This window comes from Pelophylax lessonae (assembly GCF_965119305.1).
Source record: "Pelophylax lessonae genome assembly, chromosome: 1".
NCBI lineage: Eukaryota > Metazoa > Chordata > Amphibia > Anura > Ranidae > Pelophylax > Pelophylax lessonae.
In genome coordinates, this window is record NC_138768.1 from 207,366,729 (window position 1) to 208,520,161 (window position 1,153,433).

The following is a 1,153,433-nucleotide window of genomic DNA, read 5'->3' on the forward strand; positions in this document are numbered from 1 at the left end:
ATAGAGTCGGGCAAAGAGCCTTTCTGCAAAGCGTCGTTAAATACTTGTAGCAGGACAGGAACTAATTGCGCAGAATAGCGCCCATATACCTCAGATGGCAAGCCGTCCACCCCCAGAGACTTTCCCCGCGGAGCAGCTTTCAGGGCCAAAAGTAGCTCGTCCTCAGTCAGGGGGGAACCCAGGTCCCCCGCCTCCTGAGCAGAGAGCACAGGCAAGTACAGGTAGGGATGATCGAACTTTTCAAAAGTTCTGTTCGACCAGAACACCCAAACTTCCCAAAAGTTCGGCTCGGATTTCAGAACCCCATTGAAATCAATGGGACCCAAACTTCGGTAATCAAAAAACACAATTTTGAAGCCCTAAAACCCAATAAATGCCCCTAAAAAGTGCCTAGGGTTCTGGGTCATGCCCCAGGGACTAGTAATCACACAAAAAAGTTCTTAAAGATTGTCATTTTTGATAGAGAGCCAATGATTGAAAATAATTATTGAAAAAAAAAATTAGATTTATTTGGATTTAGTGTCTGGGGGGTCTAAAAAGTGTACCTGTGAAGTTTCAGCTCTGTAGCATGTCCAGAACCAGAAAAAAAAGTTTGTTTGTATTAGAATTGCAATAGAACAGGATAGTGGCTCCGCTATTTTCACACCTTGCAGGCGTTTTTTTGGGCATTTTTTGGGGGTCTTTGGAGGCAGGCATAACATCAGAACTTCTGTGTAGGGGTATATATACACACACACACATGTATGTATATATACACATACACATATATAGGTGTGAAAGTAGCAGAAACCTATGCTTGCGCTAATGAAATAATTAACACCCATATGGCTTCTCTGCTATAACACCTATATGTGTGTATGTGTATAAATACATATAAGTGTGTGTGTATATATACCCCTATACAGAATTTCAGATGTTTTGCCTGCCTCCAAAGACCCCCAAAAAATGCCCAAAAAAAACGCCTGCTGCAAAAACACACCTGGGCGTTTTTGTAGCTGGCATTTTTTTTGGCATTTTTTGGGCGTCTTTGGAGGCAGGCATAACAACTGTACTTCTGTGTAGGGGAATATATACACACACACATGTATGTATATATACACATACACATATATAGGTGTGAAAGTAGCAGAAACCTATGCTTGCGCTAATGAAATAATTAACACCCATATGGCTTCTCTGCTATAACACCTATATATGTGTATTTGTATAAATACATATAAGTGTGTGTGTATATATACCCCTATACAGAATTTTAGATATTTTGCCTGCCTCCAAAGACGCCCAAAAAATGCCCAAAAAAATACACATACACACATATAGGTGTTATAGCAGAGAAGCCATATGGGTGTTAATTATTTCTTTAGCGCAAGCATAGGTTTCTGCTACTTTCACACCTATATATGTGTATGTGTATATATTCATACATGTGTGTGTGTAAATATACCCCTACACAGAAGTTCAGATGACATGCCTGACTCCAAACATGTCCTCAAAAAAGCCCTATAAACGCCTGCAGCAAAAAGCAGGGTGACAGGGGCGAAGCCACTATCCGGTTCTATAAGTGTTCTAAGAGAAACAATCTTTTCTCTATGGCGGTCACCCTGACATGGAAGGGTTTTGTCATCCTGCCATAGCAGTCAGAGTCAGTTAACCCTACACTACACTATGGTCCCCTTACACTTAACACTTTCCCTACAGAAACTAGATTATTAAATCTAACTATAGTGGAAAATAGTACCCTAACTAGACTAGATATCCCTTTCCTCACACTAATAATTGCTAAATGACACTTTGAAGTAACAGAACTGCTTCCACTCTCTTCCACAGCCCTGTATTAAAATGGTAGAGATTTGGCGGGGGCTATCTTATATACTGGGGGCGTATTCACTAATGATTGGCCTCTGGACCCCCTAGTCACTCCAGTCACATTCCTAGCATTCTCCTGCCCCCTCAATTGGCTTTTACTGATGGTTCTGGTCCAATCACAGGCTTTTAAAGCCCAGTCCCTGTCCCATTGCATTTTGGTCGGTTCTGGTTGCCAAATTCCGAACTTTTTCAGCCAAAAGTTCGGAATTCGGCCGAACCTCGAACAGTCAATGTTCGGGTCGAACCGATGGTCGACCCGAACCGTTCAATCATCCCTAGTCACAGGTATCCAAGAAGTCCTCCACCACCTGGGGGGCGGGGGACACCTTAGAAGAGTACAGGTCTGAGTAAAACTCCCGGAGAGCCCTAGAGATCTCCGGGGTGGTACTCCACCGGGCACCCGAAGGATCCCGTAGCTCTGAAATAAACGCGGCCGGTTGCTGGGAACGCACCAGCATGGCCAACATATGACCCGTACTCTCCCCTTCCTCAAAATGTCTCTGCTGGAAAAAGAACCGTTTAGAAAGGGATTGAGCTGCCAACCAAGAACGCTGGGTGTCATCAGAGGGGCAATTCACATACGCCGCCTCTGTCCTCGTTACCTCAGCCATCACAGTAGTCTTCCATTGTTTAGTAGAAGTCTTAATCTCAGAGATCAGGTAACTAAATTGGCCTCGCAAAAAGGCCTTCGCAGCATCCCAAACCACCCCCAGTTCAGATGTATTCAAATTGGTCGCAAAAAAGGAGGTTAACAGAGTAGTTATAGGGTCAGGGCAAGGGATGAGTGTCAACCAAAAGGGGTTCCGCTTCCATAGAGGTCTCCCCGACCTAGTCGGGAGAGACAATCTGATCTGAAGTGGAGCATGATCCGAGACCGAGACCAGTCTCGGACCATACTCAGCTCCGACCACAAGAGGCAGCAGGGCCGCATTACCGAACCCCATATCAATACGTGAAAGGCCCGTCCACGCGGCCGAGTAGCAGGAGTACACCCGGTCCCCTGGACAACCCAACCTCCAGACATCCGTCAATCCCAGCTCCCCCACCAGCCGAGCAAAGGTAGAACTCGTGCCAGCCGGTGGCGGGGGACCAGAGTGAGGGGAGAACCTGTCTAAATTTGGGTCTAAGATGGTATTAAAATCACTGATCCCCAACAGAGGGACCGCCGGAAGGCCAGCAATCCGCTCCACCAGCAAGGCAATCACTCCAGCTGAAAACGGAGGTGGGATATAAAATGAAATTATCACACAGGTCAACCCCCCAACATTACATAACAATATCACATATCTGCCCTCTGGGTCCATATAACTAGAAGAGCAATTAAAACGAACCCCCTTCCGCACCAGGATACATACTCCTCTCGAATAAGTGGAAAGGGTGGAGTGGTACTGGTAGCTATACAGAGTAGGAGCAAGACTGGGGGGAGGGTCAGGGGACAAATGAGTCTCCTGCAGGCATACCACATCGGCTTGCAATCTTTTCAGGTTCCGAAGCACAGCAGTCCTCTTCAACGGATTATTCAGTCCACGAACATTCCAGGAAACAACTGTCAAAGTGTCAGCCATAGCAGTTTAGGCAACATAGGGCATAGGGAAGGAGTTCAAGGCAAAGAGGGACAAGGCACCCCATCACTCCGTCATGGGGCCAACGGGCACTGCAGGGGGAGAAGGAACTCAAGACTTCTGTGGCAATGAGGGACAGTCCCAGGTCCCAGCACTTGCAGGAGGAGCACCATCTGTCCTCGGGGGTACTCAAGGGAAGAGCCGGATCGTAGAAGAAAACTCCAGTGGAAAAAGGGGGGATAGAAAAACCAGAACACAGGAAAAACAAAGTCTTCAAGGGGCATCCAAACACAGAAGGTCGGGGATCCACAACTTGCCCACCTCCAAACGTGTTCGGTGGGAAGCGGTTACCTCCAAAGTTCGTCCAACCAGGACCCATAAGGGGGGAAAACGGTGGGAGACACAGCTGACTCAGCAGTCTCCACAGGAGCAGCTTGCAATAAGAACACAAGAACCAAGTAACTGGTAATGAGGGTAGTCCGTTCATGTAGAGCAACCCCCGCTCGGGTATAGGAGCCTCAGGGGGCACCCGATCCTAAACTCAACCAGCAGACAAACAAAGTCAAAGAGGAATACAGGAGTTAGGGATCTCCTCGTCTTGGAGACAGGCCAGGTCGCTGGGCCCGACCCTCCACTTCCAGCCATTGTGCTGCGGCCGCAGGACTATCGAAAAACTTCACGCCATCCCGAGTCACCACTCTAAGCTTGGAAGGATATAGCATGGCATATTGTAGATTTAGCTCTCTCAGCCTCCGTTTCACCTCCCCAAACTTCGCTCTCTGCCTCTGCACCTCCACCGAGTAATCTGGGAATAGGGAGACTTTAGAATTATCCACCACCAGCTTGTCTTGCAGGCCCCGGGCTTTGGTCAGGATGACATCCCTGTCTTTATAGTTAAGCAGTTTAAAAATGAAAGTGCGGGGAGGTGCTCCCGGGGGGAGAGGACGCATGGGAACTAGATGCGCCCTTTCTACCGAAAACATGGGAGTGAAGGCGTCCTGCCCAAAAGTATCAGTCAACCAATTTTCAATAAAACGGACAGGATTTTTACCCTCAGCCCGCTCCGGTATGCCAATAGCTCGAACATTATTGCGCCTCATCCTGTTCTCCAGATCTTCCAGCCTGGCGACCTGCTGTGCAGCCAGGAGCACAGTATGTTTGACCTCCCCCTGGAGAGGGAGCGTATCATCCTCAATAGAGCTCACCCTACCCTCCACAGCCGAGGGGCGCTCCCTGAGGTTTGCATATAATGCCGGAGAAACGAAATCTCAGATTTGACCCCCTTCAATTCCACTGTGAGTGCAGCAATGGAGGTATTACAGGCTGTGACCGCTGTCATAATGTCTCTCAGGGTAGGCTCAGGAGCTTGTACAGGGGAGGGGGGTGGAAGATGGCCCGCAGTATCCCAGTCAGTGAGCTGAGCAGAAAAATCCCTGAGTGGGGCTGTGTCATCATCAGAGTGAGAGGCAGGAGAGGTGGTAAGGGTGGCCGCCGCCACAGGAGTGGATTTAGTGGTAGGCTTATTAAAAAATGTCATGGCTGCATCCCTGTAGCTCTCCTTCCGAGCGCGCCACCCTGCGGCTGGGCACCATCTTGGGTCTGGGACTCTGGAGCCGGACGGCCGGTCTTCTGCCCCTTAGACATTGGGCAGCAAGATGGGAAGACTCACCGAGGCATCCGGGCGTGCAGGAGGTGTCAGAGCTGTTATTCCGGGTAAGATCGTGGTCGGATCGGGTGTCCGTCAAGAAGATTGAGCAGGATCTCCGGCGGAGCGAGAGCTGCGCACGTCTGGCTACATTCGCTGCTTGGCCACGCCCCCCGTAGAGAGCTTCTTTGTGATCCTCACCACATGCTGCAGCCAGCACAGGCACTCCAGTATACAGGTTAGATAGAAGCTGTTGCATGATATAAACTGCGTTATTTTGTGCTCTCTCTGATTAATATTAGAGACAAATCTGGTCCTCTATTATCTGGAAACCCCACAAAGGCATATAAGAAGCAGTTAAAAGCCTATGTAAAAAGGTAAAAATAGGAGTATTATGAATAAGAGGGAGCTGTGATACCATGTACCAGTAGTGCCAAAGGTCCCGGTAATAAATTACATACTTAAAGTACATAAGGATCAACTTAAACCTCTGAAAAGGCCCATTATAAATGGGGTACACTCACTCTTTATGAGATCAGGAGAATATTTAGATGCTTATGTGCAACAAGTTACAAGCATTGATACCATCAACATGTCTAAAGAACAGTGACATCACAGCTGACCAAATTAATTTCATGTCCAACAAAACCATTGTATCTAATGCATATACTCTTGCAATTCTTGAAAGAGCTCAACTTCATAGAATGACATATCAAGGATGATAAGTAAACAACCCTTGTCTGTGAGGTTCACTATAATATCTGATCTTTCAGATACATTTTGATCAGAAAGCATTTTTTTTAACATACTTATCTACTATAACATTTCTGTCGGTGCATATGAAGTAGTATGTAATACAGCCCTCATATTTTCCACGCGCCTGTTCGCATTTTGTGAGTGGAAAATGATTGAGGGTGAGTGTGGGGCTGCCTCTGGAGCCATTCTCCCAGTGATTGCCCAGGGGAAGAGAGAGGAGAGGAAGAAGAAATCCCGCTGGATCCTCACAGAGCGGGGATCGCCCCGCTGTAACAGCTTCCATTTGAATTTCCGGGCGCTCGCCATCACACCCAGTCCCTTCTCCTGGCCCGCCTCCTTTGATAGACAAAACACCGGTCCAATGTTGGGACATGTGACGTCTATCATATGAGCTGATCCAGGAGGATGTGTGTGGTGGCGTGCACCCGGCAATTCAAATGAAAGCTGTTACAGCAGGCGATCCCCACTCTGTGATGATCCGGCCGGCTTTCCGCTTCCTCTCCTCTCTTCCCCTGCACTGATCAGGCTGCATTAAGGGGCACAGATGAGGCTGCATTGATGGGCACAGGTAAGGCTGAATAGACAGGCACAGGTGGGGCTGCATTGAAAAGCACATGTTAGGCTACATTAATGTGCACAGGTGAGGCGGCATTGATGGGCACTGATCAAGCTGCATTGATGGGCCCAGGTGAGGTTGCATTGATGGACACTGGTAAGACTGCATTCATGGGCACTGGAGAGGAAGCATCAATGGAAACAAATGAGGCTGCATTGATGGGCACTGATCAGGCTGCATCGATGGGTACAAATGAGGCTGTGTTAATGGGCAGTTATCAGGCTTCATTGATGAGCATAGGTGAGGTTGCATTGATGGACACTGGGGAGGCTGCACTTATGGGCACAGGTGAGGCTGCATTGATGGGCACAGGTGAGGCTGCATTGATGGGCAAAGGGGAGGCTGCATTGATGGGCACAGATGAGGCTGCATTGATGGGCACTGACCAGGCTGCATGGATGGGCACAGGTGAGGTTGCATTGATGGGCACTGGTGAGGCTGCATTCATGAGCACTGGTGAGGGGGCATTGAGGGGCACTGATGAGGCTGCATTGATGGGCACAGGTGAGGTTGCATTCATTGGCACTGGTGAGGCTGCATTGAAGGGCACTATTTCGGCTGCATTAAAGAGCACTGGTGAGGCTGCATTCATGGGGACTGATCAGGCTACACTTATGAAGCTGCACTGATGGGCACTGGTGAGGCTGCACTGATTGGCACTGGTGAGGTTTCACTGATAGGCACTGATGAGGCGGCACTGATAAGCTTTACTGATCATGCTGCACTGATGGGCACTGATAGGCTGCATTGATGGGCACTGATGAGGATGCACTGATGGGCACTGATAAAGTTGTTATTAATATTTATATTTTTATTTCTTATTTTATGAGATCATTTATGGGGGGCGGAATTAGGGGCAGGGCAGGGTAGGGGTTGGGTGGAGCAACTCGTGGCGAGTAACCCTTAAGGCCTGACTAGTAGCTCAGGACTTTAAATTTTGAGCCCTGACGTAATATATAAATATATATACTGTCTATATTGCCGAATTTGGAAATTCAGAGATCGATCTCTAATTTTTGGCTTTACATGATGTACCCATTTACAAGAGAGGTGGAGACAAAATGTTGGATCCATAAACAAGTGTCATTACCCTCAGGTGGTCTCAATCGAGATTACAATCTTTGTTTTGTAACACCTTTAATTAATGTTTTTTTTATTTTAAGAATCATCAGACAGTTTTCCGGTGAGTGATTCCAGCAATCTTACAGCTCTGCTTTACCAGTATAAAGACTGTATGCTTCTTTTTAGATATGGACTTTGTTACCAATGGTTTGATGATACCTCGTGTCAGTTTGTTTTGGCTGTACATATTGTATTGAATTGGTATTTAGAAACATGAATATCAAGTTGTATCTCACAGTGGGTAGCACTAAGTCGGTCTTCTCTTTAGTTTCTGGAGCTTTTTAACTACTTCTGGACCGGAAGGATTTGCCCCCCGTAATGACCAGGCCATTTTTTGCGATTTGGCATTGCGTTATTTTAACGGATAATTGCGCAGTTATACCCAAATAATATTAATAAAATAATAATGTCCTTTGTTTCCCACAAATAGAGCTTTCTTTTGGTGGTATTTGATCACCTGTGCGATTTTTATTTTTTGCGCTATAAACAAAAAAAGAGTGACAATTCTGAAAAAAAAAAAAAAACAATCGTTTTCATTTTCTGCTATATAACATTCCAAAAAAAATTAAAAAATCAAAATTTTTTAACATTTTAGGCCAATTTGTTTTCTGTTACATATTTTTGGTAAAAAAAATTGCAATAAGCGTATTTTGATTGGTCTGCGCAAAAGTTATCGCGTCTACTAACTACGGGAAAGATTTATGTCATTTTTTTTTTTTTTACTAGTAATGGCGGCGATCTGCGATTTTTTGCGGGACTACGACATTGCGGCGGACAAATCAGACCCCTAACTGACATTTTTGACACTTTTGGGGGGGGACCAGTGACATTACTACAGTAATCAGTGCTAAAAATATGCACTGTTACTGTGATAATGACACTGGCAGGGAAAGGGTTAACAGTGTGGGTGATCAAGGAGTTAAATGTGAGCCTAGGGGAGTGAGTCTAACTGTATGGGGGCGGGGCTTTTGAAACAATCATAGAGACCTGTGATCCTACATAGAAGGATCACAGGCACTCTATGATAATTCCAGATAGAAGAACGGTCAGCTGTATTTACAACAGCTGACCGTTTTTCTCTCTCAGTGGGGAGCAATCGCAGGTGGCAGGCGGCAATAAGAGTCGCCTGCCCCGTGCATCGGAGTCCCCGCTGAAGAGTGGGGGTGGGAGCGCGCCGGCGGCGGTGCGCACTCCCCCCTAGCTGCAGGCGCGCGACCGACGTAGACCTACGTTGGTTTGCGCAGGAGGGGCTGCATGCCGCAGTAAAACTGAGGCAGGCGGTCCGGAAGTGGTTAATTTGGGCTTTCATTTTGTTAAATACACATCACCTGATGATGAGTAGGGTTGTTCGAAACTGTTATGTTTGTACTTACCTGTGTACCAAATGAAAAATGTCTGAGAAGATTGCAGTGCATTTCACTGTGGTGTGAGGAAATTTATTTGAAATATATTATTATTATTATTATTATATACTGACAATAACAATCATATACAAATTATTAAATAAAGTGTTCATGTGTAAAGAAAATTCATACACATGAATAAAGTTCTCAAGTTTTCAAAAAAATCTAATAAAGTAACTGATCAAAGTGCTAAAAGTGCTTCAAAGAACCCGAAAAATGTGCAAAGCTGCTTCAAGTAAAAAAGTGCTGAGGTGCTTCAAGACGTCATGTGGAACAAAAAACACAATTTTGAAGCCCTAAAACCTAATAAATAGGGTTCTGGGTCATGCCCCAGGGACTATGAATCAGGCAAAAAAAAGTTCTTAAAAATTGTTGTTTTTGATAGAGAGGCAATTATTGAAAAAATTATTGAAAAAAAAATGTAATTTCTTTGGATTTAGTGTCTGGGGGCTCTAAAAAGTGTACCTTTAAAGTTTCAGCTCTGTAGCATGTCCAGAACCAGAAAAAAAAACGGATTATTTTTCTTAGAATTTCAGTAGCGCAGGGATGGTGTTACCCTCCTTTCATAAAGTGAAAATAAATGCACTACATAAACAAAGACTTTTGAAGGACTCTGTTCTTGCTTAGTTGGATGTTTTGGATTATTTATGCAATTTATGCACTTAATTTATTTGCACTTTATGAAAGGAGGGTAACACCATCCCTGCGCTACTGAAATTCTAAGAAAGATAATCTGTTTTTTTTGTGATGAATTTTAATTTATGTATAGTTGTCACTGAGGCTTTATCAGAGTCACGTCACCCTAAACTATGGTCACCCTGTAATGGCAGAGTGGGGTCACCCTGGCATGGCAGAGTCAGGTCACCCTAAACTACGGTCACCCTGACATGGCAGAGTGGGGTCACCCTGGCATGGCAGAGCCAGGTCACCCTAAACTCCGGTCACCCTGACATGACAGAGTGGGGTCACCCTGGCATGGCAGAGTCAGGTCACCCTAAACTCCGGTCACCCTGACATGACAGAGTGGGGTCACTCTGGCATGGCAGAGCCAGGTCACCCTAAACTCCGGTCACCCTGACATGACAGAGTGGGGTCACCCTGGCATGGCAGAGTCAGGTCACCCTAAACTCCGGTCACCCTGACATGGCAGAGTGGGGTCACCATGTGCTTCCTGTAAGGGGTTGTGGTATTTTGCACAATAGCTGACTAGCAAGCACGTATACCTGCTGTAGATATATCAGCAGTGCAACGTGCTCACTAGACGGAACCCTGACACTTAAAAATAGCCCTACAAAAACTAGATTATTGAATCTAACTATAGTGGTATATAGTACCCTAACTACACTGCATATCCCTTTCCTCACACGAAAAGAACAGCTCCATACAGCAGAAGATAATTGCAAAATGACACTGGAGCTTTACAAGCAGCAGGAGAAACACAAATGCTTCCACTCTCTTCAAAAGCCTCTGTATTACAGTGCTAGAGGTTAGGCGGGGCTATGTTATATACTGGGAGGTGTATTCACTCCTGATTGGCCTCTGGACCCCGTAGTCACTCCAATCATGTTCCTAGCAGACTCCTGCCCCCTCATTGGCTTTTACTGATGTTTCTAAGCCAATCACAGGCTTTTAAAGCCCAGTTCCTGTCCCATTGCATTTTGGGCAGTTCTGGTGACCGAATTCCGAACTTTAACCGCAAAAATTTCGGAATTCGGACGAATTTCGAACACCCAATGTTCGGGTCGAACCGATGGTCGACCCGAACCATTCGATCATCCCTATTGACCCCCAGACTGAAATAACTGTGGGTCCATCATTTCTGGGGAGTGGGGATACAGGAGGGGAGTGAGGCACCCTGCTCCGCATGATCTGTCTTGAAGCACCTCAGCACTTTTTTACTTGAAGCACCTTAGCACATTTTGGATCCTTTGAAGCACTTTTAACACTCTGATCAATAACTTTATGAGATTTTTTTTTGGAACTCTTGAGCACTTTATTGATGTCAATTATTTTTTTTGCACATGAACACTTTATGTAATACTTTTTATATAATTGTTATTGTCAGTATATCTTTATATGACTGTGAGGGCAAGCGCTGTTACTATCACTTATAAATATAATATTATTATTATTATTATTATTAATCTGCAGGATTTATATAGTGGCAACAGTTTTAGCAGGATTTTATAGTGCAGTTACAATACAATAAAATACAAGAGGGTTAGGAGGGCCCTGCTCAAAAGAGATTACAATCTATATACACTCCCAAAAGTATTGGGACACCTGCATTTAAATGCACATGAAGTTTAATTGCAATCCAGTCTTAGTCCGGTTCAATATTGAGATGGCCCACCCTTTGCAGCTTCAATTCTTCTGGGAAGGCTGTCCACAAGGTTTAAGAATGTGTCTATGGGGATTTTTGACCATTCTTCCAGAAGAAAATTCCTGAGATCAGGCACTGATGTGGGATGAGAAGGCCTAACTCGCAGTCTCCACTCTCATTCATCCCAAAGGTGTTCTTTCGGGTTGAGGTCAGGACTGTTCAGGCCTGTCAAGTACCTCCACCCCAAACTCGCTCATCCCTGTCTTTATTGACCTTGCTTTACTAAGTACTAATGACACTGGCAGGGAAGGGGTTAATCCAGGGGCGATCAAAATGTTAAATGTGAGCATCAGGGGTGTTTTTTAACTGTGGGGGGATGGGCTTGTGAAATTAATACAGAGACCTGTGTTCCTAAATGGAAGGACACACAGGAGCTCTGTGTTTACAGCTGAAAGAACAACGGTCTTCAGCGTTTACAACAGCAGACCGCTGTTCTGTCTCCATGGGGAACGATCACAGGTGCCCGGCGGCAATCACGGCCGCTGGCCCCGTGGATCAGCTTCCCCAATGGTGGGTGGGCACGCGCGCCCCCAGGACCACCCCACAATCGCCCCCAAAGCTGACTATACACAAGTGGAATGTTGTTTGAATTTTTTTATTTTAGGAATATTCTTTCAATGTTCTAATAGTTAGTTAATTTTCTAATGAGAAAACTTGAATGATCAGGATGACAAAAATTTTCTTGAATGAACTGGGAATTTTGTACAAATTTTGGTATAAATGTTTGTACAAATTTTTGTTTAAAAGTCTACTACTACATAAACAGCTGAACAGAAATATGCAAAAAAAGATACCATGTCTCCTCGAAATATAAGATAACGGAAAATTGATATCAAATACTTACCGTAATTTTCCTTTCCTGATGGACTCCATGGCAGCATACGTTCGGGTAGGCTCCGCCTCCTCTCCTACCTCATAGGACCCCACTCCCATAAATCTTTGCTCCCTTTCAGCATCAGTGTTCTGTAACTAGCCTACTCAGGAATTGGGAGGGGACTCCTGCTGCCATGGAGTCCATCAGGAAAGGAAAATTACGGTAAGTATTTGATATCAATTTTCCGTTTTCCTGACAGACTCCATGGCAGCATACGTTCGGGAAATAACTCGCTATACACTCCCGGGTGGGAAGATGCTGAACAAAGAAAACTTTAATTGGCACTGTCAACTGACAAAACTTGAACGCCAAAGTTAACTGAAGATAAAGCAGCAGGTTCAACACAGTAATGTGTAAGGAAGGTATTCACAGATGACCAAGCGGCTGCTTTGCAGATCACATCAGGCGCGACGTGTTTAGAAACTGCCCAGGATGTAGCAATGCTTCTGGTAGAATGAGCCGTAATCGCCTCTGGAGGAGCCAAGCCTTTTGCTCTATATGCCCATTGTATAGCCTGGACAATCCATGCAGCCACCGCTCTTGAAGAAGCACGTGTACCTTTCTTATTCCCATGGAGAAGAACAAACAGGAAATCCGATTGCCGGAAGGAGGATGTGGCCTCTAAGTATTGACTCAGAGTGTCTCCCACATCTAAAGGATGGACTAAGGATTCTTCACTTGTTCTGAAGGTGAGCAGAAACTATCTCAGAATTTTCGTGGAAGACAGATGTAACTTTAGGGTTTGACCCCAACATAGGGATTAGGACCACCCTGTCCTGAAAAAAGGTCAGAAAAGGCTCTTTGCAGCCCAAATTGTGTATCTCTGAGACCCTCTTGGCAGAGGTGATAGCCACCAGAAATACCGTCTTCAACGTAAGCTCCCTGATGGACATGGAAGCAACCTCTTTCGAAGCAAAGAAGTCCAGGACCAATGGAAGATCCCATTTCGGGAATCTAGGTTTTCTCTGAGGCCTGAGCCTGACTGCGCCCTTAAAAAACTGTTGGATCAGTTGATGTCTTGCCCACTGAATTCCGGTGAAAGCTGAGATGGCAGAAACTTGCACCCGGAGAGAAGAGACCGAGAGGGACAGATCTAAACCAGACTAGAAAACTCAATACTTGCTGGATGGTAGGTGCCCCTGCTGGACCCAAATCCTGGGCTTGATGACTCAGAAACCTTGCCCAGATTCTCTCATACACTCTGTTGGTGCTAGCCCTCCTCGAGCTCATAAGAGTGGGAATCACCTCTTCTGGACATCCGAGGGCCTCCAGCCTCTCCCTCTCAAGAACCAGACCTTGAGGTGTAGACGCGCAGGGCACGGATGTAGAGTAGGCCCCTGCGATAGAAGGTCTGGCCTGAGAGGCAGAGGGATCGGATCCCTGAAGCTGAGAAGGGACAGCAGAGGAAACCAAGGCCTGTTGGGCCAGAAGGGAACTATCGCTATGACCTCTACTACTTCCATCTTCAGTCTCCGAAGGAATTGGAGTACTATTGGCACCGGTGGAAAGGCATAGGCAACTTGGAAGTTCCACCTGTCCGTGAGGGCATCCACCCCAAAGGCTCGAGGATCCCTGAACCTCGTGTAATACTTCTGAAGTTTTTTGTTGTGTGGACTCGCAAAAAGATCCACCTCCGGTGAGACTCCTAGAGACGGAACCCAATTGAACACCTCCTGATGGAGGGACCATTCGTTGTTGTCCAACAGGAATCTGGACAGGAAGTCTGCTTGCGTATTCAATATCCCCGGGACAAAGACCGCAGAGAGGTTGGCCAGGTGTTGCTGGGCCCAAGACATAATTGGATCTGTCTCCTGGAGTAGAGACATGCTGCGGGTTCCACCTTGCCTCTTGACGTATGCCACTGCCGTGGTGTTGTCCATCCTGAGTAACACTGAGGCCCCTTGAGTCAGATGGTGAAAAGCCTGGAGGGCTTTGAAGGCGGCTCGTAGCTCTAGGATGTTGGACACCACTCCATGACTGGCGAAATTCCACCTGCCCTGTGCCACTTCTGACCGGCAGTGAGCTCCCCAGCCGGTACTGCTGGCGTCGGAGGTTATCGTCACCCACGAAACTGGAGCAATTGAGTGACAGTTGGTTAGATTTGCACGGCGTAGCCACCAAGGAAGACACCCCTTCATGAATGGTGTTAGTAAACCCCTTCTGAAAGGGTCTCAGCCTCCACATAGCCCACTTCACCATGGGTGAGGTAGCCACTAAAGTCCCTACCACCTTTAGACACTGACGAGCAGTGAGCTGGGAGGCAGTGAGGGCGAGAGCCACTCTGCTCTGGACCACTGGAATTTTCTCTTCTGGTAGAGATATGGTGCAATTCACCGTATTGAACAGTGCTCCGAGAAAGACCAGGGACTGCGTGGGCACCAGATGGCTCTTCTCCAGATTGAGAATCCACCCGAACTCTTGAAGAGTATGAATCACCTGCTCCAGATGTAGCAGTAGCTGGGACCTGTCCTGGGACAGAAGAAGGAGATCGTCCAGGTAATGATGTAATCTGATACCTCTGGTTCTGATGAGAGCCACGATTGCCAATAGCGTCTTGGAGAAGGTGCGAGGCGAAGTCGAGAGCCCAAAGGGAAGACATGTAAATTGCATGTGGACATGATTGACAGCAAATCGGAGAAACTGATGATATTCTTTTGCCACAGGAACGTGGAAGTACGCATCTTTTAGGTCTATTGATGCCAACCAATCTCCTGGGAGAACCGAGTGCTGTATTGTAATTAGGGACTCCATCTTGAATCTCTCTCGACGTATCGATCTGTTGAGATAAGTTAGATCTATTACCGGTCGCCAAGTGCCGTTCTTTTTCTGGACAAGAAAAAGAGGCGAATATACTCCTTGACCCCTTTCCTCTTCGGGAACTAGTACGACAGCTCGTTGATCCAGTAGGGTATCTACATAACTGAGAAGAACCTTCTTCTTTTCTGCTGCAGGAGGAAGGGAAGTTGCGACGAACCTGGGTTTGGGAACGTTGTTGAACGTCCAAGAGTGCCCTTGCGACACAACATTCAGAACCCAGGGATCCTGGATCGAGGCCGCCCAGACGTTCCGAAATTGGAGCAACCTGGCCCCTACCGGAACAGACTGGACGGGACCAACCTCAAAAGGATTTGGTGACCTCCCGGTCACCGGACGAAGAGCCCTTGGGGCCTTTCTGGAAGGAGGACTGTCTTGACTTCCAGCTTCTCCCATAGGATTTACCTGGTTTGTAGCTGCGCGCTTCCCTAGAACGATTAGCGTTTTGCCTCCTTGGAAAAGAGCGTTTCTGATTGTTTGGGCGTTTGTCCTGGGGAAGGAACCCAGATTTTCCACCCGTGGCCCGGGTTATTGCTGCATCTAGTTTATTCCCAAAGAGGGAAGACCCCTCAAAGGGAATCCTACACCAAGCCTGTTTAGAGGCAGCATCGGCAACCCAAGGCCGAAGCCAAAGGGCACGTTTTGCCGTAACAGAGGCCAGCATAACCCGGGCCAAAAGGCGAATAGTATCTAGGGAAGCCTCCCCCAAGAAGCCCGCGACCATATTCAGCTCCTGTATAGGAGAACTTTGGAGCACTTCCTCCGAAACTCCTCCAAGAGTATCTTCAAGGGCATTAACCCAAACCTCCATAGCCTTGGAAATTGTAGCCAAAGCCATTGCTGGTTTACAGGCCATGCCGGCCGATAGGTATGCTCACTTAAGATCAGCGTCAATCCTCCGATCCAAAGGATCTCTAAATGATGCTGTATCCTCCATTGGGAGAGTGACGTGTTTCGCCAGACGCATCACTGCTGCGTCCACACTAGGGGATGACTCCAAGTATTTCACCTTATCCTGTTTAAAAGGATAGAGCTTCGCTACTTTAGTGGTCATGGAATTTTTCCTTTCCACTTTGCTCCATTCTTCCGACATTATGTCTCCCAGTTCCTCTAGAAATGGGAAATTTAAACGCTCTTTGCATAACTGCTTGAAATATTTCTTCTGCTTAGGAGAAGAGACAGCAGGATCCTCCCAGTCAAGGGCCTCTCTCACCGCTTTAACTAACGGAGACACGAGGGCAAATTCAAAACCAGTACCGGAGTCATCCGAATCGGAATCGGACTCAGACGGGAGGATAGATGTATGGCTGGGTTGGGAGGACTCAAACGGATCCTGAACCGACAAATCTCTGTCAGGAGAGCGTGACGGACCTGCAGAAGTGCTTGGCTTATGTAATTCAGCAAGAGAGTCCTTTAAAACTCTGCGTACCACCTCCTCAATATGTTTGTCCGTTTTTTCCCTTTCACCCGTAGCTTGGGTATAACAGGGTTTGCACAAAGAGGAACCGTCTGGTATCAGGGTACGGCAACCCCAGCATTTTTTCCCCTGCGGGCGTTCTGAGCTGCCATGGTGCGAGGAGGAATGGTGCTCACGTCCCCTGCTGTGGGAGGAGCTGCGCTTAGACTTAGATGAGGAGCGCTGGTGTTGAGTATTTGCATGACTGTCTTCGCTGCGTGTGCGGGGCTGTTGATCAGACCTAAGAGAGCTGAGACAGACATATACAACAAGCCATAAGAAAGATGAAAGAAAAACAGACATTAAAGCTGATAAAACCAGCACATACCTAGAAAGAGCAGGCTGGCCACTAGGGGCCGGCGATGAGTCCATTGCTCCAATAAACTCAGTGGTGCACTAGTTAGAGATAGGAATCCTGATAGGAAGAGGACATAACATCAGACCCATCTACCCAGAAGCAAGACCCCCAGAGGATGGAACCTTCTTACCTTGACTACAGGACCGGAGTCTGGGGGAGGCTACCGATATGCCGACCTTCCCGCCAGCTCCGGTCTAATCCTAAGTTTAAATAGACCGCCAGGCCGTGACCCGCCGTATTGCGCAACCGCGCATGACGTCAGACCGCACCACTGCGCATGCGCGACGACTCCGATACTCGGAGCGTACTGCGCATGCCCAGAAGTGCCGAACAACCCGGAAGTAGCGGCAAAGACCATGGCGGCGGCCAAGAAGCACCATAAGTAAGTACTAAGCCATAGAACTAACGAAACCTGAGCGATAACACGAGCATAGCAAAAGAAAAAGTACTAAAAACGAAAGATAAGCATAACAATGAGGAAAAAGAAATGGTCCCATATAAGGGCTTACCACCCTCCGATAGCATAACCGAGTCCCGGAGACGCAACACCGGCTTGTGCCTTCAGGCAATAAAGGGCCACCCGCAGCAGCAGGGCTCTCTCGGCCAAACCACATAGCTCCAGCTAAGGGTCTCTTCCATTGCCCCCTCCATACCCCGCTAAGAGCCAGGGCTTATCCAGGCCCTTAAGCCAGGGCTTATCGGAGACTCCAAAACTCAGTCTGCCACCGATATACAGGACCAGATATGTAGGAACATCAGACATATGTATGAGGAGGACGAAAAAAGAACACTGATGCTGAAAGGGAGCAAAGATTTATGGGAGTGGGGTCCTATGAGGTAGGAGAGGAGGCGGAGCCTACCCGAACGTATGCTGCCATGGAGTCTGTCAGGAAAAGGGTCTTATATTAATTTTGGCTCCAAAAAAACACACTACGGCTTATTTTTAGGGGATGTCTTATTTATTTACGGTTTGTATAATGACAATCTTAAAGTGGTTGTAATCCTTAAGAAAAAATAAAAATATCCTGATCCTTTCAAGCATGATAGACAGCACAGTGCTTGTGCTGTGTCATTTACCCCTCGCTATGTTCTAAAAAACCTGGAATAAAACAATAAAAGTTTCTAAAAAAAGGTCCTGTGTCCCCTGTCTTCTCTCTCCCCTCTTCCCAGTGAGTGGCTGTGCACAAGAGAAGGGGGAGGCATGTCAGCAGAAGTCTGATCATTGGAGGAGAACAGGCTGAGTTTCCTGCACCATTAGAGAATGGCTAGAGAACTGACCCCACTGTGCTCTCATGCCTAGTGTGGTCAGTTTTTTTTAAAAAAAAATAAGAAAGCAGAGGGACTGGCAGGAACACCAGGAAGCAAAACAAAGATAACTGGACATTTTTTCATACAAGAACACGGCACAGCAGGCACATATCAGAAATATGAAATTCTGGGTTGACATATTCTTTAATGGCTTGTTTCAGAAGAGGGTAAAAAATTTGCTTGAGATTCAGTAAACATACGTGTCAAGTACATTTTGCAGCTGATTTATCAGTTAGTTTAAAATATTAAAGTACGAAATTGAGAACCTCTTCATATCTTTTTCTTCACTAAAAACACATAAGATTTAGCTGTTTAGGCTGGATCATTAGTAGGTTTTGTCTGTTTTCTAACACAAATTCACTATAAGATTAGAGCTGAACGCCAAAAAAAAAAAAAGGGGTACATAGTGCCCCTTCCTCCTGCACAGTATGTATTAAAGGAGAAGGGCAGCCAAAGCTCATTTGGTTGTACCTTTCCTGTCGATCACAGGAGTGCAGTTCATTCTGCACTGTTGTGACCCATTTTCAGCCAACAGCGGGCTGTCAGCTGACATCCTAGAGCCAGACAAGATTGGGGAAAGATTGTGAACATATGGTCGCCTTGGTCGGGATCCACCCAGAACTCTGGAACGGCACTTGGCTCAGCCTCCCACCAAGACACTGAGAGCCCAAGCCAATCGCTCCCGACACCTCCACAGCCCAGCTCTCCACTGAGTGTGGGGGGTGGGGCAGAGCAGAGAGTCAGTCACCAGCTCTCTGCTCTTGTTGAACTGAGAACTGAGCGATCAGCAGTGTTTGATCGCTCGGTTCTCAGTCTTTGAGCCAACGGGGGACTGATGCAGCATGATCATTTCTAAAAAAAAAAAAAATAATAATACTTCTCCTTAAAATGCCTGTTCAGGCCAGGTTGTAATGAATAAGCTGAATTACTAACCTTATTCTTTGTTCCAGTTGGCTTTCACCCCACTGGTCCAGAACTGGGTGTGCACTCATGTTGTCTCCAGCATCACTACATACCCTGTAAGACCAGCAGTCCCACATTGATCATGAAAACATCAAGGGCCAGCCCACATACCAGAAATGGAGGAGAGTGGCAGCTGTAGGGGGTGGAGGGAATAAAAGAGGTATTTCAGCATAGTCCCTACCACCAAGAGTTCAGCTTTAATTAGGCATTAAAAAGAGGTTTGGAATAAAAAATAAAAGAAAAACACATCTAGGTGGGTTTAGCATTGGTCCAATGTTGCAGCTGTCCCCTGCTGCCTCTAAGGCTGGCCATACACTATACAATTTTCTTGTTCAACTTTACTTTAGATTTACCAAAACTATATAATATAAGGTCAAATCTAAATGCTTTTAATCTGTATGCAATCAGACAGGCCCTTCCACTACATAGTTGAAGGTAAATCTAAAGGAAATTGAATAAGAAAATTGTATAGTGTATGGTCAGCCTTAGACTGCGAGTGATCAAAGACCATTTTTCGGTCTTCAGTGAGCAGAGAGCCAGTGAGCATTGGGCAGCATTTGGCCGAAAGAGTTTTGGCACTACTTTTTTTTTTAAATATCCTATGTATTATTTTTTTTGCGGGGGTTTATTTGATGAAGTCCAAGCTGAACAGGGTGGACTATGCAATAGGTACATATATTTTAGGTCTTTAAGCAAACAAACTTTAAAACTGCTTTAGAATATTTTTTTTTTTTTAAGTATTCTTTTCTAGCTGCATCAAAGAGCAACAATCCCCTTGGAAAAACTGTCTCCTCTCTGTTATCATTTGATTTTGTACACTTTCTGGCATTTCAGCATTCAAAAGTGTGAACCCACGCAAATGGAATCAGGTGGGAATGCACATTTAAAATCAAGCATGTTTTTGTTTTTCTTTAAGAGCACATTTTTGCACCTTTAAGGGAATTGAAGCCTGAGTATTCCATCAGACTTTTTAGGAAACATACAAAATCAGATTTCTCCATACAACATGTGTATTACTGCAAATGTCCAGGCTGTCTGCTTTTGAAAGGATAATCTTAAATTTCAGTATCAAGCCCAACCTTATGTTCTTCCTGTGGATGCTTTTAGAAGGCCTAAACTCAAAAAATATTGCTTTGCTGCCATCTAGTGGCTTCATTTGGTTAATGCATGTATTGTAGTCTCAGCTTGCTTAAAGTGAAACTGGCATGCATTTTAATCTTTTGAAAGCTACAATACTGCTTAAAAACCATATTAACATTATGTGTCAGAAACCCCACCCCCTCCCTCCTTTTTGTACCCCACATTAACTACTTTTTTGCTACTAGGTCCCAGATTTTAGGGATAATCACTGCTAACTGCTGCACCCTGGCCCAAAAAGAGTGGATGCATATGTAACCAATACGATGAAAGGTAACATACAAGGGGTTGCTTTATTAAAGACAAACAGGCTGTACATTTTGCAAGTATATTTGCATTTTGCAAGGCGATATAGACCATAACTTAGTGACAGAAGTAAAAAAAAAAAAAAACTATGACTTACCTTCATCTAATTTTGTGCAAGCAAAAAATAGTGAGTGTGTGTGTGTGTGTGTGTATGGGGGGGGGGGGGGGGGGGGTTGCATGTGATTGAGCAAATTATGAAGAGTGAAATTTCACCACATTCACTAAGCTCTTGGGTAAATTCCCTTGCACAGTGAACAGCCCTTTTTTGACTTTAGTAAATGGACCCTATATTATAGTATATCGAGCATAACTTGAATAAATTAAAGCAATTTATAAGACACTACTGTACCAGCTGCAAAAGTGAAGTGGATCATTAAGCTACTGTAAGTATTATATACCATTCAACACAGGGTAACTTTACCTGCTAAGCTAAAATCTATGCTATAGAGCATAACGGAGAAGTTTGGCAATCAAAAAAACAAACATACTATACATACTCACCTCTTTGGCTGCAGCATTGCTGTAATGCTGCAGCTGCCCCCCCTATGGCTAAGAACTGAGTGATCAAATGACAGCTGATCGCTGGCCTGCTCTGAGCAGAGAGAGGTGACTGTCTGGCATCGCTTTCTGTAATGCCCCTCCAGCACTCACTGGAGCCCCAAGGCCGAGGACTGGCTGACTCTGGCTCTTGGTAATGCGCTGAGAAGTTGAGTTATCTGCCAGTCAAGCATCTTGGCTTGATCCCAACATTATTCTTGGGATCCTTTAGAGCCTGCTTTGATTTTAAAAAAAATGTAGTTTAATCCTTTTAAAATTATTAATTTTCAGGAAAATGTAACATATATATATATATATCTATATATATATATATATATATATATAAAGCGCTGTGTAACCTGTCGGCGCTATATAAATCATATATATATATATATATATATATATATATATATATATGTTATTATAATACATTTAAAAAATGTCCTGAAGTTGGAGGCTGCACTAGAGAGGTGGCATTCAACCAAGCTTGGCGGGTCTTGTAAGCTGGCTGAAATATTTGAGAAACTTTCAAGCACATGGTCTTCCTTACTGGGCTTCTAACCTGAGGATGCTTTTGTGAGAACTGCAGGAATCTCCCCACCTAGAAGGTAAGCCTGAAGATTCTGGCTGCTAAGATTCCCTGGCCTTAAGGGACCAACTGAAAAGCACATGAATGTTTGAATAGGAAATATACATGGGAACCTTTTTGTGTTGTTTTTCCTTGGAAGATAAAAGAAGTTGCTGAGCTAGTCTGTGTAGCCTAAATGGACAATTCAAACTGTCTGGTTAGGGGGCTGTTTGATTGGAATAATGTCAATATGATGACAAGAACTCAGCCGCTTGCAGAGTTAGAGGACTGCAAGTCAGGGCTACTGCCAAGGAATGGACAAGGCCAGAGAATTTTATTTTCTGTCACTTGCCATTTATTGTAAAATTGTATTTTTCATTCTTTGATATTGTGTTTAATTGCACAGGTGCTGTATTGAGAGACCTACACCATTTGCTGTATATAATCAGTTTCCTTGGAGTGGTTGCAAATGAATTCTAAGACAAAGAGGGCCAAGCAATTGTAGATATCTTCCATTCTTTTCTCTTGATTATTAAACTAAAAGATCGAGTGCCCAAGCATTATATCCAGAGAGTTTAGAATTAAGACCAGAGACTCTAGAAAGATGCGCTTTCAGGAATTCTGTGCTCGATCCATCCTTCTTACAGTTCCCCATGTTTTAGTCCAATAAACCTGTTCCGGGGTAACCCTAGTGAAGGAGCCTAATGATACCATTAGATTAATGTTCTTAGACCTTTTTGCCAAGTGGACCTAGGGCATTTACCAATATTTCTATAGCTGTTATAATTAGGCAAGTGTTTCTATATCAATAGTTTACTATTGTTGCCCATAACTTATGGGTGTATATACAGTATGTATATAATTAACAATTGGTGACAAAAGTTTATCTTTTCTCTTATCGTTATCTCATATCCATTATACCAGTTAGGTCTGTGACCCGGTGTGCGTGTGTAGTGGTCACCCTGCTGTATGTTAGTAGGTAAACTTGTTTATTGTTCTAGAGCATGCAGCTCATGTTAGTCTAGTTAACCCTGTCTCTTCTGGTCTGGGATTCTACAGCTATGTTTAGCTGTAGGGCTCAATAACCAAAAATTGTGCAAAAAGGTAAATCAGCGCAATTAAATATAAAGTGGTGTAGTGTTAAAACCCAATCATTTTGGACACATAAAGAAAATACAGCAGCTATATAAAACCTCCTTCACTAACGGGACAAATGAACTATAAACAAATATGTATACAGCGCTATATAAAATCAAATAAAGTGACAATGTGCATCATATAAATCAATAAACTCGCTTAAAGTGCAATATATATTCCTCTTAAGTGCAATATATAATGTCCATAAAGTGCATTCAAAGTAAAGTGCATAAGAGTCCACTAAAATATAAATATAACCGTGGATTAAAATTCAATAAGGTGCTTGATAGATGTTTCATATAAAAGTGCAAGTGACACCACCACCGTTTAGCCACCAGATGGCCTCTCACCTCACTGAAGCATTAAACCAGCATTGAATCCTCAATAAGACCAGTATAGGGAATGCCACTTCCTGAATCGATCTCTCACCATCCCATGGACATGGTATGTGAATAAAGATAATGAGGCATCTAAGTGTACACTGCTATTATCCTTTAATTGATTCACATTCAAAGTAGAATTGCACTCACATGAATCGGCACAATGGGCTTGTGCGGACCATACATGCCAAAAACAGTAGCTGTCGGGAGCCGTGCTGGTGGGTCGCTGCTCATCCGTCCAGGTCTCCTCCCCCTATACGCGTGGCGTCTTACGCTTTCGTGACACGACTTCCTCAGTAGGGGACCCTCTCCTTCTTCTTTCCTTCTACTCCTCTTCTTTAATTTCTATCTTTGCTTCCTTCCCTGCCCCCTAGTGGCCTTCTTTGAGACAGGCATTTGTCTTTGGTCCTGTCTCATCTGAGGGAGGGTATCAAGTTTAGATGCCCTCACTGTACCTCTTGAGTTGACTTAGATATTCAATGTTGTTGCACTAATTTTGATTCAACATGACATGATGTTGTAATGTATGTACCTGTTGTACAGTTATACCAAAAATGTCATACTGCCATTGTTAATACTGTACATGTTTATTATAGCTGTTCAATAAAGCTTTTATTGAAAAAAAAAAAAAGAATTTAAACAATCCCATGAAAAATGGAAATGCTGGGAAGTATGGAAATGTGCTGTTAAAGCAGTTGTAAACCGCTGGGTGCCTTTTTTCTTTTCTGACCTGCAACATAAAGCCATAATGTGCTAGTATGCATTGCATACTAGCAGATTATGTGAAACTTACCTGAAAACAAAGCATTCCAGTGATGCACTGTCAAGGCTAGAGGCCACTTCCATTTTCATTCGTCTTGCATCCGGGTTCGCAGACTCCGGCTCTGTGACTGGCTGGAGCCGCGATGACATTAGCGTAGGAGACGCTGTTTAAAGAACAGGGCTCTGAAGGAACGGCCTGGGTGGCCATTCCTTCAGAGCACATGCGCCAGTGATGTCAAGGGCTGCATGTACAGTACATATCTCCTAAATGGTGCACTTTTAGGAGATATTTACACTACTTATAGGTACTGTAAGCCCTATTATAGACTTATTTACAGGTAAAAGTAAGAAATGGAAGTTTACTTCCACTTTAATCCATGCCTGTTCTCCCTACTTTGGATCATCAAACTCTGCTAATCCATCTAATAATTCTTTCTGTCTGGTAGAAAAATCATAAGGGCATTTATAATGGTGTCCAGGGGAAACTGCAAGTGTACAGCTGAACTCACACAGTTTCAAACCAGCATTTTATTGCAAGTTCAGTGCAATTTGACAAACATTTGTACAGGTTCATGCACAGATATCTATTAAAATCACTCTGAAGTCACCAAAGGAAGTGCAGGAACTACTTTTGGAAATCGGTGCGGCACCCTAATGTCAGCGTTGCACCAATTCGAACAGTGTTGTTGCCGGCAATAAGCTCTGATTTGGCATGCAATGTCAAAATAGCATGTCAAATCACCCCGATGTGAAGGGGGCTCACTCTGATTTTCTAATCTAAATTATTCAAGCTCAGTGGCTCGTAAATTAATGAAGACAGTCAATTAGTATTTTAAGGAGGAGGTCAGCAAAGAAAGCACCTGCGTAATGAGCCCTCCTAGACCTCAATAGGTCTGTCTTCTCTGACAGGAAATTATTGGGGGACCATTCCATATATTTCTGGCCTTTTTGCATTTGAGCCTGGTTGACAGGTACAGCACAGTTCCTACTCCACCCAGCAAGTGGCACCTTGCCACCTCGGGGAGGAAGTAGAGATCTAAGAGGAATGCAGCTTCTGTAGGTGTCACAAGGGAGAGCAGCAGTCTGATTGGGTACTGCAACTCCTCTGTGACCTTTTGGGGAAGTGCTAATAACCCCCCCCCCAAAAAAAAATATATATATATACTCTATATATATATATCTATACCAAAACAATATGTTTGCTAAACATACATTAAAATCATTATTAGTGGACACAAATACAACATAATGTACAAGATGTCTGCTAAATCTATCTAAACTGTATTTAGTTAATTACTAAATCTCTGTGTGTGAATAAGGTTTTGGGGTTCATTCACATGGGTGCTATGTCTTGTACAGTGTGAATCAGTGTTTTTTTTTATTTATTTTTTTACATTGTTGGAGCCTATGCTGTGTTATGCTATGGGGATGCAGCAGCTGTATGGACACAGCCAGAGGTCTAAATTTGACAGTCATGTGGGTGCAGGTGTACAGCCCTGAAAACAGACAGTGTGCATTTGGGGGCACTCACCCACCCCTGCACACCTGTCAAATTAGGACCTGCAGCTGTGTTCATAGAGTCACTGTGTCCCCATAGAGTTTAAGGTGGCTTCTCCCACACAAACAAGTTTCTCATTCTTACTTTCTTTGCTAGAGAACCCGTGTGAGTGAGCCCTTATTTTTTTTTCTTTTTGCATTTTATTAAATCATTATTTTTTATGTATTTATTTTTTCCTAATGTACCAATAACTCATTGTGTTCATTTAGAAAAGGAAGGTGCCCGTAAATATGGCATATTTACCACCGCCTTCTCTCCATCCTGAAAAGATCTACCTGTGTGCCAGCAGCAGCAGTTGGAGGAAGCAGAGGGGAAGCTGGGAGACCTGTGGTGGGAGGGCTCACAGGTGGGCCCGGACAGTAGGGAGAATCAGATGTGGGTATAGATGGGCAGGGGGAGGGGGATCAGGGGTGCAATTACATGAACCGATCACCTGCATGGCTCTCTCTGCAGCAGCTGAAGGCCAGCAGGAGGGGGAGGAGGAGAAGTTGGCTTTCATGCAGGAGGTACATTTAGTTCAGCTCCTCTGTACACAGTGAAGCAGAGATTGATTGCTTTGGGCTGTTCAGTGTTTCACAGGCAGTTGTTCTGATACTTCCCCATCTTCTTGAGACTTCTAGAGATATAGTGGGAGGGGGAGCAGGACAGACAGCCTGAATATTTATGGGATTCCAGCCAACTACTGGGGAGGTGTGCCCTAAAGGCCTGAAAGTGGAAGCAGGGCCTGGCAGCGGAGAGCAGAGTTCCGGGGTCTAGTCCTGCAGGAGGAGACCCCTGTGCAAGGGCTCTGCCACTGGGGACAGAGAGAGAGAGAGGGGGAACTAGAGGAGCCAAGGTGAAGACACTGAGGTCCCAGCTAGGCTTAGCTGTGGGGCCTGCCGAAGAGAACCTTGTCCAGAGACAGAGTAAAGCCAGAGGGGAGTTGGTGGGTTGAAGTCCAACCATTCTGGGACTGAGTAAGTAACTGACCCCCCACCTTGTTTTTTTTACAGAGGAGAAGTGGCTGTGGGGTGGTTCGGTCTATTAACCACTTAAGCCCCGGAAGATTTTACCCCCTCCCTGACCAGGGCCTATTTTGCGATTCGGCACTGCGTGACTTTAACGGACAATTGCGTGGTCGTGCGACGCTGTACCTAAACGAATTTGATGTCCTTTTTTTCCCACAAACAGAGCTTTCTTTTGGTGGTATTTGATCACCTGTGCGATTTTTTGATCATGCGCTATATACAAAAAAGTGCGTAAATTTTGCAAAAATAACAATATTTTTCACATTTTTTTATATGAAATTCCCCCCAAAAAATGTAAAAATCTAAATGTTTTAACATTTTAGGCCAATTTTTTTTTTTGCCATATGTTTGGTAAAAAAAAATCACAAAAAGCGTATTTTGATTGGTTTGCGCAAAAGTTATTGCGTTTACTAACAAAGGGAAATATTTTTGTTGTTTTTTTTTAACGCGTAATGGCGGTGATCTGCGATTTTTTTGTGGGATTGCGACATTGGGGCGGACAGATCGGACCCTTGACTGACATTTTTGACACTTTTGGGGTTACCAGTGACATTACTACAGTAATCAGTGCTATACATATGCACTTTTACTGTAAAAATGACACTGGCAGTGAAGGGGTTAACTTTTTTTGAGAGGGAGGGGTTATGTGTGTCCCTAGGAGCGTGCTTCTAACTGTGAATGGCTGTGGCTTGATGTGTAAGAACAGTGATCAAGGGTCCTACATAGTAGAACCGTATGATCACCATTCTTACACAGGGGAGAATGACAGGCAGCTTTGTTTACATTAGCCGTCTGCCTTTCTCCCGGTGTAACGGACGATCGCGAGTGCTCGGCGGATATCGGGTCTGCCGGGCACACGCGCGGGAGAGTCCGTGACCGCACGGGAGCGCGCCTCTGGCGGCGCGCGCTCACTCCCTAGAGCCTCACAGGCTAGCGACGTAGACCTACGTCGCTTTGCCTGTGAGGGGCTGACCGCCGCTGTAAATAGTCGTGCGGCGGTCGGCAAGTGGTTAAGCAAGTGTAGTGTAGCCAGGAGTTGTGCAAAACAGCCATGAATGTGAAATACTGCTAGAAGTCTGCCCAGTACAGCCAGGAGTTGTGCAAGACAGCCAAGAGTCATACAAGACAGCCAAGAGAGTACAATGCAGCCAGTTATGCAATATAGCCTGCATTTTGTAGAAAGTAGCCAGAAATCAAGCAGTCCTTAAATTGTACATTTACACAGTTCCGGGGTATCCTATGATTCCCATCCCTATGCCAGTTTCTGTTGCAATAAACAAAAACAAAAATAAACCCCTACACTTATCTTTGAGCCAGAGGAGTACTGAAAATACTATGTGCCTGGCTGTGTGTAGACTGAAGAGGGGGGGGACTAAACTACCAGTGAATTGAACAGGGGTAGTGCTACACGTGTTCGGCTTACCACCCGACCTCCCTCTGGAAATTTGCATCTCTGTTGTGACCGTAGCCTGCCTTCTGGACTCTGCCTCTGCTTATCACCTTCTGCTTTGTACCCAGCTGTTACTGACTTTGGCTTGTTACTGGTACCACGTTGTTCCTGTGCCTGGTCCCTGCTTCATGATCCTCAGCTTTCAACTCTCTACATCTGGCTGAAACACACACACAGACAGCTCGGCTTGCAACTCTGGCATCTCTGCCTTCATACTTTGTCACCACCTTCAGGATTGCTGGGCAGTAGGTTAAGGAGAAAGCCCTCTGATCTACTCAGTCTCTGTCAGGTACTGTATATGATATTTAGATATCAAAAAGAGTAACAGCACCAGACCAAACTCTCTTTTTTTAATTCAACCATTTTATTGATTTCAATACATTACATATTATACATTTATATACATCAATTACAATCACATCCCTCACAACCCCCCTCCTCATTATTGTGATCCTTAAACCATGCATCACTTCAAAAACCTAATAAAAAAAAGAACACCAAACCAACACTGTGCTTATTCTAAATCCAATAACCACACAATTGTGTACCCTTGATATCCCTTTACTTACTCAACATATTGCATCATACAGCAAACTTTTATATAGTGTACTCTGACCTTTTTCCCAATATGGGAAGGAGGATTCCCTTGCTAAATTCAACACCACATCCCAAAAGAAAAACAAAAAACAAAAAAAAAAGAAAAAAAAGAAAGGGGGGTAGGGAAAACCCCCCACAATCTCAGTGTTTATCATAGTTCCCATCCCCACCTATTGCAACCCCTTCACACCCCTTATTTATGCATCCTATTAATTCATACAACCAACATTATATATAGTGTACTCTGACCTTCCTCCCAATATGGGAGGAAGGATTAACTTGCTAAATTCAGCACCATCCACCAGAAAAAAAAAAAAAGGGGGGGGTGGGGCAATATGCCCACCCATTACAACAAATACCCCATTACCTCACAATACACACTCACAGACAGACGAGATATTGCACGAGCGCTCTCCTATTCTTCAGAGCCTACCCTCCGTTGTTTCCTCCACTGCCACACCGCTGGAGAGAGGGTCCGAGGGCTTTCCAAAAAAAAAAAAAAAAAAGAAGAAAAAATTAAGGGGAGGGGGGGAAAGGGAAGAAAAGAGTGGGGGGGAGAAAGGAAAAAGACAGGAAGAAAAATTCCTCCCTCCACCCCCCCTCCCTCCAGTCCTCCTCCCCCTCGATCCCCCCCCCACCATCCCCCATCGCCACCTAACTCACCTCCTGTAAATATTCTTCAGAACATGTGAAATTCGTCCATGTTTGCCATCTCAACCTATGTCTTTCTTCCATATTTAATCGTGCTGCTGTCAATGCCTCCATCCTATGGATTTCCCTAATCTTAGCATACCATAGTCTTAGTGTTGGTGGTTGTGTTAGTCTCCACATAGCGGGTATACATGCTTTAGCAGAGTTCAATAGATGTATCAAAATCGAATTTCTATATCGCTTAATTGAATTGCTCGTGCAATGTAATAAACATAAAGCCGGGTCTTCTCTCACCTTATTCAATGTCAACTTTTCAACTATCCGGGCCACCTCATTCCAAAAGTCCCCAATAGCGGGGCATGACCAGAATATATGGACCAATGTTCCTCCTACTTCCCCACACCTCCAGCATTTATCCGGATGTTTTTGATCCATTTTGTGAAGGGTCCATGGCACCCTATACCATCTGGTTAATATTTTGTAACCAACCTCTTGGTATCTACTGGCTAATGAGGCCTTGTGCGCTAGTTTTAGAATTTTATTTACTTGCTGTTGGTTAAATGAGACCGCTAGGTCCTGTTCCCACCTCCGCACAAAGCTCGGGGGGTCTGGCACGTGTATTCCCCCTAAGATCGAGTACAGATAAGAGAGTACACGCGAGATTCTCTCTTCTCCCTTGCAAAGGGCCTCAAATACTGATAACGGGCGTGGTAAATAGCCCTGATTCTGTAACTGCTTACAGTAGTGTCTAAGTTGGAACGCACTGAACAAATCTAGCTTTCCTTCGGCCCATGATACCATCTCCTCCACAGTGGGAGGATCTTTTTGAGTCCACATGTCACATAATCTTGCTCTACCCTCTTTGGCCAAATCTATAATTCTCGCATTAGTATTCCCAGGGGTAAAAAGTGAATTCCCCACCAAGGGCGTCAATGGAGAGATCGACGGAGCCACTGTTTTATAATTTTGTATTTTTGATGCTACATGTAACGTTGCCCCAATTGTCGGATGCCCCCAAATCATCTCCGATTTCGCAATAGGAGTCCATGGGGCCACTGGTAAGGGGGAGTTCATAATTTCCCTTTCCATCTGCACCCACTGTTTATAAGAATAATTGCAGTGCCAATCATAAATTCTCATGAGGTGGGCTGCCCTGTAGTACCGAAGCAAATCAGGTAAGCCCATCCCTCCTTTTGCCTTTGGAAGGGTCAGAGTCTGAATGCCTATACGCGGAGATTTCTTCGCCCAGATGAAGGATCGAAACAATGCCTTCGCCTGTTCAAAGAATACCATCGGTAATGCTATTGGCACAGCCTGTATAACATACAGCAAACGAGGCAGTACATTCATTTTCAAAGCACTGCAACCGCCAAACCATGACAGGGCCAATGTCTGCCATTTTCGTACATCGCCCCTAAGTGTCCTCAGAAGTGGGGAGAAATTTTCCTCGTATAAATCCACCGGATTTGGAGTGATATGTATCCCTAAATATACTATTGATTGATTATTCCACTGCAGGGGGAGTAATGTCCGTAGATCTCTCCATTTTCCCATAGGTATGGACACATTTAATGCTATCGACTTTGAAATATTCATTCTGAAAAAAGACACCTTCCCATACTCTTTGATAGCATTCAAAATTTGTGGTAGTGATTTGTCAGGTTCTGTCACAAAGAATAACAGGTCATCTGCATAGGCTGCTACCTTCTGTTGCCCTTTCAACATCTCAGGTCCTGCTATTTCGGGGTTTTGGCGAATCTTACAAAGTAGAGGCTCCAGAGCCAGAATAAAAATCAGTGGCGAAAGTGGGCATCCCTGGCGAGTACTGTTTTTAATCTGAAAGAATTTGGAATTCCATCCATTGACCCTTACCGCCGCTGTGGGGCTAGAGTATAATGACATAATATACGTCATCATTCTTCCTCCTAGGCCAATATGTGACAGGGTGGCCCTGATGAAATTCCAGGCCACCCTGTCAAAAGCCTTTTCGGCATCAATGGACAGAAGCATCATTGGTATTTTTTGTCGTCGCATATGAAAGACCAGGTCGATTACCCGGGTAGTATTATCCTTCGCCTCTCTTGTGGGGACAAATCCAACTTGATCAAGATGGATTAAATTCGGGACATAAGGCAAAATCCGATTCGCTATCACCCTTGCGAATAATTTAGTGTCGAGGTTTAGCAATGAAATTGGGCGGTAACTTCCACATATCGTGGAATCTTTCCCTTCTTTATGGATCAGGGTAATATAGGCCCTTAAAGAATCTACTGGCATGTCCCCCCCCGTCCCCAATATGATTTAAATGTGCCAGTAGCGGCATTTTTAGGACTTTGAAAAACTGTAGATAATATGTTAATGAAAAGCCATCCGGTCCTGGGGCTTTATGTGGTTTTGTTTGATCTAATGCCAGTTTTAATTCTTCCTCTGAAATCCTCTCCTCTAAAGCTCTCGCCTGTTCTGCATCCAAAGAGGGCATTTCTGACTTTTTAATGTATTCAATCGCCTCATCGATGTCAGCACCCCCCCCCTTTGTTGGTCCAGAGGAGGCAATATCATATAGATCCTGGTAAAATCTATAGAATTCTTCTGGTATTTCTGCCGTATCATATTTTCTTTGTCCACCTCTTCCTTGTATCTGCGAGATTACCGTACGCTTCTGAGGACCCCTTAGGGCCCGCGCAAGCATCGCGCCTGGCTTATCTGCATATTCATAAAAATGCCTCCTTTGTGCCACTAGGGATCTCATCACTTTCTCATATAACAGACCATTTAATTTTTCCCTTGCCTTAGTGAGGGGTACTAAGGGAATTTTCGCCACTGACTTTTTATGAACTGAACTCAGAGCCTCTATCTGGGACATCAGATCTGAGATCTCTCTTTCTTTTTCACGTTTACGTTTTGAGCCCAGCCTGATCAATACTCCCCTAATAACGCACTTATGGGCCTCCCAGATATTCGATGGAGATATTTGTGTGCTCGTGTTTTCCTAAAAATAGTTTACCAGTTCTGTCTCTATCTCCATCTTTGTATCTATAGTCTGCAATAAAGATTCATTCAGTCTCCATGTCGGTGGTCTTATTGGACCTTCATCAAAATTTATTGTAACATGTATCGGAGAGTGATCCGACACGAAGAAAGAGTCAATCTGAGAAGACATCACTCTGGAAAGATCCGCCTGCAAAATCATAATCCGATCTATCCTAGAGTACCTGTTGTGTATTGCTGAGTAATATGTGTAATCCCTCTCCTGGGGGTTCAAGAGTCTCCAAGGGTCAATTAGATTAAGGAGAGAGAGTTCCCGGCTTAATTTTTTCAAACGAGCATATGGCAAATGGGATGTACCCATTGAGGTGTCCAATAAGGGCTGTGGAGCGTAGTTAAAGTCTCCCCCCATAATTAACGAGCCCTCCTGAAACTCCAATACCATTGGTGTCAACTTCATTAAGAATGCCACCTGATTGTTGTTAGGGAAGTAAATGTTTATCATCGTAACCGTCTTTTTCCCTATCTTTCCTTTTACCATTAGGTATCTTCCCTCTGGATCTGCTCGTGAGTCTATATAAGTCCAGGCTACCTCTCTCGCTACAATCACACTGACTCCCTTGGATTTTGCAACTGGCGATGGAGCATGATATGCCCAAGGGAAGTCCCTATTATGTAATCTCGGAATTTTTTCACTTTTGAAATACGTTTCTTGAAAAAAATGCAATTTGAGTTCGGCTACGACGCATGTCCCGCAATACCCTCGTTCTCTTTTGGGGGGTAGATAACCCCCTCACATTTAAAGACGAAATTTTTGTACCTTGCATTCTCCTCCCCCCTAGGTTAACGCCCAATAATATTTATACTATCTTCCAGGGAAACCGGAGGAGGAAAGCCGGGAGGGGGGAGGAGGAAAGGAGGAGAGACTAGAGGGTAGGGAAATAAGGAGATAAAATAAAAAAAAAAAAAGGGGGAGAAGGGGGGCCCCTCGCTCTTTCTATCACCGGTGTGTGTAATGTTCCGGTACCTTTGGTACCCTAAATTACTCTTTTCACAAGTGTATGCGCCCCACCATTCTCTTTTGGAAAGGTGCGCATACACCTTTAAGACTGAAGCTGTCATCACTCAGCGCCGGACTAGATGGCTATTTAAATCGCCGGTTCTCACTCACATGTGTTTGTTCAAACACCCTTACCTGGATGCTAACTTGGCTTGAAGCTTTCGTGCTTGCAAGCATACCTCGCTGACGGAACCTCGCTGCGCTGATCCCTGCATCCCGCTTCCGGATCATCCGCTCCTCCTGAACCAACCTTCGGCTGTATTGCTATTAGTGCTAAGTACCCCGCAGGGGAACCCTCTATAAACTTATACTAAGCTTACACTATCTAGCTCTGCATAGTAAAGACTATTTATCACATCTGCATATCTAGATTGCTAGCTCTTAAGACTACTGCTACTTATTCCTGCACTGGGTTGATCACTCTTGTATGTCCACCTGCTACTCTGTCATCTGCTACCATACATGATTGCTAAACCTACCTGCATCCATCTGCTACTGTCTTACCTTCAAGTGTCTGTCACCTACCACCTCCACTCAACCTGTCTCTTAAATCTTCATCACTGTGTTACTACATACATAAAGTCACTCTAGGAACCAGCTTGTTGAGTGTGTGTATTTACTAACTGAATTAAGACCTTCCACACATGATGAGTCATTGAGGTTGGGAATGGTATCTCAGCATCTCTCTTACATGACTACTGAAGTGGAATATTTCTGCAGCTGAAAATCCACACCATACATGAAACGCAGGAGCGTTACAGATTGAACGAACCTACAAATGGATTCAGCAGAAATAACCACTCAGGTGACACAATTAAAACAGCAAGTAACTGCTGAATTAAAAGAAGACAATCAGGCTCTGTCGCAGCAGGTAATTAGACTGACACAACTTACCTCTGCTCAGTCCCCTGAACCCAAGATAAATCCCCCTTTGGTATTTACAGGCGATCGCAAAAAATTTCGCGAATTTAAAAACGCATGTGAGTTACTTTTTTTGCTAAAACCTCGTACCTACCTTACTGATCACATTAAGGTTTGTACTATTATTTCTTACCTAACAGGCGATCCTCGAGCCTGGGCAGACTCTCTTTTTGAGAAAAGCGACCAGCTTCTCAACTCCTATGCCTTGTTCCTAGCAGAACTCACTAGCCTATATGATGATCCCAATAGGCAGAGTACTGCCGATCTTCAATTAAGATCCTTGAAACAAGGAAGGAGGCCTGTAGAAGACTTTGTCGCGGAATTCAAGAGATGGACCCTTGATTCAGAATGGAATGATGCATCTCTGAAAACCCAATTTAGGCTTGGCCTATCAGAAGCCGTTAAGGACGAACTCGCCCGAGCGGATCTACCAAAAACCCTGGATGCATTAATACAACTCAGTATTACCATAGATAGAAGACTACGAGAAAGAAAGGCTGAGAAAATGGGAATGCCATTATCCGTTTCCTCTCGGATTCCGGCCGTTAACCCCGTTCCTATGGAGGTAGGAACCATACGCCCACCGCTATCAACTATGGAAAAAGCCAAAAGACGATATGAAAATCTCTGCTTGTACTGTGCATCCCCGGATCACAAGATAAATGTCTGTCCCCTAGTCAACAAAAGGAAGGGTGAGTGTTCACATGTCCTCCTAGGGGGATTGACAACTTCATTCACTAACCCTTACATTTTTGTTTGTTTGACATTACAGTGGGACCAGAACAGGATTACTACTAAGGCCATGATTGACACAGGATCTTGTGGAAATTATATTGATATATGTTTTGCTGCTTCAAATAAAATTCCTATTATTTCTAAACTTAAACCTGTCTCAGTAAGTCTTATTACCGGTGTTCCGTTATCCTCTGGTCCAATCACCGATCAGACACAAGCACTTCTAGTCACTATTAACGAGTCTCATAGGGAGACTACTACCTTCGATTTAATACCTTCACCCCACTTTCCCATTGTGTTGGGACTTCCCTGGTTACACACACACCAACCAACCATAGATTGGAAGGAACGGTCCTTGGCCTTCCTCTCTTGCTATTGCGAGGATACGTGTAACCTCCCGTCTTCCGGGAAGATTCTGTCTATGGTGACAGATGAGATTGCACCACTATGTTATCAGGATCTTTCTGAGGTTTTTCTTGAGAAAAATGCTCAAGCATTACCTCCTCATCGAGACTATGATTGTAGCATTGATCTACTCCCAAATAGCAAATTGCCGTTCGGTCATGTTTATCCTCTTTCACAGGATGAACTTTCCCATCTCAAAACCTATTTGGATGAGAATTTGGAAAAAGGTTTTATTAGACCTTCCACTTCTTCCACAGCAGCAGGACTCTTTTTTGTTCGCAATAAGGACTCAAGTCTCAGACCTATCATCGACTACAGGAAATTGAATGCTATCACAATAAAAGATCGCTATCCTCTACCGCTTATCCCTGAGCTCATTGAGCAGGTGCGTGGAGCTACCTATTTTTCAAAATTGGACCTGAAAGGAGCATACAATCTCATTCGAATCCGTGATGGAGACGAGTGGAAGACTGCATTCAGAACCAGATACGGATTGTTCGAATATCTTGTGATGCCATTCGGGCTATGCAACGCCCCTGCAGTTTTCCAACGATTTATAAACAATATTTTTAAAGACTTACTAGATGTCTGTGTTGTGGTATATCTGGACGATATACTTATATATTCACGATCCCTGTCTGAACACATAAGACATGTAAGACTTGTACTATCGAGATTGCTTGCACATAACCTTTATGTGAAACTGAAGAAATGCTTGTTTCATAAAGACGAGGTACTCTTTCTAGGCTACATCATATCCAAAACAGGAATCGAGATGGACATGAGTAAAATATCCTGCATTCAGGATTGGCCTACACCAACCACACGCAAGGCTCTACAGCGATTCCTGGGATTTTCAAATTTCTACAGGAAGTTCATTAAAAACTTTTCTGCTATTGTGAGACCCCTCACACAGCTCACTAGCATAAAAAAAACATTCAAATGGTCAGAAGAAGCCAATAAAGCTTTTCACTTGTTAAAGACAAGGTTTACTTCCGCTCCCATATTACGCCATCCAGACCCATCCCTCCAATACATTCTGGAGGTAGATGCGTCAAACATGGCAGTAGGAGCAATACTCTCCCAACGACCAACCCACACTTCACCACTTCATCCAGTCGCCTTTTTTTCTAAATCCCTAAGCAGTCCCGAGATAAATTACCCCGTGGGTGAAAAGGAACTGCTTGCTATAAAATTGGCTCTGGAGAATTGGCGACATTTACTCGAAGGCACCCAATTACCAATAATAATATACACGGACCATAAAAACCTCCAATATCTTCAGACTAGCAAAACTCTCTCGCACCGACAGGTACGATGGTCACTATTCTTTCTAAGGTTTAACTTCCTAGTGACTTACACACCTGCAGATAAGAACAAAAAGGCGGATGCACTATCACGACTAACTGAAGAAAACTACTTTGAAATCCCTTCCGTTCCTATAATACCTCACAAACGCATTATTGGAGTTGTCCGTTCCTTGAAGGAAGAGGTTTTGCATGGTATAAGTTTGGATTCACCCCCACCACAACTAAATACTGATGCAGAAGGCTTCCTCTACTACAACGACAAACTTTACATACCACCTACCCTACGCACCAAGATCTTGGAATTATCTCATGATGTGCCTATGGCAGGACATATGGGTATGACAAAGACTCTTAATTTGATTTCCCGGCAATTCTGGTGGCCTGACATGAAAACATCTATACAAAAATTCGTCTCTTCATGCAATGTCTGTGCCAGGTCCAAAATTGACACTACGAGACCATCCGGTCTACTATGCAGTCTACCAATACCCCAAACTCCATGGGAAGTTTTGTCCTTGGACTTCATCGTAGAATTGCCTCTTTCCAAAGGATTTAATACCATCTTGGTGTCAGTGGACCATCTGACAAAGATGGCACATTTCATTGCTATTCGCAGACTACCTTCGTCCAAACAAACGGCAGAACTCCTGATGAAACATGTCTTTAGATTACATGGTATCCCAAAAACTCTCCTGTCTGACCGTGGATCCCAATTTATTTCTAAGTTCTGGCAAGAACTATGTCACATACTACGGATCGAGCGGAAGCTCACTTCTCCTTACCATCCGCAGACCAACGGACAGACTGAAAGAGTCAACCAATGCATCGAGCAGTATTTACGTTGTTACACTTCTTACCAACAGGATGATTGGGTGGATCTTCTCCCTCTGGCAGAATTTGCCTACAACAACGCAACCCACAGTACAACCAAGCAGAGTCCGTTCTACTTGAACTATGGGTTTCATCCCTCTATTCTTCCACCACGCATCCTTCCTTCAAACAACCCAGTAGCCTCAGACTATCTTACCCAAATAAAGGATTCTCTGGGTTTATTAAATACTACCATTGCACACGCTCACAGTCAACAAAAGAAGTACTATGATCTTCGCAGAAGACCTTCTTCACAGTACACTATCGGGGACCTCGTTTGGCTCTCAACAAAAAATTTAAGACTGAAGATCCCTAGCAAAAAGCTTGGACCTCTGTTCTTGGGACCTTTCCCAATCAAAAAACTTATTGGAAAAGCTGCAGTACAGCTTACATTGCCAATAGACCTAAAAATCCATCCCATTTTCCATGTGTCGCTACTGAAGCCCCATGTTCCGGACCAAGGAATAAGGCCTAATATTCCACCTCCGCCTCCTGTACAAGTTGAAGGTGGAAAAGAATACGAGATAAAAGAGATTCTGGATTCTCGTATCTACAGAAGAAGACTTCAGTACTTGGTTAGATGGAAGAACTATGGGCCCCAAGACGACACCTGGCTAAACACCTCTGAAATACATGCCCCTAGATTAATCCGCAATTTTCATGCGAGATACCCAGACAAACCAGCTCCAGAGGCCTTCAGGAGCCGGCCTTAAGGGGGGGGGGGGTATTGTAATGTTCCGGTACCTTTGGTACCCTAAATTACTCTTTTCACAAGTGTATGCGCCCCACCATTCTCTTTTGGAAAGGTGCGCATACACCTTTAAGACTGAAGCTGCCATCACTCAGCGCCGGACTAGATGGCTATTTAAATCGCCGGTTCTCACTCACATGTGTTCGTTCAAACACCCTTACCTGGATGCTAACTTGGCTTGAAGCTTTCGTGCTTGCGAGCATACCTCGCTGACGGAACCTCGCTGCGCTGATCCCTGCATCCCGCTTCCGGATCATCCGCTCCTCCTGAACCAACCTTCGGCTGTATTGCTATTAGTGCTAAGTACCCCGCAGGGGAACCCTCTATAAACTTATACTAAGCTTACACTATCTAGCTCTGCATAGTAAAGACTATTTATCACATCTGCATATCTAGATTGCTAGCTCTTAAGACTACTGCTACTTATTCCTGCACTGGGTTGATCACTCTTGTATGTCCACCTGCTACTCTGTCATCTGCTACCATACATGATTGCTAAACCTACCTGCATCCATCTGCTACTGTCTTACCTTCAAGTGTCTGTCACCTACCACCTCCACTCAACCTGTCTCTTAAATCTTCATCACTGTGTTACTACATACATAAAGTCACTCTAGGAACCAGCTTGTTGAGTGTGTGTATTTACTAGCTGAATTAAGACCTTCCACACATGATGAGTCATTGAGGTTGGGAATGGTATCTCAGCATCTCTCTTACATGACTACTGAAGTGGAATATTTCTGCAGCTGAAAATCCACACCATACATGAAACGCAGGAGCGTTACAGTGTGACAGTGTGTATCAACTAATTTGGTCAAAACTTGACCGTGGGTAACAAGACGCGGACTAATTGGGCTGGCACTCTGAAGACGCTCACCGTGAGGAAGAATGTAACAACACACACAAAAAAAAAAAAAAAAAAATTCCTTCTTCTCCCCGTCCTGTTAAATCCAACGGATGAAAACAGGGGTAGGGGAGAAGGAGAGAAAAAAAAAAAGTTCCCTTCTTCTCCCCGTCCTGTTAAATCCAACGGATGAAAACAGGGGTAGGGGAGAAGGAGAGAAAAAAAAAAAAGGGAGAAAAATTTAGTGTATATTGCGACAAACCACTGTGGGTCCGCTCTCCCCTGGGCGTCTGCCCTTATCACCCAACTGAGATGGGCGGATAGGGGTCAGGTAGTGCTAACCTGGCTTTTTATGCATTTAAGAATTAATTCACATTATTATCACAAAGCCCATTCTTGATTCTGTTGAATCTGTTCCCGTTTTACACCACCCCCCTCCCCCTTACCACCTCACCATCCCTGACATAGCCACCCCCCTCGTTTTGGCCCGCTCACACACCGACCCCATACCTGACCCAAAAACACAGCAATTTAAGCATGTCAATAAACATAGCCAACTTTACATATCGACCTTCTATGCTTAGTTCACTTCCATTAGTCCCTATTTACTTGCATCTTATGCCTCTATTCCTTAGTAATCTCCCCCGACTGATTAGGTATTGAAAAAGTACCTAACCAATCTGGGGCTTCGATTGGCTGTATTTTTAAGAAAGAGAAGAGGCCTTTTAACTGCTCAGGCCAACGTAAGATGAACAAAGAAGCCCCCTTCTTTATCTTTATATGAAATAGATGTCCCCAATGGTAGGTTGCTCCCGCTTGCTGAATTCCTTTAAGTAATGGCTTAACCATAGCCCGCATTCTTAATGTGTTCTTGGATAAGTCTGGCAAAATCTTGATCTTTGATCCTTCATATTCAAAGGGGCCTCTCTCCCATGCTTTCTGCATAATTAATTCCCTCTGGGAAAAAAAATGTATCCTAGCCAGAACGTCCCGTGGCGAGTCCACCCCCATACTACGAGGGGCCCTGACTCTATGTGCTCGATCTATTTCCAAGGTCTCCGTGTGAGATCGGTCCAGTAAATCATTGAAAATTTCAGTTATCTTGCCTTTTAAATCAGGACCAGCTACGTCTTCAGACAGACCCCTGAGGTGTACATTATTACGTCGTTGCCTGTTTTCACCGTCATCTTGCAGCAATTGGAGCATAATTAACTGTTTAGAAATCAATTTATGCGAGACCTCAATATACTCCATTCTTTCCACTTGCTGGTTTTGCCCCTTCTCCATCACCTCAATTCTATTATCCATCTGGTTAATCTGCCCCTTCAATTCATTTATTTCCAAGGTTAAAGAACTTACTATGCTTGCAGCAATCTCAGTCAAGTCCTGCTTGGTGGGCATCACAGATAGAAGCTCCTTCCATTCCTCTGACTGTGTATATGGAGCTTGAGGTGATGAGGGATCTGCCTCCCGCTGTTCAGCCCCTGGTGAAGATAACTCCTCCATCTCTCTTACGGTAGATTGCTCTAGGGGTTCGTTGCTGTTTCTCATCGCTTTAGTATCTTTTTTGGCCACAGCTGCGGTATTTGTGCCCGCTCTCATCGGCGCCATCCTGGAGCGTTCCTTCACTCCTTCCCTCCGCTGTCCCCGGAGGAAGTAAGCGGATATATCTGCTCTCCGGCCCGGCCGTCCTTGGCTCTCTCGAGCGTACCGCTCTACGGTTTGCATGGGCCGTATGCCGCAACTGTACGGCCTCAGTCGCCGGCTACCTCCTCTGCCACCTGAGGCAGCCGCTACCGTCCTTCCGTCCGTCTCCGATCAATCGCTTCGGGAGCCTCGTGGGGTGAGCGTGTGAGCACGCCGGCTACGTACTACTGCTCTCGCGAGACTTCGGGGTATGTGGCTGCTTCTCACTCACTGCATCATGCGGACGCCCGAACGGAGAGCGCGGATTACCACAGAGCTCCTCCTCACGGCGTCATCTTCCGGCCACCGCCCTCCCTGCTAGTGCAATCTAACAAGGGTTCTCTGCCGAGGGAATGCCTCTTTACCTCCGACCCAACTCTCTTTCTACAGCAGCAGTTGTGTGAGAGCAGCCCAATGGTTCTCTTGATCAGCGCCGCCGGCTATAGCCAGCAGTGCTGATGAGTGTATTCTGATGGTAGGGAAATCTCCTTGCTATATAAATGCAACGGCTCGATGGGAGGGAAACCCCCTTTTACAGTGTTTGGATAGGAGAATCAAGTCATTTTCTTTTAAATGAAAGAAAATGACTCGTGTATGGCCAGCCTTACTCCCCAACACGGATGAAAACTTGCTCATTAAAGTCACATTATGCAACTTGCGTTTATGAGAGAATAAAAATAACACATATACATAGAAGGCATTTTAGCTGCATTCAAAATGTTAATTATTCCATTATCATATGATTCCTCATGCAATGAATGTATGTATGAATTCATGTTTATACTCAGCGAACTAATGATGTGCAGGATTATGGATGCAGCAGCAGGCTCATCTGCAGCTCAGAGGGGGCCCATTTATAAGGCAATAGAGACCTTCAATAAAAAGAACAAATGTTGATTACTTAGGATGCAGCCTCCTTCCTCACATAAAGAACAGAGTATATAAATACTCAGAAATGCTGAAGTGTTAAGCAAACACTTGGGAAAACCTCTTTACAAATACTGTGTCTGTGCGGAACATACTGCTTACTAGCATGTCAATTAGCTTACTGGGAGCCCTATACAAACTGGAACAAAAATGGGGGGAAATTGGGGTCAGCAAAGACTGAATCAGTTTCTGGAAATAAAATAAATATATTGCCATATCCCAGGTCACTGACAAGCCCATAGTACATAAAGCACTGCCAGGTAGCAAGTGCCAGAAGTCAGTCAAGAGCAGAATCAGAACTAAGTAAACAGATTGAGATTTAGGCCTGGTGCACACCTATGCAGGTTGCAGTTTGCATATTCCAGGTGCATTTTGGGTTTTTCAATACATGTTTTTGATCCATTGAAGACTATAGAACCAAAAACCAGAAATAAATTCCCTGGTCCTTTCCATAAAATGCACATATGTGAACGCGTGACCCATTGGAAACCATGTTAAATGGACTGCAGTGCGTTTCTGCAAAACTGAAAATGCGCTAAAAATGCATAGGTGTGAAGCAGGCCTAAACAACTGTGATACAGAGACAGAGAGAAAAAAACATTACGTTATCAACCTAAAGGGGAACTCCACTTTTGTGAGGAAAAAAAAATGTGGGAAATAAAAAAATATAGCAAACACAATTGCTACACAAGCCATATTGTAATTTAACGTGTAGCACCCTCGTAGATAGGTGCTAGGTAGGAAGAATAGTTTTGCTCTGCCTGCTTATCAGGAGAGTAGCAGGCAAAACCTAGTTGCTCTTTCTGCTTATCAGGGAGCAGATTTCTAGTTAGGCCTGTTGCATGTGTCCACTGTGTGATTCATCTGTGATTTATCTGTCCCCACTGTATCCAATAGTGAGGCAGATTGGACAGTGGAGGAAACCCAGCCAGTGACACACAGGCTTTGTTACTGTTACTGCACAAACTGCTGTCTTGGTGCATTATGGGGCAGGGTATATAAAGCCAGGGACACATGTGCTCAGGGTCTTTGGGCGGGAAGCCAAGTCCCAGAAGGAGGGTGACGGCTGTCTCCTCTACTGAAGCGGTGGAAGGTGGTGATTGAAGTTGGGTCACCCAGTTTCCAGCATCGGTGTGGATCCTTGGAGGAGGGATTGGATGTGTGGAAATCGAAAGAAAAGACTGAATGGGACTGGGGGTCAGATGGCCGGAGCAGTTCAGCCAGTCCAAATGTTCCCGATGAGGAGACCAGGGATTCCATGGTGCATGGGCAGTGCACCAGGAATCTGGGATTCTGTGAGGCCTACGCTAACCGGGTCCCAGACCTATCCCCACATCGAAACTATGCCCGGGCTTGGGATCAAAATGAGGCCTATGCCTCCCTCATCAACAAGGAGGAGACCCTATATTCCCCATCCTGGGAGAGGTAACCAGAAGACCCTCCCCAGATTCTCAAGGATGCAAAGATGGATACAGCATAATATGGCCTTAGAGTATGCGTATGACTATCCCTATGCTCCACGTGAGGTAATGCTGGAAATAGAGGCCAGAAGAGAAGTCTGGTGTGATGAGGCTGTATGGGACTTTCTCTTTGTCCCCAAACCCCACCGCAATCAGTCCAAGCTGGAGTTATGGAAGACCTTCCTGTCGTTATAGGCACATTGGAATAATGGGTGGGCTATCTATATAAACCAGGTAGACCGGTCCTCAGCAGGGATGTGCTGGAACTGGAGACAGTCCAGAGAAGGGCAACAAAAATAATTAGAGGAATGGAGGACATCAGCTATGAGGAAAGACTGCAAGCATTCAACTTATTCTCTCTGGAGAAGAGATGCTTGAGAGGGGATATGATATCAATGTACAAATACTGTACTGTAACTATGTATGGTTCTGGCCAGGCTTGGTTGGTCAATCCAAATGCAGGATAAAGAGGTGAAAGTTGTGCGAATCCCCATACGGACTATTATTGTTGAAAGCAGACTGAGAAAAATCTCATTGAGTTCGTAAGCTGTAAACTGTGCAGAAAACGTTCAAGTTCAACTGTTGCTAGGGCTCAAGTTGACTGCTTTCTCAGTGCATTATGGGGCAAGGTATATAAAGCCAGGGACACATGTGCTCAGGGTCTTTTGGCGGGAAGCCAAGTCCCAGAAGGAGGGTGACGGCTGTCTCCTCTTCTGAAGCTGTGGAAGGTGGTAACAGGCAGTCGGCCTGGTGTACCAGAAAGTGTGGCTGAACCCAGAGGTCCAGTGGAGGCTGACTGGTGGAGTTTGGAGGCAACGGTGACTCTGGAAAAACAGTGTCCGTGAGTACAGAGGAGCTTTCTCAGGGGTCTGCCAGGAAGGGGACCACTCCAGAAGCTAGAGTCAGTGGATGGATGTCAGCACACAGGCAGTGAGTAAAGGGGATGCCAAGTTTAGAACCCTGAAGAGAATATTCAAGCAGGAACATTTAAAGCATCTTCATTTCAGTGACAGAGTCAAGCAGCGGCCTTGCCACATTCTACAGTTGGCTGTCCTGAAGACTGTAAATAGTTAATAGTTGGAGTATCCCACTCTGCTAAGGGCAACCCAGGGGAATCCACAAAGTGTAATTCTTAGCAGTCCTCTAGGGCGGCAGTGCTACAAATGGTATTAAAAGTGAACTTTTCTTTTTAATCCGGACCCACTGTCATGTTCAGTAAAATTCAATGCAATATGGCTACCTGGTGACATTCCATGCACCACTGGTGTACAGAACTTCCCCAGAAACATAATTTCCTGCTTGTATGATTGGCTCACTTATTTTCCCAGAAGTCTAAGATACAAGTCAGATTCTAGGCATCTCCTGCAACAAAAATTTCAGTTTTGGTGAGGTGTTCCAAAAAGGTTAAACGATAAGTTCACTTTTGGAAACATGGTACATATTCCACCCAATTTTAGGTTGGAACATGTAGCATGGGGGCTCCACCCACATGGCTGCATAATTTACTCACACAACTCTGTGTGTCCAAACAAACTACAAGTCCTAACATCCCTAGCGGCTGTCGGCTTGTAGTTCTTAATGAACTACCACGGCGGTGTGAATCGCTGTGGTAGTTCATTGAGTCTTCCTGTCAGCGAGTATCAGCTACCACGTACGGGATGTACGGGCAAGCAATTACACTGACAGTGTGCAAGAGACCTGCATGACATCAGAGATCTGCTGATCGCTGGTGCAATGCTTTCCAGGCTCCTGCAACAAAAAAATAATAAATGCACACTTTTTTACACGTAAAAAGATGTGCATTTATTATTTCTTGTAAAAAGGTAAACTTATCCTTTAATCACTTCTAAAAGGATGCAGACCCTGCCCCTTTTCTCATTCAAACACTGCAAGTGCATCAGCTGAAAAATAATGAAAAAGCCATTACCATTCAGAATTGGTATCCAAAAGACATAAAGAACAAATCACTTTTTTATTCAGAGCAGAAACAGGAAGCAATCTGCAACAAAGTTAATCACCTAGGGGATTTTTTTTTTCTCTAAAAAGTAGAATTACTTTTTAAAGCGTAACTCCACTTTTGTTAATAAAAAGACATTCCCCTCTGGGTGATCTATGTACATTGCATACACACTTTGGTTTTTAACAAACTTTGTTGCAGATTCCCATTGTTTGTTATTCTGAAGATATAGCTGTTTGTTTGTCTTTGTCCATGTGGTGGGTGAATCTATATGGAAGTAGTTTTATAATTATCAATCAGCTGCTGCACTTGCAGGGCACTAATGAGGAAAGTGGCAAGGTCTGCATCCTTTTAGACGTGATTTCAGTGCGTATCTCACCAAAAATTACATTTTTGCTGCGGGGGATGCCAAAAATGTGACTTGTATCTTAGTGAAGACTTCAGGGGGAAAACAGTAAGCCAATCACTTGAGCAGGAAATCATCTGTGTACAGAATACCTCCAGGTAGCCATATTGCATTGCATTTTCAGAAAACTACAGAGCTGCAGATTGAAAACGAAAGGTCATTTTTAAAAACATTAAATTACAATATGATTTGAGTCACAATTGTATATGCTATACTTTTTTTTTTTTTTTAGTAATTGCTCACTTCGGTGGAGTTACCCTTTAAGTTTAGTTATGGCAATTTTTACATCCATTTCCAGCTTGGACCAATGTCTGTGTTTATATGCCATACCTGTGGGATCCCACCGCTATTACAGTAAACTCCACTAGCGTCCGGGACCAGTGCCCAGCAGCTGCCCTGCATTGTGAACACAGGAGGTCAATCATTTAGCATAGATGCCATTCAGGGAACACTTTGCATTTTCTCAATAAATGCAAAGTGTTCTACAATTGGATGAGGTGGAGAGGTTGGCGATGTCATCACAATTTTGACCTCGTCCAACCAGAGAACAATTTGCATTGTTTGAGAAAATAGAAATAATTTTCTGAGGAGAGCCTGAGCCAAGTAAGCAAACTCCTGTGCTCAGTATGCAGCAGGCAAATCACTCACGACCTGAAAGATAGCGGCAAAAACTGTCTACTGCAGTGATTTCATGCATCAATGGGGATCCCAAAGGAATGACACATACATACTTACAATAGTCCAATCAGGACATACAGTACACCCCTCGCATTTTTGTAAATATTTTATTATACCTTTTCATGTGACAACACTGAAGAAATTACACTTTGCTACAATGTAAAGTAGTGAGTGTACAGCTTGTATAACAGTGTAAATTTGCTGTCCCCTCAAAATAACTCAACACACAGCCATTAATGTCTAAACCGCTGGCAAAAAAAGTGAGTACACCCCTACTCTAAGCAAAATTTTAAAAATTGGGCCCAATGTGTCAATATTTTGTGTGGCCACCATTGTTTTCCAGCACTGCCTTAACCCTCTTGGGCATGGAGTTCACCAGAGCTTCACAGGTTGCCACTGGAGTCCCCTTTCACTCCTCCTTGATGACATCACAGAGCTGGTGGATGTTAGAGACCTTGCACTCCTCCACCTTCTGTTTGAGGATGCCCCACAGATACTCAATAGGGTTTAGGTCTGGAGACATACTTGGCAAGTCCATCACCTTTACCCTCAGTTTCTTTAGCAAGGCAGTGGTCTTGGAAGTGTGTTTGAAGTCGTTATCATGTTGGAATACTGCTCTGCAGCCCTTTCTCTGAAGGGAGGGGGATCATGCTCTGCTTGAGTATGTCACAGTACATGTTGGCATTCATGGTTCCTCAATGAACTGTAACTCCCCAGTGCAAGCAGCACTCATGCAGCCACAGACCATGACACTCCAACCACCATGCTTGACTGTAGGCAAGACACACTTGTCTTTGTACTCCTCACCTGGTTGCCACCACACATGCTTGACACCATCTGAACCAAATAAGTTTATCTTGGTTTCGTCAGACCACAGGACATGGTTCCAGTAATCCATGTTCTTAGTCTGCTTGTCTTCAGCCAACTGTTGGAGGGCTTTCTTGTGCATCATCTTTAGAAGAGGCTTCCTTCTGGGACAACAGCCATGCAGACCAATTTGATGCAGTGTGTGGTGTATGGTCTGAGCACTGACAGGCCGACCCCCCACCCCTTCAACCTCTGCAGCAATGTTGGCAGCACTCATAAGTCTATTTCCTAAAGACAACCTCTGGATACGACACTGAGCACATGCACTTAACTTCTTTGGTCGACCATTGCGAGGCCTGTTCTGTGTAGAACCTGTCCTGTTAAACTGCTGTATGGTCTTGGCCACTGTGCTACAGCTCTGTTTCAGGGTCTTGGTAATCTTCTTATAGCCTAGGCCAGGGATTCTCAAACTATGGCCCTCCAGGTGTTGCGAAACTACACATCCCATGTGGCATTGGAAAACTCTGACATTCACAGACATGACTAGGCATGATGGGATTTGTAGTTCCTGAACAACTGGAGGGCCATAGTTTGAGGACCCCTGGCCTAGGCCATCTTTATGAAGAGCAACAATTCTTTTTTTCAGATCCTCAGAGAGTTCTTTGCCATGAGGTGCCATGTTGAACTTCCAGTGGCCAATATGAGAGAGTAAGATCAATAACAAAAAAATTTAACACATCTGCTCCCCATTCACACCTGAGACCTTAAGGCTGGCCATACACTATACAATTTTCTTGTTCAACTTTCCTTTAGATTTACCAAAACCATGTAATATAGGGTCAATCCTACAAACTTTCAATTTGTATGCAATCAGGCAGGCCCTTGTACTACATAGTTTAAGGTAAATCTAAAGGAAATTGAATAAGAAAATTGTATAGTGTATGGCCAGCCTAACACTAATGAGTCACATGACACCAGGGAGGGAAATTTGCTAATTGGGCCCAATTTGGACATTTTCAGTTAGCGGTGTAGTCACTTTTGTTGCCAGCGTTTTAGACATTAATGGCTGTGTGTTGAGTTATTTTGAGGGGACAGCAAATTTACACTGTTATACAAGCTGTGCATAGATGTATATAGATGTGTTACACATACAGTATACCACTCTGTGTAATACATCTATACAAAATATATGAGTTTTACTATTTGAATTGAATTACTGAAATAAATACATTTTTTGATGATATATACATTTTATAAGATGCACCTATAGATAGCAAAATCAATCCTTTTATAAGTCTTCTGACTGAAGTATGGCTTATTCATATCTATAGTGTACTGGAACCATTGTCACTTATACCTTAGCAGCCTTATACACATGATTCCAGCCTACACGAGAATGTGAGAACATTGTAATATTACAATAACAATAAGCCTAGGTTCATACTAGTGCTGCTACATAATCATGCATTTTTCAGTGCATTTGTACATGTTTTTACAATTTTTTTAGTGCATTTTAATGCTTCATGCATTTTTGATTTTTTTTTTTTTTTGTAGGAGACTAGATCCTAATTTCTTCAATACCTGGAACTTTTACTCTCTTCCTGCCCAGGCCAATTTTCACCTTTCAATTCACACTTTGAAAGACAATTGGAAATTATTTTATAGCTATCAATCAGCGGCTGCACTTGCAGGGCTCTAATGAGGAAAGTGATTTTTTTTTTGCACATTATGATTGTTTATACCAGTAAATTTCACTGGTAGAAGCAACCATTTTCACTAATTGAAGCTGATTCATTCAGTCTGTTTTGTTGTGATTGGCTGTGATTGATCACATCTAATTACATGATACAGATGGGATGTGGTTGGCCCTGTCCATGTGATCAGTGTGACCAATCCCAGCTAGCAATACAATTGTACACAATGGATGGTATGAAAGGAAGCCATCCATTGTTTACAACTGTCATTTGACCTGCTGTGATTGGGTACAGCAGTCACATGGTTCCGGCAGCGGGCCTGTAAACTGATCAGTCACTGGCTGTGGACAATGGACACAGCCGGTGACAGATCGCACCGCAGCGGGGATCCGCTATTATGGGCGGGAAGTGGTTAAAAACAATACTCTGCCAAAAATGCACTAAAAGTGAATCTACATACATTTTACCAAAACTGGAGCACTCAGAATCTGGTGCAGCTGTGCATTGTAACCAATCAGCTTCTAACTTTATAAACAAATTGAAATCTGGTATACAACAAAATCATAAGCTATATAGCACAAATTCCAGTAGCGCAGGGATGGTGGGACACACTCTCCACCACATAAAATTCAAAATACCTATATTAAAATGGGCATATACTGTTACTAAGTCTTGAATAATCATATAGTGTAACTCAAATGATCCTCAGTAAAACAGTCCAAAGCAGTCCACAAGTTTAAGCATGTATAAGTATGCTAACCTATGCTCTTTGGGATGTGGCACACTCTATAGAGGTTCTCAGCAGGAACACACCCAATAAGTATAAAGGTGTAAATAACAGTGTGCATCCAAAGAGTAGTCACTGGACGTGATATTAGGGGGAACACCCCACTCTCTACTACCACTACCACTGTGCCGGGGAAATGCCTGAAATGGACACTCACCAATGGCTGGCCATGCCTCCCCACTCTCGTGGATCAGGCCACAACAGCATGGATTATAGATAGCAGAGACACATCACACCACCACAATCTCCGGGGAAGATGTATAGTTCCAGTACATGTGAAAAATGAAAATCAATCTCCACTGGTGTGATAACATTTCAAACTTCTTTAATTAAAAGTAAACTTCACACATTGCACTCACTTGTTAGATGATGATAATCATAGCATGGCACACATAAAATCCTCCATACATAGAGCACGTGAGTTGGGCAGCCTTCGGACACTTATTCCTGGCTCCACGCCAAAGTAAAAGTTCCTCCGGATGTTCACCCCCTGCTGTCACAGTAACAATGGACGCTGTCTGGTCACACGCTGACGCGTTTCGTCACTTCTGACTAAGCCAACTGGGTCAGAGAGTTGTCCAAGTGTGAAACTAAATGGATTTATCTGAGCCAGTCCCTTGATCCAGTTGGCCTTAACATCCAACTGGACCTGAACTGTTTCATTAGTAACTCATAGCATTTGATATATGTGGGGTGGCATATGAAAGGGGCCTGCATAGGTCTTTGCAGTCCCTTTCTATATCTCCACTTGTAGGCATGGGTTATTAATTTTTTTCCCTATATTTTTTCCATATTTTATTTAATTTTAAATATGTTTGATTTTAAACATGTTATATTATGTATAGTCCTATTATAGGTTAGAGACTGTATACATTTTACATCTGTGTGATGATGGATGTTGCTTATTTTTATTTGAGTTATAAGCCCCCCTTATCCACATTTTTAGTTTATACATTTGATATGTTTTATATATATATATATATATATATATATATATATATATATATATTCAATTGTTTATTTTTGCCTGTTTCTGCACCTACTGTGTATTTGGAAATGATGTGCAGAGTGATCCTTCCCTTGAGTAGGTATAAGCGAACTAAAGGGAGTGGGGTAGTACCGCCATATCTCAGTACATTTTTAGTCTAAGGACGTTTATATTTTATGTGTGTTTTATACACACATATATATACATTTTCATGCCCTTAATTGTTACTCATACATCAAGGTCTCGATATATGATTAATTAGCCATTAGAGACCATGGTTTGTTTAGATCACTGTGATTTTAAATTCACCGGCTCAAGAAGGGTTAATTGCACAGTTGGACAGTTTGTTCATACCATCAATGCTGGGCAGCGGAAGGATTATCTGTGTGTCCGTGCAATGAATGGCCAGTCTCCACCTATGGGGCGTTGATGCGGTCGCTATATAATGGAATGCCATGCCGTCATGGTCACACCCCCATTGACAAAGTCGGAAGTGATGAAACGCGTCGGAGCGTGACCAGACGGCATTCATTGTTAACGTGACAGCAGGGGGTGAACATCCGGAGTAACTTTTACTTCAGTGTGGAGCCAGGAATAAGTGCCCGAAGGTTGCCCACCTCACGTTCTCTATGTATGGAGGATTGTATGTGTGCCATGCTATGATTATCATCATCAAACAAGTGAGTGCAATGTGTGAAGTTTACTTTTAGATAAAGAAGTTTGAAACGTTCTCACACCAGTGGAGATTGCTTTTCATTTTTCACATGTACTGGACATATACATCTTGCCTGGAGATCGTGGTGGTGTGATGTGTCTCTGCTATCTATAATCCACGCTGTTGTGGCCTGATCCACGAGAGTGGGGAGGCATGGCCATTTGATGAGTGTCCATTTCAGGCATTTCCCCGGCACAGTAGTGGTGGAGAGTGGGGTGTTCCCCCTAGTATCACGTCCAGTGACTACTCTTTGGATGCGCACTGTTATTTACACCTTTATACTTATACATGCTTAAACACGTGGACTGCTTTGGACTGTTTTGCTGAGGATCATTTGAGTTACACTATATGATTATTCAAGAATTAGTAACAATATGTGTCCATTTTAATATAAATATTTTGAATTTTATGTGGTGGAGAGTGTGTCCCACCATCCCTGCGCCACTGGAATTTGTGCTATATAGCTTATGATTTTGTTGTATATCAGATTTCAATTTGTTTATTATCTGTTTTATAAGTAGCAGCATAGTGTCAAGACCCCTCCTTTTTCTTTCTCTTACGCGCATAGGGTTACTCACGGTTTTCTTTTGTATAAGAGCGATTGTGGGTATCTGTTTTAGCTTCTAACTTCAGCTTGTTCAATTAGGCTTTGGTAATAAATCTGGTGCAGCTGTGCATGGTGACCAATCAGCTTCTAACTCCAGCTTGTTCAATTAGGCTTTGGCAATAAAACCTGGAAGCTGATTGGTTTCTTTGCAGAGCTGCACCAGATTTTACACTCTCCAGTTTTAATGTGCTGAACCAAAGAAGAACCTGCAACTTTTCAAAAATCACATTGCACCATGTTGCATTGATGTGAACGTCCAATATAGGGAATAATGTGCTTTCCATTGTGAAGCATGGCAGTGTGACCGCAGACACAAAAGTAATCAAACTAATGTGAACACTTGTGTGACTTGTCCTGCGATTTGTGACTGCAAAGTCACATGGCAAGTCATACCCCGAGATTTCCAATGAGTACAGTTCACTACTTTGGTCCGAATTTGATGCGACTTGAGGTCCATAGACCTCAAGATTATGCAGGCATTGCTTCAAGTCGGGGCAAAGTTGCGCGATTTTCAGATCGCACAAGTGTGAAAAGAGCCTAAAAATAAATTGGTGTTAGCATTTGTCCACTATACATAAACTATTAAGCCATTAAGAAACTAATGTGATGGTAAAAATACAGTGTGACCACTAGGTGGCGGAAGAACACCTACGAAGCATGAAAATAACATACTGTATATCAACTATTGCACAACACAAGAATGTAAGGATAATGCTAAAAATTGAACAATAAATAGATACTAAGAGGTTATAAACAAATGAGATAAAGAAGGCAAATATCTAACAATTGCATGATGCATATAAAGTGTTGTACACACTAAAGGAAAATCAGGCGAACATTTTCATCCAAAGAATTTTCGTCCGATTTTTATATAGTGTGTACACAGCTTTCAACAGCCGATTCCGACTTTTCGTACAAAAATTCTCAAAGGAACAAACTCAAAAAGTTTTCTCCTACGTGAGCAGAATGAACAACTTTCGTTCAATGTGTACTGTTTTAGTACGATTTTCGTATGAGAAAAATCAGAAAAGAAAGCCTACACTTGATCAGAAACAATAAATAAAAAAAAAAAAGCCTTTGTCGTACGACAATTTTCATACGAATTTTTGTTCATCGGTTCCGATTTGCTGTGAAACAACGAGGAAAGTGGGATGATCGTTCGCTGGAATTTATTATAGTGTGTACCCCTCTTAAGAGCGAGTAGATGTAGAGCTTAACAACATATTACAAAATTCTCCTATCAGAGTAGGTGATAGCACGATAACCAGAAAGCCAACTACAACTGCTAACTCTTTCAACATTCCCATCATGAATACTTTTTGAACCTTGGCAGTGAACAAATACTGGAGGGGGCAGTAAGGGGTTGGTGAGTGGCACAAATCTTCTATAATCGCAGCTGCTGTTAAGCCCTGCCCTGTCCTGGTTCTGCCTTTACTTCCACGTTAACAATTTAAAAAAAATCAATATACCCTGTTTCCATTAAAATAAGCCCTACCCCGAAAATAAGACCTAGCATGATTTTCAGGGATTACTGCAATATAAGCCCTACCCCAAAAATAAGCCCTGGCAAAATCCTTGTAAAAACCTGTATTCCATTTTGTAAAAAGGTTATATAATGAGCAATGTGTCTCCTTTTGTAACTTTATTGTGGAAAATACCTTATTTACAGTGCCACTAGGCGATCACTTGACCCACCGGAGATCTTCTTCCCTCCGCCAGTGGCCCCTCCCTCTGTGGTGCTTGGAGTGGGGCTGACATCAGCGGGGATTTCAGCCCCTCCCTCTGCAGTGTTCGGAGAGAGAAAGTAGAGCTTCGGAGGGTCACGTGAGTGCCCAGCAGCACTGTAAATAAGGTATTTTCCACAAAAAAAGTTACAAAAGGAGACGCACTGCACGTTACATAATCTTTTTACAAAATCGATTACATAATTTTACAATGACTTTATCCAAGGTTTATTTTTGGGATTACCGAATGTCATAATGCTGACTCCTGAGCTGACAGGGGGAGAGGGAGAGAGAAGACAGGGGACACAAGAACTTTATTGTAACATTTTATTGTTTTATTCCAGGTTTTTAAGAACATAGAGAGGGCTAAATGACACAGCACAAGCACTGGGCTGTCCATCATGCTTTATATGATCAGGATATTTATTTATTTTAGGGTTACAGTCCCTTTAGCCCCCGTTCACACTAAGGCGACCTGTGAAGCGACCTGGTCGCCTCACAGGTCGCCGCAGGTCGCCTCCCATAGGGAAGCTGCGGACCCGTTCTAATAGGAGCGACACAAGTCGCTCCGACTTAGAAAAAGGGTCCGGAGCTTCTTTGGGGCGACCAGGAGGCGACTGCCATAGGCTTCAATGTTATGAAGTCCGTGGCGGCCGCTCCGAGGTCGCGGCGCGCTGCTCGCACCGCGATCTCGGAGGTCGCCCCGGGAAGTAGCGTCGCGGTAGTGTGAACCGGCGCTTAAGATCGTCATTGTACATACCGTAAATAAATAAGACATCTCCTGAAAATAAGCCCTAGTGTGTTTTTTTGTAGCAAAAATTAATAGTCTTATTTTCGGGGAAACACGGTATCATTCACTTAGAAGGGGTATGTTATTTATTATTTATTACTATTATTTTAAATCTGTCTATACTTTAGCTTGTGTCACCCCTGTTTTAATAGTTGGATTTGTTTCTATGTTTGATCCACGGTTAGACCTGAATTGTGAGTGGAGTCCCACAAGAGGGATACTCTGCAGTATTCCATCATCTGAATAGCCAGATGTAAGCAAAATGTAACACAGTTTAGTGTTTTACAAATGAGGCTTTTATCATCATGATGTTAATCTCGTGCAACTACACTATTAAAACCACAAATATAGCTGAGCCCATAACACAAACCATAAAAATGTTTTTACAGTGTTTATTATACTTGTCTCCATAACAAGCTAAGAATCATTACGTTACTTTCTAGTTAATAAAATGTGAATACCCTTTTAGAACTGCACTATCACACAGTAACCACCAGAGGACAAAAAAGCATAAGAAAAAAAATTATTGCTGAGGCTTGTTGGCTTATCGGATGTTAACTGAGGTTAATGACAATTTATTATCCTGTAAAACCTTACATATAATGGAACAAGACACTTGCCAATGGAAAATCACAAATACTTGGAAAAAAAAAAAAGAGAAATGTTGGTTTAAAAAAAGAACTTTAAGGCTGACCTAATTTTAGGTACTTTTTAATAGGTTGTTTCACTTTTAACCACTTCATTACTAGAGGTAAATTTACACCCAGTTATAAACTGCCATGTGTCTACTGTGAACTCATTTTAGGGCCTATCGCTGTGCAAAATTAAAGAGGTTGTAAACCTCAGAAGAAAAAAAATAAATAAAAAAAAATAAAAACCTGAAAGAAAAAGGCATAATGAGCTAGTATGCATCACATACTAGCTCATTATGAAATACTTACCTAAGAACGAAGCCCTCGCAGCGCCGCCTGCTCAACGGTGACACGGCCAACATGTTTAGCCGCCTTACTTCTGGGTTTGCATCCTCCAGTCACCTGATTGGCCGGAGCTGCGTTGACCTCACTCCCACACATGCGCGTAGGAGCCGCAATTTACGGCACAGGGCTCTAAAGGAAGGGCACAGGCGGCCATTTCTTCAGAGCGCATGCGCCAGTGATGTCACTGGCTGCATGCAAAGTAAATATCTCCTAAACTGTGCAAGTTTAGGAGATATTTACAGTACCTATAGGTAAACCTTATCATTGGCTTATCATAGGCTTATCATAGGCTTACCTATAGGTACAAGTTACAGAGGAAGCTTTACTTCCCCCTTAATTAATGTTTTTTTTTTTCTTTTTTGATGCTTTTAAATGACAATTCTGAATGTAGCTTATTGCCCGTGAGCATGAACCTTTAAACTATTTGTTTAAACAACATACTTATTCTCTCTGGAGAAGAGGGGCTTAAGAGGGATATGATCAAAATATGCCAACGTTTGAATGGTGACTTTAGGATTGGGAGAAAACTCTTTACTTTAACCTAAGGTCGCTAAAGAAGACACAAGACTACACAATGAAGTTGGACGAGAAGAGGTTCCATCTTAAACTGCATAAGGGGTTCTTTATTGTTAGAGTAGTAAGGATGTGGAACTCCCTTCCACAGCTGGTGGTGTCAGCAGGGAGTGTAGATGAATAAAAAAAAAAACTCTTAGATGTATTTCTTAGCAAATGCAAATGCTGGGATATTGCAACAACAACTGTAGCTACATACACATGCGTGCACACACACACGCACAATCAGGTTGAACAGGATGGACTGGTGTCTATTTAACCTTTCAAACTATGTAAAAGATAAATGGAAACATAAAAATGTTAGGTGTGTTGTTCAATAAAGGGCTAGTTCCCCTTTTACTAACTTTTGCCAAAGTAAACGTTTTGTCATTGTTAAAGAATGCGTACCTTTTTAGCTGCTTTTCCCTCTCTGCCTTATAGATGGCAGGATATATCTAGTGTTGGATGCGCAACCCCACACATATGAAGTCCACTATCTTTCATTCTCGCAGACTGCTGCACTGCAAAAGAGCAGACTGCACATATATGGGTAGGGAACAAAGCCAAGTGCTAGTTCCTGAGTTCCTGGAGGCATGGATCCAACTCTCAGAATGTCCTGCCACCTGCAGGACAAAATGGGAAGAGCAATGAAATGAGCATCTAAAAAAAGTAAGCATTCTTTTACAAAATGGAGAGCTGCATGTCATTGTTCTGAGGACATTGTAATACTTGGGAATGTTATAGGCCAGGGGTGTCCAAACTTTTTTCAAAGAGAGCCAGATTTGATGAAGTGAACATGCGTGAAGGCCGACCATTTTGCCGGACATTCTTTGGACCATTAAAATTAAATGCAATTGAACTATTTTATGCAAAGTTTATTGCAAACGGCATACTTTTCATTTCTTCACATGGATGACCAATCTAAACAGGTGTTAAATCACTCTGCCTTTCATATCTGATGAGCCATGTGAAAAAAAATATCCTGGAAGCTGAAATAAATGTCAGGAACATTGTAAAGTACATTACATATTATTGGTAATAAAGGTTGTCTGTCAACTTTTAAGTTAAAAAAATATGAACAGGAACATAACACCAAGTATACATGTTGTGTCCAAATATATTTATAACTGATTTAGACCAACTGACATTAACTGAGATTTTACAATGTATTCATCTCAATTCGGAGCATGCATGCTCCCTAATCAGTCACACAAGGGTTAATCACATATAAGCGCTATATGACCCCACCGATGATGATTCATGATGGCAGCAATAATAGTCATAAATGATGCCAATGTAGTAAATAGAACATTGAAAAGTTTTATTCAAAATCAGTTCCATATCCCAGTTCCAAAATAAGAGGTTAAAAACTCACAGCTTGGTGACCATCTAGTGTGTGTGAAGGCATAAAACCAGCCAGGAACAATGCAGCAGTGTGGACAGTTGTGCCTTGCTTGGGCTGTGAGGAGATAACGGAATGCCTGAGACCTGGACAGGAAAGGGTGGAAAAGGGGTCACACAATGCCCGTTATAGAAGGCAAGGAGGATCGCCGTCTGTGGCCGCTCCGATCACCCACGATGAGTGCCGACCAGGAAGGGGACACGGACGTGACCTCAGACTCTGGGGGAAAGGAGGATCAAAATGAGGCTTGAACCGCTATAGAGCCACTGGTGGTGAGCGGCATGTGCGGTGACCCAATGTAGGGGAGCGTGAGGAGTGCCTGCTTCTTGTATGGTTGTCCTGACAACTTTTCAATATTCTATTTACTACATTGGCATCATTCATCATTCATGACTATTATTGCTGCCATCAGTAATCATCATCGGTTGGTTTATATGGCACTTATATGTGGTTAACCCTTGTGTGACTGATACTTTTGAACATATCTTCTGGTGTGTTTTGTTCCCACACAGCTGCTACTTGACCCCCAGGTGTTATGCAAAATATCATGGAGAGGGCGCTGGTCCTGTCATAGTAGCGGCAGATTTGTGTTTTTTAGTGCTCCCTAATCAGGCTAAGTTCGAGGCCATATTGGGCAAGGGATATAAAGCTGGCGGGGGGCAGGCGGTGGGTGTTAACAATAGTGTATTCACAAGTAACAGAAAAAAATGGAATTGGATGCAGCGGATGGACCATCATTTTGAGTATAAGTCATTCCAAACAGTAGCATATATAAGAGGATTTATAAAATAATTGGAAAAGAACTAATATGGCATATGTGCAGTCCTGCGGCGTTGAAAGATCCAGAGATCCCAGGGGGGATTCACAGGGGCCACAGGAAGGTCCAGTGGAAGCTGACGGTGGAGGTGAAGGCAGAACAACTCTGGAAAAACAGTGTCCTTGAGTACAGGGGAGCTTGCCAAAGGGTCTGCCCAGGAAGGGGACCACTCCAGTGGCTAGAGTCAGCGGACGGGTGTCAGCACACAGGCAGTAAATGTAAAGGGGGTGCCAAGTTATTGACCCTGAAGAGAGTATTCAAGCAGGAACAGTAATCTTATCTTCACTTCAGTGGCAAGGTGAAGCAGCAGCCTTGCCGCATTCTACAATCAGTTGTCCTCAGAATTGTGCATAGTTACATTGTTACATTCCCTGGACTGATCCTTGACTGAGCCACGAACTGTTAATGTCGTTTATCTACTGTCAGTTGCTAATGGTAACCCAGGGAACCCAAGAAGCGTAATTCTCAGCAGTCCTCTAGGGGGCAGTGCTAGATAGGCAAAAGTCAGTCACCTTGACACCACTGCCCCGCCTCTCAAACCCATCCAATCAGAGAATGATTTGCATTTATTTAGAAAACGCAAAGTATTCTCTGAATAGTGTCTGTGCCAAGCAGCAGACCTCCTCTGTTCAGAAAGCAGCAGGGCAGCCGCTTGGCACTGGACCAAGAAGCAAATGAAGATCCCAGAATAATCTACTTAGTGATTTCCAGCTTCCAGGGGCATTAAGCAGGTATGGTATATACATTGTTACATTGGTCCATGCTGTTTCAACGTAACTACATATAAAATACCCATGCCTGGAATTCTTCTTTTAAAATTGAAGCCTCTTGTCGAGTCAGGAGGTGTTTGAAGCCTTTTAATGCCTCCCATTCAAGTCTATAGTAACGCTTTGCAAACACTCTGGCAGGCGTTTGCTGTGCGGTTGCGATGTGATTGCAGGGCGTAAAAATTAGTTTCTTTCCTGTAATGTCACTTTCCATCCATCATGTAAAACGCCAGTCTAACGCCCATACTAAAGCTCATTGACACCAGTCTAATGCCCATACTAAAGCTCATTAATGCGTGTCTAACGCTCATACTAAAGCTATAGGACAGTGATGGCGAACCTTGGCACCACAGATGTTTTGAAACTACATTTCCCTTGATGCACAACAAAACTGCAGAGTGCATGGGCTTCATGGAAAATGTAGTTCCAAAACATCTGTGGTGACAAGGTTCGCCATCACTGCTATAGGAGCATTTGTTAAGCATCAAGTGTGAACAAGCCCTAAGACAACTAATCCATCTTAGTGAATCAACCTCATTAGGTCAGTAAAGTGTTGGCAAGGGGTCCAGGGAGCAAACCAATGTCATTGTACCCCCTAACCCCTAACCATTCTACTTTTTCAGCGAGATACAAGTGATCAGTACTTGAGGTAAGGTATTTGAATTTTTTATCCCTGTAATATATACCTTTCATTCTGTATTCAGGCTGTTTGAGGCAGCAGCAGCTAATTAACTGTGTTTGAAACAGCTCCTCATCTCACTGCACTACTGATTACTATACATAAAGTTCACCAATAAAATTACTCAATATGCTAAATATGCATTTTGTCGATGTAAAGTACAGATTGTCTCACCACATAAAAAATAAATTACCGATTCCTAATGTTTCAAGTTAAAGTTATTAAAGAAGTTTGCTTTATCCAATTAAGTCTGATTTATTGCATGCCCTTTGCACCTTATGCAATTTCCTGCCAGATTGTGTTTTCATGTTATCGCTCACCTTTAAATAAGCAACTCTCAGCTCAAAATGTTGTTGATGGATTATAAAACTTCCTACATGCACCTTGCGTTTTTCACCTGCATAAGATGTGCGGTGATCAGGTAGTTTTATGGTGTCATTTGTTGGCCTGTACAAAGCCTATAGTACATTAAATCTTCACTTTCCAGTGTCTGAAGCTTCTGTTTGTGTAGAAACATGAGGCATGCATCATATCACTGCACAGGCTATTACGTGACCTCTATCTATAGTCTAAGAACTGTCACTCCCTGTGAGAGCTAAATAGTAATTAGATGTGACACAGACACAAACAGGCATGTGAGAGGGTCATCTGTGCCCATGCATGTGAGGGTACCTCTCTTGCAGGCCGTGCTCTTCAATGCCCAGGGCCAGGCAGAGACTGCGCTCATGTGAATAATCTAACATTAAGGCAGTTCCCCGACTTTCACTGTGCTTTTTTCCTCTGAAAAATTAATTTGTCCCATGTCACAACACACTGTAACTTGTATGTTTGCATTAGGAGCGTACCTCTGTTATCTCACTCCTAGTAACAGAATGGGAGCACCTAGCATGGACCTCATGTGTGCTCTCACTTCTTCCTTCCTATACCTCATGACCAGACCATAGATCTCCATAACGCAGGTTCAGATACGGTCGCTATTGGAAACTGACTGCTAGGACAGGAGCCAAAGTACCGACCCCCTCCCTACAGGAGGACTTGTCACCTTATTAGGTTCCACGCTTAATGACTAGTTGCTTGTAGCTTGTTCCTTTACTTGGTTACCCATAGCAACTACATTCTACTTCCTGTTTTTGCCGAGTTAACCCTTTTGTAGTAGTGTTATAGACCCAAGCTCTTTGAAAGATGCCACAACCAACATGCACCCCTTTGAGTAACTACAGACCAGGCTCATAATGGTTAATATAACTTTACTGAACATGATACAGTATACAGTTTAATATGAACAACATCCTGTCCCTAATCCTAAGGAAAACAATGTAGTGGTCCAGGCTTACCTTCATGAGGCGAGAGTCTATTATGACATTTCCATGGCTTGGATATCCTCTGCAATTCCTGGTTCCTTCAGCAGCTCCACAAAAAGCCTGCAACACTTACCCACCAATACATGCATTCTTGTTCCTTCTCCAGCAGCCTCAAATTGTAGCTTTTTATAGCACAGGTTGGCTTGCTAGGACAAAAAGCCTGGAAAATTAGCTAAAACACTTAATCCCTTACCCAGTCTAAACCGGCTGCTGACTAACTAAACTGTACTCACTTTTCAACCTACCTACAGGCAGAGCAATTAACAGGGAGATCACCATATGGAAAGAGATGTGTTTCATTAACCACTTCCCGACCGACCGCTGCCTTTTTACTGCGGCAGGGTTGCTTTCCTGCGCAAACCAAGGTAGATCTACTACAGTCGCGATGCACGGGTCAGGTGGCTCCAATTGCCCTCTGACATCCGCGATCACTCCCCGCTGACAGAGAAGAATGGTCACAAACATAAACACAGCTGACCATTCTTCTCCCTGCAATGATCATGGTGCCCCTGTGATCCTTCTATATCACATGCCTCTATGGTCATTTCAGAAGCCACGCCCCCCCCCACAGTTAGAATCACTCCCCTAGGCTCACATTTAATCCCTTGATCACCCACAGGGTTAACCCCTTCCCTGCCAATGGCATTATTACAGTAACAGTGCATATTTTTAGCACTAATTACTAATTACCAAAAATATGTAGCAGAAAACAAATTGCCCTAAAATTTTAAAACATTTTGATTTTTTAATTTTTTTTTGAGAATGTCATGTAGCAGAATGTGAAAAATATTGTTTTTTTTTTTTTTTTTTCACAATTGTCGCTCTTTTTTTGTATATAGCGCAAAAAATAAAAATCAAACAGGTGATCAAATACCACCAAAAGAAAGCTCTATTTATGGGGAAAAAAAGGACATCAACTTTATTTGGGTACAGCGTCACACGACTGCACAATTGTCCATTAATTGTCCATCGGCACACAGTGCCGAATTGCAAAATAGGGCCTGGTCATTAGGGGGCAAATCCTTCCGGTCTTAAAGTGGTTAAATTATCACTCCCACATTTTTATTTCAACAGAAGATTTGGCATGGCTTGGAACAAGAAGTCCCGGAGCAAGATGATGCCTGTCCCCTTAGCAATTAGGGACAAGCTAGGTGAATGAATAAATGGACATACTGTAGGGGGATCAATCAGGGCCGAACAAAACCCGACCCCCCCCCCCCCCCGCACCAGATTCGCACCAGAACTCCTGAACATGGAAAAAGTTTGGAACTGAACACTGGTAAAGTCCCCATTTTGAAGGATTACTGCATATGCAAGTTATTGGCCAATAAAAGGGTATAGGGCCCAGGTACTGCCCTTGGGGACATGTATCAATGCAAACATTTTTTTAAAAAGGAACAGGGATTTTAATAATGCTTAAAGTGAAATAATACAAATGAAAATTCCCTTGAAATTTAGCTTCCACACACCTCCTGAACAATTCCAGGCCACATGCCCTCAACATTGTGCTCTGCCCTCCCCCCCCCCACCCACCCACCCAAAGCACCTTGTCCCAATGTTGATGGGGACAAGGGCCTCTTCCTGACAACCCTGGGCTGTAGTTGTAGGGGTCTAAGGACAGGGGGCTTATTGGAAACTGGAAGCCCCCTTTAACAAAAACAATGTCCCCCCGATGTAGATCCATCAATAATCACAATGCCCGCCGTGCTGCCGGCCCCGAAAAAAAAGGAAAAAAAAAGCTTTGCCCACAACGAAGGCTACTGCCGTTTGCTTGCTCCGCCATGTGACAGTTCCAGACCCAGCATGCACTAGTCGGTGACTTCACATAGGGACGGTGCCACCAGGTGACGTCACCAGGTGGCTCTGCCCCTTATTTACTTAAGAACTGTCAGACAGCAGAGCAGGCAGTCGATGGGGAGCCTTCATCATTTTAAATGGACTGTAGTGCGTTTCTGCAAACTGAAAAACGCACTAAAAAACGCATAGCTGTGAACCTAGGGTAAAGGTATTTCATTAATTACAAGCATTCAGAAATCTGCCCCATGTGTTTGATTCCTTTTGGTCAGATTTATAGCTTCATGCTGTGGTAATGTGTGGTAAAACACGTGTGTAATCGTGTTTTTGCAGCAAAATTTGCTATACTGCATATAGTACTTTTAGGTATTCTGCTATATATACTGTACTCAATGTCTGTTTGGAAAGGCTTTAACTATGTGCTTTATCTGCTTAGCTGGATGCAGCAATTGTTTGCTACGTTTTTATTTTCTAAATCTGGCAAATCGCTGTGCAGCCAATTGCTTTGCCTCAGCTAAAAAACAGCATTTACTTCTGAGACACGTCTAGCAGCAGTTGGTGAATGTCAGCCTAAAAGGAGGGCAGTGGTTGTGAGCACAGTGTAGATAATATGTTACCAACGTGGCATCTCCCCCAAATACAAAAGGCCGGAGTGGGAGAGAAGGTTGTTCCACCTGCAGTGATGAGCAGTTCTGCACCAGAAACCCACAGGCGCTGTGGCCAAAAAGTTTATTTATTTCAGTAATTCAATTTAAAAAGTGAAACTCATATATTTTATATAGATGCCTTACACACAGAGTGATATTTTTCAAGTATTTATTTATTTTTATTTTGATGATTATGACTTACAGCTAGCAAAAACCCAAAATTCAGTATCTCAGAAAATTAGAATATTAATAAAGGATTTTTAAAACAGAAATGTTGGCTTACTGAAAAGTATGTCCATGTCCAGTATAGTATGCACTTAATACTTGGTTGGGGCTCCTTTGGCAGGAATTAATGCATCAATGCGGCGTGGCATGGAGGCGATCAGCCTGTGGCACTTCTGAGGTGGTATGGAAGCCCAGGTTTCTTTGATAGTGGCTTTCAGCTCATCTGCATTGTTGGGTCTGGTGTCTCTAATCTTCCTCTTGAAAATACCCCACAAATTCTCTATGGGGTTAGGTCAGACGAGTTTGCTGGCCAATCAAGCACAGTGATACTTTGATCATTAACCACTTGAAGACCACCCGCTGCCGATATACTGTGGCAGGCTGGCTCGGCTGCGCGGATTGCCGTACCTGTACAGCGGTCGCGTGTGGAGGTGTCCCCCAGCTGTCCCCGTGATGTTCAGATTTGGTTCAGAACTGATCAGTCATCAGGTCCAGGCCAATTATTTTTGGCCTGGACCTGTTGATCGGTTCTGGCCAATTACAGAACATCCTGTGCCTGTGTAATGTAAACACAGGCACAGGATATGATGCAATCTCCTCTCCTGGAGTCCTTTTCGGGTCCAGCGTGAGAAGAGTTAACATCAACTGTGAGTACAGAAGCAGCACACTGACACCAGTACACATAGACACACATTTAACCCCCTGATCACCTCTAATTAACCCTTTCACTCCCTGTCACAGTGTCACTATATACAATATACAGATAAACTTTACTGATCACTGTATTAGTTTCACTTGTGACTTCAGATAGTGTGAGAGACAGTTAGTGGTAGTCCCAAATAGGGTTAGGGTCCCTGCCATATATCCCCTAATAAAGATTTAACCCCCTGATCACCCCCGTTAACCCTTTCACTCCATGTCACAGTGTACAATATATACAGTATACAGATAATTTACTGATCACTGTATTAGTGTCACTTGTGACTTCCATTAGTGTGAGAGACAGTTAGTGGTAGTTAGAGGCAGTCCCAGATAGGTTTAGGGTACCCGCCATATATCCCCTAATAAAGATTTAACACCCTGATCACCCTCAGTTTACCCCTTCATTGCCTTGTGTCACTATTATAGTGTACAGACCTTTTTGCTGATCAATGTATTAGTGTCACAGGTGACATCAGTTAGCGTTAACGTTAGCGTCAATTCAGGACAGCGTCAGATTGCCCGCCACATATTTATTAATACATTTTAACCCTTTGATTGCCAGTGACACACACACTAAACACCTCCATTACTAGTATAGTGTCTCAAGAGATCAATATCTTTGATCAGAACTATACTAGTGTCCCCAATAGTTTAGTGTTCCCAAAATGCAGCATTAGCAGGATCAGCCCCAACACCTGCCAGCACCTGCATTTAGCATTCAGGCCTGATCTCTGCTAACACTAGCAGTTACATTTTTTGGTAAAGGTTCAAACAGTCCTTGACAACCAGGTGCTTTTTTACCTGTCAGTCACACTAGGTACCTATAAATTTATTGGCCAAAACGTCCAAACAGAAGTACACTAGTGAAGTGGCCTACACCATGCTGAGCATGACAGGTGAGAGCGATGGGGAAGCCTCACTGTCAGAATCAGGCTCAGTATTCAAACCTGTAGATAGCAGCAGCACTTTGACAGATAGCTCTGACGATGGAATAGTGGTCCCTTCTAAGGTTAGGCATACCTGACCCTATTCTTCTGTTGCTGAGGTGCAACAAAAGCAGGGTTCTCGCATGCAGCAGAGTTACCGGTACTAGTGCCCCTCAACCTTGTGGTGAACTGGTGCAACCTGGTGAACTGGCAAGCACATCCTGGTCATAGTCAAACCAGCACTGCTGTAGCACTTGGTGCAGTTCAAGCTGGTGCAGTGGCTTGTACAAGTAGTGTCCTGCAGCCAGCAATAATTCAAAGACAGGCCCGTAGAGCCCATAGTGTCCTTTCTGATGCGCTTACAAATCCTGATTGGGAGCCCAATGCTTCTGCAATGCCTGTACTTCCCCCATTCACTGGCCAACCCTGAATTCAGATAGAAACAGCCAATTTTACTTTCCTTGCTTTTTATGAGCTGTTTTTCACAGAAGATCTTCAAAGATCAAATCCAAATTTGACCCTTGCCAGAGAAATTGCATGGAAACCCTATCACGGTTTCCGAATTTAAAACTTTTATAGGCCTATCCCTCATCATGGGCATTACTAAAAAGAGTAAGTTGCGGTCATAATGGTCCAATTACCCAATTCACCATATGCCCGTGTTCTCTGTTGCCATGGCCAGGACTAGATACGAGCAAATCTTGCGGTTCATGCAATTTAGTTACAACGAAATCTGTCGTCCTCAGGGTGACCCTGTATATGACCCGCTCCACAAAATTCAGCCCCTCGTAAACCACTTCAACCAGAAGTTTGCAGCCTTGTATATGCCCCAACAAGCTGTCTGCGTTGATGAATCACTGAATACATTTTCTGGCTGCCTTGCTTTCAAACAGTTTTTCCCCAGGAAATGTGCCAGACATGGGGGCAAGATATATACGCTCTGTGACAGGGCAACAGACTATACATGTAGTTTCTGGGTTTACAAGGAAAAATATAGCAATGTGGAGCCCCCCAACTGCCCAGACTACATGGGGAGCAGTGGCAAGATTGTTTGGGACTTCGTGTCACCCACATTCGGAAAGGGGTACTATTTATACGTGGACAACTTCTATACAAGTTTGCCACTTTTTAGATACCTTTTTGATTTGGATGGAATTGGCGCATGTGGCAACGTGTGACCTAATTACCCGGGCTTTCCCCAACGGCTTGTAGATTCCTGACTTAGATGGGGGTAAAGAGCCTGCTTGAAGTCTGATAAGTTGCTTGCAGTGAAGTGGAGGGACACACAGAATGTTTTCGTTTTGTCTTCCATTCACGCAGATACGACAGTCCAAATTGCAACAGTGGCTGGTGTTGTTGAGAAACCCCTCTGTGTCTACGAATACAGCCATAACATGGGAGGGATGGACTTCAACGACCAGATGATGGCACCATACTTAGTTACTGTAAGGCCAGACACTGATACAAAAAAGTGTCTGTATACTTATTTCAATTGGCTCTGCTGAACGCTTATGTGCTATACAAAGCGTCAGGAAGAAGTGGATGCTTCCTAAAATTCCAGGAAGAGATCATCACAGCCCTTCTGTATCCTGGAGGTGCTGTAGTGCAAGTTCACTATCCAGATGCAGTGAGCCGGCTGCATGAGAGGCATTTTCCGGATATCCTCCCTAGTACCTTATCCAAAGAGCACCCCAAAGAACATTTTGTGTCTGTAGAAAACACAGATTTAGGCGTGATACCCGCTATTTTTGTCCCTCCTGTCCTTGCCAACCTGGTCTCTGCATCGGGGACTGTTTCTGTCGCTACCACACACTACTAGAGTATTAGTATGGGGTACAGCACAGCATGTCTAGGGCACACTTTTTCACACAGTGTCTCAAAAGATGTTGCCTATCGCATTTTAAGAGACCCTAGCCTGGAACAGTATTTTTACAGTTACAAAAAAAGTGTAAAAAAAATTATTTAAAAAAATTAAATAAAGTTTTATTGAGGTAATTTTCTGTTCTTACTCAACTTTTCTACTCTTTCTACCTTTACTGTACTTATAATATACTGTTATACTGTAATATTTTTTTGTGACTGTGTTTTATTGTTAACCATTGTTTGCTTTGCAGGTACGCCCATCAGCTGCAGCCCTGATTTGTTTATTCTAACAGCAACAGTGTTTGCTCTCACCATATACGTAATCGATGATTGTAGCGCTGTAGGAGGGGATTTCATCACCGCAGGTAAAAAAAGAGCATATGTGGCAAAGCATAGGGGATGGGGACACAGAAGGCAGATCTCCCCTATGCTTCACCATATATTTTTTAACACTTTTCTTGGCCAGGATTTCTTCTTCCACATCGATCGATGCGAATTGAGGAATCTGCTGTGTTCTTTTTTTTACCTTCACCCCGCTGCCTTCCATGGTTTTCTCAGGCTCTCCTGTCCCACCGTATAACCCAAGACTGCAGCCGGTGGTTCCGTCAGCTGACCATAGAGCTGATTAGAGACCAGAATGGCTCCAATTATCTCTATGGCCTAAGATACCAGAAGATACGAGCATTTCATGACTTTGGTTTCGCCAGATAAAAACAGCGCCATTGGGAAATTGGGAAAGCATCTTATCACACCAATCTTGGTGTGTTCAGATGCTTTAAGGGCAGAGGAGAGATCTAGAGTCCAATAGACCCCAATTTTTTTTAAAAAGAGTACCTGTCAGTGACTGTCACTACCTTTTGCTATCATAGGGGATATTTAAACTCCCAGTGATAACAATAAAAATGTCAAAATAAAACAAAAAAGCAAAATAAATAAAAAATAAAAAATTCAAGCACCCCTGTCCCTCCGCATTTGCGCACAAAGGCGAACGCAAACATCAGTCTGGTATCATATGTAAACAGCAATTGCGCCATGCATGTGAGGTATTGCTGAAAACGTCAGAGCGAGGGCAGTAATTCTTGCAGTAGACCTCCGCTGTAAATATGAAGTGATAACCCGTAAAGGCTTTTAAAAATGTATGTAGTTTGTTGCCCGGGCATGTGCAATTTTAAAGCATGTCATGTTTGGTATCTATGTACTCGGCACAGTGGCGTAGCGTGGGGGGTGCTGGGGGGGCCAGCCGCACCAGGCGCAAAATCTGGGGGGGCGCATCCCACGGCGTGCCAGTGTCACTGTCCCCCGGCTGGCCCGACGTGCTCATGCAGCACCTTTGCCAACATGTCAACGTGCATGCGCCATTTTTAAATCTAAGGTGCCTCACGAACAGGTAAGTGAACTCCTTCACAATAGGACAGAGGGTGATGTAGGGGGTCAGTGTGGAGGGGTCAGTGTAGGTGTCAGTGTGGGGGGGGTCAGTGTAGGTGTCAGTGTGGGGGGGGCGGGGTCAGTGTAGGGGGGTCAGTGTAGGTGTTAGTGTGGGGGGGGTCAGTGTAGGAGGGGTCAGTGTAGGGGGGTCAGTGTAGGTGTCACTGTGGGGGGGTCAGTGTGGGGGGGTCAGTGTAGGATCGGTCAGTGTAGGAGGGGTCAGTGTAAGGGGGTCAGTGTAGGAGGGCTCAGTGTAGGTGTCAATGAAGGGGGGTCAGTGTAGGGGGGGTCAGTGTAGGTGTCAGTTTAGGAGGGGTCAGCGTAGGGGGGTCAGTGTAGGGGGGTCAGTGTAGGAGGGGCCAGTGTAGGTGTCAGTGAAGGGTTCAGTGTAGGCGTCACTGAAGGGGTCAGTGTAGGTGTCAGTAAAGGGGGGTCAGTGTAGGTGTCAGTGTAGGGGGGTCAGTGTAGATGTCAGTGTAGGGGGGGTCAGTGTAGGAGGGGTCAGTGTAGGGGGGTCAGTGTAGGAGGGGTCAGTGTAGGAGGGGTCAGTGAAGGGATCAGTGTAGGTGTCAATGAAGGGGGGTCAGTGAAGAGGGGTCAGTGAAGGGGGGTCAGTGTAGGGGGTCAGAGTAGGTGTCACTGTTGGGGGGGTCAGTGTAGGTGTCAGTGAAGGGGTCAGTGTAGGTGTCAATGTGGGGGGGGGGTCAGTGTAGGGGGTCAGTGTAGGTGTCAATGTAGGGGGTCAGTGTAAGGGTTCAGTGAAGGGGGGTAAGTGTAGGTGTCAGTGTAGGGAGGTCAATGTGGGGGGTCAATGTAGGTGTCAATGTGGGGGGGGTTAGTGTAGGTGTCAGTGAAGGGGTCAATGTACGGGGGTCAGTGTAGGGGGTCAATGTAGGGGGGTCAATGTAGGGGGGTCATTGTAGGAGTCAATGTGTAGGGGGGGTTAGTGAAGGGGTCAGTGTAGGTGTCAGTGTAGGGGGGTCAGTGTAGAGGGGAGTCAGTGTAGGGGGGTCAGTGTAGAGGTCAGTGAAGGTGTCGGTGTAGGGGTCGGTGTAGGTGTCAGTGAAGGGGGGTCAGGGAAGGAGGGGCAGGGAAGGCAGGTCACTGTAGGGGGGCCAGTGTATGTGTCACTGTAGGTGTCAGTGAAGGGGTCAGTGTAGGTGTCAATTAAGGGGTCAGTGTAGGGGGGGTCAGTTTAGGGGGGGTCGGTGAAGGTGTCAGGTAGGTCAGTGTAGGAATCAGGAATGTCAATGTAGGGGTCAGTGTAGTAATAAGGTAGGTCAGTGGAGTGGTCAGGTAGGTCTGTGTAGTGGTCAGGTAGGTTTGTGTAATTAGCCAATCAAGCCAGAGCACTTGCACCTTCCAATTGTGAAGAATCACTTTCACTAAGGACATTATTCTTAGTCACCGTTTAATATTGGACTGTCTTTCATTGCTGAAATCTTAATACAATAACGCATATTGCTGATTGCAAAATTATTTATTGTTTGATATTTTTATCTGGATTTTTTTATGTCACAGTCACTTATGCACAAAGGACTATAATGTGAGCACAAAATCACTTTTCACTTCTCATTGCTCTTTTATTGTGGATTTTATATATTTATATGTCATATATTAAGTCATTTATGCACTTTATAACACAAGTCAATCAAATATTGGGAATCTTCACATACATAATTTAATTCAATTTATTTTAAAGATTGGCATCTAAAGATGCTATCAAACTTGTTATCCAGTTAGCAAGCGCTGTATTTGGCCTTTTCTAAAGACCATTCTTTTAACACAGGTTTGTGTAATTGTCAGTATAGTAATTAGGTAGGTCAGTGTAGTGATCAGGTCAATGTAGTGGTCAGGTAGGTCTGTGTAGTGGTGAGGTAGGTCAGTGTAGGTGTCAGTATAGTAATCAGGTAGGTTAGTGTAGGAATCAGGTAGGTCTCTGTAGTGGTCAGATAGGTCTCTGTAGGTGTCAGTATAGTGATCAGGTAGGTTAGAGCAGTTAGATCTGTATAGTGGTCAGTGTAATTATCAGGTAGGTTTGTATAGTGGTCAGGTAGGTCAGTGTAGGTGTCAGTATAGAAATTAGGTAGGTCAGTGTAGTGATCAGGTTGGTTAGTGCAGGAATAAGGTAGGTCAGTATAGGAATAAGATAGGTCAGTGTAGGTGTCTGTGTAGTGGTCAGGTAGGTTTGTGTAGTGGTCAGGTAGGTCTGTGTAGGTGTCAGTATAGTAATCAGGTAGGTCAGTGTAGGAATAAGGTAGGTCTGTGTAGTGGTCAGCTAGGTGAGTGTAGGAATAAGGTAGGTCTGTGTAGTGGTCAGCTAGGTCAGTGTAGGAATAAGGTAGGTCTGTGTAGTGGTCAGCTAGGTCAGTGTAGGAATAAGGAAGGTCTGTGTAGTGGTCATATAGGTCAGTGTAGGAATAAGGTAGGTCTGTGTAGTAGTCAGCTAGGTCAGTGTAGGTGTCAGTGTAGTGGTCTGTGTAGTGGTCTAGTAGATTTGTGTAGGGGGCGCAAATTACTAACCTTGCCCCGGGCAAGCTGACAACCCATGCTACGCCACTGACTCGGCATAAGATCATTTTACATTTTACCAAACAAATGGGCAATATATAGTGTATTTGTGTATTCAATTTTAAAAAAAGTGTTTTTTTTTTCCCAAGTCTCTGCGCAAATATCGTGTGACAAAAAAAATCGCAACACCCACCATTTTGTTCTGTAGGGCCTCTGCTTTAAAAAAAATATATATATAATGTTTAGGGGTTCAAAGTAATTTTATAGTAAAAAAAAAAAAAAAATCATTTTTTCATGTAAACAAAAAAGTGTCAGAAAAGGCTTGGTCTTCAAGTGGTTAGAAGAGTAGGTGATGTGTAGCATACGCTTCTAATATTGGACATAAAATGCCAGGACAGTTCAAACACCCCCAAACTACCCCTTTTTAGAAAGTAGACACCCCAAGCTATTTGCTAAGAGTCATGTTGAGTCCATGGAATATTTTATAATTCGTCATACGTTTTCGGGAAAATACAATTTTTTTTTTACAGAAAGTTGCCACTAAATGATATATTGCTCATGCATGCCATGGGTATATGTGGAATGACACCCCAAAATACATTCTGCTGCTTCTCCTGAGTACAGGGATACCACGTGTAAAACTTTTTGGGAGCCTAACTGTGTACGGGAACCCCCGAAAACCAACCACCGCCTTCAGGTTTTCTAAGGGCATAAATGCTTATTTTACTTCCTCACTACTTATCACAGTTTCCGAGGCCCTGAAATGTCATGATAGCACCATGGAATATTTTATATTTTGTCTCATGTATCAAGAAAATGCCAAAAATGTTTTTTTTTTTTACACAAAGGTATTAATTAAATTATATATTGCTCAAACATGACATGGCTATATGTTAAATGACAAAATACATTCTGCTGCTTCTCCTTAATATGGGTATACTGCATATGTGATACTTTTTTGGCAGTCTAGCCGTGTACAGGACCCCGAAAAACAATCACTGCCTTCAGGCTTTCTAAGGGCCTAAATTATTGATTTCATTCCTCGTTACCTATCACAGTTTCAGAGGCCTTGAAATGCCAAGATAGCACAACCCCCCCCCCCTCCCCCAAATGACCCCTTTTCGGAAAGTAGACACCCCAAGGTATTTGCTAAGAGGCATGGTGAGTATTTTTCAGCTCTCATTTGTTTTGAACAATGAAGAAAGGAAAATTTTTTTTTCTTCTTTCAATTTTAAAAACTTTGTAACAAAAAGCGAGATCTGCGAAATATTCAAAATGCCTCTCAGCAAAAAGCTTAGGGTGTCTACTTTCCAAAAAGGGGTAATTTGCGATAGGGAGTGAGGAGTGACATCAACAATTTATGCCCTTAGAAAGCCTGAAGCCGGTGATTGGTTTTTCGGGGTCCTGTACACAGCTAGACTGCCAAAAAGTCTCACACATGGGGTATCCCCATACTCAGGAGAAGGAGCAGAATGTATTTTGGGGTAAAATTCCACGTATACCGAAAGAAATTAAAAGCTGCGTAAATTCCAGTATATACACCATAGTTTGTAGACGCTATAACTTTTGTGCAAGCCAATAAATATATAGAGATGTACCGAACGGTTCGCCGGCGAACGGTTCCCGGCGAACTTCGAACGTTCGCGTTCGCCGCTGCGGGCGAACATATGCGATGTTCGGTCCGCCTCCTATACATCATCATTGAGGCAAACTTTGACCCTGAACATCACAGTCAGCAGACACATTCCAGGCCAATCAGCATACCTCCCTCCCACCTCCTATAAATAAGCAAGGGCAGCATGCATCTTAGATCATTTCTGTGTTACTGAGAGCAGGGAAAGTGCTGGTGCTGCTGCTGCTGTTATAGCTGGGGACAGTTCCCGGTCTTGTTAGCCAGTGTTCTTGGTACACTCCTGCTGTAAGGACAGCACCCCAAAAAGCCCTTCCTAGGGCTGGTATTTGAGTTTTTTTTTGGATATATATATATATATATATATATATATATCTATTGTCCCCAAAGGCCCTTTTGAGGGCTGGTATTTGTGTATTTTTTTTTGTTCTGTGATATATATATATATATATATATATGTATATATATATTGTCCCCAAAAGCCCCTTTGAGGGCTGGTATTTGAGTATTTTTTTAATATATATATATATATGTAGCATGTCCAGAACCAGAAAAAAAGATCATATAGGTGTAAAAGGGGTTCCCACCATCCCTGCTCTACTGAAAAATTATCTTTTTTTTCTGGTTCTGGACATGCTACAGAGCTGAAACTTCACAGGTACACTTTTTAGACCCCCTAGACACTAAATCACACAAAAAAGTTCTTAAAAATTGTCATTTTTGATAGAGAGCCAATTATTGGAAAACTTAAAAAAAAAAAAAAAAAAAAAAAAAACTTAAAAAAAAAAATTCTTTGGATTTATTGTATAATTGGCTCTCTATCAAAAAATTACAATTTTTAAGAACTTTTTTTTGTGTGATCCCTCTCCGGCATGCCACAGTCCAGGTGTTTGTCCCCTTGAAACAACTTTTCCATTACTATTGTGGCCAGAAAGAGTCCCTGTGGGTTTTAAAATTCGCCTGCCTATTAAAGTCTATGGCGATTCGCAATGTTCGCCGGTTTGCGAACATTCGCCGATGTTCGCGTTCGCCGTTCGCGAACACCGAATTTTATGTTCGCGACATCACTATAAATATACGCTCATTGAGATTTTTTTTATCAAAGACATATAGCTAAATACATTTTGGCCTAAATGTATGACAAAAATTTAGTTTATTGGATATTTTTAATAAGAAAAAGAAGAAAATGTCTTTTTTTTTAAATGTCAGTCTTTTTCCGTTTATATCGGAAAAAAAAAAAAAACCGCTGAGGTGATCAAATACCACCAAAAGAAAGCTCTATTTGTGAGAAAAAAGTACATAAACTTCATGTAGGTACAGCATTGCATGACCCTGTAATTGTCAGTTAAAGTCATGCAGTGCCAAATTGGCTGTACTGCAGGCTGCCCTTTCCAGATATATGTATGGATGTGGATGGCACCCGGCAGACTTGCAGTTGACAGGGAGCAGCAAAAGGGCATTGGGATAACTTCTGGTGTAGTAGCGACTGAGAGCTCCGGGCGGCTACCTGCTGCTTCAATGTCTGCAGATGGATGTGCGGACAGCCACGGAGAGTGTATTAATCCTAATGCCCTAGCCAGTACTTCCAGGCATTTATTATGACTACAAACCAGAAGCTCATATCCTTGAGGTATGAGATTCCCCAGAGACCAGCCATTAACATTAGGGTGAGGGTCAGGTAGGTATACTATCCTAAAAAAAAAAAAAAAAGTCGGGCAGTATGGATGGTAAAACTCCACAACCTTTAATACCAGCACCACTCCCCAAAGAAAAAGAAGCAACTTGTTCCTCTTTGGCTCTGAAGAAAACCTCTATACATTCAAGGTGCTGCCAGGAGGGGCATACCAAAGGCAATCAAAATAAGGACCATCCTGGGAAGTATGGTGATTGTGGTTAGCTGACAGGCCCGCCAAGATGCCATGCCAAGTTGCATATCAGATGGCAGTAAACAAAAAGGCAGATGTTTTGGTGCTGTTCAAACTGACTAGGTGGATCTCTAGTCACTAACGCTTAGGTACTAAGCTAATTAGACAGCTAAGTTTGTTTAAAGGGTACCTCTACCTCAAAAGCAGCAGGCCAAGGAGCTTTCATCAGATTGGCCAGATGTGTCTTGCCATGCTAGCAGGGGATGCAAGATCCCTTCTGTAAAGCCCAGATTTACTTTAGAGGTAGTTGGCTAAGGAATCTTCTTCAGACTAGCCAGAAATGCCAGTCTGCCAGCGGATGATGCAATATCCTTTGCAGAGGCATGGGAACAGCAATATGGCTTAACTCACTGACTGCATATGCCTCTTTCTAAAGTGAATCGACTGCTATTCAAGATGGAATCAGTGATGTCTAGATTTGGGACTAATCCCTTAGGCTAGTCACCTAGGCCCAGAACAAAGAGTTGGTGACAAGGCCTGAGAAGAGCTATAGAAGAGATTGAAAGATGCATAATCGTCTTTGGTTGCCTAAATCCAAGTCTGCTTCTCGCTAGGAGCAGCAAAATTCCTTTCATTCAAATTTTCCCAATAGGTGTTATTGCAGGAATTATCGCTAATTTGGGCAGAGGAGGCTCAGGATTGGTGGGGCCTGTGCAGTAAGGAAGTCCATTGGAATTTTCTTTCCACTCCTCCAACTCCTATAATTCCCACTATGGTTCTTTAAAGCTTTAAGCAAATGTTACCAAATCTTGTTCCAACAGTGAGCCATAGATCCAGTGTTCTTAGTCGAAAAAGAGATTTAGGCAGAAAATGGAACGAAGAATCAAAATCCAAAGTTTCATATGGAGTTATCGAGAACAATCACTGAAACCTTTAGATAAAGCAGCTGTAGTTTTCTCTAGTGTGTACATACACTTTTCGGTACATCCATGCTTCTGAGAGTTTTACTTCAGGTCCATTCATCATCCTTTGGCCTTTCCACATACTCAAGACATTTTTCCAGAACATTGCTTTCAGTAGCGGCCATCTTGTGGAAGCAAGGGCAGTATGTTCCATAGCTGGATAACAGCCTGCAGGTGGCTCAACATCCTTCAGATCCTGGCAAATTCTGATTCAGGCTCAGTTCAAATTTTGACGGATCATCAACTGGGGAAAGCCAATTCATCTCATTATAATAATGACATTTTGGACACTCAGGAGAATATTGTAGAGTTGCCCTCACAGAAGGTGATAATATTAGATTCTCACTTGGGGCAAGTCCTAGCTCTATCCCATCTGTTCATATCTCATGGTCTCAAATGATTGAGAAGTAGCCTGCAGTAATCCATGCAGTTGGTTGGACTCACTGGAAGATTGAGAACATTATAATCTGACCTTCTAAGGTAATGGAAGATTTGCTTCCTATTCCAGAGAAGATGACCCCGCATATGAGACAAGTCCCATTGGTGGTGGCTAAAGATAGGTAATCCTTTCAGCTATCATCATCTTCCTGGCATATCAATCATGTCAATCTATTTACTTTCTTGGCATTCACCTCAGTGACCTCCTAGCTCAAGGTCAATGACATATGCCAATGGAGGATGAAGCGGCTAACATCAGGGGTGCAGTAATTTCCATGAGTTAAAGTCATTTGGGCAACACAGCCAAGGAGGCCTCAGTAATGCTCCAAACAGATGGTAATGGTAATCTGCTATCTTCATGTCAAGAAGGAATAAAATGTTATTAAACTTTTGTCAAAGGTATCTCCCATTCAGGTTTGCCAACAGTAGAACCTGTCTCATATCATTGTTCTTTGTGTTCTGGCTTCCCAGAACTCCCTGTCAGACACTGTAAGATACAAAGTCTTGGATGTCAAGAGTGTGTCCCTAGACCAACAAGCAGTTCAATGAATCTCAACCTGACAGTAACCTCTATGGTCATGAATGGAAGTTATTCCTGCAAGAAGGAGCTTCCCAGAAGTTGAAGCAGTGGATCTACTAACATCCAGTTGGGTCAGCAGGTTAGCCTATATAGCCACCAGACCCAGTGGCCTCCAAGCTCCTCATTAGGATCCATAGTCATCCAGCTGTGATGAGGGCAATGAAGTCCTGGTGGCCTTGCAGGCCGCTGTGTTCTCAAGTACAGTCTTTGGCCCAAGAACCTCCAATTACACGGTGGGGCCAAGTATATCAATATTCAGCCAAGTTAGATCTAGCAGCTGGGAGACCAAGTATGGAAGGCTCATATAGGGGTCTCACCTTTCAGTATTTGAAACACTGTGGAAGCCAGAGCACCTGCTAAAAATCTTCAGGTATACTAGAACATAGGAAACCTAACAGAATTTAGGGATGGAATCCTCTGCTCCCAACTGTAAAGATTAAGATGTCTGCAAGTAAGCCGAGATAAGGGATTAAGTGGTAGTCAAGTCTTGGTCTGGTCCTCACTTCCTGAGATCCAAGGGCCGCCCCACATCTTGGTAAACCAATTCTGACAGGCCTGTAAAGATTGTTCTTTCCCATTAGACCTCCTACATTCTTCTGAACAAGACTTCCTTAATATTTTCAGTGACACTAAAGCAATATTTCCTAAGGCTAGTACGTCTGGGAGCAGGATTTCAGATATCCAAGCGTCAAGCGGTAAACTACCTTATTGCTACCATTATCCAACAAAACAGCTCTAGTTTCTTCTTCTCCTCCAGCATCATACAAAGGTCTGCATCCTTGCATCTGGAACAGGACATCACCCTTCCAGCATGTCCAAACTGAAATGTCTAAGTCACCACAAGCTTGGGTAATGGACTCGATGTGGAGTGACCCTTCTCTAGAAGGTCAAACAGTGGCCTCTTCAGGCCTGGAGGTATCAGAAGAAGACTTTCACTGACCATTAGGACGATGGCCTCATCTCGGGTCAAAGTAGCCTAGGGGGCTTTTAGGGCAAAGATGAATGCCAGTGCAGAGGGTGCACTTAGGGTGCTGTTAATTTTGCACTATTGTTGCCTAAACACGCATTGCGGTAATGCATGCTAAAATCTGCATTTTCCCACACCTTACCACATTGCTCAAATGTGAATAGGCTCTCAATACGTTTTTCTATAAATACACAACCTCACTAAATCAATTTTTACATCTGTCTGGACATCAGCTTTATGCTGTGCGATAGATGATACACACAGAATTGCTATTGTTTGCAGACAAACTGAACTAGAAAAACCTTCATTTGATAGAAGGGTCCCAATTAAGTACAGTGACAGTAAATGTCTCTAAAATGACACAGTTTAAACAATTTGCATCTAGATGATAATTTTGTTGACTTCAGCTGACAGCCATTTGATGGGATATTCATGTATCTTTGTAAATTATTTTGACAGTTATTACATGCTTTCACATAACTGATCAAAGAAACACACTACCAGTCTCAATTAGTAAGGCTGTGCAAAGTGAAGTGACCTACAGCAGGCAGATCTAACTTCTGATAGTTCATATCTTTCTAGATATCCAGTTACAAGAAGTCTCACATGCATCTCCCCTTCCAAGGCTGGACTTTGATAGGTTGTGCTTTCTCTGGGTGACACATCTACTTATTCCACACCAATGGCAGAATACCAATCTTTCAATATATACAGTATGTACATGGTGGAAGCCATGTTTGCTCTTTAACCACTTCAATACAGGGCACTTTTACCCCCTTCCTGCCCAGGCCAATTTGCAGCTTTCGGCACTGTCACAATTTGAATGACAGTTGCACAGTCACGCTATAATGTACCCAAAATACATTTTCACAAAAATAGAGCTTTCTTTTGGTGTTATTTATTCACCACTGGGTTTTTTATTGTTTGCTAAATAAACAAACAAAAAAAAAGACTGAGAATTTTGAAAAAAAAAAAAAAACAATTTTCTTTGTTTCTTTTATAAAATGTTGCAAATAAATAATCTTTCTTCAAAACTTCATGCAGTTATAGAGTCTACCAACTTTGGTATATATCTGAAAATTGATCAATATTCAATATAGGGGTTCTTTGGCCTGCATCTACCACCATCTTTGCAGACCATCCCTACTGATCATCATCTACCATCCAGGCTCCAAGCACCTGTGCTTCCGTGAGCCTTGCACTCCATTCCTGTTCTCACATTGAGGATCAGAGTCACAAGGGAAGCCCTCTCATCACTTCAGCCTCCACCAAGGGACATGACACATTGCTAATCTGGAACCCATGCACTTTTTTGAGTATGGGGGAGCATGTGACTGTCTTCAGATGCAGCACTCTAATCTAGTCACCAATTACTAGGCCTAGATACTGTTACTTGAGGTGAAGATAGAAGCCTATCAATGCTCCAGCACTGTCCAACATGGAACTTATGCAGGTTATTCATGTAGTAATTATCAGTAATTCCTGCATTTCAGGAAGGTTTGACTTGCACAAAAGGCATGACTTCAGTGCTACAACCCAACTTAAGCCCCGTACACACGCACAGATTGTTGGCCAAATTTGTCGGCCAACGTCCGATCGGCCGATTATCGGCTTGTTAGTATGATGTTTCCGACAACCAACTGCGAATTTTCGGCCGAAAAAAATCTGGTGTGCATGCTATAAAATGTTTGTAGGCCAACAAAGAACGGCCGATTGTTCCTCAGTCATTACAGATTTCAGCAGACAAAAATCAGATGAGCAAGACTGGGCATGCTCAGAGAAGAAAAAACACACAGAAAGTCAACCATCACATGACATCACTTCTGAAGTTGGTTTTTGTTGGACAACAAAAGTCCAGTGCAAGTCTAGAGCACATTTCAACCAACAAACAACACTGGACAAAAGACGGCCGATCGGTTGGCCAACAATCTGTGTGTGTGTACGGGGCTTTAGTATCAATGTCTACTCCTGAAATGATCCCCACCCACTGCCATGCCTATGCTAGCAACTAAACATGATTAGAATATAGCCCGATCATTTGACCACTGACTTTTGAAGAAGTATTTGTCGGTCGAAAAACGTTGCCAACATTAATGATTCAAAAAGAAACATTACAGACCAATCGATTACATACGTAGTCTTCATGTTCCACTATATATTTTTGCTGAGAGGCCTTTTTTAGCTTTTTTCATTTGTGTTTTACGAAACTTCTTGAACTTGTACAATGCTTCAGGGTCGACAAACATTTCCGGGAAAATATTTCCGGGCATGCGTGATGAGGTTATACAGATTTAAACTGAACGACCTCAACACCAACCATAGAATAATGTTCATTCGCAAACGAGACGACAGAAATTTTTGTGTTTTTCAAAAGGTATTTTTCGTTCACATTATCGATATCGCTCATTGATGGCTGGGTATTAATGCGTAGAATATCGGCCAATCGCTCGCTGAACGGAAAATTTTCGGACAATTTTCTTATCGTGTACTCCGGCCATTACAGTCAAACTCCATCTGCGCATGTCTGTGCCATGTGGCAAGTCTAAAATAATATGATTCTGAATTGCATTTTTTAAATTCCCTCATTGGTGGGAAAGAGTCCTGTGATGTAGCTCAAAACAGTCTTGCTATTCTGCCCTATCATCAGAGTTGTATAAAGTACTTGAAACCCATACTTGAGTAAAAGTACAAGTGCTCAAACAAAAAGTGATTTGCGTAGAAGTGGAAGTGCTCGATCAAAAAGTGACTTGAGTAGAAGTACTAAAGTATTCAACATTTTTTGTACTTAAGTATTGCAAGTAGTTTTTTTTTAAATTTTGCTACTCAAGTACTGAAAGTAAAAGTACCAGTACAGGCATATCCCACTTTTAAATACACAATGGGACCAGAGCATGTATGTAAAACGAAAATGTACTTAAAGTGAAGCAATACCTTTTTTCATTTCTCAATGCATGTAAATACACTAGCTCTATAGGAAATCTTGGTCAGCTTGACATGGCACTGCTCCCAAACCATAAGTGACAAGGACACCAAGCTTGGGGGAGCATGTTAAGGGGACCTGGGACTATGGCCACAAATATGATATGTTGTAGTCCTGGGTCCCCTCTCGGTGCTCCCTAAGTTTAGTATCCCTGTCACTTATGGTTTGGGAGCAGTGCCATGTCAAGCTGACCAAGATTTCCCATAGACGTCAATGTTAAAAACCGGTAATAGTGCCATGCCAAGCTGACCAGGCTGTGTCTGTACTCGCGAGTGTACATAAAGTGAGTGTACTTAAAATGGGGTATGCCTGTAGTTTTTAAAAAAAATTTGCTACTCAATTACTGAAAGTAAAAGTACAAGTACTGTGTTATGTAGTTATTAAAGAAAGAAGTCAAAAGTTATTAAAGTTATTAAAGAAAGAAGTCAAAAGAAGTCAAAAGTACACATGACATTATACACATTTTTTTGAGCTTCATGAAACCTGTCATCTACTTCTCTGGCAGTGGTAATTTTTATAATTGTAACGAGTAACTATGCAGCACAAAAAAAAAAATATCGGAGTAGAAGTATTGAAATCATCGAAAAAATGTAGTGAAGTAAAAGTGGAAGTAGGAGAAAAAAATTATACTCTAGGAAAGTACAGATACCGCCTTTTGGTACTTAAGTACAGTAGTGAAGTAGTTCTACTTCGTTACTATACATCTCTGCCTACCATGTTGTTCTGCCCTACTAAGAAACCTCTTGTGTTGCCATTCTCTGCTTGCATTTATAGTAGAAATAACTCTTCTGGAAATATCCAAAGGATAGGAGCATTTATGTGTGTATATTATTTAATACAGCTCAAAATGAGATAAGAATGAATAGCCTGATGTTAAATCCAGGAGCTTATAAGGGTGTAGAAAACAAGTATCTAAAAGGAGCACTCATCGTACATTCCAAGTGCTCCTCAGTGTCTGGAGATTCAGTTCTGTATTGACCTGCATGGTTTGATACAAACAGGCACTTAAAAAAAGCTGTTACTTCAAAATGAACATGGAGCATCATACCCTTATTCTCTCAATGCAATCTGGCACTTGTTTGTATATAGCTCCTAGTGCAGACAGCTGAATGTGATTACTACACAAACTTACCTCAATAAACTTCATTACAATCCTGTAATCACATTGGGAACTGAAACTAATACCACAAAATAACTCTCTGGCCTCTGTGAATTATTGCTATATACAGAGGCTGATTTACTAAATGAGTTGAGATTGTTCACTCAAAAAAAAAAGAGTGAAGCTTCTCTTTAAATATCCAATCAAGTGCAGATGAAATAGATAAACAGAAATTTGCTTTCACGGGATTGCATGGTTCAAATTAATTTTATGCGCAAACATTCTCAATTCTAAAGCCTCGTACACACGTACCGATTGTCGGCCGCAAATATTCGGCCGCTGACCGATCGGCCGATTGTAGGCTTCTTCCGACAGCCGACAGCGCATTTTCGGCCGAAATGAATCTGTCCTGCAGGCATTAAAATTTTTGTAGGCCGACAACAGAACGGCCGATTGTTCGCCAGTCAGTACAGATTTCGGCCGACAATCAGCAGATTTGCAAGACTGGGGATGCTCAGAGAAGAAAAAAGACAAGGAAAGTTAACCATCACATGACATCACTTCTGCAGTCGGCTGTTGTTGGCCGACAAAATTTGTGTGCAGTCTTTTGCACTTTTCAGCGGACAGGACAGCCCTGGACAAAAGACGGCCGATCGTTCGGCCGACGATCGGTACATGTGTACGGGGCTTAAATCTTTCTAATCATATCACTACCTTGGAAATATGTTTTATTGGTCTAAAATAATTTATTATGCACTATTCTACATTTTGGGTTTCAAAACTTAAACCCAAAATGTTAAAGCTGAACTAAGTAATATCTTTTGCATACTTACAATGGGCCAGCTTGGCCCAATGTAAGTATGGATATGTGATACCTGATCAGACTCTGTAAATCACTGCAGGAGACCAAGCTAATACATTGATGGCTGTGATCTTCTGGGTGCTGAGCAGCTGCCCTTCTGCATAGTAACCATAGGGGGCTGTCTAATCACACAGCATGGCCTACATCAACAGAATGCTTTGCATTTTATTCAATGAATGCAAAATGTTCTCTGATTGGAGGAGTGGGAGAGGATGGGTAGTGGTGTCACGATACTCCCCTTGTCCAATCAAAAAATGCTTGGGGGAAAATGCAAGGCATTCTCTGAATATTGGTCATGTTATACAAGTGACCCCCTGTGGTTACTCTACAGAAGGGTGCACCCAGAAAATTGAAGCCATCACTGTATGCTCAGCACAGCACCCGGAAGATCACGGTTATCCTTTCGCTACTACAGTGATTTACAGCTTCCACAAAGACCAATCAGGTTCACATATACACTATATTGCCAAAATATTGGGATGCCTGCCTTTACACGCACATGAACTTTAATAGCATCCCAGTCTTAGTCCATAGGGTTTAATATTGAGTTGGCCCACCCTTTGCAGCTATAACAGCTTCAACTATTCTGGAAAGGCTGTCCACAAGGTTTAGGAGTGTGTCTATGGGAATGTTTAACCATTCTTCCTGAAGCGCATCTGTGAGGTCAGGCATTGATGTTGGACGAGAAGGCCTGGCTCACAGTCTCCGCTCTAAAGCCCCGTACACACGTACCGATCGTCGGCCGACAGAACGTCCTACAAATGTTCGCGGCTGGTGTGTTTGTTGTTTGTCTGTTGAAAAGTGCTCAAAACTTGCCCAGGACATTTGTCTTCCGACAGAAAATGACATCACTACGTTCCACGCACGTTCGCCGCTACAAAAGAGGAAGTGAGTGTTTGGCCGTGACCCTTCTGGGCATCTCGCGCTGATTTCGGTAGCATTTGTTTGGTTGACGACATTTCGCTATTTTCCGAGACATCGTTCGAGAATTTATTATGGCGACCGTGAATTCGTCCATTGCTGTCGTTAGTGTTGGAGTTTTGGCTCTGAGACGACGTACGAGCAATAGGAAGAAGAAGCGGACCTCCTGGACGAAAAATTGGTTGCTTAACCGTGATCAATTTTCTCATATGTCCTTGCTGAGGGAGCTCCAGGAAAATAATCCTGATGACTTCAGGAATTATTTGAGGATGACGGATCCCATCTTTTACCGTCTTCTTGCCCTGGTGTCCCCCTATATTCTGAAGCAGGATACTTGTATGCGGCTTGCAATTACTCCTGAGCAAAGGTTAATTGCGACGTTGAGGTATCTTGCAACAGGGAGAAGCCTGCAGGATCTGAAGTTCACCACAGGCATCTCCCCCCAAGCTCTTGGTATCATCATCCCTGAGACCTGCTCTGCCATCATCAAGGTCTTGCAGAAGGACTATATCAAGGTATGTTTGATTTTTTACATTACATGTATTACTAGTTTCACCCGAATTATGATGTTTTTGGATGTACAGCAATTGACACAGGCCATTATTTGTAAACTACCCTCTGTCCGCATGCACATAGTAGTAAAGATGTAGATTATCTTTAACCATTTGTAAAATTACCCACTAACCACCCCACCATTCTCTCCTATGTGTCCCTAAACGCATTGCCTGTTAACAGTATGTCGAATTTTTCAAATTTTATTGCTTTCCCTCAAACAATTATTCCTTGGCCAATGTTTTAGTACCTAGTTAATGATTTATCTAAAATACATCAGTCCATCTATTCCCACCTATGATTCTGTATGTTTATGTAATGATGTTAAAACCTTCACTGACCACAAGCCCTTATTGATGTATAAATGCCCAGTTTTACTTACCCATCCCCCACCCACATGCTAAATCTCAAAGTCAGCATATACCAAAGCTCAAGTTCAGAGGTCTTCAAACTATGGCCCTCCTGTTGTTCACGAACTTCAATTTCCATCATGCCTAGTCATGTCTGTGAATGTCAGAGAATTACAAGGCCTCATGGGATGTGTAGTTCTGCAACAGCTGGAGGGCCGTAGTTTGTAAATCTCAGCTCTAGCTGGTGAGTATAATGGGCCATACACACTAGAAGATTGTCAGAACAATTTATCCTTCCGATTTACCAAAACCAAATAATATGAGGTCCAACAAACACTTTCAAATCCTATGCAATCTGGTAGGCCCTTGCACTACATAGAAAAGGTAAATCTGCACGAAAAAGAATCTTATAGTGTGTATGGCCCTTTACAATATAAGAACAATAGGAGGTTGAAAATAAATGTATGTAGATGTTACATCCCCATATCCAAACCTTTGCCTTCCTGTTGTTTATTTTTTTAGCAAGTTGCATAAGCATTTAACAGACAACTGTGTGTGTAATTAATAATGTGATGTGCTCAAGCACTAATTTTTTTTTTTTTATTTTTTCCCCACAGTTTCCTTCAAACGCAGAGCAATGGCTGGAGATTTCTGATCAATTTCTGGAGAAGTGGAATTTTCCCAATTGTGGGGGTGCTATTGATGGGAAGCACGTCCGCATTGTCCCCCCTCCGAATTCCGGCACATTTTTTTTATAATTATAAAGGTTTTTTTTAGTATAGTCATGCTAGCCATAGTTAATGCAAACTATGAGTTTATTTTTTTGGATATTGGCAAAAATGGCCGCAATTCGGATGGGGGAGTTATTGATCAGACGGAGTTCGCTCGTCGTCTAAAGAATGGCACTCTGAACCTGCCATCCAGGGAGCAAACTGTTGAGGGTATGAGCTTTGTGTTTATCGCAGATGAGGCTTTTGCGCTTGGGGAGCATCTCATGAAGCCCTACCCTCAGAGGAACCTCACCCCAGACCAAAGGATTTACAACTACCGGTTGTCCAGAGCTCGCAGAGTTGTGGAGAATGCCTTCGGGATAATGGCCAACCGGTTCCGGATATTCCTGACGTCCATAAACCTGGCACTGTACAAAGTGGATAATGTGGTCTTGTGTTGCTGCATTTTGCACAACTTCCTACGCAGGAATGCACAAAATTATGTATTGCAGCAACTGGATACTGACCCTGCTATGCCAGGTACAAGTGGAGAGGCCCAACCTTCTAACCAAGTGGAGTCCATGACGTCAATGGAAGTTGGACGGTCAGCATTGGCATCACACAGGGCCCGTCAGATCCGCCAGGAATATCTGGACTATTTCGTGGGGAGAGGAGCTGTGTCCTGGCAGCAATCACTGTCACACACCCATTAATCTTGTTAAAGATTGGACACACAAGATAAATGTCAGAGATATATTATTTTTCAACACATTAAAAAAAAAATTGCAATGATTCAGTATTGTGGATTCTAATCATTTGGGCACATACGCCAAACACAATTATTTGGGTTAATCATGTGTTATATATGTGTGACTTTGGAAGGGTTAATACATTCATCAGTGTGTTTCTTTACTGTAGTCTCTCACCAGCTGATCCAAAGTGATGATGGCCATGTGTTATTTTTGAGCCAGTGGTGTAAATACAAGGGCCTTCTGCACCCCACAAAATTTACACAAACCCTGTCACATTGAGAACTAGGTCACACCCATGGTTCATCTAATGTCACCTTACATTGGTGGTTCTTGTCCAGAAGTTGCCCATAGTATATATTTAATATAATACATTAGGGTATTAACAACGTACCTACACCTGTTATGTTGTGTTCATTTATGACATCCTTCTCACTGCCCACCAATGTTAGGATATGTCAGTGTTATGTGAAACTTGATCATTGTTCATCTCAAAGTGTTATATATATAAGTAATGGAAAGTGAACTAGAGCAACGAACAAGCAATACACTATAGATTACACTGATCTCCCTACACTGCCAATATCAATGCCATATTGAATCCTAGGACTGCTAGTACCTTGAGTGTTGAGTCACACTTATGCAATGTGGGAAGTCTGCGACTTTGCATCCTTCCTGCATCGCATAAGGGTGACCCACCACTTACTTTTTCCACAGGATTGTATTACACAAGTCTGAAGAACTGTGCCATCCAATCCTGATACATCAGAAATAAAGGGTCATGTGCGACTTGTGTGCGTGTTCAGTGTGAATGTAGCCATACAAAGTGTATGTCTCAATTCACACTACACTCGCACAAAAGTCGCACATGATGCATTTATTCAGCTGCATCAGGATAGGATTGCACAGTCGTTCACACTTGTATGATCCAATCCTGTATGAAATGTCAGATCGCACTGTGATATGCGTATAAATGGTTGGGATCTTTAACATTTCATTGACACCTCCAGCAACTCGCATATGGCAGTGTCCAAAATGCTTTCATTAACATGTAAATGTGGGAATAGGACAGCCATCATACATGTAATGCTTCTTTACACAGCTTTAGATCTCGACCCCCCAACGAAAGTCAAATAAAGAATGGAACACACATTGTTGAATGTACAAAATTTTTTTTTCCAAACATTCACAGGGTTAGGGTTAGGGTTAGGGTTAGGGTGTTTTCAAGTTTTTTTCCCAAACGTGGGTACACTCTTAACAACTGAGTGCCATCAAGATATCATAAAATATTAAAAAACTTTTGTAAGAAAAGGAACCAATAAAAACATAAAAAATGTCTTTAAAACTTTTTAAAATTTGGCAATCATGTCGACAAAATCTCGCATTTTTGATTGCAATGCCGTTGCTGTTTCCTTGATTTGCTCGAGGTCTGAGCAACATTGGAGTGCCTCACGGGTTAGTTTTGCTAAAGTGCAAGTAGGTAAATCATGATCTGTAAAAAAATATACAACTGAGTCAATGTGAATCACCTACATGAGGTCATAATAGAGAAACATTTGGTGTCCAGGTTATTTTTAATTACTCTCGAGTTAATACCTACCCTGTTCTTATGCTCTTTTGCCCTAGGCTCTTCTTCTTCCTCCTGTCCTCCTCTGATCCTGTTGCTGATGATTCTGCCGGTCTCCTGAGCTTACTATATATTCATTAGGGGTGTGAACGCATGATGACGTCATTGTGAGGGCATGGTCGTAATGTATATATATTAAGCTGCAGAGACCAGAGACGGGCAGAATGCACGGCAACAGCATCAGATGAGGACAGGAGGAAGAAGCAGAACCTAAGGCAAAAGAGCAGACAACATAAGAGCAGAAGATTGCACAGCAGAGGAGTGGAGAGGAGAAGATCCAAAGAGCAGAGTGGAGAAGACCGGATGAAGATATTTAAGAACATTTCAGAAACGTCTCCTGTCGTTATTCACATACACTTCCATTTATGTGGTTAATGTGTAGAGGTACTATGTACCCCATACCCATTCACACAGTGATTGGTGTCCGGGATCTGGGGGCCACCCTTTGTTGAAGGTTGCTTCCAAAGTCCTAGGAACCCCCTGGCCGCATGACCCCCCAAAACCACCAGACAGGGTTGTGGGGATGAGGCTCTTGTCCTCCTCTACATGGGAGTAAGGTGCTTTTGGGTGTGCGGTGCAGAGGCCCCCTGGCCCAAAGCAACAAAACCCCCCCATGTTGAGGGCATGTGTCCTGCTGTGGTCCAGGGGGTGTTTGTTCCGCTTGCTCGTTCTCTTTCCTGGCCTGACAAGCTGCATGCTTGTATAAGGGTCTGGTAGGGGTTTTGGGGGTAACCCACGCTGTCTTTTTGTTGTGGGCATACCCTCAAACTCAATACCACACACAAAAGGCCTGGTTGTGAACTTGGGCGGACACCCACGGTGGGTTCTTCAATTTTTTGGTGTAGTTCCCCCTCAAAAATCTTCACAACGCAAGTGGCCCCGCAAGTCAGAGCATCCTGATCCGACTTATGGTGCGACTTCCATTCAAATAAAGAGGCTCCCATAGGGAACTAGTGTTGTCAATTGGAGGCTAAAAATAACACTGATAAAAATCATTCTGAAAAAACCTACGTGGGCACACAATTGGCTCTTGGACACTTGGTCCGGGATCCTCAAGATTTTGGGAAGTGGCTTCCACGCTGCTTGGCAAGTTGCCAGGAGATCTGGGTTCTGAACTGGCTGGGGATGCCACATCCTGGCATGATGCAACATCTGCAATGTAAATTTGTAAGGGAATACAAGAATATAAGGTTAAACAATCATTGCAAATACACATATTTCTATGATCCCACTACACAAAAATCTGTGACTACCAACCTTCTTGTTGTTCTGGTGTCTGGTCACTTGTTGGCTCCACCAGAATAACCTCAGGCATAATGTCTTCATCTACATAATACAAAACATTGGCCATATCATAAAAGTCACAAGAGGTACATTTGTTAGGACATGGTGCCCTGCTTGATAGCTCTTTCAGTAACAAATATGAAGACATGTACATGGTTATCTACGAAAAATATGGTACATTAATGTTTGACAGTGCATAGGAACCAATTACCTTTAGTCGAATCTGTGCCACCATCTGGGCCCATGTCCTCATCTTCTTCCGCAACTGCCGATGGAGCTGCCAAACTTCTCCTCCTCCTTTCCCAGTGTTTGGCACGGAGTTTACGTTTTTCTCCTATTTAAAGGTTTGAATAATAATCTGTGATTAATAGGAATGTTTGCTGAGAAGATTCGTGCAGGAAAGAACGTTCGTTGCAACACAATACATATATTTTTAACTATGGCTTCCTGACTTTTAATGTCATATACTAAAACATCAACAATAGATCGATCTAATCACGACATGACAACTAAAATGAGTAATCTAACTTTTTACATAGACATTATAATCTAGACATGTTAATACAACATACACCAAATTAGAAAAAACATATTGCATGATTAAAAAAAAAAATAAATAAATAAAACTTACTTTTTTTCAAAATCCTATGGATTTGGGAAAGCTGATCCTGCTCACGGTGTTTCAGGTCAGACCACCGTTTCCGAATCTGATCTTTCGATCGCTCCACACCGAATTTTTTTACCAAACAGGCCACCACCTTATCCATGATGCCATCTTTCCTGGCATTGGGCCGATCGTAATTTGCCAACTTGCCATCATAGTCCATTTTTTCTAAAATGGAGACCATCTCCACCATTTCTGGCTTTGACATGGGTGTAGCCCTTGATTTTCTGGTGGCCCAATCACTTCGGCCCCCACTAATTGAGCTCCCAGATTGTTGAGACATGGTTCGTAATTAAAAAACGATTGTTCCTCTGCTTCAGGTGTGAGTGTCGCATGTAGGCCTGATCTTCGGCACGTACACACCCCTGCACAAGCCCGCCACTGGAGGAGGAGTTGACGCCTGTGCTGTATTTAAAGGACGCAAGTTCGTTCGGCCGACGATTCGCTAGCGGACATATCGAGGGTTGGAGCACGATCGAGCGGTGAATCACGACTTTTCCCCACAAACAAAGGTACGACTCTTTTAATAGAAAGTGTGTGTTTTGGGCCCTATACAGCTTTTATTAGGAATATCTTTATTATGTGCCAAAATACATGCTATTTTAATATGTTTTGTGTTGTGTTGTGTCTTGCAGGCATATACTGTCCTGCAATATGGTGGACAATTACACCACCCACAACTTTCTCATCAGTTTCATTGATGAGTACAGGCAACTGCCGTGTTTGTGGCAAGTGAAGTCGGCAGAATATAAAAATAAGAAACTAAAAAAACAGGCCATGGAACATTTGGTGGCCTTCTACAAGCCCGTCTGTCCTGGGGCAAATTTTAATTATATACGCAAAAAAATAAACAGCATTCGCACTGCCTACAGGCGGGAGGTAAAGAAAATAGAAGAATCCACCCAGTCTGGAGCAGGTGCACGGAATGTACATGTACCACGGCTGTGGTACTTTGATAACCTGCGGTTTCTGGCAGACACCTTGGAATCCAGGCCGTCAATTTCTACGCTGCCTTCGACTTCGGCAGAGGGCTCAGTGTCTGTAGATCCAAGCCAGGATGAGGATTTCCTGGAGGAGAGTTTTACTCAGGTATGGCATTTCACAATATATTGTCTGCTAAAATGTAATCATGTAACAAAATTATAAGCTAAACCATAATTGACCCTTTATGTAAACGGGCATAGCAAGGGGTTGGCATGACAGGCAACCGCCAGGGGCGCAGGCCAAGGGGGGTGGGTCACAAAAACATTGGCATTGTTTTAGTGTTTATTTTAACAATCCACTCAGCCTGCACACCCCAGAACCCCCAGTTTGCAGGCGGATTCATGCAGGTGTAAAACATTGAGAGCTGCTTCATGCAGGTGTAAAACATTGAGAGCAGCTGAGCCAAAAGACCAGGAGACTGAGACTGCCTCTCACTGCATCCCCAGCACACCTCTGGTCTTACAAACACTGCTGCATCCCCAGCACACCTCTGGTCTTACAAACACTGCTGCATCCCCAGCACAGCTCTGGTCCTAACAAACACTGCTGTAGCCTCAGCATTCCTCTGGCTCAACCTTTTTTAATACAAAACTAACAGCTCCTGCAAATGATCCATCCATCCTTGCTTCCATGTCTCTGGTCTCTCACTCTGGGTCAGCAAGGCAGGTGGCTTCCTTATTCCTGTTTCCCTGCACTGCTTCACCCTCAATGCCCTACATCAAGCCCTCTGCAAGTTCAGGCCCCTCTCTCTCTGCAACCCCCTCCTCTCTCTCTCACACCCCCTCTTTCTCTCCCTCTCTCTAGCTCTCAACCCTCTCGTTCTTTTTCACACCTGAGACAATGATTGCCCACTAGAGAGCTCTACACTGGGCAAACAAGGGGCAAATTAGAAACTTTTAATGCCCTTTAATTTTTTTTTTGGGGGGTGGGTTACAGTTTTACATTGATCTTGGGGGGGGGGGGGGGGGTTGTTGCCAAATACAGCTTCTCAACAAGGGCACTGGAGACCCTAGATACGCCACTGTATGTAAAGTCTGCTATTTGTTCACAATAATATAACAAACATGACTTTTTATATACACTATAACATTCTAATCAATTGTTCATTTCATCAACAGGGAAGTGTCACTGAGGAGGAGCCAGGTTGCAGCCAGGAGCCTGGGGAGCCTGCGGAGCCTGAGGAGCCTGTGGAACTATTTCCACCACCACCTCCTCCTGCCAAACGGAGGCAAAAGAGGAAGCACGTGGATGATATCACAGACGAATTTATCCAGGAGGCCACCATAGCCCTACGTCGGAAACCGGAGGCCAATGAGTCCTTCGGCAACATGACGGCAAAAATTTTGGATAAGGTGGACCTCAGGCAGTGTCAGTATGCCAGAAAAATTATCCTCGATGTGCTGCAAAAGGCTGAAAATGGGATCCTTAATGAGCACAGCCATGCATGCCAGGAGCACCCGTGCCCTCCACCTCCACCTCCACCTCCACAACACCCACCACCTCGCCAAATGCCACATGGCCAGTGGCAATATGGCCAGCAGGATCCAAACCTGCCCTCATGGCAACCTGATTTCAGTTACCAGCAACTTTAATTTTTGTAACCCCCTATTATTTATTTTACCCCTGTTTGCCAGTTTCTAGTTTAATTTTGTCCAAATGGACCTTTTTTATGTATAGTTATACGGAAAGTATTGATGTTTTCTTTGTTTTTTTTTGCTGAGATACAAAAAATAAAGACAATGAAAATAAAAAATGGCCTATCTGAATTTGTTAACATGTTTAATATTGTGCATAACCTGAAAAATATGTTTTAGACATTAATTCATACAAGAATAAAGGGTCATATCAATAGTTAGATCTTTGCTGTTTACAAAATAATAATGGTGAAGAGTTTAAATTATTTAATTATAAAATTTGATAGAACAGATAGAATAGACAAACATTATCTTCATCATAACAGAACACATGCCTTTTGATTAGAAAAGTATGGCATTATGAGCAGCATCTTCCTTCTTCTCACATTTATCAAGATGAGCATGTGCTCCGCATTTCACCTATTTCTTGGACTGCCGCGAGCCGAAAGTTCTTTCTGAATAAAATCATGAGTTTACTAGAGAAAATTCTTCCGGGAACTCATTTGGTTTGATCATGCGTGTTGGGATTTGTAGCTGTGTGTCGGCCGAATTCTGTACTGACAGGCGAACAATCGTCCGTTCTGGTGTCCGCAGACAAAAATTTTCATGTTTGCAAGAAAGACTTTTGTCCGCGGATTGTGCGCAGACAGCTGTCGGAGGCACCATACTAACACGCGTACAATCGGCAGATCTTTCGTCCGCCGACGTTTGTATGACGACGATCGGTACGTGTGTACGGGCCTTAATTCATCCCAAAGGTGTTCTGTTGGGTTAAGGTCAGAACTCTGTGCAGGCCAGACAAGTTCCTCCACCCAAAACTCACTCATCCATGTCTCTATGGACCTTGCTTTGTGCAGTGGTGCGCAGTCATGTTGGAGATGGAAGGGGCCAACCGCAAAATTTTCCCACAATGTTAGGAGCATGAAATGTCTTGGTACGCTGACACCTTAAGAGTTCTCTTCACTGGAACTAAGGGGCCAAGCCTAGCCCCTGAAAAACAACCCCACACCATAATCCCATCTCCACCAAATGATTTGGACCAGTGCACACAGCAAATTCAAAAAAGGCATGGATAGCGATTTTGAGGTTGAGGAACTTAACTGGCCTGCACAGAGTTCTGACCTCAACCCGATAGAACACCTTTGGGATGAATTAGAACAGAGACTGTGAGCCAGGTCTTTATCCAACATCAGTGCCTGACCTAACAAATGCACTTCTGGAAGAATGGTCAAACATTCCTATAGACACATTCCTAAACCTTGTGGGCAGCCTTCCCAGAAGAGTTAAAGCTGTTATAGCTGCAAAGGGAGGGACAACTCAATATTGAACCCTACAGACTAAAGCCCCGTACACACGCGTCGATAATTGGCCGTGAATTTTTGGCCAACGTCCGATCGGCCGATTTTCGGCTTGTTAGTATGATGCTTCCTAATAAACAAGCAAAAAATTGGGGGAGCAAACCCTGAACATGTATATCTAAAGCCGGTGCAGCTATGGACCAAGCAACATGTATATTAAAAAAGAATAGCGCAACCATGCAAAAGAAATGACTATTAAATATGGAGACCATCCATAAATAAAAATGGGGATTTAGTCCCACCATATGGCCATATCGTGCTCAAGCCCACCACTGCGTCAAAGTACCCCATTATCAGTGGGTCCTACACTATCCATAAAAAAGGGGTGAATCCAGCCTCTCCAACCCTTGGAGACAACACTCCTTGCTGGGATGGATGTGCTAATGCACTACAAAGGACTCCTCCTATATCTACTTGATGGTGGACTCTGATAGAGTACAGGTGTGTGTGGGGGGATGCTCAACCTCAGAAGTCTGGTCAGACCGAATACATAATAAGCAAGCAAAAAATTGGGGGAGCAAACCCTGAACATGTATATCTAAAGCCAGTGCAGCTATGGACCAAGCAACATGTATATTAAAAAAGAATAGCGCAACCATGCAAAAGAAATGACTATTAAATATGGAGACAATCCATAAATAAAAATGGGGATTTAGTCCCACCAATTTTTGGCCAACGTCCGATCGGCCGATTTTCGGCTTGTTAGAATGATGCTTCCGACAACCGACTCCGACTTCTGGTGTGCAGGCTATAAAATTTTTGTTGGCTGTCAACACAACGGCCGATTTTTCGTCAGTCAGTACAGATTTCGGCAGACAAAAATCTGAAGATCAAGACTGGGCATGCTCAGAGAAGAAAAAACACACGGAAAGTAAACCAGCACATGACATCACTTCTGAAGTAGATTTTTGTTGGCCAAGAAAATTTGTGCGCAGTCTAGGCACATTCCAACCAACAAAACACAACTCTGGACAAAAGACGGACGATCGGTCGGCCGATAATCGTTGCGTGTGTACGAGGCATAAGCCTGGGATGCCATGAAAGGTCATGTGTGTGTAAATGCAGGCGTCCCAATACTTTTGATAGTGTACATTACATTACATTGGCTCAAGCTGGCTAAATGGAAATATGTAAAATATATTATCACAGCGTTAAACATTCAGGGTCCAAATACTGAAACTTCACTTTTTAAAAACAAAAACAAAAAATAAGTAAACAGCCCTAACAATCCACAGCTCCAAGCCTATTAGAAATATAATCTATTTGTGGTTTTTACTAGTTTAGCTATGTCTATGTTTTACCATCGGTACCGGAAATTTGCCTTTTTTTACTTTGAAGAGTAATTCCACTGTTGCAAAAAACATTCATACAACATATAGAATTGTTATACAAACCATTTAGTAACTGCAGTTTTTTTTTTTTAATATAAACCTGGAGAAGAAATTAAAAGAAGAGAACTCTCCCAAAGAAGTAATTTCCTGTTCTTGTGATTGGTTCACTGCGTCTAACAGTGTATCTCTTATTGGATCACTAAGACTGATCATATGGCAATATCAAGCAGACCCTCCAATTAGCACACAGGAAATAAAATCCTTGCAGTGTATATAGCTGACATTGAGAAAATTGTTTTTGTTTTTTCATTTAAAAAAAGTAGAGATTGCTTCACAAGCAGATGATACAAAATCAATCATTAAAAAAAAAAAAATCAGTATTTTGTTTAAATTTCTGCTTCTATGTACAGTATTAAGTCTACAGCCCATAAATATGTGATATCATATTGTTCTATATTTACTATATCTCATAAATATAGAATCTATATATATTTTATATATACAGTATCTCACAAAAGTGAGTACACCCCTCACATTTTTGTAAATATTTTATTATATCTTTTCATGTGACATCACTGAAGAAATGACACTTTGCTACAATGTAAAGTAGTGAGTGTACAGCTTGTATAACAGTGTAAATTTTCTGTCCCCTCAAAATAACTCAACAAACTGGGCCAAAATAACCATTTCCCTCCCCGGTGTCATGTGACGCATTAGTGTTACAAGGTCTCAGGTGTGAATAGGGAGCAGGTGTGTTAAATTTGGTGTTATCTCTCTCACTCTCTCATACTGGTCAGTGGAAATTCAACATGGCACCTCATGGCAAAGAACTCTCTGATGATCTGAAAAAGAGACCATGACATGCCCACCATCATGCTTGACTGTAGGCAAGACACATTTGTCTTTGTACTCCTCACCCGGTTGGGTTGCCGCCACACACGCTTGACACCATCTGAACCAAATAAGTTTATCTTGGTCTCATCAGACCACAGGACATGGTTCCAGTAATCCATGTCCTTAGTCTGCTTGTCTTCAGCAAACTGTTTGCGGGCTTTCTTGTGCATTATCTTTAGAAGAGGCTTCCTTCTGAGACGACAGCCATGCAGACCAATTTGATGCAGAGTGTGGCATATGGTCTGAGCACTGACAGGCTGACCCCCCACCCCTTCAACCTCTGCAGCAATGCTGTCAGTACTCATACGTCTATTTCCCCAAAGACAACCTCTGTTTATATTGCTGAGCATGTGCACTCAACTACCTTGGTCGACCATGACGAGGCCTGTTCTGATTGGAATCTGTCCTGTTAAACCGCTTTATGGGCTCGGCCACCATACTGCAGCTCAGTTTCAGGGTCTTGGCAATCTTCTTATAGCCTAGGACATCTTTATGTAGAGCAACAATTCTTTTTTTCAGATCCTCAGAGAGTTCTTTCCCATAAGGTGCCATGTTTAACTTCCAGTAACCAGTATGAGAGAGTGAGAGCGATAACACCAAATTTAACACACCTGCTCCCCATTCACACCTGAGACCTTGTAACACTAATGAGTCACATGGCACCAGGGAGGGAAAATGGCTAATTGGGCCTAATTTGGACATTTTAACTTATTCACTATAAGGGTGTACTCACTTTTGTTACCAGCAGTTTAGACATTAATGGCTGTGTGCTGAGTTATTTTGAGGGGGACAGCAAATTTACACTGTTATAAAAGCTGTACACTCACTACTTTACATTGTAGCAAAGTGTAATTTATTCAGCTTTGTCACATGAAAATATATAATAAAATATTTACAAAAATATGAGAGGGGTGTACTCACTTTGGTGAAATATTATATATGCGGCTTAATATATAATTTCAAATATATTCACCCTTGTGTGATTTGTACTACCAGAAATCATATTCTGAGTAGTGCATACGGATTGTGGTCAAGTATCTAGCTATTTAATTTTGTCACCGATGGTATCATGATTTAGTTCTTGATCCCCCGGATGTTGCTATTTTTCTTCGTCGTCCAGGGGTGTGTGGAGCGCATCTTCTACTTCTGGTTACCAATTATCCCTGATTGTTCCGCTCTCCTCCGCAGCTTTATATAGCACGAGTGCACCTCGAGGCCACACCCCTGGACAACGTCTTTTGATGACGAAACGTGCGTCCGGTGGCGCTCTTGGTGACGCGTGCTGTGGCGTGGAGGAGACGTGGCGGCCATCTTTTGGGTTGTCGATGCGAGGGACGCCGAGGAACACCGTGGGGAGGTTCTTATACACTGATCGGAGATGCAAGATTATCCTTTACACTCTGTAAGTGTGATTTTTATATGTGGGAATACATTTTAAAGCAGTCTGCACTATGTGAGTGTCCCTGCCTTCTTTTCATTCCATATCATACCATCCATTGAGTTTTCCAGTCCGGGATCAGAGAGTGGGAGCTTCCTGTTCCAAAACCTGTTTTCTGGGCTTATGTGATCTCTGTCATGGGGGTCAACTTCAGTTGGTAAGCAGTGGTGATATTGGAGTGCTTTCTGGTGGTGGTTCTTCGAACCTGAGGTTGTTTCATCTGTCTTCAGTGTGGAGATACATTCCTAAGGACTGCTTTTCACTCATTTATTTGGGACAATTTTATAGGGTTTAGCGCCACAGCTATTGTTTTATATATATATATATATATATATATATATATATATATATATATATATATATATATATACACAGTTTTTTTTAACACTTTACTGTGAGTCTCTATCTATAACACCTCAGGTACAAGCCGTATACATGGATTCTGATTCTGACAAAGGTTTCAAACATAAGACCTGAAAAGCAATGCTTGCATTTTAAATTGGATTGTTATATGAGGCATTCACCTGGGTTTATTGCTGTTTTTCCAAGTTTCTCTTTGATCCCTCTATGTGGATTATGTATAAGTAAACAGGAATTAAAATTTAATGTGTAGAAAATGCATCCCAAATGTACAGTAACCCAAAAATCCTTTATTCAGATAATAAAGTGTAAGCAAATCCTGGGCCTATTAACATTATTGCATTGATGTAACGCCATACATTCTGAATAGCACTCCAACACACTTTAGCGATGGATGTGCACACCCAGAAATAATAGATGTGCTAGATACATATAGTACATTCTAGTGCATTGGCAACCTATTCATTTTTAATGGGATGCCATAGCGCAACATGTGCTAATGTGTAAAAGACAAACTATAATACATGTCTGTTAACACATCAGTATGTCAAGGTCTGAATGGGCTTGTCAGGGGATGATCTGGAACAGCAGATAATAATAACGCCTGACAGAGGATCGTTTTATTTTAAAATTCCTATTTTCTTTTTCGTTCACTGACGGACACAGCTCCATATCTTCTTAGACCCTGGGCTTATGCTGATCTCTCTTCAGGAGTAGGACTAGGTGGAAACAAATTTGGCTACGCCCCTGCCTGAGGCAGTGCCAGGGGGTATACCCTCACTTCCTGCTATAAGACTTAAGTTTTTCTGCCTAGTCAGAAGTAAGGACCTGGCTCCCAGCTGGGATCTGCGGTCATGACATGTTTTCCTTTGTAAAATAAAACATGTGCTAATGTGTAAAAGAAGTCCTATAGCAGAAAGTGATGGTATACCCCCTGGGACTGCCTCAGGGGCATAGCCAAAATTGTTTCCACCTAGTCCTACTCCCGAAGAGAGAGAAGCATAAGCCCAAGGGTCTAAGAAAATATGGGGCTGTGTCCATCAGTGAACCTCAGAGAAAAGGATTTTACGGTAAGACAAAAATCTAGTTATTTTTATTATGGTTTCTGGTTTCTGGCATTTTCAGCATTGCTTTTAAATGAGAATTTGATATTGTAGTACAATATTTTCATCAATAGTGAACTGTTTTTTTGATGTAGAAGAGAGAGCAAAGGCGATTCATCTACATATCATTAATAAATTATAACCAAGGCTCTACTTTTTGACATTCTATCAGTAGCACTTAGCTTCTTTTAAACCTTAGGCAACTTAGTTATTTACTGAAGCTCTTAATTTATATATCTTTCTCTGACACATATACTTGAAGCTTAAGAGTATGTAATTATAACTGGAATAACACCACTTGGGGAATTTTCTTCACTTCAATGAAAAAAAAAAAGTCTTTGGGACATAGTGCAAACAAATCTAACCAGAAAATTTTAATTCAGCCACTGTAGCGAACATTTCACAGAGAAACAACATTCACTGTCTAGTACTTAAATATGAATTCTAGTAGCTACCAAAAAAAATGTCTAGTGAACCATCTTATTTAACTTTATTTTGCACAGACTTTTTCTATGTTTCACAGTATATATTGCGATATGAAGTAGCCCGGGGACATCAGCCACCTGAGTTAGTAAAAGTAAGCAGTCCTTTTATTGGTATCTCCAAAACAAATGAACTCAAATAGCTTTCTTCAGCCAAAAGTAAAGCAAAACAGTGCACAGTTCTGGTACAAAAAAGGAAGCACACCACAGGCTCACTGCCAATCTCTTGGTCCCATGCTAAGTTAGGGTTCCTCTGCATACCAGGGTGCCAGACAGGCCACAGGGGTTCAGCAACCAGTGTCCCAGTTGCTAGAGTGATCACCTTGCTCACAATCTTTGAACCAATCCACTCTGCCTCATTGAAATAGGTGCTGATCCCTTACTGCTGTCTTGTTAGGACCTTGAACCTCTGAAGTTCCAAGTCCCTAATAAGAACTAATGCCTCCTTTCCACTGAGTGGTACGGTACGGTACGGTTCGGTTCAGTATGGTACGGTTCGGAACGATACACCTTGCGTTTCCACTGCCAATAGTACCCTTTCATTATAGGCGTGGTGTAGCAGGAAAGCTGTGATAGACGATTCTCTGTCAACCAATCAAAGTTCTGTTGGTACGGTACTAATGTGCTTGGTACCCCAACGAAAGGGTCCCAAAAAAGTGGTACGGTACGGTTCGGAATTAGGGTACCATTCACAATGGAAACGGCATAAATAGCGTACCGTACCGAACCAAACCGTACCAGAAAGCTCAGTGGAAACGGGGCATAAATAAATCTGAGAGTACTGACAATCAGTCCTCTCTTTCTAATAAGATTTCCCCGAAACCGCTAATCTTGCATGGATGAGAACCCCTGAGTACTCAACCATGTCTCCAAACCCCCCCCCTTAAAGGAACCACAACTCAAATATTGGGAAAATATACCTGCCATTCAGGACATATTCCTTGTGTACTGTACAATAACCTGTATATTTACTGTATATATCCACCACTTCAGTTATTAGCCAGGCCCTTTATAAAGGCCAGTTTAATGCCTGCCAAAATAAACATAATTTTGTTGCCTTATCCAGACAGATGGCTTTGTCTATGACAGAGACTCCTTTTCACACAGTTACCAAATTAAGTTTAACTGCTTTGTTAAAAAAAGGCCTGATGATATAAAATTGAATAGCTGAAGCTTACATTACACTCCACTGAATGAGCCCGAGGAAAGACTTACCCTGCCTATTTTGTTCTTATGGGACTCAATATAGAGATTCTACTGGAATGATACAGTTATAAAGAGAGTAGCTACTCCAGAGTTGTCTCTTTAAAAACTAGAATACTCTTGCAGATGTCAGTGGAGACATCTCTGCTGACACCCGCTGCTATTCAATCCGATCCTGTCCGTGAAATCCGGATGAATGGAAACTATTTTCCATCTCTCTGGAGGATCGAATCAGAAAGGATCGGATGAGAATGGACAGGCGGTCCGTTCTCATTCAATCTCCCATAGAGGAGAGCAAGGATCTGACAGCTCCATCTCTGCACACAGAGTCATCACAGTTGTCATCTGCCTGCTCAGCGGGGATCGGTGGATAGATCCCCACTGAGCAAAACGGACTCCATCCCTGTGAAAGGAGCCATAGAGAAGAGAATGTTTAAAACTGTATAGCTGTGTCCTGTTCAAGAGATTTCCCTTCACTTCCTGTCCAGTAGATATGACAGGAAGTAACAGCAAAAGTCCCCAAAGGGAAGTTAAAGGGGTTGTAAAGTCAGAAGGTTTTTTATCGTAATGCATTCTTTGCATTAGGATCAAAAGCCGTCTGTGTGCAGCAGCCCCGCTCAGCCCCCCTAATACTCAACTGAGGTCCTTCTTTGTCCAGCGATGTCCTCGCTTGTCTCAGCCGTCCGAGATTCTCCCTTCTGATTGGCTGAGACACAGCAGCGGCGCCATTGGCTGCCGCTGCTGTCAATCAAAGTCAGCTAGCCAATCAGGAGAGAGGGGGGGTGGGGCCGGGTCAGGCCCTGTGTCTGAATAAACACAGAGGGCTGTGTCTTGGCCCGGGTGCCTCCATAACAAGCTGCTTGCTGTGAGGGCACTTAACAGGAAGGAGGAGCCAGGATCACAGTAGAGGGACCCGAGAAGAGGAGGGTCCAGGCTGCCCCCTGCCCCGTGCAAATCCACTGCAGAGAACAGGTAAGTATAACATGTTTGTTATTTCTGTTGGAAAAAGACTTAACAATCACTTAATTCTCCTTTTAAGCAGCAGTTGTCACCAAAATGGATGTCTCCATTGGAGGATGTTCAGTCTACTGTTCTGGTGGTAATCTTACATTCTTCCTTCCAGTGATATTGGTCACAAGACAAACAAAGGTTTAATCACCCTAACAGTGACACAGACAGCAACAAAACAGTTGAAATTCTTCCATACTCCAATCTGAACTAAAAAAAAAAAAAAAAAAAGTTATACATATATCTAATTACAAGACAAATGTATTTATTAATTTCACATAAAAGAATTACTGTTGCATAAATTATAAGCCAACGGTAAATTCCGTCATATAGTGCATGATAATCTAGAATATATTATGTAATGATTATAAGATATGAATATGGTTTTTGTTTATTTTCTATTCTCAGTTTTCATATATAGCTATTTTGATCATTACATTTCAGCTTGAGACCCATGCAGCCAATTGTCCCCTGTGTCTGCCCCCCAGGCGTTATTGACCTATTGGATTTGTGTGGTATGTGGACGATGATTTGCTTATCTAATATATAACATCATAAAATAAAAGTGTATGCAATAATAATTCTTTAATGTGAAATTAATAAATACATTTGTTTTGTAATTAGATATATTTGGCATTGTTGTGGCTGGTCTTGAGGAAGCATGAAGCGAAATGCGTTGACCACTACGCCCAATCAATACCTCTCATGCGAAGATTATATGTAGAGGTTTTGAATATGCTACCTATTTTATATGTAATCAACACACAATCTAAGGTGTTGATGGTTTTAGTCACTATTATGTCTATCATTTCTTTTATGTGTTTATATGTTTAATAAACACCTTTTTAAACGCTATATGATATCCATGCAAGTGCCTTTAAAATCCACTACTAGGAGGACTGGGTGCCTGCTTCCAATTTTTTCTTATATTACACATAATAATGTATAATACAAATTATATGAAACATTTTAAAATAAATTGTATATTACATTAGGACTTGTTCACACTATTGTGTTACAGTAATGTATGCATGCCAGGTGTTCCCACAACGGTAGAGCACCAAGCAGGGTGCAAGTTGCTGCAGTTCCTTTAATTTCGAATAGCATCCCAACACATCTACACAACACATGTGCGTTGGTACTAATCCAAAATAATAGGCTGCAATAACAGTGAACAACAATGCATCATAAAGCGCTTTGCTGCACATGCATTACTGTAAAGCAAAACGGTGTGAATTTAGTTTAATTTAAAGCCTCGTACACACGATTAGGGCTGGCAAAAAACATTGTGCTGCCTGGGCCCAAGAATTAAATTCTTCCCCCCCTCCCAAAAAAAAACAATGCTCACCACATCCCTTATTTTTTATCATGATAATTTAAACTAAAATTAAATTTATCAGGAAGTCCAATTTGCATGCAACAACACCTTGTCTATATGCAAAATTATATGACATACCACCATGTTACCGCTCCACCGTCTTGGACCCCCCACCTCTCAGGGCCTGTGTGCACTGAACACATTGCACCCATGGATGATATGCCACTGGGATTGGGCTGTATAGCAGCAGGCTAAGGCAGTATACGGGCAGGCTAGGACAGTATAGGGCAGACTAGGGTAGTATGTAGACAGGCTCGGGTAGTAAAGGGGCAGGCTAGGGTAGCATAGGGGCAGGCTAGGGTAGCACATAGACAGGCTAGGGTAGTATATGGACAGGCTAGGGTAGTATATAAAAAGAGTTGTATATGGGTAGGCTAAGGTGGTATATAGACATTCTAGGGTAGCATAGGGGCAGGCTACGGTAGTATATAGACAAGCTAGGGTAGTATATGGACAGGCTAGGGTAGTATATTGAGTAGTATATGGACAGGCTAGGGTAGTATAGGGACAGGCTAGGGTAGTATATTGACAAACTAGGGTAGTAAATGGACAGGCTAGGGCAGTATAGGGGCAGTCTAAGGCAGTATATAGACAGGCTAGGGCAGTATAGGGGCAGGTTAGAGTAGTATATGGGTGGGCTAGGGTAGTACAGGGCAGGCTAGGGTAGTATAGGGGAAGGCTAGGGTAGTATAATGGCTATATAGTGATTTTTGAGCATGACAGGTTATGTAACATTTGGCCATCCAGCAAATCAGCAGCCACTACTAGAAAAATTGATGGACACCCTTTGTGTCCTGTTACACAGAACTAACATATTACCTCTCTGTTGCTCTCTCCCAGTGCTCCCACAGTCTTCAGTGCCTACCCTCATGCATGCACCAGAGCAGAAGAAGGTGGGCTGGGCGTTAAACCAGCTGCACCCACTCTAACCAATAGAAATGCAAGCCTCACAAGCTGTACTTGAACATCGGTTGCTGGCTGAGCCGGTGGGGAAGGGATCATTCATTGCTCTCTGTCTCCTTATGTGTGCTTGGATGTTTAACAGCCACTGTTAGACTGTGTGTGAGCACCCTCGTGCCCAGCAACTACGAGTATGCGTGTTGAGGGCAGCAGGGTGGCCTTTTACAGGGCAGTGGAGCGGCCACCCCTGGATGACACACAAACTGCTGGGAAAAAAAAACCTTAGGCGTCATTTTACCGCTCCTCTCAAAAGTGCTGCCTGGGGCCACTGGACCCAGCGGGGCCCATGGAAGGGCCGGCCCTGCACACCATCAGATTATCGGACAAATTTTCGTCCATTTTTTTGTTGCATGTTAGTCTCATATCGAAAGCAATTGGGTTACTTTCATACGAAAATTCTCGTACAACAGAATTCAACTTCAGAAGTGATGCAATGTATTGTTTTGTATATATTCTTTCGTTTTCCAAGCATGCGTAGTCTTGCTCTTACGATTTTTTTCGGATGAAAATTCTACTAATTAAACATAAATTGGATGTTGTATTTACTTAGGATAAACTCATAATCGGCTGTGGAAAGCACCCTACTAACAATCCGAAAATCAGCAGATCGTTCATCGACAAAATTTTACTTCCGATTTTCTTATCGTGTGTACGGGCCTTTAGAAATGTTTGATATTTTCCTCCCTAATTTAACTTTACTTACTATTTAGCTTGTGTCTACCTCTTTACAACTGAATGACCTCATGGACTATTTTTCGGCTTCCTAATGTACAGCGTGTGAGCGCGGGGTGGGCCAACTACTGTCAGATTTCAAGTTACCTCTGGCCACTAAAGTGGGATACATACTATAAGAAAATCAGGCAAAAGATCATCCGATTTTCCTCGTTGTTTCACAGCAAATAAGAACCGATGAAAGAATATTCGTCCGAAAATTCTCATATGAATAAGGCTTTTTTTTTTTGTTTATTGTTTATCATGCGCAGTATTTCGTTGGAAAACGGTACACATTAGTTCGTTCTGTTCCTGTATGAGAAAAATGTTGGAGCTTTCCGTTCAGGAGGTCGGAATCGGCTGTAGAAAGTTGTGTACATACCATGCGAAAATTGTACGAAAGTTCTTTGGACGAAAATTATTGCCTGTTTTTCTTTTAGTATGTATGAGCCATTACTCCCAAGCCAAGCATCAGATTCAGAAATAATAAGTAAGACTACATATCGCCACACATGTAAAGATTTTTTTCCTTCGGCCCAGACCAGGGTGCTGTACAGAAGAAGTCCATGGATTCCCCCATCCATGGTAAACAGCTTGGATGGAAAAATCCCTTACTGCCAGTTATTGTATTCTGATAGCCGCCACCTGCAGCTGTCAAAACACCCAAACAGTGACTGCAGCTGATTGGCTGCAATCACTGTTTTTAGACAACTTTTTTCCACCAGGCTCCTTAAACTTCTTAACTAATGTTTGTCGAGCTCTGTGGTGTCAGTAGAGCCACCCACTGCTCGATATTCTAACCATGTATGGCCCCTTAAATGAGAGAGCAAGTGAAAATATTTCATAATTAAAACAGTAGACTGATAATAATTCACACCAAATATTCAGATACTTGTTAAAACCCTACTGCAGGGGTCTTCAAACTATGGCCCTGAAGTTGTTCAGGAACTACAATTCCCATCATGCCTAGTCATGTCTGTGAATGTCAGAGTTTTACAATGCTTCATGGGATGTGTAGTTCTGCAAAAGCTGGAGGGCCGTAGTTTGAGGATCCCTGCCCTACTGTAATAGAGTGTCTTTCAGGGAAGTAAGTATTAATTTATGAGTGGTAAATGGGTTAAAACATCTTCGGCAACTGACAAAAAACTGTTGGTAGCATTTTGTCTAGAAGAAACTCAACTCCTACCAGTAGCTGTCAAATTATACACAACATACCTTTCTTTTCTTCTTGCACATGGAACTGACACTGAGATGAAAACCTTGAAAACTGTCAGCAACAGAGATAGCAGTAGTAAACTGTAAGTTGGCTACAGGATAACAATACATACACCATGGAGGCCCAAATCACAGGATGCCCTAAGGACCAGCACATCTTTACAGTGCCAATAGCCGGCAGACCCTTCCTGTCCTGCTTCCTGGACTTTTCAATTGGTCCAACCTAGAGTTCAGCTGGGGCATCCTCTGAACTCATTTCTCTCCGCACAACAAAATTATACTTTTTTTCCCCATTACTATCGGCTGTGGATGGGTTATTACCCACCACGCAGCACAGGTAAACAAACTATGAGAGATGCTGGTGGTGATGCATGCTTTTATTTAGCCACTGACATTGGCTCCTCATTATCACAAATTCCCTTCCAGGTCAACATAAAGGTGTGGGAAATTGAATTGTATGAGCCTATTACTGACACTGCTAGGAAATGTTTCATTTTAAAGCATTTCTGCAGGGACCAGTTTAATAAAAAAAAAAAAAAGGCAGGATTTAATATGAAACATTTCCTGGCAGTGTAAACAGCAAGTTTTCTTTTAAAGTAGAGCCAACGGCAAAACTTCATTTTGGGTAGAGTAACAATGGAGGGTTATAACTGATCAGTTTTTTTTTCTCTTCTTTTTTTTTTTTTTGCCATTTGTGCTCAATTTGGGGAGATTTCCCCTAATTTTCTGTCTCATAGCCAAAACAGGAAATGGAAGTAAATCCCTCCAAAATTATGCAATCCCTGGTTGTCACCAGGGTCATGAAAATGAGTGCCCCCTTTTGTAAGTTTTCAGCTCTATTCCAGTTTTGATTAAAACTCTAAATTTGTGAATGTCTTTCAATTTCATTCTTGTGATAATGGTAAAGAGGACAATTAGAGAGGGCGAATCTCCATAACAGGGGCACATACTATAATATCATTCAGAAAGGTATTCTAACCCTTCTCCACTCTATCCAAAACTAAAAAAAAGTTTACTTATACTTTAAGATCAGCAGACAAATTATAGGAGTGGGAAGATCAGCAAATATGATCTTACCCTACAAAAGAGGTCCAGTGAACAAATGGTCAGGCTTTTGGTTATATGTCAAACACTTGAGGGAGTCAGGAGATGGATTTTCTACCTTTAAAAGTATTTCAGATAATTTATTTATCCACCTCAGCAAGAATGTTATCAAAGGTTGAATTTCACGTTTGAGAATAGTTCCACTTTTTTTAGTTCCTTATTTGTATTTTTATCTCTGTTGACAAACCATTGACAGATAAATACACCCAAAACTATGATGCTCAGATTTGTTGTTAGGAGTAAAAATAGTGGGAGCCATGCCTCTCTGAACCCAGTTTATGAAATGCATTGGATTATGTATGGCCTTGATCAGGTGTCTAGGATCAAACATTTTCGCTACCCATAAAAAACCCATACAACATCAATGCTAGACAAGAGTGATGGGTAAGAGCCAAAGAACTTTCTCCTTTTCCTTTCTATGCCAGCTGATCCGCAAAGGTCTCAGTGGGCCAATCCTTGTCCATCTGCGAACAAATTAAAAAATTATCAGCTTTATAGATAAATAGTACATGGCTCCATTTTGAGGCACTAAAATAAGATATGCACTATGTAACATGGGGGGACCATTAGCTCAGTGGCAAATGCTTTTTTCAGTAATTCACTGTAGTCAGTACTGTGGTTTAAGGGCATGGCAGCCCATTTTTATTAAAACGGCATAAGTAAAGTCCATACCATAGGTTTCCCACGCAGGGGTTCTTCTCCAGTCAATATATCACAAACTGAAAATGCTAGCCCACCTGGCTCTTTCACTTTTATTCAGTTTTTCAATAGCAGTACCTCTGCTCTTTTCGCTGGTTCCCAGCCTATGAACACCATGAAGCTGGCAGCTTCACTCTGGCCTTAGTCCTTAGGCCGTCACCTGACTCTTGCAGACACACCTACACTGGCTTCCACCTGCAGCCCCTGACTCCTAGAGAGTATTGGAGTCCTCCTGACTCCCCATGAACAGACCTCCTGTCTGTTAGATGAAGCAGTCTCCAACTGGGAGCTCTGAGGTCTTCCTAGTCCCTCATTATAAGGGCTGTGTGCACCTGAGCACACACCCTGCTGGTGTCAGGGATACAGCCGTACTGGCATTTCTGCCAGTACAAGTCATGGACGCTCCTGGCTCAATCGACACAGCCCTCTGCTGGCCCGTCAGGGAAATGGCCGTAGGAGAACTGGCAACATTGCCAGTAATAGCAATGGTCGTTCCAGCCTCAATTCACACTGCCCTCTGCTGGCCTATAAAAGGTGGCCATAGGAGCAGACTCATTGCTGGATTATCTCTCAGCTTCCTGTGTTCTTGTGCTTCCCGTTTCCTGTTTGGACTACCTGTTGTGACCCGGCTTGTTTCTGAACCATCTGATCTCCTCCTGGTGTTTGACCCTCGGCTTGCCTCTTGGACTTTGCTCTTGCTACTACCTGCCTGTTTTCCCAGTGTATGACCCCGGCTTGCCTAAGGACTCTGTTTCTGCCTGCTCACCTGTGTATGACCCCGGCTCGTCCCTGTTCTGCTACTTACCTTGCTCTTGGACTGATCACCGGTGTTTGACCCTCGGCCTGGCTTTTACTACTCCTCTAGTTGCCTGCCTTACCCAGAGTTCCTGAAATCATCTGGTGTTCACCACAGGCGACCTGTGCTACTTGGGACGCTTCACCTCCTTTACCACTTCCATGGGTGACTCGCACTGAGCTGCAAGGGAAGCCCTCTCTGCACTTCGGCCTCCATCCAGATTGTGACAGCTGGTCATCCACAAAACACGAACACAGAGTTGGAGATTCCGTCCCTCCCAAGACACTATGAAATCTCCAAGCTATAGAGCCCCATCCAGGTATACCAAAACCTGGAGAAAGCCGCAAAAGCAGTTTTCTCCACTGTACATCTACGCTCTGAAGTCCTGCACGGGGCCAATGTGCACACTCTGTTTCCTTTAACTGACCACTTTCACCGTGACAGAGTCTCCACCTGTCACAACTATTTATCTATAAAGCTGAAAATCTTCACCTTTCTGGGTGTGACAACAGATTTTTACAGAATATGTATTTTTGGCCTTCTGAATTACATTATTTTTGGATTCACAAGTATATTATCTGCCAAAAATATGTGGATACAACTGTAAATTATTGAGCTCAAGTATTTTTAGTGAAAGATACTGTAACATGGATCAGTAATATTAAGTTTCAAAGCTAATCATCAACATTTCTAAAATATATGTTATATATTAAAAAAAAAAAAAAACTAGGCGTGGTTGGCCAATACATTTCTGTGCCAACCAGGGAGTACGAGATTCAAAAAACCCTGTGCCTAGCATGTAGGCAGACACACTGGTACCAGCCACTTGGCTCAGGCATGATACATAAGCTCTCTATATAGTATAACACACCTGTTCTAGAGAAAGGAGTCAAAATGCTCTGAGTTTGCTCCAATAATAGACACAGAGGACCCATGCCAGCATGATCTAACTAGAAGCAAACTAAGGTATGGTCATGTTTGCAGATTTATTAAAATAGTAATGCTTGAGACAGCATCTTAAATTTGTGCCACCACTGGAATGCCCTAACAGTTTAAAGTCACCTATTGAATGCTTGGTCTCTGAGCTTTATATCTACTGTAAGCTGCTATTGTATTGCTGGTACATGTAGTTTTGATACTGTTGTGTACTATTACTAGAGTGCTGATGTATGGTCTTTTATAGTGATGAGCTGAACACCCCTTGTTCGGTTCGCACCAGAACATCTCGAACAGGGGAAAAGTTCTAGCGAACATGCGAACTCCATTAAAGTCTATGGGACACGAACATAAAAAAATCAAAAGTCCTAATTTTAAAGGCTAAGTTATTGGCCCAAAAAAGTGTATGGGGACCCGGGTACTGCCCTCTGGGACATGAATCAATTAATACATTTTTAAAACGATCATTTTTACAGGAGCAGTGATTTTAGTACTGCTTAAAGCGAAACAATAAAAATGAAAAATTCCTTTAAATATCGTGCCTGGGGGGCCCCCTTAATGTGCCTGTAAAGTGGCGCATGTGTGCGATATATGTAGCCTGCTGCAGCAATACTGATATTTCTAAAGGAAGAAATGTAATTTAAGCTTGCTCGTGGCTGTAATGTATTGTTAGCTCCCGGCAATAATGTCGATTATCCAGGATCAGGCATTTCACAAGCTGAATGTTCACAGGATTGACTGCAGTGGGCTGGGAACCACCATGGCCGGGGTCGTCACTGACAAACGTATGGCCATCTCTGAAACATTTACACCAGGCATGTCCAACCTGCAGCCCATGCGGCCCACCTGCCGGGGAACTCCAGACAGTCTCCCGCTAACATATATTCAAAACGGGCGCTCTCACGCCCGCTGTCTGTTTACATTTTCTTTGGAGGAAGTCGGCCGCCGCAGCCGCCGATTGGCTGAGTTGCTGCTGCACTGCATTCCGGGAGTTGTAGTCTGTGCGGTGCTAAAATTCCTGGTGGCGGTTGGTGGAGAGAATAGAGCAGCAGGAAGCAGGAAACTACAACCCCCGGAGACGGAGTCTTGAGGCAGGCAGAGGCGGGGGGCGTGGTGACGGGTCATGCATGTCGTGACCAGCTGGATGGCTGCAGCAGTGAAACTTGAAGAAACTCTGAGAACAGCATATTTTTATGCAACTCCCGGTGTCTTTGGACTGGAGTCAGGCAGAGGCAGGGCATGCAAGCCTGCAAGGGGACACATGTGACTGGCTCGGACTTGGCGCTGGCTGCTACTTAAAGATGTCATCACCCCCCAGGAGGCTGTGAAAGGAGCTGCAATCGGCATCACTGAGGTGAGAGACCCTGACCCCCACATCCCATCTCCCCGTCCCCATACACCCCATTTACCCTGCCCCAGTGCCCTGCCTACCCAGTAACCTTATAATAGAAAATAGCCTTCAATTCTGTCTGGTGCTGGCCATGCCCTGTGGGTCATGCTGGCCATTGCCTGTGGGTCCTGGTGGCCATTGCCTGCTGGGAGCTGGCCATGGCCTGTGGGTCCTGCTGGCAGTTGGCCATGGCCTGTGGGTCCTACTGGCCATGGCCTGTGGGTCCTGCTGGCAGTCGGCTTTAGCCTGTGGGTCCTGCTGGCAGTCGGCCATGATGGGGGGGGGGGGGGGGGGGTCCTGCTGGCCATGGCCTATGGGTCCTGCTGGGAGCGGGCCATGGCCTGTGGGTCCTGCTGGCAGTCGGTCATGGCCTGTGGGTCCTGCTGGCCATGGCCTGTGGGCCCTCCTGGGAACAGGCCATGGTCTGTGGGCCCGGCTGGCAGTCGGACATGGCCTGTGGGTCCTATTGGCCATTACCTGTGGGTCCTGCTGGGAGCAGGCCATGGTCTGTGGGCCCGGCTGGCAGTTGGCCATGGCCTGTGGGTCCTGCTGGCCATGGCCTGTGGGTCCTGCTGGCCATGGCCTGTGGGTCCTGCTGGGAGCTGGCCATGGCCTGTGGGTCCTGCTGGCAGTCGGCCATGGCCTGTGGGTCCTATTGGCCATTACCTGTGGGTCCTGCTGACCATTGCCTGTGGGTCCTGCTGGGAGCAGGCCATGGCCTGTGGGTCCTGCTGGCCATGGCCTGTGGGTCCTGCTGGCAATGGCCTGTGGGTTCTTCTGGCCATTGCCTGTGGGTCCTGCTGGGAGCGGGCCATGGCCTGTGGGTCCTGTTGGCAGTTGGCCATGGCCTGTGGATCCTACTGGCCATTGCCTGTGGGTCCAGCATTACCCACCGGCAGTAACCACCAGAAGTACCCGCCAGCAGTTACCGCCAGCATTACCCACCAACACTACCTGCCAGCAGTACCCACCAGCACTACCCGCCAGCAGTATCCGCCAGCAGTAATCACCAGCAGTAACTGCCAGAATTACCCACCAGCAGTAACTGCCAGCAGCACCCACCAGCACTACCTGCCAGCATTACCCACCAGCGGTACCCACCAGCAGTATCCGCCAGCAGTATCCGCCAGCAGTATCCGCCAGCAGTAACTGCCAGCAGTAACCGTCAGGAGTATCCGCCAGTAGTAACCGTGCCAGCAGTCTGGAAAATAAGTAGAAAAGGTATGTGCATTAGCGTGTGTAAATTGTTGCAATGTGTTTTTTAATAACTAGTTGTGTTTTGTCATAATATGTCATGTCCTTGTTCATACATGTATGAATAAGAACATGACATTTTCTGGCTACCTAAGTCATATGTGCTAGGGGTGCAACTATCCCCCCGCACATAACTGTAAATATCCCAGCATGTGCAGTGTTTCTGACTCCTACCACAATCACCACTTCAAATCACTGAAGTGGTCATGGTGGTTAGAGTGTTCCTTTAATATCTCTCAGAAGAAGTAAACCTCTGTATACTGATTCTATTTCATTTCATCATCCTCTAGTTGTGTTAAATTAGTGCGTGCTGGGGTCGCGGTGGCGCGGGAAGGGCGCGGCGGCGTTTTATTACTTGTATACCTTAACTATATTGTATATTTTATATGCGGCCCGAGAAAATTTTTGTACACTCAATGTGGCCCAGAGAAGCCAAAAGGTTGGACACCCATGATTTACACCATTCAAATGTCTTACTGCGTCTGAGCGTCTCATCACCATACTGTGCTTAAAGTCTTCTGTAGATATCTGCGGGCTTTACACCTGCGTTTACAAGAAACCTCATCATCACGCGCTGTTCCATGCACGCACTAACACTGTTGTCTGCCATCATGATTAATTGACATGTGCGCCACCTATCAGTAATAGGACACACTTGCCACTTTATACTGAAAGGTGTAGTACCACCACCACCCTAACATCCCTTTTTATACCTGTAAAATTAAAAGTCCCAGTTTGACTCAAATGCCCCTCGTATATGCTATTAACCACTTCAGCTCCAGAAGGTTTTACCCCCTTAATGACCAGACCATTTTTTGTGATTCTGCACTGCGTTACTTTAACTAACAATTGTGCGGTCATGCAACGCTGTACCCAAATACAATTGATGTCCTTTTTTTCCCACAAATAGAGCTTTCTTTTGGTGGTATTTGATCACCTCTGCAGTTTTTAGATTTTGCGCTATAAACAAAAAAAGAGCGACAATTTGGAAAAAAAATTCCCAACAAAAAAAATATTTAAAAAATCGAATTTCTTTATCAGTTTAGGCCAATTTGTATTCTGCTACATATTTTTCGTAAAAAAAAAAAAAATCCCAAAAAGCATATTTTAATTGGTTTGCGCAAAAGTTATCACGGGACTGCGGCAGACAAAATCTGGCACCAAGAGACACTTTTTGGGGACCAGTGACATCAATACAGTAATCAGTGCTAAATAATATGCACTGTTACTGTATAAATGACACTGGCAGGGAAGGGGTTAATACTGGGGGTGATCAAGGAGGTGATCAGGGGGTTAAATGTATGCCTAAATGTGCTTGCTAACTGTAGGGGGGGGGGGGGGCTCTGTGACAGGCACACAGAGAGATCAGTGCTTCAGGTTAGCTGAGACACACAATCTCACTGTGCCGGTGCGTCAGGAAAGCCGCCTGCTTTGTTTACATAGGCAGTCGACTGTCCTGTCATTTTCTGTGAAGATTGCGGGAGGCCAGCGGCCATCAAGCCTTCTCCTCCTGCGATCTAGCTCCCGATGTGTCTAATCACAGCGGGAGCACGGCCCCCGAGCTCCGCGTGTACCGCGTGCCAAGCCGCCCTGCCACAGTAAATCTGATTGGGGCAGTCGGCAAGTTGTCAAATCACCTCTGGTGTTAGCTTACCAGGTTAGGCCCCAAACTTCTATTGTGTCAGTTAATGGAACTCTGTCTCCTCTATATGTCCTTCCTGTCCTCATATGTAAATACCCTCAATACACTCTCCGCACATCAGATCCCATGTGTTTAGCCTCAGTGAATTCTCTTTCCACTTCTAAGTGCTGTTAATGCTAAAGCATACAAAGCCATTTTAGACAATTATGCACTTCCAGTCTTGTTGAAACAGTTGGGAACAGTCTTTTTCTCTTCCAGCATGACTGTGCCCCTGTGCACAAAGCCAGCTCAATAAACACATGGTCTTCTCACCCAACATTAGTAACCTAACCTTGTAAATAGTCTGTTGGCTTAGCTACTTCTGGACCGGAAGGATTTACCTGCCTTAAAGCGGAGTTCCGGCCTCAAATACCTTTTTTAACTAAAAATACCCCTATAATACTAATCCATCGCCCTTTATAGAACCGCTATTCTCATACTTACAAGGTGTACAGTATTGGATTTTAGTCAAAATCTTACTTTTAAAAACGCTGTCTGGGCGCAGCCATCTTAGACGTGGGTATCTGAAGCCGCGGTGTAATCTGCTGTGTCCTTCTTCCTGATTCCAGGGAGTGTTCTGGGAGTTCTTCCTGATTCCAGCCTCCTGGCAGTGATGACAAACAGCTCCCAGGATGCAATGCAAAGGTGGAAGTGATGTCGGTGGCCGTGGCCACAGAGGAGGGGAGAAGGAGGAAGTATGATCAAAAATGCCCTGAAAATAAGGTAAGGGACTCCTGAAAAAAAATGTTAAATGCCCAATTGTTAATCAGCATATTGAGCACTCCAGAAATCACTAAAGTTGCAAAATAGGCCGGAACTCCGCTTTAATGACCATTGACTAGGCTATTTTTTGTGATTCGGCACTGTGTTAATTTAACAGATAATTACGCGGTCGTGCGGCGCTGTACCCAAGTAAAATTGATGTTCTTTGTTTCCCACAAATAGAGCTTTCTTTTGGTGGTATTTGATCACCTGTGCGATTTTTATTTTTTTTGCTATAAACAAAAAAAGAGCAACGATTCTGGAAAAAAAAAACAATATTTTTCATATTCTGCTATATAACATTCCCCCCAAAAAATTAAAAAACCAAAATGTTCTAACATTTTAGGCCAATTTGTTTTCTGCTATATATTTTTGGTAAAAAAAAATCGCAATAAGCGTATTTCGATTGGTTTGCGCAAAAGTTATTGTGTCTACTAACTACTTGAAAGATTTATGTAATTTTTATGTTTTTTTTTTCTTACTAGTAATGGAGGCAATCTGCGACTTTTAGCAGGACTGCGACATTGCGGAGGACAGATCGGCAACCTAACTGACATGTTTTACACTTTTGGGGGGACCAGTGACATTACTACAATAATCAGTGCTGAAAATATGCACTGTTGCGGCCTTGGAGGCAGGCTCCTTGCCGCCTTCCATGTCGGAGGCTGTTGTTGTTGTCCTGCCTAAGCCCGGTAAGGACCCCAAACTGTGTGCATCTTACCGGCCAATTTCACTGCTGAATGTGGATGCGAAAATTCTGACGAAAATTCTGGCCAATCATCTGAATTCTGTGATCCTTAGCCTGATTCATGGGGATCAGTCTGGTTTTATGCCTGCAAGGGCACGGACATCAACATTCGCCGCTTACACACTAACATGGCATGTGCTGCGACGGGCGACTCGCGGGGTGTGGTGGCTTCGCTTGATTCAGAAAAGGCCTTTGATTCCATGGAATGGGAGTACCTCTGGCGGGTGTTGCTTAAATTGGCTTTGGCCCTAGGTTTATTGGCTGGATTCGCCTCTTATATGATGCCCCTACGGCTCGAATCCGTACCAATGGCCTCTTGTCCTCCCATTCCGGTTGGGTAGGGGGACGCGGCAGGGCTGCCCGTTGTCTCCAGGCCTGTTTGCCCTTGCCATTGAGCCCCTGGCCATACGACTTTGCACGGCTCGGGAGGCTTGGCTTTGCCGTGTTTCAGGAAATACTACTGGGCTGCGGTCCTGGTTACGGTGCGCTGGTGGTTTGCCCAGCCTCGCTCTAACCCGGCGGTTACCCTGGAAGCGGCTATCATGGGCTCCTATGCGGCCCTGTCAAACTTTAGGCCCGTACACACGTACCGATCGTCGGCATACAAACGTCGGCGGACGAAAGATCTGCCGATTGTACGCTTGTTAGTATGGTACTTCCGACAGCTGTCTGCGCACATTCTGCGGACAAGAGTCTTTCTTGCAAGCATTTAAATTTTTGTATGCCGACACCAGAACGGACGATTGTTCGCCAGTCAGTACAGAATTCTGCCGACACACAGCTACAAATCCCAACACGCATGATCAAACCAAATGAGTTCCCGGAAGAATTTTCTCTAGTAAACTCAACATTTTATCCAGAAAGAACTTTCGGCTCGCGGAAGTCCAAGAAATAGGTGAAATGCGGAGCACATGCTCATCTTGATAAATGTGAGAAGAAGGAAGATGCTGCTCATAATGCCATACTTTTCGAATAAAAAGGCATGTGTTCTGTTATGATGAAGATAATGTTTGTCTATTCTATCAAATTTTATAATTAAATAATTTGAACTCTTCACCATTATTATTTTTTTAACAGCAAAGATCTAACTATTGATATGACCCTTTATTCTTGTATGAATTAATGTCTAAAACATATTTTTCAGGTTATGCACAATATTAAACATGTTAACAAATTCAGATAGGCCATTTTTTATTTTCAATTTTCTTTATTTTTTGTATCTCTGAAAAAAGAAATGAAAACATCAATACTCTCCGTATAATAAACAAAACATAAAAAAGGTCCATTTGGACAAAATTAAAATAGAAACTGCCAAACAGGGGTAAAATAAATAATAGGGGGTTACACAAATTAAAGTTGGTGGTAACTGTAATCAGGTTGCCATGAGGGCAGGTTTGGATCCTGCTGGCCATATTGCCACTGGCCATGTGGCATTTGGCGAGGTGGTGGCTGTTGTGGAGGTGGAGGGCACGGGTGCTCCTGGCATGCATGGCTGTGCTCATTAAGGATGCCGTTTTCAGCCTTTTGCAGCACATCGAGTATGATTTTTCGGGCATACTGACACTGGTTGAGTTCCACCTTATCCAAAATTTTGCCCGTCATGTTGCCAAATTATTCATTGGCCTCCGGTTTACGACGTAGGGCTATGGTGGCCTCCTGTATAAACTCATCGGTGATGTCATCAATGTGTTTCTCTTTTGCCTCCGTTTGGCAGGAGGTGGTGGTGGAAATAGTTCCACAGGCTCCTTAGGCTCCCCAGGCTCCCCAGGCTCCTGGCTGCAACCTGGCTCCTCCTCAGTCATACTTCCCTGTTGATGAAATGAACAATTGGTTAGAATGTTATAGTGTATATAAAAATGCATGTTTGTTATATTATTGTGATCAAATAGCAGACTTTACATACAGTGGCGTATCTAGGGTCTCCAGTGCCCTTGTTGAGGAGCTGTATTTGGCAACAACCCCCCCCCCCCCCAAGATCAATGTAAAAATGTAACCCACCCCAAAAAAAAAATAAAAGGGCATTAAATGTTTCTCATTTGTCCCTTGTTTGCCCAGTGTAGAGCTCTCTAGTGGGCAATCATTGTCTCAGGTGTGAAAAACAAGAAAGAGAGGGGTGAGAGATAGAGAGAGGGAGAGAAAGAGGGGGTGTGAGAGAGAGAGGAGGGGGTTTGAAGAGAGAGAGGGGCCTGAACTTGCAGAGGGCTTTGATGTAGGGCATTGAGGGTGAAGCGGTGCAGGTAAACAGGAATAAGGGAGCCACCTGCCTTGCTGACCCAGAGTGAGAGACCAGAGACATGGAAGCAAGGATGGATGGATCATTTGCAGGAGCTGTTAGTTTTGTTTTAAAAAAGGTTGAGCCAGAGGAATGCTGAGGCTCCAGCAGTGTTTGTAAGACCGGAGGTGTGCTGGGGATGCAGCACTGTTTGTAAGACCGGAGGTGTGCTGGGGATGCAGCACTGTTTGTAAGACCGGAGGTGTGCTGGGGATGCAGTGAGAGGCAGTCTCAGTCTCCTGGTCTTTTGGCTCAGCTGCTCTCAATGTTTTACACCTGCATGAAGCAGCTCTCAATGTTTTACACCTGCATGAATCCGCCTGCAAACTGGGGGTTCTGGGGTGTGCAGGCTGAGTGGATTGTTCAAAAAAACAATAAACCAATGCCAATGTTTTTGTGACCCACCCCCCTTGGCCTGCGCCCCTGGCGGTTGCCTGTCATGCCAACCCCTTGCTATGCCCATTTACATAAAGGGTCAATTATGGTTTAGCTTCTAATTTTGTTACATGATTAAATTTTAGCAGACAATATATAGTGAAATGCCATACCTGAGTCAAACTCTCCTCTAGGAAATCCTCATCCTGGCTTGGATCAACCGACACTGAGCCCTCTGCCGAAGTAGAAGGCAGTGTTGATATGGATGGCCTGGATTCCAAGGTGTCGGACAGGAATCGCAAGTTATCATAGTACCACAGCCGTGGTACATGTATCTTCTGTGCACCTGCTCCAGACTGGGTGGACTGTTCAATTTTTTTGACCTCCCGCCTGTAGGCAGTGCGAATGCTGTTGATTTTTCGCCTTACATACTCCAAATTTGCCCCAGGACAGACGGGCTTGTAGAACGCCACCAAATGGTCCATGGCCTGTTTTTTGAGTTTTTTATTTTTATAATCCGCCGACTTCACTTGCCACAAACACGGCAGTTGCCTGAACTCATCAATAAAACCTATTAGAAAGTTGTGGCTGGTGTAATTGTCCACCATATTGCAGGACAGTATATGCCTGCAAGACACAACACAACACAAAACATATTAAAATAGCATGTATTTTGGCACATAATAAAGATATTCCTAATAAAAGCTGTATAGGGCCCAAAACACACACTTTCTATTAAAATAGTCGTACCTTTGTTTGTGGGGAAAAGTCGTGATTCGCCGCTCGATCGTGCTCCAACCCTCGATATGTCCGCTAGCGAATCGTCGGCCGAACGATCTGGCGTCCTTTAAATACAGCGCAGGCGTCAACTCCTCCTTCAGTGGCAGGCTTGTGCAGGGGTGTGTACGTGCTGAAGATCAGGCCTACATGTGACACTCACACCTGAAGCAGTGGAACAATCTTTTAATCAAGAAGAATGTCTGAAAGATCTCAGAGTTCATCAAGTGGGGGCCGAAGTGATTGGGCCACCAGAAAATCAAGGGCTACACCCATGACAAAGCCAGAAATGGTGGAGATGGTCTCCATTTTAGAAAAAATGGACTATGATGGCAAGTTGGCTAATTACGAGCGGCCCAATGCCAGGAAAGATGGCATCATGGATAAGGTGGTGGCCTGTTTGTTGAAAAAATTCGGCGTTGAGCGATCGAAAGATCAGATTCGGAAACGGTGGTCCGACCTGAAACACCGTGAGCAGGATCAGCTTTCCCAAATCCATCGGATTCTGAAAAAAAGTAAGTTTTTTATTTTTATTTATTTTTTTTAAACATGCAATATGTTTTTTATAATTTGGTGTATGTTGTATTAACATGTCTAGATTATAATGTCTATGTAAAAAGTTAGATTACTCATTTTAGTTGTCATGTCGTGATTAGATCGATCTATTGTTGATGTTTTAGTATATGACATTAAAAGTCAGGAAGCCATAGTTAAAAATATATGTATTGTGTTGCAACGAACGTTCTTTCCTGCACGAATCTTCTCTGCAAACATTCCTATTAATCACAGATTATTATTCAAACCTTTAAATAGGAGAAAAATGCAAACTCCGTGCCAAACTATGGGAAAGGAGGAGGAGAGGTTTGGCAGCTCCATCGGCAGTTGCCGAAGAAGATGAGGACATGGGCCCAGAAGGTGGCACAGATTCCACTAAAGGTAATTGGTTCCTATGCACTGTCAAACATTAATGTACCATATTTTTCGTAGATAACTATGTACATGTCTTCATATTTGTTACTAAAAGAGCTATCAAGCAGGGCACCATGTCCTAACAAATGTACCTCTTGTGACTTTTATGATATGGCAACTTTTTTGTATTATGTAGATCAAGACATTATTCCTGAGGTGATTCTGGTGGAGCCAACAAGTGACGAAACACCAGAGCAACATGAAGGTTTGTAGGCACAGATTTTTGTGTAGTGGGATCATAGAAATATGTGTATTTGCAATGATTGTTTAACCTTATATTCTTGTATTCCCTTACAAATTTACATTGCAGATGTTGCGTCATGCCAGGATGTGGCATCCCCAGCCATGTCAGAACCCAGATCTCCTCGCAACTTGGCAATTAGCGTGGAAGCCACTTCCAAAACTGTGGAGGATCCAGGACCAAGTGTCCAAGAGCCAATTGTGTGCCCACGTAGGTTTTTTCATAATGATTTATATCAATATTATTTTTAGCCTCCAATTGTCCAACACTAGTTCCCTATGGGAGCCTCTTTATTTGAATGGAAGTGGCACCGTAAGTCGGATCAGGATGCTCTGACTTGCGGGGCCACCTGCGCTGTGAAGATTTTTGAGGGGGAACTACACAGACAAATTGAATAACCCACCGTGGGTGTCCACCCCAAGTTCACAACCAGGCCTTTTGTGTGTGGTATTGAGTTTGAGGGTAGGCCCACAACAAAAAGACAGCGTGGGTTACCCCCAAAACCCCTACCAGACCCTTATCCAAGCATGCAGCTTGTCAGGCCAGGAAAGAGAACGAGCAAGCGGAACAAACACCCCCTGGACCACAGCAGGACCCATGCCCTCAACATGGGGGGGTTTTATTGCTTTGGGCCAGGGGGCCTCTGCACCGCACACCCAAAAGCACCTTACTCCCATGTAGAGGAGGACAAGAGCCTCATCCCCACAACCCTGTCTGGTGGTTTTGGGGGGTCATGCGTCCAGGGGGTTCCTAGGAGTTTGGAAGCAACCTTTAACAAAGGGTGGTCCCCAGATCCCAGACCCCAATCACTATGTGAATGGGTATGGGGTACATAGTACCCCTACACATTAACCACATAAATGGAAGTGTATGTGAATAACGACAGGAGACGTTTCTGAAATGTTCTTAAATATCTTCATCCGGTCTTCTCCACTCTGCTCTTTGGATCTTCTCCTCTCCACTCTTCTGCTGTCCAATCTTCTGCTCTTATGTTGTCTGCTCTTTTGCCCTAGGCTCTTCTTCTTCCTCCTGTCCTGTCCTCCTCCGATGCTGTTGCCGTGCATTCTGCCCGTCTCTGGTCTCTGCATCTTAATATATATACATTACAACCATGCCCTCACAATGACGTCATCATGCGTTCACACCCCTAATGAATATATAGTAAGCTCAGGAGACCGGCAGAATCATCAGCAACAGCATTGGAGGAGGACAGGAGGAAGATGAAGAGCCTAGGGCAAAAGAGCATAAGAACAGGGTAGGTATTAACTCGAGAGTAATTAAAAATAACCTGGACACCAAATGTTTCTATATTATGACCTCATGTAGGTGATTCACATTGACTCCGTTGTATTTTATTTTCCAGATCATGTATTACATACTTGCACATTGGCCAAATTGACCCGTGAGGCTCTTCAATGCTGCTCAGACCTCGAGCAAATAAAAGAGACTGCAACGGCATTGCAAGGAAAAATGCGTGATTTTGTGGACATGCTTGCCAAATTTAAAAAAAAATTTTTTTTAAAGTTTTTACTGTTTGTATTGGGATGTTCCAATCTTTATAGAATATTTTATGCCAGTTTTATGACACTCAGATGTTAAAGAGTGTACCCAAGTTTGGGAAAAGCACTTTCCAACACCCTAACCCTGTGAATGTTTGATACTAAAACGTTTTTACATTCAACAATGTGTGTTCAATTCTTTATTAGACTTTCGTTGGGGGGTCGAGGTCTAAAGCTGTGTAAAGAAGCACTAAATGTATGATGGCTGTCCTATTCCCATATTTACATGTTAATGTAAGCATTTTTGACACTGCCATATGCGAGTTGCTGGAGGTGTCAATGAAATGTTAAAGATACCCCCAGTTTTAACGCATATCACAGTGCGATCTGACATTTCACACAGGATCGGATCACACAAGTTTGAACGACTGTGCGATCCTATCCTGATGCGGCTGAATAAATGCATCATGTGCGACTTTTGTGCGAGTGCAGTGCGAATTGAGCCATACAAACTGTATAGATGATTTTCGCATGAACATCTGATCGCATGTAATAAAGGAGCAGTGCGCTACGATATTACATGCCATCAGATGTGCAGTGTGAATTGAGACATATACACTTTGTATGGCTACATTCGCAATGAACACGCATACAAGTCGCACATGACCCTTTATTTCTGATGTATCTGGATTGGATCGCACAGTGCTTAACACTTGTGGAATACAATCCTGTGCAAAAAGTAAGTGGCGGGTCACCCTTATGCAATGCTGGAAGGCTGAAAAGTCGCAGACTTCCCACATCGCATAAGTGTGACTCAACACTCAAGGTACTAGCAGTCCTAGGATTCAAGATGGCATTGATATTGCCAGTAGCAATCAGTGTAGGGAGATCAGTGTAATCTATAGTGTATTGCTTGTTCGTTGCTCTAGTTCACTTTCCATTACCTATATATATATAACACTTTGAGATGAACAATGATCAAGTTTCACATAACACTGAAATATCCTAACATTGGTGGGCAGTGAGAAGGATGTCCTAAATGAACACAACATAACAGGTGTAGGTACGTTGTTAATACCCTAATGTATTATATGAAATATATAGTATGGGCACCTTCTGGACAATGACCACCAATGTAAGGTGACATTAGATGAACCTTGGGTGTGACCTAGTTCTCTATGTGAGAGGGTTTGTGGAAATTTTATGGGGTGCAGAAGGCCCTTGTATTTACACCACTGGATAAAAAATAACACATGGCCATCATCACTTTGGATCAGCTGGTGAGAGACTACAGCAAAGAAACCCACTGATGAATGTATTAACCCTTCCAAAGTCACACATATATAACACATGATTTACAACAAAAATTATGTTGGCCATATGTGCCCAAATGATTAGAATCCACAATACAGAATCATAGCAATTTTTGTTTAATGTGTTCAAAAATAATAGATCGCTGACATTTATCTTGTGTGTCAAATCTTTACCAACATTAATGTGTGTGTGACATTGATTGCTTCCAGGACACAGCTCCTCTCCCCACGAAATAGTCCAGATATTCCTGGCGGATCTGACGGGCCCTGTGTGATGCCAATCCTGACCGTCCAACTTCCATTGACGTCATGGACTCCACTTGGTCAGGAGGTTGGGCCTCTCCACTTGTACCTGGCATAGCAGGGTCCGTATCCAGTTGCTGCAAAACATAATTGTGTACATTCCTGCGTAGGAAGTTGTGCAAAATGCAGCAAGACAAGACCACATTATCCACTTTGTACAGTGCCAGGTTTATGGACGTCAGGAATATCCGGAACCGGTTGGACATTATCCCGAAGGCATTCTCCACAATTCTGCGAGCTCTGGACAACCGGTAGTTGTAAATCCTTTGGTCGGGGGTGAGGTTCCTCTGAGGGTAGGGCTTCATGAGATGCTCCCCAAGTGCAAAAGCCTCATCTGCGATAAACACAAAGCTCATACCCTCAACAGTTTGCTCCCTGGATGGCAGGTTCAGAGTGCCGTTCTTTAGACGACGAGCGAACTCCGTCTGATCAATAACTCCCCCATCCGAATTGCGGCCATTTTTGCCAATATCCAAATAAATAAACTCATAGTTTGCATTAACTATGGCTAGCATGACTATACTAAAAAAACCTTTATAATTATAATAAAATGTGCCGGAATTCGGAGGGGGGACAATGCGGACGTGCTTCCCATCAATAGCACCCCCACAATTGGGAAAATTCCACTTCTCCAGAAATTGATCAGAAATCTCCAGCCATTGCTCTGCGTTTGAAGGAAACTGTGGGGGGAAAAAAGAAAAATTAGTGCTTGAGCACATCACATTATTAATTACACACACAGTTGTCTGTTAAATGCTTATGCAACTTGTTAAAAATATAAACAACAGGAAGGCAAACGTTTGGATTTGGGGATGTAACATCTACATACATTTATTTTCAACCTCCTATTGTTCTTATATTGTAAAGGGCCATACACACTATAAGATTCTCTGAAGACTTTTTTGTGCAGATTTACCTTTTCTATGTAGTGCAAGGGCCTACCAGATTGCATAGGATTTGAAAGTGTTTGTTGGACCTCATATTATTTGGTTTTGGTAAATCGGAAGGATAAATTGTTCTGACAATCTTATAGTGTGTATGGCCCATTATACTCACCAGCTAGAGCTGAGATTTACAAACTATGGCCCTCCAGCTGTTGCAGAACTACACATCCCATGAGGCCTTGTAATTCTATGACATTCACAGACATGACTAGGCATGATGGAAATTGTAGTTCCTGAATAACTGGAGGGCCGTAGTTTGAAGACCTCTGAGCTTGAGCTTTGGTATATGCTGACTTTGAGATTTAGCATGTGGGTGGGGGATAGGTAAGTAAAACTGGGCATTTATACATCAATAAGGGCTTGTGGTCAGTGAAGGTTTTAACATCATTACATAAACATACAGAATCATAGGTGGGAATGGATGGACTGATGTATTTTAGATAAATCATAAACTAGATACTAAAACATTGGCCAAGGAATAATTGTTTGAGGGAAAGCAATAAAATTTAAAAAATTTGACATACTGTTAACAGGCAATGCGTTTAGGGACACATAGGAGAGAATGGTGGGGTGGTTAGTGGGTAATTTTACAAATGGTTAAGATAATCTACATCTTTACTACTATGTGCATGCGGACAGAGGGTAGTTTACAAATAATGGCCTGTGTCAATTGCTGTACATCCAAAAACATCATAATTCGGTGAAACTACTAATACATGTAATGTAAAAAAAAAAAACATACCTTGATATAGTCCTTCTGCAAGACCTTGATGATGGCAGAGCAGGTCTCAGGGATGATGACTCCCAGTGCTTGGGGGAGATGCCTGTGGTGAACTTCAGATCCTGCAGGCTTCTCCCTGTTGCAAGATACCTCAACGTCGCAATTAACCTTTGCTCAGGAGTAATTGCAAGCCGCATACAAGTATCCTGCTTCAGAATATAGGGGGACACCAGGGCAAGAAGACGGTGAAAGATGGGATCCGTCATCCTCAAATAATTCCTGAAGTCATCAGGATTATTTTCCTGGAGCTCCCTCAGCAAGGACATATGAGAAAATTGATCACAGTTAAGCAACCAATTTTTCGTCCAGGAGGTCCGCTTCTTCTTCCTATTGCTCATACGTCGTCTCAGAGCCAAAACTCCAACACTAACGACAGCAACGGACGAATTCACGGTCGCCATAATAAATTCTCGAACGATGTCTCGGAAAATAGCGAAATGACGTCAACCAAACAAATGCTACCGAAATCAGCGCGAGATGCCCAGAAGGGTCACGGCCAAACACTCACTTCCTCTTTTGTAGAGGCGAACGTGCGTGGAACGTAGTGACGTCATTTTCTGTCGGCAGACAAATGTCCTGGGCAAGTTTTGAGCACTTTTCAACAGACAAACAACAAACACGCCAGCCGCGAACATTTGTAGGACGTTCTGTCGGCCGACGATCGGTACGTGTGTACGGGCCTTTAGTCTATAGGGGACGGAGGGCCGCAGCTCAGGCGACTCCCTCCATGTGTACGGTGGTGAAGGTGTGGGAGCAGATGCTGGGGGCCACGGGGGAGAGGGGGACGGTCTCCCCCATACTCCATTGTGGGGGAACCCTAAACTGTCCCACCTCTGGTCTATCCCGGATCCTAGTGTCTGGGCTGGTTACTGGGTGGTTACAATACAGCACATTATGCCGGCGGGCTCTTTACTACCCTTCCCTGAGCTGCGGGAGAAGTTTAGACTCCCGTCTCAGATGTTGTTTAGATATCTACAGCTGCGGCACGCGGTGCGGGCGCAGTTTCCGGCACCGATGGAAATTGCCCCTCATAGAGTGGAGACGTTCTTGACCACCCGCAATGCGGACAAGATTTTGTCTTCTGTTTATCACCGCCTTACGTGTGGTCAACCGGATGGGGATTCGTCCCTGTTCGGGCGCTGGCGTCAAGATGTTCCTACACTGCTGGAGGATGACTGGGGTCCAGCGGTTCAGCAATACCTGCCCACCATGATCTCGGCCAGAGACAGGTTCATCCAACTTAAATTTCTGCATAGAGCGTATTATACTCCCCAGCGCTTGGCTAGGATCTACCCTTCGCGCTCTGAAATGTGTCCTAAGTGTCAGCAGGTGGTTGGAACCTTCTTTCATGTGGTATGGGACTGTCCGGGGATCCGGGAGTACTGGGAGGCTGTGGTGACTGAAATGAGTGCTGTGACGGCAGTACAGATGCCCCTTGACCCTAGGATACTTCTTTTGGGTTGGGTGGTTTGGTGACGCAGGCCAAATATTTAAAATTGTTAATATTATATCTGTCTTTTTATGCTAGGAAGGCTCTGTTACAGAACTGGGGGGGGGTCGGCTCCTCCGACGGTCGCCCAATGGCAGGCGTTGGTGGACTCTGCCCTCCCGTTATATAAATTAACGTATATGGGACGTCAATGCCCACAGAAGTTTGGGAAGATATGTGATCCGTGCAGTGGCGTCGGCAGGGGGGGGCTGACAGGGGCTATAGCCCCGAGTGTCCCTTTGAAAAGCCCCGGGTCTCCTCTTCATGTAAAAAAGCTGTTAGCCCCGAGCATCCTCCTCCACCCCCTCACCTGGCTGGCTGACTGGCTGTACTCGTTCCGTTCAGTCGTTCTGACTTCCTTCCTTGCCTGCAAGCCGCGGAGTCACGGACACACTGGTTGATAGCCTGCCGCTTAGCGTCTAGCAACCAGTGATGTCACGTGACGTCAGCAGCGTCAGGTGACAGCAGCAGCCAGAGCGCGCGGCGGCCCCAAGAATTCCGCCTCCGCGCCAAGAACTCTGACTTCTTCCATCCTTCTGCGGGACTTGCTGGACTCGTTCGACCTCCTCTCCGCTCCCAGGCCTGAAGGACAGGCTGACCGGTGGGAAGCAGAGATTACAAGTGGGCGGGAGGTGCAGGCAGCCAGGGAGCGCTCCACCTCACAGAGCAGTGCACCTCCATTACCAAGAAAACGGGTCCTGCCTGCTGCTGGTCATCCTGCTGAAAGGTACTGTTCTGACCATCACACACACCTTACACTGCTTCCAGACAGGGACTGGTACATGGGGGGACAAGTGGGACTGCAGACAGGGCTAGGGGGGTCTCTCTGTTACCCCTCTCTCTCTCTCTGTCACCCCCCCCCTCTCTCTCTCTATCCCCCCCCCTATCTCTCTCTGTCACCCCTCTCCCTTTCTGTCACCCCCTGCTTTCTTTCAGTCACCCCTTCGCTTTCAGACACCCCCCCTCTCTCTGTCACCCCCTGCTTTCTTTCTGTCACCTCCCTCTCTCTGTCACCCCTCTCTTTCTGTCACCTCCTCTTTCTGTCACCCCCTCTCTCTATCACCCCCCCCCCCTCTCTCTATCACCGTCCTTCTCTCTGTCACCCCCTCTCTCTCTCTCTGTCACCCCCTCTCTTTCTGTCACCCCCCCTCTCTCTCTCTCTCCCTTTTACCCCCCTCTGTCACCCCCTCTCTCTCTGTCACCCCCTCTCTCTGTCTCATCCCCTCCTCTCTCTTTCTGTCACCCCTGCTTTCTTTCAGTCATCTCTCTCTTTCTGTCACCCCTCTCTCTCTCTCTCTCTGTCACCCCCCCTCTCTTGTTCTGTTACCCCCTCTCTGTCTCTCTGTTACCCCCTCTGTCACCCCTCGCTTTCTTTCAGTCATTCCTCTCTTTCTGTCACCCCCCTCTCTTTCTGTCACCCCCTCTCTCTGTCACCTTTCTCTCTCTCTCTCTGTCACCCCGTCTCTTTCTGTCACCCCCTCTATCTTTCTGTCACCCCCTCTATCTTTCTGTCACCCCCTCTATCTTTCTGTCACCCCCTCTCTTTCTGTCACCCCCTCTATCTTTCTGTCACCCCCTCTATCTTTCTGTCACCCCCCCTCTCTCTTTCTGTCACCCCCTCTCTCTGTCACCCCCTCTCTCTTTCTGTCACCCCCTCTCTCTTTCTGTCACCCCTCTCTCTTTCTGTCACCCCCTCTCTCTGTCACCCCCCTCTCTCTCTCTGTCGCCCCCTCTCTCTCTCTCTGTCGCCCCCTCTCTCTCTCTGTCATACCCCTGTTCTCTCTCTCTGTCGCCCCCTCTCTCTCTCTGTCATACCCCTGTTCTCTCTCTCTGTCACTCCCTCTCTCTCTCTGTCACACCCCTGTTCTCTCTCTCTGTCAGGGGGTGTATGAGGAATGCATGGAGAGTGCTTATATTAGATCATTTTCAGCTGTTTTTAAAAGTTTAGATTTTTTTTTCGGGGGGGGGGGGGGTGCAAGTAGCTGGTCTTGCCTAGGGTGCAGAATTGTCTAGCACCGGCCCTGCTTGCAGGTACAATTTTGAATCCACTGGTATACTTGTGGGTAAAGCACTTTTGTGGGGTAAGCACCTCTTGGTAAGCACTTTTATGGGCGTAGAAAAACTCACAGAAAGAGAGGGGGGGTGACAGAAAGAGAGGAATGACTGAAAGAAAGCGGGGGGTGACAGAAAGAGAGGGGTGACAGAGGGGGTAACAGAGAGAGAGGGGGGGTGACAGAAAGAGAGAGATGACTGAAAGAAAGCAGGGGGTGACAGAAAGAGAGAGGAGGGGGTGACAGATAGAGAGAGGGGGGGTGACAGATAGAGAGAGGGGGGTGACAGAAAGAGAGAGATGACTGAAAGAAAGCAGGGGGTGACAGAAAGAGAGATGAGGGGGTGACAGAGAGAGAGAGGGGGTGACAGAGGGGGCTAACAGGGAGAGAGAGGGGGGTGACAGAGAGAGGGGGTGACAGAAAGAGAGAGGGGGGTGACAGAAAGAGAGAGGGGGTGACAGAGAGGGGGGGTGACCTTCTCCTCTCCTCCTCTCCATGTCTGACCCTCTCATCCTCTCCTCTCCTCTCCATGTCTGACCCTCTCCTCTCATCTCTCCATGTCTGACCCTCTCCTCTCCATGTCTGACCCTCTCCTCTCCATGTCTGACCCTCTCCTCTCCTCTCCATGTCTGACCCTCTCCTCTCCTCTCCTCTCCATGTCTGACCCTCTCCTCTCCTCTCCATGTCTGACCCTCTCCTATCCTCTCCTCTCCATGTCTGACCCTCTCCTCTCCATGTCTGACCCTCTCCTCTCCATGTATGACCCTCTCCTCTTCTCCTCTCCATGTCTGACCCTCTCCTCTTCTCCTCTCCATGTTTGACCCTCTCCTCTCTTCTCCTCTCCTCTCCATGTCTGATTCTCTTCTCTTCTCTTCTCTTCTCTTCTCTTCTCTTCTCTTCTCTTCTCTCCTCTCCTCTCCTCTCCTCTCCTCTCCTCTCCTCTCCTCTCCTCTCCTCTCCTCTCCTCTCCTCTCCTCTCCTCTCCTCTCCTCTCCTCTCCTCTCCTCTCCTCTCCTCTCCTCTCCTCTCCTCTCCTCTCCTCTCCTCTCCTCTCCTCTCCTCTCCTCTCCTCTCCATGTCTGACCCTCTGTACTCCTCTCCATACCACCCCTTGACTGACCCTTGACTGAGGGGGGCATTGGGTGGAGCTTGGGCGGTACTTTTAAATGTGGGAGGAGCTTGGGTGGGACTTCCTTTAAAATGTGGGAGGGGTTATCAAATTTACCTTCGGGCTGAAGCCCCTGGTCTTTTTCCCACCTAGCAACGCCCCTGGATCCGTGGCTTGGGGATAGGTCCCTACAGCTCTAAATCCCTGGGACATGTCTTGGTGGCAGGGAGGATGCTCTACCCCTTTAGGTTCCTGGGTGATGTCTGGTTTCTTCTTCCCCATAGGGGATTGGGGGGGGGTGACTCGGCAATGTTGCCCTCCGGCCTTGGTCCTCTGCCCACCATCCACTCCTCCCTGGGAGGCCCCGGGCTTCATTGGCTCTGGGCTGAGGTTCCTGCTGGGTTTATTTGTGTCTGTTGCTCCTCGTATCTATATCATATGTTATTACGTGCTGTTAGTAATCTATATTTGCATTTGTGCACATGTTCTAGGCTCTTGCTGTCTAGTATCCTTTGAAGTTGCTTAATGTACCTTGATGGTTGTATTTGATCTTTTGCTGGTTTTTTTATCAATAAAACTTTTCTGTTAAAAAAAAAAAAATATGCACTGTTACTGTAATAATGACACTGGCAGAGAGGGGGTTAATACTGGTAGTGATCAAGGGGTTAAATGTGAGCCTAGGAGAGTGATTCTAACTGTGGGGGGGGGGGGCTTGTCTTGTGAAAGGAAGTGGTCCTATATAGCAGGATCACAGGGGCTCTGTCATCAATCCAGGGAGAAGAACAGTCAGCTGTGTTTACAACAGCTGACCATTCTCTCTCAGCGGGAAACGATCGCGGGTGTCAGGCAGCAATCGGAGGCGCCTGACACATGCATCGGAGTCCCTGCTGCAGAGTGCTAACGTGCATACAATATGTGGACAATATGGGCCTAATTCAGTATAAGTTTGGAGTAGAGCTGCTCACTTCTCCAGAAATAACTCCAGCCTAAACTCATTGCATCCTAATTAGGTAAGTGGCTGGAGTTAAACCATCAACTAGATGCTTTAATGAATTCGGAGTTGGAGTTAACTTAGACTGAATTTGGGTTTGGAGTTAACTTAGGCTGAATTTGAGTTTGGAGTTAACCAAATTCCCTTTGTGTTTTTCATAAAAGGAAATTTGTCTATTCTGAATCACTATTACACAGCAATGTCATCTATTATGGTTTATTTTAATTTTAAGGTATAGTTATGTATCTTATGTGTTTTAACCTTTAGATTTTCTAATAGCAGACTACACAGCTGTCTAATTAGCAGTCTTCATTCTTTATTCATCTGAAACTTTCAGGCATGTCTGATTGTATTCAGCACTTTGGTGTAGTGGGCTAAGCTCACAGCCAACGATTGCTAGGTCATGAGTTCAAGGCCAGACCATGATAACACCCTGTGTGCCATAATTTTTTTTGGCCACATAGTAATACATTGGCTACATCACCTAAAATTGCATGTCAATGGCCATGTATATTCAAGAAACAAACATGCATATCTGCAGGGTGCAATTATGCATTTGCCAAGTTTCAGTATTTATTTATAGCTGTCTAAAATTTAAGAAGGTGATGGCACACTTGGGATTTGAACTCATGCTCTCAGTGTTTATAGCCAGGAACACTAGCCACTAAACCATTGAGCTGAGCATGATTACCCCCTGGAATATTTATTCCCATGTTTCAATAGTTAACCACTTCCTTACAGGGCAGTTACACCACTTCCTGCCCAGGCCAATTTTCAGCTTTTTATACTGTTGCATTTTGAATGACAATTGCGCGGTCAAACAACCCTGTACCTAACACAAATGTATGACAGTATTTTCATAAAAAAATAGTGCTTTCTTTTGGTGGTATTTGATCACTGCAAGGTTTTTTTTCTATTGGCAAAAAGAAGACCTAAATGTTTGACCCCTAAAATAATGTGTTTTTGTTTATGTAATAAAATTTGGTAAATCAATATGTTTTTTGTTGCACTGACGAGCATTGATGAGGCTGCGCTGGCAAGCACTGATGAGACACTAATATGCAGAACTGATAGACAGACAGGTGGCACTGATATGCAGCATTGATGGGCAATGATTGGCACTGGTGGGCAGCACTGAAAGATGGTAATGATGGGCAGCACTGATGAGGAGGGCACTAACAGGTTCCCTGAGCACTGATTGGCATCAATGGTGGCATGGGTGGGCATCCCTGGTGGCTCTAGTGGCATCCCCCAAGGGTCTGCACTGGTAATCAATGCTCTGATTACAAGCACAGACCCCCCCCCCCCCCACACACACACACTTACTTTGCATATGAATGCCATTTCTTCACAGCTGAAAGTGGCCCTCACCATGATTAGCCAGTTGATTGTGACCACTTGCTGGAATGTGTGCAAGCCAATTTGGTGTCATTTCTGGTCCAGGGCGAACGCCAATGTGCCATTTGCAATTTATTGTAAAGAGATTTTGCTTTATTTTAAAAATGGCGCACACAGACAACTAAAATGTATTGGAAATGTTTTACCTAGGCCAGTGATGGTAACCCTTAACCCCCCCCCCCCCCCAAAGATGTTTTTGCCCTACATTTCCCAAAATGCTCATGTACTCTGCAGTGTAGATGAGCATCATGGGAAATGTTACAAAACACCTGTGTTGCCAAGGTTCATCATCACTGACCTAAGCCAACTAAAAAGGTGAGTGAGCGCTGTAGCAATCTTTTATTTAGTAATCATTTTTAGTGATTTTTTTATTAAATGTTTTGGTTACATTCATCCACAGCGGCTGAATGGAAATTTTGTATTATTCCTTAATTTATATATTTTTAGCTAAATATATACATAAACACTTACATTTTTTCTTACAATTTAGACCCCCCACACACCCCCCACACACCCCCCACACACCCCCCCCACACACACACACACACACACCCCACCCCCCCACACACCCACACACCCCCCCCCCACACACACACCCACACACACACCCCCCCCCCCACACACACACACACACACACACCACACCCCCCCCCCACACACACACACACCCCCACACACACACACACACACACCACACCCCCCCCACACACACACACACACACCCCCCCACACACACACACACACACCCCCCCACACACACACACACACACACCCCCACACACACACACCCCCCCACACACACACCCCCCCACACACACACACCCCCACACACACACACACACACACACACACACACACACACCCCCCCCCCACACACACACACACCCCCCCCCACACACACACACCCCCCCCCCCCCCCCACACACACCCCCCCCACACACACACACCCCCCCCACACACACACACCCCCCACACACACACACACCCCCCCCCCCCCCACACCCCCCCCCCCCCCCACACACACCCCCCCCCCCACACCCCCCCCCCACACACACACACACCCCCCCCCACACACACACACACCCCCCCCCACACACACACACCCCCACACACACACACACACACACCCCCCCCACACACACACACACCCCCCCACACACACACACACCCCCCCACACACACACCCCCCCACACACACACCCCCCCACACACACACCCCCCCACACACACACACACACCCCCCCCCACACACACACACACACACACCCCCCCACACACACACACCCCCCCCACACACACACACCCCCCCACACACACACACACACACCCCCCCCCCACACACACACACACCCCCCCACACACACACACACACACACACACACCCCCCCCACACACACACACACACACACACACACACACACACCACACACACACACTTCGCTGGAGTAAAGGAAGAAACCCTACCCATGTTCATACTGTACTGCCATTGCACACACACAAAAAATACAAGAAATGGATTACATTCAATAGACACAAAAGATATCTGAATTACATCTAGACAAATATGAAGAAAAGAAAACAAAAAACCAGGAGCTGTGTACAAATGAATAAGTTTTATTGAACATGTATAAAACATCAGTAATCACTCAAGCAAGCATGTGAAATGCCCCCCCCCCCTCTCCCCCAAAACCCATAAATCAAGTAATTTTTATTCAAATTACAGTGCAAAGATACAACATATGATGGATAGATAGAGCTTACAATATCCAAAAGTCAAGCAAAATAAGTTGTAGACACCTTAGTATTAAGCATAAAACATACCCAACATACTTTTATGTTAATTGTTTGCATGAGCCTGCCTTTTCATTTAAATACCATCAAATCAGTAGAACATACAGCTACACAGAGGCATGAAAATAAAAAAAAAAACATGTATAGAGTACATAAAGACACACTTTGCAAAAACTATACCAAACAGTTAGAGCATGAAAAGTATTCATCCAACAGAATACACTTACTGCAATATGGATCTTTAGGCATGCCAGCAAACCCCCCCACCCCCAAAAGCAAATTCGGACATAAAGACCTGTGGCCCTTCCACAGGCCAAATGATATGATCTCATACATCCCTTTATATAACCTTGGTTAAACTACACCCACCCAGTATAGGAAACGCCCAGCAAAGTAATTAATTGGGTCTGTTGGTTCCTAAACCAAAATCACCAGTTCACTAATGAATGAGTGTTTGGCTGGCCATCCATGATCCAAGTTTCTTACAAGTCAACACACATAAGAAATGCTTTCAATAATCTCAGCATGAGCACAAAGTGGCTTTTTCATTTAGACTTATGCCCCATACACACGTGCAGATTATCTGCAGACTTTTGTCTGCAGACTTACCTTTTCTATGTAGTGCAAGGGCCTGCCAGATTGCATACAAATTGAAAGTGTTTAGGTTTGACCTCATATTATATGGTTTTGGTAAGTCTGCAGACAAAAGTCTGCAGATAATCTGCACGTGTGTATGGGGCATAATGCCTCGTACACACGTACCGATCGTCGGCCGTCTTTTGTCCAGGGCTGTCCTGTCTGTTGAAAACTGCAAAAGACTGCACACGAATTTTGCCGGCCAACAACAGACGACTGCAGAAGTGATGTCATGTGATGGTTAACTTTCCTTGTCTTTTTTCTTTTCTGAGCATGTCCAGTCTTGCTCATCTGCTGTTTGTCAGCCGAATTCTGTACTGACTGGCGAACAATCGGCCGTTCTGGTGTTGGCCAACAAAAATTTTAATGCCTGCACGACAGATTCTGTTCGGCCGAAAATGCGCTGTCGGCTGTCGGAAGCATCATACTAACAAGCTTACAATTGGCCGATCGGTCGCTTCCGACAGCCGACAGCGCATTTTCGGCTGTCGCCCTGGACAAAAGACAGCCGATCGTTCGGCCGACGATCAGTACGTGTGTACGGGGCTTAAGATTTTCTGAAGACTTTTTCCTTTAGATTTACCAAAACCAGATAATATGAGGTCAAACCTAAACACTTTCAATTTGTATGCAATCTGGCAGGCCCTTGCACTACATAGAAAAGGTAAATCTGAAGGAAAAAGTCTTCGGAAAATCTTATAGTGTGTATGGCCATACATGTTCAATTTTTGTTGTACAATTTTCTGATAGATTAACCACACACCACATAATGTGATGTCAAAGCTAAACAACACTTTCACTTGTATCCAATTAGGCAGGCCTTTGTACTACATACTTGAAGGTAAATTTCAAGAAAATTGGACAGAAAATTGTATGGCCATACACACTATAAGATTTTCTGAAGACTTTTTCCTTCAGATTTACCTTTTCTATGTAGTGCAAGGGCCTGCCAGATTGCATACAAATTGAAAGTGTTTAGGTTTGACCTCATATTATCTGGTTTTGGTAAATCTAAAGGAAAAAATCTTCAGAAAATCTTAGTGTGTATGGCACATTAGTCTAAATGAAAAAGCCACTTTGTGCTCATTCTGAGATTATTGAAAGCATTTCCTATGTGTGTTGACTTGATGTAGTAATTTTTATATATATATATATATATATATATATATATATATATATATATATATATATATATATCTTTTTTTTTTTTTTTTGGGTTGTTGAATTCTGAGTTCTGGGGTTCTCAGATTTGCAAGCTCAAACACTGCTATTTTTCAGAGTGTAATGTGGCTCTATATAGGAAGCAACACTAATATGGCTCCCCACTCAACAAATATATTAATTTCACACATATACAATGTTTTATTTTTGGGGTGTTGCTTGTCATATATAACAACAGACAGTTGTAGGTAGTTCAGGGATTTGAACACCCAAATACATTGTTGCAAGGCAGCTGTGCAAACCACTTGGATATTTTGGTCAGTTTATTTAATCAAGCTCAAGCTCAATACATATTTGCAACATTTTTGCAAAACACAATTTACACAAACATAATCACTTTGTTACATTTATTTCATAATATATGTCACTGATAGTTTCTTAGCCTATCAATTTATATTTAAAATACTAATTTTTCACAGAAATAAATGTTTTAAACACCTATATATAATTTCCAGCATGCAGGATTATTTTTAAAAATTTGTTGATTTTATACAGTTTCACTAAACTAGGTTAATTATTTGGGAATTGTGGTCTCTGAGGTTTTTTTTGTTGTTTCTTGTTATCTTTATACCAAGCATACATGCACTGGCACCTTAAGAGCCCATTCACATTGAGGCGACACGACTTCGGGGGGCGACCTGTGAAGTCGCGTGCACCACTGTGCACCGCGACTTGCAGAGACTTCACATACTGGAAGTCTATGCAAGTCGCTCCGAGGTCACCCCAAAGTGGTACAGGACCCTTTTTCTAAGTCGGAGTGACTTGTGTCGCTCCTATTAGAACGGGTCCTGTACTACTCAATGGACCGCGACATACCGCGACTTGTCAGGCTGACAAGTCGCCTGACAAGTCGCGCTAATGTGAATGGGCTCTAAAAATTAATATAGTTTGATTCAATTAGTCCATCAAAAAATTTTAATAAATAAAAATTATTCGAGAATTGGGTCTAAATAGAATATATATATATAATTTTTTTTTTTTTAAAGTACAAATCACACATGCTTTGAAAAAAATGTCATTAGCTTTAGGTAGTTAAGTGGTTAGCACCGCTGCCTTGCAACAGTGTATTTGGGTGTTCGAATCCCTGAACTACCTACAACTGTATGTTGTTATATATGACAAGCAACCTAATACGGCTACTCCCCAAAAATGAAACATTGTATATGTGTGAAATTAATATATTTTTGGGGTTGGTTAGATATAGGAAGTAACAATAATATATAGTTTTTTGCATATATATATATATATATATATATATATACACATATGCAAAAAAACATATATTATTGTTACATTCTATATCTAACCAACCCAAAAATATATTAATTTCACACATATACAATGTTTAATTTTCGGGGAGGAGCCGTGTTAGTGTTCCTTTTCATATATATATATATATATATATATATATATATATATATATACACATAGGCAAATCAATAAAATAAAACATATATATATATATATATATATATATATATATATATATATATATATATATATATATATACATATAATTATTTTTGGGTATCTATCTATCTATCTATCTATCTATCTATCTATCTATCTATCTATCTATCTATATATATATATATTTATGTATAGATATATATTTTTTTGTGATTCATATATATATATATATATATATATATATATATATATATAGACATACATAGATATGTGCAAAAAAATAAATAAATAAATAAAAAAAAAAAAAAAATTATTAGCGCCGGAATAGCGCCGTTTTACCGCGAATTTGCGGCGGTATTTGCCGCAAATTCAATAAAACTCCCACTAACGTTTTCAAAAACGTTATTTTCAGCCTTGTTTTTGGTTTGGAGCATGCTCACATGGGCTATCTGCCAGAAATTGACTCTGGAGCTATATTTGCATTTTACACTTTTATTAATATCTTTTTTTCTACTTAACATTTTCACACAGTTTAAAAGCAGTTTAGCTCAAGATCATATAACACATCTTTCCCACACATTTTTTATTTTTTTCCTGCCATATTTTGTGATTTTGAAAAAATTAGTCCACCTTTTAGCTGGACTGTTTTTAAGTCCAGTCCTGACATTAGTTGATCTTAATGAATCTCACAGTTGGCGTTATTTTCCGCCCGCCGTTCTTTGAATACCAATTTCAGACTTAAAAATTCGCCGGTTCGCAAAATCCCGCCGAAACGCCAATTCTCCGTACTATGAATCAGGCCCTATATATCCAAAAAGTGCCAATGTGCAAAATCATGAAATTTATATAATGTGCAAAACTTGCAATATCCACCGATGAAAAAATATTATAAATAATATAATAATAAAAATATAAACAATAATTATCAGAAAAAAAGTCCAAGTAACAGTTCAATCCTGAGTTGTGTGAACTTCTGAAGGATATATTCCTTCTTCCACTGCGTGCGTCACACTGGGTTATGCATCCACCATGATCTCACCAGAGACTATGGCTGGTAAAGTTATGAACCAGCTAATGTGCAAAATATAATGGCACATTATATTAATTGCATGATTTTCCAAGTTGGCACTTTTTGGATATACAGTACAGTATATTGTTCAGATATTATGCACAGAGGAAGTTCGTTTTCCTGTCATTATCTTTTGCTTTATGAACATTAGGTAACTATCCATGTAACCATTCAGTCAGATCCAAATTTACCTCTGCGTTTGAGGTTTGCCTCTGTTCTGCCAGCAGAGAATAAACAGAAGCCTAACTTAAGTATGAAATCATTGAAAAGTAAAATAAAACAAGTTAGATATACCATTTGATCTCTCGAAAGACCCAAACTTTGCCTACTCTTGCTATGATTGCAAATACTGACTCATATTATGATTCTCTGTCCATGAGCTGCTTTGCTGAACGGATTATAAAGAGATTTTCAAGCATGGAAAATCTCTGAGACTGACTGAGACTGAGGCTACCAATTTTCCTGAACAATTTTCCAAATGTTCATATTGGCTCTTAAACCTAATCACAGCAAGAGAGGCTCTGAAAACAGTTGCATCATTTGTAAAAATCTAAAATTTGTGGCCAACATAAGGTCAGGGTTTAGAAAGACACTTTTGTACTCTATTGATGCTACCTTAAAAGGTTCATCTGTTTGGTACATAGGTCTATAGGGAAATTATTTACCCTGCCACCCCTTGTTATTTTAAACGTAGAATCTACTTTTTGTGGCAGAACACTCATTAGTGTGACAGGAGTGTATGGGGATTCCCCAGAGACCCCCATGTTAACTGATATATTTTCAGCATTGCAAAAGGGAAGAACACAGCTTTTAACTAAAAAGTGAAACTATCTGTGCCATAAAGAAAGCAAAACATGCTTTAAAGGATCAATAAGCCCAAAATGTGCAGGTCAATTTTTAAGAGATGCCAGTGGTTTGAGTTCTTTGACTTCCTTACCTATAGAGGTACTGCTGAAGATAACAGCAGGCTGATAACGAGGGCTTTCATGTATGTGATTCTCTGATGTGTTGTTAAATCTGGGAGAATGGAAATGGGATGAGCCTTCCTCTCATCCTCTGCATGTGTGCCTCTACTGGAAGCCAGCCTAGGCTAAGGGAACATAGCAGCACCCAGTGTTGTGTAATTCAAGTAAGTGTGGGCAACTCTGTTTGTTCTGCTATGATTAATCGTATGGCAAGCTACACAGGCAGTTCCTGGTTGATTTTCAACTTTGTAAGCTGTGCAGCCAAAAACTGCTTGCAATCAATCACTAAAAACTGTGTATTTTAAAGAATTATTGCCAGAAGTTGAATCCTTTTTAATCCCCCTGGAGACCCAGTACACATTGCACTTGGCCCCCCTCAAATCTGGTTTTGAATTAAAATCACATTTTTACCTCTGTTAGTACTGACTTTAGCTCCATCCCAGGCTAAAGCCCAAATTATGGGTGTTCCGATGAATAAGCTACATCCAGCACTAAAACTACCTATCTCTCCTAATTTTGCAGATTCCCTGTGTAATTTTCAAGCCTTGTGTATCCTCCTATCCCTTCTGCTTATTTCTTTGTATTGAAAGGAAAGACTAAATGTGTTTGCTGCTATCTGTAGTATTTAGTGAGAGAGAATCTCACCGATTCACATGCTACAAACTCCCACACAGTTCACGATCTCCGCTAATCTCTTCAGGTGACCAGGTGCTTATTCATTCTGCAGAACAGTGCAATAAAGTACAAGCCAACATTTCCCCCTCAACTGTTGCAACTCCCAGAACCAAATGACAGTTATACAGAAAAGGGAAAAAGTGAATGACAATATACTAGAGAGGAGCATCCTCTTCTACAAAAACACAAGCCCACAACAAAAGATGCCAGCTACTATTGTTGTACTACTAAAACAAGAAATGTGTGATTTGCCACTAGGTGAAAAAAAGGTAAGAAAGCCTAACAAAAAAAAAGAAAACAAATACAGCCACCTCAATTGAAGGGATAAGTTCACTTTTTAAAAAAAAAAATAATAAATGTACAAAGGAGCCTGTACAGCACTGTACCAGCGATCAGCAGATTGTTGATGCTATGCAGGTCTCCTGCAGACCTTTCAGTGTATCTGTGTGCTCATCTCTCGTACGAGGACGCGGATATATTCTGACAGGAAGAATCAATGTACTACCACAGTGCTCAACAGCGCCTAAGGATGTCAGAACTTGTAGTTCATTCATATATACATTCATTCAACTCTCTTCTCTAGCACTTCCACTCAATAGATGACAATGTTGCTTTTGCATGCACTGCTTGAAATGGTGGTGTTGTAACTCTTCTATGTGCGCTCCCACTGAGAAATGCGCTTTATCGCCAAGTCACTGCCCCATCATAGCCATAATCAGTTCCACTAGAGACTAGCCATAATCAGCTCCACTAGAGACTGACGTACCATGGTTAAGGCCTGGTGGCCGAAACGCGTAGGAGTTTTATTTGACTGTTGTTCATATGCTAAAATAAACTATATTTTAGCTGACGTCCATGCCACCAGCCTTTCTCCTTTTTTGTATGGATTACATGGAGGTTTACAGAGACCTCACAGGCTGGGTGCTGTGTGTTTGAGGCTCACCAGACATTGCATAGGAGGTAGTAGCTCAGATGCACATATTTCAGAGACTGACATTGGACAGGCTCTGCACCACCTCCTTGAGTTACATTGGACCCCTCTTTTTCATCTGAGAAAGTTGGAATGTATGATATTGCCATTTTTTTGTTTTTTTGCAAATGCCACCTAACCTTTATAAAGTGAATTCTCATCTTCAGTGTCATGTACAATACAGGAGCTCCTGGTGCTTGCAAGTGCCCTTCACAGCGAGTTAGACAGAAAACACTGCCAGTGACACCGTTTAACACAATATGAAGGTAAAAGACACACCATGTCCCTATTTACATGAACAATTAAGAATTGGTATGCAAAACTCCATAGGCTAAACCCACTAATGTTCTTTTTTTCCAAGGCAACTTTTACTTTATGTTGGCTTTTGAAAATAACAGATACAACATTATAGAGTTTGTATAGAAGGTGGGATGTAGTTGAGTAGTCCTCTTCAGCCAAAACTTAACCTTGGACACCTCACTGTGCATGGGTGAGACCACTCAGTCCTATATCTCCTCAACAGCCCCCTTTAAATGGACCACAACTCAAATATCGGGGAAATGTACCTGCCATCCAGGACACATTCCCGGTGTCCTGTACATAGTGGAAGGAATTATGCCCTCTCATTATTTATTGTGCATTGTTGTTGCTCTGTCCCTTTAAAACTTCAACCAAGATGCCGACCCCTTGAGAACGTCCATTTAGAGGAAACACAGGAGCCTGCAGTGGAGCCAGAATCATTGGCATTGTATACTGTTTGACATGCTCTTATATGTGGAAAGATTGTAAGTAGATATGCAGTCATTTTACTAATGAAGCAAGCGGTTTTACACTATGGGAGGCTATTATTTGTTTCCTTTGGATTGTGCCTTTGGTGTCAGTGGGAGGAATAGTGTTCCATCAATGGTTTGCAGTGGGAGGAATATAACCCAATTGTTGGTGTCTGTGGGATGAATATTATCCTATTATTCGTGTCAGAGGGATGAATAGTGTTTCATCATTGGTGTCAGTGGGAGGAATAGTTCACCACTGTGAATGTCAGTGGGAGAAATGGTGCCTTATTGTTGGTGTCATTGGGAAGAATAGTGCCCCATCTTTGGTGTCAGTGGAAAGAATTATGCCCCATTGCTGGTCTCAGTTGAAGGAAAACGCACTCTCATTGGGGTCAGTGGGGGTGGGTGGAATAGTTCCCTATGTTGGCATCAATGGGAGGAATGGTGCCTTATTGTTGGTGTCAGTGGGAAGAATCTATCCTGATCTTTGCTGTCAGTGGGTGCAATAGTGCCAAATCTTGGGTGTCAGTGAAAGGAAAGTCCCACCAACGTTGGTGTCAGTATGAAGAATAGTGCCCCATCTTTGGTGTCAGTGGGAGGTACAGTACCCTATCATTGGTGTCAGTGTGAGGAATAGTGCCCCCATCATTGGTGTCAGTGGAAAGGATAGTGCCCCATCAATGGTGCCAGTGTGAGGAATAGTGCCCCATCTTTGGTGTCAGTGAAAGGAATAGTGCCCCATCTTTGACGCCAGTTTGAGGAATAGTGCCCCTTTGTTGGCATCAGAGGGAGAAGTAGTGCCCCATCATTGGCAGGTGTCAGCGGGAGGAATAGTGCCCCATCATTGGTGTCAGTGGAAGGAATAGTGCCCCATCATTGGTATCACTGTGAGGAATAGTCCCCCATCTTTGGTGTCAGTGGAAGAAATAGTGCCCCATATTTGACGTCAGTGGGAGGAATAGTGCCCATTTGTTGGTGTCAGAGGGAGGAGTAGTGCCCCATCATTGGTGGGTGTCAGTGGGAAGAATAGTGCCCCATCACTTGTGTCAGTGGAAAGAATAGTGCCCCATCGCTGGTGTCAGTGGAAGGATTAGTGCCCCATTGCTGGTGTACGTGGGAGGAATAATGCCCAATCATTTATATCAGTGAAAGGAATTATGCCCCATTGTTGGTGTCAGTGAAAGGAAAAATACCCTATCACTAGTGTTAGTGGGACGAATAGTTCACCACTGTTGGTGCCAGTGGGAGAAATAGTGCTTTAGGGAAAATGGGAGCATAGGCATGCGCAGGGGGTGTTGGGTGTGCCTGGGTACACCCTAATCACGTAGTAAGACCAAATCTCCTGCGCTCGAGTGATGTCTGATGGAGTGAAAAGAGGTGCACTACAAACTCAGATGTTGAAAGAGCTATCGTTCTTGCTGCCCCCTTCAGGATCAAGGGTATCCAGAACCAACTGGTAGAAAAAACAAAAAAGAAAAAAGAGGGGCGCACCGACCTAGTGCATTACCATAAAACCATTTATTTAAAATATTAAAAAATGTACAAAGTACTCACAAGACTGGTGTGATACAACACACATCAACATAGCATATGCAATCTCCAAGGTAGCCAAGGTCCCAAATGTAGCGAATGGACATGCAGATGGTCACATGGGGCTGCTGTGGCTAGGCTGACACGTTTCAGGGGCGAACCCCCTTCCTCAGAGTGCAGCACTCTTTCTGGCTCTGAGGAAGGGGGTTCGCCCCTGAAACGCGTCAGCCTAGCCACAGCAGCCCCATGCGATCATCTGCATCTCCATTCGCTACATTTGGGACCTTGGCTACCTTGGAGATTGCATATGCTATGTTGATGTGTGTTGTATCACACTAGTCTTGTGAGTACTTTGTACATTTTTTAATATTTTAAATAAATGGTTTTATGGTAATGCACTAGGTCGGTGCGCCCCTCTTTTTTTTCTTTTTTGTCTTTTCTACGCCCTAATCACCCCATACACTAGCGCTATCTATTGTATCAGCCAGTGTACAGAAGTGTACGGGGCACACTGACCCAGAGGGAAGGGGGGCCCACTGTATTCTGTCACGCACTACACCCCCCAGTAATCCATATCTGCAGCACTGGATCCACTGCATCATTTTCCTTGGGGGGGCCCGGGAGGGGGGAGGGTACACTGTGCAGTGATCGGCAGTGCCCAGTACAGTGTCTACTAAAGGATCGAGGAGGTGGAATCTGCTCCGCCTCCCATCTCCCGCTGAGTCTGCCCTGCCCCCCATTCCACCGCTTGACTTGCACACGCTGCTATGAAAGGACTTTTAATGAAGGTGGCAGATTTAATTGTGCAGGATACAGCAGCTGTAGACCCTGGCTGCCTGAGCCTAGGGGAGACCAGCCCATGGCAATGATTGTGGGTACCAGGCATATTGAACACCCTCTCTCTCTCACCTTCCCTCCCTCTCACCCCTTTCTCTCTCACCCCCTTTCTATCTCCTCACCTCCCTCTCTCTCTCACCATCCTCTCTCACTCTCTTCCTCCCCTCTCTACCTCACCCCCTTCTCTTTATTGCCCTTCACTCTCTCACCCCCCTCTCACCCCCTCCCTCTCTCACTTACTCACCCCCCCCCCTCACCCTCCCCTGTCTCCCTTACCTTCCTCTCTCTCTCACCATTCTCTCCCACTCTCTTCCCCCCTCTCTACCTCACCCCTTCTCTCTCTTTCTCTCCCTTCTCTCTCTCACCCCCCTCTCTCCCTCACCTCCCTCTCTCTCCTACTATCCTCTCTCTCTCTTTCACCCCCCTTGCTCATCCCCCTGTCTCTCTCTTCCCCCTCTCTCTCACCTATTCCCTCTCACTCAATTCTCTCTCTCACCCCCTCCCTCTCTCTCTCATCGCTTCCTCTCTCTCCCTTACCTTCCTCTCTCTCGTCCCCTCTCTCTCTTCCCCCCTCTCACCCCTTCCTCTCTCTTTCGTCCCCTCCCTCTCTCACCCCCTCTCTCTCACCATCCTCTCTCACTCTCTTCCTCCCCCCTACTTCACCCCCTTCTCTTTCTTTCTCACCCTTCTCTCTCTCACCCCTCCCTCTCTCACTCACTCACTCACCTCCCTCCCTCCCTCCCCTCACTCTCACCCCATGTCTCCCTCAACTTCCTCTCTCACTCACTCACCTCCCTCCCTCCCTCCCCCCTCCCCTCACTCTCACCCCATGTCTCCCTCAACTTCCTCTCTCTCTCCCTCTCTCTCTCTCTCTCTCTCTCTCTCACCATCCTCTCTCACTCTCTTCCCCTCTCCTCTTCCTCACCTCCTTCTCTCTCTCTCTCTTCCCCCCGCTCTCTCACCCTCTCCCTCTCACCCTCTTCTGTCTCTCACCCGCCTTCTCTCCCCCCCCTCTCACTACCTCCCTCCCTCTCTTTCAGCCCCCCTCTTTCTCTCACCCCCTCCCTCTCTCATCCCCCACCCCTCTCTCCCTATTCCCCCTCTCTCTTTCACCCCCTCTTTCTCACTATCCTATGTCTCATCCCCCTCTCTCACCCCCTTCTCTCTCTACCCCCTCTCTCTCACCCCACCCCCCTCTTCCTCTGACCGGCTCTGCCATATGATGTAAAATGTATTAAAACTATAAAAAATGTTTTTATACCTTTCAAAATGTTTGTTTACATTTATTTAAAAGAGAGAGTGTGTGTCTGTCTATATATAGATATATACTGTATATACACACATATCCACACTCAAGTGTTTGAGTTTTGGGGTGCACACCCTAATGTAATAGGCTGCTCCCCCCTTCTCTCTCTCTCACCCCCTCGCTCTCTCCCCCTCTCTCTCCCTCACCTTCCTCTCTCTCTCTCTCTATTCCCCCTCTCTCTACCTCACTCCCTTCTCTTTTACCCCCTCCCTTTCTCACCCCCTCTCTCTCTCATTCCTCCTCTCTCTTACCCCCACTCCCCTCTCCCTTTGACCGACTCTGCTATATCATGTAAAAGGTATAAACACTATAAAAAATGTTTTTATACATTTCAAAATGTTTGCTTACAATTCTTTAAAAGAGAGTGTGTGTCTGTATGTGTGTGTATATATATATATATATATATATATATATATATATATATATATATATATATACAGTATATATATATATATATATATACTGTATACACACACACATACCCACATGCCTAAGTGTTTACGTTTTTGGGGTGCACGCCCTAATGCAATAGGCTGCTCACCCCTCTCTCTCTCTTTAACCCCCTCACTCTCTCCCTCACCATCCTCTCTCTCTCTCTCCCCATCCCCTCTCTCTCTCTTCCCCTTCTCTCTACCTCACTCCCTTCTCTTTCACCCCTTCTCTCTCTCTCTCTCTCTCACCCATCCCTCTCTACCCTCCCTCTCTCTCTTCCCCCCTCTCACTACCTCCCTCCCTTCTCTCTCACCAGCCCTTCTCTCTCTCTTCCCCCCTCTCACTACCCCCCTCCCTTCTCTCTCACCATCCCATCTCTCTCTCTCTCTCTCTCTCTCTTCCCCCTTCTCACTACCCCCCTCCCTTCTATCTCACCATCCCTTCTCTCTCTCTCGTCCCCCTTCTCACTAACACCCTCCGTTCTCTCTCACCATTCCCTCTATCTCTCTTCCCCCTTCTCACTACCCCCCTCACTTCTCTCTCACCATCCCCTCTCTCTCTCTCTCTTCCCCCTTCTCACTACCCCCCCTTCCTTCTCTCTCACCATCCCCTCCCTCTCTCTCTTCCTCCCTCTCACTACCTCCCTCCCTTTTGTCTTACCACCCCCCCCTCTCTCTCTCTCTCTCTCTCTCTCTCTCTTCCCCCTTCTCTCTACCTCACTCTCTTATCTCTCACCATCCCCTCTCTCTCTCTCTTCCCCCTTCTCACTACCCCCTCCCTTCTCTCTCACCGTCCCCTCTCTCTCTCTCTTCCCCCTTCTCACTACCTCCCTCCCTCCCTTCTCTCTCACCATCCCCTCCCTCTCTCTCTCCCTCTCTCTTCCTCCATCTCACTACATCCCTCCCTTCTCTCTCACCATCCCCCCTCTCTCTCTTCCCCCTTCTCTCTACCTCACTACCTTCTCTCTCAGCGTCCCCTCTCTCTCTTCCCCCTTCTCACTACCCCCTTCCCTTCTCTCTCACCATCCCCTCTCTCTCTTTTCCCCCTTTTCACTACCCCCTCTCTTCTCTTTCACCCCCCCTCTCCCTCTCTCTCTAGCCCCCTCCATCTCTCTCATCCCCCCTCTCACTACCTCCCTTCTTTCTCACCATCCCCTCTCTTTACCTCACTCTCTTCTTTTTCACCCCCTCTCACCCTCTCTTTCTCTGTCTCGCCCCCCTGCTCTCTCTCTCACCATCCTCTCTCCTCTCTCTCTCTGACCGGCTCTGCCATACGATGTAAAATGTATTGAAATGTAAGAAATGCTTTTATACATTTCTTTAGAAAAAGATTGTGTATATATACAATATTTTACAAAAGTGAGTACAGCTCTTACATTTTTGTAAATATTTTATTATATCTTTTCATGTGACAACACTGAAGAAATGTCACTTTGCTACAATGTAAAGTAGTGAGTGTACAGCTTGTATAACAGTGTAAATTTGCTGTCCCCTCAAAATAACTCAACACACAGCCATTAATGTCTAAACCGCTGGCAACAAAAGTGAGTACACTCCTAAGTTAAAATGTCCAAACTGGGCCAAATTAGCCATTTTCCCTCCCTGGTGTCATGTGAATCATTAATGTTACAAGGTCTCAGGTGTGAATGGGGGTCAGGTGTGTAAATATTAGTGCTATCACTTTCTCATACTGGTCACTGGAAGTTCAACATGGCACTTCATGGCAAAGAACTCTCTGAGGATCTAAAAAAAAAGAATTGTTCCTGTACAGAAAGATGGCCCAGGCTATAAGTAGATTTCCATGACTCTGAAACTGAGCTGCAGCACTATGGCCAAGACCATACAGCAGTTTAACAGGACAGGTTCCACTCTGAACAGGCCTCGCCATGGTCGACCAAAGAAGTTGAGTGCATGTGCTCAGGGTCATAGCCAGAGGTTGTCTTTGGGAAAAAGACATATGAGTGCTGCCAGCATTGCTGCAGAGGTTAAAGGAGTGGGGGGGTCAGCCTGTCAGTGCTCAGACCATATGCCGCACACTGCATCAAATTGGTCTGCATGGCTGTCGTCCCAGAAGGAAGCCTCTTCTAAAGATGATGCACAAGAAAGCCTGCAAACAGTTTGCTGAAGACATGCAAACTAAGGACATGGATTACTGGAGCCATGTCCTGTGGTCTAATAAGACCAAGATAAGCTTATTTGGCTCAGATGGTGTCAAGCATGTGTGGTGGCAACCAGGTGAGGAGTACAAAGACAAGTGTGTCTTGCCTACAGTCAAGCATGGTGGTTGGAGTGTCATGGTCGGGGGCTGCATAAGTTCTGCAGACACTGGGAAGCTACAGTTCATTGAGGGAACCATGAATGCCAACATGTACTGTGACCTACTGAAGCAGAGCATGATTCCCTCCCATCGGAGACTGGGCCGCAGGGCAGTATTTCAACATGATAACGACCCCAAACACATCTCCAAGACGACCACTGCCTTGCTAAAGAAGCTGAGGGTAATGGTGATGGACTGGCCAAGCATGTCTTCAGACCTAAACCCTATTGAAAATCTGTGAGGCATCCTCAAATGGAAGGTGGAGGAACGCAAGGTCTCTAACATCCACCAGCTCCGTGATGTTGTCATGGAGTAATGGAAAAGGCCTCTTGGCAACCTGTGAAGCTCTGGCGAACTCCTTGCCTAAGGGGGTTAAAGCAGTGCTGGAAATTATCGATAGGAAGGAATGTGTCATGATACATTGCTGTATCGATATTTTGAGCAGAGCCCTATTTAAAGCCGTGTTCCATGTGCCCCTTTTATACTTTGAGCACCTGCCCCTCCAAAGGTCTCTGCATGGCCCTGCTACAGTCACCGTCTGCCGTGATCTTGGAGCCTAGGAAGATAAAATCTGTCACTGTTTCCATTTCTTCTTCTTCTATTTGCCAAGGAGTATTTGCCACTCTACTAACCACATTATTATAGCTGTCTAAATTGATGGACTTTCTCCCAACCTATGTATGTCAGCTGGGTGGCCACCCATTACAACCATAATTACTATATATATATATTTATGGAGCATTATGGTTAGGTATTTCCAGAGTCATATTTCCACACGAGTTAGCCATATATATGAGCAGGATGGATAGTTTATGTCTTGTGATCTATGTAGTTTATATGTATATTTTTATTAGTTTATAATAAAGAATTACTTTTATACAGATGGAAGTAGTCATACATGAATATCCACATTATCTATATATCCATATCCATATTCATTTTTCTTCTCTCTCTTTTCCACATTGAGATATTGATATATGAGAATTTATTAGCAGTATGAATCTTATATACAAAGTAGTCTTTAGCTACACATTATTTGATTACAGGGGTGGGGTTGAATATCTTGTTTGTTTTTTGAGTATTTTTGGTACTTTTGTGAGTAGATGGATAGTGGTGTATCAGCTCTTCTCTTCCCATACAGGTTGGTGAAGCTCCTGGCTTGAGCACATGGACAGCTCCCCTCCCATCACAGTGCATTGCCCTGAATGATGACTGGTGACAGGTCAGGGGTGGCAGAGTCACCTGTGATGGGGCAGTGTGGGGTGTGTGATGGGGGAAGTGTGGGGTGTGTGATGGGGGCAGTGTGGGGTGTGTGATGGGGGCAGTGTGGGGTGTGTGATGGGGCAGTGTGGGGTGTGTGATGGGGGCAGTGTGGGGTGTGTGATGGGGGCAGTGTGGGGTGTGTGATGGGGCAGTGTGTGATGTGTGATGGGGCAGTGTGGGGTGTGTGATGGGGGCAGTGTGGGGTGTGTGATGGGGGCAGTGTGGGGTGTGTGATGGGGCAGTGTGTGATGTGTGATGGGGCAGTGTGGGGTGTGTGATGGGGCAGTGTGGGGTGTGTGTGATGGGGCAGTGTGGGGTGTGTGATGGGGCAGTGTGGGGTGAGTGATGGGGCAGTGTGGGGTGTGTGATGGGGGCAGTGTGGGGTGTGTGATGGGGGCAGTGTGGGGTGTGTGATGGGGCAGTGTGGGGTGTGTGATGGGGTAGTTGTGGGGTGTGTGATGGGGCAGTGTGGGGTGTGTGATGGGGCAGTGTGGGGTGTGTGATGGGGCAGTGTGGGGTGAGTGATGGGGCAGTGTGGGGTGTGTGATGGGGCAGTGTGGGGTGTGTGATGGGGCAGTGTGGGGTGTGTGATGGGGCAGTGTGGGGTGTGTGATCGGGGTAGTTGTGGGGTGTGTGATGGGGCAGTGTGGGGTGTGTGATGGGGCAGTGTGGGGTGTGTGATGGGGCAGTGTGGGGTGTGTGATGGGGCAGTGTGGGGTGAGTGATGGGGCAGTGTGGGGTGTGTGATGGGGGCAGTGTGGGGTGTGTGATGGGGGCAGTGTGGGGTGTGTGATGGGGCAGTGTGGGGTGTGTGATGGGGCAGTGTGGGGTGTGTGTGATGGGGCAGTGTGGGGTGAGTGATGGGGCAGTGTGGGGTGTGTGATGGGGGCAGTGTGGGGTGAGTGATTGGGCAGTGTGGGGTGTGTGATGGGGCAGTGTGGGGTGTGTGATGGGGGCAGTGTGGGGTGTGTGATGGGGGCAGTGTGGGGTGTGTGATGGGGCAGTGTGGGGTGTGTGATGGGGTAGTTGTGGGGTGTGTGATGGGGCAGTGTGGGGTGTGTGATGGGGCAGTGTGGGGTGTGTGATGGGGCAGTGTGGGGTGAGTGATGGGGCAGTGTGGGGTGTGTGATGGGGCAGTGTGGGGTGTGTGATGGGGCAGTGTGGGGTGTGTGATGGGGCAGTGTGGGGTGTGTGATGGGGCAGTGTGGGGTGAGTGATGGGGCAGTGTGGGGTGAGTGATGGGGTAGTTGTGGGGTGTGTGATGGGGCAGTGTGGGGTGTATGATGGGGCAGTGTGGGGTGTGTGATCGGGGTAGTTGTGGGGTGTGTGATGGGGCAGTGTGGGGTGTGTGATGGGGTAGTTGTTGGGTGTGTGATGGGGCAGTGTGGGGTGTGTGATGGGGCAGTGTGGGGTGTGTGATGGGGCAGTGTGGGGTGTGTGATGGGGGCAGTGTGGGGTGAGTGATGGGGTAGTTGTGGGGTGTATGATGGGGCAGTGTGGGGTGAGTGATGGGGCAGTGTGGGGTGAGTGATGGGGCAGTGTGGGGTGTGTGATGGGGCAGTGTGGGGTGTGTGATGGGGCAGTGTGGGGTGTGTGATGGGGCAGTGTGGGGTGTATGATGGGGCAGTGTGGGGTGTGTGATGGCCAGTGTTGGGTGTGTGATGGGGCAGTGTGGGGTGTATGATGGGGCAGTGTGGGGTGTGTGATCGGGGTAGTTGTGGGGTGTGTGATGGGGCAGTGTGGGGTGTGTGATGGGGCAGTGTGGGGTGTGTGATGGGGCAGTGTGGGGTGTGTGATGGGGCAGTGTGGGGTGAGTGATGGGGCAGTGTGGGGTGTGTGATGGGGGCAGTGTGGGGTGTGTGATGGGGCAGTGTGGGGTGTGTGTGATGGGGCAGTGTGGGGTGTGTGATGGGGCAGTGTGGGGTGAGTGATGGGGCAGTGTGGGGTGTGTGATGGGGGCAGTGTGGGGTGTGTGATGGGGGCAGTGTGGGGTGTGTGATGGGGCAGTGTGGGGTGTGTGATGGGGTAGTTGTGGGGTGTGTGATGGGGCAGTGTGGGGTGTGTGATGGGGCAGTGTGGGGTGTGTGATGGGGCAGTGTGGGGTGAGTGATGGGGCAGTGTGGGGTGTGTGATGGGGCAGTGTGGGGTGTGTGATGGGGCAGTGTGGGGTGAGTGATGGGGGCAGTGTGGGGTGTGTGATGGGGCAGTGTGGGGTGTGTGATGGGGCAGTGTGGGGTGTGTGATGGGGCAGTGTGGGGTGAGTGATGGGGCAGTGTGGGGTGAGTGATGGGGTAGTTGTGGGGTGTGTGATGGGGCAGTGTGGGGTGTGTGATCGGGGTAGTTGTGGGGTGTGTGATCGGGGTAGTTGTGGGGTGTGTGATCGGGGTAGTTGTGGGGTGTGTGATGGGGCAGTTGTGGGGTGTGTGATGGGGCAGTTGTTGGGTGTGTGATGGGGGCAGTGTGGGGTGTGTGATGGGGGCAGTGTGGGGTGAGTGATGGGGTAGTTGTGGGGTGTATGATGGGGCAGTGTGGGGTGAGTGATGGGGCAGTGTGGGGTGAGTGATGGGGCAGTGTGGGGTGTGTGATGGGGCAGTGTGGGGTGAGTGATGGGGCAGTGTGGGGTGTGTGATGGGGCAGTGTTGGGTGTGTGATGGGGCAGTGTGGGGTGTGTGATGGGGCAGTGTTGGGTGTGTGATGGGGCAGTGTGGGGTGTATGATGGGGCAGTGTGGGGTGAGTGATGGGGCAGTGTGGGGTGTGTGATGGGGCAGTGTGGGGTGTGTGATGGGGCAGTGTTGGGTGTGTGATGGGGCAGTGTGGGGTGTGTGATGGGGCAGTGTTGGGTGTGTGATGGGGCAGTGTTGGGTGTGTGATGGGGCAGTGTGGGGTGTGTGATGGGGCAGTGTTGGGTGTGTGATGGGGCAGTGTGGGGTGTGTGATGGGGCAGTGTTGGGTGTGTGATGGGGCAGTGTTGGGTGTGTGATGGGGCAGTGTGGGGTGTGTGATGGGGCAGTGTTGGGTGTGTGATGGGGCAGTGTGGGGTGTGTGATGGGGCAGTGTTGGGTGTGTGATGGGGCAGTGTTGGGTGTGTGATGGGGCAGTGTGGGGTGTGTGATGGGGCAGTGTGGGGTGTGTGATGGGGCAGTGTTGGGTGTGTGATGGGGCAGTGTGGGGTGTGTGATGGGGCAGTGTGGGGTGTGTGATGGGGCAGTGTGGGGTGTATGATGGGGCAGTGTGGGGTGTGTGATGGGGCAGTGTTGGGTGTGTGATGGGGCAGTGTGGGGTGTGTGATGGGGCAGTGTGGGGTGTGTGATGGGGCAGTGTGGGGTGTGTGATGGGGCAGTGTGGGGTGTGTGATGGGGCAGTGTGGGGTGTGTGATGGGGCAGTGTTGGGTGTGTGATGGGGCAGTGTGGGGTGTGTGATGGGGCAGTGTGGGGTGTGTGATGGGGCAGTGTGGGGTGTATGATGGGGCAGTGTGGGGTGTGTGATGGGGCAGTGTGGGGTGTGTGATCGGGGTAGTTGTGGGGTGTGGAGGGGTTTGCGATGCTGGAAGGTGGAGCAGGAGGAGGAGGAGGAGGAGAAGCAGCTGCAGCACAGCGGAGGATAGGAGGAGGAGGAGGAGGTACGATCGGCAGTGACAAGCTGGCAGCCCAGACATCGCCGCACGGGGCTGCTCCAGGCGATCTGCTGTGAGCCCGGCAAGTTTTGGAGAGCTGTGCCGGGCAGGCTGAGAAGAGGAGATCCGGGAAGGATGGCGGTGAGGTCCCGTAGACCGTGGATGAGTGTGGGAGTGGGACTGATCCTAGGATTCACAGCAGCCTCCTGGCTCATCGCCCCCAAAGTAGCGGAGATGAGCGAGAAGAAGAGAAGGTCCAACGTCTGCTCGTACTACAGCCCGGCCAGGGATGAGGAACCCCGGCATGGCAAAGGCTGGCTGCCCGGTACCAATCCCCCCGCTGCCGCCGCCGCCGCCGGGCTACAAGAAGAGCGCAAGAACAAGGAGAGTCCGGGCGGCAACAGCAGCAGCCACAACGGCAGCGGGGACTGGGGACCCCCCGAGGACTCCCCCAGAAATTTCCTCTATGTCGGGGTCATGACAGCCAAGAAGTACCTGGACACCCGAGCAGTGGCTGCCTACCGGACCTGGGCACCCTACATCCCCGGGAAAGTGGAGTTCTTCTCCAGCCAGGGCTCCGAGGACATCCCTCTACCAGAAGCCGTGCCCGTTATCTCTCTGCCCGGGGTGGACGACTCGTACCCCCCTCAGAAGAAGTCCTTCATGATGATCAAACACATGCACGACCACTACTTGGACAAGTATGAGTGGTTCATGAGGGCGGATGATGATGTCTACATCAAAGGCAAGTACCCCACCATCCTCCTACTCTGCCACCTGTGTGCCATGGCAGGAGTGCCCACCACCATACTCCTCCTACTCTGCCACCTGTATACCATGGCAGGAGTGCCCTCCACCATACTCCTCCTACTCTGCCACCTGTGTGCCATGGCAGGAGTGCCCACCACCATACTTCTCCTACTCTGCCACCTGTGTGCCATGGCAGGAGCGCCCACTACCATACTCCTCCTACTCTGCCACCTGTACTATGGCAGGAGTGCCCTCTACCATACTCCTCCTACTCTGCCACCTGTGTGCCATGGCAGGAGCGCCCACTACCATACTCCTCCTACTCTGCCACCTGTACCATGGCAGGAGCGCCCTCTACCATACTCCTCCTACTCTGCCACCTGTGTGCCATGGCAGGAGCGCCCACTACCATACTCCTCCTACTCTGCCACCTGTACCATGGCAGGAGCGCCCTCTACCATACTCCTCCTACTCTGCCACCTGTGTGCCATGGCAGGAGCGCCCACTACCATACTCCTCCTACTCTGCCACCTGTACTATGGCAGGAGTGCCCTCCACCATACTCCTCCTACTCTGCCACCTGTGTGCCATGGCAGGAGCGCCCACCACCATACTCCTCCTACTCTGCCACCTGTGTGCCATGGCAAGAGTGCCCACCACCATACTTCTCCTACTCTGCCACCTGTGTGCCATGGCAGGAGTGCCCCCCCACCATACTCCTCCTACTCTGCCACCTGTGTGCCATGGCAGGAGTGCCCACCACCATACTTCTCCTACTCTGCCACCTGTGTGCCATGGCAGGAGTGCCCACCACCATACTCCTCCTACTCTGCCACCTGTGTGCCATGGCAGGAGTGCCCACCACCATACTCCTCCTACTCTGCCACCTGTGTGCCATGGCAGGAGTGCCCACCACCATACTCCTCCTACTCTGCCACCTTTGTGCCATGGCAGGAGTGCCCTCCACCATACTTCTCCTACTCTGCCACCTGTACCATGGCAGGAGCGCCCACTACCATACTCCTCCTACTCTGCCACCTGTGTGCCATGGCAGGAGTGCCCACCACCATACTCCTCCTACTCTGCCACCTGTGTGCCATGGCAGGAGCGCCCACCAACATACCCCTCCTACTCTGCCACTTGTACCATGGCAGGAGCGCCCACCACCATACTCCTCCTACTCTGCCACCTGTGTGCCATGGCAGGAGTGCCCACCACCATACTCCTCCTACTCTGCCACCTGTACCATGGCAGGAGCGCCCACCACCATACTCCTCCTACTCTGCCATGGCAGGAGTGCCCACCACCATCCTCTACTTCTGGTACCCTGGGAGGATGGAGCAAGGCAGCCAATAGGAGGGCAGGAATAGTTACAGAGTTGGATGCTTCCAGCAGTCTGATAGATGTTAGGAAATGTACATACCTACAGCACCTCTAAATCTAAGACAATGTACATACCTACAGCACCTCTAAATCTAAGACAATGTGCATACCTACAACACCTCTAAATCTAAGACAATGTACATACCTACAACACCTCTAAATCTAAGACAATGTACATACCTACAACACCTCTAAATCTAAGACAATGTACATACCTACAACACCTCTAAATCTAAGACAATGTACATACCTACAACACCTCTAGATCTAAGACAATGTACATACCTACAACACCTCTAAATCTAAGACAATGTACATACCTACAACACCTCTAAATCTAAGACAATGTACATACCTACAACACCTCTAAATCTAAGACAATGTACATACCTACAACACCTCTAGATCTAAGACAATGTACATACCTACAACACCTCTAGATCTAAGACAATGTACATAACTACAGCACCTCTAAATCTAAGACAATGTACATACCTACAACACCTCTAGATCTAAGTCATTGTACATACTGTATCTACAACACCTCTAAATCTAAGACAATGTACATACCTACAACACCTCTAAACCAAGTCAATGTACATACCTACAACCCTTCTAGATAAAAGTCAATGTACATACCTGCAACATATCTAGACCAAAGTCAATGTACATACCTACAACCCTTCTAGTCCAAGTCAGTGTAGAAACATAGAAAAGTGAGGACAGAAAAAAAACAAGTAGTTGCCCATTTTTTAAACATTTTTTTTTTGTTGTTTCCGTTTTTTTCTCGTTCACTTTTGTTTTGTTAACCAGACCAAGTTAATGTACATACCTACAACCCTTCTTGACCAAGTGAATGTACATACTTACAACACCTCTAGATATAAGTAAATGTACATACCTGCAACCCTTCTGGACCAAGTTAATGTACATACCTACAAAACATCTAGATCTAAGTCAGTGTACATGCCTACAACCCTTCTAGACCAAGTAAAAGCACATACCTACAACCCCTCTAGATCAAGTCAATCTGCATACCTAAAACCCTTCTAGACCAAGTCAATGAACATACCTACAACCCCTCTAGACCAAGGAAATGCACATACCTACCACCCTTCTAGACCAAGTCAATGTATACCTACAACCCTTCTAGACCAAGTCAATGTATACCTACCAGCCTTCTAGACCAAGTCAATGTATACCTACAACCCCTCTAGACCAAGTCAATGTATACCTACAACCCTTCTAGACCAAGTCAATGTATACCTACAACCCTTCTAGACCAAGTCAATGTATACCTACCAGCCTTCTAGACCAAGTCAATGTATACCTACAACCCTTCTAGACCAAGTCAATGTATACCTACCAGCCTTCTAGACCAAGTCAATGTATACCTACAACCCCTCTAGACCAAGTCAATATACATACCTACAACCCTTCTAGCCCAAGGAAATGCACATACCTACAACCCTTCTAGACCAAGTCAATGTATACCTACAACCCCTCTAGACCAAGTCAATGAACATACCTACAACCCTTCTAGCCCAAGTCAATGTACATACCCACAACCCTTCTAGCCCAAGTCAATGTACATACCCACAACCCTTCTAGACCTAGGAAATGTACATACCTACAACCCCTCTAGACTAGACAGCTAAATGTACATACTGACAACCCTGCTAGACCATGTAAACACACATACCTACAACCATTCGATACCAGCTAAATGTACATACTTACAACCCTTCTAGACCAAGTAAATGTATACCTACAACCCCTGTAGACCAACTAAATTTACATACCGACAGCCCTTCTAGACCAAGTATATGTACATACCCATAAGCCTTCTATACCAAGTAAATGTACATACCTACAACCCTTCTAGATCATGGAAATGTAAATACGTACAACCCTTTTAGACCATGTAAATGTACATACCTACAACTCCTCAGCTCATACGTACAAGCCCATGCGGCCAAGTAAATGTACATTCCTACTCACTATTGGAACCACAACCCTCCTATACTAAGTGAATGTACATACCTACACACTTTTGGAACAACAATTCTCCTATACAAAAATAAAGCCCTTCTCCTATACTAAGCACATGTACATACATAATACACACTATGGGAACTGCAGTCTTCCTTCTATACTAGCTATCAAATAGTAAAAGCAATTTCCCCTTAAGCCCTTCCTTACCAGGTATATGATAACATTTGCTTAGCGGTTTGTATCACACTAGTTCTCCTATTTCTCCTGGTATTACTTTGTGGAATATGAATACATTCTTGATCCCCATGGAAAAAACTATGAAATGTCTGTATGTCCAAAGGAAATTCCAGACATTAACCTGCAAATATGCAGCCTAACTATTAATGTCGTGGGCCAAGTTCTATTTTTTTAAATATAGAGAGTAGAATTTCCTGCTGCAAGCACTTAGCATGTTGGTGTTTCTGAAGTCACATGGCTACAGCTGCAGGAACAACATACTTGGCTCACAGCATCACTCCGTATGACCATCAGGCATTGTGATCTGCGCTGGTGGGTAGTGTTTTTTTCTAATGTGTGGCACAGTTCTAAGTGTGCCTGTGGCATCATTATAAGCTTTTGTTGTTTTCACAAAACAGATGCATGTTATATGTATTTTTTTTGTGAATTGATGTGTTTTGGGGCATGTGAACATTTCTGTGTGTGTATAATTTATGCGCGGGGCTCAGTTTACATATTTTAATATAAAAAAAAATTATATATAATATAAATATATAAAAATATAAATACAATATATAGTTAAATACACACATTGAAAATAAATATAGAATACAAATATAAATAAATAAAAATATATGTTGAAAATCTAAACATATAAGAAGCAAATGAATGCAGCTCTGTAGTCATTATTATATCACCACATTTATTTTTAAATGCAAACAGTGTAAGTATTTGAATATGACCTGATATCAGCCTCTTGCAGTCCCTCTACAGCAGGGCTGGGGTGTGAAAGGAAGGAGCAGCACAAGAGCCAATCAGTTCATGTACAGAAAGCAAAGTGACATAGAGATGAGAGCTCACCAATGTGCTATTTCTCCTTTCACTGTTAGCACTGGAGCAAGTCTGGGACAACCTGTTCTCAGAGATAGTGGGATAAATGATGCTGGCCATCAGACTGAGGACATCTAGTGGCAGACAAAAAGTACTGCGGGGGGAATCTCTGGATTGAAGATGATTGATGCATCATTATGGTTTTGTATTTTTTTATCTTTAAATGGACAATATTTTTTTTATCTTTTTTTTTTTTTTTGTCAGGAGATCTTTTTTAGCACAAGGATAAGGATCTGCTTTTTTTTTTTTTTTTTTTTTTTTAGCCATATGGCTGCCATTTTTAAATCTAGTTGCAATAAATTAAAACTGGATATTAATGTACTGAAAATCAGCAGATTTCTGATCTGTGTGGTCTAATGACTTCTATTGGAACGGTCTTGCTGGAAAATCAGCATTTGATCAGTAAATGCGGCCAATAGCTGCAAATGCTGATCAGTGTATTCTGGCAGGGGTTGATGTCCCTGTCCCCTGTCAGAAAACAAAGACACAATAGGAGAGATCCCTGCATCAACATCTGTCAGCTGGTTGAATAAGAAAAAAAAAGAAAAGTGTGTGTACCCAGCTTAACCGTTTCTGATCGTATAACTTACATATATGGCGGCAAGGCGGCTCGGCTGTGTCAGATCACATACCTAGCACATGATCTGACACCGTGTAGGGGCCTCACGTCCGCGCTTCCCGCGATCCGGCCGTGCTGTGATTAAACAAAGCGTCATGAATTTACACAGGACAGTGGGGAAGTAATATATTTTCTTTCCCGGCAAAGCAGGGAATAAAATCCACTACTTTCCTAGTAAAAGCACCAAAAAAAGTACACAAAAACACTAGCTAGGCAAACATTTAATCATTTGATTGCCCCAGAGTGTCATTAGTACAGTGACAGTGGATATTTTTAGCACTGATCACTGTATTAGTGTCACTGGTTCCCGCAAAGTGTCAGTTAGTGTCCGAATGTCCGCCGCAATATTGCAGTCCCACTATAAGTGACTGATCACCGTCATTACTAGTAAAAAAAATAAAAATAAATAAATAAAAATTCCAGTATACATCCCATAGTTTGTAGACGCTATAACCTTTGCGCAAAACCAATCTATATACGTTTAATAGTATTTTTTTTCTTTGCCGAAAACATGTAGCGGAATACATATTAGCCTACATTTATCAAGAAATTTGTTTTGTTACATTTTTTATTGGATATGTTATCCAACATATATATATTATATATATATATATATATATATATATATATATATGTTTATATATATATATATATATATATATATATATATATATATATATATATATATATATATTTTTTTTTTTTATATTATCTGGTTTTTTTTTTATTTATTGCGCAAAAAATGAAAAACTTACTGATCATCAAATACCACCAAAAGAAAGCTCTGTTTGTGGGAACACTGTCCCTTAAAATAACTCAGTGCCGTATTGCGAAAAATGGTTATGAAGGGGGTAAACCTCCTGGAGGTTAAGTGGTCAAGGATCCTTATCTTGATGTGAAATGGGCAAGTTTTCTGCTAGTGATGCTGCTGCTGACGATCTTTTGATATTGCCAGCAGCAGGATCGCTAAGGCCTCATGCACACTGCAGTTGTGAAATGCCCATTTTACAGGCGTTTTGACTTGACTTTTTTTTTTCTGCCCTAAATGCCTCTGTTTGTTGGCCTATGTGTCCATGTACACATAGGATTTTAGAGGAGTTTACCTTTGGATAGAAAAAATGCTTGATGTGCCTAAACCCCTGAAAACGCATGTAAGCGCACCTAGATGTTAGGGGCGTTTAGCACTTGATCATTCGTTCATTCCAGTGGCCAGCATAAATTGATATTCTGGCCAATTAAATGAATAAACGCCGTAACGCTTGGCGCCCTAGAACGTGTCTAAATAATCCTAAACGCGTTTGAAGAATGCAGTTTAAGGCACGCTTTTAGCCCCCATTCATACCTCAGTGTTTTGTAGCTCGAAGCTCCAAAACACCGAAGGAGAAAAATCAAATATTCTTTTTGGAGTTGGTTCACATCTCCACTACAAATCCCCTGAAGCCAAACGCCCGAAGCTCAAAAAGTCCTGGAACATTTTTGAGTAAAAAAGTGCCAAAAACGCTCAAATCTGCCCGATTCGAGCTACAAAAAAAGTTCTGGAACTTTTTTCGTAGTTGGAAATGGGCAGATTTGAGCGTTTTTGGTACGTTTTTATTCATGAAAGAAATGAATGAAAACGCACATTTGCTCATTATTGTGCGCATTTGCGTCTTTTTGCATGATTTTCTGCTCAAATGAAAAAAATGTAAAAAATAAAATAGTAATAATATATGAATAAAATAAATGTAAAATAAATACACAGATAACTAAAAATCATCATCAAGAAATAATAAATAAAAAAAAAGAAAAATATGTAATAATACATAAATAAATACATAATTACCCCTAACTCTAAATAAATAAACAATCATTAATATTAATAATAATAATAATAATAATAAGAATAAATAAACACCCAAACCTGAGCAAAAAAAATACTATTAATAATAATAATAATAATAAGAATAATAATGATAATTATGTATTTATTTTGTGTTACGGTTAGGGTGTTTAGTTATTTATTAGTATTATTTTTTATTATAAATATTATTTTATTTTTTTAAGTGTTTGGGTTAAGGTTAGTGGTTAATCATTTATTTATTATTACTTAGTATTCATTTATTAAATTTATTTATTATTTATTTATGATTATTTTTATTTATTTTTGTATTTTTTACATGTATTTATTAATTTATTATTAATATTATTATTATTAGTATTAGTAGTAGTAGTATTAAGTGCCGGTTAGGGGTTAATCAATTATTTATTATTACTTAGTATTCATTTATTACATTTACTTATTATTTATTTATGATTATTTTTGTATTTTTTACATGTATTTATTAATTTATTATTAATATTATTATTAGTAGTAGTAGTATTAAGTGCCGGTTCAAGTACGACTTGTCAGGCGACTTGTCAGCCTGACAAGTCGTGGACCGTCGCGGTCCATTGTGTAGTACAGGAACGGTTCTAATAGGAGCGACACAAGTCGCTCCGACTTAGAAAAAGGGTCCTGTACTACTTCGGGGCGACCTGGAGCGACTTGCATAGACATTCATTTTATGAAGTCTATGCAAGTCGTGCCGAAGTCGCGCTGCGCGCGACTTCACAGGTCGCCCCCGAAGTCGTGCCGCTGCAGTGTGAACCGGCACTCACACCCTAACCCTAAAAAAATAAATAAACAAATAACCCTAACCCCTAATCCTAACCCTAACGTAACCTTAACTATAACCCCTTACCCTAACAGGAAAAAAAAACAATAATAAATAAATAATAATAATAATGAAAAAAAATAAATAAATAAAAGCTCATGGAAAAACTAAAAAAGCTTAAAAACCTATCAACAAATGATGCAACAGATGATATTTTTCTCTATTGGCTAATTTAAAAAAAGCCAAAGCTCAAAAACACTGTATTAAAACGCGTCAAAATTGCATATAAAAACGTGCAAAAAAGTGTCGGAAAATGCTCAAAGACACTATGCTCAGGTGTGAATGCAGCCTAAGTTCTGCTTTTCTTCTTCCTCCTGTAGCTGAGGAATGGAGATGTCGCTAACCATCGAGATTGAACAGCATTCTGGCCAGCAGCAGAGCGACATTTCGCTGCATCTGGCTACATAGGGAGCGATTCCATAGGGACAGAAAGCCCCTAGCCTTTCCGTCTGTTGTGGTAGAATGGTGCCATCTGACATCAGCCTTTGAGAAACATCTTACAGAATCCACAACGTATGCATCTGTGCAGTGTTAATGTGTGCAGTGGTTTGGCAGTAGCTTTTCGTACCTCCCGTTAGACGCGTCTTCACACTGACCGAGGCTGAGTCATAAGAAAAGAAAAGTCCTGATTCATTGTTTCCCCAGACCTCCTCGCACCTCTGTGCTAAGCTCAGCAGACTGACTTGTCATCATCTCAGAAAAGTTGCATGTTGCTATGTCTGCGCTGTTTTTTTTTATTTTTTATTTTTTTTTATTGTTCTGTCTAATCAAACTGAAGTGCCACTTTAGTGCTTACTGTTATCGCTAATCTCATTGCCAACACTGAATACCTAGTGAAGTGGCTAGAGAGGAGCCTGTGCCAGGGTCGCAGACTAGATCTTATTAGCAGCCTTCTGGGTCTAAACTGACAGCTCAAGTAAACAGCTTTGTGTACATAGAGAATGGAATGTCACATTGTGTTTGCTTTGAATTACAGTACAGTATGCTGTTAGAAAAGAAGTACCTGTAGACACATCACCATCATGGGATAAGACTGGGGGGGGGGGGGGGGGTGATTGTCATGATCTATGAATAGCAACAAACCTCCCTGGCCATCTATTCTGGGGAGTTAGTGACTGGCAAGGCTGAATTTTTAAAGCCAACCATTAATATTTTATCATAATAAAATCAGGACATTGGGTGTGTTAATATCTTATGTACGCTCGGGGTCACAGCATGTATGTTAGCACAAAAGGACCACATGTCTGCATATCTAATTAGCAGCTAAAATCTATGGCTAGATGTACTTCTCTTCTTTGCATGCCAAGTTCATGCAGCCTGGTCTGAAGAGCTATCTATTAGTACAGGCGGTCCCCATGTTACAAATAAGATAGGGTCTAGGCGACTGAGGCGACACGACTTCGGGGGGCGACCTGTGAAGTCGCGTGCACCGCTGTGCACTGCGACTTCGGCGCGACTTGCAGAGACTTCACATAATGGAAGTCTATGCAAGTCGCTCCGAGGTCGCCCCAAAGTAGTACAGGACCCTTTGTCTAAGTTGGAGCGACTTGTGTCACTCCTATTAGAACGGGTCCTGTACTACTCAATGGACCGCGACAAGTCGCCTGACAAGTCGCGCTAATGTGAATAGGCTCCAAGTCAAATTTGTTTGTAAGTCGGAACAGGTACATTTTTTAAGAGTAACTCCAGCCAAAATAATAATTTTTAAGTTTTTTGGATAGTAGAGGGAAGGGTTACCACCCCTCTATCATTTGTTTTGCTGTCTGTACCCCTGTTCAGAAAATTTCACCTTACTCTCTGTTCCTATGACAATTGCATTTTGACAACTTTGGGTGGTTGTGGAAACAAGGATTGGTGATAAAGCTTCAGTGGAGACACCTTTTTCCCATGAGAACTCTTACAGGAGTGAATTTCCCTTCCTAGGGGGAGATTCCTCCGCACATTCTGTTGTCTCCCTCCATTTGTTAGTAGGAGTTGTTTGTAAGTTCACACTAATACGACTTGTCAGGCGACTTGGTCAGCCTGGCAAGTCGTGCACCGTCGCTCCCATAGTGTAGTACAGGACCGGTTCTAATAGGAGCGACACAAGTTGCTCCGACTTAGAAAAAGGGTCCTGTACTACTTTGGGGCGACCTGGAGGCGACTTGCATAGACATTCATTTTATGAAGTCCGTGCAAGTCGCGCTGCACGCGACTTCACAGGTCGCCCCCTAAGTCGGAGCGACCTAGTGTGAACCGGCACTAAGTCACATGCTTGTAACTCGGGGACCGCCTGTATCCAATTTAATGGTGGCCATAAACATATCGATTCATTATAGATTTAGATCTGAAAAAATTGCAAACAAGCGATACATCATCAACTATACTAATGCAACATATTGCTGCACACAACTGAAAATATCAATTGAAAATATGGCCTGCCAGTCATGTCTAAATCAGCCTTTCTCAACCTTTTCAACACAGGGGAATCCTTGATATACATTTCTGGTCCTGGGGGAACCCCTGCTAAAGAATCCTTGAAATACATTTCTGGTCTCGGGGAACCCCTGCTAAAAATGAAAAATCTAAAACTCCTGATACATTGGTGTGACAGTCAGTGGGAAGAATGCTCCTTACACTTGTCATCATTGGAAGAATTACCCGCTTACAGATAGCTAAAAGGAACAATGGTGTCATTGGAGACTTGTCTGAGAGGCAGAAATTGCTCATTTCTCAAGGAACCCCTAGAAACCTCAGGAGGAACTCTAGGGTTCCACGGAAGCCTGGTTGAGAAATCCTGGTCTAAATGGTCTATTTAAAGTGATCATTTATTCAATCCATATTACGATCTTAGACTCATGAGCAGATATTTGTTTTATCCTTCAGAAGTGATCGTTTATATTCCACCATGGCCAATTGATCTGACAGTCACAATTGATCATGTGGGGGAGTGTGTGGCTACCATAAAACAACCAACTGTTAAGGCCCGTACACACGATCAGAAGCTTGTACGAAAAATACTGCTTTGGAAGTGATTGTAGGATAATCTGAATGTTAGTACACAGCTTTTGAGAGCGGATCATGACAATTCATGTAAAATTATCCGATGGGACAAGCACAAAAAATGAACTTGTACAAAACTAGATCAGACAATTTTGTTTAATCAGGACAGTTGTCGTTTGAAAATACATTACCAATACACTACAACACATTATATCACTTCCCGATTTTTATTCTGTCATATGAGAATCTTTGTAACTTTAGTAAACTCTTCCCTTTTGATATGAAACTGGCATGCAAAAAAAAAAAGAAAAGAAAACGGACAATCATTCATCTGATAATCTTGCGTGTACCAGGCATTAGATATTACCTGGGCTGTATTGTGCAATGTTTATTCTCTTCTACCATGCCTTGAAAAAATATTAATTTTGTCCTGTTACAATCAAAAAAGTAAATTTATTTTATTGGGATTTTATGTGATAAACCAACACAAAGTGGCACATAATTGTGAAGTGGAAGGAAAATGATAAATGGTTTTCAAATTTGTTTACAAATAAATATGTGAAAAGTGTGGTGTGTATTTGTATTCACCCCCCTGAGTCAATACTTTGTAGAACCACCTTTCACTGCAATTACAGCTGCAAGTCTTTTTGGGTATGTTTCTACCAGCTTTGCACATCTAGAGACTGACATTTTTCCCATTCTTCTTTGTAAAATACCTCTGTCTCTGTCAGATTGGATGGAGAGTGTCTGTGAACAGCAATTTTCAAGTCTTGCCACAGATTCTCAATTGGATTTAGGTCAGGACTTTGACTAGGCCATTCCAATACATGAATATGCTTTGATCTAAACCATTCAATTGTAGCTCTGGCTGTATGTTTAGGGTCATTGTCCTGCTGGAAGGTGAGCCTTCACCCCAGTCTCAAGTCTTTTGAAGACTCTAACAGGTTTTCTTCTAAGATTGCTCTGTATTTGGCTCCATTCATCTTCCCATCAACTCTGGCTAGCTTCCCTCTACCTTCTTATGTTTTTTTTTTCAACAATGGCTTTCTTCTTTACTCTTCCATAAAGGCCAGATTTGTGTAGTGCAGAACTAATAGTTGTCCTGTGGACAGATTCTCCCACCTGAGCTGTGGATCTCTGCAGCTCCAGAGTTACCATGGGCCTCTTGGCTGCTTCTCTAATTAATTCCTTGCCCGGCCTTGTCAGTTTGGGTGGACGGCCATGTCTTGGTGGGATTACAGTTGTGCCATACTCATTCCATTTTCAGGTGATAGATTGAACAGTGCTCTGTGAGATGTTCAAAGCTTAAGAAATGTTTTTATAACCTAACCCTGCTTTAAACTTCTCCACAACTTTATTCCTGACCTGTCTGGTGTGTTCCTTGGCCTTCATGATGCTTTTTGTTCACTAAGGTTCTCTAACAAACCTCTGAGGGCTTCACAGAACAGCTGTATTTATACTGAGATTAAATTACACACAGATGGACTCTATTTACTAATAAGATGACTTCTGAAGGCAATTGGTTTTACTAAATTTTAGTTAGGGGTATCAGAGTAAAGGGGGCTGAATACAAATGCACACCACACTGTTCAGACATTTATTTGTAAAAAAGCTTAAAAACCATTTATCATTTTCCTTCCACTTCACAATTATGTGCCACTTTGTGTTGGTCTATCGCATAAAATCCCAATAAAATACATTTACGTTTTTTAGTTGTAACTAGGGATAGATCGATATGGTTGTTTCAGGGCCAATACCGATACCGATATTTTGGTCACAACATATCGGTATCGGTCCGATATTGTGTACATTTAAAGTTTTGAAAAATAAAGACAATTTTTGACACAAATCTGGTACTGAACATGTTAATTTTTATTTAATGCTTAATGGCTGGCTTGCTGGCACCCTGTGGTGGATGGCTGGCTGGCTGGCTGGCACCCTGTGGTGGATGGCTGGCTGGCACCCTGTGGTGGATGGCTGGCTGGCTGGCACCCTGTGGTGGATGGCTGGCTGGCTGGCTGGCACCCTGTGGTGGATGGCTGGCTGGCTGTCTGGCACCCTGTGGTGGGTGGCTGGCTGGCTGGCACCCTGTGGTGGTTGGGTGGGTGGCTGGCACAGGGGCTGTGGGTGGCTGGCTGATACAGGGCCTGTGGGTGGCTGGCTGGCTGGTACAGTGCCTGTGGCTGGCTGGCTGGCACCCTGTGGTGGTTGGGTGGGTGGCTGGCACAGGGGCTGTGGGTGGCTGGCTGATACAGGGCCTGTGGGTGGCTGGCTGGCTGGTACAGTGCCTGTGGCTGACTGGTATAGTGCCTGTGGGTGGCTGGCTGGATGGTACAGGGCCTGTGCGTGGCTGGCTGGCTCGCTGGTACAGTGCCTGTGGCTAGCTGGTACAGGGCCTGTGGATGTGGGTGGCTGGTTGGCACCGGGCTGCTGTGGGTGGGTGTATGGCTGTGATACACTCCCGCGAGACTAGTTCCGACTCCAGACGAGCCTGTCTAAGGCGAGGGAGGCGGCCTAGGAAGGCAGAATGACATCACAAAAATATCGGCAATATCGGCCATTTCCGGGGCCGATACCGATATATCGGGGAAAGTGCATATCAGCCCTCGATATATTGGCCTTGCCGATAATCGGTCTATCCTTAGTTGTAACCTTACAAAATGTGGAAAATTTCGGTAGGGTATGAATACTTTTTCATGCCACGGTATAAAGGCACGTCCCCAGAAATCCAGATTTTCTGTTCTGATTTTTGAATGAATATTTAGCAGCTATCATTCCTTCTATATATCAGTGATCGGTAGATTTGATTGATATAGATTTTCTAACTGATAATGATCTGTGTATGGGCACATTCACTGGTGGAAGATTTAGGTGAAAACAAGTTGTGTTAGAGACGGTGCAGTTCTCCGGATTTTGTGGAACCACAAATACCTGGTTTTCAGTTGTATGTAGTAGTGATTTGTTGTATGTAGAGGTTTTCCTTTATACATATATACTTTTTTGATGAACTATTAGTGATCAGCATTACATTACAGCCTTTGGAGACTTAATGCTATACTCCAGAGAGATATAGTACATAACCATTGAGGCTAGGTTCACAAGATGTCAAGGAGACGGTAAAACCAGGTGGTTGAACCACTCCAAGACCGCCCACCTCCAAGTGAACATTGTGGTGGCTTGGTGAGTACCCGTTGCCACAGCTGCAGTGTTAGGAATTGATGTGCAGTGGTTTGAACTTAAAATGCTTTTTGGCAGGTGGCACCATCTCTCAAAATTGCTGTCCATAGGATAGTAACACAACCGCGAGGCTCATGATTGTGGTGCAATAGTTCAATGCAAAATTCATCTTCAGCTGAAGCAAGAAAAAAAAAAAAAAAAATCAAAAAATAGGTATTTAGGAGGTGGCAGTATTGATGCCTGAATGCCTACAAACTGCCTTTGAAAAGAGACCCACTGCCCATCGCCGTTCAGAGGGGTATTAAGAACCATCACCAATGTGAATGCACCCTTAATTATTATTATACAAGATTAATATCACACCAAAAGTTTGCACAGTGCTTTACAAAATAGAGAGATAATACAGTTAGAATACAAGTTCTACATTTTTTGAAAATAATTAGAATGTAGGTATTTTAAATACAGCTAATGTAAGTACTTTGTCCTAATATCAGCCTTTGTTAATCCCCTGCACAGCAGCACTCAGAATGGGGCTCTGCTGTGTACACATGTATTGACAATGGGCATACTGACAGGAGAAGAGAGCAGAGTAATGATCTCGCAGTATGTCACTTCTTTGCTGTCCAATCAGCAACTGTCCAACACTGGGCTGCTGTCATTGACCAGACAAAGATCTATCTGTGCTGTCAGGCATAGGTGACCACATTGCAAAACTGGCTGCACGCAATTACACATCTTTTTGCTAGTAAAAGAGCTCTGATATACTGTATGTGTATTTTGTGTATTTATCTGCTTACCTGGCCATAAATAGATACCGTATTTTACCTCTCCATATCTGTTAACACAATACAGCGGTTTCATGTCCTACTGTCCACTGTCCGGTAACTGCAGGCTTTTAATGGCCGTAGTCTTGTAATTCCACAACCAACAAAACCAGTTGAATTCCAGGGAGATATAAAATGACACAAATTACTGCAACTATGTATTCAGTTATCCATCATTAAATGTATCCTTTCCAATGAAACTAGTGTAAGTTTAAGTGTAAGTAAGTACCAGCATAAGTAGCTGGCATGCAATGCTGATAGGGGGAGAGAGCAGAGGGAGCAGATGGATGACCTCTTCAGTCTGCTGCTGCTCTTTCACTGTCCAGTCAGGCTGTGGGTGGAGAGGGGAAATCACCAGGGCCGTGCAGTGACCTTTCGAGGGGCAGGTGCTCAAAGTATAAAAGGGACACATGGAACAGGGCTTTAAATAGGGCTGTGCTCAAAATATCAATACAGCAATGTATCGTGACACATTCCTTCCTGATACGCGTATCGATATGGATGATTCTGTACTGATAGGGCAGAAAAATGCTGTGATGCAGCTTTGAAAAAAAACAGAACAGAAAACTGTGAGAACCGAGCGATCAGTGGTATTAGATTGCTCAGTTCTCAGTGTAGAGGTGGCGGGGGACAGATGCAGCATCCACCTAGGTAAGTATAAATGGGCAATAACCCCATACTTCCCATACTTCACTTTTAAAGTGATTGTAAGGCAGAAGGTTTTATTACTTAATGCATTCCCCTTTAGAGTGCAGTCCCCTTTACATCACAGTGCCCTTTTACATTAATGTAACAGGAACTGCTCTGTAAAGAGGGCACTGTAATGTAAAGGGGGGCTGTGATGTAAAGAGGGCACTGTAATGTAAAGGGGGGCAGTGATGTAAAGAGGGCACTGTAATGTAAAGGGGGGGGGGGCGGCTGTGATGTAAAGAAGGCACTGTAATGTAAAGGGGGCTGTGATTTAAAGAGGGCACTGTAATGTAAAGGGGGGCTGTGATGTAAAGAGGGCACTGTAATGTAAAGGGGGGCTGTGATGTAAAGAAGGCACTGTAATGTAAAGGGTGGCTGTGATGTAAAGAGGGCACTGTAATGTAAAGGGGGGCTGTGATGTAAAGAGGGCACTGTAATGTAAAGGGGGGCTGTGATGTAAAGAAGGCACTGTAATGTAAAGGGTGGCTGTGATGTAAAGAGGGCACTGTGATTTAAAGAGGGCACTGTAATGTAAAGGGGGGCTGTGATGTAAAGAGGGCACTGTAATGTAAAGGGGGGCCATGATGTAAAGAGGGCACTGTAATGTAAAGGGGGGCTGTGATGTAAAGAAGGCACTGTATTGTAAAGGGTGGCTGTGATGTAAAGAGGGCACTGTAATGTAAAGCGGGCTGTGATGTAAAGAGGGCACTGTAATGTAAAGGGGGGCTGTGATGTAAAGAGGGCACTGTAATGTAAAGCGGGGTTGTGATGTAAAATAGGCACTGTAATGTAAAGGGTGGCTGTGATGTAAAGAGGGCACTGTAATGTAAAGGGGGGCTGTGATGTAAAGAGGGCACTGTAATGTAAAGGGGGGCTGTGATGTAAAGAGGGCACTGTAATGTAAAGGGGGGGGGGCTGTGATGTAAAGAAGGCACTGTAATGTAAAGGGGGCTGTGATGTAAAGAGGGCACTGTAATGTAAAGGGGGGCTGTGATGTAAAGAGGGCACTGTAATGTAAAGGGGGGGGGGGGGCTGTGATGTAAAGAAGGCACTGTAATGTAAAGGGGGGTCTGTGATGTAAAGAGGGCACTGTAATGTAAAGGGGGGCTGTGATGTAAAGAGGGCACTGTAAAGTAAAGGGGGGCTGTGATGTAAAGAGGGCACTGTAATGTAAAGGGGGGCTGTAATATAAAGGGGGGGGCTGTGATGTAAAGGGTACTGCTCTGTTGGGGGCACTGTAATGGAAAGGGGGGGGGGCTGTGATTTAAAGGGGTACTGTAATGTAAAGGGTACTGCTCTGTTGGGGGCACTGTAATGTAAAGGGGACTGCTTTGTAAAGAGGGCACTGTAATGATTACACTGCAGTCGCTTTAAATTACAGCGCCCTCTTCCCTATCCTCTCTAACATGAATTTCCCATTCTAATGTCTGCCTCCCCTGCACAGGACTCCTTTCTTTGGCAGGGCAGAGGCTGTGTCTAGACCGTGTCTTCTCCAGGCTCCCCTGCCTAACAGATGACATCATCTAATCAGCAGTACAGAGGGCGGGAGGAGCTCTACAATCTGATCTGCAGCTCCTCCCACCCCTGCCCTGCTGATTGGATGACATTGTCGGCCAGGTGGGCAGAGGAGGCGGGAGAGGACACACAGGTATGGCTGCACAGCAGGAGGTGTGCAACAAATGTGGTCAGTGATAGCCCTGTGCGGACCTCAGTCGCCGCTCATCTCCTGCTGTGCGGCCTGGTCAGTAACAGGCGACGGACTGCTACTGGTCTGAAGCCCGGGGGTTGGGGTCCCCTGATATATAGAGTTAAAACGCAATACTCATATGAAAAATCCTGTACTTCGCACTCTCATCTTATTTACTTACGGTGGTCACCTCAAGATGAGCTTTATGGACATCACTACACCCAACTGATGACTAAATGGCAGTGGTTGAGCTCCCAGATTCAAGGGAACCATATGGGTCACTCTCAGTGTACGGGTACTGTGTTTTTGTGTTAGTTTAATCCATTCTCTTTTATTTTCGTTGAAATTTATTGTATTCATTGCAACTTACAACTTTGTTACATGGTGCCTCACTGTTAGTTTACATAAAGTGTATCAATATGACTACCTATCTATTTTCTAACATGACATTGTAGCATACCTAATCCTTGACCATGTATGTTCATTGTCTCTTTCTGGTACCGTTTAAGCTTTAATAAAAATTAATCGAAAAGAAAAAGAGTCTTGTGTGATTTCAGGTCCGGTTCAGTTGTAGAATCGCACTGGATCGGGCTTTGAAATTGTGCCGCAAGCCGGCCCGCAATTATGAGAACTGAGTCTGAAAGTATGGGTTTTAGTATCGGAGCAATTGCACAAGTACTCAGGCAAATGCTTAGTATTGATTCCGGTATCAGTGCAACGTTAGTATTAATAGTGCATAGGTAACTGTAACACTGGTCGCTGAACTCTTATGGACTGCCATGGAAAACCGGAACCTGAGCTGCACCAATGTCCTTAAAGTGATTATAAGGTCTTGTTTTTTTACCTATAAAAATAATAAACATGTCATACTTACCTGCTCTCTTGCAGTTGGATTTGCACAGATCAGCCCCGAGCCTCCTCTTCTCGGGTCCCTCTTCTGTGATCCTGGCCCCTCCCTCCTGTTCAGTGCCCCCACAGAATGCAGCTTGCTATGGGGGCACCCGAGCTTAGTCACAGCTCCCTGTCCTTTCAGACATGGAGCCCCACCCCTTTCTCCCCTGATTGGCTAGCTGACTTTGATTGACAGCAGCGGGTGCCAATAGCGCAGCTGCTGTGTCTCAGCCAATCAGGAAGTAGAATATTGTTCAGCTGACACACTTGTGGACATCGCTGGACAGAGATGGGGCTCAGGTAAGTATTAGGGGGGCTGAGGGGGGCTGAGGGGGGCTGCTGCACACAGAAGGTTTTTTATCTTAATGCATAGAATGTATTAACCACTTGCCGACCGCCGCAAGTACATATACTGCGGCTGTCAGCCCCTCACAGGCAAAGTGACGTATGGGTACGTCACTAGCCTGTGAGGCTCTGGGGAGTGAGCGTGTGCCGCCGGAGGCACGCTTCCGCTCCCGCTTGGTCACGGACCCCCCCCCCGCGCGTGTGCCCGGCGGACCCGATGTCCGCCGGGCACTCGCGATCGTCCGTGACAGCGGGAGAAAGGCAGGCGGCTGATGTAAACAAGCCGCCTGTCATTCTCCCCTGTGTAAGAACAGTGATCATACGGTTCTACTATGTAGGACCGTTGATCACTGTTCCTACACTTCAAGCCACAGCCAATCACAGTAAGAATCACACCCCTAGGAACACACACCACCCCTCCCTCTCGAATAAAGTTAACCCCTTCACTACCAGTGTCATTTTACAGTAACAGTGCATATGTATAGCACTGATTACTGTAGTAATGTCACTGGTAACCCCAAAAGTCTAAAAAATGTCAGTCAAGGGTCCGATCTGTCCGCCGCAATGTCGCGGTCCCGCAAAAAAAATTGCAGATTCCCGCCATTACGCGTTAAAAAAAATTATAAAAATCTTTCCCTTAGTTAGTAAATGCAATAATCTTTGCGCAAACCAATCAAAATACGCTTTTTGCGATTTTTTTTACCAAAAATATGTAGCATAAAACAAATTGGCCTAAAACGTTAAAAAATTTTGATTTTTACATTTTTTTGGGGGAATTTCATATAAAAAAATGTGAAAAATATTGTTATTTTTGCAAAATTGACGCTCCTTTTTTTTTTATAGCGCATGATCAAAAAATCGCACAGGTGATCAAATACCACCAAAAGAAAGCTCTGTTTGTGGGGAAAAAAGGACGTCAAATTCGTTTAGGTACAGCGTCGCACGACCATGCAATTTTCCGTTAAATTCACGTAGTGCCAAATCGCAGAATACCCCCTGGTCAGGAAGGGGGTAAAATCTTCCGGGGCTTAAGTGGTTAAGATAAAAAAAAAACCTTCTGCCTTTACAACTCCTTTAATATCAATAAAATCTTATTTATACACACAAGGCTATAGCAAACTTGTGACCATGAAAGCTTCTTTAATAAACATGACGGTGATGCTTCCATTTTTTCAGCGAGGAGAAAAGCGTTGTTGAATTAAAGTGAGAGCTCAGCTGCCCCAAGGCCATGGACTCGGTAGCCGTGTTTATCTTGGTTTCCGCTGTAGCTACATCGCTGATGCCGCACACCAGAACCTGCCAGTGATTTAACCAGATGGATGATACCAACTCCACTTTGTATTCACTACGAAATCCTTCTACACCAAGCTGCATATTGCTTTAATGCAGAATATTGATCTCACAAGGCGAGAAGCACTGTTAGAGGAAACCTTTACTGACAGAGATATGGAGGCTACCATGGCTGACCCCCTTCTTATAATAAAAGCTATCTGGTTGACCTTGGCTTTAGTATCTCCTGTATAACTTACCTAGGGCAAGCATGCAACCGGTGAAAAACTACAACTCCTGATCTGCATACATGTTCCAGGGCGCTGACTCAGAATGTAGCTTAGCCATTGAATCACCATGACAGGCAGGTAACTAGAAATTTCAGAAGACATTAACAACTTGCCGACTGCCAGCAGTACACAAACTGCGTCAGGTCGGCTCTGTCCCACGAAAACAACGTAACTGTACATCATTTTGTGGGACCGCTAGTGATGGCATGTGCACGCGCCGATTGGCTACAGGGGCGGCCAATTAGCGGGTCCGGCAGGCGCGATTGCCGCCGGGCACCCGTGGTCGCTCCCTGTGGAGATAGAACAATAGTCTGGGTTTGTAAACACAGCAGACCGCTGTTCTGTCAGTGATGTCCTCTTAATTAGGAACACAGGTCTCTGTATTCATGCAGCAAGCCCATCCCCCACACAGTTAGAAAGCACCCCCTAGGGGCACATTTAACGCTTTGATCGCCCCAGCTGTTAACCCCTTCCCTGCCAGTGGCATTATTACAGTAACAGTGCATATTTTTAGCACGAATTACTGTAGTAATGTCACTGGCCCCCCAAAAGTGTCAAAAATGTCAGTTAGGAGTCCAATCTGTCCGCCGCAATGTCACAGTCCTGCTAAAAGTTGCTGATCGCCACCATTACTAGTAAAAATAAATAATGAGATAAATCTTAGTTTGTAGACTAAAACGCCTACATGTGAACTTAGCCTTAAGCTTTGTCAGTGACTTGTATCCTTTGTATGACACTAGTAACAGTGTGTTTGTTTTTTACTACTGTACTGTTTTTTCAACAAGCTAAAAACCCTGTTGACCATTACTACTTATTCTGTGTCCGCAACTATGTCTACTTTTATATTTATTAAACAAAAAAAAAAAAAAAAATAGAGCAATACTGAATAGCAAAAAATGGCCTGGTCATGAAGGGGGTAGTTTTGCGCAAACCAATCAATATACGCTTATTGGGATTTTTTTTTGTTACCAAAAATATGTAGCAGAATACAAATTGGCCTAAAATGATAAAAAAAAAAATAGATTTTTACATTTTCTTTTTCATTGGGAATATTATTTAGCAGAAAGTAAAATATATATGTATAATTTTTGTTTTTTTCAGAATTGTTGCTCTTTTTATGTTTATAGGTGAACAAATACCACCAAAAGAAAGCTCTATTTGTGGGGGGAAAAAGGGACATCAATTTTATTTTGGTACATTGTCGCACGACCACGCAATTGTCAGTTAAAGTAACGCAGTGCCGTATCGCAAAAAATGGCCTGGTCATTAAGAGGGAAAACCCTCTGGTCCAGAAGTGGTTAACGAGAAATGGATGTCAACAGTTGCAGCCTCTATATTACTAACCTATGGAAGTCAAAGCAGCAGCTTCACTTTAACCACCTCAGCTTCAGAAGGTTTTACCCCCTTCATGACCAGGCCATTTTTTGCTATTCAGTACTGCTCTATTTTTTTGTTTTTTTTTGTTTAACCCCCTCCCATCCGCGCTACAGCCTATATACGGCTGCAGCGCGGACTCGAATTTTCGGGAGGCCGTTTTCAAATGGCCTCCAGTGACGCCCCCCCGCGCGCTCCTGCGAGCGCGCATCGGGGAGAATCTGTGTCGGCCGTGTCCCTTGGACACGGCCGATCACAGATCGTGGTGAATGGCCAATCACAGCGGCCATTCACCACGTGATCAAGCCGTCCAATGAGAGATGATCTCATATGTAAACATATGAGATCATCTCTCATCGCCGGCGCTCCTTCCTCACACAGACACTGCAGTGTGAGGAAGGAGGGGGAGCCGACAGCCGCTGGGGACACAGAGACATGTAATCAGGGCACTGATCACCAGTGCCCTGATTACTAAAGGTAAAAAAACCACACACATTGCCCCCCCATCAGTGCCCACAGTGCCCGCCATCAGTGCCCCCATCAATGCCCACAATCAGTGCCCATAGTGCTGCCAGTCAGTGCCCATCAGTGCCTGCTCATCTAGGCACTGATGAGCACTGACTGGCAGCACTATGGGCACTGAGTGTGGGCACTGATGGTGCTGCCCATCAGTGCTCATCAGTGCCACCCGTCAGTGTCCATCAGTGCCACCTGTCAGTGTCCATCAGTGCCACCCGTTAGTGTCCATCAGTGCCACCCGTCAGTGCCACCTCTCAGTGCCCAGCAGTGCCACCTCTCAGTACCCAGCAGTGCCACCTCTCAGTGCCGCCTATCAGTGCCGCCTATCAGTGCCGCCTATCAGTGCCGCCTATCAATGCCGCCTATCAGTGCTCATCAGTGCGGCATATTAGTACCTCCTCATCAGTGCCCATAAGTGCAGCCTATCAGTGCCCATAAGTGCAGCCTATCAGTGCCCATCAGTGCCGCCTCATCAGCGCACATCAGTGAGGGAGAAAAATTTATTTCCAAAATTTACTCGCAGAAAATAAGAAAAACTTTTTTTTTTTTTTTTCAAAATTTTCTGTCTTTTTTCTTTTTTTTTGTAAAAAATAAAAAACCCAGAGATGATTAAATACTACCGAAAGAAAGCTCTGTTTGTGTGAAAAAAATGATAAAAATTTCATATGGGTACAGTGTAGCATGACCGCGCAATTGTCATTCAAAGTGTGAGAGCGCTGAAAGCTGAAAATTGGCCTGGATGGGAAGGGTGTTTAAGTGCACAGAAGGCAAGTGGTTAATAAATATAAAAGTAGACATAGTTGCGGACACAGAATAAGTAGTAATGGTCAACAGGGTTTTTAGCTTGTTGAAAAAACAGTACAGTAGTAAAAAACAAACACACTGTTACTAGTGTCATACAAAGGATACAAGTCACTGACAAATCTTAAGGCTAAGTTCACATGTAGGCGTTTTGGGGCGTTTTTGGGGAGTTTTTCTGCTCTAGGATCAGCTCAAAAAATGCCCAACAAGACAAATCCTATTCATTTCAATAGCCCCTGTTCATATCTGAGCGTTTTGAAGTTTTAAGCAAAACGCCCAACGCTCAAAAAAGTACATGAGCTTCTTTTTGGGCAGATTACAGGCGTTTTTATTTTTTTCCATTGGTCACTTATCAACCTAAAAACGCACATAAAAACGCCTAAAAAACGCCTGTAAATAGCAACGCCAAGATGTGAATGAAGCCTAAATCAAGCACTGCACTATTTTATCTGGTAATTGCACGGTCATGCAAAACTGTGCACAAACAAGATTTATATTGTTTTTTCACATAAATAGATCTTTCTTTTAGGGGTATTTCATCACCATTGGGTTTTTTTTTACTTTTTATTATATATATACAAAAGACAACTGAAAATTTTGAAACAAAAATATTTTTTACTTTCTGCTACAAGACATCCAATACAAAAAATAACATTTCTTCATAAATTGTGGCCAAAATGTATTTTTTTTACATGTCTTTGGTAAAAAAAAAAAAAAAAAAAAACCCAATAAGTGGCGGTTCACACTGGGCGAGGCGAGAACCCTGGGAATCCACTGCAGGTTCCCGCATCGCACCCGACTCGCAGGCAGTTCACACTACCATATGCAAACTGCTGGGGGTGTCAATACAAAGTTAATGAAAAACTGACAGGCGGACCGGATCGGAAAGCCCGTGTGAAAGGACCCTCACTCTTTAAAGCAGACACCAAAGACACTTTCTACTGGGTTCAAGGTTCTGATTTTAGCAGGTATGGTAATAGAAAGTCCCAATCTTTTTCATCCTCATCATCACTTTTTTAGCAAACCTTCCAGGGTTCTCTTGGACCGTTCTAGCAGACCTCTATATACTGTACATTTAGCTGCCTATACCTCGGGATCTGCTGATTGCTTTGTGGTTTTTCCTGCAGGTAATATCTTCCTATGCATTTTTCATGGTATCCCCAGTCTGAAATGCTCAGGTTTATCATGTGAACTTTAACGGCACAGAGCTGGGAATTGCCTCAATTCCCAGAAAACATTAGCAGATTTCTAACGCTTCTATAGTTAGGCATCCTGAGAATGTGAAAGTAGTTGAATCATTACTATCCCTAACCCAAGCCTCATTAAAGTTTATAGCAGGCAGCATTTGGCATCATAGCAATTGTAAATGAAATGTCATATGCTTAAAGCTGAACTCCCGCCTGCTCTCTAGTTTTGCAGAGTTGTACAGACAATTGTCCTGTACTGAAATTACTTACTCTAATTTAACTGAACACTTTGAGCCTTTAACAACGAGCATTAGAAGAGTCTTTGTTGGAGGACATCATCCAGCAGAATCAGTCAGGGGTGTCAAACTGGCAGCCCTCCAGATGTTGCAGAACTACAAGTCTCATCATGCCTCTGCCTATGGGAGTCATACTTGTAACTGCAAAGCCTCATGGGATTTTTAGTTCTGTAACAGCTGGAGGGCCGCCAGTTTGACACCTGTAGCCATAGGCGTGCGCAGGGGGTGGGCCAGGTGTGCCTGGGCACACCCTAATCACTACATGCAGTGTCGATTCCCCCTACTGCCCGGGCTTCCCCAGTCTTGCCCCCTACCCGCCCCGCAGTGCAGGTGGCTTACCTCTTCTCCTCTCCCCCAGCTGCTGCGGGGGATATTTCAGAATGGAGAGTGGGGTAAGGGGCTAGTAAATATGTAATTTACCAGCGCCTTCCTTTTGCAGCTAAGGCTGCAGAGAAAGACATGTGTTTGAGTTTTGGGGTGCACACCCTAATGCAATAGGCTGCACACACCTATGCCTGTAGCTCTTTTTTCCCTAGCCTGATGGGGGCTCAACCTTACATGTGGGCATTACCTAGGGCGGTCCACCTGCCAAGAGGCACTCACTCCTCCCGACTGAGATACACCCAAAAAAGACATTTTAATAACTGCATAGCTCCTCCCATGAGCCAGCCCACTGCTTGCATCAGCAAGGACTCTTTTTTTTCATTAAATTTTTATTGAAATTTTTCAAAAGATACAACAGTTACTCGTCAGAGCATAACAATAAGAACAACATAACAAAGAAGCTATAAACTATTGGGCAACAGCATGCAATGTCAAGCGGCAGCTGCCAAAGCCAGCAGAATATTAGCATGCATAAAGAAAGGGATGTATTCCAGAGATAAGACTATAATCCTTCCACTTTATAAAACTCTGGTCCGACCACATCTGGAGTATTCTGTCCAGTTCTGGTCGCCAGTCCTCAGAAGGGATGTGTTGGAGCTGGAGAGAGTCCAGAGAAGGGCAACTAAACTAATTAGGGGATTGGAGGCCCTTAACTATGAAGAGCGGCTGCAATCGCTCAATTTATTCTCCCTGGAGAAGAGACGCCTGAGGGGGGACATGATAGCAATTTATAAATATCTCAATGGGGATCTCAGCTTAGAAAAAAGCTGTTCATTCGAAGGGATTGCATGAGGACTCGAGGACATACAATGCGATTAGAGGAGAAGCGTTTTAACCTCAGGCAACGTGGGGGGTTCTTTACTGTTAGGGCTACAAGATTGTGGAATTCTCTACCACAAGAGGTGGTTTCTGCGGGTAGTATGGTGGCTTTCAAAAGACTCTTAGACTTACATCTCAAGGATCAGGACATTAAGGGCTATGTGAGATGATTACAGCCACACACACCCACACAGGTTGAACTGGATGGACTATTGTCTTTATTCAACCTCACCTACTATGTAACTATGTAACTATGAAGTGGTGGAATAAGAAGATATCGGGATATAAAATAATATGTAAGTACAGAGAATTCAGCAATACGAAACAAAGGCATTGGAATTGGGGGAGGGGAAGGAGGGTATAAGGAGGAGGGGGAGGGGGGGGGGAGGGACAGAATACGAACAAACAAACAAACAAGAATGGTCAGCTATTGATTGGATTTGTTCAGGTATACAATATGCAAAACATTACATTATACATCATTTCACATCAGCAAGGACTCTTGAGAGGAGTACTGCGGCACGGTGCCATGATGTTTTCAGGAAGTTATATACAGCACCCTGCTGGCCCCTCCCACCAGCATGATCTGCCTGCCTATGCACAGACAAGCACAGAGACCCAGTCATGACATCACTGGGTATAAAATAAATAATTTATTAAAAACAGAATAGTTTTATTGAGGCTACGTTCACATCTTGGCGTTGCTATTTACAGGCGTTTTTTTAGGAGTTTTTTCAGGCGTTTTACAGGCGTTTTTGTGCAGTCATTTTTAGGTTGACTAGTAACCAATGGAAAAAAATAAAAACGCCTGTAATCTGCCCAAAAAGAAGCTCATGTACTTTTTTGAGCGTTGGGTGTTTTGCTTAAAACGTCAAAACGCTCAGATGTGAACAGGGGCCATTGAAATTATAGGATTTGTCTTGTTGGGCGTTTTTCGAGCTGATCCTAGAGCAGAAAAATGCCCCAAAACGCCTACATGTGAACTTAGCCTAAAAATGTAATTAGCATGTTGTTGTTGAGGGGTAAACAGGGAAGACAAAATATAAACGCATCAAACTTCAGCTTTAAAGATAGGCATAGATACCGGACCTGCCGAATGTGTGTTTTGTCTCATAGGCATTGTATGTACACCAACAATGTCTATATCAGTAAGTGTGTAGGATCCGTACATAATTCAAATAGAATCACAGATTATACAGTGTTGAGTGTCAGTTTGGTAAACGTACCCTACAGTATCATTCAACGCCGGAGGTATCATTTGCAGGAGGCCTCCAGTACACAATGAGTGGAACGGATGGATTAATTCACTGATGATCGCTATCTCAAGACAGCGTGATCACAACGAGATTTTATTTAACAGACGCTTCATCTTTCACGAGGCAGAGCCAGATACATAGTTAAGTAAGGAGGGTGGCTTGCTCCAGTTTCCACATTTAGTTAATACAGTGTATCTTAAGATCCAAACAGACATCAACTGCTTCCATGGAAATTGTGAAAAGTATGCTTTCAATTAACTTTATACAACAGTTCTTCTAATGAGTGACAGAGCTGCTTTGAAAGGCATTTTCTTCTATTGTTATTGCTTTTCCAATGTGATTATTATAGTTGACTAAATAAAATACATCATTAGCAGTTTTTAATTAAACCTTTTATTCATCATTTTTAAATATACACAGTAGTCTGTTTTGAAATATAAACCTTGAGATGCCTCCTGGGAAAAAAAAACCTACCTGCTTATTAGTTTGGTTTTTCACCTGAACATTGCTGTACTGTATTAGCTCAGGCTGTTTTGTCTGCCATGCCTGGTTATCCTGGATCCCATCTTCCTATAGGTGCCGCTTTCCTAGCTTGCTTCCCATTTACAATTTTTTTTAGACATTCACTTTACTTAATCCATGTGTTCAAGGGTATGAGTGGTATTTATTTTTATAAGGTATCATAAATGTATTACATATATATTATTATATACAGGGGTTGGACAACATTATAAAAGCAAGCATGGTGAAAGAACAAAATTGTTACCTAATATGGTGTTGGACCACCATGGCGTCCAAGATGACCTGAATTCTCATGGGAACTGATAACTAATGGCACTTTTCCACTGCAAGTACCGGCTAGTACCGGCTCGGCCCTGCTTGGCCCGGTTTGCTTTTCCACTGCTGGTACCGCATGGTATAGTGTCGGAACGGTTCGGTACGGTACGGTATAGGTTTGCTTTTCCACTAAAGTAGTACTAAAGTTAAGTGGGTGGGATAACAACAGGGTGGGTGTGATTCTCTGACCAATCAGTGGCTAGTAGTGACTGCATGCAAAGGATTGTGGGATATGGTACCAGTTTGGTACCTGTTGGAACCCCAATTGAGTAGGTACTGTTTTTTCAGAGCCGTACCGTACCGTTCGGTTCCATGCAGTGGAAAAGCAAACCTATACCGTACCGTACCGAACCGTTCCGACCCTATACCATGCGGTACCGCAGTGGAAAAGCACAAAAGCGTGCCGAACCGGTACGGTTCCATGCAGTGGAAAAGCGCCTTATAAGTCTTGGATGGTGATAATGGAATCTGATACCACTCTTCTTTTGGTATCAGATTCCAGGTCACAATCCCGCGCAATGTCCTGTTTTGGTCAGTTGACTTATGCTTATCAAACAACGTTTTCCCATAAAACTGTATGTGCCGTCATAACCTTTGATACTTTATCTCGCGACACTACAAATAAGTTGGCAACTTCAGTCACAGAGGCACCAGCTAAGCAGGCACCAGCAATTTCCCCCTTTTGAAACTCAGTAAGTTCTGACATGACTCCATAGTACTAGCAGCACACACAGTAAATGACAAAAATGAGGCTTCTCACTAGTTGTACCATCACACAACCAAAGCAAAAAAATGTTACATCATTTCCGCTTTCAACATGAAAAATGTTATCACTTTCACACCTGCAAATCATGTAGTTTCCATATTTCTTTCAACCCCTGTATATTACACACACACACACACTATATTGTCAAAAGTATTGGGATGCCTGCCTTTACACGCACATGAACATTAATGGCATCCCAATCTTAGTCTGTAGGGTTCAATATTGAGTTGTCCCTCCCTTTGCAGCTTTAACAGCTTCAACTCTCCTGGGAAGGTTGTCCATAAGGTTTAGGAGTGTGTCTATGGGAATGTTTGACCATTCTTGCAGAAGCGCATTTGTGAGTCAGGCACTGTTGTTGTACAAAAAGGCCTGGCTCGCAGTCTCCGCTCTAATTCATCCCAAAGGTGTTCTATCAGGTTGAGGTCAGGACTCTATGCAGGCCAGTCAAGTTTCTCCACTTTTTATAGTGATTGGAGATTATAGTATGGAGTTGATTTTCAGGGGTTGTGCTTGGCCCCTTAGTTCCAGTGAAGGGAACTCAGGTGTCAGCATACCAAGATATTTTGGACAATATCATGCTCACAACTTTGTGGGAACAGTTTGGGGATGGCCCCTTCCTGTTCAAACTTGACTGCGCACCAATGCACAAAACAAAATCCACACCCATCCTCCTAAAATCCATACCAGACTCTTATCCAGGAATGCAGCCCAGTAGGTCAGGAAAGGGGGGGGGCGTGTGTCCCCCCTCCTGGACCATACTAGGCCACATGCCCTCAACATTGGGGGGGGTTGCTCTGTGCCTTCTTATAGAGTTCTAATAGAGTTCTTATAGAGCTATGGGAGCGTGGCCATCCGGTGAAATCACCCAGTGACCACACCCCGTGTGACATCACAGGCCAGTGATGTCACAAGGGGCAGATCTCCAGGTGACATCTCTGGGTGGCTACACCCCCCATAGCTTCAGTATCTGAGAACTGGCAGACAATGGAGCTGACGCAACGGCCGGACCCAGCATCGGAGGAGGACCATTTTTTTATTTTTAGCGGGTCAGGGGCAGCAAAACACATTACCAGAGGGAGAAGACATCAGAGTAGGTGAAAGACATCAGAGAAGGGAGAAGACATCAGCAGAGGAAGAAGACTAGAGGAAGATGACATCGGTGGAGGGACCGGAGAAAGAAGACTCGTTGGAGCAAGGATGGGGGACATTCTTCACTTTTAAGAAAAAAATCTGTCTCATGTTTTTTTGTAACACTGCACTTCTTTTTTCTTTGGTAAATGAGTAGGGGGTACAATGTACCCCCTACTTATTCACTTGGGGGGCAGGATCTGGGGGCTCCGTTGGGGACTTCCAGATTCCGATAAGCCCCCTGCCCGCAGACCCCCACAACCACCCCCCAGGGTTGTCTGGAAGAGGCCCTTGTCAACATGGGGACAAGGGGCTTTGGGGTGGGGGGCGCAGAGCCTCCCCTGCCCCAAAGCATCGACCCCCCCCCCTATTTTGAGGGCATGTGGCCTGGTATTGTCTGGGGGGGTGCTCACTCCTCCCCCCTTTCCTGACCTGCCAGGCTGCATGCTTGGATAAGGGACTGTTACGGATTTTGGGGGGGGACCCCACAACGTTTTTATTTATTTTATTTTCTTTAGCGTAGGGTTTCCCTTCAAAATCCATACTAGACCTTTTCTTAGGGGGGAACCCCTCATCATTTTTGTTTAAATCTTGGCATGGGGTTCCCCTTCAAGATCTTCAGAGCACCAGTCGTATGCCACAAGTCAGATCAGTTAAGATGGCATTGGATGCCATTTACATTCAAATCAATAGGCTAAAATTGTGCCCAAGTCAGACCAAAGTAGTGCAGGAACCTTTTTTAAAGTCAGACCAACACAAGTCGGACCAGTTAAGACGGCTCTCATAGGGAATAATTGATTTTGACATTTTATGTGACTTGTGCTCTTAAAGAGGTTGTAAACTCATTTAAAAAATTTTTTTTTTTTTTACAACCTGCAAGAGAAAGACATAATGAGCTAGTATGCTTCGCATACTAGCTCATTATGAAATACTTACCTTAGAACGAGCCCCCGCCGTGCCGCTCTCTTACCTGTATGACGGGCGACATGACATGTCGCCCGTCTTCCGGGATCGCGGCATCCGGTCATCTGATTGGCCGGAGCCGCGGTGACGTCACTCCCGCGCACGCGCACGGGAGCCGACGGTCACGGCACGGGGCTCTGAAGGAACGGCACGATCAGCCGTTCCTTCAGAGCGCATGCGCCAGTGACGTCACTGGCTGCATTAAAGGTAAATATCTCCTAAACGGTGTAAGTTTAGGAGATATTTACAGTACCTATAGGTAAGCCTTATCATAGGCTTACCTATAGGTACAACTTCCTGAGGAGGGTTTACTTCCTCTTTAAAGGCGGAGCACATGTTGAATCACTGGGAACTGCCCGTAATACCTGAGGACAGACTGATGTAAGCCCAAAACTGCTGCTCTGGCCATACTACTAAATTGACTAAATTCCTCAATAAAGAAATTAGAGTTTTGCAACCTTTTGTCTGTAGGACCGTTCTGGGCTCTGGGCTGGTTCTAGTTGCACACACCTGCTTAACACATTATGAAGTACTGTCCACTACCTTATCTATATTTATACATGTAGTATATATATTTTGTAAGGGGGCAGGATCAACTGGTATTAGCAGGGGTAAACCAGGCACTAGACAGGAACAACAGGGAACAGGCCAGATAGGTTTTATTAAAGGAGAGTTTCATCTCATCTATTCAGAAATGTTTTTTATTATTTCCACAGACTACAAGGTGTTCTGTGATTGGATAACATATCTGGTGCGTGAGTACATAGCGCTGGTATTGCACACTTTAAAAGTGAGGTACATTGGTTGTTTTTAGGGTTTTTCTTATTAGGTGTTTTATACTTTTTTGCGTTTCCCTTCTATTATTGTTGGTTCAAGTTGAAGGAGTCCTGCCATGGAAGAAATTGAAAGCCTGCATTACCTTTACTTGAACATGTAGAAGAGTGAGTGCAATTGATTTACAGTAGAGGGTGGTGATCTCACACTAGAACTGAGAAGCACATGTTGAAGATTGATCTGTAAAGAGATACGTTTTCTTCTGGAACACATCTGTTTCGTGTGGAATTCACTTTTATTAGCATTGTTAAACTGATATTTATTTGAATATTTGGTTGTACTCTGATATTTATTTGAGTATTTGGTTGTACTCTGATATTTATTTGAGTATTTGGTTGTACTGGGGGTGGTGGTGCTAATTATTTTAGAGCCCTACACTATAGTTTGGATATTTAAAAATGGAATGCGGTTGGGCAGTGCTACATTATCATGTACAGTGCAGGACCAATGGTGATCTCTAATCCTGCATTGTAGATGATAAAATGTGCAAAACAGGGCAGCTACAAGACTGGTCAGCAGGGGCGTAACTACAGGGGTTGCAGGGGTTGCAATCGCAACCGGGCCCCATGCTCCAGGGGGCCCATGTGGCTTCCCTGTACACCTGAATAGGAGGGGCGGTGGGGGCAGCTTGTAGAGAAATCACTGTCCTCCTTTTTCCTTCTCTAGCTGCAGGAGGAAAATGGAGGAGATTGGTTCCTCTGTACGCTGCCCTTTGTACACTTCTCCTATCCAGTATACTTGTGTTCTGCTGTCTCTGGTGTCTCTGGGCCCCTGTGTGCTCCCCTGGCCCCCCCCCTTCTGTGCTGCCCCCCCCTTCAGAATTCTTCCTTCCCTCACCGTAATAAAGGGCCCCGCACAACTAGAGTAAAGGGCGCCAGGGGTCCAGGGGGCCCTTCATGGTTTCTTGCACCGGGGCCCTGAAGGTTCTAGTTACGCCTCTGCTGGTCAGACTACTAGACCAGTGGGAAAAAGACCACTGGACCCTGGATTAAGGTAGTTATTATTGTGACTTCTCTAACCCCCCCCCCCCCCCCAAAAAAAAAAAAAAAAAACAATGAGCAATTAGATACAGTACTTTAACCAGCTGGAAAGCAATCATTTTTTAGAAGCCTGGAGTTAGACATTTTAAAAAGATTGAGGACATCCTTTGGAAGTACATTAATCTTCAGTCCAGGACCCATTTCCAGCCAAATACATATCAATTGCATTTTATGAAAAAAAATGAAACTAAAAAAAAAAATGAAACTAAATTAAGCCATTATCTTTTTAGAATCTAGCAACAACCATTAGTTTTAACTGCCATTTTGATTGCTGGCATTTGTGTTAGGGTCAGATTGAATGTGTTTAATTTTTTATTTATTTATTTTTTCTTTAACTAGAGCTTAACTCAGGCACTAAAATCTGAAAACATTTGTAACATGTTAATGTGATTTTAACGTTCCTTTACATTTTGACAATCCCCAGATTTCATTCCAATTATGCTTGGGGATTCCACCACCCTTGTGCAGGCACTTCTTGTTACAGGTTGACAACTGTCCCCCAATTGTGATACTAAAGCCCCGTACACACGTACCGATTGTCGGCCGTAAATATTCGGCCGCCGAACGATCGGCCGATTGTCGGCTTGTTAGTATGATGCTTCCGACAACCGACAGCGACTTTTCGGCCGAACAGAATCGGGTGTGCAGGCTATAAAATTTTGTTGGCCGTCACCAGAATGGTCGATTGTTCACCAGTCAGTACAGAATTCGACCGACAAACAGCAGAATAGCAAGACTGGGCATGCTCAGAAAAGAAAAAACACACGGAAAGTTAACCATCACATGACATCACTTCTGCAGTCGGCTGTTGTTGGCCGACAAAATTCGTGTGCAGTCTTTAGCACTTTTCAACCGCCAGGACAGCACCGGACAAAAGATGGCCGATCGCTCGGCCGACATTCGGTACGTGTGTACGGGGCTTTAGTTATTACCGTAGTATGTATATATAATGCACAGGGTTTCAAAGCTTTAGGGTTGTGGGGGGGGGGGGGGTTGTGCCCCTCTTTTTTGGGGGGGGGGGGAGGGGAGAGAAAGGGGAGAAAGGAGGAGAGGAGAAAAGGAGGGAATGGAAAACAAGGGGAAGATGTATTTCTATTTTTTTAGGGGACTTAAGATAAGGGATATTCCAAAATAAGTTGGATGGTAATATACTGTATATGCTGGGAACACCATATCACTATGGTTTTGTGTATGTTGATGTTTTTGTGATTTTATATCTCTATTTCTTTTTGTATGAAAATTAATAAGAAGATATAAAAAAAAAAAATGTTATTACCTTGTCACATGTGTCCCTGGTGGATACTATAAGCGGCTGTGCACATATTGTACAGGCATGGTCCTTTTAAGGTTCTGCTATAGTGCTCGAGGCAGCCAAGTTTCAACATATGGCCTGTCTAAAAGGCAAGTCTTCAGATGCCTTTTTCCCGGGTACCTCTATATGGATTTTTTGTAAGCGACAGAGTCTCTTTAATGTAAGGTTAAAAGAGGACTACACATTACTTGTAGGGTTAACAAACTGATAAAAAATTTAAAACGACATGATAGAATGTGCTGTTTAATCTTGCTAAGAGAAAAATAATGCACCTGGGAAAAAGATTCAGTACAGATTCATGCAATGATGAAAGGACCGGACAAAAGCACTTGGAGGAGGGAGCCTTTTCAGATAAAGCAATTAAGTAATTTAGTCAGTGCAGAATTTTCTTGGCTGCAGAGTCAATTGGCCTTTCCTGTAGAAGGAAACTTATTTTTTGTTTGCAAGTTAAAATCTGCGGTTACATGTCACCTTGTATACTGTGAGAAACAAAGTTGAAGATGGGAATGTGATCCAGAATTACTGTGCACAGCTACAGTGCCAGGGACTTGCTACATGAATTGTGGAACGTTTATGCAGACATAATATAAGCAAACAAAACATATTTTTAAAATATTGTATTCCTAAGAGCCAGTTCACATTAGCGCGACTTGTCAGGCGACTTGTCAGCCTGACAAGTTGCGCTCCCTCGCGGTCCATTGACCGCTACAGGACCCATTCTAATAGGAGCGACACAAGTCGCTCCGACTTAGAAAAAGGGTCCTGAACTATTTCGGGGCGACCTCGGAGCGACTTGCATAGTCTTCCATTTTGTGAAGTCCCTGCACGTCGCTCCGAAGTCGTGGTGCAATGTAATGCACAAGTCGCCCCCGAAGTAGTAAGGAGTCATGTTGCGCTAATGTGAACCCGGCTCTCAATCTGCAACTTACTAACAGTACTTACCTATTTGTGGCTCCTTAAGCCCCGTACACACGTACCGATCGTCGGCCGAACGATCGTCCGTCTTTTGTCCAGGGCTGTCGTGTCTGTTGAAAACTGCAAAAGACTGCACACGAATTTTGTCGGCCAACAACAGCCGACTGCAGAAGTGATGTCATGTGATGGTTAACTTTCCTTGTCTTTTTTCTTCTCTGAGCATGCCCAGTCTTTCTATTCTGCTGATTGTTGGCCGAATTCTGTACTGACTGGCGAACAATCGGCCGTTCTGGTGTTGGCCAACAAAAATTTTAATGCTTGCACGACAGATTCTGTTCGGCCGAAAGTGCGCTGTCGGCTGTCGGAAGCATTATACTAACAAGCCTACAATCGGCCGATCGGTCGTCGGCCGAATATTTACGGCCGACAATCGGTACGTGTGTACGGGGCTTTACTTTGGCATGTTTGCATCTGTGTTTTTGTTTCATAGAATAAAAATAGTTGTAAGCCTTAGACATGAAAAATGAACAAAGCATATCCCTCTATAGCAGTCTTTCTCAACCATTTCAACACAGAGGAACCCTTGATATTAATTTCTGATCTCGGGGGAATCCCTGCTAAAAATTACAAATCTACAACATATTGGTGTGACAGTCAGTGGGAAGAATGCTCCTTACTCTTGTCATCATTGGGAAGAATTACCCCCCTTACAGATAGCTAAAAGGAAAAATGTGGTCATTGGGAACTTATCTGAGAGGCAGAAATTGCCCATTGCTCAAAGAACCCCTAGCAACCTCAGGATGAACCCTAAGGTTCTATGGAACTCTGGTTGAGAAACCCTGGTCTATAGTGTGTACTGGGCTGATTCCAACACATGAGTGTGCTTCCTCTTGATTTCTCTGTTATCTGCATGAGTCACTGATAGAAGCTGACACAACAGCCTGGCAAGAGACAGCCCCCCACCCCCCACCATTCCAGCACATAGCAGTTGGCTCATTGGGGTTTATTTACTAAAGCTAGAGAGTGTAAAATCAGTCACAAATCTGCTGAGAAACCAATCAGCTTCTAACCTCAGCTTGTTCAATTAAGCTTTGGCAATAAAGCCTGGATGCAGTCACCTGGGGCACACCCTAATCCCCCTGTGCACTAGCGCCATCCAGTGTATCATCAAGTGTACAAAAGTGTGTGGGGCACAGGGGCCCAGAGGGAAGGGGGCCCACTGTGCCCTGTCACACACTGCACACCCTGAGTAATCAATATCTGCAGCACTGGACCCTGGGAGGGTGCACTGTGCAGGGATCAACATTGCCATGTACAGTGTGTGCAAACAGGACGGAGGAGCCTTAATCTGCTCTGCCTCCCATTTTATTCCTGCTGAGTCTTCCCTGCCCCACACTCCCCCCCCCTTGACCTGCACACACTGCTACGAAAGGGCTTTTAAAGAAGTTGGCAGATTTAAAGCGGAGTTCCGGGCACAAAATCGACCTAATCGATTTTGTGTCCATCCGCTTGCTCTTCTTCACCTGAAAAGGAATTGGATAGTTAGGGTTATTTTTTTTTTACTTACCTTGTAATTGTAGATAGAAATACTCACCTATTTTCCACTTCCTCCCTCTGTGGCCGCGGCCCGCGCCGTCACTACCGGTTTGCAATGATTCCTGGGAGCTGAATGTCATCGCTCCCAGGAATCAATGTGACGGCACCGGCCCCGCTCGTCACTTCCGGGGCGACGCCGCATTCCCTGCTAAACAGCTTATGGGCATGCCCAGAAGCTGTGGAGGAATGCGGCGCCGCACCGGACGTGATGAGAGGGGCCGGTGAAGGAGCATTCTGGGAGAAGACGACGCGGAAGAGGACGCAGAAGAGGATCGCGCTGGCTTCAGCTGCCCACAACAGAGATGGCAACGCTGGAGAAGAAATTTTAAAAGTGAGTATTTCTTCTTGCAGATAAGTGCGAACCGGGACAGATCAGAGGCTAGCCATTGTGGAATGTACTAGCCCTGACTGTCCCGGGGGTATGTTCATTGAAAAAACGATTCTGTGCCCGGAACTCCGCTATATATGTACAGGACACAGCAGATGTAGATCCTGGCTGTCTGACCCTAGGGGAGATCCCCCTATGGCAATGATTCTGAGTACCAGGCATATTGAACACCCCCCTCTCTCTATCTCACCCCCTCCCTCACCTCCCTCTCTCTCTTACCCCCCTCTCTCTCTCATTACCCCCTCTCCAGATAGCAAGCAATTGAGCTGCAAGCTTGAAAATGACTTGCAAAGTTATTGATAGACTAGCCAGGCTTCACAAGTTTGTTGCACAATTGCAGCAAGTCCGCATTGCATGACTCCAGATCAACTTTCTTTGCAAACATTCTGAAAGTCTTCTGCAAGTTCTGGTTCAGTTATGTTGTGGAATAATCATCCCACCACAGAGGTAACTGTGGCTGAATTTTCATGCTGTAGACTTGCAGAGCTCTTGCTGTAGACTCACCACTGCAACTTTGCTCTTGCTAGAGACTTGCCACACAAATTTGCTACAAATTGGAAGAGTATTAACTAGAACTCATGCTTCAAGTGCTCTGCAAATTTTTCAACTTGCCAGTAAAAATGTGTAGCAAGTTAACAGGATTACAATTTAACCACTTTACCACCAGAGGATTTTGCTGTCTTACGTCCAGGCCACTTTTTGCGATTCGGCACTGTGCGAATTTAACTGACAATTGCGCGGTCGTGTGACGCCATACCCAAACGAAATTTACGTCCTTTTTTTCCCACAAACAAAGCTTTTTTTGGTGGTATTTGATCACCTGTGCGATTTTTACTTTTTGCGCTATAAACAAAAAAGAGCGTAAATTTTGAAAAAATAACAATATTTTTCAAATTTTTTTATATGAAATTCCCCCCCCAAAAAAATGTAAAAATCAAAATTTTTTTACATTTTTGGCCAATTTGTTTTCTGCTACCTATGTTTGGTAAAAAAATCACAATAAGCGTATTTTGATTGGTTTGCGCAAAAGATTTCTGTCATTTTTGGTGTTTTTTTTTAAACGAGTAATGGCGGCAATCTGCGAATATTTTTTTGCGGGACTGCGACATTGCGGTGGACAGATCGGACCCTTGACAGACATTTTTGACACTTTTGGGGGTACCAGTGACATTACTACAGTAATCAGTGCTATAAATATGCACTGTTACTGTAAAAATTACACTGGTAGGGAAGGGATTCATTTTTATTGGAGAGGGAGGGGTTAATATATGCCTGGTGCTTACTAACGTGTGTAAGGGGAGGTGACTGAGTGACACAGGAACAGATCGCAGGTTCAGCTATGCTGAACCCTGCAATCTGTCACTGTCTGTCACTTAGGAGATCCGCCCGCTTTGTTTACACAAGCGGGCGGATCTCCAAACTCGATTCCCCGCCGCTCCTCCCCTGGCCCGACTGCCGCTGTGACTGAATACAGTGCGTGTGTGCCGCCCACAAGGGGAGGAGTCCAGCGACGTAGGTCTACGTCACTGGACGGGAACTAACCACTTTGCCGCAGTAGAACTCCAGTGAGCAGTCGGCAAGTGGTTAGTACACAAATTTGTGGCAAGTTATCCTTGCTATCTGGGTCTCTCTCTCCCTCCCTCTTTCCCCCTCACCTCCCCCCTCTCTCCCCTCCCCCCTCTCTCCCCCTCCCTCTCTCTCTCCTGCCCCCCTCTCTCACCCTCCTCTCCCCTCTCACTCTTTCTCCACTCTCCCTCTCACCCCCCTCTCTCTCTTTCAACCCCCTCTAACTACCCCCTTCTCTATTTCTCACCCCCTTCTCTCCCCTTTCCCTCTTTCTCCACTCTCCCTCTCACCCCCTCTCTCTCTTTTACCCCCCACCCCCTAACTACCCCCCCTTCTCTCTCTCTCACCCCCTTCTCTGCAGAAAAAAAATAAGATAACTTTCTCTTCATTAGTTTCACTCTGTGTGATGTCACTCAACCTTTGAAAATAAGAATAATCAGTAGTGTAAGAACAGAGGTCACAAAGATCACAGTTCCCGGAGATCCTTTGGAGTAGCCTTTCTCAACCTTTTTACCCTCGAGGAACCCCGCTAATAATAAATACATCTACAGCTCACAGGACATTAGCATCATCAGTTATATGTTGTAAATTGAAAAAAAGGAAAGAATAAAGAATCTGGCATTCCTAGATTTGACACTCAAGATGGATTTTAGGGGGTCCTTTGCATTGATGGCCAGTACAAGGAAAAACGTTAGCATACATTGGTGGTCACTGGGAAGAAACATTGGTGGTCACTGGGAGTAATGCAACCCCTGTGGACAGCTCTTTTTTTTAGTTGATACTTATGAGAGAAAAGAGGATCCACTGGTCTTAAGCCACTGGCTCTGCCCAGTGATGTTTGGCCTGTAACTTTGCAGGAACCATTAGGTGGGAAGTCGGCCCAAAATATATGCCACTCCTGGCAGCTTTCTCTGACACCAGGCAATCTATGTTCATGGCTTGCTCCCTCCTCTAGCTTACAGGAAGTGATTGACAACATCACTGATACGAAGATGATGTGCATGTTTCCCCCAGTGAGGCTGTGTGTGTGTAAGGGGGGTGGGGGGGGGGGTGTATGATCCCTCCAGTCAGGTGTCAGATAAGCTCTTTGTTGTGGAGAGACCCCCCTCCTCTCCATTGACCCCTGGAAGCTTAGAAATGTATCTGCTCCGTATACTTCAAAGGACACTTTTTGGGGGGTTGCAGCTAAAGAGGTACAGCTTTTGTGGCAGGATTTGCTTTATCATTGTTTATCATCTGGGGTGCTTCAGTGGGATTTTTATTACTTCTTTAATACCTAGGTTAAAATATCTAATTTGCGCACTAATTATTTATTATAAATAAGTCTGTGAACTTTGCTATAGCAAAGCTGTATGAATGAAATGAGTTTCCTCAACTGTTTCGGTCCCATCTGCTTGTGCCTCTGGTGCCTAATGTGAATCTGTACTACTTTTTAATTATCTCTCCCTCACCACTGAATGTCTCTGTGCTTCCATTGAAGGTCAGTGCTGAAGGTACACCTTCTGTTTGTAGACACCCAGCCTCCCGCAAGACCCGCTGACTCTTTTTAACATGCCCCCTGGGCTTGAGGGGGCGTTAATCACAGCTGCACTGTCTAGGGTGGTGCATGCAACTTCCACAGAGCTAGTTTAATTTGGATGAGAAAGAGTTACAGCAGAGCCTGCCCCCTCTGCACACTGAATGCTAGGACTTTTTAACCACTTTACCACCGGAGGATTTTGCTGTCTTACGTCCAGGCCACTTTTTGTGATTCGGCGCTGTGCGACTTTAACTGACAATTGCGCGGTCGTGCGACGCCATACCCAAACAAAATTTACGTCCTTTTTTTCCCACAAACAGAGCTTTCTTTTGGTGGTATTTGATCACCTGTGCAATTTTTACTTTTTGCGCCATTAACAAAAAATAACAATATTTTTAACATTTTTTTATATGAAATTCCCCCCCCAAAAAATGTAAAAATCTAATTCTTTTTACATTTTTGGCCAATTTGTTTTCTGCTACCTATGTTTGGTAAAAAAAATCACAATAAGCGTATTTTGATTGGTTTGCGCAAAATTTATTGCGTTTACTAACTAAGGGAAAGATTTCTGTCATTTTTGGTGTTTTTTTTTTTAACGAGTAATGGCGGCGATCTGCGATTTTTTTTTTTGCGGGACTGCGACATTGCGGCGGACAGATCGGACCCTTGACTGACATTTTTGACACTTTTGGGGGTACCAGTGACATTATTGCAGTAATCAGTGTTACTGTAAAAATGACACTGGCAGGGAAAGGGTTAATTTTATTGGAGAGGGAGGGGTTAATGTATGCCTGGTGCTTACTGACGTGTAGGGGGAAAGGGGACTGAGTGAGTCAGGGACAGATCGGATGTTCAGCTATGCTGAACACTGCGATCTGTCACTCCCTGTCACTTAGGAGATCTGTCCGCTCTGTTTAAACAGGTGGGCTGATCTCCAAACTAGATTCCCCGACGATCGGGGAAGAGCAGCGGCGATCGCCGCCGCTCCTCCCCTGGCCTGACTCCCGCTGTGACTGAAAACAGCGGGAGCGCGCCTCCGGCGGCGCGCAAGCACCGCCTACAGGGGGAGGAGTCAAGCGACGTAGGTCTACGTCGCTGGACGGGATCGTGCCACATTGCCGCAGTAGCAGCAATGTGAGCGGTCCTAAAGTGGTTAAGGAACTGAAAATATAATGTAAATCGGCGGTCGGAAACCTGTCAATCATGATCTATCGGGCAGCTGACGAGTAAATTGTGAACACGTCCCTGCTTTGCTGATCTTTTCTCTCTGCCTCCACTTATCTCATCTTCACTGTAGAATGGAGAGCAGGAGGCAGCACAGTACTAGACATAGGGCAATTAGCTATTAACCTTTCAAGTTAACCAGCAAGTGATTGGTTGCTACTATAGCAGGCGCTTCTAGCAACCAATCACAAGCTTTTTATTCTCAGGGCTGTCTTTAAGGCAGGGCACAAGGGGCAGTCGCCCCGGGCCCAGTCATTGTTGTGGGGCCCAAAGTATCTGCCCCTTGAGCCCACACTGCCCGCAAATAGTTGATAATTAGACTTGGGAGGGCCCAAGATCATGTTTGTCCAGGATCAAATCGATATTAAAGATGGCCCTGGTTATTTTTGCTGCCACCCTTTGTCTAATACAATGCTGCCTCCTGCTCTCCGTTCTGCTGTACACATGCTGTGAGGTAGGAGAATGCTACTTATACTGGTGTGCTTGTGAAGGGGGTAATAAACACTGCTGGGGTGGACAGAGGACGCTATTGTCGGGGACACCACTGTGGGAGTGGGGGGGGGGGCAGAAGATACTACTGTGGGAGTGGTGTGAAGGGGGGCAGAGGATACCACTGTGAGGGAGTGATGTAAAGGAGGCAGAGAACACCACTTTAGGGGGGGCAGAGGATACTACTGTGGGGGTGATGTGAAGGTGGCAGAGGATACTACTGTGGGGGGGGGGTAGAGGACACCACTGTGGGGAGGTGTAAAGGAGGGCAGAGGATACTACCATGAGGGAATGATGTGGAGGGGAGCAGAGGACAACACTGTGGTGGGGGGGGGGGGGGCAGAGGACGCTAATGTGGGGGGGATGCGAAGATGGGCAGAGGACACCACTGTGGGAGTGGGGGGACAGAGTATACTACTGTTGGGTGTGTAAAGAGGGGCAGGGGATACTACTGTGGGGGGGTGATGAGAAGGAGGCAGAGGACACCACTGTGGGGGGGGGGGGCAGGGGATACTATTGTGGGAGTGGTGTGAAGGGGGGCAGGGGATGCTACTGTGGGGGATTGATGTGAAGAAGGCAGAGGACACCACTGTGGGGGGGGGGGGGGATACTACTGTGGGAGTGGTGTGAAGGGGGGCAGGGGATGCTACTGTGGGGGATTGATGTGAAGGAGGCAGAGGACACCACTGTGGGGGGGGGGCAGGGGATACTACTGTGGGAGTGGTGTGAAGGGGGGCAGGGGATGCTACTGTGGGGGATTGATGTGAAGGAGGCAGTGGACACCACTGTGGGGGGGGGGGGCAGGGGATACTACTGTGGGAGTGGTGTGAAGGAGGCAGAGAACACCACCTGGGGGGGGGGAGGGGACAGAGGATACTACTGTGGGGGTGGTGTGAAGGGGGGCAGAGGATACTACTGTTGGGGAGTGATGTGAAGGAGGCAGAGGACACCACTGTGGGGGGTGGGGGACAGAGGACACCACTGTGGGGGTGGGGTGGGGGGACAGAGGACACCACTGTGGGGGGTGGGGGGGACAGAGGATACTACTGGGAGGGAGTGATGTGAAGGAGGCAGAGAACACCACCTTGGGGGGGGGGGGGACAGAGGATACTACTGTTGGGGAGTGATGTGAGGGAGGCAGAGGACACCACTGTTTTCTTCATGCCGTTATTTTTTTTAAAGGATGCTGCCCCCTCCTAGGTCCTCGTTACAATGTTGAAACTCTTGTGCTGTGGGGGGTTAAATTCCTCAACTCTAACTTTACAGAAAAGAAAAGTCCTTATTCTATTCTCACTAAATGCCACATATTCTATGAATGGACGAGGGGATCCTGCCATTTATCCGCCTCTCCCCCATTTACAGAACATGCTTCATGCTGTGATAACAAAACAGAGACTTTTGTGAATGGAGGAGAGGATGGAAAGGGGTGGGTGGTTGTCGGGACCTCTTCAATGTACTGCAATGTTAGACCTAAGAAGGTTTACACTCACATAACCAGAAGTTCAACGCTGTGAAGAGCACCTGACGTCGCTGCAGAGAACATTTCTACACTAAGTAGCATTTAGCAGAAAATGGGATGCACTTCATCAGAGGCAAGTAATGTTACTGAATCTACATCCAATAAAAAAATTAACTTAGCTTCAGCTTTAAAACGGCATTAAACCCAGAACCAAAAATCGAATATGTTGCAGCTTACCAATCATTAGATGTTGCAGTACTGCAACATTGCGGCGGACAGATCGGACCCTTGACTGACATTTTTGACACTTTTGGGGTTACCAGTGACATTTCTACAGTAATCAGTGCTATACATATTCACTGTTACTGTAAAATTACACTTGCAGTGAAGGGGTTAACTTTTTTTTAGAGGGAGAGGTGGTGTGTGTCCCTAGGGGCGTGATTCTAACTGTGATTGGCTGTGGCTTGAGGTGTAGGAACAGTGATCAACGGTCCTACATAGTAGAACCGTGTGATCTTCATTCTAACACAGGGAAGAATGACAGGCGGCTTGTTTACATTAGCCGCCTGCCTTTCTCCCTCTGCACCGACGATCGCAGATTGACCGGCGGACATCGGGTCCGCCGGTCACATGCGCGGGGGGGTCCGTGACCGCGTGGGAGCGTGCCTCCGGGGGAGCTCGCTCCCTAGACCCTCACAGGCTAGCGACATAGTACTACGTCGCTCTGCCTGTGAGGGGCTGACCGCCGACGTAAATAGTCGTGCGGCGGTCGGCAAGCGGCTAAACACTTTTAATTTGTATGCAATCAGTCAGGCCCTAGCACTACATAGTTGAAGGTAAATCTAAAGGAAATCTAACCACAATAGTTGTATAGTGTGTATTGCAGCATTGCCAGTCTGGTGGGAGGGAAGTGTTAGATGTACTAGCAGATTTAGATACACTTAAGAAATTGAAGCCAAACTCCGGCTAACAGTTTATAAGCAGTTAGAACAATAGTTTATTCCATTTGGGATAAAGGTTTTACATTAATTAAATAAAAGATGATCCTTGTAACCACCCCTGTCAGTGGTAAATGGCTTTTCTGAACCCTCAAACTGCTACATCTGCAGGACAGCTTGCTCTGTTGAAAAACAACTGACCTACTGGCTGGATCACCAGGTAAAACTAAATGAAAGAAAGCCTAAAAACAGAATATTAATGCAGGCATCACATCCAAGAATTCGTAAACTGTAATATAATAAATGTTTGCTATTATTGCAGTGTTGTGCTTGCTCCATACTCTTCTTGCAGGTCAATGCAGTGCAAGATGAAAGGACCAAGGATGGTCTTTTTATATTTGGTCTAAAGTAGAAAACTGCAGATAATTGATAAATCTAGTATTAGGTACAGTCTGTCTTTTTGCATAGTTACATTTGTGGAAGCTGAAAATCACTGTAATAGGGTTAACTGCCAGCTTCTTTCCCCCGTGCCGAGCGGCTGTCCTGTTGCAGTGCGAACGCAGTGAGGTGCTCACTCGGCATAGGCACCGTTCACAGAATAGAACAAAATTGAGAAGAGAAAGCGGGACTTTTAAATGGCCTCAAAATGAGGAAGGGGATGTCTATGAATAAAGCACAATTGTTTGATAAAAAAACACTTTTATTAATTCAAAACATTAAAATGTACAATTACATTAAAATATATATGATTTTGCTCCATATAAAATTCAATACAAAGAATACCACGTAAGTGACCGTGGTTGGATGTGAAGTAGAGTCTAACGGTCCTCGGTTATCCAACGCGTTTCGCACTTGGGGCTTCCTCAGGGCCAAAGAGACCGAAGACAGAATCAAAATTCTATAAGAGTATATACAACAGTAAGTATGTTATAATAATTTGACACATAATGTGTCTCTCTGAACAAATATCAGATCATATACAGTATAGGTATATAACACCATTCACAGAATGTCTTGCACTTTTCTCAATGAATGCACAACATTCTCTGAATGGATGTGATGGAGATTCATTGAAAATGCTAAGTTTTTTAGAAATGGCACCTGTGCCAAGCGAGCGACCCTCTGTATAAGCAGTGTAGCAAGGCACCTGCTTGGTGTAGGACCCGTAAGCTAGTGGTGATCACTGTTGTAGTGGTGCCTACTACAGCAGGACCTTTTTAATAGCATCATTGGTCCCTTGGCAAAGTAATTCCCTGGGGCCCGGATCCCTCCTGTTCATCCAATGTGAACGGAGCAGTACACATCCCTCCCACATAAGCAGCAGCAGTAGTAAGATGCTCTGCCTTGGGGGTTCTTCCTTAACCCCTGGAAACTGTGGGAGGAAAGTAACAAGGGGAGGTGTCATTCTGATTGTAGATTTTGCCCAGTTATGGGCTGCTGTTGTCCCCAACTCTTAAATTCTGAGACGCTGCCCGGGACAGCTTAGTAAAAAGCATGACTGTCCTGGCAGATCCGGGACAGAGGACAGGTATGATGTAATGCAAGATTATCATGGGCCCCCCCATGCACTTGGGGCCCCTGGACAACCCTGTACTACAGTGTACTAGTACAGCTTACTACAGAGATTTGCAGTTTCCATAGGGTCCAAGCTGGATGAATATAACTATGCAAAAAAAGCCATATTTAAAGTGGAGTTCCACCCTAAATTTATACTTACCTCCATCTTCCTGCTCCGGGTCACCCGAAAAACAAATGGATAATCGCAATTTTTTTTTTTTTTTACTTACCTTGTAGAGAAAATATACTTACCTTACTTCCTTCTTCCTCCCCTCGGCGGCCACGGCGATTCGTCACTTCCTGGCTTTTGCAATGATTCCTGGGAGCTGAACGTCATCGCTCCCAGGAATCAATGCGCCTCCACCGGCCCCGACGTCAGTTCCGGTGCGCGCGCGTCATTCCCTTCTAAACAGCTTCTGGGCATGCCCAGAAGCTGTGGAGGGATGACGCGCACGCACCGGAAGTGACGGCGGGGCCGGTGCAGTGCATCGTGGGACCGAAGAAGAAGGAAGAGGACACAGAAGAGGATCGTGCTGGCTTCAAGCTGCCCACATCTGAGATGGCAGCACTGGAGAATACTTTTTCAAGGTAAGTATTTCTCCTAAAAGGTAAGTGCAACCTGGGACAGATCAGAGGCTAGCCATTGTGGAATGTACTAGCCCTGACTGTCCCGGGGGTATTTTTATTAAAAAAAGTATCCCCTGGATGGAACTCCGCTTTAAACTTCAGATTTAAAATGACGGGAAAAAGCCGCACGGCATGCTGTTGGGAAGTCTAAAAATATAGATTGCTGCAGCCTGGAGTTCTACTTTAACTTTCATACATCTACAAGCTATCTACTGAAAAGAAACCTTTAATGCTGATCTAGCCTTTACTATGCATACAGTACATCCACTCCAATATATTATTGTCTGTTTTCTCACATACAGTCGTATAGGGTAAGTATAGATACATTATTTCATAAATGGCACAATTGAAGGTTAAGTTGAATCGTTTTTTTTTTCTTTTTTTTGTAGGATTCAGTCTTGTTGCGGAGATATATTTTGGTGATAAATTGCTAAGTGGTTGTAAGAAAGTGAATTGACCTGTCTATTACTGAGCAGGGCATGGCACGTATTCGTCCAACTTTGCCAAACTCCAGTGATAACATGATTGAAATTGATCATCTGTTCCACTTACTAACAAAAGAATCATTGTATGAAGCCAAGAAAAAAGAAAAACGAAATGTGGCTAATGAAGGGGAAAAGAGCATTAGAGTATTACTATGGAACAACGATTGTAAAGACCGAGATTAATAGACCACTACGTTTAGCACATATTAGTGATCGACTATAAATTGCAGTTGTAATATAATACATGCACATGTAAAAGGCGTAGTATTTTGCTAGCTGGTAAATGACATTAAGTATTAGGCTACAGTACGCAACTCATTTTTTTTATTTAATTTATTTCAAATTTATAATGAAAAACGGTTCAGACATATCAGTCAATTATAAATTACCACGCTCCTGGACCATTACCACCTCGAACGCGTTGCTACTTTTTCATAACCTCACCATCGCTGCACACAGAACAGCAGATAGGAGGCTGATATGTTGGCTGATAGAGATACAATGATACAATAGAAATAGCACTTTAATGGCTCCTTCCTATAATTAATACTGACCTCAGACCTGTGTGTCTTCCATGTCTATCCTGTCATTGCTTATCATTAATATTCATAACATTCACCATCCTCCTTTGTTTCTTATTTTAGGTTGGCTCCATTGACTTGCAAAGAGAAACAAAAATGACCCCCCCCTATAATTCGGGACTTTAAGGGCAAAGAGAACGCTGAAAACATCAGTACCATAAAAATGTTAAATTTGATAAATCACATTAAAAACATGGGAAACATATCACGTCGACACAGAAATAAAAATAAATTGCCCTTCTCGGATGATTACCGCCCCCTACTGACCAGTTCGATTTTATACATGGTAACAGATTACCTCTGTTGTCTAGCCTAAGTCAGGGGGAATGCACCCAATTTTCGCTACGTCAACTGGCGTACTGTTATCTCCCCTCTGCCCCCGGCCCGCCCCCCCTTTTTTTTTCCTTCACCTTCTTTCTCCCTCATTCTCCATCCTTTCCTTGCTCCTCCTATTTTCCTCTCTTCCTCGCCTTTGCGTCCCCCCCCCTGTTGTGGAACGTCCCTCGCGTCTGTTTCTTTGTGCTGTTTGTTCTTACCCTCCTTCCTATCTCACACTTTCCCTATGTCCCTTCATCCAATGGGGTGTCACGTGCTAACACTCACGTTGACAGCATAAAGAGAGGAGAAAAGAACTAATAACCGGCTGGTGTTAAAGGGACATCTGCACTGATAATCAGGGCACTGATTATCAGTGTCCTGATTATCAGTGCAGTCCCAACAATGCCCATCAGTGCTGACCAGTGCTGCCAATCAATGCTCATCAGTGCTGCCAATAAGTGCCATTCAGTGCCTCCCCATCAGTGTCATCTATCAGTGCCACCTATTAGTGCTGCCTATTAGTGCCACCTATCAGTGCCGCCTATCAGTGCAGCCTCATCAGTGCCACCTTATCAGTGCCCATTACTGCAGCCAATCGGTGGCCATCAGTGAAGCCTCATCAGTGCACATCCGTTAAGGAGAAAATGACCTGTTTGCAAAATTTTATAACAAACTATGAAAATTTTTTTTTTTTTCAAAATGTTTGGACATTTTTTGTTTGTTTAGCAAAAAATAAAAAAAAAAAACAGTGGTGAATAAACACCACCAAAAGAAATCTCTATTTGTGTGAACAAAATGATAAAAACTTCATATGGGTACAGTGACCGCACAATTGTCATTCAAATGTGACAGCGCTGAAAGATGAAAATTGGCCTGGGCAGGAAGGGGGTGAAATTACCCAGTAGGCAAGGGGTTAAGAATATGTAAATATTTCTCAGGTTCTCCTAGAAATAAAATGAGTGTTGCCAAAAGAACAAATCATTATGTTTATGGTTGATTGTGGCACAATGGCTCTTAAAGAAATAGGTGATCTACCAACTGCCCATGCAGCCTAGTTTAGTTGGTTGCATGGTGTGTACGTACGCTGGTAATTGGTCCTCCAAGCCAGCTTTTGGGCTGATGTGCAAGGGATGCATAAATTGCATTGCTTGCAGGGATCAAGAAAAATATGAGTTAATCTTAAATGATAACAAGGCTAAATGGATAACAATTATAATATTTATTATATTATAATAAATATAATTGCTATTGTATACAATTATAATATAACATACAGTATATAACAAAAACTGTATAATATTGTGATAATAATTGAACGATAACAAGGATAAAGCTAGTAGAAATGTCTATAATAGTTCATAATGCATGTATAATGGCTGGTGGGTGATATAAAGGTCTATGTCTAATCAGTCCATTACATTAGAGCTTGATATCTTATGTCTTCGTTAAAAATGACAGCAGATAGGTGGCTTTATAAGAGCTCACTCCTTTCCTTTGTATGAAGCAGTTTTTTGTAGCTGGTTCCTGGAAATACATTTCATTTGATATGCTTGAGATTTGCCAAAGCATTTGCTTTTGTTCCATGAAACACACTGTTATAGAAAATTATTGGGATAGTAGAAAAAATAAGTCGGTTAAAATCTGCCTCAGAGTCCAAACAGATGATAATAATTGTTGATATTTTTATTATTCTCAGTTTTCCTTATAATAGATTTGGACTGTATATATTTGTGAACAGAGTACAACAGGATTCCTAGACCAGTGTCAAGCTTTTCTTTCTACTTGCTACATGTAGAAGTCCATTATAATGGTAATATAAGAAGTGTGGTGCTGTAGCTGACAAAAAACGATCAGAAATCAACATTAAAGATCTTTGCTGGGCAAAGCTTCCCCACGGCTCCCCTATGCATGCAACCATTTTTTTTCCAAAATTACCCTATGAGGCTATTTTTTAGTCACCTAAGCTCATAGTCCATGTCTCTTGCCGATACCTCTTCCAGAAAATGTGACTACCGGTGAGCCAGCAATGCAGTCTTTGCCTGCAACAAGCAGTTGCTTCTTTGTGGTGTCTTCAGGACGTGCAATGTTCTCCAGCCTGAGAAGACCCCACCACTGGAGAGCCAAAAGGAAGTGTCCATGCCAACTTGGAAGCAAAGTAAACACCTGAGGAACGGCGTTCTTCTTCTACATCTAAGTTCATAGAAGATGCAAGACCCATCACCTGACTACTCATTTAAAGAAGTAAAACAGGCTTTTTACTGACACACCATCCCAGAGCAGGAGGTGGCTGGGATCCTGTTGGGGGGGGGGGCACATGGGGGGCTCAGCATAATGTTGGGGGGGCCATGGCCCCCTCTGGCCCCCCCTAGTGACACCACTGCTGGAGACTTCCCCGCTATCAGAATACACATACCAGTGCTGTAGCCTATTGACTGCAGCGCTGATCAATTGACGTTTATCTGACAGGGTGGCTGAACAGAAGTCAATCGTTAGATCAACTTCAGTTCAATCGCAGTGGCCACACATGGATAAAAATTCTGCTGGCCCCTGCTAAATCAGCCAAATTTCGAAGTATGTATTGCCAGCTTAAGACGAAAAGCATGTTACTGGCTTTCCGTTACCTGGTAAAATAAAGGAAAATAAAAGTCTAAAAAAGAAAACAAATTAAGCCTTACATCTAAGGACTAGTAAACTTAAATGTATTATATTTTGTTTTTGCTCTGGTCCTCAGGTATGGCATATTTTAGACTGCTTTGTAAACAGCATCTGTAATGCCATGCAGCATGTGGATTGGAGGACATTCTAGATGTTAAAACGCCACACTGAGTTACACAGGAATTGAACAGGAACAGTTAAATCAATAACCTACTCTCAAAATACAAACCAAATCATTCTCTTAGATCCTCCCAAGGCCTCCTGCTCTCTATCTCCCTTGTCACCTCCTCCAATGCTCGCTTCCAGGACATCTCCCAAGCCTCTTGCATCCAATGTGGCTCCTTAGTCCAGTCTGTCGTACTATCTCCTACTCTGTCCACTTTTAGGTGATCCCTGAAAACCCTTTTCTTCAGAGAAGCCTATTCTGACCCTACCTAACAACTGTACTTTTATTTTCATCAGCTCATCCCCCACAGTTTTTACCTTTTGTAATACGTGACTCTCCCTCCTAGATTGTAAGCTCTAATGACCAGGGCCCTCTGATTCCTCCTGTATTTAATTGTATTGTAACTGTACTGTCTGCTCAAGTTGTAAAGTGCTGCACAAATTTTTGTCACAAAAGTGAGTACACCCCTCACATTTTTGTAAATATTTTATTATATCTTTTCATGTGACAACACTGGAGAAATTATACTTTGATACAATGTAAATGTACAGCTTGTATAACCGTGTAAATTTGCTGTCCCCTCAAAATAATTCAATACACAACCATTAATGTCTAAACTGCTGGCAACAAAAGTGAGTACACCCCTAAGTTAAAATGTCCAAATTGTGCCCAAAGTGTCAATATTTTATGTGATCACCATTATTTTCCAGCACTGCCTTAACCCTCTTGTGCATGGAGTTCACCAGAGCTTCACAGGTTACCACTGGAGTCCCCTTCCACTCCTCCATGACCACATCACAAAGCTGGTGGATGTGGTGGACAAGAAAGTACAATAAAATGAAAGGTACAAACCATTTTACATCTCGTAAAAAACAAAGGACTTTAGGGTTATTTTCACATCAGCAGGCAGAGCTGCAAACACCAGGGGAATTTATTTTTATGGGGGAAACATCTGCCTTAACATTGTTGAAGAGCTCCAGGCTCCTCTTCCATGAGCCTTTGGTTGGCCCTTGCTGTGCACTGTAATTCCGCCTGCTGGCTGCTATGAGACTATTGTGTCCCATTAGTAGCACAGCAGCCAGCAGAAGTAACCAGAGTGCCAGTTGGAGGACACACTATTTCTCACGCCTAGAACTGTCAGAAAATAGTCCAGAGCTCTTCAAGAGAGTGAAGATTTAACACACTGCCCACCACAAAGGTAAGTATAAGCCTTCTGGCATTGCCTGACCATGTTTTATTTTATTTCTTGGTGACAGGGTCACTTTAAGAATGGGTTATGGGGGACTAGCATAAACTACTAAATTACTTGGATTGATCAGTTCATATATGAACTGGTGTTTCTATCTTCTTTTTTTTTTTTGGTATTCCAGTTAATTTCTTTGCACCTCGTATGAGGATAACATTTTGGAATCTTCACAGCACATTGGGGAAAAGGAAAAGGAGGACATGGTTTTCTGGCCACAGTGAGAGCATGGAATTGTGCTTACTTCAGCAGACATTACTTGTGGGATAGTGAGCTCACTCTATTCCAGCAGTCCTTGGCACCTTGCAGAGCCTCTAGTATGAAAATGATAGGCCAAATACAGAAACCAAATAACAAGTTTTAGTTATGAATTTGTGTAGTTATATTGCCTTTGTTGTTTGTCTTATCTTGCAATGATGGGCTCACGTGTTGCAACTGCAGTTTGTAATGTCATGGCTGATTGATTCCCCAATGTCCATGTAATAATTCACCTAGCTTGTCCCTATTCCTTAAAGGGACAGTCAACTCGTTGTTCCGGGTTACGCAGCATGCAATCATTGCCTCTCCATATCCATTGTGTTGTATCACAAAATTGGATGTCCTAATGTACTAAAACACAACTCTTACTTTTATTGCTCTTCCTGCTTGTACCTGTTTCAGATCTAATTACTGTTTATCCTCTCACCTGCTGAAACTAGACTGTGAGACTCAGGGATTGTGATTGGGATTGTGGAATATGTAGTGTCTTCAAAGGAAGTGTCATGTCTCAGACTATAGACAAAGGTCATGCATTACCCTGTGCAGGGTCATGCCTTATGTTTAAACACAAACAGAAACTTCTGACAAAGGAATGTTAAGAATTGCTGTACTATATACTGTCTGTGCAGGCCAGCAAAGGACACTACATGATTAATGCATTTGTTATGCAGATAAAAAACACAAGGTGCAGGTAGAAAGGTTTTCTAATGTTTATAAGTGGATCCCTGTAAGTCTAGAGTTTCTGCTCCTACCATGGAGTCACTCCTCCTGTCTTCTACCTGGTGGAAGAGCCTGACACAATGAGGAAGGCTTCTTTTAAAACTCTGACTCGGGCCCCTGATAAAGCAGACAGGTAGCGCAGGAGTACAGAGTGGCATAATTGCCTTTTGGTCCTGTTAGTACCAGTGAGCAGGAGACAGGAGCAGGCTGGCACTGGAGATAGCAGACAGGCACAGGCTGGTAGAAGACAGGTGGTGAGCGGCACCAGTGGAAAATAGGTAAAGGCTTGCAGCAGGCAGTCCAACAGCGATGAGTACAGAAGTAGAGTCAGACGAGCCGTGTCATACACAGGTAGACGGATCAGGTGCAGAAGCGAAGGCAGGAGCAAGGTCAGGATGCAGGCTGAGTCGGTAACTGATTATTGGAGCAACAGCAAGGGAAACAGACAGAAGCGTGGACAAAGGCAAGCCAGGTCAATGCAGGAGGAGTTCAGGAGTAGTCAAGAAAAGCTGGATCGGTAACAGTAGCCAGATGCACAGTAACAGGTAGCAGGTATGCACGGGAATGCTGTAGGCAAGACAGCACTAAAGCATAGCACAGGCTCAGTTTAAATAGCACGCTTGATGCCAATGTGAGCAACAAATGCGCGTGCGTGAGCAACAGATGTTGCGTTCATGGGCATTAATTTGCACAATTTCTATGTGCATGTAAAGGAACATGAATTAGCCTGTGTCTATGCACATCCTGTCTGCTGTATTTCCTTCCTGACACCAACCTAATTTTTTGGGGATGGCTCCTCTCTGTTCCAACATGACTGTGCACCACTACACAAAGAAAGCTCCATAAAGACATGGATGAGCGAGTTTGAGGTGGAGGAACATAACTGGCCTGCAAAGAGTCCAGCAGACCATTGTTCTGTCATCGATCAACACAGGGCTCCTGTGTTCCTCCCTTTTAGAAACACAGGTCCCTGTGTTGATTTCATAGGCCCACCCCCTCACAGTTAGAAAACACCCCCTAGGTTCACATTTAACCCTTTGATCACCCCTGACATTAACCCCTTCCCTGCCAGTGTCATTACCACAGTAACAGTGCATATTTTTAGCACTGTCTGTCTGCCGCAATTTCGCAAAAATGACATAAATCTTTCCCTAGTTTGTAGACACGATAACTTTTGCACAAACCAATCAAAATACGCTTATTGGGATTTTTTTTGACCAAAAAATATGTGGCAGAATACAAATTGGCCTAAAATGCTGAAAAAATTATTTTTAATTTTTTTTTTTATTGGGAATGTTATATAGCAGAAAGTAAAAAAATGTTTGTTTTTTTTTTTTTTTCAAAATTGTTGCTCTTTTTTTGTTTATAGCACAAAAAAATAAAAATTGCACAGGTGATCAAATATCATCAAAAGAAAGCTCTATTTGTGGGAAAAATAGGACATCAATTTTATTAGGGTACAGCATCCCACGACTGCGCAATTGTCCGTTAAAGTAATGCAGTGCCGAAAATATGGCCTGGTCAATAAGGAGGAAAATCTTCTGCTCCAGAAATGGTCAATCCACAAGTCAGGTAATCAATAGTCAGCAATAACTTGACCTTTTTACATATATGACCTAAAGCTTGTGTGATACAACAGTGCCATCTAGAGATTGAATTCAGGAAATGTTTGCCCATACAAAATTAAGGCAAATAAGGATATGCCCATGTGGGATTGTCTACTTAAGCTTTCCGAATAAAAGGGCAACAACATAAGCTGACAGGAGGACTTCACAATGACATAACACCAAGGAAGATCTGTGCCAGAAGAATCGTCACTGGTTAACACTATTGCCTATATCCTGCAATCGCTCGTACACTAGAGTAGGGCTTGGAGTCCTGGTTGCCTACGGAGATCATGAAACCGCTATAACTTGAGCAAAGTAACTTTTTGGCGTCTTATCTACCTATTGTATACAAACTATAGTTCATGATTACTTGCTAGAAAGTAGGTAGCATTTTGTTTGTTGTATGTATGTCCTCCAGTCTTGTATGGTTTTCTTATAATTGTAATAGTTTGTATGTACAGCATTTTTGTTTAGTAAAAGCGCATTAATATGCTACATAGATCTCTAAGCTTGTAGGCAGGTGCAGTCTATTTTCTCTGCTGAAGGTTGCGCTTAATCGCAGCATCAGTGCAGAGGGAGAGGATGTTAAGAGGAACGTGGTTCCTCTATGGTTCCTGGGTTACTGGGGGTAGGGATCTGGTTTTACACTGACAGCCCATGTGATTCTGGTAGCCATGTTTGGTCAGGCAGAGTATAATTAAAGTGATATTAAAGTCTCATTATTTTTTAATAACAAACATGTTATACTTACCTGATCTGTGCAATGGTTTTGCACAGAGCAGCCTGGACCCTTATCTTCTCGGGTCCCATGACAGCGCTTCTGGCTCCTCCCCCCTGCTGGGTGCCCCCACAGCAAGAACCTTGCTCTGGGGGTACCCAAGCAGGCGCGCTCTCGACCCATGGCTCTGTGTGTCCATTCACACACGGAGTCATGCCTTGGCCCCCCTCTGTCTATTGATTGACTCACTGGCTGTAATTGACAGAAGCGGGAGTCAATGGCTCTAGTGGCTGCCAAAAGCTAATCAGGAGTGTGAGTCCCTGGAGAGGCAAGGCTCTTTTGTTCATTACTCGTGTGTAAGTATTGAGGAGGTTGGGGGGCTACTGCACACAGAAGGTTTTTTACCTTCATGCATAGAATGCATGAAAGTAAAAACCTTTGTGCCTGTACAACCACCTTAAGACCCTGGCTCCTGAGTTTGCCACACATTTAGTGTGTGGGTAGTGTAGTGACAGGTCACCCATTAGACAGGGACTATAATAAAGGCAGGGGAAGGTTCTAGATGAGTAGGGAAAGCCTAGGGATCCTTCACTCTTTCTGGAAGCCTCCCCGCTTGGGGCGCGGACCAGCCAGGCCGCATTCCACACCTCAAGACAGAGGCTGTCAGTTTGGCTCAGATCTGCTACACTATGCTGTTCATCTGTGAGTATTCCTGGTTGGGCTGCCTTCCTGCCCGCCTTGTTGTGAACTGTTATACTTTGACTACAATATAAGTTCTTTCTATTGCATCTGGACTGTGTGTGAGTTACTGCTGCCACAGTAACCTTAATAGATGTAAAAAAACACCCCTCTTCCATTTGTTCTGGTGACTACTGTCACAGAGACAATGAGGGGTAGGAAAACTAAAATATTAGAGTTGTCACCAGACCAGAAGCTGAGAGTATATCATTCAATAGCGATAAATGTTCTGGTAACAAATCTAATACCCCTCAATTGCTGTCTCCGCATTAGGAAGTGGAGGGAATTTTTCCAAATAGAATGCTTTGGAAAATTCCTCAAAAGTGTTTCAGCTCTTTCCTTCTCCAGCCAATACTAAAAATAAAAGTTTTAGATATACATACACTTTAACACTTTCAGGCGGATGTTGGTAGATGACATACACACACCGACATCCATTTAAAACTAAAATGCGAGTTGTGAGCGGACCGATCCTCGAAATAGAACTGCTGCATAAGTACAAAAACCTATGCATTAGGGTTGGGAACATTGGTTGAATTACAGTACACAAATGCATTTTGAAGAAAACAACATTTTCTGAAAATTAAACCATGTGTATCCTATCTGATAACAGAAAATCAATTTATACAAAAGTAAATCAATGCGTTCTTTCATGAAACTGGAACGCTGCAGCATTGGCAGTATGCGCACAATAAATTGAACAAATAACTATTTCCATCCATGTTACTCTGGCAGTGCTGTATAGACATGGCATGTTTTCAGAAAAGAATCTGGTATATGATGAATGCAGTTAATAGAGAGCTATATGTTAGATTTGTCAAGGTTAGCCTCAGCTTCTGATTTTCAGTAATTGAGTACATGGGGTCAGCTGTATTAGCTCATTACATGTGCAATGATTTACTACTGTTATCCCAGTGCAAGTGTGTGGACAACTCAGACCCATAGTGAAGCAATGACGTTTTCATATTACACTCATACAAAATTATGAAAAATGAATGAAAGCTTGCTATATCCACTATGCCCGATTGCCAGTGTTTTGCCTAAACAAGACGGCACGCTTTGAACCTTGGCTGTGACAGATCACCCTTTTTGAAATTCATGTGTGCAGCCTGGGTAAGGTGTTGGGTCTGTGGTCAGAGAAAGAAATAAGACATGTTGGGTTTCCCCAGTATGTGGCCCCAGACTTCTGAATTGTTCAATGATTGTGATCTACTATCATTATCTCAGTGCAGATTTATGGAAAACGTAAGATGGCCACACACAGTTAGATCTTCAAATTACCATTTGTGTCTATTCTGGACTCAATTAATTTTAGTTCAACTTTTTGTTTGATTACCATACCAATGTATAACATTTTAATTTGAGTAAAGTAAGACCTGTGGGTCCCATAATGTCAGAGTTGTATAAAGTACTCGAAACCCATACTTGAGTAAAAGTACATGTGCTCGATCAAAAAGTGACTTGAGTAGAAGTGGAAGTGCTCGATCAAAAAGTGACTTGAGTAGAAGTACTAAAGTATTCAACATTTTTTGTACTTAAGTATTGCAAGTAGTTTTTTTTTAAATTTTGCTACTCAAGTACTGAAAGTAAAAGTACCAGTAGTTTTGAAAAAAAAAATTGCTACTCAAGTACTGAAAGTAAAAGTACAAGTACTGTGTTATGTAGTTATTAAAGAAAGAAGTCAAAAGTTTGAACATCATATTGTTTATTATTATTTCAAATGCAGCTTTTATTTATACATACAAGCTTTTATTTTCGTATGCGCTGATAATACACATGTTTTGAGCTTCATGAAACCTGCCATCTACTGTTCTGGCAGTGGTAATTTTTATAATTGTAACGAGTAACTATGCAGCACAAAAAAAAATATTGGAGTAGAAGTATTGAAATCATTGAAAAAATGTAGTGAAGTAAAAGTGGAAGTAGGAGAAAAAAATTCTACTCTAGGAAAGTACAGATACCGCCTTTCGGTACTTAAGTACAGTAGTGAAGTAGTTCTACTTAGTTACAATACATCTCTGCATAATGTGTACATGCTGTTCAAGCACAGAACAAGAACACAAATACACAAGAGCTTCCCTCACTGCGCATGGTGCGGCATGACAGTGCCAGCAGTCCCGATGTGCATACATATGAGAAAACTATTCTAACTGATTGGATATAATTTGGCAGATAAATAATCTGAGTTTGAAACTGCTGCACTCAGATTCCTGGGTGAAGTCTGTCTAAAGTTATGCCAATAAGGCAACTTAAAAGACACAATTGTGGGATGTTAGGAGACCTATTGGGGTAGCAAATCAGTTATCTTGAAATACTAAAGATCAGTAATAAATGTGTTAAATATAGTTACCCTTTTAACCACTGAATACATACTGCGGCAGGCTGGCTCGGCTGCGCGAAACGCCGTACATGTACGGCGGTTCGCGGGAGTGCTTCTGGGGGCCCCTACTAGGCAGCGGGGATGCCATGATTGCCGCCGGGCACCGGCGATCGCTCCCCGTTGAGAGAGAACAGCGGTCAGCTGTTGTAAACACAGCAGACCCTTGTTCTCTCTGAAATGATCTTGTGATCCTCCTATATAGAATCACAGGTCTCTGTGGTCATTTCAAAAGTCCCTCCTCCACACAGTTAGAAAACACTCCCCTAGGCTCACAATTAACCCTTTGATCACCCCTGGGTTAACCCCTTCCCTGCCAGTGTCATTATTACAGTAACAGTGCATATTCTTAGCACTGATTACTGTAGTAGTGTCACTACCCCCCCCCCCCCCCCAAAAGTGTAAAAAAATGTCAGTTATGGGGCTGGATTTTTCTGCTGCAATGTCGCAGTCCCGCAAAAAAAAAAAACACAGTTTGCCGCCATTACTAGTAAAAAATATAAAAATAAATAAAAATTACATAAATCTTTACCCTAGTTTGTAGAAGCGATAACTTTTGTGCAAACCAATCAAAAATCAGCCTAAAAGGATGAAAAAAAATAGATTTTTACATTTTTTTGGGGAATGTTATATAGCATAAAGTGAAAAATATGTTTTTTTTGTTTTTGTTTTTTCACAATTGTCGCTCTTTTTTGTTTATAGCGCAAAAAAAAGAAAAAATTGCACAGGTGATCAAATACCGCCAAAAGAAAGCTCTATTTGTGGGAAAAAGGACATCAATTTTATTTAGGTACAGCGTCGTAACAGTGCAATTTTCCGTTAAAATAACGCAGTGCCAAATTGCAAAAAATGGCCCGGTCATTGAAGGGACAATTCCTTCCAGTCCGGAAGTGGTTAAAATTGGCTATTTGCTTTAAGATGGTCTCCATCAGACTCTCCTAAGATGGCTGCTGATGGCTCTAAAAATGGCATCTAGCTATGCTGGAGCTGTGTGTCAGATGATGGCTGTGTGAAATCTGATCAGATGGTCTTATCTTTCAGGTGTTTTGTATCCCCGGTGTGTTCAGATGATATTTTTTTTTTTCAAGTGTACCTGACTTGTGTTTTTATATTGTGAAAACAATATAATTATAAAACACACCAGAGGGTGGCCCAGAAGGTGTAACCTTATTCCTATTGGTGGATCTGTTTAGTTATCAAACACGTGTTTACTTATGCACCCTCTCCTTTGGCCACCAGGGGGCATCCTCAGATAATAAATTACTTTCCTGAGTTTATTTTGAAACTCCCTGGAGATTAAGGCTGGCCATACACTATACAATTTTCTTATTCAATTTCCTTTAGATTTACCTTAAACTATGTAGTGCAAGGGCATGCCTGATTGAATACAAATTGAAAGTGTTTAGGTTTGACCCTATATTACATGGTTTTGGTAAATCTAAAGGAAAGTTCAAAAAGAAAATTGTATAGTGTATGGCCAGCCTAACCCTGATATAATAAATTCAAACACTGCTACAATTATATCAGTTACTTTGAAATCTGTGGAATGCCTTGGAGAGTCTGGGGCAGCAGCAATTAATTAGAAAATTTTAAGATATAATTTTATATATAACAATTAAAATATTAGTTATACACATAGAGGAAAGAAAAATAAACTATAAAAACATAAACATAATAATTTGCATACTTAAACTACCTATTTGAGTATGGCTACTGTATTATATACATAGATTTTTAACAATAATGATATAGAATCCAACCCACGTAATATATAATGGGATTATCTCTTCCCTTTCAGTCCTCCTTCAAATAATTTGACATTTCATTCTGGACAAATGCATTTAATTGGTCAAATGTCTTCATATGTCATACCTAGAAACATTTATACACCCTTTAAGAGTCCTTTCCAACATTGTACTCAACAATATCACGATTTTCTTTGATACAGTATTAAAGGTAAATTGACACTTATTTCTTCTGCTCTGGATAAAACTGTCTTGTAACCAGCATTAGAATGTTGTTCTTTAAACTTTCTTTGTGGGCTCTTCTCAGCCTAAGAACAATGACCAGTTAGGAGAGTAAATTAACATTTATTTCAGGTACTTATATAGCACTGTCAATTTACGTGGCACTTTACATACTGTATATATTTTACATTCACATCAGTCCCTGCCCTCAAGGAGGTTACACTCTAAGGTCCCTAAATCCCATACACATAGTAAGGCCAACTTTTACAGGATCCAATTAACCCACCCGCATGCCTTTGCAGTGTAGGAGGAAACCCAAGCAGGCACAGGGAGAACATGCAAACTCCAGACTGGTAGTGTTGTGGTTGAGATTAGAGCCAGCGACCCTTTTACTGCTAGGTGAAAGTGCTAACCACTACACCACTGTGCCACTATTTGCAAACATGGAAGAGTTGTTTGAATGGAGTGTATGTTGTCCTTCTGGTTAAATGTTGGGGCTTTGCAAAGATGAGACAATTTCATCATGCCCAGATGTTCTATTCCCCTATGTCTGGACTTGAACCTGGGACCACATCTGTGTCTGGCAATGACTCTTCCAGCTGAGCTACCTGAGATGCTGGACAGCACCTTGTCTGATCCATGAAACCAGCCCTCAAATTTTCCACTCGACCTGCTCGCATTTTGTGAGTGGAAAATTATGTAGGGCGAGCTCCGGTCAGGGGAAGAGAGGAGAGGAAAGCCGGCCAGCCGAAGGATTGGATAATGTCAGAGCGGCGGATCATCCCACTGTAACAGCTTTAATTGTAATTGCTGGGCGCTCACTGACGCACACAGTCCCGCCTCCTAGCCGGGCTTCTTTGATAGACAGAACACCTGGCCAACCAGGATGTGTGATGTCTATCAAAGAAGCCAGGCTAGGAGGCGGGACTGTGTGTGTCAGCGAGCGCCCGGCGGTAATTACAATTAAAGCTGTTACAGTGGGATAATCCGCTGACATTATCCGGCCAGCAGTGGTATACCGATGGAGGGGATCAAGCCGGTACTCGCGCCGATCATCTCATGTTGCGCTGCTCCCTCGGTCTGTGCTGAGCTGCTCGCAGGGGCTGGAAGCAGGTGAGTGTCCAAGGATTTAGCAGCCTCCCCGTGTGTGTGACTTGATAGGAGGAGCGGTGGGGCAGCTGCATATAGAGGAATTGATCTTTCCATATTACTGCTGCAGCTGTTGGATGCCTGATTCTCAGGAGGAATATGGAAAGATCAATTCCTCTATATGCAGCCGCCCCACCGCTCCTCCTATCCAACTCCTTTTTTTCTTTTGCTGGCCCCCCAGTGCTGTACAGCCCCCCCCTCTCCAGCCCCTTAGTGCTCTTCAGCCCTCCCAGTGCTCTTTAGCCTGCCCTCCAGCCCACCTAATGCTCTTAAGCCACCCTCCATCCCCCCAGTGCTCTTAAGCCCCCCTTCAGCCCCCCAGTGCTCTTCAGCCCTCCCTCCAGCCCCCCAGTGCTCTTCAGCCCCCACTCCAGCCCCCCCAGTGCTCTTAAGCCCCCCTCCAGCCCCCCAGTGCTCTTCAGCCCCCCTCCAGCCCCCCAGTGCTCTTCAGCCCCCCTCCAGCCCCCCAGTGCTCTTCAGCCCCCCAGTGCTCTTCAGCCCCCCCTCCAGACCCTTAGTGCTCTTCAGCCCCCCAGTGCTCTTCAGCCCCCCTCTCCTCCAGCCCCCCAGTGCTCTTCAGCCCCCTCTCCAGCCCCCCAGTGCTCTTCAGCCCCCAGTGCTCTTCAGCCCCCCCTCCAGCCCCTTAGTGTTTTTCAGCCCCCTCCAGCCCCTTAGTGCTCTCCAGCCCCCCCCTCTCTAGCCCCCCAGTGCTCTTCAGCCCCCCCTCCAGCCCCCCAGTGCTCTTCAACACCCCCTCCAGCCCCTTAGTGCTCTTCACCCCCCCTCCAGCCCCTTAGTGCTCTTCAGTCCCCCCCCCTCCAGTCCCCCCAGTGCTCTTCAGCCCCCCTCCAGCCCTTTAGTGCTCTTCAGCCCCCCCCCCCCTGCTCTTCAGCTCCCCGCCCTCCAGACCCTCAATGGGCACTGATGAGGCTGCACTGATGGGCACTGAAAACGTTGTTATTAATATTTATTTTTGTAACTTCTGCATTAATGCAAAAACATTTAACAGTGTAATTGTATGAGATAATTTATGAGGGCATGTTTAGGGGCGGAATTAGGGGCGGGGCAGGGTAGGAGTTGGGTGGGGCAACTGGTGGCGAGTAACCCTTAAGGCCTGGTTAGTAGCTCAGGACTTTAAATTTTGAGCCCTGCATGAAACAACCCCATCTTGTTCCTTGACTTCTGCTAAGCCTGTTAAGCCTTAAACTCGTTGCTTATCCCATGAACTTCCTGATTTAAGCTATGTCATTCAGCCATTATTTCACTCTTGTCTTCCCTGCTGCCATCCATATTTTGCTACCACTTGTTATTGACCCTTGACTTATTCCTTGACTACGCTTCTGCTTGAGCCCTATCGGGAACTACTTGGTACTGACCTTTGGCTTGTTTACTGACTTTGCTTCTGTTTGATCCTTACCTGCTTAATCCGCTACTGGACCACAGCTTGTTAAACTCCTGATGGGGCTATCCTGAGGACCGCAGCCTGGTGCTAACACGCAGCAAAATCTATCTCCACTATCAGGAGCTGTGGTGAACACCGAGTAGTACTTAGACTCTGTGAGCCCGCGTCAACTGCCAGGATGACCTGCCTGTGTTCCTATCCTGCTGGTTTCTGTGTGAGCTTCCCACTGCTATAGCAACTGGTCTTCGAGCCTGATGTCTTGATTATGACACCTTATAGTCCAGATAAACATAGGATGGTTCTTCACAAGGACCTGGAAATCCTTGTACACATTGGTCAGTTTCTCTTTGGTTCCAGGTGTCGCGGGAATACCAGAAAGCCTTTGTCCAGAACTGCAAGGAAACATTGGCTTTAATTACCTTATCCCTTACTTGTTTGTAGACTAAACTGTTCCAATTGAGAAAAACAGAATGTCTCTGATGGGAAAGTCAAACTTAAATGAAGATATTGGCCTCTGCTTATTTATAACCTGTTTTAGAACAGTCCAAAATTAAAAATAATAATATGTACTGTATATCATTTTTTTCTTTATAAAAAGTTCTGACACTCCAATATAAGATACTGTAGAATTTTGTAATCTATGTCTAAAATTCATATTTCAGGGTGTAAATAGTTTGTTCTAAGATTGTTACTTTCCAAAATAAAATGAAAGTTTTCTAAAAAGAAAGTTGAAGAATTTTGCTGTAACTGAAGATGTACACACTGTGAAAAAAAAATCAATCCTGTAATTGATTCTCTTAGGGCGATCATTCAGCAAGATACCGATTACACCATCTGATACAGATAGTTACTAGAAGGCCTTCAAACATATATGAAAGCAAATCTGTAAAAATGTAATGTTAACAACATGGCATATTTCAAATAAATATATCAAAAGAAACACTATTGAGCGTGTCTTGTAGGTTGCTGATGAAGTGCAAAGTGTACTAATCCATAGCAACATTTCCTAAATAATGTAACCTGGTCTCCGTACAGTAAACTATAGTCTGATATATTGCTATGGGCTGCTGCACTTTAGACATCAGTTCTGCTCTTTGCTCATATTGAATAAGCTCATATTGAATAAGCTGAAAGATACACACTTTCTATCAAAGATGCTTTAACATCCATCCAGTTATATCTGTGCCTATTTGATGTGTTTTTCTATTTTAATGAAAAAAATCTGTGATAGGTTTTTTTTTTTTTTTTGGTTAAAGAATTATTTTTTGAAAGTCTTGAGGTGGCAATCACAGCCATGTCTAATTCGAAATCTCAAAGAGTTTAAAGCATTGTTAGGATCCCTGCTGTTATACAAATGCTTGGCCTTGAATTTATACCTTCAGGAACTTAAAGTGATTGTAAAGTATCATTTTTTTTTCAATACAAATAACAAACTTACCTCCTCAATGCAGTTGGTTTTGCACAGAGCAGTCCGGATCCTCCTCTTCTCAGGTCCCTCTTTGGCTTTCCTTGCCCCTACCTCCCTTTGTGTGCCCCACAGAAATCAGCTTGCTATGGGGGCACCCGAGCTTAGTCACTACTCCGTGTATCCATTCAGACATGGAGCTGCAGTTCGGCCTTGCCCTCTCTCTCCTTATTGGCTAACTGACTTTGATTGACAGCAGCGGGAGCCAAAGGCGCTGCTGCTGTGTCTTAGTCAATGAGGAGGGGAGGGCCGAACGGCTGAGACAGTCGTGGACGTTGCTGAATTGAGAAGGGGCTCAGGTAAGCATTGGGGGGGGGGGGGATGCTGAGGGGGCTGCTGAACACAGAAGGTAAAAAAAAACCTTCTGCCTTTACAACTCCTTTAATATGTACTGCCTGGAGGATCGAATGGGAAGGTGAGACATGGTTGAAACATTTAAATCAACCTTTCTCAACCTTTTCAATACAGAGAAACTTTAAAAATAACTTTCCGGTCTCAGAGAACTCCTGCTAAAAATTACTATATCTTCAACTCATGATACATTAGTGTGAAGGTGAGTGGGAAAAATGCTCCATACACTTGCAGTCATTGGGATGAATTACCCCCTTAAATATAGCTAAAACGGTATATGGTGTAAAATCGCTGCGCTATATTCATTTAAAAAGTAAAAACAATGATATGGCAAACGGTGTAATCCTTAATAAGATAAGCAGCTGACACAAAAAGATAATAAACTATATCTTCAAAGTAATGATGAAAAGTGGTGTCGTGCTAATCAATATATAAATCAAGCTGGCAATAAGGAGTCAGGGGACGCTGAGCGATCGGGGGAGCAAACGGAGGAAGTGTTTGAAGGAACGTTTGGAAGTCCCATCTGGTCGCTCTGGGAGGAGATGAACCGTTGTGATTGGTTTCCCTGTGTTTCCTGTTAATCCACATTCAGAGCGTGTTTGACCCTGTGGGGTCTCTAAAGTTGGTAAGAGTACCTTGATATCTTGATTGGTGGCGGACTCTCCTGCTTGTACCCCCTCTTTTCCATCTGGGATTTATGTGGATTGGACTTTTCACACTTGGGACTTGCTTGCTCCTTATTGCCAGCTTGATTTATATATTGATTAGCGCGATACCACTTTTCATCATAGCTAAAACGGACAGTGGTGTCACTAGGAACTTTTCTGAGAGGCAGAAATCTCTCAAGGAACCCCTAGCAAGCTCTGGAGGAACTCTAGGGTTCCATGGAACCCTGGTTAAGAACCCTGCTGTAAATACATTAAAGAGGTGAATAAGGTTCAGGAGGGCAGTATTTTCAATATGCAGCCAAGATCAAGAACATAGGGACATGACCTCAAACTAGCAGGTGGAAACTTCCAAACGAAAGAAGTATAGCCAAAGCTTTACTTTGTGATTTTGCCGCAATTTTGGACTTGAAGCAATGCCTTTGTAATCTTGAAGTCTGTGGACCTCAAAATGCATCAAAGTCGAACCAAAGTACTGCAGGTTTGCACGCTTGTGCATTTGCACAAGTGTGAAAGGGGCCTAATTGCTACATCTGCAGGACAGTTTGTTCGTTCAAAAAACAACCGACTTATTGGCTCAATCACCAGATGAAAATAGAGGAAAGAAAGCCTTAAAAAGAAAACTCATGCAGCCACCACATTTAGGAATTAGTAAACTGCAATCTCATAATTTATCAAAGGATTTGTGATGGTGATATGTATGTTTGCAAATCTTGGACTTGTTTGTGACATGTTTGTGAACATCCACACATGAAAGTCTTTACTTTTATTCAACATGTTATGAATCTGGAAAAAATATAAAGAATAGCTAGAATTTTCTGAAATCCTATAACTTGATCTTACTGTCTGAATTACTAATATTGTAAAAAATAGTGGCGAGCCTCTATCACCACGCAGCTAACCCACTGGGTCTTAAAACGTTTTTTGCAGATATTGAAAAAAAAGATTTTTAAAAACCGTGGCTAAACTCTACTCTTTACTTACTTACTTACTTTACTCTTACTATACTTTACTCTAAAACTCTTTTATTTTGCTTTTTAAAGTTTTAATGCAGAAAGGCTAAGGAGGTGAGGTTTAGGAATTCCAGATACAGTAGCAGATCACTTACAGACTCTCCAGATTCCAGTGTCCAGCTTTAAAGGGTCAGAAAATTTAAAGTGATATTAAAATCGTGTTTTTTTTCTTTAAAGGTAATAAACATGTTATACTTACCTGCTCTGTGCAGTGGTTCTGTGCAGTGGTTTTGCACAGAGCAGCCCAGGTCCCTCACCGGTTTTCATGGCCCCGCCCTCTTGCCCAGTGTCCCCACAGCAAACAGCTTGCTATGGGGGCACTCAAGCCAAGCTACAGCTCTGTGTGTCGATTCATACACAGAGCTGCGGTCCAACCCCGTCCCCTCTCTCTCCTCCCTGGCTAACTGACTTTGATTAACTGCAGCGGGCACCAGTGGCGCTGCTGCTGTGTCCCAGCCAATCTGGAGAGTCCTGGACAGCCGAGGCACTCCTAATTATCTGTGGATCAAGATTGGCTCAGGTAAGTGTTAGGGGAGCTGAGGAGGGCTGAGGGGAGCTGTTGCACACAGAAGGATTTTTTATCTTAATGCATTCTATGCATCAAGATAAAAAACCTTCTGCCTTTACAGCCACTTTCAACCAACTAGACAACACTGTAAGCATGTTCCCAAATTCCAGTGCATCCTTCAAATTAGTCACCAGGTTCTTCTGAGAGACCAGCCTTCTTCCTGGCTCTCTGCAGCAAAGGGCCTTCCCTGGGTGCCCTCCTTTGCACAGCTTCCTCCAGACCAGGCAGGACAGATTTAGGACCACTTCTGCAGATGTTAAGCCCAAAACAGGCTATTTGGTCTAATTTCAGATCTCCATCCAGCAGCACCTTTTTAGACCTCAGTCTGAGGCAAGAGAGAGAGCCCATTGCCCCTCCCTGAATATGTATATCCTCCCCCATCATGCACCAGTGGCATACACATCCTACTGGATAGGCTGAAGAAAATATTAATATTCACAACTTAGTTTTGTTTGTGAAATCTTATTATATGACCACTGATGCCAGTGACATCCACTGGCGACTGTGAGAAATCACAAGCCAACTTAAACAAGAACTTTACCTACCTATAACAAAATGGAACTAAACCCATCAATTTAATGGTTTCAATAACAGTTACATTCCTGGAATGCTGCGAATGCTGACTTTTACATTTGCTTGTGTCCTCAATCATACTGTCAAACCATTAAATGGCTGTTGTCATAGCTAATCACATGTGCAGCACGATGACAGTTACAGAACAAAACGTGATCTAGCAGGAATTAATTTTCATACTAAAGTTCCACTTTAAACCTAGGGAAAAACTGGGTGAAAAACTATACAATCAGTCTGAGCTAACTACAGCCCATCAAAAAACGAAATTGACATACAGGCAGTCCCCAAGTTACATATATCTGACTTTGATTTACATACGAGGGAGACAACAGGAAGTGAGAGAAAATCTACTCCTAGGAAGAGAACTTCACTCCTGTAAGCTCCCTTTCACATGGGCTTTCCAATCAGGTCCTCCTTTCAGTTATTCAGGCGGACCTGATCGGATGCTCCATGCACCTCTATGGAGCAGTGGATGTCAGCAGTGACATGTCCGCTGACACCCGTTGCGATCCGATCCAATCCTGTCCGTGAAATTCAGACTGATGGAACCCTGTTTTCCATCTGTCTGGAGGATCGGATCGGATAGGATCGGATAAAAAATGTACAGGCGGTCCATTTTCATCCGATCTCCCATAGAGGAGAGCAGGGATCTGACAGATCTGTCTCTACAAAGTAAACAGAGACAGGCCTGCTCAGTGGGGATCGGCAGATCGATCCCCACTGAGCAAAACGGAGTTGGCGGGCGGAAAGCCTGTGTAAAAGGACCCTAAGAGGTATCATGGGAAAAAGGGGTCTTCACTGAAGCTTTATCACCAATCCTTGTTTCCACAACAACCCAAATTTTTCAAAATCCAATTGTCACAGGGACAGAAAGTGAAGTGAAATCTTCTGACCAGGGGCACACACAGCAAAACAAATGTTACAGGGGTGTTAACCCTTCCATATGCTATCCAAAAAGCTATTTTTTTGGTTGGAGTTACAGTTAAAAAAATGTACCCATTCCAACGTACATACAAATTCAACTTAAGAACAAACCTACATTACATTTCTTATCTTGTTTGTAATCTGGGGACTGCCTAGAGTAGCCCCTGTTTAGGACAAGGGGGCTATATATTAATGACCTGAAGAGTTTGGGGATCCCGCATTATATCATATTATATCCAAAGAGTGTAGTGTTCATAATGCATCTCAGTTTCAGAAAAAAATGATATTTATGTATTTCCCAGCTGCAGGTATTTTGTACTAACATATAACAGCCCCAGGCCCTGTTCTCCGTGCTTGTTTTGGGGGAAGGCTATGTTTTTAGATTGTGGTACAAAAAACCCACCCAACCACGTGGAGAATATCCAAACTCCATGCAAATATTGTCCCAGGTAAGATTCCATTCCTGGACCCAGACCTTCAATGCTAGAATACTAGCCACCGTACTGTCCTATACAAACAGTGTAAGCCCCCATTTACATCTGTGTGATTTGACATGCGATTTTGCCAAATTGCAGCCTATTTCCAGCAACGGCACTGTCACAATCAGTGGATGGCCGACGGCACAGCTCCGATTTCCAAAAGTAGTTCTTGCACTACATTTGGCGACTTTGGCATGAACCCGCACAGATGTCTTTCAAATCACCCCCGAACTCGCACTGAAATGCGGGTTTAAAATCATGCGAGTTAAGCCCCGTACACACGTACCGATTGTTGGCCGTAAATTTTCAGCCAACGTCCGATCGGCCGATTGTCGGCTTGTTAGTATGATGCTTCCAACAACCGACTGCGACTTTTCGGCCGAACAAAATCTGGTGTGCTTGCTATAAAATTTTTGTTGGCCGTCAACAGAACGGCCGATTGTTCGTCAGTCAGTACAGATTTCGGCCGACAAAAATCAGATGAGCAATACTGGGCATGCTCAGAGAAGAAAAAACACACGGAAAGTAAACCATCACGTGACATCACTTCTGAAGTTGGTTGTTGTTAGCCGAACAAATTTGTGTGCAGTCTAGAGCACATTTAAACCAACACAACAACACTGGACAAAAGTCGGCCGATCGGTCGGCCAACAATCGGTGCGTGTGTACGGGGCTTAAATCTAAACTCGCACCAATACAAACCCAAATTCAATGTGAACGAGGGCTAATAGACACTTGGTGGACTTATTTTAGTGTATAGAAAACAAAGCTAGTAACGGCTTTCATGCAGCCACACAAATAAGGACAGTTTTTAACATGAAAAATGCATCAATAATGACATTTTATTGCTTTTAATGCTGTGGCAGGTTTATTGATGTTCCTTCATAGTCTTGATATTTGTTATCCAGCTGTCATTTTCTTTAATTACACTGTGTGTGTTTTTTTTAAATCCATAGTGTTTGTTCACATGGTGGTCTTGTTCCTTGCAGCAGTGGAGGAATAAAAATATCCAGAAAAAGCAGTACATTCCCTCCAGTTCTCCCATGCATAAATCATTTCCATGATCACTTAATTGCCTAAATAGGCCAGTTAATTCTGTGTATTGCTGAAGAAGGAGCTCAAGTCAGATGAGAACATTTCATACCCAGTTTAAACATGCAAAAGATCAAAGCTTGCTTTTATCTTGGAGTTTAATCATGACGCTCTTTCATCCAGTAACATTCATTTTATAGTCAATCCGCTCTTTCTATTATTTGCCAACATGTATAGAAAACACACATGATAATATCAGCTGACTTCTTAAAAAGTTCTAAAACGAGCCTTATACTGGAGTTCATATGAAACAGAAAGTTGCAATGAATTATGTTAAGGCTCCCTTCACATATATGCGAATTGGATGCGTTTTGAGCCGCATCAGATTCGCATGACATGTGAACCAAACCAACTTTCTGTGGAGCCGGTTCACATATTTGCAGTGCAGCAGCAGTATGAATTCAGTGCAATTTTAAAAAGAGTCCTGTGTATTTCCTGAGCACTGCGGTGCCATTCAAATGCAATATCCAGCCTCATTATCTTCTATGGGAATGCTTCTTAATCTCATCAGGTTGGAACATGAACTGAGAAAAGAAAAAAACAGCCTTACAAAAAAAAAACTGTGCGCCCCCCCCCCCCAATCCATACCAAACCCTTAGGACTGCCATGGATTTTTAGGGGAACGACATAATTAAAAAATAATAAATAATAAAATTACGCCCCCCCCAAAAAAATCCATACCGGATCCTTATCCGAGCATGCAGCCTGGCAGGCCAGAAATGGGGGGGAGACAAGCAAGCCCCCCCCCCCCATTTGCACTGTTTATTTTCAGTGTTTTTCAAGTAAGCCAGCCATAGACAGTTCAAAATGCATCCAGTTAAAAAAAAAGTGAAGTTTTTTTTTTAACCCCCCCCAAGTCCATACCAAACCCTTATCCGGACATGCAGCCTGGCAGGTCAGGAAATGGGGGGGGGCAAGCGAGCGTCCCCCACTCCTGAACCATACCAAGCCACATGCCCTCAACAGGGGGTGCTTTGGGTTAGGGGGGCTCCCCCCAGAGCACTTTTTCCCCATGAAGGGCCTCTTCCAACCACTGGCCAGGGTTGTGGGGATCTGCAGGTGGAGAGCTTATTGGAATAACAAGGAGACCCCCAGATCCCAGCCCCACCCTCCTGTGTAAATGAGTATGGAGTTCATTGTATCCTCCCTCATTCACCAAATAAGTGTCAAAAATAAATAAAAACACAGAGACAGTTTTTGACAATTCCTTTATTAAAAAAAAAACAAGACAATGTCCTCTAGTGTAGATCCAGCATCGCCCCCCCCCCCAAAAAAAAAAAAAAGAGCTCTATACTCGCTGCTCGCTCCCGCTGACTGACAAGCCTGCCACCTGGCAGTTCCTAAATAACCAAGGGGAAGTGCCATACTGTGACATCACTGGTTGGCCCCACCCCTTAGTTTTTCAAGAAATGTCGGATGGCGAAACCCTTTTTGTTTTTCTTTTGGGTCACGGCAGTGTGGCGTTCATCGTGATTGGCGCTACATCTACGCCGAAAAATTTTTTTTTTTTTATAAAGGAAATGTCAAAAACTGTCTCTTTGTTTTTATTCTTTTACTTTTTTTGGTGAATGAGTAGGGGTACAACTCATTCACATGGGGGGGGGGGGGGCAGGATTTGCCCCCCTGTTAATGCATAGAAATCAATGGGCTTTCAGGTTTTATTGTCAAAGTTTAATCTGAGGTTAGAACCTGAGTGGCTACCATGCACAGTGCACCAGATTCTGAGTGCACCAGCTTTAGTAAATCTCCCCCAGTGTAAAGCTTACAGTATGCAGTGAAATCAGAGTAAGCAATTATAGTTCACGAGAGGAGTCTGTACAACTGTGCAAATCAGAAGGAAAAGTTGGGTATACACTAGTAGATCTTCAAAAAAAAAAAAAATGTACACAGAAATTCATATGAAGATTTGTATGATCAGTTTTTAATTATCCATGTAAAACCTTTATCCCAAAAGAAAAAAAAATGTTCCTGAAACTGCTTGTGTAGCAGCAGTATGAGCTGGAGTGTGATTTCAATTTGTTAGTATATCTAAATCTGCTTGCCCATCTAACTGCCCCCGACTGACAATGATGTTGTCCAAAGGTGTCCCCTGTGCTCCTTCATCCAGAGTTGAGGCACTCTAATACAGGAGGTGTGTTACTGGCTGGATCACCAGGTAAAAATAAAGGGAAAAAAGCAAAAAAAATAAAAATGAATGCAGCCACCACATTTAAGGATTGGTAAGCTGCAATATATTACCTTTTTTGATTTTGGGTTTAATACTGCTTTAAGGCTGAAGTTCAGCTTTAATGTTCAAATGTAAATGCATTATGTGTTGTAAGAAAAGATACTAGACATGGTAAAAAAATGAAAAAGAAATTATTACCCAGGAATGGAGAATTCAATGTGAGTTGCTTGATTTTCGCAGTCAGCCTAAAGCTGAATTTGGGATTAATGTATGCAACACTGGCTGTATTGGAATTTAAGATGAGTGGTTTTGTCACCGAAGCCCCAGATGTAAAAATGCAGCCAGCATATATTTGATATGAATGATGTTTTATATTTGGATGGGATGTGCCCCTAATGCAGTCATTTTTCTACAATGTTAGCAATGTGACTTACACTATTAAAGCTGAACTCCAGGTAGATATAAACGGCACAAATAATGCTGCTCATAACTCAATAATAATTTCATTTAAATGTATTTCTCAAAAGCCACAAAGATATAAATCCACTTTGTATGCACCAAATGCCTTTACAAATCCAGATATTGTCCTATAAAAGCAGTAGTGACATCATCACTGGGCTTTACATGTGGGAGGGGCCCAGCTGGTACACCCACTCTAGGCTGCCTGAAGAAAACTACAGGAGGGGGTGGAGACAAGACCAGTCACCCTGCACAAGGAGAGAAAACGGCAGTGACCGGTCTTTATTATAGGAAGGTCCTGTACAGAGTATGGGGCGGGGCCATTCACCCCAGGTGCAGTGGGACTGTGTTGGGTGGCTATTTCAGCATAGTCCCACCACACCCCCAACGCAAGACGAGGCAACACGATTTGTCTCCAGTGTGGTCGGGTCACATTACTGCATTGTGGTCATGTGCGAGCAGTTAATGTTTAAAAAAAACGACCGCACCTCACACCAGCCACTGTGCTGACAAGCAGCGGCTGGTGTGGATAGACCTTGAGTGTCCATTCACACTTGTGTGACTTAAAATCATGCGATTTCCATTGTGACTTTACCAGGCGACTTTGGATGAGTTACAACTTTGCCTTTGACCAATGTGATTGTTTTGTTTATGCTCTACAAAGTCGGTAGACATGTGCAGAATGGAAAAATTTCACATTTTTAGAATTATTCAAATTTGAATTGATCAAAAATGGGCCATTCTGAATTGTGGTTGTTAAAGAGGAACTGTAGTCTGCTCACATGCTTACATCATTTGTGATGTAAAACATATTTGACATTCTGAAGCTTCCCTCCAACCACATTGCATATCATTTTATATATACTGTGATTCTGTACTTGCCAAATATGCTGCAGAAATCTCCCTCCACTAAGTCTGACTGCAGCCATTTTAACTGTGGGCAGCTGAAGCTGCAGCCTTGTCACTTCCTGGATTTATATAGACACGCACACGCACACGCACACGCACCTGCACCTGCATATATACAGACAGACACACTCACACCACTGCTTGCCTGCACATTTTTCCTCTCTTGAGGAATACTCATGGATCTGTGCAATCTCCTGTTATCTCCTCCCTCATCCAGCCCCCTATAGCTCTGCAGCTCTCATTGGCTCTCCTATGTCTTACCACTCCTACCTTGCTGGCAAACTACCACTGACAACTGCATGTAGACAAAAGAATGCCGGCAATAAAAATTAAATGAAAAAAAAAAAAAACAGTGTGGAGCCCCCCCCCCCACATACCATAACTTGTTAAAAGGGACTTCCAGATTCCAACAAGCCCCGAACCTGCAGACCCCGAAGAGGCCCTTTCCCCATCCCCCTTTCTTGACCTGCCAGGTTGCATGCTCAGATAAGGGTCAATTTTATTTTTGAACCGTATGTTTGTAAGGTTCACTGTTTTATCATGTTATGATATATTTTGTGTGTACAAAATAATTAATACTTAGGAATTAACACATGTAATAAAATAATCCGTGCAAGAAGGAAAAAAATTGAAAAAAACACATAGAGGATATTTAAATCCCAATAAAGTCCATAGTGGTAAACCATAGAGATTGTTTTTGAAAGATCAGCCACAAAGTCCCAGAAGTTATAAAATCCACACGGCACTTATTGAGGATTGAGGATAAAGAGGACACTGATGTGCAAATCACCAGAAGAAACAATTAGTTGGCTGCTTACCAGAAGGAGTTGGTCACTCGAACTAATGAGTAGACCTAAATGAGCTTGTGTGCAATACCGAAAATTACCACAGGATGTCTCCTTACAGGCTCAAGTGCGATATCTCTTGGGAGGGCGGGCGGGCGGGAGAAGTTGTCCACTTGCTGTTCTCATTCAATTCAAATTTTTTTGATATCACAAACACTGATGATTTAAAGTTGTTTCTTTGACCTTAATAATAGGTTTTGGATGGTATATTTTAGTCCCCGTTCACACTGGGGCGACCTGGTCGCCTCACAGGTCGCCGTAGGTCGCCTTCCATAGGGAAGCTGCGGACCCGTTCTAATAGGAGCGACACAAGTCGCTCCGACTTAGAAAAAGGGTCCAGAGCTTCTTTGGGGCGACCCGGAGGCGACCGCCATAGACTTCAATGTTATGAAGTCCGTGGCGGCCTCTCCGAGGTCGCCTGGGGAAGTCGGATCGCCCCTATGTGAACGGGGCCTTAGTGATTTCATATTCACTATGTTCTAGCGCAGCACATTTTTGCTTTTTACTATATTTAGGTTTTCTATGATTCCTTTGTGCAGCAGCTTATAATATAATTTTTTTCACATTAATTAATTAGTATTCTTGATTAGCGCAGAAATTCCACCACCACACTTATGATATATTTACATTGATACAACACATGTGGTTTATTTTCATTAAAAGACAGCGCACTTTTTATTTTTCATGATTATTTTTGGATCCCAGTACTCCAGGAATTTTTTGGTGCAGCAGTCCCTATATCCTAAGAGTCTGAGTGCAACTCCTATTAACATATATACAGATAATGGTCTGCTATAGATTTTGGGTGGGACCCAAAATTCATACCAAAATTTCGAACACAAATTGAATGTACAGTATATCATGCAGGTGCGACTTTCATGGGACTTTTGCGGGTTCACATTGAAGCCTATAGCCCAGCCGCATGAAAGTCGAACAGTACTCATTGGGAAACATGGGGTGCAACTTGTCATGCGACTTTGGGGTCCAAAGTCATATGACAAGTCAAACAAGTGTGAACGGAGCCTTAAAGTTTCACTCTGGATTACTGCACAGATCTGGAAGAAATACACAAAGCTTGCCAAGATTCAAGTAAGAATACACATGACTCTTATATTTAGACAGTATTTTGCTTTTCCTGGAGCTTAGCTTAAAATAGTTTTGTTAAATGCATTGAAGAAGAGTCAATTCTTAAATCTGAATCAACCTCTTGCAGTCTGCTGTAAAATCTATACAGCAGAGCTAAGAGAGGGGTAGGAAGATGCAACCCAAGGGGCCATTCAGGTGTGCTGCAGTTCAAGGATTGTGCTGATAGGTAGAGAGCACATTGAGCAGAACTACGCTACATCTGAGCACCACAAACCAAAAATGCTATTTAATACATTTTAATATTCAAATCAAACTCATCTACCATCTATGTCTTCATGATGTATTTTGCTGAGAAATCACTTTGAAAAACACCCCCTAGCATTTCTGGCAGAGGACATATTGAGTAAGGGCAGATGATGTATTTACATCTTGGAATTCATCTGCCCTTAGTTCATGAATTGCAGGCAGGAGGGTGTGCTAAGCTGAGAAAACCCCTCCTTTCCTCCTGAAGACTCATAGGCCTTAAAATCAGTAAGTAACTGAGGAAATGTAAAAAAATAAGTTTAAAACAAGTAAATATAATATACATTTTTATCTATTTATTAATGCCAGCTGCATACGGATTTCAAATAGTCAATGTTGATTGAGAAAGTGAAGTTCCACTTTAAGGTGGAGTGATACGCTCATCAGTGTGCTACTTCTCTTTTCACTGTCCAGTCACTGGGCTATGGGTGGGGAGGAGACTTTAAAAAAAAAAGTGAAGAGAAGGATTAGGTCCCCTCCTGAGCTGAATGGGGCTGTTCTTTATTGCGGAGCTATATAAAACTCAAGACTGGATAGATACAGGTTCTTTAGCAGGTAAAGCAGCTCTCCTACACTGTATGTGTCCCAATTGTGTATTTTTTGCTTTAAATATAAAAGCATATGTAACCCCTAACAATAAACTTTTGTGTCTGCCCTGGAAAGTATTTTAAGGCGCTTCTGGTTGTAGCATTTGCACAGACACCATAACAATAAAATCAACGACAACACCGTTCCATCCTAAGGAAGCAGACCATGTATGTGAAACGCGTTGAGATAGGATGCAGCCCCACTATTGACCTTGATTATGATAAACATGTATTGTGATATTGTACCTTTGATAAAAGGATCCAAAAAGTACTTGGTGTTAAGCATTGCATTCAGAATGGTATTTTGGATGTAAATGACAAATGCTTTGTATAAATCCGTAACTTTTTATCGTCCTTATTCTAGATTTTATATGTTGATATTATTATCAAAAAATACGATTTTTTTTTTAGATCCCTGTGTGGTATAGGTTATTTTTTTTTTTTATTATTTCTCTTATTTGATACCTTTTGAAAGCCTGTGACATGTCAAGACCAGCGCTTCCGAGAACACTGCTCATACCTGTAAACAGTTTTGTCTGAGGTTCCATTGTGGAAAGTCTCTCAATAAGCTGGAAAATAGTTTGCGTAATGCACTCTCTGACGTATGAGTCACTTTTACAGAAAGTGTTCTCTGCAGTGCTATACAGACTGCACCGCTATTGTCCATTTTCTGAACTGCTTGAGAGACATACTAATTTTAAGTCTAGTGTTGTAGTTGAGTTTGAAGAGCTGCTTTGGAAGCCTGTATTTTCCGTACGTTATTCTCAGCCTATGCAGCAAACTTTGACTTCACCATTCTTTCTTTAGCAATATGCACTTTCATGTTCAAAGCAAAATGGGTATTTATTTTTCTCCGGTGTTCCATTTTCTCTGCACTGCTAGCAGTGATGGTTCCCCTTTGCATTTCAATGACTTGTTTGCCCAAAAGCTTTAGAGGGGGTTAAGCCAAAGATATACATTTATATATTTTTCATTATCCATGGGCAAGAGCTGAATGGCGCAACTTCCCAATCAAAAGTGTGAACTAGCCTTGGGCTGCTAAACCTGTAAAATATAATTCAAAGAGAAATATGCATTAAGCAATCAGACATGATGTGCTGAACATCACAGAAGTTATGTTGAAATTTTTCTTGTAGAGCATTGTTCAAATCATTGAGGATGATAGGATTCTCATCTTTTAAGATTGCTTGTTGTATCTTAGGTAGGCAGTATGTGCAGATCTTTCTATAAATCTGGTAGTGTACTGAAATCATAGTTTCTTTTCTCTCACTGTTTATTTTCAGTGTTTTACAAGTAAGCCGGCCATAGATGGATCAAAATTCATCCAGTTCAGCAGAAACCAGACTAATTTTAATCCATTTATTAGTATTGTGGGGTGAACAGTTTGGCCCGAGCATGAGTTTGGATGGAACATTTGCCTGACGGCAATTCGCTGTACACCCAAATTTGCAGGGTGTTTGCCGGATGTTCAGCCTACCGAGTGATGTATAGTGCATTCTGCACCCTGATTGTGCAAAGCTTAGCTCAATCAGGGTGCAGTGTAAGCTGGTTGTTACGAAGCAGGGCAGGGAAGCCGGCTGCAGCGTCCTTAACAACCGATGCGTCATCAGTTGTCAATGGGTTTCCCCACTGACAGCTGAATAAAAAAAAGTGACGGGAAAAAAAAAACGGCTTGGGGTCCCCCCCACAGTCCATACCAAACCCTTATCTGAACATGCAGCCTGGCAGGCAAGCAAGTGCCCCAGCCTCCTGAACCATACCAGGCCACATGCCCTCAACATGGGGGGTGGGTGCTTTGGGGCAAGGGCCTCACCCCCACAGCCATCGGGTCTGCGGTCAGGGGTCTTTTCACAATCTGGAACCTTTAACAAGGGGGCCCCCAGATCCCCCCCCCCCTTATATGAATGAGTATCAGATACATAGTACCCCTACCCATTACCAAAAAAGTGTACAAAAAAAACAAAACAGTAGACAAGTTTTTAAAAAAATCCTTTTTTAAAAATGAAAAAATAGTGTCCCATTGTCAATCACACCGCCGACCCGAAAAATCAAAAAAAGCTCCACCTTCTGGGACGGCTGGCTGCTGAATGCCTCCTCTCCCCTTTGACAGTTCTTATATAGGTAAGGATGGGGCCACCTGGCAACATTACCTGGTGGCCCCCGCCCCCCTTTGTAACGTCACTGACCATTGACGTTAGCGTTGATTTATTTTTCCAAAGCAATTGAAGCAATTGTGAATCTCACGCATGGGGATTCAGTAATGAATGAGAATACCCATGAGAGCAGAGCACCTTACTAGGAATGACTGCAATGTAAACAGAGGCAAGCTATTCTGCTGATCATGACATGGCCATGGCGTATGCATTAGAGTGAAAAAGCGCATGAAAGTGTGAGGTAAATAGCACACAAAAGTGAGGTAAATAACACACAATTTTAACATTATATACAGATGGAGGGTGCTGTACAGGATTTGAGCCCTGTTTATGTTATCTAAATAATAGAAGCTTGCTAATGGGTAAAAGTGGGAAGAATTTGTTTAAAGGAGATGTAAAATCAGAAGGTTTTTTTTATCTTAATGCATTGTATAGCAGCCTCCCCAGCACCCCCTAATACTTACCTGAGCCCCATCTCCCCAGCAAATCAGGAGAGAGGGGGCAGGACCTAACCCCATCTCCATGTCAGAATGGACACACGGAGCTGCAGCTCGGCTCAGGTGCCCCATACCAAGCTGCTTACTGTGGGGGCACTGGATAGGAGGGAGGAGTCAGGAGCAGCAAAGAAGAACCTGAGAAGAGGAGGATCCAGGCTGCTCTGTGCAAAGCCAACTGCATAGAGGAAGTAAGTATAACATGTTCAGTATGAAAAAAAAATTCCAGTTGTCCATAATCATGGTCAGGTCATGTGCTGGCAATTCCTTGTTTCATATTTGGTATGAGGCCAACCTTATTTGCAGTGAAGGGCATGAGTGTCTTGGACGTCTCTTCAAGATACATTCAGTCAGTGGATAGCTGAATGCTTTCACTTATTCCTGGACTGTACTGTTTTTTAAAAGATTTGCGCATCACTGATTTTTTTTCACTTGATGTTTGTGGACTTTTGTTTGTGTGGATGTGCACTCATTGTATGTGCATATATAAATAATAGAAACTTGCTGATGGGTAAAAGCGGAAAAATGTGTTTAATTCCACTTTACAAAATTAAAAAAACTTCCCTAAATCTTCCTATTCTATCTGCCCCTAGCTAATCACTCAATTTTATTTTATAACACCTATCTAAAATTTCCAGTTGTCCATAATCAATGGTCAGGTCATGGGCTGGCTATTCATTGTTTCATATTTGGTGTTAGGCCAACCTATTTTGCAATGAAGGGATTAAATGTCTTGGTTGTCTTTTGGAGATACATTCACAGAGTTGGTCGATAGTTGAATATTTTCACTTGTTCCTAGACTTAACTGTTTTTTAAAAGATTTGAGCATCACTGATTTTTTTTCACTTGATGTTTGTGGACTTTTGTTTGTGTGGATGTGCACCCTTTGTATGTGCATATATAAATAATAGAAACTTGCTAATGGGTAAAATCGGCAAAAATGCGTTTAATTCTGCTTTACAAAAATAAAAAAACGTACCTTCTCATTCCACCTGCCCCTAGCTAATCGCTCATTCCTATTTTTTTATAACACCTATCTAAAATTTCCAGTTGCCAAAAAACTTATGGTCAGGTCATGGGCTGGGTCAAAGGTATTCCTTGTTTTGGTTTTTAACATGTGATGGTCCAGTTCTGCCCATTGATGGAGAAATGTAAAGCGCAAGGTCTTTGAGGAGCCCTCCCAGGGCCCTACAGTGATGCCATAATGTCACAACGTGAAGGGTTGTAAAAAGACTAGTTGGTTGGCCCCTAATTCAGCATTCTAATCACAGGAATTGTGGATTGTGGTACAGCTGATATAAGTACATGAAAGGGCATCCTACAAGATTTTTTTTTTTCTTTATGAGTACAGGCAATTTAAATTGACCTCAGCTGTCACTTTTCAAAGGAAAATTAGATAGTGAATTTAGCAGATTTTTTTTTTTTTTTTTTTAATTTAAGGCCCTTGTCACACTAGAAATCATAATGCTAGCAAATCTAATTCAGAACTGATCCTCTCAACGTTACTTAATGGTAGTTTTTACGGTAAACACAAGAGCTTGAAGGGCATAGTTGCCAAAATGTAAAAAAGAAATTCCAGGGACACTGTTTTTTTTGCTGTGTCCTGCAAATCAATGTAGACGGAGCATGTACATTAATTAGGGGTGGGGCATTCATTTGTTTGTGGTTTTACAAGAGGCATATCATTAACCTAATGCCATACTTATTTAAACATTAAACATTTTTACTGTCCCTAACCGCTCCCCCTTAAGAGGCAATAATGATCCCTGCTGGTGGGTTCTGTGGACATTACTGCTGCTGAAAGTGACTGATTCAAGTGAATGAACTTACAGTTGTGGTGCGGTATTTCCATTTATACCAGAGATACTATTGCCTCTAGGTTCTGCAGCCAGTTCTGGAGATGGCGAATGGGGGGGAGGGGCAGCAGCGCTATCCCACGGTACATAGTCTACAATGTAACTCAGGCAGGCTTGATGGAAAACCTTGAAAAGTTTATTTATAAAAATTATATATAGTGATGATGATTAAAACATAATAAAATGTATTCCAAACCAGATCTGTGGCGTTGCTGGGGGTCACAGGATGACCGAGCCGCTGGGTGAGCCGGAACTGTGTAGATGATCACAGCAGGGAACCAGGCATAAGGGAGAAGGATCTTATGTGCCAAAAGCAGACCGGACCAGCCGGTAAGGTGGCTGCTCGCACTGAAGCAGTGTAGACGTGCCGCGGAGCCGCCAACCAGAGGTATCCACAGCGGAGGCCGCTACTCGTAAGCGGCGTCAGCAAGCGTCGGGATCTGGCCTGGAAAGCATCAGAGTTGCCGTGACGACATGTTTCGCACTGCTGTGCTTTGTCAAAGTCACGGGAGGAACAGCAACCTGAACATTTAAGGTGGAGGAGGGGGCGGGCACCCAGTGTCTCGATATCATCATTAACCCCTCAACATCCACTCTTATAAAAGATTTTTTAAAAAGGAACATAGATAAAAGCAATTGCTACTGCATAAACAGTTGGTAATGCTAGTGGACATATGCATTCAGTACTGGTACAAACATAAAACTGCAGATATGAGAAAGAATAATAAAAAAAAAAAAAAAAAAAACGCATAAAAAAATAATAAATAAATAAATGCAAAATAGAAACAAAAATGACCGGATGCAAGGACAACAACAACAATGATGAAATATATGTATAACAAAGAAAAAAAAAAAAATATGCATAATAAAAACGCATTAAAAAAAAAAAAAAAAAAAAAGAAAAAAAAAAAAAAACCCACAGACAGATTACACAATTGTGTGTACCTCCAACTCCTCATTCAAGCCCCCAGGGGCCAAAGACCCAAATTTAAATATCCAAAAAGTCTCCCTCTTACATAGGAGGGAGAATCTCTCATTGTCAGTCAAGGTGCCTTTAGGGATGGATTCTATAGCCATTACCTCAAGCGCCTTAAGATCTTTTTTGTGGGCTTGTAGGAAGTGGCGAGGGACGCTATGTTTATCGCACCCTTTGTGGATTAACCTCCGGTGTTCACCTATTCGGGTTCGCATTGTTCTTATAGTCCGTCCTACATATAATAAATTACATGGGCACTTCAAAACGTACACCACATAGTCAGTGGAGCAAGTGATGAACTGCTTGATCTGGTATTCCCTGCCTGACCCATCGCAGATCATGGTCCGTCCATGTTGGATGAACTGGCATGTTAGACAGCCCCTCTTCCTGCATTGGAACACCCCTGTTCGATTGTCAAAGAATGTTCTAATGTCCGATAGGGGGCCAGTCGTTGTGCTCTTGAGTTTGCTTGGTGCCAGAATGTTTTTTTACCGTTCTGGCCCTGCGGAAGGTGATCTGAGGTGTAGGTGGTAAAAGGGGAGCCAATCTCTGATCTAATTTGAGAATGTTAAAATGTTTCTTTATAATTTTACCAATTAAAGAGAATTGGTCATTGAAGGTTGTGATAAACCTAACGCCATTGGTGTTCTTATTGGACGCTACAGATCCCTTGGGACGGCTGGAAACAATCTGTTCGTCAAACGCCTTCTTAACCAACCCAGATGGATACCCTTTCTCTAGGAATTTTTGAGACATATGGACTCCCTGAGAGAGGTACTCACTATCTTTAGAACAGTTTCTCCTCAACCTATTAAACTGGCCTCTCGGAATGTTATTCTTCCATGATGGGTGGTGACAGCTGGAAAAATGGAGGTAAGAATTACCTCCCACCGACTTCACATTGTTCCTTGATCTGGTCCTATCGCATGAGGATGGCAACATCATCAGTAAGAATCATGTGAAGAATATATTTCATCATTGTTGTTGTTGTCCTTGCATCCGGTCATTTTTGTTTCTATTTTGCATTTATTTATTTATTATTTTTTTATGCGTTTTTATTATGCGTTTTTTTTTTTTTTTTTTTTTTATTATTCTTTCTCATATCTGCAGTTTTATGTTTGTACCAGTACTGAATGCATATGTCCACTAGCATTACCAACTGTTTATGCAGTAGCAATTGCTTTTATCTATGTTCCTTTTTAAAAAATCTTTTATAAGAGTGGATGTTGAGGGGTTAATGATGATATCGAGACACTGGGTGCCCGCCCCCTCCTCCACCTTAAATGTTCAGGTTGCTGTTCCTCCCGTGACTTTGACAAAGCACAGCAGTGCGAAACATGTCGTCACGGCAACTCTGATGCTTTCCAGGCCAGGTCCCGACGCTTGCTGACGCCGCTTACGAGTAGCGGCCTCCGCTGTGGATACCTCTGGTTGGCGGCTCCGCGGCACGTCTACACTGCTTCAGTGCGAGCAGCCACGCTATCGGGTGGGAGGAAGCCACGCCACCTTACCGGCTGGTCCGGTCTGCTTTTGGCACATAAGATCCTTCTCCCTTATGCCTGGTTCCCTGCTGTGATCATCTACACAGTTCCGGCTCACCCAGCGGCTCGGTCATCCTGTGACCCCCATCAACGCCACAGATCTGGTTTGGAATACATTTTATTATGTTTTAATCATCATCACTATATATAATTTTTATAAATAAACTTTTCAAGGTTTTCCATCAAGCCTGCCTGAGTTACATTGTAGACTATGTACCGTGGGATAGCGCTGCTGCCCCTCCCCCCCATTCGCTGATTTATGCTGAATCAGCATTAATTAGCAGCAGCACCACACGGTAATTTGACTTTATTCATTCCTGAGAGTGAGAGATATCACAGTTAGCGCTGGAAGTCCCTTTGTTGTTAGTTCTGGAGATGGGGATTTACAGTTACATTGCACTGAGCACTGTAGAGAAACGGTAGCCAACTTGCAAATCATGGAGGGACAAAAAAAGTGCAGCCTAAAACACTTCCAGAGGGCAGCACAATAGCAGCCCAGTGCAAAATTAATGAGCTACACCTCAACAACCAAAAATGTTGGCTCTGCTGCATTGTTTGCAGTGTATCCCAATGCACACTGTAGTACAATAACCCCCAGCACTCTTGTCAGTGGATGCAATAATAGCCCCCAGCATTGGTGTTAGTAGATACGATAACTCCCAGCATTGGTGTCAGTGACAGTAATAATAACCTTCAACATTGGTGTCAGTTGATGCAATAATAACCTCCAGCATTGATGTCAGTGGCAATAATAATAACCCTCAACACTGGTGTCAGTGGATGCATTAGTTACCCTCAGCATTGGGTCAGTGGCAGCAATAATAACCCCCAGCATTGGTGTCAATGGATGCAGTAATAATCCCCAGTATTGGAGACAGTGAAAGCAGGAATAACCCCCAGAATTCGAGTCAGTTGACAGAAGAATAACCCTCAACTTTGGTGTCAGTGGCAGCAATAATAACCCCCAGCATTGGTGTCAATGGATGCAGTAATAATCCCCAGTATTGGAGTCAGTGAAAGCAGGAATAACCCCCAGAATTCGAGTCAGTTGACAGAAGAATAACCCTCAACTTTGGTGTCAGTGGATGCAATAATGACTCCCACCACTGGAGTCAGTGGACGTAAGAATACTCTCCAACACTGGTATCAGTGGACACATTAACAACCCCCAGCATTGGTATCAGTAAATGCAATATTAACCCCTAACATTTGTGCCAGTGGACGCATTAATAAAACCCAATGCTGGTGTCAGTGAATGCAATGATAACCCCCAGTACTGGTGTAAGTGGACGCAATCAAAACCTCCAGCACCGGTATCAATGGAATCAAAGTTAGCCCCCAGCACTGGGGTCAGTGGGCACAGTAATTGGAGTAAATGAATGCATTAATAACCTCAACATTGGATGTCAGTGGATGTAATAATCACCCCCAGCATTGGTGCCAGTGGATGCAACAATAACCTCCAGCACTGATGTCAGTAAATGCAAGAATACAGCCCAACATTGTTTTCAGCGTATGCAATAAAAGGCCCCAGCACTGTTGCCAGTACTATTACCGCATTCCCCCTACATTGGTGGTCAGTGGTATTGCAATTTACCCTCCCCATGACCACCAATGCAGAAGGAGAAAGAGGGGGGGGGTTCAGTAGTAGTGAAAGGTAACCTCCCACCTGCACTGGTGTCATAGCAGTGAAAATTAAGCCCCTCAATCCCCCTCTTCTGCAGTGGAGGCAATTTTATTGAAAGAAAACCCTTTCCTCAATCCCAGCGCCCTCTCCTACCCCACTGGTGATCACTTATATTCCATTCATATGTATACTTATATGCCATCCATAAGTAGTTGCCAAAGTCAACACATTCCTCAGTACCAGCTCTCACCTCTACCCCATTAGTGATGACTGACTTACCTGATCCCATTCCACTCTCTCTAGGCCAGCAGGGCTATGCCTCCTGCGCCTCCACCCACAGTACAATCTTCCTTTCAGTGGCAGGTTTTGACATAAATACTTATACACACACACACACACACACACACACACACACACACACACACACACACACACACACACACACACACACACACACACACACACACACACACACACATTGGTTGAACTGGATGGACTGGTGTCTTATTCAATCAGGTTTGAAAACAAAGTGACAAACAATCTATTGATCAAAAAAGTGAGTCCATAAATGCAAAGTAAATGTCCAAAATTGTGTTCAAACCGACATGCATTTGAAAAACTCCAAAAGTGCAAAATCCAAAATAGATGTGAGCAGTGAAGCCTCCACCGTGATCGGATATGCCCCTTACAGATAGAGATAACAAAAGGGCGTGTGTGTTATCAGATCCAAAATAATGCCAGGAAAGACAGGAACACCCACCAAACTATCTCTCCAAAAAAAGAGTAGGTCAACCTCTTACCAGATGGTAAATATTGCAGGCAAGGAAAGGTGTATGATGTCTGCATTAACTGCTTGTCATGTTCCCTGGGATGGATCTCTTAAGCTCTGGTCCTTTGGATGTAGTCCCCCCGGTGGCCAAAAAAGAAAACCACTGATAGTGTAGTATTTCCAACAATCGTTTAATAAAGAAATCAATATGCACTTACAGTATGCCGACTTGTATTGGCATCAATGACATGAAATGAGTGATGCTGGTGAGCCATGGCCGCCTGCAGTGCGGTCATGAGAGAGAGATATTACCCTCCTCGGGAGCACAGTGAGCACACAGCACCAAAGCACATGAGAGAGAGAGATATTACCCTCCTCGGCAGCACAGTGAGCACACAGCACCAGAGCACATGGTGGGTGGAGCCATTCTGCAATAGGCACGGAGGAGGACGAGGATCCTCCTCTGCTGTGCATGCTGGGTCTTCTCCTCGGAAGTCACTGGACGGAGGAACGGAGCAGTCAGCGGAGATACCCGTCTGACAGGGAAGTGAATGGCTCACTTCTTACTTCTATTTGCAGCCATACATTTTCGGCATCTTTAACCCCTTTTCAGCCGAAATGGTATGGGCCCATTTTCGGCCGAAAATTTCGGTTGCCGAAATTTCGGTGCACCACTAATTCTTACTTACTACTTACCCTGTGTTAATGTTGTGTAGCGGTCTAGCCATGTGACCATTTACATAAGTTGAGTGAGCGCATGCACACTTTAACCCATTTCTGTCTGTTAGACTCTTCGGGTACTATGGGCTCGGTATCCTCCCCAGGGCACCAATGCAGGAGCACCCTTGGGAGTCCTATGGCCTGGCCCAGTGTTTCTCAACTCCGGTCATCAGGGCACACTAACAGGCCACGTTTGCAAGAAAACTGCAATACATCACAGGTGATATAATTTGCTGCTCAGTGATTGCAGTATTCTAGTCTGCATCTCCCCAAGGTAATACTTAAAATCTGGCCTGTTAGTGTGCCCTGAGGACCGAAGTTGAGAAACACTGGTCTGGCCTAACCAACACCATCAGCAATCCAATCCATTCTTTCCTTATGCTTCATTCACAGCTGAGCAATGTATTCTGTGGTGCGCTTCGTAGCTCGTCTTTGACATGTTTGCTATGTGACTTGAATGGGCTGCCTATTGCATGACAAACGGGCTAAAGAAGCTCAAGAACCTTTTTTGGCTCTGGGCCAAGTGTTTTGGCGTCATGCATTTTTGAACATTTTTCAGGTTTTGTTGCTAAGAAAACTGCAACAAAATGCACAACTGCTATCCAAGTTTGGGGTGCCTCTAAAGTGGTAATAAAGCTTACCTATAGGTTAAAGGATAAGTCCACTCTAAAACTAAAATCCCTGCACCTCCACATTCTAACACTAACCTAGCCCTGTAAAGAAGAAATCAGTATACTTACCTTTTTTAAAGCCTATCTGACCTGATCTTCAGCGGCGAAAGCTCTGCAGAGGACATGGCCGACAACAGCTGTGATATGAATGGGAAGTGACGTCACCAATAGAGTTACTATGGGGCTTCCGTTGTCGGCTGTGTCCTCTGCACCCGCCTCCATAGCGAAGCCGCGGCTGACAGCTCAGCATGGGATTGGGTCAGATTAGATTAGCTTTAAAAAAGGTAAGTATACTGATTTATTCTTTACAGAGCTAGATAGGTTAGTGTTAGATTGTGGAGATCTATAGATGCAGGGATTTTAGTGTTAGGGTGGACTTTAAATGAACATCTCCTAAACTTGCACCGTTTGGGAGATTTTTCAGTGAGCAGCAGCTGGTGACATCACTGGTGCATGTGCTCTGAAGAAATGGCATACCTTTGCCGTTCCTTCAGAGCTCTGTGCCTTGCCTGGGGCTCCTGCAGCCCAGCCAGTCAAACCCCAGAAGGAACCCCGGGTGGACATGGAAGCGCTGTCAGCAGTGACTGTGTGCCACTGGAGGGCTTTGTTTTAAGGAAAGCATTTCATAATGTACTAGTATGTGATGCATACTAGCACATTATATTATCATGCAGGGGGAAACATGTTTTTTTTTTTGAAGCTTTACTATCACTTTAACCGGTTGCCGACCGCCGCACGACTACATACTGTGGTGGTCAGCAACCGGTACGTCACTTGCCTGTCACTTCCTTGTGAGCCAATAGCGGGCGAGCGCGCGCCCGCGGAGGCACGCGCCCGCCTCGGCTCATTCACAGGGAAGTTAGTGCGTGTGACCGGTGGACCTGATGTCCGCCGGTCACTCGCCGATCGTCGGTACAGAGGGAGAAAGTCAGGCGGCTGATGTAAACAAGCCGCCTGTCATTCTCCCCTGTGTAGAAACACTGATCAGACGGTTCTACTATGTAGGACCGTTGATCAGTGTTCCTACACTAGTAGCCACAGCCAATCACAGTAGAAAGCACGCCCCTAGGGACACACTTAACCCCTCCCTCCCCAATAAAGTTAACCCCTTCACTGCCAGTGTCATTTTGCAGTAACAGTGCATATGTATAGCACTGATTACTGCAGTAATGTCACTGGTAACCCCAAAAGTGTCAAAAATGTCAGTCAAGGGTCCGATCTGTCCGCCGCAATGTCGCAGTACCGCAAAAGAAATCGCTGATCGCCGCCATTACGCGTTAAAAAAAAAAAACACCAAAAATGACAGAAATCTTTCCCTTGGTTAGTAAACGCAATAATTTTTGCGCAAACCAATAAAAATACGCTTTTTGCATTTTTTTTTACCAAACATAGGTAGCAGAAAACAAATTGGCCAAAAATGTTAAAAAATTTTGATTTTTACATTTTTTTGGGGGGGAATTTCATATAAAAAAATGTGAAAAATATTGTTATTTTTGCAAAATTTACGCTCTTTTTTTGTTTATAGCGCAAAAAGTAAAAATCGCACAGGTGATCAAATACCACCAAAAGAAAGCTCTGTTTGTGGGGAAAAAAAGGACATCAAATTAGTTTAGGTACAGCGTCACACGACCGCGCAATTGTCCTTTAAATTCACACAGTAAAAAATCGCAAAAAACCCCCTGGTCTTTAAGCAGCCAAATCCTCCTGGGCTTAACCTTCCTAGCGGTATTCCCGAGTGTGACTCGGGGTAAGATTTTAGTGCCAAAAGCGGTAACCCCGAGTCACACTCGGGGTAGCGCTAAGAAGATCGCTGGATGCTGGAGGAGGTTTTACTTACCTTTTCTCCTGGATCCAGCGATGTCTGCGGGCGGTGTGCGGCGGCGGAGCTTCCTCCCGATCGTCTGCGAGCCCCGGCTTCCGTCTCCGGCGACGTGACGTCCGCCGGGGGGTGGAACCGGCGGCAAATTCAAATGTAAAATGCACCAAACACACTGATACCGTTCAAAATAAAATAAAATCACATTACATTGCCCCCCAGTGCCCTTTCCTGCAGTTTTACTGTACTTTTTATGTAAATATATGTGTATATATATATATATATATATATATATATATATATATGTATATATACACATATACATTATATATGTATATATATATATATATATATATATATATACACACACACACACACACACACACATACATATATATATATATATATATATATATATATATATATATATATACACATATATACATATATATGTGTGTATATATATATATATATATATATATATATATATATATATACACACGTATATATATACACGTAATTCTTGTGAATGAGCAGCCCAAACCAACTGTATACATTATATATATATATATATATATATATATATATATATATATATATATATATATAATATATGTATACATACATACACATATATATATATATATATATATATATATATATATATATATATATATATATATATATATATATATATATATATATATATATATATATATAATAAATGTATACAGTTGGTTTGGACTGCTCATTCACAAGAATTACATGCAAAATAATGGTACCGCTTTCAGCACCTAAAATCCAAAAGAATCATACCGCCAGGGAGGTTAAGTGGTTAAGAAATAACACAAATTTTTCATGCGACTCTGAAACTATAGGCAGAAGCGTGCATATCTGCCCACATTTCCATGTCACTCAGGTGTGAATGCAGCCTTAGACATTACAGAAATAGACCCCAATAGCAGCATCACCCATCACCTGTTCGTTTACAAAGGACGTCACCATCTGGAGGTCAGCAGAAGACTGAGAGCATCCTGTGAGTACAGGACACCACGGTCCTGTACCCGGAAGGGAAGTTGCCACAGCCCTTGCACACATATAATTGCTCTGAGACTAATGTCTTGATGCAACCAGCTAAACGTTAGACTGATGAGATCTGGGGTTTCACTGTAGCAGGTTTTATTGGCTTTTTTCTATTTTGGTCTGCTGATATTTTTCTCTGATAATTTTATTCATTAATGTACTGTATTCATTGAAAAGCAGTGAAATCTGTTGATAAACCAGAAAAACTGAAAGAGTCAGTGTTGTCATCTTTAAAAAAGCTCCTTATTCAGCTTCCCTCTGTTGTAAATAAATAATCACACCAGCTCAATGGTAGTAAGAACAAAAGGCAAAATTCAACAAAAGGAATAATTTTTCCTGTTTATTCTCTTTAGAAAAGGATTGTGTCAGGAAAATAAGTATAAAGTATGGTAAAACATTGAAATACCAGGTAAAATGAATAGCTTTAGCTGCAAACCAGTCCATCCCGCCAACAGAGCTTAGTTCCACACACAGTCTCTCGTCTACTCAGTTCACACAACTGATCTCCGAGGTCAGATGCATCTCTATCCTGCCCACTCAATTGTCACCAAGGAGGAGACTGTGAGGATGTTCCCACCTAGGAAATGGTGGGACAGCTTTTTAAGAACCGCGATTCCGGGAAAGTTGGCAAGTATGCAAGGGAAGTAATATTTCCCTGTCCACAAAGAGGATGTCGCAAAGCCAACTTCACACAATCAAAGGGTCTGAGGGGGTGTGCTGTAGGGTATGAAGAGTATATCCTTCTGTGGATGCACGCTCTTACGGCCAACTACTCTGGGCACATCTATATTTCCAAGGTTTCACAATCCAAAAGCCGGCATATTATTTGTAAGAATGTGTTATGATTTGTTACACACCAACTATTATATACAGTATCTCACAAAAGTGAGTACTCGCCTCACATTTTTGTAAATATTTTATCATATCTTTGCAGACAACACTGAAAAAATAATACTTTGCTACAATGTAAAGTAGTGAGTGTACAGTTTGTATAACAGTGTACATTTGCTGTCCCCTCAAAATAACTCAACGCACAGCCATTAATGTTTAAACTGCTGGCAACAAAAGTGAGTACACCTCTACGTTAAAATGTCCAAATTGGGCCCAAAGTGTCAATATTTTGTGTGGCCACCATTATTTTCCAGCACTAACTTAACCCTCTTGAGCATGGAGTTCACCAGAGCTGCACAGGTTGCCACTGGAGTTCTCTTCCACTCCTCCATGACGACATCATGGAGCTGGTGGGTGTTAGAGAACTTGCACTCTTTCGCTTTCCATTTGAGGATGCCCCACATATGCTTAATAGGGTTTAGGTTCTTGAGACATGCTTGGCCAGTCCATCACCATTACCCTCAGCTTCTTTAGCAAGGCAGTGGTCGTCTTGAAGGTGTGTTTGGGGTCATTATCATGTTGGAATACTGCTCTGCGGCCCATTCTCCAAAGGAAGGTGGTTAATGCTCTGCTTCAGCATGTCACAGTGCATGTTGGCATTCATGGTTCCCTCAATGAACTGTAGCTCCCCAGTGTTGGCAGCACTCATGTAGCCCCAGACCATGACACTCCAACCACCATGCTTGACTTTAGGCAAGACACACTTGTCTTTGTACTCCTCACCTGGTTGCCTCCACACACGCTTGACACCATCTGAACCGAATAAGTTTATCTTGGTCCCATCAGACCTCAGGACATGGTTCCATTAATCCATGTCCTTATTTTGCTTGTCTTCAGCAAACTGTTTGCGGGCTGTCTTGTGCATCATCTTTTAAAGAGGCTTCCTTCTGAATGACAGCCAAGAAGACCAATTTGATGCAGTGTGCGGGGTATAGTCTGAGCACTGACAGGTTGACCCCCCCACCCCTTCAACCTCTGCAGCAATGCTGGCAGCACTCATACCTCTATTTCCCAAAGACATTCTCTGGATATGACGCTGAGCATGTGCACTTAACTACTTTGGTCAACCATGGCAAGGCCTGTTCTGAGTGGAACCTGTCCTGTTAAACTGCTGTATGGTCTTGGCCTACGTGCTGCAGCTCAGTTTCAGGGTCTTGTCAATCTTTTTATAGCCTAGGCCATCTTTATGTGGAGCAATTATTTTTTTCAAATCCTCAGAGAGTTCTTTGCCATGAGGTTCCATGTTCAACTTCCAGTGACCAATATGAGAGAGAGCGATAACACCAAATTTAACACACCTGCTCCCTATTCACACCTGACACCTTGTAACACTAACGAGTCGCATGACACCGGGGAGGGAAAATGGCTAACTGGGCCCGATTTGGACATTTTCACTTAGGGGTGTACTCACTTTTGTTGTTAGCAGTTTAGACATTAATGGCTGTGTGTTGAGTTATTTTGAGTGGACAGAAGATTTACCCTGTAATACAAGCTGTACACTCACTACTTTACATTGTAGCAAAGTGTCATTTCTTCAGTGTTGTCACATGAAAAGATATAATAAAATATTTACAAAAATGTCAGGGGTGTACTCACTTTTGTGAGATACTGTACATCTTATACATTATTCTCTTAGGAGGTCTAATGTTAGCCTTCTAGACCTTGTAGATAAGGTGTGTTTGGTGTCTCACTGATAAGCATCTTCTCTACTTTAGTGTAATCACAATTTGTGAAGATAACTCCATTACTGTAGATATTATGGAGATTGTATGAAATGTTACTCTGTAGGTTATGGGCCATACACACTATAAGATTTTCTGAAGACTTTTTCCTTCAGACTTACCAAAACCATATAATATGAGGTCAAACCTAAACACTTTCAATTTGTATGCAATCTGGCAGGCCCTTGCACTACATAGAAAGGGTAAATCTGAAGGAAATCTAACCACAAAAGTTGTATAGTGTGTATCCAGCTTTAGTATAGAAAAACACCCCTATGATCACAGATGTGTATTGCTCACTAGATGTTGTTCAGTGCGACTTACTCATTCTCTTCTCAGAATATGAGGTTCATCAGACATCACTATTGTCACACTTCTGCCTTGGCAGATCTGTGTAAATATAAAAACTGGATGGACATTAATATAGCTCCCTCATAGGTAAATAATCTGTGCATTTAGCTGTTTGCCTATACTTCAGCTTTAAGTGCAAAAAGTAAGAATTTTGAGCATGCACAGCAGACACAAGTGAAAATACTACTTGGCTGCCTGTTACGCTGTTGCCTTGGTTTCAATACTTTGGGAGCTATTAACCCGAAACAAGTATAGAACGTAAGCATTCAGAATTTTCTCTGCTTTAATTAGCCACATGCTTTTTATTAGCTTATCAGAAGCATTGAAGCCAAACACAACCAGGCAACTAGCATTTTAGAAGCAGTCTAACACTGACAGCTGCCATATTTCATCCATGACAGGTGTGATTTATCTAATGTCCGATAAGCATTTCCTGATTTCGGTGTCCAGAAACATTTCCAATTTTCTCAGTTCTGTTTTCTCCACTCGTGTTCTTCTACCATCTTTTCCCTTATCTTTGTGGAACTTATTATTTTTTTTTCTAAGTCAATCAGCACAATGACAAGCAAGGTTGAAGACTCTCATGTATGGATTTGTCCATTTACCTTACAAGGGAAGTCAGTAGCAGCTATTGAACTGACTGGCTATAGAAAGTGAGGGATATTTTATTCTCTGCTCTGAAAAACTAACCAGTCCTCTTGTGTGTTTGTAGAATCAAGCAGATGCGTATAAAGCTTTTTAACCACTTCCCATCCAAGGATGTACCCATACGTCCTTGGGTTTCAGTGGTTATACCGGGATGGTGGGTGCAATTACAGGCATCATCCCGGGAATCATTGTTTGCAGCTGGCGATTCTCTGCAAGGCAGAAGTGATCTGAGTGGCTAATTAGCCACTCAATCACTTCTGTAGGTGGCGGAAGGGCTTCCCACCCCCCTCCCACCTCCGCCTCTCCCGGGCTCTCCTGTCCCATCGTGGAGTCTGGGAGCGATGCGGCTGGTGGCAATGGCTGTCCTATTCAGAGAGAGAGGAACTGATGTTGTTCCCCTCTCTCTGTAACCCTGGAAACTGGGAGCGATGAGTATTCATCACTTCTGGTTCCATCCCTTTGTTTACCTGGCCACCAGCAGCCAGATAAGCATCCGGTCAGACCGATCTCGCTCTGATTGCCTGCATGGGGGGCCAGAGGAGAGATTTCTTGAGGCACTAGTGCCTTGGCCATCCGGGACTCTTCCGCTTGATTTGCTGAGACTATTTTTTTTTATTCTATTCTTTCCTTTTTCTATTCTATTATATTCTTTTCTTTTCCTTTATTTTGCATTTTATTTTATTCTGTTTTTATTTTCTATTCTATTTGGTTCCATTCTACTCTATTCTTTTATTTTTTTTTCTATTCATTTTTTATTATATATTTTTTTTTACTCTATTATATTCTATTATTTTATTTTCTATTCTATTCTTTTTGTTCTATCATATATTTTTTTAGCTTCTATTACTTTATTTTCTATTCTTTTTTTATTCCCTTCAGAAATTCGAATTAGAAAACTATTCGAATTTCATTTGAAAACGATTCAAATTTGAATTTCGTCCAAAATTTTGTTTTATTTCGGATTTGTTTCAGTTCGTTACTATTGTAGTAAAAAAACTTTGTCTGCATTTCAATATAGAACAAAACTAACCACACATGTCTAGTCACATTAGATGGCAAATCTTGTTACAGCTTCTGGATCCTTGAAGTTTTGTGGAGTATTGGGATGGATAGAGCTACCATGTTTTGATGGTAACCAGCAGCCTGATTGTGCAGGTATTCACAGCCCTTTTAGCATGAGTTTGATGATAGCTCAGGGCTTCCCCTGGGAGGCAGAAGGCTCTCTCGCGGAGAGCGCTGTGCTGCCAGGGAGCAGCCGGTGTATTGGCATATGAGGGACGTGTGTCTGTCTCCACTGACAAAGCCGACACCTGGAGATACAGTTGCTGCAGAAGCAGCGTTTGAACCAGGTCATGTTCTGGATTGAGAAATGATGTTCCATTACCCAGAGAGCTTGTATAACCCCAGGTGGGATGCTCTATAGCCAGGAGGCTGTAAATCAGGAGGCTGTTTGCATTTTGAAGCCAAACAAACCCCTGTATTGGAATCCTGCTGTAAGGAATCCATTCATTTTAATAAAAGTGGGCAAACAAAAGAAAGCCCTAAACCTACTTCAGTGGCTGGACCAAAGTTCATGTAAAGTGATACACTGTACAGCCGGGGCCAGAAGTTTTGAGAATGGCACAAATATAAATTGTTCACAAAGTCTGCTGCTTCAGTGTTTTTAGATCTTTTTGTTAGACGTTATTATGGTATACTGAAGCATAATTAATTACAGGCATTTCATATGTGTCAAAGGCTTTTATTGACAATTACATTAAGTTTATGCAAAAAGTCATTATTTGCAGTGTTGACCTTTCTTTTTCAAGACTTCTGCAATTCACCCTGTCATGCTGTCAATGATGTTCTGGGCCACATCCTGACTCATGGCAGCCCGATCTTGCACAATCAATGCTTGGAGTTTGTCAGAATTTGTGTTTTTTTTTTTTTTTCAGCCGCCTCTTGAGGACTGACCACAAGTTATTAATGGGATTAAGGACTGGAGAGTTTCCTGGCCATGGACCCAAAATTTCAATGTTTTCTTCCCCAAACTACTTAGTTATCACTTTTGCCTTATGACAAGGTGCTCCATCATGCTGGAGAAGGCATTGTTCCTTATTAAACTGTTCTTAGGTGGTTGGGAGAAGTTGCTCTCAGAGGATGTTTTTGTATTATTCTTTATTCATGGCTGTGTTCTTAGGCAAAATTCCGAGTGAGCCAACTCCCTTGGCTGAGAAGCAACCCCACACATGAATTGTCTCAGGATGCTTTACTGTTGACGTGACACAGGACTGATGGTAGCACTCATCTTTTCTTCTCCGGACAAGGTTTTTTCCGGATGCCCCAAACAATCGGAAAGGGGAATATTTAGAGAAAATAACGTTAACGCAGTCCAATCTGTGTACCTTTTGAAGAATATCCCTGATGTTTTTCCTGGAGAGAAGTGGCTTCTTTGCTGCCCTTCTTGACACCAGGCCATCCTCCAAAAGTCTTCACCTCTCTGTGCGTGCAGATGCAATCACACCAGCCTGCTGCCACTTTGAGCAAGCTCTGCACTCATGGTGCCCCGATCCCGCAGCTGAATCAACTGTAGGAAATGGTCTTGGCGCTTGATGGACTTTCTTGGGCGCCCTGAAACCTTCTTCACAAATACAGTAGAAATGTTTTTTTTTATGGGATGAAGTTCATTTTCATGGCAAAGAGGAACTTCGCAATTAATTGCAATTCATCTGATCACTCTTCATAGCAATCTGGAGTATATGCAAATTGCCATCATAAAAACTGAGGCAGCAGACTTTGTGAAAATTAATATTTGTGTCATTCTCAAAACTTTTGGCCATGGCTGTATAATATAGACATATACTGTATATACATATGTTGTTGGATGACTTTGGTGAGATGTCTTTCTTCTTCCATCCATCAAAAGAGGAAGATTTTGTCTCTTGCAGGAAACGTATGGTGTGTTTTATAAGATACTGTCTGGATAGATTTATGACTTTGCACAGAAAGATTTTAATTATGCTGATGAAATAATCCAAGACACATAAAGTATCGGTAAACTTTTTATTACAGTAATAATTCTTGATTAAAGAGACACCATCCCTTTTTATAGGATCGTTCCTATGAAAAATGTGTTCCCAGTAGTTGTGACCTACTTGTTCTACAGACTCCATCCCATTGGCAGTTGTCTAACATTTCTCAATTTCAAAAGGTTGTGGCCCATTGCTCCATTTAGCAAAACATTATGAACCGTGATAGCAACCACTTCTGTGATAGAGATTACATGTAACTCACTGGATGCTTTTGTATGTTGCCTGATGTTCTTTAAATAACTATTTAAAGGAGAAGAACGGGATATAAACAACCATACTCACCTATATGGCTGCAGCATCACTCAGATGCTGTCCCCCACCAGCTCCAACCCTGAGAACTGAGCGATCACATGGCCGCCGATTGCTCAGTTCTCAGATCCACTCTCTGAGCCGACACCACTCTCTACTCGGGATAGGAGCGGCTGGCGCAGGCTTTTAGTGGCGTGCTGAGACGCCGAGCCAGCTGCCTTTCAGGCATCTGGGTAGGTCATGACATTATTGTTGGGATACATCCAGAGACTGATTCTGGAGAACAGGAGAGCAAAAGTAAGTGCACTCTTGTGACCCACAAGAGAAGAATGACCAAACAAGCTTTGGCCATACTTCTCATTTAACCACTTGCCGACTGCCGCACGACTATATACGTCGGCAGTCAGCCCCTCACAGGCAAAGTGACGTAGGGGTACGTCACTAGCCTGTGAGGCTCTAGGGAGCGAGCGCGCGCCGCCGGAGGCGCGTTCCCGCTCGCTCACGGACCCCCCCCCGGTGCGAGTGACCAGCGAACCCGATGTCCGCCGGTCACTCGCGATCATCGGTTACACCGGGAGAAAGGCAGGTGGCTAATGTAAACAAAGCCGTCTGTCATTCTCCCCTGTGTAACAGCAGAGATCATACGGTCCTGCCATGTAGGACCGTAGATCTCTGCTGTTACACACACAGTCACATCCAATCACAGTTATAAGCACGCGCCTAGGGAAACACTTAACCCCTCACTCTCCAATAAAGTTAACCCCTTCCCTCCCAGTGTCATTTTTACAGTAACAAATGCATATTTATAGCACTGATTACTGTAGTAATGTCACTGGCACCCCCAAAAGTGTCAAAAATGTCGTTAGGTGTCCGCTCCAATGTCGCAGTCCCGCTAAAAATCGCTGATCGCCGCCATTACTTGTAAAAAAATGAATCAATAAATAAAAATGACATACGCGATAACTTTTGTGCAAACCAATCAATATACACTTATCAGGATTTTTTTTAACAAAAATATGTAGCAGAATGCAAATTGGCCTAAAATAATGAAAACATTTTAATTTTTAAAAAAATTTTTTATTGGAAATGTTATATAGCATAAAGTAAAAAATATTGTTTTTGTTTTTTCAGAATTGGCGCATTTTTTTGTTTATAGTGCAAAAAATAAAAATCGCACAAGTGATCAAATACCACCAAAAGAAAGCTATATTTGTGGGGAAAAAATACATCCATTTTAACGCAGTGTCGAATCGCAAAAAAAATGTTCTGGTCATTAAGGAGGAAAACCTTCCAGTCCAGAAGTGGTTAATGGATACTTAACTGCATTTTGGATTGGTTGCTGTGGTCATTGTGTTAGATAGATCTGAATGTTATTCTCTAAAAAGGAGACAAAGTAAGGTGTTTTATTTAACATCCTTTAACTAGGAAAATGTGTCTCGCATTAAAGAAAACAGTCATTTCCCTCAATAGGAATAATTCAACAAATTAAATTCTAGCCAGCCAGATAAATATTAACTCAGACAAATGCAGACATATCTTTCAGAATAAATATCTCTTTGTTTTTATATTGCTCTTTTTTGGTGTTACAATAAATGATTTTTCCTGTATATTTTGATTTTTTTACTTTTCGTAGTCAAGTTCTCATTTTTTTGCAAGTTTAAATATATATATTTTTTATTATTTAAAGCTGATTTATTTCTTATTGGAACATAAATAAGGTAATGGTCATGTCACTTTGACATTCCTGTAAACCAAATCTTTATTATACTGTATTCCCTGAATTAGTTCTTACTGTTACACAAAGCTAGACTTAAATAGGCTAAGATTTGATGTAATTATAGATCATTATGGTTACAAGTGTATTTATGACCTACAGACGCCAATAGCTACATATGTAAGTTCTTTACAGGGTTATCTACTCTGTCACAGAATGGCCAGTAAATAAATTGTGTGGGCTAAGCAAAGTAAATAAGCATGATGATGACATTTTGTTAGTTCATTTATGACCCTTTTGAAACATAAGGTTGTTTAGTAATAAGTTGAAGAAAATGCAGTGATGTGCAGTGAATTAAGTTTCAGTCATCATAGCAAAGCTGTTACAATGAGAAATGATTCATAACCACTTGCTGACCACCCTATAGAAGTTTTATTGCTACAGCGTGGCCGCGCTGCCCAGGATCACGTATATATTACGTGGTCTTGCACTTCCAGGTATCTGGTGCGAGTGCGTGCCGCCGGTGGGGCGCTCCCACTGTGATTCTACACAGCAGGAGCTGATCGGTGGGCCCCGCAGACCGATGTCCGCCGGCACCCGCTGATCGTTCGGTACACAAACAGAGCGGCAATCTGCCTATGTAAACAAGGCAGATCCCAATTCTGTCAGTAGGGAAGGCATTGATCTTGTGTTCCTGCAAAGCAGCAACATGGATCAATGCCTTCCCCTAGTAAAAGCACCTCCCACACAATTAGAAAACACAGGCTAGGCACACAATAAACCCTTTGATCGCCCCTGATGTTAACCCCTTCCCAGCCAGTGTCATTAGTACAGTGACAGTGCATATTTTTAGCATTGTATTAGTGTCACTGGTTTTCAAAAAGTGTCAGTTAGCGTCCCGACAGTCCACCGCAATATCGCAGTCCCGCTATAAGTCACTGATCGCCGCCATTACTAGTAAAAAACAAAAATTAAATAAATACAAATATCCTATACTGTAGTTTGTAGACGTTACAACTTATGCTCAAAGCAATTAATATATGCTTATCGGGTGGGGGGTGGGGGGGGGGGTTACCAAAAATATGTAGCAGAATACATATTGATGAATACATTTGATTTTTCTTTCTTTTTTTTTTAATTGGATATTTTTTTTAGCAGAAAGTAAAAAATATTGCCATTTTTTGCGCTATAAACAAAAAAAAGACTAACAATCACAGAGGTGATCAAAGACCACCAAAAGAAAGCTCTATTTGTGGGGGGAAAAGGACATACATTTTTTTTGTACAGCGTCGCACGGCCACGCAATTGACAGTTAAAGTAACTGTGCCATAGCGCAAAAAATCACCTTGTGGTTAAGGGGGATAAATCTTCCAGAGATTAAGTGGTTAATTAGTTGCAAAGGTGCCATTGCACTTTTCTCCTGGTCCTATTAGGTAAGGATCTTTTTTTTTTTTTCCCTGCATGCCATAAGGAAGTCGGGCCCATAAAACAGCTGCCTGTATTGTATCAATATGAAGATAAGCAGGATACATTCAATCCACTTTGACATAATTTATCATGGCATATAAGGTCACCACCTCACTCGCTTCCATCAAGAATAATGATAAAGCAGATCCACTTTGCTTCTAACAAATCTTGGCGCAGCATTTTCCAAGCTATTGCCAATAATCACATGTGTGTCCTACACATCCCACTGTAGTCTTTATGCAGCCAGGGCTTTGTCCTTGACTTCTTAGAGAGTATATTCTTATAACATTGTACCTCATACATAGATGGCAACATTCTGAAAAAGATTGTAGGGACACTTTTTTCTCTGTAGGTGGAGTATTATTTTAATTAGAGGCCTGACATTCATTTTGTAAGCGTGGCTTAGCAGAATTAAAAAAATGTGGCACATACAGAGCACCTCAGTGAAAAATGGGTGTGGGTTAGATTATGCTAAATAGCAGGTGTGGCTTAAAGAGGTGTGGTTAGGGGGGATATGGAGAAGAAGTGGGGGGGGGGGTAGCAGAGTTGGGGTGGATATGGAGAAGGGGGGAGGGAGCAGAGTTGGGTTGGATATGGAGAAGGGGGGTGAGCAAAGTTGGGGTGGATGAGCAGAGTGTGGGTAGATATGGAGAAGAGGGGGGGGGGGTGAGCAGAGTTGGGGTGGATATGAAGAAGAGGGTGGGTGAGCAGAGTTGGGGTGAATATGGAGAAGAGGGAGGTGAGCAGAGTTGGGGTGGATATGGAGAAGAGGGGGGGGTGAGCAGATTTGGGGGGGATATGGAGAAGAGTGGAATGGTGAGCAGAGTTGGGGTGGATATGGAGAATGGGGGGGGGGGGTGAGCATAGTTGGGTTGGATATAGAGAAGTGGGGGGTGAGCAGAGTTGGGGTTGACATGGAGAAGGGGGGTGCAGAGTTTGGGTGGATATGGAGAAGGGGCGGTGAGCAGAGTTGGGGTGGATGTGGAAAAGGGGGGGTGAGCAGAGTTGGTGTGGATATGGAGAAGAGGAGGGATGAGCAGATTCGGGGTGGATATAGAGAGGAGGGGGGTGAACAGAGTTGGGGTGGATATGAAGAAGCGGGGGTGAGCATTGTTGGGGTGGATATGGAGAAGAAGGGGGGTTGAGCTGAGCTGAGGGGGATGGCGAAGAGTTAGTTTAATAGGGTCGGCGAAAGGGGAGGGTTATAAGCAGAGCTGGGCTGTTCCGGGTTGCTGGGAGGGAAGACACAGGGACAGGACAGTGGGGGGGGGGGGGAAAGTTGCTGCACAGGACAGTCAGCTTTCTATAGGACTCAGCACTGTAGCTTTTCTGGCAGCAAGCATGGGTACTTCTCTCTCTGTTCACCACCCCCCTTTTCTTCATTAAGCCAGAGATAAGCCGAGCAGAAAGAGGGCGGTCCTGCAGAAAGCTCCCTTGATCTGCTTCTCTTCATAAGGCTGGCTGGGCAAGATCGCAGAGGCCGGCCACACCCCGTCACGTGTCCCAGCTAATCAGATGCTGCAAGCCTCAATGGCTCCGCCTTCTGGGTGTTGTATTGAGAGTGTCTGATCTAAGCTGCTGGGGGAGGAGGTAGGGAGAGGGATAGACTGGCAATCAATGCTTCTGATTCTCTGTCTCTTGGCACCGCGCCCAGCAGAACCTGAGCCCTGAATGTTTGGCATTCTGCCCGGGACGTGCGCAGACCGGGACATGGGTCTTATTTCCGTGACTGTCCAGGGCAATCCGTGATAGTTGGCAAGTTTGCACCTACAATGGTGATCTAAACTACCAGGGGTTCCAAGGTTTGGGAATCACTGTTTTTGTATTAGGTTGTATGTTTCACCTGCTGAGCTCTGTTTTAGCATCTGGCTATTAGTTACTGTTCTTCTGTAAAGCTGTACAGCTGCAATGTATTACATGTTGTATTGCCATTACCTTGTGGTTGACTTGGGGATATTTCAGCTCTAAAGTGCTCATGTTTCTTGCCAATGCAGTGCCTCTGATAAATTTGTTCCTACTGTGCTACACTAACAAATTATAGCAGCCTTGATTTTACTGTCTCTTGAGATAGACAGCCTCGGTTTTTTTTTGTACTGGTAGCACGTCTCCACACAATTCATGTTTTAGACCTAACGCAGGTCGCTTTTTGCTTCAATCACATGGCCGTACAGCATGCGTTATGGCATTCTTGGGACCCACTGGGAGAATGCATATGGGTGTGCACTGGGGGGTTGCCCAAGGCACCCGCATGTGCACTGACATATACTCTGAAAGCAGATTGTTTTCATCATCAAATAAACATAGAAGCATTTCTAGCATCAAACAGCAGCATTTCCACATGATTATTTCCACATGATTAAAAGAAAGCATAAATAAATCCTAATCTGTCAGGCACTTACTACACAGTTCAAGTCCCTCTGTAACAGTGAAAGAAGCTTTGTGTCCAGCTCCACGAAATAATACTTACAAAGCTGCCATTACATAGTCTCTCTCTGAAGGCCAGTATACTCTGATTTTAACAAAGTTTAAAGGCCCGTACATACAATGAGAAAAGTAGAATTTCGTTCGCCGAACGATCTGACGATTTTCGGATCATTAGTATAGTGCTTTCCACAGCCGATTACGAATTTGCAGGCTATAAAATTTTTAACGTACATAAACGCAATGTCCGATTTTCCTTTAATTAGTACAGTTTTCATCCAAAAAGAAATTGTAAGAGCAAGGCCACACATGCTCGGGGAAAAAAAAGAATAGATAAAAAACAATTCAACACATCACTTCTGAAGTTGAATTCTGTCATACGAGAATTTTCGTATGAAAGTAACCTCTTCACTTTCCATATGAGACTAACATGCAACAAAAAAACGGACGAAAATTTGTCCCATAATATGATCATGCATACGAGGCTTAAGAGAGAACGTGTGAACAGTAAGGCAGACCAAAGTCTGTGCAATTTTCTTTCCTGCAACCACGGGTGTGGAATCTTTCTTGCTGCTGCTGGTGATTTTTGGTTAGTGGTAGAATTGTCCATCTGACACCAGGCTCAAGCCTGCCATATATGGTGCAATTTTATTTTCTGCAATGATGGGTAGCAGGAAAGAAAATAGCTCCAATCCCTCCAATGGAGCTATTTTGTTCTTCTGGCTGGGGTGGTGGTGGTGGTGGTGGTGGGGGGGGGGGGGGAGCCATCCCTGCTGGGAGATCACAGTGATTATTGCTAGCAGCTATAGTCACTGGTAATAATTGCATGGCAAAAATCTGGCATACAGTTGGGAAAAAAATGATTTGATCCCCTGCAGTTGCCTACTTACAAAGAAACGGTGGGTCTATAATATTTTAACATATGTGTATTTTAAATAATAGAGACAGAATATCAAACAAAAATCCAGAAAAAACACATAAAACAAATGCTATAAATTAAGTTGCAGTTCAATGATTAAAATAAGTATTTGACTCCAAAGCAAAACATGATTTAGTACTTGTTTGAGAAACCCTTGTTGGCAAGAACAGAGGTAAGATGTTTCTTGCAGTTGGTGACCAGGTTTGCACACTTCTCAGGAGTGATTTTGGTTAAGCCTTCTTTACAGATCTTCTCTAAATTCTTAAAGATCCCTGGCTGTCTCTTGGCAACTCGAAGTTATAGCTCCCTCTATAAATTGTCTATAGGATTAAGGTCTGGAGACTAGGCCACTCCATGACCCTAATGTGCTTCTTCTTGAGCCACTCCTTTGTTGCCTTGGCAGTATGTTTTGGGTCATTGTCATTCTGGAAGACCCATCCACGACCCATGTTCAGTGTTCTGGTGCTTGGCTGTAGGGATGCGGTTCTTAGGGTCATAGTCAGCATTTTTCTTCCTCCAAACACAGCGAGTTGAGCTCATGCCAAAGAGCTCAAATTTGGTCTCATCTGACCACAGCACTTCTCTGAATCATTTAGATGTTCATTGGCATGACTGTACATGTGCCTTCTTGAGGAGGGTGGCTAGCAGTGTTTGGAATAACAAAAATGCTGACTATGACCCTAAGAACACCATATCTAAAGTCAAGCACGGAGGTGAAAACATTATGATTTGGTGCTGTTACTCTATTAAAGGTACAGGCAGACTTTGCCGCATTGAAGGGTCAATGGACAGGGTCATGCATAGCAAGATCTTGGATTAGAACCCTCTTTCCCCAGCCAGAACACTGAAGTTGGGTCACGGATCCTTTAGCATGACAATGACCCAAAACATACCGCAAGGCAACAAAGGAGTGGCTCAAGAAGAAGAATATTAAGGTCATGGAGTGGCCTAGTCAGTCTCCAGACCCTAATCCTATAGAAAATTTATGGAGGGAAAGTTGCCAAGTGACATCCAAAAAAACATGAAATTCCTTCCGAGATGTTTGCAAACCTGGTAACCAACTACAAGAAATGTCATACCTCTTGCCAACAAGGGTTTCCCCACCAAGTACTAAGTCATGTTTTGCTTGGCGATCAAATATTTATTTCACTGAATTGCAACTCAAATTATAACATTTGTGTTTAATATTCTGTCCCTATCATTTAAAGAACACCTATGATAAAAATTATAGACCCTTCATTTCTTTGTGTGTGGGCAAACGTACAAAATCTGCAGGGGATAATATAATTATTTTCCCAACTGTACTGGTTGTACCCAAGTCGATTGATGGTTCCCCTTGGGTACATTCAGCCTGCCTATAGATGGTTCGAATCTCAACCAGTCCTTGCTATAAAGGCCGAGATTCAAACCATCTATAGCTTTAGCTCCCACTAAAAAGGAAAGACAAACTTTTATCATATTTAGGACTAATTAGGGGAAGGAAACCTAGTACTGGAAATACACCATTTTACCACTAAACCTGGATTCCTAGTACTTTTCTTACAATTGATGTTTATTGAAAATCATTTATTATTTCCCATGGTTTTTTATCAAGGCATACCAGATATCTATAGCGTTTCCATAATTTATCTCCCTTAGAATTTCTGATCATTGCCAATTTAAATAATTGTGCACTCCTTTTGACACACCTTCTTCAAGATTTACAGATGAAAGACTAGTTGAATGTTTTAAGAATGTCAAAGCCTTTGTTAGTGAAATCTTTATTAATTTATGTGGTGAGTAAGTGCTTGCCCTAAGGCTGCATTCACATGTCAGCTTATAATCGCGGGCAGAACCGCCGCGGTTCCGCCCGCGATTCGGAGATTTATTGCAAATCGCGGGACGCCTAGCGTTGCCCGTTGATTTGCAATAGCCCCCCAAACGCCGAGCGATGTTGCCGCGATTTACGCCCGCCGAATCGCGGCAACATCGCGCAAACAAAATCGCGGGACGCAATACGCTCCAAAGAAGCTCTTGTACTTTTTTGGAGTGTATTGCGTCCCGCGATTTTGTTTGCGCGATGTTGCCGTGTAAATCGCGGCAACATCGCTCGGCGTTTGGGGGGCTATTGCAAATCAACGGGCAACGCTAGGCGTCCCGCGATTTGCAATAAATCTCCGAATCACGGGCGGAACCGCGGCGGTTCTGCCCGCGATTATAAGCTGACATGTGAATGCAGCCTCAAGTGTGTGTCTTTGTGTGTGTCAGTGACTTAATATAGGTGTCATAACTGGTAACATTTGTAACCATATTTTCATTTTTGCTAAAACAGGTGAAAAACTTGAGGAATTTCTGCGCTCTCTAAACAGCAGCAAGCCCCTTTATTTGGGCCAGACAGGACTGGGGAATATTGAAGAACTTGGAAAACTTGGACTCGAACCTGGAGAAAACTTCTGTATGGGAGGTCCAGGGATGATCTTTAGCCGAGAGGTGTTGCGAAGAATGGTCCCACACATTGGTGAATGTCTTCGTGAGATGTATACTACACACGAAGATGTGGAAGTGGGAAGATGTGTGCGGCGCTTTGGTGGAACACAGTGTGTCTGGTCTTATGAGGTAAGAATGTGTTTATTATTTTATATTTTATTTCCTTGTTACTTTGCTTTATAAAAATAATCCCTCCAATACTTGACATCAGAGTTGTATAAAGTACTCGAAACCCATACTTGAGTAAAAGTACAAGTGCTCGATCAAAAAGTGACTTGAGTAGAAGTGGAAGTGCTCGATCAAAAAGTGACTTGAGTAGAAGTGGAATTGCTCGATCAAAAAGTGACTTGAGTAGAAGTACTAAAGTATTCAACATTTTCTGTACTTAAGTATTGCAAGTAGTTTTTTTTTTAAATGTTGCTACTCAAGTACTGAAAGTAAAAGTACAAGTACTGTGTTATGTAGTTATTAAAGAAAGAAGTCAAAAGTTTGAACATCATATTGTTTTTTATTATTTCAAATGCAGCTTTTATTTATGCATACAGTAGCATTTATTATATTCGTATGCGCTGATAATACACGTTTTGAGCTTCATGAAACCTGTCATCTACTGTTCTGGCAGTGGTTATTTTTATAATAGTAACGAGTAACTATGTAGCACAAAAAAAAATGTCGGAGTAGAAGTATTGAAATCATCGAAAAAATGTAGTGAAGTAAAAGTGGAAGTAGGAGAGAAAAATTCTACTCTAGGAAAGTACAGATACCGCCTTTCGGTACTTAAGTACAGTAGTGAAGTAGTTCTACTTAGTTACTATACATCTCTGCTTGACATCTACTTGGGTCCTTTCCACCTATAAATTAATTCTGTTATATAATATATACTCACAATGAGATGTCATTTTTCCCTTTTTTGAACCACATTGTGATATTTAATATGAGGATCTCCTTTGTTAAAGATTGGATACCCCTTATACCACTTCCTTTATCATCAGGATTGTATTTCCCAAATACAGTACTAGGTTAAAGTGTTACTAAACCCACAACAGTAAAATCAGTGTGTGTATGCAGTAAAGCATGCTTGTTATATTTACAGTGGGACCTAAGGAATTAATCATCTGCATTATGTAAAAAGAATGTTTGATCCTGTCTTCTCTGATCCTATCCTCACTCCACTGTCCCCAATCTATCTCCTGATGTAACAGAGACTAGGGGACAGGCCACGAAAGCTCAATTTGGTGTGTTTTGCTAAAGAGTTTTTTTTATCTTTTTTGGGAGGATGCATGTGATCAGCACAGGGCCAGTCAGCACTGTCCAGACAGAGGGTCAAGGGTCCTGCAGCCTCATAGGACAGTCAGTGCAGAGTTAAAACACCTCCTACCAGTCACTAAGTCTGTCTGCTATACTGTTGATGAGAAAAGGTATTTAGATGTTGAAATTTACTAAAACTGTTGCATTTCCATGTTCTGTGTACTGTGGCAGAGCAGATATAGTGGATGACGGCTTCTGGGTTTAGTAACACTTTAATCCTAATTATGTAGCTTTATGGAGTTTCAAATAATGACATACGGTATACACATGGTATATCTTTAAAGAGGAACTATGGCTTCAAATTACAACGTGCTGCAGTACATAATTATAAGTGCATTTGCACTGAGTTTTCTCTTAGCCCCACTGCAATTTTTCAGCTTTCATTACAGTGACAACGTCAGCTTGCACTACTGTTGGATGAAAATATGTTGCACGCGGCATGGCTATCAACATGGTCACTGCTGATTTACAAGCCATAGCTTGTCAATCAACACCTGACCACATCTAAACCCGCCCATTTGCAGCACTGCTAAAACCCTCCCACTGTGAGCTGCAGTCTCTGGGAGGGGGAGCATGTGAGACACAAATGAAGGAGGATTTGGCTTAGTCAGGAAAGGTAAACTGGATTCAGTACGTAGACTGCCGTAAAACCCATATAAGAGTCTTTAACTGTACTTTAATTCTGTATGTGTTGGCTGGTGGCAGTTGTTTTAAACAGTGCAGCACTCAGCGGAGTATTAACTAGTTTAATTTTGATTTGCATTATACTAAAGAACGTAGTCCCACTCCAGACCAGCATCTTCTCTTTGGCATCTTAAAGCGGTAGTAAACTGCAGCCTTTTTTTTTTTTTAACCTGCAAGGTAAAGGCATAATGTGCGAGTATGCATCACATACTAGCACATTATGAAATGCTTACCTTAGAATGAAGACCTCCAGTGGCACTCTGTCACCGCTGACAGGGCTTTCATCTTCATCCGATCTTCCTTCCGGGTTCTCGTCCTTCAGCCGTCTGATTGCCTGAGCTGCAATGACGTCACTCCCCCTTCAGAACGCATGCGCCGGTGACATCACTGGCTGCATGCATCGTGAATATCTCCTAAACAGTGCAAGTTTAGGAGATATTCACTGTATCTACAGATAAGCCTTATTATACTGTAGGGTTACCTGTAGGTACAGACCTGATCGACTAGCCGGCATGTCGGGTGGCTGGCCGAAGACCCAAAACAAAGCGGGATTTGGCTCTGATTGGGTCTCCGATGTAAAAACCCGGAAGCGATGTCATGACACCACTTCCGGGTACTGGAGCCTTAAAGGTGCCAGATTTAAACAGCATTCAAAACAGTCAAACTTGGCATTTTGAATGCTTTTAATTGCAAAGGAGGGACCCCAGATCCCTCCACAAAGAGCACCTGTCACTGCCTATTACTGTCACAAGGGATGTTTACATTCTTTGTGACAGCAATTAAAATGATGATCAAAAAAATGTTTTAAATGAATAGTGTAAAAAAATAAACAAATAAATAAAGTAAAATAACTAAGAAAAAAAAATGTAAAGCCTCCCGTCCCTCCGTGCTCGCGCGCAAAAGCGATTGCATACGCAAGTCGCACCTGGATATGTAAACAATGTTCAAACCACACATGTGAGGTGTGATTGTTAGAGCAAGAGCAATAATTGTAGCATAAGACCTCCTCTGTAACTCTAAAAAGGTAACGGTTAAAATTTTTTAAAGCGATGCCTATGGAGATTTATAAGTACCGGAGTTTGTCGCCATTCCACGAGTGTGCGCAATTTTAAAGCGTGACATGTTAGGTATCAATTTACTCGGCCTAACATCACCTTTCATAAAAGCGTATTTCTTCCATTTGAAAGACTGCTGCGCAAATACTGTGTGACATAAAATAAGGCAACGGTCGCCATTTTATTCGCTAGGGTCTCTGCTAAAAAAATATTTATAATGTTTGGGGGTTCTAAGTAATTTTCTAGCAAAAAATACACATTTTGACTTGTAGGCAACATATGTCAGAAAAAAGCTTAGGCTCCAAGGAGTTAAAGTACAAATTTCATATTGTTTACATGAAATGTCAATAGATGGCAACAGAGCATTATCAGCTTTTGGTAATAACACTAAGGCTGCATTCACACTTGAGCGTAGCGTTTTCGCGCATTTTTTACTGCGATTTTTACCACGATTTTGCCACGATTTTCAGGTGTTTTTGGAGGCAGGCATTGACATCTATCAAAAACGCTGGTAATTAGCCCAAAAAGAAGCTCATGTACTTTTTTCAGCTACAAGCGTTTTGCTTCAGGCGTTAAAACGCTCAGATGTGAACAGGGGCCATTTAAATGGGCGTTTTGGAGCGTTTTTTTTTTTTTAGCGTTTTTGGAGCTGAAAAACGCTCAAAAACCCCCATTTGTGAATGGAGCCTTACACTACACTACTGGTACCAGGGAGTTTCTTCGACAGGTATCCCTTTTACTCCCATTTACAAAGCAATTTGAATCACCAGAACTGGAATTTGAAGGGAATCTCATTTCAGTAAAGGTTGTTTCGGTGAAGTGTTCACTGAAATACGAATTTCAACTACTTTTTATCCATATTTTAAGCCTTGCATACATTTTCTGCATGATTCTAAGGGTTAATTACAGCTCTTAATATCACATTCATTATACTTTAAAATGTAATTAAACACTTCAATGTTTAGGAGCAACACCTTGTTAAAAAGCTGGGCTTAACATCTGAGCGTGTGTGTTTCCACTTTGATGTGCAATTATGTAGTTACAATACACTCATCAATACTTTGCTCCGCATCATCTTCAAGTATACAAAAAGAAAATCCATAAAAGGCAAACAGAAGACACGTTAAGAGATGCTTTCTTAAAAAAAAAAAAAATAGCTTTAAGTTTCTACTTGCATAGAATTTAAAGTGTATCTAAACTCAATAACAAAAATGTAATACATCACAGTTTACCAGTTCTTAGAGGAGGTGTCTGCATTAGTTTTCTTTTTTCCTAAGCATTTTTTCCTTTGTTTTCATCTGGCAATCCTGCACATAAGGCACCTCCTGTCCTTGGAGGCTATGCTCACTTACTGGAATGTATATATGGAAGGTGCCATGGTTGCCACCCAGGCTGGACGGCAAACATGTCTGCCTCTGTTCACCTCCTTTACATGGGATGGGGAGATTAGTAGAATCAAAAAATGTCACCAGCACAGCAAGGATCTCCAGAATGGGTCCAAAGTTTAACCCCTTGGAGCCTAAGCCTTTTTTTGACATTTGTTGCTTTCAAGTTAAAATCAGTATTTATTTCTAGAAAATGACTTGGAACCCCCAAACATGATTTATATATTTTTAGCAGAGACCCTAGAGAATAAAAGCATAAATATGGATAATATCCCCCAGATTGGGACTATGACGGGTAACGACACAGGTGGGTATAACCAAAGAAAAAGGTTTATTTGTAATAAACACAATAAAAAATATATATATACATTAATTGGCAAAAGGGCCAAAAGTATTACACAATTGCACAATTTTGAAAGACAACGTTAAAAATTGAGCGACTCTTTATATTGGTAGATCCAATGATTATTTAGACATGGAGGAACCTGTAATGTGGTTTTGAAGACCCTACGCGTTTCAATTATACTCTTCTTCAGGGGTATTTTTAGACCTTGGTTCCAATTGACTGTTTTATAACTATTTTACATTGTTCTACAAAAACAGAAACAAAATTGTTAATTTTATATCATAGTACAACTTCTAGTTATATATCATTTGTTTTTAGTTGTATATTATTCATCATATCTCATCATATACATACCATGTCTTTTTTTTAGCATTCGATCTGTAAAGAGTCGTCTTTAAAAAACTTGATCGTTCTAGCATTCTCCAGAATCACATGCTGGGAGATGTATACAGGGGTTTGTACTGAGAATTCAAACCATTCCTACTCAATCCAAAAAAGGGAAGAGAGAGATGGGTGAGTCAGTACTGGATAGGGAGCCGAGATAGGGACAGAGACGTGGGACGGAAGCACTGAGTCACTACAAGGGGTCCATACCCAAAAAAAGAACACCAGCTTATTCAGTCCGCCATTCTAGAAAAATTAAATTAGAAAATATAAATGTTGTATTCTTATTTGTTGGTAACATGTTTTCTTAGTAAGGCTCCGTTCACATCTAGGCGTTTTGGGGCGTTTTTGGGGCGTTTTTCTGCTCTAGGATCAGCTCTCAAAACGCCCAACAAGACAAATCCTATTCATTTCAATGGACCCTGTTCACATCTGAGCGTTTTGACGCTGTATACAAAACGCCCAACGCTCAAAAAAGTACATGAGCTTCTTTTTGGGCAGATTACAGGCGTTTTCCATTGATCTCTATTCAATCTAAAAACGCCTGCACAAAAATCGCGGTTAAAATCGCGGTAAAAAACGCCGCAAAAATCGCGGTAAAATCGCGGTAAAAAACGCGCGAAAAACGCTACGCTCAGGTGTGAATGTAGCCTTAGAGAATAACAGTATGAAGAGATGTATCTCTTGACATATTTGAGGTTTACATCAGGTTTGTAGGATTTTAGGTTTACATATTCCTAGATATTGAGTAATCATTTAAGCATTGTAATAGAAATGTGGGTTTTAAAAAAATAAAGCCAGATAGATATCATCTTGCAGGATATAAATTGTTCCCTTTGCAAAATACATTCGTGCTCTCAAAGGGATACCTACCTTATAAAAGTGTGTTGTCAAGAAAGGAAGGAGGCTTTGGAGGGTAGGACAGGTCAAACAATCACACTTGCAAGATATTTTCAATGGCCATATAGTTTCCAAAGAGACAGAGGAGACATCTATTTAAAATGTAAAGTTATATGTCAGTAGGTAAGTATGTATTTATTCATACAACACGTTTGGTGCATGATCATAGCCTGTACTTCTAGAAAAAGAAGTCAGACCAGAGAATGCATCTATCTATAAGTATCTTCAATAGTTTTTATGTTTCAAAAATTACCTCCTGGGAAATGTCAGGCCGATTGCAGAGTGTGTGTCCCTCTCCTCCTGTGAGTGAAGAATGCCTAAATGGTTGTGGGAGAGATGGCTTTTTATCTCTGAGTTTATGAGACTGGATTGACTGATCTACGACAGGTGTATGTAGTGGGAGGGCCCCCTGAGGGGGCGGTACGGAGGGCGGTCCCACGGGATGCCAGCCAATCGGGGCCAGCCGTCATGACACGTCAGAATGAAATCCGACCGTCGCCACGGCAACCCCGCCGTCAACAAACCTGGGATCGCGATCCGCATCGCTCCCCCACCGACGCACGAGAGGGGGAAACAGGGCGGTCAGTTTTGACCATCCTGACCCGCAAAGCCATCCATCTCTAAGGCATGGATTGCCAGAGATCGGATGGCTTACGTGCGCCGGGCAGTGACTATGCGGACCGCCCACTTTGGAAACGTCCCATCTCAGCTTCCTCCAAGGGCGGATGTGATGTCACACATTGTGTGGCTTACCCGATCTCCCCGCATACAAGTCCCAGAATGCCTCCGGGGAAGCCTACGATCTGTATGACAAGTCATAAATTAAGGAAAGCAAAAGGAGAGAAAGGAAGATGTAAATAACAACATATATTGGACATAATATATTATATAAACCATACAGTGTATCTAACTATCGTTTTAGATTTGTTGGTATTTACATTACTGTTGATCATGTATGACAAAAGGGATGTATTTCCACATCATACAGTTATATTGACAAGATTTCTTTGTTATTGTTATATATTTACATACATTGATGGAGATAATATACATTCATATATATTGATGGTAATAATATATCATTGAATACAAGAGATTATTCTATAATGCAGTATTGCACTTCTGATTTTATTTTGCCTATCGTATCTTGGGTCGTGATGTCACGAATGATATCTTTATTGTCACTTTCTTGAAACAGAGAATAAAATGGCGATTGTATTTGCACAACGGTCATCTGAAAGATGATGTTACACCAAGTAAATGGATATCTAACATGTCATGCTTTAAAATTGCACGCACTCGTAGAATGGCGGTACTTAAAAATCTTCAAAGGCGACACTTTAAATTTTGTTTTACAGTTTCCTGTTTAGAGTTACAAAGAAGGTTTTGTACAAAAATTATTGCTCACACTCTAACGATCACAGTGATACCTCACATGTGTGGTTTGAACACCGTTTTCGTATGCGGGAGTGACTTGCAAATGCGTTTGCTTCTGCGCGCGAGCACGGAGTAACGGGGCGCTTTTTAATTTTTTAATTTTATTTATTTTTACACTATTCTTTAAAAAAAAATTTTTTTAATCCCTTGTAAACATCCCTTGTGACAGTTCAGGCAGTGACAGGTGCTCTATATGGAGGGATCTGGGGTCTAAAAGACCCCAAATCCCTCCACTGCACTTAAAAGTAGGGATGATCGAACTGTGGAAAAGTTCGGTTCGACCAGAACACCCGAACTTCCCGAAAGTTCGGTTCGGATTCAAGAACCCCATTGAAATCAATGGGACCCGAACTTCTTGAATCAAAAAACACCATTTTAAAGCCCTAAAACCCAATAAATGCCCCTAAAAAGTGCCTAGGGTTCTGGATCATGCCCCAGGGACTATGAATCACACAAAAAAAAAAAGTTTTTTAAAATTGTCGTTTTTGATAGAGAGCCAATTATTGAAAAAAGTATTGAAAAAAAAAAAATGAGATTTCTTTGGATTTAGTGTCTGGGGGGTCTAAAAAGTGTACCTGTGAAGTTTCAGCTCTGTAGCATGTCCAGAACCAGAAAAAAAAAGATAATTTTTCTTATAATTTTTAGTAGCGCAGGGATGGGGTTTCCGCTCCTTTCATGCCTGGGCGTTTTTGTTGCAGGTGTTTATTGGGCATTCCTTGGGTGTCTTTGGAGGCAGGCATGACATCTGAACTTCTGTATAGGGGTATATACACTCACACACACACATATATACATACACATACACACATAGAGGTGCAGGGATGGGGTTCCGCTCCTTTCACACCTATATGTGTGTATGTGTATATGTGTATACAGTGCCTTGCAAAAGTATTCAGCCCCCTTGAACTTTGCGACCTTTTGCCACATTTCAGGCTTCAAACATAAAGATATAAAACTGTAATTTTTTGTGAAGAATCAACAACAAGTGGGACACAATCATGAAGTGGAACGAAATTTATTGGATATTTCAAACTTTGTTAACAAATAAAAAACTGAAAAATTGGACGTGCAAAATTATTCAGCCCCTTTACTTTCAGTGCAGCAAACTCTCTCCAGAAGTTCAGTGAGGATCTCTGAATGATCCAATGTTGACCTAAATGACTAATGATAAATAGAATCCACCTGTGTGTAATCAAGTCTCCGTATAAATGCACCTGCACTGTGATAGTCTCAGAGGTCCGTTTAAAGGGCAGAGAGCATCATGAAGAACAAGGAACACACCAGGCAGTTCTGAGATACTGTTGTGGAGAAGTTTAAAGCCGGATTTGGATACAAAAAGATTTCCCAAGCTTTAAACATCCCAAGGATCACTGTGCAAGCGATAATATTGAAATGGAAGGAGTATCAGACCACTGCAAATCTACGAAGACCTGGCCGTCCCTTTAAACTTTCAGCTCATACAAGGAGAAGACTGATCAGAGATGCAGCCAAGAGGCCCATGATCACTCTGGATGAACTGCAGAGATCTACAGCTGAGGTGGGAGACTCTGTCCATAGGACAACAATCAGTCGTATACTGCACAAATCTGGCCTTTATGGAAGAGTGGCAAGAAGAAAGCCATTTCTTAAAGATATCCATAAAAAGTGTTGTTTAAAGTTTGCCACAAGCCACCTGGGAGACACACCAAACATGTGGAAGAAGGTGCTCTGGTCAGATAAAACCAAAATCGAACTTTTTGGCAACAATGCAAAACGTTATGTTTGGCGTAAAAGCAACACAGCTCATCACCCTGAACACACCATCCCCACTGTCAAACATGGTGGTGGCAGCATCATGGTTTGGGCTTGCTTTTCTTCAGCAGGGACAGGGAAGATGGTTAAAATTGATGGGAAGATGGATGGAGCCAAATACAGGACCATTCTGGAAGAAAACCTGATGGAGTCTGCAAAAGACCTGAGACTGGGACGGAGATTTGTCTTCCAACAAGACAATGATCCAAAACATAAAGCAAAATCTACAATGGAATGGTTCACAAATTAACATATCCAGGTGTTAGAATGGCCACGTCAAAGTCCAGACCTGAATCCAATCGAGAATCTGTGGAAAGAACTGAAAACTGCTGTTCACGAACGCTCTCCATCGAACCTCACTGAGCTCAAGCTGTTTTGCAAGGAGGAATGGGCAAAAATTTCAGTCTCTCGATGTGCAAAACTGATAGAGACATACCCCAAGCGACTTACAGCTGTAATCGCAGCAAAAGGTGGCGCTACAAAGTATTAACTTAAGGGGGCTGAATAATTTTGCACGCCCAATTTTTCAGTTTTTTATTTGTTAAAAAAGTTTGAAATATCCAATAAATTTCGTTCCACTTCATGATTGTGTCCCACTTGTTGTTGATTCTTCACAAAAAATTACAGTTTTATATCTCTATGTTTGAAGCCTGAAATGTGGCAAAAGGTTGCAAAGTTCAAGGGGGCCGAATACTTTCACTGTATATACCCCTATACAGAAGTTCAGATGTCATGCCTGCCTCCAAAGACGCCCAAAACATGCCCAATAAACGCCTGCAACAAAAACGCCCAGGTGTGAAAGGAGCGGAGCCCCATCCCTGCACTACCGAAATTCTAAGAAAAATGATCTTTTTTTTCTGGCGGTCACCCTGACATGGAAGAGTTCGGTCACCCTGGCAGTCAGTTCACCCTAAACTAAGGTCACCCTGACACTTAACACTTTCCCTACAGAAACTAGATTATTGAATCTAACTATAGTGGTATATAGTACCCTAACTACACTGCATATCCCTTTCCTCACAATAATAATTGCAAAATGACACTGGAGCAGCAGGAGTAAAAGAAATGCTTCCACTCTATTGCACAGCCTCTCTATTAGAGTGCTAGAGATTTGGTGGCCAATGTTCGGGTGGAACCGATGGTCAACCCAAACCGTTCGATCTTCCCTACTTAAAAGTATTCAAAACGTCAAGCTTCGATGTTTTGAATGCTGTCATGTTTTTTTTTTTAAAATCTGGCGCCTTTAAGGCTCCAGTACCTGGAAGTGATGTCCCACTTCTGGGTTTTTACATCGGAGACCCGACCAGAGCCAAATTCAGCTTTGTTCGGGTCTCCGACCAGCCGGTGGACGTGTCGGCTGGTCGCTCGAGTCTCCCGGGGGGACGGGAGGCCCGGGAGAGCCGTGGAAGGCAGAGGGAGGGGGGGGTCCCCTCCCGCTCCTTGTAATGACAGCCAAACGGATGCTCAGCCTACATGGGTTGTCATTACAAGAAAGCTGACTGTCGGCTCTAAACAACTGTACCGGGGTGATGCTTCTAAACCCAAGGCCGCATATTTACATTCCGTCGGTGCTAAGGGGTTAATCAGCGATCACATTTTTACAGCAGATTGCAATGTGCCGGAGCCTCGCAGCACCCCTTCATCAGGCACGTGGAGATTAGAAGTTCACAGAAGAAAGACAACATTGTTTTTACTTTCAGTTCAGCCTACAGGAAGTGACATGAACATGGTATTTCTGGCAAGATCAAGAAGTATTTTCTGTATTTGATAAAAATGTTCTAAGCCCAAAAATAATGACAATTAATGCAGCCACCATATCTAAGAACTGGTTGGTTGCAGTATATTACAGTTTTTGTTCTTGGTTTGAATTGTCCTTTAACCACTTGCCGACTGCCTAACGCCGATCTACGTCGGCAGTCAGCCCCTCACAGGCAAAGTGACGTAGGGCTACGTCACTAGCTTGTGAGGGTCTAGGGAGCGAGCGCGCGCCCCCGGAGGCGCGCTCCCGCTCCCGCGTGGTCACGGTCCCCCCCGCGCGTGTGACCGGCGGACCCGATGTCCGCCGGTCACTCGGCGATCGGCGGGGGAGAGGGAGAATGTCAATGCTTTGGGATGTGTGTGTTTAAACTGCTTTTACCCATTTTTTCTATTGGTCATAATGCACACACAATGTTGTAGTTAGACTAGCACAGCAAAGTTGCCACTAAATTTAGCAAGAGATGAAAGACTGGCCTGGGTTAAAGGCTTTTGCTAGGAAGGGCGAGGAAGCTTGACTGGAAAACAGTTGTATGTTGGAGGGATTTCATAAAATGCTCACTATAGACCTGATCCTCAACCACATGTAAGGTCAGGATTTTGTACCGAAAGATAGAGCTCTAAAAATAGCAATTTATACAAAGGAAATGCATTTGAAAATTACTAACTTTCCTCCTTAAAGCGAATTTGGGGCCAGGCTATGATCATTTGAGTATTTACAGTTTTAGTAAATAACCCCCACTGCTTTTAAACATATATAGAGTGCAAAATATAATGCAGTTCTGCATAAAAACCAATCAGCTTCCAGGTTCTATTTTCAAAGCTTAATTGAACAAACTGAAGTTAGAAGCTGATTGGCTACTATGCAGAGCTGCACCAGATTCTGAGGGCACCAGTTTTAGTAAACCTCCCCCTGTATGTGAACTTTCAAACAAACGCTCACTAACCTCTATAGATGTGGGCCACATAGAGAAATACATCAATATTTCACAAATAGATCACTAATGTCAGACTCTAGCCATTTTATGGGCAGCTCAGCTCCCCCTGCCCCCTCTTCCAGCAGTGACGCAGCAGACTTCTAGCCTTTTTATCTCCAATGTACAGTATATACAGAACAGGTACAATGGGAAGGTAGTTGTTCGCTTAACAAATAATGTAAAGTTGTGGCTACCCTATTATCCTACCATGTGCAAGCAAACATCCTTTTTTTAATGTTTTAAAATATATTAAAGTGGGAGTAAACTCCCTTTGTTGATTCCTACCTATAGGTAAGCCTACAGTATAAAAATAAAAGTTAGCATTACCCAATATGCATATTTTCAAAGCAGCTTTGACCCCCCCTGCTGCCCGCCGGTGCCTCTCCAGGTTCCCTACCAGGGAACCCAGAACTGAAGGCGGCAGTTCCACTGATCTACCAAAGAGCTTTTTAAAAATCGGAAGGTCACAGATCAGCTCTATGGTATAGGAAACCAGAAGTGTCCTGTACTTTGTCATTTCCGGTTTCACGGGATATAAACAGTGCCATTTTTAAAATAGGAAAGCATTTGATCACACCGATCTTGATGTGATTAGATACTTTTAATGGCGGAGGAGACATCTGGGGTCTAATAGACTCCAGATCTCTCCATAAAGTTTACCTGTCACTGCCTATTGCTGTCACAAGGGATGTTTATGTTCCTTGTGACAGCATTAAAAGTGATAAAAAATTTACGAGAAACCATGTAAAAAAAAAAGGAAAATTTTAAAGCATCCCCCCGTGCTCACGTGCAAAAGCAAACACACACACACACGTTGGTCCCCCACGCATACGCAATGGCGATCACACCACATGTGAGGTATTGCCACAAACATCAGAGTAAGAGCAATAGTTCTAGCACCAGACCTCCTTTGTAACTCTCCACTGGTAACCTGTTAAGGCTTTTAAAATGTCGCCTATGGAGATATTTAAAAACATTTTTTCCCGTAGTTTACACCATTCCACAAGTGTGCGCAATTTTAAAGCATTTAAATGTTAGGTATCTATTTACTCAGCGTAACATTATCTTTTATATTTTGCCAAAAATTGGATCTCATATTGTGTTTGTTTGCATTAGAATTCATTAGGGTGTATTTTTTCCCAAAATTTTGCGTTCGAAAAAGCACTGCACAAATACACCATGACATAGAAAAATTGCAAAACCCACCATTTTATTCTTACGGGCCTCTGCTTAAAAAAAAAAAAAAAAAAAATATATATATATATATATATATATATTTTTTTTTTTAATATATATATATATATATATATATATATATATACCGTATATACTCGAGTATAAGCCGAGGTTTTCAGCATGTTTTTTCATGATGAAAATGCCCCCCTCGGCTTATACTCGAGTCACTGTCTTTTTAAAAATGGCCCCGCCCAGCGCCGAACGTGTACGGGCTTTCCCGAGCATCGGCGGCGCATTCGCGGTGACGTATTGGCACCGGGTGGCGTGATTTTTAAATCGAAGGCGCCTCACTGAAACGTAAGTGAGACTCCTCCGCAGCCCCTGCATTTCCTCATGCAGTGCTGCGGGCATGGTACAGGACATTCTCCTGTACCATGCCCGCAGCACTGCATCTCCTGTGCCATGCCTGTACCTACTGTGCCATGCCTGTACCTACAGTGCCATGCCTGTACCTACTGTGCCATGCCTGTACATACTGTGCCATGCCTGTACATACTTTGCCATGCCTATACCATCACCTGTGCTATGCCTATACCATCTCCTGTACCATGACCTGTGCCATGCCTGTACCATGACCTGTGCTATGCCTGTACCATGACCTGTGCCATGCCTATACCATGACCTGTGCCATGCCTGTACCATGACCTGTGCCATGCCTGTACCATCACCTGTGCCATGACCTGTGCCATGCCCTTACCATGACCTGTGCCATGCCTATACCATGACCTGCGCCATCTCCTGTACCATGCCCGCAGCCCCTGTTTTGTGTCTCGTGGTGGTCCAGTTGGGTCTGGTAGCTGCTGCATTTCCCACCCTAGGCTTATACTCAAGTCAATAAGTTTTCCCACCTTTTTATGGTAAAATTAGGGGCCTCGGCTTATATTCGGGTTGACTTATACTCGAGTATATACGGTATATATATATATATATATATATATATATATGTATAATGTTTGGATGTTCTAAGTCATTTTCTAGCAAACAAAGCTGATTTGTACATGTAAGTAGAAAAGAAATGCACAATATAAATTGTATACAATTCTCCTTTCTAAAAAATGCTATGTTGTTCTAAGAAATTGTCTTAAGGCTCCCACTGGTGTTATACTGTTTCAGCTTTGCCATACCGTAGAGCTCCGTAGCTGACAGAAAAGAGACTATGTACAGCTTTGACTTTGTAAGAAGATTGTTTACCGGCAGTCAGTTGCAGGTCATTGTACTTTGCATTAAATGCGGCAATATGCTGTGCTATTACAGTAACGCATCATGCAAAGTCAAGAATGTCAGGGAAGCATTAAAGAAATAGAATTCTGTCACTCCATCACAACACATTCATGGTTTATTTATTGATAGCCATACAGAAACAATTAGAGTTAAGGAATTCAGAGGTTGCCAGCAATGTAAACTAGGTTTTTAAAACTTACAATAAGTGTATAAACTATAAAGCATAAATTCAGGGTTATTAGGCACCCCTAGCAATGCCAATTATCCATCTGGAGTGCCCATCTCTATGCTACAGCACTGTCCCAGACTTCATTCGCAGTCAAGTGCTATTCTGTTTATTTTCTGTGAGCTCAGCCTGATGTTTACCCCCTCCCACCCTCCCCCACACACCCCAACCTGGGCACATTATCATGCAGGCTGGGTTGACAGTACTTCAAGACCGAATGAAAATTTGTTATGAGAGCTACTCAGTCCTAAAATAATGTAAACCCCTGCAATTGCCAGAAGGAGAAGTTGGGGATGACATCAATGGACCGGCAAAAAGACAAAAAAGGGTATGTAGAGGTTTGAAAATAAATATCAGGGGGCTTTAAGGGGGTGGAGGGAGATGGGTGACAGGAGGGGAAAGGAAATCCTGGAGTTATGTTTTAAAAGAAAAATTGATTGTGACTTTCTGTTGCAGTTATAGCTGTAGATAGAAATCTTCATATTAATGATGCCCATTACATTACATATGTCAGGGGGCTTTGCAGTATTCTTGGAGGTCTCTGAACAGACCACATTGCACCAATAGCAGATTTTAAGGAGTAAGCTGAGCATAGCTAGTCCTGTTTTCTTCCATTAGAGGACATTAAATCCTCCCCATAGGAGATCAGTCTCACATTTTAACCAGTGCTTTCAGTTCCTTCCATTGTGTTTTGGACTCCATAGCAGCCATCAAGTGCAGTGCATACAAACGTATATGGGTTACATATAAAGAATCCCATCTGTTCAATGACTAATAAGCTAGTTCTGAAGAAAATGTGTCCCTAAACCAACTACAGTTAGTAAAAAGGTAATAATATAAACCAGTTGACTTGTCTTATTATCTATACCCAACCAGTTATTGAAATATCCATTGTGTGTCCTGGGAAATATTCAAACCATCTTTGTTTGGTAAATGCAGTGAAAACATGTATAAAACATCCTTCACATCTGCCCAAGCCCAGGTTATGTAGAAACCCACCACCTTTGACAAATGTGTTCCATTTTAAGAATGTACCTTGGAAAGTTTTTGCATGGAAATGAGAGCACAACACACATCAGACCAAGGCTGGCCATGGATAAGAGATGGTACAGGCCAGACAGCTCTAGTCAATCTCTATCCAAGAATAGAGTTCAGTTGGACATCATGGAAAAACATGCTTATTTGTTATTTTTTACCCTGTAAGCGCCGGTTCACACTGGCGCGACGCTACTTTCAGGGGCGACCTCCGAGATCGCGGTGCGAGCAGCGTGCCGCGACCTCGGAGCGGCCGCCACAGACTTCATAACATTGAAGTCTATGGCGGTCGCCTCCTGGTCGCCCCAAAGAAGCTCCGGACCCTTTTTCTAGGTCGGAGCGACTTGTGTCGCTCCTATTAGAATGGGTCCGTAGCTTCCCTATGGGAGGCGACCTGCGGCGACCTGTGAGGCGACCAGGTCGCCTCACAGGTCGCCCTAGTGTGAACCGGGGCTAAAAGGCTGATATCAGAGCTGTTTGCTTAAACCTTTAATCTTTCCACTCTATATTAATTTATGCTCGATCAGATGGAATATACTTTATAGGTTTATGATGCGCTGTTCTAGAGTCTTGCAAAGATGTTAGATTGGATCTGTATTTTCTCCCCCTTTAGGTGCACCATGGAAAAAAGAGGCACAATGTCTAAAGAAAAATAAATGTCATAGATTTCCTATGCCAGCCCGCATGTAACCAGATTATTATCTAGTTGATCACCTGCAGATTTATTTCCAGTCTTAAAGGTGATTTCCATCTATGTATTTCTTTTGGCTGCTATAGGATTAACTATTATTTGTTAGAGTTTCTATGGCTTCTATTTAATTCCACTAATCTAAGCAACTATCATTTTTCAAATAATTTACATGCCAAATATGTTGATACAGTGGTACAATAAAATAAAAAAACTTTTATTTGCAAACTGAGCCACAGCTACCAATAAATAAGACACAATGCCATAATAAAGTCATTGTATATAGGCCTACAAGGCTACATTAGTAAACTTTAATTTCCTGGCATGAGAATAAGAAAAGATTACACAGAACGTGAAACTGTAATTGAAATACAAATGAAGTGCAGTAAATCCCTGCTCCATCGCGGTTCAGTTTTTGCGGTCCCGGTATATTGCGTTTTTTTCTGTAATGTTATTTTACTATATAAATCATTAAAAATGAAATATTTTTGTGTTTTCCATAGCTCTTGCTATGTCTCTCAGTATCTTTTATGTGTTTAAATGAGTTTCTATTGTTTTAAATGTGTGTTTAAAGACCGTAAAATGCTTTTACACGTACAGTGACAGTAAAAAAAACATGCCTACAATGCATTTTAATAGGGTTTTTCTATTTCGCGGATTTCCACTTTTCGCGGCTGGGTCCGGAACGTAACCCCCGCAATGGAGGGGGGTTTACTGTAAGTCGTTTACTGGATGCAAAAAATAGTATTATCCATCTATCTATCTATCTATCTATCTATCTATCTATCTATCTATCTATCTATCTATCTATCTATCTATCTATCTATCTATCTATCTATCTATCTCTATATCTATATCTATATAAATATATATATATTTTTTTTTTATCAAAGGCCCTTAAGAATAAAATGGTGGGTTTTGCAATTTTTTTAATGTCACAGAGTATTTGTGCAGTGCTTTTTCGAAACGCAAAATTTTGGGAAAAAATACACCCTAATGAATTTTAATGCAAACAAACCAAAAACAGACGGATAGTGGTTCTATTTTCTATCCATCCCGTGGATCGGATCAGATGGCAACGGATGGAAAGAGACAGACAGTCTGTTTCCATCCAATTGCGCTATAGAGTAGAGTGGGGTTCTAGTCGTATTTATGTGTAAATTTAGTGTCCGTTTTACTAAATAAAGCTTGGTTGTTAGTTTTAAGAGCCCATTCAGACAGGGGGGCGACACGACTTGCTGGGGCGACCTGTGAAGTCAATGCAAGTCGCCTCCAGGTCGCCCCAAAGTAGTACAGGACCCTTTTTCTAAGTTGGAGCGACTTGTGTCGCTCCTATTAGAACGAGTCCTGTGCTAATCGATGGCAGGCGACCGACTGCGCGCTAGTGTGAATGGACCCTAAAAAAAAAAAAACTGGCTTCTAACTTTTAGCTGGCTCCTAGATTTCAGGCAAATTTGTCAAGCCCTGACCTAACATTTCATGCTTTAAACAATCTTCTTACAAAGTCAAAGCTGTACATAGTCTCTTTTCTGTCAGCTACGGAGCTCTACGGTATGGCAAAGCTGAAACAGTATAACACCAGTGGGAGCCTTAAGACAATTTCTTAGAACAACATAGCATTTTTTAGAAAGGAGAATTGTATACAATTTATATTGTGCATTTATTTTCTACTTACATGTACAAATCAGCTTTGTTTGCTAGAAAATGACTTAGAACATCCAAACACATTATATATTTCCCTCTATCTATCTATCTATCTATCTATCTATCTATCTATCTATCTATCGCGGTATTTTTCTGTATTCCTCTTCTCTTTTTTTTTTTAATAATGTCATGTTTTGTAACAAATGTATTGGAGTTTTTATTTGACTGCTGTTCCAATCTGTTTATTTCTATTCCAAACTTTAATTTCCTGCTTCATAGTATACAAACAATCCTATAATTTGAATGTTCTGATGCAGCTGGTTAACTGATTTTACAGTGTTGTTACTGTTTTCTTTACTCTTAGTCCCTATAAATACAGTGAATTATATCCAAGTGACTATGTCAATTCTAGCATTACCAAAAATAAATGACATCCTTTAATGTCAATGTACTGTAGGGTGTAAATTATTATACTTGTTATGCCAAAGTGGCATCACGATGTGTATACATGTAATCTGCTCAGATTAACTGCATTATTGGCAGGACACTGTAAATTAATGAGCTGATTAATGTTATACCTATTCACCACTGGCATACTTTGTAGAAATAAATTTACAAAAAAAAAAAAAAAACATTGTTGTTCCTTTATAAAACCGATATCTGTCTTCATACATCATATTGGCATGTATGATATTCTTTGATGACTAGACTGTGTTGATTAATGACAGCATCTCTGAGCTCTGAGTGTATCTGAGGACAAATGCACCTCTGTAATAAAAGTTAATAAACCATCAGAGATTGAGATAAACTGCTTATTGAGCTGCTTAGAGGATTTACATATAATGTCAGAGTAGCGATTAGCATGTGATTCCTAGTGTGCCATTTTACGATTGCATTTTTGTGGGTTTGCTCAACAAAAGTTACAGAAAAGGGAATTCATCTCTGTAGAGAGTTTATTTTCTCTCCATACTGGTGTTAAAGCCATGGTAGATAAGGGCACCAAATAAAAAATGGAGTAGCTGCTTATATAACTATCATTGTTGATGATCAGTCATTTCACAGAGCTTCCCGTTTGGCATTAAAGCTGGATAGGTTTGGGTAAGAAAGAAATAGGAGGAGGGCGCAGAAGAGCTAGAAGTTAAAGAAGAAGTAAACAATTCCTTTTTTTTTCTCGTTTTTTTCTTCCCTGCAAAGTAAATGCATAATGTGCTAGTATGCATCGCATACTAGCACATTATGTGACACTTACCTGCAAATGAAGCTCACGTTGTCCCCACTGGTGGCCACATTCATCTTCGCCCGTCTTCCTTCCGGATCTGCGGACTCCAGTTATTTTACTGGCCGGAGCCGCATGACATCACTCCCGCGCATGCACGCAGGAGCGGCCGGTCATGGCACAGGGCTCTGAACAAATGGCACGGGCAGCCGTTTCTTTAGAGCGCATACGGTGATGATGTCATTGGCTGCATGCAATGTAAATATCTCCTAAACAGTGCAAGTTTAGGAGATATTAATAGTACCTATAGGTAAGCTTTATTAAAGGCTTACCTATAGGTACAAGTTATAAAGGTGGGTTTACATCCACTTTAAAGTGTTTGTAAAGAGAATTCTCTTTTAAATAACCAACTTGTCATACTTACCTGCTCTTTGTACTGGTTTTGAACAGAGCAGCCCAAATCCTCCTCTTCTGGGGCTCCCCATCAGTGGTCCTTGCTCCTGCCCCCTTCTGAGTGCCCCCATAGCAAGCCGCTTGCTATGGGGACAATTGTGCGGGCTCGATACTAAGCCGGGTTTTGTGTGTCACACACATTGCCCGGTTCGGGATTGACACTCAAAGCAGCTCCCTGCTCTCTCCTTACAGGCTGTGATTGACAACAGCAGGAGGCTATGGTTCCCACTGCTGCCTCCATGTCCACTGAGCAGAGAGAGAGAGGAGAGAGCTGCTGCTCTCGGACACAGTGCTGGATCAAGATCAGGCTCAGATAAGTAAAGAGAATGCATTAAATTGGGAGTAAGAATTTTACCTATAGGTAAGCCTATAGTTCTCTTCTACAAGCAGTGGTATCATCAGGGAGCGTTGATAGTTTAAAAACCTTTTAGATGGTCACCTTTAACAATCACAACATACAGAGATATACAATGTACTATTGACATATACACAAGCACACTCACACACCACAGGTTGAACTGGATGTGTCTTTTTCCCGACTATGTAACTATGTAATAAGGCTTACTTATAGGTACTGTAAAGATCTCCGTGCACCGTTTAGGAGATATTTACTGTAAAAACAGCCGGTGACGTCAACGGCGCATGTGCTCTGAAGGAACGCCATACCCATGCTGTTCCTTCAGAGTCTGTGCCAAAAAACTTTCTGCCTTTACAACCACTTTAAGCTTGATGGCCTAGCCTCAGAAAAAGGTACTATAGTATTCTGTGCTTATACTAGGTATACCTGCTTAGTTGTTTTTTGTTCAGCTAGTAGGCTAAACAAAGAAATTAAATTCCCCCATCCACACAAGCAAGGTAGATGGAGGAATATTCCCTGCTGTGCTAATTTATTCTGACAGCGGGGACTTCTCCGCTGGTAGAATACACTGATCAGTGCTATAACTGATTGGTTGCAGTGGCAGAAAGTGAAAGAAAGTTTTCCAACAGTCTCATTTGACAGAGCACAATCTACTGATTGGCTTCTGTCCAACAAGGAGGGCTACACAGAGATCCAAATTTGCCAAGTCCAAATTTCGATCTGTGTGGACAAAGCCTCAGAAATAAGAAGAAGCCCTGCCATATAAAGGGACAATCAAGTGGATCAATATTGTGTATGTACTGGCATCATTGCTGCACTCATGATAGCATTGGACACCGTGGGGGGGATTTACTAAAACTGGTGCACACAGAATCTGGTGCATGCATGGTAACCAATCAGCTTCCAGGTTTTATTGTCACAGCTTAATTGAACAAGCTGAAGTTAGAAGCTGATTGGTTACTATGCACAGCTGCACCAGATTCTGTGTGCTCCAAATTTAGTAAATCTTCCCCGTGTACATCATTTTTATAGTAATTTTACCATTCTAATAAATTAGGTTGAGCTATGAGGGATGATTTACTAAAGGCAAATACTTTGCAAGAGAAGTTGAAATTTGCATGGACATTTTCCGCAGAATTTAGAGAATGTGGTGCAATTTTTTTTCTTGCACATATTTGGATGACGGAAATCAGCAGAGCTTCCCTCATTTACTAATCACAGTGAAATTTATTTTGCAAAATGAACAGCTCATCTGCCTTTAGTAAATCAAACCAATAGATGGGACTTCCAGTTCACATTTGCCTATGAGTGTATTTAGCCCAGTAATCCAGTAACATACTGCTAGTGCTCTAGACTTTTAAACCAGGGTGCCCAGCCACTCTGGAGTGCCTTCAGATGTTATCAGGGCCTTGGCAAAATGCCTAGAAATCGCCCAAAAATTGTATTCAAGCTGGTGGGCGGATCAAGCCTGCCTATTAGTTACATCAAGCCACAACTTTTCATAGTGCACCATAACAACCTTCCAGCCACCAGTGTCCTAACAACCAATGACATAATCAGTTGAAAAGCAGGACGTTTGGGCCCCTGCACAGCATCCTTGTTTGTCCCTTTTCTGCCCCTCTCCATCAGCTCTGGGATCACATTAGCTGAGTGAGGGAGAGGAGAAACATTGGAATACTAATTGATACCAGTGTGCAATGGTGTGTTTGCTTTGGAAGAATAATCTCCTCTAACATTTGGCATCCTACGTGTGTGTGGTTGTTGCTGCATTATGTTAAACTATTTGTTTAGTTTTAAAACTTTAGGATGGGGTGCCTCGAAAATTTGTGGAATTTTAAAGGGTGCCTTGATTGAAAAAAGGTTTAGAAACACTGCTCTAGAATCTAGGAATATACTGTAATGCATTCTATCCAAAGCAGTGACATTTGCTGGGTATTGTGGAATGAACGTGGAAACCAAATTAACATAAAATTATACTTTAAATAAAAATATTCATACTTTGCAGGTATATAATTTAGCTGTATATTAAACATCATCTTATACAGACAGGTCCAGTAGGGAGTGAGTTAGTGCTACAGTTTTCGTGTAATTAATGTGTCCATAGGCTTTCTATACATTTCTACCCATTCTGTACTTTGCAGCATTGTGCGTATGTTTTTACCCTCCTTGTATCGTATCGCTCAGCTTTACATGACAAGAACACATTTCAGCGCCTGCAGGGATGTAATTACTTGCAGAACAAGGTTGTAATAGTTTCTTTGTATGCTTATTTGTCATAAAGCAAACAAAATACACTCCTAATGCCTTGTGTTTGAAATGATAAGCAAGATACATGCACTGTTTTATGGATCTTGTTCCCATACAGAACAGCCAGATAATGAAATGTTACAATATATAAAAGCAGATAAATGAACGTACATCACAAAATTTAATTGAATGTAAAAGCTATTGACACATGTTTAACTTTAAAATACTGCAGCGCCATGCTTAATAGTTTCCCTCGCCATTTTGCATTTGTTTCAACAAATATTATTCTACTATACATTCGTAAGATAAGCCTAGTATTGAGAAATGGTCTTCTATTTTTCTGCATGTTATGACTGTAATTTTTTATATACAGTATGGTTCCCAAGATACATATACACCGGGAGGCTACATGGAACGCCACTGTCTAACATATTATTCTCACTAATCACCGCTCGTGTTCACTTATATTAGGCGCTCAGTAGGAAAATACCTAAGGTACTGTACCAATGTCATTAGCAGAAAATGGTTGTGAATGGATTGATCTGAGCCACGGCCTATTAAATAAGTAAATTAGTTTTTTGTAGTTTATTCATTTGAACATCTTCTTTGATCTGAGAGTGTATTGGCTGTTATGAAGAAAGACTAGTTAAAGTAAAGGTGTTGCACATAACAACCAGTGCAAGTGTGCTTTCATTTTTTTATCATTCTGTTGTAGAGCAGAATTTTTTTTTATTATATATTTATTTATTTTCAAGTTCAATGTGGAACAAACAAAAAGATTTAATTTAATGTAGACTTCCATAGACTTTTCTTTCTCTCTCCCACCACTTTGTTTCGGAATATAAGGAAGATCTGGTGTTAGCTATGCGTTACCAGAGTTGTAGCTTTCACAGGGCTTTGACTCCCTGTGCTATGTCACTGGTTGGTTTAGCACTATCACATGGTATAAGTCATATTCTCATCCATATCTGAAAGTACCAAGTATTTCCTTCAGCTCCCGGTGCTGGATACAATGGCAAAGAAGCAAACAATGGATTGTATATGCTGCTATGGAGGGGGGAGATAACGTAAACCTGTTTTGTCTTGAGGGTACGTTCACATTGGAGGCGGGTTTGAAATTGTGCAAGTTCAGCTGAACTTGCACGATTTCAAACCTGCATTTCATTGTGAGTTTGGGGGTGATTTTAAAGACATCTGTGCAGGTGCACAGATGTCTAATGAAAACACTCCCGAAGTTACTAAAAGTAGTGCAGGAACTAATTTGGAAATCGGTGTGGCGCAGCAAAGTCAGCGTCACACCGATTTGGATGGTGCCGTTTTTGGCAATAGGCTGCAATTTGGCATGTGATTTGACATGTCAATTCACATGTCAAATCGCCCTGATGTGAATGGGGACTAAAAGAAGTTTTTTTTTAATTTTTTTTTTTTTTATTTCAAATATAATTTTTTATTGAAGCCCGGAAGGGCCGAACCAAGTCAATACATCAATAATGTCCAAACATCAAAAAGTTCAGTCATATATATATACAACATATTTCCTGAAATACGTAAGTCTCAGATATATAGCGGTGAAGAGTATGTCCCATTACGTTATTTGTTTGTCACAACATTTAAAAAGTGCATCTTTCAAATAAGGTTCAAGACTGCCCATTCCCTTTTTCCTTTTTCCAAGAACAGGAGTGGAGGGAAAGTAATTAGGTCAAGAGAAAAAGAGAGGAGAGAAGAAGGAAAAAAAAATGATATAGAAGGGGGGGAGGGATGAGGGGAGAGTGGATTGGGATGGCAATGGTTCAGGGTAACAAAGGTAGTCATACAACATGACTCAACCGAGAATTTATGATCCAAATTTGGCCTTTCCCTCTTCAGAGAGTATAAACAGGTTCCAAAGCCCCCAAGTCTTGGGGAAATTGATGTAAGTATCAAGTCTTTCATCTTATTTATATTGCCTACCTTGTGAAGCCAACTCGCAATGGTCTGTGATAGTTGTTTTTTCCAATGAAGAGGGATACAGGACTTGGCTGTGTTTAATAGGTGTAGTACAATAGATTTTTTATAAATTTTTGCGGGAATGGTTAAAACATGCAGTAAGAAGAAGGCTGGATCATCAGAAATCTTGTATTGTGTGAATTTTTGAGTAATTTTTCGGACTTCCACCCAAAAGTGTGTCAGTTTAGGGAAGGACCAAAAAATGTGGAACAGCATTCCACCACCCTCCTGGCATCTCCAACAACGGTCAGTTGTATTAGGATAGTCTTTATGTAACGTATAAGGAGTGAAATACCACCTTGTTAAAATTTTAAAGTTAGTTTCTTGAATTTTTTGTACAAATCTACAATTTGAGAGAGAATCTGATAATGTGTTGTTGTTGGTCCGAGGTAAATGTACAATTCAACTCAGTTTCCCCTTTTCTCATACATGGTAAATGTGGCTGTTCGGGGGGAGTGTTCAGTAGATTAAGGCTCCATTCACACCTGGGCGTTTTCAGCTCCAAAAACGCTCAAAAGAAACGCTTCCAAAACGCCCAACAAGTAAAACCCCATTAATTTAAATGGCCCCTGTTCACATCTGAGCGTTTTGCAAAACGCCTGTAGCTGAAAAAAGTACATGAGCTTCTTTTTGGGCTGATTACCAGCGTTTTTGATAGATGTCAATGAAAAACGCCTGAAAAAATCGCGGTAAAAATCGCGGTAAAATCGCGGTAAAATCGCGGTTAAAAAACGTTACGCTCAAGTGTGAATGCAGCCTAAAAGTTTAGCTAAGCTTTAGCTTTAGTTGTGGTAGAATTCCATCATCTGAGCAATTCTCCTCAAAATTTGTCAATTGACGGCCAAAACACTGAGGATTTGGAATGGAATTCAGAAAATGGTGCACTTGGAGAGCGTTTCAAAAGAGGCGCTTAAAGAGGCCTTTGTCGCTTATCAACGATGTTATAGAAGGCTATTTTTCAGCTACTATAAATGGGGCGCTTGGTCGTAACCCGATTGGTGTAGGGTCCTGAACACATGAGATCTAAGGCCAGGGACGAATTGTGGGTTCCCTAAAACAGGGAATGAGGGAGAATCTTGGGTAGAGAGTGAAGCTTGCATATAGACCTGTGAACATATACGCAGTGTGGTGCCTAGTAGCGCATGTGATTTCAATACTGGTGGCAAGTTCTCATAGCACCACAAAGCACCTTTTTAACGAGACTTCCATTTGAGCCTGTTCTACTTGTGCCCAGAGTTTAATGAAAGGAGTTTTAACCATTTGTATACCAATGTACATTTATAAATGGCATGGTAGACAAGTGGATAAATCAAGCTCACAGCTGCGAGTTTGGTACTGGCTTTAAGAGCCATCAAGGGTTTTCCAGTAAAAGTGATCATATAGCTCAAGAGCAGCCCAGTCACTGTTATGGGGCTCTAAAAAGGCGGGAAATGGCTTCCCCTGTAAAAGCAGGAGGAACTTGGGGAGTATCAGTTCCATGATCTCTCCTGTGACTGATGATCTGTGTTTGCATAGCTGCATTGAAGGACAGGGGAGACATTGGGGGTCTAATAGACCTAGCCATGCTATCAGATAGGGGGCTTGTTAGTCCCCTTGTGATAGTAATAAAGTTGAAAATGCGCAAGCTTGTGTATGTAAACATAAATTGTGCCGTACATGTGAGGTATTGCCTTGAACGTTGGAGTAAAAGCAAGAATTCTAGGGTTTTAGTTCTCAGTTAACTGATGTAAACTGATAACCTGTAAAGGCTTTTAAATTATTGACTATGGAGAATATTGAGTATAATGGGTGTGTGCAATTTTAGTTCATGTTTGGTATCTATTTACTCAACACAACCCCTTCTTTTGTATTTTACCAAAAAACGGGGTATACTATTGTGTTTGTTTGCACTAAAATTAATTTTTGTGTATTTTTCCTAAAAAAAATATGCATTTGACAAAGAACTGTGCAAATATCGTGCAACATAAAAAAAAAAAAAAATTAACATTTTATTATTTAGGACAGGGGTGTCAAACTCAAATTCATTACATGCCGTATTTTTATTATGGCTGCCCTCAAAGCCCCGGTTGTTTCTGTAAGACTATATAAATTTATACAGGGATTTTTATTCTCAAAGAATAACTGCAGGAATTCACCATGCCCCCCCACGTACCACATTGAACAGTGAGTGTGGCTAAGTTGCGCTAAAAGTGGGAGGATCTTAAAGAGGCAATGATTACCAGGAGTGCATTTTGTGCAGAGTTCAGGGATGTGATAGATACCAAGTGCAGGTTTCTGGGGTGTGCTATGTACAAAATGCAGTTTCAGGAGTGCCCTAAGCACAGAGTGCAGAGTTCAGGGGTGTGCTATGTACAGAGTGCAGGGTTCAGAAGTGTGCTACATACAGAGTGCAGCGTTCAGGAGTGTGCTACATACAGAGTGCAGGGTTTGCTATTCAGTGCTCAGAACTCAACTCTCTTTCACAGGCTGTCCACATCTCATTTCCACCCCTCCTTGTCCCTGACCTCTACGCCACTCTCCCCCCATTCCCAACCTCTGCACACATCTCCCTCCACAGCCCTCATCTCCCCCCGAAAAAGCTTCCTCCTTTCTCACCCCCCAGCCCGGCTCTAGTACCTTCTGCTGCTCCGCCTCTCTCTCTCACTTTCAGGGAGATCATTGGTCGGCATATGTGCACCAAGGCACAGATGGGGATCACAGTGCAGCTTACCACGTCAGCGTACCATGTCATGCCCCATCCCACATTGCATCTGCATCTCCCTTGTTCCTCCCCATGAGTGTAGGACAGGCAGGGATCTGTGAGAGCCGCTGAGAGGAAAGCTGTCCTTGCAAACACAGGAGGCTTCTGTGTTTAAATGTGGAAGTGGTGAGCAGAGGACCAAAACTAGAGCTTCCAGACCGAAGGTCTGCCATGTTTCAGCTGAAATAAAGTCCTTGGTGCGAGGGCCACGTAAAATGGCCCGGAGGGCCAGATTTGGCCCGCAGGCCTTGAGTTTGACACATGTGATCTAGGGTCACTGCTTTCAGGGAATAAATACTTTTTGGAGGGTTTACAGTAATTTCTAGCAAAAAATGCAGATTTTACCTTGTGTGCAAATTGCCCTAGTAGAAAAGTAGTTAAGGGTTCCTCCAGCAGTTATAGCGAAAGTAAGCTGAACAAGCTTGCCTAGACTACCCTTTGCCTAGACATAGACACCAGCATTTTCTAAAGGATTCGGATGGCAAGTTGGTAGGTGATTCCAACAACATATTCTGGATTTGCTTCAGGAAATCTTCCTTTTTTGTGGTACATATGTGGCACAACTCTTTGGTAAGCCAGTCAGGAAGCATCCATATATGTTGGAACAACAAACTCCTGCACATGAGTGGATGGACCATGTAATAGTTATAATGTAAAAAATGCACGGTTATGCAGTGGATTTGCTGCCCTCTAGGACTAGGTGGCCTTGCTGCCCTCTAGGACTGGGTTTGTGCTGATCATACTGTAGAAAAAGAGAAAAGAGAAGGCGCACTGGCCTAGTGCATTATCCAATGTGTTTATTATAGAAATAATGATAAAAATATATAGGTGTCTACTCACAGCAGAATAATAAAAACTCAGCAGACCACCTGAGTGGCTGTACACCTGTTAATGACCAAGACCACTGACCGAGGGAGAGGGCCCTGTCCAGGACCCAACCATCTAACGCGTTTCGAAGGATTAACCTTTTTCTTCAGAGCCACAGTAACAATTATGCACTCTTCCTTCACCAGCTCACACTGCAACCAACCCAGCTAGGTGTCCTGATTAGTTTTATTATTCTGCTGTGAGTAGACACCAATATGTGTTTATCATTATTTCTATAATAAACACAGGATATTGCACTAGGCCAGTGCGCTCTCTCTTTTCTCCTTATCCATATATGTTGGCTATTAAAACCCCCACACCTAGTTATTTTGGATTTGAAGGAGCTGTAGTTCTACTCAAATATTCTCTCAGAATACCACATTTCTCATCCTTTTATGGGGTGTAGGCACAGAGGTACTGAAAATATTTCATTGGAGCTCTCTCCCTCAGTCTCCTCACGTATCACTAAGTTACTATTAGATATATCGGTCTGGATATCTCACCACTTCCTCAAACTCAATCCATCCAAAACCGAGCTTATAATTTTTCCTCCACCACGTGCCCCTTCCCCTGATTTCTCTGTCAATATCGATGGCATTACTATCAGCCCATCCCCACATGCCAAGGTCTTAGGTGTTGTCCTGGACTCTGAACTCTCCTTCAAACCCCACATCCGATCGCTGTCCAAATCTTGCCGCCTCTGCCTCCGCAACATCTCCAAAATATGCCCCTTTCTAACCAAAGACACAACAAAGCTCTTAGTTCACTACCTGGTCATCTCGTGCCTCGACTACTGCAATTCCCTTCTCGTTGGCATACCTCTAAACAGGCTATCCCCCCTTCAATCCAGCATGAATGCTGCCGCCAGACTCATCCACCTTACCAATTGCTCAGTGTCCGTTGCTCCTCTCTGTCAAGCCCTCCACTGGCTTCCGCTCACCCAACGAATTAAATTCAAAATATTTACAACATCTTACAAAGCAATCCACAGCTTAGCCCCTAGCTACATCACTAGCCTGGTCTCAAAATACCAACCTAATCGTTCTCTTCGTTCCTCTCAGAACCTCCTCCTCTCTAGCCCCCTCGTCACCTCCTCCCATGCTCGCCTCCAGGACTTTTCCAGAGCCTCTCCAATCCTATGGAACTCCTTACCCTTATCTGTGCGATTATCTCCCACTCTATTAGCTTTTAGGCAATCTCTGAAAACCCTCCTTTTCAAAGAAGCCTATCCTACCAGCCCCTAATAAATGTACCTCCATTTTCTCCATCAACCGATCCCCCACGGTTATTGCCTTTTGTTTCACTTTACCCTCCCTTCTAGATTGTAAGCTCTAACGAGCAGGGCCCTCTAGTTCCTCCTGTTCTGAACTGTATTGTAACTGTATTGTCTTCCCTCAAATTAGAAAGTGCTGCGCAAACTGTTGGCGCTATATAAAGCTTGTATGATAATAATAATAAGAGTAATTGAGATAAGTGGCCTTTGAACATACCTCATTATGCTCTAGTATTATATGTAATCGCTATTCAGGATATGACAAGGTAGAGGAATACTCACCTGACTGCATTGGTCCCTCCCTTACTGGTGACGTGAGCGAGGCGATGTCCTCCCACTAGCAATTGCCATGCAGCTGCATTTATGTCATCAAAGCAGCAATGCCTCACTCATCCAGCTAGCGACCTGTAGAAAAAAAAATGGCAAGTATTTTCTCAGCACTTTTTAGCAATTTTGTTTATTTTTACCTCTACCCAAACCTTGTAAAAATCTGCTTTAGAAAACAACAGTTGGAAGATAATTAATAGCTGAGGGCAGTAGCTTAGCTCCACTGTCCTTTCCTGAATCTTTTTTTTTTAAAGTCCAAAGTTTTATTAAAGATCTTAGTAATCTTTGCAATGCTCTTGTACCCATAGGCTCCTGTATTAATGAGAATCACTGTGTCAGGAAACAACTTTGTTGTTCTCCCTGTTACTGATGTGTTGTATTCTTCTACGTAATTATTGGAAATATGGGCTCAAGGTGAACTATGTGTTGGGAAATAAATTTGCTACGGGCGAAAATTCCAGCTCGCTGACAGAGATTGTAAGTCTAGGATCATAATTAGAAAATGGCAGAAGACTGGTAGAAGGTTGTGTTTCTCCAGCCATGTAAGAAGTGCCATTATTTAAAGCCTCACGTCTGGAGCCTAAAGATAAGATCATTACACCTGCCGTCTGAGCTGACTCTTTACTGATGTGTTTAGTGCAGTATGTCACAGTGTAAAGTGGATCTGCCATGACCTAGACTACCCTGAGAATACATTTAAAGCTTCCTAGGAATTACTGCTTTTCATTTACTTGCTACAGAATTGAAACATTAGCTAATTAAAATCTATGTATTTTTTAACTTATTAGATCATTATTTTTCTCTTGCTGACTGTATTTATTAAAGTTATTTCTCAGTGTTCCAAAGACAACAAGGGTTCATTTAAAGGAAAACATCACTTTTGCTGAAACTTGGAATAGCATGCATGCTTGCTAAGAGAGCCACTTCAAATGAAAAAGCTGAACTCCTTTCAATCAGCTAAATGCACAGATGAAATACTGTTTCTATTTGAAAGCTCTTTTTTTCCCCAAAAGATTTGTATAGGTGCTCATACATTCCTTAGATTTACACATTTCTACCACACAGCACAGCCTTCTCTGGCAGTCAAGGGACCTGATCTTTATCTGCTGCAGGTCCCTAAAGACATCAATGAGCAAGTTGGGGTGGAGGAACTGAATTGGCCTGCACAGAGTCCTGTCTTCAACCAAACAGAGCACCTTTGGGATGAATTAGAATGGAGACTGCGAGCCAGGGCATTTCATCCACAAAAGTGCCTGTACTCACAAATCCGCTTCTGGAAGAATGCTCAAACATTCCCATATAAACATTCCCATAGACACACTCCTAAACCTTGTGGACAGCCTTCCCAGAAGAGTTGAAACTGTTATAGCTGCAAAGGGTGGGCCAACTCAATATTGAACCCTACGGACTAAGACTGGGATGCCACTAAAATCATGTGCGTGTAAAGGCAGGGACAATATAGTATAATTATATATAATTATTTAATATTAATATTATATATAATTATATATATATATATAATATATACACATATATATATATATATATATATATAATATATATATATATATATATATATATATATATATATATATATATATATATATATATATATATAAGCAAAAATGTATACCAGTGTTGTGCTATAATTCTGTGGTGCAATATATAACCTAAGTAGCAGATAACAATAACAGGTAATTCTAATGAGTGAAAATCATAAATAAACAATATGCAATGATAAATTGTCCTTAAAACAGAAACAAAAAAATCTTAGCTCAACTTCGCAAAATCCCCACTGTATTTGCACAGTTTAGCACAGACTGTTTTTTCTTCTGATTTAGCTCTGGTTCACACAGGTGCGGCTTTAAAATCGCACTACTTCAGCCCGATTTCAAACCCGCGCAACAGTGCCATTTGCACTGCCCATTTCATTGGGGCTTGCCATTTCATTTAACAGAAGTCTATGAAAGTCGCAATTAAATCATTAAAAAGTAGTGCAGGAACCTTTTCATAATCACTGAGACATGAGTCGCAGCAATATCAACAGTTCCACTGCTAGCAATGGGGTGCGACTTGTCATGCGAAGGACAATTTACCATTGCTTACTGTATTATTATTCACAATATTTTGTATTTGAATCATTATTACATATTGAGTTTATGATTAGTTTATTTAAGATTATTATCTGTTATTTAGGTTGTATATTGCATTACAGAGTTTTAGTACAGCGGTGTATGTCTGTATAATAAACCTCTAGCAGATATACTGCTTTTAATGCCTAGGGTATTAGAAAGGAGTACTTACCTTTTTACTTGATCATGTGACTATTTGTCCTACCTTGTATGTGATGACATTGGTGAGACGGGAGAAGAAGAAAAGGAGCAGCTTTGTGGGACCAATGGACAATATCAGAACTGTCAAGGAGGACACCTGTGGGACCATGGCTTAAAGAGGTAGTAAAGTCATTAAAAAAAAAGAGAAAAAAAAAAAAACCTGTAAAGAGAAAGGCATAATGAGCTAGTATGCATGGCATACTAGCTCATTATGAAGTACTTACCTTAAAACGAAGCCCCCGCCGTGCCACACCTCAGCAACAGGACAGCCGACATATCTGGCCGTCCTGCTTCCTGGTTCGCGTCCTCCGGCCATCTGATTTGCCGGAGGCGCGATTACATCTCTCCTGCCGCCCCGCACGTTCTCTTCTTTACATCCCCACTAGGCTAAACAAGCAGCATATCTTGAATTTATAAGGGCGTGGAAAGTACATGTCGGTTTTTTTAAGCTGTAGCTTTACCTGTTTCCTGATCCTTAGTGGGGATGGGAGCTATGAGTGCCAACCAGGCCTCATAGCTACCAGCTACACACAGTGTCACCTAATGGATGTCAAAATGAGAATGTAGGTCAATGTTCCCTCACCAAATGTCATCAGACAAAGAAAGGTTATTCTATAGACTCAGGGTGGAAAGCACCTAAACCCAGTGACCAGTGGCCAGAGACTGTTCTTTGCAGATGCCTAACTTGTTATTGTGAAAGCCATTTTTTAAGACAGATCGCATTCCATTTGCATGAAAGTGTCCTTATTCATCGCAAGTGAGACATTCTACATCCTTTTTCTACATTATTGTTTATACATAATACATCTTTGTACATTTAAAATTTGCACTGACGCACACACTTCAAACCTGAAAATTGTATTATTGTAACTATTCCAATATGAATGCACAGATTCTGAAAGTATCTTCTGGTCACAAAAGTGAAAAAAAAAAAAAAGTTGAATTTTCACTGGATCAACCCTCTGTTGTATTCTTTCCTATACATTTTATTAGCTATTTGTATTTTGCACATTTCAAAATACATGTGACCCCCTTTCAACTAATATTGTCAAGAAGCAGGCACCTGTGGAAGGTTACAAATGTCGGGAGATATATTTTTGCTCTGTGACATACTGTTGCTCTGTAATAAAATATGTTGTCAGATAACATACGGTTGCTACACTGAAATCAGAACGCCTGATCTACGTACTCCAGGTTAGTGACTTATAAAATATTGAAGCTAATGGATCAGTATGACTGCAACAAGCACTTCCAGAAGAAGATGTCAGCAATGGCAGCCCCGGTCATTTTTCAGCACTGGTTTCCTTTAAACGGGCTTAGTATGATCTTAATAGCTTTACAGCAGAAACAGATTTTTTATTCAGGAAGGTGTTAAAGTAAATATAAGGGGAGGCCAAACCAACAGGAGAAATTATTTAGTGTAAAGAATGTTTATATTCAAATAAAATGTGCCAAATATTTACTAAGATTGCTGCCCATTTTAGATGCCCAAAAACACTGATGTACTGTTTAAAAAAAAAAAACTGGAAGCAGGCGCTACCTTGGTTACAGATAAATCATGTGCAAACCATGAAATCAATAAAAGTACATAAAAATGTGTGAAACTATTTTCAAATATAAAGTCCACATATCTTCACATATTTTTTATGCACCTTTATGTATTTTATATGTTTGTATATGGTTTGCACTTGAATTACCTGTGCTCATTCAAACTTATATCATGTACCTTAGAACTAGGGATAGATAGATATGTTTTTTCAGGGCCGATACCAATATCGATATTTTGGGCACAAAGTATCAGTATCGGCCATATGGGCCGATATTTTGTACATTTAGAGTTTGAAAAATAAAGACAATTTTTTTTTTTTTATTTCAATGATTTTTATTAAGTTTTGCATAAGACAAACAAATCGTTCAATATGACAGAATATGGAACAGCTGGAACAGGGAAACAAATCAGTTTCATGGCAAAATAAAGACAATTTTTGACACAAACCTGGTACTGAACATGTTAATGTTTGTATTAACATTTTTTAAATTAAAGGCTCATTTTCGCACCTTACCTGCATGAAAACTGATAGGAAAACCACACAGCTTTCACTTGCAGGTACATCAGTTTCACATCATGTGAACGAACGAGTCCTAGAAGAGTAGACAACTGTAGATAACTGTGAAAAATAATAACTAAAGGCTTCCCAAAACAAAATTTCCATAAACTGCTGCAGTAGTGCACTCACTGTCTGCAATGATTAAATCTAGTAGCTGCAGTGCAAAAGACAGTGGACTGGACACTAGTACTACTCACTTTCAATACTCCCAGTTAAGTAGAACAATATTAAATTGCAGAAAGCATAACATTTCAGAATGTTCACCTGTTAAACGGCTTCTGTTTTTTTTTCTTATATTGCTGCAACTTCACTAAAAACACGCTCACTTGGTACTGAGGAAGGAGGAGCAGAAAGGTATCTTCTAGCATAAGAAGCAAGTCTTTTGTAGCGTGCCTCATTTTCTTTCCACCACTGAAGAGGATTACCACTTCTTCTGTCAATTACTGGTTCCTTCAAATAGAGATGAATCATCTGCATGAGGCCATGATGAAGTTTCTCTTCTGTCCGTTGTCTTTTTGGTCATTTTTCTCTTTTTGCAGCATCCTGCTCTTCTAGATGGCTGGCTGGCACCCTGTGGTAGGTGGCTGGCTGGCTCGCACCCTGTAGAGGGTGTCTGGCACCTTGTGGTGATGAGTGACTGGCTGGCTGGCACCCTGTGGTGGTGGGTGGCTGGCTGGCTGGCACCCTGTGGTGGTGGGTGGCTGGCTTGCTAGCAACCTGTGGTGGGTGGCTGGCTTGCTGGCACCCTGTGGTGGTGGCTGGCTTGCTGGCACCCTGTGGTGGATGGCTGGCTGGCAATGATGTCACGGTAATATCAGCAAGTCCCGGGGCCGATACCGATATATCAGGAAAAGTGAATATCGGCCATCCCATAATCGGCTTTGCTGATACTCGGTCGATCCCTTCTTAGAACTACCCATATACTCCTAGCTTGTGGGATCTTTCCATGTAGAATATTCTGATCTTAGTACCATTTGTTATCACAGAACATTTTTAGTATACTTAATATCACATTTATTTTTCAGATTTTCATAGTTTGTGGTTCAATGTAATTATTATTAAAAAAGAATAGTGCACACATGCAAAAGAAATGGCTATCAAATATGGAGACAATCCATAAATAAAAATGGGGATTTGGTCCCACCATATGGCCATATCGTGCTCAAGCCCACCACTACGTCAAAGTACCCCATTGTCAGTGGGTCCTACAATATCCATAAAAAAAGGATGAATCCAGCCTCTCTAACCCTTGGAGACAACACTCCTTGCTGGGAAAGATGTGCTAATGCACTACAAGGGACTCCTCCTATATCTACTTGATAGTGGACACTGATAGAGTACAGGTGTGTGTGGGGGGTGGGGTGCTCAACCCCAGAAGTCTGGTCAGACCGAATACATAATAAACAAGCAAAATCCATATTTGATAGTCATTTCTTTTGCATGTGTGCTTGTTTACAATGTAATTATTCCTTAAAAAAAACATATATTTTTTTTTCAGCCAGTACTTGCACAAAAAAAAAAAAAAAAAAGCCAGAGACAAAGGGGCTAAAAGTAGATTTTGTTTTGATTCAGCATCACTGCTAAGTTATAAGGGTGCAAATAACTACTTCATTCTAGATTCCATGTGACTCCAGCAGTTCCTTGGATGCAGAATAGTTTGAATATGTAGAAAGCCCAAATCCACAAATGAAAGTGAGGGACTTTTCAGTGTTCTTATTAAAACAAGACTGACTTTAGAATAAAGATATTTTATAAAAATATTATCAAACTTTCCTGCATCTATCTATCCATCTATCTATCTATCTATCTATCTATCTATCTATCTATCTATCTATCTATCTATCTATCTATCTATCTATCTATCTATCTATCTATCTATCTATCTCTATCTCTATCTCTGAGGTTTCTATTCAGAAAACATTTTAAAAGCTTTCTAGCATTATACAAATCAGAAATACTCAATAGTATAATGTTCAGTACTTTCTGCCAATCAAGTATTAACATCTAATGCCCTGACTCCTTACAGAGCTTCCCCTAATATGTATGCAGTACATGGCATTTTCCTTGCTTTTAAACAATCAGAGGGGCCTTGGATCTTAACCAGAGCATTTATTTTTATTATTGCGATCCGATTCCAGTGCGGCCCAAGAAAAGGGTCCTGCGCCATTTTTGTCCAAATGCGATGCAAATTCAGCCATACAGTTTGTATGGCTGAGTTTGCATCGCACAGCCATCGCATGTGATTTGCACAGCAATGCAGTGTAAAACACATGCAGTGTCTAACATCGCAATAGTGCGAACCCAGCCTTAGTAAATAGATAGGAAAAAAATTTTGGTGACCCAAAAGAAACTGCGCAAAATGGGTGATATTCGATAATAAATTAATCAATCAAATTGTCATAAATTAATTAATTAAATATATATAAGAGGAATTGCTTCCATAGTGCAAGCTGCAATAAAAACGTATAAAACGCATAAATGTGAAAAGAGTGGAATAAATTGCGCTCAACACTTAAAACACAACCAAAAAGTGCTTGTGTGCATAAATATGTGAATAAATGGTTATAAATAAATATATACAGAATCCTAAATGTGAAAAAAGTCCTTGGTAAATAAATATCAACAGTCTTTAAAGTGCCCAGTGCAATACAGATCTCTCAGCAATGACTGAATATCACTCCAACTTCAAGTGAGGGACCTCCACCTTAAGAGACTTTTCTCCACCCAGTGCTCGGGGTAAATACTTCTTACCAAAGCTGGTGGACCCCTTAATTACAGGGGGTCTAAAGCAGCATAAATGGTCCACAAATGCCTCCAAGCTATCCTTCAGGTCCCTTGATATATGGCTCAGCTCGCATAAGGAACTCCAAGTATTTCAGGATATTGTGGGGAGAAAGATAAGGAAGCTCCAATAGTGTAGTATGTTCAGTTTGTTCTTCCGTGTAAAAACATAGGTGTGCAGTGTCCAGCAATGATAGGTGGTAGGTGGTCTATCAAAACAACACACAGCCATTAATGTCTAAACCGCTGGAAACAAAAGCGAGTACACCCCTAAGTTAAAATGTCCAAATTGCCCCAAAGTGTCAATATTTTGTGTGGTCACTATTATTTTCCAGCACTGCCTTAACCCTCTTGGGCATGGAGTTAACCAGAGCTTTGCCACTGGAGCCCTCTTCCACTCCTCCATGATGACATCACAAGGCTGGTGGATGTTAGAGATCTTAAACTCCTCCACCTTCTGAAGAAATTACACATTGCTACAATGTAAAGCTGTGAGTGTACAGCTCAACTCAACACACAACCATTTATGTCTAAGCCGTTGGCAACAAAAGTGAGTACACCCCTAAGTGAAAATGTCCAAATTGGGCCCAAACTGTCAATATTTTGTGTGGCCACCAATATTTTCCACCACTGCCTAAACCCTCTTGGGCATGGAGTTCACCAGAGCTTCACAGGTTGCTACTGGAGTCCCCTTCCACTCCTCCATAATGACGACATGGAGCTGATGGATGTTAGAGCTCCTCCGCCTTCCGTTTGAGGATGCCCCACAGATGCTCAATAGGGTTTAGGTCTGGAGACATGCTTGGCAAGTCCATCGCCTTTACCCTCAGCTTCTTTAGCAAGGCTGTGGTTGTCTTGGAGGTGTGTTTGGGGTCGTTATCATGTTGGAATATTGCCCTGCGGCCCAGTCTCAGTACATGTTGGCATTCATGGTTCCCTCAATGATCTGTAGCTCCCCAGTGCCGGCAGAACTCATGCAGCCCCAGACCATGACACTCCCACCACTATGCTTGACAATAGGCAAGACACCCTTGTCTTTGTACTCCTCATCTGGTTGCCACCACACACGCTTGACACCATCTGAACCAAATACGTTTATCTTGATCTCATCAGACCACGGGACATGGTTCCAGTAATCCATGTCCTTAGTCTGCTTGTATTCAGCAAACTGTTTGCGGGCTTTCTTGTGCATCATCATTAGAAGACTCTTCTTTCTGGGACGATAGTCATGCAGACCAATTTGATGCAGTGTGCGGCGTATAGTCTGACAGGCTGACCTCCCACCCCTTCAACTGCTGCAGCATCACTGGCAGCACTTATAAGTCTATTTCTCAAAGACAACCTCTGGATATGAGCAAGTGCACTCAACTTCTTTGGTCGTCCATGGCGAGGCCTGTTCTGAGTGGAACCTGTCCTGTTAAACCGCTGTATTGTCTTGGCCACCATGCTGCAGCTAAGTTTCAGGGTCTTGGCAATCTTCTTATAGCCTAGGCCATCTTTATGTAGCGCAGCAATTCTTTTTTTCAGATCCTCAGAGAGTTTTTTGCCATAAGGTGCCATGTTGAACTTTCAGTGACCAGTATGAGAGAGTGAGAGCTCCGGCTCCCCATTCACACCTGAGACCTTGTAACACTAATGAGTTACATGATAGGGGAGGGAACATGGCTAATTGGGCCCAATTTGAACATTTTGACTTAGGGGTGTACTTACTTTTGTTGCCAGCGGTTAAGACATTAATGGCTGTGTGTTGAGTTGTTTTGAGGGGATAGCAAATTTACACTGTTATACAAGCTGTACACTCACTACTTTACATTGTAGCAAAGTGTCATTTCTTCAGTGTTGTCACATGAAAAGATGAGGGGTGTACTCACTTTTGTGAGATAATGTACAACTCTGCAGCAGCTCCCAAAAACGAAAATATCAGTTTTGGTGGGTGAATCCTTTACAATGCCTTCCTGCAGTACACACTTGTAAGTGGCTGAATTGCTGCTTTTGTTTACTGAAACACAGTTATCTGGCAGAGTCATCATCATTAAGAAATATTTGCTGAAATAAGGAACACAAAACAGATGAGTGCAGGGGAAAACCGAGCTGCAGATCTGAGCTAAATAAGCATAATTTCAAAAGATTTTGCTATTTGGTACTGCAGGACTGGCTATTGTACTTACAAGGCATGCACATAAACGACATTTGGCTACTATATAAAATAATTGCATGATATGGCAATCTTGCTTTACTTAATCAGCAATGATTTTATGGCAGAGAATTAGGACACCCCAAATGAAAATTCCTAGGGATAGCATCTGTTAAATTTGCTCAAAAGAAGACAAGGGACACTAAACTGCATTGCTGAGTAAGATGCCTTCTGAAAAATGGTGCTTATTGTTGTCTAGAGAGCGTTTATAAAACAGGAAGTAAATTTTTAGTGTCAGGCTGACAGTAGGAAGAGTTTGGCCTTTGCCTGTCCCATCTGTGGGTTTAATTATAGCAAACTGAGACCTCAGCATGGAAATATTGGTGATCTTGTTTAAAATTAATTATCAGTTTGGAAATAAACTTTGTTCACAAGTGAAATATTGTCTGTTTTTGCTTGGTCACTGCTGTTTTCCTAAACAACTTGGAAATGGAATCCTTGAAAGGCAGACATTGCAGCAAAAGAAATCTATACTGAACGATTGATGTGAACACTTGCTTATCAGTTAAATAAATCATGCTTTAGTTCTCATTACACAGGGTACATTTATATTAAAGAAGGCATAGTCGCAACAGCTGGAGTAAGGAAAGTGCAGTGTTTGGCTAAGAATGGTCACTGCAAAGCAACACTAAGAAATAAAAAAGTAGTTGACTTATCTTGTGTGATGATAAGATGAAAGCTGTGGTCAGCTAGAAATTAAAAGAGATCTATGTTTCTTTTTTTAAATTCATACTTACCTAGGTGGATGCAGCATCGACCAGATGTTGCATCTGTCCCCCATCGCCTCTAAAGTGAAAAGCAAAATTATTGCGCTAACCATAACCCCATCGCCTCTACACTGAGTACTGAGTGATCGAACACTGTCAATTGCTCCGTTTTTACAGTTCCCCTGAGCAGAGAGCTACTGACTGTCATTCACAGCTCTCTGCTCTGCCCCTTTCTTGCTCACTGGAACACTGAGCTGTGGAGGGTCGGGAGCTGCCGGCTCAGGCTCTAAGCGGCTCTAAGCAGCAACCGTGTATGAAAAGGCACTGGTGGATGCACTGATTGTAGCTGTGCGTGAGGCCTTAAAGATGGAGGATGCGACTGAAGCTGCGGCAGAGGTGCAGGTTCCCTTTGCCATTCACAAGCCATCCAGAGTGGAAAAGGTGTTCCCTTTTCCCTCCTATTTTGACAGAATTGTCACTAAATAGTGGGGACGACTAATGCATCCCCTTGGGGTCCCTAAGCGATTTTGCTAGGCAATACCCCTATGAGGAGTCCCTTCCTAAGAAGTGGACTGTTCCATAGGTGGTGGACCCTCTGGTTTCCAGGTTAAACAAGGCAACCATAAATCCGCTTGAAGAGTTCCCTGCCTTTAAGGACCCTGCTGACAGGAAGGCGAAGGCTGTGGCCCACAATATGTACACCCTGGCTGGTTCTGCACTGAGGTCGATATTCACCATTGCCTAGATGTCGCAGACTCTGACTGAATAGATTAGGCTTTTGCTCCGTGACCTGGAGGGGGAGTAGCTCCCCCCTTGCTTTGCTGAGCTGGTGGACCAGGGGAGGCAGTTTATCTGTGATGTCTCTTTGGATGTGGCTCCCCTAGTGTCTCGGCTCTCGGTTTAAGCAGTGGTCCTTCGGCGTGTCTTTTGGCTCAAATACTGGTCTGCGGACCAGACTTCTAAAAAGACCTTGACTTATCTTCCCTTTCCAGGAGATCGCCTGTTTGGTGCTACCCTGGATGACATCATTAAAGGTCTCACAAGGGGGAAGAGTACTTTTCTTCTGCAGGCTACTAAGGGCAAGGACCCTCCTCGTAGACGTGGGCCCTACTTTTTGGCTCATAAAAAGTTTTTTTTCGTCCCTCAGGGTCGACTGACAAAGGATCAAATCCCTTCATGGCCTCCTCTGGAGGAACCAAGTGAACTTGGTCTGGCAAGTCAAGAACAGGCTTCTCCAGACCCACAGATAAGGCCCCTTCAGCATGAAGGTTTGCCCTCACCTGTATCTGGGGTGGGGGGACATCTTCTCTGGTTCCCGGACCCGTGGACTCCCCTGATACAATCTACAAGATCAGGTTTCATTCTTACCCTCTGGTAAGGTTCTTCCTTCCAACATGCTACTGTCCCTGGTCCACTTACAGGCTCTTTTTGGGGCAGTGCAAGACCTCTTACTAAAGGGTAATGGTCCCGGTTCCGACTTCGGAAAGTTTTCAGGGGTTTAACTCAAATCTGTTTACATTCCCAGGAAGGAAGGCAAGGTGCGTCCAATTCTGGACTTCAAGGCGCTGAACTTCTTTGTGCGGGTGCAAAAGTTTAGAATGGAGTCTGTTCGAATGGTGGTGGCTTCCCTGCATCAGGAGGATTTTTCTAGCCTCCATCGACATCAAGGACGCTTACCTTCACATTCCAATGTGTGTTGGTCTCCCGCGCTTCCTCCGCTTTGCCGTGGGAGAGGAGCATTATCAGTTTGTGGCGTTACCCTTTGGTCTCGCTTTTGCTCCTCAGGTCTTCACTAAAGTGTTGGCCCAAGTGCTAGCATTGATACGCCAATGGGGGATTGCGGTACTGAGCTACTTGGAAGACCTCCTTCTGCGAGTGGAGTCTCCTACTACTCGGGTGGAAACCTGGAAATCACCATATGAGCTTGAGGGTGTTTGGCTGTATTCAGAATTTCCAGAAGTCTGCTCTGGTTCTGTCCACAAAGCTGAACTATCTGGGTCTGACTCTGGACAAACTCCAGAAACTGCAGGCTGTACTTCATCTCCTGCTGTCTAGCAGTAGGTAATCCCTCCAGACTTGCATACAGGGGGTTGTTGGGCCTGATGGTGTCTACCTTCGAGGCAGTTCCGTTTGCATAGTTCCATACGAGATTCTGGCCAAATGGGACAAATATCCACAGTCTGTGGACAATTAGATCCCTGATATAGTGGCTTCATTTTTTGGCACTTCGGCTGGGAAAATCCTTCCTCCCCTTGTATTGGACAGTGGTCACCATGGATGCCAGCCTGTCCGGCTGGGGAAGTGTCCTCAGCAAAATTATTTGTGCTCAGGGGGACTTGACACTGGAAAAGTCCAGACTACCAATCAATTTTTTGGTACTCCGAGCGATTAGACTGTGCCTGGAATATTGGATGAATAGTCATCAGGGATGTCCAGTGCACATTCAGTCGGACAATGCAATGGCCCTGGCTTATGTCAATCACCAGGGAGGCACAAGAAGTGTCCTGGCAGCTCTGGATGAAGCCGGCATTCTAGGAGGGGCGTTCTAGCCCTTTCCGCTGTACACATACCCGGCGTGGAAAACTGGCAAGCGGATTACCTGAGTCAGCAGGCGCTGTCCAACAAGGGGAGTAGTCCCTTCATCCGGAGGTGTTTCATCAGTTGTGTCTCCGGTGGGGCATCCCCGAGGTGAATCTGTTGGCGTCCCGGCTCAACAGAAAGGTGCAGAATTTTGTGAAGACATTGTGTTGCTTTGCCTGTGTCCCAGGCCAAAACATCTGAAGGAAATTGCTTTGCATGCCTTGGATGTGGTCAGAGTCTTTTAGGAAATCAGACTCACTATTTGTGCTCACGGATGGGCCTCCGGAAGGGTTGGCTTCTTTTTTATGTTTTAATATCTAATAAATGGGGATCTAATGAGCTTCTAATTTTCATTGACTAGAGTTCAGCTTTAATGTCATTTCAAAATTTCAGTGTTTAAAAATCTGCAGCTTTCATTAAAATAATACATGGTTATCATGAAATGAAGGTCCTTGTTCTTTATAGTATGATTTACCTCTGTCCCTTTTGTTCCCTTGCATTGTCCCCTACTCATGCTTTCCCAATAGAAACTAAAGTGTCCCACACACATTGCACAGACATGTTCCATTGTTGTCTCCATTGAGAAACCTGTCCTTAGAAATGACATGCAGTAGAATGATGCAAGCCAGTTGCAGAAGAGCAGCATCACTAAAATATAGCAAAGGATAAAAAAAGGCAAAAACAATAATTACAAAAAAAAAAAGGCAATTGTATGATGTGCCATACCTTAGCAAACTCAAAGTATTCTGATTAGGGTATATATGTACTTTAATTAAAAAAAAAAAAAAGCTATTCGTGGGGGGGGGGGGGTGGTCTTCTCTGTTGCAAAATCAATGATCCTAATGGTTCCTTTTTTTTTTTTTTACACTTTTTATTATTTTTGCAAGGGTTAGACAAGAATAGGTGGGGGTCTCCACAGCAGTATGAACAGCAGGCAATATCAGGTAACTGACATTGATCTCTTATAGGTCCTTTACTTCGTGGAGTCCTTGGTGTGGATGCCAATTAATTAGGTGCAAGAACATTAGCTTATTCAATCGGGATAAACAATAACATTTCCCTCGAGGTGCGAAAACATCAAGTTTGTTTAAAATTGAATTTGTTTTGGAAACATTTACATAATGCGCATTTGTAAAACTTAAATAAAATTAGTGTTGTTAATCGAGAATTGTCAGTTTCGAAATTTTAACTCAATGTCAATAAAACTTACTATCTGTATTTTTTTATTTAATCCTTAAAAACAGTTTAAAAATATACCATTGAAATTCCTATTTCCCTTTTTACTAATTTTGGTTTTGCAAGGAAGTAAAAAACAAAAAACGAATTAGTCATGCAACGGATTCAATTTGGTGGCCCCCTTCTCTGTAAATTTCAATTAACTAAGTTTCATTTACCGTATTAGTAAAACTATAATCACCTAACTAGTGAAAATTCAATTATTGAAAAAACAAATTATTGCATTTTACATCATTTACCAGGTAACCATTAGTTAAGACGTAGCTATTGTTAACATTTTAAAATGTAAAACCATTTATTCATTTACACATTGTATTTCAATTTTTTCTAACCTACTCCATATAATCTCAATGCTCTTAAAGTTTTTAAACTCACTTTGTGAAGTCCCCCACACATTTACTTCCTTGAGTTCTGTGACATGTATTCAATATGCCCTATGACTCGGCACTGCTGTGTCACACATTTCACAAAGCCTGCCTACTGAATTACAGAGGTGCTGGGAGGAGGAGTTTCTGGAGGCGTGGTCAGTACAGGAACCATAACTTGCAGGCAGCAAGGTACCATGGGATATGTAGTCCTTAGAAATGGAAAATAAGCAGCAGAGGAGAAGTTACAAAGCATGCAGGGAATCCAGGAAGTTTTGGAAAGAAATGGACAGAAGACAAGCAGAACTCACAATATGAACAAAGGCAGGAGGCTACATGGGAAAAAAGGATTGGATGGAGTTTGGGTTTGGGGCTGGGCCTGAGCTCCATTAAGAGGACCTTCCCTAGGGAATTCTGGGTCTTTTAAGAAGAAACATGGTGAAGAGCTGACCACCCCCGCCCTGTTTTTTCAGTCAGTCTGTCACAGCTTTGGTGGCGGTTTTTGACCTTGCCAACAGTTAATGTTCCGGTAATGGGTTATGCCCTTTTTTGTAAATTGGGGGTAGGCTGTCTGTCATGCACTGATGGTAAGGACAGACCCTCCCATCTTCCCCTTTTTGAAATTTAAGTTGTTAATGACAAGAGTGCTCACAGTACAACTGTGACTGGCACTGGTTTTTGTATTGGAAACTAAATAAAGCTGTGGCCTTGGCCTTTCCAACTTAATCGTGTTAAGTGTGTTTTTTTTATATGGGGAGGGGGCAAGGAGGGGTTTTGTTACTATGTTAACTTTGTTTCTGAGCCTATGCGCCTCAGCAGTCAAGGAGATTTTTGTATTGAATTTGTGTGTATTATTACAGTACTGATGTTATAAAATGAAAGTGATTGCAGTGACCATAGAACTTCTTATAAACAAAAAGAAAAGAATAGTTCTGTCAAGCAAGTAGTTTTTGATGCACAACACACTCCCAGTATTAGTACGGGGCTCTAATGAGCCTGATCAAATTGTGTACAATCAGCCTGTCGGTTTTTTCTCAAATGTTCAGTGCTGCCAGCTGTAACTGTCAACAATGGTCATTGTATTCTGATGGTGGGGATGGAGGGGAAGGCTCCCCACTGTCAGAATCCATTAACACAGCGGGAGTGATTCTCCCATCCATTTAGAATGTGTGGATGGGGAATCTGCTCTTCGGTTGAATGACAAAAAAATGAATCCTGTATGGACAGCCTTAGTGATTTATAAACATTGTTAGCACACTAAAACCTAGCTTGCCATTGCAAATAATCTCTGCCCTGGACCCAAGTGTTCACTATGCTGCAGGATCAAGGCAGCATGCCCTTCACCTTCTCACCTCCCACTCCTTATGCCTCGTATACATGCATCGATATTTGGCCGTGAATTTTCGGCCAACGTCCGATCAGCCGATTTTCGGCTTGTTAGTATGATGCTTTCGACAACCGACTCCGACTTTTCGGCCAAATAAAATCTGGTGTGCAGGCTATAAAATTTTTGTTGGCCGTCAACACAACGGCTGATTTTCCGTCAGTCAGTACAGATTTCGGCAGACAAAAATCTGATGAGCAAGACTGGGCATGCTCAGAGAAGAAAAAACACACGGAAAGTAAACCAGCACATGACATCACTTCTGAAGTTGATTTTTGTTGGCCGAGAAAATTCATGTGAAGTCTAGGCACATTCCAACCAACAAAACACAACTCTGGACAAAAGATGGACGATAATCGTTGCGTGTGTACGAGGCATAAGTCTGCACAGACCAGTAGAGTGGATCGTGATGTGACATCATCAAAAACCCACACACAACAGATGTTGCCCTCCCTCCCCCTCTAGGCAGAGGCATCTAATGGGAAAAGGATGCCAGGCAGAATACCTCACAGTCCCCAGGCCAGGAACGCCAAAGGAGTACAAAATTGGCGTATACTATTTTAAACCTGGGACAGCCTTTTTAAATTGCAGAAATCAGTTGTCTGATCATCCTACTTTAGACTTCTCTTTTACATAACTCCCATACATATGAGTGATAATTATGTCTTTGAGTTACGTAAGCCATGTTTCTCAGTTGATTTTTGTTTTTACCATATGTATTGAAATATTAAAAGGCGAGGGGCAATATAAAATATTAAAGATGCCTAAATTATTACATTTTTCATTATATTGCAGTAAACTGCAAAGTTTTATTTGACTCAATGCATCATAATTTGAATGTAGCACTTTTAATTAAGATCATCATGTTGAAGGGAATATTGCTGATCACTGCATTAGCTCTGCACACCTGGTATCTATAAGAGCCTAATAAAACTGAAGAGCTCTGCCATATTTTATTCACACTCTTTTCTTCTTCTGTCTTGTAACTCAGGGGTTCTGGCAGTTGGTCGGCTTGCCACTGTGATTAACTTTGACAGACCTAACAACAGTAATAATTGTGAATCTGTCCTGGTGGGACCTCAAAAATTCCTGAAAATCTGTAAATTGGTGTGTAATTTAAGCAGGCATACAATTGCTATATTAAAATAGCAGAATTTAATGCATTTTAATGGAGATGAAAGTGTTTGTTAACAATAAATGGTGTTAACGGATACGTGCACTAAGCCAGCTCACTTTCTCACCTTTCCCAGATCCATAATTAACCTTGCTATTGTGTCCAATGCCACCAATGTTTGTTTACATTTTGGCAGGAGTTCTTTTGTGAGCTGTCCACGCCTGCGCAGTAGGTTCATATGGGGTTCTATGGGCCCACATTTCATGTGTCTTCTGCCTTAGGAGACAGTCATTTGGAACCCTGTGTGTGCAGCGTGCTATCATGATCAATCCATGATACATCTGTACATGCCAGCACTATTAGAAGTCAATATTAGAATCAGATTATTTAAGATGGTGGAAAAATGTGTTTGTTGGGACTTTTGTGCTTCTTGAATTACTTGTTTATCTCGTTTGTATATAAAATGGGACCGTGACTGTTTTTATAAGTATGGGAAATGTTTCTCACTGTATTGTGTATTGTGTAAGAGGAACTGAACTTATTCACTCTTGAGAAGAGATTGAGGAGAGATGTGATCAACATGTATAAATACATAAGTGGTCCATATAGTGAACTTGGTGTTGAGCTATTCACTTTAAAGGTCATCACAGAGGACAAGGGGGCACTCTTTACGTCTGGAGGAAAAGAGATTTAATATCTAAATACAGAAAGGTTTCTTCACAGTAAGAGCTGTGAAAAGGTGGAATAGACTCCCTCAAGAGCTGGTTCTGTCCAACTCAGTAGATTGCTTTAAAAAAGGCCTGGATTATTTCCAAAATGTACATAATATAATTGGATACTAACATTTATAGGTAAAGTTGATCCAGGGAATATCCGATTGCCTCTCGGGGGATCAGGAAGGATTTTTTTCCCCTGTTGGAGCAAATTGGATCATGCTTTGCTGGAGTTTTTGCCTTCAACTGTGAGTAAAGGATTGTGTATATAGGATTGTATGACTTTTTATGTTCCCTTTAAATGGTTGAACTGGATGGTATTTTTTCAACCAGACTAACTATGTATACCATAGTATTGCTGTTACAGATATATTATCTTAACACATTTGTTTCCCTTTGCACTATAGATTTCATACTTTGGTAGATATAGTATGTCAGGACACATCAAAATTATACACATTCCAAGAAATTAACTAAGCTTCTATCAAAATGGTACTAGAAATTGTCAGGAGTGGCATGTACAATGTTAACTAAGCAGTAAAACCTGTGTAAGGTCTACCTGTGCCACCCGTGCCAGTTTATTTGAGTGAAATATAAACTAGTGTAAGTCTGCCCCTAATTACCCAAGGGAATATGACAGGGTTCCATATAGACCTGTAGAATCGGATGTGAGTCAGTGGACCACTCACTTTCCTCTCTCTGCTTGTGTAGTGATTACACCACACAAACAAAGTCTGCACAGGGTTAAAAACCCTCATTCTCCCTACCGCTCTGAGCTGAACAGGGAAAGGAGATGGACATAAAGATAAGAGCCTGCAGGTACAGCTCTAGCTGCTTAAGGCTCCTTTCACACACTCTGTCCGTTGGACGGAGTCCGTTTTTCTCAGCGGGGGACATGTCTCCGCTGACATCCGATGCCCCATAGGAATGCATGGGGGGACCGTTCAGATCCGCCAAAAAAACGGACAGGCGGATCTGAACAGTCCGCCTGTGTGAAAGGGGCCTTAGGCCTTTTTCATATGGGTGGATTATTTTCCAATCAGCAGGGGATCTGTGAGCTGATCCCCTGCTGCTCGGACCCGAGAGGGCAGATTATACATCCATGTCCGCACAGTTTTTGAGCTGATGCTGACAGAACCCGCTCTGCTCTGTGGGCAACTTGGAGTAAACAGACGACGCTGTCCGTTTACACCTGGCTACCTGAGATCCCCTCTGCTTAAATGGAAGAGGACGGAGTCCTCTCCTGGTTTTTTTCAGCTGGCCTGATTGAACAAGGAGGCAGGCAAGCGTAAGCAGACACAAGTCTGTTTACAACTGCCTGTCCATAGAAATGCATGGACCTTCCAATCAGGTCTGGCTAAAAAACTGACAGGCGAACCTAATCAGAATGCCTGGCTGAAAGAGGCCTGGTTCTCCAAACCCACAGGTTTTTGGGCAATGATGCCCTTTTTCGCAAGATCCGGGATCCTTGTCATTCTCAGGATCTCGCCCGAAGGCCTATGAGGTCACGATCACATTAGTATTGGGGTATAAGGGGAGTATATGTTTTTTGTTTCTCCTTTGGACTTATTTTTAATGTGTAATACCGTTGTTACACTGGAATAGAGGGCAAGTAAATGAGTGGACCTATTTTTACGCAGTGGTTTTATTAAAGGGGTTGAGAATCTCCACTACCTGATCATGTGTATATACAATAAAAAAGCAAACAGGAATTTGTTTTTCACATGATTGGATAATTGTAAATTCCTAACTCCTTTAGTAAATCACAAATAAGGTGTATCCTAAAATAATAATTCCACCTAAAATAGGCATAGAAATTAAAGCATACACTAGCAGCGTTGATATGTCTCAATAAACACATAAAATGCATATATCCACAAAATACTATGTGAATAGAAATGAAAAGGATGGAAGAACAATCAAGTCCTTAGTGCTGATATTAATTAACCACTTTACCACCGGAGGATTTTCCTGCTTTACGTCCAGGCTACTTTTAGCGATTCGGCACTGTGCGACTTTACCTGACAATTGCGCGGTCATGCAACGCCGTACCCAAACAAAATTTATGTCCTTTTTTCCCCATAAACAGAGCTTTATTTTGGTGGTATTTGATCACCTGTGCGATTTTCATTTTTTGCGATATTAATAAAAAATGCGACAATTTTGAAAAAATAACAATATTTTTCTACTTTGACAGTTAAAAAATATCCAATATATTCAATTTTGTCATATATTTTGGCCAAAATGTATTTAGCTACATGTCTTTGACAAAAAAATTCTCAATGAGAGTATTTTTAACCGCTTTAAGACCGGAAGATTTTACCCCATTCCTGACCAGGCCATATTTTGCGATTCGGCACTGCATTACTTTAACGGACAATTGCGCGGTCGGGCTGTACCCAAATTAAATTTATGTCCTTTTTTTCCCACAAATAGAGCTTTCTTTTGGTGGTATTTGATCACTTGTGCGAATTTTACTTTTTGCACTATAAACAAAAAAAGAGCGACAATTTTGAAAAAATAACAATATTTTTCAAATTTTTTTATATGAAATTCCCCCAAAAAAATGTAAAAATCAAAATTTTTTAACATTTTAGGCCAATTTGTTTTCTGCTACATATTTTTGGTAAAAAAAGCATATTTTGATTGGTTTCCGCAAAAGTTATCGCAGCTACTAACTACGGGAAATTTATGTCATTTTTTTAAAACTAGTAATGGCGGCGATCTGGCGGCAATCTGAGATTTTTTTTGCGGGACTGCGACATTGCGGCGGACAGATCGGACCCTTGCCTGACATTTTTGACACTTTTGGGGGTACCAGTGACATTACTACAGTAATCAGTGCTATAAATATGGATTTGGTACTGTAAAAATGACACTGGCAGGGAAGGGGTTAACTTTTATTGGTGATCAAGGGGTTAATGTATGCCTGGTGCTTACTAAAATGTGTGGGGGGAGGGGACTGTGTGATACAGGCACAGATCGCAGGTTCAGCTATGCTGAATCCTGCAATCTGTCCCTGCCTGTGACTTAGGAGATGTGTAAACAAAGTGGGCGGATCTCGACACTTGATCCCCGACGATCGGGGAAGAGCGGCGGTGATCACCGCCGCTCCTCCCCTGGCCCAACTCCCGCTGTGACTGAATACAGCGGGAGCGAGCCTCCGGCAGCGCGCGCGCCGCCCACAAGGGAAGGAGTCCAGCGACGTAGGTCACTGGACGATAACAAACCACTTTGCTGCAGTAGGGTCAACGTGACCGGTCGGCAAGTGGTTAACATAACAACCCCTAGGGACAATATAATATAAAGTCCTCATGCCAAAAGTCCAAAAAAACAGGAATTCCAGTATTCCAAGGGTGATGAAAACTATCCACAATCATGCATGTGGCTTATAAAGATGCCTCCACCTCACCGCTGTGCACGCCCTATGGTAGTGGACGCTTACCAGAGGCAATATGAACACAAGCCTTATCTATATTAATAAAATGGAAGTGTCCCTGCGTCCGTCCCTGTGTCCGTGGAAATGCGCTACTGCGCAAGTGCCGCACGAACAGCCGAACGCAGAGAGACTTCGGGCGGGCGGCCGGTGCTGGGTGGGCGTGTTAGACAGGAGCGGATCCCCGCCCACTTCACTTCCTCCTCAGAAGAGCGCAGCTCCGGAGGAAGAGGCCTGTCGGATAATGCCTCGAAGGCATTATCCGACATGACAGAGGCATCATCCGACAGCAGAAGGTACATCATAGCGAGCAGTCTCTCCGATCTGTCCCGGCTCCTCCGATCACCTCCCCGCCATAAGTTCCAGCAAGTCACCGGAGTCCACCAAACCTCCCACACACCTGCAGTAAATCCACACTGACAGCCCCGGGATCTCACCGATCACACACCGCACTCCCAGCGCTGCGGGAGTGCGGTGTCAGTTTACTGTCACTGTCAGCTGATGTCACTCAGCCGATCTAGGCTCTGACACGATCCAGACTTTACTGTTAAGATACACCCATATGTCTGGACAGGCAGCTGGCTTAGCTTCTTAATGAGCTACTGGTAGACTGAGCCAACTATTCCTGCACCCTTCACAGCCCAGCTCTCTAGTGAGAGGTGGAGGGACAGAACAGAGAGCTGGTGACTGACAATCACCTCTCTCTGCTATGAGCGGAGTGGAAAACTGAGCGATCACAGGTGTTTGATTACTCAGTTCTGATTGATGCTGCATCCACCTATATGAGTGTGTGTGTATATATATATATATATATATATATATATATATATATATATATATATATATATATATATTCTTTTTCTGGGGGGGAAACTCCATACTTCTCTTTTAGGATGCTCATTTTTCTAGTAAATTGGTGTCAATTACTTTTGACATACTTATCCTGTAGATGGACTTTTTCCCTACTAGCATTAGCCTTTATAATTTGTGTATGTATGATTATCCTCTGAGACATTTATAGTTTAGCTAAAACTCAGGCTCAGGATAAAATGTTAATATTGCACAAAGAGCAATCCTTTAGAGAAAGACCATTCTCCCCAAAACAGCTATCCGCTGTAAAGGTTATGCTGACACAGATATTTATCTTTTAAGTGGAAACTGTTTTGGGAAAAAAGATTAAAATCGTGGATGTTGATGCTTTTTTGTAAAATGTCATACAGACAAAATCTCTAGGCATTTTTCCTACTGTAATTTCCACTAAATTGTTGAATCATGAAAGGCATGCTAAGGGCAGCATGGCACTAATGTACATCTTTCAAATTAGGGAAGAAATACCTTATTTGAAATACAAATATTTCACATAGTATATTCCTTAACCTGGACTGAATGGGTGCCTAAGCAAAAACATAAATTACTTTCAAGAACCACAGATCAAGAATCTGAGCCATGTTTATATAGACCTTTTATTTAATTGTGAAATATCTGACCTTCCTCACTTATTCACCACTCGCTAGATCATTACAATGAAGAAGATGTTCATGAACACATGCCAACAGGTATTTGGCCTTCACATAAAAATAACTAACAACATATCTCGTAAAGTTTATTGACCTAATCAAACACTATTTAGTTATTTCTTTTCAATTGACCATTGTTTTATTTATGAAGCACACTACTGTCATACTTACTGCTATTATTGCATGCTTTGATGTGAATACTTTGGAAAGATGTTCAATAGGTATTTATTTGAGGACATTTTCAAAGGTATACAAAAAAGGTGAGGCAGGGTGGACCAAACAGCAGTTTTTACCTATGACATTTTCCTGTGCCATTGTTTTTGTTAAATCTGGATAGCGAGTTCCACGCTTCTGGACAAGGGATAAGGCTGCAGCCAACCTCAAAATATAGTCTGAGAGACTATATCGGTGAAATGTAAGGTGTAGTGGGGTGGGTGGCGCTGCCTGAAGGTAAATTGATAAGTGGGTATGAAATTAAGAGGGGGGGGGGGTCTCACACCCAAACAGTATAATAAATATGATTAAAAAACAGACATACATAATCAATAATAACACAATAACAGTGCAATAAAATGTCAGTGTTGGTGATATAAAGAGAATAAATATAAAGTGCTAAAGTGAACAATAAGTGTCTGGTTAAAATAGGAAAAACCCAGACATAGAATAAAATAAAATTTCAAATATGGAAAATGTAATAATATAAATAGAAAGTGCCTCAGTGGATGCGTACAAATACAAAGTGCTACAGTGTGATATATTGAAGTGGTCGATAAGTGATATCGTATAAAAATAAATTAATAATATAAGTGGTAAGGTGAAACTGGTATAAATAAATAACAACATTATGGTGATAAAAAAAGATGGCAATAAATAAATAATCAAGAGTCCATAAAGTGCTGAATAGTGGATTAAAAAATGCTTCAATGATTCTGATGGGTGGTAATCGGGGTGATCCGGGTGCTGGGTGCCAGGTGAAGAAACAGTGCACCCCTCCAATATATCCCGCATTCACCAGAGTTAGGAACCCCTATAGGGGTAACCAGCCTTTAGATATCACTGTATTTCCTCTGTCAGGCAATTCCTGTGTGCTGGACTCATGGAAAAAATCCCTGGATTGTCTCCCTCACATATACAATGTGTTTCAGCAAGATTGATACAGCCTCATAATCCCATCCATCATAGGTATGTAAGTTTCCAAGGTCATATGTAAGAAGAAGGCCTCATATAGTGATGTAATGTACCATTTAAAACAAATGCTTTATTAAATAAAATAATGTACTCACATAAGAAAAGTGGTAAACGAGCATGTAAATGGATTAGGGACCGCAAAACCCTCGTTAGCGGTTACTTCCGGGATGCTATGCGTGTCAGCAGCCTGATCTGCGTTTCAGAGGGGTGGAAATGCCGTAACCACACACTATGTGTTTCGTCACCATTGACGTCATCAGGAGCATTGTTTTTGTTGTTTACTTGGATTAGGGCTAATACATGGAGCAAATTTCTTTTCCTGCAACCCAAGAAATTCACTCGATTCCCCCATCAACACAGACAGTGTTGATGCAGGAACCCCTCCTGCTGGTCCATTTTTCTTCTCCCAGCGGGGGGAGACGGGAGAGGACAGTGATTATCGCTAGCCACTATCGCAGCCGCTAGCAATAATCTCAGGTAAAACCTGACATGCTGGTTATACCCAAGTTGATTGATCGATACACGGTTCGAGGCTTGGCTAGTTCCTGCTGAACCAGCCGAGATTTGAACCGTGTATAACTTGCCTTAGCTGTAAGATGTAATAGCACAAACATAACATTGAGACCAGGGACACAAATCTTGAAAGGTGTACTTTGGCAAACCCTCTCCTGGATCATACTGTTGATTAATAAGGCCACATATACTGAGTCACAATTATTGATGTGCAGGAACCAAGAGTGGGATGCTATATCCGAACTGTGGTCTTTATTTGCTATTGGGAAAGTAGGGGGCTCTTATATAATTAAGGCCTACACAATACCCTGCAGCTTTCTGAGATCCAAGCAAGGGATGACATTTAGTACAATGTGTGAAGTCAAAGGACGAATCCCCTGTTATGCCCCCATGAATAATTTTAACACAAAAAAGACTTGGTTAAATCCACAAATGTTTTATTTTACCACTTCATTCCTCTTTATATTGACTTTTTAAGTAAAAATGCATATATACAGACATATATACAGACATCCCAACCTGCAAAAACTCATTTCAGGGAGGAGGCAAACTCGTTTCAGGGAGGTGGCACTCCCCCCCCCCCCCCTCAATTTAACACAACTAGAGGATGAGCAAATAAAATGCAATCAGTATACAGAGGTTTATTTCTTCTGAGAGATATTAAAGGAACACTCCAACCACCATGACTACTTCAGTGCTTTGCCATGGTGGTAGGAGTCAGAAACACTGCACATGCTGAGATAGTTACAATTATGTGCACCCCTAGCACATGTGACTTACTGCTGGCAGGTACTGCTGGCTGGTACTGCTGGTGGGTACTGCTGACTGGTACTGCTGGTGGATACTTCTGGCTGGTACTGCTAGCTGGTATGGCTGGTGGGTACTGCTGGCTGGAACGGCTGGTGGGTACTGATGGCTGGTACTGTTGCCTGGTACTGCTGGTGGTTACTGCTGGTGGGTACTGCTGGCTGTTACTGCTGGTGGTTACTGCTGGCTGGTACTGCTGGTGGTTACTGCTGGCTGGTACTGCTGGTGGGTACTGCTGGCTGGTACTGCCGGTGGTTACTGCTGCTGGTACTGCCGGTGGTTACTGCTGGCTGGTACTGCTGGTGGTTACTGCTGGCTGGTACTGCTGGTGGTTACTGCTGACTGGTACTGCCGGTGGTTACTGCTGGCTGGTCCTGTTGGTGGGTACTGCTGGCTGGTACTGCTGGCGGCTTCTGGTACACTGAGCACAGCACACCCAGCGAGGTGGATACAGCATAACTGATACAGTGGACACAGCACACCCAGCACATGGAACACAGACTGCCTTGCACAGTGGGCACAACACACAAATGCACACTACAAATTCAGCACAGTGACCATAATACAGGGCAGAACACACCGTACACACATTGAATCCATCACACATAAATCCAAACCCTACTCAAGACAGCACAGAGAGAACAAAATACAACACAACATACTCAGGACATTGGGTAAAGTATCCAAAAGCACACACCATACCCTGCAAAGTGGATATACCACACATAGTAGCACACACCATCCTCAACACACTGGATGAAGTAAATAGCGGCACAGCTATGCCTCCCCACCCAGGCACAGCGAGTTCCCTTTACGGGGTGCCTGGGGGATAGGCCTCGCCGATTCTTCTCCTTCCCCAGATCCCCCATTTAGCAACCACCTTTGTCACCACCTACCATGATTAACCTGAAGTTATGTTTGTTTCTTGCTCTCTGTTACCTACATTTTTTGGTTGTATATCTACTGTTGTCCTCTGTATATCAAACGTTGTATCGTATTTGATCTCCCTAATAAAAAGTTTGAAACAGAAGTAAATGGCGGCACACATCACAGCACCATGAGCATAGAACAACAAAGAAAATAGTATACTTGCTCAGTCCACGCAACAAACAGCACACACACCACATCTGCCATAATGAACACAGTCTGTCAGTATATACCATGTCCAGCACAGTGCACACAGCATAGTATAAGGTTTACCTCTCACAGATGACACAGCCAGAGTTCTGACATTATTTCAGTATTCATTTATTAATCTGTGCTAGTATTCTGTATTCTGTGTCTTCTGTGTCTGTAATATCATAATTGACACACATACAGTATCTCACAAAAGGTGACTTTTTTGTCAATATTTTATTATATCTTTTCATGTGATAACACTGAAGAAATGACACTTTGCTACAATGTAATGTAGTGAGTGTACAGCTTGTATAACAGTGTAAATTTGCTGTCCTCTCAAAATGACTCAACACACAGCCATTAATGTCCAAAACGCTGGCAACAAAAGTGAGTACACCCCTAAGTGGAAATGTCCAGATTGGGCCCAAAGTGTCAATATATGTGTGGCTTCCATTATTTTCCAGCACTGCCTTAATTCTCTTGCGCATCAGAGTTCACCAGAGCTTCACAGGTTGCCACTAGAGTCCTCTTCCATTCCTCCATGACAACATCACGGAGCTGGTGGATGTTAGAGACCTTGCGCTCCTCCACCTTCCATTTGAGGATGCCCCAGAGATGCTCAATAGGGTTTAGGTCTGGAGACATGCTTGGCAAGCTTCTTTAGCAAGGCAGTGGTCCTCTTGGAGGTGTGTTTGGGGTCCTTATCATGTTGGAATACTGCCCTGCTCCCAGTCTCCGAAGGGAGGGATCATACTCTGCTTCAGTGTGTCACAGTACATGTTGGCAGCACTCATGCACTCAGCCCCAGACCATGAGACTTACACAACCATGCTTGACTGTAGACAAGACACACTTGCATTTGTAATCCTCACCTAATTGCCGCCACACAAACTTGACACCATCTGAACCAAATAAGTTTATCTTGGTCTCCTCAGACCACAGGACATGGTTCCAGTAATCCATGTCCTTAGTCTGCTTGTCTTCAGCAAACTGTTTGCAGGCTTTCTTGTGCATCATCTTTAGAAGAGGCTTCCTTTTGGGATGACAGCCATGCAGACCAATTTGATTCAGTGTGCGGCGTATAGTCTCAGCACTGACAGGCTGATCCCCCCATCCCTTCAACCTCTGCAGCAATGCTGGCAGCACTCAAATGTCTATTTCACAAAGACAACCTCTGGATATGATGCTGAGCAGGTGCACTCAACTCCTTTGGTTGACCATGGTGAGGCCTGTTCTGAGTGGAACCTGTCCTGTTAAACCACTGTATGGTCGTGGCCACCGTGCTGAAGCTCAGTTTCAGGGTCTTGGTAATCTTCTTATAGCCTAGGCCATCTTTATGTAGAGCAACAATTCTTTTTCTCAGATCCTCAGAGAGTTCTTTGCCATGAGGTGCCATGTTGAACTTTCAGTGACTAGTATGAGAGAGTGAGAGTGACAACACCAAATTTAACACACCTGCTCCCCATTCACACCTGAGACCTTGTAACACTAATGAGTCACATGACATCTGGGCCCAATTTGGACATTTCCACTTTGGAGTGTACTCACTTTTGTTGCCAGCGGTTTAGACTATAATAATGGCTGTGTGTTGAGTTATGTTGAGGAGACAGCAAGTTTACACTGTTATACAAGCTGTACACTCACTACTTTACATTGTAGCAAAGTGTAATTTCTTTAGTGTTGTCACATGAAAAGATGCAGTATAATAAAATATTTACAAAAATGTGAGGGGTGTACTCACTTTTGTGAGATACTGTATATACAGTACAGTTACTCTTGAATATAAAGGTTGAGACGTTATATTCAAGCACAATGCAGTGAACAATGAACAAGATACCAAGGCACACACTATACCCTGCAGAGTGGACACCACCGAGTGGTACTGCAAGAAGAATGCAGAGCTGATGCTTCCTGTATCTCTCCTTTAAAGGCGGAATGCATTTGATATCACTCTGCCTGTGACAGTAACCGAAACTATACAAGAAGCATCGGCTTTTTTCTTCACACAACTAACAACTGACAGCAGCTGGGATATTTCGCAGCACTTGCGGGTGTCAGGGAGCCGCAGCCCAAATGCGGGAGACTCCCACACCTTACGGGAGACTTGGGATGTCTATATATATACAGCTGCAAGAAAAAGTATGTGTACACTTTAGAATGATATGGATTTCTGCACAAATTGGTCATAAAATGTGATCTGAAGTCACAACAATAGACAATCACAGTCTGCTTAAACTAATAACACACATATAATGAAATGTTGCCATGTTTTTATTGAACACACCATGTAAACATTCACAGTGCAGGTGGAGAAAATATGTGAACCCTTAGACTAATGACATCTCCAATAGCTAATTGGAGTGAGATGTCAGCCAACTGGAGTCCAATCAATGAGATGAGATTGGAGGTCTTGGTTACAGCTGCCCTGCCCTATAAAAAACACACACCAGTTCTGGGTTTGCTTTTCACAAGAAGCATTGCCTGATGTGAATGATGCCTCACACACAAGAGCTCTCAGAAGACCTACGATTAAGAATTGTTGACTTGCATAAAGCTGGAAAAGGTTATAAAAGTATCTCCAAAAGCCTTGCTGTTCATCAGTCCACAGTAAGACAAATTGTCTATAAATGGAGAAAGTTCAGCCCTGCTGCTACTCTCCCTAGGAGTGGCCGTCCTATAAAGATGACTGCAAGAGCACAGCGCAGACTGCTCAATTAGGTGAAGAAGAATCCTAGAGTGTCAGCTAAAGACTTACAAAAGTCATTGGCAAATGCTAACATCCCTGTTAGTGAATCTACAATATGTAAAACACCAAACAAGAATGTATTTCATGGGAGGATACCACAGGGGACGCCACTGCTGTCCAAACAAAACATTGCTGCACGATTACAATTTGCACAAGAGCACCTGGATGTTCCACAGCAGTACTGGCAAAATATTCTGTGGACAGATAAAACCAAAGTTGAGTTTTTTGGAAGAAACACACAACACTATGTGTGGCGAAAAAGAGGCACAGCACACCAACATCAAAACCTCATTCCAACTGTGAAGTATGGTGCTGGGGGCATCATGATTTGGGGCTGCTTTGCTGCGTCAGGGCCTGAACGGATTGCTATCATCAAAGGAAAAACGAATTCCCAAGTTTATCAAGACATTTTGCAGGAGAACTTAAGGCCATATGTCTACCAGCTGAAGCTCAACAGAAGATGGGTGTTGCAACAGGACAATGACCCAAAGCATAAAAGTAAATCAACAACAGAATGGCTTAAACAGAAGAAAATACGCCTTCTGAAGTGGTCCAGTCAGAGTCCTGACCTCAACCCGATTGAGATGCTGTGGCATGACCTCAAGAAAGCGATTCACACCAGACATCCCAAGAATATTGCTGAACTGAAACAGTTCTGTAAAGGGGAATGGTCAGGAATTACTCCTGACCGTTGTGCACGTCTGATCTGCAACTACAGGAAACGTTTGGTTGAAGTTATTGCTGCCAAAGGAGGTTCAACCAGTTATTAAATCCAAGGGTTCACATACTTTTTCCACCTGCACTGTGAATGTTTACATGGTGTGTTCAATAAAAACATGGCAACATTTCATTCTTTGTGTTTTTAGTTTAAGCAGACTGTGATTGTCTAATGTTGTGACTTAGATGATGATCAGATCACATTTTATGACCAATTTGTGCAGAAATCCATATCATTCCAAAGGGTTCACATACCTTTTCTTGCCGCTGTATGTATATTTGTGTGTGTGTGTGTGTGTGTGTATGTATGTATGTATATATATCAGTGTTGCCAACCGCCCGTAGATTTACGGACAGCCCGTTAAAACAGGGCACTTTTCTCCTGCCCGTAAATGCCCGTAGCAGGAGAAAAGTGCCCGTAAATCTACGGCGGCGGCGGCGGCACTGTCAGAACTGCGCATGTGCGGCGCGCACTTCCGGAGATCCCCGAGTTATCGACGTTGGACGAGTGCCACGGCCCGCCTCCGTCCCCGCCTCCGCACCTGACCCCGAGTTATAGACGTTGGAGGAGAGTGCTACGGCCCGCCTCTGCCTCCGCCTCCGCCCCCGCCCCTCCTCATTTAAGTTTTCCCACCTGTGTTCCCTTCCCCTGGGCCTGTGTGATGAAGCCGGGTCCGGGACTGGAGGAGTACAACTGGACCGAACCTCGCCTGATCGTCATCCGCTCACCGACACCGAGGAGGGCGATCGGCGTGAGCTATGGAGGGGATCACCGTCACCTACCTATCCGTGCGGGCTGAGCCGTGCTGCTGGGCACTATGCCGACCACTGACCGTCCAGTCCATCCATCCGCCGCAGGTAAGGTAAGTCAGACTCAGAGCCAGCTCCTCTCATCTGGATGGAAGGGTGAGGGGGGGGGGGGGGGCACACACAGGTCCTGGGCTCCTGGCATCACGAGGAGTTGGAAATGTTTCATGTAAGTCAGTGTAACTTGTTGTACTGCCTTGCCTTGCATTGCAATGATATGAGGGGAGCTACTTACCTACCCGTGTAATATCAGGGGAGCTACCTACCTACCAGGTAGGTAAGTAGCTCCCCTGATATCACACAGGTAGGTAGATGGATGGGTAGGTCCTCCGCAGTGTCTGCCCACCCCCTGTACCGTGTCTGCCCACCCCCTGTACCATGTCTGCAGTGTCTGCCCACCCCCTGTACCATGTCTGCAGTGTCTGCCCACCCCTTGTACCATGTCCGCAGTGTCTGCCCACCCCCTGTACCATGTCCGCAGTGTCTGCCCACCCCCTGTACCATGTCCGCAGTGTCTGCCCACCCCCTGTACCATGTCCGCAGTGTCTGCCCACCCCCTGTACCATGTCCGCAGTGTCTGCCCACCCCCTGTACCATGTCCGCAGTGTCTGCCCACCTTCTGTACCATGTCCGCAGTGTCTGCCCACCTTCTGTACCATGTCCGCAGTGTCTGCCCACCCCCTGTACCATGTCCGCAGTGTCTGCCCACCCCCTGTACCATGTCCGCAGTGTCTGCCCACCTTCTGTACCATGTCCGCAGTGTCTGCCCACCCCCTGTACCATGTCCGCAGTGTCTGCCCACCTTCTGTACCATGTCCGCAGTGTCTGCCCACCCCCTGTACCATGTCCGCAGTGTCTGCCCACCCCCTGTACCATGTCCGCAGTGCCTGCCCACCCCCTGTACCATGTCCGCAGTGCCTGCCCACCCCCTGTACCATGTCCGCAGTGCCTGCCCACCCCCTGTACCATGTCCGCAGTGTCTGCCCACCCCCTGTACCATGTCCGCAGTGCCTGCCCACCCCCTGTACCATGTCCGCAGTGCCTGCCCACCCCCTGTACCATGTCCGCAGTGTCTGCCCACCCCCTGTACCATGTCCGCAGTGTCTGCCCACCCCCTGTACCATGTCCGCAGTGTCTGCCCACCCCCTGTACCATGTCCGCAGTGTCTGCCCACCTTCTGTACCATGTCCGCAGTGTCTGACCACCTTCTGTACCGTGTCTGCCCACCTCCTGTACCATGTCTGCAGTGTCTGCCCACCTCCTGTACCATGTCTGCCCACCTCCTGTACCATGTCTGCAGTGTCTGCCCACCTCCTGTACCATGTCTGCCCACCTCCTGTACCATGTCTGCAGTGTCTGCCCACCTCCTGTACCGTCTCTGACCACCTCCTGTACCATGTCTGCAGTGTCTGCCCACCTCCTGTACCGTCTCTGACCACCTCCTGTACCATGTCTGACCAGAGTCTGCAGACTCTGATGTAAGGGGGAACTCTGTGCTGGCTGGGTTATGGTAACCCAACCTTCATGTAAATTTGAGAAATATGTTTTTTGACTTTTGTTTAACTTTAACACATTGCTAATAGCACTAGCTATATGTTTATAGTTAAAATATTGATATTTGCACGGTTTAGCACTGAAAATTGTTATTTTAGGTACTTTTTTCAGTGTCCGTAAAAAATCGGTGCCGTCCGTAAATTTTGGACGTTCTGCCAGTAAATTTCCCTCCGGGGGGTTGGCAACACTGATATATATATATATATATATATATATATATGTGTGTATATATGTGTATGTGTGTGTGTGTATGTATGTATGTGTCAAACAAAAGGTTTAGAGTAATGTAACACATAAATAAGAGGAGAAAAAGGGACAGTTGGATTTGTTTCCAAAAGAGGGACCATTTCTAAAAATGAAGGACAGTTGTAAGCTATTCTTTTGCTACTGCTTCAGAATAATGCATGATATGCACTTGAAGACGAAAAACTGCTATGAAAGTAATAATGTGGAACCTATTATCTAAAACCAATTATTTTCCCACAGTTTTCTTCATTTTAATTTCCCTATTAGAAAAGATTCAAATACAATCATATGCATAACTTGGCAAACAATAATAGCTCTCTTTTCACAGATAAATGCTTGTTTAACACCTTGACATTTCTATACACTCTGTTGTGTTAGGTGAGCTTGTCTGGGTTTTTGCTATATATATATATATATATTTTTTTTTTTTTTTTTTACTTTTATTTTTTCACCTGGATTGATGGTGTATTTATATTATTTATTCTCACCGTTCTGGGTACTTTCTGGCTATTTTATGTAGAGCAACAATTCTTTTTTTTTTTAGATCCTGAACTTTAGATGAATTTCCAGTGACCAGTATGAGAGAGTGAGAGCGATAACACTACATTTAACACACCTGCTCCCTATTCACACCTGAGACCTTGTAACACTAATGAGTCACATGACACCGGAGAGGGAAAATCGCTAACTGGGCCCAATTTAGACATTTTCACTTAGGGGTGTACTCACATTTGTTGCCATCGGTTTAGACATCAATGGCTGTGTGTTGAGTTATTTTGAGGGGACAGCAAATTTACATTGTTATTAAAGCTGTACACTCACTACTTTACCAAATACAGCCTTACAAGTGCCCATCAAATGCAGCCTTACCAGTGCCCATCAAATGCAACCTTACCAGTGCCTATTATTGCAGCCTTACTAGTGCCCAATTAAATGCAGTCTTGCCAGTGCCCATCAAATGCAGCCTGATCAGTGCCCATCAAATGCAGCCTGATCAGTGCCCATCAAATGCAGCCTTACCAGTGACCATGAAATGCAGCCTTACCAGTACCCAGCAATGCAGCCTGACCAGTGCCCAAAAATGCAGTCATACCAGGGCCAGCAACACAGGCTTACCAGTGCCCAGAAATGCGGCCTTACCAGTGCCCAGAAATGCAACTTTACCAGTGCCCAGCAATGCAACCTTACCAGTGCCCAGCAATGTGGCCTTACCAGTACACAGCAATGCAGCATACCAGTGCTTATCAATGTGGCCTTACCAGTGACCATCAATACGGCCTTACCAGTGGCCAAAAATGTAGCCATACCAGTGCCCAGCAATGCAGCCTTACCAGTGCCCAGCAATGCAGCCTCATTAGTGCCTGGATTCATAGCACACAGCAGCGATCTCCCGCTGTGCCGCGGATCTTGGATTTTAATGTCCCGGCGTGCCTGTCCTCCCCTCCTCTCCCTCGGTCCTCCTCCTCCAGCGGCCGCTGTAACAAAGTCCCTCCTCCTAGACCAGCTCCTATAATACATGTCACACTGATTCAATTTGCCTGGCATTGGATCAGTGTTCTGCCTATCACTGGAGTCAGGCTAGGAGGACTTTGTTACAGCAGCCACTGAAGGAGCAGGAGAACCGAGGGAGGGGAGGACAAGGGCCAGTCCTGCAGGATTCGACTTCTAACGGGAACGGTGTTCCTGCTGTGGAAAAAGTACAGGAACGCCGTTCCCATGCGTTCCTGCAGGACTCGAGCCCTGGGTATATAAGACTTTTGCAGTCTCTCAGCACTATATGTCCACCCTCAGGCCAGCTATATGTCAGCCACTCTATAAACACAGATGTTCAGCTTAGTTAAGCATCCTTGTTTGTATTTTTTTGAGGTAGGTGAAAGGAGCATACATACAGTACACTATTAACGCTGCTTTTCTTTGGGATGAATAACTGCAATTTGAACAAATGTTCTACCCTCTCCAAGGGTGGTCATCTGATGGGTGCCTTCTTCACCCATACAAATTTGATTATTATCTCATACCTGTGGGCAGCTTTGGTCAAGGCCTACATTAGGACCTGGAAATATGTCAGATGGGAAGACAGAAGATAAGTACACTTGTGTGTATACAGCAGATTAGGCTGGCCACATACAAGTGGAACTTTGTTCGAAGATTTTCCCTTTAAAAACCATCGTTCTATTTTCTAATTGTTAGTGAGGTCAAATTGACATTTGTTTTTTGACTTAATAGAACATTTTTAGTGACTAGAAAATTCAAAGGAGCAGAATAGAAATGTCTTTCTCTAATGAATAAATACCTAACAGTGAATGTGCTATCTGTTCAGGAAAATACATTTATTGCAAAATCCTTTCAAGTGAAATTCGCCATATCATCGAATGTACCGATGAGATTTTTTGTACAAATCTTTAGTTAGAAAATCTACTTATGTATTTCTAGCTTAAAAGTAAAAATGCTAATAGAAAGGAAGTGTTTGCAGAATCCAAGAAAGGCACTGCTCCAAAACTCTGCTTCTCTTAGTGAACAGTGTTCCAGGTGCTGCCAAAAGAACCTGTCTCTGCTCTGTGCACTGTCACTGAATCAAACATAGAGGTACACTCTTCATAAATCAGGTTTATTCAGCCAGAACAAACATATTGAGGGTCCTCACCTAGGGACCATCTCACACTAACGCGTTTCACCTCAATGGGCCTAATTGTAGAGAAGCTAATAGTAAGGAAGTGTTGGTTGCCAAGAACTCTTTGAATAGGAACACTTTGAAATTGAAAGAAACCTGTCACAAATAAAACAAATTCATTGAAGTAATAAAAATATACTACAGCTGCCGTGTCTTTCAGATTTTGATGGATTAAGTGCTTGCTTTTTCTGGGCATTGAGTCATTTAAGACTGATTGTCCATAAGAAGTGCACAGCTGGCTTTATCTTCTTGCAGTCTGCCTGGTCATATAAGCTGCAAAGCAGTGGTGGCACACAAAGCCACAACACTCTTTTCCCACTACTATTAATTACTTATTAAATGTAATTAAAACTTAGAAAGCATGTTTCTGCCAAGGCCCTTTGATTTTCAAGGAGGGCACCTGCTCCTTTTTTTCCATCGTCTTCATTTTGTAAAAGTTGTCTCACCAGTCTGCACTGAAAACATATAATGCACTAAATAGTACCAGCTTCTGACTGGCAGAAAAGATGCAACAGCAGATTAGGAGCTGGCAACATTCACTACACATAATTTTGTAAAGTATTGCTTTGCATTGCAGAATGGGAGGAAGTTTTGTCGGCTCCATTGCTTAACGAGCTTTCAGAGTGACGAGGTGGCTTTTCAAAGCAGAGAAGATGGCAAAAAGGAGAGAAGGAGCAATAGTGCCATGGGCACTGGCACAGCAATGTTTCTATTCTAAATTATGGCACCAATAAGGCAACATGGAGTTACTGACAATGGCTTTATAGTAGCATGCAAATATGTAATAAAGGCATGGGATGCCAGAGAGGAGCATATCTCCAACACCACATTACATGCATGAATAATGCATTAGAAAGTTTATATTAGTTACATTAAGAGATGTGTTTTATTTCATTCATGTTTTTGAGTGTTTAATTGAAATAAATGTTGATATTATGATAAATGATTGATATATGTTGGGGCCGTTAGCAGTAAATGTAGCCTGTGTTTGACAGATTTCTGTTTCTATGAATTGCAGACAACAGCTAAACATCGCACATAATGCAGTTCCATCAAGCCCTGAACCTTCTTTTCACCCCTACTCCCATGATTAGGAACATTTCATCAGCCACATGGAATTGGTGTTATGTAGATTGGGAGATACTTTTATATCCTGATCAGAGGTGTAACTAGAACCTACAGGGCCCCAGTGCAAAAACCATGAAGAGCCCCCCTGACCCCTGGCCAGGGTCCTTTCCTCCAAAGTCAGGGCCCTTCTCTTGTATCCCGGGGCTCATTACCCTGGTTTACATGTATTAGACCAGCGGTTGCCAACCAGTGGTCTGTGGACCATGAGAAAATTTTGGGGGGTCCCCGAGGGTTCTGCTGCACATCAACATTGTGGCGGATGTATACTTCCCTAATGCTGTTTCCAGTGTTGTTCTCAATGCGCGCTGACAGTCAATACTGTCATACTGTCAACGCGCATTGTTACCCGATGACTCCTCTGTAGTTCTGGCTCCTGTTAACTCAAAGGGAGGCGCTGGAAGTAGTGCAGAGCAGGAGGGGAAGAAGGAAGGGACTTCCAATGGAAAAGCTGATCACAGACTGTGGGAGGAAGCACGTAGCTCCAGCACATGGCTGGATAAGGAGGTGAGATCCAAGGCAGCAGTTTGATGCAGAGTACCGGGGGGGCGAGAGCCGGAGCATTGTGTCTATAAGGCAGCAGTGTGACCCAGGGGAAGGGGAGCAGAGAGCCGAAGCATTGTGTGTATAAGGCAGCAGTGTGACCCAGGGGGAGAGGGGCAGAGAGCCGGAGCATTGTGTGTATAAGGCAGCAGTGTGACCCAGGGGAAGGGGGGCAGAGAGCCGGAGCATTGTGTGTATAAGGCAGCAGTGTGACCCAGGGGGAGGGGGGCAGAGAGCCGGAGCATTGTGTGTATAAGGCAGCAGTGTGACCCAGAGGGAGGGGGGCAGAGAGCCAGAGCATTGTGTGTATAAGGCAGCAGTGTGACCCAGGGGAAGGGGGGCAGAGAGCCGGAGCATTGTGTGTATAAGGCAGCAGTGTGACCCAGAGGGAGGGGGGCAGAGAGCCGGGGCATTGTGTGTATAAGGCAGCAGTGTGACCCAGGGGGAGAGGGGCAGAGAGCTGGAGCATTGTGTGTATAAGGCATGTAAAATTAATGTTAGTAGTCAGCAGAATTCAAAGTTGTGAGTTTAATGGTCTGTGAGGTCCGAAAGGTTGGCTACCACTGTACTAGGCAGCAGCTACAATAATTTCTACATTTATTTATCTTTTTTTTGCATATGCACTAATCTCCCACCTTTAGGCAAATGAGCAGATCTGGGAATTCAAATGAACTGTCATTTAAGAAATACTACAGAAATATCAGGAGCTAATGTGTGAATATTTTCACACAAGATTAAGGCTCCATGTACACGGGACGCTGGAAATGGCAGTTTAGGAGCAGTTGGGCATTTTTTTCAGGAGCCCCTGAACGCAGCTCCATGTTATCTTATCTGTCCATGTACACATGGTCGTTTACAGTCATTTGCAGGCAGTTGCGTTCAGGTACTTTTTTTAGAACGCAATTATTTGCGTTCGAACGTGTGTTTCCCGACGTTTCAAACGCAGAAAATCGGCCGAACGTGACTAAATGTGACTGAACGTGATGAACCTACGTTCAGCCAACGTCTCCTGTCCTTATTTCCATACACTGGCTTTTATGTGGTGAATGAGTAGGGGTACAGTGTACCCCATACCCATTCACATAGGGAGGGGGTCCGGGATCTGGGGGGCCCCCTTGTTAAAGGGGGCTTCCAGATTCCAATGAGCCCCCTGCCCGCAGACCCCCACAACCACCGGCCAGGGTTGTGGCGATGAGGCCCTTGTCCTCATCAACATGGGGGCAAGGTGCTTTGAGGTGGGGGGTGCAGAGCTCCCCCTGCCCCAAAGCACCAACACCCCCCCATGTTGAGGGCATGTGGCCTGGTGTGGTCCAGGGGGGTTGGGGCCGCTCGCTCTTCCCCTCCCCTTTCCTGGCCTTCCGGGCTGCATGCTCGGATAAGGGTCTGGTATGGATTTTGGGGGGGACCCCATGCCGTTTTTTCGGCGTGGGGCTACCCTCAAATTCCATACCGGACCCGAAGGGAACCCCACGCCCTTTTTTTCCTATTTTTGGCGTGGAGTTCCCCCTCAGGATTCTCACAGTGCAGGTCATGCCGCAAGTCGGATCCGACTTGCGGTGCGACTTCCATTCAAATCAATAGGCTCCCATAGGGAACCATTGATTTTGAATGGAGGCAGAAAAACGCTGCTAAAAGCAACGTGGCCAAATGTGCAATAACGCAAATGGAAAAAGCTACTGAAAGCACGTTCAACAGCTGCTTTTTCCCGGCGTCAGAAATAGCTTTGCAGGACGTTTTTTCTAACGTCCCTTGTACATGGACCCTAACACAGCTTTCATCCAAGATTCACACCTATCTGTGTATGTTTTTGTTGTGTAGTGTCCGACAAAAATGTAATATATTGCAGCTTATCAGTTCCTTAAATGACCGTGGCTGCATTCGTTTTCTCAGGCTTTTTCCTTTATCTGCACATGGTTTTTCTGCCAGAAACACACTTCTTGTCCTAAGGAGGCAACACTCACTGCATTTACTCAATGAAGGAGCAGCATTGTTACCCAAGGATGCACTCCTGATTTGGAATCCTAACCACTCTTCCACTCCTCATCTCCATTACATAGGGAGATATTCTTTTGTGGTTCACAGAAGGTAACTCTGAAAACTGATAAGATTGCTTGATATATCAGTTCAGTGAACAGGAAGTTACAGGAATTATGGTAAAACTGTTATCTTTCTGTACATGCCAAAAATGTCCTTAGCTTGAAAAAGAAAAAGAATGCACCTATCACATCTAAGAACTGGGAATCTGCAATATGTTACATTTTTGTTTTTAGGTTCAGATAATATTTAAATGTGAGATCTTATTCATCACTAAGAGCCGGTTCACATTAGCGCGACTTTTCAGGCGACTTGTCAGCCTGACAAGTCGCGCTCTCTCGCGGTCCATTGACCGCTACAGGACCCGTTCTAATAGGAGCAACACAAGTCGCTCCGACTTAGAAAAAGGGTCCTGTACTATTTTGGGGCGACCTCGGAGCGACTTGCATAGACTTCCATCATGTGAAGTCCCTGCAAGTCGCTCCGAAGTCGTGGTGCAATGTAATGCACAAGTCGCCCCCGAAGTAGTAAGGAGTCGTGCCGCCTCAGTGTGAACCGGCTCTAATAATCAAGAAATAAACAAGGGGGGGTCTACTTAAACTGGAGCACACAGTATACGTATGTGATCACTTACTTTGTAGCCCTTCCTTCTATTGTAACTCCTCTGTGACAAGGAGAAACAATAGAGTTGTCTGCTAGCGAGGAGGAAACAATACATTCTACCTATTACTCGTCTGTACAAAAAAAAAAAATATGTTGAAGAAAAAAAACACTAAACCCTGGTACACAATATTAGTTTTTGGTTTGAACGAAAAAAAAGAAAACCTTTCAGTACGTGAAAACTGTGCAAAGTTAGTAAAGAAATCTCCCCCTCAGAGGGGGGAACGCTCCCCCAGAACACTCCAATCAGTGCTTTCTGCCATTGGCTGAGAGTGCTAAACAGGAGTCGGTCGGCTGCAGGTTTCTCCAACATGCACGTCCGATAGAAGTCAGCCGAACAGCCGGCTTCTGTCAGACAGACTGACATGCACACAGGCCGAATTTCGGCCTTTTTTTTTTTTTTTTGAACCAGCAAATTTTTTCCGATATGCTGCATGTGTGTACCAGCATTAAAGAATAAAGTAGCTCAATGCTTTGCCTGGCTTAATGAGTGTAGGTGTCAGTGTTAGGGATGATCGAACGGTTCGGGTCGACCATCGGTTCGACCCAAACATTGACTGTTCGAAATTCAGCTGAATTCCGAACTTTTTGCGGAAAAAGTTCGGAATTCGGCAACCAGAACCGGCCAAAATGCAATGGGACAGGAACTGGGCTTTAAAAGCCTGTGATTGGACCAGAACCATCAGTAAAAGCCAATTGAGGGGGCAGGAGGATGCTAGGAATGTGATTGGAGTGACTAGGAGGTCCAGAGGCCAATCAGTAGTGAATACGCCCCCCAGTATATAACATAGCCCCGCCAAATCTCTAGCACTTTAATACTGGGGCTGTGGAAGAGAGTAGAAGCAGTTCTGTTACTCCTGCTTCAAAGTGTCATTTAGCAATTATTAGTGTGAGGAAAGGGATATCTAGTGTAGTTAGGGTACTATTTTCCACTATAGTTAGATTCAATAATCTAGTTTCTGTAGGGAAAGTGTTAAGTGTCAAGGTGACTGTAGTGTAGTGTAGGGTTAACTGACTCTGACTGCTATGGCAGGGTGACCACCATAGAAAAAAGATCATTTTTCTTAGAGTTGCAGTAGAGCAGGGTAGTGGCTCCGCTCCTGTCACACCTGGCCGTTTTTGTTGCAGGCATTTATTGGGCTTTTCTGTGGACGTCTGTGGAGGCAGGCATGACATCTGAACTTCTGTGTAGGGGTATATATATATATATATATACACACACATATATGTATATATACACATACACACATATAGGTGTGAAAGTAGCGGAACCTTATGCCTGCGCTAATGAAATTATTTGCAGGCATAGGGCTCCGCTCCTATCACACCTATATGTGTGTATGTGTATATATACATATGTGTGTGTGTATATATACCCCTATATAGAAGTTCAGATGTTATGCCTGCCTCCAAAGACGCCCAAAAAATGCCCAAAAAAATGCCTGCAACAACACACCTGGGCGTTTTTGTTGCAGGCATTTTTTTGGGCTTCTTTGGAGGCAGGCATAACATCTGAACTTCTGTATAGGGGTAAATCAACCCCTTAGTGTCAGTATAAGTGCCAGTTAGTGTCTGCGTCAGTTAAAGGCAGTTAGTTAATAGGACAAAAAAAAAAAAGTACTATTGTTTTTTGGCCCTATCAATAGGTACAAAGAACAAATCACACACACATATGTGGTATCCCCATGATCGTCAGGAATTGGAACATTTATTTTGCTGTTTTTTTGGTGGTGGAACATGGTAATGGCATAAAACAGCTACATTTAAAACAAAAATTATTATTTTTTTACTATGTTGGACCAGTTTTCCTTTGAGAATAAAAAAAAAAAATCAGGATATATCTATTAACATTGCCCACCAATTGAAAGCCCAGTCTGTCCTGAAAAATATAAACATGGTATAATCCACCTGGATACATATACGTAGATGCGATGAATGTACAGCTATACTAACACATGTCAAAGTTGCAGAATTGGGCTTGGGTGATCAGGTTTGTTTTGACCATGGTCATGAAGATTTTACGTTCTGAATTTTGTTCAGAATTATAATGTTGACAATCCCATGCATGTTTATATATTGCTACATCTACACCTACAGAATAACCCTCCTATAATCTCAAACAACAGACCACTATAAAGCATCTAGAAGAAAACATACCGCACAAGACTTCCTCATTTTCCAATGAGCCTAATATTGCTTGCAGATGATTTGAATTATTTATATTTAATTAAACATATGTCATTAAAATTAATAACACAACGCGCAGCTTATAGTTTTGTGCAGACATTATTACACTGAGAACTAGCTCCTTCCTTGAATGCTGTCATAGTATAGGACAAAGGGAATAAAACATTCTTTTTTGCTGTTGCTGAGGTATATAGATGTAATGGGAGCTCTGCAATTGTCACATATTGCAGTTGTAAGAGCCCCACAATGACAATCATTTCATTGTGACAAAAATGATTGCTGCAGTGTGATAGGGGCTGTAATTCCGACTTCTTCTTTGGCTGCAGCTTTCCAATATGCTATTCTAAAAATACCTCCCACTGAAGACTGGGATCACATCTGGTTGTCGATGCATACTGTTACTTGTGCAAACCCCAAAAGCAGAACTGAAGCTGTTCAGTTTAATTTGTAATTTAATACTACAGGGAACCCAAAAGCTGTTGGTGAAGTCGAGCCAAGTGCTTTCGTCATGCTAATTATTATTCCAAAAGGATGCTGAATTTACTAACTCGGAGGATGCTGCATTTAGAAATATAGGCCTTCTTCATTTATTATGGAGCTGTGTGCATTAATTAGCAGTTATGCACCTTACTTTGTCAACTACTCTTGAACTTTTTTTTTGGTTCAGTCACTATGGCTTACTCTACATCAGTGGTGGCCAATTTATTGGATATAGTGGGCCTCATGTGCAATGAATGAACATTGTAAAATATGGCAGATACAATATGTAACATTAACACAAGATGGTCAGAGACTATAGATATGCTATAGGAGTTGTTGTTGGAGACTGAAGATATGCTTCAGGAAACAGTCATAGACTGGAAACACATTACATGAGGCTGCGAGAGATGACTGTTATTACAGTGCCTTTACAAGCCAATGCTTCCACATTTGTGCTCCCTGCAGACCACTTAAAAATTACTTATGTCACAGCAAGATCCAGTATATAAGATTAGAGAGGAAAAGAAAAAAAAAAAAACATAAAAAAAGAAAGACGATGGACAGCACAGAAAAAAGTAAGATAGTGGGGTTTATTTACTAAAGGCAAAGAGGCTGTTCACAAGGGAATTTAAAGATTCTCTTTGCAAAGTACTGTATGCCCAATCACGTGCAAGAAAATAATAAGAAAAAGCATTTTTGATTGCACATAATTGGGTGATTGCCATTTACTAAGCTAAGGGAAAATCTTTTGTAAGGGGAATAGTCTAATTGCCTTTAGCAAATCAATTTAGGAGTCTAAAAAATAAATCAAACCATGTAATGTATAGAACCCAGTCTAAACAATAGTTTTCCTCTAGACTACTATGAGGGCTGCCAAAGGGCTTCATGTACCCCCCCCCCCCCCCCAAGTCACAGGTTGGGTATCATTAAACTGTGCACTTTGTGTTTAACACTGAGGTTCAAGCATGTTCAAAACATTTTTTTTAATGCCCCCACTAATCCATATTGCTGTAATTATTTGATCAACGTAATGCTTTAAACATGTTTCTTTTCTTCCCAAAGATAAAGACACATAACTTATGCAGCACTATTTACTGTTGTTTATGATTGTAAGCTGGCATCAGGACAGAGAATCATAGAGGCCTTACATCACTGCTATGTTGCATAGCATGCTTGCCTAGGACTACGGTTCTTTATGCGCCATGGGGCAGAATCTGGTTATTGGGTGTAATGGCAGTATCCAGCGCCAGCCTTTTACATCCCTCACATTTCTCACTCATTGTGGACAAGTACTATGCACAGGAGAATAGGTAGAGCGGTGTTACTTGGTGGGTGGTATGGGAGAGTACACTACTTCAATTTATGGCTTCTGATAATGCAGCAAATTGTACTGCAATCTGTAATGCTTGGTGCCTAAATGACCAATTACTGGACTTGACCAATGTCACACGTGGGAGGTAATGGTGACCACCTAGCCATATGCAAATACCGACACTATATGCATAGTAACTATGAGGGCTGCAACTTTGGGCAGCAGACAGGAACACCAAATACAATGTGGCACCTGGGGGTGCAGCAGCAGTACCATTTTATATTGTGTGGCCTTTTGGCTAAAAATATAAACATTTTATATTTAAAAAAAAATATTTGAGCCAAAGCTTTTGCTGGCCTCTAGATCAGTGCTATTTCAAATGACATAGGAGAAAAAAACCTTCAGGTAGCAGCTGAGCCGATTTGGGTTTCTCAAGGGAACTTGCAGTATGATGTCGATTGCACTTTTATTTTTCCAGGAACTATATAAATCCTTTGTGATCATAATAAGACTTTAATCTAAACCCAAAAACAGAATGATTACCATAGATAATCTGCTGCTTATTGTTCCTCTTTCACTCCATACAATAGCTAGCAGAGATGTATTTATATTTTCAGCCAAAAGGCCACACAAAATAAAATGATCATGCAGCTGCACCTAAGCCTGGTACACGCTATAAGTCAGTCAGAGCTAATGTACTAACTATGCTAAGTTAGTATAGCGATCTCCCCCGCTGAGCTATTGTTTTTTGACATGGGGCCATTGGCGGAGAGCGCTGATCAGGAGTCCGTCGTTTGCTGGTTTTCCAGCATGCTTATCCAACAGAAGCAGGCCAAAATTGCCGGCTTCTGTCGAACATTGTGCCATACACACCCAAATGTCTCCCGTTATTAGGTGCCACATTGTAATTGGTTAGTTGCTTAGTTGCTATGCAGATAGAGTCAGTATTTGCATATGGCTAGGTGGTCCCCATTACTTCCCACATGTGACATTGGTTCAGCCCAGTAATTGGTCATTTAGGCATCAAGCATTACATTATGGTAAGATGTTGGGGGCATGGTTGTTTATTTCATACCTTTTAAACAAAAGCACTTATCATTTTGTAATTAATGGAACGCTGTATTCTTTCAATTTTTTTTCTTTAATGTTTGATAATAATTCTTTCATATTGCAGTAGAGAAAAAGCACGTTAGGGCGTTTCCATTCATTGCAAGGAATTAATATATCATGGTCCTACATAGTCAATACCTGTACCTTGTGAAGTACACTTATCATCATTAGGCATTCTACAGGAAATACATTTGCATTACAAATGAATGTTGTTATGCAGGCATCTTAAAATTGAAGTCCTAGTCTAGTGCAAGACACTTTTATTATGTATGTACTGTACAGTATATGTGAAGCATGAACAATGTTTTTCTTTTTTTTTACCTTGCCTTTCATTTATTTCTCCAAAATACCTCAATGTACTATATTATTTGGTGTAATTTGCAAAACTGAATTTTCTAATATGAATATTTTATATGAATATTAAAATAGACCATTTTAAACAGGTGTTAATACAGCACTAATGCTGCTTAGGTACCTTGTTAAAAAGTATTAGTCTTACCTAAAGTAGCATACAGATTGTGGCACTATCTCTCAGGTAGCAAGTATTGAAATTAATTGAGAACCGAGAGGTCTGCAATGTTACTTTATAGCCAATAACAGGTCCACATATGAGAATGTTGAGCGAATGGTTCTTTCTCATTAGGGGATACACAAATTTGGCTTTGTTCCTCTCAAGAGGCATCATGAGGCTAGGCTAAAGTCTACACACAGTCAGAATATCATACCAAAAATACTGCTTTTGAAGCGATCGTACGATAATCTGATCATTAGTACACAGCTTTCACCCAAAATTATCTGAAGGGATAAACACAAAAAGTTTTCTAGTACGATTCCAGATCATACAGTTTTTACGAATCTTACGTATTGTACTTTTGTATTGTCCAAAAATACATTACAAATACATTACATTGCTTCCAAATTTTTATTCTGCCATACTAGAATGTTCATTCTTTAGTAACCTATTTGTTTTGTATATAAAGACCAGCACGCAAAATAAAAAAACAGATGATCCGTTGTCCGATAATCTCATCATGTGCACTAAACTAAGTGCCATGTCTTGCCAGCACTCATAGTTGCCAACATTTAAAAAAAGTTTCCAGGGACAATTTGCAGCACAGCTTTCAATTACCACACCCACTTCCCTGAGCTCCGCCCACTATGCATAATTAATCTCGCCTACTTATCAGATTATAGAGTCTACTCAATATAGAGAGAATTACAGGAAATTAAAAAGGGAATTTAAAACTTAAGGTCAAAGTAGCAGAGTTGGAATAAGCCTCCCATTCAGCTGCACTACTTCTGCGTAACATTTATGGGCAGCCTGATTAACAGGCGCTTCCATGGACAACATAAATTACCTGGGACAGGCTCCTATTTGCAGGGACTGTCCCAGGAAAAAAGGGACAGTTGGCAAGTATGCAGCACTAAGAGAGCAATGAGAACACTCACCTTCTCCTCTGGTGTAGTTTGCTTGATAGCAGAACCAGTAAGAAGTTATTTTTTTTCCTGCTCCCCCTCTGGCAAGCGCAATTCTGCAGTGTTTTACCCAGCGATTAGCCTTGCATCAATAGGGAATACGAAGGGTAATATGAATCTTACTGTTTACTTTAAAATACCTGGTAGACTTATACGTTCGGGGGAATGCCTGGTAGTACAACAGTGTAGTTATATTGGTTTAAGAAGATGTCATAATGAATTTGAATGCGGCATTTGCATTTAATTCTGTGTGGGTAGGCTGGCAGTACCCTTATAGCCCCTTTGGCAGGCAGCAAACAATAATGTGTGGAGGCCCACAAATCCTTCTCAGTGAATGTAGTAGGTTTTGGAACATAGAACTCATACACTTAAAGATCTGATCATGAAGGTTTCCACCAAGGCCTTTGTTGTTAAAAACCTGTCTATTAACAAATTTATTAAAGTAATCTGCCTGTTTTTTTTTTTGCTGTGACTTGTACTCCTATATGCCACAAAGTGCCTTCTCTGTACCCCAATCACACTGAGGCGAAAGTGACATATTACATTTATGATGATATATAAAAGTGAAAAGTGGCCATTCTTCAGCTGGACACATGTACATGATTTCGAAGAGGCTGCAGAGCACAGGAACTCCAGGAACCTCAAATATATGCAGCCCAGGAGTAGGATGGTTTTAGAAGGCTGGAGGTTCAGCATCTTTTTCACAGGGGCTAAGGGGGGTTAGCATTGATTTGGAAAATTAAAATTCACTTTTTATTCATGTTGTTGTGAAGTAATGGCCACCCCCCTTTCCCCCCACACTGCAAGCATTAAACACTTGACCAGAGGTAGAATAAAAATGTGCAATACCTACCTTTTTTCTACACCCTGGAAGGTTTACCCATATGATCGGTCCCCTGCATCCTCCTTTCTAAGGCGTTCTGGTCTGAGGTCACACGCCAACCTTCCACATACAATGCTGAACTAATATTCACTACAAGGTTTTTTCATCCAAGAGTTTTGATTTAAAATGTTGTAAAGGTTACTTTCTATGGTTGCAATGGTTTTGCACAGAGTAGCTCCAATCCTCCACTTCTGGGTTCCCCCAACAGTGCTTCTGGCTCCTTCTTCCTGCCGCTTACTATGGGGGTACTCATGCCGGATTTCTCCTGAACTGTGCCGAGTGCTGAATCAAGATAAGTAAGGTAAGTATTTAATCGGGGGGGATAGAGGGAATCCTATCCAGAGAAGGTTATGTACTTTCATGCAGAGAATGCAATGAAGTAAAAAAATCTTCTAACTTTACAACCACTTTAAATCTTGCTGTGAAATAGAAGTACTTCTAAAAAGTCATAAATTAATCCTGATGGATGATGTTTAATGGCTAAAGAACAACTTAACTGTCATACTATTGGCTGGAAAGTCTTAGTATTGCATAGTGAAACCTAGTAGCTTCAACAGACATTGTATTGGTGGTAATAATCTGTTATTACTAAAAATGCTTTATACATTTCTTTAGTACTGTAGGTTTTCTTTACTTATAAAAAAATAAATAACTTCACTCAAGCTTATAATGGAATTTTGAAATTAAATGTTTAGAGATGAAAACATGATTTCATAAATGTGTTCTTCAACGACAATCTGACACATTTTGAGAACAGTCACCTATCAAACAGATAGGGGATGTTGCCTTTCATGCCAGGGAGTGAAAATTAAGTCATGCTTTAAAAATTGTTTTTGAATACTTGTGTAGAATTTCTTTACTTATAATAAAACAAATATTTTAGCTCATATTCTTAGTGGAAATGTTTTTCAATGGAAGCATGATTTTAAAAATATGTTGTTCAACTGTAATCTGCCACATTGTGAGAACCTTCACTTATCAAACAGATCGGGGATGTTGCCTTTCATGCCAGGGAGGGTAGTGTACAGTGTACACAGTGTTCCTTTATTTGTAATAGTTACATGGATTTTCTGATAGTAGATGTAACAACATTTGAAGAGGAGTTTAGAACTTAAATATAAAAGCACAGCAGAGCCTCCTTGAATCAGAAGGTATTTTCATTGCGTCCAGCACAAATCCACAATATATTTTTCACTTAAGGTCTCATGCATACTGAACATTTTTAACGCTACTGCTAGGAGCATCTGGCATTTTTTTTTCTTCTGCCTCTAAACGTCCCTGCATGTTAGCCTATGTGTCCATGCACACATAGGTGATTTGAGGAGTTAACAGGCAGGGGCATTTAGAGGGGAAAAAAAACCCCGCTGCCAGTGTGTCCAGGGGCAGCAGCATCTTGTCATAAAAAATGCTTGGTACATGTAAATGTTTAGCATTTAGGGCTTGAGCGTTAATTCATTTCAAAGGCTAGAAAAAGTTGCTATTGAAACGTGTCTAGGAGAGTTGGGCAAACGCCCTGTGTGTATGAGGCCAAAAGTTTTTTTTTTTTAAGTTTTTTTTTTTAAGTTTTTTTTTTTAAGTTTTTGTCCCTATTGGAGAGATTCATTCTCTTAGTTTGTCCTTAAGATTTTTTTTTTTTTTTCCAACATCAGATTTTTGTCACTGTGACTTATGACTGAATCTGAAAAGATGTAGTCACTGAATGATAATTTTTCACCCAGCTCAGTCAATTTTTAAATTGACTCTTGTCGAGTGGGATGGTGCCAACAGGTCTACGACTTGAGTTTTGACCAATTCAGCAGCAATCTTCAAAAATGTGAGCCATGTATGGATAGCTTAAAAGAGAAGTATGGGGTTCTTAAAAAAAAGATACTCACCAAGGCGAATGCAGCATCAGTCTGATGCTGCATCTGTCCTCTGCTACTTTTGAGAATGAGAACTGGGTGATCAAAGATCACTGATCGCTCAGTTCTTAGTCTTCAGTAAGCAGACTGACTGTCACCAACTCTCTGCTCTGCCCCTCTAGCGCTCTCTGGATCCCTGGGCTGTGGAGGGGGTTGAAGCGGCTGGCTCAGTCTCCCATAAGTTTGTGGAGAGGCTGAGCCAGCTGCTGGTCCGGGCATCTTGGTGGTTCCCAACTGTAAAGTCAGGATATTTACAGACCCTGGACCAGCTGAGTGACGTCAGCTGGCTTTAGCCTTCTGTCAGCTGAAAATGGGTCACATGCAGAAGGAACTGCCCTCCTGTGATCCATAGGACAAGTAGGGCCAAAAAAACGTTGACATACTTCTCCTTTAAAGGAGTTCTACGATCACAGAATACACTTTCCTTTTATAACATTGGCATTGTCATAGCAATAAAAACAATAGTTTTATTTGACAATCCAATATAAACGTGGGAGTTCTGTTTGTCTGCTGGTCACCTCTTTTCACAATTTCCTGGTTTCCTTGCATATTTTACAGCTTTTCCCCCGCTGATTCTCCTTCTCTTAGCACCCCTGTAGTTTAGAAGGCAGGCTCTGTGAAATGTGTGATACAGCAGTGCCTACTCACAGGGCATAGTGAATATGGGCCTCAGAATTTAAGTAAATGTGTGGGGATCTTCAAAGAGTAGGTTTATAAACTTCAAGATCATTCAGATTATTAGGAGTGGCCTGGTGCAAATAATTAAAATACAATGTGGAAATTAATATATTATTTAAAATTTTTAACACAACAAAGCGAACAAGGAATGAGTGGAAAGGAAAAAATGTACAGGACAGTGAAGTTCCTCTTTAATCATTCCGTATTTTATCCAGGATTAATTATGTTTTGACTTTAGATATACTTTAAAATGTATATGATATGTTTAATTCTGTATATACCTATAGGTACTAATATAAAACTGCCATAGTATTACCTTCTTTTAGAACAAACTTTTATCAGTGCTTCCCCTGGGGCCTTGTCACTGCAAATGATCCTAGATGCCATTGATGATATTTAATATCTTCATAATCTACATTACAGCACACATTTTCCTTACGATGGCTGCATACATTTGAGGTCCCTGGACTTGGTAATGGCTTTTTTTATTGCAACTAAACTATTGATGTTATTAAAGTACTGAATTGCCTTACATTTAAATGACTATTTTCTAGACTCAATATAAATAAATATGAATGTTTAGTAATTATAACAGCTTTGAACAAGTATCTCTGGGTTTATCTCGTTGTATCATCCCCACATTTCTCTTAATCTTAACGTAGTTCCAACAACAACTATAATGTAACAGCATATGCTATTGGTAATATCCGTGTAATTATAGTTTACAGTTTTTTTTTTCTTCCCTAATAGAAATTAATGTTTAATTTGTCTTGTTTATCTGTGTTCCGAACTAGGAACTGAAAGAGACGGCAGCTGTGAAATTGTTGCATTCTTTTTAATCATCACAATTCCGAAGCTTACAAATGGTGTCATAGAGTTGACAGGGTCATGGAGGATGGCCTCAATTAGCAGAGGACTGAAGATAACGTTGTTATCGGTTCACTGTTATAAAGTGGCGCACTGTAACTCTTTCAAACTATCCCTTTTAACCTTCCTTGTTTTATGACAGTCCATCTACCATGACAGTCTGCGAGCGCTAATAAAATAAGACTCTGGCGAGATGTACTGTAAGTGCTGCGAGGGACAATTTCAGTTGATTTTGTTATTGTTTCAGCGGATACAACTTGGCAATAGCAAGTCTCCTAGAGGTGACTTTGTAAGGCTGTCACTTCTGAGTTCAGACCGGGTCACCTGGGAGAGACGTGTGTGATGTGCTGTTACTTACTGATTTCACTTCGTAGCACAGTGAGGCTATTCTGTGACTTCGATATATTTTCCAGCTATTCTTGGCACTTCTAATATAAACTGGCACCATGCCAGTCTGGATGATGTGAGTCTGGGTTAAGCCAGGGGTAACTATAAAAACAAAAAGGGAGGATTTGTAAGCTAACGTAATGTGAGCACAATTCAAAGTTGGGTCAAGTTTTCGTGATTAAGGAAGATTTGCTTTGGAGTCTGAGCCATACCGAAAACAGTTTGCAGTGTGAATACTATTTCCAGAACCCGGTGTTCTCAGCTATGACATACAGATAAATGAGCTTTCCCCAAATGTAGAACTCTGTTCAATTTCAGGACTCACATCTATGAAAATCTTTTCAAGGGTTGGTGCCTGAACACAACAAGGCTTTACTTAGATGCCTCTGCTGTACATTTTTTCATTGCGAATTGTGAGGCTAAGAATGTGTTATCAGGTTTAGGACATTGCAGGAAACAAAAGAACGATGTTATTGACAGGTGTAAATAAAATCTTGGAGGCTGAAGTTCGTCTTTTGTTGTAGTCAGGTGAAAGGTCTTAAAAACTTTCAATAACTTTCCACAAAAAAAAAACCTTTAAAAAAAAAAAAAACTCAAAAAACCTCAAAGTAGAAGTTATATCCTCTAGAAGGATATAGATACTCTAGAGAGAGTCCAGAGAAGAGCTACTAAACTAGTACATGGATTGCAGGAAAAAACTTACCAGGAAAGGTTAAAGGACCTTAACATGTATAGCTTGGAAGAAAGAAGAGACAGAGGGGATATGATAGAAACTTTTAAATACATAAAGGGAATCAACTCGGTAAAGGAGGAGAGCATATTTAAAAGAAGAAAAACTACCACAAGAGGACACAGTTTTAAATTAGAGGGGCAAAGGTTTAAAAGTAATATGAGGAAGTATTACTTTACTGAGAGAGTAGTGGATGCATGGAATAACCTTCCTGCAGAAGTGGTAGCTGCAAATACAGTGAAGGAGTTTAAGCATGCATGGGATAGGCATAAGGCTATCCTTCATATAAGATAGGGCCAGGGACTATTCATAGGATTCAGATATATTGGGCAGACTAGATGGGCCAAATGGTTCTTATCTGCCGACACATTCTATGTTTCTATGTTTCTAAAAGCCCAACTATAGTTTTCATACATTAACTCAATGTCTTCAAGCTCCTTGGATGACTATCTTCTACAGCTGAAACCTCTAATAGTAAAGATATGTATTATTTCACCTATTTTTCTCTGTCTTTCACCTCCCCCAAAAGTGAATAATTTAAAGGGGAAAGATATATTGTAAGGCTGGGTTTACACATGTGCGGTGCAAATTGAAGCTCCATTTTCACAGCTAATTGACAAAGTAGTTATTTAGCATTTTAGGTCAATTTTTGATCAGGTCAGGTTTACATCAGTATAATTTGATCATGTTCACAACTGAATAACATATGCGATTCAGAAGCTTTCCCATAGAAGTCAGTGAGCCTGAATTCGCACCAGAGCCAGGCTGCACTTCTCAGAAAACTGACAAGAATCTTTTTTTAATTCGCAGTGAATCCGCACCGGACATACACCATATTGTCAAAAGTATTGGGACACCTGCCTTTACACACACATGAACTTTAATGACATCCCAGTCTTAGTCAGTAAGGGTTAAATGTTGAGTTGACCCACCCTTTGCAGCTTTAACAGCTTCAACTCTTCTGAGAAGGCTTTCCACAAGGTTTAGGAGTGTGTCTATGGGAATGTTTGTCCATTCTTCCAGAACTGCATTTGTGAGGTCAGGCACTGACGTTGGACAAGAAGGCCTGGTTCATAATCTTCACTCTAATCCATCCCAAAGGTGTTCTACCACGTTGAGGTCAGAACTACGTGCAGACCAGTCAAGTTCCTCCACCCCAAACTCACTCCTTGCTATGCGCACTGGTCCAAATTATTTGGTGGAGGGGGGATTATGGTGTGGGGTTATTTTTCAGGGGTTGATCTTGGCCCATTAGTTCCAGTGAAAGAAACACTTAAGGCGTCAGCATACCAAGACATTTTGGACAATTTCATGCTCCCAACTTTGTGGGAGCAGTTTGGGGATGGGCCTTTCCTGTTCCAACATAACTGCACACCAGTGCACAAAGCAAGGTCCATAAAGACATGGATGAGCGAGTTTGGGGTGGAGGAACTGGTCTGCACATAGTTCTGACCTCAACCCAGTAGAATACCTTTGGGATGAATTAGAGTGGAGATTATGAGCCAGGCCTTCTTGTCCAACATCAGTGCCTGACCTCACAAATGTGCTTCTGGAAGAATGGTCAAACGTTCCCATAGACACTCCTAAACCTTGTGGACAGCCTTCAAAGGGTGGGCCAACTCAATATTAAACACTACGGGCTAAAAATAGGATGCCATTAAAGTTCAGATGCGTGTAAATGCAGGTGTCCCAATACATTTGACAATATAGTGTATGTCCAGTGCAGCCAGAGTGTGGATTTAGTGTGAACAGGCACAAAAGAAAGCAATGTTCTTTCACATGTCATACAAATTGGGTGCAGTTCAAAACGCATCCAATTCGCATATGTGTGAACCTAGCCTAAGTCTGAAAAAAAATGGCATGCCGACTTTTATATCCATTCTGTAATTCTGGGATTGTCCTTACCACATACAGTGCTTTAATTATCTCATTGTGATGTATAAATGTAAATGTTAATCGTCCTGGTGTGACATTCAGTCCACATTTAATCCTTTCCCTTAGGATATTTTCTCATTCGGAATATATAGCGTTGGAGGGTTGGAAATCTGGGAAAGGTTAAATGGAGCAGATTACTCTCAGCGCAGTAACTTAAGGTTATTTTATAGTAAGCAGTGAATACATAGCTGTATATTTTTATTTTTTGGTTGTATTAAATATAACATAAACTGTGGAAACTGAATATGTACTGTATGAATGAGAAATGACAGCAATTGTTACTCCATTAAAACTTAAGAGGTCAGTGGTATATGCTATTTGTTAGTATAATAGCCAAAATGTTATGTTTCCCATCTCTTGGTTTGCAGTCTTTAGCTATTAAATGCCTCATTGCTTGTCAATTGCTTGTATATAAAATGTTGGACTTTTGTAGTAATGTAATGTAAGTGTTCTCGGTATATCAGATTACAGATAAGCAGGAATGTATCAGAACAGACCAATTCAGGATGGAATATTTTGTGTCACTATTACTCACATAGCAGCCATGGTGGCCACAGAGATCCAATGCTCAGCAATATGTTCCTGAATTTTCATTCCTGTCCTTTTAGTTTTCTCTGCCAGTGGACATAGACAATTCTGAATGTGTCCCGTTCAGATGAAGCTGCCTATTGCAGGGTTGATGCATGTACAGTACAGACTTCTGGTAATCATGACTTTCTGGACTAAGGGATGTCTATAGCTTCTCTATTTCTCTTTTTAGACATATCATTCTTCAAATATCAAAAGCTGGTCCTTCAGGTTGGCAGTTGTACTAGGCCTCACAAGTCTATTGCATTTAAAGAAAATCATCCAAAACCATCTCGAAGTAAAAGCTGAATAGAATAATTACATGGTGAGAAATGGTAGGATGAAAAACCTGATATGGTAATCGGAGACGAACAGAGAGTGAAAATATTGAAAATAAGTTTGGAAGCATATATGGAGGAATAGAGAGAGAGCAGTAAGAATAGAAGTGTATAAGATGCTAAAGCTGGATGTTCTGCACTAGTGGATTTTTGAGCGAATTTCTCAGTACTGTTGACATCTTGCTAAAAGTTGTTCCAAATTCTGGTTGCTTTTAACAACTGATTATGGATTGAATGTGTTTTCCTGAATGAAGATCACATATACTGTTAAAAAAACCACTCATTTGTGAAAATGTTTCCATCCTACGTTGAAATTTCTGGTGACTGCAGTCGAAAATGAACATCGATTACACCCCATTAATGATTAGAAAAACTAAAGAACGTTCTTCAAATAAAAATCTACTAGGGTGTACCCAGCTGAAGAGAACCAAGAGGGGATAGGGCAGTGGAAATATTGAAGAAGTACTGGGAGCATTTAAACAAAAGGGTGAAAAGAAATGAAAGAATCTCATCTTTGGGGTGACAGGATGGTCCTTGGGTGGCTGTCAGGAGCCAGAGGCTATTACTTTAACCACTTAAGCCCCGGAAGATTTTACCCCCTTCCTGACTAGGGCCTATTTTGCGATTCGGGACTGCGTGACTTTAACGGACAATTGCGCTGTCGTGCGACACTGTACCTGTGACACGAAAACGACGTCCTTTTTTTCCCACAAACAGAGCTTCCTTTTGGTGGTATTTGATCACCTGTGCGATTTTTTGATCATGCGCTATAAACAAAAAAAGAGCGTCAATTTTGCAAAAATAACAATATTTTTCAAATTTTTTTTATATGAAATTCCCCCCCCAAAAAAATGTAAAAATCTAAATTTTTAACATTTTAGGCCAATTTGTTTTATGCTACATATGTTTGGTAAAAAAAATTGCAAAAAGCGTATTTTGATTGGTTTGCGCAAAAGTTATTGCGTTTACTAACTACGGAAAAGATTTTTGTAATTTTTGTTGTTTTTTTTTTTTAATGAGTAATGGCAGCGATCTGCGATTTTTTTTTGAGGGACTGCGACAATGCAGCGGACAGATCGGACCCTTGACTGAAATTTTTGACACTTTTGGGGTTACCAGTGACATTACTACAGTAATCAGTGCTATACATATGCACTGTTACTGTAAAAATGACACTGGCAGTGAAGGGGTTAACTTTATTTGAGAGGGAGGGGTTAAGTGTGTCCCTAGGGGCGTGTTTCTTACTGTGATTGGATGTGGTTTGATGTGTAAGAACAGAGATCAACGGTCCTACATAGCAGAACCGTCTGATCTCCATTCTTACACAGGGAAGAATGACAGCGGCTTTGTTTACATTAGCCGCCTGCCTTTCTTCCGGTGTAAAGGACGATCGACATCGGGTCCGCCGGGCACACGCGCGGGGGGGTCCATGACCGAGCGGGAGCGTGCCTCCGGCGGGGCACGCTCGCCCCCTAGAGCCTCACAGGCTAGCGACGTAGACCTACGTCGCTTTGCCTGTGAGGGGCTGACCGCCATAGTAAATAGTCGTGCGGCGGTCGGCAAGTGGTTAAGAACTGTGTGGCCCCTGCCCATGCACGCACACACACTCTGACTATATATATCAGTATACAATCAATAGCGTAGACCAGGGTTTCTCAACCAGGGTTCTATGGAACCCTAGGGTTCCTCCTGAGGTTGCTAGGGGTTCCTTGAGCAATAGGCAATTTCTGCCTCTCAGATAAGTTTCCAATGATATCTTTTAGCTATCTATTAGGGTGTATTCTTCCCAATGATGACAAGAGTAAGGAGCATTCTTCCCACTGACTGTCACACTAATGTGTCATGAGTTGTAGATTTTACATTTTTAGCAGGTGTTCCCCAAGACCAGAAATGTATTTCAAGGGTTCTTCTTTGTTGAAAAGGTTGAGAAAGGCTGGCGTAGATCATACTAGCTCACTTTCACAGAATGAACAGTTGCATTTGATTTGATTTTCTAGCTGCTCAGTTTTGTTTCTGTGCTTCTTCATCTGCATGAAATGAAGCCAGTACAGTGATCATCTGTGCATGACCCTGTGTGAAATCCAAAAGGAATGCTATTAGTAAATTGGTCTTGACAAATTCAAGCAAAATTTCAAGATAATTATTTGACTTTGCTTGCTGGCATCCGTTTTGTTCGCTTGACTAATAGCTTCTTTTGTCCATCATGTTCATTTCCAAGAAAATGCAGAAGCAAGCTGCTTGCTGCCTTGTTAGTCTGCATTTCCAAACGGTTACTGGCTGTTTGCACAGTTTGAGTGACTGTAAAACAATCCCGAATAAAAATCTCTTATGATTATTGATTATTGAGAAATATTCTAACACACGTTGCCTGCAAGGTGGATGCTAATCCACATGGACCAATGCAGTCAGTGTTTATTAGGCAAGGTTGGCGTAAAACCGTTTCTTGTAATAATAGTAATAGCTGTGTACTGTAAATTGTCTATATTTTCCTTTGGCAACTGTTTGTGCTTGAACTTGCTCCAGTAATAAACAGTCACAGCTGCACACAGCCATAGAGAAAAGGATCTTACAGAGTACATAGACTCAAATGTGATCACAGGCAAGTACATTTAATTGCAGCCTGTAGACGATTTACTTTCTAATGTTTAATTAAATGCACCATCTCTATTTGTGAGTGAGAACATATGGAAAAGGGCTGCTGTGTCCTTCAATAGTTTATTTTACAGTTCTTAACCCCCTAATTGCAATTTGCACAGATTTTTTCAGAGATAAGGTTTGAGTTCAATAGAAACTTTTTATTTACTTTAGAAAGATTTTCTATTTAAAGGAAGCCTGTGCTGGGAGAAATTAATTGGCTGCCATTGATGGCTTCATCCCTAATGACAATTCCGATTACCCAGCTATAGTGCTGATCCCTAGGCTTTATTACTTTAAGAGTTACTGAGCCAACATTACCATGCAGAATAAAGCCGGCCATAGATGGTTTGAATCTCGACTCCTTCAGCAGGGACTGGCCGAGATTCGAACCATGTATGGGCAGGCTGATTGATCAACTTGGGTAAAACCAGACAATCGGATTTTTCACTGTAGCTGTAGCCACTAGCAATAATTATTCTGTGTTCTCCTGGCAGGGACGGCTCCCTCCGCCCCCCCCCTCCCCCCCATCCTCACCGGGAGAACACAATAGCTAAGCGTGAATGCAGGAAAGAAAAATCACACCATCTATAGCCTGGCTTAAGGCTGGTGTCAAATCGGTGATTCTGCCATACTACCTGCATGCTTGTTCCAGATCAGTGGAGCAGCAAGACAGCCAAGGAACTAGCATTCTAAGATGAAAGATTTTAAAGCAAACCTGTGGACATTTTGAAGAAACCCTTTAAAAATGTTTTAGTGTGATAACCATACACAGTTAATGCCTGGAACGATAGTATTCTGTTTATGAATTTATTTTTTATTTCTCGTGGCTTTTCTTTAAGTTTTCTCCATAATAGGCAAAACTTTTCTGCAAAAGTGGGATTGGAAAAATTACTACACTGCAAGAGGTGTCTAGAACAATGTTTCATAGCATGCTGAGTTTGACCACGGTGTAATATTATTAGCTTTTAGAAAGTGTGACCACTAGGAATGTTTCTAGGGTGAGCTTTTTTTTTTTTTTTTTTTTTATACCTTTTATTAAGGCACTGAAAGGGCCAAAACATAACATGAGAATTATTACAATTGAGCGAGGCAGGAAATGAAAAACACAAGAACCAAAATTTGTGGTACAATCAAACGGCACATTACATGTGTAACTACGAAACACTCTAAAATTACTTAGGTCAACCATGAATATGGCCGCGTGTACACAGCACCTCTTTGATAATGAAAAAAAGGTGTGAAGCTACTTTTCCTACATTCCATACCTTTCCTTTTCCAATTGACAGGGTAGGGCGGAAGGGAGTGGGAAAGAAAGGGGAAGAGGAGAAAAAAGAAAAAAAAAAAGGAGAGAAGGGGGGGGGCAATAGGTGGGGGGAAGCTGGCGATAGGATCAGACAACCAGATAAATCTCCATGACTCTGTCTATGTTCATGAATTTAACAGCGCCATTCCTTCATCAGAGAGAATGAACAGATTCCAGAGTTCCCAAGTTTTATGGTACTGTTCTCCTTTGTTATGCGCAGTAAGTATCAAATCCTCCATTTTGTTTATAGCTTTTACCCTTTGTAGCCAGTTTGCAATGGTAGGTGGTAGTTAATTCTTCCAGAAAACATGCTTTTGGCGGCATTTAATAAATGACGAACAATAGATTTTTTGTATTTGTATACGTGAAGGAGATAAAAGGCTGGATCGTCCGGGATAGTATGTTCAGTGAATTTCTGAACAATAGATCTTATATCAGACCAATAATTTAGTAATTTAGGACAGGACCAGAAAATATGGAGCATCGTTCCGCGGTCCTCCTGGCACCTCCAACAGCGGTCAGAAACTTTTGGATAGAATTTGTGTAATTTGTGTGGAGAGAGATACCATCTAGTTAAAGCGGAGTTCCGGGCACAGAATCGTTTTTTTTTTTTTTTCAATCTCCCCCTAACAATCACCCTTACACATCGATACATCCGCTAATCCTGGTTAGAATGGTGAAATAATGAGTTTGCAAGAATAAAATCTTACTTTATATAATTTCTGATGTGCGGCGCCATCTTTGTTGTGGATTGCCGAGTCCGTTGTGGGGAAATGTCTTCCCTTCTTCCTGATTCCAGTGGGCGTAGGCCTGTGAGTCAAGAAATGAGAACAGTGGTCGGCCGCCCATGTGACTGCAAAGTGCATCATGGGAGGGCCGAGGAAGAGCTCCCAGGACGCATTGCGGCAGGAAGTGACGAGGAGAGCCGAGGCACAGGAGGGAGGAAGTCCTTTGAAAGGTGAGTATACAAACCTCTGTAAACAGGTAAGTGAAAAAAAAAAAACTATGGGAATATCCAATTCTGACTCAGCGGAGAGTAAGGAATACAATGCAGTAATTATTAGAAATTGAATTTTGTGCCCGGAACTCCGCTTTAAGAGTTTAAAGTTAGTTTTCTTGAATTTTTGTGCAGATGGATGATCTAAAGCCTAGTACACATGCAATGAATTTCCGCCGACCGGTCGTCCATCTTTTGTCCAGAGTGGTATTTTGTTGGTTGGAATGTGCCTAGACTGCACACGAATTTTCCCGCTCAACAAAATTCTACTTCAGAAGTGATGTCATGTGTTGGTTTGCTTTCTTTGTGTTCTTTCTTCTCTGAGCATGCCCAGTCTTGCTCATAAGATTTTTGCCTGTCGAAATCTGTACTAACTGCTCAAAAATCGGACGTGTTTTGACGGAGGACAAAAATTTTATAGCCTGCACACCAGATTTTTTTCGGCTGAAAAGTCGGAGTCGGTTGTCGAAAGCATCATACTAACAAGCCGAAAATCGGCAGATCGGTCGTCGGACGAAAATTCCCGGCCGAATTTCGACTCGTGTGTACGGGCCTTTAGGGAGAGCCTAATAGCTGCATTAAAGGTACAGTGTGGGTCTGATTCCCATTTTTTAATACATGGTAAGGAAGGTTGTTAGGTGGTGTAGTTATTAGGCTGTAAGTTTTGGAAAGGTTCTGCGGGAGAATACCCACATTGGAACAATATTCCTCAAATGTAGTTAGTCGTCAATCAAAACCCTTGGGGTTTGGATTGGAGTGTAGAAAATTATGTAGTTGTAAGGCCTGCCAAAAGGGAAGTTTATAAGAACCGTCTAAACTTGTCAGCTGCTCTATAGAGGGCCTTTTACCAGAGATTAAGAACTGGGAGACATGGTTACCTTCTGAGTTAACTAATGCCAGTAGTGCAGGGGAACAAAGTCCTGGGGGGAATTGAGGGTTCCCAATAATAGGGAACAATAGGGACTTCTGGGATGTGAGTGTTTTACACTAGGGTGAGTTTCTTTTTAATTGATTCTCTTTGTGAAAGAACAGTTCCTCCTACTTTGTATACAATAAAGAGTATAAATTGAAAAGAAAAAGAGACCTATATATAGTTACATTCTTGCAGGATTATTCAATCTAAAATTAAAGTGTTACTAAACCCATGAGCCAGCATTCATTATATCTGGTCTTCCACAGTACACAGAACATGGAAATGCAATTATTTTAGTAAATATAAATGGCTAAATACCTTTTCTCATCAGCAATATACAGCAGTTGTGTGACTTATATCAGTGTCCGGTTAACACTCGTAGGAGGAGTTTTCATTCTTCTCTGACTGTCTTAAAAGGCTGCATGACCCCTGACCCTCTGTCTGAACATAGCTGATTGGACCTGTGCTGATTATTAGCACCCCCCCCCCCAAAAAAAAAAAAAACAAGCGACACACACAAAACTGAGCATGTGCAGAGTGCCTCTTAGAGCTCTGTTCTATCAGCAGATGGATTGGGGACAGTAAAAGAAAGGAGAAGACAGGATCAAACAGCCTCTTTTCACAGTGCAGAGGATTAACCCCTTAGGTTCCATAGTGAGTATAGCAAGCCTGTTTACTGCATATACAGACTGATTTTACTGTTGTGGGTTTAGTAACACTTTAACAGGTACTCAACTGTCCCTTTAAACATCACTGCCTTAGGTTATGTTCCATGAGTAGGCCAAAGTAATTTGAGTTTCAGAGGTAGTAGTTAAAAGCACACATGATACATTTGATACATGTAAAATGCAAGACAATATTCGGGGACTCCCCATTTTGGGTACCCAATTACACATAAAACACAATTTGTATCACATAGCAGTCTCCACTATCAGCCTCATAAGTTCAGTTTGCCAAAAGGCAATCTAGAGCTAAGCTACTTGACCAGTTGTAGGTTGAAATTAGAAAGGCCAATAACTACAGATAGACCGGTATTACTACATCAATCACTTTAATGCCCATTACTACTTATTAAAGGTAAAATAATTCAAATAAAATCACTTAAAGAGCTCACTGGCAATTGTTCTGGTTAGTCAGCTCAAACACAACCATGACTACCCAATGGGTACCCAGGAATGCCACTTAGAGCTTAGAAAAACAGAAGTAGCACCAGACCAATTTCATTAAAAGGTTCAAAACAACTTTAATGATACATAAATCAGTCAATCATATTTAGAATGTAAAACACGCCCCCCCCCCCCCTTCATCATGGTGCAAGCAGAGGTATCAGATGGAGCATAGTGATGCTATAAAACATCTGCAACAAACCAAATGTTGGCTGCAGCTGTTTTACCAACATAATTCTTAGATACTTTTGTGCTTTGTGCTGAGGTTAAGATCTCTATGAGCTAAGCATGCTAAATTTCCCTGAAGTGTGCATTTTCTAAAAAAAAATCCTGCATGATTGTTATTGTTGTAATCTTTTGCTATGACTCATACTGAAGAGACAAAGGATAGCTCAGATATCTCAGAACAGTAGATTAATATAGGGTATCAGCCATTAACAGTTATATATCGTAGGTACTGGCAAATGGAAATTGTATACAATATATGTAGGAACAATTTAATAATTGAAAAATAATTGAATAATTAAATGCATACTCTAATCTAATCATACTTTTTACAATTTATTTTAGCAGCATTTGAACATAATTTTCTGCTTTGCCAAGGGGAGTTAAAAAATTCCGAGCACCTTGAAGGATAATCCTTGAGTCTTTTAAGATCAGTAGGTACTGATCAGCCTCCTAATCTTTTGAGGACTTCATTGCAATTCCCAAATAGAGTTCTTATATTTCTTCTAGGTGGTGTCAAGTGCTGGATTTCCACTCTTCTTGAGGCACTTTTCTCATATATGGGTAATGGGCTTCGTAAGCAAAGTACAAAACACATTTATAAACCAAATCACTTAAAATATGTTTTTTTTTTAAGTGATATGGCCATGGTAAGTCTATGCTGCTTTTAAAAAAAAATAGGCTCCATAGATTTGCAACGTTTTTCCTGTATGTTTAAATGAAAAATGGCAAAAGGGCTTTTAAAAGTTTAAAACAGGAATACCAGTTTTTGTAAAAAAACAAATGCACTGCATTCTTTTATCCCTATTATAGGAAGGCAAAATCCACCATCTATAATCCATTGGTAAAAACTGGGGAATATGCTGCGCATATATAAATATGAAGGAATAATCATGTATAATACAATATAAAATGTAATAAAAGATCAATAAAAAAATGAATGAGCTGCCAACACTTGATCCATGAATTAGAAACAAACAGATCGTCACCTATACTGTTTTATTATAATCCATTGGTGCTAAACTATCTGCGAGTGGATTTCATTCATGAACCTTTTCCTGATTCCATACTGCACTGAGAAGATTCAATGGAAAAACTGATTAGTAAAGGCTAACAGCTATAGCGCAGTAACAATTGTTATATGTCAATATATTTTGTAGCTGTTGCTAAGCATATATACAAAGTTCTTTTACCTTGTCTCTTTGCATTCAAATTTAAAATAAAGAGAAAACCCTGTATTCAAAATTATAAATAGACATTTCATAAGATGGACAAGGTCCTGTACAGCCACATTACTCTGTAGGTCATAGAACAGGATTCATCCTCTAAAAGTCCATTTTTGTTTTCTTTACCATGACTTTTAAATTGTGTTTTAAGAAACTTTTTCTCCAGTATTGATATGGCTGAAAAATATGCTTAGAATCTTGGCTTTCCTTTGAAGATCTATATAAACTTAAAGCAAAGGCAACATTTTCCCCTAATGCTCATTTCTTCTCCCTGTGATTAGATTATTCATTTTGCCCGACACAACCCTAGTTCCAGAGGGCCATCAAATCTGAAAGACAAGTGGAACGTCCTGCTTTGCCACACTCATAAGAGAATGTATTAATCATAATATGTTTATATCATTCTAGTTGCAGAGTGAAGTGTAAGACCATTTTTGGGTTGTGGTGTTTGGGGAAATCACCGGGCTCTCTGCTTGCTTGTTTCAGCTTTGTGATCATTTCAGCTAGGAAAGCTAATATACAGCGGGGGATCTATAGACTGTAAATTCTTATCTGTGCAGAGAAAAGAATTATACCACTATAAGATCAGGCTGAAAAATTGTTGTCAGCGTTGGGAAGTTTTCATTAAATGCCAATATGATATGTGAGGTATAGAGCAACTTTATATGTTAAGAAGGGTTTGAAGTGCTTACTGAAAAAAGAAAAACACGTTTGAGCCACTGAGCCATGCCCTCTACAGACTCTGTAAAATCATTTTTTAAGTCAAATTTTCTAAGTGTTAAACAACTTACAGACTTAACTACTTGACCTCTGAAAGGTTTTACCCCCTTCATGACAAAAGCATTTTTTGCTATTCAGCACTGCGTTATTTTAACTGGCAAATGCGCAATCATACAACACTGTATGCAAATGAAATTTTGTATCATTTTTCCTCATAAATAGAGTTTTCTTTTGATGGTATTTTATCACAGCCGTTTTTTTTTTTGCAATTTAAACTAAAAAAGACAAAACTGAAAAAAAAAACAAAGTTTTCTATTTTCTGTTATGAAACATATCCAATTAAAAAAAAAATGTCTTTAAAAAATGAAGGCCAAAATGTATTCTGCTACATGTCTTTGGTAAAAAGAAAAACCCAATAGGTGTAAATTATTTGGTTATTTATGGTATATAGACTGAAATGTACGCAGCTATAGTGTAATGGCGGTGATCATCAACCTATACTGTGACTGTGATAGGGTGGCAGGCAATCTGGCACTAACAGACACTATCTGGGAGGGTCACTGACTGACAAACATAACTAATGACACTAATACAGTGATAAAACTGTACAAATGACACTGGATGGGAAGGAGTTAACATCTAGGGGCAATCAAGGGATGAACTGTGTGCCTAACGATGTGTAACGTGTGCAATGCGTGCTCCTTTTACTTATCTATCTGGCTGATTTCCTATTAGCAGACTACAGAGTTCTCTAATTAGCAACATTCATTCTTTATTCATCTTAACGTTTCAAGCATGTCTAATTGTACTCAGCACATTGGTGTAGTGGTCTACGCTCATGGACAAAGACTGCTAGGTCATGAGTTCTACTCCCAACCATGCTAACACCCGGTCTGTGATTATTGTTTTGCCACATAGTAAGACCTTGGTTACATCACATGCAATTGCATGCAAATTAGCATGTATATTTGGGAAACAGACATGCATATGTGCCATTGGCAATTAGGCGTTCGCCAAGTTTCAGCATTCACAGCTGATTAAAATGTAAGTAGGTGATGGCATACTTGGGATTTGAACCCATGGTTGCAGTGTTTATTGTAAGAAAAAAAAGAATCAAAAACGCATGTCTAAAAATGCGGAAAGCTCAGCAAAAAGCACTACTGAAACGCTCAAAAGCAACATGCATAAGTGTAAATTGAGCCTTGCAGACACAGCTGTGCTGCACTTTTTAGCTGGACACATAGCACCACTAGTTCAGTACTTCATGGGTCCTGTGTCACCTGCCTGCTCACTGGACTAAGAATGTGCATCATAAAACTGATGCTTCATTCACAGGCAGGTGGTACAAGAATCTGAAAGCGGAAGCGTGGAATATTGTTTTTACCTACCTACATTTGAAGTGTTTTTAGCTGCTTCTCTGGAGTTCTGTTGAAACCCAGAAAGGTAACTTCATGTAAAAGAACTCCTAATAATGATCATAAGTATACAGTATATGTAGAGAGAAGCTGAAAATACCTTACAGCTCCCGGGAGTTTTAACAATGCTTGTATTGATTCTCCCACTGTAATAGCAATGTTAAGCAACTACCAGCAAGTTCAGAGAAGTTGATGTACTAAAGGCAAATTAGCTGTTCACTTTGCAAGAGAAGTTTCCACAGAGATTAGTGAATGTATGGAATGTAGGGAAGTTTGACTTTGCAGAGAATACCCAATCACATGCAAAAAAAATAAAATAGCATTTTTGCTTCCAAGTGATTGGATGATGGAATACAGCAGAGCTTATTGACTAATTCTCTTGTAAAGTTAACAGTACGTTGGCCTTTAGTAAATCAGCCCCCTAGTATCTTTCTGTCTGTCTCTATATAGACCTCCAGAAACTGTTTAGCAGGGTGGTTCTCCTACTTTTCTTCATTTAAACTTCCTTTGAGCACACCTCACACAGATATGTGGCCCCGCTAGACTGGGCTTTTTTCCGTGGGGTTGCACTCCCAGAACAGAGACCAGTGTCTCACTGAGAGCCCTGGGCCCTGTACTAACATTTAGGACCTGAAACTCCCGATTCTGGGTCACCTGGTCAATGTAAAGCCCACCCCCATGTTTTTCCTCTCTGTGAATGAAGGAGAGAGATACAATATATCTCTCTTTCCTTGCTGAGGAAAAATGTGTAAAATAATAAAATAGAAAAATACCTAGTTCAAGGCTTGATCTAGGTCAGTGCCAGTTTTACTGTTTGGCTCAAGGTCAGGGTCAGTATTTCTTTGGATGGGATTTTTTTTTATTATTAGTATTAGTGTCAGTTTTAGTGTGTTTTAGGTAGGATAAAAAATGCGCACTATTGTTTCTGGGCTGTACTACGGGTACAAACAACAACTAACACACATATGTGGTATCGCTGCGATCATCAGGAGCAGGATAATTTACTTTGGGGTTGTTCTTTGGTGGAAGGTTATGGTAGTTTCAAAAAATATACAGCTAAATTAAAAAAAAAAATACTATTTTGGGCCAGATTTCTTTTGATAATAAAAAGAATTATCAGGTAATATCCATTACCATTTACCACCAAATGAAAGCCCAATTAATCCTGAAAAAAATCTACCTGGATGCACAAAGTGATGATGATATGTATGGTTTTACTAACACATGTCAAACTTGCAAAATTGTGCTTAGGCATTAAGAATTGTTTTACCCCTTGCACAAAGGGGTTAAGCTGTTAATAGATAGATCAAAGCTTGGCTGGTTCAGCAGGGGCTGAGATTCAAATCATCTATGGTCAGACCGGTTGTACTGAATTAGATCCATCAACCCACTTCAGCACAACCAGTCTGTCAGATGGATGGGATTACTGCCGGCAACTATAGCCAACAGCAATGATCATTGTGTTCTGCTGGCAGGGAAGGTTCCCCGCCAGAAAAACACAATAGCACTGCAGGAGAGATTCCCCTATGAACATTGAATGTGGTTGCAGAAAAGAAAATTGCATCACCTATGGCCTACCTTAGAGGAGGTAGAAATTGAATGGTTGGGATTAGAAACACCCAGTAGGATTCTAGGACAATATCCCCCCGGACAATATCCCCCCGGACAATATCCCCCAGACAATATCCCCCCGGACAATATCCCCCCTGGACAACATCCCCCCCGAATAAAATATCCCCCCTGGACAACATCCCCCCGAACAATATCCCCCCTCTAACCCTAACCTCAACCCTCTAACCATAGCCCTATGTCCAGGGGGATGTTTTCCGGGGGGATATTGTCCCGGGGGATATTGCCCGGGGGATGTTGTCCGAGGGGATGTTGTCCCGGGGATATTGCCGGGATGATATTGTCCTGATACCGGGTGTCACATGAAACTACAGTTCAGAGGTAATAATACTGGGATTATTACCCAAAAAATGGAATGGTTGGGATTAGAGTAGTACACCAGTTCGGTTCGCACTAGAACTCCCGAACATAGCAAAAGTTCAAACTCACACTCCGAACCCGATTTGAACTCTATAAGAACTGAACTTTAAAAAAGATTGTTTTTAAAGAAGCAGTATTTTAAGGATGCTTGCAGCTAAACAATAAAAATGAAAAGTTCCTTTAAATATAGTGCCTAAGGGGTCACCTTAGTCTGCCTGTAAAATGGCGCTTCTGCACGGTGTAAAGAACTTGCTACAGGAGAACTGACTTTTTTAAAGAAGAAAAAAATGACATTTAAATTACCAACAATACAATACCATTGCCGGCAATAGAATAATGTGAAAAAAACTGCGTGGGAGTCCCTCCCACAAAAAAAGTGTCAAAAACAGAAGTAAAAACACAATGCGCATCCTCTCAATAAAGCTTTGAGACAGTGGCCATCTCTCTTTGACAACAGGCTGCGCAGTGCATATGTGATCCTCCTGGCTGGAATGACATTCGTACTCATTCCAGCCAGGATCCACACTGAATATCTCCTTTACCTGACATATAAAGCTTAAAGTGCAGGTCCTTGAACCTACAATCAATTATTTGCAAATGAAAAGTTTTAAGAAATTGCAAGTCTGAGCCCCGATCTCTTTTGTGTCACTACATTTGGACCCCATGTGAAGGCCTGGTGTCACCGCCTCCCTCATTTTGCTTGCACTCACTGCTCACATTTGGAACATCTATACCCCTTCATTTGGGGCACATGGTGAGGTGCAGGCAGTGTGGGATTGTAGGATAATCTGTGGCATACTCCTTTTGGTTGGTCGGACAGTCAATGTTTTTATCTAGGCGACTATGCTCAACAAATGTGACGGATTTCATGATTGTTTGTAGTGGAACTATGGTCTAAGACCCCTGAGGAAGAGACTTTATACGTTATATCGAAACGCGTAGGGTCTTTTGGACCAAACCCAAGGTTCCTCCATGCCAAGTCTGTCACACCAATTTCTTGCTCAGTCGCCATTATTTTAAGGTCACTTTCTGTATTTGAACATGTTTGTTTATTGTATATATATATCTATATTCTGTAATAAAATTTATACTTTTTGATAAAATTTTGAGTTATTACCCACTATAGTCCCACTCAGGGGGTCCTTTCCTCTTTTGTGTTCACGAACTCCAGTTATGGGACTGTTGGAAGTATCAATAGACTACAAGTGTGGTGACATCACAGAACTTGTGTGCCATTGAGATCTGCAGGTCCTTTTGCCGTGGTGAAAGATGGGACTTGTAGTATTTTCATTTACAGATCCTGTCAATGAATTATGCCACTGTGTGGACAGAGCTATGCACATCTTTAAGTTCACCTTCTAGAAAAAAATTATAGTAGTCCGTTAAGAGCTACAAGTCCATGTGCCACGGAGACAGACAGGACTTGTAGTTTATTCATTAACAGATTCCTGTCATGGTGATTTTAAATGTGACAACGGCTGTAGGGAAAGGAACTTCCTCCTGCTGTCACAGGGGAAAGAGGGGAGAAGGTGGCAGGAGCTGGAACATGTTACACCCTAAATACAAATGTAACATGCTCCATAAGGTGAACTTCACCTTTTTGGTTACATTGTTGGGGGAGGTAAGGAACAGTTTTAGGATTAAAAGCGGTTCTTCAGCCTTCTATTCACAAAAACAGGAGGGGGCATGCCTAGTGGCACATCAACAAGGGGCAGCTGCCTTAACCCAGATGAGGCAGCAGCCTCCCATTGATGTCACAGAAGAAAATGGCAGCACGGAACCTGTGTGGTTCCAGCAGAGAAGTGGAACTCATTAGAACTTTGCTGGATCCACTGGGGGGGGGGGGACTGAATTGAGGACAACCCAGCATTTGGTAAGCAGGGATTAAAAAAAATACATGGGGAGGAGGGTGAGTTTTCCTTTTAAATTGTATTGTAGGACCAAACAAACATTCTGTGTCAAAAACTATCAGTGCTGAGTTCTCTGAATGAAAACGTAATATACTTATTAGTTGTTTCTTTTACCACACTTTGTGTGATTTTGTTGTAAAAGTATTCCCATATTTAAAATAATTTAGATAAAAGTGATGCAGAGAGCTTTCGTGTAATTAAGTAAGTAAGGGTGAAAAGTAAAAGTAAATGTGTAAGAAGGGACTCAATTAAAATGGTTACACTTCCTTGAAGTACATTCCCTGGCTGACCTTCCGCCATTAAAAAAAAGGTTTATTACAGGTTTAGGATGGTGTAAACTCTCAGCAACTCTTTTTGTGTGAGAAATTGTTCTTCACAGAATTTTCTACGTTTTTTTTTCCATTGTTCTTGAAAACTGGCAAAAAGAGCAGAGTGTTCCTAGGCAGCTTCATAAATGTGCAACTGCTGAATTCAGTATTTCCCTACATTTTCATTTTAGACTTTTCCTTTTCTTTTTAAGGCTTCTACCTTCTTGTTCCTTTACTAACAAAATGCAGAGAGATCACAGACCTAGAGAACCCTCGTTGTTAAAGAGAAACTCTCCTACAGATTCACGTTACTCCAGGGCTCACAAACTAATGTTGCAATAAAAGCTCCTACAGATGGTCTTTCAGACTTGTCCAGTCATTTGTATCAACCACTGATTTTTTACAGAAAATTACATTCAGTCTGCAGGCCATTAGACTTGAAGAATCATGGGGTGTTAGAAGAACTGAAGTTGAGTTTATTTTATGCTCTAAGAGTTCCATCCATGGGATTTGTTATAACTGTAAATATGTTTTTTTAATAGTAATGTAGAAAAATCAAAGTAATTTCAGAATTGAAGTTGAGTTTATTTTATGCTCTAAGGGTTCCATCCATGGGATTCGTTATAACTGTAAATATGTTTTTTTAATAGTAATGTAGAAAAATCACAGTGTTTTCAGAATTATCCTCATAGTGCTCCTTGTTTCCAAGGTGAGCAGAGTTGTGTAAAGTACTCGAAACCCATACTTGAGTATAAGTACAAGTGCTCGATCAAAAAGTGACTTGAGTAGAAGTACTAAAGTATTCAACATTTTTTGTACTTAAGTATTGCAAGTCGTTTTTTTAAAAATGTTGCTACTCAAGTACTGAAAGTAAAAGTACCAGTAGTTTAAAAAAAAATGCTACTCAAGTACTGAAAGTAAAAGTACAAGTACTGTGTTATGTAGTTATTAAAGAAAGAAGTCAAAAGTTTGAACATCATATTGTTTTTTATTATTTCAAATGCAGCTTTTATTTATACATACAGTAGCTTTTATTTTCGTATGCGCTGATAATACACATGTTTTGAGCTTAATGAAACCTGCCATCTACTGTTCTGGCAGTGTTAATTTTTATAATTGTAACGAGTAACTAAGCAGCACAAAAAAAAATATATATATCGGAGTAGAAGTATTGAAATCATTGAAAAAATGTAGTGAAGTAAAAGTGGAAGTAGGAGAAAAAAAATTATGCTCTAGGAAAGTACAGATACCGCCTTTTGGTACTTAAGTACAGTAGTGAAGTAGTTCTACTTAGTTACTATACATCTCTGAAGGTGAGACCATATTTTATTATTTTATTATTATTATATTATTTATTTATTTGTTTATTAAAATAGCTACAGTAATGCTGGCCATGTACTATACGAACAATTGCTCAAACACTTTTCGAAAAAAACGAACACTCGGCCGTGAGAGCAAACAATAGTGCCATCTTGTAATGACCGATAAATCGTTCAATAGACATAAATGATTATGTTTTTTGTTGGTTTTTTTCACATATACCTAGTGCAAACAGTTTGGACAAGATATACAATAACCTTTCAATTTATTGTTTATTCGGCAGAATATTTCCAAACTTGTCCTTCGTTTTTTCAGCTCAAAAACGTCACAACCGATTACCAATTTGTGCCCATGAACTGGCCGAAAAACAAACGAACTGTCCAAATGACCGAATTTCGGCTGATTTTTCCTAAAGTGTATGGCCAGAATAAAAGTCTCTGTAGATAAGGGTTTTGTTCATGTTCGGTTTTGCATTTCCATACATGTCTATGGGAATGCAGCACTCGTTTCAAGCAATTCAAATGCAGGTTAGAAGGCGGTCAAATGCAGGTCTAATGCACCTGTCATTGAATTTTGACTGATCCCAGAAGTGTCTCAGAGAATCTGATTCCATTAACAAAACCCCTAAAGCCTATAGACACAGGCCCTATTTCAACTGAAAAGGTGATTTTACTTACCAGTAATATCACTAATACCGGCTGAAATCTTCGCTATAGCTGTGTGGCAAATACATCTCTTCTGATGGAGTTCTGTGTACTTTACAGGACTGCATATACTATGAATCTTTGGGATTTGGGTCAGTAAGGCACAGCAGTCAGACTATTAATAAGTATATGGAATACAATGCTCATCAAAGTCTATGAGTGGGAATGGGAGGGGAAACATGTCAGAGAGCACCTGAATAAGTACCCTCTATAGACTGACATAAAGACATCAGTGCTGAAAAACTAGAACTACCAATCCAGCCCATTCCCTGACTCCATTGTCATCTAGGTGACAAAGACGTAACTCTGCTCCTGCAGCCTTTATGACCACTCATCCTCTCAGTTTCCATACTGAACACAAAGCAGAAGAATGGATCTGGGGACACCAGCACCAGGAGGAAATAAGACCTGATGTGGCAGATAAAGTAAGAAGGGATGTTTGTGGACCTTGTAGAAATGATTGAATCAGTGGTATATTTCAAGAGATGCGGCTAATTAATATGAAAATAGGTTTGACCTATTCTATCTAGGTGAATAGAATATATTTGCCAGGCAAAGATTTAAATGCACCATGTTATGCTAGACCAATTAAAAGCTTTAAGTGATTGTAAATGATCACCTTGTTAAACAACCTATTCAGTTTAAAATAGAAATGAAAGGCACAACATTTTTGTATAGATATAAAAATACATTATAAATACCTTTTTTGCCTTTTTTTTATAAGTGATCACATTCCCTCTGTTCTCAGCTGCATACAAGCTGGGGGAGGAGAAGCAGCAGCACACTAAGCTTGCAGTGAATGGCTGTGCAGGAGGGGCATGTCAGGACAAGTCTGGTCATTGGAGGAGAGCATATTGAGTTTCCAGCACAGTTAGAGAACTGACCACGATGTGCTCCCCTGCTTAGCATGGTCAGTTGCTAATAGGAAAGCAAGGGGACTAGCAGGAACATGAAGGATTTCACACAAAGGAAGCAATACAAAGAAAACAGGATACTTTCTCATACAGGGACATGGTACAGCAGGCACATATCAGAACTGTGATGTTTTGGGGTAACAAACGGTTTAATTTAGTTCTTTTGTCTTGCAGGTGTTCATCTGTAGTAATAAATGCCATGTCATGTCTTTTGTTTTTTTGTTTTTTGGCTTTTTTTGCACTTTCTTTTTCCCTGCATGGATTCCATACTGTATTAAATTCACCCCACAAAAAAGTAATTTTTGAGGAAGTTTATATCAGCATTTTCAAAATCTCCTGCTTAACCTACTTCCTGCCCGCCATATAGGCAACTGACGGCGGGAAGGTGGTTGAATTATCCTGACCCGACTTCATATGACGTCGAGCAGGATAATGCGCTCTGCGCGCCTCCGGGGGGGGGGGGGGGGGGGGCACGCAGAGCAGCGATTGGTGCTACGGTGTGTCCCTGACGTAGGCTCTTTACCATGTGACCAGCTGTGTCCAATCACAGCTGGTCACATACTAAATAGGAAGAGCCTTTGATCGGCTTTCCTCAGTTCGTGCCTGAAAGGTAAGAGTAAAGGAGAGCCGATCTGCGGCTCACCTGACAGGGGGGGATCTGTGCTGGTAATCAGAGCATTGATTACCAGTGCAGACCCTTGGGGGGGTGCCACTAGAGCCACCAAGGATGCCCACCCATGGCCACCAGGGATGGCCACCAGGGATGGCAATCAGGGCCTAGGGAGCCTGCCAGTGGTGCCCTCCCCATCAGTGCTGCCCACCATTGCCACCTATCTGTGATGCCCACCAGTGCCCATCATTGCCATCTATCAGTGCCGCCCACCAGTGCCCATTATAGCCCACCAGTGCCACCTATCAGTGCCCATCAGTGCCGCCCACCAGTGCCCACAAGGGTCGCCCATCAGTGGCAGCTATCAGTGTCAATCAGTGCCACCTATCAGTGCCGCTTATCAATGCCCACCAATGCTGCAGATCAGTGCTACCTATCAGTGCCACATATCAGTGCCCATCAGTGCTGCATATCAGTGCCGCCTATCAGTGCTGCATATTAGTGCCACCTATCAGTGCCTATCAGTGCTGCATATTAGTGCCACACCATCAGTGCCTCCTCATAAGTGCCTGTCAGTGCAGCCTCATCAGTGCAGGAAAAACATATCTAATTACAAAATTTTATAACATAAACAAAAAAAACGTTGCCCAATCCAGTCTCCACCAATCCTATTGTGTACCCCGGATACGCTGGATCTCACCATCTGGCCTGACTGAGTTAACATCAGGATTGTGCCTGTTCGCCCTGGAATGCTATTCCTCTTTCCCAGCAGATGTTGCAATTTTTGACAAAATGGTAAGATGTGTTTATGCTTATGAATATGCACATGAGTATACACGGGGGAAATTTTATGTGCGGTGCCCAGCATTTGTGTATGTTTGTGTATATCACTTCCCATTTTCCCTATGTGTGTCTCTTTATCGTGTGTCCCTATTCAGAATCAATGATGGATTACAAGGATTTGGTCCCTGAAGAAGCCGCTACATGAGGAGTTATACCTTCGGCGAAACATGTAGGACCCGTGATCCATATCACTGCTCTCTTTTTGCCAATGTCTCATTTGCAATAATTTTTTTGCTACCATTTTTAATGTATCTGATGTTTATATTTCAATAAACTTGTTATATTTTACATATGGAGTATTCCATACGCCTGTATGTCCACAGAGCACATGACAGCCCTAGAAAATCCCAATCTTTGTAAGGTTGCAGTCCGATGTTCTTTCAGATTTTGGTCTGACCCTGACTGCCCCTAACCATTCTTTCCAATTTTCTAGTTTACAGGGATGTGGCTGGTATATGTTCAGTAAAGTGAGCCAACAACCTTCACTTTTTTATCTGAACAAAAAAACCTTTTTTTTTTTTAAACTTTTCGGTCTTATTTGTGTAGCAAAAAAGAAAAAACCTTGCGGTGATCAAATACCACCAAAAGAAAGCTCTATTTGTGGGAAAAAATAAATTTGGTTTAGGTACAGTGTTGCATGACCGCGCAATTGTCATTCAAAATGCAACAGCGCTAAAAGCTGAAAATTGGCCCTGGGCAGGAAGGGGGTGTAACTGCCCTGTATTGAAGTGGTTAAAGGCATACGACACTGTCATCACTTCTTATTACCCTCTTTTAGAGTAGGGTGATTGCCCTTATCTTCCTGTCACTGTAACGACAAAGAAAGTAAAACACATCTCCCTAGAGATGACACAGATGTCAATAAAATCTTAACAGAGGGTCTAGCCCTTTCTGAATAAATAAAAGCTGTTTGTGCTCTCGCTTAGATAGATCCTGTTAATTGTCTGTCTAGATGACCTCAAAGTAAGTGGAGGGCTCCAACGGGGAATCCAACTAAAATAAAAACCTGACAAAGGTTCTAACACATCCTTACTCTATCCAGGAGTAGAAAACAATTTTGGCTGGTGTGGTATTTGAAGTTCAGCCACAAAACTGCAATGGTTCACATAGACCAGGGGTCTCCAAACTATGGCCCCAAACTAACAGTTGTTCAGAGTTTTACAATGGCTTATGGGATGTGTCATTTCACAACAGCTGGAGGGCCGTAGTTTGGAGATCCCGGACATAGAGAGTCATTATATGTATTTTATGTCATAATTGTATTATCAACAGCACGCGGTGCTACAGATCTAAAGTGACATCACATGTTCCCAGGAGCTTGAAGTAAACCAGGGATTTCCGGAAGACCTGGAGATTCCCTTCCGAACAAATTGGTTTGTAACTATAGTTTCCCTTCGAATGACAATTTAATACTTTTTAGGCAGGCATCCAGAATCAGAATTTTTCTCAAACTGCATTTTGTACATCCAAAAAGAAATTGATTTTTTATAGCAAAGCTGAGCATATGGATCTTTGCAAAATTCAGAGCTGATGCAGAGAGAACAATGCTGAGCATCTGTTTTACATTAAAACTGAAGTGATAGAAAAGACAGGATCATTAAAACTTCATTTATTTCAAGATAAGAAGCGAGGGTTTTGTAATTAAGGATGCAGTACGATATCAGATTTGTGGCATAGATCTGTAGTTAACGGTAATGTCATTTTAAACAAGGAACAAAATAATTCATTATTAGCAGTAGAGATGGGTGAACAATGAAAATCTGTTCTGCTGACAGGTTCGCTCCTTAGATGTTGTTCAAATTGTTCTTCACATTCAAATCTGTCAAATTTGTCCATCTGATTTTTTTTTTCTTTTTTCAACTTTTATTTAAGAAAAAAAATAATGAAATTTCTTCTCCCCCGAAATACTAGCCTGCCATATGTAAGAATGGCATCTGATACAGTACAGCACATGTGTCAAACACAAAGGCCTGCGGGCCGAATCTGGTCCTCCAGGCCATTGCATGTGGCCCTCACACCTCTCATGCAGCTGCAGCAACCCCCTTGTCTTTTCCCCACCTTGTCTCAGCAGTCAACAGCAGAATGGAGGACATAACTCCTCCGCCAGATCCTTGACTTGTCCTAGCAGACACAGAAAGGTTCATCTCTGCCCCTACCCCCTTACCAGCCTCAGCAGAAAGCAGCAGGGAGGAGAATAGAACTCTTTCTACAGATTCTGTCACTCTCTGTTCAGCTGCAGCACCCCCTCTTCTTGGCCTCCCCTGGACTCAACATTCAACAGCATTCTAGTCCTTCTCCAGACCCTGCACTTTCTGCTTCCCATCTCTGCTTCTTTACAACAGCAGCACATGGTAAGGGGGTACACTGTGATGTAAGGGAGGGTGGAGGACTCTTCTGATGGTGGGGGTGCTCTTGACATGTGATGTTAGGGGGAGTGGGGTGCTCTGGACATCTAATTTTACGGATACAACTGACCCTTTGAGGGCAACAATAATGCTGATGCGACCCAGGATGAAATTGACTTGGACACCCCTGCAGTACAGCGATTTGCACCTTGATACAGACAGCTAGTATACCACAGCCTCAATTCACAAAGCTTTATCACAAGGAAAAGGATTATTATTTTAGTTATGAGAGTGTAATTTTCAAGTCCCATTGGACTTGGCTAAAAATAACTGTTAGTTTTTAATAAAAAAAAACATACTTATACTGGTGTATTAGCTTTATCAGTTGAGTCTCATGTGTTAAAATTAGAGAAGCTCAGCAAGGTGGGTCCATACTCCTTGAATCCAGTCCAAAAAAATAAATAAAAAAAAAACAGCATCCCTAATATACTTTTCTTTGTGTGCCATTCCTTGGCTTTTTGTAATGGTGTGGCCGTGCACAAGAACAAGCAGATAAATACAGGCCCACCTTCACTGTTTGAAATAGAATAGACCTGTCTTGATAATAAAGGGCACTCAGGTCTTACTCACCTCCAGTTACCCAGGAAGAGGTGCTAAAATGTGAGACAGGGACTAAGTCAGTGAGGATAGGTAAGTTGTTAAATCTTGCCCCTGTAAACAGTCAAGGGACTGATTATGTGTACACTGCAATGCTGTTCATATAAATCTGTCCCAAATCGAAGCAACTCAATTAGAACATAATCTGAAAAAGTGCCTCAACAAAGATTACTCCCACTAAAAACAGCACATCAGAATGATCAAAAAGTAGCTAAATTAAATAGCTAAATTTGGCTTTTTTTCTGTTAAAGTGCAAGCATATGTGTGCAATGTATGCAGATAGCAGGCTTAGGTTTTATTTAACTATATTCATGTAATACTTTCCTACTGCTAGTGCAATCTGGAACTTCTACTAGCTCTATTGCTGGACTGATATACTTTTTGGAAGGGGAGAGTTATATTTTAACCATACTGAAATTGAAAAAAAAAGTTTTAACAAAATGCCTAATTAGTTGGTAGATTGTTTAGCAAATTGGCTGAAATTGTATAAATCTTAAATCTACCCCTAACCGATCTGAATTAGATCAAATTAGTTAAAATCACACTTAAAGACTTAAAGTGTAAGTTCAGGCAAAACTTCGCTAACACTAAACCTGCTCTGTGCCACATTCTAACCCTAATCTATCTAACTCTTTAAAGCAAAAATCACTGTACTTATCTATTCTGCAGCCGATTCGGTCCGATCTTCAGCAGTGGAAGGTCTGTGCAAGGGAGGACCGATAACGGCTGTAAACTGACAGGGAAGTGACATCACCCATAGAGTTACAATGAGGCTTCTGTTGTCGGCTGCCTCTTCTGCACTCGCCTTCACACTAAAGCCGCGGCTGCCAGCTGATGTGATTTTTGCTTTACAGGGTTAGATAGATTAGGTTTAGAATGTGGTAGAGGGCAGGCTTAGTGTTAGGTTTTGCCTAAACTTCCTCTTTAACAGTATTTTGGTAGGTTCATTTGTCTATACAGTATACAGAAACTAAGGTAAGCGTAAGATGGTTGTGCCCATTTGCTACATAAGTCCATTGTGTCCATTGGGGCATGTTGGGTTTCTACATGTATGTTCAAATTCAGTATTTAGCACAGTGATAATAACATCTTAAAGTGGTTGTAAACCCTTACATCTACCCAGTGAAGTGACTGGCCTCAAGTGAAACACAGATGAAACAAATCCTCCTACATATGTTGTATCTGTTTATCTGCTGTTTTCTCTTCTCTACATCTGTTTAAAGTTTTATAAAGCTGAGTCTATAAAGCTTGCCTGAGCTGTCAAAAAAAGAAAGAGTAGACCTGAAGTTTCACTCTGCAGAGCTCAGTGAGGAGAGCGCTGAGAGCTGATTGGAGGGAAGAGACACCCGCGACCCCCCTTCCTTACACAGCACAGAGGAACAGAGCTGAGGCTTTCAATCAGCTGGAGCTCCCTCTTTGGCACATTTTTTCTCATGGTGTCATGAAAACTTACACATTACAGGAAAACTACACACTATAAAAGGATATGCTTTGTTTATATTTGATGTCTAAAGTTTACAACCGCTTTAAGGCAGCCTATTCAAAACACACCACACCACACCACAACCCATATTTTACTGGATAGCACCATTTTTTTTTTTTTTTTCGATGCAGCATGCCACATTGCAGCACATCGCCTAGGTGGATTGGGGCACAGAGCATCTCACTCATCTCTGTGTGTTAGAGTTTATTAAGGTAGCACACAGTTATACCGTAAGCATTTTACTGCACATTACTACAACACATCAGTGTGTGTGATCATCTTTGTTTAAAATTCATGTCACATGTAAACTTAGCTTTCACTTGCCTGAGCAAAGTTTACTTTGTTAACCTCTTCCCCCCACCATATAGTAAAATGACAATGGGCGGGATACACTCTCATTCTGGGACAACATCATATGACGGCGCCCCAGAGACGCGCGGTTATTGCAGCTGCGCTGTGTTCTTAGGACATGGCGTGACCCCGATCTCGATAAAGAGCCGATAATACAACTTTTTACCCATGTGATCAGCTGTGTCAAATCACAGCCGGTCACATGTAAACAAGGAAGTGCCATTTATTGGCTCTCCCCTCGGCTTACAGCTGCACAGATCGGGAAATGTCTCACTGCCTGTGATTAGCGAAGTGCAGTGTAGGCTTCCTGGTGGGATTGGGCACGTGGGAACTCGAACATGCCTGAGCCCATCTCTACTGACAGAGTGTACGGCGAGGAGAGCCGATCAGCAGCATCTCCTTGCAGGGGAGACCTGTAAAGTACAGTCCTAGCAGTGCCCATCAGTGTCACCAATCAGTGACACCAGTCAGTGCCCATTAGTGATGCCAGTCAGTGTTGCCTTTCAGTGCCCATCAATGCCTTCTCATCGGTGCTGCCCATCAGTGCCGCCCATTAGGGCCCATCAGCCCCGCCTATCCATGCTGCCTATCAATGCCCACCTGTGCTGCTTATCAATGCCAATTCATGCCACCTATCAGTGTCCATCGGTGCCACCTATCAGTGCCCATCAGTGTGGCATATTAGTGCCCCCTCATCAGTGCCATCTAATCAGTGCCCTTCTGTGCCGCCTCATCATTTCCCATCAATGCAGCGTATCAGCGCCTGTCAGTGCGGCCTCATCAGCACACATCAGTGAATGAGCAAAATTGCTTATTTACAAAATTTACTGACAGAATCTAAGAAAAACTTTCAATATTTTAGGTCTTTTTTCATTTGTTTGGCAAAAATAAAAAACCCAGCAGTGATTAAATACCACCAAAGAATGCTCTATTTGTGTGGAAAAAAAAATGATAAAAATTTAATTAGGGTACAGTGTTGCATGACTGTGCAATTGTCATTCAAAGTGTGACAGCGCTGAAAGCTGAAAATTGGCCTGGGAAGGAAGGGGTTAAAAGTGCCCTGTAGACAAGTGGTTAATCATTTGGCTAATTACATAACACTGTGACAGCATTGTTGCAAAAGGTACTAAAAAAAATAATAAATAAATTAGTTAAATAATTTGCCATGTGTGGGAATTGCAGCATGGAGAATCCCATGCTCCATTTTTTTTTTTTTTAAGAATCCCATTAATTCCTTCACTAAACTAATGTAAATGCACAGCATATTTTTCTAAGCTGTGTATTGTGATCTTTGAGAATAAATAACTTTAAATTAAAAGCATCTAAAGAGGTCAGGAGTGGCTTTTTTTCAAAGCTCTTTCACTGCTTGATAAAAATATACGCATAGGTGCACTTAAATTGTTACTTAACCCAGGACCCTGCATTTATTATATCTAGGGAATACAATGGCGGTCCTTGCAACTTTTTATGTCGCATGGTATTTGCGCAGAAATTTTTTAGAAGTAGCTGATAGGTAAGAACCATGCTTCAGGAGCCAGGAACATCTGTTCTCGTGTTTTATCACAGTACAAAAACCCTTATTTTCCTTACTAGGTTGCAAAGTCCAGCACACATACTATTTCTACAATTTTTTTTTTTTTACCCGTTCACCTACCCTTACAACAAATCTGTCTTTTTTAAAACCTAGCATGACATTCTAAGTGAGATACTTAACATCAATAGTGTGAGCTAATACAGGTTTCAAATATTAAGAAGCCTGTATGTTCTTTCTTCAAAGTAGTACTTGACTTTTACGGAATATTTCTTGAGAGTGGTGTATATGACCTCGAAGAGATGTTCTGTTGAACTTTTCTGACACCAGTAAAATTTGTAGTTCTGCTACAACATGATAAGGTAAGCTTGACTTTTTTTGGAAGCACAGCTGTAATTGTGTATAACAGAACCCCAATGTCATTTACTGTTACCTCCTGCAAAAAAGACACATTTGTATTTTATGTGACATTTAGTCATCATGACTATAAAAAATCAATGATGTAATTTGCATTGGCATTACTGTTAATGGCAGCATAAATGTAAAAGTTCCTAGCAATTGCTGCTAAACTTTAAGCCTGGAGACATCATGTAACTTAGACGTAGAGAACAAAATAGTGTGCAGGTGGAACTGCATCTTTCTGCATCTATAATGTTTAAAGTGCAAAGGCATGACTTTTCTAATTTTAAAAGTTAGGGCCAAACTCTTAGCAGGTTATTTATTTATTGCTATTTCTCTCCCACTCGGGAGCTTTTCCTTCACTTCTTGGCCAGGGGACACAACAGGAAAGGAGAAGAAATGTCTCCAAACTAAAAGAAATTGCCATTTTGGAGATTTTCCAGAAAAACAGGTGCCTCCATTGGAAGAATGGACCTCACCTCTTGATCTGGTGATACGGTCCAGATTTTGGATTTCCCCTCACTTTCTGTCTGTTTGAGAATGGTCATCAGGGCATCTAGATAGGGGATCTTTCCAGTGGGGAAACTGCAATAAAATCTTGACAAAAGGTCTAACTTACCTTACTCTATTAAAAACTGAAAAATTTGCCTTTACATACACATTTATCAGAGGTGGGGGACTCGAGTCACATGACTTGACTTAAGTCAGGCTTAAGTCACCAGTTTGAGGACTTAAGACTTGCTTGACTAAAGTTAATAAAAGACTCGACTTGACTTGGTATTCATGACTTGAGACTCGACTTGACTTGGTATTCATGACTTGAGACTTGACTTTGACTTGGTATTCATGACTTGACTTTGACTTGAGACATATGACTCGAAATGACTTTACTTTTTAAAGTTATTAAATATTTGCATTTTCTCAAGATGTGTTAAAGCAAAATTAATGTGCCTGTTATGTTTATGACACCACATTCACTTAAAACACCTCAGTGTGTTCTGATTTTTAGGATACTGGCTGTTTAACAATGGAAATACTTAACATGTTTTTAGCGACTGTGGTGTTGAAACATGACCAGATGAAGGATTTGGAGCTGTTTGGGCATTCAAAGTGTTTCTTTAATATGGCAAGTTTTGTTAATGTTGAAAATAAAACAAAACCTTTCCTGAACACTGACTTTTAACGGATTTAAAGGTGAAAATTGGGGTAGATCAGTATTTTGACTTGATTTGTGACTTGACCAAAATAAATTACTTGACTTGACTTGCTTGACTTCTAGCAGGGACTCGACTTGACTTACTTGCTTTTCGCCACAGTAACTTGGGACTTGCTTGAGACTTGAAGGTTAAGACTTGAGACTTGCTTGTGACTTGCACATGTGTGACTTACTCCCATGTCTGACATTTACCCTCCTAGGCAGGGCTTGGCCTGGGGCAGAGACTCAAGAGGCACCTACCTTGGACACCATGTTGAGAAGGTCACAGCTAGGATAGGGGTCTCTCCTACCCTACATTACCTGGTTGTCTCCTACACATGTCTGTGATGTCAAACTGATAATTCAGTTCCGCACTTTAGAGGGAGAGAGATTGGGACTCTGCCTGTGTAACAAGTGACACTCATTGTGACAGTTGCCAAGTTTCTATTTTTTTTTTTAACCAAAGAAATTCAGCAAACCTTTTATTCTTTTCCACAATATTTTATGTGGTGAAACATCATTTAATAAAAGGCAGCTCTTCATTCTATGTAATATCCAGTGACTGAACTCACTAAATCCCTATCAATATTGGCTGTAGAGGCTGATATTATGAGATAGCAGGTAGTTTTAGGAGCAATGATTACTTCTTAGATTAGTTTTAGTGCACAGATGAGGGATTAAGATATATTTTTACCAATGCTGATAAAGTACCGTAATCTTGTTTTCCACATGTAAATAAATAAGCAAAAGGTTTGCGAAAATCCAGAAATGATTACAAGAATGAATGTTGTACCTATTGCATCTTCTGCCAGTTTTACAGCTTGTCCTAGTAGCATATCATATTTATAAACTATATTTTATTCATCATTGTAATTAGGTCATGTCTAGACCTTACGTTTCTGAAAATGTTTTAGATTGTTCTTTATGATAATCATGTTTATCAACCTCAAGTTTAAATATATAGTTTTTCTCTATGTTCTCTCACTTCACTTGACCCTATGTTAAAAAATGTTTAATACAAAAAAAAATACAATTTTTTCACCGAGCATATTAGTTTGAGAATGACCTCTATAAGAAACCCAAACATAGCTTTCTCTTTTTCTTATATTTAGGTACAGCCAAACTTTAACAGTTAAAGCCCATGTCCAAAAACCAAAACCATTTTATCAACCCTATCGCCTAGTAATTGCTAAGTTTAATTAAAAAAAAAAAAAATCAAAAGTCAGCCGCACTCATCTCCGCTGTCAGTGCGACATCTGCCTGCTCTGTATCCAGAGCCCTTTATGCTCCTGATAAATAAAGCAGAGTGCCCGGCTGTCATTAAGACCAGATAATTACAGCCGTGCCATATTCTCTCTGTGTAATCTTCAGGACGGAGCTAACAATTTGACAGCTCTGCATTAATTTGTTTGCATTAAATATATGTGTAATTGGAAAAAAACAAAATTTTAGCCCCTTATTATTGTTATGTAGTGGATTCAGCCAAATAAGCAGATAAACAGTAATGTGCAACTTGAAGTGAATGCAAGATATATTGAAAATGCTATGTAAAATGTATAACATGTAGCAAAACTATTGTAGTATATGGCTGCCGGGGGGGGGGGGGGGTGTTGGAGGGAAGTAGTTCCCACAATGGACACTAGTACATGGTATTTCTATGATGCATGGCTTTCTATGATGCAGTATGCTGCATCTTTGGTGCACTTTCAGAAACCATGCCATAAACGTGCAAGCTAATAGAAAGTCTGTGGTAAACTGTGGGTTAACTGCAGAAAAACTGCGAGTGCACCCATGCTGCGGCCAAACCACAGCTCAGCAGAGGGAAATTAGCCTTAGAAGAAATTTCTAGTAATAAACAGCACAGTACAGTTCAGTCTAGTGCAAACACAGTTGCTTGCAGTTTACTGTGGGGGAACACCTCTCTCACAAGGAAGCTGGCTTTAAAGTAGAGTTCCGGGCACAAAAACATTTTTTCAATGAAAATACCCCCGGGACAGTCAGGGCTAGTACATTCCACAATGGCTAGCCTCTGATCTGTCCCGGTTCGCACTTACCTGCAAGAAGAAATACTCACTTTTAAAATTTCTTCTCCAGCGTTGCCATCTCTGATGTGGGCAGCTGAAGCCAGCACATCCTCTTCTGCGTCCTCTTCCGTATCTTCTTCTCCCAGAATGCACATGCACCTGCCCCTCTCGTCACTTCCGGTGCGGCGCCGCATTCCTCCACAGCTTCTGGGCATGCCCAGAAACTGTTTAGCGGGGAATGCGGCGTCGCACCGGAAGTGACGAGCGGGGCCGGTGCCATCGCATTGATTCCTGGGAGCGATGACGTTCAGCTCCCAGGAAACATTGCAAACCGGAAGTGACGGCGCGGGCCGCGGCCGCCGAGGGAGGAAGTGGAAGAAAGGTGAGTATATCTTTCTACAATAACAAGGTAAGTAAAAAAAAAAAAAAATCCTAACTATCCATTTCTGTTTCAGGTGAGGAAAAGCAAGCAGATGGCCACAAAATCGATTATGTCGATTTTGTGGCCGGAACTCCGCTTTAAGTGGTAGACCAGGTGGTTGACCACAGTTAAATCTGGACTGGCTCCACAGATGGAAGACAGAAGGAGGCTCTGGTCTGAATATCCAGGTAAGGGTAAATGTCCCAGAGATGGGTATCCTTGGAGGGCGCTGAAGATTTAGTGTTATCCCACTGCAATGACATTAATCTAGGACAGTGATGGGGAACCTTGGCACCCCAGATGTTTTGGAACTACATTTCCCATAATGCTCAACTACACTGCAGAGTGCATAAGCATCATGGGAAATGTAGTTCCAAAACATCTGGGGTGCCAAGGTTCGCCATCACTGTTTTAAGAGCTAGCAGAGTGTTCACCACCAGTGATTGGGGCATAAAATGAAGTTGCATGCTCTTGTGTTCTTGTCTGATGGCCCACACACTAGCAAAAATGAAGGATAATCCTCTGCCTGGTGACAGCTAATGTGCCCAGTTACTGCTGTTCTATTAGGGAAGGTCTTAGTACCTTAGGGTGGAAAACAGTGGAATTTATATCCCTTGGCCAAGTCCAGGAGTCCTGTGGAATCTGGAAGCCCACTGGATCATGAGAACAGGAAGTAGAGAGACATATACCCACTGCTGGACAAGGTGGGTTAAGAGGGTTTCTATTACAATAATCTTAGTGAACCCTAATTCGTTTTTAGTAACTCCTTCATTCCTTTCCTTCCTCATTTTTTCTCTTGTTTTGCTTTTTTTTTTCTTCATTTGTTTTAAAAGTGATTTAAATTTGCATGATTCGAAGGGAATATTTGCAGAATAAAATTGATAGCTAACTTTAATTATTTTTTGCTTTAACCCTAAAATTTGGAGTTCAAATTTGAATTAACATATTATTTTATTCCCTTTCCTTAGCTTTTTTTTATTAACAGGCTTACATTTGTTTTATTTTTTTTATTTGTGTGTGCCAAATTAAGCTTGGGTGGGCACACACGTTTATATCCTTACCCTGGGTGTGAGAGCACCTCATGAACTTATGGCTCAGATTACATGCCGGGTACAGATTCTTCTTTTTTTCTGGAGTGCAGAGACAGAGAATCTATCTTCAGGTGCTTACGTTACTGCAAGGTTGATTTGCAGATATATATATATATATATATCTATATATTTATATATAGATATATATATATATATATATATATATATATCTATATATATATATATATATATATATATATATATATATATATATATATAGATATATATATATATATATATATATATATATATATATATATATATATATATATATATATATAGATAGATATATACAGTATAAACCTTTTGCACAAATCAAATTGTGTGAATTTACATTATGATTGAGTTGCACTTGGGTGGACAAAAATAGTGGCCTGCTCACATGCGTTGCAAAAATTCTGTCTGACATAAGTGTTTACCATACAAATTTCATGCAAATCATTAAATACATTTAGAGAAAATTGTTGGTAGTGACACAGGGAGACATGAAAGTGTGACTGATTCTGAAACTAACAAATTTGCTTTGTGTTCAGATATGCCTCTAACAACTGTAGACACTGTCATCTTATGTGCAGACATGCCTTTTCATGCGCCGCTTCTGTGAAATATATCATGTCTTGCTCTGTTATACCTTCCACACCTGCATAGTCTACAGTTTAATTGCCAGGATGCTTTATACATAGTTTATAATTTAATGGTCAGATTTTGCCTCTAACCACTTGCCTACTGGGCACTTATACCCCCTTCCAGCCCAGGCCAATTTTCATCTTTCAGTGCTCTCACATTTTGAATGACAATTACTCATGTAATGTGTTGTACTCATGGTAATGTGTGTTCTCTTGTGTTGCATTAGTCATGCAACACTGTACCCATATGACATTGTTGGCATTTTTTTCACACAGAGCTTTCTTTTGGTGGTATTTAATCACCACTGGGATTTTTATTTTTTGCGCTATAAATGAATAAAGACCGAAAATATTGAAATAAAATGCATTTTTCTTCATTTCTGTTATACAATTTTGCAAATAAGTAATTTTTCTCCATGAATGTTGACTAAAATTTATACTGCTATATTTCTTTGGCAAAAATAACCAAAATCAGTGTATATTATTTGGTCTGTGTGAAAGTTATAGAGTCTACAAGCTATGGTAGTGATCACTGAAAATTTATCACACCTGATGTACTAACAGCGTACCTCAATCCTTGAGGCCCTAACATGCCAGGACAAGACAAATACCCCCTAATTTACCTCTTACCCCTAAATGGAATACTTACTTTCGAAACAAGCCCCCACACGGTCGCCCCGGACAATGCTGAGGGAGCTGACATGTTCCCTCTGTGTCTCTTCTGGGTTCGGTGGCTCCGGCACTGTGAGTGGCTGGAGCCATGATGACATCATTCCCATGCATGCGCGCGGGAGTTCACTTTCCAGCAAGGAGCCAGAAAGGAGCTCTGAAGGTCCAGGAAGATACACCAAATATTCAGAGCGCATGCGCTGCTGGTGTCAGTGGCTGCTCGCAGGGTGAATATCTCCTAAATCGTGTAGGTTTAGGATATATTAATTTTACCTACAGGTAAGCCTTATTATAGGCTTACCTGTAGGTAAAAATTAAAAAGCGGAGTATACTATCGCTTTAACAAGTTATATCTCACACGTGGCATAAGCATACTTGCAACTACACCCCAAAACACATTCTGCTACTCCTCCTGAGTATGACGATACCACATGTGTGAGATTTTTACACAGCCTGGCCACATAGAGGGGCCCAACATGCAGGGAGCACCTTTACTAGGGCCATAAATTACACATCTAATTTCCTGACAACCTATCACACTTTTGAAGGCCCTGGAGCACAAGGACAATGAAAATACCCACAAAATGACTCCATTGTGAGAAGCAAACACCTCAACAAATATTCTATGAGGCATTATGAGTCTTTTAACATGTTATTTTTTTCCGCAAGTTTTTGGAAAATATGGAAGGAAAATTAAAACATATTTTCGTTTACTCAAAGTTGTCCATTTATAAGATATTTCTAAAACATTGCATGTAAATACCAAATACTGTAGTGCCTCTGATGAGCACTGTAGTGGCACTAATGAGCACTGTAGTGGCACTGATGAGCACTAATAGGGTACTGTAGTGGTACTGATGAGCACTGTAGTGGCACTGATGAGCACTAATAAGCACTAATAGGGCACTGTACTGGCACCGAGGAACACTGTACTGGCACTGATGAGCACTGAGGAACACTGTACTGGTACTGATGAGCACTAATAGGGCACTTTAGTGGCACTGATTAGCACTGTACTGGCACTGTAGGGCACACAGAATCAAGCAAATAGAGCTAAAATGCACACTGCTGCAATGGATCTCTCTCCCACTCTGTATCATATGAAGAAAGGAGAGAGCTGAACCAGGCATGACCTCGGTTTGTTTACAAAGTGATCGCTCATCAGAGGACAGAACAATTACGTGGTAAAGGGCCACTGTGATTGGCCCTTTACCTCGATCCGTGATCGCAGACACTTCCCTATGCATGGCCCAGGAGCGAGCGAGAAGCGCAAGCACGGGAAGCCATCATATGACTGCCTCCCAGAACTAGCCAGCCGAACTCTAGCCATCAGTCGGCTAGAGTGGTCGGCAAGTGGTTAAGTTTTGGATTTACTGCTGCACCTTCAGATAAGCTTTCTATATCTTGTTAATCATTTTACACATGATCTGATAAGCCTTTCATATTTCAATCCTTTAAGGCCTTTGTGGCACCAGATCCTTTGTCTACTACTACTAAAGTATAGTTTATGAAAGCACACCCTGTCCAACCATCATCAGACACTATTTATGTGTTACCTTTCCAAGGCCATAAAGACTTAATTTTCCCTGGGCCTTGTGCTTGCGCAGTTCAAAGAAAATTGCTTCCTTTTTCTATAGAAATACAAGAACTGTTTTGCTGAACGTGCGTGGTTTTCAGCAATAACAGACAAAGCCCATTTGTTACTGGCTGTAAAGTTGAAAAAGTACATGTATATTCAACGTGTCAGGGAACATGAGGAAAGTGCACAATATCAGGCAGTGGGAACGGCATATCTGTCTTCAGAAAACAGCGTAGACACTGACATTTTAATTAATGATAACCTATGAAATAAACATAAGAGGAAAGTACTTCAGAACAAGAGATTGTTAAGAGACTAACTGATATAATTATATGAATTGCCAAACTGCGTCTTGCTTAAAGAGAGATGGATGAAGCTGCTGATAATGTAGTTAACCCTGATGTAAATCATAGTCATTTTTTTTTATGGTTTCTAGGCAAATATGATGTCAATATACATATGCATATAGAAGACATTGGTGTACTAAGTAGTAAAAGGAAAGAAAGGCACATTACTCCAATAGTAGAGGGAGGGGTGGTCTTCTTAAGCAAAGCTTCAGTCAATCACTGGATGTCCACCATGAGCAAGATTGAGTAACAACAAATAAGCCAGGATGTTGTAGAAGTTAATTAATAGGGATGGGCCGAACATCCCCTGTTTGGTTCGCAGCAGAACTCCCGAACAGGGGAAACCCGAATGACGAGCCCCATTGAAGTCTATAGGGGCTGAACAGGAAAAATCAAAACTGCCCATTTTGAAGGCTTATATGCAAGTAATTAGCAAAAAAAGGGGTAAGGGGTCTGGGTACTGCCCTGGGATACATGTATCAATAACATTTTTTTTTTTTTTAAAACAATCGTTTTTTCGGGAGCAGTGATCATAATCATACTTAAAGTGCAACAATAGAAATTAAAAATTCCTTTAAATATCATGCCTGGGGGGTCCCCTTAGTGTGCCTGTAAAGTGTCACATCTGCGGCATGCATAAAACCTGCTACAGCAAAAATGAAATTTCTAAAGAAAAAAAAAAACTAGTCAAATCCCATTTAAAATGACTCACAGTTACAGTGAAACGGCTATTAAAAAAATAAAGAAAAATAACAGTGTGGGCCCATCCCCAGTCCATACCAGGCCCTAATCCGGGCATGTAGCTTGGCAGGTCAGGAAAAGGGAGGGGACGAGCGGGGGACAAAGCTTTGCCCAATCAGTGTACAGAATGCACTGTGCAGCGTTCAGTGCATTGCAGGGTGTTGTCGGGGAGAACACTCAGCAAATTTGGGTGTTCCATGAACGGCCGTACAATGTACAATGCAGCATAAGCCTAGGTTCACACTAGTGCTGCTATATAATCATGTGTCTTTCAGTGCATTTTTTTGTGTATTTCTATGCGTTTTTCATGCATGCTTAATGCATTTTTGTTTTTGTCAATAACTAACAATATCTGCTGTGATATCATTGTTTCTAGAATGAAGAGACTGCATTTCAAGTAAAAAAAAAAAAAACACACCAAAAATGTATGAACATGCATTTTTGTTGTGCGCTCCCATTGAAGTCTATACGACATCCTTGATACATCATTCGCTTTTTCTCCTTAACTTTTACTAGAAAGACATTGGTATAGTCTACATAAAAAATGTCAACTCTTGAGAACTGGATAATACAATTATTTCAGCTCTGTACTATTGGTTAGCATGTTCATCATAATTAGTGACACTTGCTTTACCAATTACTGATCAACCTCATCATACTTTGCAAAGCTTGACCAACTACTGTGTATGAAATTTTCAAATTATCTCTTTCTTTGCTGTTATATACATCTTGGATGATGTTCACTGAGCACAATAACGTAGTTATCAGACTGAATCATTTGCATGATTGTGCTATGAATACTATGCAAAGTATAATTCTTTTGTGTTAAGTTGTGGCATCAAAACTAATAGCAATGATATTGGAAGTAGTTTTGTTGCGTTAAAAAAGGTGATGGGTTTGCCAGATGGGCCCTAAGATCTAACTTTCTCTGGTGGGCCCCATATTCTGCCCCTGCTAATTAAAGGAGATGTACAGCCAAAGCTCGTTTGACTGTACATCTCCTGTAGATCATAGGAGTGACGTTCGTTCTGCACTCCTGTGACCCATTTTCAGCAAAGAGCAGGCTCAAGTCCGCTCTCTGGTGACATCACAGATGTCAGTCCAGGCATTGTGTCATCACGACCACAGAGTCGGAATCCCCCAGGTGCCTGAACTGACACCCGACTTAGCCTCTCAGTGAGCTGCTGAGAGTCTGAGCCGGCCGCTCCAGCCCCTCCAGTGCTCCAATGAGCAAGGAGGGAGCAGAGCAGTGAGCTGCTGTGAGTCTGAGCCAGCCTCTCCAGCCCCTCTACAGCCCAGCACTCCAATGAGTGAGGAGGGAGCAGAGCAGTGAGCTGCTGAGAGTCTGAGCCGGCCGCTCCAGCCCCTCTACAGCCCAGCACTCCAATGAGCGAGGAGGGAGCAGAGCAGTGAGCTGCTGAGAGTCTGAGCCGGCCGCTCAAGCACCTCTGCAGCCCAGCGCTCCAATGAGTGAGGAGGGAGCAGTGAGCTGCTGAGAGTCTGACCCGGTCGCTCCTGCCCCTCCACAGCCCAGAGCTCCAATGAGTGAGGAGGGAGCACAGCAGTGAGCTGCTGAGAGTCTGAGCCGGCTGCTCCTGCCCCTCCACAGCCCAGCTGTCCAATGAGCAAGGAGGGAGCAGAGCAGGGAGCTGCTGACTGACAGCGGTGTTCGATTGCTCGGTTATCAGTGCAGAGATGCCGGGGAATGAATGCAGCATCGGACCACTTAGGTAAGTATAAATGGGGAAAAACCCCATATTTCTGTTTTAACCCAGTATCACTTTAATATGGTCACAATGTTCATGCTAGCAAAAAAATGCTTCCTTTTGACTTCCCATTGATTTTTTCCTGACACAGAATGCTCAGTTTCACATATTTCTCTTTAGTACAAGAGGAGAGAGAAAAGGTAATTGACTGAGTCATATAAGGGTACAGAAAATAGTTTGAAATTGTTTTTGTCGGAACCTGCTGAGAGCTGAAGAACATCTAAAGCATTTTTACAGGGAACAAAACATTTGGCCGTTTATTTAACCCTGTTCTTTTTCAGGGCTGAAAAGAGCTTACATTAAATCTGATGCACTGTCTAGGACAGTTAAGAATGCAGGAAGGGGTTAATCATTGCTTTTACAGTCATTTTATTTCTCAGTACGGTGCTCAATTATGTACAGTGTCAGTGGGTTTTTACAGCTTCACTTTTTTCCTTTTCCTGCTTGTGAATTGATGTGAAAATGTCAGTTGGCAATTATGTTAAGCGCATCCTAATAATGCATTTTGATCATCCCCGTGCCCTGGTTTTGTTTAGTGCTCACTGACCATTGCCATTGGGCATCATCTGGTGTTCAAAGCAGCAGTTCTTTTTGTGAACAATTTGGATAAAGCATAGTTAAACGGCATCTTCGGCTAAAGGACAAATAGAGAGGGTGAATCTCCTCAGTGGGGACACAGACAGCAATACAAACTTGACAGGGGTTCTAAATGATTTCCTCTATACAAAACTAGATATAAAAGTTTTGACTAAAATACACTGTAAGGAAATAATAGTATGTGTAACCCTGACAAACCCTGCTAAGCTTTAAGCTAAGCAGTATTGTTGCTCAAACCTTGCTGTTCATTTATTAAATTATTCTGAAAATGTTTTTTATGGACTGGTATAACCCTGGTATTTTTTAAATAAACGGCAGGCAGTTCGCTTTAACATAGGGGAGGGGGGGGGTGTCTCAGTGGCTGATTCTGCGTGGGATCACCCTTATGGGCGGCGGGGCTTGTGCCCCCCCCTCCCAATGCTTCCTGGTTGTTTTCCCTGCTTACCGGAGCCATCGGTAGTGAGGAAATAGGTTCCCCTCAGGCAGAAAGTCGAGTGAGAGCAAGATGTCTATCTATCTATGGCCTTGGACAAACGGAGAGACGCAATACGTCACTTCCTAGCAACGGGTTTAAAGAGCCCATTTACTTTTCTTTTTTAATGTACATGTGATATCTGGGGGTCTTTTTGACCCCAGATATCACATTAAAGAGGTCCTGTCATGCTCATTTCTATCACAAGGGATGTTTACAGTGATCAAATATTTATTTTTTAAAAAACTGTGTAAAAATTAAAAAACAAAGGGTATAATAAATAGGCAAAAAAAAAAAAAATTAAAGCACCCAATTCCTGTTAGCTCACGTGCAGAAGCGAACGTATACGCAAGTCGCGCCCACATATGTAAATTTCATTCAAACCACACATGTGAGGTATTGCCACAATCGTAAGAGTGAGAGCAATAATTTCAGCTCTAGACCTCCTCTGTAACTCTAAACTGGTAACCTATATAAATATTTAAATTGTCGCCTATGGGGATTTTTAAGTACACATGTTTGTCGCCATTCCACGAGCGTGCGCAGTTTTGAAGCATGACATGTTGTGTATGTAGCAGGATTCCCAGTGCTGGATGTGGGCCCGCCAGGGTTACCGCTAACAACAACAGCACATTTAAGCATGTTCTCCAAGTGTGAGTACTGAGACAAGAAACAGTCCAGTATCTTTGGGTTTATAGGTTTATTGAGAACTTGGATGGGAGAAGGGATGAGTGGGACACTCCTCTAGCTCAACTATGCACAATTTGAATGGGACAACTGAAAAATGCCTATTGACGCTGACTTGACGCTGGCTGGATGGCGGTCAACGCCGGTTGGCGTTGGTTAATGCTGACTTGCTGTCGGTTAAATCTGAGCTGACTTCTGACACTCCTTGTGGCACAAAGTCCTCTGTACTGCTCCCTTTAGCCCTCCTGATTGAGGTAGCTACTTGTTGATCTGCTGCACTGCTGTAACACTTCAGGGTCCGCAACGGCGCCCCCCTTTCTTACACTTATCCTAAAGTCTCAGACACTGGAACCCCCATTCTAAGCCTTCTCTACTGGTTAGCTGGCTCTGGATCCCTCAGACCTCCTGGAGTGGTCCCCTATCCTATGCAGACCCCTGGGAAGTTTCCAGTACTCACGACACTGCTTTCCCGAAAACTCCTGCCCACACGGTCCATAGCACACTGGATCCCTTTCGACATGCTCAGCTCAACCTTCTGTCCTTCAGGCCGACCGCCAAGGATACCTTCACTAGCGCTGACATGAGGAGAGACAGCCGTCACCCTCCTCCTGGGACTCTGCTTCCCACCAAAGACACCCCATCACGTGCTCCCCTCAGACTTATACCCCCTCCCAGGATGCACAGTGGCAGATTCTGCCCTCTGGGATAGATACAAGCCCTGGTGTGCTATTGGCCAGGTTGCCTCCACTGTCCAATAAGAGCCCTCATTGGACACAGTGGGGGAGACTCCCCAAGCTCAACAGACACACCTGGAACACATGACAGCCTAGCTGAACAATTAGACCCCTCTGATAAGCAGACAGGGCCTCATTTATAATTTGCCCAGCACCTACCTAAAAGGGTGCTACATTTATCTATTTACTCAGCATAACATTATCTTTCACATTATAAAAAAAAAAAGAAAATGGGCTAACTTTACTGGTTTCCTATTTTTTAATTCAAAAAAGTTTATTTTTTCCAAAAAAAAATGTGTTTGTAAGACTGCTGCGCAAATACGGTGTGATAAAAAAAATATTGCAATGATCTCCATTTTATTCTCTGGGTCTGTGCTAAAAAAAAAATATATAATTTTTGGGGGTTCTAATTAATTTCCTAGCAACAAAAACTGATATTAACTTGTAAACAACAAGTGCCCGGTTCAGAAGTGGTTAACAGAATGGGTATGCGTCTGAATGACCACACAGAGTGACTGTAATTTGCAGTTTTTTCTAAACAGGTAAAAAAACCATGGCGATACCTCACATTTGTGGTTTGAACACTGTTTACATATGTGGACGCGATTTGCGTATGCGTTCGCTTCTGCGCGCGAGCTCGGAGGGACAGGGAGCTTTATTTATTTTTTTCTTATTTATTTTACCTTTTATTTTTTATTTTTACACTGTTCCTTTAAAACATTTTTTTTATATCATTTTTATTTCTATTACAAGTATTGTAAACATCCCTTGTAATAGAAATAAGCAGGACAGGTCCTCTTTAATGTGAGATCTGGGGCCAAAAATACCTCAGATCTCACATCTACACCTAAAAGCAAAAATAAATAAATAAATAAATAAATCATTTTTAAGGCCATTGGGCGAAAGTGAAGTATGACGTTGCTCCGGTCCTCCAAGGCCATAAAGTCGAGTGGGGGCCATCTTGCCCTCATTTGACTTCCTGCCTGGGATTGGAATGGACCGAATCGTTTTCCCCGCTACCGATGGGTCCGGTAAGTGAGTTAAAATGAAAGAGTTGTACAGAATCTGGGATTTTCTATGATGACACTGTGATTCCCTTTGATTTGTATTGCCTTGACAGGTAGGTTCCCCCCACTTACAAGTTGTGGGTTTGCAGCAGAGCCTTGATGTCTTATCCATCAATGACATACCGTAGTTAGAAAAAAAGCAGCAAAAATGTGCTATTTACTTGTTTTGCCTTAATGCATATCTAAACATAATACGGTTTTATATATTGCAGCTTACCAGTCCTTAGATGTGGTGGCTGAGTTTTTTTTCAGGATTTTCTTCTTTTATTTACCTGGTGATCCTGCCAGTAACCAGAGTTGTATAAAGTACTCGAAACCCATACTTGAGTAAAAGTACAAGTGCTCGATCAAAAAGTGACTTGAGTAGAAGTGGAAGTGCTCGATCAAAAAGTGACTTGAGTAGAAGTACTAAAGTAATCAACATTTTTTGTACTTAAGTATTGCAAGTATTTTTTTTTTTTTAAATTTTGCTACTCAAGTACTGAAAGTAAAAGTACCAGTAGTTTTGAAAAAAAACTGCTACTCAAGTACTGAAAGTAAAAGTACAAGTACTGTGTTATGTAGTTATTAAAGAAAGAAGTCAAAAGTTGGAACATCATATTGTTTTATTATTTCAAATGCAGCTTTTATTTATACATACAGTAGCATTTATTATTTTCCTATGCGCTGATAATACACATGTTTTGAGCTTCATGAAACCTGCCATCTACTGTTCTGGCAGTGGTAATTTTTATAATTGTAACGAGTAACTATGCAGCACAAAAAAAAATATTGGAGTAGAAGTATTGAAATCATTGAAAAAATGTAGTGAAGTAAAAGTGGAAGTAGGAGAAAAAAATTTGACTCTAGGAAAGTACAGATACCGCCTTTCGGTACTTAAGTACAGTAGTGAAGTAGTTCTACTTAGTTACTATACATCTCTGCCAGTAACACACTTCATCACTCTATGGTATCTAAGGAGGACCAGTGCTCAGAAGTTCTCTGTTAGGGTTCACATATGGTTCCTGAGAATGCAGGTATGACTCATTGCATGACTCGGGATAGCAGAAAAAAGCGTTAAGTTAGCTTCATACATTTAATGCACCTCCCACAGAACATTCGAAGACATATGTTCCAAGCCCATAAAGCACAGATAGACTATAGACTATGGCTATAGATACTAGAGTTATATAAACTGTACAACCAAGTTATATAAACTGTGGATCCAATTTGTTCCTTAAAATGGTTGTAAAGGCAGAAGGTTTTTGTTCTTTGCTTTAAGGTAAAAAACCTTTTGGGTGCAGCTCCAACCCCAGCCCCCCCCCTTGTACCTACCTCAGCCCCATGCCGATGTAGCGATGTGCATGAGAGCAATGGCTCTCCTGGGTCTCTGTCTTCTCATTGGTTCACATAGCAGCAGGAGCCATTGGTTCCTGCTGCTGTCAATCACAGCCAATGAACCGATGAGGATAGACCAGGGGTGGGACCAAGCCATGCTCCGTGTGTGAATGGACAATATCCATTCACAGGAACGTGGCTTGGGAGCGAGCTTGCTTGAGTGCCCCCATAGCAAGTGGATTGCTATTGGGGGCATTCAGCAGGGGGGAGGAGCCAGGAAAACTGACAGGGGGCCCAAAAAAAAGAGGTTCCGGCTGCTCTGTGAAAAACCATTGCATAGAGCAGGTAAGTTGAACCTTTAGAACTACCTTAAAAATGTGTTCAAACTGGACTTCAAGACGAATGCAAAGTTAAAATATGTATAAGTGTCCTGTCTTCTCATAAGGTAACCAAACTCTAAAAGAATTCTATTATAACATTTTAATTTAATAACCATTTTTTAAATTTTCCAATCATTAGTGGGGTCAAATGTCGTGCCCATTCACAAGAAAGGTAGTAGGGAGGAATCGAGCAACTATAGACCAGTGAGTCTGACATCAATAGTAGGCAAATTAATGGAAACCCTATTAAAGGATAGGATTGTGGAACATCTTAAATCCCATGGATTGCAAGATGAAAAACAACATGGGTTTACTTCAGGGAGATCATGTCAAACAAATCTTATAGATTTTTTTGACTGGGTGACTAAAATAATAGACGGTGGAGGTGCAGTAGACATTGCATATCTAGATTTTAGTAAGGCTTTTGACACTGTCCCACATAGAAGACTTATCAATAAACTGCAGTCATTGAGCATGGACTCCCATATTGTTGAGTGGATTAGGCAGTGGCTGAGTGACAGACAACAGAGGGTTGTAGTCAATGGAGAACATACAGAACAAGGTCATGTTACCAGTGGGGTACCTCAGGGATCTGTACTGGGACCAATTTTGTTTAATATCTTCATAAGTGATATTGCAAAAGGCCTCGATGGTAAGGTTTGTCTTTTTGCTGATGACACAAAGATATGTAACAGGGTTGATGTTCCTGGAGGGAAACGCCAAATGGAAAAGGATTTAGAAAAACTAGAAGAATGGTCAGAACTCTGGCAACTGAAATTTAATGTGGATAAGTGCAAGATAATGCACCTGGGACGTAAAAACCCAAGGGCAGAATATAGAATATTTGACACAGTCCTGACCTCAGTATCTGAGGAAAGGGATTTAGGAGTAATTATTTCAGAAGACTTAAAGGTGGGAAGACAATGTAATAGAGCAGCACGAAATGCCAGCAGAATGCTTGGATGTATAGGGAGAGGTATAAGCAGTAGAAAGAGAGAAGTGCTTATGCCGCTGTACAGAACACTGGTGAGACCTCACTTGGAGTATTGTGCGCAGTACTGGAGGCCACATCTCCAGAAGGATATAGATACTCTAGAGAGAGTTCAGAGAAGAGCTACTAAACTAGTACATGGATTGCAGGAAAAAACTTACCAGGAAAGGTTAAAGGACCTTAACATGTATAGCTTGGAAGAAAGAAGAGACAGAGGGGATATGATAGAAACTTTTAAATACATAAAGGGAATCAACTCGGTAAAGGAGGAGAGCATATTTAAAATAAGAAAAACTACCACAAGAGGACACAGTTTTAAATTAGAGGAGCAAAGGTTTAAAAGTAATATGAGGAAGTATTACTTTACTGAGAGAGTAGTGGATGCATGGAATAACCTTCCTGCAGAAGTGGTAGCTGCAAATACAGTGAAGGAGTTTAAGCATGCATGGGATAGGCATAAGGCTATCCTTCATATAAGATAGGGCCAGGGACTATTCATAGGATTCAGATATATTGGGCAGACTAGATGGGCCAAATGGTTCTTGTCTGCCGACACATTCTATGTTTCTATGTTTCTATGTCAAATCAACATTTGTTTTTGACTGCAGTGATTGGAAAGGTGCAGGATGGAAAGTATTTCTCAAAAAAACTAATTTTTTGCAGTGAATGTGGTTATCGTTCTAGAAAGCCCATTCACTCCAAAATTGAATGTTAAAAGCAAATGTTTGGCAAAAGCAAACATTTTTTGAAGTAATTTCAAATGACATCCATCGTCCCTTTAAAATGTACTGATGAGAATTTTTAAAATCTATGTATGCCCAGCTATAGCCTGAATTTTGCTATGCAGATGCAATAAAGAAAACTAATAGATAGCAATACAGATTTAGTTTCCTATACCAGTTCAATAGAGAAATACATTAAAATATTTGTAAAAATATATATATATTTGGATTAAAAAGTAGTGTTGTATTTCTGCCTGGAGATCAGCTTTAAAGTTATTATTATTTCTCCAGGTAACCGGGTAAAAGTTATTTTGCTTAGTATTGCTGGTAGCTGCAATCTCCCTCTTTTGGCAAAACGTTCTTATCCAAAAAACATTTAGCGTCCTGTATGTGTACTGTATGTGTACTTAAACAAATGCATAGACGTTTCTTTAAATGCTTCTACTTGTTTGAATTATATCAATGTAGGTCTGTTTTTATTCTGAAGCCACCCAACTACATTTTGATAATGGTGGCATTCTTGGATTCGGAGCTCTTAGGTAGTAATCCTTTGGAATCTGTCTACTCTGATCACTAAGCTTTTCCTGGAACTAACGACTCTAGTGTTGGCCACATATGATGTCAACACCAGTCTGTAAATTATACCTGTGTGATGTAAAAGAGGCTGTTCTTCCACAGCTAAGCTGTATGAATAGAGCAGAGCTGCAAAACTGCCTTTAGTTTAACAGGTCTAAGATGTGCATGTTTTTAGGTTCTCAGAAAAACTGCTTCTCTTCTATTCTGCTTAATCCGATATAAAATAAATAAATACAAATATCTATATATACACAGTATCTCACAAAAGTGAGTACACCCCTAACATTTTTGTAAATATTTTATACATTGTAAATATTTTCATGTGACAACACTGAAGAAATTACACTTTGTTACAATGTAAAGTAGTGAGTGTACAGCTTGTATAACAGTGTAAATTTGCTGTCCCCTCAAAATAACTCAACACAGCCATCATTGTCTAAACCGCTGGCAACAAAAGTGAGTACACCCCAAGGGAAAATGTCCAAATTGAGCCCAAAGTGTCAATATTTTGTGTGGCCACCTTTATTTTTCAGCCAGCACTGCCTTAACCCTCCTGGGCATGGAGTTCACCAGAGCTTCACAGGTTGCCACTGGAGTCCTCTTCCACTCCTCCATGATGACAATATGGAGCTGGTGGATGTTAGAGACCTTGCGCTCCTCCACCTTCCGTTTGAGGATGCCCCCAGATCCTCAATACGGTTTAGGTCTGGAGACATGCTTGGCCAGTCCATCACCTTTACCCTCAGATTCTTTAGCAAGGCAGTGGTCGTCTTGGAGGTGTGTTTGGGGTCGTTTTCATGTTGGAATAATGCCCTGCTCCCAGTCTCCGAAGGGAGGGGATCATGCTCTGCCTCAGTATGTCACAGTACATGTTGGCATTCATGGTTCCCTCAATGAACTGTAGCTTCCCAGTTCTGGCAGCACTCAAGCAGCCGCAGACCATGAAACTTCCACCACCATGTTTGACTGTAGGCAAGATACACTTGTCTTTGTACTCCTCACCTCGTTGCCGCCACACACGCTTGACACCATCTGAACCAAAAAGGTTTTTCTTGGTCTCATCAGACCACAGGACATGGTTTCAGTAATCCATTTCCATAGTCTGCTTGTATTCAGCAAACTGTTTGTGGGCTTTCTTGTGCATTATCTTTAGAAGAGGCTTCCCTCTGGGATGACAGCCACGCAGACCAATTTGATGCAGTGTGCGGCGTATGGTCTGACCACTGACAGGCTGACCCCCCACCCCTTCAACCTCTGCAGTAATGCTGGCAGCACTCATACATCTATTTCCCAAAGACAACCTCTGGATATGAAGCTGAGTATGCGCACTCAACTTCTTCATGGTCGACCATGGTGAGGCCTGTTCTGAGTGGAACCTGTCCTGTTAAACCACTGTATGGTCTTGGCCACCGTACTGTAGCTCAGTTTCAGGATCTTGACAATCTTCTTATAGCCTAGGCCATCTTTATTGTATGTAACAATTCTTTTTTTCAGATCTTCAGGGAGTGTTCTTTGCCGTGACGTGCCATGTTGAACTTCCAGTGACAAGTATAAGAGAGTGAGAAAGATAACACCAAATTTAACACACCTGCTCCCCATTCACACCTGAGACCTTGTAACACTAACGAGTCACATGACACCAGGGAGGGAAAATTACTAAATGGTCCCAATGTGGACATTTTCACTTAGGGGTGTACTCACTTTTGTTGCCAGCACTTTAGACATTAATAGCTGTGTGTTGAGATATTTTGAGGGGATAGCAAACTTACACTGTTATACAAGCTATACACTCACTACTTTACACTGTAACAAAGTGTAATTTCTTCAGTGTTGTCACATGAAAAGGTATAATAAAATATTTACAAAAGTGTGAGGGGTGTACTCACTTTTGTAAGATACTATCTATCTATATATATATAAGATAGAGCAAGAGTTTAACTTTTGTGTTATTGGCTCGTTACTTAACATCAAATCAAAGGCACCTCCTGCAACATGGGTTTCGAGTTTCTTTCAGTTGACATACTTTCTAAAATTCTATATTGCTTAAGGGATGCAGATGGTGTTTCTTTTCTTATTACGGCACTGAGATTATCAAGGCTAATAATAAAGTAAAAGAAACATAAGATTCTGCACTATTGTTTCTAAATGACAATGTAAGGCAAAGGAGAGAGAAACTAGGGCCCCCATAAACACCTCACATGTTGGCCAATTTCAGCTGAAACCTTGCAAAATTCACCTGCCTCGACAAAAGCTGATAACAAATACACCAAGCTGGGTGGAAAATGATTGACCAAACAGTGACTGTATGCTGTCAGATGCAGTCACTGTTAGGGTACCACAGCTGCCTAAATATGATAGCTGGCAGTGGGTATTCCTCTACTGCTAACTTCTAGCGTAGGTGAGGGGATTGAAAGATTGTTGAGCTGTGTATGGCAGCCTTTAAGATTTGCATCTAGTTTAATTAGTCATTAGCCTTGTTAAATTGCAAAACCATGCAATCATGTGTCTGTTGTACCCATGAAGAAATGGTAATGCTGCTAGCGGTGAGTAATCAGTTGCAGCCTGTATAACTACAATTGGTACAATTGGTCTACCTCCCCCTATTAGATTTTTCATTTATTATCATGGACAATGAAACAGAAGTGGGAAAACCCAAAAATCCATAGTAGGCAGAAAGAGGCAGTCTCTACCCACCAAACTCCAGCTACAGTGTATATCAAAAATGTATTTTTAGATGGGCTTACCATTTTAAAAAAATTGAAAGGAAGACCCACTAATTAGGTCTTTATCTATGAACCACTAATGACTAAAATTGGTCCTGGTCTCAGCTTGATCATGATGGCTAAGCAGTTTGCTTCTCTTGCCTTGCCGCTTCAAGACCTGGGTTTGAATCTGTGTGGAATTGTGAAAAATGTTTTCCGTGTGTTTGACTTGGATTTCCTCCTACAGCCCATAGAAATTACTGCCCGGTTAATTGGCTTCCTACAAAAATTGGCTGTAGCAAGTGTGTTAGTGCAGTAATGACTTAGATCATGAACTCTTTCAGGAAAAATGGTCTGATATGAATGGTTCTATGTAACGTGTTGAGTTTCACCCACTGCTTTGAAAAAAAAAGTTGTCTTTCTTTTAATCATGCATTCGTTCAGTCATTTTGCCTAGTGAAATAACATTTTAAAACAAGAACTGGTTGTGAATTATATTTATTGCAGATTTCACTCACTGCTTAGCAAAAGAACCTTTTATGAGATGATTCTAATCTGGATTGAAAAGTCCTGGTTGAGCAGATTTATTAAACTTCAAAGTACCTCACAGTGCAACTGACGGTTTTATTGTCCTCATTTATATTTCTGCTGAATAATTAAGCACTACGATAGTGAAATAGGCAACGATATACAGAACCTAAGCTGATCTGATCTTAAAGGCTGAAGCTGTCAAAGAGAAAAAAGGAATTTTTATTTACATGGTCTTATTTTTTCTGAAGCATTGGTGTTATGTAGTCTCTGTAATTTGAATAATTTAAGAAGAAAATTGTATATTGGAAAGTATTTTTGCTGGATATGAAGAACTCGTAAACTGCAATTTCTACTTTATATCATAGACTGGATACCAAAAATGAAGCTTTTTCTTGTGAAGCAGAACAAAGGTTGGGAAGATGAAAAAGGCAAATATCTAGAATTGCCTAATATTTTAATGCGCAAAATATGAATGGATGCTAATAGTTGTAAGAAACATTTGTCATTGTAGATTGTTGCTCCAGGGAGTATCCAATTACCATATGGAATCAAACAGGATATTTTTTTCCTGTTAAAACAAATTGTTACACAGTTTATAAGGGTTTATTGCCTGCCTCTGTATCAGCTTATGGTTTATATGTACTATACATTTTGCTAAATATTTGCTTTTAACATTCAGTTTCAGAGCTGGTTTAAAAAAAAAAAAAAAAAATGTGATGGTTTTGAATTACTATACACTGTTAGACTGATGTTTTATAAATGCTTTTTACAGTAAACAAAATACAATTTTTGACTGCGCCCAACAGTCCTTCTTTTGTATATATAAATTTCAACTTGAGCTAATGAACATTGTAAACAATCAGTATTTCATAAGAGGAGGTAAGGAAAAACTGGAAAACATGACTTGATGCAAAAAACTAAATATTTCATTTTTACAAGGCTAAATAGTAAAATAATGCGTAAAAAATGTATCTTTTATTCCTGCCCATAATAAGTAATATATACAAAACTGCTATACATTGCCCTTAAATCTGAAGTTAAAGAAGAGCTCCAGTCTTAAAAAAAAAAAAAAAAAAAAAATGGTCAGTAGCTACACATACTGTTTTTTTTGTATATGTTTTAATATAAAGTCACTTACCTATCCAGGGATTCTCGCAATGTCGGCACCTCAAGCCGATTCCTCAATCAGCTTTGGGTGCAGGTGTCGGCTTTGAAAGTAATGGAAACCGGCAGTGAAGCCTTTAGGTTTCATCGCCAGTTTTCATACTGTCCAAGCACGAGTCACGCTGTGCTTTATGAATGGTCCTGCTGTCTTCTGGGAAGTGAAGGCAGCGAGGGAAGGGGGGGTGGGCTAAAATGTCGTAGATCGCTAATCGATGATCTTAACCGGAAGTGGGAGTGGGTACCTGTCAAACCCAGGTACTACTCCCCCCCAAAAAGTGCAAAATGTGCCACTTTAGAAGGGAGGGTTGAAAAAAAAAAAAAAAAAAACAAAACTTTCCAATTTGTTTACATGTTGCCATAGTAACAACAACATGTGGAAGTTAGGGAGAAATTTGCAAATAGAAAAATTGATTTTCAGGCACAAAAACTTGAAACAATCAAATGTGTACATCTTTTTTCAAACATATATATATATATATATATATATATATATATATATATATATATGAACAGCATTTTAAAATCATATCCATATGTTACTTTACAAAAATATACCAATTTCACCCAGGTTTTGCTAAAGGCCCCGACATAAAATATAAAAAGCAACACTTAAAGGCCTACTCCTGTAATTTTGTTATTGACGCCCCAGCTTTAATCTTGACCCTGACATCTTTCATTTCATTTATATGAAACTGGTTGATGGCTTAAGGCAGGTAAGCAAATGGGGGTTGGACAAGTCCATTAAATATAATGTAAATACTGGTGCATTTTTGACCCACCTAGTTATTCCTTCACCAACAGATTTATAGGGTGTCTAACCCTGTAAGAGCAAGGGACTTTACCAGAATAATCCCAGCAGGGACGAATATCCTTTATACACTTTGTACGTTGCGGGCACTGCTAATGGTTTAAGGTTGATTTTACTTGATATTATTCCTTTGAGCCTATGTAGTGTCTCACCTATAGGGCACCTCTATTTCTGCTTCATCATCCGTATCTGATGCCCTACTTACCTGTTGTAAATAGTTATTTATTCATTTTTGTAAGTAAAGTAAAATGTATTGCATTTGAATATAAGATGTTTACATGTTTTCCAAATCCATGAGTAGTATGTTGATATTGTGTTTTTCATCCATTCAGACATCCGTTTAAGCTTCTGAGGAAGTGCTTTTTTAGCGCGAAACTTGTTGAGCAAGAGCTGAGTACTTTAGGTTGTAGCAGTCCCTAATTGAATATCACTGTACAGATTACCTATTGGTGCTGTACACTATTATATTTTATGTTGGGGCCTTTAGAAAAACCTGTAGGTGAAATTGGTATATTTTTGTAAAGTAACATTGGATATGCAATTTGATATGGTTCCATTTTAAATGCTGTTCTTTTAAATATATGTTTGACTAAAGATGTACGGGTACACATTTTATTGATTCAAGTATTTGTGCCGAAAAGTCAATTTTCTCTTTGCAAATTTCTCCTTGGATGTGGCACAGTGTATCTTACACATTTCTTTGGTGATTCATTTCAGTTTCAAATATGTGGAAGTTAGCTTAGTTTGGCTCTATGGCAACATGTAAACAAAGTGGATGCTCTGCTTGCTGTGGGTGGGTAGACAGGCCCCACAATTACACATGATACACATGCAGGCAAGAGGGCATGCAGATCCTGCAAAAGGCCTCTAGCTTTAAATAATCTCGCAAGAAAATAAAAATAAGGGCCACAAAGACTCCTTGGATGTAAAGCAATATTATTCCAGGAGTCTGTGTGGCTGGAGGAATGATGTAATTTTGGCCTAGGCGGGAACGAGGTAGTAAATTGAAAAATACTGAATAGAGGTACTAGACTGCAAATAATTATACAAGTTCCTATCTAATATTAGTGATAGTAAAGTTTCGCTTTAAGGATGAATTCAGGTGAAGTTTATCTTCCCCAAACTTTACAGATTTAGTCATTACATTAAAAGAACAATTCTAATGGTGTAAATATATAAAATATTCTGGAAAGCTACTATTTCATAAAATGTATGCATTATGTGAATTCTATGCACATTCAGAAAGTAGTTTGTGATAAACATTAAAGTTTATTAAGAAAAACCTGGACCTTGGCCACACAAAGGAAAGCAACAGTTTTACTTTACCCTGCTGTATATACACGTCACTCCTTCGCTCCCCCATCTCTCTAGAACAGGCGGAGAAGAATGTAACTTACTCCCCTCTGGTATGTGGCCCAGGACTATCACTTTGAAGCAGGGTGAGAGTCTCAAACCATGTGTCTAGAGCAACTTTCTTCCTTGCTCCATGCAGCTAAACAGAGAGACGGAAAATGGAAGGAAGTTCAGTGTGTGCCGATGAAATGGGGAGCATTAAAGGTAATCTGTTGCTTTTCCCTGCAAGGGCAAAGCACAGGTTCATTTCATAGCAATCTGAATTTGTTAGTAGTATCTTTATTTTATTTTGTAGCATACTTACCACGCACATCACATTGATTTGCAAAAATTTTAAATGACCTTTAATAAAATTGAAATGGTTTTATCGGAGTCAGTTCAGGTAGTAATATGCTTTCCATATAACATGTCATCCATGTCGGCTGCAATTCTGCAAGACTTAATGCACAAATACAATTGTTCCCACAAGGCATAACTATATTTCAGGTAATTCTGACCCTGCACGTAAAAACTGTAATTGCAGAACTACGTACTGAGGGAACCAATAGAACTCTGTACTGAACATCACAAACAAACAGGGTTTATAGCTTTCTTGAAATCATTTTAAGGTGTTTTTCTTATTGGGTCTCATTTATCAAAAGTGTCTTATATTGCCCAAAGCAACTAGTCACCCCCATGTTCATTCTTTCACTATGTGGATTTGAAAAAAAAAAGGAGACTTTGGCAGATTGCTGAAGGCAACAAATGCTGCTAATGTTTCAAGAAAGAAGAGGAACATATACATAAAACTTTGCTAACAGTACATTTATGAATTGGTGTTCTGTTAAATGAAATGTATTGGGCAATGGTTTTCTATATTCCTAATGTGAAACCTTGGTAAATAATCTCCGACATTTAACGGTCTTTGCTTTTTACTGCCTGATAAAGTACCAGAATAACACTGAGAAATTCTGCCTTTTTTCTTAAACGGATTCTTTTTCTCGGATGATAGCTGTCAATCTCTGACACAATACATTCCCTATCTCTTAGTTCTTTTATCGCACCGCTACTGTTTGTAACTATTTTGCTGCAAGCTTTTTAACTTATGATTTCAGTTATAACTTCTCAATTTAAAAGATATATTGGCTATACCTTGCTGCTGGCACATTGCTTTTTGTTGTTGACAGCTGCAGGGACTTGCTATAAAAGAAGTTAAATACAAAGGTTCTCTTTTTCAAGTTACTCTGCTTTCTTCTTCAAGTGTAGATTGTATTTTTTTTTTTTTTTGCCTTTGTTTATAGCTTTCATTAAAAAGTAGCAGCAGAATGAATTAAAAATCTATTAAGGGTATGCTTCTAGAGGCCTTTTTACACCTTTAATCTGATTTACAAAATCTAATTTTTGCTAACAAGTTTTTAATGATGAAGACTCTTGTTGTAAGTGTCCAAATTGTAGGAAATGCAAGCTGTATCATTAAACTTAGCAATAAAACACTAAACATTAACCTATTTTTAGTTATTTCAAAACCGAAATACAAACCAAGAGGTAACCAGGAAAAAAAGAAAAGTATAAAATATAGTTTAACCCCTTCCCGTTGAGTGTACTTATATATGTGGCTTCCTAGGAGTGGGTCTTTATTCATGGGGCCGCATATATGCTCTGTTGTGTATGCTGAGAGTTTGCTGCACTGCATGCTCCCAGTACAGACTGAGCTTTTTCCTAGAGCTTCAGGTCCCCTACCCATGATTGTGAATCAAAAGGTCTAGTTCCCGATCGCCTAATTGGCAATCACAGTGATCGGTTACTGTACAGCTTGCCCCAGTGTTGTTTTCTCCTCTTGAATGGAAAAATGTTTATTGTATATTTTTCTCCTTGCTAGAGAAGAAATGTGTAAACAAAGAAGGGTGTGTAGAAAAAAAATTATAAAAAACAAAACATGTCTAGATCAGGGTGTGGTCTGGGTCAGTGCCTTGGATAGAGCTAGGGTCAAAGATCATGGATAAAAACAATCTGTGCAGCTTTGACTAAAGTTGAATGATGCCCTTGCTATAGGTATTGGCCCTTTACGTACCTCCTAAAGTCTGAAACAAATACTCCCAGAACATTGCTAAATGAGACCATAGTCATTACTTCTCACCTCCTCCATCAAAGGAGTGAGCTCTCCAATGCTGAACTCGGATGCTACTGCACCAGGGGAGAGAAAGAGAATGTGAGGGGGTTTGAATCAGAGAAAAAGTTCACTCCTGTGATGGTGGAGGTGAGCAGTAACTACTAGGTCTCACTTAGCAATGTCCTGTGAGTAGTCCAATCAGGCTTTGGATGGTATGTAAATGGCCTACACCTACAGCAAGGAATTATTGAACTTTAGTCAGATCTACACAGTTTGATTTTCTCTACAAAAACCCCTTACCTGCAAAGGTGAACCAACTCTTTAAATATTTTGCCTCCTGCAATTTTTAATATCTTGCATAATTTTGTGTAGTAAACAATGTGTCGGTGGGCATGATTTAAACATAGTGATTTTGCTTTGATCATTAACTCTGTGTCCATGGTAGTATGCAAATGTTTGTTTCCCATCAATAGACATATGTCCAAGTTTTGTACCTCATTAATATATTAACAAAGTCAGAGTTTTACCTATCTGAACCAGTGGGATTTCTTTTTTTTTTTTTTTTTTTAAGTGATGTGCCCAGCCTACTATCAATTCCCAATTTGTGCAACCTGTTAATTTTTTATTTTATCTGCTTTTACTATAGAGCTGTGCCAACATCTGATTGATAGCTTACCTGTCTTGTACAATTCTTAACAATGAGTTTATGGTATGAAGGGCTTTGGAACACAAATTCTTCTGGGACCTTTCTCTTACAATATTAATAATGATGCATTCCTTCATGGAGCAGACAAGCTGCAATGAGCATTGCTCTGAAACAGCCATCCATTCTTCTTTTTCAGCCCAGTAATTATCAGGAAGCAGTAGAAATCGACTCCAGTTCCCCACCTCGTTAGCAGCTACTTAGAGGGATAAAAATTCACATTTTCTATATGTTTGTATCATTATCTGATTTGACACATAGCCAGGAATTTCTGTCAATTATATCTTTCCAAAACTGTAACCCCTCGGTAGTGCGGTAGTGGTTGTCTGCGCAGAAAGGTTACTTGGTACTGTATTTCGAGAATACAGCATAATCATGCTCATGGGAAAAAGGTGGCATATGATTTCAAAAAATATCAATGGCTATAAAGTAAATACGGTATTTTAGGTAACTAAATTGAAGCAAAGTGAAGATCAAGATACATCTTTTGGATTCTACCAATTATAAAAGGCTGCATAAATGAAAACACAAAATAATAACACTTTTTTAATTCTTAAAATAAACCTTTACTGAGTGAGAAGGAGGCTGCCATTCCTGACTTACTTTGAACACTGGCTTTCTGGCTTCAGTACTTGACTTGGAAAAAGCCAGCAGATCAGAAAAAATAAAAGTAAAAGTCACGAGTGCAGTATTGCTGATAATACAGCTGACTTTACAAATTTACCCTGGAATTAAACACTTCCCTATAAACCAAGACATGACAATCTTAATTTAGATATAAAGGGCCATAGTAGCCTTTTTATTAAATAATTGTAAATCACAAACTAGAGCTTTTAACATTACATTCCATGTAACCAAAAATCAACAACAATAATGTATATAACTGACCCAGTAGGTCTTAGGTTTTTGAAGGCATGTGTGATCTACCAAATTGAAAATTGATTGTATCTACAGCCAACTTCCATATCAAGGCCCACAGCTGCAATTACACCACTTCGGGGACAATTACTTGCCAGGTTACCACCTGATACAGCCAGTAACCACTAGCACATTACTGAGGTCACTTGGTAGGGAAGGTACATCCATACCTGAGATGGGCCAGACCTGAAAATTCTCCAAAGACTTTTTAACCATCCCCATTTTCAAAAACCCTGAGACCACTTCCCGCTGCTATGCCACAAACAGACCCCCCACATAGCAAGCACATTGGAAACAGTTTCCACAATTCCACAATTTTCCAACCCAAAAACGCCTGGACACAGGAGGAGAAAATGAAAAAAGGAGGAAAGGGAGAAAATACAAACAACCAGACAGAAAAAACTGTGGAGCTGTGGAGGGAGGGTGGACAATGTTTTTCCAATGCTGACCAGGCTCTTACTGACTCTAACTGTTTTCTTTTAAAACAAGTTATAATTTAACCCTGCATTAACTACAGCCTATACTGCAAACTCAGCCACATAGGCCTTCCTCTTATGCTGCGCATATAGTTCCTGGCCTATTACTGAACTCCTGCTGTGCATTCTTGTAGGCCAATACCTTGGAATGTATGGTAACAGGCAGATAGCATTTTTTAGAATAAAAGTCCAGTATTTGCAGCATTCTGGTTCTTTCAGTACAAGTTTTCTTTAGATCTAGAAAAGCTAAAATGAAATCTTTCTTCATGCTAAACATTCATTGTTATCTATTAATAATTCTGCATTCAAAATAACTGTAGATTCACCCCTTCGCGCCTAAAGGTAACACAAATCTTAATGCCTAAGTCCAAATTTGCGGCTTTGGCATGTGTTAGTAAACATGTACTTATCAACACAACTACTTTGTGCATCCAGGTAGCTTGTATTTTGTTTTTTCAGAATAAATTGGCCTTTCATTTGGTGGTAAATTGTAATGGATATTTCTTTTTTACTTTTTTTTAATGTAACTGTATATTTCTTGCTAATACCAAACCCTACCACCAAAGAACACTGACCCTGACACTATCTGATACTGATACTAATTAAAAAAAAAAAAAACCCTGTCCAAAAAATACTGACCCTGACCTTGACACAAATACTAACCCTGGGGCTGACCTAGATTAAACCTTGATCTAGGTTTTTTTTTTTTTAATTATTTTTTCTACACACACTTTTTTTTTCTGTCTGTGCAAGGACAGAGAAAGATACAATGTTCCTGTCCTGTCCATTCACAGAGACAAAAAACATGGGGGAAAACTTCACAGTGACTGATCACTGTGATAGCCAATCTGGTGACCCGGAATCGGACATTCTAGGTCCCAATCATTAGAACGGGACCCGGGGCTCTTGGTGAGAACCCGGTCTCTGTGCTGGGAGCGCGCCATTTGGCAAGCGCAAAGAGAGATATGCAAATATGCAGTCCCACGGAAAAAAGCCCAGTCCGGAGGGGCTGCATATTTGTGTACGGTGAAGGGGTTAAAGTGGAAATTTTTGATATTAAACTTACTTTTGTTGTGTAGCCTAGTGGTAAGTGTTGATAGACATATTTATTTAAAGTATGCTCACTATTATTAGGCTTGTAGTAGCCTTTTGTGGAATCTCAGTCAGGACACCATCTGCACATTAAGCCCCGTTCACATGCAGGCGACGCTACTTCGCACCGCGACCTCGGAGGTCGCGGTGGGAGCAGCGCGGCGCGACCTCTGAGCGGCCGCCACGGACTTCATAACATTGAAGTCTATGCGGTCGCCTCCTGGTCGCCCCAAAGAAGCTCCGGACCCTTTTTCTAGGTCGGAGCGACTTGTGTCGCTCCTATTAGAACGGGTCCGCAGCTGCCCTATGGGAGGCGACCTGCGGCGACCTGTGAGGCGACCAGGTCGCCTCACAGGTCGCCCTAGTGTGAACCGAGCCTAAAAAGATATCTTGATCACTAAAACATGGTTCAGATATTTTATGTTCCTTAAAGCCCCAGAAGCTTTTGCACACACTATATAGTCAAATGTCTGTGGATACCTGCCCATCACACCTATATAAGCTTGTTATAAGCTTGTTCAACATCCCATTCGAAAACTTTGGGTATTAATATGTGTTGACCCCTCTTTTGCAACTATAATTCACTCTTCTCGGAAGACTTTTAACATTATTTCGGCATTTGTTTGCGAGAATTTGAGGCTATTCAGCCAAAAAAGTATTTGTGAGGTTGGGTACTGATTGATGTTGGACTGTGTTCCAAATCATGACAAAGTTGTACTGTATGGTTTTTCAGGGCTTGGTGCAGGTCACTTGAAGCGCTCCACATCAAATTAATCAACCTATTTACGAGCCTTGCTTTTTGCACAGAGGTACAGTTATACTGGAACATAATTGGGCCTTCCCTACACTGTTTCCACAGGGTTGGAAGCATGCAGTTTTCCTAAATAGCTTTGTATATTGAAGCATTAACTGTACCTTGCACTGGGAAAAACTGAACTTGATTATTTGGAGGGGTGTCCACACAGTGTATAATCAAAATCAATGTTATTTAAAGTATAACTAAAGGCAAAACATTTTTCTTAGTTTTGGATAGAGTAGAGAGGGATTGAAACAATTTGCTTTATTGCTGCATGTGCCCATGTTAAGGAGACTCATCCTCTCTATTTGTCCTGTTTACCATTATCATTAAAAGTGAAAGTAAAAGAAAATGCCAAATTTTGGGTTGTTCCCAGGAAAGAAATAGAGTGGTAAGCTTACTATGGGGACACGGGTTCCTGGGATCTGGGGGTCCCAATGGAATTCCCTTAATTTGGTGAGATTTTCTCTCACTTCCTGCTTGGCCTTTGGAACTGTAAATTAATTGAAATCTCTGCAATGGAACACAGATGGCAATAAGAAAAAAAAAAAAAAAAAAAAAATCTTTTAGGGGTTATAAGGTATAACCCTCCCTTTCTCTATCAAAAATTTACTTTAAGTAAACCTAAATGCAACTTAGACCTGTCAAATAAAAGCACAACATTCAGTACTCTATTTCCAGGTCATGTGGCCTGAAATTGGAATGTTTGGTCATGTGACATGTCCCAGACAAGTGGTGAAGGTTTGGATACATTTTCTAAGGCCTCTGTCTTTGTTCTGGGGTGGACCTACATTTTGTGTTTGTTTGCTTAACCACTTGTCGACTGCCCACAGTAATATTACTGTGGCATTGTGGCTCCCCTGGGTCCAGTCAAGTAGTACTATGTGACTGGAGGGGAAGGGGCTTTGGCGGCGCGCACGCTCCCGCTGTGTTTAGACACAGCGGGAGGCGGGCTGCAGGAGGAGAGGCGGCGATTGCTGCCTTCCTTCCCCGATCGTCCGGTAAACGGAGAGAAGACCCTCCTGCTTATGTAAACAAAGCAGGCGGATCTTCTGTGAGACAGTCAGGGACATATCTGCAGTTTCAGCTAAGCTTAAACTGCGATCTGTCTGTGTCTGTCACAGAACCCCCTCCCCCCCCCACACACACAGTTAGTAAGCATACAGGCATACATTAACCCCTGTGATCACCCCCAGGGTTAACTCCTTCACTGCCAATGACAGTATTACAGTAACAGTGCATATTTTTAGCACTGATTACTGTAGTAATGTCACTGGTACCCCCAAAAGTGTCAAAAATGTCAGTTAGGGGTCCGATCTGTCCCAGTCCTGCTAGAAATCACAGATCGCCGCCATTACTAATCAAAATACGCTTATTGCGATTTTTTTTAACCAAAATTATGTAGCAGAAAACAAATTGGCCAGGAATGTGAAAAAATTTTGATTTTTAAAATTTTTTTTTGGGAATGTCCTATAGCAGAATGTGAAAAATATTGTTTTTTTTTTTCACAATTGTCGCTATTTTTTTGTTTATAGCACAAAACATAAAAATCGCACAGGTGATCAAATACCACAAAAAGAAAGCTCTATTTGTGGGGAAAAGAAGGACATTAATTTAGTTTGGGTACAGCGTCGCACGACCGCGCAATTGTCCATTAAATAACGCAGTGCCGAATCGCAAAATAGGGTCTGGTCATTAAGGGGGCAAATCCTTCCGGGGGTAAAGTGGTTAAAAAGGAATTGCCGTAAGACCTGGTAAAATCATGTGTTTCATCTGGACTCTTTGTTTGGTAAGGAAACCTCTTCATGTAGCACCTGGAATTGTTTGCATTAGGGCATTACAAAACAACTATAAGATGAGGCTTTTCTGTATAGGGATAATATTTTATGATAGTACTTTGGTTTACCAAGTATTTCAAAGAACAATATGGCAGATGTCCTACAATTGTGTACTTGTATGGCCACACTCATTACTACATGGTACTGATTAAATACAGTAATACCACCATAAATTCAGAGCCCATTTAAAATCTCCTTTATTAAAATGAACTTTTAAATAATGGTTTAGTTGCCCATTCATTGTAGAGTGCACAAGATTTCTCATTTTTGTATACTTTTTTGTTGATACCCCCCACCATCGCCGATTTTTATCCCAATGTCGCTACATCCTGCATCTCAGTTTTCTTCATTATTTCCAATGGGATACAAATATTTGTTAAATAAATATATGAGCACAGTGAACACAAAACTATTTTAGAACAAAGTCAGATGGATTCTAACTTATATTTTGTCTGTCTAGAACTGTTCTCTAATTAACAACATATTCAGCAGCACTTTACAAATACATTTTACTGCAAATTGAAAATAACTGTCAATTTTGTTTATTAGAATGTGTTAACATCCTCCAATAAAGAACTATAGAAACCTTGGCAACTTATTAAGGATTCCAGAATGCTCTTTGGATTTATTTCTCATTATCTTGGGAGGAGTAATTAGTTTGCTGTTGAGTGTAGCCTTACATGATAAGGAACAGTGATTAGTGCATCTCCTACCTTTTCCATCCATTCTCATTACCCAGAGTGTGTATATATGTATATGCGATTCTTTTTTTGTTTTTTCTACAGACTACTTCACAGAGAATGGTTTCTAATTTTGCTTGTTCCATCTGCTGGATCCATATTCAGGACCACTTGGAATGTTTAAATGTTCACTTTTTGTTTTAGGTATGCAGAGAAAATTCATACTTAAAAAGGGTTTGGATGCTGGGAGAGAACAGCATGCAGGTTCTATTTCCTACCTGGGCAGTGAAAATGAGCCTGCCTGCTGTGTTTCATTGCTCTTAATTGTGTATTCCCCATGGGATACAACATTCATGTAGTGTGGGGGAAATTACCTGTGTTTACTCTTGTTGTTCTTTGTATCTAAAGTTGCAAAATGTATTGTGGATCCAACATTAACATTGCTCTGAGAAACTCATGGAAGAATAGAAATACTTGTAGATGTAAACGTAAAGGGTAACTTCACTTTCATAGTAAAAAAAAAAAAAAAAATATATATATATATATATATATATACAGTATCTCACAAAAGTGAGTACACCCCTCACATTTTTGTAAATATTTCATTATATATTTTCATGTGGCAACACTGAAGAAATTACACTTTGCTACAATGTAAAGTAGTGAGTGTACAACTTGTATGACAGTGTACATTTGCTGTCCCCCTCAAAATAACTCAACACACAGCCATTAATGTCTAAACCGCTGGCAACAAAAATGAGTACACCCCCTAAGTTGAAATGTCAAAAATTGGTTCCAATTAGCCATTTTCCCTCCCCAGTGTCATGTGACTCGTTAGTGTTACAAGGTCTCAGGTGTGAATGGGGAGCAGGTGTGTTAAATTTGGTGTTATCGCTCTCACACTCCTATACTGGTCACTTGAAGTTTAACATGGCACCTCATGGCAAAGAACTCTCTGAGGATCTGAAAAAATAATTTTTGCCCTACATAAAGATGGCCTAGGCTATAAGAAGATTGCCAAGACCATGAAATTGAGCTGCCGCACAGTGGCCAAGACTTGAAACGGTTTAACAGTACAGGCTTCACTCAGAACAGGCCTCGCCATGGTCGACCAAAGAAGTTGAGTGCAAGTGCTCAGCGTCATATCCAGAGGTTGTCTTTGGGAAATAGACGTATGAGTGCTGCCAGCATTGCTGCAGAGGTTGAAGGGGGAGGGGGGTTAGCCTGTCAGTGCTCAGACCATACGCTGCACACTGCATCAAATTTGTCTGCATGGCTGTCGTCCCAGAAGGAAGCCTCTTCTAAAGACAATGTACGAGAAAGCCCACAAACAGTTTGCTGAAGACAAGCAGACTAAGGACATGGAATCCTGGAACCATGTCCTGTGGTTTGATGAGATCAAGATAAACTTATTTGGTTCAGATGGTGTCAAGCGTGTGTGGTGGCAACCAGGTAAAAAGTACAAAGATAAGTGTGTCTTGCCTGCAGTCAAGCATGGTGGTGAGACTATCATGGTCTGGGGCTGCATGAGTGCTGCTGGCACTGAGGAGCTACAGTTCATTGAGGGAATCATGAATACCAACATGTACTTTGACATACTAAGGAAGAGCATGATCCCCTCTTTTTTGTAAACTGGGCCGCAGGGCAGTTTTCCAACACGATAACGACCCCAAACACACCTACAAGACGACCACTGCCTTGCTGAAGAAGCTGTGGGTAAAGGTGATGGACTGGTCAAGCATTAGGCATCTGTGGGGCATCCTCAAATAGAAGTTAGAGGAGCGCAGGGTCTCTAACATCCACCAGCTCTGTGGTGTCGTCATGGAGGAGTAGAAGAGGATTCCAGTGGCAACCTGTGAAGCTCTGGTGAACTCCATGCCCAAGAGGGTTAAGGCAGTGCTTGCAAATAATGGTGGCCACGCAAAATATTGACAGTTTTGGCCCAATTGGGACATTTTTACCTAGGGGTGCACTCACTTTTGTTGCCAGCGGTTTCGACATTAATAGCTGTGTTGAGTTATTTTGAGGGAACAGCAAATTTACACTGTTATACAAGCAGTACACTCACTACCTTACAGTGTAGCAAAGTGTAATTTATTCAGTGTTGTCATATGAAATGATATAATAAAATATTTACAAATATGTGAGGGGTGTACTCACTTTTGTGAGATACTGTGTGTATATATATATATATATATATATATATAAATCATATACAATTGCTACACAAGCCATATTATAATTTAATGTTTTTAAAAATTACGTTTTGTTTTCAAACTGCAGCACTGTAATTGTTTTTAAAATTAAATGCACTATAGGTATCCATAAATGTCATTACCTGCTTGGTGAATATCCTCTGCAACAAAAATGTTTTTTTTGTGAGATATTCCCAAAGGATTAATTACTACTAAAAGAATGCAGACACTGCAACTTTTGTCATCAGATCTGTAAAAGTGCATCAGCTGCTTTCAATGAATTGGTCAATTCCATTCAGAATTACATGCACGAGACATGATCTGTAAAAGAGATATTTATTCAGAGCAGAAACAGGAAAATAGGAATCTGCAACAAAATGTGGTAAAATCCTTGCAATGTACTTTCCCCAGAGGGTATTTTTTCAACACACACACACACACACTTTTTTAAGTGTCCCTACACTGATGCAGCATCAGTATACCCCAGCTCTTTTACTTTTGCTGTCACTTGCTCTTACAGAAACAATCTCTTCATTGAACTTTAGGTCAGCTAACGCACACCGCAGAGGTTGCCTGATATAGCTTGCGCTGCATCTCCCTGAGAACATGGTGCATGTGCACCCATGGCAGCATTTTAGTGATTAAGTCCCTTTATTTTTCAATAATATACATGTTATACTTACCTGCTCTGTGCAATAGTATTGCACAGAGCGGCCCCAAATCTTCTGTTCTGGGGTCCCCCACTGGAGCTTCAGGCTCTTACTGGTGTGCCTCCATAGGAAGCTGATTCCTGTGGGGGTTCCCCTGAGTGATTGCTCCCAAGCTTGGCTCTATTGACACTGGGTTGATCAACGCTGGATTGATACAGGAGTCAAGTACAGCAAGTCTTAAAACATTTGTATCCAAATGCAGGGAATATGGCACATATATGCGGCCTCTCAGTGGGTGGGCTTTAATGTCAAGTGGCCCATATATGCGTCTATTTGGAAACAATTTACTGTGCCGAGAGTGTGCTCACTACGTGCTCCCAGCACAGCAACTAACACATAATTCCATTCAGTTCTGGTCACCAATCCTCAGAAAGGATGTGCTGCAACTAGAGAGAGTTCAGAGAAGGGCAACAAAATGAATAAGGGGGCTGGAGGACTTACGAGGAACGACTACAAGTGCTAAATTTATTCTCCCTGGAGAAGAGACACTTGAGAGGAGATATAATAGTGATATACAAAAATACAATATACAAATTCCTCAATGGTGATGCAGTGTGTGTAGGAACCTAGTCAGTTTCAGGGACTGTATGAGGACACGTGACCACACAATGAGATTGGAGGAGAAGCGATTTAACCTTAAGCTGCGTAGGGGATTTTTCACTGTAAGGGCTATAAGGATGTGGAACTCTCTTCCACAATCAGTGGTGTCTGCATAAAGTATTGATAGTTTTAAAAGACTCTTGGACATGCATCTTAGCAAACACAATATAAAGAGATATGGGAAATGATTATCTACACAAACACACACAGTCACACAGGTTTAACTGGATGGACTATTGTCTTTATTCAACCTTACCAACTATGTATCTGCAGCCACTGTATTTTTCTGAAAATGCAATGCAATATGGCTACCTGGAGGTGTTCTATACACAGAATGTGTACTGACCACACCCCAGAAACATATTTTCCTGCTTGTGTGATTGGCTCACTGATCTTCCCCAGAAGTCTGCACTAAGACACAAGTCAGATTTTAGGCATCCACTGCAGCAAAAATGTCATTTTTGGTGAGATACTCCCAATAGGAACACATCTAAAGGGATGCAGGCCCAGCAGCTTTCCTCATTAGTGCCCTGCAGGTGCTGCAGCTGATTGATAATTAGACTCACTTTCCCACATGGGCACAGACAAACACACAGGGATTTCTTCAGAATAACAAAAGGTAGGAACCTGCAACAGAGGTTGGTATAATCATTGCAATGTACATGGGTCACACCAAGGGGGGAATGTTTTTTCTGAACAAAAGCAGTTACTATTTATGAGATCTTGTGAAGAGAATCGATCAGTTAGACCTAGGCCTAGTGCAGCTGTGGCAGTGCAGTTCATGAAAATACCTGTTCGACTCATCCCAACATTTATACAGTCAATGATCATTCTAAAAAGTTTCTGTATTTCATGTCTGTAGGAGCCCCAAACTATTCTTCTTTGGTGCAATAGCCTATATTTAAGTAGATACGCACTTTGTATTTTTAATGAGAAGATCTCAGTTGACTTTGTCTTTAGAATATCTTTTACAATGAACCTTCCTAGCGGTATTCCCGAGTGTGGCTCGGGGTTAATATTCAGTGCCAAAAGCGGTAACCTCGAGCCACACTAAGGATTACCCCAGAATGATACTCACTTTCCCCTGCGATCCCCCGCCGTCCTCCCCAGCCTTCCTCCAGCTGTCCTCTCACTGTTTGTTTGGCCGATGCCGGCACCTTATTCCAGTTCCCTGCAAGCGCCGGGTTGCAGGGGGGGTGGAACCGGCGGGAGATTAAAAAAAAAAAGGACATGATACAGTGTAATCTGTTAGGATTACAACTTTGTATCATGCCATTTCACCCAGAGGCTTTTCCAGTGCACTGCCTGTACTGTATGCAGTACTTTGTGCCTTGAAAATTGATAACGTCCATGGCGTCCAAAAAGCATTCTGTTAGCTCAAAAACGCTTTTGGATGAACTGGAAAACAGCGACGGTGAATCGGAAATATTTGAAGAACTGAGCGATAGCGATTTGTGGGAAAACATATTTCCATGCAAAACAATGTACCGCTTTTAGCATAAAAATTCTGACATAATCATACCGCCGGGGAGGTTAAAAAGGCTCTTTATACTAAAGTGAACCTGTACTCCATTTAATACATTTGAAAGTTAATGCCACGTCTCACTGCGGACACTATAATGTAATTGTGATTTCTCTTGATTAACCAAAAAAGCATCTTCTGTGCTCTTGTTGATTTCTTTCCCCTCCAATAAACATGTGGTTACTGACTATTAGGACATACTTATTAGACAGAGAAAGGGCAACTGGCATGGCTTAGCTGTTTTTGCACTAGTTTTTCCAAATGTATCTAATGCAGTGTCTGAAATTAGGACAGACAGTGCTGCCTGTACCAAGGAATAAAAATCCTTCTTTTATTATTCAAACCATAACTGATAAAAATGACACTTGAAATTGCTTAGTTGGTACAGACAGCAAAGACTCTACACTAAGCAATGAGGTGCACTGAGTTTAATTTACAGCAGCTGGGGAAAAAACATGAAAATGACTGCATTGATCAGAGCGACCGGTCATTTTCCATCTGTCGTAATTTCTGAGTAAGCTGGGATAAAAATGCTGCCACTTTTTGTTCTTCCTTTGTTTATTATGGATCTGTCCCACTGAGTGGATCAAACCTTAGAGTTCTGTGTTTTTTCATTTGAAATAGGCTGAACAATTTAAAGCTATAATATTCATTTTCACCTCTTAAACTCTGTTCAGTTATTTTAGATGTTCACAAGTTCAGTCAATTTAAAAATCGCAGAGAAAAGCAGAAAGAATTGTAGAGAATAAGGAAATGGCAACATTAGGCATGAGGTGCAATGAGTCCTAGGGCTTGCCCTTTCACACCGAATCAGAGTTGTATAAAGTACTCGAAACCCGTACTTGAGTAAAAGTACAAGTGCTCGATCAAAAAGTGACTTGAGTAGAAGTGAAAGTGCTCAATCAAAAAGTGACTTGAGTAGAAGTACTAAAGTATTCAACATTTTTTGTACTTAAGTATTGCAAGTAGTTTTTTAAAAAAAATTTGCTACTCAAGTACTGAAAGTAAAAGTACCAGTAGTTTTGAAAAAAAATTGCTACTCGAGTACTGAAAGTAAAAGTACAAGTACTGTGTTATGTAGTTATTCAAGAAAGAAGTCAAAAGTTTGAACATCATATTGTTTTTTATTATTTCAAATGCAGCTTTTATTTATACATACAGTAGCATTTATTTTCGTATGCGCTGATAATACACATGTTTTGAGCTTCATGAAACCTGCCATCTACTGTTCTGGCAGTGGTAATTTTTATAATTGTAACTAGTAACTATGCAGCACAAAAAAAAATATTGGAGTAGAAGTATTGAAATCATTGAAAAAATGTAGTGAAGTAAAAGTGGAAGTAGGAGAAAAAAACTACTTTAGGAAAGTACAGATACCGCCTTTCAGTACCTAAGTACAGTAGTGAAGTAGTTCTACTTAGTTACTATACATCTCTGCCGATGATGAGGCAAGCCATAGACGGAGCAAATTTCTTTCCTGCAACCACAGGCAGTGTTTAGAAGGAAATCCCTCCCGCAAGGCTATTGTGTCCAGCGCACCTTGCTGTTCCTTTACCTGTTGTGTTCTCCTGGTGGGGGAAGCCGGAGGAATTTGAGTACATTAAGCCTGTCCATACAAGATTCAAATCTCAGCTGGTTCCTGCTAAACCGGCCAAGATTCAAACTGTCCATGCCCAGCTTTTGACAAACGAATTACCACCTCCCTACCACCATATTGTCAAAACAACTAAAAGGTAGACATCTTTTTCATAATGACATTATTGAAATAGAATTATATAGGAAGATTTCTGTGGCACATACAGAAAAAGATAGATAGATAGATAGATAGATAGATAGATAGATAGATAGATAGATAGATAGATAGATAGATAGATAGATAGATAGATAGATAGATAGATAGATAGATAGATAGATAGATATACTGTAGAAATATATGTAACGTTGGGGGACAGGCTCTACTAGTAGTGGTAAAACATCTTCTGTGTTCTGTCAGCAGTCAGCTTTTTCACCCAGCAGCAGGCTCTTTACAGCAGAGAGAGTGAGAAAGAGTCAGCTCACATAGTTAATAACCAGCACACAACCGAGAATAATAATGAGGTCTGGCTAACAGGTAGGATGTGGACCTAGTGATAGAGTTTTTCTTGTTCAAAAAGTTTTATTATTTTAAAAGTTAACAAAGGATACAAAACAGTAATGCAGAGTATGGTAGAAAACATGTGTTGAAGCAACAGGCATCATAGGAGCAGAACATTCAATACATTACAGTATGAACAAAATATGGAGGTTAGAAGTATGAGGGTATTACAAACAACGAAATGTAACTGGGGTGATAAGTTGTTAACAAGGGTTCGGGGTATAACGTGCAGGAGAGCGGGGGAGGGGGCATTATCGGCATCCCCCACTCACGACATAAGAAACAAGAGTGGCAGCTATTTGGCACCCCAACGGGGGACAATACCAAAGAGCATGTGATGTCTGGGAGACCGTGAGTCGTGGGGAATAAGATGACTCATCAGGGTCGGTTGGAAGGGGAGAGGAAAAAAAAAAGGGGGGAAGGTGAGTAAAGAGGTGGACCAGATGAGAAAGTGGGGGAAACAAGAGCAGGGTAAGATAGGGAAGGGGTCCCCTTCCCTATCTTACTTCCCTATCTTGTCCCCCTGGGTGAGGAGCCTACAGAAGAGCTTCTGCAATGGAAAAACTGTGGTTTGGAGGAGAAGTCAAGGGCACAGCAGGGAAATGTCTAGGCAAGGAGGTAAAACATGGGTTATCCAGGGGGTTCAGAGCCTCTCAAACTTGGGGACTGTGTTTTGAAGAACAGCCTTTAGCTTGGTATGAATCATAGCTTGAGTGGTCCTGTGTTTAGGTGCGAGTATGCACAGTGAGGGAGTTTTCCAGGCCTTGGCTATAGTTTGTTGGCTGAGGTAGTGATTTGGAGAAAGAGTTTATGTTGGCGATGTGTCAGGGAGTCGGGTTTACGGACCAGAAGGCTTGTGCCATAGGGCAGCCCCACCACATATGCAGGTGTGTACCTGTATCACTGCATCCTCGGAAGCATTGAGGTGGATAGTGTGGGAGAAACTTGTGTATTCTGGCGGGGACTAGGTACCATCGAGTGAGCACTTTGTAGTTTGCTTCCAGAGCTGTGATGTTAGGTGTGGAAAAAGTTGTCACTTGCCAGCCAGATATGTGCCCAGTCTGTGTTGTCAAGGGAGAGGGAAAGGTCGCTTTTCCACTTAGTGGCATATATAGGGAGAGCAGATGAAGCAAAAGTAATAAGATGGGAATAGAGATTGGAGATTACACTACGTTTATGGGGGTCAGACTTACAAGTTTGAGTGATAGAGTTTTTATCCTGCCCAAGGCTCTACAAAGCCTCCAGGCTCCAGCATCCAGACCAGAACATTTTATGATCTGAGAAAGCAAAATGTTTGTTTTCTCCATAACAGATACAAATCTTGGAGCACCTTACCTTGTTGTTTGATTTCTTTGCTTGATATTGTGCTCAAGAGCTAACCACTCAATGTAAAAAAATGCTGATGTGTTTCAACAATTACCAATACAGTCTAGTTTCATAACTTCCTTGTAGAATATCTTACATTATTTTACTTTAACTCATGGTTTACTTTACAATGCTAAAAGCCACCTACTTGCATATAGTTAGCCGGGGTAATGAAACAGCATGTATTGCTCTTGCTTTCTTAAAGTGATTGTAAATGATCACCATGTGGAACAAACCACTCAGTTAAAAATAGAAATGAACGGCAACACATTTGTGTATAAATATAAAAAACATTATAAATACCTTTTCCCCTTTTTATAAGGGATCACATTCCCTCTGTTCTCAGCTGCATATGAGCTGGGGGGGGGGGGGTACAGCATTACACTGAACTTCCCAGTCGGTACCCCAAGCAGATTTTTCCATTAGCTTCGGGTGCATGTGCTGGCATTGCAAGTAAGGGAAACTGACAGTGAAGCCTTCAGGCTTCCTACTGCGCATGCATGAGCCGCGCTGTGCTTTCTAGTCCCATTATCTTCTGGGACACACAGGTCCCAGAAGGCAGCAGGGGAAAGGAGGGCTGGACATGACGGAGATCGCCGTGCAGTGATTTTACCAGGAAGTGGGAGCGGGTACCTGTCCAAAATAGGTACCCGCTCCACCCCCCCCCCCCAAAAAAAAAGTGCCAAATGTGGCAGTGGAGGGGGACTGGTGCGAACTAGCAGATCTTTCCCTTTTGGGTGGAGTTCTGCTTTAAGCATGATAATTATAATTATGAAAACTAGCAATGCTATACTCAGTTCTCTCAATCAACTATAGACCACTGCCTGAGTTACAATAATAGAAGGGACATGTACCTACATGCATACAGTTTAGTTTTAGCTCTTATGCATTGAACAGCATCTAGGAAATCAGCGTGCCAGTCAAATTATAAGCCTTTCGGAATGCAGAACAAGAGGTTCATTTTCTGAATTTCATTAGGATGTGCATAAAAAGCCCAGAGCCTTGCGTGACCTCATAAAGTAGTAGCTAGTTTAAGGGGCGGCTCTATGCAATGAAATACCGTTTGCCACTTTTCAGTAGTTACAGCTTAAGTCCTACCTAAGGCAATAAACTAGTTTTAATGAATTGTGTAGCAATAACTTAAGCTTAATTTGTATTTTTTCGCCGATCAGCTACAAAAAAGCACCAGTCTTACAGGCAGTCTATGTTTTAGTAAAATTACATGGGAAATAAATATAGATTATTTATGACAATACAAAAAAAGAAGATATTTGTCTATTGTGACTCCATTGCCATCGTCACACATACAAGTATATGCATATTTCCTGGAGACATTTTGCATGTGGATATGTGATTTTTTTTATGGCCTTCAGTTAGGCACAATGGAAACTATTTACTGTATGTAGCACTCTACAGGTAGGTGCTAGGTAAAATATAGTAGGCCTTGTCTGCTTAACAGCAGGGCCATGATTTGTTTTGGTCAGGTTGTCATGGCTCCCCAGGTGTGTCTGCTGAGAGGGGAGTCTCCCCACTGGCTCTGTGAGAGGTTTCTCATAGGGCAGTGGAGGAAACCCAATCAGGGACACATTCAGGCTTGTGACTACCGCAGAAGGCAGATTCTGCCGCAGAGGATTCTGGGAGTCTCCCCACTGGCTCTGTGAGAGGTTTCTCATAGGGCAGTGGAGGAAACCCAATCAGGGACACATTCAGGCTTGTGACTACCCCAGAAGGCAGATTCTGCCGCAGGGGATTCTGGGAGTGGGAATACGCTTGAAGGGAGTGCATGACTCAGCATCTTTGGTGGGAGCAGAGTTCCAGGAGGGAGAGTACTGCTGTCTCTCCTCCTGTCAGAGGAAGTGGATGTCTCTTGGTGCTGCCTGAGACTCCAGAGGGTGCTGAGTCAAGCTGAGGGGGGTCTGGTGTGCCCAGAACCAGCAGAGAGAGAGAGGGGTCCAGTCCCAGGAAAGCCTACAAAGGTCATGAGTAATGAGGATTGCCCCTGGGGGTCTACCTAGTGTCAGAGGTCGACCGCTTCGGAGAAGGTTCTGGGGTCCAAGAGTCAGCTAGCTGTAAAGGGGGTGCCTGGTCGGAGGACCCTGAAGTATTACAGGGGGTACCTGCAGTTTGGGCCCTGAAGAGTCAGTGTACAGTGTGGAGTGTACCAGTTGAGAGTTGCAGCAGTACAGGAATTTACAAAGAGCTACCTCAAGCCAGCGCAGGGCTTGAGGGAGCTATTCAGTGACTTTTTGAGCAAAGCAGTGTCAGGAGTCAAGTGTTCTACAGTCCTGGATCTTCTGGATTAAGGTCGAGGTTCCAGCACAGTTTTCAATGTTACTGTATATCCAAGCGACAGGAAGCGTTGGCTAGCGTCGGCTGGCGTCAAGACAGTGCTGACAGGCATTTTTGCTAGAAGAGTCCTGAAAATTGTACCTAGTTGAGCCAGAGGAGTATCCCACTTATTCCCTTCTCCTATCCCCAAAATATAATAAAACACATAAACCAAAGATGCCGGAATTGTCATTTTCTCAGTTCTCACACCTGGTGTTACAGCTCAAATGTGCTGGGAGTGTTACTGGTAACAATGGCAGACCCACCTCAGGCCCCATGCCTGGAAAACCTGCTACATGTAAATACATATTCTAAGCTATTATTGCAGTGTTGTTACCTTCAGTCACATTTTATGTAACTTGCCGCCCCCTCTGTATTTATGGTATTACATTAAATATAAGGATTTGCAGTTTATTAAACTTTGACTTGAGCCTCATTCACTGTACCTATAAGAAGTACAAGCCATCTTGCTTCTTCTGGAAGCTTCTGATGCTTATGTTCCAGCCTAAAGCCTGACAGCTGCACTTCCATCAAGATCTCTGGTTTAGCTAGTCACATGCCTACAGAGCTTTGCAGCTTCACAGTGATCCTATGGAGGTCTATATGGGTTTATGACACGCCTTGATCCACGTTTACCTAGTGAGTGCATTTTTATTGTCTTTTATTCTTTTTCATAAATTGCTTCACCTAGATGGTGGCGCCCTCTTGTGTTTTTTTTTTATATGTGCATTAGGATCTCAAGACCTAATCTGAGAAAAGATGCATCCGCTTTACCTGGTGTTCCCTACCAGGTAAAATGCTGTTTCCTGTAAATCTGACTTCCTGCTAAATTTAATTTTAGATGTAATTATCATGACATAAAATAATGGATGTGGGGGCCTTTTGGTGGGCGTGATTTTTTCTTGGGATGGGGGGGGGGGGGGCAGCATTTAAATCTTGGACTCAGGCAGCCCAATGTATTGGGCCAGCCCTGCCTTTAATCAAGTACATTCCAAAAATGGGACCAGTGACTGATTCCAGAAGGTCAGTAGACATTGCCCTTTGTACTGGAAATTCATACACAGCCTCGAACACAAAGTTAAAGGTTGAGTACCAATCAGAACCTATATTGAATTTAGATAATTCAATGGTGATTGATTACTATCTGTAAGGCACAGTCCTGCTCTCCTCTATATGGAGAACTGGTTAAAATAGACTGCCTGTCCATTTTTATCTGATCATATCCAATCCGCCAGACGGTTGGAAAATAGGACCACCATTCGTCTGTATTTTGTGAACTGGATTGGATTGGATAGGGGCGGATGTCTGCTGACATGTCACCACTGACATCTGCCGCTCCATAGGGGTGAATGGAGAGTCCGATCAGGTCCTCCTGAAAAACTGACAGACGGACCGGATCGGACAGCCCATGTGAAAAGGCCCCCACTGTATTTTTCATATCACTAATGTGCCAACCCATGCATATCGCAAATGTCACTAAATTCCACTGCAAACAATCAGGTGTTCAAAGTGAGCCATTCAAACTGGAGCTCTTCTTTTACACAGTGCATGTAGTATTGGCATATTATTTGTAATGCCTAAATCCTTCATTTTTTTTTTATGTTTTATTATTACTTTTATTTTTCTTACAATTGATGTATGCTTGCTTAAGTGTCAGTAATGTTGATATTTTATTTAGTGGTAAGTGTGTTATAAATACAAATCCAGCTCTGTTGTGTTATGCCAGACAGTGCCAGATTTAAGCACATTTTGTCTTTGAATTATCCTTTCCGTTCTTGTGCTGTATAATTAATAGCCACTCCACAAAATCATAATACAGCAAATGAGATGCAGGGAAACCTTTAAGGTCTCTGCTACAGTCACTATGAAGGACAGTTGATACATGGTAACGATCTTGCTTTTTTCCTTGCTCAGCACACTGTGTAGCATAGCAATTCTTTCCAGCAGTAACTCTATTGGAAGATTAATATAGTACACTGGGCCGCTGGAACAGTGAAATGTGTTAAGCCACACTTACCTTCAGTGCCCCTCAGGACCATCTTTCAGTACCGGTTCATTGCTTCCCTGGTTAGACAGTCCGTCACTTGTTTTTTTGATGGATTCTTTTTTTTTTTTTTCCGAGGTCAAAGTAGAGGTAAATGCAGAATTTAATAACTTCCATACTGGGCCAACACTGGCACTCCACTCCTACATGTAAAAACCATCATTTTTTCATTTTTTTGCTAGAAAATTACTCAGTACCCCCAAACATTATATATATATATATATATATTTATTTTTAGCAGAGACCCTAGCGAAAAAAATGACGGTCATTGCAACTTTTTATGTCAAACGGTATTTGTGCAGAATTTTTTCAAGCGCGTTTTTTTGGGGGAAAAAAAACTGTTTTATGAATAAAAAAAACCCCAAAACACTAAAGTTAGCCCAATTTTTTTGTGTAATGTAAAGGATTATGTTACCCTGAGTAAATAGATACCTAACATGTCATGCTTTAAAATTGTACACACTTGTGGAATGGTGCCAAACTTCAGTATTTAAAAATCTCCATAGGCAACATTTTTACAGGTTACCAATTTAGAGTTACAGAGGCTCTAATGTTTGCAGCAATACCTCACATGTATGGATTGAACGCCGTTTACATATATGTACGTATTTGTTCGCTTCTGCGTGTGAGCACACGGGGATGGGGGCACTTTCATTTATTTATTTTTTTACACTTTCCCTTTAATTTATTATTATTATTTTTTTTATTCCTATTACAAGGAATGTAAACACCCCTTGTAATAGGGATAGTGCATGACAGGTCCTCTTTATGGAAAGATCTGGGGTCAATAAGACCTCAGATCTCTCCTACAGGCTGAAAAGCCTGAAATAAAAAAAAAAAAAAAAGATCTCAGCCATCCAGATTAGATCACGGCAGTATTGACAACTACCTCCGAGAGTTATAGAGACCCCAGATGGTCCCCTTAAACCTATCACTTTAAGTACTTGGCTCAGTCAATGATCAATCCAGGGAATGTTTTTTTGTGGTTTTATTTGGAACTGGGATAGGAGAAGGGATGAGTGGGATACTCCAACTAGTAACTATTCACAATATCGAGGACAACTGACTTGACAATGCGGCAAGGCCGCTGCTTCACTCTACCACTGGAATTAAGATAGAATAAATGTTCCTGCTTGTAATTATCTTCAGGGTTCTAACTTGGCACCCCTTTCTCTCTCACTGTGTGCTGACACCCGTCCACTGACTCTAAATGTTGGAGTGGTCCCCTTCCTGGGCAGACCCCCGGGTAAGTTCCTCTGTACTCACACTGTTTTTCCAGAGTCACCGTTTACTTCAACCCCACCAGTCAGCTTCTCCTGGACCTCTGGATTCAGCCACACACTTTGGTTCACCAGGCCGACTGCCTGTGACCACCATGCACTTCTGCAGAAGAGTAGATAGCCGTCACCCTCCTTCTGGGTCCTAGCTTGCCGCCCAAAGACCCCCTGCCTCATGTGCTCCTGGCTTTTATACCCTATCCCATAATGCATCACTCTCGATGCCAAACCCATGTGATAGTATCAAAGCCTGTGTGTCATTGGCTGGGTTTCCTCCACTGTCCAACTTGTCTCCCCATTGGACACAGTTGGGACACTCCCTCAGCCCAAATGCATCACACTCCGAGCACATGGAACAGGCCTAACTACAACCAATGCTCCCCTGATAGGCAGAGGGCATCTATGTTTTGTCTGCTGCTCTCCTGATAAGCAGGCAGAGCCAAAACCACTCTCCTACCTAGCAACTATCTAGGAGGATGCTACAGAAATAAAAAGGATTTTGCTTGTTGGGTGTTTTGGAACTTCAGAAATGAGTGTTTTACGAGCTGAAAAGGTGTGAACAAGGCCTTAAAATGAAGTTGCTTCAAAGTAAACTCCTTTTCTGTTTATTAAAAATATATAAATATTCACATTATCAGCAAGACATGAGCTTTCTATGTTTTGGTTTATTGCAGCTATTTTACTGGTATAAGTAAATATACCAGTATACATAAGTAGTATTAAACCCAAAAGCTAACATTTTTTAAATTGCAGCTTACCATTTCTTAGATGTGATGGCTGCAATCAATGTATTTTTTAGGGTTTAGTTCTTTTATTTTTATCTGGTGATACAGCCAGTAAGTCTGTTGTTTTTAAAAAGAACAAGCTCTCCAGCAGAATTTATCCGTTACAGAGATGGGACAAACCATTCAACACTGACAGGGGTGCTTAGAATGATCAGCTTTTATTTATTTATGTTATCCCAAGAGGAAAAAAAATATTTGCTGTAATTATAAAGTATTAGTTGGAGGTTGGCTTCAATTTGTTAGTGTTTCTAAATCTGCTAGTGCATCTAATGCTTCCCTCCATCCAGGCTGACATTGCTGCTGTCCAAATGTGCCCCCTTTGCTCCTTCATCCAGGACGGGGGGTGCTCTAATACAGGAGGTGTGTTTATAGCCAGATCACCAGGTGAAAACAGAGGAAAAAAGCCTAAAAAATAATACAAATGCAGCCACCACATCCAATGATTGGTAAGCTGCAATATATTATATTTGCGGTTTGAGGTTTAATACCGCTTTAAGATTTCTCTGGCATCTCCTTCCCTGGGTCCATTTAAGCATTTGCATACATTGTTAAGCCTTGATGAAGAGGAGAGTATCGTGCCTCTAAAATTAGTTGGCTGTCTTGCAAATTACTTTAGATATACAGCCTTCTCTAGGCTTAAGTACATTTTAACTTTTTTACTCATAATTATATGTTTCTATGCCTAAACAGTCTATTAAGCAAAAAAAAAAAAAAAAAAAACAATAATGAACTGGTTGTAAAGTAAATGTAAAGTCTTTTTTTTTTTTTTTTTTTAAATAACAAGCATGTTAACCACTTCAGCCCTGGAAGATTTTACCCCCTTTCTGACCAGGCCCTATTTTGCGATTCCGCACTGCGTTACTTTAACGGACAATTGCACGGTCGTGCGACGCTGTACCTAAATTAAATTTACGTCCTTGGTTCCCACAAATAGAGCTTTCTTTTGGTAGTATTTGATCACCTGTGTGATTTTTATTTTTTGCGATATAAACAAAAAAAAGCGACGATTTAAAAAAAAAAAAAAAACAATAATTTTCACATTCTGCAATATGACATTCCCCAAAAAAAAATTAAAAACCAAAATTTTTTAATACTTTAGGTCAGTTTGTTTTCTGCTACGTATTTTTGGTAAAAAAAAACTACTATCTACTAACTACAGGAAAGATTTATGTCATTTTTATTGTTTTTTACTAGTAATGGCGGCGATCTGAGATTTTTGGCGGGACTGCGACATTGCGGCGGACAGATCGGGCCCCCATACTGACATTTTTGACACTTTTGGGGGTACCAGTGACATTACTACAGTAATCAGTGCTATAAATATGCACTGTTACTGTAATAATGCCATTGGCAGGGAAGGGGTTAACACTGTGGGTGATCGAGGGGTTAAACGTGACCCCAGGGGAGTGATTCTAACTGTGGGGGGCGTGGCTTCTGAGATGACCATAGAGACATGTGATCCTATATAGAAGGATCACATGGGCTCTGTGATCATTCCATAGAGAAGAACGGTCAGCTGTGTTTACAACAGCCGAACGTCCTTCTCTCTCAGTAGGGATTGATCGCGGGTGTCAGGAGGCAATCGGAGCATCCTGACACACGCATCGGCTCCTCCGCTAACGAGTGGGGGTGGAAACTCGCCAGGAGCGGCGCACGCTCGCCCCCGAGGCTCCCGAGAGTAAGCGCCGTACATGTACATCGATTCGCTTAGGAGCAGCTGCCTGCCACAGTACATCTGAGGCGGGCGGTCGTAAAGGAGATAAACTTGCCTGCTCTATGCAGTGGTATTACAGGGAATACATTAAGATAAAAAATGACATTGGATTCAACCTCTGTATCTTTTCAATTTTTAAGCTATGTGTGAATAGTGACAAGTCAGCAGTGGTCATACTGTCGGCACAGATTAGGTCTATGGAGAAATGTAGTTGGCTATATCAGTATTCGAAACAAAACAATTGTAAAAATGATACTATTCAGTTCTAGAATAGACACCAGAAAATGTAATGTTTAAAGCAGAGTTTCAGCCTGTAAAAAAAAAAAAAAAAATTATAATAATAAGTCTACAAATACTGTAACTGCTGACGTTTAATATAAGGACACCTACCTGTCCAGGTATCCTGCGATGTCGGCACCCCAAACCGATTAGTAAATCAGCTTTGGGTGCAGGCGTCTGCATTTTCACTAAAGGAAAAAGGAAGTGAAGCCTTGCGACTTCACAGCCTGTTTTGTTGCGCATGCGCGAGTCACACTGCATTTTCTGAATGATCCCGCGGCCTTCTGGGACCTGTGTTTCTCCCAGAAGGCAGCAGGGGGAAAGGAGGAAGGGCAGGATATTTTGCACAATGATCTTACCCGGAAGTGGGCGATGGTACCTGATTTTGACAGGTATCCCTCCCCCCCCCCAAAAAAGTGCCAAATGTGGCAGTGGAAGGGGGGGGGGGGTGCAAACAAGCTGAGCTTTCCCTTTTGGATGGAGTTCATACTGGATCAATTTCAGACATCTCATGTTATTCGCACCGCAAATCACATGCAATGTCTGTGCGGTGCAAATTGAGCCATACAGATTGCATTTGGACCAAACTTGTGCAGGACCCTTTTTTTGGTCTGCACCAGAATCGGATCGCATGGGTATTCACACCCATGTGATCTGATTCCTGTCCAAATTGACAGTTCGCACTGCGATTCTGTGAACCGATCTGGGGGTGTCATTAACTTTGTATTGACACTCCCAGCAGTTCGCATATGGCAGTGTGAACTGCCTGCGAGTCAGGTGCACCAATGTGACCCGAGCCCTAATGTTAGTAAATTTTGGTAGACATAGGGGTTGATTTACTTAAACTGGATAGTTCAAAATCTGGTTCAGCTGTGCATGATGGTCAATTAGCCTTTAGCATCAGCTTGTTCAATTAAGCTCTGACAAAATAACCTGGAAGCTGATTAGTTTCTATGCAGAGCTCCACCAGATTCTGCACTCTCCAGTTTTAGTAACTCAACCCCATATTCTCTTGGGCTGGAGAGACAGGCAGCTGCAACATGCTTTTAGATCCATTCAGCTTGAATTTGAGATGCTACAGAAATCTGTATGAGTTACTTCTAGTTTCCCTCTGACCTCTTTAAAATGTTTTTTCATTTTCATGACTTTTAAGACAGACAAATGTATAGTAGACCTCCCACTGTACCAGGACATGCTAATTATCCAAGATAGCAAGATTACGACCCAATATCACTAAAATGAAAACAGCTGTGGCACCAAAATCTTTTTTAATTAGGGAATCTGAAAGCAGTGCTAATATGCAAATAGCCAAAAAGGGCACGTCTGTGAAGCTGTATATGCAGGACTTTTTTTCAGCGGGAATGCTGGGGAAGGCAGTTTCAGCACCTCTAACACTGAATGTATGTAATGGCAAGGGGTGCTGGAGTGTTCTGAAGGGTCCATGGCTGCCAGGGGATCTATTGCTCCTGAAGTTCCATTTTTTTCTTGGCAGTCTATTGTCACTGGTGAGGTCTATTATTTTTGCTGTGGGAAGGGGCTAATGTTGCTGTGGGAAGGGGCTAATGTTGCTGGAGGGGGGTCAATTTTTGCTGGAAGGGATCTACTTTTGAGGGAGGGGTCTATTGTTGCTGGGGGCATCTATTTTTGTGTGGCAGACTATTGTTGCTGGGGAGGTCTATTGTTGATGGTGGGGGAATCTATTGTTGCTGGTTGGGCTTGGGTTGCTGGGGGGGTCAGTTGTTACTGGAAGAGATCCACTGTTAAGGGAGGGCTCTGTTTTTGCTGGCTTCTGGAGAGTCTATTGATGCTGGACTGGCTGCTGTGAAATCTGTTGTTGCTGCTGGGGTCTTTTGTTGTTGGGGTCCATTGTTGCTGGGGAATTCTATTGTTGCTGGGCAGGGCCTACTGTTGCTGGCTACTTTACTGCTTTTCTTGTTGTTAACAAATTCCATATAACCTACTTATCACCACAAAATGATACTTGGTTCTGTATTCTCTAAAAGGAGCAGTACTGAGAGGTAGATAGGGGCTGGAACCAAGGGATAGTGCTTGGAGGTGGATAGGGGTTGAAGCCAAGAAGTGACTCAGAACAGGAGAGTTCCTGCACCAGTTCTCTGGGAAAAAAAGTCCTGTGTATATGTAATATGTAAGACAACTTTTGACGTAGCAAGTGGTAGATATTAAAACTAAAGTAAATCGATTTCATAAATAATAGGTCATTTTGGATATGAGATTGAATTGAGAATAGAGGGTTGGTTGCCCTCAATCTCTTTATGTCTAGCTCGTTTATAAACATGTACCTTTGTATGATATGTTGATAAACTTACTTTGTTCTTCTTGTTCATTGAAACAATGTTCATCTATCAATGTTTATACATTTTCCTACGTTATGTTTTGATATACTTTTCAATAAACTTTTATTATTTTATTGTGTAAATAAAAGAAATAAAAAGAATGCTGACGTTACAGTGTTTATTCTCTATGATAAGAGAAACATGCAAAATCCAGTACCCTATGTCAACCTGCCAAAAATCACCTTCCAGTTCTGATTGGTGGCTTGGGGGTACTGCTCAAATCTTTGGTCCTTGTCCTCGTATAAGCTTGTAACAGGGGTTTTACAGTAATAAGGGTTATTACAGCAACCTTATCATTTAGTTCCATCCAAAAGCTACCAAATGTTTCTACCTTACAGGCAAGGACTGACATTTTGACATAATAATATATGGCCCTACCTACATAAATAGAAGTGACTATAGAAATGTATATAGACAAATAGTGCCATTACTATATAGTCACACTTTTCAGCTTTGTAAATTGTCCTTTAAATGCCAGCCTTTAGCTGATGAAAAACTCCTACGGGACCAGATTCCGAGTACGCTCTGTCTTTCTTCCTGTAAAAGGAAACACACATCTCGTGATTTTGACAAGTTCTAAACAAGCAGTGAAGTCTGATAAAATATGTGTTTTATAGAAGAAGACAGTCTGATACATATATGGATGAGTCTTCAGATCAACAAAGGCAAACAAATGATTGCATACAAGTTAGTGCCCCCAAAATGGCAATACAGATGGAGGAACATTCTAGCCTTCCAGCTTGAGCTGGTGGAAAATAAATTATTTTCTACTAGCCAGCTTTCTAAACTTTCCATGTATGTCGTCAACATGGAAAACCTGCAGCTGAGGAATAAAATGGCACCGTTCAGCTATTTTATGTACAGTAACTTGCCACGGTGATCTAAAAGTAAATGGACCCCATGGATGGATCCTATGCAGTGATGTAAAATGAAACTGTTAGTGGATCTACCCTTTAACCTCTTGCCAACTGCCCACTGTAGTATTACTGTGGCAGGGGAGCTCGGCTGCGCGAAATCATGTAGTACTACACAAATTTGTGCACGAGGTTTCAGCGGCGCGCTCCCGCTGTGTTTAGACACAGCGGGAGGTGGGCCGCAGGAGGAGCGGCGGCGATCGCCGCCTTCCTCCCGCGATCATCAGATAAACCGACAAAAGACCCGCCTGCTTATGTAAACAAAGCAGGCGAGTCTTCTGTCAGACAGGCAGGGATAGATCAGGAGTTTCAGCTAAGCTGAAAGCTCGATCTCTCTGTGCTTGTCACAGAACCCTTCCCATACACAATTAGTCATCACATTTAGGTACACATTAACCCCTTTGATCACCCCCAGTGTTAACCCCTTCTCTGCCAGTGTCATTTTTACAGTAACAGTGCATATTATTTAGCACTGATTACTGTATTAATGTCACTGGTCCCCAAAAAGTGTCAAAAATGTCAGTTAGGGGCCCCATCTGTCCGCCGCAATGTCGCAGTCCTGCTAAAAAACGCTGATCACCGCCATTACTAATAAAAACAAAAAAAAAATAAAAATCCCAAAAATCTATCCCATAGATTGTAAATGCTATCACTTTTGTGCAAACCAATTAAAATACGCTTTTTGAGATTTTTTTTACCAAAAATATGTAGCAGAATACAAATTGGCCTAAGCTGATGAACAAATTATATTTTTTAAATTTGTTATTGGGAATGTTTCATAGCAGTAAAAAATATGGCATTTTTTTTTTCAAAATTGTCGCTCTTTTTTGTTTATAGCGCAAAATCTAAAAACCGCAGATGTGATCAAATGCCACCAAAAGAAAGCTCTATTTGTGGGGAAAAAGGACATCAATTGTATTTAAGTACAGCGTTGCACGACCGCACAAGTAACGCAGTGCCAAATAGCAAAAAATGGCCTGGTCATTAAGGGGGTAAAACCTGAAGTGGTTAATAGATGTGTCCTTCAGTAGACCTTCCCTTGTTGAATTTGCTCAATGGAAAGTGAATTACTTTTAAAAAAGCTTGTGCTCTAATAAAATGTCCAGCCCTGTTAATATATTTTTATGTCTTGATTGCTACATTGTTTAGTATCTTTAGGCTCGGTTCACACATATACTGTATGAATTGGATGTGTTTTTAATTGCATCCAATTCGCATAACATGTAAATTCAACCGACTTTCAATAGAGCCTGTCCACATATGTTCAGGGTGGTGGTGGTGTGGTTTTAGGTCCCAGGCCTATTTCGGGTGGAAATAGGCCCCAGGCCTATTTCGGACACTTTTTGTTTACAAGTTAAAATCAGTATTCTTTCCTAGAAAACTACTTAGAACCCCCAAACATTATATATATATATATATATATATATATATATATATATATATATATATATATATATGTTTTTAGCAAAGCCTCTGGAGAATAAAATGGTGGTCATTGCAATATTTTTTGTCACGCGGTATTTGTGCAGCGGTCTTTAAAGCGCCATTTTTTTCGAAAAATTACAAAAAATAACATTTCACTGCATTTAAAAAAAGTAATCAGTAAAGTTAGCCCATTTTTTTTTGTATATTCTGAAAGATGATGTCACGCCGAGTAAATAGATACCCAACATGTTACTGTTTAAAATTGCGCACACCCGTGGAATGGCGACAAACTACGGTCAATAGAGATCTCAATAGGCGACGCTTTAAAAATTTTTAACGGTTACCAGTTTAGAGTTAGAGTGTAGCTCTTTTTTTAAATTATTGCTCACTCTCTGGCGATCATGGCGATACCTCACGTGTGCTTACATTTGTTTTTTAAATCTGCCGCATTTTGCAGCAGAGTAACCCGGACGTGACGTCATGGACGCCGCCTCCGGGTTACGTCATCGGAGACCCGATCTAAGCCACTTCCGGCTTTGATCGGGACTCCATCCAGCCGGCGGATGTGCCGGCTGGGTGCTCGGGTCTCCCGGTGGGATGGGATACCCAGGCAAAGCCGCGGAAGGTGGCGGGAGGGGGGGACATCCCCTCCCACTCACCGGGGTAACGACCGAGCGGCTCCCGAGCCGCATCGGTTGTTACCGCTGGAAAGCCGACCGCCGGCTCTAAACAATGGTACCGGTATAGCACCGCAAAATTTGCCGACGTAGCCCTACGTCACTTTGCGGTAAGTGGTTAAAAACGGTCCTGTGTGATTTTGGGTCCGGTTCAGGTGCGGTTTCAGGTAAAAATCCACACCTGAACCGGAGAACAGAACCCCACCAGACTGCCGCACTAAAACCACTGCAATATATGTATGAACCGAACCTTACTCATTGTTTTTTGCCATATGTTTACAATTTGTGATGTTGTTTTTACATGGCTGGTTCAAAAATATCTGCATTTCATTATACAATAAATAAAATCAATAAAATAAAAAACAGAAATGCTTAAACTTGAACACCTTATAAAGCATTGGGCAGTTTGCTTTGCAGATCAATTCAAGGCAACAGCTTAACTTATCAATCAGCAGCCCGTGTTATCCAGTACACACCACAGCTGGGCTAAACTGAGAAACTATTTTCATTTTATGTCATTTTGGAGCTCAAATTCACTGCAGCTATTTCAGGTATGGGGGTCACTGGGTTCCAACTGTTTGAAACTGTGCTGTTTTGTAGCTTCTATCATTCAAAGCCAAGTATAAATTCAGCTGGTGAAATCTTCTTAATTCTGATATTTTTATAACATGAGCTTTTCCTTGTAGAGTAAGTCCCCTTTCACACAGGTGGACCGTTCATTAAATCAACTCAGTCACATTTTTTCAAAGAAAAAACGGCTAAAGTTTACATTGGCTTACATCAGTTGCTCATCCGTTTCTCATCATTTTCTCATCAGTTTTGTCATCAGTTTTTTTAAATATCCACTACCAATTCAAAAACAGACCATTTGTTTGTTTATTTATTTTATTTATTTCAGGTTCTTATATAGCGCTGTCAATTTACGCAGCGCTTTATATATACATTGTACATTCACATCAGTCCCTGCCCTCAAGGAGCGTACAATCTAAGGTCCCTAACTCACATACATACACAGTAGGGCCATTTTTTTTTTATACAGGATCCAATTAACCTACCAGCATGTCTTTGGAGTGTGGGAGGAAACCGGAGTACCCAGAGGAAACCCACTCAGGCACAGGGAGAACATGCAAACTCCAGGCAGGTAGTGTCATGGTTGGGATTCGAACCAGCGACCCTCTTGCAGCTAGGTGAAAGTGCTAACCACTATACCATCTGTTTCTCGTCTGTCCAGGTTTTTTTTAAAAGAACAAAAATAGGGCTTTGATCAGTTTAAAAAACGGATGTTGACGGATGCGGATGTAAACTAATGTAAATGGATGATCATCCCTTTACATCCGTTTTTCCATAGAGATACATAGATGTCTGTTTTTCATCAGCCAACGGTTGGATAAAAAACAGACAAACCGTCCATATGTGTGAAAGGGGCCTTAAAAGGAAAGGGCTTGGATGACCTTCTTTAGAATAGCTTTCCTGCATTACACTACTAGAATGTTCTCTAGGTTTAGTTATGGTGAACTGTGCATTGGAGCAATGCCTGGAAAAATAAATGCAGTTATATGCAGGTATGCTATGCTCTGTGAAATTTCAATGTCTTCCTTTTTATAGCAGTTGGCCTAAAATGTCTTGTTCTAAATGACAAGTCCAGAATCCACCACCCTTCCCTGGGTTATTCAGTTTTGCCTGGAGTAAACCTTTAACAGGAAACAAATCCTTCCAAAACCTTGAGGGCAATCAGATAACATCTAGGATCAGTATTCTGCTCTGTATTTCTTGGAAGAGGCTTTATGTGTGTTGCTATTGCTATGTTGATGATTTTTTTTTATAGCTCCGATATGTGAATAGTAAATTTTAGTTACACGTGTTGTGTTTGGATGATAAGCCCCCTCTCCCCTATTGATATGCAAATAAACAATTTGGACCGGTTTATGAGCTCAGCACAGGAAGTGAGGCTACAGGATATGAAAGAGGAATCACAGCGCTATAAACAAACAAAAATAGTATCTACAAAAGCAATACATCTCAAATCATAATAAAGTGTCCATCCTTGAATCCATGTGAACAAGCAAAGTTTTAAATCACAAAATTATCCATAATTCCATTAAATAAAGGAATCCAAAGTTGCAGAGTGCGTGATAAAACTTCAGATGTCACCCATGGTGTCTTGTCTTCACAAAATGCAAACGCACCAGAAGGTATGGCTGTCTATATTATAGGATAGCAATCTCGTGTAGGATATGGAAATCTCTAATGAGTGCAAACAAACCGGTGCACTCCTGCACATGAAATCATCTAAGAGTCCAGCGGAATAAATCATCAGGCATGAGAAAGAAATACATTTTCTTAGTGTAGTATTTAATTGAGCCAAAAACATAAAAACGACACTAAGACAGAAACGTACATAAAAAATGGAAACACCAGTACATATGCAGAAAACACTGGTAGTAAGGATAATGGGAGGTCCATAAAGTTCATTAAAAATTCCAATACACTTAATGCGAGTGCCACCAAACTAAACCTAGAATGGTGGCCGGAAAACCATGTGGTGAGATACAAAGGGAGAGTTTTTTGAGACCTCAGAGGAAACAGATGTTTTGTGCTGGACTTGAACAGGGAGCCAAGAGAAGATCCCATCACCCCTTAACATAGTTCTACTTCCTGGTGATCTGGGCAATAAGTCTGATGTTTTTAAACTTCCTGTGTATGCACAGTTCAGAGATACAGGGGTGCCCTGCATCCCGCAGTGTTATCTCAAGCCTTGTTATCAGCTTTGCCCTGTTCACCTCTGTAAACTAGAACCCCCCTCACTCATGCAATGCATTTTAGGAGAGTGGTCTTTCTTATCCTAGGTGGAAAGTACTGCCTCACCATAAATACATTCCACTGAGTGAGCTATTTCACTCCAGAGCAGAAAGGGATTGACTTGCAAAAAGCAAATAGGCTGTTTTATTTGCAAGGGAAGATACACACTGCACACATTTTTTTCCCCATAGCTCAGTGAATGAGGAGATAGTTCACTTTGCAAAGAATACCCAATCACATGCTAAGAAAAAAAAAATGATTTGTTTGTTTGAACACGATTGGATGATGTAGGTCAGCAGAGCTTCAACTCATTCACTAAGCTCTGGAGAGATTCCCTTCCAAAGTGAGGAGTCTATTTACCTTTAGCAAATCAGTACCCAAGTGCATTATTGGCATTTTTGCCTGGTGAAAATAAAGGAAAAAAAGAAAAAAAAAACATAGCCACCTCATGTAAGGACTGGTAAGCTGCAATATGTAATTTTTTATTTTATTTTGAAGTTTAGATATACGTTTAATAGTCTCTGTCAATCATATGAGAAAAACACAAATTGGTGAACACAGAATCTGGTGCAGCTGTGCATCCGCATCTAAGCCAGGGATATGCAAACTGTGGCCCTCCAGCTGTTGTAAAACTGAATGCCTCTGCCTCTGGATGTCATGTTTGTGACTGTCAGAGTCTTGCTATGCCTCATGGGACTTGTAGTTTTGCAACATCTGGAGGGCCACCGTTTGCATATGCCTGATATAGGCTTTCTTGTCAAAGCTTAATTGTATAAGATGAAGTTAGAAGCTGATTGGTTACTATGCACAGCTGCACCAGATTCTGTGTGCACAAGCTTTAGTAAATCTTCCTATAGCGTCTATTGTTAAAACAACCATGCACCCTCAAATGCCAAGTTACTGCTGTTGTAGAGAATATTCTCACTGTAGTGGCAGTTGCCATACTAAAGGAAAGCCCTCACTCTCACCCACCTTTTAACCCTAACAAAACGGTCACACTTGCCCTCTCTATAACCTCATCATAATCCCTAAAACGTACCCTCTTCGAAACCCTAACTGTGATGCTAACTCTCCCTGTAATCCTAACATATGTATATATAATATATACAGTATTATGCTCACTGTTGGCATACTTTAGGAAAACCCTAACAATATGCCTCCCTGTAACCACAACCATCACACTAGTCTTCTTGTAACCCTAACACTTAAAGTGTTACTAAACCCACAGCATTAAAATCAGTCTGTATATGCAGTAAAGCATGCTTGTTATACTCACTGTGGAACATAAGGGGTAAATTATCTGTATTGTGTAAAAAGGCTTTTTGATCCTGCCTTATCTGATTATCTCCTTCTTCCTCTGACTCCAATATATTTCCTGATATTTACAGAGCCATGGGGACAGACTGTGCATGCTCATTTTGGTGTGTATTGCTAGAGATTTATTTTTTTCCTGGGAGAGTGTATGTGATCAGCACATGGCCAATCAGCACTGTCCAGACAGAGTGTCAAGGATCCTGCATTCTCAAAGGACAGTGATGGCAGGATGAAAACTCCACCTACAAGCTTTAACCAGACACTCATAGAAGTCACAAGACTGCTCTAACTGCTGATGAAAAAAGATATTTAGAAGTTTATATTTACTAAAATAAATACATTTCCATGTTCTGTGTACTGTGGGAGACCAGATATAGTGAATGCGGGCTCCTGGGATTAGTAACAACTCAAGCTGTTCATACATTGATCAAAATTCAGCCAGTTCAGCAGGGATCTGCCCAACAGAAATTAATCATGTGATCGACTTCTTTCAATGGGATTTATTGAAAATGTTTACTTGAGAAGTGCATTCTTACAGCAGTGGGCACTGCTATCACAATACAATGTCCCGCTGATGGGGATTCCTCCATCCACTCTAACAGTGTATTACTTTCTCATATAAATGCCCCCCTTATTAGCATACTTAAAGCGTAACTCCACTTGTGTTGAGAAAAAAAACCTTCCCCTCTGGGTGATCTATGTACATTGCAAGGTCTTTAACAAACTTTGTTGCAGATTCCTATCTTTTGTTATTCTAAAGAAATCATTTTTTTTGTTTCTCTGTAGCTCTGTGCTGAGTGGGTCAAATGGGAGTGGTTTCATAATTATCTATCAGCTGTGGTAGCTGCATGGCTCTAATGAGGAAAGCTACTGGGCCTGCATCCCTTTAGACGTGTTTCCATTGGGAGTATCTCACCAAAAATGAAATTTTTGTTGCAGGGGATGCCAGAAATCTGACTTGTATCTTAGGCATACTTCTGGGAAAATTGGTGAGCCAATCACACAAGCAGGAAATTATGTTTCTGGGGTGTGGTCAGTATACATTCTGTGTACAGAACAACTCCCGGTAGCCATATTGCATTGCATTTTCAGAAAATTACAACAGCTGCAAATTTAAAAGGAAATGTAATTTTTAATAACATTCAATACTAATATGATGTGTGTTGCAATTGTATACACTATATTGTTTTTTCTTTATTTGCTATTTTTCCCCCCACAAAAGTAGAGTTACCCTTTAACTCTCCTGAACAAGGACCTTCTGCACTGACAACTGACCGGATTACATCTTTATTAATCTACCTGTAAAATTTTCCTGATTCCTAATTATCTTATTTTTTTGTATAAAAATATTTTATTATATGCATTTTAATTATTCTTAAATCTGTGAAATGTGTGTTGGACAGAAAGTTTGTAAAATAAAAGTTAGACATTTTGGAGCAGTTGTATAATACGATCTATGTGACTGTCAAGGACTTTCTCAAGGTCAAGATTGACGTTTACAGATGTTCACATTAGCTTTGTTGTACAGAATGTCACAGACATCAAGTGCTTAGAACGTACAGTGCTTCTTCAGTTTGCCTAGCACAGTGGCTGATCAGATAGAAGAACTGAAATATTTTATAGCCAACAGTACAGTTTAGGAAAAAAAAAAAAGATTTTTCAAGCAAGAGAACATTGAAATATCTTTCTAAATAATTGTTAGTAGTAGAAACGATGGAACAAATCTGTATTGATTTTACTATTTAACACATTGACGTATCTGTCACCTATTTACTAATAAATAATATCAAAGTATTTCTCACAGATTCTTGCCAACCACATGTATCGTAGGCAGAATTGTAGGAGTCTAAGGAACTTTCCTCCTCCGTTTCTTGCTTTGCACGGGCCACATCCAGATTATCATCTCATTGCTTTAACTATTGACAAACATGAATAACAAATGGTTTTTGATGTATGCAGGGAAGTGGAGAGCACTAATGAAACCTGTAATTTAATATAAGATTGGTATATTGTATATGGGATATGTCATTATTTAACCGGTTGCCGACCGCCGCACGACTATATACTGCGGCGGTCAGCCCCGGCCAGGCAGAGTGACGTATCGGTACGTCACTCGCCTGTCACTGACTTGCGAGCCTATCGCGGGCGGGCGCGCGCCCGCCGCGGCTCGTTCACAGACAAGTCAGTGCGTGTGACCGGCGGACTCGATGTCCGCCAGTCACACTGCGATCGCTCCTGTGAAGGGAGAAAGACAGAGCAGCTTGTGTAAACAAGCTGCCTGTCAGTTCTCCCTGTGTAAAAGTGAAGATCTGTCCGTTCTACTATGTAGAACGGTTGATCTTTGCTTTTACACCAATAGGAATGTCCCTACACAGTTAGAATCACGCCCCTAGGACACACTTAACCCCTCCCTGTCCAATATAGTTAACCCCTTCCCTGCCAGTGTCATTCTTGCAGTAACAGTGCATATGTATAGCACTGATTACTGCAGTAATGTCACTGGTACCCCCAAAAGTGTCAAAAATGTCAGTCAAGGGTCCGATCTGTCCGCCGCAATGTCGCAGTACCGAAAAAAAAAATCGCAGATCGCCGCCATTACGCGTTAAAAAAAAAAACACCAAAAATGACAAAAATCTTTCCCTTTGTTAGTAAACGCGATAACTTTTGCGCAAACCAATCAAAATACGCTTTTTGCAATTTTTTTTACCAAACATAGGTAGCATAAAAGAAATTGGCCGAAAAATGTTAAAAAATTTTGATTTTTACTTTTTTTTTTGGGGAATTTCATATAAAAAAATGTGAAAAATATTGTTATTTTTGCTAAATTTACGCTCTTTTTTTGTTTATAGCGCGTGATCAAAAAATCGCACAGGTGATCAAATACCACCAAAAGAAAGCTCTGTTTGTGGGAAAAAAAGGACGTCAAATTCGTTTAGGTACAGCGTCGCACGACCGCGCAATTGTCCGTTAAAGTCACGCAGTAAAAAATCGCAAAAAAACCCCTGGTCCTTTAGCAGCCAAATCCTCCGGGGCTTAAGTGGTTAAAAGGTTACATTGACAGCCATGGTGTATATGGTCACATTTGTTGGGTTTATGCATGTGCATGTGTTGCTTTGCTTGTAGGCTTGAAGTTTCACAATGCTCAAAGAGTGTCTTAGGTGTGTAACAGTGAGGTGTGTGTGTACTTAATTAGTTGCCACCCTGTGTGTGTTGTTTTTCTCATTTTCTTGAGCTCTGGGCTTTACTCTCTGCTTAGGCCTGGTGGTCCTTATATATCCCCAATATGAATTCCCATTTGGACTTTGACCCTTCAGGGTCCTGTGCCCAAGAACTTGTACCAGTTGACATTGGATTTTGGAATAAGGAGCCTTAAGGTAAACGGGTTGGTTAAGGTGGCAACAGACAGGGCATCTATAATAGTTGAGTTATATTCCAGCAACATTATAAAAGAAAAGTAATCTGGGACTTGTTCTTATATTTAAGCAATGTAGTTTCAATGCTGGTGTTGCTCAGCTGGTCACTGAGGGTCTGGTATTCCATTGTTGCCTAAATCTTGGCTTTCAGAAGGTCAGTATTTGCTTGCTGGCACCAGGGGGTCTAGGGCCAATGACCTGGGGCACTCTGGAGATGTGAATTGAAACATGGATTGTATGGTGCCTGTAGTTTCATGGCTATATATATACAAATCTTTTTTAAACATGTGTCCTTTGACCACTTCCCACCCAGCCTATTGTAATAATACAACTGAGAGGGTGCCCTGTTATCCTAAGTGGTCATCATATGGCCCTGGTGGAACAGAGATTGTTGTACCAGACCACTCTGCATGGTATTGGTACCATGTGATCCCTGTAACCAGTCATAATGTTCACATGTCAGTTGTAAGAAATGACTGTCATTGATAGCCTTTGTGTACCATTTGTGATCTCTGTGATTGGGCACATGGTACAGGGGTAATCACAGTGGACCTGTACCAAGTAATAGCTGTGGCTATCACAATAGTACACAATGGCACATGTATCACAAATGGATGTCATTCACAGTGTAAACATGGTTGTTTAAACAGTGATCATAACTGTATTAAGCAATCATAGTGTAAAAAAAAAAATCCTAATCACCTCCCAAAAGCAGTACATTGTCACTATGATGACGCTGTACTGTTCTGGTCACAGTATATATAAAAATAATTGAAGAAGAAAAAATATTGTTAAAGTTTTTTAGGAAAATAATAAAAAATGATTAGTATTTAACATTACATTTTATTTAATTTCCTCTAATTCCAAAAAAATGGTGCCAATTTGTACTTTGTACTGCATTTTAGGTCTGCAAGAAATGAGATCTGTAAATATATATATACCATGATTTTTAGACTCTATAACTTTCACACAGACTAAATAATGTTTACTGATGTAGGGTTTTTTTTTTTTACCTAAGAAATGTAACAGAATACATTTTGGCATAAATGTATGAAGAAAGATTATTTATTTTCAAAATGTTATAACAGAAACTAAGAACAATGTATGTTTTTTTTTTCCTCAAAATTTTTATTATTATTATCATTATTATTATTATTAGGAAGGGTGTGAAAGTGTCCAGTATTGAAGTTATTAAAGTGGACAAATCAGGTCATAAAATATGTAAATAACAATACTGGTAAAGCACTCAAAGTACATGTGTTTATCTTAAAATGAATTGTAATTAGCCCTGGAGGACCTTGGATCCCATGGTCAGGTGGAACACTGGATTTTAATTCTGTCCAGGTTGGTGTTAGGCCCTACCTTCTCCTGGCACCAATTCCACCACTTGTTAGCCCAATGTAAGAGTCTCCAATTATGGAATGAGACTTAGAGCCGGTTCACACTGAGGCGACACAACTCCTTACTACTTCGGGGGCGACTTGTGCATTACCATGCACCACGACTTCGGACGACTTGCAGGGACTTCACATAATGGAAGTCTATGCAAGGTCGCCCCGAAATAGTACAGGACCCTTTTTCTAAGTTGGAGCGACTTGTGCCGCTCCTATTAGAACGGGTCCTGTAGCGGTCAATGGACCGCGAGGGAGCGCGACTTGTCAGGCTGACAAGTCGCGCTAGTGTGAACCGGCTCTTAATGACAATTTATTATTATTATACAGTATTTATATAGCACCAACAGTTTGCACAGTGCTTAGAAAGTGAGATATATTGTGCAGCCTTGGCCTAGGGACCAATGCAGGAAGATAACCCACGTATCCTTCTGAATTTTAAATGTGATATTGGGTTACCCACTTAAAGAGACCTAATAGGTTTACAATAATGTAATTTTTTCAAAAAAATTACAACAGATAATAAAAGGAGATTAGAAGTGGTGTGTTTTATATGACCATACCACCAGCATCATCTTTATCGCCTAAAGAAAGGAGCTCACTTTGCTTTATACCCTACATGGTCTTGCAGTTGAATAAGAACATAGTTGATTTCAGCTTTATTGACTGCTACATTGAACAAATGCTAACTTAGCTTTTGGACAGACTGTAGTTTTCAATTATTTGAAGTTCTTCTTTACACCAAGTGTCTTATTAGATGTCAATCATTGGAGGATGTGCTGCCAATTAAACATAAGTAGTCCATGGCTTCGGTGATTTATCCAGAAGACCTAATAAAGGCAATTATTCACTGAATTTCTTTCCTTGTTATATATTCATTAATGGTTTCTTTTTCGTTATTTGAAATGTCTTTGTTCCAGTACACCCTACCCTTATTCTTTTTCAGACTCCAGAATTCCATGTAATTTAGCCAGATGCTGAGCCTGGTTCATTATAAAACTAGAGCATCAAGTGTTTTAGAGGAAAAGATTTTAAAAGTGGAAGTGGTTACTGAAATATTTATACTTTACAAATAAATTGGAGAGAGAGATGGATAGCGGCTTCTTGTTTTGTCTATTTGGAAATGCATAAATCTGTCTGCGCCAACCCAGCCTTCTATGCAGCTGTTAATTGTTAAATCTGTTGACAGATTAGTCAAATTTATGCTCTAGAGAGCAGTTAGTCTGATATTTGTCAGTTATAATTGACAGAAAACATGTTAATTCAGCAGACCTTCAGAAGCGATATATCCTTATTTAAGACGAACACACCACCATTCATTGACAAGTTTTATTTATCAGATAGGTACAAAGCTATTGCAACGTCATGCTGAATGTTAACATGTTCATTTTTATAGGGATAGCAAAGCAACATTAAATTCAACAGACCTTTAATTATGTTTTGGTTTATACTAACTGCCAGGTCAAAAATCACTTGCGAATGTTCATCATAAGGCTAAAAGGTTTGACTCTTTTCTAGTGTAGCGTAGAGTGGGAAGGATTGGAGTCTCTATCAGGTTTTTATTGCTTTCTGTATCCACAGAAGAGAGAATTTCCCTATATTTCTTCTAATGATCATGTCAATAAAACGTTCTCTTCCAAGGGCTACACCTGTTCTGGTGACAGTTGTCTATGAGGAATTTCTCCTCAGTTTGGAAAGATTTCAGGGTAAAACCTCTTGTGTCTCCAGGAACTGAAGACAAATTTCACGAAACACTCTGTGAAGAGGCACATTTCAATTGAGTTCTTGGGAGGTACAGGCAATTAGTTGATAAAATTGACATATTTACATAGTTAGTTGATTACATAGTAAGGTGGAAAAAAAGACACTAGTTCATCTAGTTCAATCAATAAAATAGACGATCATACTCACACCCACACAAATAGAAAAGTTCCAAATACAATATCCTATATGTTGCAAATATGTTGTAAATAGATGGATGTAAATATTTATTTTTCAAGATATTGAGTATTGGTTTCAAATGGATAAGTATGTTTGAAATGCATGCCTGAGCTACCTAGGAGGGGTCTGCTATTTACACTGATAAACACTGATAAACAAACGGTAGTACAGCCCCGTAATTATGTTCCTTTTCCCCCAGACATTACAGGGCCAGAAAATAATTGATAATCTTCCATGACAGGTCATTCCTTTATCTAGCCCTCTACTTTAAAGACTGTCTCTTTAGATATGTAATGAAGTTGGTTGCCTGTCCAAGGGTGGACAATTTGGCCCAGGAGACGACCTAGCATGATTAATCCCCACCCAGAGAGGAGGGCTATCGAGAGGCTGAGTTATGCTAAATATAGGGTACACCAATCAGAATGGCTCTGAGCAAGGCGAGATGGGTCTATATTAATATAGGTGAGGAGAGAGATCACTCTCTGGCAAGCAGACTAGGATGAAGATACTGGGGATGGTAAATATAGACGATACCTCTCACACTTAGAATGTATACACTCTTTAGTGTTTGAATACACACTGCAGGCACCATGCCTGAAGTGAAAAGGTAACTTAACTCCATGCTCAATACGTACATGGTATTGTAAATAGGGCTATTGTGGGTAATTTATAAATAACATTGAAAGCCAAGAGATCTGTACTAACAATGTGTTGTAAATACTGTTTAGTGTGTAATTTGTATATATATATTTTATGTAACCCATTCAATAAATGTGTATTGCTGATTGAACTACCTCTTTTGTGTAACGATCTCCCTTGAAGCTAGATGTGTATAGGTGCATGCTACTAAAATAATGTGGGTGTATGCACAGGTACACAGAACGAAAGGCAACACTATACCCACAGTTGATCCAGAGGAAGGCAAAAAAAAAAAACAAATAAGCATGCTCCAATTCACTCCAGTGGGGGGAGGGTTGAAATCCTTTCTTATCCCCTAGGAGACAATCGGATATTCCCTTGACCAACTACCCTGGCATTATTACCTCTAAAAATTAGTATCCAATTATATTTAGTGCATTTAGTAATGCATCCACATATTTTTTTTAAATAATCTACTCAGCTGGCCAGAACTAGTTTTTGAGGGAGTCTGTTCCACATTTTCACAGCTTTTACTGTAAAGAAGCCTTTCAGTATGTGGGGCTTTTCCTTGAGAGGTAAAGAGTGCCCCCTTGTTCTTTGTGATGACCTTAAAGTGAATAACTTGAAATCAAGTTTCCTGAATGGACCACTTATGTATTAATACATGTTGATCATATCCTCCTTAATCATCTCTTCTCAAAAGAGAATAAAATCAGTTCAGCTAATCTTTCCTCATAGCTGAGCTCCTCCATGCCTCGTATCAGTTTGGTTGCACTTTTCTGCACTTTCTCCAGTTCCCCGATATATTTTAAGTGAACTGGTGCCTAAAACTGAACTGTATATTCCTGATGAGGTCTTACTAATGATTTGTATAGGGGTAAAATGATATATCTTTCTCTGGATTCTATACCTCTTTTAATACAAGAAAGGATTTTGCTAGCTTTAGAAACTGCAGCTTGGCATTGCATACTATTATTAAGTCTATGACCTGCCAGAACACCCAGATTCTTCTCCACCATTGACTCCCCTATTATGTAAGATGCATGCATGTTTTTGACCCCCAAGTACATAACTTTACATTTATCAAAAGTAAACCTCATTTGCCACAGAGTTACCTAGTTAAACAGTGCATTGAGGTCAGTTTATAAGTTGGAGACATCATGTAAGGACCTAATTTCACTACATAGCTTGGTGTCCTTTGCAAACACTGAAACTTTTTTTTTTTTAATCCCAGACTCTATCATTTATAAATATGTTAAAAAGTCAGAATCCCTACACTGAACCATGGGGGTACACCACTAATAACCTTAGACCATTCAGAGTATCATTAGTCACTACTCTCTGAATCCTGTCTTTTAGTCAGTTTTCTATATATATTTACAAACTTACTTTTCTAAGCCTGTAGACTTTACCTTACACATTAAACTTTGTCCACAGCCTCTCCTTTGCCTAAGTTTTTGCTTACCTGCTCATAAAAAGAAATCAGATTTGTTTGACAACTTTGGTTTTTCATGAATCCATGCTGACTGTTGCATAAAATATTATTTTTAAGCAAAAATTCTTCTATGTGTTCTTTTATGAAACTCTTGAGTGTCTTCCCAACTATAGAAATTAAGCTAACCAGTCTGTAGTTACTTTGTAAAGATTTTGATCCCTTTTAAATATAACCACCACAATGGCGTTGTGCCAATCCAGTAGTACCATTACGGAGCCTCTAGAAATGCTAAACACTGCTTTAGATATAACAAAGTTCAGCTCTTTGAGGACCCTTGGATGAAAGCCATCTGGTCCGGGTGCTTTATTCACCTATATTTTGTTTAACTGTTTCTGGACTATGTCAACGTTGAGCCATTGTGGATCATTTGGGGGTTATATCAATACTATCCCCATTAAGGACTTGAACTTCCCCATTTTCGCTTGTATACACAGAGCTTATGAAAGTATTTAATGAATTTGTCTTCTCTACATCCTCAGTAGCTAACTCAAAATGATCTAGTAAATAGTGATGATTGATTGAGGAAAGTCAGCAACGGGCAAGTTTTTATTACTCCAAATAAAATAACTATCAGATGTTCAAATAATCACACAATTTTCAAAGGAGGGTAACTGTGATACACGCATTGTTTGGTTCCTTACAGATTGGACAGTTCTCCAGTACAGCAATAATGAGAAAAACTGAAGATTTGCATGATCTTGAAAATAATTTGCTCATCTATAGCTAAAAATGTAATCTACTTCCATGCCCCAGTGCTGAAATTATGCGTATGAAATTTTTAGATTCCAAAGGCTGAAGTGATACTTTTTTGTGTACTGTTTTGCATGTTTGCCTTAGCTCTAAGACCACAAATTAATGTAAAATCCATCAGAAAAGGAACAAAGCCCAATACTCAGTGAAGTCAGCCATCTTGTTTCTTCTTAAACATTAGTCTGTTGGTTATTAGTATTAATGAATACTAAGTACTATTTTATTAATGACATGATTAAACTCTCATGACTCCTTAGACGTTAGATCTAAACTAAAAGGTTGTTGGAAATTGTAAGGCATAATTTGACTTGGATTCATTTGACTTGTAGAATTGGATTTAATGGCTTAATACTAAAAATAATATGAGCAACCGAAGCTTACAAATGCAAAAAAAAGTCAGCGAAAGCAACAGGAGTTACAAATATGATGTCTTAACTTTTTTCTGTGAATTCCAAAAATAACGGAAACCATGCAGTTTGGTTTTTGATTTTGTATGCAAGCATATTTCTGAGAGACAGGGTTTTCTAATCAACACTGAAATTATAAATACGATTTTCACATCTGGATTTCACAAGTGTGTGCACCTGTTCTTCCCTATCCACTTTTTAGACAATTCTATTCCCTTTCATTTACAAAACTGAGCTTGCATCTTGGAAGTGTTTAGATATTAAAAATCAACTAGTTCAGAGGTAATTCATTAAGCTGTTAAGCAGCTGTTCTAGCTGATACATCCCATTGACTTCAATCATCCCCTTAGACCAGAAAAGGCCTGAATGGCCAATTAGTAGTTTAATGAAAAAAGAACCATTACTGCTTGCATTATTGGCTTATTTATGAGCATGAAATACACGGCTGCTAAACATCTTTTACAGATTACCAATGGCAACAACTCCTTGTGGGCTTGAGGCCAATATCCATGAGCAGAGTTCAATTAGCTTTTATATGCAATACTTCTCAAGGGTTTGAATTAAGATCATGTGCTACATTTCCAGGTCACTACTTACCTAATGGGCTCACTCTTTTTGTCTTTATCTTGATGTACCATTGTTATTAAGTTTGTTAAAACAGGCCTAAAATATATTTTATTGTATTCCCAATTTTATAACATTTAATACAAGTAACCTATTTAGGAAGTTGTGCTCTAAAAAAAATGTAAATATGTAAAAAAGACTTGTAATACTGTTTGTGTACTGTTGTGATCCAGGTACCTCTGACAGGCAGCACTGTCACGTATGTAATATTCCTGCTGACTTAATTTCTGTTAAACAATACAGCTTAGTCAAGGATCCATTCCAACCAGGTGGTTGGACAATGATGAGACAGGAGTGCCTTGATACAGTCATTCCTCTGCTAGACTGTGTTAGACTGGCAGCACTCCTCTGCAAAGCAATAGCCTTGATAGTTCTCTAATATATATATATATATATATATATATATATATATATATATATCTATATATATATATATAGATATATATATATAGATATAGATATATATACAGCAGGTAAAAAAAGGAATTGAACACGTACAGCCCATTCAGACTGGCGCGACATGACTTTGTGGAGCGACCTGTGAAGTCGCGGTGCACAGCTAGCACCACGACTTCGGCGCGACTTGCACGGACTTCATATAATTGAAGTCAATGTAAGTCGCCTCCAGGTCGCCCCAAAGTAGTACAGGACCCTTTTTCTAAGTCGGAGCGACTTGTGTCCCTCCTATTAGAACGGGTCCTGTACTACTCAATGGCGAGCGAACGACCGCGACTTGTCAGGCGACCAAGTCGCCTGACAAGTCGCGCTAGTCTGAATGGACTCGTAACCATTTTTATTGACATTACATTTTCACCACATGACGGTAACAACCCATGCAATCCATACATACAAAGAAAACAAAACAAAACGACTAAGTTCAGAAATTAAGTTATGTGTAAAAATATAGAATGCCACAGGGAAAAAGTATTGAACATGCTGACATTTATTTAACCACTTTAATACAGGGCACTTCCCTCCCTTCCCGCCCAGGCCAATTTTCCCCTTTTAGCGCTGTTGCATTTTGAATGACAATTGCGCGGTCATGCAACACTGTACCTACACCAAATTTATGTCATTTTCCCCCCACAAATAGAGCTTTCTTTCGGTGGTATTTGATCATCTGTGCGATTTTTACTTTTTGCTAAACAAATAAAAAAAGACCGAAAAGTTTAAAAAAAAAAAAAAAATTTTGTTTATGTTATACAATTTTGTAAATAAATAATTTTTTTCCTGCACTGATGAGCACTGATGAGACTGCACTGACAGGCACTGATGAGGAGGCACTGATGGGGTGGCACTGATGGGGTGGCACTGATGGGGTGGCACTGATAGGCGGCACTGATAGGCGGCACTGATATGCGGCACTGATAGGCACTGATATGTGGCACTGATAGGTAGCACTGATATGCAGCATTGGTGGGCACTGATAGGCGGCACTGCTGGGCACTGATAGGCGGCATTGATGGGCACTGATAGGTGGCACTGACGGGCACTGATAGGTGGCACTGACGCGCACTAATGGGCACTGATAGGCGGCACTGATGGGCACTGATGGGCGGCACTGATCGGCACTGACGGACGGCACTGATGGGCACTAATGGGCACTGATAGGCGGCACCGGTGGGCAATAATGGGCACTGGTGGGCGACACTTAAGGATGGCAATGATGGGCACTTGTGGGCAGCACTGATAGGGAGGGCACTGGTGGGCAGCACTGATGGGGTGGGCAATGGGGGGCTCCCTGAGCCCTGATTGCCATCCCTGGTGGCCATAGTGGGCATCCCTGGGGTCATAGTGGGCATCCCTGGGGTCATAGTGGGCATCCCTGGTGGATCTAGTGGCATCCCCCCCCCCGAGGGTCTGCACTGGTAATCAATGATCTGATTACCAGTGCCGACCCCCCCCCCTGTCAGGGGAGCCGCCGATCGGCGCTCCTTTACTCGTGCCTGTCAGGCACGAACTAAGGAAAGCCGATCAACGGCTGTTCCTATTTACTATGTGACCAGCCGTGATTGGACACGGCTGATCACATGGTAAAGAGCCTCCGTCAGAGGCTCTTTACCGAGATCGGAGATGCAGGGTGTCAGACTGACACCTCGCATCACCGATCGCCGCTCTGCGCGCCCCCGGGGGGCGCCCAGAGCGGAGTTATCCTGCCGCCGTCATATGACGTCCGGTCAGGATAACTCAACCACATTCCCGCCGTCATTTGCCTATAGGGCGGGCGGGAAGTGGTTAATACTTCATACAAAATCCTTTGTTGGTAATGACAGCTTCAAGATGCCTCCTGTATGGAGAAACTTTTTTCCTGCAATGCTCAGGTGGGATTTTGGCCCATTCTTCCACACTAACAGTCTTCAAATCTTGAAGGTTCCGTGGGCCTCTTTTATAAATTCTGACATTTATTTCCTTCCATAGATTTTCTATTGGATTCAAGTCAGGTGTTTGGCTGGGTCATTCTAGCAGCTTTATTTTCATTCTTTAAAACCAATTGAGAGTTTTCTTAGCTTTGTGTTTGGGATCATTGTCTTGCTGAAATGTTCACTCTCTTTTCATCATCCTGGTTGATGGCAGCAGATTTTTATCAAGAATGTCTTGATACGTTTTTCCATTTACCATGATGTTCCCATCTCCAAACTTCAATGTTTGTATGGTGTTTTCGGGGTGATATGCAGTGCCATTTGACCTCCAAACATGGTGTGTGTTATGGCAATTCAAATAGTTAAATTTTAGTCTCATTGTACCAGACTATATTCTCCCAGTATTTCATAGGCTTGTCTAAATGTTGTGCAGCAAACTTTAAATGAGTTTCACTATGCTTTTTCTTCAGCAATGCCATGTCCATATAGGCCATGGCGGTTGAGTGCAATACTTATTGTATTCTTGTTGGGTTGTTATCGGCATGTGGTTAAAATTTCATGTCAATAACACGTTTAGAAATATATTTACCTAGAAAAATGGTGACGTGTTCAATACTTATTTGACCTGCTGTATATATTTTGTATATATGTCCTGCGCCTACTCCAATATACACTGTGTTGCATGATATATAGTATACACATACACTAATGAAAAATACTGTATTCTCTGTGTCATAAAGTACTGTATATAGTACTGCAGTATACACTGTATTGTATGTTTTATAGCTCAACCTATGAAATCTGGAGCAGTCAAAATCTGGAGCAACTGTGCATGGCAACCACCTTCCATCTTTCATTTTTAAAGCATAACTGAAGAAGATGAAGATAGAGTTCGATTGGTTGCCATGCCTAGCTTCTCCAGATTCTGGGGGGAATCCAATAAATCTTCTGAGCTACTATTCTGGCATTATTCCTTCTCATTAATGTATTATTGAAACATTTGTGACACTTTTGGTTTTGAGAGTGACTCCAAAATTAAGGAGTTCTGAAATTTGCCACTTTTACAGTGTACCGCAAATGTGCCAAATTCAAGGTAAAATACAGACAGTTCGTATCTTACGAAAATGGAAATATTTAAGACTAACTCTTATATGACATACAGAGAGAAACTGGCACAGACAGGTTTTGCAAAAGTTTCTCACGGCATTCTAAAAGTGGCAAAGCATGTACCAAATCCAAGTACAAGTTTTTACAGGTACATGAATTTGGCGCACTTTGCAAAATCTGTCTTCTCCAGTCTTTATGAATTCCAGGGTCTGTCTATTCCAATGTTGACATTCCCCCCATTACATGTTACCACTCTCTTTTGATATTACACACACATTTAAAAATAAATGCACAAGAAACTCCAATTTAGACATATACTCACAGCATAACTTATTCTGTACATGATGTACAGGCTCTCATTTTCTGGTACTATAATTGAATGTTATAGTAGCTTCTATTGAATATGTACTGAAATGATAACCTCTTATGTGCAATCAGTGCAGCTTATTGTATTGGTGACATAATGTTAATTGGAATTGAATATAAGCTGGTATTATTTGGTAATGGCATATACAGTATAGCAATGGTATGTACAGTTCTAGTGGTAAATATAAAACAACTTTGATATATAGAACAGAATTACTCACTTTATTGAATAAAACCAAGTATAGCTGTATTGCTTCAAGCTGGAATGCAAAGATGTAAATACAGTATACAGCTGAGACACCTATGTAAACATTTTACATGGTAAAGGATTTGTAATCCTCTGCAGTCAGTCTTGTTATCCAGGCACCCCTGCCAGACAGCATGACCTGAGAAGAAATGTCACACCAAATTAATGCATTTGTGGGGTTCCAAGGGTCTCTCTTAAGCAGGGCTCAATGTGCTTGCTTTTATGCAGGAGTATTGGAATCAAAGTAGATAAGATACTTCTGATGTAGCATTGATTCCTTTTGTAAACTGGGCTCTTGCAGTGGGTTTTTGCTGCCAAAAGCAGATGCAAGAGTCTGCTTTATAAAAGAAAACATTGGTGATGTGTTTCCTCCCACCAGCTATATTTCAACAGGACATGGAAGTGATGTGGTGGCTGACAGGATAAATCACAGTGTGAAGTGGGGAACCCACTATCAGGCCCAACCAGAAGTGTTGGATACTAGATAAATCTACAGCTGGAACCCACTATCTGAGCCACCCAGAAGTTTTGAATACTAGATAAATCTGCAGCTAGAACTCACTATCTGACCCACCCAGAAGTGTTGGATACTAAATAAATCTGCAACTAGAACCCACTATCTGACCCACCCAGAAGTGTTGGATACTAGATAAATCTGCAGCTAGAACCCACTATCTGACCCACCCATAAGTGTTGGATACTAGATAAATATGCAGCTAGAACCCACTATCTGACCCACCCATAAGTGTTGGATACTAAATAAATCTGCAGCTAGAACCCACTATCTGACCCACCCAGAAGTGTTGGATACTAGATGCATTTGCAGCTAGAACCCACTATCTGACCCACCCAGAAGTTTTGGATACCAGCAGCATCTGTAGCTCTACTTAAGACCATCTGAAAAGGTGTAAAACATTGCTTAGATGAGCATTTTGTACATTAAATTATTCTGGTTGTCTAGCTCAGAAGATCAGTTAATTTGTATATTAGCAGCTCTTAAATCTTTACAGACTAAAAAAAAAACTTTAATTAGGTTATATTTAGAGATCTAAACAGCTCTGCCAATTGGAATTCTGCCATTTTGGAATAGGACCAACCTTAAATAAAAAAATGTTATTGGTGACCCTTTGGAGGAAGAAAATGCAGACTTTAGTTGTAACTAGCTAGTTATTTTGTACCTAGAATTTTCCTTATGTATGGGTTTAGTCTTAAGCTCCTGAAATCTGTGTTTCATATGAATGCAAATTTTTTTAAGGAACCAGAGCTCAGATCTGTGTCTTGTTCAATTGTTGTCTACATGTTATTTTTTCATTAAAATAGGTAAAACCATTCAACCAGGCTAATTTCCAAATGCATTTATTCAACATTTGAACAAAGAGAAGCATAATAGAAAGCAATGAAAATGTCACAAAGGTTGTAAGCTCCCCCTATTCCTATGTGTGAATCATGCCAACTCTAACCTGTCCTGCTCTATTGCCCCATGTTTGAAGAGTAAATGATGTTTTATTGGATTACAACTGCAATGTGCAACCAGTTTTCTTCTCATTTGCTTGTAAGCACCACACCTATAGATAAAAATAGAAATATGGGAGTAAGACTCCACTGCAAACACTGATACCCTATGAAAAGTGTAGCATATTACCTGTCAAAAGTAGATAGATGCCACTGCCTGCAATCCACAGAATATGTAGGGATGCTGTTGCTCCAAGAAATAAATCTATGGTGCAACTTTTATCAAATTACCACTATTTTGACAGAGTCTTTTTTTTTTATCAAACTGCAAGTGTCGTAAATAATCACATTTCCAAATGATTTACAGCACCTTGTGTAAAGTTAAGGTCATTGTTTTCATTATGGACCATGTGGCTGCTGCCAAGCCTACCTTTAGATTCCTAATGACAAAATCAGAGAATGTACTGAATATTTTCTGCTGTGTTCTAATTTTTACATATCTTATATCAGTAAAAGTAAGGATAGTATAGGTCCATCTCAAATGGTGAAACCTGGTGCTTATGTTTGGAACAAATTAGTGCGTGTAGAATGCCCCAAAGCCACAATATGTAATTATCTTTGTTGGTTCCAATTAAAGTAAATGTAAAATCCTTACTGGATGACATTTAGCTAGCTAAAGCACTCTGCATCACAAACAATTTTTTTTTTTTGGTTTCAATGTGTTTATTAAAGTTTTTCATATTACAACAACGCTTACATGTAAGCAATAGGAATCTGACAAAGAAAGGCATTTGAACCATAACATCAACAAAACCAATTACCTTTAAGGAGGAAACAGTGAAGGGGCATACAAAAGTGGAGCGGGGTACAATCATAGCTAAAGTCCACAAACGGTACGAAAATAGACCTTCCTTGGACCCTGCTCCACTAATCGCGGAACTCTGTCATAGGTGGGATCCATCTAGGCAATAGAATCCCCAGGAGGGCACAAGAGGGACCGATGAGGATCACCTGCCCAAAAGCATAAAGATAGACAGTACAGAGAAAAGACAGCAAAGAGAAAGGAAAAGAAAAAAAAAAGAAGAGAGAGGGGAGAAAAGGAAAGCACCTGAGGACTATGAGCGGCTAGCTCACGGCACCAAGCATGCAAGTGGACTGACACAAGTCGTCAGGAACCCCACACCATCCATTGAAAACTAAGACCGTCCATGGAAAGCTACCACCGTTCAGCTCGTGGGTCCCCCTCCAGATATCTCAGCTACGGGTTCCAGACTTTTTCTTTTTTTTTTTTTAATAAAATACTTGTTTTTACCTTTTTTCATCCTCTGCTGCTGATCTCCTGCAGGCACTGTCTGTTTTCTAAGGGCTTTCTTGAAGGTGACAATAATTGCATATGTTTGTTTAATGTATATCAGCACGGCCACTTGCTGTCTTTATTGGAAGAGCCTGTAAAAGGGGGACAGCCTTGGACAGCAATTTTGAGACAGATTGCTGTCACCTCCGAATAGGTAGTGCCTGAAAAAGGACCTTTATGGCGGGATAATAATGTATTTTTTCAGTCAATTTTGATTACACATTTAAAAATATTGAAAATGAGTTTTAAAACTACTATTACATCATAAAGGGGTAGTCCACTTTTTAGACCATGTTTTATCTTACACCCACATTTAGGGTGTAATGTGAAGCATGTACACATTATCAATCCTTCTAGACCCAAACAGCCTGTCCTCTTCTGAATCATGGATCTTTTTACTGTAGGTGGTTGAATCATGGATCTTTTTTACTGTAGATGGTTGTTATTGTTTGAATTCAGTATGGCAGTGTGTGGCTGTGCCTGCACATCCACATCAATCAGTCACAGAGATTAATCAATGAAAACTACTTCTACAAATCTCATGTGCAACTGTGACAGCCAGTACATTGCATTTTCAATGCTCTACAGGCCTTAATGCATAGATGTAGTAAATGCACTTTTTTTATTTAGTATTATATCAATGTGGGTGCATTAGCTAATTTTTATTATGCTTTTAAAGCTTATATTAACTTTCAATTAATGAGTATAATTTTACTTTGGGTTCATCTTTAGTTTTTATTCTTTTAAAAACCTATTTGGTTGATGTTGTAATATAGTACTACTAATAATAGACTAGAAAAATATTTCTGCCCAATGTGTCATCTTGTACTTCATTTATTTGTATAAGTCAGTCAAGGTACAAGATTAAAATAAATGTCCATCAAAGATCAATGTTCTATTTGCAGTCTGATGATACAGCATGATGTTTAGACTGAAGTACGGTTGCGCCAATGTTTACATGAGTATGGTTCTTGAAATTGTAGTCAATGTTCTTGAGCTGCCAAAGCCCATCAAATCCATTGCAGCTTTATTCAGGCTTCTCTGAGTTACGGTACATGACTTAAAGCTGCTACTTTTCAGGATCAGTGCGGCACTCATTCTAATGTAGCTAAGAGGATGACATCGTGCCAGCTAAGGCGAATGGATAATTGTAATAAGGAAGCGATCAGGTTACCCTTGTATAATCTCTACAACACATTCAGTTCATTAATATTCTGCTCACTGTGAATAAAGAAATACATTACCACATAGAGAAATATGGTAGAGCACAGTAATGAAAAATAATGATCCTTGAGATAAAAATTTTTTGTACCCAACAGTAATACCAAATTATTATAATTTCATATTTAATTTCAACTGAATCTGACTCTTGTGAGTTATAAATGAAATCAATATCAGGTAGAGGCCTTTATTTTAATGATATTACATTTTTTGTCTACATTTCAGATTAGAAACAGATGGCAGGTGGAGTTATGCACCAGTATGGACAGCACAGCTGCAATTAAGAATTATTTAGCAGCTACAATATATGTAATGTGCTTAGAAAATGCAAAATCATGCACCTGCCATTATGGAATGCAGTTTGTGGTTGATGTGAATGACATTTTCTGGTGCTGGAATAGTTAAAAATGAATCAGAAGAAATTGAAAAGATGCCCTTGTCACTATTTGGCAAGATCAAATCATTTGCAAAGAACAGCAGTAGGAGTGGTATTAGCTAATTAAACAAATGCTTTGCTTTGAAAATTCAGCTTCCATCTGCTGCTGCTTGGGAAAGCATCTTTACACTTTGTCTCAGAAAGGATGTGATAGGTAAATCACACATTTGGTTAAAATACAGATTGCACAGGTTTGACAATTAACAGTCCTCTGATTATCCTGTCAGGGGTCAACATTACGTGCGAGCTAAGTTCCAGAACATCTAACTCAATTAGCCTGTGTAATCAGCTCTAATGTTAGCGTTATGTAAATTATTTCCACTTGTAGAAAGAGTTTGCAAATCATTTTAATAAGTGTAATTAATAAAGCATATTCAAACCTCAGAGAATGATCAAATTTCTGCAGCCTTCATATGTAAACTGTTATAATAGAACATCACCTAGTCCTGGCCATACAGATTTGGATAAATATTAAAGCCTGTAATTGTGCAATCTCTCAATTATTGCCAACTAAAATGACTTTTTTTTTCCAGTGAAAACAATATTCTATTTTATTGATTTACTTTTTTGGCTAATACATGACAGGAAATGTTTTTTTTCCTGCAAATTTCTAGCTTTGCTTAATTTTCCCAAAAAAGTATTTGCTTCTCTAGAAAATTGTAAATAAAAAAATTAAACTGGTGTACAAATATTTTTGAAACCCAATTTACAACATTTTGTTTTGTTACAATGATTATTCTTAACACGTTTTTCTACTGACCTATTGGAATAATTGTTTGTGTTATAGGGTGGAAAACTGTGACTGTATTTTTGTAGAGTGGGGATGGTGCTTTTTTTTAGTTTTTTATTGCTGGCAGTATCTCTATTGTATAATTTTCCCCTTATGTCCCATAAAGGTCACAGGTAGTTAAAGTAACTAGAAGTGATGCAAAACCTCTCCAATGGGGACGGAGAGCAATAAAAGCTCTTTTTTTTTAGTAGATTTGGAATGTTGACCACCTCTATGAGGTTTTTATTATTGTCAGTACATTGCATTCTTGGCTGTATCTGTTCCTTTCATTTCTTAAAAAAAAAAAAAAAAAAGAGGGGGTAAAGAAAAAAAGAATGCCCTCAAGGAAAGTAGGTAATAAGTGAACCCAGGGAGTATGCTGCATTAAAAAAGTGTCAAGAAGTTCCTTCTGCTTTTTCTTCCCCCCGCAACTTCTCAGTTTAGGTTGAGAATGACATTGTCACCCTGGCTGATTGACAAAAGACACCGCATTTTGCTCTTTCTCCTCCCTCCCAGTTGAGCTATGCCCTTCCCAGAACATAGTTTTACAAGTACTTGCAGGTCAGGCACTTTTTTGTCACTCATTTCTCCGAGGATGAGTCCAGCACAGGTTCCCCGTTTGACTATATGTGCGAGTCTTCCTCCAGGGAGAAGAGTACAATTTCTATTATGGTACAACTACCCTAATGAGAAGAATCTCCCTGCCAAGTCCTCAGTGATGCTGGGCTGGGAGGAGGAGATGGGCCAGGAAATTTCCCCTGATGATTGGCTGGATATGCTTTCTAATATGCACAAAGGCACAAAGTCAGTGGTGGTTAAGGAAACGGTAGTTAAGCTTCTCACCAGATGGTACTATACACCGTCAAAGCAACACAGATTTTTTTCCCACAGTCCCAGAGACTTTTTTCAGAGGTTGCCCAGATAGGGGTGCACATCTACATATTTTCTGGAGCTGTGGGGTGATTTAAACAATCTGGCAGAGGGTGTCCTCCAAGGTCTCTCTAATCACAGGGATGCAACTGACCCTGACCTTCCAAATGTGCCTTTTTTTTTTTGCTGATCTACCAGAGGCCCCCTCTTAAACACACATTGGCCCATACATTGTTTAGCACAGTTCATTGGGTGATTGCATTGCACTGGCATGCCCTTAAGGTCCCTTGGGATCAGATTTTGAAAAGTATGACTGCTATACAGCTCATGAAAAGGGTGCACCATACAATAATAGATATATTATGTCGGTATATAACCAGATGATCAGCTTACGGTTTTGTAGGTGCAAAGACTCATGGAACACAAGTGGCTTGCAATTCTACACGTAAAGATTTGGTGTCCTTATGTATGTTTTTTTTTTTGTTTTCCTGCTCTTTTTCATTTTACTTCCCCTACTTTTTTCTTGGTTAATGATATATAACTTTTGTTATTTACTTCTGGATTCGTTTCTACTGGAAACCATCACCATTTTGTTACACAGATACAGGTTGACTTTGTCAAAAGGGTCGATCGCCATATATTTGTATGTTCTTTATCATCCTACCGATAAATGTACAAGTTTGATATGTACAATTTTTGTATGTGATTTTCCTGTTCTTTTTATCTTGCAATAAAAGAAATTGTTGGTAAAAAAAAAATAAAAGTATAAATTTTAGTGGACTTGTAATTTAATAGCAACGCGTATTGAAATATCAAAACCCTCCACCTGACAACACAATAACAAGGTTGTTATTTAAAATCACACCAGCCACACGGAGCCCAGTCTTGCATAAAATACCACATTAAGTAACCAATCACCTAATATTGAGTATCCCTCATGTCATAAGCTTGAAGCTTCAAGATAGAATCAATATCAGATTATGTGACATGTGAGTACCAATTTTGAGGGTGGTATTAACCTCTATCGGTGGTTGAACAGTAGGAGTTCCGTGAACCGTTGGAAATGTCTCATGATAGAATTTAACTTTTTGCTCTGATATGAACTTCCATCTAGTGGTATACTAAGGACATTCTGGTGGCTTATCCATGACAAATCACACCCTGTTTATGCAGTATCCCTAATAATTCAAAGGGAATAATTTCAGCATCATTTAGTGAGAAACATCCATATCAAGTTTAGGATTCATTTTTTGCAGAGATCTCTTATTCACTGTTCAACCTCCTTACCCCTTGTTTTAGCCGCATAAATGCAGCACCGCTGTGCGGCAACTTTGTACAATGCAAACAGTTGCAGGGTGGTTGGAGCGCAGCTCTATTCACCTGAATGTGTCACAGCACGATAGGTGGAAGAATTCCTACCAAAGCCGCAGCATGCGTACAATTCTGGGCACTGTCTCTGCTACTAAAGGGACAGTAGTTGGGGGTGTTATAAACGTGACTCAACCTTTGTACTGCCCCACAACCCCATGTGTGAAAGAGCCCTTAGACTGCAGTGCCTCCAAACTGATACTTTTAAAGGGCGCCGTGACTAAAAAAAGGTTGACAAACACTGGGTTAAGCAAACATGTATATGAAAGTTTCTGCACAGAAGGATAACTGCAAATGTAATATAAGGGACAATCAGAATGTTTTTCTTAGGAATTATTATACTTTAAAGCTGAACTCCAGGTGGAACATGAATATACCCTTTCAGTGGGGTTCCCCCATACTGCAAAGATTAAGCCCTCATTCACACCAATGCGATTTGTCAGGAGATTTGACTCAAAATTGTATGACAAGTTGCACAGTATTTTCATCAATGGAACCATTCAAATGGTTGTGACTCAAGTTGCAGGTTCCTGAGCTACTTTTCTGTAATTTTACTGCAACTTGCTTTGACTTCTGTTAATTGAAGTCGCATGCCAAAATTAAGTTGGAGATCCAAATTGCATTGATCTGCAGGTTTGAAATCATGCTGACATAGCAGGATTTGAAAGCCGCACCGGTTATGAACCAGCGTGAAATGCGAATTATTTCCAGGAGGTAGAGGAACAAGCCCTATTACATACCCTATTCCCCATTCCAGCAGGCTCTGTTGCTGTCCTCGCCACGAAGCTGTGCTCTGTGGGTGGTCCCTCAGCATCTTCATGTACAGATTTATAGCCCAGAATTGCATGTGGAGGAGGCCGGTGTGCGACAACACTCATGAGCAACTTGAGAGGAAACAGCACTGTACCTGCTACGTAGACAAAGGGAGCTTACCAGAGTGTGGAATATTGCAAGTATTTCTCCCCTGGACAATTAACATTGGCAATGCGGGGGGACCCAACTGCAAGGGTATATTTTCATTCCAGCCTGGAGTTCAGCATTAAATTTCTCACCCAAAATAGAATAGGTACTGTAAGTTTAATTAACTAAAATATATATATTTTTTTCTGTTACTTGTCAGTTACTTTCCTATTCACTATTACATGACATTTCTGTCTTTACTACATGCTGTTCTGACATTTTATGCTGCAGCTAGAACTATGTCATATTCATTATTTTTGTGGCATTTGTGTCGTACGGTAGCCTAGCGAACGACAATCCTTTAATCAGTACAGTATGCGTTCGCTAAAAGATGCTAGACAAAGATCACCATGATCAGAAACAGGAAAAAAAACCCAGAAAAAGACTGTCTGCCATCGTTTTTGTTTTGCACTATGCGATACGTAGCTACACAACCAGGAAGCTTTTCCAAAATCGTAAGAACAAAAAGGTACACATTGTTGAATTTGATATCAGTATCATGCAACAAAATGCAAACGATAAGTTGTCCAATTATTTGTACGAGGCAATAGGCTCAGCTGACATTGCCGCGACCGAAAGGTCGCATGACTTACGTGCAACTTTGCCAGGCGACTTCAGTGCGACTTCAGTGTGACTTCAGTGCGGCTTGAAGCGATTTGAAGCAATTTTGAACCAATTTCAGGGAATGCCTGAGTAATCTTTCTGTAATGTCGGATCCAAATCACATCATTATTAGATGAGGATCCGACTTAAAGGCGACTTCCATTAAAATCTATGGGCACAAGTCAGATAGAGGTAGTACAGGAACCTTTTTTAAAGTCAGAGCAACTTCAGTAGTGCTAATTAAGACAGCTCTCACATGTCACTTGACTTGGGGTTTTACAAGTCGGATCCCAAGTCACGGCAGTGTCAACCGAGCCTTAGGTATTCAGGTAGACCATATCCCTATTGGTATTCATCATCCCAATAACTAAATATCAAATTATTTATTATTTATTGGAAAATAAATTAGTAAAATATAAGGGGCAATAAAAATAATACAGAAATAGCCAACAAAACAAATGATCGAATTCCCACCAGGGATACCGTTAACTTGGAGTTTCTATACTTCCTGCATGGGTTTTCTCTGGGTAATTCTGACCACATTCCAGCATAGTGATCTATTTATTGGATTCTGCCCAATCTGTCATTATGTTTATGTTTATGTCTGTGTGAAGGTGATAGAGACATTAGACGGTAAAACTCTTTTGGGACTTGTGTGATTGGTTCAATGTTCTATGCAGAATATGGTAAAGAATACAATTGGATAAACAAAATGTAATTGCCTGCTATGTGTAGCATAGATGTCATTTCCTTCAGTTTTGTTCCATTCATAGGATCACACAGCAATTCCCAATGTTTTCTTGTATTGCTAAGCTTTGTACAGTGTCATGGAATGATACGGATACCCCTATTCCATATAAAAGTAGTATCCTCTCAATGTACAACACAGTCTGGTAATGGACATTGCATTTTTATTCTACCCAAACACAAGTTAGGATATACAGTATGTGAACTTGCTAAGTCTACCAATGTTTGTTGCGCATTAAGATATCTATGGAGTGACTTGTATTGAGAACTGTACTTCTGTGTAATCTTGTACACATCTATACATAAAGAATTTACAAAAAAAAAAGTAGTATTTAATTTCCCATACCTGTATTCCACAGAATATATGGCTTTGACATTGGTGTTCTTAAAGCCAGGACACCTGAGATATATGGAATAAACAAATGACATTTGTTACTATGACTAATCACTAAACCTGTAAGAAATATTATTTCCTGTTTTCTCAGGGCATCTTCTTCCATCATTTACACCATTTACTACAACACATGAACCAACCAAAATGGATAGGTCAGTAGAAGAGAGAGAAGGAAGCAGTGTCCCTATCATGTCACAATGAATGTGAATGTGTTTTTAAAAAAAAAAAATGGCATTCTTTGACTCTCATCATACTAATTCTAGGGTGATGAAACTGTACCTATTTAGTGAATCATAGCAAGAAAGTGTATCTACACCCAAAAACAAAAATGTAATGTATCACAGTTTACCAATCCTTAAAGTGTTACTAAGCCCACAGCAGTAAAATCAGTCTGTATATGCAGTAATGCATGCTTGTTATACTCACTGTGGGACCTAAGGGGTTGGTTCTCCGTATTGTGTAAAAAGTCTGTTTGATCCTGTCCTCTCTGATCCTCCCCTTCTTTTACTGTCACCAATCCTTCTGCTAGCTCAGTTTGGTGTGTATTGCTGGAGTTTTTTTTTTTTTTTCTTTTGGTGGTGGTGGTGCATGTGATTAGCACTGTCCAGTCAGAAAGTCAGGAGTTGTGCAGCCTCATAGGACAGTCAGAGGGGAATGAAAACTCCTCACACAAGCTTTAACCAGTGCTCATCCAGACACAGATAGAAGTCAAAAGACTGCTGATGAGAAAAGGTATTTAGCAGTTTATATTTACTAAAATAATTGCATTTCCATGTTCTGTGAAATGTGGGAGACCACACCATGGTGAGTGCAGGGTCCTGGGTTTAGTAATGTGGTGGCTGTATTTATTTTCTTTTTAATGTTTTTTTTTCCCTTTTCACCTGGTGATCTCACTAGTAAGGCCTCTTTCACAACTGGTTGCATGCGCCACCAGATTCCAGTAGCAAGAATCAGCAAATTCTTACAGCTGGAATGAACAGGACAGGTGATTAGCAGTGGTCACTAAGCCAATTTTAACTGATGGCCGGCTGACAGTGGTCACTGCTGTTCGCATGTAGCCGCACACAGAGTAGTTAGCTACATTTAAGGACAGAGGGACACATGTCCGAGCCTGGATGCAGCTGACTGGCCATATAAATGTTGCCTTACATGTTTCCTTTCTTAGGGTGGCTCCACTCTGCAAAGCTGCCATATAATGCATCTTTCCTTTTGGGTTTATATATGCTTTAAAGCTGAACTACAAACACAAAAACATTAATTTAAATATATTTCTCAATAGCCACAACGGTTATAAATTCACTTTGTGCGCATCAAATGACTTTACAAACCCAGATAAGACCTTGTTAGCTGCATAACGACCGCCCACCGCAGATATACTGTGGCAGGCAGCCGCTGCTGGGCGGAGTGACGTAGGGGTACGTCACTCGCTCAGCCCCCTGTGGGGGGGGCGAGCGTGCGCCACCAACGGCACGCTCCCGCTCCCGCTTGTTCCCTGGGTAGCTAGCGCGAGTGACCGGTGGCTCCGATAGCCATCGGTCACGATCTCCCGCTTCAGAGGGAGAAAGACAGATGGCTGATGTAAACACAGCCGTCTGTCATTCTCCCTTAGATCATCACAGAGGCTATGTGATCCTGCTATATAGGATTGCATGTCTCTGTGATGATCTAACAAGCCACGCCCCCTGACAGTTAGAATCACGCCCCTAGGGTCACACTTAACCCCTTGATCACCAATAAAGTTAACCTCTTCCCTGCCAGGGTCATTTTGACAGTAACAGTGCATATTTATAGCACTGATTACTGTAGTAATGTCACTGATACTCCCAAAAGTGTCAAAAATGTCAGTCAGGAGTCCGATCTGTCCGCTGCAATGTCGCAGTCCTGCAAAAAAATCGCAGATTGCCGCCATTACTAGTAAAAAAAAAAAAAACAATAAACAATATTAAACGAAATAACTTTTGCGAAAACCAAACCAATCAAAATACGCTTATTACAATTTTTTTTACCAAAAATGTGCAGCAGAAAACAAATTGGCCTAAAATGTTAAAAAATTTAAAATATTGTTATTTTTTTCAAAATTGTCGCACTTTTTTTGTTTATAGCGCAAAAATAAAAATCGCAGAGGTGATCAAATACCACCAAAAGTAAGCTCTATTTGTGGGAAAAAAAGGACGTCAATTTCATTTGGGTACAGCGTCGCATTGTCCGTTAAAGTCACGCAGTGCCGAATCGCAAAATAGGGCCTGTTCTTTGAGCAGCCAAATCTTCCGGGGCTAAAGTGGTTAAAGAAGCAGTGACATCATCACTGTGCTGTACAAAGCCTGTACAAAGAGCAGAGCTGTGGGAGGGACCCAGAAAGCTCCACCCACTACAGGCTGCCTACAGAAAACAAGACAAGACCAATCACCCTGCACAAGGATGGAGAGTGGTCTTTATAACAGGAAGGTCCTGCACAGATGTAATATTTCATGTTGAATTACTGCACAGATGGAAGAAATACACAAAGCATATTAGGATTCAAGCAAGAATGCATATACCTCCTGTGTTTAGACAGGATTTGCTTATTCCTGTGCTCTTTGTAATGTAATATGTATTTTTATTAATCGTCTAAGTGAGAGGAATGGCAGTTTTAGTCTGAGGTCTCTTACATATGTACTTTAGGACATATACATACATACATAACGTAGAAATAATGCAATATTAGTGCTTACAGTATGCATATCTGCTAAGGAAGAGGAGTCACTAGCACTCCATTGAAGATTGAAGATTAACATGTATGCATTTGTGAAACACCACATAGGTCAAAACCAGCCTTTGTGTCAGAGATGCACAGGGTCTCTTCCTCAAGGCAGCACAGTTGGTCAATGTGTTATCTTGAGAAAAAAATGATACTAGGCCCTGTATTCGTTGGCTTTATTGCACCTATTTATTACTATTACTAAGTGCTGATGACCTATTTTCCTTACTATGGTTTTGACATCTGTTGTTGTCACTACTAGCACCATCCAACTACATCGTTCACAACACTGTAAGGAAGTGCAGCCCAGAAATGTATTATTACTGTATCCCCCTGCTAGAATCATCATTAGAGTTTTTGGTATGTGAATATATACTATATTACCAAAAGTATTGGGATCCCTGCCTTTGCATGCACATGAACTTTAATGGCATCTTAGTCTTAATCCGTAGGGTTCAATATTGAGTTGGCCCACCCTTTGCAGCTATAACAGTTTAAACTCTTCTGGGAAGGCTGTCCACAAGGTTTAGGAGTGAGTCTATGGGAATGTTTGACCATTCTTCCAGAAGCGCATTTGTGAGGTCAGGCACTGATGTTGGAGAGAAGGCCTGGTTCTATCTGGTTGAGGTCAGCATTAATGTGAAGGGCAGTCAAGTTCCTCCACCCCACCCCTACCAATACTTTTGGTAATATAATGTATTTGCATCAGTCTAAGTAAGTCATGGGTGTCCAACCTGCTTACCTCCAGCTGTTGCGGAACTACAAGTCCCATTATGCCTCTGTCTTTGGGAGCCAAGTTTCATCATGACTCTGCCTTTAGGAATAATGCTGGCAGCTGGTAGCCTTGCAATGCCTAATGGAACTTTACTTGCAATGCTTCATGGGTCCTGTATTTCTGCAAAAGCTGAAGGGCCACAGGTTGGACACCCATGATATAAGTAAACAACATTTACTGTATATTTTTGAAGTAATTTGGCCCTAAAAACTTATAAAACAGTAGCTACTAAATTTGTGATTTAAAACTAGGCACATAACTGGCTTTTTTAATTACCAGCATATTCCAAAGCAATTAACATTCTGGGAAAATCACAAAATAAATATACAAGGATTAACATAATGACACAGGAAGAACAAGTGCTTAATTTGAGCAAAGGACCAGTCATGTCTAATTATGAAGCACAATTTTTTATATTAATCCCTTATGAACTAGTCACCCAGATAGATGCAATGAAAAACAGAAATGAAATGCAGATGGCAATAGATCTTATTGACATGGAAAGCTTAAACTGCAACAATAATAACTGAGCATACCAAGCAGTAACAAAGAGTAAGAAACAGTGGTAACAACATGGGGTTGTCAATTACAAGATATTCCAGAATAACTAACTGATATTACAAAAGAGTAACTGGGTAGGGTATGTATTACTTCTGATGTCACAAAGTTGTACAGTAGGATTGATAATCCTAGAGGTGTCTGCAGCATAGAACATGATTTGGCTTTGCTGGGAAATTGGTCAAAGCAGTTGAAACTGCAGTTCAATGTGTTGGCCAGCACTACAGAGGAAAAATATATAGAATTACTTATTTTACATGATTTCAAAATGAGCAAACAGTGTGGCCAGGCATTGGGAAACTGAATAGAACTCTGGGCAGCAGAAGGAAGAAGGCCCCAATTCCCCTATATAGATCTTTAGTTAGCCCTGATTTAGAAAAGTTTTTATAAAGGGCATTAGAACCCTAAACATACCCAGGTGCAAGAAAAAGGGGGGACTAGGGCAACTGCCAAAACAACAATAGGCATGGGATGATAAACAACATAAAAAGAGTGAGTCTTTTAGCCTCGATTCACACTAGCGCGACTTGTCAGGCGACTTGTCAGCCTGACAAGTCGCGCTCCCTCGCGGTCCATTGACTACTACAGGACCCGTTCTAATAGGAGCGACACAAGCCCACAGATGCTCAATAGGATTTAGGTCTAGAGACATACTTGACTAGTCCATCACCTTTACCCTCAGTTTCTTTAGCAAGGCAGTGGTCATGTTGGAGGTGTGTTTGGGGTTGTTAGCATGTTGGAACACTGCCCTGCAGCCCAATCCCCGGAGGGAGGGGATCATGCTTTGCTTCAGTACGTCACAGTACATGTAGGCTTTCAATGTTCCCTCAATGAACTGTAGCTCCCCGGTGCCAGCAGCACTCATGCAGCCCCAGACCATGACACTCCCACCACCATGCTTGACTGTAGGCAAGACACACTTGTCTTTGTACTTCTCACCTGGTTGCCGCCACACACGCTTGACACCATCTGATCCAAATAAGCTTATCTTGGTCTCATCAGACCACAGGACATGGTTCCACTAATCCATGTTCTTAGACTATCTGTCTTCAGCAAACTGTTTGCAGACTTTCTTGTGCATCATCTTTATAAGAGGCTTCCTTCTGGGACGACAGCCATGCAGACCAATTTGATGCAGTGTGCGGCGTATGGTCTGCGCACTGACAGGATGACCCCCCACCCCTTCAACCTCTGCAGAACTGCTGGCAGCACTCATACGTCTATTTCCCAAAGACAAACTCTGGATATGGCGCTGAGCACGTGCACTCAACTTTTTTTGGTCGACCATGGTGAGGCCTGTTCTGAGTGGAACCTGTCCTGTCAAACCACTGTATGGTCTTGGCCACTGTGCTACAGCTCATTTTGTAGGGTCTTGGCAATCTTGTTATAGCCTAGGCCATCTTTATGTAGAGCAACAATTCTTTTTTTCAGCTCCTCAGAGAGTTCTTTGCCATGGGGTGCCATGTTGAACTTCCAGTGACCAGTATAAGAGAGTGAGAGTGATAACACCAAATTTAACACACCTACTCCCCATTCACACCTGAGACCTGGTAACACTAACGAGTCACATGACACTGAGGAGGGAAAATGGCTAATTGGGCCCAATTTGGACATTTTCCCTTAGGGGTGTACTCACTTTTAGACATCAATGGCTGTGTGTTGAGTTATTTTGAGGGGACAGCAAATTTACACTGTTATACAAGCTGTACACTCACTACTTTACATTGTAGCAAAGTGTCATTTCTTCAGTGTTGTCACATGAAAAGATATAATTAAATATTTACAAAAATGTGAGGGGTGTACTTACTTTTCTGAGATACTATGTGTATATATATATATATATATATATATATATATATATATATATATATATAATATCTCAGAAAAGTAAGTACACCTTGAGATCCATGTACAGAGCATGGCCTATATTTTCAGTACTTCAGTGTTTCATTTTAAATATTGTTCTGCTGCTTGGTTCACCTACTTCAGTTACTGGAACGACCCACATAACAGCTAATTTCTGTTTTTTGCATACATAAAAAAAATCAATATTAAGAGGTTTCACATAAATCATATGAGACATGCCTTGAATTTTGAATCATATTAGTCAAGCAGAAGTCAAAGACAGGGTTCAGGAAGCGCTCTCCTACAGCCCTCATTTTGACCGTTACATGACCTGTGAAAATATTTCTGCAGCCCAATACAGAAAAGTCAGAAAAAGATAAATGGAGTGAACTGTCTGATTTTGCAATTTTGCAGTATTCATTTGATACAATTAGTAGCTCACAGATTTCACCCAGTTGCCTTATATTGCTCTTTAAGAAATTTGTCTGGCCTTCCTAAATAAATTTCAAGAGCATGTTAAAACTTAGAGGATAGCTAACATTTTTTATGGGTATTAAATTCCAACTTAAAGCGGTATTAAATCCAAAAGCAATTTATTATCTTGGAGTTTACCAATTCTTAGTTGTGGTGGCTGCAACAGTTTTTTTTTAGTCTTACTTTCTTCTATTTTCCCCTGGTGATCCAGGCAGTAAGTCGTTTTTTTTTTTTCAAAAGAACAAGCTCTCTTGCAGATGTATCAGTTAGAGGGACGGGACAGACTGTTTACCACTGACAGGGGTAATTACAATGATCAGCTATTTATGTAAAACCTTGATCTTAAAAGAAAAAAAAAAACTGTTTGCTGTAACTGCCTATAAAGTATTGGCTTGAGTTTGGCTTCAATTTGTTTAGTGTACCGTATTTTCCGGCGTATAAGACGACCCCCCTAATTTTCAAGTTAAAACATAGGTTTTGGTCTATACTCACCGTATAAGACTACCCCCCTTCCGAAGCAAGGCAACACCATTGAAAAACATCAGATTTCTCATAGATCTCCAAGGTACCTTAGTACTGTAATACATATAATCTCTCCTAATATCTCCAAGGTACCCCAAGTATAAGTATTACCAGTAGATGTAATCTCAAGACGCTGGCTGTGTGGGAATCCTGTACCGGTATACCGTATGTACTGTAGCTTCGGCTACATACAGTGTACCGCGCTGAGCCAATCACAGTGAGCGATGTATTCTATTATTGAATGCAAAGCCTGCTCGGATTGGCAGAGTCAGAGAAGCGGGCTGATGTTACTCCGCCAATCCGAGCAGGCTTTGCATTCAATAATAGAATACATCGCTCTCCCTGATTGGCTCAGTGCGGTATACTGTATGTAGCCGAACCTACGGTACATACAGTATACCGTTACAGGATTCCCACACAGCCAGCGTCTTGAGAGATTACATCTACCGGTAATACTTATACTTAGGTTACCTTGGAGATAATATACTCGGCGTATAAGACGACCCCCCATTTTTGGGGGGATTATTTTGAGGTTCAAAAGTAGTCTTATACGCCAGAAAATACAGTATTTGAATTTGCTAGTACATTTACCACTCCCCCATCCCCCTATCCTGAGATTGACAATGTTGCTGTCCAATGGTGCCCCCTGTGCTCATTCATCCAGAGCAGGGACACTCTAATACAGGAGAAATGTTATTGGCCAGATCACCAGGCGAAAACAGAGGGAATAAAGCCTTAAAAAGAGAACTAAAACAGCCACCACATTCAATGATTGGTAAGCTGTAATGTATTATTTTTGTGTTTATTATGGCTTCAAAGATGCAGCATTGTAGAAAGCCTGGTGACAAGAGTGGGAGGTAGTTTACCACTTAAGGACCGCTTGCCGCAGTTTTACTGCGGCAGGCAGTCCCTTCTGTGCAAACCTACGTAACTGTACCTCGGTCGCGCGCCTGCTGCTAGGGGGTGAGCGTGCGCCGCCGGCAGCATGCTCCTGCCCCCACTCGGCAGCAGGAACTCCGATTGCACGGGGCTGGAGGCTCCGATTGCCGCCTGACACCTGCGATCGCTCCCCACTGAGAGAGAACAACGGGCAGCTGTTGTAAACACAGCTGACCGTTCTTCTCTCTGGAATGATCACAGAGCACCTGTGATCCTTCTATATAGGAACACAGGTTTCTGTGATCATTTCAAAAGCCCAACCCCCATACAGTTATAAACACGCCCCTAGGCTTACATTTAATCCCTGATCAGCCACTGTATTAACCCCTTCCCTGCCAGTGTCATTATTACAGTATGAGTGCATATTTTTTGCACTGATTACTGTAGTAATGTCACTGGTCCCCCCAAAAGTGTCAAAAATGTCAGTTAGGGGTCCGATCTGTCCGCCACAATGTCGCAGATCACCGCCATTACTAATAAAAAAAAAAAAACAATAAAAATGACATATGTCTTTCCTCTAGTTTGTAGACGCAATAACTTTTGCGCAAACCAATCAAAATACGCTTATTGCAATTTTTTTTTTACCAAAAATATGTAGCAGAAAACAAATTGGCCTAAAATTATGAAAAAATGTGATTTAATTTTTTTTTTTTTTTTTTTGGGAATGTTATATAGCAGAATGTGAATTTTTTTTTTTCTTTTTCAGAATTGTCGCTTTTTTTTGTTTATAGCGCAAAAAAAAAAAAAAAATTGCAGAGGTGATCAAATACCACCAAAAGAAAGCTCTATTTGTGGGAAATAAAGGACATCAATTTTATTTGGGTACAGTGTTGCACGTCCGCGCAATTGTCCGTTAAAGTAGCGCAGTGCTGAATCGCAAAAAATGGGGCCTGGTCATTAAGGGGGCAAATCCTTCTGGTCCAGAGCTAGTTAAAAACGAGGTTGGGAGTTGTATAGTAGATCTTAGCAGAAAAATGGGATTTAGAATATGGTATCCCAAACTGGGCAGTCAGACATATAAGATGGTCGCCAACCTTATTTTTTTTTTTTTTTACTATTTCCCCAATTTAACCACTTTACCGCTGCTCACTAGAGCTCTACTGCGGCAAAGTTGTCTGTTATCGTCTGGCGACGTAGACCTACGTCTCCAGACACTCCCCCTTCTCGGCTCGCTCCCGCTGTATTCAGTCACAGCGGGAGTCGGGCCAGGGGAGAAGCAGCGGCGATCGCCGCTTGCTTTTCCCCGATCGTCGGGGAATCGAGTCTGGAGATCCGCCCGCTTGTGTAAACAAAGCAGGCGGATCTCCTAAGTGACAGGCAGGGTCAGATTGCAGGGTTCAGCATAGCTTAACCTGCGATCTGTCCTTGTGTCACATAGTCACCTTCCCCCACACATGTCAGTAAGCACCAGACATACATTAACCCCTCCCTCTCCAATAAAATGAACCCCTTCCCTGCCAGTGTCATTTTTACAGTAACAGTGCATATTTATAGCACTGATTACTGTAGTAATGTCACTGGTAACCCCAAAAGTGTCAAAAATGTCAGTCAAGGGTCCGATCTGTCCGCCGCAATGTCGCAGTCCCGCAAACCAATCAAAATACGCTTATTGCGATTTTTTTTTAACCAAAAATATGTAGCAGAAAACAAATTGGCCTAAAATGATAAAAAAAATTAGATTTTTACATTTTTTGGGGGGGGGAATTTCATATAAAAACATGTGAAAAATATTGTTATTTTTTCAAAATTGTCGCTTTTTTTTTGTTTATAGCACAAAAAGTAAAAATCGCACAGGTGATCAAATACCACCAAAAGAAAGCTCTGTTTGTGGGAAAAAAGGACGTAAATTTCGTTTGGGTACGGCGTCGCATGACCGCGCAATTGTCAGTTAAATTCACACAGTGCCGAATCGCAAAAAGTGGCCCAGACGTAAGACAGCAAAATCCTCCGGTGGTAAAGTGGTTAAGAGCGGCAAGATGGGTTTTGTCTTTGGATATGTACTTTCACATCTGTCCAATAAAAGGATTAACAGGTGTACATATTTGAAAAAGCAATCTGTTTAGTAGTCATATCAAAACCATGGATGTACCTCAACTACCATCACCCCCACCTCCCAATTGGCTTTTTTTTGCTGCGTTAGGCCCCTTTCACACAAGCGGACCGTTCAGATCCGCCTGTCCGTTTTTCAGGCAGATCTGAATGGATGCCCCATGCATCCCTATGGAGCATCGGATGTCAGCGGAGACATGTCCGCTGACATCCGATCCGATCTGTCAAATCCGGACAGATGGAAACCCTATTTTCCATCCGTCAGGCAGATCGGATGAGAACGGACAGGCGGTCGGTTCCCATCTGATTCTGGGGATCTGACAGCACTGTCTCTGCCCACAGTGCGGAGACACAGCTGCCATCCGCCTGCTCAGCGGGGGATCGGCAGGTCAATCCCCCGCTTTGAAAAACGGAGTCCGCTGACGGACTACCGTGTGTGAAAGGGCCTTATGCACAAAAACACTCGCATTCCCAAAGAATCCTTCTTATTCTCTGATGTTGTCAGTGCTTAATCACATTTGTATATGTGATGTGAGTACCAAATACGTTTGTGGGCAACATCTATGTATTTCTGACCTAGGCGAGAATCTAGGAAGTGTTTTAGAAACAAATAAAAAATACCTGATTGTTAGAGAGCAGAGGGCTAGGAGTGGAATGACAAAAGGGGGTGGGTAGAGAGGGTTCCACTTTAAATCCACTTTTCAATTCATAATTGCTTTTAGATAAAATGTAGTCCTTACTGATTGTTTTATATCCATTTAATCATTTTGATTTTCCTTGTCTTTTAGGTTTTTGAAACTTCTACAAGATTAATATCTTCAGTAGACTAGAACTATCGCAAAAAAAAAAAATAGGCTATTTGCCCAAGAACTACTCTTTAAATAATGTAGTTCACCCTTTATAAAGATATTAAAAGCAAACAATCTAATGCGAATTGCTTGCCTACATATAATATTGCAAACAAGGCGACAAGTCAATATACTGTGCTCTGCGTTCAGAGGTTCATCTTTAAATATTATATAAATGCTAGCTGCAAAAAAAAAAAGATTATGCATCTTTGCTGTCGGAGGATAACATTCCTAAATTTTGTTTATGTTTTTATATCTTCGGTATGTAACCCAGTCTGTCCTCATGTGTAGCTAGGCTAGATATATTGCAGCCATTATATTTTATGTACACTGCTAAGCTGTGGTAGTATTGTAGAGATCCCGTAGAACAGTAAATAACAATCTGCACCATTTTACTGTACAAACGTGATCTCCCTTTATCAGACTCCTGTCAGCCTTTGATTCAGGTACATTACTTTGTGACATTAATCTGTCACTACTTTGCCCACGTTGCCCATAATGCTTTGCCCGTGTTAACTGATTTTATATACATTTTATTATCGGCATTAACATGCCTGAAATGTAACAAATGAAGCATTGCTAAAAGCATGGAAAAGTGAAGCAAAGCTAATCGGGAACAATACAATGTTCAGGAAATTCTACATACATTTACTAGCATCATATTAAAGTGCTTCAATTGGGTTGCACTGGCAAACTTTTGTAAGGGGCTGAGATACAGATAGATGACTGTTACAGGGTTGCATGGTGATCAATGATTCTGTGTTCTACAAGTGACAGTGAAAGCTTGGCATGGAGTAATACCGTTGGCCTCTTTGACACGGGTGTCAAGGTGGCAAAAAAACAGGCAGCTAACCCTAAGTTTTACTACCCCCGGCCACCCAACTTAAGTCTAAAAAACAGCCGGAGGAGGCTGTTCACATGCCATTGCACATTTATTGCGGCATGTTGACAGGCCGGACCACCTTTCAAACTTGCCCATTAAATTCAATAGGTCGTGTTTGCCCATTGAATTAAAAAAAAAAAAAAAAAGTTGTTCAGGAGGCAGCAGGATCGCATGACAGCTTTTTAGCCACACTCTGATAGGGGCTTTTCAGAGCATGGGCTAGTGTGCAACCCAGGCCTGCGCAGTATTGCGCACAAAGTTAAGTCCTAGTAGTAATTTATTCTGTGTGCCCCAAGAACTGGTAATTTAACTTTGTCATCAAGCTAGCTTTGTTGGGTTTGTATTTTTTTTTTTTACTGACAATTAAAAACGCATATGAATAATGTTAGTGGTGTCTGATACAACTAGAAGCTTGTGTATGTATGTACTGTATGTGCTGTGAGGGATTAGCTCGGTGGCGGGTGTGGATGACCCCTTGGGGGGGGGATCGTTACACAGAGAGATAGCCGAGGAGTAGTTGAAAACAACAGTCTATGGTTTATTCTTGCAATTTTCTTCACACAAGTGCAAGCATCAAAAACAGCATAATTCAAAATAAACATAAAATAAAAATAAACCCTGGCCACTGTGGGCGGCTACCTTCACACACAGGAACCTACCTAGGGAGTCTGTCCCAACCTACTGCTGGGCAGACACTGCTGATCATACAGCAGACAATCAATAGTCCATTTATTTTCTCTTCACACAGAAAATGTCCATTTGTTTCTCTTCACACAGAAACAATCCATGACCTCACCTTGAGATATCTTCAGTCTTACTGCTCTCCTCAGCGCACATCGCTTCAGGAGGCATTCCTCTGACTGCTCTCCTATACTCACACAGCTTCAGGAGGCAGCGATCAGTAATAATCCTCTGGATAACTTATAGAGGCCTTAATTGCCTCATCCTAAATAGCTGAATCTTTTTCAACATCCTTACACCTTTCTGCCTACCTCTGCAGCCGACACCCTATAGTAATTGGTGAATTTTCTAAACCAGGTGGAAATGTATCTCCTGTCTGTGACAACATCCACAGATTTACCTGACTTCCTGTCACAGTGCTTATCATAATGATACCTTCTTCGGTCACCTCTAGATGTTTGTGGCTAAATTTTTTAAGAAAACTTCCTTTCCTTCCGTTCCTTTCTTTTGCTTGGTGGTCTGGACAATTGAAAATTAGATCTTCATATAAGGCAGGCGATGTGCAGGTCCAATAGCACATTCTAGCATTATTTTTTACTATAATAACTGGGGTAGAGCTTATTCAAATGGGCATCATCATTTAGGTGTGTCTAAGTTAGCGTGATGTCTATATACTGTATGTCTGTAACCAATTCGGCTCATTGGGCATACTATGTACGTCCAAAGAGTGAACCTTTAATCACAAGCTGATGGCTGCAGTAGCCTGTGTGTGTTTTGTTCAGCCGGTGACCGGCTTAACAGTGAAAGTGATGCGGCAGCTTCATAGCTGCTGATCACTTTCCCCCCTCCTGCCGAGTGCCGACAGCCCGTCTCCTTCTGTGGTTCCGGGGCTGTCCTGTGCTCACCGGTGACCAGGAACACATCGGCCGGCTGGGAGAGAGAGAGATTGCAGTGAGACCAAAGCAAATCCATGCCTCAATCTCACATGCAAACAGTGAAGCCGGAAGTGATGTCACTTCTGGTTTCAGGTGCATCTTTTCCTGGCCAGCACAGCCAGGGGACACATCCAACCAAGCCGATCTGTGCTTGGTTAGTTGGTGTGAAGGACAGGGGAGACATTGAGGTCTATTAGACCCCTAATGTCTCCATAAAGAGTACCTGCCCAATGCTATCACTGTGATAGCAATCAAGTAAAAATAAATATAAAAACAAAAAACGATTTATAAAAAATCTAGTTATAATAAAAAATATATTAAAAATTGCTGAAAACCCCCATAACCCAGCACAGTTGCACAAACACAAACGTGAGCCCAGAGTGTGCACGCGCATGTAAACCACAGTCACACCATACGTGTGACATATTTCCTTGAAAGTCAAAGTGAGAAAAATAATTCTAGACCAAGAGCTACTGGTTAACTCTGAACTGATGAGCTGTAAAAGCTTTTAAAATGTCATCTATAGGGATTTTTGGGCACAATCCTTTTTGATGATATAGTGGGCTCACACACTTTGAAGACATGGAATGTTTGGTATTTATTTACTTGATGCAACCTCATCTTTTAGATTTCAACAAAAAATGGGTATCATATTGTATGGTTTTTGCACTAAAATTAATTTTATTATATTTTTTTCTGAAAATTTGTGTTTGATAAACAGTTGCGCAGATTTCATGTGAAACAAAAATTTATAAATATTGCCTTTTTTTTCTACAGAGCCTCTGCTTTCAGAAAATATATAATGTTCTTGGGGTTTCATTAATTTTATTGCCAAAAAAGTAAGATTTTTACATGTATGAGAGAAATAAAAAAAAATGGCTCTGGAGCCGAACTGGATATATTTTGCCCTTAAAACCGATTGACAATATAATTGGCATTTATTGGAAACCTTTAACCCCTTTAATTATGTGTATCATTGTTTCCTTTCCGCATCTCCCTCTTTCTCTCTTTTGCTCAATGATCACAAGAATCACAGCAGGAGAACTGCAAGTAGCACCGTGAATTATAATAGTCAGACAGATGTCTTTTTTTTTAGCACACATTAGATAATGAAATCTATCATCTGATTTATTTTACATCTTTTTTGCCATAGGGATCTGCATGTATGCTAGGTGTGGCGTACACAAAAAGTTAAAATATTCATACCTATAGGGGCAATGTTGCATTTTTAATGAAATCTCCATTAATGTTTGTCTTCCTATGCATAGTGGAACTCTCTAAGCTCTAGAAGTTTCACATGACCATAAAATTCATCTGGCACTGATTTACCAGCCTTGAAAAAATGTTTCTGACTGGCTAAAACTGCAATAATAATTTGTAATGGTTTAGTGAATGAGGCTGCTTGTATGAAATGATTAATAGTATTGGCAAGGTGCCTCCATTGGTCAACAAAGTGTCAATCAGCATTGGCATAAGTGTTTGCCAAAGAAAAACTTTACCTTTCTATATTCCCACTGTACCTGGTTGATCTTAAAGTCTATCTAAACACAAAACCAAGAATTTAGATTATTGCAGTTTACTAGTCCCTGTGACTCTATTAGTTTACTATTTCAGATTAAGAACATTTTCAGCAACTACACAAAAAAACTGTTGATCTTGCCAAAAATTCAGGGTCCTTGTCGTTTCCTTTGAGCTGACAGCAAAAACAATTTTTTAGATGGCAGACATTTTTGAAGTCCAGCCTATGTGACAACCATGATCCTCCATAGTTACAGTATAAAAGTGAGTGTAGACATGAAGTGACAGAAGGGGTGTTTCACAAGATTACTAGGTGAAAATAGAAGGAAAAAAGCCTGAAAAAAGAAACACTAATATAGACATCACATATTGTATCCGGGGTTTTTTTTTTCAGAGAATAGGTGCAGGAACTCCCCCTTTCAGAGTTACCCCTTGTCTCCGCCCCTACCTACTACTGAGCACTGCTCCTTTTAGAGAGTAGAAAACCCATGTAATATTTGTGGTACTAAGTCATTTGTATGGGATTTGTTAATAATAACCAAAAAAAGCAGATAAATAGATCCTCTGCAGCCAGCAACAATAGACCCCCCACAGCAACAGTAGACCACCCACAACAAAACAACCCCCCCCCAGCAACAATAGACTCCCAGCAGCAACAACAGAACTCACTGCAGACAGCATCAATAGACTGCTTCCTCAACAGTAGACCCCTCCCAGCAACAACTGGCCCCCCAGCAACATAAGACCAACCCCAGCAACACTAAATCCCCACTAGCAACAATAGACCTCCCAGCAACAATAGACCTCCCCCTCCTTGTAAAAACTGATTTCCAAAGACAATAGGTCCCCCAGCAGCAACAATAGACCTCACCAGCAACATCTAACTACCTGCAAATAAATGTCCCCTCCAGCAACAATAGACACTGTAGCAGAACCCAGAACCCCTTGCCATTACATACATTTAGTGCTGGGGGGTGCCGGAACTGCATTCCCCTGCTTTCACACTGAAAAAAAGCCCTGATTGTATCACCTTACCAGTTAAGGTTCTATGAACGCCTTTATTAATTTTTTTAATTCAATTCATTTTTATTTTTTTAATTATTTTTTTCTTTCCCACATGCAAAAATTCCATACTTCTGAATCTCACCCCCCCCCCCCACCCTATTTCACAATTATAATTAATATAGTACCGGCACAGACTTTATATATATTCTCAAATTCGGGTATCAGTCCTAGGGTTTCAATCCATGTTTTCCATATCTTCTCAAATCTAATTTCATTACCCCTTCTTCTGTAAGTTATTTTTTTACTTACTATTGTGTTATTGACCATTTTCAGCCACTCCATTACCGAGGGTGGTCTAGGCTTTATCCACATCAAAGTAATCCCCTTCCTAGCCTGGTATAAAAATCTCAGAACTGCGATTCGTTTGGACGCTGGTCCCAAATTTTGCCCCATATATCCCAATATACAAAGTGTTGGGACTATTAGTAGATCTAATTTAAATACTACGTTTATTTTGCTCAGTACCCCTTCCCAATATCTGTATAACTTGGGGCACCTCCAGAGCATAAGGATCAAATCTCCAACTGCAGCCCTACACCTAGGGCAAGATGCATCTGGATGTCTCCCAAATTGAGATAATCTTTTTGGTATATAGTATGCTCTATGAATCATATAAAATTGTGTGAGTTTCTGGGCTGCTGATAAGGACAATAGATCTATTGAGGTTATCATTACATTCCATTGGACATTTGTTAATTCTCCCATATCCTCTTCCCATTTTGCCCAGCTTCAAGGTTATTCCTTTTAAGGAAGTGGTATCTACCAGCATTTTCAACAAGGGGGCTCTACTCTATTCTAACCTCCTTTCTTTAAATTGTGTTGTCAATGCGCGTCTTAACTGTAAACTACTCTAATACTGGTAAAAATTCTTATTTGAAAGGCCAATTCCTCTCTTAGCTTCTGAAATGTCTTCAGTTCTTCCGTTACAAATAATTGCGATTTTCTAACTACCCCCGTCTGTTTCCATTTATTAAAATTCTCCAGTCCCTCAAGCTCCGGTAGGTTTTTATTGTTCCAAATAGGCGCATATTCTGTATATCCTGAGTATTGAAATATTAGCTGTACTGTATTCCAAGTCTTCAACAACACGTTTACTGAAGGGCACTGACTCTCTTTTGCCATTGAGTTTGCTTCTAATGCTTCAATCAAAGATGTATGTGGGGTACAGGACAGTAATGCTCGTGAACTATAACTAGTAGTATCATTACCGACCTCCCACCCCCCCATCCGTTGAAGCTGAGCCACCAAAAAGTAGCTTCAAGGGTGCAGTATCACCATACCCCACCCCTATCTCTTGGCATCTGCAACACTCTCAACCAAATTCTATCACAGAGAATACACAAAAACCTGTAAAGTTAATGTGTTGATGATGTATGGGGATAGCAACACTGTTCGCCCAATCCCTGATGCAAGACAGCATAGAACATGTAATGGAAATTGAATATAGGAGATGGCGCTCAGTGTGCATATAGTAATAAACCCCAGTATGGACTTAGATGGATAGTCTCATGAACACTTTATTATGATGATCCAAGGGTAAAGCATAATGTGAATGAAACAAGATCAGTCCTACCGCCCCTTGTAACCTCTGGACATTCACACCGATGGTAATGGAATCCTGTAGGAGACCGGTGGCTAATGTTAAGAGCCGGTTGTCAGATGGGGTCGCAGGCAGGAGAGCTCGGTTGGTCTGATGTGCGGCAGCTTCCTCAGACCAGAGCTTCTGTGTCACACTCCCTCGGCACCCGACAAGAGCCTCGGGAGTCGCGCTTTGATGACGTCACTGCACGGGACCGAAGATCCACAGCCAGCCGGCTAGAGGAATACTAGGATGTCAGCACGGACGGGGGACTGGTTGAGTTTGCTTCTGAAGAGCCTCCCGATCGCCACAACGACATGTTTCGCTACAATAGTAGCTTTATCAAGTTGTGGCAAGAGGCGATCGGGGGCTCTATGAAGCCGAAAAATGGGCGGGGTAAGGCACACTGGCCAATAGACTGACCCCAAACAGCTGAATCAGAAAAAGCATTAAGAGATCAATGAATAAATAAAAAAATGGAAAAAAGGGGGGAATAAAGGTGTAAAAAAATTGGGAAAAAGATGAAAAAATTGAAAAAATAAATAATAATTAAAAAACAATGAGCATGTAATAAATAAAAAATATATATATAAAAAAAAAAAAAACATATATAACGGTATATTGAAGGTCCAGAATGCTACAGGGGGCTAACAAGAATTAGTATATCACAACTGAATGTATACGGTTATAATACCTTTGTTGATATACATGGAACGATCTAAAAATTGATAAGATAATAAATATGTGCAAATCAATAAAAATATATATCTATATGATATATATCTATAAAAAATATATATAAAAAAAAAAATTATATATATATATATATATATTAAAATTAACCCGTAAGCACCTGAATCTCCATAGGTCGGCAGGCTTAAGATTAAAACATCATTATACCAGAATAAATATTACTTTAAAACATTTAAATTCTAAAATGCATCAGATAAGACAATTTACTTCTAATTCCTCGTTGAGGCCTTGAGGCGCTAGACAATTAAATCCTTCTAAAGGTCCCTTATCATCTCAATATTCCTCCCATCTAGGGCAACAATTGGATCCCAAAATTACATCAGCGGTGTTGGAAACCCCTGAATCTAGGGGTATAACTAATGAAGCTGGTAGTAATTTATCTTCCCAAGATCCTCCATCAGCAACTATAACCATCATTCCCGCTTCCCCCAAGAATAATAACATTAGCATTTCCATACCCATTCAAAACCGGTATAGCCCATTAGCCAGGGATCTAGACGGTTTTATTAAGGAAGGTGGGCGACCCAAATTTTTAAGTAATATCATTATGGATGCCTTACCTAGCTCTGAGAGCAATAATGAGGGATCGGATTTTCAAGTATGGGCTCCAAGGGGAGCCCCAAAAGAAAAAAGAAAAATAGAAGAGGTAGAAGAGGAGGATCTCGGATTAGGGAACAACAAGAAAGAAAGAATAGAGTCAATATAGATCACGGTACCATCAAGATATACAACTTATCGTCCCATGTACTGACTGAAATAGAGACGTCTCTTCTTAAGAAAGGTTTAGGTTTCTCACCATCGATAGGTCCCAACGAATTTCATTTGTTTAAGGACCTAAACAGATTTATTCGCCAGTTAACATTAAAAAGACATTTTGCCACTAACCAAACAAACGAGCCACCTTCCAATCAAGCTGGGGTTGATGAACCCCAGCTGATTGGAACTGGCTATCCTATTACATCAGATGAGGAAGCCCTACAAATATTGGAAGATCTGTGGATAGATGACTCTGGTTTAGAAATATCAGAACTTTTATTGACTGACCCTGAGGTACGTCACAGTAGCTTTAGGCCAAGCTCATCCTTTAACCCAGTCCATTCAAAGGGTCCCTACATTGAAACTTACTACCAGGCGGTTTACAGGGATTTCATTAAACTCTGTAAATCCCCGAGGGACTCTTTCCGGAGTAATCTGAGTAAAGAAGAAAAGGTTGCGCTAAAGGTATTAACAAACAATGATGAGATCATAGTGAAACAGGCAGATAAGGGAGGTAGTCTGGTTGTCCAGAACAAAACAGACTACCTCAGTGAGGCCAATCGCTTACTATCTGACACAGAGACCTATACTAAATTAACTTGTGACCCACTTCCCAAATATCAACTAGAGCTTAGATCCATGGTCGAGAAAGCGTGGCACCAAGGAGTCATTAATGATAAAGAGAAACAATTTTTGCTCCCAAGAGAAGTCAGTACTCCGTATTTTTACCACCTACCAAAGGTACATAAATCCTTGACACAGCCACCAGGGAGACCTATTGTGGCGAGTACTAATAGCTTTACGAGTGGTATTGCAAAATACCTAGACTTCTTTCTTCAACCTTTAGTGTGTGAACTACCCTCTTACATTAGAGATTCCTCACAAGTTCTGGAAGCCCTCAAGTCCTACACTTGGGAGGCTAACTATATGTGGGCCTCTCTCGACGTCACATCACTCTATACGTCAATACCACACAAAGTGGGACTTCAGGCCATCACACACTTCCTAAGTCAGTCTGGCTCATTCAACTCCCTACAGTCCATATTTATTGTGGACTGCATCGAGTTCTGCCTGCGTCATAATTATTTTTCATTCCTGAACCAATTTTACCTACAGATAAAGGGTACCGCTATGGGAGCCAATTTTGCTCCGGTATATGCCAATCTAACCATGGGCCTATGGGAAGAGTACTACATCTGGAAAAATAACCCTTATGCTCAATATGTCGTCTTTTATGGACGATATATTGATGATGTCATTCTCATCTGGAGTGGTGGCATGGAGACCTTTAGGGCCTTTGTAGAACATTGTAATGCCAATTCACTGGGGTTATCCTTCACATCGGTCATCGACCCTAGTGATTTGGTGTTCCTAGATCTTGTACTTTCCCATGAAGGCCCAAACATCATTAGTAGGAACCACTCAAAGCCTACCAGTGGGAATTCATATTTACACTATGCGAGTTGCCATCACCCTGCATGGAAACGAAATATCCCAGGTGGTCAGTTTCATAGACTTCGCCGTAACTGTTCGAAAAGGGCAGATTATTGTGACCAGGGAACCAAAATGAAAGAGTGCTTCCTGGACAAGGGGTTCCCCTTACCTCTTGTCGAGGAGGCTTTCAAAGCTCATTTGGAGCCTGAATTAACTCACAAAAGGAACCAAGTTAGCAATACGAATAGCATAAGGTTCATTACTGGTTACAACGACCAATACAGGGCGATCTCACATATTATCAAGAGACACTTTAATATTCTTCAACTTGATAGTAGATTAGGTCCTATCTTACCCACCGCACCACAAGTCACTTTTAAAAAAGCGCGCACAATTAAGAATATTATAGCCCCCAGCAAATTAAAGGTCCAGGCCCGTGCCTCCAACGATATTAGGTTTTATTTCGACAACCGCATAGGCACTTATCAATGTAAAAAACGTGGTTGCTTAACATGCCAGATGGTAGTACAAGCATGTACTGTTATTCAAAATAGGGACGATATTTTCCACATAAAACAATTTATCACATGTTCGACTGAATTCGTCATATATGTGCTTAGATGTCCATGCAAATTGATCTATGTGGGACGCACCATGCGGACATTACGAAAAAGAATAGGGGAACACCGCCGGTTCATCCATAAGGGATGTGATAAGCATAGCGTCCCACGTCACTTTTCAAAATATCACAATAAAGACTTCAAGAAACTTGAAGTTATGGCGATAGAAAGCATCCCGAAAGGAACACTGACGGAGAATGAACGTTTCTCTCTGCTATGCAAGAGAGAAACATACTGGATTTATAAATTTAATTGTCTAGCGCCTCAAGGCCTCAACGAGGAATTAGAAGTAAATTGTCTTATCTGATGCATTTTAGAATTTAAATGTTTTAAAGTAATATTTATTCTGGTATAATGATGTTTTAATCTTAAGCCTGCCGACCTATGGAGATTCAGGTGCTTACGGGTTAATTTTAATATATATATATATATATATATAATTTTTTTTTTATATATATTTTTTATAGATATATATCATATAGATATATATTTTTATTGATTTGCACATATTTATTATCTTATCAATTTTTAGATCGTTCCATGTATATCAACAAAGGTATTATAACCGTATACATTCAGTTGTGATATACTAATTCTTGTTAGCCCCCTGTAGCATTCTGGCCCTTCAATATACCGTTATATATGTTTTTTTTTTTTTTTTTATATATATATTTTTTATTTATTACATGCTCATTGTTTTTTAATTATTATTTATTTTTTCAATTTTTTCATCTTTTTCCCAATTTTTTTACACCTTTATTCCCCCCTTTTTTCCATTTTTTTATTTATTCATTGATCTCTTAATGCTTTTTCTGATTCAGCTGTTTGGGGTCAGTCTATTGGCCAGTGTGCCTAACCCCGCCCATTTTTCGGCTTCATAGAGCCCCCGATCGCCTCTTGCCACAACTTGATAAAGCTACTATTGTAGCGAAACATGTCGTGTGGCGATCGGGAGGCTCTTCAGAAGCAAACTCAACCAGTCCCCCGTCCGTGCTGACATCCTAGTATTCCTCTAGCCGGCTGGCTGTGGATCTTCGGTCCCGTGCAGTGACGTCATCAAAGCGCGACTCCCGAGGCTCTTGTCGGGTGCCGAGGGAGTGTGACACAGAAGCTCCGGTCTGAGGAAGCGGCCGCACATCAGACCAACCGAGCTCTCCTGCCTGCGACTCCATCTGACAACCGGCTCTTAACATTAGCCACCGGTCTCCTACAGGATTCCATTACCATCGGTGTGAATGTCCAGAGGTTACAAGGGGCGGTAGGACTGATCTTGTTTCATTCACATTATGCTTTACCCTTGGATCATCATAATAAAGTGTTCATGAGACTATCCATCTAAGTCCATACTGGGGTTTATTACTATATGCACACTGAGCGCCATCTCCTATATTCAATTTCAACCAAATTCTAGGTTGTCCCTTCCTCCATATCATGTACCTAAAGAGACCCTCTAGTTTCCCAAACCACACACCGGGAATCCATATTGGTGAATTATGTAGTATATATAAAAATGTAGGTAACCACACCATTTTACATTGGCCCACCACTGACAGGGGAAGTCTATTCTATGTCTTACATTTTCCTTTCAATACTTTTATCAAAGGCCCTAATTTTTTTTGGAAATACAGCTTGGGGCTTACTGTAATGTTATGTTTATACCTAGGTATTTAAAACTTTCCACTACCTGCAGATATCTAGGACTCCCAGGCAGCTCTTGTTTCAGTCTGGAAGAAGAATCAATTTCCCCCAGTTGATAGAAAGATTTGAGACCACACCAAATCTTTTTATCCATCACTGCAATTAGCGAGTGATTTGCATATCCCAGGAATAGAAGTTTATTGTCCTCATAGAGCAAAATATTTTCCTCATCCACCCCTCTTCTAAAGCCTTTTACAACTCCCGCCATTCTTATAGGTATGGCCAAAGATTCAACCGTCAGGGGTGATAATGGGCACACCTGCCTCGTGCCCCGGGACAGTGAGAAGCATTCCGAAATTCTTTCATTAATCTTTAATTTTGCCCTTGGGTTAGTGTATAACAATTTCATTCATTTTGTAAAAACAGGACCTATGTTTAAGGCTGCCAGCACCGACCACAAATAGTGCCACTCTATGCTGTCAAATGCTTTTATTAACACCTTTATTTCACCCTTATTATTTCGATTTTGATGTAATTTTATTTCACTTTGAAAATACCTATTTCAATGTATTTATTCAAATGTGCTGTTTCACCTAATAAAAAAGTTTGTAGAAAAAAAAAAAATGTTATATTAAACTACTAATTTAAATACACTGCATCTGAGCGTTACAAACCAAAAACACAATTTAATTAATTTTAATATTCAAAGCAAATTCACCTATCCATTTCTACATGATTTATTTTGCTGACAGATCACTACTTTGAAAAACACCCCCCTAACTTTTCAGGTTTTGGCCAACTTCAGCGCAAGCAGATTATTCATGTACCATTTATTTTCTGGAATCCATCTGCCCTTAGCTCAGGCATGCCGGCAGGAGGGTGTGCTTGGCTGAGAAAACCCCTCTTTTCTTTGTCTTCCCCCGAATAGTCCTGGGATGTATGACTCATATGTTTAGGCCTGGAAACCAGGAAGTAAATGAAGAAATGTAAACATAAATTCAATAAATAGAATATACGGTACTTTCGAAATCTGTTTACTAACGCTAGCAGCATAAGGGTTAAAATATTCAGTGCTAATTGAGAGAGTGAAGTTTCACTTTAAGATCAATAACTCATATATATGTAACTCTAAACTGGTAACCTGTAAAAAATGTTAAAGCGTTGCCTATGGAGATTTTTAAATTAGTTTGGCACCATTCCACAAGTGTGCACAATTTTAAAGCGTGACATGTTAGGTATCTATTTACCATCTTTCACATTACACAAAATAAATTGGGCCAACTTTAGTGTTTTGGGTTTTTTTTATTCATAAAACTGTCCCCCCCCCCCCCCCCAAAAACGCACTTGAAAAAAATCTGCGCAAATACAGTGTGACATAAAAAGTTGCAATGACTGCCATTTTTTTCGCTAGGGTCTCTGCCAAAAAAATTTAAATAAATATAAATATATATATATATATATATATATATATATATATACACACACATTAGAAATAGCAATAAAATACTAATGTTGAAACTTTGAAACAAGGCCATATATATATATATATATATATATATATACAGTAGAATTAGGCACTAGGGAAGTAAAGGCAGTGATGTTCCTTTTCTTATGCCTTGTCTAACAATCCCTGGACACATTTGATTTCATCCAGCAACAAAATAATGGCTGAGGAGAGGTTTTACAGGACTTTTTGAAGCTTAAAGGAATTGCAAAGGCAGAAGGTTTTTTTCTCCTAATGGTTTCTCTGCATTAGGATAAAAAGCCTTCTGTGTGCAGCAGCCTCCCCAGCACGCCTAATACTTACCTGAGCCCACGAGTCCTCTGGCTGTCTGTCAGTTAGGCAATCAGGAGAGAGAAGGGACAGGGCCAAATGGTAGCTCTGTGTCTGAATGGATACACGGAGCTGCAGCTCGACTCGGGTGCCCCGATAGCAAGCTGCTTGCTTTCGGGGCACTCGATAGGTAGCAGGGGCCAGGAGCAGTAAAGAGGGACCCGAAAAGAGGAGAATCTGGGCTGTCCTGTGCAAAACCACTACACAGAGCAGGTAAGTATATCATGTTTGGTATTTAAAAAAAAAAAAAAACAATACTTTACAATCACCTTAAAGCATGTGTGAAACCTTACCATGTAAAGCAATGCATTCAGTTTAAAAATAGAAATGCAAGACAAAAACATTTGCGTATATACAGTATATATATATATATATATATATATATATATATATATATATATATATATATAGTCGGAGCACTCCAACCAAGATAGACGTGAAATCACATAAAGACGCCATAAGACTCACAACATAACATAGACCTGAGGGGTGCCCTGGTCAGCTGATCAGTACACCAAAAAGGGGGCAAATTTACCAGAATAGGGAAAGCTGTTTTATTGGTTTACATGATATTTATTGGGCAAGCTTGGTGAAGGCTTGCGACATCTCAACCTGGGGATTTGGAATGTACTGGGTAAAGCAGGCGGATTTCTATCTGCCTAATCTTCTGATGTCATGACCCGGCACCCTTTGCCGGGAGGTGGCCGAGGCCACTTCGATCCGGAAGGAGTGCCTAGATAACTGGTTAGGGTCGAGGCCTAGATTAGCCAGGAGGATGCAAACATGTCTGATGAACTGGCTAGCTGTTAGTGGGCTGGAAGGAAAAGGCAACAATGGGCTGGATCTAGACTGGCTCGGCAGGTGTGATAACAACTGGTCCAAAACCGCTACTGGACAACATTCGTTGCCGCAGGTTTAATGGTTAAGGGCTTAAAAGCATCTGAAATGTCTACCTTAGACAGCCCGTGCCTATGCTAATGATGGACTGTATAGCTAAGTTAACGGACGCATACTTGAGAGAGAACTTTTTGGAAGGGATCAGTGAGTTGAAACTGGGGATGTGGGAGGAATGAGGCGCAAGGTTAGCAAGGAGGTGCCTGGCCAAATAACCAATAGCTTGGATGACTGCTCAATGTCATGCACAGACCTGTGAGCCAGAGCCCCAGGGAGTACTGGAGTGGGAAGCTGCAGTCTGGTTGTGGCCTAGGTAGGAATGTTGAATTCTGTAATAGGTGACCTTTGGTTGGCCTACTAACGCCTGCACTGTCAGCAAGCGACTGTTCAGCAACCGTGTCTGCGTAGTTTGAAGGTGATGTCCTTCACAAAATAGGTAAGAAAGAAAATGTGACAGTAACTAAGCGCCAGACTGGCAGCCCTATTCGTGTATGTGAGGTATCGAGATGAATAAAGGATGCTGCAAGTTGATGTGGGAGAGTATCCTGTGTACTGCCCACCTGACTCGTGCCCTGATAGAATAGAGGTCCTGGTTGTGGCCGAGACTAATCTGGCGACCGGGAACCTGAAAAAGGTAACATGGAGGTCCAAGTTTAACCTGGCAAAAAGGAGAGCCCTAAGCCCGCCCCCTCCCAATAAAACTTGACAACCCCCCCGGGTGATAAGCATGCGAAGCCCTGCATGTGTGTATGTATGTCATATTACCTGCGAGAAAAACATCCAACCTTATGCCGGGTGGAACAACCTGACCTCACTGACCTTTGGAGAAAGACAGACATTTAAACGTGTGGCCGGTTTGAGTGCCACTGGAGATGAGCTCGAAGGGAGGTGAAAACAAGCAGTAGAGAAAGTGGAGGATGTATGGAGATAACCAAGACCATGCTGACCGAGTGACGTAAATAAATGAATTGACCCCGAAAAGAGGCGTGGTGAAGCATGTCGGCATTTGCGACCTAAGAAGTCACATGAGTTGTAAGTGTGAACAGGCAAATCAGTGGATATGAGTGGCGACTGAGAGCTTGTGGCAGGAACCTCAAGGGGGAGGCCATGCTGCAGAAGTTTGTATTATATTATATATATATATATATATATATATACACACAGTATCTCACAAAAGTGAGTACACCCCTCACATTTTTGTAAATATTTTGTTATATCTTTTCATGTGACAACACTGAAAAAATGACACTTTGCTACAATGTAAAGTAGTGACTGCACAGTTTGTATAACAGTGTAAATTTGCTGTCCCCTCAAAATAACTCACAGCCATTAATGTCTAAACTGCTGTTTACTTCGATTACAAGTGTGTTGCGGCTTCTCAGTTCGTGGTCTTCGTCGGCGGTTCTCACTCGCTGTTGAAGCTAGGATTCAAATCTTTTTCTTTTCATACGCAATGTTAAGATTCGTTATGTTTCCTATCCCGCATCCCTTCCATACTTAGTTGCCTCTGAGTTGTTGTCGGTCGTGACCCAACATCATTTGGCACAGACATAGCAGATTCATAGATTCCCTCTGCCTTGATGCCTTGCATCTTTCATGGTCATCATCTACCTTATGGAATGGGATGCTGGCTGAGGGATGCCATTGTTATATTAATCCCGCTATAAATAATAAATTAAAACCCACGCTTATGGTGTGAAGTGAATAATGATATATAAAAAATATGTCAATGAGATGAAATTTAAATAAATAAATATTCAATGTATGCAGCTGCTGTGTCCCTAAGTAAAAAGCTTAGATAAAAGTAGATGGTCAAATTTAAAACAGCGCTAGCATATCGAAAATAGCAAACAATAAAAATAATTATAAATAGACAAATTAAGAACATCAGGGATAAAATATAATAAGTCCTTTTACAAGTAATTAAAATCCAAAAAGGTGCTCGAGTGCAGATATTTTATTCAAAGGTGCTCAAAGGTGACAGGTGGACCCTCTTGGTTCCCTACTCACCGCAACAATAGATATAAGTCGCTTGAAATATCAATAGAGATGTTGCACCCAGCCTCCTTCTAAGGATATCACAAGACCGCTGTTGTCTCCTGTGGGACTGGTCCAAGTCTCCTCCGTGGACCCCAAGTAAAAAGACAAAAGGACCGCATATAGTGTAGTATGCTTGTGGAAATTTATTGCCCCAATAGGATAAAAAACATACTCACAAAGCAGAAGTAAAAGTAACGCAGTGTATGAGAAACAGATGGTGGTGGACGCCACTGGTAGCGTGCATTCCACTGCCGATCCAGGAAGTAAACCGGAAGTGACGATGCGTCCGAGCCGTACCGGAAGTACCTGTGCAGTTAGTGGCTATGTTCACAAACGTGGCTTGCCTCAAAGTTGCAGTGTTGCAGTCTGGTTACGGGAGGAGATCAAATGTTTTCTTACTCATGCCGGTGGCAGATTGAGGACATCGACCCAGCCTAAGCAAAGTCACCAGACCAGAATTAAATGACTAACTTTTAATGATCTTACACATTTTTTGGAACATTTATACTTTCTGTATAATGTGACATGTCAGGATTGTATTAATGTAGACTTGTAATGTTACTGAAAGGTCCACTTTAATGGACTGTGGGTCCAATAGTAGCTCTGCATTTAAATAGGTAGCTCACTACTTGCATTAGTGTATGCTGGCTGTAGTTTTTACTGTAAAAATAACATAACATGGTTGGTGGTATTCTTGAACGTATGCATGACATATTCACTTGTGGGTTAATGTGGCATGATCTTTGTGCACAGCACTGTTATTAAAGTATTTTATTTAGTGGTATTAGTGCATCCGACAAAGTTCCCTTTAGCCATAAATTATTGAAATATACGTGCAAAATCTTTTGCTGAGTGTGTACACTACTCTGGGAACCTAAACATAGCAATCCTTCAGGATGACTTAGATGTAAAGAACAGAAACTGGCAGAAGATCATTCAAGCTTGTTACGACTTCTTCATATTTGCAAGTGGTTCGCGAGGATCTGTCATATGAAATTGGTAGCTCATGCCAAGACTGTCTGAAAATATCCCTCCTAATACCAGACTCTGCAGTTTGGTAATCAGCAAATGCTTGGTTCAGAATGTAACTATTTTTTCTTAATTCCCTTAAAGTAGGTCAGTTAAAGAGTCATGACGATAGATACTGTACATAGCAGAACTATTCAGGAACTTTGAGACCTACGCTATATTTATTCAAGTTTTAAAGGAAACCTGTGCTGAGAAATGTACAGAGCTTGTCATTGTTGGTCTCTCCTCTAAATACTAATTGCTTTGCATCAATGTTGATCCAATGCTCTCACTTTCTGAGCTAACACAAGACAAGTATAGATCAGGATGTCTAGCTTCACTTTGACTTTACGTGTTTTATGCTCCTTCTTGATCAGCTAGTCAGAAGGAACAGATATTAGAGGATTAGGATGTCAGCCAGGCAACTTGTATATAAGAGCAGCTTTACCTTCCCAATAATTTGTATTTCTGTCCATCCATCACTTAGAGTTACACAGCCCCCTCAAGCAGCATGGCCAGGTGGATGACATCACTTATGGTCAGGGCTTGATCACAATAGCAGGTGCATGTTATGGTTAGTTAAACTTAATTTACCTAATTTAACTCTGCACAACAGCGCTTTGTCATATGCTGATGCGAGTTGTAATATGTTTTTGTGCATTGATCAAAAATGAATGCATATTTGGGACTTTTTAGGTGCCAAAAAGAAGAGAATTTGGTTAAAATAATACGTTTTATTAAATAAATACAATAAACCACTTGCATGTAAAAATATGATTACCTAATATAGTATTTTTTACATGAATTTTTGCTTTTTTTGTTTGGCACCTAAGCCCTGGTTTACTCTAGTGCAGCTTTGGAATCTTGCTACTTCAGCATGATTTTAAAGCTGCCCAATCAGTGCGTCTTGGATCTCTGATTTCATTGCGACTTGCCACTACATTTAACAGAGGTCAATGCAAGTCACAATGAAATTGCAAAAAAGTAGTGCAGGAACCTTTTTCAAAGTCGCAACGATTTGGACGGTTCCATTGCCGGCAATGGGGTGCGACTTTCTATGTGATTTTGAACTGCCAAATGACATGACAAATTACACAGGCGTGAACCAGAGCTAAGTCCCATATACTGGTCATATTTATTTTTGATCTCATTTAATAATGGATGTGGTGCCTTTAATCACCCTTAGATACAATATACAATTTTTTTTATTACATTTTTTTGTGCAATGCACTACATAATACCAATGGAAAACCTAAAAAAAAATAAAAATAAAAACAATGGGAAACCTAGACAACATTATAAAAGGCAGAGACATCCCCCCTACCGACAAAGTGCCGTATAGTCAAAGCTATGGTATTTCCAGTAGTAACCTATGGCTATGAAAGTTGGACCATGACGCAGTCTGAATGCCAAAGAATTAATGCTTTTGAACTATGGTGTTGAAGAAGACTCTTGAAAGTCCCTTGGGCGGAAAGAAGATCAAACCAGTCAATGCTGAAGGAAATTAACCCTGAATATTCACTGGAAGGACAAATCCTGAAGCTGAAACTCAAATCATTTGGCCACCTAATGCCTCACTGGAAAAGACCCTGATGCTGGTAAACATGGAAAGATAAAGGAGAAGAGGAATGACAGAAAAGAAGATGGATAGATAGCATCATTGAAGTAATAAATATGAAGTTAAGCATGCTCCGGGAGGCAGTGGAGGACAAAAAGGCTGGTGCATTATGGTTCATGAGGTCACGAGGACTCGGACACGACTAAACGACTGAACAACAACAACTACATAATATTGCAGAATGCAACATTTTTTCTCGACACCAACAAACTAGTTTGCTGTTAAAGAGGCACATACGCCTTGTATTAAGCTCTGATTGAATAGCTCAGATCAAAGCATCTCATTGCAATCAAAGGGAATGAGCTCTTAATGAATACTTTTTACCCCCAGCCTGCTGGCTAATCAGTGAAAGAACAGCAGTACACCCATCAGGATACTCCTATGTTCACTCTGTTCTCCCCTCCAATCACCTACATATTTGCATGCAGCCATCCTGCCCCTTCTTCTCCCAATCTTAGTACTGCTGTACCCCGGGGGATTGCAAGAGGCTGATACCAGGTCAATTTCAGGTACTTCCACTATTTGCATTTAAAGATACAGTTAAATTATGTAGTAATAAATACAGAGCTGCATTGACTTGTACTGTTTACATCTGCTGGAGTTCAGCTTTAGCCAGAATCCCATTGGTGCTGTTGGTAACACATGTGCACTAATGCATGGTACGTACTGCGTTAGTGTATGTTGCTTTAGGCCTGCCAATAAACCATATCCTAGAGAAAATGGTACATGACCCTTTTTCAAGAATGCAGCCCATGGCAATGCACTACCGAGCACAGGGACAAGCAGCACAATGATGCATGTAACATGAAATACCCCAGCACAATTGTGTAAATTGCTTCTTAATCTAAGCTTCTTTAGCTTTTGACAAACTATTTACTGTACATATCTATATTTACACTGAAAATAATAATTGCTTTAACCTTGAGTAAAGAAAAATATACTAGAATCTAATATACTGGCGTTGATTTACTTTTGCAGCTGTACATTGTAGCCAATCAGCTTCTAACTAAGGCTCCTTTCACACACTCCGTCCGTTGGACGGAGTCCGTTTTTCTCAGCGGGGGATCGAGCCGCCGATCCCCCGCTGAGCAGCAGGAGGACAGCTGTGTCTCCGCGCTGTGTGCGGAGACACAGCTGACAGTTCCCCATGCATCTCTATGGGGGAAATCGAATGTCAACGGACCGTCAGTCCGTTCTCACCCGATCCCATCCGATCCGATCCCCTGGACGGATGGAAAATAGGGTTTCCATCCGTCCAGATTTGACGGATCGGATCGGGTCGGATGTCAGCGGACATGTCTCTGCTGACATCCGATGCCCCATAGGAATGCATGGGGGGACCGTTCAGATCCGCCAAAAAAACAGACAGGCGGATCTGAACGGTCCGCCTGTGTGAAAGGGGCCTAAAGCTTTTTCAATTGAGCTTTGACAAAAAAACCTGGAAGCTGATCAGGTCCTGTCATCAGGGTGCATGAATGGATGCTATGTGAAATGCATGCATCCTACAGACAGACATGTTGGAGTCCTGTACACAGAGACTTCCCTGACACATTCCCTGGAATTCATAAAGACTGATAAGGACAGATTTTGTGAAAGTGTCTTTCATGCACTCTAGAAATGGCACAGCGATACCATTGTTTTTTTTCTCAGTATATGCTCGAGTTCTAATACCTGAGCACAGAGGTTGGTGTGTCTGTCTGTTCGTTCTCATTGTTATTTGAATTAAAATATTCTTGCAATGATTTATGATGTAATTGGTAAATCAATAAAGTATCGCGGTCATTTCATTTAATTATGTCACTATAGGCAGTCCCCGAGTTACAAACAAGATAGGGACTGTAGATTTGTTCTTAAGTCGGAACAGGTACATTTTTTAAGTGTAGCTCCAGCCAAAAGAATACGTTTTTTGGATAGTAGAGGGAAGGGTTAACACCCCTGTATGATTTGTTTTGCTGTCTGTACCCCTGTTCAGAAGATTTCACCTAACTTTCTGTCCCTATGACAACTGGATTTTGAAAATTTTGGGTTGTTGTGGAAACAAGAATTGGTGATAAAGCTTCAGTGGAGACACCTTTTTCCCATGAGAACTCTTACAGGAGTGAATTTCCCTTCCTAGGGGGAGATTTCCTCTCACTTCCTGTTGTCTCTCTCTGTGTGTAAGTAGGAGTCGTTTGTAAGTCGGATGTTTGTAACCCGGGGACCGCCTATAGTATGTCCCTGCAGCTCTGTCTTGTGTTCCCACATATCCAGAAGTACTGATTTCACAGCAGATTGGATTACCCTGGTAGAGTGCAGGAAATTAAAGTGATTGTAAACCTTTGTTAAAAAAAAAAATATATAAAAATAACAAACATGGTATACTTACCACTTCTGTGCAGTTAGTTTTGCTCAGCGCAGCCCGGATCCTCCTCTTCTCGAGTTCCTCTTCTGTGATCCTGGCCCCTCCCTCCTGTCCAGTGCCCCCACCCGAGCCGAGTCACATCTCCCTGTGTTAATTCATACACAGAGCCATGACCCGGCCCCTTCTCTATCCTGATTGGCTGAATGATTTTGATTGACAGCCTTTTGCACCACGCCGCTGTCTCAGCCAATGAGGAGGGGAGTTCCGGGCAGCTTAGACACTCCTGCAACATTGCTGGATAAAGGCGGGCTCAGGTAAGTATTAGGGGGGCTTGCAATGCCTTTGATCAAGTGAACCTACTACTTTGCCTGTCCCAGGCAAATGCAGGTGAACTTTAACCACTTAAGCCCCGGAAGATTTTACCCCCTTCCTGACCAGGCCCTATTTTGCGATTCGGCACTGCGTGACTTTAACGGACAATTGCGCGGTCGAGCGACGCTGTACCTAAACGAATTTGATGTCCTTTTTTTCCCACAAACAGAGCTTTCTTTTGGTGGTATTTGATCACCTGTGCGATTTTTTGATCATGCGCTATAAACAAAAAAAGAGTGTCAATTTTGCAAAAATAACAATATTTTTCACATTTTTTTATATGAAATTCCCCCCCACAAAATGTAAAAATTTAAATTTTTTAACATTTTAGACCAATTTGTTTTATGCTACATATTTTTGGTAAAAAAAATTGCAAAAAGCGTATTTTGATTGGTTTGCGCAAAAGTTATTGCATTTACTAACTAAGGGAAAGATTATTGTCATTTTTGTTGTTTTTTTTTTAACGCGTAATGGCAGCGATCTGCAATTTTTTTTTTGCGGGACTGCGACATTGCGGCGGACAGATCAGACCCTTGACTGACATTTTTGACACTTTTGGGGTTACCAGTGACATTACAACAGTAATCAGTGCTATACATATGCACTGTTGCTGTAAAAGGACACTGGTAGTGAAGGGGTTAACTTTTTTTGAGAGGGAGGGGTAGTGTGTGTCCCTAGGGGCGTGATTCTTACTGTGATTGGCTGTGGCTTGAGGTGTAGGAACAGTGATCAATGGTCCTACATAGTAGAACCGTATGATCACTGTTCTTACACAGGGGAGAATGACAGGCGGCTTGTTTACATCAGCCGTCTGCCTTTCTCCCGCTGTCACGGATGATCGCGAGTGCCCGGTGGACATCGGGTCCACCGGGCACACGCGCGCGGGGGGGTCCGTGACTGAGCGGGAGCGCGCCCGCTCCCCAGAGCCTCACAGTACCCATACGTCACTTTGCCTGTGAGGGGCTGACCGCCGCAGTATATGTACTTGCGGCGGTCGGCAAGTGGTTAACATCCTTTATATGATGCGATTACATTTGTGGTTTTGAGTGTTCCTGTTGATTACTTGTTTTAGTTTAGTGTATGTTTTATGTTTAGAAGATTGTAGCATGTAGAATATACAATCTCCTTTCCTAGATTTTATGTATTTATATTGTTAATTTACCAAAACATTGTAATTTGTGTCAAGAGGACAAGAAGTACATTTTCCTCTGCCGTGTTTATAAAAGTGTTTATAAAAAATAGATTTTCAGTAACTTTTTAGACAAAAAATATTCTAGTCTAAAATATAATTTTCAAGGCAGCCCCATGCCCACCTAATATTACTATTGAATAAAACTAGAACGATCTACCATCCCTTTTTATGATATTATACGTAATATGTTTGCTGGCCTTCACTTTACATGAAAGCTTGATATATGAATTTATCTTTAGTATTGACATGTCAGGAAATAGATGCCATAAATCACAAAATATTTTCCAGCAGTTAGGGTTTCTTCATGCTGGAGGATTTACAACACAACCGTGTCTCACTGTTCTACATATTTCACATCGCTACCATCTGGGATGTGACAGATTATGATAGGAAACGACCAAAAATAACTGCCATGATTTGACACACAATAATATACAGTTTAATTTACATTGCCAGTAATAGCTTAATGAACTTATTTACTGATAGACAATCAACCCATCTGCGGGAACATCAAAAGAAAACAGTATGTGGGAGTACCAGGGGAGAACACAGCATGTTTTGAAAATGCAATGCAAACGCTTCCAGATGGAAAAGAAACACAAGATTATGTAAATGATAAAGGTTTCTAGATATGACTGTTTAAAGGGGACACCTGTAATTTTCTGTTACTACTTATGATCTTCTATATCTAGGGTGTCCTGTTTCTTTTTAACCAATTCCCGACCATCCGCTGCAGTTTTACTGCGGCAGGGTGGCTCTCCTGCGCAAACCGATGTAGACCTACGTTGGTCGCGCGCGGGAAGCTAGGGGGCGAGCGCACACCGCCGCCGGTGGCACGCTCCAGCCCCCACTCAGCAGTGGGGAAGCCGATTCACGGGTCAGGCGGCTCCGATTGCCGTCTGACACCCACGATCGCTCCCCGCTGAGAGAGAAGGACGGTTGGCTGTTATAAACACAGCCGACCGCTCTTCTCCCTGAAATGATCACAGAGCTCATGTGATCCTTCTATATAGGATCACGTCTCTATGGTTATTTCACAAGCCAAGCCCCTAGGCTCACATTTAACCCATTGATCAGCAAACGGGTTAACCCCTTCCCTGCCAGTGTCATTATTATAGTAACATTGCATATTTTTAGCACTGATTACTGTAGTAATGTCACTGGTACCCCCCAAACATGTAAAAAATGTCAGTTAGGGGTCCGATCTGTCCGCCACAATGTCGCAGTCCCACAAAAAAACGCAGATCGCCGCCATTACTAGTAAAAAAAAAATGAAAAATCTTTCCCATAGTTAGCAGATGCAATAACTTTTGCGCAAACCAATCAAAATACGTGATGTTTTTTACCAAAAATGTGTAGCAGAAAACACATTGGCCTAAAATGTTAAAACATTTTGATTTTTTTAATTTTTTTTGAGAATGTTATATAGCAGAATGTGAAAAATATTGTTTTTTTTTTTCCAAAATTGTCGCTTTTTTTTTGTTTATAGCGCAAAAAATAAAAATCGCACAGGTGATCAAATACCACCAAAAGAAAGCTCTATTTGTGGGAAAAAAAGAACATCAATTTTATTTGGGTACAGCGTCGCACGACAGCGCAATTGTCCGTTAAATTAACGCAGTGCCGAATCGCAAAATAGGGCCTGGTCATTAAGGGGGCAAATCCTTCCGGTCTTAAAGTGGTAACACCATCATATGCTTCACTCCTCTAATTTAGGCTGGAATTAGACAACATTTCCCAACTCTTATTTACAGTATATACTCACTAACCATGCTTTACCCCTCAAAAAAATGGCAACATGTGGATTAGCAGATATTGTGAGCCCTTAACCACTTCCAGCCCTTAGGACACCCTCGGGTGGAAGTTGGTATAACAGGGCCAGGGCTGCTGATGGGGGGGGGGCACCAGTCCTCCTGTAGGGGGCCCGGGCAAAAGGGGGGGTCCCAACAGCATGGGGAATCATGTGGTTGGGCAGAGGGGCAATTACAGAAGGAAGCCTTGTGCGGCTTTCTGCAGCAGCTGAAAGCCAGTTTCTCCCCCTGCTGCCAGCTTTTAGCTGCTGCAGGGAGAGACACAGTCACAGGGCATCATTCCTGTAATTGCTCCTCCGACACAGATTCCCCTCCCTGTTCTGCCCACTTCTGACCCCCCCCCCCTTTCCCGTGTACTTCTCCAACCCCCCCCCCCCCCCCCCCCCCCTCAACTGCAGTGCTGCTAGCTTTCCAGCCCTGTCAACATTTAAAAAAAATTGTAAAATAAAAAAAGATGTAAACATTTTTAACATTTAAAAAAAAGTTATACATTTTTTTAAAAAAATGTAAAAAACATTTAAAAAAGGGCTAATTCACACAGGTTCTCTGTTACGTTTGTGTCCGCTAATAATTTTAGTGTATTTTTAGTGAAAATATTGTTTTGATAAGTTCGGGGGGGCTGCCAGGTAGGCTGTATGGGGCTGTATGATTTTTAACAGCAGCCCTGATCATGGCAGCAGCTGGTATCATTCTTTAGTGCTGGTGATGCTCTTTCCTGTAAAGGTAACCTGATCGGCTCTATACATGCCCCATCACTTTTACTGGGTGTGAAAAGTGGGCACCCTCCCCACCTTCTGTCCCAGGCTCGCCTGTTCCACAAGGGATTTCGGATGCGACAAGGATTTCATCACTTCTGGCTTTGGTTGTTCTTTATTAGCTGTTACTGGCTAGGCAAGCATCTGATCAAACCGTTCACTGTCCATGCTATCACAAGGGATGTTGTTCATCAAAAAAAAAAAAAAGAGAGGGTGTAAAAAAATAAATTTATATAAAAAAATAAATAAAATAGTGAAAAAAATAATAAAGTGCCCCGTCCGTCCGTGTTCATGCACAAATGCAAATGCACACATAAGTCTCACACATATGTAAACGGTGATCGCGCAACACATGCGAGGCATCTCCGCGAACATCAGCGTGAGAGCACTATTTCTAGTACCAAACCTTGTGTTTAACTCTGAACTTGTAACCTGTAATGGCTTTTAAAGCATTGCCTGTGAATAATTTATTGTTACTAAAGTTTGTCACCATTCAATGGATGTGCCCAATTTTAAATCATGACATGTTAGATATGTATTTACCCAGCATAAAATCATCTTTTATATTTTACCAAAAAAATTGGGTATTATATTATGTTTAATAATCAGAGATAGGTGATTACCTATAGCGCTTGCTAAAGTATATCAACCACAATAGTGAAATAAAGATGACAATATAAAAACACAATATAAAAATATAAAAAAAAACTTGCTGTGGATATTAAAATGTAGTGCTAATTAAATAAAAAAATATATATAAAATATAAAATTAATACTGTGCTCCGTAATGTGATAAATAACAATATCTGAAAAAATTAATCAATAGTAGCTAAAGTTCATGTGCACAAAAACAGTTGATGAATTATAATAAACAGTCCATAGTAAAGTGTCATCCACCAAAATGTGACTTCTAAGTGAAAAAAACAGTCCAAATGAATTAAAGTGCAGGTGCTTCTTTGTTTCTTTCCAGGTATCCCTTCACCGTGGAAAATAGATAAATTTCAAACTCACTAGAAAATGTGGGTCCTACATGCCATACGGCATTAAGACCAATCGTGCTTAAAAGACCCTCTCCAGGTCCGGATGCGTTCCCTCCTGGCGAATAGAGCTATCCCTCTGCAGTACCACTCTTACTGCTAGTAGTCTCCAAAGCGGGTATATCTCCTTCAGACACAATTGCTCCTTCTTGGAATGGTAATCCTCCTGTTGGGTCACCTCCAATCACGGGTGTATAATAAAAGGAATAAAAAAAAACAGTGCAGTACTGTTTGGAAATGGTTTAATATTGCACACAACCCCGGTCACTCCAACAAATACAATCCCAGTGAGGTGATAAAAAACAGGTAAAAAACATCAGAAAGGCTCAATAAAAACAAATGGTATCAAACGGTGAGGCAAACGTGAATATTCTCCATAAAAACAAGCAAAAACCACCGTCATACACGTGAGCTGCAAGTGGAGAGCGGTAGTTCCGGCTTGCGTTCCACTAAGCCCGTATGACGTCACGACGTGCGTTCCACCTAACGCGTTTCGTCATTGGCTACACGTCTTTAGAGGTCAGAGAGGGTCCGGACCTGGAGAGGGTCTTTTAAGCACGATTGGTCTTAATGCCGTATGGCATGTAGGACCCACATTTTCTGGTGAGTTAGAAATTTATCTATTTTCCACGGTGAAGGGATGCCTGGAAAGAAACAAAGAAGCACCTGCACTTTAATTCATTTGGACTGTTTTTTTCACTTAGAAGTCACATTTTGGTGGATGACACTTTACTATGGACTGTTTATTATAATTCATCAACTGTTTTTGTGCACATGAACTTTAGTTACTATTGATTAATTTTTTCAGATATTGTTATTTATCACATTACGGAGCACAGTATTAATTTTATATTTTCTATGTTTTTTTTTTTGTTTTTTTTTTTATTTAATTAGCACTACATTTTAATATCCACAGCAAGTTTTTTATATTTTTATATTGTGTTTTTATATTGTCATCTTTATTTCACTATTGTGGTCGATATACTTTAGCAAGCGCTATAGGTAATCACCTATCTCTGATTACTATATCTCATCGTCAGCACTAGCACTTTACTATAGCAGCTAAAATTTATTTATTCACTTTACCTATTTATTATATTTTTACTATATTATCACTAGGTCCTCAAACACCTTTATAGGTCCCCTCATTTGGAGCGTGTAATATACCTTGTATATTTTTTCTAATATTGTATTATGTTTGTTTGAACTAAAATGTATTAAAGTATATTTTTTCCTGAAAATTTGCATTTGATAAATCTCTGGGTAAATATCATGTAACATATAAAAAAATGCAACCTCCATTTTATTCTCCAGGGCCATTTCATTCAGAAATATATAATGTTTGGGGTTTCTTAGTAATTTTCCAGCAAAAAAAATGCAGATGTTTACATGTATATGAGAGATGTCATAATTGGCCCGGTAGGCAAGTAGCTAAGGGAGAAGTATGAGGTAATGAAAAAACATGTGCAATAGTACTTTAACCACTTAAGGACCAGGCTAAAATCAGTATTTTTTGCTAGAAAATGATTTTAATCCCCCAAACATTATATATATTTTTTTAGCAAAGACTCTGGAGAATAAAATGGCGGTTGTTACGAAATTGTTTGTCACGTGGTATTTGCGCAGCGGTCTTTCAAACGCAATTTTTTGGGGAAAAATAAATTTCACTGCATTTAAAAAAAACTAAACAGTAAAGGTAGCCCAATTTATTTCTATAATGTGAAAGATAGATAGATGATAGATACCCAACATGTCATGCTTCAAAATTGCGCACGCTCATGGAATGGCGACAAACATTGGTACTTAAAAATCTCCATAGGCAACGATTTAAGAATTTCTACAGGTTACCAGTTTAGAGGTACAGAGAAGGTCTAGGGTTTAAATTATTGCTCTCTCTTTAACAATCGTGGCGATACCTTACATGTGTGGTTTGAACATAGTTTACATATGTGGGCTTGACTTGCGTAATGCGTTTGCTTCTGCGCGAGAGCTAACGGGGACGGGGTGCGTTATTTTTTTATTTTTGTTCCTATTTATTTTATATTTAATTTTTATTTTTACGCAGTCCTTTTTTTTTAAAAAAAAGGACAGGGCGCTTTACATTTTTTTTCCTTATTTATTTTACCTTTTATTTTTTATTTTTACATTGTCCCTTTAAAACATTTTTTTTGATCACTTTTATTCCTATTACAAGGAATGTAAATATTCCTTGCAATATAAATAAACAGAACAGATCCTCTTTTATGTGAGATCTGGGGCCAAAAAGACCTCAGATCTCACATCTACACTAAAAAGCAAAAATAAAAGTCATTTTTTGTAACCATGAAAAAAAATGACCCCTTTAAGGTTGTTGGGAGGAAGCGACTTATGACGTCGCTCTGGTCCTCCAAGGATATAGAGTCAAGTGGGGGCCAGCTTGCCCCTACTCGACTTCCTGCCTGGAAGGGGAAAGGACCGGATCATTTTCCCTCCTACCGAAGGCTCCGGTAAGCGGGGAAAACGATTGGGAAGTGGCGGGAGGGGGAGTGGGGGGCACCTCTCCCGCCACCCATAAAAGTGATCCTGCGGTAAATCCGCCGCTGGGACCATTTTTAGGAGAAAGTGTACCGCCTGCCCAGTAAAAAAAAATACCGGGTTATGGCAGCTATCTGCTGCCGTAACCCCGGTATTTAACATCAAAGTAGCGATGTATAACTGTGGCGGTCCGTAAGTGGTTAAGAATGAATAAATGATTTGTTTGTTCCACCGTCCTTGAGCTTATTGAATATCTGCTGTCCAACAACCAGTGCTGATAAGCCAATGGACTGTGCATTGTTTGAGTCATCAGAGGGGGTGGTAACCCCAATGTCCCAGGTCAGAGTGTGCATACTGGTCATGTGGCTCTGTTTCAACTGTAAGGTATCAACCAGCAATGCATGGCTAATCTCTGGTACTGATTGATGATTTATTGAGCAGAATAGAGAAAGACTGAGCAGCATGAAAGGGGAGGAAGTAGTGAAACTGCTACACCTCTGCTGGCTCTCATGAACATGTAGGCTGCCCGGAGGGGAAACAAGGGAGACCTAAGCACCAGATGGACCTTAGCACTGCCCACACTAAAGTTCTTTATTTTTAAACTTACTGGTGGGTTTTTGACAATAGGAGTAAGTTGTTTAACCTTCCTAGCGGTATTCTCGAGTGTGACTCGGGGTTAGATTTTAGAGCCAAAAGCGGTAACCCCGAGTCACACTCGGGGTAGCGCTAGGAAGATCGCTGGATCCTGGTAGAGGTTTTACTTACCTTTTCTCCGGGATCCAGCGAAGAATGCGGGCGGTATGCGGCGGCGGAGCTCTCTCCCGATCGTCTGTGAGCCCCGGCTTCCGTCTCCGGCGACGTGACGTCCGCCGGGGGGGTGGAACCGGCGGCAAATTCAAATGTAAAACACATCAAACACACTGATACCATTCAAAATAAAAAAAAAAAATTCACATTACATTGCCCCCCAGTGCCCTTCAGTTTTACTGTACTCTTTATGTAAAAATATATCTATATCTATATATATATATATATATATATATATATATATATATATATATATACATATATATATATATATATATATATATACAGTATATTCTTATACTATTATATTATTCTTGTGAATGAGCAACCCAAACCAACTGTATACATTATATATATATATATATATATATATACATATATATATATATATATATGTATACAGTTCGTTTGGGCTGCTCACAAGAATTACATGCAAAATAATGGTACCGCTTTCAGCACCTAAAATCCAAAAGAATCATACCGCCAGGGAGGTTAATGTACTCTTCCCTATAAGCTGGCACATTCTGTAAAAAATGATTGTGCCGTTTTTCTTTCTGTTTAGATCAAACACATCTCCAAGCACCATATATTGTTATTAGCCCTGTTTCACAAAACTTCAGACCTGCTGCTGGCTGACAATTAGTGCACTCCAACATCTGAATTAACCACTTTACGACCGCTTTATGTAGATTTGCTGCGGCACTCTGCCGTCTACAGGTAAGGCGACGTAGACCTACGTCACTCGCCTCCCCTCGTTCCTAGGGTAGCCAGCGCGTGTGACCGGTGGCTTCTGATGGCTGCCGGGCGCCGGCCACTCGCAATCTCCCGCAGGAGAGGGAGAAAGACATACAGCTGATGTAAACACAGCCGTCTGTCATTCTCCCTGAAGTAAGCACAGAGGCTACGCGATCCTGCTATATAGGATCGCATGTCTCTGTGGTTACTTCACTAGCCACGCCCCCTGACAGTTAGAATCACGCCCCTAGGGTCACACTTAACTCCTTGATCACCAATAAAGTTAACCCTTTCCCTGCCGGAGGCTCGCTTCCGCTGTATTCAGACACAGCGGGAGTCAGGCCAGTGGAGGAGAGGCGGTGATCATCGCCGCTCTTCCCTGATCGTCGGGGATCGAGTGAGGAAATCCCCCCACTTGTGTAAACAAAGCGGGCAGATCTCCTATGTGACAGACAGGGACAGATTACAGGATTCAGCATACCTGAACCTGCGATCTGTGTCTGTGTCACACAATCCCCTCCCCCCACACACGTCAGTAAGCACGAGGCATACATTTAACCCCTTGATCACCAATGAAGTTAACTCCTTCCCTGCCAGTGTCATTTTTACAGTAACAGTGCATATTTATAGCACTGATTACTGTAGTAATGTTACTGGTACCCCAAAAGTGTCAAAAATGTCAGTCAGGCGTCCAATCTGTCCACCGCAATGTCGCAGTCCCGCAAACAAAATCGCAGAACACCGCCATTACTAGTTTAAAAAAAACAATAAAAATTACATCTTTCCCGTAGTTAGTAAACGCAATAACTTTTGAGCAAACCAATCAAAATATGCTTATTGTGATTCTTTTTACCAAAAAATATGTAGCAGAAAACAAATTGGCCTAAAATGTTAAACAATTTTGATTTTTATTTTTTTTTTGAGAATTTCATATAAAAAATGTGAAAAATATTGTTATTTTTTCAAAATTGTTGCTCCTTTTTTGTTTATAGCGCAAAAAATAAACATCGCACAGGTGATCAAATACCACCAAAAGAAAGCTCTGTTTGTGGGAAAAAAGGACGTCAATATTATTTGGGTACAGCATCGCACGACCACGCAATTGTCCGTTAAAGTCACGCAGTGCCGAATCGCAAAATAGGGGCTTGTCTTTGAGCAGCCAAATTCTCCGTGGCTAAAGTGGTTAAAACAGAAATTATAGCATTACAAATCATTATAAAAAACTGTTTAATAGAAGGTGTTTTCAATCAACAATTGTAGAGGAATGCTCTATAATTTCTAATAAGAAAGCCCAGCACTTGATTTACACTTATTAACTGGGCCTGCCAAGTGAATATCTTTTTTTTTTTTTTTTTTTTATATGTTTTTATTACATTTTTCCAACAAAACATAAAGTCATAAAAAAAAATCAGAAAAAGAAATAACAAGTAAAATTAGGTTTATACCTCTATACATCTGTGTCAGTACCAGCTTTACTGCACCTTAATAGTTCCTAGACCAAAGGGAAAGAAAAAAAATTAAGAGGGTCTCTCATTGTGATATTATTATCAAAACATTAAGTGAAAAATTTTCCAAAAAAATTATCATGAAGGAAAAACGTGTGAGGAAAAAAAAATTAAGGAGGTCTCTCGTTGTGATAGTATTATCAAAACATTGTGAACCAAGTGAATATCTAAATAGCACCATCTACCAAAAGAGTCAGGAGGGAGTTTTCTCCTCTGAATCATTTGGCTGACACGTTTCAATGTCTGTGTGTGCAACAAGATATCCTGGTATTAAAGTCTATGTTCACAGCCTAGCAGTAAACCAACTATGTAAAATCCTGAAATACTAAAATCACACTCAGAAGGGTAAAGAGGAAAAATGTATATTCACTATTTCAGTTTTCCCCAGCAAAAAGTAAAAATACAGTTTCCAAAACTGCAGTAACTGTAGGATTACTGTTTATTTTGACATTCTGTATTGTTCCTTCCCTTCTATAAGTTTTCACCTTCTGACCTGTATACATAGAATCTATAAGGACCATCCGCTTTTAGTTTCCAATATCTGTCAGAATAAAAGCATTTTTGTCAAAAGTCAATACCCGCTGACACTTTGTTACTGGCTGATTGAACCTCCACCATGAGCAAGGGTAAGATGTAAATAAGTTCAATGGTGAGCACAAATAATTATCTTTGACTCACTACTAAGACCGCTATAGAAACCATTTTGTCTTTCAGCTTTTATAAAGAGGTCATTGTAGCCGTATTAGTGCACTTGTGACAGAGACAATTGAGTACTGTCCATGATACTTTTTTTATTTGCACTAACATCCAATTTTTCAGGACAAGCTTTCGGGGTATGTCCCCTTCTTCAAGATCCAAACAGTACTGAACTGCTTTTATAAACCCGGCCCTTTGTATGGAGTCTTAACCTTATTTTTACTCTGCAGTGTTGTGGCCTATCCATGGCCATAAGTCAACAAGATTTATTTCAGTATGCCTTTCAAAGATTCTAGATGTAGATGTACTATGAATATAGCAGGTATTTATCAGGCATGCAACTGTGTAGCTAGTCAATCAGTTTTTGATAATGCATTCTAATCAGAAACCCTGCTACAAAAACTTATCATGGGTTAATACAAAAATTCATGGTTGAGTCAGAATTACACTAATATAACAAGTCTATGTTGAATAATAAAAATCAAGCTGCCGGTGTAGGTTGTAAGAGAAGAATTTAAATGCTTTACATTTCCTGGTCCACCATATTTCGGGGTTATAAATTCTATCACAGTGGGTACTTTATCAGTCCAGATGTTTCGGTAATCTGAACAGCATATAATTCTGTCAAGGACAATTCTGTATCATGTATTTACGACCAGAGGATTCAAAAATAAAACCTTGGAGAACAACACAATATTCTCCTACACATGCAATGGACATGAAGACATTATTTTTATTTTTTTACATACAGCAGTCACCATGTACAGGCAAACAACCATGAGAGTATTACGGGTGTGTGGGTTTTGCCTATAAAAGATAATGCACTGTGGACCAGTTTCTAAGGCAGTAGTTCAAGAGGAAGGGGCATTTAAGTGTTGCTGTGGCGAGTGGCAATACTTTTGCAGGTGAATTCAATTGGTAATTCTGCGTATGTAGAAGACTCAACAAGTTTGAGGAAATCTCACAAAGTGAGGGGAATTCCCCACTTAGGCAGTTTTTTGGAACTGGTTTCATCTTTAAAGTTTTTCCCTATCCTCTTAGTCTTGGAACAACTCTAAAATTCTTGGATTTCTCACCACATTCTTTAAACATATACATTTTGTGTGTTTGAAGTGTTGCCGTGGGGGGGGGGGCAATATTTTTTGAAGCTAAAGTCAATCGGTAGTTCTGCATATATAGAAAACAGCTATAATAGTTATTAAAAGTGTAAATGTAGACTTTTTGTTTGTAGTTTTGGGTCGAGAAGTGAAGGTTTAAAAAAAACTTGCTGGTTACATTTATGCTCTCTGTCTTTGTTTTTGTCCCACAACAGACTTAATAGAAGTTGGAGAAAATCTCATAAAGTGAGATAAATTCCCCTTTTACGCTGGCCATACATTATATATTTTCTTATTCAATTTCCTTTAGTTTTACCTTCAACTATGTAGTGCAGGGTCCTGGCTGATTGCATACAATTGTAAAGTGTTTCGGTTTGACCTCATATTATGTGGTTTTGATCAATTTAAAGGAAAATTGTACAAGAAAATGGCATAATGTATGGCCAGCATTAGGCAGTTTTTCCTAGAACACGTGTTCTCATTAAAGATTTTCCCTCACTTCTTGTTCTGGGGATAACTCTATCAAATGTCACCCATACAAAAAAGGGTGAATCTCCCAGTGGGGACACTTATACTAATAAAATAAATCATCCCCCACTCTATCCAAAACTAAAAAAAAAACAGTCTTCACTAGAGATGCACTTTAACCACTTCAATATCGGGCACTTTTTCCCCTTCCCACCCAGGCCAATTTTCAGCTTTTAGCGCTGTAGCAATTTGAATGACAATTGCGCAGTCATGCAACACTGTATGTAAACCAAATTTATGTCATTTTTTCCCACAAATAGAGCTTTATTTTGGTGGTATTTGATCACCGCAAAGTTTTTTTTCTCTTTTGCTACACAAATAAAAAGAGACCGAAAAGTTTAAAAAAAAAAAAAATAAAAAAAGTTTTTTTGTTTAGGTTATAAAAAATTTCAATACGTTTTTTCCTGCACTAATGAGCACTGATGAGGCCGCACTGACAAGCACTGATGAGGAGGCACTGATGGGGTAGCACTGATGGGATGGCACTGATGGGGTGGCACTAATGTGCAGCACTGATGGGCACTGATAGGCAGCACTGATATGCAGCACTGATGGGCACTGATATGTGGCACTGATAGGCAGCACTGATATGTAGCATTGGTGGGCACTAATAGGCGGCACTGATAGGCGGCACTGGTGGGCAATAATGGGCACTGGTGGGCAGCACTGATGGGGAGGGCACTGGCGGGCAGCACTGATGGGGAGGGCCCTGGGGTCATGGGTGGGCATCCCTGGTGGTTCTAGTGGCACCCCCCGCAAGGGTCTGCACTGGTAATCAATGCTCTGATTACCAGCACAGACCCCCCCCTGTCAGGAGAGCCACAGATTGGCTCTCCTCTACTCGTGCCTGTCAGGCACAAACTGAGGAAAGCTGATCAACGGCACTTCATATTTACTATGTGACCAGCTGTGATTAGACACAGCTGGTCACACGGTAAAGAGCCTATGTTAGTAGGCTCTTTACCGAGATTGGAGATGCGGTGTGTCAGAGTCCCGGGGGCGTGCGGAGCGTATTATCCTGTCACCGTCATATGACGTCCGGTCAGGATAATGTAACCACCTTCCCGCGGTCATTTGCCTATAGGGCGGGCGGGAAGTGGTTAATGTATAGGAGAAGAACAACTTCTCGGTACTACTGTGTGGAGGAAAACAGCTTAAAGCGGAGTTCCACCCTGGATTTTTTTTTTTTTTTTAATACCCCCGGGACAGTCAGGGCTAGTGCATTCCACAATGGCTAGCCTCTGATCTGTCCCGGGTTGCACTTACCTGTTAGGACAAATACTTACCTTGCAAACGTCTTGTCCAGCGCTGCCATCTCAGATGTGGGCAGCTTGAAGCCAGCGCGTCCTCTTCGGCGTCTTCTTCCGCCTTCTTTGGTCCCACGATGCTCTGCGCCGGCCCCGACGTCACTTCCGGGTCGCGCGCGTCATCCCTCCACAGCTTCTGGGCATGCCCAGAAGCTGTTTAGAAGGGGATGACGCGCGGGACCCGGAACTGACGTCGGGGCCGGTGCAGGCGCAATGATTCCTGGGAGCTATGACGTCCAGCTCCCAGGAATCATTGCAGAGCCAGGAAGTGACGACGGGCCGCGGCCGAGGAAGGAGGAAGAAGGAAGTAAGGTAAGTATATTTTCTTCGCTACGAGGTAAGTAAAAAAAAAAAAAATATGCGATTATCCATTTCTTTTTCAGGTGACCCGGAGCGAGAAGATGGAGGTAAGTATAAAAATAGGGTGGAACTCCACTTTAAGCCCAGTTTTATTCCCACTCCAGTTTGTATAACTAATCTCACATTAAGAGCAGCACAGGGGTTTCTGTGGAAGACATATAAGAGGTGTAATAGGCATGTACACAACATTATGACCATTCAATATAATGATTTTTCAATAAAAATGTTACATTTTTCAAAAAACAATTACATTAAACAGGCAGACTGATCACTAAAGAATCATTTTTTTTTCTAGTGGAAAACTCAGTTTATATTAACCAAATCTTTGTTGTGTCAAACCATCACTTTGAAAGGAACATTCATTTGAAACAATAAAGTCTATGGTTCAAAGATAATGTATTATTGTGAATGAACTACCAAAGATCTGCACTGCATAGGACTGAGAAGCAGAAATAAAAGCTAAATATGTATTGAGGAAATATGAGTTCAAATAATAAATACACATTAGTCACATTATATAGCTGATCTTTTTTAGTCTTACCATACAGGTTATAAACTGAATGTGCAATCTCACTTAGATCTACCAGCAATTATATAGTACAGGAACCTGCCTGGTCTAGACTATTCATTCCAGACATTCTATTTAAGCAATAACCATTATAACAGCTACAGTGATTGTACTTGTATTGTTTCCTCTTCTCATTCAAGGGCTCAACTGACTCTAGAGAAGCATTAGACAGTAAAGTATAACTAAAAGCAAATACATTTTATTTCTTTTTTTTTCAGTTTTGGATAGAGTAGTGAGGTATTAGCAGGGCCGAGTCAAGGGGTGGGCAGGAGCAGCAGCTGCCCTGGGCACTGCGGTATCGTGTGAGGTGGGTGGAGGCACCAGAAGGAGGTAGGTCGGAGTGGATTTGTGTTGAGAGGGGGAATTTTTGGGGCAGCAGGAGAGATCTGAATTGTTTTAGGAGGGGAAATTTGGGGAGGTGTGCTAGGAGTAGTGATTTCAGGGAATTTCTGTTTCAGGGGAAAATATTGGTGCTAGAAGGGGGAATTTTGATGGGTTTCTGCTGAAAAAGGTAATATGGTAGAATGGTAGGGGGGAGAAAATTTGTGCTAGGAGGGGATTTTTTTTTTTTGGGGGGGGGGGGGGATTCGTGCTAGCAGGGATGATTGGGGGTATTTGTGCTAGGAGGGGAAATTTGGGAAAGATTTGTGCTAACGTGGGGAATTGGAGTGGGGGGAGAGAATTTGTGCTCAGAGGGGAAATTTTAGGGGTAGAGGATTTGTAGTAGGAGTGGGAAATTTTTTCCAGGGATGGATTTATGATGGGGGCATATGGGGAATGAGGGGATTTTTTCTGATACATAATGCTAATACATCTTGGGGGGGGGGGGCAATTTGGCATGTTCGCTCTGGGCTCTAGGTGACATTGCCCCGGCACTGGGTATACGACTCACTCTCGGGATTTTTTTGCAGTATAAGTCCCTGCTAAGAAGACTCACACTCTCTGTTTGTCCTTGTGTTAACATACCTTTCTCGATCCTGAGCTGTCAGGCATCCACTCTCACTTTTTGGCTCTTCTTGTGACACCTCACCCAATGATGTCATAGGAGCACATCTCTTAAAGGGGCTGTGCCTATTTAAAGGGCCAGTGTCTACAAGTCCAGCTCCCAGGCAATGCATTTTGTTGTTTATAAGATTTTTTTCTGTGCATTTGTCTTTAGCTTGTTTCTTCTTTGGTTTGGCTTCCTGTGCATCGGCCTCAACTACCTGTTTGGATTTGATTGTCAACCACCTGCCTCGATCTTTGGCCTGGATTCTCGTTATCCTTCATCTCTGCCTTGTTGCAGTCTGCTAAAGAAGGTCCAAAGTCCTTCTGCCTGGTCTGGTCTGATTTGCTTATTTCTCCTGTTCACCTCTGTTCCATGTACCAGGCTTCTTCATTGTTCTCCATAGTCTTAAGTCCTTCTCCACAGAATTATACACGCAAGTGCAGCGCAATCATAATAGAACAATGTCCACACAATCAATGGAATACTGGGTATACAATAAGCATCAGTCTATGAAAACCTCAATCAATGTGAATTAAACCATTAAGCCAAGCATGCCAAATGAATCTAAAAAATAGACACCAGTCCACAAAACAAATTGACAGAGCAGACTACACTCATTGCAAGTTTGCAGTCAGGTAAGAGAAGGATTCCCCAGAGTGCAATCAGGGTGCTAGTAATCCATGCATATGATGATCAAAGTGCTCCTATGATCCCATCACCAAAGCATATATATGCTCTCACCTCCAGACGCAGACCCTGCAGGGTCAGATGGCACAAATGATCACTCTAGCTCAAGTCTTCTATACCTCAAGATGGCTGCTTCTTGACCTCCTCCACAGTACACATATGCAGAAAAAGGAAGCAGACATCTAGTGCTCTCTGTTTTTAAAGTTTTAATAAAATGACTAAAAGTAATACACTTACATTTAAGCAGCGTTTACAGGCAAAGTTCACACGGCTGATCAGGTGTACTTCAGCATATTTGGTACACCAAGATGGCCGCATGTCACGTGGTTTCCCCCGCAGAATGCTTGCTGTCTACACCACTGCCACTGGAATGCCCCTGTGCTCCTCTGCTTCTGCAAGTGCAGGTTAGTCTTCACATGCTAGAGCAGGAGGTCTGAACCTGCAAATTCCATGAGAGGGTCCTAAACCTTGTGCCTTGGGGGATCCCATGTCACCTGCTCACATGTGGTTTAACAACATTCACCTTCATGACAGGCAGGGGAGGGCTGGCAGTCTAAGGCATGGGGGGCAAGTCCAGTCAAGTGGCCCATTGAACCATCGAATCAGCTCACCATCCATGCCAACCTGGTTTTATAATGGATATTAATGTTATGAAGCAAGACAAACATGATGCAATGTGATAACAAAATGTAATGTTAATAGCAACAAAGGATTAACAAAATAGTAGGGCAGAGTTAGTAGTGTTAGTATTGTGCCAGCTGGGTGCAGGAGCGTACTCTGCACACTCATACCGCTCCGCTGCAGTGGTAGCTGCATACAGTGTCTGGCCCCTACATTAATCCAGCCCTGAGTGCAGCCTTTTTACCCAGCATCAGAGCAGCCCGGGGGGCAATTGCCACCCTGCCCCCCTTCCCAGTCCTCCCCTGATGACAGGTGTCCATTGTCACTGAAAGTGAGGAAATATCTAAAATCTTGAGCTGTCACCAGAACAAAAATAGAGTGTAAATCCTTCAGTGGGAACACTTGTTTCAGTGACAGTTGTGACTGAAACTGGAATATGTACTTCACTTTGGAGAGACTGTGTCACTTTCTGTTAAGTCTACAGAACAGGAAGTTAAGGGAAATCTTTTAAATGGGACAAAGATGGCAAAAAGATTGACAGTTTTCTATTAATTCCCTGCTGCATCCAAAATGGAAAAAGTTTTTGGCTTTAGCTATACCTAAAGCAGATTTCCAGTCTGCCCATTATGCTGCTGGGCATTACTGTCTGACACAAGGGGTTTTCAACTTGTTTCTTACATAAAGTCAAAAAAGCCTATATATTGGAAGTGATACTCCTTTGGTTTGTTTGCTCGGAGTCACAAGTTCTCTGACTGCCAAGAAACTTTGATGAGTTCCAGTTTTGCTTCCTAAGAACAGACACTTTTAAACACTGCCAAATGGACTGCATGCTTTAAAAATTATTACTACTTTTGGAGGAGAGAATCATTCATCCTTTTCTTTTAAATGGAAATGGAAAATCATGATGTGTCTAAATTATTGTCTATTTTCCGAAAAAAGGAGAGCTAATATTTTAAATAATGTTCTATTCATCCTCCCACCACATAGATAGTAAAGCATGGAAAAGCATGGTAAATGACCAAGTAAGCTTTGACGAGATTATGGAAAATGTGAATGATTGAAATGAGTTTTTAATGTAAGCAATGCACTTTGATTTCCCAGCTTTGGTTAATAGCTCCTAAAATTAGAAGAGAAGGTATTGTCAAATATTTGTCCAGCTTTCTCTCTAAATAAAAAGTAATGATTTGTACGCTTGGGAGGAAAGTTAAAATATCTCCACTACTCTTCCAATAGCAACAACAAAATAAAAAAGAGAGCGTGTTATATTTATTCGTATAAATATATATACACTGTCGTTTCTACACTAAGGGTAACCTTGACAGAACAGATTTCTTAGGTGTCTCTTTGTTATGCTCATTCCCTCCCGTGCTATCTTCTATTCCATATTGGGGATTTTTAATATGAGATTTCGATCATGATGGAAAAAAGAATCACAATAATATCCTAAAATGATTGTTAACCTCTTGCCGACCGCCGCACGACTATTTACGTCGGCAGTCAGCCCCTCACAGGCAAAGCGATGTAGTACTACGTTACTAGCCTGTGAGGCTCTAGGGGGCGAGCGCGCGCCGCTGGAGGCGCGCTCCCGCCCCCGCTCGTTCACGGACCCCCCCGCGTGTGTGAGCGGCGGACCCGATGTCCGCCGCTCACTCGCGATCGTCCGGTACAGCGGGAGAAAGGCAGGCGGCTAATGTAAACAAAGCCGCCTGTCATTCTCCCCTGTGTAAGTGCAGAGATCATATGGTCCTGCTATGCAGGATCAAATTTCTCTGCAGTTACACACACAGCCACATCCAATCACAGTAAGAAGCACGCCCCTAGGGACACACTTAACCCCTCCTTCTCAAATAAAGTTAACCCCTTCCCTGCCAGTGCCATTTTTACAGTAACAGTGCATATGTATGGCACTGATTACTGTAGTAATGTCACTGGTACCCACAAAAGTGTCAAAAATGTCAGTCAAGGGTCCGACCTGTCCGCCGCAATGTCGCAGTCCCGCAAAAAAAAAATCGCAGATCGCCGCCATTACTCGTTTAAAAAAAAAAACAACAAAAATGCCAAAAATCTTTCCCTTAGTTAGTAAACGCAATAACTTTTGCGCAAACAAATCAAAATACGCTTTTTGCAATTTTTTTTACCAAACATATGTAGCAGAAAACAAATTGACCTAAAATGTTAAAAAATTTTGATTTTTACATTTTTTGGGGGGAATTTCATATAAAAAATGTGAAAAAATATTGTTATTTTGGCAAAATTGTTGCTCTTTTTTTGTTTATAGCGCATGATCAAAAAATCGCACAGGTGATCAAATACCACCAAAAGAAAGCTATGTTTGTGGGGGAAAAATGACGTCAATTTCATTTGGGTACAGCGTTGCAAGACCGCGCAATTGTCCGTTAAAATCACACAGTGCCGAATCGCAAAATAGGCCCTGGTCAGGAAGGGGGTAAAATCTTCCGGGGCTTAAGTGGTTAAAGTATATCTAATCCCAAGAACAAAAATGTAATTTAGTGCAGCTTGTCTGTCTTCAGATGTGGTGGCTGCATTAGTTTTCTTTTTAAGCCTTTTTTCCTCCAGGTGATTCTGGCAGTAACGCACTCGGCGGCTCTGCTTATTTGGAATACAAACATCTCCCCCATTCTTACAATTTTGCTCTTTGGTTTGAATAAACTCTAATGATAGAATTTGTTACTATGCACATAAAATAAAGTACAGTGGAGGGAATTTTCCTAAAACTAGAGCAGACAGAATCTGGAACAGCTGTGTATATTAATCAATCAACTTCAATCTTCATCTTGCTCTGTGAATGGTCACCGCACCCTCTTGGGACCTGTGACCCAGGAGCTTGTAGCAGTCCAACTTCCACCTGGTTCGTCTAGGCAATCCCAGCAGTGAAAGTAGGTACCTGTCAAAACGAAGTACCCTCTCCCCCCCCAAAAAAAGAAGTTGGTGGGTGGAGGAGGTGGTGGGGGCAAGTTCTGCTTTTATAATTGTTTTGAAACAATCTAATTTTAGTTTTCACTTTTCAAGCCCCTTTCACATGATCGGATCGATTGGGTCAGCCTGTCTGTTTTTCAGGCCAACCCAATCAGGCCACCGATTGCCCTCTATGCGGAGGCGGATGTCAGTGGACATGTGTCTGCTGACACCAACCTGGCATCCGATAGGACAAGATCTGCTGAAAACAGACGTATGGCGATACGTTCGCCATCCGTCCAGCGGATCGAATTGGATGGGATCCAATGAAAATATATAGGCTGTCTGTTTATATCCCAACTCCCCATAGAGGTGAGCTGGACTCTGAAATATTCATCTCTGCACAGAAGGCAGAAATGAACCTATCATCCGCCTGTTCAGCGGGGATCAGCGGAGCGATCCATACTGAGCAAGTGGAGTCTGTCATAATGGGTCTGCCCCATGTGAAAGGGGCCTAAAGTGTTATTAAACCAAGGATCCTTCATTCACTGTATCTGGCCTCCCACAGTACACAGTACATGGGAATGCAAAAGTTTTAGTAAATATAAACTGCTAAATACCTTTTCTCATCAGCAGTGACTTCTATCAGTGTCTGGTTAAAGCTTGTAGGAGGAGTTTTCATTCTGTAAGACTGCAGGACCCCTGACCCTCTGTCTGGACAGCCCTGATTGGCCCTGTGCTGATCACATGAACCCTCTCAAGAAAAAAATAAAACTCTTTAGCAATACACACCAAACTGAGCATGTGCAGAGTGACTCTAAAGGCTCTGTTCTATCAGGATAGGAGTTGGAGACACTGGAATAAGGTGAGGATCAGAGGAGACAGAATCCAACAGCCTTTTTACACAATGCAGAGGATTAACCCCCTAGGTTCCACAGTGAGTATATCAAGCATGCTTTACTGCATATACAGGCTGATTTTACTTTTGTGGGTTTATTAACACTTTAAGAACCTATTTTTGAGATTGTGTGCCTGCAGTGGTATAGGAACAAATTTGATTGGCAAATCATATTGTCAATGAAAAGATTGCAGAGTGGGTGGCTATAAACTGGAGCGCACAGATGACAGCTGGAATCTGATTAAATACAGCGGGTCACAGCTGTACGTCTAAATAGATGTTATAAGCCCGACATATACTGTTAAATTAAAGTGTCGAGATATGGCTCCCCTTTTAAACACTGTTTGCCTCATTATAAATAGTGTTAGAGATCAAATCATAGTAGGACGTGGTATAAAAAAAGCACAGGAGTGAACTGGAGCGTCTGACAGAAGGACCTCTATCTCACATACATTCTGCACATCTGCTTCACATTCAGAATCTTAAAGCAAATATTTGGCTATCGCCATGATAAAACTAGCATCAAGAAAAAGACTGCTTATGTTAAGCTGCTGTTCTGCGGCTACCATTCTAGTCTTCACGTATTATCGCCAAGTGGATTGTAACTGCTGCTCTAGGGGATTACAGCTGCAGACTAAGAGAAAATCTACATTTATCCATCGGACATCTCGTACAAATAATTATTCCTCTGGAGTCAGATTAATGTGGTACTTTAGATCTCTGTATCTCCCACATAAGGCAGTTGTGACTCCTTTTAAATATTGAACATATAAACAATGCGCACCTTTTAAATATCACACTCCCTTTAGCAGGGTGCAACAAGTGTGTTAATTATTAGAAACATTTACAGATACATTATGCTACGGAGAACGTTTTTCCTTTTGCCTTTAGAAACCCATCTCATGGGAAATGGTAAGACTGCTTTACAAGATAATCGTGTTAATTCTATTTCCTCATTGTTTAAAGAAATGACTAGGGCCATTTCAAAGAAAACTTTTTCTCTCTGAGAAAGTTTTCCAGATGGTCAGACTTCCCAGAATAATAGATGACCTCACTGAGGTAATTGCCTCATACATTACAGTGCATGGATTTGTAATGTGTAATGCAAGGCATATTAACAGGGTACCGCTATCGGTGTATATAACAGTAAGTATAACCATATAGCAGTAGTACTTTGGCTAATAAACTATCCAACTCCTCCATCCCCCAACTCTTATTATTTCATTGTGAATTATTACAACAGACAATTGGTGCTGCTTGCCCAAGGCCATGTTCACTTTCGGATTTGTGAAAAGTTACATAAAAACATATCTATCAATAAAGAATAATAACAATCATAATGTTGTTGCTATCCTCTATGACTAAACAAGTAAGCAGCAAGCAAAGTCAGGAATCCTATTGTACATGCTTTGTTCAGGTCAGTGATTCACACTGGGGTAATTACCAAAGAGTGGTGCAAGACAATGCTTGCATGAGTCTTCTAAACATAAAAATGGAGCAGATGCTGCTCCTTATTAACAAAAGGGTCAGAAACCCCTTTCTTAACCATTTGCCTACTGGGCACCTAAACCCCCCTCCTGCCCAGGCCAATTTTCAGCTTTCAGCGCTGTTGCACTTTGAATGACAATTGCACTGTCATGCAACACTGTACCCAAATGAAATTTTTTATAATTTTTTTCAAACACACAGAGCTTTCTTTTGGTGGTATTTAATCACCACTGGGTTTTTTTTTTTTTTTTTGCTGAACAAACAAAACAAAACAGAAAATTCTGAAAAATAAAAACAGTTTTTAGAATTTGTTATAAAATTTTGCAAACAGGTAATTTTTCTCCTTCGTTGACGTGCGCTTAAGGGCACTGATAGGCAACGGTAGGCTGTACTGATGGGCACTGATAGGCTGCACTGTTGGGCACTGATAGGCTGCACTGATGGGCACTGATAGGTTGCACTATTGGACACTGATAGGCGACACTGATGGGCACTGATAAGGCCGCGCTGATGGGCACTGATAAGGTGGCACTGATGGGTGGCACCAATGGGCACTGATGGGCAGCACTAAAGGGCATTGGTAGGAGGTGCTGAGGGACACTAATAGGCAGCACTCATGGGCCCTGATTGGCACTAATATGTGGCACTGATGGGTGGCACTGAGGGGCAATGATAGGCACTGGTAGGTGACACTTATGATGGGAAACTGATTGGCACTGATAGGTGGCACTGGTGAGCACTGATAGGTGGCACTGGCAGATGGCACTAGTGGGCACTGGCAGATGGCACTAGTGGGCACTGGTAGGTGGCGCTGGTGGGCACTGGTGTGTAGCACTGGTAGGTGGCACTGGCTGCACAAAATCCTCTCCTCTTCGGGACCAATGTCAGTGTCACAGTGTGAGGAGAAAAAAACAGCTGATCACCAGCAATTACTCTTCATGATCAGCGGTCATTGGCTGACAGCTGATCAAGTGGTAATGGGGCGGGTTCGCCCCGATCTCCGATCAGTGATCAGGCAAGTCTCATGGACTCGTTGATCACAGATTGAGCCGGGCACGCTCCGTAGGGAGTGCACAGGCCGCTCGTTGCCCGAGAGGACGTCAATGTATGCCCTCCCGGCAATTTAGGTCCATGCTGTAGCCGTCATTCGGCTATAGCGCGGGCGTCATCTAGTTAATTCGAAGTAATTGGCTCTTTGTTCTGCCATGTCTTCGACAGGCAGCACAGAGAACATGAGAGCTGAAGCTGCATGCTCTGATCTATTTGCCATCAGCTCAGAGGAAGGAGGATGATTCTTAACCGTGCAGGCTCTGCTCGTGTAGTGTAATCACTGCATGTGCAGAGAGAGAGATGTGAGCAGTCTGCTGATAGCTCACATCTTATATGACAAGTCACAACTGGCAAGAATCTGTGGCAAGTGTATTTATGGAAAACCACTGCATTCCCTCTGTTAATTAAGAGCAGACCTGTGCTAGTTTCTCTTTCACTCTGAAATAGAAATTGGCATGGGTGGTGCAGATAGACCTGAAACAGGTCTATCTGCTTAGAGACAGTTGAATTAAAGATAATTTTTTCTTAGAATAAAAAAGATGTTATACACACTTGCTGTGTGTAATGATATTGCATAGAGTGGTCCCTTACCTCCTCTTAGGTAGTCCCCTTTCAGCGCTGTCTTCTCTTTCTTCTTCTGAGTAGCCCCTCAGCAAACTGGGTGCTAAGAAGGCACCGCTGTCCGCATGCTGCCGAGTCAGGCTGTGTGGGCCATAGTTGATCAGCAGGTTTCAAGCCAAAATCATTGACTGAAATCTGCTGACAAATTTGTGCTGTGTCCAATCACGGCACAGGTCAGCGAGGGAAGCTTGAACGCGTGTTGTCAAGCCAGAAAGCACACTGTGACATACAGGTACGTCGCGGTGCCTGGCTGTGCCGCCCACTCACAGTAAATCTACTGTGAGCAGGTTGGCAGGTGATTAAAGGGATATTGAAAACAGTTATATATAGAGTTTTAGTTCACATTATGATGACAGATATGAAGGAGTGTAAGATTAATAGAAGGCACTTTTTCAAGTTAAGGATATTTGAATAGAATGTGCTTTTTGTAACTAGAGTTTAGTGTCACTTTAATTATTTTAAAAATCAGAGAGCATACAAGGAGGAAACCTTGGAGAAGGTTTTCATATATACAGTGGTTCAATGAGCAGACTAAAGGTAGGAAAGTGTCAAAGATAGGTACAAACCAATGAATTTACAGTTGTACCAGGCCTGGCTATATAGTGTGGCAAGAGAATATTACAAGAGTATTTTTCAGAAGTGTCCTTAGCTCATTGGCTGATGTTACACTTTAAATTAAAAAAAATATAAAGAGATCAATTTTGAAGAACATTTACATGTATAACAATACTAATTAAACCAGCTTAAAAAAAAAAAACTTTGCTAGCTTACTCATCTGGAAATACATAAGGCTTATGCCAGCTGGGACCGTATGTTTATTTAAAGGTGGAGATTGTAACCTGCTCATAGGACTGGTAAGCTATACATCTGGCTTAAGCCCGAACAGAGGAAGCTTTGTTCAGCTTGTAAATATTGGCCAGCAGGGTCTGCATGCTTTGCTGCTCTGTTACACACTGTGTGGTGTTCTATATAAATCCATTGGGACCTTAAAGCTAGACTTTCTGGAGCTGGTGTTAAAAAGAAGTTAAATAGCTGGAATTGTATGTTATTAATACTGCATTTTTATGGTACAATAACTTAAAATATAAATATAAATACAATAAAAGTAATAGATAACATCTTAAAGTGAATTAATTAATATGTTGAAGGTCCGCAGTGTTGTGGAGCATAATGAAACAGTGTAGAAACCATATTTATTTTTAAATTGATATCTTTGTTTCCAATTAATAAAGGTCTTTCCACTAGACTATTTAAAAGTCACCCTGTGAATAACATACTTCCTGTCCCTGGGTGACAACACAGTTGCTCCTGTATTGTAGCTACTGATGGAGCCATGGTTGTCACACAGGCTTGTGGTTCATCCCCATGCGGGGGAATCGGTCTGCTGAGTTTTTAAGTCTGCGGTCTCAATGCTTCTCCTTTGAAGGACCTTTCATACTTTGGACATACCTGGGCCATATTTATTTGGCTTGCTGTCCCCAATTGGTTGCCGCCACTGGTATCTGTCTCAATTACACATGTATCCTGTTTATTTTCGTTTGTCGTGATACCAGTTGACAGAATCATCTCAGCAGACCCCCCCCCGTTATGATTTATGATATATATACCCTTTTATTGCCTAGTATTTCGGCCACTGTAAACCACTACTCGCCTTTATAGGGAGTCTGTATACCAGTAGCTCCAGAAGAAGCTTGATTCCTCAAGCGAAACATGTAGGGCATCTGGCTACATGAACTATCCCTTACTTCTAGGGTTGTACCAACCATACTTGAGGACGTCTAGTGTCATTTTTTGGCATCGTCCCCGAGTCCTGTTAGGATGTAATGTATATTATCTATATACCACCACGTCTCATGTGTTATGCAATCATTTTTCATACTTGATGTATAATTGTGTTTCACTGTAAGGTATATTTCGGTGTTTTTTTATGTATATATTGCTATGTATAACTGAGTATCCCCCTGTGTTGGGGGTTTCCCCTTGTTTTTATATGTCAATCAATAAAAAAGTTTTTTACTTCACCCCTATTTGTGCCTATAAAGTCCATTAAATTCTTTTCAAATATCCAATATGGTCTTCAAGCATGTCTGCTTTTGTTTCTCTCCATTCCATGGGGAGTAGGCAGGTTTATAGTTTACAGAATAAAGATAACATTGTTAATGCCTTCAGGTAAGCTGACAAGAAGTGACAATGACGCAATCAACAGGTATTTTCTGTACTTGCTGAAAAGGTTCTTAGCCTGAAAAATAAAAATGAACCCGTCAACATATCTAATGGCAGTTCATCGCACAGTTCTCTCTCTCAGCATTAAATCCCACCTGCCGAGAGGCTGCATATATTTGCCTTGTTGATGGGAATCAGTTAATGGGGTTACCAACAGAAATGACAGCCTGACAGAAATGTATTCTCCTCAATCTATACAAATTTTAAAAAATATCCGGAATCAGGCTTTAATCAATACTTCAGCAAAAGTATTATAAACTAGCAAAGTTCCAGGGCAGGTAGGACTCCAGCAGCCAGTGAAAAAGAACAAATTTTTGCAGTGGCAACTGGTGCGGAAGTGTGCATTGGTGCAGAGTTGACAAATGGTTAAGTTCATGTCGGTGTAGTACTGTTGATTGCCTGTGTGGACATTGGCAATATGGCGGTGGACAGAGAAGTTGAGAGGAAAGCTCAGCGTGCATGTCCATTCAGCATATTTGTGGCTTTAAACCACTAAAGGCGAGTCACAAGTCCCTCTGCCTTACTGTATATCCTACAAATTGAGAGGGAGGTTGGAGATAGCTCCTAACTTCCTGGTTTCTAGCGTTGTCTTAAAGAGAAAATGAACTCTGGAATCCGTGCCCAAAAAAAACGAAGACAGAGGATGATGGACTGGTCACTAGTATTTCCCTTGGTAACTATGCAGCTGATCTTTCTCCAATATTGGCTTACTGTGCCTAGATATGCACTGTCTCACTATATTGAGGCAGCCATCATGGTATATGCAGAGTTTTGCTTCCTCATGTCAGATCCTCCAGCAATGAGAATAGGAGCGCCAAGCAACACAGTACTCATCATCAGATCCCTCCTGAGACTAGCAATCAGAGACAGCAATGTCGTAATCTCTCATTATAGATACTTTGCTATGAGACTGTAGGCACCGGAGTGCCTAGGCACCCTAACATATCAGGAATATTTTACTTTTTTTTTATATGTTTTATTTTATTTTTATGCTTAGGCATTAAATCTTTACTTTTTTAAGTTTTGCTTCAATTGAATGTAGAATTTGGAGACCTTTGTGCTTTTGTAACTTCAAAAAAAGGAAAGTAATTATTACTTTGATTTTAAAGTTAATAAACCACTAGACCTATTGTTTCTAGCTACTACACTGGCCTGCTTGACAGAAAATCTTTACACCATCGTATGCTTGTACATTACGAAGCTGAATATGAGTATTTTACTTTTACTGTATCTAAGGAAATGTTCTTCACAGTGAAATGTGCATCATACTATTTGTTCTAGCCATGAGAAGGTAAAATCTCTTTACTGCTAGGCAGATAAGATGAGCAGTCTAGAACAGAGATCCCTGCGTATTTTTCAACCAATAATATTTTTTCTGAGATATTTGATGGATTGAACATAAAATGAGAAATTAAATATAGCATTTAGGAGTATGGTGCTAGTCTTGTATGATAATCAAAAAAAAAAAGGAATTCAAGCTCCAAACTGTCCTATAGTTGCCAATTTTTTTCACCAAGTTATCGACAACTAAATATATAGGTATAGACATTCTATGAATAGAGAATTTAGCAAATGTATTGCGAATCTTGATTCATTGATTTCAATATGTTGTAAACATGTTCTGTTTTACTTTAAAGCAAAACTTAGATCCATGCTAAAAATTGTAATTTTCAGTTACAGCAAATGCAATACATTTATCATTTAGTAATACACACTTAGTTCACGGATGATATGCCAATTCATTTTCACCCTAAAAATTGTTGTTTTTATTGTACAAGGGTTTTTATTGAATTTTTGGAAAACAGCGTGATAAAACAACATACAATGCATGTACAAAAACAAAGGATTGCAGTACACCAGAGGGAGCAGAGCCCCTAGGGATTGGAAACAGAAAAGCTTAATTACAAGTTTGACAGGGATTCCCTTGAGGCCTTTTCACACAGGCTTTTCGATCAGGTCCGCCTGTCAGTTTTTCAGGCAGACCTGATCAAATGCTCCATGCACCTCTATGTTGAGATGTCCGCTGACACCCGCTGCTATCCTATCCTGTCTGTGAAATCCAGACAGATGGAACCCCTATTTTCCATCCGTCTGGAGGATCAGATAGGATCGGATGAAAATGGACAGGCAGTCCGTCTATATCTGATCTCCCATAGAGGAGAGTGGGGATCTGACAGGTCTGTCTCTGCAAAGTAAGTGGAGACAGGCAAATTGATCCCAGCCTGAGCAAAACAGAGTCCGCTGGGTGGGAAGCCCATGTGAAAGGACTCTTAGGGAGGTGCACAATGCATGGGTTAGTATAATAGCGTAAGGTTTGTATACCCATGAGAAATCCTTCGACAGCCAGCTAATAGACATAACCCCGAAACGGGGAAGAGGGAGTTCACTTAGTTGGTGGGTTTTGTAAGTAGGTTGATAAGAAGCATAATGGAAAATAAAGGAGAAAAAAGCAAGGAAAGAAAAGATAGAAAGGTGGACAACCCGGGAGAGGGATGTCCCACAAGGTCCAATCGGTGACATAATTTCACTGGTTGTGGCCCGTGATCACAAAGAAAGACGAGATTGGTCAATGTTCAAATTGTTCAAGTGCTCAATGTAAACCATCCTTGGGCCCCAGACCCTGAGATACTTTATATGGGTGTCGGTAAGTATGGAGGTACATTTTTTATGTATCATGGTCCCCAATGAACTGTTGTTTGACCTGAGCAAAATTTATTGATGGCCATCTCCAAGCTTTAGCCAGGGTCTGTCAGGCTGCTAGGAATATATACCCTGTGTGCTTCCTTTGGTTTTTTTCCAGATGTGAGATGGGTTTGTGAAGAAGGGCCTCACAGGGGTCTCGGGCAAGGTTATTGTCTAAGACCGAACAAAGCATGTAGACCCATATAACAAAAGCTTGTGGCCACAGGACAGGTCCACCAAATATGTAACAAGGTACCCTGGTCGATACAACCCCGAAAACAGCATGGAGAGGCGTTAAGAATGAATTTGGACTGCTATTTTAAAGCAGTATTAACCCCAAAAGCAAGCATTTATTGTTTTGCAGCTTACCAATTCTTACATGTGATGGCTGCATTCATTTTGTTTTTTTAGGCTTTTTTCTATTTCCATCTGGTGATTAAGCCAGTAAATCTGTTGTTTTTCAAAAGCTTAAGCTCCCTAGCAGAATGTTTCAGTTTACATGGATGAGGCAAACCATTTAACATTGTCTGGGGTGCTAAAAATGATTAGCTTTTTTTATTCATGTAAAACCTTTATCCCAAAAGAAAAAAAAAAACAGTTTGCTGCAACTAATCATAATGTGAGCTGGAGTTTGGCTTTAATTTGTTAGTGTATTTAAATCTGCTTATACATTAACGCTACCTTCCCCCCATACTGACAATGCTGCTGTCTGAAATGCCTCTTGTGCTTATGCATCCAGAGTGATGTCTCACTGATGCAGAAGGTGTGTTACTGGTCAGATCACTAGATGACAAGAGGGAGGAGAAAAAAAAAAAAAAAAAAATCAAATGCAGCCACCACATCTAATGATTGTTAAGCTGCTATACATTACAATTTTGGTTTTAATACCACTTTAAGGTAAGGTCAAAATGGATGTATGCATGGTTGTCTTTTTCTCAATGGTTTGACCACTGACCTGGACCAGTTAGGACACTTTCACACTAAACCTGCTGTGTTTAGGCCAGTGCACGGGTGCAGCACAGTGTATCTTCAGTTTTGGTGCAAGTTAGCTGTGTTTTGTCAAATCCTTATATTATGTCCCATCGTTTTGATGCATTTTATGAAAGAACACCAAAGGTTCTGCAGAGTCTTTTCAGAAAATTCACCAAAATCACAGGACATAGGCCCGGTCCGTCTTTCAGCTTTTTAGGTGGACCTGATCGGACCATCTATTGCCCTCTATAGAGACATCAGATTAGATCCTGTCCACAAAAAACAGACGGTTTGGGGGATCCATTCCTTATCCGTCCTGTGGATCAGGTGACAGTTGGATGCAAATAGACAGATGGTCCGTTTACATCTGACCGCTCATACAGGAAAGCGGGCTGTGTCTACTCTGCATAAGCGGAGTGGAGATTAACATGTCAGCCTGCTCAGCGGGGATAAAAAGAGAGATCCCCTGCTGAGTGGGCGGATCCACAGGCAGGGAAAGCAATTGTGAAAGGGGCCATATTAGAAGTCTATGGCATAGCACAGCTGATCCTCACCAAAATCGTATGTACACTGTGATGCAGCCAAAGTACAGTGGCTCAATGTAAAGCCACCCTTATGGTTGTACTAGTAAAGTATAAGTAAAGTCAAGACTCTTAATCTGCAAGCTTGTTCTAGGTACGTAGCTCAAAAAGTCTCAAGTCAAATGCCAGACCTGGCAACCAAGAAACTAGTTTTGTGTAAAAAAAAAACGAAGAAATTCCATAGTTACCATTTGTTTCCTCCTCCACCATCAAATGGCTGATGTGATAATTGATCACATGAGCAGCAGCAACTGCTGGATCGATGAGAGGCTAAGAAGGCAACTTCCTTGGCTGTAAAGAATAGGAGGGTTCAGTTCTGCTTTAAGGTATAGAGAGAATTTTTAAACATAGGTGTTGGGTCAAGAGAATATCTTGGACACAACTAGATATTGAGATTGTCCTCATAGCCATTACAAAGGAAGGCTCTGAAAGTAATTTGTATATATAACAATGATTCTAATAGCCACATTTTAATACAGTAAGGATTAACTGCAGAGGATACATGGAATTGCTACAACCATAATCCCCTGCACATAACTGTGAAGCCCTAAACAAGAAAAGTACTATGTAGTAAGAAGTGTATAATAATTTTGTAGCCTTGGTGCCCTCTAGGACTCGGTTGTCCTCACAATGTGATTTTCAATGTAGAAGAGAAGATGGCCGCACTCCATATTGCAGAAGATGAAAAACTTTATTCCATAAAATTCATAGAGAGTATCAAAACATGCATGATACGATACTGGATTTTTTGGACAAACATTTTTAATCCTCTGCAATCTGGAGTGTGGTCATCTTCCCTTCTACATTGAATATCAACACTCAGACCATGGACTGAACCAGCAGCGGACATCAGAGGGAGGATTGCTTCACCTGGATCGGTGTTGCCTCTCCTATTCATTGCCTTCAGGACACTTTAGAAAATAGATAAAAACAGAGGGCGCACTGGCCTAGTGCATTATCTAGCAACAATTTTATTAAGGGTAACATTTAATAAATAGCTACTCACAAACATAGGTTTTAAGAGCGCTCATTCAGCCACTTCAGGAAGCTACAATCTCCCACTCTAGCCAATACCTCAAGCTTAGAGGAAACCTTATCCAGGGTCCCATAGGGCTCTAAAGAAGAAGCACATACCTTCAAAACACATCAGCCAGCAGGGAGCCGGGTGAGGTCCCCCTAAACTCATAGTATTAGCAAGCCTGGGAGATTGTAGCCACAAGAAGTGGCTGGATGAGCGCTTTTAATATCTATGTTTGTGAGAAGTTATTTATTATATTTTATCCTTAATAGAATTGTTGTTGAATAATGCCCTAGGCCAGTGCACCCTCTGTTTTCATCTATTTTCTGCATGGAATTGCTGCTAGGTCTATGAGTTCTATTACTCAGCCATGACTGTCACTTCCCTATTTTAACCAATATTTTTCATTATGTTATTACAACGTATATTCATATGGAAAAATATATTTTTTTTTTACGTGCTTTTCCATCCCTGTTTAAATTTTGATATTTGCTGTTTTAGTGCCTTGCAGGCTTATTAATAAGATGCAAACTATATCCCTTTTTTATTACATATTGGAACACAATAATCTAAGGAGTTTGTCTAATGAGGGGCTGTGCAGTAAGATTTTATACAAGGGATATATTTTACTGTACAGCCAGATTCATTAGAGGTTTTTTTTTAATAGGCAGAGAGACTCCAGTGCTGTATTGTACCCCCTACACCAGTGTCAGAGGTAAGTATACCCTTCGACATACAACTTTGGCATAAGGAACGGGTATGACTGTCTGCTGTTTTTTTTTTACAAAACAAATATTTTCGAATACAATATTATTACACACATACCTTTGGGGAACCCTGGCAAAAAATGTGTGTGCTTTAGGGGAACTTTGGATAAGCATATGGAAAGAGATCTACACCTACAGTGGAACCAACCCAAATTTGATCACATTTATATCAGAGATATCTGACCCTATCCAAAATATTAGGTCCAGTTTACAACTAAGTGTGGGTGTTATGGAGTGTGGATATGCATTATTGTACTTGCATTTTAAGGGTGCACCTATTTATTTCATGAGCCATTGACACAGTCCCATGCATAAAAATGCCCATGGCTTTGAAGCTAAACTCTATCCTTTCTTTCAGTCTTGCACAATTGTACAGGCTTCTCTCCTGTACTTAAATAGCTTACTCTGAATTCACTGTACACTCTAAGCTTCTCACAGTGTGCATTTGAAGGTGCAACAAGTCAGATAATTACCACCTGATTTTCTGGTTCAAGGACATCCTATATCATCTAGCCCTCCTCCTCAGCCTAACTGTTAGTTCTTTAAACCATGAAGGCTCAGTATCACATGTGGGTGTTACCCCAGCTTCCTGTTTTCTGGAATCTATGTACAGTACCCTGCTGGTCCTGGCTTCCGTCCATGACCTGCCTGGCTTACATAGAGAAGCATAAAGACCCAGTGATGATAAAATAGGGTACGTGATAAAAACTTAAAAGTTTTATTTAAAATTTTTAGAATGGCATTAGCATGTTGAAGAGGTTGTAAAAGAGGAACCAGGAAGGGCCAACTATAGGCAGATTTAATTTTAGCTTTAACTCAAATTTATACGTGTGTGTGTGTGTGTGTAGGCCTTGCCCTCCAAAAGAGCTGCTTGATGAGTTGGGTCCCCTGTTCCTGTGCCCTTGACTCTGTGAACAATGCCACATACTCTGACACACCTGGCAGGGCGGGAAATGTTTATTGAAGGCAGCTGTATATATACCCCCCCTCCTCAAAAAAGCTCAAGGTGCTAAGACACCAGGAATGAAACAGTAAACAAAAAAGTAATAGCAAAACGTATATTGCAACAGGGAGAAACAGAGAAAAATCTACTGTAATGGTTAAACAGTAAGAGAGTTATACTGCAATGGTTAAGCAATAGGAATAATATAACTCTACATACCCTATACCCTACAGTAGTGTTAGCGCTGCACTTTTAATACTTTTATTTTGCTAAGTGTGGGAAACACATATAAGTGTTAGCTGCAACTTTAAATTTTTAATTCAATGCTTTTGAGAGTTCACGTAGAGGGATTGCAGCACAGGTAGGGAGCAGGAGCAGGAGTAGCATTCTACACAGGAAACTGTCAGTGAGGACAAGATGTTACCCCACCCCTGCCAGTTCTGCAGACCTGGAGATATATATATATATATATATATATATATATATATATATATATATATATATATTCTCTCCATCCCAAATCACATACCAGCAAGTGATGGAGCTTTCTAAGAAATACAGCAAGGGCTAAGATAAGGTCTTGTTCTCAAAAGAAAGCTTTTATTTTTCTGCAAACGAGGGGGGGGAAAGGAGAGAAAGGAATTAAAGGGGTTAATTGGTCATCAAGGAGATAAAGGTGATAAGGGTAATAAAGGATCCCATGGACTAAGTGGTTTTAGAGGGCCAATTGGACAACCAGGACCAGTGGGTGCCCCTGGAACTCAGGGACCTGAAGGACCAAGAGGAGATCCAGGGCAAAAGGGTGAAAAAGGGAAGAGAGGAAAGTCTTTGCCCTGTCCCAGAGCAGAGTCAGGATCAGCTGGAACAAAAGGAGAAATAGGACTAGATGGGTAGATGGGCTTGAGGGCCTCAAAGGTGAAAAGGGGGATCCTGGACTCTCACCGGTCTGATGGTGGATGTTTCCAATATATGAATTTGGCCCAAGCCCCAGTTCTGGAGGTGTAATCAAGCTTCTATCCCTGGAGTGCCTCGGTATTTGGAGACCCTGGGTGACAACCCCCCCCCAATTTGGCGTGTACTTAATTAACTTCTGGTAAGCAGTTTGTACCACTGGTGGCGGTCATTGCACTCTTGGTGGAGTTTGGTGTTTTTCCGAATTTACATTCACTACTCTTTTTGGATCCTTCACGGCTCGTGTGATACAATATATGCTCACTTCTTTTTACGTTTGTAAGTGTTTTTCCTTATTAAAGCACTTACAATAATCTGTATTACTTATTGGGTGTTGTCACACTTGAAGCTGCAGCTTCTTTTTCTTTTCACCTAGCGTGGTTACTCTTTTTATTATATCTATCTATCTATATATATATATATATATATATATATATATATATATGAAGAGAGAAAGAGAGAGATACCTTAGTTGTTTTGCGAAGTCACTGAAAAAAAAAAAAAGACTCATGTACATTTTTTTAATGCATGGACATGTGTTGAGGTTCCATAGGAAATGAATGAACACATGCAAAAATGGATGTACCCCCTGCACAACACATACTATAACAAGCACATAGGTGTGAATGCACCCTAAATGTTCACAGCTGCTATCTACATACCAGCATATTTTTTACAAGCCCAGACCAGGTTAAAAAATGAAAATAAAACTTAATGGACTGTATCCCTTTTTAACTTTTTCCAATCTTCCTGCTTTTACACTGTATGCACAAAGACAGCAATGTTAAAGTGTGACATTTATTATGGATTTTTTTTTATACTGTAAATATTCTTAAGTAGAGATTACCACATACTCCATGCAAAAAACACCCGTGCACCTATTTTCAGACAGTTCAGATAGCCTAATGTTCCTATGTCAAGCTCTGTGTTCCATTGTAGAAAAGCACACGCAATTCATTGACCTTCACATCTTCAATGACAAGGTTAATAGCTGGCTGAGAAATTCTTATACAAGGGGATGCAAGATTGATTTCACCTGATGTATATAGACATTGTTTTACTGCTAGAGTAGATTTACTAACAGCATTATATTTAGAGATTCATTCATCAAAGTGAAAGCAACCAGAGAAGAGCACACTTATTTTCTGTACCCGTGTGTATTTATATTGCATTAATTCTGTCCCACTAATGAATCTTCTATAGAATTATATACCATCTCAAAGATCTATTATTTACACCAACTACAGATAACCTAATTCACTAGAATAAACATCTTTTTTTTCTAAATTTATATTGTTTTATGTACATTATGTTGCATAAAATATTTGCAGGGCTGTATCTGCATCCTTTAGGAGAACATAGGATGCAGTCTATGGCCATAAATGTATGAATAGTGCATTAATACAAACCACAATTTGGAGCAAACCCTACAGCTTCTAGTGGACAGCAGTAAAGATATAGGCTCCCTCAGCTGGCCATACACTAACAGATTTTCGAATGAACATTAGTACTAACATTCATAAGAAACATTTGTACAAAAATCCTTTGTACATTTGATGACTCGATTCAAGTCATTCAAAAGTACTTCAAAATTTTGTTTGCTTTTTGCATTCGATTCTGGTTTGATGGACTTTCACGAATGACACATTCACTAATCGAAATGTGTTTATTTGAGAAAAATATTCCATGATGCTCCTTTGAATTTTCTCATCACTGCATTTGAAAACAAACATCAATTTGACCCCACTATCCATTAGTAAATCAAACAAAAATGTCTTAAAACAAAATTTTTCAGTTTATAGACGGCTTACAAACTGAGGTTGTAAACCTCAGACATGAAATATGAACAAAACGGAGGCACATGCGTGGATGACTCCAAGATGGCCGCGTAGCCTTGGAGCTCTGCACTGCTTTGGTCCTCTACGCCCCTTCACAGCCTTCAGAGCATTCATTTCTGATCTGCTCCACCAGCGATCGACCTGGGAATACCAAGGGAATATTCTGATGTCTGGAGGCTCTGCCAGGAGAAATCTGTCCGGTCAGCTGGATCCCATCACGTGACAAGCTGGGATATCCAAGACGGTGGCCGCTACCACAAGAGACACAGACAGTGATACAGAGGATTTTATTGTAGACCAAGACACCTTTAGCCCTGCAATGACTCCTATAATACATGTCACAGTGAGTAATCAGCCCCATGCTGCCCCTTCCCCAGACCCCAGCATCTACTGAATTACTTATTGGAAGGACATGTGAAGACCTTATCCTGACACCCATGAGTGATTGCCTGGCCCCCCCAGATGCATGTGAGAAGGGGGCCCAAAATCCACATATCACCCCTACTGATTTCCCTTCCATGAAAGCCACTATTTCCACAATGCTGTCCAGGGGTCTGGCCCAAACAGCTGCACAGATCACTTTCTCCATCCATGCTGAACTGCAGCTTTTGGGATCACAGGTGGAAATCATGGAAAAGAAGGCTGATCAATCTGTAGCCAGAATTAACCAAAACACTTCCAGAACACAGGACATCCAGGATCAGTTGGAAACTGCATTGTTCAAAATAAATGACCTTGAAAACCATTCAAGACAATACAACTTCACAGTCAGAGTACTCCCTGAATCAGTGAAAGAAGTTAACCATGCAATTCGCTCTTTCATCAAGGACTTAATCCCAGACATCCCAGAACACTGTTTGGAATTGGACAGAGTGCGCAGAGCCTTGCAACCAATGCGATCCAATGGTCTACCCAGAGACATTAAAGTTAAACCGCACTTTTTTTCTGTTAAGGAAGAGGTGATGAAATTGTCCAGGAATTCAGATATGCTCAATATTCAGGGACATTGGGTCCAGGTCTTTGCGGACCTCTCCCCCTTTACTGTACAAAGACTTCATTCTCTGAACGCCTGCTCCTACACCTGGGGCTGATTACCCAAGAGATCCCCCCTCCTTCCCCTGCCAGGGGTCCCTCATCTGCCAAGAGGCCTAGTCTTCCTAGTCCACTAACTCCGGTTTGGCAGAAACAACAACCAAAGAGGTCAAGGGACTCTCAACCTCCCTGAGGAAGTCATCTGGATAAGGACAACTGGATCCTGTTTAGCACTTTCTGGAACTGATCTTTCAGATGGCCCTCCTCTCCCCACAATTAGTGCTAGCATTTAACTTAAGCTTACCTCTTTTTGTACTGGGGGACTCCTCCAGGGGTGGGGGAAGAGGGGACTGGTAGTCCTATACCCCAATATTTGATGAGCTTGAAGTCTAATTTGTCTTACGATTTGCAAGGTTTTTCTTACACCTTCCTTTAGTTCTACTTGGGCATATTTGTTGTTAAGATACAACTGGGATGTCATCCAGGGTGGCTCCTTGGGTTCTCCCCTTTGGTGGAGCAAACTCTGGGACCCACTATATTCACTGGATACATTGCTCTATGGAATATTATGATTGACCCTGTGCAGTTGCCTCCTTGATAATCCCGATGGGTAATACATAAATCTTCACTGTCTGATTGCTTGACAGGGGTTAGGGGGCAGCCGGGCGACAACTGTTCAGGCCCTACTCCTTCCATGTTTTAAGGAACATTGCTCTGTTTATTTGAAGTTTGTCATTATATCATTAGGAGGGTGGACCATTAGTGGATACAATGCGCCTCCATCTGTCGATGATTTATGTTTTACTTTCAGTGGCACATTGATGTTCCCCACTTTCTGGGGATATCACCATTCTCAGGTTTTTTGGTGGGAAGTGGCTGGACCCTTCCTCACCTGGGTGGGTTACTGGGTTTTTGGTTTCATTGTCTGTCTAATTGTTGTCTTGTATTCTTTTGCTTCCCCTTCTCTACCTCCTTTTCTTTTTCTTTTTCTTTTTCTTTCTCTAACCTCTCCCTTACCTATGGTCTGCCTGGAACTCCTCTCTCATCAATTCGCAGGATTGAGACTTTGGAAAGGCTGTGTATGCACTGCACGACAGGGCCACCTGTCTTCATTAGGTGAGATTTTTTTCTATTTTCAGCTGTCCAAACCTCTGATCCATGGCTAATTCTAAACCTTCCAATAGAATCATGCAGATTTTAATCTACAATGTACAGGGTCGTAATTCCCCGGTAAAACAGCAGAAATTGTTCCAGTTATATCATACCCTAAAGAAAGATGTTATTCTCCTACAGTAAACAAATTTCCTACAACCCCTCCTTCCTTCACCAGATCTTCCCCCAATTTTACCTAGCTAATGCCACAAACAAAACACGTGGAGTAGCAATTTGCTTTTCCAAACGTTTAAATTTCTCCCCTTCCAAAATGCTAAGGGACCCGGAAGGTTGTTATCTGTTGGTAGTGGGTACAATCGATGGAAAAATGTATACATTTTTATTCTATTACACCCCAAATAAAGGCCAAGCAGGATTTTTGGAATCCGTGACAAAAACATTGAAGCCCTATTTACAGGGCACCATAATTTTTTGAGGAGACTCCAATATAGCATTTGATCTCTCTTTGGATAAATCAAGTAAGGGGACCCCGAAATCAAAACACCCCCCCCCCCAGACAAAGCCTAAAAATTGCGAAGGTTCTTTACGCCCTTGGCATGATAGGTATCTGGAGGGAATTAAACCCACATGTCAGAGACTACATGCACTTCTCGTCCCCACATCACACATACGCTAGGATTGATCATATTTTCATCAGATCTTACTCTATTCCCCTAGTCATAACATCCAAAATTCGAGATACACTCCTATCAGACCACTTCATGCTGATACTTTCCCTTCAACGCTCTTTAGGGGGTGGAGGCCCATCCAAATGGCATCTTAATGAGGCCCTCCTGAATGACCCAATACAATGTACAATCCTAGAAAAAGCTGTTAATGAATATATTACAGACAATGACAATAACAGTGTTTCGCCAACAACATTTTGGACAGACCACAAAGCAGTGCTGAGAGGGAAACTCATTAAAAAATTTTTCCCAACGGAATCATGAACGCAGAGCTGAAATCCAGAAACTGAATGAGCAATTCCTTGAAATGAGTAAATGTCACAAAAGTAACCCCACCCCTACTACCCTGTCTCAGCTAGATTCTGCCAAGGTGAAATTAAATATAGCCCTGACTACAGCAGCAGAAAAGCACATTAGATGGACTGGAGCTAACTTCTACTCCCAGAAGGACAAGATAAGTTCTAAATTGGGAAACTATGCCCTATGTACCTTATGCTTCCCCAAAATTTGTGCTTCATCAGGGTACCTGACACAAAACCCTATCCGTATCATATATATCTTTCAAACTTTCTATTCCAATTTGTATGACTCGCAATCCTCTTCTGCCCCACATAAAGTGAAGACTTTTCTTAGGGATCTTCCCTTACCCAAAATCACACAGTCCCATAGGGAACACCTCGATAAACCTTTCACACTAGAGGAGATATTGGAGGCCATTAAATTATTTTCGCAATAGCTATTGAAACTTTGGCAATCGCCGTTAGATTGCACCCTGATATAAAGTCTATTGTGGTCCCCAGGAACATAAATGCACGTTGTATGTGGACGACCTACTTCTCTTTATCACATCCCCCTGAACTCCACCCCTAATATATTTCAACTGCTCCGAGACTTTGGTTCAATCTTGGGCTTAAAAGGAAATGTCTCCAAGTCCGTAGCACTGAACATATTGGTTCCTCTGCAGCTAGTAGATCAGATGAGGCACCATTTCCCCTTCTCCTGGTCCTATGACTCTATTCCCTATTTGGAAATTAATCTACCCCACAACATTGACAAACTGTTCTATGTCAATTACCCCCCCTATGTTCCGGAAACTAGAGGAGGATTTAAAACAATGAGCAAAATGTGATCTATCCTGGTTGGGAAGGATCAACTCTATCAAAATGACTCTTCTACCACCTCTTGTACCTCTTTAGGTCCCTCCCCATTCCAATAAAGAATGCTCTACTTCTCAAATTTCAATTGAAAATCATCCGCTTTATCTGGGGGAGGAAGGGTTACTGTTGCCCGAAAGAAGTCCTCTACCAACTGAAAAATCAAGGGGGATGGGGTCTACCCAATTTATGGTGGTACTATCAGGCTGTGCAATTAGCTCAAATCTCTACAGTATACACTAGAGGTCCCAAACCTGATTGGATTGCTATGGAAAGACAGGCAGTTCCCCTGCACACTATAGACTTTCTGCTCTGGAGTTCTCCTTAATTGAGACCCACAGTCCTCACCCCCACCCTCTCTCACTCCCTGGCATTGTGTGATGCTCTATATAAACATGCTTCCTTAATCTCTAGTACCAAACCACTCTCCCACCTGTTTAATAACCCTTCCTTTCCCCCGGGTTTGAATAAACAAGCCTTTCATTGGTGGCTCAATAACGGTCTCTTCAGAATAGGACACTTTTTCAATTCAATGGGTCCCATTTCTCCCAGATACTTTGTGAGTAAAATGGAAATGCCTCCCATTGCAGACCCCCCCCCAAACTTACAACCTACGAACAATGGTGTTCCAAAATTATGGATCAGAGGGGAGACATCTCTATTATATATTCTGCCCTGGCTGACAAGGCAGAAAAACCACCCTATACTAAGTTCTGGGAATCAGATTTGGATATACAGTGAGGCCTGGGCGAGTGGTTACATTCACTCCAATGCTCTTACAAAGATATCATGAACGTATCTCTTATAGAAGCGAATGTTAAAATACTCACTAGTTGGTATTATGTCCCCCTCAGATAAACCAGGATCTACCCAGATGCTTCTCCCCTGTGCTTCAGAGGGTGTAATCTAGTTGGATTCATGTTTTACACATGGTGGTCTTGCCCCCCCATTAGAGGTTATTGGAACAAATGTCTCCAGCTAATACGAAAAGTAACTGGGGTTGTTGTTCCTCAGGATCCATTTATAGCCCTCTTGAACCACAGGGTAGACAAAACCCCTAAACATACTCAGACCTTGATCTTCTTTATGTTTTTGGGAGCTAAAATTACGATAGCCAGAGCCTTGAAGAAGCCCTTGGTCTCAATATCAGAAACAAAACGGAAGGTCTCCAGGATCATGTCCCAGGAACAACCTGTTGCTAAACTTCAAGATAGAGTGCAAAAGTTTGAAGTAGTCTTGGAACCTTGGGTGCTTTATGTTGGAGTAACCTTGTATCCGGGCATGGTATTCCCCCAAAAGAACTCTCCCAGCAGACCTACTTCCCCTCCCCTTGCTCATTGACTTTTCTTTCTCTAAAAGCCAATTCTCCCCCCTTTCTTCTCCCTCCTCACTTTTCATCTATTCTTTATCCCTAATTGTGAAATCCTTTTTCCGCTTCTCATGTTACTATATGAGGGCCCAGAAGGTTGAACACTTGTTTCCAAAGGGGAACTCTTTTTTCTTCCTCTCACTATCTTATATTTTGATTCCCAAGCACAAGGTTTTTTTTTTTTGGACACAAGAGTGGATCTTTGATTCCTCTTATCCCTCTCTATACAATTCAAGTGGCCATGGCTCTGACATTAGCTATACCGGAGGCTTTGGATGGGGCTGGAGGGGGCCTCCCAGGATGCCAGATACCCGTGATTGGGCTCCCTTCTCTAGCCCGGGATCGTCTGGGCTTTCTAAGACTAGAACCTTAGAGGGTGTATGAGCTTTGCCTACTTGTTGTGGTCATTCGTTTCATTTGATTTATACTCTCTCTGTCTCCATATTATTACACAAACCACTGTAAAAGGTTTTGATTTCCTAAACTGTACTTGTTCATTTACACCTTTGGGCCTTGCAGGCTAATTTATTATCTGTATGTACCTTTTATTGAGATATTGAATAAACATATTGAAAATCAATATGAACAAAACATATCCTTCTATAGTGTGTACTTGTCTCAATCCAAAGGAATAAAAGGGAGATTAACTAAAACTTGTGGACTCAGAATCTGGTGCAGCTGCGTATGATAGCCAATCATCTTCTAACTTCAGCTTGTTCAATTAAGCTTTGACAATAAAATCTGGAAGCTGTTTGACTTCTATGCAGAGCTGCACCAGAGTTTGCACCATGCAGTTTTAGTAAATAACCCTAAGTGTAATTCCTTTCTGCTGGCTTGCTCCTCTGCTATCAGCATGAGTCACTTCGGGTTTTCCTGACATCAAGAGAAAAAAGGTGATGAGGAGGGAGCTTCAGCAGCACACATCCTGTGTTTGACAGCCTCAGTTCTGTTCCTGTGCTGTGTGAAGAGGGTTTGTGTCCCCTCTCTCCAATCAGCTCTCCTCATTAAGCTCTACAGAGTGTAACTTCAGCTCCCCAAATGATTGTGCTTGGATCAGAAGGAAATATTCAGCACTTCAAGGTATAGAGGAGCATGTGACTCATTCCATGTGACAGCGCTGGAACAAAAAGCACTAGTTAATTGGGAGTCCTGAGTATACCACAACTCCAATGACTCAGGCCATACATTATCCAATTATCTTTCCTTCAAACACGGGTTAAGGAAAGAAAATGACTTGATTCCCCCATCAACACATAAGTGCTATTGTATTCTGACAGCAAGAGGTTTACCCACCATTAAAGTACATGATCGCCTGAAAAAATCCAACAAGCTGGTTGTAGTGAAGTCAATTGATGGATCAACTTTAGTACACCAGCCTGCCCATACATTGATGGAAATGTGTCAGTTTCCTGCTGAATTGGTCAAATCTGAACTATCTATGGCCGGCCTAAGTTTTTTCCTTGTGTTGAAGTTTGTACCAAAGTGCATCTGTTTCATTGTCTCTTTTTGGGCTGGAAAATAGACATACACACCCTACCAGTCTATTGGTCTAATGAAGTATGCAATTGCTGTCCACCATACTGACAGTGCTAGGGATAAACATGAGCATTATTTCTTCTTCTTAATGCAGTTAAGTGAATTTAGCTCAAAGGTGTTTTTTTTTTTCTAAAACACGGTCAATAAATTTTGACATCTTCATTGATTTTTACAAATGAACATAATCAAATATTTAATGATGGTTTATTTCCTGTGTATTTCAAATGAAATATTATTTTGTAACTCACCTAATTATTACAACAACCTGTATTTAAATATTTACACATCACATCCTGGCAAAGTTTGATAACGTGATTTATTCCCTTTAACGGTCCCCAAAGCTTTGGTTAAGGACAGCACTCATTCCGATGGTAAATACAGAAACCATTTCTGTCTATTCCATTAAGTGTATCTGGATATATTCCACTATTTGAGTACTTTGAAGTCCCTGGAAGCAAACCAAGGAAACAAATTTCTGTAAGGAATTAAAAATCTAATTAAGATTCTGCAACAAATACAGCAGCAGAAGAAGAAAGTATTTGCAACTCTGTGATAAAAGAAAAATAACATCTACAGTGTTAGAACAGTGAATGTTTTTTTTGTTTTCAGGGTCTTAGCTATTGATCTGATCTTGGAGGCACTATGAAATGACTATATTTATGATCTTTACTATAATTATGTCTTATTTCAGTGTTTTTGCTTGAGATGGCATCATATCATGGATGAATTCATACAATTTTTGTATTTGTTTGTGAGTACAGTACCATAAATGAAAAATAAATGAAACAGAGTGTTGAATTAAGAATAAATCCACATGAGACCACACTAGCTTTTCCAAGGCCTATGTAGCATTAAAGAGGAACTAAAAACTTTAAGTCAGGGGTCCCAAACTGGTGGCCCTCCAGCTGTTGCAGAACTACAATTCCCATGAGGCATTGCAAGGCTAACGGTTACAAGCATGACTCCCATAGGCAAAGGCATGATTGGACTTTTAGTGCCCCTAGAGGTTCCATCAGTTTGAGACCCCTGCTTTAAGTGGTGCCCAAAAAAGGCATGCAAGGGCAAATGGTAAGTCACCAGTATGTGGTCTTCCTGTAATATGACATTTCCCATCACTGTCTTATCATGCTTTGCTCTGTCTTAAAGGGTCATATTGGTAGAGGCAAAGCTTCACTTTATGGTGCCCCCACATTTGCCTATGAGCATTACATAGAGCAGTGTACTTTTGTTCAGTACTTGCCAGGGTTGCTAACTGTCCATTAAATTATGGACAGTTTGTGAATATCCATGAGCAGGAGCAGGTGTCCGTTAAAATAGTCCCTCCCCCATATGTGTAGGCAGAGCATTTGTAGCCACAAGGCTTAGCATTGGTTGTCAGTGGACTGGCATCAGTAATACTCAGCCACCATCAGTCTCCAGCACCCCAGCTACTGCAAGAAGGGAGGTAATACTATTAAGTAGACACTTTGCCTCCTGTTACTTGTGCTGCCAATGCCACACAAAGTCCATGCTATAACCCCACCCTACTTCCTTGACACCAAATTTAAATCTTGCGGCTGGCCCAGGAGGAAAAAAATAAGACTCCTAACTCTGATGAATGACTGTGGGAACTATGGAATTGGAGCTCTGTAGCGCTCTCTCTGCCTCTTGTCATTATGGTAATTTACAGGAAGACAGTCTGAGCCTACTTTGTGTTGCTTGGTATGTTATTCACAGTTGTCCTGGCCTTTTCAATTGTCCAGTCCTTTTATCCTTTTCAATTGTCCAGTCTCAGCTCAAAAAAAAAAACATTGGAATCAACTATGCAGACTATGCACACTAGTAAAGCCAGTTATGAAGGCTCACCATTAAATCAACTAGGTTATAAAAAGTTGGCATTTTTTACTAATGCACTACATATTGATTGAATTAGGTTAGCTTTTGTATTATCAGCAAACAAATTGTTTCTCCCTCAATGTTATGGCTGGTAGGATTATTTAGGGTCAGTGTCAGTCACAATAAATATATAAAGATGAGGCAGGGTTCTACAGTAATAGGACATCAACAGATGCCCTCCCAGAACTGGACAGCCACGTGTAGCCGTATTTTGGCAATAGCACAGTTGGCAAGTGGTTAATCTGCACAAATGTGGATTGGGCTAGGATTGTGCCAGTTCTTCTGGTACCAATTTCCAAAAACTGTCACTTAGCACTATTTTAATTTCCCTAGGATATTCAGAGTTCTCCCATATTCCTCTTCCATCATCCCCATAGCTGCCTGTTCTCTCTTACAGTCATGTAGGACAGCTTTTGTCGTTACACAATGACAGGTATTGGGAAAGACTTGGGGCTTTTATGAATTGGCAGTGCTTTTTTATGCATTTCATATGTGATTGAGATATGCTTTAAACCTCTCTTTACTTTTGACAGAGCTGCATGTATGAACCTTCAGATGTTAATTTAGTCAGTGTTTAACTGTATTTCTTGCATGCTGCATGTCCTATTCATATTAATGCTACTTTCATAGCAGAGAAAGTTCACAAAAATTAGGCCAAAGTGTATTTCAGGCGGGTTCAAAGCCAGGGCTTCCTCACTCTTGTGTTTGGACTATTCTTGATTTTAAACCCAGCAAATTCTTGGTGTTTAGCTTTGTTTTCTCCATTGCTCAGCACTTGTGTTTGCCTTTCTTCACCGCTAAATATACCAAAGAACAGAGGCAACGTGAATATTCACTTTGCAAAGTGAATATTCACTTAGCTTAGTAAAAAAAGGTGAAACTGTGCACACTATGTAAGGTTAATTAATAAAAGCATTATTTTTTTTTGCAAATGATTGGAATTTCATGATTAAATTGAGAAGTGCATAATTTTTTTTACTAAGCTAAGTGTACATTCTTTTATCTTTTGGTAAATGAATCCCTGTTTTTTATTTTCTAGATTATTTTACAAAGGTAGGTTTTTTGACTTCGTTCCATTGCAAGCTCCACCCCCCAACTATTTTTTTTAAATTTAATTTAACCAACAAGTACTAACTGTGCTTTCATTGTTTCCCAAAAGCCTCATGCCAGCTGCCTATTCCATCCATTAATTTGGACTTCATCCTTTAATAGCAAAGCCATTGTTGATAGTACTATGAACCTCAATGCCTCTGACAAATACTCACCCAATCCTTAACACAGTCATCAATACTAAACACATTATCACAGTAATTTTTTGAGGAGGAAGAGCACATTTAAAAAGATGTTATCATCCTACAGCAAGAATTGTGGCAGTGACTGTCCATACTAAAAACCAACATTCCAGGACTACCCAACACAATAAAAATTTAGGGTAGTAAGAGTTAGTATCGGTGACAGCCAGTGTATTAGCCAAAGCAGCAAGGAAGGGCAGATGATTCCCAACTTGTTGCAAAGTACTTGCACCTTATGTATTCCTAGCAGGTATTGACATTGTCCACTGGATATTGCGTCTGCCTTTGTAGCTGAATGATTTTTCCGTATTTTCAGTCACTGTTTTGTTACTGTTTTAATAAAAGCATGTAATAAAAAAAAGAGATATTAGTAAGTGTCCTAAAGACTTTAAAAACAACATTTACACACGTGTTAAATACTTGTATTAATCTTAAAAAATGCACAGTTTGTCGATCGAGGACACTATAAAAAAAAACCTTTTGTTTGATTGTCCTCTTTTGATCCTTCAGTATTTGTAGGAATAAGGCCTAGACTATTTTTATGTTCATAGGATGTCAGTTTTCAAAGCTGGAAGTTCAGGATGTGACATGCGAACAAAGCATAGAAGATGGTGCTTGTCACATGGCTTCTGAGACTCAGTTCTGTCAAATGCCAGAGATAAACTCACAGCTGTAACTTTGATGTCCTCACTATGTTCTTTCTAAAATTACTTTACTCTCTCAAAAAAAAATATGTTTTACCTTCAACTATAAATATGCTGCCAAAGTTGCAATGGTAAAAATTGTGCTTGAACATTTTTTGTTGTGTTTCGGCTCATTAGGAAGTTCTTTCAAATGAATGGGCTGTCTTAACACAATGCACATTAACGTGTGACATGACACATGTGTGTTAATGAAAAGCAAAAATGTAAGTGGGCCTTTAAACACTGTTATTGTTTTAGATATCAGGTTTTAGGAGGGACTGCAATTTAGTAAAAACTGCTGAAAGAAAAAAAATAGGTATAGAAAAGAAGACATTAGCAAGAGGCTTTCTTACCACCTTACACACTAGATAAAATAATGAACAGTGGAAAGATGTAAACAGTTCTAATAAAAAATATATATATTTTTTTCATTCTTGCTTTACTGTTGCAATTATTCCTTTAATACAGGAGCCGTACAGTGTGCAGAGCATGCATAGTAACTCTCCTAGGACCCATAGCTCAGACATGAGCATAGAGGAATGGTCTGAATGTAGATAGTTTGCATTTGGAGCTTATATCCATGCACATGTGGGTACTTTTTACTTTTCGCAACTGCTGGTAAATAACCGCGCACAGCAGTATCTTTTAATTGATTTCAATAGGCGGTTGTATGCATTAGCTGCGGGTCCCGGGTGAGTATCATAAAAAAGAGTTCTTTAAAAAACCATTATCAGACTATAAATATCACCATCAAAGTTGATTGAGACCTTGAGACATATCTAGAACTAAAAAATGAACTGCATATTTTGGAGACTAAGAATTTCTTTGAATAATAACCACTTAAAGAATACCTATCAAAGAGTATTTCTTACCTATACATAGGGCAAGCATGAATTTTAAAGGCTCTACTATGGATTATTTGAATGTGAATACTGACAACCTTACCTTTTAAGCTGACAGGCTGCATTTTTCTGAATATTGGACCATCCTATTCAATTACAATCCCTGCTTTGTGCAGGTTGTATTTTAGAATGTTTTGCCATAACATACTAGAGTAGAATCTACTGTAAGCTGTTATGGTGGTTTTTATATTTCTGTACTAATAAACAGGGCCAGGCTCTGAACAAGGTGCTATACAGTACAAAATAGAAATACTGGCATGTTTTAAAGGCATTGGCAGCCTGATATACAAGAATTTATAAGGAATTTACTGAAGGAAGGAGTATAGTCTTTTATAAAGTGCACATTTATTTAGAATAGTGTATATGGGGAGGAAGATTATATTGAATTGTGGGGGAGGACTTCAACTTTCCTTTTCACATCCAATTATTCACCGTTTTTAGAATTTGTTTGGGACTTTCTCTTCCTTCCCTTTATTTGTTTGCACACAATAATTTTTCAAGTTGTGAGAATAATTTTGCACGTTGTCACATACCTATTAAATCACATAATATGCATATGGAACTGTAACACCTTTTTCATGGTTGTGATCCTATTTTGCATGTTGTGTATTGATATTACATTTATATTACACAATACTTATATGTTTCACTAACATACATCACTAGCAGTGCAGCTATATTATTGTTATATGGGGAAGCTATAATAACCTACGTTATCCAAAGATATGCAAAAATGTTGCTTTTTAGTATCTTTTTTTCAATGTGAACACAGCTACACCTTATTTAGTAACCACTTGCAGACTGCCCACCATACATATACTGATGCAGGGCGGCCACTCTGTGCCAGATCACGTACCTAGTAGGTTTTCTGACACTTCCGGGTCTGGGGGGGGGGGGGGGGGGGCGTGCGTGCAAGCCGCCGGTGGCCCACTCCCACTGTGATCACACACAGCGGGAGCCCAACGCGGGTACTGCAGACTCGATGTCCACCAGCACCCGCTGATTAGGAAGTATACAGACAGAACGGCAATCTGCCTAACTGAACAAGGCAGATTGCCGTTCTGTCAGAAGGGAACAGGTTGATCCCTCGTTCCTGTAAAACATCAACCTCATAATTTATCATAATTTATCTGAACTTGTGCTGATATTAGGGGATTGTGGGGGTCTGGAACCAGGTGCCTTTTCTGGGAGCATCCCTTTTACTGGCCAGGTACAACCCTGCAAAAGTTGCAAAGTGTGCAGGCCTGGTATGGATTTGTGCATTCTGAGGAGTAGTTACACAGTTAGTGCACAGCGCTGAGGTGCTTTCCAAAGCATGATCTACAACCTCATGAGCCAGCAGGGGGGACACATAAGAAAGTGTCCTACATCTTTGCAGTAGATAGGTACATTCACTGCACAGCTCAGAATTGGACCCCCTACAGAAAACAGGACTCCAATAATCACCGGTGTAGACTGAATAAATGTAAGTTTTATTCCTGGACAGAAAAGGGAACGGTCCATTCTAAACGTTGCACATGGATCCCAAAATCTGTTGCTAAGTCACTGAGTTAAATGTAAATGTAAGCCTGGGTTCACATATATGCAAAATTGATGTGTTTTAGACTACATCCCATTCGCATGACATGTGAATGTGACCGGTGCTCAATCGAGACAATTCACACATGTCCAGGGTGGCTGCGGTGCGGTTTTCAAAAGGATCCTGTGACTTTTTGTGTCCGGTTCAGGTGCGATTTCAGGGAAAAATTCAGCCCTGAATCAAACCTGAACTGATGAACACAGACACACTGGACTCCGGACTGCAACCCCCAGCCGGACTTGTGTGAACCCAGCCTAAGACCAATTATTCTGGTTTCCTGGCTCTGCGTCATGCCATCATACTACGGCTCAACTCCGCCCCTCTGACCCCCATAGGACATCCCTGAAATAGCATAAAAGGCAGGCAGTACCTGGTGGAAGTGTTTTTTTTTTTTTCGTCCTCGCTCCGGACACCTTGAAAAAAAAAAAAAATATGTTATCCTTCCTTGTGGCCTTCCCAGGTTCAGCCTCTCTCCTGGGTAAGAAGACCCCCTCTTATGGGCTGTAAATCTCCCTCGATGGTGGGTTCCCCTTGGTGCTGGGGGTAAGTTACATTGCAGTATAAATTGCTGCATTTCATACTGATACCATTAATTGACAGTCAAAACTGCCACAGATGCCGTATTACAGTGGAGGTTGTTTCCTCGCTGTTACAGTATGAATGATGATATGAAGCTGGCTGGCAATTTTTTTTGCTGTATTTTTCTCCCCTTAAACATGCTTGCTGGCTCTTGTAGTTCGCTGGAGATGGTGGTTTTGCATGCTCCAGTGTGGGGGGAGGGGCCAGCCCAGGCTTCCTCTGATCACTATGGAGCTTTTGGTTAATCAGTGGAGACAGTCTGTAGGTGCAGCTAGCTTCCTTTTCCTCTGTGGCCAATACACTGTGTGTAACTGGGTCTCTGCTGCCCTCACTGTGAGTACATGCACATCCTTGTCTACTTTGCCTGTGTTGAAGCTTGGGCTATTTTTGTCTAAAGCTGCCACCAGCCTCAAAGCACTGAAGATGTTTTTGGGAAGAAATGCGTTTTTGTTTTTCTTTATCTTTTTTTGGAAAAAAAAAAGAGCGCAATGTATGTGGCCAGGACGGAATAAATTTTCGTCAGTTGGTCTCTCCGAATGGACCTGATCGAGTGTGGAGCCACAGTGTAGTGGGGATGAATGTGAACTAAGCACCCCGCAACCTTGATTTTAATTCCACAGGAGATCACAGACTGAAATATTGACACGGCTGTGAATGCTGTCACTTGGCGAATGCTTCATCATCTTATCACTAATTTGGAGGATACTGTATGTCAGCAATACCTTAAGGAGGTAGTCCAAGGATCTTCGTCTCATTATGTTTAGCACAATGAGGTGCTGGGAGGATATGTTGCCAGGAAGGAGAATGTGTCTATGCCTTAATGAGGTAGTCAGAGGTTCTCCTGTCCACTATTTGTAGCCACAAAGTTACTGTGAACACTGGATGCAGTTACCATTCCCAAGTGTTGGCATATAGCTTGCGCTGCTTTACAATACTGTTGCTACCTGCTGCAGAGACAAAAACAAGGTTACTTCTGTTTGTAGGCGACAGACAGCCTGTGGCTATCCTATTAGTCCTTATTGCTTAGAGCAGATAAGGTTCTCCATGTGGAGGAGAAAGGGCTCTGGTTGGGAAGCTTGTGTAAAGTTTTCTCAGTTTCAGGTAAAAGGCTTGTTTGCCTGGCTCTTCGGGATGGCCCAGGACTACAGCATCAGAGTTGCCTTAGTGGGGATAGCCTATGGCCACACCACCCTGTATGTGCTTGATCTCAGAAGCTAAGCAGGTTTAGACCTGGTTGGTGGATGAATGGGGGACCACCTGGGAACACAGAGTTCTGTACAGCAGCACATATGCCTCTTAACCAGAAGAGGGCAGTAATACTAATAATGGTGCACTTAGCTTCTCTAGGGTTCTGAGTCAAGCTGCCCCAGTGCTGTGGGGGACAGTTCACCACTCTAAGTCCATGGGGGCCCTTGCATGTTCTGCTTTCTGAAGCTTTGCAAAGTCTAACAGCCATAGGCATGCTTCCTCAAAGCAGAGGCAACAGGGGGGTTGTGGTTTCAGAAGCCTTGGCGCCCCGGATGTTTTGGGGCTGCATTTCCCATGATGCTCATACACTCTGAAGTGTAGTTGGGCATTGTGGGAGGTGTGGTTCTGGGGTGCCGAGGTTCGCTATCACTGCTCTAGAGCTATGGTCAGATACAGGTTTTAACAAGAAAGCAGTGTACAATGTTTGCATTACCTCCCATACCCTGGAAGACCTTTTTAAATGTTTGAGGATCAATGATCGCTAATGTTCTCATCCCTGCAACAGTTTCCTGCTTCCTTACCATAGGTCCCATGCTCCACCAATCTGTCAACAGTTTTAAGGAGTGATTTTTGGCTCAGGGCATTCTTTTGATGCGGATGCAGAGGTGGAGCATGAATATTCATTCCCTCTCTTGGGTCACAAATGTCAGATGGCCTATGAATTAATCTTAGTACTAAGCACGTGCAGGTATTTGTGAAGGTTCCTGTCTTTATGACAGAATCCTGGAAAACCATTATTCTGGTGGTAAGGAAGGGAGGCTGGTGCCCTTTTCTGGACTTAGCAAACGCTAGTCTACATATTCCTATAGTCTGGGTTCGCCAGCACTCAGGTTTTTTCTAGCAGACGATGACTTGACCTAGGTCATGGTATGTTTTTGGTTGGCATTCTCCCCAGAACCCTCTTGAGGGTACTATCAATCTTTATGGCATTTATTTCCTCAAGGGACATTTTGCGGATAGCGAAGTAGGGGTGCTGCTGCTAAGTAACGTTTTAGCCTACAGGACCCTTTAGATCTTGGAGTATCATGTTCATTTTTAGTAGATTCAAATCCAGTCTACTTAAGTCCTGGATCGCTGTTCATTGCAAGCAAAGGTCATGTCCATCCTTCTGGGTCCGGGTATGTTTTTGGTCACGGCCCCCGCCCCAGAACCCTTCTGGAGGTACTATCTATCCTTAGGGCATTCGTTTCCTCAGTGATATCCTGCTTAGAGCGACGTAGGAGCACTGCTGCTAGTTAACGCCTTAGCCTGCAGGACTCTCGAGAGCTTTCATTTTGTCAAGTTTTAGTAGAATTGAATTCAGTTTACTTACTCCTAGATCGCTGTTCAGTGCTAGTTAAGGTCATGCCCATCTTTCTGGGGCCTGGGATCCTGAGCATTATGTGGACTATATCCTGGTGTTGGCTCACTCCAGGGATTTTCTCATAGACCACCGGGATCAAGTCTTGCAGACCCAATCAGAATTTGGGTGGATGGTGAATGTGCAGAAGAGCCAACTTGTTCCGTCCAATGCCTAACCTACTTGGGCAGGGGGTTTCAGTACAGTCCAATACAAGATTTTCCTCTGAAGAGAGAAGATTGATCAAGTCTGTGCGGGGACCAAGGGGATTAGGTCCTCAAAGGAAATCACGGTTCGTCAAGGCATGAGTTCTTTTTTTAGGTCTCCTAACGGCCTGTATCCCGGCAGTGCCTTGGGCACTGTGGCACAGGAGAAGGTTTTAGTTCTGCCTTCTAAGCCAGTGGCGCCGCAGTTCTCTCAGCCAGAGGTTCTAGGTTCCTTGCTTAGTTTCCAACAACCTTCTGTGGTGGACCAAGAGGAGCAACCTCTCCCTGGGCTGGCCCGTCAGCCCTGGAGACTGGATCACGATTACTGCGGATGCCAGTCTCCAGAGTTGGGGGGCGCATTGCCTACAACTGAAAGTGCAGGAAGTGTGGGACCAGAGTTTGCCATGTTACTCGAATCTCCTAGAACTAACAGCGGCCAGGGAGGCGCTGAAGACGTTTTTGCCCGTAATCCAAGGCAGGAGAGTCAGACTTCTCATGGACAATACAACGGCAGTATCGTACATTGTGAAACAAGGGGGGACAGGAAGTCTGCAACTTCTCCAGGTAACTGCGGAGATCTTCTCCTTGGCCGAAGCCCATTTGTTGGACTGTTCAGCATCGTGTCTCCCGGACCCTCAGAATACCCTAGCAGACCAGTTGAGCAGGAACATTGCCAACTATACAGGATGGATGCAAAATCCAAAATATTTGTCAAGCAATGGGGGTTCCAGAGATAGACTTAATGGGGACACATTTCAACTGTCAAGTTTTTTCCCACTTCTTCTGCCCGCAAGCTCTGGCCCAGGATGCTCTCTATCAGAAGTGGGGCTTCAAGCAGGTCTACCTATTTCCACCAATTACTCTGATCCTCAAATCATTGGTGAAGATCATGGAGGAGGGAGTACCCGCTATTGTGATAGCTCTATTCGGGCCAAGGAGGCCATGGTTTCCCCTTCTTTGTCATCTGGCGGTGTGTCCTCCAATAAGGCTCCCTCAGGTCAGGGACCTTCTCATCTGCAACGGCCACACTCACCCCAACTCGGCCTGTCTGGCCTTGACTGCATGGAATTTGAGAGGAGCAAGCTCCAGAATCTAAATCTCTCTGACTCAGTAATGTCCACCATTCTGTCATCCAGGAAAGAATCTACTAAAGGCCACTTATTATAGAGTGTGGCAGAGGTTCGAGGATTTCTCAGTCCAACAGGGATTTTCTTTCCGTTTCCCCTCAGTGGCGAATATATTGGATTTTCTGCAGTACGGCCTCGACTCGGGACTAAGCTTCAACATGCTTAAAGTACAAATTTCAGCACTTTTGGCCCTTACCAATACCTCATGGTCAAAGGAGTCTCTAGTAGTTGGATTCCTCCGTGCAGCAATCAAGATATACCCGCCTATTCGTCCTTTTCTTTCCAAAGTGGGATTTACTGTTAGTATTAATGGGGTTTCTAAAAAGCCCCCTTTTTTCCCCAGATTCGGACAGTCCTTTATGGTAAAGACAGTTTTCTTGACAGTTTTGGTCTCAGCCAGACGAGTCTCAGACACTGCGGCCTTCTCCTACAAAGAGCCGTTCTGCACTTTCCTTCAGGACAGCGTGGTGTTACAACCTTCTCCAAAGTCCTTTCCTAAAGTCTCGTCTGAATTTCATTTTAATTGGGAATCGGTTCTCCTGGCCTTTTCACCTTCTCAATCAGACTTGGAGGAGCCTAGATGGTATGATCTGGATATGAAGTCTCTCCCACAGACATAGCTGCCCAGAACGGTCTCGTTCCGGAAAACAGATGCTCTTTTTTTCTATTCCCAAAGGGTCCCAGGATGGGTATGCCGGGCCCTCCAAGAGTCCTCTCGACAGGGATAGTTAAAGCAATCCAAACAGCTTACTCCCTGGAAGGCCTCCCCCCTCCTCAGGAGATCCGAACACATTCCATAAGAGCGGTGTCATCCTCCTGGGTAGCTTGGTCCAAAGTATCGGCAGACGTGGTCTGTAAGGCAGCAGGTTGGAGATCTCCTAATACCTGCATAAAATACTATAAGCTGGATGTGATGTCATCCCAGTATGCTCAGATGGGAGCTTCAGTAGTGTCTTCTGCTTTATCAAGATATTAAAATTAGTTTCTTGCAGCAGTACCTGGTGTTTGTAATTTTTTCTTCCCACCCTGTGTTTTGGCTAGTTAAGTCCCGTAGTATGATGGCATGACGCAGAGCCAGGAAAATGGAAAATTGTTACTAATACTTACCGTAATTTTCCTTTCCTGGCTCTGCGTCATGCCAGCACAAAACCCTCCCTGGTCCGTCACAAGCTCATACAGAACACCTCCACCAGGTACTGCCTGCCTTTTATGCTATTTCAGGGATGTCCTATGGGGGTCAGAGGGGCGGAGTTGACCCGTAGTATGATGGCATGACGCAGAGCCAGGAAAGGAAAATTACGGTAAGTATTGGTAACAATTTTCCATTATATGTTCATGTTTTACCTGCCTGTTCACGTAGCCTGAATTTTACCCATGCCAGTGACTACAGCTCCGATACAGCAGCCAGAGAGGGAGAAGACAGGTTACCAAAAAAATATCTGCTAGTTTTTGGGGATGAGTTCTACTATTAGCAACAGTTTTTAAATTTTTAAAAGATGAGATTACTATTGGTACCATGTGCTCTATAGAAAACTGGAGAGGACAAAAAGATAACTCATTTCATTTAAAAATGCTTCATATGAGCAATAAATGTGTCACTGTTTTAGAGCACAGCTTGAGCGCTTCCACTTACATTCTGTGGAAAATATTAATGTGCCAAGGAAACATAAGATTATGCCAAGTATTTACAAGGATGTGTTGTATACAACTTATTCTGGAAAAGCTTAAAATAAAGATATGTTGTGTTGTAGAGAAAAACTAGTAATGGTAATTGGAGCTAAGTAGTACTATAAAAACAATATCCTTTGTCTAAAATTCCTTTTAAAAAATAGCAGTGAACTTTCTGGTATGCCTGTGGGCCTAGACACTTTGTGGCCTACAGCCTGATATCTACAGTGGGAATGGCTTCTAGTCTCAGGAGATTCACAGAGAGATTTGGTGATATCACTGCTGTGTTGCTCTCTGTTCTCCTTGCTGGACACTCTAATATGAGGAAGCAAGAGAACAAGGTATGGTAAGTCAGTAAAGGGGAAAGATCAGCTGCATGGAGACCACAGACAATGTTAGTGACTGGACTTTTGTCCTCTACTTGTCCTTTATTTAGATAATCTTCCAGAGTTCTCTTCATCCTTAAGTTTAGATAGTTCAGCTCCATGAGGCATTGATGCCCTTGCTACGATAAAATAACATTTATAGCACATATACATACACATACAGTGTACATTCATGGGTTATTCTCTGCTGGGAGTCACAGCAGCTGTATGCAGATATATGCACCTCCAGTGGTTACTTGTGTAAAGGGACATATGCGATTCCCTGAATGCAGACATATGTATCTGTACCTAGATATAACTTTGATGTTCCTATATCTGGTACAGCCACTGCAAATTCCAGTCTATCATTGATTTTGCTGGCAAAAGACTGTATCCTGTACCTGTGACACCCAAACAGAGAATTTAACCGTAGAGTTCTACTGGAGGCATCGAGCATCTGCTCCAATCAGCGGCCAGTGTTGGGGATTGGTGATGTCTTTGGTTGCAGGTCCAGAAGCGTGGTGTGTTGGCGTTGTTGGAGGAGCAGGATCCCTGGTGGTGGGTGTCTCGGAGGGGAGCTGGTGTCAGCCCGTGATCGCCGATGGTTAGACAACGGAGTGCGGAGAGCTGCATGCGGCCGGTGTGAGGCTAGATGACCATTCTTATTGCCCATGGACAGATGATCAACTGTTTGCCTGATCTGATTACCCGTAACCTGTGCTGGAAGACAGATGACCATTTCTATTTGTTTATGGATGGATGTTATGCTTGTGCTGACCACTTACAACGTAGTTGTCCACTCAATCTGATATGGATAATAGCTTATCACTTACAATGGGGAAGCTTTCTTTCCAGTTTTCCAGTCACACCCTTTTACTATGCGCTTGTGGGTCTCCTGGGAATGGTGGCGTAATTTACCTCCTCCCTTTTTTATTGGACTTGACCACTTATATGGACTTTTTATCATTTGTATACTATCATTTCAATAATCAGTGATTTCATCTATTGTGATTAGCACTGCACTATTTGTTTATTATATTTTATCTTGGAAGCCTGTATCGTTATTCTAATTGCTAGCAGCTTTCCTCTTAGCGCAGTGTTTATTTGGTTTTGACAGAGAATTTAACCCGAATGTATGCAGTGTGGCCTTTTTCAGCATTGTGCATTAAGCATTTCATATATGAAAGATATAGTAAAACAATCCAACATGCGTTATGACTTTGTTAGAACTTTATTTGTACAACTAAACTTTTACAAGTTAGTGTATTCCCAGCGAGAGGTCTTTTTTTTTTTTTTTTAATTGAGAAAGGGTTAGAACTTATCTTGGGTTTTACTGCTCCAACATTCTATTAGAGAGCTTTTTCCCCACTTTCTGTTTTACTGACAACAGTTTTACCAGGCTGGAATTGAGTGTACATTCTCAATGGCAACACAACCATAAATAAATTTTTTATTTGTAAAATAGGAGAAGACTAGAACCCATACCCTTACCTTCTTCCTAGTGAAACTGTTGTCTACAGAACAGGAAGTGAGGGGAAATCTCTCTAATGGAGTCATGGATAGCAATAAAACCTGTTCATGGGTCAGAAAAATATTGTATTTCTCCATTCAGAATATGAACTTCATATTTTTCAAATTTATTTGCCAAAAAAGAATTGCCATGTAAATGTAAAAACAAAATAATGCTATACATTTCATATGCTTTAAGTCAGAAAAATATTGTATTTCTCTATTCAGAATATGTTCTTCATATTTGTCTAATTTATTTGCCAAAAAATATTTGCCATGTAAATGTAAAAACCTGATTTATTTGCCAAAAAAATACTTGCCATGTAAATGTAAAAACCTGTTCATGGTTCTAACCTATCCCCACTCTATTCAAAATAAAAAAAAGGTTTTGGCTGGAAATACGCTTTATTCAGCATACTGGAATACTTTTGCTAGCAACTAAAGTAATTGATGGTAGATAATATTTGCCCATATTACAATATGGGGCTCATTGGTGAATAAAATGAACAAGATCGGTATAAATTGGTACAGTTCCTTTAAACTGTGGATCACAGGGGATAGTGATTTATTTATTTTTTATAAAAAAGGGTTTTAATGCATGTAATGGGGCTTCTCTGTTCAATTATGACTTTATGGCAGTGCTTTGTCTTCCACTTTAAATTGTTCATATTTGCAGAAGTTAGGGAAAAATAATATATTGTACCCTACCCTACCTTGTTCATTTTTTGTGTTTAATATTACGATATTCATAAATCATAAATCAAATATGTTGATAAGTCATGAACAGCTGTACCAAAATAAAAGTAGTATTTTATTATTGATATGAATAGCTTACCATTACCATTGGTTATCTCATGTACAAAAAATGTACAGGGGCTGCATTTGTGGAGAAAATCTTTATTTTAACAAAGCTACTTCCAGTAAATCGTTATCTATGTGTAAAAATAATTCAGCTAGACCTCTGTAATTCTCATGGTTGCAGTAGTGGAATACGACCAGGCCAAATGTAGAAGTTAATGGTACTATTCTTCCTTTAAATTACTCTCTGGGTTCCTGACACAAATTACTATACTTAAATACTGCTTCCTGGCCATCTTGATAATTTACTCAGGGCAGTTCTTTCTTTTTATAGATTCGCCATTCTTTTTGATAACAGCTCAAAATACTTGCTTTGACTAGATATAGCAGCAGATCTATCGTCATAGCGAAAGCATTGAAGACATACGTGACAGCTGCGCTCACTGGACAAAACCTTTCAAATCTAATAATGTATTCTCCTTTCAAATCTGTTTTTTTTATATCATGTTTCTCTATCCATAGTGGAAATCTGTGTCAGTTCTTGTCTTTTACCTTCCATATTGACGTGAAAGATACGTTAAACTATTCCTGAGAAGGGGCTTGAAAGGAATTTATTATTTGAAATGCATTTCTTTTGGAATAATATAGAAGGGATTTCTGCATCTGAGATATAAACTGGTTTTACTGATTTATTTGTTGCAGGAAAATAAACTAAAATTCTCAAACAAACTCCTGATAAATACTCTAAGATGGGAATAGCTGTGTAACTTTTTGTGGCACATTTTCTTTTCTTTTTTGTTTTTGTTTTACCTTATATTCATAAAAGCATCTTTATTATTTTTTTTTTCTATTTTCTTTTATTTTATACTATAAATATGGCATATGTTATTTAAAGGGTAAAATGTTTGCCTACTAAAAATGGACCTTTCAGTAAAATGTCTACTTTTTAGATCAGGGCCCCTCCAGCTAAAAAAAATTGCTATATATTAGAAAGCAAAAATTAAAAGGGAAAAATGTCATAATATATACATACTGTACCCTCGCTTTCCTCTCACAAAGCCTAGTCAAGGATGATGTCACAGTTTTTCCAACATCATTTTGGGAACAATGAGAATCATCTTGGAAAAAGGAGGCTCCTGTGCTTGGATAAAGTGTCTTCCTGCGAGATTTGGGGTTCTCATTGTTTCTTAGGGATCTCTCTTTTTTTCTTTTTAGTTACACTTTGCCATTTAAATTTATAGCAACTATTAAAGGTGGAGGGGGGTCTGATTTAATAAGCAGACCTTGCATTTTACAGCAAGGTCAGTTTTAATAAAGCACTCTAGCGGCAGCTAATTTAATTACTTGTAACACAGCCTCTTTCTCTGTCTAACCTAAGCAGGTTCTTTCCAGCTTGGCAATTGCCTTATGTTTCTTTTTTTTTTTAACCACTTTACCACCTGAGGATTTTGCTGTCTTACGTCCAGGCCACTTTTTGCGATTCGGCACTGTGCGACTTTAACGGACAATTGCGCGGTCGTGCGACGCTGTACCCAAATTAAATTTATGTCCTTTTTTTCCCACAAACAGAGCTTTCTTTTGGTGGTATTTGATCACCTATGCGATTTTTACTTTTTGCGCTATAAACAAAAAAAGAGCGTTTATTTTGAAAAAATAACAATATTTTTCACATTTTTTTATATGAAATTCCCCCCCAAAAAAATTTAAAAATCACATTTTTTTTAAATTTTTGGCCAATTTGTTTTCTGCTACCTATGTTTGGTAAAAAAAAAATCATGATAAGCGTATTTTGATTGGTTTGCGCAAAAGTTATTGCGTTTACTAACTACGGGAAAGATTTCTGTCATTTTTGGTGTTTTTTCTTTAACGTGTAATGGCGGCGATCTGCGATTTTTTTTGCGGGACTGCGACATTGCGGCGGACAGATCGGACCCTTGACTGACATTTTTGACACTTTTGGGGGTACCAGTGACATTACTGCAGTAATCAATGCTATATATATGCACTGTTACTGTAAAAATGACACTGGCAGTGAAGGGGTTAATTTTATTGGAGAGGGAGGGGTTAATGTATGCCTGGTGCTTACTGACGTGTGGGGGGGGAGGTGAATTTTTGAGACAGGGACAGATCGGATGTCCAGCTATGCTGAACACTCCGATCTGTCACTCCCTGTCACTATGGAGATCCGCCCGCTGTGTTTACACACAGCGGGCGGATCTCCAGACTCGATCCCCGACGATCGGGTAAGAGCAGCGGCAATCGCCGCTGCTCCTCCCCTGGCCCGACTCCCGCTGTGAATGAAAACAGCGGGAGCGCGCCTCCGGCGGCGCGTGAGCGCCGCCTACAGGGGGAGGAGTCCAGCGACGTAGGACTACGTCGCTGGACGGGATCGTGGCAAAGTGCCGCAGTAGCCTCCATGTGAGCGGAGGTAACGTGGTTAATATGACACTTTTTTTTTTTAACAGCTGCTTTTTTTGTTATTTACATTATGCCAGTTAGCTGGTGAATCCTTGATGAATGTGGAAGAAATGGTTAAAGTATATGCTCTTAAAAAAGCCATAAGATGAAGTGTTTTAAGCAAACCTCTTATATTTCTTGTAAGATTCTGGACATTTTCATTTTAGAGTTAGGAGTCCAAAGAGGTTTGTGGATGATTCCATCCTTTTAGAATGTTTCTATAGAACAGATCAAAGCACAGTCAGTGGATGAGTGGTCTGTCAGGCTATTTACATAATTAGGTTGAAAAAAGACACAGGTCCATCTAGTTCAACCAGTAGTTCTTATGTTTGTCCATTTATCTTCGGACTAGGACAGTGTATGTGTCACGCACAAGAGTCACATAAAGGAAGAGATAAATTGTAATTTTCACATGTACAACTTGCATCCAGGAGTAATCATCAGTTCCTTAGCCACAGGTAATTGCTCCATGTGTGATTACATCTGAACACCGGCAGACAGCTGTGGCGGCTGTTAATCTGTCACTGCTTTGTATAGGGTCAGTGACCACAACTACTCTTATCTACCTGTCCGTTCAGCTACAGAAATCTGCTGGATTCTTGCTGCAGCTGGAACATTTTTGTCTTGTGAATGAGGCCTTATCCTTTTCAGTTATCATAGGGTTCCAGACCATCATTTTTTGACAATTGTTATCTATCTTTCTGCATTTTGGGGTTTATTTATTAAGGGAAAAGAGGCTTTTAACTTACTAAAGGGAAATTATTTTTCCTTTGTTCATTGTGTCAAGTGAATTTTTAATAAGGTAAACCGGTGCTGACTTTGAATATCCAATCATGTGCAAAGGAACAAAAAAAAAGATGTTTAAATCAATAAAGTATACACAACTTTACTTTTTTACTGAGCTCAATAACATGAATATTCAATCATCTCCTTACATGCCATTGGGTATTCAAAGTAAACAATGATATACCTTATTTACTAAAATGCACTTGATAAAGTCAACAGTCTCTACTACATTAATAAATAAAACCCATTGTCTGTTAATTTGTTAGATATATAGGATAGTAAATTAAATCAGTATTATTGCTACTTTGTACAATGATCATGCAAACAGTGGCAGTTGTAGTCAACAAAGGGCCCATGTTCAGGAATAATTTTTAGGCCCCCATTCAACAACTGCCCAAGTAGAAATGCTACACTTTCTTTTGCTTTTTACGTCATCTTAAGTCAGACAGTGAACATTCCATTAATTTCTAGTCCAAATTGTGTTAGGATAAAAAGGAAGCGGCATTCTACATTTTTCAGCGAGCAGTGTTCAGATCTACTGTATGTGATGGAGGAAAGGCATCCTTGCACTGGTCCAACACACATGTAGTATAAATAGGCCCCTGCGTCCCAGTGGGCCCTTGTACAGCCATTTAATCTGCACAAAAGGTAAGTCAGCCCCTGCATGCACAACAGTATTATGCACACGCTTTACAAATAGTGAACAATTATCCAACCCTTGCATCACTGGTTAGCTGGAGGAACAATAACTGTCCAGCAATTGTTTGTCTGGTAGTGCCTATTCACACTACTGCGACTTGTTAGGCGACTGGTCAGCCTGACAAGTCGCGGTCCATGCAGTGCTATGGGAACGGTTCTAATAGGAGCGACTCAAGTCACTCTGACTTAGAAAGTAGTTCCTGTACTACTTCGGGGCGACATCGGAGCAACTTGCATTGACATTCATTATATGAAGTCCGTGCAAGTCGCCCCGAAGTCGCGGTGCACGCGACTTCACAGGTCGCCCCCGAAGTCGTGCCGCGGTAGTGTGAACCGGCACTTACCCCCTCTTGCAGTCCTCTACTTTAAATAACTAATAATTTCTTGACACTCTTGTAGCAATTTGTTTGTTTTCAGGTTTTTTTTTATCATCTTGCTTTTGGCAATACAGAACAGCTCATCTCATTCTGCACATTGCCAGTTAAATGCTTTGGTTCATACACCTTTTATTCCGTATTTTAGCAACATATGAAAACCTGAAACAATGTCTGTTTTTGAAGAAAATAAACATGGAAATGAATTGGTATTGCCCTCGGACAATATACGTTCCATACATCTTTGTCCCTTTTTAATATTAGGCAAAATTACTTTTAATTTCCGCAGAATAAAATGTGTTGAATGATGGCCCTAACGGACCTTCCATTTAATTATGGGTTTTGGTTTGTAGATTTTTTTTTCTACAGGAGTGATAGATTTAGGCAATTCTTTATGCAGAGCCTTCTGGTACATTAGAAGATGATTGCCGTTCCAGCTGGCAAATCTTGATACTGAGAAAAATAACTTCTCTAGGCCTGGAGCCAGGCAAGACAGTGGATGTCTGAATATTCCTCTTATCTTAATAGTGGGTATGACTCAACAACACTACTAACCCCTGTCAGCTGGTTACAAGCCACAATATTGCAATACATTTCTGCTTATCAGTACTTCAAAAATAGAAATAGGAAATCTAACATAGATACCTGCTGAACAGAGATAACAAACCTTACATCTGGAATATGCACAATGGTAATATACAATGTAATTCCAGTGTATGCAAATTCCATTCATTGATAAATAAAATTATGATTTTTGTACCCTTGTTCCAGTTGACCTTTTGGGTTTATGGGGAAGGGTTGGGATTACTGTCAAGTTTATGGCTCTAAAGATTTGGTGATTTTGATTCACAACTCCACATACTTGGGATTTGTTTTATTTGCTGTGCTGGCCATTCAATCCTAATGTTTACACAGCACTATCATCCTGTATAGGTAAGAGAAAGACTCAGTTCTTCAGCTACACTTATCTTTGGTCAAAATGTAAAATCATTATTTCTCTTTTATTCATTGATGGACACAGCTCCTGTCCTCCTTGACCATTGGGTTATACTGCCCCCTACAGGAGTAGGACATTAGGCAGAAAAAACTTCTGGCTACACCCATGGGTAGTCCTAGGGGGTCCCCTCTCCCTGCTATAGTCACTCATTTTTTTTTTATGCCTAGTCAGGAGTAAGGACCTAGTTCCTTGCTGGGATCATTGGTCCTGGCAACATTTTTTTAGATGGAAATTTTTTTCCTCCTGGATTTTTCCTGTGAGATCTACTATCAAATGCCGGACTGGGCAACGGGCTGGATAATCTAGATCCAGTGTTCACCTCAGTCTGGCCAGCGAGAGCTTGCAGGCCTCAGCTCCGCGTTAGATCAGGGGGTGGCCCTTCAAGTTAAACGTTTCACGAAGTCGCATACAACCTGGCCTCGGCCTGAGTTGAAGCGTTCCTCCTGGCCGACAGCCCCCTATTTCGATTGGGAGGAGGATCTGTCTGGAGCGGTTCCCACCTGGTTCCTGGTATGTGAGTAGCTGTCCCCCCTCTGCCCCTGGAGGATTTTGGGGTGGACATGGGCCCCTGGTTGGGATGGTCGGAGCCCCAGGATCCCCTCTTTCCTGCAGGCAACCCCCCTGTTTTTGCCGAGTCCCTCAGCCTGCCCCCCTCCACATACACTGGGGCTGTTTGGGTGGTCTGGTCACTAGCCTAAGATGGGGGCAGGACGCTAACTGGTGATGGAGGCCGGGGGGGTTGCGCTGCCGGCGACCGGCCGATCGACTGTGCGGGGGGGATTTTTGTTCCTGGTGAGGGTTCCTGCCAGGACCCCCCATTCTGCCTGGATCTGTCCTTGAGGCCTAGTCTCCCAATTCTGGGTCTCAGATTCTCCTGGTGGTTGCCGGTGCCTGTGTCGGTGAGTAGTGAATCTTGTGGGGTCCTCTCCCTCTCTGCTGAGGATCGCTCTGTGCCCTGTGCTTGGTGACTGAGTGGTGCTGCTAGTGCATTGGGGGTAGTCCCTTAGCAGTGTGTTACACTTTTTTGTGGGGTCCCCCTAGTGACTCATGGAGTCTTTGAAGCATATTTCCCTACCTGATCCCCTCTCTGAGGTTGCGGGGCCGTAAGAATGATTACGATATATTGGGGAAAGTGCAGATCAGATATCGATATATCGGCTTCGCCGATAATTGATCGATCTCTAGTTTTTTGTATTTTAAAGTTGCACTTCTGTTTGTCAAAAAGCAATATTTTTTTTTTTTTGTTTATGAAACTTGGTTTTATTTTTAAAGACATTATATATCACAATGGCTAAATTTGTGTCTGTAGAGCATGTTCAAACCTTAATACCATAAATAACAACATGTTATCAGATTTTTACTCCAGGAGTATATAACTAATTTGAAAACTCTTGAGAAATGTTTAAATAATGCATTACAATTTACCTAAACCCATTTGATTTCGAATCGACTAAAATGTTTGAGATTTGAGTCGACTAACATGTACTGGAGATTTAGTTGACTAAAATATGACTAAAACAATTCAGATGACTAAAATAGGACTAAAACTAAAATAGCATTTTAGTCCAAAGACTATGACTAAAACTAAATCAAAATTTGCTGCCAAAATGAACACTGCTGCCTAGAGTTAGCTGTGAGTTAGCTTTAGCTGTGAATATATTAGAAATGAATAGACTTTATATATATATTTAACATAGAAGAGTAAAACAGAGAGATATTTTTCTGAATCCGTCTAAAAGCCAGTTCTGAGAAGAAGTGTTTAAGCAGTCTCTTTCCAATCTGAATGAAAGAGGTTCGAATTGCAACAGTCGCATCTTATTTTCGGAAGAAGCACAAGCTTAGATAATATGGTTGAACTCTGCTATTTTAAATTGCACAAATGTATCGAACAAGTCAGTTCTGTGTTTTATCCCTGATATAATTCCTTCTACATGAAGAGCTCACAGTCTGTGTATACAGTGCAGGCTTTCAGCAAACTCAAAGCACCTTATTGTGATTTCTCTTCTGCACATCTGACGTCTCTGAGGTAGGAGCAATCCAGTGACCCAGAAAGTATTTGATGGCAGTTATTGGGCACTGAAAGGAAGCTGTCTGGCTCCACATGTAAAACTATGTCCCACTAGAGAGGAGGAAAAGGCAGGCGGTGACAGTGTGGTGAGCTGCAAAACTGGCCATGTTTGCATTATTATTTCTAGACGTTTAGCGCAAAATCATTTTAAACGCCTAAAGCTTAAATTGCACTAGTCAACAGACACTCTTTTTTAAGTTTCATAGATGATGCTTACAAAACTATAGGATTTCGGGGTCAGTGAATGCCGGTGTATCACTCTGCAAAAAAAGCAAGGTGACATTATGAAATGAAATCCAACACTATGAGGGTGCTGCAGTGTGAAGAACACTTAACCCCCTAGTGACCATGTAAACAGGTGTTTTCTTCTGCATCATTTGAATTTTATATGGATTTTATTTGATATTACACAACAAAGTGTGATCAAAGTGATCAGAGCTGATAAAACTGCTTGAAATATCAGTGCAGTAAAGGTTTTAAGAGCTTTTTTAAAAATGTATTAAAGGTACTTATAAAGCACCATCAATTTACGTAGGACTTCACATGTACTATATTAACAAAAGTATTGGGACACCTGCTTTTACACGCACATGTATTTTAATGGCCTCCCAGTCCTAGTTCATAGGGTTAAATATTGGGTTGGCCCATCCATTGCAGCTATAACTGCTTCAACTCTTCTTTGAAGGCTGTTTACAAGGTTTAGGAGTGTGTCTATGGGAATGTTTGACCATACTTCCAGAAGTGCATTTTTGAGGTCAGGCACTGATGTTGGACAAGAAGGCCTGGCTCTCATTCTCTGCTCTGATTCATCACAAAGGTGTTCTATCAGGTTGAGATTAGGGATGATCAAACTTTTGAAAAGTTCGGTTCGACAAGAACACCCAAATTTCCCGAAAGTTTGGTTCGGATTCCCGGACCCCATTGAAATCAATGGGACCCGAACTTCGGGAATCAAAAAACACCATTTTGAAGCCCTAAAACCTAATAAATGCCCCTAAAATGTGTCTAGGGTTCTGGGTCATGCCCCAGGGACTATGAATCAGGCAAAAAAAGGTTTTTAAAAATTGTAATTTTTGATTGAGAGACTTATTGAAAAAATTATTTAAAAAAAAAAAGATATTTCTTTGGATTTAGTGTTTGGGGGGTCTAAAAAGTGTACCTGTGAAGTTTCAGCTCTGTAACATGTCCAAAACCAGAATTATAGCATGCCAAACCTTCAAAAATGACTTTTTTGCTTAAACGCGCCTTTCTTTTGCTCCTGATCAACTGCACAGCCAATGTGTATGATGGGGACATAATGCAGTGCACTGGGAACAAGATTAGCAGTGGACTTAACGCTTACAACAAGAACAGCCGTTAACTTGTCACTGAGTCTTTATCAACTGTGCGATGTGAAAATCACCTGCAAGACGCACACTGCTATGCGACCCAAAGTTGTTGCTAAATACAGCAGATGTGTGTATCGCTGAAATGTATTTTGCACAATAGCTGACTAGCAAGCACGTATACCTGCTGTAGATATATCAGCAGTGCAACGTGCTCACTAGACGGAGCCCTGACACTTAAAACTATCCCTACAAAAACTAGATTATTGAATCTAACTATAGTGGTATATAGTACCCTAACTACACTGCATATCCCTTTCCTCACACTAAAAGAACAGCTCCATGCAGCAGAAGATAATTTCTAACTGACACTGTCCCTTTATTTATTTTTTTTTTTTCTAACTCAAACAGCACAATCGCTGTATTTCTAACTACACTGACAATCTTTCTGTAAGCTGACTGCTCTTCTGCTGATCTGGAGCTTTACAAGCAATCGGCTATGCAGCAAACGTTTTTTAACACAGCAGGAGAAACACAAATGCTTCCACTCTCTTCCAAAGCCTCTGTATTACAGTGCTAGAGGTTAGGCGGGGCTATGTTATACACCGTAGTCACTCCAATCACGTTCCTAGCAGACTCCTGCCCCCTCATTGGCTTTTACTGACGTTTCTGGGCCAATCACGGGCTTTTAAAGCCCACTTCCTGTCCCATTGCATTTTGGGCGGTTCTGGTGACCCGAATTCTGAACTTTTACCGCAAAAAGTTTCGGAATTTGGGCCGAATTTCGAACACCCAATGTTCGGGTCAAACCGATGGTTGACCCGAACCGTTCGATCATCCCTAGTTGAGATCAGGACTCTGTGCAGGCCACTCAAGTTCCTCCACTCCCAAACTCGCTCACCCATGTCTTTATGGACCTTGATTTTTGCACTGGTGCGCAGTCATGTTGGAACAGGAAGGGGCCATCCCCAAACTGTTCCCACAAAGTTTGGAGCATGAAATTGTCCAAAATGTCTTGGTAAGCTGACGCCTTAATTGCCTTCACAGGAACTAAGGGGCCAAGCTCAACCCCTGAAAAACAACCCCACATCATAATCCCCCCCCCCTCCTCTAAATGATTTGGACCAGGGAACAAAGCAAGGTCCATTATGGTTCTGGTTCTGGTAGGGTTAACAGGTTTATTTTAATTGCACTTTTGGAACTGATGTAAAAGGCAAGGAGGAATACCATGCAATGATGTATGCTTTGATCTTAGATCATAAATGCTCATAATCTTAGATCATAAACACAATTTTACTACTGACTAGTTGACATAATCTTTCATGGAGATTGAGGAGGTGATGCCCTTACCTCTGCCCTTTAACCGTTCTCTTTCCAACCTCACCTCTTCCTTAATGCCCCGTCTCTTACATACACCCCACTGACCCACCCTATGCCACTTCTGTTCTCTTTATCTTGACATCTTACACCATTAGTTAGCTCCGTGCGAGTCACCCTTAGAGTAGACAGACAACCCATCTGGGACCCAACCCATATACATGACTTATAAGTAAATTATATCCACCATGGTTTAACCTATCATGAACAGGAGGTTTCATCTCTGTACACTCTTTCATGAGTCATATAATGATTAAGTCCTTTCTTCAGACATCATGATCAGTTTGTTTTGAACATTAGGATTGATGGAGGTTTAAGATGTACTAATTTGCCTGACTTGTAATTGTTACACGTACAATGTGCTCTTCGTTTTGTATCAAGGTACGTTATGAATGTCATTACTATGTACTGTACCTTTATTTTCAATAAAGCGTTCTTGAAAAAAAAAAAAAAAAAACCCTTTTAATGGAATAATTAACAGACCAAAATGATAAGTTTATTGGTAGGGTTTACACACACTTTAAAGTGGATCTTCACCCTGAAAATTAGTTTTCCTTCTCTCCAACCCTCCCCCACTCCTCCACAGTGCCACTGATAGAGGGGGACCACCAGTCCTCCTGTAGGGGGCCCGACACACAGGGTGGCCCCAACAGCATGGAGAACCGGGCGGTCGGGCGGAGGGGCAATTACAGAAGGAAGCCCTGTGCAGCTCTCTGCAGCAGCTGAAAGCCAGTTTCTCCCTCTCCTGTTGGCTTTCATCTGCTGCAGGGAGAGACACGGACACAGGGCATCATTCCTGTAATTACTTCTCCAACATAGATCCCCCTCCCTGTTCTGCCTGCTTCTGACACCCCACCCTTCCGTGTGCCCCCCTTTCACTATGATGCCCCCTTCCCGCAGCTCTGCTGGCTTCCCTGTCCTGTAAAAAAATAACAAATTCTAAAAAAAATTATTATTAAACATTGTAATAAATAATTGAAAAAATGTTTTAAAATAAAATAATTGTAATAAATTTTAACATTTAAAAAAAAAGTTATACATTTTATTTTTAATGTAAAAAAACAATTAAAAAAGGGCTAATTCACACAAGTTCTCTGTCTGGTAATAATGATTTTAGTGTAGTTTTAGTGAAAATATTGTCTTGATAAATTGGTTAGGGGGGCCCTGCCAGGTAGGCTGTATGGGGCCAACAGCATTTCCAAAAGCAACCCGGCCTTTACACAAATCTCTCTCTCTCTTTTTTTTTTGCTTGCTTACTTTTTTTTATTTTGCCCCCATCGTCCTTTCCAGCCTAAGCAAATTAAATACATTGCTCTCAGTATGTGATGTGTATATCCCAGGTGGCACTGGGAGCACAGCACATCATTCAATTAATTGAAGAAAGAGGGGGGGGGTTACCACCTCCCTGATAACAGGACAACTCTCTGGTGCCAAGGTGGCTGCATTTACAGGGAGGCACTCTAGTTGGACCTTAGTGCATACACAGCCTTTTTTAAATGAGTAGTGCAGTAATATGGCAAGGTTCTTTACATGTCAGCCCTCTGCTATCACTGTAGTCAGTATGCAGGCAATGTGACAGTGATCTTGACAAAATAGTGTTCTAGTAACAATGCAACCAATTTTTAGTAGTGTTTGTGAGTTGATTTTTCTATAGTATGATCAGGAAAATAGCGATGTGTATTTGGTTTGGTAAAACTGAAATCCAGATGTAATCCTAATTGCATAGTTACATTTGTCCTGCTTGGACCAATGTGAAGTTGGGTACACACTGTGAGTTTTTTTTTATCAACCAGCGGGCTAAACTACATAAAACACAGATTCCTGCATTCACACAAGTGATGTGGCTTCAGGGAACTTGAATTTTGTCATAACCATGGTTATGACTAAGCTGATCTAACTCCGTGAAACGCGTTAACCTTGGTCCTGCCTCTGTACAATATTTGTCTGTCATCTTGATCAATAAATTGTTTATCGTTTCAAGTTGGAGTGCAGTCTCTCATTGTTTATGTGAACAGGTCCAACAATCAGCTTCTATGGAACAGAAGAAGTTTGATCAGTTTCTGCTGAACCAGATACATTTTCATCCACACTGTACCAAGCTTAGGTATGCTTAGGTATGCATATTTTATGCCTGATGGATCGCTGTAGAAACTTACAATCAATGTAGTAATCTACACTACTACGTTGATTTCCACTATCTTCTGGGTTGTGAACTGAGGAGCTTCCCTTCTGCACAGGGTCCCCAGGGTAGGGGCATTTACTTGGCACCATGCCCATTTATAGAACGTCTATTTTTTCAATGAACATTCAATTATTAGGCTAGACCAATTAAACTATGCAAATCAGGTCATACCTGGAGTTCTGCCTTAAGTAATGTGAAGGGCATAGGGCAGGTAAGATTGTGTGTCTATAGGCTTCAAAATATAAAGCCAGCCTTTAACATGGTTGTAAGCTGTGTGGTTCTTTTGTGCAAATAAACATCTAATATGAAAAAAATGCTTTTTGGATATACAAAAACCTCAATAAACTATCCGATTACAAATATTTTTTGATAGTATACACTTGTACACTCTGGTTTAGTTTCTTTGTTTTAAATAAGAAGATATAGTTTTAGGAATGAAACGCTGTTCTCCTGCAGGCAGGAAATGACTAGATCAGTTAGTTATGGTCTATGTACGATTCCCAAGTTCTAGTGGATTGTAGTTCCACAGATGTTTATCAAGATAATTGTATTTGTTAGCCCCAGCTTCCATCCTTCAGGCATTGTTATTTGTAAGCTGTAAAAACCATGACAGTATGTTCCCACGACTCATATGACAGGTCACCTCATTTAACCAGTCACCTGTTAGGAAGTGTAATTCTGACATCTACAGCAATTTAACACAGTACTTAACCAGGGGACAAAATGCATTTGGAAGGAGTTCAGTGTAAATGCTCTTGGGTGATTCCAGATTTTACAAATAATTTAGCTGTATTAAAAATGTAATAAATGTTGCATATGGTGATCTTCATTATGATTACATTTTGGTGATAAAAGGAATGGCTTGGTGACAAATGGGAGTTCCCTATGGCATCATAAGCAATTTAAATGCATTCTGATTTTTGTTGAAGATTATCACAACAAATGTAACAAGCATGTATACAGCAATACATCATAGTCTCACACCCTTGTTTAATATTATGGGAACCACTGGGCCATTGGGACCTTGCCTCACTGTAGTTGTGTGTCTATATGTCTGTGTTGGGGTTATTAGATTGAGAGTTCTGCCAGATGCCAAATGTTTTGCTCACTAATAGAGTCTACTCACAATCTACAGCAGTTTCCTGCTTGTTGAGTGCTGTGTGGGATAACCTTTTAGATATAATCATGTGATCACTTCCAGTGTTGTTAATATGAGAAAACTGCTAGGAACAGTGTTAAGCCAGTTTACAGAATACCAACATGCAAAAAAAAAACACATTTGAATGTGTTGCCAACTTTAGGTAATTGTAACTATCCACAAAATTGGAAAGCTAATTTTTGCTGGAAACTGTTTACAAATGTAGCACTGCCCCCTAGAGGACTGCTGGATATAACACTTTCTGGATTCCCCTGGGGTACCCGTAGCAACTGCTTTCAGAAACTTATCACTTTAAGTCCTTGGCTCAGTCAATAATCAAGCCAGGGGATGTTGTTTTGTAGTTTTATTGAGAACTTGGATAGGAGAAGGGATGAGTGGGATACTCCAACTAATAACTGTTCAAAGCATTGAGGACAGCTGACTTTAGGATGCGGCGAGGCCGCTGCTTCACTCTGCCACTGAAGTGAAGATATTTTAAGTGTTCCTGCTTGCAATTCTCTTCAGAGTTCTTAACTCTGCACCCCTTTCTCTCTCACTGTGTGTGCTGACACCCGTCCACTGACTCTATCCTCTGGAGTAGTCCCCTTCCTGGCAGACCCCTGGGCAAGTTCCTCTGTACTCACGGACACTGTTTTCCAGAGTCACCGTTGCCTCCAACTACACCAGTCAACTTTTCCTGGACCTCTGGATTCAGCCACACACTCAGAAGGGGAGACAGCTGTCACCCTCCTTCTGGGACCTGGATTCCCGCCCAAACCCCCCTCTGTGCCAAAAACCACGGGATGATATCAAAGCCTGAGTGTCATTGGCTGGGTTTCCTCCACTGTCCAATGTACCTCTCCATTGGATACAGTGGGGACACACCCTCAGCCCATATGAATCACACATGGAACACATGGAACAGGCTTAACAAGTAAATCCAGCTCCCTGATAAGCAGAGAGCTCAAATGCTTTACCTCCTGCTTTCCTGTTAAGCAGAGAAAGCCAAAAACTATACCTGCTATCTATACCTCTCTAGGAAGACGCTACACAAAAACACTGTTTAGTAAATATAGGTAACATATGTATATTTTACAAAAGGGGAAGTACCCTTTAAGATAAAAAAAAAGTGCACATGGCTTGGTGTTTACATAGCTGGGGACCTGCCTCTTTATAACCCTCATGAAGTGGTGGTATCAAATTGTGTGCCAAGTGTTCTGGACTAGTAATGAGGTGGTGGGGTTAAGGCTCAGTTCACACTGCCGTGACTTGGGATCCGACTTGTGAGACCCCAAGTCGTGTGACATGTAAAATCCCATTTTAGTAAATGAGAGCTATTTTAATAAGCACTACTGAAGTCGCTACAACTTTAGAAAAGGTTCCTGTACTACTTTAAGGCAATTTCTATCCGATTTGTGCCCATAGACTTTAATGGAAATTGCTTCCAAGTTGGATCCTTCCATTACAGGAAGATTACCCAGGCATTTCCTGAAGTTGCTTCAAAGTGGCTTCAAGTCACATCAGGTTGCACTGAAGTCTCATGGCAAAGTCGCTCAACTTTCAGGTCGTGGCAGTGTGAACCGAGCCTAATACTATTTCCATTTTCCCTAAAACATTTTAAAAAGAGACAAGGAAAAAATTATTTCATCCCTTCTGAACACCCCTGTATGTACTGTATAAGAATATAACATAACATAACATGTTTCCCTGTTTGATTTGCAGACACTTCCAGATAAGAGATCTTAAGTCTTTACACCATGTTCGACTGCACAGTAATGTGTATAGTGCTGGCAGTATACTCTCAAGCCTGATTTTTCTACAGGCTGGCTAGATTTAATTTTTATTAACCTATAAGACCTTAGCTGCAGGCCAGACCTAGTTAGTATTCAAGTTAACACACTCAGAGTAATGCAGACTTCTAATCTTTATGAGTACAATTCTAGTACAGTGGCGTCAGATTGAATTCCACTTACGCTGGAATCATAACAGAATAACATCTACTATAATCAAATATATCCTTATAGAAATAGAAAATTTCTCTGATCTGAAATACAGAAAGTAGTGTAGTAGAATTATAATTTCATGACAGAAAATGTAAAATTACATTTTCATGCTTCCCTCTAGTACCATATGTAGATAAGAACAATTTAATCTTTAAAGCATATGCTTTGAACATATAATACTTATGAATTCTTTTGTAATGTGGAGCATATTGTTGACCCTACTATAAATCTGACCAACTGGTGTCATGACACATATTTCTGTTCTTCAGACTATATTTAAAGAGTAATTTCTTGTCTTTGTGTGAACAGACAAATAGCTATTCATGACTAGACAATAAGAAAATAAGTACTTACCACATAATTATATCCAGTTTATATCAGTTAATGTTACTGCTTTCCAAATGGATTAATGCTCCTGTATTAGAGTAAGTTTTTCATATTATTGAGAATTGTGCCTAGTTTTTGGGTGATATGTCCACTGATTTTGGTGGACAGATGTTAGGTTAAAGCAGCCTTTCTCAGCCTTTTTATCTTCAAGGACCCTTGAAAATATTTTAACATCTCAAGGAACCCCAGAAAAAATTAATGGATCAACCCTCCTTTTCCCAAATTATCTGAAAAGATGCATAATATTATCTCAATGAAAAATACTTCTGCCCATCACATCATAGTTACATAAATTACATAGTTCATAAAGAAACCAATCCATCCAGTTCAATCTGTGTGGGTGTGCATGTGTTTATGTCAATACCATATACCTGCATATTGCATTCCCTAAGATATCTATTTTTTTTTAAATTATTGATACTCTCCAATTCCAACCGTGGAAAGGAGTTCCAAATCTTTACCACTCTGACCATAGAGAACCCCTTATGCAGTTTATGGTTAAACTGCTTCTTGTTCAATTTCATTGAGTGGCCATGTGTCCTCTTAAGCAACCTGAGACTGAATATTTTTCTTCCTCTGCTAGAATCACCATTGAGATATTTGTATATCGCTATTAAATGCCCTCTTCAGCGTCTCTTCTCCAGGGATAATAGGTTTATTGCTTGAAGTCGTTACGCATAACTGAGGTCCTCCAGTCCTCTTATTAGCCATGTTGCCGTTCTCTGGACTCTCTCCAGTTCCAGCACCTCCTTCCTGGTGACCAGAACTGGACAGCAAATTCAAGATGAGGTCGAACCAGAGTTTTGTAAAGGGATAACATTATAGTCTTATCTCCTGTGTGAATAAAATGTTTAATGTATGCCAATAGTCTGCTAGCTTTGCTTTCTGCAGCTTGGTATTGTTTTTGCTGAGCCTGTGATCTACTGGGACCCCCAGAACTTTTTCTGTTTTGGGTTTTCCCAAAGGTACCCCCCCCCGTGAGTAACTTTATTCCATATTTTTAGCCCCCAAGTGCATTACTTTACATTTTTTTAAATTAAACATTATTTGCCATGTTGTTGCCCATCCGAACATTTTATTGAGGACTTCTTGCAGAGTTTCTATAACCTGCTGTGAAGTTATTGCCCTGCTAAGTTTTGTATCATGAACAAAAACTGAGAATTAACTATTTATACCAATCTCTAAATCATTTATGAATAAATTAAACAGATTTGGGGTACCCCGCTCTCAACTCCAGACCATTCTGAGCACACACTATTTATCATCATTCTTTGGATGTGCACTTGTAACCAGTTTTCTATCCAGGTACATACAGACCTCAGTTAGTAAATTAAGATCTTATGGGGAACTGTCAAATGGCTCAGCAAAATCCAGATACAACACATCCACAGGCCTTCCTCTATCTAGATGACAACTCACTTCCTCATTAAATGTTAAGTGACAGGTCTGGCAAGAATAAACTTTCATAAATCAATGCTGATTACTACTAATGGTGCTGTTATCATAAGCGCATTCTTATAGTCCCTTATCATCCCCTCCAACAGTTTACATACTCTATGATGTTAGGCTGACTGGCCTGTAGTTTCCAGGTATATATTTTGGTCCTTTTAAAATAATGGTACCATGCTGGCTTTTCGCTAATCAGCTAGTATCATTCTAGTCACTAAGCTGTCCTTAAAAATTAGGAATAACAGTCTGGCTTTATACTGTCTACATTTTTTGAGGACCCTAGGGTGTAAGCCATTTGGTCCTAGTAACTTTTTTACATTAAGTTTTTCAAGTGTTTTGTGGACTGTTTTGTAATAACTGAGGAGAAGAATGCATTTAGCACAGCTTTCTTCTCCTTGTCATTTGTAACCAACATTCCCTGATCATCCTTTATGGGACAAGTATGCTCTGATCTCGCTTTCTTACTATTAGAATATTTTTTAAAAACTGGATTTTTTTTACTGTCCTCTGCTTAATCCCCATTTCTTATATTTTAACCACTTCAGTACCGGCACTTTTACCTCCTTTCTGCCCAGGCCAATTTTCAGCTTTCAGCACTGTAGCACTTTGAATGGCAATCTAAATGCCCCAAATCAGTATGTATTTTGTAGTCTATAGGAAAGTAATAGAGTCTACAAGCTATGGTATATATATAACTGAAAATCAATCAATCAATCCTGATGTTCTTGAGACCCAAAAATGGCAGGACAGTACAAATATTTTGGAAAGTAAACAGCCTGAGGTATTTAGTAAGAGGCATGGCACAGTTTTTGAACTTGTAATTCCTTGTCACCATTTTTTTGGAAAATGGAGAAAAAAAATAGCTTTTTTCACATTTTTTATTTTTTACATACTGTCACCAGTGCAGTACAGCGTCGTTATATACCCAGTGTGGTAGTGACCAGGGACACTGACTGGTGATAGTATGTAAAAAAATGTAATAACATATTAATATTTTTTTTTTGTATTTTTTTTTTTTACTTTATTTTTTTTTTTACATACTGGGACCAGAGCAATGCAAAGTAATACAAGGCTCGTTCTCAGGATAACATCACATGCCATCCTCCCAGAAGAAAAGGATTCCTGGCCAAACATAATTTGCCCGGGTGAGAAGCATTTCAAGGCCATTTTTTTTATATGCTTGTTACGAACCTCGGCACCGGACACAAAAGGGTTAAAAGGGCAATCAATGTACACAATAGTCAGACACCGAACAATGGTTCCCTAACGAGCCCTCAATACACATTACTCTGAGTGTCAATACATCCCTTAGTAGACAACAGGTGAGGTCATTAGCACACCAGACAATAGGTGAATGGAGAGCCACCTCAGACAGTCCGTCTCCTCATTGAACTTCCTGGAATGACCATATTAGGAGTGCACTTCCTGTGCCTTACAGTGTACAGGAATAAGGTTTAGCTTCCAGGATAGAGGCAAGACTCCATTAGCCACATGGTTAAAGAAACACAAAAAGATACAAAAATGCATAACTCCCAGTCTACTGAACCGAACCCCCACATTCAACCCATCCCCAGATAACCTGGATCTGAGCGCTCAACATATCCAAACAGCGCTCAGATGCCACAAACACAGTCAAATCGCCTTGGGGTTTACGTTTAGCATGGGCTGATGAGAGGGTCCATAGTCACATTGCAGGAGGCAAGCAACCAGGCTTCTCCAATGCCCAGTGGCGAGATTGGTCTCGTCACAATGCCTTTTTACGTTAGCCACCCAAGTTTTATTTTACCTCTTTTATGTTTGTTTCCCATTGGAATACACTAGTAATGCCATTATTTATTGTGTTCTTTAGGCAAATCTATGTTTCCACTGTGAAGGGTTCAGAATAAATGGCCCATTAATTGTATAAAGTAGGTAAACCCAATAAAATAAACCTAAACAGAGAGAGATGTGAAGTTTGTCATAGCTGGCTTTCCTCTGCTATTGTTAGATATCTGATTGTCTCTGTCATCAGTACTTTCTAAGTCAAAGACCTAGACAAGTATGCAGCAAGTAAAATCAGAACTCCACATTTTTTCTAGAATTTGATTCTTAGGGTCCTTTCACACAAACGATCCGATCAGATCCGCCTGTCAGTTTTTCAGGCGGACCGGATTGGATGCTCCATGCATCCCTATGGGGCAGTGGATGTCAGTGGAGACATCTCTGCTGACACCCGCTGCTATCCGCTTCGGATCCTGTCCGTGAAATCCGGACGGATGCAAACCCTATTTTCCATCCGTCCAGCGGATTGGATCAGATGAGAGCGGACAGGCGATTCGTTCTCATCAGATCTCCCCATAGAGGACAGCGGGGATCTGACAGCTCCATCTCCGCACACAGAGTGGAGGCGGAGCTGTTATCCGCCTGCTCAGCGGGGATCGGCAAATCGATCCCCCGCTGAGCAGAATGGACTCCATCGGCAGATGCGGGCCGTGTGAATGGACCCTTATAGTATAGGGCACAGTTTAGAAAAGGTGTCTCTTTTGAAATTTTGTGTTCTTGCACTACCCTCGTGCCTTCTTTTCCTATGATTTACGCTAAATGTAACTACTCTGGGATCACTGTTTCCACATCTAGAGTCAACCTTGTGCTATTTGTAATTAGTAGATCTAGCAGGGCATTTTTTCTAGTTGTGGTATACACCAAGTGACACATGAAGTTGTCCAGCAAGACATTTAAGAAATGATGAGCCCTAAATGAGTGTGAAGTTCTGACTGCCCAGTCAATATCTGGATAAATGAAGTCCCCCAAGCTGTAAATTCTGTGAAAGGTAATAAATACACATGCAAATTGTTTAACATGCACATAAAAAATATATCTGATTCTAAGTCTTCTTTTAGTCCTCTGCAAGTTTTTTTGTAAAAAGAAGAATGGAAAAAATTAGCAATTTCCTCAATACCATAAAAAAAATGCTGACCATTGGATGACCCACAGCTTTTTGTTTGAGATTCCATCTTTACACTGTCAATCTAGGTAACCACACTTATCTCTAATATCATTTATTTCACAGGAGGCAATATATAATGACAGCGACACAGATAATAATAATAAAAAAAAAAAAAAACAGTTCAATCATTTTTTTAATCTATCTTAAGGAGGTGTGCATGCTTTGTCAAACAAACTAGCTCAGGTTTATCTGCAGACAAATGAAAATAATGGTAAAACAGCTCAATTATCTTTTGTACCCTTAGCATGCTGCTCTCCTATTCTCTGCGGATACTGTTCATTTTACATGGCTTCTCATGGCCTCTCTTGCATAGTCTCATGGGGCATCTCTTGTTCTTTAACCTAATAAATCGCAGTGAGAGTTTGCAGTAAGTGAGTCAGAATGCACAACGACTATTCTCCTAGGTGACATATTACAGCACTTAGACCGCTAAGTGCACTAGCTTTGTTTTAATGAAAGCACGTCAAAAGGCATTTTTTTCACATTATGCTGAAATAGAATGATTTATAAAAGGTGCTGCAGAAAGTAGGCAGGGAACTGTCGTGTTTTCTTTCTTTCAGATGCATCGGTTTACTCACTGATCTGTATGTTAAATGGCATAGTCTTGTGCAGGTGCTATGGGAGACACCAGTGGGAAGCTCTATTACAAAGACAGTTAAGGCAAATTTAATGCCGGGCCTCCCAGTATACATGAGTAGATCCTTGTGGGAATATGATCAAAGTTTTACAAGCCTTTATGTTGCTGGTGTTTTTCATGATTCACTTGCTTGCTTTAAGTCAACTGTAAATCTAATGTTTCCTTACTGAACAGCTGCTGTCACGTGAATTACACCCACTAGTTTCTCACACTTCCGAACAGACTGTTAAGCTGATCTATAGAAAAGTTTTGTGATCACACGCATAACGCGTCATAGCCCTGTATGTTATAGACCATAAAAATAACAATTACCATAATTGATTTTTAAAAGGTAGATGTGTAGTACCCTGGATAAATTTTGTGTTTTTTAACAGGGAACTGTATAAAAAATAAAATAATTAAATCGCATCTGCCTCTCGCAGCTTTTGACATTAATTTCAAAAGGGGATGTTTCTAAAGGGCATGTTGCCTAAGTGAATGTAAAATATGTTAAAGCTCCACCTGTCCTGTGGCCAACCATTTTACATGGTTATTGCTAGGAAAACTAAAAGCAGAATAAAAAAGGGGGGCACAACCCTTTGGGCACACCTGTATAGGATAGCAGTCGCCCCTGCTTTATTAACCACATTAAGACCGCACGCTGCACATTTACTGAGGCAGGCAGCCTCTTCTGCGCAAACCGACGTAGCCCTATGTCGGTTGTGCGCGTGGTGCTGGGGGGGTAGCCCCAACTAGGCAGCGGGGATGCCGATGCATGGGGGCGGCTGGGCACCTGCGATCGCTCACTGCTGAGAGAGAAGGACGGTCAGCTGTTGTAAACACAGCTGACCGTTCTTCTCTCCGAAATGATCACAGAGCGCCTGTGATCCTTCTATATAGGATCACAGGTCTCTGTGGTCATTTCACAAGCCCATCCCCCATACAGTTAGAAAATACTCCCCTAGGCTCACACTTAACCCTTTGATCACCCCTAGAATAACACCTTCCCTGCCAATGTCATTATTACAGTAATAGTGCATATATTTAGCACTGATTACTGTAGTAATGTCACAGGTCCCCCCAAAAGTGTCAAAAATATTGGTTAGTGGTCCGATCTGTCCACCGCAATGTTACAGTCCCGCTTAAAAAACGCTGATCGCTGCCATTACTAGTAAAAAAATAAATAAATAAATAAAAATGACATAAATCTTTCCCCTAGTTTGTAGACGCAATACCTTTTGCGCAAACCAATCATAATACGCTTATTGCGATTGAATACAAATGCAGAATACAAATTGGCCTAAAAGGATGAAACATTTTGATTTTTAATATTTTTTTTTGGGGAATGTTATATAGCAGTATGTGAAAAATATATATATTTTTTTCAGTATTGTTGCTTCTTTTGTTTATAGCGCAAAAATAAAAATTGCACAGGTGATCAAATACCACCAAAAGAAAGCTATATTGGTGAGAAAAAAAGGACATCAATTTTATTTCGGTACAGTGTTGCACAACCGTGTAATTTTCCATTAAAGTAACGCAGTGCCGAATCGCAAAAATGGCCTGGTCATTATGGGGGTCCTTGCAGTCCAGAAGTGGTTAAAATGTAATTTAGATCAGAGATCAGTTACCATCCTTATTGTAATTCAGGTTATAAAATAATTCAAGTGTCTAAGTATATGCAGTATCTAGTGCACAGCTTCCCCCTATATGCAGTTATTTAGTAGCTGTCAGCATAAAGAGATGAGTTAGCATAGCGTGACTGTGATGGATTGATATGAAGTGAACAGGTTGCAGATTTTGGCATCAATCACAAAATGTCTTAACACAGCTGGCACATATCATTTTATTCTCCCTGTAATGAAGGTACAATTTGAATATATAGTTGTTTTCTTATCTCAGAAACTTTTTGGTGTTATTTAGATAAGCGCGTCTCTAATTTTATACATTTTCAAAATAAAATTTAAATCTGAATAAGGAATTATCTTACCTTTTTTAAAGTAAACGTGTGATTTGCTATGCTGCTTGCCACTGGCAACAATTATTTTTTTATCTGTAAGGGGAATTCTTCCCAATGAAAACAAATGTAAGGAGCATTCTTCCCACTGACCACCAGACTAATGTACTGTGAGATATAGGTATAATAGTTATTAACAAGGGTTAACTGATCCCATAATGTTTTTTCAATGGTTCCTTCATGTTAAAAAGGTTGAGAAAGGCTTTCCTAGGACAATCACCAAGCACCTGAGCTACAATGTCACATGGAGTGAATCCCCATACTTTCAGATGTTTTCTAGAACTGAGTGCTGCATGAAAATTTTCACAAACCCCTAAAAAGGACAAGCTTCCAGGCAGGTCCAAGGTCAAGATCAACCTATAGACAATGGTTGTGCTGAAAAAGATATAAATTGAGGACCCTCGGCTCTTTAAGTCAAGAGATTATTATTTTTCAAAGTCGAAAATCAATTTTTAAGCCCAACTCCAGCAAAAAAATCAGTTAAGATAGAGTAATTATTGCTCATCAAGAGCATTGATTCCCCACATTATAGACAAATAGGTTTATACCTTTCATGTAAAAGAAAATGCAGTACTCTAAAGTATTGATCTTTAAATCATGTCAGGTATGTGAAATAATAATCTAACAAAGCAAAAGTGGAAAAAGTTCATAAATAAATGATTGTAGTAAACAATTAATGAAATCCTCCACTGTTGTGTCTTTCCTTCGCCATACGTGAAGAGTGCAAACTCACCAAACTAAGATGCTGCCTAACATATAGAACAGTAACCATACTTGTTACTTTATGGTCTCCTCACAGGAAGTACGTGCAGTATCCAATTATGATCTGCCAGGTAACAACTCTCTCCAAACCACATCCCATGGACATCAGAGAAAACTTCAAGCATAGTATTTTTTGGTGAGGCCAACCAATAAAATCTTTTAAAAGCAATACAATCCACATACATAAAATGCTCGGACATAAGATGCTGGTATCCGCAAACTTACATCTAACGCCACCAAACTGTGTCAGAATGGCTGCTGGACCTCAGGCATGTAAATGTTGCTCTACAGCCGTTCCGCGCCACGTGTGTCATTATGAGCATAGGTTTGTACCTTTCCTCACTCTATCCAGTTTATAAAAAAAATATTGCCTAGATATGAGCTTTATAACCAGGAAATATTATATTCCTCAAAAAGCAATATTTTTTAAGCCCATTATCAATACGCAATAGGCTGTGAACTAATATTGTATTTTGAAGCAAATCGGACGCATGCGGTTTATTCCTAAAGTATTTAAAAAGATGAAAACTTTAAATGAATGGCATTCCATTTTTAAAGTCCCAAGTATCATAACCTTTTTAAATAAGACACTGTTTTCCTTTGTTCTATCTCTGTGCCAGTGTTTCTAAACTTTTTTTCAGTCAAGGCACCCTTTACAATTATGGACAGTCTCAAGGCACATTATTATAAAATGTAAAAAACTATTCTAATAATTTTACATATTGTGGCAGCATCGACACACGTAGAACACTAAATGTAAGGTAATTTATTCTTCCAAAGCTAATACACTTTTGGACACTGGTACTAATTAGTATTCCAGTGTTTCCCCTCTCTCTCCTTTTCTCTCCATCACTCAGCCAATGTGACCCCAGTGCTAATGGAGAGGGGCAGGGGAGGGTCAAATAAGGATGCCGTGCATGTGATCAACACCCTTCTTATCAACACTGATGATATCACTGGTTGTTAGGATGTCGGTGGCTGGAAGGTTAAAATGGTGCACTACAATAAAAACCTGTAGCTTTGTGTAACTAAAAAGCAGGCTTGATCCACCTTCTGGCTTGTATACATGTTTGGGCAATTTTTTAGGCAGTTTGCCAAGGCACTCCTAAAGAAACCTCAAGGCACCTCAGGGTGCCTGGGCACCCTGATTGAAAAAGGCTGGTCTAGCCTCATTTAGCCACTTTTTTTCTAAACGTGCTTATTCTGACTCGGATTGTTGTGATAGTGATCTAACCCTTGTGAGACCTCTGTGCCTGGCCTGTATAAGCAGATACGGTCACTGCGGACAATCCTCCTCAGATAGCTGAACTCACCAATACTGGTTTCATCCAAAAGCTAGTTTATTCTGAACATCACACAACAGGAATACAGCAGAATGAATTGATTTCAGTATTATACGGTCAAAAGATGATGCTTTCCTTAGCTTAGCATGTGGAATACAAGAGTCCCTGTTACATGAGGCAAATGCAAGCAGCCATGACACAGGAAATACAGCAAGAGCAGGGGGTGGAGTTTACATACAAGGAAATGATGTATCGTGCTCACAGGAGGAACAAGAGCATTACCAAAAAAGGCCAGAAGGTGGCAGCAAATAGCTACCCATAGAAAAATACATGGTAAATAAATCACAGAATATACTATGTAAATTGCATCTACAATAATGAGAATATTAACTGTGTAACAGCACAGTGCTCACTCTAGCGTTGGCTGCACATCATAGATCAGTACCAGTTTCCTAAAGTTGGCAACAGTGCTTGCAATTTTGAAATTACATTTACATATTACAACATATATATAAAAAAAAATATGTATGGGTTTTGATCTACTTTAACAAAATAAGCCTAGGCCCTGGTCTAAGGAGGCATTTTAGAGATTTCTGATGACAGAGAATGCATAAACGGGGCCAATTGCCTTATCGATTGCTGGCAACAAAAGAACACTTTCCCCTTTGGGAATATTTTGTTGTCCACATGAGACTCCTTTGGTTAATTTAATGGCCAATTCAAGTCTATAGTGTATTGTATGTCAGATTGTATACTACTTGAAATATTATGGAATAAGCTCTTCTAGACGATGACTTCATCTATTTTATTTATTCTGTCTATCTCGAGTCATGTGCGTGGTTGCTGTGATAGATTGTACTCCACAGTCAGTGCTGCATGAGACATCTGTCATGTTCCAGGCAGCCTCCAGCAAACTGACCCTCATGTTTGTGTATGTGTTTTCATTTGAATTTCAAAAGACGTTCCTCTGCAGATTGCTTCCTATTTAGTGTAGTGATTACTGAAGCACTGAACACACTTCTGTTACAATGCACTGCTAGTCATGTTTAGCATTATGTAAAATTTGAGAAGCTGATTTATTTTAATACTTATACTTGATGACATAAAAGCAGTGCACGTTTGCGTTTAAACTGATTTTTTTAAATATAAAAAGGTTTTTTTTTTTTTTTTATTAGTATTACTATTAATATTAGTCTCTGTTACCTTCCATGGCACAGTGCAAAGTAGTTGCTACAAATTAGAGTTATAACAAATCTAAACCCAAAAATGAAAATGTAATATATTGCAGATTACCAACCCTTAAAAAGGAACTTCATTCCGAATGTTACATTTAAAAAAAAAACTTGTAGCAGCTAGTCATATTGTCAATTAGAATTAGGGGCTTAATATTTAAATATATATTATATTTACAAGAGAAGCTGTTATGTATGCTATATTGTCATGGCAGCCATTTGTAGTAAGGGCAGGTGAAGCCAGTGGGCAGTAACTTCCTGGAACAACTAGACACACACACTATTCTCTGTTTGCTCCTACCCCGCCCCAGCGACCATTACACAAAGTATATTATTCCCCCTTTTTCCACAGCAGCCACCGTAGCTACAAGCAGTATTTTGCTCATCAAATCCCCCACAACTGCTGGTACACACAGTGTTTTGCTCATGACATTCCCTCCAGCAGCCGCTGCTGCTAAACACAGAATACTGCTGATAACGCCCCCCCCTCCCCCCTTTGCCCTTAAGCAGCATTCACTGCCGGTACACACAAAAAACTTCTACTCCCCACAGCAGGTAGCAGGGCCTCGGGCCTTACACTCTGGAAGCTGGCTTTTTCTTCCTCCCATCTCCTTCCCATGCAGACACACCCATTTTTGGAAGACTGATTGCTCTGTCTCAGTGCCTGAAGACTTCTGGGATATATGATGATGATATCCCTTTCCTGTGTAAACCACTAAGTCTATCAAGCCACCATGTAATGGAAATAAGCAAATCAGATAAGTTTAACCACTTTCAGACCGGAGGATTATGCTGCTCAAAGACTAGGGCCCTATTTTGCGATTCCGCACTGTGTGAATTTAATGGACAATTGCGTGGTCATGCAATGATGTACCCAAACAAAATTGACGTCCTTTTTTCTCTACAAACAGAGCTTTCTTTTGGTGGTATTTGATCACCTGTGCAATTTTTATTTTTTGCGCTATAAACAAAATAAAAATAGCGACAATTTTGAAAAAATAACAATATTTTTCACATTTTTTTATATGAAATTCCCCCCAAAAAATGTAAAAAAAAGTCTAAATTTTTTTAAAATTTTAGGCCAATTTGTTTTCTGCTACATATTTTTGGTAAAAAAAATCACAATAAGTGTATTTTGATTGGTTTGCGCAAACGTTATTACTAACTACGGGAAAGATTTATGCCATTTTTATTGTTTTTTTTTACTAGTAATGGCTGTGATCTGCAATTTTTTATTTTTTTTGCGGGACTGCGACATTGCAGCAGACAAATCAGACCCCTAACTGACATTTTGGACACTTTTGGGGGTACCAGTGACATTACTACAGTAATCAGTGCTAAAAATATGCACTGTTACTGTAAAAATGACACTGGCAGGGAAGGGGTTAACATTACTGGTGATCAGTGGGTTAAGTGTGTCCCTAGGGGCGTGATTCTAACTGTCATGGGGCCTGGCTTGTGAAGTAATCACAGTTGTGGGAGATCGCGAGTGGCCGGCGGCCATCGGAGCTGCCAGGCACACACACTGGCTCCCCAGCTGATGAGCGGGGGTGGGAGCGCGCCTCCAGGAGTGGGCGATCTCCCCCTAGCTCCACCTAGGCGAGCGCCGTACATGTACAACACTTTGCCTGGGAGCTCCAGACTGCTACCCTACAACTGCGGCGGCTGGTGCAGAAGTGGTTAAGGTCTGGCCTGGGTGACAACTATGGCTAATAGAGAAATGAGTTTAGCCAGTAAAGTGATATGAAGTGTGTTATTTGCAGGATCATTAGGTAAAAATAAAGGTGGTAAGCCTAAAAAAAAAAAAAAGAAAACGAATGAAGCCACTACAATTAAGGATTTGGTAAGCTGCAGTATATTAATTTATTTTGTAGGGGTGGGGGGGTTACATTTGAATATTACACTTTTCTCTGAAAGTGATTTAGCGTAAATAGCTGTTTTTTTTTTTTTTCTTAACTGTATTGTTCTTTTGCCATTTACTGTTTAGTTTTACTTGATGCTTTTTAAGGCTATATAAGACACTTTATGATAAGACCACAGATACTAAAATCTAGTTTACTCTGCTCCATCCCTCTGAGCCCCTATGGCTCTACTAATGTAGTTAATGACCTAAAAAAAGTGGTGCCTTTGGTTTGTGTCTGGACACAATTCATATTGGGTTTACTAATAAAGTGACTGCCTCCAAAGACTTGTACAGCTTTACGCTTACTAAGTGCCCCTGTGTTTGTAAGGAATGGTCCCAGGTTTTGTAATTTAAAGTGGAATTTCACCCAAAAAGGGAAGTTCTGCTTTATCATCTCCTCTCTGCCTCCTCTACCACATTTGGCATATTCCATTTTTAGGTACCCGCTCTTACTTTCACTCAGAACACCTCGGCCGTCCTCTCTTTCCCTGCAGCCTTCTGGGACACATCGCAGGTCCCAGAAGGCTGCAGGGCCATTTATAAAGCGCTGCTCATCATGTGCAGTGGGAGGCTGGTACTGGGGATCCGAAGACCACAGAAGAAAGGACCTGAGTGAGGACAGCGCTAGATTCTTGGACAGGTAAGTATTCTTTTATTAACCACTTAAGCCCCGGAAGATTTTACCCCCTTCCTGACCAGGGCCTATTTTGCGATTCGGCACTGCGTGATTATAACGGACAATTGCGCGGTCGTGCGACACTGTACCCAAATTAAATTGACGTTCTTTTTTCCCTTTTCCCACAAACAGAGCTTTCTTTTGGTGGTATTTGATCACCTGTGCGATTTTTTGATCATGCACTATAAACAAAAAAAGGACGACAATTTTGCAAAAATAGCAATATTTTTCACATTTTTTTATATTAAATTCCCCCCCCAAAAAAATATAAAAATCAAAATGTTTTAACATTTTAGGCCAATTTGTTTTCTGCTACATATGTTTGGTAAAACAAATCGCAAAAAGCGTATTTTGATTGGTTTGCGCAAAAGTTATTGCATTTACTAGGGAAAGATTTTTGTCATTTTTATTATTTTTTTTTTAACGAGTAATGGCGGCGATCTGCGATTCTTTTTTTGCGGGACTGCGACATTGCGGCGGACAGATCGGACCCTTGACTGACATTTTTGACACTTTTCGGGGTACCAGTGACATTACAACAGTAATCAGTGCTATACATATGCACTGTTACTATAAAAATTACACTGGCAGGGAAGGGGTTAACTTTATTTGAGAAGGAGGGGTTAAGTGTGTCCCTAGGGGCGTGTTTCTAACTGTGATTGGATGTGGCTTGTGATGTAACAGCAGAGATCTATGGTCCTACATAGCAGGACCGTATGATCTGTGCTGTTACACAGGGGAGAATGACAGGCGGCTTTGTTTACATTAGCCGCCTGCCTTTCTCCCGGTGTAACCGACGATCGCGAGTGACCAGCGGACATCAGGTCCGCCGCACACACGCGCGGGGGGGTCCGTGAGCGAGCGGGAGTGCGCCTCCAGCGGCGCGCGCTCGCCCTACTAGAGTCTCACAGGCTAGCGACGTAGTACTACGTCACTTTGCCTGTGAGGGGCTGACTGTAGACGTAAATCGTCGTTAGGAAATCGGAAAGTGGTTAAAAGTCAGCAGCTTCAGTATTTGCAACTGCTAACTTTTTTTCTTATCTTTCTAGGGTAAAGATCCTCTTTAATGTACCCCGTGCTAAGCTAATGAAAATGAGTAGACTGACATTTTTGGTGTACTCATAAGGGGTGTACTCATTTTTGTTGCCAGCGGTTTAGACATTATTGGCTGAGTGTTTGGTTCTTTTGAGGGGACAGCAAATATACACTGTTATACAAGCTGTACACTCACTACTTTACATTGTAGCAAAGAGTCAATTCTCCAGTGTTGTCACATGAAAAGATATAATAAAATATTAACAAAAATGTGAGGGGTGTACTCACTTTTGTGAGATATTGTATGTATATTTAACACAAAAGTAATGAAAACTACACACCTAATGAATATAAAATAACCACAAAGACGAAAAGGATGGACTGACTGAATTAGATATTACCAAATGGAAACTGACTTTACAGGCTCAGTATAGGAGACCACAATAATTCATAAAAAATATATTTATTGTAAATATTTTAAATACCGTTTAAAAACATAGATAACAGAAAGCCTCAAATGTATCCACTATATGAAGTCATCAAATATGCTCTACAGAGGTACCTGATGTCTATCCATAAATATGAAGTCTAAGGAAATATACAAAGGGTAGAAACTGTAAGTTTCTTATAAGAAGGTTTGCCAGGTCAACGTTTTGCACGTTCACAGCTTTTTCAGGACCCAATATGACAGGGTAGAGCAGAAATTGCTGTGGTGAATCATGGAACATCTATCAGCAAAGCCTGGGGGCAAACATAGGGTCTTCAGGGCCCACCGCCCGAAGGGGGATCACCACCGTGGCAGCTGGCAATAGTAGGGTTCAAAAGATTTTATGCATAAAATATTGGCCAACCACAGGATAGCTGATATATTATGGATATTAACATTTTCACACAGTATAAATAGTATTCAGGATAGATACTCAGTAAGATAAGGAAGCGTCCATGTACTGGTCATTCAAAGACCTGGAAGCAAGCCAAACATCTGTGAGTTGGTATTGCATGTGTACCACACTGCCCCACAGCCCGCATGGCTATCGTAGTCTAAAAGTATATTTGTGAAAATAAAATACAACAAGTTTAAAATAGATAAACTTATGTGCATTATTCACAATATATGATTATATTTTATTATCAGCTGTTCCTTTTCCTGCAAATGATATGAGCAAAACCTAAATTCTGTAACTCCTTTCTTTGGCTGGAGTCCATTGTTTTATTGCCATCAAGGGAACAGATGTTAGCGGCACTGAACAAATGTCCCCTATTTGTAAATCTGTCTCTTGACTTTAATGTGAGTTTAAATTTTAATTATTTCCAATAACAATCCAATGAAATAAATCTTCAAAATTCAGCACAAAACATGAGAGCTACAAATCAGAATGTTTTGAATAAATGTACTATTTCCATATGTATAGGAGCATAAGTGTTTGCAGTTACTTTACTCAGTTTTATGTGACAAGTGTCAACAGTAACATTCAATACTTTTTTGTTTAAAATGTGTCAAAATATAATCTGACTTTTGATTTATACTGTTAAAGCCTTTTTGGTGGCACTGAAATATGCATGATTTGCTACATAAATTAATACATATGCTTAGATAACCCTGCTATATATTTGAAGGAAAACAAATGGATTATAAAGTAGATATATAGCATTATAAAGATAAGCCTTATAGCCAAATTAAAAAAAAAAAAAAAGAAAAACATTCTGGCCGCCCTTTACTTTATTGCTAAAGAGACATGTAATGTTTTTTCTGCAATAAACTAAATTTACCTGCCTGTCTGCAGTCCTCTACAGAATGTTCTCTGAGCTGCAATTGCCCAGCTTCGTTTATAATTTCAACATGATGCCAGTGGGCTGGCATGAATGACTCCTGTGCCAACCAATCAAGACTATCTAAGATTTACACATGGAAGAGATTGAGAGCAATATGTCAGTGCAGGACCTCACTTGCATCAAACTTTTGGAGCAGAGGTACATTTTTAGGCCTCTTGCATACTGGATGTTTTTTTTTTTTTTTTCCCTGCGTTTAAATGCATGTTAGCCTATGTGTCCATGCACACATAGGCGTTTAGAGGAGTTTAGAGGCAGAAAAAAAACCCCAAAGGCAATGCATCCAGAAGTACCATGCCTAATGTGCCTAAGTGCTAGGCGTGTTTAGCGCTTATGTGATAATTCATTAATTAAGGCTCAAGCGGGTGTCGCGTCTAAACGTGTTACATGAGTTTACAAGCATTAAGCGTTTTTTTTCTGCTAAATTATAATTCACCTGAGGAAGCGGACCATAACCGCGAAACATGTTGAGGAACAGACATCCCAAATGGATTCATCACATTCTGTCTCAAGTGCAATAAGTACTGACCGGATACTGGTCAAACTCAGCCTTGAATGATATGAACTATATGTCTCTTTGAAAATGAATGTCTTTGAAACTATCCCGCATCCAATTCGCATATGTGTAAACCCAACCCAAGTGTATTGCTTGTTAGTATACGTTTTCCTATATATATATAGGTTTCAGCTATGTGTTTAGTTGCTTGGTTGAAGCTTCCCTTTAATGTATCAGTTTCAGTGACATGTATATTTGGATAAGAGGATGAGAACTCAGACAAGCACAAGTGTGTATATGTAATGGGTTAGTAGGAACTTTTTTGTGGTGCTTAAAATACCACAATACCAAAAAAGTAAACTTCTTAAGATAGTTTAAAATTGTGAACATAATGTAAAAGACAGAAAATAAAGTAATGAAATGAAGATATGGGTGACATTACATGATCCATCCTCATAAAAATAAATGCTGGAAGCATAAAAAATTTGGAGAGCAAAGGTGATAATTTTCTTAGGTGATAATTCATTAATTAAGGCTCTAGCGGGTGTCGCGTCTAAACGTGTTACATGAGTTTACAAGCATTAAGCGTTTGTTTCTGCTAATTTATAATTCTCCTGAGGAAGCGGACCATAACCGCGAAACATGTTGAGGAACAGACATCCCAAATGGATTCATCACATTCTGTCTCAAGTGCAATAAGTACTGACCGGATACTGGTCAAACCCAGCCTTGAATGATATGAACTATATGTCTCTTTGAAAATGAATGTCTTTGAAACTATCCCACATCCAATTCGCATATGTGTGAACCCAGCCCAAGTGTGTTGCTTGTTAGTATACGTTTTCCTGTATATATATATATATATATATATATAGGTTTCAGCTATGTGTTTAGTTGCTTAGTTGGAGCTTCCCTTTAATGTATCAGTTTCAGTGACATGTATATTTGGATAAGAGGATAGGAACCCAGACGAGCACAAGTGTGTAAATGTAATGGGTTAGTAGGAACTTTTTTGTGGTGCTTAAAATACTGCAATGCCAAAAAAGTAAACTTCTTAAGATAGTTTAAAATTGTGAACATCATAATGTAAAAGACAGAAAGTAAAGTAATGAAATGAAGATATGCGTGACATTACATGATCCATCCTCATGAAAATTAATACTGAAAGCATAAAGAATTTGGAGAGCACATAACAGCAAACACAAATACGAGGTCACTGATCTGGTTGAGCCAGTGTGACATGTGAGTTGTTACAGCTGGATTTGTGCATATCTAGGGCTCGCTATTCTGTCAGCTACTTGTCTAGAGCAGACACACTGTAAGTGCTGCTGACGTGAGCTCAGTGTTCAGTGGATGACATGTGCAGCTGTCTGGGAATCAATCCTTCAAGGGAGTCCCTTAAGCTTTGCCTCTAAATCCATGACCAATGCCATTGTGTGGGGTAATTCTGTATAATCCTAATGTTTTATGCAGTTTTGTAATCCATTCTTTTCTCAGATTATGTGAACATACTTTTATTTAAAAAAAAAAAAAAAAAAAGATAAACAAAAGAGAGGGAAAAAAACATGTTTTGCAGTTAAAAGAGAGTTCCAGTTTATGTAGTGTTGTTTTCCAACAATATAAAAGACAGAAAAATGCTTCATTGCAAATTACATGCTGATAAATAAATGAAGCTGTAACGAAATACACTATATGGCCAAACATTTGTGGATACCTGTAATAGTAATAAAGGTGAAGTGCCTTAATATAGCAACAACAAATTAAATAATCAAGCAGATAATAAATGATAACATCCACTATAAATCATGTGCATAAAAAATGTAAATCACACACAAAAATGCATAAATGGACTAAAAAATCCTTTAAATCTAGAAATGTCTGTGTTTTGTTTACACCATCAAAAAAAGGGGACACCACATGCAACTGAGACCACACTCAACGGCTCATCAGCCAATGCAGAAAGTTATGCTTTGGGAATTACCAATCCCCAGCTTCCACTCTATGAACATCCTTCTCCATCCATCCACCTGAGGTCCTCTGACTGTAGCCACAGCAGCCAACCTATGGTCAGCTTCTATTCTATGGACATCCATCTCCATCCATCCACCTGAGGTCCTCTGACTGTAGCCGCAGCAGCCAACCACTGAGGAAGATTTAAAAAAGCCCACAATGCCACTAGATAGAAAAGGAGCACTTGTGAAAGGAGTTGAATATCAAAACAGGCCAGATATAGTGTAGTCATTTATGACTGAGGCTTAAGAATCACATAGAAACAATAAAAAATATCCAGATGTCAAGTAGTAAAAACATATACAGCAGTGCATTTACTCAAATGGCCACCAGTTTCGAAACCGGAAGTGGCGGCGTGACGTCAGCCTATAGATCCTCCCCGATGCGTTTTGTGCAAATGCACATCTTCAAGGGGTAAGTAAGTCGATGTAAAAAATAAACCCCTTTAAATAGCCTGTATACTCAAATAACAGTCTGTAGAGGGCCAAGGAAAGATTTTGTTGTAGTCCCGTGGCTGTCGCCAATTTTTCCTGAGTCTGTAATATTAAATAGAAAGCCAGAAACAGAAGGTAACTGCAGGAGCAGGCGCCACTAGCATGGATTAGCAAAAGGGAAAACCCTATTTACAAAAAACTGTATTTATAGAAAAAAGCCTCATGTTAAACAAATATAAATACATACCATATAGGGAGCACATACTCTCTAGAGGGCCAACTGGAAATGGCTAGCGCCAGTTTGTTTTGTTGTTTTTTCCTATTTTTCCTGATCACTGCATCTGTATCAACTTGTTGGGCATCTCATTCCAAAACCATGAGCATTTTTATGGAGTTGTGCAACAATCTTAACTTTTGGCTATAGCATCCTGGATTGTGGAGAGTTCTTGTGGGAAATTGTGTCCCTTAACCTAGACACTATTTCTGCATGTGTTAAAAGACAAGTCTAAATTGCATTTCATCTCATAGGGGATCAGTAGAGTTGTTCATTTTTACCTCGCTCATATCCTTAAAGAACTGGATTTGTGCACAGATATACACTCATATTGCAAAGACCTTCCCCAATTTGAGTGAATAATGCACAGAGTGCAGATGTTAGGTGTATGTAATATGCATAGTGCAGAGGTCAAAAGTAAAGAGTGTACAGGTCATGAGTATGTAATGTACATAGTGCAGGAGTTGGTAATGCTTAGTGTACAAGGTCAAGTGTATGGAATGTACATATTGCAGGGGTCAGCAGTATATAATTTACACAGTGCAGGGATTAGTTTTATCTAATGTACATAGTGTGGAGGGTCAAGTGTATGTACTGTACAAAGCGCAGGTGCATGTAATGTACATAGTGCAAGGATCAGGCATATGTAATGTATAGAGTGAACGGGTCAAAAAGTAGGTAATGCACAGAGTTCAAGGGTCAGGTGTACGTAATTTATTTATTGCAGGGGCCAGGTGTATGTAATGTACATTGCACAGTTGTCAGGTGCATGTATTTCACATATTGCATGCATCAAATGTATGTGATGAATATAGTGGGGGTTCAAGTGAATGTGCTGTGAGTGATCAGCATATGCATGATGTGTACCAGGTGTGGAGATCCTTTTTATCTCTCTTTGGTGGTGTACCAGTCTTGCCCCCCTGTTGACTGTCCGTGTCCAACTTTTAGGAAGCTCCTTTCTCTCTTCTCTGGATTAGGTATATGCTGAGATCCCTTCTGGGTCTTGCCACACTCTCCTGAATATAGAATAGTGGACCCCCCATCATACAGTGGTAGCTGCACTGGAGCCGAGGAGTTGGTGTCTGTTAAATTGGCTCTGCTACACCCCCTCACTGGCACTTTTAGTTCTATGGAGAAGCTTTGCAATCCATTGGCTAGTCAATTCCATGAGGTAGGTAGGAAGGTGCGGGCTGACTGCGAAATTAGGGGTCAGTGCTTGCTTCTTCCTGTATGGGCTGATGTGCATGCTCTAAGGGGGTTGCCCCGTTTATTCCACCCCCTTTCTCATATCTATGCCCCAGCTGCTGATGGGTCTTGCTGACAGTTTCCTGCATGCCGACCCCTACCAAAGGTACTACTGTACATATAGTACTCCTATACATAGGGTGATCGTTTCTTTATCCTACTTCAGTGCACACTGGGTCCTTCATACTTTTTGTTAGAAATTCTGTACATAGCCCTACAGAACACACAGACAGTGCACAGTCCACATGGGCTTTGCGGCTTAACTGCAGACAGGAAAAAAATAACTTTATTTAAGGTAAAAGACATGGTGTGTACCATAGATGCAGCCACAAACTTATTAGCACTGCCTTCTACTGTTTGAAGAATATATCTCTGCTAAATACTGATGTACAGTAGTTGTTGCAGAAAATACAATTCAAGATGGGGTTTAAAGTAGAATATTTTATTTTAGAACTAATTGGCTTAAAATCACCCTGTGTTAAAATAAATCCCAATGGTGATTGATATCCATCTGACAAAAACCTTAGCTGTTTAGTGGTTTGGCTGATTGTTGCTGTTGAAATTCACACTAGCACAAGTACTTTTTTACAGGTTTGACAGATTTATACATAGACAGTCGGTAAATATTAGTGATAACAAATCAGCCAAGCTGAAAACAAAAGTCAGCTATAGTGAAATGAGGTAATTACTGTAAGCATTTTCCACATTCTAACTATGAATCCATCTAGTTCGAAGTACAAATTAGCTGTTCACACATACTCCAGACTAATAACACTCTAAAGATATTATGGGGGCAATTCATTAAAACCAGAGAAAGGAAAATTAGCTCAAAGTTGTTGTGACCAATCAGCATTCGCGTTTAATTTTTTTACTAAATGAAGGGTGAAACCTGATAAATAAGTACTCGCAACAGTTCCAATTTTGTGCTCATTTTCATCTCTTCAGCTTTCATCTATCAGCCTCTATGTGGCAGCAATTCCGGAACTGCAATGCACACATATAGGCAAGTAGAGAGGTGTTATGTTTCTGACTTCATGTTTAGAAGCATTATTGTTCCTTTTTGTGTTTGTTAAATATTTATCCAGGATTTTTCTTTCTTGTTTTGTCTGTTCTATACCCATACAGAAGATGGTTTATTAAAAAAAAAAAAAAAAAAAACAGTTGCACAAGAATTTATGCTTAAAGATAAAGCTGTCCAGATGACCTGTTAAAATATAATATAATGGAAATTGACATTACAAAACAAAACTCCGGACTAATTAAAAAAAAATGAAAATAAGGAACTCACTACAGATGGAAAAGCCTGTACAATAGAGGTACATGCCCCATTCCTGGCCACCCCTCTGGCATATGGAATGACTGGGTAACATGTCTCTAATACTTATGTATCCTATTGAAAACACTGTGGGGTCCCATTGTAGAAATTATGTGACATTATACCTAGAAATCTCATCATGTAATCTCAGCCAAAGTGCAGATTCAGGCTGAACAGCTTACTGAACACGTCTACTTCAACATCAGTCCCCCGAAGCCCACTGTCTTAGATCACATGGCCAAATATTTCAGCATATGGGCACAAGAATGAGCGTACAGCAAACCTTTGTGCTGGATAGGTATTAGAAGTTATTTTTTTTTGTTTACAACTCAATATATAATATGGCAAGTGGTAAGGCTTGGGTGAGGTAGGGAGGGGGAATTTCTTCATACTCCTTGAACTATTATTACTGTCAGCCTCCATCCAGTTTGTACTGCTGTCACTATCCACTTCAAGACTTGAAATGAATAGGCTAGCACAACCTAAATGTTTAATGCAACATTTGACACTATGGTGGGTAAAGGTGGCTCAGTTTACCCTTCCAGATAGATCCAACTGTTGAGTGATACTTGCCATGACCTTAGACTCTGTTGTTATTTACATCTTAGGCTGGCCATACATTAGACAATTTTCTTGTTCAATTCACTTTAGATTTACCTTCAACTCTGTAGTGCAAGGGCCTGCCTGATTGCACACAAATTGAAAGTGTTTAGGTTTAAACTTATTAAATATGTGGTTTTGGTAAATCGAAAGGAAAATTTACCCGAAAATGTTATATTGTATGACCAGCCTAACAGCAACCTGTCACTTTTAATTTTCTACTAAAAAAACAACATTTCCCCTGTTGGCAGCGGATGCCACAACATACCCTTAGCCTCTAAAACTACCATGTCAATGACCCGAAAAAAGGTTGTACTTCAGGGTGCTATTTAAAGCTTGAGCAACCACTTACTACTTGTGTAGGTAAGGTGAATGTGTCTAGCCAAATGGCAATACCATAGTCAGAACAACAGTATGTGTATATGATCTTTGGTAAGCTGCAGTAGTGGATGAGGGTGGTGGGAAGAACTGGTGAGGTAAATGTTGGTGAGAATTATTTAGGTTGGAATGTTAAAGCCCATCTTTTGCACAGCCGTTTTGCTAAAGGTGGAAGAATTACAATCAGCTGCAATAATTCCCACCCAATTTAGGGAAATAGGAGACAGAGCTGGGTGCTACCTGGAGTGAGCAAGAAAGATATTGCATTTGGCAGATGGGACAGCAATAGATGTAAATACAATAGAGTTGAATTTTAAATGCTTATCTAGGTGGTATATAACTACCATCAAGGCAAATAAATGTCAATCAGGTAAATGACCGCTCTGCTGGAGAGGACGTGGCTTGATGGGAACAATGGCACACATATGGTGGGAATGCCCAAAAATCCAAGGATTTTGGGAAGAGATTAGACAACAGATTCAGGGAATTACTGGAGTGGAGATACCTAAAACCCTCGAGGCTCTTCTATTTCATAAGACCAATCTGACTATTAAACAATACACTTAATAAATGCCACTAAATCTCTGATACCTAAATTCTGGTTAGCTATGGAAAGGCCAGCAATAAGAGACTGGGTATTAAAGGTAGAAAAGACCTATTATAATGAAGAATTATATCATTATGATAAAGATGAAATGGGAACATTTTGAAATATATGGAAATGTTGGCTAGAATTTAAGACCATAAATAAATATAGCGAAATAAAGGGAACTTAAAAGGAAACTGAAGAATAATGGAGGAAAGGAGTGGGGTCTAGATGGGGGGAGAAAAGGGGGAATGGGGTGGAGGAAGTGGAAGGAAAAACATACTGTATTTTTTATATGATTTCTTAGATTAAATTTTTTGTATTTCGAAAACTAATAAAATGTATATTAAAAAAAAAAGCAACTTGCAACAATGAACTTACAAAAGCTTTGACTCACACCTGTCAAGCCCAAATCTGAGAACATGGTTTTGTGAAGTTCTGGCGTTTAAACAAATGTTACCCATCATCAATTGTAATAAATGGTAAGATTCCATCACAGTGCTCTAGAATCAATCATTTTCTTTATGTCGCATAATACAGCATCCCCGTACTTCTGGCCCACTCTGGATATGAGCGCTGTGAATCTCAGAGAATGTATTGCTGGTGTAACTTTTCTGCTCCCCTTCCCTTCCTTCTGTCCCCTTAGCCATTTACAGAATGCCATAAAGTATTGATTTTAGAGTACTCTGAAGCAATCTTACCATGTATTATACCTGGGGACAGGTAACATTTGTTTACACATCAGAACTTAGCAAAATCTCTGTGCTCAGAGTTGGGCTTCAAGTTACAGATATGATTTGAAGGTTGTTTTTGGTGTGAGTTCACTATAACAAGTTGCTAATTGTCATTTTTCTATCTTTAGCAAAACCTCTGCCCAAATTTGTGTTTTAAGTGACGAGTCTTGTTTAAAAGTTTGTTTTTAGTGTGAGAACATTATTATAATCTGTTAATTGTTATCTTTCACCTGACATATTTTATGTGACTAGTTACTTTTTTTTTAACAATGCTTTTATATTTAAGTAAATTCGCTAAGAGTTTAAGAATTAGCATAATTTAGAATTGAATAAAGAACTGAAATAAGTTGTGTTCACACTGTTTACTTCTCTAACGCATTAATAGTTTATGTGGAGATGTTGGTTAATTAAAAATTGCAAATGCTGTTTGTCATTTGTACATATTAAAACTTGAATGTGTGTGCAGTGCATTTATATAGTTTACCTTTTAAAAAATTAAAGCTTGTAGTTAACTCACTTCTTTTTAGAAGAGTAAAGTGTTTTTATGTATGTATTTTATTTAATTATTATCAACATTTTTTACCTTAATGCATTCTCTCGATTAAGGTAAAAAATATCCAAGTAGTAGTATTGCCCCCTCACTCTCCTAAACACTTATCTGAGTCCTCACTCGATCCAGCACTGTGCCCATCTGTATTGGCTCTCTCCTCTCCCTGCATTTACAGGACAGAGAGGCAGCAGCAGGAGCTGCTGTCAATCAAATCCTGTGAGCAGAGAGCAGGGGGTGGGGTAGATCCATGCTGGGTGTGTCTATGGATGTACGCAGCCTGACTCAGGAGTGAGCCTGCGCGTCTGCTCTCATAGCAAATGGCTTTCTATAGTGGCAGGCAGAGAAGAGGAGGTGCCAAAAAAAAAAAAAGCATGAATTTACACATGTGGCTAAATGACTAAGAGGACAGACTGATTCCCCCTCCCCTATCTCTTCACTACACTGGTGTGTACATAGTACAGAGAAAGTAAACGACTTCTGATGTACAATGTCTGCAATCCCTTTATTGCAAGTTTTATTTTCTATTTTAAATAAACTCAGCAATGACATGTGGGGCAGAAAACATGAATTCCATTTTTGCATTTTTTTTTCTCAAAGTCAAGTACAAGCTTAACTATGCAATGCAAGCAGGCCCAAAACAAAGGCCACAAATTAACTAAGTAACAATAGTTACAATAACAACAAGAGTACAGAGCTGGGCAATATTGTATATTCATCCCATGCATACACATACACATGTTCATCCATATTATAAATAGTAAAATAGTAATGTAATAGTTATTCCACATATCAACAAGTATTTAAATGCACAGCATAAAATATATATCTGAGAGATTATGGTTAAGGCTCAAGAATTTGCCCTTTAAAAAAAAAAAAGTCTCCATCTCAATATGCAAGCCTCTTCTTTAGTGGAGTCCACTTGTGCATTTACGATTGGCAAGTAGAGATTCACCATGAATAAAGAGCCTCAGACATTAGGGGTATATTTCTAAAACAATGAATATGATATCCACCAAACATTTATTGTAGTTGCATCCTTATGCATGTGTTTTAAATGATAGTGAAGATTCACCACTAGTGAATGTATTAATGTACCCCCCTCTGCCCTCCCAGGTGTGTGTCTGCAGCAGGGGCTGACTGGCAGCTTTCGGCCAAGGGGGCAAGTGCAAACCAGAGGCCCATGGTGCAGAGACTGGGCCCCCTCCCACTCTACCTCTTCCTGGCCTCCTCCTGACCCCCATTCCATGCTGAAGCTCCACTCCAGGTACTCTCTACTCTCCAGCCGAGTCCGGGTTTCTGACCTGGCCAGTGGAGGCTGATTGGGGGAGCTGGGAAAGCTCCGTTGAGGCTACCAGGGGGAGGAGAGTCTCCAGTGGGGCATGGAACCGTCCTCTGCTCAGAAACAGTTGACACCATCCATGCTGAGGGGGAGTCTGCGCTCTGTCCTTGTCTTCATCCCACACTCAGTAGGTCAGCGGCGAGGACTTTTTACTTCCCTTTACCAGGAATCCTTTAGGCATATCTGTCGCAGAAGCGGTGCAGCCTTTTTATGGGGCATCAGAGCGACCCAGGGGGAGATTTCCCCCCTGCCCCTGGCCCAATCCTCCCCTGGCCTGCAGAATTTGTTGCAACTGTCAGTGCACTTCCAGTCATTGTGATGCCTTGCATCAAACAAGACTGTTGGTAATACAGTAGTCCAACTGTCATAGACTCTTTTTGGTACTTTGGAGTACAAAGGCGCATAACAGAAATAGGAATTAGGGTATGATTTCAGAGTTTTTGTGTTTAAAGCATGCATGCACACACATGCAACCTTTGGTCACAACAGGCCTCTGTAAATAATGCCATACATTTCTGGTTCTAAATGCATGTTGTATTAATAATTATCCATACTGCTTTTTTTTCCCTGAGAGCATGGCTTATGGGATTTGTTTGGTGTATGAGCCATACAAACCTTTGGTGAGCAGCTGTTCAAGTTCAATGCACACTGTAAAAGGAAACAACAAGATACACATATATAAATTAATGTACACTTTACCAGATTAGTGATTTGATCATGTCTGCTTTGTGCTGAACGGTCAACACATTCATAAACCTAAAGAGAATTGTGCCAATCTTCATAGCGATTTCTCCCTCATCTTGTGTATTTCCTTTTAGTAAATCAGGACTATGGCGTTAGTTGTTTGTCTTGATCTGTTTATTTGTGTCAGTAAAAGCAGAAATAAAAAGTATGCACAGCATACAAAAGTTATCTGGCTACCAAAATGCTCACTTATGAGATTCAACGTTCATGAAGTTCCCCGCTGCTTTTTCCCTCTTGTTGACATGTTCACTTAATCTTCCTTAAGGTTGGGCATCTTTGCTCATTTTGATTGGCCAGCCCGGGGCGGCGGGGGGGGGGGGCAGGGGTGGATAACTGCCGCACAGGAGTAAATTCATCCCAGGACCCTGGAGATACCAGGGTTGTACTCTGATCCGGACATGCACAAAAGAATTGCTGACATGCAGGTAACATGACTGCTGAGAAGCATAGGCTCATTTATGACCAACTAATATACCAACACCTTGCCCACCCAAAAAGACATGGAAACTGATTAAGTTGGTAATAGGGCAAGGCCCCAGCTTTATTGAACTCTGCAAAAGTAACAACTTTCCATATGTGCAATGCCAGTCACGGTTCTACTGTAAGTAACACATAAACATAAACTCGCATAGTCTAAGAGGCCTGTCCTTACCATCAGTACCAGACAGGCATTAGATGGACCCAAGAATTTACCAAACAACAATGCCAGTCACAGTTCTACCGTGAGCATCCATAAACATAAACTTACATAGTCTAAGAGGCCTGTACTTACCCTCAGTGCCAGGCCGGCATTAGACTGACCCAAGAATTTAACTTGATGACATAGCCTATAAAGCAACATCAATTGCTGGCAAGGTCAAAACCACCAATAAAGCTGTGACAAAACTACACAACGGGCGGGGGGGTGGGCAATTCTTGTAACAGCTGAATCTCCTCAGAGCAGTTGGATGTTCCCCAGTCTACCCTTTTCCTAGAGTTCAGGCTCCACCCAGTCACCTCAGGTCTTTGTAGCCAATCCTAAGGGAACTACTTAACTTCTCTGTTAGGTTCACACCCACAGTGATGCCATGCTTCCAGCAGTCAAGGCTCCCTTTCTCTAAAGGAGGTTCAAGGGGCCTTCATTTGGGCCGTAAAAACTTTTCTGCCAGCAAAGTTAGGTAAACTTGTATTTCGCTCCACTATAGGTTCTCATACTGCATACTTTCCTCCAACAATGAGTAAAGTGCTGTCATCCTGTCACTGCCATACACACTATACAATTGTCCTTAGATGTTTTTCCTTTAGATTTACCAAAACTATATAATATGAGGTAAAATCTAAACACTTTCAATTTGTATGCAATCAGGCAGGCCCTTGCACTACATAGTTGAAGGTAAATCTAAAGGAAATCTAACAACAAAAGTTGTATAGTGTGTATACAGATTGCAACCCATGTAAATATTTGTTTTGAGAAGCTTTACAGCCTATACATACACTGATTAAGATAAAAGGGTTTCTTGATCTTACAGAGCCAAGAATCATGACTTCAGAAGCATTCACAGCACTAAATGAACAACTTTAATTTCTGGAAATTTACAAATGAATTTTCAGATAAGCAATCTCGTTGGGAGTGTATAACAGATATCCCTTGCAAAACCAATGAAACTCATCATCAAGCACTCTAGCAAACAATCTATATTACTCCTCTTGTTGCTGGAATAAATTAAAGTGCACAAAGCCCCGTAACTATCCAACATGTACTCTGTACATACAAAGCATATTGATCAGAAGAGAAGAGTGAAGACAAATAAACTGCTTGAGGTAAAAGCTTGCAAAACAAACAGCTCTTTGTATACCTTTATTAGACATACTTTTTTCCAGATTTGATGTTGGTGGCGTTGACATCTCAGTATTCCGAATTTTATTACAGGGTTCACCAGTTATGGTTGAGAAAATAAATAACTTTGCACATTGTGGTTTGTTTATGCACAGTAAACACAGACCTCTTGTTTTTGTTGTGTGGTCTTTCATGTTTCTTGGCTCCTTCACAAAATCCGGTCAGTCAGAATCACAGGGTACCTGCTTCCAATGTCATTGCAATTTCCATGAAGATTTTTGGCCCCAGCAGGCTGTATGTAACTTTAAAATAGTGTGATAATTACATATTTTTAACATCATGTTTATATTGTGTTTTCTTTAACCCTCTTCATGACGGAGGGTAGGCAGAGTACAGTTTTGCAACGTTGACATGGGTTAAAAAAAACTGTACATATTATTATTATTATTATTATTATTATAATATAGTATTTTTATAGAGCCAACAGTTTACACAGCACTTTACACGTACAGATACAATACATCACAACTAAGTAGTGTATCAAAGTGAATTATACCTTTGGCTTTTATTTGGTAGCAAATGGTAATGGATATTTTTTTTTTTTATCAAAGGAAAATTGGCACAAAATAGTAAAAAATAAATAAATTTTTTAAAAAAAGTTGCTGTATATTTCTTGGTATCACCATATCCTTCTGCAAAAGAACAAGCCAAAATAAATGTTTCTGTTCCTTAACCACTTGCCGACAGCCCGCCACAGATATACTGCTGCAGGCTGGCTTGGCTGCGCGAATCGCCGTACCCATACATCGCTCCTCGGGAGCGAGCATTGGGGGCCTCTGTACAGGTCCCTGTATTGATCCAAAAAGCCCCTCCTCCTCACAGTTAGGAAACACCCTCTAGGTTCACATTTAAACCTTTAATCGCCCCTGGGTTAAATCCTTCCCTGCCAGTGTCATAATTATAATAACAGAGCATATTTTTAGCACTGATTACTGTAGTAATGTCACTGGTCCCCCCAAAAGTGTCAAAAATGTCAGTTAGGGGTCCGATCTGTCCGCCACAAGGTTGCAGTCCCACTAAAAATCGCTGATCATCGCCATTACTGGTAAAAAATAAATAAATCAATAAAAATAACATAAATCTTTCCCCTAGTTTGTAGACGCGATAACTTTTGCGCAAACCAACATATGCTTATTGGGATTTTTTTTCTACCAAATATATGTAGCAGAATACAAATTGGCCTGAAATGATGAAAAAATTAGATTTGTAAATTTTTTGTTTTGAGAATGTTAGCAGAAAGTGAAAAATATATATTTTTTTTTTTTCAGAAAGAATCGTTGGTCTTTTTTTGTTTATAGCACAAACATAAAAATCGCACAGGTGATCAAATACCACCAAAAGAAAGCTCTATTTGTTGGAAAAAATTTACATCAATTTTATTTGGGTACAGATTTGCACGACCACACAATTTGCCGTTAAAGTAATGCAGGGCTGTATTTGAAAATATGGCCTGGTCATTAAGGGGTACAACCTTCTGGTCCAAAAGTGATTAAGATCACAGGAATACCAAATATGTGTATGTTATTTGTTATTTATTCCCATAGCACTCTAAGTTATACAGCGCTGATCTGTTTGCCTCTTCCTTTACAAAACAAATAAATGAATAAATACCCAAAAGTATTGTGCATATATATATAATAAAAATACTAAATTAAGTGTCCATCCAACATAAAAATCCCTTTTAATTTTATAGTAATTTCTACAGTGTCATAAAGTGCTGTTGTGCTGTACAAAAATCTTCAAAAGTGCAGTTGTGATTGACCACAGCCACAACAGAAAACTCACCAGCTAAATATGACCACCCACTACAGGTAAGTCATATATGTTAGACAAAAACAAAGGTAGAGAAGCGCCTCTAAGTGCAGTAAGAGGCGTTTCCCTGCTTTTTTTTGTCTGTATATATATATATATATATATATATATATATATATATATATATATATATATATCCAGAGTCTGCTAAACTCCACCAAGAAGCCTGCCCTAGTGCCTTGGACATTTTTGGACTTATGCCTCGTACACACGCTACGATTATTGGCCGACCGATCGGCCGTCTTTTGTCCAGTGTTGTTGTGTTGGTTGAAATGTGCTCTAGACTGCACACGAATTTTATCGGCCAACAAAAACCAACTTCAGAAGTGATGTCATGTTCTGGTTTACTTTTCGTGTGTTTTTTCTTCTCTGAGCATGCCCAGTCTTGCTCATCACATTTTTGTCTGCCGATATCTGTACTGACTGAAGAACAATCGGCCGTTCTGTTGACGGCCAACAAAAATTTTATAGCATGCACACCAGATTTTGTTCGGCCGAAAAGTCGCAGTCGGTTGCAGGAAGTATCATACTAACAAGCCAACAATCGGCCGATCGAATGTTGGCCGAAAATTCACGGCCAACAATTGTTGTGTGTGTACGAGGCTTTACTATGAACTCATACCTACATTTCTAGTACATTAGGTATTCTGACCAAGTCTCTGCACCTATAACCTCCTTTTCTTGTTTGCAAGTCATACATTTTATACAGAGGATTCACCTTTTGCAGCAGCCGGGGGGCATCCACCTCTCCTCTATAGTCTCGAGGCTGAGCAAGTGAGAAAGTGTAGTCAGAACACAGTTCCAAGGTCAGGGCTGGTAGAAAGCAAGCGTAGTCTAGTTAACAATTTTCAGTCTATTGTCTCACTAGACCTGAGTAATAAATAACTCTACCAGTGCAACATAAGAGGAAAGGGAAGGGGCAAAAAATAAAAAATTTAAAAATATATAAATTGTTGATATATTGAAAAGCCTTAAATATCAGTGCTTGTTCATATCAATCTGGAAATCGCATGATTAGCATGAGATATTGGTTTTTCTTCTTTTTTTTTTCTTTTTTATTAGATGATGAATTGTTTTGTATGTTTTTGTCTTGTTGTAAATTGTAAAAATGTATTTTTTTGCTCAGTAAATGTATATGACTAAAAAAATAAAAAATAAAAATCTCAGTCAATTTCAGGCAGCAATCCAAAGAGTAATCTGGGTACAAGGCAAAGGTTGGCAACATAGCATTAGCTTCCTGACCCCCCTGTTTGTTTCCCTGCATGGCCCAGTGCTATTAGCATATTAGCAGCTGTGCACGGTAGCCTAAAAGCAGCTGTGCATATTAGCAGTTGTGCATGGTAGCCAATCAGCTAACGTCAGCTTGTTCCATTAAGCTTGACAAAAAAAAAACTGTAAGCTTATTACTGTGCAGAGCTGCAGCCTCAGTGAGGGTGCATATACAGTATGTGTACAGTTGGGGGAAAGGGGTTCATTTGGGTAACTTTTTGGAAAAATTATACATTCCATAAATTGTATTTTTATTGAATTTATTATGCCATTTATTAATTCATTATTTGTTTCATCAGCCCCTTACACTTGCATGATTTTATATAGTTTCATATAAATATATAAACATATTTTTAGACTTAGATTTTTAAATATACTCACCCTTTTAGCTCATTCAGTAGGTTTCTATTATTTTATGCTGTCTAGCTGATGAAAATTCTCAAATGCACACATAAATGTGTTTTTCTCAGTGTTCTACCCAACATCCTGAGGAAGTGACCACGTTAGTGTCATTAAATGCATCAGAGGTGTTTGTAATTTTTATAGTGTAGAATAATATCACATTTATGAAGAAATCTGTAACAAACTGCTAATTATCACTTTGCTAACTTTTGGAGCTTCGCTGCTTACTTTTTTTTTTTTTTGTAGTATTTGGTAGAAAAAAGGAACCTTCAAAACCCCTGATTTATTTTTTACTTTCTGTGTAACTGAACTTCCTGTCCTGGTCACAAGGAATGAAGGGAAATTTAAGGGACACACACACAGCAATAAAAATGTAGTAGAGGGTCTCTAATTAAAAAGGTATTTGCACTTTTGCAGCCAAATTGGAATAATATCTACTTTGTATATATTACATGTTCAAATAAAAATTATCATAACTTAAAAAAAATATTTAAAAATCGCAGCTTACTTTTTTATTAGATGCTCTTTTCTGGGACTTCCAGCAAGAAAAGATTTTTGCTTAGTTCTCCCTGTTATGAGCTGGGAAGCTGTGTTTGCCATAATCAACATAATCATAATCAATACTGTTCAGGTAGATATCTCATTGGTTGTACTAGATTTGAACACTCTCTGTCCTAAAGCAGAGCTCCAGCCCCCCCACCAAAAAATTAAAAGTCAGCAGCTACAAACACTGTAGCTGCTGACTTTTACGATTAGGGCACTTACCTGTCCAGGGACCACGCAGTGTTTTCACCAAAGCCGATTTTTGAATCGACTCTCAGATGCTTGCACCGTCATCTTAGGTAAGGAAAATCGGCAGTGAAGCCTCGCCGCTTCACATCTGATTTCCTACTGCGCATGCGCGAATCGGGCTGCATTTCCTGAATGGGCCAGCTGCAAGGGCCGAACCTCCAGCTGAGTTCTCCGCAGCGAAAATCAGCAGGAAGTGGGAGTGGCTACCTGTCAAAACCAGGTACCCGCTCCCCTCACAAGGTGCCAAATGTGGCACTGGTGGGGGGGATGAGGCAGACAAGAGAAGCTTCCCCTTTTGAGTGGAGCTCTGCTTTAACCTGCTAAAGGTATAGGAGCTTTGCTTTTTCATTGTATAGTAATAAGAACTGGACAGTCCCAGCTCAGCTAATGAGTCAGGTAATGCTGAGCTATTTCTGAAAATCTTGCAGTCAGCCATGACACCTTCTCCCAAGAAACATCCAAAAGGTCAAAATATTTTTTTATCATTACGTATGTTGTGTGAATAGAAACACATAACAAACATATATTTTTCTTAAATTTGGATGCAAAAGTGCAATTATCCTTTAAACAAACGTGTTTTATTGCTACTGACATTTACTTTCACTTACAACATTCCAGTTCCAGTTACAACATTGTCACCTGAAGAGAAATTAAGAGACAGTCTTCTAAATGGGGCCCAGACAGCAATAAACAGGTAGAAAAAAATGTTTAGGTGGAGGTTCCTAGAAAAGAAGTCTCTACACACCTTTCCCCTTGCCCTTGACACCAGAACTCCGGGGGAAGTTTGAAGAAAAACTGACACTTTGAAGGAAAACTGACACTTCCCTACACATCACTATTGTGTCTTTTCTTGGGCAGATGGCAGAGGTCAGAGGGATGAACCACTAAACAGTGTAGGGGTTCCTGGAAGTGTCAGTTTCCCTTCAGACTTCAGCCATGGATCTCTTGAAAACGGAGTAGAGTTCTGGTGGCATGGGCAGCAAGTAAGTACTAACTTGATTATCCTCTGGTAACTTCCACGTACGTGTTTTTCTACAAGGCACTTCTTGTAGGTATGGATGTTTTCAATTGAAATACCTAATAGAATGTGTAGATATGTGATAGTTCATATCCTGGCCACAGTTCTACTTTAAAATCTCCTATTTAGGATCTCCTGTGGAATTGACTTTGCAAAAATTATCACTTTTTTTTGTCAAAGGTTAGGAATTAAAAAAAAAATATGCTTGTACTTTCTAAAATGCATTTCATTTGGAGCTCTAAGCTACTTTCTGGGGCCATCACTATGATTACACAACTGAAAATTAGCAGTAAAGCTCTCACATTCTTAAGCAGGCAATTGATCCCTATAATTTTAATGCAATCAAAATCCTTTGTAGCTCTGACCTAAAACATGGAGGTGAGAGATAAATATAAAATCAGCCTTACGTCATTCTCCTCTACCCAGAACTATTGCGTGGGCTTCCCTTAGGAAATGTGGCGTATGTTATTCATACTGCTGGTCTCTGGACTTTTCTACTGTTGGTCTTTTCACTTGTTTGGACAGAACAGCTTGGAATCCTCAGTGTCCGCAGAGTACAGCAATTGCTACAAATAAATAACAAAATAAAACATCACTATACAGTAAAAGCTATGCAATTTCTTCAGCTATAACAATTCTGCCATTACTTTGCTAAAAAATATTCAATACTTTAGGTAAGTGTTTTATAAAGAAGCCTTTATTTGAGATTTGTTTCTTTCTTAAGCAAACATGTTTTATGCTCAAAAATGTCAAACATCTTGTTTTTTTTTTTAAAGAGCTGCAAGCAGAGTGAAACACTAGTTATTTTTGTTTTTCCAGGCATTACAGAGTCAGGTGTTTAGATCCTTGTTTGCAGCGGCTATTCTATTCCTGGGGGATTTGCGGAATATTGCTGTGTGTGAAACATTCAAAATTCAAATATTGAATGCACTGTAACAGAAGGACTTAAAGGATTGAATAGATTTTACATAGATAATTTAACCCTTTCAGCTCTGTGGGCAGGGATAACCAGAACAGGATACAGTAAACATAATTCTCCAAAGGATTTGTATGAATGTTGACATCGGAATTTACAGCATTTTATATTAATGATATAAAGTATCCTTTACAACAGTGGATAGCTTAAAGCGTAACTCCACTTTTGTTGAGAAAAAAACATTCCCCTCTGGGTGATCTCTGTACATTACAAGGATTTTAACAAACTTTGTTGCAGATTTCTACATTTTGTTATTCTTAAGAAATCATTGTTTGTTCCTTTGTGCCTCTGTGCTGAGTGGGTCAAATGGGAGTGGTTTCATAATTATCTATCAGCTGTGGCAGCTGCAGGGCTCTAATGAAGAATGCTGCTGGGCCTGCATTCCCTTTACAAAAAGGGGTAATGATATCTGCGCTTAGAAGAAAGAAATATGAACTATATATGATACATGAATAATGAATAAAAAGGCAGCCAGCTAAATAAGTGGATTACAAACTTAAAACATATATAAAGGGTAAAAGCAGTGCCAAAATTGTAAAAATATAAACGTCCAATATACAGTCCAAAAATTGTCCCATATAAAGGTAATGAAGAGGGAAGAGCCAGAGTAGAGTCTCGGGTATTAGTGATTGAAACCAGGAGGAATAGTTCACCCAATCGTGATAGTCTCACAGATTGCTTACCAGAGACAGTTGACCCGCTAGGTGGTCAAATCAGGCATATGAATCTCACAGGCAGATCAGCCAAGGAAAGCCAAAGGACAAATCACTGGAACTATCCAAAACAAAAAACGAAAAACACTCCAACCATCTCCAGAGTACCTCCTCTGCTGCCACTTCCAGTAATGTCTCCTCTCTACGAGAGGTGAGGCGACAAATGTGGAGTTACCCTTTAAGTAAAGGGATGTTATTCAATCTTGACAGACTGTCATCAAATCAGGAGAGAGACAGGGAGGCTACTATTGTGGAGCTCTCCTTTTAAAAATTCTTGTTGATTGGCTGTCAGACTGACCTGTTGCTTAAGCCCCGTACACACGTAGTGATCGTCGGCCGAACGATCGGCCATCTTTTGTCCGGTGCTGTCCTGTCGGCTGAAAACTGCAAAAGACTGCACATGAATTTTGTCGGCCAACAACAGCCGACTGCAGAAGTGATGTCATGTGATGGTTAACTTTCCGTGTGTTTTTTCTTTTCTGAGCATGCCCAGTCTTGCTAATCGGCTGTTTGTCGGCCGAATTCTGTACTGACTGGCGAACAATCGGCCGTTCTGGTGACGGCCAACAAAAATTTTAATGCCTGCACACCCGATTCTGTTCGGCCGAAAAGTCGCTGTCGGTTGTCGGAAGCATCATACTAACAAGCCTACAATCGGCTGATCGTTCGGCGGCCGAATATTTACGGCCGACAATCGCTCCGTGTGTACGGGGCTTAATAATACAATGAGTCACTAACCCAGAACAAATATGCAGATAGTGATTTCTGACTTTAATGCTCTGCATGCTTTTCCCAGCCAGTGACTTAGAATGTAATAAAATCATGTAGGTCAGTATGGCTGCCAGCATTGTTGTAGCCCTTCTTTCATGACCGGTTGGATTCAAGTAGACATATATTAATAGTGTTGCTGGAATTGACGATTAAGAAGTAGTTGAATGGCTGAAATATTTTTTAATTTGTGCCATGTTTCCCAAAAAGTTGATTGAATTCAGAGGCATAACTACAAACCACAGGACCCTACAGAAAGTCTTGCTTGGGCCTCCAGGTTGTTTGCCCAATGCAAACTTTTTTGTGATACCCAGCGTCTTCCATTTGTGGCCTGCAGTCCATTTTGGCAAATTAGTGGTTAGATCAATGTATACAAACTAGTCTTCCCTTTTTAAAGCTCAAGGGGTGTTTTTTTTTTCAACAACCCCCTTTACAGACTCCATTGGGACTCAGCCTTCCCCCTGCCTTCAGACCCCAAGGTTGTTGTATTGTCTAATGTGGTATAGTTTCATCCATAATGAGATGTCTGTATCATAAAATGTTAGCAGTATTTGACTTCATATCTCACCTATAGCTACAAAAAGATGCATTTGAGTAATTTTAAGTTATATTTACTTACCAACATAAAATCTGTGTACAGTGAGGAGGTTATTGTAGGTTTTGATTAGATGGTTCTCATTTCCTAAAGTCAGCAAAGTAAATGTATAATGTATATGGATTCAGCATAATCACTGAATATTATAGTTGTACTACTCTAAAAATAGCTGGAATAAATCCTCTTTTATGAAATTGAAGATGTGTGTCATTTTGACCTTGAATAAGGCACTCAACTTTAAATTTGAAATTCGATTATACAATAAGTATTATTGAACTTTCATATTAATTGACTTGGCTTGGATATAGAACATAGTATTAAAGCACCAGCAAAACATAATGATGTGCTTATTACATTGACATTTAACAAATAGAAATTATTGCTTAAAAAAGAAAAATGGATTTCAATCCATGCCAAACAATGTGAAAGCTCATCTCCAGCCTAAACCTTTTTTTAGATACAGTGGAAAAGGGTTAGAACATCTGTCAAGTTGTTTTGCTGTCTGTGTCCTCATTTGGAAGCATTATCCTCACTGTCTGTTTGATGAGTAACAGACATAAAAGGAAGCAGGAAGGAAATCTCTCTACTTCCTGGCTATTTTTCGGCACTCAGACTGAACAGGAAGTAAGTGGAAATCTTTCTACTTCTTGTCTATTGTATGGCTGTCAGACAGGATAGAAAGTAGGGAGAAATCTCTCTATTTTTTTGTTTATTTTTTGGCACTCAGACTGAACAGGAAAATAGGTCTTTCCACTCCAAGTCTATTTCATAGGTGTTAGGCAGGAGAGGAAGTGAGGGGAAATATATCCACTTTCTGTTTATTTGACAGAGGCAGAGTAGGAAATGAGGAAAAATCTCCCCAGGGATGGGCAGCTATAAAAATACATGTTCTAGTAGCGGGAGAAAGGCTTGTTATCTTACATCAGGATTTAAATTGCATCTTTATATTGACTGGAAGATCTTCTAACACAGTGGTTCTCCACTTCGGTCCTCGGGACCCACTAACAGGCCAGGTTTGCAAGATAACAAAATTACATCACAGGTGATCTCATTTGCTGTGCAGTGATTGCAGTATTCTAGTCTGCATCTCCCCAAGGTAATACTTAAAATCTGGCCTGTTAGTGGGTCCCGAGGACTGGAGTTGAAAACCACTGTTCTAACAGAACTTGTCCAGGTGAGGCATGTCAGAGAGAAAAGGAAGAGAAGAGAAATCTCCTCAATTATGACATATACAACATCTGCGTGTGTCATCTGACATTTAAAACTCTGCTCCATTCAAAACTTAAACGGTAACTCCACTTTTGTGGGGTAAAAAAAGCAAATAAAGAAAAAATATAGCATATACGATTGCGACACAAGTCATATTGTATTTGTTATTGAAAATGACCTTTCCTTTTCAATCTGCAGCCGCTGTCATTTTCTAAAAAATCGATGAAATATGGCTACCTGGAGTTGTTCTCTACACAGAATGTGTACTGACCACACCCCAGAAACATAATTTCCTGCTTGTGTGATTGGTTCGCTAATTTTCCAGAAGTCTGCCTAAGATACAAGTCAGATTTCAGGCGTCCCCTGCAACAAAAGTGTCATTTTTGGTGGGTTTACCAAAAGGCCTGAGGCCCAGCAGGTTTCCTTATTAGTGCTCTGCAGCTGCACAGCTGATTGATAATTATGAAACCACTCCCATTAGACTTACTCAGCACAGTGGTACAGAGGAACAAACATGGATTTCTTCAGAATAACAAAAGGTAGGAATCTGCAACAAAGTTTGTTATAATCCTTTCAATGTGCTGAGATCACCCAGAGGGGAATGTTTTTTCTCAACAAAAGTGGAGTTACACATTAAAAAACTTTTTTCTTGTGGTAGGTTGTAAAAGTGAAATTATACTTCAGCATTTTTTTTAGCCTAATACATTAAGCACAAAAAAAAATATAACATTCATCAATACCCTATTTGTTAACATTTTTACACAAGCACTTGCAGTTACAATTTGAAATGTGGCTAGCTTCTGCTCTTCCAGTGCTGCTTCCCTGAACTTTCTGTTTTAACAGAAAATAGTTAGCGTTGGAAAAAGCAGCCTCATAGTTACATAGTTAAATAGTTAGTCTGGTCAAAAAAAAGACAGAAATCCAGTGGCGTCACTAGGGTTGGTGTAACCTGGTGTGGTAAAACATGGTGTTACCCCCCCCCCCCCGGATTGCCCTTCTCAGCGCTTTATCCAGTTCCCCAATATCCTTTTTGTGAACTGGTGCCCAAAACTGAACTGCATATTCCAGATGAGGTCTTACTAATGATTTGTACAGGGGCAAGATGATATCTCTCTCTCTCTGAAGTCCATGCCTCTCTTAATACAAGAAAGGATTTTGCTCACTTTGGATACTGCAGCTTGGCATTGCGTGCCATTATTAGGGCTTATGATCTACCAGAATACCCAGATAATTCTCCGCCATGGATTCCCACAGTTGTATCCCCCCTAGTATGTATCATGCATGCATATTCTTAGCCCCCAAGTGCATAACTTTACGGCTATCAACATTAAACCTCATTTGCCACATAGTTGCCCAATGAAACAGTGCATCGAGGTTGGTTTGTAAGTTGGAGACATCCTGTAAAGAAGTTATTCCACTGCATAGCTTTGTGTCATCTGCAAAGACTGAGATGGTACGTTTAATCCCAGACCCTATGTAATTTTTAAAGATATTAAAAATTAAGGGTCCCAACACCTAACCTTTGGGTACACCACTAACATCCCTAGACTATTCAGGGTATGACTCATTAACCCCTACTCTCTGAATTATATCTTTTAGCCAGTTTTCGATCCATTTACAAACTGATTTTACCAGGCATAGACTTTACCTTACACATTAGCCGTGTGTGGGGAACTGTGCCAAACGCTTTTGCAAAATCCAAGTATACTATGTCCACAACCACCCCCTCTGTCCAATGTTTTACTTACCTCCTCATAAAAAGAAAGAAATCAGATTAGTCTGACAACTTCTGTCTTTCATGAATCCACACTGTCTGTTGCTTTAAATATTTTATTCCAGCAAGAACTAATTTATGCGGTCTTTTATTAAATTCTCCAGTATCTTCAACCAACTATAGACGTTAAACTACACAGGTCTATAGTTACTTGGTAAAGACTTTGACCCATTTTTAAATATAGGCACCACATTGGCCCTATGCCAATCCAGTGGTACTATTCCAGTCATTAAAGAGTCCCTAAAAATTAGAAACAATGGCTTTGAAATGACAGAGCTCAATTCTTTAAGGGTCCTTGGGTGTAAGCCATCTGGTCCAGGTGCTTTATTCACCTTTATGCTGTCTAAATGCCTCATGTTAGTCTGTTAGCTTGAAGAAGGGAGGGGGAGGAGGAGGGAAGAACAGGGGAGTGTCTTGCCATCCTTGGCTGTGGTGCTGTGTGTTTCTATTGATGCACAGTTTAATATCACTTAAATGTACCTTAATCAATATACAGTATTACAGTATGTGTATTTCTCATAGAAGACTGTCACAGTAATTTTATCACACATATGCAGTTTGAATTGTAGTAGATAAAATGTGGTACCCATTACCAACCAATCCAATCATCAAATCATGTGGAAGCTAACATCCTATGTTATTCTTATCTATTTTGCGTGTGCTTGGGTATTTAAAGTGAAACGCAATTTATTAGGAAAAAAAAACTTTTTTGAAATTTAATGCACAAATACACTATATATTGCCCACTAGTTTGATAAGATATAAAAGATGATCATATGCCAAATACATAGATACAAAACATGACATGCTTTAAAATTGCGCACGCCCGTGAAGCGGCGGCAAACTTCGTACATTTTTAAAAGCCTTTAAAAAGCCTTTACAGGTTACCACTTTGAGATTTACAGCCCTCGATATGACGTTCACATGCATGGTGCAATTGCTGTTTACATATGACACAAGACCGATGTTTGCGTTCAAGGGTGCTTTAATTTTTTATTATTATTAATATTATTAATTTTGCTTTTTTAAGTTTATTTTGACAACTTCCCTTTCATTTTATTTTATTTTTTAATCATTTTTATTGTTATTACAGGGAATGTAAATATCCCCTATGACAGCAATAAGTAGTGACAGGTACTATTTTTTTTAAATTGGGGTCTATGAGGCTCTAGATCTCTCCTCTGCACTTAAAGCATCTGACCACACCGGCTGCAGTCTCGGGTTACTCGGTTGGACAGGAGAGTCCGAGGAAACCGTGGAAGGCGGTGGGATGGGGGGGGTGGTCCCCTCCCACTGCTTGTAAAAGCAGTCTAGCAGCTAACTAGCCACTAGGATTGCTTTTAAATGAAAGCCAACTGGTAAGAACCACTCAAAGTCCAACGACATACCAGCACGTTGCTGGTCCTTGTTAGGCATACATGCAATGTTCTTTTTATGAGCTGAACAAAAAGGAACATAACAGATTACTCCATTCACATCAATCGATGTGGATGAACAAATCTCTGCAAAAAAAAGTGTTAAAAAATATATGGTAAAGCATGGGGAGATCCCCTATGCTTCACTATGTATGCTCTTTTTTTTAACTGAGGTGGTGAAATCACCTGCTACAGTGCTGCAATCATTGATTTACATATATGTGAGAGCAAACGCTGTTGCTGTTAGGATAAACAAATCAGTGCTGCAGCTTATGGGCGTACCTGCAAAGCAAACAATGGTTAACAGTGAAACACAGTAACATTAAAACATTACAAATGTAAAACAAATACCCACAACCGCTCTAGATAGAGAAATTATGAAAAACCCAAGCGCTTTAGGAGATGACACAACTAATGATATGCTGCTACTTAACCTAAACAAAACTAAAACAAAAGAGAAATCCTCTGCCGAGGAAAAGCAAAAAATCCAGTAGCGCAATAATGGTGACACCCTCCTGCCACACTTTAAACACACAGTGCTTAATAAATGAAAAATAGGATCACAGGATATCCCTAATAATCCTTAATGAAAATAACCTATTAAGACATTAAAACATTAAAATCCATGCAATATGCACATAATGTCCATAAAATGTCCATATATTAGGTGCAACAAATGATCCAAGGGAAGTTCTTAATACTGTGTGTGAACTTTATGGGTCACCAATCTCCACCACCACCGTGCAGGGACAGCTGAAATGCACACTCACCAAATAATATGGCTTAATCACTCTCGCAATTAAGCTAGAAGGCATTTGTCTCAGGAACACACTGGTCAGCTCCCAAATATAGTAGTTGATCAAAAAAAACGGGATCATGGAGTCCTCATCAGAGTCCAGAGAAGGTGCACTGACTGAGGAGAGGACTGACTCAATGTTATAAATTCCAGTCCATTCTTCCCGGGTCATAGAAGATTTCTGCTCAGCAGCCATTTCCTGAAGATTCGGGTGTCACACCTATATACGCGTTTTCTACAGACACATCTTCTTTGGGGTGCTCTTTGGGTAGAGGTACCAGGGACCGGATTGTGAATTTGGGCCACAGCACCTTCTGGATACAAAAGGGCTGTGATGATCTCTTCCTGGAATTTTAGGAAGGATCCTAAATTCCTAGATTTTTAATATTTTTAATTGACAACCCCTTTCAGTGGTTGGAAAGGGTTGGTTTGTTCTCTCGAGGGAGTGACATCCACCGTAGGCTCCTATCTCAGGAGGTATGGTGGATATTTAACCTCCATACATGGATGCCTTTAGGAATGAATCATCATTATATTGTGGATCTTTTTCTTAATGAATTAATATATGACCTGTATACTGTATGTGTCAGAGACTTGCTAACCAGTGCAGGCTCATTGGCAACCTTCCCGTCAGGAACACACATTCGCCAATGCGCATGTGCAAACGCTCTTAGCGTACGCAATTGGTGTACGCAGTTGGAGTACGTGGGTTTGCCCATTGTGTGCATGCGCATTCGCGAATTCGCCAGTGCGCATGCGCACGCTAATTATCTTGGCACCAATCAGCCTATTTAAACTCAGCAGTCACTCCAGGTAATTTCTGTGTTATCTTCAGCTCTTCCTTTGATTCTGTGTTCCTGTGTACCCGTTGTTCCTGATTATTTGACCCGGCTTCCTCTTGACCTTGCTACTCGTTGTCCACCCTGACCCTTGGCTCGTCTGACTACTCTCTTGGTTATCCTTGTCTGCTTCTGGACCGGAACCTACGCTCTGCCTGGCTGCATGATCCTGGGGACCGCGACCTCGTGCTAGCTTGCAGCATAGTCCATCCCCACCATCAGGGGCCCTAGTGAAAACCAGCTAGCACTTAGACTCCGCACCTCAGGGGAACCTGTGTCCTTGCCAGAGTACTTACCTTAGTGTACATCCGGCATCCAGCTCTGCTATCTCGGGCTCTCATCGGGTGAGAGTTCTCTCTACTTGTCAGGCTCCACCTGCCGTACTGACAATATGTTTCATGTTTTTTAATGTATCCTAATACATTATATATTTTGTTATGGCTGTTATCTGTTTTAATTAACACACATTGAAGACCACTTCCTCCTACAATCTTTGTAACAGCTGTTGAATATTTTGGTCAGCACAGCACTCAAGTCAATTACTAATTAATTGGTGTGGGGGTGGAGTCTCCTATCGTGTGTGCATGTATATATAAATGTTTCTTCATATATTGTGTGTTCTGTGATTCAAGGCTCATCACCAAAATGCATTAGCCACTTTGTTTTTTACTTACTGAATAAAGAATTGGAAGATTTAAGCAGAGTTGCTGGCTGTCTTTTGCTTGGTATTGTATCCTATGGTGTTTGGAGAGATCACCACAGCCTGTGCACCTGATGGATGCTTCCATTTACCTGATGTCTCCACTGTTCTGAGTAATGTGGTTTTTATCTGATGTGCCTTTGTGTACTGGTGTCAGTGTAGTGCTGGTGTACTCACTGTCTGATGCTTTCTCCTCTCATGCTGGAACCGAAAAGGGCTCCACGAGAGGAAAATGCATCATGCCCTGTGCCCGTGTTTACATTACACAGGCGCAGGATGTTCTGAGATTTGGCAGAACTGATCAGCAGGTCCAGGCCATAAATCATTGGCCTGAACCTGATGAGTGATCAGTTCCGGAGCAAATCCAATCACCGCTGGGCCAGTGAGCGTGTGCCCCCTACCCCTGCGCACGACCAACGTAGAGGTATATTGATTTGCGCAGTCAAGCCACCTGGCCGCAGTAAAACTGCAGCAGGTGGTTCGACAACAGGTTAATTTACAATACTAATAAACATTTAAAACAAAATGTCAGATATGCTGTCTCTGGTTGAGACATGGGAGAGAGAAGTATGAAGGGAGAAGATGGGGGATGAGCCATGTGGAAAAGGGTGCCTAAAGTTCTACCTGCTGGCTGAAAAAAAGGACTACAATCTTACTCTTGATATCTTTTTTACAACTTGTATTTTTTAATCATGAACATCATAAATAAAAGAGAGAACTATGTACAATTATGGACTGCTATACTTGAAATAGATCTTGATAAAATAGAAATGTGATCACATCAAGGAGGCAAAAACAAAGTAACATGTAATTTTAATTTACTTTGGGAAAACTGGAAGGTATTACCCCAGTATTATAGGAAAGTGTTATTCAATTCACATGAAGTCTGCTAAATTGGCTCTGATTATTATCCTGACATCCATCTTGTACAGCAAACAGTTTAAATCCTTATAGAGAAAGGTATACTTAACTTGTGCAAGACTCTGGACTAGAATGCAAATGAGTGTGTTCCCTGGTTCATAGCACCGTTCTGCTCTCAGAGAAAGTGATTACACAGCAAGTTAAGCTTTAATCTCCTTGTGTCCAACTGTGGCTCCTGCACCCCAGCAGCTAGTAGTCTATTTTTCCTTGCCTAGATTTTGACTTTGGGCCAGGGAAGGTAAATCATTTATTAGACTAACTTTTGATAGTTGAATGGCTTAGGTTATATGTTTAAAAAATTCAACTTTTTTCATTCTCTGTTCTTTTTTATGCATGTGGTGCCAGTAAATGTTAAGGGAGCTGTAGTGGTCACAAATAAGGGAGCGCTGATTTCTAAAAGGAATGTAGTTGTGTTGACTTCTAACAGGCTCTCCACAGTCTCCATGTCTCTCCTGCAGCATGTCTTCAATTTGCTACCACTCATGTAGCATGTCTACAGTCTCTGACCATGTCCTGTATCATGCCAACAGTCTTTAACTATCTCTTGTATATTGGTCACAGTCTTTTCCCGTCTCTTGTATCATGCCCACAGTTTATGACCCATCTCTTGTAACATGCCAACAGCCCCTGTCCATCTCTTGTAGCATGTCACTCAGTTTCTTACCATCCCAAGTACCATGGCCACAGTCTCTGATTATCTTCTATTAATGTCTCTGAGTTTTCTGTACCTTAAGATACTATTATGGTTAGCACTTTGATGATGTCAGAAAAAATACCAAGTGGTCCATCAAGTTGGCCCAATGTTTTTAATACTGTGTTGTGTATTAATACTGTATATATATATATATATATATATATATATATATATATATATAGGTCTTTTGGTCTTGGTCTTTTTTCTTCTGTCACTCTTCTATTTTTCTATCCTCTGACATCATCAAAGTGCCAACAATAATAGTATCTTAAGGTTGAGAAAACTGTCAGAGACATTAATAGAAGATAATCAGAGACTGTGGCCATGGTACACGGGATGGTAAGAAACTGAGTGACATGATACAAAAGATGGTCAGGGGCTGTGGGCATGTTACAAGAGATGACCATAGACTGTGGGCATGATTCAAGAGATGGGTAAAGACTGTGACCAATATACAAGAGATAGTTAAAGACTGTGACCAATATACAGGAGATAGTTAAAGACTGCGACCAATATACAAGAGATAGTTAAAGACTATAAAGTCTCATATATATACATATATATATTTGTTTTTGCTCTTTATCTTTTTTTTTTCTTAACTGACTACCTATGCTGGAAGTCTGTTCCAGGCATCAACTGTCCTTTCAGTAAAATAAGATCAGTTTTGAACTTTCACCCTGCTAGCTTGAAGTCATATCCCCTTGTTCTTGTTCTTGGTTTCATATTGGAAATCCTGCCCTCCTGAATCTTATTCACCCCGTTGATGTATATAAAGGTTTCAGTTGTGTCTCCCCTTTCCCTTCTTTTCTCCAGACTGTGCATATTAGGTTCCTAAAGTCTTTCCTGATATGATTTATTCTTCAGACTGTACTTGAAGCACCCAGTATCAAATATGCTGACCACTACTGCTCTGATTTCACACATATCCTAGCTAAAAGCTTGCTGAACCTGGCTGCAGTATAATGTGTGAAGCTAGTATTACAATGACATTGAATGGACTTTCTTCTCCAGCACAGTTGCTGCGCCTTCTGGTTAGTAATAGCAGGTTGCTAATGAATTTTGCATATTTCTTTGGCACGTTTTTTATTTTAGATACATTAAATAGTGTTAACATTTTTGAATGTACAGTAAAAGGCAGAAAGGTGACAAAATCCTTCCGAAATTATATAAATTTATGAAAAACAAATCATGACTAAGAACTGATTATGAACACATATTTCCTCCGATATTTTTTTGCAGCATGGATAGACAAGAGTGTTCATCTCTTTTTACACAAAGTAACAGTTAAAGTGGCATATAAACAGTGAGTAAACCATGATGATAATAAAACATCTTAATCAGTAAACATATTTTGCTTCATTTCATAAAGCAAATGATTCTGAGGGCTCTACAGATATAAGTGGATGACATTTTCTGAGCCAGGGCATACTCACAGACAGGGGTTTAATAATATTTGACACTCCAGTATTTCATAGTGGTTTAATTAGCTCTCCTTTGTCAAGATCAGTATATAAAGAGGGGACTGACTACTCTTAAACTGCAAGTTTAATCTCATTCAGAAGACTGATCTCTAAATGTCATGGCAACAACTTTTAAATTATTGCACATTAGCAAATCAGGTCATTCTGCATCAGATGTGGGTACATTTATAGAGTGCTTATCAGTCCCTTTTAGAATATTGAAAATGTAGCAGCAGAAGTTTACATTACTTTTGTTCCCAGCTCTGGGAGCATGGCAAAAGTAGTCGTTGCACAAGGTTTCCGGAGGCTAGGAACTAGTATGTGTAGCTAGTATGTGTAGTGCAGATGACCAGATTTGTAAAAAGTAATCATGTATTTCTTACAATAAAGCATCCTCAGCATGTAACACTCCCCTACCTGAACAGTGAAGTAAAATGTACTGAATATGGCTGAGTTTCTAAAAATATGCTCTCTTGTCTTGGGTCCATACCTCAGAAAGTGTTGATGCAGTTATAAACCTCAGACATGAAATGTGAACAAAACATATCACTCTATAGTGTGTACTTGCTGTATGCATAATTCACTTTTCCTGACACCAAGAGAAAAAGGTGTCAGGGGAGGGTGCTCCAGCTGATTGACAGCTAGAGCTCTGTTCCTGTGTGCTGTGTGAAGTTCCTTTCATCCAATCAACTGTTAAACATCGCCTCACTGAGCTCTGAAGACTGTGGCTTCAGCTCTCTACCCCCTTTATTTCTGACAGTCCAGACAAGCTTTAGAAATTCTGGAATTTGAGCTTAGAGCTTCCTGTGATTTTAAAATGCTTTTTTGTCCACTTGTCCTTGTGTTCTTGCACATGCATAAACATGCCTCTTACTTGGTGTATTTAAGGTGCCATAGCAATAAATAGCACCACAGGCATGACACATGCAATTCCAGAACATGCACAAAATCTCAGATTCTCACTTGCTGCACTAGTGGAATTGTGGGCTTATACATTCTTAACAAGCAGTAAATACGCTTTAAAACAAGATCTCACTGATATCTGTAGCTTCTGACAATGTGGAGTAATTCATCCTCAAGTCCTCAGTCTGAAATTTCACAGTAGAAAGCACTTTGATTTCTGTTTTCAACTCACTCTGCTTTTTCTTACCTATCAGCATCTTGCCAGTCTTCTAGTTCCCAATGTTTTAAATAAATTGAATACTGCGCTATCAATCTCATTTCCTAAAACAGTGAATGTCTCAATTGTGGTGCTAGCAGCTTTTAGGACAGTGATGGCGAACCTTGGCACTACATTTTCCATAATGCTTATGCACTCTGCAGTATAGTTGAGCATCATGGGAAATGTAGTTCTAAAACATCTGAGGTGCCAAGGTTCGCCATCACTGTTCTAAAAGCTGCTAGCACCACAATTGAGACATTGTGTAGTAAATCATACAGTTTCTCACAAAAGTGAGTACACCCCTCATATTTTTGTAAATATTTTATTATATCTTTTCACGTGGCAACACTGAAGAAAAAATGTAAAGTAGTGAGTGTACAGCTTGTATAACGGTGTACATTTGCTGTCCCCTCAAAATAACTCAACACACAGCCATTAATGTCTAAACCGCTGGCAACAAAAGTGAGTACACCCTGAAGTGAAAATGTCCAAATTGGTATCAATTAGCAATTTTCCCTCACCGGTGTCATGTGACTTGTGAGTGTGTGAATGGGGAGCAGGTGTGTTAAATTTGGTGTTATCACTCTTACTCTCTCATACCGGTCTATGGAAGTTCAACATGGCTCCTCATGGCAAAGAACTCTCTGAGGATCTGAAAAAAAAGATTTGTTGCTCTATATAAAGATGGCTTAGGCTATCAGAAGATTGCCAAGACCCTGAACCTGAGCTGCAGCACAGTAGCCAAGACCATACAGAGGTTTAACCAGACTGGTTCCACTCAGAACAGGCCTCGCCATGGTCGACCAAAGAAGTTGAGTGCACATGCTCAGCGTCATGTCCAAAGGTTGTCTTTGGGAAATAGACGTATGAGTGCTGCCAGCATTGCTGCAGAGGTTGAAGGGGTGGGGGGTTAGCCTGCCAGTTATTTTGAGGGGACAGGGGACCCCTACTGAGGAAGTCGTGTCGCGAAAGCGTAAGACGCCACGCGTATAGGGGGAGGAGACCTGGACGGACGAGCAGCGACCCACCAGCACGGCTCCCGACAGCTACTGTTTTTGGCGTGTACGGTCCGCACAAGCCCATTGTGCCAATTCATGTGAGTGCAATTCTACTTTGAATGTGAATCAATTAAAGGATAATAGCAGTGTACACTTAGATGCCTCATTATCTTTATTCACATATCATGTCCATGGGATGGTGAGAGATCGATTCAGGAAGTGGTCATATTGAGGATTCAATGCTGGTTTAATGCTTCAGTGAGATCGATTCGGGAAGTGACATTTCTTATACTGGTCATATTGAGGATTCAATGCTGGTTTAATGCTTCAGTGAGGTGAGAGGCCATCTGGTGGCTAAAGGGTGGTGGTGTCACTTGCACTTTTATATGAAACATCTATCAAGCACTTTATTGAATTTTAATCCACGGTTATATTTATATTTTAGTGGACTCTTATGCACTTTACTTTGAATGCACCTTATGGACATTATTTATTGCACTTAAGAGGAATATATATTGCACTTTAAGCAAGTTTATTGATTTATATGATGCACATTGTCACTTTATTTGATTTTATATAGCGCTGTATACATATTTGTTTATAGTTCATTTCTCCCATTAGTGAAGGAGGTTTTATATAGCTGCTGTATTTTCTTTATGTGTCCCACATTATTGGGTCTTAACACTACACCACTTTATATTTAATTGCGCTGATTTACTTTTTTGAGCAAATTTACACTGTTATACAAGCTGTACACTCACTACTTTACATTGTAGCAAAGTGTCATTTCTTTAGTGTTGTCACATAAAAAGATATAACAAAATATTTATAAAAATGTGAGCGGTGTACTTACTTTTGTGAGATACTGATACTGTTTAACTCTATTAAGACTAAACAATACAATTAGATATATACCTAATCCACACAAAAAGACATTAACAAATATGCGAATCAGATTCCATAAAAAGTGCACAGTGCAAAAAAGTGCAGAAAGTCCATTCAGTGAATTGCAATGGTGTTCATCAGAATCACTGTGGATGGTAGCCACAAAGGTTAATATGCAGGTCACCAAGAAGTACTTATCCACCACCAAAGGAGGGTAAACGCGCTTACCAGAATCAGATACCAGAGTCATACAAGCTAATATAAGCATAAATCAGGAGAAGGATGATCCATAAGACAGCTGCAGGGATCTCACCACATATGGAAGTTATACATCACCAAAGCCCTCCTCAACCAGGGCAGGTAAAAAAATAAAATTCCACAAAAATAAGTCAATAAAAAATGAAGGGCTCGTTCACATGTGCTTTGCTCTCTGAAGAGCTGTCAGCATTTGAATTGCTCATCAGAGAACATTTGATTGGGGGTGGGAACAACCTACTTGAACCTACTTTCTAGTAGGTTGTACAAGGCCCTATAATTTCTAACAGCAGCCCTGATTTCACATGTAGAGTGTTTCTTATACTCACTGTGCCTCCTGAAGTTCATCCTCTTCACCATAAGCTGATGAAGAGAAAGGAAGCATATAAAAGTGATGGACAAATAAAGAAAGTCCTGAATGTGAAGTTTTCTATGATGTCTTCACTGCACATCTGGATGCATAGAATGTCCAGATGTAGAAATGTAGTTGAAGAGGCAGGCTCTGCCAAGTGGGTGACACAGGAGTGCATACTAAGGGTGTAGCAAATATGTACCACTGCACTAAAGGAATTCAATACTGTGGGATTCTTCAGAAAGTATGTTAACATCCAGGAGCCAATGTGCTAGCAGAATTCGGTCCTCTGCAAAAAACATTTAGGGCTCTTTCACACGGGCGGTCCGATCAGATCCGCCTGTCAGTTTTTTAGGCGGATCTGATCGGATCCTCCATGCAGCTCTATGGGGCAGCGGGTGTCAGCGGAGGTCACCTCCGCTGACACCCGCTACCATCCGCATCCGATCCTGTGCTGAAATCTGGACGGATGGAAACCCTATTTTTCCATCCGTTCAGTAATCGGAGCGGAGCGGATCTGATGAGAGCGGACAAGCGGTCCGCTCTCCTCCGATCCCCCATAGAGGGCAGCGGGTGCTGAGACACCTCCCTCTCCGCTCTGCAAGCGGAGACGGAGCTGTCATCCGCCCGGCTCAGCGGGGATCGCGGATCGATCCCCGCGGACCGTGTGAAAGAAGCCTTAGGGGGGAATTTACCAAAGCTGGTACTCACAAAATCTGGTTCAGCTGTGCAATGTAACCAATTAGCTTCTAACTTAAACTTGTTCAATAAAGCTTTGACAATAAAACCTGTAAGCTGATTGGTTACTATGCACAGCTGCACCAAATTCTGTGTGCACCAGCTTTAGTAAATATCCCCCTTGGTATCTGAATAACTTGATTTGATATGTCTACTAAAAAAAGAAAATGAAATCAAATAATATGTTTGGTCTACTATGTAATTGGTGCACAAAATAATTAGATCATTTTTACATTTGTCCAGGTTCAGTCTTTACTTTCTCAATTTATTTCTCTTCAGAAGCACTTTTAACATTTTAGATGGAGGTATTGATTTATTTGTACACTCTTACCAAAATCCATATATACAAATAAATGATTTAGGTGAATGGCAATTGCAGTCCCTCGATTATAAATAAATCTATGCAATGTACATAACAGGGATGAGATCATGCTTGCTTCTGAAGTGCTCGCTTTTATGCACATTGACCTTTCCAAAGGATGCAAAGTAGAGAAGAGAAGAGAACAGAGAAAGCAAGTCTTTTATTTTGATATTGGATGTTTTATGTGATATTGGACTCCATCTGTATTTCATTTTATTATTTTATTGTAGAGTGATAAAACATTTCTTGAATCCTGAATAGTAGTGAACTACTCACTCAAACTGGTACATGATATTCACAACTGCATGAGTTTTCATTAAAACAAATGCAAAGCTATATGCAAAGATTTCTATTCCAAAGGAAATGCAAGATGTTTTAAAATTAAGAGCTGTGCCAATGAATAAACTCAACTAATTAACAATGTTTTCCTTATTTCATTGGAAGGGAGAGCATCTAATATACAGTGCATTGCTTGCATGAATGATTGTTCCAATAATTTTTTTTTTTTCAGTTTAGTGGGGAAAGGTTAAAACCTCTATCAAATTCAACTGCTGCTCTTGTCCTGCTTTCAGCAATTTCCCCCCACTTGTTTAAATTTTGAGTTATGTAGTGCCTAATGAAGTCTGTTTTTAAAGACCGACTGAACTTTAACCCCTTCATGCCGACCGTACGCAAATATGCGGCCCCACCGGATTGGGCTTTTTGTCTGTGCGGCCACATATTTGTGTATCCCCCCTTGTGCTGGGAGTGTGCCGCATGGCATGCTATAAGAACAGGGACCGGGGTCTCACTGAGAGCCCTGGGCCTCATTCTAATGATCAGGACCCAAAACATCTAATTCTGGGTCACCTGATCGCTGTGGTAGCCTTGGTTTTGCTATGTTCTATTGTTTCTGGGCTGTACTACGGGTACAAACAACAACTAACATAAACATATGTAGTATTGTTGCGATCATCAGGAGTAAGAGAATTTCGTTTTGGTTGTTCTTTGGTGGTAGGTTATGGTAGCAAGAAATATACAGTTACATTATATTTTTAATTACTATTTTGGGACAGTTTTCCTTAGATAATAAAAAAAAAAAAACAGGAGATATCTATTACCGTTTTTTTACCAAATGAAAGCCCAATTTGTCCTGAAAAACACAAGATATAATCCACCTGGATGCACTAAGTTGTTGTGATGATTTGTACGGTTTTGCTAACACATGTCAAAGTTGCTAAATTGTGCTTAGGCATTAGGATTTGTTTTACACTTAGGCGTGAAGGGATTAAACAAACTAAATGCATTCCAGCTGTAGGATCTGCTGCCCTCTACTGTCTGTATTTGTAAACAGCTGGTATTTGCTATTTACCACAGAGTTAGTTGGTTATAGTTGGAGGACCATGATATGCATTACTCAAAAAAATGAAAGGAACGCTTTGAAAACACATCAGATCTCAATGGGGAAAAATATCATTCTGGATATCTATACTGATATGGACTATGTAATGTGTTAGGGAACTAAGGATGCCACATCGTTTGATGGAAATTAAAATGATCAACTTACAGAGGGCTGAATTCAAAGACACTCTGAAAATCAAAGTGAAAAAATGATGCAGCAGGCTAGTCCATTTTGATAAAGTTTCAGTACAGCAACTCAGTAGGTTGTATGGTCCCCATGTGCTTGTATGCATGCCTGACAACGTTGGCATGCTCCCAATGGGACCACGGATGATGTCCTGGGGTATTTCCTCCCAGATCTGGACCAGGGCATCATCAAGCTCCTAAACAGACTGAGGTTCAACCTGGCAGCATCAGATGGACCAAAACATAATATCCCAGAAGTGTTTTATTGGATTTAGGCCAGGTGAACATGGGGGCCATTCAATGGTATCAATTCCTTTATCCTCCAGGAACTGGCTGCATACTCTCACCACATAAGGTGGGGCATTCTCCTGCAGCAGAAGGAAGCTAGGGTCTGACAATGGGTCCAAGGATTTCCTCCCGATACCTAATGGCAGTCAGGGTGCCATTGTCTAGCATGTAGAGGTCTTTGCATCCCTCTATGGATATACCTCCCCAGACCATAACAGACCCACCACCAAACAGGTCATGCTGAATGATGTTACAGGCAGCCATAATGTTCTCCACTGCCACGCTTTTACATCTGTCACATGTGCTCGGGGTGAACCTGCTCTCATCTGTGAAAAGCACAGGGCGCCAGTGGTGGACCTGCAAATTCTGTTATTCAATGGAAAATGCCAATCGAGCTTCACGGTGCCAAGCAGCAAGCACAGGGCCCACTATAGAACGTCAGGCCATCAGGCCACCCTCATGAAGTCTGCTTCTAATTGTTTTGTCAGAGACATTCACACCAGTGGCCTGCTGGAGCTCATTTTGTAGGGCTCTGGCCTGTTCCTCTTTGCACACAGGAGCAGATACCTGTCCTGCTGATTGGTTAAGGAGCTTCTACAGCCCTGTCCAGCTCTCCTAGAGTAACTGCCTATCTCCTGGAATCTCTTTCATGCTCTTGAGACTGAGCTGGCACTTATTGATGTGCCATCATCATGTCTCTTTAATGAAACATAAGGATTCTTTCAGATACCTGGTGTCTCGTCTGCCTTCCACTTAAGCTAATGGAGTGCAAACTGTGCCCCATTGGCTTCTTACCTGGCCCTAAGGAACAGACTAAGTGACATCAGAAACCAGAAATGTGACATTTTACACATCACTTCTGGTTTAATTCTAGCTACAGAAGATCAGTGAACAGATGGGGGGGGGGGTTTATGTGCACCTGTAAATGCCTGCCATGCAGGTCTGAAGATGGGATAGCAGATCCTGGGAAGCATGGTATGGAGGTAGCGCTGGAGTGTACAGTCACTGCATTGTGGTATGTACACACACTCCCGGCATTTGCAGCTGTGTTACCATGTTACCACTGCCATAAGCATTATGATAGTGGCAGTACAGTAAAAGGGTTAAATAACATGCCTCGGGGTACCGTTAACCTGCCTGTAGAGTGATGCATCTGTATGATGTATACAACAACTGCAGTAAAACTGATATTTATGAAGAATTCAGGGCAAAATGACAGCTGCCATCCCCTTTTCCTGGGCATGCCTATACCAGACCCTCATCCCAGATGAAGGTAAACAAAGGGTCTCCTAGTTGATGTAATTGACCAAATATAGGAGATAGATGACTTCATCTGCCTACTACTGCTCCTTCACTGTCCAGTTACAGGCTGGGGGCAGGAAGATGTCAAAACTATACTGCTTAACCACAATAGAAAAAATGGCAGTGCTGTTTGTAAAGCTCAGGACTGGATGGATAAAAACACAAATCCTTTGACAGGTTAAAATAAGTCTCCTCTATGTATTTAGGTGGTGCCCTTTAGATGTTTTCTTGAAATTTAGCTTTAAATTATTATATCCTGTGACCATGTGCCGTTCATAGTCTATGGTGAACCCTTGTATATTTTTAACTAGCTACAGTGCACCAGCAAGACCCTTTTCATTCAATGGCAGTGTATATGTTGAGTGTTATCCTAGAAACTCCACTAAGGTTTATTGAATTACTCTCATTTAATGGTAAAAAAACACAGAGAGTGTGAATGTCTCTGTTTATACCAGATCAATAAGCTTTAATAAAGGTCATTGGTGTGGTTGCATCAAGCATAGCAGGCAACCTGTAAAGATGTACCAGGTCAAACCATGAAAGCAGCTCTTAAATCCCACTCAGAAGATTTCTCTGTAAAACATGTATGCAGTTAGGAAAGGATCCAACAGGGATACATGCTGGAAACAAGCACTTATGTGTACTGTGTTATAAATGGTAATGTCTTCCATAGACATGAGTAGCTCTTTGCACCAGCATCCCAGATGTGTAACTGGCCTGATTTGGCTCAGTGAGCTGTCTTAACTAGATACATATGAATAAAGCAGGTGCTCTGGCAAATCACATGAACTAGAAACAACATTATTCAAATGTTTTATTTCTTCCAGATGTTATGGAAGAAGAATATAGGGAATTAATATTTATGGGACCAAGCAGTAAGCACTACCTGCTTAGTAGCTAATAAAATAATGTAATAATGGTGTATCCCTTGGACTGCTTAAAGCATCTGGCAGTTTGCTATAGTTGTTATAATTATATGCCCCGTACATGTTATACATGGACACATAAGTATGTATTGCTTTTTTGGAATACAAGACAACCAGCAGGTGCCCAGGTGGCCACATACTAAGGTTCAAGGGAATGTAATATAACTTTATGTGTCCATACTATGTATCTCTTTTTAAAAAAGACTGATGCATCCAGTAAAAAGCCAGATGTGGTTTTTTATCTCTACTTTTCATTGTTTGTTTTTAAGTTTTATAGACCATTTATAATTCACCAAGAAATTCCAAAAAGCTTTGCAGATCTTTCACATTAGTTTCTGCCTCTGATGCAAAATAACGTCAAATATCCTACCACAATTATTCATATAAAAATATGCCAGAGACAGTCTTGGAAGGGAAGGGGGGGGGGGGCAGTTTAACAACCACTGTGTTTTTGATTTGTGGAAAGAAAGAGGAAACTCATGGTTCAGACTCCAAGATCAGTTTGGAGAGAGAAGTAAATCCATGGTCTTAGCTATTAATGGTTGCTAAAATGGTGGTCACAAGTTGTCCTTTTAGCCACAATGCTGCCAGTTACGTATTGAGAATATTCTACTGCACCAGTTGTCATGCTATGGGGATCTATGTCATATCCTCACTGATTGCTGTAAATGTATATAATATCTATAGATGAATGATGCTAAGCATTTCATTTTTCTAAACAGTAAACTGGTAAATTATTAAATAAACACGTGAGCTGGTGATTTCCTATCAGTTTAACTGCTACTTAAGGAGGTATCATCCCTATTTGGAAATACAAAATTGAAAATATTTTTGATTTGGTAAATTATTAAGCCTATATCCTTTTTCATTTCCATTTCCATGGTATAGTTAATTATGTGACATGTGGATGCATGGTGCCAAATAAAAACACAAGACAGGTTAAATAGTGAAATATAGAGATAACCCTGCATTCTCCATTAGTGCTTAATGTGTTGTAATGGGAGGATCACCCACCCTACACTTCCGTTACTTAGTGTATATAAGGCATTCTTTATTAAAGAGGCAGTAAAGGAGTATAATGGGTTTCATTTCTAATATATTCATTGGAGAGTAAAGTATTGTTAACCACTTGCCGACCAGGCACCATAGTTTTACAGCGGCAGGTCGGCTCTGTCCTGCGAAACTACGTACAAGTACGTTGCTTTGTGGGACCACTAGTAGGGGCGCGTGCACGCACCGATTGGCCACAGGGGGTGCCAATCAGCAGGTCAGGCGGCCGCAATTGCTTCCAGGCACCCGCGATCGCTCCCTGTGGAGACAGAATGGCGGTTTGCCGTTGTAAACATGGCAAACCACTGTTCTGTCAGTTATGAACACAGGGATCCTGTGTTCCTCCTATTTAGGAACACAGGTCTCTGTGTTCATGCAGCAAGCCCATCCCCCCACAGTTAGAAAGTACCCCTCGGGACACATTTAACCCTTTGATCGCCCCTGGTGTTAACCCCTTCCCTGCCATTGTCATTAGTACAGTAACAGTGCATAATTTTGCACTGATTACTGTAGTAATGTCACTGGTGCCCCCCAAAAGTGTAAAAAATGTCAGGTATCCGATCTGTCCGCTGCAATGTTGCAGTCATGCTAAAAATCGCTGATCCCCACCATTACTAGTAAAAATTTAAAAAAATGACATAAATCTTTCCTCTAGTTTGTAGACACGATAACTTTTGCGCAAACCAATATACGCTTATTGGGATTTTTTTACCAAAAATATGTAGCAGAAATCAAATTGGCCTAAAATGAGGAAAAAATTTGATTTTTTTTTTATTTCTTTTTTTATTGGGAATGTTAATTATCAGAAAATGAAAAAAAAATATTTTTTTTTTCAGAATTGTCGCCTTTTTTTTTGTTTATAGCGAAAAAAATAAAAATTGCAGATGGGATCAAATACCACCAAAAAAAGCTCTATTTGTGGGAAATAAAGGACATTAATTTTATTTGGGTACAGAGTCGCACGGCCGTGCAATTGTCAGTTAAATTAACACAGTGCCATATCACAAAAAATGGCCTGGTAAAACCTTCTGGTTAAATAGATACCCAGTGTGATCCCATCTTTTCCCCATGAGCTAGAATTATTAATATTTTGTATTGGCCAATTGTTCATGGAGGGATGATGTCACGGTACAGAAACAGACTGTGTAGAAACCAACTTTAACTTCAAATGTCAGGTTTACATTCTTAGTTTTCAATGCTGCAATGTAGAGATTATTAGGGAGCTGTGAGACAGGCAACAATTGGGACCTTACAAAAGCCACCATACACAGGTAAAAGTGAATAGGATAGAAAAAGAAAAGGCATGGTTTATTTAGGGACTTGCCCAGGCACACCCTAATCACCCTCGTGCCCACCATGGCCGGCAGCCTGCCGCTGAGTCTGCTCTGCCCCTGGCTCACTGGCTGGCCTTGGCTTGGCGGCTCGGCCGCTCAGCTCCAGACCGAATCCGATCCAGCCGGCGCCGCCCACTGTGGAGTGGTAGGGGAGACAGGCGTGCTGTTCGGAGTGATCACTTGGTGAGGGACTGTCTGGGGGAGGGACTTGCAGCGGCCGCCCATCGCAACGCAATTCAGCAAAGAAGGAAGGGGAGAGGCCAGAGACCCTGAAGTGTGGTGACGCCGGTCTGTGGTGCTGCAGGAAAACCTTGCCTCAATGCCTGGGGACAGGTGAAAAAAAAAAGGTAAGAGTTAGAGTAGTAGTATTGACTGTACTGTACTAGTGACTGAGAAGTAAAGGGGATCTATTTTATGGGGAACCTGCCCTTGCCTGCTGTAAGGGGGGATCTATATGGGGGACCTCACCTGACCCTGGCCTGCTGTAAGGGGGGATCTATATGGGGGACCAGGTCCCCCATATAGATCCCCCTTACAGCAGGCCAGGGTGAGGTGAGGTCCCCCATATAGATCCCCCCTTACAGCAGGCCAGGGTGAGGTGATGTCCCGTCCCCCATATAGATCCCCCCTTACAGCAGGCCAGGGTCAGGTGAGGTCCCCGGACCTCACCTGACCCTGGCCTGCTGTAAGGGGGAATCTATATGGGGGACCTCACTTGCCCTGGCCTGCTGTAAGGGGGAATCTATATGGGGGACCTCACCTCTCCCTGGCCTGCTGTAAGGGGGGGATCTATATGGGGGACCTCACCTCATCCTGGCCTGCTGTAAAGGAGGATCTATGGGGGACCTGCCCTGGCCTGCTCTAAAGATATAGATCCCCCCTTTAGAGCAGGCCAGGGTCCCCATAGATCCCCCCTTTAGAGCAGGCCAGGGTCCCCATAGATCCCCCCTTTAGAGCAGTCCAGGGTCCTCATAGATCCCCCCTTTAGAGCAGGCCAGGATCCCCATAGATCCCCCCCCCCTTTGGAGCAGGCCAGGGTCCCCATAGATCCCCCCCTTTAGAGCAGGCCAGGGTCCCCATAGATCCCCCTTTAGAGCAGGCCAGGGTCCCCATAGATACCCCCTTTAGAGCAGGCCAGGGTCCCCATAGATTATATTGTAGTTTACATTTATTTATAAAAGTGTGTGTGTGTGTGTGTGTGTATGTATTGTAAGGGATTAGCTCGGTGGTAGGCGTGGATGACCCCTTTGGGGGTGCGTTTTCACAGAGAGATAGCCGACAAGTGCTTGCAAACAAACAGTGTGGTTTATTAAATGGTGTTTTCTTCACCAGGCTGTATACAGCAAAACATCCAAAATAAAATAAAACACAAAATAAATCCTTGCCTCTGTGGGCGGCTACCTTCTCACAGCTGGAACCTACCTAAGAAGTCTTTCCAACCTACTGTTGGGCCGACACTGCTGATCCTACAGCAGACACTCAAATGTCCATTTGTTTGCTTTTCACACAGCACAAACATTGTCCATTTCACATGTCCCTTTACTCTTCACACTCTTCACATGGAACACTTCTCTTCACACTCTTCACATGGAACACTTTGTCTTCTCACCTTTGAGACGTCTTCACTCGTGGTTACCCTCCTTAGCTTCACATCGCTGTAGGGGGTCTTCTCCCATGCTCACCAGCTTGTCGGGAGGCACACATCCGACTGTCCCCCTCTCCCAGCCCACACGGCGACAGGCGGCAGCAGTCCTTCTCCCATGCCCACACGGCGTCGGGAGGTACACGTATGTCTGTCCTCCTCTCCCAGCCTACACGGCGACAGGAGGCAGCAAACAATAGGACTTTCTCTGAACAAATTATAGAGCCTTAACTCCCTCATTCTGAACAGGTGAAGGCCTTTCAACTTCCTGCTGGCTAGCTCTGTAGCCAACACCCTAAATTAATTAATGGACTTCTCAATCAGGTGGAAATGTATCTCCTTCCTGTGACTACATTCCCAGATTTAGCTGACTTCCTGTCACATACCCCCCCCTCTTGTTTCAACCCTAGGGTTGGGACACATATTTCCAGGCACGCATGTGTCAGGCACTGCTGACTCACTGATAAGCCTCCTATTATCCTCAAGCTTCCGGATGAAACTGTTTTGTCATCTTCATTGACGGATTTCTCATAAATGCCACACAGTTTGTCTTTCATCTCATATACACATTCTTCAACTGCATTTTTGGCATCATTTTGCTCCTTCTCGTTTCTGTCATCTTCATTGACAGCTTTCTCATAAATGTCAGACAGCTTGTCCCTCATAACCGTCTGTCCAATCCACCATGGAGGACCGTGATCCATAGGCAACTCAATTGGGCTAGTCTTAATGTCTTCAACATTCTTAAGACGCCTCTCTCTGCAATCCATAAATGTTTTCCACAAAACTTTGAGAACCTTTGCTTCACTAAGCTTTGTTCCAAGTAGGGACTCTTGACATCCCTCTGTGACTTGAGTTGCCTCTCCATACAGCTGTACACAATCATTGACTTTTTGTTGTAAAAGGGAATGATCTTCCTTCTTGAGCTTTGCTTGCTCTAAGATGCTGTGCAGAGGATTTTCCAATTGAGACAACAGGCTGTCACATATTTCTTCAAAGTGACCCCTGTTCCTTTTCCCAGAGATATCAATATCATTCAAACATTTCATATTCATAGGCAGATCTGAAGCATTTGCACTCATCAACTTCTTAAACTTTTCGCCCTCCTGAGCGAGTCGCAGTAAAGGCCTACTATTTGATTTGATATTGAGTTTATATTTCTTGCCAAACTCTTCACAGAAGAAGCCAACCAGAACATCATCAACTTTCCTTCCACCAACATAGGGGTCAAAGGCAACAACACAGTTGAACCCAGCGATCTGGGTGGTATCCATTATAGACCTCCTCTCTGCATCAGTGAAGAAGCATGGAACTGCAACACATTCTTTTACAGGTTTCTTCAATGCACTTTCTGCTGAACTATTTGACCGCTCAAGGTCACCTAGTTCTTTTTCTCTATCTGAATTCCACATGGAATGCATCTCAAGATCACGATCAAACTTCTGCCACCCGTCTTTCACCAGTTCCATTTTGGAAACACTCCCTGAAAGGCACTTATTCATTTGCTTCAGGTTTTCACCAACAGCCTTAGTTTTCTCCACTAGGTTTTCAGCCTGAACTGAGAAATCACCACATTTCTTACTCAGCTCCTTTGTTTGCTGAAGCTCTAATGATACATTTTCCAATGCTTGAAGTTTTTGAAGGAACGGTTTATTCCAAAGGGGTGATTCAAGCCACATGTCGTCACATTTCTGAGGCTCACTCAGGACAGACCCCAAAACACTGATCCTTTTAAAAACTGCATCAGGCACACTATCCCCTCTTTGGGACAGATCCTCTGTTGCCTGGAATTCCTCTTCCAGTTCCTGCAACGGAATCTTCATCTCTTCTAGTTGCTGTTCTAAGGCTCGCTTAGACTTTTCTAGCTCCTGAACGCTTTTCACAACATCATCCTTGGAGCTGACCAATTCTTCCATTTCTGTACGCAGCTGTTTAACACTTTCTAGTTCAGCCTTACACTCTAGAGCTTCCTCCAAAGAGCGAGCCAAGAACAGGGCTTTGCTCTCGTTATCACGCGCCTCCGTTTCTGCACGTGCGCGTTCTTCTGCATATTTTGCAGACACATTCTTCTCTTCACCAAGCATCTGATCAAACTTCTTTTTCACATCTTCAACACACTGTAATGAACCAACGCTTTCTTCCATGCGTTTTTTCATAACCGCTATCTGAGCTTGCAATGTTGCGACTTGCTCTGATAGGTTTTTCTTTGCTTCCGCCTCCTCTTTTAATTGTTCCAGGAAGCCATTTTTCTCATCTTCCATTTGTTTGAGCTTTGTGCTAAAACTCAGCCTTTGACACCTCTCTTCCTGTAAGAGTTCCTGCGTGTCTTGCAGCTGCGATTCCAAGATAGAAAAATCTTCCGCAATTTCTCTAGATTTGCTGTCTGCTTGAGAAAGCTGATTTGTAACATTGTCCAACTCAACCTGCAGTCGGTTTGCCTTCTCTGACAGCTTAGCACACAATCGGTCACCTTCTGACACCTTGACTTGCGATTCCAGAAGCTGTGCCTCTACTTTTTCCCTCTTATGTTCACAATCTCCTTTTCCCTGCATAAGAGCCTTCACCTCATTGGCTAGCATCTGGGAATAAGAATGTAATTCTGCCACACAGGCTTCTTTCTCCTTTAACTGCTGCTGGAAACGTTGGGCTTCACCTTTCCAACTTTCACAGTCTGCACGTAATTCATCTACCACATTGCTCAAAGTGGTGAGCTCATACACAGTACTCAGTAATTTAGCCTCTCTTTCACTTTTCTCTTTGTCGCTGAGAGACAATGTCGCTTTCAGAGCAACATTCTGTTCCTGCGACTCCTGCAGGTCTATTTTTGTAGCTCCCAAAGACTGAAGACTTTTTTCCAGCTGATTACGCAACTCCAACATATCAGCCATACTTTGCTTCTGCAAAGTCTGAATTTCACTTTCCTTTTCCATGAGGATGGTATCTTTCTCCATTATAGTCTCTCTGCGTTTTTGCAACTCGACCAAAAGAAGAGCAGTGGATTCTTCCCACTGTAACACATGAGACTTGAGTAGTTCATTCATTTCCTGCAAGTTTCTATGCTCCATTTTAAGCAATTCCAAGGCTTGTTCCTTTTCTTCCATTTTCCGTTGCAAGGCATCCAACTCAGCCCTGCACACATACTCGGTTTCCTCCAAACCGATGGCCTCCATTGGCTGCTGGCGTCTCTGTTTCCAGCCTGCCATGCTCTCTTGATGAGCCTTTTGTTGAGCTGCAAAGCTCTGCTGAAAATCCGCATTTGCCTGCTGTTGAGCTGCATTTGCTTGCTGTTGAGCTGCATTTGATATAATCAGATGTTTCAACATCTCCTCCATTTTGAGTTTACTTTTCATCTGAGCACACGTTTCATCAGTGTTGCTAGGGACAACAACCTTCCTCTTTAGTAGACTCTCTTTAGGCATGGATGGGGCTGGTTCAGACGGCAACATCCCCTCCATCCATAGAATCCGGTCTCTCATTTCATCTATCTTTGCATTTTTCAGGCGTTTGGATCGCCCCATCTTCAATAACTCCACAAACAAATTTTTCACAGTCCAGCAAACAATTTTCAGACCACTGTCTCTTCAACACATGTAGTTTTTCTCTCTCTTGCAGGATCTCTTTTCCTGCGCACACAGTTTGTGCAGTCACTTGCACCAGACACAACAAAGTTCATCAAAAAATTTTGAGACCGCTGTCTCTTTAAAACACTTTTTTTTTTTTTTTTCTGTCAGGATCTTCTCTCCTGCACACATAGATTGTGCAATCTCATGCACCAGACAAAGTTCATCAAACATTTGCACTTCCTTGCAGGGATCTCTGCTTATGCCCACTGCATACCTCCACCATATGTAAGGGATTAGCTCGGTGGTAGGCGTGGATGACCCCTTTGGGGGTGCGTTTTCACAGAGAGATAGCCGACAAGTGCTTGCAAACAAACAGTGTGGTTTATTAAATGGTGTTTTCTTCACCAGGCTGTATACAGCAAAACATCCAAAATAAAATAAAACACAAAATAAATCCTTGCCTCTGTGGGCGGCTACCTTCTCACAGCTGGAACCTACCTAAGAAGTCTTTCCAACCTACTGTTGGGCCGACACTGCTGATCCTACAGCAGACACTCAAATGTCCATTTGTTTGCTTTTCACACAGCACAAACATTGTCCATTTCACATGTCCCTTTACTCTTCACACTCTTCACATGGAACACTTCTCTTCACACTCTTCACATGGAACACTTTGTCTTCTCACCTTTGAGACGTCTTCACTCGTGGTTACCCTCCTTAGCTTCACATCGCTGTAGGGGGTCTTCTCCCATGCTCACCAGCTTGTCGGGAGGCACACATCCGACTGTCCCCCTCTCCCAGCCCACACGGCGACAGGTGGCAGCAGTCCTTCTCCCATGCCCACACGGCGTCGGGAGGTACACGTATGTCTGTCCTCCTCTCCCAGCCTACACGGCGACAGGAGGCAGCAAACAATAGGACTTTCTCTGAACAAATTATAGAGCCTTAACTCCCTCATTCTGAACAGGTGAAGGCCTTTCAACTTCCTGCTGGCTAGCTCTGTAGCCAACACCCTAAATTAATTAATGGACTTCTCAATCAGGTGGAAATGTATCTCCTTCCTGTGACTACATTCCCAGATTTAGCTGACTTCCTGTCACAGTATGTATATGTGTATGTATGTGTATATATATATATAAAATGTGTGTATGTATGTATGTGATATATATATATATATATATATATATATATATATATACACACACGCACATGTTTTTGAGCTTTGGTTTGAGGTGCACACCCTAATGCCACAGGCTGCGCACGCCAGTGCAGACAATTCAATTTCCAAAGAAATATGCTGGAAATGTGATCTTTTGGGTTGCTTTGGATATAGCCAAAACGATGTTTAATTTCAGATGCATTGATTAGGATTTCATAATGTTCCAAAAATGGAAATCCAGTAATAGACTGTAGCTGAAGGACATCTCACAGTATTCTATTGCCGTAGTGAGGAGTGATTCATTATCTGTGCATTCATAATGTTCTATTCCTTAAGCTGTTCTTAGCCTTTCTTAGATACAGTATTAACATCCCATAGGAAATTTCCAGAACATTTTATATTTTCTTTTATTCATTATGCTGAGCATTAATTGTTAAATATGTTTTTAATATACCAGGGAAAATACTTGGTGTCTTTAAAGTGGAAGTAAAGCATGGCCGGGAGTTGCCAGCATTTGCTATATTGTGCAAGTGAGCACATAATGCACATTAGGACACAATTATCTGTGCTCTCTTCCAGTGATATGATGTCAAGCTCCCCACATCCACCTTATCTCCACCAGTGCTCATCTTCTTGCCTTGCCTATTGATCAGGCACTGTTGATGTGACTCCCAAACATGCACGTTGATGTTACATTATCTAAGCACCCATGATGCCGGGACTATACATTGTACTGAACATATGTCAATTTTTTTGTTTTTTTTAGGGTCGCTAAAATCTCACAAAAGCTTTAACATAATAATGCAATTTCCAAAGTTTGACTTTTCTTTTATTTACCACTTCCCCTCCTGCACCTGTACACACCCTATAGATCAGAGCAATTTTTACCAATTCTGCTATGAACCCGTTCATTCGGCAGGCAATAACTTTGTCATTACTTAAGATAATACGATAATGTTTTTTTAAGGTACAAGGCTTTCTTTTGATGATATTGTTTTGCAAAAATTGTTTTGCAATCCTTAGGGTCCGTTCACATGTAGGCGTTTTAAGGCGTTTTTGGGGAGTTTTTCTGCTCTAGGATCAGCTCTCAAAACGCCCAACAAGACAAATCCTATTCATTTTAATGGCCCCTGTTCACATCTGAGCGTTTGACGCTGTGAGCAAAACGCCCAACGCTCAAAAAAGTACATGAGCTTCTTTTTGGGCAGATTTCAGGCGTTTTCCATTGGTCTCTATTCAATCTAAAAACGCCTGCACAAAAAACACCTGTAGAAACGCCTGTAAATTGTGGTAAAAATCGCTGTAAAATCGTGGTAAAAAACTCGCGAAAACGCTACTCTCAGGTGTGAATGTAGCCTTAGACATTAGAATGTAACAAAAGCAAGTAGTTACCTGACATCTGCAGGTCAAAGTTCATTCCACTGCTCTGCAGATGAATGAAACAGAATGGATACAAATGTGACAATACTACATTGTATCTTTCTAGTTTTAGCCTGAACAGTATTGTTGAGTTAGAATGCTTTTTTGACCGCAGCAGCTACATATATCCTGTGTATTATGATGATTTTTTTTTTTTTTTTTTTTGGGTGTGTGTAGCAATGCCAATGTTTTGAACTAGTTAATCTGTAGTTTTCATTTGAACACCACCTGGTGATCCCACCATAAAAGCCTTTGTTCCGGTACTTCCTAGTATTAGGTAATGCATATCTTTCTACTGCGTTCCTGCTGAAAATAGGCTTTAATAACCATTGTAGATCAAACAGCTCAGTGTCTCCTTTTCTACTGGGAAATAGAGCACAGGATCCCTGTGTTTTATTGGTGAGTTCTGATCACCAGTATGATCAAGATCCAATGGGGATCCTATAGCTTTTCATTTGCTGAGGGTGCAGAGGCGTATGGGGATAATCCTAGCCATTGTGATGCAATAGTCTGTTGTGTGTGGTCTGTGGTTGTTGAAAGGAAGTTTGAAGCCTAGTTCAATAGGTAAACTAGTTCTACCAGTGAAGCAAATCAGCATTCTGAAGAAAACATCAGGTCTGTCTTGATTGATTTCAAACCCAGATTCACAAGAGTCAGTTTCATCACTCTTTATTAGAATGACATGCTCTACAGGTGTATGGGTTGTCATTTTCATCCTGGCACTGATATTCTGCACTTGGCTTCCTTGTTATTTTTAATGTCCACGGTTGCTGGTATCCTAACGGCTCTGAATCCAAGCATGTGAATATGCCAGGCCTTTATTACAGTACAACCCACCGCCCACAATGTTTGCACAGCAACCCATCCATTGGAGCATGAAATGGGGTTTGCCACAGTAACATGTGAAAAGAGGCTCATATGAAGCCTGGATGTATATCTGACTGCATGGGAATATGTAGAGTGTAGATTAAAGAAAAACGAAGAAGACTGTTCAATATCAGCATACAGATATTTATGCCAGAATGCCATTAGTGGTTCAGTGATTGATTTTACTTGGAACTGCTCATTAACAGTAAATGGTCTGCTATGCTCTAGAATGGCAATAGAATATTTAGGTAGAAAACAATTCAATGCCATTTGAATAATAGTACTAGAAAGTTATAATGCCTCTAAAGGTTTTATCTTGCTTGTTATCATCCGTTACTACATCTTGACAGGCCTCTTAATGATACTGAAGACCATATCAATACAGTGAGTGGTGAAGGGTTTTAATGATTTTTTTTGTTTTTATGGCTGATGTTATGAAATGTAAAATATTCCAGACAAACAAAACAAAAACAAAATAATTTTTTTACCAATCCTTCTGCAGTAAATTGAAATCTGAATAATTCAGATTATTTGTATTTTAGGACCTAATACACTTGGGCACTTTTTAATCCAAGCTTATAAATGATAGACTGAACAACATTTATTCGGCAAGCTTTACAAATACTTCAGCAAACATATCAAAAGTGTAAAAAAAAAGAGGCAAAAGCAGCTTTTTCAAGCCTTCTAAGCCCCCTCTGAGAGTACTGAATCCATATTGTAATACAACCGTTGGCTGTTAGCAGGCATTTAACAGGCTTTTGAAGACATTTAGCTTGGATTACAAATTGTCTATGTGTAATAGCTGTGAAAATTCATCTCTAAAAAAGAATACTTTCAGTAGCTGTGAATTTACTTACATTTATTTGCTTTAAATTTCATTGGGTTCTCCAAATACACATTTTCCAGCATAAACACTTTATTCTACCATGTCTATATTTGTTGCACATTCTAACAAATTTCTATAATATTAAACGTCTTGATAAAATTACAATTTTTACTAAAATGCATTTGATGATCTTACTTCCACCTACAATATTAAAAAATGCTATAAACCTCACAAATCTGATCAAATTTGTGTTTTTTTATTGTTGCATATTTAGGATTTCTATACCATTCTAAAAAAAAAAAAAAATGTGACTTATAAGCAATGGATCTAAAAATCACAGCTACCTACTTTGAGTCTTTTTAAAGGCTAGTCATGGAATCTTATATCTGCTACTTAAAAGTGTTGGCTAAATGTCATATAAGAAAGACTCCTGAATGTTACAGGATTCACAAAATAGATGTGTTATCCGCGCTAGAAGAGATAATCACAATACAAAAAGTAGCCGGCATCAATTTGTGGATTGAAAATTAAAAACATGAAAGTAGTAATATGCAGTGCTTCTTTTATATTAGTAGAAAAAACATGAAAAGTCCATAAGGCCATAAAAGAAGGATCCCATAGTAAAGTACGTTAAAACAATACTGATTGTTTTATTTAAAAAGAGCCTACTTACAAACATCCACTTTCAATATGCACTAAAAATGAAACAATCAAATGGCTACGGTCTGTAGCATGCTTATGGCATGCGTCAGGTCCTGCCTTATGTGTTTCATCAGACATGGCGCTGATTATGTCAGAATATGATGAAACGCATAAGGCGGGACCTGACACGTGACGTAAGCACACTAAACTCCACGGCCATTTTAATTGCTCCATTTTTTGATGCACATTGAAAGTGAATATTTGTAAGTAGGCACTTTTTAAATAAAATGATCAGCATTGTTTTAATGTACTTAACTATGGGGTCCTTCTTTTATTTACATCTTGGCAGGCTGAATATGATCATGAACAGATTATGATATCTATCGGGAGGTTGATTGTTTGAGCCATATATGATCTGAAGTCTGTAAGCACAATCTGTATCTCCTGATGAGAAGGGTTTACTTGATGTATGATGTCGAGCCCGGGTTTGATCTGGGATTCTTGTGTTTATCTATCTCTCATTTATAGCCTTATGGACTTTTCTTGTTTATTCCAATAATATACCTGACAAAATTATAAACGCAACACTTGAGGGGACTGTGGGAGGAAGTTTCTCTGTTACATCAGGAAGGGGTTGTAAAGCAAACATACATTTATAAGCAAAAACCCTTTAAAGTGGTCTTGTCAGTGTAACAGGACCTCAACCCACACTGTACATGTGGTCTTCCGTCAGTTTACGGCTTCCTTGCAGTCATGAACATAGATATCAAATCCTAGCCGCCAACAACTTAGCTTGTACTGGTATCTCTCTTTATGGAACAGTCACAAAGAATTTTTATACAGCATGAACCCCCTCCTGATGAGATTACCACACATGGGTCGGGGGTTGCCTGACTACATTATCATGTGCAGATGAAATTGTATACAGAAATAGAATTAACATATCTAAAGAACAACCAACACGAACAGTATACTATTTCCACTCAGCAACTAACAGAGGACAATGATTCAATCAACCTGAGCCAATTACCTAGCAGACTTTCCGTCCTCGAGCTCCTGCAATACAATACACATTATCTCAATGCACAAATAATAGGGAATGACTGTCTCTGACATTGAAGGACATGGAACAAAAGCCGATGTGATTAGCTATTTCAATGAACATGTTCAGAATCAAACAGGAATAGTCCTCACATTTTTCTTGAGATACATGGCTGACAAATATTACTGTCCCACTTGAAGCAATCCAAACCATTAAGTATGTGTCTTTCACTCCCAGTGACGGTGAGTACCGCCACAGTTAGTAAAGTCAATATGGGCAAAAAAAACTGCAGCAATAGAGAGTGATTACTCACATATACTGGTCCCCATGGCACTATGTTTATTAGAAAACCTTTGCTGATGTCTTCTGGTGGTGTGGATCTCCTGTGTCTGTTGCAATCAGTAGTTCTTCTTGCAGACTTCCACACCACTACAGGGAGCATGGGACACTCCAGTAACTGTTAGACTTCAGTTAAAGGTGCATCTTGAATGCATTAGCATTCAGCGGTGGGGAAGCAGGAATGGTGATTATTCACTTTCTTTACTTGAAGTTATTCTTTTCCTCAAATTGATTTTACTTAAAATGTCCTAATAAAGCTAATTTCCAAAAGGCCTCGAATGGTGATGTCCTTCATTTTGTTTTTGTCCCCATGTGTCATAAAGACAAAAAGGTAAAGGAAGTCTCCCAAAAGGGGACAAGATATTTATCAGAGGAGATTCTCACATTCTTCCGCTCTACTAAAAAAGGGTGTTTTCTATTACTGTTTTTGTCTCCAGTGAAAGAAGAGCAGGAAGGTTTAACTCATTCCTGTTCTAAACTAAAAATAAGCTTTTGACTTGAATAGTGCTTTAAGAGTAATGTAGTTATATTACTAACTATGTATAACTATGTATACAACTTTATACCCAAAGTTTTAATTGGTTCTCACTCACAATACCGTTTAGGGCATGATTGCAAATCACACATTTTCAGACCACGAGCTTATACATTTTATAGCTTATAAATTTTTCATCTGAACATTCAGGAGTAAAAAATGTTTACTTTTAGTTTCTAATGATTACTCTATTTTTTTCTTGATTACAAAAAGTTGTCCAGATGAAAAAAAAAATTGAATTGTTAAATTACAGGCATACCCCATGTTGAAGTACACAATGGGACCAGAGCATGTATGTAAAATGAAAATGTACTTAAAGTGAAGCAATACCTTTTTCAATTTTCATGTAAATACACTAGCTCTATGGGAAATCTTGGTCAGGTTGACAAGGCACTGCTCTGGGTTTTTTATTATTTACCATTGGCGTCTATGGGAAATCTTGGTCAGCTTGACATGACCGAGGGACACTGAACTTGGGGAGCACGTTAAGGGGACCCAGAAATATGACATAGTAGATAATGTAGGCAAGTTGGTCGACCCCAAAATTAGATATGTTGTAGTCCTTGGTCCTTTCTCAGTTTGGTGTCCCTGTCACTTATGGTTCAGGAGCAGTGCCATGTCAAGCGGACCAAGATTTCCCATAGATGCGAATGTTAAAAACCGTGAGCAGTGTCATTTCAAGCTGACCAAGATTTCCCATAGATGCCAATGTGTCTGTACTTGCGAGTGTATGTAAAGTGAGGGTACGTAAAGTGGGGTATGCCTGTACTTTTTTTTTACTGTTTCTTGTTACCCATGGGGTTGAGTTAGTAAAACTGGTGGGTGCAAAATCTGGTGCAGCTCCGCAGAGAAACCAACCAGCTTCCAGTTTTTTGTTTTGTCAAAGCTTAGCTGAACAAGCTGAAGTTAGAAGCTGATTGGTTTCCATGCAGAGCTGCACCAGATTTTGCACTCTCCACTCTACAATTTAAGGATAACACCAGAAACAACTAGTCAACAGAATGGGGAGTTAAGTCTGCAGCAGGGGGGTGTGATAGCAGTTCCTGGTAAAATATCTGTTCATTAAAATGAGGGAGAGAGAGCAGGAAACATTTTTATTATTTGCATTGACTTTATTTTAATGCTTGTCTCTCAGTTTTGGAAGGTCACTAGCCGGTGCTAAGAGTCAGAGGCTGCATAGGAGAAAATGCAGGCACAGGTAAAGGTGTACCTTTTACTCAGAACTGAAACTTGGTATTCGCTAAGTTCAAGGGTAACCTTTTGTGGAGAAAATATAGTAAATTAAAAAAATAATAATATAGCATATACAATTACTACACAAGCCACGTTGTAATAAAATGTTATTGAAAATTACTTTTTCTTTTAATCTGCAGCACTCTAATTTTATGAAAAATATAATACAATTTGGCAACCTGGAGGCATTTTGTACACAGTGGATGTAAAGAATGCCTCCAAAAATATATTTTCCTGCTTGTTTTATTTGGCTCGCTGATTTTCTTAGAAGTCTACACTAAGATAAAGTCAGAGTTTAGGCACTCCCAACAATAGACGTGTACATTTTGGATAAATACTTCCTAAGGGATCATCTAAAGGGTTACAGACACTGCAGCTTTTTCATTATAACACAGAGAGTGCAATGGCTAATTATTAATGAACCAGTCCCTCCCATTCAGAATGAGTATGCGATCAGCATAAATAAAAAAAATAGCTATTTCTCTACAGCAACAAATGGTTTGTTAAAAAATCCTGCAATGTACATTGTTTACCCAGGGGTTTGGTTTTTTTCTTAACAAAAATGAGTTACCCTTCAACTTTTTAAACCCTTTTTAACCTTTTCAACTCCATCGAGTATAAATTGACCATCATACATGTGAGGTGGTTCAATGATTGTGATTGACAGTGGACCATTCCCTCTTTGCTCCCCTTTGTTTTCTGCCCACGTGACCATCGTGAACACGCACTCCAATAAAACTGCACTCCATACATAGCTTCCATACTCTTTTTTTTTTTACTTTATTTTGATTTAGATAATTTTTTCAAAAAAGTTTGATAATGAGTCCCTAAAAGGCAATAGTTTTAATGACAAAATACACTAGTGCACAAGAACATGCGTATATGGGTTTACATACACCAAGCAGTTATTAGGCATGAAGCTGTTGGAGATAGAAATACTAATGTAAGGGGGGCACAGAGGTGAGAAGGAAAATAGGATCTTGGGACTTAACCTGGTCATTTGTAGCAGTGTGACTACTTCCTTCCATCATGTAAAAAGTGAATCCACTTAGGTATAGCAGTGGTTTCATATGTAATTGAGTGCATGAACCTAGTGCAACAGCTGAATCCAGGGCACTGGTTATGTCAGTATTCAAAGCAGCAACAGCCTTGTACATAAATAGAAACATCTTAAAGGATAAGTCCACCTTAACACTAAAATCCTTGCATCTACAGACCTCCACAATCTAACACTAATCTATCTAGCCCTGTAAAGAAGAAATCAGTATATTTACCTTTTTTGAAGCTGATTCGACCCAATCCCACACCAAGCATTCAGCCCTGGCTTCGCTGTGGAGGTGGGTGCAGAGGACACAGTCAACAATGGAAGCCCCATAGTAAGTCTATGGGTGACGTCACTTCCCATTTATTTCACAGCCGTTGTCGGCTGTGTCCTCTGCAGAGCTTCCACTGCTGGAGATCGAGTCGGATCGGCTTCAAAAAAAGGTATGTATATAGATTTCTTCTTTACAGGGCTATATAGGTTAGTGTTAGATTGTGGAGGTCTATAGAGGCAGGGATTTTAGTTTTAGGGTGGACTTATACTTTAATACTTTTTAATTGGATTCCAAAGGCACATCATAGGTTGCAGAATCCTAAAAAGTAACAAGTACATAATTGCACCATTAAGCATAAGGACTAGGTGGATGTTTAGCCACTTTAAAAAAGTATTATAGGTCCAAAAAAAAAAGGTAGGTAAGCCTCACAGCTTGGCCTAAAGATTCACTTTGTCAGATTAGTCTTCCTCCTGTTACTGTGAAAATGAATGAGCAATGAAACAATATCAGATACTTGGCAAAGATAACTCAGTCTGGTAAAATATAACAAGTTTGGGAAAACAAAGAACTCCACTGATGCTGCTAGCAGTACCATCCCTAAAATGTGCATTTTGGGTAAATGATGACAATAATAGTTAATTCTATTCTATCCAATTTTTAAGTATAATGATGACAGTTTGCTTATAAAATGGAAAGCTGCATCAGAAACAATAACAGCAATGTGGTTTATTTATGTATTTACTGGATACTGAACATGGATACAATTGTTTATTTAGTTAACATTGTGAAGTTCCCTGATTGACCAATGGTAAAAAATATATTATTTTTCTTACCATGTACAGAATGTGGAAATATATCTACACTTTATTACCAAAGTAGTGGGACACCTGCCTTTACATGCACATAATCTTTAATGGCATCCTAGTCTTAGTCCGAAGGGTTCAATATTGAGTTGTCCCTCCCTTTGCAGCTATAACAGCTTCAACTTTTCTGGGAAGGCTGTCTACAAGGTTTAGGAGTGTGCCTATGGGAATGTTTGACCATTCTTCCAGAAGGGCATTTGTGAGGTCAAGCACTGATGTGAACGAGAAGGTCTTGCTCGCAGTCTCCACTCAAATTCATCCCAAAGGTGTTCTATCGAGGTCAATACTCTGTGCAGGCCAGTAAAGTTCCTCCACCCCAAACTCATCCATGTCTTAAGGGACCTTGCTTTGTGCAATGGTCTAAATCATTTGGTGGAGGGCGGATTATGGTGTAGGGAACTCTTAAGGTGTCAGCATACCAAGACAATTTGGACAATTCCATGCTCTCAACTTTGTGGGACCAGTTTAGGGATGGCCCTTTCCTGTTCCAAAATTACTGCACACCAGTGCGCAAACAAGGTCCATAATGACATGGGTGAGCGAGTTTGGGGGAGTCCTGACCTCAACCTGATAGAACACCTTTGTGATGAATTAGAGTGGAGACTGCGAGCCAGGCCTTCTCGTTCAGTGCCTGACCTCTCAAATGCACTTCTGGAAGAATGGCCAAACATTCCCATAGACACACTCCTAAACCTTGTGGACAGCCTTCCCAGAAGAGTTGAAGCTGTTATAGCTGCAAAGGGTGGGCCAAATCAAAATTAAACCCTACTGACTAAGACTGGGATTCCATTAAAGTTCATGTGCTTATAAAGGCAGGCATCCCAATACTTTTGGTAATATAGTGTATGTGGAAACAGTGTTTATGAAATTGAGTGGGAATAGAGTGGTCATTTACATTTTCCTTTATTTATCATTATATCGTGCAGTTTTGTAGAAAGGGTAAAAATTATTGACCTTAGACAATGAAAAAAGGGACCTGTTTGAATAACTTACATAAAAGGCCCCGTTGCACTGGTGATGGCCTTAAGTATCACTGATAGTACATATCCAAGACTTGGCCTTCAAAAAATGGGAACCAATGACTTCTAATTTAAATATATGTTAGAGTTAGGCAAACGGTTTGGGACAAGCAAAAGCTCCGCATTGAACATCGCCTGTTTGCCCGTTCAGTTAAAACCTGAATTTGCAGAGTGTTCAGTGGGTGTTCGCCCAATCAGGGTGCAGTGAATAGCTGGTTGTTAAGGAGCGGGGCCAGGAAGCCACCTGCCGCATCCTTAACAAACGATGAGTCATCAGCTGTAAATGGGCTTCCCTGCTGATAGCTGAATAAAAAAAACATTGCCGGCAAAAAAAATGTGAAAAAAAAATTGCATGGGGGTCCCCCTCAATCCAAACCAGGCCCTTCGGTTCTGGTATGGATTTTAAGGGGAACCCATGCCAAAATTAAGAAAAAAAGGCCTGGGGTCACCCCTAAAATCCATACCAGATCCTTATCCAGCATGCAGCCCGGCAGGCCAGGTAGAGAGGGGGACGAGTGAGCGCCCCTCCCCTCCTGAACCATACCAGGCAACATGCCCTCAACATGGGGGGGTGCTTTGCCCCCCCGACCCAAAGTACCTTGTCTTTACCTTATTGGAATCTGCAAGTCCCCTTTACCAAGGGGCCCCAGATCTCACCCCCCCCCCCCCACGTGAATCAATAATGGGTACCCCTACCCATTAACCAAAAAAGTGTCAAAAAGTAATAAAAATAAGAGACAGATTTTGACAATTCCTTTATTAAAAAAACAATGTCCCCTGATGTAGATTCATTGTCAATCACGATGCCACCACCGCCCAACGAAAAGAAAAAAAAAACGCTCCGTCAGCAACCGAGGCAAACTGCCAAATGCCTGGTTTGCCATTTGACAGTTCTTATATAGGTAAGGGCTGGAGCCACCTGGTGATGTCACCTGGTGGCACCGCCCCCCCCCTTGTGATGTCACCGACAGCTGCATGCGGCGGTGCCACCAGGTGATGTTGCCAGATGGCTCCGCTCTTACCTATTTAAGAACTTACAAATGGCAAGCCAGGCATTCAGCTTCTTGCCTTATTTGATGGCAGAGCTTTTTTTTGTTTTTTTTTTACGGGTCCTGCAGTGGCTGTGGCGTCCTAATTGATGGTGGATCTAATCAGAGGGAATTGTTTTTTTTTTTATTTTTTTGTTTATTAATAAAGGAATTGTCAAAAACTCTCTGTGTTTTTATTACTTTTTCACACTTTTTTGGTGAATGGGTAGGAGTACTATGTAAGGGTACCCCATACTCATTCACATGGGGGGGGGCAGGATCTGGGGCCCTCTTGTTAAAGAGGGCTTCAGATTCTGATAAGCCCCCTGACTGCAGAACGCCCAAGCCAGCACCCAGGGTTGTCGGGAAGAGGCCCTTGTTCCCATCAACATGGGGACAGGTTGCTTTTGGGTGGGGAGAAGAGCCCCCCCACCCCAAAGCCCCCCCCCATGTTGAGGGAATGTGGACTGGTATGGTTCAGGAGGGGAGGAGGGGCACTCACTCGTCCCTGACCTGCCAGGCTGCATGCTCAGATAGGGCTCTGGTATACATTTTGGAGGGGACCCCATGCCGTTTTTTGTTTCTAATACTTCTTCTATTGCCAGCAATTTAAATGTAATTTCATTAATTTTTTTTTCTTTAGAAATGTCAGTTTTGCTGCAGTAGAGACGCCACTTTACAGGCAGACTAAGAGGACCCCCCCCCCCCAGGCACTATATATAAAGGAATTTTTCATGTTTATTGTTTCATTTTAAGCATCATTAAAATCACTTCTCCTGAAAATCTTTTTTTTGGGCATTGATACCCGTCTCCCAGGGCAGTACCTAAACCCACATACCCTTTATATGACCAATAACTTGCATATAAGCCTTCAAAATGGGGACTTTTAATTTTTTAAGTTTGGGTCCCATAGACTATGATAGGGTTCACCGTTCATGTTAGAACTTTTTCTCTGTTCGGGAGTTCTGGTGCGAACCGAACAGGGGGTGTTCGGGCTATCTCTAATGTATGGTATATAACAACAAATGCAGTGCTTGAAATGCAAACATATGGTTATTTTCACATTTTAGTGCTGATATTTTTTTGTGTTTTAATTAACAGGGTGCTTCTGCAATGTTTTAGTTTATGAGTAACGTCTTATACCTGAGCCCTGCCTAATTACTCTCCAAGACTAGTCAGCCAGGTGTGATGCAAATCAGTGAGATCTGGGTCAAAATCATGAATAGCATTAAGCACTTTGGTCATATTTAAGAGTATGATTCCTAATGTGCTATGAAATCCTTACTGTGTCACTAATCACTGATCAAATAATATCTTCAACTGTATATTCTTTGCACTGGTTACAGTAGATTAGAAATTGGAGTGTAATTAAAGACCTATCTGTGACTTAACTTTAGGCCCCTGGTTGCTTTCTAAGTGCGTTAAAAGCTCCTATCCCTTAGTTAAGTAATTCATTTGAAGTGAATTCCACAGAGTAAAATAAAAGCAGGACCTACTTCTTCAAGCTCTCTGCTCCTTGGGGGTTTTGTGTCTTCTTAATAATGCAAAACCCTGAAGAGTGAATTGGCTTCCATACCCTTTCATTTGTCTGAGGTCCTCCGCGTAGGAAGTTTGTTAGATGTCTGTGATAGAATGTTTGTAAAATGCACAAAGGTTTGTTAAACATGCACCAAGTACATCTTTGTACAAGTATTCAGCTTGTTCTATAAAACTCTGCCAGTAATACAGCTAGAAAAAAAAACGTCTTCGTTCTTTGAGGCTAATCTTTGAGCTTGATCTGCAGTAATATAGGAAATAATGCTTTTGAAAATTCAGGCCTTATTACGTAATTAGACCCTAACATATTTTTTACTTTTATGTCAATAATCAGTTAAATATAAGCCTATGATTTCCTTACTTTCTGTACAGAGGGGTTTGGCAGTGAATAAAGGATACATAAGGACTCACTGCAAGAAAACGGTCTAAGGACAATCCTCGGTGCTCCCATCATTTCTACATAAAGCGGTATTAAACAAAAAAATATTTTTTTGAAGTTTACCAATCCCAGAATGTGCTGGCTATATTTATTATTATTTCCCATTTATTTTCATCAGTGATCTGGCCAGTAACACACTTTCTGGAGTGACTACACTCTGGATGAAAGAGTAATAGAGACACTCTAGGAGAGCAGCATTGTCAACCTGAGGAGAAGATATTGTTAGATGTATTAGCAGTTTTGAATGGACCTGATTAATACATTAAAGCCGAGCATGTTTTAAGCAATTACAGCAAAGTGTTTTCCTTTTTTGTTTTGTTTTGTACATACATGAATAAAATCTGCCCATTGTAGGTACACCTGTAAGTGTTCAATATTTTGTTTCAACTTTCTAACTGCCAATTTTGCTGGACAGCTTGGTCTGTTAAAGGAAGTTAAAAAAAAAAAAAACAATAGATTTTCTGGCTGGATAAGCAGTAGAAATTAAAGGAAAAAAGTATAAAAATAAAACATGCAGCCACTACATCTAAGAACTGGTAAGATGCAACTTTACATTTTTGTTTTTAGGTTTAATACTGCTTTAGGTTAACATATGGCAAGGTCATATACATCCAGATATTTACATTCTTATCATGCAGTAAATTTGCTTTAAAACAAGAAACAGCAATAACTATGTTTTGAGACAAAGGGCAGAGGGAACTAAGCTGCTGAGAAAGTTACCTAAATAAATGAAATGCTTCTGCTGTGACTTGTTATTTAAATTGCTCCACAGTCCGGCACAGTCAAAGTTGAATGTGAATAGCCTGGGCACCTAAAGTGGAAGTAAACCCTCCCATCGTTTTCAGCCAAGGAAGCTGCCATCTTGGCCTCTGTTTAATGGTCAACTGCCACGATGCTGCACATGTGATCAGTTATGACACCAGCCATTAGATTTAACAGTTTTGTTGAGAACACAGCCAATTTGACAGTTAGCATTTCCGACATGCCGGGAATGTAACTGTTTTTTTTTTAACTTTTAAAACGATGATCTAAAAAAGATGTCTGAAGCTAAAAACCCCAACCACCCGCCCAGCGCTTATGGATAAAATATATCAGTATTTAGGGATAAAAATATAAAATATAAAATGATAATATAATAAATATCCAAAATATTACTTAAAATATCTTGAATGAACATAAAAAATCATGTGTATCCTTGTGATACACCAGCAGCCACTGTAAATAAATTTTAAAACGATGGGTTTACTTCCGATTTAAGGTTGATACCTTAGCTCAGTCGCAATCCATCTTCAAGGGTTCTTAGGAGCCTGCCCAGTGTGAAGGGGTCCAGATGCCCCCATATAAGCCACTTGCTCAGGTGTCTGCAGGAGCTACTTGCTCTGGTCTCAGTGCATCCTGCAAAAGTTCAAAAGGAGGTAGTGGGTTAGCCCTTGCAAGGCTCAGCACTGCTCATATTTCACTCCTTTCCGGCCATGCATTAGAAAAACAATATAAACACAAGGAGACTAGTCTTAACTGTAATTGTGCACTGTATTGCTATTTAGGCTAGTTGGCTATTATTATCAATATAGATCTTATGATTTTTTTTTTTTTTTTTTTACAATTACAAGTTTAATTTCCAAAACAATATGCTTATAATTTGTTTTGAATAATTGCTAGTTCACAGGGTACAGTCAGCCTCTTATGTTGAAATTTGATGTGATGGTTGATGTAAATGCTGTGCTGATGGTATACATGCTGGGCAGATGAGAGATACCAGTAACAAGATAATGTTTTTATATTTATAGCTCCGTTTTTTTCAGTAACCATACACTTATCCTGTCTTTCATCCTAAACAAGCTCTGAGGCTGACATTGCTGCATAAGTACATTAGTGATAGAGAGTGAAACCTCAGACTTGATTTTCCAGGACCATAAGCTCATTTTCCAAGCTGTCAATCTCAGATGAAGCAGGCAGGATGCCTTACTCTGAGTTACCTGAACTGAGTGGTGTATGATATATTTTGTAAATTATTTAAAAGTGTGATTCTAGTGTATGCATTTTCAATTAAATGTTCATTATAATGTTTATAATTTTTTATTACCTGCTGTATGCTTTACTTGTAAAATAAATTATTTTATTTATAATATGAATAAATGATCCTTCAGATGGATATTATTAACTGCACCCTGTGGTTGACCATGTGGGTTACTGACTTATTGCGCTCTCTACTGTTAAACTGGCAAACCACTTAATAAAAAACTACTAAGAAATCTGTACATTCATAATGTGATTTTGATGGATGAAGGTATGATTTTTTTTTTCTGGAAGGATGTTTTTTAAAGCAGAGGCCCTAGAGAATGAATTGAGGGATTTTGCAATTTTTTATATCACGTGCAGTGGTTTTCCAAATGCAAATTTAAAAAAAAAAAATACACTTTTTTTGAATTTTAATGCAAAAAACACAATACATAACCCATTTTTATTGTAACTGTAAAAGATAATGTTACGTCAAGTAAATAGATATCAAACATGTCACATGAGCACGAGCACGCCCGTGTAACCACGACAAACAACATAAATATTACTATCTATAGGAGACGCTTTAGAAACCTTTACAAGTAACCACTCTAGATTTACATAGGAGGTCTGGTGCTAGAATTACTGCCCATGATTGCGGCGATATCTCATATGTGTGGTAAATAGCTGTCTAAATGCGTGCAGAACAAATGCATGCGTTTGCCTTTGCATGCCAGCACAGGAAAGGTAGGGGCACTTTAATTTATTTTATTTTTTGGTACGCTGTTTTTTTTTTTTTTTTTTTTTACTTTTATTGCTGTCAGAAGGAATGTAAACATCCCTTGTGACAGCAACACGCACGTGGCAGGTACTCTTTATGGAGAGATCTGGGGACTGCAAGACCCCAGATCCCTCCTCTGCTCTTAAAAGCATTTGAACACTCTAAGATCAGTGAGTTCGAATGCTTTTTGAAAATGGTGCTGTCGACACATGGGTAAACCAGAAGTGATGTTAGGTCATCGCTTCTGGGTTACCATAGCCGAGCCCCGAACAAAGCTTATCCGGGCTTTGTTCGGCTCTCCAGTCAGCTGGCGGAAGCACTGGCTGGTCGATCGGTACGGCTTACTGATTTGCAGCTATAAACATTTTTATATAAAAGTGAAGGTGCGCTAATTATAACATTAATCAAAAATTATATGAATCATTCCATCAGTAATAAATAAAATGAAATTGGTGAAAGTACTAGTGCAACAATGTTCAGAACATATGCATTGTGATCAGTGATCAGATTCACTAACACCCTTGTATAATCAAACAAATTCACGTGAAAAAAACAATGTGCAAGGTGCCAAATGAAAATAAATGAATAAAGTGACAGTCCAAAAATTCTAGTCCATATAAGCGTGCAATCAATGTGAAACAAGATCAAAGGATTCAAGCTTAAAAGGGAAGGTGGATGTGATCCAAGAACTTATCCCTCAAGTTGCTGCATGCGATCCCTCCTGTGCTCAAATAATTGGAAAGCTGCTTACCAGATCCCACATCACGCTCGGCTTATAGGAAGTAGTAATGCCGTGATGACCCGACCAGGTGCTGATAATCACCACACTGACTGCAAGGCTTCCTGCCTCTAAAGGGATAGATATTCCTCACATCCAGGGCTGGAAAAAAACACCGGCTCCAAGCATGTACACCCCCTTGGACACTAGCATAGAGCTCCCACAGATGAAAGGGGCTTGGCAGCAGGTCACACTATCGGGCATAGGGATAAAAGAAAACAGCCAATAGTGCATAAACCTTTTACAACTTTTATTGAAAAATTTAAGGGAACACTTACATAAGATGAAATACGGACAGCTTTTCTTAAAAAACGGGTAGAAGAAGAGATGGCTTGACCGCCTGCAGCGTGGGCCGAGCCGTGTGACGGTATAGCTCTCCACCCTAGCACTATTGGCTGCTTTTCAACAGCTACAGGCAGCCCGCATGTGTGTGGGTCCACCACGATTGTGTGTGCGCGGACCTGGAACAACTGTGCATGAGCGAGCAGCAGCAGTACACAGACTCGCCAGAGGAAACTGGGGCATCAAAATTTAATTTAAAAAAAAAAAAAGATTTTTCTTCATTTATTTTTTTCTACATACTGTCACCAGTCAGTGTCCCTGATCACTACCACACCCATTATATGATAACACTGTACTGTACTGATGTCAGTATGTAAAAAAAAAATTGTGAACATTTTTTTTTTTTATTTCTTAATTTTTTCAAACATTGTGACAAAAAATGGCAACTTCAAAAAATTTGCCATGTCTAATACAAAATACCTTGGACTGTCTGCTTTCCAAAAAGAGGTCATTTGAGGGATATCTGTACTGCTATGGTGTTTTCAGGTCTCAAAAATGAGATAGGCCGTCAGTACATCAGGATTATTTGATTTTCAGATATACTGTATACCATAGTCTGTGAACACTATAACTTCCCTAAAGACAAAATAATATACACGGATTTGATGGGTTTTTTTCTACCCAAAAATATAGCAGAATACATTTTGGCCTACATTTATGAAGAAAGATTATTTGCAAAAAAAAGCATAGGTGATTACATACCACCAAAAGAAAGCTCTATTTGTTTAAAAAAAAAAACATTTTGGATTTATTCACAAAATTAATATTTTACAATAATATCTATCTCGCAGAACTTCAGAATTAACCAATTTTTTCTCCCTGGACAGTTCGGAGATCGTCTACTACAGGGGTGTCAACTCAATTTCTACATCAGCATTACGGTTGCCCTCAAAGGGTCGGTTATATCTGTAGGATTAGATGTCAAGAGCACCCCATACCCCCTTAAACCTTTATATGAGATGTCAAGAACCCCCCCCCCCCCGACTATCAGAAGTCAAAAGTCACCCACCCTTCCTTACATCACAATGCACCCCCTTACCTTGTGCTGCTGCCAGGAAGAAGATGCGGGTGGATCTGGGAAGAAGTGCAGGGTCTGGGTTGGAGGGTTGGAGTCAGCTTCCAGAGTCTGCTGATTGCTGATACCAGGGAAGGCAAAGGCAAGGTGGTGTTGCGGCTGCACAGAGAGGAGGAATTCTGCCCTCCTCTCTGCTGAGGACTGCTGAGAAGGGGGCTGTGTGATCAAAGATGAGCCTTTCTGCAGCTGCACAGAGAAGTCCAGGAGCTGGCAAAGGAGTTCCGTTCTCTCTGCTGCTGACTACAGAGAGAAGGGGGGGGTGCTGCAGCTGCAGGAGAGGTGCGAGGGCCACATTAATTAGCCTGGGGGGCCACATTTGGCCCGCTGGCCTTGTGTTTGACACCTGTGGTCTACTATGTACAGCTTTGTTGACCCACAATAACTTTTTAAATATCTTTGGGGAATCACTGTTAATTGTTAATGCTTTATTATCTGTCATGGAAGAGAAATTGATAAAATAGAACATTTAACATAGAAAAAGTGGTAGCTACATAAAAAAGCACAAACAATACAAGATGTTATGAAGGCTTACTCGCTCTTGTAAAAAAACATGGAGTTAAAAGACTCATGAGTAAAAACAGAAAACAAATAAAATACAACTTTTGTTAAATATATGCAGACATATTCACAAGTGCCAATAGATAAACCTCTCTAGCTATGTTTAGCAGATTGGCATATATTTTGTTATTACTTAAAGATATATAATAACCACAGTATGAACAAAGGACAAGATGATATAAGATAGCTGTTTAAGGAACTAAGTATAAAGTTTAAGTATCTAAGCTGTGGGTTATCTTATTTCCTTCATGAAAAGGATAACATTTTGTTCGGGTTTGGGCATCCGTTCTTAAAAAGGATATCGGGGAACTGGAGAAAGTGCAGAGAAGGGCAACCAAACTCATAGGAGGCATGGAGGAGCTCAGCTATGAGAAAAGATTAGAGGAGCTGAATTTATTCTCTCTTGAGAAGAGGAGATTAAGGGGGGATATGATTAACATGTATAAATACATAAGGGGTCCAAACTTGGTGTTGAGTTGTTCACTTTAAGGTCAACACAGAGGACAAGGGGGCACTCTTTAAATCTAGAGGAAAACAGATTTTGTCTCCAAATACGGAAAGGTTTCTTTACCGTAAGAGCTGTGAAAATGTGGAATCGACTCCCTCCAGAGGTTGTTCTGGCCAGCTCAATAGATTGCTTTAAAAAAGGCCTGGATTCTTTCCTGCGTGTACTTAATACAAGTGTGTACTAATATTTATAGGTAAAGTTGATCCAGGGAATATCTGATTGCCTCTCGGGGGATCAGGAAGGAATTTTTTTCCCCTGCTGTAGCAAATTGGATCATGCTTTGCTGGGGTTTTTTTTGCCTTCCTCTGGATCAACTGCAGGTATAGGATTGTGTATATGGGATTGTATGGTTGGGTTTTCGTTACTGTTGTTTTTTTTTTTTTTTTCTTTTTTATTGGTTGAGCCAGATTGAGTTGTGTCTTTTTTCAACCTGACTAACTATGTAACTATGTAACATACATATGAGAATAAGCCTATATCTGAATGAGATGTATGTTGTCCATTTAAGCTTTTTTAAGTTGCAGAGGGAAACTGACATTTTCAAGTACAATTAAAACGGCGCATACACTGCATTTTTATGTCTCAAAAAAAAAGGGAAGAAAAGCATTGAGGCTCCCATTACCTATCATTTGTATGGCTTACTGTAGTACAACTATCACAATTACCTTTCTAAAGAGCTGATTTTAGAATTGAAGCAGTAGGGCTGCTACAAGGATACACTTTTTTTGTATGGAACCAAAATGTGCACCTTATGTGATTTTCAAATCTCTTCAAACCACAGGCTTTCATCTCCTTTTTAACAACTTAGTAAATTGGGATAATATATATAAAGACCTAAGAGTATTCATGAATCAGGACTCTAGGACTTGGTAGATGACATATTATGTGGCTTGGCACTTAGAAATGACTGTCATCAGCTAGGTTGGTCTTTGAAGCCAAAATGATGAATCATGTTGGCAAGAGACAGATAGCACAGAGGAAACGGATAACAGTTGCTTCATGCCAAGGAGACATTGACGAAAACCTGCAAATGTGCATATAATCCTTTGTAGCACAGTAAATAGAGATATAACACTTTAATGTGTGATCAGAAACTTACAGAGATCCTTAGATAAAAAGATGTGTGTCATGCAAATAGCTCCGTCTTCCAAATCCCAGCCAAACTAAGTGCTGCAGTAGGGTTAGCATATAATTGGATAAATACATTTAATGTGTTCTTGTGCACCGAATATACTAGTAATAAACAACAGCAGCATTTTCCAAGTTTAAGAAGTTGCAGATACATAGAACCATGTATTATTTATGTTCACTTTTTAATGATGATTAAAGCTGAACTCCGGGCAGATATACAAGATATAAATTATTGAAGCTCTTTATTCATTATTACATCATTAACTGTTTTTAGATGCAAGCAGTGTTTATACCTTAATTAGACTTGGTATCGGCCTCCTGTAATACACTGTACATTAAAGAGGAAGTAAAGTCCCATAGATTCTTTTTACCTATAGGTAATCCTATAATAAGGCTTACCTATAGGTACTGTAAATATCTCCTAAACATGCACCGTTTAGGAGATATTTACTTTGCATGCAGCCAGTGACATCACAGTCACATGCGTTCTGAAGGAACGACCACCCGGGTCATTCCTTCAGCGTCCTGTGCCGTAAAAAGTGACATTATCACGGCTCCAGTCACTCACTCAGCTGGAGTCCACAAACCCGGGGTGAATATGGTAGCCTTGCAGCGGTGACAGCTCCCCGCTTGAGAGGCTTTGTTCTATGGTAAGTTTCACATAATGTGCTAGTATTCAATGCATACTAGCACATTATAACTTTGCCTTGCAGGCGAGAAAACAAAATAAAAAATCTCCAGCAGTTTACTACCACTTTCAAGCTTAGACTGGGGGAGGTTGACGCAACAAAAGGAACTAAGAAATTTTACTGCAGTGCCCATGTGCTAACAATGAACACACTGATAGGAGGAGAGAGCAGAATGAAAGGGAGGTGTATTCATTAGTTTGCTGCTCCTCCTTTCACTGCCCAGCAATAGGCTAGGGGAGGCACACAATCTCAAAGTATTATTTAACTGCAGCAGAGAAAAATTAGGCTGCCTGCCCTGCCAGACAGGACTGTGTCATGGGGCAGAGTTGTGTAAATCTTAGAAATTGATCCAAAGAAGTACAAATATTCTGGCAGTTAAAACTATTTTACACATTTTCAGATAGTCCACTTTTTTGGTGTCCCCAGGTTATCAGATATCTTCATTCTACAGAGATTAATTTCTAACTTATTTATTCCACATTATAGTACGTAGGCTATAAGGATAGTTTTAGTAGACCTCGATAATGCTAGATTACTACAGCACAGGATGAAAAACACTGCTTAGCTGTATAATGAAAGTTAGAAAATTATTTCAGGTATAATTATTGAATATACAGTGTGAGACAAAAGTAGGTTTACAATACTGACTAGATCAGAATTTTAAAATATGTATACATTACTGATCATGGCCATTTATTTTAATCATATTTATTTGTTGTTTTTTTTTTTTTTAGTTCTTCAGAATTTATTTTACTTTTCAGGTATTAAGAACGATTTTTGGCCAAAATCATATATGCAGTACTAATGGGGTCATGTTTAGTCTCTTAGGTGCAACCTTAGAACCTGTCGCTGACACTGTGACACTTATTATTCTCGTCGGCTACATGTACACGGGACGTTTTAAAAAGTCCCTTGAATGCTGGAATTTAAAGGACATTTAAAATGTCTGTTGTGTTTAGCAGGCATTTGCGTTTAGAACCGTTTCTAGAGGTCAAAAAATCATTCCCCTTTAAAATGGAAAAACGCGAGCGCTAAACGCGGGTCATCGCGTTCGGTCACGTTTGGTCGCGTTTTGCGTTTAAAACGCCGGTAAACATACGTTCTGAACATCCTGAACGCAAATAATTGCTTTCCAAAAAACGACACTGAACTCAACTGCCTGTAAATGACTGTAAACGACCCTGTGTACATGGACAGATAAGATAACATAGAGGTGGGTTCAGGGGCTTCTGAAAAATACGCCCAACTGCTCAAAAACGTCCGTTTACAAGTTGCAGTGTACATGAGCCCTTAGGTGCTAAAAAAGTCCTTCATCAATGTTGTAACATTCCTGGATCCTGTCCAACACTGTGACACACAGTAAGACACAAATTCCAGTTAGCATCAGTGTTCATAAATGTTTGTGACATGAACTTCCAATTCCTGCACTGTGTTGGGTTTCCTCTCAAAGACCTTATCTTTTACTATGCCCCTAAAGTCCATAGTTGTGAGGTAGGGTGAGTGTCCAGTCATAGCACCGACATTGCCCGATCCAACACTGAAGGAAGGTGTTGTCAAAGTAACTCTATACCAACAAAGCAAATTGGGAGGGACCCAATCGTAATATATAATGAACAATAATTTATAATGTAGAAGTATTGTATACCTACCTTTGGCACACCCTGTATAATTCAGGTATCCCAGAGATTTTTTTAAGACAATTAGTAAACTGTATATTTTATGCTAATTAAATTAGAGAAGTTAGCTGTAAATGAAGGGTAAACAGCCATGGAACCTATACCATATAGGTACACCTGGGCCAAGTATTAATGATTAGCTGTATTTTGTGGTCTGTTTCATAAATGCTGCATGCCCTTCAGTGCAATTTATTGCTACTGAGAGGCTTTTAACCGGCCTTACAAAGAAGGTCAATTTGATGAGGGACAACAAATATATGTGCTCCTCCACAGCTTTCAGATCAAAGCTTGGAAATAGGAAATAGCTGTGTGACTATACTAGAGACATATTTTACCTCCTAATTTGCAAACGTATTGTGACTAGGTGTTACAAGCCTTTGATAATGCTCACATAAAGTGTCAATTTCCTTGTACATCTTATGATCTTGAGCAGAATAGACTCAGGCAGTAGGCTGACTATATAAAAGCCATACAGTGTGATTGTACAATCTCCTTTAGCTATATCATCAAATATGTAGTGTCTAGATGGGTCCTCATATTACATTGCTTACAGTGCAAGTTTGGTAAAGCTAAATGAGAATATACAGAGATTGTTCAATCAGTTTGTATAGTGTATCACCAGCTTTTAAAATATATATTTAAAGCAGAGCTTGAGGCTCCTTCTGAAAAAACACTGTAACTGCTGACATTTAATATTAGGGCATTTACCTGTCCACGAATCCAGCGGTTTCTTCACCCGAGACGATTCACCTGAGTGTCTTCACCTGGCACTCGGGCGCTGCTGCCGCCATCTTACCTAAGGGAAACCAGCATCAAGCCTTGCAGCTTCACATCTGGTTCCCTACTGTGCCAAGCAGTAGGGAATGACCCGGCGGTGGGGGAAGGAGGAGGACTGCCAAACTTCTGTATGAGTTCGCTGTGCAAAGTCTGCTTGATGTGGGAGTGGGTACCTGTCAAAACCAAGTACCCAGTCCCCCCTACCCCCAAAAGGTGCCAAATGTGGCAGCGGAGGGGGGGGAGGAGGCAAGTAGGCAGAGCTTCCCCTTTTGGGTGGAGCTCCACTTTAAGAATATGTAGATTTGTGTTCCAAAGCAGTGAGAAGTGACTGTTTTTGTTCAACAACAATCCAATGAGTAAAGTCCAATTTAGTCAGTGTTATATTTAACAGTTATGAACTGCTTGTGGCAGTGAAAGAGGATTGATGACAGCAAGCCTGAAGTTGTGTTCGCGCAAAGCTTCCATTTCCCTTAAACCTGACGGTTATAAACTGTCAGTAAAGTACTAACTCTATTTCTTGTCAAGCTCAAGTTTGATAATGACCGTATATTTTTTCAGTGAGAAGGGAATAGTTTCTCTGTGTGCCATAACAATGCAGGGCTTGCTTAAAGCCGCAAATGTACGTAATTAATTATCTGTCTTTTCTGCAGCTATGATATACGCTCCAGGCTCCCAATTGAACTACTTTTTGTTTATAATAACTTCTTCTTCATGTTGGTTTCATTTTTTCTGTACAGCAGAGCTAAATGCAAATTAAAAAGACAGGCAAGTATGTAATTAACTTTGCAGGAATTGGGAAAGAGAGAGGAGAAATCGAGAAATCCTTAGTTGATTTGCAAATTAAGAGCTCAAAGAAAAAATTGAAAGGATCAGTTTTTTTTTTTCAGCAGCTAATATAATCACTTCAACATCAGTTAAAGTCTGTGCTCTTTTGAAAATATCTTATACTATAAAGTTGAACATTACTAAATCAGTACAAAGGGGGAAAAGTGAAAAAAAAAAGGTTCAAAAGAGAGAAGTGCTTATTACTCTCTCTTAATTTGTTTAAAAAAAAAAAACTATAAAAGATTACCTAGCATTGAAATCCTAAAGCCTAAGTTTAGTCAAACAGTTTTTTTTTTAATCAGCACAAGGGACAGTACTTACTATCAATGCAAAGCGTCCCTTGTGCTCATGGCTGCTGCTTTAGGTAAAATAAGTTATGTAGTGAATAGAGGCAGGGTTAAAAACACTGCTTGACATTTCTTGTTCACATTTTTTATTAAAGAAAGAATATCAAGTCACAATAGGATGTGTCAGAGAGAAGTTGTCCCCTAGGCGAGGGGGAGGCAACGGCAGTATAATGACATAATGCAGAGGTAAGGACGCAGCCCTTTGTAACAAAACATCAAGAACAGCAAACCAATAAAAGTCATCGTAAGGTTACTCGGTATAAGTTTGTTTGAGGACATTCAGGGAATTATTGATAAATGAAATCCAGAAGCTGGTATAATTCCTATAAACAGAGGCTAGTTACCGAGGGTTCCAGTCGGAGTTGCCCCGAGATTAACAAACAAACAGACGTCTAAGAGTCCTCCAAACGGATAAAGTGCAGCTTAAACATTGGGAGCGTTTGGAAGCCTGAACTTAGCGGGAATACAATTGGAGGGAAGTGTCCGGCCTCTGCATAATGGGCTGATCGACTGGTTCAAGCTGGGAATATAGGATTGACATATAGGAGAGAAGAGCTGAAAGGTGGAGGAAAAAGAAAGAAAGGAAGGAGAAAGGAAAAAGAGAAGAGAAGAGTTGAGAAAGAGGGGGAAAGTAGCTCAGAAGGAAGAGGTGGAGGGCAAGGTGAGAGATCATACTGCTTGACATTTCAAGACAGCAGATGCAGAATCCAAGCTTAATGGATTTTTGAAAGGATCAACAGACAATTTTGTTGCTTTTGTCAAACAGATATAGCAAGCTGTTTCCAATGGAATATTTAAAGAAGAATTCCAGGTATGGCATTTTTACATCCAGCTTGGACCAATGTAGTTATACATATACCATACCTGTGAGTTCCTTTAGAAGCTGGAAATCACTGGAGTCCCACTAGCTTCTGGGTCCCATGCCAAGTGGGCCACATGAGGTTGGTCCATGGGCGCCATTTAGAAAATGCTTTACATTTTTCATGAGCAAGGTAGAGAGATGAGTCACGCTCTCCCCCCTATCCAATCATAGAATGCCTTGCATTTTGATTATAAAGCTGTGTTACAGGAGGGATTCAAAAATCTACTAATATTGAGTTTTTTGTCAATAAAAATTGGTTTTAATTTAAAAAAAATTAAGAAATAACTAGGTAGCTTTTAGTTTTTCCCTCCCCACTGATAACTCACCTTTCCTTTTTTGCCCCACCTCTCCTTTCAGCCACTGAGACCAGAGTGAAATACCAAGCATTTTTGGGTGTGGGTGAGCATGTGACTAGCAGGCCCCTCTTCCCTATAACAACACTATGTGCCTTATGATTGGCACAGAGCTGCCACAGGGGACAGACAAAAGTGCCCATAACCTCACCCCCATACGTAAATGGCCTAACAAAGGAATAGGTCACTTTAAAATATTAGAGGTGTTGCCTAACACTATTAGGTTTAGTCAAGAGTTAAGATTTTATTCTCAAATGTAGCATTCCTTTTCAAACAATCAGAATTCATTATGCACTAGTTTGTCTTCAGTAAAGGGTTCAGTTATTGGTTCAAGCAATAACAAGAAGTTAAGGAACAAACACAACACCTACTTTTCTTTTTTTTTTTTTTCCAAAACACCTACTTTTCATAATGTTCTCCTTTGTAGCACATTGACTCGCCTGGCAGCCATAATTGCCTCCACAGCAGCATGTGGTGATTGACTAAAACCAAGGCCAGAGTTGGTTGAAATGCATTACTAGGGGACACCCTTCTTATACTTATTATGTGCCCATTTATTTAAGTGGATACATTTTTATAAGTGGATGGTATGCTGGCTTTGTAGATATTTCAGTCTTTGTAAATGCATTTCCTACTAAGGTTTTCCCGAATAGCCTTGAGATATACTATTTATTTGCAGAAAATTTCATTGTTACATTTTGAATATATTTATATTTTTAATTTGGAAAGAGCTGCACTGTAAGCAAAGGCATAATTTCAACACTGAGCTTTATAAGTCCCCGCAGGGTTATAATGAAAGTAACAGGAGAGAGATAAAAACTTTAGTGGACACTAATAAGGCAAGACATTTTGCACTGTTGTGCTCTGTGAATTAAAGTAAGAAACTATTTGGTCAAGTCATGATTTCTGGTTAATTTCCATTGTCCACTGTCTCTCTCTCTCTCTCTCTCTCTCTCTCTCTCTCTCTCTATATATATATATATATATATATATATATATATATATATATATATATGTACATCTATATATATATATATATATTGTATATATATAGATGCCAAAAAAATTACTAGTCAGTGATATTTCAACAATCATATATGACAATATTGAGCGGAAAAAAAAAAGTGAAAAAAATTGGAAAAAATGTCCCGTGTAAATATTCCAACAGATATTGCAAGTAAATTCATGCAAAAGGTCCAGAATTCAAATCTGACATTTTGTGAGCAGAAAATATGTAAAGAAAGTCCAATGCCTTCCTAGGTGAACGAAAAGAGTCCCTTGGAAAAGAGTGTTCAAAGGTCAGCCGATACCTCTCCATGCAATCAACACTCACCAGAGGGAATGACCGCTGTTACAGCGACATCTACTCCAAAAGATAACAGCCAAGTGTCCACAGCAGGTGTGTGAGCTTTACCCAATGTTCACCTCCAGGACTCTTCAGGCAGTGGCGTGACATCAGCACTAGTAACTCCTCCCCAAAGGAAGAGTCCTAGAGGCAGACATTGGGTGAAACTCACAGACCTGCTGTGGACGCTTGGCTGTTATCTTTTGGCGTAGATGTAACAGCAGTGTTGATTGCATGGGGAGGTGGTGACTGACCTTTAAACACTCTTTTCCAAAGGACTGTTTATGTTCACCTAGGAAGGTATTGGACTTTCATTGCACATGTTCTGCTCACAAGATGTCAGATTTGAATTCTGGACATTTTTCATGATTTCACTTGCAATATCTGTTGGAATATTTACACGGGATATTTTTTACCTTTCTTTTTTTCTTTTGTTTTTTTCATTCAATATTGTCACTTGTGATTGTTCAAATATAATTGGTTATTCACTTAGTGTGTTGGCACTGCATTTTTTTAAATAAATGTACTATTGGAGTTAGCTATACTGCTGCCTTTTATCTTAATGATCACACCACAGTGCAGAATACCTGTTATTATTAAATGATTTTGTATACAGGAATGGTAAATACGCTTCATAAATTCTATGCAGGTCTAATCAACATCTGTAGAAAGCTTTTGGTTGCAGTTATTTTGCTACTAGAGACAAATCCACAAGTGAATGCTAGAGTTTGCATTCCTTTTGGAATAACAGCATAACTCTTGTAATGCAAAATTATGTGTTAATAAGTAATTAAGTACTTAAGTAAGTAATACGTGTTGTTTGTAATTATACTATTAATATTATTATTATATCTTAGATGATGCTATTTTATAGCTAGGAGCGTAGTCTGTTGCTCAGTGTTACCATACTAAAGGAGGCTTTATAAAAGCAGAAACTCAGGTGAGAAAATTGTATGTTCTCTAAATACAGCTAGTAGCTGAACACACAGATAGAATAAATATATGGGAGCTATTTTACCTGCCAAAGGATATGTATTTCCTTATATCTAGTTCTAAACTTGCTGTCTAGTCCTTTTCATAGCCTGTGACTGGACAGTGAAACAAGTAGCAGCGCACTGATAAGGTCATCACTTGGTCACTCTCCAACAATGTCCTTTCAGCGTGACCTTTGCTAGCACATGAATACTGTGACAGAGTTGGCTCCTTATGCTGTTCCTCCCTCTACCAGACTGAGCTCTGCTATAAAGAGGAATACAAGGCTGATACCAAATCAAATTTAGGTAATTACACTGCTGGCATTTAATGTATTAAAGAGTTCAGAGCTGCTTTTAACATCTACCTGAGGTTTCATCTTTCAGGGCTAGAATAGGTTGATCAGGCATGGATAATGTATTAAAAGAGAAACCTTAGCATAAGAGCCACCTATAATGTATGACGTTTACTTAAATTGATGGTCATATATTCTGAGTGGTTAGGTTAAAACAGCCTAAGTGACCTATGGTTATTGCATGTATGGGTAGCCTAATAGTCACCTGCTCTCACACTCTTCTGTAAAAGCTCTTTATAATGGCTGTTAAACAGCCCTTTAGAAACAATAGGTGCCTAGTGAAGTAGATTATTATTCTTTAAAATTCTCTACAGTGTATTCATATATCTGTTGTGAAAGCTTCTTGTCGTTTGCACTTTTGACATCGTTTTGCATGAACAAAATAGTTATTAAAAATTGTCTCTATTCAGAATTTAAAATGAATCTCTCCAGATAGTTTACATTTAATATTGTCTTTTATATCTCCAGAGGATTCCAGTTGTGAGATATCTCAGGCCAACCTGATGGATTGTCCTTTAGAATAGACACAAATAATGGGCAATTTGTTTGTGTGAGCCTGAATCCTTTTGTATGACATTTCAAGGTGGACAGAGACTCAACTCACTTCAGGAAAATCATTGCTTCAAGCTAAAACCACTAAATACAGACGTGAAGTAAATATATGAGAACTGTTTAATCTCTAAAAAGTTGCATGTCTGTCCATCCATCTAGTCCAAAGAGGTACATAGCAAAGCACAACCCTATCTAGCAGGGCAGGAGATACGATTTTCTCTGTTGCTTTAAAGACACACTTACAGGTCTTGTCCCTCCCCCTGACTGGACAGTGAAAGGAGAAGCAGCAGGGTGATGAGCTCATCCCTTTATCACGCTGTTGTCTTCTCCTAACAGCATGTTCCTTGTTAGCACATGAGCACTGCACCACAACTCTTTAGCACTTCTCTTTTTCCCAGCACTGCTGTACAGAGGATTGGAGATGTCAGGTTTAATTAAGTTAAGGTTGCATTTAAAAAATACATTTACTGTACTAAATGAGAAGTTTGGGGTTATCAAAAAAACACAAACATACATACTTACCTCCATGCTGCAGCATCCCTCTGCCAGCTCTAAGCCCAAGATCTAAGCAATCACATGATTGCTGATCAGTCAGTTCTTGAGTTCTGAGCAGAGACCTGTCAGTACATTACACATGGGCAGACATCCTTTCTGGATTCAGCTGGATCTGTTTATTCCATTAAACAATGCATTATATGCTCTAGTGAATACATTATATACTGTATGTTCTTGCCTGCTCTTGTAATCTTATATATATTGGGTAAACAAAATAAACCTTACGTAAAATAATTGGGGACCACCGTAGGTATTAGGTAAAGGTATTTGCAGTTCAAACCATTCCAGCCAGTTTACCTGAAAACAAGAGATTCCTATAGGTAGACAAGATACCTATCTCTCTCCTATCCGTACAGTATAAACTCAACACCATAGTACCCAATGGTCTCAATGAAGACTTAGAGATACACATGATTTTCTGATAGTTATAGGTATGTTGATAATAAAGCAGAGTTCCACTCAAAAGTGGAACTTCTGCTTATCTGTCTCCCCCCACCCCCCCGGTGCCACATTTGGTACCTTTTGAGGGGAGCGGGTACCTGTTTTTGACAGGTACCCTGTCCCCACTTTTGGAACCTGCACAGATGTCTGTGAAATTGTCCCCGAAGTCGGACTGAAAATACCGGTTTAAAATTGTGCGAGTTCAGCTGAACTACCCCGATTTTAAACCGGCCTCAGTGTGAACTTAGGCTTATTGTCAGAGCCTAATTGAACCAATTAAACTACCATGTACAGCTGTGCCAGATTTTGCACTCTTCTGTTTTAGTAATACACTGATTAGTTTTTTTTTCATCAAAAAAATGTAGCAGAATCCATTTTGGCCGAAACGTATGACAAAAGATTTTTTATTTGCAAAGTTTTATAACAGAGACTATAAAAAACGGATTTTCTTTATTCATTTTTTATCTTTAAATAGTAAAATGTAAAAAACCTAGTAATGCTTAACTACCATCAAAAGAAAGTTCTATCTGTCAAAAAAATTATGTGGAAACAGTGTAAGAGTAATTGTCATTCGAAGAGTGACGGTGCTGGAATCAAAAAATGTCCCTTATATATCTGCAAAGAGTTCTGCTTTAATCCAATATCAGGCCAGTATTTCCTTATAGAGTGACATACATCTTTAATAGCCTCCCCCCCCCCCCCTGAATAAATTGTTTACAGGATGTTGAGTTTAATTCATTACTCATTAAATTAAGAAGGCATTTGTGTTATGCACTTTAATTATAGCTACTGTATTACAAACAGTTAATAAATGAAACTGTTTTGCATAACATTGTGACATTTCCTGGACATCTGCCCAGTGCAAATTATTTACTGCCAGTTGCCAAAACTGTCCTCTTGCAATTAATTTTCAGAAGTACTTTACATTTACAAGCAAACTGCATATTTTTAAAGAGGTTCAAAAATATTTTTACTTGACAGAATATAGTTTTACTTCCCATTATTACCTGAATATAATAAAGGCTTTGGTGTGATTTATGTATTGTTCTCACTGAACTGAGTGCATTGTCCTAATGTTTTAGTATTATTCTCTAATGGACAGTGCTGGTAAATTATTTATTTATTTATTTTTCACAATTTAATGCAAAGCTATCCATGCTTGCTGTATGTGTTCATTAGTGTTACTAAAAATTTTCAAGTAGAAGCTTGTATTTATAGGCAGAAAAATAAGCTAGTCAAACGTAAAATGGAATGGAGAACATTTATTAATATGCTACACAATGTTATCGTTGTTTTTTGTATGTACATACATTTGTTGTATTTTAATACAATTTGAAAAAAGGTTGTATGAAAAAGCAGTGCATTTGAATCATTGCAGCAGGAGAAAATCTGTGACATTTTGCTTCCACGAAAAATGTATTTTCAGAAAAACATGATCAATCACAGCTACAGTTCAAAACCAGTGAGATTTATTTAAAACATCAGCATACAGGCACAGAGAATATGAGAAGCCTTGATGTGTTTTGCACAATGTGCTTACTCATGAGGCAATACAAATGCACCTACAGGATAATTAAATTGCAGAACACTGCTCATGTCTCTCTACGTCTTATAGGTTCCATCATCTTATTGAAGGTGCACATACACCAGACAATACTGCTTTGTTAAAAACATTTGACATAAGGCCTGAGGACAGAGAGAAGGTGTGGCAGCTTATCCCCCAGGCACAGCAGTTCATTTACTTGCAGTGTCATTTAACCAGCAGATTGGGAACTCTGTATCATCGATCTGCACTGGCTAAAGTTAGAGACGTCAGGGTAATTTCCAAAAATAATATGTTTCACTCACCAGGTACTATCACATAGGGCACTCGTCAGTACCCTTGTCATTGAAATGAACGTCAGTTATTATTATTATATAGGATTTATATAGCGTCAACAGTTTACACAGCACTTTACAACTTGAGGGTAGACAGTACAAATACAATACACTTTAATACAGTAGAAATCAGAGGGCCCTGCTTGATAGAGCTTACAATCTAAGTATTAAAAAATGTTATATTAAAAAAAAATAACATAAAATACCTCTTTGACATGAATGCATTTACAATGCACATACAATCCACTTAGCGATTCTAGGACAATATCCCCCCGGACAATATCCCCCCAGACAATATCCCCCGGACAATATCCCCCCTGGACAACATCCCCCCCGGACAATACCCCCCCGGGACAACATCCCCCCGGACAATATCCTCCCTGGACAATATCCCCCTAGAAAATATCCCCCCTCTAACCCTAACCCTCTAACCCTAACCCTATGTCCCGGGGGATATTGCCCGGGGGATGTTGTCCCGGGGGGATATTATGCAGGGGGATGTTGTCCTGGGGGGACATTATCCGGGGGGGGATGTTGTCCCGGGGGGATATTGTCTGGGGGGATATTGCCCTGATACCCCACTTAGCAAATATAATTCTATATACAGTAAACCCCCCTCCATCACTGGGGTTAGGTTCCAATAAGTGAAAATCCACGAAATAGAAATACCCTATTTAAATACAGGCATATTTTTAAAACTTTCACTGTACTTTTAAAAGCATTTTAAGGTTTTAAACACACTTTTAAAACAATAGAAACACATAAAAGATACTGAGAGACAGAGCAAGAGCAATGGAAAACACAAAACTATTGAATTAACAATGATTTAATTAATAAAACTGAACTGCGATATAACGGGGTTTACTGTAAGCTATATTTCTGCTTTGTATAAAACACAATTGATATTTTGGGATATCCAGGGAGGTAATTATGACTCAGGTGCTAAATTCGTTTAATACAGTAAATACTTTATTTGCATTTGGTATACACAGTGGTCTGGCTGGCATGATACACCTGTGATCTATCAATTCTTTACAGGTTCCTTTATTACTTTTTTAGATCACTGGTATTCTAGATGTTTAGGCTTTAGAAAATAAGCATCTGTATTTGCACTTTTATAAACAAATTGTAAAACTGAAATTGGTATGTAGTAATAAAGAATAAAGCGATATAGTGTTGTACTGAAGTTTTGTAGGAAAAAAAAACAGCCCAGCAAAAGAAAAAAAAAATATATGAGTTTGACTAAAACAGGGTGGAACATGTGACTTATTCTTTAAGGAGTTTCAATGTGGTGTTAACAATTTAAGTATCAACTAAATCTGGCCAGATTAGAGTAACTTCAGTTACTCTAGAGTACCATAAAAAAGGTTTTCCTTTGACCAGATATGCTCCCTTAGGCTCATAGTTGTTTATTCTTTTGCTTTATTTGAAACAGGAGAAAAGGGTTTTATTTTTGTCAATACATGGCATTACAGACAAAAGAAAATATGGAAGAAAATTCACTTAACATAAGAGTTTGCAAACAGGTGGCTCGACTGCCAGATGTTATAGCCTAACTTGGTTTATACTAAACAGATTCTCAGCTTGAAAAAACAGCAGACTGTTCCACTTGAACATCGAATATTGCATTTTTTCAAAAGTAAACTTTACAAAACAAGTTATTTAAATGATACTAGTTTTGCTTCCAAAGTAACTCTGTGCTTAATGTATTTATTGAGAAATATCATCAGGCACCTTTGTAAATTTTCAGTAGTATTTTGGGGAGCCTAAAACCCTAGAGCACTTTCTTTTGCAAATATTTACTTCCCATATTTCTATATTTTGACATTGGTTTCACGTATCACAATAGTTAGCCAATCAGGAGGCACAGGAGAGGAGGAGCTAAGTACGACCTTTATTAGAAAGTCCCGGTTTGCATATTAGAGTATCCATATTTTGGAGTTCACCTAGGAGCTTCAGATGGTGACATATGGTACTTCCTAAACCCAGTGATGAATACAGAGCAACTTTAAAGCAAAAATCTCAACAATTAGCCTGCTATGAACTGCCCCAGCATTATCAGTTTTGCCAGTCTGTGTGTGTGAAGTAACACTTAACTGACTATAATATCTATATTGTTTTGTCCATACTCTCTTTACCACCCAAATTGATTCTAGGGTGTACTCCCAGGCAGCACCAACACTATTAGGACCCATATATGCGAACACTGAATGCTTGGTACTTTCACCCACCATGTAGCATGCCTGGGTATCAAGATCATGTCAGTTTTTGTGCTGTGTTATGCAACATTTATTCGTTTAAATGTTGAAGCCCTTAAGTGCACTTCATGAAATTGATAAAAAATGTTTTCAGTAAATTTTAAGGCTGAATTCACACTGGAATTAAAAGCAGTTAAAAACGCCCCTCAAACTCTTATGCAAATAATACAATGGACAGCATACAATGCTGTTCACATTATCAAAACATGTAGTGTTAGTGTCGAGTAGGTTAAATATTGAAGCCTCATGTTGAGTCAGGAGGTGTTTGAAGCCTTTCAATGCCTCCCATTAGGTCTGGGCTAATGCTTTGCAAATGCTTTGGCAGGCGTTTGCGGTGCGGTTGAGGGGCGTTAAAATTAGTTAATTTCCTCCATTTACCATTTAAAAATAGTCATTTGTGGAGCAGTTTTAACGTACCCTAATGCTCATAAAACACTTCAAAACTGCACATAGGGCATTTGGGGAGCTTTTTTTAACACTTTAATAATGCTTGTAAAACGTCAGTCTAACACCCATACTATAGCTTGCTGACACCAGTATAACACCCATACTAAAGCTTATTAACGCAAGTCTAACACCTAAACTAATGCTCTAGCATTTGTTACGTGTTAGAAATTTAGTGTGAACAAACCCTAATACAGGCATGACGGTGCAGATCCACACAGCTTCTGTCCTCTGAAAAGTCTAAATTGTGTGTTCTTATTACCATTGTTGCGTGCAAAGTTTGTGAGACTCATTGGGATTGAGACTGTTCATTGAGAAACATTCACTTTACAAAGTGCGCAAGAGTTGTTACAAAAACAAGATTTTGCACATGATTGGATGCTTAAAGTGAACTGTGAAGTAAGATTAGCTGAAGTGAATTCATTCACTTTTGAGAAGAGGTCAGGGATGTGATCGTATTATATAAATACATAATTGTTCCATATTGTAAACTTTGTTGAAGGTCATTTCAAAACAAAAGGGGACACTCTGGAAATGGAAGAAAAGATGTTTAACCTGTTTAGCTGTAAAAAATTGGAATAGTTTTCCACAGGAGCTTGCTTTTTGCCAAGTCATTAAATGACTTCATAAAAGCATACAAAGCAAGAAATAACACTGAAGAGTGTTCCACCTAGGGAGTATGAAATTGTTCTTGGGAGTCATATGCTCTCAACATGGGGCAGTACCTTGCCAGGGTGTCCCCCTGGCAAAGTACCCCTTCTTGTTGAGGGCATGTGGCCTGGTATGGTTAGATAGGGTTGCATCTTTAAATTAGGGTCTGGTGTGGATTTCCAGGTGAGGGACAGGGCCCACGTTTTTTTCATGTATTTTCATAGTGTTCTCCCTTAAAATCTATACCAGGCCTGAAGAGAAGAATTATCTGGCTGACAGCTTTATAGGCTGGGCAGGGATGATTTATGTTCTATATGACGCTGGTGGATTCTGGCTTCCTAACAACAGGATTGAGCTATCACATAAAGCAACAGTAGTAATACCGCTGCTAAACATTTAGAATCTGCTGCTACCAGGGGTTCCACTCCAACAAACACCAATTTAGTTCGGCCATTTGCCAAACCTCAAAATAAGCAAAATTTGAGCCAAACCTGGGTTCAAACCAAATTGGCAGCTCATCCTTACTGATCATGTGTGCAGCATCATGGCAACTAAAGATCTAAACAGAGGGCTAAAATGGCACCATGCTAAGCTGTAAAGGATAGGAGCTTAAAGTTTGCATTGCTGTTTAAAATAAATACTAGGTGCTTTTACACATGAAAATGCAGAATTTGTTTTTTTAGCAGGCGTATATATTTTTTTTTTTGTTTTTTGCAGAATTTGTTTTTTTAGCAGGCGTATATTAGTCAAGCCAAAACACTGCATACTGCAAGGTTTTGATTAGATAAATCATTTGTATGCTTGGTTACTAAGGTTTATGTTTTCTCTTTTAGTTCATTTGGAGCATTTTGTGGTTTTTGACCAGTGCCTGAAAATCACCCAAGCAATAGGAAGAGTTTTATTTTAGTGGCAATAAATACTGTTTGTTACTAAAGAAACGGGAAAAAAACAACCATTTTTTTTTTGATGAGCTTTCTATCTTTAGGATCTTTATAATATATATTACATTTTCTATATTGAGGTAAAATAACCCATTCTAAGATGAAAAACTGCCCATCTGTTTAAATGTAGGGAAGGTAGTTGGGCACAAAAGTGTGTTATGGGTCAATTTGATTAGGTAGTACAAATACAGTGCACTTGCAAGATGTTGTAACCCATAGTAACAACTGAGACTTACTTCTACTTATCTCAGTCTCTACTGATCAGTTGCCTTGGGTTACCACAGCCCTTCATGAAAAAATAAACTATCATTTTGCTAGGAGTATCATTTCATGAAACACAGTGTACACCAAAGGCATAGCTAAAGGTTATGCCTGTTCCTCACCCACTTTCCATAAGGAGCATCTGAATCATGGAAGCCATGCCCAAAAGAGGCAAGAAAAGAGCAAAGGACTGGTCACCTCTATTGCCTATAGGCCCCATAAAGGAGTTTTTTTTTTACCTCCTATTTTTTTAGTTTTTAGCTTTGGACAGCTTTGAGTTAGATCCCCCAAGAAGTCCTATAGTAGTCTATATAGTTAGTGAGGAGGCTTTCCCACACTACTGTCCCTTTACAACAAGGGCATTACGGTTACCTCAACTTCTTAATTATTTTTTAGCACATTCTTAATATGTTTCCTTAATAAAATCAGCTAGTAGCTGGTGAGCTGATTAGAAAGTATTGTATATTTTCATTTGATGGCTATATCTATCTATTTTATGCTTAGCCCATGTAACATTTCAATGTAATTATAGCTTTTATGCTTTACAGAGGTAGATCTGTGTTATGACATAAATCTTAGCTTCCAGGGAACTAAATGAATTTGGATGAAGTGCTGCTTTTGGACTATAAGAGCTGAATTTCCACTGGAGGTAGCCAAGCCAGATGTAATTGTTGCTCGACCAGTAAGAGACATCTGAATTATGCTTAAAGCAAAGGCTCACTTGCATAATTTGTAACATTATGTAACTAATTAGGCACAGAAGGTATTAGCATCTACTGATTACTATGGCATGCCATTGCTGAAGGGTTATGCAGATTGCCCCAATTATTGCTATTATTATGAGAACAATTTAGATCTAATCTCCCCAGGATTTATGAATCACGCAGCTCTGTTTCTTAGAAATCTGTATTATGCAATACCAAATAGCAGAAAAAATGGTAAAAAAACAAAGACATATGTTATTTATTATTTTTAGAGAGCTGAGAATTAGTCCATCTTTAGTTTGACAACACTGTGAAAATGAAGCCTATATGTTATGTCTGCATTTCAGATTTGTTTGCCATTGGGCACATGTATTAAAAATATCTACTTTTCCATATACAAAAGTAATTTATGGGAGCTAAGTTAACTTTGTTATATTGTTTATTATTGCTATGACAAAAAAAAAAAAATTGTAGCTAGTATCAACCCTTTATTTACACTGAAAGCATAATTCCAGCACAATGTCCAGGCAAAGATCATAGTAGTATTTTCAAGCATTTATGTCCCATATGTCCCACGTACTCCTCATAAAAATAAGGTAATGGTGCTTACTCCTCTGATAGGTGGCAATAGGATAAATCACTATTGAAGTTTTGCTTTTTAAATCATCTCTTCCACAACCTGTGATTGGTTCATAAAGGAAAAGCAGAACACTTTTGGGGTGTTTCTTGTGTAAACCTGTTCAGGATCAGTGCAAACAACACAAAGCAATAGAACCATGATTGGCTGCGAGTGCTGGCCTTGTGAAACGAGCAAGAGGAGTTCAGATAGAAATGTTTGCTTGCTTGCTTAACCACTTGCCGGCCACCAGCAATACATATACTGCGGCAGGTCGGCTCTGCCTGCGAAAAGAAGTACCTGTATGTCGCTTTGCGGGACTGCTAGTGGGGGCACACGCACGCCCATTTGCCACAAGGGAAGCCAATTTGCAGGTCTAGCGGCCGTGATTGCTTCTGGGCACCCGCGATCGCTCCTTGTGGAGACAGAATGCTGTTCTGTCAGTTATGGACACAGGGATCCTGTGTTCCTCTTATTTAGGAACACAGGTATCTGTGTTCATGCAGAAAGCCCCCCCCCCCCACAGTTAGAAAGCACCCCCTAGGGGCACATTTGATTACCCCTGGTGTTAACCCCTTCCCTGCCAGTGTCATTAGTTCAGTAACAGTGCATATTTTTAGCACTGATTACTGTAGTAATGTCACTGGTCCCCCCAAAGGTGTCAAAAATGTCAGTTAGGTGTCTGATCAATGTCGCAGTCCCGCTAAAAATCGCTGATCGCCGCTATTACTAGTAAAAATGTATAAATAAATAAAAATGTCATAAATCTTTCCCCTAGGTTGTGGACACGATAACTTTTGCGCAAACCAATCAATAGACACTTATTGGGATTTTTTTTACCAAAAATATGTAGCAGAATGCAAATTGGCCTAAAATGATGAAACAATTTTTAATTTTTTATTTTATTTTTTGGGCAATGTTATATTGCAGATAGTAAAAAATATAGTTTTTTTTTAAAGAATTGTTGCTCTTTTTTTGTTTATAGCGCAAAAAATAAAAATCGCAGAGGTGATCAAATACCACCAAAAGAAAGCTCTATTTCTGGGAAAAAGGACATAAATTTTATTAGGGTACAGCGTCGCACGACCGCACAATTGTCAGTTAAAGTAACGCAGTGCCGTATCGCAAAAAATGGCCTGGTCATTAGGGGGTAAATCCTTCCGGTCCAGAAGTAGGTAATAATAAACTACATAAATACATAACCAGATTAAATGATGATTTTAAATTATTTTCCTGAAGTTCTGGTTAAAGTAGGTTGACACAGATTAGTCTTTAATACATTATAATAAAGTACCCCAGTTTTAAGAAATACAGATTGTTGAAGAGAAATACTTGGACAGAAATAAAATTATTACGTTTTTTTGATTACTTATAATGCCAGATTGCAATTCCATTAAAATTGTAACTATGTTTTCAGGAATACTCTGGATGTGAACGATGAAGTCATTATGGTCTGTAGGTTTGCAAACCAAGGAAATGCCTAAAATAGGTTTCTAACTGTTAGTAAAATAAGAGAAGCAAGTCAGTCTGTTGGAGACTGTTGGAGGTGCCAGGATTAATTTCTTCTTTATTTTAATTGTATTGTGCAATGCCATATGCCAATATGTATCAAATTCAGAGATTTTGGCTAGAACATTAGCCATATGCAATGTGCCTGTGGTAAGTACTCAGAGTTTAGCAGTTTATTGTACAATGTAATTACTAGTTTTTATGTTTCAAATTGTTTGCTGTGGAATACACAGTGACTGCTCTGCGACTATGGTTTTCCACACACAATTTAGAATGACAATAGCTCACTTATTAATGGTTGCAAAACACAGTACATGGCACTGTAATGTCTAGAGCTCTAAAATCAAGAAATAGTAGTTAATAAAGAGCTAATTATTATGTCACGTTCTTCAAAAATATTATGTTTTGTGCTGAAATCACACTGTAAGAAGGGCCATGAAATTATCCCAACCACCACTGCCATGAACCAGTAATGGTGACCCGAATGCACTGAAGTCAGTTGTGGGAGTAATGGCTATAGAGTAGAATGGAGTTGAAATTTCAACACAGCTCTAAACCTTGGGTCTTAGTGCTGGACCCTTGAATAAAATTCAGCTACAGTGTGTGCCTGGATTTTACTCAGCATAAACTTCAGGGTTCAGTGGACTTGTCCTCTGGGATTTTCACAATTTAATAAACCCACCCTTACAACTTGGATTGCTTCCTATGTTAACATAATAAATAAAATAAAGCTGCAAGCAAAATAGTGAGTAGGGATTACCCCCTATGATGCATGTGTATATGATGCACTAAAATAAAACCTATTATATTCAAACTACAAGCACAGTGTATATAATCGTTGCAAACTTAAACATCAAGTAAAATCACATGGGTGCAATGGGGTTAATTTACTAAAACTGGAGAGTGTAAAATCTGATGCAGCTCTGCATAGAAACCAATCAACTTCCAGATTTTCTTTTTTTTTTGTCAAAGCTTAAGGGCCCTTTCACACAGGCGGATCGTTTAGATCCGCCTGTCAGTTTTTGTGGCGGATCTGAACGGTCACCCCATGCATCTCTATGGGGAATCGGATGTCAGCGGAGACATGTCCGCTGACATCCGATCCGATCCGTCAAATCTGGACGGATGGAAACCCTATTTTCCATCCGTCCAGCGGTTCGGATGGGATCGGATGAGAACGGACAGACGGTCCGTTCCGATCCGATTCACTCATTGATGTAGCATGGGGACCTGACAGCTGTGTCTCCGTACACAGCACGGAGACACAGCTGTCATCCTCCTGCTCAGCGGGGGATCGGCAGATAGGTCTTCCGCTAAGAAAAACTGAGTCCGCCTGACGGACTCCGTGTGTGAAAGGGCCTTAATTGAACAAGCTGAAGTTAAAAGCTAACATGCTACCATGCACAACTGCACCAGACTTTGCACTCTCCAGTTTTAGTAAATCAAAAATACACTGTTGTGAACAGACTAAGCCCCCGTTCACATGAGGTCGCTCCGACTTCGGGGGCGACCTTTGAAGTCGGCGTGACTTGCACGGACTTCACATAATGGAAGTCTATGCAAGTCGCTTCCAGGTCGCCCCGAAGTAGTACAGGACCCTTTTTCTAAGTCGGAGCGACTTTTGTCACTCCTATTAGAATGGCTCCTGTACTACACAGTGGGAGCGGGAGGACCGCGACTTGTCAGGCTGACAAGTCATCTGACAAGTCGCAGCAGTGTGAATGGACTCTTAAGATTTCAGCAACTGACTGTTTCACTTAACCCATACATTTATTTACACTTTTATATTTTTCACCAATAATATTTATTATTATTGATACGATTTTTGTCACATTGTATCCATGTGATTGCACTTGATATTTGAGTTTTCAACAATTTCATACACTGTGCTTGTGCTTGGAACATCATAGTTTTTTTTTAGCACAGCATTCACACATTCAAAATAAAGATATTCCATGCCCTTGCAGACCTCTGATAAATAACAGCATGACCCTTATACTTTTGGTAATAATATCAATTGATTTCTGTTTGATGTGAATCCTGAGATCATGGCTTTCACGCTTTTCTGCAAGAGAATTTTAACTTCAAGTCATCTGGAATAGAGATTGGTAAATAGTGGAATAACCTCCCTTAAATCAAATCTGTGATTTACCTTTGCACTTTTGTGCAGAACTCCCAAGCACCAATTACTCCTTTTTACTCCATAGAAATGCAGGCCGCACCTTATTCCCTCACCCAAATACCAAAATAACCATTGAATAAAGAGACACACACAAGTTCGTTGGCAAATTATTGGCCGCGGCACATTTATTGGTGTGGATTTATTAAATAAATTAACGTATTTTAATATTCACTAATATTATATGTAATATTATATATTATATTATATTATATTTAATTTTAAACTGCCAAACTTTAAAACATAATAGCTCAGTCATAAAGGACTGGAGCTCCAATATATGAAATATAACACAAGCTCCCCCTTACATAGAAGGGTGACAATACCACATTACCACTTAAAGTGCCTGCGACAGAGATGGGGGTGGGGAGCTCGCCGAGCTGACACTAGACCAACTCGCACAATTTTCTCTTTGAAGGGCCTTTATATAATAGCCCCCCCCCCCGGATTCTAGAATATTCCAATGTACCATGTGACATTCCAGAATTTTCTCCTATGTCACATGGTACATTTTCCCTAATAAGCTTTATTTAATTTGCCCTGGAAGTAACAGTAACTTTATTTAAATTCTTAAAACGACAGTACTGCTACTTCTGAGGTAAAATGTTTCCTTTTTTTTTTTTTTTTTTGAGGGCGAGGTGGCCGAATGCCCATGTAATCGGGCCCAAAAACATGAGCCCTCCTTATTTATTCTTTTCAACTGCTGAGACTGAGAGCAAAACCCTGGTAAATTTTAGTTCACACAAAGCTCTGGACTCCCCCGAGACTGCACTGATTGGCCCAGTGTTGGTCCCCTGCTTTTGGAAATACTTGGTATATTCTTTGGCTCCTGGTGCTGAATAGACCCACAAGGAAGTGAATGCAAGCAAAGTAGGTACTGCTAGGGATGAGGGAGCTAAAGCAAATCTGTTACTTTGACCATGAGGGGTGTCATGTGGCTTTGCTGCAAAGTATTGAAAACATATCAAGTGTCCTAGAGCAAAAACGTGTAAAGTAATCTTTGACTGATGTTGCATTTACAAAGAGCTTGGTTCACAAGGACAGTGCATGTGGCCAGCTGTGATTGGACACAGCCGGTCACATGGTAAAAAGCCATTTTTTATTGGCTCTTTACACTGATTGGGGATGGTCTGTATCCCGCGGTACACGCCTCATCCCCGATCGCCACGCTGCGCACCCCCGGGGGCACGGTAGGGCGTCAGAAAAAGGCGGACGGGAAACATCCCAGCCGGCGTCATTTTCATTTTACAATGCACCGATAGGGAAGTGGTCAATAAAACTTAAAGTGCAACAATAAAAATGAAAAATTCCTTTTAAATAAAGTGCCTGGGGGGGGTCCCCTTAATGTACCTGCAAAGTGATGTATCTGTAGCATGTAAAGATCTTGCTACAGCAAAAATTATATTTCTAAAGAAAAAAAAAAAAACTAGTCAAATCACATTTAAAATGACTCATGGTTACAATTGTCAGCTCCTGGCAACAGTGTTAGGGTCCAAGGTGCTTTGGTGTGAGGGGCAGTGAACCCCCCATGTTGAGAGATTGTGGCCTAGTATGGTTCGGGGGGGGGGGGGCGCTCGCTCGTCCCATCCCCTTCCCTGACCTGCCGGGCTGCGTGCCCGGAAAAGGGTCTGGTATGGATTTTGGTGGGGTTAGTGTGTTTTTTTCTTAATTTTTTTTTTTTAATAGCCAGGAGCTGGCAATTGTAACCCCGAGTCTTTTTAACTATGATTTGACTCGTTTTTTTTTTTTTGGAAATTTCATTCTCTTTACAGGCATATTCAGGGGACCCCCCAGTCACTATATTTAAAGGAATTTAGTTTTTTGTTCAGCTGTCAGCTGATAACCCATCGGTTGTGAAGGACACCACGGCCAGCTTCCCAGCCCCGCTCCTTTACAACCAACTTATACTGCGCACTGATTGGGCAATCAGAGTGCAGCTTTGCAGGGTGTTCGTCAGGGATGAACACCTGGCGAACACACAACAAATGTGGGTGTTAGGCAAACAGCCGAACAGGCAAATATTCGGCCCAAACTCATGCTAGGGCTGAACGGTTCACCCATCCCTACTCAATATTGAACCCTATGGACTATGAGTGGGAAGCCTTTAAAATTCATGTGCTTGTAAACACAGGCTTCCCAATACTTTTGGTAATATACTGTATGTCCAGAAGAAGCTAACAAAGCACTAATGCTAAATACATTAATACATTAAAATTATAATACATTAAAACAAATTGGAACCTAAATAAAAGGGACAGGACAGTTATTAGTGTTATTGTTGACAGGCATTGCAGTCAAATTCTATGTTTTCAATCTGAACACATGTAAGTGTGGAGAAAAATGCAGCATTTAACAAGAAAATTACTTTTAAACACACCTTAACAGGACATGCTGTATTTAAAGAAACAAAGAGCAATGCAAAGTAGGTCAAATGCAGCCTCTGACCTGTCATATACAGTATACTGTTAAATTAAAGTCAATGGGATTTTGCTGATCTGTGTTTGATGTCTGTTCTAAACACATGGCAAATGCAAGAAAATAACGCCTGTGGACTTGAACCCTTAGGTGTATTGTAAGAGTTAACATGAAAGGCTACCACTTTCTGACACACAGAATTGGTTTTAATATCAGGGTAAACATGTTACTATTCTTAATTCTGCAAAATACTTTTGTGCTCTTGAACTACTACAATTTTTGGCAAACGTCAGCTTTGGCGGAAGCCTCTAGCCCAGCTCTGGAGTCTCAGCTATATTAAATAAAAGTTGTCCTTACATGTTCCCTAAACAAAAAAATAAAAAAAAAACAGCTCTTGCAACAAGAATCCATGGCGACTGACTAACATCACCCTATAATACCGACCTTCGCGAGTGACAGTAGTTGTTTTAAACTAATTCTGGCTTTTCCAAGTTATTAAAAAGTTATAAAATCCTTCTGCCCAAACTTCTGACCGTAGCTTACATTCAATGCCATGACATAGGTACAACACAGAGATAGAGTTAATGATTAATCAGGGTTACATTTAAAAGGAAGCAGCTTTACACATACTACTCCAAATTAGTGTCAGTCACTCATATTCTATTCGCTTTCTAATTAGCCCAAGGTTCTTGTGTCAATCACATTCCAAGCAGTATGGCAATCTTCCCTTGATGTCTTTCATGTAAACTACAGTATATTGTGATAGTAATAAAAGTATAATTTATTTTCCAGCCATCATTTTAATTACAGTTACATCAAACGCCATAGTGACCAATGACAAAATCTTTACCGAATACAGTGATTTTACTGATGACTCAGTTTTCTCAGTTATACTGTAATTTAGTCTGGCACTTGGCATGGTGATTCATGGAAATAAATCCTTCCCTTCACAGCATCTTTCATCACTTATTAAAAGCTATAATTTGAAATGAACCAGATCCAGCTTAAAATATTATGAAATCTAATGACCTCTCCATATCAGTGCTTTGATCAAACAGGCAGGCAGCAAAGCAAGAAAACTTCAAATGACATTCGCACAGTTTGTCTCTACTCTATGTTATGGAGCATTCTTTACAGATTTCTAATATTTGCAGAAGACATTGCTCTTTTGCAACTATGCATCTATGTGACCACAACTGAGAAACTAATTTTGGAGAAAAAATTTCAGATCACATTTAATCTGAGTTGAATGGTGTAGTGGCTAGAGGGACAATATTCAGGTGTAACTAGAGTAGCATAACTGTGAACCAAGCTCTTTGTAAATGCAACATCAGTCAAAATTAACTTTATACTTTCTTGCTCTAGGACACTTGATATGTTTTCAATACTTTGCAGCAAAGCCACGTGTCCAATCACAGCCGGTCACAGAATGTCAACAAACCACGGTAACTAGCTGTTACAGGGCTCTCCTCCTCACACAGGACAGGAGATTGCGGTAACAGCTAGTTACCGATTACAGTGCACACTGAAACACACTGATCTCTAGCCCATCAAAATACCTGTCACTAGCTCATAAAAGTACCTGTCACTAGCCCATTAAAGTACCTGTCACAACCCCTCAGAGTACCCGAGTACCTGTCACCAGCCCATCAGGTACTCTGATGACTGGTACTCGGGTACTTTGATGGGCTGGTGACAGGTACTCGGGTACTTCAGACCTTCTTGCCTACATTAGTGCCTATCCTCACAAATGCGCTTCTGGAAGAATGGTCAAACATTCCCATAGACACAATCCTAAACCTTGTGGACAGCCTTCCCAGAAGAGTTGAAGCTCTTATAGCTGCAACAGTAGCTGGTCCAACTCAAAATTGATCCCTACGGACTAAGATTGGGAAGCCAATAAAGTTCATGTGCGTGTAAAGGCAGGCGCCTCAATACTTTTGGTAATATAGTGTATTATTTTCTCCTTACTATTTATTAAAAATGTTACCATTATGTGATTTTGAAATCCTTTGAAAGTAAAGTGCAGTTCTATTTGAGACTGTTTATCCTGAATAGTCCAGCTCCTCGTTGTTTTGCCAGAATAGGAAGAACTTGCCTAATTTATTAGAAGGAGCATTTCTCAGTGGGATTTAGCTTGTCATCCAGCTTTATAGCCATTATGAAATATTTTCCTGTGCAGTTTTGTGGTTTTTGAATAGTGGTTTCCTTTTTTAATGTACTTAACTATGCAAATATTTTAGTATAAGACATTCAATATTTCTAAAGGATTGTTTCTTGAACATTGCCTAAAAAGTATTTATCCCTTTTAGATTCCTCTGTCTCATTTGGCCAGTTAAATTGGCATATAAATGGAAAGTTACTGTGTTCCACACCATAAAGCCTAAAACACATGTGTCAATGACAATCCTAACTGGAATAAGTTAATAATATATATATATATATATATATATATATATATATATATATATATATGCACTGTGTGCACAATTATTAGGCAAGTGAGTATTTTGACCAAATCATCATTTGTATGCATATTGTCAAAATCTGAGCTGTATAAACTTGAATGCTTATTGGATTTAGATTAACACCTTATATCAAGGTATGCATAACTATGAGGCAGCCTCTGTTCCTCATGCAAAATGGTTCAAAAGAGAGATTTAACTGTTTGAAAAGTCAAAAATTTTAAAAAGTCTTTCAGAAGGATCCATCAATCATTTTTTTTAATCATTTGTTTGCAAATAGTCAACAGGGTGGCAAGAAATGCGTTGAGAAAGAAAAAACACAAATTAACTGACATAGATTTGAGAAGAATCAAACGTGAAGCTACCAGCAACTCATTATCCTCCAGTGCTGTCAAGCTATCTGGAGTGTGTACAAGGTGTTCAGTGCTCAGAGTCATGGCCAAGGTAAGGTAGGCTGAAACCTGACTACGAATCTGGACAAGACACATAAGTTGAAACATCAAGACTGGGCCAAGAATTATTTGAAGACAGATTTTTTCAAAGGTTTTATGGACTGATGAGATGAGAGTGACTCTTGACGGATTAGATAGATGGGCCTGTGGCTGAATGAGTAACGGACACAAAGCTCTACTTTGACTCAGACACCAGCAAGGTGGAGGTGGGGTACTGGTATGGGTTAGTTAGACCATTTTGGGTTGAAGATGGACTCAAAATCAACTCCTAAACCTACTGCCAGTTTTTGGAAGGTATTTTCTTCAAGCAGTGGCACAGGAAAATGTTTGCATCTTTCAAAAAGACCATATTTATGTAGGAAAATACTCCATTGCATGCATCAAAGTACTCCACATCGTGGCAAGTCAGTAAAGGCCTTAAAGTGGTTCTAAAGGCAGAAGGTTTTGTTTTTTTTTTTTTATATATCTTAATGCATTCTATGCATTACGATAAAAAACCTTCTATGTGCAGCAGCCACCCCCCTACTAATACTTACGTGAGCTCCATCTCGATCTGGCGATGTTGCAGGAGAGCCTTGGCTGCCCGGGACTTTCCCTCCCCATTGTCTGAGACTGCAGCAGGCCCCATTAGCTCCAGCTGCTGTCAATCACAGTCAAGGAGGAGAGAGAGAGGGGTCGGGCAGAGCCATGGCTCAGTGTCTGCATGGACTTAGAGTAGCGGCTCAGCTCGGATGCCCCATATCAAGCTGCTTGCTGTGGGGGCACTCGGCAGGAGGGAGGGGCCAGGAGCACCGGCGAGGGACCTAAAAAGAAGAGGATTGGGGGTTCTCTGTGCAAAACCACTGCACAGTGCAGATAAGTATGACATGTTTGTTATTTTTAAACAAAAAAAAAGAACCAAAACTTTACTATCACTTTAAAGATGAAAGAATAGAGACTTGGCTCCCTTCTTCACCTGACCAAAACCCTATTGAGAACTTGTGGGTCCTTCTTCAATGGGAGATTTATGGTAAAAGAAAACAGTGCACCTCTCTGAACAGCAAGGCTGTGGTTGCAGCTGCACAAAAACTTGATCGTCAACAGATCAGGAAACTGACAGATTCCATGAATGGAAGGCTTATGACTGTTATTTAAAAGAAGGGTGGCTTTATTGGTCACTTCATTTTTATTTTATTTATTTTTTTATGTCAGAAATGATGGGACATTTTTAGTTTTTTTTGTTTATTTGCATATTAATTCTGCACACTAATAGTTGCCCAATAATTGTACACACATAAATATTCGCCAAAGATAGCCAGAACCTCACTTTTACTTTCTTAAATATTCAGGTTTGAGGTTTATTAACATTTTGGATTGACCAATAACACTGTAGTTGCTCAATAATGAAATTAATCATCAAAATACAACTTCACTAATAATTGTGCACACTGTGTATATATTATATCCATTTCAATACCAGTAACATTTACCCTCTTCCTGCTCAGGCCCATTTTCAGCTTTCAGCTTTGAATGACAAATACATTGTCATGCAACACTGTACCCATATTAAATATTCATTATTTTTTTCACACAAACAGAGCTTGTATTTAGGTGGTATTTTATCAGCACTGTGTTTTTCTAATTGTTTGCTAAATAAACAAAAAAAAATTTTTTTTTGTTTCTGTTACACAATTTTGCAAATAAATAATCTTTCTTCAAAAATGTAGGTCAAAATGTATTCTTCTAAATTTCCTTGTTGAATTAAATTCAAATCAGTTTTTAAACACCTCAGCCCCGGAAGGTTTTACCCCCTTAACGACCAGGTCATTTTTTTGCGATACGGCACTGCGTATGCTTTAACTGACAATTGCGCAGTCGTGCGAAGCTATACCCAAATAAGACTGATGTCTTTTTTTTCCCCATATAGAGATTTTTTTTTTTTTTTTGTGGTATTTGATCACCTTTGTGGTTTTTATTTTTTGCACTATAAACAAAAAAAGAACCACGATTTTGAAAAGAAAAAAAACTATATTTTTTACTTTCTGCTAAAAAAACATCCCAATAAAAACATTTAAAAAATCAAATTTTTTCATCAATTTTGGCCAATATGTATTCTGCTACAGGTTTTTGGTAAAAAAAAATCCTAATAAGTGTATATTGATTTGTTTGCACAAAAGGTTTAGCGTCTACAAACTATGGGAAAGATTTATGGACTTTTATTTTTTTATTGTTTCTACTAGTAATGGCGGCGATCAGCGATTTTTAGTAGGACTGCGACATTGCGGCAGACAAATCTGACACTAAGGGGTAGATTTACTAAAACTGGTGCACTCATAAACTGGTCCAACATTGTATGGTAGCCAATCAGCTTCAAACCTCAGCTTTTTCAATTAAGCTTTGGCAATAACACCTGGAATCTGATTGGTCTCTATGCAGAAGTGAGCCTGATTGTCCACTCTCCAGCTTTAGTAAATAAACCCTTAAGTGACACTTTTTGGGGACCAGTGACACCAATACAGTGATCATTGCTAAAAAAAAATGTTACTGTAAAAATGACACTGGCAGGGAAAGGGTTAACACTAGGGGCGATCAAGGGGTTAAATGTGCTCCTAGGGAGTGCTTTCTAACTGTACTGGGACTGGATGCACTAGAGGAAAAGAGAGATCAGTGTTTTAGCTTACCTGAAACTCAAGATCTCTCTTTTCCTCCCTGACAGAACAGTGGTCTGCCTTGTTTACATAGGCAGACCCCCATTCTGTCATTCCGCCGAGCGATCGGCGGGTCCCAGCAGCCATCGCTGTGGTCCAACGGCACACACGCCCCGGAAATCCCATAAACAAAATCACGTACATGTATGTGATTTTGTGCAGCTGGGCTGCCCTGCTGCATTATATATGCATCAGGCGGTCCGGAAGTGGTTAATATGTAGTCTGTAGGAAACTATGGTAAATATATATGAAAATTGATCAGTCCTGATGTACTGACACCCTATGTCATTTCTTGAGGCCCCAAAATGCCAAGACAGTACAAATACCCCCAAATCACCCCTTTTTGGAAAGTAGACAGTCCAAGGTATTTAGGAAGAGGCATGGTGAGTTTTTTTGAAGTTAGAACTTCTTGTCACAATTTTTTGACGAATAAATGAATAAAAAAAAATTATCATCATTTTTTTTATTCTGTCACCAGTGCAGTACAGCGTTATCATATAACTGGTGTGGTGATCAGAAACACTGACTGATGACGTAAAGTAAAAAAAAAAAAAAACAATTTAATCATTTTTTTTAAATATTTTAAATTTTCTTCTTTTTTGTTATATTTTTTCAAACACACGGTGACTAGAGCAATACAGTGTCACCATAGTAACACTGTACTTCTCTGGGGAAGTGATCGGGATTTTTGTTTTTTACACATTATGATTGCTAATACCGGTAAATACCGGTAAATTTTCATTCAGCAGCCATTTTTACTGAATGAAACTGATTCATTCAGTGTCTTTTATTGTGATTAGCTGTGATTGGCCAAAGGTAATCACATGGTAAAGTTGGGCTGTGATTGGCCCTGTCCGTACCATATGAACACTGTGACCAATCACAGCTAGCAACACAATTGTTTACAATGGATGGCATGAAAGGAAGCCATCCATTGTTTAAAATTGTCATGTAATCTGCTGTGATTGGTCACAGCTATCACATGATACTGGCAACGGGCAGAATAGTGACAGATTGCGCTGCTGCACGGCCCTGTGGCCACATGAGAGGTGTTTTTTGGAGGACGTCATATGACATCCATTTAGTTGGACGAAAGGCCCGCCCGGCCATCAATCTGCTATAGACTGGGCAGAAAGGTGATATATATACAGTGCATCTGGGAAGTTTTCACAGCGCTTCACTTTTCCCACCTTTTGTTATAGTACAGCCTTATTTTAGAATCGATTAAATTCATTATTTTCCTCAAAATTCTACAAACAATATAAATAAATAATTAATATTAGTATAAATAAATTGTGACTATGTGAAAGAGGTTTGTTTGAAATCTTTGCAAAATTATTAAAAATAAAAAACAAAAAAAATCACGTTCATAACTATTGATAGCCTTTGCCATGATACTCAAAATTGAGCTCAGGTGCATCATATTTCCACTGATCATCCTTGAGTTGTTTCTACAACTTGATTGAAGTCCATCTGTGGTAAATTCAGTTGATTTAACAAGATTTGGAAAGACACACACCTGTCTATATAAAGTCCCACAGTTAACAGTGCATGTCAGAACACAAACCAAGCCATAGAGTAAAAAGAATTGTCTGTAGACCTCAAAGAAAGCATTGTATCGAGGCACAGATCTGGGGAAGGGTACAGAACATTTTCTGCAGTATTAAAGGTTGCCTTTGAGCACAGTGGCCTCCATTGTCCATAAATAGAAGAAGTTTTGAACCACCAGGACTCTTCCTAGAGCCGTCTGTCCGGCCAAACTGAACGAACAGGGGAGAAGGGCCTTAGTCTAAGTAGGGAGGTAACCAAGAACCCGTTGGTCACTCTGATAGAGCTCCAGCTTTTCTCTGTGGTGAGAGTAGAACCTTCCAGAAGAACAACCATCTCTGCAGCACTCCACCAATCAGGCCTGTATGGTAGAGGGGCCAGACAGAACCCACTCCTCGGTAAAAGGCACATGACAGCCTGCCTGGAGTTTGCAAAAATACAGCTGAAGGACTCTGATAAAACAAAGATTGAACTCTTTGGCCTGAATGGCAAGTGTTATGTCTTGTCTTCTGATCCTGTCTGTGAAATCCAGACAGATGGTATCCCTATTTTCCATCCATCTGGAGGATTGGATCGGATAGGATCGGATGAAAAGGGACAGGCGGTCTGTTTTCATCTGATCTCCCATAGAGGAGAGTGGGGATCTGACAGGTCTGTCTCTGCACACAGAGCGGAGACAGAGCTGTCATCCGCCTGCTCAGCGAGGATCTGCGGATCGATCCCTGCTATGGACAACAGTGACATGTTCGCTGACACCCGCTGCTATCCGACCCAATCCTGTCAGTGGAATCCAGACAGATGGAAACCCTATTTTCCATCCGTCTGGAGGATCAGATCGGATAGGATGAAAACGGACAGGTGGTCCACTTTCATCTGATCTCCCATAGAGGAGAGCGGGGATCTGACAAGTCTGTCTCTGCACAGTGAGCAGAGAGAGACAGACCTGGCATCCGTCTGCTCAGGGGGGATCGGTGGATCGATCCCCGCTGAGCAAAACAGAGTCCGCCGGGCGGAAAGCCTGTGTGAAAGGACCCTTATATGCAAGGGAACTGAATTGATTGCAGTGCTGTATTTCAGCTGTGAATGGATGATCTTAAAACCCAAGGCTCCAAGCCCAATATCTTTTCCTCCTCACTAATAAAATGTCATGCAGGTCTGATATGTATTTTTTAATACATATCTTTCCCAAAGTCTTTAAGCCGGTAAGGCTACAGGCTCTCTTCCTCTTCACCTCTTTTTTAAGCTAGGCTGTCCTAAGTGATATAAATAGCAGCACCGATGTGATAACATGATGCGTGATTAATATGAATTAATAAATAATGTGAATGATGTCCTGCACTCACAGTTAGCTCCTCAGTTTTGTGAGTTGAATGATGCTTGAATCAGGATATCTTTTGGCAGGTAAGAGGTAATGCAGGAAACTGGCTGTGAATTGGAGCATTATTTTTTTCATTAAAACATTTTAATTGAGTCTAGAAATGTGTTTTTACTAATAACTCTGAGAAGTCTATACATGCAGGGCTGTATTTCCTATTGATATTACTTACTTTAACCACTTGCCGACCGCCGCAAGTGATTTACTGCGGCGGTCAGCCCCTGCCAGGCAGAGTGACGTTAATTAACGTCACTAGCCTGGGAGGGTCTGGGGAGCGAGCGCGCGCCTGCGGAGGCGCGCTCCCGCGCGGTCACCGACCCCCCCGCGCGTGTGACCAGCGGACCCGATGTCCGCCGGTCACTCGGCGATCGTCGGGGGAGAGGGAGAAAGGCAGGCAGCTTGTGTAAACAAGCCACCTGTCATTCTCCTCGCTGTAAAGACACTGATCACACGGATCTACTATGTAGATCCGTTGATCAGTGTCCTTACAGCTCAAGCCACAGCCAATCACAGTAGAAAGCACGCCCCTAGGGACACACACAGCCCCTCCCTCCCAAATAAAGTTAACCCCTTCACTACCAGTGTATTTTTACAGTAACAGTGCATATGTATAGCACTGATTACTGTAGAAATGTCACTGGTAACCCCAAAAGTGTCAAAAATGTCAGTCAAGGGTCCGATCTGTCCGCCACAATGTCGCAGTACCGCAAAAAAAAATCGCAGATCGCCGCCATTACGCGTTAAAAAAAAAAACAACAAAAATGACAAAAATCTTTCCCTTTGTTAGTAAACGCGATAACTTTTGCGCAAACCAATAAAAATACGCTTTTTGTGATTTTTTTTACCAAACATAGGTAGGATAAAACAAATTGGCCGAAAATGTTAAAAAATTTTGATTTTTACATTTTTTTGGGGGGGAATTTCATATAAAAAAAGGGAAAAATATTGCTATTTTTGCAAAATTGTCGCTCTTTTTTTGTTTATAGCGCGTGATCAAAAAATCGCACAGGTGATCAAATACCACCAAAAGAAAGCTCTGTTTGTGGGGAAAAAAGGACGCCAAATTCGTTTAGGTACAGCGTCGCACGACCGCGCAATTGTCTGTTAAATTCACGCAGTGCCGAATCGTAAAATACCCCCTGGTCTTTTAGCAGGAAAATCCTCCGGGGGTTAAGTGGTTAAACATGGCGTTTAAATTTCAGTTATATTAGTTTCTTATTTTACTCATGTTCTTGTTTCTTGTGTCATGGGTACTGTTTGGCCCATTTAGAGCTTGGTAAGTCTTTAAATGAACACCCACAGAGCAGGTAAAGGGTAAGCCCTACCTGTTTTCATATTCAAAATAAATAAGAACTCTGCTGTTCTTTATATTACAATAGAACATCCCATTATCCTAGCTCATAGGCCACTCACCCACAGATTGGGTAATACCTAAAATCCACCAGTCACTTGTCATCCTGATCCGATCTGACTTTAATCCCAGAAGAGTGACTCTCTCATATTTAATCACAATCACAATGATAACAACTGTTTTTGAACTTTCAAACCAAATATATGAACTCAATATTTTTTTTTTTTAAGCTTCAAAGAAAGAAAGGGAATCGATAAGCCCCTAAACTGTAAATATGGGAAAATGCAATATCATTTCTTTATTTACAAGCTGCAAAAATAACCCCAGCTGCTAGAAAGAAAATGAAAAAAAAAGTGTGAAATCAACAGAATTTGAATTTGTTCTTTGAACATCTGTTCAGCATTGGATTTAGATTTCATTAATTTCTCATAGACATTCAACAAAGATTCTAAAATGTAGCCTTGTGTAAGCAAATCTATTTTGGTGTGCAGTATGTGCCATTATGTAAAGTAGATGGCAGTGTCATCTTTTTAACTGGTTCATCTTCTATATGATTTTCAAAGCTAAAACTTTGGAATTATCTCAACAGTCCATGTAAACAGTCTATCAAATGCAGTCACACCCTAAAACTGTCTTTTTTAACCCTTTCACTGCCAGAGCTGTTTTTGCATTCTTTTTTGCACACGTTAAAAAAATATATTTTAGGCTTGAAGATTGCATAATCTCCCAAAACATTATATATTTTCTGAAAGCAGACGCCCGAATAGTAAAATAGTGGTAGCTTCAATTTTTTTACTTTACACAGGTCTAGGAAACGCAAAATATAAGTAAAATGTACACTAAAGTTATGGCACACAAATGCAATAAACAACCCAATATTTTGTAAAATATAAAAGGTGAGGTTGCACAGAGTAAATAGATACCCAAACATGTCAAACCCTAAATTTGCATGCGCTCCTGAACTGGCGACAATCTTCAGTACCATTTCCATAGGCGACACTTTAAAAGTCCCCTACAAGTTATCATTTTAGCGCTTCAGAGGTAAGCTACTGCTGCTAGAAATATTGCTTTCACTCCAGTGTGCACCGCAATATGTAATGTGTGTATCACAATCTATGTTTTTGTGCGTAGACACCCCCGATGCATGTGTGTGTATGTGGAGGTTGGGAGCCTCATACATTTTTTTGGGGGATTGTATGTGCTTGGGGGTAGCTTTAATTTTTTGTTATAATTTAAAAACATTTTTTTTCTTAAACTTTTTTTTTCATCACATGTGATGATTTTTTGGTGATAGGTACTCTTTAATTGGACATCTGGGTTCTCCATTGTGCTTCAATGAATCTAATGCAGTTCAGATCACACTTCAGTAGATTCTTTCCCTGTCATGCAGGCCGGGAAAACTGACATGGGGACCCGGAAATTACTTCTTACATGTCGCTTCTGGGTCAGCAAGAAGAAGGAACTACTTCTACTCAGCTCCCTCTTCTCTACCCGGTACTGGGCCCACAGTTGGGCAAGGTAGAGCACCCATTACTAGGGAAGGGGGTGTGGAAGCAATCTGGTGGAAGTGGAGATGCCGGACTCTTTCTATCTGAGCTACTGCTACTGCTACAGCTACTGGGAGCGTGTGTAAAAATCCCTGCTGTCAGATCAGTATAAGTAGCTGCCCATGTGGTTGATAGTATCTTTAAAAAAATATTTTTTCTTTTTTGGTGTATTGCTTAAATGTAATTATTTAGTTTGATTTAACCTTTCACTATTCTGCACCAAGCCAGCCCTGCATTGTGTCATATTCTGGGTGTACAGTAGTTGGAAAGAAGCAGAAAACTCCCACGTGTTGCAGTTTTCTAATTCATATCCATGAGATAATTGTATTATGAACTTTTAACAGCTTTCTGTTAGAGTCTGTAGATTAACATTCCCCTGCACAATGCTCTATGCTGAAGAAACATCAGTCTATATTTCCACTCTAAAAACTAGCAGCCAACATTATGCGTGACTTCTAGCTGTCAGACCCAGCTGTCACGGTTTGCTCTGGTCTTCACTGCTGACTGAGAACCCAGAAAGCAATCAGAGAGGTTTCTCTGTCAGCTACTCAAACTGCAATCCTCCATAGTTGATACTGAAAGTCGTTATGTCTTACTGGTATGTTTCATTAATGAATGATTATGTATGATTGTGGGGGTCTATGCTCCAAATTTGAGACATGGCCCCTTCTATCCTACTCTCTTTAAAGAGTGACGTCACCGCGGCTCCGGCCAATCAGATGGCTGGATGCCGCGATCCCGGAAGACCGGCAACTGAACATGTCGCCCGTCATACAGGTAAGCGGGCGGCACGGCGGGGGCTCATCTAAGGTAAGTATTTCATAATGAGCTAGTATGCGATGGATACTAGCTCATTATGTGTTTCTCTTTCAGGTTGAAAAAATTATTTTTTTAATGGGTTTACAACCTCTTTAAGTGTATTGGCAAACACAAACAAGGTAATCTCATTGTATGTGGAGATATGAACCTAATAGTAGACCCTAAATTGGATTTCACCTCTAGCAGGAGAGCCAGACCATTCTCTCTGACCAATCTCATGCTTAACCACTAACCGACCACCCGCCGCAGTTGTACATCCGTACTTTGACGCTAAATACCAGGGTTATGGCAGCAGATAGCTGCCATATCCCCGGTATTTTTATAAAAATGTGGGCGATCGGCTTTCAGGTAAGGGTGGTCCCAGCAGCGGATTCGCCGCAGGATCACCCTTATGGTGCGGCGGAAGAGGTACCCCCCCTCCCGCCTCGTCCCCGTCATTTTCTCTGCTTACCGGACCCGCTGGCAGCGGGGAAAACGATCTCTCCACACAGACAGGAAGTCGAGTGAGGGCAAGATGGCCCTCACTCGACTCTATTGTCTCTATTGTCTTGGAGGACCAAAAAAAAAAAAAAATACGTTTGGCAAACAGGATCGCATCACACTTGGTTATAGCTATCGATCGGAGATGATGAGAGTATGGCCGTTCCCCTGCACATCCTTGCATTGAAGCCAGTGGTGGAGCAATATGGCCTCCGGAGAGGGTGTAACAAGATGACGGTGACGGCCCGTCCCCTCCGTTGCTTGGATACGGGCGGCTATAATAAGTCCGGGAGTGCGCTTAGTTGACGCCGCTCCAGTTGACGTCCCTCTGACGAAACGCGTAGGGCGGAGTCTAGAACGTGCAACGTCACTTCCGGTTGTCGGCCGTGGAACGCGGAAGCATCCCGGCGCGGACTGTTTTTTTCTACTCTGATCCAGATCATCTTAACAGTGAGTGTACTGCGCTTTTTGCCGCTATTGTATGGATTATCTATTCACTTTGGGGCCTTCTCTCGTTATGAGCATTTAGGGCACCAGACCACCTGCTCGGAAGTGCTCCCCCAATACGGAGAAGAGACCCCCCATACAGCTGCACAGGTCGTATTGCAGACGCCACCTAGTGGACACTTTGGACTCTGCACAGCAGCTTTTGCTTATTTTTAGCACATGTGTGGCACATATATCAGGGAAAGTACACACCTGATATAACACTTGTGGTTGTGGTCATTTTGAACTCTGCACAGTAGCACCTGTTTACTTTCAATACTTGTGTGGCACAGATATCAGGAAAAGTGTATACCTGATATAACACTTGTGGTTGTGGGAACACCCCCCCCCCCCAATTTTTTTCCTTTTTTCACCATTTCGATATGTATATTGCACATGTATCACTATATTTGTCTTTTATTTGAAATTCAATAAATACACGGATTGTTTATTTCATTTAATTTAAGAAATCTACTCACAAAAAATAATTTTTGGTGACACCCTTATATCTTTTCACCCACACTTTGGGGAGGTCACGTTTTATATTTTAAGGTAGCGCCGATACCAATCGCCACATAATATATTTCATTTTTACCCTTGCACTTAAGGGTTGATTGGTGGCAGCTCACACCTTTAATTTACTTATCTATTTGTCCCCTCATATATCCTTAGTCCATAGCGTTGGTCACCCTCCCTTTACTATACTACTTTGTCTCATGCTTACACCGGTAATTGTGTTAGGCAGTCTGCTCCTACTACAGCGTACCGACCCCCTCGTTATCATTTTAACTTACCAGGCTTGGTTTTTTACAAGGTCTGATGACCTGAAAATTCTTCTCAGATGTCCTTTCTCACCACATGCCCCAGAAGAAGCTTATTAAACTAAGCGAAACATGTAGGGCAGCTGGGATTCAATCTAATATTTATCTACTCTGTACAAGACGACCGTTAAAGACGGGTACCATTCCTCTCTTTGGCCGCCTTACGAATATAGGGTATTTTGTAACATTTGTGATTATTATATGTGACTGTTGTTACATACATTAATATTTGATAGGCTATGCGATTTGTATACTGTTTTTAGGCTTTATCGCCTCATTGCACTATATGTACATTATATGTTGGCCTTTTTACCTTTTTCTTTTGTGTATTTTGTCTTATATGCTCTTGTGAATCCTTTAATAAAGTATACAATTTTAATACTGGTGCCTATAAAGTCCAATCCCTCCTTTTCCATTCTCTCTACTACTAATTTAGGATGTGGCACCCTTAACTCTACTTTTCCCCCCCCTTTTGTGCGCCTGGACATCCTGCGACCCAGGAGCGCACATACCAAACATTCTCAAATTAGTAACTTTGTATGGCAGGGTACGAGAGCTAGATACTTCCATACATCTCTAACAAAGCATACATCAATAGGAGGTATGGGTATTATAGATCTGCAAGACTACCGCATAGTTGTTCACGCAGACCACTTAAAACATTAGTCCACCCAATCTGTTGAACCACTATGGATAGACCATGAACAGGCTCTGAATAGGACCTTCAATTCATGCTCCATACTATATGCTGACATGTGGAAACCACTGAAACTGAACCCACTACCACCTTCGACAATCAAATCCTCATCCAGGACCTAAACTTTAAGGACTGGGATAAAAAGGGGCTATGTTGGTTAAATGGCCTTATGCCAAACGGGGCTCGCACTACACCAGAGAATATTATTAACAAGTTCAAACTCCTTTGCTCTTCACATTTCACTCCTCTAAGCCGTATCTATAGCTTTATATCCCCCCCCCCCTTGTGTTTAAAATTCAACACACAGTCTGGCAATTTTACACTAACCCCCTCAAATCAACAAAAGACACATCTCTATTTTATAACCTACTACAGGTTAAAAGGACCTTTCATAAAGTGAATCTGAAATCTTTCTTATCTGATGCTTGGTGGACCCAAGCTATACAATTTATCCACACTATTACACACTGTGTAAACCACTGGGAATTGCCACTGAAGTTCTTACATCGCTGGTACCTCACCCCTTATAGATTGCCAAAAATGTATGAAACAAGCTCATTGCTATGCTGGCAAGGATGCGGTGACTCAGGAATCCTTATGCATGTTTTTTGTTGTGTAACAACATTAGCAGCTTCTGGCGGAAAACGTTCCAACTGATCTCAAAGGTGACAGGTACTATTACCCTGATGAACTTGGCATTAGCCCTACTCAATCTAAGCATTGAGCAATTCCCCACCCAACTCTGAAGAACGGATGGCAATATTCTACTGTCAGCCTTATTCATTCTCACTGGGTATTGGAAACAAGACCTAGCTCCTAATCCATCAGAGGTTGTAACAATACTATCTGTATGAAAAGTCCTTGACTCCATATCTAAATTCCTTCCATGCCTCTGAATTCATCTGGGGATCGTGGGCCTCCTGGCACCCACCCTAGGTTCCTGGAATCCCATATATCCATTCAATGCCTTTCATCGCCTCTTTGCAATCATAATTCTACTATTGTTGCTTATTTAAATAAGTGCCTGTACTTGTACTTATGTAGATGACTTTATTTCAGTATGTTTGACCTTTTAACTGTGATGTTGGCTGAGCTACACGTTCTCCATTGTTTCAAGTTTTTTTAAGCTGCTGCGTCAACGAAGTGTGAACAAATATGTTTCTTGAAAAATCAATAAAAATTATTGAATAAAAAAAAATAATACTTTAGTGTTAATTTAGCGTCATGTTATTTCAACTTCTGCCTCAACTTGCTTTACATATGTTTTATACTGTATATTCTATATAAGCATCTCCTATTAATTTTACAGCAAGGCACAGCATCTGATTATTGATGAGGCATAAAATATTAATTTAGCCATCTGTTTGGCATGTGACCTCTAAGCCAAAGCATGGTGGGACTAAAGTGCTGTTTTCCATTATCTGTTCAGTGCCAAACTGATCACATGTTTTGTTTATCAAGTTCATGGTAAAAAAAGTATTATGTTTGGAAGCAGAGCAAGCATTAGACAAACATTATATGATGAGGACTTAAATGGCATTCTGTTATTTAGTTAAAACTTTAATCCATGCCTTTAGGGCTGGGACGAGTTTTATTCCCTTGTTATTTAATATTAAAGGAACACTAGGCTATTGGGAAACCCTAGTTTATTTAATAAGGCAGTGCTAGAAGGAACATGTTAAGTGTCAAATGCAGTAACAAATAGCAATCAATTAAACATGTATTTTATACTAGTGTGGTTTCTGTATATTAAAATATTGATTGCTAATGCTATAAGCACTGCACTCAAAATGTGTTATTGGGAAGTTTTACTATTTATATGCAGATGAGGAGCAATACAATACAAATAGTTTCTTAGGTTTTGCCATTTTTTGTCACCACAGTAAATCTTCATGAGTTAGGCATGGCATTATTTTATGTTGATATAAGAGATACTGCAAGTGAGAAGGGTAGAAAAGTGTAGAAGAATCCTGCACTGTGCTTAATCCATCGCAATTATAATCAATACAATTTCTGCTTTCACAGTTGCAATCCCCATCTAGCAAGGACACCAACTGTTTGGCTAGTTTCCATGGCAATAAATAATATTATGTTCCCATTTATTTGCTGTGCAAAATAAAATCACATTTTAATATTCACTTTTCTTTTTTTACCCACATTGATTTCCCAAATGTTTTATATTGTATATCATTGATAACATTTTAGTGGTTATAGCTTGCGTTACCCAAGTTATGTTACTGTGCATAATACAAGGTTTTTATAAGTTAAAGACTTTAACATGAAAATATTCAGTTGTAGAGAAATAAGCAGTTCTTCCAAGTTAACAGGTTCTGTTAGGAAGATTTACAGTGGCTGTAAACCCTTACATAGAGAAGTGACTGGCCTCAGGTGATACACAGAACAAATCCTCCTACCAAAGTTGTACTTGTTTTTTTGCAGCCCTCTCTTCTTTACAGGCTTCCAAAACACACAGGTAAAGGCTATTTCTTAGCTCTGGCTGACAGGGGCAGGGATCTGACTTCATACATTGCACAGCACCTGTGGATAAAAATTAAATAAGTAGAGACTATTCAATTAATTAATATGGATAATATGGTGATAGAGTATCACCGCATTAATATGCGTGATAACGTTTTCCTTTTAATATGGTGATAGCATTTTTCTTTTATATGTTAATATGGTGATAGCGTTTTCCTTTTTATACCCAATTTAATGCAAAGGTAAAAACAACAGGATTTTTTTTGCACATGAGTAGATTAAAGTGAACAAGGGTTCAGCCAAATAACTACTTAAATAAACATTCAGTTTACTAAGTAAATTGATTCTGCTTGTCTAGGAAATTAACTCCAGAGTCTCTGCCCCTTTAGCTGGAACATTAGTTAATGGCAGTAAAGCATAGAGTAGTAGTTTTCAACACAGGACGCTGCTGAGAACAAGCAAAACTGAAAGCTTCTCCAAGAGTCCCTGACATGAAAGTGTCTCCCTAAAACTAAAGCATAATCCAAAACGTAGCTTTCATTTATCCGAATCCTAATACTTACCTTACTTCTTAACCGCCTTTCTTAACCCTCAGTCTTAACGTTTCAGTTTAATCCAGCTAAATATATTCCAGGTGCATCAAAAAAAGGTGTGCAAATTCTTTGGGCTCCTTTGCACTATATGCGATGACTGAGGTTTTTTTCACCTGATCAATGTTAGACTCTGCAAGGGCACATTAAAATTAGTGATCGACCGATATAGTTTTTTTAATGCCGATACCGATATTTTGGTCATCGGATATTGGTATCGGCCGATATCTGCCGATATTTTTGGACATGTAAAAAAATTGTATTTTTATTTTTCTAAAGGTACTCCTTGTGGAGGGATCTGGTGGTCTAAAAGACCCCAAACCCCTTCTCGACACCGAAAAGCATTCAAAACGTCAAGTTTGGCTGTTTTGAATGCTGTCAGTTTTTTTAATTCGGCACCGAGTACTCGGAAGTGAAGTCATGATATCACTTCCGGTTTTTTACATGAAGACCTGGGTCTTCTCTTCGGCGGTGGAGGTGGAGTTAGGATACCGGGTCTCCTGGTGGGACGGGAAGCCGGTGAGCCGCGGAAGGCGGTGGGAGGGGGGGGGCGTCCCCCCCGCTCCTTGTAATGACAGCCGAGCGGCTTCTCAGCCGCATCGGTTGTCATTACAAGTCAGCCGACCGTCGGCTATGTACACCGGTACCGGGGTGATGCCTCTAGCTGCAGGCATCACCACAGTACAAGCATTTTCCCTAAGTATTGGCAATATCAGTAACCACAGGGGCCGATTACGATATATCGGGGAAAGTACATATCGGCCCCTGATATATCGGTGTTGCCGATAATCGGTCGATCCCTAATTAAAATCAATATTTCTTTCTATGTGTCCTATTCACACTTCAGTGCTGTCTTGAAGTGGGTTGCAATGGGTTGTATAAAATAGTAGACATGCTGCATTTTTCCACAATGCATCAGAGTTCACCTGAAGTCACCATCTGTCTCCACACCGCAGAAATTCTTCAATGCATTAAAATGAGTAAAATGTCATCCTGACATTTCAATAAAGTAAAAAGAGAAAGTAAACTTGCGTTGTATACCTCACTCTCACTGCTGACTCACAACAGAGACAAGCCTGTGTGGTAAAAAGACAGCTGTAGTGTGCCGTGTGGCAAGTATGAATGGGTCCTTACAGTTTTCCATTAAACATCATTCACAGCCTGAGTAGCAAACTTTTGCCTCGTTTCCACTGAGCGGAACGGTTTGGGTCGGTACAGTTTGGGAGGGTTAGAATGGTCCGGTCTATTCAGGTGAGCGTTTCCACTGCAAGTCGGGCCACCAGGGACCATGCAGGGTTTACACCAAATGAGGTGTTTGTTTTGCTCTTTCATTTGACGTGAGCATTGAAGTTTTCCTGTCCGCCAATCAGTGGAATCTATCGTGTGACGCCAGTAGCTCCGCCCTAACTGTACCGTACCATTTCCTATAGCCCTACATCTGAAGCAGGACCAGGAATGGTGCGGTTTGGTTCAGTTGTATGGGCCACTTTCATAATGGAAACACCCAAAATAGCGTAACGTACCGAACCGACCCGAACCGATCCGCTCAGTGGAAACGAGGCATGTCCCATCAATATGATGTAGAGTGGGACCATTGCTTTCAGGGGTGTGGCAGCAGTAATCTGTCTGATACCCCCCCCCCCCCCCACCCAGCTGAGTCAGAGCAAGAACTCTCCAATCATTGGGGAGTTTGAGAGGAATATCGGACTTCTGCTTCCACACCGAGATCAAGGGTCCCACTTTGCAGATGCAGGCAAGAGACATTCTTTTCTACTATGGCCGTGGCTGCCTTAGATAGAAAACAAACTTCAAGACATGGAACACCTTTTGCTTTTATGAACCTGTAAGGCCTTTAGCTGATTATAACTACAGGCTCAATTGAGCTTTATTTAACCATTGACACCTATAACATATAATCTGACCCTAACACTTAACACTGCCTCTAACACTTTTTTCCAAGTGTTAAAAAAGCTCCTTAATCATTTACCTCCTTGGTAACATTAAAGGTAATATTTACCCCTCCAAACCCTTGACTTAACCAGAACAGATTAAACACAATGACTGAACCACAATAGTCCTTCACTGAAAGATAATAGCTATCTCCCAATTCTGAAAGAGAAAAGAGTCTGCCCTTTTTTTTTTTTTTTTTTTTGTATTTTTTTTTTTTGTTAACTTTGTTGTCTGACTATAGATCTATTTTGTCTGACTATACATCTATGTATCCCAAGCATGTTTGAAGCCATTTACAGTTGACTGTCTCACTACCTCTTCTGGTATTTTATTCCAAGCATCAACTACCTCTTCAGTAAAATAATACTTTCTAAGATTACTTTTGAACTTCCATCCAGTTAGTTTGAGGTCATGTCCCCCTGTTCTTTATTTTGTTTTTATAATAAAAAAAACTGCCTTTCTGATTCCTTATTCACCCCCTTGATGTATTTAAAGATTTCAGTGATGTCTCCCCTTTCCCTTTCTTCCTCCAGACTGTACATATTAACCACTTTACCACTAGCCACTGTGCTGCTACTGCGGCACAGTGGCTCGTTATCGTCCAGCGACGTAGACCTACGTCGCTGGACTCCTCCCCCTGTAGGCGCGCTCCCGCTGTTGGGCCAGGGGAGGAGCGGCGGCGATCGCTCTGCTCTGCCCCGATTGTCGGGGAATCCAGTTTGGAGATCCGCCCGCCTGTGTAAACAAAGCGGGCGTATCTCCTAAGTGACAGGGAGTGACAGATCGGAGTGTTCAGCATAGCTGAACATCCGATCTGTCCCTGGCTCACTCAGTCACCTCCCCCCCCCCACAAGTTAGTAAGCACCAGGCATACATTAACCCCTCCCTCTCCAATAAAATTAACCCCTTCCCTGCCAGTGTCATTTTTACAGTAACAGTGCATATTTATAGCACTGATTACTGCAGTAATGTCACTGGTACCCCCAAAAGTGTCAAAAATGTCAGTCAAGGGTCCGATCTGTCCGCCGCAATGTCGCAGTCCCGCAAAGAAAAACGCAGATCGCCGCCATTACTCGTTAAAAAAAAAACACCAAAAATGACAGAAATCTTTCCCTTAGTTAGTAAACGCAATAACTTTTGCGCAAACCAATCAAAATACGCTTATTGCGATTTTTTTTACCAAACATGGGTAGCAGAAAACAAATTGGCCAAAAATTTTAAAAAAAATTGTTTTTTACATCTTTTTTGGGGGGAATTTCATATAAAAAAATGTTAAAAATATTGTTATTTTTTCAAAATAAACGCTCTTTTTTTGTTTATAGCGCAAAAAGTAAAAATCCCACAGGTGATCAAATACCACCAAAAGAAAGCTCTGTTTGCGGGAAAAAAAGGACGTAAATTTCGTTTGGGTACAGCTTCGCACAACCGCGCAATTGTCAGGTAAAGTCACACAGCGCCGAATCGCAAAAAGTGGCCCAGACGTAAGACAGCAAAATGCTCTAGTGGTAAAGTGGTTAAGTTCCTGAAGTCGCTCTCGATATGTTTTATCCCCCAAACCTTTCATAATTGTTACCCGATTCTGGATTCTGTCTTGTAAAACACTACTTTAATTGATTTTTTCAGCAGTAAAAGACTAACTTTGTAAATTGATTGTGTTATGTGTATTTTCATTATGTCTGTAGAAGTGTATGAATTGTGATTAAAGATATTCAGAATAATTTCTGATAAGTAATTATTCACTAACCTAGAGCTGCATCTGAAATACTTACATAGACTAAGTTTTTCACGCGTCTTCAGTTCCTTGATAAAAAGCAAGCAAAATGTAAGCATTTCCTAGTGGATAGAATGGACAATTCAAAAGTGTGAAACAGTGTTCATGTAGCTGAATATTTTGATATTTTAAATTGTAATATGAAATGTGTCTCAGAGGTGAAGCTTTAAACTTTCCTTCATACATTACTTTAATAATGGTTCAGAAAATTGTGAAAACCAGAAGTCCTGTAGACCTACCCTGTGAATATATTAAAGTCATGTCCCTGTCATGCTTATGTTATTTTAATTTTCTGTTAGCTCAAGGGATGCTTAAAATGTATGATAAAACTTTAATGCTTATATTTTAAGTTGGAAATAAGCTTGACATATTCTTTTCTAAATCAAATCAACATATCAACCTAAAATAACATTGCGTATGAGAATGTGTTCCTGAAATCTGTTTGTTCTGCTGACTTTGGTGCCATGGCCAAATCCATTGCTTGTTCCATCAATTCTAGTTAGGGACATACTCTACTGTAAACATTTTCTAGGATCCAAGATACTAATTTAAAGCTGTTTAGATTTCTAAATATACCGTGCTGATTCCTTCTCTGTTTCCATAGCTAGGAGTGTTTCTTATTTGCAGATTAGCTGATCTTTTAAACAAGTCACCCAGAATAATTTGCTTTCTGTGCCTAATCCATTCTATTTTTTTTTTTTGCCATCTCATCTAACAGCCTGTTGCAAACTCTTAAGACTCTCTTTCTAATGTTACATCTCTCTAGCAAACCTTAGAAAGCAACTGTGAAACTCTGTCTAAAAATCCACCAATAATTTTGTTAAATTATATGTGAACCCTAACAATGAACTTCTCCTCTTTGGTCTCTTTTGGTCTGTTAAATATATATATTTGCTATATCTGTACAATAAGTGCAAAAATACCTATTAATTCTGTGAGAAATACAGTGAACATGTAACTTTCTGTGCACTCTGCTGATTCTTCCTAGTTAGCACAGTTTCCAGCTCTTTTTGTGGACTACAGGACACCTACACTATGTAATGAAGATAACTAGGGTGGGTTCTGTAGTCCTAACATAATTCCTGTTCTAGGGTGGCAACACTGCTCCACTATCGATACAGTACAGTGAGTGAGTGTTGTTAACCTAGAACAGGAAGTCTGCTACTGGCAGCGTCACCATGTAAAAATAATGGGGAAACACCCGCAAAATGAAAAATTAATGCAGCAAGGAGTAGTAACATACAATATATAACATTTATGTTCACTTTAAAGTTTCCTTGTTCCATTAAATATATTGGCTTTCCTTGACACTGCAGAAAGTTTATAAACTATAAAACAGCTAAAAAAAAAAAGTAATCATGTAACATTTACTTTATTTAGCTGTCGAGTGCAAAGTTTGTATTTAGGATATGAAAGGCTTCCCAGCCATGTGCTTGTGTACAGTATTTTGTAACAGTGGTGTTTTTCAGGATTACCATATTAATCTTTTGTAAACAATGCACGGCCTCTAGCGTGGATCTATGCCTGGTTAAGGAAAAAACTGTATTAGACTTTTATAGCTAGGGGATAAAAGCAAATATATGAAAGAGTTTTAAAGAAACAGATAACTCTGTCTTCCTAAAAAGAATGTTTAACTACTCAGCTACCAAATTACATAAACACTTCTAAAATTACCTTAGCCTTTACTTTGACACAAGACCAGTTCCCTTTTTTCATGGTTACTTAAACTTGGACTTTCATTTGCTCTTATTCTGGTTCCACCTTTCCGCTTTCATCAACCTGCTAATGATATTTATTTAGACGTTTATTACGTTCCTTATTTTAGACCAAAATGTTCCATTAATAATTAATGGCTGTCTGCAGGTTCTTGATATTTCCTTGACAATAAAAAAAAAAAAAGGAAAAGTAAAACAACTGAGTTTGTAGCCTGCAATTACCACCTGCCACTGTCCAAATGAATATGAATGAAACAATTTTGGGGTCTAAATCTGGTTTAGAAAAGGAAAAAATGTTTCACAAGCTGGTGAAGTTCAACAGATGAATTTCCTAAAGATTTCAGTGTATATAGGAAACAAAGGAGTAGAATAATGAGGCCACAAGCTCTGTTGCCATAGGGGGTTGATCCATCCACATCAACTATTTACCTTTAGGTTGTATTCTATAAAAATATGTTGGGGCTGTTGCACAAAGCTTGCCTGAAAGATAATTGTGAAAACATACATGCGAATGCTCAATGTTTAAATTTAAGGCGAAGGAGAAATCCCTTGAGTCTAGGAACATTCAGTGAATAACATCGTACTTCAGCCCCTTATGGCCACTTTAGGACTGATTACTATTTATGACCCTAGGCATTTTAATTCCTAGTATTTGCGTCTTGTGATTAAAAGTTTACTTAAATGTGTTATTGTGACATCATGGGTTGCATTAGGAAGCTATTTAAGTTAGCAACCTTTATTATGTGATAACACAAACTTGTAGAGGATTTAATGGATGTTCTGGCTCAGAGCTCACAGTAAATGGATATATGCCTGCCACAAAATAAACAGTGCAAATGGGAATAGAACAGTCAGCTGGCTGCATGCAGAACATGCACCAAGGAGTGCGCTATAATATTATTCAAGTATGGACAACTCTATAATATTTTTCAGGAGCTTTAAAAAATTAGATGACATGTGCATAACCCAAATTAGATCAATAACTGGGGTACACCTAAATTATCTTAGATGGCAAAAGGCTTAGAAATTGAAAACAGTTATTTTGGTATATATATATATATATATATATATATATATATATATATATATTTAAAGCTGAGCTACTTTATTCTGAAAAACTCACCGTGCAGTGGGGCTCCGCCACAGAGCAAGGGCTAGTTGTTTTTTCTAGGGGGTAAGGAATAAGGTGAAATACCTATCTTAGTCCTCCCTCTGCTCTCAACTGGTGCTCTGTTCTACTCCTAAGTGCTCCCATGATGTGGGCAGACCCTCAAAATCCTGGCTTAGGAGAGCTGCATCCAGTTGACCAGCGAAGATGAGTGGCTTCAGGGGACCAGTTCCACAACTGCAGGTGGGAGAAATAAGGTAAGTATTTCACCCTTTTTATCCCCTTAGACTAAACATTTAAAAACTCTTGTATTGTGGGGGAGTAAAAGTTTTAAAAGCATAAGAGTTTTTATTTGCAAAACATTCAGTTAGGGGGTCCTGGTAACAAAAGCAAATTTATACTTGGCAAGGGGATTTGCTAAGTGTCAGACGAGTTGATAAAAATGAAAGTAGGTATAAAAACAGGCACAATTATTTCTTTAATAAACTTTTTTATGTAAAGTTTGTAAAAATTGAAAAAGTACTGAATAATATATACTTTCATCTGCAATGGCCTGCCTAAATAGATCCCTCTGTATCTCTTTTTACAGTTGACTGTCAGGGTACATAGGCCTGCAAACATGTTTCAGTCTCTATTTAAACCAATAACAGGCAGTTTGCATACTTTAGCTTTAGTTACTATAAATTCGCCATAAGGGAAATTTTAATATAAAATGTTACCTAGTAGTGCTATGGGATCATTGCATATGAACTAAAGAGCATAGAGCCCATGGCAACCGATCACATTTTCTGGACAGTTTTTTTTTTCTTTTTGCTAGCTTGATCAGTGAAGGATTCAAAATCACATTGCATGTTTTTAGGCAGCATTAAATAGTCAACCCCTTCTTGTGTCTAATCTTTTCTTGCATTAACAGTCTTACATGGTATAAATGCACTTTGGATTATGGCAGTGAGGTTAGTTAGAATAGATGCTGTCAGTTTTACAGAAAGCACTGCACAGCACAGAGGTCCCTGAAATGCAAAAGAGATTCATTTAAAAAAGCAATGTGTCTTAATAATCCCTTTATGTGTTTGGTTTAGGTAGTAACTTAAATCCTTATCTAAATCTGGTGATAGAGTTACATTAAATAAGGTAATTTGTCTTCTTTCTAAATGTAAAGTTCTGCATGTGGGATTCTAATTATACTTGATACCTTTTTCCTGTTTAAGATTGTAGGCATATAGGTTTTTTTATGTATTTGCTGCTCCCTTTTGTTTGTTTTGAACAGTATATGACATGCAAATTTATTTCCATACATCAACCTAACAGATTATATTTGTGTTTTTCCAGATGCAGCAACTATTCCATGAAAATTATGAACACAACAGAAAAGGATATATTCAAGATTTGCACAACAGCAAAATTCATACAGCTATAACATTGCACCCTAATAAAAGACCAGCGTACCAGTACCGACTGCATAATTATATACTGAGCCGAAAGATTTCTGAACTGCGCTTTCACACCATCCAGCTACACAGGGAAAGTGTTGTGATGAGCAAGCTCAGTAACACAGAGATAAGCAAACTAGACCAGCAGCTTGGTATGATGCCATCTTTCAATAGATTTCAGCCACGCGAAAGGAGCGAAGTAATTGAATGGGAGTTTCTCACAGGAAAACATATTTATTCAATGTCTGCAAATGCTCCACCATGCCAGAGTCTAAATAACCTTCTCAAGGTGTCTTTGGATGACACAGTGATGCAAGTGATGGAAATGATCAATGAGAACTCCAAATCAAGAGGAAGGTTAATCGATTTCAAAGAAATCCAGTATGGGTACCGGAGAATCCATCCTATGTATGGAGTAGAATATATATTAGATTTGTTGCTGTTATATAAAAGGCATAAAGGAAGAAAGCTAACTGTTCCGGTTAGAAGGCACGCTTACCTACAACAATCATTTAGCAAGCCATTTTTCAAAGAGGAAGAAGAGTTGGATGTGCAGAGTTTTCTCCAGGGCATCAATAGTGATACTCAATCCTTTTCATTTTTTTCCAATTCTTTGAAAATGTTTTCTGCCCTTCACGTGACTAAGGAAATGAAAGAAAACATCAACAAAAAAATACACTTCCTTGTCCCGCTCACTGGAAGATACGATATCTTTACAAGGTTTATGGAAAACTATGAAAAAGTCTGTCTGATTCCAAAGCAGAATGTGAAGCTGCTGATTATTTTATTTAACTCAGAAAAAGACTCAGACTCCATTAAGCACATGCAACTCATGGCTGAATACCAAACCAAATACCCACAAGCAGAAATGTCCATCATGAAAATGTCAGGATCCTTTTCCAGGGGGTTGAGCCTTGAAAAGGGCTCTGCTCAGTTTGACAATGACACACTGCTACTGTTTTGTGATGTCGATTTAATCTTTACATCAGATTTTCTACAGAGATGTCGGGACAACACTGTGCAAGGACAGCAAGTATATTACCCAATTGTATTCAGTCAATATGATCCAAAAGTAGTTTATGGAGGAAATCCTCCAACAGAAAACAACTTTGTTTTTACAAAGAAAACTGGCTTTTGGAGGGACTATGGTTTTGGAATTACTTGCATTTATAAAAGTGATCTACTAAAAATTGGCGGGTTTGATACCTCTATTCAAGGTTGGGGATTAGAAGATGTGGATCTCTTTACTAAAGTTCTCTCTTCAGGGCTGAAGGCCTTTCGCAGTCAAGAAACAGGGGTAGTTCATGTGTTTCATCCTGTCCAATGTGACCCTAATTTAAACCCTAAACAATATAAAATGTGCTTGGGTTCTAAAGCAAGTACATTTGCATCTGCTGCTCAGTTAGCAGAAATATGGTTAGAGAAACATTTAGGTTTTGGCTATAACCGAACTCATTCCTGACATGCCAACTCTAATGCTGGGGGGAGTTTACCTCAAAATAGGACAAGATGGTTTCAAAACTCCTCTGTGTCTTCCAAAGGATATCCGCTGTTATCACAGGCAAATAAACTCTACTGATGACCAGTCTTTTAAATCCCTACTGAAGATGAGTTCACTGTTTCCCATGTGTGTGTTTTGGATAATAGGTATGAGTAATATGGTCTTAAGGAGCACATTGATCAAGACCATAAAGGTTTCTTTTTTTTTATTACAGAAGATAATTCTTAATGGGGAGTAAAATGCAATATGACTTATTGTATTTGGTAATGTGCCCCAAATATTTGCTGGCAAAGGTACCACAAAAGTGCATTATGCTTCCCTTTGGGAAGAGACATGAGTTTTATAATTTATAAAAAAAAAAAAAAAGACTTCAATATATAAACACTACTTTTGTTCATCTTTAGAATTTTTAAAATTAAAAGATAATTATGATTGTATCTTTATTTTTTAAAATTACATTGACAAGGGACTTCATGAACTTATGGTACTGGCTACCAAAGTCCAAAATGTCTTACTATGCGCCTAGTTCTGAATGTGTTGCTCCTATTGTAAACTATCCGCCAGAGGAAATGGTTGTATCAACATTGAAGAACTGAAAATTATAGAATTTGTTTTTTTCTAGCTGGCAAGAGGATGATTTAAATGAACACTTTTATTTATAAGAACAGACTGTGTATTTTTTTCTAAAATATGCAAAATGTGTTTTTTGACAGTAACTCAGACCACCAATGTATTCTGATTGATTTGCCCTTGTGATGTCAGAGTTATTATGGTAAATTAATGGGTGCTTAAAGGTGCAGTGCTACTTACATTGTCTTAAAAATATCTATATCATCCACAGGTAACAGTGAAATATACTATCAAGTATTAATTACTTTTGTGAAGGATAATAGTGGTTAACATATCTATCTCCCCATGTGCCAATTACTGTAGCAGCCTATAGACCCTAGAACTAAACAAGGATTTTTTTTTATAGAGAATCATTGGAGCTGCCAAAAGCTTGAAAGTGTAATTTACTAGTAGTGACTGAATGTATGAAAATCCTTCCATTCTTTGGTGTTTTACAACACTTCCCCCAGATGAGAATACAAATTCCTTTAGGAACACAGTGATGAACTGTTGCATTAAGCCCACTGCTGGCACCATTTTTCTACTGTACCTTTATAGAACATAACATCTGTTATAGCAGACAATCAATATACCACATAATATCAGATATTAAAATTTGTTACTGAGCATTACTTCCTGCAGTAACTAGGTCTTAGGGCAAGAATCTCTCCCAAATATGACCAATGAGCACCACCACCAGATACATGCAGTATTAAGGTTGGTGCTTCCATTGTAAAAAAAAAAAAAAAATGTTTTACTTGTGTAAAAGTAAAATATATAACATATATGTGTCATATATATCACAAGTCACTTGTGGAGCAGGTCCATTGGCAGGCATTTATCTGGGCAGCTCTGGATTTATCAATGTTTCCATCACCTTCTTTTAATGTATGTTCTTAATTGAGGAACAGTAACATTCAACTGCATTCAACTGCATATGTGCTCCTACTCAAATGTGTGAAATCACCAACAGTGGGCCATATATGAAAATAAGGAAACGAAGAGCAGAATAGTCCCTCTAGAAATGGACTGTGTTCTATATGTGGAAGAGTGGGTGTTTGGAGAACTTAGGAAGATGCCAAGTCACTGGAGCCATATAAAGTCTCATGTACTAGCAAGCTTGTTTGCTTGTGGGTAGCGCTTCCAAAAGAATAACATCATTATCTCACTTAAAGAACAAAAAACTAATTAGACAGCAATTGATTATTAAAGAGGCACAGTTAACCATTCTTCAACTGCCAAAATAAAAAGATTGCTACTTTAAAGGGAATCTATAGTGTTAATAATTTTTTTTTTATGTACAAATGGGAATGTGATTAGGTTAATGTAAATAATCTTATCAAGGTAAGTTATTGATTTAAAAACTTGTTTGTAATTATATACAGTACAATGGAGCTTACTTTTCTGATTTCCCTCATAAGTGATATCAGTATGTTCACACTGACTACAAACTATGTGGCTTATCCTTTAACTGGTCGGCATTTACTAAAAAGAAATGCTGACTCCATTGTGTGATATTATAGATACAGAGAAATCTTCCTGGAAAACTTCCAACAATGAAGAGAAAACTGAATAATTTTGGGACTTTAGTTGTGCCACATAATAGGGGTATGATACACCAAGTCAATAAAAATACAAAATGTAAGCTTATTAAGTAAATGCATAGTCATTGTTTTGTAGAAGCATAGTGGATCAATGTGTATTGCATAGCTCGCTTCTCCAGGATCCACACTCACACCTAAATAGTCGATTGGCTCGCAACAAATATAAAAGAAGGAGAAACATGCCAAAAGGCGGCCATCAACAGAATCTACATATCACGCACATAAATACCTGTCCAGACAGATCAGTATTAAATGTAAACAGCATAGTCTTTTGACGCCATTTTCTGCACTGATCATGGTGAATATTGAGACAGTAGAGTCATTTTTAAGGAAGTGCAGCCTATTGTGGTGCTGATTTTTAGATTCTACTGCATGACATGGACTATGCTGTTTACATTTATTACTGATCTGCCTGGAAAGGTATTTACATGCATGATATGTGGAGGATTCTGCAATGGCCCCCTTTTGGCATGTTTCTCCTTTTGATATACTGTACTGTATATGTTGTGAGCCAGTCGACTACTTATGTGTGAGTGTGGATCCTGAAGAAGAAAGCATTGCGAAACACATTGATCCACCATGCTTCTACAAAATGATGATTGTACATTTACTTAAAGCGTAACTCCACTTTTGTTGAGAAAAAAAACATTCCCCTCTGGGTGATCTCTGTACATTGCATTGATTTTAACAAACTTTGTTGCAGATTCCTACCTTTTGTTATTCTGAGGAAATAATTGTTTGTTCTTATGTGCCCCTATGCTGAGTGGGTCAAATGGGAGTGGTTTCATAATTATCTATCAGCTATGGCAGCTTCAGGTCTCTTATGAGGAAAGTGGCTTTGTCTGCATCCCTTTGGACATGTTCCTATTGGCAGTATCTCACCAAAAATTACATTTTTGTTGCAGGGGATGCCAGAAATCTGACTTACTGTATATTTTAGGCAGACTTCTGGGAAAATTGGTGAGCCAATCACACAGGCAGGAAATTATTTTTTCTGGGGGTGTGGTCAGTACACATTTTGTGTACAGAACAGCTCCAGGTAGCCATATTGCATTGCATTTTCAGAAAATTACAATGGCTGCAGATTGAAAAGGAAAGGTAATTTTTAATAACACTCAACTATAATATGATTTGTATCGCAATTGTATACGTTATATTGTTTTTTCTTTATTTGGTGATTTTTTTTTCCCCCACGAAAGTGGAGTTACCCTTTAAGAAGCTTGAATATGTCTATGATGTAGTTGGTTGCACACATTTTACAACATTTTTTTAATGTTTGTAATAAAGATTTTGTATCCTTTTTGACTTGGTTTGTAATACCTCTGTTTTGTGGCACAATTAAAGTCCCATAATAATCAAGGTTTTTCTTCATCATTGGAAGTTTTCCTGGAAGATAGAGGAACTCTACTTTCTTTGTAATGTTAATGGAGATGTGGGTGCCTTAATAGGTATTTTATTTTCGCTCCATTCTATACTGATATTATAGATGCCTACTAAAAGGAGAGCCTACAAATATATATGGAATATCATCACAAAATAGGCAACAAGCATTTAAGTATGAATGTTACATTAAAAATAACATACAGATAAAAGTAACACCTGAACATGTATATTCACTGCAAATATACTATAGTTTCCCTTTAAGGTTCTGTAAATGTATATGATCTGCTTGTGAGAACAGGAAGCGATCACAATTCTTTTAAAGAAGTAAGGGGGAAATAAAATTAACATGAAATACTAAAAGAAGATTATTTCCCTTTTTTTACTGTATCTGAAATGAAGCCAACATTGACACTGTAGGAAATTAGGAGAAACAATGCAGGCAACAATAGCTGTAAAGGTAGACAAGTAAAAAAATGCATATTTTTATTACCATCGAACAAAACAGTACATAAAATATGAAAACAGCTGAAAAAAAATTGGTTTTATGTCTGCTAATACATATTTTTAGCAAATTATATATCTGAAAAAAGATCACAATATACAGTAGAACTGGGCTCTGCATTTGGTATCCTGCTGTAAATAAATGTATTGTAAACATTGTATAAATCTTACCCAACATAATAATTTGCATTGCTAATCTCTGAAAATAGATAATAAATAAGGATAACATATATCTAAAATAGCCCAACAACATGACCCTAGTTACATTTCAGAAAAAAAAGGCAAGTACATATACAGAAATTTAAACATATTTATAATGTGCGGCCTCTCCTCATCTTCAACATATCAGAACTGAACAGATATAAGGCAAGTTAAAGCAACTCTGTTACATCTGAAAAAATAAAGCCCAGCCTGAAAAAAACAAAAACAAACATTATTACTTATTTGTCCCACTACCTACATTGTAATCTATGGTGCTTGCTAGTTACATAGTTGTTTGCTTAAACAGAGTAAAGTAAAGTAAAAAGGCACTTTTTGGCTGCAGGATAGGTAGGTTTTAACTGTGTATTTAAAGGCTAGGTTTTTTATCATTTTTGGAAGGGAGAGGTTAATTTTTATAGCCAGACCAACCATAAATAAGGGAAATCATTCTCTTGGAGTAACAGGCCATAGAAAAAAAACAAACACAGGAGGCTTTTTATCCCCAGCGCACTCTGTAAAAAAAAAAAAGTTTTGGCTTGAGTTGCTCTTTAAGGTGGTTGCAAACTCTCACATATACCCAGTGAAGTTAGCAGCCTCAGGTCATACACAGAGATTTAACTACATACATTGTACCTATTTATCTGCATTTTTCTCTTCTCTATATTTATTTAAAGTCCAGAATGTATCTAGCTTGTCAGAACTGTAAGAAAACACCAGGCGAAGAGCTGAAATTACACACTTCAGAGCTCAGTGAGGAGAGCTCCAAGAGCTGAATGGAAGGAAGGAATATCCCCCCCCCCCCCACACACACACACACACACACACACACACACATACAGCACACTGGAACAGAGCTGAGCCTGTCAATCACAGGCTATGTGTTGGAGCTCCCTCCCCATCACCTTTTTACCTTTTGGTGTCAGGAAAAATTGTCAGAAGTGACTCATGCAGATCGTAGAGAAAAAGGGCACAGAAATTACACTTAGTGCTCTGGATTTAGATAAGTCCACACTATAGAGGGATATGCTTTGTTCATATTTCATGCCTGAGGTTTACAACCACTTTAAACGATGCACGGGAATTTTCCATGATGATCCTACAAAAGGCTCAACAACTTCCACTTTTTTTGAAAGTGCTTGCCGTGTGCTAAATCTGCAGCTTTTTTAACATGTTGTATTACAGAATGTAGGCAGGGGTTTATCTGCCAAAACTAGAGAAAAGGATAATGCAGCAAAACTGAATCAGATCACCGTAGCAACCAGACTTTTTCCTTATTTGAAATGTAAAGCGTGTTCAATAACTAAGACCACAACTCCTTTTTTCCCTCATTTTCTTTGCTCCAACTTTTGTAAATCAGCCACTACAGATTGTGGCAGTACCTGCAACCAGTTATTAGCTGCTTTTCTGTTTCAGGGAAAGTCGGACAATGTGTTAAATGGTTATATTCATTGATCTCAACAGCAACTGATTAAAAATTTATTTTACAAAGATACATTTTTAAAAGGGTGGCTGAGTAAATAAACATCATTAAAACAACCGGGTATATTACATTTGTCGAGAAATCTTGCCAGCGATTCTCTATAAAACAAATAGTGTTCTTTGAAAAGGTACTAGACTGTACGTTTTATATAGATTTTTAATATGTGCAGACATGTTATTGATTGCATTGTCCATCAAGACTCCTTACGCTTGTCTCTGTAGAGCCATTCTTGATTTTTGATATGTAATATTTAAGGTATTATTGGTTACTTGCTGGTCTGGTAACTTATGCAAAATATTCAATTTTTCCTGTTAATTTTATAAAATATTGCATTTCTTTAAGATCATTGCACTTTTTGTGTCTGTAGCATATTTATTTAGCACAATAAAACTTCTATATAGTCCCATGATCAAAATACACAATGGGTATTTTCTGCTAAAGAATAAGAGGTCCATTCAACTGAGGGAAAAACATAAAGACATACTCACTCTAAATCATATTAGAAAAAGATTGAAAACCTAAAACATACTTGTACAGTTTGAAGTAAGAAAAGAAAAATGAAACATAGGGGCTAATAACTCTCTCAAATAAGAACTCTAGTTTTCCCGGGTCCACTTAGACCAGCTTAGTGATAGCTTGTGTAATACACATGGTCACAAGTAATAAATACATGAATTACAGTTAATATGATACTACATAAATAAGAGAGGTGGTTGAAACCAGCCAATTGTAAAAGAGAAGTGTGCAGGAAGCATATGCACTGTGCTCAGGAGGATTACCTGGATGATGAGATCACAGGGTAGAAAGTCAAATGTTACTTAGAAGATACGTTTTAGTGAAAAAAAATACAACTCTGGCTCAGTCATTCCCCCCTGTGCTGATTATCCAAAACAATGGGCCCACGGCATTATCATTATTGACTTTTAAAAACTTTCACAATACATGGGGTTTCGAACAAATGTAGCATGGTCCCGGTGTTCTTTGTATGTGTTGCAATAAATATCTGATGCTTAAAGTCTCATTAAACCTACATTATAAAAAAACTCTTAATAAATTCTGTATTACATGCTGTTCATACTCACCCATTCACTGTGGGATTTGTTTTATGTATTCTGCAAAAAAAACCTGGTTAATCCTGCTTTTCTCTATTTCCCCCATTTGATAACGTCCCTAGTGTAGTTGGGGATTTTGCAGATCAGTGTTTGCAGCTCTGCACATGCTCAGTTTTCAGTGTGTTTCTATGCTGGGAATTTCCTCCATATGATATTTTAGCAGCCCATGTAATTATAGAGTCTCGTATGTGCGTGTATACACAGTGGTAAATGACAGCCCACTCCCTCCCTCCTCCCCCATGCCTACTAACCAGCTAAACACAATGAGGGTGGGATACTACATCTTGATTGATGGAGGCTTCTCCTCCTTGTCATTCTAAGACACAGGCTTTGACCGGCAGAAATCTGCCCACACTGTGCCATGGTCAACAACTAATAAAGATTTGATTTCAAATGTATATTTAATTTAATATTTATATAATAGTTTATTGATAATAATATTTATTTTTACTCTGTATTCCAAAGGCTGTTTTTTTTTTTTAACATGTGACCAGCAGCAGAGGATTAGAAGCTTCTCCTGCTTATGTTTCCCTGCAGACAGGCTGGGAAAGATCTGGGTCATGTGACAGCTGTATAACGTTAAGGAAAAAGGTGTTTCGATTTTTTTTTTTAACTAAAATACCTACAGTGCCATCATCCACATACAGAAATAGAAGGGATCATGTAAATTAACAGTGTTTGTTTAGTATCACTTTAATTTAATTTCACTATCAATTTTATAATGAATCCTATGATTAAAAAAGAAACCTTCTAACACAAAAATATGAGGTTAAAATGTGAAATCTCTCTTTAATACAAGTTTGTGTTAGGACCTCACTATAGAGTGTAATGATAAGTATGTATGAGAATGTAAGCAGCTTGATGTAAAAAAAGGTTATAATTGTGCATATAGTTTACATTTACATACATGTATAGGAGCAAACGTACACTATATTGTCAAAAGTATTGGGACACCTGCCTTTACACACACGTGAACTTTAATGGCATCCCAGTCCTATTCTGTAGGGTTCAATATTGAGCTGGCCCACCCTTTGCAGCTATAACAACTTCAACTGTTCTGAGAAGGCTGTCGACAAGATTTAGGAGTGCGTCTATGAAAATGTTTGATCATTCTTCCAGAAGCACATTTGTGAGGTCAGGGCACTGCTTTTGGACAAGAAGACCTGGCTTGCAGTCTCCACTCTAATTCATCCCAAAGGTGTTCTATTAGTTTGAGGTCAGGACTCTGCAGGCCAGTCAACATCCTCCACCCCAAACTCGCTCATCCATGTCTTTATGGACTCTATGGACAGCCTTCCCAGAAGAGTTGAAGCTGTTATAGCTGCAAAGGGTGGGCCAACTCATTATTGAACCCTACAGACTAAGAATGGGGAGCCATTAAAGCTTATGTGCGTGTAAAAGCAGGCATCCTAATACTTTTGACAATATAGTGTATTTGCTTGCTGCATTCTGTAAGTAATATATAATGGTGTCTTTCTGATACTTGATTGTGTTTTACTGATACACTGTGAAAAACCAAATCCATGTGTGTGCATAAAATGATTGAAATGTATCAATGTGGCCTATCTGTCCCGGCATCTGACCAGCAAGAATGCTGACTGAAACACAAATATTTAGTGATGGGAAAGCCAAAAAATCTATACAAAATGTTTTTCAATAGCTAGCAAATTTACTTTTAGGCTCCGTTCACATGTAGGCGTTTGGGGCGTTTTTGGGGAGTTTTTCTGCTCTAGGATCAGCTCTCAAAACGCCCAACAAGACAAATCCTATTCATTTCAATGGCCCCTGTTCACATCTGAGCGTTTTGACGCTGTAAGCAAAACTCCCAACGCTCAAAAAAGTACATGAGCTTCTTTTTGGGCAGATACAGGCATTTTCCATTGGTTTCTATTCAATCTAAAAACACCTGCACAAAAAAACGCCTGTAAAAACGCCTGAAAATTGCGGTAAAATTGCGGTAAAATCGCGAAAACGCTACGCTCAGGTGTGAATGTAGCCTTAGGTACATTTTACAATAACAACTTTGACAAAAAAGCTGATTGTTTTCTATATAGAGCTGCACCAGATTTTGCACTCCCCAGTTTTAGTAAATCAGCCCTTATCTGTCTGTGCACCATTGGTTGCTTGGACAGTGGTGGCTGAGCAATAAAGCATAAATGACTTTTATGGTGCAGGTGGTGCCAGCATTCAAGCAACCAGCTACACTACAAAGTGTACAGTATGGACAACACCCCTCCCAAAGTGAACAGGGTTACTCCCTGGATTTTAGAGTTAGTTAACATGGCTATATTCAGCATGCATGCATAAACCCAAAAATACACCAAAATACACTATAGGTGCCCTTAAAGTTTTGTAAACTTATAAAGTTTGGTTGTTAGAGCAGACAGTGACTCTTTAAAACACTGGAGGGACTTATAATAAATATTAAATATGGTAATAAAGAAAAACTTCCTGTTTCCTATTGTATTAAATACATCCACTCTTTAGTTAAACTGTATCATGCAGTCTGCATTCTTCCACCTGTTTTGCCAAATTTATATCATTATTTTAAGCTAAATGACAATAAAACATATATACATTACCAACATAAATGCTTTAATGCTTGACTTGGGATATTTTAAAAAGAAAGGAACAATGCCTCTAACAATGGCCCAAGACTCCCAGCTCCCAACTATAAGGCAGTTTGTTTTGGCAAAAGCAGGGCATACAAACAAGATAGACCACACTCTGTGTCTCCAGCATTTTTTCTTTAAACATCCCAAATAAAATATTGAAAACATATACAAAGACCGTTACCAGCACTTTTTAGGTACACTTTGATATTTGTATTTTTGTATTATAAAACAAGAAAAAAAATAATAATAATAATATTTCCTTTTATGCATATACAGTATATTATTGAAGGGATATTTTAATAAAAAATGCAATTGAACCCTATGTGTATTTAAAAGTCCCATTAATGGTCTTTGTGTTAGCAAGTGAGAGCATAGGTCGCTGTTGAGAAATGTAGCCTGAACTATTTGTGACCTTTAAGCTATGCAAGTAGTTTGCACTGCCATAAGATTCTTTCTTAGGTTTTTATTGCCAATCTTTTTACATATTTTTTTCCTTAAAGTGGTTGTAAATCCTTACATATACCCAGTGAAGTGGCTGACCTCAGGTGATACACAGAGATGAAACAAATCCTTTTACATAAGTTGTACCTGTCTATCTGCAGTATTTTCTTCTCTACATTCATTCAAAGTGTTGAATTTATAAAGCGTGTCTGGGAGTTCAGAGAAAAAGAGGTGGAGAAGAGCTCTGAAAGACGATTAGAGGGAAGAGACAAACCCCCTCCACACAGTACACAGGAACAGAGCTGAGGCTGTCAATTTGCTGGAGGTCCCTCCCATCACCATTTTTCTCTTGGTGTTAGGAAAACTTAAAAAGTCCAATTGAACCAGCAATAAGGTGCATAGAATAATGATAAGAAAAATCCAATCATGAAAGATGGTGGCAAATGATGTGACCAAGTTGTGCAGCAAATCCCTCCACCATTAACGGTATAAATAAGATTGCGCTCACCAAATGGAAAGGACCCCAAATACCTTATGGCAAAGAGGTCAAACAGGCTTGAAAGAAATATTGTAGTGTCTCCACAGGATTCACCGTCCGCGATGAGCAACGTGCCAATCACTGATGATGAGGATAAGACGGAGACTCCACGAATGAATAGGACTCCAAATGCCATATAGCATAGGAATCAAACCAAGCTTGAAAGAAGTGATGGAGTGTCCCCACAAGATTCACCGACCACGTTGGACAGCGTGTAGATCCCCAATGGATGAGAGCAATCATGAAATCCACTTCCACAATGGGGGGGTGTATCAAAAAAGAAAAATGGGGGACATATAGTGTAATATTGCTAAAACAATTTATTTCTAAAAACGGCTAATACACTTACAAACATCCATGACAGAAAAGCGTGTAGAGTATATAAAACAGCTGTGCTGACTGAGTCCTCTTAACATGTTTCGGCATACGTGCCTTTTTCAAAAGATATGTGTCAGCAGATAGAAACACTTCTATATATAACATATCACCTGGTTACAAATGAGCTAGGCAGGAAGTGAGCCGTGGACCGCCCAGAACCGGAAATGAGACCGGCTTGTGTTCCAAGCCTCAATTTGAAAAACCGCCAAATAAATACAGAGCATCACTTCCTGAAACCACACAGGAAGTGATGTCGATCATGGGGACAGAGCATCACTTCCTGAAACCACACAGGAAGTGATGTCGATGATCATGGGGACAGAGCATCACTTCCTGAAACCACACAGGAAGTGATGTCGATGATCATGGGGACATCTCTCCGCCCCTTTGTTTACTTCTCGCATCCAGTATGCAGAAAACACAGCCGTAATGGACTAAGTGTGTTTCCAGAGAAGCTATATGTTCTAATTAAAGAACACGGCTAAATGTGATTAAATAAAACGGTCCAGGGCTCATTTCTTACAAATTATTAATAGTGGATAATAGTGTATCATATGAAAAAACTATACAAAACACGCCAAAAACGCATAATGTATTTCTTAAAATCCAAATTAAAACACAAAGACCTAAATTAGAATAACCTCAATATATGGTGTGCAGGTAGCTTACAAATCTAGGTAAAATCATAAAATGCAAAAACCATATATGCTCTAAGAAGGTTATTGTATATTATACACATGGCCTGCGAATCAGTACACAAAATGCAGAAAACCAAAAAACACCAAAAAATAAAAATTTATGAATAAAAGCGAGAAAGGAGGAAGGGAACTGAACAAGTGGGATATAGAAAATGAGGGACAATGAATGCTATGCTGTATTAATGAACGCGTTAATGTCCCACTCTATATTCAACCCAAAAGGATGGTAAGATTTCAAGGTGTAAATCCAGTACGTCTCTCTCCTAGAGACACCCCGAATTTTAGAGCCACCCCTCCAGGGAGCTACGTACTGGTCTATAACCTGAAAGAGAGTACCAGTGGGATCTTTATGGTGGAATGTAAGGTAATGTTTGGATACATTGTGCTTGTCTTTACCTGTAATAATACTGGTGATGTGCTCATTAACACGTACGTTAAAAGATCGGATGGTACACCCAACATATTGCTTTTTGCAAGGGCATGTAATCAGATATACTACATAAGTAGTTACACACGTGGCAAAGAATTTAATTTGATATAAACTACCCGTGACTGTTGATTGGAAGGACAAAAATGTTCTTCTCTTGTCACAATTGAATTCACACACCCTGCACCTTCTACAGGGGTAAAACCCAAAGAGATCTGCAAAGAATTTCTTAGGTTTTATTGGTTCATCAGGTATGTTAGGGGCTAACTGTCCTCTCAAGGCAGGAGCGCCTCTGAAAGTGACTAGTGGCCGAGCAGGTAAGACAGAATTCAAAATAGGATCATTCCTAAGTACATCCCAATTTTTGAAAAAGATTTTCTTTATTGAACTATGTTGAATCGAAAAAATAGTGAAAAAGGACCATTTGGCAAAGTTGGATTGATTGATCACGGGTCTGTGGTTGTCTGGACCCCGATAGTAGCTGCGCTCTATCAATCTGAGCAACCTCCATTATAGTGGAATCAAGGGTGTCAGAGTTGTATCCCTTCACCATAAACCTGCTTTTTAATAACTGGGCTTGTTGGAGAAATTAATGATCTTGAGTAAAATTTCTTTTGAGTCTAATGAATTGACTCTTGGGTATACCGCCCAGCCAGGCCTTATGGTGACAGCTGTTGACCGGTAGATATGAATTACGGTCGGTATCCTTAAAGAAAGTACTGGTGATAAATGAATTATCAACCAGTGAAATATTTAAATCTAAAAAATGAATATTGCTGGAACTATATTCAAATGATAGATGGATACCTCTTGTGTTGCTATTCAGAAATGACATAAACAACTCTAGAGAAGGTGCATCACCCTTCCATAAGAGGAGGATGTCGTCTATATAACGCATCCACAGCACCAACTCAGGTGCGTCACACGGATAGATGACATCCTCTTCCCATTTGGCCATAAAAAGGTTGGCCACGCTGGGGGCGAACTTCGCCCCCATGGCCACACCCCTTTGTTGTAAATAAAACTGGTGGTTGAACCAGAAGTAATTACGGCCTGTAGCGAACATCAAAAGATCCAAAATAAAATCTCGGTTTGAAGGGGAGATGGAATCGTCTGTTTTCAAAAAATTATCAACAGCCTCTAGACCAAGGTTGTGTGGGATACAGGTATATAGAGAGAGGTGACGTCTGCCATCACCATAAGATGCTCACCCTCCAACCTTAAATCTTTTAGTTTGTTAATAACGTCCCCGGTATCTTTAACAAAAGAAGGGGTTTGGGTAACTAGCGGCTGTAAATAAAAATCAATATATTTGCCAATCCGTGATGTGATGGAATTGATACCGCTCACGATTGGACGGCCTGGGAGATGAACAGAATTTTTGTGTACTTTAGGTAAATAGTACATTACAGGGATACGGGGAGCGGTAGGGATCAAAAAAGACTTTTCTTTCTTATTGAGTAAATTCTTCTCGTAACCCTTCTCTACCAATTTTACTAACTCACTCTTAAAGTTAGTAAAATTGGTAGAGAAGGGTTACGAGAAGAAAGAACACAAGAGGTATCCATCTATCATTTGAATATAGTTCCAGCAATATTCATTTTTTAGATTTAAATATTTCACTGGTTGATAATTAATTTATCACCAGTACTTTCTTTAAGGATACCGACCGTAATTCATTCATATCTACCGCTCAACAGCTGTCACCATAAGGCCTGGCTGGGCGGTATACCCAAGAGTCAATTCATTAGACTCAAAAGAAATTGTACTCAAGATCATGAATTTCTCCAACAAGCCCAGTTATTAAAAAGCAGTTTTATGGTGAAGGGATACAACTCTGACACCCTTGATTCCACTATAATGGAGGTTGCTCAGATTGATAGAGCGCAGCTACTATCGGGGTCCAGACAACCAAACCACAGACCCGTGATCAATCAATCCAACTTTGCCAAATGGTCCTTTTTCAAAAATTTTTCGATTCAACATAGTTCAATAAAGAAAATCTTTTCCAAACATTGGGATGTACTTAGGAATGATCCTATTTTGAATTCTGTCTTACCTGCTCGGCCACTAGTCACTTTCAGAGGCGCTCCTGCCTTGAGAGGACAGTTAGCCCCTAACATACCTGATGAACCAATAAAACCTAAGAAATTCTTTGCAGATCTCATTGGGTTTTACCCCTGTAGAAGGTGCAGGGTGTGTGAATTCAACTGTGACAAGAGAAGAACATTTTTGTCCTTCCAATCAACAGTCACGGGTAGTTTATATCAAATTAAATTCTTTGCCACGTGCGTAACTACTTATGTAGTATATCTGATTACGTGCCCTTGCAAAAAGCAATATGTTGGGCGTACCATCAGATCTTTTAACGTACGTGTTAATGAGCACATCACCAGTATTATTACAGGTAAAGACAAGCACAATGTATCCAAACATTACCTTACATTCCACCATAAAGATCCCACTGGTACTCTCTTTCAGGTTATAGACCAGTACGTAGCTCCCTGGAGGGGTGGCTCTAAAATTCGGGGTGTCTCTAGGAGAGAGACGTACTGGATTTACACCTTGAAATCTTACCATCCTTTTGGGTTGAATATAGAGTGGGACATTAACGCGTTCATTAATACAGCATAGCGTTCACTGTCCCTCATTTTCTATATCCCACTTGTTCAGTTCCCTTCCTCCTTTCTCGCTTTTATTCATCAATTTTTATGTTTTGGTGTTCTTTGGTTTTCTGCATTTTGTGTACTGATTCGCAGGCCATGTGTATAATATGCAATAACCTTCTTTGAGCATATATGGTTTTTGCATTTTATGATTTTACCTAGATTTGTAAGCTACCTGCACACCATATATTGAGGTTATTCTAATTTAGGTCTTTGTGTTTTAATTTGGATTTCAAGAAATACATTATGCGTTTTTGGCGTGTTTTGTATAGTTTTTTCATATGATACACTATTATCCACTATTAATAATTTGTAAGAAATGAGCCCTGGACCATTTTATTTAATCACATTTAGCCGTGTTCTTTAATTAGAACATATAGCTTCTCTGGAAACACACTTAGTCCATTACGGCGGTGTTTTCTGCATACTGGATGCGAGAAGTAAACAAAGGGGCGGAGAGATGTCCCCATGATCATCGACATCACTTCCTGTGTGGTTTCAGGAAGTGATGCTCTGTCCCCATGATCGACATCACTTCCTGTGTGGTTTCAGGAAGTGATGCTCTGTATTTATTTGGCGGTTTTTCAAATTGAGGCTTGGAACACAAGCCGGTCTCATTTCCGGTTCTGGGCGGTCCACGGCTCACTTCCTGCCTAGCTCATTTGTAACCAGGTGATATGTTATATATAGAAGTGTTTCTATCTGCTGACACATATCTTTTGAAAAAGGCACGTATGCCGAAACATGTTAAGAGGACTCAGTCAGCACAGCTGTTTTATATACTCTACACACTTTTCTGTCATGGATGTTTGTAAGTGTATTAGCCGTTTTTAGAAATAAATTGTTTTAGCAATATTACGCTATATGTCCCCCATTTTTCTTTTTTGATACACCCCCCATTGTGGAAGTGGATTTCATGATTGCTCTCATCCATTGGGGATCTACACGCTGTCCAACGTGGTCGGTGAATCTTGTGGGGACACTCCATCACTTCTTTCAAGCTTGGTTTGATTCCTATGCTATATGGCATTTGGAGTCCTATTCATTCGTGGAGTCTCCGTCTGATCCTCGTCATCAGTGATTGGCACGTTGCTCATCGCGGACGGTGAATCCTGTGGAGACACTACAATATTTCCTTCAAGCCTGTTTGACCTCTTTGCCATAAGGTATTTGGGGTCCTTTCCATTTGGTGAGCGCAATCTTATTTATACCGTTATTGGTGGAGGGATTTGCTGCACAACTTGGTCACATCATTTGCCACCATCTTTCATGATTGGATTTTTCTTATCATTATTCTATGCACCTTATTGCTGGTTCAATTGGACTTTTTATGTTGTCGGACATTTACTCAGTTTTTAGCGCTACACATTTTTCTTTTTTTGTATTTTTCATCACTTTATTGTCTAGTGATTGGTGTTAGCTGCTCATTCTCACATTTTAAGATAGCGCAATATAATTTTTGGATTACACTGTTGTTAGGAAAACTTGTCAGAAGTGATTCAGAAGACAAAAATCACACTTAGTGCTCCTAATTGAGATGAGTACCCACTATAGAGGGATATGCTTTGTTCATTTTTCATGTCAAGATATTGGAGGGGATAATAAGGGACTATATAAAATACTTTAGAAATTAAAACATTATCATTAGTAGTAATCAGCATGGATTCATGAAGAATTGTTCTTGGCAGACCAATCTAATAACCTTCTATGAAGAAGTAAGCTGCCATCTAGATAAAGGAAAGCCTGTGGTGTATCTTCATTTGATACAGTTCCCCACAAATGCTTACTGTACAAACTAAGGTGTGGACCATGGGGTGAGTACCTGGATTGAAAATTGTCTCCCGGAGCGAGTTCAGAGGGTGGTGATAAATAGGGGGTACTCGGATTGGTCGGGGGTGGAAAGCGTTGTCCCCCAAGGATCTTTCCTGGGACCAATCCTGTTTAATGTATTCATAAACAACCTAGAAGAGGGGATATCCAGCACAATCTCAGCATTTGCAAATGATACTAAGCTAAGCAGGCCAATATCTTCTATACAGGACGTGGTAACCTTACAAGCAGACCTGAACAAAATAATGGGGTGGGAGACTACATGGCAAACAAGGTTTAATGTTGAAAAATGTAAGGTAATGCACTTGGGTGCCAGAAATACGAACGCAAGTTAGTAATTAGGGGGAGAACCTCTGAGTGAATTTATGATGGAAAAGGACCTTGGGGTCCTAATAGACAACACGCTTAGAAATGTCATGCAATGCCAAGCTGCTGCAAGCAAAGCCAACAGAATACTAGCATGTATAAAAAATGGGATTCACTCGAGAGATAAAGTGATTATTCTCCCACTCTACAAGACTATGGTCCGGCCACATCTTGAGTATGCTGTCCAGTTCTGGGCACTGGTCTTCAGGAAGGATGTGCTGGAACTAGAGAGAGTCCAGAGAAAGCCAACAAAGATAATTAGGGAAATGGAGGACATCAGCTATGAGGAAAGACTACAAGCACTGAACTTATTCTCTCTGGAGAAGAGACGATTGAGAATGGATATAATATCAATGTACAAATACTGTATTGGTGACCCTAGCATAGGGAACAAACTTTTCAGAGAAAGGGAATTCAATAAGACATGGGGCCACTCACTAAAACTAGAAGAAAAGTGGTTTAACCATAAACTGCGTAAAGGGTTCCTTACTGTAAGAGCTGTAAGGATGTCAAATTCTCTTCCACAAGCAGTGGTATCAGCAGGGAGCATCTAAAGTTTTAAAAATTAGATGGACACCTTAAAGACCTCAACATACAGGGGTATACAATGTACGGTTAACAGCAAACACACACACACATCATAGGTTGGACTGGTGTCTTTTTTCAACCTCACTAACTATGTATGTTTATAACTATGTATGAGGTTTAACCACTTTACCACCGGAGGATTTTGCTGTCTTACGTCCAGGCCACTTTTTGCGATTCGGCACTGTGCGACTTTAACTGACAATTGCGCGGTCGTGGGATGCCGTACCCAAACAAAATTTACGTCCTTTTTTCCCACAAACAGAGCTTTCTTTTGATGGTATTTGATCACCTGTGCGATTTTTACTTTTTGCGCTATAAACAAAAAAAGAGAGTACATTTTGAAAAAATAACAATATTTTTCAAATTTTTTTATATGAAATCCCCCCCCCCCCCAAAAAATGTAAAAATCAAAATTTTTTTAAATTTTTGCCCAATTTGTTTTCTGCTACCTATGTTTGGTAAAAAAAAATAACAATAAGCGTATTTTGATTGGTTTGCGCAAAAGTTATTGCGTTTACTAAGGGAAAGATTTCTGTCATTTTTGGGGGTTTTTTTTTAACGAGTAATGGTGGCGATCTGCGATTTTTTTGCAGGACTGAGACATTGTGGAGGACAGATCGGACCCTTGACTGCCATTTTTGACACTTTTGGGGGTACCAGTGACATTTCTACAGTAATCAGTGCTATAAATATGCACTGTTACTGTAAAAATGACACTGGCAGGGAAGGGGTTAATTTTATTGGAGAGGGAGGGGTTAATGTATGCCTGGTGCTTACTAACGTGTGTGGGGGAGTTGACTGAGTGACACAGTGACAGATCGCATGTTCAGCTATGCTGAACCCTGCAATCTGTCACTGTCTGTCACTTAGGAGATCCGCCCACTTTGTTTACACAAGCGAGCGGATCTCCAAACTCGATTCCCCGATGATCGGGGAAGAGCGGCAGTGATCACCGCCATTCCTCCCCTGACCCGACTCCTGCTGTGACTGAAAACAGCGGGAGCGAGCCTCCGGTGGTGCACGAGCGCCGCCCACAAGGGGAGGAGTCCAGCGACGTAGGTCTACGTCGCTGGACGGAATCGAGCCACTTTGCCGCAGTACAGTCCCAGTGACTGGTCGGCAAGTGGTTAAAACCACTTTAATGTAGAACTAAACCCTCACCGTAAAGCACATGTGTCAGTGTGTCTTAATAGAGTAATGCTTATCATGTGATAGTCTGGTAGGGTATAAGTACTATTTCACTGAATCTAATGGATATTAACCTGTAGCCTTGCTGTCTTTTAGGACAAGGGTTGTCCTATGGCCACTGAAAAAAACAAACAAAGAGGGTGCTCAGGTTTAATGCATTATCCCACAAAATTTTATTTTACATATATTAAAAATAACTACTCACAAACTTCATGTTTCGAAGGGATTTCCTTTTTGCTCAGAACCTCCTTATCTTCTGGAGACTGTTAATGTCTGGAAACACTAACCCATAGAGGAGTGGCTCTATGAGTGCTTTTAACTCATATGTTTGTGAGTAGTTCTTTTTATTAAAATTATATAACAATGTTGTGGTATAATGCACTAGGCCTGTGCACCCTTTTTTTTTTTTTTTTTTCAGACTCTATTTTATGTACCTGTTATCTCTGCCTGCCCAAAAAAAAAAAAAAACAATGCTCAAGTTCTAAAGCCAAATTTCCAGCCTAAGGGCTCTTTCACACGGGCGGTCCGATCAGATCCGCCTGTCAGTTTTTTAGGCGGATCTGATCGGATCCTCCATGCAGCTCTATGGGGCAGCGGGTGTCAGCGGAGGTCACCTCCGCTGACACCCGCTGCCATCTGCATCCGATCCTGTGCTGAAATCTGGACGGATGGAAACCCTATTTTTCCATCCGTTCAGTAATCGGAGCGGAGCGGATCTGATGAGAGCGGACAAGCGGTCCGCTCTCCTCCGATCCCCCATAGAGGGCAGCGGGTGCTGAGACACCTCCCTCTCCGCTCTGCAAGCGGAGACGGAGCTGTCATCCGCCCGGCTCAGCAGGGATCGCGGATCGATCCCCGCTGAGCAACACGGATCCGCCTGCGGAGGCGGACCGTGTGAAAGAAGCCTAAGACTTGAGCAGTGCCTGTAAGATAAGATACAGGATTTATTACTATACAGGATTTATATAGTATCAGAAGTCTGTGCAGTATAGTTACAGAATGTACTGTTACAATACAATTCAATAGAAGAGGTTTCAAATGGCCCTGTTTGTGAGAGCTTACCATCTAAAAGTGAAGGTCAAATGATACAAAAGTTAATAACTGTGAAGGATGAGCTGATGGAGAAAGAAAAAGTACAGCTTATTGGGTGGAGATGGATAGGCATCCTTAAAGAGATGAGTTTTCAGGAATCACCTAAAGGCAGACACATTAGGAAACAGCCATACAGATTGTAGTACGGATGACAAGGGGGGGGGGGGGGAGAGCAGGAGGATCAAAGAGGACAGTTTGGGGGATATTTTGAGATGAGGTTTTGTTATGTAGCTCAGGACAGGGTTGTGCATGGCTTTGTATGTTGTTAGTATTTTGATTTTAAATATTCAGGCGAACAGAAGCCAGTAAATGGATTGGCAGAGAGGGATGGCAGAAACTGAAGTGTTGTGGTAAGGTGGATGAGTCTAAACAAAAACATACCGCCAATTTTTTTTTAAAAAAAAACAATATTTTTTCCTTTCTGCTATAAAACCTATCCAATCAAAAAATTGAAAAAAAAAATGTCTTTATAAATTTAAGCCAATATGTATTCTGCTACATATTGTTGTTAAAAAAATCCCAATAAGCTTATATAGATTGATTTGTACAAACCCAACTTAAAGCAGGACTACAATATTGAGGTGGACATTCTGACAATAACTGACATTTTCGACATTGATTAGTGCTAAACAATATGCACTGTCACTGTACTAATGACACTGGCTGGGAAGGGGTTAACATCAGGGGGGATCAAAGGGTTAACTGTGTGCCTAACCAGTGTTTTACTATACTGTGGGAGGTGCTTTTACTAGGGGAAGAGATTAAATGTATTCTCTGCTTTTCAGAGACACAAATTTTATCTCTTTCTCCTGTCAGAATGGCGATTTGCCTTGTTTACATAGGCAGACCGCCGTTCTGCCTCTCTGCTTGATGATCAGTGGGTGCTGGCGGACATCAAATGCGCGGTACCTACCGCTTGGCTCCCGCTATGTGTGATCAGGAATAGGGATGGATGTTCAACTTGAACATCGGGTGTTGGTTGAACACACGAACAGCCGAGGAGCTCGGCGGCAAGTTCGCCCGCCGATGAGCACCCCATAATGCACTGCACAATTACAGTACATTAAGTGCTTGTGATTGGCCAAAGCATGCATCTGACCTGTATGCTTTGGCCAATCACAGCACAATGTTCTGTCAGAGCCATGATTGGGCAAAGTTAGGGTGCCTTTAGCCAATCATGGCTCAGGGGCTAAGTCCACGCCCCACACTATATAAGGCTGCTGCTGACATGGCAGCCTTGTATAGTATGTGATAATGGAGATTAGGCAGGTAGTTAGTAGATAGTGTGTTGAGTTAGTGTAGTGCAGTCTGTGTAGTGCACAAGTTATACCCCACTTTTAAAATGTAAAGATATGTTGTAGTCCTGCGTCCCCTCTCGATCATGAGCAGAGCCATGCCAAGCTGACCAAGATTTTCCATAGACGCCAATGTTAATTACTTGACGTCCGCACTATAGCCGAATGACGGCTACAGCACAGACCTGAATTGCCGGGAGGGTGTACAATGATGTCCTCTCGTCAATGCGCGGCCTGTGCGCTCCCTGCAGAGCACGCCCGACTCGCTCTGTGATCGGCGAGTCCATGAGACTCGCCTGATCGGAGATCGGGGGCGATCCTGTCAGTGTGAGGAGAAAAAAACAATGATTGCTAGCTGCTGTCAGAGGGACATCGGTCCAAGAGGAGAGGTATTATTTGTGCCCCCAGTGCCATCTACTAGTGCCCACCAGTGCCCCATCATGTGTCCCCTACCAGTGCCTATCATTGCCCATCAGTTCCACCTATTAGTGCCAATCAGTGCCTATGAGTGCCACCTATTAGTACCCTTCAGTGCCACCTACCAGTGCCCTTCAGTGCCACCCATCATTGCCCATTAGTGCCACCCATCAGTGTCAGCTATCAGTTCTGCCTTATCAGTGCCACCTTATTAGTGCACATCAGTGCAGCCTTATCAGTGCCCATCAGTGTCACCTATCAGTGCCCATCAGTGCAGCCTCTCAGTGCCCAACAGTGCAGCCTATCAGTGCCCATCAGTGCAGCCTACCAGTGCCTATCAGGGCCTATCAGTGCAGCCTCATCAGCACACATCATTGAAGGAGAAAAATTACCTGTTTGCAAAATTTTATAACAAACTATAAAAACAGGATTTTTTTTTTCAAAATGTTCGGCTTTTTTTGTTTGTTCAGCAAAAAATAAAAACCCCAGTAGTGATTAAATACCACCAAAAGAAAGCTCTATTTTTTGAAAAAATATATAAAAATGTCATTTGGGTACAGTGTTGCATGACCGCAAAATTTTGTCATTCAAAGTGTGACAGCGCTGAAAGCTGAAAATTGGCCTGGGCAGGAGGGAAGGGGGGTTTAAGTGCCCTGTAGGCAATGTGTTAAAGACAGGGAGCAGTGCAATGCCAAGCTGACCAATATTTCCCCTAGATGCCAATGAGCACTAAAAGCTATAAAATTGGTCTAGGCAGGAAGGGGGTGAAAGTGCCCTGTATTTAGGCGGTTAAGGGGAACACTATGGCAGAATTTTTTAAAAAAACCGCATGCCCCCCCCCCCAAATCTATACCAGGCCCTTTGAGCAAGTTTAAATTACATTTTTTCCTTTAGAAATGTCAGTATTGCTGCAGCTGGCTACATGCATCGTACAAATGTGCCACTTTGAAGGCACATTAAGAGGACCCCCAGGCACGACATTTAAAGGAATTTTTCATTTTTATTGTTTCACTTTAAGAATTATTAAAATCACTGCTCCCCCCCAGTTAACCCCTACACCCCCTGTCACAACACACACTGTATACAGTATATAGCATTTTCCTATATACCCGTATAAGTGTGACTTGTGACCAGGTTTAGCGCTTGCGGCCTTTCCTTTTATACTTAGGATACCCGCCACCCCCCAATAAAGATTTAACCTCCTGATCCCCCCCTGATCACCCCCAGTTAACCCCTACCCCCTGTCACATTGCACACTAATGCACACGTAATATAGTGTTTTACTGTATTTTGCATTAGTGTGATTGTGACTTGAGTTAGCGCTAGCGAGTTAGTTTCTGTCCCAAGGAGGTTTAGGGTCCCCGCCACCCCCCCAATAAAGATTTAATCCCATGATCTCCCCCTGATCACCCCTACACCCCCTGTCACAACACACACTGTATACAGTATATGTCATTTTCTATATACCCGTAAAAGTGTGACTTGTGACCAGGTTTAGCACCTGCGGCCGTTCCTTTTAGGTTTAGGGTCCCTGCCACCCCCCCATAAAGATTTAACCCCCTGATCCCCCCTGATCACCCCCAGTTAACCCCTTCCCCCCTGTCACATTGCACACTATACACATGTAATATAGTGGTTTACTGTATTTTTGTATTAGTGTGATTGTGACTTGAGTTAGTGCTTGCAAATTATTTTCTGTCCCAAGTATGTTTAGTGCAGATCCCTGGCGCATAGTTATAAATAACCCCTTGATTACCACATACTGTACACACACACACACACACACACACACACACACACACACACACACACATACACTTCCATTACTAGTATAGTATTTGAACATATCAATATCTGATCAGAACTATACTTGCTGCATCCCCATAGTTTAAGGTTCCCAAAACGCAGTGTTTGCACGATCAGCACTGATTCCTGCCAGCACCTGCGTTTAACCCCTCCGCCCAGCCTACCCAGGCAAGTGTAGTAATCAATAGATTACTGTCACTTAAAAAAAACACAACACACAAAACCGCTGTGTTAGCAGAGTCAGGCCTGATCCCTGCTAGCATTAGCAGTTTTTTTTTGGTAGCGGTTGAAATAGTCCTTGACAACCAGGTGCTTTTTTTTCCTGTGAGTCACACTACTGTACTGGTAAATTTAGTTACTAAAATGACCAAACGTTGGTACAGTAGTGGAGAGGCTTACAGTATACTGACCATGTCAGATAAGAGTGATGGGAAAGCCTCACTGGCAGAATCAGGGTCAGTATACGAACCTGAAGTGAGCAGCGGCTCCCTGACAGATAGCTCCGACGACGGATGGGTCCCTGTTAGAATCAGGCGTACCCGACCCCATTCTGGAGTTGCTGAGATGCAGGAATCGCAGCGTGCTCGTATGGAGCAGAGTGTCGGTACTAGTGCCGCTCATCCTTCTGGTGGCCTGGCAAGTGCCAGCGGCCTAGTACACCCTGGACCTAGTACAACCAGCACTGCAGTAACACTTGGTGACGTGGCGAGTCCCATAAGTGCAGTTGAAGCTGATGCGGTGGCTAGCACGAGTAGTGGCCCGCAGCCACTGCGTATTCGAAGACAGACCCGTAGAGCCCATAGTGCCCTCCCTGATGCGCTGGCATATCCCAATTGGCAACCCACTGATACTACAGTGCCAGTACTTCCCTCATTCACTACCCAACCTGGAATCCACGTGGAAACAGCCAATTTTATGCCCCTGCATTTCTATGAGCTGTTCTTTACGGAAGATATTTTCAGATCTTTTGTGGATCAATCAAATTTATATGCACGCCAATTCATTGCCGCCAACCCAAATACGCCACTTGCCAGACCATCCGGCTGGAAACCTTTAATGTTTCCTGATTTTAAACTTCTCCTGAACATGGGCATAACCAAAAAGAGTGAATTGTGGCTATATTGGTCCACTAGCCCAATTCACCATATGCGCGTGTACTCTGCCTCCATGTTCAGGGCGAGATACGAGCAAATTCTGTGATTTATACATTTCAACGACAATGAAATCTGTCGTTCTCGGGGAGACCCTGAATATGATCGGCTTCACAAAATTCGGTCCCTCATAGACCACTTCAATCAGCGGTTTGCAGCCTTGTTTACCCCGGAACAAGTTGTCTGCGTTGACGAGTCCCTAATTAAGTTTACTGGCCGCCTTGCCATGAAACAGTACCTCCCCAGCAAGCGTGCCAGATACAGGGTCAAGCTGTACAAGCTCTTTGACAGGGCCACAGGCTATACAGTTAGTTTCCGGGTCTATGAGGGAAAAGATAGCTCTGTGGAGCCCCCAACTGCCCAGACGACATAGGGAGCAGCGGCAAGATAGTTTGGGACTTGGTGTCACCCTTATCCGGAAAGGGGAACCATTTGTATGTGTACAATTTTTACACAAGCGTGCCACTATTTAGTCACCTGCTCAAATTACAAATTGGAGCATGTGGCACTGTACGACCTAATCACCGGGGCTTCCCCCAACAGTTTGTAAATTCCCTTCTTAGTCGGTGGGAGAGAGCCTGCTTGAAAACGGACAAATTGCTTGCAGTGTAGTGAAGAGGGATACACGGAATGTTTTCGTTCTGTCCTCCCTTCACCCAGACACGACAGTCCAAACTACTACGGCAACTGGCGTTATGGAGAAACCCCTCTGTGTCCACGACTACAGCCTTAATATGGGAGGGGTGGACCTTAACGACCAGCTTTTGGCGGCCGTTTTTAGTTGCCCGTAAAGCCAGACTCTGGTACAAAAAAGTGTTTGTTTATTTATACCAATTGGCTATGCTGAACGCCTTTGTCCTATACAGGGTGTCAGGACGAACTAGATCCTTCCTAGAATTCCAGGAAGCGATCATCAATGCCTACGTGTATCCAGGAGGTGTTCCTGTCCAACTTCCCCTTCCAGATGCAGTGAGCCGGCTGCAGAGAGGCATTTTTCAGATGTCCTCCCGAGCACCCCTACCCAAAGACGCCCCCAAAGAAGATGATGTGTCTGTAGCAGGTGCGGATTTAGGCGTGACACCCGCTATTATTGTCCCAGATGTCCTGACCAACCTGGTCTCTGCATCGGGGAATGTTTCGAGCGGTACCACACACTAGTAGAGTATTAGTGTAGGGTACAGCACGACATAGTGTAGGGCACACAAACACAGGGTCTCGAAAGATGTTTGATGGCTATCGCCATTTTGAGAGACCCAAGCTTGAAAATTGAAGTTCACAGAAAAAAAAACAGTGTTAAAAAAAAATAAAAAAGCCAAAAACAGTTGTCGTGTCATTTATTTTTATGTTCTTCTACTCTTCCTACTGTACTTAAAGTGTCCATTCACATTGATCCGACTTGTCAGGCGACTTGTCAGCCTGACAAGTCGCGGTCCTCCCGCTCCCACTGTGTAGGAAAGGAATCGTTCTAATAGGAGCGAAACAAGTCGCTCTGACTTAGAAAAAGGGCCCTGAACTACTTCGGGGCGACCTGGAAGCGACTTTCATTGACTTCCATTATGTGAAGTCCATGCAAGTCGCCCCCTAAGTCGGAGCGACCTAATGTGAACGGGGGCTTACTGTACTTTGTTTGTTTTTCATTCTTTTGTTAACCTGTTTCTCTTGCAGGTACCCGTTAGCTGCCACACTGATTTTATATATTCTGACACAAACAGCGTTTGCGCTCAGCATATATGGATACCTCTGATGGCAGCAGCTGTGGTAGGTTGATTTCACCACTGCAGTTAAAATACCTTTAGGTATACGTGGAATATTGTCACGTATACCCACCATTAAATCAGTGGGTTTGGTTGTTGGGCGGTTAATGGTGTGTAATACTACACAATATTCCTGTGGTGATTTCTGTTAGGTTCTCTTTTTTCGTTCAGCCCACAGGCTGCATGAAAAAAAAAAAAACCTACACTATATGCCAAACAAGGACCAGCAATGGGTCACCTTGGTTTTTTTTTTTTTTTTTTTTTTTTTTTTTTTTACAGCCAGCGGTCAGCTTATGTGTAAAAGCAATCCTAGCGGATAATTGGCTGCTAGACTGCTTTTACATGCAGTGGGAGGGGACCCCCCCTCCTGCCGCCTTCTGTGGTTTTTCTCGGGCTCTCCTGTCCCACCAGTTAACCCGAGAGTGCAGCCGGTGGTTCAATTATCTAACCATAGAGCTGATTGGAGATGAGAATGGCTCCAATCATCTCTATGGCCTAAGATACCGAAAGCTATGAGCATTTCAAGACTTCTGTTTCGCCAGAAATAAACAGCGCCATTAGGAAATTGGGAAAGCATCTTATCACACCAATTTTGGTGTGGTCAGATGCGTTAAGGTCAGAGGAGAGATCTAGAGTCTAAAAGGCCCCAATTTTTTTTAAAAAAGAGTACCTGTCCCTACAGATTGCTATCATAGGGGATATTTAAATTCACTGTGATAACAATAAAAATGATTAAAAAAAAAAATAATTAAAGGAAAGGTGTCAAAATAACATAAAAAAGCAAAATAAAACGAAATAAAAAAATAAAAAAAATCAAGCAAAGGCGCACGCAAGCGTTTTTCTAGTGTCATATGTAAACCGCAAATTGCAGCATGCATGTGAGGTATTGCTATGAACGCAAGGTCGAGGGCAGTAATTCTTGCTGTAAGTCTAAAGTGGTAACCTGTAAAGACTTTTAAAAATGTATGTAGTTTGTTGCCTCTGCACAGGCGTGCGCAATTTGTAAAGCATGTCATGTTTGGTGTCTATGTACTCGGCATAAGATCATCTTTTAAATTTTACCAAACAATTTGGAATTATATAGTGTTCAAAATGAGAAGTTACAGCAGGGTAGCAAGACATGTTTTTCTCAATCTCTCGCCATCACCGCTGAGAGAGCTTAAAAAGAGCTGGGATTTGGTCTATCCATGTTGGTTGCTGATCCTTATGGATTCCATTGAGGTCTTTACATCTGGCTGGGACAACCACCCAATATTCCAACAGCTTGTATGACCCATATGCTATATGGTATTTGGGTCCTATATATCTGGTGAGCGCATCCAATTAACCTTTATCGGTGTTGGGATTTGCTGCACATTGTGATCACGTTTTCTTTAAACATATTGGACTAGGTGGGACTTTAGATGAGACCCAAGCTGGTGTGGCCCGGCGTCTCCATCCCTATAACAAAACACAAAATGAGGTTGAAGGATTGTAAGAGGTGCATGAAAGTCAGCCAGCCCCCAGTTTGATGTACTCACCTTCCAGTCTGTCACCAACCAAATAAGACCTGTCTCTTGGTACAAAGAACAGGGGTTTAGTTGACACACATTTGCAAACGCATGTGAAAGCTGCAGAGCCACGTCACGGCACCCTGTTTAAATCTGCAGTCCTACACTCTTAATTTAGTGTCCTCACACTGGAGGCACATGGCCGCTAATGGGTGGATGGGGAACAGGTGAGAGGGAGACAGCCCAACCTCCCCCAACCCATCCCCATGCACGACTGGCTATTGTCTCAAAAAGTTCAAACAATTAGGTTATAATATAACCGTGGTGCAAACTGGAGAAGACCAGCTGAAAAGCATTACACCTCCATCCCCTTGGTGGATGCAGTATATGGATAGGAAGGGATTTTATATATAGGGCATGGCCTGTAAAGCACACTGCCTTTGAAATCCCTTATTTCCTTTGGGACTTTATATGAGACAAGCAGGTCATGCTATTGGTCTCCATCCCTGTATACGGAAAACACTGGGGTCAATTCAAAACTGCATCCACCAAAAACGCACGAAAATCGCACGGTGGGACTTTAGATGAGGCACCAAGCTGTAAGCAAGGCGTCTCCATCCCTAGTTGCTTTAAACATATTGGACTAGGTGGGACTTTAGATGAGACCCAAGCTGGTGTGGCCCGGCGTCTCCATCCCTATAACAAAACACAAAATGAGGTTGAAGGATTGTAAGAGGTGCATGAAAGTCAGCCAGCCCCCAGTTTGATGTACTCACCTTCCAGTCTGTCACCAACCAAATAAGACCTGTCTCTTGGTACAAAGAACAGGGGTTTAGTTGACACACATTTGCAAACGCATGTGAAAGCTGCAGAGCCACGTCACGGCACCCTGTTTAAATCTGCAGTCCTACACTCTTAATTTAGTGTCCTCACACTGGAGGCACATGGCCGCTAATGGGTGGATGGGGAACAGGTGAGAGGGAGACAGCCCAACCTCCCCCAACCCATCCCCATGCACGACTGGCTATTGTCTCAAAAAGTTCAAACAATTAGGTTATAATATTACCGTGGTGCAAACTGGAGAAGACCAGCTGAAAAGCATTACACCTCCATCCCCTTGGTGGATGCAGTATATGGATAGGAAGGGATTTTATATATGGGGCATGGCCTGTAAAGCACACTGCCTTTGAAATCCCTTATTTCCTTTGGGACTTTATATGAGACAAGCAGGTCATGCTATTGGTCTCCATCCCTGTATACGGAAAACACTGGGGTCAATTCAAAACTGCATCCACCAAAAACGCACGAAAATCGCACGGTGGGACTTTAGATGAGGCACCAAGCTGTAAGCAAGGCGTCTCCATCCCTAGTTGCTTTAAACATATTGGACTAGGTGGGACTTTAGATGAGACCCAAGCTGGTGTGGCCCGGCGTCTCCATCCCTATAACAAAACACAAAATGAGGTTGAAGGATTGTAAGAGGTGCATGAAAGTCAGCCAGCCCCCAGTTTGATGTACTCACCTTCCAGTCTGTCACCAACCAAATAAGACCTGTCTCTTGGTACAAAGAACAGGGGTTTAGTTGACACACATTTGCAAACGCATGTGAAAGCTGCAGAGCCACGTCACGGCACCCTGTTTAAATCTGCAGTCCTACACTCTTAATTTAGTGTCCTCACACTGGAGGCACATGGCCGCTAATGGGTGGATGGGGAACAGGTGAGAGGGAGACAGCCCAACCTCCCCCAACCCATCCCCATGCACGACTGGCTATTGTCTCAAAAAGTTCAAACAATTAGGTTATAATATAACCGTGGTGCAAACTGGAGAAGACCAGCTGAAAAGCATTACACCTCCATCCCCTTGGTGGATGCAGTATATGGATAGGAAGGGATTTTATATATAGGGCATGGCCTGTAAAGCACACTGCCTTTGAAATCCCTTATTTCCTTTGGGACTTTATATGAGACAAGCAGGTCAGGCTATTGGTCTCCATCCCTGTATACGGAAAACACTGGGGTCAATTCAAAACTGCATCCACCAAAAACGCACGAAAATCGCACGGTGGGACTTTAGATGAGGCACCAAGCTGTAAGCAAGGCGTCTCCATCCCTAGTTGCTTTAAACATATTGGACTAGGTGGGACTTTAGATGAGACCCAAGCTGGTGTGGCCCGGCGTCTCCATCCCTATAACAAAACACAAAATGAGGTTGAAGGATTGTAAGAGGTGCATGAAAGTCAGCCAGCTCCCAGTTTGATGTACTCACCTTCCAGTCTGTCACCAACCAAATAAGACCTGTCTCTTGGTACAAAGAACAGGGGTTTAGTTGACACACATTTGCAAACGCATGTGAAAGCTGCAGAGCCACGTCACGGCACCCTGTTTAAATCTGCAGTCCTACACTCTTAATTTAGTGTCCTCACACTGGAGGCACATGGCCGCTAATGGGTGGATGGGGAACAGGTGAGAGGGAGACAGCCCAACCTCCCCCAACCCATCCCCATGCACGACTGGCTATTGTCTCAAAAAGTTCAAACAATTAGGTTATAATATAACCGTGGTGCAAACTGGAGAAGACCAGCTGAAAAGCATTACACCTCCATCCCCTTGGTGGATGCAGTATATGGATAGGAAGGGATTTTATATATAGGGCATGGCCTGTAAAGCACACTGCCTTTGAAATCCCTTATTTCCTTTGGGACTTTATATGAGACAAGCAGGTCATGCTATTGGTCTCCATCCCTGTATACGGAAAACACTGGGTCAATTCAAAACTGCATCCACCAAAAACGCACGAAAATCGCACGGTGGGACTTTAGATGAGGCACCAAGCTGTAAGCAAGGCGTCTCCATCCCTAGTTGCTTTAAACATATTGGACTAGGTGGGACTTTAGATGAGACCCAAGCTGGTGTGGCCCGGCGTCTCCATCCCTATAACAAAACACAAAATGAGGTTGAAGGATTGTAAGAGGTGCATGAAAATCAGCCAGCCCCCAGTTTGATGTACTCACCTTCCAGTCTGTCACCAACCAAATAAGACCTGTCTCTTGGTACAAAGAACAGGGGTTTAGTTGACACACATTTGCAAACGCATGTGAAAGCTGCAGAGCCACGTCACGGCACCCTGTTTAAATCTGCAGTCCTACACTCTTAATTTAGTGTCCTCACACTGGAGGCACATGGCCGCTAATGGGTGGATGGGGAACAGGTGAGAGGGAGACAGCCCAACCTCCCCCAACCCATCCCCATGCACGACTGGCTATTGTCTCAAAAAGTTCAAACAATTAGGTTATAATATAACCGTGGTGCAAACTGGAGAAGACCAGCTGAAAAGCATTACACCTCCATCCCCTTGGTGGATGCAGTATATGGATAGGAAGGGATTTTATATATAGGGCATGGCCTGTAAAGCACACTGCCTTTGAAATCCCTTATTTCCTTTGGGACTTTATATGAGACAAGCAGGTCATGCTATTGGTCTCCATCCCTGTATACGGAAAACACTGGGGTCAATTCAAAACTGCATCCACCAAAAACGCACGAAAATCGCACGGTGGGACTTTAGATGAGGCACCAAGCTGTAAGCAAGGCGTCTCCATCCCTAGTTGCTTTAAACATATTGGACTAGGTGGGACTTTAGATGAGACCCAAGCTGGTGTGGCCCGGCGTCTCCATCCCTATAACAAAACACAAAATGAGGTTGAAGGATTGTAAGAGGTGCATGAAAGTCAGCCAGCCCCCAGTTTGATGTACTCACCTTCCAGTCTGTCACCAACCAAATAAGACCTGTCTCTTGGTACAAAGAACAGGGGTTTAGTTGACACACATTTGCAAACGCATGTGAAAGCTGCAGAGCCACGTCACGGCACCCTGTTTAAATCTGCAGTCCTACACTCTTAATTTAGTGTCCTCACACTGGAGGCACATGGCCGCTAATGGGTGGATGGGGAACAGGTGAGAGGGAGACAGCCCAACCTCCCCCAACCCATCCCCATGCACGACTGGCTATTGTCTATAATAATATAACCGTGGTGCAAACTGGAGAAGACCAGCTGAAAAGCATTACACCTCCATCCCCTTGGTGGATGCAGTATATGGATAGGAAGGGATTTTATATATAGGGCATGGCCTGTAAAGCACACTGCCTTTGAAATCCCTTATTTCCTTTGGGACTTTATATGAGACAAGCAGGTCATGCTATTGGTCTCCATCCCTGTATACGGAAAACACTGGGGTCAATTCAAAACTGCATCCACCAAAAACGCACGAAAATCGCACGGTGGGACTTTAGATGAGGCACCAAGCTGTAAGCAAGGCGTCTCCATCCCTAGTTGCTTTAAACATATTGGACTAGGTGGGACTTTAGATGAGACCCAAGCTGGTGTGGCCCGGCGTCTCCATCCCTATAACAAAACACAAAATGAGGTTGAAGGATTGTAAGAGGTGCATGAAAGTCAGCCAGCCCCCAGTTTGGTGGGCTGTCTCCCTCTCACCTGTTCCCCATCCACCCATTAGCGGCCATGTGCCTCCAGTGTGAGGACACTAAATTAAGAGTGTAGGACTGCAGATTTAAACAGGGTGCCGTGACGTGGCTCTGCAGCTTTCACATGCGTTTGCAAATGTGTGTCAACTAAACCCCTGTTCTTTGTACCAAGAGACAGGTCTTATTTGGTTGGTGACAGACTGGAAGGTGAGTACATCAAACTGGGGGCTGGCTGACTTTCATGCACCTCTTACAATCCTTCAACCTCATTTTGTGTTTTGTTATAGGGATGGAGACGCCGGGCCACACCAGCTTGGGTCTCATCTAAAGTCCCACCTAGTCCAATATGTTTAAAGCAACTAGGGATGGAGACGCCTTGCTTACAGCTTGGTGCCTCATCTAAAGTCCCACCGTGCGATTTTCGTGCGTTTTTGGTGGATGCAGTTTTGAATTGACCCCAGTGTTTTCCGTATACAGGGATGGAGACCAATAGCATGACCTGCTTGTCTCATATAAAGTCCCAAAGGAAATAAAGGATTTCAAAGGCAGTGTGCTTTACAGGCCATGCCCTATATATAAAATCCCTTCCTATCCATATACTGCATCCACCAAGGGGATGGAGGTGTAATGCTTTTCAGCTGGTCTTCTCCAGTTTGCACCACGGTTATATTATAACCTAATTGTTTGAACTTTTTGAGACAATAGCCAGTCGTGCATGGGGATGGGTTGGGGGAGGTTGGGCTGTCTCCCTCTCACCTGTTCCCCATCCACCCATTAGCGGCCATGTGCCTCCAGTGTGAGGACACTAAATTAAGAGTGTAGGACTGCAGATTTAAACAGGGTGCCGTGACGTGGCTCTGCAGCTTTCACATGCGTTTGCAAATGTGTGTCAACTAAACCCCTGTTCTTTGTACCAAGAGACAGGTCTTATTTGGTTGGTGACAGACTGGAAGGTGAGTACATCAAACTGGGGGCTGGCTGACTTTCATGCACCTCTTACAATCCTTCAACCTCATTTTGTGTTTTGTTATAGGGATGGAGACGCCGAGCCACACCAGCTTGGGTCTCATCTAAAGTCCCACCTAGTCCAATATGTTTAAAGCAACTAGGGATGGAGACGCCTTGCTTACAGCTTGGTGCCTCATCTAAAGTCCCACTGTGCGATTTTCGTGCGTTTTTGGTGGATGCAGTTTTGAATTGACCCCAGTGTTTTCCGTATACAGGGATGGAGACCAATAGCATGACCTGCTTGTCTCATATAAAGTCCCAAAGGAAATAAGGGATTTCAAAGGCAGTGTGCTTTACAGGCCATGCCCTATATATAAAATCCCTTCCTATCCATATACTGCATCCACCAAGGGGATGGAGGTGTAATGCTTTTCAGCTGGTCTTCTCCAGTTTGCACCACGGTTATATTATAACCTAATTGTTTGAACTTTTTGAGACAATAGCCAGTCGTGCATGGGGATGGGTTGGGGGAGGTTGGGCTGTCTCCCTCTCACCTGTTCCCCATCCACCCATTAGCGGCCATGTGCCTCCAGTGTGAGGACACTAAATTAAGAGTGTAGGACTGCAGATTTAAACAGGGTGCCGTGACGTGGCTCTGCAGCTTTCACATGCGTTTGCAAATGTGTGTCAACTAAACCCCTGTTCTTTGTACCAAGAGACAGGTCTTATTTGGTTGGTGACAGACTGGAAGGTGAGTACATCAAACTGGGGGCTGGCTGACTTTCATGCACCTCTTACAATCCTTCAACCTCATTTTGTGTTTTGTGATCACGTTTTCATATGTTGGATCCTTTTCCTCACACTACTCACTTGGGACTTTCATTTCCTGATGGACTTTTTATTGATTTCCATTTGGTTTATATGACTGGACATTTTATTTATATGTGTTATTTGTTTAATCACATTTCATTGGTATTAGCGCTGCACATTTTCTTGTTTTTTATACCCATGTCATGTGTGAGAAATGTTTCTTTTAGTGACAACTTTGTGTTAAAAAAGAAATTTAAAAAAAAACTAAGTTTCCCAAAACTTGTGGCAAAATATAAAATATTCCATGGACTCACCATGCTTCTCAGCAAACAGCTTGGGGTGTCTACTTTCCAAAATGGGGTCATTTGGGGGGGGGGGGGGGGGTTTGTGGTATCTTGACATGTCAGGGCCTCCTAAACCGAAAATGCAATGAAAAATGTACGCCATTTAAAAATTCTGATGGTGGGGATTGGTTTTCGGGGTCCCGTACACAGTTAGGCTCCCAAAAAGTCTCACATATGAGGTATCCCTGTACTCAGGAGAAGCAGCAGAATATATTTTGGGGTGTAATTACACATATACCCATGGCATGTGTGAGCAATATATCATTTCAATGACAACTTTGTGTAAAAAACAAAAGATATTTTTTTTTTTTTAGTCATTTTTAAAACACCTGTGAAAAAATAAAATGAAATATTCAATGAGCTCAACATGCCTCTCATGACATTCCTTAGGATGTCTACTTTCCAAAAAGTGGTAATTTGGGGGGGGGGGGGGTTGTACTGCCCTGCCATTTTAGCACTTCATGAAGTGAGATAGGCAGTCAGGAATTAAAGCTGCGTAAATTCCAGTATTTACACCTTAATTTGTAGACACTATAACTTTTGCGCAAACCAATAAAAATACGCTCATTGAAATTTTTTTGTCAAAGACATGTAGCTAAATACATTTTGGCCAAAATATATGACATAAATTGAATATATTGGATATTTTTTTTAAAGACAAAGTTGAAAATGTCATTTTTTCTCAAACTTTTTGCGATTTTTAATTAATATTGCAAAAAATAAAAAGCGCAGAGGTGATCAAATACCACCAAAAGAAAGCTCTGTTTGTGGAAAAAAAAGGACGTAAATTTTGTTTGGGTAAAGCATTGTATGACCGTGCAATTGTCAGTTAAAGTCACACAGTGCCAAGTTGAAAAATGGGCCCTGGTCTTTGAGCAGCCAAATCCTCCGGGGCTTAAGTGGTTAATAGAGTTTGCATGTTTGCTGGAACTATTTCCCTGTTTGAGATGTTCTGGTGCGAGCCAAACAGGGGGGTGTTTGGCCCATCACTAATCAGGAACAGAGAAAACGATTTAGGTGACATCAGCATAGATATATTAGCCATAGAAGGCTGACCCAGGGAGAAGGTGAAGACAGAGAATTTAAGAAGTCAAAGGACAGAACCTTGGGGGACCCCTATGGAAAGAGAAAGAGGAAGAGGAGAGAAGGGGATAGAGTAATAAGTGACACTGAATGTATGATGAGTTGGGCAAGAAGAGGAGAACCAGCAAAGAACAGAGGTCAAGGAAATTACTTTTTTTTTTTTAGGAGGAATGGGTGGTCATTTGTATCATAAATTATACAAGCAATTAGTAAGTCGTTAGTGAGTTTTAGAAGGGCAGTTTCTTTGGAATGTTGTGGGATAAAGCCATACTGAAAAGTTTAAAGAAGGTTGTTATTAGCGAAATGGTAGCTCAGAAAGTTGTAGACTAGGAGATTGTGGGTAAATGGGAGCAAAGAAATGGATCTTAAGTTGTTCAGACTGGTGGAGTCCAAGTATGGGGTGACCAGTGCATGTATTGGAGGGTTGAAAAAAATGCCAGTCTAGAGAAAGAAGTTGAGAATGTGAGTTTCAGAGTGTAGAATAGAGCAAGAGGGTGACTGTAGTAGTGTGAATGTGTAGTATCCATGGGGCAAATGGTTAGGTAACTGCTAACAAATAGTTTAGTAACATTATGGTAACATAGTTAAAAGAGGGAAGTATTTATTGTGGTGGTAGACATGTGGCGGGGGAGACATGTGGACAGATGGAACTTATCTGGACAGTGGAGATCTATCAGGAATCCTATTTTAAAAATAATTTGGCAATCCTGGGCAATGAGTGAGTTAGTGGGTGACCCTAGAGTGGACTAGATGAGGGGGTGTTAGTGAAAGTGATAAAATAGGTCGGTTTGGCAGTAAAGAGGAAGTGATTGCATTTTTCAAAGGCAGCGTTATACAGGCTGAAGTCTTGCTGGAATTAAATTTTACACCACAGTTGCTCAGGAGTATGACTACGTCTTTTGAAACTTCTGATGTAATCTGTTTGCCAAAGTTAGGCCTAATTCTGTATGTAGCGAGGGAAGCAAATGTGTAAAAGGAGGATGAGAGGGAGCTGTTGTAAAAAAGTGGCCAGGTTGGGGCTGGACAGGGATGAGATTTTGATAAAGTGGTAATCTGTTGCAGAATAGAGAAGAGAAGGGTTTAAGTTGCAAAATTTTCTATGGATAATTGTTTGTTGCTAAGGGATAGGAGGTTCACGACACAGAGTGCATGAAGGTTGTGATGAGAGAGAGGAGAAGGAGTTTTGAAGAGATTGCAAGGAGCACAGAGTTGGAAGAATGCATCATGGGGGTTGAGCGGACGCAGGTGTCCATTGTGTTAGGTCAGAAGAGGAGGTTACGTTGAGGAGTTGAGAGGTAGCTGGAGTGTAAACATTAACAGAGATGTTGATGTCGGCAAGAATGACCTTGGGTATTTCAGTGAAGTGAAAGTAGAGTAGCCAGGAAGTTATCAAGGAGGCTTGATACTGGTCCATAAGAAAAAGAAAAAGGAGACACATGCAGTAAGGCAAGAAAATAAAAGTGCTCGTGGGGATAAAAGGATTACAACTCAGATTTACCTTTCATCCACTGGGTCTGGGTAAATCCAGTGGAGGCCACCATGGGAGAGGACAGCTGGAGAGGCAGAATACGATTCATGAAGTCAGGTTTTAATAATAGCAATGGGATAAAGGACATATGAGATAAACAGTGAGCTTGTTACAGAGTAAGTGGACATTCCAAAGGGCACATGAGAAGGGAGGGGGAGAGCAGGTAATGGAAGAAGAAGAAGGGTAACAGAAATTAGCTTGTGTTGATTGTGGCTACTGCCAGAGGAAGGGAATTGCCAGGTTGTGGGCCTAGAAGTTTTTGTATTTCAATATTTTTATTGAAGTAATAAGACAATGTCAAATAAGGCGCAATCTTTTGAACAATAGTGCAAACAGGTGTTAAACCAAAGACAAATACAGGAATGTTTTTCCCTCAAAATATTCATAGACACAAGACCTCCTAATATTAAGCAGGGAGATCTCAACATTAAACAAGCTTGGTATGAATATTGTAGAGATAAAAAAAAAAAAAAAAAACAGTATAGTAAGATAGAAATGTTTATCAATAGGGTCAATGAATATATGCCCAATCCACTAGGGACCCGGTATCCCATCAAGCCATATCAATTTGTGATACTGGTAAGGGCTATGTCAGGAGGAAAAGAGATAGGGGGTGGGGAACAGGGGAGAGAGAGAGAGTGAGAAAAAAAAGGGGGGGGGTTGGGAAATAAAGAGGGAAAAAAATAAAAATAAAAGACCAGTAAGAGGAAACCCCAGTGTACATTCCTTTGGGTATCATCAGAATATATCTATATATTCTATCAGAACATCTTGCAATTATTGAAGAATCAGACAATCAGACAAACTAAAAAAAAAAGTTATAGAAAAGGAAAGGAGGGGGAAAAATGGAGTAAATCAAGGAAAGGCAAATAAAAGGAAGGGTAGAAAGAAAGAGAGGAAAAAGAGGGCCATGGGCGTTTTAGGGTGAGGGTTAGGAGATATATAAATTAGGTCACTATTGTGAGGAGGGGAGAGAGACAAAGCATGTAAGGGTTGAAGAGAACTGGCACTGGGAAAGAAAAAGCTGAAGGAGCTGATCAGAGAATCTCATTTGTAGTGTAATTTGTAATTTGTTGTTACGCAAAGTTTGTTGCTGATTTTCTTTTTGTGCCTTAGCTGACGTGCTGTTCTAAAGTGCCCCTGGTAAAATGATAATTAAACAAGATAGTGTCTCCCAAAGCCACCCCCAGCCCGTAATTGCTCTATAAAGAGGATTTACATTGATAATGAGATGGAGTGGGGGAAATAATAAATCAAAAGAAAATAAAAGACACATAGCTAGCAAAGCAAACCTTCATGCTAAAGACAGACTACAAGAGAGACTAGAGTTGTAAAAATTATTATCAGTCTAACAGATGTTTAAAAGCAGCAATGGTTACCATAAAGCAACATTGTGAGTGAGAAATCAGTTTCAGTTAAAGTGGTATTAAGGGAATAGTTTAGTACTTACCTGGTCTGTATAATGGTTTACACACAGCAGCCCTGATCCTCTTCTTCTCAGGTCCCCTGCTGATGCTCCTGGCCCCTCCACCTTGACCAGTGCCACCAAAAGCAAGCTGCTTGCTTTTTAGGAGGCACTGGATGTGCTCGCTCCAAAGCCCCACCTTATGCGTCCATAAGACATTGAGCCGTGCCTCTGCCCCACCCCCCTGCTCTCTCATCTTTGGCTCACTGGCTGTGATTGACAGCAGTGGGAGCCAATGGTTCCCGCTGCTGTGTCTCAGCCAATGAAAAAAGAGAGAGATCCAGAATAGTTGAGGCTCCCGTGTACATTGCTGGATCGAGAGGGGGCTCAGATGAGTATTAGGGGCTGTAGGGGAGCAGCATACAGAAGGTTTTTTTTATCATCATGCAAATAATCCTTGAAGGTAAAACAACCTTCAGCTTTTAGAAGCGGTTTAAAGGTAGATGTTTAGGAGCAGAAATACCTAGTGTAAAGAAAAATAGATAGCCAGTCAGTTTCAATTTAAGATGTGTGTTAAGAGCAGCAATAATTTTCTGTGAGGAGACAGAGGAGAGATGATCAGATTATGCTGTACTAAAGTGCTCATGGTACTTGTTCAAGATGGTACTTAAACAAGATGATATCTACCAGTGCCGACCCAGCAGCAACCTGTGCCACCCTAGTTTGTTACATGTCATGTCATGGTCACATGCCCTGCCAGATGGAGTGGGGGAAGTATTTGTCAATCATTCAATTAGGAGTTAAAGCGTTTGTTAACCTAAAAAAATGAATCCTGTTCCTTTAAAGCATGTTATACAGCACAGTGCTTGTGCTGTGTCATTTGGCCCACCGTATCACCTAAAAAAACTGGCTGACCCTGCTAGTTTCTACCCTTCCATGCTGAGCTCTGACAACGTGGTCAGTTTACGTGCCTCCGTCATCCCCAGGTCTCTGTCCTTCTCTGTGCTCATCTCCCCCCTCCCTCCCTGCCTGTCTACTCCCGTGTCCGTGCCCGCCCCCTCCCCTCCTGCTGCTATTATAACTTGTCTTGTCCTATATAATCCTTTCTGTTCCCGGATGACAAGTGCTCCTGTCTGTGTTTTATAAAAAAAAATGCCGCCTTTAACCTACTTCAGACCGGCTCCTGGCGATCACGTGACCGGCCGTCTCTCTCTCTCTATCTCTCTCCTCTCCTCCTCTCACCCAACCTGACGTCAGCAAGGGAATCTCAACCCCATCCTCTGCATCTGTCAGATGGGGAGAGAAGAGAGCCGGCCGGCAATGCGATCCCCGGGAATCGCTCTGAAATACGATAAAGGCAGCATTTGTTATTTTTTATAAAACACATAGACAGGAGCACTTGTCATCAGGGAGCAGAAATTATTATGTGAAGTGGGCAAAGTGAGTTAACAACCACTTTAATAAAAAAAACATGTGGATAGCAAAGCAAACATTCACACCTAAGACAGACTACAGGAGAAATATAAAAGAAAATGTAACCCGCGCCCCATAAGACTAAAGCAGCAAAACTCCAAACACTGGTAGGTTATAGGATATAAAAGAGAGAAGGGGGAGTTGCGCTATAGCCAATAAAACATTCCACACATAAATCAATAGCTTGAGTATGCTGATGAATATAACTGGGATGAAATGACTGCAAAATATACACATATATTGAAACAGTCCACATGAATCAAATAGGCTGTAGATGTAAAATTTAGTCATAAGCCAGTATAGTCTGTAGCGAAAGTGGTTGAAAGTCCAGACAAATACACTGCAAAGGTTATCCACCCAGCCAGTAAAGCCTGTAGCGAAAGTGGTAGAAAGTCCAGACAAATACACTGCAAAGGTTATCCACCCAGGTGATTATGATGACATCAAACAGCGTGAGTTCCCGACCACCATGTACTGCCTCTTACCAGAAAGTGGTGGGATAAGCACATTGAGTAGTTTAGGACTACTGCAGCCTATCTCCCGAACCCAACTGCTCCAGGGACTTCCAAACCACTTGAAGTGACAGGCACAGGCTCCCCTCCGGATCTTGATAGCATGTGTCTCACACAGAGTATCTCACATTGAGTGGGGGACTCCAGTTTTTCATCCATTCACAGTGTTGCCATAGTTCAGCCTTCATGGGCACCTATGAAGCATTTGTTGCTGCAGGGCCACAGAAGAGATTCCACGTTGCTTTGAGCCTGGTTACTGCAGGAACAAGCATATGCTTCCATGTGTCGGTCAAAAGACACGCTTGTGCACAGGTGAGGTTATTTATGGGTAATCAGCTGATAATGATACTGAGCATACTCAAGCTATTGATTTATGTGTGGATTGTTTTATTGGCTATAGCGCAACTCCGCCTTATCTCTTTTATAGACTACAGGAGAAGCCAGAGTTGTAAAGAATACGATCAGTCTAACAGATGTTTAAGAGCAGAAATGGTTACCATAAAGCAAATTGATAGCAAGAAATCATTTTCAGGTAAAGCTAGATGTTAAAGTGGCTTTTCGGTCATTTTTAACCACTTAAGCCCCGGAAGATTTTACCCCCTTCCTGACCAGGGTTTTTTTTGCGATTTTTTTTTACTGCGTGATTTTAACGGACAATTGCGCGGTCGTGCGACGCTGTACCTAAACGAATTTCACGTCCTTTTTTCCCCACAAACAGAGCTTTCTTTTAGTGGTATTTGATCACCTGTGCGATTTTTTGATCATGCGCTATAAACAAAAAAAGAGCGTAAATTTTGCAAAAATAACAATATTTTTCACTTTTTTTTATATGAAATTCCCCCCCAAAAAAAGTAAAGATCAAAATTTTTTAACATTTTCGGCCAATTTGTTTTATGCTACCTATGTTTGGTAAAAAAAATCGCAAAAAGCGTATTTTGATTGGTTAGCGCAAAAGTTATCGCGTTTACTAACAAAGGGAAAGATTTTTGGTGGTTTTTTTTAACGAGTAATGGCGGCGATCTGCGATTTTTTTTTTTTGCAGGACTGTGACATTGCGGCGGACAGATCGGACCCTTGACTGACATTTTTGACACTTTTGGGGGTACCAGTGACATTACTGCAGTAATCAGTGCTATACATATGCACTGTTACTGTAAAAATGACACTGGCAGGGAAGGGGTTAACTGTATTGGAGAGGGAGGGGTTAAGTGTGTCCTAGGGGCGTGTTTCTAACTGTGATGGGACATGTCTCCTATTGTAAAAACAGAGATCAACGGTTCTACATAGTAGAACCGTCTGATCTCCATTTTTACACAGGGGAGAATGACAGGCGGCTTGTTTTCATAAGCCGCCCGCCTTTCTCCCGCTCTACCGACGATCGTAGTGTGACCGGAGGACATCGGGTCCGCCGGTCACACGCGCGGACTCCTCTGTGAACGAGCCGGTGCGCTCGCTCGCAAGCTCAAAAGCGGGTCACAGGCTAGCGACGTAGATCTACGTCACTCTGCCTGGCTGGGGATGACTGCCGCAGTAAATCTACTGTGCGCAGTCGTCAAACGGTTAATCTTTCCTTCTATTAAATCCTCTGCCCTTGTTGTTTTAACTTTGGATAGTAAATACCTTTATACAGCCCAGTTCCTCTTTAAGAGCAGCAATGATTACCATGAAGCAAATTTGATAGCAAGAAGTCAGTCCCAAATAATGGTATATGTTAGGAGTAGCAATATTTTATCTTGGGGGGACAGAGAAGAGATGATAAGGTTATACTGTGCTATAGTGCATCTAGTTCTTGTTCCAGATGGTATTTCAAGCAAGATGGTATTTGCCAGTGTCAAGCTGGGTTCACACTATTGCAATGTTAGACATTGCATGTGATTTGCACCGCACTTCTGTGCAGCTCACATGCGATGTATGTGCGATGTGAATTCAGCCATATAGATTGTATGGCTGAATTTGTATTGCGTTTGCACCAAAATGGTGCAGGACCTTTTTTTGGTCACCCGTGCGATTTAATTACTGCACCATTTGGCAGTTTGCAAACCAATCTGAGGGTGTCATTAACTTTGTATTGACACCCACAGTGGTTCGCATAGGGCAATGTGAACTGTCTGTGAGAGACATGCGATGCAGGAACCTGCACTGGAATCGCGTTGGTTCCCGCATCGCAATAGTGTGAAGCCAGCTTACGTCCCAGTTTATGCTACCCTAACCTTTCATGTGTCATGGTCACATGTACTTCCAGCCTCAAGTGCGCATCCAATTTTTCATTGTGTTGTCATTATTTTATTAGCTTAAGTGGCTTTCTGGTAGCTTCTAAAAATTACAGTAGTGAAGGAAGAGCATAAACATCAGTCGCTGCATGAGCAATAAAATAGTGGCTACAGTTGCCCTACAGGGAGACCACAGAGGGTGAGTGTAGCCACCCTTATACAGTGCCTGCGACAGCAGGATTTTAGACATAAATTATCCTCAGGACAGAAAGCACATACGGAATGTCGGATAAACATTTGTGGAAAACAGTAGGTAATGCAATGTGTATTGATTTTTGTTGTTTGGGTTTAGTAACACTTTAAACTTGCTCACATTGGTAATTAGAAGTAGAGTGGTGGTAAGTGTTGTGTTCAAATTACACTCATCTGTATGCTCTCAATGGCCCAAACCATGAAGATATGAAAAGCTAGAATAAAGAGATGTCTCCATAAACTGCTATAAGGCTTACATGTTGAAAAGCAGATAGAGAAACAGATCAAGAGACATGAAAGGTGTTTAGACCTGGACTTTCAAAGAGGTGGATCAGAGGAATATGGGCATGAAAAGTGTGATCTATTAATGATTTTTGGCACTATCACAGGATAGTCTGTGCTGCAGTGCACATTTTTCTGTTTCCCTTTAATATTTGATCCCTTTAAAACCTTTATAGTTAATCTTTAAAGCCACTTTGTATTTTATTGAATTTTGACATTCTCTGCTTTAGGGAAAGTAAAGTATATTGGTAGTCAGAGACTGAAATGTCGCACACTTCCATTACATCTTCAGATAATATTGGTTATGATAAAATAATTTTTAAAGCCATATTTCTGAACCAGGTACATTTATATGTAAACACTTTAAAGATTATGTCTGCATGCTGCTTGTTATAATGGCATTTCTGGAACTGAAATGTAATTGACAGATGAGGGTTAATGTAAAATTTAAGCTTGGAAACCTGATGTGGATAAGTACACAGTTCCTAAAGCTAATACATAAAAATATGCAGATTAGACAAAGTATAATTGGCCATATGATTTTAGGTAAAATATACAGCAAAGATATCTGAAACATCCAAAGCCAAAACTGGCTTTGTTTGAAGAATAGTTAGAACGCCTGTCAGGTTTTTATTGTTGTTTGTATTCTCACTGCGGAGACTCACCATCTAAACTCATCTGGGGACCACTGTCAGACTTAAAGTGAAGGAAAATCAAAAAGTTTGAGTTGTCATTTGAAAAGTAACATAGGAGACATTTTCCAATGGTTTTGGTCACAGCGGTCTAAGAGGGGATTCCCCTCTCTTTGAAGAAATTTCCTTTCACTTCCTGGTGTGTCACCTCAGTTGTCCTATATTCACTAGAAGCTGATCAGCTGACAGCTTAAAGGAGAAGTATAGCCAAAGCTCGTTTGTCTATACTTCTCCTATGGATCACAGGAGTGAAATTTATTTTGCACTGCTGTGACCCGTTTTCAGCAGAGAGTGGACTGAAGTCCGCTCTCTGCTGACATCACAGAAGTTGGTCCAGGCCACAGCCGAGCCGGCCATCCTTCCCTCCCCTCCACAGCTCAGCGCTCCAATGAGCGAAGAGAGAGCAGAGCAGGGAGCTGCTGACTGACAGTCAGAAGCTCTTTGCTCAGTGAGCTGTGAGAACCGAGCAATCGGCAGTGTGCGATCGCTTGGTTCTCAGTGCAGAGGCGCCAGGGGACAGATGCAGCATCCCCCTAGGTAAGTATATTTTGAAAAATAGCCAACATCCCATACATCTCTTTTAAACATTTACTACTGCTGAGGGGGGGCAACAGGGAAGACACAGACTGTGCTGGGGATAGACACATTAGGTAGAGAGAAATAAAAAGCAGGAGAAGTTACAGGATAAGCTCTGCTGCCAGGGAGATACAAAATATTTAAATGTACATGAATAGTGCCTTATCCTATCTCCCTGATATTCTCTCTTTTTTTCCTTAAGCAGTAGCCTGTGAGCTTCAACTTTGTAAAGCTTTTGTCAGCCTTCATCTCTAGCTGAGCCAAAACATATAATCAAGGCTGAAAATGCATTAAATTGATATAAAGAAAGTGACATATCGTTTTTGAGACCAAGGACAAGTGGAAGTGCCGTGTGGTTCCTAGTGTGGGAGCGATTTCCAGGATTAATGTCACTTATACACATCTCCTGTTTTTTTCTGTGTGGGCGTGGGTGGTTGCGGCTGCAGGAACAGGTGCGGTCCCAAAGAGGCAATCGCCCGCACAGATGTGAACCTAGCTTTAATGTGGAATGTATGTACTTTTGCTAAAGAACTTTATTTGTTTTGAAATGGTTATGAGTAAAGTTCTGCTTTTAAGTGTTATCTTTCCAGTAGCACTTTTAAAACTATCATAAACATTTAGCACACTGTTCTCAGCTATGCGTCTAATCACTTTAACTATGTATAACACTTACTATATGTGCCATTTAAATTTAAAAGTTAATTTCATTGTAGGGTTTCACAAAAACACCAAAAAGCACTGTTGTAATAGAAGAAATATTATTTGATTCTGGTATCTTCCAAATATATAGCTTTGAAAATAATTATGAATGTTTTTTTATAGAGCCACACATTAGCTGCTGTTGTTTTCATGGATCTATGAAAGTTAATTTACTTTGGATTGATAGATTGCCCCTCAACAGATAGCATAGAAATAGTGGCTGTTTTTTTTTTTTTTTTTTATAACAGATAGGACAAGTGTAATAGCTAACTAACAACATTGTGAAAATTTATAAAGCTTTTTTTTACTTTAGCAAAATTGTGAACTCCTACAAATATGAACAACAGGATGGAGCAGCCTATGTATCCCTTATTCAAACGATACATTCATGCAGGCAGATTTGCAATTGTACATTTTAAGTAGATGTAAATCCAAACTGAATTGCATGTAGTTTTCTAAGCACTGTGTATCATAAGCTATTGTTTTTTTTTTTTTACATAAAATAATTGTTTTCATCTTTTTTTGCATTTCTGTGCTGCTAATCTTTTGCTGCCTCATTATATCAACTTCCTGTCTACATGTATGCACTCCAGTGATGACTGCATGGCATTTCCCAGGTCAGGTTTTCTGATTGCGAGATAGGGTGGGCCATACCGGTGTAATATATGTTGAAGCCACAGAGTGTTGTATAACAGGAACTGCTTGAATAAAGATGTACATGCCAGGCATTATTTTAAAGTAAAATAATATTAATGTTTATGTTAGATTTTAGAGCTTGGGTTTTACAAATACTTTAACCACTTCCCACCCAGCCAATGCATATACACGACCAGACGGGAAAAGCATCAATCTTGGAGGACATACCGTTACCTCCTCCAAAATCTATGCCTTTTCAGTCATATTGTCCCTTATCACCACCACACCAGTTACAGTGTCCCTAATCACCACCACACCAGTCATATTCTCCATGATCACTGCCACACCAGTTACAATGTCTCTGATCATTGCCACATCAGTCATATTGTCCCTGATCACTACCACACCAGTTGCAGTGTCATCACACAACTTTAAGCCAGCGCGGTGTTCCTGATTGCCGCCACACAAGTCCCAGTGGCACTTGACCAGTGTAACTCAGCAGCAGTGTTCTATTTTGCTACCACACTAGTCCCCAGTATCACCAGATCAGTGCAGCCAGAAACAATGTTTCTGATCACTGCCACACTAGTGCAGTGTTGCCTCTGTGCTGCTGTATGTACTGACCCTGGCTTGTTTATTGGCCACATTTCTGGCTGTTACCTGGACTAATCCCTTGTTTATTTGCTAACCATTCCTCTACCTGGGATCTGAACTGACCCATCTGCACATCCGACTGACTATGTTCCTGTGAGACACTAGTCCCATCCATCCTCTATGGACAATTGCACTCCTGGAACCACAAGGGCTCTTTTTTTCTTCCTTTTTTTTAGCCTTCTGTAGTACCTGGTCAGTGAATATGACATTCCTGGGGGTAGCCATGTACCAGTAGGCTAGGCTTGCTTAGCTTAGAGGCACTGGGACTGCTATAGGTGACACTACACTAAGCTACTGTATATTCCCTGATCGCTATAGAAGTGACCATTACTGTACATTGATTTTGATACAATTGGTTGATTTGTGTGATAAACAAGAAACAATGTCCACTATATAATCAGTGAAAAGGGCGTAATACTAACTAGGCCTATGCTGTGTGTGAGAAATATCTTGTAAATTAACACATTTATTTAAAAAAAAAAAAATTTTCTTTCTGCATTTTCCAAAAACTTGCGGCAAAAAATTAAGTCTTCAAAAGTTTAACTATGCCTCTTAAAAAATACATTGGGGTATTTGCTTTTTACAATGTTGTATTTTTGTAGGTGTTTCCACTGTCCTGGTGCTCCAGGGCCTCACAAAATGTGACAGGTAGTCATGGAATTGAAAGCATAATTTATTTCCCTAGAATGCCTGAAGATTCTCCTTGGATTTTGGACACCTCTATGTGGCTAGGATGTGAAAAAGTCTCACAGGTGTAGTATCGCTATACTCAGAAGAAGTAGTAGAATATGTTTTGGTGTGCAATTCTAAGTATGTGCATGCTGTGTGTGAGAAATATCTTATTACATTGACACTTAAAATACATTTTCATTTTCTCTCCTGAATTTTCCAAAAACTTTTGGCAAAAGATGGCATTTTCAAAAAACTCACTATGCCTTTCAGAAAATACTTTGAAGTGTTTGCTTTCCAAAATGGGGTCACCTTTTTGGTGTTTCTACTTCTCCTGGTGCTCTAGGGCCTCAAAATATGTGATAGTTATCCAGGAAATTAGATGCATAATTTATGCTCCTTGAAAGCCCAAAGGTGCTGTTTAATTGTTTAATCTCACGTGAACATAGCCGGATGTGCACAGTACAGACCTTCCACCTGAGACTACCCCATTAAAACTGGATTTCCAAGATGTCATTGGTGTGCAACCTGTTTTCTTTAACCCATAACATCCAGCCAGGTTTGAGTTTTCTATGTTCCTATTGGTAAAAGATCAATTCTGCTTGCTTGGGGGTTATGTAAATCACATCAGGTAATGAAACAGATACCCCCCATTCCTTTTTTTTAAGCCTTAAAAAATGAAATGCAAGGCCTTCTTTGTCTCATCTTCTGGATGGTCCTCAACAATGAGTAATCCCAGAGAGCTTGCATTTCAGGAAGAGGGTTGAATGTTGCTTGAACTCATTCAATCTTGAAGAATAGTGTCGCTGGATCACAAAGGACAGTGCCACGGAGGAGGTGAGTATTGCAGTCAGAGCTGCATTTTTAATTTGTAAATGTTATTGGTTATTATTTCGTACCTAGTTGGAGGCCAAACAGGGAGAGGTCCCTTGAGACTAAGCTCCAGGCTTGCCTGAAGGTGCAAATAGAAGGTGCTAGGCTCAAAGAAGCATAGGTCACCTGCTGGAACTGCTTTTGAGGATGTTCTGACTGGAGCATTGTCGGGCAAGACATCCAGGTAGTCAGGTAAGGCAATGAAGCAGTGATTGGAGGCGGTTGATGCCCATAGAAAGTAACAGGTCTTAGGCAGAGTGGAAGCCATAGACAGGAGAGCAGAATACACAAGTCCATTAAGCAAGCCCGGGTCAAACCAGTCCAGAAGACAGGTCCAAGATCAAACCGAGTCAGTAATGGGGAATCCACAGATACAAGGTTCACAGGAACAAGCTCACCAGAGAGCCGAAGATAAACTAGCAATCTCTGGAGGCAGCTAAATCCCTTACAAAGGCAGTTTGGCGCAAATCCAGGATGCACGTTCATGCACATCTTCATGCATTCACTATGCCCCTACACATATTCCTGCAGCAATGTGGAATACTGGCAGGAATGCCAGGTCATTGTGAGCCTTTATTGTTGACAGCATCCTGACAGTTATTTATTAAAAAAATGAAGTAGACTTGAACTTTAATGTGCATAACTTGGATTTTAGGCTCTGTTCACATCTAGGCATTCTGGATCGCAGGCAGAATCGCTGCAATTCAGCCTGCCATCCAAAATTGCCTCAATTTGCAGGATGTGCTTGTGATCCCCGTGACTTCCAATGGCGTGATTTTGTCGCCATTGTCGCCCGATGAATCATGGTAAACTCATACCAACAGAATCAAGGGATGCCTGTCGCTCAAAAGAAGTTCTGGAACAGGCATCCCACCATTCTGTTTGTGTGATTTAACTGCGATTCATTGGGCAAAACCGTGCCGCAATTGGTTGCCATTGGAAGTGACAGGGATCGCAAGTGCATCCCACGATTTGTGCCGATTCATGATCGCAGGCAGAATTTTCTGCCCGCGATCTGTAATGCCTAGATGTGAATGGAGCCTAAGTGTGTTCTACTAGGACGATATTTAATTTAATATATAATTTTGTTTGTGTTTATTATGAACTAGTGATGGTCTTTGCTCTGATTAAAATGTTCATCAAGAATAGAGACATAATAAATCAACCCATGAGTACATTTATTTTAAGTGGTTATTGGAAAACGAGTATAAAATACAATAACACTTGGCTAGAAAGGAAAAAAGCAAATTTGAGACATGGTCCCACATCAGGTCAGTGAAGTGGACAAGAAACATATTGAATAATTAAACAGTTAAGATGACTTGACTTGGTAAGGTCAGTAAAGACTGTGTATGTGTAGAGTTCAATTAATAGAGTGATTTTATGATCCTAAAAAGAACGTAAGCAGTCCGCGGTATTGCATCTTAGGAGAAAAAAAGTTTTGTAATGTTGATGCTATATATATATATATATATATATATATATATATATATATATATATATATATATATATATATATATATATATAAATATAGTATCTCACAAAAGTGAGTACACCCCTCACATTTTTGTAAATATTTTATTATATCTTTTCATGTGACAACAATGAATAAATGACACTTTGCTAAAGTAGTGATTGTACAGCTTGTATAACAGTGTAAATTTGCTGTCCCCTCACAACAACTTAACACACAGCCATTAATGTCTAAACCGCTGGCAACAAAAATGAGTACACCCCTAAGTGAAAATGTCCAAATTGGGCCCAAAGTGTCAATATTTTGTGTGGCCACTATTATTTTCCAGCACTGCCTTGCCCTCTTGGGCATGGAGTTCACCAGAGCGTCATAGGTTGCCACTGGAGTCCTCTTCCACTTCTCCATGATGACATTGTGGAGCTGGTGGATGTTAGAGACCTTGCGTTCATCCACCTTCCATTTTAAGATGCCCCATGGATGCTCAATGGTGTTTAGGTCTAGAGAAATACTTGGCCAGTCCATTACCTTTACCACAGCTTCTTTATCAAGACAGTGTTCGTCTTGGGGGTGTTTAGGATCATCGGAATACTGCCCCGTGGCTCAGTCTCCAAAGGCAGGGGATCATGCTCTGCTTCAGTATGTCACAGTACATGTTGGCATTCATGGTTCCCTAAATAAATTGTAGCTCCCCAGTGCTGGCAGCACTCATGCAGCCCCAGACCTTGACACTTCCATCATAATGCTTGACTGTAGGCAAGTCACACTTGCCTTTGTACACCTCACCCGGTTGCTGCCACACACGCTTGACACCATATGAACCAAATAAGTTTATCTTGGTCTCAGTATGTCCTTAGCCTTCTTGTCTTCAGCAAACTGCTGGCGGGCTTTCTTGTGCATCATCTTTAGAAGAGGCTTCCTTCTGGGATGACAGCCATGCAGACCAATTTCATGCAGTGTGCGGCATATGGTTTGAGCACTGACAGGCTGACCCCCCACCCCTTCAACCTCTGCAGCAATGCTGGCAGCACTCATACGTCTATTTCCCAAAGACAACCTCTGGATATGATGCTGAGTACATGCACTCAACATATTTGGTCAACCAGGGCAAGGCCTGTTCTGAGTGGAACCTATCCTGTTAAACCACTGTATGTTCTTTGCCACCATGCGCAAGCTCAGTTTCAGGGTCTTGGCTATCTACTTAAAGCCTAGGCCAGCTTTACGTAGAGCAACAGTTCTCTTTTTCAGATCCTCAGAGAGTTCTTTGTCATGAGGTGCTATGTTGAACTTCCAGTGACCAGTATGAGAGAGTAAGAGCGGTAACACAAAATTTAACACACCTGCTCCCCATTCACACCTGAGACCTTATAACACTAACGAGTCACATGACACCGGTGAGGGAAAATGGCTAATTGGGCCCAATTTGGACATTTTAACATAGGGGTGTACTCACTTTTGTTGCCAGCAGTTTAGACATTAATGGATGTGTGTTATACAAGCTGTACACTCACTACTTTACATTATAGAAAAGTGTAATTTCTTCAGTGTTGTCTCAGAAAAACATGTAATAAAATATTTACAGAAATGTGAAGGATGTACTCAAATTTGTGATATACTGTATGTACAGTATATATGATATAGTCCAAGGGTAACAAACTAATTACTTCAATTTTAAAGAGACAAATAAAAATTCAAATGCAATATCGTACTACATAAGCAACAAATAGACCGTTAAAGTCAAGTGTCACAAATGTCATATTATTGAAAAGAAAGAGAACAGTAAATTGTTGACTATCGGTCTATTTTAAAAACAAAGGTATTAATAAATCAGTAAAGCAAAAGTACATTTCAATGGGTCTGGAAAACAACCCTGTGAACACCACATAAAAACTGATAAAATCAGTTTCATGAAAAAGGAGTAAGAGAATAGAAGAAGTAAAGAATAGGGAAAAAAATACCGTAGGAGTAAAGGATAAATTTGACAGAGATAGTGCAGCTTCAACCGAATGAAGGGTGATGAAAGGGTAAATTAAGTATTATTACAATGGCAATAGTGAAGTGTCATCAAAGTCTGTTTAATACAAGGTAACCAATGTTTTTCAATTTGCAGATCCAATTGTGTAATTCCATATGGTTTTAGATTCAAAAGAGCTAAAGAGAAAATCCCATAAAATCACATACGTTTTGAAATGAGGGAGATACCTACTTTCCATTCTTATATAAATAATCGCTAATTTGCTATCAGTAAGCCCTGCAGTGATGGAACAATTGTCTTATTGTTAAAACCTGGTGCTTGTCTACACCTGCTTAGAAGGAGCACCAGCAAATAACTATATGAATAAAACAATTGACAAGGTTCATTGTGCTTAGGATCAATGAACCAAAAATAACCTTACCAAATAGAATCTAATAGTCCAACATCATTGCTATAAGAGCGATAAATGCTGTCTACAATGCCTGAGCAATACATTCCGATATGAATACCAGAGGCAGGGGAATCATTAAAAATGTATAGAAATCTCTACACTGGCCTGACATTGTAAACTTAACCATGTTGCAACTACACTTTAAGAATGTGGAACCCCTTACAAATCGGAGTTTCATCATAAGATGTGCTGTGTTTAATGGTATATTCAGATGGAGAAGACACTGGAATTTCAGAAGAAACCATGATTTTCCAGATGGTTAATATTTCCTCAGCAATCTCTACATCCTTCAAGATAAATTCTTCATATGTAAAGTGCTTTAGGCTGCATTTCTAGGACAGGACAAATCACTAAACAAGCAAAATCAGTCCTTCTATGAAGTAGAGTAACATGGTAGACTGTGCTTTCATCTTTGTGCTAAGCCATGAATTTGAAAGTTACCATTTTTATATTTTTCAATCTTCTAGTGCTAAAAAAAGGTTAATCTTGAATACTCAAAAGCACTTTTATGGCTAAAATGTTAATTCATACTATAAAAATGAAATTTCAGTATGTAATACCTGAACACACTCATCCCTTAGCTAAATGCTTAGCTTTTTGTGGAATCACTAAATGTCTGCCAGGGTTTACAAAGATTTTCCAACAACTAAGGTGTTTAAATTGCATATTTATTATCCTACCTGTCAGTATTGGGGTAATTGTGCATTACCAAGAGGTACAGAACATTTCTGGAGCCATCCAAAAACGATGCCTGTTTGAAGAGCTGTAGCCAACGTGTAAAGTCATAGCTTATCTTAAACTGGCATCTTTCCTAATCTTTATATTATCTTTCCAGCTTAAATCTTTGAAGCATTCCATCCAGAATTGTGTATACAATGAAAGACATTCATAGGTGCTGCTGTGCTCTATTTTTAAATGTAGTCCTTCCCAGTGCCTTTTGCTACTAAACATTTGCAAGTGTAACCCAACATACTAATTTGCATATTTCTGCAACCAATCTGCGGCTAGCTGCCTGTTTTTGCAAAATTGTCACAACTGTTATAAACTAGAGTGCAGCAGAATTACCACAGTAATTATTTTATGATTACCCACTTAAGCTCTCATGACTGTATACCCATTCTGAACAAGAGCAAATTTTACATTACCCTCATTAGCCTGTTTATACGGTCATAGCGATATCATTGCCTAAGATAACAAGTAAAATGTTTTTTTTTTTTTTTTTGGGGGGGGGGGGGGGTGTTTTAGGGGGGTGGAGCATACTAGTTGCTCCATAGTTTTCTTTTGGCAATGTTGTCATGCAAAATAATTTTATAATAATGTTATGTAATCTAAGACATAAAAAATTAAAATATTTTTTTTTCTGTTTTGAACAGTGTTAGTTTAAAAAACATTTTTTTTTTATTTAAATAACATGTATACCTTTCATTCATTAATTTGTCCCATTAAATTTACACTAAAATAAGGGCATGGTGGCGATGTGAGCCAGGACAGATGTGCAGGCTTAGAGCTCCAAGGCAATCCAAATTAATCTTTCTGAACAGCGGGCTTTCTGTCCATACAAACAATGGCTTCTGTTCCCCTGGAATGACAGGATCTCACAGAGTTGTATGTCATGTCTTGCAGGGGCTGGGTGAAGCAGGTGAAGAATCCGAAGCAGCAGAGACAAGTGAGGGGGATGGGTCTCTGGCTCGACTGGCACCATCCTGCCTTCCTCTTCCCCCCATGGCTAATCAGGGTCCCTGCTCATGAAGAGCTTGTCACCCCCTTTACAGCTCCAGCCTTACCTTCTACTATGGAAAAAAAATTCAGAGGCAATTACCGAGCCCTTTCTGGATGTCATTGAAGGGTGCAAGGTGGTGCTTATGCTGCAAATTGAACACCTTGTCTCGGAAAGTGCACTGATTCGACATGACCTGGAAAAGATTCAAGGGAGGCTCACAGAGGCAAAAGATTGCATTGGATCGGTGGAAGATCTCCGGGGCTCACATTCTGCTCAATTGGCTGATCTCTAGTCACAGGTCTCCTCTCTTGGAAGCAAGGTAGAGAATGCTGAGAATCGACAGTAATAATGTCAGAGTGGTGGGCCTGCCGGATGGTGCAGAGGGCTCTCATCATGTATTTACCAAATCATTCTTCAAGCAACTCTTTAATATGACTGACTTGCCTCCAACCTATGTTTTTGAAGGGGCTCATTGGGTACCTACGGGTAATCACCCCTCCATGGCTCCACCTCGTTCTTTCCTGATGGGACTTCTGAATTTCCAAGATTGCGATATGATTCTTGCAGAAGCCAAGAAACATCCAGAATTACCCTATGAAAACACCAAGGTAATGCTCTTTTCTGATTTTTCAGCGGAAATCCAAAAACGTAGATAATCCTTTACAGATAAGGATGGGCCGAACACCCCCCTGTTTGGTTCGCAGCAGAACTCCCGAACAGGGGAAATATTCTAACCTGAACGGTGAACTCCATTGAAGTCTATAGGAGCCGAACAGGAAAATCAAAAGTGCCCATTTTGAAGGCTTATATGCGAGTAATTGGCCAAAAAAGGGGTAAGGGGGTCTGGGTACTGCCCTGGGGACATGTACCAATAAGAAGGAGCAGTGATTTTAGTTATGCCTAAAGTGCAACAATAAAAATTCCTTTAAACCTAGTGCCTGGGGGGGGGGGGGGTCCCCTTAATGTGCCTGTAAACTGGGGCTTCAGTAGCATGCATAAAACATGCTACAGCAAAAATGAAATTTCTAAAGAAAAAAAAAAAAACACATCAAATCCCATTTAAAATGACTCACTGTTACAATTGCCAGCACCCAGCTATTGAAAAAATAAAGAAAAAAATGATGTGGGGTCCCCCTAGTCCATACAGAAGGGTCTGGTATGGATTTTGGAGGGGAACCCCTTGCCAAAATAAAAAAAAACGGCGTGGGGTCCCCCCAAAATCTATACTAGACCCCTATCCGGTCATGCAGCCTGACAAGTCAGGAAGGGGGGGGGGCAAGGGACATAGTACCAACAGCCCAGGGTTATTGGGAAGAGGCCCTTGTCCCCATCACGGGACGAGGTGCTTTGGGGTGGGGAGCACTCGCTTGTCCCCCCCCCCTTTCCTGACCTGCCAGGCTGCATGCCCAGATAAAGCTCTGGTATGGATTTCGGGGTGGACCCTACATTATTTTTTTGTTGACGTGGGGTTCCCCTACAAATTCGTACCAGTCCCGAAGGGCCTGGTATGGACTGGGGGGGACCCCACACCGTTTTCTTTCTTTCTTTTTTCTTTTATTGTTTAGCTGTCAGCAGGGAAACCCATTGATAGCTGATGACTAGGGATGATCGAACGGTTCGGGTCGACCATCGGTTCGACCCGAACATTGGCTGTTCGAAATTCGGCCGAATTCCGAACTTTTTGCTGAAAAAGTTCGGAATTCGGCAACCAGAACCGACCAAAATGCAATGGGACAGGAAATGGGCTTTAAAAGCCCGTGATTGGACCAGAACCATCAGTAAAAGCCAATTGAGGGGGCAGGAGAATGCTAGGAATGTGATTGGAGTGACTAGGGGGTCCAGAGGCCAATCATTAGTGAATACGCCCCCCCAGTATATAAGATAGCCCCGCCAAATTCCTAGCATTGTAATACAGGGACATGGAAGAGAGTGGAAGCAGTTTTGTTACTTCTGCTTCAAAGTGTCATTAAGCAATTTTTAGTGTGAGGAAAGGGATATCTAGTGTGGTTAGAGTGCTATTTTCCACTTTATTTAGCTTTAATAATCTAGTTTCTGTAGGGAAAGTATTAAGTGCCAGGGTGACCATAGTGTAGTGTAGGGTTAACTGACTCTGACTGCTATGGCAGGGTGACCAAACCCTTCCATGTCAGGGTGACCGCTATAGAGAAAAGATTGTTTCTCTTAGGTCACTTATAGAACAGCGATATGGCTTCTCACCTGTCAGCCTGCTTTTTGCTGCAGGCGTTCATAGGGCTTTTTTGATGACATGTTTGGAGTCAGGCATGACATCTGAACTTCTGTGTATGGGTATATATACACACACACATGTCTGTATATATACACATACACATATATAGGTGTGAAAATAGCAGAACACTATGCTTGCGCTAATGAAATAATTAACAGGCATATGTCTCCGCTCCTATCACACCTATATGTGTGTATATGTATAAATACATATAAGTGTGTGTGTGTATATATTACCTCTATATAGAAGTTCAGATGTTTTGCCTGCCTCCAAAGACCCACAAAAAATGCCCAAAAAAACGCCTGTGCCAAATAAAAAACGCCTGGGTGTGTTATCGCAGGTGTTTTTTTTTGGGCATTTTTTTGTGGGTCTTTGGAGGCAGGTAAAACATCTGAACTTCTGTGTATGGGTATATATACACACACACATGTCTGTATATATATACACATACACATATATAGGTGTGAAAATAGCAGAACACTATGCTTGCGCTAATGAAATAATTAACAGGCATATGTCTCCTCTCCTATAACACCTATATGTGTGTATGTGTACAAATACTTATAAGTGTGTGTGTATATATACCCCTATACAGAAGTTCAGATGTTTTGCCTGCCTCCAAAGACCCCAAAAAAATGCCCAAAAAAACACCTGCAATAACACACCTGGGCGTTTTTTTTGGACGCAGGCGTTTTTTTGGGCATTTTTTGGGGGTCTTTGGAGGCAGGCAAAACATCTGAACTTCTGTATAGGGGTATATATACACACACACTTATATGTATTTATACACATACACACATATAGGTGTGAAAGTAGCAGAACACTATGCTTGCGCTAATGAAATAATTAACACCCATATGGCTTCTCTGCTATCACACCTATATGTGTGTATGTGTATAAATACATATAAGTGTGTGTGTATATATACCCCTCTGCAGAAGTTCAGATGTTTTGCCTGCCTCCAAAGACCCACAAAAATGCCCAAAAAAACGCCTGCGCCAAAAAAAAAAAACGCCCAGGTGTGTTATTGCAGGCGTTTTTTGGGGCATTTTTTGTGGGTCTTTGGAGGCAGGCAAAACATCTGAACTTCTGTATAGGGGTATATACACACACACTTATAGGTATTTATACACATACACACATATAGGTGTGAAAGGAGAGAAGCTATATGGGTGGTAATTATTTCATTAGCGCAAGTATAGTGTTCTGCTACTTTCACACCTATATATGTGTATGTGTATATATACAGACATGTGTGTGTGTATATATACCCATACACAGAAGTTCTGATGTTATGCCTGCCTCCAATAACCCCCAAAAAATGCCCAAAAAAACGCTTGCTACAAAACCGGCAAGGTGTGAAAATAGCGGAGCCATATCCTGGTTCTATGTTAATTCTAATACAAACTATCTTTTTTTTCTGGTTCTGGACATGCTACAGAGCTGAAACTTCACAGGTACACTTTTTAGACTCCCCAGACACTAAATCCAAAGAAATCTCTTTTTTTTTTTCAATAATTTTTTCAATAATTGGCTCCTATGGTGTAGTATATCAAGCAGGTTTATTTAAAAAAATAGTAGGCACTTACAGGATAATGTAGTTGCATCCAGCAGTGATAACAATGGGGACACACAGCAGCAATCTCGGCCGCGTCTGGAAGTGATGTCACCTGGCTCCTCCCTGTACTACACTAAGAACTTTATCTCTATTTATATTTGTTGTGTTCATTACCTTCACATTGGACTTTAACAATAATATTTTTCACAGTGGATTAGTTTAAGCGATGTTTACGTGTTTGTTTAATTTTTTTAGGTCACTATTTTCACCTAAAAATGTTAAAATACACTGTGTTTATATATATAATTCTGTCACTAATATGGTTATCTCTTTATGATTTGTGATTTAATTTAGAAATATATAGATTTAGCGCTGTTCCATACATATATTTACTATTTGATTGTGTATGTGGCGACACTACAGATGGTGGCAGCTTTATCTGTGTTATTATAACATACACATTTTTTGATTTTATCATTTATTACGTTTGAGTCACATATTTCTCTGACATTTTTTATTTTTTGCACTCACGCATTCACACACAGAGTAGCGCACAAATCACCTTTTTACTCATGGTTTGTTAAGGACGCCGCTGCCGGCCTCCCGGCCCCTCTCCTTAACAAACAGCTTACACTGTGCCCTGATTAGGCAAAGCTTTGCCCAATTAGGGCGCAGAATGCACTGTGTAGTGCTCAGAGCATTGCAGGGTGTTCATCGGGGCGAACACCCAGGGAACCCCCTGCAAATTCCGGTAATCTGCGAATGACCAAACAGGCAAATGTTCAGCCTGAGCTCATGCTTGGGCTGAATTTGCCCATCACTTTTTACAGATGTTTGGCATTGGCTGAGGGAGAAGGGCATCAGCTACAGTGTGCTTTACCCGAGTAGACTTCAGGTGATCATTGGGCATCGTGGGGTGGTGAAGTTCTTTAATACCCCTCTGGAGGCCAGTGACTGGCTGGATACTCTATAAGTACTGTAAGTATGGCTCTTAAGTTTGCTTTCTGCAGCCACTTTCGGGGTGTTTGTTTCAGTTTTCGTTTTTTTTTGCTGCTTGCCTGTACACATTGACTAAACTGATATATTCTACTTACCTGGAATAGAGCCATAACTCTGTTCCCATGTTTACACTTTACTTTACTATTATAAGTGCCTTGCATTCCAATCTGGCAATAATTCTTGATGCCCTGTGTGAGTAGGTCCCAGCTGTACACAAAGAAGCCGAAATCATGCATTTTCTTGATTATGGATGGCTGCTCATTAGTTGATATAAAAAAGGCAGGAGCCTGGTCTGTGTAAAGACAGTTGTGGGACTACAGGACCTCTTCTGGTGTAGTTGGGCCTTCACAATAGAGCTTCAGTTCAGGATATAAACTGTGTGTACTGTTGGCTCATGGGCTAGTTGGTTGCTACACAGCAGCAGGGAGTTTACTTGTTATAGGGATGGTTTTAGGAGTCATTGTGCAATACCTCATATTAATCCCGATGCACTGTATGATGCTGGAAATATTTTTTAAGTGTGATACCTCAAGTAATGTACCTTAACCTGTGAAAGTCTGTTTCTTACATCAGCAATGTACCAATAATGTTACCAATTTACAACTGGTTTCATGGAATATCAGAGCCTTAAATGACAACTATAAGAGAGTCCTGGTATTCCAGTACCTAAAGCCCATTAGGCCACGTGGTGTTTTTACAGGAGACACACCTGAATGGTACCAGGACCCTGGCATTACATTGCCCCTGGATACAGAGGGTGCTCCACACAATCTATTCCACTTATACCCGGGAGTTTTCTATCCTGATTAGTAAATTTGTCCCATGTACTATTCACCAGGTGATGTCAGATTCTGAAAGCCGATACCTGATTGTGGTTGCAGATTTATTCACCTGTAAGTTAGTATTTGTGAATGTTTATACTCCTCCGCCTTTTAAGGTACAAGTGTTATATGATCTTATAGGGAAATTGGCCCCCTTCATACACCTCCCTCTTATCCTTGCTGAGGATTTTATATGCCACATTTCTAATCCTTTAAGAACCCCCTCCCTAGAGCTTGAGCCCCTATGTTGTGTCTCTTACGGAGTTGTGGCGTTGGAAACACCCTGATGTGACTAGTTATTCTTATCTTTCTAAAACTGACAAATCTTCTTCGAGGATTGATTTGGCTTTTGCTAATGCCCTGATATTACAGGTGGTCAGGTCAGCGGCTTATCTCCCTGAAGGTCTTTCTGACCATATCCCTTTATCTGTAGTTTTGGGATTCCCCTCACAGATGCGGGGAGGTGCATGGAGATTCTGGGTTGTTGACAATGCCCTCCCAGGTGGCTCCTGTTTTTAGCCATGTACTGGGAGGATTATCTCTCCTCTGTGACTCCTCCAGTGGTATGGGATGCCTATAAGAAGGATCAGTACATTTCAGCCATCAAGACAAATCAACAGGTTTATAATGCTACTCTGCAGTGGCTGCAGGAGGAGGAGCAGAGCTTTGAGCTTGCTTGTGTTTAAGCTCTGTCCCCTGATACTTATGCTAAGCTCTTGGAGATTAGAAGGCAACTTGCTCTTTATTTAACTGACTTAACATAAACATTCTGGGTCAGGAAAGTGGAATTCCTTTTTGTGGCAATTGTCTCATCCTAGAATAGGGCTGCAGACTCTTCAGGAGCCGCTAGGCCAGGGTGGACTTAATATACCAGATTTGCATAAATATTTCTTAGTGGGCCAAATGGTTTTTACACTTTGTTAGCTAGTAAAAGATGATGGAGATGCAGCCATGGTCCTGGAGGTGGCCCTAATGGGTTCCTATGATGGCTTACATCACCTGCTTTACAGGGGCACCCTGGGATATGCTCCCCTGACTAGGGAATGAGAGCCACTATCCGGGCGTGAGATAAGGTTCAGCGAATCATGCATCCTGAAGGGGTGGGGTACTCACTTTCTACTCAACTTTGGTATAATCCCCACCTGGCTCATTTTAGTGCAATCCCTGATCCTATAGTGTGGGCTGCTAGGGAGATTAAGCAAATTAAGTATATTCTGAGGATGGGCAGCTTGCTCACTTTTGATTCATTGAAATCCAAATTCCCACTCCCTGAATGGTATTTTTTCCATTACTTACAGTTGCTCTATACCTTTATTTCCCAATTTGGTAATACTTTCTTACAACCTCAATCTTCTGATCTGGAGTGGTTACTGGGGTCAGAGCTACTTAAAAAAGACAATGTTTGAGGATTACAAGGAGCTGTTTACAGTTAGACCTAATCCTTTAGAAGAGTGCAGAGGGCGGTGGATGTCCGTGATACCCAATATTCAGGGTGATGACTGGGATGATATGTGGGATTGGCCCTTTTGTTACCTGGTGTCGGCTAGGGACCGCTTCATTCAATTTAAAATCTCACACAGAATTTATTACACCCCTGCCAGGCTGGCCAAATTGACCATTTAGATTTGGTGGACTGCTGGTTTTGTAAGTATTGATGAGCATACTTTCTGGCACTGCCTAGTAATACAGGACTTCTGACAAGGGGTGGTACAAGTCCTTGAAAACCTTACCACTCTTCAGATACCAATGACCATCTCCTTGTGTCTACTTGGATTGGTAAAGGAGCTGGCCCTTCCCTGGGCTCAGGGAACCCTACATACTTTAACCCTGTTTTATGCTTGCAAAGCAATTGTCTTGCATTGGAGAGGCAGAGGCCCCCTCTCTTACCTTTTGGAAAGCTCTAATTATTAAGGCATTGCCTCTCCATAAAGCTACTTACTTGAATAGAGGCTGCCCTGAGAAATTTGAAAAGGTATGACATAGTTGGGTCTCTGATACCTCTGCTCTTACATGAGGCTGTCCCTGTTTGACACTTGGTTAAGGCAGAAACTCTCCTGGTTGTGGCCTAGATGATTGCTTCTATTGGTTATCTCATACAAGGTTCTCTATCGCTCCCCTTTTTGAGGATGCAATATTTGCCTGGTTGATATTACTGTAAGGTTAATATCGCATTGTAATTGTTCTACTAATTTCCGGATGATTAACTTTTTTGAATATATTCTTGAGGAGGGGCTGCACTGGGGGGGGGGGGAGGGGGAAATAGAGGAAGGGCTTTTCTTTTTTTTTTTTACTCCAATCAAATTTTTATTGAGGTTTTTCAAAAAGAATCAGTGCAATAAGGAATGGCAAGGGAAATAAAAACAGTAATAACATCTATTACAATTCCTGTTTTAAAATGGAATGTCTCATGGAGGAATACATCAATAATTACAATACTAAAATCAAGATCATATTCAAACTTGAATATTGAATGTTGTGCCATAATAAAATGTACAACAGGGGTATTGTCCCTCCCGTCAGACACCCCATCTGGGAACAAACTGTGTCTTATTGTGGGAGGCAACCCCAGCCACATGACAGAGCAAAAATTAACCAATAAATTTGTATGTCTGCTCCAAAGAAAATGAATGGAAAAAAAAAAAAAAACAAGTCCAGTAACAGGAAAAACATTTTCCAACAACTATCACCGGAGTGAGTTGTCTTATGTAGTTGGTAAGATGATGTCATGCGGAAAGAGTTAAGTCATTCGTCCTATATTTCCATGTTGTTATTATATAGAGGTATGTTTATCTATAACACTACTGAGGTGAAGTCTCGTGGTATAGATGTTACGAGCATTAGGGCTTACATGTGGGCATGGGTTTGTCGCTGGATAGATATTAAGCAAAACTATGTCGTTAAGTGACCAGTGATAGTGTAGTTAGTTTTATGATCTGCCTGGTATATTGGCCGTTAAGACTAGATTTGAGAAAGTTAGAAACGTATGAAATAAAGGTTGGGTAGAGGGGGGGGGAGGGAGGTTAGGGCAATGAAGGGGAAGGGAGAGAGAAGGGAGAACGAAAGAAAAAAAAATGGGGGGGAGGAAAGCGGGTTTTACTATGAAGAGTATTAATGATGTGATAAGTATAATAATAAGGCTATTTGAATCAGCATAAGGGCTTATTGGAGTAAGGGGATGTCTTTCTACAAATACTAGTTGTCACTGGTAGTAAAGGTAGGTGTTAATACTTTAAGGAAAGAGAGATCCATCTAACACTAGGTAAGAAATAGATGCATGGAATCCATCTCTCTCTGGTATTCACTAGTGGTACGACAATGTTTCCAGCATTCCCAAGTAGACTAATATTTTAGTCCATTGAGAAGGGAGGGCTTTTCTTTGTATGGTTCTGTCTGTTTGGCTGTGCCAGTGACTAGCTATTACATTTGTTGTGTCGTACTATGTTTTGTACTGTTTCTTTGTGCAAATTCAATAAAAAGAATAAAAAAAATAACTACACTAAAATTATATTTATAGTACAAAGCATTAGCAAAGTTATTTAAAAAAAAAACGTTTATTTTTATTTATTTTTTTTGCATATTTTGTTTTTAGGTGACTTTGAAAATAATAAGAAAAACTAATAGAAATGAGAAACAATATTAATGGTAAAAACATAAAAATATTAAAAAGTCAGCAAAAAAAAAAAGGTAAGGAGGGAAGAAGGAAATAACTCAGGTTGATTAGAGCTACTTATGGTTAATAAGGGGTTAAATAGTAATTGTATTTATTTATTTTATTTTATTTTACTTGTAAAACTCCATGTCATATGCAGATCAAAGATCACACCTACATATGAAGGAAATATTAAATAAAATTTAACAAAACATTTGTTATGTTGTATTTATTCAATGACACTTGCAGACTATCTTTAAGTGTCATTTTTCACAGAAGCAGCTACATTGTGACAGTCACCTCTGCTGTGTAATACAATTACTGGCTGTCTATTTGACATCCAGTAATAGCAATGGGGGGAGCAGTGGCAGAGGGGGGGGGGAGCAGTGGCAGAGGGAGGGGAGCAGGACATAAGAGATGCTTGCTGGAAACTTTGTTGTCTCCTATATTCAAAATCCTTGCTTTGAGTTAAAAACACTTGGTTGACATTTAGTGAAACAGTGAGGTAGACCACTTTTTTAAACTTAGGCATTATTTCAAAATTATTTCTTAAATCTACTTTTGAAAACTATTTTTAAGCATATATTGGATGGAATATCTATGGGAAATCAGCCACACTTTCATATATTGCAACAGTGACAAATCCACCATATTTTCACAAAAATCTGGCAAAGAACAGGTTCAAGCTATAAAAAAAATAAAACAAAAAAAAAACCCCATTTATTACATGAAATGATAAATGTGTACAATATATTCTAGATCGTACTACCTTATCAAACTTTAGCATATTAACAGACGAAAGGGCTGCCACTTTTGATGAATGCCCCCCTGTGTTTTTTTACAAAATGAAAAAGCTTGCTGTCTGATATTTATGTACTGGAGGAATCTAACACTGTATACATATTATATCCTATTGTATTGTTTTTCCTTTCATGGCACCTCATATATCATGAGGTGCCATGTTTACTACATGCTATAAAACTCACATTTTTGGCCATACCCTTAACCTACAAGTGCCAACACAATGACCTCAATGCTACTGCAGCCGTGCTAAAATCAGTCAAATGACCTTAATCTGAGCTCAATGTAATCCTCCGCGGTAAGAGAGCAATGAGATCTCTTACATCCCTAATAATTCTTTCATATATACTTTCATTATAGATTTATATGCTTATTAAACTCTAAATATAGTAATGGTATTATAATATTAATAAATGTATATTATAATTTAGCCAACTTTAGCAGTTATTTTGTTTATATAGTGAAACTATAATATATTTTCCAGTGTTTCTCTGTAAGTTATTAAGCTGAATTTTAGTAAGTATAGTGTATTTTTAGTTTATTTTTGTTGACAAATTTTGGTTTGGATTTGCAGAATTTAACTTTAATCCTAACTTAATATTTAGTAGGAAAGAGTTAAAATTGCTGCCAGTTTTTACTTTTGTCTCTGACCCCATTTGGGAGAATGCTGCCCTCCTCCATATGCATGTGATGCATGTACAAGAAATGGGGGGTTCAAGAATCACTGTGACAGGGTGCTACAGATAATCGTGAGTTGCAACATATTGTCAGAAGTTCTAACTATTACCCACTTCATGAAGATAAGTTTCTTTAGTGTCCCCACTGGGGAGATCATTTACTGTCCTGACACCTGGTAAAGGAGTTTCTTTCTTATAGGGAAAAAAAATAAAAACCTAACCTTCAAAAAATTTTCCTGCGCCAGCAGTTCACCCTTCTTTCCCTAAGAGACAGAGTCTTTATTTGATCATGAAAGCCAGCAGAAAGGCCTTTTATTGCAAAAGAGACATACAATGCTAAACTCAGAAGAAGATAGGGCGAAGCTTTGCGGATATCACGTTACTGAAAGGAAGTGCGTATAGGTGGACTTTTAATTTCAATTTTAATTAAACCTTCAATTTATTATTTTCGATCAATTATTTTTTACTCGCCTCCACCTGTATTACATTAAACATTTTTCAATGTGTACTTACCCTCTCCATGCAATGGGACTAGTATCAACTTCCTCCTCTATCTAGTGCCATCAGTCTCCTTTGGGTAAAATAGCACTTCTGTCATTTTGTCCATTCCCTGTGAGCCTTGTCTGTCCTTGACACACCCCATCAGGGATGCATTGTCCCACAGGTTGGGCTCACAGTTCCCCAGCTCATTACCAGAGAAATGCCTGCAGAGAAAGAAGAGGACATTTGACAGATGTCTAGAACAGTGTTCCACAACCTTTTTTCAGGCATGGCACCCTTTTAAAATTATGGACAATCTTGAGGCACCCCATCCTAAAATGTAAAGAAACTATTCAAATAGTTTTACATAATGCAGTAACATCTACACATAGGACACCCAACCTTAGAGGTGATTTATTCTTCCAAAGCAAATACACTGGTACTAACAGGTATTCCAAGGTTTATCTTCTCCCTCAATTTCTTTCCATCAGTCAGCTAATGTCACCCTAGTGTTGACAGAGAGATGTAGAGGAGGGACAAACAAGGATGCTGTGGAGGCGACAGACATCCTCCTGATCAACTAATGATGTCATTGGTTGTTAGGATGCCAGTGTCTAGAAATTTGTAATGGTGCATAATGAAAACCCGTGGCTTTGTGTAACTAAAAGACAGGCTTGTTCCACCTGCTGACTTATATAACATTTTTAAACAATTTTTTGGCATTTTGCCAAGGCACCCCTGAAAAAAACCTCATGTTTTTTTTTCTTTCTTTTTATAAAAAAAGAAGAGAGGTTGGGGGGAAAGGCAGTATACGGGTGAAGGGGAAGGGTCAAAATTGCTGATTTGAGGGAATTGAGTATGGGATCGACATTTTTATATGTTGCACTAGCAAAAATCCATAAAAGATAGATCCAAAGAACATGCAAAACACATTTGCTGTAGGTTGATGTAGAGGACGCAAAGATGCCATTTCACTACTCTAGAACTAGTGAGTTAGAGCTGCATCTCCCAGAAGTGCATGGCTTTTTGATTTATTTTTAATCTCTCTAGGGAATTTCCAAACTGTAGGGGAGGCAGTATGTGTTAAGGTTACAATGTCAGTTGTTTGACATCAAGATTTACGTAATTAGCTAAATAAAATCCAAGAATGAATAATGCCCCAACATCTCTTTTAGCAAAACTGTAATTTTTAATTTGCCATTCTTTTCTGTATAGTTTTTCTTTTATTCCTCTTTTTAGGGTGGAACATGTAACATTAACAGAATCTGTAGACACTCGCTTTGCTCCCCTCCCTTTGAAATCAGCATAGCTGTTCGGAGCTCCATCCACATGGCAGCTTCATTCATTTACAGTGTCCTGCGAATGAATGCCTACAAGTACCATCAACCATTGTGGCTGGTGGCTAGTAGTTTCCAGTGAGCTGCAAAGGTGCTGGTGAGCACTCCTATAGTCCATTGACCTTCCTACTATCAGATAACTCCTGTCCATTCAAGGTACGAGCAGAAAGCTGTGCTGAGAGTCTGCAGGAGCTACACAGCACAGTTGTGATCTGCTGATTACCTGCAAAAAAAATGTGCAATTATTATTTTTGTTAAGGTGAACTTATTCCTTAAATGATTTGTCTCAACCTTCTAACTCTCACGTTTTCTGAACAGTTTGACCTGTTAAAGAACGTTAAAAAAAAAATAACAGACTTATTTGCTGGATCACCAGTTGAAATAAAGAATAAAGAAATGCAGCCATCACATTTAAGAATGGGTAAGCTGCAATAAATTAACATGTAGCGCTACCCCCCCCCCCCCAGGAGCTGCTAGTATTTTGCCTGGGTCTTCCCCATGTTTTGCTCCGCAGCCAGTCAGTCACAAGGTATTTTCCACAGAGACAGGTACACACACTCTTCCGTTCAATATCTCCAGTGGGCCAGTTTAGGGATTTTTTTTTGTTGTTGTTTATTTGGAGAACTTGGATACGGAAGGGATACAGTAGGATACTCCAAATTTAACTACAGCTGCAAGAAAAAGTATGTGAACCCTTTGGAAAGATATGGATTTCTGCACAAATTGGTCATAAAATGTGATATGATCATCATCTAAGTCACAACAATAGACAATCACAGTCTGCTTAAACTAATAACACACAAAGAATGAAATCTTGCCATGTTTTATTGAACACACCATGTATGTAAACATTCACAGTGCAGGTGGAAAAAGTATGTGAACCCTTGGATTTAATAACTGGTTGAACCTCTTTTGGCAGCAATAACTTCAACCAAACATTTCCTGTAGTTGCAGATCAGACGTGCACAATGGTCAGGAGTAATTCTTGACCATTCCTCTTTACAGAACTGTTTCAGTTCAGCAATATTCTCGGGATGTCTGGTGTGAATCGCTTTCTTTAAGGTCATGCCACAGCATCTCATTCGGGTTGAGGTCAGGACTCTAACTGGGCCACTTCAGAAGGCGTATTTTCTTCTGTTTAAGCCATTCTGTTGTTGATTTACTTCTATGCTTTGGGTCATTGTCCTGTTGCAACACCCATTTTCTGTTGAGCATCAGCTGGTAGACAGACGGCCTTATGTTCTCCTGCAAAATGTCTTGATAGACTTGGGAATTCATTTTTCCTTTGATGATAGCAATCCGTCCAGGCCCTGACGCAGCAAAGCAGCCCCAAACCATGATGCCCCCACCACTTCACAGTTGGGATGAGGTTTTGATGTTGGTGTGCTGTGCCTCTTTTTCGCCACACATAGTGTTGTGTGTTTCTTCCAAACAACTCAACTTTGATATAATTTGTCCACAGAATATTTTGCCAGTACTGCTGTGGAACATCCAGGTGCTCTTGTGTAAACAACTGCAGCAATGTTTTGTTTGGGCAGTAGCGGCTTCCTCTGTGGTATCCTCCCATGAAATCCATTCTTGTTTAGTGTTTTACGTATTGTAGATTCGCTAACATGGATGTTAGCATTTGCCAGTGACTTTTGTAAGTCTTTAGCTGACACTCTAGGATTCTTCTTCACCTCATTGAGCAGTCTGCGCTGTGCTCTTGCAGTCATCTTTACAGGACGGCCACTCCTAGGGAGAGTAGCAGCAGCGCTGAACTTTCTCCATTTATAGACAATTTGTCTTACCGTGGACTGATGAACAGCAAGGCTTTCCAGCTTTATGCAAATCAACAATTCTTAATCGTAGGTCTTTTGAGAGCTCTTTTGTGCGAGGCATCATTTACATCAGGCAATGCTTCTTGTGAAAAGCAAACCCAGAACTGGTGTGTGTTTTTTATAAGGCAGGGCAGCTGTAACCAACACCTCCAATCTCATCTCATTGATTGGACTCCAGTTGGCTGACATCTCACTCCAATTAGCTCTTGTAGATGTCATTAGTCTAGGGGTTCACGTACTTTTTCCACCTGCACTGTGAATGTTTACATGGTGTGTTCAATAAAAACATGGCAACATTTCATTCTTTGTGTGTTATTAGTTTAAGGAGACTGTGATTGTCTATTGTTGTGACTTAGATGATGATCAGATCACATTTTATGACCAATTTGTGCAGAAATCCATATCATTCCAAAGGGTTCACATACTTTTTCTTGCAACTGTATTCTCATGTGAGGACAGCTTTCTCAGTAGAATTGTGTAGCACACTGTACAAAACAAAGCAAAGTCCCTTTTTAGCAAAAGGAATCTAGTGGACCCTGCTTCTTCAAGACACCAGTTGGTGTCCCCTTTAGCCTACACCCAGTAGATGACCTCTAGCACCCAAGGGGGGATTTAGCAACAGCAGTCTCTAGGATCCCTTTAGGGGGTTTGTACTCACAAGGCCCTGGTCCTAAATCATCTTCCTTCATGATACCACACAGGATCCATGAACATCCAACCTCAGCCAGCTATCAGGAGAACCCTGGGTTTCAGCATTTACTGTTCAGGCCCTCAGGTCACCCACCTGAGGCCACATGGCCGCCTGTGCTGGGGAGAAATGACAGTCCCCCTTCCCACTGTACCTCTCCTCTCTAGCAGAAGACCCAAAGCCCATGTGCTCATTGAATATAGATACAGGCATCCAGCATACCTATGGGCACCTCCAATTGTAATTGCCCAGGGCTGTATGAATATTCATGCTCCCACCTGCATTGTTTCTGCCTACTGTCCAGCACTTTCCATAATTGCTAGGATACAGGGAAACTTCATGACAGCATGAGCAGCACCAGAGCACATCGAGCAGCCTACACTAAACATTCATAGCTCTCTGTTAGGCAGACAGCACATAAATGTACCTGCAGTTACTATGTTAGGCATGAAAACCAAAAAGCTATAATATACTCATCCTAGCACCTACCTAGGAGGGTGCTACAAAAATCTTTTGCATTTGGGTTCAGATATACGCTTTAAGAGAAATGCCTTTTTATCCCCCCCCCCCCCCCCCACATTAGTCATGTTTTTTAATGCTTAATTACTTACAGTATATTTGCAATTCTATTTCAATATTGCTTATGGCAATTTATGTTAGAATGTATAGGTATGTCATTAAATATACTTAAAGCTCTTATGCTGTGAATTGTATTGTTTTATTTTTCTTTTTAGTACATTTCTACATTGCCTATGATGAAAAATTCAGATATATTTAAAAAAAATGAATGTAACCATCTAAATTACCTCTACTACTAAGTTTAGTTTATGTTGTACAGTATGTTACAGATTTAAACAATGGAAATGAATGAAGTCTTTCTGTCATATAAGATAAATGGAAACTTAACTAAATGGTAGTAGAATGATTTATTCTTCTTTAGAAACTGCAACACAAATAGAATTATTTACAGCATGCATAGTTCTGCTCTGAATCATTCATTACGAAGTTAGAGGAAATGTTCACTGAATAGGCTTTTTTTAGGAGCAGAATAACAGTAAGTGCAATTATGATAGATTATTTTAGCAGTCATTCTCTAGTCCTCATTTTCCAACAGAATTGACAGCATTAGGGATAATTTGATGATTGTTTTATAATGACACAGTTAAGCGAGGACAGCTATACACGGTATCATATGAAAAATATGACACAATTAAAAATAGCTTAAAAATATAATTCAATGTAAAATGTATAAAGAATGGATATACAGTATGTATCAGCTAAGTATAATTATTATTTCCATAGCTGCCAGTTTGGCAGTTGTCCATCTTGTGCATTATTAGTACAACATCCAATCCTTGAAAATGTTTATTCCTGGAAACATTTCTGATTTTCAGTTCTAACCAACTATATTGCAGTTCTAAAACCCCCCTTTCCTCCAAATTGAATTCTGTTGTTTGACATTAATGTGTTTTAATTATTTTTATTGACAAGGAAAATGTTAATGCAAAAATGATCGGTGTTTAAATGTAATAAATATTTTGCAATTGCATATCTGTTGTTTAGTAAGCCACAGAGTTAGTGTACTTTAACCACTTAAGCCCCGGAAGATTTTACCCCTTTCCTGACCAGGGGGTTTTTTGCAATTTTTTACTGCGTGACTTTAACGGACAATTGCGCGGTCATGCGACGCTGTACCTAAACGAATTTCACGTCCTTTTTTTCCCACAAACAGAGCTTTCTTTTGGTGGTATTTGATCACCTGTGCGATTTTTTGATCATGCGTTATAAACAAAAAAAAGAGCGTAAATTTTGCAAAAATAACAATATTTTCACTTTTTTTTATATGAAATTCCCCCCCAAAAAAATGTAAAAATCAAAATTTTTAACATTTTCGGCCAATTTGTTTTATGCTACATATGTTTGGTAAAAAAATCGCAAAAAGCGTATTTTAAATGGTTTGCGCAAAAGTTATCGCGTTTACTAACAAAGGGAAATATTTTTTGTCATTTTTGGTGGGTTTTTTTAACGAGTAATGGCAGCGATCTGCAATTTTTTTTGCGGTACTGCGACATTGCGGCGGACAGATCGGACCCTTGACTGACATTTTTGACACTTTTGGGGGTACCAGTGACATTACTGCAGTAATCAGTGCTATACATATGCACTGTTACTGCAAAAATGACACTGGCAGGGAAGGGGTTAACTGTATTGGAGAGGGAGGGGTTAAGTGTGTCCTAGGGGCGTGTTTCTAACTGTAGTGGGACAGGTCTACTATTGTAAAAACAGAGATTAACGGTTCTACATAGTAGAACCGTCTGATCTCCATTTTTACACAGGGGAGAATGACAGGCAGCTTGTTTACATAAGCCGCCCGCCTTTCTCCCGCTGTACCGACGATCGTAGTGTGACCGGCGGACATCGGGTCCGCCGGTCACACGCCCGCACTCCTCTGTGAACGAGCCTCAGCAGGCGCGCGCCTCAGCGGGCGCTCGCCCGTTATTGGCTCAAAACCCAGTGACAGGCGAGCGACGTAGACCTACGTCACTCTGCCTGGCTGGGGCTGACTGCCGCAGTAAATATACTGTGCGCAGTCGGCAAGTAGTTAAGACAAGTTTTGTTACTACAGCAAACTGGAAATAACACTGACAACAATAAAAAAACATGTTTTTCCAGGGTCAAATTTAAATGTGAGAGTTAGGAATAGAATTATGGACTTTATAGGCACATAAGTATAAAAATAACAAATTTATTGGTCTACATTAAAAATATGTGTATACAATATAACAATAAATAAAAGGTTGCAAAACATGTAGAGCAATATTCAGAAGGTCGACCTAGGACAAGTGAAACCCCAGCCTTGGGAGTATATGCGAATCCTGATGTACAGTCTACATATACAAGTTGTATCTCCGTGAGATTGTCCTCTAGGGGGTTACACAATTAGTCAGTTACTGACCATTGATTTTAAAGGAAATTTTTATTTATTGTTATATTGTATACAAATATTTTAATGTAGACCAATACATTTGTTATTTTTATACTTATGTGCCTATAAAGTCCAGGATTCTTCTCCTAGCACTCAAAATGTATATTTTTTAGGACGTGGCATGGGATACATTCTAGGTGCCCATTGACCACCAAATGGACACCAAATTCCTTTATTCCAAATAGTACTATGCCATCACATGACCACATAACTGTGTGGCAAAGTTTTTCAGTGCACCTCATAATAACTAAGTTGTAATCTTAGTGTACTAAAATCTGAATTCTAGTGCTTGTGGTATAAAATATTAAAGAAATATGTAGCTTAAGAGGCATGTGCAATTCTACTTAACACTTGAGATGCTGAGCTAAAAGCCATGCAGCCCTTGCTTTCCACATATCTTAGTTGACATATACAGTACTGTGCAAATGTTTTAGGCAGGTGTGAAGAAATGCTGTAAAGTAGGAAGGCTTTCAAAAAAATATATTTTATATGGTTTATTTGTATCAGTTTACAAAAGGCAAAGTGAACAAACTAAAGAAATATCTATATTAAATCAATATTTGGTTTGACTAATCTATGGCTTCAAAACCAGTATCAATTCTTCTAGGTACAGTATCAATTCTTCTAGGTACACTCATACCTAGAAAGCCTAAGCAACTCAACTATGCATGAACACAGAGAAATGGTTGGAGAAAATGGCAGCAAGTGCTCTGGACTGATGAGTCAAAATGTCAAATATTTGGCTGTAGCAAGAGGCAGTTTGTTTGCTGACAGGACAGAGAGCAGTATAATAGTGAGTAACTGCAGGCAAAGCATGGTGGAGGTTCCTTGCAAGTTTGGGCTGCATTTCTGCAAATGAAGTTGGCGATTTGGGCAGGACCAATGATGTTCTTAATGCTAAGAAATACAGGCAGATACTTATCCATCATCACACCAAATATTGATTTGATTTGGATTTCTCTTCTGTTCATTTACTTTCCATTTTGTGTAATAAAATAAACTATTAACACTTCTATTAAGGAAAGCATTCTTGATTACAGCATTTTTTTCACACCTGCCTAAAGCTTTTGCACAGTACTGTAGATAATGTAGATATTTGAGCACATGTAGCACATCGCACCAGCATATTTCATACAAAAAGGTTCACTTATTTGCAAGATCATTCTTTCTCCAATTTAAGAGGGGATTTCATAAAAGGTTCTCTCTCATTTCCTAATCTCTCATGTGCACTTTGTTTCTACAAACACTGAAGATCTTAATTACAGGACTGCCTCTCTAGAGTCCTCAAAAATACAGTGATATCATAAGCAGCATAGATTTAGCACTAATAACAAAACTCTGCCAATGATTAATGTGATGTGGCCCTGGCTCTAGTAATGTAAAAAAATGAAAACAAGAGAAGGGCGCAATTCCATTAAAACATTTATTGAAAGTTAAAAAAAATCATACATAATACTCACAAAAGGATATAGTAAATACACACGTCAAAGCTCAATACAGACAGGTAGCCTCCAAGACTGTTAGACTACTCCAATACTGCAGGGAGACCAGGTGGAATCCGTAATTGCTAGGCTGACACTTTTCCAGGGAGAATCCTCTTCCTCAGAGCCAAAAAAAAACAAATGACTCATCACACATGTAGCACCCTCATAGGTAGTGAGTATAGTTTTGGCTCTGTCTGCCTATCAGAGCCAAATTACCTAGCAGGTAAATTCTATATTGCTTTCTGCCTAACAGGGAGCAGAATCTGTGAGTTAGGTCTGCTCAATGTGCTCAGTGTGTGATTCATCTGGTCTGGGGAGTGCCCCCCCCCCCTGGTCCAATGGGGAGGCACATTGGACAGTGGAGGAAACCTGACCAATGGATACACAGGCTTTGGTACAGCCCCAGTGATTGGACAGACTGCTGTCTCGGTGCATTGTGGGGTGTGGTAAAAAAGCCAGGAGCCCATGTTCTCTGGGTCTTTGACTGGAAAACAGAGTTCTGGAAGGAGGGTGATGGCTGCCTCCTCTTCTGCAGCAGTTGGTGTATGGTCACAGGCAGTCGGCCTGGGGAGCCAGAGGTCCAGGGAGCTGACTAGAGGGGTTGAGACACTGGATAACCTGGAAAAACAGTATTGTGAGTACATGGGATCGTGTCTAAGGGCCTGATCAGGAAGGGGGCCACTCCGGAGTAGAGTAGACAGAGGAAGGGTGTCAGCTGGTGGAGATAAGTACTAAGCAGGTGTCTATTCAGGAACTTTACCTCAGATTCATCTAGTGGTAAGGTGAAACTGTGGCCTAGCCACATCCTCAGATTGAAGTCCTCAACATTGTGAATAGATCAAGTTCTGGAGTATCCCACTCTATACCTTCTCCCATCCCCATATAAATTAAAACAATGAAAACAACCCCTAGACTGTTCATTGACTGAGCTGGAAAGTGAAGTGTTAAGAATCTGCATGCAACCCACAGGGACCTGAAAAGGTGAGAAATCCAGGAGCCCTAAAGGGGGCAGTGCTAAACGCATATATACCTACAACCTGGACCCCCTTATTAGTAGGTCCCACCCCCTAACACATCATTGGTGGTGTATATTGTTCAGGAGTCCAATACAGATCAATTATTACCCTCTGTAACAGTAAACACCATACAATAAGCATGCAACATAACAGTTTGTAGTACAATGTACATGTAACATATTGGCTTATAGGGCATACATAGACATCAGTTGGGGCAATAAGCTCTCAACAGTGTACCCACCATCACTTCTTAGAAGTATGTATATGTAAGCTCCCTCACTGCTAAGAGGTAACGGTGGGTACACTGTTCAGAGCTTATTGCCCCAACTGATGTCTATGTATGCACTATAAACCAGGTTTAGATACATGTGTCCTTGAAGGAACCAAACACAATCTTTGCTTATACACTGAACAACACATGAATGAGTAATGAGTGTAAGTTAGTGTTGTAACATAAAGTGTTAGGCTATTTTCCCTACTGATCAAAAAAACGAAGAGATTTCCAGTCACAACTTACCAACCAGCCAGCGACCAACCGAATTGACCTGTCTAACAGTATGCGTTAAAAACAGGGGTTTGGTTGCACACATTTGCAAATACATGCGTAAGCTGCAGGCCCCGACAAGGCACCCTGTGATCTGCAGTCCCTAACTCTACAATTTAAAGAGTCTCTACAATGAGAGCACATGCATTTAATGGGATAGATGGAGGACAGGTGCTCCTTACCACTAAGACCAGTTATAAGTGGAAGCCGTGACCACTTTTTGCATTATTTTCCCTACTGGTCGAATATTCTTTAACTCTTTTGGTCAAATGCTCTGAAAGCTATTTTCTCTAAGACCCCTTTCACTCTGAGGAGTTTTTCAAGCACTTTGGGGTTAACAAAAAGTGCCAGAAAAGCTCACAAAAACGGCTTTCTATTAAAATTAATGAATGCTTTCACACTGGGCCAGTGCGCTGGCAGTGCGGTGAAAAATATCCAGCATGCAGCATCTAAAAAAAGCCCTTAAAATACACCCCTCTCCGTTAAATGAATAGGAAGTGCCTAAAAAGGGCCCAAAAAATGCTTTAAAAGCATCTCAGAATGTTTTTTGGAGATGTTTTTGAGTCACTTGTACTTTATCCACTTCGGGACCGCCCGCCGCAGAATTAATTGGTACTTTGACGGTAAATACCAGGGTTATGGCAGCTGATAGCTGCTATTACCCTGGGATTTTCTTACAGGGGGGCGGTCCTCTTTCACACAAAAGTGGTCCCAGCGGCGGATTCGCTGCGGGATCACTTTTATGGGTGGTGGGATAGGTGCCCCTCCCCTCCCGCCGCTTCCCGGTCGTTTTCCCCACTTACTGGAGCCGTCGGTAGTGGGGAAAACTATCCGGTCCATCCATGTCCCAGGCAGGAAATCGAGTGAGGGCCAGATGGCCCCCACTCGACTCTATAGCCTTGTAGGACCAGAGCGACATCATATCATACGTCGCTTCCTCCCAAAGGCCTTAAAGGGCCCATTTTTTTTTTCACACATTTTTTTTGCTTTAAACAGTAGATGTGACATCTGAGGTCTTTTTGACCCCAGATCTCACATTAAAGAGGACCTGCCTTGCTTATTTATATAACAAGAGATGTTTACATTCTTTGTAATAGGAATAAAAGTGATCAAAACTTTTTTTTTTTTTTTTTTTTTTAAGGGGCAGTGTAAAAATAAAAAATAAAAGGTAAAATAAGCAGAAGAGAACCCACATATGAAAACGCAGTTTAAACCACACATGTGAGGTATCACCGTGATTGTTCGTAACTGTATCTTTCACATTATAAAAAAATTGGGGCTAACTTTACTGCTTTCTTATTTTTTTATTAAAAAAGTGTATTTTTTCCCAAAAAATTGCATTTGTGACATAAAATATTGCAACAATCTCCATTTTATTCTCTAGGGTCTCTAGCAAAAAATACTGATTTTAACTTGTAAACAACAAGGGTCAGAAATAGGCCTGGTCCTTAAGTGGTTAAAAAGCGCACCGCAAATGCCTAAAAAGTGCCGCAAAAGTGCTCATCGTTTTATGGGCAGTTTAGAAGCGCCTCAGTGTGAAAAAGCTCTTAAGTTTGAATGTTGGGTAATGTTACATATGCAATGCAAAAGACAACAACTAGAAATTGACATTTCATATACATTACAATCATTACCAGTATTGTTTGTGACTTTTGCATGAATGCTGAGACATGTAAACAGCAATTTTATTTTAAATAAAAATATCTCTTAGAGTATGTAATGTTTTATTAAAGCTAAAAGGATGGCACATTACATGTCTATGAACAAACTACTCCATCTAACAAACATAACAGCAGCAAGGGAGTGAGCTGAGCAGACAAAAGACAAACAATCTTTAGTGGGTGGTAAGTAGGGGGTCATTGGTTTATTAGGTAATAATATTTCAGAAGATTGCCTTAAATTAACCAATATTGTAAAAGTCACATTGTCAGTATATTATATATTTAGTGATGAAGGGAGACTAGAGATGCAGGGAAGTCTTTCAACACTGACCCTCTTTTTGACTTTGAATTGCTATGCGACTATTAGTTGCAGAGGAGCTGTTGCTGAAAGAGGTAAGTCTGTCACTACCAAAAAGGGATAGTTAATTATATCCCCTACCCAGGCCAAAGGTTTCCAGCCTACCCCCTGGATAGAGACCAGATTTCCCATAAATTATACAAAAAAAAGAGACTGGCAATGAGTCCAAAGGAACCTTTCACTAGTCTACAAAACAGATTTATCCGCGTATCCCAGAAGATTGCTTTAGCAACCAAGAAACCTTAGTCAAGTTGCATATGGCAGTAAAAAGGAGTCAAATCTACATGAATGAATTGGGAATGCATACGTTTTAAAAATATTCTGATTTATGGAGTGAAAGATACGCTTAATGGAAGCAACAAGTAGAACACATCACCAGTAAACCTACTAATGCTATTTACTAAAAACATTTTAACCAAAAGTTATTAAACATGGACTCAGATTGGTGTATCTAGACGGTATCTCCTTTTCTTTACTCTGGTTTAAACGATCAGTCCCATGCATTTTGCTTTACCAAATATATTCTCTTTGGATATACTGCAATAGGAAAGACAAACTGATATAGAATGATATAGTAGTATTTTAAGAATATGTCAAATCCATTTCTTTTGTATACTTATTGGAACACTATACATTCAAAGTCCTAAAGAATATAGAGAAAAATGTGCTGTGGTTAGACAGAACTATACCAACCATGTCTAAAATATAATTGGCTTTCTTCATACAATGTCATCAGAATGTATTGTTGTGGAAAATCTGAAATAGCTTCATGACAGCCATTGCATGGAACATCATGTACTGCCACAGTCTGCTTATTAGCTTCAGAGACTACACAATATTATTTAACTGTTCATAAGCCTAGTTCTGCAATATTGATGACTTTTAGTAATATTGCAGGAATACATATTTCAGATAAGTTATTTTTATCAAATTTCAACATACATAAATCCTTAACAGAAAAGAAAGCTTGAGGTATAGTAAACGTTGTTGAAGTACAGCTTATTACATTCAACATGACCATGACTGTTTCATTTTTCAGTTGAGTAACAAGATTATTTGACAGCATTGACTTATCATAAAATCAATGATTGATGAGTGGGAACATGAGGGGATGATGAGTAATGGAATATGAAAGAGTAAATTAAAAGTAAGATGATGTGTAAGACAAGTGGTGACATAGTTAGATATATTTTACCATTCTGCAGTTTCAGTGAGATTCAAGGGCAAGAATTCTTGCTTGTTTCTAGATTCTATGGTAATAAAAAAGACGTTATATTTTATGAAATAGAAAAATACATTTTGATTGGCTAGGTGTGGACTATAGACTATATAGCATAGGTTTCCCTTTGGCAAGCAATTCTGTCTTGGGGAAAAGGTGCCCAGCGCTCCTGCACCATCAACCTACAGGTACACAGAATGGCCCAGCAATCAGGGGTTAAATTTGAATGCTGGGCTATTCTGATGAGAAAAACTATAACATTTCCTGATAGTATCAAAGCCTGCTTACTTCTTCTTGCAACCCACCAAATCATATTGGCCCATGAATATGATGGGATGCAGCACTGGCCAATAGCATTGTGCATGAGGCAGAAGGTAAGATCTGACACCACCAGGAGGCGCTAGAACATTGTCAAAATGTCCTGAAATAACAGTGGGGACTTGGAGGCTGCTGCATATATGTATAGACACCTCTAGGTTATCTAGGTTCTTGCATTTTATACCCAACAGCCTTTTATTTCCCCCATAACATAGTTTCTTTAACCACTTGCCGACTGCCTAACGACGATTTACGTCGGCAGTCAGCCCCTCACAGGCAAAGTGCCGTAGGTCTACGTCGCTAGCCTGTGAGGCTCTAGGGAGCGAGCGCGCGCCGCTGGAGGCGCGCTCCCGCTCGCTCACAGATCTTCCCGCGCGAGTGACCGGCGGCCCCAATGTCCGTCGGTCACTCACAATCGTCGGTTACACTGGGAGAAAGGCAGGCGGCTAATGTAAACACAGCCGCCTGTCATTCTCCCCTGTGTAACAGCACTGATCATACAGATCTGCTATGTAGGACCGTTGATCTCAGCTGTTACACACACAGCCACATCCAATCACAGTTAGAATCACGCCCCTAGGGACACACTTAACCCCTCCCTTTCAAATAAAGTTAACCCCCTCCCTGCCAGTGTCATTTTTACAGTAGCAGTGCATATGTATAGCACTGATCACTGTAGTAATGTCACTGGTAACCCCAAAAGTGTCAAAAATGTCAGTCAAGGGTCCGATCTGTCCGCCGCAATGTCGCAGTCCCGCAAAAAAAAATCGCAGATCGCCGGCATTATTCGTTAAAAAAAAAACAATAAAAATGACAAAAATCTTTCCCTTAGTTTACCAAACATATATAGCAGAAAACAAATTGGCCTAAAATGTTAAAAAATTGTGATTTTTTAATTTTTTTGGGGGGGAATTTCATATAAAAAATGTGAAAAATATTGTTATTTTTGCAAAATTGTTGCCCTTTTTTTGTTTATAGCGCATGATCAAAAAATCGCATAGGTGATCAAATACCACCAAAAGAAAGCTCTATTTGTGGGAAAAAAAGGACGTCAATTTCATTTGGGTACAGCGTTGCACGACTGCGCAATTGTCCGTTAAAGTCACACAGTGCCGAATCGCAAAATAGGCCCTGGTCAGGAAGGGGGTAAAATATTCCGGGGCTTAAGTGGTTAAGCATGGATGCAACTGAAATCTTTTTTTTTGTAAATGTATTGGATTAAAACATCACAGGTCATGGGTTTTCTCCTCCTACTAGCAGCCATATTGAGGAATAGGAAGTGTAATACAAAGCAGATTCCAAAATGCTTTCCAGAACTAGATGATCGGGATTTTTACACAGATCATTTCATAGACCCTTTGTAGGGCTATTGTGAGCTGTATGGCCCCTCATATCAGCTTTACAGAATAAAGGAATGCTGAATATACTGTAGATAAAACTATTAGGCAAATATTTCTATACTGGAGCGAATGACCTGTATGCTATTCTGTTGGAATAAACATGGCATTATATGTATGAGCATTTATCATCTGAATCTCCACTCTAAGCAACAGTGTATAAAACATTGCATATAAACACATGTCATGCAAAATGTGCTTATCTGTGCATTCGCGCTGTAATAACCCTAGCACTGCTTGAAGTATGGCTTTTTTACTTTTTAGTACTTTTTACAATCCACCATATTTATATCAGTATGCACTTTATGTGATTTTGGGAAATTGCTAAGAACTGGTTTAACAGGCTTCCATGTGCAAATGATGCTTTCTTTTGATGTCAATTTAAGATGCTTGTGGGTTCATTCAGAATTCATTAAAAGGTGCACTTTACCAGCAGCTGATCTCCTTCTGACCTGCCTTTGTTCTTCTTCAAGCTGCTTTTGCATTCCCATTGGAGTGTACACTTAGAAAAACACACTTCTTAATAAATCCACCATATGTACTCTGTAGCCTTTGTGCATATACTATATTGTTTGTATAAAATGAGTTGTTTGCACAAAATGCATTGCTTTAGTATATCATGCTCACTGAATCATCTTCTGAGCTTTCAGTCAGACAAACTGAGCCTCAAGCAGACTGCAAAGTCATGTATTCTCTTTAGCTAACCTAACAAAATCGAATACATTGTATTTTGCCTTTAAGAGCTTTTAAAAACAAACTGCAAGCTAGAAATGCTAAATGATTCTACACAGTTACTTATTATGGACATCATTTTTGCATCTAGTCTTTTGATTTATAGCTCATTATTATATAAGTTTCTGCACTATAGTACAATTATTACACACATTTTCCAAAATATATCCCCAAGAAATGTGGAGCATGGCCAAAAAAACTGAGAAAATTCAAATGATATACTTGTGGTCTAAATCAAAATGAACTAATGAGCCATACAGAGGATTTCAAAGAGATCTGCTTTGCAGAAGATACATGTTATTATGAAGGTGCCAAATTAATTTGACATTAGAAAATGGTTTCAGAATCTCAATTTCTTTGTTATTTTATTTCAAGAACACTCAGCTTGATTTGTTTCTCTTTTTTTTAATACTGTGGTGTTACATATTACTTTGAGTCAAACCCATTTGTTCTCATTTTCATAGCTTTGTGCCTTAGAGAAAGTGTTCATTCGCATATCCATGAATTAATTTAAAATATTGCTTCACTATATTTATTAGCATTATATAAAGATATTTCATAGAATAATAATTGCATTAGGTTTATTCATAGATGTATGGATGTACTGTGTTCACTGATTAACATAGTGAATTGGCATTGTAATATTAACCCCCACCCCCAGAGTTGATATTTAAAGCTGGGAGCATGCATGCCAAAAAGTAATGGGTGGCTTTACCAAAGGGGTTACTTTTAAAGAATTTGTGAACCTTTGATATCTCTCTACTTTCTCCAGCAGGGTTAACAGTAAATAGACAACCTATGTTATAACCAGCCAAAAACATAAGTGAATAAATGCTTTTTAAACCTGCAGTCCAATGCAGGTCACCTGCATGCTGCCTCCAGCAGTTATTTGGGCATTGCAGCTATATTTATTTCTTATGCCGATTCATCGAGTTAATTGTTAATGGTTATGCTGCCACCATATGGTCGTTGTTTTAGCCTAATTCAATTTTCTTTGTATCCTCCTTCCCGTATTATGTAAATTCCTTCCTGTATGTGAGTTTCTGCATTGCTCCTGCATGATGCATGTTTAGGCTTGTAAATAAACAAATCCTTTTAAGCTTCAAACACTGGAAAAGCCAGCATCCCCCACTACATGATACAGTTTCCAAAAACCCTTCTGCATGCAATACAGGGGTGGAGGGCAGTGCAAGTTGCCAAGTTGAAATGGGTCACATGTGCCACCTAGCTTCTTTACACTGTGAAACTCTCTGGATGAGCTGCTAGTCAAATGTATTGGTCCACCTTGTGATGTCAGCATAGTTAGCCACACAAAGTAATGGCTTTAGTGTTCTTAGAAATTTGGAGCATATGTAATATGGCGGCAATGCTGCAGATTCTAGATGAGCCTGCAAGTCAATTCCACCTTCAACCAAGAAAAACACCAAATGGCAGGTATTTTTAACAAACAGCAAGTTATTTAACCAAAAAACAAAGGCATACATACAGTGGGTACGGAAAGTATTCAGACCCCCTGCTCAGTATTTAGTAGAAGCCCCCTTTTGATCTAATACAGCCAGGAGTCTTTTTGGGAAAGATGCAACAAGTCTTTCACACCTGGATTTGGGGATCCTCTGCCATTCCTCCTTGCAGATCCTCTCCAGTTCTGTCAGGTTGGATGGTAAACGTTGGTGGACAGCCATTTTTAGGTCTCTCCAGAGATGCTCAAGTGGGTTTAAGTCAGGGCTCTGGCTGGGCCATTCAAGAACAGTCACAGAGTTGTTGTGAAGCCACTCCTTCGTTATTTTAGCTGTGTGCTTAGGGTCATTGTCTTGTTGGAAGGTAAACCTTCGGCCCAGTCTGAGGTCCAGAGCACTCTGGAGAAGGTTTTTGTCCAGGATATCCCTGTACTTGGCCGCATTCATCTTTCCCTCGATTGCAACCAGTCGTCCTGTCCCTGCAGCTGAAAAACACCCCCACAGCATGATGCTGCCACCACCATGCTTCACTGTTGGGACTGTATTGGACAGGTGAGACTATGAGGATAGATATGGCTCGGGTATTAAAGGCTACTCTAAGAGAGAAGCCTTCATACCATCCATATATGTTAATATGTAAAAAACGGCTTTCCCCTTTGTGAGGGAGAGGGGGGATGATCTTTTGGGTGAGAGGAGGGGGATTGGAGGGGATGGGGGGGAGATGGGGGAGGGGTCACGAGCCCCCCCCCCCCCGGTTCTCTCTTAATTTCTCATTTCATAAGGACTTTAGGAGATGGATGAGAAAGAGGAGCTCATAAATTTAGTTCATCCTGAATGGGATTTTTTTTTTTTTTGGATGTGGAGAGAGAGGGGAAGGAAGGAAAGGTTGGCACTCCAAATCCTCAGTAGGGAATTGCGTCCTTTATAGCATCATCCCCCCCCCCCCTTTTTTTTTTTTTTTTTCTTGTTTGTCTGGAATTTGCATATATGTTAATTAATAAATATGGTACCTCACAGGGTGATGAGGGGTGATGAAGGGGGGGGATGGTATTTAGGTGAAAATAGTGAACCTCTTATTTTTAAGGAATTTATGATACAGTAGATCCATCTTAAATAAATTAAGAGAAATAGATCGGAGAGGTATATTACACACGATTAAACATGATTAGAATTTTTTGGAGAGGGGGACCCCAGACCTCAAGGTAGCTAGACGGGGAGGAGGATGGGGGGAATGATAAGGGGAGTGTAGCCCCGTCACAACCCCCTTCCCCCCTTTTCTTTTTTTTAGGGTCCCTCCCCTTCCTCTGGATGTCACCTGAGCTAGGAGGTTAATAGCATAGAACGTATGCAAGAGCCAACGCCTCGAATAGAGGCGTAGGTGAATGCACGTAATAGGGACACCCCTGGGGGTCTTGAGGGGGATACCTTCATCACTCTCGGAGGTTGATAGTAAATAATGTCACATAGTAATGGTAGCAATGGAACAATGTCGTGAGGGTTTTTGGGTATTTAGGTTTTTAGTTTTCTCCTTCCCCCCCCCCTTTTTTCCTTTTTTTTTTTTTTGGAAATATGACACCTAAAAAATGCAGGTATATATATATTAAAATGTTTTTTCAATAAAAGACCCCTAATTGGGGGAAGTGAGTTGGGTTAGGGGAGGGAGTCTGGAGAGTCCTCACCGGCGACTTCCAACCTTTACCCTATTAGGGCACGCGTCTAGGTTTTTTTTGGGTCGAGGACCACTAGACGCCATATTTGCCCAATCTTTTGCTTTTTTTTTTTTTTTTTAGATCTTAGGGTTCTTTTTTGGGTTTTTTCCTTTTTTTTTTTCCTTTCTTTTTTCTTCTCTCTCTCTCCCCTGGTTATTTACCGCCTATCCACAACATGAATACTATTAAAATATGCTCACTAAACGTCAAGGGATTGAACATACCGGAGAAAAGGCGGATGCTAATCTCTGAATTAAAAAATGCACATATAGATATAGCCTATATACAGGAAACACATTTTAAGGAAGTAAGAACACCATTACTTAAAAATAAATTTTTCCCCTTGGTGTACCATTCTACCTGCGTGAATGGTAAAACCAAAGGAGTGACAATAATGATCTCAGGAAAGGTGCCATGGACGTGTTCACAGGTCTGTGCCGACCCAGAAGGTAGATTCCTTTTTTTGAAAGGAAATATTGGGAGTATCAGAGTAACGTTAGCCTCAGTATACGCACCAAATATTCAGCAGGATGTATTCCTAGTAAGATGTTTGAATCAGCTTCAGGAATTTCAGGAGGGTCAGCTTATTCTGGGAGGGGATCTTAATATGGCTCTAATTCCATCTGAAGATACATCAGTAGGAACTACTTCCTTACCCCCCAGAATCCGAAAGCGAGTGGCGACACAATTACATAAAAAACAGCTGATCGACGTATGGCGTTTACTACATCCTGGAGAAAAGGATTATACCTTCTACTCCCCTCCACATACATCATACTCGCGGATTGATTATTTTTTAGTCCCACATGCACAACTACAATCTGTACAGTCTGTAACAATCGGTTCTATTACGTGGTCCGACCACGCACCATTGACACTAATATATACATTATCAGATACACCCCTAATCAGATCACAGACATGGTCATTGAACTTGAGCCTCCTACAAGATAAGATGGTGATTAGCGAAGTGGAGAAGGAACTCACACATTATTTCCAAACTAATTCAGATGAAGAATTAAGTCCGGGGGTGATATGGGAAGCTCACAAGGCAGTAATTAGGGGGGTATTTATCAAACATGGAGCTAGATTGAAGAGACAACGTATACAACAGATGACCGAACTTCTACAGACTTTACATGATTTAGAGTCACGACATAAACACGCACCTACAGCAGAATTGACGAGAGAGCTTACTACAATACGCAAACAGATAGTGGATATATTACAATATAAAGCCAAAGCAGTACTACAGAGAACCCGTAGGGTGATGTATGAATCAGGGGACAAGTGTGGGAAAGTGTTAGCTAAAACCTTACATGACACACAAACGAGAACCTACATTCCTAAGATCATATCACAAGCAGGGCAGAAAGCTGAACGACCTGAAGACATAGCACGGGACTTTCGAAAATATTATCTGTCACTCTATAATTTGTCTCCGCAGCCCATTGACCCGGAAGTAGTGATTAATTACATTTCTAAATCAGGTATGTTAAGATTAACAGAGGAGGTGAGAGAAGAATTATCTACCACTATCTCCCTGATGGAATTACAAACAGCAATTAAAAACACAAAAACAGGAAAGGCACCAGGGCCGGACGGGCTGCCAATACAGTACTATAAGACCTTTTTCCAAATTCTCGGCCAACAAATGATAGATATGTTTAATAAATCACACACAGATACCCCATTTCATAGAGATACGTTAAGAGCACACATAACTGTTCTGCCAAAGGAAGGGAAGGACCCTACAAAATGCCCTAGCTACAGGCCTATTTCATTATTAAATGTAGATCTGAAATAATTCTCAAAAATCCTCGCCAATAGACTACAACCTCACTTACCTACTTTGATACATCTAGATCAGGTGGGCTTTGTACCCACCCGAGAGGCACGGGATAACACTGTAAAGGCTTTAAATCTTCTGCATGTAGCGTATAACTCTAAACAAGCATGTATATTTGTCGGGACGGACGCGGAAAAAGCATTCGACCGGGTCAACTGGAACTTTATGTCCGCGGTATTGAGATATGTAGGAGTGGGAGAAAGGATGAGAGAATGGATACTACAGTTATATTCAGCCCCTTCGGCCCGAATTAAAGTAAACGGGGTTCTATCTGAGAGCTTTGGTATTTCAAATGGCACACGACAGGGGTGTCCGTTATCACCCCTATTATTTGCTCTTACTTTGGAGCCCTTTCTGTGCACTGTTAGAAATAACCCCGATATCAGTGGCATAAAACTGGCAGGCACCCAACAGAAAGTATCCGCATATGCAGACGACATGTTATTTAATCTTACCAACCCTCTGATTTCTTTACCAAACTTACTACAGGAATTTAGTCTATATGGTATAGTGTCTAATTTAAAGATCAACCTGAGTAAGTCTGAAGCAATGGGAGTAGGAACTTCACAATCTCTGAAGGCACAACTGTATACAAATTTTAATTTAAAATGGACAGACTCGGCCTTGAAATATCTGGGGACCTTATTACCACCTGTGCCTTCTCAGATATTTAAGATGAATTTTCCACCACTTTTGAATAAAATAAGAGACCAATTACAGAGATGGCGTACAGGACTTAGTTCCTGGTTTGGTCGCAGTAATATAATTAAAATGAACATCTTACCGAAATTCCTATATCTCCTTCAGGCTTTACCTATTTCGATTCCATCTAACTATTTCCGACAGGTACAGGTAGTATTTTCAAAATTTATTTGGGCCCAACGGAGACCGCGACTTAAGAAACAGTTACTTTATCTTCCTAAAAACTATGGTGGTTTAGCGGTTCCAGATATATTAAGATATTACCACGCAGTTCACCTAGGCAGACTTATAGACTGGAACCGTCATAATGAGATTAAACTATGGCCTAGTATAGAACAGGCGCAATGTGATATACCGCTGAATAGAGCACCATGGTGCTTTGGCTCATTACCACGAGATATGACACGCCACCCGACTGTAGGTACAAGGATCCGGATATGTTCAAAAATTTTTCAAACCCCGGTTTTCTCGACAAGGCATTCACCATTAACGCCTGTTTTAGGGAATCCACAGTTTGCCCCGGGATATCAGGAGAAAACTTTCTGTAGATTAAGAGACAGGGGGATCTATCAGGCATCCCACTTTTTGAGATCAGGCTCTTGGGTGTCGGTGGCTATATTGACCTCCCCTGAAGAGGGGTATGGATTAGACCATTGGAAAGCATTCCAACTTCATCATTTTTTACAATCACAGCGTACCCCACGGGAATTTGATAGGCCACTAACCACATATGAGAAGATGTGTACACAAACAGGAACGATATCTCATGTAATATCAAAGGTTTACTCCCTAATAGTCACGCCAACATCAGACTATAGACCATCTTACATAGATAACTGGGAGAAAGAATTAAATTATAAGTTCTCATTAAGACAATTACAACATATTTTACAATTTACATTTAAATCCTCCATCTGTACACGGGTACAGGAGACAAACTATAAATTGATATCTAGATGGTATTACACACCAACACGCTTACATATATTTTCACCGAACAATTCAGATAGATGCTGGCGCTGTCAAGAAGAAAAGGGGACTTTACTACATATTTTCTGGGAATGTTCTAAACTCGATAACTTTTGGAAACAGGTGCGAGAGATTTCCCAGAAATTTACAGAACACATAATACCGGACGAACCTGTTTTCTTTCTTTTTCACGCTCCGGATATGTCGGATAGGCAATATAAACATTCTATCATTCGCCATCTATTGGATGCGGCAAAGGCGTGCATACCCCTGTGCTGGCGAGAAACTAACTCGCCGACTATTAACATGTGGATAAACAAAGTAGAAGAAATGAATAAATATGAAGATTTGATTCTATCAACACGAGGCCAACACGAATTATACACTAAAACATGGACATTATGGAATCAGTTTATAGTTTCAGATGAAGGGAGAGCCCATTTCACTTCCCCTTAGTTAGTAGAAAATAAATGGGGGTAAGGGAAGATATCAGACTCATAGGGAGAAACATTTAGACAACACCGTGATAGCACGGAGAATACAATAGGAGCATCAATGGAAACTCTCCCAAATGGAGGAGGGGATTTTTTTTTTTTTTTTCTCTCTTTTACACAAGGGGTGTGGATGGGTCACGAGTGGATTTAATTGGCACAAGTGGATGGGAGGGTTTGTCCTCCTCCCCATAACTAATTTTTTTTTTTTTTTTTCCGTTTTGCATTTTATATCACAGTTAACCACGTCACATTTTCAGTGGAATTATATTTACTGTTGTGGCACAAGATTTATATTAAACACATAGTAGCACCATTTTAAAAGGTATTGGCTAACGAGACTATTTAACTGTAGGTAGCCTTGGAACACTAATGATAATTTTAAATAAACACAGTATCACATGTATCTCTGGTCAGTGCTCCGACGCTTCGGGTTTGGTCCCCGCTTTTTGGGTTGGCTGCGCTTACTCTATCGTTGCCCATCGGCCCGCGTCCGCACAAATGGTGTCGCCTCTACGGCCTTTCCTCTGGGTAGGGGGACGAGACAGGGCTGCCCGCTCTCTCCGGGGTTATTTGCCCTGGCATTGGAGCCGCTGGCGGCCCTGGTTCGTTCCTCGGGGGCTGTCCGCGGTTGGCGGGTTGGTTCCCTGGAGGAGAAAGTGTCTCTATACGCCGATGACACTCTGCTGTACCTGGCGGATGCGTCCTCGTCCCTGCAAGCCGCCCTGGCCATTTTGGAATCGTTCGGTAGGTTCTTGGGGATACGCATAAATTGGTCCAAATCGGTGTTATTTCCCCTCGACTCGGACGCTCGGGCACTGGCGACCCCCTCTCCCTTGATGTGGGTGGATGAATTTAAGTACCTGGGGATCCGGATTACCAGAAACAGCGGCGACTACCTCCCTCGCAACGTTATCCCTTTTCTGGATCGACTTCGCGAACGCTGCGCGGGTTGGGGGTCTCTGCCTTTGAATCTGCTGGGCCGTATTAATATTGTTAAGATGATTTTTTTGCCAAAATTCCTGTACGTATTTCGCCAATCTCCGGTGTGGATCCCGGCCTCTTTTTTCCGTGACTTGGTGTAACGCTCCTGCGTTTTATGTATGATGTGGATTTTCAGCTGCAGAAATATTCCACTTCAGTAGTCATGTAGAGAAACGCTGAGACACCAATCCCAACTCCCAATGACTCATCATGTGTGGATGATCTCAATTCAGCAAGTAAATACACACACTCAATAAGATGTTTCCTAGAGTGACTTATGTATATAGTAACACAGTGATGATAGGCTGAAGAGACAGGTTGGGTAGAGATGGTAGATGACAGACACTTGAAAGGAAATGTTCTTGAAAGTAAGATAGTAGCAGATGGGATGCAGATAGGTTTAGCAATCATGTATGGTAGCAGATGACAGAGTAGCAGGTGGACATACAAGAGAGATCAACCCAGTGCAAGAACAGGTGGTAGTAGGCTCAAGAGCTAGCAATCTTAGATAATGCAGATGTAGTAATAGTCCTTAGTATGCAGAGCTAGATAGTGTAAGCTTTAGTATGAAGGTTATAGAGGTTTCCCCTGTGGGGTACTTATCACTAATAGCAATGTAGCAGAGGAGAGGTTCGGCAAGAGCGGATGATCCGGTAGCGGGATACAGGGATCAGTGCAGCGTGGTTCCGACAGCGAGGTATGCTTGCAAGCATGAGAGCTTCAAGACAGGTTAGCATCAAGGCACAAAGCAGTTTGAACGAACACATGTGAGTGAGAGCCGGCAATCTAAATAGCCATCCAGTCCGGCGCTCAGTGATGACAGCATCAGTCTTAAAGGTGTATGCGCACCTTACCAAAAGAGAATGGTGGGGCACATACACTTATGAAAGAGTAATTAGGGTACCCAAAGGTACCAGAACATTACACTTGGACGCTTGTGTCGGCTCTTTTTTGTGGGCTGGATCGCACCCCAGGCTGGCGAGGTCTACATTACAGTTGCCGGTGTCGTCGGGTGGCTTGGCTCTCCCACACTTTAAGCTATATTTCTGGGCGGCTGTCCTGGTCACCGTCCATTGGTGGTTTGAGGGCTCTCGGTCGAACGCGGCGACGTGCCTTGAGGCTGCTTGCCTGGGCTCCTTGGCGGGTCTCGGAAATCTGCCTTACCGGGGTGAGAGAGCATACCAGTCCCTACCTTTGCCGACTAGTACTACCCTTCGGGTGTGGACGGTGGCTCGTGCGCGGTTTCTCCAACCTAACACTTGGTCCCCCTATCAGCCTTTGTGGGGCAATCCGTCTCTCCCTCACCTGCGGATGCTTCCAGATCCGCAGGTTTGGGCTGATCGCGGAATCCGCAGGCTGAGAGACATTATGCCGGTTGGTGAGCCGCGCACGCTTCCAGACTTGCGCGGCTCATTCGACCTCCCCCGTTGGATAGGGTTCCGCTACCTTCAGCTGCGCCATGCGGTTCGTGCCCAGTTCCCGACCTCTCCGGTCCTCCAGACTGACCGTCTGGAGGATGTCCTGGCCCAGGCCGAGCTCCCTAAACCGTTATCCACTCTTTATGCTACCTTACTTGTTGAGGCCTCTCCGGCCCTCGAGCGCCTGTGGCAGCGTTGGTCTGCGGATATACCTGGTTTGGATAGAGAGGACTGGGACGACTGCCTGGGCCGGGGACCGAGCTCGGTTATAGCTGCCAGGGATAAACTCATCTATGTCAAATTCCTGCATAGAGTTTACTTCACTCCTTCGCGACTGCACAGAATGTACCCTGCGCGTTCGGCTGACTGTCCTAAGTGTCTTCTGGCTGAGGGCTCCTACATGCACATGTTCTGGGACTGTCCGCGTGTGACGGAGTTCTGGGGCGAGGTGTTTGATGTTCTGAACGCCTGTCTCAACCTCAATGTTACATGTACCCCGGAGCTGGCGCTTCTGGGCATCCCGGATCAGGTCAGACGTTCTAAATATTCGAGATTGCTGATAGCTTTGGTTTTGTATTATGCCAGAAAGGAGATAATTATGCAGTGGGGTTCCCCCTCCCCTCCCACGCTGCCGGCGTGGAAGGCCCTGGTTAACGGGGCCCTCCCCATGTATAGACTTACCTATATTGCTAGAAATTGTCCCCGCAAATATGAAAAAATTTGGCAGCCATGGGTAGACAATGTGCCTTAATCTCCTCTTCATTGGTCGTGTTTTGCATACTGTCTGTTAGTTCTCTCAAAGAGGAGCTGCATTTCTTCACGAATTGTGTTTGTTCCATTTTTTTTTTTTGTTGTGCTCCCCATGTGTCTTTTTATGCCTTATGTTACTGTACCAATGTCTTGTGATTGCTTCTACCAAGCCTGTTTACATGGTGGCCACTGGCTACACATTTGCTGTATGCTGTTTTGCCTTGTGTTTTTTTTTCAATAAAGAGCAACCTTGTTTGTAAAAAAAAAAAACACAGTATCACATGACACAGGATTACACAGATACAAGGAATATAAGGAAACACAATAGGGAACACCAAGGGAAGGGGAAGACACTTAGAAATAGGATTTGGGGGAGGTTGATTTGAGCGAGGGGATTACTAAACTTAGGAGAATTCTCCGTGGACCGAGGAACCCCCCTTACATTACTCCCAAGAACATCTCCTCCCTTCAAGGGAGCAGTTCATAGAGTACCTTTGAAGGAAATATAAAAGGGAAAGTGAAATGAATAGAAGAGAAGAAAAAGAGGAAGCTTATAAACAGAGACCTTTGGGAATATAAAATGAGAGGAGGACATATATGTATAACCCCATTTAGAGATTCTGACTTACGAATTTAGGGGAGTATTATGTAGAGACAGGAATTGATGATATAAAGGATAAAGAGTTAAAGTATTCATGTGATAACAGTTGAGGGGGGAGGGGAGAGGGAGAGACTTTTGATTTGTATTTTTTTATTTATTTTTTTTATTATTTTTTTATTTATTTTTTTCTTCTTTTTTTCTTCTTTTTCCTTCCCCAGTTTTTTTTTTTTTCTCTCATCTTTTTTTCTCTTGTTTTATTAAATAACGTTAGAAAATATTAGGGACAATGGAGAGTACCGATGACTTTAGTTAATTGTATCAACTAAGTCCTATAACCTCGATTGAATTTAATTTAACAGATGATGCTGGAAATAATCTTGTGTTGAATGCTTTATAATGTAGATTGGACTTGAAATGATGTACTGGAATATTTTCATTGTCTCTCTTGAATAAATAAATAAAATTAAAAAAAAAAAAAAAAGAAATTTGGAGCATATGTAATATGGCGGCAATGCTGCAGATTCTAGATGAGCCTGCAAGTCAATTCCACCTTCAACCAAGAAAAGCACCAAATGGCAGGTATTTTTAACAAACAGCAAGTTATTTAACCAAAAAACAAAGGCATACATACAGTGGGTACGGAAAGTATTCAGACCCCCTTAAATTTTTCACTCTTTGTTATATTGCAGCCATTTGCTAAAATCATTTAAGTTCATTCTTCTTCCTCATGAATGTACACATAGCACCCCATACTGACAGAAAAACGCAGAATTGTTGACATTGTTGCAGATTTAAACATATTGGACTAGGTGGGACTTTAGATGAGACCCAAGCTGGTGTTGCCCGGCGTCTCCATCCCTATAACAAAGAAAAAAAGAGGTTGAAGGATTGTAAGAGGTGCATGAAAGTCAGCAAGCCCCCAGTCTGATTGTTGCAGATTTATTAAAAAAGAAAAACTGAAATATCACATGGTCCTAAGTATTCAGACCCTTTGCTCAGTATTTAGTAGAAGCCCCCTTTTGATCTAATACAGCCAGGAGTCTTTTTGGGAAAGATGCAACAAGTCTTTCACACCAGGATTTGGGGATCCTCTGCCATTCCTCCTTGCAGATCCTCTCCAGTTCTGTCAGGTTGGATGGTAAACGTTGGTGGACAGCCATTTTTAGGTCTCTCCAGAGATGCTCAATTGGATTTAAGTCAGGGCTCTGGCTGGGCCATTCAAGAACAGTCACGGAGTTGTTGTGAAGCCACTCCTTCGTTATTTTAGCTGTGTGCTTAGGGTCATTGTCTTGTTGGAAGGTAAACCTTCGGCCCAGTCTGAGGTCCAGAGCACTCTGGAGAAGGTTTTTGTCCAGGATATCCCTGTACTTGGCCGCGTTCATCTTTCCCTCGATTGCAACCAGTCGTCCTGTCCCTGCAGCTGAAAAACACCCCCACAGCATGATGCTGCCACCACCATGCTTCACTGTTGGGACTGTATTGGACAGGTGATGAGCAGTGCCTGGTTTTCTCCACACATACCGCTTAGAATTAAGGCCAAAAAGTTATATTTTGGTCTCATCAGACCAGAGAATGTTATTTCTCACCATCTTGAAGTCCTTCAGGTGTTTTTTAGCAAACTCCATGTGGGCTTTCATGTGTCTTACACTGAAGAGAGGCTTCCATCGGGCCACTCTGCCATAAAGCCCCGACTGGTGGAGGGCTGCAGTGATTGTTCACTTTCTACAACTTTCTCCCATCTCCTGACTGCATCTCTGGAGCTCAGCCACAGTGATCTTTGGGTTCTTCTTTACCTCTCTCACCAAGGCTCTTCTCCCCCGATAGCTCAGTTTGGCCGGATGGCCAGCTCTAGGAAGGGTTCTGGTTGTCCCAAACGTCTTCCATTTGAGGATTATGGAGGCCACTGTGCTCTTAGGAACCTTAAGTGCAGCAGAAATCTTTTTGTAACCTTGGCCAGATCTGTGCCTTGCCACAATTCTGTCTCTGAGCTCTTCAGGCAGTTCCTTTGACCTCATGATTCTCATTTGCTCTGACATGCATTGTGATCTGGAAGGTCTTATATAGACAGGAGTGTGGCTTTCCTAATCAAGTCCAATCAGTATAATCAAACACAGCTGGACTCAAATGAAGGTGTAGAACCATCTCAAGGATGATCAGAAGAAATGGAAAGCACCTGAGTTAAATATATGAGTGTCACAGCAAAGGGTCTGAATACTTAGGACCATGTGATATTTCAGTTTTTCTTTTTTAATAAATCTGCAACAATGTCAACAATTCTGTGTTTTTCTGTCAGTATGGGGTGCTATGTGTACATTCATGAGGAAGAAGAATGAACTTAAATGATTTTAGCAAATGGCTGCAATATAACAAAGAGTGAAAAATTTAAGGGGGTCTGAATACTTTCCGTACCCACTGTAATCTTAAAAAATAACTGGCAGGATTTAATGTGTATGCAACCATTTTGAGGATAAATATATAAAAAGAACACTATAGGTGACTGCTGCAATTTTAAACCAATAGAATATATATATAAATTAGTTAATACTAGGTGTATCCTTTATTTTGGGTGTATAAAAATATTGAACATCCACCGTCTTTAAACCTCTTATACATGAAGGAAAACGTCTATAACACATTCAAAATATATAATAAACGCATTATAAAAATCCTTAATTTTAAACAGAGCACAGTTTAAAAACAATTAAAATGCTCCCAAGGCCCTGTATCATGTATATGCCCATACATTTGTAAGTTATTATTAAAAAATGAGCAAAAATATTGTAGGTCCACACCTTTACAGACAGTGCATTATTCTTGATTTTTAAACCCATTTATGAAAAATGTCTGCACTACAATTTGAAATCCAGACACATATGCACATACAAAACTCTTGGATGTGTATGTTCATAACAACTTATAATGTATGAACATACACAGTTAATATTCTTTATTGGACCAATCACCAGTTGCAATGCCCCCAAAAAGCTACATTAATCAAAAAAGAAAGCATCCATAGGGCTTGAAATCCCATAGGGCTATACATCCTGCAGTAGGGTTGTATATTTCTCCTGCAAATTATATGAATTCACAGATACTGATGGAAATGTTCCTGATATATGCAAACTATTGACTCAAAGAAATCACAAATTATAACTCAATTGAACCCTTGTTCGCTTCCATGTATGAAATGAATTCAACAGAAGTGCACACTTCTCTTCAATTTATACATTTGTAGACATTTATTTAAAATGTTTTATCACCTTTAACAAAATCTCTCATTCAGACACCCTAGCATCCATGGAACCGTATAGGTTCATGCATAATTTAGCAAGCTATGTCTTCTTGTCTGTAGCCTCTAAAGTGCACAATAATGACCCATGCCAACATGTGAGTAACATGCTTAATTCACTTAATTTGAGATATGCACCTAAACATAGTTCCTTGGGCACAAAATACATGGACATATGTCTTTAATGATGTGTGCTGCAGAATTGACCTAACCTGATTGTACATTGCAACCTGCTTTGGTGGTCATGGGATGTAATATGTGAGAAAAGGGGTAAAAAAACTGCGCAAATGGTGCGAAAAAATTAATTAATATAAATAAATTTATATATAAATTTGAATATAAAGTGATAAAGTGGGATTTCTCCCACGCTGTCAGCTGCTACACAAACGTGGAATCGTGATAAACAGTGAACAAATGGGGATGTAGCGCTCGACAGAAATATATAAAATAAATACAAACATGTGAACCATATAAACCATATAGGATGATTCGTGCAATAAAGTCTCTGGTGTTCAAAGCAATTAATTGCTTTGGACACCAGATACTTTATTGCACGAATCATCCTATATGGTTTATATGGTTCACATGTTTGTATTTATTTTATATATTTCTGTCGAGCGCTACATCCCCATTTGTTCACTATGGGATGTAATAAATACAAGTTAACATGTGTTACAAAAAACAGTGTAGGAGGGCAGTAATATTTAATCCATGTATCCGATCCCTTGAGGATGAAATAGAAACTAATGCTGCTATTTCCCCCCTAAGACAAAACTTTACAGTATGATTAATATTAAGCAGGATGGTAATAAATTGGAGAAAGAATTAAAGTAGAACTAAAAGCAATTTTTATTTTTTTTTTCATTTTGGATCATAGAGATCATTAAAACCCCTGACAGATTTTTTTTTTCCCATCTGTGTCCCATTGCAGAGATTTGCCTTCACTTTCTGTCCCATAGCCAAACAGGAAGTGAGAGGAAATCCCTGAAAATAAAGGGAATTTCTTGGCTGCCCCCAGGTCACCAGCACTACTATCCCCACTGGAAGATTTCCCCTCTATTACTTTTCTGGGGACAACCCAAAATTCAGGATTTTGTTTTACTTTCACTTTCAAAGACAACAGGAAAAATAGAAAGGACGAATCTCCCCAATGGGGGCACAGACAGCAATAAAAACTGACAAGCATTCTATTTCCTCTCCACTGTATCCATAACAAAAAAAAAAAATGGAAAATTGTATCATACTTACCATAATTTTCCTTTCCTGGTGCCTATCCATGGCAGCATACTAGTGATAGAGCTCCGCCTCTACTCCTCCCTCAGGATCAGTGAGTAGCATAAAAGAAAGGCCCAGCGCCCCGTCCCATCAATCTCTGTCATATAGAATACCAGGAGTGGGAGCATATGCTGCCATAGATAGGCACCAGTAAAGGAAAATTACGGTAAGTATGATACAATTTTCAGTTTTCCTGGTGCCTCCATGGCAGCATACTAGTGATAAATAAATAGCAAAGACAAATGGGTGGGTAATGCTGAATGTGTGAATCTTTAATTGGACAAAGACATGGCCGACTGAATAGTTCTTCTGCCGAACTCCACAGTTGTGAGAAACCCTGGGTTGATATGGTAAGAAGAACGTATGACGTGATGACCATGAGGCGGCCCTGCAAACCGTCTCTAAGGAAACGTTGGCCCTTGCCACCCAGGAAGCTGAGACCGCCCTGGTTGAATGAGCTCTCACCTGGGAAGGTGGAGATAGCCCTTTGACCTTATAGGTTTTCTGGATGAACTTGATGATCCATGATGATAGAGTTCTCTTGGTAGCCTCCTTGCCCCTGTTTTTCCTGAAGGGGATGACAAACAGACTGTCAGAATTTCTAAATGAGCTTGTGGCCTCTAGATAGGCCTGAAGAACCCTAGAGATGTCTAGGTCGTGATGAGTTGAGTCTGAGTTTTGGAAGACCGGAAGAGCCCAAGGCTCTAGAAGATGAGTAGAAGAGGAGACTTTAGGGATAAAACCCTGCATAGGGCGAAGTTCCACTCTGTCCGGGAAGAAGGTAACGTGATCTTCACTTATTCCTAGGGAATGCAGTTCGGAGACTCGTCTGCCAGAGGTGATGGCTAAGAGGAAGGTGGTTTGTAATGACAAATTCCAGAGAGATGCATGTATTACAGGAGAAAAGGGGGGTTGAATAGAACCTCCAAGACTAGGGTAAGATCCTACTGTGGGAAAGGGCGCCTGACGGGAGGACGGATCTTCAATACTCCTCTTAAAAAGGTAACCACCAGAGGATCTTCTGCCCATCTCATGTTGGTTGCAGCTGAGATCCCTGCCACCTGCACCTTAAGGGAGCTTAGACCCAACCCTAAATCCAATCCTGTCTGCAGGAAGGCTAAAAGTTGAGAGGTAGAGGGAAAGATGGGGTTGAAGTCCTGCCCTGCGGCAAATGCTAGGAACTTATTCCAGATCTTAGAATAGACCGCGTTGGTGGAGGGCTTTCTGGCCTTCAACAGTGTCGAGATGACTCCAGGGGTACATCCTAAGGACTGAAACCTTCACCTCACAGTTTCAAAACCCGAAGATCCAACCTCTGAGGGTTTAGATGACATAGTCCCTGCTGGGATAGTAGGTCGGGAAAAGGAGGAATCCTGATAGGGGGTTTCACGCTGAGATGGGTGGCTAGAGGGAACCACGGTCTCTTTGCCCAAAATGGGAGTATCGCTAGAATTTGCACTGATTCTCTGAGGAGTCTCCGGAGAAACTTCAGAATCAGCAGGCGAGGAGGAAAGGCATATGCTATGGAGAAATTCCATGGGCATGTCAGGGCATCGACTGCTTCCGTCTGAGTGTAGGGAAGGCAAAAGTAGAATCTGGGGAGTTTTGAGTTTTCCGGAGTGGCAAACATATCCACTTGAGGAAGATACCAGAGGTTGGAGATTTGGAGAAAGATGTGGGGATGTAGAGTCCACTCGTTGTTGTCTATGAACCTTCTGGATAGTGAGTCTGCTACTGTGTTTAGACTGCCCGGAAGGTAAAATGCCCTGAGATCTCGCAGGTTCCTTTCTGCCCATAGCATTATGGGTTTGACCTCCCGTAGGAGGGTCCTGCTGCGAGTACCCCCCTGTCTTAGTAGGTATGCCACTGCCGCCTTGTTGTCCAATCTTAGGAGAACTCTGTGGCCCTGGAGGAGGGGTGTCAAGGAAATCAGAGCCAGGAATGCTGCTCTTAGCACTAGAACGTTGGATACCACTCCTCTGGTTGAGTGAGACCATTTTTTCTGTAGCTTGACATCTCCGCAATGGGCTCCCCATCCCTGTCCGCTTGCATCAGATGTAAGGATGGTCCAGTTGAAAAAGCCTAGGTGATGGGGGTTGGCAAGATTCTCTCTCTTTGTCCACCAATATAGGCTTCTGCGCATTAAGTTGGTCACTTGGATCTTCTGGGAAAGATGCTGTTTTCTCCATTGTGCTAGAAAACCTGTTTGGAAGAACCTCAAGTGCCAGTGGGACCACGGGACCATGGGTATGCAGGAGAACATCGTGCCCACTAAACTGAGACACTGAGAGGCCGTCAGATAAGTACTCCGAATGACACTGAACATCCTCTGAATGATCATATCCATCTTCTGGAGGAGTAATGACACTGTCCCCACATGGGTATTGAACATGGCCCCCAGGTAAATCATCTGTTGTGTCGTGGATAGGTTGTTCTTTTGGAAATTTATGAGCCAACCAAACTCCTGTAGGGTTTGAAGAAGAATCTCCCTGTGGGATCTGAGCTGATCTGGGTTGCTTGCTAATAGGAGAATGTCGTCTAGATAATGATAAACTCTTAACCCCCTCTCCCTGAGGGGGGCGAGAACAGTTATCAGAATCTTGGTGAATACTCAAGGAGATGTGCAGAGCCCAAATGGAAGAGCCTTGAACTGAAGATGTGTCTTGCCTACTGCGAATCTCAGAAATCTCTGATAAGCTGGAAAGTTTGTGATATGTAGATATGCGTCTTGAAGATCGAGAGATAGCAACCAATCTCCTGGTTCTATGATCTGGACGATAGTATGCAATTACTCCATCTTGAAGCTCTCGAGCTCTATATATCGGTTGAGCCTTTTGAGATCTATCTTCGGCCTCCAACCTCCCGTCTTCTTTCGAACTAGAGAGAGTGGGGAATAGAAGCCTGTGTAACGCTCCGCCAACAGAACTGGCATGGTTGCACCCTGAAGCTGAAGGCCTGTCAGGAATTGAGATAATGCCAATGCTTTTGATGGAGGGGCTGGTATCCTTGTCTCCTTAAAAGAGGCGTAAGGAGGAGGATGATAGAATTCCCACCGGTGACCCAGATGGATTGTTGACAGAATCCAAGGGTCCTGGCAACAAGTAGCCCAAACTGGGAGAAAGGCCTGCAGTCTGGCTCCGACCGGGGAAGACTGGAATCTTCTGACGTCAAAAGGGCTTCCCTGCCTCTTGGGGTGAGAGCCTTGGTTTTGCGAGTGTTCAGAAAGGAGGCCTGGGTGCCTCTCCAGGGTCTTCTGTTATCCCTGTTCTGTCTGGACTGCCTATAATCCCTGGAACTTGAGGGTCAGAATCAGGATGAATAGACTCTGACTTTTCTGTCTTGAGGAAGAAGACCAGACTTGCCTCCAGTCACCCTGGAAATTGCCTTGTCCAGTTTCTCCCAGAAGAGGGCTTTACCATCAAACGGGATCTTATACCAATTCTGCTCGGACGCAAGACCAGCTGTCCAAGGCTTTAGCTAGAGAGCCCTCTTGGCCATTACTGTATGGAGCATTGACCGCGCAGAACAGCGGATGGTATCAATGGCGGTCTCCCCAATGAAGTCTGCTGATATCTTCAGTTCTTTCAGTGCCTTAATACATAGTTACATAGTTACATAGTTAGTGAGGTTGAAAAAAGACATCAGTCCATCCAGTTCAACCTATGATGTGTGTGTGTGTTTGCTTTTAACCGTACATCGTATACCCCTGTATGTTGTTGTCTCTAAGGTGCCCATCTACTAGTTTTTTGAAACTATCAATGCTTCCTGCTGATACGACTGCTTGTGGAAGAGAATTCCACATCCTTACCGCTCTTACAGTGAAGAACCCCTTACGCACTTTAAGGTTAAACCGCCTTTCCTCTAGTTTTAGTGAGTGGCCACGTGTCTTATTGTATCTCCTTTCTCTGAATAGTTTTTTCCTTATGCTAGGGTCGCCAGTACAGTATTTGTACATTGATATCATATCCCCCCTCAATCGTCTCTTCTCCAGAGAGAATAGGTTCAGTGCTTGTAGCCTATCCTCATAGCTGATGTCCTCCATTCCCCTAATCATTTTTGTTGCCCTTCTCTGGACTTTCTCCAGTTCCAGCACATCCTTCCTGAGGACCGGTGCCCAGAACTGGACAGCATACTCCAGATGTGGCCGGACCAGAGTCTTGTAGAGCGGGAGAATAATCTCTTTATTTCTGGAATGTACCCCCAAGTCCTTTTCCATCTTAGACTCACCCAGAGGTTCCCCCCCTAGTGAGTAGCTTGCTTTCTGGTTTCTTGCCCCCAGGTGCATTACTTTACATTTTTCAACATTAAACCTCATCTGCCATGTAGTTGCCCACCCCGTTATTTTGTTCAGGTCCGCTTGCAAGGTTTCCACATCCTGCATAGAAGATATTGGCATGCCTAGTTTAGTATCATCTGCAAATACTGAGATTGTACTAGATATCCCCTCCTCTAGATCATTTATGAATAAATTAAACAGGATTGGTCCCAGGACAGAACCCTGGGGGACCCCACTTTCCACACCCGCCCAATCCGAGTACTCCCCATTAATCACCACCCTCTGGACTCTCCCCTGGAGCCAGTTCTCTATCCAGGTACTCACCTTATGGTCCATACCTACCTTCCTTAGTTTGTACAGTGAGCGTTTGTGGGGAACGGTGTCAAAGGCCTTTGCAAAGTCCAGATACACCACATCCACAGGCTTTCCCTTATCTAGGTGGCAGCTCACTTCATCGTAGAAGGTTAATAGATTGGTTTGGCAAGAACGATTTTTGTCTTCTTTGGGGACATTCTGGCGTAGGGCTGTCTCGACATTTTCAGTCCATGCCCTGATGGCATTGGAGACAGGCGTGAGGGCAATAGCTGGTTTAAAGGCTGCACCTGAAGCCAAGTGGCTCCTCTTTAGATCTAGGTTGATTCTTTGATCTAAAGGGTCTTTAAAAGAAGCTGAATCCTCCATGGGCAGTGTGACAATTTTGGTGAGCCGTATGAACGCGGCATCTACCACCGGCATGGAACTCAATGACTGGGACTTGGGCTCGGCTAGAGGGTAGAGCTTATTAAGGTGGCCTAAGGAGAACTTCTTATCCATCTTTTTCCATTCCTCTTCAGTGATTTCTTATCTCGTCCATTAGAGGAAAAAATACTTGCTTCCTTTTTAGGAAGGGAAAGTATGTCTTTGATTTTGGAATGGGTTATTTGGGATCCTCCCAGGCAATCGACGCCTTGACTGCCTGAATAAAGGGTGGGACTAAGGCATAACTAAAGCCTGAATTGTCCGACTCCTCTGAGGATTCCTCCGAGAAGGGTTCCAAAGATGCTTCCCCATGTAATGGAGCCGAAGGGCGGGAAATATTTAGGCCTGAGGGGCCTGGAGCGCTAGCATCCCTGTCCGGAACCTGAGCTGTAGAAGGGGCTGTCTGTGCAGGGACCCGAGTTGTCAATTCCGAGAGGGAATCCTTCAGGGTCTGCTTGAGCAGGTCTACCACTTGTTGGTTCTCCAGCTCGCGGTAGGACGCATAGTCTCTAAAGCAGTCCTGGCAGACCAATTTTCCTGGTAAAGGCACTGTGCCACAAGCCCAGCACTTCTTCCTCAAAGGAACGGGATGGTGGAGAAGGAGAGCGATGGTGTCTTGATCTCGATCTCTCTGAGGATCTATAGTGGGAGGATCTTGATCTGCAGTCTGGACTGTCATGGTCGTGATGCCTTGAGGACTTTGAGGATCTCTTGGAGTGAGCAGGGCTGGAATAAAGGACATTGTTAGTCCATAAAGGCACTCTTTTTCTTCTTTTTTTCAATATTTACGAGAGGTAGTCCCATACCTATTGTGAGGATCTCGGTTGCGGGACAAGTGGCTCGTTGCAGGGCGTTGCAGGAGGACCGGCTGTGAGAAAGGGAAAAAAGAAAGAGCGAAGGGAAGAAAGAAAGGAAAGGAAAAGAACAAAAAAAAAAAAATATTTCCACAACCTGCCATTTAGGTTAAATGGGAAGGAAAGGGAAGGAGAAAAAAAGTGGCAAAGTGCCTCTTTCCAAGGGCTTTAAGGAAGTCAGAGGGAGCAGGGAAGAGATGCTGTCCTCAGGTAGGCAGAAGGAGGAATGGCTCTTTATTAGCAAAGGGAGAAAGAAAAACCCCTCCCTCTAATTCCTGTGGGAACTCAGGGCAAACTGCTACCTTATTTTTAAATCCAAGATGGCCACCCGGGCCTCAACTGAGGACATCTCTACTCTCAGTCCCTGCGAGGAGGCTTTCAGAGATGCCACTGCACAGCGCACAGGAGAGGGGCGGCTGAGAGCTGCAGGTGATGCAGGGGGGGAATAGCAGACCTGGATGTCACCCGCAAAAAAAGGATCGGATGCCGTCCAGTTGAAAGAAACAGACACAGAGGAGGTAAGAAGGAGGCAAAGGGGACAGAGAGGAAAGAGGGGGGGGGGGGAAGGAGAGAGAAGTAACAACACAAAAAAATATATATATATTGGGAAAACATAAAGGGGAACCCAAACTGCAAAAAAAAAAAGAGAGGAAAACAAAAAGGGAGATGGTCCTCATGCAAAATCCTGCAAATCCAAACATCTGTGTTTAAAGAGACAGAAGGCATTATGCGTTCCTATGAGGAAACACTGCACATGATACCCCAAAGATCCACAGAAGGGTTTCCCGGCCTTATTAGTGCTTTGAGCGACCCAAGAGTAGGGACTGCACACAGGAGAGGCTGAACCCGGCGGAAGCTGCCAAAAGGCAGAGGTATGGACATACTGCTTATTCTTCACCAGCCAGGAAGGTATGAGGAAAAAAAGAACGATGGGTCAGGGGTTTGGGCCTTTCTTTTATGCTACTCACTGGTCCTGAGGGAGGAGTAGAGGTGGAGCTATATCACTAGTATGCTGCCATGGAGGCACCAGGAAAAAGTTTTGCCTTTAGTTATACTTTAACAAAATACAATCTTTGCTAATTAAATGGCTAAATGGATTATGCTGTTTTGTAGTTTATTAAAGTGGGAGATCTCACCTAAAATTAAAGGACAGATATCTAGGCATTTGATATCAACACAAACAATGAGGTTGATTTATTAAAGGAAAATATACTGTGCACTAAATGTGCACTGCAAGTAATTGCAAAAAGCGTATTTTGATTCGTTTGCACAAAAGTTATCGCGTCTACAAACTAGGGGAAATATTTATGTTATTTTTATTTATTTTTTTACTAGTAATGGTGTCAATATGTGATTTTTAGCGGGACTGCGACATTGCAGCTGACAAATCGGACCCCTAACTGACATTTTTTGTTTATTTATTTTTTTATTGAAAAAAAAAGACATTTTTAACATACAAAAACCAGCAACTGCGGTATTGGTACATAAAGATGTGTATCACAATGGATATATAGATATAACAAACAAAATTGTAAAACATAAGTCAAACATAAGTCAAAGGAGCCTCATAGTGGTGAGAACAATATAGTATCATCAGAACATAGAAATAACATTAACTGTGGGATACCATGTCGACCAGTCTTTCCAGGCATTAATGAATGCTGAGGAGGATCCAGATCTAATAGTTAGTTTTTCTTTCATGAGAATATATGGATTGGACTATATATATTGTTTCTGAGATATTAGCGGCTAGGTTTCCCCTCCAGTGTTTAGTGATCGTGAGTCTTGCTGCTAGTAGTATACTCGTTATCACTTTTCTGTATGGCATTGGAACTGTGTTGATTCCCAGATTTAGAATGGCTAAGCCTGGTGATGGTTTCAGTAGAACGCCAGTGACACTGGAGATGAGCCTAAAAGTTGAACCCCAGAAGCTTCTAGTATTCTTACACGACCAAAGCATATGAATAAGATTACCCACTTGGCTACAACCTCTCCAGCATGCTGGAGTGTTATTCGGGAAGAAGTGAGCCACTCGATATAGAGTTAAGCACCTTCTGGAGATTAATTTCCTGAGTAAGCTCTCAAAAAAATAATGCAATGCAATACGGCAAAGAGTATCGCAAAGCGTTTGGTCCATTGTTTATGGTCATAAAACACTTGGAGATCTGCTTCCCAGGTGGTAATATTGGGGGGCTTTTGGAATTTTTTTTTGTAGTAGGTTATAAAAAAGGGAGAATCCCTTAGAGTTCTTTGATGGATCAGTGAGGAACTGCCATATTTTGAGGGGTAAGCGGAGTTGGGGAGGAGGGTTAGGTTTGATCAGGTGTGTAATGTTGCTTAGTTTGAAGAGGACATGGAAGGGAATGTCCCTTCTCTTTTTAAGTATATCTTGCTGGGGTATATCATGGACAAATTTTAAATTATATTTGGCCCATGTAGTCTGAGCCAAATGCAGTAGAAAAATATTGGTAGTTTCAAGGGGAATTGGTATATCTATGAGGGGTTCGTCTTGGAGTTTATGTTTACACAATAATCTCCAAGCATGTAGGGTGGCTACAATTGTAGCCGGAAGGGACTTTGTTGGTTGGGTAATCCAGGTGTCTGCTAGTAACAAAAGGTTGAGGTCAGAAAATGGAGATGTGTTTTTTCAAGTTCAACCCATACTTTATAAGGTGAGGGAGTAAGCCAGTATTTTAGTTGTTCAAGTCGTGCTGCGGTTAAGTAGTCAATAATGTCCACCATACCTATCCCCCCCACTAGTTTATGTTTAATCAATTGAGTGTGTGAGCATCTTGCCCCCCCGCCAAAAAAGTTCTTGACGAGGGAGGAGAAGGACGCAACACATGCCCTAACTGACATTTTTTACACTTTTGGGGGGACCAGTGACATTACTACAGTAATCAGTGCTAAATACATGCACTGTTACTGTAAAAATGACACTGGCAGGGAAGGGGTTAACCTAGGGGTGATCAAAGTGTTAATTGTGAGCCTAGAGGAGTGTTTTCTAACTGTGGGGGGAGGGACTTGTGAAATGATCATAGAGACCCGTGATCCTATATCGAAGGTCATTTCAGAGAAAAGAGTGGTCAGCTGTGTTTACAACAGCTGACCGTGCTTCTCTCTCAGCGGAGAGCGATTGCGGGTGCCCGGCGGCAATTGCGGCTGCCGGTCCCATGGATCGCCATCCCCGCTGCCTAGTGGGAGCAGGAGCACACTGCTGGTGCTCCTGTACCAGTACGTCGATTCGCGCAGCCGAGCAAACCTGGTTTAAGTGGTTAAAGGATAGGGATAGACCGATTATCGGCAAGGCCAATATATATATCGGGGGCCGATATGTACTTTTCCCGATATATCGGTATCGGCTCCAAAACTGGTCGATATTCCCGATATTTTTGTGACGTCATTCTGCCTTCTTAGGCCACCTCCCTTGCCTTGGATAGCCTCGTCTGGAGTCAGGACTAGTCTAGTGGGAAGTGTATTACTGCCATACACCCACCCACAGCAGCCCAGTGCCAGCCAGCCACCCACATCCACAGGCCCTGTACCAGCCAGTCACAGGCACTGTACCAGTGAGCCAGCCACCCACAGGCCCTGTACCATCAAGCCAGTCACCCACAGGCCCTGTACCTGCCAGCTACAGGCACTGTACCAGCCAGCCAGCCCCCCACATGCCCTGAACCAGTCAGCCACCCACAGCCCCTGTGTCAGCCACCCACCCACCACAGGGTGCCAGCCAGCCACAGACACTGTACCAGCCAGCCGCCCACAGGCCCTGTACCAGCCAGCCACCCACAGCCCCTGTGCCAGCCACCCACCACAGGGTGCCAGCCAGCCACCCACCCACCACAGGGTCCCAGCCAGCCAGCCAGCCAGCCAGCCACCACAGGGTGCCAGGAAGCCAGCCACCCACCACAGGGTGCCAGCAAGCCAGCCATTAAGCATTAAACAAAAATTAACATTTTCTTTATTTTTCAAAACTTTAAATGTACAAAATATCGACCTATATCGGCTGATACCGATACGTTGTGACCAAAATATCGGTATCGGCCCTGAAAAAAACATATCGGTGTATCCCTTTTAAGGGCACTACAATTGCAGTTACTCTAGATCTGAGACGAGGCTCTGAAATTAGGGGAAGCTCTGCTGATTTCTATCATCCAATCATGTGCAAGCAAAAATTTAGTTTTTTATTTTCCTTGCATGTTCCCCTCAGATCTAGAGCAACTGCATTTGCAGTGCACTTGTGGATGCACTTGCGGGTGCACTTGCAGTGCACAGACTATTTGCCTTTAGTAAATCAACCGCAATGGGGTTGATTTACCAAAGGCAACTCCACTCTGCATTACAAATGTACTACAAGTGCACTTGGAAGTGCAGTCACTGTAGATCCGAGGGGGACATGCAAGGAAAATAAGAACAGCATTTTTTCATGCACATAATTGGATGATAGAAATCAGCAGAGCTTCCCCTAATTTCAGATCTTCCCCTTGGATCTACAGCAACTGCACTTCCAAGTGCACTTGCAGTGCAATTGTAGTGAAGAGTGGATTTGCCTTTAGTAAATAAAATCCCTTGTGTTTTATATCCAAGGTCAGTATAAAGATATCACAAATGAATTTAATATGTCAAACACTATAAAAAAGAAAATAAATGATCTATGATTTTAGCAGAAAGGGGTTATTTACAGTAAAACTAATTAGGTAGAAACCTTTACCACAAGAAGTTTAAATGGCATTATCAATAGTGGAGTTAAAAGAAAGACCTTGATGATTCCCTTACAACTAAAATTATCCACAGATATAATTACAAAAATGATTATGGGAATAGTTTAGTCCAGGGAATTGTCCTGTCTTTCCCTGCGGGATTAGGAAGCATCTTTTTCACATATTCACAGCATAACAAAGAAGCGTTATAGCATAAAATACTATAAACCTGATAAACACATCCATCCAGCAAAATATTTGGGTGTTAAAGCCCAGTAGCTTATTCATGCTCCATGCAACTCTTCAACTCCAACAAAATGGGCCGCCCACTAATGATGTCTTTAGAATCTGACTGGATTTATTGAATGAACAGACAGCATGCACTGCAACCTTCCACCTGAAGGTGCCCCTCTAATGAGTTTCACCCATAACAGGGGTTAATTGTAGAGATCTCCATGATTAAGCTTTGTTATGGGCAATACCCATTAGAGGGGCAGCTTCAGCAAAGATACAAAACATACATTTAAGGTGTAGAAAGTTAGTAGTGAGTGATATTGCCAAGTAAAATATTTGGCATTATGGGAACATTTTTGATGCAGTATGCTTGCTTAGTATGCCATGGCTGTGCATAGTGAAAATAGTGCAGTATAGTAGGAGACCGCTGGAATTTACTATTTATAAAGTGCAACCCATTTATTAGGACCAGTAAAGGAGGATTTATGGAAAGAAGGAGACTTCAGAGAGTCTGAAAATGTTGAACGCCCGAGGATATTTAACCACTTGCCTACTGTGCACTTAAACACCCTTCCCATCCAGGCCAATTTTCAGCTTTCAGCGCTGTCACATTTTGACTGACAATTGCGCGGTCATGCTACACTGTACCCATATGAAATTTTTATCATTTTTTTCACACAAATAGAGCTTTCTTTTGGTGGTATTTAATCATCTCTGGGTTTTTTATTTTTTACAAAAAAAAAGAATAAAGACAGAAAAATTTGAAAAAAAAAAAGTTTTTCTTATTTTCTGCGAGTAAATTTTGAAAATAAATTTTTCTCCTTCACTGATGTGCGCTGATGAGGCAGCACTGATGGGCACTGATAGGCTGCACTGATGGGCACTGATGAGGTGGCACTTATGGGCACTGATGAGGTGGCACTTATGGGCACTGATGAGGAGGTACTAATATGCTGCACTGATGAGCACTGATAGGCGGCATTGATAGGCGGCACTGATAGGCGGCACTGATAGGCGGCACTGATGAGCACTGATAGGCGGCACTGATGAGCACTGATAGGTGGCACTGCTGGGCACTGAGAGGTGGCACTGCTGGGCACTGAGAGGCGGCACTGACGGGCGGCACTGATGGGCACTGAGAGGCGGCACTGATGGGCACTGGCGGATGGCACTGATGAACACTGACGGGTGGCACTGATGAGCACTGATGGGCGGCACTGATGAGCACTGATGGGCAGCACCATCAGTGCCCACACTCAGTGCCCATAGTGCTGCCAGTCAATGCTCATCAGTGCCTGACTGGCAGCACTATGGGCACTGATTGTGGGCATTGATGGGGGACACTGATGGCGGGCACTGTGGGCACTGTTGGGGGCAATTTGTATGTTTTTTTACCTTTTAGTAATCAGGGCACTGGTGATCAGTGCCCTGATTACATGTCTCTGTGTCCCCGGCGGCTGACGGCTCCCCCTCCTTCCTCACACTGCAGGCTCCGTGTGAGGAAGGAGCGCCGGCGATGAGAGATGATCTCATATGTTTACATATGAGATCATCTCTCATTGGATGGTCCGATCACGTGGTGAATGGCCGCTGTGATTGGCCATTCACCACGATCTGTGATCGGCTGTGTCCAAGGGACACGGCCGACACAGATTCTCCCCGATGCGCGCGCGCGGGGAGCCTGCTTCTGGGAGGCCGTTTAAAAACGGCCTCTCGAAAATTCGAGTCCGCGCTGCAGCCGTATATAGGCTGTAGCGCGGATGGGAGGAAGTTAAAGTAGAACTAAACCTTCCTATCCTTTACAGCCAGGGAAGCTACCATCATAATCTCTGTTGATCTGCAGTAGCCATGGTGCTTCACATCTAACCTGTTATGACACCAGCCATTTCATAGTTTGATAGTTTGGTTGAAAACACAAGCAACCTTTACAGGTATCAATCACAGCATGCCTTCAATGTAACAGTTTTGGGAATCTTTTAAATCAATAGGTTTATTACCCTTTAACTCATGGTGGGTGCAAGCTTTTAGAGAGGCAATGGAGGTATAAAAGCATTAGAGGCTATGAAGTAGGGGGTAGGTTTTTATTTCCTATATGTGTTGCTAAAAGCTTTTGGAGGACTTAAGCATACATTACTTGTGAAAAATTGTGGATCTCATTCAGCAACCCCCAAGTGAGAGGTACCACAACCTTTTTATAAATTTTAACCAAAAAAGTAGAGTCAACCAATTGGACATTTAAGTTATCACACAAATGCCTATTTTCAAAACATTAAATTACAAAACTTTATTCAGTAATGAAAATATTAAAAGAGAAGCATAAAAATGATGCTATACAAAGAAAACATGCTAGATGAACATAATGATAAAAATAATAAGAAAACTCCAAACTTGGCCCATAATCATCTATGCTATGAAAAAAGTACTCAATATATAAAAACTGTTAGCATATGATTACTGATATTTAAAGCGGAGTTTCAGGCTTTTTTGTGTTTAGTAAACACACTCACCTGTCACAGGATCCAGCGATGCAGCCGCCTGAACCCTCGGTTCTCTCCTTCGCCTCTCCCTGGCGCAGGCGTTACAAGTGTGGGACCACAAGCTGTGACAGCCAGCCATACACACTGCGCAATCACAAGTTGCGCTGCTCCTCCTCAATGGCCGGGCAATCTTCTGGGACCTGTGATACGTCCTAGAAGATTGCAGGGAGGAGAACTTCTGCTCGAGTTGCATAGGCAGCCCGAGTGGAAGTGGGGGAGGGGGGGGTGGGGGGTACCTGTCAAAAATAGGTACCTGCTATCCCCAAAGAAAAATGACATGCCAAATGTGGCATAGAAGGGGGTGAGGAGTGGTGCTTAAAGCGGAATTTACACTTTTGGGTGGAACTTCGCTTAAAGGGGGTTTATTGGGCCCTAGAAACCTTGACTGCACCTGCCATCAGATGTGTAAACTGGGGGACCCCTAGATCTAAGGAAGTAAGCACATAGAGCCACTTAGTAATCAGTAGAAGAGCCCTTCTTAGATACTGTAAATGAAACAGCCAAATTGATATCCTTTTATATACAGATAAACAAAATTCTATAAAAAGAGGACCAATGCTGCAAATTTAATTGACATCACATATATCAATATATTGCATATTTTATTACCCATCAAACAGCACTAATCATGAATACAGTGTAATGATATACAAAACTACATGTGTCAGGAAGATGTTAAATCCCGCCCATGTTTTAGTTATAATCAAGATTGAGATAAAGGATTATCAAGCTCACACTCATACAGATGACCAAGTCAGCAAACTCATCTAGTACATATAGGGATGACATATGCTTGTATAACATGCTGCAGCACACATTTTTTATTGGAAGCTATACTTCTACTTTAAGTATCTAACAAAGTTATATTAATATAAAAATTCAGTAAAATATTACCTAAAGTGTTTATTCAGCCAAGAGAAATCTATTTAATGAAGCCCCAGATAGCAGTAAAAAACTGACAGGACCACTTTATCCAAAATTTATAAAAAAATAATTGGCTGGACATGCATTTAGGGGTCTATTTGTCAATATTTTCACCCACGATTTACAATTTTTTTAACCTGAACACTGGAAAAAAGTTGTGGGAAAGTTGTGTCTTGGGCGACAACATTGATAAATAGACTCCTTAAACTTAAATCAGGGGCTTTGGTCATGCCTGTGTTTTTGTGAACATATATGTGGTGTGGGGTGCGCTAAACAACAAATAAATAATGAATATATAAATATATAACATATATCTATGTGTGAACCAAATCAACAAAAGTAAATATATATAGCATATATCAATCTGTGAAGCCAATTAATAATGCAAATCAATTGGTGCATAAACATAAAAGTTCATAAGTGTCCATAAATATTGTGCATTGTGCAGGTGAGTAGAATTGTATTCTATCCAAATAATACGTGTATCCACCACCGAGTGAAATTCATCCTTACCAAACGGAAATAAATAAGGTGCAACTATATTTTCTTGTGCTGAAAAAATATCCAATCTCCTTGTGAACAAACACCACGTGTAAATCACCAAGAATTAGCCTCTTACCAGATGGTAATAGGTATGCACTTGTTCAGTGAAACCACCGCCTTGCTTCCTCTTTAAAATCCTGAAGTGGGATGTAGAACCGCTCTACCTTTCTTTCTCCACTAGATGGCAACGAGTACCAGCAAGAAACACAGCCTCATCCCTCTTTACAAGCTCACAAAACCACCGTGTATTAAAGGAAAAAAGGGGACTAATAGTGTATTACCCTTGAGATTTATTCAAAAAACAGTTGATAATGCACTTACAATTGGATGTCTTGTATTCAGCATAAACATAGGCATACGAATTCCTGCAAAGGCTTGCGGCCGGCTGCAGCACGGACCGCAAGTTGTGTGTGACGTGTGCGCCTCCTAATCTGACCGGTTTCTTCCCATAGGACTTCTACTGAGACAGGAGTACTAGCGCATGGTCACTTCCGCTTTATTTATACAGGTGGAAGCAGATTGTCTAACTTCCGGTGTCTGCAGAGCAGGTAGTATAAAAACATTGATCCATAGCACATCCTGGTGACACAGGAAGTAAACACTTCACCTCCTGTCTGCACAGGAAGCAAACACTTTACTTCCTGTCTGCAGAGCAAGTGTCTGCAGAGCAGGTATGCTTTGGAACTTCTGGCTGATAGCAATTTAAGGCAAATTACTTAAATATGGGTAACTTTCCTTGTGTTAAAAGGAATGTATAAAAACATACTTTATTATTTGTTAAAAACAAATGTATAAAAACATCGATCTATGGCACATCCTGGTGACACCGGAAGTAAACACTTTCCTTCCTGTCCTACAACACACTGCTTTAGGAGCGTAGTGGGAAAGGGGTGACACCGGAAATATGTGTATAATAAAATGTATTGAACTATATTAAACCATATGCTCCAATACAAATTTAAAATAAATGTTAAAAGATAACTAAAATATAAAACCTGCCAAAATATATGTGGGGATCAACAGTTATTGATGTGTGCGTTTATGTCCCACTCTATGTTGAGTCCCCGGGGTCTGGAGCAGCCGAGCTCATATATCCAGAAGGTTTCCCTCCTGGATATAGACCTCCTCAGATTGCTCCCCCTCCAGTGTGGTGTATATTTCTCAATAACAATGATTTTTAACCTCTTGGGATTTTTTCTGTGACATCGGGCGAAGTGTTGGGATACACTATGCCCAGGAAAAGCTTTGTGTATGTTGGTCAGATGTTCTCCAATACGTATGGCGGCAGTACGTATGGTTCTTCCAACATACTGGTAATTGCACTCACACTGTAAAAGGTATACAACTCCTTTCGTATGGCAGGAAATTTCTAATGGGGTACTCTTTACCTGTCACAGTTGAATGAAATTTATTAGTCCTGATAGTTTGAGCTTCTTTACACACTCTGCAACTCCTGCAGGGAAAGAAGCCCTTCATATCAGGAAAAAATTTTGGGATGGTAGGAGGATCAATGGGATTGGGGGCTACCAGATCTCGTAAGTTCTGTGCCTTCCTGTAAATGATAGGTGGAACTTCTGGTAGCATGGGTCCACATATACATTTATCTATATTCAAAAGCACTGAATACCGAGAGCAGCTTCAACACACTATCAGCGCACCCATCCCCCCTTACAACATTTTTGTGAACATATGCCATGCATATTTTGAGGTTGATACATAAATAGGTTTCATGTGTTAAAAAAAGAAAATGCATCTGACATTTCTGAAGTGAGAATATTTAATTGCATCAGATTTAATGGAAAAAAATGCTTTCAGGTCAAAAATTAAATGTGCAAACCTTTATTGAATCAGGTGGAATATGTAGTAAGCATTACATCTTGTAGAATCGCTGTTGATGAATTACTGATATATAAACTCGTAGGTTAAATTTGTACTGCTAGAGCTCACTCATTAATCCTTATTGCTTTGCTCATTGATGAATCAATGGAGAAAGTCACTAAACCAGTATGGGAACATAAATAGGAAAGTGATAAATCAAGGTTCATTATTACAATGAAAATAAATAAGCTAGGTTTATTGATTAGCTCAATACTCAAGAGGGAACAATAGGAAGCAGATGCTTCCATGAAAGTAAACTTAGGGCTTAGCATTAATACTTTTTTTAAAACAAGAACAACACTGTATTATTTGATATACTATGACATTGAAAATAATATACATTCAGTTAAATTGCATACTACTATTAAAGTGTTACTAAAACCACAGCAGTATAATCAGTATGTATATGCAGTAAAGCAGGCTTGTCATATTTACTGTGGAACCTAAGGGGTTAATCCTTTGCATTGTGTATAATGGCTGTTTGGTTCTGTCTCTTTGATCCTCCTCTTTTTCCACTGTCTCCAAAAAGTAACCCAATATTTACAGAGCTAGGGAACAGGCTGCACATACTCAGTTTGGTGTATTGCTAGAGAGTTTCTTTTTCTTGGAAGAGTGCATGTGATCAGCATAGGGCCAATCAGCACTGTCCAGACATGTCCAGACAGAGGATCAGGGGAGAATGAAAACCCCTCCTACAAGCTTTACTAGGAACTGATATAAGTCACAAGGGTGCTATATACTGCTGATGAGAAAGGTTATTTATCCGTTTACATTTACTAAAATAATTTTAAAGCTTCATGATCTATATACTGTGGGAGGTCATATATAGTGAATGCAGGTTCTGGGTTTAGTAACACATCATAGATGGATATCACCATATAGCGCATTAATATGGAGCTGCCCCCTCCCCTTTGCAGCTATAACAGCCTGCACTCATCTGGGACACACTCCAATACTGTGGGTTGTGTCTTTTGGAATATGTACTCAATTGGCCAAAAGAGCATTTCTGAAGTCAGTTTGTGATATCAGACAAGAAGACCTGGGTTGCATTTGGTGTATCATAAAGTGATAATTAGGGTTGGGGTCAGAACACTGTGCAGACCACTTGACATTTTCCACGCCAAACTCATCATGGACCTTGCTTTGTGCTGATGACACAGTCACACTGGAAGTGTCCTCTCCAAACTGTTGCCCCAAGGTTAGAAGCACACATCTTTGTATGATGTAGAATTAACAGTACACTTCACTGAAAACACATGTACTCAATCATTTAGAGGGATGTCCAGTTTGGCAATATAGTGTATAATTAGAATATATAGCCCAGTTAGTTATTTGTTTCTGTACTGTATAAATGTTTAACACTCTTCTACATTCAGAAGTGTTGTAAGTCATTTTTGATCCTGAAGTTGGATGCAGAAATAAGAATTGCATGTGTCTCCACCAGCAATTAGGCATCTTCTGCATTTCATTTCTCTAGTCTAGGACAAAACGTCAAAAGAGAAACAAAGAGGTTACTAGACACATCACAGAGAGTTATTTCAGACACTCTTATTATCATTTTATTTTAATATTACTTACTGTCTTTAAAGCATGTATTATAAGGAATAATAAATTATTTTACTGCATAAAATAATGAGTATTGGAGAAAATAATGTTACACTTCTATAATCTATTATCTGCTACAATTGGGGGAGGAAAGAATATTCCAGTTATAATTTCTATGATTTTTTTTTATATAGTTTTAACACAATCCACAATAAGATAATATTTCTTTATGTTTTCTTTTTTTTTTTTACCTTGCTCATTGACATTATCAATAGATGTTGGCTTTTCTGCAATGTAGAAATATATTTTGGTGGTTTGATGTATACAACCCCAATATTTAGGTTACAGTGTATCTTGGAAAACCTCAATAAGTGATTTTCACTCAGCATGCAAGAAGCAATTGAGTCTTTAACCACTTTCATACAGAGCAGTTACACCCCCTTCCTGACCAGGCCAATTTTCAGCTTTCAGCGCTCTCACAGTTTGAATGATAATTACTCAGTCATGCAACACTGTACCCAATCAAATTTGGGTATCATTTTTTTTTTTCATTTACAGAAATAGAGCTTTCTTTTGGTAGTATTTAATCACCACTGGGTTTTATATTTTTTGCGATATAAGTGAAAAAAGAGCGAAAATTTTGAAAAAAATACATTTTGTTTCTATTATAAAATTTTGCAAATAAGTATTTTTTTTTCATAAATTTTGGCCAAAATTTATACTACTACATATCTTTGGTAAAAATAACCCAAATTAGTGGTTATTATTTAGTCTGTGTGAAAGTTATAGAGTCTACAAGCTATGGTGCCAATCATTGAAAATTGATCACACCTAATCACACCTGATGTACTGACGGCCTATCTCATTTCTTGAGGCCCTGAAATATCAGGACAGTACAAATACCCCCCAAATTACCCCTTTTTGGAAAGTAGACAGTCCAGGGTATTTAATAAGAGGCATGGTGAGTTTTTTGAAGTTGTAATTTTTTCCCACAATTCTTGGGAAAATTTAGAAATATTGTTTTTTGTTACACTAAATTGTCATAATAACAAGTTATTTCTCACACACAGTATAAGCATACTTGCAATTACACCCCAAAATACATTCTACTACTCCTCATGAGTATGGCAATACCACATATGTGGGACTTTGCCACATCATAGCCACATACAGAGGCCCAACATTCAAGGAGCACCGTCAGGTGTTCTAGGAGCAGAAATTACACATATAATTTCCTAACGACCTATCCCACTTTTGAAGGCCCTGGAGCACCAGGACAATGGAATTACCCACAAAATGAACCCATTTTTGAAAGCAAACACCTAAACGTATATTCTATGAGGCATAGTTAGTCTTTTGAACATGTAATTTTTTCCACAAGTTTTTGGAAAATGTGGAAAGAAAATGAAAACGCAGTTTTTTTTACACTAAGTTGCCAATTTATAAGATATTTTTAACACATAGCATGTAACACATAGCATGTACATAGCAAAAATGACACCCCAAAATACATTCTGCTACTCCTCCTGAGTATGGCGATACCACATATGTGAGACTTTGTCACAGCATAGCCACATACAGAGACCCAACATGCAAGGAGCATTGTCAGGTGTTCTAGGAGCATAAGTTACACATATAATTTCATTACAACCAATCACACTTTTGAAGGCCCTGGAGCACTAGGACAATGCAAACCCCCACAAAATTACTCGGGTACTCAGATGAGCTGCAGATAGGTACTCAGGTACTCTGATGGGCTGCAGACAGGTACTCAGGTACACTGATCGGCTTCGGGTACTCTGATGGGCTTCAGAGAGGTACTTGGGTATTCAGATGGGCTAGAGACTGGTACTCGGGTACTCTGGGCTGGAGACAGGTACTCGGGTACTCTGGTCTGGAGACAAGTACTCGGGTACTCTGGGCTGGAGACAAGTACTCGGGTACTCTGATGGGCTACAGAAAGGTACTCAGGTACTCTGATGGGCTGGAGACAGGTACTCGGGTACTCCTATGACAGGTACTTGGGTACCCTGATGGGCTGGTGACAGGTACTCAGGTACTCCAATGACAGGTACTCGAGTACTCTGATGACAGGTACTCAGGTACACCGATGACAGGTACTTGGGTACTCTGATGACAAGTACTCGAGTACTCAGATGACAGGTACTCAGGTACTCTAATGATAGGTACTGAGAGTACCCGAGTACCTGTCATCACAGTACCCGAGTACCTGTCATCAGAGTACCTGAGTACTTGTCATCAGAGTACCTGAGTACCTGTCATCAGAGTACCCGAGTACCTGTCATCAGAGTACCCGAGTACCTGTCATCAGAGTACGCGAGTACCTGTCACCAGAGTACCCGAGTACCTGTCATTAGAGTACCTGATTACCTGTCATTGGAGTACCTGAGTACCTGTCACCAGCCCATCAGAGTACCTGTCACCAGCCCATCAGAGTTCCAGAGTACCTGTCTTTGGAGTACCTGATGGGCTGGTGACAGGTACTTGGGTACTCTGATGGGCTGGTGACAGGTACTTTGATGGGCTAGTGACAGGTACTCTTTATTGGGGGGGGGGGGGGCGATCAGTGTGATTTACTGTGAACTATGATCAGTATCTAGCTGTTATCAGGATCGGTGTGTGAGGAGGAGAACACGGTGACAGTTAGTTACCGTGGTCTTTGTTGACATTCTGTGACCGGCTGTGATTGGACACAGCCGGTCACGTGGTATAGAGCCAATTTCATTGGCTCTTTACCCTGATCAGGGATGGACTGTGTCAGAGTGACACTCTCCATCCCTGATCACCACTCTGCGTGCCTCTGGGGGCTCGCAGGAGCGGAGTGCACGAGCAAAGTGCATGTGGCCGGCTGTGATTGGACACAGCCGGTCACATGGTAAAGAGCCATTTTTTTAATGGCTGTTTACACAGATCGGGGGTGGGCTGTGTCCCGACGGACACGCCGCATCCCCGATCGCTGCTCTGTGCGCCCCCGGGGGGGGCAGGAGAGCAGCGGATCCGGGCGGACGTCATATGACGCCCGCCCGGATCGACAAAGTGTTCCTGCCGACATCATTTGACCATGCGACGGTATGGAACTGGTTAAATCTTAAATCAAATTTGAATACTTTTTTAATCCCTTAGCGTGTTAATAAATCAATAGTAATCATGAATTTGAACAGTTGAGGGATATTAAAAATATTTGCCATGTTTGATTATTCTTTTATTACTACAGTTATTTGCCCAATAATACATGTGTTGGGCATTACATTCCTTCACATCATAAGACTTTATTTAATTTTTTTCTATATGTTAGAGCAATGGAGAGCATGCTAAAATTCTTCAAGTGGGTTTTTACAGATTCAGTAAAAACTAAATAGCTATATATTTGTCATGAAAAAATATATCTAAACATGCAATGGAGTTGATTTACTAAAAGTGGAGAGTGGAAAATCTGGCATAGCTGTGCGTTGTAGCCAATCAGCTTCTAACTTCAGCTTGTTCAATTAAGCTTTAACAAAAAACCTGGAAGCTGATTGGTTTCTATGCAGAGCTGCACCAGATTTTGAGCTCTCCAGTTTTAGTAAGTCAACCCCAATGTGTTCTATATCATGTAAATAAAAACTTAATAGAAAACAAAGTCCATAAAGTCCATAAATAAGTGCATGAAAGCCAGTTGTTAGTGGAAAGGAAGGAAATCCAACACCAAAGAACTTCCTATCTCTAATTCTTGCAGAAACCACATGCTCTAGTGGAGATATCTCCTTACCGGAATGTTTGACCCCCAATTTAGAGAGGTCAAACAGGCATGGACCAGACTGGAAGCTCAGGTTATACGATATCTCCAACGGTAACTGGCACCAGGTCAGACGCACTCGGTCCAAGGATAGTGATATATCCAAATATTTCCACACCTCCTAAGTTCCTACGCAAGGATAGTTGAGGATGTACCTCCAAAAACAAATGGAACTCGGATGGTGTAGTACGTTCGGTTTATTAAAATCAACAATACATAGTAAAAACTTACATGTTAGTGGATGACTCAAACATTCATATCAAGATGGCCGAGGCTGTGGGCATATCTGCGTGCGGGCCGACGTTCTGACACGTTTCGTCATCACAATGGACGATATCAAAGGCCTTTACATGCACTTATTTATGGACTTTATGGACTTTGTTTTCTATTAAGTTTTTATTTACATGTTTCCATATATTGGTTTGGTGCTGTACACATTTTGTTATTGTAGTATTTGGTCTGATTTACTTATGTACTGGCTGCCTCCTAGTGACTAAGCGTTGCTATTTCTCTTATCTTTTCTGTGTTCTATATCATATTATCCCCAATTTGTACATGTGACAACATTAGTTTTTTTTTTTTTTTGTATTTCAATCAGTTCTCACTTGGTAAGTACCAGCCTAACTGATGGCATTTCCTGTATTCTCTTTAAAAATGTCTATATTTCTTTGAATGTTGGAATATTTCTGAAAAATGCCCTACAGGCCACTAAATGGAGTTAATGATTATAGGAAATCAATATGCTAAGCAAGATATGCTCAGAATTCGTCATGGATAAGTGAATGCTTCTTACTTTCTTCCAACACATTTTGTTTTTTACATTACAACATAAGAAGACTCATACTTTCTTCCGTTCATCTTATACTACACAGGGTGCTGATTTATTGCCTGCCTGTTGTTAATGATGCCATGCAGCCTGAGATATGGGGTAATGTTAGGGGTAGACATATTTTTTGCTGCTAAGCAGGAACCCAAATAAATAAGAGTCCATAAACAAGGGGCATCTAGAGGGATAGGCACTTAGGATAAAGGTGCACCCCTTATTGCCAGTTACATGAGTTTTTATTACATTATCCATTTTATTACAGTTTCTTATATAATGCAGTCAGTTTATGAAGCACTTTACACATATAGCAAAATTAGCTCATTAGAATAGTGAGTTGTATCATGAAGTACCACATCCCTAATTGAGTACACGGAAGTATCGAATGTTGGGGCATAGGTTGGGATTTTAAAGGTACCATTTTAACATAACCAATATGACACAGGAGATTGTGTGATCTATTGTTTTCTTAAAAATATAGCTTTATTATGTACAAATAATCCCAACAGTGGGATACATGATCATATATCAAACAGACATGATGACAGACAGAAAATAAAATATAATATAAAATTGTGCCATGATGGCGAACATCACAGTATCAACATGTAGTCACAGCCTTATTTGAGTGGGTGGACTCCCCAAGAGGTTGCTGCCGGCCTGGGCCACCCTAGCCGATATGCAAACCTGTAGTCACAGCTTCCACTACCCGACATGTTTCGCGCCCTATGCATCTTGGCATATATACATCAATACAGGTTGCATACTCTGTTGTGCAGGGCTACACAATTAACAGTATATCCATACAAATTATTGCAACTGTACCCATATTATTGTTTTTATAATTACAGAGATGTAAACCCTGACATGCGGCCTGATACAATGGCATGCGATCACTTCCCGGTGGAACCCGAGACCATCCTTGGATTGAGTGCATTGGATTGCCTATGAAGTCCCAGAGGCGGGTGTGCGATGTGCAGAGGCTCGTGTTGACTAACCAGCCACACGCCCCTTTGTTTACACGGACGGATCTTCCACCACCAACGCCGCTTCCATTCCACAGCGGATGCTGTGCTTCGGCGTTATTGGGTTGCTACGCAACCACTGATAGGTGGAGCCGCCTGTGGTATTCACAGCTGCGCACTGCGTCCATCGACGCACATGCGCAGTTGTACATCGGACCCCGTGACGTCAGTACGGCGCGCGTCGCCCTCTACTGACGACGGGGTTGACGACACACATTTAAGCAGCGGCAGTGCACTGTTATGGCGCAGACGATGGAGGCTGGACACGTAGACTAGGAGAGGTAATGGCGTTCACCACGCTGTACTTGTATTGCTTTGGGACCCAGCACATGGTGTCACAGACTACGGACCCCTGTTTTATCCATTTTTTATCCATCTTGTATATGTCTGAGTCTTTGGGTGACCATGTGGGTTCGAGCCTTCTGCTACTGAGGAACATTGGCCGGGTTTGTGTCAAGCACCTCTTTTATATCTTATATCAACTATACATATACCTCCACAGATATCCAGGGGATCACTTGGAGACCCGAACTCAACGGGACAATTCCCTTATGGATATCCTATCGCTCCCTATGTTCACAATTCCTCCATATCCATCGTCTGACCAGTGTGCTACCTGCTAGCCTTTATCTTGGTAGGTATTGAGACATTTATATACTGCTATTACTTTCAACAACCACCATAAAGTTCTTTTTTAACCCATGACAATAACATATGGCTAATGATAGCTATTTAATGGGTGGATAAATGTCTATCTTAAGCATTTTATCTGGTTTATGTATGGAATACGTACTAGTATCCACTGGCACTTATTGCATTGATTCACTAGTATGGAATATACTCTCTACCATTTTAGGCAAAGCTGCCTTCTACATGTGATCGTCCATGCCCGCCTGGGGGACGTTAGTTGGCACCCAGCACGTGTACCTTGGATGTTTATGTTACATCAGTCTCATAACCTGGGAATATCGCATGCGCTCCGGCCTGCATGTCAGTGTAAATAAACTTTCCTGTTATGTATGTAAGTAATCGTGGTAACTATGATCGAATATATGACGTGCAAGTGTCAGAAGGTGGAGGGGCCACGGCCCAACACTCCATTCTTGACACATGCCGATATTCGCAACAACTCAATCATATGATATTAAAGTACGTACTATATAACTATGATGCTAATGTTATTTTTTCCTGTTACCTCTCTAGTTGGTCACTGTTAATTCCTTATACCCCTGAGGAAGCGGTTCACACCGCGAAACATGTCGGGTAGTGGAAGTCGGATACACTAGAGGTTTGCATATCGGCTAGGGTGGCCCAGGCCGGCAGCAACCTCTTGGGGGGTCAACCCACTCAAATAAGGCTGTGACTACATGTTGATACTGTGATGTTCGCCATCATGGCACAATTTTATATTATATTTTATTTTTTGTCTGTCATCATGTCTGTTTGATATATGATCATGTATCCCACTGTTGGGATTATTTGTACATAATAAAGCTATATTTTTAAGAAAACAATAGATCACACAATCTCCTGTGTCATATTGGTTATGTTAAAACGTTACCTTTAAAATCCCAACCTATGCCCCAACATTCGATACTTCCGTGCACTTTACACATATATCATACATTCACATCAGTCTCTGCCCTCAAGTAGCTTACAGTCTAAGGTCCCTAACCCACATTCATACATACGCATTCTGGAGACAATTTTGACAGGAGCAAATTAACCGACCAGCATGTCATTGAAGTGTGGAAGGAAAACTGGAATACCCCGAGGAAACCCACACAGACACAGGGAGAACATGCAAATTCCAAGCAGATAGCGATACTTAAATGTTTAAGGCATGTGGCATTGAATTTGTTTATTTGTTCTGATGACATTACAAGATGTATTGCCAGGGATGCTGATCATGGCAGTGAATAAGCCCATTAAGGGGAACTTCTTGTTAAAATATTAACATCTTTTTTTGTGTTTTATATGCTTTAAAATGTTCCCTCAAAGCAGATTCCATTACTGGATGCCATCGTCTTCTTGCACAGTGCAGTGAAGATGAAACCAGGGTGAGTGGTTAAAGGTGGAGATGAGGGCTTAGCTGATGAATTTTGACAAAAGTTAAAACATCAGCATCAGTAACAGGGCTGTTTAGTCTGCATGATTTGGAGAAGAAAGTATACATATGAAATAGCTAATAGTGCAGGGTATGAAGATACCACTATGTTTGCTTGCTGGGAGAATGGAAAGGTTCACTTTAAACACAAAACAATGCTTTTCTGCTGCTTCTTTAGGCTCTATTCACACTTGTCATGCAACTTTGGACATCAAATTCACATAAATTGTTCCCAATGTTTTCCAATGATAACATTCGTATATGTCATAGGCGTGCGCAGCCTATGGCATTAGGGTGTGCCCCTCAAAACAAAGCTCAAACACATGTGCGTGTGTATATGTGTATATATATTTATATATAAATATATACACACACTTTTATAAATATATGTAAACAAACATTTTAAGCGGTATTAAAACCTTTTTAATTAAATAAGCAATTATCAATGTATACCATAGGTCCCCTTTCGAGCAGGGTCCCTATAGATCCCCCTTTACAGCAGTGTCCCCAAAGATCCCCCTTTAGAGCAGGGTCCCCCATAGATCCCGCTATAGAGCAGGCCAGGGTCCCCATCAATCCCCCTTTAGAGCAGGGTCCCCCCATAGAACCTCCTTTAGAGAAGGGTCCCCATAGATCACTTTTTAGAGCAGGGTCCCCATAGATCCCCCTTTAGAGAATGGTCCCCATAGATCCCCTTTAGAGCAGGCCAGGGTCCCCATAGATCCCCTTTAGAGCAGGCCAGGGTCCCCATAGATCCCCTTTAGAGCAGGCCAGGGTCCCCATAGATCCCCCTTTAGAGCAGGGTCCCCATAGATCCCCCTTTAGAGAATGGTCCCCACATAATCTATGGGGACATTTTTCTAAAGGGGGATCTATGGGGACCCTGGCCTGCTCTAAAGGGGATCTATAGGGATCCTGCTCTAAAGGGGGGATATATGGCATAGATCCCCTTTAGAGCAGGGTCCCCATAGATCCCCCTTCAGAGCAGGCCAGGGCAGGTCCCCCATAGATCCTCCTATACAGCAGGCCAGGGTGAGGTGAGGTCCCCCATATAGATCCCCCCTTACAGCAGGCCAGGGTGAGGTCCCCCATATAGATCCCCCCTTAAAGCAGGCCAAGGTGAGGTGAGGTCCCATCCCCATTTAGATCTCCCCCTTGCTGCAGGCCAGGCAAGGGCAGGTTCCCCAAAAAATAGATCCCCTTTACATAGTCTTCTCACTCAGTCAGACAGTCAATAGTACAGCCAGTACTACATTACTACTCTTACCTACCTTTTTTTCACCTGTCCCGACTCCCCAGGCTAGGTTTTCCTCCTGCAGCACAAGCACCACAGACCATCACCAGGCTCTCTGGCCTCTCACCTGCCTTCTTTGCTGATATTGCTGTCTGACTCCTGTCGTCCTCCTCCTCGCCGCTCCGGCTTCTTCTGCTGCTGGCCTGGTGGTTCTCTCCCGCGCTGCGCTGGGCGGCAGCTGCACAGGCTAGTCCCTCCCCCAGACAGTCCCTCTCCGCACCGCACGCCTGTCTCCCCCCCCCCCACTCCACAGTGGGCGGCGCCGGCTGGATCGGATTTGGCAGCCGAGCGTTCGAGCTGCCAAGCCGAAGCCAGCCAGCAGTGAGAGTGAGCCAGGGGCAGAGAGCAGACTCAGAGGGCGGCGGCGGCCATGGCGGAAGCACGAGGGTGCGCACGCCTATGGTATATGTGTGACTTAAAGTTGCAGCAACTTCAAAGTAGTTCATGCACTACTTTGGTCTGACTTTCATGCAACTTGAGGTCCACAGACTACAATGTTAACCCTCAAAAGTTGCATGAAAGTCGTACCTGAATGTTTTACAATGCAACTGTTGTAGAACAGTTGTCCATTATCACTGGTCAAAGCCAAAGTCGTATCCAGGTTGCACCCATCCAACGTTGCGTCAATGTTGCATCAAAGTTGCAAAAAGTTGAAGCAACTTTGAAGTTGTAAAAGTGTGAATGGTGCCTTACTGTCCAATCACAGATTGGTGCTAGGTAGGGGCCCAGTTGTATTACTTAATTGTAGCAAAAGTCAGATTATAAACGTTGCTTTCTTGCCTGTATATATCAGGAATGTAGCACAAACCTGTAGGAAGGTAGAAAAAAGCCCCTATATATGTATTTTAATTGTATATTTAGTTGTATCTCTGGAGTTCAGCTTTACTATTAGAAATGGTCCTTCTATTTTACTTTAAAGGGAATTTTTCTTAAAGCACAGCACTCACTTATATGACTATAGCAGACAGCATTAGAATATACATTATTGGAATTTAAATATTATTATTCCTGATTTCTGATATATTCCATAATGCTCAAGTTTGTGGCAGAATGCAAAAGCAATGCAAGGTGCAAAAAATGTATGGGGAAGCAATCTGGGCATTTTTCTTTCTACTTTCTGTTTATTAAGTACATTTATGAATATTGCAAAAGCTGGAAAGACAAAAAGCTAAAGAAACTGATAATAAGTAGTGTGTTTGCTCGGTTTTCAATGAATGTGGATGGTAGCAGATAGCTTAGTGTAACAGGAGATTATCTAGTGAGACTACAAACGACTGCTTCCAAAGAATCTGCCTGAATCTGAAGTAGGGCAAAATTTAAAACAATATGTCGAAAGTGGCCTAGGTTATTATCACACTTACTTCTTATGTACTCTTTATTTCATTACATTCATGTTACACATTTTTTTATAGGTGACGTATAGAACTGTGTAGTTACAGCAATTCTGGGATTTGCTAAAAGGTTTCAAATATGAATAACAGTAAACTGATATATCACTGATCATTTCAATTTTAGGCACAGTGCACAGAGTTTTGGGATCAATCATTTAGTAGATTATTGATTTGGAGGTAAAGTTTTAATAGCATATTATTTTTAACATGATGGTATTACAACTATGATATGAATTTGCTTAAAATGTGTGGTTATTTCTAGGGATTAGTTTCAAGTTAAAGTGACAAAGTAATCCCACAGTATAAGTATTGAGGAGCGGAAGCTCGCATTAATATATGCAGCAGCTATACCGAAACAACCCAATAATTCAAGCAATATTAAAGAAAAATTGAAGATGATTTAGGCAGCACTCAATGAAACCCTAGTTGGGGTTTAAAGAATATGTTATGCCAACATTTCATACTCGTTATATGTTTCCTTTTGTACCATATGCTTGTATTAAAAATCCTGTTCTCTTTGTATCGCTTTATTTTTGGGAAAAATCTTGTGTTACTACCAGTGGCTCTGCTTAACTATTTAAAACTGAAAATGCTATGCAATTATAGTACATCCATCTCAGCATGGTTTGTTTTCTGGATGTGCTGGGAGAACAGCCTGCTTATCTCCCAATGGCCAATACTTGTGCTGACATGTCCCCATGCAAAGCCATTTACTGGGAAGATCATTGTACTGCCTGTTCTCTACCTCCATCTCTAAACCCTGTATGTAGCTCAGAAGAGATTAAAAATGAGTGACTCAAGTGCAAATCAGAGAGCAACAAGTGCTTTAAAAGGTCTGTGGGGCAGTCAGCTAGGAGACAGCCTAAATCATTTAAAAGCAGCACAAAATACTGTAAACAATTGCAGCGCTGACACATGCAAATCCTTAGTGCAAATATAAAATAAATAAATGACATGTATAACAAAAAAAAAGACACTCACTCTATATTGCCAGCTGCATGTTCCTTCTGAGCTGTTGCAATGTTGCTAATGCAGTGAATGCATGGGTGTGTGCTCAATGACAGGTGCAGTAGCTGCAGAACAAAAAAGAGGAGCATTACTCAGCTTAAAACAAACAGGCTGGGTCCAGACCACTGACAAACAGCTTGTATCTAGTGGTGAAACTCTTCAACAATGCCCCTGTACTGGATACTTAACGTCCGGCTAAAATAATAATATGGGTTTAGATACCAGCAATCTTTCTGAAGGAAGGCTGGACAGGGGACACTGTTCTCTTGATATACTCTCCTCCTCCACTCCATCCAATGATTAACTCTTCACTGTATACTGTATATGTTAGAATAAAATAAAACTATATATATATATATATATATATATATATATATATATATATATATATATACACAGAGGTGATCAAAATTTTGGGCACCCCAGGTAAAAATTTGTATTACTGTGCTTAAAGAAGCCAAGGAAAGATGGAAAAATCTCCAAAAGGCATCAAATTACAGATTAGACATTCTTATAATATGTCAACAAAAGATAGATTTTATTTCCATCATTTACACTTTCAAAATTACAGAAAACAAAAAAAAATGGTGTCTGCAAAAGTTTAGGCACCCTGCAGAGTTGATATCTTGTACTGCCCCATTTGGCAAGTATCACAACTTGTAAACGCTTTTTGTAGCCAGCCAAGAGTCTTTAAATTCTTGTTTGAGGTATCTTTTCCCATTCTTCCTTACAAAAGTCTTCCAGTTCTTTGAGATTTCTGGGCTGTCTGTCACGCACTGCTCTTTTAAGGTCTATCCATAGATTTTCAATTATGTTGAGGTCAGGAAATTGTGAAGGCCATGGCAAAACCTTCAGTTTACGCCTCTTGATGTAATCCCCTGTGGATTTCGAGGTGTGTTTAGGATCATTATCCATTTGTAGAAGCCATCCTCTCTTTAACTTCAGCTTTTTCACAGATGGCATCCAGTTACCATCCAAAATTTGCTGAAATTTTATTGAATCCATTTTTCCTTCTACTCGTGAGATGTTCCCTGAGCCACTGGCTGCAATAAAACCCCAAAGCATGATAGATCCACCCCCATGCTTAACAGTTGGACAGAGGTTCTTTTCATTCAATTCTGTGCCCCTTCTTCTCCAAACGTAACTTTGCTCATTCCAGCCAAACAGTTTGATTTTAACCTCATTGGTCCATAGAACTTGTTTCCAAAATGCATCAGGCTTGTCTATATGTTCATTTGCAAAGTTCAAACGCTGATTTTTGTGGTGAGGACATAGAAGAGGTTTTCTTCTGATGACTCTTCCATGAAGACCATATTTGTACAAGTATCTCTTTATAGTGGAATAGTGTACCACAACTCCAATGTCTGCCAGATCTTTCTGGAGGGATCGTGTAGTCAAATGTGGGTTTTGAATTGTTTTTCTCACAATCCTGCCAGCTGTTCTGTCTGATATTTTTCTTGGTCTTCCAGATCTTGCTTTAACTTCCACTGTTGCTGATGACTGCCATTTCTTAATTACATTCCGAACAGAGGATATTGACATCTGAAAATGCTTTGCTATCTTCTTATAGCCTTCTCCAGCTTTGTGAGCGTCAACTATTTTCAGTTTCAGTTTTCTAGACAACTGCTTAGAAGATCCAATGGTGCTGATTGTTGGGGCAAGGTCAGATGAGTCTGGGCATTTAAAACCTTTGAGATTGACATCACCTGGTCTTCCCAGATGATGATTGAGAACAATCCATGACACTGGCAGGTCTCAGCCTTGCAAAGGGGGCAGTGCATGCTATAAATTCTGAAGGGTGCCCAAACTTTTGCAGACACCATTTTTTTGTTTTCTGTAATTTTGAAAGTGTCGATGATGGAAATAAAATCTAACTTTTGTTGACATATTATAAGAATGTCTAATCTGTAACTTGATGCCTTTTGGAGATTTTTCCATCTTTTCTTGGCTTCTTTATGCACATTAATACCCATTTTTACCTGGGGTGCTCAAACTTTCGATCACCACTGTATATATATATATATATATATATATAATGCAGTAAAAATGCAGTAAATTAAGAATGCTTTTAGAAATAGAAGCCTTAATAGTTTTTTTTATCAATTAAAAATATGGAAATAAATTAACAGAAATCCAAATCAAATCAATATTTGGTGTGACCATCCTTTGCCTTTAAAACAGGGACTATTCTTCTGGGTACACTTGTACACTGTTTTGAAGGAACTTGGGAGGTAGGTTGTTCCAAACATCTTGGATAACTAACCACAGATCTTCTGTGGATGTAGGCTGCCTCAAATCCTTCTGTCTCTTCATGTAATCCCAGAAAGACTCAATAATGTTGAGATAAGGGCTCTGTGGGGTCAAACATCACTTTTCTTCTTTATGCTGAATATAGTTCTTAATGACAATGGCTACATGTTTGGGGTTGTTGTTCTACTGCAGAATGAATTTGGGGCCAATCACATGCCTCCCTGATGGTATGCCATGATGGAAAGGTATCTGCCTCTTTTTCTGAGGATTTAGAACACCATTGATCCTGACCAAATCTCCAACTCCATTTGCAGATATGCAGCCCCATACCTGCAAGGAACCTCCACCATACTTCACTGTTGCCTGCAGACCCTTATTATTGTACTTCTCTCCAGCCCTTTGGCGAACAAACTGCCCCCTGCTACAGCCAAATATTGTAAATTTGGCTCATCATTCCAGAGCACCTGCTGCCATTTTACTGTTTTTGTGCATAGTTGAGTTGCTTAGCCTTGTTTCCAGTTCCATGAGGCATGGCTTTTGGCCTTAACTCTTCCATGACAACTTCTGGCCAGACTTCTCTGGACAGTAGAAAAGTGTAATTGGATCCCAATGGTTTCCGCCAGTTCTGTGCTGATGGTACTGCTGCACATCTTTTGGTGTTTAAAGGAAGTAAACATGATGTTTCTTTCATTTGCTGCATTAAAGCGGAGCTCCACCCAAAAGGGGAAGCTCCACTTGTTTGCTTCCTCCACACCTCCCACCTCCGAGTAAGAAAGATCACTGCAATCATTGTTCAGCGATCTACAAAATTTCTGGCCCCTCTTCTTTCCCCCCTGCTGCCCTCTGGGAGACACACAGGTACCAGAAGATGGCAGGACCATTCAGAAAGCACAGCATGACTCACACATGTGCAGTAGGAAACAGGCTGTGAAGCTGCGAGCTTCACTTCCTGTTTCCCTTAGTGAAGATGCCGGAGCCTTCACCCGGAGCTAACAGGATTTGCTAATAATTGTATTTTTTACTCTCACATTATGGACTCCACATTAAGTTATTATCAGACCTTTAAATTTGTTTTTGAAGAACAAGTTCCCATGCATCCCATCCATCTAGGCTAATCACCTCACCTTAATCTAAAGTAACGCCATATTAAAAATTTTCCCAATAGCCTGTATTTTATTTCCAACCAAGGGTGGTCTAAACCAATTAAAATACACAAATACCATTAACAAAATTGTTAATACCATATCAAAAATGATGTGAAATTGATAATCTCAATATCACACCCTAATTCCAATTACACAGATATTTCTCCTTACAGGAGGATGTTTCACCTTTTTCCCTTTTTTACATGCACTCTTTCCACTATTAAAGGATATTTAATTTGTGTTATTCTATACTATGTGCACTTTTAAATGTAACCTTCATTTTACCATGTTTGGAAAACAGATTCTAAATAAGTGTGATCATATTGTTTATCATATTATTTAACCCGGCACAATTTGTTTTTATTACTATCACTCGTGATCATATCAACCTTGCCATTTATCACTAATGTCTCATCCAGCATATTCTTTTTCATAAGAAGGAGAAAGGGGAGGGATCACGTCTCCACAGAGCTAACAGGACACACAAAAGATGTAGAACTAAAAGCAACAGCACAATTATTCACGCACATACACCATTATCTTTCTAAAATCGCTTACATTTTTTCCATTTTTTACAGAACACATACATATCGTTCAATCACTTTCTTTTAACTCTCCTCAAAAGTCCCCTTCTTAAGTTAGTTTTACCTCCCTAAAATCAACTTTGCTTTATTTTGTTCTCTTATATCCTTTGTATCCCATGCACTGTAATCCTTTTATTAACTCACTCTAGCTTTTATAATCAGATGGGCAGCCATAATGCTCATCACATTTTCCCTCTCTGACCACATATAAAGTATTCTGTTTTGGCCAGAGTCAAAAATGATTTGATTCTTATACAGTTTGACTCTCATGTCTCATGGCTTTTTTCTCATGTTTTAGAATTTACTAGTTGTATTGCCTGACCCTAATTTCATCCAAAAACATAACATCAACATTTCCCTTTATGTCTAGTGTTAATTGTCTGTCACCCTTCATCCATCCTGCTCACATAAATAGCTGTTTCTCTACCAGTTTAACCACTTGCCGACTGCCTAACGACGGTTTATGTCGGCAGTCAGCCACTCACAGGCAAAGTGACTTAGGTCTACATCGCTAGCCTGTGAGGCTCTGGGGAGCGAGCGCGATGTCCGCCGGGCACTCACGATCGTCCATTAGAGCGGGAGAAAGGCAGGCGGCTAATGTAAACACAGCTGCCTGTCATTCTCCCCTGTGTAAGAATGGAGATCACACGGTTCTACTATGTAGGACCGTTGATCTCTGTTCTTACACTAGTAGCCACATCCAATCACAGTAAGAATCACACCCCTAGGGACACACTTAACCCCTCCCTCTCAAATAAAGTTAACTCTTTCCCTGCCAGTGTAATTTGTACAGTAACAGTGCATATGTATAGCCTCGATTACTGTAGTAATGTCACTGGTACCCCCAAAAGTGTCGAAAATGTCAGTCAAGGGTCCGATCTGTCCGCCACAATGTCGTAGTCCGGCAAAAAAAATTGCAGATCACCGCCATTACTCCAAAAAAAACAACAAAAATGACAAAAATCTTTCCCTTAGTTAGTAAACGCAATAACTTTTGCTCAAACCAATCAAAATACGCTTTTTGCGATTTTTTTTTACCAAACATAGGTAGCATAAAACAAATTGGCCAAAAATGTTAAAAAATTTTGATTTTTACTTTTTTTGGGGGGGGAATTTCATATAAAAAAATGTGAAAAATATTGTTATTTTTGCAAAATTGACGCTCTTTTTTTGTTTATAGCGCATGATCAAAAAATTGCACAGGTGATCAAATACCACCAAAAGAAAGCTCTGTTTGTGGGAAAAAAGGACGTCAAATTTGTTTAGGTATAGTGTTGCACGACCGCGCAATTGTCCGTTAAAGTCACGCAGTGCCGAATCGCAAAATAGGCCCTGGTCAGGAGGGGGGGTAAAATCTTCCGGGGCTTAAGTGGTTAATCCGCATGATTCTTAGTCCTTGTGGACTTGGTAACCCTGTTACCCATTGTGGATCCCTGTCCACTTTAATCATTTACCTAGGGGCTCAGTAGAGGCGGAACCACAGCATGGGTTCATATATTTTCTAGCGCTCCTCTTGCATTGGGCATTTTTGAGGGTCTTTTACCCTTCATTCTCTTACTTAATTTAATGCCAAAAATGACTGGCTAGTCTTTTTTACTCCGATGGACAGTAGACAATGACAACATAACATATGACCACCAATCAATACAGTTTGATTAGGGGAGTAAAATAGGTATCCTTTGTCCCGAACGTGCTTACCACAAGAAAGTCTGGTAACTCAAATGTGAGCAAAGGGCTTAGCTCAGCCGGCTGATTATCAAAAATCCCCAGATCAACTCAAGCTTTTTGCTTCTGATTCTCAGGGACACCTGTAAATTCCCTACTATAGGCAATGGAAATGGTCACTTTCAGATCTATATTAACAACAATTTTGTAATGGAGGTCAGTAGCATTACAGAGTATGTGGCTAGTTACTGTGCTTACCAAGACAGGTATAAATCATTGGTGTGCTTTGATTGTTTTGGATCACTTAGCTGTTTTTGTGTCACATGGCTATTATGTAGCTAGCCAAAAATGCTGAAGAAAGTAATTTGCCCCGGTGGAGGACTTTGAACCACTGTGACACAGACCATTAATTGACAATTTAATTTGTTTCTAATAACCACTCTCATGAGTGTTCATTTTTTTCTTTATTTTTACCCCATACCAAACAACAAGGACATATGAATAAAAGGTTGATGTGTTATAGGACACAAACAAACAACTGTAGGTATGAGAAAGCCTGCAAGCAGTTCATTATTCAGAAGTTATTAAGGTATGATCAGTCTTTTACAGACCAGATTGATATAGTGTGTGGTTCTGCAGGACTTTTTAGCTATGGATTAATTCCCTTATCAATATTGTGTTGAGGTAAGTTTAAAAATTAAAGGAAGGAAGGAAATAGCACCAATGGTAATGTAGATTGGTAATTGGTTATTATAGGGAACATGGGGGAAGGTTATACTGGGATATTCCATTTTTGTGAAACTCAAGCAAACATTCTCAAAGTAAAATAGTATAGATAAGTGGCGCTCTGCAAATTGCCAACATCCCTTGAATAACTTACAACAAGTTCAATATTTTCCCTTAAGGACTTTACAGGTAATGCACAAAACTTATAATAAAAAGCAATATATGCTTTATGCTATTCATTACAAAAAAAGAATAAGACAATAAAATGACAGTATAGCTGGTCTAGATGTATATATACATCACAACACACTGTATTTTTTGTAAGACCCTATTGTTTATGGTAAATCAATTTGATCTGCCCTGTTGTACATCTTGATCAGCTTGGATGTAGAGCTAGGACAAAGCCTGATGCATTTCAGAGGGTATATCGTGTATCTACATTATTTTCAAGTTAATAAATATACTGTACATACATAGGTAGGACTGAAACACCAAATTGTTGCATGCTCACATAATGGGGTTGATTTACTAAAAGCAAATAGACTGTGCACTTTGCAAAGTGCAGTTGCACTCTGCAAGAGCAGTTGCTCCAGAGCTTATTATATGTGCAGAAGCTCCGCTAACTTCCATCATCCAACCATGTGCAAGCAAAATTGTTGTTTTTTTTTTTATTGTCCTTGCATGTGATTGGGTATTCTTTGCAAAGAGAACCTTCATCTCATTTACTAAGCTCTGGAGCAATTGCACTTGCAGAGGGCAATTTCACTTTGCAAGGTGCACAGTTTATTTGCCTTTAGTAAATCAACCCCTATGTGTTGTACCAAAAAGTAAACCAAACCAGCTAACCAAACCAGCTGTTTAATAAAAACATTGCATAGTCAGAGCTGCCAAAGCTTTGTTAATTCACACAAATTCAAAATGAACAACGGATCGCAAAAGAGAATGGGACAAACCCAAAAATTATTCAAATATATTTTACTAGTAAAAAGGTCAGGTCTGAGCATTAAGGCCTCTTTACAAGATAATTTAGAGTTGGTGACTGAGGACAAAGAGAAAACAAATTTATTTAATCACTTCTTTAGCTCTGTATATACAAAGAATAAATGGGAGAACTCAAGTCCATAATGGGGATTGTATTGACATAGCCTCAAAAGGACCACCACGCTCAGAATTGATAAGGTTCAGAACTATTTATGGAAAGTAAAGTGAAATAAACCACCTGCACCATATGGCTTACATTACATTACACTCACATGCTCTCAAAAACCTAAGCTTTGTTATTTCAAAGCCATTGCTTCCACTTTTTAGAGACTCTTTAATGAATAGTGTGGTACTACTGGATTGAGGCAAGGTCAATCCGGTGCCTATATTTAAAAAGGATCAACATTTTTACCAAGTAACTACAGACCGGTTAGTTTACCTTCTGTAGCCAGAAAGGTAGTTGAGAGTTTATTAAAAGAACACACAGAAGAGTTTTTGGCTAGAAAACACTATTTTAAGCAATAGATAGCATGGATTCATGAAAGACCAAACACATGGGTATTGATACAATCAAGTGCAGCCAGCACTTACTCCAATGGCTGCCTCTCTCCAAACACAGAGCCGGCGGCTTGATGTCAGCGTATAGGGCTCCACCTGACCAGTTTTGTGCACATGCATGCCTTCAGGGGCTCCGCCCTGATACCCATGTGATTTTAGAATGTTTTTAAGGCCCATTTCACAAGTATGCAACTTCTGGGACTGCAAAGTCGCATGAAAAGTCATACCTCTTGATTTACAATAAGTACCATTCATATCTGTGCGACTTCAAGTCGCAGTGATTTCAAAGTAGTCCCTCCACTAGGATGGATGTCAGGCAGCATTATCTTTAATAGGAGAGGACATCACAGATCTTCAGAAAGGGTGGATTACACATACAGGCTAATTGTTATTAGTCTTCTGGTGAGTGCAATATGGTGGAGGATTTGAACTATTAGATGCATTGAGCTTGCACTTCTTTTTTCCTGATTTTTCACAGAAGCACTTTGGAGCTAAAAGTGTCCTTTCTTTTCGGTTATTAGCGATTTTTTCATTGGACTCACATTTTATTTTTTCTATTGAGCACAATTATTAGAGAACTTATTTGCTACATTTGAGATAATTTATGTGTCGAACACATGTAGTTTTATATTATGTTTGATATCACATAGGGTTCATACCTTTAGACTACTGTGGGGGAATGGTTCGGGCTGAGCAAAAGTTTTCCCTGAACATCGTCTAGTTGCCCGTTCGGCGAACACCCAAATTTGCAGGGCGTTCAGCGGTGTTCGCACTGCCGAACACCCTGCAATGCACTGCGCGCTGTACACTGCATTCTAAGCCATAATTGGTCAGAGCTTTGCCCAAATAGGGCATGGTAAATAGCTGTTGTTAAGGAGCAAGACCAGGAGGGCGACCGAGGCATCCTTAACAACCGCTGAATCATCAGCTGTCGATAGGACAGCTGAATAAATAAAAAAACACTGCCGGGAATAAAAGTGAAAAAAAAAACGCCCCCCCCCCCCCAAAATACCAGACCCATATCTGAGCACACAGCCTGACAGGCCAGGAAAGAGGAAGGATGAGTGAGTGCCCCCCTCCTCCTGGACCATACCAGAGTGCAAGCCCTCAACATGGGGGGGTGGGTGCTTTGAGGCAGGGGGGCTCTGTTGATTTGGACAAGAGCCTCTTCCCCACAACCATGGGCTGTGGTTTTGGGGGATCTGCAGGCAGGGGGTTTATCATAATATGGAAGTCCCCTTTAACAAGGGGGCACCCCAGATCCCACTCCAGCCCACTGGAATGAGTATGGGGTACATTGTATCCCTACTCATTCACCAAAAAAAGTGTAAAAAAAATAAAAACTGTAGACAGTTTTTTGACAATGACTTTAGTTAAAAACAATCAAAAACAAATCATGTAGCTCTGCCGCCCGCCGCAAAAGCCAGACCCGGAAAAAAAAAAAGCTCCACCGTCAATGAAGGCTGACCGCCTACTGCACTACCATTTGCCAGTTCTTATATAGTTAAGGGGTAGAGCCACCTGGCAAAGTTACCTGATGGCCCCGTCCCCTTGTGACATCACTGACCCAGTATTACCTAAATAAGAACCGTCAAATGGCAGAGCCTGCAGCAAGCAGTTCCAGATTCTGATAAGCCCCCTGCCCGCAGACCCCCACAACCACAGCCCAGGGTTGTGGGGAAGAGACCCTTGTCCCCATCAACATGGGTAGAGTCCCCCTGCCCCAAATCGCCCACCCCCTCATGTTGAGGGCTTGTGACCTGGTATGATTCAAGAGGGGAGGGAGGCGCTTGCTTGCTGCGTGCTCTGATAAGTTACATAGTTACATAGTTACATAGTAGGTGAGGTTGAATAAAGACAATAGTCCATCCAGTTCAACCTGTGTAGGTGTGTGTGGCTGTAATCATCTCGCATACCCCTGAATGTTCTGATCCTTGAGATGTACGTCTAGTAGTCTTTTGAAAGTCACCATACTACCTGCAGAAACCACCTCTTGTGGTAGAGAATTCCACAATCTTGTAGCCCTAACAGTAAAGAACCCCCCACGTTGCCTGAGGTTAAAACGCTTCTCCTCTAATCGCATTGTATGCCCCCGAGTCCTCATGAAATCCCTGCGACTGAACAGCTTTTTTTCTAAGCCTAGATCCCCATTGAGATATTTAAAAATTGCTATCATGTCCCCCCTCAGGCGTCTCTTCTCCAGGGAGGATAAATCAAGCGATTGCAGACGCTCCTCATAATCAAGGTCCTCCAATCCCCTAATTAGTTTAGTTGCCCTTCTCTGGACTCTCTCCAGCTCCAACACATCCCTCCTGAGGACTGGCGACCAGAACTGGACAGAATACTCCAGATGCGGTCGGACCAGAGTTTTATAAAGTGGAAGGATTATAGTCTTATCTATAGAATATTCTCGGATGTACGCCATCCGGGCCTGGTGATTTGTTTGTGTTAAGTTTATCCAGCCTTTCCCTGATTTCACCCTCTGTTAGCCATAGTGGCAAGTCCTGTGTATTACTACTAACCATACAGTCATGGTCAGTGTACCCCTCCGTTTCCTGTGTAAAGACTGACGAGAAAAAAGCATTCAGCACGGTTGCTTTTTCAGTGTCCTCTGTAACCATCCTCCCATCATCGTTAATTATGTGTGCAATATGCTCTGCCCTAGTTTTTTTGCTGTTGATATACTTAAAGAATTTCTTTGGGTTTTTTTTACTATCCTCCGCTATTTGTCTCTCAAAGTCTATTTTAGCCATCTTGATTTCGTGTTTACACTTCCTATTTGCCTCCTTGTATTGGTCGAAAGCCAATACTGTGCCTTCTGATTTATATTTCCTGAAGGCCAATTTTTTTCCCCTAATAAGTTTTTTAACGCTAGGGTTTAGCCAGCCAGGTTTGGCTTTGTCTCTTCTAAATTTATTTCCCATAGGAATGCACTGCAAGATGCCTTTGCTTAATATATTCCTAAAGCATTCCCATTTTTCCTCTGTGGTCAGGGATCCCAGGGTTCGGTCCCAGTTTACCCTGCAGCAAAAATGAAGGGTCTGGTATAGATTTTTGTTTTTTTGCTTTTTTATACATTGCAGCATGGGTTATCTCTTAAAATCCATACCAGACCCACAGGGCCTGGTATGGACTAGGGGGAGGGGGATCTTACCCTGTTTTTTTTTTTTCATTATTTTTTTTAAAAAAGCCAGGTGCTGGCAATTGCAACTGTGTGTCAACCTTAATGTGATTTGGCTTGTTTTTTTTTATTTAGAAATTTCATTTTTGCTGCAGCATGTTCTATACATGCTACAGATGCACCACTTTATAAGCAGACTAAGGGGGCCCCCAAGGCACTATATTTAAATACATTTTTCATTTTTATTGTTTCCTTTAGGTATCATTAAAATCACTGCTCCTTTAAAAACCATTGCTTTTTTTTTTTTTACATTGATAAATGTCCCCCAGGGCAGTTCCCGGACTCCCATAACCTTTATGTGGCCAAGTTCTTACATATAGGCCTGCAAAATGGGATGTTTTGATTTCTCATGTACGGCTCACATAGACTTTAATAGGGTTTGCCATTCAGTTCAGAACTTTTTTCTCTGTTCGGGAGTTCTGCTGCAAATCGAACAGGTGGGTGTTTGGCCCATCTCTACTTTAGACATTAACCATTATATTAGCACTTTAACGCTGCACTGTTGGTTGTTTTTTAGAAGTAAACATATACTAGTTGGGCAGCATAGTAGTAGAGGTGTAAATTCTGAAGTGCTAACCTCCCTCTATTTAGAGGAAGTTGTAGGGTTTCCAGCAATAATCTGGGATTTTTGGTATTCCATAGAAAGGTAGAGAGAACAGAGACAATTTAAAAAAAAAAAACTTTTTAGGGACATAAATGGGCAAGCTAGCTGAAACGTATAAACATTTAAGCAGAAAAAAACATTTTAAATAACTTCACTGTTCTCATTAAAGAAAGAGGTGACTTGCCCATTGACCAACTTTGACAAGAAAAGAGGAGCTACATGGCATTCAAATATTGGCTAACTAACTAGCTAGCTCACTGAGTTAGTGATAGTTGTACACCAATACCCAGGTATCTAAACTTGTGAATGACTGGTAGACAAAAGGTAGGATTCTGATCTATTAAGAAGACAGTGGATTTTGTGCAGTTAATCTTAAAGCCTGAATAATTACTGAAATGCTGGACTAAGCGGGATTAATGCTGGCCATTGACTCTTATATGGGCCTGTGGTTGTGTGTAAAGAATATGTTTCCAGGTTATACAGCCTTTCCCAAAATGTCATAACATTTAAAACAAATATGGGCCGTTTTATATAGTGCATATGCCTTGTGAGTATCTAATGATATCAGAACTCTAGGGGTATCCGAAGTATTTGGCATTTGCAGATTGGTAAATAGTCTATAGAGATTAATGTTTGTAGCTCGACCCGGGATAAAGCCCTTTTGGTCAGATTTAACCCCCAAAGTCACCACAGAGCTAAGGTGACAATCAAAAGTTTTAGACAGGATCTTAAGATCTGTGTTAATTAAGGATATGCGTTGAAAGGATTCACATGGTGTAGGATTCTTGTTAGGTTTGAAGATTAACACTAGAGCCTCTCTCATGGTGGGTGGGAGTATCTGATCCTCAAGAATGGCCTTGTAAAGCAACATTAGGTGGGTTACTAAATATTCTTTGTAAGCAAGGTACCACTCTATGGGGAGGCCATCTAAACCCGGTGTTTTATGCTGCGCAAACGCCCTTAAAACCTTCTCAATCTATGGGTATCAACATTACCTCTTTGATACAAAAACGGATAAAAGCGAAATTTTCATTCGCATGGTCTTCATCTATACCTTTCTTGGGGATTACTCTAACTCCACATACCTCCCAGCTTTATGATCATAATTATAGACCGTTTTTGGATAACCTATCACTACAAGTTAGGGACCTAAAAATACAAGACCTGACTATAGCAGGAAGAGTGGCTACGTTAAAAATGATTTTCTTGCCTAAATTACTTTACCTGTTCCGCACACTACCAATTACTCTTCCATCTCAGTATTGCACCTCGGATCAAAAACAACTCAACCAAATTATATGGCAAGGGAAACCACCTCGATGTTCATCCCTTATTATGAGGAGACATAGGAGGCACGGAGGGATAGGGGTCCCTTCGGTTCTCGCATATTATAGAGCATCTGTACTTGACCAACTGAAGTATTGGTGGTCCCCCGAGCAGCAAAAAAGATGGCTGAGAATAGAGATGAACGACTGTAAGCAGGAGAATCTTAGAGCCACAATGATGGCTATAATACTAGGAGCTGAGGTCCCAGTTGTACAATCTATAGTGGTTAAAACAGCCCTAACAGTCTGGACAGAAATTGTAGGAAAGCTATTAGAACATGGGATGATGTGTGAATTCCCCACTCCATTGGCAGTTCTTCCGTGCTTTATCCCTAACCTTGATATAAATCTATGGTTAAGAAGTGGTGTTGATAGTTTGAAAGATTTGTATAGCGACACAGGTATTTATTCATTTGAGAGTTTGATACATCGATATAAAATACCATCATCGGCATTAATGAGCTATTATCAAATACGTTCGTTTTTACAGAAGAACAAGCTTGCTCTATATCTTAACCTCCCTAGCGGTATGATTCTGTCAGGAATTCTGTTCCAAAAGCGGTACAATTCTTTCCATGGAAATTTGGCGTTATGTATTAAAGGCCTACAATTCTTAGTAACTACTGACTTAAAACTTACCAAAACAAGACTCTAGTACACATCCCAGATGTAATGAATTTGAAACACAAACACATGAATTATAATCCAATCAATAATAGAATTTTATTCAAGAAGGCAAGGAAAAATAATGAAATTTGTCAAAGAAATTCAATACACATCCTGAGTGTGAAAACGTTTAAAGCAGGGCACTAGACAAAGTCCGACATTGCAATCTGGGCAAAAGTACCGTGTTTCCTTTCGGACTTTTCTTCCATTGCCATCCTTTTTAGAACAACAGACGACGCACATCCTGGTAGGCGCCAACTTTTTTGGGGTGGGCGGTACAAAGTCCACAAAATGACGGCCTGTCAGGCGCTCTGGATTGCCAACATCAACAGCACGTCGTCCGGGTCTGTTTGCAGATACTGATGATGGTGTCGGGTGGTTGATGAAAATCTGCTCAGCCACCTTCCAGATAAAGTCCGAATGAACGAGGGGTATGGCAGTGTTGGCTTTGTAAAGAATATAGGCGTTCCAGAGGCACTGTTCTAGGAGAGGCCTAAAAATCTTTTTATAATACTTTTTTTGTTGCTTCCGCATAGCCGGGTAAAAGGTCATTGCCTGATCGGCTCGATCGACACCTCCCATCGTGTGATTGTAGTCGATCACGACTTGCGGCCTCAGCATATCTGCTCCCTGTTTTGTGCGGACCATGGCAGTGGTGGTGTTGTGCACGGTGCTCATGAGACACACGTCCTTTTTGTCTCGCCACCGCATTGCCATCATTTTACCCTTTTGAAAGGCAACCATCTCTCCTTTTTTTAGCTTTTTCTTGCTAAACATGGATGGCATGTCCCACCGGTTTGGCCCCTAACAGTGCCATACACATCTGTTTTGTTTCGGATCAAAACTTCAAATAGTTCCGGAGAGGTATAAAAGTTATCTGTTGTAACGCAATATCCCTGGTTCAAAAGGGGGTCCAGCAGTGAAAGGACAGAGGATGTGGCCATCCCATAGCCGCTGTACTTGGAATCGAACTTCGTACCTTTCCCCAGTATAAATTACAGCATTCCATATGTATCCTGTGGACGACTCACAGAGCATGTAAGATTTGATCCCGAACCGCGCTCTTTTCGATGCAATATATTGGATCCAGCTCAGGCGTCCCTTGTAGGCCATGAGACTTTGGTCCACACAAACATCCCTGTCTGGCACATAGATCTGCTGGAAGTTTTTGACGATCGTTTGGTACACCTCCCAGATTTTCTTGAGTTTGGGCGCAGGATGCGTGGCCTCATCAAACTCCTCGTTGTTCGCAAAATGCTAATTTTTCATTATCAGAGAAAAACGGTACTCAGACATCACTGTGCCAAAAAATGGAGTGGCCAGCATCCTATTTGTGGTCCAATACCATTTTTGGAGTGGTTTTCCCACCACCCCCTGAAGGATGATGAGTCCTAGAAACTTCCAGATGTCCTCGCTACTGACTGGTTCCCATTTTCTGGAACTGGAAAATTTGGCGCGCAGCGTAGCGGACTGCTGCTCCTGGTAACGATTGGTTTCAGCGACTATCTTTAGAATTACCTCCTCCGTTAGGAATAACTTGAGGTACGCCAGGGGGTTGTCTCACTCCACGTCAACCTTCATCCCCGGGGACTCAGTGAAAGGGAATCTCGGGGGCGCTGCCTGGTTTCTCGTCGCTGTCCAAAGGGCACCAAGTGCGCACATCACCTAGTTCAGGTGCGGGATCATCGGCGTCACTTTCGGGATCAGTGTTGGTGCCAGAGTCAGATGACAAATCTCCGCACGACTCACTGTCGCTCTGTTCTGCGAGCAGCTCCGTGTCGCTGCCGCTGTCGCAGTCGCTCAGCTCATCCAAAAGCGCATATGCGGGACAGCGTTTTTTTGATTTTGAAGAGATATTGCTAGAGATGAAGTAAGAGGCACCACATCCCATAAATTGAGTAACTACAATAGAGGGGGCAAGTGGGACTTTAACGGTGCTAAATGATGGAGAAAAATCTGAATTCTCAAAAATTGTACATTTTATTACACAAAGAAAGTGAGGACAAGACAATACATCAATATAAAATGATAAAATCAAGAAAATGCACTCAAAATATCAACTCTACATGTTTCGCCATCTTCATAATAGCTTCTTCAGGAGTTTTCATAGACATTTCTCGAGAGTGAACATTTCTTAAGATGACCTGAGCTCTTTCTTATGCCGAAGGTGGAGGTAATAGAGGTGACGCCACCAAAGCAAGCACAGAGGGGGAGGGGAGCCGAGACCTTCAGACTCCTAGAGTTGACCCATAGAGAGGGTGACAGCCAGGCTGATTATGAGTAAATGTGCAGTTGATTCCCTAGGTACCTCAATGTAAAAAAGACAGGAAGGGAAAATGAAGTCCCCTTAATATCCCCCAAATGGGAGGTATCCCCAAAATTGACAAGATTCAGCACCTAAATTGTCATGCAGTATTCAAAAGTTCACCGCCATTTCAATTCAGCAAATCTTCCAGTAGTACACAAAAAATGAAGGAGACGCAAATGGTCTCAAAGATCATGTATCGTTCCCCGGTGGTCTAGTGTAGTGGACAATGGCAAGGGGGCACTGAGAGGGCACTGTGTCTTTTACCACTTTTAGCAAAGTGATACAGTGTAATCCTCTCAGATTACACTGTATCACCTCCCTTTTATATGTTTGTGTTTTGTGTTACATTGATTTTTACTCCCAGTTCCGCTCCCATGCAGCATTGCTGCTGCAGGGAACGGAACCAGGAAGTCCTCCTACCGACATACGAGCGGCGGAGATCTCACTGGCGGTCACAGCAATGAGAGCTCATCGCTGGATCGCCAGGATAAGGTAAGAGAAGCTCCGCTGCGCTGTCTGCACTGTCTGCGCGCTCTGCCCATTGACCCCGAGCGTGACTCGGGGATACCGCTAATAGCAGAAAATTCCTACCCCGAGTCACGCTCGGGGATACCGCTAAGGCGGTTAAATTACCAACCACTTTGTATAAGCTGTACCAAGAACCAATGACCACCTCTAATGGTATTTCAATTATTTACGATATATTGAACAAACACAATTTTTATTCTAAATCCACTACTGTTTTGAAATGGGAGAGAATATTGGGGAAAGTTTATTCTGAAATAAGCTGGCTGAAAGCCTTTGATATTACATACATTTCATCCAAATGTATCAACCACTGGGAATTATACCAAAAAATCTTGAATTTTTGGTATTTAACTCCCATGAAATTGTCCAGATTCTACTCCTCAACGTCAGCATTATGTTGGAGAAAATGCGGTGAGCAAGGATCGTTATTTCATATAATTTGGGACTGCAGATCTATTAGAGCATTTTGGTACAGAATATTCTCCCTGGTATCAGAAATGGTGGGAAAAAATATAGTCCCAAATTTTGAAATGGCGATCCTTCACTTAAATATATACGAGATCCCCCTAGAGTTCCGAGTAGTAGTTATTCATCTCTTATTAGCTGCAAAGCTTTTAATCACTAGAAGATGGAACTCTCAGGAGGTACCAACTCCATCCGATGCGGTTGAATTATTAAATCAACAATGTCAGATGGAAAAAATTGTTGCTACTTTAAGTGCAACAAAGAAAATGTTTGAAGTTAGTTGGAAATCATGGTTAAATAATGTAAGATGTACAGTAACATTGGAATAGGGTCAAAGCAGCTGGGATAATATAAATATCGCTAGGCAGGTTTAGATTTGGTTTACTTGCCTCTATAAAAATTAATGTTAAAGGAAGAGAGATTTGAAACAACGGTATTCTGAACATGGTAACCCCCTTAGTGGGGGTAAAAGCTATACTGGAAGGAAGGGGGTGTGTTTTTTTTTTTTTTTTCTTTTTTTTTTTTCTCTCCCCTCTGATAGTATAACATTATAGCTGACAAATTTACTGCAATAATGTTGTTCTTGTTTTTACTATTGGATTTTGTATTACTTCCCTTTTTTTTCTATGGTTTGTATATTATTTTGTTATGTGAAAAATTAAAATAAAGAGATATTGAAAACAGATATTATAGCTGCGATATAGAAAGACTAGCTGACAAACAGCTTGTATGAGATCTGGAACTGTTTATTGAACAAACTCACACAGAATATATACCCCACCAAGTCAGGTGCCTGATTACATTATCATATGCAGATGAAATTGTATACAGAAATATAATTATAAAAACCTTCTCAATCTCCTCAGAAGTAATTGGCGTATCTAAATACAGTTTGTCCTCCATAGCTAAAGTAGGGAGCTTTTCTTACACCAGGTCTCGGTGAGGGATCTTTCAGCTCGTTGATCGAGTCAGGGCGCTATCAAGCATCACAATTTGCAAAATTAGGGGCCTGGCCCTTATTACAAGCCCAGGTGGACCGTAGTGACTGTTTTCATCTAGATTTCTAAAGAGCTTTGCAAATACATCATATTCTACAAACCTTTCCTGCCCTCAGCAATTTCTGCCACAACCTGACTAGACTTAAAGAGTACTGCTCTGAGAGCGGTACATTTTCTCATGCCTTTCAGCAATGTACACCCTTTTGGTCACACCACCTAACGACTTTCTGCTACCCTACTTGTCAAAATGGGATTCAGACCCGGGTCCATTCTTGAAGATACAACATTCCAATATAACCCAATTTGCATTGAAATCCTCAATCTGCATGAAAATGCAGTAAATCAATTTCAAGATCCTTACTCAGTGGTACCACACCCCATCTCTTCTTCATACGTATTTCCCAAACACCTCCGCTCTGTGCTGGTGATGTCAGGAGGAACGTATGACAATACTACATATCTTCTGGTTATGTACTAAGCTGGGGAGTTTCTAGAAAGAGGTTCACAAGATTATGCATTAAATTTACTGACTACAGGGTCACCGAGGTTCCAGCTTTTTTCTTATTGCACACTATCCCCCAAAGGTCTACAAGAAATCAAATTTTTTACACCTTCTGAATGCGGCCAAATCTTGCATTCCCCTCACCTGGAAACAGACACAGCCTCCAACAATTGGGCGGTGGTTGAGGAAGGTCGACGAGTTAAACTAGATGGAGGACCTTGTTTTGACCACCCCTCAGAAATAAGAGGTCTAGACACACACCTGGACTCTATGGAACATGTATCGTTTTAATGGAATATGGAATATTTAATGTTTATTTATTCTGAGGAAGGAACGGCTCTCATTGAGGTGTCTTCTACTGGTTGATGGTGTCCTTACATCTCGCAGCAGACTGACCGAATCATAGACTATCCTTTTGCCCTATACCCCCCTCTCCCCAAATTATTAATATATACAGTATATAAATATATATATATATATATATAAATATATATATATATATATATATATATATATATTATATGCATTTTTTTCTCCCCCCCCCCCCTATTTGTTTTCTATTCCCTGTCTTCTCACTTTTCCATAAAAATTGGGCAGTTTTCTACTACATATAGAGTTCACCTGAAAGTTACCCCATTTCAGGATTACCTCCCGGATTTACATTATAACATGCCAGATTGTTCTCTCTAGGAAACGTTCCCCATGCTCCTTTTTTGGTTCCGGTTTACATTATGGCTGATATTTGTCAGGTCCACTGCATTTTGATGGTCGGCATTGGTCCCCTTTTTTGACTTTTCTGACTCTAATCTGTTGCATTTGTAACTTACTGTTATTGGATCCTTTGTATACATTCTATTTTGCATATGTACAGTATGTCTATTTGGAAGCTGCCTTTCTTTCTTCCCCCAAAAAATTGAAAAAGTAGGGTGCTTTAAGCCACTTAGATACCCCAAGAGCTCATCAACATCATAAGCCACATGGGAGGCATAGAGGCCTGTGTAGAACCACAGGAAAGCATCCAAAATTTGCTTGGTGGCAGTATGAAGCACTCTATAGTTCTGGGAATAGTAAAGGTTTCATGAACTGGCTTAGCCAAAAAGGCCAGTAGGCACCCATTCTTATCTCCTGACTCAAATATATGTTGTGCCTGATACAGCAACTTTTTCTGAGTTTTATCTGTCAGAGCAATATTATAGGCTCTCTGGGCGCTTTCAACTGGTGATAGTCAGACGGATCTGAGACATATTGATTTTTCATATCTACAACGTTTTGGGACAGCAAAGTTGTATTAGAATCATTGGCCTCCTCCAGACATATAGAAGTCCCTCATTACCGCCTTAAAGGCATCCTATTGTAGGCCCAATGAGTCAACCTGCACATTACCCTGCCAGTAGGCTCTCATGTCATCTCGGCATGTATCAAGGACCATAGGGTCCGACAATCAAAAAGGGCTCATTCGCCAAGCATGCCTGCTAGAAGCATGGCCTATGCGAAATTGTAGCTCCAAAGGAGCATGGTCCAACAGGGCCCTCTGGAGATATTGAACATCAATAGTTTCACTCAAAAATGAAGTAGTGGTGAAAAAACAGATCCAGTTTGGATAGTGTTTTATGAGAGTCAGACTGACAAGAGTATGCTTGTAGATCAGGGTGTCTCCAGCGCCAAATGTAAACGAAGCCATAGCTATCAGTCCAATCCTTCAGGACAGTAGAAAGCGAACTAGAGCCTCCTTTTCTATTGAATAAAGGATCCAATACCATATTAAAGTCACCAGCAAGGAGAATTGCTCCCTTGGTAAGCAATTTTGGGTACACAATAACAGCCTCTGGGATTCAAAAAGGGAGGGGGTAAATATTTACCAAAGTATAATAATAAAAATGATCATGATATTTAAGCACTAGAATTATACAAGACTCACCTCAACAGCCCCCTCTTCCATTTATACAAGCTATATATATTATTACTTCCATAAAGTAAAGTGCTCTGTGAATGGAGAAGGTTGACCTTTCCTTCACCTGCCCATCCTTCATTTATGGATTTTTTTTTTCTTTCAATGGAGAAGGTGGACCTTTCGTTCATAGGCCCATTTGTACAGCTTTTATTAATGGAGGAGATGGCCGAAAAGGAGGGTATAGTTGGCGCTAAGTTGATAAGATCCTGTCACTGGTCCCTTGGCTCTATTAACCCCCACAGCACTGTAAGATTACCCCTGTGGGTTGGGGGAGGGGGCAGAGGAAGGAATATTTCAACTAAAGCAGCAGCCAAAGGCATAAGGGATACTCTGTAAGTACTGTCCCTTGTGCTGATTAAAATAAATATTTGCTTAGGCTTTAAAAAACACTTAAACATATTTAATGCTATTTCCAAAACATTGCATTGGTTTACAGTGTTGGTCAAATATGATTTAATTCTCATTGTTAATTAAGGGAACTTGTGTATTTTAGGAATATAGGCTGTAAATGATCATGTAGTTCCAACACATGCATGGTTCCAATTTTATGAACAACACTGTTAATGCCTGTAATTTCACTAGTTCACACTCAAAAGTCTTGGATTGCAATCTTTTTAGGGCCAATATAATAAACACTTTCTGTTCTCTCTAATTGTGACAGCTACCACCAGTGAAATACACGAGGTGATGCTATTTTCATTAGGACAGGACTTCACAGGCAGCAAAAAAAAAAAAAAAAAAAGAAAATAAATGTCAGAAGTTCTCTATTAAAATCATTTTGCCTCTATCCCTGGTGGAGAGGAAAAAACCTTAACCCAGACAGCAATAACTGTCTATCAGAAGTTCTAACCATTTTTCCTATCCAAAACAAAATAAATATTTAGTAAATTTGGTTTTAAACGATAAGTTTGCCTTTTGGAGCATGTTGAACGTTACACCTATATTTGGGGTACAGTGGAACATTCTCTAGCCCCTGTCCTGCTCACCTCCACAATTCCCCAATTTCCCCTAGAGCAGGTGGGGGATCCTCTCCCCACACCCGCTGTCACATTTTGAAAACAGTGCACAGTGTTTTTTATTTTCAATGAATAATAGAACTGCAAGTCCCATCTGGCACCACGGCAGACAGCTTGAAGTTCTCAATGAACTGCCAGCGTGCTAATGAGCATAGTTCATTCACAAGCCCTGCAGCTTTCAAACTGACAGCTCATGTAGAGGCATGGGCTGAAAGCTGTAAACCTTGTTTGCAGGAGCCTAACATTGGACCCATGATCCACGGATGAATGCTTTGCAGATTCCTGTTGTAAAAAATAATAAATGCACATTTTTTTATGCAAAAATTATGTGCATTTATTATTTTTTCCCAAATGGTGAACTTTTGCTTTTAAGTATTCCTTCAAAATTGTGTGCTCACATTCATTATGAAATGAGGCAAACAGCTGTATTTCTACTATTCTCATTTGTGATAGAATTACTAAATAACAATGGGTTTCAAGTACACTCCTTCTGTGCCAATTTATATTCTCACAATATATGCAGCATTTCTCATGGGTTACTCATATAATTTACTTTTATGTTTTCCACTTGAAACCAAATATTTTTATTTACTCATTATCAGCGGATGTCTTTTCACATTACTGTGTAGATGGCACATATGTGCCTCTGCAGGCCAGATGTCCTCACTTTATGTACGTCATTGTGCATTTGCAACTAATGAGAATTTCAGATAAGGTCATAGGACAACTAGGACTTGTCAGTAGCTGTATGCAGTTGTCTAATAAGTATCCTTGCTGAAGTACTTTAAAAATGACTTCCTTCCTTATCCCACTTTGCTCTCATAACCTGCTGAGAATCCATTCTAGTTTGTGAGCATATGTCGAAAGATGCATTCCTTCCCACTCCACATCAAATATTTACTGGATCCACTTAAAACGTAATCTTGTCTGTATATTTTCACAAGCGGAACATCAAATAGTCCTATTTATGAACAGAATATAATATAATACCTTTCTATTCCCAAGATCATATTTGTCAAACATGTTGAAGTTAGACTTTATCAACAAACTGTGCTCCCTCTTCATGACCCAGCACTTGCCCAAATCAATATGAAATAAATTTGATATGACATAGAAACCATCTGTTGCCATCTGCTTTATTCAGTTCTGGTAAGCTCCGGTTCTTGACCCTGTAGGAATAAAAATGAATATTCTTTGGTAAAAGATCATTCTGCTATATCATTTAAGATTACATGAAGAAAACTTTTGTTTAAAAAAAAAAAAAAACATGTTTTAAATTACTTATCTCAGAGAGCTTCATGAATAAATGTTTCCATCTCTCTGACAATTATATCTGTAGCAGTATGATTTTTTTTTTTTTAAATATCATGTAGTTGCCCTCGTGCATAAATAAATTAGGGCCAATTAAATATTTTATAATAAGTACTGCAACTGCTAAAATAAAAAATCTAAAAGTTAAAAACAAAATAAAAGTATAAAAAATAAAATTCATCAAAAATCATATTGTTAAAAATATAAAACTAAACAGCATATATACGGTATATCGACTTCTAATTTGATTGCACAGTGACATCTTTTAGAGAAAATGCATACATAATTGTGTACCAACTGGGAAGTTTATAACAATATTGTAAGATGTTAATGGTTTTATATGTGGGAGAGAGTAATGAGTATATGTGTGGCTGTGTGCTATTCATCCCGCCACCTCCATACATGTACAGCTATGTTCAGATAAAATAAAAACAGTTTATAAACATGTTACAAATCTGACTGATGACATGCATTGCAAAACTGTTTTGCAAATGGTCAAATGTGTCATGAATCTAAAATCATCCATCACAATGCAAAGATGCTTCTCTATCTTCAAGTGCTGGAAATGCATGCAATATCCAGTTCTAATTCACATGACTTGTTAAAAATGATCTTTGCAAATCCAGTTTAAAAAATTCACAGGTAAACATGAAAATATATACATTTAAATGCATTTCTATGGGAAAAGCTTTCAGAGCAACTAATTTCTATCAAATAAAAATGTTATGGGTACATTGAGAAGGTATTGCATGTACAACGTGCTTTGACATATTTATATTCATAATATAGACGTCATAATTGCCATGTGTTAAGGTTCAGTGTATGTGTGGACTTAAAACTAATACATATGGCACTGTCTGTAAAGGATTTTTAGCACAGATTTTAAAATTGAGAAGTTATAATTTTCTTGATGAGTACAAGAATGTTTTTAATCTACAAAAATAGTTACCTAAATAATAATAATAATCCAGGTAGATAAACCAACTGGGCAAGCAGTACAAGCTACTCACAAAGTACCAAAAAACGGAAACAAGAACTTTAAAGTGAGCTTGACAGGATGGAAAACTGGCTGTGATTATCACAAGTGATGAGCCCAAAGAATGGCTAAATTCAATGCTTGCAGTTTAAATACCATACACAGACACGCTGTGGATTTGTCTGGAAGAGCGCAATAAAAAAATGTTAAAGTATAAGGGTTCATGTAGTGGTTTATTTTAAAGGTTATTCCAAAAGCAGTATTTCTCCTGCGCTCAAGTGGTATGCGAGAAGGTGAGTGATCTGAATGGTCTTTTTGCACAAAACTAGCGGTCTTGCTGTCCCTTCAGGACCAAGGGTAGAGAAGGGCGCACCAACCTTGCGCATTACCATTAAAAAGGTTTATTAAAATCCATGCGTGTATATATCTTATGTTTGTGAGTATAATGTATGCAAACCTTTTTGGATTTTAATAAACCTTTTTTGTGGTAATGTGCAAGGTTTGTGTGCCCTTCTCTTGTTGTTATTTTAAAGGTTGCCAGTTTCTAGCAGTACTTGGCTGTTAATACACACTTTGTGGTATTATAAGCTATGCAGTGCTTGATTTATCCTAGTCAACTATATATTGACAAAAGTTTATTCTAAATATTTTATTCAGTGAATCATCATTTACTGAAAGCTCAGTGAATTGTTTTTTATAAAAATAGAGACATTACAAGATTGGTTGACTGATACCTACAATTACATTTTAAAAATAGATGAGTGTGTCATGTGATACACAAGTGGGGCATTTACAGAACTTAGACTCACTGGCTCCTTCTACATCTTCATATTAATGGAAGAGTAATACATGAATATGGTAATGTGTAGAAGGCTGTGTAAACAAAGGAAGTTTGAGAGTTTATGCATATGGCTAATGGTATTTACATTTTACTGTCCCTCCAGCTGAGCTACGATGCATTTTATTGTCATTCACTGTGTGTACCTAAATTTGAGCAGCGGTTTCCACTTGTTATCTTTTATGGAAATTATGACCATTATGTAATGTTTTTAACTCATCAGATGAACGCCATTATTTGCTATACTTCCCACTATGAAGAATTGGATGAAATAATTAATTTGTCAATCAATCAATCTCGCAGACATTCAATGCCAGAACTACTTTTACAGAAAAAGATGTAAGCCAAAATATGAATTTACTCAAGACAAATAGCTGTTTGCCACAACGGTTTTATACAAACGTTGGGGGTTGAAAAGCAGATGTGTTGATTTTAGCAACCTATCAGGTCTAAATTTTAGTTTTCTATCCTCAGAACTATAAGAAGTGAGATATAATTTGTTTCTTTATGACATACTTCATCATTCAAGTTTGAATAAACCAGGGCTCCTTAGTTGTGGCTATCCTGGTTTATTGTGTTCTCCTTATTTTTCTATTTAATGGATGATAATTTATGGGATTTGTTTTAGTTGATTTTATTGCTACCTCATCCTATAGTATACAGGGGCATTGTAATAAAATATTTATTGCAATGCATGAACAAGAGTGCTCCCTTTCCTAAGACACACATTCCCCTTTTCGCGTCTTCAGATTTATGTGGATGTGCAGCAGCTGTGGAATTGAAAGGCAATAAGGAAATAAATATCTACAGACAAGTTAATATACTGTTCACATAATAAGTATAGCTTCCTAATCAATAGCCATCAAAATATACCATGCCAGATATACTGTATAAACCCTATTGTGTTATAAGGTTTAATAAAACAGTGTTAATGAAAAGGGAAAATTCTAGGGTGAAACACATTGATATACGCCACTGTAATGTTTTCCTGGAAATAGTATTCTGAATTACCTTCACTGGAAAATAGTTCCCACTTACCAGTTTCACAAAAAAAAAAACTTTATTGATGGCTGCAAAATCAAAGAAATTCCCCATTTAAGTAGGAAATGTATTCTTCTTACAATGTTTTCAAATAGTGATACAATTTAAACATTTAATATGTACTCTACAGATTGAATAAGTCAGTAGGCATATTTCATCCTACTTAATGGGGATTTCGGCTCTCCTCTCCATATTTTTTAACAACCCCTGCTTACCTGGTGTTGTATTTAGCCTATTTCAGATACTACACCCCCCCCCCCCCCCCCGCGGATCCAGTGCTGTCCAGCTGAGATCCTTTTTTTCTACTGGCAGCACTTGGTCCCCCGCCGCCATGTTTTATTGTGACATCATGGAGGGGCTGCTGGCTGTTCCCGGTCCTCTCGATGACACCATGATAGACTAGCTCCCTCCATTATTACTAAATGGAATGCTTTACCTCCTGGTATATGTGACATGCATATGCCAGGAGACAAAGGAAGGACAGTGCACATCATTTGTCTAGGCAAAGGACATGCAATGGGCAGGTGGGGGGATTTCCTTAAAAAAAGGACAAATTAAAAAAAAGCCCATTATCCATGCACAGGTCTGGAGAGGAAGAATCATGCTTCAGAGGGTGAAGATACACTTTAAGGATAGCAGACAGGAAATACTGAAGAGGAAACAAAGAGTTTAGCAGCAGGAACATTAAAATGTGAAAACATAAGAAAGTGGGTATTGTAATTGTAGATATTGGTTGCACGGAGATTGAAGAATGTGTAACACAGGACCACTTAAAAGAGGAATTAAACATTTTTTAAAAGAGCGAATGGAATTAGGGATGGTTAATATTGGACCTCATACAGTATATGAGAACAGAGCCATTTTTTGTGGTCTGTGGTTGATTTGGCATACCTATGTATGATGTCAGTGTATAACATTGGAATTGTTACATTTATGTTTAACTGTGTTATTTTACCACAGAATTGTGGATAAAAATTACACATGCATGAGAATACAGATGTTTGCAGAAAGTAGAAATCTAGTTTTAGGTAGAAATGTACAACAGCAATTAAAAAAAACTAACCCTGAATCCTAAAGCCAATAATAAACGTTACACATAGGATGACAAATGAACTGATATTGCCCTAAACACAATTTTCCTGTAATAATTTCAGAACAAGTGTACCTCAGAACTGCATTGTGACTTTGTTTCTCATACTCTTTATAATTATTAAGTATAAGCTTTGCAGTTTCTGCATAACCAAACTCGTTATGATAATGCATGATTTTTGTAACAAATACATGTCTACGGGGATTTTGCTGTTTGGGACCTTTTGTAAATAACCCACCCAATGGGTAACCTAAACCAAAACCATACTCTTTCTAAAGTTTTTATTTCATTTATTGTATGTGCAATATTCAACCTGCAACCCATTGCCTGCCGGTAAATACTTACCACAGAATCGTGGCAATGGTCTAGTTGTGGATCTGTCCACAACCCGGGGTGCTTGGCCACAGGTTTGTTTTTTTTCCCTTCTGACTGCTAGCTGCCTTAACCTCCTGCAGTTTTTGGATCTTGGTTTTCTACTTTGTACACTTAACTCCAACCTGTCTCAGTCTGATTGTGTCTATCTCTATAGTACCACACCTTGTTCAGCCCCCATTAAGCTGTCACCCTTTGGTGACAGAGATCGTCCACCATACTATGTGACAGGATGTGCTTACATGTTATTGGTAAATTAACTGTAGATGAATATACGTACATATGGGGGAGCAATATACTGTTCTTCCTGTTTAGTAGCCCCAAACAGTGATGCTTGTTTTACTGCTTTTCTTATCTCAATAAAGCATGCATGAATCATACATACTAGGCAGGAGCACTACCATGAGAGTCAGTGATGAAGAACTATCTAGGTGTTCTACTATTAGCTACTACAAACCCAGATAATATTTTACAAGATTAAAAGCATGCAATGCAAATCTGCAGATTCTAGAGTGAGAAAGATACTTTTGTGTATAAAAAGAGGTGTAGGGGTTGATTTACTAAAGACAAATAGGCTGCTAACTTTGCAAGGGAATTTCCCTTAGCTTAGTGAATGTGGTAAAAAAAAATCACTTTGCAAAGAATACCCAGTAATGCGCAAAAAAAAATTAAAAAAAGAGTATTTTCATTAAGCTAAGGAAAAATGTCCTTAAAAAGTGAATCACAAATTTGCTTTTAGTAAAATAACCCCATAGACTCAAGAGACAAACACATCATTTTGCCCTGCTTACAAAGCATTAGTGAGACCTCATCTTGAATATATTTGGTTCATATAGTAACTTTGTGCAAAGTTGTTACCTTTAAGGCCATTGCAAAAGACAAGGGCGTGCACTTTGGTTCTGGAGGAAAGTGGTTTAACCTTCACATACAGACAGACTTACAGTAAGAGCTGTGAACCTGTGAAATACACTGTGGTTAGCTCTAGCCAGCTCATTAAATTGTTTCAAAAAATGTTGGACGCCTTTCTAAAGGCACAAACATATTTGGCTTTTAATAGTTAAAAGAAATAACTTTGTAGAATGTTTATTTAGATAGTTTGGATTGAAGACATTTTTCCCTGTTAGCACAATTAGGAATATGCTTTATAAACCCTGTTTGTAAATTGCTCCATCCCTGAGTGACAGGCAATAGAAATAGTAGCCTAAGATGTATACAAATCATTTTCCTGATGTGTGGCTCACAAGTTCCTTGGATGCAAACTTTGTGGGGTTTTGTTTATCTTCCTCTAGATCAACTGTGGGTTTATTGTCCCGAGGAACATTTTATTTATTTATGTATTTTAATTTTGTCTTTTTGGTTAGTTGTGATGGTAATGTTCCATTTTCAACCCAACTTTGTAAATATATCATACTTCAGAAACATAATTTTTTGCTGTTTAACCCTTTTGCTGCCAGGCCCTGTATTCCTCTTTTAAACTTTACTGGCCAGGCCATTTTTGCAATTTTTCCTCTGCTTTTTTATTTTTCCCCTTACATCTTTGTGAGTTTCTTAAAGACCCCCCAAACCATATATTTTCTGAAAGCACATGACCAGTAAAATACAAATAATGTGCTACTGATTTTTAGGGCACAATAATATTTGGGCAAATTTTAATCAAAACAAAATGTTTGCTAAAAATACACTAACATCATTATTAGCAGATAAAAACACAGCACATTTTACAAAATTCCTGCTAAATATAAAAGCTAACCTGTACTCAGTTAATAAATAACCACTATTTGTAAATTTTAGATTGCCCCTTTTTGTGCAATGGTGAAAATTAAACATACACAAAAATGGAAATATCCAAATTTCTCAAAAATCTAGAGGATTTCATTGTTCCCTTACAGCTTTCAGAGTTTGTTTGAGACCCCCCAAACCATATGTTTTCTGAAAGCACCTGACCTGTAGAATAAAAATAAGGTGTTACTGATTTTAACAACCTGCGATATTTGAACAAATGTTTATCAAAACTTTATATTCGCTAATTCTTTAAATCATTTTTAGCAGATATCAACACAGCAAACTTCACAAAATTACTGCTAAATTACTACTAAATATAAAAGCTTAACCTGTATTGAGTTAATAAATAACAAATATTTGTAATTTTTAAATTACGCCTTTTTGTAAAATGGTGAAAATTGAATGTACGCAAAAATGTAAAAAACCACATTTCTCTAAAAATCTGAATGTTTTTATTGTTCCCTTACAGCTTTCAGAGTTTGTTAAAGACACTCCAAACCATATATTTTCTGAAAGCATAGGACCAGTAGAATCAAAGGAAGGTGCTAGTGATTTTAAGGCCCCCGCGACATTTGCACAAATGTTTACCAAATCAATATTTTCTCTAAAAATACACTAAAATCATATATAGCAGATACAAACACAGCAAATTTTGCAAAATTCCTGCTAAATTACTACTAAATATAAAAGCTTAACCTGTATTGAGTTAATAAATAACAAATATGTGTAATTTTTAAATTACGCCTTTTTGTAAAATGGTGAAAATTGAATGTACGCAAAAATGTGAACACCCATGCAATCTGATTCTGGTACAAAAAAAAAAGGATCCTGCATGAGTTTGGTCCGAATGCGATGCAAATTCAGCCATACAGTTTGTATGGCTGAATTTGCATCGCACAGACATTGCATGTGATCTGCACAGCAGTGCGGTGTGAATCACATACGATGTCTGGCATTGCACCAGTGAGAACTGGTCCTCAAACCAGACATTTTCTGAAAACACATGACCTGTAGAACAAAAAAATTGCTACTGATTTTTTTGGCCCTGCAATAATTGCGCAAATGTTCATCATTTCGCTATTTTCACTAAAGATACACTAAAATCATTAATAATGCACATAAATGCAACATAACTTGCAAAACGCCTGCTGAATTACCATTAAAGCATTGTTCACATGTAGCATACTAAAGTCTACATCCATGGAGGGCCATGTTTACCCACAAAGGGATGCACAGGTGTTCCGTGTGTCCCTGTATAGACAGTCCCATTTATGTCTATTGGGATGCAATGACTGCACAGGCATAGCTGTTGTTCCCAATCTGACATCCGTGTGGGTGTTGGTGCACGACCCCAAACGCAGACAGTGTGAGCTTAGGGACATGAACACGGACCTACATGGAAGTCAAATTGGGAGCGATGGCTCTGATCGTGCAGTTGCTACATCCAATCCCCGATGTGAACGAGGCCTTCAGCCCATTTCACACAAGCAGGCTGATTGGATCTGCCTGTCCGTTTTTCAAGCAGGCCCATTGTTTTCTATGGAGAGGCTTATGTAAATGGACATGTGTCTGTTTACACCCACCTGCATCCGATTCGATCCGGTCCACTAAAAACAGACAGGTGGGGATCCCATTCACCATCCATCTAGCAGATCGGATGGAAATGGACAGGTGGCCCGTTTCCATCTGACCACCCCATAGAGAACAGCGGGCTGTGTCTGTGTCCACTTTACTTCAGTGGCCGTGGACCTGTCAGATCTGTTTGACAGAGCCCGCTCCACTGAAGCTATGTAACTTATGTGTTGAACATGGTTTCTCTTTTTTATCTTTTAACACACAGTGATTTTGCAGCATATGTCAACATTATTATGTGTTAATTAAGCATTAACCCTTTCATTGCTAGGTAACCTCAAATTAATAATGGTACATTAAATAAAATATGATCTCTCGGTGGCTTATCCTATATCAAATGCTGATTGGCAGGGTGTAGAATATGCACTGTTAATATCAAAATATAGCACATCACACAATATATATATATATATAACATACTTTCAGTTATGATGATAAAATTTGCCCATTCCAAAAATAAAAAATTGAATAATATGCAATATTGTCTCTACTAAAAGTTACTATTTTTCCAATAAAAAGGCTCACGTATACTCTGGATGTTATGACCAATATTTTCACTACTATATAACAGTTCCAGAATCCCATTTGTTTTAAACCGTATGTTTTGCCACCAAGCCCACCCATCGTCTTAGAAAATATTGTGGCTGCCACTGATAACTCCACTTCCAATAGGTGTATGGAAGGAACAAGACTTCATACATGACTGAATTTTGATAGATCGGTTATAGGTGATAAGATGTGGTGATTTACATTTTTAATAGCATAAATGTTAGCACAACAGAGCTTTGCCAGTGACTGGTCCCTATGACCTTATGTGTGGCATGTATACCTAACCTTCCCCATATGGGATTTTATAGCGTTCCTTACTGTGTTTCTGTACACATCACCTGAGCATCTATAAATGCACCCTGATACAAAAATGTAAGAGAACAAATTTTACCAAAGACATTGAAGCAAATCTCAGTGTTTACTTTTTCCATTTCCAGTATCATTAGCATCTTGGACTGGGAAGGCTGATGACAATAATGAAACATAAATGTGTTCATAGTGATGGAAGAGAATCTTGCACATTGTGGTACTCTACAGCCTTTCTTGGCCACTTTCTCAGAGAAAGAATCTTTCAACAAGGCTTTTTCTTTGTCCTCCTATTCTCTCCGTTCCCTCCTACAAATACATTACGAGGATTTTTTTTTTGACTAGACAGAAAAACAGCATCAGCAATGTCATCAGGGGTAGGCCGCTCAAATGTTGTTGATGATGAAAAGTTAAACAATTCTTTAGTGGATTTGTAATTCAGGCACAGCACAACTATAATAAAGAGCATTAAATGAGTATTAAACTTCATCAACAGGGGAGGCTTAAGATTTGATATAGATTTTTTTTTTTTCAGGGTGTACCAGCAACCACTGCAAGCATCACTGACTTACACTGAATTACTTCAGCCTTCATGAATAGAAGAATATCATCAGAATTCAGAACCTGGCAGGGAGATTCATAATATAAAATCATTTGTTATAGAGTATCAGAGCAAATTTCCCTACCTATGGACGTACGACGTGACAATGTTATAGACATACTGTATATTGGCCATGAGACACAACAAGTTACAGACAGGCCTTTAGAACCTCAGACAATTACCAGATGATTAAAGATTATTAAAGAGTTAACTTTATTTCAGTATTCTAGATTGTTAACTTTGAAGAGGTAGGGAGGCTGAAGATAAAGACTCCAATAATATATTTTTTTTTTTACAAGATATAGCAAAGAACAATGGAATTTCAACACAAACCTAACGGGAGAGCTGCCAATGATAGATTATGCAGTGTAAGAGTACCACAGCACAGAAGAATCAGCCAGGAATGGGCAGAGATCATATTAAATAATAAATGTAGACTTGCTTGCAAAATGTAGACTGCTGTAAACATCTATTCAAACTAAATGTGTTGTGCTATCCAGAAGAATGTAAAGTCAAGTGAAAAATCTGTATACATAGTCCATTTGTGCTAAATTAATTATAATTATAAAATTATTTTAATAAGATACAGTTAATATAGAATCCACAAAAGTCCATCAAAGATATAAATGTGCTCTTGTGCAGTTCAGTAATTACTGAACTAAAGTTCAGTAATACACTTTTGTGTTTAGCAGAATTCAATGCTCCAGCATATGTAAAAAAACCCTCTTCGCACCCGGAACTGCACACCCCACTCACAAGTCGCTTGCCGACTAATTTTACTCAAGGATGAGAGTCTGGCTGCACCTTATCCCAATAACCTAATGGGATGAATGGATAACATGAACCGGGATTCCAGAGTGGGTTGTCTCATACAAAGAAGATTATCAGTGGGCTCAGTCAAAGGGAAAGACAAGGAGGAACTCATAATTCAAAGTTCAAAGCTTTTTAATGAAGGTTAAAACTACTTACAAACAGGCAGGAATAGAAAACGCATATAGTGCAGTCAATCACATGCAGGCACCCGGATAGGTGCATTAAGGTCACATTGTAGCTCCCGACGTGTTTCATTTAAATAAACATTATCAAGGGATGTAGGAGCATGAGGACTGAGCCCACTGATGACCTTCTTGGTATGTGAGAACCCACCCTGGCATCTCGGTTCATTTTATCCATCCATCCTCTGAGGTTATTGGGATAAGGTGCAGCCAAACTTCCATCCTGGAGTCTAATTAGCTGGTAAGCAGCTTGTGAGTGGGGTGTGAACTTCTGGGTGTGAAGAGGTTTTTCACTCATAAAGGAGCATTGAATTCTGCTAAAAACATAAGTACAGTGCTTAGCATAAATGAGTACACTCCTTTTGAAAAGTAAGATTGTAATCAATATCTCAATGAACACAAGAACAATTTCCAAAATTTTGACAAAACTGAGTCTTATAGAACATTTGTTTAGCTCATTACATGAAAGAAAAAGATTCTGTATCCCTTTTACTCCAGTATTCTGACTGATAAGTAAACCTTTAATTATCTTCTTGTAGCCTTTATCTTTCTTGTGTAAAGAAATTATTTTCTTTCTCAAGCCTTGTGATATTTCTCTTCCATGGGGGGGCCATTGCTGACAGCATGAAATGGGAGTTTTGTTAAGTAACGCCCTTTTATAATCAACTGTCTGCTGGACGCCTGTTTAATGAATAATTACACTCACCTTTAGTTGAATTCTTGTTAATTTTTTTATTTAAAATTTAGCTTTTTTGGGATGTATTCATTTTTGCAACATGGTCTTGAATTAATTTGTTAGGAAAAATAATTTTTTCGTGTGTGCAAATTAACAAATCTTGGTTGCAAACTTGCAATCAATTGCCCACATTTGTGGGAGAATTTTGTAGTATAGTGTCCCATAGAAAATGTTCATTCTGAAAGGAAAGTACAGGTTTTCTAACAGGTACAGGTACTCATTTATGCTGAGCACTGTATATTAATGAACTTTTCTGCACAAGAGCACTTTTATATATTTAAAGAACTTTTTTGGATTCTATTATTTCTACTATTTTGCACATATGGACTATTTATACTGATTTGTCACTTTACTGGATGTTCTGTTGTGGATTTATGTACTCTTTATGGATAGCACAACATTTTTAGTTTGAATAGTTTTGGTTATTATTTTTGTTGACATATTGTGAGTGCAGCTATCACTGAGTTATTTCTGTACTATTATTATTTCATTTTCACAGTGACACTATTTTGCTCTACTTAATTTTGGTTTTGCAATAAACATCTAACCTTGGACTGGACAGAGAGGGTGAATGTGTGAAATAGGCTATACTTACCAGTTAGAAAATAGATTTCTGGCACAGGAGCCAATGATGGAGAAACATTCCTTGACTGATTTAAATCTAACTGGAAAAAAAAAAACAGAAAAATAGTGGACCTTATTAAAAAGAAATATAATATCTTAATAAAAAATAAAAAACCATTACAAGCGAAGTTAAAAGGACAAAATATAACATTCTTATACTGTTTTTTAAGAGTAATTCTCTGAAATTGGTTAAATAATTTTTGATGGAAGTCGATGGATGTGCTTCTGTAATTTTATCAGGAAATGAGTGTTAGTGTTCCACAGGTAGGTGGAGTACCAGTGTGCCAACTATCCTATATGTCCTAAATGGTCTATAAAAACACATTTATCTATAACATCTGCACAAAATAATACATTCTTATAAACAATATTCATTTATAAAGCACCAAAGTATCAACCTGAGGTCTTCTGTGTCAGTGTCATTCAGTACTAGAGAAGTCTTTGGTAAGGAATTTCCAAGAGGCAGACAATTCTCTGTATATCGTGCAGCAAACAACTGTGTATTTCAAAGCAATCTAAAGCTGGATACACACTATCCAACTTTTGTGGTTAGATTTCCTTCAGATTTACCTTTTCTATGTAGTGCAAGGGCCTGCCAGATTGCATACAAATTGAAAGTGTTTAGGTTTGACCTCATATTATATGGTTTTGGTAAGTCTAAAGGAAAAAGTCTTCAGAAATTCCTATAGTGTGTATTGGCCATTAGTCTTCTTTTCACATATAAATCATTGCATCACTCCTAGCTATGCCGAAAAAAAAAAAAAATCCTCAGTGTTGTTTATTTATTAAAGGGACAGATATGATCTTTTAGAAATGTAAATGGTCACTGAGCTTAAAAAAAAAAAAAAAGGATGCAGCTGTGTTCACGTTAGTTAAAAAATTGTGCTAGCAAGAATCCTGTTTTGTTATCATTTACATCTCACATAAAGCCCCGTACACACGTACCGATCGTCGGCATACAAACGTCGGCGGACGAAAGATCTGCCGATTGTACGCGTGTTAGTATGGTGCCTCCGACAGATGTCTGCGCACAATCCGCGGACAAAAGTCTTTCTTGCAAACATGAAAATTTTTGTCTGCGGACACCAGAACGGACGATTGTTCGCCTGTCAGTACACAATTCGGCCGACACACAGCTACAAATCCCAACACGCATGATCAAACCAAATGAGTTCCCGGAAGAATTTTCTCTAGTAAACTCAACATTTTATTCAGAAAGAACTTTCGGCTCGCGGAAGTCCAAGAAATAGGTGAAATGCGGAGCACATGCTCATCTTGATAAATGTGAGAAGAAGGAAGATGCTGCTCATAATGCCATACTTTTCTAATAAAAAGGCATGTGTTCTGTTATGATGAAGATAATGTTTGTCTATTCTATCTGTTCTATCAAATTTTATAATTAAATAATTTGAACTCTTCACCATTATTTTTGTATTTTCACACCAAAGATCTAACTATTGATATGACCCTTTATTCTTGTATGAATTAATGTCTAAAACATATTTTTCAGGTTATGCACAATATTAAACATGTTAACAAATTCAGATAGGCCATTTTTTATTTTCATTTTCTTTATTTTTTGTATCTCAGCAAAAAAAACCAAAGAAAACATCAATACTTTCCGTATAACTAAACATAAAAAAGGTCCATTTGGACAAAATTAAAATAGAAACTGGCAAACAGGGGTAAAATAAATAATAGGGGGTTACAAAAATTAAAGTTGCTGGTAACTGAAATCAGGTTGCCATGAGGGCAGGTTTGGATCCTGCTGGCCATATTGCCACTGGCCATGTGGCATTTGGCGAGGTGGTGGGTGTTGTGGAGGTGGAGGTGGAGGTGGAGGGCACGGGTGCTCCTGGCATGCATGGCTGTGCTCATTAAGGATCCCGTTTTCAGCCTTTTTCAGCACATCGAGGATAATTTTTCTGGCATACTGACACTGCCTGAGGTCCACCTTATCCAAAATTTTTGCCGTCATGTTGCCGAAGGACTCATTGGCCTCCGGTTTCCGACGTAGGGCTATGGTGGCCTCCTGGATAAATTCGTCTGTGATATCATCCACGTGCTTCCTCTTTTGCCTCCGTTTGGCAGGAGGAGGTGGTGGTGGAAATAGTTCCACAGGCTCCTCAGGCTCCGCAGGCTCCCCAGGCTCCTGGCTGCAACCTGGCTCCTCCTCAGTGACACTTCCCTGTTGATGAAATGAACAATTGATTAGAATGTTAAAGTGTATATAAAAATGCATGTTTGTTATATTATTGTGAACAAATAGCAGACTTTACATACAGTGGCGTATCTAGGGTCTCCAGTGCCCTTGTTGAGGAGCTGTATTTGGCAACAACCCCCCCCCCCCCAAGATCAATGTAAAACTGTAACCTACCCCCCCCAAAAAAAAATTAAAGGGCATTAAAAGTTTCTAATTTGCCCCTTGTTTGCCCAGTGTAGAGCTCTCTAGTGGGCAATCATTGTCTCAGGTGTGAAAAAGAAAGAGAGGGTTGAGAGCTAGAGAGAGGGAGAGAAAGAGGGGGTGTGAGAGAGAGAGGAGGGGGTTGCAGAGAGAGAGGGGCCTGAACTTGCAGAGGGCTTGATGTAGGGCATTGAGGGTGAAGCAGTGCAGGGAAACAGGAATAAGGAAGCCACCTGCCTTGCTGACCCAGAGTGAGAGACCAGAGACATGGAAGCAAGGATGGATGGATCATTTGCAGGAGCTGTTAGTTTTGTATTAAAAAAGGTTGAGCCAGAGGAATGCTGAGGCTACAGCAGTGTTTGTAAGACCAGAGGTGTGCTGGGGATGCAGCAGTGTTTGTAAGACCAGAGGTGTGCTGGGGATGCAGTGAGAGGCAGTCTCAGTCTCCTGGTCTTTTGGCTCAGCTGCTCTCAATGTTTTACACCTGCATGAAGCAGCTCTCAATGTTTTACACCTGGATGAATCCGCCTGCAAACTGGGGGTTCTGGGGTGTGCAGGCTGAGTGGATTGTTAAAATAAACAATAAAACAATGCCAATGTTTTTGTGACCCACCCCCCTTGGCCTGCGCCCCTGGCGGTTGCCTGTCATGCCAACCCCTTGCTATGCCCGTTTACATAAAGGGTCAATTATGGTTTAGCTTATAATTTTGTTACATGATTACATTTTAGCAGACAATATATTGTGAAATGCCATACCTGAGTAAAACTCTCCTCCAGGAAATCCTCATCCTGGCTTGGATCAACCGACACTGAGCCCTCTCCCGATGTAGAAGGCAGTGTTGAAATTGACGGCCTGGATTCCATGGTGTCTGCCAGGAATCGCATGTTATCATAGTACCACAGCCGTGGTACATATACATTCCGTGCACCTGCTCCAGACTGGGTGGACTCCTCTATTTTTTTTAACTCCCGCCTGTAGGCAGTGCGAATGCTGTTTATTTTTTTGCGTATATAATTAAAATTTGCCCCAGGACAGACGGGCTTGTAGAAGGCCACCAAATGTTCCATGGCCTGTTTTTTGAGTTTTTTATTTTTATAATCTGCGGACTTCACTTGCCACAAACACGGCAGTTGCCTGAACTCATCAATAAAACTTATTAGAAAGTTGTGGCTGGTGTAATTGTCCACCATATTGCAGGACAGTATATGCCTGCAAGACACAAAACAACACAAAACATATTAAAAGAGCATGTATTTTGGCACATAATAAAGATATTCCTAATAAAAGCTGTATAGGGCCCAAAACACACACTTTCTATTAAAAGAGTCGTACCTTTGTTTGTGGGGAAAAGTCGTGATTCGCCGCTCGATCGTGCTCCAACTCTCGATATGTCCGCTAGCGAATCGTCGGCCGAACGATCTGGCGTCCTTTAAATACAGCGCAGGCGTCAACTCCTCCTCCAGTGGCGGGCTTGTGCAGGGGTGTGTACGTGCCGAAGATCAGGCCTACATGCGACACTCACACCTGAAGCAGTGGAAAAATCTTGTAATTAAGAATAATGTCTCAACAATCTGGGAGCTCAATTAGTGTGGGCCGAAGTGATTGGGCCACCCGAAAATCAAGGGCTACACCCATGTCAAAGCCAGAAATGGTGGAGATGGTCTCCATTTTAGAAAAAATGGACTATGATGGCAAGTTGGCAAATTACGATCGGCCCAATGCCAGGAAAGATGGCATCATGGATAAGGTGGTGGCCTGTTTGGTAAAAAAATTCGGTGTGGAGCGATCGAAAGATCAGATTCGTAAACGGTGGTCTGACCTGAAACACCGTGAGCAGGATCAGCTTTCCCAAATCCATCGGATTTTGAAAAAAAGTAAGTTTTTTTTTTTTTTTTTTTTTTTTAATCATGCAATATGTTTTTTATAATTTGGTGTATGTTGTATTAACATGTCTAGATTATAATGTCTATGTAAAAAGTTAGATTACTCATTTTAGTTGTCATGTCGTGATTTGATCGATCTATTGTTGATGTTTTAGTATATGACATTAAAAGTCAGGAAGCCATAGTTAAAAATATATGTATTGTGTTGCAACGAACGTTCTTTCCTGCACGAATCTTCTCAGCAAACATTCCTATTAATCACAGATTATTATTCAAACCTTTAAATAGGAGAAAAACGTAAACTCCGTGCCAAACAATGGGAAAGGAGGAGGAGAGGTTTGGCAGCTCCATCGGCAGTTGTGGAAGAAGAGGAGGACATGGGCCCAGATGGTGGCACAGATTCGACTAAAGGTAATTGGTTCCTATGCACAGTCAAACATTAATGTACCATATTTTTCGTAGATAACCATGTACATGTCTTCATATTTGTTACTAAAAGAGCTATCAAGCAGGGCACCATGTCCTAACAAATGTACCTCTTGTGACTTTTATGATATGGCCAATGTTTTGTATTATGTAGATGAAGACATTATGCCTGAGGTGATTCTGGTGGAGCCAACAAGTGACCAGACACCAGAGCAACAAGAAGGTTGGTAGTCACAGATTTTTGTGTAGTGGGATCATAGAAATATGTGTATTTGCAATGATTGTTTAACCTTATATTCTTGTATTCCCTTACAAATTTACATTGCAGATGTTGCATCATGCCAGGATGTGGCATCCCCAGCCATGTCAGAACCCCGATCTCCTGGCAACTTGGCAAGCAGCGTGGAAGCCACTTCCGAAACTGTGGAGGAACCAGGACCAAGTGTCCAAGAGCCAATTGTGTGCCCACGTAGGTTTTTTCAGAATGATTTTTATCAGTGTTATTTTTAGCCTCCAATTTACAACACTAGTTCCCTATGGGAGCCTCTTTATTTGAATGGAAGTCGCACCGTAAGTCGGATCAGGATGCTCTGACTTGCTGGGCCACTTGCGTTGTGAAGATTTTTGAGGGGGAACTACACCAAAAAATTGAAGAACCCACCGTGGGTGTCCCCCCAAGTTCACAACCAGGCCTTTTGTGTGTGGTATTGAGTTTGAGGGTATGCCCACAACAAAAAGACAGCGTGGGTTACCCCCAAAACCCCTACCAGACCCTTATACAAGCATGCAGCTTGTCAGGCCAGGAAAGAGAACGAGCAAGCGGAACAAACACCCCCTGGACCACAGCAGGACACATGCCCTCAACATGGGGGGGTTTTTTTGCTTTGGGCCAGGGGGCCTCTGCACCGCACACCCAAAAGCACCTTACTCCCATGTAGAGGAGGACAAGAGCCTCATCCCCACAACCCTGTCTGGTGGTTTTGGGGGGTCATGCGGCCAGGGGGTTCCTAGGACTTTGGAAGCAACCTTCAACAAAGGGTGGCCCCCAGATCCCGGACACCAATCACTGTGTGAATGGGTATGGGGTACATAGTACCCCTACACATTAACCACATAAATGGAAGTGTATGTGAATAACGACAGGAGACGTTTATGAAATGTTCTTAAATATCTTCATCCGGTCTTCTCCACTCTGCTCTTTGGATCTTCTCCTCTCCACTCTTCTGCTGTGCAATCTTCTGCTCTTATGTTGTCTGCTCTTTTGCCTTAGGTTCTGCTTCTTCCTCCTGTCCTCATCTGATGCTGTTGCCGTGCATTCTGCCCGTCTCTGGTCTCTGCAGCTTAATATATATACATTACGACCATGCCCTCACAATGACGTCATCATGCGTTCACACCCCTAATGAATATATAGTAAGCTCAGGAGACCGGCAGAATCATCAGCAACAGGATCAGAGGAGGACAGGAGGAAGAAGAAGAGCCTAGGGCAAAAGAGCATAAGAACAGGGTAGGTATTAACTCGAGAGTAATTAAAAATAACCTGGACACCAAATGTTTCTCTATTATGACCTCATGTAGGTGATTCACATTGACTCAGTTGTATATTTTTTTACAGATCATGATTTACCTACTTGCACTTTAGCAAAACTAACCCGTGAGGCACTCCAATGTTGCTCAGACCTCGAGCAAATCAAGGAAACAGCAACGGCATTGCAATCAAAAATGCGAGATTTTGTCGACATGATTGCCAAATTTTAAAAAGTTTTTTTTTATGTTTTTATTGGTTCCTTTTCTTACAAAAGTTTTGTAATATTTTATGATATTTTGATGGCACTCAGTTGTTAAGAGTGTACCCACGTTTGGGAAAAAAAATTGAAAACACACTAACCCTAAACCTAACCCTGTGAATGTTTTAAAAAAAAAATTTTGTACATTCAACAATGTGTGTTCCATTCTTTATTTGACTTTCCTTGGGGGGTCGAGATCTAAAGCTGTGTAAAGAAGCATTACATGTATGATGGCTGTCCTATTCCCATATTTACATGTTAATGACAGCATTTTGGACACTGCCATATGCGAGTTGCTGGAGGTGGCAATGAAATGTTAAAGATCCCAACCGTTTATACGCATATCACAGTGCGATCTGACATTTCATACAGGATTGGATCATATAAGTGTGAACGACTGTGCAATCCTATCCTGATGCAGCTGAATAAATGCATCATGTGCGACTTTTGTGCGAGTGTTGTGCGAATTGAGACATACACTTTGTATGGCTACATTCACACTGAACACGCACACAAGTCGCACATGACCCTTTATTTCTGATGTATCAGGATTGGATGGCACAGTTCTTCAGACTTGTGTAATACAATCCTGTGGAAAAAGTAAGTGTCGGGTCACCCTTATGCGATGCAGGAAGGATGCAAAGTCGCAGACTTCCCGCATTGCATAAGTTTGACTCAACACTCAAGGTACTAGCAGTCCTAGTATTCAATATGGCATTGATATTGGCAGTAGAAATCAGTGTAGGGAGATCAGTGTAATCTATAGTGTATTGCTTTTTCGTTGCTCTAGTTCACTTTCCATTACTTATATATATATAACACTTTGAGATGAACAATGATCAAGTTTCACATAACACTGACATATCCTAACATTGGTGGGCAGTGAGAAGGATGTAATAAATGAACACAACATAACAGGTGTAGGTACGTTGTTAATACCCTAATGTATTATATTAAATATATAGTATGGGCAACTTCTGGACAAGAACCACCAATGTAAGGTGACATTAGATGAACCTTGGGTGTGACCTAGTTCTCAATGTGACAGGGTTTGTGTACATTTTGTGGGGTGCAGAAGGCCCTTGTATTTACACCACTGGCTCAAAAATAACACATGGCCATCATCACTTTGGATCAGCTGGTGAGAGACTACAGTCAAGAAACACACTGATGAATGTATTAACCCTTCCAAAGTCACACATATATAACACATGATTAACCCTAATAATTGTGTTTGGCATATGTGCCCAAATGATTAGAATCCACAATACAGAATCATTGCAATTTTTTTTTTATGTGTGGAAAAATAAGATATCTCTGACATTTATCTTGTGTGTCCAATCTTTAACAAGATTAATGGGTGTGTGACAGTGATTGCTGCCAGGACACAGCTCCTCTCCCCACGAAATAGTCCAGATATTCCTGGCGGATCTGACGGGCCCTGTGTGATGCCAATGCTGACCGTCCAACTTCCATTGACGTCATGGACTCCACTTGGTTAGAAGGTTGGGCCTCTCCACTTGTACCTGGCATAGCAGGGTCAGTATCCAGTTGCTGCAATACATAATTTTGTGCATTCCTGCGTAGGAAGTTGTGCAAAATGCAGCAACACAAGACCACATTATCCACTTTGTACAGTGCCAGGTTTATGGACGTCAGGAATATCCGGAACCGGTTGGCCATTATCCCGAAGGCATTCTCCACAACTCTGCGAGCTCTGGACAACCGGTAGTTGTAAATCCTTTGGTCGGGGGTGAGGTTCCTCTGAGGGTAGGGCTTCATGAGATGCTCCCCAAGCGCAAAAGCCTCATCTGCGATAAACACAAAGCTCATACCCTCAACAGTTTGCTCCCTGGATGGCAGGTTCAGAGTGCCGTTCTTTAGACGACGAGCGAACTCCGTCTGATCAATAACTCCCCCATCCGAATTGCGGCCATTTTTGCCAATATCCAAATAAATAAACTCATAGTTTGCATTAACTATGGCTAGCATGACTATACTAAAAAAACCTTTATAATTATAATAAAATGTGCCGGAATTCGGAGGGGGGACAATGCGGACGTGCTTCCCATCAATAGCACCCCCACAATTGGGAAAATTCCACTTCTCCAGAAATTGATCAGAAATCTCCAGCCATTGCTCTGCGTTTGAAGGAAACTGTGGGGAAAAAAAAAAAAAAAAATTAGTGCTTGAGCACATCACATTATGAATTACACACACAGTTGTCTGTTAAATGCTTATGCAACTTGCTAAAAAAATAAACAACAGGAAGGCAAAGGTTTGGATATGGGGATGTAATATCTACATACATTTATTTTCAACCTCCTATTGTTCTTATATTGTAAAGGGCCATACACACTAGAAGATTCTCTGAAGACTTTTTCGTGCAGATTTACCTTTTCTATGTAGTGCAAGGGCCTACCAGATTGCATAGGATTTGAAAGTGTTTGTTGGACCTCATATTATTTGGTTTTGGTAAATCGGAAGGATAAATTGTTCTGACAATCTTCTAGTGTGTATGGCCCATTATACTCACCAGCTAGAGCTGAGATTTACAAACTACGGCCATCCAGCTGTTGCAGAACTACACATCCCATGAGGCCTTGTAATTCTCTGACATTCACAGACATGACTAGGCATGATGGAAATTGAAGTTCGTGAACAACTGGTGGGCCATAGTTTGAAGACCTCTGAACTTGAGCTTTGGTATATGCTGACTTGGAGATTTAGCATGTGGGTGGGGGATGGGTAAGTAAAACTGGGCATTTATACATCAATAAGGGCTTGTGGTCAGTGAAGGTTTTAACATCATTACATAAACATACAGAATCATAGGTGGGAATGGATGGACTGATGTATTTTAGATAAATCATTAACTAGGTACTAAAACATTGGCCAAGGAATAATTGTTTGAGGGAAAGCAATAAAATTAGATAAATTCGACATACTGTTAACAGGCAATGCGTTTAGGGACACATAGGAGAGAATGGTGGGGTGGTTAGTGGGTAATTTTACAAATGGTTAAAGATAATCTACATCTTTACTACTATGTGCATGCGGACAGAGGGTAGTTTACAAATAATGGCCTGTGTCAATTGCTGTACATCCAAAAACATCATAATTCGGGTGAAACTAGTAATACATGTAATGTAATGTAAAAAATCAAACATACCTTGATATAGTCCTTCTGCAAGACCTTGATGATGGCAGAGCAGGTCTCAGGGATGATGATACCAAGAGCTTGGGGGGAGATGCCTGTGGTGAACTTCAGATCCTGCAGGCTTCTCCCTGTTGCAAGATACCTCAACGTCGCAATTAACCTTTGCTCAGGAGTAATTGCAAGCCGCATACAAGTATCCTGCTTCAGAATATAGGGGGACACCAGGGCAAGAAGACGGTAAAAGATGGGATCCGTCATCCTCAAATAATTCCTGAAGTCATCAGGATTATTTTCCTGGAGCTCCCTCAGCAAGGACATATGAGAAAATTGATCACGGTTAAGCAACCAATTTTTCGTCCAGGAGGTCCGCTTCTTCTTCCTATTGCTCGTACGTCGTCTCAGAGCCAAAACTCCAACACTAACGACAGCAACGGACGAATTCACGGTCGCCATAATAAATTCTCGAACGATGTCTCGGAAAATAGCGAAATGTCGTCAACCAAACAAATGCTACCGAAATCAGCGCGAGATGCCCAGAAGGGTCACGGCCAAACACTCACTTCCTCTTTTGTAGCGGCGAACGTGCGTGGAACGTAGTGACGTCATTTTCTGTCGGCAGACAAATGTCCTGGGCAAGTTTTGAGCACTTTTCAACAGACAAACAACAAACACACCAGCCGCGAACATTTGTAGGACGTTCTGTCGGCCGACGATCGGTACGTGTGTACGGGGCTTAACTTTCAGGTGAACACAGATTTCCCGTATTTACAATTCTTCATACTTTAACCACTTGCCGACTGCTGCACGACTATTTACGTCGGCAGTCAGCCCCTCACAGGCAAAGCGACGTAGGGCTACGTCGCTAGCCTGTAAGGGTTTTGGGAGCGCGCACACGCGCCGCCGGATGCGAGCTCCTGCTTCCGCTCGGTCACGGACCCCCCGCGCGTGTGCCCGGCGGACCCGATGTTCGCCGGGCACTCGCAATCGTCCGTGACAGCAGGAGAAAGGCAGGCGGCTAGTGTAAACTAAGCCGCCTGTCAGTCTCCCCTGTGTAAGAATGGTGATCAAACGGTTCTACTATGTAGGACCGTTGATCACTGTTCTTACACATCAAGCCACAGACAATCACAGTTAGAAACATGCCCCTAGGGACACACACCACCCCTCCCTCTCAAAAAAAGTTAACCCCTTCACTGCCAGTGTCATTTTTACAGTAACAGTGCATATGTACAGCACTGATTACTGTAGTAATGTCACTGGTAACCCCAAAAGTGTCAAAAATGTTAGTCAAGGGTCCGATCTGTCCGCCCAATGTCGCAGTCCCGCAAAAAAAATCGCAGATCGCCACAATTACGCGTTAAAAAACAAAACAAAAATGACAAAAATCTTTCCCTTTGTTAGTAAACGCAATGACTTTTGCGCAAACCAATCAAAATACGCTTTTTGCAATGTATTTTACCAAACATATGGTAAAAAAAAAATAGGCCTAAAATGTTAAAAAATTTTGATTTTTACATTTTTTTGGGGGAATTTCATATAAAAAAAATGTGAAAAATATTGTTATTTTTGCAAAATTTACGCATTTTTTTGTTTATAGCTCATGATTAAAAAATCGCACAGGTGATCAAATACCACCAAAAGAAAGCTCTGTTTATGGGAAAAAAAGGACGCCAAATTAGTTTAGGTACAACATCGCATGACCGCGCAATTGTCCGTTAAAGTCACGCAGTGCCGAATCGCAAAATAGGCCCTGGTCAGGAAGGGGGTAAAATCTTCCGGGGCTTAAGTGGTTTAAGTGAACACTTTTCAGAGTGAACCCTAATTTGGCTAAATGAACAGTCTCTACTCCATCTACTTCAGTAAATTGATCCCAATTAGTGATTGCACAGTGATTCACCTCCTATAAGACCAGTATAGTCCAAGGTTTTGAGACTCTTGAAATCTTTATATGCACTAAATATTTATTTAGAAATATACACACATACATACTGTATATAGATAGATAAATCTTCAGATTACAAGCCATTATAGTTGCCCTTTAGAGTTTACTTTTAACCAACTGTGCTGGTTGCTGGGTCACTTAAAATTTTGTATCCTCATTTGAACTCTGCAAGCATTGTATTAAATATTGTGCTACTTTCATTGGCAATGTCAACTTGGCAAAAAATCACTAGGGAGTTTCCTGATTTTGCTTCAAATTACTCAGAACTTGGACTGGCAATATAAGATCTTGCCACCTTCAATTCATCTGCCTGGACAATTTGGAAAATATATTTCCTATTAGCCCGGAGAAGGTGCTTTGACAAAATCTGACTATTAAAAGAAATGAACTGTAATTGTAACTGTAAATTGATAAAATAATTGTTCCCCTTTTAGAAAAATAAGCAAAATGATAATAATAAGAACTTTGTGGGGAAAGGCACATTAATCAGTATCACAGGAGGACGTTTTTTGAATTCAGTTGAAGTTCACTGCCTCACAGTTCATTGTTAGATTAAACATACTCAAAACCTATAGCACAACATTTTATGATTAAGCTATTGTTTTCAGCTGCCCAAGACGATTGTCTTGTGTTGAGTTTTTTCCTTATAACAGCAATACTACTTTATTTGTTACAGTGTCCTGTTGCATGATATGCCAACTGCTTCTTCAGTCGTAAATAACACTGGCACAGAGGACCTCTGGTTCACTGGCTGCCATTCAAGTGTTCTAAAATCAATACTGCTTATTATTAATATATATGTTTTTGTACATGTTATGAACAAGTTAAGATAACCTATGTTTTTATTGCCCATCTAGGAAATTTATTCCACTGCTATATCTGCCTACTACTAGACCACTAACATCCACTCTCCATTATGCCCTGCTCAAGATTTGTCTCCCATAGTCCCATTTTGATGTTAATATTTTACTGGATTATGTCAACAGGAATTCATTAAATCTTAAATTTACAGGTTCCTCTGACCCTTTTTCTATTAATTATCTTGACATCATGTTACAAGGTGACTCTGAAACTTCTAAAGTCCTAACAACAACTTATATGAAGTCCTGTGCAGGTAATGCCACCCTTGTAGCCAGTATTTGCCACCCTACACATACAATAAATGCTATCCCATGTAGGGAAGTTTATATGTGCAAAGAGAAACTGCTCTACTGACTTTTCTTTTTCCAGGGAGTGTGAGGTTATCAGAGATAGTTTTTTGGAATAATATAAACTTTGCATGCTATTGTGGGTTGCTTTTTATATGCCTGGTTTTTCATATGCCTATATCTTCTGTCATGTGTTCTATTGCACGTGTCATGTCAGGTTTTCCCTTTTGCATTTATTAATTCACCTTTGCTGGTTAATCACGGATCCTTTTATATACTATTTAAGTGCTACTTATTCCGTTTTTTTATCATCCATTAAAAAGGACTAATGTCCGAAACGCGTAGAATCTTTTTACATCATTGCACATGTCTTTTCAATAAAGGAATACTATTTTTTGGATGTCATCCTTAGTGCTAAGCATTCCTTTCCTTATTCTGGTACATTGAAGGTGTCGGCAGCCTCAAGGTCTGAATGGACCTGTTATGTGGGAAGATTAGAGGAGCGCCAGACTAAGTGCAGCATTAAAATCAACAGTTTATTTCAGGGTAAGACAAGTGGCAACTCAAAATTGGATGAATAATACAGGCACATATCATTATAGATGGCGCCGGACGTGGCGTCACTACAGAGGCCATGCTGACGTGCAATCGGGCGGTAACGTGTTCTTCTGCTTCTTCCTCAGACCTCGACATCTTGCGTTCCATTACTGCGGCGATTGCCTGCTTCCTGCACTCATCTATCTGTACAGCCACTGCCTGATGCTACCACACTACAGGGACGATCCAGAGAGACCCAGAGACTGACTGCCATCATGATATATGCCTGTATTATTCATCCATTTGTGAGTTGCCACTTGTCTTACCCTAAACTAAACTGTTGATTTTAATGCTGCACTTAGTCTGGTGCCCCTCTTTTGGTTGGAAGTTCTCCGACTTATTCAAGTGATAACGGAAGTTACTATTCCATTAGATCCATGGGTTGTCCTGCTGCATGGAACTACCACGCCGCTATCTAAGTACAAAAGATCAATGATTCCTCATATGCTAAATGCGGCTAAAGCCCTGATTCCCACCTTCTGGGGCACACTGACCATTCCCACAATACGACAATGGCTACGGAAGGTGGATATGACATACCAATTAGAGGAACTTACTTTCATAGCCCGTGACAAACTGGACCATTTTCATTTTGCCTGGTATCCTTGGTCCTCCTTTAAAACCACTTCGTCCTTTGTGGCCCTGCTCACTGAGGACACCTCCACTGGTTTATCGCCTTCTAATGCAATCCTAACTGTTTAAGGTTTTTTCTTATGTGGTATATATGTCACCCGTGGCCTTATCCCCCCCCCTCACCTCTTCTTGTCCCCCTTTCTTTCTGGCTGCTCTTTTCTTTTCTTTCCCTTTCTTTTATGCTCTTTGGGTGCTGCCGCCAGGTGCTGCTGGTTATTCTATAACTTTATGGACCCTGGTAATGAACGTAATGGACTTGGATCTATTATACTATGCTGTTTTGCATGAGACTATACGTTTGTAGTACATCCTTCTAGCGCCACTATATTCTTATTGTCATGTGTGGGAAGGTTGTAGTGCCTACACACCTGCTTTCCCACTCTCCATTATGCCTTGTTAAAGATGACTTTGTCTCCCATAGTCTACATATTTTTTTTTGTTTAATTTCTGTTTATTGAAAAATTTTAAAGAAAACAAAGAAAAACAGAACATAGACCGTACAATCCGACATGAAATACAATAAGAAACAATGGAACAGTATCATTGAGTGCATGAAAATCTCAGTGTGTGCCGAGCACGCCCAGTCATAAAAAACTGGTGTCTATTGTCTAAATAAGCACGGCACCAATAAGTCCGAAAAAGCATAATGATAACATAACATCTTGCATAATAAAACCAATGTCGGAGAGAGCCCAGAGGAAAACGAGGGGATAGCAAAGAGCATAAAAGAAAGGGAAAGAAAAGAGCAGCCAGAAAGAAAGGGGGACAAGAAGAGGTGAGGGGGGGGGGGGTAAAGCCACGGGTGACATATATACCACATAAGAAAAAACCTTAAACAGTTAGGATTGCATTAGAAGGCGATAAACCAGTGGAGGTGTCCTCAGTGAGCAGGGCCACATAGGACGAAGTGGTTTTAAAGGAGGACCAAGGATACCAGGCAGAATGAAAATGGTCCAGTTTGTCATGGGCTATGAAAGTAAGTTCCTCTAATTGGTATGTCATATCCACCTTCCGTAGCCATTGTCGTATTGTGGGAATGGTCGGTGTGCCCCAGAAGGTGGGAATCAGGGCTTTAGCCGCATTGAGCATATGAGGAATCATTGATCTTTTGTACTTAGATAGCGGCGTGGTAGTTCCATGCAGCAGGACAACCCATGGATCTAATGGAATAGTAACTTCCGTTATCACTTGAATAAGTCGGAGAACTTCCAACCAGAACGGTTGTATTACTGAACAGTGCCACCAGATGTGTGCATGTGATGCGGTATCTCTGCATCCCCTCCAGCATAACGGGGAGATGGCCAGAGAAATGTTTTGCAATTTCCGCGGACTATAGTACCATCGGAACAATAGCTTGTAGTTGGATTCCGCCACCTTGGTGAAGAGAGATGAAATGTGAGCCAATGCAAGAACTTTGTCCTTCCGAGCATCAGAGATTTGAGATCCAATATCCAGTTCCCACTTGTGTAGAAAGTCCGGGTAGGGTTGGCCCTGCAAGGAGATAAGGGCCTTGTAGAACTGTGAGGTGGAGTGAAGAGGGGGGTCCCGAGGGTAGAATATTGCCTTAACAGGGTTCAACTCCTTGGAGTCACGCAATGGAAGTGGAAGAGTAGCTATGAAAGTGGTCAACTGCCTGTGTCTCCAATGGTCCATGACCGTTGCAGAACGGGAGCCCAATATGTGGCTCAGGGGTTTCACAGTGTTGGAGTGGACTACGTGGTATAACAAGAGAGGAGTCTTAGGAGACCAACTTTTAAATCCAGCGTCCAAGGAACCAGGCATGAAGTCCTTGTGGTTCAGCAGAGGCATGAGGGGAGAGTTGTAGTTCCAGGAAAACTTTTTATGAAGGGAATCCCAAACAGACAAGGTAGAAAAGGTCAGGGGAGAAGTGGTTGGAGAGAGGGCCCTGGCGGACCTTGGGATCCATGCCACAGCAGACAGGTCCCCTCCACATAGGTCATATTCCTGCTGTACCCATAATTTAGATCTAGAAGAGTACTTCCAGTCAGCCACACGGGTTAGCGAGACCGCCCGGAAATAGTCCCTGCCGCATGCCATTATGAAGGGGGAAGGGAGTACTTAGGAGGCCGTTAACTCTTACCTGTGCCGTCGTTTGGGCATACAAAGCTGCAATTCATTGTAGAGCCTTAGGGCCAAGGCAAAAAAAACATAGGGTAGTCAACAAATAGTCCCAGTCCACCCTGTCAAACGCTTTTTCAGAGTTGGTAGAAAGGAACAGGGTGGGCTGGGACCTAGTGCGAACAAAGTAGATCAGGGAGAGAGCTCGAAGAGAGTTATCCCTCGCCTCCCTTCCGGGGATAAAACCAGTTTGATCCGCAGAAATCCAGGAGGGGATCAGGGGCAGGAGCCTGTTGACTAAAACCTTAGAGTACAGTTTAAGATCCACGTTCAGAAGGGATATAGGGCGATAACTGCCGCATTCGGTAGGGTCCTTGTCAGGTTTAGGTAGGACAGAAATGTGTGCAGCCAATGATTCTGGACGAAAACCGGTGGATTTAGAAATGGAGTTGGCATATGAGGTTAGGTGAGGGAGTAATACATCTGCAAACTTTTTATAATAAGCAACTGTATAACCATCAGGGACAGGAGCCTTACCGACTTGGGTGGTTTTCAGTGCCAATTGGAATTCTTCAACGGAAAAGTAGTTTTCCAATTTCCGCAGGGAGCGTTTGGAAAGGGTCGGTAAATTAGCCCCGTTTAAGGTAAGCCCAAATAAGTTTGCGTTTTTCGGTCAAATAAAGATGACAAAGATCGCCCTCTATATGATATAGTTTGCTATAAAAATCTCTAAAGGCCTTGGCAATATCAGGAGAGGAATGGACCATGAGACCAGAAGGAAGCTTCACCTTCTGGACAAAAGCTGCTGATTTCTGGGCTCTAAGAGATCTGGCAAGCATCCTACCGGGCTTATCACCCCACTCATAGCGTTTATGAGCTAAAAAGTGAAATTTGCGCTTAGTAGCTTTGTCAAGTAAGAAGCGTAGGGATTCCCTAGCCTCTGTTAAGGCCTGCAAGTGGGAAACATGTAGGGATAATTTATGTGACTTTTCCAGATCCGCCACCAGGGCAAGCTGTTCAGCGATCAATTGGCCTTGCTCCCGCTTCCTCCTCGCCCGCAGCTCCATTAGTTTACCCCTCATAGTAGCCTTATAGGCTTCCCACACCAGGGAGGGAGATGCACTCTCAGTGGCATTTTCAAGAAAATATTGGCTAAGAGCAGAGAATAAAAGAGCTGCATCTGCGGGGTTCGTGAGAAGTGAGTCATTCAGCTTCCAATTAGCGGAGCGGGGTGGGAGAGAAGGAAGGAGCAGGGTGGTCATGACAGGAGCATGGTTCGAGATGGAGGCACAGCCAATGGAGGCGGATCGTAAAAGAGGCAAATGAAAGTGTCTCAAAAAAATTTTATCAATCCTGGAATAACAACTATGGTTTTTGGAAAAGTGGGAAAAGTCAGCATCTCTAGGATGTAAAATGCGCCAGACATCAACTAATTGAAGGGTATGTAACAATTTTTTAATTTGCGCAATCTGTTTAAACGGAACATTTGAACATTTGAAGATTTGAACATTTGAGGTGTCAAGAACAGGGTCCAGAACCATGTTGATGTCACCAGCAACAATCAGGAGACCTTCAGCAAACTTTGTCAGCTCAGAAAGTGTTGTGTGTAGAAAAGTGGACTGAGCCTGATTCGGTGCGTAAATGTTAGCTAGAGTGCAGCGGGTGTTTCCTATTGAACCCTTTAAAAAAAAGATAACGACCATTATGATCAGCAAGCATATTATCAAGTTGGAAAGGAGTGTCCTTGCGAAACCCAATAGCGACACCTTTTGCCTTGTTGGAGGTGGAGAGACTATAGTACCAGATCGGGTATTGTGGAGAGAATAATTTGAGGTGTGTGGAATGGGTGAGATAAGTTTCCTGAAGAAATGCAATAGAACAAGATTCACGTTGCAGCTCCCGAAACACCTGATGGCGCTTATACGCCGTGTTCAAGCCTCTAACATTATAGGACAAAACTTTTATGGTCGCCATTAGGTATCCACAAACACTCCTCCCTCAAATATTAGGAACCCGGGCCTAAAGGGAGGAGGAGAAGGAGGGGGGGGGGGAAAGGAGAGAGAGGGAGAGAAGAAGAAAAGAAAAAAACAGCAAGAAAAGAAGAGGAGACACAGAATTAACATAGAAGCAATGTCCAATAAGACACCATGTGTCAGCACGCAGCGAACTGCAGTGGTCCCTGGGGGGGATGGACGATCCCAGAAACAGGGTGCCGCGCAGGGTAATAACTCCAGCGCGACAGAGCCCCAGCATCGGGAACCTCCACCCCCAAAAGGATAGAGGGGAGCACATCGACCGGATGTAACATCATCCTGTAAAGCCGCTCAGAGGGGAGCCGGCGGCGGCACCCCGACAAACCAAAATACAAAAGATAGTGTGTAAAACATAACATCAAATAACTATGAAATAACCTTCCCCTGGCAGAGGAGACAGTAATGAACCCAACATGAGTATGAAAAACTACAAACAGGCATGAAAATACAACAAATTAATGCAGCTGTAAGGAGAGAACGTGAATAGGCATGGGAGCAAGCACCATACCAGCAGGCAATGAGGCAGGAATACCTTACAGAGGGGTCATCCCTGATTTACAGGCAGAAGATGACGCAGAAGTGCGCATTTTCTTGGAATGTGTTTTACTCCAGGAGGCTCCTGGTTTGAAAGTGAAAATAGGAATGCAATCATGTCACCCCGGGAGATCCAAGGGTGGGAGGCCAATATCTTGGAGGAAGGCTGCGATATCTTCCGGGAAGCGAAGGGTAGAGGAATGTCCATTCTTGGTGGCGATTATACAAGCTGGGAAACCCCAGCGGTAAGTGAAGCCATTGGCCCTAAGTTGCTCCAAGAGAGGTTTTAGTGCACAGCGTCATTCCAAGGTCTCTTTGGAGAGGTCAGGGAAGATATTAAGGGATGCCCCATGAAAGTCAACAACTTGAGTGCCTCGTAGCTTAGTCATGATAGCATTTTTGTCTTCGAAATAGTGTAGACGACAGATAACGTTCCGAGGCAGGTCAGAGGACAGGTTACGAGGTCTAAGTGCTCTATGCGTGCGATCAAAGCGTAAAGGATCAGTGGGAGTCCTCCCCAGGATAGAATTAAATATGCCCCTTACCGATGCTTCAAGGTCATCATCCCTGGTAGCTTCGGGGAGTCCGCGAATACGTAAATTATTCCGCCGGTTGCGGTTTTCTAGATCCTCCATTTTATATAATGCCGCATGGTGGGCAACTGCCAGTTGCGTGACCTTGTCCCGTAACTCTCTTATGGAGTCCTCTTGCGAGTCCTGCCTCCGCTCCGTATCTTCCACTCTGCCAAGTATGTGGGACATATCAGCGCGGACAGCGGTGATCTCCTTCTTAAGCGACCTCTCTAAATTGCGAAACATGCCCCCGATTTCTTGTTTCAAACCATGTAAAAGAGAGGACATGTCAGAAGCTGCCGGAGAGTGCATTTCTTCAAGTGGGTCAGAAAAATAGGAGGATGTGGGAGAGTGCTCCCGCGGTGATGCGGTGCGGATGGATGACACTGCGTCCGACACCGAGGCCTCAGCCCTGCTCCCTCGTGTGTGAGTGCTTGAGCCGCCTGTAGATAAAAAGCGCTTGATAGTACCAGAACTGGGCAGTTTGGATGAGGATCCCTTCCCGGATCTTTTGCCTGTCATGGAGCGTAAGTTGGGTGTTTTAGAAGGCATTGCAAGGGGATTAGTTCATCAAGGGGCCGCCAAAGCTCACTCTAATCACTGCCGCTCATTGCCAGTCAAAAGTCTCATCCCCAAATGAGCTTGTATATAGAAAGGACTGTTCAGATGATAAGGTGGGCAAGCTGGGAGCAGCTTCTGCAGTAAGCAGGGGAGAGTGTGGGGAACAAAGTCCGGATGCAGCTGCTGGGTTGTATATACAGTGGGTACGGAAATTATTCAGACCCCCTTAAATTTTTCACTCTTTGTTATATTGCAGCCATTTGCTAAAATCATTTAAGTTCATTCTTCTTCCTCATGAATGTACACATAGCACCCCATACTGACAGAAAAACACAGAATTGTTGACATTGTTGCAGATTTATTAAAAAAGAAAAACTGAAATATCACATGGTCCTAAGTATTCAGACCCTTTGCTCAGTATTTAGTAGAAGCCCCCTTTTGATCTAATACAGCCAGGAGTCTTTTTGGGAAAGATGCAACAAGTCTTTCACACCTGGATTTGGGGATCCTCTGCCATTCCTTGCAGATCCTCTCCAGTTCTGTCAGGTTGGATGGTAAATGTTGGTGGACAGCCATTTTTAGGTCTCTCCAGAGATGCTCAATTGGGTTTAAGTCAGGGCTCTGGCTGGGCCATTCAAGAACAGTCACGGAGTTGTTGTGAAGCCACTCCTTCGTTATTTTAGCTGTGTGCTTAGGGTCATTGTCTTGTTGGAAGGTAAACCTTCGGCCCAGTCTGAGGTCCAGAGCACTCTGGAGAAGGTTTTTGTCCAGGATATCCCTGTACTTGGCCGCATTCATCTTTCCCTCGATTGCAACCAGTCGTCCTGTCCCTGCAGCTGAAAAACACCCCCACAGCATGATGCTGCCACCACCATGCTTCACTGTTGAGACTGTATTGGACAGGTGATGAGCAGTGCCTGGTTTTCTCCACACATACCGCTTAGAATTAAGGCCAAAAAGTTATATTTTGGTCTCATCAGACCAGAGAATGTTATTTCTCACCATCTTGGAGTCCTTCAGGTGTTTTTTAGCAAACTCCATGTGGGCTTTCATGTGTCTTACACTGAGGAGAGGCTTCCGTCGGGCCACTCTGCCATAAAGCCCCGACTGGTGGAGGGCTGCAGTGATGGTTGACTTTCTACAACTTTCTCCCATCTCCTGACTGCATCTCTGGAGCTCAGCCACAGTGATCTTTGGGTTCTTCTTTACCTCTCTCACCAAGGCTCTTCTCCCCCGATAGCTCAGTTTGGCCGGACGGCCAGCTCTAGGAAGGGTTCTGGTCGTCCCAAACGTCTTCCATTTCAGGATTATGGAGGCCACTGTGCTCTTAGGAACCTTAAGTGCAGCAGAAATCTTTTTGTAACCTTGGCCAGATCTGTGCTTTGCCACAATTCTGTCTCTGAGCTCTTCAGGCAGTTCCTTTGACCTCATGATTCTCATTTGCTCTGACATGCATTGTGATCTGGAAGGTCTTATATAGACAGGTGTGTGGCTTTCCTAATCAAGTCCAATCAGTATAATCAAACACAGCTGGACTCAAATGAAGGTGTAGAACCATCTCAAGGATGATCAGAAGAAATGGAAAGCACCTGAGTTAAATATATGAGTGTCACAGCAAAGGGTCTGAATACTTAGGACCATGTGATATTTCAGTTTTTCTTTTTTAATAAATCTGCAACAATGTCACCAATTCTGTGTTTTTCTGTCAGTATGGGGTGCTATGTGTACATTCATGAGGAAGAAGAATGAACCTAAATTATTTTAGCAAATGGCTGCAATATAACAAAGAGTGAAAAATTTAAGGGGGTCTGAATACTTTCCGAACCCACTGTATAGGTGGTGTAAAAAGATGAAAGCCTACCCGGCGCCTGGCGTGTGGGGCACAGCCTTAGAAGAGGCAGCGGCTTTCAGGATGTCTAGGCCGCAACCTCGGGCCCCCCTCTGCAGCCGAAATTAGTGCACTGTAGGATGGATGGCGGACCCTGGGAAATCGGTCAGGTGGAGGATGCCTGCGGATGGGAAGCAGAGAGACCGTGGGAGCCCAAGGAGCTGCCGCTGTACAGGACGACGGACCGAGGCGTCTGCCAGGAAAGGCCGTGGCTTCAGCGATGGTATAGGCCCCGAGTCTGGAACTCCGGGTCACGGACACCTAGACTGGAAATACTTGGTCCGGCCTGTGCAGGGGTCTCAGAGGATCGACTGCGACACTGCAGACACTGTACCAGGGGATTTGAGCGGTGGATGGCAGTAGATTCCCCATAGTCTACATATAACACCTGCAAGGCCAGAAACCATTTTGAGGCCCTTGCACTGCTCCCTTTGTTCCAAGCTGTCTACTGTAGAGGAGAAAAGTCTTCAATCAATCAGAACTGTCTGTCCAAAAGGTAATACCTTAATTGTAATACTGCCAACTTTATGGCCAGGCACTCTCTTTTCACTATTCAATATATATTCTCTGCAGAAATTCGCTTTTGGCTGAGGTATGGAATAGGCTTATATCAGAGACATATGTTTCCACAAAAACCCTTGAATGAAGTTGTGGATGGTTAACATTGGTCCCTTACACAATCCCTTCAGCTCTGAAAAGCTCTTCTCTTCATTCCATTTCACCCTGGTAGATTTGCTTGCCTTGGTGAGATCACTCTCTTGTACAGTATATCCTACAAGCTATGCTGTATTTTTTTCTACATGGGTTGGAACCAACTCTAAGTTGCTTCAGTCTTGTTCATAAGAGGTTCTATGGCCTCCTGCCCAAATGCTATAGCCCAGATACTGGGCCTCCTCCAGGCCTATTGCTCATTGCTTTTAACTGGTAACTTAAATGTTATGAATTGAATCTAGAACTGCCTGGACCTTCTGTTAGTAAGAATCCCAATCAACATATAGGAGATAAACATACCACTATGCACATATAGACTATATTACCAAAATGATTGGGACACCTTCCTTTCCATGCACATTAATGGCATCCTAATCTTAGTCCATAGAGTTCAATATTGAGTTGGCCCACTCTTAGCAGCTATAACAGCTTCAACTCCTCTGGGAAGGCTGTCCACAAGGTTTAGGAGTGTGTCTATGGGAATGTTTGACCATTCTTTCAGAAGCGCATTTGGGAGGTCGGGCACTGATGTTGGAGAGAAGGCCTGGCTCGCAGTCTGTGCTCTAATCCTTTCTCCACTACAAACCCGCTCATCCATGTCTTTATGGACTTTTCTTTGTACAAAGGTCCAAATCATTTGGTGGAGGGGGTATTAAGGTTTTGGGTTGTTTTTCAGGGGTTGGGCTTAGACCATTAGTTCCAGTGAAGGGAACTCCTACCGTGTCAGCATACCAAGTCATTTTGGACAATTTCATGCTCCCAACTTTGTGGGAACAGTTTGGGATGGTCCCTTCCAGTTCCAACATGACTGCACACCAGTGCACAAAGCAAGGTCCATAAAGACATTGGTGAGCAAGTTTGGGATGAAGGGACTTGACTGGCCTGCACAGTCCTGACCTCAGCCCAATAGAACACCTTTGGGATGAATAAGAGTCAAAAATGTTTTTATTATTAACAATTTCAAGAAAACATATGCAGTTACAAAAACCTTTGGGATGAATTAGACGAGAGACTGCGAGCAAGGCCTTCTCTCTAACATCAGTATCTGACCTCACAAATGCGCTTCTGGAAGAATGGTCAAACATAGATATACTCCTAAACCTTGTGGACACCCTTCCCAGAAGAGTTGAAGCTGTTATAGGTGCAAAGGGTGGGCCAACTGTTTATTGAACCCTACGGGCTAAGACCGGGATGCCATTAAAGTTCATGTGCATGTAAAGGCAGGTGTCCCAATACTTTTGCAAATCAGTTCTTTCAGATTGGATATATTGTATTAATATCTAAATCACTGCTGATCCTGAGTAAGCAATTTCATTGCAAAATGAGTCAATATTAAGTGCTACTTGATGATCACATCAGTCTAGAAAAGTCTGGAAGTGCAGTTGTTTTTTAATAATGCTGTGACTTTTAAATGTGTCATAAATTATGTTTTTATTTGTATTTCTTCTTTCTGGTACTTTTAAAGTCCCATTCTGTATCCTTACTTTACATTTGGGTCAAGCATTGGTTCCAGAAATATGGGGACTACCATTGCGGGGATAATTTTAAAAATTATAATTGTCTGATAGTTATTCTATCCTACTGACTATGTTACTTTTTATATTACTGACCTGGAATAAGTATACAACCAAAACATTTAGAGAAGTCCCTATCTATATACTTGTCAGTATCAGGAGTTATAAGCAATGACAACCTCTATGATTTGTCATGCCAAACTAACTTACAGTATAGGTCAGATTCACACCTTTCCATGCATACAATTATCAACAAATAACATGCATTAAGACTTCAAAAAACTGAATAACACACATAAGTGCATCATGCAGACGTAAATTAGGGCCATTTAATGAGTAACCTGTGTATATGTGTTGACACTGAGTTAAAATGCAAAGGTGTACACAGACCCTCAAGTGCAACGGTTAGAAGGGCTACTTTAAAGGAGTTGTAAAGTCTTAAGGTTTTCCACCTTAATGTATTCTATGCAGTAAGATGAAAAACCTCAGACCCCCTGTTATTCTTACCTGAACCTGAACGTTCCAGCGACGAGCACGAGCCCAGCAGCTCTAGCTGCTGTCTCGGGTCTTCATTGGATAGATTGATAGCAGCAGGAGCCATTGGCTCCCACTGCTGTCAGTCAAATCCAGTGACATGGGAGCAGAGATGTATAGTAACTAAGTAGAACTACTTCACTACTGTACTTAAGTACCGAAAGGCGGTATCTGTACTTTCCTGGAGTAGAATTTTTTTCTCCTACTTCCACTTTTACTTCACTACATTTTTTCGATGATTTCAATACTTCTACTCCGATATTTTTTTTTTTGTGCTGTATAGTTACTCGTTACTATTATAAAAATTACCACTGCCAGAACAGTAGATGGCAGGTTTCAGGATGCTCAAAACATGTGTATTATCAGCGCATACGAAAATAAATGCTACTGTATGCATAAATAAAAGCTGCATTTGAAATAATAAAAAACAATATGATGTTCAAACTTTTGACTTCTTTCTTTAATAAATACATAACACAGTACTTGTACTTTTACTTTCAGTACTTGAGTAGCAATTTTTTTTTCAAAACTACTGGTACTTTTACTTTCAGTACTTGAGTAGCAAAATTTTTAGAAAAACTACTTGCAATACTTAAGTACAAAAAATGTTGAATACTTTAGTGCTTCTACTCAAGTCACTTTTTGATAGAACACTTCCACTTCTACTCAAGTCACTTTTTGATCGAGCACTTGTACTTTTACTCAAGTATGGGTTTCGAGTACTTTATACAACTCTGCATGGGAGCCGGGGCCAAGTCCTGCTGTCTGTGTCAATGGACGCAGCAACAGGACTTGGGTGCACGCTCGCACGGGTTCCTCCATGGAAAGTGGCTCTTCTTGGGGGCACCCGATGAAGAGGAGGAGTCAGAAGCGATGCCAGGGGCACCCCAGAAGAGGAGGATCAGGGCTTCTCTGTGCAAAACCCTTGCACAGAGCAGGTAAGTATAACATGTTTGTTATTTAAAAAAAAAAAAAGAATCTTTACAATCACTTTAACTCAAAGACCTCATGCCTACTGGGCTTAACCACTTTCAGACCGGAGGATTTGGCTGCTCAATGACCAGGCCCTATTTTGCGATTCGGCACTGCGTGACTTTAACGGACAATTGTGCAGTCATGCGACACTGTACCCAAACTAAATTGAAATACTTTTTTACCCACAAATAGAGCTTTCTTTTGGTGGTATTTGATCACCTGTGTGATTTTTATTTTTTGCGCTATAAACAAAAAAAGAGCGACAATTTTGAAAAAATAACAATATTTTTCACATTCTTTTATAAGAAATTCTCAATAAATAGTAAAAATCAAAATTTTGTAACATTCTAGGTCAATTTGTTTTCTGCTACATATTTTTGGTAAAACAAAAATCGCAATAAGCGTATTTTGATTGGTTTGCGCAAAAGTTATTGCGTTATCTGTTTTTATTTATTGTTTTTATTTTTTTACTAGTAATGGCAGCGATCTGCAATTTTTTGCGGTACTGCTCGGACCCCTAACTGACATTTTTGACACTTTTGGGGGTACCAGTGACATTACTACAGTAATCAGTGCTAAAAATATGCACTGTTACTGTAAAAATTACACTGGCAGGGAAGGGGTTAACAGTATGGGTGATCAAGAGTTTAAATATGTCCCTAGGGGTGTGATTCTTACTGTCATTTGGCGTGGTTTGTGAAGTCATCACAGAGACATGCGATCCTATATAGCAGGAGAATGACAGACAGCTGTGTTTACATCAGCCGTCTGTCCTTCTCTCTCAGCTGCGGTAGATCGCGAGTGGCCGGCGGCCATCGAAGCCACTGGTCACACGCATTGGCTCCCTGGCTGACGAGCGGGGACGGGAGCGCGCTGCCGGCGGCACGCACTCGCCTCCTAGAGTCTCCTGAGCGGGCGACATAGTACTACGTCACTTTGCCCAGGAGCAGCTGCCTACCGCAGTAAATCTGCGGTGGGCGGTCTCTAAGTGTGAAAGCACTTCTATGTAAGCCTATGGGGTTGATTTACTAAAACTAGAGAGTGCAAAATCTGGTGCTGCTCTTTTTTTTTGTTTGTTTTTTTTGGGTAAATCTTTAACAAAAAGGCTGAAGTTAGAAGCTGATTGGCTATCATGCACAGCTACACTAGATTTTACACTCTCCAGTTTTGGTAAATCAACTCCTACTTGTCCATGCATGCATAGGCATTTACAGACATTATAGAAGAGGAGTGTTTACAGGCTGACAAAAAAAAAACAAAAAAAACACTATAAGCATGTTCAGCAGAGGAACTGGAGAGCATAAAAAAAACTAGCTGCGCCTAAATTTGTGTAACCATGCCTAAACACTAGATACGTCTAGTGTTTGAGTGTGAATGCATTAGAATAGCCAGAATAAATCAAAATTTTGGGGAATGGAATCCTTTAACAAATGTGCCTAAAAGTACTTAAACACGCCTAAACATGCATACAATACACGGGTTTACCGCATTTTTTAAGCAGCTTTTCTCTTGTCAGGAGTTCTGGTGTTCAGATGGGCTACACAAATATGTTGTGTGCATGAGGTCTAAGGGCTAAAGTGGCAAATCCTCTGTGCTTATTAGTCATGGTGGCCCAAGGCCCTTTCTAGTATTGCATTGATACATTGGTGGTCCAGTGTTTAACCACTTACCGACTGCTCACCACAGATGTACGTCGCTATTTTGATGCTAAATACTGTGGTTATGGCAGCAAGTTGCTCTGTGATCCTCCCTGGCCTGCAGTTTGTGATAAATCTCTCGGTGACTCTCTCCTTTTCCCTCTTCCCTACTATCTTCTTTCTACTGATTCTTCTCTCCCCCTTCTCTGTCTTCTTCTTTTACCTCGACCACCTTTTGCGAGTTGAAGCCCCACTATTCCTCCGTGTGGAGCCTGCACCCCACTAGTATATATTTTTGTGTGAGTACAGGGCCCCCTTGTCCTGCAGGGGCTCTGTCACAGTTTGACGGGCAACCTGGTCCCCAAATGTGTCGCAACCCACATGGGTGCTTGGGGTCAGGGTCTCGCTCTCCAGCTTAGCTCCGTTTCACCTCCTGCATTCGGTTCCTTGGCTCCCGGGAGGAAATAGGGGTGTATTACCCTTCATGAGGTAATCTTTGTAATGTGACATATTGCTGAGCCGCCCAGCTGGCTCCTGCTCTTCAATGATATGTTCCTTTTTTTTTTACTTGATTCTCGCAGTTGTTTCACCTAGCTTGTGTTACTATAACATTCGATTATCATTTCTTATGTTGTCAATAATGACTGTTTGTATTTACGCCACTTTCTCCAATAAAAATGTTTGAAAGAAAAAACGGCTGGCGATCGGCTTTCAGGTAAGGATGGTCCCAGCAGCGGATTCGCTGCGGGATCACCCTTATGGTGCAGTGGAAGAGGTGCCCCCTCTCCCGCCACGTCCCGGTCCTTTTCCCTGCTTACCAGACCTGTAATCAAGGGGTCTGCTCCATCTGGTAAGCCTCTAGTGCACACCAGGTGATCCTGTTTTTTCTGGTGGAGGTGTTGGAGACTAATAACAAGTGCTGATTTATTTCCTTGCTGATTTATTTCCTTACAACAATCTATATTGGACTGTGACAGTATTCACCGTCACTAGAATTTAAAGACAGATAAGTAATGGATTTCATTACTTCATATTTGCCAGCAATATCTCCATATAGAAATACTAAGATTTATTCCCTTTTGCCATTAAATCTGTAATTCCTAAATGCTGTGTATATTACATAGCTTTCAATGTCAGACAGGTATTCCTTCTGTTGTGTATTGGGAGGGGATGTGGATTGCCCTTTTGCATTGTTAAGTGTTAATGACCTCCCATTGTTCTGTCTGTTTGCCTTAAGATAAACTTATAGGTATGTGGATTAAATGCTAAGGGGGAGGGGGATTGTCCCACATTGTATATTTTGTACACTGTATGGGAGTGTAAAACTCTGTTCCTATTGGATGGTGAATATTATGTTCAGTCTTCAACAAGGTCCATCGGGGTGGTAACTTTGTAGGTGAAAACTGTATATAAGTCGTGTTCAAGTAAAGTTGTGCTGAGTTCATTCAACCTCAATCTAGAGTTCTGTCTCTTATTGGGGGAAACTGCTGCAGGGATTGCTATGGTCTTCCATACTCCCTTAGAGAATCACTAAGCTCTTGTAAGAGCTTGTGTAAGAGCTTGTTCTGCTGCACTCTCTGGGGAAAGGAGGTTCACCCACAGGAACCTGGAGCCTTGTCGTAGGTCCAGGGTGGGTAGGAGATGCCAAGACCCTAACCAAGCTGCGGCGGTTCGTGGAGTCTGAAGTGCTTACGGTGTCTGGTGGAGTGCTTGGAGCCCTCGGAAAGCACTAGGAGCATCTTTCAACGGAGGTACCCGGTCTGGGGTGCCCTGTTCCGTTACATGGACTTTATCCGATGGACTGTCACCTATTTAAACACTAATATATATTGTGGACTTTCACACTAATTTATTATTTGCAATCAATGTGAATTGTTTGTATAGTCACATTTATTTATTTGAGATTGCATTTTTGCACATATATTTCATTTGTATTTGAAGAATATATTCACATACGCACTTTATATTTATAACTATATTTATCTGATTCATTTGAGTGTATTTTGGTTGAGTGCAACTTTATATTTAGAAATATTTATTTCATATTACTGTACGTTTTTACATGGTCTGTTGCGACCCCAAATAGGAACAAGTTCCTACACTACAATATTTAATTCACTATTATTTATTTATATTTCATTGCGCGGTTTTGTTGGTGCTTAACACCATATTTTCCCTCATACCCCCTGAGTACAGCCACACTTCCCTTAAAGGGACCATAACCCAAATATCAGGGCTATATAGCACCCCTACAGGACCCAACCTTGGCGTCTTGTACACATCCCCCCTGCCTCCACGCAGATGTGTTGAAGGCACCATTTGACACCATGCAATGGACTCGGGAGAGGGCATCGGCATTTTAATGTTGTCTCCCGGGTCTGTGTTCTACTACAAAATTGAACTCATGGAGAGAAAGGAACCATCTTGTCACCCTGGCATTGGTGTGCTTGTTCTGCCTCATCCAGGTTAGCGGAGCATGGTCTGACACTAGGCGAAACTTTCTGCCCAGGAGAAAATAACGTAGAGAGTCCAAGGCCCACCTAATGGCAAGACACTCCCGCTCCGCTACAGCATAGTTTTTCTCTGCTGACGTCAGCTTTCTACTCAGGAAAACTACGGGGTGCTCTTCCCCATTGATCTCTTGAGATAGGACTGCCCCCAACCCTTCACTTGAAGCATCTGTCTGCACTATGAAATCCCTAGCAAAGTCCGGAGCTACAAGCACCGGATGTTGGCACAATGCAGTCTTAAGCTTCTGAAAGGCTTCTTCGGCATCGGAATTCCACTTTATCATGACTGACTTTCTGCCTTTGGTCAAGTCAGTCAACGATGCAGCCACGGTGGCAAAGTTGGGGACAAAACTCCGGTAGTAGCCAACTATACCCAAAAATGCTCTGACTTGTTTTTTGGTTAGGGGACGGGGCCAGTCCTGTATGGCTTCTACCTTACTCCTTTGAGGCTTCACCAGCCCTCTACCCACAATGTACCCTAGGTACTTGGCTTCCTCCATCCCTATTGCACACTTCTCTGGGTTGATGGTGAACCCTGCTCTTCTCAAGGAGTCTACCACTGCCTGAACCCGGGGAAGATGAGACTCCCAATTCATACTGAAGATGACTATGTCATCTAGATAGACGGAAGCATATCATAGATGTGGGGGCAAAGTTTTATCCATGGCCGGTTGGAATGTGGTGGGGGCTGAGTGAAGACCAAATGGCATCCTCTTGTACTGGAAGTGGCCTTCTGGGGTGGAAAAGGCTGTTTTCTCCCTGGCCTCCTTGGTTAGGGGGATCTGCCAGTACCCTTTTGTAAGGTCCAGCATGGTGATATACCTGGCTATACCCAACCGCTCAATTAGCTCGTCCACCCGGGGCATGGGATAAGAATCGAAATTGGAGACTTAATTAAGTATCCTAAAGTCATTACAGAAGCAAAGAGTGCAGTTGGGTTTAGGTACCAACACGATTGGGCTCGACCACTCGCTCTGCGACTCTTCCATGACCCCAAGTTAAAGTATCCTTTTCACCTCTTCTGATACTGCCACCGTGTGAGCTTCTGGAATACGATAAGGCTTTAACCAGGTTTTTTACCTTGGGCTCGGTTACAATGTCATGCTCGATGACGTTGGTAAGACCAGGCAACCCTGAAAAAATGTCCCTATTTCTTTGCAGAAACTCTTTTGCTTGTTGGGATCGGGGCCTCGACAAGGTAGCAGCAACCTGCACCAGGTCAATCCCCGTAGGGTCCCCTGACTGGACACCTACCTCGGCAGACACCTGTTCTCTGTCTCTCCAGGGTTTTAACACATTTATATTGTATATCTGGTATGGTTTTCTTTTCCCGGGCTGGTGTACCTTGTAATTCACCTCCCCCACTTTTTCTACTACCTCATGTGGACCCTGCCATTTGGCCAAGAACCGTGGGTATGAGAACAGCCACCCGGTCCCCTATTTGAAACAGCCTTCTGCAGGTGCTCCCTCACTAACGACATCACCTCTCCAGCATTTGGGAGATATGTTCTACTTCGCCCATACACTAGCTCAAATGGTGAGAAGCCCGTGGACGCTTGTGGAACCTCCTGGATGGCAAACAACAGGGCAGGGAGTAACATATCCCAATCCCTCCCGTCTTTGTGGACCACTCTTTTTAACATGGACTTTAGAGTTTTATTAAACCTTTCAACTAGGCCATTGGTCTGTAGGTGATAGACAGATGTCCGCAACTGCTTAATCTGAAATAGCTTGCACAAGTCTGCCATCCCCTTTGACATGAAAGGGTGCCCTGGTCCGTCAATATCTCTTTAGGGAACCCCATTCGTGAAAACATTTGGAACAATTCCCGAGCAATGGCCTTAGAGGAAGTTTTCCTTAAAGAGACTGCTTCTGGATACCTAGTTGCATAATCTAGGATGACCAATATATATTGGTGCCCCCTTGCTTACTTCACCAGGGGTCCTATGAGAGCCATAGCAATCCACTCAAATGGCACCTCAATAATCGATAAGGGTACCAGGGGATTTCTGTAGTGGGACACTGGGGCAGTTAACTGGCAAGTGGGACAAGATGCACAATATCTTTTAACCTCCGCCTTCACCCCTGGCCAGAAGAACCTGTTGGTTATCCTGGCTTCTGTTTTTTCCGCCCCTAGGTGTCCTCCCAGTGCGTCGTTGTGGGCTAGGTCAAGGAGCATCCGCCTATATGGCTGGGGAATCAGCAACTGCTCTACAGTTTCCCCTTGGCTTTCAGCCACTCGATAAACCAAGTCCCCCTTCAACGCAAAATGAGGAAACCTCTGGTCTGCACCTGGCAGTTGTGGCACCCCATCAATAATGGAAACCTGCTCTCGAGCATTGACCAAGGAAGGGTTCCGTAATTGGGCGGTGCCAAAGGCACCCCTGGATACATCCAGGTCTGGGTGCACCGGCATTGAGGATGTATCCCCTTCAACCTCCTCAACCGGGAACTGCAACAGGGAGAGTTCCTCGTCATCCTCCCCAACATAACCTGTAATGGGGAGACTTCCCGCTCCTTTTTGACCCCCAGTGCGTTATCCCCATTCTCGGTGAAGTCACTTTCAAGGACAGGCATGTCCACGTTAGGGCGGTGTGTTGTGGGGATTTCAGGCCCAGAACCCTTCACACTCTGTCCTTTCGAGGCCCCATGTCCCCAGTCCTCTTAGCTGTCCAGGCAGCTCACATTGCACCTGATTCCACAGTTCAAAAAACAGCGGACAGTCCCGCCTCACTATGATGTCATGTATCAGGCTTCTTACCACCCCAACTTCTTGTGGAGGTACGGCCATAGGCAACAGTCACCGGCACCAGAGGGTACTCCCTGGTGTCCCTATGGATACACACTACCCGTAGCGTTTTAATTACTGGGCCGAGCCTCCTGATCACCCTGGGATGTACCAGTGTCACCATGCTACCGGAGTCCAGTAGAGCCTTGGCCGGAAGGTGGTTCACCCACACTTCACACTCAAACTGTCCTGCAGCCAGATCAAGATGAGTGGCACATGCCCTTTGCACATAGAAGGAACCTCTCTGACTAGTCCCCCAATCCATTAACTCCTCCTGAAGTGGACAGAGGGCCCAGGTATGCCCCCAGGACCGACATCGCCAACACTGTATGCCCCTCATCCTTGGGACAGGGACCAACTTTCGTGGTTCTGCAGAAGGTGATGCAGGTTTGTGGGTTCCAACATCTGGTAGGGCTTCTCTCCTAGGTGCTGTGGCTGGCCTGGTTGCCCTTGGTGTGGGTTCCCGATGCTTGACAGGTCCGAGCAGGTCCTCAACCACGGTGTAGCTTTCAACCAACTCTACCAGCTGGTCAGCGGTTTCAGGGTCGCCATGGCTTACCCAGCGCTGTAGGTCCTCTGGCAGGGACCGCAGATACAAGTCCATCACCACCCGTTCTACCATTTGTGGGCCTGTTAACTTTTCTGGTTGCAGCCATTTTTTGACCAGCTGTACCAGTTCGTGCATTTGGGACCGGGGTGATTGGCTAAGTTTGTACCTCCAGCGGTGCACCCGCTGAGCCCGGACAGCTGTGGTCACTACCAGACGGGCCAGGATTTCTGCCTTCAGACGCTCATAGTCTTTGATATGCTCTGATGGGAGGTCAAAGTAGGCCTTTTGCGGGTCATCAGTGAGGAAAGGGGAGATACTGCCAGCCAATTGGTCACGGGGCCACCCCTCTCTCTCTGCTATCCTCTCAAAGGTGGTGAGAAAAGCCTCCACATCACCGCTGGGTGTCATTTTTTTGCAAAAAATGGCTGGCTTTCACGGACACCTGGTTGCCAGTGGCGACAACCGTTTGCTCTCGTCCCTGAGCCAGACGCTGTACTGCCTCCTGAAAGGCAGCCACTTGTGCTTGCGTGGACTCCTGCTGGGCAGTAAACTAGGCAGCTAGCAATCGTATGATTTCCTGTTGTACAGCTAAAGCCTGTGCCAGAGTCTGCTGCTGCTGGGCCATCGCCTCCTAATGGCGATGGTTTGCCTCTGCTGAGGCTTGCTTCTGGGTCACGGTGGCTTGTGCCAAAGCTTTGATGACTTCCTCCATGCTTTTTCCTGCTGTTTGCAGGGTCTGAGCTGATTTCACCCAAGACATGCCATAAGTACACTGTCTCTTTAAATATCAGTTTTAAGTTTTAAACAGCTTTTGCGGCTGCAAGTGCACTCTGCCCGCATCCAAAACACCAGTTGTAATGTTTGGGGGGACTGTAGCTCCACAGGACTGAGTGCAAAACTGTTAAACTTAAACAAAAAGGCTTTTATTCAGCACATAAACAAAATAAGGCTTCCAGCAGCACACCAGCGCAAAAATACAAAATAAAGTCCGCTTTTCTTCAGCACAAAGGAAAAGTAAAGCACATATGGTTTGTAGACGAATCTTTGCCCCAAGGTTTAACAGTCCTTATTAAGTCCTGTTTTCCAGCAAAAACTCACAACTTCCCCAGACAGGTGCATACACCAACTCCTCCTCCCCACCACACCTATCACTACTTCCTGTCTTTTAAGAGCTGCTTCCTAGAGCTTCTTAACCCTGTGTGTGCTGGAATCCTCGTAGTCAGAGGTGGAGACCCCTTCCCAACCGAATATCACTTCAGGGTCTCCAAAATCCCGGGTCCCAAATACCTCTCTATTAACCCAGAGAGAACTGCGAGACAGTCCTCTCCTGTTTCAGGCTATTCCCGGGGAATTCCTCACCTGTCCTGGGTGACCCCCTGAGTACTGCCACACTTCCCTTAAAGGGACCATAACCCAAATATCGGGGCTATATAGCACCCATCCAGGACCCAACCTTGGCGTCCTGTACAGGGATCTAAGTAGTTTTCTAGCAAAAAAAATGATTTTAGCTTTTAGCTTGTAAACACCAAGTGTCAAAAATAGGCCTGGTCTTAAAGTGGTTAAGGAAGTGTAATAACTCACCCATCCACAGTCACCAGATCTCATATCTTGGACTCAACCTGCACATACAGTATGTAGCGGGTACATGCCTGCCAGCTCCTGTGGGGGATTTCTCCCCCCTCCTTCTCCTTATTGACACTGACTCTCTTTGTTCTGCTCCCTTCCCTGCATCCTCATTGGCAGGAACAAGAAAAACAATCAGGAACAATCAGCAAAGCATTCTGGGGCATGTAGTCCCCACCAAAAATGGCTCCATAGCCTTGTATGAGAACAAAACTAGACACCCCAGGATTCTCTGGCAAGAGGAGGAGAAAAGGCATCCATCTTCTCTGCTAAGCAATTGAGTTCACCACGAGGCAGGAGAAGAGACTGGATGCAAGAGAGAGGTGTTGTCTTCTCAGTCAGCCCACTGCTGTGTTCCAGACATCCAGCCTGAGAGAGGGGGATCCCAGATGCATATCCAGGTGCACCAGGCACATGCAGGGGGGGGCGGAGGGTGCTTGAGCACCTGGCCCTTTGCCCCTTGATGCTCAAAGTGCCCTTTTGTCAATGCAAACATCCAAAGTGTCCTGCGAGGTGCGGGAGTCTCCCACATTTGGGCTGCGGCTCCCTGACACCTGCAAGAGCTGCGTGATGTCTTGGCTGCATGACTGTCAGCTGTCAGCGTATCCCCAAGTAAGAACAGAGCTGATCCTTCCTGTATGATTCCAGCTTCGTCCTGTCACAGGCGGAGTGATATCAAATGCATTCCGCCTGTGAGAGTGGAGATACAAGAAGCATCGGCTCTGCATGCTTCCTCCAGCGCTGCTCCTCATACTCTGAGGTTGATGTGTCTCAGAGGAGCCAGCATTTCCTGCCAGCAGTACCAGCCAGCAGTAACTACCAGCAGTACCCGCCATCAGTACCTGCCAGCAGTACCAGCCAGCAGTACTCACCAGCAATGCCCACCAGCAGTACCCACCAGCAGTACCCACCAGCAGTACCAGCCAGCAGTACCCGCCAGCAGTACCCACCAGCAGTACCCACCCACAGTACCTGCCATCAGTACCCGCCATCAGTACCCGCCAGCAGTACCAGCCAGTAGTACCCACCAGCAGTACCAGCCAGCAGCACCCGCAAGCAGTACCAGTCAGCAGTACTCGCCAGCAGTACCCACCAGAAGTACCAGCCAGTAGTACCTGCCAGCAGTACCCACCAGCAGTACCAGCCAGCAGTACCCACCAGCAGTACCTTCTTTATTATTCTGTATAACAGAGAATAAATAGTCTTCAGGTTGGCACAACTTAAGACACAAAATATTTTTTAACTTTTAAACTTAAAATAGTCTTTTCTGTTCTGTTACTTTTTAAAAGCTGCATCACAGCATTTTTCTGCCCTATCAATACAGACTCATCCGTATCGATACACGTATCAGGAAGGAATGTGTCACGATACATTGCTGTATTGATATTTTGAGCACAACCCTGTTTAAAGCCCTGTTCCATGTGCCCCTTTTATACTTTGAGCACCTGCCCCTCCAAAGGTCTCTGCATGGCCCTGAGGCGCACCTGCTTCCGCTGTGTGAAATGCTCCAGGGGGAGGTGACCAGTCGGGTTACCAGAAGAGCCTGCCTGTTCTAGGACATTCGGTTTGGGCCTTAACTGCAGGATTGGTGAGAGGCACATGCCCATTTGCAGGAACCCAGGACATTGTATACAGACAGAGTTACTCCACTTTACCCTCACTTGCCAGAACCTAGGTCTTTTTGAAGCCCTGTTAAGCAGTCACAGTGTCTGCCTTGCTATCCGGATACTGTCAGTATACCACAGTTACACTTTGCCAAGCAGGAGTTCCAGGTTCACCAACTAAAGTGGCTTGTAAGGCCTCATCCTTCTTCCAAGGGACTGAAGTTACTGGTGCCATACAGGCATGCACACACATACTTAGGGCTCTGTACATGTAGTGTATGTGCAGTGTAGTCTGACTTGGGAGTTAAGCCACTAGACACTGAATTAGGTACAATGTTTTTAGTTGGACCTGTGGTGTCAGGGAATGGAAGAGAGAAGTCTGACACAGGAGAAAGTCATTCTTCTGCTCTCCCCCTGCCTGGACTCATAGTGCCAATTTAACCCCTTCTGGACCTGGAGGTTTTCCCCCCTAATGACCAGGCCATTTTTTGCGATTCAACACTGCGTTACTTTAACTGACAATTGCGCGGTCGTGCGATGCTCTACCCAAATAAAATGAATGTCCTTTTTCCCCACAAATAGAGGTTTCTTTTGATGATATTTCATCTCCTCTGCGGTTTTTTATTTTTTGCGCTATAAACAAAAAAAGAGCGACAATTCTGAAAATATATATATATTTTTCACTTTCTGCTATAAAACATTCCAAAAAAAAAAAAAAAAAACTTAAAAATCAAATTTTGTTATCATTTTAGGCCAATATGTATTCTGGTACATATTTTTGGTAAAGAAAATCCCAATTAGAGTATATTGATTGGTTTGCCCAAGAGCTATCGCGTCTACAAACTAGGGGAGAAATTTATATCATTTTTATTTATTTATTTATTTCTTACTAGTAATGGCAGCGATTTTTTAGCGGGACTGCGACATTGCGGCAGACATATTGGACACCTAACTGACATTTTTGACACTTTTCTCGGACCAGTAACATTGGTACAGTAATTAGTGCTAAAAACATGCACTGTTACTGTACTAATGAAAGGGGTTAACACCAGGGGCGATCAACAGGTTAAATGTGTCCCTAGGGGGTGCTTTCTAACTTTGTGGGGGATGGACTTAATGAATGAACACAGGGACTTGTGTTCCTAAATAGGAGGAATACAGGACCCCTTTGTTCATTACTGACAAAACAGCGAACTGCCGTGTTTACAACGACAGACCGCCGTTCTTTCTCCATGGGGAGCAGTCGCAGGTGCCCGGCGGCAATCGCAGCTGCTGGACCCGCAGATCAGCTTTCCCCGCGCTGGCATACTGCTGGCGGTCGGCAAGTGGTTAAGAAGAGGAAAACCAAGATTGTGTAAAGTTGTTGTTGTGATTGTGATTTGTTGTTGTTTAAATGCTTGCCTCTGCTTCTGGGGTTATTTACAGTTGTGGAATCCCTTAGAAGCATTCTGATATAATATATTGAACAGTATTGCTTTTGATTTTGTTCTTCGGCTAAATCATTCAGGAATATACTGTTATTATTTTCCACCCTTTTTCACAGAAACCCTATAGTAAAGATATTTCTGTGTTTCCAGGGCCGGGGCTTCCACTAGGCAAACTAGGCAGCCGCCTAGGGCGCATTGCCACCTAGGGGCGCAGCCAGGAGTCGGCACTCTCTCTCCATCATGAATGTTTATTGTGAGCTGAGGGGAGAGGTGGTGGTAGGGGAGGAAGAAGAGACAGAGAAAGATGCCAAGTGTCTTGGGCAGTGGCGGAACTATCAGGCCCTGGCTTTCCACCACTGTTGGAGGGGCCCCAAGAGGCAGGAATGGAGCCCACCAGAGTGCTGCCTGCATGATGATCCTCTTCAGCTGGAGCTGAACAGCCTTAACCCCAGGCAGGAAGTGACTCTCTGCACTGAGCTGATGGGCAGCCGTTCATTTCCCTGGGTTGGTATTAAGCAAGGAGCGGAGGAGAGCTGAACCTGAGCCGGAGCTCAGCACTGTAGGGCTGAACCTTTACTGGGGCAGAAGCGACGAGGCACTGGAATGGTCTGAGGAGGTTGGTGATGAAGGACATGCAGAGCTCTCTGACTGCTGCTTTTCCCTCCACCAGGAGCCGGTTGGAGCTGTGGTGAGCACTGTGGTCCAGGAGAGGAGCGTCCTGGGAGAAGGAATCAGCAGGATCACTGTGAAGAAGGGCAGAGTGGGGGCCACTCTCTTCATACCGCCCAGTTAGTGTCCCCAGAACAGGGGATCGGGGTCCCTGGGTGTTACATGGAGCATCCCTGGTATGAAAGGGAATCGGAGTCACCAGGTATGACATGGAGGATAGGGGTCACCGGGTGTAACAGGAGTTCGGGGTCACCAGGTGTGCCATGAGGAATTGGGGTCCCTGGGTGTGCCATAGGGGATTGGGGTTCTCAAGTGTGACACGGAGGAACATCAGGGTCCCCAGGTGTGACATGGAGTAACATCAGGGTCCCCAACTGTGACATGGAAAAACGTCAGGGTCTGACATAGAGGAACATTGGGGTCACTGAGTATGACAGCATGACATGGAGGAACACGGGGGTCCCTGGGTGTGACATGGAGGAACATCAGGGTCAGTAGGTATGACAACATGACATGGAGGAATATTGGGGTCCAAGGGTTTGACATGGAAAAACATCAAAGTCCCTGGGTGTGACACGGAGGAACATCAGGGTCCCCAGGTGTGACATGGAGGATCATCAGGGTCCCCAACTGTGACATGGAAAAACATCAAAGTCCCTGGGTGTGACATAGAGGGACATCAGGGTCCCCGGGTTTGACATGGAGGAATATGGGGGTCACTGGGTATGACAGCATAACATGGAGGAACCATCAGATCAGGGTCACTGGGTATGACATAGAGGAGTTTTTAACCCCTTTCCTTTTTTTTGGGGGGGGGGGGGGGGGTTGCAAGTAGCTGGTCTTGCCTAGGGCGTAAAATAGTCTAGCACCGGCCCTGTGTGTTTCATCATAATGTGTGTGTTTCCATTGGTGTTTGCACTTACTCTATCACCAGGTGTGCCAGAGGGGCTGAGATTGATCTTGGGGTTTAGAGGCAGAGTGTGGAACCCATCTTACTTAAGCGGCTCCTGCTGGGGTAGCCCTACACATACAAGCATTCCAGCAGCAATTTTCAGAATAAGGAGTGACTTTGTTTATTAACTCTTACAGGAGCCACTTAAGCTCTTGCACATACTTATCAAGTGCTACATGAATGTCTGTATACTCTGGAGCTAAGATATGAGGTCTGCTACAGTGGGGTATTTTTGTTATAAAAAAAAAATACAAACATGAGAAATGTCCATGCTTTTCCTAACCTCTTCTCTAGCAAATAACCAAATAACAGTGGCGCGCAGAGCGGCGATCGGGGATGGAGAGTGTCACTCTGACACAGTCCATCCCTGATCTGGGTAAAGAGCCAATGAAATTGGCTCTTTACAACGTGATCGGCTGTTTCCAATCGCAGCCGGTCACAGAATGTCAACAAACCCGGTAACTAGTTGTTACCGGACTCTCCTCCTCACACACCCATCCTGTGTGAGGAGGAGAATGCGGTAACAGCTAGTTACTGATTACAGTGCACACCAAACACAATGATTTCCCCCCTAATAAAGAGGACCTGTCAGTAGCCCATCAAAGTACCTGTCACCAGCCCATCAGGTACTCTGATGACAGGTACTCTGATGACAGGTACTCGGGTACTTTGATGACGGGTGCTCTGATGACAGGTACTCTGGTACTTCGATGACAGGTACTCTGATGACAGGTACTCAGGTACTCTGATGATAGGTACTTGGGTACTCTGATGACAGGTACTCAGGTAGTCCTATGACAGGTACTCGGGTACTCCAATGACAGGTACTTTGATGACAGGTATTCAGTTACTCTGAGTACCTGTCATCAGAGTACCCAAGTACCTGTCACCAGCCGATCAGGGTACCTGAGTATCTGTTATCGGAGTACCTGAGTACCTGTCATCGGAGTACCCGACTACCTGTCATCAGAGTACCCAAGTACCTGTCACCGGAGTACCCGAGTACCTGTCATCAGAGTACCTGTCATTGGAGTACCCAAGTACCTGTCACCTGAGTAACCGAGTACCTGTCATTGGAGTACCCGAGTACCTGTCATCAGAGTAACTGAGTACATGTATTCAGAGTACCTGTCATCGGAGTAACCGAGTACCTGACATCGGAGTACCCGAGTACCTGTCTCCAGCCCAGAGTACCCGAGATAGGAAATTACATGTGTAATTTATGCTCCTAGAACACCTGACGGTGCTCCTTGCATGTTGTGCCTCTGTGTGTGGCCAGGCTGTGTAAAAGTCTCACACACGTGGTATCACTATACTCAGGAGGAGTAGTAGAATGTATTTTAGGGTGTCATTTTTGCTATGTTAATGCTATGTGTTAGAAATATCCTATAAATTAACAACTTTGTGTAAAAAAAAAATAGGTTTTTCCTTTTCTTTCCACATTTTCCAAAAACCTGTGAAAAAAAATGACATGTTCAAAAGACGGATATATGTTGGGGTGTTTAGTTTCCAAAATGGGGTCATTTTGTGGGTATTTCCATTATCCTGGTGCTCCAGAGCCTTCAAAAGTATGATAGGACGTTAGAAAATGAAATGTGTAATTTATGCTTGTAGAACACCTGACAGTGCTCCTTGCATATTGGGTCTCTGTATGTGGCCAGGCTGTGTAAAAGCCTCACACATGTGGCATCACCATACTCAGGAGGAGTAGCAGAATGTATTTTAGGGTGTAAATGCAAGTATGCATATACTGTGTGTTAGAAATAACTTATTATTATGATCATTTGGTGAAAAAAATATCTTCATTTATTATGAAAATTTTGTGTAAAAAAAAAGAAAAAATTCTTAATTTTCCCAAGAATTGTGGAAAAAAATTACAACTTCAAAAAACTCACCATGCCTCTTGCTAAATACCTTGGACTGTCTACTTTTCAAAAAGGGGTCATTTGGGGGGGTATTTGTACTGTCCTGATATTTCAGGGTCTCAAGAATGAGATAGGCTGTCGGTACATCTGGTGTGATCAATTTTCAATGATTGGCACCATTGCCAATAACCATTGCCAATAACTTTCACACAGACTAACTAATCGCCACTCATTTGGTTATTTTTACCAAAGATACTGTATGTAGCAGTATAAATTCTGGCCCAAATTTAAAAAAAAAATTACTTATTTGCAAAATGTAATAATAGAAACTAAAACAAAATGTTTTTTTTTCCAACATTTTCACAGTTTTTTCACTTATAATGCAAAAAATAAAAAATCCAGTGGTGATTTGATTGGGTAGAGCATTGCATGAGTAATTACCATTCAAAATGTGAGAGCGCTGAAAAGCTGATAATTGGTCTGGGCAGGAAGGGAGTGAAAGTGCCTTGTATTGAAGTGGTTAACCTTCTTAGCGGTATTCCCGAGCGTGGCTCGGGGTTAAATTTCAGAGCCAAAAGCGGTAACCCGTGCCACACTCGGGGTACCGCCAGAAGCATCGCTGGAACCTGTAAGCAGGGTTACTTACCTTGTCACCGGGATCCAGCGATGTGTCCCGGCGTTGTTTAGCGGCGGTTCTTCCTCCCGATCGCCTCCGTGCCCCGGCTTCCATCTCCTGCGACGTGACGTTCGCAGGGGGGATGGAACCGGCAGCAAATTCAAATGTAAAACACACCAAACACACTGATACAATTCAAAATAAAATAAATTCACATTAGTTTGCCCCCCTGCAGTTTTACCGTACTTTTTATGTGTATATATATATATATATATATATATATATATATATATAATGTATACAGTTGGTTTGGGCTGCTCATTCACAAGAATTACATGCAAAATAATGGTACCGCTTTCAGCACCTTAAATACAAAAGAGTCATACCGCCAGGGAGGTTAAAGACAGGGAGCAGTTTTTCTATAGATGCCAATGTTAACCGCTTGCAGACCGCCAACAGTAATATTACTGTAGCAGGTCAGTTCCCCTGGGTCACTGGCTGTATTTAGACACAGCGGGAGTCCAGCCACGGGAGGAGCAGCTCCGATTGCCGCCTTCCTTCCCTGATCTTCGGGTAAATGGTGAGAAGACCCGCCTGCTTATGTAAACAAAGCAGGCAGATCTTCTCAGTGAAAGACTGGAAGAGATCAGCAGATTCTGCATAGCTGAATCTGTGATCTCTGTGTCTGTCACAGAACCCCCCCCCCCCCCACACACACACACACACACGTGAGTAAGCATGAGGAATACATGTAACCCCTTGATCACCCACAGTGTTAACCCCATTCCCTGCCAAAGTCATTATTACAGTAACAGTGCATATTTTTAGCACTGATTACTGTAGTAATGTCCCTGGTCCCCCCAAAAGTGTCAAAAATGTCAGGGGTTCGATCTGTCTGCCGCAATGTCACAGTCCCGCAAAAAATCACAGATCGCCGCCATTACCAGTAAAAAAACTATAAAAATGACATAAATATTTCCCGTAGTTATGTTTTATAGAACTGGCCTTTCTTGACCCAGCGACAACAGCACATAAATCCAGTATTTGGGCTCCCTTTCAGACTCTCAGTTACTAACCCGTACTAGAAAGGGCCTATCTATCCATTTATTACTTTGCAGGTAAAGCCTCCCTTTTTTGCTCTCTTGTCTCCCCCCTTCCCTTTTTTCCATTTACTTATTGGAGAGTCACTCTACAGACTCCTAATTACAAGCATACGTTTTTTGCATTTTTCATTTTAACAGTCCATTACCCTGCGTGTTGGTTCCAATATGGCCGCCATACTTGAGCCCTCCTGCTTTTAACCTTGTCTATCTTGACTATACAAACGGGTCTATTGTATACATCAAATGAGGTATATATACTAGCCGAATATACAGTTTCCCTTTACTTTCTTCCATTTTCCTTGATGGTGAAGGTTTTTTCAGCTTATATCTTTACCCTGCTTCATATGCCCCTCCACATCCGCGGGTGAGATGTTTTTCTTGGGGAGTGCTTCTATCCAACTGGTCCACGAGTGGGTCTTTCCTTGGTGGTGGTCTCGGATGCATCTCAATATTTTATGGTGGCATGCAACTTATATTTGTCGTTATACATATATGCATTTGAGCCAATAACTAATGTTTACTGTTGTTGTATCATACAGGCATTATATATTGATATATTGATATATTCTCACTCCCCTGAAGAAACGGAGCATTGTTGCCCGTGAAACATGTCGGGACTGGTCTGATGTTCATCATTGGACGCATTCATCCTCACCATTTATTTACAGCCTTATGTCTCATGTATTTGCTCTTTTTGTATTTGTATATGTCAAAAAATATATATATGTATCTATGTTACACTGTTGGTCTTTGATTTTAAAGATGTTATGTCAATAAACATTTCTAGTTTTTAATTATGTCTTTATCATTTTGAATTATCTGGTACCTTAAAAGTCCCACCAGCCCTCCCATTTCTCTTCCTAACTTTTTTTGTCTTATAGTTCTCTGTCCCATCTTTCCCCATTTCTTGTCCCTTCCAGTTCCCCTCCCCAGTTCCTCTTCTTTTACTTCCTCTACCTTGCTTCTCCCATCCCTCTCCCTTCCCCTGCTTCCTTCCTCCCATCTTTCCCTTCCTTTTCTTTACTTTTTCTTTTTTTCTTTGTACCCCAGCACTTACCTGCACACCTCAGGTTTAGCTGTCGGTTTCACCCTTTGGGATATCTTTCCCAGTATAGATTATATACAGATTAGGGATGCGGTACCTCTATTTACCATCTTATGCTACAAACACACTCTTTATTTTCCGTAGTTAGTAAAAGTGATAACTTTTGTGCAAACCAATCAAAATATGCTTATTGGAAAAAAAATTTTAACAGAAAACAAATTGGACTAATTTCTTTTTTTATAACAGAATGTGAAAGATAATGTTTTTTTTTTTTTCAAAATTGTCACTATTTTTGTTTATAGTGCAAAAAATCAAAATCGCACTGGTGATCAAATACCGCCAAAAGAAAGCTCTATTTGTGGGAAAAAAGGGACATAAATTTCGTTTGGATACAGCATTGCACCATCGCACAATTGTACGTTAAAGTAACACAGTGCCAAATCGCAAAATAGGGTCTGGTCAGAAAGGGGGCAAATCCTTCCAGTCTTAAAGTGGTTAAAGACAGGGATCAGTGCCATGTCAAGCTGACCATCATTTCCTAAAATTAAATCACTAAAGAATATGTTAACCAGGTGTCTAGTAAATAAAGACACCACATCCCTTAATTGGAAATTTATATACAGAGAAGAGAAAATGGGATTTTAGAGGTGCAAAAAGTTTCCAACATTGTATCAAAATTTTATTTATAAAAAAATGTATTATTTATTGGAAAAATCACAAAATTCATTTTTAAAAAAATACATAGATTAAAACCATTGCACAATATTCATACAATTGATTGATGTATGTATGCGATGACTCCAGCTCTACATGTTTCGCCAACCATTGGCTTCCTCAGGAGACTAAATTGAGTCCAGCATACAAACTAACGATGAAATTTAGAGAGACCTTGCATGATGTCACAAGTCCAGCAGCCAATGGCACGATGTGTATCAGAGCATGCACAGGAGCCTCTCCGGGCGCCCACCCTCTTTTCTCAAGTGCAGTGACATATTCAAGAGGAGCTTAGCAAACTAATATATAACCCGCACATAACTGGGTGGATACACTAGTAATTTGCCCTAACGGTCTTAGTTAATTTTTACATTTTTTATTAATTTATAGATGGTTTTATTTGGTGTCCATCTATTAGTATTTTACTATTTATTTATATTATGTATACAGGTTTTTCTATGTATATTAAATATATATATTTTTCATATATATATTTTATGTATATATCTTATATATAATTTTCTACATATATACATGCATCCGTGCGGCCCCTGTGCAGGGTTGGCTTTATGCACCTAGCGTGAATATGTATTAATTTTCCTTTATTTCAGTTTTTGTTTTTCTATTCCATTCCACCGCACTGTATGAAGATAAAGAGCTAAGTGTCGGTGCTGAAGATGAACATCCAAACCAAATGTTATATGAATAAAGCCGGCACACGAAAATGCTTCTTCCAAGTAGAATTCTTTATTCCAACATGGATAGCGGTGACAACATGACAAATTCTGACGCATTTCTTCTTTACGCCTTCCTCATAGCATGTACATGTACAATAAAATCAAACTTATATAATGTGAAAACTGCTCCTAAAACTAGGGGCGGTGCATACTTAATTGCAATTAACATCAATACATAACGCCAGGGGAGAGGTGGTGTGTTCAAGTCGGTCAAGAATCAAGGAAGGTGCCCCATAGGAAAGCAAACATTAAGTGCCAGTCCACACTTATGCGATGACAGACACCGCATGTGACTCAGAGCGCACTGCTCCTAAAATCACACGCAATGTCTGTGCGACACAAACTCAGCCACACCGATTGCATGGGCGAATCTGAATCTGAATCGCACCGAACACGCACATACCCTATTTAGGTTTGCAACAGAATCAGATCTCGGATCGCATGGTGGTTCACACCAGTGCGATCCGACTCATGTGTGAACTGTCAGCTCGCACCATGACACACGAGCTGCCCCAGGGGCATTGTAGATAAAGCACTGACACCCCCAGCGATTTGCATACGACAGTGCGAATTGCCATGAAAATTCAATGTGACTCAGGAACCCGCAGTAGATTTGCAGGGCTCCCGCATCGCACAAGTGTGAACCGGCACCAACCCTTAATAAACTTCACAATTATTTCAAGAAAAGGCAGACATCCCAAGTCTCCCCCGACTTGCGGGAGTCTCCCGCCTTTGGCCGGCGACCCACAGACACCCGCAAGTGCCGTGCGATCTCCCGGCTGCCGCAGGAGACTTAGGATGTGTGCCAAAGGGGAGACCGACGGCGATGGAGCCGAACGCTGCAGCCGGACGATGACGTCATCGCTGTGAGCCGACCGACATTCTGATGGTATGGGATGGCTTGGTCCAAGCATCACACAGTGCCTTCAGTAGCCGAGTGTGGTCTGTCCCATACCATCGGATTGTCGGTCGGCTCACAGCAGTGATGTCATCCTCCAGCTGAAGGCTCGGCTCCATCTCCGTCGGTCTCCCCTCCGCCTCTTTGCCTGGACAGAGCCCTTCGTGTTTCTACAAGATGATCGCTGGAAGTCCCCCACGGTATGTTACACAGTCCACTGGGGTTAGCATTACAAGGAACAAGTTGTCCTTTTTCCCGCAGCACTCCCAGCCTTTTTGAGACAGCTAAAGGATTGGCTCCTATTCGGCTCTATCCACTGACCAGAACATTTGGCTTGTCTTAAAGGGTCAGTGAAGCAGAAAGCCCATGACGGTATTATTATTTTAACTGTTTCACTTGTTCATCTTAATAAACTGTTCATTTTTTGACTTTATTTGCAATGGCATTAGTATTTTTAAAAACTCTTTGCCTCCGAAGAGGCTACCCACCTATGCTAGATCTTCGACTTTTACAGTTCCTTTATAGGCAAGGGGCGGGGCCACCCGGCTACGTCACATGGTGACACCGCCCCTTCTGACGTCACATGACGTCACGTGATGTCAAAAGTGGGAGGTGCCATCGGGTGACGTAGCTGGGTGGCCCCACCCCTTGCCTATAAAGAACTGTCAAAGCTGAAGAATGGGCATACGGCGGGTAGACTCTTGGGAGGCAAAGCATGTTTTGCAATTTTTCTATTTTTCGGGTCAGTGGATGTCCTGACTGACGATGGATTTACATTGAAGGACACTATTTTTTCTTTTTAATAAAGGACATACCTCCAACAGTCCCAGATTGGGCGGGACTTTCCTTTCTTCACCTTTGTCCTGCGATCCTGCTGTATAGGAGGTTTTTCCCGCATTATTGTTTTTCAGCCTGGGTTTGTCCTGTGCTCACAGCTCAGCACTTTCACTTTAAAAAGCAGAAGCCCAGCTTCTGTATTTGAAAGTGAAAGTAATAGCTCTTCAGCGACTTCTACAACAGCCTCCCTTCTCTGAACACAGACCTGGGACAAGAGTGCAGAATGTTCAAGGGCAGGGGGTGGAGTGCTTGGTGAAGCTAAAGCGTGATCCCCATTCCCCATGTTTTGGAGCTGAAAATAAGTGTGCACTTAGTGCCCTGAAAAGGAAGATTTTGATGCGGTGAATAAAAGAGCCAGAAAGGTAATGTGGAAGATGGTGGAGTTTTGGAGAAGAGAGGGTTTGTGTTGGGGGGGAAGGGGGTAGAGAGATTATTGCTGAGGAGGGGTGTAGTATTAAGATGTGGATGAATGGACTGTGTACCTAGCGTTCTCTTGAAAACTACACTCTGTGTATAACACTCCAGAACCCTGTACATTATGCCTAGCACTCTCCTGCACTTTGCACTCTCCTAAACCCTGCACTATGTGCGTAATGTGCTCAATAATCCTGTACTCTGTACGTACCACTCGCCTAAACCTGGCACTCTGTGCATAATGCACTCCAGAACCCTGCATTCTGTATGTAGCACACCCCAAAACCCTGTACTCTGTACGCAGCACTCTCATAAACCCCACACTATGTGCATTCTGTGTGTAATGCACTCAAAAACCCTGCACCTTGTACATAACATACTATAAACCATGCGTTCTGTACCTAGCGCTTTCCTGAATCCTACACTCTGTACATAATGCACTCCAGAACCTTGCACCTTGTGCATACAGATTCCAAAACCCTACACTCTGTACGTAATGCACTCCAAAATCCTGTACCCTATCCATAATGCATTTCAGAACCCTGCAGAACCCTCTGTATTTAGTGCTGTTCTGAACCCTGCACTCTGTATGTAGCACTCTTCTAAACGCTGCACTCTGTGCGTAACTCACTCCAGAACCCTGCACCCTGTGCAAAATGCACTCCAGAATCCTGCACTCTGTACCTCTGCTGAACCCTACAGTGTGTACATAACCCACTCCAGAACCCTGCACCCTGTGCATAACGCATTCCAGAACCCTGCACTCTGTGTTTAACGCACTCCAAAACCCTGCACCCTGTCTATAACACAGTCCAAAATCTTGCACTCTGTACCTAGAGCTCTCCTGAACCCTACAATCTGTACGTAACATATTCCAGAACCTTGAACCTTGTGCATAACGTATTCCGAAACCCTGCAATCTATATGTAATGCACTCCAAAACCCTGCACCCTGTCCATAACGCATTCCAGAACCCTGCACTCTGTATCTAGTGCTCTTTTGAACCCTGCACTCTGCACCTAGCACTCTTCTAAACCCTGCACCGGGTATGTAACTCACTCCAGACCCTGCACCCTGTACTTAGTGCTCTCCTGAACCCTAGAATCTATACATAACACACTTGAGAATCTTGCACCCTGTGCACAACACATTCCAGAACCCTGCACTCTGTGCGCAACGCACCCCAAAACCCTGCATCCTGTCTATAACGCACTTTATATGGAGTTTGTATGCATCCATGCAACTCTTGCTTATGAAATAATAATCAAAGCATCTTTTATAGGTACAAGAAAGCCTAAGATTTGTTTAACAATGCCCCTTAGGCCCCTCCCACTGCCAATAGTTTGGCCACAACCACTTTTGCCATTTCCTTCCTCAGGTGTCCCTCATTCTGAAGTTCAAAAGTTGGGAGCTGTGTATTTAGCATTATTATTCTTTTTTGTAATTACAAATGTGGGATGTGGCCGCTAATGAGATGCTTTTTCAGTGCCCACCTGTGTCCTAAATCAGCTCTGACTGCACAACGAGTATGTAGTGCCCCTTTGTGCCTTGTATTTACACAGCACGTGCTTCTCTCTTGGCTACCACCTAAGTGATTAGCCTGAACAAGCAAGTATTAGTTACACATGTTTGGATTTTGAATAAAAAAGTAAAGAAGACCTTAACAACATTACATAACACATCTAAAAACTCTTTACAGTAAGTATACATTTATAGATAAACCACATAACATCAGGCACAAACAGTCATAATTGTCCTGAATCTTGTGGATTTATGTTGTTCTGTTATTACCAAAATGCTAAACCTGTGGAGTGGTTATCATATAAAATGAGTACTGTAGTTCTTAGTTTTAACCATTCATTAACTAGTTTTAATAGGAATTAAATATGATTGCCTACTGCTATTTTATTTATATTTCTGCAGCTTGTTGATGTTTAAAAATGGTATGCCATAATTATTTTTATTGATGCAGCTTTCATATGTTTCAACATTAAATTCTGATTTTTTTTTTAGTGTATGACCAAAGTTACGAAAATGATGTAGACATAGAACTATTAATGGCTCCCAATACAAATTGTGTATATATTAACCACCTCAATACTGGGCACTTAAACCCCCTTCCTTCCTAGACCAATTTTCAGCTTTTAGCGCTGTTGCATTTTGAATGACAATTGCGCGGTCATGCAACACCGTACCTAAACCAAATTTGTGTCATTTTTTCCCCACAAATAGAGCTTTCTTTTGGTGGTATTTGATCACCGCCAGGTTTTTTCTTTTTTGGTGCACAAATAAAAAAAGACCGAAAAGTTTGAAAAAAAAAAAAAAGTTTTTTGTTTAGGTTATAAAATTTTGTAAATAGATATGTTTTTTCCTGCACTGATGAGCACTGATGACGCCGCACTGACAGGCACTGATGAGGAGACACTGATGGGGTGGCACTGATGGGGTGGCACTGATATGCAGCACTGATAGGTAGCACTGATATGCAGCACTGATGGGCACTGATATGTGGCACTGATAGATAGCACTAATATGCAGCATTGGTGGGCACTGATAGGCAGCGCTGATGGGCACTGATAGGCTGCACTGATGGGCACTGATCGGTGGCACTGATGGGCACCGATGGGCACTGATCGGCGGCACTGATGGGCACTGATAGGTGGCACTGATGGGCGGCACTGATCGGCACTGATGGGGGGCACTGATGGGCACTGATAGGCAGCACTGGTGGGCAATAATGGGCACTGGTGGGCGGCACTGATAGATGGCAATAACGGGCACTGGTGGGCAGCACTGATAGATGGCATTGGTGGGCAGCACTAATAGGGGGGCACCACTGGCAGGCTCTCTGAGCCCTGTTTGCCATCCCTGGTGGCCATGGTGGGCATCCCTGGTGGTCATGGGTGGGCATACCTGGTGGCTCTAGTGGCACCCCCTCCCCCCAGGGCTGCACTGGTAATCAATCATCTGATTACCAGCACAGACCCCCCCTGTGATCAGTGAGTAATTAGAAATACTCACTGATCACCCCGGCTGCAGTATCGATCCTCTGCTCTTCTCCTCACTGACAGGATCTGTCAGGAGGAGAAGAGATCGAAGCCGTTACAACGGCTGTATTGACATTACATGACGGCTGTGATTGGACACAGCCGTCATGTGATCAGGAGGGCCAATCACAAGGCCCTCCTGCCGAGGCTTGTTGCTCTGTGTCCTAGGGACACAGGCACATCGAGATCGCGCCGCTGCACGTGCCCGCGGCGGCACGATCTCTCTCCTTCTGAAGGACGTTCCGGAACGTCCGATCAGAAGGAGGAGACTCCCACCCGGCCGTATATTTACAATGGCCCGGGTGGGAGGTGGTTAAACACTAGAAATGCTATTTGTGAAAAGCATTGAGATTTAAATAAATCTGATGTCTATCTTATTTATGCAACATGCATATGGCTTTTCAGACTTAATAGTCTTACTCAGTTCAACATGTGTATACTATTAATTCTATATAGTAGAGGAACAATGAACTATTCAGGGTATTCAGTAGAGTTTTTATTCTTTAGGGCTCTTTCACACAGGCGGACCGTTCAGATCCGCCTGTCCGTTTTTTTGGCGGATCTGAACGGTCCCCCCATGCATCCCTATGGGGCATCGGATGTCAGCAGAGACATGTCCGCTCACATCCGATCCGATCCGTCAAATCTGGATGGATGGAAACCCTATTTTACATCCGTCCAGCGGATCGGATGGGGTCGGATGAGAATGGACTGACGGTCCGTTCCCATCCAATTCCCCCATAGAGATGCATGTGGAACTGACAGCTGTGTCTCTGCACACAGCGCGGAGAACAGCTGTCATCCTCCTGCTCAGTGGGGGATCGGCGGATCGATCCCCCGCTGAGAAAAACGGACTCCATCCGACGGACGGAGTGTGTGAAAGGGGCCTAAGTGCGGTAACTCACAGCACCCTATCACAATCTACTAAAAATCAGATCAGAAAAAATTGAATGCGTTGCTGTGCATTAATGCACTTCTAAATTATCATGGACACAGCATACACTATTTATAACATAAGAATTGTAATAGCATTACATACAATGGCTATTTTTGCCAATCCAGTATAAGCTTAGTTGAAAAAGCTCCTTCCATGTTGTGAGTTCTGCCTATCTGCTGGCCATCTATTTCCACGACTCCCTGGATTCTCTGCACGCTTTGCACGCTCTGCTGTTTACCTTCAATTTCTAAGGACTACATATCCCATGGTACTTTGCTGCCTGCAAGCAGTGATTCCTGTACCAAATCCACCCTCCTGAAAACTTTCCTCTCAGTACCGCTATAATTCAGAAGGCAGGCTCTGTGAAATCTGTGACACAGCAGTGCCTATCCACAGGGCATATTGAATATGTGTCAAAGAATTCAAGGTAGTAAATGCATGGGGATCCTCTCTGAGAGTGTTTTGTTGTTTTTTTTCAGTTGGGCTCCAGTTGTTTGGTTGAGCTCCTGTTGCCTGGTTGGCTAACGTTTAGCCTTGGGATTTTTTTTGTTGTTTCCAACCCTCATGTATAACACTGCTTTGGGACATCCCAATGGTTATGACTATCAGGAGCTGTGTCCATCAATGAATGAAAGAGAAAATTGGATATTTGACTCACTGTAAAATCAATTTCTCTGATTAATGGACACAGTACTCACCCCTCTATGGAGTTAAAATTATCCTGACACTGCTTGTAACAAAACTGAGTGGTTATAGCAGGGAGAGGGAGTATACCCCCTGGGACTGCCGATGGGTGCAGCCAGAATCATTTTCTGCCTAGTATCCTACTCCTGTAGGGGGCAGTATAACCCAATGGTTATGACTATCAGGAGCTGTGTCCATCAATGAACATCAGAGAAAATGATTTTACGGTAAGTCAAAAATCCCATTTTTATTGTTGCAGTAAATGGAACAAGCAGCAGAATAAAATGTATGTTTTCCCCCAGTAATGGTGCTCAAAATATTACTGATCAAACTTGAAAAAATACATTTTTTTTCAGCATTTTACTTTTTTTCCCCCCTTAAAATGCAAATAAAATTAAAAAATTCTAAGATTACTTTAAGGTTTACAAGAAAGCCCCATTTGTCCCTGAAAAAACAATATATGTATCAATTCTTTATCATAAGTAATTACATAGTTATAGACTCATGAACATGCACATAGCAGAAATGTGAAAATATGGTCTGGTTCATAGGGGGTAAACAGGTGTGAGAGTCGAAGTGGATAGTGAAAAATCCTTCATTGGGGTCAATTCAGTAAGCTTTATGCATGCAGTAAGGGTATAATGTTACTCATTTGCATAAATTATTGCATGCAATAAACAGTCTAAAACATAAATAAAAAAAATGGTTTTGCGCTAAACAATGGAAAAAAAAATATTCCAAAAATATTTAACACCACCCTTTTGGAGATGGTAACCAGTGCGGTACCAGAAAGAGGGGCCTATTGAAACCCTTAGAAAGGGGTATTCCACTCACCGAGAGCCTAATTCAACCTGCAGAAGACCCACAGAAAGGGGCCTAATTAAACCCACAGAACACCCACAGGAAGGGGTGCAATGCTACCCTTAGAGGGGGGTCTTATTCTACCCACAGAGGACCCACAGAAAGTTGACTCTATTCCACCAGCAGTGGACACGTAAAAATGTGGCATTATACATCGCAAGTACACAAGTATTTTTATTTTATTTTTTTAAATTAAAAAGGCATAAGGTGCAGTGCAAATCAAGTGCAAAAGTCGGCTGAAATTTAACATCAAAAAAACATATATAAAAAAAAAAAAAAAATTACTTTTTATTTTAAAGTAAACATTGTTTACAAAAAAACAACAATGGAGTATGACAATTACTCCAGCTAAAAGTGACCTCTTGAAGTAGCCACTGTAATACTTTCGGTTATATATACCATTACAACAAGTTAAACTTGAATTATTGTTGTTCGGTCGTTTAGTCGTGTCCGACTCTTCGTGACCTCATGAACCATAGCGCGCCAGGCTTTTCTGTCCTCCACTGCCTCCCGGAGCTTGCTTAATTTCATGTTCATTGTTTTAATGATGCTATCTATCTATCTTGCTTTCTGTCATCCTCTTCTCCTTTTTCCTTCCATGTTTCCCCAGCATCGGGGTCTTTTCCAATGAGTCCTCTCTTCACATTATGTGGCCAAAGTATTTGAGTTTCAGCTTCAGGATCTGTCCTTCCAGTGAATATTCAGGGTTGATTTCCTTCAGGATTGACTGGTTTGATCTTCTTGCCATCCAAGGGACTTTCAAGGGTCTTCTCCAACACCAAAGTTCAAAAGCATCAATTCTTTGGCATGCAGCCTTCCTTATGATCCAACTTTCACAGCCATCTGTAACTCCTGGGAATACTATAGCTTTGACTATACCACACTTTGTCGGTAGGCTGATGTCTCTGCTTTTTATAATGTTATAAAGTTATTAACCTTTAATGTTAAAAAACTTGAAAAGAAACATAAAAAATAAATAAGAATGTTTAAAAAAAAAGTTTTCTTTTGTTTCCACAATATAAACATAGGCAGCAGTACAGAATTGGGCCAAAAACATAGAACAATCTATTAAAGAACAATTTCAACAGCTCTAGTAGGCCAAAAACACATTTTTATGAATGTATGGCATGATGGATTTAGTAAAGGAGCACAACACAGCTTAACAGCTATTTTCAGGCAACAGAATTCCACATGGAAAGGACACAGCTTGGATTACCAAGCATCAGGAGACAGACATTTAAAAAGGTAGTTCATATTCCAAAGCCTCCAAATACAGATTACTGTAAAAAAATGTTAGATTCAAAAATTGCTTTTTGCTAAATAAAAATAACAAACATGTTAAAACATAAAATGTTATAAGGAAATAATCTTAAACAACCCTTAACCACCGACACGTGCGATAAATTACCACATGAGAATATGTCGTAGTTACTGAACAATCGAAAAAATCGAAAAAATATAGCATTCGTTACTTAACATAAATTCTTGGTGAATTGAACTCTCACAACTGATTTACTGCATTCATTATTTTACCGCATTTTATTTGCTGTTATTTAACTCTTAGTAAATTGACCCCATTGTCTTTTTAATGACAGTAAAACAAAGAAATAGGTCACACAACACATGTATATGCTACATGTTAGAGCTTTGTCCCACCAGGCAGCTTGGAGGGAAATTCAGTACCTTGAGTCATAATTATAAGCCAGCACCGAAGGTTTCTTCTCAACGATAAAAAATTCACAAACTTTATTTCTTCATAAATAATAAAAATAACAGAATACATAGCAGCACAAGTAACTTCATTAGAAAAGCTTAGCTGAGATGTTTCAGTTCCCCAAAATACCTATTTTCAAGCCAGAAGCATCTCGGAAATGCATATAAACTCCACACTTATTTATGGAAAACAACAAATAGTAATCAATCCATAAAAACCAACATAATATATTATGATCAATTAGAAAGCAGCCTGTATAGTAAACCCAATGAGATCATTACACGCAGGTGCAGTCAGTTTGGAACAGTTTAAGCTGAATGAATGGCTCCATATTTAAAGTGGTTCTTAAACCTTAAAGAAGAAGTAAACCCTTCTCTGACACTTTTACCTATAGGTAAGCCTATAATAAGGCTTACCTATAGGTACTGTAAATATCTCCTAAACATGTACCGTTTAGGAGATATTTACCTTACATGCAGCCAGTGACGTCACTGGCGCATGCGCTCTGAAGGAACGGCCGCTCGTGGCGTTCCTTCAGAGCCCCGTGCCGTGACGGTCGGCTCTGGCCAATCAGATGGCCGGATGCCGCGATCCCGGAAGATGGGCGACTGGACATGGTGCCCGTCATAGAGGTAAGCGAGCGGCACGGCGGGGGCTCGTTCTAAGGTAAGTATTTGATAATGAGCTAGTATGCGATGCATACTAGCTCATTTGTATGTGTGTAGGTGGTCCCTGCGCTATCAAAGGTAATTTAGGTCCCTTCCTACTGCTGCACCACTAGACTGGTACCAGAAACCAGTTAGTAGAAATTTAAATATGGGGGTGTGTGGCGCGCTTCAGAAGTGGAGACAATTTAAATAAAGTAATTATGTTGATTAAAATATATAGGTGGTAAAAATGTGCTATTATTTCACAATTCCTTATCCTCGTGATTTGTAAATAAAATTGAACTTCAATCAAACCGACATTTAAATAATTCAATAAAATCTGTAAAGTGTTAAGCCAGGTATTTCAAACTATAAAGTGCTGGGTGCTTTCAATCTTCAAAAAAATATCATATCAATAAATGTCTATAAAACTCATTAAATTAATAAAGTGCAGTCTTCAGTGAATATCCGTTTTTTCTTTCCACCACAAACAATTATAATAATAAATACAACTGTGTATCTTCAACTTATATCACAAAGTGCTTCTGTGCAAAATAAGGTGCAGTGACTTGTTCCTCCACCAGATGTCACCTCTAGGTGTTCTAAACTCTCACCTTAATGGAGTATATAAATCGCCTGAATGTGTATATTTAGCCCCCGGTTGGGTGATTATTAGCCTGGGTTTACTGTCTGCAGAGTCCTACTCGTGGTCCCGGGATCCTTCTCAGGGTTCGTATCAGAGTGCTTTGGTCCTCAGGGGTCCTAGTCTCCTAGCGCGACCTCAGGGCTCATTAAACATAGAGGGCCATCATGGTGCAGTATTTTAAAACCACTTTATTCATAAAAAAATCATTACACTTACAATTTTCCAGCTTGTTATGGGCGTAGTACAAGTCTGAGTAGCATTGAGAGTACTTGGCTCCGGTCCGTAACGTCACTTCCGGTTATTTTTGGCGGCTCCTCCTACGCGTTACGTCACATCACGTAATCACGTAAGTGTAATGATTTTTTTATGAATAAAGTGGTTTTCAAATACTGCACCATGATGGCCCTCTATGTTTAATGAGCCCTGAGGTCGCGCTAGGAGACTAGGACCCCTGAGGACCAAAGCACCCTGATACGAACCCTGAGAAGGATCCCGGGACCACGAGTAGGACTCTGCAGACAGTAAACCCAGGCTAATAATCACCCAACCGGGGGCTAAATATACACATTCAGGCGATTTATATACTCCATTAAGGTGAGAGTTTAGAACACCTAGAGGTGACACCTGGTGGAGGAACAAGTCACTGCACCTTATTTTGCACAGAAGCACTTTGTGATATAAGTTGGAGATACATAGTTGGATTTATTATTATAATTGTTTGTGGTGGAAAGAAAAAACGGATATTCACTGAAGACTGCACTTTATTAATTTAATGAGTTTTATAGACATTTATTGATATGATATTTTTTTGAAGATTGAAAGCACCCAGCACTTTATAGTTTGAAATACCTGGCTTAACACTTTACAGATTTTATTGAATTATTTAAATGTCGGTTTGATTGAAGTTCAATTTTATTTACAAATCACGAGGATAAGCACAAGGGGTAATGGTCTAGTTCCCGCCCAAGCACGCCTCCATCCCAAATTAATTAAAATTTGTATTATCATTATCCCTTTTGAATTGTTAACTTTAGCCTTACAGCCTTTCACATATACTCAAACTTATTGTTCTTTTGTAGATACATCCAAATACATAGATCTCTGAAGAAGGGAGATGTAGCTCCCGAAACGCGTCAGATCAATTTGTATTGTATTCCACTATCATGGAACTATCAACATGTTATCCAGGCTACTGTCCAACCAAGTGGTCACACCAGGATATCTATCAACGTTTAATATTGTACATGCTATTACACTATGCCATTATGGCCATCGAGCCGTGCTATGTGATATTTTTTACATGTCATTATTATTTGCTTAACTTGTTTATACAGTGTAATAATAAATTTATACATTGTTTTACATATTTAATTTGGTATTTATTCAATCTCCAGCCAATAGCACCAACCTCATTTAAAGTCCCGCGGGCCATTTTTCTGTATTGTTATGTTAATTTGGGATGGAGGCGTGCTTGGGCGGGAACTAGACCATTACCCCTTGTGCTTATGATTTAGGGTGGAAGACACCCACAAGTGCCCACTCAATGGTCTGGCTCCTTTCCCTGGCTGGACATTCTACCCTGGTGTTTTATCCCCTTGGTTTTTTTCAATTGAAACATCTTTCTATATACTCCTTAACATCCTTAGGCAATTTTATTGATTTTATATTCATATTTCTTTATGTGTGAATGTTTCACACTGATGCTACATCCCTTTCGGTCATTGGGCTCTTGTGCTTGCAGGCGACGGCTGTCTTGACTCCGGGAGCTGCGATGTGTAAAGAGGGTGGCTCCGCCCCCTTGCTGTCCCCGCTCCTCCCCCACTCGGGACGAGCGGGTCCACCCTCACATCGGCGCCATGTTGCACCTCTGACGGGGCGTGTCAGTGTTCTCACTGACGCCGCTACGTCATCTGCGTGCCCTACAACTGTGGGAGGGGGAGGTCCGCCCTCAGCGTTCCTTCCTCCACGAGGTCACGGATGATCCTGTCCGGACCCGCCATTGCCCGCTCACATGACGCTAGGATCCCAGGCGCATCAGCCAGTTTTGGGGACACATGGTAGGTTTAACACCACATCCTCAGTCTCTCCTTTCTTCACCATCTCACCTTCCCCCTGGCATCCTTCTCCTTTGGGTCAGCACCTTGTCACACCACCCCTTTTTCCTCTCTCCCCTTTCCCCCTCCTTCTTCCCCTTCTCCCCCTTCCAGGCCACCTGCCATACCCATCTCTCATCCACCCCTGCACACTCACTCCTGCCCCAGGCACTTTTTCAATTTCTTTTTCTTTCTCTTTTTCTTGTCCTTCACACCCACTTTTTTCCATTATTCAGCTTGTATCCCTCTCACTTTCCACACTAGCTCCTGCTCATCACACCGCTATTTCTATCTCACCCTATCCACATCATTTTGCTACATCATTATCATTTTTCTTTCCTTTCACATACACAACAGATTTGGTAGGTCCAATCTCCCATCACTCTCTCACTACCCACCTACCGCGGACCCCCCTTCTCTGGCTGCTCTCCATGGGACCCTTCAGCTCCCGGGTCAGGCTTTCGGTCCGCCACCATTACACGGGAATCCAATCTCCATGTAGTTCAACCTGTGAGTAATCCACACTCCTTTGTATTATCATTATCCCTTTTGAATTGTTAACTTTAGCCTTACAGCCTTTCACATATACTCAAACTTATTGTTCTTTTGTAGATACATCCAAATACATAGATCTCTGAAGAAGGGAGATGTAGCTCCCGAAACGCGTCAGATCAATTTGTATTGTATTCCACTATCATGGAACTATCAACATGTTATCCAGGCTACTGTCCAACCAAGTGGTCACACCAGGATATCTATCAACGTTTAATATTGTACATGCTATTACACTATGCCATTATGGCCATCGAGCCGTGCTATGTGATATTTTTTACATGTCATTATTATTTGCTTAACTTGTTTATACAGTGTAATAATAAATTTATACATTGTTTTACATATTTAATTTGGTATTTATTCAATCTCCAGCCAATAGCACCAACCTCATTTAAAGTCCCGCGGGCCATTTTTCTGTATTGTTATGTTAATTTGGGATGGAGGCGTGCTTGGGCGGGAACTAGACCATTACCCCTTGTGCTTATGATTTAGGGTGGAAGACACCCACAAGTGCCCACTCAATGGTCTGGCTCCTTTCCCTGGCTGGACATTCTACCCTGGTGTTTTATCCCCTTGGTTTTTTTCAATTGAAACATCTTTCTATATACTCCTTAACATCCTTAGGCAATTTTATTGATTTTATATTCATATTTCTTTATGTGTGAATGTTTCACACTGATGCTACATCCCTTTCGGTCATTGGGCTCTTGTGCTTGCAGGCGACGGCTGTCTTGACTCCGGGAGCTGCGATGTGTAAAGAGGGTGGCTCCGCCCCCTTGCTGTCCCCGCTCCTCCCCCACCCGGGACGAGCGGGTCCACCCTCACATCGGCGCCATTTTGCACCTCTGACGGGGCGTGTCAGTGTTCTCACTGACGCCGCTACGTCATCTGCGTGCCCTACAACTGCGGGAGGGGGAGGTCCGCCCTCAGCGTTCCTTCCTCCACGAGGTCACGGATGATCCTGTCCGGACCCGCCATTGCCCGCTCACATGACGCTAGGATCCCAGGCGCATCAGCCAGTTTTGGGGACACATGGTAGGTTTAACACCACATCCTCAGTCTCTCCTTTCTTCACCATCTCACCTTCCCCCTGGCATCCTTCTCCTTTGGGTCAGCACCTTGTCACACCACCCCTTTTTCCTCTCTCCCCTTTCCCCCTCCTTCTTCCCCTTCTCCCCCTTCCAGGCCACCTGCCATACCCATCTCTCATCCACCCCTGCACACTCACTCCTGCCCCAGGCACTTTTTCAATTTCTTTTTCTTTCTCTTTTTCTTGTCCTTCACACCCACTTTTTTCCATTATTCAGCTTGTATCCCTCTCACTTTCCACACTAGCTCCTGCTCATCACACCGCTATTTCTATCTCACCCTATCCACATCATTTTGCTACATCATTATCATTTTTCTTTCCTTTCACATACACAACAGATTTGGTAGGTCCAATCTCCCATCACTCTCTCACTACCCACCTACCGCGGACCCCCCTTCTCTGGCTGCTCTCCATGGGACCCTTCAGCTCCCGGGTCAGGCTTTCGGTCCGCCACCATTACACGGGAATCCAATCTCCATGTAGTTCAACCTGTGAGTAATCCACACTCCTTTGTATTATCATTATCCCTTTTGAATTGTTAACTTTAGCCTTACAGCCTTTCACATATACTCAAACTTATTGTTCTTTTGTAGATACATCCAAATACATAGATCTCTGAAGAAGGGAGATGTAGCTCCCGAAACGCGTCAGATCAATTTGTATTGTATTCCACTATCATGGAACTATCAACATGTTATCCAGGCTACTGTCCAACCAAGTGGTCACACCAGGATATCTATCAACGTTTAATATTGTACATGCTATTACACTATGCCATTATGGCCATCGAGCCGTGCTATGTGATATTTTTTACATGTCATTATTATTTGCTTAACTTGTTTATACAGTGTAATAATAAATTTATACATTGTTTTACATATTTAATTTGGTATTTATTCAATCTCCAGCCAATAGCACCAACCTCATTTAAAGTCCCGCGGGCCATTTTTCTGTATTGTTATGTTAATTTGGGATGGAGGCGTGCTTGGGCGGGAACTAGACCATTACCCCTTGTGCTTATGATTTAGGGTGGAAGACACCCACAAGTGCCCACTCAATGGTCTGGCTCCTTTCCCTGGCTGGACATTCTACCCTGGTGTTTTATCCCCTTGGTTTTTTTCAATTGAAACATCTTTCTATATACTCCTTAACATCCTTAGGCAATTTTATTGATTTTATATTCATATTTCTTTATGTGTGAATGTTTCACACTGATGCTACATCCCTTTCGGTCATTGGGCTCTTGTGCTTGCAGGCGACGGCTGTCTTGACTCCGGGAGCTGCGATGTGTAAAGAGGGTGGCTCCGCCCCCTTGCTGTCCCCGCTCCTCCCCCACCCGGGACGAGCGGGTCCACCCTCACATCGGCGCCATGTTGCACCTCTGACGGGGCGTGTCAGTGTTCTCACTGACGCCGCTACGTCATCTGCGTGCCCTACAACTGCGGGAGGGGGAGGTCCGCCCTCAGCGTTCCTTCCTCCACGAGGTCACGGATGATCCTGTCCGGACCCGCCATTGCCCGCTCACATGACGCTAGGATCCCAGGCGCATCAGCCAGTTTTGGGGACACATGGTAGGTTTAACACCACATCCTCAGTCTCTCCTTTCTTCACCATCTCACCTTCCCCCTGGCATCCTTCTCCTTTGGGTCAGCACCTTGTCACACCACCCCTTTTTCCTCTCTCCCCTTTCCCCCTCCTTCTTCCCCTTCTCCCCCTTCCAGGCCACCTGCCATACCCATCTCTCATCCACCCCTGCACACTCACTCCTGCCCCAGGCACTTTTTCAATTTCTTTTTCTTTCTCTTTTTCTTGTCCTTCACACCCACTTTTTTCCATTATTCAGCTTGTATCCCTCTCACTTTCCACACTAGCTCCTGCTCATCACACCGCTATTTCTATCTCACCCTATCCACATCATTTTGCTACATCATTATCATTTTTCTTTCCTTTCACATACACAACAGATTTGGTAGGTCCAATCTCCCATCACTCTCTCACTACCCACCTACCGCGGACCCCCCTTCTCTGGCTGCTCTCCATGGGACCCTTCAGCTCCCGGGTCAGGCTTTCGGTCCGCCACCATTACACGGGAATCCAATCTCCATGTAGTTCAACCTGTGAGTAATCCACACTCCTTTGTATTATCATTATCCCTTTTGAATTGTTAACTTTAGCCTTACAGCCTTTCACATATACTCAAACTTATTGTTCTTTTGTAGATACATCCAAATACATAGATCTCTGAAGAAGGGAGATGTAGCTCCCGAAACGCGTCAGATCAATTTGTATTGTATTCCACTATCATGGAACTATCAACATGTTATCCAGGCTACTGTCCAACCAAGTGGTCACACCAGGATATCTATCAACGTTTAATATTGTACATGCTATTACACTATGCCATTATGGCCATCGAGCCGTGCTATGTGATATTTTTTACATGTCATTATTATTTGCTTAACTTGTTTATACAGTGTAATAATAAATTTATACATTGTTTTACATATTTAATTTGGTATTTATTCAATCTCCAGCCAATAGCACCAACCTCATTTAAAGTCCCGCGGGCCATTTTTCTGTATTGTTAAATCACGAGGATAAGGAATTGTGAAATAATAGCACATTTTTACCACCTATATATTTTAATCAACATAATTACTTTATTTAAATTTTCTTCACTTCTGAAGCGCGCCATACACCCCCATATTTAAATGCATACTAGCTCATTATGTCTTTCTCTTTCAGGATGGAAAGAAAAAAAAAAAATTTGGTTTACAACCTCTTTAAGCATAGAATGCATTAAGGTAAAAAAAACTGAGCTGTGAGATCCGCCCAGCCCCCCTTATACTTATCTGAGCCCAATCCCAATTCATTGATGTGCACGAGTGGCTCTTGCTGCTTTCTCCCTCCTCACTGGGCAGATTGAGAGCAGCGGGAGCCATTGGCTTCTGCAGCTGTCAATCAACTGATGTGACAAGGGAGCAAGGGGTGGGGTCAGGCCGCTAGGTCTGTGTCAATGGACGCAGCCCCTGTTGTAACCTCTCACTTGTGACCTACTAAATGTCTTACAGTCTGATCACTGGGGAGAGGAATCCTGCCTGCAGCAAGCTTAACATCATCATAGTCTAAGCAAATGTACTTAACTGAAGCTGAAGGACTGCTTTTTGGCCATGAAATGTGGATAATTTTTGAATAACAGCATGCTATACAATTGTGTCATATCAGTAATTACAAATTGTTTTAACTATAGATCAGATTAACATTTTTTTTTTTTTTTTTTAAGGAAAAATAATCTATGAAATTTCTTATCTCAAGTACAGGTGATATGTATGCCATTGATATGATGATTTCTGACTTGTTGAAAGTGCTGTCTACAGTTAATCAATATTTATGCGGCAGCAGAAATATATAACTGTAATATTGGTGATGTTTCCCTAGGAGGCAGGCAGGTGGTTTACAGGAATATTTTAATGACATGCTGTTTGGCTTGCAAGAAGAATCGGTAGAGGATAGTATTTTATATGCTGTATAACTTTACAACACTGGGAACAGCCTTGGCCTACTTTAAATATGTTTGATTTGAATGCTAAGAGAAATTTTATGTGAACTAAAAGTGTTCCTAGCAAGTGATACATTAAATATGGAACATATGACTTTGAAACTACATTCTGATACTGGGCTCAATTCACTAAGCATATAGAATGTGGTATTTGGGTCAATATACTATCCCTTTATACAGAAAAACAAAAAAGGGGCTTTCAGATTCTGATAAGTCACCCCCCCCCCCCACACCCGCATAACATCTGAGCCAGGGTTGTGGAAAAGAGGCTCTTGTCCTCCCCCCAAGGGAGTTCCCCCCAAAGCACCCCCCTATGTTGAGGGCATGTGACCTAGTATGGTACAGGAGGGGAGGGGGCGCTCACTCTTCCCCCCTCCTTTGCTTGGCTTGCTGGGCTGCATGCTCAGATAAGGGTCTAGTATGGATTTTGGGGACACCTGACGCGAAAGTTTTCACTATTAAATGCCTCATCACTTCAAGAAATAGCACATGCAGCATTTGGGTAAAATTTTTGTGAATTTCAATTGCTGTTCTGCATCAATTTCATACAGAATAAGAATAAACGTTGAGAATAAAACTTAGCATCTAGGACAAAGGAATTGGTACTGTGCAGTGTTAATTTATGCAGAAGAGGGCCTAATTTTTACAAGGTAGCTTTTTTGTATACAGAATAGTAACAGATGCTAAGAATTAGTGATCGAGCGATATCATTTTTTTAACGCCGATACCTATATTTTGGTCATCGGATATCGGTATCGGCCGATATTGGCCGATATTTTCGGACATTAAAATATTTTTTTATTTTTTTTATTTTAATGTCTTCAGGTACTGTGGTGGAGGGATCTGGGGGTCTAAAAGACCCCAAACCCCTCCTCTGCACTTAAAAGCATTCAAAACACCAAGTTTGGCTGTTTTGAATGCTGTAGGTTTTTTGAATTTGGTGCCGCCAGTACCCGGAAGAGATGTCATGTCACTCTAAATAAAGTGCAGTTAATATCATGTCAGTACACAAAATCAATCACACTCAGCAGCGCTATACTCGAAGTCATCCGCTCTGAGTATCAAAAACGTCAAATATAAAACGAAATGCACAGGACCATCATATGAATGTAAGTGTCCAATACATAGAGCAGTCTCTATAGCTCCCCAGTGAGGTCTTCTACTGACAGAGTGACATGGAGTCCATAATCCCAGATCAAATAAATTGTGGTACTTCAATCAGGATAAAGTGAAATGGGTCCACCACCACACCCCCAGTGCTCCCCTCTAGATTAAACACTCACCAGACCAACAGAGATCAGAAGCCTCTATGTTATTGCCTTTCAGTTGTCTCTCCACATCTCTGGTTATTAGATACAGATCACTGCACGCTGTGGCTTCCTGTTTCCTGTGCTCAGATTCTCCAGTACCATGTGACACAATTTGACCAATGGAAAAAGACAAGAGTAGGGCTCGGATAGTGTGGAGAGACAACTGAAAGGCAATAACATAGAGGTTTCTGATCTCTGTTGGTCTGGTGAATGTTTAATCTAGAGGGGAGCACTGGAGGTGTGGTGGTGGACCCATTTCACTTTATCCTGATTGAAGTACCACAATTTATTCGATCTGGTATTATGGACTCCATGTCACTCTGTCAGTAGAAGGCCTCACTGGGGAGTTATAGAGACTGCAAGGGCAAGGGAATTGGCAGTGTCTCTGTAACAGGTCTTAGCCGGTCGTGAATGGGCTCCTCAGCCATGAGTGTACACAAGCTGACCACCTGGTGTACCTTACCCATTAACCTTGGGCACCAGACCATCTGGACTTCCGTCTCCGCGCCCCCTTGGGACACCTCTCCATCTCCAGCTTCACAGCCTGGATCACAGTGAAGCAGCTTGCACCGCCACAGCGCCACACTGCTACACTCTCCTGGCTACCCACGTGGTTCCTATAGTGAGTCATCTGCATATGCTACTGTGAGTTAATTATATTGGTCCTTTATTGCATATCGCAGACTGGGGGTCCATGTTCAGATTGATTCAGATTTATGTATTGTTTTTGCTAACTGTTTTAATAAACTTTTTTATACATCCAACAAGGGTGTTGCAGCATCTGTGACTTTATACGGTGCCATTATCATCATCTCTTTGGGATCATTCAGCGCTTATAAGTGGTTACTCTTGGGTTTGACAATACAGCGTAATTAACTTTTATGGTGCAGGTGGTGCCAGCATTCAAGCAACGGGCTCTGTAATGCTCCCTTGTGCATACTGCAGTACAGAGTGTACGGTATTGACAGTACTGCCCCCTCACCAAGTGTTGCCTGAGCCAAATGCCTAAGTTTGCATTATTGGGGGCACCCTGAGTGGGAAAAATGAATAGGAGAATTTGGATAGGGTGGTTACCCTGGAGATTGCCAACATCCCTTGATAATAGTAATAGCAGAAGGATCCCCTGGGGGTGGGACTTTGAATGGCAACGACCAGAGCTTGAGTAGATTTAATCAAATTTTATTCATACAGTAGTTTATATTCATAAAAGACATGTGAAAATCACTGTATACAGTAGTTGAACAAACACTTAGTGGTTAAAATCAAGTGGCCAAGAGATACATCACAGATAAGAGTGGCTGGGATTTCTTGGAAAGAAGGGACCAGACGCGTTTCGGTTGGTAACCTTTCTTAGTGGTTCAGCAGGAAAGAATCTCAGACTAAAGATGTAAAACATATTGCAGTCATTAGAAAGAATACAGTAGAGTGATATTGCATATAAAGACATTTATCTCCGTATTTTATACAAAATGTCTGCTATACCCATATAGGGCTACCAAACTTCATAATGTAGATTCATATCTAAGTTAAAACATACCTTGGGGACACATCTTAAGTGTGATGTGAGAAAAGGGCCACAATGCATAAAAACGAAGCCAAGAAAGAACCTATGGCTCGTGCTATCAGAAAGAGTCGCCAGATATCAGCTTCTCCAGGTCTGTCTCTTGCCTTGAAAGGAGTTTTTACCGAATTTAGGTGTCTGATGGTAGACCATAGGTGGAAAGATGCAGCGAGGGAGATGCACCCATCCCACCAAAGGCTCCCACGAGGATCATCAAAAAAGCAGCCTGCACTGTAGGGCGTCTGTAAGTAAGATATTGGCAGATATTAGTGCGACCCACAATGAGTATCAAGGCCTATACTGGGTGTCAGTAACATTTGTAGTCTGTATACATACAGTAAGAGCAGGTATCCAACGTTGAATCCCTAAAGAGGGAGTGTGGTAGTCTAATCAATAAAAGCGTATCTCCATATAAAGGGGAGTTCCTGTATGTAACAAAAGAAAGAATTTTGATGAGGCCCAAAGGGGTCCTTTATGTAAGGTAGGGAAATGTGGGTATAACCACCACCACGAGATATGTTAAGGTGAGAGTAGCAGAGATGGAAAACTCCATATCGTTGAGGAGAGAAAGAAATGCAAACCTGAGTTGTAAAGATATATGAATAATAGGAGATGGAATATGGAAAACACTCTTAGGAGTTTGTATTTATGGGTGCTCTGTAATGCCTTGGGTTCAGTCCAGTTCAAAATATAGATACCAGTTGTTTTATCCATACCTGCTCTTACTGTATGCTATGCCCTATATGGGCATAGCAGACATTTTGTATAAAATACGGAGATAAATGTCTTTATATGCAATATCACTCTACTGTATTCTTTCTAATGACTGCAATATGTTTTACATCTTTAGTCTGAGATTCTTTCCTGCTGGACCACTGAGAAAGGTTACCAACCGAAACGCGTCTGGTCCCTTCTTTCCAAGAAATCCCAGCCACTCGTATCTGTGATGTATCTCTTGGCCACTTGATTTTAACCACTAAGTGTTTGTTCAACTACTGTATACAGTGATTTTCACATGTCTTTTATGAATATAAACTACTGTATGAATAAAATTTGATTAAATCTACTCAAGCTCTGGTCGTTGCCATTCAAAGTCCCACCCCCAGGGGATCCTTTTGCTATTACTGAGTGGGAAAAATAACAAAAGAACATGGTGACTCCCTGACTCTTAGAGTTGCAGGCACTTTGTATAAAATAAAGTGTTGGGCAGTTGAAGAAATAGAACTTTAGAACCCCGGGTTTCCTTTTATCCACCCCTGTTCTGTAAAAAGTCACATGATATCACCATTCAAAAGGATAACTGCTTGCACTTGGTTTGTCACATTTCTTTCTAAGGTAGACCACACATAAGTATAGAATGTAACAGATTTGTGAATCTCTTATGAAATCCATGTATGGGGGAAGGGAATGGGGAATGCCGCTCAGGTGTGTGTCCAAACAGGTGCTGGCTGGATCCGCCGTCCAGGAAGATACAAGTAGAAATGTGAAGCCGCACTCAGATGATTGAAATCAAATTTGATTTCAATCATCTGAGTGCGGCTTCACATTTCTACTTGAATCTCTTATGAAAGCCAGGGCACATTTATTTCTAAAGTGTATAGAACTGTTAAGAATGACTTGGGAGGCAAGTGGGAGCATCTAATTATGTGCAGTCCTTTTATGTGCAGTCAGTAGTCAGTAGAAAAGGGGCAACTCCTTGGTAAGCTTGCTCTCAATTTGCTTAAAGAGAATGTCATGTAAAAAAAGAAAACTGCTAGCAAGTATAAGGTGTAGACAACTAGTCCTGCCATGAAAATACCTGCTGCAGCTTTTATTGCTCTATGCCCCCCTCCCCATGTCAGGTAATTTTGAAATGTTCAGAAACCTCTTGGTTGTGCCAGAGCATGAATGCTACTTTCAACTTTCACACATTACTATTTGTCCATCACTATGATGGACTACCCTGCTAGCCATTGGAAATGTGATTGAGATGTGAGGGGTCAAGCAAACACCATTGCTCCAGCAAATGGCAGAGCTTTGCCAATTTTGAATGAAGTTCAGGCATAACAGAAGACAATAAAAGCTGCTGTAGGTATGTTTATGTGCACCTGGGTAACTACACTATATGCTGACTAGCAGTTACCACTTTAATGCTTGATTATTTTCCCCTGCTGGTACATATATTAAATAGACATGTGCAATTAATTTCGGTCCGCACACAAGTTCGGACAAATTTTTTGGTTATTTGGAGATTCGGATGTATCTGAATCTCCGAATGAAATAGTAGCAAATTTCATTGAAATTTATTTAATTTAGTTTCGTATATCCATTTTCTACCAAATTCCAAATTTTCGTAACGATTCGAATTCAGATTGGTCAAAAAATGATTGACCAATTCAAATTCTGTGTGAAGAATACAGTAACTGGTTGTTAGGGAGCAGACCAGGACAGCTGAAATGTAAACAAAAGAATGCTGGCAATGGACAGTATTGAGTCCCTATGGGTCTGGTAATGATTTAAAGAGGAAGTTCGGGACGAGCAGTGGGGCAGCCATCATAATTGACAATCGATCTACACCTGGGGACATTTTTAATTTTTAATAAAGGACCTATCAAAAACTTGTGCCTAATTCACATAGGGAAGGGGGGGGCTGGGATCTGGGCCCCCCTTGTTCAAAAGGGCTTCCTAATTCTGATAAGCCCCCCATTCACAGACCCCCACAGCCACTGGCCAGGGTTGTGGGGAAGAGGTCCTTGTCCCTATCAACATGGAGACAAGGTGCTTTGGGGTGGGGGGGGGTGGGTGACAATGCTAAGATAAGGGTCTGGTGTGGATTTTGGGGAGGAAGCCCGCTGACAGCTGATGAGTTATGTGTTGTTAATGATGCGGCACCTGGCTCCTTAACAACCAGCCATTCTTTACACAGAATTTGAATTGGTCGATCATTTTTAAACTGATCCGAATTTGAATTGTTCTAAAAATGTGGAATTCATTAGAAAATTCATTAGAAAATTGTTAAACAAAACAAAATTAAATGAATTCTGAAATTAATCAAGGAAATAATTTAGTAACATTACAAATCAATCCGAAATAAATTGAAACATTTTTTTCCGTTCTGCATATGTCTTATATTAAATAGGAGTAGGAGTAGGAATGCCTGATATCAAGGTGTCCTGATGCAACCATGCAGCTTGGAAACCTATGGAACATAAAAAGATTCTGTTTGCTGACTTGTAGGAAGAGGGCTGGAAATGTTTTTCAGTATTGGGCACTAGCTGGCTGCCCTTCCATTATATACCACCCATAAAGGTTTTAAACTGATCAAACATCTGACATATTTTCATATGATTGAAAACACTAAAAATAGGCCAACAGGCATAACGTCCGTATTGACTATGTGTGGTTCCTGCGTAGACCTCATAATAAAGTGTTCCCATATTATTCTTTGAGTTAGCTACGAAAATCTCTGAAGAGAACTCAGCAGTTTGAGATTTTGTTTCTGACAGGACTGTGGTAAAATTCACAATGCATCTCTGAAGGATAAGGACAAATTGCATATGAAGTGATTATGAAAACCACATGCTGCTAAAAAAAAACCAAAAAAAAACAGACATACAGACTGTATGCACAAGAGATGCAAATACACTATAGCTTGATTATGAATTTGCCACATGTGCACGCATTAAAATTACTCTTTTCCAAGTATACAGTGAAAAGTGATGAATATAAGCACATTGGCAATCTAGCTGTTTGATTTATTTTACCTGCTTCTATCAACATTCTAAATGAATGAGAACTCTGTCATGCTACTGTGTCTGATGACTATAGCATTAGAATGAGTCTGCAGCCAAGGTAAATTAATAGTGTTGTAGAATTGAGAGTATGTTCATAAGGTCCTTGCAATACTTGCCTTTCATCATCGTTTCTAGTATAGAACTGCCATTGCTAAAACCACACATGTTTAACCCTGTGCTCACTAAGCAGCAATAAAAATAAATACAAGATTAAAACACATTGCACCCAAATGCCACGTTGCCAACCAATAAACCAGCAATCTTGTGCATTTCAAAAAATATGATTTGTGACAGGCAATTCTTACAAAATCCTAACCTATCATATCCTTATTCCAAAAGATGAATATAAGAAGTAAAATAGAGTTTTCATTTTCCCCTTAGTTTCAGCCTCATGTGGAAATATTAATACAGAATGTACAGTGGTAAAGGAGGGGAAGGTGATAAATAGTGTTGTTGTATTTCAAATAAAATTCTTAACCTGCCCTGGCATCCCTCCAAAAGGTTCTGAACTCCCAGAGAGCAGGAGCATTAGTGATCATTTGATAGGCTGTCACAGTGGTCACATGACCAGGATCCAGTCATGCTGAGCTTACTACTAATCATTAGTGGGAATCGAGAGCTGTCTTTGACTCTGTACTGGAAGCGCACTGCAACATTTAAAGGGTTCCGTCTCAGTGTATGACTTCCCATTTCCTCTCAGCCTGGAAGTGTACCCCCTCCCCTTTCCCAAGGAAACACATAGAAAATGTGAACAGAGTCCCTAGAGATTGGCTCTACAGTCTACACTGGGGAAGAGATGATGTTTCTAAAGGGAGAAGGTGAGCAGAGAGCCCAGGGACTCTAGGCTCTACATGTCCCCGAAAAGGGTGAGTAGTGTCAGAGTTAAGCAAAGAGGGAGCAGCAGTGGATTGCACATGCAGTGGCAGAGTTGCTTGGTGGCCAGAGCTGTGCTAACTGACAGAAGGGCACAGAGCCTGGGGTGTTGGGGGTCAGAGTCAGATGTGCAGCAGTAGGGGTGCTGGCTGGCAGAAAGATCCAATGTCTGGGTGCAGGGAAATAGGGAGGTTTAGACACTAGGATGCAGGGGGTGCATGTTGGCTGTGCTGGATGACAGGGAGATGTAATGTCAAAGTGCATAGTTCTAAGGATACTAAGCTCCTCATTTATTTATTATAGGTACTTATATAGCACCATCAATTTATGCAGCGCTTTACACATGACAGGAGCCAAATTAACCTACCAGCATGTCTTTAGGTGTGGGAGGAAACCCTCACAGGCACAGGGAGAACATGCAAACTCCAGGTAGGTAGTACCATGGTTTGAATTCAAACTAACGTAGGGATGATCAAACTTTTTGAAAAGTTCAGTTCGACCAGAACACCCGAATTTCCCGAAAGTTCAGTTCGGATTCCCGAACCCCATTGAAATCAATGGGACCCGAACTTCGGGAATCAAAAAACACAATTTTGAAGCCCTAAAACCTAATAAATGCCCCTAAAAAGTGCCTAGGGTTCTGGGTCATGCCCCAGGGACTATGAATCAGGCAAAAAAAGTTCTTACAAATTGTCGTTTTTGATAGAGAGCCAATTATTGAAAAAAGTATTGAAAAAAAAAAAAAGAGATTTCTTTAGATTTAGTGTCGGGGTCTAAAAAGTGTACCTGTGAAGTTTCAGCTCTGTAGCATGTCCAGAACCAAAATTATAGCATGCCAAACCTTCAAAAATGACTTTTTTGCTTAACCGCGCCTTTCTTTTGCTCCTAATAAAGCAGATGTGTGTGACGCCTTTTGCAGTGGACTTAATGCTTACAATAAGAACAGGCGTTAACTTGTCACTGAGGCTTTAAGTCCACTGCAAAAGGCTTTGCTACTCTGCATCACACACATCTGCTTTATTTAGCGACAACTTTGGGTCGCATAGCAGTGTGCGTCTTGCAGGTGATTTTCACATTGCACAGTTGATAAAGCCTCAGTGACAACTATACATAAATTAAAATTCATCACAAAAAAAAATGATTATTTTTCTTAGAATTTCAGTAGCGCAGGGATGGTGTTACCCTCCTTTCATAAAGTGCAAATAAATAAAGTGCATAAATTGCATAAATAATCCAAAACATCCAACTAAGCAAGAACAGAGTCCTTCAAAAGTCTTTGTTTATGTAGTGACAGCTCCATACAGCAGAAGATCATTTCTAACTGACACTGTCCCTTTAAATTTTTTTTTTCTAATTCAAACAGCACAATCACTGTATTTCTAACTACACTGACAATCTTTCTGTAAGCTGACTGCTCTTCTGCTGATATGGAGCTTTACCGGCTATGCAGCAACGTTGTTTAACACAGCAGGAGAAACACAAATGCTTCCACTCTCTTCCAAAGCCTCTGTATTACAGTGCTAGAGGTTAGGAGGGGGCTATGTTATATACTGGGGGGCGTATTCACTCCTGATTGGCCTCTGGTCCCCGTAGTCACTCCAATCACGTTCCTAGCAGACTCATGCCCCCTCATTGGCTTTTACTGACGTTTCTGGGCCAATCACGGGCTTTTAAAGCCCACTTCCTGTCCCATTGCATTTTGGGCAGTTCGGGTGACCGAATTCCGAACTTTTACCGCAAAAATTTCGGAATTCGCCCGAATTTCGAACACCCAATGTTCGGGTCGAACCGATGGTCGACCCGAACCGTTCGATCATCCCTAGTCCCTAGTACTGCTAAGTGGAAATGCTAACCACTTAGCCACTGTGCTACTAATATGCCCAAATGCAAAAGCTGTCTACTTGTAAGCCAGCAGAGAGGTGTATGTCTGAGGATGGTGCATGGCTTCTCTGATCGATATAGTGTACGCTCCTAACTATTTTGCCTGCTGATCTAAGGTAAGTTAAGGGCGTTTAGTTTGCATGGGGAGGGGCTGGGCTACAATTATCTGAAAGTATAGTTAGCCTTTAGGTCCCCTTCAGCAGCTCTCTTCTCAGGCAGCTCTAAGAACCGAGCGGCCGGCGGTGTTAGATCGCTCGGTTCTCGGTGTTAGAGGGGACAGATGCAGTATAGGTAAGTATGATTCTTATCCACTTGCTGCCAAATCACCTGTATGTCATTGTCCACAAGTGGTTGTACCGGAGTGATGCCTGCAGCTGCAGACATCACCCCAGTACCGTTTTTTAGAGCTAAAAGTCGGCTTTCTTGTAATAACAAGCAATGTGGGAGACCCGAGCAACCAGCCAGCACATCCGCCGGCTGGCCAGAAACCCGAACAATGGCAGAATTGGCTTTATACTGGTCTCAGATGTAGTATTCATAACATCACTTCTGGTTTACTCAGAAGTCAACAGCGCCAGTTTTCAAAAATCGAAAGTATTCAAAAACGCTGATCTTGGCATTTTGAATACTTTTTTAACCACTTAAGCCCCGGAGGATTTGGCTGCTAAAGGACCAGGGGTTTTTTTGCGATTTTTTACTGCGTGACTTTAACGGACAATTGCGCGGTCGTGCGACGCTGTACCTAAAGGAATTTGACGTCCTTTTTTTCCCATAAACAGAGCTTTCTTTTGGTGGTATTTGATCACCTGTGCGATTTTTTGATCACGCGCTATAAACAAAAAAAGAGCGTAAATTTTGCAAAAATAACAATATTTTTCACATTTTTTTATATGAAATTCCCCAAAAAAAAAAGTAAAAATCAAAATTTTTTAACATTTTTCGGCCAATTTGTTTTATGCTACCTATGTTTGGTAAAAAAAATCGCAAAAAGCGTATTTTGATTGGTTTGCGCAAAAGTTATCGCGTTTACTAACAAAGAGAAAGATTTTTGTCATTTTTGGTGTTTTTTTTTTTAACGCGTAATGGCGGCGATCTGCGATTTTTTTTCGGTACTGCGACATTGCGGCGGACAGATCAGACCCTTGACTGACATTTTTGACACTTTTGGGGTTACCAGTGACATTACTGCAGTAATCAGTGCTATACATATGCACTGTTACTGCAAAAATGACACTGGCAGGGAAGGGGTTAACTTTATTGGACAGGGAGGGGTTAAGTGTGTCCTAGGGGCGTGCTTTCTACTGTGTAGGGACATTCCTATTGGTGTAAAAGCAAAGATCAACCGTTCTACATAGTAGAACGGACAGATCTTTACTTTTACACAGGGAGAACTGACAGGCAGCTTGTTTACACAAGCTGCTCTGTCTTTCTCCCTTCACAGGAGCGATCGCAGTGTGACTGGCGGACATCGAGTCCGCCGGTCACACGCACTGACTTGCCTGTGAACGAGCCGCGGCGGGCGCGCGCCTCGGCGGGCGCGCGCCCGCCCGCGATAGGCTCGCAAGTCAGTGACAGGCGAGTGACGTACCGATACGTCACTCTGCCTGGCCGGGGCTGACCGCCGCAGTATATAGTCGTGCGGCGGTCGGCAACCGGTTAAAAAGTGCAGAGAAGGGGTTTGGGGTCTTATAGACTCCAGATCCCTCCATAAAAAGTGCCTATCATGTACCTATTACTGTTACAAGGGATGTTTACATCGCTGCACAAATACAGTGTGACATAAAATATTGCAATGACTGCCATTTAATTTTTAATTTCTATATATTCTAATATATATATATATAGATACTGTGTATATAATGTTTGGGAGTTCTAAGTAATTTTCTAGCAAAAAATACTAATTTTATCTTGTAATCAATAAATGGCAGAAAAAGGCCTGGTCTTCAAGGGGTTAAAAAAAAACAAAAAACATACTTCTATCTTAAAATTTTGATCTTCACTGCTGGACATGTGAAATGTGGACTATGAGGACTTAGGGGGAGGCTTCCCAAAATGGCAGGCAGTATGTACTTTCCATGAGTTTAAGAAAACTTCTAGCGTAAAAATCTAAGCTGCTTTTACATATTTAGATTCTTATCAAATACATTTTAAAGTAGTTCAGGGTTAGATGGGGCGTGCAATGTTATTGCTGAAAGAATCATTATGCAATATCCTAAAAAACATAGATATAATTGTCTTATGATTGATAATAACTTAAAGGATAAAGAAACATAACTTTAAAACAGGATTTTCTAAACACTTCCTTACCTTTTTCGATGCCCGTAATGCTGATCTAACCCAACCTTCGCAATCCCCACTGTATACTCTGTTCCGGCACCAAGTCCACGTAATTCTGTCGCATTGTTTACCTGTGGCCAGTGCATCTTCTACTTCCCATTGTCTGTGCTTGTATAGTAGGTCCTCATAGGCCGGGGTCAGGAGACTAAATTGTCCCTCAGTTACATAGATGTTTATAGGGTTCTACTGATTATCATAGAAAACAGGACCCAAACCCAGCCTTTAGGTATAGTGCTACTGATCGCTAACCTCCAGCAGTCACCACACATACCAAGGAAGATCGCTGAGCATAATAGGTCTCCCATTACTAATAACTGTTACTCTTTTCAAATAACCACCACCAGGTGCAACTCCAGTGGAATAGAAATCACCAAATGTATGTATGCATTATATATGGAGACAAATATCCTGTACAATATTTCTTCACTGCCTAGAGAACTTATGAGGCAAAGAAGGGGGAAATCATAGTACAAAAGTATCCTTTCTTAATTAAAACCATAAAAGGAAGGTGAACACTTACAAAACATAAGTGCTTTCCCAGCCCTAGGGGCTAAATTGCTCAAACAACTATAGTTGGAGTGCACCAATTGCTTTTGTTGTGTGCCTCCCACTCCCCTGAATTTAATGATGTCACCTTACTAAGGCTTTATCCAACACATTATGTCACCTGGGCATCATTAAGAGTTTTCAAAAGCTATATGCTTTCAAGGCTTCTCTCTGATTGAAACTCCCTACAAAACCATCTAAACACAACAAACAGGAAGGGCAAGGGAGGGGGAAAATCCACTTCTCTAACTTTTCCAGTGTAACCTGAAGCCTGAACTATTGTGCCCTGTAAACTACTGGGTTTTTTTCAGTGCAACCGATATAGCCTGAGAACTGCGAAAAGGAGTCTAGAACTATCAATGTTCAATTACTATTCCTGAAAAACATTTTATTTACATTTTATTTTACTCTATTTATTTTTTTTATTTTTTTATTAAGTCCTGCTCATGGTAAAAATATGTGCAAAACCACTATATATTCCATTTGAAAGAAAGCATTATTTTCAACAAAAACCATGTCACCATGTCAGGTTGCCACGCCTGCACACCTGCTGACCAGCTGTTCCAGGACAATATGAAGGCAGCTTCAATGTTGCTAGAGGGCTCAGAGCTGATTTGTTTTCTTTGGCATGACACAGCCCCGGTCTCAAAAAATCTTTCATTTCTCAGTCTAGTATTATATTTTTTTGAGAAAGGCCAAATTGCTCTAAGCCCTCTGGTAGCCTAAAAGCTACTTTAACCCTTTTGCTGCCAGAGTCTTTGTTCATGTTTTTTCATTGTTTTGCACCCAATTTGTAAGCCTGAAACCCCCAAAACATATTTTTTATAAAAGCAGAGTCCCTGTAGGAAACAGGTGGCAGTTGCAATATTTTATGTCACACAATAATTATGCTGTTTATTAAATCTATATTTTCAGTAAATAATACACTCAAATTCATTTTACTACACACAAAAACAATTAAATACCCAATTTTTTATTAAACTATGAAAGATTTTGTTGCGCTGAGTAAATAAGTATCAAATTTGTCAAACCTCAAAATTGTGTGCACCTGTGAAACTGCAAAAAAGTACAGTACCCATGATGGCTATCATACAGGTAGCAGGTTCTCTTTAAGGAGGCATCAGGGGTCTATCAGACCCCTAATTTCACATCTGCACTGAAACTGGTCAAGCACAGACTGTACATGATCAGCTTCTTACCCTTCTTACCTGAGGTTTACCAGCTCTGAACCCAGACAAGCTATGTGCTGAGCTATACTTGACATGGGAGTTTGGAGAAAGACCTCTGGACCCAAATCATGGAGGGAAGGGAGTCAAGCTGAGGATGGGGGCATGTTGCCCATATTGAAGAAGTGATCGGGAGGCATTGTAGCTGCCTGAATCACTTCCACTACATGGTTGACAGCCAGTAGTGAAAATGCTTGCGATGATGTGAACATAAAAATGACATTACCAGCAATAAAAAGGCTACAGGAACCCTGTCAGGTCCTAAACAAATTCAAATACCAGGGCAGCCAGGGTCTCATACCTTGCCCTGTTCCAGAACTGCAGCATCCATTGAATCTTCAGCATTCAACATTTCCGGGGGTGTCAGATGCTTGTATCCAGTGGCAGAGCCAGAGGGCTAGCTGGGGTGGCAATTGCCACCCCAGACGAAATCCTTGCCACCCCTGTTGCCACCCCGCTCACCAGTGGCAGGGGGGGTTTGGCCGGGAACTCGGGGCAGTTGCAAGGAGAGTGATTGCAGCTGTCAAATTTAGGTATTGATGTCGGGTGTGGGCAGGGCCGTATGCAGCCCTACTCATAGGCATGCGCACGGGGTGTGCCGGGTGTGCCTAGGCACACCCTAATCACCCCCATGCAGTGCTTCTGCCATGGCCGCTGCCGCTGTGTCTGCTGCTCTCTGCCCCTGGCTGCTCAGCTCCTGAACCCAATCCTGTCGGTGCGGAGACTGAGAGGGACTGTCTGGGGGAGGACCCTAGCCTGCTGTAAGGGGGCATCTATATAGGGGACCTCACCTCACCCTGGCCTGCTGTAAAGGAGGATCTATGGGGACCTGCCCTAGCCTGCCCTAAAGGGGGATATATGGGGATCCTGCTCTAAAGGGGATCTATGCCATAGATCCCCCTTTAGAACAGGGTCCCCATAGATCCCCTTTAGAGCAGGGTCCCCATAGATCCCCTTTAGAGCAGAGCCCTGTGATCGGTGTGCGGTCTTAAAAGAATAATGTTTACTTTGATAATTGTTTGTGTAATTAAAAATGTTTTAATACCGCTTAGGATGTTTGTTTACATTTATTTATAAAAGTGTGTGTGTATATATATATCTATATATAGATATATATATACACACGCATGTATATTGAATAGTCTGATGAAAGCTGTAGCATTGCAAAGGAGAGAGAGAGAGGAAAGATGGGCCACCAGAAGGGTAAGTATAATACTTCCTCTTTTGCAAAGACTTGCTATTAAGATTTTTTGGCAACCACAGGGCCACTTTAAGTTACACAGTGAAAGAGTTTCCAATTTGTTGAAAGTAGTAAATCTTATGAAAAGTGGAGTTGTATTAAAGAAAATGTAAACCATACATTTTGGTTATGGTTTATTTAAAAAAATATAAACGTTTTCACACATTTCATCCTTTATTCATGAACTTCAGGAAAGACTGCATAGTATTTCCAAGGCTGGGGTTCCTGATGGTGATAACAGCGGCTCATACCTGTACAAGAAGTGTTGAAATGGCCACTTGTAGTCTCTATATAAATCTCATGTGAAAGGATGACAATGCATTAGCACAATTGGGAGATGGGGATAGAACGTTGTCATTCTATAACTGGAAGTGCCTGAACTAGGATCTTAACCTCTTGCCGATCGCCCACTGTAGTATTACTGTGGCAGGGCTGCTCGGCTGTGGAAAAACCATGTAGTACTATGTGATTTCATGCACGAGGTCTTGGTGGCATGCGCACGCCACAGGAGCCGCGCTCCCGCTGAGTTTAGACACAGTGGAGGCGGGCCGCAGGAGGTGCTGTGGCGATTGCCACCGGCCTCCCCCGATCATTAGAAACACTGACAGAAGACCCGCCTGCTTATGTAAACAAAGCAGGCGGGTCTTCTGTCAGACAGACAGGGATAGATCAGAAGTTTCAGCTAAGCTGAAACCGCGATCTCTCTGTGCCTATCACAGAACCCCCCCCCAGTGAGCAAGCATTGTTAGGCATTGCATTAACCCCTTTGATCACCCCCAGTGTTAACCCCTTCCCTGCCAGTGTCATTTATACAGTAACATTGCATAATATTTAGCACTGATTACTGTATTAATGTCACTGGTCCCCAAAAAGTGTCAAAATTGTCAGTTAGGAGTCCGATCTGTCTGTCCGCAATGTCGCAGCCCCACTAAAAAATACTGATCGCAGCCATTGCTAATAAAAACAAAAAAATAAATAAAAAGTCCAATAATCTATCTATCTATAACTTTTGCGCAAACCAATTAAAATACGCTTTTTGGAATTTTTTTTCACCAAAAATATGTAGCAGAATACAAATTGGCCTAAACTGATAAAAAAATAAAATTTTTACAATTTTTTTATTGGGAATGTTTTATAGCAGAAAGTAAACAAAGATGGCGGTTTTTTCAAAATTGTTGCTCTTTTTTTGCTTATAGTGCAAAATCTAAAAACCGCAGAGGTGAGCAAATACCACCAAAAGAAAGCTCTATTTGTGGGGAAAAAAAGACATCATTTGTATTTGGGTACAGCAATTTTTCGTTAAAGTAACAGAGTGCCGAATCACAAAAAATGGCCTGTTCATTAAGGGGGGTAAAACCTTCCAGAGCTGAAGGGGTTAATAGGTTCACCAGGTATTATTTTGAGTTGTGTTCATTTTGAATTTACCTAATATGTTAAAGTTTTAACATGTTAGGTAAAGCTTTTGCGATTTTAGTGATAGGGTTTACACACAGCACTTACAGTTACAGTTTATACTTTATTTTTTATACTTTTCTGAATTATGCTTTATAATTATCAGCTGCAAATGAAGTGAGCTTAAAAGGCTGTCTTGTTAAAAGATAAAAGTCCATTAAAAGGAAACGGAATTGTATTATCAGTTTTTGCGTTATTATTGTAACAGTTACCTTACAGTAATTTTTGATGAGACTTTAATATTTTCACTTACATTATCACAAAATGATCTGTGTCTGATGTGATAAGCTTATTTACTCTGTTTTTATTCAGACCTGACTTTAACTGTAATGGAGAAAGAGAAGCAGTATAGCTTGCCATAGGCAGCGTGAATCTGTTAAAATTTGAGCCATGAGTGGAACTGCAAGCACCACCTGGTTTACCAAAAATGAATTTAAAAATTCACTGAACCAGATGAAAAATTAGAGGATGCAGTAACTGCCACTGCAACCAGGCAGTCGCAGGTGAATACAATTCAATACAATAGTTGGCCGTGGACTTTCCTCCATTCACACTGTTTTCTCATTTAGCTAACATTGTAAGAATAGCTTAAGTAATAATCTCTGGGACTAATTTACTAAATAAATGAAAAAGAGATTAAATCATCAGGGTATGCTAAAACTAAAACTGCATCTGTCTACCTGATTGTACATTGATGTTTAGTGCAACTAGTGCCGCCCCAGTTTACCATGTTGCTTGAACATCCAAAAAATGTTATCATTTGTGCTTTCTGCTCCTATAAGAGCTCATTCAGACTGCTGCTTAGTCCAATCCCCCACGCAGAATTGCCTTTTCTGCATCTGCATTCACCTCAGGGCTGTGCAAAGGTAGCCCATAGAAGTGGATGCAGACACAGTGGCTGCATGGACACAGCTGCATGTCAAAAGTTGGCATGCAGACAGGAGCAGGTTCAAGGAACCAAATGTAGACATTGTGTGTTTGGATCCATGCACCTGATCCTGCCCACATATCAAATTTTGATATGCCCCTGTGTCCATGCAGCCACTGCATCTGCATCTACTTCTATGGGCTACCTGCTTGCAGTTCAAAGGTAGATAGAGATGAAGCAAAAAGCAGCACTGTGCAGAGGATGGGACTCAGCGCTCATCTGAATAAGCCCTAATGCCTAGTCAGGAGACATCGGCTGGTTCAATAAAAAATGTCTGACATTCGGCCCATGTGCATGTCTGCCGGTCCTACAGAAGCAAGATGAGCATGCTGGAAAAACAGCAGCTGACTGGCTCCCAATCAGCACTCCCAGGTAATGGCTGAAAGGGCTGACTGGAGCTGACTGGGGGGGGGGGCATTCCCCTGTCAGAACACAATAGCTAAGCTGGGGAGATCACTATACTAACATCAGACTGTTAAATCAGTGGCTCCGACTGGAGCTGACAGTTTTTTTTCGATCAACCCGCTGAGTTAATTGAAAAGAAAAAAACTATTAGTGTGGCTTAAGGGACATACCAACATATTTCAAAAAAATAAACAAAAAAACCCACACAAATAAACACGTTTTTAATTTGACAAGCAATTAAACACACATGTGCAAAGCCAAAGAGCATATACAATACCGTCATGAAAAAGTCAATGTATGCATGCATATTTCCCACCGGATTCTGTTTTCATGCACACTGGTTAATTTTTGAGCTTCTGTGCTTGAAAACAGATCTACCAAATGGTACTGGACTGTACATTTTATATCAGACCAATTGTGTTTATAAATTTGCACTGTAGCTTTTGCGCATGCACTCAAGCATACTACGGAAGCATAGTAAGTTTATGAGCATATGATATTTTTGTATGTAGAGTATTATTGTGTGATCACACATTCTTTTGCAAAACATGCCCCCTGTGCCTTCATTAGAGATTCCCTAAATTGGGGTCAAAATTTAGATTTTTCAGCAAAATCTCACTATTTTGACAAAGTTCATTGGAGTAAATGAAAAGGGGCAAATTGGGATGTTTTCTGGTGGTTTTAGTGGTGCAATGGGTGTTAAAATTGCTCATATGGTTACAAAATCTCCTTTAAACTTTTGTAGACCGTTTCTTGTGTCCAAAAAATTACCCCTCATTAGCCTCATCAATTTACATTTTTTTTTCAGACAGAGAAATGAAAATAAATCAAAATAACAGTACATAAATGATAGTGATGTATACAAAAGGAAAATCAAAAATAAAACAAATTAAATGAAATATTTTAAAAAGAGCCATATTATATTAAAAATGATACACAGCAGCAAGATTTTACAAACACAAGCACACACAATATATATATATAATAGGCTGTTGTCAATTACATGGGATAAAAAACATAACTAGACCTTTACCTTTTGATCCCTTCAGACCATTAGTCGTTGTGGTGTGTTGCAGCATTCTAATCAATGTGTGGTATTTCCAATGTTAACATGCATTGTATTAGGGCAGACTACCAGTGCATGGTGGTGGTTAAATTGGACCTTGCCTTTGTGCACTGGTGCGCAGTTATGTTGGAACAGGAAGGGCCAACCCCAAACTGTTCCCACAAAGTTGGGAGCATGAAATTGCTCAAAATGTCCTGGTATGCTGATGACTTAAAAGTTCTCTTCTCTGGAACTAAGGGGCCAAGCCCAACCCCTGAAAAACAATTTCATGCCCTAATATCCCCTCCAGCAAATGATTTGGACCAGTGCCAAAAGAAAGCTCCATAAAGACACGGATGAGAGAGATTTTTGGGTGGAGGAACTTGACTGGCCTGCACAGAGTCCTGACCTCAACCCAATAAAACACCTCTGGGATGAATTAAAGTGCAGACTTCAAGCCAGGCCTTCTCATTCAAAATCAGTGCCTGACCTCACAAATGTGCTTCTGGAAGAACGGTCAAACATTCCCATAGGCACACTCCTAAACCTTGTGGACAGCCTTCCCAAAGGAGTTGAAGCTGTTATAGCTGCAAAGAGTCGGCCAACTGAATATTGAACCCTATGGGCTAAGACTGGGATGCCATTAAAGTTCATGTGTGTGTAAAGGTAGGCATCCCAATACTTTTGGTAATATAATTTAGTTCTGGTTGCGAAGCCCTATTGGACTACACTTTTCATACTCAATATGGTCAACCCAGTAATTATATGAGTAATACACAGTGCTTTGCTCGGGTCTGGCTTATTATTATCCAATTACCTCAAGTATTATCCTGCACACAGGCTGCAGGCAACTAGCAAAGCCTGGACACAGGACTGAAGGTTCTGTCCCATCCAAGATGCTTCAGGCCCCAATCTGGAACTACCAAATTCATAGAAAACTTAAGATACAGTTTTTTCCTGCTCACAAACCACCTGCTGGAACTTGTTAAACTGGAAATATGTACACAGTATATACTGTATATACAGTGGGGAAAATGATTATTTGATCCCCTACAGATTTTGTAAGTTTACCTACTTACATATAAATTAAGGGTCTATCATTTTTATCATATGTGTATTTTAAATAATGGAGACAGAATATCAACCAAAAATCTAGAAAAAACACATATATCAAATGTTATAAATTGAGTTGCAGTTCAGTGAGTAAAATAAGTATTCGATTACCAAGCAAAACATGACTTAGTACTTAAGGTTTCTTGGCTGTCTCTTGGCAACTCGAAGTTTCAGCACCCTCCATAAATTTTCTATAGGATTACGTTCTGGAGACTGGCTAGGACACTCTATGACCTTAATGTGCTTCTTCTTGTGCCACTCCTTTGTTGCCTTGGCGGCATGTTTTTGGGTCATTGTCATGCTGAAAGACCCATCCATGACCCATCTTCAGTGTTCTGGCTGAGGGAAGAAGGTTCTCTTCCAAGATTTTACAGTTAATGTCCCCGTTTATTGGCCACTCAATACAATGGATTGTATTTTTAGCAGAGAAACAGCCCCAAAGCATAATGTTTTGACCTCCGTGCTTGACGGTAGGGATGGTGTTCTAAGGGTCATAGTCAGCATTTTTCTTCCTCAAAACACAGCAAGTCCCCTTCCTCAAGAAGGCACATGTACAGTCATGCCAATGAACATCTAAATGATTCAGAGACGGATTGGGAGAAAGTATTGTGGTCAGATGAGACCAAAATTGAGCTCTTTAGCATTAACTCGACTCGCCGTGTTTTTAAAACTTTTATTTGTTAATTAAACAGAGGGTCATCACTAAAAATAAATTTTATGGCATTGGAGATGTGTTATAATATTGTATACCTATCTGTCTTACTGTATATCACTACACCCACAGTACATCAATTAAAAATGAAAGTTTGCAGTATGAGGGTATATATAAGTTTTACTACACCTCAATAAAAGTGTAAATTGATATTGCCTCATAATAAATTGATGCACTGTGGGTTTAATGATATAAGGCAAAAGAGATATTTTTCTTACAATATTATATTAAACATCTCATATTGCAAAAAAATATTTAAAAAAATATGGATGAACCTTTTTGAATGAACAAAATAAAAGTTAAGTTTTATTAAATTATTTTTTCACTGTTTGAACTATTTACTACCATCATCCTTTTTTTCTAGTTCATATATTTCCGGTGTGTAACAAAATCCTGAACACCGGGCCCGTGATACTCTTAATCCGTCCATGCCTATGCCTACTTTATAAGTATAGATATTTTAACCAACAATGGGAATACTGAAGAATTTGGTTGACATCTGAAATTCTGTATAGGGGTATATATACACACACACTTATATGTATTTATACACATACACACATATAGGTGTTATAGCAGAGAAGCCATATGGGTGTTAATTATTTCATTAGCGCAAGCTAGCAAGTAGCAGGTTTCTGCTACTTTCACACCTATATATGTGTATGTGTATATATACATACATGTGTATGTGTATATATACCCCTACACAGAAGTACAGATGTTATGCCTGCCTCCAAAGACGCCCAAAAAATGCCAAAAAAAACGCCAGCTACAAAAACGCCCAGGTGTGTTTTTGCAGCAGGCGTTTTTTTTGGGCATTTTTTGGGGGTCTTTGGAGGCAGGCAAAACATCTGAAATTCTGTATAGGGGTATATATACACACACGCTTATATGTATTTATACACATACACACATATAGGTGTTATAGCAGAGAAGCCATATGGGTGTTAATTATTTCATTAGCGCAAGCATAGGTTTCTGCTACTTTCACACCTATATATGTGTATGTGTATATATACATACATGTGTGTGTGTGTATATACCCCTACACAGAAGTTCTGATGTTATGCCTGCCTCCAATAACCCCCAAAAATGCCCAAAAATCCTGTTCTATATTAATTCTAATACAAACAAACTTTTTTTTCTGGTTCTGGACATGCTACAGAGCTGAAACTTCACAGGTACACGTTTTAGACCCCCCCCCCCCCAGACACTAAATCCAAAGAAATCTCTTTTTTTTTTTTCAATAATTTTTTCAATAATTGGCTCTCTATCAAAAATGACAATTTTTAAGAACTTTATTTTGTGTGATTAATAGTCCATGGGGCATGACCCAGAACCCTAGGCACTTTTTAGGGGCATTTATTGGGTTTTAGGGCTTCAAAATGGTGTTTTTTGATTACCCATTGATTTCAATGGGGTTCTGAAATCCGGGCCGAACTTTCGGGAAGTTCGGGTGTTCTGGTCGAACCGAACTTTTGAAAAGTTCGATCATCCCTACTAGCAACCAGGTAAGTCATGAAATTGGGACTATAACGGACCCGATACCATCAGTAATGGAGGTAAGCAGAAATTTTTAAAAAATATATCCTTTATTACAATTATCATAAAAAACATCTTGTGACAAGACTAAGCAGCATAACATTGTTAGCGGCATAACATAGCATAGGTGAGTGATTATGATATGAGTTGCACATTCGATGCATTTCGCAAATTCATTGCTTCATCAGGAAATGTTTGGCAACACCATTCACCTAAAGACAGGCTATAATTACAGAAGCCAAAAATAAAAACAAAATACAAAACAGAAGAAAGAAATTACATACAGTGATATGTCCATCAGACATTAGAAATAATGTATCAATATATCAAAATGCATATAGCATATAAAGGCATGCTTACCATACTTCAGTTGTATAATCACATTATTAGCTAGCTTGACAAGAGGTGCCACCCAAGCCGACATCCGTCACTCAACAACCAATCCACCCAAAGGGGACCATGACTGGTCCTCTGATGGGGGTGGTCAAAACGTGCAGACTGGACCACTTTTAAAGGAGAACCCACCAATGCAGGCAACAGGTGGAGAGGGTTTTTATCTAAAAACAATAGCAGAATTTGACCATAAATATAGGGGTACATGTAGAGCCTAAAATAAAGAGGGGGATCTATTGCCCACATTCCTCTCACCCATGATCAATGAAAGCATCCTCCCCCTCCCCATATGCCAATTCAAATATTATAGGGTCAACTGTATGCACACAGCCACCCCAACGCCCGCCAGAGCTACATGTGCCTCAAACTCTAGTGTGAGGAAAAGGGGGTGGAAACTATGGCAAGGGTTCCAAGCAGAGGTTGGCCCAATACCTCTTTATATAAGAGAAACTAAAAAGAAATAGGATCAAGGTAATTTCTAATGATGTATAAAGTAATAGGTGCAGCGCTAGAGAACAAGCGTATAAAAGTTCCAAAAAAATATGTGTGTAGTCCTATTCAGTTTAAATCAGCAAATGTCTGTGATATTGCTGGGTTAAACATATCACCACCAACAGATGTCACCAAACACACTGACCCTTACCGTCAGGCTGATAAGACTGCACCAGATAAATAATCTCCAAGCTGGTTCATCCAAACTTAACCACAGATCTCCATACCTTCTCAGGAACATGAATGGCAGATGAGTCACAGATCCTCATATGGCCCCAAAAATAGTGAAAAGGCTCATAGTGCAGTAAGTTAAATTAAAGTAGTGCTTTATTAAATAATAAAATGCACTCACATTCTATCAGGATGGCCGCTGCGTCCGCCAGCACAATGACGTCACACATTTTAAACCACGATTCAGAACATAGGCAAGCCAAAGCATTTTCAATTTAAGTTCCACCCAATTGACCACTGATGAACAATATGTTCTGAATCGTGGTTTAAAATTTGCCCCACAACGCCCCCTAAATAAATTTGAAACCTTTACGGACCTTTAAAAGTTCATAAGGAAAATTAACATCAAACGTTATGTCTCTACGAACCCCTTTCGTACAAATGCTATGGCCTCTACTGAGTTTAGATACACTTCATTGGCAAATGCCTCTACATTCAATCCTCCAGGGCGGATAGCCCCTCTGGTTGTGGTCTTTCGAGACTTAGTAGCCAGAGATATAGAGAAATTGAATGTGCAGAGGAAGAGAGAGGACCTTAGGTTTAAGAAAGGTTTAACCTCTCTTAAAGAAAGGACAGACATCATAGTACGCCCTGCTGATAAGGGAGGGGGTGTCGTTGTAATGAATAAGGAGGCGTATGAAGCTGAGATGCAACGCCTACTTTCAGACACCGACACCTACACACTCCTGGCCAGTAATCCTTCTATAAACTTAAGAAAACACTTGTGAATTTGGTTGAGGAAGGTTTTAAGTATAATATCATTACTAAAAAAGAAAAAGCCTTTTTGGTACCGTCTTCACCAAGGGTGCCAGTGATCTACTTCCTCCCTAAAATACATAAAAGTTTGACCAATCCCCCTGGGAGGTCCATAATTAGTGGGATTAATTCCATTACTTCCAGAGCAGGGAAATACATTGATTTTTTTCTTCAGCCCCTGGTGGTAAATACTCCCTCTTATCTGAAAGATTCCACGCAGGTGATCAACATCTTGCGAGAGGTACAGTGGAGAGAAGGCTTTTTGCTCTTAACAGCTGATGTTACCTCGCTCTACACTGTTATCTCGCATGAACACGGATGTGCAGCAGTGGAACATTTTTTGTCAGGGGGGGCCTCCTTACACCCTAGACAGCAACAATTTATATTGTCTCTGCTTGAGTACTGTATGTCACACAATTTCTTTTGGTTTGACGGAAAGTACTACACGCAGAATAAGGGTGTAGCCATGGGGGCTAAGTTTGCCCCGAGTATGGCGAACTTATTTATGGCCAAGTGGGAGGAGGACGTCATCTATGGAAACCCCAGACCGGAATTATGGCTCTGGAAGCGGTACATAGATGACGTCCTCCTCCTTTGGGAAGGCAGTGTTGAATCCTTACAGGGGTTCTTCCTTGAACTCAATAGTAATGATAAAGGTATTTGCCTGCAATATGAGGTTAGTGATAAGGAGATACACTATCTGGATCTGAGGATCAAGATTGAGGAGGGTTCTATCCTTACTTCAACTTTTTTCAAGGCAACGGATAGAAATGGTCTCATTGACACTTCTAGCTGCCATCACCCATCATGGCTTAGGTCAGTGCCTAAGAGTCAATTTCTCAGATTGCGGAGAAATTGTACTAATTATGAGGACTTCCTGAGTGAGTCTGAGATTCTAATGTGACGAGACCAATCTCGCCACTGGGCATTGGAGAAGCCTGGTTGCTCGCCTCCTGCAATGTGACTATGGACCCTCTCATCAGCCCATGCTAAACGTAAACCCCATGGCGATTTGACTGTGTTTGTGGCATCTGAGCGCTGTTTGGATATGTTGAGCGCCCAGATCCAGGCTATCTGGGGATGGGTTGAATGTGGGGGTTCTGTTCAGTAGACTGGGAGTTATGCATTTTTTTGTCTTTTTGTGTTTCTTTAACCATGTGGCTAATGGAGTCTTGCCTCTATCCTGGAAGCTAAACCTAATTATATTTTCCATTGTCTCCAGGATAGAGGTCTCTGTGAAAACTAGTTTTAGGCAGAGGAGACGGACTGTCTGAGGTGGCCCTCCATTCACCTATTGTCGGGTGTGCTAATGAACTTGCCTGCTGTCTGCTAAGAGATGTATTGACACTCAGAGTAATGTGTATTGAGGGCTCGTTAGGGAACCATTGTTCTGTGTCTGGCTATTGTGTACATTGATTGCCCCCTGGGGGCTTCTGTCTCCTTGCACATGGCAGTCCTTCTGGTCAAGCTATCTGACCAATCACTGCTGACTCATTTTCAAGCCCTCATTTGCATGGCTGGAGAGGACCTTATGGGGAGCTGCAGGTACTGTGCAATTGACCAATGGGAAAGCGGTTGTTGGGGGAAGGATGTTCCAAATTCTGTATAAAAGTGTGCTGTGTTCTTCCAATAAATGTTGTTCCTGTTTTAACCTCAACGCGGAGCTTTGTCTCGTTATTGGGGGGATTTATTGTATGCTGTTCCAGTTTGACTGCTAGGAGTGTAAACCCTTCATATGGTTTTTCTTATTCAGCTGTATGCAGCATTCATAAGGTTCCAGCTACACTGTTTGCATCATTCCTTGGTTTCCAGTTCGGGAGTATGGTGTCCTGCAATTAGCTGTGCCTGTAGCTCTGGACGGGGAAGATCTCCTAAACGGTTTTAACCCTTTTGTGTCCGGGTGCCGTTAAATCTCGGTTTCACGAACAGGGTTATGACCCACAGGAAGTACAACAAGCCATGATGGATGCTGGCAGTAGGGACCGCGAGGAATTGCTAGCCCCTAGGAGTAGAGTGATTAATCGAGATTTTAATTTCTCCTTTCTCACTACATTCTCTAACCAGCATTTTGCAGTTAAGAGGATCCTGCGGAAGCACTGGAGTGTGCTACGTAGTGACGCGGTTTTAGGACCACAGCTCCCAGATAACCCAGTGGTCATTTATAGGGGGGTACCACCTCTAAGATTACAGGTTGCCCCGAACGTTGTCAACCCGCCACAGAAGCCTTCTGCTTTTTTTCAGAATTTAGTGGGTTACTTTCCCTGTCGGAAGTGCCCCATATGTACTCTGAATGCATTCCATCCAAGGAAAGTTACCTCCTTTGTGTCATCTACTACACAGGAGAGTTTCGCTATCAAGCAATTTATTACTTGCACAACTAAATATGTTGTGTATATTATTTGTTGTCCTTGCAGTCTGCAATACATAGGTCGGACCAAGCGGATGTTGGTCACAAGACTCAATGAGCATGTGGCCAACATCCGCAAAGATTTCCCTGGCCATAGCCTTTCAAAGCACTACGCCTTGTGCCACAACAAGGACCCTATGGGTACGGTGTTCACTGGGATTGAGCATTTTGTGGCAAACTGGCGTGGGAGTAATATGGTCAGGGAGATTTACAAGCTTGAGGCTAGATGGATTTATAGGGCAAAGACATACGCTCCACATGGTATGAATGTGGAGTGGGACGTCAATGCCTTTATATCCAATAGTTAATTTTCTCTTAATTTTTATTTTGGTTCTCTGATTCCTCATTTTTTTTTTTTTAATCATAATTTTAACATTTGGAATTTGTTCAATTTGTACATATGTCTTGTGTATATTTGTTGTGTTGTTGATTTATGTATGTATTTTTACTTTTATTCCGCAAGATGGCGCTGTAATGTGCTGTTCTGTGGAATTGTTTCTTTCCTTAGGGAGATGGCGCTGTTATATTTACATATTTTGCATATTCTAATTTAGCTTTATATTCCTTTGTCACATTAATGATTAAATGCTGACTGGCTTTGAGAGTACTCCCTTGGATATCACCAAGGATTTTTTATGCTCCCTGTGATTATGGGGACTTGGTATATGGTATATGGTGTAGCTGGGTCCGTATACATATAATATAATAAAAGACAATTTTTTATGCCAAATATGCAGATTTCCCCCATATTGTTCCTATTTATTTAGGCATCTTTGGGTTTATTGTATTTTAATTTTGGCTTTAACAATTTTGATGCCCATAATAGACTAATTCTGGTTCTGTTCCAGAGCATAATGAACATCCGGCGGATGTTCTCCATTAGTTGAGTGCCGCTCGTTCCATCCTGGGTACATAAATGTGCGCAATGCCGTCTGCAAACCACTCCCCTGACGACATCATTGTTGACGAAACGCTGCGTCGGGCAGGCTACGGAACGTGTGACGTCATTGTGCTGGAGGACGCAGCAGCCATCTTCTTGGAAGGAAATAACCCACACTGTTTATACGCTGAAGCCATCCTGATAGAATGTGAGTTTATTTTATTATTTAATAAAGCACTACTTTAATTTAACTTACTGCACTATGAGCCTTTTCACTATTTTTGGGGCCATATGAGGATCTGTGACTCATCTGTCATTCATGTTCCTGCGAACTTATGGAGATCTGTGGTTAAGTTTGGATGAACCAGCATGGAGATTATTTATCTGGTGCAGTCTTATCAGCCTGACGGTAAGGGTTAGTGTGTTTGGTGACATCTGTTGGTGGTGATATGTTTAACCCAGCAATACCATCTTGGAATCACAGACATTTGCTGATTTAAACTGAATAGGACTACACACAGATTTTTTTGGAACTTTTATACGCTTGTTCTCTAGCGCTGCACCTATTACTTTATATATTGTGTATGTTTATATCCTGACATATGTGCAGCTGCTGTTGTCTTCGTTTTTTTAAATATATCTTTTTTATTCACTTTTATTGAATTGATTGTTCCAAGCGCAGCTCTTTCTTGTTTTATAATTTCTAATGATGATTAATAAAAACCCTCTCCCCCTGTTGCCTTTGATTATACAACTGAAGTATGGTAAGCATGCCTTTATATGCTATATGCATTTTGATATATTGATACAAAATTTCTAATGTCTGATGGACATATCACTGTATGTAATTTCTTTCTTCTGTTTTGTATTTTGTTTTTATTTTTGGCTTCTGTAATTATAGCCTGTCTTTAGGTGAATGGTGTTGCCAAACATTTCCTGATGAAGCAATGAATTTGCAAAATGCATCGAATGTGCAACTCATATCATAATCACTCACCTATGCTATGTTATGCCGCTAACAATATTATGCTGCTAAGTCTTGTCACAAGATGTTTTTTATGATAATTGTAATAAAGGATATATTTTTTAAAAATTTCTGCTTACCTCCATTACTGATGGTATCGGGTCCGTTATAGTCCCAATTTCATTACTTACCTGGTTGCTAGGCCCAGCAAGTCAACCAAATTCTTCTATCTTCTTATTAGTAGGGATGAGGATCCGATACTGCAAACAGGGCTGATCTATTCTTTACAAACAATACATTTTACATGCTTAACTAATACAATTCCAATATTTTTTACACTTACTATGTCAACGGTTGTTATAGCATATCAAAAATCCCAACACTGTACCAAATACATAATTTCCAGAAATGTGATTTACATATATAGTAGTTATTTCTTTAGGGATTTGTCTCTCTGTATCATTCCTCAGTTAAATAATCAGAAAGCAATCTAAACACGCTGTAACAAATTCTTCTTTTCATTTTATTTGCTATGTTTTCATTCAGTTGGTTTGTGCCACCAAATACTGTAATATTGTTAAATCCAGTTTGCAAAAATGAAGTCAAAATGTAATGACTTGCTTTCAATAATGCTATTTGTAAAGATATCCTGCATTTATTACTTCACTTTGAGGCTACATCATTTTAAATTGTAAAAAAAATAAATAAGCTTACACATTTAGCAAAAATTAATACTACAAACGCCAATAAAACTAGCTATTAAAGTGTATCTAGAATGCAAAATAAAAATGTAATATATTGCAGCTTACCAGTCCCTAATATGCTGGTTGCATTAGAATTATTTATTTTTTCAGCCTATTTTTATCCATTATTTTTACCTTCTAGTGACAGACTTTCCTGTCAGAGGCTCCCTACACTTTATTATATACAGAAGAATAGTGCTCCTTTCATTGGACAGAATACCCTCCCATCTTCATTAAAGTAGGAAGGGGTTCTTAGTTTACAGAAAGAGAAGGATGTAACTGAATTAGATTGCAGCATAGGCAGTTGGCACAGTCATAGACACAGTTTACAAGATTTTTGGCATGATTAACCACTTCTGGACCTGAAGGTTTTACCTCCTTAATGACCAGGCCATGCCATTTTTTGCAATTTGGCACTGCGTAATTTTAACTGGTAATTGTGCAGTCAGGCAATACTGTACCCAAACAAAATTTATGTTTTTTTTTTCCCCCACAAAAAAAGCTTTCTTTTGGTCGTATTTGATCCAATAAACTAAATTCCTGTCATACATTTAGGCCAAAATGTATTTAGCTATATGACTTTGATAAAAAAAAATCTCAATAAGCATATATTTATTGGTTTGCGCAAAAGTAATACAAACTAACGTGTATATACTGGAATTTACGCAGCTTTTACTTTCTGACTGCCTATCCCATTTTTTGAAGTGCTAAAATTGCAGGGCAGTACAACCCCCCCCCCCCCAAATTACCCCTTTTTGGAAAGTTGAAACCCCAAGGAATTTCCACTGGGGCATGTTGAGCTCATTAAATATTTAATTTTTTTGCCACAGGTGTTTGAAAAATGACTATATATATATATTTTTTTTTTTTTTACAAAATGTTGTCATTTAAATTATATATTGCTCACACATGCCATGGGTATATGTGGAATTACATGCCAAAATACATTCTGCTGCTTCTCCTGAGTATGGGGATACTACATGTGTGAGACTTTTTGGCAGTCTAGCCGTGTACAGGACCCTGAAAACCAATCACTGCCTTTAGGCTTTCCAAGGGCGTAAATTGTTGATTTCACTCCTCGCTACCAATCACAGTTTCTGAAACCATGAAATGCCAAGATAGCACAAAACACCCCTAAATGACGCCTTTTCAGAAAGTAGACACCCTAATCTATTTGCTGAAAGGCATGTTAAGTATTTTGCAGATCTCACTTTTTGTTACAAAGTTTTAAAAATTGAAAAAATAAAAAAAAAGTTTTTTCATTTTCTTTCTTCATTTTCCAAAACTAGTGACAGCTGCAAAATACTCACCATGTCTCTTAGCACATACACTGGGTCTCTACTTTACAAAAAGGGGTAATTTGGGGGGTTTTGTGCTATCTTGGCATTTCATGACCTCCGAAACTGTGATAGGGAGTGAGGAGTGAAATCAACAATTTACACCCTTAGAAAGCCTGTACGCGGCTAGACTGCTAAAAAGTCTCACACATGTGGTATCCCCGTACTGAGGAGAAGCAGAACTAATGTATTTTGAGGTGTCATTTCACATTTAACCATAGCATGTTTGAGCAATATATCATTTAATTGAAAACTCTGTGTAAAAAAAAAAAATCATTTTTGTAATTTTCCTGAAATTTATGGCAAAATATAAAATATTCCATAAATTCAACATGTCTCTAAGCAAATAGCTTTGAGTGTCTACTTTCCAAAATGAGGTAATTTAGGGGGGGAGGGGGGGGGGGGGTATTGTGCTATCTTGACATTTCAGGGCCTCTGAAACTGTGATAGGTAGTGAGGAAGAAAAATGAGCAATTTACACCTTTAGAGCCCATTCACACTAGGGCGGTGACTTATGAGGTGAGTCGCCCCAGGTCAACCCAGGTCACTTGACATAACAAAAGCAATGTTAATCAATTAGTGCCGTCTTAATTGGCACTACTGAAGTCGCTCCGACTTCAGAAAAGGGTCCTGTACTACTTTGAGGCGACCTGTGATCCGACTTGTCCCACATACTTCAGTGGGAGTCGCCTCCTTATCTTAATTGAAGTGACTTGTGATCCGACTTGTGATCCGACTTTCCATAAAAATGGTGTTGAACAAGAAAAAAAGAGCATTTTTCTTTCTCTGTGAAGTTTCAGCTCTGCAGCATGTCCAGAACCCCAAAAAAGTTATCATTTTTCTTATAATTTTTATTAGAACATTAATACGGCTTCTCTCCACCTGGCTTTTTTTCTTGCAGGCATTTATCGGGCATTTTTTGAGGCAGGCATGACTTTCTTTGGATTTAGTGTCTAGGGGGGGGGTCTAAAAAGTGTACCTGTGAAGTTTCAGCTCTGTAGCATGTCCAGAACCCCAAAAAAAATTATCATTTTTCTTATAATTTTTATTAGAACATTAATACGGCTTCTCTCCACCTGGCTTTTTTTCTTGCAGGCATTTATCTGGCATTTTTGGAGGCAGGCATGACTTTTTTTGGATTTAGTGTCTGGGGGGTCTAAAAAGTGTCCCTGTGAAGTTTCAGCTCTGTAGCATGTCCAGAACCCACACTGAATCCACTGAACCCACACTGCTGTATTAATAATTAGAAAGAAAAATGCTTTTTTTTCTGGTTCTGGACATGCTATAGAGATGAAACTTCACAGTGACACTTTTTTGACACCCCAGACACTAAATCCAAAAAAGTCATGCCTGCCTCCAGAGACGCCAAAAAAATGCCCGATAAATGCCAGCAATAAAAAATGCAAGGTGTAGAGAAGCTGCCACACTGCTGTATTAATAATTATAAGAAAAATTATATTTTTTGGGGGGTTCTGGAAATGCTACAGAGCTGAAACTTCACAGGTACACTTTTTAGACCCCCCCAGACACTAATCCAAAAAAAGTCATGCCTGCCTCCAAAAATGCCCAATAAATGCCTGCAAGAAAAACGCCCAGGTGGAGAGAAGCCATATTCATGTGCTCATAAAAATTATTAGAAAAATGTTCTTTTTTTTTCTGGTTCTGGACATGCTACAGAGATGAAACTTCACAGGTACACTTTTTAGACCCCCCAGACACTAAAGACATGCCTGCCTCCAAAGACGCCCAAAAAATGCCCGATAAATGCCAGCAAAAAAAAAAGGAAAGGGAAATTAGGTCACAACACATCATATTCTGATTGGCCAAATACAAAGTCCTACAAAGTCGTCTTGCGTCAAGTCGCTCTGAAGTCGCACGGAAGTCGTGCTAAAAGTCACGCTAGAAGTCACCCCTTATGATCGGCTTTAGTGGTCGCGGCAGTGTGAACCGGCTCTTAGAAAACCTGAAGGCAGCGATTGGTTTTGGGGTGTCATACACAGCTAAGCTCCTAAAAAGTCTCACACATGTGGTATCCCTGTACTCAGGAGAAGCAGCAGAATGTATTTTGGGGTGTCATTTCACATATGCCCATGGCATGTGTGAGCAATATATCATTTAGTGACAACTTTGTGTAATAATAAATAAATAAATAAATTGTCATTTTACCGAAACTTGTGGCAAAATATAAAATATTCCATGGACTCCACATGCCTCTCAGCAAATAGCTTGGGGTGTCTACTTTCCAAAAAGAGGTAATTTGGGGGGGGGATGTTTGAACTGTCCTGGCATTTTATGCCTAATATTAGAAGCTTATGCCACACTTGAAGACCAAGTCTTTTCTGACACATTTTGTTTACATGAAAAAATATGTATTTTTTTTTTACTAGAAAATTACCTTGAACCCCCAAACATTATATATTTTTGTTTTTAAACAGAGGCCCTACAGAACCAAATGGTGGGCTTTGCAATTTTTTTTTTTGTCACACGGTATTTGCGCAAAGATTTTCCAAACGCAATTTTTTGGGCAAAAAACACTTTTTTTTACATTAATGCACAAACACACTATATATTGCCCAATTATTTGGTAAAGTTTCACAGATGATATTATGTTGAATACATAGATACCAAACATGACATGCTTTAAAATTGTGCATGCCCGCGCAGGGGAAACAAACTACGTACATTTTTAAAAGCCTTTACAGGTTACCACTTTAGATTTACAGAGGAGGTCCACTTCAAGAATGACTGCCCTCGATCTGATGTTCACGGTGATACCTCACATGCGTGTTGCAATTGCTGTTTACATATGACACCAGACCGATGCTTGCGTTCGCCTTTGGGGGGGACAGGGGTGCTTAAATTTTTTTCTTTTTAGTATTTTCAATTCTGCTTTTTTATCTTATTTTGACACCTTCCCTTTTTTTTTCTTTATCATTTTTATTGTTATTACAGGGAATTTAAAAATCCCCTATGATAGCAATAAGTAGTGACAGGTACTCTTTTTTGAAAAAATTGGGGTCTATTAGACTCTAGATATCTCCTCTGCATTTAAAGCATCTGACCACACCAAGATTGGTGTGACAAGATGCTTTCCCAATTTCCCAATGGAGCTGTTTATATCTGGTGAAACGTAAGTCATGAACTGCTCTTAGCTTCCGGTATCTTAGGCCATAGAGATGATTGGAGCCATTCTGGTCTCCAAACAACTCTATGGTCAGCTGACGGAACCACCGGCTGCAGTCTCGGGTTACCCAGTGGGACAGGAGAGCCAGATAAATCTGTGGAACGTGGTGGGAGGGGGGAGTACTAGCTGGCTCTAAAGAACGATACCAAGAAAATACCTATATCTGCAGGCATCATCCTGGTATGATCACTCTGATCACTCAAATTCCAGCGACATACCGGTACACTGTTTGTCCTTGTTGGTCATATATTGTAAGGTTCTTTGTTTTTTATGCAGCCTGTGGGCTGAACGAAAAAAGAGAACCTAACAGATTGTGAAATGATCATAGAGACTTGTGATCCTATATAGAAGGTGCGTAGTAGGGTTAGGTCGTTTCGCCCAGCCGAGCCAGCCTTTCGCAGTAACTCTGCAGTGGGCGGTAAGTGTTTAAGTGGGGGTGATCAGGGGGTTAAATCTTTATTAGGGGATATATGGCGGGTACCCCATGCTGTCTCTCACACTAACTTGCATCACAAGTGACACTAATACAGTGATCAGTAAATTATCTGTATACTGTATATAGTGACACTGTGACAGGGAGTGAAAGGGTTAACTGGGGGGGTGATTAGAGGGTGACAAATGTGCCTATTTGTACTGGTGTCAGTGTAGTGTTTGTGTACTATTGGGAAAAAAGGGGAAGTGTTTGGCGCTGCCAATATGTATGTGAGGTGTAATATGTACACGTATGTGTGATGGGAGATCCTATATCAAGGGGATAAATTACAATAAATAAATGTACAACAATACGAATGTGCAAAAAGCAAGGTACAATGAATATACAAATAAATAAATAAATATGCACTGTGCTATATATCAGGGTTAATTTAAATTAAGAAGAGGTAAGATTCAATTTGTGATGTAAAACCCATTCAATCAATGGCAACAATAAATAAGAATAATAATCTGTGTGATATTGTAAATAAGAAATACTCCAAAATTTAAAAATATATTCAGAATATAGATAGACCAGTGCCCATAAAGTGAAATTTTGAAGATAACACTGAGAAAGTGCGACGTATGTGGTGAACACCACTATGAAAAGAGGAAGGAATCTTGTGGCACAAAGTGGCTTGGCTAATAGTCGTGCAAAATAATGTGAAATGAGCCGAATAATGATTTAAGCTGCAATAAATTATTAATGTGCAAAATGAAATAGATAGAGTGATAAAAATGGCTCAGTAAATTAGTTAAAAGGATTCCTTAATAAATAAATAAAGTGCCAGGTGCTGATAGTAGTAGTCCCCAGTGATCTATGTCACATTGGACTCTAAAAACCTGGTAAAGTGCAGAGGTTAGAAAGTTTTGGTGCACTGATGAAGAATTCCCCTTGATACGTGAAAAAATATAAACTCAAAAAATAAATATATATCCTATGTAAGATGCATCAAAAGCAGTGACGTGCAACTCTAAAAAATTCACAAGAATATATGATCAAAAAAGTGCACAAAAATATGCGTAAAAATGTCTCCAAAAACATATATAATTCTAAAAGTCCACAGTTATAATAGGGTGTTAATATCCCAGGTGCCGCAGGGTGGATAATTAAGAGGTGAAGAATCTGGTGCTCCCCTGTCCCGTGGGTTCGGTGCTTCCCTTTCTAGTAAATGCTGTGCTTACCAGAAGGAACTCCCCACACAGGGGTAGAGCGCAGGTCGATATTTAGGGATCGCTCCCTTAGAGAAGGGGTCCGGTCTCTGGTCCTCTTTAGTGGCTCCAATTCCCTGGGTCACACTTCATTAGCATAATGGTACGGTTATCCCAGCATTATTGCTCCACAAGAACCATCCCAGGACATGTATAAAGAAATGCCTCTGATAGTGAAGTATCGCTAAGACTCTTTATTTCATCCAAATAAAAGCAGGTACTCACATAAAAAGCAGCAGTAACAATCACCCGTCTGGCTTAGGAGCCGCAAGGTCCTCTCTAGCGGTGTGGTGGTATGAACGCCGTGCGTTCCACCGGCCAGATCTGCGTCCCAAGCTGACGGACCAACAAAAGTGGAAGTGATGCGGTACGCACTCTACGCGTTTCGTCACACTGACGTCATCGGGAGTAGCGATGTACTCACTGTCCAATGTTCTCTTCCCTCACGCTGGAACCAAAAAGGGCTCCAGGAGAGAAAACTGCAATTGGTCGGAACCGATCACCAGGTCCAGGCCAAAAAATCATTGGCCTGGACCTGATGACTGATCAGTTCTGAGCCGAACCAGCACAGCACGGGGACGGCAGGCGCGAGCGCCACTAGCCCCACGCGTGACCAATGTACAGTTACGTTGGTTCGCGCAGTCAAGCCACCTTGCCGCAGTGAAACTGTGGCGGGTGGTCGGCAACTGGTTAACAGATCTATTTTGCACTTCTCAAACAGCTATAACAAAATGCTTTAGAATGTATATTTACCAAACCCGAAAAGGACCATATATGAATTATTCTTGGGGTTTAATTACACGTTAATGTTAAAAATAAATAAACCGATGGAAAAACTGTTTGATCTGCTTTGTCTTTTGGATATTGATTCTCTATAGGAGTGGCTTTTTCATTATTGATCAGATGATGCACTTGCAGAGCTCAAAAAATTAAATTTTTATTATAGAGTCTGATTTGTATTTTAGTGCATACTTCTGGGAAAATCCGTAAGCCTATCACACAAGCAGAAAATTACATTTCTGGGAGTGTACCACATACCAACTGAGTACAGAACAATTCCAGGTTGCCATATTGCAATAAATTTTACATAAAATAACAGCGCTGCAGATTGAAAAGGAAAGGTAATTGTTTTTAAACACATTCAATTACAATATGGCTTGTGATGCAGTTGTATATGCTATATTATTTTTTTAACCACTTCCCGCCCGCCATATAACAGAATGACGGCCGCAAAGTGGTTAAACTATCCTGACTGACCATCATATGACGTCCAGCAGGAAGAGCAGCTTGGTGGCGCGCATCGCAGTGATCGGGGATGACGCGTGTCCCTCGGGCACAGCTCTTTCCCAATCAGGGTAAACAGCCAATGAAATTGGCTTTTTACCACAAGATTGGCTGTGTCCACTCACAGCTGGTCACAAATCAAAACATAGACAGCCATTATAGTACAGATCTGGCTTCTTCTCCTCAAACACTGATCTTGTGAGGAGGAGAGCTAGGATCAGTGAGTGAGACATTTTTGCCTGTATTATTACACTGTGCACCACACAGCCCCCCCCCCCCCCCCAATAAAGAGAACCTGTCACCATCTGGATCTGTCACAGCACATCTGGATCTGTCACAGCACATCTGGATATGTCACAACACATCTGGATCTGTCAAAATCTGTCACACATGCCCGCCATCAGTGACCACATCTGGATCTGTCACACAGGCCCGCCATCAGTGACCTGTCACATAGTACCGCCATCAGTAATAATGTACACTAATTTGGGCTAATTTTACCAAAGATATGTAGCAGTATAAAGTTTGACCAAAATGTATGAAGAAAAATTACTTATTGGCAACATTTTATAATATAAACTGAAAAAAAGTGTTTTTTTTTTTTTTTCAAAATGATTGCTCTTTTTTTGCCTATATCGCAAAAAAATAAAAAACCCAGCGATGATTAAATACCACCAAAATAAATCTCTTTTTGTGTGAAAAAATGATAAAAATGTTGTTTGGGTACAGTGTATCATGACTAATTATTTGTCAATCAAAGTGTGAGAGCACTAAAAGCTGAAAATTGGTCTGGGCAGGAAGGGGGTTTAAGAACCTTGTACTAAAGTGGTTAATTGATATATTTTTTCTCATGAAAGTGAAGTTACCCTTTAATAAAAAAAATTGACAAACTGATAAACCTTTTAAAGATCCATTGTGCTTTCTTATTATAAGGTAGAAGAAACAAAGGGACAAGTAATGTTTACATGCATACTAAAATAGTTGCACAGAACCTACTTGGTTTCTGGGCAAAAAAAAAAAAAATCTTAAGTAGTCTTCATCAATTTTTCCTAAATTTCTTTAGCCATGCCAAAGCATGTGTTGTTTTTTATTGTAAGATTTCATTTGACTAATATAAAGGTTCAGGGCCATTTGTGGAGAATTTCCAGTTAATGAAATGGCTTCATACAGTTCCATGAGGGTTCACAACTGTGAAGAAGATTTTAGTTTGAAAGCATACACATCGGAGCATAAACATTGAAGTCTGTCCTACTCGAGTAAAGCAGCTTGTGCAATTTAGGTCAGGTGGGTAATTATAAGTATGTAGTTATTTGTGTGGACATTTCGATGGTAGATTTAATCTCAGGTAAGATTTTTCTGCTGGAAAGGAAATTCTTTCCATCAAATCCTGGTTGGAAAACTGTCTTACAGTACACAGTGTATATATATATATATATATATATATATATATATATATATATATATATATAGTTATACAGTATAAATTTTTACAGTTTTATGGGTTTAAGTGTTCATTCAGGCAGGCTTTTCAGTCACATAAAAGTAGCAAGCATATGAAAAAACCTCTCTTCAAAGTAGCTTAAAGGGCAACTCCACTTTCCTGCGGACAAAAAAATCAGCAAATAAAAAGAAAACAATATAGGGTATACAATTGTGACACAAATCATATTGTAATTGAATGTTATTAAAAATGACCTTTCCTTTTCAATCTGCAGCTGTTGCAATATGGCTATCTGGAGCTGTTCTGTGCACAGAATATGTACTGACCACACCCTAGAAACATAATTTCCTGCTTGTGTGATTGGCTCACCAATTTTCCCAGAAGTCTGCATCAGATACAAATCAGATTTCTGGCATCACCTGCAAAAAAAAATGTCATTTTTGGTGAGATACTCCCAATAGGAACATGTCTAAAGGGATGCAGACCCAGCAACTTTCCTCATTAGAGCCCTGCAGCTGCCACAGCTGATAGATAATTATGAAATCACTCCCATTTGACCCATTCAGCACAGAGGCACAAAGGAACAAACAATGATTTCTTCAGAATAACAAAAGGTAGGAATATGCAACAAAGTTTGTTAAAATCCCTGCAAAGTACATACAGTAGATCACCCAGAGGGTAATGTTTTTTTCTCAACAAAATTGGAGTTACGCTTTAAGTTTAAATTTATGCCACGGGTGAATCTTTACCTATATTCCACATATAGAGATGGGCAAACGGTTCTGCCCAAGCATAAGTTCATGCCGAACATTTGCTGTTCGCCTGTTCGATGAACTCCCGAATTATCGGGACGTTTGACTGTTTGTTCGGCCTGCCAAATTACCACAATGCTCTGAGCCGCAGCACAGTGCATTGGAAGCCTGGAAGCCATGATTGGCTGAAGCAATGAAAGCTTTGCCCAATCAGGGCACAGAGCACTATCAGAGCCATGATTGGAGAAAGAAATGATGACTCTATCCAATCATGGCTCATTGCTCTTAGTTCTTAGTTCAGTGGAGAGAGATAGAACATGGCTCTGTTCAGTGCTACTAGAGAGTTGGTGCACTATAGTGTGCTATTCTGATTCTATTGTCAGTGTAGAATATCAGTTTAGTGTGAATCTAGTGATAGTTCAGTCAGGGTGAGTGTATTGACCATGCATTTTTATTTTAGTGTCTCTTTATTTTGTCAGGGAAGGTTTACTGCATTAAAGTTTAGTGACTCAGTGCACGTTTAATTAAGTATATTTCTGTGCGTTACTGCACGTCTAATGCAGTATATTTCTGTGCATTAGTGCATGTTTAACGCAGTATATTTCTGTGCGTTAGTGCAGTTTAATGCAGTATACTTCAGTGTATTAGTGCACGTTTAACGCAGCATATTTCAGTGCATTACGTGCCATTTAACGCAGTATTCTTCAGTGTGTTAGTGCACGTTTCACACAGAATATTTCAGTGTGTTACGTGTTGTTTAATGTAGTATATTTCAATGCATTACTGCAAGTTTATTGCAGTATATTTCAGTGTGTTATGTGCCATTTAATGCAGTATATTCAGTGGGTTAGTGCACATTTAACGCAGTATATTTCAGTGCATTATTTTATTTTTTATTATTTTATTTCAGGTACTTATATAGCGCTGTCAATTTACGCAGCGCTTTACATATACATTACACATTCACATCAGTCCCTACCCTCAAGGAGCGTACAATTTAAGGTCCCTAACTCACATTCATACACACATAGTAGGGCCAATTTTATACATGATCCAATTAACCTACCAGCATGTCTTTGGAATTTGGGAGGAAACCGGAGTACCCGGAGGAAACCCACGCAGGCACAGGGAGAACATGCAAACTCCAGGCAGGTAGTGTTGTGGTTGGGATTCAAACCAGCAAACCTCTTGCTGCTAGGTGAAAGTGCTAACCACTACACCACTGTGCCGCCCATTGTGTGTCATTTAACGCAGTATTCTTCAGTGCATTAGTGCACGTTTCACACAGTATATTTCAGTGTGTTACGTGTTGTTTAATGTAGTATATTTCAGTGCGTTACTGCATGTGACAGTATCACTGTATCTTACCACCTTGTAATTCCTTAATCCCCAATAGTTAAAGAATCCCCAATTCGCCAAATAAGAAATCACTGGTATCGCTGAATAATTCCACACATGAGCCAAAGCTGAATGCTGGAACAAGACTTTACTGGAAGCAACAACAACTCAAAAGAAAAACAATTTCTTTTATGCCCTGCTCCCATGCAAGGGAGATACCCATAACAGATATACATTACCCAATAACACAAAGGTTACAACCCACATAAAATCCTCCCCTCTGCCTGTGATATAATTATGGTACACAATGGTTAACATAATTATCACAGGCAGAAAAAATGCAGTTTACCCACATGCTGTAACTTTAAAAATATACATCCAATCTTTAAACAAATACATATTCAAAATCAATCCATTCAGGGGAACAACATATTAAAAAATGGCACGAGTCAGACCAGGGGTTCAAAAGTTAGTAAAAGTATCTTTGGCCTGGCTGTACTCATGGCTTTTCTGCCCAAAACCGGTTCTACACAGTCTTTTGTCCTGGAGACAATTGAGAAGTGATCCACTTATCTCCCAGGGACAGAGGCAAGACTCCATTAGCCACGTGGTAGCAAAAAGACAGCAAAATACATGAAACTATATAACTATGCAGATATTGCCTAAAACAGGTACATTCCACATATCCCCAGATAGCTTAGATCTGAGCGCACATTATTACTGAATTGCGCTCAGATCACATACATACAGATTCAACAGCAGGGGAAAAACAAATGTTTCAACATGGGACCATAATTACATGATAAAAAGGCTGGCATGTAGTCCTCTCCAAGTACTCGTGGCAACCTCAAAAGAGGGGAGTTTGGCACAGACATATAAACGAATACTCAATATAGTCTTTTAAGCAGGGAGAGGAAACATGCGAACAGACATAGAAGGGCATCCTTCACACTGCACGTTTAACGTAGTATATTTCAGTGTGTTACGTGCCATTTAACGCAGTATAGTTCAGTGCTTTAGTGCACATTTAATGCAGTATATTTCAGTGTGTTACGTGCAGTTTAATGTAGCATATTTCAGTGCATTAGTGCACGTTTAACACAGTATATTTCTGTGCATTACTGCATGTTTAACGCAGTACATTTCAGTACATTAATGCACGTTTAATGCAGTATATTTCTGTGCATTAATTCATGTTTAATACAGTAGATTTATGTGCGTTAGTGCAGTTTAACACAGTATACTTCAGTGTATTCGTGCACGTTTAACGCAGTGTACTTCAGTGCGTTACGTGCCATTTAACGCAGTATTTTTCAGTGCGTTAGTGCACGTTTCACACAGTATAGTTCAGTGTGTTACATGCCGTTTAATGTAGTATATTTCAGTGCATTACTGTACATTTAACGCAGTATATTTCAGTGTGTTATGTGCCATTTAACAGTATATTTCACATGCGTTAGTGCACGTTTAACGCAGTATATTTCTGTGCATTAGTACATGTTTAACGCAGTATATTTCTGTGCATTAGTGCAGTTTAACGCAGTATACTTCAGTGCGTTAGGACACATTAAACACAGTATATTTCAGTGCGTTTTGGGCCATTTAACGCAGTATACTTCAGTGCGTTAGTGCACATTTAATGCAGTATATTTCAGTGTGTTACGTGCCATTTAATGTAGCTTATTTCAGTGCGTTAGTGCACGTTTAACACAGTATATTTCTGTGTTACTGCATGTTTAATGCAGTATATTTCAGTGTGTTACTGCATGTTTAATGTGGTATATTTCTGTGCATTAGTGCACACTTAACGCAGTATATTTCAGTGCATTATGTGCCATTTAACACAGTATATTTCAGTCGCTACTGCACATTTAAGGCAGTATATTTTAGTGCGTTGCGGGCCATTTAACGCAGTATACTTCAGTGCGTTAGTGCACGTTTAACGCTGTATATTTCAGTGTGTTACGTGCCGTTTAATATAGTATAATTCAGTGCGTTAGTGCATGTTTAACACAGTATATTTCAGTGCGTTACTGCACGTTTAACACAGTATATTTCTGTGTGTTAGAGCATGTTTAACACAGTATATTTTAGTGAATTATGTGCCGTTTAATGCAGTACATTTCAGTGCCTTAGTGCACATTGAATGCAGTATATTTCAGCGCTTTACTGCACGTTTAATGCAGTATATTTCTATGTGTAAGTGCCATTTAATACAGTATATTTCAGTGTGTCAGAGCACGTTCAACGCAGTATATTTCAGTGCGTTACTGCATGTTTAAAGCAGTATATTTCCATGCATTAGTGCACGTTTAACCCAGAATATTTCAGTGTGTTACGTGTCATTTACCCCAGTGTATTTCAGTGTGTTAGTGCACGTTTAAAGCAGTATGTTTCAGTGTGTTAATGCCTGTTTAACGCAGTGTATTTCTGTGCCTTACTGCATGTTTAAAGCAGCATATTTCAGTGCGTTACTGCACGTTTAACGTGGTATATTTCTCTGCATTAGTGCGCGATTAACGCAGTATATTTCAGTGCATTACGTGCTGTTTAACGCAGTATATTTCTGTGCATTAGTGCACATTTAAGGCAATATATTTCTGTGCATTACTGCACATGTAACGCAGTATATTTAAGTGCATAACTGCACATTTAACGCAGTATATTTCTATGTGTTAGTGCATGTTTAACGCAGTATATTTTTGTGCATTAGTGCAGGTTTAACACAGTTATTTCTGTGCGTTAGTGCAGTTTAAAGCAGTATACGTTATTGCATGTTTAACACAGTATATTTCAGTGTGTTACTGCACGTTTAACGCAGTATATTTCAGAGCTGTATGTGCCATTTAACACAGTATACTTCAGTGCCTTAGTGCACGTTTAACACAGTATATTTCAGTGCATTACTGCACGTTTAACACAGTATATTTCTGTGCATTAGTTTGCATTTAACGCAGTATATTTTAGTGCATTACGTGCCGTTTAATGCAGTATATTGCATCGCGTTAGTGCACATTTAATGCAGTATATTTCAGTGCGTTACTGCACATTTAACGCAGTATATTTCTGTGTGTTAGTGCACATTAAACGCAGTATATTTCAGTGCGTTACGTGCCGTTTAATACAGTATATTTCGATGCATTAGAGCACGTTTAACGCAGTATATTTCAGTGCGTTACTGCATGTTTAAGGCAGTATATTTCCGTGCGTTAGTGCACGTTTAACGCAGAATATTTCAGTGTGTTACGTGCCGTTTACCGCAGTATATTTCAGTGTGTTAGTGCATGTTTAAAGCAGTATATTTCAGTGTGTTACTGCCTGTTTAATGCAGTGTATTTCTGTGCATTAGTGCACGTTTAACGCAGTATATTTACATGCATTACTGCACATTTAAAGAGGAAGTAAACCCTCCTCTGCAACTTTTAACTATAGGTAAGCCTATGATAAGGCTCACCTATAGGTACTGTAAATATCTCCTAAACATGTACCGTTTAGGAGATATTTACCTTACATGCAGCCAGTGACATCACTGGCGCATGCGCTCTGAAGGAACGGCCGCTGGTGCCGTTCCTTTAGAGCCCCGTGCCGTGACCGTCGGCGCTCGCACGTGTGCATGGGAGTGACGTCATTGTGGGTCCGGCCAATCAGATGGCCGGATGCTGCGATCCCGGAAGGCGGGCGGCACGGCGGGGGCTCGTTATAAGGTAAGTATTTCATAATGAGCTAGTATGCGATGCATACTAGCTCATTATGTGTTTCTCTTTCAGGTTAAAAAAAAAGTTTGGGTTTACAACCTCTTTAACGCAGTGTATTTCTGTGCGTTAGTGATAGTTTAAAGCAGTATATTTCAGTGTGTTACTGCATGTTTAATGCAGTATATTTCTGTGTGTTAGTGCACGTTTAACGCAGTATATTTCAGTGCGTTACATGAAGTTTAATGCAGTATATTTCCCTGTGTTACTGCACATTTAACACAGTATATTTCTGTGCATTAGTGCACCTTTAAGGCCGTATATTTCTGTATGCTAGTGCAGGTTTAACGCAGTATATTTCTGTGTGTTAGTGCAGTTTTACTGCAGTATATTGTGTGTCGGTGGAGTGTTTCTGTGTAGTGAGTATTCAGGGTTAAAGTACACCAAACATCACTTTCCATTGATTAAAGTGCATCCATGTGCACATTTCTACATCTTTATTACATTTTGTTACTAAGCACTCCACCATCATGTCTGGGAGGCCAAACAATTCACCAACTGAGAGTAAGTGAGTCAGTGCTCACTGACATTAAATGAGATCTATATGTGAAATAAATGGAAATAAAAATAAAAGAAAATCCCTCCTATCTCGGTAGAAGTCAGCTCGGAGGAAACGCGTCAGTGAGGAGGCGCGCCGTCACTAACCACATCCGCACTGCAGGCGGCCATGGATTAACAGGGTTCCAGCAAAGTCTATTGTCTCGTCTTAAATGTAAGTGCAATCTTGACCATAAGCAATAAAGTATAAACGATAATGCACTATTAGTCCCCCCTTCTTTATTTTTGGGGAATACCTGTGAACACCGGGACAAAGTTTTTACTTCCAAGGGACAACAGGAAGCCAAACGTTTGGGGGAACGTTCATTATATATACAGCTGATGGTGAAAAAAAATCCAGAGGTCATTTATACATCTATGTCCTAATCCTATCTGGTAAGAGGCCATTTACTCTTGACCGTTCACGAGGTGGGCAGAGCTGGTTTATCTACATCACTGCACCTATGTTTGTTTGGAGATTTTATTGCAACTTATTTTCACCCGTCTGGTAAGGGGAATACCTGCATCTTTTAAAGCAAGCACTTTTCTTTTGAGTTCACCTGTTGTGTATTGGGATCTTTCATTCAAGGACTGATGTGATCATTTGGACTTTTATGAACTTTTATGGACTTTTATTGTTCTAGATCCCATCTTAATTTAAGTATATTGGTGTCACACCTATTCACACCTACTACTGGTTTAAAGGTTTTACACTTTAATAATAATTTTTTAGCGCACTATATATTTATTCATTTGTACACTCAATTTATCGGATTTAGTTGCAGCTTATTTATTCATTTTAATTTATCAGCGATCCCTTCACTTTAAAACAAAAGAAAAAATATGCAGACTGAGAAGAACAGAGAAAAATTATAATGAAATAATATGGTGTTTTTAGTTCATGTAGTCTATAAATAGTTGAGAACCACAGGATAACAGGGCCAATGGGAAAAAAGGCAGGTGGTGACTGGACAGAACACTTACAAGACGGCAGCTCCTTGTTGAGATATGGAATTCCCTCAAAAACAAAAATAAAAAGAGAAAACAGGGCGCCAGGTCAGTGTGAGTAGAAACAACGCCACTTTATTCCACTTTCATCTAATTAACTTACAAACTGCAAGTAGAGGTGCTGTGGTATTGTGTGGGGTAATCCAAGACAGTAGACAGGGTGGGCTAGAGGGCTGCTGAAGATGTCTGGACCCAATGAAGATGACAACTGGGGCTAATCACATTAGCAAACTCCAAGGCTTCCCCTGCTGAGTGACCAAGGACAAAACGGGCCGATAGAGAGATCACTGCTCACACAAGTCCAGACCCGCCTCATGAAAGAGCAGTAGAATGGCGGCATCACAGGCTAGGCTCTCAGGCTGCAACAAAACAGGGCACACAATCTGGGGAGGAGGTGGACCACAACTAGTTTCCCAAAGCCCCACCTCCTTCTTCAGGCTCCTGGGAGGCCAACAAGGAGAGGCAGACGTTCTCATGGCACTGTGAGGGGGCCAGCAGCATATGTGCCCACAGGCAAAGGTGGACGTGGTCAATCCTCAGGCAGGGAATAATTTCCTCTGTTTAGTGTAGTTGCCCATGCTATCCAGCCACAGCATGCAGAAGAGGTGGTGGAGGTGGTTGACTGGCTTACTAAACCATCCTCATCCCCCTCATCCTCTGTCACCCAAACACAGACTAGTGCACAATCCACTGCAGCTGCCAGAGTGGCTAAATCTGCCTCCACAGCTATTCCTACCATAGTCCCAGCATCAGGCATTGAGGAGTCAGCTGGGTTTGAACACAGCATCAGCCACTTGCTCCTTGACGATGCACAGCCATTACTTGATTTGGATGTTGGTTCTGAGGTTGAGGAAGGTAAGAAAATGAGCCTACAGAGAGGGGAGAACACTGGTACACAAATTGGCAGTCATGTTCCCCCAGCCACAGTGCATTGCTAAGTTGTCTCTAGTGGTAATGAGGATGGAGGAGTTGATAATGATAAGGTCCCTGACGTGCCTTCGGTGCTGGATAGAGCAGAGAAGGAAAGTGAGGGTGAGGCACAACTCCAGCGAGGCAGCAATTATGGAAGAGTAGAGAGCAGCCACCCTGTTCCATCACATTGTGGAGCTGTTATCTTCCGGCACCCTTCTAACAGCTCAGCTGTCCAGGCCTTTTTTTAACACATGTGCAGCCGATCGCACTGTTGCAATTCGAAAACTTTGTCTCAAGCACATCAAGCATGGCAAAACACCAGCTGTTTGGGTACCACATGCTTGACAAGGCATTTAACCTCCCAGTACTCAGCCCATTGGCAAGAGCACCAACTCTGTGGACCATCTGATATTTATCAAAATTTATCAGTCCTGGATTACCAGCAGCTATGAAGCCTCTGATGTAGATGTCACTGATTAAGTGTTTTTGGGATATGGAATCACTGCAAGACTTCTAGGCTGCCTAATGGTGTGGGTAAGATTTTTTTGGTGTAGGTTTCATGGGCAAAATAAACACCCAAAGCCCAATTTTTATGCACCTTTTTGAAATAAGCATATCATTTAAATTTTCGACAGCAAGGCCAATTCTTGCTTTCATCAAGAGTCCCTCTAAGGGGTTAAGGTGTGAAGGCGCCACAGACACCCAAAGACCAATTTTTCCACACCTGTTTAACAGGTGCATATCATTTCAATTTTTTACAGAAAGGCCAATTCTTGCTTTCATCAAGAGTACCACTATAGAGTTATGGCGTGAAGGCACCTTTGACACCCAAAGACAAATTTTGCCGCACCTGTTACTTCTATCCAAAGTCTGCGGAAGAGACACCAGAAAAATCTCAAATCTAGTTCTTAGTACACTACATTGTGGCCATATCATACAGAATTGCTCTCCAAGCCGTTGCCTACAAAATAAAGAAAGCTTGCAGAGAAAATGTCATTTTTTAGGCTTTATAAATGCAATTATTTCTGCAGCAGCTTTTATACACATTACAGATGTGCCACTTTACAGGTAGATTAACCACTTAAGCCCCGGAAGATTTTACCCCCTTCCTGACCAGTGCCTGTTTTGCGATTCGGCACTGCATGACTTTAACGGACAATTGCGCAGTCGTGCGACACTGTACCTAAACTAATTTGATGTCCTTTTTTCCCCACAAACAGAGCTTTCTTTTGGTGGTATTTGATCACCTGTGCGATTTTTTTATCATGCGCTATAAACAAAAAAAGAGCATCAATTTTGCAAAAATAACAATATTTTTCACATTTTTTTATATGAATATATGAAATTCCCAAAAAAAATGTAAAAATCAAAATGTTTTAACATTTTTGGCCAATTTGTTTTATGCTACATATGTTTGGTAAAAAAAAAATCGCAAAAAGCGTATTTTGATTGGTTTGCGCAGAAGTTATCGCGTTTACTAACAAAGGGAAAGATTTTTGTCATTTTTGTTGTTTTTTTTTAAACGAGTAATGGCGGCGATCTGCAATTTTTTTTGCGATACTGCCACATTGCGGCGGACAGATCGGACCCTTGACTGACATTTTTGACACTTTTGAGGTTTCCAGTGACATTACTTCAGTAATCAGTGCTATACATATGCACTGTTACTGTAAAAATGACACTGGCAGTGAAGGAGTTAACTGTATTGGAGAGGGAGGGGTTAAGTGTGTCCTAGGGGCGTGATTCTAACTGTGATTGGACATGGCTGCTAGTGTAAGAACAGAGATCAAAGGTCCTACATAGTAGAACCATCTGATCTCCATTCTTACACAGGGAAGAATGACAGGCTGCTTTGTTCACATCAGCCGCCTGCCTTTCTTCCAGTGTAACGGACGATCGCGAGTGCCCGGCGTACATCGGGTCCGCCGGGCACACGCGTGGGGGTGTTCGTGACCACGTGGGAGCGGATTATCTTCCTATGGTGGTCCCTAGATAGAGACTGCATAAAAGACAGTATAAACAGAAATACATCACAATGCAAGCCACTAGATCATGAAGACATAAAAAAAGCAGGAGAGGCCCACATTGAAATGATTAATTAATACGATAGGGTGACTACTTAACAGTAAAAGCATCGCCAAGAGTGCCGAAAGTGTGAAATGGCAGTATATATCTATAAATGCGAAATATAAAATACCCTTACCATTACTAGAATGGGGGAACCTAAATTATTTGTGAACCTCTAGTTCTTCCTTTAAGCCTCCTGTGGTAAGGCTGTCAAGCTGGCATATCCAAAAGGTCTCCTGTGTGCAAAGTTTCTTGAAGCGCTCATCTTCAGACAAAGAGGAGGACTAAGTTGCACAAACTGGTAAGAGCTTAGGATCTTTATGATGCATGTTGAAATTCCTAGCAACACTATGTTTGGGGAATCCTTGTTCGATGCTTCTCCTGTGTTCCGCACACATACTCAGAGTGGCCTGACAGTTCTGCCTACATAGTAAAGGTCACAAGGACAAGTGAGAGAATAGACCACATAGAAAGAGGAGGATGTGACAAATTTGTTGATGGTATAGATGCCACCCTTAGGTGTTTGGAAGAACTTCAAACCATTAATTATGTGCTGACAAGATGGACATCTAAGTTTTTGTACACTGGTACATTCCAGACATGAATAGGAAAGATTCCATTCTTTGGGTGACAGATGCTTTTGATGGAGACATTAGGGGTCTGTTAGATTACTAATGTCTCACCCCCTCCCCCTACACCTTCCATGACAACTGATGAAGCACAGACTGTGCACCTGCCTTTTCAGCTGGTACTTTGACAGCTCTAAATCTGGAAATGCTCAGAGCTGAGTGCTTCTTGTTCACACACAACAGAGGGAATTGGGGAAACAGATGTTCCCTGTTTCTTGTGGTTCTGGGTGAAGCAGTAGAACCAGGAACCACAGAGCAGGGGTGCCCAGTAGGGGTTAAGTGTGTATACCATAAAAGTAACCAGGCAGCTCTAAAGCTTATATCTTATGGCTTCTACTGCTTATTTTAAACCTCTTCACTACTAGACGCATCAAAATGTCTTTAACCTCTTCACTACTAGACATGTCCAAATAGCTGAGGAGGTTAATGTACTGTGAAAATTGAGCCTGACCCACTCTAGACATGGAAGAATCCTTCCTTTTTAAAATAATTATATGTGTTCAGTTTATCTGACCATTTTTCAATGCCACAATTGCACACTGCAAAAACTGCTTAAATGCAAGTTAAAATTAATGTATGCATGTTCCCTTTTACAATTTTCAATATTTCATAACATTCAATTTTTTTTAGCTCTATCTGCACCAAATCCCTTCTATCTCCTGCACCGTTATCATCCCCTTGTTAATTGTTTTAAAATGCAGCTGTCAACAAATGAGAAGGCAGAACACAGGGCTGGCCTGAGAGAAGGAACATTGTTTTGTACAGTGATGGTTTCTGCTCCTTATACAGATGTAAGTGCATAATGACTGATTAAGAAACAGGTTTGGAAAACCTATGACTAGAGTTGAGCGGACACCTGGATGTCCATGTTCGGCGGGTTCGGCCGAACTTGAAAAAAAAGTCCGGGTCCGTGACCCGGACTTTTTCCGAACTTTGCCCGGCCACCGAACCCCATTGAAGTTAATGGGGACCCGAACTTTCAGGCACTAAAATGGCTCTAAAAAACCAATGGAAAGGGCTAGAGTGCTGCAAATGGCAGCAAAATGTAGCTAAGAGCATGGCAAGTGCTCTGCAAACAAATGTGGATAAGGAAATAACTTAAAACAACAAAAAAAACAGAAAAATAAAACAATTTTCTTCATCTGTGAAGAACGAGGTCCATATGGAGTAGGAGGGAGGTTGAGGTGGCGGTGGATGTGGCGGTGTAGGTGGAAGCGGCGGTGGAGGGGGACGAGGTAGCCAACACTGCTTTTTTTTAGTCATTTTAAATTAGGGTACACCCCAAAAGAGTGAAAAAGATCAAAAATATAACAATGGCTGGGTAAGGTCGGTATCCATCTCTATTCTGCACAAGGTACGGAAAAGTCCTGTGGGATCCATGCCTGGTTCATTTTAATGAATGTGAGCTTGTCCACATTGTCTCTGGACAGGCGGCTGCGCTTGTCTGTGATAACGCCCCCAGCCGTGCTAAATACACTTTCAGATAATACACTGGCTGCAGGGCACACCAGCACCTCCAAAGCATAAAGGGCAAGCTCAGGCCATGTGCCCAATTTGGAGACCCAGAAGTTGAAGGGGGCAGACCCGTCATTCACTACATGTAGGCGTGTGCACACATACTGCTCCACCATGTTGGGGAAATGCTGCCTCCTGCTAAGACGTTCCATATGAGCTGCTGGTGCTGCTGTTTGTTGTGGCGTGCTGACAAAGCTTTTCCACATTTCGGCCATGCTAACCCTGCCTTCTGAGGTGCTGGCAGTGCCCTGGTTGCGTTGGCGACCTCTTCCTCCTCCTCCTCCTCCTCTGCCTTGGCCTTGTGCTTCCACTGTGGACCCGCTGTCAGGTGGGAATGCCAGCAGCATCGCGTCTACCAGCATGCGCTTGTACTCACGCATCTACCGATCACGCTCCAGTGGGTGAATTAAGGAAGGTACGTTGTCCTTGTAACGGGGATCCAGCAGCGTGGCCACCCAGTAATCAGCACAAGTTAGAATGTGGGCAACTCGGCGGTCGTTGTGGAGACACTGCAGCATGTAATCGCTCATGTGTGCCAGGCTTCCCAGAGGCAACGAAAGGCTGTCCTCTGTGGGAGGTGTATCGTCTGTGTCCTCTGTATCCCCCCAGCCACGCACCAGTGATGGCCATGAGCTGGCCTGGGTGCCACCCTGCTGTGAACATGGTTCCATCTCCTCCTTCATCTCCTCCTCCTCCTCATCCTCCACAACTGTGCCCCTGCTGGACAATTGTGTACCTGACGTTTGTGGGTGCAGGAACCCACCCTCGGAGCCACTTGTGAATGACTGCCCAGAAAGCCTTGGAAATGATCCCTCTTCCTCCTCCTCCTCCTCCTGTGCCACATCCTCTTCCATCATCGCCCGAATCGTTTTTTCAAGGAGGCATAGAAGTGGGATATTTAAGCTGACAACGGCGTCATCGGCACTGGCCATGTTGGTGGAGTACTCAAAACAGCGCAACAAGGCACACAGGTCTCGCATGGAGGCCCAGTTATTGGTGGTGAAGTGGTGCTGTTCCGCAGAGCAACTCACGTGTGCGTGCTGCAGCTGAAACTCCACTATGGCCTGCTGCTGCTCGCACAGTCTTTCCAGCATGTGCAAGGTGGAGTTCCACCTTGTGGGCACGTCACATATAAGGCGGTGAGCTGGAAGGCCGAAGTTACGCTGCAGCGCTGACAGGCGAGCAGCAGCAGGGTGAGAACGCCGAAAGTGCGCACAGACGGCCCGCACTTTCTGCAGCAGCTCTGACATATCGGGGTAATTTTTAAGGAACCTCTGCACCACCAAATTCAGCACATGCGCCAGGCAAGGGATGTGTGTCAAACCGGCTAGGCCCAGAGCTGCTATGAGATTTCGTCCCTTATCGCACACCACCAGGCCGGGCTTGAGGCTCGCTGGCAGCAACAACTCATTTGTCTGCTGTTCCATGCTCCTCCACAACTCCTGCGCGGTGTGTGGTTTTTCCCCCAAATAGGCAAGTTTTAAAACTGCCTGCTGTCGTTTACCCCTGGCTGTGCTGAAGTTGGTGGTGAAGGTGTTATGCTGACCGGATGAGGAGGCGGTAGAGGATGAGGAAGCGGAGTAGGAGGAGTTAGGAACAGAAGGCAAACTGAAGCGCCCTGCAATCCTTGGTGGTGGAAGGACATGCGCCAAATTGCTATCCGCCTCAGGCCCAGCCGCCACTGCATTTACCCAGTGTGCCGTTAGGGAGATATAACGCCCCTGACCATGCTTACTGGTCCACGTATTGGTAGTTAGGTGGACCTTGCCACAGATGGCGTTGCGCAGTGCACACCTGATTTTTTCCCCCACTTGGTTGTGCAGGGAAGGGATGGCTTGCCTGGAAAAGTAGTGGCGGCTGGGCACGACGTACTGTGGGACAGCCACCGACATAAGGCTTTTAAAACTGTGCGTCTCCACCAGAAGGAATGACAGCATTTCAAAGGCCAAGAATTTTGAAATGCTGGCATTCAGGGCCAGGGATCGCGGGTGGGTAGGGGGGTACTTCCTCTTCCTCTGAAGTGTTTGGGAGATGGAAAGCTGAACGCTTCCACGGGACATTGTGGAGATGGATGGTGACCCAGGTGGTGGTGTTGCTGACAGATCCTCTGTTTGCGGGGTGGCAGGTGCCAGTATCACTACAGAGGTGGATGAAGAGGCCGGGACTGCAGCAGAAGAGGAAGCAGGAGGAGCCAGAGACCTTTCTTGGTTTTAAAGGTGTCTACTCCACTGCAGCTCGTGCTTTGCACTTAGATGCCTGATCATGCAGGTTGTGCTCAGGTTGAGAAGGTTTATGCCTCGCTTCAGGCTCTGATTGCACAGGGTGCAAACCACTCGTGTCCTGTCATCAGCACATTGTCTGAAGAACTTCCACGCTAGAGAACTCCTTTGAGCTGGCTTTGGTGCGATCGGTCCCTTGCTGCGTTGGGCAGTAGCAGGCGTAGTGTCTAGGGCACGGCCGCTCCGCTTCTGCACCCTCCTCCTTCTTCTGATGTGCTGGTGGCTCTGTGCGACCACCGCCTCTTCCTCCAAACTACTCAGGTCACCTGCATGACCTTCATTCCATGTGGGGTCGAGGACCTCATCGTCCTCCACATCATCTTCCACCCAGTCTTCACCCCTGCCCTCCTTGTCGGTCTCCACAATTCTGAGTGCCGCAGCAGTTGGCACCTGCGTTTCGTCATCATCGGAGACGTGCTGCGATGGTCCTTCCATGTACTCATCTTGAGAAATAAGTGGTTTGGAATCGCTGCACTCAATCTCTTCCACTTCTGGGGCAGGGCTAGGTGGATGGCCCTGGGAAACCCTGCTGACAGAGTCCACAAAAAGAAAAAGAGACTGCTGCATGACTTGGGGCTCAGACTGCTTGCCTGATTTGCAGGGGGGTGAGGTGAAAGACGGTTGGACATCGGCTGCAGGTGCCAACTCTGACCTTTCTGCAGTAGACTGGGTGGGAGGCAATGTGAAGGAACTGGAGGCACTGTCAGCAACCCAATCTACTATCGCCTGTACTTGTTCTTTCCTCAATAGTGTTGAGCGAACACGGACTGTATTATTCGTGTTCGTACCGAATAATTGGATTTTTGTTACCCGAACACGAACACGGACACTTTACTGTATATTCGGGTAAAAATCCGTGTTCGGTCGTTTTATTTCCGGGTTTTGCATGCTTTGGCGCTCTTTTCATGGCGGGCTTTCAACAGCCAATCAACAATCGTTTAACTGGTGTGCTTAAAGCCATCCCAGCCATGCCTGCAAATGTCTCAGTAGCTGTGATTGGCCGTCTGAAGCATGTGATCAAGTCTTTATAAGTTCGAGGCAGCCGCAGCGGCGTCATTATGCTGCTTAGATCAGGGACAGAGCACACATCAACGTGCTGGCTGCTGATTAGGGAAAGATAGGCAGGAAAAAACCATTTGTGTCCGGATAGAATTGAGGGACAGGTCGGAGTGTTTAGGCAGGGCGAGTTGTAGGCATTTTAGGGATAGAGTCTGCTGAATTATAGGGTCAGTGTCTTCTGCAAACTACAATCGATATTGCTGTGTGGGGGGTGGGGTCTGCACTCAATCCTGATCTACGATCTCTTCTCAATCCTGTTAGGGAGAGGCTGCTGCTGAATTTTAGGGTCAGAGTGTTCTACAAACTACAATCGATATTGCTGTGTGGGGTGGGGTCTGCACTTAGTTCTCCTGATCTACGATCTCTTCTCAATCCTGTTAGGGACAGAGTCTGCTGAATTTTAGGGAAACTGTGTTCTACAAACTACAATCGATATTGCTGTGTGGTGTGGGATAGGAGATAGGCAGGTGTCAGTGATCCACATCCATTTTTCTGTGTGTGGGCTGCAGTGAACACAATCTTTTTGGGGTGCAGTGAACACAATCCTTTTGGAGTGCAGTGAACAAAATCTTTGTGGGGTGCAGTGAACAAAACCTTTGTGGGGGTACAGTGAACACAATCTTTGTGGGGTGCAGTGAAGACAATCCTTGTGGGGTGCAGTGAACAAAATCTTTGGGGGGTACAGTGAACACAATCTTTGTGGGGTGTAGTGAACAAAACCTTTGTGGGGTGCAGTGAAGACAATCCTTGTGGGGTGCAGTGAAGACAATCCTTGTGGGGTGCAGTGAACAAAATCTTTGGGGGGTACAGTGAACACAATCTTTGTGGGGTGCAGTGAACAAAACCTTTGTGGGGTACAGTAAACACAATCTTTGTGGGGTGCAGTGAACAAAACCTTTGTGGGGTACAGTGAACACAATCTTTGTGGGGTACAGTGAAGACAATCCTTTTGGAGTGCAGTGAACACAATCTTTGTGGGGTACAGTGAACACAATCTTTGTGGGGTGCAGTGAACAAAACCTTTGTGGGGTACAGTGAACACAATCTTTGTGGGGTGCAGTGAACACAATCTTTGTGGGGTGCAGTGAACAAAACCTTTGTGGGGTGCAGTGAACACAACCTTTGTGGGGTACAGTGAACACAATCTTTGTGGGGTGCAGTGAACAAAACCTTTGTGGGGTACAGTGAACACAATCTTTGTGGGGTACAGTGAACAAAACCTTTGTGGGGTACAGTGAACACAATCTTTGTGGGGTGCAGTGAACAAAACCTTTGTGGGGTACAGTGAACACAATCTTTGTGGGGTGCAGTGAAGACAATCCTTTTGGAGTGCAGTGAACAAAATCTTTGTGGGGTACAGTGAACACAATCTTTGTGGGGTGCAGTGAACAAAATCTTTGTGGGGTACAGTGAACACAATCTTTGTGGGGTGCAGTGAAGACAATCCTTGTGGGGTGCAGTGAAGACAATCCTTGTGGGGTGCAGTGAACAAAACCTTTGTGGGGTACAGTGAACACAATCTTTGTGGGGTACAGTGAACACAATCTTTGTGGGGTGCAGTGAACAAAACCTTTGTGGGGTACAGTGAACACAATCTTTGTGGGGTGCAGTGAACAAAACCTTTATGGGGTACAGTGAAGACAATCTTTGTGGGGTGCAGTGAAGACAATCCTTTTGGAGTGCAGTGAACAAAATGTTTGTGGGGTACAGTGAACACAATCTTTGTGGGGTGCAGTGAACAAAATCTTTGTGGGGTACAGTGAACACAATCTTTGTGGGGTGCAGTGAAGACAATCCTTTTGGAGTGCAGTGAACAAAATCTTTGGGGGGTACAGTGAACACAATCTTTGTGGGGTGCAGTGAACAAAACCTTTGTGGGGTACAGTGAACACAATCTTTGTGGGGTGCAGTGAACAAAACCTTTGTGGGGTACAGTGAACAAAACCTTTGTGGGGTGCAGTGAACAAAACCTTTGTGGGGTGCAGTGAACACAACCTTTGTGGGGTACAGTGAACACAATCTTTGTGGGGTGCAGTGAACAAAACCTTTGTGGGGTACAGTGAACACAATCTTTGTGGGGTGCAGTGAACACAATCTTTGTGGGGTGCAGTGAACAAAACCTTTGTGGGGTGCAGTGAACACAACCTTTGTGGGGTACAGTGAACACAATCTTTGTGGGGTGCAGTGAACAAAACCTTTGTGGGGTACAGTGAACACAATCTTTGTGGGGTACAGTGAACACAATCTTTGTGGGGTGCAGTGAACAAAACCTTTGTGGGGTACAGTGAACACAATCTTTGTGGGGTGCAGTGAACACAATCTTTGTGGGGTGCAGTGAACAAAACCTTTGTGGGGTACAGTGAACACAATCTTTGTGGGGTGCAGTGAACAAAACCTTTGTGGGGTACAGTGAACACAATCTTTGTGAGGTGCAGTGAAGACAATCCTTGTGGGGTGCAGTGAAGACAATCCTTGTGGGGTGCAGTGAACAAAATCTTTGGGGGGTACAGTGAACACAATTTTTGTGGGGTGCAGTGAACAAAACCTTTGTGGGGTACAGTGAACCCAATCTTTGTGGGGTGCAGTGAACAAAACCTTTGTGGGGTACAGTGAACACAATCTTTGTGGGGTGCAGTGAAGACAATCCTTTTGGAGTGCAGTGAACAAAATCTTTGTGGGGTACAGTGAACACAATCTTTGTGGGGTGCAGTGAAGACAATCCTTTTGGAGTGCAGTGAACAAAATCTTTGTGGGGTACAGTGAACACAATCTTTGTGGGGTGCAGTGAACAAAATCTTTGTGGGGTACAGTGAACACAATCTTTGTGGGGTGCAGTGAAGACAATCCTTGTGGGGTGCAGTGAAGACAATCCTTGTGGGGTGCAGTGAACAAAATCTTTGGGGGGTACAGTGAACACAATCTTTGTGGGGTGCAGTGAACAAAACCTTTGTGGGGTACAGTGAACACAATCTTTGTGGGGTGCAGTGAACAAAACCTTTGTGGGGTACAGTGAACAAAACCTTTGTGGGGTGCAGTGAACAAAACCTTTGTGGGGTGCAGTGAACACAACCTTTGTGGGGTACAGTGAACACAATCTTTGTGGGGTGCAGTGAACAAAACCTTTGTGGGGTACAGTGAACACAATCTTTGTGGGGTGCAGTGAACACAATCTTTGTGGGGTGCAGTGAACAAAACCTTTGTGGGGTGCAGTGAACACAACCTTTGTGGGGTACAGTGAACACAATCTTTGTGGGGTGCAGTGAACAAAACCTTTGTGGGGTACAGTGAACACAATCTTTGTGGGGTACAGTGAACACAATCTTTGTGGGGTGCAGTGAACAAAACCTTTGTGGGGTACAGTGAACACAAGTTTTGTGGGGTGCAGTGAACACAATCTTTGTGGGGTGCAGTGAACAAAACCTTTGTGGGGTGCAGTGAACACAACCTTTGTGGGGTACAGTGAACACAATCTTTGTGAGGTGCAGTGAAGACAATTCTTGTGGGGTGCAGTGAAGACAATCCTTGTGGGGTGCAGTGAAGACAATCCTTGTGGGGTGCAGTGAACAAAATCTTTGGGGGGTACAGTGAACACAATTTTTGTGGGGTGCAGTGAACAAAACCTTTGTGGGGTACAGTGAACACAATCTTTGTGGGGTGCAGTGAACAAAACCTTTGTGGGGTACAGTGAACACAATCTTTGTGGGGTGCAGTGAAGACAATCCTTTTGGAGTGCAGTGAACAAAATCTTTGTGGGGTACAGTGAACACAATCTTTGTGGGGTGCAGTGAAGACAATCCTTGTGGGGTGCAGTGAAGACAATCCTTGTGGGGTGCAGTGAAGACAATCCTTGTGGGGTGCAGTGAACAAAATCTTTGGGGGGTACAGTGAACACAATCTTTGTGGGGTGCAGTGAACAAAACCTTTGTGGGGTACAGTGAACACAATCTTTGTGGGGTGCAGTGAACAAAACCTTTGTGGGGTACAGTGAACACAATCTTTGTGAGGTGCAGTGAAGACAATCCTTGTGGGGTGCAGTGAAGACAATCCTTGTGGGGTGCAGTGAACAAAATCTTTGGGGGGTACAGTGAACACAATTTTTGTGGGGTGCAGTGAACAAAACCTTTGTGGGGTACAGTGAACACAATCTTTGTGGGGTGCAGTGAACAAAACCTTTGTGGGGTACAGTGAACACAATCTTTGTGGGGTGCAGTGAAGACAATCCTTTTGGAGTGCAGTGAACACAATCTTTGTGGGGTGCAGTGAAGACAATCCTTGTGGGGAGCAGTGAAGACAATCCTTGTGGGGTGCAGTGAAGACAATCCTTGTGGGGTGCAGTGAACAAAATCTTTGGGGGGTACAGTGAACACAATTTTTGTGGGGTGCAGTGAACAAAACCTTTGTGGGGTACAGTGAACACAATCTTTGTGGGGTGCAGTGAACAAAACCTTTGTGGGGTACAGTGAACACAATCTTTGTGGGGTGCAGTGAAGACAATCCTTTTGGAGTGCAGTGAACACAATCTTTGTGGGGTGCAGTGAACAAAACCTTTGTGGGGTACAGTGAACACAATCTTTGTGGGGTACAGTGAACACAATCTTTGTGGGGTACAGTGAACACAATCTCATACTTCTGAAGCTTTGAGGGTGCTGCCTGTTCTATACTCCTCCTCCTCCTCCTCATCCATCCTTTTAGGTGTACAAACAATAGTAATTGGGGCCTAGTGTGCTTCTGTACGTGTGAAAAACATACACTTTTTTTTTATCATATTTCCTATTCCGCTATTCTATAAAAACCTTTGGGGCTCAATTAAATTGCGGAATAGTCTGTGTCGGTACGTGTGAGATCCACCTTTCCAAGTTTTTGGGGTTCATCTCATACTTCTGAAGCTTTGAGGGTGCTGCCTGTTCTATACTCCTCCTCCTCCTCATCCATCCTTTTAGGTGTACAAACAATAGTAATTGGGGCCTAGTGTGCTTCTGTACGTGTGAAAAACATACACTTTTTTTTAATCATATTTCCTATTCCGCTATTCAATAAAAACCTTTGGGGCTCAATTAAATTGCGGAATAGTCTGTGTCTGTACGTGTGAGATCCACCTTTCCAAGTTTTTGGGGTTCATCTCATACTTCTGAAGCTTTGAGGGTGCTGCCTGTTCTATACTCCTCCTCCTCCTCCTCCTCATCCATCCTTTTAGGTGTACAAACAATAGTAATTGGGGCCTAGTGTGCTTCTGTACGTTTGAAAAACATACACTTTTTTTTGATCATATTTCCTATTCCGCTATTCAATAAAAACCTTTGGGGCTCAATTAAATTGCGGAATAGTCTGTGTCGGTACGTGTGAGATCCACCTTTCCAAGTTTTTGGGGTTTATCTCATACTTCTGAAGCTTTGAGGGTGCTGCCTGTTCTATACTCCTCCTCCTCCTCCTCCTCCTCCTCATCCATCCTTTTAGGTGTACAAACAATAGTAATTGGGGCCTAGTGTGCTTCTGTACGTGTGAAAAACATACACTTTTTTTTGATCATATTTCCTATTCCGCTATTCAATAAAAACCTTTGGGGCTCAATTAAATTGCGGAATAGTCTGTGTCGGTACGTGTGAGATCCACCTTTCCAAGTTTTTGGGGTTCATCTCATACTTCTGAAGATTTGAGGGTGCTGCCTGTTCCATACTCCTCTTCCTCATCCTCCCTTTAGGGTAGGAAAAAATTTAATCGGGCCTAGTCTGTGTTTGTACGTGTGAGATACACAGTTTTTTATCCTATTCCGCTATTCAATACACACCCTTTTGGTGTGAAAAACATTAAATTGCGGCATAGTTTGCATATTTGACTGTGAGATACACCCGTGCGATACTGTTGTTCTTTTGTTCCGCTATTCAATAAAGACCTTTCTAGGGCAAGATCTTAAATTTCAGAAATATGAGGAGAGCGTCAAATCGGGGCCGTGGCCTGGGTCGTGGTGGTGCTGCTGCTAGAGCTCCTGTTGCAAGGAGAGGACGTGGTCGATCTGTGCCAGCTACACGCACAAGTGAAACACCTTCCTCAAGTGTGAGTAGGCGACAGAACCTGCATCAGTATTTGGTAGGGCATCATACGCCCCTAGAAGTGATGAGGCCAGAACAAGTGGAGGCGATAGTAGATTGGTTTGCTGCTGACAGTGCCTCCAGTTCCTTCACATTGTCTCCCACCCAGTCTACTGCAGAAAGGTCACAGTTGGCACCTGCAGCCGATGTCCAACCGTCTTTCACCTCACCCCCTTGCAAATCAGGCAAGCAGTCTGAGCCCCAAGCCATACAGCAGTCTCTTCTTCTTTTTGATGACTCTGTCAGCAGGGTTTCCCAGGGCAATCCACCTAGCCCTGCCCCAGAAGTGGAAGAGATTGAGTGCAGCGATGCCCAACCACTTATTTCTCAAGATGAGTACATGCAAGGATCATCGCAGCACGTCTCCGATGATGACGAAACGCAGGTGCCAACTGCTGCGGCGTTCAGCATTGTGGAGACCGACAAGGAGGGCAGGGGTGAAGACTGGGTGGAAGATGATGTGGAGGACGATGAGGTCCTCGACCCCACATGGAATGAACGTCATGCAGGTGACCTGAGTAGTTTGGAGGAAGAGGCGGTGGTCGCACAGAGCCACCAGCACAGCAGAAGAGGGAGCAGGGTGCAGAAGCGGAGCGGCCGTGCCCTAGACACTACGCCCGCTACTGCCCAACGCAGCAGGGGAACGAGCGCACCAAAGTCAGCTCAAAGGAGTTCTCTAGCGTGGAAGTTCTTTAGAAAATGTGCTGATGACAGGACACGAGTGGTTTGCACCCTGTGCAATCAGAGCTTGAAGCGAGGCATAAACCTTCTCAACCTGAGCACAACCTGCATGATCAGGCATCTAAGTGCAAAGCACGAGCTGCAGTGGAGTACACACCTTCAAAACCAAGAAACGTCTCTGGCTCATCCTGCTTCCTCTTCTGCTGCAGTCTCGGCCGCTCCAGCCACATCTGTAGTGATACCGGCACCTGCCACCCCGCAAACAGACGATCTGTCAGCAACACCACCACCTGGGTCACCAACAACCATCTCCACAATGTCCCGTGGAAGCGTTCAGATTTCCATCTCCCAAACACTTGAGAGGAAGAGGAAGTACCCCCCTACCCACCCGCGATCCCTGGCCCTGAATGCCAGCATTTCAAAATTATTGGCCTTTGAAATGCTGTCATTCCGTCTGGTGGAGACACACAGTTTTAAAAACCTTATGTCGGTGGCTGTCCCACAGTACGTCGTGCCCAGCCGCCACTACTGCGCAACGCCATCTGTGGCAAGGTCCACCTAACTACCGATACGTGGACCAGTAAGCACGGTCAGGGGCGTTATATCTCCCTAACGGCACACTGGGTAAATGCAGTGGCAGATGGGCCTGAGGCGGATAGCAATTTGGCGCATGTCCTTCCACCACCGAGGATTGCAGGGCGCTTCAGTTTGCCTCCTGTTCCTAACTCCTCCTACTCCGCTTCCTCATCCTCTACCGCCTCCTCATCCGGACAGCGTAACACCTTCACCACCAACTTCTGCACGGCCAGGGGTAAACGACAGCAGGCAGTTTTACAACTTGCCTGTTTGGGGGACAAACCACACACCGCGCAGGAGTTGTGGAGGAGCATGGAACAGCAAACAAATGAGTGGTTGCTGCCAGCGAGCCTCAAGCCCGGCCTGGTGGTGTGCGATAACGGGAGAAATCTCATAGCAGCTCTGGGCCTAGCCGGTTTGACGCACATCCCTTGCCTGGCGCATGTGCTGAATTTGGTGGTGCAGAGGTTCCTTAAAAACTACCCCGATATGTCAGAGCTGCTGCAGAAAGTGCGGGCCGTTTGTGCGCACTTTCGGCGTTCTCACCCTGCTGCTGCTCGCCTGGCAGCGCTGCAGCATAAATTCGGCCTTCCCGCTCACCGCCTCATATGTGACGTGCCCACAAGGTGGAACTCCACCTTGCACATGCTGGAAAGACTGTGCGAGCAGCAGAGATGTATAGTAACGAAGTAGAACTACTTAAGTACTGTACTTAAGTACCGAAATGCGGTATCTGTACTTTCCTAGAGTAGAATTTTTTTCTCCTACTTCTACTTTTACTTCACTACATTTTTTCGATGATTTCAATACTTCTACTCAAGTATTTTTTTTTTGTGCTGCATAGTTACTAGTTACTTTTAAAAAAATTACCGCTGCCAGAACAGTAGATGGCAGGTTGCATAAAGCTCAAAAAAATGTGTATAATGTCATTTGTAAATCAGCGCATACGAAAATAAAGGCTGTGTATAATAAAAGCTGCTATACCAAATCTTTCCAATAAAGAGAAAATATGAAACAAACAAATGGTGCTACAGCGCTTAAAGTGCATCAAGAAACTGATAAAAAACACAGGCTAATCATTTGAATAAATCATTTGAAATAATAAAAAACAATATGATGTTCAAACTTTTGACTTCTTTCTTTAATAACTACATAACACAGTACTTCTACTTCTACTTTCAGTACTTGAGTAGAATTTTTTTTCAAAACTACTGGTACTTTTTACTTTTAGTACTTAAGTAGCAAATTTTTTGAAAAAACTACTTGCAATACTTAAGTAAAAAAAATGTTGAATACTTTAGTACTTCTACTTAAGTAACTTTTTCTGCGAGCACTTCCACTTCTACTCAAGTCACTTTTTGATCGAGCACTTGTACTTTTACTCAAGTAAAAATTTTGAGTACTTTATACAAGTCTGGCGAGCAGCAGCAGGCCATAGTGGAGTTTCAGCTGCAGCACGCACGCGTGAGTCGCTCTGCGGAACAGCACCACTTCACCACCAATAACTGGGCCTCCATGCGAGACCTGTGTGCCTTGTTGTGCTGTTTTGAGTACTCCACCAACATGGCCAGTGGCAATGACGCCGTTCTCAGCTTAACTATCCCACTTCTATGCCTCCTTGAAAAAACAATTTGGGCGATGATGGAAGAGGATGTGGCACAGGATGAGGAGGAGGAGGAGGAGGATGAAGAGGTAACATTTCAAAGGCTTTCAGGGCAGTCATTCGCAAGGGGCTCCGAGGGTGGGTTCCTGCACACACAAACGCCAGGGACACAATTGTCCAGCAGGGGCACAGTTCTGGAGGATGAGGAGGATGAGGAGGAGGAGGAGCTGGAGGAGGAGATGGAACCATGTTCACAGCAGGGTGGCACCCAGGCCAGCTCATGGCCATCACTGGTGCATGGCTGGGGGGATACAGAGGACACGGACGATACACCTCCCACAGAGGACAGCCTTTCGTTGCCTCTGGGCAGCCTGGCACACATGAGCGATTACATGCTGCAGTGTCTCCACAACGACCGCCGAGTTGCCCACATTCTAACTTGTGCTGATTACTGGGTGGCCACGCTGCTGGATCCCCGTTACAAGGACAACGTACCGTCCTTAATTCACTCACTGGAGCGCGATCGCAAGATGCGGGAGTACAAGCGCACTCTGGTAGACGCGATGCTGCTGGCATTCCCATCTGACAGCGGGGCCACAGTGGAAGCACAAGGCAGAGGAGGAGGAGGAGGAGGTCGCCAACGCAACCAGGGCACCGCCAGCACCTCAGAAGGCAGGGTTAGCATGGCCGAAATGTGGAAAAGCTTTGTCAGCACGCCACAACAAACAGCAGCACCAGCAGCTCAGATGGAACGTCTTAGCAGGAGGCAGCATTTTACCAACATGGTGGAGCAGTATGTGTGCACACGCCTACATGTAGTGAATGAGGGGTCTGCCCCCTTCAACTTCCGGGTCTCCAAATTGGGCACATGGCCTGAGCTTGCCCTTTACGCCTTGGAGGTGCTGGCGTGCCCTGCAGCCAGTGTATTATCTGAACGGGTATTTAGCACGGCTGGGGGTGTTATAACAAACAAGCGCAGCCGCCTGTCCAGAGACAATGTGGACAAGCTCACGTTCATTAAAATGAACCAGGCATGGATCCCACTGGACTTTTCCGTACCTTGTGCAGAATAGCAATGGATACCGACCTTACCCAGCCATTGTTCCATTTTTGCTCTTTCTCACTCTTTTGGGGTGTACCCTCATTTAAAATTTGTGAAAAGAAGCAGTGTTGGCTACCTCGTCCTCCTCCTCAGGGCCAGATTAACGTAGGGGCTATTGGAGCTGCAGCTCCATGCAGGCCCCTACCTTTTATATAGGCCCCGGGTTGGCCATATTCACTGTGACCGCTCTTCTGTCACTTGTAAATACAGAAGTCTGGCTTCTATGCTCGCTTCCCCAGGCAGCACCCTCAGAACCTCCCCACACAGCGCGAAGGCCGGACAAGGAGGGACAGTTGCCGATGCATGGATGTGTTTATGGGCTTCAGAGACAGCATCCCATGTTGAATTAGGCATGCATGGCTGCACCCTTCCTCCTCTGGGTGCATGCCAAGGCACGGCCCTTAAGGCCCTTCAAAATCCTCAGCACCAAGACCATGATGCTCTTAATCCGGCCCTGGTCCTCCTCCACCGCCGCTTCCACCTACACCGCCCATAGGTGTGCGCAGCCTATTGCATTAGGGTGTGCACCCCAAAGTTGAAATACACATGCATGTGTTTGCCTACATGTACATGGCCCCGATACATTACTCTCCCTGCTGGCAAAGAGAAATAGAGCAGAGCAGGTGCGAGGGAGATCTTTCCCATCTCCTCACTGGCAAACAGAGCGATAATGCTATGTGCCCTAGGTGATTAGGGTGTGCCCAGGTACACCAGGCACACCCTGTGCGCACGCCTATGACACCGCCACATCCACCACCACCTCAACCTCCCTCCTACTCCTTATGGGCCTCGTCCTTCAGAGATGAAGAACATTGTTTTATTTTTCTGTTTTTTTTTTGTTGTTTTAAGTTATTTCCCTATCCACATTTGTTTGCAGAGCACTTGCCATGCTCTTAACTACGTTTTGCTGCCATTTGCAGCACTCTAGCCCTTTCCATTGGTGTTTTAGAGCCATTTTAGTGCCTTAAAGTTCGGGTCCCCATTGACTTCAATGGGGTTCGGTGTCCGGGAAAAGTTCGGTAAAAGTCCGGGACACGGACCCGGACTTTTTTTTAAAGTTCGGCCGAACCCGTCGAACACGGACATCTAGGTGTCCGCTCAACCCTATTCCTCAACACTTGTAGAGGCGCATGATGCCCTACCAACTACTGCTGCAGGTTCTGTCGCCTACTCACACTTGAGGAAGGTGTTTCACTTGTGCATGTAGCTGGCACAGATTGACCACATCCTGTCCTTGCAACAGGAGCTCCACCAGCAGCACCACGACCCAGGCCACGGCCCCTATTTGACGTTCTCCTCATATTTCTGTAATTTATGACCTTGCCCTAGAAAGGTGTTTATTGAATAGCGGAAAAAAACAACAACAGTATCGCACGGGTGTATCTCACAGTCAAATATGCAAACTATGCCGCAATTTAATTTTTTTTACCCCAAAAGGGTGTTTATTAAATAGCGGAATAGAAAAACAGTATACAAATACAATGGGTGTATCTCACAGTCAAATATGGAAAGTATGCCACAATTTAATTCTTTTCACCCCAAAAGGGTGTATATTGAATAGCGGAATAGAAAAAAAATTATAAAACGGTGTATCTCACACGTACAAACACAGACTAGGCACCGATTACAATTTTTTGTACCCTAAAGGCAGGATGAGGATGAGGAAGAGGAGTAGGAGGAGTTCAGGACAGGAGGCAAACTGAAGCGCCCTGCAATCCTCGGTGGTGGAAGATGCGCCAAACTAATTTAAAAGGTGTATCTCACACGTACCGATACAGACTATGCCGCAATTTAATTTTTTTCACCCCAAAAGGGTGTATATTGAATAGCGGAATAGAAAAAAGTATATAAAAAGGTGTATCTCACACGTACCGATACAGACTATGCCGCAATTAATTTATTGAATAGCGGAATAGAAAAAAGTATATAAAATTGGTGATTTTTCAATAGCACATGTGAACACAGCAGTGTCTTATGTTTTATGTCATGGTCAGCAGCAGGCTATGAAGGGAAAAAAAAATTCCCCTTTAACTTTGTAATTTTTAAATAGCAGATTTGAACAGCAATCTGTAGTAAAATATAGCTGAATGCTGCACACAACAGACTGATAAAAATATTTTTTTTTCTCCCTCCTCCTCCTCCTCAGTGGGCTCAAGTGAGGGCAAAAAGTTTGTTCACTGCACCACCCCCCCACACAGCAAAATCGATGTAGATCGCTAATGGACAATTGTTCTGTCCTGTGTCTCCTAATCTCTCCCTGCCTACTCTCTGCAGCCTGTCCCTAAAATGCTCAAATATCTTTCCCTGCCTACACTCCGACCTGTCCCTGCATTATTTTCAGGCACAATGTTGTTTTTCCCTGTCTGTCCCTAATCAGCAGCAGCCAGCACCGTTATGTGTGCTCTCTCCCTACACTACAGCAGACTGACGCACAGCGCGCTGTGTCTCGAGCTTATAAAGACCTGGGTCACATGCTTCAGCTGGCCAATCACAGCCATGTCATTAGTAGGCATGGCTGTGATGGCTTCTATAGCACACCAATTAAACGCTTGTTGATTGGCTGTTGAAAGCCCGCCATTAAAAGTGCACCATTACATACAAAACAGGAAATAAAATTACCGAACACGGATTTTCAACCCGAACATACAGTAAAATTTTCAGGTCCGTGTCCGGGTAACAAAAATCCAATTATCCGGTACAGACCCGAATAATACAGTCCGTGTTCGCTCATCACTACCTATGACCTCTCAGCTGAGCAGCCAAATAAGTTCAAGTCAACAGGAAACAGAAAATCCCATTCCTGACTGTTCCTCCATGGCAACTGGAATGGTTTCGGGAAAAGCAACAAGGAACATTAAACAGAATTTACTAAAAGATTTCAGTTATCCAAGTATGTACAAATGAAATAAGCAAACAGGGATTTTCTTTTCACATGGGTAGATAATTGAAGTGAATCTTCACACAATGTATTATCTGAACATTCTCAAATATTTCTACTTTAATTTACCAGTTTCAAGATTGATAATTTTTGCTGAAAAGAATTTGCCTGATCTTTTACTTTGAGTAGTAACAATTAAAAAAAAAAAGACCACCTGGGAAGACAACCAGAAGTCACATTCTGTTTTTGTTCTGTTTTGAATTTAGGTTATTTAGTAAACAGAACATGTCAGCTCCCACACAGTATTGTGTATAAATATGTATTTTATTTGGTGGAAGATAAACAGATATTCCATCTATGTTATTTTTATGTCTAGTCCCTGATGTGTCTGATTGCACTTTGTTTCCCTGATTCGAAATAAAAAAACTTGAGAAAATACAGTAAATACGTCCCAGACGACCTGTGTGGCCAATGACTTCATCTACTTCACAGAATAAGACATTGCAGAATTTCTCACCACAGTGACATCATGTTTAAGAAGCAATTAGTTCAAATAGGAATAAAAAAAATAATTTATTTAATAAAAAAAAAACATCTAAGTAGAAATGTATAGAAATAAAAACAAAAGTTATTAAAGATTCACTTCACATTTTTGAACCAAAAACTAGAGCTAATAACTAAACAACAAGCCAAAATCAGCAAAATTATTTATTTAGGTGTATACAGTGATTACTGTGGAGAAAAGGGGTTTGCTGGCTACAGCTTTCTTTGGTTTTCACAATAATCTGCACCCATATTGTACTTGGAAATAAACATAAACAAATAAAATTGATACAATTAGGGGGCAAAGTTGTATTGTTATTGGGGATTGGTAGCAGGAGGACACTGGTGATGGTTTGCAAACAGAGCAGCAGGTAGTGGGAGTGCTGGTGTGGGAGTTACAGATGATGGAGTAATCTATGTTAGTTACAGACAGAGTATTTTTTGGCAGTTACAGATGATAAAAAAATCTATGGCAGTTACAGATGATGGACTAATTTTTTGCAGTCAAAGAAGATGAATAGTCTATGGCAGTTACAGATTATGGAGTATTTTGGGCAGTTACAGATGATAAAAAATCTGACAGTTACAGATGATGGAGTCATTTTTGGCAGTTTCAGATGATGGGGTCATGGTAAAAAATCTGCCTGTTTAAATTTTACAACAAACACCAAATTTGAATTCTATGCGCAGATTATACAAAAATTACCTAGTAGATGATATTTCAGAAACTTTATAACAAAGTCACATTTGGCTACAACAGTTTTTCACAGTTTCATAATTTGGCACAGCGGCACCTAATATAGGACAAGGTAAATATTTTAAAGAAGGGGTAAGAACTTAGTCTAGGGAGTGTGTTAGGAAAAGGTTAAGAATTGGAGGGGGGGGAGCTAAGGAGGGTTAAAAGCTATGGTACACCAGCAGCTTTGTAGCCATGTAGAGTTGCCATTGTAGCTGGCTACAATATATATCTGCTGCAAAAAATTAATTGCTCAGCATTTGAGTCCAAATTTTAGTGACACTAACCTTTCATTGACTGCATTTCATTTTTTCCCAGCAATAAAAATTCCTTCTGTAGCATTGTCCTGACTAGTTTTTATTTGGTTCTTGATTTAAATGTGAGGTATATAGATTTTGGCAACATTTGCTGAACTCCAAAACCTATAGCCTTTGTGGAAAAAGTGCCCTATTCCTGAAATGACTGGTTCCTGCACTTTAATGAGTAAATGATCCAACGGTTACCTTCAACAACAAAAGATGTCCGGATACATTTTCTGAACATTGTAAGTTAACTTTGCAAAATGAGTAAAATAAATACAAAATAAAAAAAATTACTTATATGATGCAATCTGTCAGCAGCATTAGCAAAGTAGTCATTTGTTTTTTTAGAATTTCCCCTGTAACATACTGTAGTTTTTTTACCTGTTCACTTGTTGTACAGCAAAAGTGGAACTTAGAGGGTTGAGAAAAATCATTGAAATATGCCAGGGGTGCTTAAAATGATCTGCTTTTATTCGTTTATGTAAAACATTTATCCCAAAAGGATTAAATAAAACAGTTTTTTATAACTGCTCAGGAAGTGTTATCTGGAGTTAGAATTTGCATTATAAGTCACCTGACAAGGTCCATCAAATTCTACTTGTCCATTTAGCACTACCCTTTCTAGAGAATGCTGCTGTCCAAGTTTGACTGTGTTGCTCCTCCGTAGATAGAAGAGCCACCCTTCCACAGGGATTGTGTTACTGGCTGGATCAACAGGTGACAATAAATAAAGAGAAGTAAAAACAGAAAACGAATGCAGTCACAACATCTAAGGATTGCTGAGCTGCAATATAATAAATTTTTGTTTTTAGATGTAATATTGCTATAAGGTAATAGGATGACATTCTTCACTGATCAGAGTGGTAGGGCAATGGTGGAAGACAAACCTATATTTTTTCTGGCAATGGTTACCTCTGGACATTGAAGCAAATTTAATAAAGCAGCCCCCACCTGTGGCACTCAAGAGTATAGGGCATAGAGTGTAAGGTGACTGAGTGTATTAGTGTATACAGGGATGATTAAAAGGAATGAGAGTCTGCATTTTGAGAGTAGACAGGCACAACCAAGTATATGAAAACAATAAGAAGCAAAAGGAAGTGGTTATGGGGATAAATATGCGCAGTCCCGAGGAAAAAAGGGCAAAGGGGGAAAGGGGGGGAGGGCTTGTTGAAACCTTTAAATACATTAAGGTTATGTATAAGGTTTAGAAGGCCAGTGTTTTGCATATGAAGGGACATAACTTAAAGCGGAGTTCCGGGCACAGAAACCATTTTTCAACAAACATACCCCCGGGACAGTCAGGGCTAGTACATTCCACAATGGCTAGCCTCTGATCTGTCCCGGTTCGCACTTAACTTTTAGAAGAAATACTCACTTTTAAAACTTCTTCTCCAGCATTGCCATCTCTGTTGTGGGCAGCTGAAGCCAGCGCCCAGAAGCTGTTTAGCGGGGAATGCGGTGTCGCCCCGGAAGTGACGAGCGGGGCCCGGTGCCGTCGCATTGATTCCTGGGAGCGATGACGTTCAGCTCCCAGGAATCATCGCAAGACAGGAAGTGACATCGGAGCCGCGGCACCGAGGGAGGAAGTAGAGAATAGGTTAGTATATTCAATCTCCAATTACAAGGTGAGTGAAAAAAAAATGCCTAACTATCCAATTCCTTTTCAGGAGAGGGAGACCAAGCGGATGGGCACAAAAAAAAGGTTTGTTTTTGTGCCCGGAACTCCGCTTTAAAACTAGTAGGAGGAAAGTTCAAAACGAACCTTAGAAATAATTATTTTACTGAAAGATGAGTTGATGTTTGGAACAGATTTTAAGCAGAGGTAGTGAGTCAGTCAACAATAAGTTCATTTTTACTTGTTTGTAACAGAAATAGAACTATACTGAGACAAAATATTTTTAAAAAAAATTAAAGTTAAAAAAATTAAAAATATACAGACTGGTTGGGTACCTTGGTCTTTTCTTGGTCTTTCTAAGGAAGCCTTTGAAATTGTAACGCATATAGGAACTGAGTCAAGTCAGCACATTTGTTGCCACCACTGGGCGATGTGAACACCCTGAGGTGAGAAGGTAGTTTACCTTTATACTATATGCAGAACATGGCACTGAGAGTGCATTTGTTTGTGAGTGTCCCATTTTAGGTTTTAATAAACTGTATGAAAACGTATGGAGAGCACTATTAGTTTTGTTCCTTTTGCATGAGTACCTGCCACATAAAGAAAAGGAAGTCGAACAGAAGCTCCAGACCATGTGTCAGTGCCTGTGATTGTTACTGGAATCCAGGAGCCAGTTGGAGTATAGCCCTAGAGGGGCAAAAGTGTATTTGACCTAGACTATTGCATCATTGTTTGTATCTTTTCTTAGTATTGATCTGTTACCAGTTTTCTATATAACTAATTAATGCTTAGTTTCTGGTTACAAGGACTGTGGCATGTGTGTTATGTATAAAATTTGTATTGAGGTCCTTAGCTCTGCCTGCATTACAATTGTTCCAATACCACTTACTCAAGCATGCTCATTTTTGTATGGACTTATATTTTCTAGCATATTATAATGCAAAAGCAAAACAACATATTTGACAAGATCATTTTATACAGTGTTTTCTCTGAAATCACACAAAGGCTAAAAAAATAATGAGAATGTTTTCATGTTTTGCTTGTGTACTGGCTTTATAAATAGTGATTTGGCAGCTGTCATTACCTGTTTGCAGCAGAATCTCATAAGCCTGCTCATGTCATTTATTCTATGGTCAGGAAATTAAACCATTTACTTGGTAATTTGCAGCTAATACACAATTAGGTATGCAAATTAGTGACTTGATGGCTGTCCAATTAAGTTGTTGGTACAGTATCATTTGGACTAAATAAAAACTGAAGAGTATTTATTAAATCTTATTAACATTATGAATATCATATATTTAAAAAAAAAAAAACATTAATTTGACACCTTTTTAATATTTATTTATTTTTTCTTGGATTAATCTAGGGGCACATATATAAAGCAGTGAATGTGAAATTCCTCCTATTTACTGTTGAATCTTGAATTTGCAGGGAAGATTAATTTATAGGTTTGCTGGATCAGCATTAACTGACATCTGCTCTTCAATGGAAAATGGTCGTTACTGTATACTTTACCCTGTTTATAACTTGGTGAATTCCAGAAAACAGTTACCATATTGAATAAGCAGATGATGTATTTTGCAAGCATTTTGGTACTTTGCCCATTTTACATTATATAGTGATGTCAATTTGACATTTCAGAATTATTGCTTGGATGATGTTTCTTAGCTCAGTCATTTGTGCAAAATGCTTTTTGGCAGTTTATTTGTACGTTTTTTTTTGTTGTTTTGCTGCTGTTTATAGTAACTAGTAACAATGCAGGAGTCAGGATGACCAGCTACTGCAGGAGTGTTGTTTCTCTTCAAAGATGCAAATTTTGCCACTGTTGTAAATGGTGTTTTTGGTTTTGCACAATGTGGCGCAAACCATGTCTCAGTCCTTACTGTATGCTTTACTAACATGTGTTAGCCCAGCTTTTCCAATATTTCGAAACGGGTGTTGAAAGCAACATCGCAATACTCATATACGCCTTCTGATCCCTGATAGAGTGGCTAAAGTTGAATCTGTTACCTACTGTGGAGAATGCTTATTGCTTGGGTGCCATACAAAGCACTCATTCTTAACACAACTCTTGCACCTTCCTCCCATGGGGAAATGTTTCATAATAGAAAACCTTTGGTGGAAATTTATAATTAGTGAAACATCTAGATAAAAATTAGGGATGAGCTTAGCATTCGTTCTGAATGTAAGTTCAAACTGAACACTGGCCGTTTGGACATTTGCATGAATGTGAAACATTTATGGTGTGGAATAGAATGTTACATGATTGCCTACATATGGTCACGTGACCATATTTGTGCAGTAATGTCCCCATTACCCCCCCCCCCCTTTCCTTTATATAGCTGATGATAGCTCGGGAAGCTATATGTAGAATTGAGATAGGTTGTGTGTGAAATAGCTTAGATGATACATTTAGCGACGACCATGTACTTTTTTACTGAATATATCTTACTATTATAACAATGTTTTTGCTGTATGCATTTTTTTGTGTCAGCCTTTTCTGTATACATGTCTGCATCATATTTGTTACTGATGTCAACATTTGTATCAATGTCTGTATGTACAATAAATTATTACATTTATAATCTTATTTTGTATATCTTAGTTTGTGACCTGCCTCATTCAAAGTCCCATGACCTCTGTTTTCTGTTTGCATTAACCTATAGGGATGGAGGCACGTCACTGTTTTTTCTTTGGATCATATTCCTCTATTTGAGTATGGGTATTATGTAGGGAGTAGGTGGTATCTGGGTGCTTCTTTATTAACAAAGGGGACCTCCAGATTTTGAAAATCTTGCAGAGTCCCACAAACACTGGGCAAGAGTTGTGGGGGAAGAGATCCTTGTCCTCATCAACATGGTGACAAGGTGCTTTTGCCAGGGGGCATCCCAACTGGCAAGGAACCTCCCCTCATGTTGAGGGCATGTGGCCTTGTATGGTATAAGATGAGGAGTCACACAATCGCCTCCTCCCCCCCCCCCTTTCCTGCTGCATACTCAGATTAAGGGCCTGGTATGGATTTTTAGGGGGATCTCATGCAAAAAAAAATTACTTTTTTTTGCATGGAGTCCCCCATAAAATCTGTAAAGGTCTGGTATGTATTTTCTGGGGGACTTCACAGATTTTTTTTTGTTTTTTTGTTTTTGTTTTTTGTGTTCCAGGTACACCCTTATAATCCATACCATTTGTTTATTCATTATTGCTGTAGGATGGGCTACAGCAAAAGGGACATTTAAAAATAAAAACAGGGCACAGTTTAAATTGCTGACAAATAAAACTTCAGTGATGGCTGCTTTAACTACTTCCTGCCCACTCACAGTAGTTGCAGCAGGTACAGGCCACCAGGTTTGGTGAGTGCATGCACACGCCCCCTGATGACCTGTGCTGTTTCCAATCACAGCTTGGCAGCTGATTTCAGCCAATGATTTTGAATGAAGTCAGCTGATTGTCTGTGGCCAATCACACACACAGAGTTCTGTGATTATAAAAACACAGAACTATGTGTACTTTAAACAGGGACCTGGCTGTTTCTTCTCCCTTACATTACATTACACACATTACACATATTACACATATTGCACATTGTTAGGCACACAGTTAACCCCATGATTGCCCCTAGATTTTAACCCCTTCGTAGCCAATGTCATTAATATATATATATATATATATATATATATATATACATACATAAAAAGTACAGTAAAACTGCAGGAAAGGGCACTGGGGGGCAAACTAATGTGAATTTATTTTATTTTATAATGTATCAGTGTGTTTGGTGTATTTTACTATTTGAATTTGCCGCCGGTTCCACCCCCCTGCGAGTGTCACGTCGCAGGAGACAGAAGCCGGGCCACAGAGCATCGGGAGGAAGACCTGGCCGCCGCACACTGCCGGGATACATCACTGGATCCCGGGGACAAGGTGAGTACCCTCTCTTACAGGATCCAGCGATCTCCCTAGTGGTACCCCGACTGTGGCTCAGGGTTACCGCTTTTGGCACTGAAATTTAACCCCGAGCCACACTCAGGAATACCGCTAGGGAGGTTAAGAGTTTAATGACTGTAATGAAATTTCACATTGCAAAGAACACCTAATGATGGGCATGGAAAGACACAAAAAATGTTTGCTTGCACATGATTGGGTGATGGAAGTCAGCAGAGTTTTACCTTTTTCAATAAGCTATAAAGGAAAAAATCCCTTGCTTCAAGTTTATGTTAAGTTCAAGTTAACTTGCAAAGACAATAGTCTAGTTGACTTTAGTAAATCAATCCCATTGTCTCAGATTATTTCACGTATAAATTATGAACATTCTGAGAAAGTCACAGATAATAGTTATTGGTATTAATTTTTTTGTTTATATATTTAACCACTTTACCACCGGAGGATTTTCCCGTTTTACGTCCAGGCCATTTTTTTGCGATTCGGCACTGTGCGATTTTAACTGACAATTGCACGGTCATGCAATGCCGTACCCAAACAAAATTTACATCCTTTTTTTCCCCACAAATAGAGCTTTCTTTTGGTGGTATTTGATCACCTGTGCGATTTTTACTTTTTGCGCTATAAACAAAAAAATAGCGACAATTTTGAAAAAATAACAATATTTTTCAGATTTTTTTATATGAAATTCCCCCCCAAAAAATTTAAAAATCAAAATTTTTAACATTTTAGGCCAATTTGTTTTCTGCTACATATTTTTGGTAAAAAAAATTGCAATAAGCGTCTTTTGATTGGTTTGCGCAAAAGTTATTGCAGCTACTATCTACGGGAAATTTATGTCATTTTTATTGTTTTTTTTTAACTAGTAATGGCGGCGATCTGCGATTTTTTTTTACGGGACTGCGACATTGCAGCGGACAGATCGGACCCTTGACTGACATTTTTGACACTTTTGTGGGTACCAGTGACATTACTACAGTAATCAGTGCTATAAATATGCACTGTTACTGTAAAAATGACACTGGCAGGGAAGGGGTTAACTTTTATTGGTGATCAAGGGGTTAATGTATGCCTGGTGCTTACTATCGTGTGTGGGGGGAGGGGACTGTGTGACACAGGCACAGATCAAAGGTTCAGCTATGCTGAATCCTGCAATCTGTCCCTGCCTGTCACTTAGGAGATGTGTAAACAAAGCGGGCGGATCTCCACACTCGATTCCCGACGATCGGGGAAGAGCGGCGGTGATCACCGCCTCTCTTCCCCTGGCCCGATTCCCGCTGTGACCGAATAAAGCGGGAGCGAGCCTCCGGCGGTGCGCGCGCGCCGCCCACAAGGGGAAGAGTATGATATCGAGCCACTTTGCCGCAGTAGGGTCAATGTGACCGGTCGGCAAGTGGTTAATAAAGAGTCATTTTCATTTTTTTTAAATTATTATTAGCATAGCATATCACAATATTTTTCAGTTATTTATTTGAATGAATCTGATTAATTGTGGTGTTAGCAACTTTTTTTTCTAGGAGTTTTTACTTTTGGATGCATATAATTTATATTAACCACTTCACCTCCAGAAGATTTAACTGAGAACTCGTGCGACACTGTACCTAAATAAAATTTATGTCCTTTTTTCCCACAAATAGAGCTTTCTTTAGATGGTAATTGATCACCTCTGCCTTTTTTTGTGCTATAAACAAAACAAGACTGACAATTTTGAAAAAAAACAAAAAAAAACAATATGTTTTACTTTCTGCTATAAAACCTATCTAATAAAAAAAATGTAAAAAATAAAATTTCTTCATAAATTTAGGCCAAAATGTAATCTGCTACATGTTTTGGATTTAAAAAGAAAAATTCCCAATAAGCATATATTGATTGGTTTGTGCAAAAGTTATAGCGTCTACAAACTATGGGATATTTTTTTTTTTTAGTAGTAATGGCAGCGTTTAGCGACTGCAATATTGCGGCGAACATTCTGACAGTAACTGACACTTTTAATACTTTTTGGGGACCAGTGACACTACAGTGATCAGTGCTAAAAAATATGCACTGCCGCTGTACGAATGACACTGGCTGGGAAGGGGATAACATCAGGGGTGATTAAAGGGTTAAGGCAAATTGTGATAAGGGACACAGACATTGTTAACATCATAGAAGACAAATAAGTCACAGGGTCCTGATGAGATACACCCAAAATTATTAAAAGAGCTTAGTGGTGAGCTGGCAAAACCATTAACAGATTTATTTAACCAATCATTAGTAACAGGAGTCGTCCCGGAAGATTGGAAATTGGCAAATGTCGTGCCCATTCACAAGAAAGGTAGTAGGGAGGAATCGAGCAACTATAGACCAGTGAGTCTGACATCAATAGTAGGCAAATTAATGGAAACCCTATTAAAGGATAGGATTGTGGAACATCTTAAATCCCATGGATTGCAAGATGAAAAACAACATGGGTTTACTTCAGGGAGATCATGTCAAACAAATCTTATAGATTTTTTTGACTGGGTGACTAAAATAATAGACGGTGGAGGCGCAGTAGACATTGCATATCTAGATTTTAGTAAGGCTTTTGACACTGTCCCACATAGAAGACTTATCAATAAACTGCAGTCATTGAGCATGGACTCCCATATTGTTGAGTGGATTAGGCAGTGGCTGAGTGACAGACAACAGAGGGTTGTAGTCAATGGAGAACATTCAGAACAAGGTCATGTTACCAGTGGGGTACCTCAGGGATCTGTACTGGGACCAATTTTGTTTAATATCTTCATAAGTGATATTGCAAAAGGCCTCGATGGTAAGGTTTGTCTTTTTGCTGATGACACAAAGATATGTAACAGGGTTGATGTTCCTGGAGGGAAACGCCAAATGGAAAAGGATTTAGGAAAACTAGAAGAATGGTCAGAACTCTGGCAACTGAAATTTAATGTGGATAAGTGCAAGATAATGCACCTGGGACGTAAAAACCCAAGGGCAGAATATAGAATATTTGACACAGTCCTGACCTCAGTATCTGAGGAAAGGGATTTAGGAGTAATTATTTCAGAAGACTTAAAGGTGGGAAGACAATGTAATAGAGCAGCACGAAATGCCAGCAGAATGCTTGGATGTATAGGGAGAGGTATAGGCAGTAGAAAGAGAGAAGTGCTTATGCCACTGTACAGAACACTGGTGAGACCTCACTTGGAGTATTGTGCGCAGTACTGGAGGCCATATCTCCAGAAGGATATAGATACTCTAGAGAGAGTTCAGAGAAGAGCTACTAAACTAGTACATGGATTGCAGGAAAAAACTTACCAGGAAAGGTTAAAGGACCTTAACATGTATAGCTTGGAAGAAAGAAGAGACAGAGGGGATATGATAGAAACTTTTAAATACATAAAGGGAATCAACTCGGTTAATGAGGAGAGCATATTTAAAAGAAGAAAAACTACCACAAGAGGACACAGTTTTAAATTAGAGGGGCAAAGGTTTAAAAGTAATATGAGGAAGTATTACTTTACTGAGAGAGTAGTGGATGCATGGAATAACCTTCCTGCAGAAGTGGTAGCTGCAAATACAGTGAAGGAGTTCAAGCATGCATGGGATAGGCATAAGGCTATCCTTCATATAAGATAGGGCCAGGGACTATTCATAGGATTCAGATATACTGGGCAGACTAGATGGGCCAAATGGTTCTTATCTGCCGACACATTCTATGTTTCTATGTTTCTATGACACCATATTGACCAAACAAACAATCATACATACATTCCTCAACAGGACTCTATTCAGACTCAGACAAGTGTTTGGGCCCTATTTTTCATTAGTGACCTCTGAATGAACCCATTAATGTCTTGTGGTTTAAAAATCACCACATCATTGAGGCCTGGTGCGTGTGTCGCCCCCAATTAATGAATCCACCTGGCCTCCTTCTGCAAGATGAGGCAATCCCAGTCGCCTCCTCGTGCATCGGCCGTTCCATGGCAAAAAAGCTAACACAGTGTGGATTTTTATTGTGTCTCCATGTTCCATGCCTACCAATGTGACATAATGTACCCCCCTTGATGGCAGATACATGGTCATATATCCATTGTCAAAAAATGGTGCTTGGTCTTACCAACATAGTAGCTGCCACATACACATGTCATTAAATAGACAATTCCTAATGTTTGCAATGTGTTTTGCCTGGTGGATTTCCCCGTTTGGTAATGTGTGTGAATATGTTCACGCCAGATGTATTGGCAATATGAACATCTGCTAAAACTATGAGTGCCTGGGTATTTAAATTTGTAATGCTTACCATTTTTGTTGTAATGTAATAGCTGATCTAATTGTTTCTGCGGAATACAAAGTCTCAGCAAGCCATTTGTCACCCGATCCTTCAAGGGTTGATGATTTAGCGTCTATATTGTATAGCAGAAATTGAACTGTTTACATGTGATTTTGCATTATGTTATGTCTCGAGTGAATGTGTCTACGATTTTAAACATTGTACATTATTAAAAACATTTATGATAATTTTTTAATTCATTGGCACCGTTAAAGTCCTTAACAAGTGAATAGGTCATTTTGTGCAATTACCCATGTGCCTAGCCTGTGTTTTTCTAAACTGTGGGAGGTGCTTTTACTAGGGGAAAACATGGATCCTAGTCCCTGTTTTGCAGAGACACAAGACCCATGCCTTCCCTCCTGCCAAAACGGCCTGGTTTACATAGGCAGACTGCCATTCTGCCTCTCTGTTGGATGATAGGCGGATGCTGGTGGACATCGGGCCAGCAGTACCCGCCACTGGGTTCCCGCTGTGTGTGATCAGAGCGTGAGTGAGCCACCAGTAGCGTACATGCGGGCCCCCTACCTGGAAGGGCCGGATCATACATGATCCAGTGCAGAGGTGCCGCCGTGTAGCAGTAAGACTGCTATGGGGTGGACCTTAAGATGTTGAAGACATTTTACAATATATCTAAGCTTATTTAGTTCTGTAAAATCAGCTTGGTTAAGCAACAAAATATCTTTAGCATTAGAGAACAAGTCTTCTTGAAAATAATTAACTACTGCTAGGTGTATTATGATCTGGATGAATTAGCAGCTTTGCAGACTTATGACAAAATTAGTTGCCAATCTTGATAATGTTGAGCTTGTTCCTGTGCCCTTCATAATCCCAGCTTTCCTATTGTTCAGCAAGGTTACTCATCACATTAAAGGACCTATAGGGAGACCTTTGGGAGGGAGAGGAAGGCCAAGCATATCAATTCAGCTGCCTCTATCTCTGGATCTCCTAAATGTTTTGACATGTAGTTTCCACTAAACCTAACTGCTGTGTACGTATCTTTTCATCTACTAAGTCTGAATTCCCGAAGGTTTGTGACAGGTTTATCAATGCCACCTAAAGTTTGATGTATGAAATGTTATAATGTTTTCTTTCGTGCTGCCCATAGCAAACCATTTACCTTCTTATATTCAAACCTGGAATAAGAAAGTTAAGCTGACTATTTGCCATGGTCAACAACACATTTCACACAGTTTTTACATAAGATTTAATTAGCAAAATATCTGACCATTGGGTGAAAGTTGTGTAAATCTTTGGGGAAAACTTTTTTATAATTAGACCCTTTATTCCACTTTTTTAAATGTTAGTGCCAGATTCCTGTAGGACCATTATCAATACATTTGTACATATGTCAAGTGAAGCCTTCCTTATTCCTCTATTGTCCTGCTAATAATTAGTTTAGCAGTCATCAAATACATACATGTGAGAGATGTAGTCTGATATTGCAATAGTTTAACCACTTAAGCCCTGGAGGATTTGGCTGCTCAAAGACCAGGCCCTATTTTGCGATTCGGCACTGCGTGACTTTAACAGACAATTGCGACGCTGTACCCAAATTAAATTGATGTCCTTTTTTCCCACAAACAGAGCTTTCTTTTGGTGATATTTGATCACTTGTGTGATTTTTAATTTTTTGCGCTATAAATAAAAAAAGAGCGACAATTTTGAAAAAATAACAATATTTTTCACATTTTATTATATGAAATTCTCAAAAAAAATCTAAAAATCAAAATGTTTTAACATTTTAGGCCAATTTGTTTTCTGCTACATATTTTTGGCAAAAAAAATTTGCAATAAGCGTATTTTGATTGGTTTGTGCAAAAGATTTATGTCATTTTTATTGTTTTTTTTTAACTAATAATGGCGGCAATCTGCGATTGCGGTGGACAGATTGGACCCCTGACTGACATTTTTGACACTTTTGGGAGTACCAGCGACATTACTACAGTAATCAGTGCTATAAATATGCACTGTTACTGTAAAAATGACACTAACAGGGAAGGGGTTAACTTTACTGGTGATCAAGGTGTTAAGTATGTCCCTAGGGGCGTGATTCTAACTGTGGGGGGCATGGCTTGTGATGTAATCACATACGATCCTACATAACATAACAGGATCGCATGGCCTCTGTGATTACTTTAGTGAGAATTACAGACGGCTGTGTTTACATCAGCCATCTGTCTTTCTCCCTCTCTTGCGGGAGATCGCAAGTGGCCAGAAGCCATCGGAGCCGCCGGTCACGCGGGCTGGCACCCCAGGGAACGAGCGGGGGCGGGAGCGCGCCGCCGGTGGCGCACGCTCGTCCCCTACAGGCTCGGGGGCGAGCAACATAGTACTACGTCACTCTTCCTGTAAGCGGCTGAGTGACGCAGGAAATAGTCGTTAGGCGGTCAGCAAGTGGTTAAAGCAGTAGTAAAGTCTTTAAGAAAAAAAAAGTTTTCAGCTGCAAGGCAATATCATAATGTGCTAGTATTACCTTAAAATGAAGCCATCCAGCAGCATGCTGTCACAGGTGCAGAGGCTTCCATCTTCACCAGGGCTTTCTTTCAGAGTTCGGGGACTCTGGCTGTCTGATTGGCCTAGCCGTGATGACTTCACTCCTACACATGCGCTCTGGAGTTTCAGCACACAGCACACACACGGCATACAGCTCCGAAGGAACAACACAGGTATCCCATTCCTTCAGAGCCCATGTGCCAGTGACATTACCAGCTGCTGCTTGCTAGAATATCTTCTAAACGGTGCGAGTTAGGAGATATTAATTTTACCTACAGGTAAACTTTATTATAAAATTACCTGTAGATAATTATTAAAAAAAATAAAAATGACTACCACTATAAGTGCTGTTTTATGCATTCACGTACCTCCTTTACAAATCAGTTTGTTAGGACAGTATGGTCACCTGTTGAATTAGCACCTTCGACAAACAGCTTTACTCTCCAATAAAACATGAAAGGTAAATTAACATAGTCTTACTTCTTTACATTCAGTGCATGGGATATTCACTGTCCGTTTGAAGTGTAAAGAGACAATAATCTTTCCAGCCCTATGGCTGCTATAAAGGCTAGCAGCTGACTGAGGGAACAAGTTGTATAAATGCCACTATATGTCTACACCACAGGTGTCAAACTGGTGGCACTCCAGCTGTATTGCGGAACTACAAGTCCCATGAGGCATTACATAGTTACATAGTTAGTGAGGTTGCAAAAAGACACCAGTCCATCCAGTTCAACCTATGATGTGTGTGTGTTTGCTGTTAACCGTACATTGTATACCCCTGTATGTTGTGGTCTTTAAGGTGCCCATCTAATAGTTTTTTGAAACTATCAATGCTCCCTGCGGATACGACTGTTTGCAGAAGAGAATTCCACATCCTTACTGCTCTCACAGTGAAGAACCCCCTGCGTATTTTAAGGTTAAACCGCCTTTCCTCTAGTTTTAGTGAGTGGCCACGTGTCTTATTGTATTTCCTTTCTCTGAATAGGTTTTTCCATATGCTAGGGTTGCCAGTACAATATTTGTACATTGATATCATATCCCCCTCAATCGTCTCTTCTCCAGAGAGAATAAGTTCAGTGCTTGTAGTCTTTCCTCCTAGCTGATGTCCTCCATTCCCCTAATTATTTTTGTTGCCCTTCTCTGGACTTTTTCCAGTTCCAGCACATCCTTCCTGAAGACCGGTGCCCAGAACTGGACAGCATACTCCAGATGTGGCCGGACCAGAGTCTTGTAGAGTGGGAGAATAATCTCTTTATTTCTGGAGTGAATCCCCTTTTTTATACATCCCAGTATTCTGTTGGCTTTGCTTGCAGCGGCTTGGCATTGCATGCCACTGCCAAGCCTGTTGTCTACCAGTACCCCCAGGTTCTTTTCCATCCTAGACTCACCCAGAGGTCCCCCCCCTAGTGAGTAGCTTGCTTTCTGGTTTCTGGCACCCAGGTGCATTACTTTACATTTTTAAACATTAAACCTCATCTGCCATGTAGTTGCCCACCCCATAATTTTGTTCAGGTCCCCTTGTAAGGTTTCCACATCCTGCCCAGAAGATATTGGCATGCTTAGTTTAGTATCATCCGCAAATACTGAGATTTTACTCGATACCCCCTCCTCTAGATCATTTATGAATAAATTAAACAGGATTGGCCCCAGGATAGAACCCTGGGGGACCCCGCTTTCCACACCCGCCCAATCTGAGTACTCCCTATTAATCACCACCCTTTGCAACCTCCCCTGGAGCAAGTTCTCTATCCAGGTACTCACCTTATGGTCCATACCTACCTTCCTTAGTTTGAACAGTAAGCCTTTGTGGGGAACGGTGTCAAAGACCTTTGCGAAGTCCAGGTACATCACATCCACAGGCTTACCCTTATCTAGGTGGCAGCTCACTTCATCATAGAAGGGTAATAGATTGGTTTGGCAAGAACGATTTTTCATGAATCCATGCTGATTACTACTAATAATACCGTTTTCATTACTAAAGTCTTGTATGTGGTCCCTTAACATCCCCTCCAAAATCTTGCAGACTACTGATGTTAGGCTGACCGGCCTATAGTTACCCGGGATATATCTCGGCCCCTTTTTAAATATTGGTACCACGTTGGCTTTTTTCCAATCAGCTGGCACCATACCCGTCTATAAACTATCCTTAAAGATCAAGAATAATGGTCTGGCAATCACCTCGCTGAGCTCTTTAAGAACCCTCGGGTGCAAGCCATCCGGTCCCGGTGATTTATTTATGTTAAGTTTCTCTAGTTTAGTTCTAAGTCTATCTTCTGTTAGGCATGGATGTATTTCCTGAGGTGTGTTGTTTAGTTTGGCCTTACAAGCTGGGTTAGTGTAGCCCCCCAATTCTTTTGTGAAGACTGAAGAGAAGAAATTATTTAACACTACCGCCTTTTCCCTGTCCTCTGTGGCCAAAACTCCCTTATCGCCTTTTATGGGGCCAAAGTGTTCTGGCCTCGCTTTCTTACTGTTTATATACTTAAAGAATTTCTTGGGGTTCTTTTTACTCTCTTCCGCTATATGTCTCTCGTGTTCTATTTTAGCCGCCCTGATTTCATCTTTACATTTCTTATTACACTCTTTGTAATGCTTGAATGCTGCCAATGACCCCTCAGTCTTGTATTTTTGAAGGCCTTTCCTTTAGCATTAATATGCATTTTTATGTTGGAATTTAGCCACCCAGGGTTTAGTTTTCCTCTTTTAAATGTGTTTCCCTTTGGAATGCACTGGTCAATCCCTTTGTTAAGTATGCTTTTGAAGCACTCCCATTTTTCCTCTGTGTTCTTTGTTCCCAGGGTTCTATCCCATTTGATGTTTTCTAGCAGAGAGAGCAGTTTTGGGAAATTGGCTCTTTTGAAATTCAGTGTCCTTATATGGCCCTTGTGTTTCCTATTACTATAATTAATACTGAAACTAATTGACCTATGATCACTGTTTCCTAAGTTGCCCCGTATTTCTATATCCTTGAGCAGGTCTGTATTGTTGGTAATCAGTAGGTCAAGTACCGCATTGTTTCCTGTCGGTGCATTCACCATCTGACCCATGAAATTGTCCTGCAAAACATTTAGGAACTGCCGAGCCTTGGCTGAATGCGCGGTTCCTTCTGCCCAGTCTATATCTGGATAATTAAAGTCCCCCATTATAATGACATTTCCCATCGTTGCTGACAATCCTATCTGTAAAAGGAGGTCTGCCTCCCCCTCCTCCCTCTGGTTGGGGGGCCTATAACATATGCCCAATATTACCTTCCCCACAGTGCCTTCCTTTGAAGTTCTACCCATAGGGATTCTGCCTCGTCCATAGCTCCATTATTAATATCATCCCTCATATTTACCTGTACACTGTTCTTAATATACAGACATACCCCTCCCCCTTTTTTACCTTCTCTATCTCTGCGATAAAGGGAATACCCCTGAATGGTCGCCATCCAGTCATGAGAGCTGTCGAACCAAGTCTCATTTATCCCCACAAAATCTAAGTCCTCCTCAAACATCAGCAGCTCCAGCTCTCCCATCTAGTTAGCTAGGCTGCTGGCATTGGTATACAAGCCTCGTAATTTTGACCGGTTACATATATCCTCATTTGATGTTTTTAGGCTGCTCTCTTGATTTTTCCCCATACCCACCCTGGGTTTAGGAGCTCCGAACACCCTACCGCTAATGTCCCCATTTTTGCCCTCTGAATCTTGCTTTCCACTGGCTAATTCTACATCTGTACCCTCCCCCCCCATCACCTAGTTTAAAAGCCCCTCTAACTTTTTGGCCATCCTCTCACCCAGTACGGTTGCACCCTCCCCATTTAGGTGCAAGCCGTCCCTGCCAAAGAGCCGGTGGCCGACTGAGAAGTTGGCCCAGTTCTCCAGGAACCCGAAACCCTCCTTACTACACCAGCTCCTCAGCCACTTGTTAACTTCCCTAATCTCCCGCTGCCTCTCTGGTGTGGCTTGAGGTACAGGTAGTATTTCTGAAAATACTACCTTGGAGGTCCTAGTCCTCAACTTAGCTCCTAAGTCCCTGAAATCGTTTAGGACTCTCCATCTTCCTCTGCCTATGTCATTGGTACCCACATGTACCATGACAGCTGGGTCTTCCCCAGCCCCACCCAGTAATCTGTCCACCCGATCCGCGATGTGCCGAACCCGAGCGCCCGGTAAACAACAGACTGTTCGGTGCACACGGTCTTTGTGGCAGATTGCACTGTCTGTCCTTCTAATAATTGAGTCCCCTACCACCAGCACCTGTCTTTCCTTTCCCTTTCTCCCGGCCTCAATGTAGGAGTTCTTCCCCTGGCAGCTAGGGGCATCGCTCTGCTCCAGCAATGCTGGTCCCTGACTGGTTTCCCCAACATCACGCAACGGGGCGTATCTATTGGGGTGCTCCAGCCCAGGATCAGCCTCCTTGCCTTGTCCCCTTCTACCCCTCCTAACTGTCACCCATCTACTCTGCTCTGATGCCTGCACCTCCAATACTCCGCCCACCTCTGTGCAGGCCCCTGCCTGCGCCTGACTGGTACGATCCCAGCTCTCCTTGGGTATGGACATTCAGTTCAGTGTTGCCAGCTGCCTCCCTAGATTCAATACCTGAGCTTACAAGGAAGCAACGTGTTTACATTTTGCGCATTTGTATTCGCCTTCGATCTCATTATCGAGGAACGCATACATATCATAAGATGTACACCGAGCCGCATCTCCACACCCGCCGGGCATTGTACCTACTAATCTAATCTAATGGGGATTTAGTAATTAAAGTCTGTTCTGTGTGGCTGTTTCCTAGCTTCCTAACTCTTCCTTCTCATCCTCTGGTACTCCGCTACACTCATTTGACACTTAGTCACACAACACTCACAATCACACAGCCTGGTCAGTCGCACAACACTCACGATCGCACAACGCCCACAGTCGCACAATGCCCACACTCTCATGCACACTCTCAGACGCACAACACTCTCATTTGCACAACTCTCTCATTTGCACAACACTCTCAGTTGCACAACACTCTCAGTCGCACAATGGTCAGACGCACAGCCCGGTCAGACACACAACACTTAGTCGCACAACACTCTCAGTCGCACAACACTCTCAGACGCAAAGCCTGGTCAGACACACAGCCCGATCAGACGCACAAAACTCTCAGTCGCACAACACTCTTAGTTGCACAACACTCTCAGTCAAACAACACTCTCAGTCGCTCAGCCTGGTCAGTCGCACAGCCTGGTCAGTCACACAGCCCGGTCAGTCGCACAACACTCACACTCAGGCACTCACAGTTATTCCCAGACACTCACAGGTACTCCCAGACACTCACAGGTACTCCCAGACTCTCAGGTACTGCTAGGTACTCCCAGATGCTCAGGTACCGCTAGGTACTCCCAGATGCTCAGGTACCGCTAGGTACTCCCAGATGCTCAGGTACCACTAGGTACTCCCAGGTGCTCAGGTACCACTAGTTACTCCCAGAAGCTCAGGTACCGCTAGGTACTCGCAGATACTCAGGTACCACTAGGTACTCACAGAAACTCAGGTACCAAGGTACTCACAGATACTCAGATACTACTCTACACCCACAGTTATACTCAGTCAGTTACAGTCACAGTCCCAGTACAGTTACAGTACAGCAGCAGTAACAGCACAGTCACAGTACAGCTACAGTCACAGTACAGTCGCAGTTCAGTCGCAGCACAGCTACAGTCACAGTACAGTCACAGCACAGTCACAGCACAGCTATAGTCACAGTCCAGTCACAGCACCGTAACAGTCAGTCACAGTTCCTTCTGACTTCCTCCCAGCGGCAGAACAGCTGATCAGCTGATCGGTCACCTACTCACGTCCTGTTCCCCTGTCAGTCTCTCCGGGTCCTCCGCCGCTGCCTCCATTCAGATGGTACACCCCTTCAGTCTCTGGTCACCTCGGCTCCCCCCGAGATCACCTGGCACCTGCACCGGCTCCCCCCGCAGCTATTTCTCCTCCTCACTCTCACAGCACACAGCACTCGCTGCACGCCCGCACACACACACACACACCTTTCTGCTTCCGGCTTCTCGCAGCTTCTCACTGACAGTTACAAGCATGACTCCCACAGGCAGAGGCATGATGGGACTTGTAGTTCCGCAACAGTTTGAGGGCCACCAGTTTGACACCCCTGGTCTACACTAAGAGAATTATACATATGTAATGCAAACTAACAAATAAACAGTGTGTAATCTAATTAAAAGTGCTAATGTACATAAACTACATCCACCTATTATGGCATTAGAATGACACAAATACATCAATACAATAGGTGAATAATAAGTGCAGCGCTAAACATGATGAGTGAATAAACACATTCATAAAAGTGACATTAACACAAATCACATAATTAAATGCATGATAGGTAATAAAATAAATCCATAACATGTGATGTGTGGCATATATAATAACTGATTGTGACATCAATAGAGTCCCATATATAATAAAATAAAAAGATAGAGTCCCAACAAATGAAGAAATGATCCAGCTCAGGAAAAAGATCCAACTCAAGAGCAGAGAAAGAAAATCAGATCCCGTCACCAGATGGAACAAGTAAAATGGGCGCTCACCAGATGATATGGATCTGTAATGTCATATGACATACAGATCAAACAGGCTTTACAGACATGCTCCAAGATTCCTCCTCAGGAAGACCATAGATGTTGTTCTAGGCTCACAGTAAATGGGGAGGAGGAAATGTAAATCCCCCATAAACCAAAATACATAGCAGCCAAAAGAAAAAGGCACATAGTGTAAAACTGCTAAAACGGTACTTTAATAAAAAAGCAGGTAGTGCACTTACAAACATCCGATGGTAAACCAGCAGTACAATCAAAGCAAAATGGTCTACAGGGAGATCCTGATGCGTTTCGTCATAGTAGACATTGTCAAAGGATATTGCTCCAAATCAATACATCAATACAATAAAGTGCTCACATGAAGATGCTCAGTAAATCATCCAAAGGCGAAAGTCCATACAAATAGTCCACTTTACGGCACATGTTCACAATCTTATTAAAGTGCTTAGTGCAATGAAACAAAAAGAAAATGGTGCAAATCCATCCATATATCAAATAGTGTGAATCCTCCACCACGATGCTCTTACCACAGGACTAATGGTAATTAGCCTATATGTGTAATCCACCCTTTCAGGAGATCAATGGTGTCCTTTCAATACACAGAGCTGCCTAGTATCCATCCTAATAAAGAAAAGCTCACCACCCAGAGTCAAAACTGCAGCATATAGTGTAGTATTTATTTTTTGTTTTTTATTTGAGTAGGGTGGTCACCTATTGAGTGCTAGCTGCCTTACTTGTATTATTCATTTTTGCTTCTCATTTGTTTTTTTACTGGAAATGTGAGCGCTCGCTAGTTTTTTCATTTTATAATGCAATATAAATCAATATACCAGTAATAGATAATTGATAGGTGTGACAAAACAGATATTGTCCTGTTATGTATCAGGTGATCACTGTGCTTATTATTATATTCATTAGATTTAATATTAGCTTACTACAGAGAGTGACCACTTATCATATTGATTAATGCCTAACTCAAATCAAATCTTTAATTTGCACAACAGAGAAAGTGTTGCAGTCTATGTCAGCTTTTTATAGCTGCTGGTTGGACTGATAACAATGTTCCCTCTTGCATAGGACAGGATATGTTGGAAAATGTATTTAATGAGAGCGCAGGCATTAACAAAAGCATTTTTTCTAGTAGAGCTAAGAAGGGGCAGACCGTTTAATTATGTTGTAGTTGATGTCATATATTCTTGACCCAAGGACAACTGCACCCATATTTTTTGTCCTAGGGTCACATGCTGGACGTCTCCCCAATACAATCATCTGACAGAAACTTTCACACAACAAAAACAAAAAAAAAATGGAGGTCAGCCTAAAGGAATGCTAGTAAGTTACATTTGACCTAATAAAATTATTGAAAGGACAATGTCACTGTGATATATTGAGCTGTCGCTTTAAGATGCAGGAAGCTCCAGGGAACATGGACTATACAGGTAACCAGGTTGTTTTGATGCTACTAGTTCCTGTTTACTATCCTTCATCTTGTGTTCTTCTGCATGCAGCGCACATCTCTATTGAGCTGTGAGGACTTGTTGTGCATTAGTGAGTTAGACAATCTTCAAGCCAGATGATCAGAATGTCAGTTGGGGAATGCATAGTGAGTCAGTGACAGCAGCCTCCATTTTTCTGCCAGTAGAGGTTTTCGTTAAGTGATGCTGGCAATATTCTTTGCACTGAATACCAGACGGACAGCTGTTTCCTGAAAGGATGCATTATGGAAAATTAATGAAGTATGGCCCCAAGGAAATGTTTGTAACCATTGATTCCTCAACCAATTTGTATTACCTTTTACAGCAACATACTGTAGCTGTCTAATCTACACTTCAGGTATTACAGATGTTGAAGGACACATTCACAAATTATATAAACCCCCCAGACCCCCTTAAAAACCCCTCAAACTAAAGTAATACCCCCTCTACCAGGTGCATACTTACCTCCTCAGACAGGGACAGCCTTCTGAGTTTACATTCTGAGTAGTAAACCTTTTTTTGCCAGCATGCCTACCCAATAACTTCCCACATATGGAATGGAACATTGCTCCAGCAGAATGATTCATGTACACTAGCCTACACTGGCAGCTCCTAAACATGAAATAGAAGCTTTTGGCATCTTTCTGCCAAAGCTCCTAAACTCAATTACATAAAAGCCTATAAAGTTTATTCACTAAGGGGGAAAAAGGCTGTAAATGATAGAAACACTTCTGACTTCAATCACGTACAAGCCAAAATGCAGTACTTTTTATTTTCCTTGCACATGATTGGGTACTCATTGCAAAGTGAAGCCTTACCTCATTTACTCAGCTCTGGAACAACTGCACCTGCAGAGGGCAACTGTATTTTTGCCTTTAGTAAATCAACCCCAATGTGAGTTTAGAAGCTGCCACTTTTAGGTGAACTTCAACCTTCCTCTCCTGAAAGTGGAAGAATAGCGTTCAGAATAGAAACATTTTGACCCCCCATCTGCGGGAAAACGCGAAACACTGCAAAACCATTTTTCGTTTTCCCACAGCCATGGTAAATGTAGGCTAGTGTACATAAAGCCTAAAGTGGGGTACACACTACAAGAAAATCGTAGAAAACGATCATTCGATTTTCCTTGTTGCTTCACAGCAAGTCAGAACCGAGGAAGGAAATAATGTATGAAAATGTTCATACAACAAAGGCTTTTTTTTTTCGGTGTTTATTGTTTCTGATCATACGCAGTCTTTCGTTTCTGATTTTTCTTGTATAAAAATCATGCAAAAACTGTACACATTAAATTAAAATTGTTTGCTCTGTTCATATACTAGAAAATTTTGGAGTTTGTCCCTTTGGAAATTTTTGGAAGGTCAGAATCAGCTGTAAAAATTTGTGTCCACGCTTTTAGGAAATGTTACGATCGTCCCTCGCATGAAAATGTTCTTTCTTATAGTGTGTACGAGCCTTGTAAGTCACACTCAGGTCTATAGAATGTTAGTGTTCAGCCCAGCCTAGCTCGAGATTTTGACAACAAAGGATGTTAACATTAGTGATGGGCTGAACACCCCCCTGTTTGGTTCGCACCAGAACATCTTGAACAGGGAAAAAGTTCTAATGAACATGCAAACTCTATTAAAGTCTTTGGGGCACGAACACGAAAAATTAAAAGTCCTAATTTTAAAGGCTTATATGCAAGTTATGGCCATAAAAAGTGTATGGGGACCAGGGTGCTGCCCTGGGGGACATGTATCAATGCACATTTTTTTTTTTAAAACAATCGTTTTTACAGGAGCAGTGTTTTAATCATGCCCAAAGTGAAACAATAAATATAAAAAAACCTTTAAATATCGTGCCTGGGTGGGTCCCCTTAATGTGCCTGTAAAGTGGCGCATTTGTGCGATGTATGTAGCCTGCTGCAGCAATACTGACATTTCTAAAGGAAAAAATGTAATTTAAACTTGCTCCTCATCTAGGATCTCTACCCCTACTACATAGTTTACATAGTTAGTGAGATTGAAAAAAGACACCAGTCCATCCAGTTCCATCTATGTTGAGTGTGTGTGTTTGCTGTGAATAGTACATTGTATACCCCTGTATGTTGTGGTTGTTAAGGTGCCCATCTAATAGTTTTTTTAAACTATCAATGCTCCCTGCTGATACCACTGCTTGTGGAAAATAATTTCACATCCTTACCGCTCTGACGGTAAGGAACCCTTTACGCAATTTAAGGATTAACCACTTCTCTTCTAATTTTAGTGAATGGCCAAGTGTCTTTTTAAATTTCCTTTCACTTAAAAGTTTGTTCCCTATGCACCCAAACGAAATTGACGTCCTTTTTTCCCACAAACAGAGCTTTCTTTTGGTGGTATTTGATCACCTGTGCGATTTTTACTTTTTGCGCTATGAACAAAAAAAAGCGTAAATTTTGAAAAAATAAAAATATTTTTCACATTTTTTTATATTAAATCCCCCCCCCCAAAAAAAATTAAAAATCAACATTTTTTTTTAATTTTTGGCCAATTTGTTTTCTGCTACCTATGTTTGGTAAAAAAAAAAAAATCACAATAAGCGTATTTTGATTGGTTTGCACAAAAGTTATTGCGTTTACTAACTAAGGGAAAGATTTCTGTCATTTTTGGTGTTTTTTTTAACGAGTAATGGCCGCGATCTGCGATTTTTTTTTGCGGGACTGCGACATTGCGGCGAACAGATCGGACCCTTGACTGACATTTTTGACACTTTTGGGAGTACCAGTGACATTACTACAGTAATCAGTGCTATAAATATGCACTGTTACTGTAAAAATGACACTGGCAGGGAAGGGGTTAACTTTATTGGAGAGGGAGGGGTTAATGTATGTCTGGTGCTTACTGTGGGGGGAGATGACTGAATGACACAGGGACAGATCGCAGGTTCAGTTATGCTGAACCCAGCAATCTGTCACTGTCTGTCACTTAGGAGATCCAAACTCGATTCCCCGACGATCGGGGAAGAGCAGCGGCGATCGCCGCTGCTCCTCCCCTGGCCTGACTTCCGCTGTGACTGAATACAGCGGGAGCGAGCCTCCGGTGGCGCGAGCGCCGCCCACAAGGGGGGGAGTCCAGCGACGTAGGACGGGAATGAGCCACTGTGCCGCAGTAGAGGCACAGTGAGCGGGGGTAAAGTGGTTAAACCTCATTTGTCATGTAGATGCCCACCCCATTATTTTCTTCAGGTCAGGTCTTCTTGTAAGGTTTCCCATGTCCTGTGTAGAAGTTATTGCCCTGCTTAGCTTAGTATCATCCGCAAATACTGTGATTGTACTGGTTATCCAATCCTCTAGATCGTTTATGAATAAATTGAACAGGATTGGTCACAGGAAAGATCCTTGGGACCCTCAGGTGTAAGCCATCTGGTCCCGGTGACTGATTTATGTTAAGTTTTTCAAGTCTAGTTCTGAGTCTGTCTTCTCTTAACCATAAAGGGTGCTTCCCGTGATGTGTAATTAACTTTAAAATTACAGTCCAGGTTACTGTATCCCCGCAATTCTTTTGTGAAGACTGAGGAGAAGAATTTATTTAGAACCTCTGTGTTCTCTCTGTCCTTTATAGCCATATTCCTTTCATCATCCTTTATGGGGCCAATATGTTCTGGCCTCCCTTTCTTACTATTTATATACTTAAAGAATTTATTTATTTATTTATTTTTTTACTTGCTGCCAATGACCCCTCAGCTTTGCATTTTTACATTGGAATTTGGCCACCCAGGGTTTATTTTAGCTCTTTTAGCACAGGCCAATACCCTATTAAGTATGTTCTTAAAGCACTCCCATTTTCCTCAGTGTTCTTTGTTCCCAGGATTCTATCCCATATTATATCGTCTAGCATAGAGTGCAGTTTAGGGAAGTTGGCTCTTTTGAAGTTCAGTGTCTTTGTATTATTCTTATGTTTCCTATTTCTGTGATTTATACTGAAACTAATTGACCTGTGGTCATTGTTTTCTAAGTTGCCCCTTATTTCTACATCTGCAATTTGGTCTGTCTTATTCATAATCAGTAGGTCTAGTAACGCATTGTTTCTCGTTGGTGTGTTCACCATTTGACCCATGAAATTGTCCTGCAAACCTACAAACCATTTAGGAAATGGTGAGCCTTAGACAAATGTGCAGTTCCTTCTGCTCAGGCTATATCTGGATAATTAAAATCCCCCATTATAATGATATTTCCCATCCTTGCTGCCCTTCCAAGCTGTGATAGGAGGTCCGCCTCCCCTGCTTCCATCTGGTTAGGTGGCCTATAGCATATGCCCAATATTACTTTTCCCTTAGTATCTTCCCTTTTAAGCTCTACCCATAGGGATTCCACCTCCGCCCTAGCTCCATTAGTGATATTGTCCCTCATATTCAGTTCTTATATAGGGAATGGGTCGGGCCACACTGGTGACATCACACGGCAGCTCCACCCCTTGTGACGTCTCCGACCCAGCCTGCACCTGCCTGTGATGTTACCAGCATGGCCCCACCCATTTCCTATATAAGAACTGTCAAACCAAGAATAGAGAGTCCTCAGGAAGCCTTTTCCCCAGAGCTGAGCTTTTATTTTTTCTTTTGTCAGGACAGCGAGTGGCATGATTGACGATGGATTTAAATTGGGGGACACTATCTCTTTATTTTGTAATAAAAGACTTGTAAAAAACTGTCTCGTGTGCTTATTTTTTTGTACACTTTCTTTTGTGCCAGGCACTTCCGGTCTGGTATGGACTGGGGGGGGGGACCCTATGCCATTTTTTAATTTTTTTTTATCTGTATTGCCGGGAGCTGACAATACATTACAGCCATGAGCAAGTTTAGATGATGTTTATTCCTTTAGAAATATTAGTATTGCTGCAGCAGGCTCTATACATCGTACAGATGCACCACTTTACATGCAGACTAAGGGGACCCCCCCCCCTATATTTAAAATCATTTTTAATTTTTTTACTTTAGCCATCATTAAAATCACTGCTCCTATAAAAACGATAGTTTAAAAAAAAAAAAAAAATGGCTGTTTTGATACATGTCCTCTGGGGCAGTACCCAGGTCCCTATACACTTTTTATAGCAATAACTTGCATATAAGCCTTTAAAATAAGGATTCAATTGGGTTCACGTTTGGGCTCTGGCTGGGCCACACAAGGACATTCACAGAGTTGTGCTGTAGCCACTCCTTTGCTATCTTGGCTGTGTGCTTAGGATTGTTGTCCTGTTGGAAGAAGACCCTTTGTTCCGGCCTGAGGTCCAGGGCACTCTGGAGCATTTTTTTTAATGAAAGATGTTTCCGTTCATTGCTGCATTCATCTTTCCCTTGATTCTAACTATTCTCCCAGTTCCTGCCACTGAAAAACATCCCCACAGCATGATGCTGCTACTACCATGCTTCACAGTAGGGATGGTATTGGCCAGGTGATGAGCGGTGTCTGGTTTCCACCAGACATAACGCTTGCCATTCAGGCCAAAGACTTAAATCTTTGTTTCATCAGACCAGAGAATTTCATTTCTTATGGTCTGAGAGTTATTCAGGTGCCATTTGGCAAACTCCAGGTAGGCTGGCATGTGCCTATTACTGAGGAGTGGCTTTCATCTGGCCAATCTACCATACAGGCCTGATTGGTGGAGTACTGCAGAGATGTTTGTTCTTCTGGAAGGTTCTCCTCTCTCCACAGAGAAACACTGGAGGTCTGTCAGAGAGAGAGGCCTGTCAGAGTGACTATCGGTTCTTGGTCCCCTCCCTGACTAAGACCCTTCTCCCCTGATTGCTCGATGCCCTGTACCTCAATACAATACTGTCTCGGAGGTCTACAGACAATCCAATTTGACTTCATGGATTGGTTTGTGCTCTGACATGCACCGTTAACTGTGGGACAAAATATAGACAGGTGTGTGCCTTTCCAAATCCTGTCCAATAAACTTAATTTACCACAGGGAGACTCCAAACAAGTATTAGAAACATCTCAAGGATGATCAGTGTAAACAGTATGCACCTGAGCTCAATTTTGAGTGACATGGCAAAGGCTGTGAATATTTATGTACATGTGATTTTGTTTTGATTTTTTTTTTTTTTTAATAAATATGCAACGACTTCAAACAAACTTCTTTCATGTTGTCATTATAGGGTATTGTTTGTAGAATTTTGAGGAAAATAATGAATCTAATCTATTTAGGAATAAGGCTGTAACATAACAAAATGTGGAAAAAGTGAAGGGCTGTGACTACTTTCCAGATACACTGTATAATAAAACTTCCTAAAGTGGTATTGAACTCAAAAAAAAAAATTATATATTGCACCTTATCAATTATAAGATGTGGTGGCTGCATTTGTTTTCTCTCTCTTTTTTTTTTTTTTTTTGTTATTTAGGTTTTTTCCCTCTGTTTTTACCTGGCGATCTGGTCAGTAACGTACTTTCTGTATTAGAGTGCCCCCACTCTGAATGAAGGAGCACAGGGGCAACCTTTGGACAGCAGCATTGTAAATCTGGGAGTGTTAGATGTACTAGCAGATATAGATAAACTAACAAATTGAAACAAACTCTAGCTCACACTTTATAAGCAGTTACAGCAAACCATTTTTTTTCCTTTTGGGATAAAGGTTTTACATACTGTAAATACATAAAAGCTTATCTTTTTCAGTGGTAAATAGTTTGTCTCATCCCTCTTACTACTACTGTACATCTGCAAGAGAGGTTGTTCTTTTAAAAAACAACAAACTTACTAGCCAGTTGAAAGACACCACATCTAAAAATCGGTAAGCTGCCATATAACAAATGTTTACTCTTGGGTTTAATACCACTTTAAAGCCAAAAAATCTTGTTTTGTAGGCTCACTTGTGTAAGTATGAATTGGGCCAAGTGGAAGGGTATCATCTGCTCCAGGACAGGTTTTTTTTTTCATGGGCCCGCTTATACATGTGTAAATGTTTTGCTGTGCATAATTGCAAAAACTGAATTTTTGTAAAATCTTACCGTAAAATTCCTTTCTCTCAGTCCTCCGACAGTCGCCGCCCCTTCCCAAGTCTTCACCAATGGGTATTGACCTTTGCTCCGTAGGAGTAGCTAGGCAACAAGAATTGTTAATACAAAAGCTTTTAGCATAGACACACCCCTAGGGGCTGTCCCCTCAGTCAATACCTCCCTGCACCAGCATTCCCAACTCAGTTTGGTAGCATAGCAGTAAGAGTACACAAAAACCCCAAAAGAGGGGCGGCAAATGTCGGAGGACTCAGAGAAAGGAATTTTAATTCCGTTTTCTCTTACATCCTCCGACAGTCGCTGCCCCTTCCCAAGTCTTCACCAATGGGACGTCCCAAAGCAGTGTAGACATGAGGGGTGGGAGACGCAACCGTGGAAAAGGCAACGCAGTACCCACATCAGAGAAAGGAACCTTACCACAGTAAGAGAACCAACTGGGCAACAGGAACACGTGCTCAACAGGAGCAACAACCCAGGAAAGACAAGTAACCCAGGGGTAAAACACCCCAATAACCAAGGGCCCAGAAAAACAAGGGTCCCTAAGAAACTGCCGCACTGAGAACTTTACGGCCAAAGGAGGCATCGGCTGATGCCTGAACATCCACCTTATAGAATTTTGAGAAGGTGTGAACGGACAACCAAGTCGCCGCCTTACACACCTGGGCCACAGAAGCCTGATGACGGTAAGCCCAAGACGTACTCAAGGATCTGGTAGAGTGCGCTTTCACAGGGAAAGGTGGAACCTTCCCCTTCAAGGCATAGGCTTGCTCAATGATCTGTCTGATCCATTTGGCGATGGTCGCAGCCGACGCCGCCATGCCCTTCCGAGGTCTCTCAGGAAGGACAAAGAGGGAATCCGACTTGCAAAAAGATTTAGTGGACGACAGGTAAACCCTGATCGCCCGGACAACATCCAAGGAATGTAAGGCAACCTCCTTCGGATGCTTAGGCTTCGCGCAGAGCGAAGGCAAGACAATGTCTTCATTAAGGTGAAACTCCGAGATCCTTTTCGGAAGAAAAGATGGGTTAGGTTGCAAGACCACCTTATCCTTGTGAATCACCAGGTAAGGAGAGCTGCAGGACAAAGCCGCCAGCTCCGACACCCTGCGAGCCGAAGTGATCGCCACCAAAAAAGCAACCTTTTTGGACAACAGAGACAACGAGATCTCCCTGATCTTTTCAAAGGGAGCCTGTTGTAACACGGACAGAACCAAGTTCAAGTCCCATGGAGGCAAAGGTTCCCTCCTAGGAGGGGCCAAATGTCGCACCCCCTGAACAAAGGTGCTAACCAATGAATTCGACGCCACAGGGCGTTGAAAGAGAACGGCCAGCGCAGAAATCTGACCCTTAATTGTGGCCAACGCCAAACGCTGGTCCACTCCAGTTTGGAGGAAAGCCAACACTCTCGACACCGAGTATGAGCGAGGAGAATACCCCCTGGACTCACACCAGGCAAAGTACGCTTTCCAAGTACGGTAGTAAATTTTTCCCGAAGAGGCTTTTCTAGCCTTGATCAAAGTGGGAATGACCTCAGGGGAGAGACCCCTATCCTTCAGGACCTGGCGTTCAACAGCCAGGCCGTTAAAGCCAGCGACTGTAAAGCAGGATGGAATATCGGCCCTTGAGACAGAAGGTCGTCCCGAAGCGGCAGGCGCCACGGAGCGTCGACTGCCAGATTTACAAGGAATGCGTACCAAGACCGGCGAGGCCAGTCCGGTGCCACCAGAATCACCGTGTGCGGTTCCGAGGCCAATCTGCGAAGCAGCCTGGACAGTAGTTGAATCGGTGGAAAAGCATACATCAGACGATACTGATGCCGAGGCGTCCGCCCGAGGATCGCGCGTCCTTGCCACGAACCTTTCCACCTTGTTGTTTAGACGAGACGCGAACAGGTCCACATCTGGAGAACCCCACTTCGCGCACAACATCTGGAAGACATCCGGGTGAAGAGACCATTCCCCCTGGTCCAGGGTCTGGCGACTCAGATAGTCCGCCTGCCAGTTCTCCACCCCCGGTATGTGAACTGCCGTTATCGCCGGGACGTGCATCTCGGCCCAAGACAGAATGTCGGCCACTTCCCGAGCCGCCCGGGCACTCCTGGTGCCCCCTTGATGGTTGACATAGGCCACCGCGGTGGCATTGTCCGTCTGAATCCGAACCGGACGGCCCCGAAGCCGGTCACTCCATCGCAAAAGGCAAAGCTTTATCGCCCTCAATTCCAGAATGTTGATCGGAAGGGAGGACTCCTCCTCCGACCAAGTTCCGCCCAGAACACCACCCCAGCCCGACAGGCTGGCATCCGTGGTGATCACTGTCCACAACAATGGACGAAAAGACTTGCCCCTCGACACCGCCGGGGACTGGAGCCACCACAGAAGATCCCTTCTGGTGTTGTGGCTTAACGAGATCCGCAGATCCAGGGATTGCGGCCGCCCGTCCCACTCGGCAAGAATCTCCGCTTGGAGACCCCGCGTGTGAAATTGGGCAAAAGGGATCGCCTCGAAAGCCGAGACCATTAAACCCAGACATCTAATGCATGTCCGGAGAGACGAGTGCCGGTTGTCCCTGAGGGACCTGACCTCGTCCTGAAGAGTCCGAAGCTTGTCTTCCGGCAGGAAGACCTTCACTTGGACAGAGTCCAGAATCATTCCCAGGTAGGGAAGATGAACCGAAGGACACAGAGTCGACTTCGGAATGTTTATAGTCCAACCGAACTCCTGCAGTGTCCGCATCGTGGTGGACAGGTCGGTCACCAGGCTCTGACTGGCGTTCGACCGTATCAGGATATTGTCCAGATACCCCAAGACAGCAATGCCCTGTGCTCGCAACAGGGCCAGAACCGGCGCCAGCACCTTGGTAAAAACCCACGGAGCCGAAGCGAGACCGAAAGGTAACGCCACGAATTGATAGTGATCCTCCGCAATGGCGAATCGAAGGTACCTCTGGTGACCCTCAAAAATGGGGATGTGCAGGTACGCATCTTTCAGATCGATGGAGGCCATGAATTCCCCCAGACTCAGGGCAGCCACCACTGAGCGCAGGGATTCCATGCGGAACTTGCGAACCCGCACAAAGCGGTTCAGAGCTTTCAAGTCCAGAATCGGACGCACTTTGCCCTCCTTTCTGGGCACAGTGAACAGATTGGAGTAAAACCCCCGAAATCTGTCCCGATGAGGCACCGGAACAACCACCCCTTGGGCCCGCACCACTCGGTGCAGATCCTGCAAGCGCTCCGGAGACAGCTGAAGATTTGAGGGAAAAAATCTGCCCGCCGGCCGAGAGAGAAATTCGATCTTGTAACCAGATCGAACGATTTCCTAAACCCATCTGTCCCGAATGCGGGTCAGCCAAGGTTGTGGGAAACCGCGCAGATGTCCCCCCACCCCAGAAACGGGTGAGGGCGCCCCTTCAGGCGGAAGTGGTATGGGAAGTTGAACCGGACTGGCCGGACTTCTGCTTCCCTGCCCACGGCTTCTTCTGGGAGCCTTGGCCTTTGAAGGGCTTGCCCTTGGATTGCGACCTAAAGGCACAAAAGGACCCCTGAGAGGGCCTAGACGAGGAATTCCGTTTACCACGGAAGGACTTATGCTTGTGAGACTGGGGTAGGAGAGGACTCTTGCCCCCCGTAACCCCTTTTATCAGAGTATCCAAAGCCTCGCCAAAAAGGCGAGATCCCGCGTAGGGAAAATCCGCCAGCGTCTTGCGAGAAGATTGGTCGACCGACCAATTTTTCAGCCAAATCAGACGACGGTTCAGTATCGCCACGCTGGACAGGCGCGCAGCCAAGGGAGCTAAATTCAAGTCCGCATCACACAAGTACATGACACCCTGATGGATCTGGTCCACCATAGCCAACGTGGTAGGCGAAGCTGAATCAGCCACCAAGGTGCGTCTAAGCATCTTTGTCCAATCTGCAACAGCCTGTGCCGCCATAATGGAAGCAAAAATAGGCTTCAGCATAGAACCAGCAACCATATAGGCATGACGGGCAAGAGACTCCATTCTCCTGTCCGTAGGGTCCCGGAAAACCGGGGTATCCTCAGAAGGCACCGCAGTAGCCTTGTTCAAAATGGCTACCGCGTGATCCACCTGAGGCGCCACACACCAAAGCTCGTCGGTGGAGGGCGCAAACGGATAAAGCAGTTTAAACTTATTAGGCACAGTAAAGGGCTTCTTTAAATTGCGCCACTGTTCATTAACCATATGGTGAAATTCAGCAGGACAGGGAAAAACCTGCGCTGATTTTCGCGTCCTCTGCGTTCCAAAGGAGGACACCCTAGCAGGAGGAGTAGGCTCATCCTCTAAGTGCAAGGTATCTTTAATGGAAGCAATCAGCTCATTCATGAGTGCAAGCTCTTCAGGCGAGCCAGGGGGAGAAACATCAACCCCCTCCACCTCTGCCTCCCCCTCGGACCCCAGAAGGTCCAAAGATGAGCGGGACCCCGAGAAGGGTACGCCAGCCACAGCAGCCACATCGCCCTCTGAATCAGAGGAAATGGACACCCTGGCCCTTTTTGCAGATCGTTCAGCCATCAGCATCTGCACCTGAGACACTAAGGAAGCCACCACAGCGGTCAGATCGGCCCCCTCGGGGAGTGCAGCAACCCCCTGGTCCCCCACCAGGGCGGGGGGAAACTTGCTATCCTGAGAATCCATGCCCCAGTAATGAAAAGTAAAAAAGGTACTGGCCCTTTAACACCACAGCGAGCGCAGCCCACCATACACTACTGTATGCACCGACCCCGCAGGGATAGATAACACTGAGCAAGGAATGACAGGACAAAGAAGGTAAAAACCTGGAGAGAGCACAACAGGCTGCTGCTGTTCCCAGAGAAAGAGGAAGTGATGCAATAGCTGGCTGACTGATATAGCCTATGAGGCTCCACAAACATGGCCGCCCGCTGAGGGATGAGGCTACAGGAAAATGGCGCCGACATGTGCTCAGATGAGCACGGCCCGCCAAAATGGCGACGAATGGCGCCAAAACACGGCGCTGTACAGGGACAGGGCCGGTCACAGCATGCAAGCAAGAAAATGGCGGATCGCCGCAGCGGCCGCCGCAACAACACATGTCTGCACCTAGAACTGCACCCAGAGCACAACTCACAGCAGAGCAGGATGGCCCCCCCTCGCAGCCCACAGGCAGTGCAGCCATACAGGGACCTGACAGGGAGCCCGCAGTTACACAGACATGGGGGGTACTACACAGCCACAGACTGACACCCACACAGAAGGTCCCCACACAGAAGGTGCTTACCGTACCAGATGGCGTGGGGAGCCGTCTCCAGCGACAAACCGCTATCAAGGCAGACAGGGAGTGCTGCAGCCAGGATGCTTGTGGACTGCAGCCATAGACCACAGCATGGCGTCCAGTGAGGTAGCCACCTCACAGGCAGCATCCCTGCAGCGAACAGGGATGGGTCATTCAATGTGCCAGGGCAAACCTAAGCTGAACGCTCGATGGCAGGCTGGGGATCCATCTGGCTCTCAGCTCAGGGATCCAGGGCGGCCAGTCCGAGACCCAGCTCCGCATGATGATTCTTCATCCGAAGATCCCTAAACTAAAGCTGACAAAACAACAGCTAGTAAAGAAAAGAAAAAAATACTTGAAATAAAATCAAATAAAGGGTAGAAGGCTGAGACTGAGCCCCAGCACAGGAAAGCCAGCTACTCCTAAGCTAGGCAAGATCAAACTGAGTTGGGAATGCTGGTGCAGGGAGGTATTGAAGATGAGTATATCATGGGTTAACAGCTGCTTTGTCCCCATATCTAGTATAACATGTGCATCTCCCATGGGACTTTAATGCAACCAAAATTACACGGACAAATAGATTTTGTGGTATAAAAGTACAAAAAATGTTTATTAACCACCTCAATACTGGGCACTTAAACCCCCTTCCTTCCCAGACCAATTTTCAGCTTTTAGCGCTATTGCATTTTGAATGACAATTGCACGGTCATGCAACACTGTACCTAAACCAAATTTATGTAATTTTTTCCCCACAAATAGAGCTTTCTTTTGGTGGTATTTGATCACTGCCAGGTTTTTTCTTTTTTGGTGCACAAATAAAAAAAGACCGAAAAGTTTGAAAAAAAAAAAAAGTTTTTTTGTTTAGGTTATAAAATTTTGTAAATAGATATGTTTTTTCCTGCACTGATGAGCACTGATGACGCCGCACTGACAGGCACTGATGGGGTGGCACTGATGGGGTGGCACTGATATGCAGCACTGATGGGCACTGATATGTGGCACTGATAGATAGCACTGATATGCAGCATTGGTGGGCACTGATAGGCAGCGCTGATGGGCACTGATAGGCAGCACTGATGGGGACTGATCGGCGGCACTGATGGGCACTGATGGGCACTGATAGGCAGCACTGATGGGCACTGATAGGTGGCACTGATGGGCAGCACTGAGCAGCACTGATGGGGGGCACTGATGGGCAGCACTGGTGGGCAATAATGGGCACTGGTGGGCGGCACTGATAGATGGCAATAACGGGCACTGGTGGGCAGCACTGATAGAGGGCATTGGTGGGCAGCACTGATAGGGGGGCACCACTGGCAGGCTCTCTGAGCCCTGTTTGCCATCCCTGGTGGTCATGGTGGGCATCCCTGGTGGTCATGGGTGGGCATCCCTGGTGGCTCTAGTGGCACCCCCTCCCTCCAGGGCTGCACTGGTAATCAATCATCTGATTACCAGCACAGACCCCCCCCTGTGATCAGTGAGTAATTAGAAATACTCACTTATCACCCCTGCTGCATAATCGATCCTCTCCTCTTCTCCTCACTGACAGGATCTGTCAGGAGGAGAAGAGATCGAAGCCGTTACAACGGCTGTATTGACATTACATGACGGCTGTGATTGGACACAGCCGTCATGTGATCAGGAGGGCCAATCACAGGGCCCTCCTGCCGAGTCTTGTTGCTCTGTGTCCTAGGCAGCGCAATCTCTCTCCTTCTGAAGGACGTTCCGGAACGTCCGATCAGAAGGACGAGACTCCCACCCGGCCGTATATGTACAATGGCCCGGGTGGGAGGTGGTTAAAGAACAAGGTTAAAATTGCCCTAGTCTAGACAGCATGACTTCTAGTCTATTACTTACAGTATATGTCCTAAATAGGAGTAAAAATAGCATATAGCGTAAGAACTTTTTTTAGTATGAAAAAAGGTAAGAGAATCCGCGCTAAGGAGAGAAGAGAAGGAATCAGGCTGCAGCCCACTTCAAAATATAGCCCTAAGGGGGCTATATGTACAATAGAAAAATGGGGGTATTGCTGCGCTCAAAACATCAATTAAATAAATGAGTTAAAATCATTAAATAAAATAAGTCTAAAGACTTGATACAGCTGCCAACACCTGACCTAGAATTAGAAACACCAGATCACAGAAATGACATAAAATGGATATGGTGTAGCGCTTGTAACAATAAGGTGAACTCCACAGTCCAAAAAAAATGTTCAGATATATCAGACAGTTGGAATAAACAAAGTCCTTCCGAAAAGGTGATCCCAAATGGAAATGACAAACACTCCAAGCTCCAAAAGCCCAGTGTAAAGGAACCGCCACCAAGAGATAAGATTGGCTCCTTACCGCAATGCGATGATCCCCATTACAGGGATCGTATCCAGCCTGTATGTCAGATCAGAAAACTCATGCAGATACTGTGCCGGCTCCTGATATCCCTCACATCAGCTCCACTCGGAAAAATATGCATGCATAAAAAAAGAGGGACAACTCCCATAGTGAAGTACAGTCACAGACTTTAATTAGAATAAAAGAACGAAGAGTGGCAACTCACATTTGGACAGAGACAAAACAGCAGTGTCTCAGAGCATTCCCGGGACTTCGTTTCCAACCAAGAAAATGGCCGCCGCATCCCCTCGTAGGTCACAGCGTGGAGGAGCCTGCGGCACGTCACGCTGTGACCTACAAGGGGACGCGGCGGCCATTTTCTTGGTTCGAATTCCGAACTTTTTGCGGAATTCGGCCACCAGAACCGCCCAAAATGCAATGGGACAGGAACTGGGCTTTAAAAGTCAGTGATTGGCCCAGAAACATCACTAAAAGCCAATTGGAGTGACTAGGGGGTCCAGAGGCCAATCAGGAGTGAATACGCCCCCCATACGCCCCCCAGTATATAACAAACCTCTAGCACTGTAATAGAGAGGCTGTGGAATAGAGTGGAAGCATTTCTGTTACTCCTGCTGCTCCAGTGTCATTTTTCAATTATTAGTGTGAGGAAAGGGATATGCAGTGTATTTAGGGTACTATATACCACTACAGTTAGATTCAATAATCTAGTTTTTGTAGGGAAAGTCTTAAGTGTCAGGGTGACCGTAGTGTAGTTTAGGGTGAACTGACTCTGCTATGCCAGAGTGACCGAACTCTTCCATGTCAGTGTGACCGTAATGTAGTTTAGGGTGAACTGACTCTATGCCAGGGTGACTCCACTATGCAGATTCTGGGTTAGGGGTATATATATATATATATATATATATATATATATATATATATATATATATGTGTATATATATTTATATATATATATACACACATATATTTATATATATATATATATATATATACACATATATATATATGTATACACACACACACACATATATATATATATATATATATATATATACCCCTATACAGAAGTTCAGATGTCATGCCTGCCTCCAAAGACGCCCAAAAAACACTCAATAAACGCCTGAAACAAAAATGCCAAGGTGTGAAAGGAGGGTAACTCCATCCCTGCGCTACTGAAATTATAAGAAAAAGAATCTGGTTTTTTTTTTCTGGTTCTGGACATGCTACAGAGCTAAAAAACTTCACAGGTACACTTTTTAGACCCCCCCAGACACTAAATCCAAAGAAATCTCTTTTTTTTTTCAATAGTTTTTTCAATAATTGGCTCTCTATCAAAAACGACAATTTTTAAGAACTTTTTTTTTGTGTGATTCATAGTCCCTGGGGCATGACCCAGAACCCTAGGCACTTTTTAGGGGCATTTATTGGGTTTTAGGGCTTCAAAATTGTGTTTTTTGATTCCAGAAGTTCGGGTCCTATTGATTTCAATGGTGTTCTGGAATCCGAACCGAACTTTCAGGAAATTCGGGTGTTCTGGCCGAACCGAACTTTTCAAAAGTTCGATCATCCCTAATAAACATCAGTGAACATCAGTATCTCAAATGGTAATGGAAGGTATTCCCAGATCGTATGAAAAGGAAGAATGCTTCATATAGTGAAGTATTGTAATATACAAATATCCTTTATTAGGTTTAAAAGCAGGTACTCACATTAAATCAGAAGTTCCGTGAGCAGATGACGTCAACCCGACAAAACTAGTAGAGCGTACCCAAGTCATTTCCGCTTGCTGGCTTTACACACCGCTGTAGGAGGAGGTTGCGGTCCCTATTTGTGCATGCACTTTATTTCGGATTAATTATTATTTTAGAATTTTGATTAATATTTATTATCACGGAAAAAACATTAATTACACGGAGCACTAGAATAACGAAGTCACCTTTCTCAGCTGGTGTATTATTGTATATTTGATGTATTAATATATTCAATGCAATTTAGAATATCTGTTACAGTATCACACCAATATTGGATGCACCTTATATATTTATATCTATGATATTTATTTATTGCATAGATTTTGCACATATTTAAATCACATTTGCACAGATGTTTTTTAAGCACTTCATATTGCACGGCATTTCCTATATTTATTTATTAGTTTACACTTCAGAGAGTGTGCTATGCTTGCAGCAATATTGAGAAATAAGTGCTAGACCGGTCAGAGTACAAACCAAGCCACAACATCCAATGGATTGTCTGTAGACCTACGAGACAGGATTGTATTGAGGCACAGATCTGGGGAAGGGTACAGAAAAAGTTCTGCATCATTGAAGGTCCCAATGAGCACCGTGGTCTCCATCATCTGTAAGTGGAAAAAGTTTGGAACCACCAGGACTCTTCCTAGAGTGGGCAGCTTGGCTAAACTGAGCAATCAGGGGAGAAGGGCCTTAATCAGAGAGGAGAGTAGAGAGAGGATAACTTTCCAGAAGAACAAACATCTCCCAGCACCCCACCAATCAGGCCTGTATGGTAGAGTGGCCAGATGAAAGTCACTCCTCAGTAAAAGGCACATGACATCCTACCTGGAGTTTGCCAAAAGGCACCTCTCAGACCATAAGAAACAAAATTCTCTCGTCTGATGAAACAAAGATTGAATTATTTGGCCTGAATCACAAGCGTCATGTCTGGAGGAAACCAGACACCGCTCATCACCTGGCAAATGCCATTCCTACAGTGAAGCATGGTGGTGGCAGCATCATGCTGTGGGGATGTTTTTCAGTGGCAGGAACTGGGATACTAGTCAGGATGAAGGGAAAGATCAATGCAGCAATGTACAAAGACATCCTTCATGAAAACCTGCTCCACAGCGCTCTGGCCCTCAGACCGCAACAAAAGTTCATCTTCCAACAGGACAACAACCCTAAGCACACAGCCAAGATACAGTAACAAAGGAGTGGCTATGGGAAAACTCTGTTAATGTGCTTGAGTGGCCCAGATAGAGCCCAGACTTGAACCCAATTAAACATCTCTGGAGAGATCTGAAAATGGCTGTGCACCGACGCTCCCCATCCAACCTGATGGAGCTTGAGAGGCCCTGAAAAGAAGAATGGGAGAAACTGCCCAAAAATAGCTGTGCCAAGCTTGTAGCATCATACTCAAAAAGACTTGAGGCTGTAATTGGTGCCAAAGGTGCTTCAACAAAGTATTGAGCAAAAGAGGTGAATACTTATGTACATGGGATTTTTTTTTTCGTTTTTTATTTTGAATAAATTTGCAAAGATTCAAACAAACCTCTTTCATGTTGTAATTATGGGGTCTTGTTTGTAGAATTTTGAGGAAAGTAATGAATTTAATCAATTTTGGAAAAAGGCTGTAACATAACAAAATGTGGAAAAAGTGAAGTGCTGTGAATACTTTTCTGATGCACTATATCTTAATAGATTTATCTGGGGTGTTTTGCATGGCATATTACATAAATGGATGTAGTCAATGCCATCCAACAAGCATTCTTTGTTTTGTAGTGTTGGCTACTTGATATGCAATTATTGAACTCATTCTGAGTAAAAATATGTATGAAGCAACTGTTATGGATTATGAATTGAAATGAAATAAAACAAGTTATTAGCAGAGATTTAAAAAAAAAATAAGGTAAATATCAGAGGTATACAGGAAGATCTTTTTTTTTAGACAGCAAGTTATTTTCAGCTTTTCGACAACAGTGCAAGTAGCCTTGAAGTTGATGCAAACAATTCCTACAGGCGTTCCAACTTTTGTTAATTACATATCCTCTGTTTGCATAACAGCAGAGTGGAAACAGTGTTACGACACCCTTTGAAGTATTATTTGGATAAAATTGCACTGCAGGGAGTAGAATATTGCTCTAAAAAATGCCAAGAAAATGGCAATGGCTGAGACAAGCTGTTACTTTTTGTTTTAAATACTTTACGGAGAATAACTAAGCTGCCTGCACATTAATATTGCCCAGAAGATCTCCGTTGTTATGAGAATTTGTATACTATCCTGATTCTTACTTTGGCCTCATCTACAGTACTTGCTATCCTCATCAAATTACTGTAAATCCACTCTGGTGATATGTTTAATGGCTGCTAGTGTGCATTTGTTATTGTTTTAGCTGTAGATTGTTAACTAAGGACAGAGAAACGCATTGAAGGGTAACAACCATAAACACCAACACCTTATAATGAATGATTACATCTGCTTATGTAATTTCCTGTCAAATTTATAATTTGCTTCTACCTTGCTGATGCCTAATCCTTTTGTAATATATGCCAGTTCACAGATTGCACTGTAAAATTGATGTGGCTATGATAGGTGACAAAATTCTTATGACATTGAAAAAGCCTTAGGAATAGCAGTAAAAAGAGGTGAAAACTGAAGCGCCACACTACTACTAGAGGTTCAGGTACAACTTTATTCCATTAAAGGTCAAGGGTACAGTTCAAAAAGTAGCCAACACATTTGTGGGGTCTAAGTGCCCCCTTCATCAGGGCTTGACTGGCAACAAAGTTAACAAACCAGAACTGAACTGAACCTACAATGGTATTTTTTCTGGTGTGAATTCAAAGCACAGGCTTAGTCAGTGGTTTGTTTGGCAGCCTTTTGGCAGTCAATTTTAAATTGGTTTGTTCACTTTGTTGCCAGTCAAGCCCTGGTAAAGGGGGCACTTAGACCCCCGAAACACATTGGCTACTTTTTTAATTGTACCCCTGACCTCTAAAGGAATAAAGTTGTATCTGGAACTTTTAGCAATGGTGTGGTGCTTCCATTTCAACTCTTTTTTAAATGTTTTTACAAGCCAAGGAGACTGAAGATCCTTTAGGATGTAGAAGCCACCTGCTCAGGAATCAGATAATTTACACCAACATTAATACCTTCAGATAACAATACACGTAAAGTAAACCTATGGGTCCAGTGCTTTCTTTTCACTTTCTTTTAGGACTAGCAGTGTCCAATTTTGTGGGCATGGGGCTCACTTGTTTCTTTAGATTATACTGAAATAATGTCAGAGCTTCTACTATTCTTAATAAAACAAGAAAAATATAGCTTAAAATAGTTTGAAATGGATAACATTTTGCCTGCATGCTTTATTACTATACATGAATAAGTACAAGACCAGACCAAACATGGAAAGAAACTGGTTACAGATTACTGTATGCTTTTGAATGCATGAATGCTTGTATTAATGTTATGATTAGATTTTGATATCTGATCTTAATAAAGATACATATGGCAAAAAAGCGAAAAAAGTTTCACATTTAAGTTTGGTTAAGCTTGGAAACAAGGTTATCCTTACGTACTGTGAAAGACAGGTGGAAAGTGTTTAACTCCTTTGCTTTTTATACATTAATCCTATGTTGTCTTTTTTACAGTTTAAATGGATCAATGTTTAAAGGGTATCATAAAAACAAATGCCTTAACAAAGGCTTTAGGAAACAGCTCATTAATCCACATAAACTGTATGAATATAATGATAGAACCTTTAACTAGTCAGCTGTGATATCCCAGTGTAATAATAACTTGAGGGATATATTTAGTTAGCATACCAAAAAAATTGTGTTAGTGACAAACAGACATAATGCAGGTTAGAAAATGAGAGCTGAAGGAGAGCAAAATACTCTCATACATTAAGATTGCTCCTCCTGGATGCATAAAAGGCATAAAGATTAAAAAAAAAAAAAAATACTTAGAAAATTGTAGTTATCAAAACAAATCAACTATCATGATTATCCAAGTAACAGTAAAACACCATAATCACCTTCATGACTTTGCAAAATGGCTTCCAGAATTGAAAGGCATAACATATTGCAATGAAAAAGAATTAAGGCCGGGGTTCAAGAGAAGGGATCCTAAAGCCTGGTACACATGGGCAAAATATTTGCTGGTATCAGCCAGTTCAAAAGAAACTGGCCAAATTTCGGCCGGCCCAATCATCTGGCTTCTGTCGAACAGGCATGCTAGAAAACCAGCATTTGATTGGCATCCATTCAGTGCTTGCAGCCAATGGTTGCAAGCACTGACCCATGTATTCTGGAGGAGAGGCAGTCCCCCTGTCAGAACACAATAGCTTAGCGGGGAGATTGTTGTACTAACATCGGATAGTTAGTACAGAAAGCTCCTCCCGAGTTCCCGTCCAATTAAAACATAAATAGTAAGGTGCTAATACATGAAGATCTACTAATAAAACTAAGAATTAAATAAATGTAGATAGTCCATATAAGTGTCCTTGTGAAAAGGAGATAAGTTCACTATACAGGGCTGGACTTCAGAAGGGGGGGGGGGGGGGAGTGGAAGCTGCTTCCCCAAACATGTAAAGAAAACAAAGAAAAGAGGCGCCTCTGAGTTAGACTGTAGATAAAATGTATTCCAAATAAAGAGTAAAAATCACATATAAGTGCACAAAATGAGCATTTAAGGGGTTGTACCCAAAGGATGTCCAGAGGAATGGGGGCTGTGATGCTCGTACTGGTGCTGTGTCTCCGCAGGTCACACTGGATCCGGCCAGTGATCAAGTTAGATGAAAGAACAGCTGAGACCGAGAGCTGAAACGCACAATGGAGTGCAGCGTCGATCATATGGCATCACAAGTCCGTAACGCCTTTCGGAGCATGCGCAGTGGGTGTAAAGTAACAATGCACACTCCTTTGTCAAGCTCTTTGTCAGCTGCTCTTCCATCTAACTTGATCGCCAGCTGGATCAAGTGTGACCTGCGGAGTCACAGCACCAGCACGGGCATCGCAGCTCCCATTCCTCCAGACGTTCTTTGGGTATAACACCCGAAATGCTCGTTTTGTGCACTTCTATGTGAATTTTACTCTTTATTTGGAATACATTTTTTCTACAGTCTATACTCAGAGGTGCCTTTTTCTTTGTTTTTTATTCGTTCAGCCCGCTGGTTGAATGAAAAACCTGATTGTGTGTACCAGGCATTAGTCAAAATCAGAACCAGTTATCTTCAAGATTACATTCCAAATTCCAAATCACCTTCCTGGGTGGTCATTTCGTTTGACCTTCTTAGATAACAACATCTCCCCGGGACTCCCAGGGAATGCTGGAGATTTGAGTAGCACGTTTTGGCTCTGAGGAAAAGGGTCCTCCCTCGAAACGCGTCAGCCCAGCCATACAGTTGCTTACACCATCACATCATCCAGTACAGGGGTTCCCTGGATACTTTGGAGATGACCAGTTCCATTGTGGTTTAATGTGTTTTATCATCACTCGTTTGTGAGTATAGTATGTGTTGTCTTTGGATCTTAAAAAAACTTTTTTAGTGGTAATGCACAAGGTCAATGTGCCCTTTTTTTTTTAATGCTGGAGATTTGCCTGTGATCAGACTTTCCTCCCCTCCCCAACTCCTGGGGGAAGATCTATGCACCCATATATATTTTTTGGGGGGGATTCCTTCCATTACCATTATCGACAACTTCTTTTGATAGAATGACCGTTGGAATATTTTAGACCCTTGTTGGATCGTTCGCAATGATCCATTTTTCTGCATTATTTATACACATCTGTGCTTCTCCTGATTAAGCGAATTTAACATTTTGTGAAACGCGTTGAGATGTATGTAGCACAGACTGTCGCTTCTATATGATATTGTGTAAAACAGGATCTATACAATACAAATCATTAGCCACATATGAAGCTGTATATAGTTTGAATTTGTATTTCAATATTTATTGATGTTTTTTCTACTGATGAATTCACCATGTTGTTATCATTGTTTTTAAATTATGATGTGCAATAAATTTGTATAATTTTAATATTTGGTATCTATCTCTTTTAAAGTCCCGCGGGCCATCCCATGTGTTTTTGTGTACATAGGCAAATTAGACTTAGTTAAGACAATGACATTGTACTACATTTCTTCTTCTAATGGAAAAGACAATAGCTTTTGCATTGGTGGGTAACTTGTTGCTTGATCCAGGTTTCTTTTAATTATCCAGACATACTGAGGGTAACAATAAGTAGTAATTTGATTTTTGATGATTTGAATAAAGCATACAGTTCATGTGTTCTAGCTCTAAATCTTCAAAGCCAAATCTATTTAGCATTCAAGCATCAATGGTGATATTCATTACCTTACATACATGCAATAAAGATATATTATATTGCCAAAGATTTGTGGACCCCAGATCATCACCCCTACTTTATGGCCAGAAGTAAGTGGATGATAGTGATGAGCCGAATACCCCCCAGTTCAGTTCGCACCAGAACACCACGAGCAGAGGAAAAGTTTGTTCGAACAAACAAACCCCATTGAAGTCTATGGGACTCGAACGTCGAAAATCAAATAGCTTCATTTTGAAGGCTTAAATGCAAGTTATTGCCACAAAAAAAGTGTATGGGGGGGGGGTCCAGGTCCCGACCTGGGGAACATGTAGCAATGAAATAAAAGTTTTTAAAAATGATTGTTTTTAAAGAAGCACTGATTTACTGATTTTTTTTTTGAAAAACATTTTATTGAAGTTCAACTCTTTACAACAAGGATATAAAACGTGACCAAATGTGAAGGCATATAAGACACTGACAATACAACGTATTACAGCGTAATACAAAATGGTCATAAAACATAAGCCTGCTAGGAAGTTCGAGGAACTACAAGGATAGCGGTTTCAGGAGAGGATGGTAATTGTATTGGTGTGACTGATACCATTTTTTGCTATATTGTGGAGAGGGGGGGGAGAGAAAGGAGGAGAGGGGGTAGGGGAGGGGGGAAAGAGGAGAGGGGGGAGGGGAGGGAGGGGGGGGGGAAGGAAGCTAGATGAAAACATGTCAAAACAAACAAAATTAACGAAGGGGGGCTAGATGCCCACCCTGAAAACACCAATGAAAGTAGCGAGTAATTCGCATCATAGGTCACCGTCGCATCTGCCCCTTACACAGTGTTAAATCACCATAACATACTTAGATAACAATTTAGCCAGGTGCCCCCTGCATAAAAGCTGACAAAAGGGTGATGACGCTCGGCTCTCAGTAGGATTAAAGATTTACTGATTTTAATGAAGCTTAATGTGAAACTTTAAAAATAAAAAATTCCTTCAAATATTGTGCCTGGCGGGTCCCCTGAATGTGCTCTAAAATAGTGCATCTCTATAAAGTATGTAACCTGCTGCAGCTATACTGACATTTCTAAAGCAAAAATGTCATATACAAATATACATACAATTTTCAAATCACATGTACTTGTCATACGGGTGCAGAAAATTTGGGCCTTGGTTGTTGATGGGGCCTGAAAATCGTAACCCCTCGCAGTTACTCTTGCTGGGTGCAGGAACGGGCCCTGCTGCTAAAAAACCCATACAAATTTGAAATCAAATGTACTTGTCATACAGGTGCCAAAAATTGGGCCTTTGGTGTTGCTGGTGCCTGAACACCGTAACCAACCCCTCACAGTTACTCTTGCTGGGTGCAGGAACGGGACTTGCTGGTAAGAATTCCATGCAAATTTGAAATCACATGTGCTATACAAGTGCCAAAAATTGGGCCTTTGTGGTAGGTGGTGCCTGAACACCATAACCAAGGCCTCGTAGTTACTCTTGCTGGGTGCAGGAACAGGACCTGCTGGTAAGAATTCCATGCAAATTTGAAATTGCATGTGCTATACAAGTGCCAAAAATTGGGCCTTTGCTGTAGGTGGTGCCTGAACACCATAACCAAGGCCTCGCAGTTACTCCTGCTGAGTGCAGGAATGGGGCCTGCTGGTAAGAATTCCATGCAAATTTGAAATTGCATGTGCTACACAGGTGCCAAAAATTGGGCCTTTGGTGTTGGTGGTGCCTGAACACCATAACCCCTCACAGTTAGCAGGGCACAGGGACAGGGCCTGCTGTTAAAAATGACATATGGCGCCGCATGGAGTAGGTGAGCGCTCTCCAGCTCCCGCGGCGTGCCCTCCAAAAACCGGCCTAAAAAACCTGCCCACAGCCCAGGATCAGCCTCGAATCCCCCTCCGGAGGTCCATCGACACCCAGGGACCCGGCGGTGCTGTTCAAAGTCCGGCCGAATGGAGCGGTTCCTCGAGAAGGCCGCGTCCCGACCTCCGCCGGCCCCTCCGCAAATTGAGGCCCCGGTCTCGGCCTGCTCCGGCGCGGCCGCGGAGCTCCCAGCCATGGACATCACTCCGCCACAGCCGGGCACGACACAGCAGCCCCCTACGCTGGCTCTCTCCTCTGCAGGGCTAGGCACCTCCACGGAGCAAATAGCTCAGGCTGTAGCAGCTCTGCTAAACCCCACCATTGCGGCCTCTGTGGAGAAAGCGGTGGCTGCTGGCATGGCCAGCATAAAGAAGGAGCTGGAGGCACATTATAAGAGGCTTAATGAGGCTGAATCCCGCTTATCTAATATCGAGGATGAGGTGTACCAAATGCAGGGTACTGAACAGGCTCAGGATAAGCTTAATCGCATCATCATGGATAAGTTGGAGGATCTGGAAAACCGATCGCGTCGGAGCAATCTGCGATTTATTGGGATTCCGGAGAACATTGCCCCCTCTGCCATTCCTGAACTTTGCGCAAAAAAAATCCCTGCTGCCTTGGGGCTACATGGTACGTGTGTGGTCGAACGGGCCCACAGGATGGGGCTTTACTCCGAAGACCGTAAAACCCCGCGCCCGATCATTGCAAAATACCTGAATTATGCGGACAAGTCTGCTATCCTACAAAAATTCCGGCAGACTTCCAATTTCCAAATTGAGGGCATGAAAATTCTAATATTTGCGGACTATTCTGTGGATGTCGCAAAAAGACGCAAAGCCTTTCAGACCGTATGCTCAAAACTGCACCAGGAACACTTGAAGTTCACCTTGGCCTATCCGGCGACGTTGCGCCTTCGTGCACCTAACGGCGACCAAATGGCGTTTCAGGACCCAGAGGAAGCGGAAGCTTTTGTTCGCTCACTTCGCCTGGGGGATCAGGGCCCCTCTTTTTCCTCATCTGCTAAAGCCCTTCCTTTCTCCAGACCGCTAGATCAAAGGAGCCCCAGTAAGGAACCTGCCAAACGGCAAAGATATGCCGATGTGGTCAGCTCTGGTCGCCCGAATGTTCACCGTTGATCTGATCCTCCCGACTGTCTCTGATTTGCACTACTGGGCTCATGTATGGGCCTGTTCCCACTAGGACGTGGGCTTAGAGGACTCGGGGTACTCCCGCCTTTCCCTCAGGTTTGATATCTATTTTGCTCTGTTTTATTGGCATGTCTCTTTTGTTTGTTCCGATGCCTAGGTATATCGTTTACTGTTTCATGTATTTTTACACTGTGTGCTCATGCTCTTCTTCCGCTTTGTACACCCCGGCTGCCCAGAATGCCACAAGAGCTGGGTACCTGAGCCGTACTGACCACTCGGACCATTAAGTGGGTTTACTACCATGGTTGGACTCGGGGGCACGCTTGGTGGGCTGGGCTCCGTGTTGTACACATGCGGAAAAAAGAGAAGTTCTTAATGCTTACATTGTTATTCTGCCGTATTGCATTGTATGTTTATGCTCGGTTTCTCCCTGTTTTCCTACATTCCCTACCTTCTCCCCTCCCCCCAACGAAGGTGAGCTTCTATCCTCAGTATGCGAGCTCTTGGTTCCGAGAGCTGTCTAAGGTCAGACATGTAATTCCGGTGTTTTATATAACATTGCCCCAGAGTGGGGCTAGGCCGACCCTGCATGCTTCCAGTATAATTCCCCTTTTTCCTGTCCCATGCCTATAGTGACGTGGAATGTTAAGGGCCTCCGATCCCCGGCTAAGAGGATGAAAGTCTTACGACACCTCAAACGGTTAAAGGCGGACATTGCTCTTATCCAGGAATCGCATCTGCCTGCGGAGGATATGAAGCGCATGGAGAAACTCTGGGTAGGCAAAATAGTAGGGTCACCTTCTTCCGGCCGCAAAGCCGGGGTGATGATACTGTTCCATAAGCGCCTCCCGGTGGAAATTCTTTCCACAGACACAGATAGTGAGGGGCGATATGCATCCGCACACATACGGCTTCATGACACTGAGTTAGTTATATCCAACATATATGCCCCGAATGTCCTGGACCACTCCTTCCACGCCACGATTGCGGCCCGGCTCCTCTCCCTCCCTGATGTCCCCCGTATTGTGGGCGGTGACTTCAACGCGGTAATGGACCCGGTTATGGATAAATCCACGCCCCGGCAGGGACTGCGCGACACCCTGCGCGCTGACCCCACTCCGCTAGCGTCGTTAATAGAATCACTCTCCTTGTCGGATGTTTGGCGTCACTCGCACCCCGCGGATCGGGAATACTCCTTCTACTCCCACCCCCATAAACGTTTTACTAGAATCGATTACCTGTTCTGCACGGACTCCCTCCTTCCCCTCCTGCGCGACGCCACCATACATGACATCGCGATCTCAGACCACTCCCCAGTTTCAGTATCTCTACCATTTGCGGAATCCCCCCCGGCTCCCCTAATTTGGAGGTTCCCTTCCTACCTTAAAGACAATTTGGATTTTGCCCTGTACCTTCGTCGTGAGTGGGATGATTACTATGTGACGAATAAACAACACAGCAGCTCCCCTCTCCTCTTCTGGGAGGCGGGGAAGGCCTTTTTGAGAGGTCGTATTATTTCCTTGCGGCGGCTTTCAAACGGCACACGAATAGCAGCTACAAAATGGCTAGTGAACGGTTGGCGGCGGCCCAGCGGGCACTGATACAGGCCGACGCCCCCACGGTGCGCACGGCATGGCTTGAGGCTAAACGGGACTTTGACACTTGGGCTGATAGGGTTGAAATGATGCACAAAGCACATCTTGCGGCGACATTACACCGCTTCGGTAACAAGGCCGGGAAACTGCTTGCCAGGTTATGCAAGGGCCCGATGTCCACCACGCACATAGGCTCGTTACGGAACAAATCGGGAGCAGTGGACTCCACTCCGCAAGGGGTGCAGGGGATCATGCGCGACTTTTACGCCTCGCTATACGCCTCCGAGGCCATGGACAGCTCAGTAGCTGATTTTTTCCTATCTGGGACTGAAATCCCCAAAATATCCGAAGAGCATTTAAATACACTTAACGCCCCGATCACGGCGGACGAGATTGCGTCGACTATAAAACATCTTGCAGCCAATAAGTCTCCGGGCCCCGATGGTCTTTCCGGGGAATTTTACAAATTAGTCTCCCCTGGTGTGATCCCGACTCTAGTGGACGTGTACTCTTCAATTTGGCACGGCGGACCCTATCTCCAGACGGGTAACCAAGCCATTATCAAGCTTCTCTCGAAAAAAGGGAAAGATCCGCTGGAGCCGGGCTCATACCGGCCCATATCCCTATTAAATCTTGATGTCAAGATCCTATCTAAAATTGTGGCCACGCGTCTGGCCAATATCATGCCGCATCTGATCCACCCCGCGCAGTCTGGGTTCACCAAGGGTCGTTCAGCCACTGTTAACATAAGGAAGGTCCTGGTTGCTCTGGACCAGGCTCGCATACACCCTGGCCGGGACATGGCTATTGTGACTCTCGACGCCGAAAAGGCATTTGACAATGTCAACTTCCAATGGCTGAGTCGGGTTTTGCACGGCATGGGCTTTAGTGGACCCTTTGTGAATCTCATCACTTCTATGTATCTTACACCATCAGCCAGATTGTGTGTAGGGGGGGCGCTTACGGACGAGTTTAGATTACACAAAGGCACTAGACAAGGCTGCCCCCTATCGCCGCTGTTGTTTAACCTCGCTCTAGAACCCCTCTCCCGGTATCTACTGACCAGAGCCCCTCTCCATGGTATTCGCATAGGCTCTCAGGAGCTGCGCATATCCCTTTTTGCAGATGATGTTCTACTGTTTACTTCAAACCCCACAGCAGACATTCCCGTAATAGTTTCCGCGTTCAACAGATTCAGACTGTGCTCGGGTCTCAAGATAAACTATTCTAAAAGCGAGATCCTCCCTTTGGGAACTGGCCCCCCTCGTCCATGGGAAAGGGAATCCCCATTCATGATTGCATCTAATCACATTACCTATCTGGGTATCAAGATAGGACGCACTCCGGCATCAATTTACACTCTGAACTACCCCCCCCTGTTGTCCAAAATAACGAAGGAACTGGAAAACTGGAAGGAACTGCCGTTGTCGCTTTTGGGGAGATGCCACCTTATTAAGATGGTTAGCTTTGCCCGCCTTCTCTATCTCCTGCAAACTCTTCCCCTATTAATCAGACATAAAGATGCGCAAACCCTGCAGAAAACTTTCTCCCGATTTCTATGGCGGGGAAGGAGACCGAGAATCTCGTATAACAAATTGCAACTCTCCAGAAGCGACGCGGGTATCAACTTGCCTAATCTGAGAATGTATAATCTGTCTTGTTTGCTCAGGGCTGCTCTGGACTGGGTATCACAGACCTCACATTACTCTAATTATGAACTTGAGTCTCAGATGGCCAGTCCATTCTCCCTAACTGCTCTTTTGCATGCCAAATGGGTGACGCTGTGCCCTGATCTACGTCAAAATATACTTTTGAGGGACACTGCCATAGCGTGGAGGGAGGTACGAAAACTACTGAAACTGCCAATACACTTTTCCAAATTCCTTCCAATACGGGGTAACCCGACTTTCACTCCAGGATTGACCCATTCCGTGTTCCACCAATGGGAGGAGAAGGGTTTGATTACCTTCGGACAACTGTGCGACACCAGCTCGGGTACTCCCCTTCCCTTCCGGGTCGTTAAAGATAAATTCGGTGTCCAGGACAAGGACCTTTTCTATTGGACACAATGCATTCACTATCTCTCCTCAACCACTGGGAAACCGGGGACCCGCTTTCATCTGTCTTTAATTGACTCCCTGCTGGATGCTGACACCTATACTATTTCCATGATCTACAAGCCCCTCTTGCGGCAATGCCCGCCGGCCTTGTCCACCTCTACTGCCTCCAATTGGCTCAAGGACTTTCCAGGCAATGACACGTTACCCAATATGGTCAAGGGTCTCCAAACCACCCTTGCTCTAACTCCTAACTCAATTTGGAAAGAGACCCAACTAAAAATCTTCCATCGGGCGCATATTCCTTTTCTATCGGACAAAACCATGCCGGACGCCCACAAATGCCCTTTGTGTCTGGAGGTAAGACCTTCACTCCACCACAAATTTTGGTCCTGCCCCGGTATAAGTCACTTTTGGGACCAAGTCCTTTTGTACATTACGGACGTCACCAAGTTCAGCCTACCCAAGGACCCTATGATACTCCTGTTCGGCTACTGGGACAAGAGACTCCAAAAATGGTCTAGCCCCCCCTCTGGGACACCCCGTGTGTGGATCCTGACTTGTCTACTAATCGCCAGGAGGACTATCCTAAGCAACTGGATCTCCACATCTCCTCCATCTCTCTCTCGGGTCAGATCAGAGCTCTCCACACTTCTCACAATAGATATCGCCAATACGGACTTCTCAGCTTTATCTTCAAGGGAACTCTTCCACCTGAAATGGGACAGATATATAACTTACACCTTTCCCCAGACTGATCCCACTATGGCTCAATACAGGTTTAACTTCAGAGACTCGCCCAGGACCTTACCCCCACAATCAGATTCACCTTCCAACCTCAAGGACCATTGAGGCCCCCCCCCCCTTTCCCTCTCCACCCACCTCCCCCCTACTTTGCCAGCAGACGTTCTCTGCTCGGACTTCCTTTATGCTTAAAGTATGAAAATGTTTTTGTTACAGCTGTTGTTGTGTTCTGTGTAATGTCTGAAAAATTTTCAATAAAAAAAAAAAAAAAAATGACATACAACATTTTATTTGTATGCATCTGTCATACAAGTGCAGAAAAATTAGGCCTTGGGGGTTGGTAGTGACCTTAACCAAAAACATTGTTGGAAGCTAGCAGAATCAAGGTAGAGGAATAGGATAGGCAGCATATGCAGTCTTCAAGGGATGGCAGACCCCTAGCAAATCCAATCAGTTACATCAGCATCAGGGGCCTGATAGCTCTTGTTGATCCAGGACTGGTTCATGTTGATGAAAGTCAGCTAGTCAACAGAAACTGTGGACAGATGCACTCTTTTGTCCATCACAAAACCTCCAGCAGCACTGAACGTCCTTTCGTAAAGCACACTGGAAGCAGGACAGGCGAGTAGCTCCATTGCATATTGAGCAAGTTCTTGCCAGGTGTCCATCCTCAAGACCCAGTAAGCCAGTGGTTGCACAGCTGGAAAGGTCTCCAAGTCTGCTCTTGCACCTAGATAATCATGCACCATATGATGGAGACGCTGGTGATGGTTTCTTAAAAAAACAAACAGCCCTGTGTGCTGCTGAGAACAAAAGAACTGTTTAAAGGCATCGGTCAGCCGGCCGCCTTCTCCACCACTCCTCCTTTGGCTGAACGATGCCTCAGAAATAAGGCCGGAGAATGTTGACCTCCCAGTGTCTGGAAAGGCCGTACACAAATTTTTTTTCAAGGCCTCCTCAAGATGTTTCATCCTCTGCTCCATCTGCGAAGGCAGGATGAGCTCTGCAACTTTACCCTTGTAACATGGATCAAGAAGGGTTGCCAACCAGTAATTATCCCTCTCCTTGATAGCACAAATCCTCGGGTCCTTTCGCAGGCTTTGCAGAATCAGGGAGCCGATGCGACATAAGGAGGCATGAGCTTCTGAGTCTTCTGGGTCACTAAAGATGACATTGTCAGCAGGAGCAACCTCCCCAACTACGTACAACTCCTGTGGTTTCTGGGGAATCAAAACCATCACTTTAAGACTGCTGTATGCTATCCTCTTCCTCTACATCTACCGAAATCCTCCTCTTCCTCCTCCTCTTCCTCCTGTGTGTTTTGTGGCCCTGCAGGAATGATATCTGCATAAAGGGGGCCATGTGAGGAAAGGAAGTCCTCCTCTTCCTGCCGCTTTTCTGCATCAAGTGCCCTGTCTCCTGTCCATGATTCCATGCATCGTGTGCTCCAGCAGGTAGACTAGCGGGATAGTGTCACTGATACATGCATCGTCCCGGCTCACCATCCGAGTTCTCTCCTCAAATGGTGACAGGTCGATGCATGCATCCTTAATCAAAAGCCACTGGCGTGGCAAAAAAAACAGACTCCCCTGACCCTGTCCTTGTGCTATACTCACACAGGTACTGATTGATGGCCCTCTGCTGCAGCCGCTGCAGCATTGTCAACGTTGAGTTCCACCTGGTGGGCATGTCACAAATAAGGCGGTTGGTGGGCAGGTTGAATTGCCGTTGAATGTCAGATAAGCAAGCACTGGTATTGAACGAACGGTGGAAATGGCCACAGACTTTCCTAGCCTGCCTCAGGAGATCTTGGAAGCCCAGGTATCTGCTCAAGAAACGCTGCACCACCAGATTCAGAATATGTGCCAAGCATGGAACATGTGTCAAGTGTCCCTGTCGGAGGGCGGAGAGAAGGTTGGTGCCATTATCGCATATAACCATTCCTGGCTCAAGCTGTCGTGGAGTCAACAATCTCTGAGCCTGCCCTTGCAGAGCTGACAGAATCTCTGCACCGGTGTGACTCCTATCCCCTAGACAGACCAACTGAAGCACAGCATGGCAACTTTTAGCCTGACTGCTTGAGTAGCCTCTTGAACGCTTAGGGAGCACTGCTGCTGCAGAGGAGAATTGCGCAGAAGAGGACATGGAGGAAGAGGAGAAGGAGGAGGTGGTGGAGTAGCCTGATGTGGCAGAACCAGCACCAGCTTTTTGGAAGCATGGTGGCAAAACAAGCTCCAGCACCGAACCCTGTACTGCATCCTTCCCAGCTGCCAGCAGAGTTACCCAGAGCGCCATGAAAGAAATGTAACATCCCTGTACATGCCTGCTGGACCAAGAGTCAGCAATAATGTGCACCTTCCTGCTGACTGCTTTGTCCAATGAGGCCAAAACACTACCTTTCATATGACGGTAGAGAGCCGGAATGGCCTTACACGAAAAGTAATGCCTTTTTGGGACCTGCCACTGTGGTGCAGCACATTCCACAAATTTGCGAAAGGGAGCCGAATCTACCAGATGAAAAGGCAGCAACTGTAATCCGAGCAATTTGGCCAAGCTAGCATTAAGACACTGAGCATGTGGATGGCTGGGACAGTATTTCTTTCTAAGGTTCAGCAACTGGGGTAGTGAAATTTGCCTGCTGCTCAAATCAAGCGGTGGTGTACTGTTAGCAGATTGGGTGCAAATCTCTGTGCCACTCTTTGCTATACCATCATCCCTCTCAATGCTGGTATTTGAGAAGGCATGAGGTATAGTAGGGTTAGAGATTGCAGATGAGGAGCAAGGTGATGTATGCTTGTTTTGATCTGGTGCCTCTTTCAGGTGCTGTTGCCAACGGACTGCATGGCAGGTCGTCATATGCCTTGCGGTCATACTGCACCACTGCTGAAAAAAGCCCACACTAATTAATTTTGTGGAGTCCGCTGGGATTTTGCAGCACCCTGCATCTGTAGAGCTCTGTGCTGTTACGCAATAGGTTGGCTACTGCTACGGCGGCCCATGGAGCACATCCTGCCTCGTTGGAGCTGTGCATCCTCCTCATCCTCCCCCTCCTCCACCCCCTCCTCCTCCTCTATCCTGTCAGGCACCCAAGTACAGTCAATGACCTCATCATCCCCTCCCTCCTCGTCACTGGAGCAAACTTGGCAATATGCTTCAGCTGTGGCAACATGACTGCTGGTCTCTTGTCCGTCATTGTCACCCCCTCTCTCTAGGCTCACATTATTCCCTTCATCAACCTGGGAAACAACATCACAGCTTTCAAATTGCTGCGCATCCTCCATGAGCATGTCACTGACACTATGATCGAATATTTCAGGTGACTCCTCCATGCATGATGGTGGGGTGACTGAAGGAGTAGCTGTGGAGAAGGAGCCTGTGGAACAGGCTGCTTTGGCAGCTGCGGTGGAAGGCAAACTACTAGGAGTGTGTGTGTGTCAGAGGAAGAGGAGGATGAGGTCCACTCCACCAACTCTTCCACATGTTGTGGCTGAATAGCACGGGCAGCTATGGAAATAAAGAGCGGGTGTGCCCCACCTGCAGAGGATGCACTATGTCGACTGGGCCCACCATTTTTCACAATAGACACAGTGGCTGCTTGCCCTCTTTTCGTGGCCTGTGAGTGTCAGCCTCTCCTTGTCGGCCTTTTGGACATGATATTGATTCAGATCAATAAAGGGTATAAGCAATTGACCAATATATACTCAATGACCTGATATAATGTAATTGATAGCCCTATAGGTGAGCTGTGTTGGTTATAGATGTATGCAAGTGACCGATTAATAATACTCTCACTGAAATCTGATGTAATCTATAATCCTATAACAATTAGGTCTGTGAATATTATAGAATGTTCCACAACTGTCCACACTGACTGATATCTGAAGTGATCTATAATCAAATAGGTCTGTGAATATTATAGAATGTTCCACAACTGTCCACTCTGACTGATATCTGAAGTGATCTATAATCAAATAGGTCTGTGAATATTATAGAATGTTCCACAACTGTCCACTTTGTCTGATATTTGAAGTGATCTATAAACAATTAGGTCTGTGAATATTATAGAATGTTCCACAACTGTCCACTCTGACTGATATCTGAAGTGATCTATAAACAATTAGGTCTGTGAATATTATCGAATGTTCCACAACTGACCACTCTGACGTGATCTATAATCAAATAGGTCTGTGAATATTATAGAATTTTCCACAACTGACTGATATCTGAAGTGATCTATAATCAAATAGGTCTGGATAATTATAGAATGTTCCACAACTGATCAATAAATGCACTGACTGATTTCTGAGGTGGTCTAGAATCCTACTGTCAGGGCCCAGATTTGAACTCAGGTCCTTGGTTGCTTCTGGCTGTGCTTCTTCTTGCTGAGCTATCCAGCAGCTGATATTTATGCTTTCTGGATCTATGTGGTGACCTAAACCTTGTCCATTTTCCTGTCTAGTTCCTTGCCCAGCCTCCTGTGAACTCTGAACCTTTGGCAACTCCTTTGAACTTCCTATTTGAGCCTGATCTGGAATCTTCCTGATGCCAGATTATTTTGCCTTTGCCAAGATCTAGCTTAGTGTGCTTCATCCTCCCGAATCTTCAACTTGTGTACCGACCTCCAGCTATGTTCCAGAACTACGCCTTTGCCTACTGCCATTTTGCTCTTCATTGCTTGTGTACCAATATTTGGCTAAGACTACGACTACTCTTCTGCTTGTTCCCTCACTCCGGCTGATCTCTTGTGTACCAGACCCTGCTTGTTGACCACGGTTGTGCTGCTTCCTGCAACTGGACTCTGAGCATGACCCAGTATTTGTGACACCTACAGGTCTGTGAATATTATAGAATGTTCCACGACTGATCAATTGATACACTGACTGATATCTGAAGTGATCTAGCACCCTATAGATCTCTGAATATTAAAGAATGTCCCACAACTGATCAATGAATACACTGACTGATATCTGAAGTGATCTAGAACCCTTTAGGTCTGTGAATAGTATAGAATGTTCCACAACTGATCAATGAATACACTGACTGATATCTGAAGTGATCTAGAACCTTATGGGTCTGTGAATATTATAGAATGTTCCACAACTGATCAGTGAACAATACTCTGACTGGTATCTGATGTAAAGAAATAAATTTGTCCCTACCTGACACAGGGACCTACTCCTCCCTACACTGATAGCAATGTCTCTGCACTCTCTGCTATGATGTAATGAAATCAATTTGTCCCTACCTGACACAGGAACCTACCCCTCCCTACACTGCTAGCAATATCTCTGCACTCTCTGATATGATGTAATGAAATCAATCTGTCCCTACCTGACACAGGAACCTACCCCTCGCTACACTGCTAGCGATGTCTCTGCACTCTCTGATATGATGTTTAGGGATGATCGAACGGTTCGGGTCCACCATCGGTTCGGCCCGAACATTGGGTGTTCGAGGTTCGGCCGAATTTAGAACTTTTTGCCCAAAAAGTTTGGAATTCGGCAACCAGAACCGCCCAAAATGCAATGCTTCAGGAAATGGGCTTTAAAAGCCCGTGATTGGACCAGAACCATTAGCAAAAGCCAATTGAGGGGGCAGGAGAATGCTAGGAATGTGATTGGAGTGACTAGGGGGTCCCTAGACCAATCATTAGTGAATACGCCCCCCAGTATATAAGATCGCCCCCGCCATATTCCCAGCATTGTTATACTGGACATGGAAGAGAGTGGAAGCAGTTCTGTTAATTTTACTTTAAAAGTGTCATTTAGCTATTTTTAGTGTGAGGAAAGGGATATCTAGTGTAGTTAGAGTGCTCCTTTACACTTAAGTTAGCTTCAAAAATTTAGTTTCTGTAGGGAAAGTGTTAAGTGTCAGGGGACCGTAGTGTAGTGTAGGGTTAACTGACAGTGACTGCTATGGAAGGGTGACAAAACCCTTCCATAGCAGGGTGACCGCTATAGAGAAATGATCATTTCTCTGTGTTGCTTCGGGACAGGCATGTGGCTTCTCACCAGCAAGCATTTTTTAATGCTGCAGGGGCTGCCACTGCCAGTGCTTTTTTGAGGACATGTTTGATGTCAGACATGACATCTGAATATGTGTATAGGGGGAATATATAGACATATATGTCTGAATATATACCCCTAGACATATATAGGTGTGATAGTAGCAGAAATAAATGCTTGCGCTAATGAAATCATTTACAGTAATATATTTCTGCTACTATCACACCTATATATGTCTAGGGGTATATATTCAGACATATATGCCTATATATACCCCCTATACACATGTTCAGATGTTTTGCCTGCCTCAAAAGAACCCCAAAAAATGCAAAAAAAACGCTAGCGTCAAAAAAAAAAGATGCCCAGGTGTGTTTTTGCTGGCATTTTTTGGGGGGTTTTGGAGGCAGGCAAAACATCAGAACTTGTGCACAGTACCACTATACACAAGTTCAGATGTTTTGCCTGCCTCAAAAGAACCCCAAAAAATGCCAAAAAAACGCTAGCGTCAAAAAAAAAATGCCCAGGTGTGTTTTTGCTGGCATTTTTTGGGGGGTTTTGGAGGCAGGCAAAACATCAGAACTTGTGCACAGTACCACTATGCACAAGTTCAGATGTTTTGCCTGCCTCAAAAGAACCCCAAAAAATGCCAAAAAAAACGCTAGCGTCAAAAAAAAAATGCCCAGGTGTGTTTTTGCTGTCATTTTTTGGGGGTTTTGGAGGCAGGCAAAACATCAGAACTTGTGCACAGTACCACTATACACAAGTTCAGATGTTTTTCCTGACTGCAAAGAACCCAAAAAAATGCCTGCTATTAAACCGGCAAGGTGTTACAGCAGAGAAGCCATATTCCTGTGCTTAAAGTTTTCTAATACAAACGATCTTTTTTTTTATGGTTCTGGACATGCTACAGAGCTGAAACTTCACAGGTACACCTTTTAGACCCCCCAGACACAAAATCACACAAAAAAAGTTCTTAAAAATTGTCATTTTTGATAAAAAAGCCAATTATTGAAAAATTAAAAAAAAAAAAAAAAAAAAGAGATTTTTTGATTTTTACTTTGGATTTAGTATCTGGGGGGTCTAAAAAGTGTACATGTGAAGTTTCAGCTCTGTAGCATGTCCAGAACCCCCAAAAAATTAGCATTTTCTTATAATTTTTATTAGAACAGGAATACGGCTTCTCTACGGCACTTTTTCTTGCATTTATCGGGCATTTTTGGAGGCAGGCATGACTTTTTTTGGATTTAGTGTCTGGGGGGTCTAAAAAGTGTACATGTGAAGTTTCAGCTCTGTAGCATGTCCAGAACCATAAAAAAAAGATCGTTTGTATTAGAAAACTTTAAGCACAGGAATATGGCTTCTCTGCTGTAACACCTTGCCGGTTTAATAGCAGGCATTTTTTTGGGTTCTTTGCAGTCAGGAAAAACATCTGAACTTGTGTATAGTAGTACTGTGCACAAGTTCTGATGTTTTGCCTGCCTCCAAAATTCCCCAAAAAATGCCAGCAAAAACACACCTGGGCATTTTTTTTTTTGACGCTAGCGTTTTTTTTGGCATTTTTTGGGGTTCTTTTGAGGCAGGCAAAACATCTGAACTTGTGTATAGGGTGTATATATAGGCATATATGTCTGAATATATACCCCTAGACATATATAGGTGTGATAGTAGCAGAAATATATTACTGTAAATGATTTCATTAGCGCAAGCATTTATTTCTGCTACTATCACACCTATATATGTCTAGGGGTATATATTCAGACATATATGTCTATATATCCCCCCTATACACATGTTCAGATGTTTTGCCTGCCTCAAAAGAACCCCAAAAAATGCCAAAAAAAACGCTAGCGTCAAAAAAAAAATGCCCAGGTGTGTTTTTGCTGGCATTTTTTGGAGGGTTTTGGAGGCAGGCAAAACATCAGAACTTGTGCACAGTACCACTATACACAAGTTCAGATGTTTTTCCTGACTGCAAAGAACCCAAAAAAATGCCTGCTATTAAACCGGCAAGGTGTTACAGCAGAGAAGCCATATTCCTGTGCTTAAAGTTTTCTAATACAAACAATCTTTTTTTTTCTGGTTCTGGACATGCTACAGAGCTGAAACTTCACATGTACACTTTTTAGACCCCCCAGATACTAAATCCAAAGTAAAAATCAAAAAATCTCTTTTTTTTTTTTTTTAATTTTTCAATAATTGGCTTTTTTATCAAAAATGACAATTTTTAAGAACTTTTTTTTGTGTGATTTTGTGTCTGGGGGGTCTAAAAGGTGTACCTGTGAAGTTTCAGCTCTGTAGCATGTCCAGAACCAGAAAAAAAGATCATATAGGTGTTAAAGTTAAAGGAGGGTCCCGACCCACATCCCTGTTCTACTGAAAAATTATCTTTTTTTTTTTTCATGGTTCTGGACATGCTACAGAGCTGAAACTTCACATGCACACCTTTTAGACCCCCCAGATACTAAATCCAAAGTAAAAATAAAAAAAAAATCTCTTTTTTTTTTTTTTTTAATTTTTCAATAATTGGCTTTTTTATCAAAAATGACAATTTTTAAGAACTTTTTTTGTGTGATTAATAGTTAATGGGGCATGACCCAGAACCCAAGGCACTTTTTAGGGGCATTTATTGGGTTTTAGGGCTTAAAAATGGTGTTTTTTGATTACAGAAGTTCGGGTCCCATTGATTTCAATGGGGTTCTGAAATCCGGGCCGAACTTTCGTGAAGTTCGGGTGTTCTGGTCGAACCGAACTTTTCAAAAGTTCGATCATCCCTAATGATGTTATGAAATCAATTTGTCCCTACCTGACACAGGAACATACCCTTCCCTACACTGCTAGCAATGTCTATCCACTGTCTGATATGATATACAGAAATTAATCTCTGCCTACCTCACACAGAAACCTACCCCTCCCTACACTGCTAGCAATGTCTCCCTACTGTCTTACAAACTCCAAAAAAAAATACTCTTGCCCTGCCTGAATCGCGTGCCTGTCCCTGTCTCATCGCCCGCACAATGACACTACACGCTGCGGCTGCACGAGCAGCCTTTATGTAGTGTGGGGCGTGTACTTGGCCCCTAAGCCATTAAGCTATTAGTCCAATCATGGCAGAGATCATTTGATTGGCCAAAGCATGAGGTCAGGGTGTATTCTTTGGCCAATCACATAACGTGCTGCACGCGCGGCGCGCATGCAGTGCATTATGGGAAACTCAAATTTCCTGCGAAGAAGCACAATTGTTCGTCATTGGACTGATGTATAAATCAGTTCCACAGCTGTTCAGCTAGCCCTTACATGTTTTCGCTCTTAACGCTCAGCTTGATGTAGAGAGCACTAATGCCAAGCTCCTTGGACCTCTGGGTGACATCTTAAACAATGCAAACATAGCAGCATAGGTAGAGAGACTCGGCACTGTCAGCCTTGAGCTCTATACAGCCACAACAGAAGTGTATCGAACAACCTTGTGAGAAGTTGAATTAAAAGGCAATAATATGTTACTTTATGAAATACAGACAAAAGCCGAGACACTGACTTAGCGGACACCAACTACCATCAGGAAAGGAATAATGGGCTGCTGTTGTTTCTACCATGCCAACCATGAAACCACACAGATCATTTAAAAAAGTTTGAAATAACTGCCCATTACCCACAGCAACCGTGGTCTCCTTTTCACCTAGCATAGCTTAAAAACTGAAATGGAAAATATGAGTGGCTGCTATTTCTTTAGCCAGTAAGTATACTGTATGTCTGAGATTCCAAACTTTAAACTTCGGACTGAGCAAAAGCCATGACTAAAGCTGTTGCTCTACACAAGTACAGTCAGGTCCATAAATATTGGGACATCAATATAATTCTAATCTTTTTGGTTCTATACACCACCACAATGGATTTGAAATGAAACAAACAAGATGTGCTTTAACTGCAGACTTTCAGCTTTAAATTTGAGGGTATTTACATCCAAATCAGGTGAACGGTGTAGGAATTACAACAGTTTGTATATGTACCTCCCACTTTTCAAGGGACCAAAATTAATGGGACAGATTAACAATCATAAATCAAACTTTCACTTTTTAATACTTGGTTGCAAATCCTTTGCAGTCAATTACAGCCTGAAGTCTGGAATGCAAAGACATCACCAGACGCTGGGTTTAATCCCTGGTGATGCTCTGCCAGGCCTCTACTGCAACTGTCTTCAGTTCCTGCTTGTTCTTGGGACATTTTCCCTTCAGTTTTGTCTTCAGCAAGTGAAATGCATGCTCAATCGGATTCAGGCCAGGTGATTGACTTGGCCATTGCATAACATTACACTTCTTTCCCTTAAAAAACTCTTTGGTTGCTTTTGCAGTATGCTTTGGGTCATTGTCCATCTGCACTGTGAAGCGCCATCCAATGAGTTCTGAAGCATTTGGCTGAATATGAGCAGATGAAATTGCCCAAAACACTTCATAATTCATCCTGCTGCTTTTGTCAGCAGTCACATCATCAATAAATACAAGAGAACCAGTTCTATTGGCAAACTCTAATCTGGCCTTCCTGTTTTTGAGGCTCACCAATGGTTTACATCTTGTGGTGAACCCCCTGTATTCACTCTGGTGAAGTCTTCTCTTGATTGTTGACTTTGACACACATACAGCTACCTCCTAAAGAGTGTTCTTGATCTGGCCAACTGTTGTGAAGGGTGTTTTCTTTACCAGGGAAAGAATTCTTTGGTCATCCACTACAGTTGTTTTCCGTGGTCTTCCGGGTCTTTTGGTGTTGCTGAGATCGCCGGTGCGTTCTTTCTTTTTAAGGATGTTCCAAACAGTTGATTTGGCCACACCTAATGTTTTTGCTATCTCTGTCTGATGGGTTTGTTTTGTTTTTTTCAGCCTAATGATGGCTTGCTTCACTGATAGTGACAGCTCTTTGGATCTCATATTGAGAGTTGACAGCAACAGATTCCAAATGCAAATAGCACACTTGAAATGAACCCTGGACCTTTTATCTGCTCCTTGTAAATGGGATAATAAGAGAATAACACACACCTGGCCATGAAACATCTGAGCAGCCAATTGTCCCTTTACTTTTGGTCCCTTGAAAAGTGTGAGGCACATATACAAACTGTTGTAATTCCTACACCTTTCACATGATTTGGATGTAAATACCCTCAAAATAAAGCGGAAAGTCTGCAGTTAAAGCACATATTGTTTGTTTCATTTCAAAGCCATTGTGGTGGTGTATAGAGCCAAAAAGATTAGAATTGTGTCGACATCCCAATATTTATGGACCTGACTGTATCCCAGTTAAATTTAGTTTCTTGTTTCCATGCAGTGCATTTCCTTCAAATGTTGATTAACACACCAGTGCTCTACTTTTTGATTGTGCAAGAAAACACAGGTACATGGAATTACTCCCAAGTACACATTTTTCACATCTGTTATTCTTTTTGCCTCCATAAGAGAGACATTAGTAATCCAGTGCCTCATAATAGCTCTCTGAGCTGTCAATAAACATATATGAATCTGGCTATTTATAGTGCTCATTGCCTCAACCCGGTCACAGCTTAACAGCATCAAATGGTCTTTGTGAATTGTAGTACCTATAACCAAATGTATATATCCAAACACCTGCTCCCAAAAAAATTATTCTTCTGACAGTGCCACATTCAATGTGCAAACACAGGTCTGTATAAATTACATTTCAGGCATATTCCTGCATACAACAATAAGGGATTTATTATAAATGAAATGTGCGCTCTGTGCATATAATTGTGTTACTCCCCAGCTCTTATTTATATTGATTCTCCGAAACCCTATTGAGTCTCTTCACTGGTGTTTCCACCAGATTTTCATGAGAGAAATCAGCATGCCAATTTTTTAAGCTTGAATTTTTTTATTGATTTAGAAGACCTATCATTCAAAAAATGGTATCTATCAGATATAGCATAGATGCTATTTCTTATCAACCTAGCCAAAAAGGTTGACTTGAATACATAGAACCTATGACCTCAACAGGACCCTAGATAACTAGATATTTGTAAGTAGTGGATAGAGTGCTATCTCAGAATTTTAGGTTATATAGAGACCCTTTAAAATTACTTTAGTGAGTAAGAATTAGTATGGTACAGTTGGTGCGCTGTAATCACCCCATTCTGCTTATGATTTGAAGGGCTCCATAATCTCTTCTCTGTGGAAATTATGGATTATGCTGAATTGGCAGAAACTTTGATACACAGGTTTATTCCTTGTTTTTTCCTCAACTTTCTCCAGGCCACTATTGTATCCCTATAAAGTACGTTTGTCTTCAGATTCAGGGGCAAATTTCTCATCTTAAGCCTGGTACACACAATTAGATTATCAGACAAATGATTGTCCATTTTTTTTTTTTTTGCATACTAGTCTCCATACAAATTAAGAAGTTACTAAAGTTACAAACATTTTAGTATGATAGACTAAAAATTTTGAAGTGATGTAATGTTTTCTATTGTATTTTTGGATTCAAACTGTACTGATTGAATGAAAATCATACAATCTAGTTTCATACGAGAACATTTTTTGTGCTTGTACCATTGGATAGTTTTGCACGACTTGTCCTGATCAGCTCTCAAAAGCTGTGTACTAACAATCAGATTATCGTATCATCAATTCAAAAGCAGTATTTTTCGTCAGATTTTCTGATTGTGTGTACTAGGCTTTAGTGTGTAATAAAACTGAAAGATTCCAGTGAGAGGCCTGTTCTATCTCTATATCTAAGGTAGAATGCCTTAGCCAGTCCAAGGCATATCTCAGTGGACAAGCTTAAGTTGTAAATTTTAATATTCGGAAGGCAAAGACCACCTTTATTTTTAGGTAGGGAAAGAGTGATTGATATTCATGTTCTCTTCCCATGCCATAAAAACCTAGTCATAGCCTTCATTTGTTGATTTACATCTTTATGTTTGAGAAAAACTGATAATGTTTGTAAAGCATAGAGTAGATGGGCAAAATTCACCATCTTAATAAGATAGATTTTTCTAAATAGCGGGAGTGAAAGATCAGCCCACATCTCTTAACTATCTTATTTCTCAATGGTGGATAATTCAAAGCATACAGTGAAGATGGCATCTTACCAGTCTTTATTCCCAGATATGTTATATATTCCTTCACTACCACAAACGGGGAATGTTGTTCCTATTTTCTATGGTAAATAGCTGTATATGGTATCTCGAAGTCATTAAAATCTACTATATTGTTCAAATATTTTTTGAATCTCTGGAATGCCATATTCTAGTTGTTATTAAAAAATGAATACATCGTCTGCAAATAGTATAGTTTTGATCTCTATTTTTCTGATTGTTATTCCCTTCAATGATGACCCAAAATGAAGTTAGCTAAAGAATGCTTCAATAGCAAAATTAACCGCTTCCATACAGAGCAGTTAGACCCCCTTCCTGCCCAGACCAATTTTCAGCTTTCAGCACTCTCACACTTTGAATGACAATTGCTCAGTCATGCTACACTGTAACCAAACAAAATTTTTATCATTTTTTTTCACACAAATAGAGCTTTCTTTTGGTGGTATTTGATCACAACTGGGGTTTTTTTTTTTTTCGTGATATAAGCAAAAAAAGAGCAAAAATTTTGAAAAAAAACCCACTTTTTTTTAGTTTCTATTATAAAATTTTGCAAAAAAATAATTTTTCTTCATACATTTGGGCCAAAATTTATACTGCTACATATCTCTGGTAAAATTAAACCAAATTAGTGTATATTATTTAGTCTGTGTGAAAGTTATTGAGTCTAGAAGCTATGGTACCAATTACTGAAAACTGATCACACCAGATGTACTGATGGCCTATCTCCTTTCTTGAGGCCCTGAAATGTCAGGACAGTACAAATACCCCCCAAATGACCCCTTTTTGTAAAGTAGACAGTCCAAGGTATTTAGTAAGAGGCATGGTGGGTTTTTTGAAGTTATCATTTTTTCCCACAATTCTTGGGAAAATTAAGAAAATTTTTTTTTTCCTTTTTTTCCCCAAAACGTTGTCAATTTATAAGCGATTTCTAACACATAGCATGTACACAGCAAAAATGACACCCCGAAATTCATTCTGCTACTCCTTCTAAATATGGTGATACCACATGTGTGAGACTTTTACACAGTTTGGCCACAAAAAGAGACTCCACGTCCAAGTAGCACCATAAGGCGTTTTAGGAGCATAAATACACATAAAACTTTCTTACTACCTATCACACTTTTCAAGGCCCTAGAGCACCAATACAATGGAAAAGTCCACAAAATGACCCCATTTTGGAAAGCAAACACTCCAATGTATATTCTATGAGGCATTATGGGTCCTTTGAACATGTCATTTTTTCCCACAAGTTTTTGGAAAATGTGGGAAAAAAATAAAAACTTTTTTTTTTACACAAAGTTGTCAATTTATAGGATATTCCTAACACATAGCATGTACATAGCAAAAATGACACATTCTGCCACTCCTTCTGAGTATGGCAATACCACATGTGTGAGACTTTTTCACAGCCTAGCCATATAGAGGGGCCCAACATCCAAGGAGCATCATCATGCATCCTAGCCACTTGCCTAGGCCTATTTTTGACATTTGGTGTTTACAAGCTAAAATCAGTTGTTTTTGCTAGAAAATTACTTAGAACCCCAAAACATTATATATTTTTTTTTAGCAGAGACCCTAGAGAATAAAATGGAGATTATTGCAATATTTTTTATCACACCGTATTTGCGCAGCGGTCTGAAATCCCAAAAATTCACTTTTTTGAATTAAAAAAATAAGAAACCAGTAAAGTTAGCCCAATTGTTTTCCATAATGTGAAAGATAATGTTACGCCGAGTAAATAGATAACCAACATGTCATGCTTCAAAATTGCGCACGCTCACAGAATGGTGACAAACTTTGGTACTTAAAAATCCCCATAGGCGACATTTTAAAAATTTCTACAGGTTGCTATCTTAAAGTTACAGAGGAGGTCTAGGGCTCAAATTATTGCTCTTGCTCTAACGATCGCGGCGATACCTCACATGTGTAGTTTGAACACTGTTTACATATGTGGGCGGGGTTTCCGTATGCGTTCGCTTCTGCGCGCGAGCTCATGGGGACAGGGCGCTTTCATTTTTTTTTTTTACTATTTATTTTATTTATTATTTTTTATTTTTACACTGTTTTTTAAAAAAAAAAAAAATTGATCATTTTTATTTCTATTACAAGAAATGTAAACATTACTTGTAATAGAAAAAGGCACGACAGGACCTCTTTTTTTGTGAGATCTGGGGTCAAAAAGTCCTCAGATCTCACAAGTACACTAAAAGATAGAAAAAAAAAAAAAAAAATTAAATAAAATGAAAAAAAAGGGACCTTTAAACTGGTTGCTAGGCAACGACATTTGCCGTAGCTCCGGTCCTCCAAGACCATAGAGTCGAGTGAGCCCATCAGAGTACCCGAGTACCTGTCATCAGCCCATCAGAGTACCCGAGTACCTGTCATCAGAGTACCTGATGGGCTGGTGACAGGTACTCGGGTACTTTGATGGGCTAGTGACAGGTGCTTTTTATTGGGGGGGGCAATCAGTGTGGTTGGGGTGCACTGTACTTGGTAACTAGCTGTTACCACAATCTCCTCCTCACACAGGATCAGTGTGTGAGGAGGAGAACACGGTGACAGCTAGTTACCGTGTTCTCTGTTGACATTTGTGACCGGCTGTGATTGGACACAGCCGGTCACGTGGTAAAAAGCCAATTTCATTGGCTCTTTACCTAGATCGGGGATGGGCTCTGTCCGAGGGACGAGCCTCGTCCCCAATCACCGCGCTGCGCGCCCCCGGGGGGTGCGCATTGAGGAAGGCACGAGCGGCTCGCGCTGGAACCGCTCATGTGATCGGCTGTGATTGACACAGCCGATCACGTGATAAACAGCCAATTTCATTGGCTGTTTACCTTGATCGGGGTTGGGCTCAGTCCGAGGGACGAGCCTCACCCCCGATCGGCGCGCAGTAGCGGCGAGACCGGGCGGACGTCATATGGCGGCGAGACCGGGCGGACGTCATATGACGGCCGCCCGGATCGAGAAAGGATTCCTGCCGACGTCATTTTATAATGGCGCGGTATGGAAGGGGTTAAAGTATAAGTTCACCTTTTTTCTAAATTCCAGCTCCCTCATATACCAATATACTATTAGTGTACTTCTTTTACAAAATTAAAAAAAAAAAAAAAGCTTTCTATTTATTTTACACACCCCTCCTTGTCCAGTTGGCTGTAAAAAAACACTTCTCCATTACTTCCTGGACAGACCTTGGGACTTAACACAGTAAGGAGTTTTCCAAATGACCTCATTAGCATACACCCTGCATCATCTACTCTCCTACTCCAGCAGATCACTACCGCCCACCTCATCAGGTGCACATTTTTCCTATGCAATCAGTGAATACTGCTCTCACTAAATACACAGGAATAGATCATTCACTTGGCAGAATGTGCAGGAGCTGAGCGATCACATACCAGTCTATGAGGATCAAAGCTGTAAAATAAGGTGGTTAAAATAATGTAGGTGTGTCCTGGATTCTGTAAATCTCACCATACACTATACAATTTGATAGTACAATCTCCTTTAGATCTACCATCAACTATATAGTGCTTTGGATGCCATTATATGTTAACGGCACACCAAACACAGAAGTAAACACACATTTTACCATGTTAAAAAACAAGTGAAAAATGCAGCCAAACTTGCAACAAAAAAAAGTGCAACATGCCAAAATATCCCATGAGCTACTTTGCCAGGTGTAGCGCAACCCTCCAAAATCAACGGGCTGTCCTATTTGTGTCACAGGAAAAAATGCACTAAAACAATGTGCTCCCACTACGCTAGGTGTGAATGGGGCTTAAAAGCGAACTTGATTTATTTACACAAGAACAATGAGGCTCCATTCACATCTGTATGTTTCCGAACGCATTTCAAACTGTGCAGAAAATGCTTGCTTTTTTGTCTTGCGTTTTGGAAACATGATGCAAATGCCCCAAAAAACATGCCAAAAAAATGCACCACATTCCGCTTTAAAAAAAATACTGGAGCCACTTTATTTGCATATATTGCACCGGTTACCTACCCTCCTTCATATTTCCCATAGGCGAGAATAATGGTGCAAGGTCATTTGAACACCATACATGGCCAGAGGATATTGATCAGCACTTTCAGATATCTTGACTCCACACATTCTTTGACATACCTTTACATAGGCAGCGCCGATCACTTCACCTCCTTTCTTATACATTTAATATATAACCCTTCTAGGGCTATAACTTGAAGTGGGCCGCAGCCAATTTTTACTTTCACTCCTTAGCGCGGATTCCCCCTCTTTCTTTCAGCTTACTGGGTGTCTGTTGCGTAGATTTCTACTAGGACAAGAAGCAACAGGAAGTGAGGGAAAATCTTCCCAATCCAGACAAAAACTTCAACAAAAACATGTCAGAAGCACAATCCCTTGTTTTAGCTTATATGTGTAAAAGAAAAAAGTCTGTTGCAACACACCATGTTGTTTAACACTTACCTTTCACCGTTGATACTACCAGTGTGGCTAATTTTGTGTGTAATACTATTTTATTGGTAACTGTCCCTACAATCAAAGGGCTTGTTGGTTGTGTTTGCTTCCTTTGGTCCTCCTCACCTTGTATGAGTGCACATGGTACAATGTACTCTTATTCTGAAAAAGGCTGGGATTCTCAGTATCTGTTCTTAGTTTCTTATAGTGACAAAACACAATGGGAGACATTTATTATTCAAATAAGTGACCCAACTAGATGCAATCAGGCTGTTTTTTGTTCAGCAAAGTCTTTTAAACAGCTTTCCTGTGTATATCTGACCCTGTGTCTGAAATCCTGTGCAGCTAACAGCAACAGATTATTATTAAATGGTCATGGGCAGATTTATTTTGTACCAGACCTACTATAGAGCAGCCAAGGAAGGAATTTATGAATCAAGCTGTAACCTTGTAGTAAATCTGTCATACAATCTGTCTTACTGCTCTTGTTTACCATCTCTCTGGTATGCAACAGAATTGATAAGTGTTCCTTAGTGTCTTATTTTTTCTGTATTCTGTGTGAATTTCATTATCTGACCTTACTTGGTAGGACTAAATATCATGCTCAATCATTCTCCAGTTCCAAACGCTTGGTTTAAATCTGATTGTTTAAAACCTTCACAGTACCACATCAGTTTCATGCTGCTAGTAATAGTTTGGAGTATCCACTCAAATTCTGTCTGCATGGTCACAACACAGAACTGGGTTTGAGGACCCTGATTATGCTTCTGTTAAAATGGGAAGAATGTGAATATGTTTTCTTGTACAAAGCTTTTTTTTTTTTCTTTAAGCTTGGAGGATTTACCCTAACATTTTGCTCTCATGACAACTTTGGATTACTTTTTTTGTCATTCTACCAATGGTCATCATTTCAAAAAGAGAGGATCTCCTCAGTTTGGACACAAACAGCCACACCTAGACAGAGGGTCTAATCTTTGCCTAATGTACACTAATGCCCCGTACACACGTGCAGATTATCTGCAGACTTTTGTCTGCAGACTTACCAAAACCATATAATATGAGGTCAAACCTAAACACTTTCAATTTGTATGCAATCCGGCAGGCCCTTGCACTACATAGAAAAGGTAAGTCTGCAGACAAAAGTCTGCAGATAATCTGCACGTGTGTACGGGGCATTACACCTCGCATACACTTCAACTTATTTGAAGAAATTAAATTCCATTATCTTAGGCAAGCAGATATAGAAACATTCAACCACATTGTAAGCACAAGTTCTAGTCTGGGAATTTTGTTAATTGTAGAAATCAAATATTTCCCAATACGTTTTCTTTATGAAGTTGGAGCTGACTACTTAAAATAGAGTTAAACCAACCTATGGGTTCCTATATCTCCCATGGGTGCTGTTAGCAAGATCTTCACGTTAACAGTTGGGAATAGAGTTGGAAAGTAAAGTGACTGTGGCACTTAGGGCAATGCTAGGTGAGCAATCCACCCAGGTGAGATAAATAGGTTCCCCTAATGGTGTCACTCCCTCGCTGGAATGCTGCAAATCTTGGCCGGTTCAGCAGGATCAAGCAAAAATTCAAACCGTTAATGGACATCTCCCAGTGGGGGCGGCTTCCCCTGCCCTCTCCTGCCCCTCGCTGGGAGAAGACAATGGTCCAGCAGTAGGGATTCCTGCATCAACACTGTCTGTGTTGATGGGGGAATCAAGCAAATTTCTTACCTGCAACCCTTAGTTGCAGACAAGAAATTCACTCTGTGTATGGCTGGCCTAAGACTTCAATACAATTCATTGCAATTTTCAAACATTTTTTAAAGACTGAATTTAAATGTAACTACAGCTTGAATTACACATTCCTTGAAACTGTACTATAACATAGTACATTTCTTAAGGTGTTTAACCAGCTTGGTACTAGTTGAGGTCCATGGTACTTTCAAAAGTTGTTTAGACGTGCACTTTACTAATAAACAGAGTTCATGAGTTGGGACAGCAATGCAACCTAAATTTGTTTCTCCAAAGTGTGCTTTAAATCTCTGGTAACCCCCTACCTCTGTGTTCTGCTATGTCTCTTATACTGTATAACTGCCAGAAATACGAATTCAAGTTTTTCACTAGGGGGTGAACCTCTGGGTGAATATAAGATAGAAAAGGACCTAGGGGTCCTAGTAAACAATAATCTTGGAAATGGCATGCAATGGCAAGCCGCTGAAAGCAAAGCCAACAGAATACTGGCATGTATAAAAAAGAGGATTCACTCCAGAGATAAAATTATTTTTCTCCCACTCTACAAGACTCTGGTCCAGTGACATCTTGAGTATGCTGTCCAGTTCTGGGTACCGGTCCTCAGAAAGGATGTGCTGGAACTAAAGAGAGTTCAGCGAAGGGCCACAAAGATATTTAGGGGAATGGAGGACATCAGCTATGAGGAAAGACTACAAGCATTGAACTTATTCTCTCTGGAGAAGAGACGCTTTAGAAGGGATATGATATCAATGTACAAATACCGAACTGGCAACCCTAGCATAGGGAACAAACTTTTCAGAGAAAGGGAATTCAATAAGACACGGGGTCACTCACTAAAACTAGGAGAAGTGGTTTAGCCTTAAATTGCGTAAAGGGTTCTTTACTGTCAGAGCGGTAAGGATGTGGAATTCTCTTCCACAGGCAGTGGTATCTGCAGGGAGCATTGATCGTCTCAAAAAACTATTAGATGGGAATCTTAAAGACCACAACATACAGGGATATACAATGTAGAGGTGTACCGAACTGTTCGCCGGCGGACAGTTCCCGGAGAACTTAGCATGTTCGCGTTCGCCGCTGCGGGCGAACATATGCGATGTTCGGTCCGCCCCCTATAATACATCATTGAGGCAAACTTTGACCCTGAACTTCACAGTCAGCAGGCACATTTCCAGCCAATCAGCATACCTCCCTTCCACGCCCTCCCACCTCCTATAAATAAGCAAGGGCAGCATCCATCTTAGATCATTCTGAAGCAGTGTGTGTTAGTGAGATCAGGGAGAGCTGCTGCTGCTGCTGTTAAGCTAGGGACAGTTAGTCAGTGTTCCTGGTCTTGCAGTGTTCTTGGTCCACTACTGCTGTAAGGACAGCATCCTGACAGCACCCCAAAAAGCCCTTCTAAGGGCTGGTATTTGTGTAATTTTTTTTATGTATATATATATATATATATATATATATATATCTAGTGTCCCCAAAAGCCCTTTTAAGGGCTGGTAATTGAGGATTTTTTTTATATTTATATATATATATATATATATATATATATATATATTGTACACTGCAGTTGCCTGCCCGCTGTGTGTGAGAGGCCACAGACCCACCACAGACTGTACTGTGTGCACACCACACTCATTTCGGGTGGCACAGGCACGGTACCTTGCATTTTTAAAAAATATTTTTTTTTTCCTCTGTCATAATTGCAGTGAGTGCTGTGTGAGGTCCACAGAGTGCACTGTACCCACTGCAGTGCACTGCCCACCACTGATATATATACGGTGGCAATTTTGTTGCAATTTTGAAAAAAAAAATATTTTTTATTATTGCAGTTGCCTGGGCTGCCAGTGACTGTCAGGTCCACAGAGTGTACTGTGCCCACTGCAGTGCCACTGCGTGCCCACTCACCACTGATATATAAGGTGGCACAGCAGCTTGCAAAGTAAAAAAATATATATTTTTTTTATAATTGCAGTTGCCTGGGTGCCAGTGACTGTCAGGTCCACAGAGAGTGTACTGTGCCACTGCCCACCCACCACTGATATATAAGGTGGCACAGCAGCTTGCAAAGTAAAAAAATATATATTTTGTTTATAATTGCAGTTGCCTGGGTGCCAGTGACTGTCAGGTCCACAGAGAGTGTACTGTGCCACTGCCCACCCACCACTGATATATAAGGTGGCACAGCAGCTTGCAAAGTAAAAAAATATATATTTTGTTAATAATTGCAGTTGCCTGGGTGCCAGTGACTGTCAGGTCCACAGAGAGTGTACTGTGCCACTGCCCACCCACCACTGATATATAAGGTGGCACAGCAGCTTGCAAAGTAAAAAAATATATATTTTGTTTATAATTGCAGTTGCCTGGGCGCCAGTAACTGTCAGGTCCACAGAGAGTGTACTGTGCCACTGCCCACCCACCACTGATATATAAGGTGGCACAGCAGCTTGCAAAGTAAAAAATATATATATTTTGTTTATAATTGCAGTTGCCTGGGTGCCAGTGACTGTCAGGTCCACAGAGAGTGTACTGTGCCACTGCCCACCCACCACTGATATATAAGGTGGCACAGCAGCTTGCAAAGTAAAAAAATATATATATTTTTTATAATTGCAGTTGCCTGGGTGCCAGTGACTGTCAGGCCCACAGAGTGTACTGTACCCACTGCCCAACACTCCTATAGGGTGGCACAGCACCTTGCACTCATAGTACAACACATTAAAAAAAAATGACAGGCAGAGGCAGGCCACCCCGCAAGGGCCGTCGTGGTCGTGGTACTGTGATTTCCTTAGGCCGTAGAATAATGCCCAGTGTTCAGAGGCCACCACAGACCCTGATCTCAAAAAATTCTGAGGACATAGTTGACTGGCTTACACAGGACACCCAATCGTCTACAGCTTCCGCTCGGAACCTTAATGCACCATCCTCCTCCAGCTCAGCTTCGGGCACCTCTCAATTTACCACTCGCCAGCCCGCCGACACCACCACCAACACTAGCACCACAGCCGCTTCACTTGATCCATCAGAGGAGTTATTTTCACATCAGTTGGAAGAAATAAGTGATGCGCAACTATTAGTGCCAGAGGATGTAGATAACGGGGATATGTCTCAGTCAGGCAGCATTATACACATGGACGTACATTGTGATGATGATGATGATGTTGTACCTGCTGCTGCTGCCTTTGCTGAGTTGTCAAGTGAAGCGGCTGATGATGACGCTGTGTCTGTGGATGTCACCTGGGTGCCTGCTCGAAGAGCAGAAGAAGAGGGGGAAAGTTCAGATGGGGAGACAGAGAGGAGGAGGAGGAGACGAGTTGGAAGCAGGGGGAGGAGGTCATCGCAAGGAGCTAGTGGCGCAGTCAGACAACATGTAGATTCGGCACCCGGGGTCAGCCAGACAGCACGCCAATCAACGCAAGCTGTTGCCACCACCAGAATGCCGTCCTTGCAAAGCTCAGCAGTGTGGCATTTTTTTTGTGTGTCTGCCTCTGATATCAGCGATGCCATTTGTAACCTGTGCCAAAAGAAACTGAGTCGTGGGAAGTCCAACACCCACCTAGGTACAACTGCTTTGCGAAGGCACATGATCTCACATCACAAACGCCTATGGGATCAACACATGAGTAAAAGCAGCACACAAACTGAAAGCCACCATCCTCCTCCTGGTCCAGCATCTTCAGCCACGTCAACCACTGCTGTCCTCCATGCCCCCTATCAACAACCCGCCCCTCCGCCTCTCACCTTCAGCAGTTCCTGCTCACCTGCCCACAGTCAGGTGTCTGTCAAGGAAATGTTTGAGCGTAAGAAGCCAATCTCACAGAGTCACCCCCTTGCCCGGCGTCTGACAGCTGGCTTGTCGGAACTCTTAGCCCGCCAGCTTTTACCATACAAGCTGGTGGAGTCTGAGGCCTTCAAAAAATTTGTCGCTATTGGGACACCGCAGTGGAAGGTACCCGGCCGAAATTATTTTTCACAAAAGGCAATCCCCAACCTGTACTCTATTGTGGAAAAGGAAATCATGTCACGTCTGGCACACAGTGTTGGGGCAAGGGTCCATCTGACCACTGATAGCTGGTCTGCAAAGCACGGTCAGGGCAGGTATATCACTTACACTGCGCATTGGGTAAACCTGCTGGCGGCTGCCAAGCATGGAATGTGTGGCTCTGCTGCAGAGGAGTTGGTGACACCGCCACGACTTGCAGGCAGGCCTGCTGCCACCTCCTCTACTCCTCCTACTCCATCCTCTTTGCTAACCTCCTCGGCTGAGTCCTCTTCTGCTGTTGCGTCTTGCTCCACACCAACTGCACCCCCCCAGCTCCCCAGGGGCTATTCCACATGCCGGATACGACAGTGTCACGCTGTCTTGGGGTTGACTTGCCTGAAAGCAGAGAGTCTCACTGGACCAGCACTACTGTCCGCCCTGAACGCACAGGTGGATCAGTGGCTGACCCCACACCAACTGGAGATCGGCAAAGTGGTGTGTGACAACGGAGGCAATTTGTTGGCGGCATTGAATTTGGGCAAGTTGACACATGTGCCGTGCATGGCACGTGTTGAATCTGATTGTGCAACGCTTTGTGCAGAAGTACCCAGGCTTACAGGATGTCCTCAAGCAGGCCAGGAAGGTGTGTGGCCATTTCAGGCGTTCCTACACGGCCATGGCGCACTTTGCAGATATTCAGCGGCGAAACAACATGCCAGTGAGGCGCTTGATTTGCGACAGCCCGACACGTTGGAATTCAACACTGCTAATGTTCGACCGCCTGCTCCAACAAGAAAAAGCGGTCAACGAGTATTTGTATGACCGGGGTGCTAGGACAGCCTCTGCGGAGCTGGGTATTTTTTTGCCACGTTACTGGACGCTCATGCGCAATGCCTGTAGGCTCATGCGTCCTTTTGAGGAGGTGACAAACCTAGTCAGTCGCACCGAAGGCACCATCAGCGACATCATCCCATATGTTTTTTTTCCTGGAGCGTGCCCTGCGAAGAGTGCTGGATCAGGCCGTAGATGAGCGTGAAGAGGAAGAGGAAGAGTTGTGGTCACCATCACCACCACCAGAAACAGCCTTACCATCGCTTGCTGGACCTGCGGCAACACTGGAAGAGGAGTCTGAGGAAGAGGAGTCAGAGGAGGAATGTGGCTTTGAGGAGGAGGAACACCAACCACAGCAGGCATCCCAGGGTTCTCGTTGTCACCAATCTGGTACCGTGGTGTTGTACGTGGCTGGGGGGAAGAACACACCTTCAATGACATCAGTGAGGACGAGGAATTGGACATGAGTAGCTCGGCATCCAACCTTGTGCAAATGGGGTCTTTCATGCTGTCATGCCTGTTGAGGGACCCTCGTATAAAAAGGCTGAAGGAGAACGACCTGTACTAGGTGGCCACGCTACTAGACCCCCGGTATAAGCAGAAAGTCTCTGATATGTTACCCAATTACCGGCAGTCGCAAAGGATGCAGCAGCTACAAAATAAGTTGAAAAGTATGCTTTACACAGCATATAAGGGTGATGTCACAGCACAACGGGAATCCAACAGGGGAAGAGGTGAAAGTAATCCTCCTCCTACCACCACAACCACGCCGGCAAGGACAGGACGCTTTACAGACGTCTTGTTGATGGAGGAAATGCGGAGCTTTTTTAGTCCTACGCATCGCCACAGCCCTTCGGGGTCCACCCTCAGAGAACGACTCGACTGACAGGTAGCAGACTACCTTGCCTTAACTGCAGATATCGACACTCTGAGGAGCGATGAACCCCTTGACTACTGGGTGTGCAGGCTTGACCTGTGGCCTGAGCTATCCCAATTTGCCATTGAACTTCTGGCCTGCCCCGCTTCAAGTGTGCTGTCAGAAAGGACCTTCAGCGCAGCAGGAGGTATTGTCACTGAGAAGAGAAGTCGCCTAGGTCAAAAAAGTCTTAATTACCTCACGTTTATTAAGATGAATGAGGCATGGATCCCGAAGGGACTGACAGTGGGGGATGCATTTGACTAAAAAAGGCCTGGTGATGACTGAGATGCCTTGGGCTAAAAATGGTCCACACGCTGCTGGATTTAATCATTCTCTGCATGCCGGATGACTTACGTGACGTCTCCGCCACCAACTATGGTTCAAGCCGCAATGTTTTAGTGCACTTTCTGCCTTGAAAACCTCAATTTTTCAGGCCGCTGCTACAGCAGCGGCTGCAACAGTACCTGCTTTTTCATGCATGTATACATGCCTAATTTTTCTGGCCTCTGGTGCTACACTGTGGCTGCAAAAAAACAAAAAGCAAAAAAAAAGGCATATACATGTGTCAATTCCCCTTCGTGATCGTTACCTTGTCATGGTGAAGGGGCTTGCGTATCACAATGAAGCGATCACCTCTAGGAGTGTGTTGGCACACCCCAGATGATAAGGTAGTTGCTTCATTGTGAACAGACCAAAAGCGATCCGCGGGATAATTTTTCATAGAAAAAACATTAATTTTCTTTTATTCTTTCTGCGGAGCTGGGTATTTTTTGGCCTCGTTACTGAATGCTCATGAACAATGGCTGTAGGCTCATGCGTCCTTTTGCGGAGGTGACAAACCTGGTGGTCAGTCGAACCCAAGGCAACATCATCGACCTCATCCCATATGCGTTTTTTCTGGAGCGTGCCCTGCGAAGAGTACTGGATCAGGCTGTAGATGAGCATGAAGAGGAAGAGTTGTGGTCCCCATCACCACCAGAAGCAGCCTTGTCGTTGTCAATTGCTGGACCCGTGGCAACGCAGAGAGAGGAGTCTGAAGAAGAGAAGTCAGAGGAGGAAGGTGGCTTTGAGGAGGTGGAATACCAGCCACAGCAGGCGTCCCAGGGGGCTTGTTCTCACCTTTCGGGGACCCTTGGTGTTGTACGTGGCTGGGTGGAGGAAGAGACCTTCAATGATGTCAGTGAGGACAAGGAACAGGACATGGCTAGCTTGGTATCCAACCTTGTGCCAATGGGGAGTTTGCGGTTGTGCAAATGGACTGACTGACTGTTAAACGGGGAGTTTGGTCTGTCAGAGTTTGGTCTGTCACTGTGAAGCGGGCGACGGGCGTAACCCTTACACTACTTGACCGATAAAACATCATACCTGATCGTATTCACACACTGGATGTTTTAAAGCACGTTATTCCAAACAATTTAGGAATGTTAGGTGATTTATGCCCTTTATGGATCAAAACCCGACTCTGCGTCAACTACGTAATTTTCCATGGGAGTTTTGCCATGGATCCCCCTCCGGCATGCCACAGTCCAGGTGTTAGTCCCCTTGAAACAACTTTTCCATCACTATTGTGGCCAGAAAGAGTCCCTGTGTGTTTTAAAATTCGCCTGCCTATTGAAGTCTATGGCGGTTCGCCCGGTTCGCCGGTTCGCGAACATTTGCCGATGTTCGCGTTCGCCGTTCGCGAACGGCGAATTTTAGGTTCGCGACATCACTAATACAATGTACAGTTAGCAAACACACACACATACTGTACACACAAACACACACACACACTCATAGGTTGAACTGGATGGACTGGTGTCTTTTTCAACCTCACTAACTATGTAACTATGTAACTGTGTGCTCTTTCCCTTGACCCTTTAGGCTTTGTCCATGCCCTTTGCTTATAGCTCATATTTTATCTTCTATGATCACAAATATTAATCTTTCAAGTCTTTTATTTTTTTACCACTTAGTTGCCATGTGTGCCTCTCTCCCATCTGCTCCTTCTTTTGTCCTTTCTTCTCTTCAGTCATTGCTACCTCAGTGCCCCTTTCTTATTCTGCTTCCCTTGAGGCACCCAGCCAGTTGGATAGTTCTTGCTAGACTTTTTACCATAGTTCCTCCTTTTAAAAGCAGTTACAATGCTCAGAATTCAGCACTGCAGTAGTAGAAATCTGATGCAGTGCATAGCCCCGAAGGAGTCGCTGTTTTTCGGGTCCTCTGTTCCTGTGCCTACAGCTCTGCAAAAAGCACCACACACTCTGACATGCCTGGCTGAGTAGGGAATTAATTGCAGATGTATAAGTAGCACCCCGATGGCAAGAAGAAATATGAAACAACAGTAATAATAAAGGCAAACGGTTAGACTCCTCCTAAACCCTATACTGGGGCAATCCTATCTAAGGAGAGTTACACTACCAAGATAGTTCATCAGTCTGTAATATACTCTCTCTTTGTCTCTCTTCTGCTGGTCTACTTACTGGGACTCAGCTGTTATTTTGGAGTGCTCACGATAATGTCCCCTAATGCACAGATAATAGCACTTGCTCTGGTCTCTTTAACTAGTTCTGGACCGGAAGGATTTGCCCTCTTAATGACCAGGCCATTTTTTGTGATTCGGCACAGGGTTACTTTAATGTGCGCGGTCCTGAGACACTGTACCCAAATAAAATTGATGTCCTTTTTTTTCACCACAAATAGAGCTTTCTTTTGGTGGTATTTGATCACCTCTGCGATTTTTATTATTAGCGACAATTCTGAAAAAAAAAAAAAAAATTTTTAACTTTCTGCTATATAACATTCCCCAAAAAAAAATCAATTTTTTTTTTTTTTTTATATTTTAGGCCAAATAGTTTTTTTGCTACATATTTTTGGTAAAACAAAAATCACAATAAGCGTATTTTGATTGGTTTGGGCAAAAGTTATCGCGTCTACTAACTACAGGAAAAATGTATGTCATATTTTTTTTTTTTTTACTAGCAATGGAGCTGATCTGCAATTTTTAGCGGGACTGCGACATTGCGGCAGACAGATCGGACCCCTAACTAACATTTTTGACACTTTTGGGGGGACCAGTGACATTACTACAGTAATCAGTGATAAAAATAAGCACTGTTACTGTAATAATGACACTGGCAGGGAAGGGGTTAACACTGTGGGTGATCAAGGGGTTATATGTGAGCCTGGGGGAGTGATTTTAACTGTAAGGGTTCGGGGCTTTTGAAATGATCACAGAGACCTGTGATCCTATATAGAAGAATCACAGGCACTCTGTGACCATTCCAGAGAGAAGAACGGTCAGCTGTGTGTACAACAGCTGACCGTTTTTCTCTCTCAGCGGGGAGCGATCATGGGTGTCAGTCGGAAATTGGAGCCGCCTGCCCCGTGCATCAGAGTCTCTGCTGCCGAGTGATGGCAGGAGCGCCCCCTAGCTACAGGCGCGCGACCGACGTATACTACCTGCGTCGGTTCGCGCAGGAGGGGCCGTCTGCCGCATTAAAACTGCGGCGGGTGGTCCGGAGGCGGTTAAACACTATAAAATATAACTGGATCTGTAATACTTGCAAACAACTGTGTCCCTCTTTTATCAAAATGTAGTGGGGTTCTGGCCAGCTGTCTCTCCCCAACTCTTATGTTAGCAGATGATCTCCCTCTGTTTACTGTGTGCAGCACAGCAGCAGGACAGTGTCCACATCATCCTTTTCCCTTGATCAGGCAGCAGGCGCCACCAGCATCTGTGTCACTTTCCAATGTCTTAGAAAGTCTGTCACTGCTCTCCTCTCCCTCTGAGGTGGCCCTGAATGGTCTGCTACCAGCCTGATGTGCATTCAGACTTTCGGAAAACAACATCCACACTTCTTATCCTCATCCCAGAAAAAGCAACAAAAAAAACTCTCCTCTCAGCCAAATGTCTCGTGGCATCTACAGTTTTATCTTCCAGCCCACCAAGCCAGCTCAGTCTATAGAGTACTATACCTCCCACAATCCTCATCTACTGCAAATTCGGAAAACAACATCCACACTTCTTAACCTCATCCCAGAAAAGCAACAAAATAAACCTCTCCTCTCAGCCAAATGTCTTGTGGCATCTACAGTTTTCTCTTCCAGCCCACCAAGCCAGCTCAGTCTATAGAGTACTATACCTCCCACAATCCTCATCTACTGCAAATTCTTAATGGGCAGATGGGGGCTTAACACTGGCTGTACATAGGTTCACAATAACCATTTTCTCCTGCAGCACAGACACAGAATCTTGTCCTCCAGTGATGCAGACTGGGCTACACTGGCAAAGCTCAATGTTGGTCTTTTCTACCATTCTACGACTAACAGAGCACAATTTAAACTTGTATTTTGTTCCCTTTTGTCCTCTTTTTTAACTTAGTACTCGAAAAAAGATTTCAGTTTTAATGTAATGTAAGACTCTCAAAGGTGTTTTCATGACCTATTCATCAGAAAAGAAGCTCTCAAATTAAGTACTTCTTATCTACTTTATATTACAGCAGTGCAAGCACAGTGAAGTGACCATCATCCTAATGAAGTAGCTAATGAGAGATGCCATTAAATTTTAATTACACTGTATGCTATTAGTGGTAAATGATTACACCATATCATAGAAGGGACAAAATATATATAAGTTCCATTAATCAAGCATAATCAAGCTGCCCATTCATTTGCCTGTTAATCAGAGAAGATGAAAGACAGACATATATAAATAAGAATGATGTATTCGTTCTTGGTGGTTTTATACTGTGCACTATCTCTAATTAAAAATGTGCGTGTGAGTGCGCAAAAGTTGTGTTGTAATAAACATAAGCATTTCTATGATGTATTGTTTGTAAAGATGTCCAAAAAGAATTGCTCAACACAGTTTAAAAGCATAGCTTGGTATCTTGTACAAATTATAATTAAAAGACACCACTTCCTGTGACAAAAGATTGTGTCATCATAAATATTTAATAGTGCCATGATATTGTAAGCTAGTTCATTTTATTGTCACCTGATTCTCAGTAAGCCCTGAGCATGGAAGTCAATCAGGGGAATTCATAAAGAGCGTCTACCATATTTCTGCACGGCAAATGTTGGTGCAGGGACATATTTATATACCTGGTGTAAACAGGTACATGAAATTGGAAAATTGGAAAAAGGGGGGTGGAAGGTTAATGGAAGGAAAAAGGGGAAGAAAAAGGGAGGGAAGTTAGTTCACATTTAAAAGAGAAGTATGGTCAAATATTTTCTTTGGTCATATGTCTCTTCTGGGTAACAGGAGTGCGCTTATTACTGTACTCCTGTGACTCAGCCATTCCAGGCTTTGCAAGGGTCCTGACTTTAATGTTGGGATCCACCCAGATGCCTGACTGGCAGCTGGCTTAGCCTCCCAGCATGCTGTGAAAAGTCTAAGCCAGCTGCTCCCACCCCCTGCACAGCCTGATGTTCCAGTGAGCGCTGGAGGGGCATAGCAGAGAGCTGGTGTCTGCTCAGTGAAGACTGAGAACTGAACAATCCGTGGTAGGGTAATTGTTAAGCTCTCAGTTATAGAGCGAGCGGGGGACAGCTACAGCATGGAATTGGTGCTGCAGCCAAATAGGCGAGTATGAATTTTTTATTTTTTTTTTTAATTCCTGCACTTCTTACATATATATTCTTATGTGTAATAACTTTTAGAATAGCTACATCATTGCCTGTAACTGGATGCTTTTCAACCATATTTTTTGCATTTAGAGGATATCTGCTTTTATAAAAGACTCATTTTTTTAATAATTCAAGAAATCAAGTGACATAATATGACTTTGCAAGATGTCATCATTGGCTCATGTACTATAGTATTTCAATATTTCCTGTTTAGCCTGTCTGTCAATGGCAGATAAGGATTATAAACAAGGAAGGCATCTGCTTCACATACCTGGTTGATCCAACGCCTTTACTGCCAGAAGCCATAAATGATGATTTATATTCTGCTCAGTTCTCATAATCACTGGATATCACAGCCTCTAGAAATGGGCAGCTATTATATTTGTTTTTTGGACTGGAGATGTGTCGGACAGGTGAATATCGAGCAGATGTTTTAGTCCTGGTCTCCCTCTCTTCAATTACAGTGCAGACTGCAGATAGGCAGAATGTAGGCAATGCAATGTTTACACTGAACAGAATATGTGATAAAAAAGGAAAACAATGATGTAGGTAATATTTTATATTTGCCAAGTTACATGGTATCCCTGGATATATTCAAATAGCTAATTTGATTTAAAGGCACACTTATTCTTTTAAGATGAGCTCCATGCAGATGTAAAAGACACACAATGACGTTGATTTACTAAATAAATTGTATGAATATTCACTTCAATTATCCAATCATGTGCAGTTGAAATAAGTAAAGAGGAATTTGCATTTCACATGCCTGGAAAATTTAAGTGAATATTCAAACAAATAATGTGTGAGAACTCTCAGCCCCTTAAGTATAATAAACATTCACAATGCAGCCAGATATTCATCATTAATTCATTAAATGTATTTTTAAAGGTAAAATCCAGGATAAGCAAATATTGTCGAAATTGCATGTGGGTAATTCTTTCCTTATCTAGGAAGGACACTGTGAGTGGTCAGAGGAAGGGAGAGGAGAGAGGAAGTCTCCACTACCTTAATGCCGGCTTTGAGGGTGTATTGGCAGCAACTTCCAGGGTAGCCAGAGGGAGCTGTAAAGTGAAATACTCCAGATGGACAGAAGGGAGAGGTTTCAAAGCTGTGAGTTGCTGTGTGTGTGAGCGGAGAAGAAGGTGTGGTGTGACCTGAGTGAGGTAAGGTGATGACACGTTAAACTCTACTAAATCTACCACCCTTACTTTTGATAGGGCCCATCTAGTATATCCTCCTTCTAAAAAAAAAAAAAAGCCAGTTGCACTTTGGTTATCTGACCTCCTTCATGTTGCTCAGGTAGAATTGCACCTACCCCTTATCTGAATACAAGCTGCGTGTGTATTCTTACAAGAATTTAGGTGTAATTTGTGTATTTCCTTCAGAACTATGCAGTAATCAAAAGCAAAACTTTGCCTCTGTGGATGGCTTTGCTGTAATAAAGATCAGTCACTGATGCTCTCTCTCCTTGAGAACAATGACTGGTCTTGTATCTGCCCCTCCTGTAGTTTTCTGCAGACAGCTGTATTAGCTGGATCTGCTGTACCTCTTACATCTCTGTTTTCTGTACAGGCTATGTACAGCACAGTGATGATGTCACTGTTCCGTTTACAAGATAATACTTAGTTTTGCAAAGGCATTTGGTGCACAAATGGCAGATTTATACCTTTGGGGCTGTTAAAGTGGTTGTAAACCTCAGATATGAAATATGAATTAATCCCTCTATAGTGTGTACTTGTCACAATTAAGTGCACAAAGTGTCGCTTCTGTCTGCTACTTCATTCCTCTGCTATCAGCATGAGTCACTTGTGATATAATTTCCTGACACCAAGAGAAGAAAAGGTGACAGTGGAGGCATGTGCAGCTGATTGACAGCCTCAGCTCTGTTCCTGTGTGCTGTGTGAAGGGGGAGCTGTCACAGTTTTCCTCACTGAGTTCTGCAGAGTGTAACTTCAGCTCTCCACCCTTTTGTTTCTGACAGCTCCAATAAGCTTTATAAATGCTGGTCTTTGAATGGATGTAGAGAAGAGAAGACTCATGATACACAAGTACAACTTATATAGGAGAATTTGTTTAATCTCTGTGTATCACCTAAATCCAGTCATTTCACTTGGTATATATAACGGTTTACGACCACTTAAAAGCTGAACTCTTAGCACAAAAACTTTCTTTTAAACATATGTTTTAAAGTGTGACTAAAGGCACTTTTATTTTTTTTAGTTCGTTTTAGTTTTGAACAAAGTGGAGATGGATTAGAACACCTGTCAGGTTTGTTTTGTTGTCTGTGTTCTCATTAGGAAGATTCACCCTCTCAATTTGTCATGTTTACTGTTATCATTGATTTTGAAAGTAAAAGTAAATTAAATCTCACATTTTGGGGTTTCCAGATGAGTAAGAGATGGGAAACCTTCCAAAGGGGAAACTCGATCTGGTGACGCTATTGACAACCATAGATTCTCTCATATTAAAGGGACATCCTCCCACTTCCTCTTTCGGGTATTGAATCAGAAATGAAGGGATATCTCCCCAATGGGACACATTTGGCAAAAAAAACTGGCAAGAATTATATCACTCACTCACGCCATCCAAAATGGAAAAATAGTTTTGCCTTTGGTTCTACTTTTCATGCAACTAGTGTGAGCACCTGGCCATAAACGACTTGTTATTTTGAGATCAGCCAATTGGCTGATCAAAAAAAAAAAAAAATTAATAACAGATTTTCCCATCCACACAAGCAAGTGTCTATGTATACTCACAATGGAACTTCCTGTCCTCCTTGCTGTCAGAATACAGGGGGGCTGCAACAGTTTCGATAATTCAACAGAAGTTGATTGTTAGATCAACTTTTGTCAAGCAGGAACAGCCATGCATGTATTAAAATTCAGTTGGTCCCTGCTGAACTGGTTTAATTTTGATCCAACTGTGGCCAGCTTAAAGACATCATTAGCCTGTGGCTGCTTTTTCGCTGTCCAATTAGCAGGCTGGGAATGTGGCTATAAGTCCACTGTATCCCTTAACTGTAAATGAGTAAGTGGTGTAATCCACTTTGCTGTGGTCTATGGCAGTAACACAGGGAAACTGTAAATGAGTAAGTGGTGTAATCCACTTTGCTGTGGTCTATGGCAGTAACACAGGGAACAATTCCCTTGACGAGTAAAACAGGTCCCCATATGTATTTTATATGTGTATTTCACTGTTTGACTGAACATATGCTTTAAATCTAAACTTACTTAAAGTTTGAAGCATAAACCATGTTCCATTCCAAATACATCACATAGCCACATTGGTGGCAGCCATTGACGTTTGCCACATTAGGTGATTGGTAAAAAGAACCCATTGTTTGCGGAGGCAGACACTAGCAAGGGGTAAAAAAATATTCCCCAGGCGCTGTGTTTTACAGTAGATACCCTAAAGTATACTATCCAGCAGTTTTTGTTTTGCTCTAGTGTCTATTCACATGCGTTGGATTAGGGGTCTGTGGTTCAAAAGCTGGTCCATTGATCTGCCCTGTAAAAAATTTGTTAGCAGGTTTTCCCTTTCATTGGGAACGCCTGTTCAGTGAAGACTTGGATACGTATATCCAAAAGATTTCTGGCAGTAAAAGCTCCATCTAGCCGCTTAAGAAAAAGACCAAGCGTCTAGCTTATAGATGTTCTGCTACTTAAGCTTGCAGCTCCTTTTCATTTAGACAGTCCTTTTGGTTCTTTCAGTCGACTGGGATCAGGGGAAAGACATATGGCGAAGGGCAAGACAGGTCTTGGCCAGGTATGTCAAACAAACCAGAGTTAAAATCTTCTTCACTTTGAAGGGGTACCCCCACTTGTGCAAGTGGGGGCAAGGTTCCAAGCTTTTTCAGGAGCCTGGTAAGAGATGATTTTGTATAATTAGGTACTTTCTACAATCTCATGGATACAGGTTGAAGTTTCAGACATTTCCTACTCCATAGTTCATGAAGTCATATGTTCCTGCAGTTCAGCAGAAGAGATCTTCTTTGTTCCAAGTGCTCGATCGCCTGCTGGGACAAGGGGTGATCAGCTTCATTTCTGTGGCCAAAAGATTTCTCAGATTTTACAATCTCTTGATGGTCCCAAGGCCAAACAAGAATGTTCATCTAGTTTTGGATCTCAAGTATTTAAACTAGTTACTCAAAGTTCAGGCGTTTCGTATGGAGTCTATTTGGTCAGTGGTGGTATCTCTCCAGCAGGAGGACTTTTTGCTTTAGTAGATATAAAGGATTCATATGTCCAAGTGCTCATTTTTCAAGCTAATCAGAAGTTCTTGCAATTTTTGGTAGAGGATTGGATCTTCGGTTTCTGGCTCTACAGTTTGGCCTGGCCACAGCTACTCTGGTTTCCACAAAAGAGCTAGCCCTTGTGCTGAGTTTGTTAGGGTCCAGAGAGTGTGCATCCTGGGATATCACGAAGACCTGTTGCTCAGAGAACAGTCAGTGCATCAGTTAGGGTAAAACGTTTCTCTTAGGATTCGTACACTGAAAGATCTGTACTGGTTCTCAACGTGAAGAAATCAACATTGGAACTAGCACAGAATCTTGAGAACATACAGTAGGCTTAATCCTGGACACTGTTCGGGTGAAGGTGTTTTTGCCTCCGGGGAAGAGCCTTTCTCTAAGAAATCACATGTCAGTGTTGAAAAAATCACAGGATTCCATTCATTCGTCCTTGTATGAGATTGCTTGCGAGGATGGTTTCCATATTCAAGGCAGTTCCATACACACAGTTCCATTCCAGGCCATTGCAGATGAAGCGTCTATTAGAATGTAATTGAAGGGTTCAGTTGTTGTAATGCCAAATGTCCCTAGGCCCCAGGATGTGCTGGGCATTAAACTGGTGGATAAAGCCTTGGAAGTTGGAGGTGGGGAAAGTAATTTTTTCCAGTTGTTTGGAAGGTACTGACCATCAATGGCAGTCTGACCGGATGGAAAGGTTCCTTTCAGTGCAGGGAACTTGGTCTCCTCAGTAAAAGGTTTTACCCATCAACATTATGGAGCTTTCAGTAGTTTGTCTTGAGCTGATTCACTGGATGAGTCTGCTGTGGGGCCTTCCAGTAAGAGTACAGTCAGACAATGCCACAACAGTGGCATATATCAACCATCAGGGTGCCACGAGAAGTCAGGCTGCTCAAATGGAAGTGGATCATATTCTGGACTGGGCGAAGCATCATGTTCTGGCTCTGTCGGCAGTACATATCCCAGGGGTAGAGAACTGGCAGAGGGATTTTCTCAGTTTCCAGCAATTGATCCTGGGGGAGTGGTCTCTTTATCTCAATGTGTTTATTGCAATTTTCCAATGCTGGGGCAAACCAGATGTGGATCTTCTAGCATTAAGGTTCAACATGAAGCTGGACAGGTTTCTTTACAGGATGAGCGATCCACAGGCAATTGTGGTGGATGCCCTAGAAACACCATATGACCATTTCTCTCTAATTTATGCCTTCCCACCAGTCCAACTACTTCTATGTTTGTTGCACAGGATCCAGGAGGAAAGAATGCTGATAATATTAGTTGCACCTGCCTAGCACAGGGGGGCATGGTATGCTGACGTTGTGAACTTAGCAGTGGAAAGCCCTTTGGTGTTTCTTGTCCAACCAGACCTCCTGTCTCAGGATCCAATATTGTATCCTGCTTTAGAGTAGCTGGGTTGGCTTGGCTGTTGAAGCTCAGGTGCTAAAGAGTCGAGGGGTCTCTGAAGCAGTTATAGCTACAATGTTGAAGGCCAGGAGGGCCCTCCTTCAGAAAAACTTATCATAGAAACTATGTGTTCTGGTGTGAGACAAAGAGGTATCATCCTTGTAAGTAAATGATTGGTTGCATTTTGGCATTCTTCCAAGCAGAGGTAGAGATTAGGTTGCCCTTAATGACTATATTCGGGGCCCTCGATATAGAACACCTTATGCCGCCTGCCGCACCGCCGAACCCGAAAAAAGAAAAAAAAGCATTGGTCTTGTTGAATACTTCCCTTCCTGCTCCTTGTCTGACATTTCATATATAGCATATATAGTGTCCCCGCCCCCTTATAACATCATCAACCCAGCATGCCCCAGTCGGGGACATCATAGGGTGACTCCTCCCCTTAGCTATATAAGAAATGTCAGATAGAGGAGCAGGCAGTCAGTGGAAAGTGTTTGATGAAGTGTGAGATGGATCTACATTGGGAGCCATTGTTTTTTATTTTTAATACTGGAATTGTCAAAAACTTGTTTATTGTCTTTCTTCACTTTTTTCACTTGTTGGTGAATGGTTAGGGTACCCCTTGTAAAAGGGGACTTCCTGTCAGAGAAACGGCCATGCTGCAACTGGCAACTCCGCCAGTACTTCCAATGGCCGCAATGGACTCAGGCCATAGACTCATTGTCTGTGAAATGGCTGTGCTGCAACTGGCAACTTTGCCAGTACTTCCCATGGCCACAATGGACTCAGGCCATAGACTAATTCACTGGCCTATAAAAGGACTCTGCTCAGCCCATCAGATTGCTGGATTGTCTTCAGCTCTTCCTGTTTCCTGAGCATTGCTACTTCCTGGATTCCAGTTTGACCCGGCTTGTTCCTGACCTGTCTGCTCTCTCTCCTGGCTTTGACCCTCTGCTTCGTCTGACCATCCCTGCTCCAGTTTGGCTCTCCCGTTATCTGATCTCGGCTTGGCTCACGGACTTGCTTCCTGTCTACCTGCCCTCTAGTACCTGATCTTGGCTTTCCTACGGACTTGTCTGCGTCTGGACTTCCTGCTATACCGTTGGCTTGCACCTGTTGCAGCTTCCTGCCGAGCCCTGTGTTTGACCCCCGGCAGGTCTTACACCTACTGCCTGGTTGTTCCTGGTTCCTCCTTGGACTGTCCGGTCTATTCCTGCCCAGCACTCTGCTAGAGTAACCCTGTCTACCATCAGGACCCTGCCGGCAACCAGTGCTTCTGTGGGCGCTACACCCTCTGTCTCAACCCCACAGGTGTGCCACACTCAGCCGCAAGGGGAGCCCTCTCTGCATCACGGCCTTGGATCAGGTACGTGACACTTCCAGATTCCGATAAGCCTCTGCCCACAGACCCTCGCAATCACTGGCCACGCTTGGGGAGATGAGGCCTTTGTCCCCATCAACATGGAGACAAGGTGCTTTGGGGTGTGGGGGGGAAGAGCCCCCCTGCTCCAAAGCACCCACCCTCCATGTTTACATGTTAAAGGCATGTGGCCTGGTATGGTTCAGAAGGTGGGGGCTGCTCGCTCATCCCACCCCCTTTCCTGACCTGCCGAGCTGTATGCTCAGATAAGGGTCTGGCATGGATTTTGGGATGTACCCCACACTGTTTTTTTTGTCTTAAATTTTGGCATGGGGTTCCCCGTATAATCCATACCAGACCTGAAGAGCCTGGTATGGACTGGGGAGGGGGGGGGGAAACCTTACACCATTTTTTTCTGAATTTTCTTTTGCTGGCATTCTTTTGTTTACATTTCAGCTGTCAGTGGGGAAGCCAGCTGACAGCTGATGACTCATCGGTTGTTAGGGACGTGGTGGCTGGCTTCCCAGCCCCCTGCCAAACAACCAGCTGTTCTTCACACAGACTTGAAATCAGACAATCATTTTTCGACCAAATTCTTTAGAAATTTAATAAACAAAACAAAATTTTACGAATTCTGAAACCACTCTAAAGGAATCCAGAAATGGAATTAGTAACATAACAAATATATACAAAAAAAAAATAAATAAATAAATTTTGCCATTCTGCACATGCCCACTCATTGGTACGCACTTTTGTTCAAAGTGTAACCCATATGGTTCTGCCTGTTAAATCTCTTCTGTGTCAATGGAACTTGAATTTAGTTTTGTCTGTTTTGCAAAAATTGCCTTTTGAGCCAATTTGTGATATTCTATTAGTCCTATTGACTAGAAAGTTGAGTTTTTTGTTAGAGAGAGATCACGGCAAGGTGCCATTTTTAGTTCTCCAACGTGACAAGGTGGTGCTGTATCTTCTTCTTTTGTTCTTGTTGAAGGTTCTTTCGAGTTTTCAAATAAATCAAAATATTATCCAGCTTTTTTATTCCAGTGCTTGATCACTGAAAGAAAAATCTCTGCACATGTTAGATGTGGTTTGAGCTGCCAAGATATATTCGAAAATGTTCACGGCAATTAGGCAGTCAGATTCATTGTTTGTCCTTCTGGAAAGGTTCTAGGAAGGGCCAGGCAGCTACTAAGTCAACTATTTAATGGTGGATCTTGGAGCTTATTGTCCAAGACTATGGCTTGAAGGATAAGACTAGACCTTTTCCAAGAAAGGCCGCCTCTACTAGGAGTGTGGGGGGCTCTTGGGCCATCTATCATCAGGCGTCAATGGCTCAGGCCTGCAAGGCTGCAACCTGGTGTTCAGTACAAATCTTTACAAGGTTTTACAAAGTGGACATAGGGGCTACTGAGGATACTTCTTTTGGCTACAGTGTTTTGTAGGCTGCGAAGTAGTTTCCCTGTGGATGTTGGTGGCTGCTGTGTCTCCCCACTTTTGTGCATTGCTTTGGGACATCCAGTAGTCATGATTTATAGCCTTCTCTGTGTCCCATGATGTATAAAAAAGAAAATTTGATTTTTTATTTACTTTTTTAAAAGCTATTTCTTAGAGGGGAGGACTACCTGCCTGTTTGTTTCTACCAGTGTCCATTCACCTATAGGTGACACATAACCAAGGTAGTCATGATTTATAATCTGCTCTATGTCCAATGATTTACTTCAAGAAATGGATTTTACAGATAAGTATAAAAATCCAATTATTTCTGGGGAAAACCTTCACAAACACCACAATATGTTTTTTCCAATAAACATATTTGAAGGTTAAAAAAAAAAGTACTTTAACTTTGGAATAAAATTGGATAATAAGTCAGGTTTTGTGGCATACTTAAAACATTTGATTAAAAGCAGTTGTGTATATGAGCTGAGAAATAGGGAATGGCAACATTTATATCTATTGCCTTTGACATTTACCAGCCTCCATAAATGGTCTACCTGAAAAAGGCAATCGCATGTTGTGTAATTGATAACAGCCTACCGGCTATGTGGAATATGTGCTGCAACCTCAATGCTAGACCATAGGACATATTAAAAAGCAAAACATTACTCATGGTTTTCACACTACACCTCTAAATCAATTGAAATAATGATAAATTACTCTGCTTGCTGCATGAAGAAGTATAGAAATGCTTTAATATCTAACACGCATTTTGTATTGGCTACATTGTATTTGGAATTGTACTGCCAGACTTTTTCAACTCTTTTCCTAAACTGTCTCATATTAGTCAAGTGAAGGCTATCACTGGCTTTCTTAACCTCCAGGAATAAGATTCTGAATGCTTTCTTAAGTTCTAAAGGTTCATGTATGTTTCACAATTCATCTATGCTGTAATCTTTAGCACTTACCATTTTAATTCTCAAAACATTCACTAATTGGAAGACCTGTCCCCACCTCTATTTTCCTGGCCCACCTCACGTCAGCACACAATGGATTAACACCTCCTCTGGAGCTCACAGGACCACCTCTTCCTAGCTAAATAAAAGACAGTGCCTCCCCAACTGAAGTTTTCTTCTTTTTTAGTCATGCTACAGGCCACCTGTTGATTGCAGTTGGTAAGTACTTTGTTTGCTGCAAGTATATCCCCTGCCGAAACTAACCCTCCAGGTTCAGCCTCTCCTGGAGTTGGAAGACCAAGAATGTTGGAAGTAACCCTTCCTAAAAACTGGGTGCCCTGTGTGCCAGACAGCAGGCAAATTATACTTAAACAGCATTGATATTGTACAGATTGGTATTAGTAAGCTCTGCAATGTTGTCATTACCTCTCTCTTGAGTTTTTTTCTGTCTTGTATATGCAGCGTGCCACACTGCTCTCCTGGCTTTATTTATGGTCTGAAATCAGCTGTGGATGATGTCACAGGGGGCAGGAAGATGGGGCAGCATGGGATGGTAACTGCCAGGTGCCAAGTAATGGCGTAAACAATCTTGGAAGTCTTCAGAGGAAAGGACCTCTCTCCCTCTCTCTCTGCAGTCCTGCCAGGTAAAGACTAGTTGCTGTTGCTACCTGCTGCGCAGTGTGTTCCTGGAGATTGGCCGTCTGACTGGTTTTGTCTAAGACACTGACTTGATCTGCTGTCTTCCTCTGCATATGTTGCCTGAACTCACCTGTTCCTGCTTCTGAAGTAAGTGGATGAAGGCAGATGGGTCTTAAAGAGACAGCGTACCTGTTTTTTTGGTGAGAGGTAATATGATTTTCTTCAAATATTTTTGTGCAAATATGAGCTTGCCACACCTGTTAGTGGCACAAAAGACTAGCATAGGTAAGAGGGGACAACGTGGGGCATGTTTTTGAAAGAGTGCTCAAGGACTGCAAATTATGGTGTTTTGCATTATTTTAGGAGCAGAAACCCCGAACGCAAACGCTCCAAAAAATAAAGTACCTACCAATGATCATCTTCTCCTGACCAGGATAATCCACAGCCTACGGAGTCCTCCACAGGGTGGCTTTCATGCTCCCCAAACACAGCTCAGGGTGTGTTTTGGGCCTGCATGCAGTGTGCAATAGCAGAGAAATGAAATTGCACAGATTGCCTCACAAGGATTTGGATGTGCAAAATTCGAAACCCTATTAAGGAGGCTATAGCAGAAAGTATGCTGCAAATATCCACGCCACAAGCAATACAAAAAGAAGAGCGTAAGAGTTGAAGGATTGATGAAGAAAGGTCAGGTGAACATACTATTGCTTGGAAGATATACGTAAGACGGCTAGCTTGAAGTTCTTGTGCGGCCTTTATTCATCCTTACAAACTAGATGTGCGGTCAGCAAGTTTGGGACAAGAGAGATTAATTATTTTTGTCTTTTAGCAGCTTTTCTTTGATTGTCAGTGTCTCTTTTCATGTGTTCTCTCCTGCCCTATATTCAGCTATGGTATAACCCACTGTGTGCTGACATGAGGTGGACCAGGAAAATGGAAAATTGTTATCAGATACTTACTGTAACTTTCCATTCCTGGCCTATCCTCATGTTAACTCAGCTGTCAGGGCACAAACACCAGGAGAAGGGCTCTAGGACCCAGCAGCGCTAGCAGCACTTTAGCAGGAGAAGGACTTTAGGAGCCAGCAGCACTAGCAGAAATTTACCTGGGCCTATATAAGGAAACCTGCCAGTGACTTTAGTTGCTGGTTGATCTTCGGGGTCCTCCAGTGAGTTATCTTTGTGATATTCCAGTTCCTGTCTAGTGTTACTGACCCGGCTTGTCCTTGACCTGTCTCCTGATTGCTTCCTGTGTTTAACCTCGGCTATCCACCTGACCACGTCTGCTCTGATACCCACCTGGCTCCTGATCTTGGCTATCCACCTGACCACGATCCAGTCCCAGGATTACCAGAATCCTGCAAACATCTTACGGACGCCGTCTGTCTGCTGATTCCACTGCAGCACTCCAGCAGTACTCTAGACCCTCCTGAACACAGTCCAGCAGGCGACCTGTGCTACTTTGGGCCTGACCTCTCCTGTTCTCATCCTCAGGGGGGTCTGGAACTTAGCCGCAAGGGAAGCCCTCTCTCTCCATTGGCCTCCAGCACCAGGTACATCATGTTGGCACTAGGGATGATCGAACAGTTCGGGTCGACCATCGGTTCGACCCGAAAATTGACTGTTCGAAATTCGGCCGAATTCCGAACTTTTTGCGGAAAAAGTTCAGAATTCGGCAACCAGAACCAACCAAAATGCAATGGGACAGGAACTGGGCTTTAAAAGCCCGTGATTGGACCAGAACCATCAGTAAAAGCCAATTGAGGGGGCAGGAGGATGCTAGGAATTTGATTGGAGTGACTAGGGGGTCCTGAGGCCAATCAGTAGTGAATACGCCCCCCCAGTATATAACATAGCCCCGCCAAATCTCTAGCACTTTAATACAGGGGCTGTGGAAGAGAGTGGAAGCAGTTCTGTTACTCCTGCTTCAAAAGTGTCATTTAGCAATTATTAGTGTGAGGAAAGGGATATCTAGTGTAGTTAGGGTACTATTTTCCACTATAGTTAGATTCAATAATCTAATTTCTGTAGGGAAAGTGTTAGGTGTCAGGGTGACCGTAGTGTAGTGTAGGGTGAACTGACTCTGACTGCTATGGCAGGGTGACCAAACTCTTCCATGTCAGGGTGACAGCCATAGAAAAAAGATTGTTTGTCTTAGAATTGCAGTAGAGCAGGCATAGGGCTCCGCTACTTTCACACCTTGCTGTTTTTGTTGCAGGCGTATATTGGGCTTTTTTGTGGACGTCTTTGGAGGCAGGCATGACATCTGAACTTCTGTGTAGGGGTATATATACACACACACATATATGTTTATATACACATACACACATATAGGTGTGAAAGTAGCATAACCCTATGCCTGCGCTAATGAAATTATTTGCAGGCATAGGGCTCCACTTCTATCACACCTATATGTGTGTATGTGTATATATACATATATATGTGTGTGTGTGTGCATATATACCCCTATACAGAAGTTCAGATGTTATGCCTGTCTCCAAAGACACCCAAAAAATGCCCAAAAAAACGCCTGCAACAACACACCTGGGCGTTTTTGTTGCAGGCATTTTTTTGGGCGTCTTTGGAGGCAGGCATAACATCTGAACTTCTGTATAGGGTATATATATATACACACACCTATATGTATATATACACATACACACATATAGGCGTGAAAGTAGCAGAACCCTATGCCTGCGCTAATGAAATTATTTGCAGGCATAGGGCTCCGCTAGTTTCACACCTATATGTGTGTATGTGTATATATACATATATGTGTGTGTGTGTGTATATACTCCTATACAGAAGTTCAGATGTTATGCCTGCCTCCAAAGAAAAAAAAATGCCCAAAAAACGACCTGCAACAAAAACGCTAATTTTTTTTCAATAATTTTTTCAATAATTGTCTCTCTATCAAAAATGACAATTTTAAGAACTTTTTTTGTGTGATTAATAGTCCCTGGGGCATGACCCAGAACCCTAGGCACTTTTTAGGGGCATGTATTGGGTTTTAGGGCTTCAAAATTGTGTTTTTTGATTACCGAAGTTCGGGTCCCATTGATTTCAATGGGGTTCTGGAATCCGGACCCGAACTTTTGGGAAGTTCGGGGGTGTTCTGGTCGAACCGAACTTTTCAAAAGTTCGATCATCCCTAATCAGCACTCCCTCTCTAGTGGCCTGTTGCATGGTAGGTTATCGAACACTTCAGTTGGGAAGGGGCTGTATTTTATTTAGCTAGGAAGAGGTGGTCCTGTGGGCTCCAGAGGAAGTGTTTCCCCCTTTGTGTGTCAGGAAAGGAAAATACAGTAAGTGTAAGATAATGGTTTTCTGTTATCATGACTTCAGCTGCTCACCTCCAAAACTTCTCTACAGTAGCTTTTTTCTTTGACAACATATGCCAGACCTTCTAATTTGTTGTTCTGACTCTTAGCCATGACTGAAGTATTACAGAAAACTTTTGTCATAGCAGTTCTTCTTATAGCCAAAGAGTTCATGTTCGCTGTAGTGGATCCATATTTCAATGCGGACGTGAAACTTTTAACATGCTGCAGACCCTTAAGGTGTTACCAGGTTACTAAACCTATTCTGTTTCACAGAGGTGTCAAGGTGGTTCATGAAATGTGTGCAATGTGACGTGCATCTGGGACAAATGTATGAACTTGTATACCAATGCTTTGAAAAGGGGCATCAAGGAACTCCAATATCAATATTCCTAAATTATACCTTAATTATCTACTGAAAGAACAAAGTAATAGAGAAGGCACCATAAGCTTGCCTATCATCAACTTGCACCAGCAAAGCACTTCACTTTGGCTCATCCTCACTTTCTACCTTACAGGATTTGGGCCTGGCAACTGGTTATCAGGTGCCCAAAACTGCCATGTGTAGGGCAAACAGAAGAGTGAATATTCTATCCAAACCCAGAGGACTTATGGGTAGCACCAGCAGTGTATTGTAGTTGAGGAACCTTATGATGTCTCCTATGTAACACTATCATTAGTTTATATTTTGTGTAGTCAGTACAATTTTTCTTCCCCCCTAAAATATGTGTTACAAATACATTAAGGCTCCATTCACATATTGGCGTCCTGGACTGGGGGCCGAACCGTCATGATTCCGCCTGTGATCCTGATTCGCGGCATATCGCAGGATGCCGGCGCGATTCCTGTCACTTATAATGTCACCACAAATGCAACGCGATATCGCCGCAATTGTCGCCCAACGAATTGCGGTAATATCACGGGTTGCCTGTCCCCCAAAATAAGTTCTTGTGACCCGGGATGCCAATATGTGAACGGAGTCTAAACATTCAATTGTTAGGGCTACTTTGTAAAAATACTCTGGTCTCTGACTGCCTCCAACTTTTATTATTATTGGTAATTTGTGCAATACTTGCATAACATCTGCATCACTCTACCTGTCCCAATGCCTTTTTTAGAAAGCTTGCATAGTCCAGTATAAAACCATCTGTCTTACTAATTTACCATTATGGTTTTATGTTTTACTCTGAAGTTTTCTATGGAAATGTATTTTAGTTTCTCCTAATAACTGGGAACTGGGTAGTTGTGACTATTGTTAACTGAATGCAGCTCTGCCTTTTTCAAAAGTGTTTTATATAAATGGTTTTAATTAATAAGTTTTGTTAAAAGCAGCCTTGTTAGAAATATTCAGTATTTAACTGAAATCATAGATATTTCAATATTTTCAAAAAATACTTCATTCATCACAGATGGAAAATAGGGATCATAAATTCTACGGACTTGCTCACATTGGTAACTGGGAACATATTTTATTTTTCAGCTGTCATGCAGAGATTGAGGACTTTGGATCATTAGACTATATTCTGTACTGCCAAGATAGATTCATCTGGAACCTTTAGTTTGACTCATGCGTGTCTTAATCTTCATGTATTATTATTATTATACAGGATTTATATAGCGCCAACAGTTTGCGCAGCGCTTTACAATGTGAAGGAAGACAATACAGTTACAATACAGTTCAAAACAGGAGGAACTAGAGGGCCCTGCTCGTTAGAGCTTACAATCTAGAAGGGAGGGTCAAGTGAAACAAAAGGCAATAACCGTGGGGGATGGGTTGATGGAGAAAAGGAGGTACATTTGTTAGGGGTTGGTAGGATAGGCTTCTCTGAAAAGGAGGGTTTTCAGAGATCGCCTAAAAGCTAATAGAGTCTAAAACCTTTGAGCTTTGATTCCTCAAACCTCTCTAAATCTAGATTCACTTTCCTTCTTATGCCGGAGGATAGGAGCTGAACATTTTATTTTTATTTCTAGAAACTTGCTTCTGAATATTGTTCATCTATATTTTCCTTAGCAAACCTGCCACATATGCAGTCAGATTATATTGTTGTAGAGCAGGAGGAGACAACATAGGCATTTTTTTGAATTTGAACTACCATTGCTGTAAGCAGCAATTTAAAGTTAGCCATTTTAACATAATTTATATAAATCAAAGTTAAATCATTCTATCCTCCCAACCCCCAAGGCTGGCACCATATTGGCCTCTATGTAGATCTACAGTTGATATGGTGCTACACACATGACCAGGTATGACACTAAACATTTGGGGGCTTGATAGATCAGTTGAGAGCTGGCATAATCATGCTGGCAACTGTGTTATTTTCTGTAAAAATTACATTGCTATGTTTAATTAAAAATGTAATTTTATTTATTGAAGATTTCTTACTACAGCTTTCTTTTGTGAAACAGCTGAATCGGTGCTTTCAGGATGCATAGAAACAGAATGGAGTCATGGATGTCAATTTAATAAAGTAGATATGTTTTTCAAAATAAATGTTCACATAGCGTAGTGAATAAAGTGAATCTGTGTCCACCTTATTCATTGAATCCCATGCAAGCAATATATATATATATATATATTTTTGTACTTTTCCCTGAATGGGTGCTCAATGTGAATATAGCCTCATTGTATTCACTAAGCTACTGTAGGTAAGCATTGGAATAATTAACTCTAAGGTTCCAGACCTGTGAACACCGCTCTGTGCTTGGGTGCAGCAAATAAATAAACATGGCTGATCAACAAGTGAATTCTGGTTTTTTTTTCAATACATTTTTATTTAGTCTTAAATGAAATACAAAGAGAAATGAATAAACAGAAAGTATATAAGGGTCCAAAAATGCTTGTTTTTGTTGTTTTGTTGGTACAGTTTTTAATGCACACATCCTCAGTAAAAATATCCAGCTTTTCTAATTAGTGATTTGTTGCATGTCTACATGATCATTATAAACAGATTCTTTGAGTTAGGTTGAGATTCCAGAAATACAGGTCTTCTAAAACACTTTAGTCTTTATCGAAGAAAGGCTAAAAATATAAAGTTCACAGAACCGCATGCTTTCTTAAGGAATATAAGGCTTGAGAAAATACTGATGCTCAACTTAATTTCAGGAAATGAGTTTGCATGCTTGATAATCAGACGAAGGGTTTATGGTCCAAACGTATTAACTATTGTGACCGTTATTTTATAGCTACATAGATACATAGTTAGTCTGGTTGAAAAAAGACACAAGTCCATCCAGTTCAACCAATAAAGGGAAAAAAATTATCTTTCCTGATCCCCCAAGAGGCAAATGGATATTCCCTGGATCAACTTTACCTAAAAATGTTAGTGACCTTAAAGTGAATAATTAAACACCTGTCAAGGACCTGGTGGTGCTAGTAGATGATACGCTTCTCAGCAATGGCATGCAATGCCAAGCTGCTGCAAACAAAGCCAACAGAATATTGGCATGCATTAAAAAGGGGATCACTCCAGAGATAAAACGATAAATCTCCCATTCTACAAGACTCTCTGGTCTGGCTGCATCTTAAGTATGCCCTTCAGTTCTGGGCACGAGTCCTCAGGAGGGATGTACTGGAACTGGGGAAAGTCCAGAGAAGGGTGAACAAAGCTAATAAAAAACAAAATTCATAAAGCGCTCAGGAGAAGCAGATAAGAAGTCTCTTGGTATAACTAATAAAAAAAGGTCAGTCCATGAGGGGCTAACAGAGTCTATAATAGGTGGAAAGCTGATGATGGTGGTGAGCTTTGTTGTACTCAATTAGGGCAGCTCTTCTCAGGAATGAAGGAAAACTTTGGAGAGAATACACAAAAAAAACAGAAAAGCGCCTCTGAGTGTAGACTTTTTGTATGCACAATGTAGCACATAATTAAAAAGACAAATGGCAACCCACAGAAGCCAAAAACCATCAGGCTATTTGGGATAGTGCAGTATATACAGATCCTCCTGGTGAGATGTCAGTCTGTTCTACCTGATCCGACAGCCGGAGGTATCGTGGTCTGTAGGAGAAGATGATGCATACAGTCTCCTATTTACTTCCAGGTCCAAGGCAGAGGCAGTGAAAAGACACACCGCGCAGGGAGAAACTTGTGACGTCACCGGGGAGCTAAAGCATGGGTGTTTCCTTAGCTCCCTGGTGACGTCACACGCTTCTCCCCATGCTGGGTGTCTTTTCACGGCCTCCGCCTGGGACTCGGAAATAAATAGGACTGCCGGCATCATCTTCTCCTACAGACCACAGTCCCCCCGGCTGTCGGATCGAGTAGAACAGACTGACATCTCACCAGGAGGATCTGTATTACTGCACTATCCCAAATAGCCTGATGGTTTTTGGCTTCTGTGAGTTGCCATTTGTCTTTTTATTATGTGCTACATTACATTTTCTTGTACATTTTCTTGTACAAAGCTAATAAAGGGACTAGAGGATCTCAGCTATAGGGAAAGGCTACAAACATTGAAATAATTTTTTCTGGAGAGGAGACTCTTGAGAGGGGATAAGATAGCAATGTACAAATACTGTACTGGAGACCCTAGCATTGGGAAAAAACTTTTCAGTGAAAAGGAATTCAAAAAGACATGTGACCATTCACTGAAATTGGAAAATAAATGGTTTAAATGGTTTAACCATCTAAGGACCAGGCCTATTTCTGACACTTGTTGTTTACCAGTTAAAATCAGTATTTTTTTTCTAGAAAATAACTTAGAACCCCAAACATTATATATATATATATATATATATATATATATATATATATATATATTTAGCAAAGGCTCTGGGGAATAAAATGGTGATCGTTTCAATATTTTTTGTCACGCGGTATTTGCGTAACGGTGTTTCAAACGTAATTTGTTTGGAAAAAATAAATTTCACTGCATTTAAAAAACAAACAGTAAAGTTAGCCCAATTTTTTCTATAATGTGAAAGATAATGTTAGGCTGAGTAAATAGATACCCAACATGTCATGTTTCAAAATTGCACACTCGTGGAATGGCAACAAACATTGGTACTTAAAAATCTCCATAGGCGACGCTTTAAAAATGTCTACAGGTTACCAGTTTAGAGTTACAGAGAAGGTCTAGGGCTAGAATTATTGCTCTCGCTCTAATGATCGCGGCAATACCTCACATATGTGGTTTCAACACTGTATACATATGTGGGAGCGAGTTGCGTATGCGTTCGCTTCTGCGTGCGAGCTCGGAGAAATAGGCCGCTTTCATTTTTTTTTCTTATTTATTTTACCTTTTATTTTTTATTTTTACACTGTCCCTGTAAAAAAAATATTTTTTAAACTTTTATTCCCATTGCAAGGAATGTAAACATCCCTTATAATAGAAATAAGCAGAACAGGTCCTCTTTAATGTGAGATCTGGGGTCAAAAAGACCTCAGATCTCACATCCGCACTAAAAAGCAAAAAAAAGGAAATCTTTTTTCATCATGAAAAAAATGGACCCTTTAACCACTTGCCGACTGCCGCACGACTATTTACGTCGGCAGTCAGCCCCTCACAGGCAGAGCGACATAGGGCTAAGTCGCTAGCCTGTAAAGGTTTTGGGAGCGAGCGCACGCCGCCGGATGCGCGCTCCCGCTCAGTCACGGACCCCCCCCGCGCATGTGCCCGGCGGACCCGATGTCCGCTGGGCACTCGCGATCGTCCGTGACAGCAGGAGAAAGGCAGGCGGCTAGTGTAAACAAAGCCGCCTGTCAGTTCTCCCTGTGTAAGAATGGTGATCAAGCGATTCTACTATGTAGGACAGTTGATCATTGTTCTTACACACACAGCCACATCCAATCACAGTTAGAAACACGCCCCTAGGACACACTTAACCCCTCCCTCTCCAATACAGTTAACTCCTTCACTGCCAGTGTAATTTTTACAGTAACAGTGCATATGTATAGCACTGATTACTGTAGTAATGTCCCTGGTAACCCCAAAAGTGTCAAAAATGTCAGTCAAGGGTCCGATCTGTCTGCCTCAATGTCGCAGTCCTGCAAAAAAAATCACAGATCGCCGCCATTACGCGTAAAAAAAAACAACAAAAATGACAAAAATCTTTCCCTTTCGTTAGCTTTTTGCGATTTTTTTTAACAAACATATGGTAAAAAAAAAAAAATTGGCCTAAAATGTTAAAAAATTTTGATTTTTACATTTTTTTGGGGAAATTTCATATAAAAAAATGTGAAAAATATTGTTATTTTTGCAAAATTGATGCTCTTTTTTTGTTTTTAGCGCATGATCAAAAAAATTGCACAGGTGATCAAATACCACCAACAGAAAGCTCTGTTTGTGGGAAAAAAAGGATGCCAAATTCGTTTAGGTACAGCGTTGCAATTGTCCATTAAAGTCACGCAGTGCCGAATCGCAAAATAGGCCCTGGTCAGGAAGGGGGTAAAATCTTCCGGGGCTTAAGTGGTTAAGGCCGTTGGGAGGAAGCGACACATGAATCTGTCATTCATTTAGAATCTTTATGGCCTTGATTTCCTTTTTACATATTTTGTTATATTTTTTGTAATGTTTAAATTATGATAGTGTTCCTTCATTTTTAAATGTTTTAAAAGCTCTTTCCTTATTATTTATAGCTTTTTTACTCCTAGCCATGACCCTTATTAAAGTTATTGTCCATGGGAATATATTTTGCAGTGTGTTCACATACAGTCTTTTTGAAGATTTCACATATCTGTTCTATGTTCATCAATGCCAATATTCCCTCCCAAACTAAAGCCGGGTACACACGGCACAAATGTAAGGAAATATTTGCCAGTTAAAAAAAAAAAAACAGCCCATGTGTATGTCGGTCTGTCTGACAGAAGCCGGCTGTTTGGCCGGCTTCTGTCGGATGTGCATGCTGGAAAACCAGCGGCCGGCTGGCTCCCAGTCCCAATCATTGCTCTCAGCCAATGGCAAATAGCACTGATTGGAGTATTCTGGTGGGGGGGGGGAGGTCATCCCCCTATCGAAACACAATAGCTCAGCAGGGGAGATCGCTATACTAACTTTGCATAGTTAGTTTAGCAGCTCCGACTGGGAACTGACAGTTTTTTTGTTCAATCCGCTGGGTTGAACAGAAAAAAATGAATAGTGTGTATCAGGCTTAAAACTTGGAGAGCAGTCCTCATCCTTGGAAAATGTGCTCTCTCAGGGCTAAGTCACACTAGTGCGATGCCAGACATCGGATGTGATTTACACGGCATTGCTGTGTAGATTACATGCAATGTCTGGGAGATGCAAATTCGCCATACAAACTGTATGGCTGAATTTGCATTGCATTCAGATCAAACACGTGCAGGACCGTTTTTTGTCCACATCGGAATCGGCTGTGAATACCCATGCAAACCCATGCAAACTGATTGTGGGGTGTCCCTAACTTAACATACACTCCCCAATTAGTTCGAATGAACAGGTTGCGAATTTGATGCGGCGCCGATTTTCAGCGAATTCGCTGTGAAATCGGACTGCATCTAGTGTACACCGGCCCTTAAAATTAACACTAAAATGTTTTTATCTTTCCAGTATGTGTTTGTTGTTTACAGCTAACATTACATGAAATCATGTTATTGTCACAGCTACCCAGATGTTCTTTTATATGAACATTAGTAATAATGGTAATGTTTAGTAATGGTTTGAGATTACCAGGTCCAGCAGAGCATCATTCCCAGTCAGGGCTATAAACTGTGATAAGTGTGGTAATAATTTGCTAATCCACTAACATTTTGTTTCACTACATGATTGGATTGACAGAGGAAGCAAACCATATGGGGCCTGTTTATCACTTTTTTAAAGATTTCTATGTCATTAAAAGTTGACTTTGGACAGTCAGATCCTTCATAATGAAAATAGGTCAGGCATTTCCTCCTTTCCTACTCTACGCTGTATATCATGAGTGCTACTAAAGGAAGTTCTATATGGCAGCTGTAATAAAACTTTATATACTGTGTGTATATATATATATATATATATATATATATATATATATACACCCCTCACGTTTTTGTATATATTTTATTCTATCTTTTCATGTGACAACACTGAAGAAATGACACTTTGCTACAATGTGAAGTAGTGAGTGTGCAGCTTATATAACAGTGTAAATTTGCTGTCCCATCAAAATATCTAAACCGCTGGCAATAAAAGTGAGTACACCCCTTAGTGAAAATGTCCAAATTGGGCCCAATTAACCTTTTTCCCTCCCCAGTGTCATGTGACTCATTAGTGTTACAAGATTTCAGGTGTGAATGAGGAGCAGGTGTGTTAAATGTGTTCGTTATCGCTCTCACTCTCTCATACTGGTCATACATGGCACCTGATGGCAAAGAACTCTCTGGCGATCTGAAAAAAAGAGTTGTTGCTCTACATAAAGATGGCCTAGGCTATAAGAAGATTGCCAAGACCCTCAAACTGAGCTGCAGCATGATGGCCAAGACAACACAACGGTTTAACAGCACAGGTTCCACTCAGAATAGGCCTCGCCATGGTCAACCAAAGAGGGTGAGTGCACATGCTCAGCATCATATCCAGAGGTTGTCTTTTTGTCAAATAGACATATGAGTGATGCCAGTATTGCTGCAAAGGTTGAAGGAGTGGAGGTTCAGCCTGTCAATGCTCGGGCCATACGCCGCACACTGCATCAAATTGGTCTGCATTGCTGTCGTCCCAGAAGGAAGCCTCTTCTAAAGATGATGCACAAGAAAGCCCAAAAACAGTTTTCTGAAGACAAGCAGATTAAGGACATGGATTACTGGAACCATGTCCTGTGGTGTGGTGAGGTCAAGATAAACTTATTTGGTTCAGATAGTGTCAAGCGTGTGTGGCGGCAACCAGGTGAGGAGTACAAAGACAAGTGTGCTTTGCCTACAATCAAGCATAGTGGTGGGAGTGTCATGATCTGGAGCTGCATGAGTGCTGCCAGCACTGGGGAGCTACAGTTCATTGAGGGAACCATGAATCGCAACATGTACTGCGACATACTGAATCAGAGCATGATTCCCTCCCTTTGGAGACTGGGCCGCAGGGCAGTATTCCAACATGATAACGACCTTAAACACACCTCCAAGACGGCCACTGCCTTGCTAAAGCAGCTGACGGTAAAGGTGATGGACTGGCCAAGCATGTCTCTAGACCTAAGCCCTATTGCGCATCTGTGGGGCATCCTTAAATGGAAGGTGGAGGAGTTTAAGGTCTCTAACATCCACCAGCTCCGTGATGTCATCATGGAGGAGGACTCCAGTGGCAACCTGTGCCCAAGAGTGGCATTTTCCAGGCAGTGCTGGAAAATAATGGTGGCCACACAAAATATTGAAACTTTGGGCCCAATTTGGACATTTCCACTTAGGGATGTACTCACTTTTGTTGCCAGCGGTTTAGACATTATTGGTTGTGTGTTGCATTATTTTGAAGGGACAGCAAATTTTTACTGTTATACAAGCTGTACACTCACTACTTTACATTGTAGCAAAGGGCCAAATTCACTGTACCTCCAAAGCTGATTTTGTTCTATTTTACCTCAATTTTGACTATTTTTAGATTCAAATGCAATTCACTATAACTCCATCAGAAACGTTATGAGCAGTGTCAAATTCACTAAAATCAAATAACGTCAGAACTGGACTTAAAAACAGTCCAGCTAAAAGGTGGACTGTTTTGTTCAAAATCACAAAATATGGCAGGAAAAAAATAAAAAATGTGTGGGAAAGATGTGTTATATGATTTTGAGCTAAACTGCTTTTAAACTGCGTGAAAAAGTTAAGTAGAAAAAAAGATTTTAATAAAAGTGTAAAATGCAAAAATAGCTCCAGAGTCTATTTCTGGCAGATAGCCCATGTGCGCATGCTCCATACCAAAAAGTAGGCTAAAAATAATGTTTTTGAAAACGTTAGTGGGAGTTATAGTGAATTTGCGGCAAATACTGCCGCAAATTTGCGGTAAAACTGCGCTATTCCGGCACTAATGAGAGAAATGCACATAGCTATGTATGTATGTGTATATATATATATATATATATATATATATATATATATATGAATCACAAAAAAAATTATATATATATATATATATATATATAGATGCCAAAAAATAATTATATATATGTGTGTTTTTTTATTGATTTTCCTACGTGTGTATATATATATATATATATATATATATATATATATATATATATATATATATATAGCAACACTAATATGGCTTCTCCCCAAAAATAAAACATTGTATATGTGTGAAATGAATATATTTTTGGGTTGGTTGGATATAGAAAGTAACAATAATATATTGTTTTTTGCATATATATATATATATATATATATATATATATATATATATATATGCAAAAAACAATATATTATTGTTACTTTCTATATCTAACCAACCCAAAAATATATTCATTTCACACATATACAATGTTTTATTTTTGGGGAGAAGCCATATTAGTGTTGCTTGTCATATATAACAACAGACAGTTGTAGGTAGTTCAGGGATTTGAACACCCAAATACACTGTTGCACGGCAGAGGTGCTAACCACCTGGCTACCTGGAGCTAATTAAATTTATTCAAAGCATGTGTAATTTGTGATTTCTTTAAAAAAAAAAAAAAAAAAAAAAAATATATATATATATATATATATATATATATATATATATATATATATATATATATGTTAAGGTGCCAGTGTATGTATGTTTGGTATAAAGTTAACAAAAAAAAAAAAACAAACCTCAGAGACCACAATTCCCAAATAATTAACCTAGTTTAGTGAAACTGTATAAAATCAACAAATTTATAAAAATAATTCTGCATGCTGGAAATTATATATAGGTGTTTAAAACATTTATTTCTGTGAAAAATGAGTATTTTAAATATAAATTTATAGGCTAAGAAACTATCAGTGGCATATATTATGAAATAAATGTAACAAAGTGATTATGTTTGTGTAAATTGTGTTTTGCAAAATGTTGCAAATATGTACCCAAAATACAACTATTAGAAATTGAGCTTGATTAAATAAACTGACCACTAGATGGCAGTGGTGTGACAAAATATAAACTAACTATAGTGCAATATATATATATATATATATATATATATATATATATATATATATATGCATAGTCCTTACCTTTATCCAAAGATAATATCCAAGGCGCTTGATCACATATTTACATATTTTCTCAAATATATATATACAGATATATATATATATATATATATATATACACATACACATACACACACATATACATATTTTTTTTTTTTTTAACGAAATCACAAATCACACAATTAAGGCTGGCCATACATGTTCAACTTTTGTTGTACAATTTTCTGGTAGATCTACCACAAACCACATAATGTGAGGTCAAAGCTAAACAACACATTCACTTGTATCCAATTAGGCAGGCCTTTGAACTACATACTTGAAGGTAAATTTCAAGAAAATTGGACAGAAAATTGTAAGAAAATTGGATCATGTATGGCCAGCCAAACACTCATTAACACCAAATAATTACTTTGCTGGGCGTTTCCTATACTGGGTGGGTGTAGTTTAACCAAGGTTATATAAAGGGATGTTTAAAAGCAGTTCATTTGGCCTCTGGCAGCAGGGCCACATGTCTTTATGTCCGAATTTGCTTTTGGGAGTGGGGGGGTTTGCTGGCATGCCTGAGGACCCATATTGCAGTAAGTGTATTTTGTTGGATGAATACTTTTCATGCTCTAAATGTTTGGTATAGTTTTTGCAAAGTGTGTCTTTATGTACTCTGCAGGTTTTTTTTTCATACCTCTGTGTAGCTGTATGTTCTAGTGATTTGATGGTATTTAAATGGAAAGGCAGGCTCATGCAAACAATAACCATAAAAGTATGTTGGGTATGTTTTATGCTTAATACTAAGGTGTCTACAACTTATTTTGCTTGACTGTTGGATATTGTAAGCTCTATCTATTCATCATATGTTGTATCTTTGCACTGTAATTTGAATAAAGATTACTTGAGGTTTTTTTTTTGGGGGGGGGGGGGGGCATTTCACATTTCACATGCCTGCTTGAGTGATTACTGATGTTTTATACATGTTCAATAAAGATTATTCATTTGTACACAGCTTCTGTTTTTTTGTTTTCTTTCTTCATATTTGTCTGGATGTAATTCAGATATCGTTTGTGTCTATTGAATGTAATCCATTTCTTGTATTTTTGTGTGTGTGTGTGTGCAATGGCAGTACAGTATGAACATGGGTAGGGTTTCTCCCTTTACTCCAGTAAAGTGTGTATGGGTGTGTGGGTGTGTATGGCGGTGGGAATGGGGTGTGTGTGTGGGGGAGAGGAGTGTGTGTGTGTGTGTGTATGTGTGGGCGGGGGGAGGAGTGTGTGTGTTTGGCAGGGGGGAGCAGTGTGTGGGGGGGAGGAGTGTGTGTGTGTGTGGGGGGGGGAGGAGATTGTGTGTGTTTGGCGGGGGGGAGTGTGTGGGGGGGAGTGTGTGTGTGTGTGGGGGGGAGGAATGTGTGTGTGTGTGTGTGGGGGGGAGGAATGTGTGTGTGTGGGGGGAGGAGTGTATGTGTGTGTGTGGGGGGAGGGGGAGGGGGAGGAGTGTATGTGTGTGTGGGGGGAGGAGTGTGTGTGTGGGAGGGAGGAATCTGTGTGTGTGGGGGAGGGGGAGGAGTGTATGTGTGTGTGGGGGGGAGGGGGAGGAGTGTGTGTGTGGGGGGGGGGGAGGGGGAGGAGTGTATGTGTGTGTGGGGGGGAGGGAGAGGAGGGTGTGTGTGGGGGGGAGTGTGTGTGGGGGGGAGGGAGAGGAGTGTGTGTGTGGGGGGGAGTGTGTGGGGGGGCTAAATTGTAAGAAATAATTAAAGTGTGTATGTATATATTTAGCTAAAAATATATACAAATTAAGGAATAATACAAAAATTTCCATTCAGCCTCTGGATGAATGTAACCAAAACATTTAATAAAAAATCACTAAAAATGATTACTAAATAAAAGATTGCTACAGCTCTCACTCACCTTTTTAGTTGGCTTAGGTCAGTGATGATGAACCTTGGCAACACAGGTGTTTTGTAACATTTCCCATGATGCTCACCTACACTGCAGAGTACATGAGCATTATGGGAAAAGTAGGGCAAAAACATCTGGGGGGGGGGGGGGGGTTAAGGGTTACCATCACTGGCCTAGGTAAAACATTTCCAATACATTTTAGTTGTCTGTGTGCACCATTTTTAAAATAAAGCAAAATCTCTTTACAATAAATTGCAAATGGCACATTGGCATTCGCCCTTGACCAGAAATGACACCAAATTGGGTTGCACACATTCCAGCAAGTGGTCACAATCAACTCTCTAATCATGGGGAGGGTTACTTTCAGCTGTGAAGAAATGGCATTCATATTCAAAGTAAGTGTGTGTGTGGGGGGGGGGGTCTGTGCTTGTAATCAGAGCATTGATTACCAGTGCAGACCCTTGGGGATGCCACTAGAGCCACCAGGGATTGCTGACCCATGGCCACCAGGGATGCCCACCCATGCCACCATTGATGCCAATTAGTGCTCAGGGAATCTGTTAGTGCCCTCCTCATCAGTGCTGCCCATCATTACCATCTATCAGTGCTGCCCACCAGTGCCAATCATTGCCCATCAGTGCAACCTATCAATGCCCATCAATGCTGCATATCAGTGCCGCCTATCAGTGTCCATCAGTGCTGCATATTAGTGTCTCATCAGTGCTTGCCAGCGCAGCCTCATCAATGCTCGTCAGTGCAAAAAAAAACATATTGATTTACCAAATTTTATTACATAAACAAAAACACATTTTTTTAGGGGTCAAACATTTAGGTCTTCTTTTTGCCAATAAAAAAAAACCTTGCAGTGATCAAATACCACCAAAAGAAAGCAATATTTGTTTGAAAATAATGTCATACATTTGTGTTAGGTACAGGGTTGCATGACTGCGCAATTGTCATTTAATTGTTTATTCCATGGGTAATCATGCTCAGCTCAATGGTTTAGTGGTTAGTGTTCCTGTCTATAAACAACAGAGGGGGCGTAAGGATAATGGGACTTTAAATGAGGTAGGTTGCTATTGCAAATATCCAAATAAAAATAAAGATAAAATATTTTCAAAATATTAGTTTATTACTTGCTGCATGATAAAAGAATTAGTTTATTACTTGCTGCACGATAAAAGAATAGATCATGCAGCAATAATCAATAAATAGAATAAATAGAATAAATAGAATCTCGCATATTCACAGTACAGATACAGACAATTCAGGTATGGACATACAAAAGGTAGTAACGGAAATGTCTTGCTAGGCATATACACATAACAAATAGATATATAATAGCAGATACAAATATCATACAACGGCATATATATATCAAATACATAGCAAGAATACATCCAGTGGCTCATGGGCTCTTTCATACATATTGCTTAATCCATGTCCTGATAAATCTTCATATTTCATATTTTATGGCTCTACGCGTCTCGTGGAGTTATCATCCACTCTTCAGGAGCTTAGTACAAATTTTTCTGTAAATAAGAGCTAGTTTAGGCTAAAGAGATCATATATGGATAAAGGAAACACACCGATAAGTTCCCTCAAAAGTTTTCAAAAAATCTATAACTCTGATACTTACATATTAAAAACAACAAAAAAGGTTGCAGAGAAAAATCGCATAGTCTCCCGTCGCTGAGTACACTGTGGATATACGCCTGATCCGGGGCTGAGGCGGGTAAACGCCACTTGGTCCATAAAGTGGGGGGGGGGAGAAGCCACAGTGATCTTTGGGTTCTTCTTTACCTCTCTCACCAAGGCTCTTCTCCCCCGATAGCTCAGTTTGGCCGGACGGCCAGCTCTAGGAAGGGTTCTGGTCGTCCCAAACGTCTTCCATTTGAGGATTATGGAGGCCACTGTGCTCTTAGGAACCTTAAGTGCAGCAGAAATCTTTTTGTAACCTTGGCCAGATCTGTGCCTTGCCACAATTCTGTCTCTGAGCTCTTCAGGCAGTTCCTTTGACCTCATTATTCTCATTTGCTCTGACATGCATTGTGATCTGGAAGGTCTTATATAGACAGGTGTGTGGCTTTCCTAATCAAGTCCAATCAGTATAATCAAACACAGCTGGACTCAAATGAAGGTGAAGAACCATCAGAAGAAATGGAAAGCACCTGAGTTAAATATATGAGTGTCACAGCAAAGGGTCTGAATACTTAGGACCATGTGATATTTCAGTTTTTCTTTTTTAATAAATCTGCAACAATGTCAACAATTCTGTGTTTTTCCGTCAATATGGGGTGCTATGTGTACATTCATGAGGAAGAAGAATGAACTTAATTGATTTTAGCAAATGGCTGCAATATAACAAAGAGTGAAAAATTTACGGGGGTCTGAATACTTTCCGTACCCACTGTATTTAAATTTTATTTTCTTGATTAGATAACTTGGTCACTGATGTGATGAAATCACTGGTTCTTCTATTCCTTCTGTGGGATTTTTTCTCCTTCTCCCCCCCCCACTTTATGGACCAAGTGGCGTTTACCCGCCTCAGCCCCAGATCAGGCGTATATCCACAGTGTACTCAGCGACGGGAGACTATGCGATTTTTCTCTGCGACCTTTTTTGTTGTTTTTAATATGTAAGTATCAGAGTTATAGATTTTTTGAAAACTTTTGAGGGAACATATCGGTGTTTCCTTTATCCATATATGATCTCTTTAGCCTAAACTAGCTCTTATTTACAGAAAAATTTGTACTAAGCTCCTGAAGAGTGGATGATAACTCCACGAAACGCGTAGAGCCATAAAATATGAAGATTTATCAGGACATGGATTAAGCAATATGTATGAAAGAGCCCATGAGCCACTGGATGTATTCTTGCTATGTATTTGATATATATATGCCGTTGTATGATATTTGTATCTGCTATTGTATATCTATTTGTTATGTGTATATGCCTAGCAAGACATTTCCGTTACTACCTTTTGTATGTCCATACCTGAATTGTCTGTATCTGTACTGTGAATATGTGAGATTCTATTTATTCTATTTATTCTATTTATTGAATATTGCTGCATGATCTATTCTTTTATCGTGCAGCAAGTAATAAACTAATTATTTTATCGTGCAACAAGTAATAAACTAATATTTTGAAAATATTTTATCTTTATTTTTATTTGGATATTTGCAATAGCAACCTACCTCATTTAAAGTCCCATTATCCTTACGCCCCCCCTGTTGTATACAATACTAGGGATGGAGGTGGTTGCTGTGATGCTTCAGATCAATTATTTCTTCATACATATGTATTAGGGTGGAAGACACCCGACCCCTTCCCTTTTTCTGATCTGTAGCATTACTTTTGGTTAACACACCTATTTTTTCCCTGATGCATATACATTTATATTTACCTATTTACCTATTTATCTTTTTTATATATATTTTCAACAAACTTTATTACATATGATATTTATATTTTTGTTTTTAAGCCGTCGGCTCTTGTGGGATCGAGATTACACTGTGGCTGCTTGTTTCCGGGGCTGCGATGCTCGATCTGCCGCCCTGTCCTCTGTTCTATAATCCTGGGCTGAGGGCGGGGCTGTCATGCTGAGCATCGGCGTCATGATTAGCCCAGCCTGTGATCCATGGGTGGATCACTGGGTTAGGGCTGTTATTCCATCTCTGGTTGCTGGGGGTGTAATATGTGGTGAGTGGCTTCCGGCCTATGCCGGATACCATGTTCACTCCTTTACCACCCCTCTCTGTGACAGTTACATGGCGCTGGCGGTGATCCGCCCTGGCTCATGGGGGTATAAAGCTGTGGAGTTGTTGGACACCTGTCTTTCATGGTTTGGATGCACTAGGACTATCCCTGCAGCACGGTTGTCTCTTGAATTACTTTGTTATTGGTGAGATTACTATCCTGTTATCTATTGCACTTCCACTTTTTCCATGCTCTGCACTTTGTTTTTCTCTTTTTTTTTTCTCTGGCTGCTTGCTGAATCCTAGCTATGCTGCACCTGGCACAAAAGTTTTTTTCTACTAATGTCCTTCCACCTTTTTTTATCATACAACACTAATATCTGAAAAAGACAAGTAATCTGGACACATTTTTTATATATTTAAATTTTATTTTCTTGATTAGATAACTTGGTCACTGATGTGATGAAATCACTGGTTCTTCTATTCCTTCTGTGGGATTTTTTCTCCTTCTCCCCCCCCCCCACTTTATGGACCAAGTGGCGTTTACCCGCCTCAGCCCCGGATCAGGCGTATATCCACAGTGTACTCAGCGACAGGAGACTATGCGATTTTTCTCTGCGACCTTTTTTGTTGTTTTTAATATGTAAGTATCAGAGTTATAGATTTTTTGAAAACTTTTGAGGGAACTTATCGGTGTGTTTCCTTTATCCATATATGATCTCTTTAGCCTAAACTAGCTCTTATTTACAGAAAAATTTGTACTAAGCTCCTGAAGAGTGGATGATAACTCCATGAAATATGAAATATGAAGATTTATCAGGACATGGATTAAGCAATATGTATGAAAGAGCCCATGAGCCACTGGATGTATTCTTGCTATGTATTTGATATATATATGCCGTTGTATGATATTTGTATCTGCTATTATATATCTATTTGTTATGTGTATATGCCTAGCAAGACATTTCCGTTACTACCTTTTGTATGTCCATACCTGAATTGTCTGTATCTGTACTGTGAATATGCGAGATTCTATTTATTCTATTTATTCTATTTATTGATTATTGCTGCATGATCTATTCTTTTATCGTGCAGCAAGTAATAAACAAATTCTTTTATCGTGCAGCAAGTAATAAACTAATATTTTGAAAATATTTTATTTTTATTTGGATATTTGCAATAGCAACCTACCTCATTTAATGTCCCATTATCCTTACGCCCCCCCTGTTGTATACAATACTAGGGATGGAGGTGGTTGCTGTGATGCTTCAGATCAATTATTTCTTCATTTTTCCTGTCTATAAACACTGCGAGCATGAGTTCAAATCCCAAGTGTGCCATCACCTAAAATTTTAGACAACTGTAAATAAATTCTGAAACTTGGCAAATGCATAATTGCACCCTGCACATATGCATGTCTGTTTCTTGAATATACATGGCCATTGACATGCAATATTCGGTGATGTAGCCAATGTATTACTATGTGGCAAAAAAAAATAATGACACACAGGGTGTTATCATGGTTGGGCCTTGAACTCATGACCTAGCAATGTTTGTCTATGAGCATAGACCACTACACCAAATTGCTGAATACAATGAGACATGCCTGAAAGTTTCAGATGAATAAAGAATGAAGATTGCTAATTAGACAGCTGTGTAGTCTGCTATCAGTAAATCTAAAGGTTAAAACACATAAGACACATAACTATACCTTAAAATTGAATTAAACCATAATAGATGACATTGCTGTGTAATAGTGATTCAGAATAGACAAATTTCCTTTTATGAAAAACACAAAGGGAATTTGGTTAACTCCAAACCCGAATTCAATCTTGGTTAACTCCAACTCCGAATTCACTAAAGCACCTAGTTGAAGGTTTACCTAATTAGGATGCTAATGAGTTTAGGCTGGAGCTATTTCTGGAGAAGTGAGCAGCTCTACTCCCAACTTATAGTGAATTAGGCCCCCCGTGTCATTTCTTCAGTGTTGTCACATGAAAAGATGTAATAAAATATTTACAAAAATGTGAGGGGTGTAGTCACTTTTGTGAGATACTAATATATATATATATATATATATATATATATAGCTGAAATTTAGCTTTGGAGTGAATCTTTGCTGAATCTGAATCAAAAACACTATTTAATTCATTTTTAATATTCAAAGCAAACTCCCCCATCCATCAATGTCTCCATGCTTTATTTTGAATCACTTTGAAGAACTCCCCCTTGCATTTCTGTTGGTGACCATTTTGAGTAAGACAAATTATTAATGTAGCATTTCCTTCCTGGAATCCATCTACCCTTGGCTCAAGCAGAAATGCAGGAGAATGTGCTTAGCTGAGAAAACCTCTCCTCCTCCTGGGATGGATGACATACAGTGCCTTGCAAAAGTATTATGCCCCCTTGAACTTTTCGACCTTTTGCCACATTTCAGGCTTTAAACATAAAGATATAAAACTGTAATTTTTTGTGAAGAATCAACAACAAGTGGGACACAATCATCAAGTGGAAGGAAATTTATTGGATATTTCAAACTTTTTTAACAAATAAAAAACTGTAAAATTGGGCGTGCAAAATTATTCAGCCCCCTTAAGTTAATACTTTGTAGCGCCACCCTTTGCTGCGATTACAGCTGTAAGTCGCTTGGGTTATGTCTCTTGGGGTAAGTCTCTATCAGTTTTGCACATCGAGAGACTGAAATTTTTGACCATTCCTCCTTGCAAAACAGCTCTAGCTCAGTGAGGTTGGATGGAGAGCGTTTGTGAACAGCAGTTTTCAGTTCTTTCCACAGATTCTCGATTTGATTCAGGTCTGGACTTTGACTTGGCCATTCTAACACCTGGATATGTTTATTTGTGAACCATTCCATTGTAGATTTTGCTTTATGTTTTGGATCATTGTCTTCTTGGAAGACAAATCTCCGTCCCAGTCTCAGGTCTTTTGCAGACTCCATCAGGTTTACTTCCAGAATGGTCCTGTATTTGGCTCCATCCATCTTCCCATCAATTTTAACCATCTTCCCTGTCCCTGCTGAAGAAAAGCAGACCCAAACCATGATGCTGCCACCACCATGTATGACAGTGGGGATGGTGTGTTCAGGGTGATGAGCTGTGTTGCTTTTACGGCAAACATAACGTTTTGCATTGTTGCCAAAAAGTTCGATTTTGGTTTCATCTGACCAGAGCACCTTCTTCCACATGTTTGGTGTGTCTCCCAGGTGGCTTGTGGCAAACTTTAAATTACACTTTTTATGGATATCTTTAAGAAATGGCTTTCTTCTTGCCACTCTTCCATAAATGCCAGATTTTTGCAGTATACGACTGATTGTTGTCCTATGGACAGAGTCTCCCACCTCAGCTGTAGATCTCTGCAGTTCATCTAGAGTGATCATGGGCCTCTTGGCTGCATCTCTGATCAGTCTTCTCCTTGTATGAGCTGAAAGTTTAGAGGGACGGCCAGGTCTTCGTAGATTTGCAGTGGTCTAATACTCCTTCCATTTCAATATTATTGCTTGCACAGTGCTCCTTGGGATGTTTAAAGCTTGGGAAATCTTTTTGTATCCAAATTCGGCTTTAAACTTCTCCACAACAGTATCTCGGACCTGCCTGGTGTGTTCCTTGTTCTTCATGATGCTCGCTGCGCTTTAAACTGACCTCTGAGACTATCACAGTGCAGGTGCATTTATACGGAGACTTGATTACACATAGGTGGATTCTATTTATCATCATTAGTCATTTAGGTCAACATTGGATCATTCAGAGATCCTCACTGAACTTCTGGAAAGAGTTTGCTGCACTGAAAGTAAAGGGGCTGAATAATTTTGCACGCCCAATTTTTCAGTTTTTTATTTGTTATAAAAAGTTTGAAATATCCAATAAATTTTGTTCCACTTGATGATTGTGTTCCACTTGTTGTTGATTATTCACAAAAAAATACAGTTTTATATCTTTATATTTGAAGCCTGAAATGTGGCAAAAGGTCGAAAAGTTCAAGGGGGCCGAATACTTTCGCAAGGCACTGTAATTTGCCTAGGCAAGAATCCAGGAAGTAACTGAAGAAATGTAAACAAAAAAAGTTTAAAACAAGTAAAATATGATATTCTTTGCTATCTATTTACTAATGCTAGCAAGATGTTGATTGGGAGAGTGAAGTTCCATTTAAGTTGAGATGATGACATTCTGTTATGCTGCTGCAGATTCTGTGTGCAATTATACACTGGATTTTACTGCCAGCATTCTTCTATGTAACTCCTGCCACACTCCTCGTATGACCACTAGTCCTGTACCATTATTTTTTCCAGAGGCTGAGTAAAGTTTGCACTGCATTTCACAAGAGCACAGATGTGTGCATTCCTCTCTACTGAACAGACAAGCCAGTGGAAAAAAAAATCATATCAAATTGGAGGTCACCAATATTGGCAGGTTTTAGTTATGAGAAGGCCTGCTAATGTAAAGCTAATGTGCCCAGGATTCTAACCTCTGTCTTGCCTTTCCTTGGGGGAATCTGAGGTCAGTGAAGGGGAATATAATATATTACCTTCAGAGGGACAAGAGTTATACTAGGCATGCATATTTATAATCATAATATATTAATTGTAGGTATGATCACACTAGTTACTCTGTTCCGATCTGTGTGGGTCTATGTTCTGCATTTAAGCAGTCTATTCATTTAAATGGGCTTCCCTACCCATAGAAACACAGGGAAAGAAGTTCCTGACCCTTTTTTTTAAATCGCACAGCAGTGAGTCGCATGGTGCTGTGGCGCCATGTGTTTGGGCACGTGCTAAAACGTACTATGTTTGCTGATGCGTGGGGGTGCCATTAGGAATAAAAAGTGAAATGTTGCTCTCCCAATCAACATTGATTATTTTTAATCTGCATGCTGCTAGCATTAGTAAATAGATAGGAAAGTATATTATATTTACTTTTCTAAACTTTTTCTTTTACATTTCTTCAATAACTTCCTGGTTTGTTGCCTGGGCAAATGATGTCATACATCCCAGGTAAATGCTACATTAATCATTTGCCCTTACTCAAGATTGTCACGGCCAGAAATGCTAAGGGGGGGGGGGGGGGGTTCAAATTGATTTCTCAACAAAATAAAGCATGGAGACGTGGATGGATGGGGGAGTTTACGTTGAATATTAAAAATGAATTAAATAGTGTTTCAGGTTTTTGATGCTCATATGCAGTGAAGATCCGGTTTAATGACACCCCCTTGCATCTGCTAGAGAGCAGCTCATGTGCCTGTAGGTCAGGATTCAGGAACTCGTACAATTTTGCACACATTCTCGACCCACAATAACGTGAAGCTAGTCTTATAATACATGGATTTTCCATTACGGCTTGGTCTCCAATTTGTTAAAATTGCTTTCTATAGGCATACTGTTTCTAAAAAAAAAAGTCCATACACACAGGCATTTTTATAGGTTTAATAGAGTGTTAAAAGGAGTGAACATTATGGCAACTGCAATCGATTTCTTCATGTGGTGCTACTTACAAAAGCTTAGTTAACCAGTTTGAACAAGTCAGAAATCATCACAAATGCAGCCAGTGTGCATGGAGCCGGGGTGCTGGAAAGTGACAGTAAACGTTTCTAGCAAACTCATCTGTCCAAGAAAACAGTACAAAGGTCTAATATCTAGTATCTACTGTATAGGCATAAACGATATTATGATCAGCATTAAAATATACCTGAAGGCAAAACTTTGTTTTTTCCATTATGGATGGAAAGGGTTCAAAACATTGATCAGGTTTTTATTCACCCTTTCTATTTTTCATTTTTACGATTATCACCAAAAGTCAAAGTAAAAGAAAATTCTAAATGTTGGTTGTCAACAGAATAGGAATAGAGGCAAAATCTTTAAATGGAAACTCTAGTTCTGATGATCCTGGTGGCAGTCGGAAATTCTCTCACATTGGAGGTATTTCCTCTCACTTCCTGTTTAGACTATGGGACAGGAAGTGAAGGGAAATATTCCCAATGGGACACAAACGGTGAAAAAAAATGGTAGGAGTTATTACCCTTCATTGCTCTTTCCAAAAATGAAAAAAAAAAAAGTTTTGTTTTCGGTTTTATTTTAAAGATAACAAATGCAAAGTCATATTTTACATCTTTAATTAATATGAAATATTTTTTATGAATTCAAATTTACATTGTAATACCAGCAGTTAGAGTTTTAGAGTCTACTAAACAGATTTCTGTAGCTATTTACTTCTAAGCTTAAGGCCCCTTTCACACATACGGTCCGTTCAGTTCATCAGTTCAGTCACGTCAAAATGTATCAGTTTTTCATCCGTTTTTCATCCGTTTTTCATCCATTTTTCATCCGTTTTTCATCAGTTGTCATCCGTTTTTCGTCAGTTGTTATCAGTTTTTCATCCGTTTTTCATCAGTTGTTAACTGTTTTTCATCCGTTGTCATCCGTTTTTCATCCGTTGTCATCCGTTTTTCGTCCGATCCGTTTTTTTGACGGATGAAAAATAGGGCATTCATACGTTCAAAAAAATGGACATTGAAGGAAGCGGATGAAAACGGATGTTAACTGATGATCATCCGTTGTCATCCGTTTTTACATAGAGATACATTGATGTCCGTTTTTCATCCGTCAACGGATGGATGAAAAACGGACAAACGGACAGCATGTGTGAAAGGGGCCTTAGGCTGGCCATACTTTATACAACTTGCACAATTTCTCCACAATCTCCTTTACATTTACCTTCAACTATATAGTGCAAGGGCCTGCCTGATTAAACACAAATTTAAAGTGTTGTTTAAGTTTGACTTCCTCCTATATGGTTTTTGGGATATCTAAAGGAAAATTGTACAATTAAATTGTATAATGTATGGCCAGCTTTAAAGGGAGTGGATCTTGATCACCAGCCGTTTAACTCTGTTCAGAACAAACATTCAACTAAATAAGTCAATAAAATGACACAACCCAGATTGTCTGTAATTAATACAGGTCTGTATGGTGAATCATTTACTAATTTTCAAACATTCAAAAGAAAAAAAAAAATGCAAAAAAATTGCAATGTTGCCCCTTCTATGCAAAAAGTTGCAATGTTACCCCCGCTATGCAAAAAATTGCAATGTTATCCCTTCTATGCAAAAAATTGCAATGTTACCCCTTCTATACAAAAAATTGCAATGTTACCCCTTCTATGCAAAAAATTGCAATGTTACCCCTTCTATACAAAAAATTGCAATGTTGCCCTTTCTAAGTGTTCCGTGTGAAAAACTAGCCCTTCATTAAACTACATAGCTTGGCAAAATGGTTTCTGTCATAGTAAGATGGATCTCTTATAGAATGCCAGTTTTGCAATAAGAGAAGAGAAAGTGTATGTGAGTGTATTTCTCTATTTCATTTAATAAACCTTTTGCAAACATTATTGCACTATTCCAAGCCTTCATTGTTTTCTTGGGAAACGCCAATAATATCCTGAATGGGAGGATACTTGAGAGGATAATTGAAGGCAATCTAGGGTGAATCAAGGGAAAGTGTTCACTGCATATCCAAGGAATCCGACAGAATATTCAATGCTAACTGGGCCCTGTAGGCCCTGGGATTTCCGGTGAGCAGTGTTAATTTTGGCAGCAAATTTCAATTTAGTTTTAGTTATAGTCTTTTGACTAAAATGCCATTTTAGTTTTAGTCGTATTTTAGTCATCTGAATTGTTTTAGTTTTAGTCATATTTTAGTCGACTAAAATCTCCAGTACATTTTAGTCAACTAAAATCTCATACATTTTAGTCAACTACAAATCAAATAGGTTTAGGTTAATTGTAATGCATTATTTAAACATTTCTCTAGCATTTCCAAATGAATTGTATACTCCTGGAGTAAAAATCGAATAATATGTTATTATAAGGTTTGAACACGCACTACAGAAACAGATTTAGCCATTGTGATATATAACATCTCTATAAATAAAACCAAGTTTCATAAACAAACAGAAATATTGCTTTTTGACAAACCGAAGTGCAACTTTAACAACTGCACATATTACCTGAATATATTACCAACATTAAATATTAGGGAAAAATATAAAAAAAGCCTTTTTCCTAATTATTTAGCTTTCAGCAGCTTAGTAGATGCCCCTTACTTATGCGTATGCGGTGGCGCAATACATGTTTAAGCTTTAATGTGCTATTATTACAGGCTCTGGATGGACTTGCGTTGCCGATTTAGAAATGGTCAGCAGAGGAGTGTTAATTTTGATGATGTCAATTTTTAATTTAGTTTTAGTTATAGTCTTATGACTAAAATACCATTTTAGTTTTAGTCTTATTTTAGTCATCTGAATTGTTTTAGTTTTAGTCAACATTTTAGTCGACTAAAATTGTGTTAATTTTGTCGACGAAAACACTTTAGTCGACAAAATTAACACTGCTGGTGAGTCAACCCCGCACTATTGGGTGAAGGATTATCTCAAGGACAAGCACTTTTTTGAAAGGACTTACTCAGCACCTTATGACACTTTTGTGGTGGATTTTTTGGCACGGAGATAATTGCTGTTGCACTTTGTGAATTTAAGGATTGGATGTTATTTGTATTTATATATTTCTACCCAAAAATAATTTTCATATGTTGTTTTTTCACACATATTGCACATTATTGAATATTGATATTTATGCCAATTTATTTATCACATTTTTATATTTAATGTATTTTTATTATTTTATTTAAAATATTTATTAGTTCTTATTTTAGATCCGGCGCCTCACATTGTGACTATATATCTTTATGGTTACCCAAAATTGATGGCACCCGCATCTTTATTGTCATTTTTCACCTAATATACACATGTTGCTTGTACCATAGGGAGGCGCCATTTTCTAGGTTATTTTATATTACTATTTTCATGACTTCTCACATGGTACAAATGTCTGTCCTAGACCATTTTCATGCACTAAAGTTTGTAATAGACTGCTCACATATAACAAAAGACTGTCAAAAGACAAAATAGTATCATCGGTGTCAATTGGTGTAATTGTAAGCCCAGTCAATGCTTTCAGCAGGTGTAAAAATAGACTTCCTAAAGCCCCGTACACACGTACCGAATGTCGGCCGAACGATCGGCCGTCTTTTGTCCGGTGCTGTCCTGTCGGTTGAAAAGTGCTAAAGACTGCACACGAATTTTGTCGGCCAACAACAGCCGACTGTAGAAGTGATATCATGTGATGGTTAACTTTCCGTGTGTTTTTTCTTCTCTGAGCATGCCCAGTCTTGCTCATCTGCTGTTTGTCGGCCGAATTCTGTACTGACTGAGGAACAATCAGCCGTTCTGGTGTTGGTCAACAAAAATTTTAAAGTCTGCACGCCAGATTCTGTTTGGCCGAAAAGTCGCAGACGGTTGTAGGAAGCATCATACTAACAAGCCGACAATCGGCCGATCGGTCGGTGGCCGAATATTTACGGCCGACAATCGCTACGTGTGTACGGGCCTTAATTCGAGTACTGTAAGTGCATGTAAGAATAAACCCCATCATTGGTGTCAGTGGTTGTAGAAATAAACACTATAACTGGTATCAATGTGTGTAAAAATAAACCATAGGGGGCAACATTTGAAAATATTTTAGAAAAAAAAAAAATTGTGAGTACAAGTGGCACCATTTGTTGCCAGTAGCAGCAATAATAACCCCAGGCATTGGTATCAGTGGCCACAATATTAACCCCCAACACTGGTGTAAGTTGCAATAATTACCCCAAGACAAAAAATGTTCCCTATATAGAAATAGGGAGAAAAGAGGCTATTTTATTGACAAAGAATGGCAATCTGGATACAATTTATAAGTTATGTTACTTTTTTGATCTCAATGGATACATAAACATTAACATGTTCCCCGCGGTTGGGGAGATACCAGGACCACATCCACTGTGCGTGTAAAACATGCTAACATAAACATGAAAAACACTACAACATGTAACATAAATGACCAAAATTGTCCGGACGCCAGGTAATACTGACAAACAAGAAATTACCACGGCAATTTGCCATAACCTAATTATTATTCATGTGTATATAGGGTAATATTCCTGTTTGTACGCCCCTAGGAGCTCGACCTGCGGGATAAAGCAGAGATATCAAGGTAATAAAAGAACCAAAGAATACTGTTATCTACTGGTATGAATGAGGTAGCCTCATGAGGACTGCAATTCCCTTGGATGTATCTATGTCTAGGGATGGAAGATATGTTGGAGAATTCCTTGAGTGCTGTGTAGACCAGAATTATATGGATAAGCAGTCCATGAACACAAGTATCATAATAAAGAGACCCGCTGCTCAAAGCATTCAAGAAAAAGGGGTTTGTGCCATGGGCGTCCGCAGAACTTTTTTCAGGGGGGGGGGCATCATTTTAAGTTCACCCATGCTACGCCACTTTTCAGCAATGTCATGAAGGGAAGGGGCTTAATCACTTTACTTATTTTGAGTATTTATTTTTAAAAAGCAAACAGAAGCATTTATTTTTAAAGCATTTGTTAACCTAAAAAAAATTGATCCTGTTCCCTTAAAGTATGTTATACAGCACAGTGCTTTACTGTGTAATTTGGCCCCTTCTATCACCTAAAATACCTGGCTGATCCTGCCTGGCTAAGTCCTCCCCTCTGTAAACTGACCACACTATACCATGGCTGCTGAGCCCTGACACTGTGGTCAGTTGACGTGCCTCCGTCATCTGCAGCCCTCCTGTCCTCCCTCTGTCCTCTCTCCCTCCTCTGTCCCTGCCTGTCTGCTCCTGTCTCAGTGACACATACACAGGCACACAGGATTATTGATTACAGACCAGACAGGATGGTATAAAGTGGCTTAACAACTACTTGAAAGGGGAAGTTGAGATTTCAGGGGGGGGGGGGGGGCATTTGGCTGCTTAACAGCAGGGCCATGATTTCAGCTAGACTGTCATGTCTCCCAGGTGAGGTTACTGAGAGGGGTGTCTCCCCACTGACTCTGAAAGGATTCTTATAGGGCAGTGGAGGAAACCCAATCAGTGGCTCAGTCAGGCTTGTATCTACCCCAGTAGTTAGATTCTGGGAGTGGGTATAAGTTTGAAGGGAACGCATGACGCAGCGTCTTTGGCAGGAAGCAGAGTCCCAGGAGGGAGAGTATGGCTGTCTCTCCTCCTGTCAGCAGAAGCGGGTGTTCCAGGTGGCGGCCTGGGAATCCAAAGAGAGTGAAGCTGAGCTGCAGAGGGATCCGGTGTGCCAAGAACCAGCGGAGAGAGAGGGGTCCAGTTCCAGGAAAGCCTACAATGGTTGTGAGTACTGTGGACTGCCCCTGGGGGTCTGCCTAGTGTTAGAGAGGACCACTCCGGAGAAGGTTCTGGGGATCCAGGAGTCAGCTAGCGGTTAAAGGGGTGCCTAGTCAGAGAACCCTGAAGTATTAGAGGGGGTACCTAGGTAGAGGACCCTGAAGTGTTAAAGGGGGCCCCTGTAGTTTAGGCCCTGAAGAGTCAGTGTGCAGTGGGAAGTGTACAAGTTAAGAGTTGTAGCAGTGCAAGTATCTACACAGAGCTACCTCAGCCAGTGCAGGGCTGGAGGGAGCTGTTCAGTGACTTTTGAGCCAAAGCAGTGTCAAGAGTCACTTGCTATACAGTCCAGGATCTTCTGAATTAAAGTCGAGGTTCAAGCACAGTTTCAGTACTACAGTATCTATAAGTGTCAGAAAGAGCTGGTCGGCATTCAGCTGGCGTCAAGACAGCGCCAACAGGCATTTTTCTTCAAGTGTCCTAAAGTGTACCTAGTTGAGCCAGAGGAGTATCCCACTCATTCCCTTCTCCCTTCTCCCATCCCCTAAATACAATAAAACAAACAAACCAAAGATGCCGGAACGGTCATTGTCTCAGTTCTTACACCTGGGTTTGCATCTCAAATGTGCTGAAAGGGTTACCGGTAACAATGGCAGACCCACCTTAGGCTCAAGGCCTAGAAATCCTGCTACAGGTATAATGTCAATGACCATGGGTATGGCTCTCTGCTGATGGGTATTTGATTATTTTGGCCCGTGCATCTGGGTAGGTGTCCCAGGATATGTGTGGAGCTACCTATTCCCTCTGCTATTGAGAGCAGTTCTGAGGGGGATGGTGCCGCTGGTATGAGGAGTCTTTAGTATATCTGGAATCTAGGATATACTCAATGTAAGGTTGGCATGTATTCAGGCCATACATGGCTTGGGGTAGCACACATTGCAATCAGAGCTATAATAGCTATGTACTTTACCCCCCTTGCAAAAGTACTCGAATGGTAATGATGCTGACGCCTTCTTATAGCATGCCCTGTGAAAGCTTCAAGATATCCCTGTGACATATCTGCTGCTTTGCCTGAGCAGTCCGTATCCAGTCCATATCCAGTCATCAGTTTAAGCACCTCTCTGTGTTGTTTGTCACCTTGCTAGGGGTACCGTGCGTGCTGTCCCGGACGTTGATGGCGTCAACATGTTTCACAATGCTATTGCGTAACTTCGTCTGGACAATGATTACCCCCAGCATGAGTATCAGTGGGAGCATTAATAACTCCCATAGAGAGAGATGGCGACCACAAGTTCTGAGCTATCTGCTATTCCTTCACCACTGTATCTCTTAAAGGCTTTCTTGCTGCATTGTTTATTGCAGTCTGCTTATTGTGTGTTGTACTTAGTCTCTGTAAGCTGGTCATACTCACAGATTGTTTTCATGCTTGTTCTGTGCCAAAATACCAACCAGTGTATAGTGTAACGACCAATGGAAACAATATGTTCAAATGTTATTCCATTTGGTGGATTCCTATGCAAACGTTTTTTTTTTTTATTTTGTTGATATAGCCCATCAAATTTGATCTAAACATTTTTTGTAAGTCAAACGCCAAGGGCATTTAATTAGAGGAACTTAAAGGTATTTATGGAAATCTGTATGAAAATGGTTATATGTTCAAAATAAAACAATTATTATATATAGTAGATTACATAAAAAACTGAAAAACCAGTGGCGGTAAAATGAAATGCGCACAATTTCCTCATTTGTACAAATACATTAACATTTCAGCTATAAGGTTGACCAGCCCTGTCAGTCTTCTGGAGGGAAATATGCTCTCTCTGTAATGCATGACATTTTTCTTTCAAATTGTTATAGGCATCCGTGAAAACAGTGTTAGAGTTGCAACAAAAACACGATTATTGCTCAGCAGGATTGCTTTAGAAGCTTCATTACTGTGAAATGAGACAGAAGAGTTTTTTCTTGACAACATGGCAAGAAATGATACCTGTGCTCAAAAATCATCTTCCTGTTTGTTACATGTATTATTTTATTGTGTATTATGTGAAAAAAGCGGGGATATGTTCCCATGTATGGCCCTTAATGATTGCCTAAGCAGGGAATGGCATATATAGAATTAAATACCTCACGGGGTAACCGCTGAACAAATGCTAAGGTTGAGGAAGAAATTAGTGAAGGACAGAGGATCCTTCACACTGAAAGAGATCCACTGAGGGTACCCACGAGGCAAGCTTCAAAAATAGGTGAAAAAACCTTTATTAGGCACTTGTGCCGTGAAAAGCAATTGTATACATGTGAGAAGATGTGACACAACAATGTGTATAAAAAACAGTTTAAAAACAAGCAGTAGTAGTGGACCCACAACAACAAGGATTGCTGCAGTTAGCTGGTATAAATACATGTGGAGACCTGTAATGGCCAAAACGTCTGAATATTGCACTGTCCCAGAGTAACCACTGATCAGTAGCTGAGTAATTCAGGTATAGCAGCAAAATTCTAGGTAACTGCCAATTCAAATATCCCAATGGGGAAAGGGATTGATGCTGGGACCAATGGTGGCTATAGCAGATGAGATATTGCACTGTCCCAGATTGCCAGTAGTCAATGGCTGAATTGCACACAAGAGTAGAAAGGTCCCAAAGGGTTCCAAGATGGCAAAGGATGTGAGGCTATAGTGGGACCACAGTCCGATATCCCAATCAAGAGATGGCTGATGCTGGGCTGAACCTCATATGGAATGGGGATGCTAGGTGGCAGGCGGAACAAGACACAGAATAACAGCCTACAGTTCAATTGCAGATTCCAGTTAAGGCCATTGACATTAAGTATGTCTAACATGTAATGATCAGCGATACATGCCGTAGCAAAGTTCCATGCAGTATTTGTACCTCCGTATGTGTATCATCAAGTATGCCAGTGATGGCGTTCCTCATGTGGCGTTCTCCTTCCGCACTCACTCTACAGACTTCCTGGTGAGACGTTCAGACCCATCGAGCACGGCCTGACGTCATGTCCGGCGTGAGGAGTTTAGAGGCGGGGGAACAGAAAGGAAGCCGCCGTATAGACATCCAGCAATTGCGGAGGAACCGGATCCATCAACTGAGGGCAAATGATGCCAACTCTGACGCGTTTCACTGGCAGAACGCCAGTTTCCTCAGAGCTAAGGGTGGGGTGAACACAGTTCAGTATTTATGGTGATTACCTGATTTACTAAACCAGTGCAGGTGCAGTGATCATTCTTAAACCGACATATGCAATGTTCAAATTTATCCACTAGATGTCCGCACCTGCAACCGTGTAAATTCACAATAAATTAAATACACCCATCAGCGTCAGGCTTTCCCTTCCATGGAGTATACATAGGGTCATCACTATTATACAACCCCATGGAAGTTCAAGCTATTGAGCCAGATATTAACTATTTACTGCAAACAGACATGAATTAAAAAAATAAATATGTACACCATAAAAATCCGTACAGGTATTAAAGGTCATGTAATCAATCAGAAAGAGGGGTTGCTGGTGGTGTTACAAGTTTTCCCATAAAAACTTCAATCCACTTATTCCATGTATCCACTAATGTACCCTGAAAACATACACATAAAGACCACATGATTTATTTAAGTCCAAGTAGTAGGTATGGCTACTCCCGTAACCAGTAAATAGGTTTATAAATATCAGGGACTCCAAAAGGGATCAGGGTAATATTACAGGACAAACTCGACTGAAGTAAAGTAGACATCAGTACCACGTAGCTCTATGTTACAGGAGGAAGGGTTATTAACGATACTAGCGAGAAGGGGGCATCCCGGTGACTCTACCAGGGTTACAGGTACCCAATAGAAAATATTCCCCCCGAGCTGTAAACCTGAGTCAAAGAAGGGATTAGTTAAGGTATAGAGGGGAATAAAGGGAGGGAGGGATATAATATTAGAATTACCCCCTCCTCCCATCGTCCTCCCTCTGCCCACAGAAGATGAAACAAGGTCATAGGTGGTTATGGTGCCAGAAAGGGTTGCAGACTGAACTCTGCATTCAGACCCCGGGGGAACCAGTGACCCCATCTTGTAGATCCAGAGCTTTTCCTTCTGCAACAAGATGATGTCAAAATCCCCCCTCCTGGCAGGTAACTTGAGGGCATAAATGCCTCTTACACGTAGATCGTCCAGATCAGAGTTGTGGTATTCTAAAAAAAATTGTGTATTATGTGCCTGTACTGTTATGTCCATTGTATGCTAACAGGCGACACATTTCCAAAGTGTCCTCTGTGTACAATCCAAATAAAATTTTAAAGATCAAATATCCAATACCCTGGAACATTGGATCAAAACATACTTTTTTTTAACATACTATTGCCACATTATACAAATTGTTAGAGTACTAAAGACTGTGCAGCTATTTTTCACTAATTAAAACACTTTTAAAATAGTCTCACCCAGTAGTCTGAATTTATGAGCATGATAAATTATATTTTTACATCTTTGTACAGTTTACTTGTCATCAGTTATTCTGAGGCAGTTCTTTATTAGCTAATTATATTCAAACACCCCATGCATTCCAAAGCAGGTACATTTCCAACATGTTATAATAATAATTTATAACAACAGACAAATGATTTGTTTCTGGTTTCCTGCTACTGACCAAAACTTATGCTTTTTGTGAAAGTTATTACAATTCATGATTTTTGTGTCTTTCCTTACTTACACTTAGCCCTTTTTTTGCATAAAGAACTAAATGGTGTGTATGGTTCTGACATAGCTAATTTAAAGATCAGTGTCAGAGGGTTAAAGTCCATCTCAAGCCATATTTTTCTTTTAAAAGTGTCAGGAAGGGTTAGAGCCTCTGTCGTTTTTTCTTTCACTTAAATTGTATTATTTTTGTAAAAATACAGTTACATAGCCAAAAAAAGCTATGCAAAAAATATGAACACGTTCAGGAGGAGTTTCTCTCCGCAGGTATGGAACATCAAACAGTGATACATAAATGAAGGACCATTGGTCCCAAGCAATATTACAACATTAGATAGTCAATTGTCATAGCCCTGCATAAATATATATATATATATATATATATATATATATATATATATATATATATATATATATATATATATATATTGTGGGGGATTAGCTCGGTGGTAGGCGTGGATGACCCCTTTGGGGGTGCGTTTTCACTGAGAGATAGCCGAGCAGTGGTTGCAAACAACACTGTTTTATTCATGCAATTTACTTCACACAATTGCAAGCCTCAAAACAGCCAAAATAAAATAAAACAAAATAAATCCTTGCCACGGTGGGCGGCTACCTACTCACTCTGGAACCTACCTAAGAGTCTGTCCCCAACCTACTGTTGGGCAGACTTGGCTGATCATACAGCAGACAATCAATAGTCCATGTTTTAATATCTTCACAGGGCAAAAACAGTCCTTTGTTTCTTTCACACAGAAACCGTTCGTCTTCTCACCTTTGAGACGTCTTCACACTTGGTTACCCTCCCTGGTACACATTACTCCGGGGGGTCTTCTCCCAGGCCCACACATCCTGTCGGGAGGCACACGTCTGACTGTCCTCCTTCTCCCAGCCCACATGGCTTCAGGAGACAGCTTCCGGAGGCAGCAGTCCTCAGAGTTCCTTTGGACAATTATAGAAGCCTTCATTTCCTCATTCTGAACAGCTGAAGGCCTTTCAACTTCTTTACACCTTCCTGCTGCCTTTGGCAGCCGACACCCTATAGTAATTAGTGAACTTTCCAAAGCAGGTGGGAATGTGCCTCCTCTTTGTGGCTACATTCCCAGATTTACCTGACTTCCTGTCACATACCCCCCCCCTCTTGTTTCAACCCTAGGGTTGGGACACAGATTTCCAGACACGCATGTGTCAGGCACTTCTCTTTACTCTCACTGATAAGCCTTCTATTATCCTCATGCTTCCAGATGAAACTGTTTCTTTCATCTTCATTGACAGATTTCTCATAAATGTCACACAGTTTGTCTCTCGTAACCGTCTGTCCAATCCACCATGGAGGACCGTGATCCATAGGCAACTCAATTTTGCTAGTCTTAAAGTCTTCAACATTCTTAAGACGCCTCTCTCTGCAATCCATAAATGTTTTCCACAAAACTTTGAGAACCTCTGCTTCACTAAGCTTTGTTCCAAGTAGGGACTCTTGACGTCCCTCTGTGACTTGAGTTGCCTCTCCATACAGCTGTACATAATCATTGACTTTTTGTTGTAAAAGGGAATGATCTTCCTTCTTGAGCTTGGCTTGCTCTAAGACGCTGTGCAGAGGATTTTCCAATTGAGACAACAGGCTGTCACACATTTCTTCAAAGTGACCCCTGTTCCTTTTCCCAGAGACATCAATATCATTCACCAAACATTTCATATTCATAGGCAGATCTGAAGCATTTGCACTCAACTTCTTAAACTGTTCGCCCTCCTGAGCGAGTCGCCGTAAAGGCCTACTATTTGATTTGATATTCAGTTGATATTTCTTGCCAAACTCTTCACAGAAGTAGCCAACCAGAACATTATCAACTTTCCTTCCACCAACATAGGGGTCAAAGGCAACAACACATTTGAACCCAGCGATCTGGGTGGTATCCTCTCTGCATCAGTGAAGGAGCATGGAACTGCAACACATTCTTTTACAGGTTTCTTCAGTGCACTTTCTGCTGAACTATTTGACCGCTCAAGGTCACCTAGTTCCTTTTCTTTATCTGAACTCCACATGGAATGCATCTCAAGATCACGATCTAACTTCTGCCACCTGTCTTTCAGTTCCATTTTGGAAATCTTTCCTGAAAGGCACTTATTCATTTGCTTCACGTTTTCACCAACAGCCTTAGTTTTCTCCACTTGGTGGCGTTTGCTTTTTTCTCCCAGATTTATATCACTGTGCAACTCAGAAAAAAGAAGAGCAGTGGATTCTTCCCACTGGAACACCTGAGCCTGCACGTTTCTATGCTCCATCCTAAGCAATTCCAAGGCTTGTTCCTTTTCTTCCATTTTCTTCCATTTTCCGTTCAAGTCCATCCAGCTCAGCCCTGCACACATACTCGGTTTCCTCCAAACCGATGGCCTCCATTGGCTGCTGGCGTCTGTTTCCAGCCTGCCATGCTCTCTTGATGAGCCTTTTGTTGAGCTGCAAAGCTCCGCTGAAAATCCGCATTTGCCTGCTGTTGAGCTGCATTTGATATAATCAGTTGGTTCAACATCTCCTCCATTTTGGGCTTACTTTCCATCTGAGAACACTGTGTCTCCATAACCGTTTAATTTACACCAGTGTTGCCAGGGACAACAACTTTTCTCTTTAGCCGATTCCGTTCAGGCATGGATGGGGCTGGTTCAAACGGTAGCATCCCCTCCATCCATAGAATCCGGTCTCTCATTTCAGCGATCCTTGCATCTTTCATGCGTTTGGATCGCCCCATCTTTAGTCACTCCACAAAAAATTGTTTCAAAGTCCAGCAAAACTTTTAAGACCACTGTCTCTTTAAAACTTAGTAGTTTTTCCTCTCTCTTGCAGGATTTCCTTTCCTGTACACAGAGTTTGTGCAGTCCCTTGCACCAGACACAACAAAGTTCATAAAAAATTTTGAGACCGCTGTCTCTTTAAAACACGTTTTTTTTTTTTTTTTTCTTTCAGGATCTTCTCTCCTGCACACATAGATTGTGCAATCTCGTGCACCAGACAAAGTTCATCAAACATATGCACTTCTTTGCAGGGATCTCTGCTTCTGCCCACTGCATACCTCCACCATATGTGAGGGATTAGCTCGGTGGTAGGCGTGGATGACCCCTTTGGGGGTGCGTTTTCACAGAGAGATAGCCGAGCAGTGGTTGCAAACAACACTGTTTTATTCATGCAATTTACTTCACACAATAACAAGCCTCAAAACAGCCAAAATAAAATAAAACAAAATAAATCCTTGCCACGGTGGGCGGCTACCTACTCACTCTGGAACCTACCTAAGAGTCTGTCCCCAACCTACTGTTGGGCAGATTTGGCTGATCATACAGCAGACAATCAATAGTCCATGTTTTAATATCTTCACAGGGCAAAAACAGTCCTTTGTTTCTTTCACACAGAAACCGTTCGTCTTCTCACCTTTGAGACGTCTTCACACTTGGTTACCCTCCCTGGTACACATTACTCCGGGGGGTCTTCTCCCAGGCCCACACATCCTGTCGGGAGGCACACGTCTGACTGTCCTCCTTCTCCCAGCCCACATGGCTTCAGGAGACAGCTTCCGGAGGCAGCAGTCCTCAGAGTTCCTTTGGACAATTATAGAAGCCTTCATTTCCTCATTCTGAACAGCTGAAGGCCTTTCAACTTCTTCACACCTTCCTGCTGCCTTCGGCAGCCGACACCCTATAGTAATTAGTGAACTTTCCAAAGCAGGTGGGAATGTGTCTCCTTTTTGTGACTACATTCCCAGATTTACCTGACTTCCTGTCACAATATATATATATATATATATATATATATATATATATATATATATATAAAGGGGGGAGGCCTTTCAACTAGAGGTTCTTGAACTATGGAGAACAGTTCAATCGTCCATAGAACCAGAAAGAGGTACCAATCTTGCTTATGGACAAAAAGGCAATGCTGAGGCAGAGAGGATCTGGGGAAAAAGAAAGGAAAGTAAGAGAAAAAGGTAGAAAAGTGTGAACAAGGAAAAAGAGGGGGGGGAGGGAAAAAAAGAAAAAAAGGAGGGGGGAGGCCATCTCTGTCCTGGGGGTTCGCTATGGGTATATTGATTTGTTTTGTTAAATGCAGTCCTAGGAAACGCGTAGGTGGTTGTGTTAATGGGAAGTAATCTAACCAGGGCTGCCAGGTAGGTAAAAATGTATCATGTCTTTCAGTCACCATCAGTTTCTCATTCACCAGGGTACCATGCAACCTCTGTCAATTTTTATTGCTGTCTTTGACCCTATTGCAGAGATTTCCATTCACTATTTACCTCAGTGACACCCCTGTGACACCAGGGCATAATATTAGTAGAATAGAGTCCCAGGACAGGAAGAATCTAAAAACAATAAAAAAAAAAAAACATTTTTAAAGGCTTCTATACATATTGACAATGTGAGTTTGCAAATTTCGGTAACCCAGACAGGGCTGGCCCAAGACATTGTGCTGCCTGGGTCCAAGAATGAAATCCTGCCCCCCCCCCCATAAAAAAAATCACGCCAAACAAAAGGCCCCCACATCCATTATTTTATATAAATATAACATTTAGAAAATATTATATATTATATATACTGTTATCTTCTTCCATAGCTCACCCCTGGACCGGTCCACCAAACACCGACTGTCTGTCCTTAGTAGGGATGATCGAACGGTTCGGGTCCACCATCGGTTCGGCCCGAACATTGGGTGTTCGAGGTTCGGCCGAATTTAGAACTTTTTGCCCAAAAAGTTCGGAATTCGGCAACCAGAACCGCCCAAAATGCAATGCTTCAGGAAATGGGCTTTAAAAGCCCGTGATTGGACCAGAACCATTAGCAAAAGCCAATTGAGGGGGCAGGAGAATGCTAGGAATGTGATTGGAGTGACTAGGGGGTCTCTAGACCAATCATTAGTGAATACGCCCCCCAGTATATAAGATCGCCCCCGCCATATTCCTAGCATTGTTATACTGGACATGGAAGAGAGTGGAAGCAGTTCTGTGAATTTTACTTTAAAAGTGTCATTTAGCTATTTTTAGTGTGAGGAAAAGGATATATAGTGTAGTTAGAGTGCTCCTTTACACTTTAGTTAGCTTCAAAAATTCAGTTTCTGTAGGGAAAGTGTTAAGTGTAAGGGGACCGTAGTGTAGTGTAGGGTTAACTGGCAGTGACTGCTATGGCAGGGTGACAAAACCCTTCCATAGCAGGGTGACCGCTATAGAGAAATGATCTTTTCTCTGAATAGCTTCATCACACCCATATGGCTTCTCACCAGCCAAGCATTTTTTATGCTGCAGGGGCTGCCACTGCCAGTGCTTTTTTGAGGACATGTTTGATGTCCGACATGACATCTGAACATGTGTATAGGGGGTATATATAGACATATATGTCTGAATATATACCCCTAGACATATATAGGTGTGATAGTAGCAGAAATAAATGCTTGTGCTAATGAAATCATTTACAGTAATATATTTCTGCTACTATCACACCTATATATGTCTAGGGGTATATATTCAGACATATATGTCTATATATACCCCCTATACACATGTTCAGATGTTTTACCTGCCTCAAAAGAACCCAAAAAAATGCCAAAAAAACGCTAGCGTAAAAAAAAAAAATGCCCAGGTGTGTTTTTGCTGGCATTTTTTGGGGGGTTTTGGAGGCAGGCAAAACATCTGAACTTGTGCACAGTACCACTATACACAAGTTCAGATGTTTTGCCTGCCTCAAAAGAACCCAAAAAAAATACCAAAAAAACGCTAGCGTAAAAAAAAAAAAAATGCCCAGGTGTGTTTTTGCTGGCATTTTTTGGGGGGTTTTGGAGGCAGGCAAAACATCTGAACTTGTGCACAGTACCACTATACACAAGTTCAGATGTTTTGCCTGCCTCAAAAGAACCCAAAAAAATGCCAAAAAAACGCTAGCGTCAAAAAAAAAAATGCCCAGGTGTGTTTTTGCTGGCATTTTTTGGGGGGTTTTGGAGGCAGGCAAAACATCTGAACTTGTGCACAGTACCACTATACACAAGTTCAGATGTTTTTCCTGACTGCAAAGATCCCAAAAAAATGCCTTCTATTAAACCGGCAAGGTGTTACAGCAGCGAAGCAAACCCCCTGTCAGAAAGTTTTCTAATACAAACAATCTTTTTTTTATGGTTCTGGACATGCTACAGAGCTGAAACTTCACATGTACACTTTTTTAGACCCCCCAGATCTTAAATCCAAAGTAAAAATCAAAAAATCTCTCTTTTTTTTTTTTTTTTTTCAATAATTGGCTTTTTTATCAAAAATGACAATTTTTAAGAACTTTTTTGTGTGATTTTGTGTCTGGGGGGTCTAAAAGGTGTACCTGTGAAGTTTCAGCTCTGTAGCATGTCCAGAACCAGAAAAAAAGATCATATAGGTGTTAAAGTTAAAGGAGGGTCCCGAACCACATCCCTGTTCTAATGAAAAATTATCTTTTTTTTTTCATGGTTCTGGACATGCTACAGAGCTGAAACTTCACATGTACACTTTTTTAGACCCCCCAGATCTGAAATCCAAAGTAAAAATAAAAAAATCTCTTTTTTTTTTTAATTTTTCAATAATTGGCTTTTTTTTATCAAAAATGACAATTTTTAAGAACTTTTTTTGTGTGATTTTGTGTCTGGGGGGTCTAAAAGGTGTACCTGTGAAGTTTCAGCTCTGTAGCATGTCCAGAACCAGAAAAAAAGATCATATAGGTGTTAAAGTTAAAGGAGGGTCCCGACCCACATCCCTGTTCTACTGAAAAATTATCTTTTTTTTTTCATGGTTCTGGACATGCTACAGAGCTGAAACTTCACATGCACACCTTTTAGACCCCCCCAGATACTAAATCCAAAGTAAAAATCAAAAAATCTCTCTTTTTTTTTATTTTTTCAATAATTGGCTTTTTTATCAAAAATGACAATTTTTAAGAACTTTTTTTGTGTGATTAATAGTTAATGGGGCATGACCCAGAACCCTAGGCACTTTTTAGGGGCATTTATTGGGTTTTAGGGCTTCAAAATGGTGTTTTTTGATTACCGAAGTTCGGGTCCCATTGATTTCAATGGGGTTCTGAAATCCGGGCCGAACTTTTGGAAAATTCGGGTGTTCTGGTCGAACCGAACTTTTCAAAAGTTCGATCATCCTTAGTCCTTTTGTCACTCCTGTGTCCGCCGAGGCTACCGCCCTATAAGATCCAGCCTGCCTACATGAGATGGAATGCGCTGATGTCTGACGTCATTGCGCACACCACAATCATGTGAGACATTCCCTTGAGGAGACGCTCTGCCTCCTCATACTCATCAGTTTGCACTATGGGTGGCAGTATGAGATGGGGAATTGCTGCCCATGACACGCTGCAAACTGATGACACACAAAACTGCTGGAAAAGAAATCTTGGGAGTCAATTTGCTGCCCCTCTCCAAGTTCTGCCTGGGTCCAATGGACCCAGCGGGACCCATGGTAGGGCCGGTCCTGAACCCAGAGTGGGAATGGTCTGGAGTTGTGGCTTTTTAGAGCAATCAAGCCCATCTGCATAGTCAATTCTTGTCAGGGCTTCTGAGTAAAAGTTACTAAAAGCCCCAGGCTTTCTCAGTTAAAAAAGAACAGCATGTGAGTAATAAATGCAAGGGGGATAAAGCCCCCACATGCCAAGAAAATCAAACAGAGAACAGAAAATGCAAGCAGCAAGGGGATGAGAGTTAGGACAGAAAAATGCAAAACCCAGAGCTGAGGTTTTGTGACTTTTAAACAAAGGGTGGGACTTCAGATCAAATTTTTTTAATACTTTATACCATTGTTGATCAACTCACTACATATAGGGAGCTTCTCGTATAGTCTCAGACATTATCAAAGGATTACACATTTAATTCACGATTACTTGTTATTTTAACCCTTTTTATGCTTTTTAATTTTAATTTATAACACTCTGCTCGCATTTTAAAACATGGCATGTTCCAAGAGATGTTTTGCAGAAAACTTTCCACTTGCTACAGAGGAATGTCAGAAAATTTGGACATACTGCAAGACTCAGTCAGAAACTGCAGAAAAGAGACACCCTTTACAGTTGCCGTAAAAATAAAATATGTTTTACTCACTGTCCTTTAAAACTGTTTCTTTGACACTCTTTGAATATATGGTGTGAAGCTGACTTTATTACTTGCTTCCTGCCCCTACCTCCATGTCTAGAATACAAGGTGTTTGCTGCTTGTTTCTACAGCACTACCTATCAGGCATAATATCCGGTGTGCCAGTCAGATACTGACAGCTGATGCTACATGTAGTGCTCTCCTTACAAGGCATGCTGTTGTGAAATTTGGAGCAGTCATACCAAGAACAATGCAGCTCACCAGAGGACATAGAAATCTGACACTGTGTCTTCTGATGCCCTCTTCCATGGTGGTCTTCTTTGGATTCACTCCCCCAGACCAAGTGGATGCAAGATAGGGGGATTGGGAATTATTCTTTCCTCACATAGCTATTTTTAGGTACTTCACCCACATCCCTCTCTGTCACTCTCCTCATTTGAGGCACACTGTATTTGTCTTTTCTCTCTAGTTTCTTTAAGGATAGCTGTGATCTACCAGGCCTCCTGGACCAGTATCAACCTTTCTTGATGACTTTTCTGCCTGGCTACCCTACTTTCTCTCTTCTGAAATCCCCACAATCATTCTCAGGGACTTCAACATCCCTGTTAATACTAACACTCCTGCTACTTCCAAACTTTACCTCCTTTGACCTGGAGCAATGGATACATGCTTCTACTCATTCTGACAGCAATACCCTTGACCTTGTTTTCTCACACCTATGCACTCTGTGTTACCTTTCCAACAATCCCTTTCCTCTCTCTGATCACTACTTTATTTGTTTCCCTCTCTCCCTGTCCTCCACCTCCTCTCCCTCAAACTGCCTAACAGTTGACCATAGAAACCTTCGCCATCTCAATCTATCTCTTCTCTACTCTGCTACGGACCATGACAGAATCTCACACCTGTCCTGCCCCAGCCTAGCCATTTTTGTCTACAACGCTTCATCCTCCTTGGACACACTGGCTCCCCTCACTACACGCAGAATCTGGTCCCGACCCTGCAACCTTGGCAAACAGATGACACCAGAAGTCTAAAAAAAACATAATTGTGCTCTTGAGAGCCTGTGGCGTAGGACTATGTCTCAGAAAATACCTGCCTCCTCACTGCCAAACAGACCTGTTTTATCAATTTCATTAACAACTTATCATCCCGTCTCTGTCAGCTCTTCTCTACCTTCAACTCTCTTCTTTGTCCTCCACTGCCTCCACCCACCAACACACTTACTGCCCAGGAAATCACCAATCACTTCAAACATAAGATTGATACAATTGTACAAATACCTTCTCCACTTAACACTCCATGCCCGCAGGTACAGTCATTATTCCCCTCATTCAACCCCACCACAGTAAACGAGGTTGCTAAACTTTTTGCTAACATCCAGCTAATCACCTGTCCCATGGACCCTGTTCCCTCATAAATGCTATGTTCACCCCCTGGCTCTATTCTACACTCTCTAACTCACATCTTTAACCACTTTACCACCGGAGGATTTTGCTGTCTTACGTCCAGGCCACTTTTTGAGATTCGTCACTGTGCAAATTTAACTGACAATTGCGTGGTCATGCAACGCCGTACCCAAACAAAATTTACGTCCTTTTTTTCCCACAAATAGAGCTTTCTTATGGTGGTATTGATCACCTGTGCGATTTTTACTTTTTGCGCTATAAACAAAAAAAGAGCAAACATTTTGAAAAAATAACAATATTTTTCAAATTTTTTTATATGAAATTCCCCCCCCCCCCCCCCCCCCAAAAAATGTAAAAATCAAAATTTTTTATCATCTTTGGCCAATTTGTTTTCTGCTACATATTTTTGGTAAAAAAAAATCGCAATAAGCGTATTGTGATTGGTTTGCGCAAAAGTTATTGCGTTTACTAACTAAGGGAAAGATTTCTGTCATTTTTGGTGGTTTTTTTTTAATGAGTAATGGCGGCCATCTGCGATTTTTTTTTGCGGGACTGTGACATTGCCGCGGACAGATCGGACCCTTGACTGACATTTTTGACACTTTTGGGGTTACCAGTGACATTACTACAGTAATCAGTGCTATACATATGCACTGTTACTGTAAAAATGACACTGGCAGGGAAGGGGTTAATTTTAATTGGTGATCAAGGGGTTAATGTATGCCTGGTGCTTAATGATGTGTGTGGGGGGAGGTGACTGAGCAACACAGGGACAGATCGCAGGTTCAGCTATGCTGAACCCTGCAATCTGACCCTGTTTGTCACTTAGGAGATCCGCCTGCTTGTGTTTACACAAGCAGGCGGATCTCTACACTAGATTCCCCAACGGTCTGGGAAGAGGGGCGGTGATCACCGCCGCTCCTCCCCTGGCCCAACTCCCGCGGCCCACCAGGGGAGGAGTCCAGCGACGTACAGTAGGTCTACGTCGCTGGACGGGAACAAGCCACTTTGCCGCAGTACAGTCAACGTGACTGATCGGCAAGTGGTTAAACTCTCCCTCTCTTCTGGCATCTTTCCCAACTCTATAAAACATGCACTAGTCACCCCCTTACTTAAAAATCCCTCACTGGACTCCATCAATCTTAAACTGTACCCCATCTCTTTGCGTCCCATTTTATCCAAACGTATCTTGAACGTATGGGCTACAACTGACTGAGCTACCACCTTGCCGAAAATAACTTTCTTGATCCCCTTCAGTCTGGATTTTGCCCTCAGCACTCAACTCGGCACAGAAACTGCCCTCCTAAGACTAACAAATTATCTACTAATGGCCAAAGCCAATGGACACTATTCTGTACACCTACTCCTTAACCTTTCTTCTGCCTTTGATAGGATTGACCACCCCCTCCTGTTCAAAAAACTCCATGCCTTTGGTCTCCATGAGGTCATCTGATAGCCTCCCATGGCTTCCAATACCATCTCTACGACGACGACACCCAAATATATCTCTGTACCTCTCAGATCAATCCTTCCGTCCCCTCACGTATCACTAATTTACTAACAGACATATCGGTCTGGATGTTCCACCACTTCCTCAAACTCAATCTATCCAAAACCAAGCTCATATTATTTCCTCCCCCACGCCCCTCTGCCCCTGATCTCTCTGTCAAGATCGATGGTACAGCCATCAGCCTATCCCCACATACCAAGGTTCTAGCTGTAATCCTGGACTTTGATCTATCCTTTAGGCCCCACATCCAAGCACTATCCAAATCTTGCTGCCTCAATCTCTGCAACATCTCCAAAATATGTCCCTTTCTAACCAATGACACCACAAAGCTTCTAGTTCACTCCCTGGTCATCTCTCGACTTGACTACTGCAACTTCCTTCTCATTGGCTTACCTTTACATATGCTATCCCCCATTCAGTTTAGCATGAATGCTACTGCCAGGATCGTCAACCTTACCTACCACTTCGTATCTGCTACTCCTGTCTGCCAATCTTTCCACTAGGGTCCACTCACAAAAAGGATTCAATTCAAAATACTTACAAAAACTTACAGCCATCCATAACACAACCTCAAAATACCAACCTAATCATTCTCTTCATTCCTCCCTAGACCTCCTGCTCCCTAGTGTGCTCCCTAGTGCCTTTATCACCTCTTCCCATGCTCGCCTCCAGCACTTTTGCAGATGAAAATGGGGGCATCCGAGCTGAGTCACAACTCCCTGTGTCAATTTAGACACAGAGCCCCGTTTCTGCCCTGCCGACTCTATCTCCAGATTGACTAACTGACTTTGATTGACAGCAGATGGAGCCAATGGCGCCACTGCAGTGTCTCAGCCAATCAGGTGGAGGGTCTTGGATGGCTAAGGAACTCATGGACATCGCTGGAGGAAGATGGAGCTCAGGTAAATACTAGGGCGTGTTGGAGGACAGCTGCTGCACATAGAATGCATTAAGATAATAAAACCTTCTGGCTTTACAACCGCTTTTACCTCTTTACTACTGCCCGCTGCATATGTACTGCAGCAGGCAGCTGCTCCTGCACAAACCGCCGTCACTGTATGTCGGTTGCGAGCAGGAGGCTAGGGGGCGAGCGCGCGCGGCGCGCTCCCGCCCCCATTCGTCAGCAGGGAAGCCGATGCAGCGGGCAGGTGGCTCCGATTGCCGCCTGACCCCCGCGTTAATTCCCCACTGAGAGAGAAGATTGGTCAGCTGTTGTAAACACAGCTGACTGTTCTTCTCCTTGCAATGATCATAGAGCCCCTGTGATCCTTCTATATAGGAACACAGGTCTCTATGGTCATTTCACAAGCCATGCCCCCCCACAGTTAGAATCACTCCCCTAGGCTCATATTTAACCCCTTGATCACCCACAATGTTAACCCCTTCCCTGCCAGTGTCATTATTACAGTAACAGTGCATATTTTTAGCACTGATTACTGTAGTAATGTCACTGGTCCCTACAAAAGTGTCAAAAATGTCAGTCAGGGGTCCGATCTGTCTGCCTTAATGTTGCAGTCCCACAAACAATCGCAGATCACCGCCATTACTAAAAAAAACAACAATAAAAATGACATAAATCTTTCCCGTAGTTAGTAGACACAATAACTTTTGCGCAAACCAATCAAAATACGCTTATTGCCTAAAATGTTAAAAAGTTTTGATTTTTACTTTTTTTTTTTTTTTTTGGTAATGTTATATAGCAGACTGTGAAAAATATTGATTTTTTTCATAATTGTCGCTCTTTTTTGTGTACAGCGCAAAAAATAAAAATTGCACGGGTAAAAAAATACCAAAAGAAAGTTCTATTTGTGGGAAAAAAGGACATAAATTTTGTTTGGGTACAGCGTCGCAGGACCGCACAATTGTCAATTAAAGTCACGCAGTGCCAAGTTTAAAAAAGTGGCCTGGTCATTATGGGCAAAAATTTTTCCGGTCTTAAAGTAGTTAAAGAAGAGAATGCATAAAGAATTGGCACTGTAAGTTGAGTCCCTTTCCCTTAGCACATTTTTCTCAGACAATAATGAAGAAAGAAGTCTCATTGCACAAACTTTTTGAGTTTTTCTGGACTGTGGTCTTTCTGATTGCTTGGATTGTGATCTTTCTGGTCCCAAACCAATGGCAGTCAAGTGCCAGATATCTACTATAATTGCCAATTTTTCCTGATTTATGGCAGTAACAGGAATGTGTAGCTTATTGATTACTGATGAGGAGTCAGCTGACATGTTTACACCATAAATATGCAATGTAGAAGTTGTACATTAGGAAGGAACTAACTTTTTATATGGAGCTGATAATACATGCTATACATCTAGCTTTTGTGTCCAAGATCATGATGTATTTAATAAAGAAAACATCTGTAGTTGTTTGCTTTCAGACTTTCTCTCTTTTGAAGTCTGTAAACCGTTGTATGGGGGAGCAGGCATGAGTCATTTAGCAATGTGTGTAATTTGGCCTTCAACTATTGAACTTTTTAAACAACATACTTTTCCTACAAAAACATGTAGATTGGCCTGGTAAACAGGTAAAAAGGCCTTGAGTTTTTCCTGCTGACTGTAAAGGGTCAATTTAAGATTTTCATATGCAGCATTTGATTTTTACCTGACTAAATAAATGATTTCTTTATTTAATTTTTCAAGTCCTGAACATAATAAAAACAGAAATGATATAAACTGTATACATTGCCTTTCAATATACAGTAGATAAGCCTATAAAATCATCTTACTTTTGGCACTCACTACAAAAGAAAGGTGGGGAACTTCTGAAGGCTTCCAATCTACAATGAATTGTTACAGAGACATGTTGTATAATTAAAATAACCTCAAGCAATTTTACTAATCACCACATACAGTATAACCAAACTAGCATGAGAAATTGTGTCCAAATTAAAGACTCTTCCAATGATTATAATAAAAGTGTACAACCGTATATATAGACTTGAATTATTAATACGCCAACAACTCTTCAATAAAATGTTTTCAAACCATGAATTAAATGCTGTGTAGTTCCTGTGTATTAGTCCTAAATTGTATCAAAAAAAGCTCTTCCAAAATCTTCATAAAATTACACTTCAAGCCATGCTGTGCCCCAAACCTATGTTTAACAAATAAACTCACCACATGTGAATGACCTTAATAGACATTAAGGTCAAAGTAAGCTTTTTTGATATCCTTCTATCCTCCTGTTAACTAACCATCTAAACCACTTTTTCCCCAAAGACATGTAAACATAAATAAAACCCCACATAGTGTTATCCTGCTAAAATCAACCAATTTAATTTAAAATCCCAAAACACAATAAACTTACATCTAATGGTGCTGTAACTTGTACCAGTTTGTCAACATATACTAGAGTCTATTACTGCTGAAAAGTATGATCACCATCAGGCGTCACCCACCATATCCTAAACATATTTATCTGTCCCAGGCTATTTGCTCAGTCAACAGTGACCACTGGAAGTGCATACTCAGACACCTCTTTTGGTGCATTTTATTATCTGAGAACTTTCTCAAGGGACACTATTGAGTTGATTCACTAAAACTAGAGAGTGCAAAATCTGGCACAGCTCTGCATAGAAACCACTCAGCCTCCAGGTTTTTTTTGTCAAAGCTTAACTGAACAAGCTGAAGTTAAAAGCTGATTGGCTACCATGCACGGCTGCACCAGATTTTGCAAAGGACTGTACAACCCTACAAACAACCATCCCGTTTCCATCCCACTATACCTGTCTTATCAATCATGATAGTAAAGAAAACAATGAAACTGAAGTGTGGAAAATTATGGCCTCAGCTCTTTAGTTTGGTTTGAAAACAAATATGATATTCTTTAACCGCTGCTGGACCATACCTTTAACATTAAACACACAGGCCAATACCACCATTAAAAGTTTAACCAAACCACTTGCTCAGTATTTCACAACTCATGCCCCAAGTAACTGTACCAACCCCCAGGTCCCACCATAAACACTGTCCACCCACACCTGTGGGGTGACATTACTCTGCCCGGCCAAGTTATGACCTAGCACCACCCACCACTGCGCCAACGCAAGCATGGACTGAAGTCGGTAATAAAAAACATCACAAACAATGTCAGGCAAATTAATACAATCATTGTAAAATAATCCAGCAATAAACCCTTCCAGCTCAGAATGACCGTAAGAAAACCCCCCAATGGAAGGCATGAATTCACATATCAGTCTGTTAACCCTTTTTCTAATCCTATCCATGTGCTGAATTCCACAGCTGGGAGCTCAAATCATGCAAGGGACAATTTCGGCAAAATCAACTTAGTATCTATCAAATCAGAATAAATTGCAGCCATTGACCAGCGCAAAGTTTTGCGGCAAGTCCAGGGTTCTTTTATTTTCAAATGTTATGTGTGGCACAGGCCAAACTTTTACCAGAAGAAACATTGAATCATTAAGTTGTCCCATCTCATTTCACTACTACCTTTTCACCAAACAAGCAGCTCATCCGTTTCAAAAGTTCCCTGTGTAAATTCTTGCTAAAGCCCTTCTATGGGCCAAATGATAGATGATTGGTCTATAATTCAAGCCTCCCTTGGGGAATCTAAAAGGAAGTAGGATACTTAATAAATATTTAAAGCAGGGGTCAAAATCCCCTAGACTCACACCTGCCAATCATCTTGATACAATTTTTGCTAAGGCCTAGCTTAGCTGCTTCAGTAGCTGCTCCAGGTTGTAAAGGAATGGGTGTAAATATGCTTGTCAATCAGACCATTTGTAGCTAAACATTTTTTTTTTTCATTTTTTTTTTGCTAATACCACATTAAATTAAACTACATTCAAGGAGTACCATCTTCATATACTATAAACCAGATAGAGGGAGACTTTGCACAAAATATAATAATAGTGTTAGCTATTACCCTCACGTTCTACAGGACAACAAACCTGTATCACACTTACACAAATGAGAAACTAGTTCCAAGATGTTAAAGGCACCAAAATGGCTAAAGAAACTGCAAAAAAAAAAAAAATGTTTCCAATGCTGAAGAAAAAACTGTGTTAGTAGCATCAAATAGATCACAGAACATGTTGGGGGAGTAGCGTTTTCTAAATCTTTTGAGGAACTGTTTTATGATGATATCAGAGGAACAAACTGGGCAGCGTGTAGCTTCCTAACAAAATAAATACTTGCTAACGTTTTGGATAAATGTGCATGAGAATAACCGGGCTGAATATATAAAAGTATAAAATATATATAAATTATATAAAAAGTTATACTATAAAAGCCAGAATCAATTCTGGTGGGTCAGCTAATGAAAATAGATCATAGGCATCTGAATAGTCACCCCACCTCCTCCTGCTAATTAATAGTTACTCCAGGTTTTTTCATATAGTGGCTGTCACATCACATCTTGAACTAATTGAATATAAAGGAAGAACCAAAGCTTTGGACAGTTTACCCTTAAATCCTTAAATTAATACAGCTTTAGAAACGATCGTACGATAATCTGATCATAAGTATACAGGTTTTGGGAGCCCATCATGACAGTTTATTCGAAATTATTTGATGGGGCAAGCTCAAATTTTTTTTTTTATACGATACCTGATCGTACGATTTTCAGAACAGTTGTCATTTGAAAATACAATCCAAATACACTACAACACATTATATCACTTCCACATTTTTATTCTGTCATGTGAGAATTTTCAGAACTTTAGTAAACTCATTTTCGAGACTAACATGCAAAAAAAAAAAAAAATGAACGATTATTCGTTTGATAATCTTATAGTGTATACTAGGCATAAATCTGCTGTGCACCAGATTGACTGCACATGATTATGTGAGTTTATTTTATGTCTTTTAATAAAGATACGTATTTGTTATGGAAAGCACAATGATGATTTTATATTTGTTTTGAGCCAATGACTGGGAGAGAGTGGAGGAAGGCAGAGAAAAGAGCCATTACCTGTGAGGGGGATATTAGCAGGCAAGTTGATCCTGAAAGGTCGTTAAGTCCTTGACCCTGAGGTGACTTGAGACTTATCTCATTTGGAAGGATCTTAAGGTGTATTATCCCCTAGCCGCCACTTAAGTATCACCAACCAGCAATGTACTGTGGACTGGCAGCCCATGCAAGAAAAGCGATGAACTGGTACATCGCTGCCTGTTGGTGGTTTTAGACATGTGCATGCATGCCTCCCACCAACATCTACTGTGATTGTACACAGCGGGAGTCTGTCAGAAGATCCCTGCCAATGATTCATGGCTGAGACCTGCTAATCGGCTGTTTCCAATCACAGCCCTGAGCGCTGTGTTGACAATTAACACAGGGCTCTGTACAAAGAGAATGATCCCTCTGTTTCTTATCCCTGCTTTGCAGGGATAAAAAAACAAAGAGATTTTTAGTAAAAAGCAGCACACTTCACACATTTTTAGGCACACCTTTAACCCCTTGATTACCCTAAATGTTAGCCCCTTCCCAGCCAGTGTCATGAATACAGTGACAGTGTATAGCATTATCATTGATCACTGTATTAGTGCCATAGGTGATGTCGGCGGCAGTTAGTCAGTACTACCCCAGGGTCAGTTAGTGTGAGATTGCTCACCAAACTAGTGAAGTCCCATTTTAAGTAGCTGATCTCTGCCATTAGTAGTATTCCAATCCAGTATAAATTCCAATATATATATATACCATAATTTTTTTTGCCAAAGACATGTAGCAGAATACATTTTAGCCTTAATTTATGAAGAGATTAGATTTTTTTATTTTTTATTGGATATGTTTTGTAAAAATAGTTGAAAAAAACCCCAGTGGTGATCAAATACCAACAAAAGAAAGCTCTATGTGTGTGAAAAAATTATATATATTTTGTTTTAGTACAGCATTGCATTACAAGGTAAATTAGCGCAGTGCTAAATAGCAAATAATGGCCTGGTCATGAAGGGGTAAAAACTTTCAGAGCTGAGGTGGTTAAATAAGAACACTGATATTAACCTATTTGACATATAGGTCAAAGTTGGAGGTGAGAATATAGTGTGGAAGGTAGGAGATCATGAGTGATTCACCAATATGGAGTATTTATTTATATCACACATTGTGCATTAAGTTGATTGTGTTTCACTATATCATGTGGTGCATTAAGGCAATACATTTTTAAGGGAAATATGTTCATTTATAATTTTGAATATTTTTGTACATACTTTCCAGCATGTAGGACATTTAATGTTATAATATTTATGCACAGTTTTTTTATGGAGTATTCATTTTATGTGGTGATTAGAATTTGCAAGTAGTGATGGATGAACAACTGCCAGGGTGGTTCGCGAACGCGATCGGCGAACTCGCTCAAATATTCGTGAACCACAGGTTTGCGGCGGACCCCATTCATTTTAACGGCAGGCGAACATGAAAAACCTCCAGGTCATATTTGCAGCCACAAAATACTTACTAGCTATGCACGCACAGTCCCACAACATGGACACTGACATATCAGAAGTATTGCTATTGGAAAAGTTGCCATAACATTTTTTTTTTTCAGCAAAAAAAAAAAATATATATTTTTTATTCTAAATCAGCCAGAACTGACAGCAGCCGGTAAATACATGTCAAATACATATAGGGTCCATTAAAATGGAAAATGGGTCTGTAAAATGGGTCTGCATCTGTTCCACAATTTAGCGGATTGTTTACAGACCCATTGATTTTCAATTCCAGTCTGAAAAATTAGGCATTAACAGGATAAAGGAGTAAGTATCGGCCAGTACAGGCACCAATAATTAGTCAACAGGCGTTCACCTGACATTAAAGAACGTTGAATTCTGTGGCTGGAGGTAGATTAGGCATACACAGGATACTGAAGTTAGTGTCAGCCAGTACAGTCCCCAAAAATTAGCCAACAGGCATTCACCTGACAGCAAAGAACTTTATATTCTGTGGCTGGAGGTACATTAGGCATTCATAGGATACAGAAGTAAGTGTCGGCTAGTACAGGCCCCAAAAATTAGCCAACAGGCATTCACCTGACAGCAAAGAACTTTGTATTCTGTGGCTGGAGGTACATTAGGCATTCACAGGATACAGAAGTAAGTGTCGGCCATTACAGGCCCCAAAAATTACCCGACAGGCATTCACCTGACAGCAAAGAACTTTGTATTCTGTGGCTGGAGGTACATTAGGCATACACAGATACAGAAGTAAGTGTTGGCCAGTACAGGTCCCAGAAAATAGCCAACAGGCGTTCACCTGACAGCAAAGAACTTTGTATTATGTGGCTGGAGGTTGCTGTGTGGAGCAGGGACAGAGAGTTAGTGACACAAATCGCTAGCAAATAGGTCCACAAAAGTCTATTGTCAGTGTAGGGAGAGGTTGCTGTGTGGAGCAGGGACAGACTGTAGCAATTAGGCATTCAACGGACATAAAAGGCATTTTATGCCTGCTGTATTTACCTAGGACAGGGACCATGAATTGTTATGGGTGGTGGCGGATATTTGTGGCCTGTCATGAGGAATTTGAATCAAACATGGTCTACTGGTCACATGTGTTGAATTCCTCAGAGATCCATGCCTCATTCATTTTTAGAAATGTGAGTTAGTCATAGTCAACACTGTCGTGAGCTAGGCGAGTGCGCTTATCGGTCACGATCCCCCCTGCTGCACTGAACGTCCTTTCGGACAGGACACTGGACGAGGGGCAAGTCGACAGTTCCATTGCAAATTGTGCAAGCTCTGGCCAGAGGGCAAGCCTGCCCACACAGTAGTCCAGGGGTTCATCACTTCTCAGAGTGTCCACATCGGCCATTAATCCGATGTAGTCGGACACCTGTCGGTCTAGGCATTCCCTGATGCTGGATCCGGAGGACAGCTGTGGATGGGTTGGCTGATCTCATATCAAAAGTGACCAACACATCTTCAAAGCAAATAGGGGAGAAGGGTCTGCCACTTAATATATCCAATGAAGTCTAGCTGTCTCCATCCCTAGTTTTGTCTAGCAAAAGAAAAAGAGGGGAATATGGGACTTTAAATGAGTACAGCTAGACATATGTGTTTGATTAGATGAATAACATACATATCATATAGGACCCCGAAAAGGGGGGACCCTAAACAACTGATATTGAATGTATAATTCCTAATTCGTAATATAGCATATATAAATGTAGATAATAAATCATATATATGATACATATACAAGAGTAATTATAAGAATAACATATCCGAAATCACTAATAATAAATAGCGGATTTATTGTGACAGCATATTCTCTGTAGGTACATAATCTTTCCATATATAAAAAAACTTGATAAGACCCAGAAAATGGGGACCCATAGAGAGCTGACACATAATCAAATATCCGATTTATAATTCATATTTTATAATATAACATATATAGATATAATTAACAAATCACAAATGCACGTCATATAAATGAGAATAAATACATTGATAACATATTCAAAATGATTATTTGTAGAAAACAGATTTTATATGAGATTATAATTCACTATAAGTATACAATCTTTAAATATAAAAAACTTGAATGAATTTTCTCAGTGACTGTAGGTTTGACGCGTTTCATGGACCTCCGTCCATTCATCAGGAGCATTAGAAATAGATTGTATATCTAGAAATACAAGTTTAAATTATACCAAAATATTAGTATAAGTGAAGAAAGGGGAGAGGGGAAAAAAACAGAAAAAATAAGTATAAGAATAAACGGAGTAGAACACTGACTTGAATAGTGTCATGTCTCCAAAACAATCCAATCCTAGAGAGGAAGTGCAGGGTCGAGCCGGGAAATACCTGACCCGGGCCTGAGGCATGGACGAACATCCAGCAAAAATGGGGAGGAGCAGCAAAGCAGTAAAAACCCAATGTGAGAGTAGATAGACAGTGGATTGACAAGAGACTCGTCAGGGATTGATATGGTATGGACTCCGAAATGAAATCTGAAATTATACAATATAATATACTTTGTTTCAATATAATTCTTCTTATAAAATAAGAATAAAACTCGTATTAGTGAGGGGATAAATTCAATTTCAGAGAAATCTATATATAGTGGATAAGAATAAGTGAGCCACCAGAAAAGTAACAAAAATGTAAACAACCAGGAAAATGGCCAGAAGAAGTGCCAGAAAAATCATTAAGTGAGGTTACAATTGTCTGAGAAGGAAACGACCATGGGTGAAAAAGGATCGGTGATAAAAAATATATAATTAAATTCCCAGGATAGAGGGTAGATAAAAAATAATAGACCACAGTGAGGCACATATAGGTCCAATCTATGGTGAACCATGCTCAAAAAGAAGGTGCATTTATTGATTCTATGCACCTTCTTTTTGAGCATGGCTCACCATAGATTGGACCTACAGTATATGTGTCTCACTGTGGTCTCATACCCCACCATTGTCTTCACTTCACTTTTCTTTTTTTTTTATTTCATTACCTATAATTTTTTGTCTACCCTCTATACTGGGAATTTAATTATATATTTTTTATCACCGATACTTTTTCACCCATGGTCGTTTCCTTCTCAGACAATTGTAATCTCACTTTATGATTTTTCTGGCACTTCTTCTGGCCATTTTCCTGGTTGTTTACATTTTTGTTATCTTTCTGGTGGCTCACTTATTCTTATCCACTATATATAGATTTCTCTGAAATTGAATTTATCCCCTTACTAATACGAGTTTTATTCTTATTTTATAAGAAGAATTATATTGAAACAAAGTATATTATATGGTATAATTTCAGATTTCATTTCGGAGTCCATACTATATCACTCCCTGACGAGTCTCTTGTCAATCCACTGTCTATCTACTCTCACATTGTGTTTTTACTGCTTTGCTGCTCCTCCCCATTTCTGCTGGATGTTCGTCCATGCCTCAGGCCCGGGTCAGGCATTTTCTGGCTCGACCCTGAACCTCCTCTCTAGGATTGGATTTTTTTGGAGACATGACACTATTCAAGTCAGTGTTCTTCTCCATTTATTGTTATATTTATTTTTATTTTTTCTGTTTTTTACCTCTCCCCTTCCTTTTCTTATACTAATATTTTGGTATAATTTAAACTTGTATTTCTAGATGTACAATCTATTCCTAATGCTCCTGATGAATGGACGGAGGTCCATGGAACGCGTCGAGCCTACAATCACTCAGACAATTCATTCAAGTTTTTTATATTTAAAGATTGTATACTTATAGTGAATTATAATCTCATATAAAATCTGTTTTCTACAAATAATCATTTTGAATATGTTATCAATGTATTTATTCTCATTATATGATGTGTACTTGTGATTTGTTAATTATATCTATATATGTTATATTATAAAATATGAATTATAAATCGGATATTTGATTATGTGTCAGCTCTCTATGGGTCCCCATTTTCTGGGTCTTATCAAGTTTTTTATATATGGAAAGATTGTGTACCTACAGAGAATATGCTGTCACAATAAATCCGCTATTTATTATTAGTGATTTCGGATATGTTATTCTTATAATTACTCTTGTATATGTATCATATATATGATTTATTATCTACATTTATATATGCTATATTACGAATTAGGAATTATACATTCAATATCAGTTTTTTATGGGTCCCCCCTTTTCGGGGTCCTATATGATATGTATGTTATTCATCTAATCAAACACATATGTCTAGCTGTACTTGTTTAAAGTCCCATATTCCCCTCTTTTTCTTTTGCTAGACAACACATCTTCAAACCGTCCTCTTCTTGCAGGCGCTGTTGGATTGGTACCCGCAACTGTTTATCTGTGAGTGGAGATTGGCTCCCGTGTTTGCCCTGGGTGGGCTTCCCCTACCTTGCGGTCCAGGACTCCTGCCATCAAGTAGTCAGCTACATGCTCCTCAGGTGTGGTACTCTCTGAATAGATTGTTCCTCTTGACCAACGTATACTTTTCTGTGTGTGGCTATGCATATTTATGATATGTTTGTTTATACTACATACACTGCCTGTATCATATACTGAACACTCTTGTTTCTATGTTCCAGTGAATATAACTAAATTCTGTGCAAATCCCTCGATTGCCCCTGAAGAAGCGGCCATTGCCGTGAAACATGTTGGGTTAAACAATTTTGGGCATAATCGATTTCTACACAGCCACTAACCAGGGGATCCTCTTCTGGCTGGTTATGAGTTCATAGCTGCATTCTATCAACCCCTGTGTAAGATTCGACAACACCTTTTGTATTCAGTGTATTACAATATGGCCTGTGATTGTTCTTGTTTTTAAAATTGTATTGTTATACTGTTTCTGTACCCTTTAAGTACAGTAAAACATTTTTATGCTCTGTTTTTTGTTAATAAAAATGATATACTCCTTTTATATTCTACTCTTGAGCATATTTGTCTTATGACGGCACCCTATTAGGAAAGACCCCTCTTACGCCCCCCCTTTCTCTGACTTCTTATTCAATATATACATAGGGACGTGGTGCCTATTCCCATATATACCCCATTTTGAGCTTGTCTCTTCCTTCTGATTAGATCTCTATTAGAAAGCGCATGGGTAAGAAGATCCTAAAGATCATCCATCCATATCCTCATGGCTCATCTCATCCACGGTAATGAAGCCTGGCTTGCAGTATCACTCAGTGCAGCATTTATATGAAAGCAAAAAACGTATAATAGTGCACGAAATACTTCAAAAACGTTTTTATTTAGATAGAAGTAAATGGTCTCACTCACATGTGTGGGTGCATGATATGCACATAAAACGATCGCATCAATAAACAATCCAATAGGTGATGGCAGAAATCGTGGTGGTATAGCGGGAGAGACCGTTCAATGCTGCCTTCAGATCACAGCGTGTGCTGGCAGCCGACAGTCTCACCGAGCAGCGGTGCAACGCTCCGTCCGTCTTTGCCCCTCCCTTACGCGTGACGACACAGGGACCACGTGTCTTCCTCAGGGGGATATGATTGGACGGCGGATCGCTCATTGACTTATATAGGATAAGCAAGCACCATTTTATTGTAGCCGCATTGCTATATAGATGAATACTCAAAGGCTCAGCCATTCAGTTTCATAATATTAAATGTATGAAACGTCTAGACATAATTTGACATGTAAGTTGATATAAAAAAACTACAAATATCAAAAAAGGACGGACAAAAGCTGACTGTTGTAGACGTCTCTCCCATATCACCACAATTTTAAACAGTCATACACATAAATATAAAAGGTATACAATATCATAATTAGTGCGATAAAAATATAAAATATGACTTCAAAAATACACATATAAAAATTCTATATATATATATATACAGTATATATATATATATATATATATATATATATATATATATATATAATGATACACATGTATAAAATCCACATATATAAAACAATCACATATATATATAAAAGAGACCATTAAAATGAATGATAAAATATACATAAAAAACATGCAACTTAAAATGACATGGATAGATGATACCATAACTTTAACCACTTGCCGACTGCGCACAATATATTTACTGCGGCAGTCGGCCCCGGCCAGGCAGAGTGACGTAGGTCTACGTCGCTACTTCCTGCCGGTCCTGTGCGAGCTCCCGCGCGTGCCCGCCGACACCGATGGCTCGATTGGGTTCAGAACCGATCAGTCATCAGGTCCAGGCCAATGATTTTTGGCCTGGACCTGTTGATCGGTCCTGCCCAATCAGATCATCCTCTAAGCCTGTGAAATGTAAACACAGGCTTAGAGGAGATGTGCCCTCCCCCCACAACGGTCTTTTTGGATCCAGCGTGAGAGGAGAGCACATCTTACTGTGAGTACTGCACCAAGCACACCCACACACAGTTAGATAGGCACATTTCACCCCCGATCGCCCCCCCGATTAACCCCTACAGCACCTGACACAACACACACTATATACAGCATATAGCAGTTACCTATATACCTGTATAAGTGTGATTTGTGAACAGGTGTAGCACTTGCGACCCCCCCTTTTCCACTTGAATTACCCCCACCCCCCCCTAATAAAGATTTGAGCCCCTGATCTCCCCTGACCCCCCCCTGATCACCGCTAGTTAACCCCTACACCCTCTGTCACATCAGCACTAATACAAACGCAATATACGGTGTTATTGTATATTTGTATTAGTGTCATTGTGATCAGAATTAGCGCAGGCGACTAAGTTTCTGTCCCAAGAAGGTTTAGGGTCCCCGCCACCCGCCAAATAAAGATTTAAGCCCCTGACCCCCCCCTGATCACCCCTACACCCCCTGCCATAACACACACCGTATACAGTATATAGCATTTTGCTATATACCCGTATAAGTGTGATTTGTGGTCAGGTCTAGCGCTTGCGACCCCCCTTTTTCCACTTGAATTACCCACCACCCCCCCCTAATAAAGATTTAAGCCCCTGATCCCCCCTGATCCCCTCCTGATCACCGCTAGTTAACCCCTACACCCTCTGTCACATCAGCACTAATACAAACGTAATATACAGTGTTTTTGTATTTTTGTATTAGTGTGATTGTGATCAGAATTAGCGCAGGCGACTAAGTTTCTGTCCCAAGGAGGTTTAGGGTCCCCGCCACCCGCCCAATAAAGATTTAATCCCCTGATCCCCCCCTGATCACCCCTACACCCCCTGCCATAACACACACTGTATACAGTATATAGCATTTTCTATATACCCGTATAAGTGTGACTTGTGACCAGGTTTAGCGCTTGCCACCGTTTCTTTTATCCTTAGGATACCCGCCAGCCCCTTCCAATAAAGATTTAAACCCCTGATCCCCCCCCTGATCACATCCCGTTAACCCCTACACCCTCTGTCACATTAGCACTAATACACACATAATATACTGTTTTTACTGTATTTTGTATTGGTGTCATTGTGACTTGAGGTTGCGCTAGCTAGCTAGTTTCTTTCCCAAAGGAAGTTTAGGGTCCCCGCCACCCCCCCCAGATCCCCAGCGCATAGTTTAGAAGTAACCCCTTGATTGCCACACACGCACGCACGCACCCACACTTCCATTTCTAGTATAGTGTTTGAACAGATCAATATCTGATCTGATCAGAACTATACTAGCGCCCCCATAGTTTAGGGTTCCCAAAACGCGGTGTTTGCACGATCAGTACTGATTCCGGCCAGCACCTGCGTTTAACCCTTTCACCCAGGCAAGTGTAGTAATCAATAGATTACTGTCACTTGCAAAAAAACACAAGACACAAAACCGCTGTGTTAGCAGAGTCAGGCCTGATCCCTGCTAGCATTAGCAGTTTTTTTTTGTAGCGCTTGAAATAATCTTCGACAACCAGGTGCTTTTATTACCTGTGAGTCGCATCACTGTACGAGTAAATTTAGTTACCAAAATGACCAAACGTTCGTACAGGGATGAAGAGCCCACAGTTATATGCTGACCGAGTCATCTGATAGCGAAGGGGAAGCTACAATGACCGAATTAGTGTCAGTATATGAACCTGATGACGGCAGCGGCTCCCTGACAGATAGCTCCGACGACAGATGGGTCCCTGTTAGACCCAGGCGTACCCGACCCCATTCTGAAGTTGTTGAGATGCAGGAATCGCAGGGTGCTCGTATGGAGCAGAGTGTGGGTACTAGTGCCGCTCATTTTTCTGGCGACCTGGCAAGCGCCAGCGGCCTAGTACAACCTGGACCTAGTACAACCAGCACTGCAGTAAGACCTGGTGACGTGGCGAGTCCCCTAAGTGCAGTTGAAGCTGGTGCGGTGGCTAGCACAAGTAGTGGCCCGCAGCCACCGCGTATTCGTAGACAGGCCCGTAGAGCCCATAGTGCCCTCCCTGATGCGCTGGCATATCCTAATTGGCAACCCACCGATACTACAGCGCCAGTACTTCCCCCATTCACCGCCCAACCTGGAATCCACGTGGAGACAGCTGGTTTTACGCCCCTAAACTTTTATGAGCTGTTCTTCACGGAAGATCTTTACAGATCGATTGTGGATAAATCAAATTTATATGCACAACAGTTCATCGCCGCCAACCCAAATTCACACCTTGCCAGACAATTCGGCTGGAAACCTATAACGGTTTCCGAATTTAAGATCTTTCTGGGCCTTTCCCTCCACATGGGCATAACTAAACAGAGTGAATTGCGGCTATATTGGTCCACTAGCCCAGTTCACCATATGCGCATGTACTCTGCCTCCATGTCCAGGGGGAGATACGAGCAAATTCTGCGATTCATGCATTTCAGCGACAATGAAATCTGTCGTCCTCGGGGAGACCCTGAATACGATCGGCTCCACAAAATTCGGCCCCTCATAGACCACTTCAATCAGCGGTTTGCAGCCTTGTTTACCCCCGAACAAGTTGTCTGCGTTGACGAGTCCCTGATTAAATTTACTGGCCGCCTTGCTATGAAACAGTACCTCCCCAGCAAGCGTGCCAAGTACGGGGTCAAACTGTATAAATTGTGTGACAGGGCCACAGGCTATACAGTTAGTTTCCGGGTCTATGAGGGAAAAGATAGCTGTGTGGAGCCCCCCAACTGCCCAGACTACATAGGGAGCAGCGGTAAGATCGTTTGGGACTTGGTGTCACCCTTATCCGGAAAGGGGTACCATTTGTACGTGGACAACTTTTATACAAGCGTGCCACTATTTAGTCACCTTCTCGATTTACAAATTGGCGCATGTGGCACCGTGCGACCTAATCGCCGGGGGTTCCCCCAACGGCTTGTAAATTCCCGTCTTAGTCGGGGGGCGAGAGCCTGCTTGAAAACGGACAAATTGCTTGCGGTGAAGTGGAAGGATACACGGGATGTTTATGTTCTGTCCTCCCTTCACGCAGACACGACGATCCAAATCACTACGGCAACTGGCGTTGTGGAGAAACCCCTCTGTGTCCACGAATATAACCTTAACATGGGAGGGGTGGACCTTAACGACCAGCTTTTGGCACCGTATTTAGTTGCCCGTAAAGCCAGACGCTGGTACAAAAAAGTGTCTGTTTACCTTTACCAATTGGCTATGCTGAACGCCTTTGTCCTATACAGGGCGTCAGGACGAACTGGATCTTTCCGGGAATTCCAGGAAGAGATCATCCTTGCCTACCTGTACCCAGGAGGCATGCCTGCCCAACTTCCCCTTCCAGATGCAGTGAGCCGGCTGCATGAGAGGCATTTTCCTTATGTCCTCCCGAGTACCCCTACCCAAAGATACCCCCAAAAAAGATGTCGTGTCTGTAGCAGGCGCGGATTTAGGCGTGACACCCGTTATTATTGTCCCAAATGTCCTGACCAACCTGGTCTCTGCATCGGGGAATGTTTCGAGCGCTACCATACACTAGTGGAGTATTAGCGTAGGGTACAGCACGACACAGTGTAGGGCACACAAACACAGGGTCTCGAAAGATGTTGGATGTCCATCGACATTTTGAGAGACCCAAGCTGGAAGAGAAGATCGCAGAAGATCGCAGTCCCAAATCAAGAAACAGTTAGAAAAATAAAAGGATCCAAAAACTGTTGTTGTGTCAGTAATTTTATATGTCCTTCTCCTTCCTACTGTACTTTTTTCAATGTCCTTAGTTTGTTTTTTCATTCTTTTGTGACCTGTTTCTCTTGCAGGTACTCGTCGGCTACCACGCATTGATTTTATATATTCTGACACAAACAGCGTTTGCGCTCAGCATATATGGATACCTTTGCTGATAGCAGCTGTGGTGATTTTCTGATTTCAGCACTGCAGTTAAAATCCTATTTTGGTATACGTGGATAGCGCCGTGTATACCCATCATTAAATTCAGTGGGTGGTTGTTTGGGCGGTTAATGATGAGAATCCAAAAACTTTTGTTGTGTCAGTCATTTTATATGTCCTACTCTTCCTACTGTACTTTTTTTTAATGTCCTTTGTTTTTTCATTCTTTTGTGACCTGTTTCTCTAGCAGGTACTCGTCGGCTACCACGCATTGATTTTATATATTCTGACACAAACAGTGTTTGCGCTCAGCATATATGGATACCTTTGCTGATAGCAGCTGTGGTGATTTTCTGATTTCAGCACTGCAGTTAAAATCCTATTTTGGTATACGTGGATAGTGCCGTGTATACCCATCATTAAATTCAGTGGGTGGTTATTTGGGCGGTTAATGATGAGAATCCAAAAACTTTTGTTGTGTCAGTCATTTTATATGTCCTACTCTTCCTACTGTACTTTTTTTTAACGTCCTTTGTTTTTTCATTCTTTTGTGACCTGTTTCTCTAGCAGGTACTCGTCGGCTACCACGCATTGATTTTATATATTCTGACACAAACAGTGTTTGCGCTCAGCATATATGGATACCTTTGCTGATAGCAGCTGTGGTGATTTTCTGATTTCAGCACTGCAGTTAAAATCCTATTTTGGTATACGTGGATAGTGTCGTGTATACCCATCATTAAATTCAGTGGGTGGTTGTTTGGGCGGTTAATGATGAGTAATACTACGCATTATTCCTGTGCTGATTTCTGATAGGTTCTCTTTTTTTCCGTTCAGCCCACAGGCTGCATGAAAAAAAAAAAAACCTATATGCCAAACAAGGACCAGCAATGTACTGGTACGTTGCTGGACTTTGAGTGGTTATACCAGGATGATGCCTGCAGATTTAGGCATCATCTTGGTATCGTTTTTTACAGCCAGCGGTCGGCTTACATGTAAAAGCAATCCTAGCAGGTAATTGGCCGCTAGACTGCTTTTACATGCAGTGGGAGGGGCCTCCCCCCCCCCCACCGCCGACTTCCGCAGCCTTCCGTGGTTTTTCTCGGGCTCTCCTGTCCCACCGGTTAACCCGAGAGTGCAGCCGGTGGTTCAATTGTCTAACCATAGAGCTAATTGGAGATGAGAATGGCTCCAATCATCTCTATGGCCTAAGATGCCGGAGGCTACGAGCATTTCATGACTTCTGTTTCGCCAGAAATAAGCAGGGCCATTGGGAAATTGGGAAAGTATTTTATCACACCAATTTTGGTGTGGTCAGATGCGTTAAGGTCAGAGGAGAGATCTAGAGTCTAAAAGACCCCAATTTTTTTAAAAAAGAGTACCTGTCACCACAGATTGCTATCATGGGGGATATTTAAATTCACTGTGATAACAATAAAAATGATTTAAAAAAAAAAAAATGAAAGGAAAGGTGTCAAAATAACATAAAAAAGCAAAAGAAAAAAGAAAAAAAAAAAATTGAGCCCCCCCCCTTTCCCCCGGTGCTTGCGCGCAATGGCGCACGCAAGCGGTGGTCTAGTGTCATATGTAAACCGCAATTGCAGCATGCATGTGAGGTATCGCCGCGATCGCCAGATCGAGTGCAGTAATTATTGCAGTAGACCTCCTCTGTAAGTCTAACGTGGTAACCTGTAGAGACTTTTAAAGGTTTTTAAAAATGTACGTATGTTTTTGCCGCTGCGCAGGCATGCGCAATTTTTAAAGCATGTCATGTTAGGTGTCTATGAACTCGGCATAAGATCATCTTTTAAATTTTACCAAAAAAATTGGAATTATATAGTGTATTTGTGCAATAAATTAAAAAAATGTATTTTTTTTCGCAAAAATTGCGTTTGGAAAATCTGTGCGCAAATACCGTGTGACAAAAAAATTTGCAACATCCACCATTTTATTCTATAGGGCCTCTGCTTTAAAAAAATATATAATGTTTGGGGGTTCAAAGTAATTTTCTAGTAAAAAAAAAATATTTTTTCATGTAAACAAAAAGGCACAGAAAAGGCTTGATTTTCAAGTAGTTAGAAGAGTGGGTGATGTGTGGCTAAGATTGAGCATAAAATGCCGGGACAGTTCAAACACCCCCCAAATGACCCCTTTTTGAAAAGTAGACACCCAAAGCTTTTTTCTGAGAGGCATGGTGAGTCCATGGAGTATTTTATATTTTGCCACAAGTTTCGGGAAAATTATTATTATTTTTTTTGTTGTTGTTTTTTTACAGAAAGTTGTCACTAAATGATATATTGCTCATGCATGCCATGGGAATATGTGAAATGACACCCCAAAATACATTCTTTTGCTTCTCCTGAGTACAGGGATACCCCATGTGTGAGACTTTTTGGGAGCCTAGCTGTGTACGCGACCCCGACAACCAGTCCACATCTTCAGGTTTTCTAATGGCGTAAATTGCTGATTTTACCCCTGACTACCTGTCAGAGTTTCAGAGGCCCTGAAATTTCAAGATAGCACAAAACCCCCCCAAATGACCCCATTTTGCAAAGTAGACACTCCAAGCTACTGGCTGAGAAGCATGGTGAGTCCATGGAATAGTTTATATTTTGCCACAAGTTTCGGGAAAAATTTTTTTTTCTATTTTTTTATTTTTTTTTACACAAAGTTGTCAGTAAATGATATATTGCTCACACATGCCATGGGTTTATGTGAAATGACACCCCAAAATACATTCTGCTGCTTCTCCTGAGTACAATGATACCCCATGTGTGAGACTTTTTGCCAGTCTAGCCGCGTACAGGACCCGGAAAACCAATGCGCACCTTTTGGCTTTCCAAGGGCGTAAATTGTTGATCTCACTCCTTACTACCTATCACACTTTTGAAGTCCATAAAAAGCCAAGATGGCACAAAACCCCCCCAAATTACCCCATTTTGCAAAGTAGACACTCCAATCTATTTGCTGAGAGGCATGGTGAGTATTTTGCAGCTCTAATTTTTTTTGGAAAATGAAGAAAAAACAGGAAAATGCATTTTTTTTCCTCTTTTTTCAATTTCCAAAGCTTTGTGACAAAAAGTGACATCTGCAAAATACTCAACATGCCTCTCTGCAAATAGCTCAGGTTGTCTACTTTCCGAAAAGGGGTCATTTGGGGGGGGGTTGTGCTGTCTTGGCATTTCATGGCCTCCAAAACTGTGATAGGTAGTCAGGAGTGAAATCAACAATTTACGCCCTTGGAAAGCCTGAAAGTGGAGGTTGGTTTTCGGGGTCCTGTACTCGGCTAGACGGCAAAAAAGTCTCACACATGGGGTATCCCTGTACTCAGGAGAAGCAGCAAAATGTATTTTGGGGTGTCATTTCACATATACCCATGGCATGTGTGAGCAATATATCATTTACTGACAACTTTGTGTAAAAAAAACAAAAAAAAAATAATAATAATATATTTCCCGGAACTTGTTGCAAAATATAAAATATTCCATGGACTCACCATGCCTCTCAGCAAATAGCTTGGGGTGTCTACTTTCCAAAATGGGGTCATTTGGGGGGGTTTTGTGCTATCTTGGAATTTTAGGGCCTCCGAAACTGTGATAGGTAGTCAGGAGTGAAATCAACAATTTACGCCCTTGGAAAGCCTGAAAGTGGAGGTTGGTTTTCGGGGTCCTGTACTCGGCTAGACTGCAAAAAAGTCTCACACATGGGGTATCCCTGTACTCAGGAGAAGCAGCAGAATGTATTTTGGGGTGTCAGTTCACATATACCCATGGCATGTGTGAGCAATATATCATTTACTGACAACTTTGTGTAAAAAAAAAAAAATATATATATATATATATATTTCCCGGAACTTGTGGCAAAATATAAAATATTCCATGGACTCACCATGCCTCTCAGCAAATAGCTTGGGGTGTCTACTTTCCAAAATGGGGTCATTTGGGGGGGTTTTGTGCTATCTTGGAATTTTAGGGCCTCCGAAACTGTGATAGGTAGTCAGGAGTGAAATCAACAATTTACGCCCTTGGAAAGCCTGAAAGTGGAGGTTGGTTTTCGGGGTCCTGTACTCGGCTAGACTGCAAAAAAGTCTCACACATGGGGTATCCCTGTACTCAGGAGAAGCAGCAGAATGTATTTTGGGGTGTCAGTTCACATATACCCATGGCATGTGTGAGCAATATATCATTTACTGACAACTTTGTGTAAAAAAAAAAAAATATATATATATATATATATTTCCCAGAACTTGTGGCAAAATATAAAATATTCCATGGACTCACCATGCCTCTCAGCAAATAGCTTGGGGTGTCTACTTTCCAAAATGGGGTCATTTGGGGGGGTTTTGTGCTATCTTGGAATTTTAGGGCCTCCGAAACTGTGATAGGTAGTCAGGAGTGAAATCAACAATTTACGCCCTTGGAAAGCCTGAAAGTGGAGGTTGGTTTTCGGGGTCCTGTACTCGGCTAGACTGCAAAAAAGTCTCACACATGGGGTATCCCTGTACTCAGGAGAAGCAGCAGAATGTATTTTGGGGTGTCAGTTCACATATACCCATGGCATGTGTGAGCAATATATCATTTACTGACAACTTTGTGTAAAAAAAAAAAATATATATATATATATATATTTCCCGGAACTTGTGGCAAAATATAAAATATTCCATGGACTCACCATGCCTCTCAGCAAATAGCTTGGGGTGTCTACTTTCCAAAATGGGGTCATTTGGGGGGGTTTTGTGCTATCTTGGAATTTTAGGGCCTCCGAAACTGTGATAGGTAGTCAGGAGTGAAATCAACAATTTACGCCCTTGGAAAGCCTGAAAGTGGAGGTTGGTTTTCGGGGTCCTGTACTCGGCTAGACTGCAAAAAAGTCTCACACATGGGGTATCCCTGTACTCAGGAGAAGCAGCAGAATGTATTTTGGGGTGTCAGTTCACATATACCCATGGCATGTGTGAGCAATATATCATTTACTGACAACTTTGTGTAAAAAAAAAAAAAAATATATATATATATATATATATTTCCCGGAACTTGTGGCAAAATATAAAATATTCCATGGACTCACCATGCCTCTCAGCAAATAGCTTGGGGTGTCTACTTTCCAAAATGGGGTCATTTGGGGGGGTTTTGTGCTATCTTGGAATTTTAGGGCCTGCGAAACTGTGACAGGTAGTGCAGAGATGACATGAACAATTTACGCCATTAGAAAACCTGAGAGTGTTGATTGGCTTTTGCGGTCCTGTACACAGCTAGGCTCCCAAAAAGTCTCACACATGGGGTATCCCCATACTCAGGAGAAGCAGCAGAATGTATTTTGGGGTGTCATTCCACATATACCCATGTCATGTGTGAGAAATTTATCTTTTAGTGACAACGTTGTGTAAAAAAAAAAAAATTTAAAAAAAAAATTGTAATTTTCACAAAACTTGTGGCAAAATATAAAATATTCCATGGACTCACCATGCCTCTCAGCAAACAGCTTGGGGTGTCTACTTTCCAAAATGGGGTCATTTGGGGGGGTTTTGTGGTATCTTGACATTTCAGGGCCTCCTAAACCGTTAGAGGTAGTGAGAAAATGCAATGAAAAATGTACGCCCTTTGAAATTCTGATGGTGGTGATTTGTTTTTGGGGACCCCTACACAGCTAGGCTCCCAAAAAGTCCCACATATGTGGTATCCCTGTACTCAGGAGAAGCAGCAGAATATATTTTGGGGTGTAATTACACATATACCCATGGCATGTGTGAGCAATATATCATTTCAATGACAACTTTGTGTAAAAAAAAAAAAAAAATTTTTTTTAGTCATTTTTCAAACACCTGTGACAAAAAAATGAAATATTCAATGAGCTCAACATGCCTGTCAGGACATTCCTTAGGATGTCTACTTTCCAAAAAGTGGTAGTTTGGGGGGGTTTTGTACTGCCCCGCCATTTTAGCACTTCATGAAATGAGATTGGCAGTCAGAAATTAAAGCTGCGTAAATTTCACTATTTACACCATAGTTTGTAGACGCTATAACTTTTGCGCACACCAATAAAAATACGCTCATTGATTTTTTTTTTGTCAAAGACATGTAGCTAAATATATTTTGGCAAAAAAAAATGACATAAATTGAGTATATTGGATATTTTTTAAAAGACAAAGTTGAAAATGTCATTTTTTTGCAAAATTTTCGCTCTTTTTTTATTAATATCGCAAAAAATAAAAAGCGCAGAGGCGATCAAATACCACCAAAAGAAAGCTCTGTTTGTGAGAAAAAAAGGACGTAAATTTCGTTTAGGTACAGCATTGCATGACCGAGCAATTATCAGTTAAATTCACGAAGTGCCAAGTTGAAAAAAGGGGTCTGGTCTTTAAGCTGCAAAATCCTCCGGTGGGAAAGTGGTTAATAATTACTAATAAAACAACCAAGATCGAATTCCTTATTAATACCCCCTGGGTATAAAGAGACCAGCTGGTGAATCCACCAAGATTCCCTTTTACTTAGCTCATGAACATAATTCCCTCCCCGCCAGTGTTTTTTGGGTGCTTCAATTCCCCAAAAGCGCATGCCTTTACAGTTTTTGTTGTATTTTTCTTTAAAATGTTGTTAGGGAACTACCAATATCCTGGCGAATCAGCGAATTCGCGCATTGGCGCGAATACGCATGCACGCCCAAACACGGGCAAACGCAGTCAGGAATGTGCGCACGCGCATACGCCACGCGTAATGGCGCTTGGCGCCAAACGGCCTATTTAAAGCCAGCAGCCACAACATCTAGTTGCTGGATGATCAACAGCCTCCTGTGTTCCCTGTGCCTTGTTAACCTGCTGATCTTGACTTCTCGTTGCCGACCCTGACTGTCTGACTTTGCTTCTCCTGGCTCCTGACCCCTTGGCTTGCTCTTGGATTCCTGTTGTCTTCTCCAATACTTGACCTCGGCTTGGCTCCTGACTTCGCTCCAGTATTCTCCCAGTCTGTTCCTGTTTGCACCTTGTAACTGCCTGGCTTGCCAAAGTGTTCCAGACCTGCTTGGGACTTCTCAACAAGTTGGTTCCTGCTTTCATCGGGTCATCCCAACCGGCAACCCGTGCTACTTCGGGCACAGCACTCCCTGTCCCACTTCCAGGGGTACTCTGCACCTAGCCGCAAGGGGAGCCCTCTCTACACTCCGGCTTCGGATCAGGTACGTGACAGTATCATCCAGCCATGACAGAAGCCGAGAGAGGTGCCTCCCAGCTGAAAGCCCTGTGCCAGCAAGTGACAGCATTAACCCAGGCGGTGAAGAATCTTCAAGATGGGTACTTCCAGCTGGAAGGTCGTCTACAGTACCTGACTACACCATCTCTGGCAGCGACTCCAAATCCACCCGCTGCAGTCTCCACCTCCGCTCCTTCAACTTCAGGACAGTCAGCTCCAACTCCTACTATGATGGCTCCACCTCCCAAACCAAGAGTACCTATACCTGAACGCTTCTCGGGGGATCGCCGAAAGTTTAAGTCATTCAAGAATGCCTGCCTGCTATACCTGGCCCTGCAACCCAGAACTTTTTCTTTAGAGACAGTTAAAGTGGGGTTTATTATTTCCCTGTTGTCTGATGAACCCCAGTCCTGGGCCCATCAGTTACTGGAACAGAAGGATCCTACTGTCAATTCCGTTGAGGTTTTCTTCGAGGCTATGGCACAGCTGTACGATGACCCACAACGTACGGCCACTGCCGAGGCTACGCTCCATAAACTACAGCAAGGCCGACGCCCTGTAGAGGATTACACAGTGGACTTTTGTAGGTGGGCCACAGACACAGGGTGGAATGAGGCCGCCCTCAAATACCAATATCGGTTAGGTCTGTCTGAAACCCTGAAAGATGAGTTGGCACGAGTAGAGACCCCCACCTCATTAGAGGGGCTCATTCAACTCGCCATCCAATTGGACAGACGTTTGCGGGAACGCAGGTCTGAACGAGCTCAGTCTTATCAGCCTACTTGGATGTTACCCAAGGTGCCACCATCTCCTGCTCCTCTACCCACTGCTACCAACCCAATGTCTCCTGAAGAGCCTATGCAGATCGGAGTGGTCCGCACAGCCTTAACCTCTGCTGAAAAACTTAGTCGCAGACAATTGAACTTATGTCTTTACTGTGGGGAAGATGGACACTTTCTCCGTAACTGCCCAGTGAGACCCGTTGCTTCCAACCATCTGCATCTCCAAATTCCGGGACCCTCTCCCGCTCACCTAGTCCTTCTTGTCTCATTACAGGTGGCGGAAGGAGAGATCAAGCTGCCAGCAATCATTGATTCATTGATTCCGGAGCCTGCAGCTGTTTCCTGGATATCTCTGTGGCAAGAAACCTTCATATTCCACTCGAGATCAAGCGCCATAAACTGGAAATCCACCTTGCAGATGGAACCACTCCCAGGTCCAGGCCCATCATTCAGGAAACCTTACCCGTACTTGCCACTACTGGCCCTGGCCATAAGGAACGTCTTCACTTTGACGTCCTTCCTTCACCCATGTTTCCTGTAATTCTGGGAATTCCGTGGCTACGGGCCCATAACCCGTTGATAGACTGGTCCAAAGGGGAAGTATCCTTCAAATCAGTGTACTGCCTCCAACATTGTATGACTCCTGAGATACCTCCTCCTGCCAGCTGTCTTTCCATTCAGCCTGTTTCCAATGCCAGCCAAGACGTTCCTTCCGTCTATCATAATTTTCTGGACGTGTTTGATAAGAAGAAGGTGGACTCTCTACCACCTCACCGTCCCTATGACTGCCCAATAGAATTATTGCCTGGTGCTGAGATCCCTTTTGACCGTATTTTCCCACTTTCAGAGACGGAACTTGAAGCACTACGGCAATACATCGATGAAAACCTCAGCAAGGGTTTCATTCCTCCTTCTTCTTCTCCGGCCGGAGCCGGAATCTTTTTCGCGGAGAAAAAGGACCACACCCTTAGGCCATGTGTGGACTACAGGGACTTGAATAAAATAACTATAAAAAACCGGTACCCACTCCCTCTAGTTCCTGAGCTCTTCCAGAGGTTTCGTTCTGCTCAAGTCTTTACTAAATTAGACTTACGAGGTGCCTATAATTTGGTGCGGATCCGCGAGGGCGATGAGTGGAAAACTGCCTTTCGAACCCGTTTCGGGCATTTCGAATACTTGGTTATGCCCTTCGGACTGTGTAATGCCCCCGCCACTTTCCAGCACCTAGTAAACGATATTTTCAGAGAATTCCTGGACAATTTCCTCATCGTTTACTTAGACGACATTCTTATTTTTTCTACTACCCTGGAGCTGCACAGAATACATGTACAAAAAGTATTGGCCACTCTCAGAAAACACGGGCTTTATGCTAAAGCAGAAAAATGTGAATTTGAGAAGTAATCCATACAATTTCTGGGTCTGATTATCTCCACAGATGGAATAGCAATGGACCCTCAGAAAGTGTCTGCCATCCTGGAGTGGCCTGCCCCCTCGGACAAAAAGGGCATCCAAAGGTTTGTGGGTTTCGCAAACTTTTACCGAAGGTTTATTAAGGACTTTTCCCGCATCATTGCCCCCATTACGCAAATGACTCGGCAAAACACTCGGTTCCAATGGTCCCCAGAGGCCCAAGGTGCATTCGACAAGCTTAAGGCTGTATTCACCAGTGCTCCTGTGCTACAACACCCAGACCCAGCCTTACCTTACGTCCTTGAAGTTGATGCTTCAGAAGTGGCCACGGGAGCAGTCCTATCGCAATGCCAGGTACCCAAGGCATTGCTTCACCCTGTAGCGTTTTTTTCTAGAAAACTCAGTCAGCCAGAGAAGAACTACGATGTAGGGGACCGAGAACTGTTGGCCATCAAGGCCACATTAGAAGAATGGCGATATTTGCTGGAGGGCGCAGCCCACCCAATAATGATATTCACGGACCACAAGAACCTCGAATATCTCAGATCAGCCAAACGCCTGAGACCTCGGCAGGCCAGATGGGCGCTATTCTTTTCGAGGTTTAACTTCCACCTCACATACCAGCCAGGCTCTAAGAATGGGAAGGCAGATGCCCTCTCGCGGATGTTCCCTGAAACTCCTGTGGATGTCACCCCCAGTACAATTCTGTCCTCTCAAAACTTTCTTTTACTCCAGCCTGATCTTAGGACCACCCTTGAACTGGCCTCTGCCCGCTGCACAGCTCCTGAGACTGCTACTCTCAAAAAACAGGGAAAAAATTTTTTTGCATGAAGACAAGTTCTTTGTACCCCAGGAAGCCAGACTCACGGTCCTTAAAGCTCTTCATGACCATCAACTTGCTGGTCACTTTGGGGTCCGAAAGACCTTAGAACTAATTCAGCGATCCTATTGGTGGTCAAACCTAAGAAAGGACTGTAAGGACTATGTGAGTTCCTGTACGACCTGCCTTCGGAGTAAAGGCAGTCACGTCCAAACCTGGGGTCTGTTGAAACCACTTCCGGTCCCAAAACAACCATGGGAGATGTTGTCCATGGACTTCATAGTGGACCTACCTTCTTCAGAGGGATTCTCCACAATTATGGTGATAGTAGACCGCTTGTCTAAAATTGCCCATTTTATTCCCATGGTTGGCACTCCTTCGGCCGTGGACACGGCACATACCTTTGTCAAGGAAATAGTGAGGCTACATGGTCTACCCGGCAGCATTGTGTCCGACCGTGGAGTACAATTTACTTCCAGATTTTGGAGGTCTCTCTGTAAAGCCTTGAATATTGAAGTCTGCTTATCTTCAGCATATCACCCCCAAAGTAATGGTCAAACAGAGAGAACCAACCAAACCCTTGAGCAATATCTCCGCTGCTTTTCCACATTCTCACAAGACAATTGGGTAGCCTTACTCCCGTGTGCGGAGTTTGCGTACAATAACACAATTCATGCTTCCACCCACCAGTCTCCGTTTTTTGCAAACTATGGGTTTCACCCATCCTTTTTACCTAACCCTGTGTCTGAAACTACAGTACCTGCTGTTCAAGATAGGATAGCCTTCCTGCAAGAAAATTTTCTGCTATTACAGAAGACCATGCAAAAGGCACAAGAAGCCTATAAGGAATGCTACGACAAGAGAAGGAGGGATAGCCCAGCCTTGAAGGCGGGAGACAAAGTGTGGCTGTCCATTCTTAACCTTAAGCTGGCCTGCCCATCTAAGAAGCTGGGTCCAAGATTCATTGGTCCCTTCCCGATCAAGAAGATGGTCAACCCTGTGGCTTTCGAATTATGCCTTCCAGATACTTACAAAATTCACCCAGTCTTCCACGTGTCTTTGCTTAAACCGGCCAATCCTGGTCCTTTTCCTGGAAGAGATAGCTTGCCTCCACCTCCAGTTGTAGTAAAAGGAGAAACGGAATATGAAGTGGAATCCATCCTGGACTGCCGTAGACGAGGAAGGCAAGTCCAGTATTTAATCAAATGGAAGGGCTATTCTCTGGAGGAAAGTTCTTGGGAACCTGCAGGAAATATACACCCTCCCAGACTGTTACGTGACTTTTTCAAAAAATTCCCTGAAAAACAGGCTCTGTTAGGCATCCGGAGGCTGTCCCTCAGGGGGGGGCACTGTCAGGAAACTACCAATATCCTGGCGAATCAGCGAATTCGCGCATTGGCGCGAATGCGCATGCACGCCCAAACACGGGCAAACGCAGTCAGGAATGTGCGTGCGCCAATGCGCATGCGCGTACGCCATGCGTAATGGCGCTTGGTGCCAAACGGCCTATTTAAAGCCAGCAGCCACAACATCTAGTTGCTGGATGATCAACAGCCTCCCGTGTTCCCTGTGCCTTGTTAACCTGCTGATCTTGACTTCTCATTGCCGACCCGGACTGTCTGACTTTGCTTCTCCTGGCTCCTGACCCCTTGGCTTGCTCTCGGATTCCTGTTGTCTTCTCCAATACTTGACCTCGGCTTGGCTCCTGACTTCGCTCCAGTATTCTCCCAGTCTGTTCCTGTTTACACCTTGTAACTGCCTGGCTTGCCAAAGTGTTCCAGACCTGCTTGGGACTTCTCAACAAGTTGGTTCCTGCTTTCATCGGGTCATCCCAACCGGCAACCCGTGCTACTTCGGGCACAGCACTCCCTGTCCCACTTCCAGGGGTACTTTGCACCTAGCCGCAAGGGGAGCCCTCTCTACACTCCGGCTTCGGATCAGGTACGTGACAAATGTAGAGGGATTTAATGCTTATCAGAGCCCTTGTTTATATTGTAGACATGCTCTTTTATCCTTTCTTTTAAACACCGCTTAGTACGGCCAACGTAAAATTTGTTACAGGGACATCTAATGACATATACTACCCCTTCTGTATTACAAGTAATCAAATCCTTTATTTCATATGTCCTATTATTAACTGGGTTCTCAAAACTAAATACTTTCTTTGTATTGCCAGGTACCCCAACACACCCATAACATCGTCCACAGGCATGGAAACCTTTCATATTCCACCTGAACATAGATAGTTGCTTAGGTGGTTCCACCACATTTTTGACAATTTTGTCTCTTAAATTAGGTGCACGCCTGTATACAAAGTTGGGTCTCTCCTTCAGTGTTGGGCCCAGAATCTTATCCTGCTTCAACACTGACCAATATTTTGTAATAATTTGCTCCGCTTTCTTATTTTGCACATTAAAATCAAGGACAAATTTCATATCTTTCTGATCACTTGGGTCTGATGTTTTATCAGTATATATCAGATTCATCCTATCCATATCCTTAATCTTCTTGCTTTCATTTAATAAAAAATCTTTCTGGTAACCCTTATTTACAAACATCTCTGTAAGATGACTAGCCTGTG

The 1,153,433-nt window shown here is 41.7% G+C and overlaps 2 protein-coding genes and 1 long non-coding RNA gene across 3 annotated transcripts; 1 reads left to right on the plus strand and 2 right to left on the minus strand.

Moving 5' to 3' along the window:
* Nucleotides 1–60,871: 60,871 nt before the first annotated feature.
* On the minus strand, nucleotides 60,872–125,464 carry LOC309544656 (uncharacterized protein; the record flags this gene model as incomplete). The annotated part of the gene is made up of 4 exons (XM_082243567.1): nucleotides 60,872–61,024; nucleotides 105,271–105,362; nucleotides 122,439–123,069; nucleotides 125,315–125,464. 4 exons carry the CDS (start codon nucleotides 125,462–125,464, stop codon nucleotides 60,872–60,874), a joined length of 1,026 nt encoding a protein of 341 aa, XP_082099693.1.
* A 26,515-nt stretch (nucleotides 125,465–151,979) lies between these two features.
* CHSY3 (chondroitin sulfate synthase 3) lies at nucleotides 151,980–695,364 on the plus strand. The gene is made up of 3 exons (XM_082272880.1): nucleotides 151,980–152,705; nucleotides 257,796–258,079; nucleotides 692,427–695,364. Exons 1-3 carry the CDS (start codon nucleotides 152,096–152,098, stop codon nucleotides 693,987–693,989), a joined length of 2,457 nt encoding a protein of 818 aa, XP_082129006.1. The 5' UTR covers nucleotides 151,980–152,095; the 3' UTR covers nucleotides 693,990–695,364.
* LOC309567504 lies at nucleotides 551,481–925,133 on the minus strand. The gene is made up of 2 exons (XR_014225937.1): nucleotides 924,968–925,133; nucleotides 551,481–551,616 (listed from the first exon to the last, which is right to left on the minus strand). It is a non-coding gene; the product is annotated as an uncharacterized lncRNA (long non-coding RNA).
* Nucleotides 925,134–1,153,433: the final 228,300 nt, after the last annotated feature.

Bases quoted from the DNA above. Each gene is read 5' to 3' on its own strand.
- CHSY3 (XM_082272880.1), top strand. From the start codon at position 152,096: ATGGCGGTGAGGTCCCGTAGACCGTGGATGAGTGTGGGAGTGGGACTG. The intron at 152,706-257,795 runs GCAAGTACCCCA...TTGCTAAAACAG, and splicing joins TGATGATGTCTACATCAAAG to GTGAAAAACTTGAGGAATTT. The intron at 258,080-692,426 runs GTAAGAATGTGT...GTGTTTTTCCAG, and splicing joins AGTGTGTCTGGTCTTATGAG to ATGCAGCAACTATTCCATGA.